Below are 1,153,433 nucleotides of genomic sequence, written 5' to 3' on the forward strand. Positions count from 1 at the left end.
TTCTACATATGGCTAGCCAGTTTTCCCAGCACCATATATTAAATAGGGAATCTTTTCCCCATTTCTTGTTTTTGTCAGGTTTGTCAAAGATCAGATGGTTGTAGATGTGTGGTCTTATTTCTGAGGCCTCTGTTCTGTTCCATTGGTCTATATCTCTGTTTTGGTACCAGCACCATGCTGTTTTGGTTACTGTAGCCTTGTAGTATAGTTTGAAGTCAGGTAGCATGATGCCTCCAGCTTCGTTCTTTTTTCTTAGGATTGTCTTGTCAATGAGGGCTCTTTTTTGGTTCCATCTAAAATGTAAAGTAGTTTTTCCCAATTCTGTGAAGAAAGTCAGTGGTAGCTTGATGGGGATAGCATTGAATCTATAAATTACCTTGGGCAGTATGACCATTTTCACAATATTGATTCTTCCTATCCATGAGCGTGGAATGTTCTTCCATTTGTTTGTGTCCCCTTTTATTTCCTTGAGCAGTGATTTGTAGTTCTCCTTGAAGAGGTTCTTCACATCTCTTGCAAGTTGGATTCCTAGGTATTTTATTCTCTTTGTAGCAATTGTGAATGTGAGTTCACACATGATTTGGCTCTCTGTTTGTCTGTTGTTAATGTATAGAAATGCTTGTGATTTTTGCACATTGATTTTGTATCCTGAGACTTTGCTGTAGTTGCTTATCAGCTTAAGGAGATTTGGGGTGGAGACAATAGGGTTTTCTAAATATATGATCATGTCATCTGCAAACAGAGACAATTTGGCTTCCTCTTTTCCTGACTGAATATCCTTTATTTCTTTCTCCTGCCTGATTGCCCTGGCCAGAACTTGCAATACTATGTTGAATAGGAGTGATGAGAGAGGGCATCCTTGTCTTGTGCCCGTTTTCAGAGGGAAGGCTTCCAGTTTTTGCCCATTCAGTTTGATATTGGCTGTGGGTTTGTTGTAAATAGCTCTCATTACTTTGAAATACGTTCCATCAATATCTAGTTTATAGAGAGTTTTTAGCATGACAGGCTGTTGAATTTTGTCAAAGGCTTTTTCTGCATCTATTGAGATAATCATGTGGTTTTTGTTTTGCGTTCTGTTTATGTGATGGATTACGTTTATTGATTCACATATGTTGAATCAGCCTTGCATCTCAGGGATGAAGTCGACTTCATCATGGTAGATAAGCTTTTTGATATGCTGCTGGATTCGGTTTGCCAGTATTTTATTGAGGATTTTTGCATCGTGGTTCATCAGGGATATTGTCTAAAATGCTCTTTTTTTGTTGGGTCTCTGCCAGGCCATCATGATGATGATGCTGTCCTCATAAAATGAGTTAGGGAGGATTCCCTCTTTTTCTATTGATTGGAATAGTTTCATAAGAAATGGTACCAGCTAAAAAGTCAGGAAACAACAGGTGCTGGAGAGGATATGGAGAAATAGGAACACTTTTACACTGTTGGTGGGATTGTAAACTAGTTCAACCATTATGGAAAACAGTATGGCGATTCCTCAAGGATCTAGAACTAGAAGTGCCATATGACCCAGCCATCCCATTACTGGGTATATACCCAAAGGATTATAAATCATGCTGCTCTAAAGACACATGCACACGTATGTTTATTGCGGCACTATTCACAATAGCAAAGACTTGGAATCAACCCAAATGTCCATCAGTGACAGACTGGATTAAGAAAATGTGGCACATACACACCATGGAATACTATGCAGCCATAAAAAAGGATGAGTTTGTGTCCTTTGTAGGGACATGGATGCAGCTGGAAACCATGATTCTTAGCAAACTATCACAAGAACAGAAAACCAAACACCGCATGTTCTCACTCATAGGTGGGAACTGAACAATGAGATCACTTGGACTCGGGAAGGGGAACATCACACACCGGGGCCTATCATGGGGAGGGGGGAGGGGGAGGGATTGCATTGGGAGTTATACCTGATGTAAATGACGAGTTGATGGGTGCTGACGAGTTGATGGTTGCAGCACACCAGCATGGCACAAGTATACATATGTAACAAACCTGCATGTTATGCACATGTACCCTAGAACTTAAAGTATAATAATAATAATAAAAAGAAATGGTACCAGCTCCTCTTTGTATATCTCGTAGAATTCAGCTGTGAATCCATGTAATCCTGGACTTTTCTTGGTTGGTAGGCTATTAATTATTGCCTCAATTTCAGAACCTGTTATTGGTCTATTTAGAGATTCAACTTCTTCCTGGCTTAGTCTTGGGAGAGTGTATGTGTCCAGGAATATATCCATTTCTTGTACATTTTTTGGTTTATTTGTATAGAGGTGTTTATAGTGTTCTCTGATGGCAGTTTGCATTTTTGTGGGATCAGTGGTGATATCCCCTTTATCAGGTTTTATTGTGTCTATTTGATTCTTTTCTCTTTTCTTCTTCATTGGTCTTGCTAGCAGTCTATTTTGTTGATCTTTTCAAAACACCAGCTCCTGGATTCAATGATTCTTTTAAAGGGTTTTTTTTTCTCTGCCTCCTTCAGTTCTGCTCTGATCTTACTTATTTTTTGTCTTCTGCTAGCTTTTGAATTTGTTTGCTCTTGCCTCTCTAGTTCTTTTAATTGCGATGTTAGAGTGGTGATTTTAGATCTTTCCTGCTTTCTCTTGTGGGCATTTAGTGCTATATATTTCCCTCCACACCCTGCTTTAAATGTGTCCCAGGGATTCTGATACATTGTGTCTTTGTTCTCATCCATTTCAAAGAACATATTTACTTCTGACTTAATTTTGTTATTTATCCAGTAGTCATTCAGGAACAGGTTGTGCAGTTTCCATGTATGTGTGCAGTTTTGAGTGAGTTTCTTAATCCTGAGTTCTCATTTGATTACACTGTGGTCTGAGAGACAGTTTGTTGTGATTTCTGTTCTTTTACATTTGCCGAGGAATGTTTTACTTCCTATTATGTGGTCAATTTTAAAATAAGTGGGATGTGGTGCTGAGAAGAATGCATATTCTGTTGATTTGTGGTGGAGAGTTCTGTAGATGTCTGTTTGGTGTGCTTGGTCCAGAGCTGAGTTCAAATCCTGGATATCCTTGTTAATTTTCCATTTTCTAATAAAAATAGATTGTAGGAAAACATTCTTTCTTAAAAAATGTGTCATTTATAAAGGGTGAACCATTTTTATCTAATTCAAAGCTTATTTAAAGGTTCTGTATAAAACAAGGTAAAAAGAACCAGGACATCAGAGAAATGTAAATAAAGTTATAGAAATAAAATTTTATTTTTTTGTTAGTAAGAAAGCTTAAAGTGAAATAATTTTATATGAGAAAGAATCATGTGTGGTAAATTCAGAGCTAAAATAAAATGACTGGTTTTTTAAGAAAGCAGCATGTTCAGGACAAACCAGAAAGTCCAAGCTTGTTATGAATGGTCTATGTAAGTTACAATAGAGGGATATCTATATATCTATATATATTATATAGATATTATATATTTTTTACATAGATTTTTAAATTGGCTTTGATGGAACTTTCCTCCATAGAAGGAATCTCAGATAAGAGTTTTTAAACTTGAGGCCAGCCATAGATTCAAGGAGGAACTCCTTGAAATTCAAGGAGATATATATATATATCTCCTTGAATCTATCTATCTATATATGTATCCTTGAATATATATATATATATATATATATATATATATATATATATATATATATATATCTCCTTGAATTTCAACCAAATTTAAACGAAATTTAACTTTTATTGCATCTCTCCATTTTCAGTTTTCTCTCTCCTTTTAAAGGGCATTAAATGGTATTGCTCTCTTTCAACTTATTTCTAGCTCATATAAGTTTTTTGCTTTCATTTTTGTTTTTGTTTTTGTTTTTGGAGTTCTGTTGTAATGGCCTGATGCTAAGAATGTTTCTTAAAGGTCTAAAGAAAATGTTTTCTTCCAACATATTATTCTTTGCAGTGCAAAAGGTCTTTCTTCTAACTTTTGGTAACTGGTCTAACAGATTTACATTTTATCAAAACAATTCCTATGTCATTATTATTAAGATTTAGTTTGCTTAGGAAAAAAAGATTTTTTTTAATCAAAGGTTCTTACTTTTGTGTATCTCTCTGTATTGCTTTTAAAGTACTTGTGACATTGAGTTTTAGTGCTTTGACTCCTAGGTCTAAAATGGACACCAAGTCCTGCTAAATTTTAAACACTGACAGTAATTAAAGCCCCATCTTCAGGCCACATAGAAGATGCCAATGAAAATAAAGTGCATTCCTAAGACACAATGCCAGAAATTAAAGCTATTTCAACTCAAGACCCAGGGACTATTGCAGAAGAGGTTGATGCATGATGCGTGAAGTTGTAGGAGTCAATTTCGTACAGTAAAATAAATTCGGTTTCCCTATATATTAATCATTAATGTTAAAGTCACACTGATGCAAGACCAGCATATGGGCTACTGTGTCAAATTAACAAGATTATCTTGAAGCATTAACCAACTCCTTAATAAGCATTATGAAGGCTAGAAAAGGCTTATGGAAGTTATATCTTACCATCACAATAAAAATTTTATATATTTTTGTCAAACTTTTAAAAACAAATTTAATTGGCTTCATGCTATTTATATTAGGGCTTATTGTTTGAAAAATTATTTCTCCCTTCTCAGAGAATGAACATTTTTGTTTTTCTAAATCTTTGAGTTATCATTTTGTTTAAATGAATTACTTAGTTTAAAATGACTGTGAACCTATTTTGTGATATCAGTTGTTTTAAACCTTTGATATTTGACAAACTTTCCAAAATCAAATTATATATTATGCCTTTTTCTGGCCTAATAAATCCTTTAAGATATTAGGTTTCCTAAAGTCCAAAAAAATGACATAATTTGGTTTATTTGGTATAAAAATTATACATGAAGCATTGTCAAATATGAAATGGTGTTTAGTTTTTTTGGGGGGCTGTATTTGTATAAATATGTTAGTGGTATGTTTTCCAAAATTATGGAAAACTCCTATAATTCTGATAAAACTTAGTGTGTATTATTAGTAATTGTTATCACTGCTATATTAAAGTATTGTATGCCACAAAGGTGACAAACTTTCTTGTCAATTGTGTCTTTGACTATGGCTTCCCTAAAACTTTTTGTCATCCATGGACAATTGTTGTATTGTTTTGGACCTCTTTAGAAGGTGGTTTTATAATCAACTATAATACTCTAATAGGTGCTCTTGAATGCAGATTTCTGATAACTTTGGAGATTGTAACTTCAGAGTAGAGAAAAAGCTTTCAAGACTCATGGAGAGCTAAAACATTCATGAATATAAAGCAGTCCAGGAATTAACTGGATGGACTGAACTAATCTTCTTGAATTTTTTCTTAAAGTGTTTCTGATCCTTTGTTTTGTTTTTCAGAGTCTTGAAATTTTCTTTTGAGATATTGACAGTTTTAACAATTTAGTATACTCCTATGAACAACATTTGGAGCATATTTGTTTCTCTCTATGTGATTTCTAGAGAATTAGAAACTATGTGTGAGTATTCTTAACTTATGGCAATACAGTTATTTGCATAAGTGTGATAAGAATCTGTTTCTATTTGTAACAGGGCACAATTGGAGAAACTGGTTATTTTATCAAGGCTTTGACTGGAATGGTGTGCTTTCTTTTAAGGAATCAAACCTGACTAATGGAGCCAAGGGAAGCCCTTGGGAAAACTGGTCTCATATTTTTTGTACACAGTTCCTGTACAGGCTTTCTGACCTGTGGTAAGTAAATAAGGTCACTTTCTGACAGGACCAGGAGCCCCAGGTTTATATTAGAACCTCAAGAGGAAAGGAAACACATCTACGGCTGGGCTCAGCTTTAAAAACTCTTATCTGAGATTACTTCTATGGAAGAAAGTTCTATCAAATTTAAAAATCTATGTAAAAAATAAATCTACCAATTTAAAAAAAATCTATGTAAAAAATAGATTTAAAATCTATGTAAAAAATCTATGTAAAAAAAATCTACGAACTTAAAAATCTATGTAAAAACTAATTATTGCTTCACTGTATACAAATAATTAGGCCAAGTATAATAAAGCAAACCAGTCCTGCCATGATTTGTCTTTAGTAAAAATGGAAAACTGTAGAGAGATAAATTGTTTCAAAAACTGTAGTACAGTGGGGTCTTTTTTTTGGTTCCATATGAACTTTAAAGCAGTTTTTTCCAATAGTGTGAAGAAAGTCATTGGTAGCTTAATGGGTATGGCACTGAATCTATAAATTACCTTGGGCAGTATGGCCATTTTCACAATATTGATTCTTCCTATCCATGAGCATGTTATGTTCTTCCATTTGTTTGTGTCCTCTTTTATTTCACTAAGCAGTGGTTTGTAGTTCTCCTTGAAGAGGTCCTTTGCATCCCTTGTAAGTTGGATTCTTAGGTATTTTATTCTCTTTGAAGCTATTGTGAATGGGAGTTCATTCATGATTTGGCTCTCTGTTTGTCTGTTACTGGTGTATAAGAATGCAACCATTGTGGAAAACAGTGTGGCGATTCCTCAAGGATCTAGAACTAGAAGTACCATATGACCCAGCCATCCCATTACTGGGTATATACCCAAAGGATTATAAATCATGCTGCTATAAAGACACATGCACACGTATGTTTATTGCGGCACTATTCACAATAGCAAAGACTTGGAATCAACCCAAATGTCCATCAGTGACAGACTGGATTAAGAAAATGTGGCACATATACACCATGGAATACTATGCAGCCATAAAAAAGGATGAGTTTGTGTCCTTTGTAGGGACATGGATGCAGCTGGAAATCATCATTCTTAGCAAACTATCACAAGAACAGAAAACCAAATACTGCATGTTCTCACTCATATGTGGGAATCGAACAATGAGATCACTTGGACACAAGTAAGGGAACATCACACACTGGGGCCTATTGTGGGGAGGAGCGGGGGAGGGATAGCATTAGGAGATATACGTAATGTAAATGACCAGTTAATGAGTGCAGCACACCAACATGGCACAGGTATACATATGTAACAAACCTCACTTTGTGCACATGTACCCTAGAACTTGAAGTCTAATAAAATAAATAAATAAATAAATAAATTGTAGTACACCTGTTGCTAGATTCTAGTCTTGCCTGATGTTTTTCAATTTTTATTATTTTCTACAGTTTTGACAAAATTCTAGTTTCTCTTGGCTTCAAGTCTTCAACATAAAGTTTTCAATTTTTTCTTTCTTTTTTTCCCGTTTTTCCTATTTTAAACTGTGCTTTCATAAAGCCCCATGAACAAAGACTAGATAACTTAAATTTCAGAAGAAAATAATAGTCACCTATTTACATGCATAAGCCATTTTCATACCTGTCTACTGATGTATAGACTTTAGAGTAGTGTGGCCTATATCAATTTCCCATGATTTTTTTCCATTTGTTGTTATTTCTCTCCCTTTCTATTCTTGTTTTCTCTTCATAGGACATGGGACTTCATAACATTCTAAAAATGCACTTTTCTAATAACTTTGGACCTACTTGTACAGGAATAAACCATCCTGGCCATGAGAGGTTAGATAAAACCTGGGACCAAAACTCTTTTTTTTTTTTTCTAAAATGATTTCTACAAAAAATTTTCAAAAAGAATAGGGAAGAAATGTGAAAGGAAAAGGACTCCCAAAATCACTAAGCTAAAGAAAAAATTTAGGCTGGAAACTGCTTAGGGCAAACCTGCCTCCCTTCTATTCAATGTCATCCCCCTGCTAACTGAGATAAATGCATATCAGATTGCCTCCTTTGGAAAGGCTAATCAGAAACTCAAAAAAAATTCAACCGTTTTTTTCTCACCTACCTGTGACCTGGTAGCCCCCTTCCTGGTTTGAGTTGCCCCACTTTTACTTCAAGTTGTCCACCTTTCTAGACCGAACTGATGTTTATTTTATATATGTTGCTTGATGTTTCATATCTCCCTAAAATGTATAAAACCAAGCAGTGCTCTGACCACGTTGGGCACATGCCATCAGAATCTCCTGAGGTTGTGTTACAGGTGCATGTCTTCCACCTTGGCGAAATAAACTTTCTAAATTAATTGATACCTGTCTCAAATTTCTGAAGTTCATAATGGCATGTGCATGTGCCACATTTCTCTTCATGCATGTCTGCATTAGGTTTTTGGCTTATGTTTGGACCATGGACTACTATTGTGTATTATTCATCCTTTGATGATAGAATTTAGATGGAAGATTTCACTTAAATTCATCTTTTTAAAAATAAAAGCCATTTATTTTAGACTACACCGTGATACTAGATTCTCAGGATCTTGTTCTTGTTTGGAAAGGGAAATGTGTAATACCATTCATAGAAAGGAATTGAAGGGGTATACATCAGAGTCAACCATGAAGATCAGGAGTACAGAAGCAATAGCTGTATTTCAGCAAACCACTTGCATAATTAGGCAACCAGAATGGGAAGGAGTGAAAGTCACAACTCAATTTACCAGGCTAGAGAAAAAAGATGATGGTTCCAAGATCTCATTGATACTTTTTTTATGGCATATAAAAGCAGTATATGGCCTTCAGAACACAGTCACTTCCCCCATTGCCTTTGGGTGATTTAATTCATCTCCTGATTTAAAATGAAAAATGTTGACCAGAAGGAATAATAGAATATCAAACCTGTAAAGAGACTTTAGAGGTCATCTAGCTCTACTTCTACTGAGAAAGCTCAGGCCATCATTGCTCAGAATTAATAGTTAGAAAGCCTTTTGCGATATCTCCCTAGATTTTCCTCCCGTTGGTTCAGGATATGTCTCTGGGAGTCACAATGAAACAAATTTGCATCTTTTTTTCCACAGCAACTTTTCAGAGGTCTGAAGGGACAATGGTCTCCTTCAAACCTCTCTCAGCTTCTTTTTCTTCTAGATTCTGGTGACTCATCTGTCCCCACTTTATTTCTTTGGCCCTTCACAGCTGGGTTAACTGGTAGGCTCTATCTATCCCATTCCCATTCTGAATCAATCTTGACCCTACCTTGAAGTGTCATTCAGGTTGGTTAGCAGTATCAGTCACACAATCCAGTGGGGCTTGAGGTTAAGTCTCATAGACCAGATATAGGACCTGTAGATTTACCCCTGACTGCAGGGCTCCCACATGCCCCTATACTTCCACCCATGACTCCTTTGTTGAGGGAATGATTGTATCCTGTTTATCTTGCAATGCTTGGGAATATATAATTCCCAGGTACACTACCCAATAGAACAAGTATCTACATATGTATAGTGTCCTAAGTTCTCCTAAGGAAAAAAGTTCCAAGGAGACAAGAATGGGTAATTCTGATAAATTCTGGGAAACACTTAGAAAATTCAGAAGTATTGACAAGCTTATTTTCATTCTATGTCCTACAGTCTAAATGAAGTAAGGGTTGTGCCCAACTAACAAATGATTTATGTACTAAAAGTGTGATTTTTGTATCAGTTTTTGGAACTTGATGATGTATTTCCATAGAATTTTTATAAAGTTCTACTCATCCTTTAGAATCTATTTTAAATGTTAACCAACCTCAAAACTGTTTTTGATCCCACAAGACAAACTAGATCTTTTTACTCACATAACACTTTGTGACATTTAACATATGCCTCTATTATTTATCACATTGCATCGTAATTTCTTGTTTATAGATCTGTCCTTTCCTTAATTCTTAAAGGAAGAAACTGTCCTTTTTTGCATCTGTAGCACATGGTATACTGTCTGCTCACCAATATAATGTCAAATTAATATACAAATAGCTTAATGTGCCCACATAATTTTTGTTCTGTAATTTCCTAAATAAATGAATCTGAGAAAGTTACTTACACTTTTGAAGTTGAATTTCCTAGACTATGAACTAGAGGTAAAAACTATTTCCATGGGGTCACAGTGAGAATGTTCAATGAAATACCCGAAATGAAAGTTCATGAAACAGGGTACAATCTCAATTAATGTTTGTTGTATTAGAATGATGGAAATCAATGTTATATATGATGGTCATTTCTCAGGTATGGAGGTAATATAAAAAAAGAGAAGGAAAGTAAAATTTGACTACATGACATCTGCAAGTTATATTTTATGTTAATTTGAAATATGATTATATCAATCAGTGATTTAGTACAAAAAAAGAGACTCGAAATGCTAAGATTAGATAGCCAGAAGACCAAGATCAGGGAGAAAAGAAAGAGAAAAATAGCTGAGAAGTAGGAAAGAAGCAAAAAAGCTGTAGAGACTGTAAGAGCAGAGTTTAGGAGGACAGGGTGATTATTTTGTGTCAAATTCTGAAGATGAGTATATGAGGAAGAATATTGAGAAATGGTCACTGAAAATGACAAGAAAATCACCAAGTATAATCTTCAATGTACATATTTTTTAAAGTCTCCTTCAAAAAACAACCAACATAAGCTAGGTGCCCACACTAACTGGAGGTGGTTTCTTCCAAGAGATCTCATTTTTTTGTGGTTTTATTTGCATCCTCTTAGTAAACAGTTGGAGAAGTGTCCAAGGACAATCTTGTTGGAGCAAGATGATAATCTAGAAGGTCTTCTGGATGATCTAGGTGCTCTAGGATGCCTCAGCTATTCAGGGACTATGCTTACTCACATCAATTGTCTCATGGAAGGACCAAAACACAGGGAAGTAGTTTGATAGTTCAAATATAGTTTATAGATGACAGCATGTCCTTTGTAGGAACATGGATTGAGCTGGAGGCCATTATTCTTAGTAAGCTAATGCAGGAACAGAAAACAAAATACCTCGTGTTCTCACTTATAGGTGGGAGCTAAATGATGAGAAGACATGGATACATAGAAGGGAGCAACACACACTGGGGTCTATCAGAGTCAGAGGGTGGAGGATGGGAGGAGGAAAAGTATCAGAAAAAATAACTAATGAGTACTAGATTTAATACCTGGGTGACAAAATAATCTGTACAATAAACCTCTATGACACAAGTTTACCTATATAACAAACCTGCACATGTACACCTGAACTTAAAATAAAAGTTAAATAAAATAATAATAAAAGTAAGCCCTTATTTGTAAAAATTAAAAAATATATAATCTCCAAGTGTATTTCCTGCTCTTAAAAATATTTAATTAATAAAGTAATTAATTCATTAATTTTTTTGAAAACTTGATGGGTAGACAGGGAAGTGTCTCCAGAAGCCACAGAGCCTACTGAGGCACCTCCTAACCCCAAAACAACAACAACAAAAAGGGCAATAAAACAATCACAACAAGAATACAAGAATATAATTACAGTCATGTCAGCTAGGGAAACATTATTAAATCTAGAATTCATCCAGCAATCAGGATAAGCCTGGTGGCCCAATTACCATCTAAACAAGAGCTGTTATGTATTGTTAAATGGACTCTCCAGATAAATAAAATTATTTTTTTACTCCAGTCCTTTGCAACATCAAAGAACATTAAACATGAGGGAGATGTGTTATAAACAAAAAAAAACTGAGGAAACCAAAAGTAGCTTGAACCACGCTAGTGAAATCCTAGATGCTCAAAAGATGTAACTTTGTGTGTGGTGTGTGTGTGTGTGTGTGCGCGCACATGTTTTAATTAAACACTGTTTGTTTCTCCTCATCTCCCAAATGGAGCTATGAAATATTAAGCATGCATTTCTTGCCTCCTAAAATCAGTGGATAAGTCTTGTAAAACTCAACATGGCTCAAGATAAGCAAAGCAGAATTTCTCTGTGAGTTTTCCCTTTTCCCACAGTTTCGGGGTACTCTCTATCAACATTTCTTGGATGTTGACGAAGGTTCTTTGCTTGACCAAATTTTTGTCAGGCTCTTGAACCTTTTTCTATACCTATCTGCATACTTGCTTGTAAAATCCAGTTTTATCAAGAATCCTGCTGTCAGCGTAGCAAGAACTCCCCACCCTTGATATCTGATCACATATCTTAATATGTGATCGAGTTTCTCATTCTCTATTATGCCCCAGGTGATGTCTGCTCACCTTGGCCTGTCTTCAGAATGAGTTCTGTCAAGCTGATTTTGCCAGAATGCCTCTTACCCCTGACGTTTCCTGATGATTTTCCATTTGCTGACCCTCATCCTGCTCCTTGGCTGTAAATCTTTGCTTGTCCATGGTGTATTTTGAATTGAGCCCAGTTTTGTACTGAAGTCTCTTTTTACCTATTGCAATAGCCCTGAATAAAATCTGTTTTTACCACTTTACTCTCCAACTCTGGCTTTTTTTTGTTTTGTTTTTGATAGTGGTTCTCATTGTGTTCAGATTCTAGATGCTCAGTGAGGCCACCCAATTTCACAAGATAAAAGTACTGTGAGGTTTTTTCTGGAAATAATTAAATAAAGAAATGAATGGTTCAAGTTTCCTTTCCTTTAATTTCTTAATGGGTTATTTAATGTGCTCTAAGGTGAGAATAAGAGGGAGAGAGGATGATGACAAAGCAGACCCTTGTAATTTAGTCAATGGATGTTCAACTTTGTATCACTGGGGAGTAACTCCATAAGTACTTCTTTTTTGCAGTTATTTGAATTCAGGTTTTATCAATGTTGTTTCTGAATTTTTTTTTCAGTGATCCTTGTTCTGATGAATGTTACATTTCATCCTTAGTTTTGCTCATTTGTTTTTTGCTTTGGTATTTTAAGAACTCTTATTCATTTATAAAATCCTTTGCTATGAATGAGAGCACCAAATAGCTTACCAATCCCCAACTACCTGATTCCTTTTTAGCAGTAAAAAAAAGTCAGTAAAGGGTTTGTACAATCCAAGTACTAAAACACCAAAATCCCCCCTTCAGGTTAGAGTGAGCCAAAGTTTCCTTAGTATCATCTGTAAGCCAATGTATTTTCACTATACCATTAAGATGAAAATAATGAAGAGCACTAACACGATTTTCTTGCTCTTTCCATCTAAAACGTGGGTTTCTTGTGGTGTGGCTAATTTTTAAAAAACCAAAAACTGGAGGGAAAATAAGTCAGTGAATGATTAGCTCACATGTTTTTTCTGTTCATCATTAATCAGTCTTCCCTTTTCCCTAGATTTTAGGCAGCCATAAAAAGCCAGGAAAACAATAAGCATAATAAAAAATACATAAATAAATATCGGAGAGCCTACTGTAGTAGCCTTTTAACACATTTCACTTAATCCTCCAAATGTTGCAAAAGAATTATAATCATTTTAGAAATAAAGAACTAGGCTCAGGAGTGTGAAATGACTGGTGCCTAAAGTCATGCAAGTGACTGAGCTGGGATTTAAATTCAAGCCTATGCTCTATTATGCTGCGTGGCTCTCCAAAGCCCTTCAATTTGACATTCTTACTACTATAGCTTCATCTTCTGTTTTTTCTTTTTTTATTATACTTTAAGTTCTAGGGTACATGTGGATAACGTGCAGGTTTGTTACATATGTATACTTGTGCCATGTTGGTGTGCTGCAACCATCAACTCGTCAGCACCCATCAACTCGTCATTTACATCAGGTATAACTCCCAATGCAATCCCTCCCCACTCCCCACTCCACGTGATAGGCCCCGGTGTGTGATGTTCCCCTTCCCGAGTCCAAGTGATCTCATTGTTCAGTTTCCACCTATGAGTGAGAACAGGCGGTGTTTGGTTTTCTGTTCTTGTGATAGTTTGCTGAGAATGATGGTTTCTAGCAGCATCCATGTCCCCACAAAGGACACAAACTCATCCTTTTTTATGGCTGCATAGTATTCCATGGTGTATATGTGCCACATTTTCTTCATCCAGTCTGTCACTGATGGACATTTGGGTTGATTTCAAGTCTTTGCTATTGTGAATAGTGCCGCAATAAACATACGTGTGCATGTGTCTTTAGAGCAGCATGATTTATAATCCTTTGGGTATATACCCAGCAATGGGATGGCTGAGTCATATGGCATTTCTAGTTCTAGATCCTTGAGGAATTGCCATACTGTTTTCCATAATGGTTAAACTAGTTTACAATCCCACCAACAGTGTAAAAGTGTTCCTATTTCTCCACATCCTCTCTAGCACCTGTTGTTTCCTGACTTTTTAATGATTGCCATTCTAACTGGTGTGAGATGGTATCGCATTGTGGTTTAGATTTGCATTTCTCTGATGGCCAGTGATGATGAGCATTTTTTCATGTGTCTGTTGGCTGTATGAATGTCCTCTTTTGAGAAATGTCTATTCATATACTTTGCCCACTTTTTGATGGGGTTGTTTGTTTTTTTCTTGTAAATTTGTTTGAGTTTTTTGTAGGTTTTGGATATTAGCCCTTTGTCTGATGAGTAAATTGCAAAAATTTTCTCCCATTCTGTAGGTTGCCTGTTCACTCTGGTGGTAGTTTCTTTTGCTGTGCAGAAGCTCTTTAGTTTAATGAGATCCCATTTGTCAATTTTGGCTTTTGTTGCTGTTGCTTTTGGTGTTTTAGACATGAAGTCCTTGCCCATGCCTATGTCCTGAATGGTGTTACCTAGGTTTTCTTCTAGGGTTTTTATGGTATTAGGTCTAACATTTAAGTCTCTAATTCATCTTAAATTAATTTTCGTATACGGAGTAAGGAAAGGATCCAGTTTCAGCTTTCTACTTATGGCTAGCCAATTTTCCCAGCACCATTTATTAAATAGGGAATCCTTTCCCCATTTCTTGTTTCTCTCAGGTTTGTCAAAGATCAGATGGCTGTAGATGTGTGGTATTATTTCTGAGGACTCTGTTCTGTTCCATTGGTCTATATCTCTGTTTTGGTACCAGTACCATGCTGTTTTGGTTACTGGAGCCTTGTAGTATAGTTTGAAGTCAGGTAGCGTGATGCCTCCAGCTTTATTCTTTTGACTTAGGATTGTCTTGGAGATGCAGCCTCTCTTTTGGTTCCATATGAACTTTAAAGCAGTTTTTTCCAATTCTGTGAAGAAACTCATTGGTAGCTTGATGGGGATGGCATCGAATCTATAAATGACCTTGGGCAGTATGGCCATTTTCACGATATTGATTCTTCCTATCCATGAGCATGGTATGTTCTTCCATTTGTTTGTGTCCTCTTTGATTTCACTGAGCAGTGGTTTGTAGTTCTCCTTGAAGAGGTCCTTTACATCCCTTGTAAGTTGGATTCCTAGGTGTTTCATTCTCTTTGAAGCAATTGTGAGTGGAAGTTCATTCATGATTTGGTTCTCGGTTTGTCTGTTACTGGTGTATAAGAATGCTTGTGATTTTTGCACATTAATTTTGTATCCTGAGACTTTGCTAAAGTTGCTGATCAGCTTAAGGAGATTTTGGGCTGAGACAATGGGGTTTTCTAAATATACAATCATGTCATCTGCAAACAGGGACATTTTGACTTCTTCTTTTCCTAACTGAATTCCCTTGATTTCTTTCTCTTGCCTGATTGCCCTAGCCAGAACTTCCAGCACTATGTTGAATAGGAGTGGTGAGAGAGGGCATCCCTGTCTTGTGCCAGTTTTCAAAGGGAATTTTTCCAGTTTTTGCCCATTCAGTATGATATTGGCTGTGGGTTTGTCATAAATAGCTCTTATTATTTTGAGATACGTTCCATCAATACCGAATTTATTGAGAGTTTTTAGCATGAAGGGCTGTTGAATTTTGTCAAAGGCCTTTTCTGCATCTGTTGAGATAATCATGTGGTTCTTGTCTTTGTTTCTGTTTATATGCTGGGTTACATTTATTGATTTGCATATATTGAAGCAGCCTTGCATCCCAGGGATGAAGCCCACTTGATCATGGTGGATAAGCTTTTTGATGTGCTGCTGGATCCAGTTTGCCAGTATTTTATTGAGGATTTTTGCATGGATGTTCATCAGGGATATTGGTCTAAAATTCTCTTTTTTTGTTGTGTCTCTGCCAGGCTTTGGTATCAGGATGATGTTGGCCTCATAAAATGAGTTAAGGAGGATTCCCTCTTTTTCCATTGATTGGAATAGTTTCAGAAGGAATGGTACCAGCTCCTCCTTGTACCTCTGGTAGAATTCAGCTGTGAATCCATCTGGTCCTGGACTTTTTTTGGTTGGTAGGCTATTAATTATTGCCTCAATTTCAGAGCCTGCTATTGGTCTATTCAGGGATTCAACTTCTTCCTGGTTTAGTCTTGGAAGAGTGTAAGTGTCCAGGAAATTATCCATTTCTTCTAGATTTTCTAGTTTCTTTGCGTAGAGGTGTTTATAGTATTCTCTGATGGTAGTTTGTATTTCTGTGGGGTCGGTGGTGATATCCCCTTTATCATTTTTTATTGCATCGATTTGATTCTTCTCTCTTTTCTTCTTTATTAGTCTTGCTAGCAGTCTATTAATTTTGTTGACCTTTTCAAAAAACCAACTCCTGGATTCATTGATTTTTTGGAGGGTTTTTTGTGTCTCTACTCCTTCAGTTCTGCTCTGATCTTAAAGCTGAAAAGATCTAAAATTGACACTCTAACATCACAATTAAAAGAACTAGAGAAGCAAGAGCAAACACATTCAAAAGCTAGCAGAAGACAAGAAATATAGCTTCATCTTCTAATTCTAAATTTACACTTTTAAGTCTGTAAAACTACTGAATAATAAAATAATCGAAAGTTATTCTGAATTTACTTGGCAAAACGGGAGATGTAATAGAGTACTAGAAAATTCTTCTAGCCTGGGCAATATAGTGACACCCCACCTGTAAAAATACAACCAAAAAAACCAAACCAAACCAAACCAAACCAAACCAGAACAAAACAAAACTAGCCGGGCATGGTAGTGCACTTGCCTGTAGTCCTGGCTACTTAGTAGGCTGAGGTGGGAGGATCACTTGAGCCTGGTAGATAGAGACATCTCTAGGTAATCGTAGCATTCCATACCTAAAATTATTGTTAATTCTAATTAATGTTAATTCTAACTGATAATGGTAGCTAGCAATAAAAATCATTTGAAAAAGACACACAGAGAATAATTATAATCAGTTCATTTTCTTATTGTCACCATCTGTCAATCTCATAGAAATGAAGGCAAAAAAAGGCAGCTTCCTACTGTGAACCTTGATTGTTCATTAAATTTACAATATACACTTAGTGAAATGCCAAAAGATGTTCTGGTTTTAAAAGCTTACCACCAGTCTTTTGATTGCATTTTAAAAGTGCCTGTTTACTTGTTTTTTAGGTGTCTAAATCTGATGAAGATGGTAGGGCCCACAAGGAGATGGCTTTGTTGATACATTTGTGTGCTGTCTTAGAATTATCTATAATGTGTAAAAGGATAACTTTTTACCACTCCACTGACTGAGGTCATCAAGTTCTAGTAGAAATGGATTTATTTTATGAGTAGTAACTTAAACCTAAACCTATACAATCTGGACATCCAACAACATCTGATTGTCTGCTGGAAACTTATTTGCATGCCCATTAATCTTAAATGTTGGATGTTAATATCTAGTTGTTCCTTATATTCTCACTGAAATTTAGTCAATAGTTTAGAGATTCTTTTCCTTTGGTCCAGTCCTAAAATGACTACATTTTCATACTTCCGAAGCAGAAAAGGTGAGATTTGATTATTAAGGCTATTCCAACATTAAAATATCCATAATTGACTGCCTTCCTTAAGTTTAACTGATATATCATTCATTCATTAAGTCACTTATTGGACAAATCTTTTACAGAACACCAGCTATAAGACTGAAAAAAAAAAAACTACATAAGCTCATTAACTCTTGGAGATTAATATATAAAAGGTGAGCTAGATGTTTACACAAATGTGACCTAACAGATACAAAAAATAGGAAATAAAGCTTGTCAGTATAACAGAGGTAGTGATTTGTGAGTACCAACTAAAAAAAGAAATTCTCAGGCACAGTGTTGAGTGCCTGTAGTCCCAGCTAGTTGGTAGGCTGAGGCAGGATTGCTTGATCCCAGGAGTTGGATGTCAGCCTGGGCAACACAGAAAAAAATTGCTAAGAGGAGAGAATACTTACATTTAGGTTCTTGTCACAAAAATAACATAAATAAATCAAGAGGAAACTTTAAAAAATTTCAGTAAGGGGCGGGCGCGGTGGCTCAAGCCTGTAATCCCAGCACTTTGGGAGGCCGAGGCGGGCGGATCACGAGGTCAGGAGATCGAGACCATCCTGGCTAACACGGTGAAACCCCGTCTCTACTAAAAATACAAAAAGAAATTAGCCGGGCGTGGTGGCGGGCGCCTGTAGTCCCAGCTACTCCGGAGGCTGAGGCAGGAGAATGGCGTGAACCCGGGAGGCGGAGCTTGCAGTGAGCCGAGATCGCGCCACTGCACTCCAGTCTGGGCGACAGAGCGAGACTCCGTCTCAAAAAAAAAAAAAAAAAAAAAAAAATTTCAGTAAAACTATTAATAAACGAAATGAGAAGTCACGCAAACCTAACACTTTTGTCCTGATCATCACCTCCCATCATCTAATAAAGGATTATAAGGCTAAATTGACAAAGGGGAAGAGGAGTAAGGGCTGGTGAAATGAGAAGTTGTAGGTAAATTATCTGAATAGACCCATCTGGGTCTTTAGCTGTTAGTGTTGCCTCAATTTGCCAGAAATGATTATATGACAGGGAAGCTGAAAATAATTTGAAGATAACTCAGAGCAAAGACAGCCCAAGGCTTTTTGGTCATTCTTGTTTCAAAGGGTCCTGGGTATCTCAAATTTCCTGATGTTCCTTGCATTCCAAGTCTCACCTAGACCTTTAGCCCCTGCAAATGGGGATGAGAAAGGGTGGGTATGAGATAATGATGTGAGCATAAAGCCTATGTAGTTGGGATTACAAGGACAAAAGATGACTAAAAGGAAAGAAAACAAAAGGTAAAGTCCTGAAAATCTATGTGAATAAAATAAATCCAAATGATTTAAATTTATACAGGAATAAATTTACAAGAATACAAAGACGCTTTATCCTCTAAGTACCTAAATGTTGAACCAATCCCTACAGTCACCTTTTTCCACAAAATACAAGATACTATACAATTCCTGTTATGGGGACCACTAGGAAGGAACATGTAGTTGAAAACACATAGTTAAAAGAATTTTGGATTCAAATTCATCAGAGTACCAATTCTGCTTACCATGTTTTCATAAAGGCCATCGGAAGACTTGTCACACTGTTCAAAGGCCCAATAGTAAGACTTCTGATGAGACCAAACAGGTCACATTAAATCAATAGAATATCGTAGACATAAAACCAGTATGACTAAATCCAAAACATATCACATGAAGTACCTCATGTACAATACAAACCTACTTTACTAAATAAATGAAACACAGGTGACTGCGCTCTGGGAGAACATTGAGTTCCTGATGGCCTCTTCACAGTCTTCTCTGAAACTCCACTGCCACTTCTACCTGGGCAAGCCTAATGGTGCAGCCATGAAGTTTGTAACCATCTTGTCTTATTAATGCCATGGTGCCAGACTGCACCACAACACCAGCTGGCACATGACAGAGGATTCATGCTCGTGGGAATCATATTTGTCACCAATGAGTGTCAGTTTCTCCAGGCCATGCTTGGCAAACACACTTTTCAGCTTTGCTTCTAAAAGTGACAACCATTGGATGACCTTCTCCAGAGTGAGCTTCTGGTCCCCAGGCTCTGACTCTTCAGAAATGCACTCTGTAGTCTTCTCCAAAATGTCAGCCACCTCCACCAAGTCCTTACAGAAACTCTGGATTCCAAATATTTTGGCATCTTCCACACATCTCTGGGTTCGCCTCCTTATGTTTTCACAATCAGCTACAGCTCTCTGGTATCTCAGTTAAATCTTGGACTTCCTTCTCCAGTTTAACAGCTTTTACCCTTAAGGCTTGTTAAGCAAGAGAGGGCCCAAGCTTATCAGGAGGGTCCTCAGAATGGCAGTCCTCACCAGCTGTTCCCTGGGTGGCAGTGGGTGGTTTTCTGTTTCTGCATTAGTTTGCTGACGATAATGGCTTCCAGTTTCATCCATGTTTCTGCAAAGGACATGATCTAGTGCCCTTTTATGGCTGCATAGTATTCCATGGTATATATGTACCACATTTTCTTTATCCAGCCTTTCATTGATGGGCATTTGGGCTGATTCCATGTCTTTTCTATTGTGAATAATGCTTCAGTGAACATATGCATGCATGTATCTTTATAATAGAATGATTTATATTCTTTTGGGTATATACCCAGGAATGGGATTGCTGGCTCAAATGGTATTTCTGGTTCTTAATCTTTGAGGAATCACCCTACTACCTTCCACAATGGATGAACTAATTCACATTCCCACCAACAGTGTAAAAGTGTTCTTATTTCTTTTCAACCTTGCTAGCATCTGTTGTTTCTTGACTTTTTAATAGTTGACATTCTGACTGGCATGAGATGGTATCTCGTTGTGTTTTTTATTTGCATTTCTCTAATAATCAGTGATGTTGAGCTATTCTTCATGGGTTTGTTGGCCTCATGAACGTCTCAGTTTTTTTTCAGAAGTGTCTGTTCAAGTCCTTTGCCCCCTTTTTAATGGGATTGTATTATTTTTAATGGTAAATTTGGTAAAGTTCCTTGTAAATTCTGGATAATAGACCTTTGTCAGATGGATAGATTGCAACAGTTTCTCCCCATTCTATAGATTGTCTGCTCTCTCTGGTAACAGTTTTGTTTGCTGTGCAGAAACTCTTTAGTTTAATTAGATCCAATTCATCAATTTTGGATTTTGTTGCAATTGCTTTCAACAATTTCATCATAAAGTCTTTGCACATGCCTATATCCTGAATGACACAGCCTAGATTTTCTTCTAGGGTTTTTATGGTTTTGGGTTTTACATTTAAGTCTTTAATCCAGCTTGAGTTAATTTTTGTGTAAGTTGTAAGAAAGGAATCCTGTTTCAATTTTCTGCCTATGGCTAGCCAGTTCTCCCAGCACCATTTATTAAATAGGGAATCCTTTCCCCATTGCTTGTTTTTTGGGGGTTTGTCGAAGATGGGATGATTGTAGATGTGCTGTTTTACTTCAGACTTCTCTATTCTCTTCCATTGGTCTATGTGCCTGTTTCTGAACAAGTACCATGCTGTTTTGTTTATTGTGGCCTTGTAGTATAGTTTGAAGTAGGGTAAAGTGATGCCTCCAGCTTTGTTGTTTTTGCTTAGGATTGTCTTGGCTAAGTGACCTCTTTTTTGGTTTTATATGAATTTTAAAATCGGGTTTTTTTTTTCTAATTCTATGAAGAATGTCAGTGGTAGGTCAATTGGAATACCACTGAATCCATAAATTACTTTGGGCACTATGGCCATGTTCATGGAATGGTTTTCCATCTGCTTGTGTCCTCTCTGATTTCCTTGAGCAATTGTTTGTAGTCCTCCTTGAAGAGGTCCTTCACTTCCCTTGTTAGCTGTATTTCTAGGTATTTTACTTTCTTTGTGGCAATTGTGAATGGGAACTCATCTATGATTTGGGTCTCTGTTCATCTGTTGTTGGTGTATAGGAATGCTTGTGATTTCTGCACATTGATTTTGTATCCTGAGACTTTGCTAAACTTTCTCAACAGCTTAAGAAACTTTTGGGTTGAGACAATGGGGTCTTTTAGATATAGGATTATGCCATCTACAAACAAAGACAATTTGACTTCCTCTCTTCCTATTTGAATATCCTTTATTTCTTTCTCTTGCCTGATTGTCCTGGCCAGAACTTCTATCACTATGTTAAATAAGAGGGATGAGGGAGGGCATCCTCGTCTTGTACCAGTTTTCCAGGAGAATGCCTCTGGCTTTTGAAATTCAGTATGATACTGGCTGTGGATTTGTCATAAATAACTCTTATTATTTTGAGGTATGTTCCATCAATACATAGTTTATTGAGAGTTTTAAACATGAAGAGATGTTGAATTTTATCAAATTCAAGGCCTTTTCTGCATCTATTGAGATATTCATGTGGTTTTTCCCTTTAATTCTATTTTTGTGATGAATTGTGTTTATTGATTTTTGTATGTTGAACCGGCCTTGCATCCCGTGGATGAAGCTAACTTGATCATGGTGCATAAGATTTTTTATGTGCTGCTGGATTCGGTTTGCCAGTATTTTATTGAGGATATTTGCATCAATGTTCATCATGAATATTGGCCTGAAGTGTTGTGTTGTTATTGTTGTTGTATCTCTGCCAATTTTTTGTATCAGGATGATGTTGGCCTCATAAAATGAGTTAGGGAGGAGTCCCTTCTTTTCAATTGTTTTTAATAGTTTCAGAAGAAATGGTACAAGCTCCTCTTTGTATCTCTGGTAAAATTCAGCTGAAAATCCATCTGGACGTGTTTTTTTGTTTTTGTTTTTGTTTTCTTTTTGGTAGACTATTTATTGCTTCCTCAATTTCAGAACTTGCTATTGGTCTATTCAGGGATTCAACTTCTTTCTGGTTCAGATTTTGGAGGGTGTAGGTGTCCAGAAATTTATCCATTTCTTCTAAGTTTTCTAGTTTATTTGCATAGAGGTGTTTATAGTATTCTCTGATGGCTGTTTGTATTCCTTTGGGTACAGTGGTGGTATCCCCTTTATCGTTTCTGATTGTGTTTATTTGAAACTTCTTTGTTTTCTTCTTTATTAATCTTACTAGTGGTCTATTTTGTTGACTTTTTCAAATAAACAGTTCCTGGATTTGTAGATTTTTTGAAGGGATTTTTTCATGTCTCTGTCTGCTTCAGTTCCACTCTAAGCTTAGTTATTTCCTGTCTTTTGCTAGCTCTGGAGTTTGTTTGCTCTTGGTTCTCTAGTTCTTTTACTTGTGATGTTAGGGTGTAGATTTGAGATCTTTCTAGCTTTTCAATGTGGGCATTTAGTGCTATAAATTTCCCTCTTAATACTGCTTTAGGTGTGTCCCAGAGATTCTGGTACATTGTCTCTTTTTTTCTCATTGTTTTCAAATAACTTCTTGATTTCTACCTTAATTTCATTATTTACCCAGGAGTCATTCAGGAGTATGTTGTTCGATTTCCATGTAGTTGTGTGGTTTTGAGTGGGCTTTTTAATATTGAGTTCTCATTTGATTGTGCTGTGGTCTGAGAGATTGTTTGTTATGATTTCAGGATTTTTGTATTTGCTGATGAGTGTTTTACTTCCAATTATGTGATCAATTTTAGAGTAAGTGTCATGTGGTGCCAAAAAGATGTATATTCTGTTGTTTTTGGGTGGAGAGTTCTGTAGATATCTATCAGGTTCGCTTTGTCTAGAGCTGAGTTCAAATCCTGAATATCTTTGTTAATTTTCTGCCTTCATGATGTGTCTAATACTGACAGTGGGGTATTAAAGTCTCCCACTATAATTGTGTAGGGGTCTAAGTCTCTGTGTAGGTCTCTAAGAACTTGTTTTATGAATCTGGGTGCTCTTGTATTAGGTGCACATATATTTAATGTAGTTGGTTTATTTTGTTGAATTGAACCCTTTAACATTATGTAATGCCCTTCTTTGTCTTTTTTGACCTTTGTTGGTTTAAAGTCTATTTTGTCAGAAACTAGTATTGCAACATCTGCTTTTGTCTGCTTTCCATTTGCTTGGTAAATTTTCCTCCATCCCTTTACTCTGAGTCTATGTGTGTCTTTGCACATGAGATGTGTCTCTTGAATACAGCACACCAATGGGTCTTGTCTTTGTATCCAGCTTGCTATTTTGTGTCTTTTAATTGGGGCATTTAGCCCATTTACATTTAAGGTTAATCTTGTTATGTGTGAGTTTGAACCTCTCATCATTATGTTCACTGGTTAGTTTTGCAGACTTATTAATGTTGTTGCTTCATAGTGTCATTGGTCTGTGTATTTCAGTATGTTTTTGTAGTGGCTGGTAATGGTTTTTCCTGTCCATGTTTAGTGCTTCCTTGAGGAAGGCCTGGTGGTGACAAAATCCCTTAGCATTTGCTTGTCTGAAAAAGCTTTTATTTCTCCTTCGCTTATGAAGCTTAGTTTGGCCAAATAAACTCTGGGTTGGAATTTCTTTTCTTTATGCATTTTGAATATTAGCCACCCGCCCCCCTAATCCCTTCTGGGATGCAGGGTTTCTGCTAAGAGGTTAGCTGTTAATCTGATGGGCTTCCCTTTGTAGGTGACCTGGCCTTTCTCTCTTTCTGCCCTTAACATTTTTTCCCCTCATTTTTACCTTAGAGAATCAATGATAATGTGTCTTGAGGTAGATCTGTTCATGAAGTATCTTATTAGGGTTTTTTGGATTTCCTGAATTTGAATATTGGCCTGTCTTGCTAGGTTGGGGAAGTTCTCCTGGATTATATCATTAAGTGTGTTTTCCAACTTTTCTCCAACCTCCCAATCTCTTTCAGGTACTCCAACTAGTTGTAGGTTCAGTCTTTTTACATAGTCCCATAATTATCGGAGGTTTTGTTTGTTCCTTTTCATTCTTTCTTCTCTAATCTTGTCTGCCTGCCTTATTTCAGCAAGATAGTCTTTATGCTTTGTTATTCTCTCTCCTGCTTGGTCTATTTGACTATTAATGCTTGTTTTTGCATCATTAAGTTTTTGTGTTGTGTTATTCAGCTACATCAGGTCGTTTATGTTTCTCTCTGGACTGGTTTTTCTAGTTAACAGCTCCTGTAATCTTTTATCACAGTTCTTAGCTTCTCTGCGTTGGGTAAGAACTTAATCCTTTGGCTCAATCAAATTCATTATTACCCACTTTCTAAAGCCCACTTCTATCAGTTCATCCATCTCAGTGTCAGCCCCATTCTGTGCCCTTGCTTGTTAAGTGTTGCAATCATTTGGAGGAGAAGAGGCATTCTGGCTTTGGGAATTTGCAGCATTTTTGCACTGGTTTTTCCTATTCTTTATTGTTTTCCTCATCTTCATTGATTGTTCCTCATCTTCATTGATTTTTCCTCATCCACCTCTGATCTTTGAGGCTGATGACCTTTGGATGGGTTTTTGTGGGATCTTTTTTGTTGATGTTGTTGTTACTTTTTGTTCGTGTTTGGTTTTTTGTTCGTTTGTTTGTTTTCTAAAAGTCAGGCCCCTCTTCTGTAGGTCTGCTGCAATTTACTGGGCTTCACTCTAGACCCTGTTTGCCTTGTATCACCAGTGAAGGTTGCAGAACAGCAGAGATTGCTTCCTGCTCCTTCCTCCAGAAGTTTTTTTCCACAGGGACACCAACCTGATGCCAGCCAGAGCTCTCCTGTCTGAGGTGTCTGCTGACCCCTGTTGGGAGGTCTCACCCAGACAGGAGGCACTGGGTCAGGGACCCTCTTAAGGAGACAGTCTGTCCCTTAGCAGGGCTGGTGTATTGTTGAAATGGGAAAAGTTTCCTTATCCTCCTCAAAGGGCATGCAATGGGGGTGTGGCTCGCTTCTTTGTTGCCCCAGTGCTCAAACCCCTAAGGGGAGCAGGCAGATGGGCAAGTTGTGGGACTCTGACCTGACAGCAGTGTCTAGGGGTGAATGTTTACAGCTCCTGAGGTCCCAGTGAGTGTGTGTTATTGTGTGCTCTTTTAGTTTAGCCGTCTGTAGGTAGCTTGTGTTAGTCAGCTCAATTAGACCCTCTGCCTTATCACAAGGACAGAGGGTTTTCTGTATCCTGGGGTTTCTTGTCTTAGTGTACCAGAAGAGTCAGATCACATGTGGGCTTGGAGAATGAGTGCAAGATTTTATTGAGTGGAAGTAGCTCTCAGCAGATTGGGGTGCCAGAAGGGGATAGAGTGGGAAGGTAGTTTTCCCCTGGAGATGGGCCACTTAGCAGCTGGGCTCCTTTCCAACCACCCCAGACAAACTCCACATAGTTCTGCTGGTCAATGCCTGCTGGCCTGCCAGTGTCTGTCGGTGTGCTCTTCCACTGGCATGCTCCTCCTAACATTCTCTCAACATCCACCTGCTTGTGTTTTCTCCCAGTGATGTGTTCTTTTCAACATCTAGCTGCTTGTGTGCATGCCCACTAGTGTCTCAGGGTTTTTATAGGCACAGGATGGGGATGTGGTATGCCAGGGTGTTCTTGGAAAATGCAACATTTGGGCATAAAAACAGAAATGCTTGTCCTCACCTAGATCTGTGGGCACAGGCCTGGGGGTGAAACCCTAGCCAGGGACCAGACCCTTCCCTTCCCACGACTTCCCTGCCCACCTTCCATATCACTATGTTGGGGGAATCCCCCTCATTGGGATCAGCTGATTTCTTCAGAGCCAGCAGGAAGGAAAAATTAAGTCTGCTGAACCCGGGACTATGGCCAAGCCTCCCCCCAGGTGCTCTATACTAGGGAGGTGAGAATTATGTTTATAAGCCCTTGACTGGAGCTGGTGGACTTCCTGCAGGATGCCCTGCCTGGTGAGGAGGGATCTAAAGGAGTCTGGGCACAGCTGCTTTGCTGTAATGTGGAGAATTCTGCCCAGCCCAAACCTCCAAGTCTCCTTAGCACTGTCTGGACACAAGCACCTACTAAAGCCACAGTAATGGCAGTCACCCTTCCCTCCTCTCAGAACTTGGTCATCCCAGGCAAACTCCAGACTACTGTGCTGGCAATGGGGATTTCAAGCCAGTGATTCTTAGCTTGCTGGGTTCCGTGTAAGTGGGACTTGCTGAGTGAGACTGCTTGGCTCCCCAGCTTCAGCCCCATTTCCACTGGAGTGAATGGTTATCCTGTCTCCCTAGAGTTCCAGGTGCCACTGGAGTATGTAAAAATTCCTGCAGCTCAGTGCCTGCCTGAATAGTGACCCAGTTGCATGCTTAAGACCCAGGGCCTGGTGGTACAGGCCTGATCTGAAGACTGCAAAACTCCATGGGAAAAGTGTAGTACTCCTGGTGGGTAGCACAGTCTCTCATCTCTTCCCTTGACTGGGGGAGGGAGGTCCCCCCACTCCATGCACTTCTCAGGTAAAGTGTCACCCCAACTTGCTTCTGCTCACTCTCCATGGGTCATGCCCACTACCTAGCCGGTTCCAATGAGATGAACTGGGTACCTCGGTTGGAAATGCAGAAATTACCCACCTTCTGCATTGGTCTCACTGGGAGCTACAGACCAGAGCTGTTACTATTCCAATTATTTCAACTTTTCACTTCCACCAATAAGCAAGAACATGCAAAGTTTGTCTTTCTGTGTCTGGCTTATTTCACTTAAAATAATAACATTCAATCCCATCCATGCTGCTGCTAATGACAGAATCTCATTCTTTTTTATGACTGAATAGTACTCCATTGTTTATATGTACCACATTTTCTTTATCCATTCATCTCTTCATGGACATTTAGGTTGCCTCCAAATCTTGCCTATTGTAAACAATGCTGCAATAAACATAGGAGTTTAGATATCTCTTCCATTTACTGATTTGCTTTCTTTTGACTATATATCTAGAAGTGGAATTGCTGGCTTGTGTGTTAGCTCTCTTTTTAGTTTTTTGAGAAACCTCCAAACTGTTCTCTACAGTGGTTATACTAATCTAATTTTCACCAACATTGTATGAGTGTTCCCTTTTCTTCACATTCTCACCAGCATTTGTTATTGCCTGACTTTCGGATAAAAGTAATTTTAACGGGGGTAAGATGGCATCTAATTGTAGTTTTGATATGCATTTCTCTGATGATTAATGATGTTCAGCAGCTTTTCATATACTTGTTTGCCATTTGTATGTCTTCCTTTGAAAAGTTTCTATTCAGATCTTTTGCCCATTTTTGTAATTATTTCTCTAGTTGCAAACACCTAGCTTTAAAAAACATGTCTTGCATATCCGCAGCTGTTTCTATACTGCTTTCCCCTCCAATCTCTAACTGGATAACTACATGTTACTTTACCACTCCATACTCACTTTGAATAGCAACCAAGTCATTTTGGGATGATGATACTTTGAAACAACCAAGTAACATCGCTGACAATCTTTCTACATTGATTTCCTTTTAGGAGAATATTGTTTGCTTGTTTAATGAATGTATGAACATGTTAAACTTTGTTTGTCTTTTATGGCTGACAGCTCAAGATAATTCCTCAGATAATTTTTTGATGAGCGCCTTCTTGAAACATTTGGTCTCTCCTTTTTATCAGCCACTGCTCAGTGATCTTTGGGAATACTCTCAATCCTTTTATTGATTTTGATCCTTTCCTTTTTCTTTCTATCTGTGAGCCCCTAATAACCCCAATGAAGGCCAGAAAGCAAGGGAAGGGTAGTACTAGTGATACAAAATCCTGATGTTTTTAACAGAAATAAGCAATTTAAGAAACACTCTATCATAAAATTGACAGACAGGTGGCATGCACCTGTAGTTCCAGTCACTAAGCAGTTGTAGGTATGTGGGCTACTTGAACCCAGGAGTTTGAGGCTGCAGTGAGCTATGATCACACCACTTCACTCCATCCTAGATGACAGAGTAAGACCTTCTTCCTAAAACATAAAAAATAAAGCTCTAAAGCCTTTGAAAGTGTCTACAGATCCCATTCAGAATCTCCATGAAATTCTATCAAATTCTGCAAATTACTGTGTTTAAATTTGTTATTACCTCAAGTACTGGTATTCAAAACAGGGAATTTTTCTTATTCAATTTTATTGCTTTTCCATTTTAATAATTAAAATTACAATAATATTTTATACTATTTATTGCAAATATATGTTATTTCAGTTACATAACAAGATTAAATATACATTGTGGGCTAATAGACATAATCACCACTTATAGTATTGCCTCTATGAAAAACTACACTTTGAGTTATTACACCAAAACTTGCAAGCGAAGTTTTGAAATATGATAACTTTGTAAATTAGTGACTAACTATATATTTAGCTGTAACCTCTCATCTGCACTTCAGTATCATATTTCCAACTGCCTTCAGGACACCTCTATTTCTATATAAAGCTGTCAGTAAGTTCAAAATGTCTAAAATCAAATTCATTACATTCTCTAACCGTTCCTTTACTGCCCCTTCCCTTATATCTCAAGCTTCAAGTCTCAGTTGCTAAATAAAGTACTTTTGTTTGTTGTTTTCATCTTGTTTTTAAACTGTTTTGACTTACTCATGCCAATGCTGAGATTTCCTTTCTCTGAACTCATGACATTTGATTCTCCAGTCATGCCAGCCTTGGCGGACGATCAAGGCTTGGCAAAAGATGCACTAGCATTTTCTTGGAGAAGTATGCAAGGAAACATGCAGTTACTTTATTATGTTCTGTACCAGGTCAGGTGCATAAAAGAGTAATATTAATATCTGCCCTCAAAGAGTACGGTCTGGGGAAGGCAAAAGAGACAAGAGAAAAACAGGTAATTAACAAACAATGTAGTAACTGTTGTAAAAAAGTAAGTGAAAAATGCTTTTTGCTTACTAAGATGGAGGTGGGAAAAATCTTCACAGAGAAGATGACAACTAGCATACCCTGTGAAGGGTTAATAAGCACTTGTTGGTTGAAGAAAAAAGAAAAATCATACCACATGATAGAAAATAGCATCCATAAAAGTAAAGAGAAATTAAAGAGGATGGTACATTTGGAGAATGGCAATAATTATGGTGTGACTGACTTGCAGTGGAAAGCAGAGCAAGAAAGCTGACGAGTTGATGGGTGCAGCACACCAATATGGCACAAGTATACATATGTAATAAACCTGCATGTTGTGCACATGTACCCTAGAACTTAAAGTATAATAATAATAAAAAAAAAAAGAAATGGAGACTCAAAAAAAAAAAAAAAAAAAGAAACAGTTGAAGTGAGGAGTAGGCTGGGATCCCTCAATGTGAGTATTCTAAGAAGTATTGAATAGACTTTATTCTAAGGTATAGTGGAACCACAAGGAAGATTTCTGAATTGAGGAGTGATATTATCGTGTGTGGGCTTGAAACATTATTTCATTGGTAAACTGGAGAGATTGAAGCAGACTGTTTGCTGATTCATCCAGTAAATATTTATTGCACCAGCAGTATGAGTCAGGTATTATGCTAGGAACTGGAAATATAATACTAAACAAAATCAGGCAAGTTCTCTGCCATTCTGGAGCTTACCAGTCTAACGGGAGAGACAGGTAGGGTAACTGAATGGATACCTCTCAAAAGAAGACATTAAAACGGCTAATAGATAGATTTTAAAATGTTCTACATCACTAATCATTAGAAAGATGTAAATTAAAACCACAATGAGATATCGCCTCAAACCTATTAAAAATGGCTATAATTAAAAAGGCAAAAGATAACAAGTGTAGGTGAAGATGTTGAGAAAATGGTATATTTGTGCACTGTTGGAGGGAATATAAATTAGTACAAATGAGACAAGATAGTTCCCTTGATCCCTCCAAGGGACTCTTGAAGGCATGGCTTGCTTACTCAGCCCACAGTGCTCAATCTCCTTGTGGGCAGGAGAGCACACAGGTGAATAGACAGGTGTTGGGTACATTATTCTTTACACTGCTTCTATGGGTAAAATATTTTATCACATTTTGACTATAATGTACCTCGGAAAGGACTTTTTTGAGTTTACACAGTTTAGTGACTTTCAGGATCTGAATTTCGTATCTTCCCAAAATTTGGGTCTTTTCTACAATTATATTATTATATCCATTTTACTATTTCTTCTCCTTTGGAAACTTCCATAAGGTGAAAATTTGGTTGCTGAATAATGTTTCATAAGTCTTGGAGGCTTCTCCATTATTTTTAATTCTTATTTTTTTCTGACAAGGTTATTTTAAGAAGACCTAGTCTTCCAGTTTAGAAATTCTTTTTTTTCTGGTGGATCTAGTCTGTTGTTAAATCCCTCATTCATTGAATTATTCAGCTCCAAGATTTCTGTTCAGTTCTTTTTATAGTATCTATCCCTTTGTTGAATTTCTTATTCAGATACTAAATTATTTTCCTAATTTTATTGAATTGTCTAACTGTATTGTCTTGCATCTTGCTGAGTTTTCTCATTTTTTTTTCTTTTGAGACAGAGTCTCACTTTTTCACCCAGGCTGGAGTACAGGGGTGTGATCATGGCTCACTACAACCTCTACCTCCTGGGTTCAAGCAATTCTTGTGCCTCAACCAGCCAAGTAGCTGGGATTACAGGTGTGAGCCACTACACCCAGCCAAGTTTTATATTTTTAGTAGAGATGGGATTTCACCATGTTGGCCAGCCTGGTCTTGAACTCCTGGCCTCAAGTGATCTGCCCACCTCAGCCTCCCAAAGCGCTGGAATTACAGGAATGAGTCACTGTGCCCAGTCTAAGATTATTATTCTGAATTCTTTTCAGGCTATTATAAATTCCTACTTCTTTGAGGTCAGTTACTAGAGAATTATTGTGTTTATTGGTAGTGTTATATTTCTCTGCTCTTTCATGTACTTTGTATTCTTTCATTAATATATGTCCATATGGTAGATTGGTCACCTCTTCTAATTTTGTAAGGTATTCATACGAAAAGACTTTCTCCTGCAGGTGTGTCTAGGGTGCTGTTGGATAGGGTACATTCGTTTTCGTCTGGGTGGGTGCAGGAGGGTAGTCTCCCTGCAGTTTATTCAGCTATAGTCAATATCAGCAATGTCTTCATGTGCTTTGATGGCTCAGGTGATAGAATTTTGTGTAGCTGATGTGCCTACTTGGGATATGCTTTCCTGGAGGTTGTGTGTCTGCCTGCTTCCTGCTCCAAGAAAGAGCAGTGCTGGTTAACCAGTGGATCTGCTTGGGTGCTGCTTCCCTGGGGGTGGTGTGCTAGGCTGGATCACATTCTGGGGAAGCCCAACGCTGCTTCACAGTCCTGAGACTTGCCTCAGTTGAAATGAATAGCTATATGGAGATATCTGGAATGATTCTAAATACAGGGGCTTTTTTTTTTTTTCCCCAGATCCATCCCTCTGGCATGTAGATGTATTCTTTTTTACCAGCCTGAAAGCCCTCTGAGACACGAAAGTTTTTAAGAACTGTGTGACTGTACAATAATTTGTCAGAGACAGATAAATGGAATGTCTTATACACTATTGGTGGGAATGAAGACTTAAGAGGTAATTTGGAAATATCTAGTAAAGTTGTATATGCGCACATTCTATAACCCAGAAATTACACTTCGAGATATATACCCCAGATAAAGTGTTAAACATGCGCATACATGACATGGGCAAGATTGTTCGTTGTAGCATTGTTTGTAATAGTGAAAAAGTAAAAACTGTCTAAATGGTCATTAGCAGAGAAATGGATATGGTATAGTAAGTAATACAGAATACTATATTTCAATGGAGATGAATAAATAACTACATATATTAACAGAAATAAAAATTAAAAGTGGAGTAAATAAACAAATTGCAGAAATCTATGTGTATATGGAGCCATTTGTAAAGAAATTTAACTCTATGAAAAATACTGCCATTTTGTAAATATTTACACATGTAATAAAAATATAAAAACAGGCATGGAAATAATAAACCTCAAATGTAAGATATAATCATTACCTCTGAGATGTAGGAATAATGCAATCAGGGAGATAAATGAGATTTTAATTATATTTGTAATGTCTTATTTTTAAAAACTGGATGGTTCATTTTCTGACCTGAAGGATTTCATCACCACTAGCTTGCCTTTGTAAAGAATGCTGAAGGGAGTCTTACATCTGAAAGCAAAAGGACGATAACTACCATCATAAAAACATCAAAAATTATAAAATTTACTTGTAGAGAAGATGCACAAATGAGAAAGGAATCAAACCCAGTCACTGCAGAAAACCACCAAGCCTCAAAGATACACAATAAAAAGAAGAGGGCGGGAGAAAAGTAGAAAAGATAACTATTGGGTACTAGGCTTAATACCTGTGTGATGAAATAATCTGTACAACAAACCCTCATAACACGAATTTGCATATGTAGAAAACCTTCACATTTACCCCCTAAGCCTAAAATAAAAGTTAAAAAATTAAAAAATTTAAAAAGTAAGAAATAAAGTATATACAAAAAACCAGAAACAACAAAATGACAAGGGTAAGTTCTCACCTATCAATAGTAACTATGAATGTAATGGATTAAATTTCTCATTTAAAATATATAGACTGGATGAATGGATTTAAAATATTTCCCAAATATATAATGCCTACAAGAACCTCACTTCGCCTGTAAAGACACAAACAAACTAAAAAGTGAAAGGATAGAAAAAAATATTTTATGCAAATGGAAACCAAAAGCATGAAGCAATAGCTATATATACATAAAATAGATGCTAGGTCAAAACCTGTAGACAGAGACAAAGGTCACTGTATAATAATAAAGAGATCAATTCAGAAAGAGGCAGTAACAATATATGTAGACCCAAAACTGTAGCATGTAGATATATAGAACATTATTAGAAATAAAGTGAGATCGATTCCAATACAACAATAATTGGGAATTTCAACACCCCATTTTCAGCATTAGATATCATATAGACAGAAAAATTAAAAAAAAGAAATATCAGATCTAAACTGCATTATAAATCAAAATGATCTAACCACCATTTACAGAACAATTCATTCAATAGTTGCAGTATATACATTTTTCTTACCAGTACACGAAACATTCTGCAGAATAGACCACATTCTAGGTCCCCAAACAAGCTTCCACAAATTCTGAGAAAACAAAATTATGTCAAGTATCTTGTCTGACCACGATAGAATAAAACTAGAAATCAATAACAGGGAGAACTTCGGAAACTGTACAAATATGTAGAAACGAAACAACATACTCCCGAATGACCACTGGGTCAAGGAAGAACTTGAGAAACAGATTTTAAGTTGCTTAAATTAAGTGAAACTAGAAACACTGGACGTAAAAAATTGTGGGATACAGTAAAAACAGTATTAAGAGAGAAATTCATAGCAATAAACGCTTACATCATAAAAGTAGAAAGATTTAAATAATCTAACAGTGTACCTCAAGGAAGTAAAAAAGCAAGACAAAAACAAAACCCAAAAATTAGTAAAAAGAAAGGGATAATAAAAATGAAGCAGACATAAATTAAATAGAAACTAAAATATGCAAAAGATTAATAAAACAAAATGTTGGTCTTTTGAAAAACTTAAAAAAAATTACGTAGACTAACTAAAATAAAAAGAGGGAAGACCCAAATAAATAAAACCAGAAACGAAAATGGAGACATTACAACTTATAGCACACAAATAAAAATGATCAGGGGAGGCTATTATGAACAGTTATGTGCCAACAAATTGAAAACCTAGAGAAAATTATCAAATTCCTGGACACACATAACCTATCAAGAGTGAATGAGGGAGAAATAGAACATCTGGGGGGTGGCGCCCAAGATGGCTGAATAGAACAGCTCCAGCCTCCAGCTCCCAGCATGAGCAACTCAGAAGACGGGTGACTTCTGCATTTTCAACTGAGGTACTGGGTTCATCTCACTGGGGTGTGTGGGACAGTTGATGCTGGTCTGTGGGTGCAGCCTGACCAGTGAGAGCTGAAGCAGGGCGAGGCATCACCTCACCTGGGAAGTGCAAGGGGGAAGGGAATTCCTTTTCCTAGCCAAGGGAAATTGAGACACACAACACCTGGAAGATCGGGTAAATCCCACCCTAACACTGCGTTTACCAAGGGTCTTAGCAAATGGCACACCAGGAGATTATGTCCCACACCTGGCCCAGAGGGTCCCATGCCCACTGAGCCTCCCTCATTGCTAGCACAGCAGTCGGAGATCTAACAGCAAGACGGCAGTGAGGCTCGGGGAGGGGTGCCCACCATTGTGCAGGCTTAAGTAGATAAACAAAGCCGCCAAGAAACTTGAATTGGGTGGAGCCCACCACAGCTCAAGGAGGCCTGCCTGCCTCTGTAGACTCCACCTCTGGGGACAGGGCATAGCTAAACAAAAAGCAGCAGAAACCTCTGCAGTTGTAAAAGTCCCTGTCTCACAGCTTTGAAGAGAGCAGTGGTTCTCCCTGCATGGAGGTTGAGATCTGAGAACGGACAGACTGCCTGCTCAAGTGGGTCTCTGACCCCTGAGTAGCCTAACAGGGAGACATCCCCCACTAGGTGCAGACCGACACATCACACCTCATATGGCTGGGTACACCATGAGATGAAGATTCCAGAGCAAAAATCAGACAGCAACACTTGCTGTTCAACAATATTCTATCTTCTGCAGCTTCCACCGCTGATACTCAGGCACACAGGGTCTGGAGTGGACATCAAGCAAACTCCAACAGACCTGCAGCTGAGGGTCCTGACTGTGAGAAGGAAAACTAACAAACAGAAAGGACACCCACAACAAAATCCCATCAGTACATCACCCATCATCAAAGACCAAAGGAAGATAAAACCACAAAGATGGGGAAAAAGCAGGGCAGAAAAGCTGGAAATTCAAAAAATCAGAGCACATCTCCCCCTCCAAAGGAATGCGGCTCATCACCAGCAATGGAAAAAAGCTGGACAGAGAATGACTTTGATGAGTTGAAAGAAGAAGGCTTCAGTCAATCAAACTTCTCAGAGCTAAAGGAGGAACTACATAACCAGCGCAAAGAAACTAAAAAACCTGAAAAAGAATGGATGAATGGATAACTGGAATAATCAATGCAGAGAAGACCTTAAAAGAACTGATAGAGATGAAAACCACGACACGAGAACTACATGACAAATGCACAAGCTACAGTGACTGACTCGATCAACTGGAAGAAAGATTATCAGTGATTGAAGATCAAATGAATGAAATAAAGTGAGAAGAGAAATGTAGAGAAAAAAGAGTGAAAATAAATGAACAAAGCCTCCAAGAAATATAGGATTATGTGAGAAGACCAAATCTACATCTGATTGGTGTACCTGAAAGTGATGGGGAAAACGGAACCAAGTTGGAAAACACTCTGTAGGATATTATCCAGGAGAACTTCCCCAACCTAGTTAGGCAGGCCAACATTCAAATTCAGGAAATAAAGAGAATGCCACAAAGATACTCCTCGAGAAGAGCAACTCCAAAACACATAATCGCCAGATTCACCAAAGTTGAAATGAAGGAAAAAATCTTAAGGGCAGCCAGAGAGAAAGGTCAGGTTACCTACAAAGGGAAGCCCATCAAACTAACAGCAGATCTCTCGGCAGAAACTCTCCAAGCCAGAAGAGAGTGGGGGCCAATATTCAACATTCTTAAAGAAAAGAATTTTAAACCCAGAATTTCATATCCAGCCAAACTAAGTTTCATAAGTGAAGGAGAAATAAAATCCTTTAAAGACAAGCAAATGCTTAGAGATTTTGTCACCAACAGGCCTGCCCTACAAGAGATCCTGAAGGAAGCACTAAACATGGAAAGGAACAACTGGTACCCGCCATTGCAAAAACATGCCAAAATGTAAAGACCATCGAGGCTAGGAAGAAACTACATCAACTAACGAGCAAAATAACCAGCTAATATCATAACGGCAGGATCAAGTTCACACAAAACAATATTAACCTTAAACACAAATGGACTAAATGGTCCAATTAAAAGACACAGACTGGCAAATAGGATAAAGAGTCAAGACCCATCTGTTTGCTGTATTAAGGAGACCCATCTCAAGTACAGAGACATACATAGGCTCAAAATAAAGGGATGGAGGAAGATCTCCCAAAGCAAATGGAAAACAAACAAAAAAAGCAGGGGCTGCAATCCTAGTCTCTGATAAAACAGACTTTAAACCAACAAAGAGCAGAAGAGACAAAGAAAGCCATTACATAATGGTAAAATGATCAATTCAGCAATAAGAGCTAACTACCATAAATATATATGCACCCAATACAGGAGCACCCAAATTCATAATGCAAGTCCTTAGAGACTTACAAAGAGACTTAGACTCCCATACTATAATAACGGGAGACTTTAACACCCCACTGTCAACATTTGACACATCAATGAGACAGAAAGCTAACAAGGATATCCAGGAATTGAACTCAACTCTGCACCAAGCGGACCTAATAGACATCTACAGAACTCTCCACCCCAAATCAACAGAATATACATTGTTCCCAGCACCACATCACACTTATTCCAAAATCGACCACATAGTTGGAAGGAAAGCACTCCTCAGCAAATGTAAAAGAGCACAAATTATAACAAACCGTCTCTCAGACCAGAGTACAATCAAACTAGAGCTCAGGACTAAGAAACTCAATCAAAACCTCTCAACTACACAGAAACTGAACAACTTGCTCCTAAATGACTACTGGGTACATAAAGAAATGAAGGCAGAAATAAAGATGTTCTTTGAAACCAATGAGAACAAAGATACAACATACCAGAATCTCTGGGACACATTTAAAGCAGTGTGTAGAGGGAAATTTATAGCACTAAATGCCCACAAGAGAAAGCTGGAAAGATCTAAAATTGACACCCTAACATCACAATTAAAAGAACTAGAGAAGCAAGAGCAAACACATTCAAAAGCTAGCAGAAGGCAAGAAATAACTAGATCAGAGCAGAACTGAAGGAGATAGAGACACAAAAAACCCTCCAAAAAAAATCAATGAATCCAGGAGCTGGTTTTTTGAAAAGATCAACAAAATTGATAGACCGCTAGCAAGATTAATATAGAAGAAAAGAGAGAAGAATCAAAAGATGCAATAAAAAATGATAAAGGACATATCACCACCAACCCCACACAAATACAAACTACCATCAGAGAATATTATAAACACCTCTTTGCAAATAAACTAGAACCTAGAAAATGGATAATTTCCTGGACACTTACACTCTCCCAAGACTAAACCAGGAAGAAGCTGAGTCCATGAGTAGACCAATACCAGGCTCTGAAATTGAGGCAATAATTAATAGCCTACACACCAAAAAAAGTGCAGGACCAGACAGATTCACAGCCGAATTCTACCAGAGGTACAAGGAGGAGTTGGTGCCATTCCTTCTGAAACTCTTCCAATCAATAGAAAAACAGGGAATCCTCCTTAACTCATTTTATGAGGCCAACATCATCCTGATACCAAAGACTCACAAAGACACAACAGAAAAAGAGAATTTTAGACCAATATCCCTGATGAACATTGATGCAAAAATCCTCAATAAAATACTGGCAAACTGAATCCAGCAGCACATCAAAAAGCTTATCCACCATGATCAAGTGGGCTTCATCCCTGGAATGCAAGGCTGCTTCAACATATGCAAATCAATCAATGTAATCTAGCAAATAAAGAGAACTAAAGACAAAAACCTCATGATTATCTCAATAGATGCAGGAAAGGCTTTTGACAAAATTCAACAGCTCTTCATGCTAAAAACTTTCAACAAATTCAGTATTGATGGAACGTATCTCAAAATAATAAGAGCTATTTATCACAAAACCACAGCCAATATTATACTGAATGGGCAAAGACTGGAAGCATTCTACTTGAAACCTGGCACAAGACAGGGATGCCCTCTCTCACCACTCCTATTCAACATAGTGTTGGAAGTTCTGGCCAGGGCAATCAGGCAGGAGAAAGAAATGAAAGGTATTCAATTAGGAAAAGAAGAAGCCAAATTGCCCCTGTTTGCAGATGACATGATTGTATATTTAGAAAACCCCATCATCTCAGCCCAAAATCTCCTTAAGCTGATAAGCAACTTCAGCAAAGTATCAGGATGCAAAATTAATGTGCAAAAATCGCACACATTCCTACACACCAATAACAGACAAACAGAGAACCAAATCATGAGTGAACTCCCATTCACAATTGATTCAAAGAGAATAAAATACCTAGGAATCCAACTTACAAGGGATGTGATGGACCTTTTCAAGTAGAATTACAAACCACTGCTGAGTGAAATATAAAAGGACACAAACAAATGGAAGAACAATCCATGCTCATTGATAGGAAGAATCAATATCGTGAAAATGGCCATACTGCTCAAGGTCATTTATAGATTCAATGCCATCCCCATCAAGCTACCACTGAGTTTATTCACAGAATTGGAAAAAAACTGCTTTAAAGTTCATATGGAACCAAAAAAGAGCCCGCATTGCCAAGACAATCCTAAGCAAAAAGAACAAAGCTGGAGGCACCACGCTACCCGACTTCAAACTATACTACAAGGCTACGGTAACCAAAACAGCATGGTACTGGTACCAAAACAGAGATATAGACCAATGGAACAGAACAGAATCCTCAGAAATAATACCACACATCTACAGCCATCTGATCTTTGATAAATCTGACAAAAACAAGAAATGGGAAAAGAATTTCCTATTTAATAAATGGTGCTGGGAAAATTAGCTAGTCATAAGTAGAAAGCTGAAACTGGATCCTTTCCTTACTCCTTATACGAAAATTAATTCAAGATGGATTAGACACTTAAATGTTAGACCTGATACCATAAAAACCCTAGAAGAAAAGCTAGGTAATACCATTCAGGACATAGGCATGGGCAAGGACTTCATGTCTAAAACACCAAAAGCAACAGCAACAAAAGCCAAAATTGAAAAATGGGATCTAATTAAACTAAAGAGCTTCTGCACAGCAAAAGAAACTACCACCAGAGTGAACAGGCAACCTACAGAATGGGAGAAAATTTTTGCAATCTACTCAATCTGACAAAGGGCCAATATCCAGAACCTACAAAGAACTCAAACAAATTTACGAGAAAAAAACTAAAACCCCATCAAAAAGTGGGCAAAGGATATGAATAGACATTTCTCAAAGGAAGACATGCATACAGCCAACAGATACATGAAAATATGCTCGTCATCACTGACCATCAGAGAAATGCAAATCTAAACCACAATGCGATACCATCTCACACCAGTTAGAATGGCAATCATTAAAAAGTCAGGAAACAACTGGTGCTGGAGAGGATGTGGAGAAATAGGAACACTTTTACACTGTTGGTGGGATTGTAAACTGGTTCAACCATTGTGGAAGACAGTATGGCGATTCCTCAAGGATCTAGAACTAGAAATACCATATGACCCAGCCATCCCATTACTGGGTAAATACCCAAAGGATTATAAATCATGCTGCTATAAAGACGCATGCACACGTATGTTTATTGCAGCACTATTCACAATAGCAAAGACTTGGAATCAACCCAAATGTCCATCAGTGACAGACTGGATTAAGAAAATGTGGCACATATACACCATGGAATACTATGCAGCCATCAAAAAGGATGACTTTGTGTCCTTTGTAGGGACATGGATGCAGCTGGAAACCATCATTCTCAGCAAACTATCGCAAGAACAGAAAACCAAATACTGCATGTTCTCACTCATAGGTGGGAATTGAACAATGAGATCACTTGGACTCGGGAAGGGGAACATCACACACCGGGGCCTATTATGGGGAGGAGGGAGGGGCGTGGGATGGCATTGGGAGTTATACCTGATGTAAATGAGGAGTTGATGGGTGCAGCACACCAACATGGCACACGTATACATATGTAACAAACCTGCATGTTATGCACATGTACCCTAGAACTTAAAGTATAATTTAAAAAAATAAATAAAATAAAATAAAAAGAACAAGATCATGTCTTTTTCAGGAACATGGATGCAACTGGAGGCTATTATCCTCAGGAAATTAACACAGGAACACAATAACAAATAGTGCATGTTCTCACTTTTAAGTGGGAGCTATATGATAAGAACTTATGAACACAATGAAGGAAACAATAGACACTGGGGTCTGCTATAGCAGGGAGAGTGGAAGGAGGAAGAGGAACAGAAAAGATTGGGTACTGGACTTAATACAGCAGTGATGAAATAATACATGCAACAAACTCCCACGACATGTGTTTACCTATGTAACAAACCTTCACATGTACCCCCAAACCTAAAATAAAAGTTAAAAAATGGAAAAAAAAAGTTAATGAAAATAAAAAAAGAAAAAAAAAAAGAAATAGAACATTTGAACACACCAATAGTAAGTAATGCAATTGAATTAGTAATAAAATGTTTCCCCAAGAAGAATAGCGCAGGACCAGATAGCTTCACTGCTGAATTCTACCAAACATTTAAAGAAGAACTAAAACCAATTTTTCTCAAACAAATTCAAAAAAATGGAAGGGGATATAATTATTCCAATCTTGTTTTATGAGGCCAGCATTACTCTGATACCAAAATCAGACAAGGACAAAATAACAGAAGAAAACTACAACAAATACCCTTGATGATACATGCAAAATAATCAAAAGTACTCGCAAACCAAATTCATAGCACATCAAAAAGATTATACACCATGATAAAGTGGAATTCAACCCAGAGATGCAAGAATTGTTTAACATATGCAAATCAATAAAAATGATACACCACATCAACAAAAGACAAAAAAAGATATATGATCATCTCAACAGACATGGAAAAGCATTTGATAAAATTTAATATCCACTTATGATAAAGAAAAAAGCCTCAACAAATTACATATCAAATGATTATGCCTAAACACAATAAAGGCCATATATATAACCAACCCACAATCAACATCATACTGAATGGGGAAAAGTTGAAACTGTCTCTGAAAAAACTGAAATTAAACAAGGATACTCACTTTCACTGCTCTAATTCAGCATAATATTGGAAGACATAGCCACAGCAATTAGGCAAGAGTAAACAATAAAACACATGTAAATTGGACAGGAATAAATTAAATTGTTCTTGTTTGCAGATGACATTATTTTATATATAGAAAAATCTAAAGATTCTACCAATGAACTCTAGAATTGATTAACAAATTTAGTAAAGTTCCAGGATATAATATCAACACGCAAAATTCAGTAGCATTTCTATTCACCAATAATGAACTAGTTGAAAAAGAAATCAAGAAAGCAATTCCATTTATAATACCAATAAAAAATAACTAGGAATAAATGGAATAAATTTAACCAAGGGTGTGAAAATCTCTATAATGAAAACTATAAGACACAGATGAAAAAAATTGAAGATACAGACAAAAAACCCTGAAAAAACATGCTATGTTTCTGGATTGGAGAAATACATATTGTTAAACTGATCGTACAATCCAAAGTAATCTACAGATTCAATGAAACTATATTCAAAATATCAATGACATTCTTCAGAGAAATATAATAAAGAATCCTAAAATGTGTATGAAACTGCAATAACCCTGAATAGCCAAAGCAATTCTGAGGAAAAAGAACAAAGCTGGAGGCATCACACTATCTGACTTCAAAATATAGTATAAATCTACATCAATAAAGACAACATGCTACTGGCATAAAAAAAGACACACAGCCTAATGGAATGGAATAGGGAACCCCTAAATAAATCCACATATTTACAGCCAACTGATTTCTGACAAAGGTGTCAGGAATATACACTGTGAAAAGAACACACTCTTCAATAAATAGTGCTGGGAAAACTGGATAACCACATGCAGAAGAATAAAGCTAGATTACTATCTCTCACCATATACAAAAAATCAACTCAAAATGAATTAAAAATTTAAATGTAAGATCCCAAACTTTAAAACTACTAGAAAATACAGGGGAAATTATCCAGTACATTGATCTGGGAAATGATTTTATGGTTGAGACCTCAAAAGTACAAGCAACAAAAACAAAAATAGACAAATGGAATTATAGCAAACTCAAAAGCTTCTGCATAGCAAAAGGAATAATCAGCAGAGTGAATAGACTACCTGAAGAATGGGAGAAAATATTTTCAATCTATTCACCTGATAAGGGATTAATATACAGAATATACAAGGAACTCAAACAATTCAGCAATAAGAAATAATCTGAGTAAAATATAGGCATAGACTTTGAACAGACATTTCTCAAAAGAAGGCATGCAAATGACCAACAAATATATGAAAAGCTGCTCAACATCACTAATTATCAGAAAAATGCAAATCAAAACCACAGTGAGACATCATCTCACCTCTTTTTAAATGGCTTGTATCAAATCGACAAAAAATAACAAATGCTGATCATAATACAAAGGAAAGGAAATTCTTGTACACTGTGGGTGAGAATGTAAATTAATAAAACCATTATGGAAAACAACATGAAGATTCCTCAAAGAGTTAAAAATATAACTACCATGCAATCCAGAAATCCCAACTCTGGGTATATATCCAAAGGAAAGGAAATCAGTATGTCCAGAAGATAACTGCACTTTCATGTTTCTTGCAGCACTACTCAGACTACCCAAAATATGGAATCCAACTAAGTGTCCATCAACAGATAAATGGGAAAAAAATTGATATATATAAACAATGAAATTAATTGTTTAATAAATTTATTTTATTAAACATAAAAAGGCCATAATAAAGAATGGAATTCTGTTATTTGCAGCAAGATGGATAAGACGGGAGGAAATTATGTTAAGTGAAATAAGTCGGGTACAGAAAGCTAAATATCACATGTTCCCACTCATATATGGAAGCTGAAAAAAGTTGTTACAAAAAATGGAGAGTAGAATAGTTGTTACTAGAGGCTCAGAAGAGGAGGGAAGAAGGGGATAGAAAACGATTAGTTAATAGATACAAAATTACAGCTAGATAGAGGGAATAAGCTCCAGTGTCCTATAGCACTGTAGGGTAACTATAGCAAACAACAATTTATTGTATTTTTAAAAATTTCAAGAAGGGAGAATTTTGAATGTTACTAACAGAAAAAATGATAAGATTTGAGGTAATAGATATGCTAATTGTTCTCCTTTATTTATTACACATTGCACACATGTATCAAAATCACATGGTACCCCCAAAATATAATATAATAGTAAAATAATAAATACAAATTTCATGTGTCAAAGAAAAAAATATATTTATATAGTCAAAAGTTTCTTTTTTTAAATAATTATATAATTATTTATTTATTTATTTATTTATTATTATTATACTTTAAGTTCTAGGGTACATGTGCATAAAGTTTCAAATTTAATTTTCTAATTAAAAATAGAAAATCAAGACATACAACGGTATACTCAAATTCTAGCATACAAATATTGTACTAATCCTATTTCTTTCATTTGATTCTGTACATTTTATTTTCAATTCCAAAAATTGCTCCTCCTTCACTCTATTCTTATAAGATCATGGGGAACCAGGATTATCAACAGGGTTGGGAGACTGTCCTGATTGGATTTTATTTATAACATCAGCAGAGCCACAATCCTCAAACTGCAATCTGAGCCAATTTCCTCTATTATTCTTAGTTCTCCTCTCCTTCCTTCCAATATTACCAACTTCTTCCCATCCTGACTACTGTCACCTATAAATATCTAGATCACTGTCTCACATGTGCTGTCATATTTGGAATCTGGTTCAAAATCTGCCACTTTTTTCCTGGGAGATGCTCTGTGTGTGTGTGTGTGTGTGTGTGTGTGTGTGTGTGTATCTTTTTTTCCTTCAATCACTACCTATTCTCTTAGGCTATCCAGATTCCAATTTTGCTTTATTTTCTTCCCTACCCAGCCCAGACCTCAGGGGCAAAAGCTTCAATTGCCCTCTCACAGGCACCGTCCATTCCTTCAGTCTCTTAACCTTGTAGTGTAAATTCCCAACCTTGAAAACAAAAAACTAACAAACAAATAAAACCCACTTGTTCATTTTGTATACTCTGCTTCAGCTCCCAGGCTATACTCATATTCCGTTACATTAGCTCCAGTCTCAGCTAGGCCATCAGTGATGTTCAAAATCTTTCACTGGGCACCTTTCCTTTTCTCTACAGCAACTTTTCGGAAGTGTCATCATCCATACCCCTCTACCCTTTTCACTCTAAGAAAATTACTTAATTTTCTACTTAACAGAAAAAGATAGGCTTCAATTCCCATAACATTGTTCTCTAGCATCTTCAAAATCACGTATATCTCCAATGATTTTTATCTCTTTTTATAAATTTAGTTTTAATTTTTATCAAAATTATATGGGAACACAAAGAGACAAATAATTTTACAAGGCTCATTAAGAAAACAACAGTCCCTTACTTGTCCCCACATGAACCACTTCCCACTCCCTGGAAACAGTCATTTTCAACTCTCTTAGATTATTCTTTTGTAAATATATCTCCATCTCTCTAAGTAAGAAAGAAGTGATCACTCATTTATTTTTTATATGTAGGGATTATCTATTGAATTCCCTCCAACAAAGATGAGGATTTTTCTCTTTCACCATCACCATTCTCCACCCTCAGTCACACACAGGTAGCTTCCTAATACCATATGACTAAATTGTAATTTTGGTAATATAGATACGCAATGTTGACATTATTACGTTCAGGTAAAGCTATTCACTAACTGAACCACAGAGTAAACTATGATTACTTTTCTTTTACTGTATAACTCTAATTTTCTTGACGTTAATAATTATCTCATTTATTAGTTTTCTATGTGCTTATTACTAGTTCAACCCAAGTTATTCACCATTCATCTCAATCCTTCAAGAAATTCAGACATATCAAGTATTTAACAAATGTATTTTGTTGAGGAAAACTCTCCAAAGAGTTCCAATTTGAATTAGTTGTCTTTTATTCAAATATTTTATTGTAAATAATTTCTCCCATTTGTGGGTTATCATTTTAATTTTAAGCTATCTTTGAAGCACAAAAGCTTTAATTTTTTAAAGTCCAGTTTACCTAATTTTTCTTTCTTTCTTTGTGTTTTGGGGATCATATCTCATAAAGTTTTACAACTATGTAAAGTTTTATATTTTCAGCTCTCACATTTAGCTCTCTGATCAATCCTGGGTTAATTTTCATACTTTGTGTGAGGTACAGACCTGACTTCATTTCTTTGCATGGACTATCAAGCTTTCCCAGCATAATTTGTAGAAAAGATGATTATCCCTTTTTTCCTCAGTTGAATTTCTTGGTTTCCTTATTAAAAATCAATTGATGTTTTAGACATGAAGTCCTTGCCCATGCCTATGTCCTGAATGGTATTACCTAGCTTTTCTTCTAAAGTTTTTATGGTATTACGTCTAGCATTTAAGTCTCTAATCCATCTTGAATCAATTTTCGTATAAGGAGTAAGGAAAGGATCCAGTTTCAGCTTTCTACTTATGGCTAACCAATTTTCCCAGAACCATTTATTAAATAGGGAATCCTTTCCCCATTTCTTGTTTTTCTGAGGTTTATCAAAAATCAGATGGCTGTAGATGTGTGGTATTATTTCTGAGGACTCTGTTCTGTTCCATTGGTCTATATCTCTGTTTTGGTACCAGTACCATGCTGTTTTGGTTACTGTAGCCTTGTAGTATAGTTTCAAGTCAGGTAGCATGATGCCTCCAGCTTTATTCTTTTTGCTTAGGATTGTCCTGGCAATGCGGGCTCTTTTTTGGTTCCATATGAACTTTAAAGCAGTTTTTTCCAATTCTGTGAAGAAACTCATTGGTAGCTTGATGGGGATGACTTTGAATCTATAAATGACCTTGGGCAGTATGGCCATTTTCACAATATTGATTCTTCCTATCCATGAGCATGGATTGTTCTTCCATTTGTTTGTGTCCTCTTTTATTTCACTGAGCAGTGGTTTGTAGTTCTCCTTGAAGAGGTCCTTTACATCCCTTGTAAGTTGGATTCCTAGGTATTTTGTTGTCTTTGAAGCAATTGTGAATGGAAGTTCATTCATGATTTGGCTCTCTGTTTGTCTGTTACTGGTGTATAAGAATGCTTGTAATTTTTGCACATTAATTTTTTATCCTGAGACTTTGCTGAAGTTGCTGATCAGCTTAAGGAGATTTTGGGCTGAGATGATGGGGTTTTCTAAATATACAATCATGTCATCTGCAAACAGGGACAATTTGACTTCTTCTTTTCCTAACTGAATACCCTTGATTTCTTTCTCTTGCCTGATTGCCCTAGCCAGAACTTCCAAGGACATAGGCATGGGCAAGGACTTCATGTCTAAAACACCAAAAGCAATGGCAACAAATGCCAAAATTGAGAAATGGGATCTAATTAAACTAAAGAGCTTCTGCACAGCAAAAGAAACTACCACCAGAGTGAACAGGCAACCTACAGAATGGGAGAAAATTTTTGCAATCTACTCATCTGACAAAGGGCTAATATCCAAAGCCTACAAAGAACTCAAACAAATTTACGAGAAAAAAGCAAACAACTCCATCAAAAAGTGGGCAAAGGATATGAACAGACATTTCTCAAAAGAAGACATTCATACAGCCAACAGACACATGAAAAAATGCTCATCATCACTGGCCATCAGAGAAATGCAAATCTAAACCACAATGAGATACCATCTCACACCAGTTAGAATGGCAATCATTAAAAAGTCAGGAAACAACAGGTGCTAGAGAGGATGTAGAGAAATAGGAACACTTCTACACTGTTGGTGGGATTGTAAACTAGTTCAACCATTATGGAAAAGAGTATGGCGATTTTTCAAGGATCTAGAACTAGAAGTACCATATGACCCAGCCATCCCATTGCTGGGTATATACCCAAAGGATTAAAAATCATGCTGCTATAAAGACACATGCACACGTATGTTTATTGCGGCACTCTTCACAATAGCAAAGACTTGGAATCAACCCAAATGTCCATCAGTGACAGACTGGATTAAGAAAATGTGGCACATATACACCATGGAATACTATGCAGCCATCAAAAAGGATGAGTTTGTGTCCTTTGTAGGGACATGGATGCAGCTGGAAACCATCATTCTCAGCAAACTTTCGCAAGAACAGAAAACCAAACACCGCATGTTCTCACTCATAGGTGGGAACTGAACAATGAGATCCCTTGGACTCGGGAAGGGGAACATCACACACCGGGGCTTATTATGGGGAAGGGAGAGGGTGGAAGGGGGAGGGATTGCATTTGGAGTTATACTTGATGTAAATGATGAGTTGATGGGTGCTGACGAGTTGATGGGTGCAGCACACCAACATGGCACACGTATACATATGTAACAAACCTGCACGTTATGCACATGTACCCTAGAACTTAAAGTATAATAATAAAAAAAGAAAATCTATTGACCCTAAATGTAAGGATTTATATGTAGACTCTCAACCCTTTTTGCTTATAAAGTGAGACTTTTTTAATATCTTTATATTAAAGTGTCAAATACACATAAGGCAAAATCAAAATATCATAAAACATGAGGATACTGTACTGCCAAGTAACTTCAGTTTTAATCTGTCTAGTGAGGCTAGACTGTGAACTGCTCCAGGAAAGGCTTATGTGCTTATTTTTTATTCATTTTTGTTCCCCCATGCTAGCACAGTGCCTGGCATCCAGCTCATAAAGAGCAGTTAAATGAACACAATCTAATTCAAACAATACAGTTCTGGGGTTTTATTTCTTTTGCAGTGGCTATCTTTAAGGCTATACTTGTAAATAGTTTTGTTTATCCTGGATTTATCACCTCTTTGTTTTCCTCCTTTAGAAAAGGGAAGAGAGGGAAGGGACCTTAGTAAATGATAAGCAAAAACAGCAGAAGTGAGGAAAACAAAGGTGATGAATAGGACAAGAGTTCCATATTAAAGAAGGGGTATCTTTATATTCAGGGTATGGAAACGGCTTATTTATCAGTTAAAGCATTTCTTTGACAGTGACAGAAACTGATTTTGGGTAACTTGACAAAAAAGGGTTTCAACTTAAGGCTCATGGGTGCTCCCTGGATCAAAATAAGGCTGGGAGGCTAGCCTTGGTTACAGGTACCAAGGGGGCTACCATGGAGCAGGAAGCAGAGCAGCCTAGTCAGGATGCTCCTCACAGTTTTTGTTATTGTTGTTGCTGTTTTACAAGGAGGTTGGGTGCTAAAAGGAAAGGGACGTGGGTCCTGGTATGCCAAAGGGGATATGTGTGTACCATTTGTACCACCGAATGATTAGGCTAGAGAGGATTGTGAATGTCATCTAGTCCCTCCTTCTTGTATCACAGAAGTGGACTCTAAATTTTATTTCTTAGATCTGTGTGTCTATCCCTATGCCATTGCCATGAATTCTTAAGTACTGTAGCTTTGCAGCAAGATTAGAAATGAAGAATATGAGTCCTCTAACTTTGTTCTTTCCCAAGATTGCTTCAGGTGTTCAGGATCCCTTGTATTTCCATATGAATTTTAGAACTGTCTTGTCAATCTATTTAAAAAATGCAGTTGGGATTTTTATAGGGATTGCATCGAATCAGTAGATCAAAATTTGGAGAGTATTGCCATCTTAACAATATTAAATTTTTCCATTCATGAATACAGGATGTCTTTCCATTTATGCAGAATTTTTTATTTCTGATTTTGGTAATATAAGTATTCTTTAATTTCTCTAATAATGTTTTATAATTTTTTGTCTATACCTTGCACTTCTTTTGTTAAATTTATTCCTCAGAATGTTATTATTTTTGATACTATTGATATTATTGTAAATGAAATTGTTTTCTTTCCATTAGTTTCATATATATGTGAAACTAATAGTATATGACTATTTATGAGTTATATATAATAGACATATTAAACTAATAATAATATATTACTATATATGAAACTAATAATAATATGACTTTCCATTAGTTTCCATTATTTGTATATAAATAGATATATGAAACTTTACTTTATATACATATATGAAACTCTCCATTAGTTTCATATATATATACATTTTTATATAGTTTCATTTCAAACATGAACTATAAAACTATAAAAACTATAGTTTATCAAGTGTAAACAACTATATATAGTTTTATTTTTGTATTGTTCATTGCTAGTGCATGAATATAACTAAATTTTGAATATTGGTCTTTTATACTGCTTGCTCAGCTAGTTTATTAGCTCTAATAACTTTGTGTATGGATTCCTTAGGATTTCCAAAATACAAATCATGTCATTTGTGAAAGAATGTACTTTTACTCATTGCTTTCAAGTCTGGAGGCTTTGTATTTGCCAAATTTCCTTGGCTGTAGCCTCTAGTACAGTTTTGAATAGAAGTGGTGAGAGAAGACATCCTTTTCTTGTTCTTTATCTTAGGAGAACACTTTCAATCTTTCACTATTAAGTATGATAGTAGATGTGGATTTTTCATAGGTGTGCCTCATCAAATTTAGGATGTTATCTTTTATAATTAGTTGTTAAGTGTTATTTTCATGAAATGTTGTTAGATTTTGTCAAATGACTTTTCTACATCTCATGAGATGGTCAGTGTATTATTCTATTAATAAAGTGTATTACATAGATTGATTTTTGTATGCTGAAGTAACATTGCATTCCTGGGATAAATCCTACTTAATTATGGTGTATGATCCTTTTTATATACTGCTAAATTCAGTTGCTAATATATTGTTAATGATTTTTGCATTTGTATTTATAAGGGATATCGGTCTGTAGTTTCCTTTAGACGGTTTTGCCTGGCTTTGGTCTCTGGGTAATGTAGTGCTCTCATAGAATGAGTTAAAAAGTGCTTCCTCTTTTTATATTTTTGGAAGAGTTTATGAAACATTTGGTAGAATTCACCAGGGAAACCATATGGTACTGGGCTTTTATTTTGGAAAAAAAAAAATATTACCACTACTCAGTCTCTTTATTTTTAAGAGATATTCACATTTTCTATTTATTCTTGACTCAGTTTTGGCAGTTTCTGTACATCTAGGAGTTTGATAATTTTGTCTACATTATCTAATTTGTTGGAACAAATTGCTTATAGTATTTCTTTAAAAACATTTTTGTGCATATGGTTCATAGTAATGTCTCACTTTTTATTCCTGATATTGGTAATTTAAGTCTTCTCTCTTCTCTTTCAACATTTATCAGTTGTGTTGATCTTTCAAAGAACCAGCTTTTGGTTTCATTGATGTTCTCTATAGTTTTTAAATTCTCTATTTCATGAATTTCTGCTCTAATCTTTATAATTTCCTTCTCTGCTTGATTTATTTTGCTTTTCCTAGTGTCTTCAGGTGGAAGGTTATCGAATTCAGATTTTTTTCATTTCTAATATAGGCATTTATAGCTATAAATTTACTTCTAAGCATTGCTTTACTTGCATCCTGTAAGTTTTGGCATGTTGTATTTTCATTATTATTCACTTTAAAGTATTTTCTAATTCTATTGATTTTTTTCTTTGAATCTTTGCTAGAAGAATGTTGTTGGATTTTCACTTTTTTGTGTGAATTTCCCAAACTTTCTTCTGTTATGTATTTTATTTGATTGTCTCTGAGTAGGAGAACATAAAGTGAACTACATTTCTATATACCAGCAACAAACGGTTATGAAATATAATTTAAAAATACACTACTCTTAATAGCAACAGAAATAGAGAGTATCTAAATCTAATGAAATATGTGCAATATCTTTGTGTATAAATTATAAAACTTTACTAAGAGACATTAAAGAATACCTAAATAAATAGATATAAAAAGTTTGTGGATTTGAATATTAAATATTACAAAGATATTGATTTTTTCCCCAATTCATCTACAGATCTATAAAATGCAAAATAGAGTCAAATCCCAGTAAAGATTTAAAAAACATTTTTCATGGAACTTGATGAGCTGATTCTAAAGTTTGTATGGAACAACAAAGGTTAAATAGTAGCCGAAATACTCTTGAAGAACTGCCTGGTCAGGGGACTAGATCTAGTGTGTATCAGTACATTCTTAAACTATAATAATTCTACCAGTGTAGGCTTGGTGCTGGTATAGACAAATGAATGAGGGAATCAAATAGAAAGCCAGAAAAAAATGCTTGCCTATATGAAGATGATATGTGTTGGAGCAGACATTGCTGATCAACAGGAAAAAGAAGGGATACCTTGTAGATAGTGCTGGGATTATAAAATTATTGTTAAGTATAACTCATAAATAAATAAGTGTAGAAATAATATGCATGTTGATTAGCTTGACTTAGCCATTCCACAATGCATACATGTATCAAAACATAGTGTTGTACATCACAAATATAAAAAAATGTTTTCAATTTTAAAATGATATGATAGTTCATATGCAAAAAGGGATATCTTTCTCCGTATATTGAAAATCAATTCCAGATGGATCAAGTCTGAAATAGAAAAAGTAAAACTTTGAAATATCTAAAAAATATACTAATAAAAATATTTTTTGACTGCAGGGTAGAGAAGCATTTCTTCCTTTTTAAAAATTTTATAAAATGCTATATTTTATAAGTGACAACTTCCATATCCCCCCCCAAATCATGCACACATATACATATCTTGTCTTTGTCTTTAATACATTTCCAAAAGGGGGCAGTTATCAAGATGTCATCCATCTCCAAACATCTGACTCACGTAGAAGAGAAAAGAGTTGTTTATTTCATAGACCAAGCTATCAAAACATTCCTTTCACTATTTCTGCTCAACCTAAAAGATGCAGCCTGAAATTATTTTAAGCTGTTTATGTTATTTGCAATATTATGAGAAAGTAAATTACTAACATTCACAAGGTTATAAGCTGCAAAATGACTACTTTGTTTTTTTAAAAGAAAATTAGAATCTCATTAATGATATATTAGTATCATTAACAGAAAAAAAAATCATTTACAATAACTTAAAAACCAGCCATGTAGGAAAATAATGTGTTAACCACTACAGAGAAAATAGGTCCTCTTATTTGATTTTACTGGCACACCCAAGTGTATCTTGAACTTTGAGAGTCTCTATCCTGAATAGATGATGAAGCATTCAGGTAAAAATAAGCAGTTGTAAGTGTGAGTTTTCAAGGGTTACTGCCTCAAAGGAGGTACAGGAGTAGCCACAGTCCTACAGTTTATTTCAACATTGAGATCTTCCTAGAAAGATCAGCATAATTTTATTTTGAGGAGAGTTGACAATTCATCAGCCTCAGTATTCACATCTTATAAAAAACATTCTTCCACATTAAAAAAGACTTTGTCCCAAAGAAATATGTTTTTCATCACTTCTCCAACTTTTTGTACTTGACTTCCAGTTTTTTTTTTAAATATGCATTTATCTTTTAAGCTGTCTGCTCAAGAGCTGCTACCTGCTCTTCAATGATATTGATCTGATCCAGATAAGGCTGCAGTCCAGCAAACAACTGAACTTAAACTTAAGTCCTTTAAGTATCTACTAATGTTTATAGCAGTATCTTTTATTTCAAGATACTTCAATCTGAGTAGTTTATTCATTTTCCAGGAGCTTATAGTCTTCACTGGTGGTCATCAATTCTCCAGTAAGATAAATGTCCATTTTGGAGAACATATCCCAGAAGAGCTCAGTGATCTCAGCTTCAGCAGGCTCCTTTGTTTCCTCAGGTGTCTCCATGGTGGCAATGTCTCAAGTTAGTTTCTCACATCGGGTCACTAGGACACCTCAGGCACCATCATCATGGCAGGTTTTGTGCTGCTTAAGAAGCTTTTCTTTCCTTTTTCCATTTTTTAATTTATTTTCTTTCCATTTTATCATTTTTTATTTTCTTTTGATTTTTTCATTATTTTATTTTATTTTAAGTTCCGGGATACATGTGCAGGATGTGCAGGTTTGTTCCATAGGTAAAAATGTACCACGGTAGTTTACTGTACCTTTCAACTCATCATCAAGGTATCAAGCCCAACACACATTAGCTATTTTTTCTAATGCTCTCCATCCCCATGCCTGCCCTCCACTGACAGTGTGTGTTCTCAATGTTCCATGTGTCCATGCGTTCTCAATGTTCAGCTCATACTTATAGGTGAGAACATGTGGTGTTTGGTTTACTGTACCTGCATTAGTTTGCTGAAAATAATGGCTTCCAGCTCCATTCATGTATCTGCAAAGGACATAATCTCATTTCATTTTATGGGTGCACGGTATTCCATGGTGTATATATAACACATTTTCTTTATCCAGTCTATCATTGATGAGCATTTAGGTTAATTTTATGTTTTTGCTATTGTGAAAAGTGCTGCAATGAACATACGTGTGCGTGTATCTTTATAATAGAATGACTTATATTCCTTTGGGTATATACCCAGTAATAAAATTGCTGGGTCACATCAAATGGTATTTCTGTCTCTAGGCTTTGAGGAATCACCACACTGTCTTCCACAATGGTTGAACTAATTTACATTCTCACCAACAGTGAAAAAGTGTTTTTATTTATCCACAGCCTCACCAGTATCTATTGTTTCTTGACTTTTTACTAATCACCTTTCTGACTGGCATGAGATGTCATCTCATTGTGGTTTTGTATTTGCATTTCTCTAATGATCAGTGATGTTGAACTTTTTTTCATATGTTTGTTGCCTACATAAATGTCTTCTTTTGAGAAGTGTCTGTTCATGTCCTTTGCCCACATTTTGATGGGGTTGTTTTATTTTTTATGGTACATTTGTTTAAGTTCCTTGGAGATTCTGGATATCATACCTTTGTCAGATGGATAGATTGCCAAATTTTTCTTCCATTCTGTAGGTTGCCTGTTCACTCTGATGATAGTTTCTTTTGCTGCGCAGAAGCTCTTTAGTTTAATCAGATCCCATTTGCCAATTTTTTGTTTGTTGCAATTCCTTTTGATATTTTTGTCATAAAATCTTTGCCCATGCCTATATCTTAAATGATATTGCCTAGATTTTCTTCTAGGATTTTTAGAGTTTGGGGTTTCACAGTTAAGACTTTAATACATGTTGAGTTGATTTTTGTATACGGTGTAAGAAAGAGGTCCAGTTTAAATTTTCTGCATATGACTAGCCAGTTCTCCTAACATCATTTAATAAATAGGGAATCCTTTTTCATTGGTTGTTTTTGTCAGATTTACCAAAAATTAGATGTTTATAGATGTGTAGTCTTATTTCCGAGTTCTCTATTCTGTTCTGTTGGTCAATGTGTCTGTTTCTGTACCAGTAGCATTACTGTAGCCTTGTAGTACAGTTTGAAGTTGGGTAGTATGATGCCTCCAGCTGGGTTATTTTTGCTTAGGATGATTTTAGCTATATGGGCTCTCCTTTGGTTTCATATGAATTTTAATGTAGTTTTTTCTAATTTTGTGAAGAATGTCAATGGCATTTTAATGGGAATAGCATTGAATCTGTAAATTATTTTGGGCAGTATAGCAATTTTCACTTCACAATATTGATGCTTCCTATTTATGAACATGGAATGTTTTTCCATTTGTTTGTGTCCTCTCTCATTTCCTTGAGAAGTGATTTGTAGTTCTCTTTTAAGAGGTCCTTCACTTTCCTTGTTAGCTGTATTCCTGAGTATGTTGTTCTCTTTGTAGCAATTGTGAATGGAAATTAATCCACAATTTGGCTCTCTGCTTGTCTATTGTTGGTGATAGGAATGCTTCTGATTTTTGCACATTGATTTGAATCCTGAGACTTTGCTGAAGTTTCTTATCAGCTAAGGAATTTTTTAATCTGAGAAAATGGAATTTTCTAGATATGGGATCATGTCATCTGCAAAAAGAGACAATTGGACTTCCTCTCTTCCTATTTGAATATGCTTTATTTCTTTCTCTTGCCTGATTGCCCTCGCTAGAACTTCCAATACTATGTTGAATAGGCATGGTGAGAGAGGGCATCCTTGTCTTATTTCGTTTTTTAAGGAGAATGCTTCCAACTTTTGCCTGATCAGGATGATATTGGCTGTAGGTTTATCATAAATTGTTCTAATTATTTTGACATATGTTTCATCAATACCTAGCTTATTAAGAATTTTCAACATGAAAGTGTGTTGAACTGTACCGAGGGCCTTTTCTCCATCTATTGAGATAATCATGTGGTTTTTGTCTTTAGTTCTGTTTATGTTATTAATTATACTTATTGATTTGCATTTGTTGGAACCAACCATGCATCCAGGACAGAAAGATGATTTCATTGTGGTGTATAAGCTTTTTTGATGTGCTTCTGAATTTGGTTTGCCAGTATTTTATTGAGGATTTTTGCATCATGTTCATCAGGGATATTGGCCTAAAGTTTTCTTTTTTCTTGTATCTCTGTCAGGTTTTGTATCAGCATGATGCTGGCCTCATAAAAAGAGTTAGGGAAGAGTCCCTCATTTTCAGTTGCTTGAAATAGTTTCAGAAGAAATAGTACAAGCTCCTCTTTGTACCTCTTGTAGAATTCAGCTGTAAATTTATCTAGTCCTGGACTTTTTTTGATTGGTAAGCTATTTATTACTGCCTCAATTTCAGAACCTGTTATTGGTCTATTCAGGGATTCAACTTCTTCCTGGTTCAGTCTTAGGAGGATGTATGTGTCCAGGAATTTATCCATTTCTTCTAGATTTTCTAGTAAATTTGCATAGTGTTGTGTGTAGTATTCTCTGATGGCTGCTTGTATTTCTTCAGGGTCATTAGTGATATCTTCTTTATCATTTTTCATTGTTTCTAATTTGTTCTTCTCTCTTTTATTCTTTATTAGTCTAAGTAGTGGTCTATTTTATTACTTTTTCAAGAAAAAAAAAAAGACAGCTTCAGGATTCGGTGATTTTTTGAAGGGTTTTATGTGTCTCTGTCTCCTTCAGTTCTACTATGGTCTTGGTTATTTCTTGTCTTCCATACCCTTGGGGTTTGTTTGCTCTCAGTTCTCTAGCTCTTTTAGTTGTGATGTTAGAATGTATATTTGAGATATTTCTAACTTGTTGATGTGGGCATTTAGTGTTATAAATTTCCCTCTTAACACTGCTTTGGCTGTGTCCTGGAGATTCTGGTACTTTGTCTCTTTGTTCTCATTGGTTTTAAAAAACTTCTTGATTCTGCCTTAATTTCATTATTTACCCCAGAGTCATTCAGGAGCACATTGCTCAATTTTCAGATAGTAGTTAATTTTGAGTGGGGTTTCTAATACTGAGTTCTAATTTGATTGCACTGTGGTCTGAGAGACTGTTATGATTTCAGTTTGGCTGCATTTGCTGAAGAGCATTTTACTTCCAATTATGTGACCAATTTTAGAGTAAGTGTCATTTGATGTCAAGATGAATGTGTACTCTGTTGTTTTTGGGTGGAGAGTTCTGTAGATATTTATCATGTCCACTTCACCGAGAGCTGAGTTCTTGTCATGAATATTCTTGTTAATTTTCTGTCTCAATGAGCTGTCTAATGTTGAGAGTGCAGTGTTAAATCTCCCATTATTATTGTGTGGCAGTCTGAGCCTCTTTGTGGGTCTATAAGAACTTGTTTTAAGAACCTGGGTGCTTCCATATTGGGTGCATATATATTTAGGATAGTTAGCTTTTCTTGTTGAATTGACCCCTTTACCATTATGTAATGCCCTTCTTTGTCTTTTTTGATCTTTGTTGATTTACAGTCTGTTTGGTCATAAACTGGGATTGCAACCCCTGCTTTTTTCTGCTTTCTATTTGTGGTTGTATTTTTCTTTTTCCCTTTCTGTTGAGCTTATTTGTGTCTTTGCACATGAGATGGGTCTCTTGAATACAGCACACCAATAGGTCTCCACTCTTTATTCAGTTTGCTATTTTGTGTCTTTTAATTGGGGTATTTAGCCCACATACATTTAAGGTTAATATTGTTACGTGTGAATTTGATTATGTCACCATGATACTGGCTGGTTATTTTGCAGCCTTGTTAATTTAATGCTTTGTAGTGTCATTGGTCTGTGTACTGCAGTGTTTTGTTTGTTTGTTGTTGTTGTTGTTGTTGTTGTTGTTTTTAGTGACTGGCAAAGATTTTTCCTTTTCATAGTTAGTGGTTCCTTCAGGAACTCCTGGAAAGCAGGCCTGGTGGTAACAAATTCCCTCTCAGCATTTGGTTGTCTGAAAAGAATTTTATTTCTCCTTTGCTTATGAAGCTTAGTTTGGCCAGATATGAAACTCTGGTTTGAAAATTATTTTCTTTAAGAATGTTGAATATTGGTTCCCAATCTCTTCTGGCTTGTAGAATTTCCACCGAGAGGTCTGCTGTTATTCTGATGGGCTTCCATTTGTAGGTTACTGCCCTTTCTTTCTGACTGCCCTTAACAATTTCTTTCTTCATTTCAAACTTGGATAGTATGATGCTTATGTGACTTGGAGTTGATCATCTCACAGAATATCTTACTGGAGTTCTACGGGTTTCCTGAATTTTAATGTTGGCTCATCTTGCTAGGCTGGGGAAGATGATATCCTGAAATATGTTTTGGATGATATCCTGAAGTAGGTTTGTTAACTTTGTTTCATTCTCACTGTTTCTTTCCAGCATCCCAATCAGTCATAGGTTCAGTTTTTTACATAATCCCATATTTCTTGGAGGTTTTGTTTGTTCTTTTTAATTCTTTTTTCTCTAGTCTTGTCTGCCTGTCTTAATTTTGGCAATAATGGCTTCAAACTCTGAAATTCTTTCCTCCACTTGGTCTACTTGTCTATTGATACTTGTGGTTGCATCGTAAAGTTCTCTTGTTTTGTTTTTCAGCTTCATCTGGTCATTTATGTACCTCTCTCAACTGGTTATTCTAGTTAACAGCTCCTTTAGTATTTTATTATGGTTTTTAGCTTGTTTGCATTGGGTTAGAACATGTTCATTTAGCTCAGCGAAGTTTGTTATTACACACCTTCCGAAGCCTACTTCTGTCAGTTCATCCGTCTCAGCCTCAGCTCAGTCCTGTGCCCTTCCTGGAATGGTGTTGTGATCATCTGAAGGAGAAGAGGCACTCTGGCAATTACAGTTTTCAGCATTCTTTCATTGATTCTTTCTCATCTTCATAACTTTGTCTACCTTCAATCTTTGAGGCTGCTGACCTTTGGATGGGGTTTTATGGGGACTTTTCGTTGATGCTGTTGTTGTTGCTTTCCGTTTGTTTTTCTTTTAATAGTCAGGCCTCTCTTCCATAGGGCTGCTGTGGGATGTGCTGGGGGACCACTTTACACCCTATTAACCTGGGTCCCTCCTGAAACTGGTGATGTCACCAGTGGAGGCTGCAGAACAGCAAAGATGGCTGCATGCTTCTTTCTCTGGGAGCTCTGTCTCAGAGGGGCACCAACCTGATGCCTGCAGGAATGTTCGTGTATTAGGTGTATGTTGACCCCTCTTGGGACATCTCACTGAGTCAGGAGGCATGGTATCAGGGACCCACTTAATGAAGCACTCTGGCTATCCATTGTTGGAGGGTTTGTGTTGCACTGGGGGGACTCCCACTTGTCTGGACTGCCCAGATTTCTCAGAGCCAACAGGAGAAAAGATTAAGTCTGCTGATTGATGGAGATTATGGCCACCCCTCCCTCTAGGGGTTCCCATTTCCAGGGAGATCAGAGTTTTGTCTGTAAACTCCTGGCTGGAGTTGCTAAAATTCCTGCAGGGAGACCCTGCCTGCTGAGGAGGGATGGGTCCAAGTTCACCCTAAGAAAGCAGTCTGGACACAATCTGCCACAGCCACTGCGCTGGACTGTGGGAATTCCTCCTGGTTCCAAACTGCCCAGTGTCCCCAGCACCAGCAGGGGAAAACTGCAGACTGGAGCTGAGCTGCAGTGATGGCTGCTGCCACTCCCCTTAGGAACTCATCTTAGGAAGTAGGCAGCTGCAGTGGTGGTGGCTGCCCCTCCTTTCAGAAGCTCAGTTGTCTTAGGCAGCAGGCAGCCACAGTGATGGCAGCCACTCCTCACCAAAGGAGCTCAATCATCTTAGGCAGCAGGCAGCTTCAGTGATGGTGGCTGCTTCTGCCCCCATGAGCTTGGTAGTCTTAGGCAGTCTCCGGTAGAGCAGCTGCTGAGAATCTGCACAGCTCTGTGCTTAAGGCCCAAGGCCCTGGTGGTATGGGCTTACAAGGGGATCTCCTGATCCATGGTGTATACAGATCCATGGAAAACATGTGGCTTCCTGGGCAAGGTAGCACAATCACTCAGTGCCTCCCTTGGCGGGGAGTGAAAAAAGCATCTAAATGCCACATACGGTATGGTTTCATGTATTGTAAGTTAAAAAAAAAAGAAGAAGATATATACACATAGTGGTCAAACTATAAAGAAAAAAAGGCATAATTAATTCAAAACTTAAGATAATGTTTATCATCATTGGCAAGAAAGGGCAGTACATTCTGGGTGAGTTATACAGAGGACTTTTGCACTACTAGCCATATTCTATTTCTTGCCCTAGGGTGGGTCCTTCTTGCAGGGGTGGGTCCTTCCCTTGCCCCGTGCAGCTCCCAGGTGGGCCATCATTCCACCCTGCTTTTTATCACTCTCTGTGGATGATACCCACCACCTAATCAGTCTCAATAAAAGAACCTAGATACCTCAGTTGCCGGTGCAGGATTCACTTGCCACTTTTGTTCTTGGTGGGAGACTTTGACCACAGCTGTTTTTAGTCAGCCATCTTTGCCTCTTCCTTGGGAAACTTTTCTTAAACAAGACACTAAATATCCAAACCATAATGAAAAACAGTAACAAATTCAACTACGTTAAAATAAGAATTTATTGTCATCTAAAAATTACCACAAAAAGATGAAAATAAATAAGTTACAACTGGGAGAATAATATTCAATGTATCCAGCCAGAGTATTAGTAACCAAAAACACAACACACTTCTAGAAGGCAATAAGAAAAAGATAAACGCTTAATAGAAAAATCAGCAAAAAGCATGAATATGCCCTTGACAGAAGAGAAAATAAAAATGATACATAAATATATACAAATATATACAAATATCATTGGTTATGAGGAAATTGAAAAATGAGTTCCTGAGATAACCTTTTACCAAAATCAGATGCGAAAAAAATCAAAAGTTTTGTAAACCAAGTTTTGGTGAAGATGTAGTACAATGGGAACTCTCACACATTGCTGAAGAGAATTTAAATTGGTAACCACTTCCAAAACTTACTATTTGTATCACCCAGAATAGTCAAGCATTTGCATTCTCTTTCATCCAACAATTCCCCTTAAATTAATTCTTGCATATTTGCTCCCAGGAAACATATACAGGAATGTTTCAGCGGCACTGTTTGTAATATTAAATATAAGGAAAAAACCCAGATGTCCATCAACAGTAGAATGGATAAATACATTAATGTATAAAGATAGAAAAGTACACAGCCTGAAAAAATGAATAAACTACAGCTGTATTGAGTGACATGTATGAGTCTCCAGAAAATAATGTTGAGTGAAAAAATCATCTAAAAACCACATACAGTATGGTTTCATGTATTGTAAGTTAAAAAAAAAAAAAGATATATACACACAGTGGTCAAACTATAAAAAAAAAAGGCATAATTAATACAAAACTTAAGAGAGTGTTTATCACCATTGGCAAGAAAGGACAGTGCATTCTGGGTGGGTTATATGGAGGACTTTTGCAATACTAGCCATATTCTATTTCTTGCCCTAGGTAGTAAGTATACAGATGTTGATTTTATTATTCTTTAAACTGTACATATATTATAGATAATTTTATGATGTATGTTTAATGCACAATAAAAATAGAAAAAGGTATACTACAGAATTAAGGTATTGAAATACTGTATCAGAAAACAACTGAACAAATAAATAATACATAATAAAATTAAAAGGGATGAGCAATACTGTATTAAATGATGATAGACATAAAGCCAATAGTTCGGAGTCCATTAATAGTGTAAAATTAAAATTTAAAAGCATCATTTTTATTAAAACATACTTTTCTCCTTATTTAAAAATGAATTGTAATAGTAATAAGAAAATGGCACAGCTAACACTTACATTAATATTTCCAGTGATCCTTCAGCCACTCTACTAGTAAAAGCAAGCAAATGAAAAAACCACTGATCCAATCAGATTTCATAAATTTGAACATGAATTTCAAAATTATCAAGACAGGTGTATGAACAGTAAAAATTAATATCTAAGCATCCATTAACAGTAAACTGTGTATTTGTTTGTTCTCACACTGCTATAAAAAATACATGAGATTGGTAAATTTATCAAGAAAATAGGTTTAATTGGACTCAGGGTTCCACAGGCTGTACAGGAAGCATGGCAGCATTTGCTTCTGGGGAGGCCTCAGGGAACTCGTATTCATGGTGGAGGACAAGTGGGAACAAGCATCTTTCGTGGCAGGAGTAGAACCGAGAGTTGGGAGGTGCTACACACTTTTAAACAACCAGATCTCATGATAACTCACTCACTCATTGTCACAAGAATAGCAAGAGGAGGATGGTGCTAACCCATTCATCAGAACTCTGCCCTCATGATCCAATCTTCCACCAGGCCCCACCTTCAACACTGGGTGTTATAGTTCAACAAAAGTTTTGGTTTGGGTGGGGACACAGATCCAAAATGTATCACGTTGTCTTTAGTCTTTCTAAAATAAATACTAAGCTGCTGAAACAAATTGAATATATAATCAGAGCTTTGGATGGTCATACCAAATGTTATACCAAGATCTTAAAAAAGCATATTCAATCACATTGCTACATCTAGATAATTTTTCAGTGAGAGTAAAAAGTTTTATTTTGCCATCAATAAATATACATTTAAAATTTCAATAATGTCATTTTCATAATCCTGTAATTAAACATGTCATATTTTGTGTACATTATTACAATGTTTATAATGCTCATACCATGATATAAAATTTATAAATAAATAAATATGTATGAGAATGCCTGTTCAAAAATGATTCACTGAAAGGGATGCATAATTGCAGCATCAACATGTGTGACAACCACCACTGTAGTCAGCATTAAGGTACTAAAAGTGATGTAAACTCTCAGTGTGTCATGATTAGTTGTGAGGTACTTGAAAAATAATTCTATTTATTTATTTCTTAAATTTACATTTAGTTTTGAGTTTATTATTTTAAATGTCATAAATCTGAATGATGAAGTACCATTTTTTGTTCAGTTTTGAAGAAGCTTTTAATTCAAGTTCAGATGCAAACATTTATGCATTTTATTTTAAATCTTTTTTAGAACTGTTATTGTTTTGTATTATTGTAGTTATATTGTAGTCTTAAAAATGAAATAGGAATTTGGGGGTGGAGCAAGATGGCCGAATAGGAACAGCTCCAGTCTCCAACTCCCAGCGCGAGCGACACAGAAGACTGGTGATTTCTGCATTTTCAACTGAGGTACTGGGTTCATCTCACTAGGGAGTGCCGGACAATCAGTACTGGTCAGCTGCTGCAGCCCGACCAGCGAGAGCTGAAGCAGGGCGAGGCATCGCCTCACCTGGGAAGTGCAAGGGGAAAGGGAATCTCTTTTCCTAGCCAGGGGAACTGAGACACACAACACCTGGAAAATCGGGTAACTCCCACCCCAATACTGTGCTTTAAGCAAACAGGCACACCAGGAGATCATATCCCACACCTGGTCGGGAGGGTCCCACGCCCACGCACCTCCCTTATTGCTAGCACAGCAGTCTGGGATCTAACCGAAAGGCAACAGTGAGGCTAGGGGAGTGGCGCCCGCCATTGCTGAGCCTTAAGTAGGTAAACAAAGCCGCTGGGAAGCTCGAACTGGGTGGAGCTCACAGCAGCTCAAGGAAACCTGCCTGTCTCTGTAGACTCCACCTCTGGGGACAGGGCACAGCTAAACAACAACTACAGCAGCAGAAACCACTGCAGACACGAATGACTCTGTCTGACAGCTTTGAAGAGTGCAGTGGATCTCCCAACACGGAGGTTGAGATCTGAGAAGGGACAGACTCCCTGCTCAAGTGGGTCCCTGAGCCCTGAGTAGCCTAACTGGGAGACATCCCCACTAGGGGCAGTCTGACACCCCACACCTCACAGGGAGGAGTACACCCCTGAGAGGAAGCTTCCAAAGCAAGAATCAGACAGGTACACTCGCTGTTCAGCAATATTCTATCTTCTGCAGCCTCTGCTGCTGACACGCAGGCAAACAGGGTCTGGAGTGGACCTCAAGCTATCTCCAACAGACCTACAGCTGAGGGTCCTGACTGTTAGAAGGAAAACTATCAAACAGGAAGGACACCTACACCAAAACCCCATCAGTACGTCACCATCATCGTCAAAGACCAGAGGCAGATAAAAACACAAAGATGGGGAAAAAGCAGGGCAGAAAAGCTGGAAATTCAAAAAATAAGAGTGCATCTCACCCAGCAAAGGAGTGCAGCTCATCGCCAGCAACAGATCAAAGCTTGATGGAGAATGACTTTGACGAGATGAGAGAAGAAGGCTTCAGTCCATCAAACTTCTCAGAGCTAAAGGAGAAATTACGTACCCAGCACAAAGAAACTAAAAATCTTGAAAAAAAAAGTGGAACAAACGATGGCTAGAGTAATTAATGTAGAGAAGGTCATAAATGAAATGAAAGAGATGAAAGCCATGACACGAGAAATACGTGACAAATGCACAAGCTTCAGTAACCGAGCTGATCAACTGGAAGAAAGAGTATCAGCGATTGAGGATCAAATGAATGAAATGAAGCGAGAAGAGAAACCAAAAGAAAAAAGAAGAAAAAGAAATGAACAAAGCCTGCAAGAAGTATGGGATTATGAAAAAAAGACCAAATCTACGTCTGATTGGGGAGCCTAAAAGTGAGGGGGAAAATGGAACCAAGTTGGAAAACACTCTGCAGGATATCATCCAGGAGAACTTCCCCAACCTAGTAGGGCAGGCCAACATTGAAATCCAGGAAATACAAAGAACGCCACAAATATACTCCTTGAGAAGAGCAACTCCAAGACACATAATTGTCAGATTCACCAAAGTTGAAATGAAGGAAAAAATCTTAAGGGCAGCCAGAGAGAAAGGTCGGGTTACCCACAAAGAGAAGTCCATCAGACTAACAGCAGATCTCTTGGCAGAAACTCTACAAGTCAGAAGAGAGTGGGGGCCAATATTCCACATTCTTAAAGAAAAGAATTTTCAACCCAGAATTTCATATCCAGCCAAACTAAGTTTCATAAGTGAAGGAGAAATAAAATCCTTTACAGATAAGCAAATGCTTAGAGATTTTGTCACCACTAGGCCTGCCTTACAAGAGACCCTGAAGGAAGCACTAAACATGGAAAGGAACAACCGGTACCAGCCATTGCAAAACCATGCCAAAATGTAAAGACCGTCGAGGCTAGGAAGAAACTGCATCAACTAACGAGCAAAATAACCAGTTAATATCATAATGGCAGGATCAAGTTCACACATAACAATCTTAACCTTAAATGTAAATGGACTAAATACTCCAATTAAAAGACACAGACTTGCAAATTGGATAAAGAGTCAAGACTCATCAGTCTGCTGTACTCAGGAGACCCATCTCACATGCAGAGACATACATAGGCTCAAAATAAAGGGATGGAGGAGGATTTACCAAGCAAATGGAGAACAAAAAAAAGCAGGGGTTGCAATACTACTCTCTGATAAAACAGACTTTAAACCATCAAAGATCAAAAGAGACGAAGAAGGCCATTACATAATGGTAAAGGGATCAATTCAACAGGAAGAGCTAACTATCCTAAATATATATGCAACCAATACAGGAGCACCCAGATTCATAAAGTAAGTCCTTAGAGACTTACAAAGAGACTTAGACTCCCATACAATAATAACGGGAGAATTCAACACTTCACTGTCAACATTAGACAGATCAACGAGACAGAAAGTTAACAAGGATATCCAGGAATTGAACTCATCTCTGCAGCAAGTAGACCTAATAGACATCTATAGAACTCTCCACCCCAAATCAACAGAATATACATTCTTCTCAGCACCACATCGCACTTATTCCAAAATTGACCACATAATTGGAAGTAAAGCACACCTCAGCAAATGTACAAGAACAGAAATTATAACAAACTGTCATTCAGACCACAGTGCAATCAAACTAGAACTCAGGACTAAGAAACTCAATCAAAACCGCTCAACTACATGGAAACTGAACAACATGCTCCTGAATGACTACTGGGTACATAACGAAATGAAGGCAGAAATAAAGATGTTCTTTGAAACAAATGAGAACAAAGATACAACATACCAGAATCTCTGGGACACATTTAAAGCAGTGTGTAGAGCGAAATTTATAGCACTAAATGCACACAAAAGAAAGCAGGAAAGATCTAAAATTGACACTCTAACATCACAATTAAAAGAACTAGAGAAGCAAAAACAAACACATTCGAAAGCTAGCAGAAGGCAAGAAATAACTAAGATCAGAGCAGAACTGAAGGAGACAGAGACACAAAAAACTCTCCAAAAAATCAATGAATCCAGGAGTTGGTTTTTTGAAAAGATCAACAAAATTGATAGACCACTAGCAAGACTAATAAAGAAGAAAAGAGAGAAGAATCAAATAGACGCAATAAAAAATGATAAAGGGGATATCACCACTGACCCCACAGAAATACAAACTACCATCAGAGAATACTATAAACACCTCTACGCAAAGAAACTAGAAAATCTAGAAGAAATGGATAATTTCCTGGACACTTACACTCCTCCAAGCCTAAACCAGGAAGAAGTTGAATCCCTGAATAGACCAATAGCAGGCTCTGAAATTGAGGAAACAATTAATAGCCTACCAACCAAAAACAGTCCAGGACCAGATGGATTCACAGCTGAATTCTACCAGAGGTACAAGGAGGAGCTGATACCATTCCTTCTGAAACTATTCCAATCAATAGAAAAAGAGGGAATCCTCCCTAACTCATTTTATGAGGCCAACATCATCCTGAATACCAAAGCCTGGCAGAGACAAAACAAAAAAAGAGAATTTTAGACCAATATCCTTGATGAACAACGATGCAAAAAACCTCATAAAATACAGGCAAACCGGATTCAGCAGCACATCAAAAAGCTTATCCACCATGATCAAGTGGGCTTCATCCCTGGGATGAACATTCGCAAATCAATAAACATAATGCAGCATATAAACAGAACCAAAGACAAGAACCACATGATTATCTCAATAGATGCAGAAAAGGCTTTTGACAAAATTCAACAGCCCTTCATGCTAAAAACGCTCAATAAATTCGGTATTGATGGAACGTACCTCAAAAAAAATAAGAGCTAATTATGACAAACCCACAGCCATTATCATACTGAATGGGCAAAAACTGGAAAAATTCCCTTTGAAAACTGGCACAAGACAGGGATGCCCTCTCTCACCACTCCTATTCAACATAGTGTTGGAAGTTCTGGCTAGGACAATCAGGCAAGAGAAAGAAATCAAGGGTATTCAGTCAGGAAAAGAAGAAGTCAAATTGTCTCTCTTTGCAGAGGACATGATTGTATATTTAGAAAACCCCATTGTCTCAGCCCAAAATCTCCTTAAGCTGATAACAAACTTCAGCAAAGTCTCAGGATACAAAATTAATGTGCAAAAATCACAAGCATTCTTATACACCAGTAACAGACAAACAGAGAGCCAAATCATGAAGGAACTTCCATTCACAATTGCTTCAAAGAGAATAAAATACCTAGGAATCCAATTTACAAGGGATGTAAAGGACCTCTTCAAGGAGAACTACAAACCACTGCTCAGTGAAATAAAAGAGGACACAAACAAATGGAGGAACATACCATGCTCATGGATAGGAAGAATCAATATCGTGAAAATGGCCATACTGCCCAAGGTCATTTATAGATTCAATGCCATCCCCATCAAGCTACCAATGAATTTCTTCACAGAATTGGAAAAAACTGCTTTAAAGTTCATATGGAACCAAAAAAGAGCCCACATCTCCAAGACAATCCTAAGTCAAAAGAACAAAGCTGGAGGTATCACGTGACCTGACTTCAAACTATACTACAAGGCTACAGTAACCAAAACAGCATGGTACTGGTACCAAAACAGAGATATAGACCAATGGAACAGAACAGAGTCCTCAGAAATAATACCACACATCTACAGTCATCTGATCTTTGACAAACCTGAGAGAAACAAGAAATGGGGAAAGGATTCCCTATTTAATAAATGGTGCTGGGAAAATTGGCTAGCCATAAGTAGAAAGCTGAAACTGGATCCTTTCCTTACTCCTTATACGAAAATTAATTCAAGATGGATTAGAGACTTAAATGTTAGACCTAATACCACAAAAACCCTAGAAGAAAATCTAGGTATTACCATTCAGGACATAGGCATGGGCAAAGACTTCATGTCTAAAACACCAAAAGCAACAGCAGCAAAAGCCAAAATTGACAAATGGGATCTCATTAAACTAGAGAGCTTCTGCACAGCAAAAGAAACTACCATCGGAGTGAACAGGCAACCTACAGAATGGGAGAAAATTTCTGCAATCTACTCAGCTGACAAAGGGCTAATATCTAGAACCTACAAAGAACTCTAACAAATTTACAAGAAAAAAACAAACAACCCCATCAAAAAGTGGGCAAAGGATATGAACAGACATTTCTCAAAAGAAGATATTCATACAGCCAACAGACACATGGAAAAATGCTCATCATCACTGGCCATCAGAGAAATGCAAATCAAAACCACAATGAGATACCATCTCACACCAGTTAGAATGGCAATTATTAAAAAGTCAGGAAACAACTGGTGCTGGAGAGAATGTGGAGAAATAGGAACACTTTTACACTGTTGGTGGGATTGTAAACTAGTTCAACCATTATGGAAAACAGTAAGGCGATTCCTGAAGGATCTAGAACTAGATGTACCATATGACCCAGCCATCCCATTACTTGGTATATACCCAAAGGATTAGAAGTCATGCTGCTATAAAGACACATGCACACGTATGTTTATTGCGGCACTATTCACAATAGCAAAGACTTGGAATCAACCCAAATGTCCATCAGTGACAGACTGGATTAAGAAAATGTGGCACATATACACCATGGAATACTATGCAGCCATCAAAAAGGATGAGTTTGTGTCCTTGTAGGGACATGGATGCAGCTGGAAACCATGATTCTTAGCAAACTATCACAAGAACAGAAAACCAAACACCGCATGTTCTCACTCATAGGTGGGAACTGAACAATGAGATCACTTGGACTCGGGAAGGGGAACATCACACACCGGGGCCTATAATGGGTAGGGGGGAGATGGGAGGGATTGCACTGGGAGTTATACCTGATGTAAATGACGAGTTGATTGGTGCTGACTAGTTGACGGGTGCAGCACACCAACATGACACAAGTATACATATGTAACAAACCTGCACGTTATGCACGTGTACCCTAGAACTTAAAGTATAATAATAATAATAAAATAAATAAATAAAAAATATCTAACAGTGAACAAAAAGAAAAAAAGAAAGTTCACTTCCCTCACACTTTCAAAGCATCAATGAGGAGAAAATCTTTTAAAAATGTTACTCATCTTATTTAATCCATATCTAATTACAAGGGCTGGTATTAAATTTTTAGGTTGCGGCACAACAACTAATTTATAGTAAGGCAGGTGTCAGCTTACTATTCTCCATAGCATAAAACTACAGGATAGTAGGAGAAACGAAGCAAATTTTGGGGAGTACAAATTAAGGCCTGACCTCAAAACTTCCACTTACAAAATTGGAACCACCATTGCTTGTGGCAAGTTCTTATTTTTTTAATTATATAGATGTATATAAAATGCAATTCAGTGTGAGGCAGAAATGCAGATAACTTTGGAGTAAATGTTCAGTCTAATGCAAAACAGATGATAAGTGTAAGTATTACTTAAACTCCTGATTCAAAGACATTAATATATTAATTAGGGAATAATTGCTGTATACACCAGACTAATACTATTCCTCAAGAGCACATCAAAAGTTTAGCAAACAGTGGCTTCCTGCTCATAATCATCAATGCTCAGACACCCAGGAATCAAGCAGGAGGTAGTTATGTTGATGTAGTAAGTGCTAAGAGAACTAAAAATCAAACAGCAAAAAATTTATCTTCATTCTACCAAATATATAAGTTTCCAGTCAATCAAGTGTCCAGAAATTTCAATCTCTAATGCTGTTACTTAAAATGAGAATCATAATGGGTACCAAAATAAGAAAAAATAAAGACCTATTATTTGATGAGCACAATAGGATTACCATAATCAATAATAACTGAATTGCATGTTTTAGAGTAACTTAAACAATTTAACTGCATTGCTTGTAACACACAGGATAAATACCTTAGGAATGGATGATTACCTCATTCTCCATGATGTGTTTGACTTTGCAAACTTGTATCAAAACATCTTATGTACCTAGTAAATATATACACCTACTGTGTACCCACAAAGATATTAAAAATATTAGGAATAATAAAATAAAATGAGAATCCAACATTCAAAAGAAGGGTTGACTGATACAGTTATACAGCTATCTATTCTAATAACTTAGCATTCCCATGTACTTTAAAAATTCCTTTGAGTTATTAGCATATAAGAGAGACAAGATCTAACTCTTTTCAAACTCACTAAATACAGAACAAAGGTAATGAGATTTTCTCGAGAGGAAGAAGAAGTGAGGAATAAAAATGATTCTGCTCTGAACAGGTGAATTATGTAGGTCATCTGTAAATTAAGAAGAAAGGTGAACTACAATACCCTTGTCTGAAATCAACACATTACGTTACTCTAATTAGATAATTTCCAAGATCTGTTGCAGATTAAGCAATTTATGATTAAAACTTGATGAAGAATAAGTGTCCCTTAGAAGGTTTCCCTAGGTCTTTTGTATTACACTAACTTCCTTGCAAGTCCCAATACAAAGAACAGTAAGCTTACTCAGAACTCAACATAGCAAGATCAAAAACTAGGTACTAAATTAGCAAGAAAACTTGCTCATTTGACCATCTAGCTGATTCCTTTTTCCAAAATAATCATGTGATCTTGTGTAAAATCTTTACCTCTCTGGACCTCAGTTTCTTTCTCTGAAAAAAGCAATGGGAGAGTGAACTAAATTATTTTTAACAATTCTTCTAATTTTATATTGTATGACTACAACTAAGGGAGACACAAATGGAAATAATTGGTTAGACTTTAACATATAAGCCTTAAAAAGTCATTTTAAAAAGCTACTGGAATCAAAGCAGGAGGGAAAAATTGAGATCAGTCAGGTGGATTCTGTGAAATAAAACTGTAAAGGTAAACTCCCAGAGAATTGGGAGAATCACTAGCTTGCAATGTGTCTTTTCCAAACTCTCAGGTTGCTTTCCTCATGCTGATCCCACAGATACACATTTTACAAATCCACAAAGCTCATCAAACCCAGCTAGAAAGTGATTCTTGCTTACAGCTTTATATAAAAGCATAAAAAAGGTGCATTTTTTGATAACATTACATAATAAATTTTAACTAATTAGGTGTAATTGAAGATGAAGTAGGAGAGTGACAGGAGAGGGCAGTTTGAACTAACATTTAGATATCTAAATTACTGACCAGATTTAAAACATGGAAGTTTGTTACTTTCAAGAGGATATAAAAACTTTCATTAAGTTCACAACGCTCTTTTTTTTATCAATCAAAATAAGCTATGTCTTTCAGGTGCCACCTCTTCATTGTAAAGCCTTCTCTGATATCCCCCAGTCAGAAAGAATCATGTCCTTTTTTTATTCTTTCACAGTGTATAACTATCCACTGTTAAGTACTTATGACATTCTATAATATGGTACTGGAAAGTATTTATACTTGTGTCTCACTCACCAGATTGTAAATCCACTCTAGGTCAAGCAAAGTACCTTGTGAATATTGGGCATTAATTAGCAGATGTTAAATTGAATCAATCGGTAGAAATAAATCAGTTGATACATGTTTACAAGAATAGACAATCAGGAGATTTAAGTGAGCAAGTTAATTCTGTGTAACAATCCCAGCAGCTTTTAACATGGTCAAGGATGCCTGAAAATAGCTTTTTTTCTTAGCTTTTATCTGTTCCTTTCTGTCCACCTCTGCCAATCTTGTTCATATAATAAATTTTCAGGATGAAGAGAAAGTTTGTCAAGAAAAGATACACTTTTCCAGAACCTCTGTCCATAATCATAAGTTTTGAATGAGCTCAAACTGAAGATTACACTATATAACACAGATAGTCTCAGAATGAGCCATGTAATAACTAATATCTACCTCACATGCTCTCAAGAAATGTGGAGTGCTTTGAAAACCTGTAGCTATTTCTTTAACGTTTATAGTTTTTTTATGATATCCTAAGATACAGTTAGTTTCAATAACCATATCGATTTTATAATAACACTAATAGCACCAGATGGATTCACAGCCGAATTCTACTAGAGGTCAAAGAAGATCTAGTATCATTCCTACTGAAACTATTCCAAAAAGTTGCTTTATTACTTGCTTATAATCTTTTGGGTATCCATCTTATGATATTAGATTTAAGGTAACCATGAGGCTTCCAAATACAATCTTACAACTCATTCAGCTGTAAGCTGATAGTAACGTAACACTGTTTGCATAAAGAAACAAAGAAGAGGCCTGGTGCTGTGGCTCACGCCTGTAATCCCAGCACTTTGGGAGGCCGAGGCTGGTGGATCACGAGGTCAGGAGATTGAGAACATCATGGCTAATATGGTGAAACCCCATCTCTACTAAAAATACAAAAATTAGCCGGTTGTGGTGGTGGGAGCCTGTAGTCCCAGCTACTCGGGAGGCTGAGGCAGAAGAATGGCGTGAACCTGGGAGGCGGAGCTTGCAGTGAGCCGAGAGCACGCCACTCTACTCCAGCCTGGGAGACAGAGCGAGACTGTCTCAAAAAAAAAAAAAAAAAGAAAAAAAAGAAAAAAAAAAGAAAGGAAAAGAAAAGAAAAAAAGAAAAGAAACAAAGAAGAAAAATAAAAACTAATAAAAATTCTATACCTTAACCTTTCCCTCTGCTTTTTTACTTTTCGTTGTTTCTATCTTACTGTACTGTCTGTTCCTTGAAAAGTTGTTGTAGGCCGGGCGCGGTGGCTCACGCCTGTAATCCCAGCACTTTAGGAGGCCGAGGTGGGCGGATCACAAGGTCAGGAGATCGAGACCACGGTGAAACCCCGTCTCTACTAAAAATACAAAAAAAATTAGCCGGGCGCGGTTGTGGGCGCCTGTAGTCCCAGCTACTTGGGAGGCTGAGGCAGAAGAATGGCATGAACCCGGGAGGCGGAGCTTGCAGTGAGCCGAGATCGCACCACTGCACTCCAGCCTGGGCGACAGAGCGAGACTCCGTCTCAAAAAAAAAAAAAAAAAAAGAAAAGTTGTTGTAGTTATTAATTTTCATTGGTTTATCATTTGATCTTTCTAACTGAGAGTAGTTTACATGGTATAATTACAGTTTCCTAATATTCTGTGCTTTTACTATTACCAGTGAGTTTTATATCTTCATATAAACATCTCTTTTTGATTCATTTTTAAAGTATTTGCTGATAGGAACAGCTCCAGTCTCCAACTCCCAGGGCGAAAGACACAGAAGACAGATAATTTCTGCATTTTCAACTGAGGTACTAGGTTCATCTCACTAGGGAGTGAGGGACAATCGGTGCTGGGCAGCTGCTGCAGCCCGACCAGCGAGAGCTGAAGCAGGGCGAAGCATCGCCTCACCTTGAAAGTGCAAGGGGGAAGGAAATCCCTTTTCCTAGCCAGGGGTACTGAGACACACAACACCTGGAAAATCGGGTAACTCCCACCTTAGCAAACGGGCACACCAGGAGATTATATCCCACACCTGGCCAGAAGGGTTCCATGCCAACAGAGCCTCCCTCATTGCTAGCACAGCAGTCTGCGATATCGCGGCAAGGCAGCAGTGAGGCTGGGGGAGGGTTGCCCGCCATTGCTGAGGCTTAAGTAGGTAAACAAAGCAGCTGGGAAGCTCGAACTGGCTGGAGCTCACTGCAGCTCAAGGAGTCCTACCTGTCTCTGTAGACTCCACCTCTGGGGACAGGCCACAGCTAAAAAACAACAACAACAACAACAAAGCAGCTGAAAACTCTGCAGACGCAAACGACTCTGTCTGACAGCTTTGAAGAGAGCAGTGGATCTCCCAACACGGAGGTTGAGATCTGAGAAGGGACAGACTGTCTGCTAAAGTGGGTCCCTGAGCCCTGAGTAGCCTAACTGGGAGACATCCCCAACTAGGGGCAGACCAACACCCAACACCTCACACGTGGAGTACACCTCTGAGAGGAAGCTTCCAAACCAAGAATCAGAGAGGTACACTCGCTGTTCAGAAATATTCTATCTTCTGCAGCCTCTGCTGCTGATACCCAGGCAAACAGGGTCTGGAGTGGACCTCAAGCAATCTACAACAGACCTACAGCTGAGGGTCCTGACTGTTAAAGGAAAACTAACAACAGGAAGGACACCCACACCAAAACCACATCAGGACGTCACCATCATCAAAGACCAGAGGCAGATAAAACCACAAAGATGGGGAAAAAGCAGGGCAGAAAAGCTGGAAATTCCAAAAGTCAGAGTGCATCTCCCCCTCCAAAGGCACGCAGCTCATCGCCACCAATGGATCAAAGCTGGACGGAGCATGACTTTGACGAGATGAGAGAAGAAGGCTCCAGTCCATCAAACTTCTCAGAGCTAAAGGAGGAATTACGTACCCATTGCAAAGAAACTAAAAATCTTGATAAAAGAGTGGAAGAATTGATAACTAGAATAATTAAGGCAGAGAAGGCCATAAATGAACTGACAGAGATAAAAACCATGACACGAGAAATATGTGACAAATGCACGAGCTTTAGTAACTGACTCGATCAACTGGAAGAAAGAGTATCAGCGATTGAGGATCAAATGAATGAAATGAAGTGAGAAGAGAAGTCTAAAGAAAAAAGAGGAAAAAGAAATGAACAAAGCCTTCAAGAAGTATGGGATTATGAGAAAAGATCAAATCTACATCTGATTGGGGTGCCTGAAAGTGAGGGGGAAAATAGAACCAAGTTGGAAATCACTCTGCAGGATATCATCCAGGAGAACTTCCCCAACCTAGTAGGGCAGGCCAACATTCAAATTCGGGAAATACAGAGAATGCCACAAAGATACTCCTCGAGAAGAGCAACTCCAAGACACGGAATTTTCAGATTCATCAAAGTTGAAATGAAGGAAAAACCTGTTAAGGGCAGCCAGAGAAAAAGGTCGGGTTACCCACAAAGGGAAGCCCATCAGACTAACAGCAGATCTCTTGGCAGAAACTCTACAAGCCAAAAGAGAGTGCGGGCCAATATTCAACATTCTTAAAGAAAAGAATTTTCAAACTAGAATTTCATATCCAGCCAAACTAAGTTTCATAAGTGAAGGAGAAATAAAATCCTTTACAGATAAGCTAATGCAGAGAGACCTTGTCACCACCAGGTCTGCCTTACAAGAGACCCTGAAGGAAGCACTAAACAAGGAAAGGAACAACCGGTACCAGCCATTGCAAAAACATGCCAAAATGTAAAGACCATCGAGGCTAGGAAGAAACTGCATCAAGTAATGAGCAAAATAAACAGCTAATATCATAATGACAGGATCAAGGTCACATATAACAATATTAACCTTAAATGTAAATGGACTAAATGCTCCAATTAAAAGACACAGACTGGCAAACTGGATAAAGAGTCAAGACTCATCAGTCTGCTGTATTCAGGAGACCCATCACACATGCAGAGACATACATAGGCTCAAAATAAAGATATGGAGGAAGATCTACCAAGCAAATGGAGAACAAAAAAAAAGCAGGGGTTGCAATACTAGTCTCTGATAAAACAGACTTTAAACCATCAAAGATCAAAAGAGACAAAGAAGGCCATTACATAATGGTAAAGGGATCAATTCAACAGGAAGAGCTAACTATCCTAAATATATATACACCCAATACAGGAGCACCCAGATTCATAAAGCAAGTCCTTAGAGACTTACAAAGAGACTTAGACTCCCATACAATAATAATGGGAGACTTCAACACTCCACTGTCAACATTAGACACATCAACAAGACAGAAGTTTAGCAAGGATATCCAGGAATTGAACTCATCTCTGCAGCAAGTAGACCTAATAGACATCTATAGAACTCTCCACCCCAAATCAACAGAATATATATTCTTCTCAGCACCACATCGCACTTATTTCAAAATTGACCACATAATTGGAAGTAAAGCACTCCTCAGCAACTGTACAAGAACAGAAATTATAACAAACTGTCTCTCAGACCACAGTGCAATCAAACTAGAACTCAGGACTAAGAAACTGAATCAAAACCACTCAACTACACGGAACCTGAACAACCTGCTCCTGAATGACTACTGGGTACATAACGAAATGAAGGCAGAAATAAAGATGTTCTTTGAAACCAATGAGAACAAAGATACAACACACCAGAATCTCTGGGACACATTTAAAGCAGTGTGTAGAGGGAAATTTATAGCACTAAATGCCCACAAGACAAAGCTGGAAAGATCTAAAATTGACACTCTAACATCACAATTAAAAGAACTCGAGGAGCAAGAGGAAACACATTGAAAAGCTAGGAGGAGGCAAGAAATAACTAAGATCAGAGCAGAACTGAAGGAGATAGAGACACAAAAAACACTCCATAAAATCAATGAATCCAGGAGTTGGTTTTTTGAAAAGATCAACAAAATTGATGGACCACTAGGAAGACTAATAAAGAAGAAAAGAGAGAAGAATCAAAAAAAGCAATAAAAAGTGATAAAGGGGATATCATCACCGACCCCACAGAAATACAAACTACCATCAGAGAATACTATAAACACCTCTACACAAATAAACTAGAAAATCTAGAAGAAATGGATAATTTCCTGCACTCTCCCAAGACTAAACCAAGAAGAAGTAGAATTCCTGAATAGAACAATAGCAGGCTCTGAAATTGAGGCAATAATTAATAGCCTACCAAAGAAAAAAAGTCCAGGACCAGATGGATTCACAGCTGAATTCTACCAGAGGTACAAGGAGGAGCTGGAACCATTCCTTCTGAATCTATTCCAATCAATAGAAAAAGAGGGAATCCTCCCTAACTAATTTTATGAGGCCAGTATCATCCTGATACCATAGCCTGGCAGAGACACAATAAAAAAGAGAATTTTAGACCAATATCCCTGATTAACATTGATGCAAAACTCCTCAATAAAATACTGGCAAACGAGATCCAGCAGCACATAAAAAAGCTTATCTGCCATGATCAAGTGGGCTTCATCCCTGGTTTGCAAGGCTGGTTCAGCGTACGCAAATCAATAAACATAATCCAGCATATAACCCGAACCAAAGACAAAACCCACATGATTATCTCAATAGATGCAGAAAAGGCCTTTGACAAAATTCAACAGCCCTTCATGCTAAAAACGCTCAATAAATTCGGTACTCATGGAACATATCTCATATTAATAAAAGCTATTTTTGACAAACCCACAGCCAATATCATACTGAATGGGCAAAAACTGGAAAAATTCCCTTTGAAAACTGGCACAAGACAAGGATGCCCTCTCTCACCACTCCTATTCAACATAGTGTTGGAAGTTCTGGCTAGGGCAATCAGGCAAGAGAAAGAAAGAAAGAGTATTCAGTTAGGAAAAGAAGAAGTCAAATTGTCCCTGTTTGCAGATGACATGATTGTATATTTAGAAAACCCCATTGTCTCAGCCCAAAATCTCCTTAAGCTGATAACAAACTTCAGCAAAGTCTCAGGATACAAAATTAATGTGCAAAAATCACAAGCATTCTTATACACCAGTAACAGACAAACAGAGAGCGAAATCATGAAGGAACTTCCATTCACAATTGCTTCAAAGAGAATCAAACACCTAGGAATCCAACTTACAAGGGATGTAAAGGACCTCTTCAAGGAGAACTACAAACCACTGCTCAGTGAAATAAAAGAGGACACAAACAAATGGAAGAACATACCATGCTCATGGATAGGAAGAATCAATATCGTGAAAATGGCCATACTGCCCAAGGTCATTTATAGATTCAATGCCATCCCCATCAAGCTACCAATGAGTTTCTTCACAGAATTGGAAACTGCTTTAAAGTTCATATGGAACCAAAAAAGAGCACGCATTGCCAAGACAATCCTAAGTCAAAAGAACAAAGCTGGAGGCATCACGCTACCTGACTTCAAACTATACTACAAGGCTACGGTAACCAAAACAGCATGGTACTGGTACCAAAACAGAGATATAGACCAATGGAACAGAACAGAGTCCTCAGAAATAATACTACACATCTAAAGCCATCTGATATTTGACAAATCTGACAAAAACAAGAAATGGGGAAAGGATTCCCTATTTAATGAATGGTGCTGGGAAAATTGGCTAGCCATAAGTAGAAAGCTGAAACTGGATCCTTTCCTTACTCCTTATACGAAAATTAATTCAAGATGGATTAGAGACTTAAATGTTAGATGTAATACCATAAAAACCCTAGAAGAAAACCTAGGTAATACCATTCAGGACATAGGCATGGGCAAGGACTTCATGTCTAAAACACCAAAAGCAACGGCAGCAAAAGCCAAAATTGACAAATGGGATCTCATTAAACTAAAGAGCTTCTGCACAGCAAAAGAAACTACCATCAGAGTGAACAGGCAACCTCCAGAATGGGAGAAAATTTTTGCAATCTACTCATCTGACAAAGGGCTAATATCCAGAACCTACAAAGAACTCAAATAAATTTACAAGAAAAAAAAAACAACCCCATCAAAAAGTGGGCAAAGGATATGAACAGAAAGTTCTAAAAAGAAGACATTCATATAGCCAACAGACACTTGAAGAAATGCTCATCATCACTGGCCATCAGAGAAATGCAAATCAAAACCACAATGAGATACTATCTCACACCAGTTAGAATGGCAATCATTCAAAAGTCAGGAAACAACAGATGCTGGAGAGAATGTGGAGAAATAGGCACACTTTTACACTGTTGGTGGGATTGTAAACTAGTTCAACCATTATGGAAAACAGTATGGTGATTCCTCAAGGATCTAGAACTAGAAGTACCATATGACCCAGCCATCCCATTACTGGGTATATACCCAAAGGATTATAAATCATGCTGCTATAAAGACACATGCACACGTATGCTTATTGCGGCACTATTCACAGTAGCAAAGACTTGGAATCAACCCCAATGTCCATCAGTGACAGACTGGATTAAGAAAATGTGGCACATATACACCATGGAATACTATGCAGCCATAAAAAAGGATGAGTTTGTGTCCTTTGTAGGGACATGGATGCAGCTGGAAACCATCATTCTCAGCAAACTATTGTAAGAACAGAAAACCAAACACCACATGTTCTCACTCATAGGTGGGAACTGAACAATGAGATCACTTGGACTCGGGAAGGGGAACATCACACACCGGGGCCTATCATGGGGAGGAGGGAGGGATTGCATTGGGAGTTATACCTGATGTAAATGACGAGTTGATGGGTGCTGGCGAGTTGATGGGTGCTGCACAGCAACGTGGCACAAGTATACATATGTAACAAACCTGCGCATTATGCATATGTACTCTAGAACTTAAAGTATAATAATAATAAAAAACATTAAAAAATTAGAAAAATAATATCTCTTTTTTTTCTCATTAGCATCCTTTTCTTCTTTTCTTTGTGAATGAAGTACTCCGTTTAGTATTTCTTCTATTTGTTCGGTTTCAGTTTTTTTTGAGACGGAGTCTTGTTCTGTCTCCCAGGCTGGAGTGCAGTGGTGTGATGTCATCTCACTGCAACTTCCACCTTCTGGACTCAAGCCATTCTCCTTTCTCAGCCTCCCCAGTAGCTGTGATTACAGGCATGCACCATCATGCCCACCTAATTTTTGTGTTTTTAGTAGAGATGGGGTTTCACCATGTTGGCCAGGCTAGTCTTGAACTTTTGACCTCATGATCCACCCACCTCAGCCTCCCAAAGTGCTGAGATTACAGGTGTGAGCCACGGGACCCAACATTTCTTGTAGGACACGTCTGGTGTTTTTGAAATATCTCACCTTTGTTTGTTTGGAAAAGTCTTTATTTGTCCTTCATATTTGAAGAATATTTTCAAGGGAAATACTATTCTAGAGTAAAAGACTTTTCCTTCAACACTTTAAATATGTCATGCCATTCTTTCTTGGCCTATAAGGTTTCCACTGAAAAGTCTGCTGCCAGATGTGTTGAAGATCCATTGTATGTTATTTGTTTCTTTTCTTTTGCTGATTTTAGGATCCTTTCTTTATCCTTGACCTTTTGGAGTATGATTGTTAAATGCCTTGAAGTAGTCTTCTTTGGGTTAAGTTTTCTTGGTTTTCTTTAACTTTCTTGTGCTTGGATATTGATATATTTCTCTAGGTTTGGAACGTTCTCTTTTATTATCCCTTTGAATACACTTTCTGCTTCTTTATCTTTCTCTACCTCCTGTTTTAGGCCAATGACATTTAGATTTGCCTTTTTGAGGCTAGTTTCTAGATCTTGTAGGCATACTTCATTTAATTGTTTTTGTCTCTCCTGACTGTGTATTGTTAAATAGCCTACCTTTGAGCTCACTAATTCTTTCTTCTGATGAGGCTGATGCATTTTTCAGTATGTGAATTGCATTTTTCAGTTTAAGAATTTCTGTTTGATTCTTTTTGGTTATTTTGACCTCTGTTAAATTTATCTAATATAAGTCTGAAGTCCTTCTCGTTTTCTTGAATTGCTTTGAGATTCCTTTAAAAAGCTATTTTGAATTATTTGTATGAAAGTTCATATGTCTCTGTTTCTCCAAGATTGATTTCTGATGCCTAGTTAGTTAGTTTGTTTGGTGAATGTTGGGGTCCATGCCGGGGGTGGTGGAGAATGAAAGAACACACAAAAGACAAAGACACACAGAGAACATGGCGGCCGCACTCAGAGCCTCTGCCTCACTTTATTTATACTCCATAAACCCCACGTCAGCAGAAAGAATGCAATGCAAAACAAACTTTCTTTTCCCAGATGTAACCTTCTACTCAGTTCTTTGTTTCTATGCTCTTCCTTATCTGCCTGCCTTCTTGGCGCCTACGGGAGTTCATTAAAAGTTCAATTGGAGATACTGTCCTTGAGCCCTATCTATTCTCAGCATACTGTTTTCAAAGGCCCCTGCATTTCCCCCCCTTTTTTTTTTGTTTTGCCTCAATCCTAAAAAGGTAGCCCATATTTGTTCTTGTGTTTTCTTTTGTTTTTGGAGGCGACAGAGGGAGCATCGAATCACCAAAAGAAGTAGACCCAATCCAAGTGCCCAAAGCAATATACTTCCAGAGATTGTAGAAATCCATGTCTTCATCTGGGTCCATGGGTTAAAGGCAGCAAGGCGCTGACCCAGCTCCTGAAGGGTTACAGTTCCGGACAACACATGTAATTGTTGTTGAAATGCTTCGGAAATGTTCTGAGTGAGCTCTTGGATGTCCAAACTAATATTTTTATGGCCTACTAATAATTTTCGGATTACAGTCCAATTTTGAGAGATGTTAAAAGGCACAGGCGTTACACAAAATTGAGTGGAGTTCCAATCACATTGTAATGTCATCCGAGTACTGAGTACAGTGAGCTGATCTCCAAGCCAAGTCAATGCTTGCTCCATGTTGTCCAATCTTTCAGCAAGTTAAGAGTCAATGTTTTGTTGTTGAAGCCATAACCGGTGAGACTGTTCGTGCCATTGCTGCATAAATTCAGCATTTTGTATGCTTTGACGAAGAGCGAGTCCTGCTATGGCTGCAGTGGAGACGATGGCGACAAGGCTCATCACCGAGGCAATTATAAGTCCAAGGGCACAGAGGGTTCACTGGAGAGAAGTCCAAATATAAGTCTCAAGAGGTGATGCCCCCCATGGTCGCGTAAGGTTAACAGGTAGCCAAATTTCCTTATGAGCCCTGAGGATATAAATATCCCCAGTAAAGTTGTGCCACCAGGAATGATTGAGGCAAGACAAAAATGTACACGTATCTGTACAATTAACAATCCCCGTAAGATTATCCCATGTCAAATTTCCTGCTAATAATAGGTGGGGCTTATGGACACAAGCAATAATATATCAGGAGGTATTCCGATATAACTGAATATGAAAGGAGTTATTTGGGTTAGAAAGATTAAGGGGCATATTCCCCACAAAAGTGCTAATGGCATCGCCTGCAACTAACAACTTCCAAAAATAACTCTGTACTTCAGGCCTCCTTCACGCCATACCAAGGTTTCATTACTGTTAGCAGCAATACTTTTATTTACCCAGTGTCATTTCAAAGGTATGTGACTAAATTTTGTTTGAAAATCACCGTGCACACTTCAATCAGTTATTTGCGTCCCATTGTATTCTAATAAAATCCGGGGTTTAGTTCCCCAACATTGTTGTCACTCCAGCACCTCAATATTAGGAGAAACCTCTAGAATAGGACAAAAAAGTAAAGAACTAGGAATAGTTTCATTACTATATACAGTATGATTATATTAAAAACTTCTAGTTACAATAAAAACAGTATTAGCAGCCACATGACTATGATTATAATGAACAGCCCAAGCTTCATGCGATTTTCGGAGACAATGAGGACTATTTCCCATATATATTGGAAGTCCTTCCACTCCAAATTGGTATGTGCTGATTATAATTGCTGTTTCCCGTTCTATGTTGTCCTTGTCCATATAGGGGGACGGCATCCAAGTAATGTTATTGGTGAAAACCTTAATTTCCGCCTCCTCCCAGGCGACTCCCTGATACAAGGGTGGAAAGGGAATATAAGTCCAATATTCATACAAAGCCTCACTAAGAGAAATAAGTCCCCCGCCGAGGCACATCTAACAAAGGAAGAAATGCATGCTGAATCCAGTTTTCTTTTCAACAGGGTTTCAATCATCTTGTAGGAAACCACTCAGGTCCACTCCCTGTAAGGACAAGAGCATAGCCCCGTCCCTGTTTTAGAACTTGCCCTTGAATGTACTTACCTTCTTCATTAGGATACCAAACCTTTAAACTGTCAGCGGGGACTATCACCGAGGGAGTTGAGGAAAGATGGGTTACGACAGCAGAGTCTTGCAATTGTCTCCATTGATTCAAAAAAATTAAGGTAAAAAGAACCTTCAAAATCTGGTTTCAAAATCTGGTTTCTGGGGGGCTCATTTCCCCCTTTTTGTTTTGTTTTAATAGTTAAGTTTTTAAAGTTAAATTTGCGTGCTCAATGATGGCTTGACCTTGACTGTTGCCCGGGATACCGGTGATATGTTGAATATTGTATTGCTGTAAGAAAACTTGTAATTTACGAGAGACATAGGCAGGGGCATTATTAGTTTTAAGTATGAGGAATGCCCATGATGGCAAAATAAGCTAAGAGATGAGTAATAACAGAAATGAGAAAAGGTATCAATGGTATGATGAACATACTTTAATCGTCTAAAAGAAGGGACACCTCGTGGATTAACCCCAGGATGGAAGGATGGAATGCTCAAAGGAGCACAGGAAGGACAAGCTCGAATAAGAGAACGAGCTTGTTTATGAGTTAAATGAAACCGTCGTTGAAGGTCAGAACTATTAGTGTGATGTAGAGTGTATTTTTGTTCTGCAGCATGTAGGTGGCCTATTAAAAGCAAATCAATCTGAGTATTACCATGAACTAATGGTCCAGAAAGTTGAGAATGAGAACGAAGATGAGTGATGAATAAAGGAGCTCGACGTTGGCTCAAAGTAAAGGATAACAAAGAAAAGAATTTCTGAAGAGAAGAAGTAGCACAAAGAGGTAAAGTGGCCTGAGAAATATAAGAAGTAACATAAACGGCGTATTGAGAATCACTAACAATGTTACAACCAGTAGTAGGGAAATCAAGTAAGATCATCAGAACAGCAAACAATTCTCCCTGTTGCACCGAGGGATAAGAATAAACTGTAACTCAAGATTGATGAAGCTTCTTGCCAAGAATCAGAAGTTGCAAGAAGATAAGTGATCTGACTATGAGTGAATTGAGAGATAATTAAGGAAGGATCTCCTCCCCAAAGTTGTCGACAGTGATGCTGTCCTTTGATGATCAGTTCTGCTAAACGATCGATATAAGTAGCCAAGCGTTTAGATATTTTATTGGACAAAAAGATCCATTTTAGTGGTTGATTAGTTTGATGAATCATTCCTGTGGGAGAAGGTAAAGTATGAAATAAACAAAAGGAAGGGCCTTTTGAAGTTGCTCTTCAACAAGCTGGAGTTCCTGTAAAGCCAAAGGAGTTAAATGGCGTGAGTTGTCCAAGTGACTGTCTCCTTCTAGAATAGAAAAAAGATGTTATAACTGATATGTTGGTATTCCTAAAACAGGACGCATCCAATTAATGTTTCCTAGAAGCTTTTGAAAATCATTTAATGTTTTTAAATGATCACGTCGAATTTGAATTTTTTGGGGTCGAATATTTTGTGCCCCCAAGGTATAACCTAAATATTGAATAAGAAAATCCAGTTAAATTTTTTCTGTGGCAATATTAAGTGAGTAGAAAGAAAGCTGAGTTTGTAATGATACAAAAGCATCTTGCTGCTTTTCTCTGGTTTTAACTTTGTGGGATAAGGGCAGGATTAGGAAGACCAGGCTGTAAACTTTCCCTAGGTTTAATGTAAACATTTATAGTTTTAAGACAAGACAAAGACGGGAATTCCATGCAGAAATACTTGGCTTTATATTCCTCTCAGCCATTTGTTTTTTGACTTACTCTTTTAGAGTCCTAAGTATTTCTTTAAATAATGGTCACTGTTTCACCTAAATAGGAGTGGTGGCTATGAGTTTAAAGGATTGTAGCCCATTTTGAACATCTTATTTTTGGCAGCTGAGGAAATATGAGGAATGTTTAAAAAAGCAGCAAATTGTTGTGAAAGATCTTGTTCCCAAAAATTAATATTGATAGGAACAATATAAAAATAAAAAAAACCACTTGACCTTGTTGACCTTTAGGACCAACACAGGTTAAAGGTTCTACGTCTTGATAAATCACAGAAGCAGCACCCAAGCCAGTGAGTATAACTGAAACTTGTCTTTTTTCCCATTGTATAGGCCACTAATTTAAACAAATAATAGACATATTCACCCCCATATCAATTAACCCTTTAAAAACTATTCCACTAATATGCAATGAACATAAGGGCTTTTGATTAGAAACTAAAGTTTCCCAAAAAACAGTTTTTTTCTGTGCTACCAAATCCTCCCTATTGAGAATACGTTCCCCTGCCTCTAGGCGTATAAATTGTGAAACTTGTACCATAATAAGAATTTTATTAGTAACATCAAGATCAATGATTTCTGGAATCATCATTAACTTCCGTATAGCACTGTTGTTTTGACCTAACAGAAGTCCTACATGTCCTTTTGGCAAAGGGTCACACACTCTAATAGCTAATTTATATACTCCTCTATTAGGAGACAAAGTATAAGGCTGAGTAATAGCTAAGTCAGCAGCGGCGCTCTGCTTAGTTGCCGCATAAAGCTGAGAAACTGGGGTAAGGTGTGGGATCCTTAAGGAGGACTTGAATTTATTCCTTAATGTTGTAGGCCATTGCTCACTGAATATTGTAGTAGACTTGTATTGTAATTGTTGGGGCCCCAAGCCTGTGGGCCCCGACTCCCGTTTCCCAGGAGAGGAGACAGTAAATTTCCATTTTTATCAGTTTTGGAACGACATTTATTTGTCCAATGTCGACCTTTACCACAATATTTGTACACCTCTGAAGGCAGCTTTCTGCCTTGAGGGATAAAAGTGTTCAATTTTTATGACATTCTTTTTTTTGAAATGTCTAGGTTTACCACACTGCAAACAAACACCTTGTTTGTTATTTCCTTTTAAGGCTTTAGACAAAGCTCCAGCAAATAATTGAGCATCATAAATAGCCCCTCCAACACTAACACAAGTTTTAATATATTTATCTAAATTGGCCCCATTGGCCTTTAACGATTTTAACAATTTTTAACAGTCAGCATAAGCATTTTTAACAGACAATGTTTGTAACAAAATTTTTGAAGCAAGGCCAGCACCCACAATTTTGAAGACAGCATCCTGAAGACGGGCTACAAAATCTGAATATAGTTCATTTGTGCCCTGTAAAATCTTCACAGAGGAAAGGGAACATTTTCCTGTTATCTCTACCTTATTTCAGGCCCTTAAAAACAAAGTCTTGATTTGAGTAAAGGCAACATCATCTAAACCAGCCTGAGCATTAAGAGTAGCATATTGGCCCGTGCCTGTGAGTTGTTCCTCAGTGGGTCCAGGGGGATCACACATAATATTTTTCCTAGCCTATACATGTGCCTTGTTCATTTACCAGCTGTGCAATTGTAACCACTGAGAACGATCAAGAAAAGCCTTCCCGGAAGTCTTCCAGTCTATAGGAATCATCAAATTTTCTGATGAAAAAACATCAAGAAGACCAAGGATAAAAGGAGATTGAGATCCATAGTTAGAAATGGCAGCTTTCATTTCTTTTTAAAAATTTAATTTGTAAGGCATTAAATTGGACATTATTGCCACCATTTGAAAACTGAGCATTAGGAGCAAAAGAAGCACAAATAATTGGAAACAGATCCAGCTCCTTAAATTTTTTTTTAAATTAAAAGTATATATAATATATAATAATACTCATATCCCCAAATATAAAGAATCTCAACATATTAATAAGAAAAGGCAAATAACCCAACCAAAAGTAGCAGAACAAAGAAATGACAATAAACCTATATGTCTAACATCATTACTCACTAGGAAATATGTATATTAATACCAAATTGAGAATCATTACATACACAATACAATGGTTAAAATTTAAAAACACAGAAAATATCAAGAGGTAGTTAAGGTGTTAAGCAACTCGAATACTCAACTTCTGTTTGGAGTGTAAATTGGTGGAACCTATGCACCCCTATAACATAACAATTTCCTAGCTGGGGTTATTAATACTATATTAATATTAATAGTTAATATTAATGTGTTTATGTATTGACTATTGAAATACTCATAATATTTTAACAAACAATAAGATATACATATACACTGGTTTTAACATATTAAACAGGTGTTTAGTATAAATTTAAAGTATGTCTGATGTGAACAGGGCTTCAACTTTGCCAAACAAAGGCAAAGATAAGGAAGCCGGGGGATTGGAGGCTCTGGAAAATCCTCTTTTAACAGGGCAGAAGGAAAAGAAACAGGGAAAGCTCGCAAAGGTGAATTAGAAGAATATATCTGTAATATTTGTTGAAGCATTTCCATAATACTCTGCATGTCAGAATTTCCCTTAGAAGAAGGAAAAGCTGGCTTTTTCTCTTCTCCCCCTTTTGCTACCCCCCCATCCTCTGTTATCCTGGCACAAATGGGCTTCATTTCAGATTTATTTTTTTTCCAAATCCTCAGATACCTTTCCTCCTGTGGCTACATTACCACACTCTGAATCAGTCTCAAGTAACTCTAATGTCTGAGTGATAGAGTCACACAAGGTCCACAATTTTAAAGGCATAATATCCCCTAACTGGAGAGCTCTAAGCAGAGTTTTTAATACCTGTAACCATTCTCTGCGATTCAGCTGCACTTTAGTCTGATACTGAAACCAGTAACAATGTTGTTCAACATGGGCAAACAATCACTTCAAAGTCTTTTTCTTTCACTTCTACTCCTATAGACAGCAATAGTCCTTGAAACAGCCGTAAATATTCTGAGGCCAGAGAGATGGAATTCCCCATAATGAAAGCTTAAGAAGGTTCCCCTTAACAATATCTGGGCCTTACCCGCCCCTAGGGGGTTCCCCTTCTTGTTCTCCCCTACTCACCCGTGCTGACCCTGCTCGCTGGGCCACTTGTTGGGGTCCATGCCGGGGGGGGGGGGTGGAGAATGAAAGAACACACAAAAGACAAAGACACACAGAGAACATGGCGGCCGCACTCAGAGCCTCCGCCTCACTTTATTTATACTCCATAAACCCCACGTCAGCAGAAAGAATGCAATGCAAAACAAACTTTCTTTTCCCAGATGTAACCTTCTACTCAGTTCTTTGTTTCTATGCTCTTCCTTATCTGCCTGCCTTCTTGGCGCCTACGGGAGTTCATTAAAAGTTCAATTGGAGATACTGTCCTTGAGCCCTATCCATTCTCAGCATACTGTTTTCAAAGGCCCCTGCAGGTGAAGTTGTGTTCCTGAATGGTCTTGATGCTTGAGGATGTTTGTCATTGTCCAGACATTAAAGAGTTAGGTGTTTTTCGTAGTCTTCACAGTCTGGGCCTCTTTGTACCTGTCTTTCTTGGAAGTCTTTCCACGTATTTGAAAAGACTTAGGTGTTGTGTTTTCAGCCATATCTGTATTAGGGGGCACCCCAAGCCCAGTAACACTGTGGTTCTTGCAAACTCTTAGAGGTGCCACCTTGATGGTCTTGGATAAGATCTAGAGTAATTCTCTGGATTACCAGGCAGAGACTCCTGTTTTCTTTCCTTTCTTTATCCCAAACAAACAGTCTCTGCCACTGTGCTGAGACACTTGAAGTTGGAGAATGGGAGACGTAAGCACCCCTGTTACCACCCCACTGGGACTATGCTTGTTTATACATAAAGCCAGTACAGCCCTAGGTCTCACCCAAGGCCTACTGTAACCATTATTTGGCTACCACTTATGTTTATTCAAGACCCTAGGACTATGCAATCGATAGATGCTGAGGCAAGCAGAACTTATGTCTTTTACATCAATGCAGTAAATTTCTCTGGGTCCTGAATGTGTCCAGAGATACCATCCAAGAGCCAGGTCTTAGAGTCAGAAACCTTAGAAATCGATATGGTGCTCTATTTTACTGTTTGTGAGCTGGCACCCAAACCACAAAATAAAGTCCTCACTTTCTTCTCTCCTTTCTCCAGGCAGTAGAGTCTCTTTTCATGTTCTTCAGCTAACAGGCCCAAGGAGAGTACTGCCAGGCTACTACCAATGTTCACTCAACTCTCAAGGGCTCTTCGGTCAGCTTGCAGTGAATACTGATAGGCTTGCAACTGACACTTCATGGAAGTGGCTTTTCCTCTGTTAAAGGGCAGTTCCAGAAGTGCTGCTCTTAAGCCAATATATGGATCGAACTCACCAAGAACCCACTTGGTGGTTTAGGTGGTACCTAAGATGCAAGACAAAGGCCTCTTTATTTTTCCCTCGGCTTTTCTTAAGCAGAAGGAGTCTTTCATTGTAGCCACTACAGCTGGAAATGTGCTGGATCTCACCCGAAGCCAGCATATCTCAGATTCTCACCTAAGACCCATGGCATACTACTTAAGTATTAGTGCTGGTTATTCAGGACCCGAGGGCTTTTTAGTCAGCAAGTGATGAGTCCTGCTAAAAACTGGATTCTTCCCTTCAAGACAGTGCTTTACCTTCTAGCTCAAGATGTGTCCAAAAATGTCATCTGGAAGCTACATCCAGGTATGGTGGCCTCACAACTCTGACTGTTAACATATCCTACTGTGGCTGAACTGGTATTCAAAATAAAGGACAAAGTCCTCTTTACTCTTCTCTCTCCTCAAGTAGAAAGAAGGGATCTCTTTTGGTGCCATGAGATGTGCTGCTTGGGGTTCAAGAGGTGGCACAAGCACTCCCTTAGCTGCCCCATCTGGTGTCTCAATAGTTCACATGCCTCTCAAGTCAAGCTCTTAGCACTGCTCAGCACTAGGACTTGTCTAGGATTTGCAGTTCTTGTGGCCCAGTCTACCTTTCAAGTTTATTTAGAATCCCAGAGCACATTATCCCACAGTGGTAAGGCTTGCTGGAACTCAAATTCTGACCACTGGGATGGTCAATACTCCTCTGCCTAGAGCTTGTCTAAATACTCCCTCCATGGGCAAGCATCAGCTGAATTCAGCTTGGTTTTGCTTTTTGCTGTGACAGGGCGGCACTGAGTTTAATGCAAAGTCTCACAATCACTATGCTCTCCCTCTACCAAGCTGCTCAAAGATTCACTCTCCTCACCTGATTTTTGGTTCTTATGAAGGTCCTTTTTTATACTGATAGTTATTAAATTTGGTGTTCCTGTGGGAGGGCATGATCAGAGGAACTTTCTATTGCTCTGTTCCTTCCCATTTTTTTGAACTGTTACATAGTATTCCATAAAGAAGATAGTCTATTATTTATTTAGCTAGTTTCATATTCATGAATATTTAAGCTATTGTCAATCTTTTACTTTTTCAACCAGTGCTATCATAAGCACACTTGTACATTTCTCACTGTGTACATGCATATGTTTTTCTTCTGAACAGATGTCCATAAATGGAATTTCTGAGTTGAAAACTTGTGCATTTTTCCTTGCAATAGGTACTTTCAAACTGCCCTTCACTAAAATTGTACTAACTTACACTGTCACCAATAGCCAATGATATACCAGTTTTTTACAGTGAGGCAATATTGAGTTTGTTAACTTGTGTATAGGCAGTGATATAGTTTGGCTTTGACCCCACCCAAATCTCATCTTGAATTGTAGCTCCCATAATTCCCATGTGTTGTGGGAGGGACCCTGTAGGAGATAATTGAATCATGGGACAGTTTCCTCCATACTGTTCTCATGGTAGTGAATAAGTCTCATAAGATCTGATGATTTTATAAAGATAAACCCCTTCACTTGGCCCTCATTCTGTCTTGCCTGCTGCCATGTAAGATGTGCCTTTTGCCTTCCACCATGATTGTGAAACCTCCCCAACCACATGGAACTCTGGGTCCATTAAATCTATTTTTTTATAATAATTTTATAAATTACTTAGTCTCAGGTATGTCTTTATCAGTAATAAAATTGGACTAATACAGGCAGCCAGTACCTCTCAGAAGTACGGAAATTTAGTTTCTCTGTATCTCCACAGCTGAAATTCCTAGGCTTAAAGACATGAGAATGAACACAGTCCTAAAAAAAAAAGTAAAATTTTACTCTTATGTAAATAAGATTGTAGAGTTCATATATGAGACCTTTTTAAAATTTGCTCATGCCTATACTTGCAACGCTTTGGAAGACTGAGGCGGGTAGATCGATTGTGGTCAGGAGTTCGAGAGCCTGGCTAACATGGTGAAACCATGTCTCTACTAAAGACACAAAAATTAGCCAAGCATAGTGGTGGGTGCCTGTAATCCCAGTTAATTGGCAGGCTGAGAAGGGAGAATACCTTGAACCTGGCAGAGATTGCAGTGAGCTGAGATCGTGCCACTGCACTTCGGCCTGAGTGACAGAGTGAGACTCTGGCTCAATAAATAAATAAAATAAAATAAAATAAAATAAAATAAAATAAAATAAAAATTTGCCTGCATTGTTTCACTCAGTGTGGTAAAGTTCTATAGGTATTGACAAATACATAAGGTCATGTATCTACCATTATAGTACAATACAGAAGAGTTTCACCACCCTAAACATCCTTTCTTCTTCATTATCACTCTCACCTTGAACTCCTGGCAATGACTAGTTTTTTTTCCCAGACAAGGGAGTACAGTTTTGAACTTCTGGGCTCACCAAACTTCTCACCTTGTCCTCCCAAAGTGCTGGATTATTTTTAGCTTGTTGTTTTGATACATTTTCAGTTTTATAAAAAAGTTGCATAAATTGTTTAAAAATCCCATAAACCCTTAACCTCTATCTTCCAAATGTGAGTATTTTACCATCTTTATTATTAATTCTCCACTCCTCCAAATACACATACATCTTTCTTTTGAAACATGTGAAACTTGTAGACATGGTGGTTTTCCCCCCAAATCCTCCAGTGAATATTTCCTGAAAACAAGGGCATTCTAAGTGAACTATTGTTAAAATGACTTATAGCATTTAATAAATTACATAGCAGTTAAAACAAATGAAATAGATCTGTGTGTGGTGGCTTTCACTGCCAACTGCAAAAAAAATTGTAAAGTTGTAAAGTAGTATTATACCATTTTTTAAAATTAGGATTTACCAAAAAAAAAAATTATTTTTCCAGAGAACAGAATTATGGATGATTTTTACTTTTTCTGAAATCTGTTTCTGAAACTGTTTTTTTTTTTATTATACTTTATATCCTAGGATACATGTGCAGAACATGCAGGTTTGTTACATAGGTATACATGTGCCATGGTGACTTGCTGTACCTATCAACTTGTCATCTAAATTAGGTATTTCACCTAACGCTATCCCTCCCCTATACCCCCACTCCCCAACAGGCCCCAGTGTGTTATGTTCCCCTCCCTGTGTCTATGTGTTCTCATTGTTCAACTCCCACTTATGAGTGAGAACATGTAGTGCTTGGTTTTCTGTTGCTGTGTTAGTTTGCTGAGACTGATGGTTTCCAGCTTCGTCCATGTCCCTGCAAAGGGCATGAACTCATCCTTTTTTATGACTGCATAGTATTCCATGGTGTATATGTGCCACATTTTCTTTATCCAGTCTATCATTGATGGGCATTTGGATTGGTTTTAAGTCTTTGCTATTGTGAAGAGTGTGGCAATAAACATATGTGTGCATATGTCTTTATAGAAAAATGATTTATAATCCTTTGGGTATGTACCCAGTAGATTGCTGGGTTAAATGGTATTTCTAGTTCTAGATCCCTGAGAAATTGCCACACTGTCTTCCACAATGGTTGAACTAATTTACACTCCCATCAACAGTGTAAAAGAGTTCCTACATCCTCTCCGCATCTGTTGTTTCCTGACTTTTTAATCATCGCCATTCTAACTGACATGAGATGGTATCTCATTGTGGTTTTGATTTGCATTTCTCTGATGACCAGTGATGATGAGCTTTTTTTCATGTTTGTTGGCCACATAAATGTCTTCTTTTGAGGTATGTCTGGTCATATCCTTCACCCACTTTTTGGTGGAGTTTTTTGTTTTCTTCTTGTAAATGTGTTTAAGTTCCATGTAGATTCTGGATATTAGCCCTTTGTCAGATGGGTAGATTGCAAAAATTTTCTCCCATTCTGTAGGTTTCCTGTTTACTCTGATGATAGTTTCTTTTTGCTGTGCAGAAGCCCTTTAGTTTAATTAGGTCTTATTTGTCAATTTTGGCTCTCATTGCCATTGCTTTTTTTGTTTTAGTCATGAAGTCTTTGCCAATGCCTATGTCCTGAATGGTACTGCCTAGGTTTTCTTCTAGGATTTTTATGGTTTTTGGTATTAGGTTTCAGTCTTTAATTCATCTTGAGTTAATTTTTGAATAAAGTGTAAGGAAGGGGTCTAGTTTCTGATTTCTGCATGTGGCTAGTCAGTTGTCCCAGCACCATTTATTAAATAGGGAATTATTTCCCCATTGCTTGTTTTTGTCAGGTATGTCAAAGATCAGAAAGCCGTAGATGTGTAGTGTTATTTCTGAGGCCTCGGTTCTGTTCCATTGGTCTATATATTTGTTTTTTTTACCAGTACCATGCTGTTTTGGTTACTGTAGCCTTGTAGTATAGTTTGAAGTCAGGTAGCGTGATGCCTCCAGCTTTGTTCTTTTTGTTCAGGATTGTCTTGGCTATGTAGGCTCTTTTTGATTCCATATGCAATTTAAAGTAGTTTTTTCTAATTCTGTGAAGAAAGTCAATGGTAGCTTGATGGGGAGAGCATTAAATCTATACATTACTTTGGGAAGTATGGCCATTTTCACAACCTTGAGCAGTGGTTTGTAATTCTCCCTGAAGAGGTCCTTAACATCCCTTGAAAGTTGTATTCCTAGGTATTTTATTCTCTTTGTAGCAATTGTGAATGAGAGTTCACTCATGATTTGGCTCTCTGTTTGTCTATTATTGGTGTATAAGAATGCCAGTGATTTTTGCACATGGATTTTGTATCATGAGACTTTGCTGAATTTGCTTATCAGCTTAAGGAGATTTTGGGCTGAGACAACGGAGTTTTCTAAATAGACAATCATGTCATCGGAAAACAGAGACAATTTGACTTTCTCTCTTCCTATTTGAATAGCTTTTATTTCTTTCCCTTGCCTGATTGCCCTGGTCAGAACTTGCAACACTATGTTGAATAGGAGGAGTGAGAGAGGGCATCTTCTGCCAAGTTTTGGAATCAAGATGATGCTGGCCTAATAAAACGAGTTAGGGAGAATTCCCTCCTTTTCTGTTGTTTGGAATAGTTTCAGAAGGAACGGTTCCAGCCCTTTTTTGTACCTCTGGTAGAATTTGACTCTGAATTCATCTGGTTGTAGGATTTTTTAGGTTGTTAGGCTATTATTACCTCAATTTAAGAACTTTTTATTGGTCTATTCAGGGATTCCACTTCTTCTGGGTTTAGTCTTTGGAGGGTGTATGTGGACAGGAATATATCCATTTCTTCTAGATTTTCTAGTTTATTTGAATAGAGGTGTTTATAGTATTCTCTGATGGCAGTTTTTATTTCTGTTGGATCAGTGGTGATATCCCCTTTAACATATTTATTGTGTCTATTTGATTCTTCTCTCTTTTTTTCTTTATTAGTCTCACTAGTGGTCTATCTATGTGTTTAATCTTTTCAAAAAAAAAAAAACAGCTCCTGGATTCGTTGATTATTTGAAGGGGTTTTCTCGTCTCTATCTCCTTCAGTTCTGCTCTGATGTTAGTTATTACTTGTTTTCTGCTAGCTTTTGAATTTGTTTGCTCTGGCTTCTCCAGTTTTTTAAACTGTGATGTTAGGATATTGATTTTAGATCTTTCCTGATTTCTCCTGTGGGCATTTAGTGCTATAAATTCCCCTCTTAACATGGCTTTAGTTGTGTCCCAGAGATTCTGGTACGTTGTGTCTTTGTTCTCAATGGTTTTAAATAATTAAATTATTTCTGCTTAATTTTGTTTTATACCCAGTAGTCATTCAGGAGCAGGATTTTCAGTTTGGATGTAGTTACGCCGTTTTGAGTGGGTTTCTTTTTATTATTATTATTATTATAATACTTTAAGTTCTAGGGTACATGTGCACAAAGTACAGGTTTGTTACAAATGTATACATGTGCCATGTTGGTGTGTTGTACCCATTAACTCATCATTTACATTACGTATATCTCCTAATGCTATCCCTCCCCTCTCCTCCCTCCCAACAATAGGCGCTGGTGTGTGATGTTCCCCCTCCTGTGTCCAAGGGATCTCGTTGATCAATTCCCAGTTATGAGTGAGAATATGCAGTGTTTGGTTTTCTGTTCTTGCAATAGTTTGCTGAGAATGATGGTTTCCAGCTGCATCCATGTCCCTACAAAGGACACAAACTCATCCTTTTTTATGGCTGCATAGTATTCCATGGTGTATATGTGCCACATTTTCTTCATCCAGTCTGTCACTGATGGACATTTGGGTTGATTCCAAGTCTTTGCTATTGTGAATAGTGCCACAGTAAACATATGTGTGCATGTGTATTTATAGCAGCATGATTTATAATCCTTTGGGTATATCCCCAGTAATGGGATGGCTGGGTCAAATGGTATTTCTAGTTCTAGATCCTTGAGGAATCGTCACACTGTTTTCAACAATGGCTGAACTATTTTACAGTCCCATCAACAGTGTAAAAGTGTTCCTATTTCTCCACATCCTCTCCAGCACCAGTTGTTTCCTGACTTCTTAATGATTGCCATTCTAACTGGTGTGAGATGGTATCTCATTGTGGTTTTGACTTGCATTTCTCTGACGGCAAGTGATGATGAGCATTTTTTCATGTGTCTGTTGGCTGTATGAATGTCTTCTTTTGAGAAATGTCTGTTCATATCCTTTGCCCACTTTTTGATGGGGTTGTTTTTTTTTTTTTTCTTGTAAATTTGTTTGAGTTCTTTGTAGATTCTGGATATTAGCCCCTTGTCAGATGAGTAGATTGCAAAACATTTTCTCCCATTCTGTAGGTTGCCTGTTCACTCTGATGGTAGTTTCTTTTGCTGTGCAGAAGCTCTTTAGTTTACTTAGATCCCATTTGTCAATTTTGGCTTTTGTTGCCATTGCTTTTGGTGTTTTAGACATGAAGTCCTTGCCCATGCCTATGTCCTGAATGATATTACCTAGGTTTTCTTCTATGGTTTTTATGGTTTTAGGTCCAACATTGAAGTCTCTAATCCTTTTTGAATTAATTTTCGTATAAGGAGTAAGGAAAGGATCCAGTTTCAGCTTTCTACTTATGACTAGCCAATTTTCCCAGAACCATTTATTAAATAGGGAATCCTTTCCCCATTTCTTGTTTTTATCAGCTTTGTCAAAAATCAGATGGCTGTAGATGTGTGGTATTATTTATAAGGGCTCTGTTCTGTTCCATTGGTCTATATCTCTGTTTTGGTACCAGTACCATGCTGTTTTGGTTACTATAGCCTTGTAGTATAGTTTGAAGTCAAGTAGCATGATGCCTCCAGCTTTGTTCTTTTGGCTTAGGATTGTCTTGGTAATGTTAGGTCTTTTTTGGTTCCATATGAACTTTAGAGCAGTTTTTTCCAATTCTGTGACTAAAGTCATTGGTAGCTTAATGGGGATGGCATTGAATCTATAAATTACCTTGGGCAGTATGGCTATTGTTGCAGTTGCAGCCCAATCAGTGAGAACTGAAGCAGGGTGAGGCATCCCCTCATCTGGGAAGCTCAAGGGGGAAGGGAATTCCTTTTCCTAGCCAAGAGAAACTGAGACACACAACACATGGAAAATCGGGTAACTCACACCTTAATACTGTGCTTTACTAAGGGTCTTAGCAAATGGCATACCAAGAGATTATATCCCATGCCTGGCCCGGAGGGTCCCACACCCACAGAGCCTCTCACATTGCTAGCACAGCAGCCTGAGATCTAACTGCAAGGCGGCAGCGAGGCTGGGGTAGGGGCATCCGCCAATGCCCAGGCTTAAGTAGGTAATCAAAGTCGCTGGGAAACTCGAATTGGATGGAGCCCACCACAGCTCAAGGAGGCCTGCCTGCTTCTGTAGACTCCACCTCTGAGGACAGTGCATAGCTAAACAACAAGCAGCAGAAACCTTTGCAGACGAAAATGTCCATGTCTGACAGCTTTGAAGAGAGCAGTGGTTCTCCCAGCATGGAGGTACAGATCTGAGAACGGACAGATTGTCTGCTCAAGTAGGTCCCTGCCCCTGAGTAGCTTAACTGGGAGACATCCCCCACTAGGTGCAGACTGACACCTCACACCTCACAAGGCTGGGTACACCTCAGAGATGAACCTTCCAAAGCAAGAATCAGACAGCTACTCTTGCTGTTCATCAATATTCTATCTTCTGCAGCCTCTGCTGCTGAAACCCAGGCAAACAGGGTCTGGAGTGGGCATCAAGCAAACTCCAACAGACCTGCAACTGAGTTTCCTTACTGTTAGAAGGAAAACTAACAAACAGAAAGGACACCCACACGAAAACCCCATCAGTAAGTAACCATCATCAAAGACCAAAGGCAGATAAAACCACAAAGATGGGGAAAAAGCAGTGCAAAAAGCTGGAAATTCAAAAAATCAGAGTACATCTCCACTTCCAAAGGAACACAGCTCATCGCCAGCAACAGAACAAAGCTGGACAGAGAATGACTTTGATGAGCTGAGAGAGGAAGGTTTCAGTTGATCAAACTTCTCAGATCTAAAGGAGGAACTACGTACCCAGTACAAAGAAACTAAAAACCTTGAAAACAGAATGGAAGAATGGATAACTAGAATAACCAATGCAGAGAAGTTCATAAACAAACTGCTAGAGATGAAAACCATGACATGAGAACTACGTAACAAATGTACAAGCTTCAGTAACCGACTCGATCAACTGGAAGAAAGCGTATCAGTGATTGAAGATCAAATTGATGAAATGAAATGAAAAGAGAAGTTCAGAGAAAAAAGAGTAAAAAGAAATGAACAAAGCCTGCAAGAAATATGGGATTGTGTGAAAAGACCAAATCTACATCTGATTGGTGTGCCTGAAAGTGACAGAATGTAAGCAAGTTGGAAAACACTCTGCAGGATATTATCCAGGAGGACTTCCCCAACCTAGCAAGGCAGGCCAACATACAAATTCAGGAATACACAGAACGCCACAAAGATACTCCTTGGGAAGAGCAACTCCAAGACACATAATTGTCAGATTCACCAAAGTTGAAATGAAGGAAAAAATCTTAAGGGCAGCCAGAGAGAAAGGTCGGGTTACCCACAAAGGGAAACCCATCAGACTAACAGCAGATCTCTCGGCAGAAACTCTCCAAGCCAGAAGAGAGTGGGGACCAATATTCAACATTCTTAAAGAAAAGAATTTTCAACCCAGAATTTCATATCCAGCCAAACTAAGTTTCATAAGTGAAGGAGAAATAAAATCCTTTACAGACAAACAAATGCTTAGAGATTTTGTCACCACCAGGCCCACCCTATGAGAGATCCTGAAGGAAGCACTAAACGTGGAAAGGAACAACTGCTACCAGTCATTACAAAAACATGCTGAAATGTAAAGTCCATCGATGCTAGGAAGAAACTGCATCAACTAACGAGCAAAATAGCCAGCTAATATCATAATGACAGGATCAAGTTCACACATAACAATATTAACCTTAAATGTAAACAAACTAAATGGTCCAATTAAAAGACACAGACTGGCAAACTGGATAAAGAGTCAAGACCCATCAGTTTGCTGTATTCAGGAGACCCATCTCAGATGCAGAGACACACATAGGCTCAACATAAAGGGATGGGGGAAGATCTACCAAGCAAATGGAAAACAAAAAAAGGCAGGGGTTGCAATCCTAGTCTCTGATAAAACAGACTTTAAACCAACAAAGATCAAAGGAGACAAAGAAGGCCACTATATAATGGTAAAGGGATCAATTCAACAAGAAGAATTAACTATCCTAAACATATATGCACCCATTACAGGAGTACCCAGATTCATAAAGCAAGTTCTTACAGACTTACAAAGAGACTTAGACTCCCATACAATAATAATGGGAGACTTCAACACCCCATTGTCAACATTGGACAGATCAACGAGACAGAAAGTTAACAAGGATATCCAGGAATTGAACTCAACTCTGCACCAAGCGGACCTAATTGACATGTACAGAACTCTCCACCCCAAATCAACAGAATATACATTCTTCCCAGCACCACATCACACTCATTCCAAAATTGACCACATAGTTGGAAGTAAAGCAAAAACAAAAGGAAGAGCATACCATGCTCATGGATAGGAAGAATCAATATCATGAAAATGGTCATATGGAGCCAAAAAAGAACCCGCATTGCCAAGACAATCCTAAGCCAAAAGAACAAAGCTGGAGGCATCACACTACCTGGCTTCAAACTATACTATAAGGATACAGTAACCAGAACAGAGACTTCAATGTTAGACCTAAAACCATAAAAACCATAGAAGAAAACCAAGGCAATACCATTCAGGACATAGGCATGGGCAAGGACTTCATGTCCAAAACACCAAAAGCAATGGCAATAAAAGCCAAAATTGACAAATGGGATCTAAGTCAACTAAAGAGCTTCTGCACAGCGAAAGAAACTACCATCAGAGTGAACAGGCAACCTACAGAATGGGAGAAAATTTTTGCAATCTACTCATCTGACAAAGGGCTAATATCCAGAACCTGCAAAGTATTCAAACAAATTTACAAAAAACAAACAACCCCATCAAAAAGTGGGCAAAGGATATGAACAGACATTTCTCAAAAGAAGACATTCATACAGCCAACAGACACATGAAAAAATGCTCATCATCACTTGCCATCAGAGAAATGCAAATCAAAACCACAATGAGATACTATCTCACACCAGTTAGAATGGCAATCATTAAAAAGTCAGGAAACAACTGGTGCTGGAGAGGATGTGGAGAAATAGGAACACAATTACACTGTTGGTGGGACTGTAAACTAGTTCAACCATTGTGGAAAACAGTGTGATGATTCCTCAAGGATCTAGAACTAGAAATACCATTTGACCCAGCCATCCCATTACTGGGTATATACCCAAAGGATTATAAATCATGTTGCTATAAAGACACATGCACACTTATGTTTATTGTGGCACTATTCACAATAGCAAAGACTTAGAATCAACCTAAATGTCCATCAGTGACAGACTGGATTAAGAAAATGTGGCACATATGCACCATAGAATACTATGCAGCCATAAAAAAGGATGAGTTTGTGTCCTTTGTAGGGACATGGATGCAGCTGGAAACCATCATTCTCATCAACCTATCACAGAAACAGAAAACCAAACACTGCATGTTCTCACTCATAGGTGGGAATTGATCAACGAGATCCCTTGGACACAGGAGGGGGAACATCACACACCGCAGCCTATTGTGGGGAGGGAGGAGAGAGGAGGGATAGCATTAGGAGATATACGTAATGTAAATGACGAGTTAATGGGTGCAGCACACCAACATGGCACATGTATACATTTGTAACAAACCTGCACATTGTGCACATGTACCCTAAAATTTAAAGTATAATTTTAAAAAAAGTCAGCACACTGAGTCTCCAGTGAACTTCCTGATAGGCAATATTTTACAGTGTTGTCACAGCTAATTGTTGGTGCAATTGTGTGTGTCCTGTGCGATTCCACTGAAAATGACTCTTGGAAGCCTATACCTGGTTTCCTCTGACTTTACCCCATCTCCCTTTTATTTGGCTGCTCTTGCTTTGTATCCTTTAACTGTAATAAATCATGAACATGGACTTGATTGAATCATGATGCTGAAACCTGTGAGTCCTCCTATAAAATCTTCTAACATGGAAGTGGTCCTGAGAACTTCCATCAAAACCACCATCCCGGAAACTTTCCTCATTCCTCTTCCCTGTTAATCCTAACATCCAATCCTTCAGAAACATTGTTCTAATTTCTTTCCCTATAAATTCATTTTGCCTCTTCTAGAACTTCTTATAGAATGTAATCATACAGGATTTACTCTTGTGTCTGACTTCTTTCAGTCAGCATAAGTGTTTTTTTAAGATCCGTATGTTGTCCACTATATCAAGAATTTGTTTCTTTTTCTTGCTAAATAGTATTCTTTTGTGTAAATGTGTCATAGTTTGTTTATCTGTTCTTTTTTATTTCAATAGTTTTTGGGGAACATAATTTTGACTGTTGATTACATGGATAAGTTCTTTAACAGTAATTTCTGAGATTTTGATATGCCCATCACCCGAGCAGTGTACGCTGTATTCAGTGTGTAGTCTTTTATCCCTCACCCCACTCCTGTCCTTCCACCTGAGTCCCCAAAATCCATTATATCATTCGTATGCCTTTGCATCCTCATAACTTAACTGCCACTTATAAGTGAAAACATAAGATATTTGGTTTTCCATCCCCGAGTTATGTTACTTAGAATAATGGTCTCCACCTGCATCCAGGTTGCTGTGAATGCCATTATTTCATTCCTTCTTATGGCTGAGTAGCAGGAAAAAGAGAGGGTGTACAGGGGAACTTCCCTTTATAAAACCATTAGATCTTGTCAGACTTATTCACTATCACAAGAACAGCACAGAAAAGACCTATCCCCATGATTCATTTACCTACCACTGGGTCCCCCCACAACATGTGGGGATTATGGGAGCTACAATTCAAAATGAGATTTGGGTGGTGACACAGCAAAACTGTATCATTCTGTCCCTGACCTCAAATCTCATGTTCTCACATTTCAAAACAGTTCATGCCTTCCCAACAGTCCCCAAAAGTCTTAACTTATTTCAGCATTAACTCAAACATCCATAGTCTGAAGTCTTATCTGAGACAAGGCAAGTCCCTTCTGCCTATGAGCCTGTAAAATCAGAAGCAAGTTAGTTACTTCCAAAATACAATGGCAGCATTGGGTAAATACAACCATTTCAAATGGGAGAAACTGGCCAAAATGAAGGGGCTACAGGTCTCATGCAACTCGGAAATTCAGTGGGGTAGTCAAATCTTAAAGCTCCAAAATGACCTTTGAATCCAGGGCATCCAGGGCATGCTGATGCAAGAGGTGGGCTCCCATGGTCTCGGGCAACTACACCCCTGTGGCTTTGCAGAGTACAACCCCTCACCCTGGCTGCTTTCACAAGCTGGCATTGCGTGTCTGTGACTTTTCCAAGCATACGATGCATGCTTTCAGTGAATCTACCACTCTGGGGTCTGAAGGACAGTGGACCTCTTCTCACAGTTCCACTTGGTAGTGCCCTAGGGGGGACCCTGTGTGGGAGCTCCCACCTCACATTTCCTTCCTGCACTGCCCTAGCAGAGGTTCTCCATGAGGGCTATGCCACTGCAGCATACCTCTGCCTAGACAGCCAGGAATTTCCACACATCCTCTGACATCTTGGCAGAAGTTCCCAAACCTCAATTTTTGACTTTTGTGCACCTACAGGTCCAACACCACATGTAAGCTGCCAAAGCTTGAGGCTTGCACCCTCTGAGCAACAGCCTGAGCTCTACATTTGTCCCTGTTAGCCACAGCTAGGACACAGAGCATCACATCCTGAGACTACACAAAGCAGCAAGGCCCTGGTCCTGGCTCAGTAAACCATTTTTTCCTCCTAGGCCTCCAGGCCTTTGATGGGAGGGGTTGCTTTGAAAGTCTCTGACATGCCCTGGAGACGTTTTTCTCATTGTCCTGGTGATTAACCTTTGGCTCCTTCTTATGCAAATTTCTGTAGCTGGCTTGCATTTCTCCCCAGAAAAATGAAGTTTCCTCTTATATTGCATTGTCAGACTGCACATTTTCCAAACTTTTATGCTGTGCTTCCTCTTGAATGCTCTGCCACTTAGAAATTTGTTCTGCCAGATATCCTAAATCATCCCTCTATTTCAAAGTTCCACAGATCTCTAGGGCTGGGGCAAAATGCTACCAGCCTCCTTGCATAGAAGAGTGACCTTTACTCCTGTTCCCAACAAGTTCCTCATCTCCATCTGAAACCACATCAGCCTGTACTTGATTGTACATATCACTATCAGCATTTTGGTCAGAGTCATTCGGCATGTCTCCAGGAAGTTCCAAACTTTCCCACATCTTCCTATCTTCTTCCGAGCCCTTGAAACTGTTTCAACCTCTGCCTGTTACCTAGTTCCAAAGTTGCTTCCACATTTTCTGGTATCTTTACAGTAGCATCCCACTACCCAGTGCCATTTTACTGCATTTGCCTGTTCTCATGCTGCTAATAAAGATGTACCTGGGACTGGTTAATTTATAAAGGAAAGAGGTTTAATTGATTCACAGTTCCACACGGCTGGGGAGGCCTCAAAATCATGGCAGAAGGTGAATGAGGAACAAAGATACGTCTTACATCATGGTAGGCACAAGAGAGGTTGTGGAGAGGAACTCCCCTTTATAAATCCATCAGATCTCATGAGACTTATTCACTATCATGAGAACAGCACAGGAAAGACCCACTGCCATGATTCAATTATCTCCCACAAAGTCCCTATCATGACATGTGGGAATCATGGCAGCTACAATTCAAGATGAGATTTGGGTGGAGACATAGCCAAACCATATCAAATCATGATGCTATTTTGGTGGAAATTCCATTGACTCTGTAGATCGCTTTTGGCAGTATGGTCATTTTCACAATATTGATTCTACTCATCCACGAGCATGGGATGTGCTTCCATTTGTTTGTGTCATCTATGTTTTCTTTTAGCAGTTTTGTAGTTTTTCTCGTAGAGATCTTCCACCTCCTTGGTCAGGTATATTTCTAAGTATTTTATTTTTTGCAACTGTTGTAAAAGGGATTGACTTCTTGATTTGTTTATCAGCTTGGTTGTTGGGGCTATATAGTAATGCTACTGATTTGTGTACATTGGTTTTGTTCCTGAAACTGTACTGAATTCATTTATCAGGTCTAGGAGTCTTTTAGATAAGTCTTTAGGGTTTTTTAGGTATATGATCATATTATCAGTGAACAGTGACTTTCTCTTTACTGATTTGGATGCCCTTTCTTTTTTTTAATGTTCTTTTCCTTTTTTTTTGAGACAGAGTCTCACTCTATCATGCAGGCTTGAGTGCAGTGGTGTGATGTTGGCTCACTGCAGCCTCCATCTCCCAGGTTCAAGTGATTCTCCTACCTCAGCCTCCCAATGAGTTGGGATTACAGGCACGTGCCACCACACCCAGCTAATTATTTTTGTATTCTTAGTAAAGATGGAGTTTCTCCATGTTGGCCAGGCTGGTCTTGAGCTCCTGACCTCAAATGATCCACCTGCCTTGGCCTCCCAAGATGCTGGGATTACAGTTGTGAGCCACCATGCCTGGCCTGAATGTCCTTTCTTTCTTTCTCTTCTTTGATTGCTTTGGCTGGGATCTCCGATACTATGTTAATAGAGGTGGTGAAAGTGGGGATTCTTGTCTTGTTCCAGTTCTCAGAAGGAATAATTTCAACTTTTCCCCATTGAGTATAATGTTGGCTGTGAGTTGGTCATAGATGGCTTTTATTACGTTGAGGTATGTCCTTTCTGTGAAAATATTGTTGAGGGTTTTCATCACAAAGGGATGCTGGATTTCATCAAATGCTTTGTCTGCATCTATTGAAATAATAATTTTTGTTTATAATTCTGTTTATGTGATGTATCACATTTATTGACTTGCATATGTGAAACCACTGGGATAAAACCCACTTGATCGTGGTATATTGTGTTTTTGATATGCTGTTGAATTTGGTTAGCTAGTATTTTCTTGAGGATTTTTAAATCTATGTTCATCAGGGATATTGCTGTGTGGTTTTCTTTTTTGGTTTAACTCTGTCCTATTTTTGATATTAGGTTGATACTGGCTTCTATAATGGTTTACAGAGGATTCCTTCCTTCTCTATCTTTTGGAACACTGACAGTATTCCAAAAAAAGTCCTGGGCTTTTTGTTGTTATTGTTATTGTTGGCAATTTTTACAACTACTGTTTTAATCTGGCTATTTCTTATTGGTCTGTTCAGAGTTTCTATTTCTTCCTGATTCAATCTAGGAGGGTTGTATGTTTCCAGAAATATGTCTATCTCTTCTAGATTTTCTAGTTTGTCTGTGTAAAGGTGTTCATAATAGCCTTGAATGATCTTTTGTATTTCTGTGGTATTTGTTGTAATGTCTTCCATTTCATTTCTAATTGAGCTTACTTGGATCTTCCATTTTCTTTTCTTGGTTAATCTCACTGACAGTCTATCACGTTTGTTTATCTTCTCAAAAAACCAGCTTTCTGTTTTATTTATCTTTTGTATTTTTTGTTTATTTGTTTCAATTTCATTGACTATGCTCTGATCTTTGTTATTTGTTTTCCTCTTCTGGGGTTGGGTTTAGTTTGTTCTTGTTGCTCTGGTTCCTTGAGGTGTGACATTCAGTTGTCCATTAGTACTCTTCCAAACTTTTTGATGTAGGCGTTTAATACTATGAACTTTCCTCTAAGATTTACTTTTGCTGAATCCTTGAGGTTTTGATATATTGTGCCACCGTTATTTGGCTCATAGAAATTTTTAATTTCTATTTTGATTTCATTGTACCCTCAAAGCTCATTCAAGAGCAGATTAGGTAATTTCCATGTATTTGTATAGTTTTGTGGGTTCCTTTTGTAGTTAATTTCCAGTTTTATTTCACTGTGAATGAAGAGGATACTTGATATAATTTTCTTAAGTTTATTGAGACTTGTTTTGTGACCTATCATATGGTTTATTTTGGAGAATCTTCCATGTGCTGAAGAAAATACCATATGCTCTGCAGTTGTTGGATAAAATGCTCTGTAAATATCTGTTAAGTTCATTTGTTCTAAGGTATAGTTTAAGTCCATTTTTTCTTTGTTGACTTTCTGCATTGATAACCTGTCTAGTGCTTCCAGTGGAGTGAAGTTCCCATCACTATTTTGTTGCCATGTATCTCATTTCTTAGGTCTAATAGTAATTGTTTTATAAATTTGGGATCTCCAGTGTTAGGTGCACATATATTTAGGATTGTGATATTTTCCTGTTGGACTAATCCTTTCGGGGTTTATTGTTCTTGTCTTTTTTTCTTTCTTTCTTTCTTTTTACTGTTGTTGCATCAAACAACAGTTGTCTGATATAAGAATAGTGACTCCTGTTCAATTTTGGTTTCCATTTGGGTAGAATATCTTTTTCTTCCCCTTTGTCTTAAGTTTATGAGTCCTTATGTGTTACGTGAGTCTCTTGAAGGCAGCAGATTCTTGATTGGTGGATTTTTATCCATTCTGCCATTCTGTATCTTTTCAGTGGACCATTTAGGCAATTTACATTCTGTGTAAGTATGGATATGTGAGGGGCTGTTCTATTAATCATGCTAGTTGTTGCCTTAATACTTTGGTTTATTTGCATTTTGATACTGTTTTGTAGGCCTTGTGAGATTTATGCTTTAAGGAGGTTCTATTTTGGTGTATATCAAGCTTTTGTTTCAACATTTAGGACTCCTTTTAGCATTTCTTGTAGTACTGGCTTAGTAATGGTGACTCTCTCAGCATTTCTTGGTCTGAAAAAGACTTTATCTCTTCTTCATGTATGAAGCTTAGTTTTGCTGAATACAAAATTTTTGGCTGGCAATTATTTTGTTTCAGGAGGCTAAAAATGGGACCCCAATCTCTTCTGGCTTGTAAGGTTTCTGTCAATAAACCTGCTGTTAAACTGATAGGTTTTGCTTTATAGGTTATCTGATGCTTTTGTCTGACAGTTCTTAAGATTCTTACCTCTGTCTTGACTTTAGATAATCTGATGACTATGCACCTAGGTGATGATCTTTTTGCAATTAATTTCTGAGGAGTTCTTTCAACTTCTTGTATTTGATGTCTAGGTCTCTAGCAAGGCCAAATAAGTTTCCTCAATTATTCCCTCAAATAAGTTTTCAAAACTTTTAGATTTCTCTTCTTCTTCAGGAACATCAATTATTCTTAGGTTTGGCCATTTTAATAATCCCAAATTTATTGGATACTTTGTTCATTTTTTTACTTGTCTTTGTCTGTTTGGGCTAATTCAAAAGCCTTGTCTTTGAGCTCTGAGGGTCTTTCTTCTACTTGTTCTACTTGTTCTAGTCTATTGTTGAAACTTTCACGCATTTTGTATTTCTCTATGTGTGTCTTTCATTTCCAGACACTCTAATTGTTTTTTCTTTATGCTATATATTTATCTGGAAAATTTTTCATCCAGATCCTGGTTGTTTTTGTTTTTTTAATTTCTTAAAGTTTGTTTTCACCTTTCTCTAGTATCTCCTTGAGTAGTTTAATAATCAACCTTCTGAGTTCTTTATGTGGCAATTCAGAGACTTATTTTTGCTTTAGATCAATTGCTGGGGAGCTTGTGTGATCATTTGAGAGTGTTATAGAACCCTGTTTTGTCATATTAACAGAATTACTTTTCTGGTTCCTTCTTATTTGGGTAGACTATTTCAGTGGAGAGGTCTGAAACTCAAGGTCATCTCAGATTCTTTTGTTCTATCAGGTGATCCCTTGATGTGGTGCTCTCCCCCTTCCCCTAGAGATGATCCTTCCTAAGAACCAGACTGCAGTGAACATTATTGCTCTTCTGGGTCTACCCACCCAGTGGGGCTGCCAGGCTCCAGGCTGGTGCTGGGGAATGTCTGCAAAGAGTCCTGTAATGTGATCCATCTTCAGGTCTTCTAGCCATGGATATCAGCACCTGCACTGGTAGAGCTGGCAGGGAAGTGAAGTTAGACTCTGTAAAAGTCCTTGGTTGTAGATATGTTTAGTGTGCTGGCTATCTCCAATGCTGGTTATGCCAGAAGTGAAGTTGTCTTCTGGACCTCTGGTTAGCCAGGATGTTGCAGGAAGTAGAATTAGATATTATCTTATCCTTCCTAGGATCAGGGTTATCCTGTCATGAGTTGCTGTAATGATCTGAGTTGGTTGACTTCCAGGCAGGCAGTGGCACTTTCAAGAGACCACCAGAGTTTCTATCCATTGTGTTTGGTCATCAGGGTGGGCCAAGAAATACCATCAAGTGGAGTCAGGGTTAGGTGGGTTTGGGCTCAGACTCTCCTTGGGCAGGGCTTGCCATGGCCACTGTGGGGGATATGGGAGGTGGTTCTTGGGCCCAATGGGGTTATGTTCCAGAGGAGATCTTGGCTGCCTCTGCTGTGTCATATACTTTGTCAGGGAAGTGGGAAATAGACAATAGCAAGAGGCCTCACCGAGTTCCCATGCAGTTGGCAAGGCTGGTCTCATCCCCTCAGTGCCCTGCTCAGAACTTGCCCCAGGCCATAAACTTCCCTGCTGGGAAAGGAAGCCTGGCTTTTGGACCTAGGCCCTTCTTCTCTCCCCCCTCTGTTGGAAGAGGCTCCTGTGCTCCTGTACTCATATCTGACTCAGGTCCCACTCATCTCCCAGACTTCAATCAAGAAAATTTTTGACCAGTTAAAACCACTACCAATTTTAATTGGAAGCTTTCTTCACCACATGACCCTTCCCTAATTCTGCTGGCTGCCTACCTCAAGGGACCTTGTGAGGTATAGTCAGGGATGGCTTCCCTGAACTCGAGCTGGAGACTGGGAGTACCACCAAGGCACTTCCCACTGTGACTTCTACTATTATATTTCATATGATTCCCCAAATCCATTTCTACTCTAGGTAAGGTTAAGTCCTTCTCCTATGATCTGGATTTTCAGACTCCCTAGTGGGAATGTGTGTTCAGAGGCAGGTTTTCCCTTCTCACACTTTGGAAACTCACAGTTTTGCAGAATTTGCAGTGCTGTGCTGCTTCTTTCAAAGGATCTTTGAATTCTCTGTTTTCCTGGTATGTTGCTGTGGTGGTTATCGCAGCAAAAGATTGTGGTGTGAGTCCTCACCTTCCGTTCTGTCCTTCCAAGGGGGAGCTGCACATTAGCCCTGTCTCCTATCTGCCATCTTGTTCCTGAGTGTCTTATCCATTCTTTTATTGATAGGCACCAGAGCTGTATTTAGATTGGAGTTGCCATGGAAAAAACTGCAATGAACATTCATATGTAAGACATTAATGGACATTTTAAATTTCTCTTAAGTACATGTTTAGTAGTTATATGTACTACTGGGATATAGTGTTGCACTATAGTGCTGGTGACTATTTCATTTTAAAAGAAACTTCCAGGCCTTTTCCAAAGTGATTGATTTTAAGATTTTACATTCTCTCAGGCAGCGTATGAGAGTATTGGTTGCTCCACTTCCTCATCAACATTTGATGTCATCAGTCTTTAATATTGTATTAGCCATTTTAGTGGGTGTGTAGTGGTATGCATGGTCTGGTTTCATTACAAAGGTCAAACATACTTATTAAAAATAAAACAATTCAGAAGTATCAAGTATAGTAAATATTTCTCATCTATAATTCTTACCACCAACCACCAACCCCTATCTCACAGCCCATATGGGACCACAGGGAAGTGTTGGGTCCTCATTCTTCAAAGCTTTTCTCAAAAGGGAAGTCCCTGTCCTAGCATCAGGGGGCTACCAGAGTTGTGTAGGGAATAGCTCTCTCTCCATGCCTCAGCCCAGCCTGGATTTCCCCCCACTACACTGGCCAATATAACCAATTTCTATGTGGGGTGATTTCTAGGGAGAAAAACTCTAGCTCCTAGCAACTGATTATACTGTGGAAGTCACAATTCCCAATTAGCAAAGTACCTCTTCAAAACTACTCATTTGACCCCGGGGAAAAAAATTACACCATTCAGGGGCTGGGATTCAGGTCTACATTCCTGAAGCATTGACAAGTTTGCACTAAACCTCCTAATGTTACAGGCCAGAAATGCTCTAGTCATTTATTTTATCTTCATCCCTTGCTAAACATGAAGAGGAAGACGCTGGGCCTCAGGTTCTGAATTAAACCTTCTCCCTCATTGTGGCAATCGTTTTTTGTTTTCTTCCTTCCCCAGGAGCCCTTTTTCTCCCTTCTGAATTTTGGCTAAATCTGTTCTTCTCACACAATCCCTAATGCATTGTCTTAGTTAAGACACTTTTGCCTTAACTATTTCAGTAGCCTCCTAGATGATCTCTCTGCCTTTGTCTCTCTCTCACATCCACCTTTCGTGTTGCTATGTAAAACTATTCTGAAGAAAAGACCAAGCTGTTTTGCCCAGCATGAGAACTGTATATTTTTCTGCACCTCAGCCTTTGGGTTTTGTTGCTGCCTTAGCCTGGAAAACCCTTTCTTCTCTGGTTCCACCTGTCCAAATTTTCCACAGCTTTCACAGTGCTTTCTGTGTGGATTTATCTTTAATTTCCCAGTCTTTCTGCAAAAGCTGAAAATAAGCTCTCCATGTGAAGAATTCTGTACCATTATCTTGGGAAATCATGGGGTTATTTTCTACCTAGTAGTAAAGTGGTTAACAACAAAAACTCTGAGGTTGAACAGATTCAAATTTAAGTCCTAATTCTACCACTTATTAACTGTTGCATTAGGCAAATTAATTAAGCAATTGAGCTTCATTTTTCTTAATAATTAAAATGAGGAGGAAAACAAAAAATATCCCTGCCTCCATAAAGCTTTTGTGAAGATTCCATGATAAAATGCATGTAAAATATTAGGCATGGTTTTTGGCACATGGCAAGTGCTCAATAAATGCCCATTGTCATTATTCTCCTATTTGTCTAGAGCTCAGGTGGGAAATCTGCATACAGAAATGCAGGTGATTGTTGTAGAGGGGCTGTTGAAATCAGGAAGTGGATGATATCTCTCAAAGAATTTGTTGTAACATGCAAAAAGAAGAGAGCTGAGGTTGACACCTCAAGGTAGATCAGCTTCCAGAAAGCGGTCAGAGGTATAAGAATCTACAAAGAAGAATACAAAAGAGTGGCCATGGTAGGAGAAAGAACCTATACAGAGAATTGCAAGAAGCCAGGGAGTGTCATCAGTGCAAGAAGAGTTAATCATACAGTAGGCAAAGAAAGATCAAGTAGGATCAACTCAAGTCCATTGACTTCCATAATGTGAAAGTAATTTGAGTTTTCTCAGAGGTTCTTCATAGATTGGAAAACAAAGGTAAATTATAGTGATGGAGATGTGTATAAAGAAGTGGAGACAGTTGGCACAGACTATCTAGAAGTCTATGTAGAAGTTTGAATAAAATACAGAAGGAGAGAGGGTGGGATGTGAGAAACATAAAGTCTTAACAGGGGTGTCTCTTTTTGTTTCCTTTCCTTCTTTCTTTCTTTCCTTTTTTTTTTCTAAAAGATGAGCACTAATTGAGCTTGTTCATAATCCAGGGTAAAGGTTGGGATTGGGGGAAAGAGGATGGATAAGTGATGGAATTAGTAGGGCTTGAGTGAGCAGAAAAAGGTGGGTCCACACAAAGATGGAGGGATTGGCTTTGGCTGGTCCAGAGATGAGAGGGAAGAGTATGTATGGATACAGGAAAATGTGTCTCATATGTCTTTGACTCTCCAAAACTTAGCAAGGCAGGGAGTGATATGCACTTGACATGCAGTAGGCCTCTGGGAAATGACAGAGTGACAAAGTACTAAGGAAAGTTGTTGAGAGACAAGCTGCCAGAATAGGAACTTTTTTTTTAATCACAAGAATTTCCCAATGCACAAATGCACAAATGATAAAGCCTGATATTGGGGCTGAGGAATGAGGGACACGAGGGGACAAAAAGCCAGAGTGTGAAGAGAGTTGTGTGTAGTATGCACGTGTGCACATGTATCAGAATTAGCAATGCATTGAAATGCCATTTACTACAACCTGGAAAACAGTAATTAAGTTGAATTAGGGTTAGTTCTGTTCTCCTGAAAGGCATCTCTTTCTTGTCATGGCTTAGTACCAAGGCGGCTGGAAATAAGTCTGGGATTGAACAATTAATGGCACCCCTTCTGACTGCCCCCTGTCTACTGTCCTCCACAATTGCAGCCTAATTTAGGTGAAATCTGCCTGGCAGTGTCCTAGGGGAAGCAGTGGTTGGATGACCTGTGCCAGTTCTCACTTTCCTATCTCCAGCTTCAGTTAGAGACCCAAACTGAGAGACAGATGAGAAACTATTTTTTTAGGAATAAAGGAGCTCATCTGTAATATGCTTCTGAAAGGCTTTCTCAGTCTCAGCAGCTCAGTACCTACTGGTAGAGGAGAGTGGTTTAGGCAGTTGAGGATACAGGATCCATTCTCTGGGAGCTCAGATTTAGTAGAGAATGAAGGCAGACAATCAGGGGAAACACTAATATATGTGCCTGTCAAGAGGGCAAAGGCTAGCTTGAACACTGGGTAGGGAGAATTAACCCCAGTGGCTTCTTATTGTAGCGTGTGACTTTGTCTCATCAATTTTCCTCCTCTCCTCATTGACTCTGAGCCAAGAAAAGATTCAAGCCTTCAAACTCCAAGTCTAGAGGAAGAGAATGAAATGTTATTAAGGACGTAGTTGTATCACATACTCTTCCAGGCATTTTTGGGATACAGTAGGATCAGACAGACCCAAATATAAAGACACTTGACCTCTCCCAACCTCAATATTTTTGTCTCTAAGTTGATGACACTGAGTGTTGGTAGGAATATTTGATTTGTTTAGTTATTTATCAAACATTCAAATAATGCTTTTTATGTTCACATTATAAATATTAACTCATTTATTCTCCATAACAATCCAATAAGGTAAATTCTACTATTATCTCTATTTTACAAATTGGGGTACTGAGATTTCAGGAAGTTAGTGAGTTCACCAAAGGTCACATAGTTAGCAAATGGAATTTGCTGAGACATGAATCCAGGCTATCTGGCTTTAGTATCCATGCTCTTAGCGATTATACTATGCTGCATCCCTTATGTAATTAAGTATATGAAAGCACTTAGGACAAAATCCACAACATTATGGGTATCCAATGAATGATGATTCTTTCCATAACTCTTTTTTTTATTTTTAAATTATTATTATTGTACTTTAAGTTCTAGGGTACATGTGCATAACGTGCAGGTTTGTTACATATGTATACTTGTGCTGCAACCCCACACAGCAGGTATTATCTAAATTTTACAGATGAGAAAAACAGGAGATCAGAGAAGTTTAATAACTTGCTCAAGAATGCACTGCTACTAAATAGAAGATCTGGGATTTGAACACAGAAACAATTGGCTCCTGAGTCAGTGTCATTTCCCTGTACTGTGCAATATGGAAATCACTGAAGTGCAAGAGATCCTAGACTACTGATGGGGAGTACTTGTTTAAGGATGGACTTCTCTTCCCAGCCATAAGCAGAACAGAATGTAGTAAAAAAGGGAAATTTTACTTAGTTTTCAGGAAGGGCCTGTGTCCTTTACAACCATTAAACAGGTTAAATGATTGGTGGCAGCGGAGCCTCAGAGTCTTCTCAATCTTCAGGAAAGGCACCATGACTCCTAGCTGTCTGCTTGCCCTTTATGGGAGACCCTATACAAGGACAACCCTTCACCCATTGCACCGTCTGATTTTGCACATTTGGAATTCTGAGTAAGTCTTTATCATCATCATCATCATCATCTTCATCATCATCATCATCATCATCATCATCATCATCATCATCCTTGGCTTCTCAGGAAGCTAATCATCATTACTAATATATTCCGCATAACTACCACTAATTGAATACTTTTCAGGTACTCTTTTAGGTGCTTAACATGTATTAGCTAACTGAATCTTCACGACAATGCTATAAGAAAAGGACTATTTAGCTGTTGAGGGGGCGGAGCAAGATGGCCAAATAGGAACAGCTCCAGTCTCCAACTCCCAGCGCGAGTGACACAGAAGACAGGTGATTTCTGCATTTTCAACTGAGGTACTGGGTTTATCTCACTAGGGAGTGCCTGACAATCAGTGCTCCTCAGCTGCTGCAGCCCGACCAGCAAGAGCTGAAGCAGGGCGAGGCATCACCTCACCTGGGAAACACAAGGGGGAAGGGAATGCCTTTTCCTAGCTAGGGGAACTGAGACACACAACACCTGGAAAATCGTGTAACTCCCACCCCAATACTGTGCTCTACCAAGGATCTTAGCAAACGGGCAAACCAGGAGACTATATCCCACACCTTGCCAGGAGGGTCCCACGTCCACGGAGCCTCCCTCATTGCTAGCACAGCAGTCGGCGATCTACCAGCAAGGCAGCAGCCAGGCTGGGGGAGGGGCGCCCGCCATTGCTGAGGCTTAAGTAGATAAACAAAGCTGCTGGGAAGCTTGAACTGGGTGGAGCTCACAGCAGCTCAAGGAGTCCTGCCTGTCTCTGTAGACTCCACCTCTGGGGACAAGGCACAGCTAAACAACAAAAACAACAACAACAACAAAAAGCAGCTGAAACCTCTGCAGATGCAAATGACTCTGTCTGACAGCTTTGAAGTGAGCAGTGGATCTCCCAACATGGAGGTTGAGATCTGAGAACAGACAGACTGTCTGCTAAAGTGGGTCCCTGACCCCTGAGTAGCCTAACTGGGAGACATCCCCCACTAGGAGCAGACCGACACCCCACACCTCACACGGTGGAGTACACCCCCTGAGAGGAAGCTTCCATAGCAAGAATCAGACAGGTACACTTGCTGTTCAGCATTATTCTAATTTCTGCAGCCTCTGCTGCTGATACCCAGGCAAAGAGGGTCTGGAGTGAACCTCAAGCAATCTCCAACAGACCTACAGCTGAGGTTCCTGACTGTTAGAAGGAAAACTAACAAACAGGAAGGACACCCACACCAAAACCCCATCAGTACGTCACCATCATCAAAGACCAGAAGCAGATAAAACCACAAAGATGGGGAAAAAGCAGGGCAGAAAAGCTGGACATTCAAAAAATAAGAGTGCATCGCCCCTTGCAAAGGAATGCAGCTCATCGCCAGCAACGGATCAAAGCTGGAAGGAGAATGACTTTGACGAGATGAGAGAAGAAGGCTCCAGTCCATCAAACTTCTCAGAGCTAAAGGAGGAATTACGTACCCAGCGCAAAGAAATTAAAAATCTTGAAAATAAAGTGGAAGAATTGATTACTAGAATAATTAATGCAGAGAAGGTCATGAACGAATGGACAGAGATGAAAACCATGACACGAGAAATACGTGAGAAATGCACAAGCTTCAGTAACCGACTCGATGAACTGGAAGAAAGAGTATCAGCGATGGAGGATCAAATGAATGAAATGAAGCAAGAAGAGAAACCAAAAGAAAAAAGAAGAAAAAGAAATGAACAAAGCCTGCAAGAAGTATGGGATTATGTAAAAAGACCAAATCTACGTCTGATTGGGGTGCCTGAAAGTGAGGGGGAAAATGGAACCAAGTTGGAAATCACTCTGCAGGATATCATCCAGGAGAACTTCCCCAACCTAGTAAGGCAGGCCAACATTCAAATTCAGGAAATACAGAGAATGCCACAAAGATACTCCTCGAGAAGAGCAACTCCAAGACACATAATTGCCAGATTCACCAAAGTTGAAATGAAGGAAAAAATCTTAAGGGCAGCCAGAGAGAAAGGTCGGGTTACCCACAAAGGGAAGCCCATCAGACTAATAGCAGATCTCTCGGCAGAAACTCTACAAGTCAGAAGAGAGTGGGGGCCAATATTCCACATTCTTAAAGAAAAGAATTTTCAACCCAGAATTTCATATCCAGCCAAACTAAGTTTCATAAGTGAAGGAGAAATAAAATCCTTTACAGATAAGCAAATGCTTAGAGATTTTGTCACCACCAGGCCTGCCTTAAGAGACCCTGAAGGAAGCACTAAACATAGAAAGGAACAACCTGTACTAGCCATTGCAAAAACATGCCAAAATGTAAACACTATCGAGGCTAGGAGGAAACTGCATTAACTAACGAGCAAAATAACCAGTTAATATCATATAATGGCAGGATCAAGTTCACACATAACAATATTAACCTTAAATGTAAATGGACTAAATGCTCCAATTAAAAGACACAGACTGGCAAACTGGATAAAGAGTCAAGACCCATCAGTTTGCTGTATTCAGGAGACCCATCTCACATGCAGAGACATACATAGGCTCAAAATAAAGGGATGGAGGAAGATTTACCAAGCAAATGGAGAACAAAGAAAAGCAGGGGTTGCAATATTAGTCTCTGATAAAACAGACTTTAAACCATCAATGATCAAAAGAGACAAAGAAGGCCATCACATAATGGTAAAGGGATCAATTCAACAGGAAGAGCTAACTATCCTAAATATATATGCACCCAATACAGGAGCACCCAGATTCATAAAGCAAGTCCTTAGAGACTTACAAAGAGACTTAGACTCCCATACAATAATAATGGGAGACTTCACGCTCCACTGTCAACATTAGACAGATAAACAAGACAGAAAGTTAACAAGGATATCCAGGAATTGAGCTCATCTCTGTAGCAGGCAGACCTAATAGACATCTACAGAACTCTCCACCCCAAAGCAACAGAATATACATTCTTCTCAGCACCACATCACACTTATTCCAAAATTGACCACATAATTGGAAGTAAAGCACTCCTCAGCAAATGTACAAGAACAGAAATTATAACAAACTGCCTCTCAGACCACAGTGCAATCAAACTAGAACTCAGGACTAAGAAACTCAATCCAAACCGCTCAACTACATGGAAACTGAACAACCTGCTCCTGAATGACTACTGGGTACATAACGAAATGAAGGCAGAAATAAAGATGTTCTTTGAAACCAATGAGAACAAAGATACAACATACCAGAATCTCTGGGACACATTTAAAGCAGTGTGTAGAGGGAAATTTATAGCACTAAATGCACACGAAAGAAAGCAGGAAAGATCTAAAATTGACACTCTAACATCACAATTAAAAGAACTAGAGAAGCAAAAACAAACACATTCGAAAGCTAGCAGAAGGCAAGAAATAACTAAGATCAGAGCAGAACTGAAGGAGATAGAGACACAAAAAACTCTCCAAAAAATCAATGAATCCAGGAGTTGGTTTTTTGAAAAGATCAACAAAATTGATAGACCACTAGCAAGACTAATAAAGAAGAAAAGAGAGAAGAATCAAATAGACGCAATAAAAAATGATAAAGGGGATATCACCACCGACCCCACAGAAATACAAACTACTATCAGAGAATACTATAAACACCTCTATGAAAATAAACTAGAAAATCTAGAAGAAATGGATAATTTCCTGGACACTTACACTATCCCAAGACTAAACCAGGAAGAAGCTGAATACCTGCATAGACCAATAGCAGGCTCTGAAATTGAGGCAATAATTAATAGCCTACCAACCAAAAAAAGTCCAGGACCAGATGGATTCACAGCTGAATTCTACCAGAGGTACAAGGAGGAGCTGGTACCATTCCTTCTGAAACTATTCCAATCAATAGAAAGAGGGAATCCTCTCTAACTCATTTTATGAGGCCAACATCATCCTGATACCAAAGCCTGGCAGAGATACAACAAAAAGAGAGAATTTTAGACCAATATCCCTGATGAACATCGATGCAAATATCCTCAATAAAATACTGGCAAACCGGATCCAGCAGCACATCAAAAAGCTTATCCACCATGATCAAGTGGGCTTCATCCCTGGGATGCAAGGCTGGTTCAACATATGCAAGTCAATAAACGTAATCCAGCATATTAACAGAATCAAAGACAAGAACCACATGATTATCTCAATAGATGCAGAAAAGGCCTTTGACAAAATTCAACAGCCCTTCATGCTAAAAATGCTCAATAAATTCGGTATTGAGGGAACGTATCTCAAAATAATAAGAGCTATTTATGACAAACCCACAGCCAATATCACTGAATGGGCAAAAACTGGAAAAATTCCCTTTGAAAACTGGCACAAGACAGGGATGCCCTCTCTCACCACTCCTATTCAACATAGTGTTGAAAGTTCTGGCTAGGGCAATCAGGCAAGAGAAATAAATCAAGGGTATTCAATTAGGAAAAGAAGAAGTCAAATTGCCCCTCTTTGCAGATGACATGATTGTATATTTAGAAAACCCCATTGTCTCAGCCCAAAATCTCCTTAAGCTGATAAGCAACTTCAGCAAAGTCTCAGGATACGAAATTAATGTGCAAAAATCACAAGCATTCTTATACACCAGTAACAGACAAACAGAGAACCAAATCATGAATGAACTTCCATTCACAATTGCTTCAAAGAGAATCAAACACCTAGGAATCCAACTTACAAGGGATGTAAAGGACCTCTTCAAGGAGAACTACAAACCACTGCTCAGTGAAATAAAAGAGGACGCAAACAAATGGAAGAACATACCATGCTCATGGATAGGAAGAATCAATATTGTGAAAATGGCCATACTGCCCAAGGTAATTTATAGATTCAATGCCATCCCCATCAAGCTACCAATGAGTTTCTTTACAGAATTGGAAAAAACTGCTTTAAAGTTCATATGGAACTAAAAAAGAGTCTGCTTTGCCAAGACAATCCTAAGTCAAAAGAACAAAGCAGGAGGCATCACGCTACCTGACTTCAAACTATACTACAAGTCTACAGTAACCAAAACAGCATGGTACTGGTACCAAAAGAGATATAGACCAATGGAACAGAACAGAGTCCTCAGAAATAATACCACACATCTACAGCCATCTGATCTTTGACAAACCTGAGAGAAACAAGAAATGGGGAAAGGATTCCCTCTTTAATAAATGGTACTGGGAAAACTGGCTAGCCATAAGTAGAAAGCTGAAACTGGGATCCTTTCCTTATTCCTTATATGAAAATTAATTCAATATGGATTAGAGACTTAAATGTTAGACCTAATACCATAAAAACTCTAGAAGAAAACCTAGGTAATACCATTCAGGACATAGGCATGGGCAAGGATTTCATGCCTAAAACACCAAAAGTAACAGCAACAAAAGCCAAAATTGACAAATGGGATCTAAGTAAACTAAAGATCTTCTGCACAGCAAAAGAAACTACCACCAGAGTGAACAGGCAACCTACAGAATGGGAGAAAATTTTTGCAAGCTACTCATCTGCCAAAGGCTAATATCCAGAACCTACAAAGAACTCAAACAAATTTACAAGAAAAAAACAAACAAACCCATCAAAAAGTGGGCAAGGGATATGAACAGACACTTCTCAAAAGAAGACATTTATGCAGCCAAGAGACATATGAAAAAATTCTCATCATCACTTGCCATCAGAGAAATGCAAATCAAAACCACAATGAGATACCATCTCACACCAGTTAGAATGGCAATCATTAAAAAGTCAGGAAACAACAGGTGCTGGAGAGGATGTGGAGAAATAGGAACACTTTTACACTGTTGGTGGGATTGTAAACTAGTTCAACCATTATGGAAAACAGTATGGCGATTCCTCAAGGATCTAGAACTAGAAGTACCATATGACCCAGCCATCCCATTACTGGGTATATACCCAAAGGATTATAAATCATGCTGCTCTAAAGACACATGCACACGTATGTTTATTGCGGCACTATTCACAATAGCAAAGACTTGAAATCAACCCAAATGTCCATCAGTGACAGACTGGATGAAGAAAATGTGGCACATATACACCATGGAATACTATGCAGCCATCAAAAAGGATGAGTTTGCGTCCTTTGTAGGGACATGGATGCAGCTGGAAACCATCATTCTCAGCAAACTATCCCAAGAACAGAAAACCAAACACCGCATGTTCTCACTCATAGGTGGGAACTGAACAATGAGATCACTTGGACTCGGGAAGGGGAACATCACACACCAGGGCCTATTATGGGGAGTGGGGAGTGGGGAGGGATTGCATTGGGAGTTATACCTGATGTAAAGGACGAGTTGATGGGTGCTTATGAGTTGATGGGTGCAGCACACCAACATGGCACAGGTATACATATGTAACAAACCTGCACGTTATCCACATGTACCCTAGAACTTAAAGTATAATAAAAAAAATAAAAAATAAAAAAATAAAAATAAAAAATTATAAAAATATATATATAAAAAAGAAAAGCACTATTTGACGCCCAGAGAGGTTAAGTAACTAACCTAACAGTACATGGACTTGAGTTAATAGCCTTCCCCACGTTGAGCTTGGAAGATGTTGATCATTGTAAATATGCTGAGAGTTGCTATGGAAAAGCTGAGAGCATAATGATAACAGGAAACTGGACTTTACGAGCAGGACTGTTAAAATCACCTGACCTCTCCCTGTGGAGTGAGGTCCTACCTTTAGTGCAAGAGTCAGCCAGCAAAGCCCCTGTAGCCAGACTGCCTCTCTAGATTCCTCCTCTCTGGTCAGGGCATCTCTAGAAAAAAAGCAGCAGCCTCAGTCAGAGGCTTAAAGATAAAACCCCCATCTCTCTGGGACAGAGCACCTGGGGGAAGGGGAAGCTGTGGGTGCAGCCTTCAGCAGATTTAAACGTTCCTGTTTGTTGGCTCTGAAGAGAGCAGTGGTTCTCCCAGCACAGCGCTTGAGCTTTGCTAAGGGACAGACTCCCTCCTCAAGTGGGTCCCTGACTCCTGTGCCTCTTGACAGGGAGACACCTCCCAGCAGGGGTTGACAGATACCTCATACAGGAGAGCTCCGGATGGCATGTGGCGGGTGCACCTCTGGGACAAGGCTTCCAGAAAAAGGAACAGACAGTAATTTTTCCTGTTCTGCAGTCTATGCTGGTGATACCCAGGTAAACAGGGTCTGGAGTGGACTTCCAGAAAACTCCAATGGACCTGCAGCAGAAGGGCCTGACTCTTTGAAGAAAAACTAACAAACAAACAACAACAAAAAAGAGCATCAACATCAACAAAAAGGAGGTCCACGCAGAAATCACATGCGAAGGTCACCGACAACAAAGTCGAAAGGTAGATAAATCCACGAAGATGGGGAAAACCCAGTGCAAAAGGCTGAAAATTTCAAAACCAGAATGCCTCTTCAACTCCAAAGGATCACAGCTCTTTGCAAGCAAGGGAACAAAACTGGATAAAGAATGAGTTGATGAATTGGCAGAAACAGGCTTCAGAAGGTGGGTAATAACAAACTCCTCTGAGATAAAAGAGCATGTTCTAACCAATGCAAGGAAGCTAAGAACCTTGAAAAAATTAGAGGAATTGCTAACTAGAACAACCACTTTAGAGAAGAACATAAATGACCTGATGGAGCTGAAAAACACAGCACAAGAACTTCGTGAAGCATACACAGGTATCAATAGATGAATTGATCAAGTAGAAGAAAGGATATCAAAAGTGAAGATCAACTTAATTAAATAAATCATGAAGACAAGATTAGCAAAAAAAAAGTATGAAGAGGAATAAACAAAACCTCCAAGAAATATGGGACTATGGAAAACGACCAAACCTACACGTGATTGGTGTACCTGAAAGTGATGGGAGAATGGAACCAGGTTGGAAAACACTCTTCAGGATATTATCCAGGAGAACTTCCTCATGCTAGCAAGACAGGCCAACATTCAAATTCAGGAAATACAGAGAACAATTCAAAGATACTACTCAAGAAGAGCAACCCCAAGACATATAATAGATTCACCAAGATTGAAATGAAGAAAAAAATGTTAAGGGCAGCTAGAGAGAAAGGTTGGGTTAACCACAAAGGGAAGCCCATCAGACTAACAGTGGCTCTCTCTGCAGAAACCCTACAAGCCAGAAGAGAGTGGGGGCCAATATTCAACATTCTAGAAGAAAAGAATTTTCAACCCAGAATTTCATATCCAATGAAACTAAGCTTCATAAGCAAAGGAAAAATAAAATCCTTTACAGACAAGCAAATGCTGAGAGATTTTGTCACTACCAGGCCTGCCTTAAAGGAGATCCTGAAGGAAGCACTAAACCTGGAAAGGAACAACTAGTAGCAGCCGCTGCAAAAGGATACCAAATTGTAAAGACCATTGACACTATGAAGAAAGAGCATCACTAATGGGCAAAATAACCAGCTAGCAACATAATGACAGAATCAAATTCACACATAACAATATAAAACTTAAATGTAAATGAGCTAAATTCCCCAATTAAAAGACACAGACTGGCAAATTGGATAAAGAGACAAGACCCATTGGTGTGCTGTATTCACCAGACCCATCTCACGTGCAAAGACACACATAGGCCCAAATAAAGGGGTGGATGAAAATTTACCAAGCAAAGGGAGAAAGAGAGAGAGAGAGAAAAAAAGCAGGGGTTGAAATCCTAGTCTCGGTTAAAATAGACTTGAAACCAACAAAGATCAAAAGAGACAAATTAGGGCATTACATAATGGTAAAGGGATCAATTCAACAAGAAGAGCTAACTATTCTAAATATATATGTACCCAATACAAGAGCACCCAGATTCATAAAGCAAGTTCTTAGAGACCTGTAAAAAAACAGGCTCTCACACAATAATAGTGGGAGACTTTAGCACTGCACTATCAATATGAGACAGATCAACAAAACAGAAATCAAGAGACTATACATCCTTCTCAGCACCTCATCACACTTATTCTAAAATTGACCATATAGTTTGAAGTAAAACACTCCTCAGCAAATGCAAAAGAATGGAAATAATAAGAAACAGTATCTCAGACCACAGTGCAATCAGATTAGAACTCAGTATTAAGAAACTCACTCAAAACTGCACAACAACATGGAAATTGAACAACCTGCTCCTGAATGACTACTGGGTAAATAACTAAATTAAGGCAGAAATAAATAAGTTCTTTGAAACCAATGAGAACAAAGACACAACATACTAGAATCTCTGGGACACAGCTAAAGCACTGTTTAGAGGGAAATTTATAGCACTAAGTGCCCACAAGACAAATGAGGAAAGATCTAAAATTGATACCCTAACATCACAAGTAAAAGAACTAGAGAAGCAAGAGGAAACAAATTCAAAAGCTAACAGAAGACAAGAGTTAACTAAGATCAGAGCAGACATGAAGAAGATAGAGACATGAAAAACCCTTAAAAAAAATCAAAGAAGCCAAGAGTTGGTTTTTTGAAAACATCAACAAAATATATAGATGGTTAGCCAGACGAATAAAGAAGAAAAGAGAGAAGAATCAAATACACTCAATAGAAAATGATAAAGGGGATATCACCACTGATACCATAGAAATACAAAGTACCATCAGAGAATACTATAAACACCTCTAAGCAAATAAACTAGAAAATCTAGAAGAAATGAATAAATTCCTGGACACATACACCCTCCCAACTCTAAACCAACAAGAAGTCGAATCCCTGAATATACCAAAAACATGATCTGAAATTGAGGCAGTAATTAATAGCCTACCAAGCAAAAAAAGTCCAGGACCAGAGGAATTCACAGCTGAATTCTACCAAAGCTACAAAGAGAAGCTGGTACCATTCCTTCTGAAACTATTCCACACAATAGAAAAAGAGGGACTTCTCCCTAACTCATTTTATGAGGCCAGAATCACCTTGATACCAAAACCTGGCAGAGGACACACAAAAAAGAAAATTTCAGGCCAATATCCCTGATGAACATTGATGCCAAAATCCTCAATAAAATACTGGCAAACCGAATCCAGCAGCACATCAAGAAGCTTATCCAACACCATCCAGTCAGCTTCATCACTGGGATCCAAGACTGGTTTAACATATGCAAATCAATAAACGTAATCAATCACATAAATAGAACCAATGACAAAAACCACATGATTATCTCAATAGATGCAGAAAAGGCATTTGATAAAATTCAGCACCCCTTCATGCTAAAAACTCTCAGTAAACTAGGTATTGATGGAACGTATCTCAAAATAGTAAGAGCAATTTATGACAAGCCCACAGCCAACATCATACTGAATGGGTAAAGACTGAAAGCATTCCCTTTGAAAACCGGCACAAGACAAGAATGTCCTGTCTCACCAATGCTATTCAACACAATATGAGAAGTTCTACCCAGGGCAATCAGGCAAGAGAAAGAAATTAAGCATATTTAAATAGGAAGAGAGGAATTCAAATTGTCTCTGTTTGAAGATGACATGATTGTATATTTAGAAAACCCCATTGTCTCAGCGCAAAATCTCCTTAAGCTGATAAGAAACTTCAGCAAAGTCTCAGGATACAAAACCAATGTGCGAAAATCACAAGTATTCCTATGCATCCATAATAGACACAGAGAGACCCAAATAATGAATGAACACCCATTCACAATTGCTACAAAGAGAATAAAGTACCTAGCAATACAACTTATAAGGGATGTGAAGAACCTCTTCAAGGAGTACTACAAACCACTGCTAAAGGAAATAAGAGAGGACACAAACAAATGGAAAAATATTCCATGCTCATGGATAGGAAGAATCAATATCATGAAAATGGCCGTACTGCCCAAAGTAATTCATAGATTCAATGCTATCCCCATCAAGCTAACATTAACTTTTTTCACAAAATTAGAAAAAACTACTTTAAATTTTGTATGGAACCAAAAGAGAGCCCGCATAACCAAGACAATCCCAAGGAAAAAGAACACAGTTGTAGGCATCACACTACCTGACTTCAAACTATACTACAAGGCTACAGTAACCAAAACAGCATGGTAGTGTTACCAAAACAGATATATAGACCAAAGCAACAGAACAGAGGCCTCAGAAATAACACCACACAGCTACAACCATCTGATCTTTGACAAACCTAATAAACAGAAGCAATGGGAAAAAGATTTCCTATTTAATAAATGTTTTGGGAAAACTGGCTAGCTATATGTAAAAAGCTGAAACTGGATCCCTTCCTTATACCTTATACAAAAATTAATTCAGGATGGATTCAAGACTTAAATGGAAGACCTAAAACCATAAAAACCATAGAAAAAAGTCTAGGCAATACCACTCAGGACATAAGCATGGGCAAATACTTCATGACTAAAAGACCAAAAGCATTGGCAAATAAACCCGAAATTGACAAATGGGACTTGATTAAACTAAAGAGCTTCTGCACAGCAAAATAAACTATCATCAGAGTAAACAGTCAACCTACAGAATGGGATAATATTTTTGCAATCTATCCATTCACAAAGGGCTAAAATCCAGAATCTAAAAAGAAGTTAAACAAATTTACAAGAAAAAAACAACCATCAAAAAGTGGGCAAAGGATATGAACAGACACTTCTCAAAAGAAGACATTTATGTAGCCAACAAACATATGAAGAAAAGCTCATCATCCCTGGTCATTAGAGAAATGCAAATCAAAACCACAATGAGATGCCATTTCATGCCAATTAGAATGGCGATCATTAATAAAATCAGGAAACAACAGATGCTGGAGAGGATGTGGAGAAATAGGAACACTTTTACACTGTTGGTGGGAGTGTAAATTAGTTCAACCACTGTGGAAGATAGTGTAGCAATTCCTCAAGGATATACAACCAGAAATACCATTTGACCCAGCAATCCCATGACTGGGTATATACCCAAATGATTATACATTATTCTACTATAAAGACACATGCACACAGATGTTTATTGCAATACTGTTCACAATAGCAAGACTTGGAACCAACCCAAATGCCCATCAATGATAGACTGGATAAAGAAAATGTGGCATATATGCACCATGGAATACTGTGCAGCCATAAAAAAGGATGAGTTCTTGTCCTTTGCAGGGACACAGATGAAGCTGGAAGCCATCATTCTCAGTAAACTAACAGAAGAACAGAAAGCCAAATGCCGCATGTTATCATTTATAAGTGGGAGTTGAACAATGAGAACACATGGACACAGAGAGGAAAACATCACAAACCAGGGCCTGTCATGGGGTGGGGGGCTATGGGAGCTATAGCATTAGGAGAAATACCTAATGTAGATGATGGGTACGTGGGTCCAGCAAGCCACCATGGCATGTGTATTCCTATGTAACAAACCTGCATGTTCTGCACATGTGCCTCAGAACTTAAAGTATATATATATACATATATATATAAAGGCAGCCACCTCTAGCACAAAACATGCATACAATTAACCTCTGCTGTGTAAGGCATATACAGAATGCTACAGTCTAAGTGATTCCCAGATTGGAAGGCTTAGGTTCTGGTTATGGCTTTGCTCATAATTTGCTATGTAATCTTTGTTGGGCAAGTTGGTTTCCTTATCTGGGCCTCATCTGTAAAACGTGTGTGTTAATAATACATTCTTTACCAACAGAACAAGGTGAGCATGAAATGGAAATGTTGAAGAAAGTGCTTTCGATGTAAAGCAAATATAAAGGATACCTTGTCTTACTTCTGTTACTCTTCTTATTCACCCTCCTTTTCCTTCTTGTCTCTCTCTCCCAACCCCCTTGTCTTCTTTTTCACTATATTTTTTGTTCCTTTTCTTCCTTTCTTTATTCTCTGTTAACCAGGTCTTGGGTTCACCTGCAGCACTGCACTTAGGCAAAAGAAACACAGATTTTCCAGGTTGACAGACTTGAGTCTGACCTGGCTTTGCCCCTTCCTACTTGTTTGTTAAGCAACAACTTTACCCTTTTTGAGTCAGTTTTATCATCTATAAAAAGGGACGCATATTACATTGGTACCAAAGTAAATGTGGTGTCTACCATTGAAAGTAGTGGCAAAAACCACAACAACTTTTGCATCAATCTAATGACACCTTCCTTAAAATACTGTTGTCAGAGAATGTGGTAGATTGTCTGTAAATATGGCTGGCAACAGCTCCTCCCATCAAAAGATGGAGTATTACCCCTTAAACCTGAGCTGGCCCTGTGACTCACTTTGACCAATAGAATGCAGAGGCAGTATTGCTATATGACTTCTGGTTTTATGCCACAAAAGGCCTTGCTGTTTATATGTGTTATGTGTCCATTTTTACAGATGATAAAACTGAGGCTCAAAAAGGGTAAAGTAATTGCCCAACAAGTAGGAAGTGGCAAAGCCAGGTCAGACTCAAGTCTGTCTACCTCAAAAGTCAGTGTTTCCAAACAAATGGAAGAACATACCATGCTCATGGATAGGAAGAATCAATATTGTGAAAATGGCCATACTGCCCAAGGTAATTTATAGATTCAATGCCATCCCCATCAAGCTACCAATGAGTTTCTTCACAGAATTGGAAAAAACTGCTTTAAAGTTCATATGGAACCAAAAAAGAGCCCGCATCTCCAAGACAATCCTAAGTCAAAAGAACAAAGCTGGAGGCATCACGCTACCTGACTTCAAACTATACTACAAGGCTACAGTAACCAAAACAGCATGGTACTGGTACCAAAACAGAGATATAGACCAATGGAACAGAACAGAGTCCTCAGAAATAATACCACACATCTACAGCCATTTGATCTTTGACAAACCTGAGAGAAACAAGAAATGGGGAAAGGATTCCCTATTTAATAAATGGTGCTGGGAAAATTGGCTAGCCATAAGTAGAAAGCTGAAACTGGATCCTTTCCTTACTCCTTATACGAAAATTAATTCAAGATGGATTAGAGACTTAAATGTTAGACCTAGTACCATAAAAATCCTAGAGGAAAACCTAGGTAGTACCATTCAGGACATAGGCATGGGCAAAGACTTCATGTCTAAAACACCAAAAGCAACGGCAGCAAAAGCCAAAATTGACAAATGGGATCTCATTAAACTAAAGAGCTTCTGCACAGCAAAAGACACTACCATCAGAGTGAACAGGCAACCTACAGAATGGGAGAAAATTTTTGCAATCTACTCATCTGACAAAGGGCTAATATCCAGAACCTACAAAGAACTCAAACAAATTTACAAGAAAAAAACAAACAACCCCATCAAAAAGTGGGCAAAGGACATGAACAGACATTTCTCAAAAGAAGACATTCATACAGCCAACAGACACATGAAAAAATGCTCATCATCACTTGCCATCAGAGAAATGCAAATCAAAACCACAATGAGATACCATCTCACACCAGTTAGAATGGCAATCATTAAAAAGTCAGGAAACAACAGGTGCTGGAGAGGATGTGGAGAAATAGGAACACTTTTACACTGTTGGTGGGATTGTAAACTAGTTCAACCATTATGGAAAACAGTATGGCGATTCCTCAAGGATCTAGAACTAGATGTACCATATGACCCAGCCATCCCATTACTGGGTATATACCCAAAGGATTATAAATTATGCTGCTATAAAGACACATGCACACGTATGTTTATTGCAGCACTATTCACAATAGCAAAGACTTGGAATCAACCCAAATGTCCATCAGTGACAGATTGGATTAAGAAAATGTGGCACATATACACCATGGAATACTATGCAGCCATAAAAAAGGATGAGTTTGAGTCCTTTGTAGGGACTTGGATGCAGCTGGAATCCATCATTCTTAGCAAACTATCACAAGAACAGAAAACCAAACACCGCATGTTCTCACTCATAGGTGGGAACTGAACAATGAGATCACTCGGACTCAGGAAGGGGAACATCACACACCGGGGCCTATCATGGGGAGGGGGGAGGGGGGAGGGATTGCATTGGGAGTTATACCTGATGTAAATGACGATTTGATGGGTGCAGCACAGCAACATGGCACAAGTATACATATGTAACAAACCTGCACGTTATGCACATGTACCCTACAACTTAAAGTATAATAATAATAAATAAATAAATAAATTAAAAAAAAAAAAAAAAAAAAAAAGTCAGTGTTTCTTTTGCCTAAGTGCAGCGGAGCAGGTGAACCCAAGACTTGCTTAAGGGAGAATAAACAAATAAGAGAAGGAACAAAAATATAATGAAAAAAATAATACAAGGGGGTTAGGAGAGACAGAGAAGAAGGAAGCGAAGGGTAAGTCAGTCTGCTTTGGTTTTCACCCTCTTGGATGCCAGCTACCAGGGTAAAAAAGTCTGAATATTGAAGTGCAATGCCAAATGGAGAGAGGCCCTGGAGGATAAAAGACTACAAAGGTTGGAATGGGTATTAAGACATCCAGCCCACTCCTGTTCCAGCCACCTCAGGTGAGGTGCCAGATGAGAGTGCAGCCGTCTTGGATCTTACAGCCTTAGCCAAGCTGTCTGAGGCAAGACCACATAGAACAGAAATTAGCCGTTCCCAGCAAGTTCTGCTCAAACTGCAGAGTCATGAGCAAATAAATGATGGTTGTTTTAAGCCATTAAGTGTTTGTGTGGTTTGTTTCAGGGCAATAGATAAATGAACCAGAAAGACTACAAGACAGTAGTGCCCTACCAAGTGGCTGGCAGGTGTAGGTGCTCAACACATGATTATTCTCTTCCCCTTCAAAAGCATCCCTAGGAAATGGCTTGCCTGGCTGTTGGTGCTAGGAGTTCAAAACCTCTTACCATTACTACAACATAATTGACAGACCTGGCCTCCTTTGTGCCAAGGATGCAGAGCTATGGCCATGCCTCCTGTGCTTTACAGGGACTCACTAAGGCCTATACAGGTTAAGGTGTACTCCAAGTTGTACAGATGAGTGTCCTCTCTTTGCCCAGAGTAAGCCTGAGCCACTTCAAAAGAAGGCCTGTAGCTATACAAAACCTGGGGTGATAAGGTAATGTCAGGGAAGATGAGTAGTATAATTTTTGACTAGTGTTCCAATCTACCTAAACCCAGAGGCACAGTGGATAAAAGGATGTTAATACTTACGAGTGCTTACTATGTGCCTCACTTTGTTTACTTTCCCATGAAATAAGTGCTAATATTTTCCCCATTTTCCACAAGAGGACACTGAGGCACAGAGAGGTTTTATTTAGCTGTTGAATTCCCCAACAAGCAGAGAGAGAGATTAGTGTACAGGATATTACTTAGGGAGCCCTTGGGATCAACACCTGTGGAAGGGAAGGGGCGGTAAAGAAGTAGGATTAGACAGAGGGAGATGCTTACCTGTGATGCAGTCTTAATGGCAAACTCAGCTTACTCTAAGGGAGCTCTGAAGCTGGGATATCCGTTCAAAGTTGTTCCCTATTGTATCCCTACAGGCAACAAGGCCTTTATATCCCTAAATCAGTCATTTGATACCCAGTTCTTGATTTCAGTTCCAAAGTTATTTCAACCACTCTCATCATCAAGCCATTCCAAAAGGGAGAAAGGTTTTCTTAAAAATGATCATGGAAAAGAAGTAGAAAAAAAATGAGCTCTGGAGTCGGACAAAGGTGGCTCCAAATCCTGCAATTTCCTCTTACTAGCTGTTTAACTCTGAAAAAGCTTTTAAGTTTTTGGAGGTTCAGTATCCTTTTTTTAAAAAAAAAAATGGTGGTAAGAATAATTAGCTTGTAAGGTGTTTTGGAAATCAAATACAATCATTTATAGAGAGCAACTTGCATAGGGACCTGGCACAGAGTAGGTGCTAAGTAAATGGAAATTATTGTGATAATTAGGTAAATTATTGGCCTTGGTGCCTGGCTTTCTCATTTGTAAGGTAGAATGAATAAGAGCAAACAAGAGCTACCCAGAAAGGTAAATGACATTACATCTTTTGTATTATCCAATACACAGTAGATACTCAGAATTTACTCCAATGAATGCATGTTAAAAGGATTTGTACAGACACAACACTCTTACTTTCAAAGAGCAGAGGAACATTTTATATTATGAACACATACACACTGTGGCAATGTAAAACTACTTAAGGAAGGAAAAATATCCCCCTCCCCAGCCAGGGACTGAGACCTAGGGCTAAAATTTTTTGTCAGTCAGCCCCCATCCCCATCCCTTGTCTTCCAGTAACCTTACCAGGAAACCTGGCTTTGGTGGAAAGGAGAGCTGTGGGGCTTGGGGAGCCTGATGCCTTTTATTTTGGGAGGAAAGGCCACCTGCACAATCCACAGGACAGGAGTGGCCAGCAGCTGTCCTGAGCTGAGGCTACAGAAGAAGTCAGATCCAGGAGAGTAAGGGATGAATGGAAGGAAAGTCTCACCCACCTTCATATGTAAAGTGATTGGCATTTACTCTAATCTAAATCTACTCCTCTCCTCCCTGCAATATACCATTGAGCATGTGCCAGAGTAATGGTTCTGAACAAAAGCCAACACAGATGTCAGCCTGGGGACCCTCTCAGCCTAAGGAAGCCCCTACAGCCCAGCCCTCAGCCCTAATGACTTAGGCAGTAGGTTACGCAGGAGATGTAGAGTTGGTCTGGCTCACTGATTTCACTGTGGAATCTTCTACTAGAATTTGCAAAGACTAGATATTGGGGAAAGGGTCACTGATCTTAAGATCCCAAGACACACAGCCTAGTACCTAAGAATTTTAGTATATCTGGGAGACAGAAGTGGAGCAAGCTAAAGAATTACAACAAGGCCTCCCAAATGATTGTGAAAAGGAGGGCTTGTCCAGGCTACCTTTGGGCCTTAAGGATGAGATGAAGGTAGGAGTAGGGGGATACATGCACCCAGCCTGTTGGAGAATCCAACATGAAGACTATTGTCCCTTCAGAACCTAAGGCAAAAGTACAAGGAGGGGAAATACTGGGTCCTTTACCTGAAATAAGATATGGGCCTCCTCTGCCCCTCAGACCCTACAGCTCCTTAGGCTCCAGGCCTCAGGCACAAGAGATAGAGAATCATATCTGAGCCTTTTGCCCTTCCCTTAGCTCCAAACAAGGGCAGGGGTTGAAATGTGAGTGAGAGAGAAGGGATCATCAGACATACTGTTTAGCACCTGAACCACATCTCTTCCTAAACCGGAAATCCCAAGAGCAGAAAGAAATAGGAGCAAAGTGAGAGAGGGGTTGTGCTTCCATCACATTAAATAGGAGACTTCGTGGGGTTGGGCAAGGGTTGTTTCACATCAGGACATCAATGACTCTGGTCAAGGTGAGGGGTTATAATTAGCAAAGCTTCATGTGCTCTCCCTTTCTTTATTCATCCTGCTTCCGTTTCGGCTTTTTGGGGTTCCGGGACCGACTCTTGGCCTTGCATAGAGGGCATATAGGTGCATTCCGGTGAATTTGCTGGTGACATGACAAGCAGGCCTGGTGAGGGACACAGGAAAAAGAAAGTTAGTGGTCAGATTCTTCCAGGCAACAGCTTAGACTTCTGATTTCCCAGGGGTCCAGAAAGCAAAGTGATTTCCCATCAGAAGGGAGCAATAATCAGTGAGTAGACTCATATATTCTTGGATACCATAGAAGATGGGAAGGACGATATAACCCAGTTCAGAGAAAGGTGTTGAGAAAAAGTATACAAAACTAGAAAGTAAGGCAAAATGAGAACTACACATCTATTCATCATTATACTGAAACGTTGTCTAACAGGCCCACTTAAGGACTATTTAATTTTCTAGAAAGGGGTCAACAAACATTTTCTGTAAAGGCCAAGATAGCAAATACTTTAGATTTTTTACATCATATGATGTTTGCTGCAACTACTCAATTCTGTTTTACATGAAAGAAGTGATAGACAATAGCTTGCATGCATGCTGTTTGCAATAGCTTGCAAACACAGACATGCATGTGGGCCAATAAAACTTTAACAAAAACAGAGAATAGATTAGATTTGACCTGTAGGCTGTAGTTTGATGACCCCTGCTCTAGAAGAATGTCTCTTTGTTTGACTATTTACCAATTGATTAGGACCCAGACTCTGTGATGTTACACTAATAAGCTGCAAATGGCTTTTGCCCAGTAGAGATGCAAATTACTTCTGTTTGGAAGAAACAGCAACTATAAAGGTTACAGTTGTATTGCCCTGTAGGATGTAAACCAGTTTTGTATCTAACTTTGCAAATTTGTTTCAGCTTTCCTCTCCTTTCTCGATGATATAGATATCTGTGCCTCAAATGCTGCTGGAACCAGCTTTATAATCCTGCTGGTTCCTTCATTTACGATACATGCTCATTACATATTTGTGTAAGAGTTGTTTCTAACTTTTAGAATTGCACTTCAGCAGGGCCTGAAAATATCCCTGCATTCTAACACCTCTGGGAACATGGGGCAACAAAACCTGTGGGTCCAACACAGCACATCCATGTCACCCCTTCCTCTGTGTCGCAAGCAAAGGCTATTAAAAGAAGGCCCAGCATAAACAAGGCCAAAGACCCAGAACTAGCCTTCCACGGCCCTTCCATGGGAGGATACTTTGCTTCCTCCACAACCCTTACCCAGCTCACTTACCTTCATAGGAGGGGGCTGCTGCCTGAAGGTGGCCGTCTGCCGAGTGTCCTGCTTCCTAGCCACTTGGAGCTGTTGGGCGGCAGCGGCTGCAGCGGCCAGGGACTCAGGGATGGGGGGCTCCTGAGGTTCCGTCTGCCATTCTGCTTTCTGCTTCTCAAAGTAACTTTGAAGATGAGAGACACTGGCTAGATCATTCTGAAAGCAACGAGAACTTTGCTCCTCTTAAAGACTCCATGCCATATAACCAAGGGTTGAGCTGTGGCTCATTCTAGAAGGTCCCCAAACCTTCCCAAGCACAAGGCTATTGTCCCTGGGTACAAGGCCCAATCTCTGATGAGAAGGATAATCCTCTTGGTCCTTAGCTCTGATAGACCAAGAAGACCAAGAAATCTTGAGCTAGCAAGGTCCTTTAAGGGTATTCAGTCCTATCTGCTATCTCATGCTGTTTTGAGTATTCCTATTAAGTGTCCTAAGGCCTCTGGTGACATATCTCTAGGAAAAGGAAGCTCACAAACTCCACAGACACCTTGCTCTACCTTTAGGAAATGGTTTCCTCTACCAGGCCAAATTCTGTCTCTCTGCAAGGCAAGCCTAGTTCTTAACTCTGAGCCTGGAGATGAAGTCCCAGGCTAGTCCCTGAAGACCAGGAAAGCTCAGTCTTTTGTGTTTTTAGAGGTTTCTAGATATCCCCTTCTAGACCCTGACTTGGGAAATGATCTCTTAAGAGTTATAGACATAGTCTTATATTGTTAATATCACACAAAGAATTTAAAAAGCCACTTAGCAGTTGTTCTAATTCATCTAGTAATTCATCCAGTTTAATAATCCTCCTCCTGTTTTAACAAGCCGGCACAGAGACTTGCCCAAGATCACACGATGAGTCAGTCACTGAAAGGCCTGGAACTAAAACTAGGCACTCTGACTTTCAGGCTAGGCTTTGTATATGTATACATGCCCATGTATGTGTAGGTACATAGGTATGTATATGTGTCAGAGGGAGGGTATGTTGTAGAGACTGGGGGCAGGTAGCTTACTCCAAGGAAAGCTTCTCCTCTTCTTCACACAAATCAGGGAGCCTCTGCAGGCCCAGAGTCATGCGCAGGGCATCCACATGTTCTTTCAGTGGCTTATACTCATCATGCAGCCTCCTTGTAGACTCTAGCAGCTTGTTTAGGTCATTCTCAGATTGTTTGATAGTGTTTTCCATCTGGAACATAGAGTGGGACAGGCAAAGAGAAAAGATCCTAAGGTTCTCAGAGAGGCTCTATAGCTCAGTGAATAATAGAACAAGCTCCAGAGTTTGTTCAGTCTATATTCAAGTCCTTGATCTCCCATGTCCTCTCTATGTAACTCTAGTCAAGCCTCAGTTTCTTCATCTGTATAATGGTGATAATCTAGTGCTTAACTCATGCAATCTTGGTGAAGATTTAATGATAGAATTCATATAAAGCACTCAGTAAAGGGGCTACATTTAGTATTTACTACTAAATAAATGGTATTCTTCAAATACAGTATTTTAGAGTTGGAATGTCCTTCAGAGCTCATTTAGTCCACCTTACTCCCATTTTATAGAAAACTGAGGCTCAAAGAGAAAAAACGGACTTTCCTGGGGAAATACTTCTTAGTGGCAAATGCTGCATAAAGACTTAGGGCTTCCACCTCCCAGGCCAGCAGTCTTTCTCCTAGATCAGTGATTCTCAAAATGTGGCCAAGGGATCAGAAGCATCAGCATCACCTGGGGACTCAGAAATGCATATTCTTAGGCTCCACCTAAGACATACAAAGTTAGAAAATCGGGGGTGGAGTCTAACAACATGTGTCTTAGGCTCTCAAAGTGACTTTGATGCATGCTTAAGTTTGAGATCCACTGGCCTATATACTTAGCACTTCTGGCAAATATCTTCCTCATTTAACTGGCCCTGCATCATTGGTTAGCTGGCAGCCAAACTGTCAATACTTTACGAGATCTAGAATTCTGTGATCTCTAACACAGAAAATCCCAATTGCTTACTGTCCAAACCTCATTCATAATTCCTTTATGATCCTAGATCTGACAATATCAGAAAATGAGTATTGCCACAGAAATGAGTTTCCAAGAAATATAAACTTAGTTCCTTCGAAAGCAAATTTAAAAAATATATTCCTCATTGTTATAGGCGATAAGGGTTTGAAAAGACCTTACTGGTCAGCACTGCCAACCTCCTTCCTTGTGAAGGAATCATCAGTACAGCAGCTCATACAAGTGTCCATTAAGATGCTGCTTGAATAACTCCAAAAGAGGGGAGCTTACCACCTTAGCAGACAGTTCATATTCCATGTTCCAACAGTTTCCAAAGGAGATACCAATGAGGAAGCCCCACTTTGGTAGCAAGTAGAAATGATTTGTTTGGTCTGATTGAAAGCTTGGAGTGCTTTAAACTACATTCCAGAGGCAGCTGCCTGCTCTGCTTTTCCCCAAGATCAGCTCTCAACTCCCAGAATCTCAGAATGAGAGCACATCAAATCAGTACATTTAGAGGGTACTGAGTCCCTCTTATAGTGCAGAGAGGGAAAATGAGGCCCAGAGAAAAGGGACTTGTCCAGTGATATACAGTCAGTTAGTGACAGAGCCAGGGCTGGACCTTAGAACTGCTGAATTCTTCCACTCCACCACAGCCTGCACTGATACCTGCTCCCCGAGCTTGGCCAAAGTCACATCTCAAGGAGAGGTCCTATCATTCACCACTACCACTTTCTCAAGGGCTTTAGAGATAGGCTCCAGGCAGCCACGTACCACATTAATGTCAGCATGGATCAGTCGGAGCTCCTCCACATGGGCCATCTTCTCCTGTAGCAGAAGGTCCATCTCCTGCTTGTATTCCTTCAGGTGCCTTTCCTCTGACTCAAGTGCCTCAAACTCAGCCTTCAAACGAGCCTTGATCTTCTCCATCTGCAGGGTCTTGTTCCTGCAATTTGCAAAAAGCAGGAAACAGGTCAGCAAAAGAAGGGAGAAAACAGAAATGGAGCCAGCATTTTCTTTCTAAGCCAGCTTTCCAAGCTTCCCCCTCTCCAGGCAGAGCCAACCTGAGGACATCTCAAAAAAGAAGGCCAGGTGTAGTGGCTCATGCCAGCAATCTCAGCAATTTGGGAGACAGAGGCAGGAGGATCACTTGAGCCCAGGAGTTTGAAATCAGCGTGGGCAACATAGTGAGACCTTATATCTACAAAAAGCAAGCAAGAAAGAATTAGCCATGCATGGTGGCACATGCCAGTAGTCTCAGCTACTCAGGAGGATAAGGCAGGAGGATTGCTTAAGCTATGATTGCACTACTCCACTCCAGCCTAGGTGACAGAGCAAGACCTTGTCTCAAGAAAAAGTTAGATGTTTTCCTCTAAGATAAAAGCTCAGTGGGTCTCGAATGGTGTTAATTTTGTTCCCTTATGGGGCATTTGCAAATATGGAGGGTGTTTTGGCTGTTAGATTGACTCAAGGAAATGTGTCACTGGCATTTAGTGGACATGGGCCAGAGATACTAAATAGCCTCTCAATGCACAGGAAAGTTCTAAACGCAAAGAACTCCCACCCAAGAAACCAAAAATGACCTCTTGAGAAACTCTAAGGAAGCACTGCCTAATAAACTTACTACAGTGATGGAAATGTTTTGTATCTGTGCTGTCCAGTATAATAGCCACTAGGCACATGTGGCTACTGAGCACTTGTAATGTGGCCAGTGCTACTGAGGAACTGAATTTTGAATTTTATTTAATTTTATTTACTCAAACTTAAAATTTAAACAGCCACATGTCGCTAATGGCTGTCATATTAAACAGCACAACTCTAGAGGGTGTGTTTATCAGTTCCAGAAAAAGAAGGGGACAGGATACTGTGGGTAATTTCTTTCTTAGAAAAACAAAAACCTGGTTTTGGTTATTAAATCCCAATTGTATACCCTCTGGGTCAGGAATCCTATACTTGGGAATATATTTTAAGGAAGTAATTCAAGGAAGCAAAAAGTTAATACACAGAGATGTACTTTCTGGGCTTTCAGCAAAATTAGGATATTTGACAGCCATTGAAGACTTGTGACATAGACAATGTTGGAGATAAGATACTCACTAAAAAAGTGTACACACTAAGATTACAATTTCAAAATTTACATGCATGTGACTAAATAAGAAGAAGGTCTGAAAGAAACACAGTCTCAAGGGCCTTTAATAAGAGCATTTGAAGCCTGCCTCTGGGAAAGGGCTACAAAGTTTTGAAAGGGGTCCGCTCTAAGGCATGTTGTTGTCTTCCCACTGGCTCCCTACCATGCTTCTCAGGATCTGCCTAGCCATTATCCCCTTACTTAGATTTTGAGTATCTTTTCTTCTCCCTCAGTAGCTGATCTTCCCCTCTGCCCCAGTCTATCCTACGGGTGATCCAACTCCACACACTGGACTCTGGCTTCTGACATCAGCCTGCTTGTCTTCAGTCTCTCTTTTTTCAGCATTGCCTGTGCCTCTTGCCTCACGAAGTAGTCTTCAATGGCACAGAACTACAGAAAGAACTGTTAGGTGGGTAGGATGGTGGGAGAAGTTTCTCTTTCTATACTAAGACAACATCTTTTCATGTTATTGTATTTTTTTAACCTTAGAAATGGGTTAAAAGGTGGGTGTTACCCCATTTGTAGAGAAGGGAATTGAGTGAGGTTCAGGGTGGTAACTTGCCTAGTACCACAGAGCTAGTAAATTGGATGTTGGGATTTGAACCCAGGGCTCTTTAACACCGAAGGCTACATACCATCCACTACTCTATATTGCCTTTGAACAGGGTTACCAGGCTGAAGGGCATAAAAACATCAAAGGTTCTTATTATAGCTCATCAACTGTCTTGCAGAGGGATGATACTGATTTGTATTGGTTAACTCCTTATTTACTTATATCCCCATCTATCTAGACTTCTATTCTCCTCCTTTTCTAGGTTACATGAAGATAAATCTGAGCTTTGCCTACCCCCATAACCATTTTACAGATGGGAAAACTAAGATTCAGTGTAGTATAGTGTCTCACCCTAAGTATCACACAACCAGTTAGGGCAGTGCTGGGCCAAGAACCTATTTCTGCAGACAGAGTCATATCATAAAAGCATGCACTTTAGACTCAGACTTCGATTATAAATCCTGGTTCTGCCTCTGATTAACTATTTGCTTTTGGACAATAATAACAACTGTATTTTAACCATATTTATGAGCACTTATTATGTATTAATTATAGAGGGTTTCAATATATAATCACTCAATATTTATCGAATACTTATCATGTGCAGGCATTGTACTAGGTACTAGGGTACTAGGGATAGAGCAGAGAACAGGACAGTTTATAGACAGCAAGTTTCATCTAATGAAGAAAATTGATTCTGAACACAGGGTTGCATGTAAACTCATATTAGTGGTAGGGAGGAGATGCAGAATGTGATAGAAGGACACAACAAAGGGACCTAACATAGTCTGAGGGACACTATAGAGTAAAGGGGACAATCAAGGGAGGCTACCCTGAGAACTGAGGATGTGAAATCTAAGCTGAGACCTGAAGAATGAATAGGAGTCAGCTGGTGAGCGCAGGTGGGCACACAGGAGAACAGTCCAGACAAAAAGAATAGCATGAGTAATGGCCCCACAGAAGAAGAATATGGCACATTAAAGGAACTGAGTAAAGAGGAGTGTGGCTGAAGCACCTACTGCAAGAGGGCCTAGATAAAACTAGGGAGGTTGACGGGGCCTAAAACACAGCTTGGAGACTGGGACGAGTTGGGACTTTTATCCTCAGAGGAAGGGCGGATTTTAGAATTTTAAGTATCAGGAGAGTGACATCTGATCATCTCACTTCACTTCCCTCAGCCTTGGCTTCCTCATCAGCAACACAGGAATAATAATGGCACCTACTTTACACATTATGTGGTGAGGATTAAATGAGCTAAGACATGTAAAGTCACCAAGCAGAGTATGTGGCACATGGTGGGCAGTCAACAAATGATAGGGTCCTTCTTTCTCCAGTCTGTCCAACTCTTCCACCATGGATATCTCCTTCACCATAGTGGTTTCCACTACAGCAAATAGGGTTTGTGTGTGTGCACATGCATGAGTGGCCAGGTATATTGCTGGTTACTGAGATTAAAATAATAATAATTAGTGGGGGAATGGGAAGGGAACAAGGGTTGAAAAATTACCTATTGGGTACAATGTTCACTATTTGGGTGATGGGTACACTAGAAGCCCAAACCTCAATATTATGCAATATATTCATATAACAAATGTACACATGTAGCCCCTGAAGCTAAAATTTAAACAAATATTAGCTAAAGTCACATAATAATGTCAACATAAATAACAGCATTTTATGAAGTTGACCCAAGCCTTCCCAATTTGTAATTAATTCGATTAAGATGAAAGTAACTACCACTAACTGAAAACAGGGGTAAGAAGGTCTCTCCCCTTGTCATTTAATAGAAATCAGCATAGTGCAGCTAGCCCTGCTTGGATGAGTCCCTTTTATCTAATCCTCCTTCCTCCCTCCATGCCTACTTCTGTTTACAGAAACCCATGTTGTTGGGCAAGAGACATGAATGCCAAAGTAAACCAAAGATTTTTCACCTCATATGTCCAGGGTCACAGTTAAGTGCTGATTTGGCATGGAAAATCAAAGGCACAAACCTTTCCTCAAAGCTACAGTGGCATTTCCTCTCTTTGGGGTGGAGGGCTGCCACCAGCAAGATGGTAGCTAAATCCTTTGGGTACAAGGTACATAGCTGCAATATCTGCCTCCATCCAAGGTGGTTGGGAGCCTTTGTCTATTGCCCACCGTGGCAAGAAATACCAAGGACCAAGACCCTGACTAAAGGGCAGAAAGACTAAAACTCCTTGTTAGGGGAGGGAAATGCGTTTACAAAGACAGGTTTCAGAAAGAGCCTCTATTTACTATTTGTAAAGTCAGTTTCTCTGAGGGAAGCCTGGCCCATGCTTTAGCGGAGGGACAGCAATGTCACTGCAGGCTTTGATGGTGCCGCTAATATCTTTCAGTAGTGGTGCATCAAGTACAAGGCAGTAACAACACTCTACCCTGGGGTGAAGACAATAAGGGGGTGTGCTGTGTGTAGACAATTAAAATACAAAAATGAAACCAACTAAAGTTGGTCTACTCTTTATTATCACCATGCAATGGCAATCTCAGACAACGTTTATTAAAGAACATCTAGACTGACTCTAATTTTTGGTAATTATGAATAAAGCCACTATGAATATCCATGTGCAAGTTTTAGGGTAACCATAAGTTTTCATCCAAGAGTACAATTGTTGGGTTATATGATAATTGCACATTTAGCTTTTCAATAAACTGTCCAACTGTTCCAGAGTGTATCATTTCACATGCCCACCAGCAAAATATGAGTGATCCAGTCCCTCCACCTGGCCAACTATTTTATTTTAACTATCATAATAAATATGTAGTGATACTTCAAAGTGATCTTAATTTGCATTTCCCTAATGCCTATTGATGTTGAACACCTTTCCACATACTTATTTGCCATCCGTATATCCTTTTCTATGAAATGTCTGCTCATGTCTTTGGCTCATTTTCTAACTGGATCACCACTGACCCTTGAACAACATGTGTTTGTACTGCACAGATGCACTTGTACATGGATTTTTTTCAGCAAAATATGGATCAAAAATACAGTATTTGCAGGATGAAATACCTGCATCTATGGAGGGCTGCCTTTTTGTATACTCAGGGCTGACTATAAGATTGAGTATGGATATGTGAGAATTTTGGTACAGGTAGAGGCCTAGGACCAATCCCCTATATACACTGAGGGAAAACTGTATTTGTTTTCTCACTGTTGAGTTGTAATACTACTTTATATATTCTAGATTTGAGTACTTCAGCAGACATGTGGCTTGAAAATATTTTCTCCCACTCAGTAGCCTGCCTTTTTGTCACCTTGAAAGGGTCTTTGGAAGAGTATTTAAAAATTTTTTATAAAGTCCAATTTACCAAATTTTTCTTTCTTTTTTTATTATTATACTTTAAGTCCTGGGATACATGTGCAGAATGTGCAGGTTTGTTACATAGGTATACACACGCCATGGTGGTTTGCTGCAACCATCAACCCGTCATCTACATTAGGTATTTCTCCTAATGCTATCCCTACTGTAGCCCCCCACCCCCCAACAGGCCCTGGTGTGTGATGTTCCCCTCTCTGTGTCCATGTGTTCTCCTTGTTCAATTCCCACTTATGGGTGAGAACATGTAGTGTTTAGTCTACTTTTATTTATTTATTTATTTATTTATTTTATTTATTTTTTATTATTATACTTTAAGTTCTAGGGCACATGTGCATAACGTGCAGGTTTGTTACATATGTATACTTGTGCCATGTTGCTGTTCCGCACCTATCAACTCGTCAGCACCCATCAACTCGTCATTTACATCAGGTATAACTCCCAATGCAATCCCTCCCCCCTCCCCGCTCCCCATGATAGGCCCCAGTGTGTGATGTTCCCCTTCCTGAGTCCAAGTGATCTCATTGTTCAGTTCCCACCTATGAGTGAGAACATGTGGTGTTTGGTTTTTTGTTCTTGGGATAGTTTGCTAAGAATGATGGTTTCCAGCTGCATCTATGTCCCTAAAAGGACACAAACTCATCCCTTTTTAAGGCTGCATAGTATTCCATGGTGTATATGTGCCACATTTTCTTAATCCAGTCTGTCACTGATGGACATTTGGGTTGATTCCAAGTCTTTGCTATTGTGAATAGTGCCGCAATAAACATACGTGTGCATGTGTCTTTAGAGCAGCATGATTTATAATCCTTTGGGTATATACCCAGTAATGGGATGGCTGGGTCATATGGTACTTCTAGTTCTAGATCCTTGAGGAATCGCCATACTGTTTTCCATAATGGTTGAACTAGTTTACAATCCCACCAACAGTGTAAAAGTGTTCCTATTTCTCCACATCCTCTCCAGCACCTGTTGTTTCCTGACTTTTTAATGATTGCCATTCTAACTGGTGTGAGATGGTATCTCATTGTGGTTTTGATTTGCATTTCTCTGATGGCCAGTGATGATGAGCATTTCTTCAAGTGTCTGTTGGCTGTATGAATATCTTCTTTTGAGAAATGTCTGTTCATATCCTTTGCCCACTTTTTCATGGGGTTGTTTGTTTTTTTCTTGTAAATTTGTTTGAGTTCTTTGTAGGTTCTGGATATTAGCCCTTTGTTGGATGAGTAGATTGCAAAAATTTTCTCCCATTCTGTAGGTTGCCTGTTCACTCTGATGGTAGTTTCTTTTACTGTGCAGAAGCTCTTTAGTTTAATGAGATCCCATTTGTCAATTTTGGCTTTTGCTGCTGTTGCTTTTGGTGTTTTAGACATGAAGTCTTTGCCCATGCCTATGTCTTGATCCTGAATGGTACTACCTAGGTTTTCCTTTAGGGTTTTTATGGTATTAGGTCTAACATTTAAGTCTCTAATCCATCTTGAATTAATTTTCGTATAAGGAGTAAGGAAAGGATCCAGTTTCAGCTTTCTACTTACGGCTAGCCAATTTTCCCAGCACCATTTATTAAATAGGGAATCCTTTCCCCATTTCTTGTTTCTCTCAGGTTTGTCAAAGATCAGATGGCTGTAGATGTGTGGTATTATTTCTGAGGACTCTGTTCTGTTTCATTGGTCTATATCTCTTGTTTTGGTAACAGTACCATGCTGTTTTGGTTACTGTAGCCTTGTAGTATAGTCTGAAGTCAGGTAGCATGATGCCTCCAGCTTGGTGCTTTTGACTTAGGATTGTCTTGGAGATGCGGGCTCTTTTTTGGTTCCATATGAACTTTAGAGCAGTTTTTTCCAATTCTGTAAAGAAACTCATTGGTAGCTTGAAGGGGATGGCAATGAATCTATAAATAACCTTGGGCAGTATGGCCATTTTCACGATATTGATTCTTCCTATCCATGAGCATGGTATGTTCTTCCATTTGTTTGTGTCCTCTTTGATTTCACTGAGCAGTGGTTTGTAGTTCTCCTTGAAGAGGTCCTTTACATCCCTTGTAAGTTGGATTCCTAGGTATATTATTCTCTTTGAAGCAATTGTGAATGGAAGTTCATTCATGATTTGGTTCTCTGTTTGTCTGTTACTGGTGTATACGAATGCTTGTGATTTTTGCACATTAATTTTGTATCCTGAGACTTTGCTGAAGTTGCTTATCAGCTTAAGGAGATTTTGGGCTGAGACAATGGGGTTTTCTAAATATACAATCATGTCATCTGCAAAGAGGGACGATTTGACTTCTTCTTTTCCTAACTGAATACCCTTGATTTCTTTCTCTTGCCTGATTGTCCTAGCCAGAACTTCCAAAACTATGTTGAATAGGAGTGGTGAGAGAGGGCATCCCTGTCTTGTGCCAGTTTTCAAAGGGAATTTTTCCAGTTTTTGCCCATTCAGTATGATATTGGCTGTGGGTTTGTCATAACTAGCTCTTATTATTTTGAGGTACATTCCATCAATACAGAATTTATTGAGAGTTTTTAGCATGAAGGGCTGTTGAATTTTGTCAAAGGCCTTTTCTGCATCTATTGAGATAATCATGTGGTTTTTGTCTTTGGTTCTGTTTATATGCTGGATTACGTTTATTGATTTGCGTACGCTGAACCAGCCTTGCAAACCAGGGATGAAGCCCACTTGATCATGGCAGATAAGCTTTTTGATGTGTTGCTGAATCTGGTTTGCCAGGATTTTATTGAGGAGTTTTGCATCGATGTTCATCAGAGATATTGGTCTAAAATTCTCTTTTTTTGTTGTGTCTCTGCCAGGCTTTGGTATCAGGATGATGGTGGCCTCATAAAATGAGTTAGGGAGGATTCCCTCTTTTTCTATTGATTGGAATAGTTTCAGAAGGAATGGTACCAGCTCCTCCTTGTACCTCTGGTAGAATTCAGCTGTGAATCCATCTGGTCCTGGACTTTTTTTCTTTGGTAGGCTATTAATTATTGCCTCAATTTCAGAGCCTGCTATTGGTCTATTCAGGGATTCAACTTCTTCCTGGTTTAGTCTTGGAAGAGTGTAAGTGTCCAGGAAATTATCCATTTCTTCTAGATTTTCGTTTATTTGCATAGAGGTGTTTATAGTATTCTCTGATGTTAGTTTCTATTTCTGTGGGATTGGTGGTGATATCCGCTTTATCATTTTTTATTGCGTCTATTTGATTCTTCTCTCTTTTCTTCTTTATTAGTCTTGCTAGTGGTCTGTCAATTTTGTTGATCTTTTCAAAAAACCAACTCCTGGATTCATTGATTTTTTGGAGGGTTTTTTGTGTCTCTATCTCCTTCACTTCTGCTCTGATCTTAGTTATTTCTTGCCTTCTGCTAGCTTTTGAATGCGTTTGCTCTTGCTTCTCTAGTTCTTTTAATTGTGATGTTAGAGTGTCAATTTTAGATCTTTCCTGCTTTCTCTTGTGGGTGTTTAGTGCTATAAATTTCCCTCTACACACTGCTTTAAATGTGTCCCAGAGATTCTGGTATGTTGTATCTTTATTCTCATTGGTTTCAAAGAACATCTTTATTTCTGCCTTCATTTCGTTATGTACCCAGTAGTCATTCAGGAGCAGGTTGTTCAGTTTCCATGAAGTTGAGTGGTTTTGATTGAGTTTCTTAGTCCTGAATTCTAGTTTTGATTGAGTTTCTTAGTCCTGAGTTCTAGTTTGATTGCACTGTGGTCTGAGAGACAGTTCATTATAATTTCTGTTCTTGTACATTTGCTGAAGAGTGCTTTACTTCCAGTTATGTGGTCAATTTTGGAATAAGTGCGATGTGGTGCTGAGAAGAATGTATATTCTGTTGATTTGGGGTGGAGAGTTCTATAGATGTCTATTAGATCTGCTTGCTGCAGAGATGAGTTCAATTCCTGGATATCCTTGTTAAATTTCTGTCTCGTTGATCTGTCTAATGTTGACAGTGGAGTGTTGAAGTCTCCCAATATTATGGTATGGGAGTCTAAGTCTCTTTGTAAGTCTCTAAGGACTTGCTTTATGAATCTGGGTGCTCCTGTATTGGTTGCATATATATTTAGGATAGTTAGCTCTTCCTGTTGAATTGATCCTTTTACCATTATGTAATGGGCTTCTTTGTCTCTTTTGATCTTTGATGGTTTAAAGTCTGTTTTATCAGAGACTAGTATTGCAACCCCTGCTTTTTTTTGTTCTCCATTTGCTTGGTAAATCTTCCTCCATCCCTTTATTTTGAGCCTATGTATGGCTCTGCATGTGTGATGGGTCTCCTGAATGCAGCAGACTGATGGGTCTTGACTCTTTATCCAGTTTGCCAGTCTGTGTCTTTTAATTGGAGCATTTAGTCCATTTACATTTAAGGTTAATATTGTTATGTGTGAACTTGATCCTGCCATTATGATATTAACTGGTTATTTTGCTCGTTAGTTCATGCAGTTTCTTCCTAGCCTCGATGGTCTTTACATTTTGGCATGTTTTTGCAATGGCTGCTACCGGTTGTTCCTTTCCATGTTTAGTGCTTCCTTCAGGGTCTCTTGTAAGGCAGGCCTAGTGGTGACAAAATCTCTAAGCATTTGCTTATCTGTAAAGGATTTTATTTCTCCTTCACTTATGAAACTTAGTTTGGCTGGATATGAAATTCTGGGTTGAAAATTCTTTTCTTTAAGAATGTTGAATATTGGCCCCCACACTCTTCTGGCTTGTAGAGTTTCTGCCGAGAGGTCTGCTGTTAGTCTGATGGGCTTCCCTTTGTGGGTAACCCGACCTTTCTCTCTGGCTGCCCTTAAGATTTTTCCCTTCATTTCAACTTTGGTGAATCTGGCAATTATGTGTCTTGGAGTTGCTCTTCTCGAGGAGTATCTTTGTGGCGTTCTCTGTATTTCCCGGATTTGAATGTTGGCCTGCCCTACTAGGTTGGGGAAGTTCTCCTGGATGATATCCTGCAGAGTGATTTCCAACTTGGTTCCATTTTCCCCCTCACTTTCAGGCACCCCAATCAGACGTAGATTTGGTCTTTTTACATAATCCCATACTTCTTGCAGGCTTTGTTCATTTCTTTATCTTCTTTTTTTCTTTTGGTTTCTCTTCTCACTTCATTTCGTTCATTTGATCCTCAATTGCTGATACTCTTTCTTCAAGTTGATCGAGTCGGTTACTGAAGCTTGTGCATTTGTCACATATTTCTCGTGTCATGGTTTTCATCTCTTTCATTTCTCTGCATTAATTACTCTAACCATCAATTCTTCCACTTTTTTTTCAAGATTTTTAGTTTCTTCATGCTGGGTACGTTATTCTTCCTTTAGCTCAGAGAAGTTTGATGGACTGAAGCCTTCTTCTCTCATCTCGTCAAAGTCATTCTCCATCAAGCTTTGATCCGTTGCTGGCGATGAGCTGTGCTCCTTTGCCGGGGGAGATGCACTCTTATATTTTGATTTTCCAGCTTTTCTGCCCTGCTTTTTCCCCATCTTTGTGGTTTTATCTGCCTCTGGTCTTTGATGATGATGGTGACGTACTAATGGGGTTTTGGTGTAGGTGTCCTTCCTGTTTGATAGTTTTCCTTCTAACAGTCAGGACCCTCAGCTGTAGGTCTGTTGGAGATTGCTTGAGGTCCACTTCAGACCCTGTTTGCCTGGGTGTCAGCAGCAGAGGCTGCAGAAGATAGAATATTGCTGAACAATGAGTGTACCTGTTTGATTCTTGCTTTGGAGGCTTCCTCTCAGGGGTGTACTCCACCCTGTGAGGTGTGGGGCATCAGATTGCCCCTAGTGGGGGATGTCTCCTAGTTAGGCTACTCAGGGGTCAGAGACCCACTTGAGCAGGCAGTCTGTCCCTTCTCAGATCTCAACCTCCATGTTGGGAGATCCACTGCTCTCTTCAAAGCTGTCAGACAGAGTCATTTGCGTCTGCAGAGGTTTCTGCTGCTTTTGTTGTTGTTTAGGTGTTCCCTGCCCCCAGAGGTGGAGTCTACAGAGACAGGCAGTTTTCCTTGAGCTGCTGTGAGTTCCACCCAGTTCGAGCTTCCTAGCAGCTTTGTTTACTTACTTAAGCCTCAGCAATGGCGGCGCCCCTCCCCCAGCCTCGCTGCTGCCTTGTGGTTAGATCGCAGACTGCTGTGCTAGCAATGAGGGAGGCTCCGTGGGAGTGGGACCCTCCCGGCCAGGTGTGGGATATAATCTCCTGGTGTGCCTGTTTGCTTAAAGCGCAGTATTGGGGTGGGAGTTACCCGATTTTCCAGGTGTTGTGTGTCTCAGTTCCCCTGGCTAGGAAAAGGGATTCCCTTTCCCCTTGCGCTTCCCAGGTGAGGCGATGACTCGCCCTGCTTCAGCTCTCGCTGGTCGGGCTGCAGCAGCTGACCAGCAGCGATTGTCCGGCACTCCCTATTGAGATGAACCCAGTACCTCAGTTGAAAATGCAGAAATCACCAGTCTTCTGTGTCGCTCGCGCTGGGAGTTGGAGACTGGAGCTGTTCCTATTCGGCCATCTTGCTCCGCCCCCTGTGTTTAGTCTTCTGTTCCTGTGTTAGTTTGCTGAGAATGTTGGTTTCCAGCTTCATCCATGTCCCTGCAAAGGATAAACTCATTCATTTTTATGACTGCATAGTATTCCATGGTGTATAAGTGCCACATTTTTTCTTTATCCAGTCTATCATTGATGGGCATTTGGGTTGGTTCTAAGTCTTGCTATTGTGAACCGTATTGCAATAAACATCTGTGTGCATGTGTCTTTATAGCAGAATAATGTATAATCATTTGGGTATATATCCAGTAATGGAATTGCTGGGTCAAATCGCATTTTGGTGTAGATCCTTGAGGCATCACCACACTGTCTTCCACAATGGTTGAACTAATTTACACTTCCACCAACAGTGTAAACGCATTCCTGTTTCTCCACATAATCAGCATCTGTTGTTTACAGACTTTTTAATGATCACCATTCTAACTGGTGTGAGATGGTATCTCATTTGGTTTCCATTTGCATTTCTCTAATGACCAGTGATGGTGAGGTTTTTTCATATGTTTGGTGGCCGCTTAAGCGTCTTCTTTTGAGAAGTGTCTGTTCATATCCTTCACCCACTTTTTGATGGGGTTCTTTGTTTTATTCTTGTAAATTTAAGTTCCTTGTAGATTCTGGATATTAGACTTTTGTAAGATGGATAGATTGCAAAACTTTTCTCCCATTCTGTAGTTTGCCTGTTCACCCTGATGATAGTTTCTTTTGCTGTGCAGAAGCTCTTTGGTCTAATTACATCCCATTTGTCAATTTTGGCTTTTTTTGCCATTGCTTTTGGTATTTTAGTCATGAAGTCTTTGCCCATGCCTATGTCCTGAATGGTATTGCCTAGGTTTTCTTCTATGATTTTTATGGTTTTAGGTCTTACATTTAAATCTGTAATCCATGTTGAGTTAATTTTTGCATAATGTGTAAGGAAGGTGTCCCATTTCATTTTTCTGCATATGGCTAGCCAGTTTTCCCAACACCATTTATTAAATAGGGAATCCTTTCCACATCGCTTGGTTTTGTCAGGTTTGTCAAAGATCAGATGGCTGTAGATGTGTGGCATTATATCCGAGGCCTCTGTTCTGTTGCATTGGTCTATATATCTGTTTTGGTACTAGTACCATGCTGTTTTGGTTACTGTAGCCTTGTAGTAAGCATAGTGATGTTAAGCAGGTTTTTCATATGACTACTAGCCATTTGTATATCTTCTTTTGAGAACTTACTATTCATGTCCTTTGCTTGCCTTCTTCTTCCTTCCTTTCTTCTTCTTCTTCTTCTTCTTCTTCTTCTTCTTCTTCTTCTTCTTCTTCTTCTTCTTCTTCTTCTTCTTCTTCTTCTTCTTCTTCTTCTTCTCCTCTTCTTCTTCTTCTTCCTCCTCCTCCTCCTTTTCTTCTTCTTCTTTTTTTTTTTCTTTGAGGCAGAGTCTCACTCTGTCACCCAGGCTGAAGTGCAGTGGCATGATCTTGGCTCACTGCAATCTCCACCTTTCAGGCTCAAGAACTTCTCATGCCTCAGCCTCCCAAATACCTGGGACCACAGGCATGAGCCACTGCACCCAGCTAATTTTTGTGTTTTCTTTTTAGTAGAGACAGGGTTTTGCCATATTGGCCAGGCTGGTCTCAAACTCCTGCTCAAGTGATCCACCTTCCTTGTACTCCCAAAGTTGTGGGATTACAGGCGTGAGTCACTGCACCTGCCCCTTTGCCCACTTTTTGATGGGATTTTCTTTTTTCTTATTTGTTTGAGTTCCTCATAGATTCTGGGTATTAGTCCTTTGTCAGATGTATAGTTTGCAAATATTTTCTCCCACTCTATAGGCTGTCTGTTTACTCTGCTGATAATTTCACTGTACAGAAGATTTTTAGTTTAATTAGGTCCCACTTATTTATTTTTGTTTTAGTTGCATTTGCTTTTGGAGTCTTAGTCATGAATTCTTTTCCTAAGCCAATATCCAGAAAAGTTTTCCAATGCTATCTTCTAGTATTTTTATGGTTTCAGTTCTTAGATTTAAGTCTTTGATCCATTTTGAGTTAATTTTTGTATAACATGAGAGGTGAGGAGCTAGTTTCATTCTTCTACATGTGGCTTGCCAGTTTTCCCAGCACCATTTATTGAATAGGGTGTCCTTTCCCCACTTTATGTTTTTGTATGCTTTGCCAATACTTACAGAAGGCTGTAAGTATTTGGCCTTATTTCTGGGTTTTCTATTCTTTTTCATTGGTCTTCATGCCTATTTTTATACAATTACCATGCTGTTTTGGTAGCTTATAGCTTTGTAGTATAATTTGATGTTGAGAAATGTGATGCCTCCAGATTTGTTCCTTTTGGTTAGTCTTGCTTTAGCCATGTGGGCTCTCTTTTGGTTCCAATGAATTTTAGATTGCTTTTTTCTAGTTCTGTGAAGAATGATGATGGTATTTTGATTAGAATTGCATTGAATCTGTGGATTATTTTGGGCAGTATGGTCATTTTCATATTATTGATTCTACCCCCTCCATAAGCATGGAATACGTTGCCATTTGTTTGTGTCATCTATGATCTGTTTTAGGAGTGTTTTGTAGTTTTCCCTGTAGAGATCTTTCACCTCCTTGGTTAAGTATATTTCTAAATATTTTACTATTATTACTTTTGCAGCTGTTGTAAAAAAGGTTGACTTCTTGATTTGATTCTCAGCTTAGTCACTGTTAGTGTATAGCAGTGCTACTGATTTGTGTACATTGATGTTGTATCCTGAGACTTTACTGAATTCGTTTATCAGGTCAAGGAGCTTTTGGATTATTCTTTAGGGTATTCTAGGCATATGATTATATCATTGGCAAACAGTGACATTTTGACCTCCAGTTTTCCAAATTTGGATGCTCTTTACTTCTTTCTCTTGTTGGATTAAACTGGCTATGACTTCCAGTACTATGTTGAATAGAAGTGGTGAAAATGGGCATCCTTGTCTTGTTCCAGTTCTCAGGGGGAATGTTTTCAACTTTTCCCCATTCAGTATAATGTTGCCTGTGGGTATGTCATAGATGGCTTTTATTATCTTGAGGTATGTCTCTTCTATGTCAGTTTTTTTGAGTATTTTTATAAAAAAGCGATGTTCAATTTTATCAGATGCTTTTTCTGCATCTACTGAGATAATCATATGATTTTTTATCTTGATTCTGTTTATGTGGTGTATCACATTTATTGACTTGTGTATGTTAAATTATACCTGCATCCCTAGGATAAAACTGACTTGATCATGGTGTATTATCTTTTTTATATGCTGTTGGATTTGGGTAGCTAGTATTTTGCTGAGGATTTTTGAATCTATGTTCATCGGGGTATTGGTCTGTAGTGTTTTTGGTGGTGTTCTTTCCTGGTTTTGGTATTGGGGTGACACTGGCTTCATAGAATGATTTAATGAGGACTTCCTCTTTTTCTGTCTTTTGGAATAGTTTCAGTAGGATTGGTACCAATTCTTATTTGAATGTCTGATAGAATTCAGCTTTGAATCCATCTGGTTCTGAACTTTTTTTGTTGGCAATTTTAAAATTACAGTTTCAATCTCACTTTTTGTTATTGGTCTGTTCAGGGTTTCTCTTTCTTCCTGATTTAATCTAGGAAGCTTGTATATTTCCAGGAACTTGTCCATCTCCTCGACTCGTTATAGTTTGTGTGTGAAAAGGTGTTCATAGTATACTTGGATAATCTTTCGTATTTCCATGGTATCAGTTGTAATACCTCCAGTCTCATTTCTGATTGAGTTCATTTGGATCTTTTCTTGGTTAATCTCGCTAACAGTCTATCAATTTTGTTTATCTTTTCAGAGAATCAGCTTTTTGTTTCATTTATCTTTTGTATTGTTTTTGTTTGTTCCAGTTTCATTGAGTTTTACTCTGATCTTTGTTATTTCTTTCCTTCTGCTGGGTTTGAGTTTCATTTGTTCTTGTTTTCCTTGTTCCTTGAGGTGTGACATTGGTTTGTCCATTTGTGCTCTTTCAGACTATTTGATTTAGGCATTTCACACTATGAATTTTTGTCTTAGCACCACTTTTGCTATATCCCAGAGGTTTTGGTAAGCTGTGTAACTATTATCATTCATTTCAAATAATTTTTAAATTTCTATCTTGATTTCATTGTTAACCCAAAGCTCATTCAAGAGCAGATTACTTACTTTCCATGTATTTCTATAGTTTTGAGGGCTCTTTTTGAAGTTGATTTCCAGTTTTATTCCCCTGTGGTCTGAGAAAATGCTTGATATAATTTTGATTTTCTTAAATTTATAGAAACTTGTTTTGTGGCCTATGATATGGTCTATCTTGGAGAATGTTCCATATACTGAAAAAAAAAATGCATATTCTGTAGTTGTTGGAAAGAATGTTCTGTAAATATTTGTTAAGTCTATTTGTTCTAGGGCATAGTTTAAGTCCATTGTTTCTTTGTTGACTTTCTGTCTTGATGATCTGTGTAGTGCTGTAAGTATAGTACTGAAGTCCTCCAATATTATTGTATTGCTGTTTATCTCATTTCTTATGTCTAGTACCAATTGTTTTATAAATTTAGGTGCTCCAGTGTTAGGTGCATATAATTTAGGATGGTAATATTTTCTTGTTTTGCAAATCCATTTATTATTATATAATGTCCTTGCTTGTCTTTTTTTTTTTTTTTTTAAACTGTTGTTGCTTTAAAGTCTGTTTTGTCTGATGTAAGAATAGCTACTCCTGCTTCCTTTTGGTTTCCATTTGTGTGGAATATTTTTTACCACCCCTTTACCTTAGCTTACATGACTCCTTATGCATTAGGTGAGTCTCTTGAAAACAACAGATACTTGGTTGGTGGTTTATTTAATTCATTCTGCCATTACATATTTTTAAGTGTAGCATTGAGGCCCATTTACATTCTATGTTAGTATTGAAATGTGAGGTACTGTTTTACTCATCACGTAGCTGTTGCCTAAATGCTTTGGATTTTTTTCATTGTGTTATTGTTTTATAGGCCCTGTGAGATTTATGCTTTAAGGAGGTTATATTTTGGTGTATATCAAGGTTTTGTTTCAACATTTAGAACTCCTTTTAGCATTTATTGTAGTGCTTGTTTGGTGGTGGCAAATTCTCTCAGGATTTGTTTTTGAAGAAGACTTTATCTTCCTTTCATTTATGAAGTTTAGTTTTGCTAGATAGAAAATTTTAGGGTGACCATTACTTTATTTCAGGGGGCGAAAGGTAAGAGTCCAATCCCTTCTGGCTTGTAAAGTTTCTGCTGAGAAATCTGATGTTAATCTGATAGGTTTTGCTTTATAGGTTATCTTTTATCTCACAGCTCTTAAAATTATGTTTTTTTCGTCTTGACTTTAGATAACCTGAAGACCCTGTGCCTTAATGACAATTGTTTTGGAATGAATTTCCCAGGAGTTCTTTTGACTTCTTCTATTTGGATGTCTAGACCTCTAGCAAGGCCAGGGAAGTTTTCCTCAATTATTCCCTCAAATAAGTTTTCCAAACTTTTAGACTTCTGTTCTTTCTTAGAATCACCAATTATTCTTAGGTTTGGTCATTTTACATGACCCCATATTTCTTGGAGACTTTGTTTGTTTATTTTATTCTTTTTTATTTGTATTTGTCTGTTTGGGTTATTTTGAAAGTCTTGTCTTCAAGCTCTGAAGTTCTTTCTTCTACTTGTTCTAGTTTATTGTTAAAATTTTCCACTGTATTTTGTATTTCCCTAAGTGTGCCTTTCATTTCCAGTAGCTCTCATTGTTTTTTCCTTTATAATATCTATTCCTCTGAAAAAATTTTAATTATATCCTGATTTTTTAAAATTTAAGTTGGTTTTCACCTTTCTCTGGTGTCTTCTTGAGTAGCTTAAAAATCAACCTTATGAATTCTTTATCTGGCACTTCAGAGATTTCTTCTTGGTTTGGATCCAATGCTGGGGAGCTAGTAGGATCTTTTCAGGATGATTTAGAACCCTGTCTTGTCATGTTACCAGAATTACTTTTCTGGTTCTTTCTCATTTGGGTAGACTAGTTCATCAAATTGTTCTTGAATTTATTTTTTATTGGACTGTGTTTCTTTTTAACTTCTTTTTTTTCTTTCTTAAGGATCATACTTTAATGTTTATTTTAACCTAGTTTGATTCTTGGTGATTTTAGGATGAAAACTCTTTATGAGTTTCCTATTTATAGAGAATCTTTTCCAACTGGCTTCCCCAGATGATGGTTTTAGCAGTTAAGTTCTTGGTGTGTGGGCAAGTTCACCGTTTCTTATGGGGTCGGAATGGCAGGGATCTCTTAAAGCTTATTTCCTTCTCTCATGGTGTACACTTTGTTTATTTAATTTTCCCCCATTTTTATATTTGCTGAGTTTATGATTCAGGCTTCAGGTCAAGAGGAAAGGTATCCCTATATAGGTATCAGTTGTAGCTAAGGCAGGTAGGTAGACGTCATACATAATGGTAGGCTAAGTTCCCAGACTTGATGAGGGTGCTGGAGGAGCTCTCAATTAGATGTACTGGAGTTTTATCAGGGTGAAGAGTGGGAGCTACCTCAACTCCCCTGCCAGGTGAGCAGGAAAGCTATCCACCTCACAGCCTCACCCTTGTCCCAGTGTTTCGGCTATTCAGATCAGATGGACACCTCTGTTCCTATCAGCAGGAAGACCTGGGAGAGAAGGCCTGCTGTTCAGATTCTTTTGTTTCACAGAACAAAAGAATTTTGTTGTGGTGCTCTCTCCCTTCCCCTAGGACTCTTTTGTTGTTGTGCTCTCTCCCTTCCCCTAGGACTGTGGCTTCCTGAGAAACAGATTGCAGTGATTGGAAGATTCTCCTTAAACATTTGGAATATTCTCCAAAAATTTTTAACATTTTTACTCCATTGTAACATCTGGGCCTGAAGATTCGATTTTTGGAAATTGTTAAATTACACATTCAATTTCCTAAATAGTGACATAGGGTTATTCTAATTCTCTAATATATTGTGGGTGGACTGTGGTAGTGTTTGGATGAACTGGTCTATTTCATGTACTTTGTCCAATTTACACCTACACAGTTGCTCATAGTTGTTATTCTTTTGAAGCCTGTGGGGTCTGTAGCAATATCCTCTATTTCATTCCTGATATCAGAAAATTTGTGTCTTGATTGCTGGCAAAATGGCCAAATAGGAACAGCTCCGTCTGTAGCTCGCAGTGAGATCAAAACAGAAGGTGGGTGATTTCTGCATTTCCAACTGAGGTACACAGTTCGTCTCATTGGGACTGGTTGGAGAGTGGGTGCAGACCAAGAAGGGCGAGTCAAAGCAAGGTGGGGCATTGCCTCAACCGGGAAGTGTAAGGGGTCGGAGAACTCCCAGTCAAGGGAAGCCATTAGGGACTGCATTGTGCACTATAGCTCAAATAATGTGCTTTTCCCACAGTCTTCACAATCCGCAGATCGGGAGATCCCCTTCCATGCCTACACCACCAGGGCCCTGGGTTTCCAGCACAAAACTTGGTGGCCATTTGGGCAGACACCGAACTAGCTGCAGGGTTTTTTTTTGTTTTTTTTTCCCCCCATACCCTAAACACCAGCAAGAAAAAGACATTCACTCCCCTGGAGAGGGGCTGAAGCCAGGGAGCCAAGTAGTCTTGCTCAGTGGGTCCCAACCCCATGGAGCCCAGCAAACTAAGATCCACTGGCTTGAAATTCTCTCTGCCAGCACAGCAGCAGTCTGATACCGACTTGGGACACTCCACCTTGGTGGGGGGAGGGGCATCCGCCACTGCTGAGGCTTGAGTAGGCGGTTTTCCCCTCAAAGTATAAAAAAGCCTCAGGGAAGTTCGAACAAGGCAGAGCCCATGGCAGCTCAGCAAGTTTGCTGTGACTAGACTGCCAGATTTCTCCTCTCTGGGCAGCGCATCTCTGAAAAAAAGGCGGAAGCCCCAGTCAGGGACTTATAGATAAAACCCGATCTCCCTGGGACAGAGCACCAGTGGGAAGGGACGGCGGTGGACACAGCTTCAGTAGACTTAAAAGTCCCTATGTGACAGCTCTGAAGAGAGCAGTGGACCTCCTAGCACAGTGTTCGAGCCCTGCTAAGGGACAGATGGCCTCCTCAAGTGAGTCCCTGACCCCCGTGTTTCCTGGGTGGGAGATACCTCTCAGTAGGGACCAACAGACACCTCATACAGGAGAGCTCTGGCTGACATCTGGCAGGTGCCCCTTCAGGAGAAAACTTCCAGAGGAAAGAACAGGCAGCAATCTTTGCTGTTCTGCAGCTTCCGCTGGTGATACCCAGGCAAACGGGGTCTGGAGTGGACCTCCAGCAAATTCCAGCAGACCTGCAGCAGAGGGGCCTGACTGTTAGAAGAAAAACTAACAAACATAAAGGAAGAGCACATCCACTCAGAGACCCCATTCTAAGGTCACTAACATAAAGACCAAAGGTAAATAAATCTACAAAGATGGGGAAGAACCAGCACAAAAAGGCTGAAAACCAGAATGCTTCTTCTCTAAAGGATCACAACTCCTCACCAGTGAGGGAACAAAACCAGATGGAGAAAGAGTTTGATGAACAGACAGAATTAGGCCACAGAAGGTGGGTAATAACAAACTCCTCTGAGCTAAAGAAGCATGTTCTAACACACTGCAAGGAAGCTAAGAACATTGAAAAAGGTTAGAGGAATTGCTAACTAGAATAACCAGTTTAGAGAAGAACACAAATGACCTGATGAAGATGAAAACCATAGCACAAGAACTTCGTGAGGTATACACAAGAATCAATAGCTGAATCGATCAAGCAGAAGAAAGGACATCAGAGATTGAAGATCAAATTAATGAAATAAAGCATGAAGACAAGATTAGAGAAAAAAAGAATAAAGAGGAACGATCAAACCCTCCAAGAAATATGGGACTATGTGAAAATACCAAACCTACATTTCATTGGTGTACCTGAAAGTGATGGGTAGAATGGAACCAAGAGGGAAAATACTCTTCAGGATATTATCCAGGAGAACTTCACCAACCTAGCAAGACAGGCCAACATTCAAATTCAGGAAATACAGAGAACACCTCAAAGATACTCCTTGAGAAGAGTAACCCCAAGACACATAATCATCAGATTCACCAAGGTTGAAACAAAGGAAAAAAATGTTAAGGGCAGCCAGAGAGAAAGGCCGGGTTACCCAAAAGGGAAGCCCATCAGACTAACAGCAGATCTCTCTGCAGAAACCCTAGAAGCCAGAAGAGAGTGGGGGCCAATATTCAACATTTTTAAAGAAAATAATTTAAAACCCAGAATTTCATATCCAGCTAAACTAAGCTTCTTAAGTGAAGGAGAAAAAAAAAATCCTTTACAGACAAGCAAATGCTGAGAGATTCTGTTACCACCAGGCCTGCCTTACAAGAGCTCCTGAAGGAAGCACTAAACGTGGAAAGAAACAACAGGTACCAGCCACTGCAAAAACAACAAATTGTAAAGACCATCGACACAATGAAGAAACTGCAACAAATGGGAAAAATAACCAGTTAGCATCAAATTGACAGAATCATATTCACACATAACAATATTAACCTTAAATGTAAACGAGGTAAATGCCCCAGTTGAAAGACACAGACTGGCAAAATGGATAGAGTCAAGATCCATCAGTGTGCTGTATTCAGGGGACCCATCTCACATGCAAAGACACACATAGGCTCAAAATAAAGGTACAGAGGAATATTTACCAAGAAAATGGAAAGAAAAAAAAAAAAGCAGGGGTTTCAATCCTAATCTCTGATAAAGCAGACTTGAAACCAATCTTTGTTGGTTGTGTTTGTTGGTCAAAAGAGACAAAGAAGGGCATTACATAATGGTAAAGGGATCAATGCAACAAAACGAGCTAACTATTCTAAATAAATATGCACCCAATACAGGAACACCCAGATTCATAAAGCAAGTTCTTAGAGACCTGTAAAGAAACACAGACTCTCCCACACAATAATAGTGGGAGGCTTTAACACCCCACTGTCAATATTAGACAGATCAATTAAACAGAGAATTAACAAGGATATTCAGGACTCGAACTCAGCTCTAGACCAAGCAGACCTAATAGATATCTACAGAACTCTCCACTTCAAATCAAAAGAATATATATTCTTTTCAGCATCTCATTGAACTTATTCTAAAATTTACCACATAATTAGAAGTAAAACACTCCTCAGCAAATGCAAAACAATGAAAATCATAACAAACACTCTCTCAGAACACAGTGCAATTAAATTAGAACTTAGGGTTAAGAAATTCACTCAAAACCACACAACTACATGGAAACTGAACAATCTGCTCCTGAATGACTACTAGGTAAATAATGAAATGAAGGCAGAAATAAAGATGTTCTTTGAAACCAATGAGAACAAAGACACAATGTACCAGAATCTCTGGGACACAATTAAAGCAGTGTGTAGAGGGGCATTTATAGCACTAAATGCCCACAAGAGAAAGCAGAAAAGATCTAAAATCGACACCCTAACATCACAATGAAAGGAACTAGAGAAGCAAGAGCAAACAAATTCAAAAGCTAGCAGAAGACAAGAATTCACTAAGATCAGAACAGAACTGAAGGAGCTAGAGACATGAAAAGCTCTTCAAAAACTCAATGAATTCAGGAGCTGATTTTTGAAAAATATCATCAAAATAGATAGACTGCTAGCCAGACTAATGAAGAAGAAAAAACAGAAGAATTAAATGGACACAATTAAAAAATGACATAGGGCATATCACTACTGATCCCACAGAAATACAAACTACCATCATAGAATACTATGAACACCTCTACGCAAATAAACTAGAAAATCTAGAAGAAATGGATAAATTCCTGGACACATAACACCCCCCTCCCAAGTCTAAACTAGGAAGAAGTCGAATCCCTGAATAGACCAATAACAAGTTCTGAAATTGAGGCAGTAATCAATAGACTACCAACCAAAAAATGTCCAGGACCAGAAGGATTCACAGCCGAATTCTACCAGAGGTACAAAGAGCAGCTGATACCATTCCTTCTGAAACTATTCCAAACAATAGAAAAAGAGGGAATACTCTAACTCATTTTATGAGGTCAGCACCATCCAGGTACCAAAACCTGGCAGAGACACAACAAAAAAGGGAAATTTCAGGCCAATATTCCTGATGAACATCAATGTGAAAATCCTCAATAAAATACTAGCAAACTGAACCCAGCAGCACATTAAAAAGATTATCCACCACGATCAAGTCGGCTTCATACCTCGGATGCAAGGTTAGTTCAACATATTCAAATCAATAGTTGCAATCCATCACATAAATAGAACCAATGACAAAAATCACATGATTATCTCACTAGATGCAGAAAAGGCCTTTGACATAATTCAACACCCCTTTTTGCTAAAAACTCTCAATAAACTAGGTATCAATGAAATGTATCTCAAAATAATAAGAGCTATTTATGACAAACCCACAGCAAATATCATACTTAATGGGCAACAGCTGGAAGCATTCACTTTGAAAACTAGCACAAGACATGGATGCTCTCTCACCATTTCTATTCAACATAGTATTGGAACTTCTGGCTAGGGCAATCAGGCAAGTGAAAGAAATAAAGTGTATTCAAATAGGAAGAGAGGAAGTCAAATTGTCTCTGTTTGCAGATGACATGATCGTGTATTTACAAAACCCCATTGTCTCAGCTCAAAATCTCCTTAAGCTCATAAGCAACTTCAGCAAAGTCTCAGGATACAAAATCAATGTGCAAAAATCACAAGCATTCCTATACACCAATAATAGACACACAGAGAGCCAAATTATGAGTAAACTCCCATTCACCATTGCTACTAAGAGAATAAAATACCTAGGAATACAACTTTCAAGGGATGTGAAGGATGTCTTCAAGGAGAAATACAAACCACTGCTCAAAGAAGTAAGAGAGGACACAAACAAATGGAAAAACATTCCATGCTTATGGATAGGAAGACTCAGTATCATACAAATTGCCATCCTGCCCAAAGTAATTTATAGATTCAATGCTATCCCCATCAAGCTACCATTGACTTGATTCATAGAACTGGAAAAAAAACTACTTTTAACTTCATATGGAACCAAAAAAGAGCCGCATAGCCAAAACACTCCTAAGCAAAAAGAACAAAGCTGGAGGCATTACGCTACCTGACTTCAAACTATACTATAAGGCAAGAGGAACCAAAACAGCATGGTACTGGTACCAAAATGGATACATAGACCAATGGAACAGAACAGAGGCCTCAGAAATAACACCACACATCTACAACCATCTGATCTTTGACAAACCTGACACAGACAAGCAATAGGAAAAGGATTCCCTATTTAATAAATGGTGTTGTCAAAACTGGCTAGCCAGATGCAGAAAACTGAAACTGGACCCCTTACTTACACCTTATACAAAAATTTACTCAAGATGGATGAAAGACTTAAATATAACACGTAAAATCATAAAAATCCTAGAAGAAAACCTAGGCAATACCATTCAGGACATAGTAATGGACACAGACTTCATGTCCAAAACACCAAAAATAATGGCACCAAAAGCCAAAATTGACAAATGGGATCTAATTAAACTAAAGAGCTTCTGCACCGCAAAAGAAACTATTGTCAGAGGGAAAAGGCAACCTAAAGAATGGGAGAAAATCTTTGCAATTATTATAAAAGCTTTCCTATTTCTCCACATCCTCTCCAGCTTCTGTTGTTCTCTGAGATTTTAATGATCAACATTGTAACTGACATGAGATACTATCTCATTTTGGTTTTGACTTGCATTTCTCTAATGACCAATGATGATGAGCTTTTTTTCATATGTTTGTTGGCCAAATAAATGTCTTCTTTCGAGAAGTGTCTGTTCATATCCGTTGCCCAATTTAATGGTTTTTTTTTTTTTTAGTAAACTTGTTTAAGATCCGTGTAGAATCTGGATATTAGATCTTTGTCAGATGGATAGACTGCAAAAATTTTCTCCCATTCTGTAGGTTGCTTGTTCACTCTGATGATAGTTTCTTTGTTGTGCAGAAGCTCTTTAGTTTAATGAGATCCCATCTGTCAATTTTGCTTTCGTTGCAATTGCTTTTAGTGTTCTAGTCATGAAGTCTTTGCCCATGCCTATGTCCTAAATGGTATTGCCTGGGTTTTCTTTTAGTTTTTTTTTTTTTTTTTTTTTTTATGATGATTTTAGGTCTTACATTTAAGTCTTTAATCCATCCTGAGTTAATTTTTGTATAAAGTGTAAGGAAGAGGTCCAGTTTTAGTTTTCTGCATATGGCTAGCCTGTTTTCCCGACACCATATATTAAATGGAGAATCCTTTCCCCATTGCTTGTTTTTGTCAGATTAGTGAAAGACCAGATGGTTGTAGACGTGTGGTGTTATTTCTGAGGCCTCTGTTCCGTTCCATTAGTCTATATATTTGTTTTGGTACCAGTACCATGGTGTTTTTGTTACCGTAGCCTTGCAGTATAATTTGAAGTCAGGTAGTGTGATGTCCGCAGCTTTGTTCTTTTTACTTAGGACGGTCTTGGCTATACAGGCTCTTTTTTCATTCCACATGAAATTTAAAGTAGTTTTTCCTAATTCTGTGAATAAGTTCAGTGGTAGCTTGATGGGAATAGCATTGAATCTATGAATTACTTTGGGCAGTATGGCCATTTTCATGATATTGATTCTTCCTATCCATGAGCATGGAATGTTTTTCCATTTGTTTGTGTCCTCTCTTACTTCCTTGAGCAGTGGTTTGTAGTTGTCCTTGAAGCAGTCCTTCACATCCCTTGTAAGTTGTATTCCTAGGTATTTTATTCTTTTAATAGCAATTGTGAATCAGAGTTCACTCATAATTTGGCTCTCCGTGTGTCTATTCTTGGTTTATAGGAATGCTTGTGATTTTTGCACATTGATTTTGTATCCTGGGACTTTGCTGAAGTTGCTTATGAGCTTAAGGAGCTTTGGGCTGAGACAATGGGGTTTCCTGAATATACCATCATGTCATTTGCAAACACAGAAAATTTGACTTCCTCTCTCCCTATTTGAATACCATTATTTCCTTCTCTTGCCTGGTTGCCCTGGCCAGAAGTTCCAATACTATGTTGACTAGGAGTGGTAAAAGAGGTCATTCTTGTCTTTCACTGAATTTCAAAGGGAATGCTTCCAGCTTTTGCCCATGCAGTATGATATTGGCTATCGGTTTGTCATAAATAGCTCTTATTATTTTGAGATGTGTTCCATCAATACCTAGTTTATGGAATGTTTTTAGCATGAAGAGATGTTGAATTTTATCAAAGGTCTTTTCTGCATCTATTGAAATAATCATGAGGTTTTTGTCATTGTTTCTAGTTATGTGATGGATTACGTTTATTGATTTGCATATGTTGAACTAGGCTTGCATCCCAGGGATGAAGTTGACCTGATCGTGGTGAATAAGCTTTTTGATGTGCTGCTGGATTCAGTTTGCCAGTATTTCTCTTTGATGTTAATCAGCAATATTGGCCTGAAATTTTCTTTGTTGTAGTTGTTGTGTCTCTCCCAGGATTTGGTATCACAGAATAATGCTGGCCTCACAAAATGAGTTAGGCAGGAGTCCCTCTTTTTCTACTGTTTGGAATAGTTTCAGAAGAAATTGTACCATCTTCTCTTTTTACCTCTGATAGAATTTGGCTGTGAATCCGCCTGGTCCTGGACTTTTTTTGGTTGGTAGGCCATGAATTACTGCCTCAATTTCAGAACTTGTTATTGGTGTAATCAGGGATTCGACTTTTTTCTGGTTTAGTCTTGGGAGTGTGTTTGTGTCCAGAAATTTATCCATTTCTTTTAGATTTTTCTAGTTTATTTGCATAGAGGTGTTTTTAGCTCTGATGGTAGTTTTTATTTCTGTGGAGTCAGTGTCGATATCCCCTTTATCACTATTTATTGTGTCTTTTTGATTCCTCTCTTTTCTTGTGTATTAGTCTGGTCAGCCGTCTATTTTGTTAATCTTTTCAAAAACCAGTTCCTGGAGTCATTGATTTTTTTTTTATTATTATACTTTAATTTCTGGGATACATGTGCAGAATGTGCAGGTTTGTGCCAAGGTGGTTTGCTGTACCCATCAACCTGTCATCTACATTACATATTTCTCCTAATGGTATCCCTCCCCTTGCCCCCCACTCCCCAACAGGCCCCAGTGTGTGATGTTTCCCTCCTTGTGCAACATTCTCATTGTTCGACTCCCACTTATGAGTGAGAATATGCAGTGTTTGGTTTTCTGTTCCTGTGTTAGTTTGCTGAGAATGATGGTTTTCAACTTCATCAATGTCCATGCAAGGAACATGAACTCCTTCTTTTTTCTGGTTGCATAGTATTCCATGGTGTATAATGCCACATTTTCTTTATCCAGTCTATCATTGATGGGCATTTGCATTGGTACCAAGTTTTTACTATTGTGAATACTGCTGCAATAAGCATACATGTGCATGTGTCTTTATAGTACAATGATTTATAATCCTTTGGGTATATACCCAGTAATGGGATTGCTGGGTCAGATGGTATTTCTAGTTCTAGATCCTTGAAGAATCGCCACACTGTCTTTCAGAAGGGTTGAACTAATTTACACTCCCACCAACAGTGTAAAAGCATTCCTATTTCTCCACATCCTCGACTGCATCTTTTGTTTCCCGACTTTTTAATGATCACCATTTTAACTGGTGTGAGATGGTATCTCATTGTGGTTTTGATTTGCATTTCTCTAATGACCTGTGATGATGAGCTTTTCTTCATGTTTGTTGGCTACATAAATGTCTTCTTTTGAAGTTTTGTGGTTTTGAATGAGTTTCTTAATCCTGAGTTCTAATTTGATTGCACTGTGGTCAGAGAGACTGTTTGTTAGTATTTCTGTTCTTTTGTATTTGCTGAGTGTTTTACTTCCAATTATGTGGTTGATTTTAGAAAAAGTGCTATGTGGTGCTGAGAAGAATATATATTCTGTTGATTTGGAGTGAAGAGTTCTGTAGATGCCTATTAGGTCCACTTGGTCTAGAGCTGAGTTCAAGTCCTGAATATCCTTGTATTTTTTTCCATCTCATTGATCTGTCTAATATTGAGAGTGGGGTGTTAAAATTTCCCATTATTATTGTGTGGGAGTCTTAGTCTCTTTGTATCTCTCTAAGAACTTGCTTTATGAATTTTGGTGCTCCTGTATTGGGTGCATATATATTTAGGATAGGTAGCTCTTCTTGTTGCAGTGATCCCTTTTCCATCATGTAATGCTCTTCTTTGTCTTTCTTGACCTTTGTTGTTTAAGGTCTATTTTATCAGAAACTACGATTGCACCCCATGCTTTTTTTGCTTTCCATTTGCTTAGTGAATATTCATCAATCCCTTTATTTTGAGCACATGTGTGTCTTTTTTTGCACATGAGATGGGTCTCCTTAATACAGCAGAGTGATGGATCTTGAGTCTTTTTATCCAATTTACCAGTCTGTGTCTTTTAATTGGGGAATTTAGCCCATTTACATTTAAGGTTAATGTTGTTATGAGTGAATCTGGTCCTGTAATCATGATGCTAGCTGGTTATTCTGCACAATAGTTGATGCAGTTTCTTCCTAATGTCATTGGTTTTTATATTTTGGTATGTTTTTGCAGTGGCTGGTACCAGATTTTCATTTCCATATTTAGTGCTTCCTTCAGGAGCTCTTGAATGGTAGGCCTGGTGGTGACAAAAATCTCTCAGTATTTTCTTGTCTGTAAAGGATTTTATTTCTCCTTTGCTTGTGAAGCTTATTTTAGCTGGATATGAAATTCCGGGTTGAAAATTTTTTTTTTCTTTTTTCTTTTCTTTCTTTTTTTTTTTTTTATAAGGAGTCTCTCTGTCACCCAGGCTGGAGTGCAGTGGCATGATCTCGGCTCACTGCAAGTTCTGCCTCCTGGGTTCATGCCATTCTCCTGCCTCAGCCTCCCAAGTAGCTGGGACTACAGGTGCCTGCCACTATGTCTGGCTAATTTGTTTGTTTGTGTTTTTTTTTTTTTTAGTAGAGATGGGGTTCCACCATGTTAGCCAGGATGGTCTCGATCTCGAAAATTTTTTTTTTAAGAATGTTGAATATTGACCACCACTCTCTTCTTGCTTCTAGGGTCTCTGCAGAGAGATCTGCTGTTAGTCTGATGGGCTTCTTTTGTTGGTAACCTGACCTTTTTCTCTGTCTGCCCTTAACATTTTTTCCTTTGTTTCAACCTTGGTGAATCTGACGCTTATGTGTCTTAGGGTCAGTCTTCTCAAGGAGTATCTTAGTGGTGTTCTCTGTACTTCGTGAATTTGAATGTTGGCCTGTCTTGCTAGGTTGGGGAAGTTCTACAGGATAACGTCCTAAAGAGTGTTTTCCAACTTGGTTCCATTCTCCTCATCACTTTTAGGTACACCAGTCAATCATAGGTTTTGTCTTTTCACATAGTCCTATATTTCTTGGAGGCTTTGTTTGTTCCTTTTCATTTTTTTTCCTCTAATCTTGTCATCATGTTTTATTTCTTTAAGTTGGTCTTCAATCTCTAATATCTTTTCTTCTGCTTGATTGATTCAGCTATTGATTCTTGTGCATGCTTCATGAAGTTCTCGTGCTGTGTTTTTCAGTTCCATCAGGTAATTTACATTTTTCTCTAAACTGGTTATTCCAGTTAGCAGTTCTTGTCACCTTTTATAAAATTTCTTAGCTTCCTTGCATTGGGTTATAACATGTTCCTCTAGCTCAGAGAAATTTGTTAATACCCACCTTCTGAAGACTACTTCTGTCAATTTGTCAAAATCTTTCTCCATCCAGTTTCGTGCCCTTGCTGGCGAGGAGTTGTGATACTTTGTAGGAGAGGTGGCATTGTAGTTTTTGGAATTTTCATCTTTTTTTGCACTGGTTTTCCCCCATCTTCATGGATTTATTTAACTTTGATCTTTGACTTTAATGGCCTTTAAATGGGGTTTTTGTGTGGGCATCTTTTATGTTGATGTTGATGTTATTGCTTTGTTTTTGCTAGTTTTCCTTCTAACAGTGAGGTCCCTTTTCTGCAGTCTGCTGGAGTTTGCTGGTAGTCCACTCCAGATCCTGTTAGCCTGGGTATCACTGGTAGAGGCTGCAGAACAGCAAAGACTGCCACCTGCTCCTGCCTCTGGAAATTTCATCCCAGAGGGGCACCCGCCAGATGCCACCCTGACCTTTCCTGTATGAGGTGTCTGTTGACTCCTGTTGGGAGTTGTCTCTCAGTCAGGAGGCATGGGGGTCAGGGACCCACATGACAAGGCAGTCCATCCCTTAGCATAGCTCTAGCACTGTGCTGGGAGGTCCTCCGCTCTCTTCAGAGTGGGTAGGCAGGAACATTTAAGTCTGCTGAAGCTGACCCAAGAGCCACCACTTCCCCCAGGTGCTCAGTCCCAGGGATGGGAGTTTTATTTATAAGCCCCTGACTGGGGCTGCTGCCTTTCTTTCAGAGATTCCCTGCCCAGGGAGGAGGAATCTAGAGAGGCAGTCTGGCCACAGTCGCTTTGCCGCGCTATGATGGTTTCTGCTAAGTCCGAACTTCCTGATGGCTTTGTTTACACCCTGTGGGGAAAACCACCTACTCAAGTCTCAGTAAGGGGGCAAGCCCCTCCCCCCACCAAGTTCGAGCATCCCAGGTCAACTTCAGACTACTGTGCTGGCAGTGAGAATTTCAAGCTGGTGGATCTTAGCTTGCTGGGCTCTGTGGGGGTAGGACCTGCTAAGTGAGACTACTTGGCTTTCTGGCTTCCACCTCCTTTCCAGAGGAGTGAACGGTTCTGTCTTGCTTGGGTTCCAGGTGCCACTGGGGTGCAAAAAGCAAACTCCTGCAGTTATCTCAGTGTCTGCCCAAATAGCTGCCCAGTTTTGTGCTTGAATCCCAGGGCCCTGGTGGTATAGGCCCATGAGGGAATCTCCTAGTCTGCAGGTTGCAAAAACTGTTGGAAAAGCATAGTATCTGGGGCAGATAGTGCAGCCTCACCGCTTCTCTTGGCTAGAACAGGGAGGTCCCTGGCCCTTTGCACTTCCTGGGTAAGGCGATGCCCCACCCTGATTCTGCTCGCCCTCTGTGGGCTGCACCCACTGTCTAACCAGTCCCAATGAGATGAACCGGGTACCTCAGTTGGAAATGAAGAAGTCACCCACCTCCTGCTTTGGTCTTGGTGGGAAATGCAGATCAGAGCTGTTCCTATTCAGCCATCTTGGAAAAACCCCTTGGTTTTTAAATTTTTTTATTATTTTATTTTATTTTTTATTTTTTTTGAGACGGAGTCTCGCTCTGTCACCCAGGCTGGAGTGCGGTGGTGCGATCTCGGCTCACTGCAAGCTCCGCCTCCCGGATTCACGCCATTCTTCTGCCTCAGCCTCCCGAGTAGCTGGGACTACAGGCGCCCACCACCACGCCCGGCTAATTTTTTGTATGTTTACTAGAGATGGGGTTTCACAGTGTTAGCCAGGATGGTCTCGAGCTCCTGGCTGACCTCGTGATCCACCCATCTCGGCCTCCCAAAGTGCTGGGATTACAGGCGTGAGCCACCGCGCCCGGCTCCTTGGTTGTTTTAAATACACACACACACACACACACACACACACACACACACACACACACACACGTATATTTAAATATAAATTTCACTCGGGATCAATCCCTAGTTGTTCTATATATATTAAATATATATATTTAGATAGATAAATAGAGAGATAGGTATTTAAAACAACCAGGGATTTATCCCAGGATTGGGATTTCACAGCACAGGTAATGTGCATGAAAAGTGTGTATGTTGTTTTAAATATGTAAATGTTTCATTCATTTCTTTGTTGCTTTTCTAGTCTCAATTTCATTGATTTCTCTGCTTACCTTTATTAGCTTCTGTTTTTTTGCTTGCCTTCATCTTATTTTTCTCTTTTTCCTAGAGTTTCTTGAAGTGGGAGCTTAGATTATTGTTTTAAGGCATCTCTTCTGTTATAACGTAAGCATTTAGCACTGTTAATTTTTTTTCATTACTGCTTTTACTGCATCTCACAATTTTTGATATTTTTCAGCTCACTCAGTTTAGTGTATTTATATTTTTCTTGAGACTCTATGAAATACACATCATTCAGATATATGTTGTTTAGTGTACAAGTGTGTGTAGATTTTTTTTTCTGGCTTACTGGTTTTTAGTTTGATTTTATTAATGTCAGACAACACATTTCTGTATTTCTGTTCTTTTAAATTTGTTGGGGATTATTTCATATCCCAGGAAATGGTCTATTTTGGTATGTGTTCCATGAGCACTTGCAAAGAATGTGTATCCTGCTGCTGGGTGAAGTGTTCTATAAATGTCAGTGAGATTCTGCTGGTTGATGGTGATGGTTCTATATCCTTGATGATTTCTGGCTTGTTTTATCAAATGTTGATAGAGGTGTGTTAAAGACTCCAGCTATACTTAGACTGTATACTTAGGCTAAACTAAATTTATCTTTAAAAATGTCTTTCTTCCATAATAAATTAAACTTAGGTTATTGCAATGTTTTTACTTTATAAACTTTAAATTTTAAAAAAAACAATTTTACTCTGTTAAAGCAAACTAAATATGGCTGAGAAAGACTCAGTACTTCTACATTTGATACCTTGTGGATGAACCATAACCTAGTTTGAAGATTAAAAAGATTGAAAACCTAATTTAGGAGTATGTGTCTGTAACAATAGCTGAGCCTTGGCTAATCCCAGAAACCATACTTCAACCACTCATACACTGCTGAGTGTTCAAACTGTGAATAATGCAAACACCAAGCTGTGACCAATCCAGTTGTTTCTGTACCTCACTTCCAGTTTTTGTATGTCACTTCCCTTTTTTTTTGTTTATAAATCTTCTTCCACGAAGTGGCTGTGCTGGCCTCCCTGAATCTTCTGTGATTCTGATTGCTATCTGATTCATTGTTCAGTTAAACTCCTTTAAATTTACTTTGGCTGGATTTTTTCTTTTAACAGATGGTGTCAGAAGTGGGATCTGAAGTAGAACTTCTAACGACCCCCAGGATCACTGAGTGAACAAGCAAGGTACATGCAAGGACCTATTTGTGTCGTTTGATCTCTCAGAGGAGCTGGAGATCTTGGTTATGTTCTCTCTTGGGTTTCAGAGCTTCATGAATTTGTGTTTTGAGCTCTTTGAGTTTCTTTGGGCGAATTTCTCATCTAAACTTGGTTTGTAAGTCACTACAGAAACTGTCCTTGGTCCAGGACTGGATTTGTTCCAGTGATTAACTGGCTTGGATCCAGTTAGAGGACTTTTACACCTGACTGGGTCAGAAAAAAACTGGCAGTAAATGGCAATATTGTAGACACTGAAAAAATTGGCTTCTACATATTCATGAGGATTTTTGTGTTCTACCCCTTTGTTTCACTTTTTTTGTGCACACCTAGGTAGGAAAAGTCACTGGCTAAGTTCATCAAGGGAACCTGAGAGCAAAGTCAATGTTTAATTTCTGAAGAACTGAGTTCCACTGGCTTACACATGCATAAATGTTAACCCGGGAAGCAGCGAAGTCTAACAGAAATGATGAAAGAGTCACACCTTATCTGTACTTCTGTCTGATTTCCTAGTATCCAAACCTACTACATAATTAAAATTACTTACTTGCCAGGTTTTTTTTACCAAAAATAAAAATTCTGGAGAGTTACCATTATAACATGTATTTGAGACTACTGAAAAAACAGTTTTATTTGCAAGGTATATGAAGACAGTAAAGTATTTTTGGTAAAAGATTATAATAAGGCATGGGAATGTAAATGTTTGCCTAGATTAGAGGGCTAAAGGATTGTTTTAAATTAGATAAGATAAAGGTAAACGTTTGACCAAGCTGTAAAAGGTTTGTAACAATTAATATTGTAAAACAAATTTTGTATGTAAACATACTGACTAAATTTAAAGAGGTATTATTATTTGTTTTTTTTCCATAAAATTGAACATTGAAATAAAAGCACAACAGGGTCTTCTTAGAGCACTAATCTGCTCTTCAACAAAAATTTGTAAAGGGTAATAAAAGGTTTGTGGGAATCTCACCTTATGATACTAATGATTAAGATTGAATCAATTTGTCTGTAAGATTTCTTAAGAATTAGGGTTAACATTCATGGTACCCTAATGCCAGGGTGAAATTTTGCTTTCTCTCTTGAACAAGACTTTCATGTAATAGTAAACGATAATAAAAGATTTTTGTTTGCCTTCTGAATAAACTACCAAAAAAGAAGGGAAAGACAAGAGACAGATTGTTTGGAAAGCTAAGTTTTCTGCCTATTAATGAGTAATGGTTTTCACCTTTTTAAATTTTTTGAGTCATCATTTTGGCTAAATGAATGACGTACAGTACCTAGAATTCTATTTCATCATATCAAACTGCTTTAAATCTTTACCATATTTGATAGGCTTCCCAAAATCAAATTTCAGCTTCAAAATTATATTTCATGACCTCTAGCTTTGGAAGGCTCCAGAGGGCCCCTTAAGCACCCAAAGGAAAGGTAAACAGAATTATTTGACATATAAAGTTACATGGGAAGCACTGTCAAAAAAATTAACTTTCTTCAGGTTATATTTTAGTGAACGATATTAATATATGTTCCAAAATTGTATGGGATTTCAAAATTTTTAGTATATCTGAGTATATTCATCATTATTATGGTTATTATGTTAAGTTATTGTAGACCACAGAAATAATCAAATTTTTCTTTCAATTGTGTTTTTAACTATAACCATTTGAAGTCATTTCTACAGTTAATTGCTTAATACTGATGCTGTTTCTGAAAAACTTCACAAGCATGCAAAATCCTAGAATATGGTGTGTTTTAGTAGGTTCATGAAAAGATGGGAAGGACCCTGAAAATCACTCTTGAATACAGGTTTCTAATAACTTTAAAATCATATCATTTGGACTGGATAAGAATTCCTGAAACTTTAATGAAAAGACTGACTGGTTTATAAAACTGCTAACCCAAGTAGAACAAAAATTGATTGAATAACAAGAAAATACTCTGCCAGATTTGAATGCTAAATCAGCCAATACTGAAATTGTTTAGGCATACAATTTGAATAAACTCCATGGTCTAAGTCAAATTACCTATGATAACCCACCAATTATCAGTGCTATGTACCTAATTTGGAGAAACAACTGGTATTCAAGAAAACATAAGTCTAATGTTAATTAAGCATGGACTCATGGAGAAGCAGGACAGCCACTTTGTCCTCCCTGAGTCCTCAAAGCTTTTGTTATTAAAGGTTCTGTATTCCATGACTCATCATGGAAAAGATAAAATGATCCAAATTAATTATGTATTAATGTGGTGTCTCCTAAATTCCTAAAATACTTTATGACCAATATTTGGTTTGTCACACCCATATTCCTGGGAAAACAATCAAAGCTTCAGGTGCATTTGGTTAGCTGATGGGCCATTTAAACATTGTATATAGGAATTTCATTCAACTATCATTTTCAATGCATGTTTTCTGGTTGTAAAAAAGTTTTCCCGTGCAAGAGCGTTGCTGTTATAACAGTAGATTATTATGCTACAGAGTATTTTCACCAGGTAAAGAAAGTTTTTATGGATCACTGACTGAGGACAATCAATCCCTTCACAATCTAGAACCCAAAAGTTGGATCTTCTGAGAACATCACAGAAAGGCTGTATTTGCCATCCACACTACAACAAAACTTCAAGACCTTGAATTTTAGGTTCATAATCTCACAACTGAGAAGGGTCTCTCCACACTCTTGGAACTGTACACCCAGTGGAGCCCTTAAAGTAAAGCTAACCAGGGAAGTTTCTCTCCAGAAGAAGATGGCATCTCTGATGTGAATAGCTTTTCCCAAGATCACAGATCAAGACTTCTCTAGTATCAAGAGATTCTTGTCTATTTTTTTTCCTTGCTTATGCCTCTATGAACAATAGAAGTGAAAAGAGGGTCTGTTGTGTGCACTTATGGGTTATACTTTTACTTGTGAAGGATTTTGCAGCCAGCCTTATACATGGACAACCTTATACTTCGATAGATAAAAGATGAAGGCTCAATGTAGATAAGAAGCTTTAACGGTACACATGTTGCCTCATAATCAATCAGAAAGAGAACATTGGTTCACTCCTCTTAACCCACATCATGGGTTAAAGCGAACATTATGAGGAGGCCTTCACTCTTCTAGAGGGCATCATTTGTTAGATCTTTTTTCCATGGTTTGGAGTAAAAGAAGCAATGATTAAAAATGTATCCCTCCTGATAGGCTCTATAGCAGATTTTACTGTAAAGGCTATGGTTACACAACAGACTAAATTCTCTTATGAAAGTTATGCTAAATAATAGAATTGGCTCAATGGAAAAGTATCTGTGCAGCTGCTGGCACTTGTCGCCTATGGATAAATACATCAAATGTAGATGATAAAAATTCAGTTGTAGGGGAATAATGGAAAGACTACTTAGCTAAGTGAGTAGACTCTATCTAGCCCATTCTTTAATCTATTTAATTTTAGGTAGTTTGATTTACGGGAACCCTGGGTAAGGAGCATACTACAAACGGTTGGTGTTATCCTCCCAATAGTCATAATAGTAGTCTCCCTTGTGTGCTGCATTCTCTCAAAAGTTTTAAATGTTTGCATGCAGCCATCTATAGAATATCAAATGGTCTCTCTTCAACTGGGATGAACAAGAGCTGAAAAATATATGCGACCATGAAGATATGGTAACTTATGAATTACATGCTGAGACCAGAAACCCAAAATGATGTTAAGTGAGAGTGGCACTAAGGCCCTAGGTTTTGGTCACACTCTCACCTAAGTGAGAACCTGACCCCAAAAGGGGAATTTTTAAACAAAATTACAGGAGGCCATTGTTTTGGACTGAGCTCTTGCATTAGGCCCTAACAGATCAAACCAAACAAACATGGAATTGCTCATGCTAAATGTGACATAATCAAATTAAGATTTTAAGGAAACACATAGATCCTAGAACAGACCAGATTTTATTTTTCTCCTGCAAACAGGATGTTCCAGCATAAGGAGGTACCGTCTACTCCGTCCTTGTTCTCACCTTGTAAAACCCACTGTTCTACTGTTTTCCAGTGGGTTTCAAGACCAAATGGTGATAGTGACATCAATGACTAAAGTTTTGGTCAACATCTCAAAATTGAGAAAGTAACCAAAAGGGAGGAATTGTTAAAGCAAACTAAATATGGCCTGAGAAGGTCTCTACTTCTACATTTGAGTCCTTGAGGACAAAGCATAACCTAACTTAATAGGTAGACAAGATTGAAAACATAACTTAGGAGTATGTGCCTATAACAATAGCTGAGTCTTGGCCAGTCCTAGCAGCCATAGTTCAACCACTCATACACTGCTGAGGGTTCCAACTGTGTTCAAATAGTGCAAGCGCTGAGTTGTAACCAATCCAGTTGTTTCCGTACCTCACTTCCGATTTCTGTATGTCACTTCCCTTTTTTTGTCTATAAATCTTCTTCCACCACATGGCTGTACTGGAGTCTCTCTGCAGCTGCAGTAATTCTAAGGGCTGCCCAATTCATGAATCATTCATTGCTCAACTAAATTCCTTTAAATTTAATTTGGCTGAAGTTTTTCTTTTAACAACTCTTTGCAATAACATTTAGCTTGACACAAAAACATACTGTATAGGTGTACAAAAATATTTTATTTCTTTATATCCTTATTTCATAAGCGTTTTTTCTATGTTTGTATTTATTTATTTATTTTTACTTTTTGGAGGTTTTGGTTAAACATAAAGATACAGGCTGGGCACAGCGGCTCAAGTGTGTAACCCCAGCATTTTGGGAGGCCAAGGCAGGAGGATCGCTTGAGGCCAGGAGTTCGAGACCAGCCTAGGCAACATAGGAAGATCCCGTCTCTATAAAAAATATATATATATATATAAATTAGCCAGGTGTGGTAGTGCATGCCTGTGGTCCTAGCTACTTGGGAGGCTGAGGTGGAAGGGTCGTTTGAGCCTGGGATGTCGAGACTGCAGTGAGCCATGATTGTGCCCCTGCACTCCAGCTTGGGTGAGAGAGTGACACCAGGTTTCAAAAATAAAAAAAAAATAATAAAAATAAAGACAGAAACACACATATTAGCCTAGGCCTACACAGGGTTAGAATTGTCAATATCACTGTCTCCCAACTCTACATCTTGTCCCACTGGAAAGTCTTCAAGGGCAGTAACAGGCATGGAGCTATCATCCACTATGAAAACAATGCCTTCTTCTGGAATACCTCCTAAAAGTCCTGCCTGAACCTGTTTTACAGTTATTATTTTTTTTAATAAGTAAGAGGAGTACACTCTAAAATAATGATAAAAAATATAGTATAGTAAATGCATAAGCAAGTAACATAGTCATTTGTTATCATTTTCAAGTATCATGCACTGTAGATAATTTTATATGCTAGACTTTTATATGACTGGCAGTGCAGTATCATCACAAACGTAATACATTGCACTATGATGTTACAGTGGGTACGTCACTAGGTGATAGGAACTTTTCAGCACCACTGTAATCTTCAGGGACCACACTATGGCATATGTGGTCCATTGTTCACTGAAACATCATTATACAGCACATGCCTGTATATGTGTATATATGTGTATATCTATGTGTGTGCATATATTTATGTACATATATGCGTATATATAAATTGTTATATTGGCCAATTTCCAAAATATGGTTTTCACACAGCAATCTCAAGTTAATATCCAGAATTCCTTGCTTCTATATATGGCTATCAACCACATTTTATCTGGTGACTCTTCCAGGGACAGATTCCCACTTTGCTTCCATCTCCCCACCTCCAAAACAACATTTAAATGAATAGCCTTGTACCCATCTCAGTAATTTTTTTTTTTTTGGTGGTGGTGGGGGGTGGTGATTTATCCCAGGAGTGGGATTTCAGGGGCCCAGGTAATGTGCATTTTTATTTTGACTAAGTAGTGCCAATTTGCTCAGCAGGATGGCTATAACAGTTCACAGTCTTACCAGCAGTTCATAAGGGCTCTTGTATCTGTGTTTGCATTCAGAAAGCTGGAGAATTAAGAAGGTGCTGGGGGTGACACCCAATTGGAGATCTGTAGGAGAATATACCCTGAGCTGATCTCATTTCTCTCTTAAACAACACAATACTTCCTGTCTCCCCAAATTCATTCTCCCCTCTTTCTATAGTAATAGACCCTCTGATTTTCAGTTGGGCATGTAGATTTCTGGAATAAGGACCATATTACCCCATACCTTTTGCAACTATTTGTGACCATATGACAACTTTCTGGCTAATTTTATGGAAGCAGAAATGATTTCTACAACTTCTGGATTGTGACTATAAATGGAAGAGCCATTCCCATTGCTATTTTCCTATTGGATAAAATCTGTACACAACAGTGGGCAATCTTGAATCATATAGATGAGGGCAATACCCTGTATACAGTGAAGCAACAATATAAAAATAGCCTAGGTCCCCAACATCAAACACCACCACAAACCACAAATACCTTGTTCCCAGATCAATAATGTGAGAGATAATTAAAACTGTCTTGTTTTAAACACTGTTATTTTAGGACTTTCTTGGATTAGCATTATTAACATCCTGGCTAATCAGTTATTTTATTTAATTGAATCTAGGATGCCTTTGAATGTAAGGTACACATTATTTTGTATGCTACTAAGAAAAAATGCTACCAATTACATTATAACAAATTGTTTTCTTATAATTCAAAATTTACATTTTATACAAATTGAAAGACCTAATGTAGACTTATTCAAGAGATTATTTTTATCAGAGTTTTCTGGTCTGAGTTCTTCTTCATATAAAATAGTTTTCTATTTTCATGGAGAATCATGGTGAAATCTTGTTGAGGACATTTTAAATGACAATTAACCTAAATACATGGTGGCAACTATGGACAGTACATGTTGGCAACCATGGACATAACTCAGTTTAAGAGAAGACAATATGAATAGTCATGGCAAAGTTCACATGTGCTCAGATATTGACAACAACCCCACAGCTGCATCCTGGCCAACAGCAGTCACATGTTTAAGCATGATTAAAACACCAATGGATTTTAAGACACACCCTGACTTTAGATTTTTTAATGTAAAATATGTGTCTTAAATGACAAAATCTGATCTTTTGAAACCATATTTGAGAAATAACCTTGACTTTCACTTCTAGTCAAGATAGAGTAACAGGGATCAGATTTACCCTCCCAGGCATAACTAAAAACAGAAAAAACTGACAAAATATAGGAAAAAATAGCACTTAAGTCACTGGACTTCAGGCAAGTAAGGTCAGCGATCTCTAAAAGATGGAAAGGCTTAGATGAGCCCTAAGATGGCCATATCTTCATGCCTAGATAAATATTCTAGGCTGCAGGGAAGGGAAACTCAGTCAGAGCCTGCTAGTTTCCTTCAATTGTGGCTCAAGCCTGTAATCCCAGCACTTTGGGAGGCCGAGACGGGTGGATCACGAGGTCAGGAGATCGAGACCATCCTGGCTAACACGGTGAAACCCCGTCTCCACTAAAAAATACAAAAAAAAAAAACTAGCCGGGCAAAGTGGCCGGCGCCTGTAGTCCCAGCTACTCGGGAGGCTGAGGCAGGAGAATGGCGTGAACCTGGGAGGCGGAGCTTGCAGTGAGCTGAGATCCGGCCACGGCACACCAGCCTGGGCGACAGAGCAAGACTCCGTCTCAAAAAAAAAAAAAAAAAAAGAAAAAGAAAAAAATGGAGCCATGACTCTAGGGAAGCCAAGGTATCAAAAATTTTCAGAAAAGGGTTTTGGAGAGTGTAGACCTATGTAGAAAGAGAACTCTATTGCAATAGCACTGTTTTTATATTTTTTTTAATGAAAAAAAGGATTATCTCAATTTTCAGAAGATCCACACCCACCAGTTATTCAGTTAAATACTGATCAGCACATGTGTATGAGAAAACTACATAAGGCCAGGAAAATAACCACCCAAAGGGGACAGTGATCAGAGCCTACATGGACCTGGGAAGAGTCACTATTTCCAACAGCCAAGGTAGAAGAACTTCACAATTCATAAAGCATTAAAGTACAAAGAAGGGTTTTATAATAGCACTGGGGAAATGACTTATAGACAAAACACTACTTTGGTTCCACTTAACTATGCTTAACAGTAAGACTTACAGGGATAAAACTGATACTAAGTATAGGAATACAAATACATGCAGCAACCAACAAGATAAAATTCACTATTTCTGGCATCCATTCATACTTTACTATTACCAGATGTAGAAATAGGCAGGAAAAATATAACCCTTAAGATGGATATTTGTGAATTTTCCAGTTTTCCTTCTACTGTTGAATTTCACTGTAGTCAGAAAAGATACTTGGTAGGATTTTGATCTTCTTACATTTGTTAAGATGTGCTCATTGTCCTAATGTGTTCTATCCTGGAGAATGTTCTGTGCACAGTCAGGAAGAGCATCTATTCTGTTGCTCTTGGGTTTAATGTTTTATATGTCTGTAAGGTCCATTTGGTCTGTAGTGTTACTCAAGCCTGCTGTTTTTTATTGATTTTCTGTCTGACTGTTCCATTCATTATTAAAAGTGAGGTATTGAAGTCTCTTACTATTATTGTTTTTCTGTCTATTTCTACCATCAGTTTGTCAATGTTTCCTTATATATTTCAGTGTTCTGATATTGGGTGTATATATATTTATAATTGCTATATATTTCTGGTGAATTGATGTTTTATCATTATATAATGACCTTCTTTGTTTTTTAATGACAGTTACCTGTATTTTTAGCCAAATGAAGTTGTCCCATAATTTGCTCTTACTGTTTATTTTTAAAAATCTTTAACTCTATGTATTTTGTTTGGGATAATGTCTATTACTATTTCTGGAAGTTCACTAATCTTTTCTCCCTCTTTTTCTAAACTAAGAAATTTTTAAATCTTAGACATAATAGTTTTCATCTATAGACTTTTTATTTGAATCTTTTTTATCTTTACCATGTCTCTACTTGGTCAGTTTTTCCTCAAGCTTTTTGAACATATTAAATGTACTCATAATAACTTTTAAAGTCATTAGCTAATAATTCTATTAACCATGTGATTTATTGGTCAGTTTTGAAGGAAATAATGAAGAGAGAGCAGAAATAAGCGAAATAAAGAATCAATTTTTAAAAATTCAACTAAGAGGGGTTTTTTAAATTAAAAAAATTGACAAATCTTTAGCTAGACTAAGAGAAAATAGAAAATAATCAACTAATTGAAATCAGAGATGAAAGATGACACACTACAACTGATGCCAAGGAAGTAGAAAGGATCATAAGAGACTACCATGAAGAATCACATATCAACAAATTGGATAACATAAAAAATGGCTAAATTCCTAGAAACATACAATCTGGCAAGACTGAGTCCTGAATAAATAGAAAATCTGAGTAGACCTGTAGTTAGTAAGGAGATTGAAACAGTAATTAAAAACTTCCCAACAAAGAAAAGGCCAGGACCAGCTGGCTTCAATGGTGACTTCTGACAGACACTTAAAGAAGAGTTAATGCCAATCCTTTTCAAGCTTTTCCAAAAAAGTGAAGAGGCGACACTTCCAAACTCATTTTATGAGCCTAGCACTACCCTAATAATAAAGCTAGATGAAGATACTGCAAGAAAAGAAAACTAGAGAACACTATCTCTGATGAATATGCATGTAAAATTCCTCAACAAAAGACTAGCAAACTGATTTAACAGCACATTAAAAGTATCATACGACATGGCGAGTGGAATTTGTCCCTATCACGTGAGGATAGATCAGCAGGCAAAAATCAATTAATGTACTATATCACATCAACAAAATGAAAGATAACAGTCACATGATCATCTCAAGAAATGCAGAAAAAGCCTTTGACAAAATTCAACATTCTGTCCTGATAGAAACTCTCAACAATTAAAAATAGAAGGAAATTACCTCAACATAATAAAAGCCATATATGAAAAGCCCACAGCTAAGTCATACTTAATGGTAAAACACTAAAAGATCAGCAAAAAGACAAGGATGTCCACTCTTGCCATTTCTATTCAACATAGATCCTAGAGACCTAACCAGAGCAATTAGACAAGAAAATGAAATAAAAGTCACCAAAATTGAGATGGAAATGATATGATTATTGCTGTTTTCAGTTGACATAATCTTATTTGTAGAAAACTCAAAAAATTCCAAAAAGACTGTTAGAACTAATAAATGAATTTAGTAAAGTTACAAGATGCAAAATCAACATACAAAATCAGTTGTGTTTCTGCACATTATCAACAAACTATCTGAAAAGGAAATTCAGACACAATCCCACTTATGATAGCACTAAAAAGAACAAAATACTTAGCAATAAATGAAACTATAACATATTGATGAAAGAAATTGAGGTAGACACAAACATATGGGAAGACATCCATGTTCATGGATTGGAAGACTTAACCATACCACTCAAGGCAATCTACAGATTCAATACAATCCTTATAAAAATACCAATGGCATTTTTTTTAACATCCATGTAAACTCCAAATAGCCAGAATAATCTTATTCCCTGATTTTATAATATATTACAAAGCTGCAGTAATTAAAACAGTATGGTACTGCCATAAAAACAGACATAGAGGCCATGGGAAAACATAGCCCAGAAATGAATCCACCCACATACGGTCACTTGATCTTTGACAAAGTTTACAAGAATACACAATGCAAGAAATGAAAGCCCTTTCAATAAATGCTATGGGAAAAACTATGTCCACATGCAAACGTACAAAATTGGACCCTTACCTTATACCATACACAGAAATTAACTACAAATGTATTAAACACTGAATATAACTTCTGAAACTACAAAACTCCTACAAGAAGCCATAAGAGAAAAGCTTCAAGACTTTCCTTGTGGTAGTGATTTAATGGATATGACACCAAAAGCACAGGCAACAAAAGCAACAATGACCAAGTAGGATCACATCAAATTAAAATGTTTCTGCACAGCAAAGAAAACAACAAACAGAGTAAAATGGCAACCTGCATAAAGGATGAAATATTTGCAAATCATATATCTGATAATGGATAAATTTGTATAAAATATAAGAAAATCCTACAAATCAATAGCACAAAAACGATTAACCCGATTGAACATTGGGCAAAGGAGTTCCATAAACATTATTCCAAAGAACATAAAAATGGCCAACAGGTATAAAAAGAGATGTTCAATGTTGCTTATCATCAGGGAAATATAAATCAAAACTATAATGAAATACCACCTTGCACTGGCTAGTATAGGTATTATTTTTTTAAAAAAGTATATTGCCAAAAATGACAAGAAATTGAAGCCCATGTTCATTGTTGGTGGGAATGCAAAATAGTACAGCCACTATGGAAAATAGTATGAATGTTACTCGAAAAAATAAAATACAACTACCATATGATCCAACACTCCTAATTCTAGGTATTTGTCCAAAAGAATTGAAATCAGGATCTCAAAGAGATATCTACACTTCCATGTTTATCACGGCATTATTTACAATAGCCAAGATATGAAAACAACCTAAATAAATGAATTAACAATGTAGTATATTTATGCAATGGAATATTATTAAGCATTAAAAAGAAGGAAGTCCTACAATATGAGATAACATGGACATAATCCTAAGTGAAATAAGCTAATCACAGAAGGAGAAATACTGCATGATTCCACTTATATGAGGTATTTAAAGTAGTTAAATTCATAGAAGCAGAGAGTAGAATGGCAGTTGCCAGGAATTGAAGGAGGGGGAAACGTAGAGCTGCTATTCAATATGTATAAAGTTTCAGTTGTGCAAGATGATAACTGCAAGAGATCTGCAGTACAACATTATGCTTCTATTTAACAATACTGTATTATAAATATAAAAAATTGTTGAGGGTAGATCTCAAGTTGTGTTCTTGCCACAGTAAAATTAAATTAAATTAAATTAAAAATACAGATAACTGAAGACCAAGAAGAAAGAGGAAGATAAAAATATTTGAAGAATAAATGGCCAAAACTCTTTCAAATTTGATTAAAGCTATACACTCACTGATCCAATAGATTCATCAAACTCCAAGCATAAAATCCATAAAGAACGTGACACCAAGCTATATCATAATCAAATTGCTCAAAACCAGTAAAGCAGTCAGAAAAAAAGGACACATTACACAAAGAGTATCAAAGAATGATGGAAGCAAGATGACAGTGGTGTATCACTTTTAAAGTACTGACAAAATCCATGCCAATAAAGAATTATTTACTCAGGGAAAACAACTTTAAAAACAAAAGTAAAATGAGAACTTTTCACACAAGGAAAGATAAAATGCTATATCATCAACAAACCTGCACTACCATAAATGTTAAAGGGAGTCCTTCAAGCAAAAGGAAAATGATAGCAGAGGGAAATGTATCAAAACAAAGGAATACAGAGCACTGAAAATGGTAACTGCATAGAAAAATATCATGATTATTTTCTTCCTTAATTAAGTTACTTAAAAATATAATCAACAGTTTAAACCAAAAAGTACAAAAATGCAATAGCACAGAGGCCAGAAAGGGAGAAATATAGTGTTGTATGCTTCTTACATTATATGTGCAGTATTATGAGCTCAATTGAAGGTAGGTTGTGATAAGTTAAGGATGTATATTATAAACTCTAAAGCAGTCACTGAAATAATAAAACAGCATTATAGCTAACAAGTCATAAAATAAGTTAAATGGAATCATAAAAATGCAATCTTGTATCTTGGATTAGATCCTAGAACACAAATAGGACATTATTTCATTTCACACTGGTGAAATCTAACAAACTAATCTATAGATCCAACAAAATCCTATTAAAATCCCAGTATGGTTTTTGATAGAAATTGACAAGGGGAATCTAAAACTCATAGAAATTCAAAGTGCCTAGAATAGCCAAAATTATTTCTGAGGAAGAATAATGAAGTTGGAGAACTTACATGACCTGATTTCCATAATTATTAAAAAGATATTGTAATCAAATCAGCAAACTATTGGCATAAAGATACACAAATAAAGAAATGACGCAGATAGGTCAGAAATAAACCCGCAGATATAAGGACAAGTCTTTCAAACAAATTATAGTGAAACAACTAAACATCCAAATGCAAAAGAAAATCCTTAACCCATACCTTGCACCACACAAAAAATTTAAGTGAAAATGGATCACAGACCTAAACATGAAACCTAAAAATAAAAGTTCTGGAAGAAAATATAGGAGAAAATCTTTGTGAACATGACTTAGGCAAAGATTTCTCCTAAATGGCACAAGAACTCACAATCCATAAAACATACTGATAAGTTGGATTTCTTCATCAACATCAAAATTTTCTGGCTGAGTGCGGTGTCTCACACCTATAATCACAACACTTTAGGAAGCCATGGCAGGAGGATCACTTGAGCCCAGGAGTTCATGACCAGCCTGGGCAACATAGTGAGACCCTGTCTCTACAAAATATTTAAGAAAAATTAGCCAGGCATGGTGGCACAAGCCTGTAGTCCAGTTATTGGGGAAGCTGAAGTGGGAGAACTTCTGGAGCCCAGGAAGTCAAGGCTTCAGTGAGCCGTGATGGCACTGCTCAACTCTAGCCTGGGTATACACACACACACACACACACACACATATATATACAAGTCTGTAATTCAAAAGACACTGTTAAGACAATGAAGAGATAAGTCCCAGACTGGGAGAACATGTTTGCAAATCAAGTTTCTGGTCAAAATGTGTTTACAGAAAATTTAAAGAATACTCAAAACTTACAATCAGTAACCAAACAGCCCAACTGAAAAATGAACAAAAAGTTTGTAGAGAAACTGGGACCCTCATACACTCCCTCTTGGGATGGAAACTAGGACATCCACTTTCAAAAACACTTGTATCTTAAAAAGTTATACATATACTTACAATATGAAACAGAAATCTCACTCCTGAGAATCTAAGCAGTAAAAATGAAAACATTTTTCCACACAAAGACTTGTATACAAATGTGCAGAGCAGCATTATTCATAAGAGCCAAAATGGTGGAAATAACTGAAATGCTCCTTAACATGTGATTGAACACCCAAAATGTGGGATATCCATGCAATGGGATACTATTTGTCAACAAGAAGGAATGAAATACTGTTACATGTTGCAATGTGAATGAATCTCAAAAACAATAAACTAAGTGACTGAAGGCAGACCCAAAAGGCCACATTTGTATAACTATTTATATGCAGCATCAAGAAAAAGCCACTCGATATAGACAGAAAATATATTACAGGTTTCCTGGGGCTGTGAATAAGAACAAAGATCAATTGAAACTGAACAAAGAGCCCATTTTGGAATGACGGAAATTTTCTAAAATATTATGGTGATGATTGCACAACTCTTTAAATTCATTAAAACATGCTGAATTGTACACTTGAAATGGATGTTTCCTATAGTATATAAAATACAACTCAAATTATTCTGTAATGACCTTTTACTGTACCCAGAATTAAATCTAAACCTACAACTCCCAGTAAACATAACTCCTAAGCACGCTCATATTTTCCCAGAAAAATAAATGACTTGTCAAAAGGCTTACATAGAGGGAATGGATTTTTTTTAAGTTTGCTGATTAAGGTAGCCAGGAGAAATGAGAAGGAGCTTAATGGCTTAATAATAAATAAATAAATAAATAAATAAATAAATAAATAATTTGTTGCATTTGAGGTAGATTGTCTTTACTATGCTCTTCAGGATTTGCATCTAATTCCCAGCCTTCCATTCTCTGTCCAGCATTTGAGAAGTTTGAGCTAAGCTTAAATCTAAATAAAAGGCCCTTCCTCTCTCTAATGTGCACTGAGTGTCACGCCAGTCACTGCTTAGATGTACTCACAATACCAAATTCACTCTTTACAAACTTCCATCAATCAAGCAGACTTAAAGATTATATTAAGCAAGCACCATTTATCCAGAAGTGTGCTGGTTCTTGTGGATGAATGATAAGATCCTTTCCTTCAAATAAAATAACTGATTGAGATCCAATATAGAAAACGGAACAAATCATAACTGTTATGGTTAAAGTGGAAGTGGGACCCCCAGAGTAATTAATCTGTCCTCGAATTCAACCATCACCTGACTCTATCACAGTGGCCCTTTATTACCCTCCCTAGAATTCCCTGGGCTATTTCAAAGTCATCCATGAAATCTATCCTCTTTATTTCAGAGGTGAATAAATAAAGGTCCAGGATGGGAAAGGGACTAGCACAAGGCACATAGTCATGGTTCTCTGAGTCCTCTAAAAAGTACAGATTTATGCATGAAGCAACTTGAAATCAGAGTATATACATGAGAGCTTTCTAGACAGTGGCACTATACCGTATTTCTCTCTTTAACCTCCACATCACCTATCATTCTGCTTTGGCCATAAGCGGGGCTCAATCATTACATTTGGAATGAAAACGTACTGAATGCAAACAGGTGGTAAATCCAGGGGAGTGATTATAGCATCAGTAGCCTCAGAGAAGAAAAAACATTACCATGGGTGGCAAGGATTTCATTCATTTGGTTCACATTTATTAAGAATCTATAAGTGCCAGGAACTGAAAGCAGCCGTCTGTTAAGAAAGGCTTTATTTAATAATGGCTTTATTTAATAATAGCTTTATTTAATAACAATAGCTATTATATTTGTGGTGCCTACTATGTTCCAGCAACTGTATTAGGCACTTTTTATGCTATCAAAATTTAATCTTTACAAGAACCATACCAGCAGGTATGTTTTGCTTCATTTTTACACATGAAGAATTTGAGGCTGAGAGAAGTAAAGTGACTTGCCCAAGAACACTAATTCAGGAAGTGGAAAATCCAGTGTTGTAAATCTGATCACCTTTCCATCACACCAAGGAATTTTCATCATATGATGGATTTAAAGTCATAAAAACCAGGCCAGTAGGGTGAATTCTTGTCCTGGCTCAGTCATCAATTTTCAGGGTGAAATAGTGCACTTCATGGAATCTTTTGGCACCTTGGAAATTCTACCTGGAAAGTAAGACTCAGTGTAGCCTTGCATGGAATTGTTGGATGATTCAATGAGATGAAATCTGTGGAATGTTTGGCCCTACAAGTGAGGAAGGCATCCAGATCATTAAAGATGCAATTTTATGTATAAAAATGTCCTAATGAGATTCTTCCAAGAGGTTAAAGCACAGCTAGTATGCCTAGTGAACCACAGGAAAACCACAGGGTTTTTAGGGTACTTTAGGGTTTCCACAGTCACCAGGATGACAGTCTTAGCTAACTTTTGGACCAGTATTCCTGAGTTCCTGCCCTAGTCTGTCTGTTCTTCTGTAACACATACCATGGACTGGGTAATTTGTAAAGAACAGAAATTTATTTCTCACAGGTCTGAAGGCTAGGAAGTTTAAGATCAATGTGCCAACAGATTTGGTGTCTGGTGAGGGGCTTGGTCTCTCCTTTCAAGATGGCACCTTGTTGCTGCATTTTCAGGAGGGAATGAATGTTTTGTCTTCATATGGTGGAATCACAGAAGTACAAAAAAGGGTCTAAACTCACTCCAAGTCATTTTCTAAGGCACTAATCCATTCTTAATGGCAGAGGCTTCATGACTTAATTACTTCCCGAAAGGTCTCTCCTCTTAATATCATCAAAATGGTAGGATTATGTTTCAACATACGACATTTGGGGTACATTCAAATCATAGCAGATTGCTAGGCCACAGGTTCTCCAGACAGACTCCTGAGCCAAGACTAAAACATTCAGCTGGATACCTTCTTTTCAATGATTTCTTTCTGGCAAATATGGAAGAGGACAGGTGCAAAGACGGAGAAGTTCTAGGGCCATGGATCATCCACTGCCAGGACAAACTTGGCAGGCTCATCTGTCACCCAGCTTCAGAGGTTACTCAGCCCCAGTGCTTACTCAAAAAGCAGGGTAGAACAGCTGGGACCTATAGGCCTCGAAGATGGGAAAATTAAGTGAAAAGATACTGTTTACTGGAGATTGATGGAAAAGTGCTAGTATTTGTTAATAAGTTGAGGGGATGATAAGAAGTGGACAATTCCAGATTATATTGTATAGGTATAACTGGCCAGGTCTTACTAATGCAGTTGTTCTCCACATGTAGTCCCTGCACCACCACCGGCAGCATTGCCTGGGAACTTGTTAGAAATGTAAATTCTCAGGCCCCACTCCAGATCTACTGAATCACAGACCCTGGAAATGGGGCTCAGCAATCAATGATTTAACAGCCCTTTAGGTGGAGCCTCCTGCATGGTCAAGTTTAATAACCACTATGCTAATGGTATGGATGGAGAGGGTCACATAAAAAGAGGAATAAAGAATGGCTTCCAGATTTCAGCATAGTGAGGCATTTACTGAGATGGGGAAGACTGGGAAAGAAAAATGTTTAGGGGTGGGGCTGGAGTTAAAGGCCTGTTCGAGATGCTAGTGATACATGCAAGGGTGTAAGTTAAATGGGCAGTTAGATATGTGAGTCTGGAACTCAAGGGAGAGATCAGAGCTATTGACTTTGATTAGAAGATCCTTCCAACAGGTCTAATTTATTGTAAGTGATGGGCTACCACAGGATAGCCCAACCCTGATTATGGCCCAGATCAGGTGCTCAGTAAATGCCACTGAATGAACACAAAGGAGCTAGCTTTTCCTACTTACTCCAGTCTGGTGAGAATATTGCCTAAGCACTAAGCATTCTTCCATGCAATATTTATTTGCTCAACTGGAAACAAAGCTACTGTCAGCAAAGTAGGTTTCTTATAACAGTTCATTCTGAAAACTTTCTCACATCTCAATACCAAATGCCAATAACTTTTCACTCTCTCTCCTCTGGCCAGCATTGTTTGGCTTAACTTGCCCATCCACAAGTCCCAGAGGATCCAGTTATCCTGTGCCTTGCTCTTGAGTAAGCACTGGTTCTGAGTCAATCCCCAAGCCAGGTAACAGAGGAGCCTACCGAGGCTGCCACAGCAATGGTGGAAGGAAGGGAAGAAGGGAAGAAGGGAGGAAGAGAGGAAGGGAGGAAGGGAGGGAGGGTGAGAGGAAGGAAGGAAGGAAGGAAGGAAGGAAGGAAGGAAGGAAGGAAGGAAGGAACATATGAATTCAAAATTGCATCATTAGATGGGATAACTTGAGTGCTATAATAAATCTCCCTGTGGAGACTGTGGTAGGGGTATTGTAATTCATTTTAACTGGGGAACTTGAGAAGGTTTTGGAGAAGATGAGGCATTTCATACAGGTCTTCCTTGAAAAATGAGTAGGACTTAGATGCTTGGAATGGGAGAGTGGCATTCTAGAATGAGGAATCTGCAGACGCAAAGGTCTGGCGGAATGAAAATATATAAAACAGTTAGAACTTCTATATGGCTAAAGGATAGGGTGAATAAAAAGCAGTAGTAGCAGATAAGGTCAGAATGGTGGGTATGGGACAGATTTCTGGGGAGGCAGCATGAATGCCATGGAAACACTGATAGGCAAATGTGTGTTCAACAGAGACACAGTAAGAAATGACGTAAGTGAGAAATGAATTTCACCTCATGACACAATACACACATACACATATTTAAAACTAAACAAAACCTTCCTCAAAGTATACCTACTTCTTCATATGCAATGTAAGTTGATAATTTCCTTTTTAGTTTAAAAAAGGTTTTTTTAAAAGTGCTACTAGGGACCAACCAAATTATTTTTATGAGGTAATAATGGGACGCAGCCTGTATTTTTCAAAAAGATTGTCATACATAATGAAAAGTTAGTGAATATGTTTGAGAAATAAAATAACACCCATGCTTTAGGAAGGTAGTTCTCATAGCTTCCTATGTGGATGACATTGCAGATACAGCAGAGACTGTATACAGGGAAGTAATTCTTCAGATGGAAATGGATGGATACTGCATTACAAATATCCATGCCAGTTATAATGAAGGCTTGAAATGGAGCAGTAAACTGGGAGGTGGAGAGTGGGGCAGGTACTGAGTAAGATATTCAGGATAGAAATAGTAGAATTTGCTAAGTGATTGCAGGTGAGTCATTAAAGAGAAATAGGAGTCAACATTGACTTTCAGATTGCCATCTGAGGTAACTGTGCAGGAAATGGTGGCATTAAACCAAAGGTTTAGGGGGAGGAGCTTGATTGCTGTAGGAAGAGATGTAGATATAAATCTGAGAGTTATCTGTGAAACTTCCAGGTGGACAAGCCCACTAGGCTGTCATATGTGTGGGCTAAAGCATGAATGTGGGTGGGGTATACAGGTTGGAGATTTGGAAGATAATATTTGAAGCCATGGAAGTACAGGAATTTACTCAAAAGAGTGTGTAGAAAGAAAAAAAGAAAAGAAGGACCCAGTTGAGAAACATTCATTTAAGAGTATCTACTTAACACAACATCTCCTTCCAAAATGGTTTTTCTTTTTTTCAAGTGAGGAAAGCTCTTTGTGTATGGATATGTGTACATCAGGGTGTGAGTGTATGCAATACACATGAATGGATGGCATGTGCATTTTAAGGAAATATTGTTATGTACTTGGGGAGCTGGTGTAGGGCTCTGGTCCATTTAATGGTGCCTGTACTCACTGTCTCTGTTTTATTACTGTTATCCCCCTTTCCCTCTTTTCTATCATCCTTCTTTTGTTCCATTCTTGTCTCTCTTCTTCCACTTATCTACATGCTCCTTCATCACCATTTAAAAGTCCAAGGAAAACATGGGCAAAATAGATTAGTTTGGGTTTTGGGGGCTGAGGTTGGGAACATAATGTGGGAGTGTGATTGGGATTGGGCTGAAAGACAGGGGTGGGCATGTGTTCAGAGTTAGAAGCAGAAAATGGTCTGTGGTGGGAGAATCCACTTCTGATGTTTTTCCCACTGCAAATTCTGCCATTGGTGTGAGTGCTGAGTATTAATGTGTACATTTCTGGGCTCGTGTCTGAATGTGTGTAAGGCTCTTAGCTTGACTTCAATAGGTCATTAGATGATGCTGCCATCATCATTCCTGCTTCTGTCCAGCAAACATTATTTTTTTTAACAGAAATATGCTGCCATGCTTATACTTCAGGAGATTTAGGATTAGAGCAGTTAGGAAGGAAGGAAGAAAGGAAGATACGTATCAATTCAAAATTGCATCATTAGATGGGATAACTTGAGTGCTATAATAAATCTCCCTGTGGAGACTGTGGTAGGGGTATTGCAATTCATTTTAACTGGGGAACTTGAGAAGGTTTTGGAGAAGATGAGGCATTTCATATAGGTCATATAGGTCATATTCACAGTGAATATGAATAATGGTTAATCCGATAATTAGCATTTGTAAGGGCAGTTAATAACATTGAAATGCATATGCCATGTGAATAGGAGGATATATTATTTTTTCTTTCCTAGCTGTGTAACCATGGGAAGGTTGCCTAACCTATCTGATCCTCAATGTCCTTATCCATAAAATGTGGGTAATAATCCCTATCCCAGATTTTCTTTGGGAAGACTAAAGAGTAAATGAGCCAGGAGCTTTGAAATTAAAAGGTGCTTGACAAATGTTAGTTCCTTTCTTCAGTTTCTTTGACTCTTTGCTCCTTCCTTCTTTCTACCTCCCATACATGTTTACCTGTCCATATGTGAACGTGAAGTATATGTTTATAGTACTTTCTCCACTTTAAATTCTTAAACCAAGTGGCTTAACCTTTGTATATTACTGTAAAATTGTCAAAAGCAGGTTAATTTAAGTCCCTTTTGGAACACACACATTTATTTTTCATTAAGTAATATCCATCTCTGTCCCTAGGAATTTTCTTTGCTCTGAAGTCTGTATTATTTGATATTAAGATGGCCATTCCTGCTTTATTTTGATTAATGTTTGCATGGTATTTAGACCATTTGTTGTGAACATAATTATTGATACATTAAGGCTATGTCTGCCTTTTTATTTTTTGTTTTCTGTTCTCTGTAATTTTAGTTTCTCCATTTTCTTTGCCCTGCCTTCCTGTGGGTGACGAGCATTTTTAAAAAATTCATATTGATTTATTTATAATGTTTTGAGTACATTTCTTTGTATAGCATTTTCAGTGTTTTCTCTCAGTAATATATTATATATACATAACTTATTTAATAATCTTCTGACTTCACCACTTTACATGCTTGAATGAAGTGTAGAAGCATGTCCTCCCCTTTACATCTCTTTACATTCCCCAGTTTACAATATAAATGTGTTAAATATTTCCTCTACATATGCTGAGACCACATTAGGTAACATTATACATTTAGCTTCAATGATCAAACATAAGAAATTTCAAGAGGAAAGAGAAAGTCTGCTGTATTAACCATGTTTTTGCTTACTGTTTATTGTTTCTTTTCTGTTTTCAGAGCTTACTATCATCTTTTTTTAGGGTATATCTAAATTTCCTTAGTATTTCTTCATTGGAGAATGTCTTGATTATCCATTCAGTACTGAAGGATATTATTATTGGACATAGATTTCTGGGTTGTCACTTCTTTTCCTTCAGCATTTAAAAAATGCTAGGGCATCATCAGTTTCTGATGATAAATCTGTCATTCTAAAGTTTTTTTTCCTTTGTAGAATTGTTTCTCTTCAGCTGCTTTGAAGAAGTTTCCTTTTTCTTTCATTTTTCAGAGGTTGATTACAATGTGTCCTGGAGTGTATTTCTTTGTGCTGATTATGTTGGTGTTTGCTCCTCTTCTTGAATCTAAATGTTTATGTCTTTTGCAAATTTGGCAAGTTTTTAGTCATTATTTTTCCTGATACTTTTCCAACCCTGCCCTCTTTCTCCGGGGAATCTGTTGGCATAAATGTTAAAGCTTTTGTTATAGTTCCACAGTGATTTCTACTGTTTTATATTTGTAAGCTATTTTTTTTCCCTCTGTCTTCTCCACCTTACTGTTGAACCTATCCATTGGGTTTTTTTGGGGTTTTTATGTTACTGTATTTTTCAGTTCTAAAAATGTCACTTTGTTCTTTATGTTTTATATTTCTTTGTTGAGACTTTCTATTTATTTTCTGAGATTTTCTACATTATCACTTGTTTCAAGTGTATTGTAACTGCTCACTGAAATGTTTTTATGACAGGTGCTTTAAGATCCTTATCAGATAATTCTAACATGGGTGTCATCTCAGTATTGGCATCTGTTTATTTTCTTTTCTCATTCAAGTGGATATCTTAGTATGGAAAGTGATTTTTTGATTAAAAGTTGGATACTCTGGATCTTATTTAAATCTTTTGTTTTAGCAGTTCTCTAACACTCTCCTGGATGGAAGAGGGACGGCAGAAGTCCAGTTTCTCCACTGTCTCTTGACATCCAGATTGGGGAGGGGCTGTTTGTTACTGCTGGTTAGAGGTGCAAGTTTGGCCTTTTCTCTGGGCCTATGCTGATTCCATCCTAGCTGGTTGAGGTAGAAACTCCTAGTTACCACTGGTAAGGGTAGAAGTTATGGTTCTCCATGTGGTCTTCACTGGGAAAGGTCTATTTTCACTGGGGATTAAAGTCCTTGCTCACAACTGGTCCTTTTCTGGGCATGGGGTGGTGGTTCCTTTGAAGCTTGGTGAGAGTGGAAGTCTAGGCTCTCCATTTGCAAGCCTAAGCTTCTGACTAGCTGCATTGTTATTATGACAGCTGGCATTCTACTGTACCAAAGTGTCACATTTTCTAGCTAACTTCTGATGCTTTTGCAAAAAAAAAAAAAAAATTGCAACATATTCCTTTCTCCTTTCCAGACTTTGCCTAGGACATAGTGGGAAAAGGAATACCTTTGCAGGCAGACCAACAAAATGTGGCACTTTCAAGCTGGGTGGCTGTGGGAAAATCACTCAAATTCTCTGGGCCTCTATTTCCCCAGCTGTAAAGGAGGAGTAGGAAGCTCACAGGACTCTTGCTGAATGAGCAAAATTAGGTCAAAGGGCCTGGCACACAGGGGCGGGAGGGGGCTCAATAAATGATAGTTCCCTTCCTTTACCTCTCCTGTAGAAAGAGAGATGCAACCCCCCAAGAGGAAGAAGAAACCAAGGTGTTTTACCTACCACCACTAATCACCACGTGTAGGTCTCATCCAGCACTCTAAGGGTTAAATCTCATGCCCAAAGTCTTATTTCTTAAAGAGACACACTTGACATCTTCCACCTTGGGTTCTCAGAAAACACTCCAGGGAGACAGCTTGACCCAGGCCACTCTCAGAGTGAGAGCAAAAGCCAAAGCAGGGGCTCACGCTGAGAAGGGGAGGTGAAGACAGACCTTGTGCCAGCCCACACAGCCCGGCGCTATTGTGTTCTGAGCAAGGACAATATCATCGCTTTGCCAAAAGCTGCTCCAGAAGCAACCGGGTGGCGGACTCCACTTCGGCAACTCCCATTTTGCCAGCCTGCCTGTCACCTCCAGCTCCTCAGAGCAGCTGTCGCGATCCCACCATCAGCGCAGCGACCGCGTCCCCAATCCCCATTGCTCCCATCCCCCTCCCAAGCGCGGGATAGGAAGGAAGAAAGTGGCGAGTGAGTGAAAGGAAAACGAGCGCGCGCCATTCTCCCAGCTCCGCCCGCTGAGATTCCTCTGCAACCCCCACTTGGCAGCCCCTGGCAGCAGCCACCAGCCCTGATGCGCTAGACTTGGCTCTCAAAAGCCTTTCCCAAACTCCAGGTTCTCAAGTTGAACAAGAGACTGGAAAAAAATCTCGACTCCTAAAGAGCAAGGAGCCAAAGACACCTTGGGGCACACAAGTACTTTTTAAAAACGTGACCATGAATGCAGAGTCCTGACCCCCACCTCGAAAAATAAAACTGTCTTGGGACCAGCCCTGTGTTTCTTCCTCTTTGCTTTCTCAGCCACATCTGGCAAGAGGTCTCTCTCTCTCTCAACTCTCCTCAGCGCCCCTCCCATCCTCACCTCTCCTGCAAGTCTGTGGTGAATGGGCCCCTTTCCAGCTCCCCAGACAAGCAGCCCAACAATAGATAATTAGCCCTCTCCTGCAAGGAAGGGTTGGTTGGAGGGGGGCGGGGGGTTGAGGGGGACAACGTGCCACTTACCTGATCTCTTTAATGCTTTCCAATTTGCACATGATTTCTTGCTCATCTGCCATACTTTTCACTGTCAATTTCACGTCCCGAGAGATGTACAAATACACCAGCCAAAGGATACAATAGACACAATGTAGCCACCTCCTCCGGGCTTGGGGCTCTGAGCCTGTGCGGTAGGGGCTTGGAGAGGCCTGGGAGCTGTAGTCCACAGCTTCAGGGCCAGCCAGGCAGCCCGGGGGCCTGTAAGACTACAACTCCCAGAAGGCCAAGCGAGACATGCCTGTTTCCCTTCCTGCAGCCGCACTTTAAATCAATTTGTTATAGATAATTATGTCAAAGGTTGTGAAGAGTGCAAAGGAATGGGGATATTCATCTGGCCCGTGTGTGGGAAAATGGGGAAAAAAAAACTCCTGAAGGCCATTGGAGAGATGAGAGACGTACCCATTCGCTCCCCTTCGGGGGTCCTTGCACCTACTCACCCGCAAAAGATTAGCGGTAGTTGCTAATTATGCCTTGCGGATGGAAACAAAGCCTGCAGGGAAAGTAGCTTCGGAGATGTTGAATGTGCTAGCTGCTGCCTGGGGACCAGTAACTTTGGCATTCAAATTAGGGTGGGGCGGGGGTGGGGAAGAGGAGGATGGGAGGAGGAAGATGCTGCAAAAGCTGGGGGAAAGGAGAGTGGGGAGGAGAACCTTGTTACTTCCAGCTACCCGTTCAACAAACAATTACTTAAGCTCGGACTTTGTCAGTCAATGGAAGAAGTACTGTAGGAGTCACTGGGCGAGGCAGATAAATAAAAGCAAATCCTTGCCTTTGAGGAACAGAAGAGGCTGAAAATTTACCTATTAATTACAGTACAGTGTGGTGTCAAACAAAATACAGGAATAGATAAGGTGTAACCTGTGCAGAGAAGATGTAAATAGGTCTCAAGAGTGACTAACGATTTGTCAGACCATAGAGGAAAATAGGCTTTCCAGGTGAGGATACAATAGAGAGAGAAAGGAAAGGATGAGCGGTTCAGAGTGCCTGAAATATAGGATTCTTATATGAGGTGTAGAGGTGGAAAAAAGAAATGGGAGATGTAGTATTTAGAAAAGGCAGGTAGGAGCCAGACTATGAAATATGTTAAATGTCAGACTAAAGGGTTTGGACTTAATCCTATAGGCAGACATTTATCTAATAAACTTTTAAATTTATTTATTTATTTATTTATTTATTTATTTATTTATTTGACAGTCTCACTCTGTCGCCCAAGCTGGAGTGTAGTGGCACAGATCTCAGCCCACTACAACCTCCTTCTCCTGGGTTCAAGCAATTCTCTGGCCTCAGTCTCCCAAATAGCTGGGATTACAGGTGCCCATCCACCATGCCCAGATAATTTTTGTGTTTCTTAGTAGAGATGGAATTTCATCATGTTGGCCAGACAGGTCTTGAACTCCTGAGCTCAAGTGATCCACCCGCCTCAGCCTCCCAAAGTGCTGAGATTACAGGCATGAACCACCACGCCTGACCCTAATAAGCATTTTTTAAGTGCTTACTCTGCACCAAATAATGTTTAATTATTGTATGTTTCAACGCACGGTAGTGATAAGGTTGGAGGAATATTTTAGGGAGAGACTCTGGAAGCAAAGTAGAGAATGATTAGAGGACATGAGTAACTGCCCAGGTAAGAGGCAGTTACTCAGAGTGCACAAATAGGCCTAGAGAGCTGGACTTCGGACAAAAGGAAGATGGTGACTCACTCCCAACTAAAGGTGAGTCAGAACTCTCCCTGAGTTTGTCCTTTCTTTTACTGAGCTTCAGTTTCCTCATCTGAAAAATGTACCTAGTGAGCCCACCTCAGAGGCTTGTTGTGAGGCCTCTATGAGATCATTCCCATGATCATGCTGAATACAGGGCTTGGTATATTGTAGGAGCTTGAGAAGTTTGTGCAACATGAATCTCATGTCATTCTGGATGTCCACAGTGATTTTAAGCATTCTCCAGGGAAGAAATTAAAGCCCTTCTCTTCTTTGGATCAAAGATGTAATAACTTTCTTAACCATAAAATTCTCCCTAGTGTCTACATTTTCCTATCATCTTGAAGGTTGCTACCTTGTAGAGCCACTAGTTGGTATTTAAAGAACACTGAGTTGGTTAGTCACAAACCCTGTGGATCCAGAGCCGAGAACTGGCCCCAGCTCTGTCTCATAAGGGGAGGAGGTAAATGACAAGCCTGTGTAAGTGCCTAGCATATACTGGCTACTGTGCTGAGTCTGATATGTACAACCTATCATTTTATCCTCACAACCAATATGAAGGGGGCAAGTAGATTCATCCCCTTTTAGAAGGAGGAAAACTGACTCAGATAGGGAAAGTTGTTTTGCCAAGGCCACACAGTAAGTTATGAAGCTAGAGCCTGTGCCCACTTTGGACCAAGTTACTTGCAGATTAATGAAGATAGCATGTCTGGAAAAAAAAAATATAGCAACCAAAACTAAAATGGGGTCCTGAGTATACGTATCTATGTCAAACATAAAGTGGTTTATAATGCGTTAATGCTGGCTTGGGGAGAAGTGGAGGGTTTGTAAGGGATGTGTGGGAAGCAATTTATGAACCGTCTTTGAGATTTTAAATCTAATGTCTCTCTCTTTTTCCACTATCCCCTTCACCCAAAGAATCCTTACCACTGACTATGTTCACACGTCTGGTAAAAGTCTGGATGTGGCTACGTATCTGTTTCAATTAAATATGTTAATGGGTTTAGAGTCTGATTTGGTAATAATTTGGGAACTATCTTGTCTTTCAAGCCTCACAGAAATCCTAGTTTATAGATGAGGAAACTGAGACCAAGAGAGGCAAAGGACTTGTCCGACATCATCCAACTTGGCTGAAACAGAACCAAGACTCCTGACTCAAGGGCCTGTGCTCTTCCTATGGCCCCACGCGGCCTGTATGAAGCTGCTACTGCTACCATGGGGCCTGAATGCCTCTGTTACTTTTCAGCCAGAAGGTACACTCTAATATAGGGTGTCTGCAGAGGGCCAAGCATGTCCCATGCCTCCAATCTATGGACATTAAAGGAAGATAACAGTTAATCTAACAGAAGAGGCTGTGGGAAAACCTGGAGCTTGGAAGAAGGCTTGTGCTATTTGTAACAATTAAAATGTCCAAATACAGAAAGAGTAATATGCCTCTTAGCTTCTGTTGGTTTGCTTTTGGCTCTTTGACCTCTTTGAGAACAGATGTTTCACCTGTTCCTTGCTGAGTTTTAAGAATCCAGGCTAGCAATGAAAGGAAGGAAAATGTTGTAGAGAAAGTATGGGGAAGAGAAGGAAACCATAGCCTTCTGCCCCTTCTTCTGAAGCAGCACTTAAAACAGTATCTGCAAGCCAAGGTGGTGGCTTTTCCATAGTAAGTATTCAGTAGCTCTCAATTGATCAGAAGTTTGCAATGGCTGAAACAATATTTAAGATATGGGCTAGCAGTGAGTTCTAATGCATGATTTTATTAGAAGAACTGATTGATTTGAGGGGGTAGAAATAAAAAAAAATTCTTAGTTTTATCAGGGCCAACATTATTCTTATTGCTAAGAAACAAGTAAGTCAGGCAGGGTATGTTGGGGTTAATACCATTAAAATGCAAGAAATTAGCAAAAAGGAAGTCAGTCAGTCTCTTGTTAACATGATCATACTTTCAGGGAATAGATCAAGACTTTAAAAATGGAGGCCAGAATATTGAATTCACAGATCTTTCTTTGTACTTCAACAGTGAAATGAACTAAGAGGAGGCAGAGATGCAACAACATCCTTGGTCCCAAATTGCCTTTGAAAAAGCAGTGCAAATTACTTATTAAATTTCTCATTATATTTCTTAATCAGCATTTCTAAGAGAAAAAAATGAGCCAAAAGTTTTCAGCCCAAAAATGTTTATTGTATACTTATGATGTGTCAAGAACCATCAAGGTTTCAGTGAAGATTTCATAGCAGATATGACAGACATGGGCCTTGCCCTTACCAAGCTTACCATTTAGTGAGAGACCAGCTATTACAAAGATCATGCATACATATATAGCTATACCTAGCAATCAGGGCTTGAAATAAGTCTAGGTTCTGTGAGCACACACATAAGGGGAGAACCAACTTAGTCCTGAGAAGTGAGCAAGGAGTCAGGGAAAAGCTTCCTGAACAAAATTAGGCAGGAAGGGAGAGGAAGGGAGGGAAATAGCAGGAGGCATGGAGGATTAATTCATGCAAACAGCTAACAAATATTTACTGAACACTTACTACATGCCAGGCACTCTCCTAGGTTCCAGGGATATATAGTGCTTTGCAGGTATTAAGTTAGTTTAATCCTTGCAAAAATTTCACAGGAAATATATATTATTATCATCCTTATTTTACAGAAGAAGAAGTTGAGGCACAGAGAAGTTAAGTAACTTGCCCAGAGTAACACAGCTAGTAAGTGGCAGAATTGAGATTCAAATTTAGAGAGTCTGCCTCCAGAAGCCATGCTCTCACTTACTGTGTTCTATTAGTTACCCAGGATCCCAGTTCTCAGGAAGTTTACATTCTAGTACGAGGAGCCAGACAATAATGACAGAAAAGAAAAAGAAATAAACATAATAATATTAGGGGGAGATAAGCCCATGAAACACTAATTGAGGATAATAGGAGAGAATAGTGGCAGGAGGGGGAATGTTTTAGTTAGGATGTTCAGGGAAGACTGCTGTTCAGAGATGACATTGTAGTGGAAACGTAAGGAGTTCGCCATACAATGATCTGGAGGAAGAGTACTCCAGGCAGAAGGAATAGCCAGTGCAATGGTCCTGAGTCAGAAAATGCTTAGCCTATGAAAAAAAAGTAGGTAGGGCTCTGGCTGATTAAGGGGAGCAGAAGTAGACTGAGGAGACAGTTTATGTCATTGAACTTTTATTCTAAAAACAGGGTATTGTAAACTATGGTGATGAGTTTGGATTTTATTCTAATTACAATAGGCAGATATTGAGGGTTTTAAGTAGGGGAGCAACATGATCTAGTTTTTAAACATCACTGACTGCTGTGAGAACAGATTTTATTGGGGCAAAAGTGGAAGTAGGAAAACCAGTGGGAAAACTATTACACTTGTCCAGGAAAGAAATGATGGTGGCTTGAATTACAGTAGTAATAATAGATATGAAGAAAAATGGACTGATTGTAAACATATTATTGGGCACAGAAGTGATATGATTAGCTCATGGATGGGATGAAGAGGTACGGAGGGAAAGATAAGGCATCTAAAATGACTCCTGGATTTTTGGCTTCAGTAATAAGATCAGTGCCATTCACTGAGACAGGAAAGACTGGAAGAGAACCATACGATGTTAGGGCTGGAAGGCACTCATGTGGTATATGGAAAAACTGAAGAACAGAAATGGTAATTGACCTCCCTAGGTTAGGGAATTAGGAGCTGAGATAGGTAATCTCATTCTTCACACTCTCTCAGAAAATTTTCATGTTCTCCATCACTTCAGCCCTTCAGCTAGGGTGTTGAGGGGTGTGTTTGAAGCCTTAACTTTGAAGATTCCCCTAGGAGATGGGACTTGTGGATGATTAGCTAGAATTTGTATCTGCCTACATAGACTGTGCTAGGTGTTCTCAGGCAATGTTTCAGCTGAGATTCTTGCTGTTTTTGATGGCTTTATGTCATTGAACTTTCACTCCTGTATTCTTTCTCATCTACCCAATGTCACTGACCTAGATCCCCCAAATGCAAATTTCAGGGAACAAAGATCTGGCAGTGGGAGTAGGGGAGTCCCACTTTTTCCCTTTCCAAGTCTGAAAAACCCTAGTGTAAAAAATCCTATTATGAAAGCAGTCTAGTGTACATCTACTGCATTTTCTTAGTAAACTTTCATCCACACCCTCCCCCTTCTTCAATTCCCACCTCTTTGAGAGTGACCAAAACTGACTGTCTAGCTCCAATGACCTTCCATTTCTAACAGCCTCCTTTATATCACCAGAACTAAGTATGGGATTGAGTTTCCCAAAGGACTGAGTCTTACCAGGTTCCCTGCACATCTTTCCCAGGCTGGGGTACTTTAGAACTATTCACAGGGCCCTTGTCCCCCTCATAGAGCTGTTTAATGATTAAATGAAAATAGATAAGGTATGAGAAAGCACCTAGCACGTTGATTGAAATATAATGGGCATTCAGTACAGGTCAATATCCCTCATCCTTCTCATCACTTCCCCTATTTCTCAGAGTCATTTTGAGAACCCAAATTTGGAGATAATTCAGTGAATAGAAACAGGAGAGGACCATGAAAAACTACAAATAAGTTGTCTTGATTTAAGCTTGAGAAGATAATGATACAGGCTTCATTTAAAGATCTCAAAATGGACAGGGCAGCATTTGATGTGAAGGTTGTAGCCATTATTTCCCCTGAGTCTGGGGCAAAAATGGTTTCAATTATAGTAGAGGCTTTAGAGGGATGATAACTTGTAAAGCCACAATGACAGATAAGCAACCCCAAGGAAAAGATGGACAGATTCAACTGTATAAAAATGTACAATGAAAAGTGACACTCATAAAATAAAAATGAAACAGACTGGGAAAGTAAAAATAACTCATAAATCTTAGTATTACCCCACCCAGGGGTTGGTTGCATTGTAAACAATAGAACAAACCTTATGCCTATGAATGAAACATCTGGCATCTGCAAGTAAATGGATTGGGAAAGGAGTGGGAAGGCAGATGTTCTCTCCTGGGCCTTCAAAATCCCCTTGCATATATCACATATAATTTCCCAGCTTGACTTCCCAGATAGCGCTTCCTTTCCTAGCACAGGTGGCAGTATGCATAGTGGTGAGGCACCCAGACTCTTCAGTCAGGCTGCCTGAGTTCACCTCTGCTCTCTACTGTTTTTAGCTAACTGACTCAAGGGCAAATAACTTCCCCTCTATGGGTTTTGGTCTTGTCATATGGAAAATGGAAATGATAGTAATTGTGACTAACTCTTAGGGTTGTAATTAAATTAATATATGTAACTGGCTAAAACAGCATAATAAATACTATAAAAGTGTCTGCTATTATTAAGATGGATATTCTTCAATAAACTTTCTTTTTACCTCCTTGTTTTCCATCATTGGCAGCCTAGCTACCCTACCAGACAGGTTCCCATTATCCTCTAAATCACAAGACTTGAAAAGGATTGTGCTTATCTACTTGGAAATGAAAATACCAAATATGCATCATAGATATGGCCAATCTGTCATAAAATTGAGGATATAACAAATTTAAACATCTGACATTATTTAAAAATAGGAAAATCATGTTCCCAGTCCTATAAAATGATCATAAATTTACTATATACACTGATTACATAATCTACTCTTCCAATTAATAAGATAAATCATATATAGTATATGTTAGTACATAAAAAATATATCTCAACTTACATCATAAACTGGATCAAAAAACAACATGCGGCTCTACTGAATACTATTCAAACATTTAAGTTAAAAAAGTTTTGTCTTCTAAAAATTTAGATAAGCTTTTTGGGGAATAATTTGAATGATTTTGGGTTTCTTGAGGGAAAAAGAGTAATTGAAGAAACAAAGGAATTTAAGGAATTTCTTCCTGACCCAACATTTCACTTCAACATGTTTATTAGTACCCTCCTTGTTTTCTTTGTTGAAATTTTAGATTCAGGGGGTATATGTGCTTGTTTGTTACATGGATATTGTATGCATAATGGTGGGAGTTGAGCTTCTAGAATACCCATCACCAAAATATTGGACATTGTACCCAGTAGGTAATTTTTCAACCTGCACCTCCCTCCCATCCTCCATGGTTTTTGAGTCTCCAGAGTCTATTTTCTCCACCTTTATGTCCATGTATACCCTTTGTTTAGCTTCCACTCAAGTGAGAACATGTGATATTCTATTTTCTACTCCTGTCACTTAGGATAATGTAATCACCCAATGGTTTCATCTTGATCACTGCCCAGAAAAGGCAATGCATTGAGAACAGAAGGTTTTCGCAATAGAAAAAGAGTTCAATAAATGCAAAGCCAGCTAAACAAGAGGACAGGAGTTTATTATTACTCAAATCAGCCTCTGTAAAAATTTAGAGGCTAGGGATTTTTAAGAACAGTTTGGTAGGCAGAGGGCTAGGGAATGGGGAATGCTGTTTGGTAGGATTAAGGATGAACTCACAGGGAGTCAAAGCTTGTTTTCTTGCACTGAGTCAGTTCCTGGGAGTAGGGGCACAAGACCAGATGAGCCAGTTTACTTGTCTGGGTGGCCCAGGTGGTCCATCAGAATGCAGGGTCTGAAAAATACCTCAAACACCAATCCGAGGTTTTACAATAGTGATATTATCTATAGGAGCAACTGGGGAGGCTAGCAATCTTGTGATCACTGGCTGCATGAATCCTGAGCCATTATTTCTTATCTTGTGGCTACTTTGTTAGTTTTACAAAAGAGGCCTGATCCCCAAGCAAGAAGGGGATTTGTTTTGGGAAGGGGCTGTTCCCATCTTTGTTTGCTAAACTACAAACTAAATTCCTCCCACAGTTAGCTTGGCATATGCCCAGGCATGGGCAAGGGCAACTTGGAGGTTAGAAGCAAGATGGAGTTGGCAGTTAGGTCAGATTTCTTTCACTGTTAGAGTTTTCATATGTCAGATTTTCCTCACTGTCACAATGTTCACAAAGCTGGTTTCAATAATGGCCTCCAACTCCATCCATGTTGCTGCAAAGAACATGATTTTGTTCTTTTTATGGCTACATAGTATTCCGCGGTGCATATACACCACATTTTCTTTATCCAATCAATTTTGGTAGACACTTAGGTTGGTTCCATGACTTTGCTGTTGTAAATAGTGCTGCAATAAACATACGAGTACAGGGATCTTTTTTGTTATAATGACTTCTTTTCCTTTGGATAGATACCCAATAGTGGGACTGCTTGGTTGAATGGTAGTTCTGTTTTTAGTTCTTCGAGATATATCCATACTGTTTTCCATACAGGTTGAACTAATTTACATTCTCATCAACAGTGAACAACTGTTCCCTTTTTTTCTAACATCTGTTGTTTTTTGACTTTTTATTAAAAGTCATCTTGACTGATGTAAGATAGTATCTCAGAGTAGTTTTAATTTGCATTTCTCCAATTATTTCTGATGTTGAAAATTTCTTCATATGCTTGTTTGCTGTTTGTATGTCTTCTTTTGAGAAGACATGCCCTTTGCCGGCTGTCCTAGGGGCTGGAGATCCAGAGAAATAAGAACAGTTCCTGCTTTGAGGATGTTCATAGCTTATTTGGAGATGGGCCAGTAAATAAGTAATGACAATACAATGTGAGCTGTGTTATAATGGAGGAGTGAATAGTAAACTCTGGGATAACGTAAGAGGGATTAAGAAACTCTACCAGGGATAATCTGAGAGGGTTTCCCAGACAGGTGTTTTCAGAACTAGATCTGTGGCAGGCACCATTAGAAACCTTGAATCAATTTTCCTATGGCAAGCAGAGGCATGCTGGTTGCTAGAGCATACTCGTCTAAGCCATCACATTTTGAGTAGAGGCTAACTGAACATTTCTCCTCTTGACCCTCTTACTTCCTCAGCTTATTTAGCCCTATAAATGTTAGTGGGCATCAAAGCTGGAAAGGCCTCTCAGAAGACAGCTATATCCATGGTTTTCAAACTGGGTTTGGCAGAACCCTAAGATTTTAGAGTGAAGGGAAGCCACCCCTACTCCTTTTTAAACTAGAACTTAATTGGTATTATTTTCATATTTGGGGATTTTGTGGAAGATATTTTTCAATACAGTGATCTGTTGCTTAAAAAGTATTTGAAAAACAGTGATTTATTCCAATTTGTCCTTATTTTAAAGATAGAAAAACAGGATCAAAGTAAGCAAGGCTTGGCCAGAGATCAAAGAAATGCAACAACAAAACAAGTGCTATCAAGACAAACATGCTTATCCTTTACTTGTCAAAGACAGCTTTTTGGTCTATTAGTCCTCCAGTCCCAAGCTAGATGCTCTGCCTTCCATGTTTCAAGATGTGGCCTGGTATAGCTTTATTAGCAGTGGCAAGCCAGGTCAAGCTAAAAGGGGCCAGAATCTAAGGCCAGGCATTCCTCCCATCTCCCTGCTGCTACATAATGACGTTGGAGTTAGTGAGTGAGGAGAGAAGACTCAGGCTCCGGGTATAAAGCTGGACTACGGTATATTAAGTGGCAAGCCACAGTTCAGGGAGTCAGTGGAGTATGACGTAAATTAGTAGGGGCATCCCAACAGGTAGAAGATGCAGAACAAGGAAGGCTCCAAGGCAGTCCATGTTTTGAAGGTCCCAGTGGGCAGTTGGTTCCAAGATGGTGTGTCCATAGAAACAGGGGTTTCAGCTACCAGACTTCAGGTAGTCTCTAAGATGGAAGTAATGGAGGAAGGTAGACAGATTGTCCAGTGAGAGAAAAGCAAGTCTTCATTTTAGAGGACCTGGTGACCTGGACAGCAAATTGGGGCATAAAGAACAAGGCAGGAGCCTAATGATAAACACTGGGACAAAATGTTAATTATCTCCAATTTGACATACAGGTTTAATGGCAACTGATATCAAAATCCAGAAATATTTTTGGTAGACACAGACAAGATAGTTCTAAAATTTATATAGAAAGGCAAGGGAACTGAAATAGCTAAAAACAATTTTGAAAGAGAATAAAGTGGAATAAATCATTCTACCTGATGTCAACATTTATTAGACAGCTACAGTAATCAAGGTTGTGTAGTATTGGTGGTGGAATAGACATATGGATCAATGGAACAGAATACAGGACCCAGACATAGACTCACACATATATGCCAAACTGGTTTACTATTTTTTTCTTTTTCTTTTTTTTTTTTTTTTCCACAAAGGTGAAAGGAAGATCTTTTCAACAAATGATGGTGGAGAAAGTGAATATCTGTTAGGAAAAAAAATTTTTACTCGAAAGACCTCACATCTTATGCAACAATTAACTCAAAATGGATGACGGATTTAAATGTAAAATGTAAACCTATCAAACTTTTAGGAAAAAAAAAAAGGAGAAAACCTTTTGGATCTTGGACTAAGCAAAGGATTCTTAATTTGACACCAAAAGCATAATCCATAAAAGGAAAAGCTGATAAAATGGACTTTATCAAAATTGAAATTTTTTTCTGTGTGAAAGAAGATGAAGAGACAAGCTATACACTAGGAAAAAATATTTGAAAACTACCTATTCAACAAAAGACTAGTATCTAAAATATATTAAGAACCCTCAAAGTTCAACAGTAAAAACTTAACACAATTTAAATAATTGTCAAAAGATATGAAGAAACATTTCACTAAAGAGGTTATACAGATGGTAAATATATGAAAATTTCTTCAATGTCATTAGCCATTTGGGAAATGCGAATTAAGACCATAACACAATATCGCTATAACCTATCAGAAAGGCCAAAATAAAAAATGGTGACAGTACCAAATGCTGGCAAAGATACAGAGAAACAGAGTCACTCATACATTGCAGGTGAGCATGCACAATGGTACCACCATTATGGACAATGGTTTGTCAATTTTGTATTTTTTAAAAAGAAACACACAACTACCACATGACCTAGTAATTGCAATCCTGAACATTTATCCCAGAAAAAAGTGAAAATTTATGTTTATAACAAACCTATACATATTTATAGTAGTTTATTTATAATAGCCCCAAAATGGAAACAACCCATATGTTTTTCAACAGGGGAATGTTTAAACAAATTGGTATATCCATACCATGGAATACTCCTCAACAATAAATATTGATACATCTGTGGGTAAATCTCCAGAGAATTATGCTGAGTAAAAAAAGTCAATCCCCAAAGGTTACACACGATATGATTCTATTCATGTAACATTCTGGGAATGACAAAATCATAGAAATGGGAAACAGATTTGTGGTTACCAGAGGTTACAGAGGGAATGGTAGTGGGAGGGAAGTAGGTGTGGCTATAAAAGGGCAATATGAGGGTTCATTGTGGTGGTGGAAACGTTCTGTATCTTGATTATATTAATGTCAGTATCTTCTCTGTTGTATTGTACTATAGTTCTGCAAGGGGTTACTTTGGGAAAAACACAGTAAAATTTACATGAGACCTATCCGTATCATTTTTCTGCAACTGCATGTGAATCTATAATAAAAACAAAAAGTTAATTAAGAAAAAAATTGTTTATCTTGATTACTGAGATTTTCAGCATTCCCTTAAAATTATGCTCAAGGCAACTACCTCCACTCACCTCACTCTAGTTTCAGCCCTCTTCCTTCTCTTTCTGTGTCTCCAGGGCCTAGTATAGACCCAGCCCTCAGTGAATTAATGCTGTACAGATGGGGAATGAATGACTTCCCCTCAGATGAATTATTCCCAGTCATACTATGCTCACAGAGAGAAACAATATGCCTTCTCTCTTCCTCCCCAATTTCTTTCTTTCCCCTCTGGTGTTAATGATCAACTTTCAACATTTTTGAGGCTGTCTGATTTCAGTTTGCGAGCCCAAATATATCAGCAATCTTCTACCTTTTTCAGAGGCACATAGGGGCAAAGACTACACTGAAAGGATCCTAGACCAGGTGTTGAAAATCCTAGTATTCAATGTAGGCTTAACAACTGATTGGATGTGGGACCTTGGACAAGGCACTTTACTTCTTGGAGCCTCAGTTTCTCATCTGCAAAAATGGGAAAATAATAATGCCTTCCTGCGAAGAAAGTATCATTACCTGGAAAATTCAGAGTAGCTGAAAGATTTGAATATTAACTTTACATCTCCCTATCTCTGTGAAATGAAGATGAAAGAGGGAAGGTATGGGAAGATGTAATGGTGATTGTATAAGAGCTTACTTAGGGGTTGTGGTGCTACATTGTCACTACTATCTCCACTGGACCTTCAAGATCATCCCAGTGGTCAATACAGGTTAAGCATAGGACTTAACAGTTGTTGAATGGCTCAAATTTCTTCCTATTTTTTAAGAATCCTGACATATTACAAAGTGGAGGGGTGCAGTGGTGTGGGCCTGTAAATCCAGCTACTCGGGAAGCTGAGGCAGGAGGTGTGCTTGAGCCTAGAAGTTCAAGACCAGGCTGAGAAACATAGCGTGACTCTGTCTCAAAATAAAACAAACAAAACTATTCCCACAGCTTGCCAGGAGTAAAAGAAAAAAAGTAGAAACATTGGCAGTTCCTCAAAAAGTTAAACATAGTATTACCCACATGACTCATTAATTCTACTCCTAGGTATATACCCAAGAGAAATAAAAACATATATCCACACAAAAACTTGTATGTGAATGTTTATAGCAGCATTAACCTTAAGAGCCCAAAAAGTAGAAATGAACCCAAATACCCATCGATTGATGAGTGGATAAATAAGGTTTGGTCAGTCTTTAAAATGAAACATTATTCATCCATAAAACAAATGAAGTATTGATCACATGCTAAAGCAAATGAACCTTGAAAATATGATGTTAAGTAAAAGTCAGACACAAAGGACTATATGTTGTATGATTCCATTCATGTGAAATATACAGTATAGGCAAGTACATAGAGACAGAGAGTAAATTAATGGTTGCCAGGGGCTGCCGGGAGGAAAAAATGGGGGAGTGACTTCTTAATGGTTATGGGGTATGAAAATGTTCAAGAATTAGATAGTCATGATGGTTCCAAAACATTGAAAATGTACTAAATTATACACTTAAAACATAACTGTATATTTTTATTGGTGAAACTTATGGTGAGTTATATCTTGATAAAAATGTCAAACCATGCCTTATTTCATTGACAATATAAACTCTTCAGTCTCAACTTAAGACCTTTCATAAATGAGACATTCAGAGCAAATGAGTGTTCCTGTTCCCCTTCCCCTCCTGACTCCAATCTCTGATAGGCTCAGATTGAACATCCCTCAATCTATGTCATCTACATGTCTGCTAAGATTGTAGCTGTATCCACTAATGCCCACATCGAGGCTCAGATATGCTCCAGTTTATAAGCTCATCAGCAAGACTTATAATAACCTCTGCCCACTGCCTTGTGGGGTTCAGAATTTATTCACATTCTCAAACTTGGGTTTGGGTGATCCCTCACAATAGCTGAATTCCCCAAGCTTCCTTTATCCCAAGCATACCCACAGTTCAGTGATCCCAGGGATCAGACCTGGTCATGTTGGTACGTCATTCCCTAACTCTAACTTGCCTGCTCTGTCTCATGGTGTGCCCAGTTTTCAGGGCTACATTTCTGCTTTTTTCCATCTTTTGTGCTGATGGTTTACTGTGGTCGATACCGCCAAGTTCCATTCCCTCTTTTCCTCCCACACATACCAAGCACTATCAAGGCTCATCATTCCCCACCCTGCTTTCAGTGTCTGTCAAAACCCTTATTTAAGACAGATCTGATCCTCGCACCTCCTGGATTCAGACCATGTTCTGGAGCAGAATCTTCCAAAATCCCAGGTGCTACCTCCTTGGTGATTCCTGAGTATTTCACAGGAATCTGGATCCTTGGCTGCCTGACACACCTACTAGAAAGCTTATCTTAGTGATGTCACATCAGGTATTGGACCCTGGTCCTGGGCCACTTAACTGCACTCTCATTAGCCAACTTCTGCAAGCAAGGCTGTTGCATCCTCCACATAGAGTTGCAAGATTTATCAAATAAAGATACAAGATGCCCAGTTAAATTCGAATTTCAGATAAACAACAAATACGTTTTTCGTACAAGTATGTGCCATGCAACATTTCAGACATATTAGCTTTTTTTGTATATAAAGTTCAAATTTAACAGGCATCTTGTATTTTATTTGACAACATTCCTCCAGTGGAGATGGCATCAGCTTAGCCACCTCTTCCCTTCAAGCTCCCTGTCTTGGTGTTATCACCCTGCCATTCATGTGTTGTCTGATTTATTGACAACACATGATTCTTAATTCCAGGTTTCCTAGTTGCTATTACCTGAATCTTTGTGTTCCCCTAAAAAAAAATTATGTTAAAATCCTAACACCCAAGGCGATGGTATTAGTAGCTAGGTCCTTTCTGAGGTGATTAGGTCAGTGTTCTTATAAAAGGGGACAGAGAGAGGATCCTTCCCCCTCTGCCATGTAAAGTTACAGTGAGAAGAGAGCCATCTATGAGGAAGCAGTCCCTCACTAGACATGGAATATGTTAGTCCCTCGATCTTGGATTTCTCAGCCTCCAGAACTGCAAAAACCAAATTTCTATTGTTAATGAGGCACCCAGCTTATGGTGTTTTGTTATAACAGTGCAAATGGAATAAGACCCTACTTATTGCTAAGGGTCTTCCTCTACCCTACTCCCCCAGAGCCTCCCCTCCTCTTCATTTTAAACCTGCCGACTCTTTTTTTCAGAATAATAATAAGAAATGTTTGAGCACTTATGTGCAAACACTCTGCTTGGTGCTTTACCTGCAGTCTTTCATTTCATCTTCAAGGCAGTTATTAGTTCAACTCTCGTTTTACAGATGAGAAAACTCAGATACAAATAGATGAAGTAAATTTGCTCAAAACCACTTACTAAATGGCAGAGTCAAGATCCTACTTATGTGTATTTTCATGTGTCTAAGATAATTACTTCCCACTTAAAAGGTCTATATCAGAATTTTAAAATGTTTGTGTCTCCACTTAAAAAAATGCCTCAAGTATTTTATTTTGCCAGTTATGGAAATATAACTTTACTTTTGCATGATGATTCATCATTAAATAATAAGTAACCTTCATTGAGTGATTAATATAGCCTAGGCACTGTTAACCCTTTACAGGTATTAATTACTATGATTCTCACAACAATGTTATGAATTAGGCTCTATTATTATTTTCATTTTTAAAGTGGCAGAAACAGACTCACAGAGAGGTAATGTAACTAGTCAAGGTCACCAAGTTCATAAGTGACACAGCAAGGGTCAAAGCCAGGCAATCTGACTACAGAGCTCATGTGTTGACCACTATGCAATACTTCGTATAAACAAGTCAAATAAAACGTTATTATATCTATGTTGTTCAAATTAGGATATTCTTAGGGATCCATGAAAAGTTTTGCTTTATATTATTCAAGTTTCAGAAACCCTACACTCTTTTTTTACTTCCAATTTGTTCCTGTTAACTTTATCATTTCCAGCCTATGAACTTCATGGTTGAAAGGCAGGTTCAGGAATTCATTTCACAATCATGAATTATTATCTGTGATATACTTTTTGTGCTCTGCTTGGCTTTTTTATTTACTGAAGCAATATTGTGGTGTTAAAGCAACAGAATTTCAACAAATACTTATGGTAGATTCTTTAACAGTTTAAAGGTGACCCAGTAGTAGGTGAAAATATTAGAATCTTAATCCTATTCCCTTATTTGTCTCTCACCTTCTTCCACAAAAAGAATTTCATGCAGTTTACAGAGATACAAACATTGCAAAACAAACAAAAAACAAAGAAAATGAAAGAGTAAAGAGGGACAAATGGGAAATAAAAGCATAAAGTAAGATACATACAGAAGTAGAACTAGAAAACAAAATCTTACATAACTGCTAGTGGTAGCCACAAATCTATCTCAGAGCTTCTTAACAGCCAAAGTCGTAAGGAAATTACAAAATCAGTCATGCTTTTCTAGGATTCATGGGGGAAAAAAGTAAATCAGTTTCACACAATCCCCTTGTCATTAAAAAACAGAATGGACTTTCTAGGTAATATCAGGAAAATGGCAGAGTAAACGGCTCCATTCCCATTCCTCTACAGGAATATTTAAAAAGAAGCAGAAACTATCAGAATCAACTTTATCAGCCTCTCAAAAAGAGTGGTTTATAGTAGCTGAGAACATGCCAAATCAAGAAAAAGGCAACTTTAAAATGGTAGGACATCTTGTGATGTTTTTACTTGCCTTTGCCCCACTGCCTCTCAAGCTTAGCAGTGGTCTTTTGTTTTGTTTTGTTGAGATGGGGTCTCACTCTGTCATCCAGGCTGGAGTGCAGTCCATGTCTCACCGCATGTTATGCCTCCTGGGCTAAAGTGATCCTCCCACCTCAGCCTCCCCAGTAGTTGGGACCACAGGCATGTGCCACCACGCCTGGCTAATTTTTGTATTTTCGGTAGAGACGGGGTTTCACCATATTGCCCAGGCTGGTATCAAACTCCTGAGCTCAAGCCATCCACCTGCCTTGGCCTCCCAAAGTGCTGGGATTACAGGCGTGAGCCACTACATCAGGCCTTAGGTACACTTAGCTACATCTTGAAGATGGTAGCTACACTCTCAGAGTGGAATCCTGGTCCCTGGTTCTGGAAGAAGCATAGCAGACCTCACATGCCAAGTATTTTCTAACTGTCTGGGGGCTGCCTGAAGGAATGATGCAAGGTACTCTTTTCTGTTTTACCTACCTTGGAATCCACTCAGACCAGAAAACTAGTGAGCATTGCTTAAAAATATTGTAAAGCAAGGCAAATAAACAACATGAAGATGCTTGGGGCAATAGATTACTCATGAAATATGCAATAGGTCTGGGAGAAAAATCTGGGGGAGTTTGCTTGGGAAATCAGGGCATTCAAAGTATCTGTGTACATGAAATAATTTAGAAAGCCACAGTTACGCCCAGGACAAGATGCATACTCAGAAAAGACCTGATAAGAGCACAGATTTCCACCTTGGGCTGATCCCTAGGCTCAGTGTTTAAAGGCTAAGATCAGGCTAAGTGATGATGGAGTGGCCCAGGATAGAGAAAATTTGTAAAGACAGAAATAGGTGAATTTTTTGTTTGTTTGTTTTAGCTCCTGGAATTCAAGGAAATATGTGAAAACCATAGGTGAACACAAGCTATGAAACATAAACTTCAGTAACCACAGACAAGAAATACAGTATCTGCAAAAATAGGAAAAGTAATGAAACAGGCTATTACAGTGTTTAAAAAAAAAAAAAAACAGCTAACTCTGAGAAAGAGAAATAATCAGATTTCCAGAGTTACCACATTATAATATTCAAATGTCCAGTTTTCAACAAAAAAGCACAAGGCATAAAAATAAACAGGAAAAGAAGGCTTATTCAAAAAGAAAATAAACAGACAGAAACCATTCCTGAGGAAGCACAGATGTTGAGCAAGCACAGATGTTGAGCTTACCAACAAAGACTTTAACACAACTGTCATAAATATGCTAAAAGAGCTAAAGGAAACCATGAGCAACGAACTAAAGGAAATCAGTAAACAATGTATGAACAAAATGAAAATATTCATATAGGAATATTAATTTTACAAAGGAACCAAACAGATTTTTAATCTGAAAAGTATAATAACTGAAATAAAAACAATTCACTACAGGGGTTCACTAGCAAATCTGAGCAGGCAGAAGTCAGAATCAGCAAACCTGAATATAGGACAACTGGAAGTTCCCAGTCCTAAGAACCACAAAGAGAAAATAATAGAGAAAAGTGAATAGAGCCTAAGGGACTTGTGGTATACCATTAAGTGAACCAACATACAAATTTGGGAATCCCAGAATGAGAAAAGAGAGAGAGAGAAATGGTAGAAATAATATTTCAAGAAATAATGACTGAATACTTCCAAAATTTGATGAAAGGCATGATTGTATACATCCCATAAGCTCAACAAATTCCAAGTATGATAAATTCAAAGTGATACAAACTGACACATACTGTAATCAAAGTATTGAAAGCCAAAGACAAAGAGATAATTTTGAAAGCAACAAGAGAAAAGCAACTTATTCTGTATATGGGATCCTCAATAAAATTAACAGCTGATTCTCATCAGAAACCATGGAGGTCAAAAGGCAGTGGGAAAACATATTTAAAGTGCTAAAAGAAAAAATTGTTAATCAAGAATTTTATATTTGACAAAACTATCCTTTAAGGATGATGGTGCCATCAAGACACACCCAGACGAACAAAAGGTAAGGGAATTCATTAACACTGGACCACCCCTATGAGAAAACATACAGGAAGTCCTTCAGGTTGAAATAAAAGAAAACTAGATAGGAACTCAAAACCATATGAAGAAATAAAGATTTCTCGTAAAGGTAACCAAACGGGAAAATCTAACAGCCAGTAATATCGTATTTTTGGTTTCTAACACTGATTTTTATTTTCTACCTGATTTAAGAGATAAAATCATAAAAACAATTATAAATGTCTTACTGGTCACACAATATACATAGAAGTAATTTGTGACAACAATATAAAGTGTGGGGCAAAGATATATAGTGGCATTTTTTTTTGAGACAAGGTCTTGACCTGTTGCCTAGGTTGGAGTGCAGTGGTACAATCACAGCTCATTGCAGTCTCGACCACCTAGGTGCAGGTGTTCTTCCCACCTCAGCCTTCTGAGTAGCTGGGACTATAGGCATGGCAGGACTACACCACCAACAAAGAATATATATATATATTTGTTGTAGACATAGGGGTTTCACCATATTGCTCAGGCTGGTCTCAAACTCCAGGGTTCAAGCAATCTGCCCACCTCAGCCTTCCAAAATGCTGCGATTACAGGTGTGAGCAACTGTGCCTAGCCAAGTAGCAATTTTTGTAGGTTATTAAAGTTAAATCAGTATCAATTCAAACTAAATTGATATAAATTTAGGGTGATAAATGTAATATACATGGTAACCATAAAATATCTAAAAGTATAAACAAGAGGGAATGAGAAGGCAATAGAAACAGTGCATGCAAAAAAAGTCAACTAAATACACAGAAAAGACAGTAATGGAGGAAATGAGGGACAAAAAAAGATATAAGACATACAGAAAGCAAATAGCAAAATGGCAGAAGTAAACACAAAATATAAATAAACTCTCAATGAAAAGGCAGAGATGGACAGAATGTATTTACAAACATGATTCAATTATATGCTGTCTACAAGAGAATTCCTTTAGATCCAAAGATGCAACCACACTGAAAATGAAAAGATGGAAAATATATTCCATCCAAATAATATCCAGAAGAGAGCTGGTGTGGCTATACTAATGTCAGACAAAATAGACAAAAATACTTCTATTATAAGAGACAAACTAGGACATTATACATTGAGAAAAAGGTCAGAAATATATTCCAATTATAAATATATCAAACAATAGAACCTCAAAACATATGAAGCAAACACCAACAGACTGGCTAAATTGGTGGCCTAACATATCATCTATCCTCAAAAAGATATGCACTTGAGAAAAATGTGTATGCTATTGTTGTTGTGTACTGTTCTGCATATGTTAGATCTAGTTTATTGTAAAAGTTCTCTATATCCTTACTTATCTTCTGTCTGATTGTTCTACGAATTATTGAGAGTGGGATATTAAAGTCTCTATTATTATAGAATCACTATTTTCTTCCTTCAATTTTATCAGTTTTTACTTCATATATTTTGATGATCCATCAAGTGTATAAATTGCATAATTTTATATTGGCTATATCAAATGCTTTATTAATATATAATATTTTTCTTTGTCTGTTATAATCACTTTTAAATCAATTTGTCTGATATTAGCATAACCAATCCTGATCCCTTTGAGTTACTATTTGCATTTAATATGAAAATATTCCATCCTTTCATTTTTGATTTGTGTCTTTGGATTGAAAGTGAATCTCTTGTAGACAGCATACAGTTGGATTATGTGGGTTTGTTTTTTTTTTTTTTTTAAATCTATTCTGCCAATCGTTGTCCTTTGATTAAAGAGTTGAATCTGTTTGCATTCAAAGTAATTACTGGGGTGGCTGGCAAGATGGCCGAACAGGAACATCTCCAGTCTGCAGCTCCCAGGGAGATCAATGTAGAAGGTGGGTCATTTCTGCATTTCGAACTGAGGTACACAGCTCATCTCACTGGGACAGATTAGACACTGTGTGCAGCCCACTACAGAGGGCGAGCTGAAGCAGGATGGGGTGTCACCTCACCCGGGAAGCACAAAGGGTTGGGGAACTCCCTCTCCTAGCCAAGGGAAGCCCTGAGGGACTGTGCCTTGAAGAATGGTGCATTCTGGCACAGATACTATGCTTTGCCCATGATCTTCACAACCTGTAGACCAGGAGATTCCCTTGGGTGCCTATGCCACCAGGGCCCTGGGTTTTAAGCATAATGCTGGGCGGCCATTTGGGCAGACACTGAGCTAGCTGCAGGAGCTTTCTTTTCATACCCCAGTGGCTCTTGGAATGCCAGTGAGACAAAACCATTCACTCCCCTGGAAAGGGGGCTGAAGCCAGGAAGCCAAGTGGTCTAGCTCAGGAGATCCCACCCCCATGGAGTCCAGCAAGTTAAGATCCACTGGCTTGAAATTCTCACTACCAGCACAGCAGTCTGAAGTCGACCTGGGACACTCGAGCTTAGTAGGGGAGAGGCGTCCACCATTACTGAGGCTTGAGTAGGCAGTTATCCCCTCACAGTGTAAAGAGATTCGCCAGCATGTTCGAACTGGGTGGAGTCCACCGCAGCTTGACAAAGCCTCAGTAGTAAGACTGCCCCTCTAGATTCCTCCTGTCTGGGCAAGGCATTTCAGAAAGAAAGGCAGCAGCCCCAGTCAGGGGCTTATAGATAAAATCCCCATCTCCCTGGGACAGAGCACCTGGTGGAAGGGGCAGTTGTGGGCACAGCTTCAGCAGACTTAAATGTTCCTGCCTGCCAGCTCTGAAGACAGCAGTGCATCTCCAAGCACAGCACATGAGCTCTGCTTAAGGGACAGACTGCTTCCTAAAGTGGGTCTCTAACCCACATGCCTCCTGATTGGGAGAAACCTCCCAGCTCACTTCATACAGGAGAGCTCGGGCATCTGGCAGGTGCCCCTCTAGGAAGAAGCTTCCAGAGGAAGGAACACATAGCAGTCTTTGCTGTTCTGCAGCCTCCGCTGGTGACACCCAGACAAACAGGGTCTGGAGTGGATCTCTAGCAAACTCCAGCAGAGGGCCTGACTGTTAGAAGGAAAACTAACAAAAAGAAAGGAATAGCATCAACATCAACAAAAAAAAGAATGTCTAGACAGAAACCCCATCAGAAGGTCACCAACATCAAAGACCAAAGGTAGATAAATCCACGAAGATGAGGAAACACCAGCGCAAAAAGGCTGAAAATCCCAAAACCCAGGATGCCTCTTCTCCTCCAAAGAATCACAACTCCTCTCCAGCAAGGAAACCAAACCAAACAAGAATGAGTCTGATGAATTGAGAGAAGTAGGCTTCAGAAGGTGGGTAATAACAAACTCCTCCAAGCTAAAGGAGCATGCTCTAACCTAATACAAGAGAGCTGAAAACCTTGGGAGAAAGGTTAGACGAATTGCTAACTAGAATAACCAGTTTAGAGAAGAACATAAATGACCTAATGGAAATGAAAAACACAGCACAAGAACTTTGTGAAACATACACAAGTATCAATAGCCAAATTGATCAACAGAAGAAAGTATATCAGAGACTGAAGATCAACTCAATGAAATAAAGCACAAAGACAAGATTAGAGAAAAAAATAATGAAAAGGAACGGACAAAACATCCAAGAAATATGGGACTATGTGAAAAGACCAAAATACATTTGATTGGTGTACCTGAAAGTGACAGGGAAAATGGAACCAAGCTGGAAAACACTCTTCAAGATATTATCTAGGAGACCTTCCCCAACCTAGCAAGACAGGCCAACATTCAACTTCCAGAAAAAAAAGAGAACACCACTAAGATACTCCTTAAGAAGAGCAACCACAAGACACATAATTATCAGATTAACCAAGGTTGAAACAAAGGAAAAAATGTTAAGGGCAGCCACAGAGAAAGGTCAGGTTACCCACAAAGGGAAGCCCATCATACTAACAGCAGATTTTTTCTGCAGAAATCCTAGAAGCTAGAAGATTATAGGGTTATTGTGGGGGGGGGGGGCGGTCAATATCCAACATTCTTAAAGAAAATAATTTTCAACCCAGAATTTCATATCCAGCCAAACTAAGCATCATAAGCAAAAGGGAAGTAAAATCCTTTACAGACAAGCAATGCTGAGAGATTTTGTCACCACTGGGCCTGCCTTACAAGAGATCCTGAAGGAAGTACTAAACATGGAAAGGGAAAAGCTACCAATCACTGCAAAAACATTCCAAATTGTAAAGACCATCAACACTATGAAGAAACTGCATCAACTAATGGGCAAATTTGACAGAACCAAATTCACACATAACAATATTAACCTTAAATGTAAATGGGCTAAATGCCCCAATTAAAAGAAACAGAATGGCAAATTGGATAAAAAGTTAAGCTTATTGATGTGCTGTATTCAGGAGACCCATCTTATGTGCAAAGACATGTATAGACTCAAAATAAAGGGATGGAGGAATATTTACCAAGCAAATTGAAAACAAAACAAAACAAAAAAGCTGGGTTGCAATCCTAGTCTCTGATACAACAAATTTTAAAACAACAAATATCAAAAAAGACAAAGAAGGGCGTTACATAATGGTAAAGTGATCAATAAAACAAGAAGAGCTAACTATCCTAAATATATATGCACCCAATACAGGACCACCCAATTTCATAAAGCAAGTTCTTAGAAACCTAAAAAGAGACTTAGACTCCCACACAATAATAGTGGGAGACTTTAACACCCCACTGTCAATATTAGACAGAGCAAAGAGCCAGATAATTAACAAGAATATTCAGGACTTGAACTTAGCTCTAGACCAAGTGGAACTAATAGACATCTAAAGAACTCTCCACCCCAATTCAACAGAATATACATTCTTCTCAGCACCACACCACACGTATTCTAAAATTGACTACATAACTGGAAGTAAAACACTCCTGAGCAAATGCAAAAGAAAGGAAATCATAACAAACAGTCCCTCAGACTGCAGTGCAATCAAATTAGAACTCAGGATTAAAAAACTCACTCAAAACTGCACAACTACATGGAAAGTGAACAACCTGCTCCTGAATTACTACTGGGTAAATAACAAAATTAAGGCAGAAATAAATAAGTTATTTGAAACGAATGAGGACAAAGACAACATACCAGATTCTCTAGGACAAAACTAAAGCAATGTTTAGAGGGAAATTTATAGCACTAAATGCCCACATCAGACAGTGGGAAAGATCTAAAATCAAACACTAACATTACAATTAAAACAACTAGAAAAGCAAGAACAAACAAATTCAAATGCTAGCATAAGACAAGAAATAACTAAGATCAGAGCATAAGTGAAAGAGATAGAGACACGAAAAACCCTTCAAAAAATCAATGAATGAAGAAAAGATTAACAGAATAGATAGACTGCTAACCAGAGTAATAAAGAAGAAAAAAGAGAGAAGAATGAAATAGACATGATAAAAATGTTAAAGGGGGGCCGGGTGCAGTGGCTCATGCCTGTAATCCCAGCACTTTGGGAGGCCGAGATGGGCAAATCCCGAGGTCAGGAGATCGAGACCATCCTGGCTAACATGGTGAAACCTCGTCTTTACTAAAAATACAAAAAATTAGCCAGGCAAGGTGGTGGGTGGCTGTAGTCCCAGCTACTTTGAAGGCTGAGGCAGGAGAATGCTGTGAACCTGGGAGGTGGAGATTGCAGTGAGCCAAGATCGTGCCACTGCACTCTGGCCTGGGTGACAGAGCAAGACTCCATCTCAAAAAAAAAAAAAAAAAAAAAAAAAAAAAAAAAAAAAAAAAAAGAAAGAAAAAAAATTATAAAGGGATATCACCACCAATTCCACAGAAATACAAACTAACATCAGAGAATACTATAAACACCTCTACGTAAATAAACTAGAAAATCTAGAAGAAATGAATAAATTCCTGGACACATACACACTTCCAAGACTAAATCAGGAAGAAGTTGAATCCCTGAATAGACCAATAACAAGTTCTGAAATTGAGGCAGTAATTAGTAGTTTACCAACCAAAAAAAAAAAAAAAAGGCCCAGGATGGATTCATAGCCTAATTCTACCAGAAGTACAAAGAGGAGCTGGTACCATTCTTTCTGAATCTATTCCAAACAACAGAAATAGAGGGACTCCTCTATAACTCATATATGAGGCCAGCATCATCCTGATACCACAACCTGGCAGAGACACAAGAATAAAAGAAAATGTCAGGCCAATATCCCTGATGAACATTGATGCGAAAAACCTCAATAAAATACTGACAAACTGAATCTGGAAGCACATCAAAAAGCTTATCCACCACAATCAAATCAGCTTCATCCCTGGGATGCAAGGACAGTTCAACATACGCAAATCAATAAACTTAATCCATCACATAAACAGAACCAATGACAACAACCACATAATTAACTCAATAGATGCACAAAAGGCCTTTGATAAAATTCAACACGGCTTCACACTAAAAACTCCCAATAGTGTAGGTATTGATGGAACACATCTCAGAATAATAAGATCTATTTACAACAAATCCACAGCCAATATTGTACTAAATGGGCAAAAGCTGGAAGTATTCCCTTTGAAACCTGGCACAATACACGAATATCCTCTCTCACCACTCCTAGTCAACGTAGTATTAGAAGTTCTGGCCAGGGCAATCAGGCAAGAGAAAGAAACAAAGGGTGTCCAAATAGGAAGAGAGGAAGTAAAATTGTCTCTGTTTGCAGATGACATGATTGTATATTTAGAAAACCCCATCATCTCAGCCCCAAATCTCCTTAAGCTGATAAGCAACTTCAGCAAAGACTCTGAATACAAAATTAATGTGCAAAAATCACAAGTATTCCTATACAACAATAGACACACAGAGAGCCAAATCATGAGTGAACTCCCATTCACAATTGCTACAAAGAGATTAAAATACCTAGGAATACAACTTCAAAGGGATATGAAGGGCCTCTTCAAAGAGAACTACAAACCACTTATCAGGGAAATAAGAGAGGATACAAACAAATGGAAAAACATTCCAGGCTCATGGATAGGAAGAATCAATATTGTAAAAATGGCCATACTGCCCAAAGTTACTGATAGATCCAATGCTACCCCCATCAAGCTACCACTGACTTTCTTCAAAGAATTGGAAAAAACTACTTTAAATTTCATATGGAACCAAAAAAGAGCCCTCAGACCCAAGACAATCATGAGCAAAAAGAACAAAGCTGGAGGCATCACACTATCTGACTTCAAACTATACTACAAGTCTACAATAACCAAAACAGCATGGTACTGGTACCAAAACAGATATATAGACCAATGGAACAGAACAGGGGACTCAGAAATAATGCCACACATCTATAACCATCTGATCTTTGACAAACCTGACACAAACAAGCAATGGGAAAATGATTCCCTATTTAATAAACGGTCTTGGGAAATCTGGCTAGCCATATGCAGAAAACTGAAACTGGACCCCTTCCTTACACCTTATACAAAAACTATTACTCAAGATGGATTAAAGACTCAAGCATAAGACCTAAAACCATAAAAACTGTAGAAGAAAACCTAGGCAATACCATTCAGGACATAGGCACGGGCAAAGACTACATGACTAAAACACCAAAAGCAATGGCAACAAAAGCCAAAATTGACAAATGGTATCTAATTACACTAAAGAACTTCTGCACAGCAAAGGAAACTATCATCAGAGTGAATAGGCAACCTACAGAATGGGAGAATATTTTTGCAATCTGTCCATCTGGCAAAGGGCTAATATCCAGAATCTACAAGGAATGTAAACACATTCAGAAGAAAAAAGAGAAAACAAACAAACAAACAAACAAACAAAAAACAAAAAAAATCAAGCAACCCTATTAAAAAGTGGGTGAAGGATATGAACAGAAACTTCTCAAAGGAAGACATTTATGCAGCCAAAAAACATATGGAAAGAAAGCTCATCCTCACTAGTCTTCAGAGAAATGCAAATCAAAACCACAATGAGATGCCATCTCACACCAGTTAGAATGGCAATCATTAAAAAGTCAGGAAACAACAGATGCTGTAGAGGATGTGGAGAAATAGGAACGCTTTTATAGTGTTGATGCAAGTGTCAATTAGTTCAACTATTGTGGAAGACAGTGTGGTGATTCCTCAAGGATCTAGAAGTAGAAATACCATTTCACCCAGCAATTCCATTACTGGGTATATACCCAAAGCATTAAAAATAATCATGTTATAAAGACACATGCACATGTATGCTTATTGCAGCACTATTTACAATAGCATAGACTTGGAACCAACCCAAATGCCCATCAATGAAAGACTGAATAAAGAAAATGTGGCACATATACAACATGGAATACTATGAAGCCATTAGAAAGAATGAGTTTATGTCCTTTGCAGGGACACTGATGAAGCTGGAAACCATCATTCTCAGCAAACTAACACAGGAACACTCATAAGTGGGAGTTGAACAACGAGAACACATGGACACAGGGAGGGGAACATCATGCAGAGAGGCCTGTTGGGCGATGAAGGGCAAGGGGAGGGACAGCATTAGGAGAAATTCCTAATGTAGATGACAGGTTGATGGGTGCAGCAAACCACCATTGCACCTGTATACCTATGTAACAAACGTGCACGTTCTGCACATGTATCCCATAACTTAAAGTATAATAATAATAAAAAAGTTAAAAAAGTAATTACTGATAAGAATGGATGTACTTTACCATTTTGCTTTGTGATTTTTTTATACGGCTTTTTTTATCCCTCATTTCCTGCATTACTGTTTTCTTTTTTAGTTAATTTGGGAGTGAAATGTTTTGATTTGTTTTTCATTCTCTTTAATGTATAGTCTGTTGCTATTTTCTTTGTGGTTTCCATGAAGATTACATTTAACATCCTAAAGTTATAACACTCTAATTTGGTTTACAGAAGCTTAACTTCAATAACATACAAAAACTCAGCTCCTTTTCAGTTCTGTTTACACCCATTTGGGCTGTTGATATCATGAAATTCTATCATTATACATCGTGTGCTGCAAAACATAAACTAATAATTGTATTACACGCATTACTCTTTTTAAATTATATAGAAACCAAAATGTTGAGTTTCAAAGGAAAATAACAAAATGCTAGCTTTTAGATTGATAATTGTTTTTCTCTTTTATCCATTAAAACATTAGAAAACAAAAAGCAGTTACAAAATGCTACAGTAATATTAGCTTTTAAAATTGTCCATGTATTTATATTTCTTGAGATTTTATTTTTTCATATGGCTTCAAGTTACTGTCTATGGTCCTTTCATTTCGTTGTGCAGGATTCCCTTGAACATTTGTTGAAGGGCAGGTCTAGTGGTAACGAACTCCCTCAGCTTTTGTTTGTCTGCAAATGTCTCAATTTCTTTCTCACTTTTTCATGAAAAATTTTGCTAGATATAGGATTCTTAGTTTTCTTTTCTTTTAGTCCTATAAATATATCAGTTCACTATCTTCTGGCCTAACTGTCCTAAATATATATGCATAACTATCCTAAATATATATGCACCCAATACAGGAGCACCCAGTTTCATAAAGCAAGTTCTTAGAAACCTAAAAAGAGACTTGGACTCCCACACAATAATAGTGGGAGACTTTAACACCCCACTGTCAATATTAGACAGAGCAAAGAGCCAGATAATTAACAAGAATATTCAGGACTTGAACTCAGCTCTAGACCAAGTGGAACTAATAGACGTCTAAAGAACTCTCCACCCCAATTCAACAGAATATACATTCTTCTCAGCACCAGTGTTTCTGATGAGAAATCTGCTGTAATGTTATTGAGGAGTCCACGTATGTGATCAGTTGCTTCTCTCTTGCTGCTTTCAAAATTTTTTGTTATTATAATATGTATTGCTGTGGGTCTCTCTCAGTTCATCTTACTTGGAGTTCACTGACCTTCTTGGATGTTTATATTCATGTTCTTCATCAAATTTGGGGATTTCCACCACTATTTCTTTCAATATTCTCTCTGCCCATTTTTCTTGCTTTTCTCCTTCTTGTATTCCCACAATACATATAATGGCCAGGTTGATGGCTGATGTTCTATAGGTCCCTTAGGCTCTATTCATTTTTTTTCAATCTGTTTTCTCTCTGTTAATCAGACTTAACAATTTCTATTGCCTTATTCATGTTTGTCAATTCTTTCCTCTGCCTCTTCAAACCTGCCCTTGAATTCCTCTAGTGAATTTTTCATTTCAGTTGTACTTTACAACTTCAGAATTTCTTTTTGATTTTGTTTCAGATTTTCTCTTCTCATGGATATTTCTATTTTGTTCAAACATTGTTTACTGTTTTTCTCCACATCTTCCTTTAGTTCTTTGAGTATCTTTAAGACAACTGTTTTAAAGTCTTTGTCTGATATACCTGCCACCAGATCTTTCTGAGGGACAGTTTCTGTTTATTTATTCATTTCCTTTAAAAGGGCCATACTTTTCTCTTTCTTTGTATGCCTTGTGATTTATCATTGAAAACTGGACAGTAGAATCTAGTAATGTTGGTAACTCTGAAAAGAAGACTGCCTCCCTTACCTAGGGTTTTCTAGCTTTTGTTACTGTTTTTATTTATTGCTTTGAAGTTTTTATTGCTGTAGACTGTCTCTATGCCAAGTATCAGCCTGAAGTGTAAATCTAAAGTCTTCTTGGGTAATTTCTGAGCCTTTCCCTGGGCAGGCACAGTCATTTTCTAATTTTCCCCATATATACAGGTGTTTTTGAATGTCCCAGTCTTTAATATCTGGCTCTGAAGAGGGGAAAAAGAGAAAAGTAAAAGGGGGAAAAAAGGGTGCCAACCCTTCAAACTTCTTGGAAGTCACTGCAGCCAGAGGAGAAGGGACTTGTAATAATTGGGGAGGTGCAAAAATAATGGCTTCTGGCTTTTTTGTATCTCTGTGATCAGAAGAATCAATCACTCTTCAATAAATGGTGCTGGGAAAATGGGATATTCATATGCAGAAGAATGAAACTAGACCCCTATCTCTCACCATATATAAGAATCAAAATCAAATTTCATGGGATTAAATATTTAAATACAAGACCTGAAACTATGAAAACACTAGAAGAAAACCTTGGAGAAACACTCCATAACATTGGTTAGGGCAAACTTTTCTTGAGTAAGGTCCCAAAAACTCAGGTGACCAAAACAAAAATGGACAAACAGGATCACATCAAGCTAAAAAGCTTCTGCACAGCAATGGAAACAATCAACAAAGTGAAGAGACAGCACATAGAATAGGATAAAATATTTGCAAAGTACCATCTGATAAGGGATTAATAACCAGAATATATAAGGAGTTCAAAAAACTTAACAGGAAAACAACAACAAATAATCTGATTAAAAGATAGGCAAAATAAGTGAAAAGAATTTTCAGAAGACACGAACAGCCAACAGATACAAAAAAAAAGCTCAACATCACTATTTATCAGAGAAATGGAAATCAAAACTACAATGAGATTTTGTCTCATCCCAGTTAAAATGCCTTTTATCTGAAAGATAGGCAATAATGGATGTTGGTGAGGATATGAAGAAAGGAGAACCCCTGCACACAGTTGGTAGAAATTTAAATTAGTACAGCCACTATGGAGAACAATATGCAAGTTCTTCAAACAATTAAAAATAGAACTACTATATGATCGGGCAATCACAATGCTGAGTATATCCAATACAAAGGAAATCCATATATCAAAGAGATAGCTGCCCTCCCATGTTTACTGGAGCACTATTCACAATAGCCAAGCTATGGAATCAATCTAAGTGTCTATCAACAGATGAATGGATAAAGAAAATGCAGTAAAGACACACAATGAAATATTATTCAACCATAAAAAAGAATGAAATCATGTTATTTCCAACAATCTGGATGGAACTGGGGCCATTATGTTAAGTGAAGTAAGTCAGGCATAAAATGATATCACATTTTCTCACTAATATGTGGGAGGTAAAAATATTGAACTCATGGAGATAGAGTAGAATGATGGTTACCAGAGGCTTGGAAGGGTAGTGGGGAGGCTGGGATAAAGATGGGATTGTTAACGAGTACAAAAATACAGTTAAACAGAAGGAATAAGATCTAGTGTTTGGTAGCACAATAGGGTCACTATTGTTAAAAATAATTTATTATATATCTCAATATAGCCAAAAGAGTAGAATTAGAATGTTCCTAAAACAGAGAGATGATAAATGTTTGAGGTGATGGACACCGCAATTGCCCTGATTTGACCATTACACATTTTACGATAGTATTAAAACATTATATGTACTCCATAAATATGTACAACTATTATGTATCCACAATAAGTTACAATATTTTATTATTTTTTTAAAAAAATTATTGGCAATACAAGTAAAGTTCTCCAATATTTGGAAGACAAGGTCCTTTTTGTGCCCTGCAGACTCCCACAAGCTCTTTGCAAGCTACTTCAGGAACACAGGGCACAGCTGCCTGCCACACAGATGAGTGCAGGGAGAATGGGTAGCTGCTACTGTGCTAAGACCTGAAATTGACCCAAATTAACTGCACCTTACTGTCCAAGCCTTCCCTCAGAAGTTGCAAGCCTTCAATAGACTCCAGAGTTTGAAAATAGTTCCTATCAGGCAGACTCTGCCAGTGCAACTGCTGTCTAGGTGGGCAGACAGATTCGTGATGGTTTCCACTCCACCATCGTCCCAGAATCCTCTATTCTGTGCCAACTATCTTTTCAAGGATGTTTGTATAGCAAACAATCTTGGAAAATAGAGATAAGTGTCTTCATTCAGAGGATAGAAGGTTTGCTTATTCTTCAGTATAATAAAGGTAATGTTTCCCTGCAAAGCAAAAGTCAGGCAGGTTTGTTTACTGTGTATTATGAAAGATTCAGGTTCCCTAAGTTCAGTGTTCCTCAGCATGGCACAAATCCACTACATGTGCATCCGTACACCTGGGCCTTTTTAAATTACTCCTGTGAGATTTGGGTGGCAAGGGTAACCAACATAAATGTGATGTTTATGGTACTTGCTGTGCTGTAAGTAATAAAATCCTTTGTCTTTGACCCAGGAGTGTCATGTCTTCAGTCAGCACTAATGAAACTATGTCAGCCTAACTTGTTATCTTGCACATAGGGTAAAATCTCATACTCTTCAGAGTTCCTGACACTACATAACCTAAGTAGGAATGCCTGGAGCAGTCACATTTAATGCCAGAATTTGTGAAGACAAAGGAACATATTGAGAATTATTGAACTCACCTTCTTGAATAAAGACAATATGACGTTTTACTATCTATTAGCCTAAACTAATGTATAAAACAACCATAAAAAGGATGCATCAACTTCCATGTGCCCATCAGTCACAAATTAGGATAAACCTTTAGTTTCTCTTTTGGTCTTTTTAAAATTTCTCTTCACTCTGGTTCTGTTGGTCTCCACAATGGAATTGTCTGTCTTCTTTTTTATGAATATCTTTTTATTAATTTTTAGTGTATTTGAGCCTTATTGTCAAGTATTCTTGGAGATTTGAATTTTTTTTATTATACTTTAAGTTCTAGGGTACATGTGCACAACGTGCAGGTTTGTTACATATGTATACATGAGCCATGTTGGTGTGCTGCACCCATTAACTCGTCATTTACATTAGGTATATCTCCTAATGCTGTCCCTCCCCCTTACCCCCTCCCCACAATAGGATGTCCCCCTTCCTGTGTCCAAGTGATCTCATTGTTCAATTCCTATCTATGAGTGAGAACATGTGGTATTTGGTTTTCTGTTCTTGCGATAGTTTGCTGAGAATGATGGTTTCCAGCTGCATCCATGTCCCTACAAAGGACACAAACTCATCCTTTTTTATGGCTGCATAGTATTCCATGGTGTGTATGTGCCACATTTTCTTAATCCAGTCTGTCACTGATGGACATTTGGGTTGATTCCATTTGAAGGTCCTTGTTTGTGTTTCTGCTCATATGTGTAATGGACATCTTATTTTCAATCTGCACACTGAGATGTGCAAAAATTGTAACTTTACTTACAATCAAACTTAGTACTACATCAAGTCCCCTTCCTGTCCAGTGACAGAAAACTTAACCTAGTAAAGTCCAGATATACTGAGTCACATTTTCTCAGTTATACTCAAATAATTCAGGACTTTCAAATCTTTTTTTTTCTTTGGGATTGACTTAAATTCCCATAAGGAATATTTCCAATCTTTCTTGGGATTCCACTCCTATTGAAGCTATCCCATAGTAGGGGAAAGGTGGGATTAGGGGATGGAGTACTTTGTAAAAGAGCCACAAATTACTTTGTATTCCTCCCCAAATCTCTCCGCTTACTGGAGCTTAGAGGAGCTTTACCTTTTAGACTGAGTATGTCAATAAGATTTTTTCCAAAATATTTCTTAAGCCACATAAAATACTTTAATTAGGGAAAAGACCACATGTTCCTTTATTGACATATTTTAGAATATGCATTTATTTAAACATATTCAGTAAAACATAATTTAAAGCCAATGTGATGAACTTATTGTTGATAGGACATGGAGAGATTATTTAAAATAAATACATAATTTATTTTCATAGTTACTATTTTCAAACTGTTACTTCAATTATTGAAAGTAGTATTTGATTATACCTGCATAAACTCAGAGAAATTAAAAAATTTAGATAACCACTTTGGTGAATTAGTTTTTTCAGCTTAAATGCTGAGGCTTTCAGAATAAATGAGATTTTAGTTGGATCTTGAGAGTTGGTAGCCGAGAAACAGAATAAACAGTCTTTTTCTTCTAAGCTTTAGATAAATTTTTCACACACACACAAGAAAAACAAAAACAAAAACAAAACACTTCATCATGCCAAGCGTAAGGCAAAGAACTTTTCTACAAATGTTGATACTTTTGTTCCTCACTATAATTCTGTGATAGGTATTATTATCCTTATATTACTGTTGAGGAAGCCGAGGCTCAAAAAGGTGAGTGACTTGTTTCAGGGTCACTTAGCTAAGTGGCTAAGGCTAGATTTGAGTCTGTCTGACTCAAAAGCCCATATTCTTTCCACTGTGTTACACCATGTTCCCCCTTTGCTCAATACATTTTCTTGGCTCAATTCTTATCTGATTCTGGTCTGTGAGAAAATTAGCTGGATTTAGAGAGGCCCTGGGTGAGGGAGAGTCTGGAACCCAATTTCAATATTTGTATAAGGTATGGTGGCAGTGAAGTTCTTCTGCCAGGATTCAATTTACAGTCTTTTTTGACAATCAGAATATGGTGATAAACCAAGAAAATTACAACCCCATAGATCTTGGACACAAATTGAGATGAACATCAACAAATATTTTGTGGAAGTGAACGAGTTCCCTGTTGAGTCTATCTGCAGTGACTGGGGCCAATAATGGCCAGATGCAGGAGATAAAGTATATCATCTTTTTTGTTGTTGTTGCTGTTATTAGATGGAGTCGCACTCTGTCGCCAGGCTGGAGTGTAGTGGTACGATCTCGGCTCACTGCAACCTCCGCCTCCTGGGTACAAGCGATTCTCTTGCCTCAGCCTCCCAAGTAGCTGGGACTACAAGCACGTGCCACCACACCCAGCTAATTTTTGTATTTTTAGTAGAGACAGGGTTTCACCACGTTGGCCAGGATGGTCTCGATCTCTTGACCTTGTGATCCGCCCGCCTCAGCCTCCCAAAGTGCTGGGATTACAGGCATGAAGGTATGCCATCTTTGAGTGACCTACATTAATGTAGCCGTTTGGTAGACTTCAGTCTAGGTAGCTCTACAGCTATGAAAGCCATAAAGAAATTTAGTACATAAGCCTGTAATCCTAGCTACCTGGGAGGCTGAGGCAGGAGAATCGCTTGAACCCAGGAGGCAGAGGTTGCAGTGAGACAAGATTGCGCCATTGCACTCAAGCCTGGGTGACAGAGGAAGATTCCATCTCAAAAAAAAAAAAAAAAAAAAAAAAAAAAAAAGAAAGAAAGAAAAGAGAAAAGAAAAAAAGAAAGAAGTCTAGTACATTGCAATCTTTAAGTCACATGCTTAAAAAAAATAACTCAAGTATTCATGCAAGGCATGTTTGGTTGCCAGTTACAGAAATTAGCTCAAGTAATTGAGGGTTATTGTAATGATACAGTAGAGAATCTTGTGTAACACACTTAGAAGAATGCAGTTATGTCTCAGAGAACTGGAAAATCTTTCCATCTCTTGCTCTCATTCACTCTCTCTTGTACTACATAATCTTACTTCTTCTTTCAAAACATCTGCTCAACAATCATATTTTTAAATTTATCCTCTGCTCACTATCTGAGTATGCTTAGCTAATCATAGCTGTCCAAAAATGTAAGTCCCAGTTCTCTACATGACTACATCAGGTAGGCATGGTTTCAGCAGCAATAAACAATTCCAACTACAGTGGCTTAAACAAGGGTTTTTCTCATTCAATAAGTATAAATGCAGGGGGTTATGGATGTTGATAGATTAGCTCAATGATAGCAGGACCAACATTTCAGTGACCTTCTCCATGTGCTTGCAAGGTGGTTACTTCACTTCTGGCCATGATATCCGCATTCGTGGCAGGAAAAATAAAGGAAGAGATAGAAAGAAATTCTATCTGTTTCTGTCCCTTTTTATTGGGAAAGAAAAGCATTTTCAGAAATGCCCATCAAATTTTCCCTTACATTTCATTGGCTAGAAATAGCCTTATGGCCACCGCAAGGTGCATGCAAAGGGAGCAGGGGAAGTGAACTAGGCACATGGTGGACCTGAAAAAAAATCTCAGGTGTGCTAGCAATGAAGAATATGAAAATGGATACTGTGTTGGCAGTTACAAGTCTCCGATACAAGGACCTGCCAGGTCAAATCACTGCAGCAAGTGACATAGTCTCTGTGTGATCTAATCCAAGTCAGTGTCTAACCTCCAACCCAGGGCAATCAGGAAACAGTGAGAAGGGTTACCTTGTTAGGGCTTTGCCAGGGATAGCTATTCTAGGGAGTGTAGAAGTATTCATGTAATAGGTAAACTTCTAAAGTGGCCTCCAGTGATCCCTGCCTTCTAGTATCCATTTCTCTGTGTAACCCCCTCCTATTAGGGGTGGCCTAGACTTAATGACTTGCTTCTGATGAACAGAATATAGCAAAACTCATGGGATGTCCTTTCCTAGATTAGGTTACAAAAGTTTGCAACTTCCCTCTTGCTAGCAGACTCTCTTCATTGATTTTTTTAGCTTGCAGGCCTTGATAAAACATGCTGCCATGTTGAAGAGGCTCTTGTGACAAGGAACTAATGGCAGTCTCTCTTCAATAGGTAGCAAGGAACTGAGGCCCCTCAGTCCAACAATCCACAAATAACTGAATCCTGCCAACGACCATGTGAACTTGAAAGTAGATTACACCAAAATTGAGTCTTGAGATGACTAGAGCACAGCCAACACCTTACTAGAGCCCAGCCCAACCTGTGAAAGATCCTGAAGCAGAGGACTCAATCGAGCTGTGCTTGGATTCTTGACCCACAGAAACAGTGAGATAATAAATGTCAGTTGTTTTAAGCTGCTAGATTTTAGGGGTAATTTGTTATGCAGCAAAACAATTACAGGAAAGAAATGATGGCCATCTCCAGAACATCCATTTAAACATTCTGCCATGGGCCAACAACTCATGATTCAGATATTTTCTCTTCTGCTCTCTCTTCTCACAGCTGTCTGCTTGTGTAGAAAAAAAAGTTTTCTAATAATCAGGTTAGAGCAGTCCAAAATTGGAAGTAAATCTTTCATAGGTGAATGAGCTCCCCATCTTTGAAGGTATTCAAGCAGAATCTGACTATCTGTTAGAGATTTTTGTGGAAAGGATTCAGGCCTCATATGAGTGGATGGACTAGAAGGATGCTTTCTAATTCTTTTTACATGATAGAAAATAATACTTGTATGTATAGCACACTGGAGGTAAAACAACAAGGCTGCCTGTGGCTTGAGTGACTAGTTTCCGTAGGTCCTACACAACCATTTTGAGGGCAAAAGGGATTCCTCTGCACACTTATAATTCACACCAGTGTACCTTGGTCCACTGATTTGGAAACCCAAGATGAGATGATTTCAGGCTTTTGTATACTTAGATTCTCTGGAGCTATGGTTCCCATGGTGTCATTCCAAGAACAGCATGGTCAGCATAACCTGGGCACTTTTAGAATGCAAACTCTCAGCCTTTCCCTAAACCTACTAAGTCAGAAACTATGGGAGCAATTCATGGGAGGAACAGTGGGAGCCCAGCAATTCATATTTCACCAAGTTCTACAGAAAAAACTGGGTTTAAGTCTTCATATTTGCACTTTTTGTCTGTAATCTGTGGGAAAGTCACTTTGCCTTTCTGGAACCCAGTTATATAATCCATAAAATTGGCTGAATAAACTATCTCCAAAGAATAAATGCTATATTTATAAAGTGTGTAGTGTAGTGCTCAACACATAATAGTTATTCAGTAAATGTTAGTTCTAGTCCCATCAAAAAAACTGAACTGAATTTATTTTAAAGAGCACTTATGAACATATTCAGTAGCTTGAAAATTGCACAAAATGATACAGAAAGCAAAAATCACCTACAATTTCATATAATTCTCAGCATTATGTGTCTATTATTCCAGTCTTGTCTCTGTACCCAGTTATACTTAGAATAAATGAACTGCCTAAACAACTTCTAATTGTGAGTAATGGCTGTACACTGCCAATTCTTGATTATCCATTTGGCTAATCATTGGTGGCAAATTAAAATCCCAAACTGGTTTCCCTCTGTCACACGGTGTGTATCTGTACGGCCTTCCCCTGCCATCAATTAATATTTGCTTGAGAATAAAAATTCATTTCCATATCAGCCTAAGGGAAACAAAATGCCAAGAAATCAGAGCCAGTGTTCCAGAGCATGCTAGAAATAGGACTCAGATTACCTGGCACATTATTTCTCTCCATAAAAGCAGAGCTTTGAAAATTGGCCCGTTAAGCACCTAGTAGGTTTTAGGCATCTCGTTTAATAAAACACTGAATCAGACACACTCTTAATGGACAGTCTATTACTAAAGGAGTTAAAATAGGTATATTGAGAATTTCAATATAGGTCAGGTCTATTCAATTGAACTCAACAAGTATTTATAGATTATCTATGTTCCATGCAATGATGGGTATGATGGTACCTCGCTCCTCAAGGGGATCACCACTTGGTAAGGACAAGAAACACATATAATCCAAATGTTGGCTGGGTTAGCCTTACTCCTCAGAGATCTTGGAATAATTGGTTTAGGCCTCTCTCATTCCATGATATGTGAACTCCTGACTTTCCTCAAGATTCTATGATAATCCGTGGGGCTTATACACTCTTTTCTCAGGTTCTTTTCTCTGCCTCCTGCATCTACACATGCTATACATATTTCACTCTAATACAATATACATATGGACCTCAACCCTTCACTAGTTTACACAAGAAATCTATTCACAATAATACTTTCATGAGTTCTAGACTTTGTTAAAGATTTGGAGGTAAAGAGAAAGCTCAGAGGAGGAGCCACGTGTCCTTCCATCATCTTCTTTCTCCTCTTCCCATCTCTTCTCTTAGTCCTCTCCCTCCAAGATTGCTCCCATAGTTCCAAGCACATTCCCCTCTATTATGCAGAACACTTTTATCCTCCCCAATTCCTTCCTACTAGCTTGCTTACCTCAATACATAAAGATATATAGCCAAAAAAGCTCATTTTTAAAATGAATTACTCTCCTTGCAAGGCAGCTAGGTTTATATTTAGCAAATTTATTTTTGCATTATATCTATAAATAAATATATTAACGTGGCAGACCCTGTTAATTGCCTTCCTAATACCCATTCCCCTTTTATTCCTTGACAAAAGAGACTTAAATTTGTTCTGGGCATCAGTGTGGCCAGCTTCAGGTGAGATACTAACTTGTCTAGCTTCCTTCAAGTCAGGGTAGCCATGCACCCCGTTTTGACCAATGATCTTAAGTGGGAATCAGCTGAGGAAGCTTATGGAAAAGCTCTTGCTTTTCTGATAAAAGAGACAGATGCAGCTGATGCTGCTTCTTTACCCTAGGGAAAGTACTGACTGGCCTGCCTGAAATAATGTACTTATCCCCTGGTCCAATCAACTATGTTTAGGGCGTATGATCATGTTGTAATAATATAACAACTCTTGTTGCAACCATGTAGGTTGTAGGATGGACAAAAAAGATGACAGCAGACTTTTAAGAGAGAGTTTTGGAGTAGATAATCCCATAAGTACCTGCTAGCATAAAGTTAGAAGATGAATAGTACTGGGAATGTGAAGAGATTTTGTTGGTTTTGGCTAGAATAACCAAGAATGCTCAGATTCTGCCTTACTCTTCATTCTCAATTGTTCTCTGAGAACAGAACAATTAAAAAATTGGGAACAGAGCATCATGTTATTATTAGTTGGACCAGGGCCCAATATGTCTAATACAGAGTTCTGGGAAACCTGATTTGAAGTACATGGCTAGAGTTCTAAGAGAGTCTAGTATTTCCCTAACTCAGGATGAATAAAAATATTACCTTTCTATCAACTGCATATAGCTAAAAAGAAAGAACTTTGATGATCCCAGCAAAATGGAAGGAGCAGCTGGGACCAAGGATTTGCCCACCTGCCTGGTCTGTAGTCCAGTGTTCCCATTCTTTGGCCTACAAGTAAATGTGATCCAGGCATGTCTCGCATTATGATCTATTGGTTTGATGTTCCCTTCCGTTTAGAAAGAGGGAAGAAAATAGGAAAATATGTGGAAACCATCTGCTAGAGTTATTTCTGATGTGAAAAAAGGCATCAGGACACCTCTCCCCTTAGATTATTCTGCATTTTTTCTCTCACCTCTTTGGGCTTAATAGTCAAGATGATGGTCAGCCATAACCATTCCCCTTGTGAGGGAAGACCCATGGACTATCAGAAAAGAAGTTCTACCCCTCCTTTTCTAGCACCATTTCCCTGACACTCATCAATTATTTTGTTTATCCTCCCAGGACCAAAGCTGCACAGCAGTTCAAACATTTACCTGCTATTTTATTTCACATATCAAATTATGCATATCTACAGTTCTCAAACCTGGTTCAATGAGTACTGCATGGTAGTATAGTCCAAATAATGCAACATCAGCACAGCAATATCAGAATGTCTACATTTGAACAATATGAAACCACTCTAAGTATTAAGTTTCAGGAAAGTTAAAGTTTCATGCTGAAATCTATGTACTATGTAGAAATTGAACTCCCAAAGAAATTAAAGCCAAAAATAACTTTCTCCCCAATTTATTATTTTGCTATATCTCAGCCAGAGGAGGTTTCACTCAGATTCCTAGGTAGAGTCTATTTTCCTTCAGCAGTTGCATGCTTGGCTGTATTTCACTAGGGTTGTAACTCCTCTGAAGTTGCAATGATACAAATTCAAGTCTCCCTTGGATACCACTTTTCTTAAGTTCCAGTTCCACACTCATGAAATGTAGGATCAAGTGCTTATGACAATCTTAAGCAAAAATAACATTATCATATTGCTGTTACCAAGCCTGTTGTTCAGATAACAAGGATAGAGGGTGAAACAGAAAAAAATCGGGGATTTAACTTCATCTGTATGCCTGTCAATTTATGCTAATTGTGCAGTGTCTATAACCCATTAAATAAAATTCAACTGAGAATTCTACCACTGAACCACCAATGCCAGTATCTAAAGAGCTTCTGCATAGCAAAAGAAAACATCGATAGACAACTCACAGAATGGGATAAAATATTCAAAAACTATGCATCTGACAAGGGTCTAATATTCAGAATCTATAAGGAACTTAAATCAACAAGCAAAAACTAAATAACTCCATTAAAAAGTAGGCAAAAGACATGAACAGACACTTCTCAAAAGACGACATACAAGCTGCCAACAAACATGAAAAAATGTTCATCGCTTGCTGGCAAGATGGCGGAATAGGAACAGCTCCGGTCTGCAGCTCCCAGCAAGATTGATGCAGAAGGTGGGCGATTTCTGCATTTCCAACTGAGGCACCCTGTTCATCTCATTGTGACTGGTTGGACCGTGGGTGCAGCCCATGGAGGGCGAGACAAAGCAGAGTGGGGCGTCGCTTCACCTGGGAAGCGCAAAGGGTTGGGGGATTTCCTTCCCCTAGACAAGAGAAGCCGTGAGAGACTGGACTTTGAGGAATGGTGCACTCTGGCCCAGATACTGCGCTTTTCCCACAGTCTTCACAACCAGCAGACCAAGAAATTCCCTCCAGTGCCTACGTCACCAAGATCCTGGGTTTCAAGCATGAAACTGGGCAGCCATTTTAGCAGACACAGGGCTAGCTGCAGGAGCTTTTTTTTTTTTTTTTTTTTTTTTTTTTTTTTTTTTTTTTTCCATACTCCAGTGGCACCTGGAATGCCAGCAAGATAGAACCGTTCACTCCCCTGGAAAAGGTGCTGAAGCCAGGGAGTGAAGTAGTCTGGTTCGGGGGGTCCCATCCCCACAAAGCTGAGCAAGCTAAGATCCACTGGCTTGAAATTCTCACTGCCAGCACAGCAGTCTAAGGTCGACCTGGGACACTCAAGCTTAGTTGGGGGAGGGGCGTCTGCCATTGCTGAGGCTTGAGTAGGCAGTTTTCCCCTCAGAGTATAACCAAAGCCACCAGGAAGTTTGAACTGGATGGAGCCCACGTTAGCTCAGCAAGGCCACTGTGGCCAGAAGGCCTCTCTAGATTCCTCCTCTCTGGGCAGGGCATCTCTGAAAAAAAAGGTAGCACCAGTCAGGGGCTTATAGATAAAATCCCATCTAACTGGGACAGAGGACCCAGGTGAGGGGCGGCTGTGGGTGCAGCTTCAGCAGACTTAAATGTCCCTGCCTGACAGCTATGAAGAGAGAAGCAGATCACTCAGGACAGCGTTCAAGTTCTGATAAGGAACAGACTGCCTCCTCAAATGGGTCCCTGACCCCCATGTATCCTGACTGGGAGATACCTCTCAGCAGGGGCCAACAGACACCTCATACAGGAGAGCCCTGGCTGGCATCTGTCAGGTGCCCCTCTGGGACAAAGCTTCGAGAGGAAGGAACAAGCAGCGATCTTTGCTGTTCTGTAGCCTCTGCTGGAGATACCTAGGAAAACAGGGTCTGGAGTGGACCTCCAGCAGGCTCCAGCAGACCTGCAGCAGAGGGGCCTGACTGTTAGAAGGAAAACTAACAAACCGAAAGGAATAGTATCAACATCAACAAAAAGGATGTCCACTCAGAGACCCAATCCAAAGGTCACCAACATCAAAGACCAAAGGCAGATAAATCCACGAAGATGGGGAGACTAGGGTAAAAAAGCTAAAAATTCCAAAAACCAGAATGCCTCTTCTCCTCCAAAGGATCACAACTCCTCGCCAGCAAGGGAACAAAATTGGACAGAGAATGAGTTTGACAAATTGACAGAAGTAGGCTTCAGAAGGTGGGTAATAACAATCTCCTCTGAGCTAAAGGAGCATGTTCTAACCCAATGCAAGGAAGCTAAGAACCTTGAGAAAAGGTTAGACGAATTGCTAACTAGAATAACCAGTTTAGAAAAGAACATAAATGACCTGATGGAGATGAAAAACACAGCACAAGAACTTCGTGAAACATACACAAGTACCAATAGCTGAATCGATTAAGCGGAAGAAGGGATATCAGAGATTGAAGACCAACTCAATGAAATAAAGCATGAAGACAAGATTAGAGAAAAAAGAGTGAAAAGAAAAGAACAAAGTCTCCAAGAAATATGGGACTATGTGAAAAGACCAAATCTATGTTTGATTGTTGTACCCTTGAAAGTGACGGGGAGAATGGAAAAAAGTTGGAAAACACTCTTCAGGATATTATCCAGGGGAACTTCCACAACCTAGCAAGGCAGGCCAACATTCAAATTTGGGAAATACAGAGAACACAACAAAGATACTCCTTGAGAAGAGCAACCCCAAGACACATAATCGTCAGATTCACTAAGGTTAAAATGAAAGAAAAGATGTTAAGGGCAGCAATAGAGAAAGGTCGGGTCACCCACAAAGGGAAGCCCATCAGACTACAGCAGATTTCTCAGCAGAAACCCTAGAAGCCAGAAGAGAGTGGGGGCCAATATTCAACATTATTAAAGAAAAGAATTTTCAACCCAGAATTTCATATCCAGTCAAACTAAGCTTCATAAGGAAAGGAGAAATAAAATCCTTTACAGACAAGCAAATGCTGAGAGATTTTGTCACCACCAGGCCTGCCTTACAAGGGCTCCTGAAGAAAGCAATAAACATGGAAAGGAACGACCAAAACCAGCCACTGCAAAAACATACCAAATAGTAAAGACCATTGACGCTCTGAAGAAACTGCATCAACTAATGGGTAAAATAACCAGCTACCATCATAATGACAGGATCGAATTCACAGATAACAATATTAACCTTAAAAGTAAACAAGATAAATGACCCAATTAAGACACGGACTGGCAAACTGGATAAAGCGTCGAGTCCCATCTGTGTGCTGTACTCAGGAGCTCTATCTTACCTGCAAAGACATACATAGGCTCAAAATAAAGGGATGGAGGAATATTTACCAAGCAAATGGAAAGCAAAAATAAAGCAGGGGTTGCAATCCTAGTCTCTAAGAGACTTTAAACCAACAAAGCTCAAAAGAGAAAAGAAGGGCATAACAGAATGATAAGGGATCAATGCAACAAGAAGAGCTAACTATCCTAAATATATATGCACCCCATACAAGAGCACCCAGATTCATAAAGCAAGTTCTTAGAGACCTACAAAGAGACTTAGATTCCCACACAATAATATTGGGAGATTTTAACACCTCGCTGTCAATATTAGACAGATCAATGAGACAGAAAATTAACAAGAATATCCAGAACTTGAACTCAGCTCTGGACCAAGTGGACCTAATAGACATCTACAGAACGCTCCACCCAAAATCGACAGAATTAACATTCTTCTTAGCACCATATCACACTTATTCTAAAATTGACCACTTAATTGGAAGTAAAACATTCCTCAGCAAATGCAAAAGAATGGAAATAATAACAGTTTCCCAATCCATAGTACAATCAAATTAGAACTCAGGATTAAGAAACTCACTCAAAACTGCACAACCATATGGAAACTGAACAACCTGCTCCTGAATGACTACTGGGTAAATAACAAAATTAAGGCAGAAATGAAGATGTTATTTGAAAATAATGAGAACAAAGATACAATGTACCAGAATCTCTGGGACACAATTAAAGCAGTGTGTCGTGGGAAATTTATAGCACTAAATACCCACAAGGGAAAGCAGGAAAGATCTAAAATCAACACCCTAACATCACAATGAAAAGAACTTGAGAAGCAAGTGCAAACAAATTCAAAAGCTAGCAGAAGACAAGAAATAACTAAGATCAGAGTAGAACTGAAGGAGACAGAGACTCGAAAAACCCTTCAAAAAAATCAATGAATCCAGGAGCTGGGTTTTTGAAAAGATTAACAAAATAGACCACCAGCCAGAATAATAAAGAAGAAAAGAGAGAAGAATCAAATAGCTGCAATATAAAATGTTAAAGGGGATATCACCACCAATTCCATAGAAATACAAACTACCATCAGAGAATATTATAAACACCTCTATGCAAATAAACTAGAAAATCTAGAAGAAATGGATAAATTTCTGGACACATACACTCTCCCAACTCTAAACCAACAAGAAGTCAAATCCCTGAATATACCAAAAACAAGATCTGAAATTGAGGCAGTAATTAATAGCCTACCAAGCAAAAAAGTCCAGGACAAGAGGGATTCACAGCTAAATTCTACCAGAGGTACAAAGAGAAGCTTGTACCATTCCTTCTGAAACTATTCCAAACAATAGAAAAAGAGGGAATCCTCCCTAATTCATTTTGTGAGGCCAGCATCATCCTGATACCAAAACCTGGCAGAGACACAACAGCAAAAGAAACTTTCAGGCCAATATCCGTGATGAACATCAATGCGAAAATCCTCAATAAAATATTGGCAAACCAAATCCATCAAAAAGCTTATCCACCACGATCAAGGAGCTCATCAAAAAGCTTATCCACCACGATCAAGTTGGCTTCATCCCTGGGATGCAAGACTGGTTCAACATACGCAAATCAATAAACGTAACCCATCATATAAACAGAACCAATGACAAAAACCACATGATTATCTCAAAAGATGCAGAAAAGGCCTTTGACAAAATTCAACACCCCTTCATGCTAAAAACTCTCAATAAAGTAGGTATTGATGGAACGCATCTCAAAATAATAAGAATTCTTTATGACAAACCCACAGCCAATATCATACTGAAAGGGTGAAAACTGAAAGCAAAGTCTCAGGATACAAAATCATTGTGCAAAAATCACAAGCCTTCCTATACACCAATAACAGACAAACAGAAAGCCAAATCATGAGTGAACTCCCATTCACAATTGCTACAAAGACAGTAAAATACCTAGTAATACAACTTAAAAGGGATGTGAGGGACGTCTTCAAGGAGAATTACAAGCCACTGCTCAAGGAAATAAGAAAGGACACAAAGAAATGGAAAAACATTCTATGCTCATGGACAGGAAGAAACAAAATGGACAAAATGCCCAAGGTAATTTATAGATTCAATGCCATCCCCATCAAGCTACCAATGACTTTCTTCATTGCTTCTTTTTATCAGGTTTGTCAAAGATCAGATGGTTGTAGATGTGTGGTGCTATTTCTGAGGCCTCTGTTCTGTTCTATTGATCTATATATCTGTTTTGGTACCAGTACCATCCTGTTTTGGTTACTGTAGCCTTGTAGTATAGTTTGAAGTCAGGTAGCATGATGCCTCCAGCTTTGTTCTTTTTGCTTAGGATTGTCTTGGCTATGAGGGCTCTTTTTTTGGTTCCATATGAAATTTAAAGTAGTTTTTTTCCAATTCTGTGAAGAAAGTCAATGGTAGTCCTGAGATTTTGCTGAAGCTGCTTATCACCTTAAGGAGATTTTGGGCTGAGATGATGGGGTTTTCTAAATATACAATCATGACATCAGCAAAGAGACAATTTGACTTCCTTTTTTCCTAATTGAATACCCTTTATTTCTTTCTATTGCCTGATTGTCCTGGCCAGAACTTCCAATACTGTGTTAAATAGGAGTGATGAGCGAGGGCATCCTTGTGTTGTGCTGGTTTTCAAAGGGAATGCTTTCAGTTTTTCTCAAAAGAAGACGTATATGCAGTCAACAAATATATGAATAAAAGCTCATCACTGGTCATCAGAGAAATGCAAATCAAAACCACAATGAGATACCATCTCATGCCAGTTAGAGTGGCAATGATTAAAAAGTCAGGAAACAAGAGATTCTGGTGAGGATGTGCAGAAATAGGAACACTTTTACACTGTTGGTGGGAGTGTAAATTAATTCGACTATTGTGGAAGACTGTATGGCGATTCCTCAAGGATCTACAACTAGAAATACCACTTGACCCAGTAATCCCATTACTGGGTATATACCGAAAGGATTATAAATCATTCTACTATAAAGACACTTGCACACATATGTTTATTGTGGCACTGTTCACAACAGCAAAGACTTGGAACCAACCCAAATGCCCATCAATGATAGATAGAATGGATAAAGAAAATGTGGCACATATACACCATGGAATACTATGCAGCCATAAAAAACGATGAGTTCATGTCCTTTGAAGGCACACAGATGAATTTGTAAACAATCATTCTCAGCAAACTAACACAAGAACAGGAAACCAACCACCACCTGTTCTTATACATAAGTGGGGGTTAAACAATGAGAACACATGGACACAGCGTTGGAAACAGAACACACCGGGGCCTGTCGGGGGTTGGGGGGTGGGGGCTAGGGGAGGGATAGCATTAGGAGAAATACCTAATGTAGATGATGGGTTGATGGGTGCAGCAAACCACCATGGCATGTCTATACGTATGTAACAAACCTGCATGTTCTGCACATGTACCCCAGAACTTAAAGTATAATAAAAAAAAAAAATGTTTACCATCACTGGTCATCAGAGATGCAAGTCAAAACCACCATGAGATACCATCTCACACCAGTCGGAATGGCTACTATTAAAAAGTCAAAAAACAACAGATGCTGTTGAGGCTGTAGAGAAAAGGGAACACTTATACACTGTTGGTTGGAATGTAAATTATTAACAGTTCAGCCCCTGTGGAAAGCAGCTTGAAGATGTCTCAAAGAACTTAAAGTGGAGCTACCATTTGACCCAGCAATCACATTCCTGGGTATATACCTAAAAGAATATAGATCATTATACAAAAAAACAAAAACAAAAACAAAAACAAAACCCAAACCACATGCACTTGTATGTTAATCGCCACACTATTCACAATACCAAAGACATGGAATCAACCCAGGTGCTCATCACTGGTAGATGAGATCAATTAAATGTGGTATATATACACCATGGAATACCACACAGCCATAAAAAATTGACACCATGTCCTTTGCGGCAACATGGATGGAGCTGGAGGCCATAACCTAAGCGAATTAATGCAGAAACAGAAAACCACATATTCTCACTTGTAAGTTGCCGCTAAACATTGAGTAGACATGAATGTAATCATGAGAATAATATACACTGTGACCTGCTAGAGAGGGGAGAAAATGAGTGGGGCTTGGGTTGAAGAACTACCTATTGAGTATTATGCTCATTACTTTGGTACAATATATCCATATAACAACCCTACACATGTACTCCCTGTATCTAAAATAAAAGCTGAAAATAAAATACAATAAAATTCAACTGAGAGAAATTGCCTGTGGAGAGGGCGGTTGAGCTGCCATATTTATTTTCTAAAAACTTCATGAAATTCCAAATCCATGTTTTTTTCATTGGTCTGTTTTTTGCTTTTTTTTTTTTTTTTTTTTTTTTTTTTTTTTTGGTCACGGTCTTTCTCTGTCACCCAAGCTATAGTGCAGTGGCACAATTACAGCTCACGGCAGCCTCCACCTCCTAGGTGCAAACCATCCTCCCACCGCAGCCTCCCAAATAGCTGGGACCACAGGTGATCACCATGTCTGGCTAGTTTTTTAAAATATTTGGTAGAGACGAGGTCTCAATATAGTGCCCAGGCTCCAAATCTTTACTAGTTCTGTGCTGCTACTATTGGCACTTATCAAACATCCATAATCACATTGCTTTCCTTCAGATTTTGAATTCTCCGGACTTTGGTTGTCTAAATGGTAATATAAACATTTCTCCTACCATTTACATTCCTGCCACAAAAAGATGTGATCTCTCTGGAGAAATATACCACTCCTCAGCTCCGGGTGAGAGAGTGGGATTGGGGAAAGCAAGATGCCATCCCTCCAACCAATGCCCCAAAATATGCAAACCAAAATCATTTTTTATCCATAGAAGCCATAAGGAGAATTTTGCTTTCTCCATATGGAACTCTGCCTTCTAATCTAGTTTAAGTGGAGCTCTCCTCTTCAGTCTACATTCCCCAAGGATCTCCAATTTCAGGAGAGAATCTCTTTCCCTCCAAATACCAGCTGCAACTCTGATTACTAAACATAGGATGCTGCACAAAATATTTTCTGTATAGAGCTATGGGAAAATGTGATTAAAAAGTGGCTCACTTGAACCCTTAATGAGGTTCCCTAATGGCATTCCTGTCCCCAAGCTCAAATCCAAATGTTAGTGTTCTCTGACCCAGCCACATAACACATAAATCTGAATTGATGCCAGTCTTCTTAGATACAGAAAGAGAATATTGCTGAAACTGCCTCAAGATAGGCCCTGGCCCTCTTACAGTATCCACCCACAGGGAAAGAGGAGGAATAGGAATGGAAGGACCACGAATGGGTATGAGACCTATTTGCAAATATCGACCCTACCCTTTATTAAATCTGATCTAATCAGTGTCATGCCATCTGACCTATAATATAAATATTTCCCTTTGGGGAGGAAAGAATGAAGGAAGTAAGGGCAGAGTAGAAATATAGGTACCTTCCGGATACAGGTAAAGGGCCATTATAAATATAAATTATTCAGGCAAAACGGTTGTGGAAATAACTACTGTTTTGCAGGCAAAGGGAAAAGAATAAGCAAAGATACAGAAGAGCTAAGCAGCTTAATATGGGAGAGCAGAATGTTTGTACAGTTACTCAATTCAAACTAGCTTGAGCAACAAAAGGAATTTAGCACAAGGATAGAGGAGTGTCTTACGGAACCCAAAAACAAGAAGGCAGGTGGGCTTCAAGGAATAAGCTGCAGCTAGGAACTCAACTGCTATCTGGACTCTCTACCTCTCTCATTGCTGCATCTCTCTATGTTTCTGCTTCATCTTTTATAGCAGACCAGCATTTTCTTTTTCCCCAGACCATATGGTAGAAAAATGGCTGCTGCCAACAGCTATGAAGTTTATACTGCTCAGCGTAAGAAAGCAACCAGACCAGGATGAAATATCTTAATCTAGATTCCAGATTCCCAAGGAAGGACTATAGTAGTTCCAGATTGGTTGGTTAACTGTGGCCAATGGGTCACATAACATTAAAAACTTCTACAGTAACATTAGGATGGAAGTGGTGGAAAGAGAAGCTCCAAGAAGGGGGATGCTCAGCAAAGAACTGCAAGGAGTATTAGATTCCTGAGCATGAAGTAGAATGTAGAGAATGGTAGGGGATATGACTGGAAAAGAGACAGATTATGAAAAGTAATATGGAGTTTGAAGTGTAATCAATAAGGAATGGGGAATAGATCTGAAACGTTTTTAAGCAGGGAGAGAATGTGATAAGGTTTGCATTTTTAGATAACTTATTCAAGAAGCAGTGCAGAAGATGGTTTGGAAGAGAGGTAAGAACGAAGGTAAGGAGCCTGATTAGGAAGTTGCTGAAATACTCCTGAAAAAAATTAGAAGGAAATAAATAAATTAGGGCAAAATTGGTGATGGTGCAGGTGTAAAGGAATGATGAATGAATATGAGAGCTATTTGGGAGATAGAATCAGCAAAGCTTATTAACTTAATTAGATGTAGGAGGTTAGAAAAGAGACTCTGAGGTGACCTTTATGTTTTTTGTTTAGGAGACAAGGTAAAATACACCTACCCAGAGAGGGACAATAGGACTGTTGGGGGCCTGCCAAACTTGGAAGTGCATCCACTCTTGGGATTAGATCATACTTTGCTTTGTTTGGTATCAGTGAGACAGAAATTTCAGCATACCAAGAGAGAGCGAGCTCAGGCAAAGGGTTTCACGTGTCCTTTATTCACTATTGAATATAATGCCAAACGAGGTACCAATCAACCTTCTGTTTGAAGTGGGCATCTTCAGTTGCCTGAATTGTCTTGATTCCAGAAGATGACATTCCTTATGCAGGAATTGAAGGCATACTACAAAGGAGATTTTCCTAAAGCAGAGATCTGAGCATCTGGAAGAGCTGAAGAACTACCAAATGGCTATTCCAAGAGGCAGATAAAGTGTTTTTATCCCTCCCTCCCTCCTTTTTCTTTCCTTTCAATAGGCAGAAATCTGGGTGAAGTGCAGTTATAATTTCCTTTTGTCCTATTTCAGACACAAAAAGACATATACCTCCTTAATCTATGTATATACATTGATATAGATCTATATCTGTCTAGCCAGCTATCTAGCTAGCTAGTTAGCTGCTACAATCTAGTGGAATTTCCAAAGGGCCTTTAAGAAGAGGATATAGAAATTCATCCATTCATTTATTTGACAAAGATTTATTGAGAGCCTACTATGTGGCAGGTACCATTCTAAGCATTAGAGATACAGCAGTGAACAAAGTAGGCAAGAATCCCTGTCTTCATGAAGTTTCAATTCTAGTGATTCAACTTATTCTTCCTTGGTGCATACATGCAGCTTATTTTTCAGGAAAAGGTACAGAAGTCTTGGCTTGACTCACATAAAATGATCATAATCCAGTCATTTCATCTGTTTCTGTGAGAAGGTGAAATCATTATGTGACAATACCAGGGTCTCCCTTTGGGGATTTTTTTTTTTTTTTTTTTGAGACAGAGTGCAGTAGTGCCATCCCGGCTCACTGCAACCTCTGCCTCCTGGGTTCAAGTGATTCTCATGCCTCAGCCTCCCAAATAGCTGGGACCACAGATGTGAGCCACTATGCCTGGCTAATTTTTGTATTTTTAGTAGAGACAGGGTTTCACCATGTTGGCCAGGCTGGTCTTGAACTCCTGATCCGCCTGCCTCAGCCTCCCAAAGTGCTGAGATTACAGGCATGAGTCACTGTGCCAGGCCTCTCTTTGGGGAAATTTTTTTGGGAATCTACCCCCAAAAAGACAAATAACCCATTAGCATGGGAAAATATATTCAAGCATGGACAGGTTGAATTTGAACTGCTTGGGTGGCGTCCAAGTCAGGATGTTGAGTGGACAGTTGGACCAGTTTATCTATATCTCAGGACGGCGGTCTGAGCTAGTAATATATATTTTAAAGTCATCCATGTGCAGGTAATAGAGCATGGAGAGTAGAACAAAAGAAATAGGCCAAAAGTGGAACTATGGGAGGGGGAAAACTAACATTTAATGGGTAGGTTGAAGGAGAAGAGTCCATGAAAGTTACATAAATAAAAAAGATAAAGAGGAAGGAAAAGAACAGAGAGTATATGTCTGGAATCAAGTGGAGTCGAAACTTTCAAGCAGACCCAAATGATAAATACTATCATATGTAGCAGTGAGGTCCAATAACAAACACTGAAAAGTGTCCATTGCATAGGGAAATTTGTCAGTAACTGGTGTTCTTAACAAAATAGCTTTTAGTGGAGAGGCAGAGGTTAAATCCCTATTACAGTGGTTGGAAAGTGAATGGGAAGTGAAGAAATAGAGGCAGTGAATGTAAGATAACCCTTCTCTGGGTGAGAAGGAAACATGATAGGGTAACAGGAGACACTTCTAGGAAACGGAAGGAGGCTCCAGGATCACAGGAGAGTATGTCTTTTAAGAACGGAAGAGTCTTGAGTATGTTTACAGGCTGAGGAGAATAATGTAGTTGAGAGGGAGAGTTGTAAAGTACGTGAGATAGAAAGAAAAAGTGGGTAAGACCTGTACGGTGCTAGACGAGACAAAGATCAGGAGCTCAAATAGGAGATTTAGTCTATGTGAGACTGGAGGAATAAAGGTATAACATGGGAGCAGATGCAGATTGTAGGTGAGAAAAATTCCTGTTACCTGCAATTTTTTTAAGGAACATAGGTAATAAAGTCACCAGTTGGGTGGCAGATTTGCTGAGTGAAGGATGAGGTCATCTGTCATAGTAGAGAATGGTTAAAGTTTGGAGAAATAGCTGAGGGGAACTGGAGAAGGACTGACCATGAAAAAGGATTGCGAAGTAGTTCGGAGATGAGAAACTAAATCTGTGGCAACATCAATTTGCATTAAAAGGTCATAGTGATTTTCTTCAGAGGAGCTTGAATAGAAACAGTGAACAAAAGATGAAGATCTATAGCATACAGACACAAAGGGTTCAAGGGTCTGAAATTCTGGGAATTACTTCAATTCTGGAGACTCTTTTTTTTTTTTTTATTTTTTTGAGTCAGGGTCTGGCTGTCTTGCCCAGGATGGAGTGCACTGGAGCAACTGCAGTTCACTGCAACCTCTGTCTCCTGGGCTTATGTCGTCCTCCCACCTCAGCCTGCTGAGTAGCTAGGACTACAGGCACATGTCACCACACCCAGCTAATTTTTGTATTTTTTTTTTGTAGAGACTGGGTTTCTCTGCGTTGCCCAGGCTGGTCTCGAGCTCAAGCAATCCACCTGCCTTGACCTCCCAAAGTGCTGGGATTACAGGAGTGAGCCACTGTGTCTAGCGGACCTTTTATGTTATATGTCAAGATGAAATCATCCAAGGAGCTTTCTCAGAAACTTCACTCAAAGTCTATTTCCAATCTCATACCCTCCCCCACAAATACATCTGTCAATTTGATTTCATTTATGTAAATTATTTATTAACTTGTCTTCCTGCATCATTAGATTATAAGCTCTTTGGGGCTGAAGCACTGTTTAATATTTCGGCTAGACTCCTAAACAAGTAATAGTACCTTGCCTCTGACAAAGACTCTCTCCTTGACCAAATTTGAGTTAGGCTCTTGTGAGACCTTCTTCTCAACTAAGCTCTGACCTTGGGCTCTGTCCTTGGCTTGCTTAGTTCAGTTTCAGCAAGAATCCTGCTGAGTCAGTTCAGTGGAAATTCCCTACCCTTGGTATCTGATCATTCTGGATATCTGATTAGATATCTCATCTCCCACCCCTGATATCTTATTACCCTGGTCTGCCTTTAGCAAGATTTCCATCAAGTTGGTTTAGCAAGAATACCCCTAGAATTAATGTTTCCTCTTAGTAATTTTCCATTAACTGATGCCTCCACTCTGCTCCTTGTTTATAAATTCCCACTTATAAATGTTACTCCCCCCTTGTTGGACTCAGAGTTAAGCCTCATCTCTCTCCTCTACTGTAAAACTCCATAACAATAATCCTCCTTGAATTAAGTCTTTCTTACCATCTTTAACAAGTATCATGAAAAAATTTTCTTTAACACCATATTTAGCAATCAGATATAGACCTTTTCCAAACTTTGGCATGGCATACAAGGCATTTCACAATCTTTGCTCAGTCTACTTCTCTATATTCAACTCCATTACAACTTTACACTTCCCAGCCCATAAACACAGATAAAATAAGCATAAGTCACACTTTTCTACTTTTGCTGAATACGTCATGCACTTTCAAATTTTCTGGGCTTTTGAATATACCTTTTACTTTGCATGGGATATTTTTATCCCCTTTTGGCAAATTCCCACTCATCTATTGACACCTTCTTCTATGACTTTATTTATTCAAGGAAGATCTACTCTTGATTTACTAAGTGCATCTACTGTGCCAGCACAGAGTTCTGTTTTTGAAGAACTCACTGATTTGTAATTGTAAAGGTAAATGAAGGTGAATAAGGAAAAAAAAAAAAAAAAAAAAAAAAAGAAATGAAAAGCAGGTGAATAAGGAGAAAGAGATTATTTTCTCCCCCTTAGTTCTTAATGTATCGCCTTGGGAGGCAGAGTGAACCTTTATCCTTTCTCTAACTTTTGGAATGTAGATAAATCTCTCCAGAGACCACAGAGAGACTACGCACACATATGTCCAAGGTCAAGGTCACATTTCTCTTTGAAATGTAAAGACATGTCTTCAAAGTTAATGTAGGAGCCCACTTCAAGGTGTAACCATTTGTCTTTCAGGAAGATGAGAGGTATCTTTGGGGAGGTAAGAAAAGTTTTATTATTCTGTTGGAAGAATTCAATTAACTAAACAAATAGCTGCCTCAATTCTCAAGTGGACTTTGTATCTGTTGTAATATATAAGTTGTGTAGAATTTCATTTTGAATTTGCAGTCTCTTGAAGGCTACTTATATGCGTGTACTCTGTTGTGCTTACTCAATAATAAATCAGCTTTCTTTTTTTTTTCCATGTTGACATAGAGACTTCTGTTTGTTGTAGGAGTTTTTACCTTTCTATCGTAGTAAGGCAGATGCACTGATGTGGGCAAAGGAGATGAGATTTTATCTTGAAACCCCAGGAAAGATACTAAAGGAGTTTAAGTACAGCAGTGACACAGTTCTGTATCTAGAAAGGAACACAGAAGAATTAAAGATGATCAGCAGGATTTTATATACGTATTCCTCTATTCACTGTTAAAAAATGTGTGATAGAATGTGATTAGTTCAATAAGTGAACAGAGAATGTAGGTTTTATGTGGCAAAATACAGGCTTTAGAAGATATAAGCAAATTTTGTAAAAAGTCTTTCCCCGTGAGTTACTGATGGTCATTAGAAAAGGCTGAACACTACGGAATTGTTTTCCTTTGAACCTGAAAGGCATGTCTGTTCCATATGGAAGGAAAGGTATGAGCTGTGTGAGAACTCTATCCAAGCTCATTGCTACATTTATACTTGTAATATATATTCCCTATGTTATGGTCCTCCACATTGGTTACAGCTTGTTGATGATCTCCAATCTGATATTCTATTTAATTAGTTCTAGAGTGATTCACTCTTTTCCCCTTTCCAAATGTTCTTCTCTTTCTTCAGTCCTTTTTGGCTGATCTGTATAAAGTTTCATTTTAGTGTGACAGTCCATTTGAGCTCTCCTCTAGTGTTTCTTTTCTCTCTCTCTCTCTCTCTTTCTTTTTGGGACGGAGTCTCATTGTGTCACCCAGGATGGAGTGCAATGGTGCCATCTCGGCTTACTGCAACCTCCACCTCCCAGGTTCAAGTGATTCTACTGTCTCCGCTTCCCAAGTAGCTGGGATTACAGGCAAGTGCCACCACGCCTGGCTAATTTTTTTATTTTTAGTAGAGGAGGGGTTTCACCATGTTGGCCAGGCTAGTCTTGAACTCCTGACCTCAGGTGATCTGCCCACCTCGGCCTCCCAAAGTGTTGAGATGACAGGCGTGAGCCACCGCGCCCAGCCTGAGCTGAGATTCTTAACCTGTCTGAATCTGTTTCCTTATCAGTAAAATGGGGATAATTATAATACCTATAGAGTAGTTATGAGGATTAAATGGAAAAGTGCATGTAAAGCCCTTAACATACACAACTTACTGTGGCTCAGAGTAAGCACTTAGCAAAAATTGGAGTTATTTTTCAATAGATTCATTATCTATAATAAAGGAGAAAGTACAGATTTCCTAGCTTAACATTCAAAGTCCTCTAAGTTTCATTTTAGTGTGACAGTCCATTTGAGCTCTTGCCTCTATTTTTCTAGCCCTAGCTCCTTCCACGCCTCCTTAGGCACCCAGCTACAGATCAGTTTTTACCTTTTCTGAGACACATCTAGATCTATAAAGTGATTAGACATCTTTCCCAAAGGTTCACCTGGGTAAGAAATCTGCATAAACCCTCCAGTTAATGAACATGTAAATATCCAGTGATTCTTCCAAAACTACACTTTTTGATTTTAAAATATTGACACTGAGAATTGACATGTAGGCAATGGCTATGTACAAACTTGTGTGATATTCTAGGGACTTATTTACTTGATGTTTTTGAGATTAGGTTTAGAGTTTCTGTATTAAACTTAATACAATATGTAAACATATTTACAAAATGTGCCCTGCTGGATGTTTATTTGGTAAAATATTTAAACATTTTAGAAAGTGTAAAAATAGCTACGCCATGTGTAAAAACTCTAAGAAGTCCTACGATAAGTGCCAGTGAAACATTAGTGGAGGGCCTGTAATCCCAGCTCTTTGGGAGGTGGAGGCGGGCTGATCACTTGAGGTCAAGAGTTTGAGACCAGCCTGGCCAACATGGTGAAACCCTGTCTCTACTAAAAATACAAAAATTAGCCAGGTGTGGTGGCTTGCACCCGTAGTCCCAGCTACTCGGGAGGCTGAGGCAGGAGAATCACTTGAACCCGGGAGGAGGAGGTTGCAGTTAGCCGAGATGGCGCCACTGCACACCAGCCTGGGCGACAGGGTGAGACTCTGTCTCAAAAAAAAAAAAAAATAAATAAAAATAAAAATAAAAAATAAATAAATAAATAAATAAAATCCTAGCTCAAGGAAACAGAGCTACTTGGTGGTGGAGCAGAAATTCAAATTTGGCTGTAATTTCAAAGCCCATTCTCTAAGCCAGAAGGAAGTGAGATTAGCTTTTCATTTGATCACTGGTACAAGTATGAGAACAAATTGCAGAAAGACAAATCTAAAGGCAAAGAAACCAGAGTATGCTGTTGCAGTAGTAAATAACTGTTAGGCCCTATTAAGGGAGGTGACCCTTAACCACCTGAGTTATGCAGACCAGTGACATATCAGAGAAGTTATTTAGAAAATTACCCTGGCAGCCCTTGTGAAGGATGAATTGGAGGAGCCAAGACAAATAAGTAGGCAAATAAAATAAAAGGCAAATAAAAGACAAATAAAAGGCAGCGAGACAAGTAGGGAGGTTGTTGGTACTGTCACTCTTAATTAACCGCAGAGGTGCCTGTCGAGGGGCTGAGAGACTGTCGTATCCCAAGTCCTCGGGCCTCTCGAATTGCAGAGCATCCTGGACCTCTCCTCACCCACCCTTACCTTCACGTCGCTCCTTCTAGGCCTTAGGAAGTGGGGTTTTGAGCACTTTCTAGGTCGCAGGCCTGCTGGTCTGAGCTCCGACAGCGGCGCCAGCGGTGGCAGCAGTCGCCGACAGGGGTGGGGCGCATGCGCACAGTTGCTAGGCAACGGCGGTCGGGCGCCGCGGCGGTAACCGCGCCGGGGCTGTGTGTGTAGGCAGCGGCGCCAGAGGAGGAGGAGCAGGAGGATGCAGATGCGACCGCGGCCCCAAGAGGGAGCCGCCGCTGCTCTGTGGCCAGGGGGGCCCAGGGACGGGAATCAGGCCTGGGGGTCGCGTTGCTGAGGGGACTGGGAACGGCGGTCACTCCAGAGGCTCAGGCCTTGTACCCCAGGAGGGTCCGGGCCGCTGGGCGAGCGCCTGCCCCCCATCGCCTCCCTTTGTCCCTCCACGTCGATGGTGGTGAAGTTGGCGGCGCCACGGAGCGCAAGGCACCAAGCTGTCTCCCTTGCACCCAGCTTCTCTCTGGCCCCGGCTCTTGGACACCTGCGCCGTCGCCTTCTCTCGCCCGCCGAGCCCACCCCCGGCGGCGGGCGGGGGAGGGGCTCCCCCCTGCAGGGGCTGCGTCGAGCAGGGCGACGACCGGGACCATAGGAGAGTAGGGGTGAGTAGTGGCACCGCACTCGCTCGGTTCTAGGGCGCCTTTCCGGCCTCCGGGGCCCCGGGAGGCGAGCGAATCGCTGCTTTCGCCTGCAGAAGCTTCTGACGCCTCTCCCACATCTGCTCGCGGCTCTCTATTCCCTTCGAGGTAGTTTTCCTTCTCATAGCCACCACTTTTTGGTCTCAACCCTGGCGTCCAGGAATGCGGGGTGGGTGCTTAAGGCCTGGCTCTGCTTCTTAGATGCCATAGATGCTGATAATTCTACGTACAGTCACGCAGTCTGGTTCCTGATTCGTGGACAGACTCTCCCAGTGCTGAGCTCGCCCCTTTCCCCTTGCTTTGGCTCTCGCTCTCAGGAGGCTCAGCCTGACCGCGGGCTTCTCAGGAGCCCATTCCCCGGGCTGCTGCCACTCCATGCCTCAAGGCTTGAACAGATAGCTGGAGTGGCCCCTTACTTTTCAGTGTTGTTGCTACTCGTGTGCTGAGAGCTCCCGAAAGCCTTGTGCCTGGCTTCTGACTCCTGACATGTACGTTAGGAAGATAGTACTTATATTAAATAATAAAAACAATAAAACAAACACACACTCCACTAGACTTCTAAAATGCCATCAAACTTGAGAAGTAGGCAGAATGGCTGATTGATAATAAGGGAAACTGGTTTTACAAACTACTTTTCATCGAGAATGGCATACTTCTTTTTTATTATAAATATGATGATGAAACCTAAAATATCCCAAATAAAAGCGAGGATGGGTTGTGATATATCTGTTCTTCCTGAGGTAGCCTGCAGTTGAAGATAATTCTGTGAGCAGACAATGAAAGATGGGTTCTTTTCCCTCCCTATTGGTTTTTAAGCCATTTCAGGTTTCTTTTATCTGATAAGACGTGGCGAGAAAGAAGCGTAATAATGGAAAAGCTAAATTTTCCTTTCTTTGTAAACGCTTTTGAGCTAAAGATTTTTTAAAAGGATATATAGATGCCATTTATGATTAAATGTATTGGATGAATCTGTCAAGACTGCAAACTTTGTTAGTTTGGGGTAAAATGCTTTGCTTTGGGAGCTTTCATGTTGTTTGAGGTTCTTTGGGGGTATAGTTTGAATTAAAGCACAATATAATTCTAGTACCCCTGCAAAATAATCTTGGACCTCGGAGAGTATTGTTTGTTTTGTGCGTTAGCAAGCTGACATGCTTCTAGTTGCTAGAGTCCAAAGACAATTTTTTTTTGTTTTGTTTTGGAAAAGCTTTTGATGAATTTAAGTCTGAATTATTTGGAATAATAGTGTATCATATGAATACTTGCTCTTCACCTTCACATACTTAGAGAACCTGGCAGTAATTTGAATCCAATCTAGTATTCCATTGAAATGAGTATGGCTATGAAGGTGCCACATACTCTAAAAGCATTTACCTAGGGTGTCATAAACACATTATAAAATAAAATCGATGGCTTATTTTGCAAATGCTATCAAAACACTTGATCAGTGAACTCTTTTTTTTTTTTTAAGTGACTTTTAACAAGTTTTTATTTTCTAGCTTCTAATGAATGCCTACTACTATACCAGGTATTGTGGAGAATAGAAGAGAAATAGCAGTTTACCAGTTGGGTAAATTGCTTACCCATTAGAAAAAGGAAAATACATATATGAGACATCATGGTCAACAATTGGAACATAGAGTCATGTTGTATAAGGACTAAAAGAGTTACGAGTAAAGGGAGATTACTGTAGGCTGGATTTGTCTGAGAAAGCTTTGTAGAGAAAGTCATACTTGATTTGGCTCTTAATAGAAGTATACGCTTTCTTAGAAGGGGGAAGAGTTCAGCATAGCATGAGCTAAGGCACTTGATTTTCTAATCCTTGTGCATATTTTCTCCTAGATAAACCTAAAGGAGAAGAGGACTGTCAGTGGCAATTAACTTCTTTGTAGTGGGCATAATTTTCTATGATAAACTATATACTAAATTAACAAATTAAATATAATTTCACAGATATACATGCTATAGAAATCAGGCTTTAAAATAATCATCCTATTACCTGAGGCAATTGAGAATGTTTTCTAAGCAGATGTAGGTAGAGTGTTAAGTTCACATGTTTTTGTAACCTGTATATTTTTTTACTGTCCACTAAGAGACGGTTATATTCTGAGTGTTTCATACAACACTGGTCTGATTAGTACAGCCTTAAATTATTAATATGCTCCAAAGACTATTTCTTGATAAATTAAATTAGGGAAATTTTATATGCAGCATTCATTTTGATCCATTAGTATATGGTAACTTAGTTTTTAGTACTATATTTAGTACTGCTATTGCTTTCATTTTCTGAAAACAAAGGGAGGGGTACATCAGAATCCCACAAATTGATGTCTGTCAAAGTTCTAATATCATGTTATTAATAATGTATGTATTAATAATTGACAACTAACATCAATGTTTAAACTGCAATTACAAACCTCTGCAAAGCTTATTTTGGTACATTTCTAATATCCTTCTGCTATATTGAAAATTAGTCAGATGACTAATTGTCTCCTAGGTTTTAGTCAGCCATTGTAAGTTGGCATTTACACATAGAAAAATAACAAAATATGGAGTTATTCCATCCATAGAGAGGTATGTCTCCTAACATAAATTCACATATTAGAATTCCAAATATAAAGAATTCACAGATTTACTCTCAGGAGCAATATACTCAAACTTGAAATTTTTGAGGATTTATACACCTTCTGTACCTTTTATTTGGTATCTTTTGCTGCCAGCAATAGTCTTCTCTGATTAAAGTTGACTTTAATTCACAGTAGCAAATAGTTTCTAGGCTCAACAAATATAATTGTTATTTTGAATATCCTCTACTTAGAATATCAGCTATTAAATAAACAGGTTATTAGAGAACAGAATGGCCTATGTGGACACAGTCAGCAAACAGCTATGATTATTGTTGGAAATTAACCAGTTAACAGATAACAAAATGTATTCAGAAGGCATTGGAGTAAATCATTTTTGCTAAGTTAGTATTGTACATTTCTGGTCTTATGACAGTATCAAAGGGATGATCTTTGGAAAGAGGAGGGAAACTGCCAAGAAATTAAAATTACCTTGTATGTCAAATTGTAAGTACTGTGGTGATTTAAGGCAGGTACATACTTTAGTTAAATTGCTAGGGCTCAGTGGTGGCAGCATGTAAAATAGGGTAAAGAACTGTCAGTTTCTGTTAAGTAAAATAGGCTCATTCTCAATATTTTTACCTAATGACTGAGTCTGGAGGTAGCACAGTATTACATTAAGTACCACTGATGCATCCAGAAGTTATAATTTTCCTTAAGTATGTGGTTTTAAAAGAATTATATTCTAAAGTATGATCTTTATTATATCATTGGACTAAAAGTTTTCCCAACTGAGCACACATCTCTCAATTGTATGATGGAAGTTTGTGAGATAAATGACTTTTTCCCAGCGATTATTTTTAAGAGCAAGTTTTCCTGGAACATAACATTTTTTACTAAGTGAAAGATACCTATAGCCACTTCAATGTAGGAAAAAAAAGTGGAGACTAGAATTCCTTCTTAAAGTGTGCTATCCACAAAGAAAATACAACAAAAACCTTCATATATAAGTTGTAAACTAATATCCGCAGGAACTGTCTCATACACAGTTATCATTCTCTCAATATCATATCTTATGAATTGTTAATCCCCTTTAGACTCTTGGTATCTAAAAGTTCCCCTGTAGTCTGACTCATTCTTCTTTTCCTATTGACAAGTGCACCACTGGGATTTGACAGAAAGATTAACTCTGTTACTGATAGTATTCTACTGTAATAAGTTTTTTGTAACAATTTTTAAAATGCAATAAATATTAACTGAAACCTGAAATTGAATTTTGACACGATTAATAATGTGAAAATGGATATATTTCTAAAATAATATTCACTTAAAGCCATTGTACAGTAAGTTTTAATATCACTATAACCTTTCACTGCCTCAAATTACATAACTCCTCATTATGCTCACTTTTCTGTACCTCACTTCTACTTTTCCTAACTACTGTGGATATTGGTTTGTTCTCACTGTCACTCTTCACCTGCTTCTTTGGCCCTTAAATTAGTTTCACAAAAGATATCTATCTTTTTATAAAGTTATTTAGGAAAGATTTTCTGTGATTGTCTAAAAAGCCAAACCCAGACTGGATAAACTGCATTTAAAACTGGGTGATTTGACTGGAAGTGGTATTGAGAGGAAGAATTGCCCAGGTTCGTTTAAAATACTGTGACTAAATCAGGCAATTTTTGAATCACTAGGTTTTTATTTCAAAAATAATTTATTTTCTTTACCCTAGGAAGTAAAAAGTCAGAAGAGATTGGGTCCTTCTGGAATAAAAGTAGGGATCCTTTCATTTGGATTGTTTCAGATTTCCTCATTGCGTTTTTACCATCTAAACTTTACGTAGTTATACTTAGGAACTTTTTCATTTTAGAATAAAGAAGAATATCTTCTCTATTCTTCCAGACTGTCTTATTACTACTGCTTTGTATTTATGTAGCATCTTTTATCAGATGAATTCAAATAGTTATTTTTTATTATGTGACATTTCTTACCATCTTTTTGGGATTAATTTTATTTTTCTTTCAAATTGAGTACTAGTTGACATATTGGGGTGTGACCTAAGTAATAAGTTTGATTCCACAGGTCGTATATAAGCCAGTCTCATTACTTTTAAGTTGCTCCTTGTCCTTTTCAGGGCTGGGTGTATATTATATACTAATATATGTAATGGTTCTTGCTGAGTTTAATCTTTAAACGTGCACATAGATCCTTATATTCTATTTCTCTTCCTGCATACTTTTAGGACTATCATTATTAACTTTTTTTTTTTTTTTGCTTATCAATAGATTTAATCTTGGATTATGTAGTTGTTGCTGCCAAATTGGTTCAGATACCTGTGAGTCTGTAGAAACAAGGAAAAAAGATAGGGGTATGAGAAAAATGAGTCTTAGATTTTATATGTTTCAAATTTTTCTTAATTTGCAGTAATTTAGGGAGAACAAGTCTAAAATGGGCGAAGTTTTGAATTTTAGAATTTTTTTATGAACTGTAGTTTTTATGGTTTTCTTGTACATATATTAACCAGGATTAGATCAAGATCCCTTAGGGATCTTGATTTAATAAATATATGAGAGTGATTTATAGTTAGTGTATCGTTAGTGTATCAATGGATTACATGTAAAGAGATATTTCTAAAGTACTTAAAGGTGCTTGGAAGCATTGTTTAGTTTTTTTGTTTTGTTTTGGGAGGGGGAAGTTGAGACAGGGTGTCACTCTGTTCCCCAGGCTGGAGTGCAGTGCCATGATCTCGGCTCATGGCAACTTCCGCCTCCCTGGCTCAAGAGATCCTCCCACCTCAGCCTCCTGAGCAGCTGGAATTACAGGTGTGTGCCACCACGCCCGGCTAGTTTTTCTATTTTCAGTAGAGACCGGGTTTCACTATGTTGCCTAGACCGATTTTGAACTCCTGAGCTCAAGTGATCCACCCACCTCGGCCTCCAAAAGTGCTGGGATTACAGACGTGAGCCATCGTGCCTGGCCACATTTGTTCTTTTAAGTAGTTTTAATATCCTTTCTACTATCTTGTTTTTAAATTTGTTTAGTAAATTCTTTATGCAAAAGTAACCCTAAAGTCACTTTAATTTCAGCTCCTTTCTGAATTATTACAAATTCTGAATCAGTGGGGTCCAGATTACAGTACAACAAAATTTCATTATTTCAGGCCCCACTAACCAAAAACTTGTTATAGGCTAGATATATATATAGTAGTCATGCTAAAAATGAATTACACTCTACAGGAGAAGCAGCCAGAGTCCTACAAGATGTTAGGCAGTATTGGAGCTTCTTTACTGGGTATCTGCATATGATACTGAATTAAAATAAGTTACAAGAATGGAGGAACATCTAAGTTTTGTGTATTTAAAAAATCTTCTAAGTGCTGTATTGCTAATCAGAGCCATTAATTGTATTGGGCTGTTTACAAGAAAAGGGATTTGAACATTACTTAGTGTAAGCAAAATTGAGGCAGGCTGTGGTAAACTGCTTTCAGATGTTTTAAAAACTGTAGTACCAATATTATCTGCATGTAAATTCTGTGCACTTACAAACTCTTCCTATGAATTCATCAGAGTAAGAAAGTAAAGTGTGCATTAAAAGTTACACTTAGTAGTCTTTGTTGATGGTGTTGCTGCAGCTCTTAAAGTAGTAAAACTTCAGGATCTTCTTCTTCCCCATTTCTGAAATAATAATCATATAATGAGTGCATGCATATTGGTACTGGTTTGTTCTATTTATGTTATGATGCAAGAAGCACTAAGATCCAGCATTTCTGATGTTCTGAGATGAAATTCTTCTGACAATAAACTGGAACTTCTGGTCTGGCTAACTTGTTAAAGTTACAAGGTTAACTTGTTAAAGACTTGAACTATGAATGTCTTCTTTTGAGAAATGGCTGTTCATATCCTTTGCCTACTTTTTGATGGGGTTGTTTGTTTTTTTCTTGTAAATTTGTTTGAGTTCTTTGTAGGTTCTGGATATTAGCCCTTTGTCAGATGAGTAGATTGCAAAAATTTTCTCCCATTCTGTAGGTTGCCTGTTCACTGTGATGGTAGTTTCTTTTGCTGTGCAGAAGCTCTTTAGTTTAATTAGATCCACACAGACACATGAAAAAATGCTCATCATCACTGGCCATCAGAGAAATGCAAATCAAAACCACAATGAGATACCATCTCACACCAGTTAGAATGGCGATCATTAAAAAGTCAGGAAACAACAGGTGCTGGAGAGGATGTGGAGAAATAGGAACACTTTTACACTGTTGGTGGGATTGTAAACTAGTTCAACCATTATGGAAAACAGTATGGCGATTCCTCAAGGATCTAGAACTAGAAGTACCATATGACCCAGCCATCCCATTACTGGGTATATACCCAAAGGATTATAAATCATGCTGCTCTAAAGACACATGCACACGTATGTTTATTGCGGCACTATTCACAATAGCAAAGACTTGGAATCAACCCAAATGTCCATCAGTGACAGATTGGATTAAGAAAATGTGGCACATATACACCATGGAATACTATGCAGCCATAAAAAAGGATGAGTTTGTGTCCTTTGTAGGGACATGGATGCAGCTGGAAACCATCATTCTTAGCAAACTATCACAAGAACAGAAAACCAAACACCGCATGTTCTCACTCAAGGGTGGGAACTGAACAATGAGATCACTTGGACTCAGGAAGGGGAACATCACACACCGGGGCCTATCACGGGGAGGGGGTAGGGGGGAGGGATTGCATTGGGAGTTATACCTGATGTAAATGACGAGTTGATGGGTGCAGCACACCAACATGGCACAAGTATACATATGTAACAAACCTGCACGTTATGCACATGTACCCTACAACTTACAGTGTAATAATAATAAATAAATTAAAAAAAAAAAAGAGTTGAGTGAGACAAAAAAAAAAAAAAAAAAAAGACTTGAACTAGGGTGAAGCAGTCCATAGAGCACAACTACACCTAATACTAGAGTTGCTAGAGGCATGTTATTTACTATTTATGCTCTTTTTTTTTTCATCAATAAACCATTTTTTTTTCTTTTTTATTATACTTTAAGTTCTAGGGTACATGTGCACAATGTGCAGGTTTGTTACATATGTATACTTGTGCCATGTTGGTGTGCTGCACCCATCAACTCGTCAACACCCATGAACTCGTCATTTACATCAGGTATAACTCCCAATGCCATCCCTCCCCCATCCTCCTTCCCCATAATAGGCCCCGGTGTGTGATGTTCCCCTTCCCAAGTCCAAGTAATCTCATTGTTCAATTCCCACCTATGAGTGAGAACATGCAGTGTTTGGTTTTCTGTTCTTGCGATAGTTTGCTGAGAATGATGGTTTCCAGCTGCATCCATGTCCCTACAAGGACACGAACTCATCCTTTTTTATGGCTGCATAGTATTCCATGGTGTATATGTTCCACATTTTCTTAATCCAGTCTGTCACTGATGGACATTTGGGTTGATTCCAAGTCTTTGCTATTGTGAATAGTGCCGCAATAAACATACGTGTGCATGTGTCTTTATAGCAGCATGATTTATAATCCTTTGGGTATATCCCCAATAATGGGATGCCTGGGTCATATGGTATTTCTAGTTCTAGATCCTTGAGGAATTGCCATACTGTTTTCCACCATGGTTGAACCAGTTTACAGTCCCACCAACAGTGTAAAAGTGTTCCTATTTCTCCACATCCTCTCCAGCACCAGTTGTTTCCTGACTTTTTAATGATTGCCATTCTGACTGGTGTGAGATGGTATCTCATTGTGGTTTTGATTTGCATTTCTCTGATGGCCAGTGATGACGAGCATTTTTTCATGTGCCTGTTGGCTGTATGCATGTCTTCTTTTGAGAAATGTCTGTTCATATCCTTTGCCCACTTTTTGATGGGGCTGTTTGTTTTTTTCTTGTAAATTTGTTTGAGTTCTCTGTAGGTTCTGGATATTAGCCCTTTGTCAGATGAGTAGATTGCAAAAATTTTCTCCCATTCTGGAGGTTGCCTGTTCACTCTGATGGTAGTTTCTTTTGCTGTGCAGAAGCTCTTTAGTTTAATGAGATCCCATTTGTCAATTTTGGCTTTTGTTGCCATTGCTTTTGATGTTTTAGACATGAATTCCTTGCCCATGCCTATGTCCTGAATAGTATTACCTAGGTTTTCTTCTAGGGTTTTTATGGTTTTAGGTCTAACATTTAAGTCTCTAATCGATCTTGAATTAATTTTCATATAAGGAGTAAGGAAAGGACCCAGTTTCAGCTTTCTACTTATGGCTAGCCAATTTTCCTAGCACCATTTATTAAATGGGGAATCCTTTCCCCATTTTTTGTTTTTCTCAGGTTTGTCAAAGATCAGATGACTGTAGATGTGTGGTATTATTTCTGAGGACTCTGTTCTGTTCCATTGGTCTATATCTCTGTTTTGGTACCAGTACCATGCTGTTTTGGTTACTGTAGCCTTGTAGTATAGTTTGAAGTCAGGTAGCGTGACTTTATTCTTTTGGCTTAGGATTGTCTTGGCAATGCGTGCTCTTTTTTAGTTCCATATGAACTTTAAAGCAGTTTTTTCCAATTCTGTGAAGAAAGTCATTGGTAGCTTGATGGGAATGGCATTGAATCTATAAATTACCTTGGGCAGTATGGCCATTTTCATGATATTGATTCTTCCTATCCATGAGCATAGAATGTTCTTCCATTTGTTTGTGTCCTCTTTTATTCCGTTGAGCAGTGGTTTGTAGTTCTCCTTGAAGAGGTCCTTTAGATCCCTTGTAAGTTGGATTCCCAGGTATTTTATTCTCTTTGAAGCAATTGTGAATGGAAGTTCATTCATGATTTGGCTCTCTGTTTGTCTGTTACTGGTATATAAGAATGCTTGTGATTTTTGCACATCCATTTTGTATCCTGAGACTTTGCTGAAGTTGCTTATCAGCGTCAGGAGATTTTGGGCTGAGACGATGGGCTTTTCTAAATTATACAATGATGTCATCTGCAAACAGAGACAATTTGACTTCTTCTTTTCCTAAATGAATACACTTTATTTCTTTCTCTTGTCTGATTGCCCTGGCCAGTGCTTCCAACACTATGTTGAATAGGAGTGGTGAGAGTTTTTAGCATGAAAGGCTGTTGAATTTGTCAAAGGCATTTTCTGCATCTATTGAGATAATCATGTGGTTTTTGTCTTTGGTTCTGTTAATATGCTGGATTACGTTTATTGACTTGCATATGTTGAACCAGCCTTGCATCCCAGGGATGAAACCCACTTGATCATGGTGGATAAGCTTTTTGATGTGCTACTGGATTCAGTTTGCCAGTATTTTATTGAGCATGTTTACATGGATGTTCATCAGGGATATTGATCTAAAATTCTCTTTTCTTGTGGTGTGTCTGCCAGGCTTTGGTATCAGGATGATGTTGGCCTCATAAAATGAGTTAGGGAGGATTCCCTCTTTTTCTATTGATTGGAATAGTTTCAGAAGGAATGGTACCAGCTCCTTCTTGTACCTCCAGTAGAATTTGGCTGTGAATCCGTCTGGTCCTGGACTTTTTTTGGTTGGTAGGCTATTAATTATTGCCTCAATTTCAGAGCCTGCTATTGGTCTATTCGGGGATTCAACTTCTTCCTGGTTTAGTCTTGGAAGAGTGTAAGTGTCCAGGAAATTATCCATTTCTTCTAGATTTTCTTGTTTATTTGAGTAGAGGTGTTTATAGTATTCTCTGATGGTAGTTTGTATTTCTGTGGGGTCGGTGGTGATATCCCCTTTAGCATTTTTTATTGCGTCTATTTGATTCGTCTCTCTTTTCTTCTTTTTTTTAATTTTATTTATTTATTTATTTTCTCTTCTTTTTATTTATTTATTTATTATTATTATTATACTTTAAGTTCTAGGGTACATGTGCATAATATGCAGGTTTGTTACATATGTATACTTGTGCCATGTTGGTGTGCTGCACCCCTCAACTTGTCAGCACCCATGAACTCGTCATTTACATCAGGTATAACTCCCAATGCAATCCCTCCCCCCTACCCCCTCCCCATGATAGGCCCCGGTGTGTGATGTTCCCCTTCCCAAGTCCAAGTGATCTCATTGTTCAGTTCCCACCCTTGAGTGAGAACATGCGGTGTTTGGTTTTCTGTTCTTGTGATAGTTTGCTAAGAGTGATGGTTTCCAGCTGTATCCATGTCCCTACAAGGGACACAAACGCATCCTTTTTTATGGCTGCATAGTATTCCATGGTGTATATATGCCACATTTTCTTAATCCAGTCTGTCACTGATGGACATTTGGGTTGATTCCAAGTCTTTGCTATTGTGAATAGTGCCGCAATAAACGTACGTGTGCATGTGTCTTTATAGCAGCATGATTTATAGTCCTTTGGGTATATACCCAGTAATGGGATGGCTGGGTCATATGGTGCATCTATGAGTCTTGCTAGCAGTCTATCAATTTTGTTGATCATTTCAAAAAACCAGCTCCTGGATTCATTGATTTTTTGAGGGTTTTTTGTGTCTCTATCTCCTTCAGTTCTGCTCTGATCTTAGTTATTTCTTGCCTTCTGCTAGCTTTTGAATGTGTTTGTTCTTGCTTCTCTAGTTCTTTTAATTGTGATGTTAGGATGTCAATTTTAGATCTTTCCTGCTTTCTTTTGTGGGCATTTAGTGCTATAAATTTCCCTCTACACACTGCTTTAAATGTGTCTGAGAGATTCTGGAACGTTGTATCTTTGTTCTCATTGGTTTCAAAGAGCATCTTTATTTCTACCTTCATTTCGTTATGTACCCAGTAGTCATTCAGGAGTAGTTTTTTCAGTTTCCATGTAGTTGAGCGGTTTGGATTGATTTTCTTAGTCCTGAGTTCTAGTTTGATTGCACTGTGGTCTGACAGACAGTTTATTATAATTTCTGCTCTTGTACATTTGCTGAGGAGTGCTTTACTTCCAACTATGTCGTCAATTTTGGAATGAGTGCGATGTGGTGCTGAGAAGAATGTATATTCTGTTGCTTTGGGGTGGAGAGTTCTGTAGATGTCTATTAGGTCTGCTTGCTGCAGAGTTTTGTTCAATTCCTGGATATCCTTGTTAACTTTCTGTCTCGTTGATCTGTCCAATGTTGACAGTCGGGTGTTGAAGTCTCCCATTATTATTGTATGGGAGTCTAAGTCTCTTTGTAGGTCTGTAAGGACTTGCTTTATGAATCTGGGTGCTCCTGTATTGGGTACATACATATTTAGGATAGTTAGCTCTTTCTGTTGAATTGATCCCTTTACGATTATGTAATGGCCTTCTTTGTCTCTTTTGATCTTTGATGATTTAAAGTCTGTTTTATCAGAGACTAGGATTGCAACCCCTGCTTTTTATTTATTTTCCATTTGCTTGGTAGATCTTCCTCCATCCCTTTATTTTGAGCCTATGTGTGTCTCTGCATCTGAGATGGGTCTCCTGAATACAGCAAACTGATGGGTCTTGACTCTTTATCCGATTTGCCAGTCTGTGTACATAATAAATGTGTACCTCAAACTAGCTTAAAGTAAAGAAGCATTTATGTTAAGTATAAGAGGAAAAAGAAAGAGCAGAAGGTGTAGTCTAGGTACATGAGAGACTCCAACTAAGTTGAGGAGCTGTCCATAGCTAATGGAATTTTCCTCCCTCTTTCTCTTCTCCTTCACCACCCCTGGGGCTGTAGGGTCATCTGTTTATCTCTGTTTCTTTCAGTGTATGTACTTCATTATTCTCACTTCCTCAGCACACAGCCAAACCTGGTTTATTCAAGAGATCCCAAGTTTACATATTCTGAATTCAGGCAATCAGAAGAGACTCAGTATCTCCGAATTCCAATTCCCAATTCTGATTGACACAGGTTGGGCTATATGTCCAGCCAGGATCTGATTATCCATGGCTAGAAGGGCAAGATCATGTCATATAAATATGGTTATAAATATGGTTATTAAGCCCCAACCCTAAGTGAAGGGACATACAGTTCCCAGAGAAGGGAAGATTGTGGGCTAAATAGAATCTCAGGTAGTGTCTACCACGAAGTGTAAACTGTGGTGCATGGAATAAACTATATGAAGACACATGTATGTTTCTTAAAAAAAAGCAAAATAGAGCACATTTGCCATATGTTTTTCTTCATTCATAGAACAATAATGAACATTAGAGATCATATTATGTACCCTCCTCATTTTAAGGAGAATCAAATTGAGGCCTAGAGATAATTAATAAAAATATAAAAACTTATCTAAGCTTTTATATATAAATTTATATATATATAATTATATACATTAACACAAAATATTAATAGAAAACTGTGAGTATAATCTGAACCTTGTGGTTTCTAGTTTTTCCTAGATACTGGCATCTCATTAACCAGAGTATCTGATAAAATGTTAACACACTTTAAAGAAGTCTCATAAAATATGCAGCAATGTTTGATAGATATTTTTGTCTAAGCAAAGTAAATAAAGAGGTGGAGCAAAACCATTTCCCCATATCAATACGGTGAAACCGAAATAATATCAGAAGCCCATACATAATATCTGATTTTTCAAAAATAAAATCTTAAAAGATATATAAAAACAAAAGATTTGAATAACAAATAATTAATTTGATTATATAATATGAATTTGCTACACTTAAAGAAGCAATGATATAAATATGATATGTTGGCTACTGGGAAACCTAAATTGTAATCAAATCAGTTTTTCCCTTTTGATCTATATATTCATTCAACATTTATTGAGTGTTGCTACATGCACAGCCCTGTTTTAGGCACTAGGGAAACAGTGGTAAACAGAACAAAGTCCCTACATTCATGAGGTTTGCAATCTAGAGGATGATACATACAGTGAATAAACAAATAATACCTAATATATAACAGCAGATAATGATAAGAGCTATAAGGCTGATAAAACAAGATAAGGAAATAAGGAGCAATAGATGATGCTATTCTAGATACAGTGGTCAAGAAAGGGTATCTGATGAGGTGACATTAAGCAAAGACCTGAATGAAGCAAGGGCGTAGGACATGTGAATATCTGGAAGAAGAACATTTCAGACAGAAAGAATAGAATATGCAAAAGCCCTGAGGTGGGAGCCTGCTTGGTATGTTCAATGAATAGCAAGGAGGCTAATGTATCCAGAATGTAGAGAGTGTGTGAGACAGTGGGATAAAATAAGGCCAGAGATGTATTCAGAGGCCAAAACATATAGACTTTTGTAGGATAAAATAGGAATTTGGGATTTTATTCCATGTGATGGGAAGGCATTGAAAAATCGAGAGAGGGTGATTTGATTTGATTTATATGTAAAGAGAGAATATTAACTTGATTCGATTTACATGTAAAGAAAATATTCTGGCTTCCACATGGAAAGAGCAAGAGAATAAGCAGGGAGACCAATTAAAGAGGATGTTACAGTAACCCAGGTGAGAGAAAATGGTTGGATTAGGGTAGTAGTAGTGGGGAAGTGAAAATTAGATTATGAAGATACACACACACACACAAATATGTACAGTCACAGCTCACAGATATTGCAGGTTCAGTTTCAGACGACCACAATAAAGTGAATATCACAATAAAGCGAGTCATGCACATTTTCGGTTTCCTAGTACATATAAAAGTTATATTTATGGCCAGGAGTGGTAGCTCACACCTGTAATTCCAGCACTTTGGGACGCTGAGGTGGGAGGATTGCTTGAGCTCAGGAGTTTGATACCAGGGTGGGCATCATAGCAAGACCTCATCCCTACTTAAAAGTTATGTTTATACTATACAACAGTCTCTTAAGTATGCAATAGCACTATGTCTAAAAAGTCTTAATTATTTTAATTAAGAAATACTTTCTTACTAAATAAAATGCCAAGAATCACTTGAGCTGTCGGTGAGTTGTAATCCTTTTGCTGGTGGAGGATTTTTCCTTGTTGTAGGTAGCTGCTGACTGATCAGGGTGGTGGTTCCTGAAGGTGGGAGTGACTACATCATTTTCTTAAAATAAGACAAAAAAGGAAGTTTGTTGCATCAATAGACTTTGTTTCACAAGAGGTTTATCTGTAGCATCTGATGCTGCTTGACAACATTTTACTCACTGTAGAACTTCTTTCAAAATTAGAGTCAGTCCTATCAAATCCTACTGCTACTTTATCAACCAAGTTGATGTAATATTCTTAATTCTTTGTAGTTGCTTCCATAGTGTTCCTAGCATTTTCTCCAGCAGTAGATTCCATCTCAAGGAACCACTTTTTTTGCTCATTCATAAGAAGCAACTCCTCATCCATTATCGTTTTATCATGAGATTGAAGCAATTCAATTACACCTTTTGTCTCCCCTTCTAATTCTAGTTCTTTTGCTATTTCTACCAAATCTAGTTACTTATTCTGGTGTAGTCTTGCACCTGTCAAAATAATCCATGGGGATTGGAATCCACTTCTTTCAAATTCCTGTTAATGTTGATATTTTGAACTCCTTCCATGAAGCAAAATGTTCTTAATGGCATCTAGAATGATGGATTGTTTCCAGGTTTTCAAGACCCAGCAGAGGAATCATTATCTCTGGCAGCTGTAGATTTATGAAATGTATTTCTTAAATAGTAAAACTTGAAAATCCAAATTACTCCTTGATTCATGGACTGCAGAAGGGATGTTATGTTATCAAGCATGAAAACAACATTAATCTCTTTGTACACATCGATCAGAGCTCTTGGGTGACTAGGTATATTTTCAGTGAGCAGCAATATGTTGAGAGAAATATTTTCTTTGGAACAGTAGGTCTCAACAGTGGGCTTAAAATATTCAGTAAACCATGCTATAAACAGATGTGCTGTCATCCAGGCTTTATTGTTCCATTTATAAAGCACAGGCAGAGTAGATTTAACATAATTATTATGGGCCCTAGGATTTTTGGAATGACAAATGAGCATTAGCTTCAATTTAAAATCAACATATACGTTAGGCTGTAACAGGAGATAAAGTCTGTCCTTTGAAGCTTTGAAGCCAGACATTGACTTCTCTCTAACTGTGAAAGTCCTAGATGGCATCTTCTTCCGATAGAAGGCTGTTTTATCTACGGTGTAAGTCTATTGTTTAATGTAGCTACTTTCATCCATTATCTTAATTAGATCTTCTGGATAACTTGCTGCAGCTTCTTCAGCACCACTTGATGCCTCACCTTGCACTTTTATGTTATGGATACAGCTTCTTGCCTCAAACCTCATGAATCAACTTCTGCTAGCTTCCAACTTTTTCTCTACAGCTTCTTCGCCTGCCTCAGGCTTCATAGAATTAAAGAGAGTTAGGGCCTTCCTCTGTGTTAAGCTTTGGTTCAAGGAAATGTGGATGGTTTGGTTTTTCATCCAGACCACTAAAACTGTCTTCTTAACAGCCATAGGTTGTTTTGCTTTTTTATTATTCATGTGTTCAGTGGAGTAGCACTTTTAATTTCCTTTAATAACTTTTCCTTTACATTCACAGTTTGGCTAGCTGTTTGGCACAAGAGACCTGTTTGGCCTATCTTGGCTTTTGATATGCCTTCTTCACTAAGCGTAATCATTTCTGGCCTTTGATTTAAAGTGAGGGATGCGCTATTCTTCCTTTCACCTGAACACTTAAAAGGTCATTGTAGGGTTATTAATTATCGTAATGTCAATATTGTTATGTCTCACAGAATAGGGATGCCCGAGGGGAGGGAGAGAGATGGGGGAATGGCCAATCAGTTTAGCAGTCAGAACATGCACACATTTATTGATTATGTTTGCCATCTTATATGGGCACTGTTTGTGGTGCCCCCAAACAATTACAATAGTAACATCAGAGATCACTGATCACAGATCACCATAACAGATAAAATTATAATGGAAAAGTTTGAAATATTGTGAGAGTTAACAAAATGTAAGAGAGACATGAAGTGAGCACATGCTTCTGTAAAAATTGTGCCAATAGATTTGCTCAATGCAGGGTTGCCACAAAACTTCAGTTTGAAAACAAAAAACAAAAAACACAGTATCTGCAAATTGTAATAGAATGAGGTACCCCTGCATGTTATTTTTGAAATGAAGATTCATAGAAAGTTGCAATAAATGTATAGGAGATCCTGTTCATAGCTCACCTAAACCACTTCAATGTCATGTTGCATAACTACAGTATGATACAGAAACCAGGAAACTAATGTTTATCTTATTCAGTTTTCCTTACTTTTGTAAGCACTCTGTATGTGTGTGTGTGTGTGTGTGTGTGTATAGCTCTACTCATCTTCTCACATGTGTAGTTTCTAACAATCATCACCACTCCAAAGGCTCTTTCAGGATAACACTTTATAAAGACACACTCATCTCCTTTTCCTCCTTCTCATACATCTGATCTCTAATTTGTTCTGTCTCTGTAATTCTGCTATTTCATGAATATTATATAATGTCCTTCTTTCTCCCTAGTAATTTAAAGTCTTCTTTATCTTACGTTAGTATATGTACTGGTGTTTTAAAAAATTCATGTTTCAATGATATATCTTTTTCCATCCATTTACTTTCAACCTACCCATTTTGTTATATTTGAAGTGAATTTCTTGTAGACTGCATATAGCTGGGCTAAGCTTTTTTTTTAAAAAAAGGCTACTCTGCCAGTGTCTATCTTTTAATTGGTATATTTAGACTAGTTTATATTAAAATAATTACTCATATGTTAGGGCTAAGTCTTTAATTTTTAAAATTCTGGTAAAAAATAACATGATATCTACCCTCTTAAGAAAATTTTGAGTGTACAGCACAGTATTATAAATTATATGTACATTAATGTCCAGAAGATATCTAAAACTTTGTATCTTGCATTATTAAAACTCTATACTCATTGAACAGCATCTCTGCTTTTCCCCTTTTCCCTGGGTTCTATCAGTTTGATTACTTTTGTATACCTCCTGCAACTGAAATAATGTAGTATTTGTCCTTCTGTGACTAGTTTATTTCACTTAGCATAAAGTCCTCAGTGTTCTTTCATGTTGTATACCTGGATTGTACGACTGGATGTGACAGGATCTTCTTCTTTTTAAAAGCTGAATAATATTCTATTATGCACATATGCCACATTTTCTATATCTATTCATCCACCGATGGACATTTAGGTTGTTTACATGTCCTGGCTATTGTAAATAATGCTACAATGAAGATAGGTGTGCAAATATCTCTTCTAGATACTGTTTTCAATTCTTTTGGATAAATACGCAGTGGTGGGGTTGCAGGATCATATGGTAGTTATATTTTTAATTTTTCGAGGAACCTCCATACTATTTTCCAAAGTGGCTACACCGTTATATAGTCCCAACAATAGTGCACAAAAGTTCCATTTTCCAATAACACTTGTTATTTTGTTTTTAAAGTAAATGTTATTATACATAAGTGAGGGGTGTGTGTGTGTGTGTGTGTGTGTGTGTGTGTGTGTATATAATGATGTTATGAGATACACATATATAGTAAAAATATTGCTATAGTGAAACAAATCAACATATTGGGTCATCTCATATAGTTACCTGTTTTCCCTCCTGTGGCAAGAGCAGCTATAATCTGTCATTTGGCAAAAATCATGAATACAGTGCACTACCGTTAGCTATAGATGTCATTTTTGTAAGACCTAATGTACGACACTAGTTATTTTCTGGTTTTTGTTTTGCTTTGTTTTAATCATGGCCATTTATTAGGCATGAGATGATTACTCATTTTGGTTTTGATTTGCATTTCCCTGATGATTAGTGATGTTGAGCATCTTTTCATATACTTGTTAGCCATTTGTATGTCTTCTTTGGAGAAATATCAAGTCCTTTGCTCATATTATAATCAGTTCTTTTTTTCTATTGAGTTGTACGAGTTCCCTTTACAGTTTGGATATTAACTCCTTATCAGTTGTGTAGGTTTTCAAATATTTTCTCCCATTCAGTGGGTTTCCTTTAACTCTATTGATGTGTTCCTTTGCTGTGCAGAAGGTTTTTAGTTTGATTTGGTCTCACTTGTCTATTTTTCCTCTTGTTGCCTGTGCTTTTGGTGTCTTATCCAAAAAATCATTCCCAAGACTGATGTTATGAAGCAATTTCCTTATGTTTTCTTCTAGGAGTTTTATAGTTTCAGGTATTACAGTTAAGTCTTTAATCCGTATTGAGTTGATTTTTGTATATTGTATAAGATAAGGGTTCAGTTTCATTCTTTTGCATGTAGATATCCAGTTTTTCCGGCACCATCTGTTAAAGAGACTATCATTTTCCTATTATGTAGTCTTGGCACCATTGTTGAATATCATTTGACTGCATGTGTGTGCGTTTGTTTTCGGGCTCACTATTCGAAATTGGTCTATATGTTTGCCTTTATGTCAGTTTCATACTGGTTGTTTTTTTTAATTTTTCAACAGAAATTTACTTATTATACAGCAAATAAAAACTTAAAGTGCATGATGGTTTACTGATTTCGTACAGAGTTTAAGATAGAGAATTAAAATGTAATTAGACAAAGCACTGATAACATCAAACAATTGAAGGAAACATTAAGATTTTTAATAAATGTTGAGATATATCCTATTGGAAAAATATTTCTGGAATTATAGCAAAAGTCACTATAGAATATGACACAATATAAAAATACTATGAACTAAACACTGCTTAGTTGTAGACAACCAAGTACAAGTTTTAAAGTAGGCGTTAATGAAAAAAATCATTAGTCACATATTATGTTTGCCCAGTGATATCATTTAATATTTCTTTATTTTATTTTATTTTTATTATTATTATTATACTTTAAGTTCTAGGATACATGTGCATAACGTGCAGGTTTGTTACATATGTATACTTGTGCCATGTTGGTGTACTGCACCCTGTAGCTTTGTAATATGTTTTAAAATCTTGGAGTGTGATGTCTCCAGCTTTGTTGGTCTTTCTCAATATTGTTTTGGCTATTGGGAGTCTTTTGTGGATCTATGTGAATTTTAGGATTGTTTTCTATTTTTGTAAAAAATGCCATTGGGATTTTGATGGGGATCGCATTGAATCTGTAGATCGCTTTGGGTAGTATGGACATTTTAACATTATTAAAGTCTTCCAATCCATTAATACAGATGTATTCAACTTATTTGTGTCTTCTTTAGTTTCTTCCAACAATGTTTTGTAGTTTTGTAGATGTAAACTTCGGTTGTTAATTGAGATCTTTCTTTCTTTCTTTCTTTCTTTCTTTCTTTCTTTCTTTCTTTCTTTTTAACGTAGATTTTTATCTCTATTAAATTCCGTTAGTACTGCTTTTGCTGCATCTCATAAGTTTTGGTATGCTGTGTTTTCATTTTTGTTTGTTTGAAGATATTTTGAAATTTTTATTAAGATTTCCTGTTTGATCTATTGGTTATTCAAAAATGTGTTTCTTAATGTACATATTTTGAATTTTCCAACTTTCTTTAAGCTGTTATAAAAGTCCTTTGTCACCTTGGTTAAGTTTATTTCTAAGTATTTTATTCTTTTGATGCCATGGAAAATACAATTGTTTTCCTAATATTTTTGGATTGCTCATTGCTAGTCAATGGAAGTGCAACTGCTTTTTATTTGTCGATTTTGTAATTCTTCAACTTTATTGAATTTGTTTATTAATTCTAACAGGTATTTTTGTTGAGTCTTTAGGATTTTTTTATATATGAGATCACTTCATCTGCTAAGAGATAATTTTTCTACTTTCTTTCCTATTGGATGTTTTCATTTATTTTTCTTAGCTAATTGCTCTGGAGAGGATTTCCAATGCTCTGTTGAATAGAAGTGGTGACAACAGGCATCCTTGCCTTGTTCCTGATCTTAAAGGGAAAGCTTTCAGTTTTTTATCATGAAGTATGATATTAGGTGCAGACTTTTCATATATGATTTTGTTGACCATATATGGTTTTGTCGAAAATTGTTGAGGCAATTTTCTTTTGTTCTTAGTTTGTTTAGAGTTTGTCATAAAAGAGTGTTGAATTTTGTCAAACAATATTTCTGTGTCTATTGAGATGACCATGGAATTTGTATTCTTCACTTTCTTAATGTAATGTATCATTTTAAGTGATTTTTTATATGATTAGCCATCTTGGATTCACAAGGATAAATCTCACTTGGCCATGATTTAATAATCTTTTTAATATGCTGTTGGATTTGACTTGCTAGTATTTTGTTGAAGATTTGTGTATCTATGCTTATCAAATATATTGGCTTACTGATTTATTTTCTTGTTGTGTCTTTGTCTGGATTTGTTAATAGGGTAATGCTGTCTTCATAAAAGAGTTTAGAAGTATGCCTTCCCCTTCAATTTTTTTGGAAGATTTTAAGAAGGATTGTCTGTGGGAGGTGGGGTTATTAACTGATTTAATCTTCTTTACTAGTTATAAGTATGTTCAGATTTTCTTTTTCTTCATGATTCAGTGTTGGTAGGTTATAGATTTCTAGGAATTTATGCCTTTTTTCCAGGTTATTCAATTTGTGGACAAATTGGTCATATTGGTTTATTTTAATCTTGTTAATTTCTGTGGCATCAGTTTTTATGTTTCCTCTTTCATTTCTGATTGTTTTGAGTCTTCTCTTTTTTCTTAGTCTAGCTAAAGATTTGTCAATATTTTTTATCTTTAAAAAAAGCAGCTTTTAATTTTATTGATCTTTTCTATATTTTTTTCTCTATCTCTGCTCTGGTTTTCATCATTCCTTTCCTTCTGCTCACTTTAGTCTTAGTTTGCTCTTCTTTTTCTAGTGCCTTCAGATGTAAAGTTAAGTTGTTAATTGAGATCTTTCTTTCTTTTTTAGGTGGAAGAAATATGGATATGCTGTATTCTGTTTGAAAGGATTCATCATGAACCAGAAAAAATCAATGAAAGGGGACATTTCACCTAGATTAAATTTTGCAATTTTTAAAAAGCATATGAGCAAAGAAACTATCCTTCAAACATCCAAATAAGGAAGAATAGATTACCTAACAATAGGAACAAATTAAAAATAATTGATTCAGCCTAAGACTTTTTTTTTTTTTCCAGCAAAGAAGTAGTTTAATAATTGCAGGGCCAGCCAAGTAGGGAGAAAGGGAAAAAATTTCTCAAACCCATCTCTCTGAGAATTTGGAGGCTAGAGTTTTTGAGGACACTTTGGCAGGCAGGGGATAGGAAACTTTTTAAAAAATGATTGATTGGGGATGAAATCACAGGGGTGCCTGAAACTGTCTTGGCTTAGCTGAGTCAGTTCCTGGGAGGGGGGTGTCTTAGGACCAGGTGGCATCTCTTGGTCGGCTCTTGGTCTGCTGCTGAATCTGAAAAATATGTCAAAGACCAGTTTTTTAAGTTTCATAATAGTGATGTTATCTATAGGAGTAGTTGGAGAAGTGTAAAACTTGTGACCCCAGTTATATGACTCGGCAGCTGTAAGCAAATTATAGAAAAACACATAAAGCAATGGCAGGTAATTGTTTAACTATGTCTACCGTTTAACAAAATTCAAGGCCCCACCATAATTCTTTTTCTAATTATTATTATTTTTAAAAATGTTTGTGGATACATAGTAGATATTTATATATTTGGGGTACATGATATGTTTTGATACAGACATCCAATGTGAAAAAGCACATCATGGAGAATAGGGTATATATCCACTCAATAATTTATTCTTTGAGTTATAAGCAATACAATTCCACTCTTTAAGCTATTTTAAAATGTACAATTAAGTTATTGATTATAGTCACCCTATTGTGCTATCAAATAGTAGGTCTTCTTTGTTCTTTTTATTTTTTTTTTGTACCCATTAACCATACCCACCTCCCCCTAGCACCCTACTTCCCAGCCTCAATTGTTTTGATTTTCAGATCCCACAAATAGGTGAGAAAATGTGATGTTTGTCTTTCTGTGCCTGGCTTATTTCTCTTAATATAATGATCTCCAGTTCCATCTATGTCATTGCAGATGACTGGATTTCATTCTTTTTTATGGTTGAATAGTACTCCGTTGTGTATATATGCCACATTTTCTTTATCCATTAATCTGTTAATGGACAAATAGGTTGCTCCCAAATCTTAGCCATTGTTAACAGTACTGCAACCACCATAAAAGTGCAGATATCTCTTTGACATACCAATTTCATTTATTTTGTATATATACTCAACAATAGAATTGCTGTTATATTTGCTATCTCAATTTTTAGGTTTTTGAGGAATCTCCAAATTGTTCTCCATAGTGGTTGTTAATTTACTTTCCTACCAGCAGTATGTAAGGGTTCACTTTTCTCTACATCCTCACCAACATTTGTTATTGCCTGTCTTTTGAATATAAGCCATTTTAACTGGAGTAAGATAATACTTCCTTATAGATTTGATTTGCATTTCTCTGATGATCAATGACATTGAGCCCCTTTTAACAATTTAGAAATATTCCCTCCTGCTCTGTTGTTCACATGCCTGTTTGCCATTTGTGTGTCTTCTTTTGAGAAGTGTCTATTTAAATATTTTGCCCAATTTTGATCGGATTATTAAATTATTTTCTATAGAGTTGTTTGAGCGCCTTATATATTATGCTTATTAATCCCTTATCAGATGTGTGCTTTGCATGTATTTTCTCCCATCCTGTGGATTGTCTCTTCTCTTTGTTGGTTGTATCTTCTGCTGCTCAGAAGCTTTTTAACTTGATGTGATCCCATTTGTTCATTTTTGCTTTGGCTGCCTGCACTTTTGGGGTATTGATCAAAAAATCTTTGCCCGGACCAATATCCTGGAGATTTTCCTCAACGTTTTCTTGTAGTAGTTTTATATTTTGAGGTCTTAGATTTAAGTCTTTCATCAATTTCAATTTGATTTTTGTATGTGGCAAGAGCAGAGGTCTAGTTTCATTTTTCTGCATATGTATATCCAGTTTTCCCAGCACCTTTTTTGGAAGAGACTGTCTTACCCAGTGTATGTTCTTAGCACCTTTGTTGAAAATGAGTTTAGTATAGGATTGGGGATTTGATTCTGGGTTCTCTGTTCTGTTCCATTGGTCTGTGTGTCTGTTTTTATGCCAGTACCATGGGGTTTTGGTTACTATGGCTCTGTAGTATTATATAATTTGAAGTCACATAATGTGATTCCTCTAGTTTTCTGATTTTTACATAGAATAGCTTTGCGTATTCTGAGTCTTTTATCATGCCATATAAATTTTAGGATTGATTTTTCTATTTATGTGAAGAATGCCATTGGTAGTTCGATAGGGATTGCATTGAATATGTAGACTACTGTTAGTATGGGCGTTTTAACAATATTGATTCTTCCAATCTATAAGCATGGAATATTTTTCCATTTTTTGGTGTCCTCTTCAATTTCTTTCATCAGTGTTTTATAGTCTTCATTACAGCCATCTTTCACTTCTTTGGTTAATTCTCGTCATTTAATTTTATGCATGGTGATTGTAAATGGGATTACTTTTTAAATTTCTTTTTCAGATTGTTCACTGTTGACATATAGAAATGCTACTTAGTGTTGTTATGTTGATTTTGTATCCTGCAACTTTACTGAATTTATCATTTCTAGTAGTTTTCTTGTGGAATTTTAAGGATTTTTTAAATATAAGATGATATCATCTGCAAACAAGGATGATTTAACTTCTTCCATTCTAGTTTGGATGCACTTTATATATTTCTCCTGTCTCATTGTTCCAGCTGGGAATTCCAGTATTGTGTTGAATAATAGTGATGGCAGTGGGCATCCCTGTTGTGTTCCAGATCTTAGAGGAAAGGCTTTCAGTGTGAAACTAGCTGTAGGTCTGCTGTTTTTGCCTTTAATTATGTTGAAGTTTTATGTTCCTTCTATCGCCAGTTGTTTTAGGGTTTTCAACATGAAGGGATGTTGAAATTTATCACATGCTTTTTTCCACATCAATTGAAATGATCATATGATTTTTATGTTTCATTCTGTTGATATGATGTATTGCATTGATTGATTTGCATATGTTGAACCATCCTTGCATCACAGAGATAACTCCCACTTGCTCATGATGAATGATCTTTCTAATGTATTGTTGATTTCAGTTTGCTAGTATTTTGTTGAGGATTATTGCATCAGTATTCATCAGATATATTCACCTGTAGTTTTCTCTTTTTTTTTTTTATCTATCTTTGTCTGGCTTTGGCTTCAGGGCAATACTGGCCTCATCAAATGAGTTTGGAAGACTTCGTTTCTCCTCTGTTTTTTGGAATAGTTTGTGTAGGACTGGTTATTTGTTCTTCTTTCAATGTTTGGTAGAAATCAACAGTGAAGCCATCAGGTCCCAGGCATTTCTTTACTGGTAGACTTGTTACTATAGCTTCATTTTCATTACTTGTTACTGGTTTGTTCAGGTTTTGGATTTCTTCCTGTGTCAATCTTGGTAGGTTGTATATATCTAGGGATTTGTCCATTTACTATAGATTTTCCAATTATTTGACATATAGTTGCTCTTTGTAGCCACTAATGATCCTTTGAATTTTTGCAATATCAGTTGTAATGTATCTTTTTTCTTTTCTGATTTTTTTAATTTTTATTCTTATTTTTATTTTTGTATTAGTTCTGGGATACATGTGCAGAACGTGCAGGTTTGTTACATAGGTATACATGTGCCATGGTGGTTTCCTGCACCCATCAACTCGTCATCTAGGTTTTAAGCACCACATGCATTAGATATTTCTCCTAATGCTATCCCTCCTTTTGTCCGACATTCCCCAACAGGCCCTGGTGTATGATGTTACCCTCCCTGTGTCCATGTGTTCTCGTTGTTCAACTCCCACTTATGAGTGAGAACATGCAGTGTATTGTTTTCTGTTCCTGTGTCAGTTTGCTGAGAATGATGGTTTCCAGTTTCATCCATGTTTCTGCAAAGGACATGAACTCATTCTTTTTTATGGCTGCATAGTATTCCATGGTGTATATGTGACACATTTTCTCTTTATCCAGTCTATCACTGATGGGCATTTGGGTTGATTCCAAGTCTATGCTGTTGTAAATAGTGCTGCAATAAACATACATGTGCCTGTGTCTTTATAGTAGAATGATTTATAATCCTTTGAGTATATACCCAGTAATGGGATTGCTGGGTCAAGTGATATTTCTGTTTCTAGATCCCTGAGGAATCGCCACACTGTCTTTCACAATGGTTGAAGTAATTTACACTCTCACCAACAGTGTAAAAGCATTCTTATTTCTCCACATGATGTCCAGAATCTATTGTTTCCTAACTCTTTAATGATCGCCATTCTAACTGGCACGAGATGGTATCTCATTGTAGTTTTGATTTGCATTTCTCTAATGACCAGTGATGATGAGCTTTTCTTCATATGTTTGTTGGCTGCATAAATGTCTTCTTTTGAGAAGTATCTGTTCATATCCTTTGTCCACTTTTTGATGGGGTGTTTTTTTCTTGTAAATTTGTTTAAGTTCCTTGTAGATTCTGGATATGAGAGTTTTGTCAGATGGATAGATTGCAAAAATTTTCTCCCACTCTGCAGGTTGCCTGTTCACTCTGATGATAGTTTCTTTGCTGAGCAGAAACTCTTTAGTTTAATTAGATCCCATTTGTCAATTTTGGCTTTTGTTGCCATTGCCTTTGGTGTTTTGTCCATGAAGCCTTTGCCCATGCCTGTGACCTGAATGGTACTGCCTAGTTTTTCTTCTAGGGTTTTTATGGTTTTAGGTTTTAGGTTTAAGTCTTTAATCCATCTTGAGGTAATTTTTATTTAAGGTGTAAGGAAAGGTTTCAGTTTCAATTTTCTGCATATGGCTAGCCAGTTTTCTCCAGAACCATTTATTAAATAGGGAATCTTTTCCCCATTGCTTGTTTTTGTCAGGTTTGTCAAAGATCAGATGATTGTAGATGTGTGGTGTTATTTCTGAGGCCCCTGTTCTGTACTATTGGTCTATATATCTGTTTTAGTACCAGTACCATGCTGTTTGGTTACTGTAGCCTTGTAGTATAGTTTGATGTCAAGTAGTGTGATACCTCCAGCTTTGTTCTTTTTGCTTAGGATTGTCTTGGCTATACGAGCTCTTTTTTGGATCCATATGAAATTTAAAATATTTTTTGTAATTCTGTGAAGAAAGTCAATTGTGCCTTGATGGGAATAACATTGACTCTATAAATTACTTTGGGCAGTGTGGCCATTTTCACGATACTGATTCTTCCTATTCATGAGCATGGAATGTTTTTCCTTTTGTTAGTGTCCTCTCTTATTTCCTTGAGCAGTGATTTGTAGTTCTCCTTGAAGAAGTCCTTCCCGTCCCTTGTAGGTTGTATTCCTAGGCATTTTATTCTCTTTGTAGCAATTGTGAATGGGAATTCACTTATGATTCGGCTCTCTGTTTGTCTTTTATTTGTATATAGAAATGCTTGTGATTTTTGCACACTGATTTTGTATCCTGAGGCTTTGTTGAAGTTGCTTATCAGCTTACGGTGTTTTTGGACTGAGACTAAGGGGTTTTCTAAATATATAATCATATCATCTTCAAACAGAGACAATTTGACTTTTTTCTCTCTATTTGAATATCTTTTATTTCTTTCTCTTGCCTGATTGCCCTGGTCAGAACTTCCAACAATATGTTGAATAGGAGTGGTGAGAGAGGGCATCCTTGTCTTGTGCCAGTTTTCAAAGGAAATGTTTCTAGCTTTTGCCCATTCAGTATGATATTGGCTGTGGGTTTGTTATAAGTAGCTCTTATTATTTTGAGATATGTTCCATCAGTACCTAGGTTATTGAGTGTTTTTAGCATGAAGGCCTGTTGAATTTTATTGAAGGCCATTTGTGCGTCTATTGAGATAATCATGAGGTTTTTGTCATTTTTTCTGTTTATGTGATGGATTATGTTTACTGATTTGCATATGTTGAACCAGCCTTGCATCCTGGGGATGAAGCCAACTTGGTCGTGTTAGGTAAGCTTTTTGATGTGCTGCTGGGTTCAGTTTGCCAATATTTTAGTGAGGATTTTCACATCGATGTTCATCAAGGATATTGGCCTGAAATTTTCTTTTTGTGTTTTTTTTACCAGCTTTTGGTATCAGGATGATGTTGGCTTCGCACAATGAGTTATGGAGGAGTCCCTGTTTTTCTATTGTTTTGAGAAGTTTCAGAAGGAATGGCACCATCTCTTCTTTGTACCTCTGGTAGAAATTGACTGTGAATCCCTCTGGACCTGGGCTATTTTTGGTTGGTAGGCTATTAATTGCTGCCTCAATTTCAGAACTTGTTTTTGATCTACTCAGGGATTCGACTTCTTCCTGGTTTAGTCTTGGTAGGATGTATGTGTCTAGGAATTTATCCATTTATTCTAGATTTTCTAGTTTATTTGCATAGAGGTGTTTATAGTGTTCTCTGATGGTAGTTTGTATGTCTGTGGGATCTTTGGTGATATCCTTTTTATCATTTTTTATTATGTCTATTTGATTCTTCTTTCTTTTCTTCTTTATTATTCTGGCTAGCAGTCTATCTATTTTGTTAATCTTTTCAAAAAACCAGCTTCTGGATTTACTGAGTTTTTGAAGGGTTTTCCATGTCTCTATATCCTTCAGTTCTGCTCCGATCTTAGTTATTTCTTGTCTTCTGCTAGCTTTTGAATTTGTTTGCTTTTGCTTCTCTAGTTCTTTTAATTGTGATGTTAGGGTGTTGATTTTAGATCTTTCCCAGTTTCTGATGTGAGTATTTAGTGCTATAAGTTTCCCTCTAAACACTTCTTTAGCTGAGTCCCACAGATTCTGGTATGTTGTGTCTTTTTTCTCATTGTTTTCAAAGTACTTATTTATTTCTGCCTTAATTTCGTTATTTACCCAGTAGTCATTCAGAAGCAGATTGTTCAGTTTCCATGTAGTTGTGTGGTCTTGAGTGCGTTTCTTAATCTTGAGTTCTAATTTGATTGCACTATGGTCTGAGAAACTTTTTGTTATGTTTTCCATTCCTTTACATTTGCTGAGGAGTGTTTTACTTCCAATTGTGTGGTCAATTTTTGAATAAGTGCTATGAGGTACTGAGAAGAATGTATATTCTGTTGAATTGGGGTAGAGAGTCTGTAGATGTCTATTAGGTCCACTTGGTCCAGACCTCAGTTCAAGTTCGAAATCTCCTTGTTAATTTTCTGTCTCGTTGATCTGTGTGATATTGACAGTGTGCTGTTAAAGTCTCCCACTATTATTGTTTGTCTCTTTTTCATTCTCTTAGAACTTCCTTTATGAATCTGGGTGCTCCTCTATTGGGTGCATATATATTTAGGATAGCTCTTCTTGTATTGATCCCTTTACCATTATGTATTGCCCTTCTTTGTCTTTTTTCATCTTTGTTAGTTTAAAGTCTGTTTTACAAAGACTAGGATTGCAACTCCTACTTTTTTGTTTTTCTTTCCGTCTGCTTGATAAATATTTCTCCATCCCTTTATTTTCAGCCTATGTGTGTCTTTGCACATGAGATGGGTCTCCTGAATACTGCACACTGATGGCTTTTGACTCTTTATCCAATTTGCCAGTCTGTATCTTTTAATTGGAGCATTTAGCCGCTTTACATTTAAGGTCAATATTGTTATGTTTGAATTTGATCCTGTCATTATGATGCTAGCTAGTTATTTTACCCATTAATTGATGCTGTTTCTTCATAGTGTCGATAGTCTTTATAATTTAGTATGTTTTTGCAGTGAATGGTACCAGTTTTTCCTTTCCATATTTAGTGCTTCCTTGAGGATCTCTTGTAAGGCAGGCCTGGTCGTGACAAAATCTCTCAGCATTTGCTTGTCTGGAAAGGATTTTATTTCTCTACTGCTTATAAAGCTTAGTTTGGTTGAATATGAAATTCTGGGTTGAAAATTCTTTTCTTCTAGAATGTTGAATATTGGCCTCCACTCTCTTCTGGCTTGTAGGGTTTCTGCAGAGAGATCCACTATTAGTCTGATGGGCTTCCCTTTGTAGGTAACCTGACCTATCTCTCTCTCTGCCCTTAACAATTGTTCTTTTGTTTCAGCCTTGGTGAATCGGACGATTATGTGTCTTGAGTTTGCTCTTCTCGACGAGTGTCTTAGTGGTGTTCTCTGTATTTCCTGAATTGAATGTTCGCCTGTCTTGCCAGGTTAGGGCAGTTCTCCTGGATAATATCTTGAAGTGTATTTTTCAACTTGGTTCTATTCTCTTTGTCAGCTTTAGGTACACCAATCAATCATAGGTTTGATCTTTTTACATAGTTCCATATTTCTTGGAGGCTTTGTTTGTTCTTTTTTATTATTTTTTCTCTAATCTTGTCTTCCTTCTTTATTTCATTAAATTCATCTTCAATCTCTGATATCCCTTCTTCTGCTTGATCAGTTTGGCTATTGATACCTGTGTATGCTTCACACAGTCCTTCTGGTGTGTTTTTTCAGCTCCATCAGGTCTTTTATGTTCTCTAAACTGGTTATTCAAGTTAGCAGCTCCTGTAACCTTTTTCAAGGTTCTTAGCTTCCTTGCATTGAGTTGGAACATGCTCCTCACCTTGGAGGAGTTTGTTATTACCCACCTTCTCAATCCTATTTCTGTCAATTCATCAAACAAATTCTCCGTCCAGTTTTGTTCTCTTGCTGGTAAGGAGTTGTGATCCTTTGGAGGAGAATAGGCATTCTGGTTTTTGGAATTTTTAGCATTTTTGCACTGTTTTTTCCTCATCTTAGTGGATTTATCTACCTTTGATCTTTGATGCTGATGACCTTTGGATGGGTTTTTTGTGGGTGTTCTTTTTATTGATGTTGATGTTATTGCTCTCTATTTGTTAGTTTTCCTTCTAACAATCAGGCTCCTCTTCTCCAGGTGTGCTGAAGTTTGCTGGAAGTCCACTCCAGACCCTGTTTCCCTGGGTATCACCATCGAGGCTGTAGAACAGCAAAGATTGCTGCCTATTCTTTCCTCTGGAAGCTTCGTCCCAGAGGTGCACCCACCAGATGCCAATCTGAGCTCTTCTGTATGAGGCGTTTGTCGACCCCTGCTGGGAGGTATCTCCTAGTCAGGAGGCATGGGGGTCAGTGACCCACTTGAGGTGGCAGTCTGTCCCTTAGCAGAGCTCGAGTGCTGTGCTGGGAGATGCACTGCTCTCTTTAGAGCTGGCAGGCAGGAACATTTAAGTCTGCTGAAGCTGCAGCCAGTCGCCCCTTCCCTCATGTGCTCTGTCCCAGGGTGATGGGAGTTTTATCTATAAGCCCCTGACTGGGGCTGCTGCCTTTCTTTCAGAGATGACCTGCACAGTGTGCAGGAATCTAGAGAGGCAGTCTGGCTACAGCCGCTTTGCTGCCCTGCGGTGGGCTCCACCCAGTCTGAACTTCCTGGTGGCTCTGTTTACACTGTGAGGGGAAAACCACCTACTCCATCCTCAGTAATGGCAGATGCCCCTCCCCCAACTGAACTCCATTGTTCCAGGTCGACTTCAGACTGCTCTGCTGGCAGCAAGAATTTCAAGCTAGTGGATCATAGCTTGCTTGGCTCTGTGGGGGTGCAACCCACTGAGCAAGACCACTTGGCTCCCTGGCTTCAGCCCCCTTTCCAGAGTGAATTGTTCTGTCTCTCTGGGGTTCCAGGGGACACTGTGTTAAAAAAGAAACTTCTGCAGCTAACTCAGTGTCTGCCCAAACAGCCGCCCCATTTTGTGCTTGAAACCCAGGTTTCTGGTGGTGTAGGCACCCGAGGCAATCTCCTGGTCTGCAGGTTGTGAAAACCGTGGGAAAAGTGTAGTATCTGGGCTGGATAGCACCATTCTTCACAGCCCAGTCTCTCACAGCTTCCGTTTCCTAGGGAGGGAGTTCACCAGCACTTGAGCTTCCTAGGTGAGGTGAGGCCCTACCCTACTTCTGTTCACCCTCTGTGGGCTGCACCCACTGTCTAACCAGTCCCAATGAGATGAACCATGTACCTCAGTTGGAATGAAGAAATCACCCTCCTTCTGCGTTGGTCTTGCTGGTGTTATGCCCAGACCGTTTATTCCCCGAAGAAGACCACCAGAGTCCAGAGTCAAAGCTAAGCAGCAAGGATCTTTATTACAGGTTCGAACCTGGAACTCTCCCTCGCTCGTGAAACGAGACGGGCAGGAGAGCTCCCCCACTCAGCTCCGAACAATGTTATATAGTCTAAGAAAAGTGGGCATAGAGTTATTATACAAATCAGATATATGATTGGCTAGTGTTTGAACAAGGCGATTTGGCTAACTATGATTGGTTCCTGCCATTTCTGATATTTTGGTTCAAACTTTGAGGCGGGAGAGCAGGTTTATGGCAGCAAGAGTTTATCTTACTTAAACACGTCTTGTGACCTTGCCTCAGAACTTACAAAATCTCTGGTATGTGCAAAACAAAATCTCTGGTACGTGCAGAAAACCAGGTACTCACAGAACTTACGAAATCTCTGGTATGTGCAAAGATTAGAGAGCAGAACAAGGGTGTAGCGGGTGGGGGGCGGGTACACATCTATCTTTGTGTCCTTTCACTGGGAGCTGCAGACCGCAGCTGTTCCTATTCTGCCGTCTTGCCAGATCCCATTTCTGATTTTATTTATTTGCATTTTCACTCTTTTTTTCTTAGTCTGGCTAAAGGTTTTTCAATTTTGTTTAATTTTTCAAAGAATCAACTTTTTGTTTCATTGATCTTTTTTATTATTTCAATTGCATTCATTTCTACTCTGATCTTCATTGTTTCCTTTCTTCTACTAATTGGCATTTGGTTTGCACTTGCTTTTGTAGTTCTTTATGATGCATCATTGGAATGTTCATTTGAAGTTTATTCTCTTTTTTGATGTAAGCATTTGTACTATGAACTTCCCTCTTGGTATTACTTTTGCTGTATCCCTTAAGTTTTGGTATGTTATGTTCCATTATCATTTGTTTCAAGACATTTTTCATTTTTTTCTTAATTTCTTCATTGACCACTGGTCATTCAGTGGCCTTGTTTAATTTCCATTTATTTGTGTAATTTCCAAAATTTCTCTTGTTATTGATTTCTAGTTTTCCACTGTGATCAGAGAAGATGCTTGATATTACTTTGTGTATGTGTGTGTGTGTGTGTGTCTTTTAAGACTTGTTTTGTGAACAGATCAGTGTGTCTTGTTTTTTTTTTTTTTTTTTTTACTCATTCAGCTAGGTTATTTCTTTTAATTGGAGAGTTTTGTCCCTTTACATTCAATGTTATTACTGATAAGTAAGAACTCCTGCCATTTTGTTGTTTTCTGGTTGTTTTCTGGTCTTCTCTTGCTTCTTTGCTTCCTGTCTTCCTTTAGGGAAGGTTCTTTTCTCTGGTGATATGACTTACTTTGTTGCTTTTTATTTTTTGTGTATCCATTGTATGATTTTTGGTTTGAGGTTACCATGAGGCTTGGAAATATTATTGTATAATTCATTATTTTAACCTTATACTTCTTAACACTCTGCATAAAAAAAAACCAAACAAGCAAAAAGGAAACTAACAAAAACTCTATGTCTTAACTTTGTCCCCTTGCTTTTTAACTTTATGCTGCTTCTATTGATATCTTATTGTACTGTCTGTCTTAAAAGTTGTTGAAGTTATTACTTTCAATTGGTTCATCATTCATTCTTTCTACTTAGTATAAGAGTAGTTTGTACACCACAGTGACAGTGTCTGTGTTTTTCTGTATACTTAATATTACCAGCGAATTTTGTACCTTCGGGTGACTATTTATTGCTAATTAGCATCTTTTTCTTTCTAGTTGAAGTATTCCCTTTAACATTTCTTGGAGAATGTCTTGTGTTGATGAAACCTCTCATCTTTTGTTTTTCTGGGAAAGTATTCTTTTCTTCTTTATGCTTGAAGGATATTTTGGCCAGATATACTATTCTAAGATAAACTTTTTTTTTCCTTAAGTATTTTAAATATATCTTGCTACTCTCTCCTGACCTGTAAGGTTTCCCCTGAGAAGTCTGCTGTCAGATGTATTGGAGCGCCATTGTATATTATTTGTTTCTTTTCTCTTGTGCTTTTAGGAATTTTTCTTTATCTTTTACCTTTGGGAGTTTGATTATTAAATGCCTTGAGATAGTCTTCTTTGGGTTAAATCTGCGTGGTGTTGCATAAACTTCTTGTATTTGGATGACAATATCTTTTTTTTAGGTTTGGGAGGTTCTCTGTTATTATCCCTATGAATCAACTTTCTTCCCCTGTCTTTTTTTCTACCTCCTCTTTAAGACCAATAACTCTTTTTTTTTTTACAAGTTTATTTTTTATTTTTTTATTTTTTTTATTTTTTAATTTATTTATTATTATTATACTTTAAGTTGTAGGGTACATGTGCATAACGTGCAGGTTTGTTACATATGTATACTTGTGCCATGTTGGTGTGCTGCACCCATCAACTCGTCATTTACATCAGGTATAACTCCCAATGCAATCCCTCCCTCCTCCCCCCTCCCCATGATAGGCCCCTGTGTGTGATGTTCCCCTTCCTGAGTCCAAGTGATCTCATTGTTCAGTTCCCACCTATGAGTGAGAACATGCGGTGTTTGGTTTTCTGTTCTTGTGATAGTTTGCTAAGAATGATGGTTTCCAGCTGCATCCATGTCCCTACAAAGGACACAAACTCATCAATAACTCTTAGATTTATTCCTTTGAGGATATTTTCTAGATCTTGTAGGCGTGTTTCATCATTTTTTATTCTTTTTTCTTTTGTGTCCTCTCAATGTGTATTTTAAAATAACCTGTGTCCAAGCTTACTAATTCTTTCTTCTAATCACTAATCCTTCAGTTCTGCTACTGAAGAACTTTGATGCTTTCTTCAGTATGCCAATTGCATTTTACAGCTCCAGAATTTCCATTTGATTAACCTTAATTATTTCAATCTCTGTTAAATATATCTGATAGAATTCTGAATTCCTTCTCTGTGTTATCTTGATTTTCTTTGAGTTTCCTGAAGGCCCTGGGGTTCTGAAGTCAACAGGTGGCAAAGCAAGCCAGGCCTGTGTCCTCCTGCTTTAATGAGAGTTTTTAACATAAAGCGATATTGAATTTTATTGAAAGCCTTTTCTTCATCTATTCAGATAAGCATATGATGTTTGTCCTTAGTTCTTTTTATGTGATGAATTGCATGAATTGATTTACATGTGTTGAACCAACCTCGTATCCCAGGGATGAAGCCTACTTGATCATGATGGATTCACTTTTTGATGTGCTGCTGGATTCAGAATACAGTTTGCCTGTATTGTGTTGAAGATTTTTGCATCTATGTTCATGAAGGATATTGGCCTGAAGTTTTATTTTTTGTGTCTCTGCCAGGTTTTGGCATCAGGATGATGCTGGCCTCATATAATGAGTTGGGGATGAGTCTCACGTTCTTAATTTTTGGAACAGCTTTTGTGGGAGTGGTGCAGTTTTTTTTTTTTTTTTTTGTACATCTCATAGAACTCGACTGTGAATTAGCTTTCTGTTTGTTTGTTTGTTTGTAGGCTATTTATTACTAATTAAATTTCAGAGCTCATTGGTCTTTCAGGGATTCAATGTCTTTTTTATTTTCAGTCTTGTGAGTTTGTATGTGTTCAGTAATTTATCGTTTTCTTCTAGAATGTCTAGTTTATGTGCATAGAGTTGTTCATAGTAGCCCCTGATGGATATTTTTATTTCTGTGAGGTCAGTGGTAAAGTTCCCTTTGCCATTTCTGATTGTATTTATTTGGATCTTTTCTTTTTTTCTTTATTAATGTAGCTACTGGTTGGTCTAGTTTCTTCAACCTTTGGGATCATCGATGTTTTGTATGTTTTTTTGTGCCTCAATCTCCTTTATTTCATCTCTGATTTTGGTTATTTCTTGTCTTCTGCTAGCTTTGCAATTGGTTTTCTCTTGCATCTGTAATTCTTGTAATTGTGATGTTAGGTTGTTTATTTGAGATCTTTTTAACTTTTTGATGTGGTGTTTAGTGCTATAAATTTCCTTCTTAACACTGCCTTAGCTGTGTCCCAGAGATTCTGGCTTGTTGTGTCTTTGTTCTCATCAGTTTCAAAGAATTTCTTGATGTCTTCTTTAATTTGATTATTTACCCAAGAGTGGTTCAGGAGTCACTTGTCTAAGTTCTATATAATCGTATGATTTTGAGCAATTTCCTTTGCCTTGATTTCTATTTTTATTGCATTGTGGTCCAAGAGTGTGGTTGGTTTGATTGCTGTATTTTTTTTTTTTTTTTTTTTAGTTTGCTGAGGGTTGTCTTATGTCCAATTGCATGGTTGATTTTAAAGTATGTATCATGTGGCAATGAAAAGAATGTATACTCTGTTGTCTTTTGGTAGAGAGTTCTGTAAATGTGTTTTAAGTCCGTTTGGTCAAGTGTTGAGTTCAAGTCCTGAATTTTTTTGTGATGTTTTTAACCTCAATGATTTTTTTTCATATTGGCAGTGGGGTGTTGAAGTCTCCCACTATTATTGGATGTGAAACAAAGTCTCTTCGTAGGTTTCAAGGAACTTGCTTTATGAGTGTGAATGCACCTGTGTTGAGTGCATGTAGATTTAGGATAGTTAGATCTTCTTGTTAAATTGGACCCTTTACCATTATATAATGCCTTTCTTTGTCCTTTTTGATCTTTGTTGATTTGAAATCTGTTTTCTCTGAAATTAGAATTGCAACCTCTGCTTTTTTTTTTCTGTTTTTCATTTTCTTGGTAGATTTTTCTCCATCCTTTATTTTGAGCCTATGGGTGTCATTGTATGGAAGATGGATCTCTTGAAAACAGCATACCACTGGGCCTTTCTTCTTTATCCAGCCTGCCTGTGCCTTTTAGTTGAGGAATTTAGCCCATTTCCATTCAAGGTTGATATTGTTATGTGTGGATTTTCTCCTGTCATTATGTTAGCTAGTTATTATATAGACTTGTTTTTGTGGTTGGTTTTTGTTGTCACTGGTCTATGTACTTAAATGTGTTCTTGAAGTGGCTTGTAATGATCTTTCCTTTTGATTTGTAGTGTTTCCTTCAGGAGCTCTTGTAAGGCAGGTCTGGTGGTAACAAATTTCCTAAGCCTTTGCTTTTCTGGAAAGGATCTTTTTCTTGTTTGCATATAAAGCTTAGTTTTGCTGGATATGAAAATTTTGACTGACATTTCTTTTCTTTAAGAATGTTGAATATTGGCTCCCAATTTTCTTCTGGCTTGTAGGGTTCCTGCTGAGAGGTCCACTGTTAGTCTGATGGGCTTCTCTTTGTATGTGACCTGACCTTTCTCTCTAACTGCCTTTAACATTTTTTCCTTTATCTTGACCTTGGAGAATCTCATGGGTATGTGTCTTGATGATGATCTTCTTGTGAATTATCTTGTGTGGGATCTCTGCATTTCCTGAATTTGAATATTGGCCTCCCTAGCTAAGTTGGGAAAGTTCTCATGGATGATATCTTGAAATATAATTTCCCAGTTGCTTCCATTCTCTTCATCTCAGGGACACCGATGGGTTATGGATTTGGTCTCTTTACATAATCTCGTATTTCTCATAAGTTTTGTTCATTCATTTTCATTCTTTTTTCTTTATTCTTTTCTGACTATCTTATTTCAGAAAGGCAGTCTTCAAGCTCTGATTCTTTCTTCCTCTTGGTCCATTCTGCTATTAATTCTTGTGATTGCATTATGAAATTCTTGTAGCGTGTGTTTTCAGCTCTATCAGATTAGTTATATTGTTTTTTATGCTGGCTATTTTGCCTGTCAGTTTCTGTAACATTCCAGTCCACATTTCTTTCTTTCTTTTTGCTTTATTATTATTATTATCATTATTATTATTATTATTATTATACTTTAAGTTCTAGGGTACATGTGCATAACGTGCAGGTTTGTTACATATGTATACTTGTGCCATGTTGCTGTGCTGCACCCATCAACTCGTCAGCACCCAACAACTCGTCATTTACATCAGGTATAACTCCCAATGCAATCCCTCCCCCCTCCCCCCTCCCCATGTCCACATTTCTAATGTTGTTTCTGTAATTTCAGCCATCTCGGCCTGGTTCAGAAACCTTGCTAGAAGGCTACTGTGATAATTTGTAGGAAAGAAAGCACTCTGACTTTTTGAGCTGTCAGGTTTCTTGTGCTGGTTCTTTCTCATCTTTATGGGCTGATGTTCCTTTATTCTTTGAGGTTGCTGTCCTGTGGATGAATTGTTTTTCTCTTATCCTATTTGATGACCTTGATAGTTTGTGGTATTTGGTGGGTACAGTCAACTTGCTTTGTTTCTGAAGATATTAGGGGGCAGGGCTCACTCTGATGGGTGGCGGCAGCCAAAGAATTTCATGGGGTTGTGGCAGTGAGATCTGTTCTTGTTCACATGTCCTAGCAGCAGTGGCAGCAGCAACATGCTTGTTGGCTACCACAGGGCATTAGCAGGTGCCAGGGTGCAGGCCTCCATATGGGTGTTTGCAGAGGCAGAGGAGGTAGCATGGCTTGGGCACTGGGGGGACCCCTACTTGTTATAGTGCACCTCGTCATGCCAGTGTTGTTGTCAGCACAGAGGTGGGGTGTTGGCAGAAGCAATACTGTGTGTGCCCCCTGTGCACATTCACACAGGTAGAGGTGGCCTCTCAGGGTGGCAGAGTGTCATTTGTTTTCTAAGCCTAGTTTTACTCCAGTGGCAGTGTTAGCCCAGAGGCAAGATGCTGATAGGAGTGGTGCTAACAGGCTCTGTGCCTGCAAAGACTCTGACTGCAATGGCCATATGGTTGGGGGATGGGAGGAATAATGCAATCACACTGGCAGCAGTGGCAGTGCAAGGTATACGTACACAAACACACACATACACACACACACATGCACACGCGCACACACACACACACACACAATGGTGGGACAGAGAAGGCAAAGTCTGTCCATGCACATGCATAGTGGCAAAGCAATGGCAGGGGGGGAGGTGTCCATGCTCTCGTGGGAAGCTGCAGTGGAGTGTGGGAGGGGACAGGCTGTTATGTGTTGGTGGGGGTCACTCTGCTGGAACTCTTTTCTGGTCAGGCATGGTTCACCAGTGCAAGAGCTACAATGTAGGCCCCCAGGGCACCTGAAGTCACACTGCAAGCAAGTCCAGCCAGGCTGAGGCCCTGGGAGAGGCCAGCAGACCAAGGGGTGTTCAGATTGGACCAGTTTTGTGTAATGGGCAAGAAAATTCTATAGAGTTCAGGTATGGACAGTTCCCCTAGGACTAAAGTTTCCCATGGAAGCAAGTTGAGCCTAGGAAGATGGCCATCCCTGGCTGCACTTCACTATAGACATTCCCACATCAAACCCTCTGGGCTCTACACCAGCTGGAGTGCTGCCCCTACCACTTCTCTAATGGCTTTCCCTGTCAACTCAAGTGTCCATGGTGGGAGGGAGTCTCCTCCTGCCAGAATTCCAGAAGCCCATTTTAGAGCATGTTGCTTCTTGCCAGTTCAACTCACCCATTCTCCCAGAGTTGTCAGAGGCCAAGAACAAGTCCTGCTGCACTGTCGCCCTGTGCAGGGTTTCCAGCTTCCTCCTCCTTCAGCCAAGCTTCTGGTCTTTCCTCCATCCACTCTTAGTGCCATACCTCTGAAGATCTGTTAGGAGTGCACCAGTTGTCCCAGTCCCTCAGTGGCAGCTGGTTCACCTGGATGCATCTAGTCAGCCATCTTGCCTAGCTTCTACAGTATTATAATATTTTGTTTTGTCCATATGTTTACTTTTAGCAGTAGAGGTTATACTTTCATTTGTCTTTGTGCTGTTTTCTATTATCCTTTCATATCAGCTTCAAAGGACTCACTTTAGCATTTTTTCATAAGGCACATCTAGTGGTGATGAACTCTCTCTGCTTTTGTTTATATGGGAAATCATTTCTCTTTCTATTTAGAAAGACAGTTTTTCTGGATATAATATTGTTAGTTAATAGGTTTTTTTTAATTACTTCAAATCTATCACATCATTCTTTTCTAACCTGCAAGGTTTCTGCTGATAAATCTACTGATAGTTTTATGGGACTGTCTTATATGTCATGAGTCACTTCTTCTTTAAAAATTTTCTCTTTGTCTTTGACATTTGACAATTTAGCCATAATGTTGTCAGTTTGAAGTACTTTGGTTTCCTATTAGTTGGGTTCTGTTGGGCTTCTTGAGTCTAGATGTCCATATTGTTTCCCAGATTTTGGATATTTAGGCCATTGTTTCTTTAAATAAATGTTTGTCCCTTTATGTCTCTTCTTTTTCTTTTAATATCATAATGCATATATTGATCCACTTGATTGTGTCCCATAAGTCCTTTTAGACTTTCTGCACTTCTTTTTTATTATTTTTGTTTCTCTGACTAATAATTTCAAATTACCTGTATTCAAGTTTGTGGCTTCCTTCTTCTGGGTGATCAAGTGTGATGTTCAAACTGTCTAGTGAATTTTTCAGTTCACTTATTGTATTCTTTAGCGCGTAATTTTCTGTTGGGCTCCTTTTATGTTTTCAGTTGATTTGTTATTTTCATTTTATTTATGTATCATATTCTGAGCTTGTTGAGCATCTTTATGATGGATATTTGAATTGTTTGTCAAATAATTCATATATCTCCTTTACTTTAGGGTCAGTTCCTGGAGACTTATTTTGTTGTTTTGGCTTTGTGCCATGTTTTCTTGTTTCCTTGTTTGCTTTGTACCTTTATGTTGGATCCATGCATTTAAGAAAATGACCACCTCTCCAAATCTTTATAGGCTGGCTTTGTGCAAGGAAAGACCTTCACAAATCAGCCTAATTAGAGGGTCCTTTCAGACATTTTATGTGTATATTTCTTCTCTGGACTTGTATATGCAAATTTTTAATTAAAGAGATTTATTAGTTCACATCTCCCTTTAGTTCTTAGTTTCCCCTAGGCTTCTAGAGTGTACTGAACCATATCAGTGCTTTTTATCTAGTAAAATAAATTAAAGTCTGTTTTAAAGTAAAACAAGTTTCTTGGTCAGACCCCAAAAAGCTATAATGTTGAACACACACTTTACTCTTCTGTCTCCCCTCCCTGAAGGAGAAGCCTTTGAGCTGTGTTAACATCTGTCTTCTCTACTGCATGTCCTGTGGAATAGCAGCAAATCACTTACATCTCTTTTGTTTTCAGCATCCCCCAGAGATCTAGAGTATGCCAGCCCTGTCCACCTTCTCAGAGCGATGAGACAGAAACCCATTTCTCGAGCAGTCCCCCCAAAAAGACAGAATGTGGGACGCATGCCACAACTTTTTCCCTTCCTAGAGAGAAGCTGAGAGTTGGGAGTTTCACCCTCTCGTTCTATGCTGAGCTGGGAGGAGGGAGTATGGTGAGTGAGTGCTTTTTGTCTAAACTTTTGCCCTTGTTCTCAGTAGCCTTCAACCTAGCACACTTTTTCACGAGTCTCCAGATACAGGGAAGACAGAAATTATTTCCTCAGCCTTCCCCTGAAAAAGTCTTCATATTGGACATAGGTTTCAGCCTTCTTCTTTTTCTCTCTAGGAAGAAGCCAAGAATTGGGAGTTTTCTGCTGATCATGCTATACTGAGCTGGGCAGAGAGACCATGGTGAGTGAGTACCATTAATTTTCCTACCAGCTTCAGTGTGGCTGGTTTTAGCTTGTCTGTGATGCAGGAGCCTTTTAACTAGTTTTTGGATTTCTCTTGAAGGGAATTGACCTGTGTATTTTTGCTTGTTGAATTGGTGTCTCCTTTGGGGGAAGAAGTTTTCTGACTTTCTATTTTGCCATATTCCTGACATCACCAGTCTCTATTTTATTATTTGTTTTCTTTTTGTTACTTTTGTTTCTTCTTCTCTTTTTTCCCTTCCTTCCTTCCTTCCTTCCTTCCTTCCTTCCTTCCTTCCTTCCTTCCTTCCTTCCTTCCTTCCTTCCTTCCTCCTTTCTTCCTTTCCTCCTTTCCTCCTCTTCTCCTTCCTTCCCTTCCTTCTTTCCTTCCTTCCTTCTTTCCTTCTTTTCTTTTCTTTTCTTTTCTTTTCTTTTTTCTTTTCTTTCTTTCTTTCTTTCTTTCTTTCTTTCTTTCTTTCTTTCTTTCTTTCTTTCTTTCTTTCTTTCTTTCTCATTCTTTCTTTCTTTCTCTTTCTTTCTTTCTTTCTTTTCTTTCTTTTCTTTCTTTCTTCTCTCTCTTTTTTCAGCATCTTGCTCTGTCACCTAGGCTACTGGAGTGCAGTGGCGTGATCAGAGCTCACTGCAGCCTTGAACTCCTGGCCTCCTGTGGCCCTGTAGCTAAGACTACAGGCATGTGCCACCATGCCTGGCTGATTTTTTTTTCATTTTTGTAGGTATCAGGTCTCAACATGTTGCCCAGGCTGGTCTCAAACTCCTGGCCTCAAGCAATTCTTCCACCTCAATCTTCCAAAGAACTGGGATTACAGGAATGAGCCACCATGCCTGGCTTGTTACCCCTGTTTCTTGTTATTATTTAACTACTATTTCAGCCCCACATTCTTTCTCATCTCCTACTGGGATTCTGATAACAACAGACAGTGGTCCTGTCTTTTGTTATTGTTCCACAGATCCCTGAGGCTCTCTTCTTTTTGTTTCTTTTTCATGATACTTTCTCTTTGTTTGGATTGAATAAGTTTTGTTGATATGTCTTTAACTTCACTGATTCTGTTCCTTACCTCTAATCTAGTATTGAGTCCATCTGATGAGTTTTAAATTTTATTTTGGCTATTTGTATTTTTTAATTTTATAATTTACATTTGGTTCTTTTTAAAAAATAAATAACTCCTTTATCTTTGTTGAGATATTCTGTTTGCATTTGTTTAAAGATATTTTTAATTACTTGTTGAAGCATTTTTATGAGAGCGGTTTTAATTTTCTTACCAGTTGACTCCAACTTCAGAATAATATTGGTATTAATATCAGTTAATTATGTTTTCTCAGTCAAATTGTAGTTTTCCTTGTTCTTTGCATAAGGAATGATTTTCCATTTTATCACGGATATTTTGGTTACTATTTTAGGAATTTCTTGATTCTTAAATCTATTTTAGCAAGCAGTGATCCTGTTTAGGTTTAGAATATAGGTTCTGACCTATTTTTGTGGGTTTTAGGTCTAATGACAATTTAGTTTTCAGAACCATTCTGATGTATTTTGTCTTTCTGATGGTGCTTCAGTTTCCATTTATTCCCTATTAGTGCCATCTGCCATGGCACAAAGCACTCTGCTGGGCCACCTGGTGTCATTGAGCCACGTTATCCTGTAGGGGTTGAGTCAGAAGCTACGGGGACTGAGTCTTCTTGTGCCAATTAATAGAGGACTAAGAGATGATGGTGCCCTGGGTTTGGAATGGAAATTGAGTGGACCAGCCCTTCTCTGCTTCCACTGCAGGTAGACCAGCCTGCAAGCACTGCAGGTGTTTAGCCTGCAAGCACTACAGGTGTTGAGCACTACAGGTGTTGGGTTGGACTGCTGGAGCTTCACTGCTACTCCTGTGAGCTGTCAGTGTCCTAGTTGTGTATCAGGAGTTAAGATGGCCCATCAGGGTTCTGAAACTACTTATGTGGGCAGATCAGTTCACCTGCTGATGACCTCGTTGTGGGTGGAAGCTGGATTTTCCAGGAGCTTTGCAGCTGCCTCTCTGTGCAAATCAGGTTATTCTCAGGTACTTTGGTTGTAGAACAGGAGTTGGGGCTATCCGCTAGGTCTCTGTTGGGCTTTTTATCAGAACATAGATCAGAGAAAGCAAGGTTAAGTTTGTTTTTGTTTTTGTTTTTGTTGTTTATGCCTGTTGGCAGTTCTGGATTGCAGGTGTCCCCAGTGCCTAGTCTGAGATATTTAGGAGGTAAAAAGAAAACTCAGGGAAATCATAGCATTCTTATTCCTCAAATCTTTAGGTTGCTAACTCATATAGTTTCTTACCATATTTCAGAGTCCTTTTATTTTTTCTGTTCAGTAATTTCCAGAGTATTTACTTGAATTTAGAGGATGGTAGCATGGAAAAGTAAGTTTACAATATTTTGTTCCAGAGTTTCTGGATATATATTAATGGTGAAACTAACAAGATTTGGTGATGGATTGCATTTTGGATGTGAGTGAAAGAGACTCAAGGGTCGTTCCAAGGATTTTATCCTAAGCAACAAAGTTAGTGGTGGCAGCATCTACCAAGAAGGGAGACAATGGAGGAAGACCAGGTTTGGTAGGACTAGGGCTGGGAATTAAGAGTTTGTTAAGTTTGAGATATGTGAGTGATAATGTCTATTACAAAGTTGGATTTACAAATATGTATTTCAAGGATGGAGATATAAATTTGGAAATCATCAGATTATAAGTTGTAAATATAGCTGTGAGACTCAGTACAATGACTTAGTGAATAAGTATAGATAGAGAATGAGTCCAAGGACCAGCTCTGGCACATTCCAACATTTCAAGTTGAGGAAGGAAAAGAATCGAGTGAAAGAGATGAGAATGAGTAGCTAGTAAGGTAAGAGGAACATAAGAAGAAATTATTGTCATGAAATCCAAGGGAAGTATTTCCAGAATGAGGGCAAAATCAATTGTCACAAATGTTGCTGAGCGATCAAACTAAATGTGATTTGAGGATTGACTATAGGATTTGACAATATGGAGATTATCAGTGACCTTAGTGAGAGAGATTTCAGTTGGAGGCTTGAAGTCAAAGATTGATTGAAGTGTGACAAGAGAGTGACAATACATGGTATGGAGACACAGAGAATAGACAACTCTTTGGAGGAATTTTCTTTTGTTTTAATTTTTAATTTTTGTGAGTACATAGTAGGTATATATAGTAATGAGGTACATGAGATATTTTGATATAGACATGTAAGACATAATAGTCACATCATGGAAAATGGGTCATCCATACCCTCAAGCATTTATCCTTTGTGTTAAAACAATCCAATTATACTTTTTTAGTTAATTTAAAATGTACAATTAAATTATTATTCATTATAGTCACCATTTTTTGCTATCAAATATTAGGGCTCATTCATTCTTTCTTTCTAATTTTTGTATCGATGAATCATCCCCACTTTCCCCAAAAACCCCTACTACCCTTCTTAGCCTCTGATAACCATCCTTCTACTCTATATCTCTACAAGTTCAATTGTTTTGAATTTTAGATCCCACAAATAAGTGAAAACGTGTGATGTTTCTCTTTTTCTTCCTGGCTTATTTCACTTTACATAATGACTGTGTCATGTGATTTGAATGCCAACTCAGTGGCAGTACAAGAGAACACTAGATGGACATCTAAGGTTTTTTACTTCAGTCCCTGACACCGGGATGGCACCTCTGGACTCACCTGGGACTTGAGGGACCTCACTGCCCTGAAGGGAAGGATGCAGGCCTGGCCTGGATTGCTTTGCCACCTTCTGATTAAAGAGCTGCAGGGCTTGGAGTGAACATAGGCAGTAACCAAGGAGTGGTTACATCAGGCCTTGGGTGAGACCTAGTGCTGTACTGGACTCAGGTCTGACCCAGCACAGTCATAGTGGTGGTGGCCACAGGGGTGCTTGTGTCACTCTACTCCCACCTATAAGTGGCTCAGAGCACAGAAAGAGACTCTGTGTAGAGGAAAGAAAGGGAAAAGAACAAGCATCTGCCTGGTAATCCAAAGAATTTTTCTGGGTCTTGTCCAAGACCATCAAAGCAGTACCTCTGTAAGTCTGCAAGAACCACTGTGTTACTGGGCTTGGGTTGCCCACAAAAGCAGATACAGATTAGAACACAACACATAAGTACTTTCAAATATCTGGAAAGCCTTCCCAAGAAGGAAAAGAACAAACAAACTCAGACAATGAAGACTACAATAAATACTTAACTCTTCAATACCCAGACACCAAAGAACATATACTAGCATCAACACTATCCAGGAAAGCATGACCTCACCAGGTGAACTAAATAAGCCACCAGGGGCTAATCCCAATAAACAGAGATACATGCTCTTTCAGACAGAGAATTCAAAATAGCTGTGTTGAGGAAACTCAAAGAAATTGAAGATAACACAGAGTTGGAATGCGGATTTCTCTCAGATATATTTAACAAAGCAATTAAAATAATTTTTAAAAATTAAGCAGAAACTCTGGAGCTCAAAAATTCAGTTGACATACTAAAGAATGCATCAGAGTCTCACAACAGCACAACTGACCAAGCAGAAGGAAAAGTAATGAGCTTGAAGACAGGCTATTTGAAAGTACATATTTAGAGGAGACAAAAGAAAAAAAATGAATCACACCTATGGGATCTAAAAAATATCCTCTAAGGGCCAAATCTAGTGACCTTAACGAAGAGGCAGAGAAAGAAAGAGATAGGGGTAGAAAGTTTATTCAAAGAGATAATAACAGACAAGTCTCAAACCTAGAAAAAGATATTAATATCCAAGTACAAGAAGTTTATAGAACACCAAGAAGATTTAACTGAAAGAAGACTAACTTGAGGTATTTAATAATCAAGCTCCCAAAGGTCAAGGATAAAGAAAAAATCCTAAAAGCAGCAAGAGAAAAGAAACAATTAACATACAATGGAATGTAAAAATATGTGGCAGCAGACATTTCAGTGGAAACCTTACAGGCCAGGAGAGAGGGCATGATGTATTAAAAGTGCATAAGGGAAAAAACTCTCACCCTAGAATAGTATATCTGGTGAAAATATCCTTCAAACCTGGAAAAACAAAGGCTTTGCCAGACAAATAAAAGCTAAGGGATTTAATCAATAACAGACCTATCCTAGAAGAAATGCTAAAGGGAGTAATTCAACTAGAAAGAAAAAGATGTTAATAAGCAATAAGTAATCACCTGAAGGTACAAAACGCACTGGTAATAGTAAGTACACTGAAAAACACAGAATATTATAACATGTCACTGTGGTGTGTAAACTACTCATATATTAAGTAGAGAGACTAACTGATGAGTCAGTCATAAATAATAACTAAAAACTTTTAAGATGTAGACAGTATAATATCAATAAAACAGTAAAAAGTTAAAAAGCAGGGGACAAAGTTAAGTAATAGAGTTTCTATTAATTTTCTTTTTACTTTTTTTTAATGCAAAGACCATTAAGTACTTATCAGGTTAGAATAATGGATTATAAGATAGTTTTGCAATCCTAATGGTAAACCTTGAACTATAAAACATATGGATACAAAAAAATAAAAATTAAATAAACTAAATTATATCACCAGAGAAAGTCACCTTCAGTGAAGAAAGACGGGCGGGAGGGGGCGGGGGCAAAATGGCCGAATAGGAACAGCTCCAGTCTCCAACTCCCAGCGCGAGCGACACAGAAGACCAGTGATTTCTGCATTTTCAACTGAGGTACTGGGGTCATCTCACTAGGGAGTGCCGGACAATCGGTGCTGGTCAGCTGCTGCAGCCCGACCAGCGAGAGCTGAAGCAGGGTGAGGCATCGCCTCACCTGGGAAGCGCAAGGGGGAAGGGATTCCCTTTTCCTAGCCAGGGGAACTGAGACACACAACACCTGGAAAATCGGGTAACTCCCACCCCAATACTGCGCTTTAAGCAAATGAGCACACCAGGAGATTATACCCCACACCTGGCCGGGAGGGTCCCACTCCCACGGAGCCTCCCTCATTTCTAGCACAGCAGTCTGTGATCTACTGGCAAGGCAGCAGCGAGGCTGGGGGAGGGGCACCCGCCATTGCTGAGGCTTAAGTAGGTAAACAAAGCTGCTGGGAAGCTCAAACTGGGTGGAGCTCACAGCAGCTCAAGGAAACCTGCCTGTCTCTGTAGACTCCACCTCTGGGCACAGGGCACAGCTAAACAACAACAACAACAACAAACAGCAGCAGAAACCTATGCAGATGCAAAGGACTCTGCCTGACAGTTTGAAGAGAGCAGTGGATCTCCCAACACGGAGGTTGAGATCTGAGAAGGGACAGACTGCCTGCTCAAGTGGGTCCCTGACCCCTGAGTAGCCTAACTGGAGGACATCCGCCACTAGGGGCAGTCTGACACCCCACACCTCACAGGGTGGAGTACACCCCTGAGAGGAAGCTTCCAAAGAAAGAATCAGACGGGTACACTCGCTGTTCAGCAATATTCTATCTTCTGCAGCCTGTGCTGCTGATACCCAGGCAAACAGGGTCTGGAGTGGACCTCAGGCAATCTCCAACAGACCTACAGCTGAGGGTCCTGACTGTTAGAAGGAAAACTATCAAACAGGAAGGACACCTACACCAAAACCCCATCAGTACGTCACCATCATCAAAGACCAGAGGCAGATAAAACCACAAAGATGGGGAAAAAGCAGGGCAGAAAAGCTGGAAATTCAAAAAATAAGAGCGCATCTCCCCCTGCAAAGGAGTGCAGCTCATCGCCAGAAACGGATCAAAGCTGGACGGAGAATGACTTTGACGAGATGAGAGAAGAAGGCTTCAGTCCATCAAACTTCTCAGAGCTAAAGGAGGAATTACGTATCCAGCGCAAAGAAACTAAAAATCTTGAAAAAAGAGTGGAAGAATTGATAGCTAGAGTAATTAATGCAGAGAAGGTCATAAATGAAATGACAGAGATGAAAACCATGACACGAGAAATACGTGACAAATGCACAAGCTGCAGTAACCGACTCGATCAACTGGAAGAAAGAGTATCAGCGATTGAGGATCAAATGAATGAAATGAAGTGAGAAGAGAAACCAAAAGAAAAAAGAAGAAAAAGAAATGAACAAAGTCTGCAAGAATATGGGATTATGTAAAAAGACCAAATCTACGTCTGATTGGGGTGCCTGAAAGTGAGGGGGAAAATGGAACCAAGTTGGAAAACACTCTTCAGGATATCATCCAGGAGAACTTCCCCAACCTAGTAGGGCAGGCCAACATTCAAATTCAGGAAATACAGAGAACGCCACAAAGATACTCCTTGAGAAGAGCAACTCCAAGACACATAATCGCCAGATTCACCACAGTTGAAATGAAGGAAAAAATCTTATGGGCAGCCAGAGAGAAAGGCCGGGTTACCCACAAAGGGAAGCCCATCAGACTAACAGCAGATCTCTCGGCAGAAACTCTCCAAGCCAGAAGAGAGTGGGGGCCAATATTCAACATTCTTAAAGAAAAGAATTTTCAACCCAGAATTTCATATCCAGCCAAACTAAGTTTCATAAGTGGAGGAGAAGTACAATCCTTTACAGATAAGCAAATGCTTAGAGATTTTGTCACCACCAGGCCTGCCTTACAGGAGACCCTGAAGGAAGCACTAAACATGGAAAGGAACAACCGGTAGCAGCCATTGCAAAAACATTCCAAAATGTAAAGACCATCAAGGCTAGGAAGAAACTACATCAACTAACGAGCAAAATAACCAGTTAATATCATAATGGCAGGATCAAGTTCACACATAACAATATTAACCTTAAATGTAAATGGGCTAAATGTTCCAATTAAAAGACACAGACTGGCAAACTGGATAAAGAGTCAAGACCCATCAGTCTGCTGTATTCAGGAGACCCATCTCACATGCAGAGACATACATAGGCTCAAAATAAAGGGATGGAGGAAGGTCTACCAAGCAACTGGAGAACAAAAAAAGCAGGAGTTGCAATCCTGGTCTCTGATAAAACAGACTTTAAACCATCAAAGATGAAAAGAGACAAAGAAGGCCATTACATAATGGTAAAGGGATCAATTCAACAGGAAGAGCTAACTATCCTGAATATATATGCACCCAATACAGGAGCACCCAGATTCATAAAGCAAGTGCTTAGAGACTTACAAAGAGACTTAGACTCCCATACAATAATAATGGGAGACTTCAATACTCCACTGTCAACATTAGACAGATCAATGAGACAGAAAGTTAACAAGGATATCCAGGAATTGAACTCATCTCTGCACCAAGCAGACCTAATAGACATCTATAGAACTCTCCACCCCAAATCAACAGAATATACATTCTTCTCAGCACCACATCGCACTTATTCCAAAATTGACCACATAATTGGAAGTAAAGCACTCTTCAGCAAATGTACAAGAACAGAAATTATAACAAACTGTCTCTCAGACCACAGTGCAATCAAACTAGAACTCAGGACTACGAAACTCAATCCAAACCGCTCAACTACATGGAAACTGAACAACCTGCTCCTGAATGACTACTGGGTACATAATGAAATGAAGGCAGAAATAAAGATGTTCTTTGAAACCAATGAGAACAAAGATACAACATACCAGAATCTCTGGGACATATTTAAAGCAGTGTGTAGAGGGAAATGTATAGCACTAAATGCCCACAAAAGAAAGCAGGAAAGATCTAAAATTGACACTCTAACATCACAATTAAAAGAACTAGAGAAGCAAGAGCAAACACATTCAAAAGCTAGCAGAAGGCAAGAAATAACTAAGATCAGAGCAGAACTGAAGGAGATAGAGACACAAAATAGTCTTCAAAAAATCAATAAATCCAGGAGTTGGTTTTTTGAAAAGATCAACAAAATTGACAGACCACTAGCAAGATTAATAAAGAAGAAAAGAGAGAAGAATCAAATAGACGCAATAAAAAATGATAAAGGGGATATCACCACCGACCCCACAGAAATACAAACTACCATCAGAGAATAGTATAAACACCTCTACGCAAATAAACTAGAAAATCTAGAAGAAATGGATAATTTCCTGGACACGTACACTCTTCCAAGACTAAACCAGGAAAAAGTTGAATCCCTGAATAGACCAATAGCAGGCTCTGAAATTGAGGCAATAATTAATAGCCTACCATCCAAAAAAAGTCCAGGACCAGATGGATTCACAGCTGAATTCTACCAGAGGTACAAGGGGGAGCTGGTACCATTCCTTCTGAAACTATTCCAATGAATAAAAAAGAGAGAATCCTCCCTAACTCATTTTATGAGGCCAACATCATCCTGATACCAAAGCCTGGCAGAGACACAACAAAAGAAGAGAATTTTAGACCAATATCCCTGATGAACATCGATGCAAAAATCCTCAATAAAATACTAGCAAACCGGATTCAGCAGCACATCAGAAAGCTTATCCACCATGATCAAGTGGGCTTCATCCCTGGGATGCAAGGCTGGTTCAACATTCGCAAAAGAATAAACGTAATCCAGCATATAAACAGAACCAAAGACAAGAACCACATGATTATCTCAATAGATGCAGAAAAGGCCTTTGACAAAATTCAACAGCCCTTCATGCTAAAAAACTCTCAATAAATTCAGTATTGATGGAACGTACCTCAAAATAATAAGAGCTATTTATGACAAACTCACAGCCAATATCATACTGAATGGGCAAAAACTGGAAAAATTCCCTTTGAAAACTGGCACAAGACAGGGATGCCCTCTCTCACCACTCCTATTCAACATAGTGTTGGAAGTTCTGGCTAGGGCAATCAGGCAAGAGAAAGAAATCAAGGGTATTCAGTTAGGAAAAGAAGAAGTCAAATTGTCCCTGTTTGCTGATGACATGATTGTATATTCAGAAAACCCCATTGTCTCAGCCCAAAATCTCCTTAAGCTGATAAGCAACTTCAGCAAAGTCTCAGGATACAAAATTAATGTGCAAAAATCACAAGCATTCTTATACACTGGTAACAGACAGAGAGTCAAATCATGAATGAGCTTCCATTCACAATTGCTTCAAAGAGAATAAAATACCTAGGAATCCAACTTACAAGGGATGTAAAGGACCTCTTCAAGGAGAACTACAAACCACTGCTCAGTGAAATAAAAGAGGACACAAACAAATGGAAGAACATACCATGCTCATGGATAGGAAGAATCAATATCGTGAAAATGGCCATACTGCCCAAGGTTATTTATAGATTCATTGCCATCCCCATCAAGCTACCAATGAGTTTCTTCACAGAACTGGAAAAACTGCTTTAAAGTTCATATGGAACCAAAAAAGAGCCCGCATCTCCAAGACAATCCTAAGTCAAAAGAACAAAGCTGGAGGCATCACGCTACCTGACTTCAAACTCTACTACAAGGCTCCCGTAACCAAAACAGCATGGTACTGGTACCAAAACAGAGATATAGACCAATGGAACAGAACAGAGTCCTCAGAAATAATACCACACATCTACAGCCATCTGATCTTTGACAAACCTGAGAGAAACAAGAAATGGGGAAAGGATTCCCTATTTAATAAATGGTGCTGGGAAAATTGGCTAGCCATAAGTAGAAAGCTGAAACTGGATCCTTTCCTTACTCCTTATACGAAAATTAATTCAAGATGGATTAGAGACTTAAATGTTAGACCTAATACCATAAAAACCCTAGAAGATAACCTAGGTAGTACCATTCAGGACATAGGCATGGGCAAGGACTTCATGTCTAAAACACCAAAAGCAATGGCAGCAAAAGCCAAAATTGACAAATGGGATCTAATTAAACTGAAGAGCTTCTTCTCAGCAAAAGAAACTACCATCAGAGTGAACAGGCAACCTACAGAATGGGAGAAAATTTTTGCAATCTACTCATCTGACAAAGGGCTAATATCCAGAACCTACAAAGAACTCAATCAAATTTACAAGAAAAAAACCAAACAACCCCATCAAAAAGTGGGCAAAGGAAATGAACAGACATTTTTCAAAAGAAGACATTCATACAGCCAACAGACACATGAAAAAATGCTCATCATCACTGGCCATCAGAGAAATGCAAATCAAAACCACAATGAGATACCATCTCACACCAGTTAGAATGGCAATCATTAAAAAGTCAGGAAACAACAGGTGCTGGAGAGGATGTGGAGAAATAGGAACACTTTTACACTGTTGGTGGGATTGTAAACTAGTTCAACCATTATGGAAAACAGTATGGCGATTCCTCAAGGATCTAGAACTAGAAGTACCATATGACCCAGCCATCCCATTACTGGGTATATACCCAAAGGATTATAAATCATGCTGCTCTAAAGACACATGCACACGTATGTTTATTGCGGCACTATTCACAATAGCAAAGACTTGGAATCAACCCAAATGTTCATCAGTGACAGACTGGATTAAGAAAATGTGGCACATATACACCATGGAATACTATGCAGCCATAAAAAAGGATGAGTTTGTGTCCTTTGTAGGGACATGGATGCAGCTGGAAACCATCATTCTTAACAAACTATCACAAGAACAGAAAACCAAACACTGCATGTTCTCATTCATAGGTGGGAACTGAACAATGAGATCACTTGGTCTCGGGAAGGGGAACATCACACACTGGGGCCTATCACGGGGAGGCGGGAGGGGGGAGGGATTGCATTGGGAGTTATACCTGATGTAAATGACGAGTTGATGGGTGCTGACGAGTTGATTGGTGCAGCACACCAACATGACACAAGCATACATATGTAACCAACCTGCACGTTATGCACATGTACCCTAGAACTTAAAGTATAATAAAAATAATAAAAATTAAAAAAAAAGAAAAAGAAAGCAAGAAAAGGAAGAAGAAAGGGACGATCAGAGAATAAACAGAAAACAAATATCAAACTGACATGAGTAATTTCTTATTTATCAATAATAACATCAAATGTAAATGGACTAAACTCCTGAATCAAAAGATGTAGAGCGACTGATTGGATGAATAAAGAAGATCCATTGATCGGTTGCCTACATGAAACACACATTACCTATAAAGACACACATAGTCCGAAAATGAAGGGATGGAAAAAGATATTCAGTGCCAATGGAAACAAAAAAAAGAGTTGGAATAGCTATACTTACATCAGACAAAATAGATTTGAAGACAAAAACTATAAGAAGAAACACAGATCACTATAAAATGATAAAGGGGTCAATTCTACAATATGATGTAACAATTTAAAGTGTATATGCACCCAACACTGGAGTATTCGGGTGTATAAAGAAAATGTTATTGGTGCTAAAGAGAGGGATGGACCTCAATACAATAATAGCTAGAGACTTCAACACCCCAATTCCAGCATCGGACAGATTTTCCAGACAGAAAACCAACAAAATAATCAGACTTAATCTAAACTGTAGGCCAAATGGATCGAATAGATATTTATAGAACATGTCATCCAATGGCTGCAGAATACAGATTCTTTTTCTCAGCACATGGATCATTCTCAAGGATAGACCATAATTAATGTCACAAAACAAGTCTCAAAAAATTGAAATATTATCAAACATCTTCTCTAACCACAATGGAATAAAACTAGTAATCAATAAGAAGAGGAATTTTGGAAACTATACAAATTACACAGTAATTAAACAGTGTGCTCCTGAATGACCAGTGGTCAATGAAGAAATTAAGAAAGAAATTGAAAAATGTCTTAAAACAAATGAAAGTGGAAACACAACATACCAAAACCTGTGTGATACAGCAAAAGCAGTCCTAGTGGGGAGTATATATCTATAAGTGTCTGCATCAAAAAGGAGGAAAACTTTGGAATAAATAATCTAGTGATTCATCTTAAAGGACTAGAAAAGCAAGTACAAACCAAACCCAAAATTAGTAAAATAAAATTGATAATAAAGATCAGAGTAGAAATAAATCGAATTGAAATGAAGAAAATAATACAAAAGACCTAGGAAACAAAAAGTTACTTTTTTGAAAAGTTAAGCAAAATTTACAAACGTTTAGCCAAACTAAGAAAAGTAGAGAAGATACTAATAAAGTTAGAAGTGAAAAAGGATACATTACAACTGATACTGCAGAAATTCAGAGGATCATTAGTGGCTATGATGAGCTATATATGTCAGTAAAATGGAAAATTTAGGAGAAATGGACAGTTTCCTAGGCACATACAACTTATCCAGCTTGAACAAGAAAGATATCCAAAACCTGAACAGATTAATAACAAGTAATGAGATCAAAGCTGTAATAACAAGTCTACCGATAAAGAAAAGCCTGGGGCCTGATGACTTCACTGATGAATTCTACCCAACCTTTAAAGAATGAAAAGCAATCCTACTCAAACTATTCCAAAAACTGGAGGAAGTTGGGGGACTTCCACAATCATTCTATGAGGTCAGTATTACCCTAACAAAACCCGGTAAAGACGTATCAAAAAAAAACAAAAAGAAAACTGGAGGTCAATATTGTTGATGAGTTTTGGTGCAAAAATCCTCAACAAACTCTAACAAACTGAATTCAACAATATATTAGAAAGATCATTCATCATGACCAAATTGGGTTTATCTCTGGGATGTAAGAATAGTTCAAAATACACATATCAATCAGTGACGTACATCATATCAACAGAATGAAGGATAAAAAACATATGGTTATTTCGATTGATGCAGAAAAATCATGTGATAAAATTCGACATCACTTCATGATGGAAACCTGCAAAAGAACAGGGGATAGAAGGAACTTATCTCAAGATAATGAAAGCCATATATGACAGACCCACAGCTGGTTTCATACTAAATGGGGAAAAACTGAAAGCTTTTCCTCTAGATTCTGGAACACAACAAGGATGCCCACTGTCACCACTGTTATTCAACATATTACTGGAATTCCTAGCTGGAGCAATGAGACAAGAGAAAGATATAAAGGGCATCTACATTGGAATGGAAGAAATCAAATTATCCTTGTTTGCAGATGATATGATCTTATATTTAGAAAAACTTTAAAATTCCACAAGAAATCTACTAGAAATGGTGAAAAATTCAGTAAAGTTTCAGGATACAAAATCAACATAACAACATTCAGTAGCATTTCTATAGGCCAGCGATGAACAATCTGAAAAAGAAATTGAAAGAGTAATCCCATTTACAATAGCCACACATAAAATTAAACACCTCAAATTAACCAAAGAAGTGAAAGATTGCTATAATGAAAACTATAACACTGATGAAAGAAATTGAAGAGGACACCAAAATATGGAAAAAATATTCCATGCTCATAGATTGGAAGAATCAATATTGTTAAAATGTCTACACCACTCCCAGTACTCTACAGATTCAATGCAATCCCTATCAAAATACCAACGACATTCTTCACATAAATAGAAAAAAAAAAATCCTAAACTTTATGTGGCATGAAAAAAGACCCAGAATATGCAAAGCTATTCTAAGCAAAAAGCAGAAAACTAGAGGAATCACATTACTTGACTTCAAATTATATTATACTACAGAACCATAGTAACCAAAACACTGTGGTACTGGAATAAAAACAGATACACAGACCAATGGAACAGAATAGAGAACCCAGAATTAAATCCACAGTCTTACACTGAACTCATTTTCAACAAAGATGCTAAGAACATACACTGGGGAAAAGCCAGTCTCTTCCATTAATGGTACTGGAAAAACTGGATATCCATATGCAGAAGAATGAAACTAGACCCCTACTCTTGCCGTATACAAAAATCAAATTGAAATGGATGAAAGACTTAAATCTAAGACCTCAAAATATGAAATTATTACAAGAAAACATTGGAGAAAATCTGAAGGAAAATGATCTGGGCAATGATTTTTTGAGCAGTACCCCACAAGCACAGGTAGCCAAAGCGAAAATGAACATATGGGATCACATCAAGTTAAAAAGCTTCTGCACTGCAAAGGGTACAACCAATAAAGTGAAGAGACAATCCACAGAATGAGAGAAAATATTTGCAAATTATGAATCTGACAAGGGATTAATAAGCAGAATATATAAGGAGCTCAAACAACTCTATAGGAAAAATAATCTGATCAAAAATGGGCAAAATATTTTAATAGGCATTTCTTAAAAAAAGACATACAAATGGCAAACAGGCATATGAGAAGGTGCTCAACATCATTGGTCATCAGAGAAACACAAATAAAAACTGCAATGAGATGCCATCTCACCCCAGTTAAGATGGCTTATATTTAAATGACAGAGAATAACTAATGGTCGTGAGGATGTGAAGAACCCTTGTACACTGTTGGTGGCAACGTAACTTATTACAACCACTATGCAGAATAGTTTGGATGTTCCTCACAAAACTGAAAATTGAGCTACCATATGATCCAGCAGCCCCATTGCTGGGTATATACCCAAAGAATAGAAGTCTGTATATTTAAGTGATAGTTGCACTCTCATGTTTCTTGCAGCACTTTTCACAATAACTAAGAGTTGGAAGCAACCTAAGTGTCCATCAACAGATGAAGGGATAAAGAAAACTGGTACTTATACACAACAGAGTATTATTCAGCCATAAAAAGAATGATATCCTCTTATTTGCAACAAGGTAGATGGAACTAGAGATCATTATGTTACATGAAATAAGCCAATCACAGAATGACAAACATCACATGTTCTCACTTGTTTGTGGAATCTAAAAATTAAAACAATTGAACTCATGGACATAGTTGAAGGATAGTTACCAGAGGCTGACAGAGGTAGTGAGAGGATGGGAGTGGGAAGGTAGAGATAAGTGATGGATACAAAAAAATAGTTAGAAAGAATGAATAAGACCTACTATTTATTAGCACAACAGGGTGATTGTAGTGAATAATAACTTAAGTGTAAATTTAAAAATAACTAAAAGAGTATAATTGTACTGTTTGTAACACAAAGAATAAATACTTGAGGAGATGGATGCCCTATTCTCTTTGATGTGATTACTTGACATTGCATGCCTGTTTCAAAACATCTCATTTACCCCATAAACATATACACCTACTATGTACTCACAAAAATTAAAAATAAAAAAAATCAAAAATGTGAAACCAAATCAACATGGTTTTGTGGCATTTTGTTTTTATTCTTAAGATTCAGAGGCTGGGTGTAGTGGCTCACACCCCAGTTTGTGTGGCTGAGATTGAAGGATTACTTGAGGCCAGGGGTTGAAGACCAGCCTGGGCAACATGGTGAGACCCCATCTATACAAAAAATAAAAAATTAGCCAGGCCTGGTTTGAAGCACTTGTAGTCCCAGCTACTCGGAAGTATAAGATGGGAGGATCGCTTGAGCACAGGTGTTCGAGGTTATAGTGAGCTATGATTGTGCCATTGCACTTCAGTATGGGCTATACCCTGTCTCAAAAAAAGAAAAAAAAAAGATTTTGAAAGAATCACATATTTAGGGAAACGTTGGACATCTAGTACAAAGAACTTTTTAAAACTACCATTTGAGAGTCAGTTGCTGACCTGATTCATTATCACCCTTGAATATTTTAATACATATTTCCCACAAACAAGGACATTCTCCAACATGATCACAGAGCATGCAGCAAAGTAACAATGATATCAGATATTAGATATTAGATAACATTCTAATCCTCAGATTTAATTCACATTCTACCAATTGTGTTAATAATTTTTTTTTTTTTTTTTTGGAGCATAGATCACTTCAAAATCATGTGTTACATTTATCTGTCATGTCTTTTTAGTATCCTTCAGTTGGGACAGTTTCCTACTCTTTCTTTGCCTTCTATGACCTTGGCTCTTTTGAAGATTACACACACTATATTTACATCTGTATTTATTTTTATCTATAAATATTAAAAACCATGAATTCTAAAGCCAGTCCTATATCACAGGGTTTGTTCTTGTTTTCTCTTTTTCTTTGTAACAATAAGAAACCTGACTTCTATTTTCCTTAATATATTTACTTGTTTGAGAAATTTCCTTGTAACCAATCTTCCATTTCCACCAGGATGCAGATAATCTCCTTGTCTTGTTCAGGAATTGACCTCTCATTCCAGCACACCCTTTCCACACAGTTACCATTTTCACTGCTGTGGTCTGAATGTTTGTGCCCCCCACCGAAATCCATATGTTGAAACCTAATTACTGATGTGAGGCTGTTAGGAGTTGGGGCCTTTAGGAGGTTATTAGGTTATAAGCACAGAGTTTTCACGAATGTTGTTAGTTATTGCCATTATAAAAGATCCAAGATAACTTCTTTGCTCCTTCAGCTATATGAGGTTACCGAGAAAAGAAGGTTGTCTGTGAGCCAGGAAGTGGCCATCATCAGGCACTGAATTTGTGGGTGCCTCGATCTTGAACTTTCCTGTCTCCAGAACTGTGAGAAATAAATTTATGTTGTTTATAAGCTACCCAATTTATGGTATTTTGTTATAGCAGCCCAAACAGACTAAGACATTCTTCATTCTTTGACTCTGATAACTCATGCCAGGCTTCGCCTACACAAGGATAGGGTCCTAAGCTTGTTTCAGCTCTGATACCCAATGCTGGGCTGGCCTCCAACATGGATACCCACCTTACTCTGCTTGGGCTCTAATATCCCAAGCTAGAGCACCCTGAGCATGGATACCTCCCTTATCCTGCTGGGGTTCTGATGCACTGGCTGTCCCTGTAAGTGGGCACCCTCTCTAACACACCCAGTCTCTGAGTCTTCTTTTTAGGTCTGCTCTCTGAATCTAATGGATGCCTTCATCATTACATTTAGCTCCGACATCCACAATAGGTGCGTTCCCCTCATCATCAATGCCCTTCTCACCTCCCTTGGGCTCTGGCATACCAGGATGCCCTCTAGGTGAATGCCCTCCTCATCCTGTTAGGGCACTGACACCCTATGCTAAGCTAACACAGGCACACCCCCTACTGTGGACATCTTTCTTGCTTTTGCTTTATTCTACCTAATGGCTTTAGTACTGAATTGTTTGAAAAAGAAGAAGGATTGATTGAATTTAACTAAAGTTGGCAGTTTGCCAAGGCAGTATGACAAAGCCAGAGACTGGCAAGGGAGTTGAAGATATGTACAAGGGATAATTAAGGTGATGGATTTTAGAATCTAAACTGAATGAAGACATGAGAGGACATAGGGGCGATCGAGAGTCAAAGGTGACAAGATGAACAGAATAGATGTGCAATCAAAGAATTTTAGGAGTGCTCCTATTCTAGAAAGCCAGTAAAGAAAAGGGTGATAGAAAGTAGTATGCATGAAAATGAGACTTTGGAAGTGATATCATTACAGATAAAGGTCTAGGATCTGACCTAGGACAGGGTAGCTAAGCTAAGGTGGAGGAAGATTAGTTGAAGGTCAATAAAGGAACTGAGAGTACAGAAAACTATTGTTTGTGTCAGTAGAAAACTTCAGAAATACTTGGGGCAACAGGTAAATACTACTCTTAGCTCAAAATATTTCATACCGTGAGTTGAAACCCATTGGTTGGAGTCATGAAATCAATTTCATGTGTTATGGTCGGTAATTTTTAAAAGTTGAAAAAGGAATAGAAAATATCGGAGTGCATTGGTACATAGTAAGGAGAAGTACTATTTAGTAATTTTGCACTTAGTAATGATGTAAAATGTATTGGCTATTATGGGTCATGTTTAAAACTATTTGGAGACTATTGCCTTAATGTAATCTGTGGCCTCCAGATATATCGTTGAGATGGTGACGGTGATAATGTTTACATTAGCCTGTGTAAGATTCCCAGCCTGCTGGATAAAATTAACATTCATAAAATCTTTCAAGTTACCGCTGAATCTTGTAATCTCTCTTTAAAAATCATCTATGATAGTGACTCTCAAAAGGGTGATAAGACTGCCTTTTTGGGTGGAGTAAGAGTTCCTCTGGGGGGACTTCTGCAAACTACCCAGACCTACTTTCCACCATGGTTGCAATAGTGGGGTTTTCTTTAGTGCCAGCAGTGATTTGTACTCAACTCTATCTAGATACTAGAACATTTTCAGCAGTGGATGGATGCCCTTACATTCACTCGCCACTCACTCACTGAGTCACCCAGAGCAACTTCTAGTTCTGCAAGCTCCATGGATGGTAAAAATACTGCATAAAAGGTTAAAAATGGTACTTCTCTATAGGATACTTACCATGTGTTCTTTTTCAGCTTCTGCTTAATCATTTCTATTAATGGGAGACACATAACCTGACAAAGCAGATTCAGAATGACCTATTGAACTCCTTCAAATTGGTAATTTTCAGCCCTTAGTCTTGGTCTTGCTTTCTATAATGACACAGACTAATTCTAATTCCTCTTCTACCTGATAATTCTTCAGTTATTTAAGGATTTTTTTTTCACTTTCTGAAATTGCTCTTCCATTTCCTGCTATGTTAATAAAGCAATATAGCTAAGTTGTGGGCTCTAGAGCTGGATTACCTGGGTTTGAACCTGGCCTTGAAGTTTACTATTGTATGTGATTCTGAGCAAGTTACTTAATTTGTGCCTTGGTTCTTCTGGAAAATAGGGACAATTAACACATAGTATCTACATCATAGAGTTATTGAAATAATTAAATTAGCTAATATAAGTAATATATTTAGAACAGTGCCTGGCATATTTACCATAAATATTAGTTATTTTTATGGATCTAACTTTTTAGTTCTTTCATGATCATAGTTATTTCCCCCTAGAAATGCATCAGTTTTTCATTGTTTCTTTTTAAATTGTGGTAACAAACTTCTGTCTTGTGTTACTTAATGTTGGGAATATATTCTAAGAAATGCATTATTAGGCAATTTTGTCATTGTGTGAGCATCATAGAACGTACTTACACAAACCTAGATGGTATAGCCTACTACACACCTAGGCTATATGGTATAGCCTATTGCTCCTAGGCTACAAACCTGTACAGCATGTTACTGTTCTGAATACTATAGGCAATTGTAATACAATGGTATTTGTGTATCTAAACATAGAAAAGAGACAATAAAAGTATAGTATAAAACATTTAAAATGGTACTTCTCTATAGGATACCTACCATGAATGGAGCTTGCAGAACTAGAAGTGGCTCTAGGTGAGTCAATGAGTTAGTGGTGAATGAATGTGAAGGTCTGAAACATTACTGTACACTACTGTAAGTTTTATAAAACACTGTACACGTAAGCTATACTAAATGTATTAAAAATATTTTTCTTCAATAAGAATTAATTTTAGCTTAGTATAACATTTTTACTTCATAAACTTTTAATTTTCTTAACCTTTTTGACTGTTTTGTAATAACACTTAACTTGAAATAAAAACACATATACAGCTGTACAAAATATTTCCTTTTTATATTCTTATTATATAAGCTTTTAAAAATTATTTATATTTTACTTTTTAAACTTTTTTTGTAAAAGCTAAGACACAAACACGTACATTAGCCTAGGCCTATTCAAGGTCAAGATAATCAGTTTCACTGTCTTCACCCTCTACATCTTTTCCCACTGGAAGGTTTTCAGGGACAACAATACACATGGAGCTGTCGTCTCCTATGATAACAATGCCTTCTTCTGGAATGCCTTCTGAAAGACCTCCCTGAGGCTGTTTTACAGTTAACTTTTAAAAATAAGTAGATGGGGTATACTATAAATCAGTGACAAAAAGTATAATATAATAAATACATAAACTAGTAACAGTCATTTATTATCATTATCAAGTATGTACTATATGTAATTGTATGTGCTATATACTTTTATATGCATGGCAGTACAGTAGGTTTGTTTACACCAGCATCACCAGAAACATGTGAGTAATGCCTTGTGCTACAATGTTGCAGTGGCTATGATGGTACCAGGGGATAGGAATTTTTAAGCTCCCTTGTAATTTTATGGTACCACCTTTGTGTATGGGGTCCATCATTGACTGAAACATTGTTGTGTGGTACATAGCTGTATAATATTCTAAGTGTGATATAGCTAGGCCTCTTGTATAATATTCTAAGTGTGATATAGCTAGGCCTCTTGTATAATATTCTAAGTGTGATATAGCTAGGCCTCTTGTCTCTGCACCCTCTACTTCTTTTGATAAATACATGTAGTATTTTTTTTTGTGTGTAATCAAGTCACACTGATGATCACATTGATTGCATCTACTAATCTTGTTTTTAAATAATCTGCTGTTTATCTAGGGTTCTTCCCTACTCTGAACTTGAAACAGTTTTTTTTTTTTTTTTTTTTGAAACAGTTTATTTTTTAACCTGGATGGTGACTTTACTTTTATACCTTGTGGTTGGCTCTGGACGATATCCAGCCCTACTCCCTGGAACCTGTGAATGTTACCTTATGTAGTAGAAAGGACTCTGCAGGTGTCCCTTTTAAATAAAGGATCTTGAGATGGGGAGATTATCCTTAGACAATCCGACTGGGCCCTGTTATAATTTGGATATGTAGCCCTACCTATATCTCATATTGAATTGTAATTCCCAGTATTGGAGGTGGGGCCTGGTGGAAGTGATTGGATCATGGGAGTGGATTTTTTATGAATGTTTTAGCACTATCCCTTTGTTGCTGTCTTTGCGTTAGTGAGTTTTCATGAGATCTGGTTGTTTAAAAAGTGTATAGCATCTCCCTGCCTCTCTCTCTTGCTCCTGATTTTGCCATGTGAAGTAGCTTCTCCCATTTCACACTATGATTATAAGCTTTCTGAGACTTTCTGAGAATCAGATGCCTCTCTGCTTCCTGTACAACCTGCACAACTGTGAGCCAATGAAACCTATTTTCTTTATAAATTATCCACTCTTAGGTGTTTCTTTATAGCAATGCAAGAATGGACTAATACAGCTCTAATGGTGTTATACATGTCCTTATAAGAGGGAGACAGAAGGAGATGTGTGATCAAAGATGAAGGCAATGTGGTGACTAAAACAAGATATGATACTGATGGTTTTGAAGATGGAGGAAGGGGCAAAGGAATGCAAGGAATGCAGCTCTAGCAGTCAGGAAAGTCAAGAGTCTCTGGAAAGAGTGTGGCCCTATTGACACATTGATTTTGGCCAAGTGAAATTGATTTTCAGTTTCTGACTTCCAGAACAGTAGAATAAGTGTTTCTTGTTTCAAACCACCAAGTTTGTGGTGATTTGTTTCAGCAGCCATAGAAAATTAATACATGCCTATTATGCTTCATTTTGTTATTTTTAGCCTATTATTCTAGCCTGTCAAGATTATTTGGTTGTTAAATAAACCTTTTGTATTTTTAGATGTTGAGTACTAGCTATGGATGAGGTGTGATGTAACATGTTACTTAGAGTGTCTCTACTCCTCTTGATGATACTTTATGTGAATATTATTAACCTCATTTTATAGATGAGAAAACTGAGGTTCAGAGTAAGTGGTTTGTCCAAGATCATACAAAAAAAAATCTTACCTGTGTTCAAATACCAGTTTGTAGTTAGGAAGGTTTTGCATATGTGGAGACAAGGGTTATATGAGAATTATCTGTATTTTCTGCTCAATTTTGCTATGAACCTAAAATTGCTCAAAAATTAAAGTTTATTAATTAAAATAAAACAGGGTGATATGGTTTGGATCTGTGTCCTCACCCAAATTTAATGCTCAAATGTAATCCCCAGTGTTGGAAATGGGGCCTGGTGGGAGGTGATTAGATCATGGGGGTGAATCCTTTGTAACTGGTTCAGCACCATCCCTTTGGTGCCATTATCATGATAGAGCTTTCATGAGATCTTGTTTAAAAGTGTGTAGCACCTCATTTCTCACTGTCTCTTCATCCTCCTCTGGCCTTGTGAGGTGCCAGCTCCCCCCTTTGCCTTGCATCATGATTTTAAGTTTCTTGAGGTTTCCTGAGAAGTGAGCAGATGCCGGCATTATGCTTCCTGTACAGCCTGTGGAACCATAAGCTAATTAAATATCTTTTCTTTATAAATTACCCAGTGTCGTGCATTTCTTTATACCAATGAGATAATGGACTAATACAGAAAATTGACACAGAGAAGTGGGGCATTGTTATAGAGATACCAGAAAATGTGGAAGCAATTTGGAACCTGGTAATGGGCAAAGGTTGGAAGTGTGTGGAGGGTTCAGAAGAAGACAGGAAGATGAGGGAAAATTTGGAAATCTCTAAAGATTGGTTAAATGGTTGTATTCACAATGCTGACAATGAAGGCCAGGCTCAGGAGGTCTCACATGGAAATGAGGAACTTATTGGAAACTGAAGCAAAGGTCACTTTTGTTATGTATTAGCAAAGAGGAAGGCTGCATCATGCACAGATCTAGGAATCTGGAAATTTGAGCTTGAGAAGGATGATTTAGGGTATCTGGCAGAAGGAAATTCTAAGCAGCAAGACATTTAAGATGTTGACAGACTGCTTCTAACAGCCTATGCTCATATGTGTGAGCAAACAAATGACAGAAAACTGGAACTTATATTTAAAAGGGAAGCAGAGTGTAAAAGTTTGGAAAATGTACAGCCTGACCATGTGATAAAAAAGGAAAACACATTTTCTGGGGAGGAATTCATGGCAGTTGCAGAAATTCGCATAAGTTAAAAATGAGGCAAGTGCTGATAACCAAGACAATGCAAAAAAGGCCTCCAAGGCTTCAGAGACCTTTGTGGCAGCCCCTTCCATCATAGACGCAGAAACCTAGGAGGCAAGAATGGTTTCATGAGCCAGGCCCAGTGCCCTTCTGCCCTGCGTAGCCTTGGGACACTGCTCTCTGCATTCCAGAAGCTCTAGCTCCAGCTGTGTCTCAAAAGGGCCCAGCTGCAGCTTGGGTCACTGCTCACGAGGGAGTAAGCTGTAATTCTTGGGTGGCTTTCATGTGATGTTAAGCCTGTGGGTGCACAGAATCCAAGAGTTGAGGCTTGGAAGCCTCCATCTAGATTTCAGAAGATGTATGGAAAAGCCTGGATGTCTAGGCAGAAGCCTGATGCAGGAGCAAAGCCCTCATGGAGAACCTCTGCTAGGGCAGTGCAGAGGGGAAATGTGGGGTTGGAGTACCTATACAGAGTTCCCACTGGGTCACTGCCTAGTGAAGCTGTGAGAAGAGGGCCACTGTCCTCCAGACTCTAGAATGGTAGATCCACCAACGGGTTGCACCTTGTGCTTGGAAAAGCTGCAGACACTCAACACCAACCCTGAGAGCAGCTGTGTGGAGTGAACCCTGCAAAGCCACAGTGGCAGGGCTGTGCAAGGCCTTGAGAGCCCACCCTTTACATCAGCATGCCCTGGATGTCAGAAATGGAGTCAAAGTAGATTATTTTGGAGCTTTAAAATTTAATGACTGCCCTGCTGGGTTTTGGACTTGCATGTGGCTGTAGCCCCTACTTTTTGGGCTGATTTCTTTCTTTTGGAATAGGATTATATTTACCCAATGCTTATACCCCCATTGTATCTTTAAGTAACTAATTTGCTTTTGATTTTACAGACTCATAGGTGGGAGGGACTAGCCTTTTGTCTCAGATGAGACTTTGGATTTTGGACTTCTGAGCTAATGCTTGAATGAGTTAATGCTTTGTCAACTGTTGATAAAGGATGATTGTATTTTGCAATGTGAGCACAGGTGATTTGGGAGGGGCCAGGGTGGAACGGTATGGTTTGGACCATAACTTGATATTTGGATCCAAATATCATGTTGAATTTTAATCCCCAGTGTTGGAGGTGGGGCCTGGTGAGAGGTGATTGGATCATGAGAGTGGATTATTCATGAATGGCGTAGCACCTTTCCTTTGGTGCTGTTCTCATGCCAGAGTTCTCATGAGATCTGGTTGTTTGAAAATATGTGGTATCTTACTCTTTCTCCTGCTCCAGCCATTGGAGGTTCCTACTCCCCCTTTGCCTTCCACCATGATTGCAACTTTCCTGAGGCCTCCCAAGAAGCTCAGCAGATGTCAGCATTATGCTTCCTATGTGGACTGTGGAACTATTATGAGCCAATTAAGCCTCTCTTTTTTAAAATAAATTACCAAGTTTCAGGCATTTCTTTATAGCAATTCGAGTACTGACTAATACATTGGGGATGAAGATAATGAAAAATGAAACAAGTTTGTACAACTGCAAAGCCTATAGAGGAAGCAGTGGTTAACTCCAAGTTTGTATGATTACAAAACCCATTATTCTTTTCAGCGTACAAAGGGCTCTCAGAGTGTGGTCCAAGGACCCCTGGAGTTCATGAGACTTTCAGGGGACCCAGGAGGTCAAAACTGTTTTTAATATAGGGCCTACGAAGTTATGATTTGGATTTTTAAAAAATGTTTGATAGTTTCACTCTTGGGGGAAAAACAACTGTATCTGAGCACAAATTACAGCAGTGGTACTAAACTGTACTAGTATTTATTGTATTCTTCAGTACCACACACTCACAGTAAAATTAAAAAGTCAATTTTCATTAAAAATGTCCTTGATGAAACAATTAAAATTGTTGTAATTGTATTATATTTTGATCTGGAGTACATAGTCATTTAATATTCTTTGTGACAAAATGGGAAGTACACATAAAACATGTTTCATCATGAAGTATGGTGGTTGCCTTGAGGAAAAAACTTGTGTTTGAGTTGCAAGCCAATGTAGCCATTTTACTTATGGAATTGAACCCAAAGGAACAATTAACAGAAAAATAGTTATTCAGACGTAGGCATTTTGCAGACATGTTTCTCAAAAATGAATGAAATGAAATGAGTTTGTCTTGTCAAGACAAACTGGGAATATTTATTACCAGTGATAAAATTTGAGCTTTCAAATGAAAATTACAATTTTGGGAAACTTCTGTCTATCACTGTGAGCTTGACAGCTTCAAATACTTAAAAGCTGTTCTGATGAAATCATTGGTGATATTAAGTCAAATGTTTTAATTTTGTTAGATTACAAAATGGATCAGTATTAGGAGAATCTACATAGTTCAGTGGATCAATACAGATGACCAAACCATGATGTTACAGAATCATGAGTTTAAAAGATGCATTCAAAGTATAAAACAGAGACTTCTGATTTATGGCCTGGCATGTAAAGAACTTGGAAGTTGTAATTCGATCCTGACAACAGATAAAAAGGACTGTAGAACTCTTCCCCTTCCTCTACACCTTACAACCACATCACTAAAGGCCTATTTACTGCAGTTTCTTTTAAACTGTGCATTATGCCCAGCTTTCAACAAAAGATTACAAGGCATATTAAAAGACAAAAAAATACAGTTTGAAGAGACAAAGCAAGCATCAGCACCATAGTTAGATATGGCAGAAATATTATAATTATCAAATCAGCAATTAAAAATAACTATGATTGTGAATAGTGTTGCAATAAACATACAAATGTGTGTATCTTTGTAATAGAATGATTTATGTTACTTGGGCACAGGGAGGGAAACAAAACACACTGTGGCCTGTCGGGAGTTGGGTTGGGGGGAGGGAGAGCATTAGAAAAATAGCTAATGCATGCTGGGCTTAATACTTAGGTGATGGGTTAACAGATACAGCTAACCACTATGGCAAATGTTTACCTATGTAACAAACCTGCACATCCTGCACATGTACCCCAGAACTAAAAATAAAAACAAATTAAAAAACGATGATTAATACACTAAGGGTTCTAATGGAAAAATAGACAACATATAAGAATAGATGAGTAATGTAAGCAGAGACATGGAAATTCCAAGAATCAAAAAGAAATACTGGATAGAAAAAAATATTGTAACAGAAATGAAGAATGCTTTTAATGGGCCTATTAATAGACTGAGTATGGTTGAGAAAAGAAATTCTGAGCTTGAGGATATATCAGTAGAAAACTGCAAAACTGAAAAGCAAAAAGAAGGAAGACTGAAGAAAATGGAACAGAGAATCATTTTTTGGCCTCTTGGCTAAGAAAGATCAAGTTAAAATGGAGTAGACTATCTAAGAATTTTGCCACAACTGCACAAGTGAGACATTGAAGAGATTTGTAAAAGTATAAAACAGTACCACTTTTCTCACTTTTTTTTTTGTAAAAAATAATCATTTTTATATTAATGTAAAGGGTCTATTGTTATTGAAAATATATTAATAATTAAAAATTGCTCTATTATAATATGGTTACTATTGATAGAATTCACATAAACAAAAGTTCTTTGGAGTCTTGTAAACTTTTCAAGAGTGTAAAGGGACCCTGAGACCAAAAAGATTGAGAAATATTATACTGTACCATGTTACCATCTTTTTTTTTTTTTTTTAAATTTATTTATTATTATTATACTTTAAGTTGTAGGGTACATGTGCATAACGTGCAGGTTTGTTACATATGTATACTTGTGCCATGTTGCTGTACTGCACCCATCAACTCGTCATTTACATCAGGTATAACTCCCAATGCAATCCCTCCCCCCTCCCGCCTCCCCGTGATAGGCCCCCGTGTGTGATGTTCCCCTTCCTGAGTCCGAGTGATCTCACTGTTCAGTTCCCACCTATGAGTGAGAACATGCGGTGTTTGGTTTTCTGTTCTTGCGATAGTTTGCTAAGAATGATGGATTCCAGCTGCATCCAAGTCCCTACAAAGGACTCAAACTCATCCTTTTTTATGGCTGCATAGTATTCCATGGTGTATATGTGCCACATTTTCTTAATCCAATCTGTCACTGATGGACATTTGGGTTGATTCCAAGTCTTTGCTATTGTGAATAGTGCTGCAATAAACATACGTGTGCAGGTGTCTTTATAGCAGCATAATTTATAATCCTTTGGGTATATACCCAGTAATGGGATGGCTGGGTCATATGGTACATCTAGTTCTAGATCCTTGAGGAATCGCCATACTGTTTTCCATAATGGTTGAACTAGTTTACAATCCCACCAACAGTGTAAAAGTGTTCCTATTTCTCCACATCCTCTCCAGCACCTGTTGTTTCCTGACTTTTTAATGATTGCCATTCTAACTGGTGTGAGATGGTATCTCATTGTGGTTTTGATTTGCATTTCTCTGATGGCCAGTGATGATGAGCATTTTTTCATGTGTCTGTTGGCTGTATGAATGTCTTCTTTTGAGAAATGTCTGTTCATATCCTTTGCCCACTTTTTGATGGGGTTGTTTGTTTTTTTCTTGTAAATTTGTTTGAGTTCTTTGTAGGTTCTGGATATTAGCCCTTTGTCAGATGAGTAGATTGCAAAAATTTTTTCCCATTCTGTAGGTTGCCTGTTCACTCTGATGGTAGTTTCTTTTGCTGTGCAGAAGCTCTTTAGTTTAATGAGATCCCATTTGTCAATTTTGGCTTTTGCTGCCATTGCTTTTGGTGTTTCAGACATGAAATCTTTGCCCATGCCTATGTCCTGAATGGTACTACCTAGGTTTTCCTCTAGGATTTTTATGGTATTAGGTCTAACATTTAAGTCTCTAATCCATCTTGAATTAATTTTCGTATAAGGAGTAAGGAAAGGATCCAGTTTCAGCTTTCTACTTATGGCTAGCCAATTTTCCCAGCACCATTTATTAAATAGGGAATCCTTTCCCCATTTCTTGTTTCTCTCAGGTTTGTCAAAGATCAAATGGCTATAGATGTATGGTATTATTTCTGAGGACTCTGTTCTGTTCCATTGGTCTATATCTCTGTTTTGGTACCAGTACCATGCTGTTTTGGTTACTGTAGCCTTGTAGTATAGTTTGAAGTCAGGTAGCGTGATGCCTCCAGCTTTGTTCTTTTGACTTAGGATTGTCTTGGAGATGCGGGCTCTTTTTTGGTTCCATATGAACTTTAAAGCAGTTTTTTCCAATTCTGTGAAGAAACTCATTGGTAGCTTGATGGGGATGGCGTTGAATCTATAAATAACCTTGGGCAGTATGGCCATTTTCACGATATTGATTCTTCCTATCCATGAGCATGGTATGTTCTTCCATTTGTTTGTGTCCTCTTTTATTTCACTGAGCAGTGGTTTGTAGTTCTCCTTGAAGAGGTCCTTTACATCCCTTGTAAGTTGGATTCCTAGGTATTTGATTCTCTTTGAAGCAATTGTGAATGGAAGTTCATTCCTGATTTGGCTCTCTGTTTGTCTGTTACTGGTGTATAAGAATGCTTGTGATTTTTGCACATTAATTTTGTATCCTGAGACTTTGCTGAAGTTGCTTATCAGCTGAAGGAGATTTTGGGCTGAGACAATGGGGTTTTCTAAATATACAATCATGTCATCTGCAAACAGGGACAATTTAACTTCTTCTTTTCCTAACTGAATACCCTTGATTTCTTTCTCTTGCCTGATTGCCGTAGCCAGAACTTCCAACACTATGTTGAATAGGAGTGGTGAGAGAGGGCATCCCTGTCTTGTGCCAGTTTTCAAAGGGAATTTTTCCAGTTTTTGCCCATTCAGTATGATATTGGCTGTGGGTTTGTCATAAATAGCTCTTATTATTTTGAGGTACGTTCCATCAATACCGAATTTATTGAGCGTTTTTAGCATGAAGGGCTGTTGAATTTTGTCAAAAGCCTTTTCTGCATCAATTGAGATAATCATGTGGTTCTTGTCTTTGGTTCTGTTTATATGCTGGATTATGTTTATTGATTTGCGAATGTTGAACCAGCCTTGCATCCCAGGGATGAAGCCCACTTGATCATGGTGGATAAGCTTTTTGATGTGTCGCTGAATCCGGTTTGCCAGTATTTTATTGAGGATTTTTGCATGGATGTTCATCAGGGATATTGGTCTAAAATTCTCTTTTTTTGTTGTGTCTCTGCCAGGCTTTGGTATCAGGATGATGTTGGCCTCATAAAATGAGTTAGGGAGGATTCCCTCTTTTTCTATTGCTTGGAATAGTTTCAGAAGGAATGGTACCAACTCCTCCTTGTACCTCTGGTAGAATTCAGCTGTGAATCCATCTGGTCCTGGACTTTTTTTGGTTGGTAGGCTATTAATTGTTGCCTCAATTTCAGAGCCTGCTATTGGTGTATTCAGGGATTCAACTTCTTCCTGGTTTAGTCTTGGAAGAGTGTAAGTGTCCAGGAAATTATCCATTTCTTCTAGATTTTCCAGTTTATTTGCGTAGAGGTGTTTATAGTATTCTCTGATGGTAGTTTGTATTTCTGTGGGGTCGGTGGTGATATCCCCTTGATCATTTTTAATTGCGTCGATTTGATTCTTCTCTCTTTTCTTCTTTATTAGTCTGGCTAGTGGTCTGTCAATTTTGTTGATCTTTTCAAAAAACCAACTCCTGGATTCATTGATTTTTTGGAGGGTTTTTTGTGTCTCTATCTCCTTCAGTTCTGCTCTGATCTTAGTTATTTCTTGCCTTCTGCTAGCGTTCGAATGTGTTTGCTCTTGCTTCTCTAGTTCTTTTAATTGCGATGTTAGAGTGTCAAATTTAGATCTTTCCTGCTTTCTCTTGTGGGCATTTAGTGCTATAAATTTCCCTCTACACACTGCTTTAAATGTGTCCCAGAGATTCTGGTATGTTGTATCTTTGTTCTCATTGGTTTCAAAGAACATCTTTATTTCTGCCTTCATTTCGTTATGTACCCAGTAGTCATTCAGGAGCAGGTTGTTCAGTTTCCATGTAGTTGAGCGGTTTTGAGTGAGTTTCTTAGTCCTGAGTTCTAGTTTGATTGCACTGTGGTCTGAGAGACAGTTTGTTCTAATTTCTGTTCTTGTACATTTGCTGAGGAGTGCTTTACTTCCAATTATGTGGTCAATTTTGGAGTAAGTATGATGTGGTGCTGAGAAGAATGTATATTCTGTTGATTTGGGGTGGAGAGTTCTATAGATGTCTATTAGGTCTGCTTGCTGCAGAGATGAGTTCAATTCCTGGATATCCTTGTTAACTTTCTGTCTCGTTGATCTGTCTAATGTTGACAGTGGAGTGTTGAAGTCTCCCATTATTATTGTATGGGAGTCTAAGTCTCTTTGTAAGTCTCTAAGGACTTGCTTGATGAATCTGGGTGCTCCTGTATTGGGTGCATATATATTTAGGATAGTTAGCTCTTCCTGTTGAATTGATCCCTTTACCATTATGTAATGGCCTTCTTTGTCTCTTTTCATCTTTGATGGTTTAAAGTCTGTTTTATCAGAGACTAGTATTGCAACCCCTGCTTTTTTTTGTTCTCCATTTGCTTGGTAAATCTTCCTCCATCCCTTTATTTTGAGCCTATGTATGTCTCTGCGTGTGAGATGGGTCTCCTGAATACAGCAGACTGATGGGTCTTGACTCTTTATCCAGTTTGCCAGTCTGTGTCTTTTAATTGGAGCATTTAGTCCATTTACATTTAAGGTTAATATTGTTATGTGTGAACTTGATCCTGCCATTATGATATTAACTGGTTATTTTGCTCATTAGTTGATGCAGTTTCTTCCTAGCCTCAATGGTCTTTACATTTTGGCATGTTTTTGCAATGGCTGGTACCGGTTGTTCCTTTCCATGTTGAGTGCTTCCTTCAGGGTCTCTTGTAAGGCAGGCCTAGTGGTGACAAAATCTCTAAGCATTTGCTTATCTGTAAAGGATTTTATTTCTCCTTCACTTATGAAACTTAGTTTGGCTGGATATGAAATTCTGGGTTGAAAATTCTTTTCTTTAAGAATGTTGAATATTGGCCCCCACTCTCTTCTGGCTTGTAGAGTTTCTGCTGAGAGATCTGCTGTTAGTCTGATGGGCTTCCCTTTGTGGGTAACCCGACCTTTCTCTCTGGCTGCCCTTTATGTTTTTTCCTTCATTTCAACTTTGGTGAATCTGGCAATTATGTGTCTTGGAGTTGCTCTTCTCGAGGAGTATCTTTGTGGCGTTCTCTGTATTTCCTGGATTTGAATGTTGGCCTGCCCTACTAGGTTGGGGAAGTTCTCCTGGATGATATCCTGAAGAGTGTTTTCCAACTTGGTTCCATGTTCCCCCTCACTTTCAGGCACCCCAATCAGACGTAGATTTGGTCTTTTTACATAATCCCATACTTCTTGCAGGCTTTGTTCATTTCTTTTTCTTCTTTTTTCTTTTGGTTTCTCTTCTCGCTTCATTTCATTCATTTGATCCTCCATCGCTGATACTCTTTCTTCCAGTTGATCGAGTCGGTTACTGAAGCTTGTGCATTTGTCACGTATTTCTCGTGTCATGGTTTTCATCTCTTTCATTTCGTTTATGACCTTCTCTGCATTAATTACTCTAGCCATCAATTCTTCCACTTTTTTTTCAAGATTTTTAGTTTCTTTGCGCTGGGTACGTAATTCCTCCTTTAGCTCTGAGAAATTTGATGGACTGAAGCCTTCTTCTCTCATCTCGTCAAAGTCATTCTCCGTCCAGCTTTGATCTGTTGCTGGCGATGAGCTGCGCTCCTTTGCCGGGGGAGATGCGCTCTTATTTTTTTAATTTCCATCTTTTCTGCCCTGCTTTTTCCCCATCTTTGTGGTTTTATCTGCCTCTGGTCTTTGATGATGGTGATGTACTGATGGGGTTTTGGTGTAGTAGGTGTCCTTCCTGTTTGATAGTTTTCCTTCTAACAGTCAGGACCCTCAGCTGTAGGTCTGTTGGAGATTGCTTGAGGTCCACTCCAGACCCTGTTTGCCTGGGTATCAGCAGCAGAGGCTGCAGAAGATAGAATATTTCTGAACAGCGAGTGTACCTGTCTGATTCTTGCTTTGGAAGCTTCCTCTCAGGGGTGTACTCCTCCCTGTGAGGTGTGGGGTGTCAGACTGCCCCTAGTGGGGGATGTCTCCCAGTTAGGCTACTCAGGGGTCAGGGACCCGCTTGAGCAGGGAGTCTGTCCCTTCTCAGATCTCAACCTCCGTGTTGGGAGATCCACTGCTCTCTTCAAAGCTGTCAGACAGAGTCGTTTGCGTCTGTTCAGAGGTGTCTGTGTGTCTTAGTTTACTGTGCCCTGTCCCCAGAGGTGGAGTCAACAGAGACAGGCAGGTTTCCTTGAGCTGCTGTGAGCTCCACCCAGTTCGAGCTTCCCAGCAGCTTTGTTTACCTACTTAAGCCTCAGCAATGGCGGGCGCCCCTCCCCCAGCCTCGCTGCTGCCTTGCTGGTAGATCACAGACTGCTGCGCTAGCAACCAGGGAGGCTCCGTGGGTGTGGGACCCTCCCGGCCAGGTGTGGGATATGATCTCCTGGTATGCCTGTTTCCTAAAGCGCAGTATTGGGGTGGGAGTTACCCGATTTTCCAGGTGTTGTGTGTCTCAGTTCCCCTGGCTAGGAAAAGGGACTCCCTTCCCCCTTGCGCTTCCCAGGTGAGGCAATGCCTCGCCCTGCTTCAGCTCTCGCTGGTTGGGCTGCAGCAGCTGACCAGCTCCGATCGTCCGGCACTCCCCAGTGAGATGAACCCAGTACCTCAGTTGAAAATGCAGAAATCACCGGTCTTCTGTGTCGCTCGCGCTCGGAGTTGGAGACTGGAGCTGCTCCTATTCGGCCATCTTGCTCCGCCCCCGCCCATGTTACCTTATTCATCCCACTATCCATCCAACCCAGACTTGGCAATCATGCCTCCTTTGTCCATAAATTGTTAAAATTTTTTAGAAGAAAAGGACAAAAGTGGAGCCTTTACTGATTTGTTCCTAGATACATTTCTCCAAGTTGACATTAATTCATTAATCTTATCCTTTCTTTGTAACCTACTAGTTACAAGTTCATCTAACTTTGGGGTATCTTGAAAAATATGTCAAATCTTAAACTGAACAAGATAGAGCATATCTCTGGTGTGTGTTAGCTCTTTCAGTCTAATCAACCAAAAGAGGTTAATTTGGCATTACTAGTTTTATTGGGTTCATGCTGGCTACTACCAATTTCCTTTCTAGGTTATTCATGAATCATCTATAATGGTAATTTACTCTAGAATTTTTTGGGGCTTTCATGTTACTTTTGATATTTTATAGTTTATATAGTTATTGGTTTTTCCCTTTCCTCCATTTTAGAAAAGCCAGAAAATGTTATATACAGTGTTAAGGTATCTCTTCTACTTTCTAACTCCTATCAGCCATTTTATGTGTACAAGTTTATAATGTATCTGGTCCTGGAAATGATATTATTTTAGAATAGCTGAATATTCCTTTACTCTGTCCTCATATATCTTAATGTACTTCAGTTCTCTCATGACCGTATTTGTTCACTTTCTAGTTTGATAATCATTTTCATAGAGAAAATGAAACAAATAGAGGTTGAATAGTCCTGTTTTTTCATCTGATAACATGATAGTGTATTTTAAAAAGAGTGAGCCCGTTACTTACATGGGACTTTTTGGTCTGATTCTACTTTTAATAAACCATTTTGCATTGTTATTAGCATCTTTGTAACCCTTATGCCACTCTGGGCTTTAGTCTTAATACAATTCTTAGAGTTATTGCCCTGTGACTTTTGTGTTCTCATCCTTTGTCAAATGTTCCTTCTTCCATTTTGATATATCTTTCTTTCAAATATGATTTCGTTAAAGAGCTGCTTAAGGGCTGTTTGATGTGTCATATGTCTTGTTTAAACACCATTTTGTTTTTTATCAGGATCCTTTAAAATTATTTTGGGAAAATTTTGCTTTTGAAAAATGCCTTTCTTAAACCAGCTCTTAGAATGTGTGTGCATCTCATTTATTAAGCACCTGTTATGAATGAGGGACAAAGTTCAAACTTTTATTTTTTTATTTATTTTTTTTTGGTTAATATCTCTTTTTTTAAATTTATTTATTATTATTATACTTTAAGTTCTAGGGTACATGTGCATAACATGCAGGTTTGTTACATATGTATACTTGTGCCATGTTGGTGTGCCGCACCCATCAACTCGTCAGCACCCATCAACTCGTCATTTATATCAGGTATAACTCCCAATGCAATCCTTCCCCCCTCCCCCCTCCCCATGATAGGCCCCGGTGTCTGATGTTCCCCTTCCCGAGTCCAGGTGATGTCATTGTTCAGTTCCCACCTATGAGTGAGAACATGCGGTGTTTGGTTTTCTGTTCTTGTGATAGTTTGCTAAGAATGATGGTTTCCAGCTGCATCCATGTCCCTACAAAGGACACAAACTCATCCTTTTTGATGGCTGCATAGTATTCCATGGTGTATATGTGCCACATTTTCTTAATCCAATCTGTCACTGATGGACATTTGGGTTGATTCCAAGTCTTTGCTATTGTGAATAGTGCCGCAATAAACATACGTGTGCATGTGTCTTTATAGCAGCATAATTTATAATCCTTTGGGTATATACCCAGTAATGGGATGGCTGGGTCATATGGTACATCTAGTTCTAGATCCTTGAGGAATCGCCATACTCTTTTCCATAATGGTTGAACTAGTTTACAATCCCACCAACAGTGTAAAAGTGTTCCTATTTCTCCACATCCTCTCCAGCACCTGTTGTTTCCTGACTTTTTAATGATCGCCATTCTAACTGGTGTGAGATGGTATCTCATTGTGCTTTTGATTTGCATTTCTCTGATGGCCAGTGATGATGAACATTTTTTCATGTGTCTGTTGGCTGTATGAATGTCTTCTTTTGAGAAATGTCTGTTCATATCCTTTGTGGACTTTTTGATGGGGTTGTTTGTTTTTTTCTTGTAAATTTGTTTGAGTTCTGTGTAGGTTCTCGATATTAGCCCTTTGTCAGATGAGTAGATTGCAAAAATTTTCTCCCATTCTGTAGGTTGCCTGTTCACTCCGATGGTAGTTTCTTTTGCTGTGCAGAAGCTCTTTAATTTAATGAGATCCCATTTGTCAATTTTGGCTTTTGCTGCCGTTGCTTTTGGTGTTTTAGACATGAAGTCTTTGCCCATGCCTATTTCCTGAATGGTATTACCTAGGTTTTCCTCTAGGATTTTTATGGTATTAGGTCCAACATTTAAGTCTCTAATCCATCTTGAATTAATTTTCGTATAAGGAGTAAGGAAAGGATCCAGTTTCAGCTTTCTACTTATGGCTAGCCAATTTTCCCAGCACCATTTATTAAATAGGGAAACCTTTCCCCATTTCTTGTTTCTCTCAGGTTTGTCAAAGATCAGATGGCTGTAGATGTGTGGTATTATTTCTGAGGACTCTTTTCTGTTCCATTGGTCTCTATCTCTGTTTTGGTACCAGTACCATGCTGTTTTGGTTACTGTAGCCTTGTAGTATATTTTGAAGTCAGGTAGCGTGATGCCTTTGTTCTTTTGTTCTTTTGACTTAGGATTGTCTTGGAGATGCGGGCTCTTTTTTGGTTCCATATGAACTTTAAAGCAGTTTTTTCCAATTCTGTGAAGAAACTCATTGGTAGCTGGATGGGGATGGCATTGAATCTATAAATTACCTTGGGCAGTATGGCCATTTTCACGATATTGATTCTTCCTATCCATGAGCATGGTATGTTCTTCCATTTGTTTGTGTTCTCTTTTATTTCACTGAGCAGTGGTTTGTAGTTCTCCTTGAAGAGGTCCTTTACATCCCTTGTAAGTTGGATTCCTAGGTATTTTATTCTCTTTGAAGCAATTGTGAATGGAAGTTCATTTCTGATTTGGCTCTCTGTTTGTCTGTTACTGGTGTATAAGAATGCTTGTGATTTTTGCACATTAATTTTGTATCCTGAGACTTTGCTGAAGTTGCTTATCAGCTTAAGGAGATTTAGGGCTGAGACAATAGGGTTTTCTAAATATACAATCATGTCATCTGCAAAGAGGGACAATTTGATTTCTTCTTTTCCTAACTGAATACCCTTGATTTCTTTCTCTTGCCTGATTGCCCTAGCCAGAACTTCCAACACTATGTTGAATAGGAGTGGTGAGAGAGGGCATCCCTGTCTTGTGCCAGTTTTCAAAGGGAATTTTTCCAGTTTTTGCCCATTCAGTATGATATTGGCTGTGGGTTTGTCATAAATAGCTCTTATTATTTTGAGGTACGTTCCATCAATACCGAATTTATTGAGCGTTTTTAGCATGAAGGGCTGTTGAATTTTGTCAAAGGCCTTTTCTGCATCTATTGAGATAATCATGTGGTTCTTGTCTTTGGTTCTGTTTATATGCTGGATTATGTTTATTGATTTGCAAATATTGAACCAGCCTTGCATCCCAGGGATGAAGCCCACTTGATCATGGTGGATAAGCTTTTTGAAGTGTTGCTGAATCTGGTTTGCCAGTATTTTATTGAGGATTTTTGCATGGATGTTCATCAGGGATATTGGTCTAAAATTCTCTTTTTTTGTTGTGTCTCTGCCAGGCTTTGGTATCAGGATGATGTTGGCCTCATAAAATGAGTTAGGGAGGATTCCCTCTTTTTCTATTGATTGGAATAGTTTCAGAAGGAATGGTACCAACTCCTCCTTGTACCTCTGGTAGAATTCAGCTGTGAATCCATCTGGTCCTGGACTTTTTTTGGTTGGTAGGCTATTAATTATTGCCTCAATTTCAGAGCCTACTATTGATCTATTCAGGGATTCAACTTCTTCCTGGTTTAGTCTTGGAAGAGTGTAAGTGTCCAGGAAATTATCCATTTCTTCTAGATTTTCCAGTTTATTTGCGTAGAGGTGTTTATAGTATTCTCTGATGGTAGTTTGTATTTCTGTGGGGTCGGTGGTGATATCCCCTTTATCATTTTTAATTGCGTCGATTTGATTCTTCTCTCTTTTCTTGTTTATTAGTCTTGCTAGCGGTCTGTCAATTTTGTTGATCTTTTCAAAAAACCAACTCCTGGATTCATTGATTTTTTGGAGGGTTTTTTGTGTCTCTATCTCCTTCAGTTCTGCTCTGATCTTAGTTATTTCTTGCCTTCTGCTAGCTTTCGAATGTGTTTGCTCTTGCTTCTCTAATTCTTTTAATTGCGATGTTAGAGTGTCAATTTTAGATCTTTCCTGCTTTCTCTTGTGGGCATTTAGTGCTATAAATTTCCCTCTACACACTGCTTTAAATGTGTCCCAGAGATTCTGGTATGTTGTATCTTTGTTCTCATTGGTTTCAAAGAACATCTTTATTTCTGCCTTCATTTCGTTATTTACCCAGTAGTCACAGGAGCAGGTTGTTCAGTTTCCATGTAGTTGAGCGGTTTGGATTGAGTTTCTTAGTCCTGAGTTCTAGTTTGATTGCACTGTGGTCTGAGAGACAGTTTGTTCTAATTTCTGTTCTTGTACATTTGCTGAGGAGTGCTTTACTTCCAAGTATGTGGTGAATTTTGGAGTAAGTACGATGTGGTGCTGAGAAGAATGTATATTCTGTTGATTTGGGGTGGAGAGTTCTACAGATGTCTATTAGGTCTGCTTGCTGCAGAGATGAGTTCAATTCCTGGATATCCTTGTTAACTTTCTGTCTCGTTGATCTGTCTAATGTTGACAGTGGAGTGTTGAAGTCTCCCATTATTATTATATGGGAGTCTAAGTCTCTTTGTAAGTCTCTAAGGACTTGCTTTATGAATCTGGGTGCTCCTGTATTGGGTACATATATATTTAGGATAGTTAGCTCTTCCTGTTGAATTGATCCCTTTTCCATTATGTAATGGCCTTCTTTGTCTCTTTTGTTCTTTGATGGTTTAAAGTCTGTTTTATCAGAGACTAGTATTGCAACCCCTGCTTTTTTTTGTTCTCCATTTGCTTGGTAAATCTTCCTCCATCCCTTTATTTTGAGCCTATGTATGTCTCTGCATGTGAGATGGGTCTCCCGAATACAGCAGACTGATGGGTCTTGACTCTTTTTCCAGTTTGCCAGTCTATGTCTTTTAATTGGAGCATTTAGTCCATTTACATTTAAGGCTAAGATTGTTATGTGTGAACTTGAACCTGTCATTATGATATTAACTGGTTATTTTGCTCGTTAGTTGATGCAGTTTCTTCCTAGCCTCGATGTTCTTTACATTTTGGCATGTTTTTGCAATGGCTGGTACCGGTTGTTCCTTTCCATGTTGAGTGCTTCCTTCAGGGTCTCTTGTAAGGCAGGCCTCGTGGTGGCAAAATCTCTAAGCATTTGCTTATCTGTAAAGGATTTTATTTCTCCTTCACTTATGAAACTTAGTTTGGCTGGATATGAAATTCTGGGTTTAAAATTCTTTAAGAATGTTGAATATTGGCCCCCACTCTCTTCTGGCTTGGAGAGTTTCTGCCGAGAGATCTGCTGTTAGTCTGATGGGCTTCCCTTTGTGGGTAACCCGACCTTTCTCTCTGGCTGTCCCTAAGATTTTTTCCTTCATTTCAACTTTGGTGAATCTGGCAATTATGTGTCTTGGAGTTGCTCTTCTCGAGGAGTATCTTTGTGGCATTCTCTGTATTTCCTCGATTTGAATGTTGGCCTGCCCTACTAGGTTGGGGAAGTTCTCCTGGATGATATCCTGAAGAGTGTTTTCCAACTTGGTTCCATGTTCCCCCTCACTTTCAGGCACCCCAATCAGACGTAGATTTGGTCTTTTTACATAATCCCATACTTCTTGCAGGCTTTGTTCATTTCTTTTTCTTCTTTTTTCTTTTGGTTTCTCTTCTCGCTTCATTTCATTCATTTGATCCTCCATCGCTGATACTCTTTCTTCCAGTTGATCGAGTCGGTTACTGAAGCTTGTGCATTTGTCACGTATTTCTCGTGTCATGGTTTTCATCTCTTTCATTTCGTTTATGACCTTCTCTGCATTAATTACTCTAGCCATCAATTCTTCCACTTTTTTTTCAAGATTTTTAGTTTCTTTGCGCTGGGTACGTAATTCCTCCTTTAGCTCTGAGAAGTTTGATGGACTGAAGCCTTCTTCTCTCATCTCGTCAAAGTCATTCTCCGTCCAGCTTTGATCCATCGCTGGCGATGAGCTGCGCTCCTTTGCCGGGGGAGATGCGCTCTTATTTTTTGAATTTCCAGCTTTTCTGCCCTGCTTTTTCCCCATCTTTGTGGTTTTATCTGCCTCTGGTCTTTGATGATGGTGGTGTACTGATGGGGTTTTGGTGTAGGTGTCCTTCCTGTTTGATAGTTTTCCTTCTAACAGTCAGGACCCTCAGCTGTAGGTCTGTTGGAGATTGCTTGAGGTCCACTGCAGACCCTGTTTGCCTGGGTATCAGCAGCAGAGGCTGCAGAAGATAGAATATTTCTGAACAGCGAGTGTCCCTGTCTGATTCTTGCTTTGGAAGCTTCCTCTCAGGGGTGTACTCCACCCTGTGAGGTGTGGGGTGTCAGACTGCCCCTAGTGGGGGATGTCTCCCAGTTAGGCTACTCAGGGGTCAGGGACCCACTTGAGCAGGGAGTCTGTCCCTTCTCAGATCTCAACCTCCGTGTTGGGAGATCCACTGCTCTCTTCAAAGCTGTCAGACAGAGTCGTTTGCGTCTGCAGAGGTTTCTGCTGGTTTTGTTATTTTTACTGTGCCCTGTCCCCAGAGGTGGAGTCTACAGAGACAGGCAGGTTTCCTTGAGCTGCTGTGAGCTCCACCCACTTCGAGCTTCCCAGCAGCTTTGTTTACCTACTTAAGCCTCAGCAATGGCGGGTGCCCCTCCCCCAGCCTCGTTGCTGCCTTGCCGCGATATTGCAGACTGCTGTGCTAGCAATGAGGGAGGGTCCGTCGGTGTGGGACCCTCCCGGCCCGGTGCGGGATATGATCTCCTGGTGTGCCTGTTTGCTTAAAGCGCAGTATTGGGGTGGGAGTTACCCGATTTTCCAGGTGTTGTGTGTCTCAGTTCCCCTGGCTAGGAAAAGGGATTCCCTTCCCCCTTGCGCTTCCCAGGTGAGGCAATGCCTCACCCTGCTTCAGCTCTCGCTGGTCGGGCTGCAGCAGCTGACCAGCACCGATCGTCCGGCACTCCCCAGTGAGATGAACCCAGTATCTCAGTTGAAAATGCAGAAATCACCGGTCTTCTGTGTCGCTCGCGCTGGGCGTTGGAGACTGGAGCTGGTCCTATTCGGCCATCTTGCTCCTTGGTTCCAAACTTTTAAACTGTGACCCATAGTTATAAATGTATTTTCCAGTCATGTCCTAGTACATACGCGTGCACGCGCGCGCGCGCGCACACACACACACACACACACAAACTGGAACAGAAGTTTAGAAAATAATTTTATTGTGTCAAAGAACAATCAAGAGATATTAATAGAAACCAGAAAGCAATTTGAACACAGAAAGTTATTATAAGGAATTAACAACTATAACAAAAGACTGGAGTAGTGAGAGACTGACTGATAGGGGATTAAGAGAATTGCAAAGAATTCAGGAATAGGGGGATCTGGCAAGGTGGTGGAATATGAATTGCTCCAGTCTGCAGCTCCCAGCGAAACCAATGCAGGAAGCAGGTAGTTTCTCCATTTCCAGCTGACGTACCCTGTTCATCTCATTGGGACTGAATAGGCAGTGGGTGCAGCCCATGGAGGACGAGCAGAAGCACGGTAGGGTGTCACCTCACCTGTGAAGTGCAAGGGGCCAGAGACCTCCCTTCTCCAGCCAAGGGAAGCCATGAGGGACTGTGCTATCTGGCCCAGATACTACACTTCTACCACAGTTTTTGCAATCCACAGACCAGGAGATTCCCTCATGTGCCTACACCACCAGGGCCCTGGGTTTCAAGCACAAAATGGGACGGCTGTTTGGGCAGCGATAGAGCTAGCTGCAGTTTTTTTTTTTTTTTTCCCTACCCCAGTGGTGCCTGGAACCCCAGCAAGACAGAATTGTTCACTCCCCTGAAAAGAGGGCTGAAGCCAGGGAGCTAAGTGGTCTCACTCAGCGGGTCCCATTCCCACAGAGCTCAGCAAGTTAAGAACCACTGGCTTGAAATTCTTGTTGTCAGCAGAGCAGTCTGAAGTCCACCTGGGATGATTGAGCATGGTAGGGGAGGGGTGTCCACCATTACTGAGACTTGAGTAGGTGGCTTTCCCCTACCCTGGTAAGGACTGGGCGGAACTAAACACAGGCAAAGCCACTGTGGCCAGACTGCCTCATTAGATTCCTATTGACTGGGCAGGACATCTCTGAAAGAAAGGCAGCAACCCCAGTCAGGGGCTTATAAATAACACTCCCATCTCCCTGGTACAGAGCACCTGGGGGAAGGGGCGACTGTGGGTGTAGCTTCAGCGGACTTAAATGTTCCTTCCTGCCAGCTCTGAAGAGAGCAGCAGATCTTGACAAGGGGAGTTCTCCCACCAGAGTGCTCAAGCTCTGCTAAGGGACAGACTGCCTTCTCAAGTGGGTCCCTGACCTCTGTGCCTCCTAACTGGTAGAAACCTCCCAGTAGGTTCACAGACACCTCATACAGGAGAGCTCTGGCTGGTACCAGGCCCGTGCCACTCTGGGACAAAGCTTCCAGAGGAAGGAGTAGGCAGCAATCTTTGCTGTTCTGCAGCCTCTGCTGGTGATATCCAGGCAAATAGGGTCTGGTGTGGCCCTCCAGCATACTGCAACAGACCCGCAGAAGAGGTTCCTGACTGTTGGAAGAAAAACTAACCAACAGAAAGCAATAATTTCATCATCAACAAAAAGGACCCCCCCCCCCCCACATACACACACACACACAGAAACCCCATCCAAAGGTCATCAGCCTCAAAGATCAAAGGTAGATAAATCCATGAAGATGAGGAAAAACCAGCTCAAAAATGCTGAAAATTCCAAAAACCAGAAAGCCTCATCTCCTCCAAATCATTGCAACTCATCTCCAGCAAGGGCACAAACTGGACAGAGAATGAGTTTGACAAATTGACAGAAGTAGGCTTCAGAAAGTCAGTAATAACTAACTCCTCTGAGCAAAAGGTGGATGTTCTAACCCAATGCAAGGAAGCTAAGAACCTCCACAAACGGTTACAGGAACTGTTAACTAGAATAACCAGTTTAGAGAAGAACATAAATGACCCGATGAAGCTGAAAAACACAGTACAAGAACTTCGTGAAGGATACACAAGTGTCAATAGCCGAATTGATCAAGTGGAAGAAAGGATATCAGAGGTTGAAATCAGCTTAATGAAATAATGCATGAAGACAAGATTAGAGAAAAAAGAATGAAAAGGAACGAACAAAGCCTCCAAGAAATATGGGACTATGTGAAAAGACCAAACCTACGATTGATTGGGGTCACTGAAAGTGATGGGGAGAATGGAACCAAGTCATTAAATGTACTTTGGGATATTATTTAGGAGAACTTCCACAACCTAGCAAGACGGGCCAACATTCAAATTCAGGAAATACAGGGAACACCACTAAGATACTCATCCAGAAGAGCTGATTGCACCAATTAAAAGACACAGAGTGGCAAGTTGGATAAAGAGTCAAGACCCATCAGTGTGCTGTATTCAGGAGACCCATTTCACATGCAAAAACACACATTGGCTCAAAATAAAGGGATGGAGGAATATTTACCAAGTAAAGGTAAAGCAAAAAAAAAAAAAAAAAAAAAAAAGCAGGGCTTGCAATCCTAGTCTTTGATAAAACAGACTAAACCAACAAAGATAAAAAAAGACAAGGACATTACATGATGGTAAAGGGATCAATGCAACAAGAAGAGCTAACTATCCTAAATATATATGCACCCAATAGAGGAGCACCCAGATTCATAAAACATAAAACAAATTCATAGAGACCTACAAAGAGACTTAGACTCCCACACAATAATAATGGGAGACTATAACACCCCACTGTCAACATTAGATCAACAAGACAGAAAATTAACAAGGCTATTCAGGAATTGAACTCAGCCCTAGACCAAGCAGACCTAATAGACATCTACAAAACTCTCCACCCCAAATCAACAGAATATATATTCTTCTCAGAACCTCATACTACTTACTCTAAAATCGACCACATAATTGGAAGTAAAACACTCCTCAGCAAATTCAAAAGAATGGAAATTATAACAAACAGTATCTCAGACCACAGAGCAATCAAATTAGGACTCAGGATTAAGAAACTCACTCAAAATGGCACATCTACATGGAAACTGAATGACCTGCTCCTGAATGACTACTGGGTACATAATGAAACTAAGGCAGAAATAAAGATGTTATTTGAAACCAATGAGAAAAAAGATACAATGTACCAGAATTTCTGGGATACAGCTAAAGCAGTGTTTAGAGGGAAATTTATAGCACCAAATGCCCACATCAGAAAGCGGGAAAAATCTAAAATCAACACCCTAACATTGCATTAAAATAAGTAGAGAAGCAAGAGCAAACAAATTCAAAGGCTAGCAGAAGACAATAAATAACTAAGATCAGAGCAGAACTGAAGGAGATAGAGACAAGAAAACTCATTCAAAAAAAAAAAAAAATCAATGAATCCAGGAGCTGGTTTTCTGAAAAGACTAACAAAATAGATAGACCACTAGCTAGACTAATAAAGAAGAAAAGAGAGAAGAATCAAATAGACACAATAAAAAATGATAAAGGGGACATCACCACTGATCACACAGAAATACAAACTACCATCAGAGAATACTATAAACACCTCTATGCAAATACATTAGAAAATCTAGAAGAAATGGATAAATTCCTGGACACATACACCCTCCCACGACTAAACCAAAAAGAAGTCGAATCCCTGAATAGACCAATAACAAGTTCTGGAATTGAGGCAGTAATTAACACCCTACCAACCAAAAAAGCCATGACCAGATGGATGTACAGCCTAATTCTTCCAGAAGTACTAATAGGAACTGGTACCCTTCTAATACTATTCCAAACAATAGAAAAAGAGGGACTTATCCCTAACTCATTTTATGAGGCCAGCATCATCCTGATTCCAAAACCTGGCAGAGACACAACAAGAAAAGAAAGCTTTAGGCCAATATCCCTGATGAACATTGAGGCAAATATCTTAAATAAAATACTGGCAAACTGAACCCAGCAGCACATCAAAAAGATTATTCACCATGATCAAGTTAGCTTCATCCCTGGGATGCAAAGCTGGTTCAACATATGCAAATCAATAAATGTAATCCATCACATAAACAGAACCAGTGAGAAAAACTACATGATAATAGGTGCAAAAAAAGGCCTTTGATAAAATTCAACACATCTTTATGCTAAAAACTCTCCATAAACTAGGTATTGATGGTACATATCTCAAAATAATAAGAGCTGTTTATGACAAACCCATAGCCAATATCATACCAAATAGACAAAAGCTGGAAGCATTCCCTTTGAAAACTGGCACAAGACAAGGATACCCTCTCTCCCCACTCCTATTCATCATAGTATTGGAAGTTCTGGCCAGAGCAATCAGGCAAGAGAAAGAAATAAAGGGTATTCAAATATGAGGAGACGAAGTCAAATTGTCTCTGTTTGAAGATGACATGATTGTATATTTTAAAAAGCCTATCATCTCAGCCCAAATACTCCTTAAGCTGTTAAGCAACTTCAGCAAAGTCTCAGGATACATTTCTTTTTCTTCTTTTTTCTTTTGGTTTCTCTTCTCGCTTCATTTCATTCATTTGATCCTCAATCGCAGATACTCTTTCTTCCAGTTGATCGAGTCGGTTACTGAAGCTTGTGCATTTGTCACGTATTTCTCGTGTCATGGTTTTCATCTCTTTCATTTCATTTATGACCTTCTCTGCATTAATTACTCTAGCCATCAATTCTTCCACTTTTTTTTCAAGATTTTTAGTTTCTTTGCGCTGGGTACGTAATTCCTCCTTTAGCTCTGAGAAATTTGATGGACTGAAGCCGCCTTCTCTCATCTTGTCAAAGTCATTCTCCGTCCAGCTTTGATCCGTTGCTGGCGATGAGCTGCGCTCCTTTGCCGGGGGAGATGCGCTCTTATTTTTTGAATTTCCAGCTTTTCTGCCCTGCTTTTTCCCCATCTTTGTGGTTTTATCTGCCTCTGGTCTTTGATGATGGTGATGTACTGATGGGGTTTTGGTGTAGGTGTCCTTCCTGTTTGATAGTTTTCCTTCTAACAGTCAGGACCCTCAGCTGTAGGTCTGTTGGAGATTGCTTGAGGTCCACTGCAGACCCTGTTTGCCTGGGTATCAGCAGCAGAGGCTGCAGAAGATAGAATATTTCTGAACAGCGAGTGTCCCTGTCTGATTCTTGCTTTGGAAGCTTCCTCTCAGGGGTGTACTCCACCCTGTGAGGTGTGGGGTGTCAGACTGCCCCTAGTGGGGGATGTCTCCCAGTTAGGCTACTCAGGGGTCAGGGACCCACTTGAGCAGGGAGTCTGTCCCTTCTCAGATCTCAACCTCCGTGTTGGGAGATCCACTGCTCTCTTCAAAGCTGTCAGACAGAGTCGTTTGCGTCTGCAGAGGTTTCTGCTGGTTTTGTTATTTTTACTGTGCCCTGTCCCCAGAGGTGGAGTCTACAGAGACAGGCAGGTTTCCTTGAGCTGCTGTGAGCTCCACCCACTTCGAGCTTCCCAGCAGCTTTGTTTACCTACTTAAGCCTCAGCAATGGCGGGTGCCCCTCCCCCAGCCTCGCTGCTGCCTTGCCAGTAGATCACAGACTGCTGTGCTAGCAATGAGGGAGGCTCCGTGGGTGTGGGACCCTCCCGGCCAGGTGTGGGATATGATCTCCTGGTGTGCCTGTTTGCTTAAAGCGCAGTATTGGGGTGGGAGTTACCCGATTTTCCAGGTGTTGTGTGTCTCAGTTCCCCTGGCTAGGAAAAGGGATTCCCTTCCCCCTTGCGCTTCCCAGGTGAGGCAATGCCTCGCCCTGCTTCAGCTCTCGCTGGTCGGGCTGCAGCAGCTGACCAGCACCGATCGTCCGGCACTCCCCAGTGAGATGAACCCAGTGCCTCAGTTGAAAATGCAGAAATCACCGGTCTTCTGTGTCGCTCGCGCTGGGCGTTGGAGACTGGAGCTGTTCCTATTCGGCCATCTTGCTCTGCCCCCCGGAAAATTCAAGTCTCAGGATACAAAAATCAATGTGCAAAAATTACAATATTTCTATACACTAATAATAGTCAAATAGAAAGCTAAATCATGAGTGAACTCCCATTCACAATTGCTACAAAGAGGATAATATACCTAGGAATACAACTTACAAGGCACTTGAAAGACCTCTTCAAGGAGAACTAAAACCACTTCTCAAGGAAGTAAGAGAGGACACAAACAAATGGAAAAACATTCCATTTTCATGGATAGGAAGAATCAGTATCATGAAAATGGCCATACTACCTAAAGTATTTGTAGATTCAATGCTATTCCCATCAAGCTACCATTTACTTTCTTCACAGAATTAGAAAAAAACTACTTTAAATTTCATATGGAACCAAAAAAGAGCCTGTATAGCCAAGATAATCCTAAGGAAAAAGAACAAAGCTGAAGGTATCATGCTACCTGACTTCAAACTATACTAAAGGCTACAGTAACCAATATGGCATAATACTGGTACCAAAACAGATATATAGACCAATGGAACAGAACAGAGGACTCAGAAATAACACCATATATCTACAACCATCCGATTTTTGACAAACCTGACAAAAACAAGCAATGGGGAACTGATTTTCTATTTAATAAATGGTGCTGGGAAAACTGACTAGCCATATGCAGAAAACAGAAACTGGACCTCTTCCTTACACCTTATGCAAAAAGTAATGCAAGGTGGATTATAGACTTAAATCGTAAACCCATGAAAACCCTAGGAGAAAACCTAGGCAATACCATTCAGGACACAGGCTTGGGCAAAGACTTCATGACTAAAATACCAAAAGCAACTACAACAAAAGCCAAAATTGACAAATGGAATCTAATTAAGCTAAAGAGCTTCTGCTCAGCAAAAGAAACTGTCGTCAGAGTGAACAGACAACCTACAGAATTGGAGAAAATTTTTGCAATGTAACCATCTGCAAAGGTCTGATATCCAAAATCTACAATGAACTCAAACAAATTTACAAGAAAAAAATCAAACCCATCAAAAAGTGGGTGAAGGATATGAACAGACACTTGTCAAAAGAAGATATTTATGTGGCCAACAAACATATGAAAAAAGCTCATTATTACTGGTCATTAGAGAAATGCAAATCAAACTAAAAGGAGATACCATCTCACGCCATTTAGAATGGTGGTCATTAAAAGTCTGGAAACAACAGATGCTGGGGAGGATGTAGAGAAATAGGAAATGTACACTGTTGGTGGGAGTGTAAGTTAGTTCAACCATTGTGGAAAACAGTGTGGTGAGTCCTTGTGGATCTAGAACCAGAAATACCATTTGACCCAGCAATCCCATTACTGGGTATATACCCAAAGGATTATAAATCACTCTACTATAAAGACACATGCACACATATATTTATTGCAGCAGTTTGTACAATAGGAAAGAGTTGGAGCCAACCCAAATGCCCATCAATGATAGACTGGATAAAGAAAATGTGGCACATATACACCATGGAATACTATGCAGCCATAAAGAAGAATGAGTTCATGTCCTTTGCAGGAACACAGATGAAGCTGGAAACCATCATCCTCAGCAAACTAACTCTGGAACAGAAAACCAAACACCACAAATTTTTAGTCATAGGTGGGAGTTGAGCAATGAGAACACATGGACACTGGGAGGGGAACATCTCACACCGGGGCCTGTCAGGTGGTGGGGGACAAGAGGAGGTAGGGAATTAGGACAAATACCTAGTGCCTGTGGGGCTTAAAACCTAAATGACTGTTTGATAGGTGCAGCAAACCACCATGGCACATGTAAATCTATGTAACCAACCTGCACATGCAGCAGATGTATCCCAGAACTCAAAGTTAAATTTTAAAAAAGAATACAGGAATAGCAGACATAGGGAGCAGTTACTACTCTTAATGCTGGGATAGAGTGCCCAGTGAAGGAAGAAACCTAGAAGATCGTCTTTCCCTTGGCCCAGGACTGAGATCTAGACCTTGTTGGAAAGGTCATGGTCATGACTCACTGTTTGGTAGAGAAATTAGCTGAGATGCTACACTGAAATGACTCACAGAGAATCTGGGGAAATTTGTTTTCTGAAATCCTACGGGGAATTATTCATGAAGAGGTACCCTGCCTTGGAACCTACTTCAGAGGTGCCTGAGGAAGTAGTAGGGGTAGCCATTCATGTGGAGGTGTCATGCAAGCAGCATTTTTTTGGGAAACTGCTTGGGTGGTGATAGGGAAGCATTTTATGGGAAGAAGCCACACTGATGGCACTCTATGCCTAAAGGATTGCCAGAGAGAAGCTTCCCATGGGGTGATGCTGCACATTGTTGTTCACCATTTACTGGATGAGTCTGCTAAGAAGGGCTTTTGGAACTGAAGGCAGTAAATTGATAACTGGAATTTTATTCTTATTATGTGCAGTGTTCTCTGATATCTTTTATTCTGTTTTATTTTTTAAAACAATGCTAGTTTGACACACTTAATTGCTTTAATTGGTCGTGGCCTGTAGTTTAGAAAATAATGAAGTAAAATATATAGAGAGATATAAGCAATGGTTCTTGACTTTGGGGAGCATTAAAACCCAATATGCCAAGATAATATTTTCATAAAGAAATGAAATATAAGGTAATGTAGATCAAGGGTTGCACAAATGCTATGGTCTCATGGGCATCCACTAATCATTAATAGCTTTGAAAGGTATAAATTAGATAAGTAGATAAGTTGGTATATATAGTAATGAATTAGATAAGTAGAGAGGAGTGTGGGGGGCATTGTGCTTGGACTTAAGCAAGTGTATGAATTGCCATTACAGAATTGTAAATATGGACATGATTTGGTCAGACCAGCATTTCATTTATTTGTTTTAACTTACCTTTTATGTATATTGCTCTGTGGGTAGTTTAGAGGATGAATTTGAAGAAGACAACATCAGAGGAAGGGAGATTGTGTAGGAGGTATTATAGTTCTTAAAATGCCTAAAATCGAGTATAAGTAATAGTGATAGAGAGGGAAAAAAGACTAAAAATAATATGGGTAAAGCCATTTCGTATTTGTTCTTGTTTTAATAAGAAGAAAAGGAAGGAGGTAGTTAAGAGTCCCAAGTTTTTGGTTGCAGAGACTGGAGAGATAATGAGGAAAGAACACATGGGAAGGACCAAGTAAGACAGGAAGATGACACATTCAGTTTAGTGAATAATAGTAATTATAATTTAAGCTAACATGAACTGATCACTTACCACACTGCAGTCAGTGTCTTAAGCAGTATATATGTATTAATTAATGTGATACTCATAACAATCCTATAAGGTAGGTACAATTATTAGTATTCCAATTTTCATATAAGATTATGTAACTTTTCCAGGGTCACACAGCACAAGTTGAAGCCAAGATTCAAACTCAGTCTGGTTCCAGAGCCTGTGAAGTGCCTATGGAAGATATTCATGTGGAGATGGATACTCAAATGAATGTAGGTTGAGATGGGAGATCTAGATATGGAAGCCATTAGTAAGTTGGTTGATAGTTTAAAAAAGAAGAGGTGAATGAGATCACCTGGGAAGTATATTAAAGAGTGCAAAAAGTTAGGAGGCGGCCAGATTAGGAAGGACCTTGAATGACAAATTTGCATTTTTAGCTCTTGAAAGTGGAGTGCTGCTAGAACTTTTTAACTCAAAAGGAGATGAGGCAGGGATGTGCAAATATGGCTGTAAATGTAGGCAAAAGCTTTGTGGGGCAGAGAATAAAAGGAAAAAGACCAGTTAGTGGATTTTGGTCATCAGTTATGAGACAATAAAGACCTAGGTCAGTGTTAACAAAGAGGCTACAGAAACAAGGGGTCTCTAGTCATCTGGTGGGCAGCATTTGAGTACAGTCATGTATCACTTAACTGTAGGGATTCTTTCTGAGAAATGAATTGTTAGGCAATTTTGTCATTATGCGAATATCATAGAGTATACTTACACAAATCTAGATGGTATACCTTGATATGGTTTAGCTCTGTGTCCCCACCTAAATCTCACCTTGAATTGTAGTCCCATATCCCCATGTGTCATGGGATGGACCCGGTGCTCAGAGATAATTTAATCATGGGAGCAGTTACCCTCATGCTATTCTCGTGATATTGAGTGAGTTCCCACGAGATCTGATGGTTTTATAAGGGGCTTTCCCCCTACTGCTCGGCACTTTTCCCTTTTGCTGCCATGTGAAGGACACGTTTGCTTCCTTCCACCATGATTGTAAGTTTCCTGAGGCCTCCCCAGCCCTGCGAAACTGTGAGTCAAACCTCTTTCCTAGTCTCGAGCAGTTCTTTATAGCAGCATTAGAATGGACTAATACAAGTCTATTATACAACCAGACTATATGGTATAGCCTCATGTTCCTAGGCTACAAACTTCTCCAGCTGTTACTATAGTAAATACTGCAGGCAATTGTAACCCAAAGACAAGTGTTTATGTATCTAAACATAGAAAATGGAGAGTAAAAATATGGTGTAAAAGATTAAAAATGGTACACCTGTGTTTGACACTTCCAGTGAATGGAGCTTGTAGAACTGGAAGTTGCTCTGGGTACATCAGTGAATGAGTGGTGATTGAATGTGAAAACCTAGGACATTGCTATACATACTGTAGACTTTATAAACACTGTATGCTTAGGCTACAGAAAATTTATTTTTAAATTTTTATTTAATAATAAACCTTCACTTACTATAACTTTTAACTTCGTGAATTTTGAAAAGGTTTTAACTTTTAAATTTATTTATAATAACACTTAGCTTAAAACACAAACACATTGTATAGCTGTACAATATGTATTCTTTATATCCTTATTCTATAAGCTTTTCAATTTTAATTTAATTTCATTTCTTTTAACTTTTAAAACTTTTTGTCAAAAGTAAGACACACACACATTAGTGTAGGCCAACACAGGACCAGGATCATCAATATCATTCTCTTCTACTTCCACAACTTGTGCCACTAGAAGATCTCCAGGGGCAGTAACATGCATGAAGCTGTCACCTACTATGATAACAATGCCTTCTGGAATACCTCCTGGAGGGCCTGCCTGAGGCTGTTTTACAGTTAACTTAAAAAAAAATAAAAACTAAGGAGAAAGTGTATACTCTAAAATAACAATAAAAAGTGTGGTGAAGTAAATACATAAACCAGTAACATAGTTGTTTATTATCATTGTCAAGTATTATTTACTGTATATAATTGCATATGCTCTATGTTTGTGTGACTGGCAGCATAGTATGTTTGTTTACACCAGCATCACCACAAACATATGAGTAATGCCTTATGCTACAATGTTATAATGGTTGCAGAGTCACTAGGTGATGGGAATTTTTCAGCTCTATTATAATCTTATGGGACCACCAACATATATGTGATCCGTTGTTGACCAAAACATCGTTATGTGATGCTGACTGTACATATCTTCAAGGTTTTCTGGGTTTGCCCCAGATTTTGCCTGAAACGTCTAGTTTCACCATGGTGCCAGTACTTCAGGGTTAATTCAGGTACTAGTACAATTCAACACAAACTACCTCCTTCAGTATATTCCTAGAGTACATAATGACTAAAATATTCTTTTTAGCCACCAGATTATTGTTGCCTTCATCATTATATTTTACTTTGGGGACAGCTTTACTGAGATATAATTTATACATCATACAATGCACCTGCTTAAAGTGTACAATTTGGTGGCTTTTAATGTTTTCAAAGTTATGATTCCATTATGACAATTCATGTTAGAACATTTTCATTACCCCAAAAAGAAATCCTGCATCTCTTAGCCATCATCCCCTAATCAACGCATTTCCTCCAGCCCAAGGCAATCACTAATCTACTTTCTGTTTTAACAGATTTGTCTATTCTGAGCATTTCATCTAAATGTAATCATAACATTTGTGGTATTTTGTGACTAGTTTCTTCCACTTTGTATGTTTTCCAGGTCTATGCATGTAGTAGCCTGTATCAGTACTTCATTCATTTTAATGCCCAAACAATATTCCATTTATAGATATACTACATGTAGTTTATTGATTCACTAGTTAATGAACATTTGGGTTGTTTCTGTCTTTTGGTTGTTATGAATAATGCTGCTATGAACATTTTTGTACAAGTCTTTTTGTTGACATATGGTTTCAGTTCACTTGGGTATGCACCCAGGGAGTGGAATTGGTGGGTCATGTGCTAACTTTATATTTAATTTACTGAGAAACTGTCAGATTGTTTTGCAAAGCAGATGTACCATTTTATATTCCCTCCAGCAAATGTATAAGGGTTCTAATTTCTCCACATCTTCATCAACACTTGTTATTATCATTTTGTTAATAGCCATCCTAGTGGGCATTACGTATATCTCATGGTTTTGATTTGCATTTCTCTAATGAGTAATGATGCTGAGCATCTTTTCCTGTGCTTATTGGACTACTTTGTATTTTAGCCCATCTGACAGGTGTGCAGTGATATCTCATTTGTGTTTTTAATTTGCATTTCTTTAGTGGCTAGTGATGTTGATCATCTTTTTATGTGCCTGTTTGCCATCTGTATATCCTCTTTACTAAAATGTATTTTCATGCCTTTTGCTTGCTTTCTAATTTGATTTATTTTTACTCTTGAGTTTTGAGAGCACATTCTAGATACTGGTCCTTTATTGGATATGCAGTTAAATATTTTCTTCTAACCTGTAGTTTGTCTTTCATCTTCTTAACAGAGTATTTCACGGAACAAAAACTTTATGTTGATAAAATTCAGTCTATCGATTTTTCCTTTATGAATTGTGCTTTTGGTGTCAAGTCTAAAAATTCTGCCTAGCCCTAGATCCTATGTATTTTCTTCTGCTTTTTTTTTTTTTTTTTTTTTTTTTTTTTTTTTTTTTTTGCTAAAAGTTTTATAGTTTGTTGTATTATATTTAAGTCTTTGATCCATTTTTAGTAACTTTGGTAAAAGACATGAGAATCAGATAGAGGTTTATTACCTATGGATGCAGAATTGCTCCAGCATTCCATTTTTGAAAAGGCAACTTGAATTTGCACCTCTGTCAAGTATTAGGCATATTTATGTGGGTCTGTTTCTCTTCCACTAGCCTGTCTATTCCAGCATTAATTCCACACAATCTTGATTACTGTGACTATATAACTGTTCAAATCAAGAAGAATGTTTCTTTCCACTTTCTTTTCAAAATTGTTGTAACTGTTTTAGTTTCTTTATCTTTCCATATATATTTTAGAATAATCTTGTCTATATCTACCAAATATCTTGCTAGGGTTTTTGTAGGAATTGTCTTAAGTCTGTATATTTATTTAGGGAAAATCGACTTATTTCTATTTTAAGTATTCCAATCCATGCATTCTTACCTCTGCATCTATTTAGATCTTCCCTAATACTTTTTCATCAGCATTATGTAGTTTTCAACATACAGATCCTCTCTATATTTTGTTATATTTATACCTAAGTATTTCAGCCTTTGGCCAAATGTAAATTATAAATGGTATTGTATTTTTAATTTTGTTGTTCACATGGTCATTGCTAATATTTACAGATACACTTGATTTTATGTTGATCTTGTATCCTGAGACCTTGCTGAATTCACTTATTAGTTCTGGGAGTGTTTTGTGGGTGCCTTGGGATTTTCTACATAGACAAGTATATCATCTACTAATAGGGATACTATTATTTCTTCCTTTCCAATTTTATATTGTTATATATAACAGTATATATTGTTTTTATATATACAGTATATATTGTTTTATATATATATGTAATTATATATACTGTTATATCCTTATCTTGCCTTATTGCAGTGTCTGGAATTACTAGAACTATGTCAATTAGGAGTAGTAAGAGCATACATCCTTGCCTTGTTCCCAATTGTAGGGAGAAAACATTCAGCTTTTCACCATCAAGTATAATGCTAGCTGTAGGCATTTTGTAGATGTTCTTTATCAAGTTGAGGAAGTTCTCATGTATTCCTGGTTTTCAGAGAGTCTGTATCATGTAAATGTGTTGAATTTTAGCAAATGCTTTTTCTGCACTGAAGGAGATACACACACACACACACACACACACACACACACACACACACACACATATATATATATATATACTTTGTCTTATTGTGCTTCACTTTATTGCAATTTGCAAGTATTGCAATTTTTTAAACAAATTGAAGGGTTTTGGCAGCTCTGTGTCAAGCAAGTTCATGGGTGCCATTTTTCCAGCAGCATGTGTCACATTTTGATAATTCTCACAATATTTCAACCTTTTTCATTGTCATTATATCTATTATGGTGATTTGTGATCAGTGATCTTTGATGCTATATTCTAATTGTTTTGAGGTGCCACAAACCATGCCCATGTAAGATGGCAAACTAAATCAATAAATGTGTGTGTTCTGATTAATCCATGGACTGGCCATTAAGCCCCTTCCCCTCCCATTTCCTGTCTCTTTCCCTCTCGTCTTGTCTCCCTATTTTCTGAGACACAATGGCCTCTAAATATTCAAGTGAAAGGAAGAGTAGCATATTTCTCACTTTAGATCAAAGGCCAGAAATGATTACACTTAGTGAAGAGGGCATTTTGAAAGCCAAGATAGTCTGAAAACAGGTTGCTTGCACCAAACAGCCAAGTTGTGAAAAGGAAAAGTTCTTAAAAGAAATTAAAAATGCTACTCCAGTAAACACATAAAGGACACGAAAGTAAAACTGTCTTATTAGCGGTAGGAAGAAACTTCTAATGGTCTGGATATTAGATCAAATAAGCCACAAAATTCCCTTAAGCCATAGCCTAATTCGGAGCAAGACCCTAACTGTCTTCAATTATATGAGGGCTGAGAGAGGTGAAGAAGCTGCAGAATAAAAATTGGAAGCTACCAAAAGTTGGTTCATGAGGTTTAAGGAAAGAAGCTGTCTTCATAACATAAAAATACAAGGTGAAGCAGCAAGTGCTGATGGAAAAGCTGCAGCAAGTACTCCACAAGAACTAGCTAAGATAGTTGAGGAAGGTGGTTACAATAGACAGCAGATTTTGAATGTTGATAAAACACCGTTCTATTGGAAGGAGCTGCCATCTAGGAGAAGTCAATGTCTGGCTTCAAAGCACAGGCTGACTCTTGTTAGGGGCTGATGCAGATGGTGACTTTAAGTTGAAGCCAATGCTCATTTACCATTCTAAAATCCTAGGACCATTAAAATTATGCTAAATCTACTCAGTCTAAGCTCTATCGATGGAACTATAAAGCCTGGATGACAGCATACCTGTTTAGAGCATGGTTTATTGAATATTTTAAGCCCACTGTTGAGACCTACTGCTCAGAAGGACTCATAAAATATTACTACTTATTGACAGTGCATCTAGTGACCCAAGAGCTCTGATGGAGATGTACGAGTAGATTAATGTTGTTTTCATTCTTGGTAACAGAATATCCCCTCTACAGCCTGTGGATCAACGAGTAATTTTGACTTTCAAGTCTTATTTAAGAAATACATTTCATAAGGCTCTAGCTGCCAGAAATAATGATTCCTCTGATGGATCTTGGAAAAATAAATTGAAAACCTTCTGGAAATGATTCACTGTTATAGATGCCATTAAAAACATTTGTACTTCAGGGGAGGAAGTCAAAATATCAACATTAACAGGAATTTGGAATATGTTGATTCCAACCCTTATGGATGACACTGGGGGGTTAAAGGCTTCTGTGGAGGAAGCCACTGTTGATGTGATGAAGATAGCAAGACAAGTAGAATTAGAAGTGGAGCCTGAAGATGTGACAGAATTGCTGGAATTTCATGATACAACTATAACGGATGAAGAGTTGTTTCTTATGGCTGAGCAAAAAAAAAAAGTGGTTTCTTGAGAGGATTCTACTCCTGGTGAAGATGCTATGAACATTGTTGAAATGACAACAAAAATTTTAGAATATTACATAAACCTAGTTGATTAAGCAGTGGCAAGATTTGAGAGGATTGACTCTAGTTTTGAGAGAAGTTCTCCTGTGGGTAAAATTCTGTCAGGCCAGGTGTGTTGGCTCATGCCTGTAATCCCAGTGATTTGGGAGGCCAAGGTGGGAGGATCACTTGAGGCCAGGAGTTTGAGGTTGCAGTGAGCCATGATTACACCACTGTCCTCCAACCTGGGTGAGAGAATGAGACCTTGTTTAAAAAAAAAAAATGCTATCTAACAGCATTGCATGCTAGAGAGAAATCTTGCATGAGAATCCATTGATGTTGCAAACTTCATTGTTGTCTTATTTTAAGAAAACGCCACAGCACTCCAACCTTCAGGAACCACCACCCTGATCAGTCAGCAGCCATCAACATCGAGGAAAGACCCTCCACTAGCAAAAGCATTCCAACTCAATGAAGGCTCAGATAGCATTTTTAACAATGAAGTATTTTTAAATTAAGGTATGTACATTTCTAGACATAATGCTGTTGCACACTTAAGAGACTGAAGTGTAGTATAAACATAACTTTTATATGCACTGGGAAACCGAAAAATTTTTGTGACTCACTTTATTGTGATATTTGCTTTAGGCAGTTGTGTGGAACTGAAACAGCAGTATCTGAGATATGCTTGTATATATATATTTTTCATCTTTAACCTGTTAATATGGTGAAGTACATTGATTTCTGTATGTTTGAATATTGAGCAAATCTTATACCACTGGAATGAAGCCCACTTGGTCATGATACATGTTAAAATTTTCTGCTGAATTTTATTTGCTAGTAGTGTGCTAAATATTTTTGTATTTTGTTCATGAGGGATATTGGTCTGCAGTTTTCTTGTACTGTTTTATTTTCTAAATTTGATATCAGTGAAATAGTAGCTTCATAAAATGAATTGGAAAGAGTTCTTTACATTCTGGAAAAGATTATAAGGAATTGGTTATAATTCTTTTAATACTTGGTAGACTGATTTGGTGAAACAATCTGTGATTGGAGATTTCTTTTTGGAAGTTTTAAAATTATGAATGTAATTTTCTCTAGGGTTCTAGAGCTATTCTAATAATATATTTCATATTGAATTTCTTGTGAGAGTTTGTATTTTTTAAATAAACAGTTTATTTTACCTAAGTTGTCAGATGTCTGTGTGAAGAGCTCATCATAGTATTACCATATTATTGTTTTCATGTCTGGAGGTTTTATAGTCACATCCCCTGTTTCATTCTTGATACTAATAAATTGTGGTTTTATTTTTTCTTTGTCCATCTTGATTGAGATTTAGTAATTTTATTGATATTTTCAGAGAACCAGATATTTAATTGATTTTTCTCTAATATTAAAATAATTTCTTCAAGTTCATTGATTTATCTGATTTTATTTACTATTTTCTTTCTTTCACTTGTTTTGGGGTTATGTTCTGTTTCTAGGTTCTAGAGGTGGAAACTCAGATTATGAACTTGAGACTTTTATTCTTTTATGGCTTATTCAATTAGTGCTATTAATTTCTCTTTCAGCACTGCATTAATTGTTTCTCAGGATTTATTTTACTTTCCACAGATGTTTACAATGTATTTTTTACCTTACAAAGTTTTTAAATTTTGGGGGGTACATAGTGGGTTTATATATGTAGAGAGTACATGAGATTTTTAATTTTTATTATTTTTCTGTTTCCATAGGTTTTTTGGAACAGGTGGTATATGATTACATGAATAAGTTCTTTAGTAATGATTTCTGAGATTTTGGCGCACCCATCATCTGAGTCGGGTAAATTGTACCCAATGTGTAGTATTTTATCCCTTGCCATCCCCCACCCTTTTCCCCGAGTCTGCAAAATCCAATGTATTATTCTTATACCTTTGCATCCTCATAGTTTAGCTCCTACATATGAGTGAAAACATAATGATATTTGGTTTTCCATTCCTGAGTTACTTCACTTAAAATAATAGTCTCCACTTCCATGCAGGTTGCTGTGAATGCCATTATTTCATTCATTTTTATTGCTGAGTAGTATTCCATTGTATATATTTACCGCATTTTCTTTATCCATTCATTGATTGTTGGGCATTTGGGCTGGTTCCATATTTTTGCAATTGCAAAACATGCATGTGCTGTAAACATGCGTGTGCAAGTATATTTTTTGTATAATGCCTTGTTTTCCTCTGGGTAGATACCTAGTAGTGGGATTAATGAATCAAACAGTAGACCTACTTTTAGTTCTTTAAGGAATCTCCCCCCACTGTTTTCCATAGTGGTTGTACCAGTTTACATTCCCACCTGTGGTATAAAAGTATTCCCATTTCAATGCATTGATGCCAACATGTATTTTTTTATTTTTTTTTTATTTTTTGATAATGGCCATTCCTGCAGGAGTGATATGGTATCACATTGTGATTTTGATTTGCATTTCCCTGATTGTTATTGATGTTGAGCATTTTTCTATATGCTTTTTGGCCATTTGTATATCTTCTTTTGAGAATTGTCTCTTCATGTCCTTTCCCTACTTTTTTGATGGGATTGTTTTTTTTTTTTTTTTTCTTGTTCATTTGAGTTCCTTTTAGATTCTTGATATTAGCCCTTGTCAGATGTATTGATTGTGAAGATTTTCTCCCACTCTGTGGGTTGTCTGTTAACACTGCTGATTATTTCTTGTACTGTGCAGAAGCTTTTTAGTTTAAGTAGGTCCCATCTATTTATCTTTGTTTTTGTTGCATTTGCTTTTGGGTTCTTGGTCATGAAGTGTTTGCCTAAGCCAATTTCTAGAAGGGTTTTTCTGATGTTATCTTCTAGAATCTTTACAGTTACAGGTCTTAAATTTAAGTCTTGGAGCCATCTTGAGTTGATTTTTGTATAAGGTGAGAGATGAGATCCAGTTTGATTCTTCAACATATAGTGTGCCAATTATCCCAGCAACATTTGTTGAATAGGGTGTCCTTTCTTTATGTTTTTGTTTTCTTTGTCTAAGATCAGTTGGATGTAAGTATTTGGGTTTATTTATGGGTTCTCTGTTCTGTTCTATTGGTCTATGTGCCTATTTTTATACCAGTACCATGCTGTTTTGGTGACTGTGGCCTTATAGTATAGTTTGAAGTCAGATAATGTGTTGCCTCCAGATTTGTTCTTTTTGCTAAGTCTTGCTTTGGCTATGCAGTCTCTTTTTTGGTTCCATTTGAATTTTAGAATGCTTTTTTCTTTCTTTTAAATTATACTTCAAGTTCTAGGGTACATGTGTACACTGTGCAGGTTTGTTACATAGGTATGCATGTGCCATGTTGGTGTGCTGCACCCATTAACTTGTCATTTACATTAGGTATATCTCCTAATGCTCTCCCTCCCCCTCCCCCCACCCCACCACCCCGGTGTGTGATGTTCCCCTGCCTGTGTCCAAGTGTTCTCATTATTCAATTCCAACCTATGAGTGAGAACATGCAGTGTTTGGATTTCTGTTCTGATGACAGTTTGCTCAGAATGATGGTTTCCAGCTTCATCCATGTCCCTACAAAGGACATGAACTCATCCTTTTTTATGGCTGCATAGTATTCCATGGTGTATATGTGCCACATTTTCTTAATCCAGTCTATCATTGATGGACATGTGGGTTGATTCCAAGTCTTTGCTATTGTGAATAGTGCCACAATAAATATACATGTGCATGTGTCTTTATACCAGCATGATTTGTAATCCTTTGGGTATATACCCAGTAATGGGATGGCTGGGTCAAATGGTATTTCTAGTTCTAGATCCTAGATGAATTGCCACACTGTCTTCCACAATGGTTGAACTAGTTTACAGTCCCCCCAACAGTGTAAAAGTGTTCCTGTTTTTCCACGTTCTCTACAGTATCTGTTGTTTCCTGACTTTTTAATGATCACCATTCTGACTGGCGTGAGATGGTATCTCATTGTGGTTTTGATTTGCATTTCTCTGATGACCAGTGATGATGAGCATTTTTTCATATGTCTGTTGGCTGCATAAATGTCCTCTATTGAGAAATGTCTGTTCACATTCTTTGCCCACTTTTTGATGGGGTTGTTTGATTTTTTTCTTGTAAATTTGCTTCCATCTTTGATCTTTTGGCTTAGGATTGTCTTGGCAATGAGGGCTCTCTTTTAGTTCCATATGAACTTTAAAGTATTTCTTTCCAATTCTGTGAAGAAAGTCATTGTTAGCTTGATGGGAATGGCATTGAATCTATAAATTACCTTGATTCTTCCTATCCATGAGCATGGAATTTTCTTCTATTTGTTTGTGTCCTCTTTTATTTTGTTGAGCAGTGGTTTGTAGTTCTCCTTCAAGAAGTCCCTCACATCCCTTGTAAGTTGGATTTCTAGGTATTTTATTCTCTTTGAAGCAATTGTGAATGGGAGTTCACTCATGATTTGGCTCTCTGTTTGTCTGTTATTGGTGTATAGGAATGGTTGTGATTTTTGCACATTGATTTTGTACCCTGAGACTTTGCTGAAGTTGCTTATCAGCTTAAGGAGATTTTGGGTTGAAGCGATGGGGTTTTCTATATATACAGTCATGTCATCTGAAAACAGGGACAATTTGACTTCCTCTTTTCCTAATTGAATACCCTTTATTTCTTTCTCCTGCCTGATTGCCCTGGCCTGAACTTCCAACACTATGTTGAATAGGAGTGGTAAGAGAAGACATCCCTGTCTTGTGCCAGTTTTCAAAGAGAATGCTTCCAGTTTTTGCCCATTCAGTATGATATTGGCTGTGAGTTTGTCATACATAGCTCTTAGTATTTTGAGATGCGTCCCATCAATACCTAGTTTATTGAGAGTTTTTAGCATGAAGGCTGTTGAATTTTGTCAAAGGCTTTTTCTGCATCTATTGAGATAATCATGTGGTTTTTGTCTTTGGTTCTGTTTATATGATGGATTACATTTATTGATTTGCGTGTGTTGAACCAGTCTTGCATCCCAGGGATGAAGCCCACTTGATCATGGTGGATAAGCTTTTTGATGTGCTGCCGGATTTGGTTTTCCAGTCTTTTATTGATGATTTTTGCATTGATGTTCATCAGGGATATTGGTCTAAAATTCTCTTTTTTTGTTGTGTCTCTGCCAGGCTTTGGTATCAGGATGATGCTAGCCTCATAAAATGAGTTAGGTCGGATTCCTTCTTTTGCTACTGATTGGAATAGGATGGTTTTTTCTAGTTTTGTGAAGAACGATGGTGGTATTTTGATTCGAATTGCATTGAATTTGTAGAATGCTTTTGGCAATATGGTCATTTTCACATTATTGATTCTACCCATCCATGAGCATAGGATGTGTTTCCATTTGTTTTTGTCATCTATGATTTCTTTCAGCAGTGTAATGTAGTTTCCTCGTGGAGGTCTTTCATGTTCTTAGTTAGGTATATTCCTAGTTTTGTTTGCTTGTTTGTTTGTTTGTTTTGCAACTTTTGTGAAAGGGCTTGAATTATAGATTTAATGTTCAGTTTGTTCGCTGTTGTTGTATAGCAGAGCTACTCATTTGTGTAAATTAATTTTTTATACTGAATCTTCACTGAATTCATTCATTAGTGCTAGGAGCTTTTTGGATGAGTTTTTAGGGTTTTCTAAGTGTATGATTATATCATCAGCAAGCAGTGACAGTTTGACTTCCTCTTTACTGATTTGGATGCCCTTTATTTCTTTCTCTTGTCTGATTTCTCTGGCTAGACTTCCAATAGTGTGTTGAATAGAAGTATAGAAATGGTAAAAGTAGGAATCATGTCTTGTTCCAGTTCTCAGTGGGTATGCTTTCATCTTTTCCTGTTCATTATAATGTTGGCTGTAGGTTTGTCATAGATGGTTTTTATTACATTAAGGTATGTCCATTCTATGCCAGTTTTCCTGGAAGTTTTCATTGTAAAGGGTTGCTGGAATTTTTTAATGCTTTCTTTCTGTCTATTGAGATGATTATATGATTTCTGTTTTTGATTCTGTTTATTGGGTGTATCACATTTATTGACTTACATATGTTAAACCATCCCTGCATCCCTGGTATAAAACCCACTTGATTATGGTATATTATCTTTTTGATCTGCTGTTGGATTCAGTTTGCTGGTATTTTGTTGAGGATTCTGCATCTATGTTTGTCAGGGATATTGGTCTGTAATTTTCTTTTTCTATGTTATTTCCTGGTTTGGGCATTAGGGTGATACTGGCTTCCTAGAATGATTTAGGGAGGATTCCCTCTTTGTCTGTGTTTTGGAATAGTGTCAATAGGATTGTTATCAGTTCTTCTTTGAATATCTCATAGAATTCAGCTATGAATTTTTCTGGTCCTGGACTTTTTTTTTATTGGCAGTTTTTAAATTACCATTTCAATCTTGCTGCTTGTTATTGGCCTGTTTAGAGATTCTGTATCTTCTTAGTTTAATCTAGGATGGTTGTATATCTTCAGGAATTTATCCATATCCTCTAGATTTTCTAATATATGCGTGTAAAAGTGTTCATAGTAGCCTTCAGTAATGTTTTATATTTCTGTGGTATCAGTTTTAATATCTCCCATTTCATTTCTTATTGACCTTATTTGGATCTTCTTTCTTCTTTTCTTGGTTAATCTCACTAATGGTCTGTCAATTTTTCTTATCAAAGAACCAGCTTTTTGTTTCATTTATCGTTTGTAATTTTTTCATTTTAATTTCATTTATTTCTGCTCTGATCTTCATTCTTTCTTTTCTTCTGCTGGCTTTGGGTTTGGATTTTTCTTTTCTCTCCAATTTTTTGAGGTGTGATCTTAGATTGTTTATTTGTGGTCTTTCAGAGTTTTTTGATGTAGGCATTTAACGCTATGAACTTTCCTCGTAGGACCACTTTTGCTGTAACTCAGAGGTTTTCATAAGTTGTGTCACTATTATCATTCAGTTCAAATAATTTTAAAATTTTCTTCTTGATTTCATTGTTAACCCAATGATTGTTCAGAAGCAGGTTATTTCATTTCCATGTATTTGCTGTATTTGCATGGTTTTGGAAGTTCCTTTTGGAGTTGATTTGCAATTTTATTCCACTGTCGTCTGAGAGAGTTCTTGGTACAATTTTGATTTTCTTAATGTACTGAGACTTATTTATGGACTATCATATGTTATATCTTGGAGAATGTTCCAAGTGCTGATGAATAGAATGTATAATTGTCTGTTAAGTCCATTTGTTGTAGGGTATAGTTTAAATCCATTATTTTTTGTTGATTTTCTGTCTTGATGACCTGTCTAGTGCTGTAAATGGATTATTAAAGTCCCCCATTATTATTGTGTTGCCATCTATCTCATTTCTTAGTTATAATAGTAATTGTTTTATGAATTTGGGAGCTCCAGTGTTAAGTGCATATATATTTAGAATCTTCCTGTTGGGTGAGACCTTTTTATCATTATATAATTTCCTTCTTTGTCTTAGTAAACTGCTGTTGCTTTAAAGTTTATTTTGTCTAATATAAGAATAGGTAATCCTGCTCATTTTTGGTGTCCATTTGCATGGAATATCTTTTTTCACCCCTTTATCTTAAGTGTGTGTGAATTCTTACGTGTTAGGGGAGTTTTCTGAAAATAGCAGAAACTTCCTTGGTGAATTTTTATCTATTCCGCTATTCTGTATCTTTTAAGTGGAATATTCAGGCCGTTTACATTCAAAGTTAGTATTGAGATATGACGTACTATTCTATTAATTGTGCTATTTGTTGCCTGAATACCTTGTTTTTTGTTTTTTTTGTTTTTTGTTTTTTTTGTTTTTTTTAAATTCAGAACTTTTAAGGAGGTTCTGTTTTGGTATATTTTGAGGATTTATTTCAAGATCTAGAGTTCCTTTTAGTGGTTTTTATTTAGTGGGGGCTTCGTAGTGGCATGTTGCCTCAGCATTTGTGTGTCTGGAAAGTACTGTATCTTTTTTTCATTTATGAGGTTTAGTTTTTCTGGATACAAAATTCTTGGCTGATAATTGTTTTGTTCCAGTAGGCTAAAGATAGGACCAAAATCCCTTCTAGTTTGTATGATTTCTGCTGAGAAATCTGCTACTAATCTGATAGGTTCTCTTTAATAGGTTACCTGACGCTTTTGTCTCATAGCTCTTGCGATTCTTTCCTTCATCTTAACTTTAGATAACCTGACGCCTGTGTGCCTAGGCAATGATCTTTTTGTGATGAATTTCCCAGATGTTCTTTGAGCTTCTTGTATTTGGATGTCTAGATCTCTAGCAAGACTGTGGAAGTTTTTCTTGATTATTCCCTCAAATAGTTTTTTTCCAAACTTTTTGATTTCTCTTCTTTCTTGGGAACCCCAATTATTTTTAGATTTGAACGTTTAACATAGTCCAAAACTTCCTGGAGATTTCGTTCAATTTTTTTTTTTTTTTACTCTTTTTTTCTTTGTGTTTGATGGATTAGGTTAGTTCAAAAGCCTTGTCTTCAAGCTCTGAAGCTCTTTCTTCTGCTTGTTCAATTCTATTGCTGAGACTTTCCAACATATTTTTCATTTAATCAAAGTGTGTCCTTGATTTCCAGAAATCAAGATTGTGATTGTTTTTTATTTATGCTATCTATTTCGCTGAAGAATTTTTCTTTTATATTTTGTATAATGCTTTTGTTTAAGTTGGACTTCATCTTTTTCTGGTGCCTTCTTGATTAGCTTAATATTTGACCTTCTGAATTCTTTTTCTGGCAATTCAGAGATTTAATCTTGTTTTGGATCCATTGCTGGTGAGCTGGTATGATCTTTTGGGGCTGTTAAAGAACCTTGATATGTCGTATTAGTCAGAATGGATTTTTTGGTCCCTTCTCATTTGGGTAGACTATGTCAGAGGGAAGATTTGGAATTAAGGGCTGCTGCTCAGATTCTTTTGTCCCACAGGGTGCTCCCTTGGTGTGGTGTTCTCCCCCTTCCCCTAGGACAGGGGCTTCCTTAAAAACGAATTGTAGTGATTGCTTTTGCTCTTCTGGGTCTAGTCATGCAGCAAAGCTGCCGAACTCCAGGCTAGTACTGGGAAATGTCTGCAAAGAATGCTGTGACATGATTCATCTTCAGGTCTTGCAGCTGTGGATACCAGCACCTGCTCTAGTGGAGGTAGCAGGAGAGTGAAGAGGACTCTGTGATGGTTCTTGGTTTTTTGCTTAGTGCATTGGTTTTGTGTTGGTTGGCCTCCAGCCAGGAGTTGCCAGTCTTATAGGGAGGATGCAAACTTGCCCTAGGGACACCTGGTTTAAGTATTCAGGTTTTTCAGGTGGTGGGTAGGGCTACAGAGCTCCTAAGAGATTATGATCTTTGTCCTTGGCTACCAGGGTAGGTAGAGAAAGACCACCAGGTTGTGGCAGGGATAGGTATGTCTCAGCTCAGCCTCTTCTTGGGGTTGGCTTTCTGTGGCTGCTGTGGGGGATGGGGATATGGTTCCCAGTCCACTGAAGTTATATTCCCCGGGAGATTATGGCTGCCTCTGCTGAGTCATACAGTTGTCAGGAAGTGGCGGAAGGCTGGCAGTCACAGGCCTCACCCTGCTCCCACACAGTCTGCATTCCCAAAGGCCAGTCGCACTTTCATTGTTTTCCCCACCAATGGCACAGTCTATTTCCAGGTAGCCAGTTTACCAAGACTGAGAACTTGCCCCAGACCACGAACCTCCTTGTTGAAAAAGCAAGGAGACTCACAGTTTTTCTGGCATTTTAGAGAGCCTGTAGCAGTGACCTAGTTCCTTCAAAGGGTCTGTGGTTTCTTGGCTTTCCTGGTATGCTTCTGTGGTAGTTCTTGGATGAAAGTTCACAATGTCAGTCTCTACATGCTGCTTTGTCTATCTGAGTAGGAGCTACAAGCTAGTTCTGCCACCTATCTGACATCTTAATCCAAGTCCAGAGATGTTTTGATACAGGCATGCAATGTGTAATAATCACATCATAGAGAATGGGGTAGTATCTTAGGAATTTTGATGTTATATATATTTTTTTTTACTCAGTTCAATGTATTTTATTTCTTCTGAGATTTTCTTCTTGACCTATGGAATATGAAGACTGTTTTTTAATGTCAATGTGTTTGTAGATTTTTGTATTATCTTTCTATTATCAATTTCTAGATTGATTCCATTGTGGTTAGAAAACACACTTGGTATGATTTCAATTCTTTTAAATATTTTGAAGTTAGTTTGTGTTCCAGATATGTTCTATATTGACATATATTTTGTTGGTACATTGAAAGAATGTGTATTCTGTTTTGGAGTGGATTACTCTAAATAAATATTGATTAATTCCTGTTGGTTTGTAGTGCTCTTGCATTCTCCTATATCCTTGTTTATTTTAAATTGTTCTATCACTTGTTAAGAGAGGGGTGTTGAATTCTCCAACTAAAATTGTAAGATTTGTCTATTTTTCTTTTCAATTCTGTCAGTGTTCACTTCACACATTCTAAAGCTATATTATTTGGTGCATTGACAATTATGGTTGGTGAGTCTTATTAGTGAATTGACCTTTTATAATAACATAATTTTCTTCTTTGTCTCTCGTATTTTCTTTACTCTGTTATCTACTTTAGCTAATATCAATATAGGCACTCCTGATTTCCATTGGTTAAGGTTTGCATGTTGTATCTTTTTCTGTCTTTCACATTCAGCTTGTTTATTATGTTTGAAGTGATTATCTTGTAGGTGGCATATTGTTAGGTCATGTTTTTTAGTCTACTCTATTAATCTTTCTTTTACTTGGTGTATTTATTTTATTTCCATTTAATGTAATTATTGACATGTTAGGGCTTATAAGCCTGCCCTTTTATTGTTTGCTTCAGAGTATTCTTTGTTTCTTTTTTTTTGCTCACCGTTTCTTGCCTTCTTGTGGGGTACTTGAACATTTTTTAGAGTTTCGTTTTGATATATCTATAGTGTTTTTTGAGTGTATCTCTTTGTATATCAATTTTGATGGTTCTGTTATGTGTGTATATATATACACTAGAATATATATGTCACGTGGGTCTGTGTGAAGAGACCACCAAACAGGCTTTGTGTGAGCAACAAGGCTGTTTATTTCACCTGGGTGCATGCGGGCTGAGTCCAAAAAAAGAGTCAGTGAAGGGAGTTAGGGGTGGGGCAGTTTTATAGCATTTGGGTAGGTAATGGAAAATTACAGTCAAAGGGATTGTTCTCTGACAGGCAGGGGCGGGGGGTCACAAGGTGCTCAATGGGGGAGCTTCTGAGCCAGAAGAAATTTTGCAAAGTAGTGTCATCGGTTAAGGCAGGAACCAGCCATTTTTACTTCTTTTGTGATTCTTCACTTGCTTCAGGCCATCTGGATGTATATGTGCAGGTCACAGGGGATATGATGGCTTAGCTTGGGCTCAGAGGCCTGCCATTCCTGTCTTCTTATATTAATAAGAAAAATAACATAAAATATTGTTGAAGTGTTGGGGCCACGAAAATTTTGGGGGGTGGTATGGAGAGATAATGGGCAATGTTTCTCAGAGCTACTTCGAGCGGGATTATGGGTGGTGTGGGAACCTAGAGTGGGAGAGATTAAGCTGAAGGAAGATTTTGTGGTAAGGGGTGATATTGTGGGGTCATTAGAAGGAACATTTGTCATATAGAATTATTGCTGATGGCCTGGATACGGTTTTGTATGAATTGAGAAACTAAACAGAAGACAGAAGGTCTGAATAAGATAATGAGAGAAACAGGTATTAAAGGATCCAGGTATTAAAGGTATTAAGAGGACCCAGGACATTTAATTAGAGAGTGTCCAAGGGGGGTTAGTGTGATTATTTGCTTGGTTGGCGAGTTTTTGGGCTCTATCCTTGACAGAGTCCTCTTTTATTAAGTTGGAGGCTGAGCTTGGTGAGGTGTGTTTTTAAAAGACCATTAGTCAGTTTTACCTTTTGTGAAGATTGAAGACAGTAAGGGGTATGAAGGTTTTACCGAATACCAAGAGCCTGAGAAACTGCTTGGTTGATTTGACTATTAAAGGTCAGTCAATTGTTGAACTATATAGAGGTAGGAAGGCCAAACCTAGGAATTATGTCTGACAGAAGGGAAGAAATGACTGCGATGGCCTTTTCAGACCCTGTGGGAAAGGCCTCTACCCATCCAGTGAAAGTGTCTACCTAGACCAAGAGGTATTTTAGTGTCCTGACTCGGGACATGTGAGTAAAGTCAATTTGCCAGTCCTGGGCAGGGACAAATCCCCGAGCTTGATGTGTATGGAAGGGAGGGGGCCTGAACAATCTCTGAGGAGTAGTAGAATAGCAGATGGAATACAAAGAAGTGATTTCCTTGAGGATAGATTTCCACAATGGAAAGGAAATGAGAGATTCTAAGAGGCAGGCCTAGTGGCTTGTAACCTACATGGAAGAGGTTATGAAATGACGACAGAATAGAATGGGCCTGTGAGGCTGGAAGGAGATATTTTCCTTGGTCCAGAAACCATTTGCCGTGTGTGGGAGGAGATTGATAAGTGGAAGTTTCAGCAGGGGAGTAGGTGGGAGTGACAAATTAGAAGGAGAAAAACTGCCATAAGGGATAGAAGTTGGAATTCTAGCTGCTTTTTTAGCTACCTTATCAGCATAATTGTTGTCCTGAGTGATGGGATCTGATGCCTTTTGATGGCCCTTGCAGTGAATGACTCCAGCTTCCTTTGGAAGTAAAGCGGCCTTAAGGAGTTTTTATTAAAGAGACGTTAATGATGGAGGACCCTTGCATAGTGAGGAAACCTCTTTCAGCCCATATAACAGCATGGTGGTGCAGGATATGGAAGGCATATTTAGAGTCAGTATAAATATTGACGTGTAATCCTCTTGTAAGAGTGTGGACTCGAGTTAAGGCAATGAGTTCGGCTTGCTGAGAGGTAGTGGAATGGGGCAGAGCGGTACTTCAATGATAGATGTGGAAGACACTATAGCATTGCCTGCCTTTGCTGGTGAGGGGCAATTAGGTGTGGTGGAACTGCCATGAATAAACCAAGTGTGATCAGGGTGAGGAACAGGAAAGAAGGAAATATGGGGAAATGGAGTGAATGCCAGGTAGATCAGAGAGATACAGTCATGGGGATGGGGGCCAGCCCAAAATAGTAAGGTTACGTTGTTTGGACAGAAAGGCTACAGGGCGCAGTCCCAGGTCTTATGTAAGAATTTTGACTTCACAGCCTCGTACTTTGGCTGTGTGTAGTGAAATGGGTTGGGATGAGTTAGAGTTAATGTGGGAGCAGCTTCTAGGGCCATTTTTAAGGAATGGAAAGAGGGGTGGCAAAAGGATTTAGGATCTATGGGATCAGCTAGGTTTGCTTTTGTGAGTTTATGTAATGATTTAGTCAGGATGGTAAAACAAGGTATCCAAAGGCAGAAGTACCTAACCATGCCTAGGAAGGAAAGGAGTTGTTTTGTAGAAGGGGTTGGGGTTTGGGAGATTAGCCGGACACAATCAGCAGGGAGAGCACATGTGTTTTCATGAAGAATTATACCAAGGTAGGTAATGGATGGAGAAGAAATTTGAGCTTTGGAGGGGGATACCTGATATTCCTTGGAGAATAAATGTTGAAGGAGCAGGAGGATGTCTTGTTGAGAAGATTCAAAGGAGGGGCTACAAAGTAGGAGTCATCAGTATATTGAATAAGGTGAGAAGCGGAGGGGTGGAAAGAAAGTAAATCATGAGAAAGAGCTTGGCTGAAGTAATGAGGGCTGTCCCTGAAGTCTTGCGGCAGTACAGCCCAGGTAAGCTGCTGGGACTGATGGGTGTCAGGGTCACTCCAGGTAAAAGCAAAGAGAGGCTGGGATGAGGGGTGTAAGGGAATAGTGAAAAATGCATCTTTAAGATCAAGAATGGAATAGTGAGTTGTGGAGGAAGGTATTGAGGACAAAAGAGTGTACGGGTTGGGCACCACAGGGTGGATAGGCAAAACAATTTGGTTGATAAGGTGCAGATCCTGAACTAACGTATAAGACTTACCCGGTTTTTGAACAGGTAAAATGGGAGAATTATAAGGAGAGTTTATAGGTTTTAGAAGCCCATGCTGTAGCAGGTGAGTATAACAGGCTTTAATCCCCTTAAAGCCTGTTGTGGGATGGGATACTGGCGTTGAGTGGAGTAAAGGTGATTAGGTTTTAATGGGATGGTAAGGGGTACATGATCAGCCCTAAGGAGGGAGTAGAGGTGTCTCATACTTGTGGATTAAGGTGGAGAGATACAAGGGGAGGATGCGAAGGAGGCTTTGAACTGGGGAAAAGGGTGGCAATGAGGTGTGGCTGTAGCCTAGGAATACTTAGGGAAGCAGATAATTTAGCTAAAATGTCTCAGCCTAATAAGAGAACTGGACAGGTGGGGATAGCTAAAAAGGAGTGCATAAAAGAATGTTGTCCAAGTTGGCGTCAAAGTTGGGGAGGTTTAGAAGCCTGGCTGTCAATACCCACAACAGTTATGGAGACAAGGGAAACAGGCCCTTGAAAAGAAGGTAATGTGGAGTGGATAGCCTCCGTATGGATTAAGAAGGGAACGGACTTACCCTCCACTGTAAGAGTTACCCAACTCTTACCCACTGTAAGAGTTACCCAAAGTTGTCTGTGATGGTCTAGGAGGCTTCCGAGGTAATTGGGCAGCGTCAGTCTTTAGCCGATAAGCTGAGAAGATCTGGGAAGGAGCCAGTCAGAGAGACTTGGGCCAGAGTTCCAGGGGCTCTGAGAGTGGCTGCTGGGTGAATTGGACAGTCCAATTTCCAGTGGGGTCCCACACAGATGGGACATCACTTAAGAGGAATTCCAGGCTGCAGGCATTCCTTGGTCCAGTGGCCAGATTTCTGGCACTTGAAGTAAGATCCTGGGGGAGGCAGTCCTGGAGGAACTCCTGGCCACTGTGGTTCAGGCATTTGGAAGTTCTTGTGTGCTGGAGATGTGGCTGGGGTATGTCTCACAGTGGAGGCAAGGAATTGCAACTCAGAAATACGTTGCTACTTGGCTGCCTCTACTCTATTATTGTACACCTTGAAGGTGAGGCTAATTAAGTCCTGTTGTGGGGCTTGAGGGCTGGAATTTAATTTTTGGAGCTTTTTCTAATGTCGGGAGCCGATTGGATAATAAAATGCATATTGAGAATAAGACAGCCTTCTGGCCCTTCTGGGTCTAGGGCAGTAAAGCGTCTAAGGGTTGTTGTCAAACGGGCCATGAACTGGGTTGAGTTTTTATATTTGATGAAGAAGAACCTAAATGCTATCTGATTTGGGGGAGGTGGGATAAAGAAAAAGGAATATTAACCTTGGCTATGCCTTCAGCTCTAGCCACGTCTTTAAGAGGAAATTGTTGGGCAGGTCGGGGAGGGCTAGTCGTGGAAAGAAACTGTAATCCGGATTGGGTGTGAGGAGGGGAGGTGATAAAAGGATTATAGGGTGGGGGAGCAGAGGCTGAGGAAGAATTGGGACCTGGCTTGGCCTAGTGAGGAGTAGCCTGGGGAGGAGGGGAGAGGTCAGATGAGTCTGTAGAAAAGGAGGATTCAAAGGACTCAGATCTTGGGATGGAGACTGAAGGAACAGACAAGAGAGAAGGAAGAAAGATTTGGGATGAGTCGCATTAGAAGCAGAGACGAGGGAGGGACCAATGTGTAAAAGAATGCTTGTATGTCAGGCACCTCAGACCCATTTGCCCATTTTTTTTTTTTCCAACAGAAATCATCCAGGTCTTGTAAAATGGAGAAATCAAAAGTGCCATTTTCTGGCTATTTAGAATAATTATCGAGTTTATATTGGGGCCAAGTGGTGTTGCAGAAGAAAATAAGACACTTAAGTTTTAGGCCAGGTGAGAGTTGAAGAGGTCTTAAGTTTTTGAGAACACAGACTAAGGGAAAAGAAGGGGGAATGGAGGGTGGAAGGTTGCCCATAGTGAAGGAGGCAAGCCCCGAGAAAAAAGAGGGTAGAGACACAGAGAAGGGGGGTGGTGAGCAGCCCTGAGCTGCAATGTGGGTTAGCAGCCAAAACAGGCATCCATGCAATTGACTTGCCACCACGGGAACATGGGTGAATGACCAAGGCAGGCGTCCCTGTGGTGATCAGACACCAATGGAGTCTGGGTGAATAATCAGTCATGCGTCCCTGCAGTGATTAAACACCAACAGAAGACTGTCTTCCCGAGTCCATGACCGGTGCCGGAGTTTTGGGTCCACAGATAGAATGTGTCTCCTTTGTCTCTACTAGAGAGGAAAAAGAACTGGAATTGGAAGGACAGGGAGATTGAAGGGTAGCAAGAGAGGCTGGAGAAGAGAGTGAAAAGACTGCTTACCCAATTTGAAATTCACGAGATGTTCCTTGGGCTGGTTGGTTTGAGGACCCGAGGTCGTAGGTGGATCTCCTCACGGAGTGAGGGTGAGGACAGGGGACCAGTCTCCCGAAGGAGTCCTCCTGTCCCGAGTCTTTGGCACCAAATGTCACGGGTGTCCATGTGAAGAGACCACCAAACAGGCTTTGTGTGAGCAACAAGACTGTTTATTTTACCTGGGTGCAGGCGGGCTGAGTCCGAAAAAAGAGTCAGTGAAGGGAGTTAGGGGTGGGGCAGTTTTATAGGATTTGGGTAGGTAATGGAAAATTACAGTCAAAGAGGTTGTCCTCTGGCAAGCAGGGGCGGGGATCACAAGGTGCTCAGTGGGGGAGCTTCTGAGCCAGGAGAAGAAATTTCACAAGGTATTGTCATCAGTTAAGGCAGGAACCAGCCATTTTTACTTCTTTTGTGATTCTTCACTTGCTTCAGGCCATCTGGATGTATATGTGCAGGTCACAGGGTAGGTATATGATGGCTTAGCTTGGGCTCAGGGGCCTGACAATATATATATATATATATACTGAAGTATATATATACACACATATGTAAAAACAGTCTACCAGTGTTATCATTTTTTCCTAGTGAAGTGTATAAAGCCTACCAACTTTTATGTTAATTAACTTTCCCACATTTATAGTTTTCTTCCCTCTATGTAAATTTAGAAGCACATCAGACAGTGTTGTAATTTTTGCTTAAACTCTCAAACATAATCTGGAAAACTCAATAGAGAAATCTATTTACTCATATTTTTTGTTACTAGGTTTTTAAAAAATTTTTTTCCTGAAAGTCCAAATTTTATTTTTTTAAATTTCTTTTCTGTTTAGAGGACTTCTTCATCCATTCTTTTGGACTTACCTTAAATAAGGTGTTCTTTTTCTTTGGTTGCTTTCAGGATTTTTTGTCTTAAGTTTTACATGTTTAATTATAATATATATAATAATGGATATATTTGAACATCTTTTTTCTGGGTTTTCTTCACCTTCTTGAATCTGTAATTTTGTAACACTGGCTAAATTTGGGATGTTTACAGCCAGTTATTTCTTATAGTACTTTTTCAGTCCCAGCCTTTTTCTTCTCTCCTTTTGGGACTTCAACGATACAATATTGGTTAAATATATATATATATATATTTTTTTTAGCCACGCATGTCTCTGACGCTGTATTTGTTTGTTTTCTTTACTTTTTTTTTTTTGAGTATTTTTTTCTCCCTTCCAGTTTGCTGATTTTTTTATTTCATCATCCTCTTCATTCTGTTGAGCATATCCATTGGCCTTCTTATTTCAGCTATTTTTCAGTTCTAAAATCTCCATTTGGTTCTTCATTATATCTTCTGTTTCTTTGCTGAAGTTGTCTATTTTCATTTGTTTCAAGTGTTTTCATAGTTGTTTACTATTATATATATTTTATTGTTCTATTATATCAGCTTTCAAACATTTGTCAGATTATTGGAATTTCTCTATTTTCTGAGTGTTGTCATCTATTAATTGTCTTTTAAAATTCTGGTTGAGACCTTTCTGGTCTTAATAGGATGAATGATTTTCAATTGAAACCTCAGAATATTTGCTTTATGTGATGAGACTTTGGGCCTTGGTTAAGTGTTCTGTTTTTTAAACTGGCTTTCACTGATACTACAACAGCTAATGGGAGAAATGCCTCATTACTTGTAGATGGAGGTAATAGTCCAGGTTTCTCATTGAGCCTCTGTTGACAGAGGACCAATGGGGAGGGCCATTCATGACTTCTGGGTAGGGATGAGAGTTTTGTATCCCCATATGGCCTTTACTGACACTGTGTGTGTTTGGTGTGAGAGTTTTATTACTGGCTGATAAGATGAAAGTCTTGGCTTCCTACTTGGCCTTCTGAGACACTATGTTGGTGGGATTGTTAAGGCTACTTGTTATAGCCTTGCAAGAGTGGCTATCTAGGCTCCCCATTCAATTTTTGCTTGCATGGTTTGGGGTAATCTCACATTTTTTTCTATGGTGTTTTGCTAAAAGATTTTGTTCTGCTAGACTGCCCTTTTTATGGTCCTTTGGCTAGAGAGAGCAGGCTTTTATTGAGACTTTTATTGTCTGTCCCAGTGGCATTTCTGGAATGCTGGCTTCTTCATTTTCAAGTTTGAGATATGAGACAAAATGAGAACCCAGAGGAACTCATTGCTGTGTTATCCCTCAACTCGTGAAGTCCCTAGCTAGGGTGCCTTCTTTTCTTCACCTTTCAGTCTTCTTATTTTTGTTTTATATATAATGTTCAAGAGTTTTGTTTGTACTTAGCAGGAGAAATAGGAAAAAGAATGTCTATTTCATCTTCCTGGAAGCAGAAAGTGGACCATGTGATTTAAAGATTCATTATTTCTCTAAAGTTCTATATTAAACAATCTAAAGTGCATGTGATTGTATTTATAGCCTCACAGCTGATATTTTATAAATTCATCTGGAAAAAATACTACTTAAAAAACTCACTTTAAGGAAATATAATTTAATAAAACAACTTTACATTATTTACCATTTAGATTATTTCCACTAAGACTATTTCAAATTTAGCAAACTTTTATTTAATTATACCTTCTACTAATATAAATTGAAAGTATTTTAGAAGCTTTTATAATGTTAAAAAAGCTAATCAGTTTTTACATAAGATTTTTCATTTAAAATCTTAGCATATCTGTTTAACAAAGACACAAATAATTTATTTTGATTTTAAATTTAGGGATGCCAATATTCACTTGTGTGTCAAAGCAATATTTAAGCTTTGTGAAAACAGTTTGGATTATGAGTAAAGAAAAAAATTAATAAAATTTCAGTGTTACTTGTTTGAGATAACACTTTCTGATGCTTATATTTGCTATCTCTGACCTTGATATGGTTTTGAATAGTTCGTTATGATGAAATTCTATTTTTGAGGCTGAGAATATAGAAACAAGTAATCTAGAATAAAATATAACTCTCTGTTTAATGCAATTTAAGCCACTCATAAGTAAACTATAGATAATTTTATATCACATGAGGAAAAATTATAAAAACAGTGGGTCAAGATCTAAATTATCTTTTTATTTCCAAATGTAAAAATTTGTTTGAACTAGATTTGTGTCATTTTTCAGTGTCATATTTATTTTTTAAATTAAAAGTGGATTCTCACATTTAAATATTTTGGAGTTAGTTTTTAATTTAAGAAAAAATATGTGAAATAATTTTAAATATCTGAAAGTTCAAAACAGTAAGATTTATTGTTTCTACTTAATATTTATTGACCATAGTCACATTTTTTTTTCTTTTTGAGACAGAGTTTCGCTCTATCGTCCAGGCTGTAGGGCAGTGGCATGATCTCGACTCACTGCAACCTTCACCTAGTGGGTTCAAGTGATTCTTCTGCCTCAGCCCACCGAGTAGCTGGGATTACAGGCATGCACCACCATGCCCAGCTAGTTTTGTATTTTTAGTAGAGACGGGGTTTCACCATGTTGGCCATGCTGGTCTTGAACTCCTGACCTCAGGCGATCCTCCCGCCTCTGCCTCCCAAAGTCCTGGTACTACAGGCATGAGCCACTGTACCTGATCCATAGTCACATAATTCTTAGGGGAGTTTTATATATTGGTTCCAAGCATACTTTGGATTATCCCTAGATCACATTCTTGGGAAAATGCTAAATATTTTTTACTTCAATAGAACATGCTGAAAAAGGATTGTGAAAGATAATGAATTTACTGAGAAGGTGACTTAGAGCTTCTTTGGTCCACAGGACTGGATTAATTTTAAATGTATTTTGTGTTTGGCATCCTCTTTTCAGAGTTCTTTTTTTTCTTTTTGAAAAAAAGAAGATTATTATTATTTCATCTATCTTTTAAATTTTTAACATTTTTGTTTTAAATTTTATTTTAACAAATATTGTACATATTTATTTTATAAAGCATAATGTTTTGAAGTATATATACATTTTTGAATAGCTTAATCAAGGTAATTGACATATGCTTTACCTCGCATATCATTTTTTTGTTGTGAGAACATGTAAAATCTACTCTCAGCAGTTTTTAATAATACAACACATTGCTGCTAACTCTAGTCACCAAATTGTATAATAGATCTCTTGAACATATTTCTATCTAACTGGAATTTGATATCCTTTCACTACATCTCCTCACTCCCTTTCTCCTCCACCCCTAACCCTTTCCAACCACCATTTTACTCTCTGATTTTATGATTTCAACTTTTTTAGATTCTACCTGTGAGATTGTGTGGAATTCGTCTTTTTTGCCTGGCTTATTTTATTTAACATTGTGTCCTCCAGGTTCATTCATATTGCCACAAATGACAGGATTTTCTACTTTTAAAAGGCTGAATACAATTTTATTGTGTATATATACCACATTTTCTTATTCCATTCATCCATTGATGAACACTTATGTTTATTTCATATTTTGACTATGTTGAATAGTACTGCATGAACATGGGAGTGTAGAACCTCTTTGAGATACTGATTTTATTTATTTCTATTTTTTGCACATATACCCAGTAGGATTGCTAAATTATGTGGTCATTTTATTTTTAATTTTTCGAGGAACCTCCATACAGTTTTTCATGATGGCTGCATTAATTTATTTCCCTCCAACAGTGCACAAAGGTTTCCTTTTTTTCTACATACTTTCTACCACTTAATATCTTTAATCTTTTTGATAATAGCCATTGTAACAGGTGTGAGATGATATCTCATTATGGTTTTAATTTGCCTTTCCCTGACGATTAGTGATGTAGAGCACCTCTTCATGTACCTGTTGGCCATCTGAATGTCTTCCTTTGAGAAATGTCTACTGAGATGCTTTGCCCATTTTTAAATTGGATTGTTTGTTTGTTTTTTTACCATTGAGTAGTTTGAGTTTCTTATATATTGTGGATATTATCCTCTCATCAGGTGTATGGTTTACAAATGTTTTATCCCGTTTCATAGGTTGTCTTTTCACTATGTTGATTGTTTACTTGGCTGTGCAGAAGCTTTTTAGTTGGACATAGTTTCATTTGTCTGCTTTGTTTCTGTTGACTATGCTTTTGGTATCATATTCAAGCAATCATTGCCAACACCAATGTCAAGAAACTAGTCTTCTATGTTATCTTCCATTACTTTTAGAGTCTTCTGTCTTATCATTAAATCTTTAATCCATTTGAGTTGATTTCTTCATATTGTGTGAAATAAGAGTGTAGTTTTATCCTTCTGCATATGGATATGCAATTTTTCCCACACCATTTATGGAGGAGACTTTCCTTTTTCCATTATGCATTCCTGGTAACTTTATGGGAAATTATTTGACTATAAGTGTTTGGATTTATTTCTAGATTATTTTTCTGTGTTGGCCTATATGTCTGTTTTAATGCCAGTAGCATGCTGTTTTGGTTGCTATAGCTTTGAGGTTTACTTTGAGGTCAGGTAGTGTGATGCCTCCAGCTTTGTGATTTTTGCTTAAGATTCGTTTGGGTGTTTGGTACCTTTTGTGGTCCGTTATGGGTTTTAGGATTCCTTTTAATATTTCTGTGAAAAAATGTCATTGGAATTTTGATAGGGATTACATTGAATATATAGATTGCTTTGAGTAGTATGGACATTTTAACAATATTAATGATTTCAATCTATGAACACAGGATAGCTTTTCATTTATTCATTTGTATCATTTTCAGTTTGTTATCAGTGTTTTATAGTTATCAGTGTAGAGGTATTTGACCTTCTTGGTTACATTTATTCCTAAGCATTTTACTTTTTGTGTAACTATTTTAAATTGAAATGTTTTCTAGATTTATTTTTCCCAATAGTTTGTTGTTACTATATAGGAATGCAATTAATTTTTGAACATGGATTTTGTATCCTGTAAATTTACTGAAATATTAGTTCTAAAAGTATTTTTTGTTGGAATTTTTAGGTTTCTCTCTATATAAGACCATGTTGTCTGTAAATAGGGACAGTTTAGCTTCTTTCTTTCCAATTTGGATGTGTTTTATTTATTTTTCTTGCTTAATTGCTCTGACAAGAACTTCCAGTGCTATGTTGAATAAAAGTGTTGACAGTAGGCATTCTTGTCTTGTTTTTGATCTTAGAAGAAAAGCTTTCATCTTTTTACTGTTGAGTAGAGTATGATGTTAGCTGTAGGTTTTTCATATATAGCCTTTATTGTTTTGTGGTACCTCCCTTCTATACCTAAATTGATGAAAGTTTTTATTACAAAGGGATGTTGAATTTTGTTGAATGCTTTTTCTGCATCTATTTAGATGATCAACTGGTTTTTGTCTTTTTGCCTGTCACTGTGGTGTATCACATTTATAAATTTGTGTGTATTGAACTATCCTTGCACTTCTGTGATAAATCACACTTGATCTTGATGAATAAACCTTCTAATGGGCTGCTGAATTCATCTTGCTAGTATTCTGTTGAGGACTTTTTATATCTATGTTCATCAGAGATTTTGACCTTAATTTTCTTTTCTATTATTTTCCTGTTGTGTCCACTGTAGTGTCCACTGGCTTTGGTATTATGTCTTCAATTTTTTGGAAGAGTTTGAGAAGGATTAATACTAGTTTCTCTCTAAATATCTGGTAGAATTTAGCAGTAAAGGCATCAGTTCTTGGGCTTTCCTTTGATTGGATAAATTTTATTAGTGATTTAATCTCCTTACTTGTTATTGATCTGTTCAGATTTTATGTTTCTTCCTTATTCAGTCTTATTAGGTTGTATGTGTCTAGGAATTTAGCTATGTTTCTAGGTTGTCTAATTTTTTGATACATAGTTGTTCTTAGTGGTCACTTATGATCCTTTACAGTTTCATCATGTTGTTTGTAATGTCTTCTCTTCTATTTCTGATTTTGAGGATTCTCTTTGATTATCTGTTAGTTTAACTAAAGGTTGTTGATTCTGTTTTATGTTTTCAAAAACCCAACTCTTACATACATTGATTTTTTTTCTTTTACTGTTTTCTAGTCTCTTTTTCATTTATTTCTTTTCTAATCTTTATTATCTTCTAGCTCCTTGAGGTGTAAAGTTATGTTGTTTATTTAAGATCTTTCTTCCTTTTAATGTAGGCATTAATTACTAAAAGCTTTTTTCTTAGAACTGTTTTTGCTGAATTTTGTAAGGGTGGTATGTTGCATGTCAATTTTCATTTGTCTCAAGATTTTAAAAGATTTCTGTTTTCATTTCTTCTTTGATGCATTTTTGTTCAGGAGCCTGTTGTTTACTTTTTTATTTTTTATTTAATTGATAATTTATTAATATAAATCACAATAGCATTTTTGAAGACATACTACACATACACGGACTCCTTAATTTACCCTCATTAATAGTGTTATTATAATAAGGGTTCTATTTATTTCCATTCAATAGCTACATATGCCCTTTTTGGCTTTTTTTCTATTTTATTATTATTATTATTATTTTAATTTTTTATTTCCATAGGTTATTGGGGAACAAGTGGTGTTTCGTTTCATGAGTAAGTTCTTTAGTGATGATTTGTGAGATTTTGGTGCACCCATCACCAGAAGAGTATACATTGCACCCTATTTGTAGTCTCTTATCCCCCTTCCCACCATTTTCCCCTACGTCCCCAAAATCCATTGTGTCATTCTTATGCCATTACATCCTCACAGCTTAACTCCCACATATGAATGAAAACATACGATGTTTGGTTTTCCATTCCTGAGTTACTTCACTTAGAATAATAGTCCCCAATCTCATCCAGGTCTTTGTGAATGCCATTAATTCATTCATTTTCATGGTCACGTAGTAGTCCACTGTATACCTACACCACAGTTTCTTTATCCACTTGATTGATAGGCATTTGGGTTGGATTCTTGTTTTTGCAATTGTGAATTGTGCTGCTGTAAACATGCGTTTGCAACCAACTTTTATTGTATAATGATTTCTTTTCCTCTGGGCAGATACCCAGAAGTGGGATTGCTGAATCAAGTAGTAGTCCTACTTTTAGTTTTTAAAGGAATCTCCACAATTTTCCATAATGATTGTACTAGTTTCTATTCCCACCAGCAGTGAAGTGTTCCCTGTTCACCACATCCATGCCAAAATCTACTATTTTTTTTTTATAGCCATTCTTGCAGGAGTAAGGTGGTATAACATGCTGGTTTTGATTTGAATTTCCATGATCATTAGTGATGTTGAGCATTTTTTATATGCTTGGTGGCTATTTGTATATCTTCTTTTGAGAATTTTATATTCATGTCCTTAGCCCACTTTTTGATGGGATTGTTTGTTTTTCTTGTTAATTTGAGTTCATGGTAGATTCTGGATATCATTTCTTTGTCAGATATGTGGGTTATTAAAAACCTTTTCCCACTCCATGGGTTGTCTGTTTACTCTGCTGACTGTTCCTTTTGCTGTGCAAAAGTTCTTTAACTAATTCCTGGCAATTTTTCTTTGTTTTTATTACATCTGCTTTTGGGTTCTTGGTCATGAAATTCTTGCCTAAACCAATGTCTTGAAGGGTTTTTCCAATGCTATCTTCCAGAATTTTTAGTTTCAGGTCTTAGATTTAAGTCCTTAATCCATCTTGAGTTGATTTATGTATGAGGTGAGAGATGAAGATCCAGTTTCATTCTCTTAAATGTGGTTAGCCAATTATCCCAGCAACATTTCTTGAAAAGGGTGTTTCTTCCCTACTTTAGGTTTTTGTTCACTTTGTCAAAGATCTGTTGGCTGTAACTATGTGTCTTTATTTCTGGGTTCTATGCTTCTGTTTCATTGGTCTATGTGCCTATTTTTATACCAGTACCATGCTGTTTTGGTGACTATGGTCTTATAGTACAGTTTGAAATCAGGTAATGTGATGCCTCCAGATTTGTTCTTTTTTACTTAATCTTGCTTTGGCTACATGGGCTCTTTTTTTGTTCCAAAAGAATTTTAGAATTTTTTTTTCTAATTATGTGAAGAATAATGATGGTATTTTGATGGGAATTGTGTTGAATTTGTAGATTGCTTTTGGCAGTATGGATATTTTCACAATATTGATTCTACCTATCCATGAGCATAGAATGTGTTTCTATTTGTTTGTGTCATCTGTGGTTTCTTTCAACAGTGTTTTGTAGTTTTCCTTATAGAGCTCTTTCACGTTCTTGGTTAGGTATCTTCCTAAGTTTTGTTTGTTTGTTTGTTTGTTTTTTGCAGCTGTTGTAAAGGGGCTTGAGTTCTTTATTTGATTCTCCACTTGGTCACTGTTGATATACAACAGAGCTACTGATTTGTGTACATGAATTTTGTATGCAGAAACTTTGCTGAATTATTTTATCAGTTCTAGGAGCTTTCTGGAGTAGTCTTTAGGGTTTTCTAGGTAAATAATCATATCATCAGCCAACAGTTACAGTTTGACTTCCTCTTTACTAATTCGGATGTTCTTTGTTTCTTTCTCTTGTCTGATTTCTCTGACTAAAACGTCCAGTACTATGTTGAAGATAAGTGGTGACAGTGGGCATCCTTATTTTGTTCCAGTTCTCAAAGGGAATGCTTTCAATTTTTCCCCATTCAGTATGATGTTGACTGTGGATATGTCATAGATGGCTTTTATTATATTGAGGTATGTTCCTTGCTTGCCGATATTATTGAGAGTTTTAATCATAAAGGGATGCTGGATTTTGTCAAATGCTTTTTCTGCCTCTATTGAGATGATCAAGTGATTTTTAAAATATTGTTTATGTGGTGTATCACATTTATTGACTTGTGTATGTTAAACCGTCCTTTCATCTCTGGTATGAAACCCACTTGATCATGGTGAATTCTCTTTTTTTTTTTTTTTTATATGTCACCCAGGTTGGAGTGCACCAGTGTGATCCCGGCTCACTGCAACTTCCACCTCCCAGGTTCCAGTGATTCTTCTGCCTCACCCTCCTGAATAGCTGGGACTAGAGGCGAGCACCACCATGCCCAGCTAATTTTTTTTTTTTTTAAATTTTTAGTAGTGATGGGGTTTTGCCATGTTGTCCAGACTGGTCTGGAACTCCTGACTATGAGTAATCTGCGTGTCTTGGCCTCCCAAAGTGCTGGGATTACAGGCGTAAGTCACTGCACCTGGTCTTGACTTATCTGTTTTATATGTTTTTGGATTACGTTAGCTAGTATTTTTGTTAAGGATTTTAGCATCTATGTTCATTTGGCATATTGGTCTTTAGTTCTTTTTGGGATTATGTCCTTTTCTGATTTTCATATTAGGGTGATACAGGCTTAATGGAATGATTTGGGTAAGGTTCCCTCTTTATTTTGTGGAATAGTGTCAGTAGGATTGGTACCAATTTTTCTTTGAATGTCTGGTAGAATTCTGCTGTGAATCAGTCTGGTCTTGGAATTTTTTTGTTGGTAATGTTTTAATTGCAATTTCAATCTCACTGTTTTTTATTGGTCTGTTCAAGGTATCTGATTCTTCCTGATTTAAGCTAGGACAGTTGTATCTTTCAAAGAATTTATCCATCTCTTCTAGGTTTTCTAGTTTATCTACATGACGGTGTTCATAGTAACCTTGAATGATCTTTTGTATTTCTGTGGTGTCACGTGTAATATCTCCTGTTTCATTGCTTATTGAGCTTATTTCAATTTTCTGTCCTCTTTTCTTGGTTAATCTTGCTCATGATCTACCAATGTTATTTATCTTTTCAAAGAGCCAGCTTTTTGTTTTATTTATCTTTTGTATTGTTTTTATGGTTTCAATTTTATTTACTTCTGCTCTGATCTTGGTTATTTCCTTTCTTCTGCTGGTTTTGGGTTTGGTGTGTTCTTGTTTCTCTAGTTCCTTGATGTGTGATCTTAGATTGTCTGTTTGTGCTCTTTCAGACTTTTGGATGTAGGTGTTCTGGGCTATGAACTTTTCTCTTAGCACTGCCTTTGCTGTGCCCCAGAGGTTTTGATTGGTTGTGTCACTATGGTCATTCAGTTGAATAATTTTTTAAAATTTCCATCTTGATTTCATTTTTGACCCAATGATCATTCAAGAGCAGGTTATTTAATTTCCATGTATTTGTATGGTTTTGGAGGTTCCTTTTGGGGCTTCCAGTTTTATTCCACTGTGGTCTGACAGAGTGCTTGATATAATTTTGATTTTCTTAAAGGTATGAGGTTTGTTTTGTGGCCTATCATTTGGTCTATCTTGGAAAAAGTTCCATGCACTATTAAATAGAATGTATATTCTGCAGTTGTTGGATAGAATGTTCCGTATTTGTCAGTAAAATCCATTTGTTCCAGGGTATAGTTTAAATCCATTATTTCTTTGTTGACTTTCTGTCTTGATGACCTCTCTAGTGCTGTCAGTGGAGTATTGATGTCCCTCACTATTATTATGTTGCTGTCTATCTAATTTCTTACATCTACTATTAATCATTTTATAAATGTGGGAACTCCAGTGTTAGGTGCATATGTAGTTAGGATTAGGATTGTAGTATTTTCCTGTTGGACAAGGCCTTTTATCATTATATAATGTCCCTCTTCTTTTTTTTTTTTTTTTTAACTGCTGGTGCTTTAAAGTTTGTTGTGTCTGATATAAGAATAGCTACTCCTGCTCACTTTTGGTGTCCATTTGCATCATGTCTTTTTCCACCCCTTTACCTTAAGTTTATGTGAGTCGGTATGTGTTAGATGAGTCTCTTGTAGGCAGCATATAATTGGTTGGTGAATCCTTATCCATTCTGCAATTCTGTATCTTTTAATTTGAGCATTGAGGCCATTTACATTGCATATTAGTATTGAGATGTGAAGTATCATTTTATTCATCATGCTATTTGTTGCCTCTATACCTTCTTTTTTTTTGTTTTTTGTTTTTGTTTTTTAACTTGTGTTTCTGTTTTATAGGTCCTGTGAGATTTATGCTTTAAAGAGGTTCTGTTTTCATGTGTTTCCAGGATTGACTTCAATATTTAGAGCTCCTTTTGGCAGTTCTTGTAGTGCTGGTTTGGTAGTGTTGAATTCTCTTAGCATTTGTTTGTCTGAAAAAGACTGTATCTTTCCTTCATTTATGAAGCTTAGTTTCACTGGATGCAAAATCCTTGGCTGATAATTGTTTTACTTGAGGAGGCTGAAGAGAGGGTCCCAATGCCTCTTAGCTTGTAAGGTTTCTGCTGAGAAATCTGATGTTAATCAGATATTTTTTCCTTTATAGGTTACCTTATGCTTTTGTCTCATAGCTCTTAGGATTCTTTCCTTTTTCTTAACTTTCAATAACCTGATGACAATGCCTAGGTGATTATCTTCTCTGATGAATTTCCCAGGTGTTCTTTGTGCTTCCTGTATTTTGATGTCTAGGTCTCTAGCAAGTCCAGGGAAGTTTTCCTCGATTATTCCCCCAAATATGTTTTCCAAACTTTTAGGTTTCTCTTCTTCTTCAGGAATATCAATTATTTTTAGGTTTGGTTGTTTAACATAATACTAGGATTTTTGGTGTCTTTGTTCATATTTTCTTATTCTTTTTTCTTTGTCTTTGTTGGATTTGGTTAATTCAAAGACCTTGTCTTCAAGCTCTGAAGTGCTTTATTTTACATGTATAATTCTATTGCTGAGACTTTCCAGAACATTTTGCATTTCTATGTGTGTCCATTGTTTCCTGACGTTTTGATTGTTGTTTTATTTATGCTGTTTTCTTGAATATTTCTCCCTTCACTTGGAATTTCTTACATTGGGCTTCACCTTTGTCTGATGCCTCCCTAATTCACTTAATAACTAACCTTCTGAATTCTTTTTCAGGTAAATCTGGGATTTCTTCTTGGTTTGGGGCCATTGCTGATGAGCTAGTGTGATTTTTGTGGGTGTTAAAGAACCTCGTTTTGTCATATTACCTGAGTTGGTTTTCTGGTTTCTTCTCATTTAGGTAGTCTCTGTCAGAGGGAAGGTCTAGGGCCGAAGGCTGTTGTTCAGATTCTTTTGTCTCATGGGGTGTTCCCTTTATGAAGTACTCTCCCCCTTTTTGTATTGATGTGGCTTCCTGGGAGCCAAGCTGTAGGGATTATTATCTCTCCCCTGGATCTAGCTACCCAGCAAGTCTACCAGGCTCCAGACTGGTACTGGGGATTTTCTTCACAGAGTCCTGTGATGTGAACCATCTGTGAGTCTGCCAGCCACAGATACAAGCACAGTATTTGGGATGTCTCCTAGGTCCTGCAGGAACAATTTGCTTCTTTCAGCAGGGGTCTGTGGGTCCTCTCAGGTTTTCTGATTTATTCTTGCAGTTGTTCTGGAGCAAAAGTACATGATGCAAGCTTCCACATGCCACTCTGTCCATCCAAGTTGAAGCTGAAATCTAGTCTGTCTGCCATCTGCCACAATTCCTCCTTTCACATGTTGTTTACTTTTTATGTATTTGTGAACTTTCCAAAATTCCTCCTGTTATGGAATTTGAGTTTTATACTATTGTGGTTGGAAAGATGCTTGATATGATCTGCACATTTGAAGAAGTGGCATTTTATTCCAGTTTTTACATACTGACTTTGGGAAAGCCCTTCACCAGTCAGCTCATCTAGAGATTCTAGGCAGGCTGTCTGGCATAGTCTGCTGGCAGGCTTGCTGCTGGAGTCCTCAGGAAGGCTGATCTGGTACCTTGGTCAGAAGTTGGATGGGCCCAGTGCCTGAGTATGTGGAATTGGATCTTGAGCCTGGATCCATTAGCATGTACCTGTTGATTGGGTGTGAGAGGTTGGGCTCAGAGCTTGAGTCTATGAGGGTGGGCCTGGAGCCTGTGTCCTTAGGAGCCAGCCTGAAGCCTGGGTCTATAGGGGCTGACCTGGTTCTTTGGTGGTCCTTGAGCAAGAGTCTGCAAAAATCAGGTAGGTCTTGGAATTGACCTGGCACCTGGGTCCACTGGGACAGGCCTGGAGCTTGAGTCCATGTTTGTTGGCCTAGTTCTAGGGTGGGTCTAAAGCCTGAGTCCATGGAGGCAGTGCTGAGTTTTGTGTCTATGGGAATTGGCCTAGAGCCTGAGTCATCAGGGATAATCCTAGACCCTGGATCTACTGGAGTATCCCTGAACCCAAGGTCTACTGGAGTCTGGGGCCATGGAGATTGTCCTGGAGCCTGGAGTTTGCCTGGCGCTGGAGAAAGCATGGAGCCTGGGTCTGCGGGGGCTGATCTGGAGCCTGGGTTCATGGGCTGGCCTTGAGCATGTGACTATGGGGACTGGCCTGGAGCCTGAGTGTCCTGAGGGGGAGCTTGCAGGCTGGGTACTTACCTGGAGACTAGGTTTTCAAGGCCTTGGTAATGAAGCCATGTAGGTTGGCCTGGAACCTGGGTCTCTGGAGGCTGGTCAAGCACTGGGGTCTAATGGGACGAGCCTGGACCCTAAGTCTGCTGAAGCATGGGGCTACAGGGGCCAGCCTGGAGGATAGGGCCACAGGGACTGGCCTGGCATTGGGCAGTCCAGGGACTTATATCCACAGGTGCCAGCCTAGTTCCTGAGACCAGGAGTGCCAATCTGGTGCTAAGGTGGGCCTGAAGTGTGAGGCTATATGGGCTGACCTGGCTCTGGGCTGACCTGGCTCTGGGCTGATCTGAAATCTTGGACAGGCCTGGAGCCTGTGACTGTGAGGGATGGCATAACGCTCAGTGGGCCTGGAGACTATTTTCAGAGCCAGCCTGGAGGCTGGGTTCATGGGGGCTGGCCTGAAGCCTGGGGCGGCTGTGAGATCAGCTTAGTACTGCTGGTGGTCCAGAGCCCACAGCTGCTGGGGCCAGTCTGGTCCTGGAGCATGCCTAGGCCCTAAGTCTCTGGAGGCAAGCCTAGTGTTGGCATTCATCTGGAGACCAGGTTGGGCTTGGAGGCTCAGTATATGGGTACCCGTCTGGAGTCTGAGTAGTCTAGCCTGCACAGCACTGGGCTTTGTTAGAGCAGACCCAGTGCTGAGGTCCAAGGCAAAGTCTAGTGCTCATTTCCCTCTTCTTCTCCCAAGCAGAGGGTATCTCTCCCTGTGCACTATGCTGCTTGGGGTTTGGGGAGGGGTGACATGGATAATGCATAACTGTCTTTACTGTCCTTTTATTGCATCTTTTCTTATTTCTGTGCTACACCCAGATGTTGTAATGTCTCATCTGGTTTCTTTAGTTCTTGTGAAGATGTTTTAGTGTGTGGATAGTTATTCACATTGATGTTACTGTGTGGGGATAAGCACTGGATAATTTTATTCCACCATCTTCCTGATACCTGGACGTGTCAGTGCTCTTTCTCTTCTTCTTCGTGTCTCCTCTATCTCTTTTTTTTTTTTTTTTTTTTTTTTTGTCTCCTTTTATGTTTCCACAAATCCATGCTAGTGTTAACTGGTTAATAGAAGTTTTAGTTGTTTGGGTTTAAAGTGTGTTTCTCTGTGTTTTTTTGGTTAGGACTTGTGAAGGAGAGACTATCTGGCCCCATTGCTCTCATTTCCCACCCTATCCATCCCTGTCTCAGGCCCCCAATGTATCTAAAACCTTAGGAGCCTTAAGCTTGGAGGAAAGATGCATCAAGGGTTCCCTATGAGACATCTACCTGTGCTTTACCAAGCCCACGTAATCTCCAGTCCTGTGAGAAAGCAACTGCTTTTCTGAGCACCAGCTGGGCTGCATCCTCACCTGGTCTCTGCCTCTAAAGAATGTGTGCTGTTGAGTTTTTTGATTTTTCTGTGCCCAGGTTTCTTTGTCAGTTATATAAAAATGTGAATAACAGTTTTCTAGCTCTTGAGGTTGTTATTAGGTTAAAATTACATAGCAGATAGTTATTTAACATTCCTTTAGGATAAAAGCACTTTTAAAAGTAAAGTATTATGGGCCGGGTGTGGTGGCTCACGCCTGTAAACCCAATACTTTGGGAGGCCAAGACGGGCGGATCACGAGGTCAGATCGAGACCATCCTGGCCAAGTGAAACCCCGTCTCTACTAAAAATACAAAAAAAAAAAAAAAAAAAATTAGCCATGCATGGTGGTGGGCACCTGTAGTCCCAGCTACTCGGGAGGCTGAGGCAGGAGAATGGCTGAACCCAGGAGGTGGAGCTTGCAGTGAGCCAAGATCGCACCAGTGCACTGCAGCCTGGGCCACAGAGTGAGATTCCATCTCAAATAATAATAATAATAATAATGATAATAATAATAATAAATAAAAAGAAAAGTATTATGGGCATCTCCAGTAACTACCCTTATATAATGCTACTTATAGTAATATTTATGTCTTACTAATAAAATCACTTAACAATTTACCACACATTGTCCAAGTAAAAATCAATAGAAAGCCAGTAAACTGATTGAGTTCGTTAAGTATCTGACTTTATTAAAAACTATTACCATAACAACTTAAATATCTATGAACATATTCTTTCTTCATTTGAAACCCCAGTGTCATGTTTTATTTTTATTTTACTCTACTACCTCTAATTAGTTGAGAACTCTTTTGAATTTTCACTTTGTCGTATCTCCTTTCCCTTTTCCTATTGCTACAGTTCTACTATATGTTATTATTACTTCCTTTTTGCACTGTGGCTACTGAACTTAAAGGTGGCAGGAATCTTCAAGGAGATTTCATAATGAAGCGATATGAACATTACTCATTTAGTGCTAGAAATAAATATTTTTTCAGCACCTACATCAAATGAACCCACTCCTTCTGGACCTTCACATTTGCTGAAACAAAGACTGAACATTTCAGTTTTTCTTAAAATTCTATTTTAAGTTCTGGGATACATATACAGAACATTCGGGGTTTTTTTAAACATATATATATATATACACTTTAAGTTCTAGGGTACATGTGCACAACATGCAGGTTTGTTACATATGTATACATGTGCCATGTTGGTGTTATGCACCCATTAACTAATCATTTATATTAGGTATATCTCCTAATGCTAACCCTCCCCCTTCTGCCCTCCCCACAAGAGACCCCGGTGTGTGATGTTCCCCCTCCTGTGTCCAAGTGATCTCATTGTTCAGTTCCCACCTATGAGTGAGAACATGCAGTGTTTGGTTTTCTGTTCTTCTGATAGTTTGCTGAGAATGATGGTTTCCAGTGGCATCCATGTCCCTACAAAGGACACAAACTCATCCTTTTTATGGCTGCATAGTATTCCATGGTGTATATGTGCCACATTTTCTTAATCCAGTCTGTCACTGATGGACATTTGGGTTGATTCCAAGTCTTTGCTATTGTGAATAGTGCCGCAATAAACATACATGTGCATGTGTCTTTATGGCAGCATGATTTTTAATCCTTTGGGTATATACCCAGTAATGGGATGGCTGAGTCAAATGGTATTTCTAGTTCCAGACCCTTGAGGAATCAACACACTATTTTCCACAATGATTGAACTAGTATACAGTCCCACCAACAGTGTAAAAGTGTTCCTATTTCTCCACATCCTCTCCAACACCTGTCGTTTCCTGACTTTTTAATGATTGCCATTCTAACTGGTGTGAGATGGTATCTCATTGTGGTTTTGATTTGCATTTCTCTGATGTCAAGTGATGATGAGCATTTTTTCATGTGTCTGTTGGCTGTATGAATGTCCTCTTTTGAGAAATGTCTGTTCATATTCTTTGCCCACTTTTTTAGATAAAACTAATAACTCCCTAGAACAGAGCACCTGGGTGAAGGGGCAGTTAGGGGTGCAACTTCTGCAAACTTAAACGTTCCTGCCTGCCAGCTCTGAAGAGAGCAGTGGATCTCCCAACACAGCACTCAAGCTCTGCTAAGGGACAGACTGCTTTCTGAAGAGGGTCCCTGACACAATACAAAATGATGGAGGGGATAACACCACTGATCCCACAGAAATACCAACTAACATTAGAGAATACTATAAACACCTTTATGCACACAAACTAGAAAATCTAAAAGAAATGGATAAATTCCTGAACACATGCACCCTCCCAAGACTAAAGCAGGAAGATGTCAAATCCCCAAATAGACCAATAACAAGTTCTGAAATTGAGGCAGGAGCTAATAGCCTACCAACAAAAAAAGACCAGGATGAGACAGTCAAATTCTACCAGGGACACAAAGAGGAAATGGTACCATTTCTTCTGAAACTACTCCAAACAATAGAAAAGGAGGGACTCCTCCATAACTCATTGTATGAGGCCAGCATCATCCTGATACCAAAATCTGGCAAAGAAACAACAAAAAAGGAAAATTTCAGGCCAATATCCCTGATCAACATTGATGCAAAAATCCTCAATAAAATACAGGCAAACCAAATCCAGCAGCACATTGAAAAGCTTATCCACCACATTCAAGTCGGCTTTATTGCTGGGACACAAGGATGGTTCAACATACACAAATCAGTAAACGTAATCCATCACATAAACAGAACCAATGAGAAAAACTTCATGATTATCTCAATAGATGCAGAAAAGGCCTTCGATAAAGTTGAGCACCTCTTTATGTTAAAAGCTCTCCAGAAACTAGTTATTGATGGTACATATCTCAAAATAATAAGAGCTATTTATGACAAACACACAGCCAATATCATACTGAATGGGCAAAATCTGGAAGCATTCCCTTTGAAAATAGACAAAAGAGAAGTATGCCCTCTCTCACAACTCCTATTCAGCACAGTATTGGAAGTTCTGGCCAGGGCAATCAGGCAAGTGAAAGAAAGAAAAGGTATTCAAATAGGAAGAGAAGAAGTCAAATTGTCTCTGTTTGCAGATGACATGATTGTATTTTTAGAAAACCCCATCATCTCAGCCCAAAAACTCCTTAGGCTGATAAGCAACTACAGCAAAGTCTCAGGATACAAAATCAATGTGCAAACATCACCAGCATTCCTATACACCAATAATAGACAAACAGCCAAACCGTGAGTGAATGCCAATCACAACTGCGATAAACTGAATAAAATACCTAGGAATACAACTTAAAAGGAATATAAAGGGCCTCTTCAAGGAGAACTACAAACCACTTCTCAAGGAAATGAGAGAGGACACAAACAAATGGAAAAACATTCCATGCTCATGGATAGGACGAATCAATATTGTGAAAATGGCCATACTGCCCAAAGTAATTTACAGATTCAATGCTATCGCCATCAAACTACCATTGACTTTCTTCACAGAAAAAATTAAGTTTCATATGGAACCAAAAAATAGCCTGTATACCCAAGACAATCCTAAGAAAAAGAACAAAGCTGGGGATATCATGCTACCTGACTTCAAACTATACTACAAGGCTACAGTAACCCAAACAGCATGATACTGGTACCAAAGCAGATACATAGACCAAGGAAGCAGAACAGAGGCCTCAGAAATAATGCCATACATCTACAACCATCTGATCTTTGACAAACTTGACAAATACAAGCAATGGGGAAAGTATTCCCTATTTAATAAACAGTGTTGGAAAAACTGGCTTGCCGTATGCAGCAAACTGAAACTGTATGCCTTCCTTACACCTTATACGAAGATTAACTCAAGATGGATTAAAGACCTAAATGTAAGGTGTAAAACCATAAAAACTCTAGAGGAAAACCTAGACAATACCATTCAGGACATACGTGTGGGCAAAGACTTCATGACTAAAACACCAAAAGCAATGACAACAAAAGCCAAAATTGACAAATGGGATCTAATTAAACTAAAGAGCTTCTGCACAGCAAAAGAAACTATTATCAGATTGAACAGGCCACCTACAGAATGAGAGAATATATTTGCAATCTATCCATCTGACAAAGAGCTAATATCCAGAATCTACAAGGAACTTAAACAAATTTAGAAGAAAAAAACAGACTTTATCAAAAAAGCAGGCGAAGGATGTGAACAGACAATTCTCAAGACATTTATGTGGCCAAGAAACATATGAAGAAAAGCTCATCAACACTGGTCATTAGAGAAATGCAAATCAAAATTGCAGTGAGATACCATCTCATGCTAGTTAGAATGGCAATCATTAAAAAGTCAGGAAACAGCAGATGCTAGAGAGGATTTGGAGAAATTGGAACACTGTTGCACTGTTGTTGGGAGTGTAAATTGGTTCAACCATTGTGAAAGACAGTGTGCGATTCCTCAAAAATATAGAACCAGAAATACCATTTGACCAGCAATCCCATTACTGGGTATATACCCAAAGGATTGTAAAGTATTCTACCATAAAGACACATGCACATGTATGTTTATTGCAGCACTATTTACAATAGCAAAGACTTGGAACCAACCCAAATACCCATCAATGATAGACAGTATAAAGAAAATGTGGCATATATACACCATGCAATACTATGCAACTGTAAACAAGATGAGTTCCTGCCCTTTGAATGGACATGGATGAAGCTGGAAACCATCATTCTCAGCAGACTAAAACAGCAACAGAAAACCAAACACCACACATTCTCACTCATAAGTGGGAGTTGAACAATGAGAACACATGGACACAGAGAAGGGAACATCACCCATTGGGGCCTGTTGGGGTGTTGGGGGTAAGGGGAAGGATAGCATTAGGAGAGATACGTAATGTAGATGATGGGTTGATGGGTGTAGCACACCACCATGGCACGTGTATACCTATGTAACAAACCTGCATGTTCTGCACATGTATCTCATACCTTAAAGTTATTTTTAAAAATCTAAAAAAAAGCGCTAGAGAAGCAAGTGCAAACAAATTCAAAAGCTAGCAGAAGACACGAAATAACTAAGATCGGAGCTGAACTGAAGGAGACAGAGACACAAAAAAACCCTTTGAAAAATGAATGAATTTAGGAGCTGGTTTTTTGAAAAGAGTAACAAAATAGGTAGACCACCAGCTAGACTAATGAAGAAGAAAAGGGAGAAGAATGAAATAGACACAATAAAAAAATGATAAAGAGGATATGACCTCTGATCCCACAAAAATACAAACTATCATCAGAGTATACTATAAAAAGCCTCTATGCAAATAAACTATGCAAATTGCTACAAAGAAAATCTAGGAGAAATGGATAAATTTCTGGACATGTACTTACTCTCAAGACTAAACCAAGAAGAAGTCGATTATCTGAATAGAACAATAACAATTTCTGAAATCGAGACATTAATTGTCTGTCTACCAGAAAAAGCCCAGGACCAGATGACTTCACAGGCGTATTCTTCAAGAGGTCTAAAGAGGAGCTGGTATTATTCATTCTGAGACATTTTAAACAATAGAAAAAGAGGGACTTCTCCTTAACTTATTTTATGAGGCCAGCATCATCCTGATACCAAAACCTGGCAGTGACACAACAAAAAAGGGAAATTTCAGGCCAATATCCCTGATTAACATTGATGCCAAAATCCTCAATAAAATACTGGCAAACCAAATCCAACAGCACATCAAAAAGCTTATCCACCATGATCAAGTTGGCTTCATCTCTGAGATGCAATGCTGGTTCAACATTTGCAAATAAATAAATATAATCTGTCACATAAACAGAACCAATGACAAAAACCACATAATTATCTCAATAGATGCAGAAAAAGCCTTTGATAAAATCCAACACCTCTTTATGCTAAAAACTCTCAATAAACTAGGTATTGATGGAACATATCTCAAATAATAAGAGGTATTTATGTCAGATCCATAGCCAATATCATACTGGATGGACAAAATCTGGAAGCCTTCCTTTTGAAAACTGGCACAAGACAATAGGAAGAGAGGAATTCAAATTGTCTCTGTTTGAAGATGACGTGATTGTATATTTAGAAAACCCCATCGTCTTAGCCACAAATCTCCTTAAGCTGATAAGCAACTTCAGCAGAGTCTCAGGATACAAAATCAATGTGCAGAAATCACAAGCATTTCTATACACCAATAATAGACAAACAGAGAGTCAAATCATGAGTGAACTCCCATTCAGAATTGCTACAAAGAGCATAAAATACCTAGGAATACAACTTAGAAGTTACATGTAGAACCTCTTCGAGCAGAACAGCACCACACTCCTCAAGGAAATAAGAGAGGACCCAAAGAAATTGAAAAAAAAAAATTAGGAAGAATCAATATCATGAAAATGGTCATAGTGATCAAAGTAATTTATAGATTCAATGCTATTTCCATCAAGCTACCATTGACTTTCTTTCTCTTTTTCTTTTCTCCATTGCACTTTTATTTGAATGTAATGTTTGGGAAAATTATTCAAAAGGGCCAATATTTCCCAATTTAATCTGAAGTCATAACAAAACAAGCAACAAAACAGTGTTTGGGATTTCAGTTTCTCACCCTTATCATCAAGACTCACTGCCTCCTATCATCAATATTTATTGAGCATTTACAGTGTACTAGGCACAACAGAACATACAGAAAACATTGTCCCTGCTCTTGAGGAGCTTACATTCTAAAAGAAAAAATACACCTCTTTTAACATGGCATTTTTGTTTGGTGTTTTCTGCAAAGTACTGAGGAAATATTTTGTAAAGTGAGTTTTGGGTATAACTTAGCCCCATCATTGTTTAGAAAATAGAGGAAGAAGAAAGAGGAAGGATTTTAAAGGCAGACAATGACAGCCCACTCAGGATAGGTAGGGTTTTAAAGGGAGATAAACACAATCTCATTAACTACGGAGAGATTTGCTGCAGTAAATAGGATGAGGGAAATAGTCTGTGGGATGCAAGCGAAGGAAGCAGGGTGCCTTAGACATTGAGTGGAGTCAGAAAGATCATGCGGCCTTTTTCCAAGTACATGGCCACTAAGTAGGAATGGTTGATGACAAGACAGAAGGCTAAAAAGGAAAAGTAATCTTGTGCACCTGACAAATAGAAAGAATAAAGGATCAAATTCAAAGGCAGGCTATAAGAGTATCAAGAAATTCTTAAAAACCAAAAGTGATTTGGAAGCACAAAACTTATAGTTAATGCTACCCAGTGTCATAATGGGCAAAGATCACTGTGGCTTCCTTTTAAGTTAGAAAATGTCATATACCAAAATTTTAAATCGAACATAGTACATTTTTTTTCCCAATCAATCTCACCCTCTCCCAGAAAAAATAGGAACTCATTGTTTTTCAGGGTTGGGAGGAAGAGAGGGGATCATGGGACATGGAAACAGTAGTTATATTAGTAGTATTTTTGTTGTTATGATAAATTTTGTGTTTAAACTTGGAAAAGCCCATTAGCTGCCAAGAGGGAATAAGGAATAAAGTTTTAAAAATGTACAATTTCCTTTAGAGAAGCTTCAGAACCAAAAGACTAATTTACATGAAAAGCTGTAGAGAAAGTAGTTGAAAAATCCATTCATAAAACTTTTATTCCACTTATATGAATTTAATACATGTGTTCTTAACAATTATGCTTAGATTCATGAAAATTTCATAAGACATTAAACAAAGCTAGCCATCATCTCAAGTTATTTCCCTGTTAACTATTTTGACAGCACTTGCATGTTAGGCAAGTACCAAAAAAAAAAAAAAAAAAAAAAAAAAAAATCACAAAAGCAAAAAACCTAAAAAAGTTAAACACATGGGTTTTTATTTTACTGCTGTGCTTCATATACATGAAGTAATGAATACCAAGCAATTCATTTTTACTGCATCTTTACTTTTACATTTGTTCTTAGGTTGCCTAAAACATTTAAATACAAATAAAATGAATGAAAGCTATCATTGACTTTCTTCTCAGAATTACCAGAAACTACTTCAAATTTCATATGGAACCAAAAAAAAAAAAGCCCATGGAGCCAAGACAATCTTAAGCAAAAAGAACAAAACTGGAGACACCATGCTACCTGACTTCAAACTGTACTACAAACCTACAGTAACCAAAACAGCATGGTACTGGTACCAAAACAGACATATAGAGCAATGGAATATAATAGAGGCCTCAGAAATAACACCACACATCTACAATGATTTGGTCTTTGAGAAACCTGACAAAAACAAGCAATGGGAAAAGGATTTTCTATTTAATAAGTGGTGCTGGGAAAACTGGCTAGCCATATGCTGAAAACTGAAACTGGACCCCCTTTTTACACCTTATGCAAAAAATTAACTCAAGATGGATTAAATAGTTAAATATCAATCCTAAAATTATAAAATCCCTAAAAGAAAACCTAGGCAATACCATTCAGGACATATGAATGTGCAAAGACTTCAGGACTAAAACACCAAAAGCAATGGCAACAAAAGCCAAAATTGACAAATGGAATCTGATTAAACTAAAGAGCTTCTGCACAGCAAAAAGCTATCATCAGAGTGAACAGGTAACCTACAGAATGGGAGAAAGTTTTTGCAATCTAGCCATCCGAAAAAGGTCTAATATCGAGTATCTACAATAAACGTGAACAAATTTATGAGAAAAAAAAAACTCATCAAAAAGTGGGCAAAGGATATGAACAGACACTTCTCAAAAGAAGACATTTATGCTGCCAACAAACATATGGAAAAAGCTTACCATTGCTGGTCATTAGAGAAATGCAAATCAAAACCACAATGAGATACCATCTCACAGCAGTTAGAGTGGTGATCATTCAAAAGTTAGGAAACAACAGATGCTGGAGAGGATGTGAAAAAATAAGAATGCTTCTACACGTTGGTGGGAGTGTAAATTACTTCAACCATTGTGGAAGACAGTGTGGTGATTCCTCAAGGATCTAGAACCAGAAATACCATATGACCCAGCAATCTCATTACTGTGTATATACCCAAAGGATTATAAATCATTCTACTATAATGACATATGTTCATGTATGTTTATTATAGCACTGTATACAATAGCAAAGACTTGAAACCAACCCAAATGCCCATCTATGATAGACTGGATGAAGAAAATATGGCATATGTATACCATGGAATGCTATGCAACCATCAAAAAGAATGAGTTCATGTCTTTTGCCTGGACATGGATGAAGCTGGAAGTCATCATTCTCAGCAAAGTAAAACAGGAACAGAAAGCCAAACACTGCACATTCTCACTCATAAGTCGGAGTTGAACAATGAGAATACATGGACACAGGAAGGGGAACATCACACACTGGTGCCTGTCGGGAGGTGGGGGCAAGTGGAGGGAGAGCATTAGGACAAATACCTAATGCATGTATGGCTTAAAACCTAGATGATGGATTGATAGGTGTAGCAAACCACCATAGCACATGTTTACCTATATAATGAACCTGCACTTTCTGCACATGTATCCCAGAGCTTAAAGTGAATTAATTAAAAAATAAATAAATAAAAATAAAATGGCGGTGCTTGTCCAAGATCATGATGCTCCTGCTCTGTCAGTACCATTCTGTACATAGGCCATGACAAAGATTTCATGATGAAGACACCGAAAGCAACTGTAACAAAAAAATTAAGAAATATGACCCAGTTAAACTAAAGAGCTTCTGCACAGCAAAGAAACTATCAATAGATAGACAACCCACAGAATTGAAGAAAATATTTGCAATGTGTGCATTCACAAGGGCCTAATATCCAGAATATTTAAGGAACTTTATCAGTTTCACAAACAAAAAAGACAAAAAACGCTATTTAAAAGTTTGCAAATGACATGGACAGACACATTTTAAAAAGAAACATAAATGCAGCCAACAAGTATATGAAAAATTGCTCAATATCACCAATTATTAGAGAACGCAAATCTAAAGCACAATGAGATATCATCTCATACCAGCCAGAATGGATATTATTAAAAAGTCAAAATGCACAGTTGCTGGCTAGGTTGTGAAGAAAAGGGAACACTTATACACTGCTGATGGGAGTTTAAATTAGTTGAGCCATTGTGGCATGCAATTTGGCAATTTTTCAAAGAACTTATAACGGAATTGCCATTTGCCCCAGAGATTCCATTACTGTGTTTGTACCCAAAGGAATGTAAACCAGTCTACTCTAAAGACACATGCACACATATGTTCATCACAGTATTATTCACAATGGCAAAGACGTATAATCAAGCTAGATGCCCATCAATGGTAGACTGAATAAAGAAAATAAAATGTAATTCTATGCAGCCATAAAAAAGAATGAAATTGGCCGGGCGCGGTGGCTCACGCCTGTAATCCCAGCACTTTGGGAGGCCGAGACGGGCGGATCACGAGGTCAGGAGATCGAGACCATCCTGGCTAACACGGTGAAACCCCGTCTCTACTAAAAAAAATACAAAAAACTAGCCGGGCGAGGTGGCGGGCGCCTATAGTCCCAGCTACTCGGGAGGCTGAGGCAGGAGAATGGCGTGAACCCGGGAGGCGGAGCTTGCAGTGAGCTGAGATCCGGCCACTGCACTCCAGCCTGGGTGACAGAGCGAGACTCCGTCTCAAAAAAAAAAAAAAAAAAAAAAAAAAAAAAGAATGAAATCATGTCTTTTTCATCAACATGGATGGAGTTGGGTACTATTATTCTAAGCAAACTAACACAGGAACAGAAAAGCAAATACCACATGTTTTCACTTATGTGTGGAAACTAAACATTGAGCACATATGGACACAAAGAAGAGAACAACAGACACTGGGGTCTATTTGAGGTTGGAGGGTGGGAGGGGGGTGAGGATTGAAAAATTACTTAATTGGATACTATGCTCATCATCTGAGTACACCAAACCCCAGTCACACGCAATTTACCTACATAACAAACCTACACATGTACCCTTGATCCTGAAATAAATGTTAAGAATATTATACATATATGAAGAAAACAGTCTTATGGTTGTGGAATCAAAATTACACTTGGAGAAGTTATTGTTATTGGTGAGATACTTATCTTTTCCTGATGGAAATAAAGGTAGTAAAGGTTAATATATTTTTATAGTTACAGGTTTGGTTGTTTATTATCTGTCTTCCCAAATAGAATATATAAGGGACTTATCCCTATTGTTCATTGTTGAATCCTCGTGTCTGGATCATACTTAATATATAGTAAATGCATACGTTCTTTAGTTCAAGGAATATTTATAGATAAGTTGGAAATTAGAAAGGAAATAATTTGGGGAAGTTTTTACCTGATGCCCTTTATTATGTTGGCAAAGTAGAAAAGAGACATTCTGTGGGTAAATGAGGGTGGTGTATAGGATAATTTTTTAAAGTCAACTCTGAGAAGAATTGAAATAGGAAGTAAATGGACTGCCCAGCATATTTGAAATTCCAGGTGAGGTTGAACTTTTTCAGTTTTGAACTCCTATTGATACTATATATGTAAAGCACACAACATATTAACATATGGTAAGTATCAGATAAATGTTAGTTGCCTTCCTCTTCCTTTTCCTGATACCATGTGGCATTTTAGACTTTAACTTGTTTGAAGTATGTTATCTCAATATTTCTACATTTTTTATATCTTGATAGCAGAGTCCATGTCTTGTATTTATTTTGTTTTCTCAACCCCCTTTCCTCTTTTGATAGAATAATTATGACAATAGCAATATTAGCAAACTCATGTATAGTATACCATATTGTATTTTACAGAGTCCTTTTGCAGATCATCTCATTTGATCTTTAGAGCAACATAGCTGTGGGTTTCACAGCAAGATGGAAGAGCAGAACTCGACATCCTGCTAGATAATAGATCTCAATACATACCACCTGACTGAATCTGTGAGATATTGCAGAAGGTGGATTTTGTAATGGATGGAATTTGTAAACTAGTAAAAAGGGCAGTCAGAGATTGGTGGATACTAGGACCTTTTGAACAGTAATATGTAAATCGAGAATAGAAACCTTTGGGAAAGGGATTAAATTAGAGAGGGATTATTAAACGTATGTATAATTTGGAACTGTTGAAGTGTACTTGAGTTGTAAAAAGTGCTGCACTACAAATCACATCTAAAAAGAGATCTTACTAGAGAAACATGGTATACATGTATACAACATGGTATGCAACAGACTACTTCATTAGTAATATGTAAAGCTGAAAGTCTAAGGAGTATAATCCTGAACTGTAGCCCATCAGCAGTAGATTTTAACATAATATTCATTTCTCATGTTTTACTTTGTTTTTAATTGACACCTAATAATTGTACATATTTATGAGGTACTGAGTGATGTTTTGATACATATATACATTGTGTATATTATTTTTTTCATTTATACAGAAAATGTCCCAGTTAAGCTTAATGAAATCTACATAGACTTTTTCTCAGGTTTTGAAGAGCTTCAATTTTGTCCAGATCTCCATGCTCTTCACTGTACTAAGATTTTTTTTTTTCCAGTTTCAGCTAGTTTCTCAATAGCTGTAAACCATAGCTAGGACAATCACAATATATTTTAAACTTAAAAGGTTTTTCAGTGGTTCCATCATGCCACAATGGATATGGATGGTATACAATCTGTTCAACTATTTCTTCACTTGTATAAATAGTGACTAACCATACAGCTTGTTTGTGTATCTTCAAATCTGCCTTTATTAAGACAAGGTCAAAATAGCCAAGAAATAATGACTAGAGGAAAGCAACAAGAATGGAACTTGTATGTGGTCCTGACAGATAGCTGTGATTTTTGACGTTGTTCTTGCAGTTTTCTTCTAAATATTCGTTTTTGCTTTAGTAAGCAGGCTAGGGAAAACTGAAAGTGCATCTACAATCTGATTCTGTTGGTCTGTTCTACAGACAGTGTTTCCTGTGTCTCTTTAGACTAGTTGGATAGCTGGTAATTCAGTAGCTCCTAAAACCTTTATGAGCTGTGGCAAAACTCTTGTTTTTAAAACAATTTAAGTTGGTTCATTTGCACCATCAGTGAGGTAGGAAATAGTCTGCAAATATCCGTAAATACTTCAAGATCAATATGATACAGAAGATAAACTAAAGTAGAGAGAATTTGCTTAACAGCATCTAATAGTAGAGTTGGATTTTTATGACAACAAAAATTGGAAAGTGTCCAGGTAAAATTATATAAATAACCACACGCCAAAGATGATATATCAGAAACTGCAAGCAGAATTAATCAAGTATCTATTGCACCATTCTTGATAACCAAATCTTGAAAGATTTCCTAAAGCTCATATAGCTTATTTACTGATGTGTGAATGGTAAGATGCCAACAGAGCAATGAATGCTCTTCATCTACCACAGCTTTAGTCTATTGCGATTTCCCAAAATCTATATTAGCAAGTGCACCTAAACAAATTAAAGTTTAATAGTACTACAGAGAACGACATGCATTTTGGAATCAAACCAATCTGGATTATGTTTATGGAGGGTTGTTTTTCCATAGAAAATAATTTTCTAGCACCTTTGGTAGCTTGTAGTTAGAGTACCAAATTATTACTCTTTGTGTCTTTCACAGTGACACCAACAGAACAATTTACAAAGCCCTAGTTGCTATGGTTTTTCTGTGATAGAAAAGTAGCAGGTGCTGGGTGCAGTGGCTCACACCTGTAATCCCAGCATTTTGGGAAGCCAAGGTGGGCAGATCACTTGAGGTTAGGAGTTCAAGACCAACCTGGCCCACATGGTAAAACCCCATCTCTACAAAAAAATACAAAATTAGTCAGGCATGGTGGTGGACACCTGTAATCCCAGCTCCTTGGGAGGCAGAGGCAGGAGAATCCCTTGAACCCGGGAGGCCGAGGTTGCAGGGTGCCAAGATCTCACCACTGTACTCCAGCCTGGGCCACAGAGCAAGACTCTTGTCTCCAGAAAAAAAAAAAAAAAAAAAAAAAAGAGTGGCAGGAAAAGAGCTTATATTTCTTTTGTTTTAAATTTAAATACGTTTTTGTGAAACAGGTCGTGTTTAGTTACGTGAATAAGTTCTTTAGTGGTGATTTCTGAGATTTTGGCGCACCCATCACCCAAACTGTACACTGTACCCAATATGTATTCTTTTACCCCTCACCGCCCTCCGCCCTTTTCCCCAAGTCCCTGAAGTCCAGTGTATTATTCTTATGCCTTTGCATCCTCATAGCTTAGCTCCCACATATGAATGAGAATATACGATATTTGGTTTTTCGTTCCTGAGTTACTTAACTTAGAATAATAGTCTCCAATTCAATGCAGGTTGCTGCGAATGCCATTATTTCATTCCTTTTTATTGCTGAGTAGTAGTCCATGGTATATATATACCACGTTTTCTTTATCACTCATAACACTCATTGATTGGTGAGCATTTGGGCTGGTTCCATATTTTTGCACTTGCAAGTTGTGCTGCTATAAATGTGTGTGCAAGTATCTTTTTCATATAATGCCTTCTTTTTCTCTGGGTAGATACCTAGTAGTGGGATTGCTGGATCAAATGGTAGATCTTCTTTTAGTTCTTTAAGGAATCTCCCCACTGTTTTTCATTTTTTAGCATCCCACCTATCTTTCTTAGCTTTCCTCAGTTTCATATTAACTTCTATACTCTATTGTATCATTTCTTTTCTTTCTCTTTGTTCTTCCACCTGTAAAGGTGGACAGCTGGTGAATTGTCCTTCACATTGGTGGATGTATTTTTAGACCATTGAGAAAAAGTTAGAAGATAGTGTGGATCTGGCTCAGGTTCTATGGGTAACAGGGTCAGGGCTCACAGGCCTCAGGTCAGCACTTTCTAGATGGCTGAAAAAATTATACTTTAAAATTCTAAACTATAAATGCTTTCAGAGCTAATCTTTTGATTTTCTAATGATGTATGGAAAATGGTAAGAGACTCTACCATGGTGGGAAAATATATTTCTAATTCAGAGGACATTACTGAAGAGAGAAAAATATCTACCAATTGGAAAAAGTGATTTGGACAGTATTTAGTCAAGTGTATGGTAGAATGACTTTGCAATTATTAGTGGCAAAAACCGCAATTACTTTTGCACCAGCCTAAATATTTTTATTGATTTTACTTTTTACTTTTTCTGGTACATAGTAGGGATATATATATGGAGTACATGAGATGTTTTGATACAGATATACAATGCATAATAATCTCATTAGAGTATATGGGGTATCTATGATCTCAAGCATTCATTATTTCTTTGTGTTATAAACCATCTAATTATACTTTTAGTTATTTTTAAATATAAACTATTGTTGACTGTAGCCACCCTGTTGTGCTATCCAATACTAGATGTTACTCATTTTATCTAATTATTATTTTCCATGCATTAACCATTCCCACCCTTACCCTCCAACCACTATCTTTCTCAGCCTTTGGTAATCATCATTCTACTCTTCATCTACGTGAGTTCACTTGTTTTAATTTTTAGCTCTCAGAAATATGTGAGAACATGCATAGTTTGTCTTTTGGTACCTGGCTTTTTTCACTTAACATAATGACCTCCAGTTTCAGCCATATTGTTGCAGATGATAAGATTTCATTCATTTTTATGGCTGAATATTATTCCATTGTGTATATGAACCACATTTTAAAAAATCTATTCATGTGTTGATAGACGCTTAGGTTGCTTCCACATTTTGGCTATTGTGAATAGTGTTGCAATAAACACAGGAGTGCAGCTATCTTTTCAATATACTGATTTCCTTTCTTTGGTCTATATACCTAGCAGTGAAATTGCTGGATCATGTGGTTGCTCAATTTTTTTTTTTTTTTTTTTTTTGAGGAGGCTTCAAACTGTTATTCATAGCGATTTTACTAATTTACATTCTCACTAACAGTGTACAAAGTTTCCCTTTCCTCCATGTTGTTGCTGGTATTTGTTATTGCCTGTCTTTTGGATATAAGCCATTTTAACGGGTGAGATTATGTCTTATTATAGTTTTGATTTGCATTTCTCTGATGATCAATGATATTGAGCACCTTTTCACATGCCTGTTTGCCATTTGCATGTCTTCTTGTGAGAAATGTCAGTTACATTTATTCTTAGGTATATTATTTTATTTGTAGCTACTGTAAATGAGATTATTTATTGGTTTCTTTTTTAGATTGTTATTTGGCATGTAGAAATACTACTGATTTTTGTATGTTGATTTTATATGCTGCAATGTTGCTGAATTTTTATATTAGTTCTAAAAGTCTTTAAGTTTTTTCAGATATAAGATCATATAATCAAACAAGGATAATTTGACTTCTTCCATTCCAATTTGGATACCATTTATTTCTTTTTGTTGCCTGATTGCTCTAACTGGGACATTCAATACCATTTTGAATAACAGTGGGGTAAGTGGGAATCTTTGTCATGTTTTAGATCTTAGATAAACGGCTTGCAGTTTTTCCTCAATGTGATAGTAGCTGTGGGTCAGTGGTATATGGCTTTTATTTTGTTGAGGTATGCTTCTTCTATACCCAGTTTTTTGGGTTTTTTTTTTTTTTTTAGGAGGGATGTTGAATATTATCAAATGCTTTATCAGCATCAGTTGAATTTATCATATGATTTTTGTCCTTCATTCTTTTGATATGATGGATTACACTGGCTGATTTGTATATGTTGAACCATTCCTCCCTCCCTAGGATAAATCCCACTTGGTCATGATGAATGATTTTTTTAAAATGTTTTCTGTTTCGCTAATATTTTGTTGAGGGTTTTCACATATATATATTTATGTATATGTTTTTATATATTTGTGTGTATATATACAAATATTTATATATTTATATATGTAATATATATGTAATAAATATATATAATAAACATATTTATATAAATATATTTATATATAAAAATATATAATATATATAAATATATTTATATTGGTACCTGGATTTTTTCACTTAACATAATGACCTCCAATTCCAGCCATATTGCTGCAGATGATAAGATTTCATTCATTTTTATGACTGAATATTATTCCATTGTGTATATGAACCATATTTTTAAAAATATTTTCATGTGTTGATGGACACTTATATTTTTTGAGATGGAGTCTTCCTCTGTCACCAGGCTGGAGTGCAGTGGTGTGATCTCAATTCAGTTCAAGCGATTTTCCTGCCTCAGCCTCCTGAGTAGCTGGGACTACAGGTGTGTGCCACCACACCCAGCTAATTTTTGTATTTTTAGTAGAGACAGGATTTCACCCTGTTGGCCAAGATGATCTCAAGCTCTTGACCTCGTGATCTACTCGCCTCAGCCTCCCATTGTGCTGGGATTATAGCTGTAAGCCACCACACCTGGTCTTTTGCATCAATATTAATCAGTGATATTGACCTGCAGGGTTTTTTTTTTTTTCTCATTCTTTCTTTTAATGTGTCTTTGTCTGGTTTTGTTATCAGGGTAATTCTGGCCTCATAGAATGAGTATGGAAGTCTTCCTCCTCAATATTTTGGAATAGTTTGAGGAGGGTTGATATTAGTTCTTTAAATGTTTGGTAAGATTCAGCAGTGAAGCCAATTTGCTGGAAGATGTTTTATCCTGTCTTTGATCTCATTACTTGTTATTAGTCTGTTCCAGTTTTGAATTTTTTCATGGTTCTGTCTTGGCTGGTTGTATGTGTTTAGGAATTAATCCCTTGCTTCTAAATTTTCCAATTTATTGGCACATACTTGCTCACTGTAGCCTCTAATAATCCTTTTTCTTTCTGCAGTATGGGCTGTAATGTTTTCTTTTTACCTCTAATTTTATTTATTTGAGGTTTCTCTCTTTTTTCTTGTTCTAGCTAAAGGTATGTCAATTTTGTTTGTCTTTTCAGAAAACCAACTTTTCCTTTCATGAATCTTTTGTGTTGTTGGTTTTTCTTTCATTTTCATTTCCTTTATTTCTGCTCCAATTTTTATTATTTCTCCTACTAATTTGGGGTTTCAATTGGTCTTGCTTTTCTGGTTTTTTAAGATGAATCATTAAGTGATTTATTTGAAATTTTTCTACTTTTTTGATGTAGGAATTTTTACCTATAAGCTTTCCTCTTAGTGTTGCTTTCTCTATATCTCATTGTATTAGTCTGTTCTCACATTGCTATAGGATATACCTGAGACCGGGAAATTTATAAAGAAAAGAAGTTTAATTGGCTCATGGCTCCACAAGCTGTATAAGTACCATAGTGGCTTCTGCTTCTGAGGCAGCCTCAGGGAGCTTTCAGTCATGGCAGAAGGCAAAGGGGGAACCAACACTTCATATGGCTGGAGCAAGAGGAAGAAGGGTGGAGATGTCACATATTTTTAAACAACCAGATATCACGAGAGCAGTGGCACAGGGGTAATGTACCCCCATAATCCTATCAACTCCCACCAGGCCCCACCTCCAACACTGGGAATTATAATGTGACATGAGATTTCAGCAAAGACAGAGATCCAAATCATATCACCCATGGATTTTGATGTGTCACATTTCCATTATAATTTGTTTCAAGAAATCTTTTAATTATCTTCTTAATTTCTTTATTGACTCACTGGTCATTCAGGGGAATATTTTGCTTAATTTCTGTGTTTGCATAGTTTCCAAACTCGTCTAGTAATTAATTTCTAGTTATTGGGTGAACCCCACCCCCAATATTCAATGTGGGTTCTTTTCTATTTCCGTAAGTGTTGGCTTGTCTGAGAAATAAAGGGAAAGAGTACAACAGAGAGATTTTAAAGCTAGGTGTCTAGGGGAGACACCACATGTCAGCAGGTTCCATGATGCTCCTGAGCTGTAAAACCAGCAAGTTTTTATTAGTGATTTTCAAAATGGGAGGGAGTGTACAAATAGGGTGTGGATCACAGAGATCACATGCTTTACAAGGTAATAAAATATCAAAAAGCAAATGGAGGCAGGGCAAGATCACAGGACCACAGGATGGGGCAAAATTAAAATTGCTAATTAAGTTTTGGGCACGCATTGTCATTGATAACATCTTATCAGGAGACAGGGTTTCAGAGCAGACAGCCGGTCTGACCAAAATTTATTAGGCGGGAATGTCCTCGTCCTAATAAGCTTGGGAGTGCTATGGGAGACTGGGGCTTATTTCATCCTTTTGTCTACAACCATAAAAGACAGCCATCCCCAAAGTGGCCATTTTAGAGGCCTCCCCTCAGGGACGCATTCTCTTTCTCAGGGATATTCCTTGCTGAGAAAAAGAATTCAGCAATATTTTTCCTATTTGCTTTTGAAAAAAGAGAAATATAGCTCAGTTCTGCCCAGCTCACTGGCAGTCGTAGTTTAAGGTTATCTCCCTTGTTCCCCAAACATTGCTGTCATCCTGTTTATTTTTAAGGTGCCCAGATTTCATATTGTTCAAACACACATGCTGCACAATTTGTGCAGTTAACGCAATCATCACAGGGTCCTGAGGTGACATCTATCCTCCTCAGCTTACGAAGATGACGGGATTAAGAGATTAAAGTAAAGACAGGCATAGGAAATCACAAGGGTATTGATTGGGGAAGTGATAAGTGTCCATGAAATCTTCACAATTTATGTTCAGAGATTGCAGTAAAGAGAGGTGTAAGAAATTATAAAGGTATTAATTTGGGGAACTAATAAATGTCCATGAAATCTTCACAATTTATGTTCTTCTGACATGGCTTCAGCTGGTCCCTCCGTTCAGGGTCCCTGACTTCCTGCAACACTAGTTTTATTCTTTTGTGGTCACAGAAGATAGTTGTAATTTCAAATTTTGTGAATGTTTTAAGACTTGGTTTTGACCTAATATATGGTCTATCCTTAAGAATTATCCATGTGCTGAGGAGAATAATGTCTATTCTGCAGCCTTTTAATGAAATGTTCTGTAAATATCTGTTAGGTCTTTTTGGTAGATAGCACAGATTAACTCCAATGTTAGTTGATTTTTGGTCTGAGTGATCTGTCCAGTGCTGAACTTCGGTTGTTGAAGTTTCCAGTTATTATTGTATTGTGGCCTGTCACTTTAGCCCTAATAATTTATTGCTTTATATATCTGGGTACTCCAGTGTTGGATGCATATATATTTAAAATTGTGATATCTTCTTGCTCAACAAATCCTTCATCATTATATAGTGACCATATTTATCTCTTTTTTTTATAGTTTTTGTTTTGAAATTTATTTTGTCTTCAATAATTGTAGCTACTGCTGCTCTTTTTTTGTTTCTCTTTGTATGGAATATCTTTTTCCTTTATTTTCAGTCTAGTGTTCCTTTAAAGATGCAGTCCATTTGTTATAGTGAACAGATCATTGGGTCTTTTTTTCCTAAATTCATTCAGCTACTCTCTTTTTAATGGAGAGTTTAATCAAGTTCCATTTGCTGTTATTATTGATGAGTTAGGATTTACTTTTGCTATTTTGTTATTTGTTTTCTGGTTGATTTGTGGTCTTCTTTCTTTCCTTTCTTCCTGCCTGTCTCCTTTTCAGTGGAGGTGATTTTCTGTAGTGTTATGCTTTAATTTCTTACTTTTTACAGTTTGCGTATCTGTTGTGGGTTTTTTGATTTGAGGTAACTATGAAGCTTGCAAATACCTGTAACCCGTTATTTTAAATTGATGATAAATTGGCACTGATTGTATAAACAAACAAGAAAAGAGAACACTAATAAAAACTCTATACTTTAACTTCATACCCTGCTTTTTAACTTTTTGTTGTTTCTCTGTCTATCTTATTGTACTATCTATGTCTTGAAAAGTTATTGTATTTTGTTAGGATTTGATCAGACTGGTGGGGAAAATATTAAAGATAGTTATAGTAATAGTCAAAAACTCTCTTGGAATGCCTGAGAGTTTGCATAGCTTCAGATTGCTTGGCTGAAGGCAGCCAGGGTCTCTTTGCAGGAGCTAGAAAAATTAGGTTGCAAGCACAAAGGAATGTGGGAAGTTTATGTTACTAACCTGTTTACTTATATAGGTTTAAGACTAACACCTTTGTCCTACTGGGAGTTACTTTACTGCCTCCTACTCAGGGAGTTGACAGAAGTTTATTGCCCCCAAATGGTGTTTGCTTTAAGCCTGGAATCTCGCCTTTAATCTTTACCCTATAGTGGTGTTTACTCACAACTTTTGTTAATTAGTCTTACTGAATAAATGCAAGCCTCACTTTTTGATGAGGGCCAACTCGAACTGTTTACAGAACTCAGCTTGGAGCCTGTAAGTGGCTGGGATCCTCAGCTAGACTGGCAGAACAGAATATCTGTGTGTCAGTGTACTTTATTCATCCATCGCTGAATCAGGGGCCTGCAGGAACAGACCACCCCCTCCCACCGCAGGTAGTGTCCCCGCCAAAGGAGTGCTGCCTCAGCTGGTGCCCCATGTGAGGACAGCCAGGGGTCTGCAGAAACACTCCCCCTGAAGTTGGAGCCCCCTGTGAGGCAAGCTGCAAAGGAAGTGTGAGGACCACCCTCCTGAGGAAAGCTATGAAGGAAGCGTGGAGATGCGACCCCCCAAAAAATGAGGGTGAAAAGAGGAACTACGTGGTCAAGTCAGTGAGTAATCAGTAAGTCATTGGTGCCTATTCGAGGTTACCAAATTCTGGGGGGAAGTCGGGTCAAGCTGAGGTTTTATCATGGGACAACAGTTATCCGCTCAACAGAAACAGTATATAAAAGTGTTGAAACAGTTGCTTAAGGCTAGCAGAGTATCAGTTTCACAGGCTCAATTATAATGCCAACTGTTGTAACCCAAAGCCCATGTTTCCCAGAAGAAGGACCACCGGAAGTAGAACTCTGGGAACAATGGGGAGAAATCTTAAACAACATCAGGCACAAAGGCAACAGGTCCCAGTAACACCTTTAATGTTATGGGCTTTAATTAGAGCAGCCCTGGCTCCGTTACACACACAAGAGCCTAAAAAGGGAGATGAGGAGAAAACATCACCTGCCTTATCACCTCCTCTTTCCTCAGCCCTAATATCACCGGGCCAAAATAGCAAAGAGGAAATGGAGGTTTTACCTGAGCCGCCTCCTCCAATAGACAGGAAAAAAGACAGGATAAGCTACAGCTATCAGTCCCTTTCTTAAGCAGGCAGAATTAAAAGGAGAGGTCTTAGCCCACCTGGTAATGAAAGATCATCAAAGCGATTAGGTACCTAAAGGGTTAAAAAAAAAAGGCATTAGAAGCCAAAGCCAAAGCAGAACAAGATTAAGTTAAAAAAGAAAGGCTTGGCAGCAGGGACTTTAACAGAAACCCAGCCAGCAAGTGCCCCCAGGAACTCCGCCCACAGGGCAGCAGCGGCAACAAAGAGCCTACTGGGGAAAGGCAAAAGGCATGTGACAAAGTCTGCCCCAGCAGGGCATGCACTACAACCCTAGCCGGCAACAGCCACCCTGCTGCTGGGAGAGGGAGCCAGCACAGGCAAAAAATGGCACAGGAAAAAAACTGGGCCTTTTTACAAACCTAAAACAGCCGCCACCCAGGGAACCGCCTGCTCAAGCTCTCTAGCTCTGCAGGCAGCCCAAGGCGAAATCTCCTGTGCTCCTTGTTTACAAGCGACATCCCAGATTATAATTCTCTGTTAAAATTTAAGTAAAATGTAAAAATTTGAAAGATCTCTTTCTTTTTTTTTTCTTTTTTCTTAATTTTATTTTTTATTATTATTATACTTTAAGTTCTAGGGTACATGTGCATAACGTGCAGGTTTGTTACATATGTATACTTGTGTCATGTTACTGTGCTGCACCCATCAACTCGTCAGCACCCATCAACTCGTCATTTACATTAGGTATAACTCCCAATGCAATCCCTCCCCCTTCCACCCTCCCCATGATAGGCCCCGATGTGTGATGTTCCCCTTCCCGAGTCCAAGTGATCTCATTGTTCAGTTCCCACCTATGAGTGAGAACATGAGGCGTTTGGTTTTCTGTTCTTGTGATAGTTTGCTAAGAATGATGGTTTCCAGCTGCATCCATGTCCCTATAAAGGACACAAACTCATCCTTTTTTATGGCTGCATAGTATTCCATGGTGTATATGTGCCACATTTTCTTAATCCAATCTGTCACTGATGGACATTTGGGTTGATTCCAAGTCTTTGCTATTGTGAATAGTGCCGCAATAAACATACATGTGCATGTGTCTTTATAGCAGCATGATTTATAATCCTTTGGGTATTTACCCAGTAATGGGATGGCTGGGTCGTATGGTACATCTAGTTCTAGATCCTTGAGGAATCGCCATACTCTTTTCCATAATGGTTTAACTAGTTTACAATCCCACCAACAGTGTAAAAGTGTTCCTATTTCTCCACATCCTCTCCAGCACCTGTTGTTTCCTGACTTTTTAATGATTGCCATTCTAACTGGTGTGAGATGGTATCTCATTGTGGTTTTGATTTGCATTTCTCTGATGGCCAGTGATGATGAGCATTTTTTCATGTGTCTGTTGGCTGTATGAATGTCTTCTTTTGAGAAATGTCTGTTCATATCCTTTGCCCACTTTTTGATGGGGCTGTTTGTTTTTTTCTTGTAAATTTGTTTGAGTTATCTGTAGGTTCTGGATATTAGCCCTTTGTCAGATGAGTAGATTGCAAAATTTTTCTCCCATTCTGTAGGTTGCCTGTTCACTCTGATGGTAGTTTCTTTTGCTGTGAAGAAGCTCTTTAGTTTAAGGAGATCCCATTTGTCAATTTTGGCTTTTGCTGCCGTTGCTTTTGGTGTTTTAGACATGAAGTCTTTGCCCATGCCTATGTCCGGAATGGTACTACCTAGGTTTTCCTCTAGGGTATTTATGGTATTAGGTCTAACATTTAAGTCTCTAATCCATCTTGAATTAATTTTCGTATAAGGAGTAAGGAAAGGATCCCATTTCAGCTTTCTACTTATGGCTAGCCAATTTTCCCAGCACCATTTATTAAATAGGGAATCCTTTCCCCATTTCTTTTTTCTCTCAGGTTTGTCAAAGATCAGTTGACTGTAGATGTGTGGTATTATTTCTGAGGACTCTGTTCTGTTCCATTGGTCTATATCTCTGTTTTGGTACCAGTACCATGCTGTTTTGGTTACTGGAGCCTTGTAGTAGAGTTTGAAGTCAGGTAGCGTGATGCCTCCAGCTTTGTTCTTTTGACTTAGGATTGTCTTGGAGATGCGGGCTCTTTTTTGGTTCCATATGAACTTTAAAGCAGTTTTTTCCAATTCTGTGAAGAAACTCATTGGTAGCTTGATGGGGATGGCATTGAATCTATAAATTACCTTGGGCAGTATGGCCATTTTCACGATATTGATTCTTCCTATCCATGAGCATGGTATGTTCTTCCATTTGTTTGTGTCCTCTTTTATTTCACTGAGCAGTGGTTTGTAGTTCTCCTTGAAGAGGTCCTTTACATCCTTTGTAAGTTGGATTCCTAGGTATTTTATTCTCTTTGAAGCTATTGTGAATGGAAGTTCATTCATGATTTGGCTCTCTGTCTGTTACTGGTGTATAAGAATGCTTGTGATTTTTGCACATTAATTTTGTATCCTGAGACTTTGCTGAAGTTGCTTATCATCTTAAGGAGATTTTGGGCTGAGACAATGGGGTTTTCTAAATATACAATCATGTCATCTGCAAAGAGGGACAATTTGACTTCTTCTTTTCCTAACTGAATACCCTTGATTTCTGAAAGACCTCTTTCTAATAATGGCCACTGTTGTTTTCTGTGTCCAAATTCAATTTAAGTAAAACATAACTTCTAAAGGGAGAGACATTACAAAAGGCCAATGAGTTAGTTAAGGACTAATTGAAAGCAAACTTCGCTCCCCAGTAAAAAAAGTTTCCTAATTACAGGATTATTAATTTTATGGGTGATATTCTACTAACAGCCCTTGGAATTTACCTATATACATCATTCCCAAAAAGTCTAGTAAATGTTTTACCTACAAAAATATTTTACTCTCCCATACCTAATGCTTTAACACTGTTTACTGATGGGTCTGGTAAACATGGGAAAGCGACAGTCTGGTGGAGACCACACAATGCAATCACTCAATCTGGGTTTACTAGCACTCAGAGAGCTGAAATTGGGGCTCTGATTCTGGCCTCGGGAACTTTTTCCCCTCAGCCCATAAATATGGTTAGTGACTCTGCATACTCTGTTTATTTACTGCAAAACCTTGAGACAGCACTGATTTAGTCCAATCTGGAGCCAGCCCTGTTTACTCTTTTTCTCCAACTTCAGCAATTTCTAGATCAACGTACACATCCATTTTTACTACACACTTTCGATCCCACAGCTCTCTGCCTGTCCCATTGGCTTATGGCAATGATCAAGCCGACCTTCAGGTTATGACATCACTGGTAGACCAAGCCACCCAATTGCATCAATTTTTCCACCAAAATTGGAGAAACTTATCTAAAGAATTTCAACTTACCAAGAGGCTGGCAAAACAAATTATCCTACAATGCCCCCCCTTGCCAGCTCACATGCACAGTATTTATTATATTTTATTGGATTATCTGACTTCCAACTCAAGACATGGATAGTTTACGCATTATATTTACAGTTTTATAGCATTCTGTGTTTTTCTGTGTACTTACTGTTACCAATAAGTTTTTGTACCTTCAGATGATATCTTTATTGCTGATTAACATCTTTTTCTTTCAGATTGAAGGACTTCCTTTAATATTTCTTTTAGGATCTTGTCGGATAGGTCCAGTGTTGATGAAATGCCTCGATGTTTTTGTGTGTGGGAAAGTCTTCATTTCTTCTTCTTCTTTTAAGAATATTTTTGGTGCATATACTATTCTGTGATAAAAGTTTTTTTGGTACAGATTTTTATATATGTCATGCCACTCTCTCCTGGCCTTTAAGGTTTCTACTGAAAAGTCTGCGGCCAGATGTGCTTTTGGGATCCTTTCTTTATGTTTGACCTCCATGTGTTTGAAAATCAAATGTCTTGAGGTTGTCTTCTTTGGATTAAATTTGCTTGCTGTTCTATAACCTTCTTGAACTTGGATATTGATTTCTTTCTCTAGGTTTGGGAAGTTCTCGTTATTATCCCTTTAATAAAGTTTCTGCACCAATCTCTCTCTCTACCTCCTCTTTAAGACCAATAACTTTGTTTTTTCTTTTTGGGACAGTCTCACTCTGTTGCCCAGAATGGAGTACAATGGCATGATCTCAGCTCACTACAACCTCAGCCACCCAGGTTCAAGTGATTCTTATGCCTCAGCCTCCCGAGCAGCTGAGATCACAAGCATGCATCACCTCACCAGATAAGTTTTGTATTTTTAGTAGAGATGCAGTTTGGCCATGTTGACCAGGCTGGTCTTGAACTTTTGGCCTCACGTGCCCACCTTGGCCCCCCGAAGATAAGACCAATAAATTTTAGATTTGTCCTTAAAAGGTTATTTTCTAAATCTTGTAGGCATACTTAATTGTTTTTCTTTTGTCTCCTCTGACTGTGTATTTTCAAGTAGCCTGCGTTCAAGTTCAGTAATTCTTTCTTCTGCTTGATCAGTTCTGCTGTTAAGAGACTATGATGCATTCTTCAGTATTTCAACTGCATTTTTCTTCTACAGAATTTCTCTTTGATTATTTTAAATATTTCAATCTCTTCATTAAATTTATCTGATAGAATTCTGAATTCCTTTTCTGTGTTATCTTGAATTTCATTGGGTTTCCTCAAGGCAGGTATTTTTTTTTTCTTCACTTTTATATTAAGCTCAGGGGTACATGTGCAGAATGTGCAGGTTTGTTACACATGTGCCATGCTGGTTTGCTGCACAGATCATCCCATCACCTAAGTATTAAGCCCATCGTCCATCAGCTATTCTTTCTGATGCTCTCCCTAACCCCACCTCCCCCAACAGGTCCTGGTCTGTGTTGTTCTCCACTATGTGTCCTTGTGTTCTCATGATTCAGCCCCCACTTATAAGTGGGAACATGCAGTGTCTGGTTTTCTGTACCTGCATTTGTTTGCTGAGGATAATAGTTCCCAACTCCATCCATGTCGCTGCAAAAACATGATCTCATTTTTTTTTTTTTTTTTGTAACTGCAGTATACCATGGTGTATATGAACCACATTTTCTTTATCCAGTCTATCATTGATGGACATTTAGGTTGATTCCATGTATTTGATATTGTGAATAGTGCTGCAATGAACATATGTGTGCAGGTATCTTTATAATAGAGTGATTTATATTTCTCTGGGTATATACCAACTAATGGCATTTCTGGGTCAAATTTCAAATGGTATTTCTGCCTGTAGGTCTTCGAGGAATCACCACACTGTCTTCTACAATGATTGAACTAATATACACTCCTACTAATGGTGTAAAAGCATTCCCTTCTCCACAACCTCACTGGTATCTGTTATTTTTTGACTTTTTAATAATAGCCATTCTGACTGGTGTGAGATGGTATCTCATTGTGGTTTTGATTTCCATTTCTCTAATGATCAGTGATGTTGAGGTTCTTTTCCATATGTTTCTTGGCCGCATGTATGTCTTCTTTTGAGAAGTGTCTGTGCATGTCCTTTGCCCACATTTTAATGGGTTTGTTTTCTTCTCGTAAATTTGTTTAAGTTCCTTGTAGACTCTGGATATTAGACCTTCATCAGATGGACAGATTGCAAAAATTTTCTCTTCTGTAGGTTGTCTGTTCACTCTGATGATAGTTTCCTCTTTTTTTTTTTTTTTTTTTTTTTTGACACGGAGTATCACCGTGTCACCCAGGCTGGAGTGTAGTGGCACCGTCTCAGCTCACTGCAACCTCTACCTCGCAGGTTCAAGCGATTCTCCTACCTCAGCCTCCTGAGTAGCTGGAACTACAGGTGCACACCACCACACCAGGCTAATTTTTTTTTTTTTTTTTTTTTTTGTATATTTAGTAGAGTTGAGGTTTCACCATATTAGCCAGTCTGGTCTCGAACACCTGGTCTCAGTGGATCTCCCCACCTCAGCCTCCCAAAGTGCTGGGTTTACAGGCATGAGCCACTCTACCTGGCCTCTGATTATAGTTTCTTTTGCTGTGCAGAAGCTCTTTCGTTTGATTAGACACCATTTTTCGATTTTTGTTTTTGTTGCAATTGCTTTTAGTGTTTTTGTCATGAAATCTTTGTTATGTGTGTGTTGAACCAACCTTGCATCCCAAGGAGGAAGCCGATTTGATCGTGGTGGATAAGCATTTCGATGTGATGCTGGATTCGGTTTGCCAGTATTTTACTGAGGATTTTTGCATTGATGTTTATCAAGGATATTGGACTTAAGTTTCTCTTTTTGTTGTATGTCTGCCAGGTTTTGGTATCAGGATGATGCTGGCCTCATAGAATGAGTAAGGGAGGATTCCCTTTGTTTCAATGTTTTGAAATAGTTTCAGAAGAAATAGTACCAGCTCTTCTTTGTACCTCTGGAAGAATTCAGCTGTGAATCCATGTGGTCCTGGGCTTTTTTTTTTTTTTTTTGGTTCATAGGCTATTCATTGCCACCTCAATTTCTGAACTCAGTATTGGTATATTTAGGGATTCAATCTGTTCCCTGTTCAGTCTTGAGAAGGTGGGTATGTCTAGGAATTTATCCATTTCTTCTAGATTTTCTAGTTTATGTGTATAGAGATGTCTATAATATTCTCCGATGGTTGTTTGTTTTTTGGTGGGGTCAGTGGTGCTATCCCCCTTATCATTTTCGTTTGTGTTTATTTGATTCTTTTTTCTTGTATTCTTTATTAGTCTAGCTAGTGGTCTATTTTATTATTTTTTTCATAAAACAGCTTCTTTATTCATTGATTATTAAAAGGTTTTTTGTGCCTCTATTTTTCTTTTTCAGTTCAGTTCTATTCTTGTTTTTTTTTGTTTTGTTTTGTTTTGTTTTGTTTTTTGTTTATGTCTTCTGCTAGCTTTGGGGTTTGTTTCAACAGCTATTTTGAATTGTCTATCTGAAAGATCACATATCTCTCTCTCTCCAGGATTGGTTCCTGGTGCCTTAGTTTGCTTGTTAAGGTCCTTGATATGGTTTAGCACTGTCCTCCCCCCACCCCCAAATCTCATCTTGAATTGTAGTTCCCATAATCTCCACATGTTATGGGAGGGAACCAGTGACAGGTAATTGAATAATGGGGTTGATTTTCTCCATGCTATTCTCATGACATCAAGTTCTCAGGAGGTCTGATGCTTTCATAAAGGGCTTCTCCCTTCGCTCAGCTCTTATTCTTCTCCTTTTGCTGCCCTGTGAAGAGGTGCCTTCCACCACGATTACAAGTTTCCTGAGACCTCCTTAGCCATGCAGAACTGTGAGTCAATTAAACCTCTTTCCTTTATAAATTACCCAGTCTTGGGTATGACTTTATTAGCAGTGTGAAAACAAACTAACAGTCTTTTTATCCTGGGTGGTCTTGAAGCTTGTGAATGTTCATCAGTCTCTGGGCTTTGAAGAGTTAGAAATTTATTTTAGTCTTCACTGTCTAGTATTGTTTGTACCTGTCCTTAGGAAGGCTTTTCTCAAATTCAAAGGCACTTGGTTGTTGTGATCTAAGGTTTTGGTCAATGCAGCATAAGTGGGCACTCAAATCCCAGTAATGTTGTGGCTTTGTAGACTCAGAGTACAGCCTTGGTGGTCTTGGATAATAACCGGAAGATGTGTCTGGGTTACCAGGAAGATACTCTTGTTCTCTTCCCTTTCTTTAAAAACAGAAACAAAAAAATGGAGTCTGTCTCTTTGTTCTGAGCTTTCTGGAGCTTGGGCAGGGGTGACACAAGCACTCCTGTAGTCAATACCACTGAGACTGCACTGGTTCAGACCTGAAGCCAGCACAGCATTGGGTTTTACCTAAAGCCTGTGGTAGCCACTGCCTGGCTACCACCTATGTTCATGCAAGGCCCTAGGACTCTACAATCAAGTTGGTGAAGCCAGCTAGCCTTGTGTCCTTACTTTCCAGGTGGCAAGTCCCCCACAGCCCTGGGAAGGTCTAGCGCTGTAGTCCAGGAGCTTGGGCCTGGAGTTAAAAACCTTAGGAATCTACCTGGTTCTCTGTTCTACTGTGACTGAGCAGGCACCCAAGCCACAAAACAAAGTCCTTCCCACTCTCCCCTTTTTTTCCAATCAGAGGAATCTCTGTGGCCACCACTGCCCCAGGACCATGACAAGTTCTGCCTGGCTACTGCCAATGTTCACTCAAGGCCCTAGTGCTCTTCAGCCAGCTTTTGTTGAATTCTGCCAAGCCTAGAACTTTCTCTTCAGGGCAGTGAGCTCCCCTCTGTCCCAGGGCATGCCAGAAATGCCATACAGGAGCCAAGGCTTAAAACTGAGGACTCTAGGAGCTGCTTACAACTCTTCCTCCTCTGGTACCTAAGGTGTGAGACAAAGTCCCGTTTACTTTTTCCTCTCCTTTTCCAAAACAGATGGAATCTCTTTCCATAGCCACCACAGCTCGGAATGTTCTGTGTTACACCTGAAGCCAGCATACCTTAAGTTATAGCCAAGGCCCATGCAAGTACTGCCTGGTTATTACTGCTGAACGTTCAGCGCCCAAGGGCTCTTTAGTCAGCGGGTAATGAATTCTGCCAGGATTGGGTCCTTTTCTTCAAGGTGGTACATTCCTTTCTGGCCCAGAGTGGGTCTAGAAGTGTCATCATGGAGTTGGGGCCTGGAATGGGAGCCTCAAGACTCTACCTGCTACCCTATCCTACTGTAGCTGAGCTAGTATCCAAGTTGCAAGACAAAGTCCTCTTTACTGTCCCTTCTCCTCCTCTCAAACAGAAGGAAGGATCCCCTCCTGGAGCTGCAAACTGCACTGCTTGGAGCTGCGGGATTGGTGTGGCAAGCACTTTCTTGGTCACCCTGGCTAGTGTTTTAATAGGTCGCATGCTCTGCAAGCGCACTGGCACTAAGCCCAGCACAGCACCAGGACTTGCCCAGGAATTCTAGTCTTTGTCTTTCACGTGTTTTGAGGACCACAGAGCACTGTAGCCTGTCATGGTGGGGCTTTCCTGAACTGAGGTTCCAAATGCTGGGATGAGTGATGCTCCTCTAGCTAGGGATGTTATAAATGGTTCTTCCTTGTGTTCCAGCTTTGTTGTCTCATGTTGTTTTCCACTGTTACAGGCCAAAACAGACTTCGAATGCAGAGTCCCACAATCATTGTGTTCTCTCTCCCTCAAATGCACATTCTCTCTCTATCCCCTGTGGCTGCTGCCAGGATATGAAGGAGCAGTGGTGTTGTCAATTCAGAACTGTATTTTCTACCCTCTTCAGTGCCTTTTTAAGGAATATGAAGCTAAAAACAGGTATTGAATTTATTCATCTGATTTTTGGTTCTCATGAAGGTGCTTTTCTATGTGGATACTTGTTCAATTTTGTGTTCCTGATGGGAGGCTGATTGGTGGATCCTTCTATTCAGCCATCTAGCTCTGCCTCTTTCATCTGAATTATTTTATTCTTAAATGGGTAAATTAGAGGTTTGGGGAGAGCGAGTTTAGATTTAACTAGAATTATGTGCTTTATTTTTTGCTCCTACTAAAATGCCTGTCATTTTTCAAAAGTATAGTATTATCAATGATTAGTATCTATTATAAAATAATCATAATTATTGACAGAAAAAATCACATTTTCATTCTTCCTAGACTTTAGCTTAAAATACCTATAAAGACACAACACAAACTCATATCAACAAACTGTGGATGTTCTTTTCCCTGGCTTGTAAACAAAGTGAAAATTAAGATGGGTAGGCAACATGTAATTAAGATTTATTTTCAAAGTGGCAGCCTTACCTTTTGAGAGAAATTTTCCTAGTTATAAAAGTAGCTCAATTTCTAAACTGAACATGCATCATCAATGTTAACAAAATTAGCTCTTAAAAACCTCACATATTTTGGAAATAACTCTTTTCTTTCTTTATTTCTTAATTGTGTTTCAATGGATTGTCTATATATTTGAATTTAAGAAACTCAGTAAGCTGTTATCTGCTGCTCATTTCCTACTCCTTTTCTCTGCAACTTTTATATGCAAGCTTTTGGGAAGGAGCAAAATCTCATTTTAAAGACAATTTAGTGTTAGTATTTCACAGTTGTTATTCAAAACTACTATTCTTCCAGCCTTGGAACTGCAGTAATCCATTATCTGCCTAGCTTAATTGCAAAATAACTCGTTACATGTAAATATATGTATTGTAGGAATGGTAGCTTTTCAGTTCGTGAGAGAAAATATTTTCAATTTTGATGAGTACTTATAGAATCTTTGATTTCACAATAGAAAATACCAAATGTATTTTCACTTTTTTTTTGTTCAGCCAGATTATCCTTAACATTCTTTAACTCTAGTTTCCAGTTTCTCCCTTCTTTCATAGCTGTCACTTGTCACTGTCATTAAACCCAATTCTGGTTTGTTTAGCTAAATCTAGCACTTACCAGCAAAAGAAGTAACCAAAATTTTAAAGAGTTTTATGTTAATAAAAGTGAATAGACTTGAATGACAGTCAGAGGGCTCCTTGGTGCACAACATAAATAGAATTAAAAACAAAAATCACATGACCATCTCAATAGATGCAGGAAAAGTATTTGACAAAATCCAGCATCTCTTATGATTAAAACCCTCAGCAAAATCAGCATAGAATCAACATACCTTAATGTAATAAAAGCCATATATGACAAATCCACAGCCAACATGCTACTGAATGGGAAAAGTTGAAAGCATTCCCCCTGAAAACTGGAACGAGACAAGGATGCCTACTCTCACCATTCCTCTTCAACATAGTACTGAAAATTCTAGCCAGAGCAAGTGAAAGTAATAAAGAGCATCCATGTTGGTAAGGAGGAAGTCAAACTGTCACTGTTTGCTGGTAGTATAATTATATACCTAGAAAACCCTAAAGACTCATCTAAAAAGCTCCTAGAACTGATAAATGAATTCAGCAAAGTTTCCGCTTACAAAATTAATGTACACACATCAGTAACTCTGCTCTACACCAACAGCGACCAAGTTGAGAATCAAATCAAGAACTCAACCCCTTTCACAATAGCTGCAAAAAAAGTAAAATACTTAGGAATAACCTAAGCATGTGAAAGACCCGTACATGGAAAACTACAAAACACTGCTGAAAGAAACCATAGACAACACAAACAAATGGAAACACCATGCTCATGGATGGCTAGAATCAATATTGAGAAAATAACCATACTGCCAAAAGCAGTCTAAATTCAATGCAATTTGAATCAAGATACCACCATTATTCTTCACAAAGCTAGAAAACAATCATCCTAAAATTCGTATGGAACCAAAAAAGAACCCGCATAGCCAAAGCAAGACTAAGCAAAAAGAACAAATCTGGAGGTATCACAGTACCTGACTTTAAACTATAGTATAAGGCCATAGTCACCAAAACAGCATGGTACTGGCATAAAAATAGGCACATAAAACAATGGAACAGAATAGAGAACCCAGAAATAAAGCCTAACACTTATGGCAAACTGATCTTTGACAAAGCAACAAAAACATAAAGTAGGGAAAGGACACCCTATTCAACAAATGGTGCTTGAATAATTGGCAAGCCACATGTAGAAGAATGAAACTGGATCCTCATCTCTCACCTTATACAAAAATCAATTCAAGATGGATTAAGGATTTAAATGTAAGACCTGAAACTATAAAGATTCTAGAAGATAATATCAGAAAAATCCTTCTAGACATTGGCTTAGGCAAAGACTTCATGACCAAGAACCCAAAATCAAATACAACAAAAGCGAAGATAAATAGATAGGACTTAATTAAACTAAAAAGCTTCTGCACAGCAACAGAAACAATCATCAGGGTAAACAACCCACAAGAGTAGGAGAAAATCTTTGCAATCTGTACATCTGACAAAGGACTGATATCTAGAATCTATAAGGAACTCAAACAAATTAACAAGAAAAACACAGTCCCATCAAAAAGTGGGCTACGGGCATGAAGAGACAATTTGCAAAAGAAGATATAGCAGTGGCCAACAAACGTATGAAGAAGTACTCAACAACACTAATTATCAGGGAAATGCAAATCAAAACCGCAATACGATACCACCTTACTCCTGCAAGAGTGGCCATAATCAAAAAATTTTAAAAAAGGATGTTGGTGTGGATGTGGTGAAAAGGGAACGCTTTTACACTGCTGGTGGAAATGAAAACTAATACAGCCATTATGGAAATCAGTATGGAGATTACATCAAGAACTAAAAGTAGAACTATCATTTGATCCAGCAATCTCACTACTGGGTATCTACTTAGAAAAACAGAAGTCATTATACAAAAAAGGTACATGCACACACATGTTTATAGCAGCACATATATGTGTGTGTGTATATATATATGTGTGTGTGTGTGTGTGTGTATATATGTGTGTATAGATATATATTATACACATATATACATACACACACACACACACCATGGTCTACTACTCACCCATAAAAAGGAATAAAATAATGGCATTTGAAGCCACCCAGATGGAATTGGGGACTATTATTCTAAGTGAAGTAACTCTGAAATGGAAAACCAAACATCATATGTTCTCACTGATATGTGGCAGCGAAGCTATGAGGATGCAAAGGCATAAGAATGATAACAATGGACTTAGAGGGCTCAAGGGAAGGAGTGGGAAGGGAGTGAGGGATAAAAGACTATACATTGGGTACAGTGTACACTGCTCAGGTGATGGGTGCACCAAAATCGTAGAAATTACCAGTAAAGAACTTTTGAGAAGTGTTTGTTCATATCCTTTGCCCACTTTTTGATAGAGTTGTTTGTCTTTTTTCTTGTAAATTTGTTTCTTTGTAGATTCTGGATGTTAGCCCTTTGTCAGATGGATAGATTGCAAAAATTTTCTCCCATTCCATAGGTTGCCTGTTCACTCTGATGATAGTTTCTTTTGCCGTAAGAATTTACTTATGTAACCAAAAACCACCTGTTTTCCAAAAACCTATGGGAATAAAAAATAACAATAATAAAATAATAAACCAAAGAGTTCCTTGGTAATAATAATAATAATAGTTGCCATTTACTGAGCACTTACTATGTTCTAGGCACCATGCTAAATTCTTTAATATACATTATATTGTTTAATCTTCACAACAGCCCTATCAGTTAGGTGGTACTATTTCCATCTTAGAATTGGAGAAACTAAATTCCAGAAAGGTTAATTAACTTGCTCAAAGTCATACATCTAGTAATTGATAGAGTTGGGTGCCAAACACAGATTGGCCAAACAACTTAAAATGATAATTATGCCTGTAATTATATATATATTTCTCTTAACATCTTTCTGTCTCCCTTAGTTAGACTGTCAGCTCTATGAGAACATTGACTATATCTGGTTTGCTCAACATCATATCTCCAGCTTCTAGCACAGTGCCTGGAATGTACTAAATAGTCTGTAAATATTTTATTAACTAATAAATGATAATAAAGTCCAACCAGTTTGTTCACTTAATTATTCTTAGTTCATGGCACTTACCATCATTGGTCTGTGTAAGGGGCATAATTTGTTTTTGTTTTTGTTGGTTTTTGAATTTTTTCACTTTTATTTTTTATCCATTCCCTATTCTCTTCTCCACCTCCCCATATTATACCCTTCTGATGTATGATATATTCTTATGTGTGAATCCTTGTAAATTGTTTATTTTTTCTGTGCATATATTATAAAATTTATATGAATGATATTATATATATAATTATTGCTTTTTATTCAGCACTTAAAAGAAACTATCAGTGTGTCCATGAATATACCAAGTCTATTGTTTGGCTTGCTGCCTAATATTTTTTATACTCTATCTACCACATTTTATTTATTCACTCCTTTAGTAATGGGCACCTAATTTACTTCTAACTCTCCAACACCACAAATATTATTGCAATTAAAATTCTCATACGTGTTCCAATACTCTGTGAAAATTTCTCATAACGGGATCACTTGGCCCATAGGGTATACAGGTTGAGTATCTCTTATCTAAAGTGCTTGGGACAAGAAGCGTTTCTGATCTCAGAATTTGGGGATTTTGAAATATTTTCACTATACATGGTTGATAGAGTTTGAATGTTTGTCCCCTCCAAATCTCATGTTGAAATGTGATCTCAATGTTGGAGATGAAGCCTGGTGGGAGGCTCCACCTTTCTAGTTTTTTCTAGTCAGGTAACTATGAAGTGGTAATATTGTTTTTGTGTATATTTCTCAAATTACTGATGAATTTCAGCACATTATCTTGTGTTTTTAGTTTTAATGATTACTTACTTTTTGAAATACCTGCAGCTCTTCATCTTTATTACTAATTTCTAGGCACGCATTAAATATACAGGCAAACCTTGGAGATATTGCAGATTTGGTTTCAGACCACTGTATTAAAGCTAATGTCACTATAAAGTAAATCATTTGGAGGCAACAAGGTAAAAAATACACACACACACACACACACACACACACACACACACACACATATATATATAACAAGTCACATGAATATTGTGATTTTCCAGTACAAATAAAAGTTATGTTTACACAATATGGTATTCTCTTAGTGTGAAATAGCATTGTGTCTAAAAAATGTACATATCTCATTTCAAAGGTAATTTGTTGCTAAAAATGCTAATGATCATCTCAGTCTTCAGTGAGTTGTAATATTTTTACTGGTGGAGGGTCCTGCCTCATTGTTAATGGCTGCTGACTGATCAGGGTGACTGATAAGGGTGGCGGTTGCTCAACATTAGGGTGGCTGTGGCAATTTCTTAAAATAAAACAACAATTAAGTTTGCCACATCAATGGGTTTTTCCTTTCATGTAAAATTTCTCTGTAGCATGTGATGCTGTTTGACAGCATTTTACCCACAGTCAAACTTCTTTCAAAATTGGAGTCAGTCCTCTAAAATTTTGCTGCTTCTTTATGAACCGAGTTTCTGTTGTATAAATTTATGTAAAATTCTAAACTTTTGTGTCATTTCCACAATTTTCACATCATCTTTACCAGGAGTAGATTCCACTTCAAAAACTTCTTCATTTTCTCAGTCATAGGAAACAACTTTTCATCCGTTTTACCATGAGATTGCAGCAATTCAGTCACATCTTCAGTCTCCACTTCTACTTCCAGTTCTCTTGGTATTTCTACCACATCTTCAGTGACTTCCTCCACTGAAGTCTTGAACACCTCAAAGTCATCCATAAAGTTTGGAATCAACTCACCTAAATCTCTGTTAATGTTGATATTTTTACCTCCTCTCCTGAATCATGAATGTTCTTTATGGCATTTGGGATGGTGATTTTTTTCCACAGGGTTTCAGTTTAATTTGTGCAGATGCATCTGAGGAATCACTATCTCTGGCAGCTATAGCTGTACAAAATAAATATCTTAAATAATAAACTTGAAAGTTAAAAATACTTCTTGATTCTCGAGTTGCAGAATGGATGTTGTGTTAATAGGCATGAAAACAACATTAATCTCCTTATAGCTCCCCATCAGAGCTCTTGAGTGACTAGGTGCATTGTCAATGAGCAGTAATATTTCGAAAAGAATTCTTTTTTCTGATGAGTAGGTCCCAACAATGGGCTTGATATGTTCAGTAAACCATGCTATTAGCAGATGTACTGTCATCCAGGCTATGTTGGTCCATTTACAAAGCACACGTGGAGTAAATTTGGCATAATTCTTAATGGCCTTAGAGATTTTGGAATGGTAAATGAGCATTGGCTTCAACTTAAAGTCATCAGCTGCATTAGGCCCTAACAAGAGTCATCCTGAAGCTTTAAAGCTTTAAAGTCAGGCGCTGACTTCTGTCTAGCTGTGGATGTCCTAGATGGCAGCTTATTCAAATAGAAGACTGTTTCGACTACACTTTCAGTGTAGCCACCATCATCTATTATCTTATCTAGATCTGGGAAACTTGCAGCTTCTCCATTAGCATGTGCTGCTTTACCTTGCACTTTAATCTTATGGAGATGGCTGCTTTAATTCAACCTCATGAATCAACTTCTGCTTGCTTTTAACTTTTCTTCTGAAGATTCCTTACCTCTCTGAGCCTTCATAGAGGTGGAGAGAGTTGGGGCCTTGCCCTGTATTGGACTTTGGCTTAAGGGAATTTTGTTGTTCATTTGATCTTCAATCCAGACCACTAAAACTTTCTCACTATCATCAACAAGGCTGCTTCAATTTTTTATCATCTGCATATTCACTGCAGTAACATTTTAATTTCTTTCAATATATTTTGTTTTGCATTCACAGCTGCTAACTGTTTGGCAGAAGAGGCCTAGCTTTCAGCCTGTCTTAGCTTTCGACATGCCTTCTTCACTAAGTGTAATCGTCTCTAGCCTTTTATTTAAAGCGAGAGATGTGCTACTGTCTCTTACTTGAACACTTAGAGGCTGTTATAGGGTTATCAATTATTTTAATTGCAATATATTTTTGTCTAAGGGAATAGGGAAGCCTGATGAGAAGAAGAGAGATGTGGAAATGGCCGGTCATTATATAGCCCAACAATTAGTGATTAAGCTTGCTGCATATGGGTGTGGTTTGTAGGACCCATATAATTGTTATATCATCAAAGAACACTGATCGAGGAAGAAGGCAGAGCAGCATGGCCAAATAAAATCCTCCAGCAGTTGTCTCCCCATAGGAACACCGAATTAAACAACTATATATGCAAAAGAAAGCACCTTCATATGAACCCAAAGCCAGACAAGTGGTCACAGTATCTGGTTTCAACATAACAACAAGGAAAGGGTTATTGGAAAGGGTAGGAAGGACAATCTTACATTGCCTATATCACCTCTCCCCCAGTCCTAGGCAGTAAAGCACTGAGAGAGTATATGTGTGCTTGAGGGAGAGACAGCAAAGTGAGTGTGGGACTTCACAGTGGAATTCAGCATAGCCCTGTCACAGAACTCAACACTGGACAGAAGTTTGATGGTGTCCACGGAGGGAGCATTTATAACAGCCCTTGGGCAGAGGGGAACCTTCCACCCCGGAGGAAGGAATTTGAGTCCTGACTGGCTATACCACTGGCTGACTAAAGTGTCCTGGGGCTCTAAATAAGTTTGAGTGTCAGGCTACAGAGAATGTAGTCCTTGGAAAAGCCCTGGTACAGCATTGGTCTCTGAGGCAGTGGGCTTGAGATACAACCCAGTGCAACACCTGCTGCAGTAACCACATGAATGCCCACTTCATTCTTTCCCCACCACCAGGCAGTGCAGTGCAGGGAGAGACTCTCAGCCTGAGGAAAGGAGAAGGAAGAGATCAGAAGACTTTTTCTTACCACCTGAGTACTAGCTCAGTCACACTAAAAATATCAGAGGGATTCCTTAATCCCCATATTCCAGGTCTTTTCCTTTGGATGGCATTTCTAGACCCACCCCAGACCATAAGAGAATATGCTGCCTTGGTGGGATGGATATAGTTCAGGGAGTGTTTACCACTTGCCGATTAAAATAGCTTTGGGGCTTGAATTAGTGGCAGTTAGGCAGTAGCAGCCACAGGCCTTAGGCTGGTGCCCGTACTGGGCTTATCCAGGAGGTCATAGGCTTCAGGAGCAACCCAGAGCAGTACCAACTGTTGTGGCCACAGGAGTGCTTATATTGCTTCTCCCCCAACTCCAGGCAGCCCAGCACTGAGAGAGACTGCTCCTTGGGGGAAGGATGGAAAAAAGCAAAACTTTGTCTGGGAACTCAGGGAATTCTTTATCATTTCCAAATCCACCAAGCCTGCATATCCAGGAGTCTGCATGAGTCGTAGTGTTTCTGGGCTTAGGAGGGTTCTCCTAGTACTGAAATGGCTGTGGGAACCACAAGTGTAGGTTAACAACACTCATTGTCCTTTGAATTTTTTGGAAACCCCTCTCAAGAAGTACGGGTACAAAGAAGCCCAAACTGTGAAGATTGGAATAAATACCTAACTCTTCAGTTCCCAGACATCTATGTACATCCACAAGAACCAAGAATATGTGGGAAACAGACCTCAGCAAACAGACTAAATAAGGCGCCAGTGACCAATCCTGTAGTGATGGAGATATGTGACTTCTCGGACATGGAATCTGAAATAGTTTTCTTCAGGAAGTTTGACAAACATCAAGATAACACAGACAAGGAAATCAGAATTCAATCAGATAAATTTAACAAAGATATTAAAATAATTTTAACAAGCAGAAATTCTGAAGTTGTAAAATTCAATTAACAAATTGAAAAATGCATCATTGTCTTCCAACAGCAAAGTTAATTTAAAGATGAAATAATTACTGAGCTGTAAGATGGGCTGTATGAAAATACACAGAAAGAAAAGAAAAATGGAAAAGGAATAGAAAGAATAAAGCATGCCTACAAGACCTAGAAAAAGCCCAAAGGGGAAAACTTAAGAGCTATTGGCCTTAAAGAGGATGTGGAGAATTGATGGGGGTAGAAACTTTATTCAAATAAATAATAACAGAGAACTACTCAAAGCTAGAGAAACGTATGAAGACCTAGATACCAGAAAGTCAAGGAACACCAAGAAGATTCAACACAAATAAGACTAACTCAAGACTATATCAAGTGTTCAATGTAATCATCAAACTCTCTAATTTCAAATAATTCTAAAAGCAGCAAAAGAAAAGCAAATAACATATAAAGGGACTCTGTTACATCTTACGTCTCAGAAGAAACCTTATGTGCCAGGAGGGAATGATGTGATGTATTCTAAGTACTGAAGGAAAAGAAGGAAGAAGGTGGCAGATAAGAGGCAGGACTAACTTGCAGCTCCCTCTTAGATGGACAGAGCAGCATGTGGAGATCTACATCATGAACTTTTGCTCCAGGCATTACCGCAGGAACATACAAGGAAAGCCAAGATAATTCATAGACCCTTTGAAGGAAGTGGATTGCCACTGCAGGCTACATGGGACAGCTGAGGAACTGTGAGTCAGCTTGCTTTCTCAGCTAGGAGGCTTGTAGCCTGGAGAAAGTTCTTAACCCTGCTCACTGGCTGCCAGGAAATAAACTTGGTGCTGTTCACAGGGTAGGGTGGGAATGAGACAGGACTTTTCGGCTATAGGCTGCGTGGGAGCTGGGTGAGGCCTGTGGCTCCTGGCTTTCCCCCATTTTCTCTAGTGACCTGTGTGACACAGCAGAGGCAGACACAATCTTCCTGGGAACATAACTTCATTGCCCCAGGAACCACATGCCCATCCCACACAGCAGCTGCAACAAGCCCTGTCCAAGCAGAGTCTGATCTGAGACACACTTAATCCTGCTCCCACCTGATGGTCTTTCTCTACCCACCCTGGTAGCAAAAGAAAAAGGACATAATCTCTTGGGAGCTCGATGGCCCCACCTGCCACATGATTCTTTCTATACTACTGCAGCTGATGTACTCTTGAAAGGACCACCTCCTGGCTGGAAGACAATCAACACAAAAACAGTACACTTAACAAAAATGAAACCAAGGCCCCTCACAGAGTCCACTTCACTTCATTGCCACCTCCAACAGAGCAGGTGCTGGTATTCATGACTTGAAGACAGATCATATTACAAAACTCTTTGCCACTTTCCAGTAGCAGCCTGGAGACTAGTAGCTCTGCTGGGTGGCTAGATCCAGAAGACAAATAACAGTCACTGCAGTTTGGCTCTCAAGAAGCTCCATCTCTAGGGGAAAAGGTAAAGCACCTTATCAAGGGAACTTGCCTTGGGACAAAAGAATCTGAACAGCAGCACTTGAGCCCCAGATCTTCCCTCTGATGTAGTCTACGCAAATGAGAAGGAACCAGAAAAATAGTTCTGGTAATATGACAAAACAAGGTTCTTTAACTCCCCCAAAAGATTACACTAGCTCACCAACAATGTATCCAAACCAAGATAAAATGTCTGAATTGCCAGAAAAATAATTCGGAAGGTCAACTATTAAGCTAATAAAAGAGGCACCAAAGAAAAGTGAAGTCCAACTTCAAGAAATCAAAAAAATGATACAGGATATGAATGGGAAAAAGTCCAGTGAAATAGATAGCATACATTAAAAAAAATCGCAACTTCTGGAAATGGACACACAGAGAATTGCAAAATGCACTGTAACCTCTCAGAAATATAATTGAAGAAGTAGAATAAGGAACTTCAGAGCTCAAAGGCAAGGCTTTTGAATTAACCCAGTCCAACAAAGACAAAAAGAATTTTTAAAAATGTAAAAAGCCTCCAAGAAGTTGGGGATTTTGTTAAATGACAAACCTAAGAATAATTGGTGCTCCAGAGGAAGAAAATAAGTGTAAAAGTTTGGAAAATATATTTGAGGAAATAATAAAGGAAAACTTCTGCAGCCTTGCTAGTGATCTAGATATCCAAATACAAGAAGTGTACACACACACACACACAACACCTGGGAAATTGTTTTGCAAAAAGATCATCACTTAGGCACATAGTCATCAGCTTATCTAAATTCAAGATGAAGGAAATTATTTTAACAGTTGTGAAGCAAATGCATCAGGTAACCTATATAGAAAAACCCATAAAATTAACAGCAGATCTCTCAGCAGAAACCCTACAAGCTGAAAGGGATTGGGTTCCTATCTTTAGCCTCCTGAAACAAAACAATTATTAGCCAAGAATTTTGTATCCAGGAAAACTAAATTTCATAAATGAAGGAAAGATATAGTCCTTTTCAAACAAATGCTGAGAGAATTCACCATTATGAAGCCAGCACTGCAGAACCTGCTAAAGGGAGCTCTAAATTTGGAAACAGATCATCAAAATACACCAAAACAGAATTTCCTTAAAGCATAAATTTCACAGTACCTATAAAACAACAACACAATGAAAAAAACACAAGGTATTGAGACAACAAATAGCATAATGAATAGAATAGGACCTCATATCTCTTTTTTTTTTTCTGAGATGGAGTCTCTCTCTGCCGCCCAGGCTGGAGTGCAGTGGCCGGATCTCAGCTCACTGCAAGCTCCACCTCCTGGGTTCATGCCATTCTCCTGCCTCAGCCTCCCGAGTAGCTGGGACTACAGGCGCCCGCCACCTCGCCCGGCTAGTTTTTTGTATTTTTTAGTAGAGACGGGGTTTCACCGTGTCAGCCAGGATGGTCTCGATCTCCTGACCTCGTGATCCGCCCGTCTCGGCCTCCCAAAGTGCTAGGATTACAGGCTTGAGCCACCGCGCCCGGCCAAGGACCTCACATCTCAATACTATCATTGAATACAAATGGCCTAAATGCTCCACTTAAAAGATACAGAATGACCAAATGGATAAGAATTCACCAACCAAATATCTGCTGTCTTCAAGAGACTCACCTGACACATAAGGACTCATATACATTTTAAAAAGGTGGAAAAGATATTTCATGCCAATGGATACCAAAAGGGAGCAGGAGTAGCTATTCTTATATCAGACAAGACAAACTTTTAAGCAACAGCAGATAAAAAAGACAAAGAGGGACATTATATAATGATAAAAGGACTAGTTCAACAGGAAAATATCACAATCCTAAACATATACACAGCTAACACTGGAGCTCCCACGTTTATAAAACAATTACTACTAGACATAAGAAATGTGATAGACAACAGCAAAATAATAGTGTGGGTCTTCAGTACACCGCTGACAGCAGTAGACAGGTTATCAAGACAAAGTAAACAAAGGAACAATGGACTTAAACTATACCCTAGAAAAAATGGATTTAACAGATATTGCAGAACCTTCTACCCAACAACTGCAGAATATACATTCTAATCATCAGCACATGGAACATTCTCCAAGACAGACCATATGATAGGCTACAGCACAAGTCTCAGTACGTTTAAGAAAACTGAAATTATATCAAGTATTCTTTCAGACCACAGTGGAATAAAATTGGAAATCAACTCCAAAAGGAACCCTCATTACCATGCAAATACATGAAAATTAAATAACCTGCCCTTGAATGATCCTTGGTCAACAATGAAATCAAGGTAGAAATTTAAAAATATATTTGAACTGAATTATAATGGTGACACAACCTATCAAAACCTCTTGAATACAGCAAAAGGTGATGCTAAGAGGAAAGTTCATAGCATTAAATGCCAACATCAAAAAATCTGAAAGAGCAGAAATAGACAATCTCAGGTCACATTTCAAGGAGCTAGAGAAACAAATCCAAATCTAGCAGAAGAAAATAAATAGTTAAGATTGGAGCCGAACTAAGTGAAATCGGAACAAACAAACAAAAAACTGTACCAAAGATAAATAAAACAAAAAGCTGTTTCCTAGAAAAGATAAAATTGATAGACCATTCACAAAATTAACTGAGAAGAGAGAAGTTCCAAATAAGCTCAATTAAATACAAAATGGGAGATAATACAACCAATATCACAGAAATATGAAAGATCATTCTAGGCTACTGTGAACACCTTTATGTACATAAACTAGAAAACCTAGAGGAAATGGATAAATTTCTGGAAATATGCAACCCTCTTAAATTTAACCAGGAAATAATAAAGCTCTGAGCAGATCAGTAACAAGGAGCAAGATTGAAATTTTAATATAAAAAGTTACCAAGAAAAAAAGTCCAGGACTAGACAGATTCACAGCTGAATTCTGTCAGGCATTGAAAGAATTGGTACATGTCCTATTAACAATATTCCACAAGATTAAAAAAAAGGAAATCCTGTCTAAATCATTCTATGAAGCCAGTATCACCCTGATACCAAAACCAGGAAATGACATAACAAGAAAACAAACAAACAAACAAACAAACTATAGACCAATATTCCTGATGAACATAGATAGAAAAATCTTCAACAAAATACAAGCTAACCAAAGCTACTAGCATACCAAAAAGATAATCCACCATGATCAAGTGGGTTTTATATCAGAGGCACAGGAGTAGTTTAGCATCTGCAAGTCAATAAATATAATACACCACATAAACAGAATTAAAAACAAAGCTCACATGATCATCTCAATAGATGCAGAAAAAGCATTTTACAAAATCCAGCATCACTTTATGATTAAAACCCTCAGCAGCAGCATCACAGAAGGGGCATACCTTAAGGTAATAAAGGCCATCTATGACAAATCCACAGTTAACATGATTCTGAACAAGGTGAAGTTGAAAGCATTGCCTCTGAGAACCAGAGCAAGACAAAGATGTTCACTTTTACCACTTCTGTTCAACATAATAGTAGAAGTCCTGGCCAGAGCAATCAGAAAAGAGAAAGACATCAATGGCATCCAAATCAGTAAAGTGGAAGTCAAACTGTGGCTGTTTGCTGATAACATGGTTGTATACCTTAAAAATTCTAAAGACTTATCCAAAAAGCTTCTAAAACTGATAAATAAATTCAGCAAAGTTTTTGGATACAAAATTAATGTACACAAATCAGTAGACATGCTGTACACCAACACCAATTAAGCTGAGAATAAATTCAAGAACTCAACCCGTATTACAATAGCTGCAAAATAATAATAATAATAATAATAATAATAATAATAATAATAATAACACTTAGGAAATTACTTAACCAAGTCTGTGAAAGACCTCTACATGGAAAAACTACAAAACATTATTGAAAGAAGTCAGATGACACAAAGAAATGGAAACATCCCATGCTCATGGATGACTAGAATCAATATTGTGAAAATGACCATACTGCCAAAAGCAGTCTACAAATTCAATGCAATTCACATCAAAATACCAGCATCATTCTTTACAGAACTAGAAAAAAATCATCTTAAAATCCATATGGAACCAAAAAAGAGCCCACATAGCCAAAGCAAGACTAAGCAAAAAGAACAAATCTGGAGACATCACATTACCAGACTTCAAACTATAGTATAAGGTTATAGTCACCAAAACAGCATGGTACTGGTATAAAAATAGGCACATAGATCAATGGAACAGAATAGAGAACCCAGAAATAAAACCAATTACTTACAGCCAACTGATCTTTGACAAAGCAAACACAAACATAAAGTAGGGAAAGGACACCCTATTCAACAAATGGTGTTGGATAATTGGCAAGCCACAGGTAGAAGAATGAAACTGAATCCTAATCTCTCACCTTATACAAATATCAACTTGGCCGGGTGCGGTGGCTCATGCCTGTAATCTTAACACTGGGAGGCCAAGGCAGGCGGATCATGAGGTTGGGAGTTCAAGACCAGGCTGAGGAATATGGTGAAACCCCGTCTCTACTAAAATTACAAATGTCAGCCAGGCGTGGTGGCACATGCCTGTATTCCTAGCTATTCAGGAGGCTGAGGCAGGAGAATCACTTGAACCCAGGAGGTATAGGTTGCAGTGAGCTGAGATCGTGCCACTGTGCTCCAGCCTGTGTGACAGAGGGAGACCCCATCTCAAAAAAAAAAAAAAAAAAAAAAAAAAAAAAAGATCAACTCAAGATGGCTCAAGGAATTAAATGTAAGATCTGAATCTATAAAAATTCTGGGAGATAACATCAGAAAAACCCTTTTAGGCATTGGCTTAGGCAAAGACTTCATGACCAAGAACCCAAAAGTAAATACAACAAAAACAAAGATATCAGGGCAACCAGCCCCTGATATTTCACATAGGTTCTTTTCTATTTCCCTATGTGTCAGCCAGTCTGAGAAATAAAGGGAAAGAGTATGAAAGAGAGAAATTTTAAAGCTGGGTGTCTGGTGGAGACATCACATGTTGGCAGGTTCCGTGATGCCCCCCAAGCCATAAAACCAGCAAGTTTTTATTAGTGATTTTCAAAAGGGGAGGGAGTGTACAAATAGGGTGTGGGTCACAGACATCACATGCTTTACAAGGTAATAAAATATCACAAGGCAAATGGAGGCAGAGCAAGATCACAGGACCGGGGTGAAATTAAAATTGCTAATGAAGTTTCAGACACGCATTGTCATTGATAACATCTTATCAGGAGACAGGGTTTGAGAGCAGACAACCAGTCTGAAAAAAATTTATTAGGCAGGAATTTCCTCGTCCTAATAAGCCTGGGTGCGCTATGGGAGACTGGGGCTTATTTCATCCCTTATCTACAACCGTAAAAGACATACGTCCCCAAAGTGGCCATTTTAGAGACTTCCACTTGGGAACGCATTCTCTTTATCAGGGATGTTCCTTGCTGAGAAAAAGAATTCAGCAATATTTCTCCTATTTGCTTTTGAAAGAAGAGAAATATGGCTCTGCTCGGCTCGGCTCTCACGCAGCCACACCTAATGGTTATCTCCCTTGTTCTCTGAACATTACTGTTATCCTGTTCTTTTTTCAAGGTGCCCAGATTTCATATTGTTTAAACAATTTGTGCAGTTAATGCAATCGTCATAGGGTCCTGAGGCAACATCCTCCTCATTTTATGAAGATGATGGGATTAAGAGATTAATGTAAAGACAGGCATAGGAAATCACAAGAGTATTGACTGGGGAAGTGATAAGTGTCCATGAAATCTTCGCAATTTATGTTCAGAGATTGCAGTAAAGACAGGTATAAGAAATTATAAAAGTATTAATTTGTGGAACTAATAAATGTCCATGAAATCTTCACAATGTATGTTCTTCTGCCATGGCTTCAGCCAGTCCCTCCGTTCAGAGTCCCTGACTTCCCGCAACACAAACATAAACAGATGGGACTTAATTAAAGTGAAAAGCTTCTGCACAGGAAAAGAAATAATCAGCAAAGTTAACAGACAACCCACAGAGTGGGAGAAAGTTTTTGTAGTCTATACATCTAACAATTAATGCTCAGACTCTAGAAAGAACTCAAACAAATTAGCAAGAAGTAAACAAACAATACTATCAAAAAGTGGGCTAAAGACATGAAGAGACAATTTTCAAAAGGAGATATAGAAATGGGCAACAAACATATGAAGAAATGCTCAACATCACTAATGATCAGGGAAATTCAAATCAAAACCACAATGTGATACCACCGTATTCCTTCAAGATCGGCCTTAATCACAAAATCAAAAAAATAGTAAATGTTATTGTGACATGGATATGATGATGAGGGAACACTTCTACACTACTGGTGGGAATGTAAATTCTTACAACCACTGTAGAAAACAGTGTGGAGATTCCTTAAAGAACTAAAAGTAGATCTACCATTTGATCCAGCAATCCCACTCCTGGGTATCTACCCAGAGGAAAAGAAGTCATTATATGAAAAAGATACTTGCACATGCATATTTATAGCAGAACATTTCACAATTGTAAAAATATGGAACCAGACCAAATGCCCATCAATCAACGAAGGCGTAAAGAAACTGTGGTATTTATATACAATGGAATGTTAGCCATAAAAAGGAATGAAATAGTAGAATTCACAGCATCCTGGATGGAATTCCAGATTATTATTTTAAGTGAAGTAACTCAGGAATGGAAAACCAAACATCATATGTTCTCATAAGTGGGAGCTAAACTGTGAGGATGCAAAGACATAGGAATGATACAATTGCCTTTGGGTACTCGGGAAAGAGTCAGAAGGTAGTAAGGGATAAAAAGCTATGAGTTGGGTGCAGTCTACACTGCTCGGGTGATGGGTGCCCCCAAATCTCCAGAATCACCAGTAAAGAACTTATTCATATAAACAAACATCACCTTTCCCCCTTCCCCCCCCCAAAAAAAAATTGAAATTTTTAAAAGCATGGAAAAAAAATTCTAGCCCAAATATTATATTCAGCAGTTATTCTTTAAACATGAAAGAGAAGTAAAGATTTCCACAGACAAGCAAAACCTATGGATTTATATCAACATCAGACCTTTATTATAGGAAATGCTTAAGGGAATTCTTTAGTCTGAAAGAAAAGAATGCTAATGAACATCAAAAATTTGTCTGAAGGTATAAACTCACTATCAAAAGTAACTACACAGGCCAATATAGACTACTTTAATGCTGTAATTTTGGTGCGTCAACCACTTCTATCTTTAGTATGAAGACTTAAGGATAAACCTATTCAAGATAATAACTATAACAATTTGTTAAAAGGTAGGCAACTATTGGTGGAACCAGCCCCCAATATTTAAACGTCTTTTCTATTTTCCGTAAGTGTTGGCTGATCTGAGAAATAGGAGTACAAAGAGAGAAGTTTTACAGAAATTTTATGGTGGTGCCATCATATATTGGTAGGACCATGATGGTGACCCCGTGCCACAAAACCAGCAAGTTTTTATTAGGGATTTCAAAAGGGGAGGGAGTGTACGAATAAGGAGTGGGTCACAGAGATCACGTGCTTCAAAGGGCAATAAAGGATCACAAGGCAAAGGCAGAGCAAGATCACAAGGCAAGGGCAAAATTAGAATTACTGATGAGGGTCCATGTCCCACTGGGCACACATTGTCTTGATAAACATCTTAACAGGAAACAGGGTTTGAGAGCAGACAACCGGTCTGACTAGAATTTACCAGGCTGAAATTTCCCAATCCTACTAAGCCTGAGGACACTTCAGGAGACCAGGGCATATCTCAGTCCTTTTCTCAACCGCATAAGACAGACACTCCCAGAGCTACCCCGGGAATGCATTTCTTCCCCAGGGTCTCAATTATTAATATTCCTTGATGGGAAAAGAATTCAGTGATATCTTTCCTACTTGCACATCCGTCTATAGGTTTTCTGCAGGAAGAAAAATATGGCTATATTCTGCCTGACCCCACAGGCAGTCAGACCTTATGGCTATCTTTCCTTGTTCCCTGAAAATTGCTGTTATTCTGTTCTTTTTCAGGGTGCACTGATTTCATATTGTTCAAACACCCATGTTTTACAATGAGATTTCATATTGTTCAAACACACGTTTTACAAACAATTTTTAGAGTTAACGTAATCATCACAGGGTCCCAAGGTGACATACATCCTCAGCTTATGAAGATGATGGGATTAAGAGATTAAAGTAAGACAGGAGGCCGGGTGTGGTGGCTTACGCCTGTAATCCCAGCACTTTGAGAGGCTGAGGCAGGTGGATCACGAGGTCAGGAGATCGAAACCATCCTGGCTAACATGGTGAAACCCCATCTCTACTAAAAATTAAAAAAAAAAAAAAATTAGCCGGGCATGGTGGCAGGCACCTGTAGTTCCAGCTACATGGGAGGCTGAGGTAGGAGAATAGCATGAACCCAAGAGGCAGAGTTTGCAGTGAGCCGAGATCGTGCCACTGCACTCCAGCTTGGGTGACAGAGCAAGACTCCATCTCAAAAATAATAATAATAATATAATAATAATAAAGTAAGACAGGTGTAAGAAATTATAAAAATTTTGAATTTTGGTAACTAATAAATCTCCATGAAATTTTCACAATTTTTGTTCTGCCACGGCTTCAGCCAGTCCCTCCATTCGGGGTCCCTGACTTCCTGCAACAGGCAATGTAAAAAGATAAAGAACACAAAGTCAGAAGGTGGGATGGATGGAATTAAAGTGCAGGGTTTTTAGTATTTTCATTGCTTGTTATTTTGCTTTTCATTGTGATCAAAGTTTTAAAATAATTGCTTATAATGTGTTATTTGCAAGCCTTATGGTGCTCACAAAGCAAAAATTGTAATAAGTTCACAGGTAATGAAAAGCAATAAATTAAAACATGCTACCAGAGAAAATCACTTATACGTAAAGGAGGACAAGAAGGAAGGAAGAAAGGGCTAACAAAACAACACTAAAACAAATAACAAAATAGCGGTCGTAAGTCCTTACATATCAATATTAACATTGAATGTAAATGGACTGAATTATCCAACCAAAAGACATAGAGTGGCTGAATGGATGGGAAAAAAAAAAAGACTCAACTATATGTTGTCTACCAGAAACTTACTTCACCTGTAAAGATGTACATAGTCTGAAATTTAAGGATGGAAAAACATATTCCCTGCAAGTGGAAACCAAAAAGGAGGAGTAGCTATACTTATATCAGATAATATAGTTTTTATGCCAAAAATATTAAAAAAGACAAGGATGTGATTTATATAATTATAATAGGGTCAAGTTATCAAGAAGCTATAACAATTGTAAATATTTATGTGCCCAACAGTAGAGCATACAGATATTTAAAGCTAATATTATCAATGCTAAAGAGAGATATACACCCCAATACAGTTACAGTGGGGGACATTGAAACTCCTTTTTCAGCACTGGATAGATAATGTAGACAAAAAATTAACAAAGAAACATTGGACTTAATCTGGTGTATAGACCAAATGGGCCAAATAGACATTTACAGAACCGCTACAGAATACACACTTGTCTCCTCAGTATATGAAACATTCTCAAGGATAGACTATATGTTAGGCCACAAAGCAAGTCTTAAGTAATTCAGAAAAATTAAAATCATATTAAAGATCTTCTCTGACTACAATGGAATAAAACTTCAAATCAATAATAATATTATTCATCATCATGAAGTGGAATTCATTTCAGGGTTTCAAAGATGGTTCAGCATATGCAAATCAATAAGTATGATACATCACATCAACAAAATAAGGGACAAAAACCATATGGTCATTTCAATATATGCCAAATAAATACCTGATAAAATTCAACATTTCTTCGTGATAAAAACTCTTTAAAGAACTTGGTACAGAAGGAGCATACCTCAATATGATAAAGTCAATATATTACAAACCACAACTATTATCATCCTGAATGGGGAAAAACTGAAATCCTTTTCTTTAAGATCTGGAGCAAGACAAGGATGCCCATTTTCACCACTATTATTCAACATAGTATTGAAAGTCCTAGCCACAGCAGTTAGGCAAGAGAAATAAACACAAGGTATTTAATTTGGAAAGGAGGATGTCAAATTATTTTTGTTTTCAGATGGTATAATTTCATATTTAGAAAAATCTAAGGACTCTACCAAAAGAATAATTTAAAAAGCCTATTTGAACTAACAGAGAAAATCAGTAAAGTTGCAGGATATAAAATCAGTAGCATTTATTAAGTTCCAGGATACATGTTCAGAATGTGCAGCTTTGTTACATAGGTAAACGTGTGCCATGGTGGTTTGCAGCACAGATCAACCCATCATCTTTGGTATTAAGCCCAGTATCCATTAGCTATTTTATTCTGTTGCTCTTTCTCCCCCTAACACTTCTCCAGACAGGCCCCAGTGCGTGTTGTTTCCTCCCCATGTGTTCTTATCGTTCAGCTCCCACTTATAACTGAGAACATGTAGTGTTTTGTTTTCTGTTACTGCATTAGTTTGCTGAGGATAATGGCTTCCAGCTCCATCCATGTCCCTGCAAAGGACATGACCTTGTTCCTTTTTTTGGCTACATAGTATTTTTTTGGTGTATATGTATTACATTTTCTTTATCCAGTCGATTATTAATAGCTATTTGGGTTGATTTCATGTCTTTGTTTTTGTGAGTAATGCTGCAGTGAACATATGCATGCATGTACCTTTATAAATATAAATTATATATAGAATAAATTATATTCCTTTGGGTATATACCCAGTACTGGGATTGCTGCATCAAATGGTATTTCTGCCTCCAGATCTTTGAGGAATTGCCATTTTGTCTTCCACAGTGGTTGAATTAATTTACACTCCAACCAACAGTGTAAACACGTTCCTTTTTTCTCTATGACCTCACCAACATCTGTTGTTTTTTGACTTTTTAATAATTGCCATTTTGACGGGCATGAGATGGTACCTCATTGTGGTTTTGATTCGCATTTCTTCAATGGTCATGTTACAGGATTCCTTTGGTGCGATTTCACCAGCTGGAAATCTCTCCAGCCACTGCCATCTCTGCCTGGGCCTCCCTCAGGGCCTGCTGGGCTCACTTTGCCCACTCAGCCTGGCAGGCTGAGTTTGGCTTGCATCCCAGCCTGGATTGCTTGCCTGCTGTGGCTCTGCACTCAGCCCACAGCTAGCCTGGGCATGCTGCAAGTAGGTTCCGACTTGGGCACCTGTATCTATATCAGGAGAACGTGGTGGTGCCCCAAAACTCGAAGCTGCCAGCAATCGCGGTGCTTCAAGGGGTGTTACAGCTCTTGCTCTGGGAATCCTGAGGTCTGAGCTTCCACGAGATGTCACAGCTCTTTACTTCCATAGCTCAGCAAGTGGGACCGTGTTACCTCAGTTTTTACTTCCAGCGTTCGGCAGTTTCTGGGTTCTTGTTTCATGACCAAGTGGAATAAAGTACATGGACACCAGAGAGTTAGTAACACAGAGCAGAATTTTATTGAGCAACAGAAGGAAAGCTCTCAGCTCTGAGAGGGAACCTGAAAGCAGGCAGTGGTCTTTGAAGCTGAGTCTGGCATTTTTATGGGCTTAGAATGGGGGAATGCCTGGTGATTGGTTTATGGTTGGCCTTTGGGAAAAACACCATTTTATTTTGTAAAAGGTATCTATCAGAAGGAAATAAACAAGAGAGAGAAGCTAAGACAGGGATAGAAGTTCTCACTCTGGTTGTGGACTCTATCCAAAACCGGCAGCACGGATTTCAGGCTTTCAACTCTCTTGGCTTGAAGATTGAATTTCACCAGGGACCTGTTCCTGTCTGCGTTGGAATTTATCTGTTTCCTGTGGCTATCAGCCACCGATGTTTAGCTTTTTTTCATATGTTTCTTGGCCACATGAGTGTTTTATTTTGAGAAGGATTTGTCCATGTTCTTTACCCACTTTTAAATGGGGTTGTTTGTTTTGTTCTTTTATATTTGTTTACATTCCTTTTAAAATCTAGATATTAGACTGTTGTCAGATGGACAGATAGCAAAAATTTTCTCTTACTCTGTAGGTTGTCTATTCACTGTGGTGATATTTTCTTTTGCTGTGCAGAAGCTCTTTCACTTAAATAGGTCCTATTTGTCGATTTTTCCTTTTTTCCAATTGCTTTTGGCATTTTTATCATGAAATCTTTGCCCATGCCTATTTCCTGAATGGTATTTCCTAGATTTTCTTCTGGGATTTTATAGTTTTGTATTTTACATTTAAGTCTTTACTCCATCTTGAGTTAATTTTTGTATAAGGTGTTAGGAAGGCTTCCAGTTTCAATTTTCTGCATATGGCTAGCCAGTTCTCCCAACACCATATATTAAATAGGGGTCCGTCTTCCCATTGCTTGTTTTCATCAGATTTGTCATAGATCAGATGGTTGTAGGTGTGTGGTTTTATTTCTGAGTTCTCTATTATCTTCCATTAGTCTATGTGTCTGTTTTTGTACCAGTACCATGTTGTTTTGCTTACTGTAGCCTTGGAGTATAGTTTGATGTTGGGTAGCATGATGTGTCCGACTTTGTTCTTTTTGCTTAGAATTGCTTTGGCTATTTTGGGCTCTTTTGTGGTTCCGTATGAATTTTGAAATAGTTTCTTCTAATTCTGTGAAGAGTATCAATGGTATTTTAATGGGAATAGCATTGGATCTATAAATTACTGTGCGCAGTATGGCCATTTTCATAGTATCAGTTATTCCTGTCCATGAGCATGGAATGTTTTTCCATTTGTTTGTGTCCTCTCTGATTTCCTTAAGCACTGGTTTGTAGTTTGTTTGTTTGTTTGTTTGTTTTGAAGAGGTCCTTCACCTCTCCTGTTAGCTGTATTTCTAGGAAATTGATTTTTTGTAGCATTTGTGAATGGGAGTTCATTTGTGATTTCACTCTCTGCTTGCCTGTTGGTGTGTAGAAATGCTAGCGATTTTTGCACATTCATTTTGTATTCCGAGACTTTGCTGAAGTTGCTTACCAGCTTAAGATGCCTTGGGTCTGAGATGATGGGATTCATTAGATATAGGATTATGTCATCTGCAAACAGAGATAGTTTGACTTCCTGTCTTTATAGTTGAATGCCTTTTTTTTTTTTCTCTTGCCTGATTTTCCGGTCCAGAACTTCCAATTCTGTATTGAATATGAGTTGCAAGATGGGCATACTTGTCTTGTGTCCTTTTTTAAGGGGAATGCATTTAGCTTTTGTCCATTCAGTGTGATACTGGCTGTGGGTTTCTCATATATGGCTGTAATTATTTTGAGGAATGTTTCTTTAGTACCTAGTTTATTGAGAGTTTTTAACATGAAGTGATGTTGAATTTTATTGAGGCCTTTTCTGTATCTATTGAGATAATCATGTGTTTTTTGTTTTTAGTTCTGTTTATCTGATGAATTACATTTGTTGATCAGTGCATGTTGAACCATCCTTGCATACTGGGGATGGAGCCAACTTGATTGTGGAGGATAAGCATTTTGATGTGCTGCGTGATTCAGTTCATCAGCATTTTATTGAGGATTTTTGCATCGATGTTCATCAGGAATGTTGGCCCGAAGTTTTCTTTTATCTCTTTCAGGTTTTGGTATGAGGGTGACGTTAGCCTCATCAAATGCGTTATGGAAGAGTCCCTCCTCAATCTTTTGGAATAGATTCAGTAGAAATGTTACCAGCTCTTCTTTGTACCTCTGAAACAATTTAGTTGTAAATCTGTCTGGACCTTAGCTTTTTTGTTGGTTGGTAGGCTACTTATTGCTTTATCAATTTCAGAACTTGTTATTGGTTTATTTAGGGATTCAGTGTTTTTCTCATTCAGTCTTGAGAGGTGTATGTGTCCAGAAATTTATCCATTTCTTCTATACTTTCTATGTTATGTGTATAGAGGTGTTTGTAGTATTCCCTGATGGTTGGTTGTATTTCTGTGGAGTCAGTGATGATATCCCGTTTATCATTTTTGCTTGTGGCTATTTGATTCTTCTCTCTTTTCTTCTTTATTAGTCTAGCTAACATATCATTTTTTTTTTTTTTCAAAAAACCAGCACCGGATTCAATGAGTTTTGTGAAGTTTTGTTTGTGTCTGCATCTCCTTCTATTCCACTCTGATCTTGGTTATGTTTTGTCTTCTGCTAACTTTGGGGTTTGTTTGCTCTTAATTTTCTAGTTCTTTTAGTTGTAATGTTAGGTTGTTAATTTGAGATTCTATAGCTTTTTAATTTGGGCATTTAGTGCTATAAATTTCCCTCTTAACACTGCTTTAAATGTATCTCATTCTGGTACGTTGTCTCTTTGTTCTCATTAGTTTCAGAGAACTTCTTGATGTCTGCCTTAATTTCATTACTTACCCAGGAGTGATTCAGGAGCAGGTTTTTCAATCTTCATGTAGTTGTTTGGTTTTCCATGAATTTCTTCATCTTTAGGTCTAATTTGATTGTGCTGTGGTCTGAAAGAGTTTCTTATGATTTCAGGGTTTTTAAATTTTGCTGAGGAGTGTTTTATTTTTTATTATTGGTATCAATTTTAGATTAAGTGCCATGTGGCAATGAGAAAAATGTGCATTCTGTTGTTTTTGGGTGAAGAGTTCTGTAGATGGGTCTACTTGATCCAGAGGTGAGTTCAGATCCTGAATATGTTTAATTTTCTTTTTCAGTGGTCTAATATTGTTAGTGGGGTGTTTAAGTCTCTCATTATTATTGTGTGTGAGTCTAAGTCTCTTTGTAGGTCTCTAAAACCTTGCTTTATGAATCTTGGTGCTACCATATTGGGTGCATATGTATTTAGGATAGTTAGGTCTTATTTAATTGACCCCATTTACCATTATGTAATGCCCTTCTCTGTCTTTTTTGGTCTGTTGGTTTAAAGTCTGTTTCTTCAGCAACTAGGATTGCAACCCCTGCCCTTTTCTTTTTTCCATTTGCTTGATATTTTTTCCTCCATCCCTTTATTTTGAGTTTATTTGCACATGTGTTTATCTGCACATGTGATGGTTCTTTTGAAGACAGCATACTGATGGGTCTTGACTCTTTATCCAGCTTGTCATTCTATGTTATTTAATTAGGGCATTTCTCCCATTTACATTTAAGGTTAATATTTTTATGTATGAATTTGATCATGTTAAGATGGTAGCTGTTTATTTTGCAGACTTGTTTATGTGGTTTCTTGATAGTGTCACTAGTCTGTGTACTTCAGTGTGTTTCTGTAGTGGTTGATAGCAATTTTTCTTTTTTCTTATTTAGTGCTTTTTTTGGCACTCTTGCAGGCTTGCCTGGTGGTGACAAGTTTTCTTAGCATTTGCTTGTCTTAAGGGGATCTTATTTCTCTTTCACTTGTGAAGCTTAGTTTGGCCCAATATGAATTTCTGGGTTGGAAATTTTTTTCTTTAAGAATGTTGAATATTGGCCCCCAATCTCTTCTTGCTTGCAGGGTTTCCACCGAGAGCTCTGCTGTTATTCTGATGGGTTTCCCTTTGCAGGTGACCTGGCATTTCTCTCACTTCCCTTAACATCTGTTATTTTATTTCAATCTTGAAGAATCTATTAATTATGTGTCTTGGGGTTGATTTTCTTGTGGAGTTTCTGACTGGGGTTCTCTCAATTTCCTAAATTTGAATGTTGGCCCCTCTTGTTAGGTTTGGGAAGTTTTCCTGGATGATATCCTGAAGTATGTTTTCCAAGTTTGTTCCATTCTTCCCATCTCTTTCATGTACCCCAATCAGTGATAGGTTCAGTCTTTTTACATAGTCCCATAATTTTGGTGGTTTAGTTCGTTTTTTGATTTTTTTCTCTTTTTGTTTTGTCTGTCCAATTTCAGAAAGATAGTCTTCAATCTCTGAGATTATTTTCTTTGCTTGGTCTATTTTGCTATTGATACTTGTTATGGCATTGTCAATTTCTCATATGTTTTTCAGCTCCATGAGGTCTTTTACATGCCTGTGTAGAGTTGCTATTCTGGTTTTCAGCTCCTGTGTATTTTTCATGATTCTTAGTGTTTTTGCATTGGGCTTGAAGATGCTTCTTTAGCTCGGCAAAGTTTGTTATTACTTACCTTCTGAATCCTACTTCTGTCACTTCAGCCACCTCAGTCTCAGCCCAGTTGTGAGCCCTTACTTGAGAGCTGTTGTGGTCATTTGGAGGATAAGAGGCACTCTGGATCTTTTTATTTTTCAACATTTTTGCACTGATTTTTTTTCATCCCTGTGGACTTATTTATCTTTGGTTTTTGAGACTGCTGACCTGTGAATGGGATATTTGTGGGGGGGTTTGTTAATAATGTTTTTGTTGTTGCTTTCATTTGTTTGTTTTTAACAAGCCACTTTCCCATATGGCTCCTGTGTTTTGTAGGGTGATCATTCCAGACCCTAGTTGCATTGGTTTCCCCTTACCTGGTGAAGGATGCTTCTTTCTCTGGGAGCTCTGTCCCAGGGGAGGTACTGACCTGTTGTTGCACAGACAATCCTGTAGGAGGTGTCTGGAGACCCCTGTTGGGAGTTCTCACCCAGTCAGGAGATACAGGATCAGAGACCCACTTAAAGAAGCAGACTGGCTGGTTTTGGGTAGAGCAGGTATGCTGCATTGGGTGTAACTCTTCCTTGTTCAGACCTGCTGGACTCTCCAGAGCCAGCAGTCTGGAAAGGCTGAGTTGACTGAACTGCAGAGTTGTCAGCCACCCCTCCTCCTGGGGGCTTTTATTTAGGGAGAGATCAAAGTTCTGTTTGTATAACCCTGGCTGGAGTTGCTAGACCTGGAGTATACAAACCCAGGCTAGACCTGCTTAGTTGACTGAACCACAAAAATGGCAGCTGCCCCCCTTTCTGGGGGCTTCATCCCTGGAAGAGATCAGAGTTCTGTTTGTATAATCCTGGCTGGAGTTGCTGAAATTCCCACAGGGAGGTCGCCCCTGAGTGAGGAGGAATTGATTGGAGTTCCACTTTAAAAAATAGTCTGGCCATGATATGGCACAGCAGCTGTGCTGCATTATGTGGGATTTCGCTTCAGGCAGACTGCCTGGACCCCCTAGATCCAGCAAGCTAGAATGGCTGATTCAACCTAACCACAGAAATGGCAGCCATCCTTCTCACCAGAAATTCGTTTGTGTCAGGCAGTCTCCAGCCTGTTGTGTTGGCTGGCTGGAATTCCAATCCAGTGGGTCTTAACTTGTGACGTGCCATGGAGGTAGGGCCTACAAAACAACACTGCTTGGCTCCGTGCATTAAGCCCTTTTTCCGGTAGAGTATACGGATGGATCTCCTACTTTGCTGGCATTCCTGGGGCGAGAGTCAGTAAAACTCCTGGGTTTCTGTGAGCCTGAACTACTGTTCTGCCAAGATTCTGCAAACCTTTTTGGACCCAAGGCCTTGGTGGAGTGGGCTCACGAAGGGATCTCCTTATCCGTGAGTTGCAAAAATTTGTGGAAGAACTGTGGTTTCTGGAGTAAGGTTACACAATCACCACTTTCCTTGGCTATGGGTAGGGGTTACTTTTGGTCGGTGCCACTCCTGGGTGGGCTATCACCCCATCCTGCTTTTTTTCATTCTCTGTGGTTTTAGCCGTTCACCTAGTCAATCCCAATGCAAGGACCTGGATATTTCAGTTGAAGGTGCTGAATTTACTTGAAGTTTTCATTCTTCTCTGTGAGAGCCACAGACCCCAACTGCTTCTAATTTGCCATTTTGGCTTGTTTCCCCAAGTCAGTAGCATTTCATAAACCAATAGTGAACAGTCAGAAAAAAACAAGAAATTAATTTCATTTACAATAGCTACAAATAAAGTACCCAGAAATAAACGTAATCATAGAAATGAGAGATCTCTATAATGAAAAGTATAAAACAATGAACAAAATTAAAGAGGACACAAAAATGGAAATATTCTGTGTTAATAGATTGGAAGTATCAATGTTGTTTTTAATATGTCCATTGCCATCCAAAGTGATCTACAAATTTAATGCAGTTTCTGTCAAAATACCAGTGACATTTTTTGAAAATATTAAAAGATCCTGAAATTTATATGGAACCACAAGGACCCAAAGTATCCAGACCAATCCTGAGCGAGCAAAAAGAACAAAGCTGGAAGCATCATATTACTTAATTTCAAATTATACTACAAAGGTATAGTAGCCAAAACGACATGGTGCTGTCATAAAAGCATATGCATAGACTTATGGAATAGTTTATGCAAACCCAGAAATAAATCCACACATTTGAAGTCAACTCATTTTTGACAAAGGTTTCAAGAACATATTTGAGAAAGGACCATTTCTTCAATACATGTTTCTGGAAAACCTAGATGTCCACATGCAGAAGAAAGAAAATACTCTTCTGTCTCTTGCCATACATGAAAATCAAGTCACAATGGATAAAAGACTTAAATGTAAAACCAGGAACTATAAAATTTCTAGAAGAAAACATTGGGGAAATTTCCCAGTCTGTTAGTCTGGGCAAAGATGTTTTGAGTAAGAACCAAAAAGCACAGGCAATCACATTATAAATGGACAATTGGTATCACATCAAGGTATTAAGTTTCTGTGCAGCAATGGAAACAATCAACGAACTGAAGAGATAACACATAGAATTGGAGAAAATATATGCAAACTATACAACTGACAATGGATTAATAACCAGAATATGGAAGAAACTCAAACAACTCAATAGGAAAAACAATAAATGTTCTGTTTTATAAATGGGTGAAAGATCTGAATACACATTTGTCAAAAGAAGACATAGAAATGACCAAGAAGTATATGAAAAATGTTCAACATCACTATTTATCAGAGAAATGCAAATGAAAACCACAATGAGATATTGTCTTACTCCAGTTAGAATGTCTTTTATCAAGAAGACAAAAAAATAATAAGAGATGCTGGTGAGGATGCAGACAAATGGGGAACTTTGTACGTTCTTTGTGGGAATGTAAATTAGTATAGCCACTATGGAAAACAATATAGAAGGTCATCAAAAAACTAAAAATAGAATTATTATATAATTCAGCAATCCTCAAATGGGAATATATTTAAGAGGATGAAAATCAGTATATTGAAGAGATATCTGCGCTTCCATGTTTATTGCAGCACTATTCACAATATCCAAGATATGGAATCAACCTAAGTGTCTATCAATGGACAAATGGGTAAAGAAAATGTGGCAAAAATACACAATGGAATATTATTCAGCAATAAAAATAAAGAAGGTTTTTTATTTGGAGCAACATAGATGGAATTAGAGGACATTATATTAAACGAAGTTAGCCATGAACAGAAAGTCAGATACTACTTATTGTTGCTCATATGTGGGAGCTAATATAAAATTAAACTCATTGAGATAGAGAGCAGAATAATCCTTACCATAGGCTGGAAAAAGTAGTGGGAAGGAGTTATAAAGAAAAATTTGTTAATGAGTACAAAAATATAGTTAGAGATTAAAAGATCTAGTGCCCAGTAGCACAATAGCATGACTATAGTTAACAATAATTTATTACCTATTTCAAAATAACTAGAAGAGTGGAATGGTACTATTCCTAACACAAATGATATATGTTTAAGATGATAGCTATCACAGTTATCCTGATTTGATCATTATACATTGTATACTTGTATCAAAATATCAAATATACCCCCAAAATCTTTATGCCTATTATGTATCTATAAAAGTTAAAAGTCAAAAAAAATGGGGGGCGGAGCAAGATGGCCGAATAGGAACAGCTCCAGTCTCCAACTCCCAGCGCGAGCGACACAGAAGACCAGTGCTTTCTGCATTTTCAACTGAGGTACTGGGTTCATCTCACTAGGGAGTGCCGGACAATCGGTGCTGGTCAGCTGCTGCAGCCCGACCAGCGAGAACTGAAGCAGGGCGAGACATCGCCTCACCTGGGAAGCGCAAGGGGAAAGGGAATCCCTTTTCCTAGCCAGGGAAACTGAGACACACAACACCTGGAAAATCGGGTAACTCCCACCCCAATACTGCGCTTTAAGCAAACAGGCACACCAGGAGATTATATCCCACACCTGACCAGGAGGGTCCCACGCCCACAGAGCCTCCCTCATTGCTAGCACAGCAGTCTGCGATCTCGCGGCAAGGCAGAAGCGAGGTTGGGGGAGGGGCGCCCGCCATTGCTGAGGCTTAAGTAGGTAAACAAAGCCGCTGGGAAGCTCGAAGTGGGTGGAGCTCACAGCAGCTCAAGGAAACCTGCCTGTCTCTGTAGACTCCACCTCCAGGGACAGGGCACAGCTAAACAACAACAAAAGCAGCAGAAACCTCTGCAGACGCAAATGACTCTGTCTGACAGCTTTGAAGAGAGCAGTGGATCTCCCAACACGGAGGTTGAGATCTGAGAAGGGACAGACTGACTGCTCAAGTGGATCCCTGACCCCTGAGTAGCCTAACGGGGAGACATCCCCCACTAGGGGCAGTCTGACACCCTACACCTCACAGGGTGGAGTACACCCCTGAGAGGAAGCCTCCAAAGCAAGAATCAGAGAGGGACACTCGCTGTTCAGCAATATTCTATATTCTGCAGCCTCTGCTTCTGACACCCAGGCAAACAGGGTCTGGAGTGGACCTCAAGCAATCTCCAACAGACCTACAGCTGAGGGTCCTGACTGTTAGAAGGAAAACTATCAAACAGGAAGGACACCTACACCAAAACCCCATCAGTACGTCACCATCATCAAAGACCAGAGGCAGATAAAACCACAAAGATGGGGAAAAAGCAGGGCAGAAAAGCTGGAAATTCAAGAAATAAGAGCGCATCTACCCCTGCAAAGGAGCACAGCTCATCGCCAGCAACGGATCAAAGCTTGACGGAGAATGACTTTGCTGAGATGAGAAAAGAAGGCTTCAGTCCATCAAACTTCTCAGAGCTAAAGGAGGAATTACGTATCCAGCGCAAAGAAACTAAAAATCTTGAAAAAATAGTGGAAGAATGGATGACTAGAGTAATTAATGCAGAGAAGGTCATAAACGAAATGAAAGAGATGAAAACCATGACATGAGAAATACGTGACAAATGCACAAGCTTCAGTAACCGACTCGATCAACTGGAAGAAAGAGTATCAGCGATTGAGGAGCAAATGAACGAAATAAAGCGAGAAGAGAAACCAAAAGAAAAAGGAAGAAAAAGAAATGAACAAAGCCTGCAAGAAGTATGGGATTATGTAAAAACACCAAATCTACGTCTGATTGGGGTGCCTGAAAGTGAGGGGGTAAATGGAACCAAGTTGGAAAACATTCTGCAGGATATCATCCAGGAGAACTTCCCCAACCTAGTAGGGCAGGCCAACATTCAAATCCAGGAAATACAGAGAACGCCACAAAGATACTCCTCGAGAAGAGCAACTCCAAGACACATAATTGCCAGACTCACCAAAGTTGAAATGAAGGAAAAAATTTTAAGGGCAGCCAGAGAGAAAGGTCGGGATAGCCACAAAGGGAAGCCCATCAGACTAACAGCAGATCTCTCGGCAGAAACTCTCCAAGCCAGAAGAGAGTGGGGGCCAATATTCAACATTCTTAAAGAAAAGAATTTTCAACCCAGAATTTCATATCCAGCCAAACTAAGTTTCATAAGTGAAGGAGAAATAAAATCCTTTACAGATAAGCAAATGCTTAGAGATTTTGTCACCACTAGGCCTGCCTTACAAGAGACCCTGAAGGAAGCACTAAACATGGAAAGGAACAACCGGTAGCAGCCATTGCAAAAACATGCCAAAATGTAAAGACCATTTAGGCTAGGAAGAAACTGCATCAGCTAACGAGCAAAATAACCAGTTAATATCATAATGGCAGGATCAAGTTCACACATAACAATATTAACCTTAAATGTAAATGGACTAAATGTTCCAATTAAAAGACACAGACGGGCAAACTGGATAATGAGTCAAGACCCATCAGTCTGCTGTATTCAGGAGACCCATCTCACACGCAGAGACATACATAGGCTTAAAATAAAGGGATGGAGGAAGATTTACCAAGCAAATGGAGAACAAAAAAAAGCAGGGGTTGCAATCCTAGTCTCTCATAAAACAGAGTTTAAACCATCAAAGATCAAAAGAGACAAAGGCCATTACATAATGTAAAGGGATCAATTCAACAGGAAGAGCTAACTATCCTAAATATATATGCACCCAATACAGGAGCACCCAGATTCATAAGGCAAGTCCTTAGAGACTTACAAAAAGACTTAGACTCCCATACAATAATAATGGGAGACTTCAACACTCCACTGTCAACATTAGACAGATCAACGAGACAGAAAGTTAACAAGGATATCCAGGAATTGAACTCATCTCTGCAGCAAGCAGACCTAATAGACATCTATAGAACTCTCCACCCCAAATCAACAGAATATACATTCTTCTCAGCACCACATCGCACTTATTCCAAAATTGACCACATAATTGGAAGTAAAGCACTCTTCAGCAAATGTACAAGAACAGAAATTATAACAAACTGTCTCTCAGACCACAGTGCAATCAAACTAGAACTCAGGACTAAGAAACTCAATCCAAACCGCTCAACTACATGGAAACTGAACAACCTGCTCCTGAATGACTACTGGGTACATATCGAAATGAAGGCAGAAATAAAGATGTTCTTTGAAACCAATGAGAACAAAGATACAACATACCAGAATCTCTGGGTCACATTTAAAGCAGTGTGTAGAGGGAAATTTATAGCACTACACGCCCACAAGAAAAAGCAGGAAAGATCTAAAATTGACACTCTAACATCGCAATTAAAAGAACTAGAGAAGCAAGAGCAAACACATTCAAAAGCTAGCAGAAGGCAAGAAATAACTAAGATCCGAGCAGAACTGAAGGAGACAGAGACACAAAAAACCCTCCAAAAAATCAATGAATCCAGGCGGTTGGTTTCTTGAAAAGATCAACAAAATTGATAGACCGCTAGCAAGACTAATGAAGGAGAAAAGAGAGAAGAATCAAATAGATGCAATAAAAAATGATAAAGGGGATATCATTGATGATCACACAGAAATACAAACTACCATCAGAGAATACTATAAATACCTCTATGCAAATAAACTGGAAAATCTAGAAGAAATGGATAATTTCCTGGACACTTACACTCTCCCAAGACTAAACCAGGAAGAAGTTGAATCCCTGAATAGACCAATAGCAGGCTCTGAAATTGAGGCAATAATTAATAGCCTACCAACCAAAAAAAGTCCAGGACCTGATGGATTCACAGCTGAATTCTACCAGAGGTACAAGGAGGAGTTGGTACCATTCCTTCTGAAACTATTCCAATCAATAGAAAAAGAGGGAATCCTCCCTAACTCATTTTATGAGGCCAATATCATCCTGATACCAAAGCCTGGCAGAGACACAACAAAAAAAGAGAATTTTAGACCAATATCCCTGATGAACAATGATGCAAAAATCCTCAATAAAATACTGGCAAACCGGATTCAGCAACACATCAAAAAGCTTATCCACCATGATCAAGTGGGCTTCATCCCTGGGATGCAAGGCTGGTTCAACATTCGCAAATCAATAAACATAATCCAGCATATAAACAGAACCAAAGACAAGAACCACATGATTATCTCAATAGATGCAGAAAAGGCTTTTGACAAAATTCAACAGCCCTTCATGCTAAAAACACTCAATAAATTCGGTATTGATGGAACGTACCTCAAAATAATAAGAGCTATTTATGACAAACCCACAGCCAATATCATACTGAATGGGCAAAAACTGGAAATATTCCCTTTGAAAAATGGCACAAGACAGGGATGCCCTCTCTCACCACTCCTATTCAACATAGTGTTGGAAGTTTTGGCTTGGGCAATCAGGCAAGAGAAAGAAATCAAGGGTATTCAGTTAGGAAAAGAAGAAGTCAAATTGTCCCTGTTTGCAGATGACATGATTGTATATTTAGAAAACCCCATTGTCTCAGCCCAAAATCTCCTTAAGCTGATAAACAACTTCAGCAAAGTTTCAGGATACAAAATTAATGTGCAAAAATCACAAACATTCTTATACACCAGTAACAGACAAACAGAGAGCCAAATCAGGAATGAACTTCCATTCACAATTGCTTCAAAGAGAATCAAATACCTAGGAATCCAACTTACAAGGGATGTAAAGGACCTCTTCAAGGAGAACTACAAACCACTGCTCAGTGAAATAAAAGAGGACACAAACAAATGGAAGAACATACCATGCTCATGGATAGGAAGAATGAATATCGTGAAAATGGCCATACTGCCCAAGGTAATTTATAGATTCAATGCCATCCCCATCAAGCTACCAATGAGTTTCTTCACAGAAATGGAAAAAACTGCTTTAAAGTTCATATGGAACCAAAAGGAGCCCGCATCTCCAGGACAATCCTAAGTCAAAAGAACAAAGCTGGAGGCATCACGCTACCTGACTTCAAACTCTACTACAAGGCTCCAGTAACCAAAACAGCATGGTACTGGTACCGAAACAGAGATATAGACCAATGGAACAGAACAGAGTCCTCAGAAATAATACCACACATCTACAGTCATCTGATCTTTGACAAACCTGAGAGAAACAAGAAATGGGGAAAGGATTCCCTATTTAATAAATGGTGCTGGGAAAATTGGCTAGCCATTAGTAGAAAGCTGAAACTGGATCCTTTCCTTACTCCTTATACGAAAATTAATTCAAGATGGATTAGAGACTTAAATGTTAGACCTAATACCATAAAAAACCCTAGAAGAAAACCTAGGTAGTACCATTCAGGACATAGGCATGGGCAAAGGCTTCATGTCTAAAACACCAAAAGCAACGGCAGCAAAAGCTAAAATTGACAAATGGGATCTCATTAAACTAAAGAGCTTCTGCACAGCAAAAGAAACTACCATCGGAGTGATCAGGCAACCTACAGAATGGGAGAAAATTTTTGCAATCTACTCATCTGACAAAGGGCTAATATCCAGAGCCTACAAAGAACTCAAACAAATTTACAAGAAAAAACCAAACAGCCCCATCAAAAAGTGGGCAAAGGATATGAACAGACATTTCTCAAAAGAAGACATTCATACAGCCAACAGACACATGAAAAAATGCTCATCATCACTCACCATCAGAGAAATGCAAATCAAAACCACAATGGGATACCATCTTACACCAGTTAGAATGGCGATCATTAAAATTCAGGAAACAACAGGTGCTGGAGAGGATGTGGAGAAATAGGAACACTTTTACACTGTTGGTGGAATCGTAAACTAGTTCAACCATTATGGAAAACAGTATGGCGATTCCTCAAGGATCTAGAACTAGATGTACCATATGACCCAGCCATCCCATTACTGGGTATATACCCAAAGGATTATAAATCATGGTGCTATAAAGACACATGCACATGTATGTTTATTGCGGCACTATTCACAATAGCAAAGACTTGGAATCAACCCAAATGTCCATCAGTGACAGACTGGATTAAGAAAATGTGGCACATATACACCATGGAATACTATGCAGCCATAAAGAAGGATGAGTTTGTGTCCTTTGTAGGGACAGGATGCAGCTGGATACCATCATTCTTAGCAAACTATCACAAGAACAGAAAACCAAACACTGCATGTTCTCACTCATAGGTGGGAACTGAACAATGAGATCACTTGGACTCGGGAAGGGGAACATCACACACCGGGCCGTATCATGGGGAGGGGGTTGCGGGGAGGGATTGCACTGGGAGTTATACCTGATGTAAATGACGAGTTGATGGGTGCTGACGAGTTGATGGGTGCAGCACACCAACATGGCACAAGTATACATATGTAACAAACTTGCACTTTATGCACATGTACCCTAGAACTTAAAGTATAATAATAATAAATAAATTTAAAAAAAAAAAAAGGAAAAAGAAAATGTGGCACATATACACCATGGAATATTATGCAGCCATAAAAAAGGATGAGTTTGTGTCCTTTGTAGGGACATGGATGCAGCTGTAAACCATCATTCTTAGGAAACTATCACAAGAACAGAAAACCAAACACCACATGTTCTCACTCATAGGTGGGAACTGAACAATGAGATCACCTGGACTCGGGAAGGGGAACATGACACAGTGGGGCCTATCATGGGGAGGGGGGAGGGGGGAGGGATTGCATTGGGAGTTATACCTGATGTAAATGACGAGTTGATGGGTGCTGACGAGTTGATGGGTGCAGCACAGCAACATGGCACAAGTATACATATGTAACAAACCTGCACGTTATGCACATGTACCCTAGAACTTAAAGTATAATAATAATTAAAAATAAAAAATAGAAAAAAAAGTTAAAAAAAATTTAAAAATCCACATAACGGTAATCAAAGATCACCATTACAGATGTAATAATAATGAAAAAGTTTGAAATATCGTAAGAATTGCCAAAACATAACACAGAAACATAAAGTGAGCATATGCTCTTGGGAAAATGGATCCAATAGAGTTGCTCATCACAGGGTTGCCACAATTCTTCATTAGTTAAAAAATTCTGGGTGTGGTGGCTCACATCTGTAATCCCAGTACTTTGAGAGGCTGAGGCAGAAGGATTGCTTGAGCTCTGGAGTTTGAGACCAGCCCGGGTGATATAGTGAGGTTCTGTTTGTACAAGATAAAAAAATAGCCAGGTGTGGTGGTGTGCACCTGTGGTGTGCACCTGTGGTCTTGAGAGGCTGAAGCAGGAGAATTGCTTGAGCCTGAGAAATTGAGGCTGCAGTGAACCATGACTGCACTGCTGCACACTAGACTCCGTGAGAGAACAATACCTTGCCAAAAAAAAAGAAAGAAAAAAACACAAATTATTTAAAGTGCAATAAAGCAAATTATGATGATAAAACATGGTATGTCTGTATTGTATATTATAGTTTCTAATACTTATTTTGTATATTTGATTAAGAAATGACAACAAAGCCCAAAATTTTCAGTGTTTTACCGTGATACCTGATATGGTTACAAAGCTCAGTCTTTAGGATAGCTATCTTAGGGTCTTCGTTTGAAGTTTTTTATCTCTTTACTATTGGTTACAGTTGCCTGAAATATGACATCTTGATAGGTAGAGAAGATTCAGATAATCACAATCAGATATTATAAGAGGGACATTAAAACTGACCCTCCCCTGAAATACATACAATCATAAGACAATATTATGAACCCCTCTATCTACATAAACTCAACAATCTATAAGAAATGGATAAATTCCTGAACACATACAACCTCCTAAGACTAAACCAGGGAGAAATTGAGTTCCTGAACAGACCAGTAAAAAGTTCTGAAATTGAAGCAGTAAAAAATAGCCTACCAACCAGAAGAAGCCCAGGACCATTCCTACTGAAATTATTCCAAGAAAGTAAGGAGGAGGGATTCCTCCCTAACTCATTCTATGAGGCCAATATCATCCTGACACCAAAATCTGACAGAGATACAGTAACAGAAAAACTGCAGGCCAATATCCTTGATGAACATCAATGCAAAAATCCTGTAAAAAATAACTGGCAAACCGAATCCAGCAGCACATTAAAAAGCTTATTCACCGTGATCAAGTAGGCTTCATTCCTAGAATGCAAGATTGGGTCTACATACGCAAATCAACAAGTCTGGTTCATCATACAAACATAACTAAAGGCAAAAACCACATGATTATCTCAATAGATGCAGAAAAGGCTTTTGATAAAATTCAACATACATTCATGTTAAAAAAAAAAAAATCTCAATAAATTAAGCGTCAAATGACCATACCTCAAAATAATAAGATCCATGTATGACCAACCCCTAGTCAGCATCATACTCAATGGGCAAAAGCTGGAAGCAGTCCCCTTGAAAACTGGCACAAGACAAGGATGCCCTCTCTCACCACTCCTGTTCAACATAGTATTGGAAGTTCTGGCCAGGGCAGTCAGACAAGAGACATGTATACAAATGTAACAAACCTGCACGCTGTGCACATGTACCCTAGAACTTAAAGTATAATAATAATTAAAAAAAAAGAAATAAAGGGTATGCAAACAGGAAGAGAGGAAGTCAAACTATCCCTTTTTGCAGGTGACATGATTCTATATTTAGAAATCTTCATGGCCTTAGCCCAAAAGGTACTTAAGCTGATAAACAACTTTAGCAAAGTCTCAGGATACAAAATTAATGTGCAAAAATCACTAGCATTCCTAAACACCAATAATAGTCAGCCCAAGATCCAAATCATGAACGAACTTCAATTCACAATTGCCACAGAAAGAATGAAATAGGGAGGTGAAAGATCTCTACAGGAGAACCACAAATCACTGCTGAAGGAAATCATAGATGGCACAAAAAAATAGGAAAACGTCTAATGCTCATAGATAGGAAGAATCAATATTGTTACAATGGCTATGCTTCCCAAAGCAATTCATTGATTCAATGCTATTTTTATTAAACCATCATTGACATTCTTCACAGAACTAGAGAAAACTAATTTAAAATTCATATGAAACCAAAAGAGAACCTAAATAGCCAAGGCAATTATAAGCAAAAAGAACAAAGCTGGAGGCATAATGCTACCTGACTTCAATCTATACTACAATCTATACTACAATGCTACAGCAACCAAAACAGTATGGTGCTGTTACAAAAAAAAAGACATGTAGACCAATGGAATAGAATAGAGAACCCAGAAATAAGATTGCACACCTGCAACTTTTCAATCTTCAACAAACCTGACAAAAGCAATGGGGAAAAGATTCCTTATTCAATAAATAGTGCTGGGGAACTGGCTAGCAATATGCAGAAGATTGAAATTGGACCCCTTCCTTACACCATATACAAAAATTAAGATGGATTAAAGACATTAATATAAAACCAAAAACTGTAACAACCCTGGAAGACAATCTAGGCAATATCATTCAGAACATACACACGGGCAAACATTTCATGACGAAGACACTAAAAGCAATTGCAACAAAAACAAAAATTGACAAATGGGACCTAGTTAAACTAAAGAGCTTCTGCACAGCAAAATAAACTATCAACAGAGTGAACAGACAACCTACGGAATGGGAGAAAATGTTTCCAAATTATACATTTGACAAAGATCTAATATCCAGCATCTATAAGGAACTTAAACACATTTACAAGCAAATAACAAACAACCCTATTAAAAACAACCTATTAAACAACCCTATTAAAAAGACCCTATTAAAAACAACCCTATTAAAAACAACCCTATTAAAAAGTGGGCAAAGAACACATGAAAAAAGACGTACTTGTGACCATCAATCATATGAAAAAAAGCTCAACATCACTGATCATTAGAGAAATGCAAATCAAAACCACATTGAAGGCCATGTAACAACAATCAGAATGGCTATTATTAAAAAGTCAAACAATTACAGAGACTGGTGAGGTTGTGGAAAAAAAGGAATGCTTATACAATGTTGGCAGGAGTATAAATTAGTTCTGCAATTCTGGAAGACAGTGTGGTGATTTTTCAAAGACCTAAAGACAGAAATACCATTTGACTTAGCAATTCCATTACTGGGTTGTATACCCAAAGGAATATAAATCAGTCTACTATAAAGACAAATGCACACATATGTTCATTGCAGCACTATTTACAATAGCAAAGACGTGGAATCAACCTAAATGCCTCTCAATGGGATACTGGATTAAGAATATGTGGTTCATATTCACAATGGAATACTATGAAGCTGTAAAAAAGAATGAGATAATTTCCCTTGCAGGGAAATGGATGGATTTGGAAGCCATTATTTTCAGCAAACTAATGAAGGAACAGAAAAGCGAACACTGCATGTTCTCACTTATAAGTGAGGGCAGAATTATGAGAACACATGGTTGGGAACAACACAGACTGGGGTCTGTTGCTGGGGTGGAGAGAGAGAGAGAGCATCAGGAAGAATAGCTAATGGATGCTGGGCTCAGTGTCTAGGTGATGGGATGATCTGTGCAGCAAACCTGCATGACATATGTTTACCTATGTAACAAATCTGCACTTGTAGCCTTGAAATTATAATAAAGGTTTAGTGTACTTTTATTGTTACCTATTTGAAATTGTTAACATGCCTTAAAAACTTACAATAAAAGACAAGCTTGAAAATATGTTTGAAAATTGACAAAATTGTTTTGAAATTCTGTTTGGAAGATCAAATAGGCAAGATTAGCCAAAAAAAAAAAAAAAAAAAAAAAATTTTTGAGGTGGAGTCTCACTCTGTCACCCAGTCTGGAGTGCAGTGACATGATCTCAGCTCACTGCAACCTCTCAGTTTCAAGCAATTCTCCTGCCTCAGCTTCCTGAGTAGCTGGGACCACAGGCGCACCACCACGCCCAGCTAATTTTTGTATTTCTTTAGGTAGAGACGGGATTTCACCATGTTGGCCTGGCTGGTCTCGAACTCCTGACTTCAGGTGACCTTAGCCTCCCAAAGTGCTGGGATTACAGGCCTGAGCCACCACGCCCAGCCAGAACATTTTTTAGAAAGGAATATTTGGGAGAGCTTCCTTCATCAGGTAATAAAGTGACTTTTCAGACTAAAATACTCAAAAAAATGTAGTCTTGGAATAAGAACTGATATATTGCTCAATGGATAGAATATTTAGCCCAGATAGAAACCCTAGCATATTAAATCAGCAAATATTTATTCAGTGCTTACTATGCTGAATTACTGGGTATATACCCAAAGGATTATGTATCATGCTGCTATAAAGACACATGCACACGTATGTTTATTGCAGCACTATTCACAATAGCAAAGACTTGGAACCAACCCAAATGTCCATCAATGATAGATTGGATTAAGAAAATGTGGCACGTATACACCATGGAATACTATGCAGCCATAAAAAGGATGAGTTCATGTCCTTTGCAGGGACATGGATGAAGCTGGAAACCATCATTCTCAGCAAACTATTGCAAGGGCAAAAAACCAAACACCGCATGTTCTCACTCATAGGTAGGAATTGAACAATGAGAACACTTGGACATAGGTAGGGGAACATCACACACTGGGGCCTGTTGTGGGGTAGGGGGAGTGGGGAGGGATAGCATTAGGAGATATACATAATGTAAATGACAAAGTTAACGGGTACAGCATACCAAATGGCACATGTATGCTTGTGTAACAAACCTGCACGTTGTGCACATGTACCTTATAACTTAAAGTGCAATAAAAAAAAAAAATTAAGGCACTATGGACGCAGCAGTGAGTATAACAAGATCTCTGCTCTCATGGAGCCTACATCTCATGGCATGTCAAACTGTCAAATGGTAGTTCTACTTTTAGTTCTTTGAGGAATCTCCACTCTGTTTTCCGTAGTGGTAGTACTAGTTTACATTCCCACCAACAGTGTAGAAGTGTTCCCTGTTCACCGTACCCATGCCAACATCTACTATTTTTTATTTTTTTTATTTTTTTATTATGGCCATTCGTGTAGGAGTAAGGTGGTATCACATTGTGGTTTTGATTTACATTTCCCAGATCATTAGTGATGTTAAGCATTCTTTTATGTTTGTTGGCCATTTGTATGTCTTCTTTTGAAAATTGCCTATTCATGTCGTTAGCCAACTTTTTGATGGGATTGTTTGTTTCTTTCCTGTTGATTTGTTTGATTTCATTGTAGATTCTGGATATGAGTTTTTTGTCAGATGGAAAGATTGTGAAGGCTTTTTTCTCACTCTGTGGGTTTTCTGTTTACTCTGCTGATTGTTCCTTTTGCAGTGCAGAAGCTCTTTAGATTCATTAAGTCCCAGCTTTGTGTTTATTGCATTTGCTTTTGGTTTCTTGATTATAAAATCCTTGCCTAAGCCAACATCTATAAGGGGTTTTTCAATGTTATCTTCTATAATTTTTATAGTTTCATATCTTACATTAAAGTCCTTAAGCCATCTTGAGTTGATTTTTGTATAAGGTTAGAGATGAGGATCCAGTTTTATTCTACATGTGGCTAGACAATTATCCTAGCACCATTTGTTGAAAATGGTGTCCTATCCCCACTTTATGTTTTTATTTGCTTTGTCAAAGATCAGTTGGCTTTACTTTTGGGTTCTCCAATTTGTTCCATTGGTCTGTTTGTCTACTTTTATACAGTACCATGCTGTTTTGGTGACTATGACCTTATAGTATACTTTGAAATCAGGTTATGTGATGCTTGCCGTTTTGTTCTTTCTGCTTAATCTTGCTTTGGTTATGTCATTTTTGGTTCCATATTAATTTTAGATTTTTTTCTAAGTCTGTGAAGAATGACGGTGGTGTTTTGATGGGAATTGTGTGCTGAAACTACTTTTGGCAGTATCGTCATTTTCACAATATTGATTCTAGCCATCCATGAGCATGGGATGTGTTTCATTTGTTTGTGTTGTCTATTATTTCTTTCGTCAGTGTTTTATAGTTTTCCTTATAGAGGTCTTTCATGTTCTTGGGTAGGTATATTCCTAAGGTCTGTTATGGTTGTTATTTGTTTGTTTGTTTTTGTTTGTTTTGTTTTGTTTGTTCGTTTTTGCAGCTATTGTAAAAGGAGTTGAGTTCTTGACTCTCCACTTGGTTGCTGTTGATGTATAGAAGAGCTACTGATTTGTGTACATTTGTCTAATTTTTGTATGAAGAAACTTTGCTGAATTCTTTTATCAGTACTAGGAGCTTTCTGGAGGAGTCTTTAGGGTTTTCTAGGTAAATGATTATATCATCACCAAACAGCAACAGATTGGCTTCCTCTTTACTGGTTTGGATGTCCTTTATTTCTTTCTCTTGTAGGATTGCTCTGGCTAGGACGTTCAGTACTATGTTGAAGAGGAGTGGTGAGAGTGGGCATCTTTGTCTTGTTCCATTTCTCAGAGGGAATGGTTTCAACTTTTCCTCATTCAGTATTATGTTGGCTGTGGGTTTCTCATGGACAGCTTTTATTATATTGAGGTATGTCTTTTCTATGCTGATTTTGCTGAGAGTTTTAATCATACAAAGATGCTGGATTTTGTCAGATACCTCTTCTGCTTCTACTGATGATCATGTGAGTTTTCTTTTTAATTCTGTTTGTGTGGTGTATCACATTTATTGACTTGCACATGTTAAACTATCCCTACATTCCTGGTATGAAACCCATTTGATCATAATGAATTATGTTTTTGATATGTTGTTGGATTTATTTTGTTTTGTTTAGTTTTGTTTTTGTTAGTGTTGATATATACTTTTTTATTACTATTCTACTTTAAGTCCTGGGATACATGTGCAGAACATGAAGGTTTGTTACATAGGTAAACATGTGTCATGGTGGTTTGCTGCACCCATCAACCCGTCATCTACATTAGGAATTTCTCCTAATACTATTGCTTCCCTTCCCCCCACCCCCTGACAGGCCCTGGTGTGTAATGCTCCCCTCCCTGTGTCCATGTGTTCTCATTGTTCAACTCCCACTTATGAGTGAGAACATGCATTGTTTGGTTTTCTGTTCTTGTGTTAGTTTGCTGAGGATAATGATTTCCAGCTTCATCCATGTTCCTGCAAAGGACACGAACTCATTCTTTTTATGGCTGCATAGTATTCCATGGTGTATATGTGCCACATTTTATTTATCCAGTCTAACATTGGTGGGCATTTGAGTTGGTTCCAAGTGTATGCTATTGTGAATAGTGTTGTAGTAAATGTACATGTGCGTATGTCTTTCTAGTAGAATGGTGTATAATCCTTTGGGTATATACCCAGTAATGGGATTGCTGGGTCAAATGGTATTTCTAGTTCCGGATTCTTGAAGAATTGCCATACTGTCTTCCATAATGGTTGAACTAATTATACTCCCACCAACGGTATAAAAGCATTCCTATTTCTCCACATCCTCTCCAGCGTCTATTGTTTCCTGACTTCTTAATGAACACCATTCTAACTGGTGTGAGATGCTCTCTCGTTGTGGTTTTGATTTGCATTTCTCTAATGACCAGCGATAATGAGCTTTTTTTCCATATGTTTTTTGGCCACATAAATGTGTGTTTTTGAGAAATATATGTTCATATGTTTCACCCATTTTTGAAGGAGTTGTTTGTTTTCTTCTTGTACATTTGGTTAAGTTTCTTTTTTTGCTTTTTTATTTATTCATTTATTTATTTTTTTAATTATTATAATTTAAGTTCTATGTGCACAATGTACAGGTTTGTTACATGTGCATACATATGCCATATTGGTGTACTGCACCGTTAACTTGTCATTTATATTAGATATATCTCCTAATGCTATCCCTCCCCACCTCCCCCCACCCCACAACAGGCCCCAGTATGTGATGTTCCCCACCCTGTGTCCAAGTGTTCTCATTATTCTATTCCCACCTATGAGTGAGAACATGTCATGTCTGGTTTTCTGTCCTTGCAATAGTTTGCTCAGAATGATGGTTTGCAGCCTCATCCATGTCCCTACAAAGGACATGAACTCATCCTTTTTTATGGCTGCATAGTATTCCATGGTGTATACATGCCACATTTTCTTAATCCAGTCAATCATTGATGGACATTTGGGTTGGTTCCAAGTCTTTGCTATTGTGAATAGTGCTGCAATAAACATACGTGTGCATGTGTCTTTATAACAGCATGATTTATAATCCCTTGGGTATATGCCCTGTAATGGGATAATTGGGTCAAATGGTATTTCTAGTTCTAGATCCTTGAGGAATCGCTACACTGTCTTCCACAATGGCAATCCCACCAACAGTGTAAAAGTGTTCCTATTTCTCCACATCCTCTCCAGCCTCTGTTGTTTCCTGACTTTTTAATGATTGCTATTCTAACTGCTGTGAGCTGGTATCTCATTGTGGTTTTGATTTGCATTTCTCTGATGGCCAGTGATGATGAGCATTTTTTTCATGTGTCTGTTGTCTGCATACATGTCTTTTTTTGAGAAGTGTCTGTTCACATCCTTCGCCTACTTTTTGATGGGGTTGTTTGATTTTTTCTTGTAACTTTGTTTAAGTTCTTTGTAGATTTTGGATATTAGCCCTTTGTCAGACGGGTAGATTGTAAAAATTTTCTCCCCTTCTATAGGTTACCTGTTCACTCTGATGGTAATTTCTTTTGCTGTGCAAAATCTCTTTAATTAGATCCCATTTGTCAATTTTGGTTTTTGTTGCCATTGCTTTTGGTGTTTTATTCATGAAGTCCTTGCCCATGCCTATGGCCTGAATGGTATTGCCTAGGTTTTCTTCTTGGGTTTTTATGGTTTCAGGTCTAACATTTAAGTATCTAATCCATCTTGAATGAATTTCTATATATAAGGTGTAAGGAAGGGATCCTGTTTCAGCTTTCTACGTGTGGCTAGCCAGTTTTCCCAGCACCATTTATTACATATGAAATCCCTTCCCCATTTCTTGTTTCAGTCAGGTTTCTCAAAGATCAGATGGCTGTAGATGTGTGGTATTATTTCTGGGGGTTCTATTCTGTTCCATTGGTCTATATATCTCTTTTGGTAACAGTACCATGCTGTTTTGGTTACTATGGCGTTGTAGTATAGTTTGAAGTCAGGTAGTGTGATGCCTCCAGCTTTGTTCTTTTTGCTTAGGATTGTCTTGGCAATGCAGGCTCTTTTTTGGTTCCATATGAAGTTTAAAGTAGCTTTCTCTGAATTCTTTGAAGAAAGTCATTGGTAGCTTGATGGGGATGGCATTGAATCTATTAATTACCTTGGGCAATATGGCCTTTTTCACAATATTGATTATTCCTATCCATGAGCATGGAATATTCTTCCATTTGTTCGTGTCCTCTTTTATTTCGTTGAGCAGTGGTTTGTAGTTCTCCTTGAAGAGATCCTTCACATCCCTTGTAAGATGTGTTCCTAGGTATATTATTCTCACTGAAGCTATTGTGAATGGGAGTTCACTCATGATTTGGCTTCTGTTTGTCTGTTATTGGTGTATAGGAGTGCTTGTGATTTTTGCACATTGATTTTGCGTCCTGAGACTTTGCTGAAGTTGCCTATCAGCTTCAAGATATTTTGGGCTGAGACAATGGGGTTTTCTTAATATACAATCATGTCATCTGCAAACAGAGACAATTTGACTTCTTCTTTTCCTAATTGAATACGCTTTATTTCTTTTGCTTGCCTGATTACCCTGGCCAGAACTTCTAGCACTATGTTGAATAGGAGAGGTGAGAAAGGGCATCCCTCTCTTGTGCCAGTTATCAAAGGGAATGCTTCCAGTTAGTGCATGTTCAGTATGATATTGGATGTGAGTTTGTCATAAATAGCTCTTATTATTTTGTGATCCGTCCCATCAATACCTAGTTTATTGAGAGTTTTTAGCATGAAGGGCCATTGAATTTTGTCAAAGACTTTCTGCATCTATTGAGATAATCATGTGGTTTTTGTCTTTGGTTCTGTTTATATGATGGATTACATTTATTGATTTGCGTATGTTGAACCAGCCTTGCCTCCCAGGGATGAAGCCATTCTCATCATAGTGGATAAGGTTTTTGATGTGCTGTTGGATTCGGTTTGCCAGTATTTTATTGAGGATTTTTGCATCGACATTCATCAGGGGTATTGGTCTAAAATTCTCTTTTTTTGTTGTGTCTCTGCCAGACTTTGGTATCAGGATGATGTTGGCCTCGTAAAATGAGTTAGGGAGGATTCTCTCTTTTTCTATTGATTGGAATAGTTTCGGAAGGAATTATACCAGCTCCTCCTTGTACCTCTGGTAGAATTCAGCTGTGAATCCATCTGGTACTGAACTTTTTTTTGTTGGTAGCCTATTAATTATTGCCTGAATTTCAGTGCCTGTTATTAGTCTATTCAAGGATTCACCTTCTTCCTTGTTTAGTCTTTGGAGGGTGTTTGTGATCAGGAATTTATCCACTTCTTCTAGATTTTCTAGTTTATTTGCATAGAGGTGTTTGTGCTATTCCCTGATGGTAGTTTGTATTTCTGTGTGATCATCGATGATATCTCCTTTATAATTTTTTATTGTGTCTATTTGATTCTTCTCTCTTTTCTTCTGTATCAGTCATGCTAGCTATCTATCAATTTTCTTAATCTTGTCAAAAAACCAGCTTCTGGATTCATTCATGTTTTGGAGGTTTTTTAGTGTCTCTGTCTTCTTCAGTTCTGCTCTGATCTTAGTTATTTCTTGCCTTATGCTAGCTTTTGAATGTGTTTGCTTTTGCTTCTCTAGTTCTTTTAATTGTGATGTTAGGGTATCAATTTTAGATGTTTCCTGCTTTCTCTTGTGGGCATGTAGTCCTATAAATTTCCCTCTACACACTGCTTTAAATGTATCCCGGAGATTCTGGTATGTTGTGTCTTCATTCTCATTGGTTTCAAAGAACTTCTTTATTTCTGTCTTCTTTTCCTTACGTACCCAGTAGTCATTCAGGACAGGTTGTTCAGTTTCCATGTAACTGAGCGGTTTTGAGTGAGTTTCTTAATCCTGAGTTCTAGTTTGATTGCACTGTGGTCTGAGAGACAGTTTGTTATAATGTCTCTTCCTTTACAATTGCTGAGGAATGCTTTACTTCCAACTAGGTGGTCAATTTTGGAATAAGTGTGATATGGTGCTGGGAAGAATGTATGTTCTGTTGATTTGGGGTGGAGAGTTCTGTAGATGTCTATTAGGTCCACTTGGTGCAGAGCTGAGTTCAATTCCTGGATATCTTTGTTAACTTTCTGTCTTGTTGATTTGTTAAATGTTGACAGTGGGGTGTTAAAGTCTTTCATTATCATTGTGTGGGAGTCTAAGTCTCTCTGTAGGTCTCTCAGGACTTGCTTTATGAATTTGGTTGCTCCTGTGTTGGGGGCATGTATATTTAGGATAGTTAGCTCTTCCTGATGAATTGATCCCTTCACCATTATGTAATGGCCTTCTTTGTCTATTTTGATCTTTATTGGCTTAAAGTCTGTTTTTTCAGAGACTAGGATTGCAACCCCTGCTTTTTTTTTTTTTTTTTTTTTTTTTATTTCCATTGGCTTGGTAGATAAATCTTCCTCCATCCCTTTATTTTGAGCCTATGTGTGTCTCTGCATGTGAGCTGGGTCTCCTGAATACAGCACACTGATGGGTGTTGACTCTTTATCCAATTTGCCAGTCTGTGTCTTTTAATTGGAGCATTTAGTCCATTTACATTTAAGGTTAATATTTTTATGTGTGCATTTGATCCTGTCATTATGATGTTAGCTGGTAATTTTGCTCGTTCGTTGATGCAGTTTCTTCCTAGCATTGATGGTCTTTACAATTTGGCATGTTTTTGTAGTGGCTGGTACCAGTTGTTCCTTTCCATGTTTAGTGCTTCCTTCAGGAGGTCTTGTAAGGAGGGCTTGGTGGTGACAAAATCTCTCAGCATTTGTGTGTCCATAAAGGATTTATTTCTCCTTCACTTATGAAGCTTTGTTTCACTGCATATGAAATTCTGGGTTGAAAATTCTTTTCTTTAAGAATGTTGAATATTGGTCCCCATTGTCTTCTGGCTTTTATAGTTTCTGCTTAGGGATCCACTGTTAGTCTGATGGGCTTCCGTTTCTGGGTAACCATACCTTTCTCTCTGGCTGTCCTTAACACTTTTTCCTTCATTTAAATGTTGGTGCACTTGAAAATTATGTGTCTTGGAGTTGCTCTTCTTGAGTAGTATCTTTGTGGCATTCTCTGTATTTCCTGAATTTGAATGTTGGCCTGCCTTGCTAGGTTGGTGAAGTTCTCCTGGATAATATCCTGAAGAGTGTTTTCCAACTTGGTTCCATTCTCCCCGTCATGTTCAGGTACCCCAATCAAATGTAGATTTGGTCTTTTCACACAGTCCCATATTTCCTGGAGGCTTTGTTAGTTTCTTTTTACTCTTTTTTTCTCTAAACTTCTCTTCTCACTTCATTTCATTCATTTGACCTTCAATCACTGATACCGTTTCTTCCACTTGATCAAATCAGCTATTGAAGCTTGTGCATGCATCACGTAGTTCTTGTGCCATGGTTTTCAGCTCCATCAGGTGATTTAAGGACTTCTATACACTGTTTATTCTGGTTAGCTATTCATCTAATCATTTTTCAAGGTTTTTAACTTCTTTGTGATGGGTTTGAACATCCTCGTTTAGCTTGGAGAAGTTTGTTGTTATTGATCATCTGAAGCCTTCTTCTCTCAACTCAGCAGAGTCATTCTCCATCCCGCTTTGTTCCATTGCTGGTGAGGAGCTGCATTCCTTTGGAGGAGAAGAGGCACTCTGATTTTTAGAATTTTCAGCTTTTCTGCTCTGGTTTCTCCCCTTCTTTGTGGTTTTATCTACCTTTGGGCTTTGATGATTGTGACATACCGATGGGGTTTTGGTGTGGATGTCCTTTCTGTTTATTTGTTTTCCTTCTAACAATCAGGACCCTCAGCTGAAGCTTCGTCTCAGAGGGGCACCTGGCTGTAGGAGGTGTCAGTTGGCCCCTACTGGGAGGTGTCTCCCAGTTAGGCTACTTTGGGTTCAAAGACCCATTTGAGGAGGCAGTCTGACCATTCTGAGATCTCAAACTCTGTGCTGGGAGAACCACTACTCTCTTCAAAGCTGTCAGACAGGGACTTTTAAGTCTGCAGAAGTTTCTTCTGCTTTTTGTTCAACTATGCCCTGCCCCTAGATGTGGAGTCTACAGAGGCAGGCAGGCCTCCTTGAGCTGTGGTGGGCTCCACCCAGTTCGAGCTTCCCAGCTGCTTTGTTTACCTACTCAAGCCTCAGCAATGGGAGACGCACCTCCCCCAGCCTCGCTGCCACCTTGTGGTTTGATTTCAGACTGCTGTGCTAGTAGTGAGTGAGGCTTCGTGGGCATGATACTCTCCAAGCCAGGCACGGGATATAATCTCCTGGTGTGCCGTTTGCTAAGGGCGTTGGAAAGGTGCAGTATTAGGGTGGGAATGTCCCGATTTTCCAGGTACCGTCTGTCACGGCTTTCCTTTGCTAGGAAATGGAATTCCCCGATCCCTTGCACTTCCTGGGTGAGGCAATGTCCCACCCTGCTCCGTGGGCTGCACCCACTGTCTAACAAGCCCCAGTGAGATGAACCCAGTACCTCAGTTGGAAATGGCAGAAATCATCCGTCTTCTGTGTCACTCAAGCTAAAGCTGCAGAATGGAGCTCTTCCTATTCGGCCATCTTGGAACCTCTCTCTCTGGTTAAGTTTCTTGCAGATTCTGGATATTAGCCCTTTGTGAGATGGATTCAGTTACCCAGTTTTTTTGCTAAAAATTTGAGCAACTATGTTCATCGGGGATATTTGTCTGCAGTTTTCTTTTTTGGTTATGTTCTTTCCTTGTTTTGGTATTACTGTGATACTAGCTTTGTAGAATGATTTATGGAGTGTTCCCTCTTTATCTTGTGGAAGAGTTTCAATAGGATTGGTACTGATTCTTTCTTGAATGTTTGGTAGAATTCTGCTGTGAATCCATCTGCTCTTTGACATTTTTGTTGGTAATTTTTAAATTACCTTTTTAATCTTGCTACTTTTTACTGGTCTGTTCAGAGTATCTAATTCTTCCTGATTTAAGCTAGGAGAGTTGTATCTTTCCAAGAATTTATCCATCTCTTCTAGGTTTTTTAGTTTATACATGTAAAGGTCTTCATAATAGGCTTGAGTGATCTTTTGTATTTCTGTGGTGTCAGTTGTAATTTTTCCCATTTTGTTTTTTATTGAACTTATTTGGATTTTCTTTCCTTTTCTCATCATCAGTCTTGCTGCGGCTGCTATGGGGGATGGGGGTGAGGTTCCCAGTTTAATTTAGTTATGTTCCTAGAGGATTATGACTGCCTCTGTTGTGTCATGCAGGTTGTCAGAGAAGTGAGGGAAAGCCAGTAGTCACTTGCCTCACTTAGCTCCCAAGCAATCTGAAGGACTGGTCTCACTCCCATTGTTCCACCCCCACCCCCACAACAGCACAGAGTTTGTTTCTAGGCAATGGGCAAGCAGAACTGAGAACTTGCCCCAGGCTACCTGCCTACCAGCTGCAAAAGCAAATATGGCCTTTCTTCTTCCCCAGCATGTGGAGTCTGCACAAGGGATTCACATCCTCCCCCGAGATTTGGCCAGGAGGCTTCTCAATCAGTTCAAATTGTTACAGAGTTCAGCTGGAGATTTCCTTCTCCCTGTAGCCTTTGCCCAGTGCCTGTGGCCACCCTCCTGGAGGACCCCTTTGAGGTCAGGTGGAAACAGGTTCCTAGGGGACCCAACAAGCTCCCAGGGGTTTTCCTGCTGCTTTCTCTACCCGTGTATTTCACTTGGCTCTCTAAATTGACTCAGTTTCAGTTAGGGTAAAAATCTCCCATAATCTAGGTCTTCACTTTCCCCAGTGGGGTTGTGTGTTCAGGGGTGGACAATCTCTTTTTTCCACTTCCACAGTATGGGCACTTACAGTATTTGGGTTATCTCCCAAGTCCTCCAGGAGTGATCCACTGTCTTCAGGGGGTCTGTCTATTTATCTTAAGTAGAAAAACTAAATTATAAACCAATCAAAGATAATAACTACAACAACCTTTCAAGAAATAGACAGTATAGCAAGGTATACATAGAAAGAACAAAAAAGTTAAAAAGCAGAAGTGAGGAAGAGATGAAGTTAAAGTGTAGAGATTTTATGAGGTATTTATTTGCTTGTTTTATAGTTTGCTTGTTTTTCTTCACAATCAGTGTTAATTTGTCAGCCATTTAAAATAACGGGTTATAAGATGTTATTTTCAAGCCTCTTGGTAACCTCAAATAAAAAAGTCTGCAACAGATACACACAAAATAAAAAGCAAGAAATTAAAACATACCACAAAAGAACACCACCTTCACAAAAAGAAAGACAGGAAGGAAAGAAGGAAGGAAGAGGAGACCACAAAACAACCAGAAAACAACAAAATGTCAAGATAATATTCTTACTAATCAATGATAACATTGAATGTAAATCAACTCAACTCTCCAATCAAAAGACATACATTGAATGGATTGAAAAATAAAAGACCCAACAATTTGTTGCTTACAAGTAACACACTACCTATAAAGGAACACATAGACTGAAAATAAATGGATGGAAAAAGATACTCCTTACCAACGGACACCAAAACAGAGCAGGTGTAGCTATATTTGTTTCAGGCAAAATACAGTTAAAGAAAAAAAAGTATAAGAAGAGACAACTAAGGCCATTATATTATGGTAAAGGGGTCAGTTTATCAAGAGGATGTAACAATTTCAAATATATATACTTCCAACCCTGGAGCACTTATATATATAAAGCAAATATTATTAGAGCTAAAGAGAAAGATAAGACCCAATGCAATAAAAGCAGAGGACTTCAGCACTCTACTTTCAGCACTGAACAGATTACCCAGAGAGAAAATCAACAAAGAAACATCACTTATTCTACACTATAAACCAAATGCACCTAACTGATATTTATAGAGCATTTTATCCCATGGCTGTCAAATATACATTTCTTTCCTCATTACATGGATCATTCTCCAGAATAGACCATATGTTACTTCACAAAAGAAGTCCTAAATAATTGAAAAAATTTGAAATTATATCCATTTCTTCTCTGATGATAATGGAAAAAAATTGAATTCAATAACAAGAGGAATTTCGGAAGCCATACAAATACATGGAAATTAAGCATTATGTTACTGAATGACCAATAAGCCAATGAAGAAATTAAGATGGAAATTTTAAAAGAAATAAAAATGGAATCACAACCTACCAAAACCTATGGGATAAAGCAAAGGCAGTTCTAAGAGGAAAGTTTATAGCTATAAGCACCTACATCGGAAAAGAAAGAAAGAAAGAAAGAAAGAAAGAAAGAAAGAAAGAAAGAAAGAAAGAAAGAAAGAAAGAAAGAAAGAAAGAAGGAAGGAAGGAAGGAAGGAAGGAAGGAAGGAAGGAAGGAAGGAAGGAAGGAAGGAAGGAAGGAAGGAAAGAAAGACTTCAAAGAAACAAGCACCTACATCGGGAAAGAAAGAGAGAGAGAGAGAGAGAGAGAGAGAGAGAGAGAGAGAGAGAAAGAAAGAAAGAGACTTCAAAGAAACAACCTAATGATATATTTTAAGGAACTAGAAAGGCAACAGCAGCAAACTCAAAAATTATTAGAATAAAGTAAATAATTCAAGCAGACCAGAAATTAGTCAAATTGAGAAAATGATAGAAAAAAATCACCAAAACAAAAAGTTGATTTTTTGAAAAAGTAAACAAAATTCACAGCCCTGTAGCCGGATTTGAAGACAATAGGAAAGATGCAAGTAAATAAAATCAGAGATGAAAGAGGAATCATTACAATTGATACTTCAGAAATACCAGGAATTATTAGTGCCCACTATGAGTATCCATAAGCCAAAAAATTGGAAAATGTTAAAAGGGGATGAATTTCTAAACACATACAACCTTCCAAAATTGACCCATGAATAAATCTAAAACCTTAAATGAGTATATGGTTTGACTGTGTCTGCACCCATATCTCATCTTGAATTGTAGCTCCCACACAATTCCCACAATTTATGGGAGTAACCTAGTGGGACATAACTGAATCATGGGGGCAGGTTTTTTCCATGCTGTTCTCATGATAGTGTATACATTTAATGAGATCTGATGGTTTTATAATGAGGAGTTCCCTTGTACAAGCTTTCTATTTTTGCTTGCTGCCATCCATATAAGACATGACTTACTCCTTCTTGCCTTTATTCATGATTTTGAGGTCTCCACAGCCATGTGGAACTGGGAGTCCATTAAACCTCTTTCCTTTATAAATTACCCAGTCTCATGCATGTTTATATTAGCAGTGTGAGAAAAGAGTAATACAGTAAATTGGGACCACTAGAGTGGGGTGCTGCCATAAGATACCAGTAGAGTGGGGTGCTTTATAAGATACCTGATAATGTGGAAGCAAATTTGGAACTGGTTAAAAGGTAGAGGTTAAAACAATTTGGAGTGCTCAGAAGAAGACAGAAAAATGTGGGCGGTTTGGAACTTCCTAGAGACTTTTTGAATAGTTTTGACCAAAATGCTGATGATGGTATGTACAAAGAAATCCAGGCTGAGGTGGTGTCAGATGGAGATGAAGAACATTTTGGGAACAGGAGTAAAGGTGGCTGTTGCTATGTTTTAGCAAAGAGACTGGTGGAATTTTGTCCCTGCCTTTTGTGGATCTTTGAACTTGAGGGAGATGATTTATGGTATCTGGTGGAAGAAATTTCTAAGCAGCAAGGCATTCAAGAGGTGACTTGGGTGCCATTAAAAATCATTCAGTTTTTAAAGGGAGACAGAGCATAAAAGATCAGAAAATTTGCAGCCTAACAGTGCAATAGAACAGAAAATCCCATTTTCTGAGGAGAAATTCTAGTTGGCTGCAGAAATTTGCATAAGCAACTAGGAGCCAAATATTAATCACCAAGACAATGGGGGAAGTGTCTCCAGGTCATGTCAGAGATCTTCACAGCAGCCCCTCCCATCACAGGCCTGGAGACCTAGGAGTAAAAAAATGATTTCATGGGCTCCAGGGCCCCCCTGCTCTGTGCATCCTAGGGACATGGTGCTCTGTGTCCCAACCAGTCTACTCATGGTTAAGAGGGGCTAATGTACAGCTCGGGCTGTTGCTTCAGAGGGTGAATGTCCCAAGCCTTGGCAGCTTCCATGTGGTGTTAAGCCTGTGGGTGCATGGAAATCAAAAACTGAGGTTTGGGAACCTTCGACTAGATTTCAGAGTATGTATGGAAACGCCTGGATGCCCAGGCAGAAGTTTGCTGCAGGGGTGGGGCCCTCATGGAAAACCTCTGCTAGGGCAGTGCAAAAGGGAAATGTGTGGTGCAAGCTCCCACACAGAGTTCCCACTGGGTTAGTGCCTAGTGGAGCTGTGTGAAGAGAGTCCTTCAGACCCCAGATTGGTATATTTACCATCAGCTTGCACCATGCACCTGAAAAAGCTGCAGACAATGCCACCCCATGAAAGCAGCCAGGAGGGGGGCTATATCTTGCCAAGCCATAGGGGTAGAGCTGCCTAAGGCTATGGGAACCTACCTCTTGCATCAGCATGACCTAGATGTGAGACTTGGAGTCAAAGGAGATCATTTTGGAGCTTTAAGATTTTACTCCCCCACTGAATTTTGGACTTGCATGGGGCCTTTAGCCCCTTTGTTTTAGCCCATTTCTCCCACTTGGAATGGATGTATTTATCCAATGCCTGTACCTCTGTTCTATCTAGGAAGTAACTGCTTTTGATTTTACAGGCTCATAGGCAGAAGGGACTTGTCTCTGATCATACTTTAAACTATGGACTTTTGAGTTAATGCTGAAATGAGTTAACATTTTTGGGAACTGTTGGGAAGGCTTGATTGGTTTAGAAATGTGAGAACATGAAATTTAGGATGGGCCAGGGTCAGAATGATATGGTTTGGCTGTGTCCCCACCCAAATTTCATTTTGAATTGTAGCTCCCATAATTCCCACATGTCGTGGAAGAGACCTGGTGGGAGATAATTGAGTCATGGGCGTGGTTTCCACCATACTGCTCTTGTGTTAGTGAATAAGTCTCATGAGATCTGTTGGCTTTATAAGGGGAAACCCCTTTCACTTGGTTCTCATTCTCTCTTGTCTGCCACCATGTAAGATGTGCCTTTCACCTACCACCATGATTGTGAGGCCTCCTCAGCCACGTGGAGTCATGAGCCCATTAAACTTTTTTTTTCTTTATAAATTACCCAGTCTCTGGTATGTCTTTACCAGCAGCGTGAAAACAGATTAATACAAATGACAAATAACAAGTAATGAGATCAAAGCCACAAGAAAATCTCCTAGCAAAAAAAAAAAGCCTGAGACCTTATGGCTACACTGCTGATTCCTACCAAACTTTTAAAGAAGTAATATTAATCCTATTCAGCAGATTTTGAAAAACTGAGAAGCAAGGAACACATCCAAACTCATTCTACCAGGCCAGTGTTACCCTGTTAACAAAACCATACAAATGCATATCAAAAACAAAAACTATAGGACAATATTCCTGATCAATATTGATGCAAAAATTCTCAACAAAATACTAGCACTGGATTTAACAACAAATTAAAATGATACAATGAAGAAAAGAGAGAAGATTTAAAAAAAAATTAGAAATGACAAAAGGGATATTACCACCGACCCCACAGAAATACAAAAACCCTTCAGTGACTACTGTTAAGATGTTCATCTGCACAAACTGAAAAATCTAGAAGAAATAGATATATTCATGGACACATACACCCTCCCAAGTTTGAACCAGGAAGAACGTGAACGGAATAAATCAGTAAGGAGCTCTGAAATTGACTCAGTAATAAAGAGCCTACAGGAAAAAAAAAAAAAAAAAAAAAAGCCCAAGGCCAGAAGGATTCACAGCCAAATTACCAGATATACAAAGAACTGGTAACGTTTCTGCTAAAACTATTTTGAGAAATTGAGAAGGAGATACTCCTCCCCTATTTAATATACGAGGCCAGCATAATCCTGATACACAACCTGGCAGAGACACAACAAGAAAAAAAGAAACCGTTAGGCCCGTATATGTCAACATTGATGCAAAAGTTCTCGACAAAATACAACCAAATTAAATCTAGCAGCACACCAATAAGTGAATCCACCATGATGAGGTAGGCTTTATCCCTGGGATGCAACGTTGGCTCAACATACACCAATAAATAAATGTGACTTATGCGATAAATCACATAAACAGAACTAAAGACAAAAACCTCATGATTATCTCAATAGATACAGAAAAGACTTTTGATAAAATTCAGCATCGCTTCATGTTAGAAACTCTCAATAAACTAGATATTGAAGAAGCGTACCTTAAAATAATAAAAGCAATCTATGGCAAACCCTTAGTAAGCATCATACTGAATGGGCAAAAGCTGGAAGCATATTCATTGCAAAGCAGCACAAGACAACGATGCCCTCTCTCAACACTTTATTCAACACAGTATTGGAAGTAATGGCCAGAGCAATCAGGCAAGTGACAGAAATAAACAGCATCCAAATATAAAGGGAGGAAGTCAAACTATCCTTGTTTACAGCTGACATAATTCTATATCTATGAAAGGCCAATAGACTCAGCGTAGAAGCTCTTTAAGCTGATATCTTCAGCAGTGTTTCAGGATACAAAAGCAACGTACAAAAATCACCAGCATTTTTATACAGCAACAAAAGTGAAGCTGAGTCAAGTCCAAAACACAATCCGATTCACAATTGTGACCAAAAAATAAAATGAAATATCTAAGAATACATGTAACCAGGGAGGTGAAATATCTCTACAATGACAACTAAAAAACAGCAAGGCTGGTTCAACATTTGCAAATCAATAAACATAATCCAGCATATAAACAGAACCAAAGACAAGAACCACATGATTATCTCAATAGATGCAGAAAAGGCTTTTGACAAAATTCAACAGCCCTTCATGCTAAAAACGCTCAATAAATTCGGTATTGATGGAACGTACCTCAAAATAATAATAGCTATTTATGACAAACCCACAGCCAATATCATACTGAATGGGCAAAAACTGGAAAAATTCCCTTTGAAAACTGGCACAAGACAGGGATGCCCTCTCTCACCACTCCTATTCAACATAGTGTTGGAAGTTCTGGCTAGGGCAATCAGGCAAGAGAAAGAAATCAAGGGTATTCAGTTAGGAAAAGAAGAAGTCAAATTGTCCCTGTTTGCAGATGACATGATTGTATATTTAGAAAACCCCATTGTCTCAGCCCTAAATCTCCTTAAGCTGATAAGCAACTTCAGCAAAGTCTCAGGATACAAAATTAATGTGCAAAAATCACAAGCATTCTTATACACCAGTAACAGACAAACAGAGAGCCAAATCAGGAATGAACTTCCATTCACAATTGCTTCAAAGAGAATAATATACCTAGGAATCCAACTTACAAGGGATGTAAAGGACCTCTTCAAGGAGAACTACAAACCACTGCTCAGTGAAATCAAAGAGGACACAAACAAATGGAAGAACATACCATGCTCATGGATAGGAAGAATCAATATCGTGAAAATGGCCATACTGCCCAAGGTTATTTATAGATTCATTGCCATCCCCTTCAAGCTACCAATGAGTTTCTTTACAGAATTGGAAAAAACTGCTCTAAAGTTCATATGGAACCAAAAAAGAGCCCGCATCTCCAAGACAATCCTAAGTCAAAAGCACCAAGCTGGAGGCATCACGCTACCTGACTTCAGACTATACTACAAGGCTACAGTAACCAAAACAGCATGGTACTGTTACCAAAACAAGAGATATAGACCAATGAAACAGAACAGAGTCCTCAGAAATAATACCACACATCTACAGCCATCTGATCTTTGACAAACCTGAGAGAAACAAGAAATGGGGAAAGGATTCCCTATTTAATAAATGGTGCTGGGAAAATTGGCTAGCCATAAGTAGAAAGCTGAAACTGGATCCTTTCCTTACTCCTTATACGAAAATTAATTCAAGATGGATTAGAGACTTAAATGTTAGACCTAATACCATAAAAATCCTAGAGGAAAACCTAGGTAGTACCATTCAGGACATAGGCATGGGCAAAGACTTCATGTCTAAAACACCAAAAGCAACGGCAGCAAAAGCCAAAATTGACAAATGGGATCTAATTAAACTAAAGAGCTTCTGCACAGCAAAAGAAACTACCATCAGAGTGAACAGGCAACCTACAGAATGGGAGAAAATTTTTGCAATCTACTCATCTGACAAAGGGCTAATATCCAGAACCTACAAAGACCTCAAACAAATTTACAAGAAAAAAACAAACAACCCCATCAAAAAGTGGGCAAAGGATATGAACAGACATTTCTCAAAAGAAGACATTCATACAGCCAACAGACACATGAAAAAATGCTCATCATCACTGGCCATCAGAGAAATGCAAATCAAAACCACAATGAGATACCATCTCACACCAGTTAGAATGGCGATCATTAAAAAGTCAGGAAACAACAGGTGCTGGAGAGGATGTGGAGAAATAGGAACACTTTTACACTGTTGGTGGGATTGTAAACTAGTTCAACCATTATGGAAAACAGTATGGCGATTCCTCAAGGATCTAGAACTAGATGTACCATATGACCCAGCCATCCCATTACTGGGTATATACCCAAAGGATTATAAATTATGCTGCTTTAAAGACACATGCACACGTATGTTTATTGCGGCACTATTCACAATAGCAAAGACTTGGAATCAACCCAAATGTCCATCAGTGACAGATTGGATTAAGAAAATGTGGCACATATACACCATGGAATACTATGCAGCCATAAAAAAGGATGAGTTTGTGTCCTTTGTAGGGACATCGATGCTGCTGGAAACCATCATTCTTAGCAAACTATCACAAGAACAGAAAACCAAACACCGCATGTTCTCACTCATAGGTGGGAACTGAACAATGAGATCACTCAAACTCAGGAAGGGGAACATCACACACCGGGGCCTATCATGGGGAGGGGGGAGGGGGGAGGGATTGCATTGGGAGTTATACCTGATGTAAATGACGAGTTGATGGGTGCAGCACAGCAACATGGCACAAGTATTCATATGTAATAAACCTGCACGTTATGCACATGTACCCTACAGCTTAAAGTATAATAATAATAAATAAATTTTTAAAAAAAGAAAATAGCCCAAAACAATAAAAGAAATTTTATTTGCTAAGAAAAAATAAAATAAAAAAAAAATAATAATAAAAAAACCAGCTCAACGAAATCAGAGACGACGCAAAGAAAAAGCATTCCATGGTAATGGATAGGAAGAATCAATATAAATAAATGGTCACATCGTGAAAATGGCCTTACTGCCCAAAGTAATTTATAGTCAATGCTATCCCCAACAAGCTACCACTGACTTTCTTCACAGAATTGGAAGAAACTAAACTTCATATGGAACCAAAAAAGAGCACGCATAGCCCAAACAATCCTGGACAACAAGAACAAAGCTGGAGGCATCATGCTACCTGACTTCAAACTATACTACAAGGCTACAGTAACCAAAACAGCATGGTACTGCTACCAAAACATATATAGACCAATTAAACAGAACAGACGCCTCAGAAATAGCACCACACATCTACCACCATCTGATCTTACACAAACCTGACACACACAGCAATGGGGAAAAGATTCCCTATTTAATAAATGGTGTTGGGAAAACTGGCTAGTCATATGCAGAAAACTGAAACTGGACCCCTTCCTTACACCTTACACAAAAATCAACTCAAGATGGGTTGCAGACTTAAATGTAAGGCCTAGGACCGTAAAAATCCTAGAAGAAAACCTAGGCAATACCATTCAGGACATAGGCATGGGCAAAGACTTCATGAATAAAACACCAAAAGCAATGGCAACAAAAGCCAGAATTGAAAAATGAATCTAATGAAACTAAAGGGCTTCTGTGCAGCAAAGGAAACTATCATCAGAGTGAACAGGCAGCCTACAGAATGGGAGAATATTTTTGCAATCCATCCATCTGACAAAGGCCTAATGTCCAGAATCTATAAGGAATGTCACATTTACAGGAAAAAAAAAAAAAAAAAAAAAAAAAAAACCCTATTAAAAAGCAGGTGAAGGATATGAACAGAAACTTCTCAAAGGAAGACATTTATGCAGCGAACAAGCATATGAAAAAAAAACTCATCATCACTGGTCTTCAGAGAAACGCAAATCAAAACCACAGTGAGATACCATCTCACGTCAGTTAGAATGGCGATCATTTAAAAATCAGGAAACAGATGCTGGCGAGGTTGTGAAAAAATAGGAACGCTTTCACACTGTTGGTGGGAGTGTAAATTAGTTCAACCATTGTGGAAGACAGTGTGGTGATTCCTCAAGGATCTAGAACTAGAAATATCATTTGACCCAGCAATCCCATTACTGGGTATATACCCAAAGGATTTTAAATCATTCTACTATAAAGACACATATACACGTATGTTTATTGTGGCACTATTCACAATAGCAAAGACTTGGAACCAACCCAAATGTCCATCAATGATAGACTGAATTAACCACACACAGCATAGAATCTACTCTTATCCTTAGAAATATGGCACTATTTATTGTAATAAATTTGTACAGAATATCATGATGATTAAAAACAGAGAATCTGGAAAAAAAAAAAAAAAAGAAAAGAAAATGTGGCCTGTATACACCAAGTAATACTGTGCAGCCATCAAAAAGGATGAGTTTATGTCCTTTGCAGGGACATGGATGAAGCTGGAAACCATCATTCTCAGCAAACTATCACATGATCAGAAAATCAAACACTGCATGTTCTCACTCTTAAGTGGGAGTTGAACAATGTGAACACATGGACACAGGGAGGGGAACATCACACACCGGGGCCTGTGGGGGTGAGGAGCTAGGGGAGGGATGACATTAGGAGAAATACCTAATGTAGGTGATGGGTTGATGTGTGCAGCAAACCAACATGGCACGTGTATACCTATGTAACAAAACTGCGCGTTCTGCACATGTAACCCGGTACTTAAAGTATATATTTTAAAAAGGCCATACTACCTAAAGCAGTTTACAGATTCAATGTTATTCATATCAAACTACCAATGGCATTCTTCACAGTACTGGAAAAAAATATTTCAACATTTATATGGAACCGAAATATAACCCAAATACCCAAGTCAATCCTCAGCAAAAAGAACAAGTATGGAAGCATCATGTGTTTGGACTGCAAATTTTACTAAGGGCTACAGCAACCAAAACAGCATGGTACTGGTACAAAAACAGATACATAAACTAACAAAACAGTATAGACAGCCAAGAAATAAAGCCACATACCTACGACCATCTGATTTTTGACAAAGCTGACAAAAACAAGCAATAGAGAGAGGACTCTGTATTCAATAAATAGTGGTGGGATATTGGGCTACCTATATGTAGAAGATTGAATCCGGATCCCTTCCTAGCGCCATACACAAAAATCAACTCAAGATGGATTAAAGATATAAATGTAAAACCAAAAATTGTAAAAGCCCTGGAAGACGACCTAGCCAATACCATCCTGGACATAGGAACAGGCAAAAATTTCATGACAAAGACAAGAAAAGCAATTGCAACAAAAGCAAAGATTGACAAGTGAGATCTTATTAAACTTAAGAGCTTCTGCACAGCAAAAGAAACTATCAACAGAGTAAACAGAAGACCTACAGAATGGGAGAAAATATTTGCGAACTCTTCATCTCACAAAGGTCTAATATCCAGCACCTATAAGGAACTTAACCAAATTTACAAGAAAAAAGAACCACGTTAAAAAGTGAAAAAAAAAAAGACATGAACAGACACTTTTCAAAAGAAGACATACATGTAGTCAATGATCATATGAAGAAAAATTTAATATTACTGATTATTATACAATTGAAAATGAAAGCCAAAATGAGGTAACACCTAATATCAGTCAGAATGGCTATTATTAAAGTCAAAATATAACAGATGCTGGTGAGGTTGTGGTGAAAAGTGAATACTTATACACTGTTGGTGGGAGTGTAAATTAGTTTAACCTTAGTGAAAAGCGTGGTGGTGATTCTTCAAAGAGCTAAAAACAGAAATACCATTCAATCCAGCAATCCAATCAGTGTATATATAACCAAAAGAATGTAAATTGTTCTGTCATAAGTACACATGCCCGTGTATGTTCATTGCAGTACTATTCACTATTCAATCTAAATGTCATGAAGATAGAGAGTAAAAAGATGGTTACCAGTGGCTGGGAAGAATAGTGGGGAGGGGTGTTGGGTGGAAGTGGGCGTCATTAATGGTACCAAGAAAAACAGAAAGAATGAATAAGACCCAGTATTTGATAGCACAACAGAGTGACTATAGTCAATAATAATTTAATTGTACATTTAAAATAACTGAAAGAGTATAATTGGATTGTTTGTAACACAAAGGATAAATGCTTGAGGTGGTGGATACCTTATTTACCATAATGTGATTATTATGCATTGCATACCTGTATCATAATATCTCCTGTACACCATAAATATATACACCTATTATGTCCCTATGAAATAAAAAACAAACTACAGTAAAAGAAATTATAAAGAAGGACAATGTAAATTCTGATGCTCAGAAGAACAGTAACTAAAAGGAAAAATATTTAGAGGATTCAATGGTTGATTTGAGGAGGCATATGATAAATTTAATTAATTAGAAGTTAGGTCAATTGGAGTAATCCAATCTCATGAGCAGAATGAAAAAACAATAAAATAATATTAACAAGTCTATGAAACCTGTAGTACATCAAGTATACCAATGTATAATAATTATAGACTCAGAAAGAAAGGATAGAAAGAAACAAAAGTACTTGAATGAATTGTTACTCATTTTTCTAAAGTTTAATGGAAGACATGAATCTGTAGATCCAAGATGCTTAAGTAATTCCAAGCAGGATAAACTGAATGAAATCTACTGCAAGGCATATTAGAGTCAAATTGCCTATATTATTAAAATTAATTTGCATTAATTCAAACTGAATTGTTATAAAGTTAAGATAGGAATTGTAATCCTCAGGTTAACAAAAAATGAACTGAAAAATACATGAGAAAATAAGCAGGGATTCTAAATGGTATAATAGGAAAAATGAATTAATTATATTTAAGGCAGTAACTGAGAAATTTCTAATTGAAACCAAAATCAGAGGAAAACTGAAAAGAAATCACAAATATGTAGCAGTTAAACATCCCATTCTCCAGTAAGAAATTGGCCAAATAAGAAAATATAAGGAAATAATAAAATACTCTGAGATGAATGAAATTGAAGCATAACATAAAACTTACGGGTTGTAAGTGAAAGTATTGCTGAGAAAGAAATGTATAAATATACATGTTTAAACTCAAAGATCAATCTGAAATCAATAACCTGACTTTAAACATTAAGGATCTAGAAGTGGAAATGCAAGGTAAACCCACTACTTGGAGAAGGAAGCAAATAATAAATACTAGAACAGTAATAAATGAAATTGAGAAATGGAAAATAGAAGAGAATAAAGTAAACTAATATTTGGTTATTTACATTGTTCAGCAAAAGTGGATATTACTACAGACCTCAAAGATATCAAAATAGTTATAAAATTATATATAAACCAATCGATTTGATAACTTACATAATATGAACAAATTTTTAGTAACACAAGCTACCAAAACTGACTCAGAAAGAAGTAGAAAATCTGAACAGATCTATAACAAGTGAAAAGATGAATCAGTGATCAAAAACCTAACCACAGGTTAAAGACCAGGACCATATGTTTTCATTCTTAAAATTTCCAAACAGTGGCATTTATCTCAGGAATGCTGTGGTGGTTGAAAATTTTAAGAAGTCAATCAACATAATACACCAGAATATAAGAACCCTTGCTCCAAAACAGAAAGACAAACAACTAAGAAAGAAGCAAAGGGCATAAATAGATAATTGTCTAAAGAAGATATATGAATGACCAACAAGCATTTGAATAGATGCTCAACATTACTAATGAGTAGGGAATTGCAAATGAAAACCTCGGTGATATATCACTTGGCATTCCCTAGTATAGCTATAATAATAATTTTTAAAACTATAAAATAACATGTTGGTGAGAAGGATGAGAAATTGTAACCCTCATACATTCACTGGTGGAAATGTAACATGGTGCATTTCCTGTTGAAAATAGTTTGATAGTTTCTAAAAAAAGGCAAACATAAAGTTACCCATATGAACAGCAATTTAGCTCTTAGGCATGGAATTTTCAAAAATAATTGAAAACAGATATTCAAATATATATTTTTACCCAGGTGTTAATAGCAGTACTATTTACAATACCTATCAGATGGAAATACCCAAATCTCAATCAACTGATAAATGGATAAACAAAAGTGTTACATCAATACAATGAACTGTTACTCAATAATTAAAAGAAATAAACTGATACATGCTATAATGTGACTGAATACTGAAAATGTCATGAAAAATGAGAAATGCCAGACACAAAAAGGTCACATATTGTATTAGCCCATTTATATGAAATATTAATATCAGCAAGATTCATACAGATATAAAGATTAATAGTTGACAGCTGTTTGGAGAAGTAGGAAATTAGGGCTGTCTGCTTAGTGTATTCAGGCTTTTTTTTTTTTGAGTGATGAAAATGTCTGGCACTAGATGGAAATCATGTTGGGATAACATTTGGAATATAGTAAATACCACCGAACTGTATACATTAAAATGGTTCATTTTGTCACGTTAATTTCATTGCAATATTTTAAAAGTACTGTTATTTATTTGTTTTCTTTGTATTTTTTAAGTTAACATATAAAAATCATATATTTTATGGTGTACACCATGTTTTGATATATGTATACATTGAGGAGTGGCTAATCAATTTAAGTAAAATATCCATTACCTCACATATTTATCATTTCCTTTGTGATGAGAACGCTTACAATCTTCTTTCTTAGCACTTTTCAAGTATACAATGCATTGTTATTAACTGTAGTCGCCATGTAGTACAACAGATCTCTTGAACTTACTTCCCCTGTATGATTAAAATTTTGTATCATTTCACCAATATCTCCCCAATCTTGTTACTAATCTTAGGGGAAAAGCTTTCAGCTTTTCACCATTGAGTATAATGTTAGCTGTGGGCTTTTGATATATGGCCTCTATTGTGTTGAGGTACATTCCTTCTATACCTCATTTCTTTTTTTCTTTTTCTTTTTTTTTTTTTTTTTTTTTTTTGTTGTTGTTGAATTAACAGTTTAATTTAGAAGGCACTCTAGATGTTTTCTCAACCAGGATTTATGGGACACCTTCCCCAAGCCAGGCACAGAGCTAGCCTAGGAGATATGATGCCGAGCATGACAGACATAGCTCCTGTCTCCAGGGAGCTCACCTTCACGAATAGGAGACACACTTAGATAAGCACTAACTATGAGGTGTGAGCAGTGCTATGGCAAAGTGGTGCCCTGCACTCTGGATTTTAATGATTTGTCTTTTTTTTTTTTTAATTTATTTACTATTATTACACTTTAAGTTGTAGGGTACATGTGCATAACTTGCAGGTTTGTTACATATGTATACTTGTGCCATGTTGCTGTGCTGCACCCATCAACTCGTCATTTACATCAGGTATAACTCCCAATGCAATCCCTCCCCCCTCCCCCCTCCCCAGGATAGGCCCCGGTGTGTGATGTTCCCCTTCCTGAGTTCGAGTGATCTCATTGTTCAGTTCCCACCTATGAGTGAGAACATGCGGTGTTTGGTTTTCTGTTCTTGTGATAGTTTGCTAAGAATGATGGATTCCAGCTGCATCCAAGTCCCTACAAAGGACTCAAACTCATCCTTTTTTATGGCTGCATAGTATTCCATGGTGTATATGTGCCACATTTTCTTAATCCAATCTGTCACTGATGGACATTTGGGTTGATTCCAAGTCTTTGCTATTGTGAATAGTGCTGCAATAAACATACGTGTGCATGTGTCTTTATAGCAGCATAATTTATAATCCTTTGGGTATATACCCAGTAATGGGATGGCTGGGTCATATGGTACATCTAGTTCTAGAACCTTGAGGAATCGTCATACTGTTTTCCATAATGGTTGAACTAGTTTACAATCCCACCAACAGTGTAAGTGTTCCTATTTCTCCACATCCTCTCCAGCACCTGTTGTTTCCTGACTTTTTAATGATTGCCATTCTAACTGGTGTGAGATGGTATCTCATTGTGGTTTTGATTTGCATTTCTCTGATGGCCAGTGATGATGAGCATCTTTTCATGTGTCTGTTGGCTGTATGAATGTCTTCTTTTGAGAAATGTCTGTTCATATCCTTTGCCCACTTTTTGATGGGGTTGTTTTTTTTTTTCTTGTACATTTGTTTGAGTTCTTTGTAGGTTCTGGATATTAGCCCTTTGTCAGATGAGTAGATTGCAAAAATTTTCTCCCATTCTGTAGGTTGCCTGTTCACTCTGATGGTAGTGTCTTCTGCTGTGCAGAAGCTCTTTAGTTTAATGAGATCCCATTTGTCAGTTTTGGCTTTTGCTGCCGTTTCTTTTGGTGTTTTAGACATGAAGTCTTTGCCCATGCCTATGTCCTGAATGGTACTACCTAGGTTTTCCTCTAGGATTTTTATGGTATTAGGTCTAACATTTAAGTCTCTAATCCATCTTGAATTAATTTTCGTATAAGGAGTAAGGAAAGGATCCAGTTTCAGCTTTCTACTTATGGCTAACCAATTTTCCCAGCACCATTTATTAAATAGGGAATCCTTTCCCCATTTCTTGTTTCTCTCAGGTTTGTCAAAGATCAGATGGCTGTAGATGTGTGGTATTATTTCTGAGGACTCTGTTCTGTTCCATTGGTCTATATCTCTGTTTTGGTACCAGTACCATGCTGTTTTGGTTACTGTAGCCTTGTAGTATAGTTTGAAGTCAGGTAGCGTGATGCCTCCAGCTTTGTTCTTTTGACTTAGGATTGTCTTGGAGATGCGGGCTCTTTTTTGGTTCCATATGAACTTTAAAGCAGTTTTTTCCAATTCTGTGAAGAAAGTCATTGGTAGGTTGATGGGGATGGCATTGAATCTATAAATTACCTTGGGCAGTATGGCCATTTTCACGATATTCATTCTTCCTATCCATGAGCATGGTATGTTCTTCCATTTGTTTGTGTCCTCTTTGATTTCACTGAGCAGTGGTTTGTAGTTCTCCTTGAAGAGGTCCTTTACATCCTTTGTAAGTTGGATTCCTAGGTATTTTATTCTCTTTGAAGCAATTGTGAATGGAAGTTCATTCCTGATTTGGCTCTCTGTTTGTCTGTTACTGGTGTATAAGAATGCTTGTAATTTTTGCACATTAATTTTGTATCCTGAGACTTTGCTGAAGTTGCTTATCAGCTTAAGGAGATTTTGGGCTGAGACAATGGGGTTTTCTAAATATACAATCATTTCATCTGCAAACAGGGACAATTTGACTTCTTCTTTTCCTAACTGAATACCCTTGATTACTTTCTCTTGCCTGATTGCCCTAACCAGAACTTCCAACACTATGTTGAATAGGAGTGGTGAGAGAGGGCATCCCTGTCTTGTGCCAGTTTTCAAAGGGAATTTTTCCAGTTTTTGCCCATTCAGTATGATATGGGCTGTGGGTTTGTCATAAATAGCTCTTATTATTTTGAGGTACGTTCCATCAATACCGAATTTATTGAGCGTTTTTAGCATGAAGGGCTGTTGAATTTTGTCAAAAGCCTTTTCTGCATCTATTGAGATAATCATGTGGTTCTTGTCTTTGGTTCTGTTTATATGCTGGATTATGTTTATTGATTTGTGAATGTTGAACCAGCCTTGCATCCCAGGGATGAAGCCCACTTGATCATGGTGGATAAGCTTTTTGATGTGTTGCTGAATCCGGTTTGCCAGTATTTTATTGAGGATTTTTGCATCGATGTTCATCAGGGATATTGGTCTAAAATTCTCTTTTTTTGTTGTGTCTCTGCCAGGCTTTGGTATCAGGATGATGTTGGCCTCATAAAATGAGTTAGGGAGGATTCCCTCTTTTTCTATTGATTGGAATAGTTTCAGAAGGAATGGTACCAACTCCTCCTTGTACCTCTGGTAGAATTCAGCTGTGAATCCATCTGGTCCTGGACTTTTTTTGGTTGGTAGGCTATTAATTGTTGCCTCAATTTCAGAGCCTGCTATTGGTCTATTCAGGGATTCAACTTCTTCCTGGTTTAGTCTTGGAAGAGTGTAAGTGTCCAGGAAATTATCCATTTCTTCTAGATTTTCCAGTTTATTTGCGTAGAGGTGTTTATAGTATTCTCTGATGGTAGTTTGTATTTCTGTGGGATCGGTGGTGATATCCCCTTTATCATTTTTAATTGCATCGATTTGATTCTTCTCTCTTTTCTTCTTTATTATTCTGGCTAGTGGTCTGTCAATTTTGTTGATCTTTTCAAAAAACCAACTCCTGGATTCATTGATTTTTTGGAGGGTTTTTTGTGTCTCTATCTCCTTCAGTTCTGCTCTGATCTTAGTTATTTCTTGCCTTCTGCTAGCTTTCGAATGTGTTTGCTCTTGCTTCTCTAGCTCTTTTAATTGTGATGTTAGAGTGTCTATTTTAGATCTTTCCTGCTTTCTCTTGTGGGCATTTAGTGCTATAAATTTCCCTCTACACACTGCTTTAAATGTGTCCCAGAGATTCTGGTATGTTGTATCTTTGTTCTCATTGGTTTCAAAGAACATCTTTATTTCTGTCTTCATTTCGTTATGTTCCCAGTAGTCATTCAGGAGCAGGTTGTTCAGTTTCCATGTAGTTGAGCGGTTTTGATTGAGTTTCTTAGTCCTGAGTTCTAGTTTGATTGCACTGTGGTCTGAGAGACAGTTTGTTATAATTTCTGTTCTTGTACATTTGCTGAGGAGTGCTTTACTTCCAATTACGTGGTCAATTTTGGAATAAGTATGATGTGGTGCTGAGAAGAATGTACATTCTGTTGATTTGGGGTGGAGAGTTCTATAGATGTCTATTAGGTCTGCTTGCTGCAGAGATGAGTTCAATTCCTGGATATCTTTGTTAACTTTCTGTCTCGTTGATCTGTCTAATGTTGACAGTGGAGTGTTGAAGTCTCCCATTATTATTGTATGGGAGTCTAAGTCTCTTTGTAAGTCTCTAAGGACTTGCTTTATGAATCTAGGTGCTCCTGTATTGGGTGCATATATATTTAGGATAGTTAGCTCTTCCTGTTGAATTGATCCCTTTACCATTATGTAATGGCCTTCTTTGTCTCTTTTGATCTTTGATGGTTTCAAATCTGTTTTATCAGAGACTAGTATTGCAACCCCTGCTTTTTTTTGTTCTCCATTTGCTTGGTAAATCTTCCTCCATCCCTTTATTTTGAGCCTATGTATGTCTCTGCGTGTGAGATGGGTCTCCTGAATACAGCAGACTGATGGGTCTTTACTCTTTATCCAGTTTGCCAGTCTGTGTCTTTTAATTGGAGCATTTAGTCCATTTACATTTAAGGTTAATATTGTTGTGTGTGAACTTGATCCTGCCATTATGATATTAACTGGTTATTTTGCTCGTTAGTTGATGCAGTTTCTTCCTAGCCTCAATGATCTTTACATTTTGGCATGCTTTTGCAATGGCTGGTACCGGTCGTTCCTTTCCATGTTTAGTGCTTCCTTCAGGGTCTCTTGTAAGGCAGGCCTCGTGGTGACAAAATCTCTAAGCATTTGCTTATCTGTAAAGGATTTTATTTCTCCTTCACTTATGAAACTTAGTTTGGCTGTATATGAAATTCTGGGTTTAAAATTCTTTTCTTTAAGAATGTTGAATATTGGCCCCCACTCTCTTCTGGCTTGTAGAGTTTCTGCTGAGAGATCTGCTGTTAGTCTGATGGGCTTCCCTTTGTGGGTAACCCGACCTTTCTCTCTGGCTGCCCTTAAGATTTTTCCCTTCATTTCAACTTTGGTGAATCTGGCAATTATGTGTCTTGGAGTTGCTCTTCTCGAGGAGTATCTTTGTGGCGTTCTCTCTATTTCCTGGATTTGAATGTTGGCCTGCCCTACTAGGTTGGGGAAGTTCTCCTGGATGATATCCTGAAGAGTGTTTTCCAACTTGGTTCCGTGTTCCCCCTCACTTTCAGGCACCCCAATCAGACGTAGATTTGGTCTTTTTACATAATCCCATACTTCTTGCAGGCTTTGTTCATTTCTTTTTCTTCTTTTTTCTTTTGGTTTCTCTTCTCGCTTCATTTCATTCATTTGATCCTCAATCGCTGATACTCTTTCTTCCAGTTGATCGAGTCGGTTACTGAAGCTTGTGCATTTGTCACGTATTTCTCGTGTCATGGTTTTCATCTCTTTCATTTCGTTTAGGACCTTCTCTGCATTAATTACTCTAGCCATCAATTCTTCCACTTTTTTTTCAAGATTTTTAGTTTCTTTGCACTGGGTACGTAATTCCTCCTTTAGCTCTGAGAAATTTGATGGACTGAAGCCTTCTTCTCTCATCTTGTCAAAGTCATTCTCCGTCCAGCTTTGATCCGTTGCTGGCGATGAGCTGCGCTCCTTTGCCGGGGGAGATGCGCTCTTATTTTTTGAATTTCCAGCTTTTCTGCCCTGCTTTTTCCCCATCTTTGTGGTTTTATCTGCCTCTTGTCTTTGATGATGGTGATGTACTGATGGGGTTTTGGTGTAGGTGTCCTTCCTGTTTGATAGTTTTCCTTCTAACAGTCAGGACCCTCAGCTGTAGGTCTGTTGGAGATTGCTTGAGGTCCACTCCAGACCCTGTTTGCCTGGCTATCAGCAGCAGAGGCTGCAGAAGATAGAATATTTCTGAACAGCGAGTGTACCTGTCTGATTCTTGCTTTGGAAGCTTCCTCTCAGGGGTGTACTCCTCCCTGTGAGGTGTGGGGTGTCAGACTGCCCCTAATGGGGGATGTCTCCCAGTTAGGCTACTCAGGGGTCAGGGACCCACTTGAGCAGGGAGTCTGTCCCTTCTCAGATCTCGACCTCCGTGTTGGGAGATCCACTGCTCTCTTCAAAGCTGTCAGACAGAGTCGTTTGCGTCTGCAGAGGTGTCTGCTGCGTTTGTTTAGTTTACTGTGCCCTGTCCCCAGAGGTGGAGTCTACAGAGACAGGCAGGTTTCCTTGAGCTGCTGTGAGCTCCACCCAGTTCGAGCTTCCCAGCAGCTTTGTTTACCTACTTAAGCCTCAGCAATGGCGGGCGCCCCTCCCCCAGCCTCGCTGCTGCCTTGCCGGTAGATCAGAGACTGCTCTGCTGGCAATGAGGGAGGCTCCGTGGGTGTGGGACCCTCCCGGCCAGGTGTGAGATATGATCTCCTGGTGTGCCTGTTTGCTTAAAGCACAGTATTGGGGTGGGAGTTACCCGATTTTCCAGGTGTTGTGTGTCTCAGTTCCCCTGGCTAGGAAAAGGGACTCCCTTCCCCCTTGCGCTTCCCAGGTGAGGCAATGCCTCGCCCTGCTTCAGCTCTCGCTGGTCGGGCTGCAGCAGCTGACCAGCACCGATCGTCCGGCACTCCCTAGTGAGATGAACCCAGTACCTCAGTTGAAAATGCAGAAATCACCGGTCTTCTGTGTCGCTCGCGCTGGGAGTTGGAGACTGGAGCTGCTCCTATTCGGCCATCTTGCTCCGCCCCCTTAATGATTTGTCTTTTCTATACCTCATTTCTTGAGATTTTCAACGGATGCTAAATTTCTTTCAAATTCTTTTTCTGCATCTATTGAGATCCTAAATTCCAATGACAGTTTTCACAGACCAAGAAAGAAAAATGCTATATTTGATATGGAGCCACAAAAGACCTTGAATTATCAAAGCAATCATAAGCAAAAAGAACAGAGCCAGAGGCATCACACTACTTGATTTCAAAATCTACAACACTACAGCAATAAAAGCAGCAAAGTACTGGCATAAAAACAGATGCATAAACCACTGGAACAGAATAGAGAACAGAGAAATAAATTTACACGTTTATAGTCATTTGATTTCCAACAAAGATGCCAAAATCACACCATGGAGAAAGAATAGTCTTTTTAACAAATGGTGTTGAGAAAACTGGATATCCACATGTAAAATAATGAAATTGGACCCTTATACTACATACAGAAATCAATTCAAAATCCATTAAAAGTTTAACAGAAAACCAGAAACTATAAAACTCTTACAAGAAAACATAGGAGGAGCATTGACTGGAGCTTTTTTTTTAAATATGATACCAAAAGCACAGGCAACAAAAGCAAAAGTAGTAAAGTGGATTGCATCAAACTAAAAAGCTTTTGCACAGCAAAAGAAGCAATCAACAGTTGAAGGGCAACTTATGAAATGGAAAATAGTATTTGCAAACTTATGAATCTTATAATGAGTTAATAATCAAAATGTATAAAAAACCCCTACAAATAACTAGAAACAAAGGTAATAATCTCATTAAAAATAGGTAAAGGACTTGAATAGATGTTTCTCCAAAAAAAGCATAGAGATGGCCAATATGTATATGAAAAGATGCTTAAAATCACTAATTATAAAGAAGATTTAAATTGAAGCCATAATGACGTATTACATCAAACCCGTTAGGATAGCTATTATATAAAAAAAGAAAATAACAAGTGTTGATGTGCATGTGGAGAAAAGAGAACCCTTGTTCATTGTTGCTGGAAATGTAAAATGGTGAAGTTGCTAAGGAAGACAGTATAGATGTTCCTCAGAAAATTAAAAAAAATAATAATCTGATTCAGCAGTCCCACTTGTAGTTATTTATCTAAAGAATGGAGATTAAATCTCAAAGATAGATCTGCACTCTCATGTTCATTGCAGCGTTGTTCACAATAGCCAAGCAGTGGACACAATACTGATGTCTATCAATAGATAAATGGATGAAGAAAATATGATATATGCATATAATGGAATATTGTTCAGCCATAAAAAGAAGAAAATCCTATCATATGCTACAACATTGATGAAACTTGAGGACATTATGCTATGTAAAACAAGCCAGTCATAAAGGGACAAATACTATATGATTATAGTTATATGAGGTATTTAGAGTAGTCAAAGTCATAAAAACAGTAGAATGGTAGTGCCAAAGGCTGAGGGAGGGGAAAATGGACAGTTGTTGTTCAATAGGTATAAAGATTCAGTCGTACAAGATGAAAAGTTCTAGAGATCTGCTGTGCAACATTGTGCTTTTAGTTAACAATAATGTATGCTTAAAAATTTGTTAGAGGGGCCGGGCGCGGTGGCTCAAGCCTATAATCCCAGCACTTTGGGAGGCCGAGACGGGTGGATCATGAGGTCAGGAGATCGAGACCATCCTGGCTAACACGGTGAAACCCCGTCTCTACTAAAAAAATACAAAAAACTAGCCGGGCGAGGTGGCGGGCGCCTGTAGTCCCAGCTACTCGGGAGGCTGAGGCAGGAGAATGGCATAAACCCGGGAGGCGGAGCTTCCAGGGAGCTGAGATCCGGCCACTGCACTCCAGCCTGGGCGACAGAGCGAGACTCCGTCTCAAAAAAAAAAAAAAAAAAAAAAAAAAAAAAAAAAAAAAAAAAAAAAAAAAAAATTGTTAAGAGGGTAGATCTCTTATTTTGTGTTTTGTTTTACAACAATAAAAAAGAATAGAAAAGGTGAATGAGAACAGCCTCAAATCAATTCAGACTACTTAAGTACAAACTGTTTTCAATGCCTTCTGTATAATTCATACATACATACATACATTATATTCAATATATTGTAACATACAATATATTTAACATAATGTAACCTGCCATCAAGGAGTTCATAATATAACAGGGAAGCCAGACGCATAAACAAGTATTTGCAGAGTATTAAGTAGTATAGCAAAGATAAAGAAGAGGTGTCATGGGAAACCAGAGGAAAAAGCATTTAAATCTACTAAAATGTAGAGAAGTAAGGACATTTTCCCAGAAAAGATTACATTTGAGATTTTTAAAAGATGACTAGGTAAAGTGGGAGGATGTGGGAGAAGAGAAAATGGGTATTTCGGGAATAAAGGAGATTATGCAAAGATAGGGATTCAAGAAATATAATGACTATTTGGAAGAGTTGTATGTAGTTTGGCATGCCTGAAGTACATAGTAGTGGTGAGGTCACAGGAGAGATGATGCTGCAAAGATAGTCAGGGGCCAGATAATAAGTGTCTGGAGCTGTATATAGTTCCTACTTCATACTCACTAGTAGGCAATAGGTCAGGCAGAGAAAGTTTGGCCAGGGCAGAGATACCAGGAATAGGGTTAAGATAATTTAAGAATTATTGTGGATATAAAGGAGGCAGCAGCATGAATATTTCAAAAATGAAATTAAGTAAACAATTCCTGGAGAAATAACAAGTTTTGTGGGAGAAGATGAGTTAAACTTTGGGCATGTTGCATTTGCTGTGTTTGTGGGACTTCTAGGTTGGTGTTCCTCAGGGTTCCTCAATTTCTGCATCATTGATCTTTTTGGGCAGGGTAATTCTTTGTTGTGTGGTACTCTTCTGCGCATTGTAGCATATTTGGCGGCATCCTTGACCTTTACTCACTAGATGGTATTAAACCCCTCACCAGTTGTTACAGTAAAATATATCTCGAGATATTTCCAATGTCCTCTGGGTTGAGGTGAGAGAATAGCCCCTGAGTGAGAACAACTGGTATATATACAGTAAATGGTTGGATATACTAGACCGTATATTAGGGAATAAATTAGCACATGAGATTTGAGATTCATTGTCCCATGTTTGGTAGCTGAAACTATAGACAAAGATGTGATCACTTAAGAGTGTGCATTGAGAGAAGAAAGCAGAAGGCAGAACACTCTAGAAGACAAATATTTGCTTCTTCTCTAACTGTATTTTTAGTTATTACATTTCAATGAGCTCCCTCTTTTATGATAGTTGCTGTGGGAGACATAGTGATATCTATATTTCTATAGAAAGCAAGACTACTAATAAAAGGTCTGAGAGTTTGACTATGTCTAGGTAGATCCCTTTGTTGTTCCTTGACCAACTTTTACTTATGCTTTCCTTCCTCCACAAACTCTAATGCCCTTTGATCTTCTCTATCAGTTCAAATATATCTCTTCCAAAAACATTTTCCTTAAAACTCGTCTGTCAACCAAACTCATCCACTCCATTCATTCTTTCTCTTCAAGTCCTTTGTTGATAATAATGTGTTCAACATTGCCTTATACCAGTTGAAACAGTGTACCTAAACTCTTAATAAAATCATTAAGTAATGATTTGCATATCTGATGCTCTGCATTGCACATTTGAATTTCTTATATCCTACCCTCTTCAAATATTCCTGTTAACTTAGTCAACAATCTCAAATATTATGAGATTCTTAGAATTTTCTCATTATAATTATTTGTGTAATCTGAGCTCTATCTTTAAAAAATAATTTTCTGGGTCAAATAGTATTTCTCGTTCTAGATCCTTGAGGAATCGTCACACTGTTTTCCACAAAGGTTGAACTAATTTACACTCCCACCAACAGTGTAAAAGTGTTTCCATTTCTTCACAGCCTCGTGAGCATCCATTGTTTTCTGACTTTTCAGTAATCTCCATTCTAACTGACGTGAGATGGTATCTCATTGTGATTTTGATTTACATTTCTCTATTGACCAGTGATGATGAGCTTTTTGTCATATGTTTTTTGGATGCATAAATGTCTTCTTTTGAGAAGTGTCTGATCATATCCTTTGCCCACTTTTTGATGAGGTTGCTTGTTTTTCTTGTAAATTTGTTTAAGTTCCTTGTAGATTCTGGATATTAGACCTTTGTCAGATGGGTAGCTTGCAAAAATTTTCTCTCATTCTGTAGGTTGCCTGTTCATGCTGATGATAATTTCTTTTGCTGTGCAAAAGCTTTTTAGTTTGGTTAGATCTTATTTGTCAATTTTGGCTTTTGCTGTCATTGCTTTTGGTGTTTTCGTCATGAAGTCTTTGCCCATGCCTATGTCCTGAATAGTATTGCCTAGGTTTTCTTATAGGGTTTTTATGGTTTTGGTTTTTACATTTAAGTCTTTAATAGATCTCGAGTTAATTTTTATATAAGGTGTAAGAAAGGTGTCCAGTTTCTGTTTTCTGCATATGGCTAGCCAGTTTTCCCAGCACCATTTATTAAATAGGGAATCCTTTCCCCATTGCTTGTTGTTTTTGTCAGGTTTGTCAAAGATCAGATGGTTGCAGATGTGTGGTGTTATTTATGAGGTCTCTATTCTATTCCATTGGTCTACATATCTGTTTTGGTACCAGCACCATGCTGCTCTGGTTACTGTAGCCTTGTAGTGTAGTTTCAAGTCAGGTAGCGTGATGTATCCATCTTTGTTCTTATTGCTTAGGATTGCCTTAGCTATACAGGCTATTTTTTCATACCATATGAATTTAAAGTAATTTTTTGTAATTATATGAAGAAAGTCAATAGTAGCTTGATGGGAATAGCACTGAATCTATAAATTACTTACAGATAACCAAACACCACATGTTCTCACTCATAAGTGGGAGCTGAAAAATGAGAACACATGGACATTGGGAGGGGAACATCACACACTGGGGCCTGTCAGGGGATGAGGGGCCAAGGTAGGGAGAGCATTAGGACAAATGCCTAATGCATGCAGGGCTTAAAACATAGATGATGGGTTGATAGGCGCAGCAAACCACCATGGCACATATATACCTATGTAACAAACCTGCAGGTTCTGCACATGTATTCCAGAACTTAAAGTAAAATAAAATAATAATAATAATAATAATTTTCTTAGCAACTAAATTCTGTTAAATACTGAAAGTAGCACATCATAGCTCTTTGAGTTCAATGGAATTATTGGGTTACTTCCAATGAAATAAAAATTGTATACTTTATTTTATTATGTGTGCAAAATTATATGAATTGCCTGTCTAACATGACTTCTATTTCATTCTAGTAGGTGATGTCAAAGAATTTAATGTCCACAGATTAAAAGGGAAAAAAAATAGCAGTATCCTAAAAAATATCTGGACTGGGAAGCAGGAGGCTGGACTGTATCAATGTGATCTTGAGTAAATTACATATCTTTACTGAACCTCAGTTTCTTCAACCATACATAAAGTAGTTAGGCCAAGTCAGTAGTCTCAATCCTGTCTAAACATTCGAATCACTTGAGTAACATTTAAAAATATCCATCCTTATCCCAGACTAATTAAATTGAATTATCTACTCCAAGGGTCCCCAATCACTGGGCCAGGGACCTGTACCAGTCCACAGCAGGTGGTGAGCAGCTGGGAAGCAAGTGAAGCTGAGCTCCACCTCCTGTCAGAGCAGCAGAGGCATTAGATTCTCATAGGAGCACAAACCCTATTGTGAACTGTGCATGCAAGGGATATAGGTTATGAGAATCTAATAATAAATGTAATGTGGTGGAATCATCCTGAAACCACCCCCGCCACCCACAATCTATGGAAAAATTGTCTTCCGTGAAACCGGTCCCTGGTGCCAAAAAGGTTGGGGACTGCTGATATAGGTAGTGGTTTTTCACCACTAAAGACTGGAAAAAATACATCTGCTATTTTCTTAATGTTTCTTACGTGTTTCTATGATACATCTAATGCATAGTAAAAGTTGAGCACTACTGCACTTTATGATATCTAAATTACCTGATTTTGTGTGTGTGTGTGTGTGTGTGTGTGTGTGTGTCTGTGTGCCAAAATGTTTTGTGTGAACCTGTATCTCTGAGGTTCTAACATAAGTTAATTGATAATATCTCAATATGCAAATATTATTTTATATTCAATTTCCCAAGAACATGGAAAATGTCAAAGTATTATATTGAATATATATATAACTTGTATTATGTTATCATATACTTAGTTCCACATATCTTTGCACTGATATTTTATAGCAAATATGAATTTTTCTCCTCGAGCTAGATTATAAATAGGCTCATTCTATTTATTTTTTAGAATCCTCCATAACAATGATAGACGTTCTATGCGTGTGGTAGATTTTAAATAGTTATTTATTGAAACTAAGTTGAACACAGTAGAGCCCTGTTATCCACAGTTTTGCTTTCTATGGTTTCAGTTACCCATGGCCAACTGCAGTCCAAAAATAGGTGGGTAAAATACAGTACAATAAGATATTTTGAGAGAGAGAGAGAACACACATTACATGATTTTTATTACAGTACAGTTATAATTATTCTATGTTGTTTTTAATCTCTTACTGTACCTACCTTATAAATTAAACTTTATCATAGGTATGTATGTAATGGGAAAAACAGTGTGTGTATATATATACACACACACACATATATACATATATATGTATATATATTATGTTTTGATACTATCCAGTTTCAGACATCCACTTGGCATCCACTTAGGGTCTTGGAACACATCTCCTGTGGATAAGGGACAAGTACTGTAGTGCCATGCTTTATGTTAACAAATTGCACTATGCTTATGAATGACCTCATAATCTTGACTTCCTTAGTGAGTGAGCATTATGCTCTAAATAGCTAAATTAAAATAATCATATATTCAAAGCTACATTTCATTCTTTATCTTCCTTAGGAATCTGTAGTTTTGGTTGCATTAGGCAACCAAACATCATCTACCATAGAGAACTGAGATTTTTCATGTGGCTTTGGTAGAGCTTACCTCACTATCTTATCTGCACAAAGAGTTGATTATTTGATCCAACTGTCTGACTAGAATGCTCCATTCCCTTGGCCACAGTGATTGGTTTAGTAACAGGCATGCAGCCTAGGCTGAGTGATGTAAAAACATGCACAGAATGTGAAATAATGAGCAAATAAAACTGGGCTTTAAGGAAACACTGTCTAAAAACTACTGCTTAATGCAAAGTGCCATGAATTGTTTGAGGAATATCTTAAAGTGAGGCTGAAATGGAGTAAGGACTGTAATATATTATGTTGAAGACCACGTAGAGTATGCTGTAAAATAAGAACAAATTTTTATTAGATTAACTTTAACTGTTTCACAGCCCGTGGAAGAGTTAAATAAGATTGTTGCAAACAGCAGCAAAAATGCATGATGATAGCCGGGTGTGGTGGCTCACGCCTGTAATCCCAGCACTTTGGGAGGCCAAGGCAGGCAGATCACAAGGTCAGGAGATCGAGACCATCCTGGCTAATGCGGTGAAACCCTGTCTCTACTAAAAAATACAAAAAAAACTAGCCGGGCGTGGTGGCAGGCACCTGTAGTCCCAGCTACTCGGGAGGCTGAGACAGGAGAATGGGTGTGAACCCAGGAGGCGGAGCTTGCAGTGAGCCGAGATCGCACCACTGCACTCCAGCCTGGGCCACAGGCGAGACTCCATCTCAAAAAACAAAATAAAAATCCATGATGATATTTGTTACCTTTATAAATAGAAATTGTTTACAGCCCTTTCACTGTGAAATTCTGACCTCACAGATTATCTAAGTGGAGCTTTGTTTTTAGGGTTGAAGAAAACATTAGGCAGTTTCCTAGTGATGTTATTTTACATGTTGAAAAATTTTAAAGTTGTGTCTGTGTGTATTATTAACCAATTTGATTTAATTTAAGAATATTGGATTTCAAAGAAAAGAAATTCTTAAGAAGAAAATTATGACAAATTATTCTTTATACATCCCAAACATAACTCAAATTCCCTTATTCCAGTATTAAAGATCCTTCACAATCCAACTCCAAACTACTTTTCTAATCTCTCTCTGTATTATTTTAGTTTACACAAACCCTCCAGTACCCTGAACAAACACTGTGCCCTTGCTCATGCCATGCTTCTTATCTTAAATACTTAATCTGTTTTCTTTACTTTTTTTTTGTTCTGTGAGAATCCACATTCCCCCTTCTGCCTACCCACACACAGTTTCCCCTATTATTAATATATTGCAGTAGTGTGGCACATTTCTTGCAATTGATGAACCAATAGGTTATTATTAACTAAAATCCATAGATAATACTAGGGTTCACTCTGTGTTGTACATTCTCTGAGTTTTGAAAAGTATGTACATGTTTCTCATAGAATAGGACCACACAAAATAGATCCCTGAAAATATCCTGTGCTCTACCTGTTCATCCCTCTCTCCCATATAGTCCTTGGCAACTGCTGGTTTTTTACTCTCTCCATAGTTTTGCCTTTTCCAGAATGTTATATAGTTGGAATCGTATAGCCTTTAGAGATTTAATTCTTGCACTTACCAGTATACATTAAGGGTTCATCCATGTATTTTCTAGCTTGATAATTCATTTCTTTTTATTGCCAAATAATATTCCACAGTATGAATGTAGTACAGTGGTTTATCCATTCACCTATTGAATGATATCTTTGGTGCTTCCAAGTTTGTGCAATTATGAAAAAAGCTCTGGGAACATTTATGTGTAGATTTTTGTGTGAACATAAGTTTTTAACTAATTTTGGTAAATATCAAGGAGTGCAATTGCTGGATCATATGATAAGCCTGTGTTTCACATTGTAAGAAACTGCCAAACTGTTTTCCAAAGTGGCCATAAAATTTTGAATTCCCACCAACAGTGAATGAGAGTTTCTGTTGCTGCACAGTGTTATCAACACTTGATGTCTCCAGTGTTTTAGATTTTTGTCATTTTACTAGAAATGTAGTAGTAGTTTCTTTTTTTAAATTAAACTTACTTAATATATTGATTTATTTCAATTGCCAAATAATTGTACATATGACATAGAATATGATGTTTTGATATGTGTGTGTTGTGAAATGGCTACATCAAGTAATTAATATATGCATTATCTCACATACTCTCTGAGTTTGTTTGTGCTGCTACAAATAATTACCTGAAGCTGAGTAATTTATAAACAAAAGATGTTTATTTGGCTTACAGTTCTGCAGGCTGTACAAGAAGCATGGTACCAGCATCCACATTTGGTTATGCCTTCAGGCTGTTTCTAATGGTGGAAGGGAAAGGGGAGTTGCCATGTGCAGAAGTCATATGGTGAGAGCAGAGTCCAGGGAGAGAGAATGAGCTGCCAGGCTCTATCAACAACCAATTCTCATTGAAACTAAGAGTGAGAGTTCACTACAGCAAGAATAGCACCAAACCATTCAGGTGGGATCCTCCCACATCATCAAAACACCTTCCACTAAGTCCCACCTCCAACATTGGGGATCACATTTCACTACCTTGACAAGTATCAATCCAAGTACAGTAATTTTATAGTAGAATTTTACAACAGAATTTAAAACTGCCACCAGTACTAGTGTTTCCTCTGCTTCTATTCATTGTATCTAACTATTGAAAAATGTTACATTTCATGAAGGTTTGGGGTTTACATTTTTTTGAAACTTTGGATCTATTCTTCATGTAATTAGGTTGTATTTAGTTCACTGTAATAATGATAATAGGCTATATATAATATATATAAATTATAATATATATAAATTATAATTTATATATATTATATATAGCCTATTATCATTATTTATAATATTATATTATATATATATTATATATATATAAAATATATAATGGACCAGGCACTATTCTAAGCATTTTATCAGTATTAATTTGCTATGGGCCAGGCACTATGCTAAGCATTTTATCGGTATTAAAAAATTAATACACACAAAATCCCTATGATGTAAATACTATTATTACCCCCTTTTTACAGATGGGGAAACAAAAGCACAGAAAACTTAAGGGAATTTCCAAAGGTCAAATATCAAGCAAGTGGTAGGGCTGCATAGTGAACTCAGCCTGTTTCTGGAGTTTGCCCTTGTCTCTATTATAGCCTTTCACCTCTCCATTTAGTCTCTCAATATAATACCAGTCAATTTTTAAGTTGGCCATTTACATTGAACTAATACAGATCTCTTTGGTGGCTTTTTTCTCATGATTACATTTTGTCAGTGATTAAAAGTACCCTGTGGCATTATGTGTATGTGTTTTAGGAGAAAGTTCAGAAAAGTACTGTGAGTATATATGATCAGTTACATAAATTCCCATGGTAAATTTCCTCAAGAATAAATAAAATTATATTGTAGTTAACATTATTCTCCCCTTAGACCTTATTTGCTTTGCCTTTAAATTATATGTTTTTGGGATTATGTTAGAAGTTAGGTGAACATGTAGAGCAGCAGTAAATTAGTAAATTGATTAAGAAATTTTAGTTTTTGAAGCAAGAAACTAATGAAGTATTTATTATAGCTAATTTATCCCCTCACATAAAAGTAAAATTCATTCTTGAGGGAAGTAGTCTGACTAAATGCAGCCAGGAGGAACATCTGCCACCGAGGGACCAGGAAATTGGGAAGGCTGGTTAACTCAAACCAGATCTTCAGAGAGGAGTCATTAAGAATGGAGAGAGGGAGAACACAGATGCTGGGCTGAAGGAGAAGGAAGCAGGGAACCCTGCATAGGGCTCTTGTGCACTGGGATTCATTCCTGGTCTCCAAAAACTCCTGGGGACAGAGTAAGTTGAGCAGAGGGGGAGCAACCTTCTCTCACCATGAACCTCCTACTGACAGCAGGAGAACCCACAACCCCCACAGACACTTAAGTGGCAAGGAAAGCTGCTTAGAGAGTTGATGGGGCAGAACACCAGCTGGCGCGGAGCCCAGAGGGCTTGGTGCAGGAACATCCATGGTGAAGCACAACCAGGGGCTCCCATACCCCCAAAGTTTTCCATGCTCCCCTAGGACACTTTAGCATTAGGGGAACTGTCTGACCTGAACAGAACAAGGGAATCTTCCCCATGAGATGTGACTGCTTCTACCCAACAGCCCCCCCTGTCTGCTGGCCTCTTATGGGGCCCCAGCTTGGCCATGCCTGCTTGCAGTACAGTCTTTGATGCCCAAATGGGGTGCCTGCCAAGGGCCCGCATCATACCTTCTGTGCTGGAAGACCATGCCTGACCATGAAAGAGCTCCAGCAGAGTGGCCCACACAGATGTGTACCAGCACACTGGCATCTTTCTCCCACTGCAGCCTCCCCCAAGCTGTTTTGCTGGCATACACCCACAGCCAGGCCCCAGATCATTTTGGTGGTGCACCATGAGCAGAGGCAGAAAATGACTCCACTTCCCTGCCAGTTTAGGTCTTCATGTGCACCCCACCATGTCGCTGCTGCTAACATGAGTGTACCCTGCCCCACCCCGCCCCACCCTGCTGCACCACCACTGCCTGTGAAAATGCTCACAAGGAGACCAGTGGCCCCAGCCCCACCATGCACTGCCATTGCTGCCAGTGTGAACACACAAATGGAGACCTCCATCTCAGTGCCTGCCAGCACTCCACCCCCCACTGCTACTGCTGCCAGCACAAATGTGTGCACAGACACCAGTGGCTCCATGCACAGACACCAGTGGCCCCATGCCACCATGCCACCGCCACTGCTTGAAACATCTGAATGGAGGCTAACACCCTTGCACCTGCTTGTATCCCACCCCCAGGTGACAAGCATGTACCCCACCTTGCCATGCTGCTACTGCTGCAACCACATGCTAACAACCATGGATCCCACTGCAGTTACTCAATGGAGCATGTTGACTGTCACCACCCATTGCACTGTTGTGGCCAGTGGTCTGGAAACATGTTAACCCTTCCATCACAGCAGGTTTCTAATCTCAAGGAGCTAGAGAACTAAGTTGGTGGCCAACACTAGCCTCACAGAGTTACGGCATGCAGCACAACAGTGTTGAGCTGAGCCTTGATCTGATAAACTCTTCCAGAAACCAAGCCAGTCGACTGAACCCATCTTATAATACAATAAAACCACTAAGGACATCAAAGAAGATAAAAGCAAAAGGAAAAACACATTTAAAAGGTGGCGACTTCAAAGATTGAAGGAACATCAGCCTATACAGAGAAAGAAGCAGCACAAGAACCCCAATAACTCAAAAAGCCAGAGTGTCTTCACACTTCCAAAAGAATGCACAAGATGCTGAGCAATGACTCTTAACCAGGCCGAAATGACTGAAATGACAGAAATCAAATTCAGAATATAGATAGGAATAAAGATCACCAAGATTCTGGAAAAAGTCAAAACCAAATCCAGGGATTCTAAGAAATACAATAAAATGATACAGGAGATGAAAGATGAAATGACCATTTTAAGAAAGAACCAAGCTGACCTGATAGAGCAGAAAAAACTCACTTCAAGGATTTCAGAATACAATCACAAATATTAACAGCAGAATCAACCAAGCTGAGGAAAGAATCTCAGCTTGAAGAAAACTTCTCTGACATAACTCAGACAAAAATAAAAAATAAAAAATAAAGAAGAATAAAAAACACCTCTGAGAAATATGGAGTTGTGTAAATAAACCAAATCTGTGATTCATCAGTGTCCCTGAAAGAGAGGGAGAGAAATCGAGCAACTTGGAAGACATATTTCAGGATATCATCTAATAAAATTTTCCCAACTTCACTAAAGAGGCCAATATTAAAACTCAGGAAGTGGAGAAAACCCCTGTGAGATACTATACAAGATGACTATTCCCAAGACACATAGTCATTAGCTTCTCCCAGGTCAAATTGAAAGAAAAAATGTTAAGTCAGCTAGAGAGAAGAGGCTGGTCACCAACAAAGGGGAAAGTATCAGGCTAACAGTGGAACCCTCAATAAAAACCCTACAAGCCAGAAGAGATCGAGGGCTATAAGCAATATTTGTAAAGAAAAGAATTCATAGCCTGCCAGACTAAGCTTTATAAGTGCAGACGAAATAAGGTTCTTTTGAGAAAAGCAAATACTAATGGAATTTGTTACCACCTGGACTGCCTTAAATAAAGTCCTTAAGGGAATTCTAAACATGGAAATGAAAGACGATTACCAGCCACCACAAAAATACACTTATGTACATAGACCATTAACACTATAAAGCAACCATACAAAAAGTCTGCATAATAACCAACTAGCAACATAACAGAATCACATCCATACCCGTCAGTACTAACTTTAGAATGTAAACAGGCTAAGTGTCACAATTAAAAGGCGCAGAGTGGAAAGTTGGATAAAGAAGCAAGACCTGGAATCAACCCAAATGTCCATCAGTGACAGACTGGATTAAGAAAATGTGGCACATATACACCATGGAATACTATGCAGCCATAAAAAAGGATGAGTTTGTGTCCTTTGTAGGGACATGGATGCAGCTGGAAACCATCATTCTTAGCAAACTATCACAAGAACAGAAAACCAAACACCGCATGTTCTCACTCATAGGTGGGAACTGAACAATGAGATCACTTGGACTCAGGAAGGGGAACATCACACACAGGGGCCTATCATGGGGAGGGGGGAGGGGGGAGGGATTGCATTGGGAGTTATACCTGATGTAAATGACGAGTTGATGGGTGCAGCACACCAACATGGCACAAGTATACATATGTAACAAACCTGCACGTTATGCACATGTACCCTAAAACTTAAAGTATAATAATAATAAATAAATTTAAAAAAAAAAAAGAAGCAAGACCCAATAGTAAGCTGTCTTAAAGAGACCTATTTCACATGCAATAGCACACACAGGTTGAAAGTAAACGGATGGAGAAAAATCTATGAAACGAATGGAAAACAGATAAAAGCAGAGGTTGCTATTCTAATTTCGGACAAAACTGACTTTAAATCAACAATAATCAAAAATGTCAAAGAAGGGCAGTTCATAATAGTAAAGGACACAATTTAACAAGAAGATGTAGCTATTTTAAATACATATGTGCCCAACACAGGAGCACACAATTCATGAAACAAGTTATCAGAAACCTATGAAGATATATACATAACCACACAATAATAGCGGGAGACTTCAACACCTCATTGACAACATTAGACAGATAATTGAGGCAGAAAACTAACAAAGATATTTGGGACCTGATCTTGACACTTGAACAAATGGGACCGACAGAAATCTACAGAACTCTCCACCCTAAAACAACAAAATATACATTTTTCTCATCTGCATATGGCACATAGTCTGAAATTAACTACACAGTTGGACATAAAACAATCTCCAGCAAATTAAATACAAAACTGTAATTATACCAAACGCATTCCAGGACCACAGCACAATAAAAATAGAGATCAATAGTAAGAAAATCAATCAAAGTCATACAATTACATTGACATTAAACAACCTGCTCCTGAATGACTTTCAGATAAATAATGAAATCAAGGCAGAAAATAAGAAATTCTTTGAAACTAATTGGAACAAAGATGCAACGTACCGCAATCTCTGGGACACAGCTAAAGGAGTGCTAAGAGGGAAGTTTATAGCTCTAAACGCTCACATTAAAACTTAGAAACATCTCGAATTAACAACATAACATTACACCTAGAGGGCCTAGAGAAACAAGAGCCAACCAACCCCCAAGCTAGCAGAAGACAAAAAATAACTAACATCAGAGCTGAATTGAAGGATATTGAGACATGAAAAGCCATACAAAAGATTCTAGAATCCAGGAGTTGGTTTGTTGAAAGAATTAATAAGACAGACTGCCAGCAAGGATATGAACAGATACTTCTCAAAGGAAGACTTTTATGCAGCCAGCAGACATGAAAAAATGCTCATCATCACTGGTCATCAGAGAAATGCAAATCAAAACCACAATGAGATACCACCTCATGCCAGTTAGAATGGTGATCATTAAAAAGTCTGGAAACAACAGATACTGGAGAGGATGTGGAGAAGTAGAAGTACTTTTACACTGATGGTAGGAGTGTAAATTAGTTCAACCATTGTGGAAGACTGGCAATTCCTCAAGGATCTAGAATTAGAAATACCATCTGACCCAGCGATCCCACTACTGGTTATCTACACAAAGGATTATAAATCATGCTACTATAAAGATACATGCACATGGAATGTTTATTGCAGCACTATTCACAATAGCAAAGACTTGAAACCAACCCAAATGTCTATCAATGATAGACTGGATTAAGAAAATGTGGCACATATACACCATGGAATACTATGCAGCTATGAAAAATCATGAGTTCATGTCCTTTGCAGGGACATGGATGAAGCTGGAAACCATCATTCTGAGCGAACTATCACAAGATTAGAAAACCAAACACCACATATTCTCACTCATAGGTGGGAATTGAACAATGAGAACACTTGGACACAGGGTGGGCAACATCACACCCCAGGGCCTGTCATGGGGTGGGGGGCACGGGGAAGGATAGCATTAGGAGAAATACCTAATGTAAATGACAAATTAATGGGTGCAGCAAACCAACATGGCATATGTATACCTATGTAACAAACCTGCACATTGTGCACATGTACCCTAGAACTTAAGGTATAATTTTAAAAAAGAGAACCTTTAAAAAAATATATATAGACTGCCAGCTAGACTAATAAATAAAAAAGAGAAAAGGTTGAAATAATCATAAATGACTCAGGGGATGTTACCACTAACCCCACAGAAATACAAACAAACAAACAAACAAACAAAAACCTCAGAGACTACTAAAACACTCCTATGCACACAAACTAGAAAGCCTAGAAGAAATGGGTAAATTTCTGGAAACATAAAACCACTGAAGGTTGAACCAGGAAGAGATCAAAGACCTGAACAGACTAATAATGAGTTTCAAAATTGAATCAGTAATAAAAAGACTACCAACTGGAAGAACCCCAAGACCAGGCAAATTCACAGCTGAATTCCACCGAATATATATAGAAAAAAGAGTTGGTACCATTCCTACTTGAAACTATTCCAAAAATTTGAGGAGGAGAAACTCCTCCCTAACTCATTTTATGAGGTCAACATCATCCTTATACCAAAACCTGACAGACACACACACACACAAAGGAAAACTTCAGGCCAGTTTCCATGATGAATGTAGATGCAAAATCCTCAACAAAATACTAGCAAACCAAATCCAGCAGCACATCCAAAAGCTAATCCAACCACAATCGAGCACATCAAAAAGCTAATCCACCACAATCAAGCAGGCTTTTTGTCCCTGAGATGCAAAGCTTGTTTGATATACTCAACTCAGTAAATGATTCATCACATAAACAGAACTGAAAACATAAATCACATGATTATCTCAATAGATGTAAAAAAGGCTTTTGATAAAATTTAACATTCCTTCATGTTGAAAACCCTCAACAAACTAGACATTAAAGGAACATCCTTCTAAATAATAAGAGCCACCTATGACAAACCCACAGCCAACATCATACTAAATGGCCAAAAGCTGTAAACATTCTCCTTGAAAACTGGAACAAGACGAGGATGTGCTTTCTCAACACTTCGATTCCACATAGTACTGGAAGCCTTAGCCACAGCAATCAGGCAAGAGAAAGAAATAAAAGCATTTAAATAGGAAGAGAGGAAGTCAAACTATTTCTGCTTGCAGACTATATGATTCTATACTCAGAAAAACTCGTAGTCTCTTTCTTAAATCTCCTCAATCTTATAAACAACTTCAGGAAAGTTTCAGGATACCAAATCGATGTACAAAAATCAGCAGCATTCCTATATACCAACAATATGCAAAATGAGAATCAAATTAAGAACACAATTCCATTCACAACAGCCACAAAAAGAATAAAATACCTAGGAATACAGCTAACGAAAGAACAAAACTGGGGGCATCATAGTGCCCAATGTCAAACTATACTACAAGGCAACAATAATCAAAACAACATAGTACTGGTACAAAAACAGATATATAAACTAATGGATCAGAATAGAGAGCACAGAAATAATGCTGCACACCTACAACCATACAATCTTCTATAAAACCAATGAAAACAAGCAATGCGGAAAAAATTCTCTATTCAGTAATTGTGCTGGGATAACTGTATAGCCATATGCAGAAGATTGAAACTAGATTTCCTCTTTACACCTTATATGAAAGTCAACTCAAGATGGATTAAAGACTTAAATGTAAAACCTAAAACTATAAAAATCCTGGAAGATAACCTAGGGAATACCATTCTGGATATAGGACCTACCAAAGAATTCATGATGAAGATGCCAAAACCAAGTGCAAGTAAAATAAAATTGACAAATGGGACCTAATTAAACAGAAGGGCTTTTGCACAGCAATGGAAATACTTTTACACTGTTGATGGGAATGTAAAGTAGTATAACCATTATGGAAAACAGTGTAGAGATTCCTTTAAAGAAGTAAAAGTAGATCTACTGTTTTATCTAGCAATCCCACTACCAGGTAGCTACCCAAAGGAAAAGAAGTCATAATAAGAAAAAGATGCTTGCACACACGCATGTATAGCAGCACAATTTGCAATTGCAAAACCATGGAACCACCCCAAATGCCCATCAGTCAATAAGTGGAAAAAGAAAATGTGGTATATATACACCGTGGAGCACCACTCAGCCATAAAAGAAAATGAAATAAAGGCATTTGCAGCAACTGGGATGGAATTGGAGACCATTATTCTAAGTGAAGGAACTCAGGAATGGAAAACTAAATATCATATGTTCTCACTCATATGTAGGAGTTGAGCTATGCGGATGCAAAGGCATAAGAATGATACATTGGACTTTGGGAACTCGAGGGAAAGGGCAGGAAGTGGCGAGGGATAAAAAACTAGACATTGGATACAGTGTAGATGGCTTAGGTGATGGGTGCACCAAAATCTCAGAAATCACCGCTAGAGAACTTATTAATATAACAAAACACCGTCTGTTCCCAAAAACCTATTGAAATAAAAAAAATTTTAAGCAGTAACATTCCCTTACACCAACAATGTGCAAGATGAGAACTAAATTAAGAACACAATAGCCACCCAAAAAAATAAAATACCTAGGAATACATCTAACCAGGAAAGTGAAAGAACTCTACAATGAAAATTAAAATGGGGTTGTATTCTTAATTAGTAGACACTAGGGACTACTTGAGGGTATAGGGTGGGAAGAAGATTAAGGATTTAAAAACTACCTATAGATTACTATGCTTGTTACCTGGCTGTCAAAATAACCTGCACATCAAGTCTTTGTTACATACAATTTACATGTAAACCTGTACATGTACCCTGAACCTAAAATAAATGTTTTAAAAGACAAAGAATAACAAATATTGGTGAGGATGTGGAGAAAAGAGAATGCTCATACACTGTAGAAATGTAAACTAGTACAGCATCTATAGATAACTGTGGGAAGATTTTTAAAAATTAAATAAAAATAAAATTTCTTCTCTTTAAATCCTTTTGTTGATGTTCTACCTTTTTACATAGAGGTGAGTATAATATACTGAAAAGAAATTCACCTTTGCATTCAGAGACTGGTATAAATTCACAACTGTGTCACTTATATTAGCTGTTTGACTTTGGACAAATTAGAAAATTACCTGAATCTGAGACTGCTTATCTATAGAGTTAGGAAAATAGTATGTGCCTTGTAGAATTATTAAGCAATGAATGAGATAACTAATGTAAAGCCATAGCACAGTGCCTGTTATATACTGTAAGCATTCAGTAATATTTACCTTCTCTGCTTTTCATCACCTTTCCTTATAAAAATAATTTTAAGTGCTTAAAATAAAACATATAAAGAAATTCATTAAATCAAATTAAAAAATCACATTATACTAACCACAAAGATTAATATAGTTGCTAAGACTGAGCATCAGAGGTGTTGTAGAGCTTCTTAGCAACCAAGGTAAGAAGAAATGTAACAGAGCTTTCATTATGAAAAAGAACAGAAATAACCAAGTGTTTTCTGACACTAAATTTGAAAGTAAAGTTTTCATTTGGGACCTTGCACAGATATTAAACAAGATAATCAGCAATGTCTTTAACCCTTTCACAGCAATTTCAATTTGTATGTCTAGTCATTTTATATGAGTATTTCTAGAAATAGCCCTCCATAATGTTATGGCAGTATAGCATTAAAGTACACCTTCTAATGATGATTTTGTAAGACATTGACTTAATATGGGCAAAGTATATAGACTTTCAGTGATCTCTCTTAATCTGAGGCAGTGTTTCCCAAAGCGTGGTATACATCCATACCACTGCTGGCACCTGAGATGATTTGAAGTATACTTAGATGGATTTATTTTATTTTACCTGTAACAGTTATGTGTTTATTTGATATTTATTAGGAAAAATTATCTACCTATCACATCAAACCCATAATTTCATGAATGAAATTTAAAAAAGGCTAAGCAAAAGATTTAGGAAAAGTATTTTAAGGGAAGTTTAAGAAAAGGTTAAATAAAAGTGAGTCAACTAAAAAAATCATAATACATGTAATACCCAGATATTATAATGCAGGTAGTAAATATCTAGATATGTCAAAACTTGTGAAGGTGGTTTGAAAAAATCTGAAATATAGGAATCATTTATCTAAAGAGAAAATTGCCTAAATATGCAGATGCTTAGCACATATTTTAGGTTTCACTCCCTAGATATAATTTAGCATAGCTCATTTTTTTTTTTTTTTTTTTGTCTGTCAGTCTTTGAAGAGTTCATGTACCCTTAGTAAATTTTATAGTATTCATTTTTACTGGCACCCTCTTTTATTATGGGCTCCTTTTTATAGGCTCTTTAAAGTCTGTGGTTAGAAGTAGACTTAATTGAAAGGAAGTACTTTCACACTATCTCCCAAATATAACCTATTATATAATCAATTTAGTATTTTAATTGTTTTAAAAAGCAAAGTTTTCTGATAACCAGGAAACTAACTCAGTTTATCAAGCTATTCATTTGACCACAATTATATGGAGTTGGTACCTACCTATAGATTTTAATTGATATTAAGTTAGGTTGCTAAGTTCAGTGAAAAACCTTCAGTAGTGACCATCTGGAAGGAAGTCGATATCGTCTTCTGAGGAATCATTCATGTTCCCAAATAAATAAGCAGATTCTGCCAGCAGTATCCTCTGGCAGACTAGTTATGATTTCAATGGTTCTCTATTTTCTGAGCCTACAAAGTTTGAAATTTAATCATTTTGGTCAATTTGAGTGATGTTGTATAACTTGCTTGATAGTTTTATAGTGGTAAAGATAAAAACGTAGTAAGTTCCATTTCATTCATATTAGTCAAGGAGATCCCCCAAATAAATAGAATCATAGAATGTACAAGTTGAATACAGCATGAGATCATTTAGTGTATGGATGGGAAACTGAGATTTAGGAGGAGAAATAGTCACACAGCAAAACAGTGGCAGAGCCAAGACTAGAATTCAGGGCTGCAGACTTCCTCTCTGCGATTAAGACAGCCTTAGACAAAACCTTCCTTAGGCATAATAATTATGATCTCTAACATATTCAATGTCAAGTACTATGCTATTTTATGTAGATATGTACATTTTGTCTTCTGAGGTAAGTAATACTATCTACTTCCCTTTTCAGAGAGACCTGATGCTCAGAGAAGTTAATTAGCTTGTACAAGAATAAAAGTAAGTAGGCAGGTAATCAAGATTTAAACATAGGCAGCCTAATTCCAAATTTACAGACTAGTGAAATAACAAATATCTGATACAGTGGCTCTAATAAAACAGGGATTATGGGCAACTGGAGTGTGCATGGTCCACCAAAATATATTGAAATTCAAGTTTTTAAATTAGTGTACTGGTCAAACAAAATTAATTAGTGAGCCATATCCAGCCTACTGGCAGCCAGGTGGCAGCCTTTATACTACTTCTCACTCAGTAGGAATTTTAGTGAAAACTGAATGTCTGGATTATGGCAACCATTAGAGGTCCTATCTCATGAGCAAGGGAATGGCTTGTGAACATTTCCTAATGTATGAAAATAGGTCTATAGACCATTTACATCGTTGCTACAATTCCACATACTGTAGCTGTATTTCTGCCAGTTTCTTTTAACCTTCTGAAGTCCTAATCAATTTATTTTAATGTCAAAGATATTAAGTAAGCACATCATTTGTTGTGGTTGTTGTTATTGTTACTGTTGTTTGTAACTTTCTGATTCTGGCCATGACAAAGTAATTGGAGTTCAACTTGCCTTGTTGACATAAATAATAAAAAAAACCAGCCGGGAGAGGGGAATAAATGAAACCTATTTCCAGACTGTGGCATAGTGGGTGGTAACACAACTAGAGCACAGTGGTCTCCCTGAATTGAGAAGCTAGATCAGAATTTGAGGAGGCTGAAATGGCTGGGAATTTTGCATGAGAATATTAGAGAGGCCATAACTGTAGAGAGAAATAGCCCCAGAAAATTGCTTAAAAATTCTTTTGAGTATTTGGCCAAATAAAAAGCTGCATATGCATATAGTGAAATTCAGCAATAGCTGGTAAAGACAACTACCAGGGACTGTAATCTATTTCTTAGAACTCATACAGAGCTAGAGCTACATGGAACTAAAATTCCAATTAGAAAGATTAGAAATATCCATGTTACATTCTCAGGCATTCAGGAGAGTGAGATCCCCAAAGAGTCAAGTCTTAATTATAGTACCAAACTATCCCTAAAATCAAAGTCACTCCAGATCTGCCCTGGCAAAGCTTTAAAACAAATCTAGAAGGGACTGACATCACTGGAAATGGCAAATTAGGAAACTTGAGGGCTCTATTCCTCCACAAAAGCAACTGATGAGCTGAAGATAATCATCAGAATCAACTTTTGCAAAGTTGGGGAATTTATGAAAAAACTTAAAACAACCAAAAAGAGGCTTGAATAAATAAGCTGTTGTTTTGCAGTAAAGGAGTGCTATGGAATGTTGAATTGCTGCCCACCATACCCCACACCTCAGATTAGTGGGGGCCATGAGGGCAAATCTTATGTTCCTGATGAAAGTTGCTACTGCCAGAGGGAGCACAACAAACCCTATTCTCAAAGAATTGTGTTTGTGGGTTTTCCACCTCTCTGGCAACTACCTGACCAGTGCAAGGGCTTGCCTTTGTTTCCTCTCAATCAGAATTTTAATGGTTGAGGTGGCTTCATGGGCAGCTTTTGTTAAAAGGATTTAAAGGTACAATTATTGGTCACAGCACATCAGGGCAAGGAACGATAGGACAAGCAATAGACTGAAAAGCCTGGAAGGAGGAGTCTGTGAGAGGCAACACATAGAGGAATAAGGGCGTTTTAAAGCTCCCTGGGAAATTAAGAAGTCCACATGAATCCTCAGAGCTTGACACATGCTCGGAAAAGGCCTGAGAAGACACTAAGCTTTCACCTCTGGCTGACATTCAGGCTCCACACAAGCAGGATATGAAAACTAAAGCAGGGTTGTAAAAAGGCTGCCTAAGTTTTGAAGGAGTGCCCCAAAACAGACCAATCTGTAAAGAGAGTATTTTCTTTTTCGTATTTATTTATTTATTTATTTATTTGGCTTTAGTTGTTTAAGAAAACTATGTTTAAAACACCAGCTGGCTGCTAAGCTAACAAAACACAGAATTCACTGGCTACACAAGAAAAAGAATTCAGAATTTAAAAACATAATTTAGAAAAGTCACTAAACAAGCTAATACCAACCCACAAAAAACAGCAACAACAAACTCTGTAGAAGAGAGTGAACCTAAGTTCCAGGGTTACCACATTATAATATTCAAAAATTTCAGGTTTCAACAAAAAAATGAAGAAGTATGCAAAAAAAATATGTTCTATACACGGGGGGAAAAAAGGAAAAAAAAAAAACCTGTCTGTAAGGAAGCTCAGATATTGGACTCATTAGAAAAAAATTTAAATCATCTGTGTTAAATATGCCTAAAGATCTGAAAGGAACAGTATACAAAAATCTAAATATAACCACAAGAGCAATGTCTCACTAAATATAGAGTAACTCTCCTGTACAACCACTGAGTCAAAGAAGAAATCAAAAGGGGAATTTTTAAGTATCATGAGAAAAGTGACAATGGAAAAACAACATATGAAAATCTATTGATTCAAGAAAAGCAGTTCTAAGAAAGAAGTTTGTAGCAATAAATGCCCAATTTTTAAAAGGATATTACAAATAAATAAGCTACCATTATATCTCAAGGAGATAGGAAAAGAAGAACAAACTAAATCTAAAGTTAGCAGAAGGAAGGAAATAATAAAGATCAGAACAGAACAAAAAATCAAGTAGCAGGAAAACCATAGGAAAAAAATGATAATCCTGTGAGTTGGTTCTTTGAAAAACTCAAATCAATAAGACCCTAGCAAGACTAACAAAGAAAAAAAGACATGAGACTCAAATAACTAAAATCATAAATGAATATGGAGACATTACAACAGATACCTCAGAAATAAAAAGGAATATAAGGGAGTATTATGAACAGTTGTATTTCAAGAAATTGGATAACCTAGAGGAAATGAATAAATTTCTAGAAAAATATAACCTACCATGATTGAATCAGGAAGAATTGGAAAGCTCGAATGTGTCAATAACAAAGAGATTGAAGAAGTAATTTTAAACCTTTCAAAGGAAAGCACAGGGACATATTATTTTATGGCTGAATTCTACCAAATGTTCAAAGAAGAATTGTTACCAATAATAATTTTTAAACTCTTTCAAACAAAGAGAGCTACAGGGACCACTTTCAAGCACATTTTATGAGGCCAACATCACCTTGATACCTAAGCCAAAAGAAAAAGACACCAAAAACAAAAAACCACAACTGCAAGCCAATATATTTAATGAACATTGATGCAAAAAATCTCAATGAAATATTAGCAAACCAAATTCAATATATAAAAAACATCATACATTGTGATTATGTGAGGTTTATGTCTAGCATGCGAATCTGCATTAACATATGCAAATCAATGTGATACATTAGATTCACAAAATGAAAGATAAAACCCACATTATCATCTCAATTGATGCAGAAAAAATAATTTGACAAATTCAGCATTGTTTCTTGATGAAAACTTTTGACAATTTAGGTATAGAAGGAAAGTTCTTCAACATAATAAAGGCCATATATGAAAAACCTACTATAATCAACGGGAAAAAACTGGAAAGTTTTCCACTAGGATCTAATATAAGGCAAAAATGCCCTCTCACTACTTATATTTATCATAGTGTTAGTAAGAGCAATCAGACAAGAATAAGCAAAAAGTCACTCAGATTAGAAAGAAATAAAAGTATGTCTGTTTGCAGATTACATGACTTTAAATTTAGAGAATCATAAAGATAAAAAAGCCTGTTAGAATTAATTAATAAATTCAGTAACATTGCAGATACAAAATCAACGTAGAAAAATCAGTATTATCTCAGCCAGGCATGGTGGCTCATGCCTGCAATCCCAGCACTTTGGGAGGCTGAGGCAGCTGGATCACTAGGTCAAGAGATCGAGACTATCCTGGCCAACATGGTGAAACCCCATCTCTACTAAAAATACAAAAATTAGCTCCACATGGTGGTGCACGCCTGTAGTCCCCGTGACTCGGGAGGCTGAGGCAGGAAAATCACTTGAAACCAGGAGGTGGAGGTTGCGGTGAGCCGAGATTACACCACTGCACTCCAGCCTGGTGACAGAGCAAGACTCCGTCTCAAAAACAAAAACAAAACAAAACAAAATGAAAGAAAAATCAGTATTTTCTCTATACACAAATAACGGCCTAGCAGAAAAATGAATCAAGAATGCAGTCCTATTTACAATAGCATCAAAAAAATTAAAATACTGAGAAATAAATTTTATTTTTATTATTATTAGTTTTTTTTAATTTTTTTTATTTTTTATTATTTTTTTTTTTTGACAGGGTTTTACTCTGTCACCCAGGCTGGAGTGCAGTGATGTGATTATGACTCACTGTAGCCTCAACTTTCTGGCCTCAAGCATTCCTCCTGTCTCAGCCTCCTGAGTAGTTGGTATTGGGAAAACTAAATTTCAACATGCAAAAGCAAGAAATTGGACCCTTAACTTACAGCATACACAAAAATGACTCAACATGGATAAAAGACCTAAATGTAAGACCTGAAATTATAAAATTTCTAGAAGAGAACAGAAGGGGAATAGTCCTTGATACTGGCATTGGCAATCATCTTTTAGATATCATACCAAAAGCTCAGACTTCTGGTGCAAAAATAAGTAAATGGGACTACATCAAACTAAAAAGTTCTGCATAGCAAAGAGAATAATCAACACAATAAAAAGCCAACCTACAGCCTGGGAAAATATTATTTGCAAATCACGTAACTGACAGAGGGTTAAAACTGTACAACTCAATAGAAAAAAAAAAAACATGAACAAAGTGAGAATTTTAACAAAGAGATAGAAAATATTAAAAAATACAAAACATTTTCCTCTTGGCATTGGCACTGCCTTCTGGAAGAGTCATGAAGGCAATAGAGTCATATCACTATTTTATGGCTGGATGGAATCCATGTCCATCTATCCTTTCCAAGCCCATGAAGACGCAGCCAAGTTTGTCATGCCTGAGAACATGGCATCCTGGAGCACCATCCCCACCAGGACTGCTGGAGGCTACAGGAAATATTCCTATAAAGACTGAAAAGTCATTTCAGATCAATTTAGGAAATATCTACATGGCAAAAGAGGCTGCTAATGCTCTTAGAACAAGCTTTCAACCAAAAGGAAAGGATAAAAAAGTAAAAATAGAAAAAGTGATATGACCATTACATATGATGCTGCCACCATTCTGAAACAAATGTAAGTGTTACATGCAGCAGCCAGAATCCTAGTGGTGCTGTCTAAGGCTCCAAGATATAGAAGTTGGAGATGGCACCACATCAGTGGTCATTATTGCTGGATCTCTCTTATAGTCCTATAATAAGCTTCTTCAGAAAGGGATTCATCTAGCCATCATCTCTGAGTCATTCTAGAAGGCTTTGGGAAATGGTATTAAAGTTGTAACTGACATGTCTTAACCTATGGAAGTAAATGACAAAGAAACATTTTAAAATAGTATAACCAACTTATTGAACTCAGTGCTTATTTTTCAGTACTCCAGTCTAATTTATCCAATGAATTTAGATACAGTGATTAAAGCAAGTGATCTAGCCACAGCTACCATTGTGGATCTTAGGGATATGAAAGTAGTTAAGTAACTTGGTGGGACAGTTGATTGCAGTGAGTTAGTGAAAGGGATTATGACCCAAAAGGTGGAAAATTCTGGGATAGCCAGAGTTGAAAAGGCTAAAACTGGGCTTATTCAGTTTTGCTTCTCTGCTCCCAGAACAGATGGATAATCAAATAGTTTCAGACTTACCCATGTGGAACAAGTGTTGTGAAAAGAAAGAGCCTAATACTAAATTTAGTTAAAAAAAAAAAAACTGAAGATAACATCCTGCTCACACAGAAGTCTCTTCTAATTGGTGCTCTTAGTGATCTTGATTTACGTTTTCTAAACAAAATGAAGATTATGGTGATTAAGGATATCGAAAAATAAGGCATTGAATTTATTTGTAAGACAACTGGAAACAAGCCAGTTGCTTATATTGACTAATTCACTACTAACATGGTGGGTTCTGCTCCTTTAGCCAAGGAGGTCAATTTAAATGGTTCTGGCAAATTGCTCAAGACTGCAGGCTATGCACGCCCTGGAAAAGCAGTTATAGTTGTTGTTCTTCATTCTAATAAACTGATGATTGGAAAGCTAAATGCTCCATTTATGATACCCTATGTTTTATTTCCTGTTTAGTGAAGAATAGAGTTCTTATTACAAGAGATGGTGCTCCAGAAATCAGAGCTAGCTCTAAAATTACCTGAATATTCATTAACATTGAGAGGTATGGAATCCTACTGCATTTATGACTTACAGATGATATGGAGGTAACTTCATTTACAGTAGCTAAAAACACTGGCCTGAATCACATTTCTTCATTAGCAGAACTAGGAAATCAATATGCATAAGAAATAAATACTGTAGGTATTACTGTCCAAAAGGGTGACATTCTTAACATTTTAGAAGTAATTATTGCCCGACCTCTGTTGGTTTCAATTGGTGCCCTGACTTTAGCAACTGAAAGTCTCTGAGGCATTCTGAAACTGGATGATATGGTAAACACTTAACATTCTGGATAACACTGGCTGACTGTTCTGTTATGGCCACTAACAGTGTGACTTCAGTGAAAGAAGAGTATCTTGGTTATCCTTGATTTTTGGAATGATATTTTCTCTATGAATTTCCAGGATTGGTCTTCCAGTTAGCACTTTCTTGAAATTATATTGATACAATCTAAAGAAATGGTTAAGTGTTTAGTCCCAAAATTTTTAAAGAAATGTAGCAAATAGTTCCAAAGTTTTAAAAGAAATGTATCAGATAGACATCTGGGAGCTGAAGAATACAATAACTGAAAAATTCACTAGAGGGTTTCAACAGTGGACTAGATCAAGCAGAAGAAATGCCAGTGTAGTAGAAGACCGGTCATTGGAAATTATCCTTTCTGAATAGAAAAAAAAATGGAAAAGAGTAAAGAAAGCTTAAGGGACTTGTGGGACATGATCAAACAAGCAAATATATGCATAACGAAGTCCCAGAAAGAGAATAGAAAGAGAAAGGGGTAAAAATTTTATTTAAAGTCATAATGGATAAAAATTTCCCAAGTCTGGAGAAACAAATTGCCAGTCAGATCCAGGAAACTCACTGTGTCCCATATGAGATGAACTTAAAGACATCCACAGTAAGACACATTATAATCAAATTGTCAAGTTAGAAACAAAGAATTTCTAAAGCAGCAAGAGAAAGTGACTTGTGACATAAAAGAAAACGCATAAGATAATCAGGGAATTTCTAAGCAGAAACATTACAAAACAGAAGGGAGTGGAATTATAGACTCAATATACTGACAGGAAAAAAAAACCTGCCAAATAAGTGTACAGTGCCTGCCAAAACTAAACTTCAGAAATTAAAAATAGGAGCAACATCAGCAAGATGGCTGACTAGAGATGCCTTGTATTCATCTTCCTTACCCAGTAAGGGAACACAGCAATTAATAAACAGCTAAGATTTTACTGCAGTGTCAAAGGAGTTTGTTGGAGTGCAGCAGGAGAGTGGAGATGCAACTGTGGTTATTGGAAGTATAGGAGGGCAGCATGGAGTCACAGGGTCTCTGCAGCTTTGTCTCCCCCACTCAGACTGGATCTTCCTGGAGTAAGGAGGGACTCCTCATTGTGGGGAAAAAGTAAGCAGAAGATCCTCATTACTCCCCATTTCTACTGCAAACACCTACAGTCCTTACAACAGGAAAATTTCACAGTCCTTGCATGTCCTGGGCCAAGTTTGGAGAGTTGCTGAGAATTTATGCAGCTACATTGCCCAAGATTAGGAGCCCAAGATGTGCACTTCCCATGCTCTGTGAGCTAAGCTGCAGCACCTCACCACCATCTTGGGACCAGAGACTCAGTGCACCTTGCTCTAGGGGCCAGTAGCTTCTGCATCTCTCCAGCACTGGGGCTCCATCTTTATTACACTCAAGCCCACATGGGTGTCTGAATGCCACAACCCCAACTGTGTGGAGCCTGAGTCCAAAATAGGCTTTGACTCTGGTTCTACACAGCAAGAAAACCAACCCCCATTGCCACACTTCTATCAAGAGCTTCAGTCCTACACATGGTGAACCCACTCTTGAGCCAGACAGACTGCTGCATACCCAACCCCAAGCAGAAGAGATTTCTGAGCCTCCAAGAAGCTGATATGCCGCTGGACCAGTGAAGTGGCTGTGTGCTTCCACTCAGAACCTGATAAACAGCCCCACAGCATGCTCCCCCCTCAGACACCCTCCTATCCTGTCCAATGGCCATGTGCCCCCAATAAGGGTCTCAGAAACAGTCCTGCAGGTTGCCTCTTGCAGGCAGTCCCCCAGTCTGGCCAAGCATCCAATAGCCTATGTCCTGGACCTAAGAAACAGTCCTGAGGGACACACCTGCCAGACAAGCTCCAGGCCAGACAAGCAGCCTAGTATCTACATCGAAGACCTGAGAAATAGATCCTTGGGCCACCCCGGTAGACACACCCACAGGCTGGCCAGTAGCAGTGTATCCATATTTCATGCCTGAGAAACAACCCTGGAGGCTGCCTGTAGTGGACACATCCTCAGATTACTCAAGCAGCTTTGTGCCCACATCCAAGGTCTGTAAGACAGCCCTGTGGACTACCTTCTGCATAAATGTCCCACTGCCCAGCTAAGCAGCTGTGCAACTGTGTCATGGGTCTGAGAAAAACAACCCTCTGCTCACTTCAGGCAGACATGCCTTCAGGCTGGCTACATAGCCTTGAACCCATGTTCCAAGCCAGAGAAACAGTGTGATAAGCCACCACTGGCATATAAGCCCCCAGGCCAGCCAAACAGCCTTCAGTCCAAGTGCCAGACCTGAGAAATGGCCCGGCAGGCTGCTCCTGGCAGGCATGTCTCCAGGCAGGTCAAGCAACTGTGTGCCTGTGCACCCAATCAGAGTTATAGCACCATGTCCCAAATGCAGTGAAGCAGGCTAAAGTTGACTGACCCACTATCTTCATGCATGTATTCCTGACCTGAGAAATAGCTTAGCAAGCTTATGCCTAGCAATCTGCCCAACTACCACCAGAAACTCTCTCAGCCTAAGCAACTGAGAAACTCACAGATGCTACTAGTGTGAATTACAGCTGAAGTAATTACAGAGGCCACACTACTGTGACCACCTGGAAGAAAGGTCAATGCACTTCACAAAACCAACACCTCAAGACCCATTTATACAAATCTCTTTTCCTACAAAATGTACTCCATAAAGTTGGAAGAGAAAACTTTTACACCAAATGCATGAAAATCAACATAGGGACACATCAAGCATGAAGAAGTCAAATAACATGACACCTCCAATGGAAAAGAATAATTCTACAGACTCCAATCATTGGAAAATATACACGATTTCAGAAAAAGTATTCAAAATAATAATCTCAAGGAAATTCCAGTGAGATGCAATAGAATACAATTAGACAATTCAGTAAAATCAGGAAAACAATCCATGATTTAAATGAAAAATTCAACCAAGAGATAGATGTAGAGAAAACCCAAACAGTAATTCCAGAGTGATTAATTAAATGAATTAAGTAACAAATACAGTTAAGAGCTTCAAGAACAGACTAGACCAAGCAGAAGAAAGGTTTTCTGAACTTGTAGATAGGTCTTTTGAAATGACACAGGCAGACAAAAAAGCAAGAAAAAAGGAATAAAAAAGAATTAAGAAAGCCAACAGGATTTATAAATTACCTTTAAGTGAACAAATATTTGTATTATGGATATTTCCGAAAGAGAAGGGAAAAGCTAAGGAAAACATATTGAATTAAATAATAGGAGAAAACTTTCCAAATCTTGGGACAGATATGAACATCTATGTCCAGGAAGCTCAAACAACTCCAAATAGATTGAACCTAGACAGGTCCTCTGCAAGACACATTACAGTCAAATTGTCAAACATTAAAGAAAATAATTATAAAACCAGCAAGAGAAAAGCGTCAAGTCACGTATAAGGGAATCTCCATTAGACTAACAGTGAATTTCTCATCAGAAACTTTACAGGCCAGGATAAAGTGAGATGATGTATTTAAAGTGTCTGGCAGAAAAAAACTATAAGCCAAGGATTTTATTTCCAGAAAAACTATCCTTAGGAAATGAAGGAGAAATAAAATATTCCACAGACAAGCGAAAACTAAGGAAATTCATCACCACTAGGCTGGTTTTAGAAGAAATGCTCAAGTGAGTCTTACATCTGGAAACTGTAAAACTCACTGGTAGAACTGACACACAAACGAGAAAGGAAAAGGAATCAAACCTTATCACTACAGAAAGAAACCCAACTTCAAAAATAAATAATAAGAGAGTAAGAACAAAAGATAAAAACAAACAATAAAATGACAAGCACAAGTCCTCATCTATCAATAATAACCTTGAATGTACATTTCTCATTGAAAAGATATATGTTGGCTGAATGGATGAAAAAACAAGACACAACTATATTCTGACAAGAAACTAACCTCATCTGTAAAGACACACATAGACTAAAAGGGAAGAAATGGAAAAAGGTGCTACATGCAAACAGAAACAAAAAGTGAGCAGAGTAGCTATAATTATGTCAGACAAAATTGATGTCAAGATTTAAAAAGAGACAAAAAATGAGTTATATAATAATGAGATCAATTAAGAAAGAGAAAATGACAGTTGTAAATATATATGTACCAACACTGGAGCACTTTAGTATATAAAGCAAATATTACTAAATCTAAAGAGAGAGAGACTTTAGTACAGTAATAGTTGGGGAGTTCAGCACCCTAATGTCAGCATTGGACAGACCATTTAGACAGCAAGTCAACTAAGATACATGAGATTTAAACTGTAACACAGACCAAATGGACCTAACAGACATTTACAGAATATTTCACCTGATAGCTGCAGAATACACATTATTTTAATCATGAAATGGAACATTATACAGGATTGGTCATATGTTAGGACAGAAACAAGTTTCAAAAAGAATTTAAAAAATAAAATCCTCTCAAATATCTAATCTAATGACAATAAAATAAAACTAGTTATCAATAACAAGAGGAACATGTGAAATGATACAAGTGCATGGCAATTAAACAACATGCTTTTCAGTAACAAATGAGTGAAGGAAGAAATTAAGAATGAAATATAAAAATTTCTTGAAAAAATGAAAATAGAAGCACAAGATGCTATAAAATCTATGAAAAATAGTAAAAGCAATATTAAGAGGTAAGTTTATGGTAATAAATTCTCACATCAAAAAACTGGAAAGATTTCAAATGAACAACTTAATAATACACTTCCAGTAAATAGAAAAACAAAAGTAAGCCAAATCCAAAATTAGTAAAAGGAAGAAGATAATACAGATTACAGCAAAAATAAATGAAATTGACAATAAAGAATATGAGAGATCAATGAAAGGAAAAGTTGTTATTTGGAAAAGGTAAACAAAATTGACAAACAATTAGCTAGAATAAATAAGAAAAAAAAATCAAAGAAGACCTAAATAAAATCACAAACTTAAAGAAGGCAACCCAACTTCAAAAATAAATAATATCTATCACAATGGATAACATTGTGTTATCAACATTGTGTGTGATCCATCACTGTGGATAACATGAAAATACAAAAGATTATTAAAGACTAATAAAAACAAATACATGCCAATAAATTTGAAAACCTAGAGGAAATGGATAAACTCCTGGACACATACAATGTATTGAGTGACCTCTCATTGTCCTCGTGGCTCATTATATGCTAATTATAATGCACTAGTATGCTAAAAGACACTTCCACCTGTGCCATGACAGTTTACAACTGCCATGGCAATGTCAAGAAGTTACCCTATCTGGTCTAAAAAGGCGAGGAACCCACAGCTCCGGGAATTGCACACCCCTTTCCCAGAAAACTCATGAATAATCTCCGTTTAGCATATAATCAATAAATAATAATAAGTATCCTTAGTTGAGCAGCTCAAGCCATTGCTCTGCCTATGGAATAGCCATTTTTTTCCCTTTACTTTTTTGATAAACTTGCTTTCACTTAAAAAATAAATGAACTAAGAAGAAATAGAAAACCTAAACAGACAATAACAATGAAACTGAATCAGTAATATAGCCTTTCAACAAGTAAAGTCCAGGATCACGTGGCTTTTATTTTAATGTTTATTTTGGCTTCAGGGATTCATGTGAAAGTTTGTTACATAGGTAAACAGGTGTCACGGGGATTTGTTCAGATTATTTTATCATCCAGGTATTAAGCCCAGTACTCAATAGTTATCTTTTCTGCTCCTCTCCCTCCCCCTACCCTCCACCCTCAAGTAAACCCCAGTGTCTATTGTTTCCTTCTTTGTGTTCATAAGTTATTACTTAGCTCCCACTTATAAGTGAAAACATGCAGTATTTGGTTTTCTGTTTCTGCATTAGTTTGCTAAGGATGATAGCCTCCAGCTCCATCCATGTTCCTGCAAAAGACATGATCTTTTTTATGGCTGCATAGTATTGTATGGTGTGTATTACCACTTTTTTTTTAATTTAATCTGTCATTGATGGGCATTTAGATTGGTTCCATACCTTTGCTATTGTGATTAATGAACATATGTGTGTGGGGATCTTTATGGTAGAATGATTTCTATTCATCTGCATATACACTCAGTAATGGGATTGCTGGGTCGAATGGTACTTCTGCTTTCAGCTCTTGAAGGAATTGCCAAACTGCTTTCCACAGTGGTTGAAAACTAATTTTCAATCTCACTAACCGTGTTTAAGTGTTCCTTTCTCTCCACAACCTTACCAGCACGTGTTATTTATTTATTTATTTATTTAACTTTTTAACAATAGTCATTCTGAGTGTTCTGAGATGGTATCAATTTTGGTTTGACTTGCATTTCTCTAATAATTGGTGATATTGAGGATTTTTTCATATGTTTGTTGGCCACATGTATGTCTTTGACAAAGCTGACAAAAACAAGCAATTGGGAAAAGACTGCCTATTAAATAAATGTTGTTGGGATAACCGGCTAGCCATATGCAGAAGTTTTAAGCTGGACCCCTTCCTTACACCATATACAAAAATCAACTCAAGATGGCTTAAAAAATGTAAAACCCAAAACTATAAAAACCCTGGAAGACAGCCTAACCAATACCATCCTGGACATAGGAAAAGGCAAAGATTTCATGGCAAAGACACCAAAAGCAATTGCAACAAAAGCAAAAATAGACATGTGGGATCTAATTGAACTTAAGAGCTTCTGCACGGCAAAAGAAACTATCAACAGACTGAACAGACAACCTACAGATTGGGAGAAAATATTTGCAAACTATGCATCTTGCAAAGGTCTACTATCCAGCATCTATAAGGAACTTATACTTATTTACAAGAGAAAAATGAACAATCCCAATAAAAAGTGGGCCAAGGACATGAAAAGACACTTCTTAAAAGACATAGTGTGGCTTAACTGCTGAATTCTACCAAACACTTAGCAAAAAGGTAATGCCAGTTGTTCTGAAACTATTCCACAAAACTGAAGCAGAGAGAATTCTTTTTAACTCATTTTATGAAGACAGCATTACTCTGAAACCAAAAGCAAGCAAGGACACAACAAAAAAGGAAAACCACAGGCCAATATCCCTGACAAATATAGACACAAAAATCCTCAAAAAAATTACTCTGAAACTAAATTCAACTAAACATTGGAGATTACAACATGACCAAATGGGATTTATCCCAGGACTGCAAGTATGCTTTAAAATATTCAAATCAATAGACATCATGAATCACAGCAATAGAATTATGAACAAAAACCATATGATCATCTCAATAGATGAATAAAAAGCTTTTGGTAAAATTATCACTTTATGATAAAGTCTCTTAATAAATTAGGTACAGAAGAAAAATATGTCAACATGATGATGATTATATATGACAAACCCACAGCTGACATCTTACTGAATGGGGAAAACCTGAAAGCTTTTTCTCTAAGAACTAGAACAAGACAAAGATGCCCACTCTCACCATTTTAATTCAACATAGTACTGATTGCCCATTAGGCAACAAAAAGAATTAAAGGGTATACAAATTGTAAAGAAGGTAGTCAAATTGCCCCTGTTTGCAGACAACATGGTCACATATAGAGAAAAACCTAAAGAATATCAGAAAACTTTTAGAACTGAAAAACAAATTCAGGAGATTTTCAGGTTACAAAGTTAATAGACAAAAATCAGTGGCATTGCTATACATGAACAACAAACTAGGTGAAATAGAAATCAAGAAGGCAATATCATTTACAATAGCTACCAAAAAAAATAAAAATAAAATACCTAGGAATAAATTTAACCAAGGAGGTGAAAGACTACAAGGACAACCATAAAATATGGATAAAAGAAATCAAAGATGATACAAACAAATGAAAAAACATTTTATGCTCATGGATCTGAAGAATATTATTAAAACGGCAATACAACCCAAAGCAATCTACAGATTTAATGCAATCTCCATCAAAATACAATGACATTCCTTACAAAATATAAAAAAGTAATTCCAAAATTCTATGGAACGACAAATAGCCAAAGTAATTCTGATTAAAAAGAACAAGATGAAGGTATCACACTAACAGACCTCAAAATATACTAAACAACTCTAGTAACCAAAACAACATGGTAATGGCATTTAAAAAGGCATTTAAACCAATGAAATAGTATGAAGAACCTAGAAATTAATTCACATATCTATAGCCAACATTTTTTTTCTTATATTTTAAGTTCTAGGGTACATGTGCACAAGGTGCAGGTTTGTTACAAATGTATGCATGTGCCATGTTGGTGTGCTGCACCCATTAACTCATCATTTACATTAGGTATATCTCCTAATGTTATCCCCCCCGCCCCCCTCCCCACAATAGGACCCAGTGTGTGATGTTCCCCTTCCTGTGTCTAAGTGATCTCATTGTTCAATTCCCACCTATGAGTGAGAACATGCAGTATTTGGTTTTCTGTTCTTGCGATAGTTTGCTGAGAATGATGGTTTCCAGCTGCATCCATGTCCCTACAAAGGACACAATCTCATCCTTTTTTATGGCTGCATAGTATTCCATGGTGTATATATGTGCCACATTTTCTTAATCCAGACTGTCACTGATGGACATTTGGGTTGATTCCAAGTCTTTGCTATTGTGAATAGTGCCGCGATAAACATATGTGTGCATGTGTCTTTATAGCAGCATGACTTATAATTCCTTGGGTATATCCCCAGTAATGGGATGGCTGGGTCAAATGCTATTTCTAGTTCTACATCCCTGAGGAATCGCCACACTGTTTTCCATAATGGTTGAACTAGTTTACAATCCCACCAACAGTGTAAAAGTGTTCCTATTTCTCCGCATCCTCTCCAACACCTGTGGTTTCCTGATATTTTAATGATTGCCATTCTATCTGGTGTGAGATGGTATCTCATTGTGGTTTTGATTTGCATTTCTCAGATGGTGAGTGATGATGAGCATTTTTTCATGTGTCTGTTGGCTGTATGAATGTCTTCTTTTGAGAAGTGTCTGTTCGTATCCTTTGCCCACTTTTTGATGGGGTTGTTTGTTTTTTTTCTTGTAAATTTGATTGAGTTCTTTATAGGTTCTGGATACTAGCCCTTTATCAGATGAGTAGATTGCAAAAATTTTCTCCCATTCTGTAGGTTGCCTATTCACTCTGATGGTAGTATCTTTTACTGTGCAGAAGCTCTTTAGTTTAATTAGATCTCATTTGTCAATTTTGGCTTTTGTTGTCGTTGCTTTTGATGTTTTAGACATGAAGTCCTTGCCCATACCAATGTCCTGAATGGTATTACCTAGGTTTCTTCTATGGTTTTTATGGTTTTAGGTCTACCATTTAAGTCTAATCTATCTTGAATTAATTTTCGTATAAGGAGTAAGGAAAGGATCCAGTTTCAGCTTTCTACTTATGGCTAGCCAATTTACCCAGCACCATTTATTAAATATTTCTTCTTTTTGTCAGGTTTGCCAAACGTCATATGGCTGTAGATGTGTGGTATTATTTCTGAGGGCTCTATTCTGTTCCATCGGTCTATATCTCTGTTTTGGTACCAGTACCATGCTGTTTTGGTTACTATAGCCTTGTAGTATAGTTTGAAGTCAGGTAGCGTGATGCCTCTAGCTTTGTTCTTTGGGCTTAGGATTGTCTTGGCAATGCGGGGTCTTTTTTGGTTCCATATGAACTTTACAGCAGTTTTTTCCAATGCTGTATAGAAAGTCATTGGTAGCTTGATGGGGATGGCATAGAATCTATAAATGACCTTGGGCAGTATGGCCATTTTCACAATATTGATTCTTCCTATCCATGAGCATGGTATGTTCTTCCATTTGTTTGTATCCTCTTCTTTTTCACTGAGCAGTGGTTTGTAGTACTCCTTGAAGAGGTCCTTTACATCCCTTGTAAGTTGGATTCCTAGGTATTTTATTCTCTTTGAAGCTATTGTGAATGGGAGTTCATTCATGATTTGGCTCTCTGTTTGTCCATTACCGGTGTATTAGAATGCTTGTGATTTTTGCACATTGATTTTGTATCCTGAGACGTTGCTGAAGTTGCTTATCAGCTTAAGGAGATTTTGGGCTGAGACAATGGGGTTTTCTAAATATATAATCATGTCATCTGCAAAGAGGGACAATTTGACTTCTTCTTTTCCTAACTGAATACCCTTTATTTCTTTCTCTTGCCTGATTGCCTTAGCCAGAAATTCAAACACTTTGTTGAATAGGACTGATGAGAGAGGACATTCCTGTCTTGTGCCAGTCGTCAAAGGGAATGCTTCCAGTTTTTGCCCATTCAGTATGATAATCGCTGTGGGTTTGTCATAAAATAGCTCTTATGATTTTGAGATACGTTCCATCAATACGGAAGTTATTGAGAGTTTTTAGCATGAAGGGCTGTTGGATTTTGTCAAAGGCCTTTTCTGCATCTATTGAGATAATCATGTGGTTTTTGTCTTTGGTTCTGTTTATATGCTGGATTACATTTATTGATTTGCGTATGTTGAACCAGGCTTGCATCCCAGGGATGAAGCCCACTTGATCATGATGGATAAGCTTTTTGATGTGCTGCTGGATTCGGTTTGCCAGTAGTTCATTGAGGATTTTTGCATGGATGTTCATCAGGGATATTAATCTAAAATTCTCTTTTTTTGTTGTGTCTCTGTCAGACTTTGGTATCAGGATGATGTTGGCCTCATAAAATGAGTTAGGGAGTATTCCCTGCTTTTCTATTGATTGGAATAGTTTCAGAAGGAATGGTACCATCTCCTCCTTGTACCTCTGGTAAAATTCAGCTGTGAATCCGTCTGGTCCTGGAGTTTTTTTGGTTCCCAGGCTATTAATTATTTCCTGAGTTCTAGAACCTGCTATTGGTCTATTCAGGGATTCAACTTCTTCCTGGTTTAGTCTTGCGAGAGTGTAAGTGTCCAGGAAATTATCCATTTCTTCTAGGTTTTCTAGTTTATTTGTGTAGAGGTGTTTATAGTATTCTCTGATGGCAGTTTGTATTTCTGTGGGGTCGGTGGTGGTATCCCCTTTATCATTTTTTTTTGCGTCTATTTGATTCTTCTCTCTTTTGTTCTTTATTAGTCTTGCTAGTGATCTATCAATTTTGTTGATCTTTTCAAAAAACCAACTCCTGGATTCATTGATTTTTTGGAGGGTTTTTTGTGTCTCTATCTCCTTCAGTTCTGCTCTGATCTTAGTTATTTCTTGCCTTCAGCTAGCTTTTGAATGTGTTTGCTTTTGCTTCTCTAGTTCTTTTAATTGTGATGCTAGAGTATCAATTTTAGATCTTTCCTGCTTTCTTTTGTGGGCATTTAGTGCTATAAATTTCCCTCTACACACTGCTTTAAATGTGTCCCAGAGATTCTAGTATGTTGTATCTTTGTTCTCATTGGTTTCAGAGAACATCTTTCTTTCTGCCTTCATTTCGTTATGTACCCAGTAGTCATTCAGGAGCCGGTTGTTCAGTTTCCATGTAGTTGAGCAGTTTGGATTGAGTTTCTTAGTCCTGAGTTCTAGTTTGATTGCACTGTGGTCTGAGAGACAGTTTGTTATAATTTCTGTTCTTTTACATTTGCTGAGGAGTGCTTTACTCCCAACTATGTGGTCAATTTTGGAATAAGTGTGATGTGGTGCTGAGAAGAATGTGTATTCTGTCGATTTGTGGTGGAGAGTCCTGTTGATGTCTATTAGGTCCGCTTGGTGCAGAGATGAGTTCAGTTCCTGGATATCCTTGTTAACTTTCTGTCTCATTAATCTGTCTAATGTTGACAGTGGGGTGTTAGAATCTCCCATTATTATTGTATGGGAGTCTAAGTCTCTTTGTAAGTCTCTAAGGACTTGCTTTATGAATCTGGGTGCTCCTGTATTGGGTGCATATATATTTATGATAATTAGCTTTTCCAGAAGCATTGATCCATTTACCATTATGTAATGGGCTTCTTTGTCTCTTTTGATCTTTGATGGTTTAAAGTCTGTTTTATCAGAGACTAGAATTGCAACCCCTGCTTTTTATTTATTTTCCATTTGCTTGGTAGATTTTCCTCCATCCCTTTATTTTGAGCCTATGTATGTCTCTGCATGTGAGATGGGTCTCCTGAATACAGCAAACTGATGGGTCTTGACTCTTTATCCTATTTGCCAGTGTCTGTCTTTTAATTGGACCACTTAGTCCATTTACATTTAAGGTTGATATTGTTATATGTGAACTTGATCCTGTCATTATGATATTAGCTGGTTATTTTGCTTGCTAGTTGATGCAGTTTCTTCCTAGCATCGATCGACTGCACATTTTGACATGTTTTTGCATTGACTGGTACCTGTTCTTCCTTTCTATGTTTAGTGCTTCCTTCAAGATCTCTTATAGGACAGGCCTGTTGGTGACAAAATCTCTAAGCATTTGTTTGTGTGTAAAGGATTTTATTACTCCTTCACTTATGAAACTTAATCTGGCTGGATATGAAATTCTGTGTTGAAAATTCTTTACTTTAAGAGTGTTGAATATTGGCCCCCACTCTCTTCTGGCTTGGACTGTTTCTGCTGAGAGATCTGCTGTTAGTCCGATGGGCTTCCCTTTGTGTGTAACCCAACCTTTCTTTCTGGATGCCCTTAACATTTTTTCCTTCATTTCAACTTTGGTGAATCTGACAATTATGTGTCTTGGAGTTGCTCTTCTCGAGGAGTATCTTTGTGGTATTCTCTGTATTTCCTGAATTTGAATGTTGGCCTGCCTTAATAGGTTGGGGAATTTCTCCTGGATGATATTGTGCAGTGTTTTCCTACTTGGTTCCATTTTCCCCGTCACTTTCAGGCACACCAATCAGACGTAGATATGGTCTTTTCACATAATCCCATATTTCTTGGAGGCTTTGTTCATTTCTTTTTACTCTTTTTTTCTCTACACTTCTCTTCTCGCTTCATTTCATTCATTTGATCTTCAATCGCTGATACCCTTTCTTCCAGTTGATCGAGTCGGTTACTGAAGCTTGTGCATTTGTCACATAGTTTTCGTGTTATGGTTTTCATCTCTATCATCTTTTAGGGACTTCTCTACATTGGTTATTCTAGTTAGCAATTTGTCAAATCTTTTTTCAAGGTTTTAGTTTCTTTGCACTGGTTACATAGTTCCTCCTTTAGCTCTGAGAAATTTGATCGACTGAAGCCTTCTCTCAACTTGTCAAAGTCATTCTCTGTCCAGCTTTATTTCGTTGCTGGTGATGAGCTGCGTTCCTTTGGAGGGGGAGATGCACCTGATTTTTTGAATGTCCAGCTTTTCTGTACTACTTTTTCCCCATCTTTGTGGTTTTATCTGCCTTTGATCTTTGATGATGGTGATGTACTGATGGGGTTTTGGTGTGGGTGTCCTTTCTGTTTGTTAGTTTTCCTTCTATCAATCAGGACCCTCAGCTGTAGGTCTGTTGGAGTTTGATTGAGGTCCACTCCAGACCCTGTTTGCCTGGGTATCAGCAGCGGAGGCTGCAGAAGATAGAATATTGCTGAATAACCAGTGTTGCTGTCTGATCCTTGCTCTGGACGCTTCATCTCAGGGGTGTACCCAGCTGTGTGAGGTGTGAGGTGTTTGTCTGCACCTAGTGGGGGTTATCTCCCAGTTAGGCTACTCAGGGGTCAGGGACCCACTTGAGCAGGCAGTCTGTCTGTTCTCAGATCTCAACCTCCATGGTAGGAGTTCCACTGCTCTCTTCAAAGCTGTCAGACAGGGGCATTTACCTCTGCTGAGGTTTCTGCTACTTTTTGTTTAGCTATGCCCTGTCCCCAGAGGAGGAGTCTACAGAGGCAGGTCGGCCTCCTTGAGCTTTGGTGGGATCCACCCAATTTGAGCTTCCCAGTGGCTTTGTTTACCTACTTAAACCTCAGCAATGGTGGGCGCCCCTCCCCCAGCCTCACTGCCACCTTGCATTTAGATCTCAGGCTGCTGTGCTAGCAATGATGGAGGCTCCATGGGTGTGGAACCCTCTGGGCCAGGTGTAGGATATAATCTCCTGGTGTGCCGTTTGCCAAGAACCTTGGTAAAGCACAGTATTAGGGTGGGAGTTACCCAATTTTCCAGGTGTTGGTTATCTCACTTTCCTTTGGCTAGGGAAAGGAATTCTCTTCCCTCTTGCACTTCCCAGGTGAGGTGATGCCTCGCCCTGCTTCACCTCTCACTGGTCGGGCTGCACCAGCAGACCAGTGCCAACTGTCCTACACGACCCAGTGAGATGAACCTGGTACCTCAGTTGAAAATGCAGAAATCAGCCGTCTTCTGTGTCACTCATGCTGGGAGCTGGAAGCTGGAGCTGTTCCTATTCAGCCATCTTGGGCACACCCCCCCTATTTTTTTTTTTTTTTTTTTTTGTTTTTTGAGTCAGAGTCTTGCTCTTTTTTCCCCAGGGTAGAGTGCATAGGAGCGATCTCGGCTCACTGCAACCTCCGTCTCCCAGGTTCAAGTGATTCTCATGACTGAGTCTCCTGAGTAGCTGAGATTACAGGTGTGCACCACCACGCCTGGCTGATTTTTGTATTTTTAGACAGGGTTACATCATGTTGGCCAGGCTGCTTTGGTTTTGAACTCCTAACCGCAAGCATTCCACTTGCCTTGGCTTCCAAAAATGATAGGACTACAGGCATAAGCCACTGCGCCTGGCTGTATAGCCAACTGGTCTTTGACAAATGTTTCACCAGTTTGTGAAACATTTGGGAAAGGACAGTGTCTTTGGTAAATGATGCTGGAAAATCTGCATTCATATGCAGCAGAATGAAACTAGACTCGTGCCTTTTATGTTATACAAAAATCAACTCAAAATTAACCAAACACCTAAATGTCATAGCTGAAATGTAAAACTGCTAGAAAGAAACACAGGGTAAACACTTCAGGATATTGGTCTGGGAAAATATTTCACAGTCAAGACGTTAAAAACACAGGCAGCAAAAGCAAAGATGAACAGGTACGATTACTATAAACTAAAACGCTTCTGAACAGCAAAGGAGACAATCAGCAGAGTGAAAAGACAACCTACAAAATGTTAAGGAAGTTCAACAATCAAATGATATTTATCCCTAGGATGCGAAGATGGCTAAACATAGGAAAACAAATAAATGTGATGCACCACATTAAAATAAAGAATGATTTAAAAATATATTGTCTCAATAGATTCTAAAAAATAAGGTTTTGAGAACATTCAACACTCTTTCATGATAAAAAAAAGAAAGACTCTTAACACAGAAGGAAATTAACTCAACATAGTAATGGCTGTATATGAAAAGCCCACAATTAGTATTATGCTCAGTACTTACAAAGCAAAACCTTAGCCAGGCAAAGTGGTTCACACTTGTAATCTCAATGTGTTTGAAGGTGAGGCGGGATGATTCCTTCAGGCCAGTAGTTCAAGGCGAGCCTGGGCAACACAGCAATATCTCATCAGAAAGAAGAAAGAAAGAGAGAGAGAGAGAGAGAGAGAGAGAGAGGAAGCAAAAACAACAAAAACAAAAAATTTTAGTGAAATCTCTAAAATCATAAAGATGGAAAGGATTTTCAGTTATGTCACTTGAATTTAACAGTACTGAAAGTCCTAGCCAGAACAATAAGGCAAGGTAGAAAAATAAAAGACATCTAAGTCAAAAAGGAAGAAGTAAAATTATCTCTTTTTGAGACACAAAAAATCCTTCATAAAAGCAATGAATCCAGGAGCTGGTTTTTTGAAAAGATCAACAGAATTGATAGACCACTAGCAAGACTAATAAAGAACAAAAGAGAGAAGAATCAAATAGATCCAATAAAAAATGATAAAGGGGATATCACCACCAATCCCACAGAAATACACACTATCATCAGAGAATATAAACACCTCTATGCAAATAAACTAGAATATCTAGAAGAAATTGATAAATTCCGTGACACCTACACCCTCCCAAGACTAAATCAGGAAGAAGTTGAATTGCTGAATAGACCAATAATAGGCTCTGAAATTGAGGCAATAATTAATAGCCTACCAACCAAAAAAAGTCCAGGACCTGATGGATACACAGCCGAATTCTACCAGAGGTACAAACAGGTGCTGATACCATTCCTTCTGAAACTATTCCAATCAATAGAAAAAGAGGGAATCCCCCCTAACTCATTTTATGAGACCAGCACCATCCTGATACCAAAGCCTGTCAGATACACACACACAGACACACAGACACACACACACACACACACACACACACACACACACAAAAGAGAATTTTGGACCAATATCACTGATGAACATTGATGCAAAAATCCTCAATAAAATACTCACAAACTGAATCCAGCATCACATCGAAAAGCGTATCCACCAAGATCAAGTGGGCTTCATCCCTGCGATGCAAGACTGGTTCAACATATGCAAATCAATAAACGTAATCCATCACATAAACAGAACCAAATGCAAAAACCACATGATTATCTTAATAGATGGAAAAAAGGCCTTTGGCAAAATTCAATAGCCCTTCACTAAAAACTCTCAATAAACTATGTATTGATGGGACACATCTCAAAATAATAAGAGCTATTTATGATAAACTCACACCCAATATCATACTGAATGGGCAAAAACTGGAAGCACTCCCTTTGAAAACTAGCACTAGACAGGGATGCCCTCTCTCACCACTCCTATTCAACATAGTGTTAGAAGTTCTGGCTAGCGCAATCAGGCAAGAGAAAGAAATCAAGGGTATTCAATTAGGAAAAGAAGTCAAATTGTCCCTGTTTGCAGATGACATGATTGTATATTTAGAAAGCCCTATGGTCTCAGCCCAAAATCTCCTTAAGCTGATAAGCAATTTCAGCAAAGTCTCAGGATACAAAATCAATGTGCAAAAATCACAAGCGTTCCTATACAACAATAACAGACAAACAGAGAGCCAAATCATGAGTGAACTCCCATTCACAATAGCTTCAGTGAGAATAAAATACCTAGGAACCCATCTTAAAAGGGACGTGAAGGACCTCTTCAAGGAGAACTACAAACCATAGCTCAATGAAATAAAAGAGGACACAAACAATGGAAGAACATTCCATGCTCATGGATAGGAAGAATCAATATTGTGAAAATTGCCGTACTGCCCAAGGTAATTTATAGATTCTATGCTATCCCCATCAAGCTACCAATTACGTTCTTCACAGAATTGGAAGAAACTACTTTAAACTTCATATGGAACCAAAAACGAGCCTGCATTGCCAAGACAATCCTAAGCAGAAAGAACAAAGCTGGAGGCATCACGCTACCTGACTTCAAACTATACTACAAGGCTACAGTAACCAAAACAGCATGGTACTGGTACCAAAACAGAGATATAGACCAATGGATCAGAACAGAGCCCTCAGAAATAATACTACACATCTACAGCCATCTGATCTTTTTTTTTTTTTTTTTTTTTTTTTTTTTTTTTTTTTTTTTTGACACGGAGTCTTGCTCTGTGCCCCAGGCTGGAGTGCAGTGGCGCGATCTCGGCTCACTGCAAGCTCCGCTCCCCCGGGTTCACGCCATTCTCCTGCCTCAGCCTCCCGAGTAGCTGGGACTACAGGCGCCCGCCACCTCGCCCGGCTAATTTTCTTGTATTTTTAGTAGAGACGGGGTTTCACCGTGTTAGCCAGGATGGTCTCGATCTCCTGACCTCATGATCCGCCCGTCTCGGCCTCCCAAAGTGCTGGGATTACAGGCTTGAGCCACCGCGCCCGGCCCAGCCATCTGATCTTTGACAAACCTGACAAAAAAAAACAATGGGGAAAGGATTCCATATTTAATAAATGGTGCTGGGAAAACTGGTTAGCCATATGTAGAAAGCTGAAACTGGATCCCTTCCTTACACCTTATATATAAAAACTAATTCAAGATGGATTAAAGACTTAAATGTTAGACCTAAAACCATGAATACCTAGAAGAAAACTTAGGCAATACCATTCAGGACATCAGCATAGGCAAGGACTTCATGAATAAAACACCAAAAGCAATGGCAACAAAAGCCAAAATAGACAAATGGGATCCACCAATGATTGACTGGATTAAGGAAATGTGGCGCATGTACACCATGGAATAATATGCAGCCATAAAAAAGGATGAGTTCATGTCCTTTGTAGCAACATGGATGAAGCTGGAAACGATCACTCTGAGCAAACTATTGCAAGGACAGAAAACCAAACACCACATGTTCTCACTCATAGACGGGGAAATTGAACAATGAAAACACTTGGACACAGGGCAGGGAACATCACACACCAGGGCCTGTCATGGGGTGGGGGGAGAGGGGAGGGATAGCATTAGGAGAAATACTTAATATAAATGATGAGTTAATGGTTAGAGCAAACCAACATGGCACATGTATACATATGTAACCTGCACATTGTGGACATGTACCCTAGAACTTAAATTATAATCATAATAAAAAATAAAATAAATTATCTCTTTTTGGAACTGATATGATCTTATATGTAGAAAACCTTAAAGGTTTCATACAAAAAAATCCATTAGAAGAAATAAATCAATTCAGTAAAATTGCAGGATAAAGGGTCGACATGAAAACAGTTTTGATTCTGTATACTAAAAAATAGACTGTATGAAAAGAAAATTAATGAAAATCCTCTTTACAAAAGCATTAAAAAAAAAATCCACAGGAATAAACATAACTAAGGAGGTGAAAGATTTCTATCCTAAGAAAACACAAAACATTAATGTAAGAAATTAAGAACATAAGTAAGTGTAAAAATATCCTATGTTCATGCCCTGGAAGATTTAATAGTGTTTACCCAAAGCATTTTTCAGATACAATGTAACTCCTATCAAAATCACAATGGCATTTTTTACAGTAATACAAAAATTATAATAAAACTCATGTGGACACCAGGCACTTCAAATCACCAAAGCAATTTCAGCAATACGAACAAAGTTGGAGGCTGGGTGCAGTAGACTACAGGCGTGTGCCACCATGCCTGTAATCCCAGCACTTTGTGAGGCCAAGGCAGGTGGATCACCTGAGGTCAGGAGTTTGAGACCAGCCTGACCAACATGGAGAAACCCCGTCTCTACTAAAAATACAAATATTAGCTGGGCATGGTGGCACACGCCTGTAGTCTCAGTTACTCAGGAAACTGAGGCAAGAGAATAACTCTGAGCCACGATTACGCCTTTGCACTCCAGCCTGGGCAAAAACAGTGAAATTCCGTCTCAAAAAGAATGAAAGAAAGAAAATAAAAGGAGACCAAAGCTGGAGGCCTCACACCTTCTGGTTTTAAAATATGTTCCAAAACTACAATAATCAAAATAGTATGGTACTGAGAAAAAGATATTTGCACCATTAGAACAGACTAGAAAGCACAGAAGTCAATGCATGCATATATACTCAATTTGTATTAACCAAGGGTGACAAGAGTACACAATGGGGAGATAATAATCTCTTCAACAAATGGTATTGTGAAAACTGCTCCACATGTATTACTAAAATTGGATATCCACATGTAGAAAATGACTTAACTTTTATCTTTCACTATACACAAAAGTCAACTCAAAATGGGCTAATGACTTAAGCATAAGACGTGAAACTGAAATTCCTAGAACTAAATATAGGGGGAAAGCTAATGTCATTGGTTTTAGTAATTATTTCTTGGATGTGATACCAAAAGCACAGCAAAAAGTCAAAATAGACAAGTGGGATTGCATGAAATCAAAAATCTCTGCACAGTAAAGGAAACAGTTAACAAAGTAAAAAAGCTACTTGTGTAATGGGAAGGAAATAATTGCAAACCATATGTGTGATAAAAGGTTAATATTCAAAACACATAACAAACTCCTGTAACTCAATAGAAAAAATAAAATAACCTAGTTTAAAATGAGTAAAAGACTTGAATAGACATTTCTCCAAAGAACACATACAAATGACCAAAAGATATATGAAAAAAATGTTCAACATTACTAATCATCAGGGAAGTGCAAATCAAACTACAATAAGAGAGGGGAATTCAAGATGACTGACTAGAAGCATTTCATGCCTGCCTTCTTCACTTAGAAGAACCAGAGTAGTGTATAGACAGTCACACTTGAGTACGTTATCCAAAATAGAATGCTGGAATTTAACAAAGAAGTGACAGGTTATGCCAAAAGAAGGGAATTAGGGAGAGAGGAGGCCTTTCTGAATGGGATTGGCTGGAAGCCAGGACTGTCTTCCTAATGCAAGGAAGTGATAAAGAGACTTTGAGTGGCCCACATCTGAACCGTGGAATTATGTATTATTGGCCTCAGGAGAACCCCTTGTCTTTCCCAGGAAGCGTTTGGGAGACCATGGGAGGGAACTGCTCTATGGAGGGGATTCATACTGGGTTTCATACCCATTCTGAGACCTAAGTGGCTAAGCAAGGAACCATTTTGTAAACTTGCCTCTGGCAAACTACACAGATTCCTGGGACCCCTCAGCACCACTACTACAGTATTATAGAAACCTGGGCTATCACAAATGGGACAGGGAAATGATCTGGAAGTGCTCTCATATCTGAGGCTTGAAAGTGAGCAAGGCATGAGTGCAAACCCTGAAACTAACATTGGAGGCTGCTGGGAGGCCTTGGGACAGAACTTCTCCAGGAAAGGAGCTAGCACTAGATTCCACACCCTTTCTGACACCTAAGCCACTAAAGAAAGGTGCCATTTTCAGAAGTAGCCAGTGGCAACTGTACACTGTCATGATACCCAGTGGCACTGGGACTGAAACATTATGGAAACTTGGGCTGTTGCTACTAGGATGGAGAGCAAACTGGGAGCAATCCTACAGCAAGGGTCAGGAAGTGGATGAAGCCTGGGTGGCAGTGCCCAATGTCAATAATTGAGCACTGTGCTGCCGATATTTGATACAAGGATGTGAGTGGTGTTCGAGTTACTACTTGGACTTGGTTCTGAGCTGAGTGTGGGCTTTTTCAACCAGGATGGGGGATCGATCCCCAGCTGGACTGAGGAGTGAGGGGAATGTGCACTTTTTATCTTACAGCCAAATAAATTATACAGAGAGTATGCTATTATTTGCACCTAGAATCAAAGACAAAGTACCCAACCCAGCCATTACCATAGATACATCTTCATGATAGTCTTCCTCTATGACAGTAAATTCAAAAATAGGAAGTGACGATTATACCAGATGTACAGATATCAATGTAAGGACACACACAAAAAAAAAAACTATGAAAAAGCAAGGAAATAAGAAACCTTCCAAGGAACGTAATAATTCTCCAATAATAGATCTTAATCAGAAGAAATTTTTGAAATCCCAGATAAAGAATTTCAAAGACTAGTTTTTAAAAATCTCAGTGAGATAGAGGGAATTCTGAAAAACAGTACAAAGAAAACAGAAAAACAATTCAGGACATGAACAAGAAATTTACCAGAGACAAAAGGCCAGGCACGGTGGCTCATGCCTGTAATCTCAGCACTTTGGGAGGCTGAGGCGGGTGGATCACCTGAGGTCAGAAGTCCCAGAACAGCCTGGCCAACATGGTGAAACCCTGTCTCTACTAAAAATACAAAATTAGCTGGGCGTGGTGGCATATGCCTGTAATCCCATCTACTCAGGAGACTGAGGCAGGAGAATCACTTGAACTGAGGAGGAAGAGGTTGCAGTGAGCTGAGATTGTGCCATTGCACTCTAGCCTAAACAGAAAGAGTGAAACTCCACCTCAAAAAAAAAAAAAAAAAAAGAAAAGAAAAGAAATTTCCTAGAGACAGATATTTTTTAAAAGAACCAAACAGAAATTATGAAACTGAAGAACTCGTTGAAAGAAATAAAAACTATATTTGAAAGCTGCAATAATGGATAAAACCATGTAGAAGAAAGAATCTTAGAACTTGAAGGACTTTCAAAATAATCCAATTAGATAAAAATAAATGAAAAGGAATGAGCAAATCTTTCATGCGTTTTGGTAAAACATACAGTGACCAAATCTGCAAATTATTGGTATCCCCAAGGTCAAAGAAACAAAGAAAGGATTAGAAAACCTATTTAATAAAATAATAGAAGAAAACTTCCCATCTAGCAAGAGATTTATTATTATTATTATTTCAATAGTTTTGGAGAAACAGGTGGTGTTTGGTTACAAAGACAAGTTCTTTAACAGTGATTTCTGAGATTTTGGTACACCCATCACTTGAGTAATATACACAGTACCTAATGAATAGTCTTTTATCCCTTATCCTTCTCCCACCCTTTCCCTTGAGTGCCCAAAGTCCATGATATCATTCTCATGCCTTCTAGCAAGAGATTTAGACATTCAGATACTGGAGCCTCAATGAACCCCAGGCATAGAACTTCAAGTGCAGAAAGGTCTTCCCCACACCATATAGTAATCAAGCAGTGTAAAGTCAAAGTTTAAAAAGAAAATTCTAAAAACAGCAAGGTAAAAGTGTCTAGTCACCTAAAAAGTAAACCCCATCAGACTAACAGTGGATTTCTCAGCAGAGACCTTATAGGCCAGAAGATAATGGGATGATATATTCAAAGTGCTGACAAAAAAATACTACCACCCAGCAGCAAAATTATTTTTCAGAAACAAAAGAAAAATAAAGCATTTCCAAGTAACAAATGCTGAGCGAATTTGTTACCACTATGCTAGTACTACAACAAATGTTCAAGGGAGTCTTAAACCTAGAAGCGATACGACAGCATTCACCATTATGTAATCACATGAAGTATAAAATTCATTAGGAAAGCAAGCAAGCAAAGGAAGAACAAAAAGGACCCAAATGATACCACTATGGAAATTTACCAATCCACAATGACAGTAAGACAAAAAGAAAGGAACACAGAATATAGAAAACAACCAAAAATATTAAGAATATTACAGAAACAAAGCCTCACATATTAATAACAACCTTGAATGTAAATGGGTTCAATTTTCCTTTTAAAAGCCACTATGGAAAGCAGTTTGGAGATTCCTCAAAGAACTTAAAACAGAACTACCATTCAATCCAGAAATCCCATTACTTGTTACGTGCCCAAAGAAAAATACATCATTCTACCAAAAAGACATATCATATGTTTAACCTATGAATATTCACAATAGCAAAGACATGGAATCAACCTAGATGCCTATCAACAATGGACTGGATAAAGTGTGGTACACATAAACCATGGAATACTATGTGGCCATAAAAACAATGAAACTGTGTGCTTTGCAGCAACATGGATGCAGCTGGAAGCCATTCTCTTAAGTAAAGTAACACAGAAACAGAAAACCAAATACCATATGTTCTCACTGATTATTGGGAGCTAAACATTGGGTACACATAAAGATGGGAACAACAGACACTGGAGAATATGAGAGTGGGGAGGTTGGAGGGGACGAAGGGTTGAAAAAACTACCTATCAAGTGCTTACTACCTGGGTGATAGGATCATTTATATAGTAAATATCAGTGATGCACAATTTACCCATGTAACAAACCTGCACATGTACCCTTTGAACCTAAAATAAAAGTTGAGAAAAAAATATAGAATGTCTGGATGTGGGTGTATATAACATATACATATATTCTTCAGCAATGAAGGAAAAATAAAGCATTTATAAGAAACAAATGCATATACATATGTATTCTATACATTAGGTGTATATATGTATAAAATATATATTTTTTACAACATGATTTAATAATATGCTGCTCACAAAAAACTGTCCTTACCAGCAAACACACATGTATACACACATGAAAGTAAAGAGATGGAAAAAGATATCCCATGCAAATGAAAACCCAAAGCAAGCTGTTGTAGTTATATTCATATCAGGTAAAACAAATTTTAAGTCAAAACAGTAAACAAAACCAACAGAATCATTGTATAATGATAAATGAATCAAGCAAGAGGATGTAACAATTTTAAATATATAAGTACCCAACACCGGTGCACTCAGATTCATAAAGCAAATATTACTAGATCTAGAGAGATTAACTGCAACAAAATAATAGTGTGGGACTCTAACACCCCACTTCCAGAATTAGACAGATTATCTAGACAGAACACCAATAAGAAAAAAATCATATTTTAACTGGGGTTTTGGCCAAGTGGACCTAACAAACATTTACAGATCATTCTATTCAACAACTGCAGAATATACTTCATGTTTATCAGCACATGGAACATTCTTTAGGGTAGATTATATCTTGGAGCACAAAACAACTCTCAGTATATTTTGAAAATTTGAAATTGTATCAAATATCTTTTCAGACCACAATGGAATAAAACTGGAAATTCATACCAAGAGGAAATTGGTAAGCTATACAAGCACATGGAAATTAAATGTGCTTGAGTATAACTATTGAGTCGAGAAAGAAACGAAGATAGAAATGAAGATGCAAATTAACAATGCAACAATGCACTTCAAGGAACCAGACAAAACCTAATCAAAATTAGCAGAAGAAAAGAAATAATAACTGTCAGAGCAGAATTAATGATGTCTAAAAAATACAAAGTAGCAATGAAGCAAAAAGTTGGTTCTTCAAAAAGATAAACAAAATTCACAATCCACTAGCTAGACTAACCAAGATAAGAACCTAATAAGCAAAATCAGAAGTGGAAAAGAGACATTACAGCTGATACCACTGAAATATATATCACCAGAGACTATTGTGAACAGCTACATGCTAACAACTTTGCAAACTTTGAGGAAATGGATAAATTCCTGGAAACATACAACCTCCCAATATTTAACCAGGAAGATACCGAAAACGTGAACAGATCAATCACAAGTACTGAGATTTACTTAGTAATAAAATGTCTTCCAACAAAGAAAAGCCAAGTACCAGGTGGATTCACTTAATTCTACCAAATGTTCAAAGAACTTATACCAATCCTCCTGAAGCTATTTCAAAAAAGTGAAGAGAAGGGAATTCTCCATAACTAATTCAATAAGGCCAGCAATTACCCTGAGGCAAAAACCAGACAAGGACACAAGAAAAAAGAAAACTGCAGGCCAGTATCCCTGATGAACAAAGATGCTAAAATTCTGAGTAAAATACTAGCAGACCAAATAAAACAGTTCATGAAAAAGATAATACACCAAAATCAGATTGGATTTATGCAAGGGATGCAGTTATGGTTTAACATGTATAAAAGAATAAATGTGATACATCACATGACAAAGGACAAAAAACAATATGACTGTCTCAATAGATGCAGAAAAAGCACTTAATAAATTTCAACAAAATGCCATATATGATAAATCCACAGCTAACATGATACTGAGTGGGGAAAAGTTGAAAGTCTTTCTTCTTACATCTCGAATAAGACAAGGATGCCCACTTTCACCACTTCTATTCGGCACAGTACTAGAAGTCCTAGCTAGAGCAATCAGGCAAGGGAAAAAAAAAGTATCCAAATTGGAACAAAGAAAGTCAAATTGTCTCTCTTTGCTTGTGATATGGTCTTATATTTAGAAAATCCTGAAGACTTCACAAAAGAACTCTTAGATTTAATAAATGAATTTAGTAATGTTACAGGATACAAAATCAACATGCAAATAACATTAGCATTTTTATACATTAAAAATGTTCTAGCTGAGAAATGCAAAAGACAATCCCATTTACAATAGCTACAAAACGAAAAAAATACTTAATAAATTTAATATAAGAGGTAAAATATCTGTGCCAGGAAAACTACAAAATATAGATGAAAGAAACTGAATATGACATAATCAAATAAAAAAAATAACCCATGTTTATGGGTCAGAAAAGTTAGTGTTATTAAAGTGACCATATTGCCCAAGCTATCTACAAGTTCAATGTAATCCCAATCAAAATACCAATGGCATTATTCACAAAATTAGAAAAAAGACTGTTTAAAAATTCACATGGAACGCAAACACAGGCTAAATAGCCAAAGCAATCCTGAGAAAAGTGAACAAAAATGCAAGCATCACATTACCTAACTTGAAAATATATTACAAGGTGAGAGAAGGGCGAGAGTTGAACAACTACGTATCAGATACTATACCCACTTCCTGGATGATGATATTATGCATAACCAAGCCTCAGTGACACGCGATTTACCCATTTAACAAATCTGCACATGTTTAAATTATTTCAAATTTCATTTTAGGTTCAGGGAGTACATGATATATATTATTATGTATATATTTTATATTATATAATTATAAATATTTTTATATTCATAATATCTAATTTAATAATATATATAAAAGCTATAGTAACCAAAACAGCATGGTATTGGTATGAAAATAGAGACTGATCAGTGGAACAGAATAGAGAATCAACAAATAAAGTCATACAGTCAACTAATCTTAGACAAAGCTGACAAGAATTTGCATTAGGAAAAAGGACACTCTTCAATAAATGGTCCTGGGAATGTGGGATAGTCATATGCAGAAGAATGAAACTTGACTTCTGTCTCTCACTATGTACATAAATCAATCCAAAATGTACTTCAGTTTAAACATAACACACAAAACTATAATACTATTAGAAGAAAACAGATAAAACTCTTCTGGACATTGTTCTAAGCAAGGGATTTGTTATCCATCCTCAAGAGCATACGCAACAAAAGCAAAAATAGAGAAATGGGGCTTAAACTAAAAAGCTTCTATGCAGTAAAAAATAAAAAATAAAAACAGAGTGAAGAGATAACCTGTTGAATGGCAGAAAAATATTTCCAAACTATTTATCTGACAGGGGACCAATATCCAGAATATAAAATGAACTAAACAAATCAACAGGAAAACACAAATAATCCCATTAAATGTGGGCAAAGAGCATGAATAGATATTTCTTAAAAGGTGATATGCAAATGGCTAACAGGTTTATGAAAAATGCTGAACATCACTAATCACCAGAAAAATCAATATGAAACCCAGTAAGATGTCATCGTATGCCAGGCAGAGTGGCTCTATTTAAAAAATACAAAACAAAAACAAAACACATTTTGGCAAAGTTGTGGGGAAAACGAATTGCTTATATACTGTTGGAGGGAATGTAAACTGTTACAAACACTATGGAAAACAGTGTTGAGACTTCCCAAAAAAGTAAATAAATAAACAAAACCTAAATGTAGAATTACCATTCACTTAAGCCATCCTACTACTGGGTATCTACCCAAAGGAAAAGATATCAATATATCAAAGAAATACCTGCACTCATATGTTAATTGGAGCACTATTCACAATACCAAAGATATGGATTCAACCCAGGTATTCCTCAATGGATGAATGGGCAAAGACAATATACATATATACAATGGAATAGTTTTATCCATAAAAAAATAATGAAATCACCTCATTTGCAGCAACATGGGTGGAACTGGAGGTCATCATCTTAAGTGAAATAAGCCAGGCACAAAAAGACAAATGCCACATATTCTCACTTATATGTAGGAGCTAAAAAATTTGAACACAAAGAGGTAGAGTGTGGAAAATACATAATAGAGACTGGAAAGGGGAATTAGGGGATATGGAAGGGTGAAGAGATGTGTGTTAAAGGGTACAAACAAAGATAAAAGGAATAAATTCAATGTTTGATAGCAGAGTAGAATGACTATAAAAAATGTATTTGATTTTCGTGATGGACATGCTAAATACCCTGACTTGATCACTATGCCTTAAATACATGTAGATATCTTAATGGGATATTTTCACTATCATGTGACTTGCACTACTATTGAAAATACCAAGATGTGGAAACTTTTAAATGTTCATCAGTGGATGTATAGATAAACAAAATGTAGTATATACACACACTGGAATATTATTCAATCTTTAAAAAGTAGGAATGCTGCCATATGTGACAACATAAATGAACCTTGAGGAAATTATTCCAAGTGAAATAGTTCAGTCACAGAATGATGATTACTATATGATTCTACTTATATAAGGCATGTAAAATATTGAAACACATAAAACAGAGTGTAAAATTCTGGTTGCTAAGGAGTGGATGCTGGTGAGAATGGGTAGTTGTTATCCTATGGGTATAATTTTTTAGTTAGTGATGATAATTAAATTCTAGATATCTACAACACTGTGCCTATAGTTAATACTGTATGGTATACTTTAAAATTTGTTAAAGGGTATATTTCAAGTTAAGTATTTTTGCCAAAATAATAGTTTTTAAACAACAGATGGAGAAATACACGCAATGCTAACACTAACTAAAAGAACATTAGAGTACTTGTGTTAATTTCAGACATAGCAGATTTTACAGTAAGGGAAATTATCAGGGATAAAAGGGAGCATTACATAATGATGAAGGGATTAATTCCCTAAAGACATAACAATCCTCAATATGTATGAAACTATGTATGTCAAAATGTGTGAGGTGACAACTTATGAGAAATACAAGAAGAAACAGATGAATCTGCTATTACTTATGAAGACTTTAAAAGTTTTATATTAGAAATGGAAAGATGAGGCAGAAATCAGTAAAGACATAATTTAACTGAACTCAAAATCAATCAGTTCAATGTAATTAACATCTATGGACTACTAGTCACAACAGAACACAATTCTTCATTTCACATGGAAAATTCAAGAAAAATCACATTCTGGGCTATAAAACACATTAAATAGTTTAAGAGAATAAATGGCATGCAAAAAAGAATGAGATAATGTCCTCTGCAGGGACATGGATGGAGCTGGAGGCCATAATACTTAGCAAACTAACACAGGAAAGGAAAACCAAATACGGCATGTTCTCACTGTAAGTGGGAGCTAAATGATGAGAACACATGAATACATAGAGGGAAACAACATACACTGGGGGTTACTGGAGGGTGGAAGGTTGGAAGAGAGAGAGCATCTAATGGATGCTGAGCTGAATACCTGGTTGATGGGATGATCTGTACAACAAGCAAACTACTCTGGCTCACATTTACCTATGTAACAAACCTGCACATGTACCTCTGAACTTAAAATAGAAGTTTTTTTTTTTTTTAAGCATACAATATATGTTCTCAGTTTACTATTGAGATTAACTGGAAATCAGTAATGGAAAGAGGCCAGGCATGGTGGCTTATTCCTGTTATCCAAGAACTTTCAGAGGCCAAGGCAGGAGGATCACTTAAGCCCAGGAGTTTGAGACGAGCCTGGGAAACATAGCAAGACTTTGTCTCTACAGATAATAAAAAATTAGCTGGGCATAATGGTACTTGCCTGCGGTCTTAGATACTCAGGAGACTGAGGCGGGAGGATAACTTAAACCTGAACAGTCAAAACTGCAATGAGCCATGACTGTGCCACTGCACTCAAGCATGGGCAACACAGCAAGACCCTGTCTCAAAAACTACAATACAATAACAGAAAGATAGCTGGAACATCATTCAAATACTTTGACATTAAGCAACATTCCTGTAAATCATAAGTCAAAGAAGAATTCTCAAGAGAAATTACATGATCATCTCAATAAACAGAGAAAAAGCAAGTGACGGTATCAACAGCTGAGAAACCAGAAGATGGATCACACCACAGGACTCTTTCCATATACTCCTCAGTACCACCCTGGAGTCTGGTAGCTCTGCTGGGTGGCTACACCCAAAAAAGAAATAACAATCACTGCAGTTCAGTTCTCAGGAAACTTCAAACCTAGGGGCAGGGAAAGAGCACCACATCAAGGGATCACACCTTGGGATAAAAAAAAAATCTGAACAATAGCTCTTGAGCCCCAGATCTTCGCTCTGACGTAGTGTACCCGAATGAGAAGAAACCAGAGAAGCAATTCTGGCAATGTGACAAAATAAATGTCTTCAACATACCCCAAGAGATTACCAGCAATGGATCCAAACCAAGAATAAATTTCTGAATTGCCAGAAAAAGAATTCAGAATGTCAAGTATTAAGCTACTCAAGAACAGACCAGAGAAAGGTGAATACCAACTTAAAGAAATAAAAAAAGATACAGGAAATGAACAGAAAAATTTCCTGAGAAATACATAGCATAAATAAAAAATAATCACAAATTCTGGAAATCAAGGACACACTTAGGGAAATGCAAAATACACTGGAAAGTCTCTGCAATAGAATCAAACAAGTAGAAGAATAAACATCAGAGTCTGAAGACAAGGCTTTTGAATTTACCCAATCCAAGAAAGAAAGAACAAAGAATTTTAAAAATGAACAAGGCCTCCAAGAAGTTTGAAATTATGTTGAGTGACCAAACCTAAGAATAATTGGTGTTCCCAAGCAAAAAAAAAAAAGATAAATGTAACAGTTTGGAAAACATATTTGAGGGAATAGTTGAAGAAATCTTCCCAGGCATTGCTAGAGATCTAGACATCTAGGTACAAGAAGCTCAAAGAACACCCAGGAAATCTATTGCCAAAAGATCATCAACTAGCCACATAATCATGAGATTCTCTAAAGTCAAGATGAAGGAAAGAATCTTAAGAGCCATGAAGTGAAAGCATCATGTAACCTATAAAGGAAAACCTATCAGATGAGCAGCAGATTTCTCAGCAAAAAATTTGAAATCTAGAAAACATTGAGGTCCTATTTTTAGCAACTTTAAACAAGAAAATTATCAGCCAAGAATTTTGTATTCAGCAAAACTAAGCTACATAAATAAAGATATATCCTTTTCAGAAAACAAATGCTGAAAAAATGCACTACCAAGCCAACACTACGAGAAGTGATAAAAGGAGCTCTAAATCTTGGAACAAATCCTTGAAATACATCAAAATAGGACCTCCTAAAGGCATAGATCTTACAGGACCTATAAAACAATAACATAATGACAAAAAACAACAAGGTATTCAGGCAACAACTAAAACAATGAATAGAATAGTAACTCACTTCTCAATACTAACGTTGAATGCCCTAAATGCTCCACCTAAAAGAAACAGAATGGAGGAATGGAGAAGAATTCACCAACTATCTGCTATCTTCAGGAGACTCACCTAAAACATAAGGACTCACATAAACTTAAGGCAAAGGGGTGGGAAAAGATATTCCATGCCAATGGACACCAAAAGCGAGCAGGAGTAGCTATTTTTATATCAGAGAAAACAGACTTTAAAGCAATAACAGTTAAAAAGAACAAAGAGGGACATTATATGATGATAAAAGGACTTGTCCAACAAGAAAATATCACAATCCTAAATATATATGCAACTAACACTGGAGCTTTCAAATCTACAAAACTGTAAGTACTAGACCTAAGAAATGAGATAGACAGGAACACAATGATAATGGGGGACTTCAGTACTCCACTGACAGCACTAGACAGTTCATAAAGACAGAAAGTCAACAAAGAAACAATGAACTTAACCTATATCCTAGGAAAAAAAATGGACTTAACTGATATTTACAGAACATTCTACCAAAAAACTGCAGAATATACATTCTATTCATCAGCACATGAAAATTTCTCCAAGATAGATCATAGGTTAGGCCACAAAACAAGTCTCAGTAAATTTCAGAAAATTGAAATGATATTAAGTATTCTCAGAATACAGTGGAATAAATTTTAAGAAAATTGAAATTATATTAAGTACTCTCAGACTACAGTGGAATAAAATTGGAAATCAACTCCAAAATGAACCTTAAAAACCATGCAAATACATGTAAGTTAAATAACCTGCTACTGAGTGATTATTGGGTCAACAATAAAATCAAGATGGAAATTAAAAAATTATTTGAACTGAACACTAATAGTGACACAACTTATCAAAACCTCTGGAATACAGGAAAAGCAGTTCTAAAAGGAATGTTCAGAGCATTGAATGCCCATCTCAAAAGGTCTGAAAGAACACAAATAGACAATCTAATAAGGTCACACCTCAAGGGACTAGAGAAATGGGAACAAACCAAATCCAAACCCAACAGAAGAAGAGTAATAACACATATCAGAGCAGAACTAAATGAAATTGAAACAAAAAAAGGACAAAAGATAAATAAAACAAAAAGCTGGTTCTTTGAAAAGATAAACAAAATTAGGAGAACATTAGTGATATTAACTAAGAAAAGAATAGAGAAGATCCAAATAAGCTACATTAGAAATGAAATGAGAGAAATTACCACTAAAAACACAGAAATACAAAAGATTATGTAAGGTTACTATGAACACCTTTACATGCACAAACTAGAAACCTTGCAGAGATAGATAAATTCCTGGAAATAAACAACCCTCCTACATTAAACCAGGAAGAAATAAATCTCTGAACAGACCAACAAGAAGTAGCAAGATTGAAACAGTAATAAAAAAAAAAAATGCCAACAAAAATTTATCCAGAAATGGTGTGGAGATCCTTTAAAGAACTAAAAGTACATCTATTGTTTAATCCAGCAATCCTACTACTAGTTATCTTCCCAGAGAAAAAGAAGTCATTATACGAAAAAGATACCTGAACATGCATGTTTATAGCAGCACAATTTGCAATTACAAAAATAGGGAGCCAGCTCTATTGCCCATCAGTCAATAAATGTGGTGTATGTATACCGTGGAATACTGCTCAGGCATAAAAATGAATGAAATAATGGCATTTGCAGCAACCTGTATAGAATTGGAGACTCTTATTTGAAGTGAAGTAACTCAGGAATGGAAAACCAGATATCTTATGTTCTCACGCAGATGTGGGAACTAAGCTATGAGAAGCAAAGACATAAGAAGGATACATTGGAATTTGGGGACTTGGGGAAAGGGCAGAGATTGACGAGGGATAAAAGACTACACATTGGCTACAGTATACACTAGTCAGGTGATGGGTGCACCAAAATCTCAAAACTTACCACTAAAAAACTATTCGTGTAATGTAACACCATCTGTTCCCAAAAAACTTATTGAAATAATAATAATAATAATCAGACACACACACAGTCCAGGACCAGACAGATTCACAGCTGAATTCTATCAGACATTCAAAGGAAAATTGGTAGCAATTCTATTGACACTATTTCAAAAGATAAAGAAAGAGAGAATCCTCCCTAAATCATTCTACGAGGTCGGTATCACCCTAATACCAAAACCAGGGAAGGACATAACAAAAAAAGGAAAATACAGACCAATATCCCTGATTAAGATAGATGTAGAAAGTCTCAATAAAATATTAGCTAACTGAATCCAACAGCATATCAAAAAGATAATCTACCATGAACAAGTGGGTTTCATACCAGAGATCCAGGAATTATTTAACATATACAGGTGAATAAATGTGATACACCACATAAACATTATTAAAAACAAAAATTATGTGATTGTCTCAATAGCTGCAGAAAAAGCAGACAAAATATAACAACTGTTTATGAGCAAAACCCTCAGCAATATCGTCATAGAAGGGACATATGTTAAGGTAATAAAAGCCATCTATGACAAACAAAGGGCCAACATTATACAGCATGGGAAAAAGTTGAAAGCATTTCACCTGAGAACTGGAACAAGACAAGGATTCCCACTTTCACCTCTTCTATTCAACATAGTACTGGAAGTCCTAGCCAGAGCAATCAGACAAGAGGTAGAAATCAGGATCATCTAAATCAGTAAAGAGAAAGTCAATCTGTTACTGTTCGCCAATAATATAATCATATCTTTAGAAAACCCTAAAGACTCATCCAAAAAGCTTGTAGAACTCATAAATGAATTCAGTAAATTTTCAGGATACAAAATCAATGTACATGGATCAGTAGCATTGCTATACACCAACAGCAACCAAGAGGAATCAAATCCAGAACTCAACTCCTTTTACAATAGCTGCAAAATAAAATATTTAGGAATATACCTAACCAAAGAGGTGAAAGACCTCTACAAGGAAAACTGCAAAACACTGCTGAAAGAAATTATAGATGATACAAATAGAAACACATCCCATGCTCATGGATGGCTAGAATCAATATTGTGAAAATGACCATACTGCCAAAAGAAATCTACAAATTTAATGCAGTTCTCATCAAAATACCACCATCATTCCTCACAGAACTAGAAAAAAAGTATCCTAAAATTTACATGGAACCAAAAAATTCCCCACAAATCCAAAGCAAGACTAAACAAAATGAACAAATCTGGAGGCATCACATTACCTGACTTCAAACGGTACTATAAGGCTATAAGTCACCAAAGCAGCATGGTACTGGCATAAAAATAGGCTCATAGACCAATGGCACAGAATAGAGAACTAGAAATAAACCCAAATACTTACAGCCAACTGATCTGCAACAAAGCAAACAAAATAAACTGGGGAAAGGACACCCTATTCAGCAAAGGGCGCTGGGATAATTGGCAAGCCACATATAGAAGAATGAAACTTGATAATCATCTCTCACCTTATTCACTTCGAGATGGATCAAAGATTTAAATCTTCTAAGACCAGGAACCATAAAAATTATGGAAGATGACATGGGAAAAACTCTTCTAGACATTGGCTTAGGCAAAGACTTCATGACCAAAACCCAAAAGCAATTGTAACAAAAACAAAGATAACTAGGTGGGACTTAATTAAACTAAAAAGCTTCTGCACAGCAAAAGAAACAATAAGCAGAGGAAACAGACAACCCACAGAGTAAGAGAAAATCTTCACAACCTATGTATCTGACAAAGGACTAATATCCAGAATCTACAAGGAATTCAAACAAATTACCAAGAAAAAAAATCCCATCAAGAGAATTTTAAAAATAATTTTAACTAGACAAAAATGAAAATACTAATTATTAAAATTTGTGGGATGCAGTGAAAGAAGTGATTAGAGGGAAATTCATAGCATTGAATGCATATATTATACAACAATAAAGATCTAAAATTGAGGATCTGAGCTGCTTCTACCAGAGGATACTAGGAAAAGATTAGCAAATTAAATTCAAGCCATTATGGAATATAGTATGGAGGTTCCTCAATATGTTAAACGTGGAACTACCATATGACCAGAAATTCTTCTTCTGGGTATATACCCAAAGGAAATGAAATCAGGACCTCACAGAGAAATGTGCACTCCTATGCTTATTGTTCATTCATAATAGCCAAAATATAGAAATAAACTAAGATTTTTTTGACAGGTATATTAGTCAGTTTTCATACTGCTATAAAGAACTGCCTGAGACTGGGTAATTTATAAAAGAAAGAGGTTTATTTGACTCACAGTTCAACATAGCTGCAGAAACCTCAGAAAACTTACATCATGGTGGACGGCAAAGGGAAAGCAAGGCACCTTCTTCACAAGGCAGCAGGAAAGAGATGTGCCAAGCAAATGGGGAATAACCCCTTATAAAGCCATTAGATCTCATGAGAACTCGCTCACTATCACAAGAATAGCATGGTGGAAGCTGCACCCATGATTCAATTACCTCTCCCTGGTCTCTCCCTTGACACGTAGGGATAATGGGGATTATGGGGATTACAATTCAAGATGAGATTTGGGTGGGGACACAAAGCCTAACCATACCAACAGGTGACTATAAATGAATAGTGATATACAGTCAGGAACTACATAATGACTTTTCAAAATAGAAAGCATGAAGTTCAGAAGGATTGACTGGTGAATTCTCAAACATTTAAGGAAGAAATTGTATGAATTCTCTACAGTGCTTTTTAGATTTTGCAAGAAAAAGGAATACTTTTTAATTCATTTTGTGAGACTATCATTACTATAAGGCCTACAACACAGGAAAACACAATAAAGGAAAACTACTGACCAATATCTCTGATAAACAGATGTAAAAATTATCAACAGAATATTAGCAGATGGTGTCCAACTATATATAAAAATAATTATTCAGCACAAGTAAGTGGTATTTGTTCCAGGCATGCAAGGCTGATTTAACATTCAAAAGTCATTAATGTGAGATTACAAAGGAACTGGAAAGCCTGAATGGCCAGAACGAGGGGAGGTTCCTGAACTGGCCAATAATAATATAAGCATCAAAGATGGAATGCCCTAGGTTTTAGAGCTCAAATTCTGCATTTAAATTAAATGTTAGGAGAAAAATGGCAACTAACAGGCAGGACTAAATTGCACCTTCCGCTCAGATAGACAGAGCAGTGTGTGGAGACTCAGAGTATGAAATTTTGCTCCAAGAACTACGTCGGGAACATACCAGGAAAGCTGAGAGAATCCACAGACCCTTTGAAGAAAACGGCTTGCTGCTAGAGGCTCTGTGAGATAGCTAAAAAACTGTAAGTGCCCAAAGTGTGAGAGGGGGAACGTCTACTCCCAAACACACATCCTTACTGGGGAACCTGAGGTTCCAGATTATGGGAGAAGGATTTCACCTTACATAGAGCTGAGATGAATTTAGAGAGCCAAGTGAAATATAGGGGTAGAGGGAAGCAGCAGGATAAGCCCTGTGGGCACTATTGATCCCCAGGGAAGTAATTCCTGAGTTTGTCTCACAGGGGTGTTTGAGTAGGGCTGCCAATAGAATTGGAGAAAGAGCACAGGGAGAAGGAAACTTCCAGATGAACTTCGTAACAATTTCAACTGAACGTGAAGTTTCCTGGAGAGAATTTGGGGGAAGGGTGAATGGGGAGTGCAGATACCAGCAGAGAAACCACAGCAGGAGGGCAGTCAAGAAACCTGAAAGCCCTGCTTGCTTTCTGTTCACCAGCTGCCTGGATATAAACTTGGTGCTGTTGAGGGGGCAGGGTGGGAGTAAGACTTGCCTTTTGGGCTGTGTGGGAGCTGGGTGAGGCCTCTCCTGGCTTTCTCCCACTCATCTGATGACCTCTATGACATAACAGAGACAGCCATAATCCTTCTGGGAAAGCAATTTTATCAGCCTGAGAAAAAGACCCCTAGCCCCCACAGCAGCTAAAGCAAACCCGGCCCAAGGAGAGTCTGAACTCAGATAGCCTAACCCTGCCCCCACCTGGTGGTCTTTGTCTACCCACCCTGGTAGCCAAAGATAAATGACATATCTCTTGGGAAGACTATGGACCTGCCCATCACAGGAGGAATCTGAGTACTTATCCAGTTAATCCTAGGGCAAGCTTGTATCCCCCCATACTACGGCAGCTGATGCTGTCTTGAAAGCATCATCTCCTGGCTAAACCAACACAAGACCACCAAAAGGCCAACCAACACAAAAGTACCGAGCTAAACAAAATTACAACCAAACCGTCACAGAGTCCACTTCACTCCCCTGCTACTTTTTAAATTAAACTAAAAAGCTTCTACACAGTGAAAGAAATAATCAGCAGAGTAAACAGACAACCTACAGAATAGGAGAAAAACTCTGTGAACCATGCATCTGACAAAGGTCTAATATCCAGAATCTACAAGAAACTCAAACAAATCAACAAGAAAAAAAAAAAAAAAGCCATCTCATCAAAAAGTGGGCTAAGGACATGTATAGACAATTCTCAAAAGAATATATACAAATGACCAGCAAACATATTTAAAACAATGCTCAACATCACTGTTGATCAGGAAAATGCAAATCAAAACCACAATGCAATACCTCCTTACTCCTTCAAGAATGCCATAATAAAAATAAAAATATAATACATGTTGGTGTGGATATGGTGAAAAAGCAACAATTTTACACTACTAGTGGGAATGTAAACTAGTACAACCACTATGGAAAGTTGTATGGAGATTTAGTCAGGGACTGAAAGTAGATCTACTATTTCTTTTTTTTACTTTTTATTTTTTTATTTTTTTAATTAATTTATTATTATTATCATACTTTAAGTTCTAGGGTACATGTGCATAACGTGCAGGTTTGTTACATATGTATACTTGTGCCATGCTGCTGTGCTGCACCCATCAACTCGTCAGCACCCATCAAGTCGTCATTTACATCAGGTATAACTCCCATTCTGTAGGTTGCCTGTTCACTCTGATGGTAGTTTCTTTTGCTGTGCAGAAGCTCTTTAGTTTAAGGAGATCCCATTTGTCAATTTTGGCTTTTGCTACCGTTGCTTTTGGTGTTTTAGACATGAAGTCTTTGCCCATGCCTATGTCCTGAATGGTACTACCTAGGTTTTCCTCTAAGGTTTTTATGGTATTAGGTCTAACATTTAAGTCTCTAATCCATCTTGAATTAATTTTCGTATAAGGAGTAAGGAAAGGATCCAGTTTCAGCTTTCTACTTATGGCTAGCCAATTTTCCCAGCACCATTTATTAAATAGGGAATCCTTTCCCCATTTCTTGTTTCTCTCAGGTTTGTCAAAGATCAGATGGCTGTAGATGTGTGGTATTATTTCTGAGGACTCTGTTCTGTTCCATTGGTCTATATCTCTGTTTTGGTACAAGTACCATGCTGTTTTGGTTACTGTTGCCTTGTAGTATAGTTTGAAGTCAGGTAGCGTGATGCCTCCAGCTTTGTTCTTTTGACTTAGGATTGTCTTGGCAATGCAGGCTCTTTTTTGGTTCCATATGAACTTTAAAGCAGTTTTTTCCAATTCCGTGAAGAAACTCATTGGTAGCTTGATGGGGATGGCATTGAATCTATAAATAATCTTGGGCAGTATGGCCATTTTCACGATATTGATTCTTCCTATCCATGAGCATGGTATGTTCTTCCATTTGTTTGTGTCCTCTTTTATTTCACTGAGCAGTGGTTTGTAGTTCTCCTTGAAGAGGTCCTTTACATCCCTTGTAAGTTGGATTCCTAGGTATTTTATTCTCTTTGAAGCAATTGTGAATGGAAGTTCATTCCTGATTTGGCTCTCTGTTTGTCTGTTACTGGTGTATAAGAATGCTTGTGATTTTTGCACATTAATTTTGTATCCTGAGACTTTGCTGAAGTTGCTTATCAGCTTAAGGAGATTTTGGGCTGAGACAATGGGGTTTTCTAAATATACAATCATGTCATCTGCAAAGAGGGACAATTTGACTTCTTCTTTTCCTAACTGAATACCCTTGATTTCTTTCTCTTGCCTGATTGCCCTAGCCAGAACTACCAACACTATGTTGAATAGGAGTGGTGAGAGAGGGCATCCCTGTCTTGTGCCAGTTTTCAAAGGGAATTTTTCCAGTTTTTGCCCATTCAGTATGATATTGGCTGTGGGTTTGTCATAAATAGCTCTTATTATTTTGAGGTACGTTACATCAATACCGAATTTGTTGAGCGTTTTTAGCATGAAGGGCTGTTGAATTTTGTCAAAAGCCTTTTCTGCATCTATTGAGATAATCATGTGGTTCTTGTCTTTGGTTCTGTTTATATGCTGGATTATGTTTATTGATTTGAGAATGTTGAACCAGCCTTGCATCCCAGGGATGAAGCCCACTTGATCATGTTGTATAAGCTTTTTGGGATTACGTAAAAAGAACAAATCGACGTCTGATTGGGGTGCCTGAAAGTGAGGGGGAAAATGGAACCAAGTTGGAAAACACTCTTCAGGATATCATCCCGGAGAACTTCCCCAACCTAGTAGGGCAGGCCAACATTCAAATCCAGGAAATACAGAGAATACCACAAAGATACTCCTCGAGAAGAGCAACTCCAAGACACATAATTGCCAGATTCACCAAAGTTGAAATGAAGGAAAAAATCTTAAGGGCAGCCAGAGAGAAAGGTCGGGTTACCTACAAAGGGAAGCCCATCAGACTAACAGCAGATCTCTCGGCAGAAACTCTCCAAGCCAGAAGAGAGTGGGGGCCAATATTCAACATTCTTAAAGAAAAGAATTTTCGCCGGGCGCGGTGGCTCACGCCTGTAATCCCAGCACTTTGGGAGGCCGAGACGGGTGGATCACGAGGTCAGGAGATCGAGACCATCCTGGCTAACACGGTGAAACGCCGTCTCTACTAAAAATACAAAAAATTAGCCAGGCGCAGTGGCGGGCGCCTGTAGTCCCAACTACTCGGGAGGCTGAGGCAGGAGAATGGCGTGAACCCGGGAGGCGGAGCTTGCAGTGAGCTGAGATCCGGCCACTGCACTCCAGCCTGGGCGACAGAGCGAGACTTCGTCTCAAAAAAAAAAAAAAAAAAAAAAAAAAGAAAAGAATTTTCAACCCAGAATTTCATATCCAGCCAAACTAAGTTTCATAAGTGAAGGAGAAATAAAATCCTTTACAGATAAGCAAATGCTTAGAGATTTTGTCACCACTAGGCCTGCCTTACAAGAGACCCTGAAGGAAGCACTAAACATGGAAAGGAACAACCGGTACCAGCCATTGCAAAAACATGCCAAAATGTCAAGACCATTTAGGCTAGGAAGAAACTGCATCAACTAATGAGCAAAATAACCAGTTAATATCATAATGGCAGGATCAAGTTCACACATAACAATCTTAACCTTAAATGTAAATGGACTAAATGCTCCAATTAAAAGACACAGACTGGCAAACTGGATAAAGAGTCAAGACCCATCAGTCTGCTGTATTCAGGAGACCCATCTCACACGCAGAGACATACATAGGCTCAAAATAAAGGGATGGAGGAAGATTTACCAAGCAAATGGAGAACAAAAAAAGCAGGGGTTGCAATACTAGTCTCTGATAAAACAGACTTTAAACCATCAAAGATCAAAAGAGACAAAGAAGGCCATTACGTAATGGTAAAGGGATCAATTCAACAGGAAGAGCTAACTGTCCTAAATATATATGCACCCAATACAGGAGCACCCAGATTCATAAAGCAAGTCCTTAGAGACTTATAAAGAGACTTAGACTCCCATACAATAATAATGGGAGACTTCAACACTCCACTGTCAACATTAGACAGATCAACAAGACAGAAAGTTAACAAGGATATCCAGGAATTGAACTCATCTCTGCAGCAAGCAGACCAAATAGACATCTATAGAACTCTCCACTCCAAATCAACAGAATATACATTCTTCTCAGCACCACATCACACTTATTCCAAAATTGACCACATAATTGGAAGTAAAGCACTCCTCAGAAAATGTACAAGAACAGAAATTATAACAAACTGTCTCTCAGACCACAGTGCAATCAAACTAGAACTCAGGACTAAGAAACTCAATCAAAACCGCTCAACTACATGGAAACTGAACAACCTGCTCCTGAATGACTACTGGGTACATAACGAAATGAAGGCAGAAATAAAGATGTTCTTTGAAACCAATGAGAACAAAGATACAACATACCAGAATCTCTGGGACACATTTAAAGCAGTGTGTAGAGGGAAATTTATAGCACTAAATGCCCACAAGAGAAAGCAGGAAAGATCTAAATTTGACACTCTAACATCACAATTAAAAGAACTAGAGAAGCAAGAGCAAACACATTCGAAAGCTAGCAGAAGGCAAGAAATAACTAAGATCAGAGCAGAACTGAAGGAGATAGAGACACAAAAAACCCTCCAAAACATCAATGAATCCAGGAGCTGGTTTTTTGAAAAGATCAACAAAATTGACAGACCGCTAGCAAGACTAATAAAGAAGAAAAGAGAGAAGAATCAAATAGACGCAATAAAAAATGATAAAGGGGATATCACCACCGACCCCACAGAAATACAAACTACCATCAGAGAATACTATAAACACCTCTACGCAAATAAACTAGAAAATCTAGAAGAAATGGATAATTTCCTGGACACTTACACTCTTCCAAGACTAAACCAGGAAGAAGTTGAATCCCTGAATAGACCAATAGCAGGCCCTGAAATTGAGGCAATAATTAATAGCCTACCAACCAAAAAAAGTCCAGGACCAGATGGATTCACAGCTGAATTCTACCAGAGGTACAAGGAGGAGCTGGTACCATTACTTCTGAAACTATTCCAATCAATAGAGAAAGAGGGAATCCTCCCTAACTCATTTTATGAGGCCAACATCATCCTGATACCAAAGCCTGGCAGAGACACAACAAAAAAAGAGAATTTTAGACCACTATCCCTGATGAACATCGATGCAAAAATCCTCAATAAAATAGTGGCAAACCGGATTCAGCAGCACATCAAAAAGAGTTATTTGCTTTATTAACAGGTTAAAGAAAAACCATGTGATCATTCCAATAGATGCAGACAATGCATTTGACAAAATCCATCATCCATTTTTAATAAAATATCTCAATAATCTAGGCATAGAAGGAAACTTTCTTTACCTTCTTTCAAAATTATATAGCTAGTATAAAACTTAATGTTGGAAGACTGCATGCTCTCCTACTTAGGTCTGCAACAAAATAAGAATTCCACTTGAACACTTTTATTTAACATTGTGCTGTAACTTCTAGTCAGTACAATCAAACATGAAAGTTTGAAGGACCCTAAGTAAATTTACAAAAATCAAACATATTTCTACATACCAGCAATAAACCTTGAGAATTTTAAAAGTCAATACTGTTTACAATAGTATAAAAATTACCAAATACATAGAGATGAACCTGATTAAAAAATGTGCGAGACCTGTACACTGAGAATTGTGAAACATTGCTGACAGTAAATAAAGAAGACCACGTAAAATAGACAGATCTACAATACTCTTGGATCAGAAGACTCAATTTTGTTAAAGTGTCAGCTTTACCAAAATTGAGATATAGATTGAATGCAATCTCAAACTTTCAAACAGGTTTTTAAAAAGAAATTCACAAACCAATTTTAAACCTCATTTGAAATTACAAAATATCTAGTGGTGCCAAAACGTTATGTGGAATATAGTGTAAAGTTATAGGACTTACAATATCAAGATTAGAAATCTAACTTAAGACAGTGTGGTATTGACAATATAGATGAATAAATCAAAGGAAGAACATACTGAATTCAGAAATAGGCTTATATACATACATATCAATTTTCAACCAAACCTGAAATTTCATGGAGAAAGTATAGTTTCTTTAACTAATGGTGGTAGAATAATTGAGTAACCATAGGCAAAAAAAAAAAAGAACATTTACACATATCTCACAGTGTACAATAATTAAATCAAACCCAGTCATAAACCTAAATGTAAAACCAAAAATTAAAAAGTACACTTTTAGAAGAAAAAAATGGGGAATAATTTTTGTGTTATTAGGTCAGACAAAAATGTATTAGGTGTGACACCATAGAATGATCAATAAAGAAAAATAATAAATAAATTGGAGTTCATAAAAATTTTTCTGCTATTTGAAAGACATTTTTAAAATATTGTAAAGACAAGCTATAGACTTGGAGAAAATATTTACATTGTACAAGTGTAATAAATGTTTTAATCTCAATAAGAAGTAATAAAAAAACAAATAAATAATGGACACAAGCTTTGAACAGGTATTTTATCAATGAAGATATGGAGATGGCAAATAAACACAAGAAACAATGATAAATATTATTTCTGATTAAAGAAATTCAATTAAAGTCACAATGACATATCACCACACATCTATTACACTGTCTTAGCTTTAAAAAGTTGATTATACTTTAAGTTCTGAAATACGTAATAACCCTAGGGATTAAGTACTATTTAGTTAAACTTTAAATCTCAGAGAAATGGGGAACTAAAACTTAATCACTAAACTCCATAAAATATTAAACAGAGCAGGGATTGAACTCCAGGTCTGTCTCACTCCACAATCCTTTCCCAATCTGCAACATTAAAAAAGAAGAAGATATTACCATTCACTTAATATATTGGAGGTAGCATAGGAAGTTGAAACTAAGCAAATAGTGGTTTTATATTTATTTAGTGTTGGAAATCAGACTCTTTAAAAGATAAAGATCTATTAGACTAAAGTATCCCTTGTGATCGTTAGTTATTTGGTAACACTATCAAGGTTTCCCATGCAGTACCTTTTCCTGTGTATTTTCTTATCTAGAAAGCCTTTCTCCCTTTCTCTGCCTGAGAAACTCCCACCCTTCTTTTTCCTTTCCTCATTCTTTCTTTTGATCCTTTGAATCATTCATTACTCCTATTGTGTTTTCTTTGCAGTTTGTATCTATAAGAAATTTGTTATGTTATTATTCATTATTTAAATGTTCATTTTCCCAGTTGGATTTTGAGTTTCTGGAGGAACTCCTCAGTGCCCTTCAAAATTGTACCTCATACTCAGTGGGTTAATAAATGGGCGATATCTCTCATTTTCGTGGATTAAAGGGACAGTGTGTTATAATGGCAAGAACACTATAACTGCATGAGTCATTTAACCAAATCTCTATTTTCTCTTCTGTAAATGGTGGATGTTGGGCTAGATAGCTTCCAATATTATTTCTAAATCTACTGTTGTCTGATTTACCCAAGTGCTGTTTTTACTGCCAGTAAAAAACATACATAGAAATCACTGAGAAATGACCTTTTGCTATATTTATTTATTTCTTCTATTTCTACTGTGCCAAGCAATATAAGAACTCATACCTTCTCTATCATAATAAAAATCAAATGCCTACAGATGTAGCATAAGGAAAAAAGTAATTTTCTGCATGCAGTTCTGCTTTTCTTTTGCCTGTGATAATTGAAAATCCATCAACAGAAATGAACTTTTTGTTACAAATATATTTTTTTAAAGTTGATTATAAGAAATGTTGACTAGGTTATGGAACAACTAGAGCTCTCATACACTGTTAGTGGGATTGTAAATTGTCCAACATTTTGGGGAAAAGTTTGGCATTACTAAAATGTTAAATGTACACTGATATAGATTCAGCCATTCCACTCTTAGATTTATTTATGTATTTTTTTTTCTTAGAGATGGAGTCTCGCTTTGTTGTCCAGTCTGGAGTGCAGTGGTGCGATTTCGGCACACTGCAACCTCTGCCTCCCGGGTTCTAGCAATTCTCCTGCTTCAGCCTCCCGAGTAGCTGGGACTACAGGCACACGCTGACAAGGCCGGCTAATTTTTTTGTGTGTTTTAATAGAGATGGGGTTGCACTGTGTTGCCCAGGCTGGTGTCAAACTCCTGAGCTCAGGCAATCCACCCGCCTCGACCTCCCAAAGTGCTAGGATTACAGGCATGAGCCACTGCACCCCGCCCACTCTTAGATATTGGGGTCCATGCCGGGGGTGGTGGAGGATGAAAGGACACAAAAGACAAAGACAAACAGAGAACATGGCGGCCGCACTCAGAGCCTCCGCCTCTCTTTATTTATACTCCATAAGCCCCACGTCAGCAGAAAGGACACAGTGCAAAACAAACTTTCTTTTCCCAGATGCAACTTTCTACTCAGTTCTTTGTTTCTATGTTCTTCCTTATTTGCCCGCCTTCTTGGCGCCTACGGGAGTTCATTAAAAGTTCAATTGGAGATACTGTCCTTGAGCCCTATCTATTCTCAGCATACTGTTTTCAAAGGCCCCTGCACTTAGATATTTAACCAAGATAAATGAAATCATAGGTGCATACAAAGATTGTTATACACATATTTATAGCAGCTCTAAAAAGGAAAATAGCCTAAAAGTCTATTAACAGGTGAGTGAATAAGAAAGGTGTTGTATATTCCTTCAGTAGAATACCACTCAGCAATAAAAAAGAATTACCATTGATACATGCCACAAATTGGATAAATCTCAAGTAGTTATGCTGAGTGAAAGAGTGTGACAAATTAGAATATTTTGTGTGATTTTATTTATATGAAATTATAGAAAATGCAAACTAATCTGCCATGACAGAAAGCAGGTAAGTGGGTATGGTGAGAGGCTGCAAGAATTAACTATATCAAAGCATGAGAAAACTGTTAATGATAGTAGATATACTCATCTTCTTGATTGTGGTGATAGTATTCTAGGCATACGCGTATGTGAAAACTTATAAAATTGTAGAGTTCAAATGTTTAGTTTATTGTTATGTACTTACAACTTAGTAAAGGTGTTTAGAGTTTTGACAGTCTTTAAAGTAATAGCAATATCCAGATATTCAACAATGTCAATACAGTGTCTAGTATCCAGTCAAAACTTACTATAACTAAAAAAGCAGAGATATGTGTCCACGAATTAGAATAAAAATCAGTCAAGAGAAAAGCACCCTCAAATGCCTAAGGTTTAGAATTACTGAATCCTTTAAAACATTGAATTTAAGTATAATCTAGGATATAAGGTAAAATATAAACTTTATGTACAGATAAATGAGCAATGGAAAAGGAACCTAGTGGGACTTTTGAAACTAAGAAATACAATATGAGAAATCAAAAAAGTCTTGAAGAGTTTTACAGCCTATTAGTGAAAATAAACAACAAGTTAATTCATAGGAAAACAAATTATGCACAATAAATTGCAGAAGAAAATGATCCTGGGGAAAAAAATGACGAGACCCTTAATTATCTGAGAGACAGTATCAAGTAGTCTAATATGTATGTGTATTCCAAAACAGGGTAAAGATTTTTTTGAATAAATTATTGTTCACAGAATCAAGAAGCTCAACAAACCTGTAGTAGAATACACAAAGAAAGCCACTCGCTGAAGCACGGCATAAGCAAATTGTTGGAATCAGTGATAAAGACAAATATTTAAAGTTGTCACCAGAAAGAAAACACATTTCTGTATGGGACAAAGATAAAATTTTACTTTGATTTCTTGTAAGAAATAGTGAAAGCCAACAGACAATGGAATGCAACCTTTAATAAAACACTAAAATAAAGCAAAACTGCCATGTTAAGTTTATTATATTCAGCAAAAAATATTCTTCAAAAACAAGTGTAAACACATTTTTAGTGACACAAACACTGTGGAAATTCCTCATAAGAACACCTGTAGTACAAGATACATGTTTCTACATCAGTACATGGAACATTCTCCAAAACAGACCATATGATAGGCCAAAAAACAAGTCTCAGTAAATTTAAGAAAATCAAAATTATATTAAGTACTCTCTCAGACCACATTGGAATAAAATTAGAAAATAACTCCAAAAGGAACCCTCAAAACCATAAAAATATGTGCAGAGAAACACATACGCTAAAAATAAAGGATGGAGGAAGATCTACCAAGCCAATGGAAAGCAAAACAAAGCAGCAGTTGCAAGCCTGGGGTCTGATAAAACGGACTTTAAACCAACAAAGATCAAAAGAGACAAAGAAGACCATTACATAATGGTAAAGGGATCAATTCAACAAGAAGAGCTAACTATCCTAAGTATATATGCAACCAATTCAGGAACACCCAGATTCATAAAGCAACTCCTTAGAGACCTACAAAGAGACTTAGACTCCCACACAATAATAATGGGAGACTTTAACACCCCTTTGTAAATATTAGACAGATAAATGAGAAACAAAGTTAACAAGGATATCCAGGACCTGAACTCGGCGCTGCATCAAGTGGACCTAATAGACATCTACACAACTCTCCACCCCAAATCAACAGAATATAAATTCTTCTCAGCACCACATCACACTTATTCCAAAATTGACTATATCTTTGGAAGTAAAACACTCCTCAGCAAATGCAAAAGAACAGAAATCACAACAAACTGTCTCTGAGACCACAGTGCAATCAAATTAGAACTTAGGATTAAGAAACTAACTTTCAAAACTGCACAGCTACATGGAAACTGAACAACCTACTCCTGAATGACTACTGGGTAAATAACAAAATGAAGACAGAAATAAAGATGTTCTTTGAAACCAATGAGAACAAACACAAAACGTACCAGAATCTCTGAGACACGTTTAAAGCAGTGTGTAGAGGGAAATTTATAGCACTAAATGCCCACAAGAGAAGCAGAAAAGATCTAAAATTGACACCCTAACATCACAATTAAAAGAACTAGAGAAGCAAGAGCAAACAAATTCAAAAGCTAGCAGAAGGCAAGAAATAACAAAGATCAGAGCAGAACTGAAGGAGATAGAAACACAAAAAGCCCTTCAAAAAAAAAAAAACAATGAATCCAGGAGCTGGATTTTTGAAAAGATCAACAAAATTGATCGACTGCTAGCAAAACTAATAAAGAAGAAAAGAGAGAAGAATCAAATAGACACAATAAAAACTGATAAAGGGGTAATCACCACCGATCCCACGGAAATACAAACTACCATCAGAGAATACTATAAACACCTCTACGCAAATAAACTAGAAAAAGAAGAAGTGGATAAATTTCTGGATGCATACACCTTCCCAAGACTAAACAAGGAAGAAGTTGAATCTCTGAATAGACCAATAGCAGGCTCTGAAATTCAGTCAATAATTAATAGCTTACCATTCAAAAAAAGTCCAGGACCAGATGGATTCACAGCTGAATTCTACCAGAGGTATGAATAGGAGCTGGTACCATTCTTTCTGAAACTATTCCAAACAATAGAAAAAGAGGGAATCCTCCCTAACTCCTTTTATAATGCCAGCATCATTCCGATACCAAAGCCTAGCAGACACACAACAAAAAAAGAGAATCATAGACCGAAATCCCTGATGAACATCGATGGGAAAATCCTCAATAAAATACTGGCAAACCGAATCCAGCATCACATCAAAAAGCTTATCCACCACGATCAACTCGGCTTTATTCCTGGGACACAAGCCTGGTTCAACATAAGCAAATCAATGAGCACAATCCATCGCATAAACAGAACCAACGACAAAAACCACATGATTGTCTCAATAGATGCAGAAAAGGCCTTTGACAAAATTCAGCAGCTTTCATGCTGAAAACTCTCAATAAACGAGATATTGATGGAACGTATCTAAAAATAATAAGAGCTATTTATGACAAACTCACAGTCAATATCATACTAAATGGGCAAAAACTGGAAGCATTCTCTTTGAAAACTGGCACAAGACAGGGATGCCCTCACTCACCACTCCTATTCGACATAGTGTTGGAAGCACTGGCCAGGGCAATCAGACAAGAGAAAGAAATAGTGTATTCATTTAGGAAAAGAAGAAGTCAAATTGTCCCTGTTGGCAGATGACATGATTGTATAATTTAGAAAACCCCATCATCTCAGCCCAAAATCTCCTGACGCTGATAAGCAACTTCAGCAAAGTCTCAGGATACAAAATGGATGTGCAAAAATCACAAGCATTCTTTTACACCAATAACGGACTAACAGAGAGCCAAATCATTTGTGAACTTGCATTCACAATTGCCACAAAGAGAATAAAATACCTAGGCATCCAACTTACAAGGGATGGGAAAGACCTCTTCAAGGAGAACTACAAACCACTGCTCAACGGAATAAAAGAGGACACAAACAGATGGAAGAACATTCCATGCTCATAGATAGGAAGATTCAATATCATGAAAATGGCCATACTGCCCAAGGTAATTTATAGATTCAATGCCATCCCCATCAAGCTACCAATGAGTTTCTTTACAGAATTGGAAAAAAAAACTACTTTAAAGTTCTTATGGAGCCAAAAAGGAGCCCACATAGCCAAGACAATCCTAAGCAAAAAGAACAAAGCTGGAGCCATCATGCTACCTGACTTCAAACTATACTATAATGATACAGTAACCAAAACAGCATGGTACTTGTACCAAAACAGATATATAGAGCAATGGAACTGAACAGAGGCCTCAGAAATAACACCACATATCTACAACCATGTGATATTTGACAAACCTGACAAAAACAAGAAATGGGGAAAGATTCCATATTTAATAAATGGTGCTGGGAAAACTGGCTAGCCATATGTAGAAAGCTGAAACTGGATCCCTTATATAAAAATTAATTCAAGATGAATTAAAGACTTAAATGTAAGACCTAAAACCATAAAAAACCTAGAAGAAAATCTAGACAATACCCTTCAGGGCATTGGAATGCCTGGGCATACGAATGGGCAAGGACTTCATGACTAAACACTAAAAGCAATGGCAACAAAAGCCAAAATAGACAAATGAGATCTAATTAAACTAAAGAACTTCTGCATGGCAAAAGAAACTACCATCAGAGTGAACAGGCAACCTGCACAATGGGAGAAAAATTTTGCAATCCACCCATCTGACAAAGGGCTACTATCCAGAATCTACAAAGAACATAAACAAATTTACAAGAAAAAAACAACCCCATCAAAAAGTGGGCAAAGGATATGAACAGACACTTTTCAAAAGAAGACATTCATACAGCCAACAGACACATGAAAAAATGCTCATTATCACTGGTCATCAGAGAAATAAAACTCAAAACCACAATGAGATACCATCTCACACAAGTTAGAATGGCGATCATTAAAAAGTCAGGAAACAACAGGTGCTGGAGAGGATGTGGAGAAATAGGAACACTTACAATGTTGGTGGGAGTGTAAACTAGTTCAACCATTGTGGAAGACAGTGTGGTGATTCCTCAAGGATATAGAACAGAAATACCATTTGACCCAGTGATTCCATTACTTGGTATATACCCAAAAGATTATAAATCATGCTACTATAAAGACACATGTACATGTATGTTTATTGCAGCATTATTCACAATAGCAAAGACTTAGAACCAACCCAAATGTCCATCAATAACAGACGGGATTAAGGAAATGTGGCACATATACACCATGGAATACTATGCAGCCATAAAAAAGGATAAGTTCATGTCCTTTGCAGGGACATGGATACAGCTGGAAACCATCATTCTGAGCGAACTATCACAAAATTAGAAAACCAAACACCACATATTCTCACTCATAGGTGGGAATTGAACAATGAGAACACTTGGACACAGGATGGGCAACATCACACCTCAGGGCCTGTCATGGGGTGGGGGGCAAGGGGAGGGATAGCATTAGGAGAAATACCTAATGTAAATGACAAATTAATGGGTTCAGCAAACCAACATGGCATATGTAAACCTATATAACAAACCTGCACATTGTGCACATGTACCCTAGAACTTAAGGTATAATTTTAAAAAAGAAAAAAGAAAAGTAACTAAGAGCTGGCATATTGGAGAGTGAAATAAAACTTGAAGAACAACCAATACAGTAGCAGAGGGTTTCTTGGTTTTCTCCCTCTACTATCCCATAAATTTAATCTGAAGACAGACTGGAATGGTGAGTTGCACAAAGGGAACAGACAGTACCTCTGGGAGAAACCCATCTTTCTTTTCAGAGCATTGAGAACAGTGACCTCTGTGGGTTGGATATTGTGAAAGGAATCACTGAGGTTCTATTTTTTTTTTTCCAGCCCTTCTCCAATGCCTGCCACAGTAATGAATCTGCACCTCTGTGCTGGCAGCACAGGCAACAAAAACGGTGAGGAAAAACTCATCTCTTTGGATAAAGGAGCCAAAAAATAAAAAATAAAATTGTGCCCCTCTTGTGCAAAGGATGGGAAATCACCATTATTATTTGTCTTAGAGCTCTCAGGCTGCTATAAGAAAATACTATGAACTAGGTAGTTTTTAAAGAACAAAAATATATCTCACAGTTCTGGAGAATGGGATGTCCAAGGTTAAGGTGCCAGTATATTGAGTATATAGTGAGGTCTCATTTCCCAGTTTAAAATAGTGTCTTCACTCTGTCTCCTCACCTGGTGGAAGGGAAAAGCAGCTCTCTGGGACATCTTTTGTAAGGACACTTATCCCTCTCATGAGAGCTCCACCCTCACGACCTAATCACCTCTTACATTGCTCATTAATTTTTTTTTTTTTTTTTTTTTTTTTTTGAGACAGAGTCTCCTTCTGTGGCCCAGGCTGGAGTGCAATGGTGCAACCTCAGCTTACTGCAACCTCTGCCCTCTGGGTTCAAGTGATTCTCCTGCCTCAGCCTCTTGAGTAGCTGGGACTGAAGGCATGTACAAACACACCTGACTCATTATTCTATTTTTGGTAGAGATGGGGTTTCACCATGCTAGCTAGGCTAGTCTTCAACTTTTGATCTCAAGTGATTCGCTCATCTTGGCCTCCCAAAGGGCTGGGATTGTAAGCATGAGCCACCATGCCCTGCCTGGTTGTTAAGTTTTTAACACGAATTTTGAGGGGGACACAAACATTCAACCCATAGAATTATTTTTCTGTATTTTCTCTTACTACATTATCCTAATGATGGTTTCTATTTTAAGTGTGGAGTCTAAAATTATGGGAGAATTTTATTTTTTAAGTCAAATATCAAGAAAATGCCTCCTGCTAGTCACATAATTTGGGAAAAATTCTGGAGATGAAAGAGCCGAAGAACTGATCTCTTAATTTTGTGTGTGACCCTATACAACTTCAGGCTCATCTTCAATTTGTGGGTGCACATAATATATCCAAAGAAGCATAGCAAAGCCTTTAAGAACTAAACTATAATGTAAACTAATGCCTAAGTTGCAGACAAACCTATGATTCGCACTTACAAAGGGCAGGCCCAAACAGCTTATCAAAGGTTTTGAAAAATGACATCTTAACAAGCACAGAAAGTGAGACAGAATTTGTGATCCAAATATAACCAGGTTAACTGTCTACTAAAACAAACACAAATTAAGTGTTTTTCCGAATTTTAAAACTATACTATGCCTATGTCCTGAATGGTACTACCTAGGTTTTCCTCTAGGGTTTTTATGGTATTAGGTCTAACATTTAAGTCTCTAATCCATCTTGAATTAATTTTCGTATAAGGAGTAAGGAAAGGATCCAGTTTCAGCTTTCTACTTATGGCTAGCCAATTTTCCCAGGACCATTTATTAAATAGGGAATCCTTCCCCATTTCTTGTTTCTCTCAGGTTTGTCAAAGATCAGATGGCTGTAGATGTGTGGTATTATTTCTGAGGACTCTGTTCTGTTCCATTGGTCTATATCTCTGTTTTGGTACCAGTACCATGCTGTTTTGGTTACTGTAGCCTTGTAGTATAGTTTGAAGTCAAAACACCAAAAGCAACGGCAGCAAAAGCCAAAATTGACAAATGGGATCTCATTAAACTAAAGAGCTTCTGCACAGCAAAAGAAACTACCATCAGAGTGAACAGGCAACCTACAGAATGGGAGAAAATTTTTGCAATCTACTCAGCTGACAAAGGGCGAATATCCAGAACCTACAAAGAACCCAAACAAATTTGCAAGAAAAAAACAAACAACCCCATCAAAAAGTGGGCAAAGCATATGAACAGACATTTCTCAAAAGAAGACATTCATACAGCCAACAGACACATGAAAAAATGCTCATCATCACTGGCCATCAGAGAAATGCAAATCAAAACCGCAATGAGATACCATCTCACACCAGTTAGAATGGCAATCATTAAAAAGTCAGGAAACAACAGGTGCTGGAGAGGATGTGGAGAAATAGGAACACTTTTACACTGTTGGTGGGATTGTAAACTAGTTCAACCATTATGGAAAACAGTATGGCGATTCCTCAAGGATCTAGAACTAGATGTACCATATGACCCAGCCATCCCATTACTGGGGATATACCCAAAGGATTATAAATCATGCTGCTCTAAAGACACATGCACACGTATGTTTATTGCGGCACTATTCACAATAGCAAAGACTTGGAATCAACCCAAATGTCTGTCAGTGACAGACTGGATTAAGAAAATGTGGCACATATACACCATGGAATACTATGCAGCCATCAAAAAGGATGAGTTTGTGTCCTTTGTAGGGACATGGATGCAGCTGGAAACCATCATTCTTAGCAAACTATCCCAAGAACAGAAAACCAAACACCGCATGTTCTCACTCATAGGTGGGAACTGAACAATGAGATCACTTGAACTCGGGAAGGGGAACATCACACACCGGGGCCTATCATGGGGAGGGGGCAGGGGGGAGTGATTGCATTGGGAGTTATACCTGATGTAAATGACGAGTTGATGGGTGCTGACAAATTAATGGGTGCAGCACACCAACATGGCACAAGTATACATATGTAAGAAACCTGCACGTTATGCACATGTACCCTAGAACTTAAAGTATAATAATAATAAAAAATAAAAAACTATACTAAATAGTATAATATTGAAATTTTTAAGAATACAACCCTTTGTCAGATGAGTAGATTGCAAAGGGTTGTATTCTTAAAATTTTCAATATTATACTATTAAGTATAGTTTTAAAATTCTGAAAAAAATTTAATTTATGTTTGTTTTAGTAGACAGTTAACCTGGTTATATTTGGATCACAAATTCTGTCTCACTTCCTGTCATCTGACAAAGGGCTAATCTCCAGAACCTACAAAGAACTCAAACAAATTTACGAGAAAAAAAGCAAACAACTCCATCAAAAAGTGGGCAAAGGATATGAATAGATATTTCTCAAAAGAAGACATGCATACAGCCAACAGACACATGAAAAAATGCTCATCATCACTGGCCATCAGAGAAATGCAAATCAAAACCACAATGAGATACCATCTCGCACCAGTTAGAATGGCAATCATTAAAAAGTCAGGAAACAACAGGTGCTGGAGAGCATATGGAGAAATAGGAACACTTTTACACTGTTGGTGGGATTGTAAACTGGTTCAACCATTGTGGAAAAAATTATGGCGATTCCTCAAGGATCTAGAACTAGAAGTACCATATGACCCAGCCATCCCATTACTGGGTATATACCCAAAGGATTATAAGTCATGCTGCTATAAAGACACATGCACACGTATGTTTATTGTGGCACTATTCACAATAGCAAAGACTTGGAATCAACCCAAATGTCCATCAGTGACAGACTAGATTAAGAAAATATGTCACATATACACCATGGAATAAAAAAGGATGAGTTCGTGTCCTTTGTAGGGACATGGATGCAGCTGGAAACCCTCATTCTCAGCAAACTGTCACAAGAACAGAGAACCAAACACTGCATGTTCTCACACATAGGTGGGAATTGAACAATGAGATCACTTGGGCTCTGGAAGGGAAACATCACACACTGGGGCCTATTATGGGGAGGGGGGAGGGGGGCGGGATGGCATTGGGAGTTATATCTGATGTAAATGACGAGTTGATGGGTGCTGATGTGTTGATGGGTGCAGCACACCAACATGGCACAAGTACACATATGTAACAAACCTGCACGTTGTGCACATGTACCCTAGAACTTAAAGTATAATTTTAAAAAAAAAGAAGAAGGAGAAGGAGAAGGAGAAGAGGAAGAGGAAGAGGAAGAGGAAGAGGAAGAGGAAGAAGAAGAAGAGGAAGAAGAAGAAGAAGAAGAAGAAGAAGAAGAAGAAGAAGAAGAAGAAGAAGAAGAAGAAGAAGAAGAAGAAGAAGGAAGAAGAAGAAGAGGAAGAAGAGGAAGAAGAGGAAGAAGAGGAAGAAGAAGAAGAAGAAGAAGAAGAAGAAGAAGAAGAAGAAGAAGAAGAAGAAGAAGAAGAAGAAGAAGAAGAAGAAAGAAGAAGAATAAGAATAAGAATAAGAAGAAGAAGAAGAAGAAGAAGAAGAAGAAGAAGAAGAAGAAGAAGAAGCAGCCGATGTTCCAGTTTGAAGGCTATTTATCAGGAGAATTATCTTTTCCTTGAGGGAGAATCAGCCTTTTATTTCATTCAGGCCTTCAACTAATTGTATGAGGTGTGTCCACATTTCAGAAGGCAATTTGTTTTACTCAGTCTAATGACCGAAATGTTCATCTCATCCAGAACACCCTCCCAGAAACACCTAGAGTGATGTCTGAAGTATATGGGTACCTCATGGCCTAGTCAAATTGATACATAAAATTAACCATCACAGATATCTATGTTCTATCCCTGGAAACTGTGAATATGTTATCTAATCTGGCAAAAGGGACTACACAGATGTGTAGGACCTTGAGATAGGAAGATTATGCTGGATTATCTGAGTGTCCTTAACTGGTTATTTTGCTCATTAGTTGATGCAGTTTCTTCCTAGCCTCAATGGTCTTTACATTTTGGCATGTTTTTGCAATGGCTGGTACCGGTTGTTCCTTTCCATGTTTAGTGCTTCCTTCAGGATCTCTTGTAAGGCAGGCCTAGTGGTGACAAAATCTCTAAGCATTTGCTTATCTGTAAAGGATTTTATTTCTCCTTCACTTATGAAACTTAGTTTGGCTGGATATGAAATTCTGGGTTTAAAATTCTTTTCTTTAAGAATGTTGAATATTGGCCCCCACTCTCTTCTGGCTTGTAGAGTTTCTGCTGAGAGATCTGCTGTTAGTCTGATGGGCTTCCCTTTGTGGGTAACCCGACCTTTCTCTCTGGCTGCCCTTAAGATTTTTTCCTTCATTTCAACTTTGGTGAATCTGGCAATTATGTGTCTTGGAGTTGCTCTTCTCGAGGAGTATCTTTGTGGCGTTCTCTGTATTTCCTGGATTTGAATGTTGGCCTGCCCTACTAGGTTGGGGAAGTTCTCCTGGATGATATCCTGAAGAGTGTTTTCCAACTTGGTTCCATTTTCCCCCTCACTTTCAGGCACCCCAATCAGACGTAGATTTGGTCTTTTTACATAATCCCATACTTCTTGCAGGCTTTGTTCGTTTCTTTTTCTTCTTTTTTCTTTTGGTTTCTCTTCTCGCTTCATTTCATTCATTTGATCCTCAATCGCTGATACTCTTTCTTCCAGTTGATCGAGTCGGTTACTGAAGCTTGTGCATTTGTCACGTATTTCTCGTGTCATGGTTTTCATCTCTTTCATTTCGTTTAGGACCTTCTCTGCATTAATTACTCTAGCCATCAATTCTTCCACTTTTTTTTCAAGATTTTTAGTTTCTTTGCGCTGGGTACGTAATTCCTCCTTTAGCTCTGAGAAATTTGATGGACTGAAGCCTTCTTCTCTCATCTCGTCAAAGTCATTCTCCGTCCAACTTTGATCCGTTGCTGGCGATGAGCTGCGCTCCTTTGCCGGGGGAGATGCGCTCTTATTTTTTGAATTTCCAGCTTTTCTGCCCTGCTTTTTCCCCATCTTTGTGGTTTTATCTGCCTCTGGTCTTTGATGATGGTGATGTACTGATGGGGTTTTGGTGTAGGTGTCCTTCCTGTTTGATAGTTTTCCTTCTAACAGTCAGGACCCTCAGCTGTAGGTCTGTTGGAGATTGCTTGAGGTCCACTCCAGACCCTGTTTGCCTGGGTATCAGCAGCAGAGGCTGCAGAAGATAGAATATTTCTGAACAGCGAGTGTACCTGTCTGATTCTTGCTTTGGAAGCTTCCTCTCAGGGGTGTACTCCTCCCTGTGAGGTGTGGGGTGTCAGACTGCCCCTAGTGGGGGATGTCTCCCAGTTAGGCTACTCAGGGGTCAGGGACCCGCTTGAGCAGGGAGTCTGTCCCTTCTCAGATCTCAACCTCCGTGTTGGGAGATCCACTGCTCTCTTCAAAGCTGTCAGACAGAGTCGTTTGCGTCTGTGCAGAGGTGTCTGTGTGTCTTAGTTTACTGTGCCCTGTCCCCAGAGGTGGAGTCTACAGAGACCGGCAGGTTTCCTTGAGCTGCTGTGAGCTCCACCCAGTTCGAGCTTCCCAGCAGCTTTGTTTACCTACTTAAGCCTCAGCAATGGCGGGCGCCCCTCCCCCAGCCTCGCTGCTGCCTTGCCGGTAGATCACAGACTGCTGCGCTAGCAACGAGGGAGGCTCCGTGGGTGTGGGACCCTCCCGGCCAGGTGTGGGATATGATCTCCTGGTGTGCCTGTTTCCTAAAGCGCAGTATTGGGGTGGGAGTTACCCGATTTTCCAGGTGTTGTGTGTCTCAGTTCCCCTGGCTAGGAAAAGGGACTCCCTTCCCCCTTGCGCTTCCCAGGTGAGGCAATGCCTCGCCCTGCTTCAGCTCTCGCTGGTCGGGCTGCAGCAGCTGACCAGCTCCGATCGTCCGGCACTCCCCAGTGAGATGAACCCAGTACCTCAGTTGAAAATGCAGAAATCACCGGTCTTCTGTGTCGCTGGCGCTGGGAGTTGGAGACTGGAGCTGCTCCTATTCGGCCATCTTTGTGCCACACCCTGAGTGTCCTTATAAGTGAAAGAGGGAGGCAGACAGTCAGAGCCAGGGAGAGATTTAAAGATGCTACACTGCTGACTTTGAAGATGGAAAGATCTATGAGTCAAGGAGTGAAGATGGCCTCTAGAAGCTGGAGGAGGCAGGTAATAGATTCTCCCCTAGAGGCTCCAGAAAGAATATAGCCCTCCCAACATCTTGATTTTAGCCTATGAAGTCTATTTTGGACTTCTGACCTCCAGAACTGTAAGATAATAAATTTGTGTTGTTGTTGTTGTTTCTAAAAAAAGAATACAACCCAAAATTACTTTGTGTAGAAAGAACCAGAAAAATTTGACAAGTTTTCAAGTGAAGCAACAATCAACAGATGCCAACTTTGAAATGACTCAGATGACGGAATTAAAAGACAAAAATTTTGAATCAGATATTATAGCCATGCTCTGTGAGGCTAAGGTGAATACTCTTGAAATGAATTGAAACAGCAGTCCTAAGCTAAGAAATACAAACTATTTTTAAAAGATGAGAATCTTAGAACTTATGAAATACAGAATCTGATATTTTAGAAAAACTACTGGATGAAAACAATAGCAGAGTTGGGATGATAGAAGGAACTATCTTGGGTTTTGAAAATAGAGCAGCAGAACTTATGCATTCAGAAGAACACAGAGAAAACAAAAAGATTTTTAAAATCCAGATTCTCAGGGACATGTGAGACAATATCACAAGGTCTAATGTGTGTATTAATCGAGTTTCTGGCAGAGAGAAGAAAGAGAAGAGTACAAAAAAAATTGAAGAAATAAAAGCTGAAATTTACCCCAAATTGGTGAAATACATAAATTTACAGATTTAAGAAGCTTAGGAGAAATACAAAGAAAACCACACCCAGACACATTACAATCAAACTGCTCAAAAATCAAACATAAATGAACCATGTTGAAGGCAGACAGAGAAAAATGACACATTAAATACAGCGGACAGTGATTTAAATTACTACTGATTTTTCACCAGAAATCATGAAGATCAGAGGATGGAAACAACATTGTTAAAGTGCTGAATAAATGAACTATCCATCCAAAATGTTATATCCTGATAAAATATTCTTCAGGAATTAAAGTGAAATAGAAAACATTCTCAGAGAAAGGAAATCTAAGAGAATTTGTTTCCAGTATAGCTTCCATAAAAAATATGCCAAAAATAATTTTTTTTGCTTGAAGGGAAATGACACTAGAAGAAAACTGATAATTCAGAAATGAAGAGCAACAGAAATCGTACATTCTGAGTAAACCTTGTAGACTAAATTTCCTTAGTATATATATAACTATCTATTGAAAGTAAAATATAATTTGGGAAAATTTTTGTTTATGTAGATGTAAGGTATAAATCAACTTTATGATAAAAGAGAGAATAAAGGAAACTATATGGTAATAAGATTTCTTTTTATTTTAGGTGGTAAAATATTAACTCAATTACCTGTAAGGAGTTAGGTATGTGTATTAAAATCTCGTGAACAATCATTAAAATGGTAGAGATATAGCAAAAAATCTAATGAATTAAAATTGAACACTTAAAATTATTTTAAAATCCAAAAGAAGTTCTTAAAACAGGGAGTAGAGGAACAAATAACACAAGGAGAAAACATAAATATAATAAATGGCAACTCTAAGTTCAGATACAATTAATTTTTATTTAGTTTGTATAATTAAATGTCTCAACTATATGCTGTATACAATAAACCCACTTTAAATATTATGATATGGATTGATTAAAAGTAGAAGTATGAGAAAATAACTGATTTTTCTAAAAAATTAGAAAAAAATAATAAATTTTATGGTTTTTAGCATATGTAGAAGTAAAATATATGACAGCAGCACAGAAGAATGGGAGAAGAAAAATGGAAGTATACAGTTTTAGGTTTCTTGAATTATATTGGAAATGATAAAGTAACATTTGAAAATACATTTGAGAAGCAAAAGAAGGATACTGTAAACGATGTGGCAATCACTAACCTAATCTCCAGGTGCCAGAGGAAAAAGCCAGGGGCCCTGTAGCAGCCCCCCAGAGCTGGAGCACACAGATCAGGAGTGCTGAGCTGAGCCTTGGCCCCCTAAAATCATCCAGAAATGAAGCCAGTTCAATGAACCCATCTTATGTCACAATCAAACCTCAAAGACATCAGAAAAGGTAAAACCAAAAAAAAAAAAGTCCATCCAAAGGAAAGCAACTTCAAAGACTGAAGGAACATCAGGCCACACAGATGAGAAAGAACCAGCACAAGAACTTTGGCAACTCAAACAGCCTGAGTGTCTTCTTACCTCCAAACAACCACACCAGTTCTACAGCAATGGTTCCTAATAAGGATGAAATGGCTGAAATGACAGAAATGGAATTCTGAATATAGATAGGAGTAAAAATCATCCATATCCAGGAAAAAGTCAAAACCCAATCCAATGAACATAAGGAGTAAAATAAGATCATACACAAGCTGAAAAACAGTATGGTAATTTTTAAGAAAGAACCAAACTGATGTGATATAGCTGAAAAACTAGCTTCAAGAATTTCATAATATAATTGCAAGTAATAACAGCAGAATTGACCAAGTTGAGGAAAGAATCTCAGAGCTTGAAGACCAATACTCTGAAATGACTCAGTCAGTCAAAAAAAAACAAAACAAAACAAAAACAAATAAACAAAAAAAAAAAAAAAAAGGAAAAGCAATAAAGAAGAATGGACAAGGCCTCCAAAAAATACGGGATTATGGAAACAGACCAAAGCTACAACATATCAGCATTGAAATAGAGAGAAACCAAGCAACTTGGAAAACATGTTTGAGGATAGTGTGCATGAAAACTTTCCCAATCTCACTAAAGAGGCCAACATTTAAAATCAGGAAAGGGAGAGAACTCCTGTGAGGTACTATGCAATAGTCATCAGATTCTGCAAGGTTGAAATGAAAGCAAAATGTTAAATCACCTGGAGGGTTGAGAAAGGTGACCTTAAAAGTAACAGCATTAGGCTAACAGTGGACCTTTCAACAGAAACCCGATAAGCCAGAAGAGATTGGAGCCTATATTAAGCATTTGTAACAAAAAATTTCAACTAAGAATTTCATATCCAGCCAAACTAAGCTTCAAAAGTGAAGAAAAATAAGATTATTTTGAGAAAAGTATATACTAATGAAATTCATAACCACCAGAACTGCCTTAAATAAAGTCCTTGAGAGTGCTAAACATGGAAATGAAAGACTGTTACCAACGACCACAAAAATACACTTAAGTACATAGACCATTGATGCTATAAAGCAAGTACACAATAAAGTCTGCATGACAATCAGCTAACAACGCAATGACAGAATCAAACCCACATATATCAATAATAACCTTGAAAGTAAAAGGGCTAAATAACTGAATTAAAAGGCAGTGTGGCAAGTAGGATAAAGAATCAAGACCCAACGTTATACTGTCTTCAAGAGATCCATCTCACATGCAATGAAACCCACAGGCTCAAAGTAATGGGATGGAGAAAAATCTAGAGCAAATGGAAAACAGAAAATTGCAGGAGTTGCTATTCTAAGTTCAGACAAAGCCAACTTTAAACCAACAACAATCAAAAAAGACAAAGAATGGCATTATATAATGGTAAGGGAATAAATTAAACAAGAAAACCTAACTATCCTAAATATATGTACCCAACACAGGAGCACCCGGATTTATATAGCAAGCTTTTAGAGACATACGAAGAGACTTAGCCACAAAATAGTAGTAGAGCACATGGCATATACTCTAAAACTGACCAAAAAATCAGACATCAAACAATCCTCAACCAATTTAAAAAAATCATAGCAACCACGGTCTTGGGCAGGAGTGCAATAAAAATTTAAATCAATACTAAGATAATTGCTGAACTGCATACAATTACATGGAAATTAAACAATCTATTCTTTTAAAATTTTTTATTTCCATAGCTTTTGGGGGAACAGGTGGTCTTTGGTTACATGAATATGTTCTTTAGCCATGATTTGTGAGATTTTGGTGCACCCATCATTGAGCAGTATATGCTGAATCCAATTTGTAGTCTTTTACCCCATACCCCCTTCCCACCCTTTCCCTATGAGTCCTCAAAGTCCATTGTATTATTCTTATGCCGTTGCATCCTCATTGCTTACCTCCCACTTATGAGTGAGAACATACGATGTTTGGCTTTCCATTCCTGAGTTATTTCATTTAGAATAATAGTCTCCAATCCCATCCAGGTTGCTGCCAATGCTATTATTTCATTCTTATTTATAGTTGAGTAGTATTCCATTGTGTGTGTGTGTGTGTGTGTGTGTGTGTGTGTGTGTGTGTGTGCATGGTATATATATACACACACACATATATATCTATATATATGCACACACTATATATATACACACACTATATGTGTGTATATAGTGTGTGTGTGTGTATGTGTGTGTGTGTACATCACAGTTTATCCACTCATTGATTGATGGTAATTTTGAGTGGTTCCACATTTTTGCAATTGTGCTGCTATAAACATGCATGTGCAAGTATCTTTTTTGTATAATGACTTCTTTTCCTCTGGGTAGATATCCAGTAGTGGGATTGCTGTATCAAATGGTAGTTCTACTTTTGTTTCTTTAAGGAATCTCCACACTGTTTACCTAGTAGTTGTACTAGTTTAAATTCCCACCAGCAGTGGAGAAGTGTTCTCTTTTAACTGCATCCATGCCAACATCTATTATTTTCTGATTTTGGCCATTCTTGCAGGAGTAATGTTGTATCATATTGTGGTTTTGATTTGCATTTACCTGGTCATTCGTGATTTTGAGCAATTTTTAATATGTTTGCTGGCCATTTGTATTTCTTCTTCCTTCTTTCTTCTTTCTTCTTCTTTCTTCTTTTTCTTCTTTCTTCTTCCTTTTTCCTTCCTCCTCCTCCTCCTTCTTCTTCTTCTTTCTTCTTCTTCTTCTTCTTCTTCTTCTTCTTCTTCTTCTTCTTCTTCTTCTTCTTCTTCTTCTTCTTCTCCTTCTCCTCTTCCTCTTCTTCTTCCTCTTGTTCCTCCTCTTCCTCTTCTTCTTCCTCTTGTTCCTCCTCTTCCTCTTCTTTCTTTCTTCTTTCTTCTTCTTTCTTCTTCTTCCTTCTTCTTCTTCTTATTCTTTTTAAGAAGGAGTTTCACTCTTGTTGGCCAGGCTGGAGTGTGGTGGCACAATCTCAGCTCAGCTCACTGCAACCTCTGCCTCCTGGGTTCAAGTGATTCTCCTGCCTCAGCCTCCCGATTAGCTGGCATTGCAGGAACATGCCACCACACCTGGCTAATGTTACTTTTAGTACAGATGGTGTTTCCCATGTTGACCAGGCTGGTCTCGAACTCCTGACCTCAGGTGATCCACCCGCCTCAGCCTCCCAAAGTGCTAGGATTACAGGCGTGAGCCACCGCATCCAGCCCATTTTTATATCTTCTTTTGAGAATTGTCTATTCATGTCCTTAGCCCACTTTTTGTTGGGATTGTTTACTTTTTCTTGCTAATTTAAATAACCTTGTCTTGAATGACTTCTGGGTGGACAATGAAATTAAGGCCAAAATCAAGAAACTATTTTCAACTAATTAGAACAAAAAAAAATACAATATACCAGAATCTCTAGGACACAGCTAAAGTATGGTTAAGATGGAATAGTATAGCACTAAATGCTGGCATCGAAAAGTTAAAAATATATCAAATGAACAACCTAACATTACACCTAGAGGACCTAGAGAAACAAGAGAAAACGTATCCCAGAGCTAGCAGAGCAGAAGACAAGAAAAAAAAAACACAAAATCAGAGTGGAACTCAAGGAAATTGAGTTGTGAAAAACCATACAAAGGTCAAAGAATGCTGGAGTAGGTTCTCTGAAAGAATAAGTTAGACAAACTGCTAGCTAGATTAATAAAGGGAAAAAGAGGAAGATCCAAATAAACACAATCAGAAATGACAAAGGGGATATTACCACTGAACCCACAAAAATACAAAAATTATCAGAGACTACTATAAACACCCTATGCACACCAACTAGAAAACCTGGAAGAAATAGATAAATTTCTGGAAACATAAAACCTCCCAAGATTGAAATAGGAAGAGATTGACTTCTTGAACAGACAAATAACGAGTTCCAAATTGAACTGGTAATAAAAAGCCTCCTATCCAGAAAAAGCACAGGCCTAGATGGCTTAACAGCCAAATTTTACCAGATGTATAAAGAAGAGCTGGTACCATTTCTACTGAAACTATTCCAAAAAATTGAGGAGAGATTCCTCCTTCACTCATTCTATTAAGCCAGCATCATCTTGATACAAAAACCTGGCAGAGACACACGCACAAAAAGGAAACATCAGGCCAATATCCTAGATGAACAAAGACGCAGAAATCCTCAACAAAATACTAGTAAACTGACTCTAGCAGCACATCATAAAACTAATCCACCTTGACCAAATATGCCTAATCCCTGGGATACAAATTAGGAACAACATGCACAAATCAATAGAGGTGATTCATTACATAAGCAGGACTAAAAACAAAAACCACATGCTCATATCAGAAGCAAAAAGAGCTTTTGATAAAATTTAACATCTCTTTGTGTTAAATAAAAACCCTCAATAAACTAGGCATTGAAAGAAATACCTCAAAATAATAAGAACCATCTGTGACAAACCCACATCCAATATCATAGTGAATGGACAAAAGCTGGAAGCATTCCCCTTGAAAACTGGCACAAGACAAGGGTGCCCTCTCTCACCCCTCCTATTAAACGTAGTATTGGAAATCCCGCCCAGAGTAATCAGGCAAGAAAAAGACATAGCACATAAATAAGAAGAGAGGAAGTAAAACTACCCCTGTTGGCAGACGACATGATCCTATGTCTAGAAGAACCTCAAAGTCTCACCCCAAGAGCTCCTTAAGCTGATAAACAATATCAGAAAAGTCTCAGGACACAAAGCTCGGTGTACAAAAATTACTGGCATTCCATTACACCAACAACAGTCAAGCCAAGAACAAAATCAACACAATCCCTTTCACAATTTCCACAAAAAGATTAAAATACCTAGGAATATAGCTAACCAGGAAGGTTAAAAATGTATACAATGAGAAATACAAAACATTGCTCAAAGGAATCAGAGATGACACAAATAAATGGAGAAACATTCCATGCTCACGGATAGGGAGAATTGATATCATTAAAATGGCCATACTGCCAAAAGCAAATTGTGGTTTCAATACTATTCCAATTAAACTAACAATGATATTCTCCAAAGAAATAGGAAAAAAAAAAACTATTTCAAAATTCGTGAGGAACCAAAAAAAAAAAGCCTGAATAACCAAGGCAATTCTAAATAAAAAGAATAAAGCTGTAAGCATCATGCTACCTGTCTTCAAGCTATACTACAGCACTACAATAATCTAAACAGCATAGTACTGGTACAAAAACACACACATAGACCAATGGAACAGAATAGAGAGCCCAGAAATAAGGCTACACACCTACAACTATCTGATCTTTGACAAAGCTGACAAAAACAAGCAATGGGAAAAGGAGTTTCTTTTCAATAAATGGTGCTGGGCTAACTGGTCAGCCAAATGCAGAAAACTGAAACTGGACCCCTTCCTTATATCATATACAAAAATAAACTCAAGATGAATAAAAGACTTAAATGTAAAACCAAAAACTATGAAAACTCTAGAAGACAACTTAGGCAATATCATTTTGAACATAGGACCTGGTAAAAATTTTATGACAAAGATGCAAAAGCAGTCACAACAAAAGCAAAAATTGATGAATGGAATCTAATTAAACTAAAGAGCTTCTGCACCACCAAAGAAACTATCAATAGAGTAAAAAGACAACCTACAGAATGGGAGAAAATTTTTCATATTATGCATCTGACAGAGATCTAATAATCAGCATCTATAAAGAACTTAAACAGATGTACAACAACAACAAAATAACTCCATTAAAAAGTGGACAAAGGACACAACAGTCACTTAAAAAAAAAAAGACACACATTTGGCCAAGAAACATATGAAAACAAAAAAGCTCAGCATCACTGATTATTAGAGAAATGAAAATCAAAACCACAATGAGATACTGTCTAACATCAGTCAGACTGGCTGTTATTTAAAAGTCAAAATTAACAGGTGCTGGCAAGGTTACAGAGGAAAAGGAATGCTTGTACACTGTTGGTGTAAGTGAACATTAGTTCAGCCATTGCAGCAAACAGCTTGGTGGTTTCTCAAAGACCTATAAACAGAACTACCATTTGACTCAGCAATCCCATTACTGGGTTTATGCCCCCAAAATATAAATCATTCTATTATAAAGACACATGCACATGTATGTTCATTGCAGAACGCTTCACAATAGCAAAGACATGGAATCAACCTAAACGCTCATCAATGGTAGACTGGATAAAGAAAACAGTACCTATAAACCATGCAGCCATAGAAAAGAGTGAGAACATGTCCTTTGCAGGGACATGGGTGGAACTGTATGCCATTACCCTTAAAAACTAATGCAGAAACAGAAAAACAAATGTCACATGTTCTCACTTGTAAGTGGAAGCTGATGATGAGAACACATGGACACAATGAAGGGAGCAATATAACTGGAGCCTACTTAGGGGTGTAGGGAGGGAGGAAGGAGCAGGTTGAAAGATTACCTATCACGTACTATGTTTATTACCTAGGTGATTAGATAATCTATGCAACAAACTTCCATGATGTGTTATTTCCCTATATAACAAACGTGCACATGTACCTGTGAACCTAAAATAAAATCAAAAACAGCAACAACAAAAAGCATGTCACCAACATCTTTTTCTTGTAAGGACTTCAGGCTGCTTCCAGTCATATTCGAACTTGAAGGGGATCTGTCATGCAAGGATCACATGGTGAGAGAGCAAGCAATAGAGATGGGAGGGAGGTGCCGGCTTCTTTTAAACAAACAGCTCTCACAGGAACTAATACAGCAAGAACTCACCTACCATCCCCCACCTTTCAAGAATGGCATTAATCTATTCATTAGGAATCTGCCCCCATGACTGGAACAGCTTCCATTAGGCCTCAACTCCAATATTGCAAATTAAATTTCCACATGAGTTTTTAAAGAGTCAAACAGACAAAACTGTAGCAAGTTGATTTTTCTGTGTGGTGGGACAAAAGGGACTAATTTCATTCTTCTGCATGTGTGGATGTTCACATTCCCAAACAACATTTATTGGGGGGACTGCTCATTTTTCATTTTGTGTTCTTGACATCTTTGTTGAAAATCAGTTAACCATAAATGTATGGATGTACTTCTGGGTTTCATATTCTTTTCCATTTGTCTATGTGTCTGTTTTTATGACAGTACCATGTTGTTTTGATTACTATATTTTTGTAGTAGAATTTGAAATCAGGTAGTGTGATTTCATCAGCTTTGGTCTTCACTCAAGATTGCTTTGGCTATTAGGGTTCTTCTTGGTTCCATGCAAAGTTTAGGATATTTTTTTCTCTTTCCATTTACAAATATTGAAATTTTGATCAGAATAGCATTGAATATGTAGGTTACCTTAACTTTTGTGAATATTTTAATATTAATTCTTCCAATCCATGAACATGGAATAATTTTTCCAATTATTTTTTACTTCTTCAATTTTTTATTAATGTTTTATGGTTTTCAGTGTTAAATTTATTTGTAAGTATTTTTTTGTGTGTTAGTGATTTTAATGGAATTATTATAAAGTTCATTTTTGGTACATAGAAGCCCTACAGATTTTTGTGTGTTGATTTTGTTATTTGATATTTTATATTCTTATTTTGGATTATGTTGTCAACAAACAACAACTATTTAACTTCTTTTTTTCCTATATGGATACTTTTTAATTCTCTCTTTTGCCTGATAACTCTGGAAAGGACTTCCAATACTATGTTGATTTTTTTTTTTTTAAGTTACATTGTCTTTATTCAAGGTCATCAAAGAGAAAGACAGACCTCTGTAAACAATGACAATAACAAACATACTTAATGAATTTTTTTTATTATACTTTAAGTTTTAGGTTACATGTGCACAACTTGCAGGTTTATTACATATGTATGCATGTACCATGTTGGTGTGCTGCACCCATTAACTCGTCATTTACATTAGGCATATCTCCTAATGCTATCCCTCCCCCTCCTCCCTCACCACAAAAGACCGTGGTGTGTGATGTTCCCCTTCCTGTGTCCAAGTGATCTCATTGTTCAATTCCCACCTATGAGTGAGAACATGTGGTGTTTGGTTTTCTGTTCTTGCGATAGTTTGCTGAGAATGATGGTTTCCAGCTGCATCCGTGTCCCTACAAAGGACACGAACTTATCGTTTTTTATGGCTGCATAGTATTCCACGGTATATATGTGCCACATTTTCATAATCCAGTCTGTCACTGATGGACATTTGGGTTGATTCCAAGTCTTTGCTATTGTGAATAGTGCCACAATAAACATACGTGTGCATGTGTCTTTATAGCAGCATGATTTATAATCCTTTGGGTATATCTCCAGTAATGGGATGGCTGGGTCAAATGCTATTTCTAGTTCTAGATCCTTGAGGAATCGCCACGCTGTTTTCCACAATGGTGGAACTAGTTTACAGTCCCACCAACAGTGTAAAAGTGTTCCTATTTCTCCACATCCTCTCCAGCACCTGTTGTTTCCTGACTTTTCAATGATTACCATTCTAACTGGTGTGAGATGGTATCTCATTGTGGTTTTGATTTGCATTTCTCTGATGGTGAGTGATGATGAGCATTTTTTCATGTGTCTGTTGGCTGTTTGTATGTCTTCTTTTGAGAAGTGTCTGTTCATATCCTTTGCCCACTTTTTGATGGGGTTGTTTGTTTTTTTCTTGTAAATTTGTTTGAATTCTTTGTAGGTTCTGGATATTAGCCCTTTGTCAGATGAGTAGATTGCAAAAATTTTCTCCCATTCTGTAGGTTGCCTGTTCAGTCTGATGGTAGTTTCTTTTGCTGTGCAGAAGCTCTTTAGTTTAATTAGATCCCATTTGTCAATTTTGGCTTTTGTTGCTGTTGCTTTTGGTATTTTAGACAAGAAGTCCTTGCCCATGCCTATGTCCTGAATGGTATTACCTAAGTTTTTTTCTAGGCCTTTTATGGTTTTAGGTCTAACATTTAAGTCTCTAATCCATCTTGAATTAATTTTCGTATAAGGAGTAAGGAAAGGCCGGGCGCGGTGGCTCAAGCCTGTAATCCCAGCACTTTGGGAGGCCGAGACGGGTGGATCACGAGGTCAGGAATCGAGACCATCCTGGCTAACACGGTGAAACCCCGTCTCTACTAAAAAATACAAAAAACTAGCTGGACGAGGTGGCGGGTGCCTGTAGTCCCAGCTACATGGGAGGCTGAGGCAGGAGAATGGCATAAACCCGGGAGACGGAGCTTGCAGTGAGCTGAGATCTGGCCACGGCACTTCAGCCCCAGCGACAGAGCAAGACTCCGTCTCAAAAAAAAAAAAAAAAAGAAGTAAGGAAAGGATCCAGTTTCAGCTTTCTACTTATGGCTAGCTAATTTTCACAGAACCACTTATTAAATAGGGAATCCTTTTTCCATTTCTTGTTTTTCTGAGGTTTGTCAAAGATCAGATGGCTGTAGATGTGTAGTATTATTTCTGAGGGCTCTGTTCTGTTCCATGGGTCTATATCTCTGTTTTGGTACCAGTACCATGCTGTTTTGGTTACTGTAGCCTTGTAGTATAGTTTGAAATCAGGTAGCATGATGCCTCCAGCTTTGTTCTTTTGGCCTATGATTGTCTTGTCAACGTGTGCTCTTTTTTGGTTCCATATGAACTTTAAAGCAGTTTTTTCCAATTCTCTGAAGAAAGTCATTGGTAGCTTGATGGGGATGGCATTGAATCTATAAATTACCTTGGGCAGTATGGCCATTTTCACAATATTGATTCTTCCTATACATGAACATGGTATGTTCTTCCATTTGTTTGTGTCCTCTTTTATTTCACTGAGCAATGGTTTGTAGTTCTCCCTGAAGAGGTCCTTTACATCCCTTGTGAGTTGGATTCCTAGGTATTTTATATTCTTTGAAGCTATTGTGAATGGGAGTTCATTCATGATTTGGCTCTCTGTTTGTCTGTTATTGGTGTATAAGAATGCTTGTGATGTTTGCACGTTGATTTTGTATCCTGAGACTTTGCTGAAGTTGCTTATCAGCATCAGAGGATTTTGGGCTGAGATGATGGGGTTTTCTAAATATACAATCATGTCATCTGCAAACAGGGACAATTTGACTTCTTCTTTTCCTAACTGAATACCCTTGATTTCTTTCTCTTGCCTGATTGCCCTAGCCAGAACTTCCAACACTATGTTGAATAGGAGTGGTGAGAGAGGGCGTCCCTGTCTTGTGCCAGATTTCAAAGGGAATGCTTCCAGTTTTTGCCCATTCAGTATGATATTGGCTGTGGGTTTGTCATAAATAGGTCTTATGATTTTGAGATACGTTCCATCAATACGGAATTTATTGAGCGTTTTTAGCATGAAGGCTGTTGAATTTTGTCAAAGGCCTTTACTGCATCTATTGAGATAATCATGTGGTTTTTGTCTTTGGTTCTGTTTATATGCTGGATTACGTTTATTGATTTGTGTATGTTGAACCAGCCTTGCATCCCAGGGATGAAGCCCACTTGATCATGATAGATAAGCTTTTTGATGTGCTGCTGGATTCGGTTTGCCAGTATTTTATTGAGGATTTTTGCACGGATGTTCATCAGGGATATTGGTCTAAAATTCTCTTTTTTTTGTTGTGTCTCTGCCAGGCTTTAGTATCAGGATGATGTTGGCCTCATAAAATGAGTTAGGGAGGATTCCCTCTTTTTCTATTGATTGGAATAGTTTCAGAAGGAATGGTAACAGCCCCTCCTTGTACCTCTGGAAGAATTTGGCTGTGAATCCGTCTGGTCCTGCACTTTTTTTGGTTGGTAGGCTATTAATTATTGCCTCAATTTCAGAGCCTGCTATTGGTCTATTCAAGGATTCAGTTTCTTCCTGGTTCAGTCTTGGCAGAGTGTAAGTGTCCAGGAAATTATCCATTTCTTCTAGGTTTTCAAGTTTATTTGTGTAGAGGTGTTTATAGTATTCTCTGATGGCAGTTTGTATTTCTGTGGGGTCGGTGGTGATATCCCCTTTAGCATTTTTTATTGCATCTATTTGATTCTTCTCTCTTTTCTTCTTTATTAGTCTTGCTAGTGGTCTACCAATTTTGTTGATCTTTTCAAAAAACCAGCTCCTGGATTCATTGATTTTTTGGAGGGTTTTTTGTGTCTCTATCTCCTTCAGTTCTGCTCTGATCTTAGTTATTTCTTGCCTTCTGCTAGCTTTTGAATGTGTTTGCTCTTGCTTCTCTAGCTCTTTTAATTGTGATGTTAGAGTGTCAATTTTAGATCTTTCCTGCTTTCTCTTGTGGGCATTTAGTGCTATAAATTTCCCTCTACACGCTGCTTTAAATGTGTCCCAGAGATTCTGGTATGTTGTATCTTTGTTCTCATTGGTTTCAAAGAACATCTTTATTTCTGTCTTCATTTCGTTATTTACCCAGTAGTCATTCAGGAGCAGGTTGTTCAGTTTCCATGTAGTTGAGCAGTTTTGATTGAGTTTCTTAGTCCTGAATTCTAGTTTGATTGCACTGTGGTCTGAGAGGCAGTTTGTTATAATTTGTGTTCTTTTACATTTGCTGAGGAGTGCTTTACTTCCAACTATGTGGTCAATTTTGGAATAAGTGTGATGTGGTGCTGAGAAGAATGTATATTCTGTTGATTTGGGGTGGAGAGTTATGTAGATATCTATTACATCCTCTTGATGCAGAGTTGAGTTCAATTACTGGATATCCTTGTTAGCTTTCTGTCTCATTGATCTGTCTAATGTTGACAGTGGGGTGTTAAAGTCTCTCATTATTATTGTATGGGAGTCTAAGTCTCTTTGTAAGTCTCTAAGGACTTGCTTTATGAATCTGGGTGCTCCTGTATTGGTTGCATATATATTTAGGATAGTTAGCTCTTCCTGTTGAATTGATCCCTTTACTATTCTGGAATGGCCTTCTTTGTCTCTTTTGATCTTTGATGGTTTAAAGTCTGTTTTATCAGAGACTAAGATTGCAACCTCTGCTTTTTTTGTTTGTTTGTTTGTTTTCCGTTTGCTTGGTAGATCTTCCTCCATCCCTTTATTTTGAGCCTATGTGTGTCTCTGCATGTGAGATGGGTCTCCTGAATACAGCAAACTGATGAGTCTTGATTCTTTATCCAATTTGCCAGTCTGTATCTTTTAATTTGAGCATTTAGTCCATTTACATTTAAGGTTAATATTGTTATATGTGAACTTCATCGTGTCATTATGATTTTAGCTGGTTATTTTGCTCGTTGGTTGATGCAGTTTCTTCCTAGCATCGATGGACTTTATATTTTGGCATGTTTTTGCAATGGCTGGTGTCGGTTGTTCCTTTCCATGTTTAGTGCTTCCTTCAGCATCTCTTGTAGGGCAGGCCTGGTGGTGACAAAATCTGTAAGCATTTGCTTGTCTGTAAAGGATTTTATTTCCCCTTCACTTATGAATCTTAGTTTGGCTGGATATGAAATTCTGGGTTGAAAATTCTTTTCTTTAAGAATGTTGAATATTGGCCCCCACTCTCTTCTGGCTTGGAGAGTTTCTGCTGAGAGATCTGCTGTTAGTCTGACGGGCTTCCCTTTGTGGGTAACCCGACCTTTCTCTCTGGATGCCCTTAAGATTTTTTCCTTCATTTCAACTTTGGTGAATCTGACAATTATGTGTCTTGGAGTTGCTCTTCTCGAGGATTATCTTCGTGGCGTTCTCTGTATTTCCTGAATTTGAATGTTGGCCTGCCTAACTAGGTTGGGGAAGTTCTCCTGGATGATATACTACAGAGTGTTTTCCAACTTGGTTCCATTTTCCCCGTCACTTTCAGGCACACCAATCAGACGTAGATTTGGTCTTTTCACATAATCCCATATTTCTGGGAGGCTTTGTACATTTCTTTTTACTCTTTCTTCTCTACACTTCTCTTCTCACTTCATTTCATTCATTTGATCTTCAATAACTGATACTCTTTCTTCCAGTTGATCGAGTCGGTTACTGAAGCTCGTGCATTTGTCACGTAGTTCTCGTGTCATTGTTTTCATCTCTATCAGTTCTTATATGATCTTCTCTGCATTGGTTATTCTACTTATCCATTCTTCCATTCTTTTTTCAAGGTTTTTAGTTTCTTTGCACTGGTTACGTAGTTCCTCCGTTAGCTCTGAGATGTTTGATCAACTGAAGCCTTCTTCTCTCAACTCATCAAAGTCATTCTCTGTCCAGCTTTGTTCCGTTGCTGGCAATGAGCTGCATTCCTTTGGAGGGGGAGATGCACTCTGATTTTTTGAATTTCCAGCTTTTCTGCACTGCTTTTTCCCCATCTTTGTGATTTTCTCTGTCTTTGGTCTTTGATGATGGTGATGTACTGATGGGGTTTTTTTATGGGTGCCCTTTCTGTTTGTTAGTTTTCCTTCTCAGAGTCAGGACCCTCAGGTGCAGGTCTGTTGGAGTTTGCTTGAGGTCCACTCCAGACCCTGTTTGTCTGAGTATCAGCAGCGGAGGCTGCAGAAGATAGAATATTGCTGAACAGCGAGTGTTGCTGTCTGATTCTTGCTCTGGAGGCTTCATCTCAGGGGTGACCCAGTTGTGTGAGGTGTGAGGTGTCTGTCTGCACCTAGTGGGGGATGTCTCCCAGTTAGGCTACTCAGGGATCAGGGACCCACTTGAGCAGGCAGTCTGTCCATTCTCAGATCTCAACTTCCGTGCTGGGAGAACCACTGCTCTCTTCAAAGCTGTCAGACAGGGACTTTTACATCTGCAGAGGTTTCTGCTGCTTTTTGTTTCACTATGTTGAATTTAAGTGGTGAGAGTTGGCATCCCTGTGTTGTTCTGGATCTTAGATAAAAGGGTTTTAATTTTTCAACAATGAATACAATGTTGTTGCCTTATCATATACAGTTATTATTGTGTTGTGTGTTGGGGTGATCAGACCCAACACCAGGTCGTGGGGGCCCCCACACCCCCCGACAGGTGTGTGATGTTCCTCTCCCTGTGTCCATGTGTTCTCATTGTTCAACTGCCACTTATGAGTGAAAACATGTGGTGTTTGGTTTTCTGATCCTGTGTTAGTTTGCTGAGAATGGTGGTTTCCAGCTTCATCCATGTTCCTGCAAAGGACTTGAACTCATTCTTTTTTATGGCTGCATAGTATTTCATAGTATATATGTGCCACATTTTCATTATCCGGTCTACCATTGAGGTGCATTTGGTCTGGTTTTAAGTCTTTGTTATTGTAAATAGTGCTGCAGTAAACATACGTGTGCATGTGTCTTTATAGTGGAATGATTTATTATCCTTTGGGTATATACCCAGTAATGGGATTGCTGGGTCAAATGGTATTTCTAGTTCTAGATCCTGGAGCAATTGACACACTGTCTTCCACAATGATTGAACGAATTTACACTCCCACCAACAGTGTAAAAATGTTCCCATTTCTTCTATTCATCTCCAGCATCTGTTGTTTCCTGACTTTTTAATGATTGCCCTTTTTACTGTCATGAGATGGTATCTCATTGTGGTTTTGATTTGCATTTCTCTAATGACCAGTGATGTTGGGCTTTTCTTCATATGTTTCTTGATCGCATAGATTTTGTCTTTTGAGAAGGGTCTGTTCATATCCTTTGCCCACTTTTTAATAAGGTTGTTTTGGGTTTTTTTTCTTGTAAATTTGTTTAAGTTCCTTGTAGATTCTGGATATTAGACCTTTGTCAGATGGGTAGATTGCAAAAATATTCTCCCATTCTGTAGGTTGCCTGTTCACTCTGATGATAGTTTCTTTTGCTGTGCAGAAGCTCTTTAGTTTAATTAGATTTCATTTATCAATTTTGGCTTTGCTTGCAATTGCTTTTGGTGTTTTAGTCATGAAGTCTTTGCCCATGCCTACATTCTAAATGGTATTGCCTAGGTTTTCTTCCAGGGTTTTTATGGTTTCAGGATTTGCATTTAAGTCTTTAATCCATCTTGAGTTATTCCACTGAGGTATAATGTTAAGTTATGTATTTGAGACCTTTCTTTTTTCATGTGAGCATTTATTATAATATACTTTTCTCTTAAAACTCTTGTTGCTGCATTCCATAAGTTTGGTATGTTTTCATTTTTGTCTCAAGATGTTTTTCAGTTTCCTTTTAAAAATTTTTATTGACTCCTTGGTTGTTCATGAACACGTTTAATATCCATATATTTGTGAATTTTTTAAATTTCTTCTGTTATTGATTTCTGGTTTTATACCATTGTCATCTGAAAAGTTACTTCATATGATTTAAGTTTTCTTAAAATTTCTATGACTCCTCTTGTGGCTTAACCTATGGTCTATCCTGGAGAATGTTTCATGGGCACTTGAAAAGAGTGTGTATTATAGTCCTGCTTGATGGAATATTCTCTGTATGTCTTTTGTTTCCATTTGATCAAAACTGTTTTTTGAGTCTTCTGTTTTTTATTAATTTTCTGTTTGAATACCTGATAATTATTGAAAGTGGGGTATTTAAGTACCCTACTCTTATTGTATTGCAATCTATCTCTTCAGATTCTTTAGTATTTGCCTTTAGTATTTAGGTGCTCCAATATTGGGTACATGTAAATTTGCAATTTCATATATATATTCTTTTAACAAATTGATCTTTTTGGTATTATAAAATGTTTCTGTGTCTCTTTTTGCAGTTGCTTTTACATAAAGTTTATTTTACCTTATATAAATATTTCTACCCCAAATCTCTTTGGGTTTTCATTGCATGGAATACCTTTTTCTATTCTTTGACTTTCATTCTACATGTATCCTAATATCCAGAATAATAGAAAAATGCCCACTTTTGCCAGTTCCACTCAACATAGTATTGAAAGTCCTTGTCAGAGAAATAACGCTAGAGATGAAATAAAAGTCATCTAAATGAGAAAGAAATTGCTATCTGCAGATGTCATGATATTATATGGAAAAAATTCTAAATATGTCACTAAAAAACTAGAACAGGTAAACAAATTTAGTAAAGTTTCAGAATACAGAATCAAGAAACAAAAATCAATAGATTTTCTTTACATTAACAATGAACCATCTGAAAAATAAATCAAGAGAGATATTCCATTTACAATAACTATTCCAAAAAATAAATAAATGAATTACTTAGGAACAAATTTAACCAAAGCAAATGATATATATAATGAAAACTATAAAAACATTTATGAAAGAAATTGAAAAACATAAGTAAATAAAAAGTTAGCCCATGTTTATGGATTTAAAGAATTATTTTTTTAATGTTTATACCACTCAGAGTGATCTAAAAATTCAGCACAATTCCAATGTCATTTTTCTTAAAAATAGAAAAAAATCCTAAAATCTCCAATTGTTAAGACAATTATGAACAAAAAGAACAGAGCTGGAGATATCATGCTACCTGATTTTAAACTGTCCTACAACATGGTAGTAATTCAAACAGCATGGATCTGAAATAAAAGTAGACGCATCAAAAAATGGATCAGAATATAGAGCCCAGAAATAAATGAATAAACTCACATATATATGGTCTATTGACTTTCAACAAAGGTTTCAATTATGTACAATGAGAAAAGGACAATCTCTTCGATAAATGGTGTTGGGGAAACCAAATATCCATATACAAAACAATAAAATTTGACCCTTGTCTCACACATTATAAAAAATTAACTCAAAATAAATTAAAGATTTAAACATGAGACCTAAAACTACAAAACCCATTAGAAGAAAGCATAGGGGCCTGGGCAATGTTATTTAATACTTGACTCCAAAAGCAAAAATAGACAAATGGGATTACATTGAAATAAAACATTTCTGCGCAACAGAGGAAACAATTAATACAGTGAAGAGACAACCTACTCATATGGATAAAATATTTGAAAGCCATATATTTGATAAGCAGTTAATGACCACAGTCTATAAAGAACTCAACGAACTCCATAGAAAGAAAACAAACAATTCCATTAAGAAATAGGCAAAAAACATGGATGAGACTGGAGGTCATTATTGTTGAGTTTAATAAGCCAAGCACAGAAAGACAAATCCTGCATGTTCTCACTTATACATGGAAGGTAAAAAGGTGGATCTTATGAAGATAGAGAGCAGATAAGGGATTACCACGGGCCAGGAATAGTACAGGGTAGGGAGGATAAAGAGAAGTTGATTAATAGGTACAAATATATGCTTGGATAGAAAAAAAATAAGACCTAGTGTTAGATAGATTGTCAGCATGACCATAGTTTACAATAATCTAGTGTATTACTAAAAAATAGCTAGAAGAAAGAATTTGAATAGTTCTAACATAAAGAAAACACAACTTTTTTAGAGTGATAGATATGCCAAGCACACTGATTTCAACTTTACAAATTATATGCATGTATTAAATAATCACATTAACTTCAAATAATAAAATAAAATTTAACTCACTTTTTAAAAAGAAATGGGCTAGAAACCTGAATAGACACTTTTAAAAGAAGACATACAGATGGCCCACAGATGTGAAAAAGCCCTCAACATCACTAATCATTAAGGACATGCAAATTAAAACAACATTGATATATCACCTCACTTCTGTTAGAATGGCTATTATCAAAAAGACAAAGATTAAGTTTTGGCAGGGATGGAGAGAAAAGGGAACACTTGTACATTATTGGGGGAAATAAAAACTAGTACAGTCATTATGAAAAACAGTGTGGAGACTCCTCAAGAAACTAAAAATAAAATTACCATATGATCCAGCAATCCCACTTCTAGGAATTTACCCAAAACATCTAGAATCAGTATTTCAGAGATGTCATTGCAGCACTGTTCACAATAGCCAAGTTAAAGAATCAACCTGTGTCCATCGACACATAAATGGATAAAGAAAATGTGATAGATAGATAGATAGATAGATAGATAGATAGATAGATACAAATATACATAGATCTATATCTATATCTACATATCTACATATAGATATACATACAGTGTAATACTACTTAGCTTTTTTTGGAATTTTTAAAAATTTTTATTAAAGATTTTAAAAACAATTCCTAAAAGACTGACCCTTCCAGAAAACTAGGTATACATACATTGTGTCTGTTTTGTTAAAATTTGCATTAGACACAAACATAAAAACCATGAAACAAGCCACCATTCTCCAACAATTTGAGCAAATATAAAACTCTGAAGAACAACATGGATGGCTTGCAAAGGATGAGCTCTTTACGCACCGTAAAAAAAGAAGCACAAATGAATGAGTGTGTTCACTTGTTACAATGAATTGAACCTTTGGTATTAGGAATCAGAGCATTTTGTCATATAGGATTACCATGTATTATAAAAGGGCATAGTGTCAAAGGAATAGAAACAGCAGCATTCAAATGCAGCTTCATAAACTAGGCAATAAAACACTCTATAGAATGTTTCTCTGTCATCCATCACTGAATACACCACTAGCAACTTTGAAATTTTTAAAAAGTAAGAAAAGAAAAAACGAACTATAACCCCTTTTATTTTCTCTGTTTAAAATCAAACAGAAAACAAGCATCAATTCTGTTATACACTAACATCTTCAAAATACGTCATTTGTACAAGAGAAAGTCTAAGAACAAAAAATATGTTTACAGAGATCCAAACATGACTGAGTGATAGTGCCTCTCACACAGCTTTACAATGGTACTCAAGAGGAGCCACTTGATAATCACTGGCCCTACACAAAGTTGCAGAATTCTTTGCAGGTACTTTAGGAAATCATGAAGATAATTCAGTAATAAAGCAAGGCTCTTCTCATCCAGTAGTGTATAGGCCAACATTGCTCCAATTTATACAAATAATCTCAGTAAATATGGCACTTTATACACTGGGAAAATGGCTGCATCAGGGTGATCTGCAAGAATTTCAGCATACAGTTGTCTCAGATTTGTAGGGTAGGTGGGTGCCCAACATTACGTTGAAGTATTCTTTTATCCCTGGCATAACTTCATTAACAGCATAGTCATCATCTGTGTTTCCATGAGATTTCTTGTAATTTGCATAATCCTTTATAGTGAAACCCACATTCTTCTTTGCAGAAAGATAAAACAGCTGTTTTTGCCTGGTAATTAAGTCGCAGTCATCAACAAGCAATAGTTTTAGCTCTTCAGGAACTTTATTTTATCTTCAACTCTGTTCATAAATGTTTCCTCATTTTCAAGAGTAGGATCTACCCAGGCCCTTTTCTTCCAAAAAGGCTGCAGAATCTCACTGCTACTGTCACCATCTCCATTTCCAGGTTTTTTCTGTTTCTTCTTTTTTGTTTTCACGTCAATATTTTTCTGTTGCACACAAGATGTCTTATTTCCTGGGGCAGCCCCTCTCATCTTTCCCTCTGCATGTTGTTCCTGACTGACTTTTTAAAGTTCTGTTTCTGCACATTGGTGTCCACGTATTTGACTACTCTGTTCTCTGGAATGATTCAACCCTATTTTTATTCCAACAATTGTAATGTACAAAGTATTTCACTTGTTTGTCCTTTATGGCAACCTCTACGCACTTTGCTTCATAAAAAAGAGGCCGAAGAGAGTGCAGCACTCACTCACCCTCCTGGAGTTTCGGCTTTGGCTCCTCCTTTGCCATCATTTATAAGTGATTCACTGCCTCCTCATTCTTCCAGCACCCCCAACTACCACACCCTACTCGCTCCTATTTAGCTCTTTAAAACGAAGATTTTTTTTTTTTTTAATTTTCAACAAGGATGAAATTGGAGAACATTGAGATAAGTGAAATAAGCCAAACACAGAAAGACAAATGCTGTATATTCTCATTTATACATGGAATCTAAAATGATTTAGCTTATAGAAGCAGAGAGTAGAATGCTGGTTACCATAAGCTAGGGGTAGACAGAATGGAAAGATACTAGTCTAAGGGTGCAAAGCCTGTGAGATAGGAAAAATAAGTTTAATATTTATTTATTTACATTTACAGTAAAGTGAAAGCAAGTTTATTAGGAAAGTAAAGGAATAAAAGAATGGCTACTCTGTAAGCAGAGCAGTGGCTTGAGCTGTTCAACTGAAGATATTTATTATTACTTCTTGATTATATGCTAAGCAAGGGTGTATTATTCATGAGTTTTCTGGGAAAGGAGTGAGCAATCCCCAAAACTGAGTGTTTCTTCCCTTTTTAGAACATATAGGGTAACTTCCTGACGTTGCCACGGCATTTGTAAACTATTATGGCATTGGTGGGAGTGTCTCTTTGCATGCTAATGCATTATCATTAGTGTATAACAAGCAGTGAGGATGACCAGAGGTCACTCTTGTTGCCATCTTAACTTTGGTGGGTTTTGGCTGGCTTCTTTGCTGTAGCCTGTTTCATCAGCAAAGTCTTTATGACCTGTATCTTGTGCCAACGTTCTATCTCATCCTGTGACTAAAAACGTCTTAACATCCTGGGAATGCAGCCCAGTAGGTCTCAGCCTTATTTTACCCAGCCCGTATTCAAGATAGAGTTGCTCTGGTTCAAACACCTCTTGCATATTTCTCCCCCTCCCTTTTGTAAGAGAACAATTAATCCTAAGCATTGTAGAGGGATGAAAATTTGTCTTCTGTAACTTCTTCAGGCTGAACAGGGGCAATAATATTCCTCCCTAACTATTAAGGTCTCTCGTATTTGGGATAGAGAGGAGCTCAGTCAGAAAGCTTCAGTATGTCAAGGGGCATTCGTAACTCTGAGTTCCAACAAAAGGTGATATCTGGAAGATTAATAAATGTTCAATTTAAGAAGACATTCAGTAAACTTATCTTGTGTTCCTATACAAAGAGTACAACAGCACTATATTCTACAACAATAAAGCAAAATAAGCAAAATTATCCAAAGTAAACTAAATAAGAAGGCAGTCCATGAACTGTGCAACCGTTGGAACCAAGCTGATATGGGGTTGCTAGATGATTCCAATATGTGTTTAGAATTAGAATATTGATACTGATCCGGATTTTTATATTACCTATCCCTCTTGTTTCTTCTGGGATGCAGCCAGAGATCACTGGTTGATTCACAGAAATAAGCAATCAGTCTAAATTGCAGATAACTATGTTGTCTAATAACTATTAGATAACATAGTTTTTGAAACATAATTTTTCTCTCTCCAGTCTCCCATTTGTACTAAAGACAAATCATGGTAAGACCAATTTGGATTATTATACTTATTATACTTGGCCTGATTATTTGTATAAAGTGCAGCAAGAATAATTATTTGTCACATAAGCTCCTTTTAAATTGGCTTTGATGGAACTCTGTTCCATAAGGAATCTCAGATATGACATTTTTTAAAGCTGAACACAGCCATGGGTTTGTGGCATCAAATGCCTGTGAGTTGGGTAAATTCTTCTCCTCCTGAGGATCTAATATAAACTTGGGGCTCCTGGGCCTGTCAGAAAGTGACAATCTTTACTTACCACAGGTAAGGAACTCTGCACAGGTACTGTGTAGACAAGGTAGGAGGCCAGTTTTAGCAAGGGGCTTTTATTGGCTCTATAAGTCAAGTCGAATTTCTTAAAGAAAAGCACAACATTCCAGTCAAAGCATTGGTAAAATAACCAGTTTCTCCAGTTGTGTCCTGCTGCAAAGGAAAATAGATTCTTATTGTACTTATGCAAATAGCTATGTTGCCATAAGTTAAGTGTAATCACAACTAGTTTCCGAATACTGGAGAAATCAGGTAGAGAGAAAAAAAATCCTCCAAATTTTGTTCACAGGAGTATAGTTTACTCAATTGTTAAAAGCTGTATATAGCTCCCCAAAAAAAGTTTTCTTGACTCTGAAAAATAAAACAAAGGATTAGCAATGTTTTAAGCAAAAAGTCAAAAAGATTAATTCAGTCTTCTATTAGTTCAGTCCATGCAGTTATCACCTATCCTGCTTGATAATCATGAATATTTCAGCTCTCCATCAGAGTCCTGAAAGTTTTTTTCTTCTATTCTAATGTCACAATCTCCAAAGTTATCAGAAACCTGCATTTAAAAACACCTGTTAGAGTTCTATAGTTGACTATGAAACAACCTTCTAAAGAGGACCAAAACAAGACAAATTTCTGTGTATGACAAAAAGTCTTAGGACAGCCACTATTAAAGCCACAATTGATAAGGAAACTTTTGTTCCTTCTGTAGCATACAACAATTTTACACAACGATTATAACTATTAATAACATACACTAAGTCACATCAGAATTATAGGAGTTTCTCACAAATTAGGAACACATACCAAAAACATATTTATACAAATACAGTCCAAAGAAAGCCAAACACCATTTCATTTTTGACAATGTTTCCTGTATGATTTTTATACCAAATAAACCATATTTCACCATTACATTAGTGTACTATTGATGTCAAACCTAATTCTTAATAAAACCTTATAAACAAATGTATCCAATCTTAATCAATATGACTATAAGTAAGAGTCTTATAAATTTTATAACCCTTTACAATTTTTTTATTAAAGATCAGGTCACTGCTCTCAGAAAACCCTGTTGTGCGTTTATTCCAATGTTCAATTTATGAAAAAACTGAATAATACTCCTTTAGCTTTAGCCAATATGTTCACACGCAGAATTTCTTTTACAAGATTAATTTTTCACAAACCTTTCACAACTCGCCAAAACCTTCAGCTTTTTCCTCTCTAACTTAAAACAATCCTTTAACCCTTTAATCTAGGCAGAAAAATCTACATTCCTATACCTTCTTATAATCTTTCACCAAAAACACATTTCACTTTCCTTACATATCTTGCATGTAAAATTGTTTTTATTTTTCAAAATTATTTAAGTCACGTAAACTAAAGAGCATTACGCTTTTTGCTTTTCTGAAAAAATATTTTTAAGCCCTTTAATTTGAGCGCCTTTATGTATAAACATCACACACACAACACATATAAATGCACAGAGAGACAGAAGAAGATCCAGTAGTTATAAGATTTTTCATTTGCCGAATTTTTAGTTGGATTACTGGCTTCAGAGTGGAGCTCTTGGAGGAACAGTGCCAGTTTCTCTGACTTAATGAGCTGGCACAACTGGAAGGCAAAAACAGATCCCCCAAAATTAAGGGTCCCATTTTTATATCAAATCTTAGATCTCCAAAAAGGGAAATGCTATGAAACAACACAGTGCAATGATCTTACCATGCATTTCATTACAAAGCAACCCAATCAGTCCAGTCTGTGATTGCCCCATCCCCCACGGGAGTCTTATCTCTCAGTGGCAGTGTGGGGACACTTCCATACCTTCCAGGTGGCTAAGAGCATGCTTCTGTGATCCAAATGTGCAGAGAGTGGAGTATTTCCTCATAACTTCCATGAGCTATCCGCAAAAGTATATTTCCTACCTAGTTATTATACATCAAAGCTCTCTCATAATATGAAGTAATTTCTGATACCCCCAAAGTATAATACATCAGATAATGCAATGCAAAATGGAACAAAGCCTTAGATTTTGAGAAGGATCTATCCACTTCGAATTCCTAGGGTTTCATAAGGAAGTCAGAGGGACAGAGGATTTTTTCAAAATGGGGTCTGTGGCGCCTCCTCTTTTTTTCTGAAGGAGTCCCAGGCTGTTGGAGCTTGTATATCCACTTTTAATTAAGCTGACTTTTTAACCATAGTGCTTAAAAAAGAAAGTTCTTTTAAATCTATTACCCAACAGCCAAACAGCCAATATTTCTGGCTTTTTAGCTTTACCAAAGTTAACCTCTCAAGTGAAACCAATAAGCCTTTACTAAGGTTATAACTTAACAACGAGTATGCAAGGTATTTTCAAAGAGGTGGTAAGAGTTTTTACAAAATCTAGACTCCTCAAAGGTAGCTCAGAGAAAGGAAAATTCAAGACGGTTCTTGGAGGGGAATAGATCAACAAATTGTAAAGGTCACACCGATATCAAATGAGAAAGGACTCGTTCCCTAAGCTGAGAAAAGAACCCGGGTACCATTGTAAAATGGCAAAGCCTTAACTGCCAGACTACAGCATTGGGCAGCTTTCATTACTCTTCCCAGAGGGAGCCTAGAGCAGGCCAATTTTGAGCTTGCAAAGCCTTTTAACTGCTCGAGATAATTTTTAGGGCTAATTATGACATGAACCCCAAAATTCCTGTTCCCTGGATGGCAGAGACCAAGAGAAAGTACCACCAAATGGTTTCAAGGTCAAGCTCCCAAGAACATGAAAAAAAGATGAGAAGGAAACTTCATCTAGGTTTTTGTTTTGTTTTGTTTTGTTTTTGTTTTTTCAAGGAAAAAGCAGGGAAGTGTAGCATAGTTTGTAACTGACCAGTTTGGTACGTCATCTTGAACAGAAGGCTTACAGGAATCCTAGGCCCATGTTCTATCCTAAGGGACCCCTCTTTCTGACAGAAAGATACAGAAAGACAAATTCATAGCACAAAGTATAACAAATTCACTACAGCTTAAGACTAGCCTCTTGAATCCTTTTGTTCATTAATTAAGACTTTACAGAGGAGATAAAGAGTGATTTTTATCATTCCTTCAACCAGTTTGCACAGAGAAGCTGGAAACCTAACTGGTAAGAAATTCATACCCTTTTGCTGGCTTGCCATGCTTCTGGGTTTTCTTTCCCTGAGCAGCGCTAGCGACCCAGCCCGCTACACCATTGCCCTGGGAGCCAAGCCACAACACAAAGGAAAATCACGGAATGAAAAGCAAAATCCTCTCAATTTTGCAAGTTTTCCCCCAACGGACTGCCTGGGGAAGCTAGATTAACATTTTCCATTCCAGCCAGAGCAAAATACATGTGGCAAAACAGATATTACCCACTCTGCTTAGCACCCAATATCAAACTGGCAAGACTTAAATTTGCTCCAGGTTGTGTCCTGTCATCTTTAATTTATTCAGAGTGTATTGAAAGAGTTTCAACATGCGGTCTCTGGGCAAGACGGTCACCCTGAGTAACAGAAAATATAGAAAAGAGAAAGGAGAGGAAGGGAGAGAAGCATTGCCTGTGGCAGAGTGGGAAAGGCAAGGAGCTCAGGGAGGCCAGAGAAAGACCCACCTATTGCAGCGACTGTGAATCAAAAGTCCAGGTTTGTCGGTAGCAAAGAGACCTCTTTCACCAGTTCCATTAGCTCTCAAGTTTCCCGCTTTGGGAAGAAGCAAAGCTCCCATGTCCCATGACCCTGTACATGCCAAATCCTGTCATCCACAGACATCAGCAAAGAGTGAAAGGCAGATTAATCCAAAGAGAATAGGAGTTAACATCTCTTACTGCCAAACCCATTCTTAGTCAATAGGGACTTTACTGAGAAGGGGGACCTCCACCTCCCTAAATATTTGGGAGGGCTCTAACGTTCCTAAGTTGGTCCCTGAACCCAAGTTCGGTCAAGCATTTTTGCTTTTTATTAACAGGAGTCTTTAACCCTCTCTGTCTTAGAAGAGACTCCTACTCCTCTAAGTTGAACCTCTAAGTTGAACCTCTAACCCAATCCCATTCTTTACCCAGGTACCCCACAACTTACTCAAAGTCAGCCAATTGGTGCTGCAGTCTATTTCCTTTTGGCCAAAGGTGTCCTCAGTATCATCCATTTGGGGCCCATCAGAAAGATGTTACCAGAATGGAGTCCCAATCTAGACCCCAAGAAAGGGTTCTTGGATCTTGCGCAAGAAAGAATTTGAGGTGAATCCATACAGTAAAGTGAAAGCAAATTTATTAAGAAAGTAAAGGAATAAAAGAATGGCTACTCCATAGACAGAATAGCCTGACTTTTTAAAAAGCTATTGTACAATGTGGTAGATGTAGCTAATAATCGAGTACTACACATTTCAAAATCACTTAAAGTAATTTCAAATGTTTTCATTACTAAAACCGTTAGCAATTTGAGGTGATGGGCATGTTTCTTCACTTGACTTAATTATTCCACCTTATATTTAAAAATCACAACATCACTTTCTATTCCATAAATAGATACAATTATAGTTTTTCAATATATAATTTAAAATTAACTAGAAGGGTATTGATAACATGCATGATTCTCTAGCACAAAAGTGATTCTAAAGTTGGAGAAACAGATAAAAGATCTTTTTGAAAATTAATGAGAAAGCATTTCTTACATAATTTGAAAATATCTATTAAATTCCTTGTGGATACATAGTAATGTTCTAGCATTCTGCCACCAGTTCACATTCTCTGTCTTCAGAACAATCCTTAGTACTCACAAGGGGATATTTGGCATTCAAAAATGTTTTGGGTGTCATTACATGTGAAATAGATCTTTTAAAGACAGCAGATGAATCAGTCTTATTTTTTATCTGACTTACCACTTTGTACCTTTTACGTGGGATATTTACACCATTTACACATTCAAGGTTAATATTGATATGTGAGGTTTTGATCCTATCCTGAAGGTGTTAGCTGATTGCTTTATAGTTTTTGTTATATGGTTGCTGTAGTAGAGTCTTTAGACTCTGTAGTTAAGTGATTTTTTCTTGTAGCAGATATTATTCTTTCATTTTCATGTTTAGAACTCCCATAAGGATCTCTCATAAGGGTAGTCTAGTAGTAACTATGTACACAAACTGTGTCCAAAATCTACAGGAAATGAATAAATTTCTGGAAACTCACAACCTTCCAATATTGAATCAGGAAGAAATGGAAACCCTGAAGAGACCAATATTAGATTGGACAATTGAATCAGTAATTTAAAAACCCACCAACCAAACGAAGTCCTGGAACAGATAGATTCACAGTTGAATTCCATTAGACATACAAAGAAGAGTTGGTACCAATTCTACTGAAACTATTCCAATAAATTGAGAAGGAGGGAACTCCCTTTTAACTCACTCTACAAAACCAGAATTACACTGATGCTAAAATCAGGCAAAGGCACAAGGAGAAAATAAAACTCTATGCCAATATCTCTGAAGAACATAAGGCAAAAGTGCTCAAGAAAATACTAGCAATCTGAATCTGGCAGCACATCAAAAAGTTAATTTTCCATGATCAAGTAGGCTTTATTCCTGGGATACAAGGTGGGTTCCACACATGCAAACCAATAAATGAGATTCACCACATAAACAGAACTAATAACAAAAACCATAAAATCATCTCAATATATGCAGGAAAAATCTTTCAATAAAATCCAACATCTCTTTATGATAACAATCCTCAACAAACTTGGCGTTGAAGGAAAATATCTCAAAATAATAAGAGCCTTCTGTGACAAACCTACAGCCAGCATCATACTGAATGGACAAAAGTTGAAAGTATTCTTCATAAGAAATGGAACAAGACAAGAATGCCCACACTTTTATTCAACATAGTACCGAAAGTCTTAGCCAGAGCAATAAGGCAAGAGAAAGAAACAAAAGGCTTCCAAACAGTAAAAGAAGTCAAATTATCTTTCTTTCCTGACAAAGAATCTATACCTAAAGAAACCCCTAAAGACTCCATTAAGAAGCAGGGAAAAGATGGCCAACTACATGCAACCAGGAGCAACAATTGCCACCAAGAGACTAGGACTAGGATGACTAGCACACTCCTAACAGATCTCCAGAGGGAAGGCATGGAGAATGGACAAAGGGAAGACACAGAAGCTAGGCTGAAGCAGGAGGAAGCAGAGAGCACTGCATGGGGCTACAGTGCACCAGAACTCATTTCTGTCTGCCAGTGACTTTGGGGAAATGGGTGAATTGAACTGGGAAAAAGCAAGTTGCTCTTGCCACAGGCCTCTGGAATTCTGGCAAGAGAAGACCCCTCAAACATCATAGACACTTGAGTTGGCAAAGAGAGCTGCTTAGAGAAGTGGTAAGGGCAGCATGCCAGTTGATATTGGTCCCAGAGTATTTGTTACAGGAGCATCTGTAGCAGAGCATGGCCAGCAATTTCCATCTTCCTAGGCTCAATTTGCTCCCATAGGAGATTTTAGCCCTAGGGGAAATGTCAGACCTGAACTCTGCAGGGTGATCTTGCTCATCAGACAAGACCAGTCTGACCTGAGCACCCCTTGGTGTGCTGGGGTCTCCTGGGACCCCAGCCTGGCTTTGCCTGTTTGCAGTGCTTTGGGAGCTCAGATCATAGCTTTTGAAATGATGAACCATGCCTGACTGGCAGAGAGCTCAAGTGGGGTGGCACCCATGATCACACACAAGCCCACCCATTTCCTCTCTACACTGCAGCTTCCCCCAGGCCCATGGCCACCCCCCACATTGCTTTTCTGGCATGGTGGGGGGCTAGATTTTGGCTTTAATGTTCTGATAGAGCATGTGGGCACACACACCCTGACCTGCCACTGCTGCTGGTGGGAGTGCACTTCACCCCCACAACCAACATACCACCATTGCAGTCAGAGCCTTGATGGGCACAGAGCCCACCAGCACCCCGACCCCCTACCAGTGACCCATTCCTGCACCAACACTGCTGCCAGAGTAAAACAAGGGAAAGAGAACAGTGAACTTTCCCTCACATGAGTGATCACCCTCACCTCCATGAATGCACAGAGGGATCCCAAAGAATGGCACCTACCAGATCCTTGCTTCTGTGCTAACACCACCACCAGCACAACCACTTACACAATTGCCAGTGGGGGCACCCTGATTGCCTGAGCCATCCTGCCTCCACTACTGCTGTGAACACCCACACATAAGCAGTTATCTCAGCACCTGCCACAGCCAACAATCATACACCACATTGTCCTAACACTGCCACTGCTGCTGAGACATGCAAAATGGATCCTGCTGCCACCAACCTATGAAACACTCTGGCTAGGACCAGCCATCAGAGTGTAGTTATCAGTGGTCTGGCAGCACCTCCATTCCCCAGTGCAGTGGGTTTCTAACCGCAAGGAACCAAAGAACAAAGTTAGGGCCCAATACAGGTCTCCCAGATTTAGAGCAAGCAGTTCAGGAGTTAGGAGCTTAGCCACAGTTCCCTAAAATCTTCCAGAAATGAAGCGAATCAACTGAACCTACCTTATACCACAATCATACCCTCAAGGTCACCAAATAGGATAAAAGAAAAAAAAACCCATCCAAAGGATAGCAACTTCAAGTATTGAAGGAACATCAGCCCACAAAGATGAGAAAGAACCAGTGCAAGGACTGAGACAACTCAAAAAAAACAGAGTGCCTTCTTTCCTCAAATGACCATACTACTTCTCCAGCAAGGGTTCTAAACAAGGCTGAAGTGGCTGAAGTGACAGAAATAAAATTCAGAATATGAATAGGAACAAAGATCATTGAGATGCAGAATATGTTGAAACCCAATCTAAGGAAGCTAAAAATCACAATAAAATGGTACAAGAGCTTACAGACAAAATAGCCAGAATACAAAAGAATGTAACCCACCTGACAGAGCTAAAAAACACACTACAAGAATTTTATAATGCAAGCACAAGTATTAATAGCAGAATAGACCAAACTGAGGAGAGAATATCAGAGCTCGAAGACTGGCTTTCTGAAATAAGACAGTCAGGCAAGAATAGAGAAAAAAGAATAAAAAGGAACAAATAAAAGCTCTGAGAAATATAGAATTATGTAATAAGACCAATACTATGACTCATTGGTGTCTCTGAACGAGATGGGGAAAATGGAAGAAACATGGAAAATGTATTTCAGAATATCATCCATGAGAACTTTCCCAATGTAGCTACAGAGGCCAACATTCAAATTAAAGAAAGGTAGAGAACCCCAGTAACATACATCACATGAAGATCATCCCCCAGACATATAACCATCAGATTTTCCAAGGTCAAAATGAAAAAACAAAAAGTTAAAGTCAGCTCTAGAGAAAGGTCAGGTCACCAATAAAGAGAAGCCTATCAGACTAACAGTGGACCTCTCACCTGAAATCCTACAAGCCAGAAGAGACTAGGGACCAATATTCAACATTTTTAAACAAAAGAAATTTCATCCAAGAAATTGGCCATATCTGGCCAAACTAAGCTTCACAAGCGAAGGAAAAATAAGAGCCTTTTCAAACAATCAAATACTGAGGGAATTAGTTACCACCAGACCTGCCTTACAACAGTTCCTAAAGAAAGCACTAAATATGGAAAGAAAGACTGTTACCAGCCACTACAAAAGCACACTTAGGTACACAGATCAGTGACCCTATAAAACAACCACAAAAAAAAAAAAAAAAAAAAAAAATCTGGATAATAACCAATGAACATCATGATGACAGGACCAAATCCACACATATCAGTACTAACTTTGAACGTAAACAAGCTAAATTCTCCAATTAAATGGCACAGAGTGGCTACCTGGATAAAGAACCAAGACCCAACAGTATACTGTCTTCAATAGACCAGTGTCACATGGAATGACACACATAGGCTAAAAATAAAGATATGGAGAAAAATCTACGAAGCAAATGAAAAGCAGGAAAAAAGCAGGGGTTGCAGTCCTAATTTCAGAAAATGACAGACTTTAAACCAACTAAGATCAAAAAATGACAACGAAGGGCATTACATGATGGTAAAGGGTTCAATTCAACAAGAAGACTTAACTATCTTAAATATATATGCACTCAACACAGGATCACCCTGATTTAGAAAGCATATTCAGGACTTGAACTCAGCACTGGATCAAATGGGTCTGATAGACATCCACAGAACTCTTCACCCCAAAACAACAGAATGTAGATACATTATTTTCATCACCACATGGCACATACTCTAAAATCGACCTCGTAATTGGACATAAAACTCTCTTTAGCAAATGAAAACAACTGAAATCATAACAGCCACTCTCTTGGAACACAGTACAATATAATTAGAAGTCAAGACTAAGAAAATAGCTCAAAATCATAAAACTACATAGAAATTGAATAACCTGCCCCTGAAAGACTTTTGAGTAAATAACAAAAGGCAGAAATCAACAAGTTCTTTGAAACTAATGAGAGCACAGATACAACATAGCAGAACCTCTGGGACAACGCTAAGGTAGTACTCAGAGGAAAATTTATAGCACTAAATGCCCACATCCAAAAATTATAAAGATCTCAATTTAACAACCTAACATCACAACTAAAGGAACTAAAGAACAAAGAGCAAAGCAAACCAACCCCAAAGCTAACAGAAGACAAGAAATAATCAAAATCAGAGCTGAATTGAAGGAGACTGAGACACAAAAAAAATTCAAAATATCCAGGAATCCAAGAGTTTGTTTTTTAGAAAAGTTAATAAAATAAGTACATGACTAGCTAGACTAATATAGAAGAAAAGGGAGACTTTCCAAATGAATACAATTAGAAACAACAAAGGAGATATTACTACCTACTCTGCGGAAATACAAATAACCATCAGAGCATATTATAAAAACCTCTATGGAAACAAACTAGGAAATCTAAAAAAAAAAAAAAGAATGGATAAATTCCTGGACACATACACCCTCCCAAAACTGAAACTGGGAGAAAATGAATCCCTCAACAGACCAACAACGAGTTCTGAAGTTGGTTCAGTAATAAAAGGCCTACAAACAAATTAAAAAAAAAAAAAAAAAAAAAGCCCAGTACCAGACTGATTCAGGGTCAAGCTCTGCCCAGATGTATAAAGAAGAGCCGGTACCATTCCTACCAAGACTATTCAAAATAATTGAGCAGGAGGGACTCTTTCCTAACTCATTTTATGAGGACAGCATCATCCTGATACCAAAATCTGGCAAAGATACAACAACAACAACAAAAACTTCAGCCAATATCCTTGATGAACATTGATGCAAAAATCCACAACAAAAGAGTGGCAAAATGAATCGAGCAGGACATCAAAAAGCTTATCAAACACCATCAGGGAGGCTTTATCCCTGGAATAAACAGTTGGTTCTATACACACAAATCAATAAGTGTGATTCATCACCTAAACAGAACTAAAGACAAAAGCCACATGATTATCTCAAAAGATGCAGAAGAGGATTTTGATAAAATTTTATACCACTTCATTTTCAAAACTCTATAAGGCATTTATTGAAAGAACATGCATGAAAATAATGAGCCATCTATAATAAACCTACAGCCAACATCATACTTAATGGGAAAAAGCTGTAAGCACTCCTCTTGAAAACCAGCACAAGACAAGGATGCCCTCTTTCATCAAAGGATGTCCTCTCTCATCACTCCTATTCAGCATAGTATTGGAGGTTCTGGCCAGAGCCATAAGGCAAGAGAAAGAAATTAAGGGCATCCACACAGGAAGAAAGAAAGTCAAATGATCCCTGTTTGGAGATGATATGGTTCTACATCTACAAAATCCCAATCCTATAGTCTTAGCTCAAAAGCTTTTTAAGCTGATGAACAAATTCAGTGAAGCCTCAGGATAGAAAATCATTGTAAAAAATAAATAGAATTTTTATACACCAATGACGATCAAGCCAAGAGCCATATCAGGAACACAATTTCATTCACAATTGCCACAAAAAGAATAAAATATCTAGGAATACTGCTAACCAGGGAGTTGAAAGACTTCTACAATGAGAACTGCAAAACACTGCTCAAAGAAATCAGAGATGATGCAAACAAATAGGAAAACATTCCATGCTCATATTTAGGAAGAATTGATATTGTTAAAATGGCCACACTGCCCAAAGCAATTTATAGATCCAATGCTATTCCTATCAAACTGCAATGACATTCTTCATAGAACTAGAAAAAGCTAGGCTACAGTAACCAAAACAGAATGGTACTGGCACAAAAACAGACACATAGATGGATGGAACAGAATGGAGATCCCAGAAATAAGGCTGCACACCTAAGTCATATGATTTTCAGCAAAAATGATAAAAACGAGCTATGGGAAAAGGATTCACTATTCACCAAATGGTGCTTCGATAACTGGTTATCCATATGCAGAAGATCGAAACTGGACCCATTTCTTACACCATATACAAAAGTCAACTCAAGATTAATTAAAAACTTTAATGTAAAACCAAAACTATAAAAATTCTCAAAGACAGCCTTGGCAATACTATTCAGGACAAAAGAATGAGAAAAGATTTCATGAAGAAGGCACCAAAAGTGAATGCAATGAAAGGAAAAACTGAAAACTGAGATATAAACTAAAGGGCTTCTGCACAGCAAAAGAAACTATCAACAGAGTAAACACACAACCTACAGAATGGGAGAAAATTTTTGCAAACTATGCATCTGACAAAGGTCTAATATCCAGAATCTATCAGAAACATGAATTTACAAGGATAAAACAACCTCATTAAAAGCGGACAAAGGACATGAACAGACACCTTTTAAAAGAAGACATACATGAGGTCAACAAGCATATGAGGAAAAGTTCAACATCACTCATCATTAGAAAAATGCAAATCAAAACCACAATGAGATACCATCTCACACCAGTCAAAATGGCTATTATTAAAAAGGCTAAAAATAACAGATGCTGGTGAGATTGCAGAGAAAAAGGAACAAGTATACTGTTGGTGATAGAGTAAATTAGTTCAACCATTGTGGAAAGTCGTATGGCATTTCCATGAAGAGCTAAAAACAGTAATACCATTCAACTTAGCAATCTCATTACTGGGTATATATCCAAAGGAATGTAAGTCATTGTATCATAAAGACACATGCATGCATATGTACATTGCAGCACTATTCACAATAACAAAAACATGGACTCAACCTAAGAGCCTTATCAGTGGTAGACTGGATCAAGCAAATGTGGTACATATACACCATGGAATGCTATGTAGCCATAAAAAAGAATGAGATCATGTCATTTGCAGAAACATGTATGGAGTTGGGGTCCATTATTTTTAGCAAACTTACACAGAAAGAGAAAACCAAATATAGCTTGTTCTCACTTATAATTTGAGCTAAATAATAACATATGGACACATAGAGGGAAACAACAGACACTAAGGCCTACTGGAGGGTGGAGGGCGGGAGGAAGGAGAGGATCAGGGAAAATAACTAATGGGTACTAGGCTTAATACATGGATGACAAAATAATCTGTACAACACACCCCCATGACATGAGTTTAGGTACATAACCAATCTGCACATGTACCCCGACCTTAAAATAAAACTTAAATAAATAAAGTTTAAGCAATAAAAAGAAAGACCCCACCAAAAATCTCTTAGAACTGATAAATGACTCTGTAAAATTTCATGATACAAAATTGGTGTACAAAAATTGGTAACATTTCTTTATATCAACAGTGCTCAAGCTGAGAGACAAATCAAGAATGCATTTCTACTTACAATAGTCACACAAAAAATATACCTAGGAATAAATCTAATCAAAGAAGTGAATGATCTCTCCATGAAGAACTACAAAATACTGCTGAAAGAAATTACTGATGACAAAAACAAATGGAAAAACATTCCCTGTTCATGGACTGGAAAAAAAAATCAATATTGTTAAAATGATCATACAACCAAAAGCAATATACAGACTCAAAACTATTCCTATCAAACTTTTAATGTCATTTTTTCACAGAGTAGAAAAAAATGTGTTTTTTTTTTTGTTTGTTTGTTTTACTTTTTGGCCTTTTTATTTTTATTTTTTTTTAATTTATTTATTATTATTATACTTTAACTTGTAGGGTACGTGTGCATAACATGCAGGTTTGTTACATATGTATACATGTACACTTGCCATCAAAGATCAAAAGAGACAAAGAAGGCCATTACATAATGGTAAAGGGATCAATTCAACAGGAAGAGCTAACTATCCTAAATATATATGCACCCAATACAGGAGCACCTAGATTCATAAAGCAAGTCCTTAGAGACTTACAAAGAGACTTAGACTCCCATACAATAATAATGGGAGACTTCAACACTCCACTGTCAACATTAGACAGATCAACGAGACAGAAAGTTAACAAGGATATCCAGGAATTGAACTCATCTCTGCAGCAAGCAGACCTAATAGACATCTATAGAACTCTCCACCCCAAATCAACAGAATATACATTCTTCTCAGCACCACATCGTACTTACTCCAAAATCGACAACGTAATTGGAAGTAAAGCACTCCTCAGCAAATGTACAAGAACAGAAATTATAACAAACTGTCTCTCAGACCACAGTGCAATCAAACTAGAACTCAGGACTAAGAAACTCAATCCAAACCGCTCAACTACATGGAAATTGAACAACCTGCTCCTGAATGACTGCTGGGTACATAACGAAATGAAGGCAGAAATAAAGATGTTCTTTGAAACCAATGAGAACAAAGATACAACATACCAGAATCTCTGGGACACATTTAAAGCAGTGTGTAGAGGGAAATTTATAGCATTAAATGCCCACAAGAAAAAGCAGGAAAGATCTAAAATTGACACTCTAACATCGCAATTAAAAGAACTAGAGAAGCAAGAGCAAACACATTCAAAAGCTAGCAGAAGGCAAGAAATAACTAAGATCAGAGCAGAACTGAAGGAGATAGAGACACAAAAAACCCTCCAAAAAATCAATGAATCCAGGAGTTGGTTTTTTGAAAAGATCAACAAAATTGACAGACCACTAACAAGACTAATAAAGAAGAAAAGAGAGAAGAATCAAATCGACGCAATTAAAAATGATAAAGGGGATATCACCACCGACGCCACAGAAATACAAACTACCATCAGAGAATACTATAAACACCTCTACTCAAATAAAGTAGAAAATCTAGAAGAAATGGATCATTTCCTGGACACTTACACTCTCCCAAGACTAAACCAGGAAGAAGTTGAATCCCTGAATAGACCAATAGCAGGCTCTGAAATTGAGGCAATAATTAATAGCCTACCAACCAAAAAAAGTCCAGGACCAGATGGATTCACAGCTGAATTCTACCAGAGGTACAAGGAGGAATTGGTACCATTCCTTCTGAAACTATTCCAATCAATAGAAAAAGAGGGAATCCTCCCTAACTCATTTTATGAGGCCAACATCATCCTGATACCAAAGCCTGGCAGAGACACAACAAAAAAAGAGAATTTTAGACCAATATCCCTGATGAACATCGATGCAAAAATCCTCAATAAAATACTGGCAAACCGGATTCAGCAACACATCAAAAAGCTTATCCACCATGATCAAGTGGGCTTCATCCCTGGGATGCAAGCCTGGTTCAACATTCGCAAATCAATAAACATAATCCAGCATATAAACAGAACCAAAGACAAGAACCACATGATTATCTCAATAGATGCAGAAAAGGCTTTTGACAAAATTCAACAGCCCTTCATGCTAAAAACGCTCAACAAATTCGGTATTGATGGAACGTACCTCAAAATAATAAGAGCTATTTATGACAAACCCACAGCCAATATCATACTGAATGGGCAAAAACTGGAAAAATTCCCTTTGAAAACTGGCACAAGACAGGGATGCCCTCTCTCACCACTCCTATTCAAAAAAATGTTTTAAAATTCATATGAAACCAAAGAAGCACCCAAATGGCCAAAGCAATGCTAAGCAAAAAGAACAAACCCAGAGGCACCTTGTTACCTGACTTCAAACTTTACTATAAGGCTACAGTAACCAAAACAGAATGGCACTAGTAAAAATATATACATATACACATAGAATAATGGAACAGAATACATAAACCAGCAATAAAACCACATTCCTACAACCATCTAATCTTTGACAAACTCAATAAAAGCAAGCAATGGGGGAAGGAATCCTTTTCAATAAATTGTGCTGAAATACCTGGCTAGCAGTATGCAGAAAAATAAAACTGCACCCCTATCTTTCACTATATACAAAAAGCAACTCAAGATGATTCAAATATTTAAATGTAGACCTCAAATTATAAAAATCCTAGAAGAAAACCCCAAATTATCATTTTTTACATTCTGTACAAAAAATTTATGACCAAGTCCTCAAAAGCAACTGTAACAAAACCAAAAATTGACAGGTGGGTCCTAATTAAACTAAAGTCCTTTTAGACAGCAAAATAAACTATCAACAGAGTAAACAGACAACCTACAGAATGGCAGAAAATTTTTGCAAAATGTGTATTCAATAAAGGACTAGTCTGGGCGCGGTGGCTCATGCCTGTAATTCCAGCACTTTGGGAGGCTGAGGCCAGTGGATCACGAGGTCAGGAATTGGAGACCAGCCTGGCCAATGTAGTGAAACCCTGTCTCTACTAAAAATACAAAAATTAGCCGGGCATGGTGGCGCAAGCCTGTAGTCCCAGTTACTTGGGAGGCTGAGGCAGGAGAATCGCTTGAACCCGGGAGGTAGGGTTTGTGGTGACCTGAGATCATGCCACTGCACTCTAGCCTGGGCAATAGAGCAAGACTCTGTCCCAAAAAAAGTAAATAAATAAATAAAATAAAGGACTAATGTCTAGAATCTATACGGTATTTAAACAACAGACAAAAAAAGCAAGTAACCACATTAAAAAGTGAGTAAAGGACATGAACAGACACTTCTCAAAATAAGATATATATGAGGCCAACAAGTATATGAATAAATACTCAACATCACTCATCACCAGAGAAATGTAAATCAAAACTATAATGAGATACCATCTCACCCCTGTTCAAATAGCTATTATGAAAATGGCAAAAAGTAACAAATGCAGGAAGATTGTGGAGAAAAGGGTATGCTTATGTTCTGCTGGTGAAATATAAATTAGTTCAGGCATTGCAGAAAGCAGTTTGGAGATTTCTCAAAGGACTTAAAACAGAGCTACTATTCGACCCAGCAATCTCATTACTATGTATACACCCAAAGGAATATACATCACTCTGACATAAAGACACATACACACATATGTTCATTGTGGCACTATTCACAACAGCGAAGACATGGAATCCATCTAAATGCCCATCAATTGTGACTGGATAAAGAAAATATGGTACATGTACACTATGGAATGAAATTCTATACACCCAGTGTAAAGAATGAAATTATGTCCTTTTTAGCAATGTGGATGCAGCTGGAGGCCATAATCCTCAGTGAATTAATACAGAAACAGAAAACCAAATATGGCATGTTCTCACTTATAAGTGGAAGCTGAATATTGAGTACACATGAACACAAAGAAGAGAGCAAAAGACACCAGTACCTTCTTGAAGTTGGAGCACAGGAAGAGGGTGAGGATCAAAAAACTGCCTATTGGATACTATGCATATTACCTGGGTGATGAAATAATCTGTGCACCAAACCACTATGACACACAATTTACCCATGTAACAAACCCACACATGTATCCCCTGAACCTGAAATACAATTGGAAAGAATAAAGCCTTACAAGAGGCAAAAAAAAATATGTATATATATGGTAAAAGCCTTCACATCCCTAATCATCAGGGAAATGCAAATCAAAAACATGACATACCATCTCACACCAGTCAGAATGGCTAGAAAAGGGAATACTTATACACTGTTGTTGTGTATGTAAATTAGTTCAGCCACTGTGGAAAGCAGTTTGGAGATTTCTAAAAGAACTCAAAACAGAACTACCATTTGAGTCAGAAATCCTATTACTTGGTATATGACCAAAGGAAAATAAATCATTCTACCAAAAAGACACATGTGTCTGTATGTTCATCAGAGCTCTATTTACAATAACAAAGACATAGAATCAACCTCAGTGCCCATCAGTAGTGGATTACATAAAGAAAATGTGATACTTTTATCACTATTGTGGACTATTATGCAGCCATAAAAGGAATACCATGCCCTTTACAGCAACAAGAAAACTAGAGGCCATTATACTAAGCAAATTAACACAGAAACAGAAAATCAAATACCACGTGTTCTCATGTATAAGTGGAAGCTAAACATTAGGTACACATAGACATAAAGATGGGAACAATAGACACTGAGGACTACTAGAGAAGGAAGAGTGGCAGAGTGGTGGGGGCTGACACACTACTTATTGCATACTATGCTCACTACCTGGGCGACAGGATCTTTCATAACCCAAACCTCAGTGTCATGTAACATACATATGTAAATATGTATATTTTTGGTAACTGAATAATTACAGGGGATTTTGTACTGCTACATAAAAAAATGCATAATGCCTCATTTAAATAGAATTATGCAGTGATCAACCTCTGACAACATTAAGCCACAGAAACACTCAGTTTAGGTTAACCTACATTAATAGAGATGGTAGACAGTGGACTGCCAATGGAGAATGCAATATGATAACTTTGGCAAAAGTCATTGCTTACTACTGAGTGCTACTTCATCTACTTTCACAAAATTAATGTTTTTAAAAAACATGTGAAGTTTTTCTGCCATTACTGGTTGGCAAAAGGTTTGTTTCTATTAAATTGGTCTATTCTGGGCATGGAATATTAAAATAGCAGTAAATGTACTAATCTTAGATGTACCACTTCAGATTATTAAAACTTCATAATTTTGGTTATATGGTTTTTACCAAAGAGTATTCTTGAATTTTTATCAAGTTCCTGTTATTTTTTTTTTTGCATGCGTTCTGTTCTTCTTTAGTTAAATTGTCTTTAGAAATACACCCTTTCTAAGTTAAACAGAATTTTTAAAGTGACCCAATGCACACATTTTCTTTCTACACATCTTCCCCAGAAATTATTAATAAAAACCATATTTGTTACCCAAAAATAAGTTTCTACCCAAATAACATTTACCAAAATTTGCCCAAACTTTCTCTATGTTGTTTTTCTATGTGGCATTCTGTGGTTAAAAACAATTCCATGTTTTTCTGACCTTCCTGGATCTAGTTTCCTTTTTGCTTCCAATGGTATCCAATGGAGTTGGAGGCTATTTAATCTGAAACACTTAGTATTTAATTTGAAATCCCAAGCTTAAGTTTGTGAAGTTTTGTCTCCATTTCCCCTCCTTGATTTTAGTAAAGGTTGAATATCCCTTATCCAAAATGCTTCAGACCAGAAGTGTTTGAGACTTCAGAATCTTTCAGATTTTGGAATATTTGCATTATACAGTGTTTCTTTTCTTTCAAAAGAACTTCCTTTCATAATAATTCGAGCCAGCCTTTTAACCTTTTGTCAGTAATGTCTGTTGTTAAATCCTAATCTAATGGAAACGGTTACTCTATTTATAGCTCTCTTAATATTATTCTTGGTTTTACTTGCTGCTTATCACTACAACAAAGAATATGTGGAAATAAGCACTATGTACCACAGCAAATATACTGTGTGTCATCAATATTAGTCTAAAATAGTAACTGTTTTCTTTGGTGAGCATAGGAATTGAAGCAGAATTCATGTGCTGGTATTTCCTTCTTGATATTTACAAGCATAAAAGACTTTTGGGAAGAATTTGTGGTAAATATGCCATAAAGTATGTATCTTTGAGTGTTAATAAGTTATTTCTTACTAAAAAATGTAGGAATATTTATTACAGATGAAATAACTAATAAAGTTTAGACTTTCTCAACTATGTCTCTATATTATCCTAAAGTAGAAAGCTAGTCAATAAAAAGTTGTTTAAGTATCTTAAAAGTATTTTTTAATCACAATTACTTCTAGATTTAAATATAAGGCAAGTCTTTTTTTATTTTATAAACCATTTTGGCTTTAAGTGTTTTCATTTTTTAAAATAATAAGTCTCTTCCTCAAATATTGTCTTCTTAACCACTCATATCTGCTATTTATGGTTCTGTGTGCTGGTTAGTTTCAAAACAAAAGCCCAGATCCTATGTGGTTGAACAAGGCTTTGTAAGTAATTCCCAGGCAGCTAAAATATATACTGATTTCATACTTGACATTTTATTAGTTGGAGCTATAGTCATTTGAAGATGGTTTGAATTTAAGATTGTTATTGCTCTTTTCTGATAGGTTTTGTCAGTGAAAATTAAATCCAGTGGCACTTTCTGTAAATTTAGGTGATTACTCTGTTCTTTTCTAGCCTGTGTTCCTTCTTAATAAATTAGGTTCAAGATTATTTATAAATTATTGCAGACCATTGGGAGTTACCTGGTTCCATACTACTATCTCTAGGTTGCTTGTCCCTTCATAAATTATTTTGCCCAGTAATTTGGGTGACTGTTATATGGTTTTGGAAATAATCCAGTTATTAAGACTTGGGGCAAATTAATAGCTCTTAACCAAAAATTGGAACCCAATTCATGCTAATCCCTATGCATACATTAATTGCAACACCATGGATCAAACGATCTATGGAACTAGCTAGAGCCTACCTTCAAATTGATGCAAATTGGGCTGGGCACAGTAGCTCACGCCTGTAATCCCAGCACTTTGGGAAGTAGAGGTGGGTGGTCACCTGAGGTCAGGAGTTTGAGACCAGTTGGGCCAATATGGCAAAAGCCCATCCCTACTAAAAATACATAAAATTAACCAGGCATCGTGGTGGGCACCTGTAATCCAAGCCACCTGGGAGGCTGAGACAGGAGAACTGCTTGAACCTGGGAGGTGGAAGTTGCAGTGAGCTGAGATCGTGCCATTGCACTCCAGCCTGGGCGACAGAGCGAGACTCTGCCTCAAAAAAAAAAAAAAAAAAAAAATTAGTGCAAATTGGTACAGGAGTTTAAAGTTTGGATTGGGGAATTTTCCAAAAAGACCTAAACAATCACTATCCCTATTTGAAAGAGGAAAATTTGAACAACACATGAAAGAAAAAATTGATAAGTTGGACTTCATCAAAACTGAGAACTGCTCATCTTCCTAAAATACTGCCAAGCGAATGAAAAGACAAACCACACAGTGGGGGAAAATATTTACAAATTACATTCCTAATAAAGGACTCATATATGAAATATATAAAGAATGATTGAAGATAATAAGGGATAATAAGGAAAGTGATAGGAGGCTAGCAAGATGGCTGAATAGGAACAGCTCTGGTCTGCAGCTCCCAGCAAGATAGACGCAGAAGGCGGATGATTTCTGCATTTCCAACTAAGGTACCTGATTCATGTCATTGGGACTGGTTGGATGGTGGGTGCAGCCCACAGAGGGCGAGCTGAAGCAGTGTGGGGGTCACCTCACCCAGAAAGCACAAGGGGCTGGGGAATTTTCTCCCTTACCCAAGGGAAGCCATGAGGGACTGAGCCTAAGGAACTCTAGTACAGATATTGCGCTTATCCCATGGTTTTCACAACCTGCAAACCAGGAGATTCCCTCTGGTGCCTACTCCACCAGGGCCATGGGTTTCAAAAACAAAACTGGGCGGCCATATGGGCAGACACCGAACTAGCTGCAGAAGTTCTTTTTTTCCATACCCTAGTGGTGCCTGGAACACCGGTGAGACACAACCATTCGCTGCCCTGAAAAGGGGTACTGAAACCAGGGAGCCAAGTGGTCTGGCTCAGCAGGTCCCACTGCCATGGAGCCCAGCAAACTAAGATCCACTGGCTTGGAATTCTCTCTGCCAGCACAGCAGCAGTCTGAGATTGACCTGGGACGCTTGAGCTTGGTGTGGGGAGGGGAGTCCTTCATTTGAGGACTGCTTGAGTAGGCAGTTTTACGCTCACAGTGTAAGCAAAGCCACTGGGAAGTTTGAACTGGCTAGAGCCTCCTGCAGCTCAGGAAGGCTACTGTGGCCAGACTGCCAGATTTTCCTTCTCTGGCCAGAGCATCTCTGAAAAAAAGGGAATACCTCCAGTCAGGGACTTATAGATAAAAACCCCATCTCCCTGGGACAGAGCACCTGGGGAATGGGGGCGGCTGTGGGTATAGCTTCAGCAGACCTAAATGTCCCAGCCTAATGGCTCTGAAGAGAGCAGCGGACCTCCCAGGACGATGTTTGAGCTCTGCTAAGGGTCAGACTGCCTCCTCAAGTGGGTCCCTGACACCTGTGTATTCTGACTAGGAGACACCTCCCACTAGGGGCTGATAGACACATCATACAGGAGAGCTCTGGCTGGCATCTGTCAAGTGCCCCTCTGGGCCGAAGCTTCCAGAGGAAAGTTCAGGCAGCAACCTTTGCTGTTCTGTAGCCTCTGCTAGTGATACCCAGGCAAACAGGGTCTGGAGTGGACATCAAGGAAATTCCAGCAGACCTGCTGCAGAGGGGCCTGACTTTTAAAAGGAAAACTAACAAACAGAAAGAAAGAGCACATCCACTGAGAGACCCCATTCAAAGGTCACCAACATCAGAGACCAAAGGTAGATAAAACCACAAAGATGGGGAGAAACCAGTGCAAAAAGGCTGAAATTCCAAAAACCAAAACACCTCTTTTCCTCTAAAGGATCACAGCTCCTCACCAGCAAGGGAACAAAACTGGACGGAGAATGAGTTCGATGAATTGACAGAATTAGGCTTCAGAAAGTGGATAATAACAAACTCTTCTGAGCTAAAGAAGCCTGTTCTAACCCAATGAAAGGAAGCCAGGAAACTAGAAAAAAGGTTAGACAAATTGCTAAGTAGAATAAGTGGTGTAGAGAACAAAATAAATGACTTGATGAGCAAGTGGAAGAAATTATATCAGTGATTGAAGATCAACTTAATGAAATAAAGAAAGAAGACAAGATTAGAAAAAAAATAAAAAGAAATGAATAAAGCCTCCTAGAAATATGGGACTATGTGAAAAGACCAAATCTACATTTGATTGGTGTACCTGAAAGTGATGAGAAGAATGGAACCAGTTGGAAAACACTCTTCAGGATATTATCCAAGAGAACTTCCCCAACCTAGCAAGGGAGGCCAACATTCAAATTCAGGAAATACAGAGAACAGCACAAAGATACTCCTCGAAAAGAGCAACCCCAAAACACATGATTGTCAGATTCGCCAAGGTTAAAATGAAGGAAAAAATGTTAAGCACAGCCAGAGAAAGGTTGGGTTATCCACAAAGGGGAGTCCATCAGTCTAACAGCAGATCTCTCTGCAGAAACCCTAGAAGCCAGAAGAGAGTGGGGGCCAATATTCAACGTTCTCAAAGAAAATAATTTTCAACCCAGAATTTTACATCCAACCAAACTACGCTTCATAATTTAAGGAGAAATAAAATCTTTTACAGACAAGCAAATGCTGAGAGATTTTGTCACCACCAGGCCTGCCTTACACAATATCCTAAAGGTGACACTAAACATGGAAAGGAACAGCCAGTACCAGCCACTCCAGAAACATACCAAATTGTGAAAAACATTGACACTATGAAGAAACTGCATCAACTAAAGGACAAAACAACCAGCTAGCATCATAATTACAGGATCAAATTCACACAGAACAATATTAACCTTAAATGTAAATGGGATAAATGCCCCAATTATAAGACACAGACTGCCAAATGGGATAAAGAGTCAAGACGCATCAGTGTGCCGTATTCAGGAGACACATTGGCATGCAAAGACACACATAGGCTCAAAATAAAGGGATGGAGGAATATTTACCAAGCAAAAAAGCAGGAGTTGGGATCCTAATCTCTGATAAAACAGACTTTAAACAAACAAAGATCAAAAGAGAAAAAGAAGAGCATTATATAATGGTAAAGGGATCAATGCAGCAAGAAAAGCTAACTACCCTAAATATATATGCACCCAATACAGAAGCAACCAGATTCATGAAGCTAGTTCTTAGAGACCTACAAAGAGACTTAGACTACCACACCATAATAGTGGGAGACTTTAACACCCCACTGTCAATATTAGACAGATCAACGAGACAGAAAATTGACAAGGATATTCAAGACTTGAACTCAGCTCTGGACAAAGCAGACCTAATAAACATCTGCAGAACTCTCCACCCCAAATCAACAGAATACACAATATTCGGAGTACCACATCACACTTATTCTAAAATTGACCACATAATTGGAAGTAAAAAGCTCCTCAGCAAATGCAAAAGAATGGAAATCATAACAAACAGTCTGTCAGACCGCAGTGCAAACAAACTAGAACTCAGGATCAAGAAACTCACTCAAAACCGCACAACTGCATGGAAACTGAACAACCTGCTCCTAAATGACTCCTGGGTACGTAACAAAATGAAGGCAGACATAAAGATGTTCTTTGAAACCAATGAGAACGAAGACACAATGTACCAGAATCTCTAGGACACATTTAAACCACTGTGTGGAGGGAAATTTATAGCACCAAATGCCCACCAGAGAAAGCAGAGAAGATGTAAAATTGACACGCTAACATCAAAATTAAAAGAACTAAAGAAGAAACAGCAAACAAATTCAAAATCTGGTAGAAGACAAGAAATAACTAAGACCAGAGCAGAACTGAAGGAGATAGAGACACAAAAAACCCTTAAAAAAATCAATGAATCCAGGAGCTGTTTTTTTTTTTTTTGTAAAGATCAACAAAATAGATAGCCAGACTAATAAAAAAGAAAAGGGAGAAGAATCAAATAGACCAAATAAAAAAAATATAGGGTATATCACCACTGATCCCATAGAAATACAAACTACCGTGAGAGAATACTATAAACACCTCTATGCAAAGAAACTAGAAAATCTAGAAGAAATGGATAAATTCCTGGACACACACCCTCCCAAGTCTAAACCAAGAAGAAGTTGAATTCCTGAATAAACCAATAACAAGTTCTGAAATTGAGGCATGAATTCATAGCCTACCAACCAAGAAAAAGTCCAAGAACAAATGGATTCACAACCAAATTATACCAGAGTGACAAAGAGAAGCTGGTACCATTCCTTCTGAAATTATTCCAAACAATAGGAAAAGAGGGAATCCTCCCTAACTCATTTTATGAAGCCAGCATCATCCTGATACCAAAACCTGGCAGAGACACAACAAAAAAAGAAAATGTCAGGCCAATATCCTTGATGAACATCAAGGTGAAAATCCTCAATACAATACTGGCAAACCGAATCCAGCAGCAAATCACAAAGCTTATTTGACACTCTCAAGTTAGCTTCTTACCTGGGATGCAAGGCTGGTTCAATATATGCAAATCAATAAACATAACCCATCATATAAACAGAAGCAATCACAAAAACCTCATGATTATCTCAATAGATGCAGAAAAGGCCTTTGACAAAATTCAACACCCCCTCATGGTAAAAGTTCTCAATAAAGTGGGTATTAATGGAATGTATCTCAAAATAATAAGAACTATTTATGACAAACCCACAGCCATCATGCTGAATGGGCAAAAACTGGAAGCATTCTCTCTGAAAATCGGCAAAAGACAAGGATACCCTCTCTCACAGCTCCTATTCAACATAGCATTGGCAGGTCTTGCCAGGGCAATCAGGCAAGAGAAACAAACAAATGGTATTGAAATAGGAAAAAAGGAAGTCAAATTATCTCTGTTTGCAGATGACATAATTTTATATTGAGAAAACCCCATCGTCTCAGCCCCAAATCTCCTTAAGCTAATAAGCAACTTCAGCAAAGTCTCAGGATACAAAATCAATATGCAAAAATTACAAGCATTCTTATACACCAATAACAGACAGAGAGCCAAATCATGAGTGAACTCTCATTCACAATTGCTACTAAGAATATAAAATATGCAGGAATACAACTTACAAGGGATGTGAAAGACCTCTTAAAGGAGAACTATAAACCACTGCTCAAGGAAATAAGAGGGAACACAAACAAATGGAAGAATATTCCATGCTCATGGATGGAAAGAATCAATATTGTGAAAATGACCATACTGCCCAAAGTAATTTATAGATTCAATGCTATCCCCATCAAGCTACCACTGACTTTCTTCACAGAATTGGGAAAAAAATAAAATAAAATAAAATAAAATAAAATAAAATAAAAACTACTTTAAACTTTATATGGAACCAAAAAAGAGCCCGCATAAATAAGACAATCCTGGGCAAGAAGAAAAAAGCTGGAGGCATCATGCTACCAGACTTCAAACTCTACTACAAAGCTACTGTAACCAAACAGCATGGTACTGGTACCAAAAGAGATATATAGACCAATGGAACAGAACAGAGGCCTCAGAAATAGCACTGCACATCTACAACAATCTGATCTTTGACAAACCTGACAAGAACAAGCAATGGGGAAAGGATTCCCTATTTAATAAATGGTGCTGGGAAAACTGGCTACCATATGCAGAAAACTGAAACCGGACCCCTTCCTTACACCTTATACAAAGACCAACTGAAGATGGAACAAAGACTTAAAAGACCTAGAACTGTAAAAATCCTAGAAGAAAACCTAGGCAATACCATTCAGGACACAGGCATGGGCAGAGACTTCATGTCTAAAACACCAAAAGCAATGGCAACGAATGCCAAAATTTACAAATGGGAACTAATTAAACTAAAGAGCTTCTGCACAGCAAAAGAAACTATCATCAGAGTGAACAGGCAACCTACAGAATGGGAGAAAAAATGTGCAATCTATCCATCTGACAAAGGGTTAATATCCAGAATCTATAAAGAACTTAAATTTACAAGACAAAACAAACAACCTCATCAAAAAGTGGGTGAAGGATGTAAACAGATACTTCTCAAAAGAAGACATTTATGCAGCCAACAGACATATGAAAAAATGCTCATCATCACTGGTCATCAGAGAAATGCAAATCAAAACCACAATGAGATACCATCTGACGCTAGTTGGAATGGCGATCATTAAAAAGTCGGGAAAGAACAGATGCTGGAGACGATGTGGAGAAACAAGAACACTTTTATACTGTTGGTGGGAATTTAAATTAGATCAACCATTGTAGAAGACAGTGTGCTTCTTCCTCAAGAATCTAGAACCAGAAATACAATTTGACCCAGTAATCTCATTACTGGGTGTATACCCAAATGATTATAAATTATTCTACTATAAAGACCCATGCACGAGTATGTTTATTGCAGCGCTATTCACAATAGCAAAGACTTGGAACCAACCCAAATGTCCATCAATAATAGACTGGATAAAGAAAATGTGGCACATATATGCCATGGAATACTATGCAGCCATAAAAAAAATGATGAGTTCATGTTTTTGCAGGGACATGGATGCAGCTGGAAACCATCATTCTCAGCAAACTATCGCAAGATCAGAAAACCAAACACCGCATGTTCTCACTCATAAGTGGGAGCTGAAAAATGAGAACACATGGACATAGGGGAACATCACACACCAGGGTCTGTCCTGGGGGTGGGAGGCTAGGGGAGGGATAACATTAGGAGAAATACCTAATGTAAGTGATGTGTTGATGGGTGCAGCAAACCACCATGGCATGTGTATACCTATGTAACAAAACTGCACATTCTGCAAATGTATCCCGGAACTTAAAGTATAATTTTAAAAAAAAAAGAAAGAAAGAAAAAGAAAATAGGGGAAGTGATAGCCCACGGGTATAGGTTTCTTTTTGGGGGTGATAAAATCTTTTTGGAATTAAATAGTGATAATAGTTGTACAATTCTCTATATACTAAAACTCACTAAGCTTTATACATACATATGTTTTTACTGTGCTTTACTTCATTATGTTTCCCAGATGCTGCCTTTTTTTTACAAATTGGAGGTTTGTAACAATCCTGTGTAGAGCAAGTCTATTGGCATCATTTTTCCAACAATGTATGCTCACTTCATATCTCTGTGTCACATTTTAGTTATTCTCACAGTATTTGAAACATTTTCATTATCATTATATCTGTTATGGTGATCTGCGATAAGAGATCTTTGTTTTTGTTTTTGTTTTCTGGGATAGGGTCTCACTCTGTCACACAGGCTGGAATGCAGTGACACGATCATGGCTCACTGCAGCCTTGACCTCCTAGGCTCAAGTGATCCTCCCAACTCAGCCTGCCAAGTTGTGGGACTACAAGGTGTGCGCCACCACGCCCGGCTAATGTGTGTGTGTGTGTGTGTGTGTATGATATTTCGCCATGTTGCCCAGGCTGGCCTCAAACTCTTGAGATCAAGCTATCTGCCCCCTTGGCCTCCTTCTTAGTGCTCAGATTACAGGCATGAGCCACTGTGTGTGGGTGATAAGTGATCTTTGATATTACCATTGCTATTGTTTGGGGATGCCATGGACTGCACCCATATACAACAGGGTACTTAATAAATGTATTTTTATTATTAAGTGTATTTTATTATTAAAATATTATTAAATGTATTATTATTAAATGTATTTTATTATTAAGTACAACAGGGTACTTAATAAATGTGTGTTCTGAAACACACAACAAAAACAAAAACAAAGATCACCTTCTCCACTAACCAACTGTTCCCTCATATCTCCCCCTCTTTTGGGGCATCCCTATTCTCTGAGACAAAACGATATTGAAATTAAGTCAATTAATAATCCTACAATTAGTGTTCAAGTGAAAGGAAGAGTCTCATGTCTCTCACCTTAAAACACTAGAAATCATTAAACTTAGTGAAGAAGGCATGTTGACAACCAAGATAGCAAGGTTCTTGCACCAAACAGTCAGCCAAGTTCTGAATGCAAAGGAAAAGATGTGAATATAATTAAAACTGCTAGTTTTTCTTCATACCCCAGTGGTGCCTGGAATGCCAGTGAGACAGAACTGTTCACTCCCATGGAAAGGAGGCTGAAGCCAGGGAGTCAAGTGGTCTAGCTCAGCGGATCCCATCACCACAGAGCTTGGCAAGCTAAGATCCACTGGCATGAAATTCTCGCTGCGAGCACAGCAGTCTGAAGTTGACCTAGGACACTCAAGCTTGGTGTGGGAGGGGTGTCCACCATTACTGAGGCTTGAGTAGGCGGTTTTCCCCTCACAGTGTAAACAAAGTCACCAGGAAGTTCAAACTGGGAAGAGCCCACCACAGCTTGGCAAAGCCGCTGTAGCCAGACTTCTTCTCTACATTCCTCCTCTCTGGGCAGGGCATCTCAGGAAGAAAGGCAGCAGCCCCAGTCAGGGGCTTATAGATAAAACTCCCATCTCCCTGGAACAGAGCACCTAGAGGAAGGGGCAGTTGTGGGCACAGCTTCAACAAACTTAAACGTTCCTACCTGTTGACTTTGAAGAGAGAGCACTAGATCTCCCATCACAGCGCTCCAGTTCTGCTAAGGGACAGGCTGTCTCCTCAAGTGGGTCCGTGACCCCTGTGCCTCCTGATGGGGAGACGCCTCCCAGCAGGGACCGACAGACATCTCATACAGGAGAGCACTGGCTGGCATCTGGCAGGTGCCCCCTAGTACAAAGCTTCCAAAGGAATAAACAAGCAGCAATCTTTGCTGTTCCGCAACATCCGCTGGTGATACCCAGCAAACAGGATCTGGAGTGGACCTCCAGCAAACTCCAGCAGACCTGCAGCAGAGGGGCCTGACTTTTAGAGGAAAACTAACAAACAGAAAGTAATAGCATCAACATCAACAAAAAGGACGTCCACACAGAAACAGCATACGAAGGTCCCAACATCAAAGACCAAAGGTAGATAAATCCACAAAAATGAGGAGAAACCAGCCCAAAAAGTCTGAAAATTCCAAAAAGCTGAATGCCTCTTCTCCCCCAAAGGATCACAACTCCTCACCAGCAAGGAAACAAAACTATGGAGAATGAGTTTGATGAATTGACAGAATTAGGCTTGAGAAGATGGGTAATAACAAACTCCTCTGAGCTAAAAAAGCCTGTTCTAACCCAATTCAAGGAAGCTAAGAACCTTGAAAAAAGGTTAGAGGTTTTGCTACCTAGAATAATTAGTTTAGAGAAGAAAATAAATGACTTGATGGAGCTGAAAAACACAGCACAAGAATTTCATGAAGCATGCACATGCATCAATAGCCAAATTGATAAAGTGGAAGAAAGGATATCAGAGATTGAAGACCAACTTAATGAAATAAATCGTGAAGATAAGATTAGAGAAAAAGAATGAAAAGGAATGGAAAAAGCCTCCAAGAAATATGGGGCTATGTGAAACGACCAAACCTACATTTGATTGTTGTAATGGAAAGTGATGGGGAGAATGGAACCAAGTTGGAAAACACTCTTCAGGATATTATTCAGGAGAACTTCCCCAACCTAGCAAGACAAGCCAACATTCAAATTCAGGAACTACAGAGAACAGCACAAGGATAATCCTCGAGAAGAGCAACCCCAAGACACATGATCATCAGATTCACCAAGGTTGAAATGAAGAAAAAAATGTTAAGGGCAGCCAGAGACAAAGATTGGGTTACCTACAAAGGGAAGCCCATCAGACTAACAGTGGATCTCTCTGCAGAAACCCTACAAGCCAGAAGAGAGTGGGGGTCAATATTCAACATTCTTTTTTTAAAAAAAATTTAAATGAGAAATTTCATTTTATTGAATAAAAACATGATTATACAAACATGAAAATATATTCAAATATTTTAATACATTAATTTTTTGTAACTTCATATGCTTCATATAAAAGCATTGAGTTCAAAGCAATATTATACTTGCTAATAATTACCAAAATCCTGATTTTGCTGTACTTTTTTCATCAGGAATTCTGGGACACTTCCCAACTAAACAGATTAAGTTTCTAGAAAAATAAAAAATTGACAAATCTTCCAAATAAGAGCAATTTGCGGGTGGGAAATACCAGTTCTCTAGGAAAGCACAACTAAACCATAGGGTACATTTAAGTCACAAAGTTTTTAAAAATTTGAACAATTCTTGTCCAGGTGTGGTGGCACATGCCTGTAATTCTAGCACTTTGGGAGGCTGAGGTCAGGAGCTCAAGACCAGCCTGGCCAACATGGTGAAACCCTGTCTCTACTAAAAATACAAAAAGTTGCCAGGTGTATTGGCAGGTGCCTGTAATCCCAGCTACTTGGGAGGCTGAGGCAGGAGAATCACTTGAACCCAGGAGGCAGAAGTTGCAGTGAGCTAAGATAGTACCATTGCACTCCAGCCTGAGAGACAGAGCAAGACTCTGTCTGAAAAATAAATAAATAAAATGAAATTCTTACAGTTCCCTTTCAAAAAGCACACTAACTGTGTTTTAAATACATATCTTAAATATCTAAAGCAAATTTTTTCTCCATAGCTCCCCCAATTCCCAAAAATCCTGGTGAAATGGATAGCAAGTGTGTAATGAGAAGGTGCCGTGGACACTGGCTATATGTGAGATATTCGGATTGCCACACTTCCTGTGAGTAAAGCAATTAGGGTAGAAATATGGACTGCAGCCTATATAATTTGTTCTTTAGAAGGTGGTTTTATAGGCATAAAATTGTCAGATAATGTTTAAAGACCTTTTCCTGGCCCAACAATATTAATCATGCTCATTATAGAACAGTTGGGAAATGCAGAAAAGAAAATAATAACACTATCATCTTAACACAGAGATACCTACTGGCAACATTTTGGTGTTTGTTTCCTGTCTTTTTCCTAAGCACACAAAAATACAAATATATACATATAAAAATGCAGTTACATTGTTGACAGAATTTAATATTTTGCTTTCTTCACTGAATACAATGGTCTTGTGTTGCTCTCCCTTCCCTTTATATATTCTTCATCAGAATTTGTATTAATTCCCCAAAAAATCTTTCATTGACTGAATATACCATAATGTAAAATGATTGAAATTATATTTATGATTTTATAATTTTTTAGTTATATTTTGTATATTCATATTTGTTATTTTGCATAAAATTTTAAAAGCTATAAAATGAAAGTATTGTCACATTTTTGACAACTGATGCTTCTCAGCATGCAGTTCAACTGGTTCAAGGCCTCTTTATGCTTTCCTAAATCCTCAAAGGCTGGAAAGGGACAGCAGGTTAGACACTGCACAGGGATATTACACCCCAGCATTGAAGGTCACATTCCAGGAGGTCCAGTCGAAAGTTGCAGATACCATGTTAACTCACACATGGATAACTGAAAGTCTGTTTGTAAAGTTCACATGTTAAACTCCTACAAGCTGTAAAACAGTTGATAGGTTTGTGATCCAACGTATTCCTTTCATGGTGTATAAAATGGATGTTGTTACCTGAACCTAAAATGAGAGTTCCACCTTGCTGAGCTGGATCTCCTTGAAAATCAAAGAGAGGGCCAGTCACTGCCCACCACAAGCTCCAAAGGCTTCCTGAGAGTTTACGTGGGGGCTCTGTCCTGATGAGGCCATTTCTTCACCTCTTTTCATTCCCAATCTTTTATAAATTTCCCTCTCAGGATGAAATAGATTTCATGAGAATATCCAGGCAGTTTGCAAAAAGGCTCAATAGGATGGTAGGATGACTGTTCAATCACTATAAGGATGACATTTGCTTCTTGTAAGAAACTCTTCAGGATTTTTCACAGAGCCTCTACATATTCCTTGCAAATGTAAAACAGGAAATGCTGCACAAACAGTACCATGGTGCGGCGCTCCCGGAGGAGAGCTCCAAATGGCACCCACTGCCCGTGGAAGTCCAGCACTGGTAGCTCGGCTATGGCAGCCACCAGGGACTGCCCATGCTCAGGGCCACTCAGGGCCTGGACAGGGGCAACACCACCGCTGAACTTCAACATTCTTAAAGAAAATAATTTTCCACTCAGAATTTCATACCCAGCCAAACTAGCTTCATAAGCAAAGGAGAAATAAAATCCTTTACAGACAAACAAATGCTGAGAGATTTTGTCACGACCACTCCTGCCTTACAAGAGCTCCTAAAGGAAGCGCTAAATATGGAAAGGAAAAATCGGTACCAGCCACAGCAAAAACACACCAAATTATAAAGGCCATAAACACTATGAAGAAATTGCATCAGCTAATGTGCAAAATAACTGGCTAGCATCATAATGACAGGATCAAATTAACACATAACAATATTAACCTTAAATGTAAATGGGCTAAATGCCCCAATTAAAAGATATAGACTGGCAAATTGGATAAAAAGTCAAGACCCATTGGTGTGCAGTATTCAGGAGACCCATCTTATGTGCAAAGACACACATAGGCTCAAAATAAAGGGATGGATGAATATTAACCAAGCAAATGGAAAGAAAAACAAAAGCAGTAGTTGCAATCCTAGTCTCTGATAAAGCAAACATTAAACCAACAAAGATCAAAAAAGACAAAGAAGGGCATTACATAATGATAAAGGGATCAATGCAGCAAGAAGAGCTAACTATCCTAAATATATATGCACCCAATACAAGAGTACCCAGATTCATGAAGCAAGTTCTTAAGATCTACAAAAAGACTTAGAATCCCACCCAATAATAGTAGGGGACTTTAACACCCCACTGTCAATATGAGACAGATCAATGAGACAGAAACTCAACAATGATATTCAGGACTTGAACACGGCTCTGGACCAAGTGGACCTAATAGACATCTATAGAGCTCTCCACCCAAAATCAGCAGAATATACATTCTTCTCAGCACCACATCACACTTTTTCTATAATTGACCACATAATTGGAAGTAAAACACTCCTCAGCAAATGCAAAAGAACGGAAATCATAAAAAACAGTCTCTCAGACCACAGTGCAATCAAATTAGAACTCAGGATTAAGAAGCTCACTCAAAACTGCACAACTACATGGAAACTGAGCAACCTGCTCCTGAATGACTACTGGGTAAATAACAAAATTAAGGCAGAAATAAAGATGTTCTTTGAAACCAATGAGAACAAAGAGAAAATGTATGAGAATCTCTGGGACACATTTAAAGCAGTGTGTAGAGGGAAATTTATAGCACTAAATGCCTACAAGAGAAAGCAGGAAAGATCTAAAATTGACACCCTAACATCGCAATTAAAAGAACTAGAGAAGCAAGAGCAAGCAAATTCAAAAGCTAGCAGAAGGCAAGCTTTTCAACAGATTTTCAGTGTAGACAAAACAGCCCTGTGCAGAAAGAAGCTGCCACCTAGGACTTATATAGCTAGACAGGAGAAATCATTTCCTGGCTTTAAAACTTCAAAGGACAGGCTGACTTGTTTGTTAGGGGATAATGCAGCTGATTACTTTAATTTGAAGCCAATGCTCATTTTCCATTTTGAAAATTCTAGTGCCCTTAAGAATTATGCTAAATCTACTCTGCTTATTCTCTATAAATGGAACAACCAAGTCCATATAACAGCATATCTGTTTACAGCACTACAGCATGGTTTATTGAATATTTTAGGCCTACTGTTAAGACCACCTCAGAAAAAAAAAATCCTTTCAAAATATTACTTCTCATTGAAAATGCATCTAGTCACACAAGAGCTCTGATGGAGATGTATAAGAAGATTGATGTTGTTTTCTTTCCTGCTTATGTGGCATTCATCCTGCAGCCTAGAGATCAAAGAGTAATACTGATTTTCAAGTCCTGTTATTTAAGAAATACATTTCATAAGACTATGGTTGCCAGAGATAATGACTCCTCTGATGAATCTGGGAAAAAGTAAATTATACCTTCTAGAAGTGATTCATCATTCTCGCTGCCATTAAGAACATTTGCACTTCATGGGAGGAGGTCAAAATATCAACATTAACGGGAGTTTGGAATAAGTTGATTCCAACCCCAAGGATGACTTTGAGGGGTTCAAGACTTCACTGGAACAAATAACTGCAGATTTGGTGGAAATAGCAAGAAAACTAGAATTAGAAGTGGAGCCAGAAGATGTAACAGAATTGCTGCAGTCTCATGTTAAAACTTTTTAATAAATGAGGAATTGCTTTTTATGTATAAGCAAAGAAAGCAGTTTCTTGGAATAGAATCTACTCCTGGTGGAGATGCTGTGAACATTGTTGAAATGACAACAAAGGACTTATAATATTACATAAACATATTTGATAAAGCAGTGGTGGGGTTTGAGAGCATAGACTTTAATTTTAAAAGAAGTACTGCTGTGGGTAAAATGTTATCAACCAGAATCACATGATGTAGAGAAATGGTATAAAAGAAAGGGTCAATGAATTTGGCAAACTTTACTGTTTTCTAGATTTAAGAAATTGCCACAGCTACCTCATTCTTTACGTGCCACCACCCTGATCATTCAGCAGCCATAAACATCAAGGCAAGACCCTCCATCAGTAAAAAGATTACAACTCACTGAAGGTTTGGATGATTGTTAGCATTTTCAGGCAAGCACTAAAATATTTTCAATAAAAGAATGTGCATTATTTAGACATAATGCTATTGCACACTTAATAGACTACAATATAGTGTAAACATAACTTTTATATGAAATAGAAAACTAAAAATTCATGTGACTCACTTTATTGTGATACTTACTTTGTTACAATATTTGCTTTCTTGTAGTGGTCGGGAACTGAATTTGCAGTATTTCCAAGGTATTCTTGTACTTTAACTGGATGAATTGTATTTTCATGAATTAAACTTCAATAAACTTGTTTTGTGAAAATTTGATAATATAAGAAAATTTTAAAAACACAAAATATTTGAATAGACACTTCACCATAAATAGAGATAGCAATAGCAAATAAATGCAGGAAAAGAAGCTCAGTATCGTTAGCTATTAGGGGAATGCAAATTAAAACCACAATGAGATACCACCACTTACCTATTACAATGGCTTAAAAATGGACCATATAAAACAATAGCAAGGATATGGAGCAATTAGATCTCCTACATACACTGCAGATGGAAATGCAAATTGGTACAACTACTTTGAAAAACAGTTTGGCAGCTTCTTAAGTTAACCATACAACTACCATATGAATCAGTCATTTCATTCTTAGATATTTAATCAAGGCAAATAAAAGAATATATCTACACAAAGACGTGTATACAAATAATCATAGCAACTTAATTTGTAAAACTGGAAATAATTCAAAGGTTCATCACAGTTGAATGAATAAACAAATTGTAGTATATGCATTCTGGCAGGCAGAAGAAAAAGTGTACTAGAGATCAGAAGACCTGTATTCCAGTTCTGGAGTTTCATGAGTTAGAATAAGTACAGTAACATTAAAATTTGTCACTGTTCTTATTTAGACAATGAAGGAAATAATATTTCCCTTTTTTATATGTTGGTTCTAAAACTCAAATGAGGTAAATATATGGAATTATTTGGTAAGCTATAATTTTATGACATTTTATTGGTTTTTAACTTCTTGATTTTTTTCTGATTGCATCTATGAAATTATATTTTCTGAAATTTTAGTTTTTCTTTCTTCAGATGTATTATCATATTAAAGAAGGCTATAGCCTTAGAACATTTTCTTTAAGTCCTTAACTAATAACTGATACATTTTGACATTCTTGGAAGGTTCATTTGTGTTTGATAATTTACTTCCTGTGAAACACAGAAGGCTAGTATAAGGGGTAACAAGAATATCATCATGACTGATTGTTGATTTTTTAGCACATTAACAAATATTTATATTCAGTCTTTGAATTATATGTTTTGGGTTCCTGCCCCCAATAAAAGATTTTGGGCACTCAAATATCCAGTCCATGTTTACTCTTGCATGGCCAATCTCAAATAATGCCTTCAAATTGGAGCATATCTTTATTGTTAGAAAATATAATTATGAATAACACATGTAAGTTAGGCTCCAAAGTTCTGCAGGTTTCTTCTCTCTGGTTTACTGTCCCTCTTAAAAACATTTTTGTGTAAAAACATAAAACTGAATGAAGCTAATTTCACCAAAGAATGTATATATTTAAGTAAGTCAAGCACTGGACTGTTACACATCATTATGCTACTTAATAGTCTCAATTTGGCTTTTATTGGCTTAAACTATATTGATGATTTACTGTACATGAACTGTCTATCGCAGCGATATATTTCTTGGTAAATATAGAATGAAAAAAAGAAAAAGAGAGAAAAAAAAAAAGCCCAAGCAGAAGAAAGGTGGTTTTCCCCATCAGGGGAAAAATGGTTTCTGGTTTGTCAGTTCTACAAAAGAGGATGGTGCTTTTTTCCAGATGGTGGAAGAAGGCTTATTTTGTGGCGGCTTCTTCTTCTTCTTCTTTCTTTTTTCTTCTTTCTTCTTCTTCTTCTTTTCTTCTTCTTCTTCTTCTTCTTCTTCTTCTTCTTCTTCTTCTTCTTCTTCTTCTTCTTCTTCTTCTTCTTCTTCTTCCTCTTCTTCTTCTTCTTCTTCTTCTTCTTCTTCTTCTTCTTCTTCTTCTTCTTCTTCCTCTTCTTCTTCTCCTCCTCCTCCTCCTCCTTTTCTTCTTCTTCTTATTCTCCTCTTCCTCCTCCTCCTCCTCCTTCTTCTCCTCCTCCTTCTCCTCCTTCTTCTTCTTCTTCTGATGGGGTCTTTCTCTGTTGCCCAGGCTGGAGGGCAGTGGCACAATCTCAGCTCACTGCAAGCTGCGCCTCCCGGGTTCGTACCATTCTCCTGCCTCAGCCTCCTGAGTAGCTGGGACTACAGGCGCCCGCCACCGCACCAGGCTATTTTTTTGTTTTTGTTTTTGTTTTTGTTTTGGTGTGTGTGTGTGTGTATTTTTAGTAGAGACGGAGTTTCACCATGGTCTCGATCTCTTGATCTCGAGATCCGCCCGCCTCAGCCTCCCAAAGTGCTGGGATTACAGGCGTGAGCCACCGCTCCCAGCCTATTTGGCTTCTTCTTTTAATAGGAGCTCGTTTCTTCTTCATGATGGTCATCTGTCCTGACAGATAGCCCTTTAACTTGCTTATGAATTTTAGAAAATTCTTTGGATCATGTTGTGTTTGCATATGTATTTGTTCTTTGTCATTGCTATGCCATGTTTATTTTAGTTTACCTCCCTCTCTCTTTCTGTCTCTGTCTAGTCAGACAATCGTGAGGATTAATTTCTGAAAAGCTAGCAAAGGCTAATATTCTTTTTTAATCCCTTTCACTACCTCTGTCTTCTATAAAGATTTAACTCTGAGGGGGTTATGTAATTAACAGTCACCAATTCTGTTTGTTTTTACCCCTCTACAAGGAAATAGACTAAATAGCCAAGTTGCAAGATACCACTGCTTCTTTTAAGAATGATGGGTTTCCCAGGTGATACTTGAAAGAAGAGATAATGACCACCTATCTCCTTCATCCTGGTCACACAGAAAGGTAGGTGAGTAACAGCTCCTCTAGGATACATATCTACATTTGCACTATTATGTGACTCACTCTATCTGCTTCTTCAAAACATTGCTTCTTATTATGTTTGCCTATGTGATGATAGTCAACTCACAAAAATAGCTGCTATTCAATGATGAGTACAAAATGAAAAACTTGGAAGATCAGGAAAATGCTTTCTTTCTTGAGGATCTTACAAGTTATTTAGCAGTTATTTATTGAACATCTACTATATGCAAGGCTTAGCACAGGGCCTTAGAAATGAATAACACTCACCCTGTCCTCGTGAAGCTCAGTATAGCAGAATGAAAACTAGTCAGAACCTTCTTAGTGTACTTCCTGACTGTGGAGGCAACTTGTGACCCTTTTCTTGACTACCCACAAAGATATTGTTATTGCATTTATAAATCATTAAAACTGTAGGATCAGAAGGGGACTTCTCAGGAACAGATATAGGTACACAAGATTGACTCTTTCATCATGATAGTTGTGGCAACAAGGAGCTGCAAATAACATGTTTGCTAGCATGGTCAGCTCAAATCTCAGTGCTTCAAGGGAATAGATTTTTCCACAGCTTGATAATACAAAGTTGGGCAGTAACCCTAAGATCCCTACAATATCAACTCTAGGAAAGCACCTCACTCTTGAACATGTCACACATCTAATAGAGATTTATGATTATATTTACATAAAGCTACATACCATTTTTTGAAATTTTCTTGTGTATGAATGAACCATGGAATATACTTTCTAATAATTTCAGATTAAATAAGATTTCCAGTTTCTTCTCGATTTTAACTGATTTTTTTACCTATCCAATAACCTTGACTCAGATGATTTATTCACACAGTAAACAAATTTTCCAAGGCATTCTTAATTTCAAACATTCTCTTTCATTATCTTTCTAAGCCTTCAGAATATCCCAAAACTTCTAATTTTTTTCTTTTATCTGTTTATTTTCTTGACACACCCTTAGGAGGTCCTAATGTCATGTGTCCTGAAATTCTAATTTTTTAATATCTAAGTTACACCTCCCAGATTGCATCCAGGACCAAGAAACAACACAAAACCCCCATGTGTCAGAACTTATGGCCTGATTTGGAGTTTGGAAAATACAGTCACTATACAACTAAAGTAATCTTTAAGGAATGGAAAAATTCCCAAAGCTGTGGAGTGGGAAGAATAATAAGAACCTCCACAAATCTTTGTTAGGCCACAATTTGCTTCTGGACCATAGTTTAATGATCTGACTTCTAGATAGAAAACATTTTTTGAACCACCTAAAATTATAAAATATCAAGTGGTTATCAGTGTAATGATTAACATTTTAATTTTAATGTTCTCAAAATGACTTATTATTTTATTTTGGAGTGAGGTAGAAAGGGATGGCTCTTCTTATTCAGGTGTTTTTTTGTTTGTATGTTTCTGTCAAGTTTGTAAACTGTACATATGTCTTTTCATTTAATTGGATCAGAAAAGTCTCCTCATGGTGAAAATCTGATGTATTTCAAGCAGTTAGGAATTAATGTTTATTCTAAATTGTGGTCTTTTAAGATTTATGATCTTATTTTGTTTTGCATAAAAGGTCAAAAAGAGGAAATAGTCATACCTAATCTGTAAATCATGGATAAGATCTATATAAAAACATTTGCTACTTAATAAAATTTAGATAATGGTTATTAAATTCACTGTTCATCTGTGGTTCTCTTTTTAAAAATAGTCTTATTTATAATTTATGTAAATATAATTCAAAATTATACATATAACTCAGCTATTATTCTTTTAAACTGAATCTTACTTACGGTCACAAAATAAGTTTTCTTAGGCCTGTGGAATATTCTCAGGGTCAATATGTATAAAAGACTAAAAAAGTGCTACATCTCAGATTAGCACAATTATTGAATAATTGGCACAATTATCTCAGCCTGTGAGATCCAAATATCTTTGTGCCCTAATTATAATACTTAACTTTAAATGGGTAAAAGGTGTTTCAGTGGTCGATTTATCAAGTTCTAATCATAGGTTTGCCTTCTGCTCATTGAATCTATTTTACCCAAGGCTATGGACTCCTTTTGGCATTTCTGCCTCAGCAACAGAGGATAAAAGCCATGTTGTGATAGATAAGTCACAAAAGTAAAAAATACAGACATGGACTACAGGCCTCCAAAGAAGAATTGAGCATGCTGAGGATCTGTGCCAGACATTGGACATTTTTGAGGTGTTAAGAGGTGGGTATTTTAGTGGTTGTTGTTGTTGTTGTTGTTGTTGTGTGTGTGTGTGTGTGCATGTGCTTGAAAGGGTAAACTACAGTGAGATGATCTGTGTAATATGAAAAGTTAAGGCATTTTATTTGTAAGAAAGTGAAGCTTTCTTCCAGATAGACTGAGGCATCAAAGCAGTGGTGAAAATCTGAACAACACAGCTAATAAAATTATGTTCTTAGGTTGAAAATATGTAGGCTTTTGGAGTTAACAGGAAATCATCATAGGAAGGGCTGAGAGGAAAGGGAATATCACTTATTGAACTTTACAAATCAAGTACCAAGAGCTTTACATGTGTTATCACATTTAATCCTCATAGCAATCCTATGATGTAGGTATTATCGTCTCCATTTTACAAATTAAAAAACTATCTTAAGCAGGTTATTTGACTTGCCTAAGATCATATAACTATTAAATTTAGGGTTTTGTTTTATATCCAGATCTCTCTGACTTCTAACACTGTGCTTAGAAAGAACTAAATATGTAAGAGAAAAATGTGACTATATCATTTCATGCTTTTCTTATGAAGAATTCTACCTCCATTTCATTGTGCCCCTACTTTAGTTTTTGGAGGAAAGTTTTTCACGTGGTATATTCAGAAAATACTTCACAACCACAATTTATGCAACTTAAAAAAAATTGCACTAGAGAAAGAAGCAACGATTCTCAGGAATAAAGCATCTATGATTCTTTTTTTTTTCTTTTTCCTTCTGCATTTTTCCATATATTATTAATACATAAGTGAGAACCAAAATTTCCAGAATAAGTATATCCTTTGTAAGTGTAGAATTGAACCCTTCCAACTTCTGAGATCTGTTTGTTTAGCTAAATAAGCAATGCAAAGTTAATTCTAACTGATTCTAGACTTGTGTTGCATACTTTTGGACACTTGATCAGTCTAAGCAATTGAAGCCTCTTCTTATAATTTAGGAGTATTTAGGTAGTTGACCAGGCATGGTGGCTATCTGGGCATGGTGGCTCCTGCCTGCAATCCCAGCATTTTGGGAGGCCAAAGCGAGAGGATCACTTGAGCTTAGGAGTTCAAGACCAGCCTGTGCAACATAGTGAGACCTCGTCTGTATTTAAAAAAAAAAAAAAGTAGAAAAAAAAGTATTTATATAGTTTCAAAGAAAGGTTGAGATATGTTTATTTTTTATAAAATATGTAAGTTTAGTTACAATCTTTAGAACTTCTTCCACGAGGCATTTATTAATTCACAGTCACATCTTTAGTAATATTTTTCAGAATTCATTAAGTATGGCAAAATCATAGGCCATTATGGTATACTGGAAAGATTCCTTCACTTGAGATCAGAGAATCTAGGTTTAAATCTCAGCTCTCTTGTTTACCGTGTAAAGTTTGGCTATTAATTTACTCTCTCGGAGCCTCAATTTTCTCATCTGTAATATGAAAATAATCCTTACCTCATGTATTTGTTGTGAAAATAACTTGAAATAAAAAATAGGAAAGTACCTTGTAAGCAATAACATTCTACCATAATGTGAGGAGAAATGGAATAAAATGAACACCAAAGGAATATTTACCATATGCTAGTCACTAACTTATTTTGTATTTGTTGCTCCAGCAAGACCAATATCTTTATATCCCTAAGGAAAAACTAACATGACCTCCAGCCTTGGTTCACATTTTCTGGTTGTCCTACCTATAGCCTCAGTAGCCATGCAATGGTTTACAATCTACTGGCAGGAAGGTAAAATGTGTGAAAGAATTGCCTTCTAGGTCATTCTCTTTGTGAAAAGTAATCTCCCACCAAGGAGAAGCCTGCTTGACAGTTCATATTAAAATCTTGGTTCAAAGCAGTGAATGAAAAGTTGGAGATGAACAGTAGTTTCCTAACAAAGCCCAACAAGACCATTTAGGTAAGACATTGTAGTAGAGTAGGAAATACATTGAATGGGAAGAAAGGGAACCAGAGGTCCAATCCTGATTTTACCACTGCCTGATTGTATAATCTAAAAAAGGTTTCTTTTTCCTCTTGGCCTCACTGTCCCCTTTTATACAGTAATGTGGGATAGACTAGATTATCTCTAAGGTCTATTCCAACATTGATATTTGAATATCCTATTCTTAATTTTAATAGAAAGATTTAAATTATATATTTAAGTTTTAGGATGCTATTTTATATCTCAAAAGGAAAAAGAAAAAAATGCACAAATGATTTCTCTGTTGTGAATTATAATAAACATGCACTTACATCAATAACTTTATTGGAAGTAGAATTAGCATAATCCTTTACATTTTCAAAGTATTTTAAAGATCCATCATATCATTTGAGTCTCATAATAATGACAATATTTTATTATTTATCTTTACATGGTAAATTAAGTAATTGAGCCTCAAGGAGGTTAAAGGTTTGCACAAAGTCACATAGCCAGTACATGATGGATCCAGAAATCCAACTGTAGTCTATTTCTAAGCCCAGTTTTTTTTCCACTACCTCAAGCTGTAGATTATTTTATCCAGGCTTAGAATAAGTGGATCTCATCTGGAAAATGAATTAAAAAGGGAAGAGTCACTGTTATTTATGTATGCTAAAAGTATAAACAAGTAAGAATACTTAAGAATAAGGACAATGTTGAAGTTGCTTATCAGCTTAAGGAGATTTTGGGCTGAGACAATGGGATTTTCTAAATATACAATTATGTCATCTGCAAAGAGGGATAATTTGACTTCTTCTTTTCCTAACTGAATACCCTTGATTTCTTTCCCTTGCCTGATTGCCCTAGCCAGAACTTCCAACACTATGTTGAATAGGAGTCGTGAGAGAGGGCATCCCTGTCTTGTGCCAGTTTTCAAAGGGAATTTTTCCAGTTTTTGCCCATTCAGAATGATATTGGCTGTGGGTTTGTCATAAATAGCTCTTATTATTTTGAGGTACGTTCCATCAATACCGAATTTATTGAGCGTTTTTAGCATGAAGGGCTGTTGAATTTTGTCAAAAGCCTTTTCTGCATCTATTGAGATAATCATGTGGTTCTTGTCTTTGGTTCTGTTTATATGCTGGATTATGTTTATTGATTTGCGAATGTTGAACCAGCCTTGCATCCCAGGGATGAAGCCCACTTGATCATGGTGGATAAGCTTTTTGATGTGTTGCTGAATCCGGTTTGCCAGTATTTTATTGAGGATTTTTGCATCGATGTTCATCAGGGATATTGGTCTAAAATTCTCTTTTTTTGTTGTGTCTCTGCCAGGCTTTGGTATCAGGATGATGTTGGCCTCATAAAATGAGTTAGGGAGGATTCCCTCTTTTTCTATTGATTGGAATAGTTTCAGAAGGAATGGTACCAGCTCCTCCTTGTACCTCTGGTAGAATTCAGCTGTGAATCCATCTGGTCCTGGACTTTTTTTGGTTGGTACGCTATTAATTATTGCCTCAATTTCAGGGCCTGCTATTGGTCTATTCAGGGATTCAACTTCTTCCTGGCTTAGTCTTGGAAGAGTGTAAGTGTCCAGGAAATTATCCGTTTCTTCTAGATTTTCTAGTTTATTTGCATAGAGGTGTTTATAGTATTCTCTGATGGTAGTTTGTATTTCTGTGGGGTAGCAAAGTCTCAGGATACAAAATTAATGTGCAAAAATCACAAGCATTCATATACACCAGTAACAGACAAACAGAGAGCCAAATCATGAATGAACTTCCATTCACAATTACTTCAAAGAGAATAAAATACCTAGGCATCCAACTTACAAGGGATGGGAAAGACCTCTTCAAGGAGAACTACAAACCACTGCTCAGTGAAATAAAAGAGGACACAAACAAATGGAAGAACATACCATGCTCATGGATAGGAAGAATCAATATCGTGAAAATGGCCGTACTGCCCAAGGTTATTTATAGATTCAATGCCATCCCCATCAAGCTACCAATGAGTTTCTTCACAGAATTGGAAAAAACTGCTTTAAAGTTCATATGGAACCAAAAAAGAGCCCGCATCTCCAAGACAATCCTAAGTCAAAAGAACAAAGCTGAAGGCATCACGCTACCTGACTTCAAACTATACTACAAGGCTACAGTAACCAAAACAGCATGGTACTGGTACCAAAACAGACATATAGACCAATGGAACAGAACAGAGTCCTCAGAAATAATACCACACATCTACAGCCATCTGATCTTTGACAAACCTGAGAGAAACAAGAAATGGGGAAAGGATTCCCTATTTAATAAATGGTGCTGGGAAAATTGGCTAGCCATAAGTAGAAAGCTGAAACTGGATCCTTTCCTTACTCCTTATACGAAAATTAATTCAAGATGGATTAGAGACTTAAATGTTAAACCTAATACCATAAAAACCCTAGAGGAAAACCTAGGTAGTACCATTCAGGACATAGGCATGGGCAAAGACTTCATGTCTAAAACACCAAAAGCAACGGCAGCAAAAGCCAAAATTGACAAATGGGATCTCCTTAAACTAAAGAGCTTCTGCACAGCAAAAGAAACTACCATCAGAGTGAACAGGCAACCTACAGAATGGGAGAATATTTTTGCAATCTACTCATCTGACAAAGGGCTAATATCCAGAACCTAAAAAGAACTCAAACAAATTTACAAGAAAAAAACAAACAACCCCATCAAAAAGTGGGCAAAGGATATGAACAGACATTTCTCAAAAGAAGACATTCATCCAGCCAACAGACACATGAAGAAATGCTCATCATCACTGGCCATCAGAGAAATGCAAATCAAAACCACAATGAGATACCATCTCACACCAGTTAGAATGGCGATCATTAAAAAGTCAGGAAACAACAGGTGCTGGAGAGGATGTGGGGAAATAGGAACACTTTTACACTGTTGGTGGGATTGTAAACTAGTTCAACCATTATGGAAAACAGTATGTTGATTCCTCAAGGATCTAGAACTAGATGTACCATATGACCCAGCCATCCTATTACTGGGTATATACCCAAAGGATTATAAGTCATGCTGCTATAAAGACACATGCACCTGTATGTTTATTGCGGCACTATTCACAATAGCAAAGACTTGGAATCAACACAAATGTCCATCAGTGACAGATTGGATTAAGAAAATGTGGCACATATACACCATGGAATACTATGCAGCCATAAAAAAGGATGAGTTTGTGTCCTTTGTAGGGACATGGATGCAGCTGGAAACCATCATTCTTAGCAAACTATCCCAAGAACAGAAAACCAAACACCGCATGTTGTCACTCATAGGTGGGAACTGAACAATGAGATCACTTGGACTCGGGAAGGGGAACATCACACACCGGGGCGTATCATGGGGACGGGGGAGGGGGGAGGGATGGCATTGGGAGTTATACCTGATGTAAATGACAAGTTGATGGGTGCTGACGAGTTGATGGGTGCAGCACAGCAACATGGCACAAGTGTACATATGTAACAAACCTGCACGTTATGCACATGTACGCTAGAACTTAAAGTATAATAATAATAAAAAATTTTTAAAAATTTAAAAAGAAAGGACAATGTTTTATATTCTTTTAAAAAATTGTTCAGATTTGAGACTGAGGTTCTGAACAAGATGCAAGCAAATGTACAAATAAAATATTAATGTATCTTTCAGAGCTCTAGACATTATGAAAGATTAAAGAAATAGTATTTGTAAAGCACTGTAATATCATTTGAAGAAAGTGGTTATTTAAATATAATATTTGGAGCTGTAACCCTCAGGCATACAACAGAAAGAGAAAGAATAAAGAACGGGATATATGAAGATGTCAATTTCTCTAGTGATTGTCTATCACAGTCCTTGTGTTAGTATAGACTTTTTAGAGACTGCTGAAGAAGTATACCTCACACTTTTTTCACTAACCTCCAACCAAAAGTAATTGCAAACTTTAAGGGGTTTAAAGTGAGTTATCTCTGCCAATGAGTGTAGTGACTGCTTGTTATTGGTGTCATAGCAACAACAAAAGCCACCAATGGAGAGTTTGTGTTTAAAATTGCTATTAATAATGATTTCAGAAAATGTGTAGTTTCTGGGGAAACCTATTCATTAAAATCAAAGAAACTGCATCTCCTTTTTGACAAATCAATGATTTGTGAAGATGGAAGCCATTAACTCACTTATTAGCATGTTGAAATTTTAATTAGATCCAGCAAAGTATTTTAGATTCAAAGGCTCTTGAAGTTGATCTTAGATGATGAGACTGTATGTAGACGCCTAGTACTACAAAAACATGCATTCCAAGCCTTCCAATTCCAAGTAAATGTAGGTATCAAATATTATGAATTCAACTCTGTTGGGGAAGCAACAGAGGTTTAAGATATGTGCACTGACATCATGGGGCTTTAGCCTGATTGCAGACATATTTTAAGAAAAAAAGGGAGGGAGTAAGAGAGGAAAGGAGAGAGGAAGGGAGGAAGGGAGGAAGGGATGAAGGAAGGAAGGGAGGGAGGAAGGAAGGAAGGAAGGAAGGAAGGAAGGAAGGAAGGAAGGAAGGAAGGAAGGAAGGAAGAAAGGAAGGATAGGAGGAAGGGAGTGAGGGAAGAAAAGAGGAAGGAAAACCTTATATCAATTTGCTTATTTGATAAACCAAATGAGATTGTGAGGTAAGGATTGTTATCCACATTCCACAGGTGGGGAAACTGAGGTTTGGAGAACAAGATAACCTGTATAAAATAACACAATAAGTATGTCGTAGGTATCAAATATTATGAATCCAACTCTGTTGGGGAAACGACAGAGGTTTAAGATATGTGCACTGACATCATGGGACTTTCAGCCTGATGGTGGACATATTTTAAGAAAGGAAGGGAGGGAAGAAGAGAGGGCAGGAGAGAGGAAGGAAGCAAGGAAGGGAGGGAGGGAGGGAGGGAAGGAAGGAAGGAAGGAAGGAAGGAAGGAAGGAAGGAAGGAAGGAAGGAAGGAGGGAAGACTTTATGTCAATTTTCTTATTTGATAAACCAAACGAGATTGTGAGGTAAGGATTGTTATCCACATTTCACAGGTGGGGAAACTGAGTTTTGGAGATCTATATAACCTGTATAAAATCACACAACAAGTATGCATCAAGGTCAGCTAGGAATCAAATTCATTAATTGTAAAATCTATGCTTGTCTTTTTACATTGCTAAATTACAATACACAGGAAAAGACTGAAAAAGAAAAAATAGCACGTCAGTAGTAAAATACATAAAACTGACTTTACAATAGGAATTCAGAGAAGGATGAACTGAATTCAAGTTGGATGTTAATCAGTCCGTGTTTTTCTTGTGAAGAATATAGTTCCTATGATGGGCCTTGTAGATTGTCTCAATAGAGAAAAAGGAAGAAAGAATAATGTCTCTGAGTCTATTTCTTCATTTATGCAACAGGGATTATGCCATTCACCCCACAGTAAGATTGTTAGGATTGAAAGAGATAGCATATGTAAAACCATTTTGTAAATTACTAAGCATTAATTGATTACGGATGGAGTACGATGGCTCCATCGAGCATCCCTCCCACAGGAACACCAAATTTAATAACTATCTAAACAAAAATATCACATTCTTAAGAAGAAAAAATCAGGTGGGCACTCATAGTATTTGATTTTTAACTTCCTATTACTGAAGTAGGCACTGTATTAGTCCACTCTCACACCACTATAGAGAACTGCCCAATACTGGGTAATTTAAAAAGGAAAGAAGTTTAATTGACTCGGGTTCTGCAGGGCTGGGGAGGCCACAGGAAACGTACAATCATGGTGGAAGGGGAAGCAATCATGTCCTTCTTCACATGGCAGCAGCAAGGAGAAGTGTCCAGCAAAAGGGGGAAAAGCCCCTTATGAAACCATCAGATCTTGTGAGAACTCACTCACTATCATGAGAAAAGCATGAGGGTCACTGCCCCCCATGATCCAATTGCCTCCCACCAGGTCCTTCCCATGACACATGGGGAGTATGGGAACTACAGTTCAAGATGAGATTTGAGAGGAGACACAGCCAAACCATATCAGGCACTGAGGTGGGTAAGAAAGACAGTCTTGAATCTCTAATGCCACTCCTTCTCCAGTATCCTCTAGCAGTAGATGTGTCATGTGAGAAAATAATCTGTGCTCTTGGGAAAGGGAGGGTACAGCGGTTGTGAAACCTTGCATTTTGCTGCCCTGTCACAGCATAAAGCCAAACAAGACTGAACTCAGCTGATGCCCGCCAATGGAGGAGGCATTTAAACCAGCCCTAGCCAGAGGGGAATTACCCATCCCAGCAGTTGGAATTTGAGTTCACTGCAAACTAAAGTACGTTGGGGTTCTAAACAAATTTTAAAGGCAGCGTAGGACACACGGACCATAGCTCCTAGCTGAGTCCTAGTGCTATGCTAAGCAAAGAGCCAGTGCACATCAGGGGAATGTGACCTGCTGAGACACCAGCCATAGTGGCTAAGGGAGTGTGAACCACATCACTGCCAACCCTTGGCAGCACAGCTCATGGCTGCAAAAGAAACACCTTCCTTCCATTTGTGGAAATGAGAGGGAAGAGTAAAGAAGACTTTGTCTTGCACCTTGAATATCAGCTCAGTCATAGTAAGGTGGAGCACTGATCAAAGTTTTGAGTCCCCCATTGTAGGCCTTAGTTCCTGGATGACATTTCTAGATACATCCTGAGTCAGAAGGGAACCCACCACCTTGAAGGAAAGGACCCAGTCCAGGCAGGACCCATCACCTGCTGCCTAAAGATACATTGGCCCCTAAATAACCCACAGCAATGCCCAGGTAGTACACCATAGGCCTTGGGTGAGACTGAGACATGCTGGCTTCAGGTGAGATCCAGCACATTTGCTGTGGTAGCTATAGTTAGAGACTCCTCCTACTTGAGAAAAGCAGAGGAAAAACTAAAGGGGACTTTGTCTTGCACCTTAGGTACTAGCTTGGCCACAGGAAGGTAGAGTACCAAGTGGGCTCTTGGGGTCTCTGATTCCAGACCATGGCTCTTAGACAGCATTTCTGGATATGCTTTGGGCCAAAAGGGAACCCACTGCCCTAAAGAGTGAGTCTCAAGCCTGGCAACATTCACCACATGCTAAAGACTCATTGGGCATTAAGTGAACATTAGTGGTAGCTTGAAAATACTTCCAGTGGGCCTGTGGTGGTGGTGGTGATGGGCTGAGGTTCTGCTTCCTGTGGAGAGGATATGGAAAGCATCTCATTGTTTGAGCACCAACCCAGCCATAGTACAATAGCACAGGTAGATTTCTAAGGTTTTTGACTCTAGTGTTTGGTGGCTGGACAGTATTTCTGGAACTGCCTTGGTCCTGGCGAAACTTGCTGCCCTGAAGGGAAAGATGCAACCCTGGCTGGCTTCATGACTTGCAGATTGTAGTGCCCTCGGGCCTTGAGTGAAAATAGGTGGTAGCCAGACAGTGGTTACAATGAGCCTTGGGTGAAACCCAGTGTTGTGCTGGCCTCAGGTCTGACCCAGCACCTACCCAGTGGTGGTACTCACAGGACTGCTTAAGTCACCCCACACCTAGCTCCAAGCAGCTCAGCAAAGAGAGATATTCTGTTTGTTTGGGAAAAGTAAGGGAAGAAAACAAGCGTTTCTGCCTTAATACATAAAATTCTTCCAGATCTTATCCAAGACCACCAAAGTGATACCTTTATGAGTTTGCAGGAACCACAGTATTATTGGGCTTGGGTTGCCCTCTAATGCAGATACAGCTAAGATCACAACACCCAAGTCCTTTCAAATACCCAGGAAGCCTTCTCAAGATGGATTGAGTACAAACAAACCCAGATCGTGAAGACTACAATAAATACATAACTTTTCAATGCCCAGACACCAAAGAACATCTGCAAGCATCAAGACCATATAGGAAAACATGACTTCACCAAGCTAAATAAGGCACCAGGAGCCAATCCCAGAGAAACAGAGATATGTGACCTTTCAGATAGAGATTTCAAGATAGCTGTTTTGAGGAAACAGAAATTCAAGATATCACAGAGAAGGAATTCAAAATTCTATCAGATAAATTTAATGAAAAGATTGAAATAATTAAAAATAATCATGTAGAAATTCTGGAACTGAAAAATGCAATTGGCATACTGAAGAATGCACCAAAGTCTTTTAATAGAATTAATCAAGCAGAAGAACAAATTAGTGGGGTTAAAGTCAGGCTATTTGAAAATGTACAGTCCGAGGAGGCAAAAAAAAAAAGAATAAAAAACAATGAAGCACACTTAAAATACCTAGAAAACGGCCTCGTAAGAGCAAATCAAAGAGTTATTGATCTTAAAGAGGAGGTAGAGAAGATTATTCAAAAGAATAATAACACAGAACTCACCACACCTGGAGAAAAATATCACTATCTAAGTACAAGAAGGTTACAGAACCCCAAGCAGATTTAACCCAAAGAAGCCTACCCCAAGGCACTTAATAATCAAACTCCCAAAGGTCAAGGGTAAAGAAAGGATCCTAAAAGCATCAAGAGAAAAGAAACAAACAATATACAGTGGCACTTCAATACAGCTGGCAGCAGACTTTTCAGTGGACACCTTGCAAGGAACAAAAGAGTGACATGACATACATAAAGGGCTTTGGGGGAAAAAAAGAAACAGTTAACCAAATGAAAATATTCTTCAAACATAATGAGGAAATAAAGATTTTCCCAGACAAACAAAAGCTGAGGAATTTTACCAATACCAGAGTTAGCCTACATGAAATGCTAAAGGAAGTACTTCAATCAGAAAGAAAGGAGGATAGTGAGCAATAAGAAATCATCTGGAGGCCGGGCGCGGTGGCTCAGGCCTGTAATCCAAGCACTTTGGGAGGCGAGGCAGGCAGATCACGAGGCCAGGAGATCGAGACCATCCTGGCGAACACGGTGAAACCCCGTCTCTACTAAAAATACAAAAAAATTAGCCAGAGTGTGGTGGCGGGCGCCGCTAGTCCCAGCTACTCAGGAGGCTGAGGCAGGAGAATGGCATGAACCCGGGGGGCAGAGCTTGCAGTGAGTGGAGATCGTGCCACTGCACTTCAACCTGGGCGACAGAAATAAATAAATAAATAAATAAATAAATAAATAAATAAATAAATAAATCATCTGACCTTACAAAACTCACTGGAGTTGGTAAGCACGCAGGAAAATTCAAAATATTATAACACTATAACTCTGGCTTGTAAACTCCCCCTATCTTAAATAGAAAGACTTAAAGATGAACCAATCAAAAATAACTACAGCTTTTCAAGTCAAAGACAGTACTGTGAGATATAAATAGAAATTAAAAGATTGAAAAGGCTGGAAATTAATTTAAAAGTGTAAAGTGTTTATTGGTTTACTTTTTTCTTGTTTGTTTAGGTAAACAGTGTTAAGATGTTATCACCCTGAAAATAATGGGTTATAAAATAGTATTTGCAAGCCTCATGGTAACCTCAAATCAAAAAAATAAACAACAGATACAAAAAAAAGTAAGAAATTAAAGCATACCACCAGCCAAAATTACCTGCACTAAAAGGAAGACAAGAAGGAAGGAAAGAAAGAAGACTACAAAACAACCAGGAAACACCTAACAAAATGGCAGGAGTAAGTCTTTACTTATCATTGAATGTTAGTAATTATTCAGTGTTACTAATAACATCAAATGTAAATGGACTAAACTCTACAATCAAAAGACATAGAGTGGCTGAATGGATTTTAAAAGGACCCAGTGATCTGTTGCCTATGAGAAACAGACTTCTCTTTTAAAGACACAGATAGACTGAAGATAAAGGAATGGAAAAAGATATTCTACAATATTTGAAACAAAGAAAGAACAGGAGTTGCTATACTTACATCAGATAGATTTCAACACACACACACACAAAAAACCTATAGGAAGAGGCAATGGCCATAATTATATTATGATAAAGTGGTCAATTCAGCAGGAGATATAGCAATTGCAAATGTATATGCACTTAACACTTGATCACCCAGATATATAAAGCACATATTATTAGAGCATAAGAAAAAGATAAAGCCCAATATAATAATGCCTGGAGACTTCAAACACCCCCCCCCCAACCAACCTTCAGCATTGGATATATCTTTGAGACCAATAAAAATATATCAACAAACACCAGACTTAATCTGCACTATAGATCAAATAAACGTAAGAGATAATTACAAAACATTTCATTCAACAGCTGCAGAATACACATTATTTTCCTCAGCACATGGGTCATTCTCAAGGATAGACCATATGTTAGGTCAAGAAACAAGTCTTTTTTTAAAAAAATTTATTTATTTATTATTATTATTATACTTTAAGTTCTAGGGTACATGTGCATAACGTGCAGGTTTGTTACATATGTATACTTATGCTATGTTGGTGTGCTGCACCCATCAACTTGTCAGTCTTAAAGCATTCAACAAAATAGAAATAATATCAAGCATCTTCTCTGGAAAAACAGAGTAAAACTAGGTATCAATAATAACAATAATTTTAAAATGTTGTGGCTATTGTGTCATCGATGCAAAGAGACCAACAATAAAACTATAATACAAGAACATTCACAGCCTATTACACTGGGACAGACTGAGACATTTAGTTAATGGCAAGAACACAGTAAACACAAGCACCTGAAGATGTGCCAGTCAAGTAAAATGGTATATGGATTATACAGTGAATTTTCTAAGCCCATCTGAGGACTTTGTACCTTTTCAAAAATGTCCTATATCCCCCTCCAATTTACAGAATATCTGTCTTGTCTACTTACTTCATGGATTTTTCAATATGAAAAGTTTACAAAATCTATTTATACCTTATTTACCTTTTTGTTTAATATACTATGGGGGAAAAGATGGAGACAAATATAATTTTCTGACTTATAAAATAATTATTACAGGCACATTTACTGTTTCATTCGAGAAACATCTCAGTTTCACAGGTTGATTATTCAGCAGCTGTGTGGTTTTTTAAAACAGTCTTTGATTTTGAGAAAACTAAGATATCTCTTTTCAGGCAGATTTTGATTCATAACACTGGTGTGGTTATGTGAATTACAGTGAATTTTACTGTGATAATTCATGCAAGCTTGCATCACAGTGTGGCTTCTCCTCAGGCAGCGCCTCATTACCATGCTCTTCCAATGATGTCAGGTCCCTGGTTGACTGAGGCTGTGAGCCAATGGAGGATATGGGGCCCAACAGGATGAAGGGCAATGGTTTGCTGGTCCCTTGGGCCTGGAGAAACTGGGCTCTAGACATGGAGCTAGTAGAGAACAAGGTAGTTGCTCCATGGACACTGGCTGGACTGTGTCCTGCAGTGATGATCCTTTCAATTGATGCTGAAAAAGCATTTGATAAAATTCAACATCCTTTCTTTTTTAATTTTATTTTAAGTTCTGGGAGACATGTGCTTAACGTGCAGGTTTGTTACATAGGTATACATTTGCCATGGTGGTTTGCTGGACCTATCACACATCATCTAGGTTTTAAGCACCGCATGCATTAGGTATTTGTCCTAACGCTCTCCATCCCCTTGCCCCACAACCCCCGAAACACCCCAGCGTGTAATGTTTCCCTCCCTGTGTCCATGTGTTCTCATTGTTCAACTCCCACTTATGAGTGGGAACATGCAGTGTTTGGTTTTGTTTCCAGCCTCATCCATATCCCCGCAAAGGACATGAACTCATCTTTTTTATGACTGCATGGTATTTCATGGTGTGTAAGTGCAATATATGCAATAAACATACGTGTACATGTGTCTTGATAGTAGAATGATTTATAATTTTTTGGGTATATACCCAGTAATGGGATTGCTGGGTCACATGGTATTTCTGGTTCTAGATGCTTGAGGAATTGCCACACTGTCTAACACAATGATTGAACTGATTTACACTACCACCAAAAGTGTAAAAGCATTCCAATTTCTCTGCATCCTCTCCAGCATCTGTTGTTTCCAGACTTTTTAATAATCTCTATTCTAACTAGTGTGAGATGGTGTCGCATTGTGGTTTTGATTTGCATTTCTCTAATGACCAGTGATGATGAGCTTTTTTTCATGTTTGTTGGCTACATAAATGTCTTCTTTTGAGAAGTGTCTGTTCATATCCTTCACCCAATTTTTGATGGGATTGTTTGTTTATCTTGTAAATTTGTTTAAGTTCCTTGTCAATTCTGGATATTAGACCTTTGTCAGACTGATAGATTGGAAACATTTTCTCCCATTCTGTAGGTTGCCTGTTCACTCTGAGATAGTTTATTTTGCTGTGCAGAAGCTCTTTAATTTAATTATATGCCATTTGACAATTTTGGCTTTTATTGCCATCGCTTTTTGTGTTTTAACCATGAAGTCTTTGCCCATGCCTATGTCTTGAATGGTATTGCCTAGGCTTTCTTCTAAGGTTTTTATGGTTTTAGGTTTTACATTTCAGTCTTTAATCCATCTTGAGTTAATTTTTGTATAAGGTGTAAGGAAGGGCTCCAGTTTCTGTTTTCTGCATATGTCTAGCCAGTTTTCCCAACACCATTTATTAAACAGGGAATCCTTTCCCCCATTGCTTGTTTTTGTCAGGTTTGTCAAAGATCAGATGGTTGTAGATGTGTGGTGTTATTTCTGAGGCCTGTGTTCGGTTCTATTGATCTATATATCTGATTTGGTACCAGTATTATGCTGTTTTGGTTACTGTAGCCTTGTAGCATAGTTTGAAGTCAGGTAGCATAATGCCTCTGGCTTTGTTCTTTTTACTTAGGATTGTCTTGGGTATATAGGCTCTTTTTTGGTTCTATATTAAATTTAAAGTAGTTTTTTTCTAGTTCTGTGAGGAAAGTCAATGGTAGCTTGATGGAAATAGAATTGAATCTATAAATTATTTTGGACAGTGTGGTCATTTTCATGATATTAATTCTTCCTATCCATATGCATGGAATGTTTTTCCATTTGTCTCCTCTCTTATTTCCTTGGGCAGTGGCTTGTAGTTCTCCTTGAAGAGGTCCTTCAGGTCCCTTCTGAGTTGTTAAGCTGTATTTCTAGGTATTTTATTCTCGTTGTAGCAGTTGTGAATGGGAGTTCAATTATGATTTGGTTCTCTGTCTATTATTGATATATAGGAATGCTTGTGATTTTTGCACATTGATTTTGTATCTTGAGACTTTGCTGAAGATGCTTATCAACTTAAGGAGTTTTTGGGCTGAGATGATGAGGTTTTCTAAATATAAAATCATGTCATCTGCAGAGACAATTTGACTTCCTCTCTTCCTATTTGAATACCCTTTATTTCTTTCTCTTGCCTGATTGCCCTGGCCAGAACTTCCAATACTATGTTGAATAGGAGTGGTGAGATAAGGCATCCTTGTCCTGTGCCAGTTTTCAAAGGGAATGCTTCCAGCTTTCGCCCATTCAGTATGATATTGGCTGTGGGTTTGTCATAAACAGCTCTTATTATTTTGAGATATGTTCCATCAATGCCTAGTTTGTTGAGAGTTTTTAGCATGAAGGGTGTTGAATTTTACCAAAGGCCTTTTCTGCATCTATTGAGATAATCATGTGTTTTTTGTCATTGGCTCTGTTTATGTGATGGAGTACATTTATTGATTTGCGTGTGTTGGACCAACCTTGCATCTCAGGGATGAAGCCAACTTGATTTGCTGCTGAATTTGTTTTGCCAGTATTTTATTGAGAATTTTCGCATGGATGTTCATCAGGGATATTGGCCTGAAATTTTCTTTTTTTGTTGTGTCTTTGCCAGGTTTTGGAATCAGGATGATGCTGGCCTCATAAATTGAGTTATGGAGAAGTCCCTGTTTTTCTATCATTTGGAATAGTTTCAGAAGAAATCGTACCAGCTCCTCTTTGCACCTCTGGTAGAAATTGGCTGTGAATCTGTCTGGTCCTGGCCTTTCTTTTGGTTGGTAGGCTGTTAATTACTGCCTCAATTTTAGAACTTGTTATTGGTCTATTCAGGGATGTGACTTCTTTCGGGTTTAGTATTGGGAAGGTGTACGTGTCCAGGAATTTATTGATTTCTTCTAGGTTTCCTAGTTTATTTGTGTAGAGGTGTTTATAATATTCTCTGATGGTAGGTTGTATTTCTGTGGGATCAGTGGTGATGTCCCCTTTATCATTTTTATTGAGTCAATTTGATTCTTCTCTCTTTTATTCTTTGTTAGTCTGGCTATTGGTCTATCCATTTTGTTAATCTTTTCAGAAAACCACCTCCTGAATTCATGGATTTTTGAAGGGTTTTTTGTGTCTCCATCTTCTTCAGTTCCACTCTGATCTTAGTTATTTCTTGTCTTCTGCTAGCTTTTGAATTTGTTTGCTCTTGCTTCTCTAGTTATTTTAACTGTGATGTCAGGGTGTTGATTTTAGATCTTTTCTGCTTTCTGATGTGGGTATTTGGTGCTATAAATTTTCCTCTAAACACTGCTTAACTGTGTTTCAGAGATTCTGGTACATTGTGTCTTCATTCTCATTGGTTTCAAATAACTTATTTATTTCTGCCTTAATTTCATTATTCACCCAGTAGTTATTCAGAAGCAGATTGTTCAGTTTCCATATAGTTGTGTGGTTTTGAGTGAGTTTCTTAATCCTAAGTTCTAATTTGATTGCATTGTGGTCTGAGACAGTTTGTTATAATTTCCATTTTTTTTGTTTTTGTTTTTGTTTTTGCCTTTGCTGAGAAGTGTTTTACTTCCAATTATGTGATTGATTTTAGAGTAAGTGCTATGTGGTGCTGAAAAGAATGTATATTCTGTTGATTTGGGGTGGAGAGTTGTGTAGATGTCTATTAGGTCCACTTGGTCCAGAACTGAGTTCAAGTCCTGAATATTCTTGTTAATAATCTGTCTCATTGATCTGTCTAATATTGACAGTGTGGTGTTAAAGTCTCCCACTATTATTGTGTGGGAGTCTAAGCCTCTTTGTAGGTCTCTAAGAACTTGTTTTATGAGTCTAGGTGTTTCTGTATTGGGTGCATATATATTTAGGATAGTTAGCTCTTCTTGTTGCATTGATCCCTTTACCATGATGTAATGCCTTTCTTTGTCTTTTTTTGATCTTTGTTGGTTTAAAGTCTGCTTTATCAGAGACTAGGATTGCAACCTCGGCTTTTTTTTGCTTTTCACTTGCTTGGTAAATATTCCTCTATTCCTTTATTTTGAGCCTATATGTATCTTTGCATGTGAGATGGGTCTCCTGAATACTGCACACCTATGGGTCTTGACTCTTTATCCAACTTGACAGTCTGTGTCTTTTAATTTGGGCATTTAGTTCATTTACATTTAATGTTAATATTGTTATATGTGAGTTTGATCCTGTCATCATGATGCTAGCTTATTATTTTGCACATTGGTTGATTCAGTTTATTCATTGTGTCACAGTTCTTTATATTTTGGTGTATTTTTGCAGTGGCTGGTACCAGTTTTCTTTCCCATATTTAGTGCTTCCTTCAGGAGTTCTTGTAAGGCAGCCTGGTGGTACAGAATCCCTCAGCATTTGCTTGCTTGTAAACAATTTTATTTCTCCTTCACTTATGAAACTTAGTTTGGCTGGATATGAAATTTTGGGTTGAAAATTCTTTTCTTTAAAAATATTGAATATTAGGCCCCACTGTCTTCTGACTTGTAGGGTTTCTGCAGAGAGATTCACTGAATTCAACATCATTTCATAATAGAATAACACCCTCAAAAAGCTAGGTATAGAAGAATCGTATCTCAATATGATAAAAAGCATATGCAATAGACCCATAGCTAGTATTATACCGAATGGGGAAAACCTGAAGGCCTTTCCTCTAAGATCAGGAATACAACAACGATGCTCACTTTCTCCACTGTTATTCAACATAGTACTAGAAGTCCAAGCTAGAGCAATCAGACAAGAGAAAGAAATGAAGAACATCCAAATTAAAATTAAATAAGTCAAACTATTCTTGTTTGCAGATGATATCATTTTGTACTTCACAAAACCTAGAGACTTTACCAAAAATCTATTAGAACTGATAAACAAATTCAATAAATTTGCAGGATACAAAGTTAACATTAAAAATCAATAGCATTTCTATATGCCCACATAGAATAATCTGAAAAAGAAATCATGAAGGTAATCCCATTTACAATAGCTACAAATGAAAAAAAATATGTAGAATGAAGTAACTTAGCCAAAGAAGTGAAATTTTTTTAAATTAAAATTAAAACACATGGATGCAAGAAATTAAAAAGAACACCAAAATCCGGAAAAGTATTCTCTGTTTGTGGATGGGAATAATCCATATATTAAAGTGTCCATTCTACCCAAAGCAATCTATAGATTTAATGCAACCCCTATCCAAATACCGTTGATATTTTTACAGAAATAGAAAAAAGCATTCAAAATTTTACGGGGAACCATAACAGACCCAGAATAGCCAAAGCTATCCTGAGCAAAAAGAACAAAACTGGAGTAATCACATTACCTTATTTCAAATTATACTACAGAACTATAGTGATATGATTTGGCTGTGTCCCCACACAAATCTTGTTTCAAATTGTAATCCCCATGTGTCAGGGAAGGGACCTGGTGGGTGGTAATTGGATCATTGGGGTGGATTTCCCCCGTGCAGTTCTCACGATAGTGAATGAGTTCTTACAAGATCTGACGGCTTAAAAGTGTGACATTTACACCCTCACTCTCTCTCCTGTCCTGCCCATTGTGAAGATGTGCATGCTTCCACCATTGCGAAGATGCGTGTGCTTTCCCGTCACCTTCCACCATGATTGTAACTTTTCTGAGGCTGCCCAGTCACGCTTCCTGCTAAGCCTGCAGAACTGTGAGTCAACTTAACCTTTCTTATTTGTAAATTACCCATTTTTAAGTTATTTCTTTATAGCAGCATGAAAATGTACTAATACTTATAGTAACCAAAATGACATGGTACTGGCACAAAAACACACAAATAGACTAGTGGAACAGAATAGAGAACTCAGAGATAAGCCTGTTCACCTGCAGTGGACTCATTTTTGACAAAGGTGCCAAGAACACACTTTGGGGAAAGGATTGTCTCTTCAGTAAGTGGTGCTAAGAAAACCAGATATCCATATGCAGAAGAATGAAACTAGATCCCTGTCTCTCACCATATACAAAACTCAAATCCAAACATATTAAAGACTCAAATCTAAGACCTCAAATTGTGAAACTACTAAAAGCAAACACTGGGGAAATTCACCAGAACATTGGACCGGGTGAAGATTTCTTGAGTAATACACTATTAAGTGCTATTTATTGCACTGGCAACCAACACAAAAATGGACAAATGTGATCACAAGTTTTGCACAGCAAAGAAAACAATCAACAAAATGCATGGACAACCTACAGAATTAGAGAAAATATTTGCAAACTACTCATATGACAATGGATTAGTAATCAGAATACATAGGAGCTAAAACAAACAACTCTATAGGAAAAATATAATAAGCAGATTTTAAAATGGGTAAAAGTCCTGAATAGGCATTTCTCAAAAGAGGACATACACATGGAAAACAGGTGTATGAAAAGGTGCTCAATATCATTGATCATCTGAGAAATGCACATCAAAACTGCAATAAAATATTATCTCACCTCAGTTAAAATGACTTTTATTCAAAAGACAGGCAATAACAAATGCTGGCAAGAATGTGGAGAAAAGGGAAACCTCATACAGTGTTGGTGGTAATGTAAATTAGTACAACCACTATGAAAAACAGTTTATTAGTTCCTCAAAAAAAGAAAAAAAGAACTACTATATGTTACAGCAATCCCACTATTAGATATATACCCAAAAGAAAGTAAATCAGTATATCAAAAATATGTCTACACTCCCATGTTTATTGTAGCCCTATGCACAATAGCCAAGATTTGGAAGCAACCAAAGTGTTGAACAGATGACTGGATAAAGACAATGTAATACATATAAACAATTGAGTACTACTCATCCATAAAAGTAGAATGAGATTCTGTCATCTGCAACAACATGGATGGAACTGAGGGTCATTATGTTAAGTAAAATAAGCCAGGCAGAAAGACAAACATCCCATGTTCTCACTTATTTGTGGGATCCAAAAATAAAAACAACAGAACCCATGGGAATAGAGAGTAGAAGAGTAGGTACAAGAGGCTGGGAATGGTAGTCGGGGGATAGGGAAAATGGGGATTGTTAGCGGGTACAAAAAAAAATAGAATAAATGACACCTAGTATTTGCTAGCACAACAGAGTGACTATAGTAAAAAGTAAACAGTATTTTAAAATAAAAAATATTTAAAATAAACAAAAAATACCAAAGCATCAATCAGTGTTATCAGTGCTGTTATTGTTATTTTGCCAAAGTATGAAAGTGGGAATATATGTTATATGTGCCCATAGAGTTGGCTGTGAGAAACTGGTTTATGGATAGACAACTCAGAGAATTTTAGAAATCTGAGAATTTTAAAATTTCAGAGTAGGAAATAAACTCAAGATCATCAGATCTATGCCTCATCTGGTGCTTTTAAAAAGACTCTGGAATCTCTTAAGGGAACTTATCTATAACTTGTTATTGTCATTCTCTTCTCAAATTCTGTTATTTTTAGACAGTAATGCTACAGATTTTTCATCAGTCTAACAAATTGTATGGAATTCACCTTTTTATGCTTGTAAAGATTTTAATAATGTTGATTGAAATCAAAGTGTTATAATTATTTCAATGCAGAATCTTCAAAAAATTTGCAAGGGGAAGACGGGAAAGCCATCTACTTAGTTCTTCTACTCATTGTTACTGAATTATACTCCTAAAAGCGAAGTCCAGTCATTTTATTCCTAAATAAAAACCCTGACTCTTTGGGGAGATGTTCTAACACAAAGCACAGAAAATGAAAAGAAGATTCAACAGCTTCATTTTTCGGTTTACTTAATCTGGATAATAATCTCTACCTAGGTGATAATTCATCTCAGGGAAGAATTTACCACTATTTTGGATCAGATTGTACTTCATAGTAGGTAATCATTTCAAGGCAGTACTCAGTATAGGTGTTTAATCCAAAGGTAATGTTAGTTATTTTTCTGCAGCTGCAAACATATTTTCCAAGGAAACAATATTACAAAATGCATTTTCAGAGAGGACCAAGATGGCAGAATAGAAGTCTCCACCAGTCATCACCTTCACAGGGACACCAATTTAATTACTATCTACAGAGGAAAAAACAAAACAAAACAAAAACCTTCATTAGAACCAAAAATCAGGTGAGTCCTCATAATACCTGGTTTTAACTCTATAGTGCTTAAAGATGCACTAAAGAGATAGAAAAAAACAAAAAACATTCCTGAATCTTGAATGCCACCCTTTCCCCACCCTTGGCAGCAGCAGTGTGGTACAGAGAGCTTCTTTGGATGCTGGAGGAAGGCGAGCACAGCAATTGTGAGGCATTAATCTCAGTGCTATCCTTTAAGAGCAGAGAGGAAAACCAGACCAAGCTCACCTGTTGAGCTAATGGAGGGAGCATTTAAAGCAGCCTTAGTCAGAGGGGAATCACCTAGCCTAGTGGTCTGAACTTGAGTTCCCTCACACCTCGCTACTGGGGGACAAAGTGCTCTGTATCTCTGAGTAAACTAGAAAAGCATTCTAGGTCATCAGGACTGCAACTCTTAGGCAGGTCCTAGGGCTAAACTGAGCCCAGAGATGGTGGACTGGGAGGCCACATGATCTACTGAAACACCAGCCAGGACAGTTAAGGGAGTTCTGAAATCACCACATTTCTAACCACAGGCTGCAAAGCTTGAGGCTCCAAAACAGATCCCTTCCTTCTGCTTTAGGAGAGTAATGGGAAAAGTGAAGAGGACTTTGCCTTACATCTTAGATACCACCTCAGCCACAGCAGGATAGGGCAATGACCAGAGTCATGAGACCCCCATTTCAGGCTCTAGTTTCCTTATGACATCTCAAAACATGCCCTGAGCCAGAAGGGAACCCACTGCCTTGAAGAGAAGGACCCAGTCTTGGCAGCATTTATCACCTGATGACTGAAGAGGCCTTGGACCCTGAGCTACATCAATGGCCTTGAGCAAGCCTCTGAAATTTGTTGGCTTCAGATATCAGCATGACTACAGGAGGATATATCACCAAGTGGGCTCTTGGAGTCCTCAATTTCAGGACTTCACTCTTGGATGGCATCTCTGGACCTGCCCTGGGCCAGAAGGGAACCCTTTTCCCTGAAGGGTAAGTTCCAGGCCAGGCAGCATTCACCAAAAGCTGATGTCAGAGCTCTTGGGCCTTAAGGGAACATTGGTGGTAGTCAGACAGAACTCCTCATGGCCTAAGGTGGTGGTTGCTACAGAGTGAAGGTTCTTTTCCTTTGGAAAGGAGAAGGAAGATTTGAAAGAACTGTGTGTTGTGGTTTCAGTGCCAGCTCAGCCACAATACAATAGAACACAAGGTAGACTTCTAAGTTTTGTCACTCTATTTCCTGACTCCTAGATGACACCTATGGACCCACCTGGACCTGGGAGAACTCACTTCCCTGAAGGGACGGACACAGGCCTGGCTGGCTTTGCCACTTGCTGATTATAGAGTCCCAGGGCCTTGAGTGAATATAAGCAGTAGCCAGGAAGTGTTTACAGTGAGCCTTGAGTGAGACCCAGTGCTGTGCTGGCTTCAGGTCTGACCCAGCATGGTCCTAGTCCTAGTGATGATGGCCACAGGGAAGCTTGTATACTTCCAACCCCAGGTTTAAGTGGCTTGGAACAGAGAAAGAGACTCTATATGTTTAGGAGAAAATAATGGGAAAGAGCAAGAGTCTCTGCCTGGTAATCCAGAAAATTCCCCCAAATCTCATTTATGACCATCAAGGCGCAACTTCTATAAGTCTGCAAGAACTGCAGCATTACTAAGATTTGGGTGTTCCCTAAAGCAGATACAGCTTAGATCAAAACATCCAAGTCCTTTTTAATTTCTGGAAAGCTTTTCAAATAAGGACGGGTACAAACAAGTCCAGATTGTGAAAACTAAAATTAAATATCAATCATTTCAATGTCCAGATACCAAAGAATATTTACTAGCTTCAACACCACCCAGGAAAACATGACCTCACCAAAATGAAGTAAATAAGGCACCAGGGACCAATCTTGGAGAAACAGAGATATGTAACTTTTCAGACAGGGAATTCAAAATAGTTGTGTTGAGGAAACTCAAATTCAAGATAACACAGAGAAGAAATTCAGAATTTTATCAGATTAATTTATAAGAGATTGAAATAATTTTAAAAATCAAGCAGAAATTCTGGATCTAAAAAGTGCAGTTGGCATACTGAAGAATGTATCAGAGTCTCTTAATAGCAGAATTGATCAAGAAGAGTGAGATTGACAACAGACTATTTGAAAATACACTGGAGAGACAAAAGAAAAAAATATAAAACCACAAAACTTGCCTACAGGATCTAGAAAACAGCCTCAAAATGTCAAATTTAAGAGTTATTGGCCTTAAAAATGAGATAGAGGAAGAGATAAGGGTACAAAGTTTATTCAACAGGATAATAACAGAGATCTTTTCAAATCTAGAGAAAGTTATTAACATTCAAATACAAGAAGGTTATATAACTTCAAGCATATTTAACTCAAAGACTACCTCAAGGCATTTAATAATCAAGCTGTCAAAGACCAAGATAAACAAAGGATGCTTAAAGCAGCAAGAAAAAAGACACAAATACAATAGAGCTGCAATATGTCTGACAGCACACTTTTCAGTGGAAACCTTACAGTCCAAGAGAGTGTAGCATGACATATTTAAAGTGTTGAAGGGAAAAAAACTGTTACCCTAGAATAGTATATATGGCAAAAATTCCCTTCAATCATGAAAGAGAAATAAAGACTTACACAGACTAACAAAAGCTGAGGGATTTCATTCATAAGAGACCTGTACTATGGGAAATGTTTAAGAGAGTACATCAATTAGAAAGAAAAGGACATTAATGAGCAACAAGAAATCATCTGAAGGTACAAAACTCATGGGTAATAGTAAGTGCACAGAAAACACACAGAATACTGCAGTGTTATAATACTGCAACTGTCATAGGTAATCAACTAAAATGCTAGCTAGAAAAACTAAATGATGAACCAAACAAAAATAATAACTACAACAACTTCTTAAGACATAGACAGTACAATAAGATCTAAATAGAAACAAAAGTTAAAAATCTTGAAAATAAAGTTATGGCATAGAATTTATATTAGTTTTCTTTTTGTTTCTGTATTTATGAAAACAGGGTTGAGTAGTTACCAGGTTGTAAAATAGCATGTGCAAGCCTCACAGTAACCTCAAACAAACAAACAAAAAAAATTACAATGGAAACAGAAAAACAAAAAGCAAGATAAATCATATCACCAGGGAAAATCACCTTCACTAAAGGAAGGAAATAAAGAAATAACACCAGAAAACAAATAACAAAATGGCAGGAGTAAGTCTACTTATCAATAATAACATTGACTGTAAATGAACTAAAGTCTACAATCAAAAGAAATAGAGTGGCTGAGTGTATTACAAACAAGATTCTGTTGCCTACTAGAAACACACTTTACCTATAAAGACACAAATAGATTAAAAGAAAAGTGATGGAAAAGACATTCCATGCCAATAGAAACAAAAAATGATCAGGAGTAGCTATACTTATATCAAAAAAAATAGATTTCAAGACAAAAACTATAAGAAGAGACAAAGAAAGTTACTATATAATGATAAAGAGATAAATTCAGTAAGAGGATATATCAATTTTAAATATATATGCACCCAACACTAGAGCACCTAGATAAGCAAAGGAAACATTATTACAGCTAAAGAGAGAGATAGGTCCCAATACAATAATATCTGGAGACTTCAACAACCTACTCCCAGCATTGGACAGATCTTCAAGACAGAAAATCAACAAAGAAACATCAGACTTGATCTGCAGTATAGACCGAATGAATCTAGATTTTTTTTTAATTTATTTATTATTATTATACTTTAAGTTGTAGGGTACATGTGCATAACGTGCAGGTTTGTTACATATGTATACTTGTGCCATGTTGGTGTGCTGCACCCATCAACTCGTCATTTACATCAGGTATAACTCCCAATGCAATCTCTCCCCCCTCCCCCCGCCCCATGATAGGCCCCGGTGTGTGATGTTCCCCTTCCTGAGTCCAAGTGATCTCGTTGTTCAGTTCCAGCTATGAGTGAGAAGATGCGGTGTTTGGTTTTCTGTTCTTGTGATAGTTTGCTAAGAATGATGGTTTCCAGCTGCATCCATGTCCCTACAAAGGACACAAACTCATCCTTTTTGATGGCTGCATAGTATTCCATGGTGTATATGTGCCACATTTTCTTAATCCAATCTGTCACTGATGGACATTTGGGTTGATTCCAAGTCTTTGCTATTGTGAATAGTGCTGCAATAAACATACGTGTGCATGTGTCTTTATAGCAGCACAATTTATAATCCTTTGGGTATATACCCAGTAATAGGATGGCTGGGTCATATGGTACATCTAGTTCTAGATCCTTGAGGAATCGCCATACTGTTTTCCATAATGGTTGAACTAGTTTACAATCCCACCAACAGTGTAAAAGTGTTCCTATTTCTCCACATCCTCTCCAGCATCTGTTGTTTCCTGACTTTTTAATGATCACCATTCTAACTGGTATGGGATGGTATCTCATTGTGGTTTTGATTTGCATTTCTCTGATGGCCAGTGATGATGAGCATTTTTTCATGTGTCTGTTGGCTATATGAATGTCTTCTTTTGAGAAATGTCTGTTCATATCCTTTGCCCACTTTTTGATGGGGTTGTTTGTTTTTTTCTTGTAAATTTGTTTGAATTCTTTGTAGGTTCTGGATATTAGCCCTTTGTCAGATGAGTAGATTGCAAAAATATTCTCCCATTCTGTAGGTTGCCTGTTCACTCTGATGGTAGTTTCTTTTGCTGTGCAGAAGCTCTTTAGTTTAATGAGATCCCATTTGTCAATTTTAGCTTTTGCTGCCGTTGCTTTTGGTGTTTTAGACATGAAGTCTTTGCCCATGCCTATGTCCTGAATGATACTACCTAGGTTTTCCTCTAGGATTTTTATGGTATTAGGTCTAACATTTAAGTCTCTAATCCATCTTGAATTAATTTTCGTATAAGGAGTAAGGAAAGGATCCAGTTTCAGCTTTCTACTTATGGCTAGCCAATTTTCCCAGCACCATTTATTAAATAGGGAATCCTTTCCCCATTTCTTGTTTCTCTCAGGTTTGTCAAAGATCAGATGGCTGTAGATGTGTGGTATTATTTCTGAGGACTCTGTTCTGTTCCATTGGTCTCTATCTCTGTTTTGGTACCAGTACCATGCTGTTTTGGTTACTGTAGCCTTGTAGTATAGTTTGAAGTCAAGTAGCGTGATGCCTCCAGCTTTGTTCTTTTGACTTAGGATTGTCTTGGAGATGCGGGCTCTTTTTTGGTTCCATATGAACTTTAAAGCAGTTTTTTCCAATTCTCTGAAGAAACTCATTGGTAGCTTGATGGGGATGGCATTGAATCTATAAATTACCTTGGGCAGTATGGCCATTTTCACGATATTGATTCTTCCTATCATGAGCATGGTATGTTCTTCCATTTGTTTGTGTCCTCTTTTATTTCACTGAGCAGTGGTTTGTAGTTCTCCTTGAAGAGGTCCTTTACATCCCTTGTAAGTTGGATTCCTAGGTATTTTATTCTCTTTGAAGCAATTGTGAATGGAAGTTCATTCCTGATTTGGCTCTCTGTTTGTCTGTTACTGGTGTATAAGAATGCTTGTGATTTTTGCACATTAATTTTGTATCCTGAGACTTTGCTGAAGTTGCTTATCAGCTGAAGGAGATTTTGGGCTGAGACAATGGGGTTTTCTAAATATACAATCATGTCATCTGCAAACAGGGACAGTTTGACTTCTTCTTTTCCTAGCTGAATACCTTTGATTTCTTTATCTTGCCTAATTGCCCTAGCCAGAACTACCAACACTATGTTGAATAGGAGTGGTGAGAGAGGGCATCCCTGTCTTGTGCCAGTTTTCAAAGGGAATTTTTCCAGTTTTTGCCCATTCAGTATGATATTGGCTGTGGGTTTGTCATAAATAGCTCTTATTATTTTGAGGTACGTTCCATCAATACCGAATTTATTGAGCGTTTTTAGCATGAAGGGCTGTTGAATTTTGGCAAAAGCCTTTTCTGCATCTATTGAGATAATCATGTGGTTCTTGTCTTTGGTTCTGTTTATATGCTGCATTATGTTTATTGATTTGTGAATGTTGAACCGGCCTTGCATCCCAGGGATGAAGCCCACTTGATCATGGTGGATAAGCTTTTTGATGTGTTGCTGAATCCGGTTTGCCAGTATTTTATTGAGGATTTTTGCATCGATGTTCATCAGGGATATTGGTCTAAAATTCTCTTTTTTCGTTGTGTCTCTGCCAGGCTTTGGTATCAGGATGATGTTGGCCTCATAAAATGAGTTAGGGAGGATTCCCTCTTTTGCTATTGATTGGAATAGTTTCAGAAGGAATGGTACCAACTCCTCCTTGTACCTCTGGTAGAATTCAGCTGTGAATCTATCTGGTCCTGGACTTTTTTTGGTTGGTAGGCTATTAATTATTGCCTCAATTTCAGAGCCTACTATTGGTCTATTCAGGGATTCAACTTCTTCCTGGTTTAGTCTTGGAAGAGTGTAAGTGTCCAGGAAATTATCCATTTCTTCTAGATTTTCCAGTTTATTTGCGTAGAGGTGTTTATAGTATTCTCTGATTGTAGTTTGTATTTCTGTGGGGTTGGTAGTGATATCCCCTTTATCATTTTTAATTGCGTCGATTTGATTCTTCTCTCTTTTCTTCTTTATTAGTCTTGCTAGTGGTCTGTCAATTTTGTTGATCTTTTCAAAAAACCAACTCCTGGATTCATTGATTTTTTGGAGGGTTTTTTGTGTCTCTATCTCCTTCAGTTCTGCTCTGATCTTAGTTATTTCTTGCCTTCTGCTAGCTTTCGAATGTGTTTGCTCTTGCTTCTCTAGTTCTTTTAATTGCGATGTTAGAGTGTCAATTTTAGATCTTTCCTGCTTTCTCTTGTGGGCATTTAGTGCTATAAATTTCCTTCTACACACTGCTTTAAATATGTCCCAGAGATTCTGGTATGTTGTCTCTTTGTTCTCATTGGTTTCAAAGAACATCTTTATTTCTGCCTTCATTTCGTTATGTACCCAGTAGTCATTCAGGAGCAGGTTGTTCAGTTTCCATGTAGTTGAGCGGTTTTGATTGAGTTTCTTAGTCCTGAGTTCTAGTTTGATTGCACTGTGGTCTGAGAGACAGTTTGTTATAATTTCTGTTCTTGTACATTTGCTGAGGAGTGCTTTACTTCCAATTACGTGGTCGATTTTGGAGTAAGTACGATGTGGTGCTGAGAAGAATGTATATTCTGTTGATTTGGGGTGGAGAGTTCTATAGATGTCTATTAGGTCTGCTTGCTGCAGAGATGAGTTCAATTCCTGGATATCCTTGTTAACTTTCTGTCTCGTTGATCTGTCTAATGTTGACAGTGGAGTGTTGAAGTCTCCCATTATTATTGTATGGGAGTCTAAGTCTCTTTGTAAGTCTCTAAGGACTTGCTTGATGAATCTGGGTGCTCCTGTATTGGGTGCATATATATTTAGGATAGTTAGCTCTTCCTGTTGAATTGATCCCTTTACCATTATGTAATGGCCTTCTTTGTCTCTTTTGATCTTTGATGGTTTAAAGTCTGTTTTATCAGAGACTAGTATTGCAACCCCCCCTTTTTTTTGTTCTCCATTTGCTTGGTGAATCTTCCTCCATCCCTTTATTTTGAGCCTATGTGTGTCTCTGCATGTGAGATGGGTCTCCTGAATACAGCAGACTGATGAGTCTTGACTCTTTATCCAGTTTGCCAGTCTGTGTCTTTTAATTGGAGCATTTAGTCCATTTACATTTAAGGTTAAGATTGTTATGTGTGAACTTGATCCTGCCATTATGATATTAACTGGTTATTTTGCTCGTTAGTTGATGCAGTTTCTTCCTAGCCTCGATGGTCTTTACATTTTGGCATGTTTTTGCAATGGCTGGTACAGGTTGTTCCTTTCCATGTTTAGTGCTTCCTTCAGGGTCTCTTGTAAGGCAGGCCTAGTGGTGACAAAATCTCTAAGCATTTGCTTATCTGTAAAGGATTTTATTTCTCCTTCACTTATGAAACTTAGTTTGGCTGGATATGAAATTCTGGGTTGAAAATTCTCTTCTTTAAGAATGTTGAATATTGGCCCCCACTCTCTTCTGGCTTGGAGAGTTTCTGCCGAGAGATCTGCTGTTAGTCTGATGGGCTTCCCTTTGTGGGTAACCCGACCTTTCTCTCTGGCTGCCCTTAAGATTTTTTCCTTCATTTCAACTTTGGTGAATCTGGCAATTATGTGTCTTGGAGTTGCTCTTCTCGAGGAGTATCTTTGTGGCGTTCTCTGTATTTCCTGGATTTGAATGTTGGCCTGCCTTACTAGGTTGGGGAAGTTCTCCTGGATGATATCCTGAAGAGTGTTTTCCAACTTGTTCCATTTTCCCCCTCACTTTCAGGCACCCCAATCAGACGTAGATTTGGTCTTTTTACATAATCTCATACTTCTTGCAGGCTTTGTTCATTTCTTTTTCTTCTTTTTTCTTTTGGTTTCTCTTCTCGCTTCATTTCATTCATTTGATCCTCAATCGCAGATACTCTTTCTTCCAGTTGATCGAGTCGCTTACTGAAGCTTGTGCATTTGTCACGTATTTCTCGTGTCATGGTTTTCATCTCTTTCATTTCGTTTAGGACCTTCTCTGCATTAATTACTCTAGCCATCAATTCTTCCACTTTTTTTTCAAGATTTTTAGTTTCTTTGCGCTGGGTACGTAATTCCTCCTTTAGCTCTGAGAAATTTGATGGACTGAAGCCTTCTTCTCTCATCTCGTCAAAGTCATTCTCTGTCCAGCTGTGATCCGTTGCTGGCGATGAGCTGCGCTCCTTTGCCGGGGGAGATGCGCTCTTATTTTTTGAATTTCCAGCTTTTCTGCCCTGCTTTTTCCCCATCTTTGTGGTTTTATCTGCCTCTGGTCTTGATGATGGTGATGTACTGATGGCGTTTTGGTGTAGGTGTCCTTCCTGTTTGATAGTTTTTCTTCTAACAGTCAGGACCCTCAGCTGTAGGTCTGTTGGAGATTGCTTGAGGTCCACTCCAGACCCTGTTTGCCTGGGTATCAGCAGCAGAGGCTGCAGAAGATAGAATATTTCTGAACAGCACGTGTACCTGTCTGATTCTTGCTTTGGAAGCTTCCTCTCAGGGGTGTACTCCACCCTGTGAGGTGTGGGGTGTCAGACTGCCCCTAGTGGGGGATGTCTCCCAGTTAGGCTACTCAGGGGTCAGGGACCCACTTGAGCAGGGAGTCTGTCCCTTCTCAAATCTCAACCTCCGTGTTGGGAGATCCACTGCTCTCTTCAAAGCTGTCAGACAGAGTCCTTTGCGTCTGCAGAGGTTTCGGCTGTGTTTGTTATTGCCCTGTCCCCAGAGGTGGAGTCTACAGAGACAGGCAGGTTTCCTTGAGCTGCTGTGAGCTCCACCCAGTTCGAGCTTCCCAGCAGCTTTGTTTACCTACTTAAGCCTCAGCAATGGCGGGCGCCCCTCCCCCAGCCTCGCTGCTGCCTTGCCGGTAGATCACAGACTGCTGTGCTAGCAATGAGGGAGGCTCCGTGGGTGTGGGACCCTCCCGGCCAGGTGTGGGATATGATCTCCTGGTGTGCCTGTTTGCTTAAAGCACAGTATTGGGGTGGGAGTTACCCGATTTTCCAGGTGTTGTGTGTCTCAGTTCCCCTGGCTAGGAAAAGGGATTCCCTTCCCCCTTGCGCTTCCCAGGTGAGGCAATGCCTCGCCCTGCTTCAGCTCTCGCTGGTCGGGCTGCAGCAGCTGACCAGCACCGATCGTCTGGCACTCCCCAGTGAGATGAACCCAGTACCTCAGTTGAAAATGCAGAAATCACCGGTCTTCTGTGTCGCTTGCGCTGGGAGTTGGAGACTGGAGCTGTTCCTATTCGGCCATCTTGCTCCGCCCCTCACATCACTATTTAACATGTGTTTCTTTCAGTTTGAAGAGTTCCCATAAATATTTCTTTGTAAGGCAGATCTAGTGGCAATGAACTCCCTCAGTTTTTGTTTGTCTGGGAAAATGTTTCCCTTCTTTATTTTTAAAGGATAATTTTGCAGGATATAGTATTCTTTGATGGCAGGTATTTTTTTTTTTTCTTTCAGGACTTTGAATATGTGTTCCTACTCTTTACTGGATTGCGAGGTTTCTGTTGAGAAATCCACTGATAGTCTTACCAGGATCACTTACATGTGAAGCTTCGCTTTTTTCTTGTTGCTTTCAAAATTATTTCTTCATCCTTGTTTGTTTTAGTCTGTTCTCAGGCTGTTAATAAAGATGTACCCATGACTGGGTAATTTATAAAGAGGATTAATTGACATACAATTCCACGTGGCTGGGGAGCCTCACAATCATGGTGGAAGGCAAAGGAGGAGCAAAGTCATGTCTTACATGGTGGCAGGCAAGAGGGTATGTGCAGGGGAACTCCCCTTTATAAAACCATCAGAGACTTATTCACTATCACAAGAACAGCATATGAAACACCCACCCCCGTGATTGAATTACCTCTCACTGGATCCCTCCCATGACATGTGGGGATTATTACAGTTCCAGGTGAGATTTGGGTGGGGCCATAGAGCCAAACCAAATCTCCTGGATTGCAAGGTTTCTGTTGAGAAATCCACTGACAGTCTTACAGGAATCCCCTACATGTCAAGATTTTACTTTTCTCTTGCTGCTTTCAAAATGATTTCTTCATCCTTGACTTTAGACAATTTGATTATAATGGGTCTCAGTGAAGATCTATTTGGGATTCTTTTCACATCATGGGTCTAGATGTTCATTTTCCTCCCTAGATTTGGAAAGTATTCTTTCATTTATTTCTTTAAATAAGATTTATGCTCCTTTTTTTCTCTGCCCCTTCCAAATTCTATAATGTATGCATTGTAGTTTTATACTATCTTGTAAGTCACACAGACTTTCTTCAGTCTTTTTCATTCTTTTTACTTTTTGTCTTTCTAACTGGATAGTTTCAATTATTTTCAAGTTCACAGATTCTTCTACTTGATCAATTCTGTTTTTGAAGTTCTGTATTAGGTTTTAATTTCTTTCTTTCTTTTTTTGAAAGTACAGAGATTTATTGCAAAGTGAAAAGTACACACTCAAGAAAAAGGAGTGCAGGCATATTCAAGAGTCAGTCACACAATAGAGTTTTCAGCTTCTACTTTTATGGGTTTATTTAACCAAGAAGTAGAATATTTATGAAGATTCCTGGAAAAAGCTGAAGATTTCTCAGAACTGTGGTGCCACTCATTTTTACACCACTAATAGGTAATCTCAGAACTGTCATGGTGCTGGTGGGTGTGTGATTTACTATGTTAATGAGTATATAATGAGGTCCTAGGTGAAACCTAGGTCAAATTCAGGACCATATTGGATTCAGTCAGTCTTAGCCAACTTGTTCCATACCCCGTTTTTCATGGTTTTATCAGTCCATAGCCTCTAGTCATGTGAAACTGCTGCCTGGAATTTTTTTTTTTTTTTTTTTTTTTTTTTTTTTTTTTTTTTTGAGACAGAGTCTCACTCTGTCACACGGGCTGGAGTTCAGTGGTACGATCTCAGCTCACTGAAACCTCTGCCTCCCAGATTCAAGCAATTCTCCTGCCTAAGCCTCCCCTGTAGCTAGGACTACAGGCATGCACCATCACTCCTGAATATATATATATATATATTGTATTTTTAGTAGAAACGCAGTTTCACCATGTTGGTCAGGCTGGTTTTGACCTCCAGACCTCAAATGACCTGCCTGCTTCACTCTCCCAAAGTGCTGGGATTACAGACGTGAGCCACCGTGAACCACCTGCCTGGAATTCTTTGTTCATCCTCCTTCCTGATGATTAGGGGTAATGGCACTGCCTAGCAAGGGCATGGAAATCTCTGGCTGACTGGTCTAGGGGATCCAAGTTAAGGTCATCAAGAGAGTCTAAATCTGAGGCAGGGATTGATTGGAATCCTTGCATAACCATCATTTGATGTGGAATGTTGCAACCTAGAAGACACAAACTTTACAAGGAGGTTAAACAAGCATTATACACACACACACATGCACACACACACAACAAGAGTTGTGTGAAGAAGAGGAAAAATAAAAAACAGAAAAAATATTTGATGTCTAATGACTGAAAATTCCAAAATTTGATGGAAAACTTTAATCCACACATTCAAGAAGATCAATAGGCCGGGCATGGTGGCTCATGCCTATAATCCCAGCACTTTGGGAGGCTGTGGTGGGTGAATCACCTGAGGTCAGGTCTCTACTAAAAATACAAAAATTAGCCGGGCGTGGTGGCAGGTGCCTGTAATCCCAGCTACTCAGGAGGCTGAGGCAGGAGAATCACTTGAACACGGGAGGTGGAGGTTGCAGTAAGCGGCCAAGATCATGCCATTGCACTCCAGCCTGGGTGACAGAGCAAGACTCTCTCTCAAAAAGAAAAAAAAAATCAATAAACTCAAAGTTGGAAAAACTCAAAAACATTCCGGGGTGTGTGTGTGTGTGTGTGTGTGTGTGTGTGTGTGTGTGTGTGTACACTTGATATATCACAAGTCTCTTAGGCTCTGATCATTTTTCTTTATTTTCTCTTTCTGCCCTTCAGACTAGGTAATCTCAGTTAACCTATCAACATAAAGTTTGATGATACTTTCTATAGCCAGCTGAAATCTGCTGTTGATCTCTCCAGTGGATTTTTAATTTCAATTATTGTCCTATTCAACTTCAGAATTTCCATTAATATTCTCTATGTGATAAGACATCTTACATTCCTTTTGTTCTTTGACATACTTTCTTGTAATCTTTAAGCATATTTTAAATAGCTGATTTAAAATCTTTGTCAAGTAAGCCTGACATCTGGGTTTGCACAGGGACAGTATTTTTAAAATATTTTTTAAAGAAATGGGGTCTCACTTTATTTCCCAGGCTAGATTTGAGTTCCTTGGCTCAAACATTACTTCTACCTCAGCCTCTCGAGGAGCTGGGACTATGGGCTCATGCCACTATGCCCAGCTCAGGAGGGATAGTTTCTATTGACTTTTCCTTTCCCTGTATATAGGCCATACTTTTTTTTTCTTTGCATGTCTCATAATTTTTTTGTTGAAGACTGAACATTTTAAATAATATAATTGACAACCTTGGAAATCAGATTCCCTCTTCTTCCTGAGGTTTGTTTTTGTAATTGTTGTTTAGTGACCTATGAAGTAATTCTTTAAAGTCTGTATTATTTGTTGTGTGTGGCCACTGCCATCTCTTCTTGGAATAGCTTATTTGTCAGCTATTGGTTCAAAAAACTTTTTCTTAAATGCTTTCAACTAGTAAGTTTTCCTCCCTTTGCCAAGAAGCTTTGAATGCATGTTGGGGCACACTCTCAACACCTAGAGAGCATTTGACAACTTTGCTTTAGCCTTTACCTCCTGATTACATAAACCCTTAAGGTCAACCAAAGATGAGGGATAAGGGACTTTTCAGGTCTTCCATGAACACATGCACAACCTTACACAAGCATGTGTCCTTCTAGATCCCTAGGAATATGTGGAAGCTTTTCAAAGCCCCTTATGGACATCTAATTCCCAGCTTTTCCTTGAAAGGTTTTTTGTCAACTTCTTGTTTGCTCTAGCTGTTGTTACCCCCTCGGGCAGCTGTGATATTTTTTTAAAGTGTCTCTAATTGTTTTCAACAAACATCCCGGAGGAAAAAGCTGTTCGTTGTTAGTGAGCTCTAAGTCATATCAAATAAACACAAGCCCTTGAAAATGCCAGGTTTTCCAAGGAACTTTCAGATAGGTCAGATAATAATAATTCTATGGAGATGGAAGTTTGGAGAAGTTCTAAATTTGTTCAATTTCCTCTGTTGACTTCTAGGCTGCTAATTCTCATGGCTACTGTGATTGTGAGGCTGTTGGCTTTCAAGGCCACCATGTTTCTGGGAAAAGGAGATGTGAATAGAGCACATTTAAATGCCACAAATTTTCTGTTCTTACCAAGGTTCAGCCAGGCTTTTGAATTTTTGTTTTCTTGTTGTTTAAATAAACATTATTTGTATTTATTTATTTATTTATTTATTTATTTATTTATTTATTTATTTTTTGAGATGGAGTTTCACCCTTGTTGCCCAGGCTGGAGTGCAATGGCGCAGTCTCAGCTCACTGTAACCTCCACCTCCCAGGTTCAAGCAATTCTCCTGCCTCAGCCTCCCAAGTAGCTGGGATTACAGGTTCCTGCCACCACACCTGGATAATTTTTGTATTTTTAGTAGAGAAGAGATTTTGCCACACTGGCCAGGCTGGTCTCGAACTCCTGACCTCAGGTGATCTGCCTGCCTCAGCCTCCCAATATGCTGGGATTACAGGTGAGATCCACCGCACCTGGCTAAATAAACACTATTTGGATTATTAAAAACCTTTCATTAAGTTCCAGATGTCACCAGTGGAGGGTGTCCAGGTTCTTGGTGTCTTGAACAAAGAATTGAAAAAAACACACAAACAAAGCAAGGAAGGAATGAAGAGATTTATTGAAAATTAAAGTACACTCCACAGTGTGGGAGTGGGCCAGAGCATAGGGGCTCAAGGGCCCCGTTACAGAATTTTAGGGAGTTTAAATACCCTCTAGAGGATTCCATTGGTTATTTGGGGTACACCATATGTAAATGAAGAGGATGAAGTAAAGTTACAAAGTTATTTACTTGGCCTACGCCCTATGGAGATGATATTTCCTGCCATAGCTGAAGTATGAATTGGTCTTATGTTCCCTACTTCCAGACCCTATTTTCCTGCCTAACAGAATTCTGGAAAAGTTGATTTTAACAATTTGCCAGTGTTGTCAATGCTTTTATTGATAAGCAGATTTTTTAAGGTCCTTTCACTGTCATTACCACTGACATCATCCATTAATATATTTAAATTTATGTAACTATCAAAAGATTTCATGGCATAAATGTAATTACATGAACTTTTAAACATTTGGAGGTTTGTTACTATACATTGTTTTCACTATTTTTAATTTCTACTGTGGGAAAAAAGTGCTTTCTAAACAAGCTGATATTAATGTCAACTGAAATACAAAGTCACTCATAGATTTTTAATGATGTCTTTCCTGGATAATCAATTACTCACAAGAAATCATTTTAACCCAACTTACCACTACTTGAGTAAAAGCCAGGGCTATGTACAACTAGTCCAATGTCAAATGGTCTTTATAATTTTGATCAGCTGAACTTCACTTCAGGCTTCTATGAGTATGCCAGAGGCTGTAAGAGTACAAGGATGGGCCAGACACGGTGGCTCACGCCTGTAATCCCAGCACTTTGGGAGGCCGAGGGGGGGGCGGATCACCTGAGGTCAGGAGTTCAAGACCAGCCTGATGAACATGGCGAAAACGCATCTCTACTAAAAATAAAAATATTAGCTGGGCATGGCGGTGGATGTCTGTAATCCCAGCAACTCGGGAGGCTGAGACAGAAGAATCGCTTGAACCCAGGAGGTGGAGGTTGCAGTGAGCCGAGATCATGCCATTGCACTCCAGCCTAAGTGACAAGAGCGAAACTCTGCCCCCACCCCCCCCAAAAAAAGTACAAGGATGAAATATTTAATAAAGTATTCATTGAAAACGTATCACATACATAAAGGTATGCTAAGTGTTGGGATTGGGGAAAGCAGAGATGCAAACATGAATGTGGACAGTTCTTTCTTTTAGTAGAGTTCACAGTCTAGTTGGGGAGAGAAACAAACTTGTTACAACTAGCAGGAGTTAAGTGGGTGAACTACAGGGGAGAGAACACTGTGTGGAGAGCATTACTCACTAATCTTGACCTCACCATTGTCTTTCACACCTCCATGCCCTTTCATATGCTATTCCATCTGCCTAGCATGTCCTCCCCAATTTCTCTCCCCCTTTCCTGATAAAACCAGCTCAAATTTCATCTCTCTTACTTCAGACAGCAGAATTACTTACCTCCTTACCCCTCCTTAGTATTACCCTAGCATCTATAAACAACCTTACGAAAACATATTCTATGTTCTGTGATTATTTGTTTGCATATTTATCTCACCTACCAGAATGTGAGCACCTCACAGGGACTGCATCTTATTTATTTTAGAACCCCCGGCACCTAGAGCAGTGCTAAGTACCTAGTATGCAGGATGGGAATTAAAAATTAGTGGTAGAGGGAATATTTGAACCCAAATACCCTGACTCCAGCTCCAATGCAGAAGGTTTCTGCCAAGAGCGTACCTATGTCATTATATGGTTGACATATTTAATATAACAAGAATGCATTATTAAGCATTCCTTGTTCTGAAAGCCTCTGAAATACTTTTAAAATGGTGTTTCTTATGTACTTCGCGGGCCACAGAAGTACTCCTGCAGCTGAGATAAAACAGAGCAGTTCTTGAAAAAAGCAATATGTAATTCTTTGAGGAAGGAAGTGACAACAAACAACATGTTAGTTGAAATAATAACAATTAAAATTTGTAACCTTCTATTCCCTCTTTCCCTCCTACTCCTATTTGCCACCCAATATATCTTGAATTTCATCTGGGAGATTTTTGGAACTAACTAGACCAGCTGATGATGTCATGGCTGCAATACTGCAGCTACCCCTCAGAATTGCCCCGATCCTTGTGTCCTTTCTCATTCTTGCTAACGATTTAATTATAAAGAGAGAAAATAGGGTGTACTCTATTCCATACATTTAACAAAACAGTTAAATTGGAAAGAATCAAGAAAGATCAAGCCCAGTGTTGTTAACTGAATGAGATGTTCAAGATATATTTATCACTATTAAAGTCATAAGAAAGGCACTCTTTTTTTCCAATTTACTATAAGTTATAGAATTACATAGCCATATTTCCCTATAGCTTTTGACTAAGGGTCTTGGGATGGGGATAGGTGGCACAAAAAGAAAAAGAGAGGGAGGAGAGAAAGAAGAGAGAAGAGGAGGAGAGAGAGAAAAAAAAATAAACTTCACCGATGAATCATAGAAGTGGGCGTGTTTTCTGAAGAAGCCACTTTCATAACAGCTCCTCAGCTGTCACTAATGGCCAGAGAACACACATTCACTGAATCCTTACTCTAACAGAGACCATCTCCTGTAGCATATGATGCAGCTTCCCTGCATGATTTGAAATGATCTCCCTAGACCTTCTTTATATAGAGAGAAGAAAATAGTAAGTATGTAACCTACAGTTTTCTTGTCCTTCTGGAGTGTCAAGCACTAGAAATGGTTTTGTGTGGGGAAAATTGAATCAAGTATAAATTGAGGTTACATTTAACAATGTGGTTTTAATTAGTTTGGACAACAGAGTGTGTGTAGTATGAAATGTTTTAAATATCCTGGAGACGTACGTCCTTTCTAATGGAACACGTGGCAGTGGAAGGTAGCAGAAAAATGAGCCCCTGTTCAAAACTTAGGAATAATGGGTCTTGAAATCAAATCATTGTGTGTCTACTTTGCTTGAAGTCCTGAAAAAAATGAATGAGTAATGAAAATCAACAGACTGTTACTTTTTTGTAAACACTTTGTCTAAAGCTTCAACATTTGGTGTGGGAGTGAGAGGACAAGAATTGACGTAGTTTAATCATACAAAGCTCTTGGGTCTCCTTTGAAATGAAATCCTAAGTTTTGAATAAGGTCAGTTGTTGTTAGCTCTGATTGTGACAGTTTTTGCTGTGACATGTATCATTTTGATAATGTATTGAAGGTAAAGTATAAAAAAAAAATTTGTTTGGAGGGTAATGTAAAACCAGATAGGCTGACAAGAGTGCTCTCATTGCTCAAGGGAAATCCCATTTTTACAAACCACAGAAAATATGCTATTTCTTAAGACTTGTTTCTTTGCTAAGTGTTACTACCTATAAACTATTCAAGAGCACACAAACAGATGGGTATAGTTGGAGGTTAAGAAACAATCTTTACCTCCTTTACGATATAATTGCTGCATGTGATTTATTATAAATAAAAATGGAAATATTTGAATTTTTGATTTTCTCAGAGTGCCTCTATGTGAACCTTTTCATTTTGAGAATCAGTAAAGTTTTCAAACTCTTTTGCCTCCAAAGTATCTGAGAAAGCCTTACTTTATAGCTCTTTCTGGGGCTTGTGTAACTTCTTTAGCTGATGTGCTTGACACAGGGGATTGGAGATGGGCTATATAAGTCATAACATCTCAAAACTGGGTTGTGTAGGTAATTATGTGGCTCTGTTGAGAGCATATATGTGAATGCACTTAGGCAACTCTAAGATGTAATGCAAATGTAAATGATTGTTCAAATGTTATTACTGTTATTGAAGTTTTATAACTTATTTGTGATTTTTAAAGTAAAATGCGATGATTTGATACAATACAGATTTGAATTTGTTCTTTTAGAAGCTAACTATATGTGTTCTCATCCTTTGGGTCCCATTTATAAGTGAGAACATGCAGTATTTGGTTTTCTGTTCCTATGTTAGTTTCCTAAGGAAAATGGCCTCCAGCTCCATTCACATCCCTGCAAAAGACATAATCTCATTCTTTTTTATGGCTACATACTATTCCATGGTGTATATGTACCACATTTTCTTTATCCAGTCTATCACTGATGGGCATTTAAGTTGAATGTCTTTGCTATTGTGAATAGTGCTGCAATGAACATACACGTGCACGTGTCTTTATAATATAATGATCTATATCCTTTAGGTATGTACACCTAATGGGATTGCTGGGTCAAATGGTATTTCTGTCTTTAGGTCTTTGAGGACACATAGAGGGGAACAACACACTCTGGGGCCTAACAGAGTGTGGAGGATGGGAGGAGGGAGAGGATCAGGAAAAATAACTAATGGGTACTGGGCTTAATACCTGGGTGGTGAAATAATCTGTAAAACAAATCCCCATGACACAAGTTTACCTAGGTAACAGAGCTGCATATGTACCACTGAACTTAAAATAAAAGTTAACAAAAAAGTAATTCTGAAAACAGTGGTCCACTTCAGAGGAGAAACCAAGAAAATAAAGCTTAGTATTCTTATGATGATTGAACTATAGTCATTTCTCAATTATCTGGGCCCCACCAGAAATCCCACACAGCAGATAATTTTTGATATGTATATTTTCTTTGAGAATTCCTTTTATGAAAAAAAAAATTACTAGAAGTGGCAGGAAGGGCAGCTGTTTAAGTAGGTATCCCTAAGTCTCTATCAAAACATGCATTCACAAAACACAATAACAAGTGGCTTGGTCACCTGCAGATAATTGAGAACTTACTATTTTGTTCTTGACTTGATTACTGCTGGGTAACTCTGTTCTATGTGGTTAATGGGCTTTCTGGAACATTTTCAAAGGTTTTGGCTCACTAGAAATGGCCAGATGTTTCTACCTCTGTATAGGATGTCATTTGGCAGATTCTGGAAAAGATGAAGTCGAGTTGGTAGTCAGATGAAATTATAGAACTGGATATAATTTGTTTTAAGAAGCTAAGAGCTTCGTCACCAGATAGTCACGTGTTGAAGATACAGAGCTTGCCTATAACTTGTTTAAGAATATGATTAAGCAAATGATTGCAAACTTGCATCTGAATCTAAAAAAAGCAGAGAAACATATGCAGGCAAAATCTGCTAAAAGTGACCTTGAGAAAAAAAGATCTAGTAGAACCTGAAGACTAATCTTGGAAAATTTCTCTATGCAAATGCAAACTGAATAAGTTGTATTTCCTAATAAAAAGATTAGTGGGAGAGAGAAGAAAGTAGAAGACTTTGATCTTTTTTTCTTGGTGGAAATTCCTCCTCGAGGATATGGTGTGGGATCTGGAAACACTTCCTGGCAAAAAGGGAGAGTCTTTCCATGGAAATATATGTATGTGTGTGTGTGTGTGTGTGTGTGTGTGTGTGTATATATATATATATATATACACACAAGAATATATATATATTCTTGCTCCTTGTTGAAATGTGATGTTTCTCTTTCTCCAAATTGTTGTGGTAAGCAAATAACTTTAGCTGTTATTTTGTGTGCATGTCATGGGGGGCGGGACGGGGGGGCAGGAATTACAGCATTATTACCACCACTGAAATATTTATGTCTAGAATTATTATAGAATTAGGGACTCTTTAAGTTTAGTCTAATCATTGTAAGCAGAAAAATCAAATGCAAAAAAAAAAAAAAAAAAACCCTGTAGTTTCTTAAGAAGAAACCTCTGTATTCTAAAATGCTTTTCCTAAAGTTTACTAAATATGATGTGGTGTGTGTGTTTATTTGTAGGGAGTGGTAACATCTGAACATACCAAACCAAACAGGCAAACTCTTGCACCATCGCTACCACGACATTTTACCACAAAAGAATGCCACTGCATGTGGATTCCAAGCAGGCTAAAAAGAAAAAGAACTGATTAGACCTCAGACGACCCACTAAACGGGATGACGGCCACAGCTGAGGTAGAGACACCAAAAATGGAGAAGAGTGCCTCCAAGGAAGAGAAGCAGCAGCCTAAGCAGGACAGCACAGAGCAGGGCAATGCTGATTCTGAAGAGTGGATGAGCTCTGAGAGTGACCCTGAACAGATAAGCCTTAAGAGTAGTGACAACAGCAAGAGCTGCCAACCTAGGGATGGTCAGTTGAAGAAAAAGGAGATGCCCTCCAAGCCACACCGCCAGCTCTGTCGATCTCCCTGCCTAGATCGTCCAAGTTTCTCCCAGAGCAGCATTTTACAGGATGGTAAACTTGACTTGGAGAAGGAATACCAAGCTAAGATGGAGTTTGCGCTAAAGCTGGGCTATGCAGAGGAACAGATTCAATCAGTGCTAAACAAGCTGGGCCCAGAATCACTTATTAATGATGTATTGGCAGAGCTTGTCAGACTTGGGAACAAAGGTGATTCAGAAGGGCAGATCAACTTGAGCCTGTTAGTGCCTCGTGGGCCCAGCTCCAGAGAGATTGCAAGCCCTGAATTGTCTCTTGAAGATGAAATAGACAACAGTGACAATTTGAGGCCAGTTGTCATTGATGGAAGTAATGTGGCAATGAGGTAAGCCTGGTATGTTTTTTCTTTCATTTTAAAAACCTGCCCTGAGCTCATAGAAATTTTCTTCCTTTGCAAATCATTATAAGAGGCACATGGCTATTGACTGTGGTGTGTGTTTCTGAAGGTGGCCAGAGACTAAAATGATCCTGCTCTTGCCTTTTCTTCCTCCACTGAAGTTGCTGCCAATTTGTTTCCAGGTGTTCTAAAGGCAGCTTCAACATCAGTGATGATGCTTCAGAGGAGACATAGCCATTCAGCTTTGTTCCTTTTGTGGTCTGCTGTCCTACCCCTACTTTACTAGACTAATCATCCTGAAAATGCTGCTTTTATAAAGTCACTTTGCGGTTTGCTTAGGAACTTTCAGTAACTCTCAACTGTTATTATACCAAATTTGATCCTTTTTCCTGGCTTTAAGGCTCTTTGTAATCTGGCCTTTCCCTCCTCCCATTTGATTGTATCTCTCATGCTTACTGCATTTACATCTATCTTTTTAATGGTCTCCATGAAAATTATGCTGATTTCTATCCCCACCACCTGTGTTCATGCCTTTTCCCAACTTAGAAGTGCCTCCTTTGTATCTTCATAGCCTTCAAAATGCACCACCTCCATAAAGAACTTCCTAATTTTTCTGATTTCAATGATGATCTCTGAACTACAGTATCTGTGGTAGGCTGAATGATAGCCCCCCTAGAGATGTCCACATTTTAATCCCTGGAATCTCTGAATACATTATCTCATATGGTGAAATGGACTTTGCAAATGTGATTAACGTTCTTGAGATGGGAGAGATTACCCTGGTTTATCAAAGTGGGCCTAATGTAATCACAAGTGTCTTTATTAGAGGGAGGCAGCAAGATCAGAATGAGTAGAAGGAGATGCAATGGCAGAAACAAGAAGCTGGAGTGACATAAGAAAGGGACTATAAGCCAAAGAATGTGGGTGACCTTTTTGACCCATTGGACTGTTTCAGGAAGAAAAAAAAAGAAAAAAGAATGTGGGTGGCCTCTAGAAAGCTGAAAAAGGCAAGGAAACAGATTCTCTCTTTAGGCTTGCAGAAAGAACACAGCTTTGCCAACACCTTGATTTTAGATTTCTGACCTCTTGAACTTGTAAGAGAATAAATTGGTGCTATTTTCAGTCACTAAATGTGTCGTAATTTGTTACAGCAGCAGTGGGAGACTAACAGTACCTATAGTGCCTTCATAATTTATTCCATACTCTCTCATATCATTTTTTTAAGCCATAGGAATCCCTTCTTCTATTTCTCAAATGAATTGTCATCCAGTCTTGGTTTAAAAAACCGCAGTAATCAGGAGCCTTTTTCCTACTGAGTCTCTCATTGCTTGATGGACTCACTAGAATCCTTAGACCGTAGGCAATCAGAACAAAGTGAAAAAGCCTTAGTCTAGCAAGTTTTACATTAGATTATCCCATTGTCTTTGAAAGCAGGGATCTTGCCTTGTTTTCCCACAGTATTGGGTGCTCCCACAGAGACATGAGAGAGTGGGGATGGGAGAAAGTCATGAATGATACCATTGCTGTATACAGGAAATGCTTAGCAGACTATCTGAAAGTGCACTTTAGTATATAGTCCTGTTTAATGCTCACAGCAACTTTATCTTACAGATGAAAAAATAAGGCTCAGCAAAGGTAATTGACTTCCCTGAGTTTACATAGCTAGTAAGTACTAAAGTGAGAACTCAAACTTAAGTCCTCTGACTTCAAATGAATGCAATGAAACAAACATTTACGAATACTGATTCTGTGCCAGATTTTTTACATATGTGAATTAATCCCCACTGGAGAGCCTATAAGAATAAACTAATTTGGTTCATCTTTGCAGGTGAAGAGATTCAGGTTCAGAGAGTTTGAGTAACTACCCAAGGTTACCCAAGCTTACAAAGCTTAAATTAAAACACTAATCTGACTCCAGTTCTCTTTTCACAATATCATACAGTATTATGTGGCTATTAGTGTTATTAAGAATATTTGGGCCAGGTATGGTGACTCACCTATAATCCCAGTACATTGGGAAGCCAAGGTGGGAGGATCGCTTGAGCCCAGGAGTTCAAGACCAGGTTGGGCAATATGGCAAAACCCTGTCTCTACTGAAAATACAAAAATTATCCAGGTATAGTGGCACATGCCTGTAGTCACAGCTACTCAAGAAGCTGGGGTGGGAGGTTCTCTTGAGCCTGGGAGTCAAGGCTACAGTGAGCAGTGATCTCACCACTGCACTCCAGCCTGAGTGACAGAGTGAGACCCTATTAAAAAAAAAGTGTGTGTATGTATGTGTGTGTGTGTGTGTGTGTGTGTGTGTGTGTGTGTATGTGTATATATATATATATATATATATATATATATGGCGTATTTGCTAGTAGCAGAGAATGCATTTACAGATTTCCTTTTTCAATTTTTTAAAATAATGACATCATCATCATTATAAGGTATGTAAAGCAGGCTAGACAGCTCCTTTGTTTTAATGAGGGGAAACCAAAAGCACGGTAACAAGAAAGTTAAATGACCTGCACACAATACTACAGCAATCAGAATGATGCAGTGGGCCAGTGAAAAGCAAAGGATAATGTCTGTATTCAAAAGGCCAAAGGTGTCTCTGCTCCCCTCCTATCAGGCATAAGAAAGGGTGATTCTTGAGGGGAAGGAGTTTGGGATGTGCCCAACTCAATCTGTCACCAAACCAGACCACCTGGAACACCCTAGACTGGACCTGATTCCCAAGGCCTACCCGTTTTTTTGTTTTGTTTTGTTTTGTTTTGTTTTTGGTCTGGTCTGGTTTTGTGTTTCGGAGTTGAGGATGAGAAGAACCTAAGGCATTCGTGGGGACTTTGGCTTCATGGTAATGTAATATCTTCCTTTTCTCTAGACTTCTATTCAAGGATTGCTGATCACGAAGGACACTCTGGTTCTTTCGCTTTTTAAGGAATAGTGCAGAGATTAATTACTTGGATAATTAGTTTCAACATATCTGGTCTATGTTAGTAGCAAACTATTATACTGACAGGAAAATGAACTTTTATCTCCTGTATGAGTTACTTTGCTAAATTAAAGGCATCTCGCATGATTTAAATAGAGCCAAAAAAATAGCATGCAACCTTACTGTTAGGAGCATATTAAAATAGTGCAGAGTAGACCATGTAATTTCTTTAAAATTGCCAGTTGAGTCCTTGTTAGCATCTTTTTCTTTTGTCTGAGTAGTAAATTACTGATGAGTCCCATTTATTCTGCAATCACATTTCACATGCTCAAAGTTCAGTGCTATAGTCTACTTATGGATTTGTTATTACTATTAATCTAAATTAGGTTTGTTTTCCTCCTTAGTTAGCTGTAAGTTTATGGTGAGATTGGTATTTCTTAGACAAACTACATGTTAATGTCTGTTGTTTCTCAGCCTGTTGGATGACCCTGCATTAAAATTATGATGCTAGCCAGGCACAGTGGCTCACGTTTGTAATCCTAGCACTTTGAGAGGCCAAGGCAGGCAGACTGCTTGAGCCCAGGAGTTTAACACCAGCCTGAGCAGCATGACAAAACCCCATCTCTACTACAAATGCCAAAAAATAACCCGGCGTGGGGGTGCGTGCCCGTAGTCCCAGCTGCTTGGGAGGCTGAAGTGGAGAATCACTTGAGCCCAGGGAGGTTGAGGCTGCAGTAAGCCATGATCACACCACTGCACTCCACCCTGGGTGACAGAGCGAGACACTGTCTCCAAAAATAAAATAAAATTATGGGCCAGGCCTGATGGCTCACACCTGTAATCCCAGAACTTTGGGAGGCTGAGGCAGCAGGATCACTTGAGGTCAGGAGTTCGAGACCAGCCTGGCCAACAAGGCGAAACCTCATCTCTACTAAAAATAAAAAATTAGCCAAGTGTGATGGTGGTGTGCCTGTACAGGAGAATCGCTTGAACAAAGAAGGCAGAGGTTGCAGTGAGCTGAGATTGTGCCACTACACTCCAGCCTGGGCAACAGAGTGAGACACCATCTAAAAAAAAAAAAAACAAACCAATTATGATGCTTTGTTTGCCATTAGCAGCATTTGGTTAACATTTGCAGTAGTAGTGCACCTGTGGTCCACATACTGATTGATATATGCTAAGATCCTAAAGGGTACATTCATTCTGAGAGCTGTCTCTTTTGGGAAGAGAAATCCATTTCAGAGGAATGAAGGCTTTGAAATGTAAATGCAACCATATTCTTTGTTAAGTCTAGGAGAAGCCCAAACATTTGAAGCCCAGAGAAAACAACTGCAGAGGGAGGGGCTAATGACCTATCTGCTAAGCTGAATTTGGCTTGGGAACCTGGATCATGAGAGGTTCCTAAGCCAGTTTACAAGACAAAGTGAACTGTAGTGTCACCAAGATACTCTCTGACTTGCAGGTCCTAGGGTTTTCAGCGTTTATAGATTACAAAAGGACATTGTATGGGTTTAAGCAAAAACAAGCCACTTGAAAAGCATTACTTTATTTTCCTCTTTTTTTAAAAAAATATTTATTCATTCCTTAAATGTTTGGGGGGCAATAAACTTTGCATACTTGGCTGGTTGTGTAGGTATTCATTGCCACCTTGATAAATGTTGAAAGTGCCATCTGATTCTTATTGGGCATTTGGTGTGCCTGATGAAATGCTTCAGTGGCATACTTTTAATATATTTTAATAGGATGCTATAGGTATGTTACATTTTTTCTTAACATAATTCTCAGTATGTTAGGAAATTGATATCAGAATATAAATATATCAAAATATTAAGTGTTTGTCTCTGGATTGTAGTAAAACAGTTGGATTTTGGGGTTTTTTTCTTTATATTTTATGTATTTTCCACGTTTTATACTATATTACATTTTTTAATGATTATATTATTATATATTTATAATATATATATATTTAATGATTATATATAGATATATATATTTATATATATTTATATATTTATTTATATATTTATTTATATATATAAATATATTTAATGATTATATATCTATATATATCTAGATATATATATATCTAGATATATATATAGATATATATATATATATAGAGAGAGAGAGAGAGAGAGAGAGACAGGGCCTTGTTCTGTCACCCAGGCTGGAGTGCAGGGGCATGATCATAGCTCACTGTAACCTCAAATTCCTGGGCTCAAGTGATCTTCCTGCCTCAGCCTCCCGAGTAGCTAGGACTACAGGAGTGCATCACTATACTCAGCTAATTTTTTGTAGAGGCAGGGTCTCACTATGTTGCCAAGGCTGAAAAAAAAATTTTTAAACACAGAATTTGGCAGTATAAAATATAAAATTGGCTGGGCGTGGTGGCTCACGCGTGTAATCCCAGCACTTTGGGAGGCTGAGGTGGGCGGATCACAAGGTCAGGAGTTCACGATCAGCTTTGGCAACTTGGTGAAACCCCGTCTCTACTAAAAATACAAAAATTAACTGGGCGTGTTGGCTTGTGTTTGTAATCCCAGCTACTTGGGAGGCTGAGGTAGGAGAATCTCTTGAACCCGGGAGGCAGAGGTTGCAGTGAGCCGAGATGGTGCCACTGCACTCCAGCCTGGGTGACAAAGCAAGACTCTGTCTCAATAAATAAATAAATAAATAAATAAATAAATAAATAAATAAATAAAATATAAAGTTGCAGTATCTAACAGCAAATTTTACTCTCATATTTATTTCCGGACTTAGACCATTTGGGAGAAGATCATAGTACTGCAGAGCCGAGGAAATTCCATCCCCTTCCTTCAAATCCCCTCTAATGGCAATTCTGATAATTTTCCCAAGTTCTGTTATTCTTTATACTTACCAGCACTGTAGCAGTGGGAAAATTCACAGCTGAACAACTTCTCTTCCACAGTTCATCCAATATTAACCATTTAAGCATAATTCTTGCATAATTTCCCCATTGTTCAACTTTTTAGGAGTTAGTGGTAGTTATCTCTAAGGCTACCTTGGAGTATATTGACAACTAAATATATTTTCCTTTTGTTTCTTAAGTGCTTTCAACTTTCAGTTGAGAGTATAATTGCTTTATGGTACTCACTGGAGAGCTTTAAACATGATTAGCATATGCTTGGAAATGTTAATAAAAACATTTAATAAATTTTTGCAATTTGCCTCAAGAGTGATAAGACAGTGGGAAGTCTTGCAGTACAAGAATTGATGAAGCCCCTGATATTATATATGAATTCATCGAAAGGGAACAATATGTTGGAGTTCATTTTTGTTGTAGCTGAGTGAGCTAGTGCCAGTGAGAAGGTGAGGAATCAAAAGCGAGAAGCCCCATCACATTGTCTTAATTAGCCTTCTAACAAAACAATTATTTCCTTCTGATCAGTCTTAACAGACAATAGCCACTTGATTGTAGTAGAATTGGTACACGTATGCCCATTTGTTCCCATCCAAGCTGTTTAATTAACTATAATTTAGTGTGGTTTATGTATATGTCAGAGCACTAGATACCACGCTAAGAGATCATAATTTTCACAGCCAAACAAGGCACAAATCTAGTGCACCTTTTCCCAATTTATCTGCAAATTTTCCCTCTTCCAAATTCTAGTTAAATGAATTCTGTTTGGCTTTTTAAGTTTTCACAATGTTTATTCCTATAAGTAATTCTGACAGTTTCTTCTCCTTTATATCATGTTCTGATTATAGAAAGAATACTTGAATTTTTTTTTCTTTTTAATAAAGATGGGGTCTCGCTATGTTGCCGAGGCTGGTCGCAAATTCTCCCACCTTGGCCTCCCAACCTGCTGGGATTATAGGCCTGAGCCGCTGCACCCGGCCAGAAATAGTTGATTTTTTAAGGATATTTTGGAATTAGAGGAAGAAAATAGATCACTTATAATCCTCTCACACAGAACAACAATATTTATTAATATTTTGATGTACTTATTTCTCGTATTTTTTCTAAGCTTATACATAGGTTTTCTTCTACAAAATAGGTGTTACATTATATATAGTCTGTATTTTTTCTTTTCTCTTTCAGAATTACGAGCATTTCCTACATCTTAAAATTTTCATGAATATGATTTTTGTTGGTGCATTATATTAAATGGATATATGTAATAAGAATTTTCAGTGAGCATTTATGTGCATATCTTTTTTGCTGTCGATGTTATTTTTGAAGCTTAATATATATGTGCTTAGGTCTTATCCCGAATTAATACTCTATATAAACTTTAAACCTCTAGTAATACCTTTACTTTTTTCATTTTTTGTGAATATCGCAATCTTTGAAAAGAAAGTGGTAGGAGAAACAGAAAGAGAAGAGAGAAAATGGAACTAGTGATAGGAGATAGCCATCAGGGCTGCAATAAATTGGGAGTTGTTACTAACCATCTGTGGCCTTGAATGAAGTTTGTAATACTAATGGCAAATTTGTAACAATTAAATAAAAATAACTTGATTTGCTCTTTAAAAAGCATGTTACTTGGCATTATCAAGAAAGTAAATGTCATCGCTGGCCACAGTGGCTCATGCCTGTAATTCTAGCACTTTGGGAGGCCAAGGCATGCGGATCACCTGAGGTCAGGAGTTCGAGACAAGCCTGGCCAAAATGGCAAAACCCTGTCTCTACTAAAAATACAAAAATTAGCTGGGCATGGTGGTACGCACCTGTAGTTCCAGCTACTCAGGAGGTGGAAGCAGGAGAACCACTTGAACCTGGGAGGCGGAGGTTGCAGTGAGCTGAGATCGTGCCACTGCACTCCAGCCTAGGTGACAAAGTGAGACAAAAAAAAAAAAAAAAAAAGAAAAAAAGAAAGAAAAGAAAAGAAGCGAAAGGAAGAAAGAAAGAGAGAAAGAAAGAAAAGAATGTAAATGTCTATTATTAATACCTTGACACTAAGAAAAATCCTGCTTTAGGTATTTCTTTGCTATCTATCATCAATCTTCTCTCCTCTTATTCTGTATCTTCCTAAAGCCATGGGAATAAAGAAGAATTCTCCTGCAGAGGAATACAACTTGCGGTGGATTGGTTTCTAGATAAAGGCCATAAAGATATTACTGTATTTGTGCCTGCGTGGAGAAAGGAGCAATCCCGCCCTGATGCACCAATTACAGGTACTATGTCAAATAAGGTATTTATTCTCATCTAGAGGCAAATCTAGAAAGATAGTTTGGGGATGGTCCCAATTTAGATATTTATTTTTCAAAGTTGTTAAGTATATTTAAAGTATTTGTATTAAGTGTATATTTGAAAAAAGATTCAAAGAAAGCCATCATTATTTTGTAGCATCTGACAGTTAAATAAAGAAAACTTCAATTCAGCAAAAGATAAAGCACATAGTTTTTTTAAAAAAGGAGTGCTTTTCTATTTGACCATAGACTTCAGACTAAAAGGAGATGAATCTGGTTATGAGCATGACTAAGTTTTCAAGAGAGTAAAAACACCATGGTGGACAATGGATCTCATTCTGTACCAAAGAAGTGATTGTGGGGTTTGCAAATTAGGGAATAAAAGAGAGAGAGAGAAAAGTCCCACAGCAGTCAGAGCCAACTTATCCATGAGACACAGTAGGTCTGGCACCTAGGGCGAATGATATTGTTAAGGTCCCATGGAAATGTCTTAATTTTACTTTCTTCTCACATCAGAAGAAAAAATTGAATATAATAGCAATGCATGTAAAATGATGTATCTAGCTGGGTTATCCTTGGCTTTATACCAAAGCAATTGAAAATGAAATTTTTAATATTTATATTTGTTTGAGACAGGGTCTCACTCTGTCACCTAGGCTAGAATGCCATGGTGTGATCATGGCTCACTGCAGCCTCTACCTCCCTGGGCTCAGGTTTTTCTCCCACCTCAGCCTCCTGAGTAGCTGGGACTACAGGTGTGTACCACCATGCCTGGCTAATTTTTGTATTTTTAGTAGAGATTGAGTTTTGCCATGTTGCCCAAGCTGGTCTTGAACTCCTGGGCTCAAGCTATCTGCCCACCTCAACCTCCCAAAGTGCTAGGATTACAGGCATGAGCCACCATGGCCAGCCAATATTTAACATTTCTTATGGAGGAAGAGGTCCAGGAAAGCAAAAATGCCTAAGGTTTTCAAAAGTCATGATGCAATCCTAATGGCAGAGGGGTCTCTACATTCATTTACAACAGTCTTCTGAGCATCAGCTGTTGCCTGATGTGCCTAATGAGAAAGTCCCATGAATGACTGTCTGAGCTGTGTGTGAAGCTATTTGCCATCTGCTGAACAGGCTCTTGAGCCTCCATCTGAGAATAGATCCTAGCCCTGCTCGAGCCCAGCCAGCAAGCTTTCTTGCCTCAGCAACTAATAGACCAAAAGGAAAGGGGATCAGCACTCAGTTGCTATATCTTGATGTTTCACCCTAGTTTTGGCCTTCCCTCAGGCAGAAGCCAAAAATGTAAGTCCCTAGGAGAGATGCTTTAGTTTCCTCCTGGCAGACACATCCTCAGTACTTCCCTGTTAGAAATCAACAACCAAAAAGCTGGTGCTTTGGCCAAAGGGCAAAACAAGCATCAAGAATGCTAAGATATCAGTGTCACTCTCACTCTCCATGTAGTTTTTAAAACTTAGATGTCATTGAATCCAGTTCCTTCATTTTATCAAAAAGAAGACTGAAGTCCAAAGGGGAAGATGACTTGCCTAAGGTCATAATCCAGATTGATATCATAGCCAGGAACAGGGCCTACTTTCCCTCTAAGGGTAAATAATATCTTCATCCAGTACCAACTTTTGCATTTTTAATATTGGGGTAATACTGTTAATTTCCAAAGATGATTTCTGCTCTGTGGCATATAATCATATTTTGACAGATCAAGATATTCTACGAAAACTGGAGAAGGAAAAGATTCTCGTCTTCACACCATCCCGAAGAGTCCAAGGCAGGAGGGTTGTCTGCTATGATGACCGGTTCATAGTCAAACTGGCTTTTGATTCTGATGGCATCATTGTGTCCAATGATAACTACCGAGACCTTCAAGTTGAAAAGCCAGAATGGAAGAAGTTTATAGAGGAGCGGTTGCTGATGTATTCTTTTGTGAATGACAAGTGCGTTTCTTTCCAGTAGGCCTATATTCAAGTTATCAGTAGGAATAGATTTTACTTTAATAAACATTTACCAAACACTTACTGTGTATCATACATTTTGCTAGTTGCCACAGACATAAAAGGATGAATAAGGAAGAGGACTCACCCTTAAGGGACTCAAAGTGTAGTAGAGGAGTGAAAGAGACAACCACAGTGTTTTGTTATAAGAGCTACAGTTAAAAGTTTTAAAATTGCTTTGTCTAGCCGGGCGCGGTGGCTCACGCCTGTAATCCCAGCACTTTGGGAGGCCGAGGCGGGCGGATCACAAGGTCAGGAGATCGAGACCACGGTGAAACCCCGTCTCTACTAAAAATACAAAAAATTAGCCAGGCGCGGTTGTGGGTGCCTGTAGTCCCAGCTACTCGGGAGGCTGAGGCAGGAGAATGGCGTGAACCCGGGAGGCGGAGCTTGCAGTGAGCCGAGATCACGCCACTGCACTCCAGCCTGGGCGACAGAGCGAGACTCTGTCTCAAAAAAAAAAATAAAATAAAATAAAATAAAATAAAATAAAATAAAATTGCTTTGTCTATGTGAAGTAATAGAAAAAGGCATCCCAGAGGAGATGACATTTCAGATCAAGTTTACAGATGGAGGAAAGGGGGCTGCTAGGCATGAGAGGTGAGGGGGACATCATGAATAAAGTTATGAAGGTGTGAAAGTGGGTAGCATGTTGGTGGAACCAGCAGACATGCCAGTATGGCTCGAACATGTAGTTGATGGAAGAATGATGAACAGGGAAAATCATCCTTTCTATGTGATAAAGTGGCAACAAAGGGAAGAACTGCTAGATTAGCAGAGGATAGACTTGAGGCACGAAGGGCAATTAGAAGGCTGTGACAACGGTACAGGCAAGAGGTAATGAAAATCTGAACTCCTAGTAAGGAGTAGGGGACAGAAAGGAAGACAGTCACCTCTTGCTTACTTGCTTTCAGATTTATGCCTCCAGATGATCCATTAGGACGCCATGGCCCAAGCCTTGAAAATTTCTTAAGAAAGAGACCCATTGTTCCTGAGCATAAGAAGCAACCATGTCCTTACGGTGAGTACCTATGTACAAAACTGAGTTCTGTACCACCAGAAACATAAGGATTCTTCTGTGAATACTTTTCTCTTCCAGGTTTCCCTTTCAAATGGGAAATCTTGGCTTGTCCACTGTCTTTGAGTTAAAGTTTGTGTCTTCATGTACACCGTTAGGTATTTAAAGAAAAATTTTAGAAACTGAATGAGGAAAAGGTAGCTAGAATTGAAGGGAAGATCAGTTGTCACTTGTGACAATAGCACATGTGCTCTAGCTGCCTAAGTCCTGAACTATGTTGCTGGGAGCAGAGAAATGAAGAAACCTATATGGCCTGTGGAAGCAGAAAGGGCAATACTGAACTGAGTTTGGCCCCCAGATGAACCTGTGTCTCAGGCAGGTGACTGCACCCTCGTCAATTAATACTAACCTTTCCTTTAGATCTGTCCTTTCCAGTTTTTTTGTTTGTTTGTTTGTTTTGAGACAGTCTCGCTCTGTCACCTAGGCTGCAGTGCAGTGGTGCAGTCTTGGCTCACTGCAACCTCCGCCTCCCAGGTTAAAGTGATTCTCCTGCCTCAGCCTCCCCAGTAGCTGGGATTACAGGTGCACGATGCCAAGCCCAGCTAATTTTTATATTTTTAGTAGAGACGGGGGTTTCACCATGTTGGCCAAGCTGGTCTCAAACTCCTGACTTCAAGTGATCCATCCACCTCGGCCTCTGAAAGTGCTGAGATTACAGGCATGACGCACCCAGCCCCTTTCCAGTTTTCTTTTTTTTTTTCTTTTTTTAATAAATATACTTTTCTAGAGTGTTTTCATGCTCTTATCCCAGTCCCTCTGATACAAGGTTTGTGCGCCTGACATTGTGACAGGGCTGCTTGATCTGAGGCTACTTTGAATGTCTGTTTTTTTGGATGATCATTTGTTTTGTGGGTTGTTTTGGTTTTTGTCCTCGATTAACATTTAAGTCACAGAGTACCTTCATATTCATTATCTCATTTAATCTTTACAATGACCCTATAATATAGGCATGATGATGAACTTTGTTTACAGAAGAGGAAAATGAGGCTCACAAAATGAAGTCACTTACCAAGGTCACACAGCTAGTAAGGGACGTAGCTGGAATTGAAATTCAGATCTGACTGGACTCCAAACCTGTGCTCTTTGCACTGCACTGTGCTGCTTTCTGTTACTCTATGCTGCTTCAGCATGCAAATTATGCCTAGGCAAAGTTGTACATTATCGAAAACTTAAAACTGCTCAACTGCTCAGCTTTAGCTTTTTTTTTTTTTTTTTTTTTTTTTCTGAGACAGGGTCTTGCTCTGTCACCTGGGCTGGAGAGCAGTGGCATGATCATGGCTCACTGCAGCCTTGACCTTCCAGGCTCAAGAATTCTCCCACCGCAGCCTCCTGAGTAGCTGGGACTACAGACCTGCACCACCATGCCCAGCTAATTTTGTTTATATTTTTCTTTACAGATGGGGTTTCACAATGTTGCCCAAGTTGGTCTTGAACTCCTGGGCTAAAGTGATCCACCCACCACAGCCTCCCAAATTGCTAGGACTACGGACAGGAACCACTGCATCCAGCCAGCTATTAGCTTTTATGCTGCAATTTTCTCCATAGCTTTCCACTTTCTCTCTCCCATCACAGTGTGTGATGCCGCCTTGGTGTTGTCTGTCTCTCATCTTTGTGGACAGTTAATTTTCTGCCTTTACCCCAAACAGTAAAACCCTAACCTGAGTGACCAGATTGTTACAACGGTTTCTGGCACGGAGGGTTCCATCACTGAGAGAGAGTCTTACCCCAAGGCATTATTTTTCAGGCAAAAAATGCACCTACGGCCACAAGTGCAAATACTACCATCCGGAGCGGGCCAACCAACCCCAGCGTTCGGTGGCTGATGAGCTCCGCATCAGTGCCAAACTGTCCACAGTGAAAACTATGAGTGAAGGCACCCTGGCCAAGTGTGGCACAGGGATGTCTAGTGCCAAAGGTGAGATAACCTCAGAGGTCAAACGTGTGGCCCCCAAGCGCCAATCAGATCCCAGCATCCGGTCTGTGGCTGTGGAGCCTGAGGAATGGCTGTCCATTGCCCGTAAGCCTGAGGCTAGTTCTGTCCCCTCGCTTGTGACTGCCCTAAGTGTTCCCACAATCCCACCCCCAAAAAGCCATGCAGTGGGTGCACTCAACACCCGTTCGGCCAGCAGCCCAGTGCCAGGATCCTCCCATTTCCCCCACCAGAAGGCCTCTTTGGAGCATATGGCCAGCATGCAGTATCCTCCCATCCTGGTTACCAACAGCCATGGGACCCCTATTAGCTATGCTGAGCAATACCCAAAGTTTGAATCCATGGGGGACCATGGCTACTATTCAATGTTAGGTGACTTCTCCAAACTGAACATCAACAGCATGCATAATCGAGAGTATTACATGGCTGAAGTAGACCGGGGGGTGTATGCCCGGAATCCTAATCTCTGTCCTGACAGCCGTGTGAGCCATACCAGAAATGACAACTATTCCTCTTACAACAACGTGTATTTGGCTGTAGCTGATACCCATCCTGAAGGCAATTTGAAGCTGCACCGCTCAGCATCCCAGAACCGACTTCAGCCTTTTCCTCATGGTTACCATGAAGCCTTAACACGAGTGCAGAGCTATGGCCCAGAGGATTCTAAGCAAGGCCCCCACAAACAGTCAGTCCCCCACGTAGCTCTGCATGCCCAGCACCCAGCAACTGGAACACGTTCCAGCTGTCCTGCAGACTACCCCATGCCTCCCAATATCCATCCTGGGGCAACCCCCCAGCCAGGCCGTGCCCTGGTGATGACTCGGATGGATAGCATTTCTGACTCCCGCCTCTATGAGAGCAACCCCGTGAGGCAAAGACGACCTCCCCTGTGCCGGGAACAGCATGCCAGCTGGGACCCGCTGCCCTGTGCAACTGACTCCTATGGCTACCACTCCTATCCCTTGAGTAACAGCCTCATGCAACCATGTTATGAGCCAGTCATGGTACGGAGCGTGCCTGAAAAGATGGAGCAGCTTTGGAGGAATCCTTGGGTTGGAATGTGCAATGATTCCAGGGAGCATATGATCCCAGAGCACCAGTATCAGACCTACAAGAACCTCTGCAATATTTTCCCTTCTAACATCGTCCTTGCGGTGATGGAGAAGAATCCCCACACAGCAGATGCCCAGCAACTGGCAGCCTTGATTGTTGCTAAGCTTAGGGCTGCACGTTGATATGACATAGTACTTATTTCTTTATACAAATATGAATATTAATACTAACAATACACTAACACAATAATTATAGTAACTAATAATTTGTGTTGCGCTTTACAAGTTACAGAGTGTTTATATCATTTAAGCGCATAACAACCCTGTGAGGTACGTCTTACTAACATCCTCTTTTATAGAGAAGGAAGGTGAAGCTCAGTGAAATTAAGTGGCTAGCCAGGGTCACACTGCTAGCAAATGACTAAGTCAAGACACACACCCAAGTCCTCTAAATCCAAGTCCTATGCCCCTTTGCACTGCACCATGCAGGTAATGGAGGACAAAACCCAGGGGGAGAGGTCTAGACGTAAGAAACCCCAGAGGATTCCATTACCAGAGTTTTCCTTTTTTTTGTTTTTTTTGTTTTTTGTTTTTTTTTTTTTTTTTTGAGACAAAGTCTTACTCTGTTACACAGGCTGGAGTGGCACTATCTCTGCTCACTGCAACCTCCGCCTCCAGGGTTCAAGCGATTCTATGACCTCAGCCTCCCAGGTAGCTGGGATTACAGGCGTGCACCACCATGCCCGGCTAATTTTTGTATTTTTAGTAGAGACGGGGTTTCACCATGTCGGCCAGGCTGGTCTCAAACTCCTGGCCTCAAGTGATCCACCCGCCTCGGCCTCCTAAAGTGCTGGGATTAGAGGTGTGAGCCACCGCGCCCAGCCTACCAGAGTTTTCATAGTCACATATTCTATATTACAAAGTATGGATGATATATCCAATTTAGAGAGCAAAAGCATCAGGATCAGATCATATGTTGAATTAACCTTTTAGGTTTTTTCTAATAGAAATATTTAAAACTATTTAAAAGTAAATGCATACTTTATTGCATGGATATCTGATCATTCAATCTTTATTAACGAAGCTATAGGGTCACATTGAAGCTTCTAGAACTATATTTTAAATCTATTATTAGCAATTATATTGCATGTATGAATATATATATTTGGTTTGAGATGTGTGTGTATCTCTGTATAACCTTTTATATAGTGATAATGAGAGGGTAGGCTCTACACAGTCCTTCGTCTATAGCTGTATAGGTCACTAATCTGACTTGATGATTTTAAGTCACATTTCATAGTTTCAACTAGTTATGAGAGTGAAAATTATATGGCAATATTTGAACATTGTTTTCTTAGGCACCAGAGCAAAGCAGCTCTGTTTCCTTTGCACATTTTACCTGCCAACATTTATTAACAGTTCTTAGCTTCCAAGTCTCTTCACCTTAGCAAATCAGGGATCAGGTTGCAGTCTTCTGCAGAGGAACTGATGGTTAAGCTCAAGTTCCAAGCATAGTATGTGTGTGCTACACAAGCTCAGAAGAGTTTGACAAGGACCAGGGGACTTACTACCACAATCCACTTCCCTTATCCCAGGAGAGATGGCCAAACACATGTGGCATTAAATGGTGAATAAAAAAGCTCCACTCAAGGAGGGACTATTGGATGCTCTTTGGACTTCCAACCTATGCAGTATTCAACATCACTGGATGAAATGTAATGGAGGACAGTGCACAGCCATGTATCCACTTTCTCTTCCTGTCCACCCTTTGGGTAATAAGGTCAATCATTGGTGGAACAGAATTTCTCTAGGAAACAAAACCAGGGGATTTTCTATGTGGAAAAAGGAAGTTTCCAAAAGGGGATACTGCATCTTTACTAATAGCTGGCTCAGTTATGCACTTTAAATCCACGCAAAGAGAGTGCACTTGCTGTTAAATAATTGTTAGATGAGTTACTAGAAGGCAGGACTTTCAGTTTGGGCGACACCATTTGTGCAACTTGTATCTTGCTCAGGGTGGAAAACTTCATAGCTAAATGCCTCTAGAAGAGGTGTTTATTGTTTTTTTTAAGCTGCACTAAATGAATTCCCTTTTTGAATCCACTGTATATTTCAATATTTCGAACCATGACCAGCTCACTATTTCCTGAGCTGGAACTTGCTAACTTCTATGATCGTTTTTTCATGAAAGTTGAGAAGGCCGGGCCTTGGCCTTTTGTTTCTTCATGAGAAGGTGTGACACTGCCTATAAATGTTTCTTACTGTGAAACACTCTGAATGTGAGGCTGTAGTCAGGGTTGTTTCTGGTGGTTTGATAATGGCTTGCATGCTGCTTTCTGGCTTTCTGTCTCTGTCCAAGTTGATCAATACTGCATCTTAACCAATGTTTCACTTCAGTTAACCACAGCTTTACATTCTATCTCCTATCCTCTGATCTTCGTATACCCCAGCATATTGAAAAAGAGTAAAAGTATTTTCTATCAGGTAGGTCCACAGAGTGACAGTTGCCACTGCAGTGCTTGCTATTTCACACAAACACCATTTCATACCTTCAACTTCTTGGACTTTCTAAATTGGACCTGTGTCTAAATCAGGGTATTTGACAATCTCAGATGATGCTACTGCCTATGTGCCAGTTAGTTCATCTTCCTACCAAAATCATCAATGGCACCACAGTATCCACGAGCTGTACAATTTACAGGGAAGCACAAGATTAATCTTGTCACCTATAATTCGTCTTGAACATGTTCATATTTAGTACTCAGAAAACGTGTAAGCTCCTCCCAATACAGAAAATTCTTTTAAGGCAGCATATGTATTTCTGATTTACTAAAAATGATTGTCATCCTCCTCTCATTCTTCTTTTTGGTATGAACCAAAAGCGGCTAGGAGCAATGCCTCAAATAACCAGAAATGACCTTTTGTTGATACAAATTGTATCTCTTTTTTTCCTGATTGTATAGAAACAAATGTACAAAACTCATCTTAAGCTAGGTTTGGCACTGAATTTTCACCATGAGGTTTGTGGCACTGTGTGTCACAGGGAAGTAGCTCAGGGGTTGTGAGGGAGCTTTTATTTCTAAAGGGCAGTAGTAATTTATAGACAAAAACAATTTTTCAAGGCCTCTTTATTACCAGTGCACAGTTATCACGTGTACAATTTCAAGCATTATATTGCATAAGTTCTCTTTAGCCTATTAAATTTAATATGTCCTTGAAAAAGGGATTTTGTGTAAAAAGTGTCAGTGTTAGTGACTCATCTGCAAGAATCTATAAATGGAGTTATACAAATATGAATACATAAATACAGCATGGTTCTTAGTTATTAGAGAAACATTTTCTTTATATTGAGGTCTAGGCACTTCTTGACTTTCCATTTTGTCTGTAATTATAAAACAGCAAGTAACAAAGAAGCATTGGGACCCCCTCGGCTGCCTTGATAATAAAATCAAGCTTCCTTCATGGGGCTAAGCATGTGTCCTTCAGGATACTTACCTATAAGCGCTCAGCAGGGGTTACTACAAAGCGTTTTGTGTGGTTTTCAAGAAACAGTGTGTTTTGCAAGAGGTGCTTTGTAATTTTAATTATTTCACTGATTTTCTGACCTCATAGCAAGTCTGTGCCTGTTGAGGCCTTCAATTTTGTAGCTTTTCTGATTTTTTTTCTTCTTTTTGTGATTTTGTTGTTTTCATTTTGATCTAAAGGAGAAGTGTGACCCCGGAGTGGCATGGTCAATCCAGGGCACCCTTTCTGTAAGACAACTCAAAGGAAAAGAAGCCTTTTCAAAGGTAATATCGAGCCATTGCACTCTCTCTTAAGGTGCCAGGTATGGAAGGGAGAATGACAGATGCCTTACGGAAATGGTCTACGAAACTTTTCTTCTTCTAAGTAATAAAGCACATAGCATGATTCTCTCTCCCTCTCTCTCTCTCTCTCTCTCTCTCTCTGCCCACCTCCTGCTAGTTTCCAGGAGAATACTCCTCTAAAATTCATTTTTTTCTATTTTGGAATAAATTATCTTTATACAGTAATTCAAACACTGATTTCCATTAACCTTTGGCCCTGAGTTTTCTTCTAACATAGAAGAATTCATTTTGAGAGGCACTCAGTTACCCTTCTATCTGTGCTGTAAGTATGGGACTTTGTACAAATGCCCTTTTTGAGGGCCAAAAATTTCAATACACTTTGTTCTACTTTGTGAACCAGGTCTGGATCTGCACAGAGAAAGTAATGCTGAGCTGTCGAGTCCGCTCAGGTCTCCCTCCTAACCCTCCTCTGCCTTCCCCTAGTTTGTTTATCCTCAGGTCTGACACTGAGGAGTGCGTAGTCTTCAACTGAAATGGCACTATAGTTAGTTCTCATTGGAAACAAACAAGTGTATTTCTGGAACCTGCTTGTCTAAAATAGTCAATGCCTTTGTAAAGACAGCATATTCAATATCTATTGTATGGTAGCTAGCTATATACATAGATTGACTATTTTTAGTCCTGGTTTGTGTATTGTTGAGCTATAGTAGTTTGCTTTATCCATTTGTGGGATTAAACAATACTGTTTATTGGTTGTAAACTTTTATAAAACCTCTTTGGGTTTTTTGTTTGACCCAAATATAATGTAAGTCTCAATGACAAAATACACAAAGTTAACCAGAGGTGAGTGAAAATATAGCCCTTCCCCAGTTTTGTCTGCCCCTATAATGCACGTGCATTGCTTTGTAATATGCTCTCACTAGCATGAATGTGCTATGACTACTTCATGAGGTTTTAATTTGTTTCACCTATCATTGTGATGGAAAATGCTGTATCGCTGACAACAATGAACTGTAACCAGTTATTTACTGCATAAACTATTTGTCTACTGACCACTCATGGCTCTGTTTATTTAAGAATACCAACAACAATGGGCCGGGCGTGGTGTCTCATACCTGTAATCTCAGCACTTTGGGAGGCAAAGCAGGAGGATCACCTGAGGTCAGGAGTTCTAGACCAGCCTGGCCAACATGGCGAAACCCCGTCTCTACTAAAAATACAAAAATTAGCCGGGTGTGGTGGCACGCACCTGTAATCCCAGCTACTCGGGAAGCTGAGGCAGGAGAACCGCTTGAACCCAGGAGTTGGAGGTTGCAGTAAGCCGAGATTGTGCTACTGCACTCCAGCCTGGGCGACAGAGACTCCATCTCAAAAAACAAAACAAACAAAAAACAAAAAACAAACAAAAACCAACAACAACAAAAGCCATACCACACATACATATACATATACTCTAGTTTGCTCCTAAGGTATTAGATTTATGTCCTTGCGACTTATATTGGGATAAACCATAAAGCCAGGGATTTCCCCAAATGTGTTCATCTGAATTTTACCACAGTAAGTATATGTCCTCAAATTTTTGAAGACTAACAGTTCCAAGTGCTAATCGAACTGGCGTTCCCTGCAGGGCAGGGCTGGGCCTGCTTTTGCCCACCAGTCAGAGTCAAGTGGTGGGCCCAGGGCCCAGACATAATTTTTGTATGCAGCCTATAGTTTCTCCCCTGAATAGCCTCAGGGCCAAAGATACATCATCTGCTGTCTCAGCCAGAATATCAGAGCCAAAAGGTGCCTCCTATCCTACACTTCACACTCAGAGTGCTCAGCTGCATCAACCCCTTCAGGGTATAGTACATGAACTGAGGCTCCAAGAGCACTGAAGAGATTTGACCAAGACTGAACAGAATTAGTGGCAAAGGCAGGACTGGAAGCCCAGGCCTCATGACTCCCAGGCCAGTAAGCCCTTTATCATAGTGGAGTTGATTCTCTCTCTGGAGCCTCCTACCTACCCTCCACCGCACTCCAGGCCAGTCTCATTCTAAAGGTAGACGTAGCTATGATGGTTGCAGCAGAGCCCAGCCTACAAGCCTTTGGAAGAGGCTATTTGTGAATCTGAGAATCATTTTTTTGTTATCATCCTCCATGGGACTAAGAGTGCTCGTCTCTCCCCACCTTTTTCCTCTTCTGTCTCTTACTCTTCCTGTCACATTCCTCGGGCATACACGTATCAAGTTCTTACTGAGTACCGGATGGGGGGGTCTGGCCTATACTAAGCTAGGCAGACAGAAGAGGAACAGTCCATCTTGGGGAACTTGCACTCTAGTGGGAGAATGAAGCACACTCAAGAGAATAGAGTAAGAAATTAAGTTGGAGGGCAGTGGCAGCATGAGGGTAAGTAGAGTGGTAAGAACTACTAGAATTCCAAAAAGGGGCAATCAACAAATGTCCAGTTGTTCTGCCCTAATCTCAGGTGGAAAATGAACTAGTCTGGTCATATCCCTCTCCACCTCCCCTCGGGCCTCATGTAATACCAAGTCCTTCACATCACCATGTTCCAATTATCCTGTACCCTGCACTTGTGCCCCCAACCATGCTTTCTCAACCTCTCCAGACTTTGACCTTCCTTCTACTCCTTGTTCTGACTAGTACTCTTGCCTTTAAAGATCCAGTGGCAATGTCCAACCTCCTGGTCAAGCCATTGTTAGTCCCTCCCCACAGTGGGCCTTGCAGGAATATTGAGCAATACCTCTTAGCTCTTGTCACTCACTTTGGCACACCGTCTCTACCACAAAACAGGGAGTTCCTTGGGCACGGGAACCATGTTATTTGCCACTGATGAATTACCTATCAGAGGGGACTCTCTGAATTACTGTTGTTGAATAATAATATAATCTATGCTCCCTTTCCTTGACCCCTATCCTTGTTTCCCAGTTAAATGTATGCATTTCAGGCTGGGCACAGTGGCTCACACCTATAATCCCAGCACTCTGGAGACTGAGACAGGAAAATCACTTAAGGCCAGGAGTTTGAGACCAGCCTGAGCAACATAGGAAGACCCCCATCTCTACAAAAAATTCAAAAATTAGCCAGGTGTCATGGTGCACACCTGTAGTCCCAGCTACTCAGGAGGCTGAGGTGGGAGGATTGCTTAAGCCCAGTAACTGGAGGCTGCAGTGGCCCATGATTGTGCCATTGCACTCAAGCCTGTGCAACACAGCAAGACCTTGTCTCCAAAAATAAAAACAAAAATGAAAATTGTGTGCAGTTCAGACTTTCTAATCAGTCTATCTCTAATCAGACAGAAAACATCCATGGGCACTAGGCTAAGTAAGGTTGCTTCCTGACAGCTCCACTCCCCACCCACCAACCCCTGCCGTCTGAAGCCCTTCAACCTGGCCTCAGAACTCCCAGGTTCCAGAAGGACACCAGCCAACAATGACCCTTGGCTCTTACTCTCTGGACCTGGACTAGAAATGAGCTCATGTAGTCTGCTTCTCATCTTTAGATCAGTCTTTGAGGGCCAGGGGAAAGCATGACAATGGTTTATTTATATAGAGACCTCAGTCCCAATTTCAAGGTTTATCAACCCTGGCATGAACCTACACCACTCACACATACAAAGCATAATATGCTTTAGACACTTTCCCATCTATTGTGCTTCAATCCTTATAAGCATGTGAGGCAAATATTATCTCCCTGCAGGTGAAAAGAACTGTGGCATGATTTGTCCAAGGTTGCTCCTCTTAAGTGGTAGAGCTTGTCTGGAACCCAGGTCTTTGGCGAGCTTTTTCCTGTATACCAGTGCATCCGAAACCTCAGTGTGCATCAGAATCACTTCAAGGGCTTGCTAAACCAAAGATTGCTGTCCACTCTCACCCCTTCTGATTCGAGTCAGGAGTGGAGTCCAATAATTTGCATTTCTAACAAGTACCCAGGTGATGTTCACATTTGCTAGAGAACACTGATCTATGCCGACCTATTAACTTGCTCTGTGGCCTTAGACAAATCCCTTTTTTTTTCCTATCCCACTGTCTCAATGCATACAATGGAGCGGGGTGGGGGTGTAGACTAGAACTGTGACTTCCAGACCTTATTTTTTTTTTTTTTAGCAGCAAAACCCATCTTTCTGGCCAGGTGCGGGGTTTGAGACCAGGCTGGCCAAGATGGCAAAACCCCATCTCTACTAAAAATACAAAAAACAATTCGCCGGCCTTGGTGACGGGCACCTGTAATCCCAGCTACTGGGGAGGCTGAGGCAGGAGAATCACTTGAACCTGGGAGGCAGAGATTGCAGTGAGCCGAGATCGTGCCATTGCACTCTAGTCTGGGCGACAGAGTGAGGCTGTCTCAAAACAAAACAAAAACAAAAACAAAAACATCTTTCCAAAGAAATCTTATATATGATTCCAATACATAAGAATCTGGTGAAGTGCTGGATGGGAACCCAGAGCTTGTGGCACCTATCTCCCCACAGAGCAGGCACTGGAGTACCTCCTGAAGTACACAACTGCAAATCTTCACTAGATGGAGCCTACATGTTTTTGTTTTTTAATTGAGACATTGTCTCGCTCTGTCCCCCAGGCTGGAGTACAGTGGCGCGATCTTGGCTCACTGCAAGCTCCGCCTCCTGGGTTCATGCCATTCTTCTGTCTCAGCCTCCCGAGTAGCTAGGACTATAGGCGTCCGCCACCACGCCCGGCTACTTTTTTTTTTTTTTGTATTTTTAGTAGAGACAGGGTTTCACCGTGTTCGCCAGGATGGTCTCGATCTCCTGACCTCGTGATCCGCCCGCCTCGGCCTCCCAAAGTGCTGGGATTACAGGCGTGAGCCACCGCGTCCAGCTGCCTATATGTTCTTTGAGAACGCTTCCAGCTCTGACATTCCAAGATGCCAACAGACTTCTAGCATTTGCCATCGTGAGGGGACAGGGGAGAGTTGGAAGGAAACTGATGCTGCACAAGACTGCTTTGCCCATGCCTATTGCTTGGATCATACACAGAAAAGATCTTAACACTGCTGGGCTGTTGAACTAATGGACCCCTTTGACAACTTGATAAAACCTGTGGACCAGCCCCTTAGAAAAATGATTATACACATACCCACAATGATACTCAGTATATCCTTTGAAGTGTTGTAGACACTCTAGGGGTCCTAATCCAAGTTAAAACTCTTGTCTGGGCTCTGGCACAGCACTTTTACCAAATTCCTCTTTGGCATTTTCTTAGTATAAGCCCTCTCCATCATTTCTTGGTGTGGCCATTTACAGAAATCCCTTAAGGCACCTAGCAGAGGCATCAGGTTATCATTTGGTGACTCTGTCCTTCCTCACCAGGCTGAAGGCTCTAAGGAATGAAAACATGGTTTATTCATCCCTATCTCTTGCTAGCTCAGGGCTGACATGGGGTAGGCACTCTAAGGTGAGGTGAGTTTCTGAGGGGATTCGGTGACCACAGAGAACAGTGGATCAGTCCCTAAGATATTTCTCTTGCTCTAATGCACACCACAAGGAAGCCCACTCTCATCTTTTCTAGGCCAAAAGAGTGCAGAAGTGACAAAGAAAATCTCTCCGGCTTTCAACTGCTGTTTCGTGTATAGTGTGAGCAGGTGTGGAGAACAGCAGGAAGCCTGTTGGGTAGCAGCAAGGCGGCCTGACTCTTCCCACTGTCAGGGAGGCTCTAAACAAACCACCTGGCCACTCGCTAGGCTCTGTAGCCAGCAGTGCCTCTGGGGCCTGATGCTTCCAAGGGAGCTGGCCTCATACTACAGCTGAGAACAGAAATGGTTCGAGGAGTCCGGAATAAGATATGGGTGGAGCCTGGTTATGGGAGCAATCAGAGCCAGAGGCCCACAGGGCCTCAGGACCTGGTTCCTGGTCAAGCCTTGTCTGGAGCCTCCACAGTAAAGGGAAAACTATACTGGTCTGCCCCAGCACCCACCCTCTTCATCTCACAAACACCAAAACTACAGTTGCCTGTTTATTATTTTTCAAAACAAAACAAAAACAAAAGACATTCAAAATTCCCCTGTGGTGGACAACTGAGTTGATGTGGCTGATCCAGGCTGTCTCCCAGGTTGTCTCAGGGAGCATCAGTTGTACTAGGGGGTAGGCTGTTGCCCTGGCAGGGCTAGATGAACACTTGCACCAGGGATGGCCATCAGAAGAGCTGCAGGCCAGTTTTGAGCCCATGCAGCTGCCCCTGGCTCCAGAGAAGGCCCTCGAAGTTGCTGCTGCTGCTGTTGCTGCAGTTGCCACTGCCGACACCACAGCTCAGGCCCAAGGTGCTGAGGAAAGAGTGGGAGGTCAGTCAGGGAAGGAGGCAGCTTTAGGCTCTGGAGGGGCCAAGTGTGCTTGACATGTGTGTATCTGTGGGATGGGCCCACTCTCCTGTCTGGCTTTACAAAGAGGCTGGAGCAAATCCTAGAAACGACTTCATGTGGGCCCCGGGGGTGGCTTGGCCCTCTCCTCAGTTGAGGAAAGGAGGGAAGGAGGCAAGGAGCTTTTCAAATGAAGCTTTATGCAGAGTCCTAGTAGATAAACCAGATTAAAGTAGAGCTGTTTGGGTTGAGGCAGGGGAGGGGGCCCCACCCCACCTGACTCCCAAGACATTGAAAGTAGCTGCCTTAACGGGGCCACCTTTCAAGGCCTTAGAGCTTGGGGGCCAGGGCACTCCAGGCTGGATCCCTCCCACACCCAATAGCTGGTTAAGGGGTCCACGGCCAGGCTTGGGCTGTAAGACAAGGCCCACAATTGCAAGATTGCTTTAGGGAGGGTGGCTCTGCCCTCCTTCTCCCTGGCCCTGCTCATAACACTCTTGCTTCCCCTGCTTCCCGCAGGTCAAGGTCCTTCCAGCTGGGTGAGGGTGACAGCTGAGAGCAAAGCCATCATCCTACCCTCAGGCAGATCCATGGTTACACTACTGCAGCTGAAAAAACCCGTATAGATGATCTAGTCCCACCACCTCCCATCACCCACAATCTTACAGACAAGTTAACTGAGGCCCAGAGATGGGAATGGACTTGCCCAAGGCCACGTAGCCAAGTCAGGGGTGGAGCTGGGATGGGCATGCCCCTCCACAGCAGAGGAAACCTCCTGACTACAGTTGGTGTGGGAGCTGGGCTGAATCAGCTTCCTTCTTGACTGAACAGCTCCAGCTGCCCACACTTCACCCTTGATATCCATGGTACTCAATAAGCCATCCTTACCCAGGTCCAGGCTGGGTGGGAAGGACGGGTAAGGGCACCTCTGTCTCAGACATGTGAATCCCACTCCCAACTACAGATCTCCTGGCTTCCCCAGCTGCCGCCTCTCCTCTCCAAGAGGCCTGCTGGCCCTGGCCCGTGGCCTTGGACAGAGTCCATGGCATTGCCTTGGGTCTGGTCTGCTTCTGGGGCCCCTGGATTCTATAGCCCTCTCCCAGAATGTCCAGATGAAGAGGGGTTCATCTCCCAGGGAGTGGGCAGGCAGCAAAGGGAAAGACTCAGTTTCAGGGCCCTGCAGGGGTTCCTCTCTAGTACTCACAGGATTCCCCTGGTCAGAATGGCCCAGCATTCTGGAATGTATAGGCCCTTTGGATGGGCTCCTTTGTGTTACCAGCATAGTCCCTCAGCAAGGGCTGCTTGGTTTCTGGCTCCCTGGTGACCCAAGGGCTCCCACGCCTGTGATTCAGAGGCGAGTTTCGAGGGGCAGGCCTTGCTACCAAGGTGCCTGGACAGTGTGGGGAGGCCTACTGACTACTCTGTGCACATTTGGACAAATCCCTTCCCCTTTCTGGGCCTTAGTTTTCTCCTCAGGAACATGAAAAAGCTGGATGAGAGCATCTATTCTTGACCTTTTAGGAGTGGTGGACCAGTTAAGAGAATCTGCTGAAAGCTACGGACCCTTCTCCTCCCAAAATGTGTGCACAGACACACACACACACATCCATCCATAAGCACAAACTGAATGCAATCTGAGAGGGATGCTAAGCCCAGCTTGTGTGGCTACTTCACTGGCTCCCCACACTAGGGACAGGGAGAGCTGGCAAGGGCCCAGCCAGGGACTGGGGCTTACACTTCACTCATTTAGGCCCTGACTGGGGACAGCTACCTCCCCCACCCACCTCACCTTGTCTTCTCTCCCTCCCACAGGTGGCAGAGAAAGGGGGTGAGAAATCCTGTTGCCATGGGCACTCACTCAGTCTTGCATGTTGAGGGTTCCAGCCGCTGCTCTAGCACAGGCTGGTCCAAAAGATACATGGTGTCATAATTCTCCAGCATGAGCTCTGCTGGGTCCTCGGTCTGACCTGGCATTCGGCCTAGGGGAAATGTGTCCCATCGCACGTCTTCTGTGGAGCAAAGGGAAGTGGCAAGACTGGGCTGATGAGCTGGTTCTCCGACTGGTGTACAGGCCTGCTCACCTTGTCCATCCACCCACCCCACTTAGCACGGGTGGGCTCTCTCAGGATCTCCAGCTTCACTGCTCTCGGTATCACTTCTCATGAGCCCCTCTCCACCAGAGTGCTTCACCACACATTCTTTATGGTCCTTCTTCCCCTCTATTTGTTTACAAGTATACAACTATAGACATTTTTGTCCCTCTTTGCTCTTTTCCTACTTCCCCAGGCATGTTCCCACACAGACACAAACAACAACTTCAGACCTGGCTGTATCACTGCTTCAACTTCTCATCCTCACCCCTATTTCCCTGTCTGCAGACACATACATAGGGACACATCATGGAGGGTCTGGATGTCCCAGAATTCCCAAAGCACCTCCCCCGCAAACCCCAAATCCACCAGTACCTCAGAGTATCTGAATGACCTAGATTTCCTACAAATCTACACACACACTCCCCTGCCTGTTTGAATACCACATGTTTTCTTAATGCAGAGATACACACACACCCCCATGCCCATCTCAGGGTGGACTCCCTGAGATAATATGTTCCCCTGCCCCCTGCAGTTCTTGCCCCAAGATGCACAAGGTACACCCCTTTTCTGGGGAAGGGCTGTCTCACTACATATCCCACCCCTCACAGCCCCCCAAGTATGTATACAGAAGCACACATACATAAGCCCTTCACTCAGTGACTGTCCTGTTCACTCCCTGCCTCCCACAAACCTCATTCATTGGCATACAACCAGGAATCTTCCTGTCCCTACCTCCCCACACATGTGTACACACAGAAGGAGCAATGGCAAAGGAGAGAGGGAAAGAGTTAACGTTCTAGACTTTCCACATTCACAACTCACATCCCCCCACATACAGATGCTCCACTTTAGAATGGGGATGCCGGGCATCCCCCATCCCGCTCTGTCCTATCACTGAGACACCTACCACACAGTATTATATTAAATGTCCCTCCCCATCCTTCCACAAATGCATTCAGTGTTTTCAAATGAAGCCTTCACTAGTGCATTCCACGTAGTTTCCATTTCTGGCCTTCTGCATCTCCCTGGTACTCAAAGAATTCTCCCCGTCATAATGCCCCTGGCATTCTATAATGTGTCAACCCTGGACCAACTTTTTATGTAACCCAGAGCTCCTCAGGAAGGACTGTTCCTCTACTTGTCCATCCCCCTCCCCTGGCTTCTCTTACTGGAAGTTGTGCCTGTCTTAATGTCCTGCATTACTCCATGATACAGAGACACCTTCGTGCACAGGGACCACTACCCACATAGGCTCTGTCCCTGACCCAATCATCTATCATCACTAATATCCCCAATGCTGTCTACATCACTGCCCCTGCTTCTTTATCCTGATACCCTTGTACATGTCCCCAGTGATGGTGTGAACATACAGGCCACCTCTGGATGGCTATATCTCATTGCCTGTTCCCACTACCCCTCCATAGATGCCAACCTCAATGCTGTCACTTTTCTCTCACAGACACCTATTAGCCCTCATGGATTTCAGCAACCCTGCCTCCTCTTCACAAAGCTGTACGACAGCCTGCTTGGCCATGACTTCTTTAACTGCCCCTACTTTTCCCTTTTTCCTACACACACACACACACACACACACACACACACACACACACACACACACAATTCTGCTTATGCCAATGCCCCTCCCTTTCAATATTTACAAAGATCCCCCAACACAGCCCTCCTTGCCCTAAGTTATTTGTCACTGGGCCATGGTTTGGCCAGCAGGTACAGGCACACGCCCATATACACACACAGAGAGACAGATTTTATGTTTTATGTTCCAGCCCTTCCACCCTGTCCATACAAGGGCAAACAAAGGCCATAGTATCTTTCTCTATAAACTCATTCACTGCCTCCCCTCTCACTTTCTGCCACTGCCCACCCCACACCACACAGGCCCAGCTGTTCTCCCTCCCTCCCCAGGCTTCAGCACACAGACTCCACGCTGTTCTGTCATTCCTTCCGGGTCTTCCAGCCTCCGAGGTTCCTGTTCATTAACCTAAGCAAGGGTACTCAAAAGGAAGAGCAGATCCCTATCACTAACCCTCCCTGCAGCCTCTTCCTGGCTTCAGTCTCACTAATTTGTGTGCTCACCTAAAAATCACAGCATTCCTTATTCTCTCTTGTGATTTCACTTCCTGTTTCTCTGACTTAATGCCCTAGGTTCCTTCTTTCTAATACACACAGCAAAATCTTGTCTCATGACCAGCCAGCCTCGAGGTACACACACACATACACAGAAAGCACTGTCTCACTGCAAGTGAAAAACACATGCAGAACCATATACATACACACTCCCTACTTTTTGCTATCTTCTGCCTCTATGTTACTGCCCAGGGCTCACACCCACGTCATCCTCTCAGAATGTGCTCTTTATATGAGGTAGCCAGCAGCCTGACAGTGGTCCCTGGCACTCATAGGCTCCATCCTAAGAGGCGGGAGAAGCCACCTGTCATCTATGCACCAGGCTGCCTCCAGGCTTGCCTCACATTGGCTACCTCCTGCTACTTTCCATCTCTTCCTAGGGTAGAAGGAAGCCTCAAGAGCCAGCCAAAGAGAAAAGAAGTTCATGTGGGGACAAAGTAGTTCTTACCTGAGCTAACCTGCCATGCAGAGCCCTGCAAAGCTCCTCTTTTCTGGGCCAGAAGCCTAGCATTCTCGGCAGTGGGGGACTCTTGCCCTGTAGAGAAAGGCCCCACCTCCATTCTGTCTTCCTCTTCATCATCTTCCTCATCGTCGTCTTCATCATCATCTTCATCCTCCTCTTCCTCCACTTGGTCATTTTCTTCCTCCTCCTCTACCTGGTCTGGCAAGACCTCGTTCTCCTCCTTCTCCTCTTCCTTGACATCATTAACATTGCCCTGCTCCTCCTGCTGCTGGGCCTTTGCTTCAGACCCGAAGCTGGAGCTGGCTGGTTTGATGCTCCAATACAGGCTGTCTAGTGTATATGGAGACTTCCCAATGGGGGAGGCCTCAGAGCCCTCCTGCACCAGGCTGTTTTCTCCACTCTGGGTATAAATGGAACAGATGCGCAGCAGCTTCTCCTGCTCCTCGTCTGGCAGGCCCTGCCCCATGGCTTTGAAGATGCTGAGCAAAGGGAGGGATGGGGTAGGAAAGATTCAAAATCCCAAGCCACTTCATACCCCAACACTCCAGGGTTTGAACTTGGTCTCTGAACTTCCAGACCTGCCTCTGAAAGGCAGTGTAGTAGAGCAGACAGAACATAGAAACAACAGGACCATGGACCCCGAACAAGCTCTGTGGTTCATCTCTGTGCCTCACTTCCATTCTCAGGTAAAATGAGGACAATAATGATACCTAATGTATAGGATTGTTGGGAGGAGTAAATAAGAAAGCTCACATAGAATGCCTGGCACAGTGCCTGGCACATAGTGGGCATGCAATAAATGATAGCTATTAGTCTGCACTTAAAAGCTACATAAATACACAAAACAGCCAACAGGCCTGCAGGGCTGGAAATGAGCAGATCCCTCTCTTCTCTGGCCTAGCTGAGCAACCTGTCTTGAGCTCCAAGGATATGCCTGGAAGTGTTCTGGGCTCCTTCTGCGTGGAACACAAACTGTGATCCCTTTATGGGAGCAGCTACAGCCCAGCCTGGAATGGAGGAAAAGAAAAAAAAAGCAGCGGCTGACAAGACAAAGCAGGATGTGGGAGGGAGGCCAGATGAGCACTGCAAACCTACTGCAGGCACTGCGGGGCTGAGGGAGACAGAGAGCACGAGGAGGGCAGGAAAGACCAAGGGAGGGCTTTCGTGCAGGAGGTAGGGCCCGGGAAGCCCAGAGACAAGAGCAAGCACATGGTGCTGCTGCGTGCAGTGAGTAGCCCAGCTAGAGGGCACGGCCTGTGCTGAGGAGCCGTGGGAGGAAGAGAGGACTGGGAAGTTATGTGTGTGCATTGGTGTGTGTGTGAGGGGTCACTTGCCAATTCTGAGTACACATGAAGGCCATGTTTCTGAAGATCACCATGGTGACCATGTGGAAGCTGGCCTGGACAGGCAGCCTGGAGGCAGGGAGACCAGGGAGGAGCCTGTTCTGACAGTTGAGGCCAGAGTCGGGGAGGGCTGACCTGGGGCACTGGCAGTGGAGATGGGATGGAGTGAAGCTGTGAAGGATACACAGACAGACAGAGAGCAGGGCTTGGTGACTGATGGCAGGGGTCAGGCAGAGTTAAAGATGATGACACTGTGCACACAAAAGACGGCGCCAACAGCAAAACCACCAACAGATACAGAGCTGCTGGGAAGGGGAGCTCGAGGTGAGAAGAGGGTGAGTACCCCTCACAGAGCCTCTCATAGAACCTGGTACCTAACGGGCACCCGGTCACAAATGGATGCGGATGGTTCACAGACGGGCCATGAGCTCAGCAGGCTGTTTTCTCTCTGGGCACATGCAGACTGGTCACATATGCAGGGTGACTGGTCAGTGGGGGCAGGGCTGGGGGGCTGATGACTTGACTGGGAGATCCTGTCTATGGAGCCAATTTCATATTCCAAGGGGATAGTAGTTCAAATTAAATTGATATTGGCTGGCTGGGGAAAGTGCTTGAAAAGCTTCCAGCCCTATCAGATGAAAAGCCAGAGAGAAACTCTGTCCTCTCATGGTGGTCCATTAGTGTGATTAATAACAAATATTCCCAGACACTTGATACTGGCAAAATGCCTCATCAGCCTGCTTATGATTACCCACCTGCTATCTTGAGCCATTAGTCTGACCACTAAGGTGCAGGGGTGATGTGAATCTTAAAATACACCCCCTTCCTCGAGTATGTCTGGTCATAGCTCAGGACTGAGAAGGTCACAGAATTCAGGCTGATGGAATGAAGGTGGACTTTGGGCTCACACCACCTGGGCCAAGATCCCTGTCCCACCATCAACAAATGTGTGGCTATTAGGTAAGTCCCATCACTCCTTAGAGCCTCAATGTCTTATCTGTCAAATAGATTATAATACATAATACTTCCACCTCCCAAGACTGCTGTGTCAAAGTAAATGAAATTAACCTCTACAAAAAAACACAGCACCATGCCTGACACTTAATTTCCAATAGTATCTTTTATTTTTTCTCTGGGGTAAACAAAAGCCAAGTTCTGTGTTTAACAGATGCTTTCTGCAATAATACAATCTAGTGGAGTATTACAGAAGAGCATGGGACTAACGCCAGGCTATCTGGATTCTGGCCCCAGCTCTGACTTGCAGCATCATACCTGGGCAAACACCCTCTGTTCCCCACTCTGTGTAATGGGGTGATTAGGACTAGATTCACTGCTTATCTGGGAAAGGCAGGATCTGTGCACAAGAAATCGTACCCAAGTGAGCCGCTGTTACTGCTGGCATGTCTCGCATCCCTCTGGTATGCTTGGGTTGGGAGAAGATCTCTGTGGTCCAGACTTCTCCAAGACCAGCAGCTTCCACTCTGCAGGCACTTAGGATTGGAAAGTACCTTGAAGGCCACCTATCCAAACCTCTCCATGCTGCTCTTGTCATTCCCTCCCTCCCATTACATACACATGCCATGTTCCTTCTGGACTTTGAAACTTGCTTTATTCTTTCTCCTGCTTGAATTGTTCAAATGCCTCCTCTCGAAACTCTGACTCATCCAGGCCCTTTTGGTTCTCCTCCCAATTTCCCACCCATCCACATCACTTCTAGTCTGGAGCACACATCTGGCAATGTGGCTGTTCAGTCCCAATTTCTGGAAGTCTTGCCTTGACTGACTTTGTCTACAAAGCCACTTTTAAAATCTTACAAATACCTCTGTGTCCCAAATGTCACCAGGGTTAAAGAAAGACTTTTGGACTCAATAGGGGGATCAGGGACTAAGAGGGTCTTGGCATCCAGACTCCCACTTCATTCATTCCCCAGGCACTGGGTCAGCTCCCACCAAGGACAGCACTGCTAGGAATGAGAGAGCAGAGCATGGTTCAATTCAACAACATTTACTGAGGCCTGTTTGGTGCCTAGACTTGTGTGGTGTGCTGGGGCACAGACAGCTGATGTAGAGTCCTTGCCCTTGAAAAGTTTAGTCTGATAGAGGGAAGGAGACACTAGGGGAAGTAGACACGGCAACACAAAACCTCAGATTTGGGAAGTATTCGAGAGTCAACAGGACAGGGTAGATGGTGCCGCCACCAAGTGAGATAGGGAACAGAGGAGGAAGACCACTTTAGAGTTGAGATGGGGACTAAGACGACCAATTCTCTTTTGGTCACAGTAAGGTGCCTGTGGGCCATCCAAGGGGAGATGTCTCACATGCAGTCGAGTACAGGAGGCTGAATCTTGGGGGAAGGGCCAGAGCTAGACAGATTTGGGTCTCAGCACTTTATAGGAACTAGTAATAAGCACAGGCATTTTTCAAGGAGGGGGTGGTAAACAGCATCAATGCAGCAGACACAGAGACTGACAAGGGCCCACTGATTTGGTAACTAGGAGGTCAAAGCAACTCTGGGGGTGAATGTCAAATTGCAGCAGGTTGAGGAGTAAGAGGGTAGTGAGGAAATGGAGAGTGTTGAGTGTAGACTACTCTTTTGAGATGTTTTGATGGGAAGGGTGGGAATGATAAGCTGATGATAACCCAACAGAGGGATGCAGGGTCAAAGGAGATTTTGCTTGTGTTGCTGTTACTGTTGTTTTGTTTAAGATGAGAAAAGCTCAGGCACGTTCCTAGGTTGAAGAGCAAGAGCCAGCAGAGCAAGGTAGAGGCTGGGGTGAGGCCCCAGCGATGCTGGCAGAGGTGGCTCCAGAGCACAGGTGGAGGAGCAGGCTTTGAGGTGGGGCAAGGCCACCTCATCCTGAGACTGGCGAGAAGGTTGAGTGCAGCCGCAGATCAGTTCACGAGGGCTGGACCTCAGGTCGAGGGGGCCCTGCCGGATGCCTCCATGTGCTCGAGGAAGCTAGGGTGAAATGGGAGAGGGGGAGGGGCTTGAGGTGAGCGGTAAGGGTTTAGAATAGTGAGGAAATGGGAGAGAAAGTGGTCAGAAAACAAGTAAAAGTTCAGACAAGCAGAACTGAGGCCTCGCCCAAGATTAAAAATCATACCTCTGCAGTGGCAGCAATCCGCAGGGCTATGTGGTTTTCTCCAGCAGAGCTCAGCTACCCGGGCTGAGGAGCAGGGGAAGCAGAATGGGGAGGATCAATTATAGCTCAGGGGTTTGCAAGTCAGATATGGCCAAAGGATGGGCAAAGCTGAAGGTGCTGATGATGAGTGGCCGAACTGAGCAACCACAGACAGGATAGAGGGGAAGCAAGGTCAAGGGATGCAGGAAATGGAGGGATGGAGATCTGGATGCAGGCAAAGAGCAAATGTCATGGGATGCAAGGGTGAGAACTAGAAGGACGAGAAGTGGTGGTCACCGAGTGGGATGCTGGGATGTCAGCTTTCAGAGGTGGAACAGCTCCGAATGATGGAAATGGGTTGCTGAGTGTAGTGGAGAATGAAAGTCACTGGAGTTGAGGAGCTGCAGAGTGTCAGATGAGTCATCCAAATGAAACAGATATTGCTCAAGAAAGCAAGAAGGAAATCAGGTGCTAAAGGCTTCCATGATTATGAGGGAAGTGGCTCAGGGTCAGGAAATGACAGAGAAAAGGAAAGGGAGACAACCACAGGTATTTACCAGTGCAATATTCAGTTTGACCATAGAACCCAGGGTGGATGGGGTAAAGGAGACTCACAGGAGGTATGGCTACCATGGTAAGTTGGGCCAGAATCAGAAAGATCTTTGAATGTCAGGCTAAGAAGCCTAGACTTAACAGGAAGGCAATAGGGAGCAACTGAAGGTTGCTAAGCAACTATCAGAGGTATACTTTGGAAAGATAATAGAGGAAACAGCACTGGGCTTGGAGTCAGAAGACCTGGGTTCAATAATAAACAGCAGCTACCATTTATTGTGCACTTACTCTGTGCAGGCCACTGTGCTAAGCACTCTAGGGGGATTGTCTTATCCATTCCCACACTGGACTCAGTTCAGTCAAGTCTTAAGCTGTATGATCTTAGGTAAGAAAACCCTACCCCTCCCCTCTCTGGACTCAGTTGTCCCATCTGTCAGTGGGAGTGAGACTGGGCTAGATTGTCCCCAAAGGGCCCTTCTAACTCAGTCATTCTAGGGCAGTGTGGCCCCGAGGCTTGAAGCGCCTCACCCTCTTACCGGATGGAATTCAAGAGACTTACATCCGAAGGAGTTGGGGGCTGGCCCAGCAAGGTGAGCCCAAGCAGGACTCAACCATCCGGGGCCAGTCAAGGGAGGCGGAGCAGTTGAACAGCCTCCAGCCCCTTCTTGCTTCCCACTGGCCTGCAGAAAATCGGCGAGCATTCCGTCCTGAGAGAGAAGAGAGGATCTAAGGAGAAGGAAGCAGTGAGCCCCCCACCCAACATTTCACCTCAGAAAGTTTGGCTCTGTCCCTCCCCATCCCCCCAGACTCCCCACCTATACCTCCCAACTGCTCAAAGAATTCAGGGCACTTTGCCCCAGCCCAGTTTAGCTGGCTCTGAGAAGAAAAGGAAAAGGGAGATTTGTCCACTGCTTCCGCGGGGCCCTCTTGGGCAAACCTAAACCTTTAACACGGGAGGTGTTTGCCTGGTGCTTCTTAGCAGAGAGCTGAGGACAGCGGCAGAGGCTCCTGCCTGGGCTGCCTTAGGCCCTAGGGCTAGGGCTAGTCTCCCTCACCAGTCTTGGTGTTGGCCACGATCAGTTCAACGGTCCATCTGAGGATGTAGGTAGGCCGGATCCCGCTGATCCCCAAGGCTGGCAGTTCAGAGAGCATCCTCTCCAACAGGGCCTGCGTGAAGTTCTGGGAGTGCAGGCCCCTGAGCAGGGGCTGCCAGAACTGAGAGAACGGCTTTGGCACCAGGACGTCATTCAAGTCCACGTTTTCTGGTTTGTAAGGGACACCCATTTGAGGGGGCAATAGGAGGGAGAGAGCAGGAGAGCACGAAAGAGAGAGCAAGAGACAGCAAGAGAAAGGAAGTGAGAGTGAGAGCAAGAGAATGTGTGCGCGCGCATGAGCCAAGCCCCCCACCAACAACAGAGTTGCCACCGCAGAACAAAGGAAAGAGGAGAGCAGAACAGTGGGGAGAGAGAAACCAGTTAGTATCTGGCAACCAACAACTGACTCAAAATAAAGTATAAACAAAACAGAGATCTGGTTCTAGCTTCAGCTTTGTCAATAACTCACTGTGTGACTTTGGGTCAGTACCTTCCCCTCTCTGGACCTCAGTCTGACCATCTGTAACATGAGGATGTTGGACTAGATGACCTCACAAGGCCCCTCCAATTCTGCTGTTCTAGCTCTCTAGCTAGCAGCTAAATCACAATGAACATGGCACAATAATGTCATTAAGACTCCCCGACCCCACCCCATCCCACCCCACCCCATTCCAGACCACTTAAGGACAGCCCCACAACTGTCAGTGGGGCTACCTGTTCTGCTCAGCCAGAAAGGCTGAGGGAATTTCAGAGACCGCGGAATGGCAGGAAACAGCCTTCACACCCCAAACCAGGGCCCCCCAGCCCATCCCAGGTGTTCCCACCCAAGAATCAGAACCCTAAGGGTGCAGTGAGCCCCCAGAACCCTACCTTCATACTCTATCTGCAAAGCTGCCAACTGTTCAAATGTGGGGACAAGGAAGCCATCATCCAGAAAAGCATCCAGCACAGCCTCCCTGGAACAAGAGGACACTAATTTAGCAAAGTGATGCTGGCAGAAGACCCTCTCCTACTCCTCCACCTACCTCCAAAGCAGTTAATGCCTTTGGCTCAAGTGGCTGAAGCAGTATAGGGAGAGGGGTGGTGGGTGGGTAGGAGTGGGGAGGAAGGGAGTTGACAATTGGATCTTAGGCTTCAGCCTCCTCGGGCAGGGGCTGGTTAGAGGCTGGGATCAGTGGGTTTTGAACAAGTGCTTACCAAGCACTAATGCTGATCTATGGCCCATAATGAGGGCAGTAGTGTCTGAATACACTTCAACACACAGACAGGAAAAAGTTCAACATCCACAGAGGAAGGAATTAAATGCCTGGTATCATGGGGTCAAGGGCTTTTAGACTCAGTTCTTGCAGTCTGTTTCTCTTAACCACTCCCCAGTACCCTACCCCTTCTCTTCTCCCTGGCTACCTTCTTTTAGATCCTAGAAGTAGAAACCTTGGGGACCCAACTGCTAGACCAAATATGGTCCACAGGCCTTATTACTAGGGGTTCTAAAAACCCAGAACAAAGTTAGAGGGGTTGCAGGAATAGGTTATAGAGGTAAATCACCCATCTCTATCTATTAACCCATTTATGCCTAGTGTTCCATTATTGGAACCGCCAGCATAAATGGGTTAACAGCTCAAACCTACACCAGCAACAGCAAGCTGATTCCTCCAGAGTTAGTGGCTTCCCAAGAGGCTCTCTGCTACAGTTTGGATGTTTGTCCCCTCCAAATCTTATGTTGAAATTTGATCCCCAATGTTGACCTTGGTGCCTGTAGAAGGGGTGTGGGTCACTGGGTCGGATCCCTCATGAATGACTTGGTGCTGTTCCCACAGTATCAAGTTCTTGTTCTATTAGTTTCCGCAAGAGCTGGTTGTTAAAAAAGAGCCTGACATCTCCCCCTCCACCTTGCCATCTGATCTCTGCAAAGTGGGCTCCCCTTTGCCTTCTGCCATGAGTGGAAGAAGCAGCCTGAGGCTCTCACCAGAAGCAAATGCTGGCACCATGCTTCTCGTACAGGATACAGAAGCATGATATAAACAAACCTCTTTTCTTCATAAATTACCCAGCCTCAGGTATTCCTTTATAGCAACACTAAACAGATACAGACATTCTCCTAGCTGACCAAGCCTAGACGTGGAAAAAAGAGCTCCCAAGGTGTCCTAATGCCTGGAAAATTGACATACTTAGATCCCTCCCTCCAGCATTACCAGGCAGACACTACTGTGTTAGCGGCATAGTTTTCTCAGCTGCTAATGAAGCCACCACCAACTCTTTTGCTGAAAGGTAGAGCCAAGAAACCTAGGCTGGGCAAACACTGATAAAATACTTTTGGAACTAGTATCCTGGACATGAATAGAAGACTCCAGGGGCAATCCCAGCCTACACTATAGTTTTCACCCAGGGTTAATCTGCCACCTACACCACCTACCTACACTCTCCAACTTCTCTCTAGCTGAGGTTTAGCACTGCCTCCACAGGTTCTTAGAGGAAAGTCCCCCAAAGCCCTTCCAGCTCAATTTAGGTAGAAAGCCCCCAAGAGCTAGGGAGGAAAGAAGAATGGGCAGACATACTATGTGCCTGCTCTGGACTGAGCTGAGCACTTTGTTTTGGGAAAAAAAGGCTCACAGCCATACTTGAGAGACAAGGAACTTAGTCTCTAGGAGCCAGACCCTGAGAAGGTCCTGCCTCTATTCCCCTAATCATGACTATCCAAGGGATGCTAATACCCTCCAATGGCAGTTCAAAAGAAAACACCAGGCTGGGCGTGGTGGCTCACATCTGTAATCCCAGCACTTTAGGAGGCCAAGGCAGGCGGATCACCTGAGGTCAGGAGTTCCAGACCAGTCTGGCCAACATGGCAAAACCCCATCTCTACTAAAAATACAAAAATTAGCTGGGCGTGGTGGTGCTTGCCTGTAGTCCCAGCTTCTTGGGAGGCTGAGGCAGGAGAATCCCTTGAACTCGGGAGGTGGAGGGTGCAGTGAGCCGAGATCGTGCCACTGCAATGCAGCATGGGCAACAGCGAAACTCCGTCTCAAAAAAAAAAAAAAAACAAGACAAGACCAGTCCGGCTGCAGTGGCTTACACCTGTGATCCCAGCACTTTGGGAGGCCAAGGCAGGAAAATCTCTTGAATCCCCAAACTTGAAACCAGTCTGGGCAACATGGTGAGACCCCACCTTTACAAAAAATTAAAAAATTAGCCAGACGTGGTAGTGCATGCCTATTGGTCCCAGCTACTTAGGAGGCTGAGGTGGGAGGATCTCTTGAGCCTGCGAGGTTGAGGCTGTGGTTATCTATGTTCGCACCAATGCACTCCAGCCTGGGTGACAGAGCATGACCCTATCATAAAAAAGGAGAAAAGGTCAGGCTCAGTGGCTCATGCCTGTAATCCCAGCACTTTCAGAGGTCCAGACAGGCAGGTCATTTGAGGCCAGGAGTTTGAGACCAGCCTGGCCAACATGGTGAAACCCTGTCTCCACTGAAAATACAAAAACTAGCCAGGCGTGGTGGCTCACATCTGTAGTCCCAGCTACTCTGGTGGCTGAGGCATGAGAATCACTTGAACCCAAGAGGTGGAGGCTGCAGTGAGCCAAGACTGCACCACTGCACTCCAGCCTGGGTAACAGAGAAAGATACTGTCTCAAAAAAGAAAAAAAGACAAGACTAGCAACACCTACCATATTATCTTTTACCTCAAACTTAGACAAGGGCTAGGCAGTGAGGTGGTAATTATCAAGGGATTTTCCTAGTTGTCAAGAGCTCCACATGCCACCCGACAGACAGGAAAGCAGCTGGCCAGGAGATGGATGACAGTGGGCATTCCTGCCTCTGGCCATTCTAGTATAGGCAACCCCCACCTGGAAGTTGGCAGGGTCGAGGGCAAACAGTTCTGCCAAATGTAGGGTCACTGTGGAGGAGATCAGGATTATCCCTGGGATTCTGTACAGCAGAGATTGGCAAGCTAGGATAGGGAAACCAATTTCAATGAGGCTGCTACCCTCTATCCTAGAGAATACGCAGCTCCCGGTTACCTAGTTACACACCTGTTCTCGCATGTAACGCCCTTGAGCTCTGCCAGGACACATTCTACACGTGGGGACGGGTTATTCCACGCCTTAATGGCCTTAGGTAAATACCTAAATTTCTCCAGCACCTGCCAGTAAAGAGGGTCCCATCAGAAGGCTGGTTCAGCCAAGCAACCCACCTCCACCCCTCCAGGATCCCTTCCCATAGGACCTCTCAGCACTGCCCTGCAGGGGACAGGGCAGGGCATGCAAGGGTGGGCCCACAACTCCCCTATTGGCCTTGCAACTAAAAATAGCCTGACTCTCAAATGCGAGACTTTCTCCTCTTTCTCTCTCCCTCCCTCCTCCAACTGAATTTCCTGTGGGCAAATACTGAGATGTTCAATGGGGGAATTTGGCTGGAGATACAGACTCTTAGGCCAAAGGGCCAGGGATGAGGGGAGGCAATGAGTTACAGAAGAAAGGTAACTGGGAGATCCAGGTACTAATCCTGGTTCTATCATTAATTGTATATGTGACTTTGGGCTTGTCCCTTCACTCATCCATGGCTTCAACTTCTTAATCTGTGAAACGGGAGGACTGAACTAAATGGTTTCTGGGTGACCTCCCTAAAAACAGCACCCCTCCAGCTCACCTGATTTAGGGAAGCTCTTGGGCCCCATCTACTGGTCAGCTGCGGAATTGCAAGGCTGCACAACTACCCACTCCCAGTTGTTTCCTACCACCCAGTGGGGCAGATTATCCGCAAACTTCATCATCTGTTCCCTTCCATCGGTGTGGAGGATCAGTCACTTGGACTCTGCTCCTCTTGTGTCCTTCCTAGTTCCCCCCTCTCTCTTTCCGAGTAGTTCCCTCACGCTTTGTCACTTTTCTTTCACATTCCTTCTCAAGACTTGTCTCAGGTAGCTGGCAAGAGGGAAGAAATGGCTGGGGCAGATGAGAGCACATCAAGTCCAGGGCACTTTCTTACCGTAAACTGCTCCTCTTCATATGATACCAGCAGTTCTCGGGCTCTTTCTGAAAACAGAATGGGGAAACAGATAGGACTGCCAGCCCAGACCCCTGTTCCTGATGGGATTCTGAGCCTCTCTCACCTCATTTCTTGAGTTGTAATTGGGGAACTAGAATTCTTTCCCCAACTACTTCACAGAGCTCAAGATGGTTTGTGAAGTGAATGTGACAGCCATTATACTATGGAAACTAGCCAGGAAGATGGTTTGTGACAGTAATTTTTTAAGCTAAGACTCACCACAGCCCCAGAGGAAATGCTGAGCCAGGGAAATAAACAGCATTAACTCTTAAGCCTGAGCCTTCTGGGCTCATGGGCCCCTTTCTGCCCTCCAAAACACCTACCATATAGCTCTTTATGACTCAGGGCCTTTTTGCAATGAGAATCCACCTCTTCGCTGCCTTTGCTGTCTCCATCGGCCTTTACATCTGACTCCGCACTTTTCCCATTATCCTGAGGTTCTGGTTTCTGTTCTGTGATGTCATCAACAACAATGTTCTTATCTTCCTCTTGATCCTCTTCCTCTATCCCTTCCCTGAACTCCTCCAACTCCCAGGTCTCTCTCAGGCTGTTCTCCAGTTGGCGGCACCAATAGGTCTTCTGGAGCCAATCTAGGACAAAGTAGCAGCCTAGAGGAGGGAAGGAAGGCAGTGCCACAGGATCAGGCAGGCAGCTAGCAGGCCTCCAGCCTCATCTTGTGGGCATTATAGGAGGGCCCCAGGAAAAGGCTTGGCTCCAAGGTTCAAATCTCAAATATCCAGAAGCAGCCTCTTTCACTCTGGGTTATCCCCGTTCTTTGCTTTATCCTGCTCACAAGCACCTTTACTAGAAAAAAACTATTATTGGACTTAGAGACGGGATGCCAAAAACAGCAAGTGGCTAGTAAGTGGGAGAAGTAGGAATCAGCCCCATTAGCTAGTTACATGGTGTTGGCCAAGTCTCCCCTTTCCTAGATCTCAGTTTTCCCATCACAAAAGGTGAGGCTAAATCCGGGACTCTTAATCGGGATGGGGTGGATGTCCAAGGAACTCCTGGGTTCATGACACTGCTGATGGCTCATGTCTGGCAACCTCCCCACCTCAACTACGGAGAGGTATGTGAGACTAATGAGGGACTACGTCAGGAACAACATTTAATGGGGGAGTGGCCGGGCACTGTGGTTCACGCCTATAATCCCAGCACTTTGGGAGGCCAAGGTAAGCGGATCACTTGAGGTCAGGAGTTTGAGACCAGCCTGTCCAACATGATGAAGCCCCAACTCTACTAAAATACAGCCGGGTGCAGTGGCTCATGCCTGTAATCCCAGCACTCTGGGAGGCCGAGGCGGGCAGATCATGAGGTCAGGGGTTCAAGACTAGACTGACCAATATGGTGAAACCCTCTCTCTACTAAAAATACAAAAAAAAAAAAAAAAAATTAGCCAGGCATGGTGGCGGGTGCCCGTAATCCCAGCTACTCAGGAGGCAGGGGCAGGAGAATCACTTGAACCCAGGAGGTGGAGGTTGTAGTGAACTGAGATTGTGCCACTGCACTCCAGCCTGGGTGACAGAGCGAGACTCTGTCTCAAAAAAAAAAAAAAGTTAATCACGCGTAGTAGCGTGTGCCTATAGACCCAGCTAGTCAAGAGGCTGAGGCAGGAGAATCACTTGAACTCGAGAGGTGGAGGTTGCAGTGAGCCAAGGTCCTGCCACTGCACTCCAGCCTGGGCAACAGGGTGAGACTTGTCTCAAAACAAACAAACAAACAAAAACAACTTAAGGGCAGGCAAAAAAACCTCTGTAGTCAAGGTATCAAAATATGCCAAGCCATGTTGGAAGCTGAAACAAAAGGAGAAGTCAGTAATACTAATCCTGCTTTATTTAGAGTTTTGATATTATGTTTATCATGAATTTTTCCACATTAATATGTTATTTATCTTGATTATGAAACTTTCGACTTCTCCCCGCTTTAAATGTTGTGCCCAAGGCGAGGCCTCACTTCTTTCACCCTAGTCCCAGCCTTGGCTCCAGGTGAAGACCCTCCTGCCTATCCCTCTACCCTTAGTGCCACCAAGCCCAGGCCCCTGGGTTTAACTGTAATAGGTATACCCTCTGAGGACTTACCTCTGCGGCAGTCATTTATATGGGGCATTTTCTTGTGGGTCAACTCATGGCGAAGGTCAACAATCCAATCCGGAATGTTTACCTGATTACAGGGGAGGGTGTGAGTATAGAAATTGGAAAATATTAAAGCTGGAAGGGAGCCAGAGATGAATTATCCTGACCACCCTCTGCCCTATTTTACAACTAGAGAAACTGAGGTCCTGAAAGAAGATTCCAATCATAGTGACAGAGCCAAGATCAAAAACCAGCTCTCCTTATTCTTTTTTTACTGCTCTATGGAGGAGGTATTGAAAATTAGAAAAGTGGGCCGGGCACAGTGGCTCATGCCTATAATCTTAGCACTTTGGGAGCCCAGGGCGGGAGGATCACTTGAAGCCAGGAGTTGGAGACCAGCCTGGCCAAAATTGTGAAACCCCGTCTCTACCAAAAATAAATGTAATCCCAGCTACTCGAGTGGCTGAGGCACGAGAATCGCTTGAACCTGGGAGGCGGAGATTGTGGTGAGCCAAGATCACGCCACTGCACTCGAGCTTGGGCAACAGAGCAAAACTCCGTCTCAAAAAAAGAAAAGAAAATCAGAAACAGAAAAGGCACACACCTCCCCTAACCACCAACCACCCTTTTACAACAAAGAAATACCTGTGAATGAGCATTAACAATCACGTTCTCCAGCCTCCCTCCACCGTGTCCTTCTCCCTGAGTATCCTTTACCCCTGTTTCTCTCTTACACCTACTCTGGGAAGTGCTAATGACTGAGAACATGCCTGCCCTCTGGGCCTCTACACACTTCACATACTCACTCAGGGCAAGAATGTCTGAGTTACAGAAGTAGAGACATGGGATGGGAATTCCTGATTTACAAAGTGACTCACAGTGGCTGAGCTGTCTCCTCCTTCTGACTGTCACCTCTTTCCTGTGCCCACCCAGTGCTACATTTGGGCTCCTCCCAGCAAGTTGGGCAGGCCAAGCCCTCTGAGATACCAGTCATGAGCAAGGGAGCAACTGTGCCTCCTTCAGGCTGGAAGCTGAGGCTCTGGGATTCTTGCAGGGCTTGGCTGGTAGTGATGGGATGAGCTAGTCTGACTGTGTGCCCACATTACCCCATGCCCCATTTGGTGAACCCTCTTGGAGAGAGAATTGAGCAAGTTCACTGAATCATACGCACCTCTTGAGCCAGACACTTGAGGGGGACCTTGGCAAACTTTGTCTTCCTCTCCGAGATAAGATTCACAAACCTGGAGTTGAGGGAAAAATAAGTGGCACAGCCCAAGGAACCATTTTATTCCAAATGCTTTGCTGAGTTACTGAAACCCTGCATTTCCACAACTTTTCCACTGACTGTCCTGTCCTATTCTTACAGTTGGTGTCAGCCAGAGCAGGGACAGTTCCATCCATTACGACATTTAATGAGAGTCTGCCCTACAATGAAGCCATACAGATGAATAAGACACTGCGCTAGCCTTGAACAGTTCGGTCTAGGATAAATAATCATGACATCATGTAATGTATTAGGCTAGAACATAATATGCTATAAATGCTGCAAAGGACTATATCAGATAATGGGGAGCACAGCTAACCAATGGAGAAAATAAGAAGAGAAAGGGAGGATCTCAAGGCAGACAAGGGGAACAATAGATAAACAAAGACTTTGACAGATATGAAAACTCAGTAGCAACCTTTTTTCCAATGTGTATACAGCTAGAACCATTATGAGTCACTTTGTAAGTCAGGAATTCCCAGCCCATGTCTCCACTTCCATAACTCAGCAATCTTTCAGTGTTCATGAGGAGAGAAGGGGAAAAGGGTGGTGCTAGGAATAGACAGGGACAGGGTTGGAAAGTCCACATTAAATCACGGGCAAGGACATTGAGCCATTCAGACAAGTTCCTCTGGGTGAGGAATTCAAAGGTAAGAAAAAATATCAGACCATCAAGAGACCCACAGAGATCACCTGGTCTGAATCCCTTCTTCCACATTCCAAGAGAGAAAGAAAAATGGAAGAGAAGGCTTTCAGGAAAAAGGAAGAAAAAGAGGAATGTGTTGACGAGGGTACCAAAAGCTGTTAAGTCAGGCAATAATCACAGGCTGATCCACACTGAGGTACACGCAGGGTTTTGCTTCAGGTAACACCTGAAGCCAAGTTTTGCTTATCACATGCCTCCCCTGCCTCCAGTCCCCAAAGCCAACCTCCACCCCTACCCCATGCAGGTCTTACCTGACCAATGCCATGCCATAGAGCAGTCTAAGTTCATCAGTGCCCAAGCCACCAGTTACATCCAAGAGCTTACAGCGTATCAGGTCAGCAGTAGAAGCCACTGCCAGAGGGAGTTCGTTGCCTGACCTAAAGGGTCACAGTCCAGCACCATCATAAAGAGCCCTTACACTGGTCTACCCTCCACCTCAGAACCTAGGTTGTTGCAGGCTACACCCATCATATTCTGGTTCAAGAGAGCATGAACAGACACAAAACAAGAAGGTGAGGGAGACAGGGTAATGTCTGTGGGATCCAACAGTATACAGGGCATGAGGGGCTGACTAGGCCGTATACAGAACACCTAACTGGTAGACTGTCAATCAACAGTTGTGTGGACACACCCCTTTCTTTCACCCCCCACCCCCCCCAAATCAACTCATTGAGCTAGAGGAGCCCCTCATCCCTTGTTAGTCGGCTCCCAACTCAATCTTACCAACAGGACTGAGGCGCCCCACTCAAACATGGTTTTGCAGGCAAGACCTCCTCCCCATTGAAATCGGAAATCCACCCGAGGGTATTAACCTACTCCTTAAGCCCTGGCTCAGGCCTCACTAGTCCCTCCGGCATCCTCTCCAAGTTGGGAGAAGGACACTTTTTGGAGGTAATGGGTAAACCTCACAGATACAACAAGAGAATTGTTGAGGCACAACCCCTTACTTTCCATCCACAAACGGGATTAGCGCAAGGATGGCCGCGGCGTTCTCCCAGGCATTTGGGAGAGGGGCAACTTTAGGCGACTTAGGGGAAGACTGGAGAACAGGGCCTTATAGAAACTCGACAAAGGAAGAGGTACAGCGCCACCAGCACGCAGGCAAAAGGGCCAAATCCGCCACCTTACCTGCTCCTCCACACCGTGATGCGGTTAAGCGCGTACCGCTGCAACTTATGGTCGTCACAGAACAGATAAACGGTCACCTGGTCCCACTCGGCCCTGCTGAGCCAGGCGACCACGATGCCGTGGGCCAAGAGTGGCAACGACCCTTTCCCTTTGAAGCACTTTCCGTACCACGCACTCCACACGAGATCCATCCCCTGGGAACCCAGACCTGGCCCGGCCCCGGATTCCCACGACATACTGAGCTGAACACCAGGCTCTGTGCCGCGCCGCTCCGCACAGCCTTCAGCTCAACGTGCTACCCTCACTCCGAACCGCTACCGCACCAGCAGCCAATAGGAGAGCGTGACCCCATACGCAAGCCCGCCTTCCAACGTCAGCATGGCCAATCGGAATATGAGAGTTAGGCGCCGACCTAATGACATGCGGGGTTAAAAACTCGCCGGCCGGAAGTGTTCTTTTCACAAACCAAACCCTCCAGGTGCAAGCGTTCACCCTCCAGGTTCCGCCAATTTCCTGGTTGCTAACCGGCTTCTGTACCAGACCGGAAAGGGTGTGTCTTCACTGCAAGAGGAATTTTATTTGGCGCCCCTCGGCGGGCGGCAGCATGATTGTAGTCATCCAGTGAACTGAAAATGCGATTTTAAGTATGTTTTTATTGCTACGAATCAGGACCTAACCTAGTAAAACACTGGACACTGAAGCCGGGCTGCAGAGGAAATATCTCATCGAAATAAAGTTGGGTTGAAAAAATCTGCTTTCGTGGCCGTTAACCAGGGGCCCTGCCTTTTAAATTAGTACCAGCCTGGCCGGGCGCGGTGGCTCACGCCTGTAATCCCAGCACTTTGGAAGACCCAGGCGGGTAGATCACTTGAGGTCAGGAGTTCCAGACAAGCCTGGCCAACATGGTGAAACCCGGTCTGTAGTAAAAATACAAAAACTAGCTGAACATGGTGGCACACGCCTGTAATCCCTGTTACTCAGGAGGCTGAGGCACAAGAATCGCTTGAATCCAGGAGGCGGAGGCTGCAGCAAACCAAGATCGCACCCCTGCACTCCACCTTGGGTGACAGATCGAGACTCTGTCTCAAAAGTAAATAAAATACATACATATATACATACATACATACCAGCCTAGAGACCTGGGTTTTACTCTAAATTTTGCAACTAACTGTGTGGACTTAGACTAGTCTCAGTTTTCCCATCTGTACAGTGAGAGTTGTAGACTGGTCTCTAGGTTCTCTGTCACAGCTGAAAATTGTAGGATTTTACTCTGCCAACATTCCACTATGTTGGTTTCAACATCCACCAAGGTATACTTAGTTTTTCTGCAAAATTCCTTGGTATTTTGGAGTTCTGGGAGAAAAGCAGTATTACGAAGTTCCTCTGATTTTACAAGTTGGCTAAAATATGTTTAGGACTATGTCCCAATCCTTCTTGCAGAAGTTATTTTCCAATGTAACACTTGAGAGAGAGAGAGACAGAACTGTTGCTAGCGATCTTAACAGCATTGCTGTGAGTGGCACTTTCACGCTTTACAGCAACAAATCCCAGTTCATCCTCTGTATGTGCTTCTTTCTCCAGCCAACTTTTCCTAAGATGTAGTCTGCCCATGGTTATTTTATTTTATTTTTTCCTTCCTTCTCATTCTTTCTTTCTCTCTCTCTCTCCTTCCTTCCTTCTTTCCTTCCTCCTCTCCCCTCCCCTCCCCCTCCCCTCCCCTCCCCTCCTCTCCTCTCCTCTTTTTTTGACATGGAGTCTGGCCCAATCTCCCAGACTGGAGTGCAGTGACGCGATTCTCGGCTCACTGCAACCTCTGCCTCTGGGGTTCAAGTGATTCTCTTGCCTCAGCCTTCCGAGTAGCTGGGATTACAGGCGCCCGCCACTATGCTCAGCTAATTTTTGTATTTTTAGTAGAGACAGGGTTTCGCCATGTTGGCCAGGCTGGTCTGAAACTCCTGACCTCAAGTGATCTGCTGGCCTGAGCCTCCCAAAGTGCTGGGATTACAGGCATGAGCCACCGCACCTGGCCTGCCTATGGTTCTTGACTGACAGTTACTCTGTCCCAAGTAGCCATGCCAACCAGTTGGCCAGGTGTCTGCCTGAAACCAGATACCCTTTTTCCTTCGGGATCATGACAGTGTGCTGGCAAAGAAGTCTGGGGAGTGGTTTCTATGACTCCTCAAGATATAGTTCAGTCAGAGGAGCTGCCAGATCTGCGGCAATTATTCACACACATTTTGGGGTTTATAGGCTAAAAATTTTGCATAGTACTTTTCAGGTAAAGACACCTATTTAACCCCATTCCATCCATATAGAGCTGAAGTTCTCTCTATTCCATGTGTTCTAAGAAAACATGACCAAAGCATGTAACAAGAGCACTATGTCTAATATGTTGCAAATGGAGCCTGAGACCGATTGAGAATTAGGAATTAGTGGACAAACTGTGTTAAATAGTGCTAATTTTGAAGGAGCACTGTGTTCGTTTCCTGTTGTTGCTATAGCAAATTACCACAAACTTGGTGGTTTATAACAACAGACATTTATTCTCTCATAGCTCTGGAGGCCAAAAGTTTGATAACAGTATCACTGAGCTGAAATCAAGGTACTGGTAGGTTCATGATTCCTCCAGCTGCTCTAGGGAAGAATACACTCCTTGTCTTTTCTAGTGGCTGCTAGCATTCCTTGGCTTGGAGCACATTATTCCAAACTTCAAGACCAGCATCTTCAGATCTCTCTGCTCCATCTTCCCCTCTGTGTTTGTAAAATCTCCCCCAGACTCCCTTTCAAAGGATACATGTGGTGGCAGAGTCCACCCAGATAATGCAGGCTAATTTCTACATCTCAATATCTTCAATTACAATGAAGTCCAATGTTTTTCTTTCTTTTTTCTTTTTGTTTCAACCACATAAAGTAACATTCATAGGTTGTAGGGATCAGGATGTGAGTATATTTTGGGGGACAATTGTTTCAGCTCACCACAAGGAATATGGATCTGTCCTGGCACATGCTCAAGAATCCTAAGAATCCCTAGGCTTGTGGTGATGTAGGACACTTCTAGCAGTAGCAGTGGGCATGAATTAAATAAAGTCTCCAAGTCCAAGGCATTGTCTGTGAAATCCTGAAGTTAATCAAATTTATCTTCAAGCTACTGTTTCCCTTTCCTTATTTCACCATTTCCCTCCCCCTCACTTGACCCCAACCTCCACTTTGTGTACCTAGTTCACCTAGAGCAGTCCTGTGGCCTCACCTAAGCAAACACCTATATGTTGATGTTCTTCAAGTCTCTAGCTACAGTTTTCTGTGGCACTCCAGACACATTTAATCAACTGTCTGCTGCACTCATGTGATCCCGCAGGCAACCCAATATCAACCTGTGTAAAACTAAAATACTTTCCCCCAAAATCTGTCCCTCTTCCTATATCATTCAATACATGGCAACAGTATCCACACAGTCATCTAAACCTCAATATCTGCACTCAGGTAGCTTGGGCTTGAATTTTGTCTTCACCACTTACTATTTGAAACCTTGAGCAAGTTACTTAACTTTTCTATGCCTTGTTTACTTCATCTGTAAATGGAAATAATAAGAGCACTTATTAATAGTGCTCACATAATAGTCTTAAAGGACTGGTATGTGGATTAAAAGAGGTGAGCACTGGCCAGGTGCGGTGGCTCTCGCCTATAATCCCAGGACGTGGGAAGGCCGAGGAGGGTGGATCACTTGAGGCCAGGAGTTCAAGAGCCTTCTGGCCAACATGGCAAAACCCTGTCTCTACTAAAAATCACAAAAATTATCCGGGTATGGTGAGGCGCCTGTAATCCCACTATTCTGAGGCATGAAAATGGCTTGAACCCGGGAGGCAGAGGTTGCAGTGAAGTCCTTCTGATTTTACAGGTTGGCTAAAATGTGTTTAGGACTATGTAGCCAAGATCGTGCCACTGTACTTCAGCCTGGGTGAAAGAGGGATACTCTGTCTCAGAAAGGAAAGAAGAAGGGGAGGGGTAGGGGGGAAGGACTTCTTAGGAGAGTGCATGACACACTGTAAGCACTTATAGCTATTAGCATATATATATACACACACACACACACATATGTATAATATACACACACATATACATATTTATTTATTTTTATTATTTTGTTTTTGGCAGAGTCTCGCTCTGTCTCCCAGGCTGGAGTGCAGTGGCATGATCTCAGCTCACCACAACCTCCACTTCCCAGATTCAGGAGATTCTCCTGCCTCAGCCTCTCAAGTAGCTGGGACTATAGGCACGCCACCACGCCAGGCTAATTTTTGTATTTTTAGGAGAGACAGTGTTTCACCATGTTGGCCAGGCTGATCTCGAACTCCTGACTCAGGTGATCCAACCACTTCAGCCTCCCAAAGTGTTGGGATTACAGGCATGAGCCACAGCGCCCAGTCTAGCCTATTTTTTTTTTTTTTTTTTTTTTTTTTTTTGAGACGGAGTCTCGCTCTGTCGCCCAGCCCAGGCTGGAGTGCAGTGGCGCGATCTCGGCTCACTGCAAGCTCCGCCTCCTGGGTTCACGCCATTCTCCTGCCTCAGCCTCCCGAGTAGCTGGGACTACAGGCGCCCACAACCGCGCCCGGCTAATTTTCTGTATTTTTAGTAGAGACGGGGTTTCACCGTGGTCTCGATCTCCTGACCTTGTGATCCGCCCGCCTCGGCCTCCCAAAGTGCTGGGATTACAGGCGTGAGCCACCGCGCCCGGCCTAGCCTATATTTTTAATTGTATTGTCAGAAGCGTGTGAACCAGAGCAACTCCATCCCGAATAGGGGCTGGGTAAAATAAGGCTGAGACCTACTGGGCTGCCTTGCCAGATGGCTAAGGCATTCTAAGTCACAGGGTGAGATAGGAGGTCAGCACAGAATACGGGTCATAAAGAACTTGCTGATAAAATAGGTTGCTGTAAAGAAGCCGGGCTAAAACCCACCAAAACCAAGATGGCCACGAGAGTGACTTCTGGTCGGCCTCACTGCTACACTCCCACCAGCGCCATGACAGTTTACAAATGCCATGGCAAAGTCAGGAAGTTACCCTATATGGTCTAGAAAGGGGAGGCATGAATAGTCCACCCCTTGTTTAGCATATCATCAAGAAATAATCAGGCCGGACGCGGTGGCTCAGGCCTGCAATCCTAGTGCTTTGGGAGGCCAAGGAGGATGGATTGCCTGAGCTCAGGAGTTCAAGACCAGCCTAGGCAACACAGTGAAACACTGTCTCTACTAAAATACAAAAACAAACAAACAAACAAACAAACAAAAAACAATTAGCCAGGTGTGGCAGCGTGCGCCTGTAGTCCCAAGCTACTCGGTAGGCTGAGGCAGGAGAATTGCTTGAACCCAGGAGGCAGAGGTTGCAGTGAGCCGAGATCAAGCCGCTGCACTCCAGCCTGGGTGACAGAGTGAGACTCCGTCTCTAAAAAAACCAGAAATAACCAGAAAAAAATGGGCAACCAGCAGCACTCGGGGCTTCTCTGTCTCTGGAGTAGCCATCCTCTTATTCTTTTATTTTCTTCTTTTCTTTTCTGTTTCTTTTTTTTTTTTTTGAAAAGGAGTCTCCTGTGTCACCCAGGTTGGAGTGCAGTGGTGTGATCTCTGCTCACTGCAAGCTCCGCCTCCCGGGTTCCAGAGATTCTCCTGCATCAGCCTCCGGAGTGGCTGGGACTACAGGAGCCCGCCACCATGCCTGGCTAATTCTTGTATTTTTAGTAGTGACGGGGTTTCACCATATTGGCCAAAATGTTCTCCATCTCCTGACCTCGTGGTCCGCCCACCTCAGCCTCCTAAAGTGCTGGGATTACAGGCGTGAGCTTCCGCGCCGGGCCTTCCTTTACTTTCTTAATAAACTTGCTTTCACTTTACTCTGTGGACTCGCCCGGAATTCTTTCTTGTACCAGATCCAGGAACCCTCCCTTGGGGTCTGGATCTGGACCCCTTTCCTGCAACATGTTTCTGGCAAACCCCAAAGGGACTATGGTGAGGAAACCCCCTACCCAAAGGCTAACTTTGGGTAAGTGGTGGGGTCCTGTAACAGTATTATCATTCTCCACTACTTCACCTCCTCACTCACTTCCACTGTTCCATCTTCTCCCTCACCCTTTGTGCCACCCTCCCCCAAAACCACATAATCTACCCACTACCTTTTTAATCAGTCCTCTTCTTTTCATTCTTATGGCTGCTCTTCTAATTCGGGCCTTGGTTTTCTCTGGATCACTGTACTACCTTTCTACATGGTCTCTCTGCTTCCATCCCTTACATAGAGGAGAAGGGGTCTTATAAACTGAAAACTCATCTTGTTAGAATAATAAACCCCTAGACTCTTTTCCTGAAATAGTAGGCATTAAATAGCTTTTGAAAGTTTTGTTTTATGGCCTGGCATGGTAGCTCATGCCTGTAATCCCAGCACTTTGGGTGGCCAAAGCATGTGGATCACTTGAGGTCAGAAGTTCAAGACCATCCTGGACAACATGGTGAAACTCTGTCTCTACTAAAAATACAAAAACTAGCCAGGCATGGTGGTGTGCCTGTAATCCCAGCTCCTTGGGAGGCTGCGGCACAAGGATTGCTTAAACCCGGGAGGCAGAAGTTGCAGTGAGCCGAGATCACACCACTGCACTCTACCATAAGCAACAGAGCAAGACTGTCTAAAAAAAAAGGGGGGATTTTTGTTGTTGTTGTTGTTTTGTTTTCTTTTGTTTTTTGAGATAGGATTTCACTCTGTGACCCAGGTTGGAGTGCAGTGATGCCACCATAACTCACTATAAACTCAACTTCCTGGACTTTAGAGATCGTTCCGCTAAAGCCTCCCAAAACAGCTAGGACTGGACCCCTACCTACCAGCTGGGTGGGCATGCCACCACACCCAACTAATTTTTTATTTTATTTTTTGTAGAGATAGGGTCTCGCCCTGTTGCCCAGACTGTTCTCAAATTCCTGGCCACAAACCTAGGCCTCCCAAATTACTGGAATTACAGGAGTAAGTTACTGAGCTCAGCCTTTGTTTGTTTGTTTGTTTGTTTGTTTGTTTGTTTTGAGACAGGGTCTTACTCTGCCACCCAGGCTACAGTATAGTGGTGCTAAAAGCTCCTTTGCAAAAATTATAACAGTAACAAAATTATGACAGTGAAAGTACAAGAGATCTGACCTAACCCACTCCATCTTGCCCTTAACCTACAAACTGCCCGTGGTCATTCCTGGGTTTGGGCCAAGCTAACTATGGGAGAAATTTACTTTATGGTTTAAATTATAATAGCCCTTCTCAAAACTAAACTACCTTTGTAAAACTAATGAAAGACCACCAAGTTAGGAGGATGAGAGGACGCTGAATTCCGCTAAGATGTAGCCATAATTAAATGATTATCAGCGATTATTCCAGAGGTCACAAAATTTGCAACTTCCCCAGTTACTCCTGTAAATAACATCACATCACTGTTGTGGAACCTAAGATTGGCCTTTTGAGGTGTCTTTTCAGGCTTTTGCATTTATTTTATTTTATTTTATTTTATTTTATTCTATTTTATTCTATTTTATTTGAGACAGGGTCTCGTTCTATCACCCAGGCTGGAGTGCAGTGGTGTCATCTCAGCTCACTGCAACCTCTGCTTCCTGGGCTCAAGTGATCCTCCCCGCTCAGCCTCCAGAGTAGCTAGGACCACAGGCATGCAGCACCACACCAGACTAACTTTTTGGGTTTTGGGTAGAGATGGGGTTTCACCATGTTGCCTAGGCTGGTCTCAAACTCCTGAGCTCAAACAATTTCCTGTCCTTGGCCTCACAAAGTGTTGGGATTACAGGCGTGAGCCACCGTGCCCAACTGACTTTTGCATTTCTGACTGTTACATGGCCCCAGTCAGACCAACAACTCCCCTGTGATCCTCCACCCAGAAGTAGACTCCACATACAAGGACTGTTTTCCACACTCCTATGATTGCATTTCCAACCAATCAGCAGTATCCTTACCCTAACCTTCTGCTTGTCAAACTATCCTTTTAAAAACCTTAGCCTTCTGGGACTTCACCATGTTGGCCAGGCTGGTCTCTAACTCCTGATTCAAGTTATCCACCTGCCTCGACCTCCCAAAGTACTGGGATTACAGACATGAGCCACGGTGCCTGGCCCTAAACCATAATTTCTAATCTTGTGGCTAATTTCTTAATCCTACGAAAACAATCTAGTCCCTAGGCAGGAAGGGGGTTTGTTTTGGGAAAGGGCAGTTATTATCTTTGTTCCAAAGTTAAACTATAAACTAAGTTCATCTGAAAGTTAATTCGGCCTATACCCAGGAATGAACAAGGACAGATTGGAGGTTAGAAGCAAGATGGAGTTGGTTAGGTCAGATCTCTTTCACTGTAACAATTTTCTGTTATAATTTTGCAACAGTGGTTTCAATATGGGGTTCACTATGCTGCCCAGGCTAGCCTCGAACTCCTGGACTCAAGCGATCCTCCTTCCTCGACCTCCCAAAGTGCTGGGTTTACAGGCATGAGCCACCATGCCAGGCCACCTCCAGCTCAATTAATGATACAAGAAGCATCATGATATTGGCAAAGGAGCTATCATTTATTACTTCTCTACTACAGACTGGATGCTTTACATAACTCTTTATTATTTATATCTTCTTATCTTTCTTGTGTGTGTGTGTTTTGTCTGTTTGTTTTTTTTTTTTAAACAGAATCTCACTCTGTCACCCAGGCTGGAGTGCAGTGGCACGATCGTGGTTCACTGAAACCTCTGCCTCCTGAGTTCAAGCAACTCTCCTGCCTCAGCCTCCTGAGAAACTGGGATTACAAGCGTGTGCCAACACACCCGGCTAACTTTTCTGTTTGTTTTTGACATGGAGATTTGCTCTTGTTGCCTAGGGTGGAGTGCAATGGCGTGATCTCGACTCACTGTAACTTCCACCTCCAAGATTCAAGTGATTCTCCTGCCTCAGCCTCCTGAGTACAGGCTCCTGCCACCTCACCCAGCTATTTTTTTCCCTTGTATTTTTAGTAGATACGGAGTTTCACCACATTTGCCAGGCTAGTCTCGAACTCCTGACTTCATATGATCCGCCTGCCTTGGCCTCCCAAAGTGCTGGGATCATAGGCATGAGCCACCACGCCCAGCCTTGAAGCTCCTTTGTGAAGCCTGTAGACCAAGTTTTATTGTTTCCATTTTCTAGATAAGAAAACAGAGGCTCAAGAAAGTGATGTGATTTTGCCAAGGTCATACTGTAAGTGACAAAGCAGAGACTGAGACCCAGATTTCCAACCCAAGTTCTCTTTTTATTATGCTGTACTAGAAGCAGTGGGGTGAATTTATTTATATCCCCTGTGATCTTGCGGACATGTGAATTTGTATCTGTAAGTGCTTTACTAGGAACTCATGGCAAACAGGGATTATAAGCTATTGATTTCCAGAATTCTTACAGCAGGATCCTCCATATTAGGAAGCAAATGTATATGGAAAGTAAGGAAGGAAAGAAGACAGAGAAAATAATGGAAGGTTGGCAAGAAGAAAAATAAAGTAGAAGAAAAAAATGAAAGTAAGAAAAAAGAGAAAAAAGTAAAGGGACAGAAAGAAATAATATACATTGCTACATGTGTTAATTAAAGAAAGAATTCTCTTGTGCCTTTCAGAAGCAACAAATATATTGGCAAGAACATGAAGTTAGAACTCAGGGAACCATGGGTGCAGAATCCACCTCCTACTTAAACGCTCTATTACTTTGGCTGAAATTACGTTCCCTTCTAAGTCTGTTTCCTCAACCTGCAAAATGTGGTTAATATGCTAACTTTTAGGGTGGTTTGTGAGGAAAGCTTGAAAAAAAGAAAAGGTGTTTATGGCATCTGACAGGAACTCAATAACAGCATTCCACACCTATGGTTACTCCCACTGAGAGCCTAGAGCCTCAGCCATTCCATGACTGTTTAATCTTTTTTCCCTTCCAGGTTCTCTATGGGCAGACGGCGAAGGTCTTGGATCAGGTGCTCCAAAGCTTCCTCCCTGAGAACCCTGACTCCAGCGAGGTATAGGTACAGGCCTTCAAGACCCAGAAGGAGTCACAGTCAGCCTCTCAGAGGATGTTGGCTGCCTGGGGAAAGTGGCAGGAGGAGGAAGAGGTTGTGTATTGAAGTGGTTAAAATCAGGTTTGAATTCAAAACAAACAACAACAAAAAACCTTGTGAATAATCCACTGTTTATTAGCATGTGGATAATTGAGAGCTGACCATGTCCTCTGAGCCTGCCTCAAGTCTGTCATTATTTGAGTTAAATGTTCCTTGGGCCTTTGCTAGTTGACCCCTGTCTTCAACTACTGTGGTATACCAGTTAGGGCAGAGGTGATTACATAGGCTTGAGCTGGGAGGCTCTGAGCCTTAATTTCCCTGATTCTCCTTCCCCTCACATTTAGCAACTGATATCCTGGATGAGTTCTGCACTCCCCTAGAAGTTCAAGCCAGGGCTGGACTGGCGCCCTTTTTCTCAAGTTTGTCATGGAGCACTTTGGCCATAATGTGAATCTGGCTAACCTTTGGCCCTTTTCTAATCTTCATCCCTCTTACCACACACATCCTGGCCTCTTTCTCGGCCTCCTGAATAAGTCTATATTTGCACCTCAGGAATCTATCTGTCTTTTTGTTTTTCTCAGACTCTTCTCAACCTTTCTGTTTCTCTTAGAATATCCTCCACTTTCCTTTACTGCCTCTTTCTCCTCAACTTGCTGAGTTTGATTAGGATGGGGTTGCCTTACGTGGTCTGGTTCATGATCCTTTGCAGAGTGCCCTCTGTCTGACAGTTTTCAGGGAAGGTAACTAGTGCCAAATACCAAATTAATCCCAGAAGCAAGTTTGCTTTTCCTCTTTCTTTCCTCTTGTATCCCTCTTCTTTCCATCCTTTCAAACTGAACCACTTCTACATGCCAGGTTTTGTGTTGGGCACTAAGAAAACAAAGAAATCAGATGGAATCCCTGCCCTCAATGAGATAAGCACCTCACTAACCCAGGTCTTTTCCTCTTACTAGCAATGAATTCTTCGGCAAGTTGTTTAACATTTCTGGGCTTTGCTCCTTAAATAAGTAGAAATCGGGGTTGAATATGAGTACTGTAAGAGAAACCAGAGGGAATTCAAAAGAGGGAGAGATCGGTTCCATCTCTGAACAACAGTGAAGGTGCCCTAGTTCATTTCTACTTCTATAACAAAATACCACAGGCCAGATAATTTGTACACAACATACATTTATTTTTCATAGTTCTAGAGGCTAGGAAGTTCAAGATCGAGGCACTGGCAGATTCAGTGTCTGGTAAGGACTGCTGTCTGCATCTGAGATGGCTCCTTCTTGCTTCATCCTCAAGTGGTAGAAGGGCAAAAGGGATGAACACGTGGCAGATGAGATAAAAGGGCCAGGCAGCTATCTGAAGCCTATTTTATAAGGACATTAATCTCATTCACAAGGGCAGAACCCTCATGACTTAATCATTTCTCAAAAGTCCCCACCTTTTAATACCATCACCTTAGGGTTTAAGGTCCAACATATGAGTTGTTTGTTTGGTTTTGTTTGAGACTGAGTCTTCCTCTGTCACCCAGGCTGGAGTGCAGTGGCATGATAACAGCTCACTGCAGCCTCGACCACCTGGACTCAAGTGATCCTCCCACCTCAGCCTCCCAAGTAGCTGGGACCACAGGTGTATGCCCTCATGCTTGGCTAATTTTTAAAAAATATTTTTAGAGATGGAGTCTTCCTATGTTGCCCAGGCTGGTCTCGAGCTCCCAGACTCAAGTGATCCTCCTGTATTGGCCTCCTGAAGTGCTGGGATTACAGGTGTGAGCCACTGTGTCCAGCTAGACTATTTTCTATGTATGTTCAAATATCCATATATGTATGTGTGAGCATATAAGTGTATGTAAACAAAGGAAATGCATGTGAAAATATGGGAGCTTGTAGTGGAGTATGTGCAATATATGTGAATGGTGGGAGGTTGTGGTGTCTGGGAGAATATATATGAATAAATGCATTTGTATCAGAGTGTAGGGCATAAGACTATGGCGGAATATATATGAAAGTGTGGGCAAGATATGTCTATGGGAGCTCATGTAAGCTTTGCAAGTATCTGTATGTGAGTGAGAGTGTATGTCAGAGTTTGATACGAGTGTGTATGATGTGGGGAGGGGAGGACTTGCATTGTTTCATGTGAGTGTGTGGGTATGGAGAATAAATTAGTGGGTTGATTGGCAACCCTAGTTCTACTCCTTAGTTTGCATCATTCAGTGAAGGCTTTCCAGTGAATTGCTTTTAGCACCAGTTTCTGGGATTTGGGCACTCTAGGGTTAGGAAACTTGTTATTTTTCCCTTTCAGACCCTTTGTTGAGGTATACCCTCATTTAGCACCATACACATTTTATGAGCACTTACTGTGCACAAGGCGTTGCTCTTAGATCTTTCCTGGCAGATAAGAATACTCTCTGAGGAGTCATGTCCCTCAATATTATACCAAATCCTTTCCCTCACTGGATTCTCATAAGAGCTGACTTCCTTCATTGTATAAATAGAGACAGCAGGATCTATTCAGAGCACGGGCTTGCAGGCAAATAGACCTGGGGTGAATTTCTCTCTCTGTTATTACCTACTTGTGTTAGTTTGTAAGGGCTGCCATAACAAAATGCTACAGAATCGGTGGCCTTAAACAACAGAAATTTATTTCCTCATAGTTGTGAAGATTGGAAGTCCAAGAGCAAGGTCTTAGCAGGGTTGATTTCTTTTGCGGCCTCTTTCCTTGGCTTGCCAATGGCTACCTTCTTGCTGTGTCTTCAACATGGTCTTTCCTCTGTGTTAATGCATCCCTGGTGTGTCTGTCTGTCTTTTCCAATATTCTCTTCTTCTTCTTTTTTTTTTTTTTTAAACAGAGTCTTGCTCTGTCACCAGGCTGGAGTGCAGTGGCACCATCTCAGCTCACTACAAACTCCGCCTCCCAGGTTCAAGCAATTCTCCCTGCCTCAGCCTCCCGAGTAGCTGGGACTACAGGCACGCACCATCACGCCCAGCTAATTTTTGTATTTTTAGTAGAGACAGGGTTTCACCATGTTGGCCAGGATGGTCTTGATCTCCTGACCTCGTGATCCGCCCACCTCGGCCTCTCAAAGTGCTGGGATTACAGGCGCGGGCCTCCGCACCCAGTCTATATTTTTTTCTTAAAAGGATGTCAGTCAGATTGGATTAGGGCCTACCCTAACAGCCTCATGATTTTTGTTTGTTTGTTTGTTTGTTTTTTGTTTGTTTGTTTGTTTGTTTGTTTTGAGACAGAGTCTCCCTCTGTCACCCAGGCTGGAGTGCAGTGGTGCGATCTCGGCTCACTGCAACCTCCGCCTCTCTGGTTCAAGCAATTCTCCTTCCTCAGCCTCCTGAGTAGCTGGGATTACAGGCATGCGCCACCACACCCGGCTAATTTTTTTTTTTTTTTTTGTATTTTTAATAGAGACAGGGTTTCACCATGTTGGTCAGGTTGGTCTCAAACTCCTGACCTCGTGATCTACCCTCCTTGGCCTCCCAAATGCTGGGATTACAGGCATGAGCCACCATGCCGGGTCCAACAGCCTCATTTTAACTTAATCACTTCTTTAAAGACTCAGTCTCCAAATACAGTCACATTCTGAGGTGCTGGGGGTCAGAGCTTCAACATACGAAGTTTGAGGGGATACAATCAGCCATATAACTAGCTGTGTGACCTTGGCCTCTCTGCACCTTGGTTTCTCCCTAGGGTATGTACAGATAATTAGGGGTGATATTCTGAATATTTGACACCTGGAAAGGACTCTGAGCACCTACAAACTTTGGTGGCCCTAGTGTTAGAGCAGAGTCCTGGAGGCCACTGCTATGCCAGGCATTAATCCTTTGGTTGTTGAATTATATGGGGAGGTCCTAGGGGGAAGAGTTCTCATGAAGGAATCAAGGTGGTGGTGGCGCGAGTGAAGAGTGATACCAATCAGTATAGAAGTTTTTAAATATTTTAACAACCTGTACAACTCTATCCTTGCATACTACCCAAATATCAGTCCCAGTAGAGTTAATGCCTACCGTATTAGTGTAGTTATACACACACATGTTGACCTCTTCCCCAAACACTCACCTTGGTTTCTCTAAAGAAATCCTATCAGGCCCCATTCTAGGGACTCAAAAACTCAGCTGCCCCAATGCTGAAGAGCTATTTTCTCCTCTCTCATCCACTGTGGAGTTTACCAAGATAGGGTAGCTGGTGGCTGTTTGGGGCATGGTCTCTATATTACTCTGTTCTCATGCCGCTAATAAGGACATACCCAAGACTGGATAATTTACATAGGAAAGAGATTTAATTGACTCACAGTTCCACATGGCTGGAGAGACCTCACAATCATGGCTGAAGACAAATGAGGAGCAAAGTCACATCTTACATGGCAGCAGGCAAGAGGGCTTGGGTAAGGGAACTCCCTTTTATAAAACCATCAGATCTCGTGAGACCTAATCACTATCATGAGAACAGCAAGGGAAAGACCTGCCTCCATGATTCACCAGGTCCCTCCTGCAAAAAGTAAAGTCGAGATTCTTTTTCAAAGACTTTCCTCCCCATCTAATTAGGAATAAATAGTAACTTCTTTTAGAAGCAAAATTTATTAAAAGACTTGTGCTAACATTCTTAAATATCTGCTAGCTGTAATAAAGAAATCAATGTACTTTACGTTCTTAGCTCCCCCAATTTAGCCTGAATATTTGCCCTGGCATGCTTATACTGGTCTAAGCAAGCATTAGGCCATTGCCCGTTCCTCTTCCTTATTTGAAGGTGTTTTCACCTTTCTCAGCGTTCTACAAGTTGATTCCTCCTTCCTTTGTTCTCCTCTGCCTTTGCCTCTTTTAAAAAGTTTTAAGTTGCTAGGCAATCAGGACAAATACAGAATGTGAGGTCCTGTTCCACCACATGGAAACTGGACACAGCAGTAGGGTGGACGTGTCAGGTTATAAATGACCCTGTCTCCTTTGTTCGGTGTACTCTCATGGCAAAACTGCTGGCAAGTGTACCCTTTCTGCAGAAAGTATAAAAATGGCCTTGCTGAGGAAGTTAAATTTATGTTTAAATGCTATTTCTTTACGGCACTGGGGAACAAACATTTCAAACACTCCCATGACACATAGGAATTATGGGAGCCACCATTCAAGATGAGATTTGGGTGGGGACACAGCCAAACCATATCAGTTTCTAGCGACTCCAAGAAAGACACCCATCTCTATGTCCTGGAATGGTGTAGACTGTTTTATATCTACACCATTACAGTGTAGCAAAAGGCTAAGATTACAGTCTGGGCTTAGTTGCCTCCTCACCATTTCCCTCTCTTGGTGGACTTCACTCTTCCCTTTGTCCTACAAGGGGCTGGACAGTTCAATGTTCTGTGAGAGCTTTTGCTGGGAAGCAGAAAGGAACTTGAACAGTAGTCAAGTTAGAGTCATCTCTCTCCCTCATAGGAGACTCTTTCTTGACCTTGGGATCCATTTTATCCCATTCACCTTTTTTCCCAGGGGCCAGAAATGAGCCACCTTTGGGCAAGGAAGCCAGAGCAGGCTGCCTGCTTTCTCTTGACTGAGGGCCACTTCTCCATAGCTCTTTATGTCCTGACTCCTCTTTGCGTTTTTCTTTTGTTTTTGTTTTTTTTGAGATGGAGTCTCACTCCATTGCCTAGGCTGGAGTGCAGTAGCATGATCTCAGCTCACTGCAACCTCCGCTTCTTGGGTTCAAGTGATTCTCCTGCCTCTGCCTCCCAAGTAGCTGGGATTACAGGTGCCCCTCACCACGCCTGGCTAATTTTTGTATTTTTAGTAGAGACGGGGTTTCAACATGTTGACCAGGCTGGTCTCAAACTCCTGACCTCAGATGATCTGCCTGCCTCAGCCTCCCAAAGTGCCTACCTCATCTTTGGGAAGTTGGTAGAAAGGGGTGGGAGCAGAGCCTTTTCTTAGGGTTGGGGGTTCCTTAATGGGAACCCAGGCCAAGAGGGATAATATGAGATTTCAGGGCAGGCTACTGACCCCAAGTCTCAGATAGTTTAGCAAAACCTAAATGAAGGGTGTAGTCAGCTTCACTACCTCAGCATTCCTGGGGCTGTCCAGCAGGGCTCTTCTGGAAAGCTGAGGCCAAACAGAGAGAGAGAAGAAAAAGGTGCATCACGGTGGCAGAGGTGACTTTGTCAGAGGTGACTTTGGAAGTGGAGCAAGAGATCCCAGAACATTTGAGAAAGTTATTTATAAACAGCTCCCAGATTGTGAAGGTAGTGGTTATGAGCAATGTTTGCTGGGATGAGGGTTTAGGGAGGCCGGGGTGATTCAGTTTCATCTCCTCTCCTTGATGGAACCATGGGATCTCAGCCAGACTCCCTTGCAACCTAGTGGGGGTATTTTGTTTGTCCACCATTGAGTTGCTAGGGCAGCCTAATATTATTGAAAGAGCACTAAATTTGGAGCCACATGGTCTGAGCTGTAGCTCCAGCTCTGCCACTGAATTGCTGTGTGACTTGGGAAAATTTCATCTTAGATCTCTGTAACATGAGACAGGGAGAGACTTCTTGGTCTCTGTGGGATCCATGCTGCTCTATCATCCTAAGTCTCTGAGTCACTAGAGGTGGTGTAGGGTAGGAGAATGAACCGGCTTCTGCCTTCCAGCTTCCACCTTCAGCCTTGCCTCTTGGGATTAGGGCCAGCAAGCCTGAGAGAAGTCATTCCTCCTTTTACCTCTGCCTCCCAAGGGATGGCTCACTGACCCTCATTTTCTCTAGACCTCATCTACTTCTAGTTCTTTTAGTTGTGATGTTAGGTTGTTAATTTGAGATCTTTCTAACTGTTTGATGTGGGCATTTAGTGCTACAAATTTCCCTCTTAACACTGCCATAGCTGTGTTCTAGAGACTATGGTATGTTGTATCTTTGTTCTCATTAGTTTTAAAGAACTTCTTCATTTCTGCCTCAATTTCATTATCGACCCAGAAGTCATTTAGGAGCAGGTTATTCAATTTTCATGTAATTGTAATGTAATTGTATGTCTTTGAGTGAATTTCTTAGTCTTGGCTTCTAATTTGATTGCGCTGTGGCCCGAGAGATTGTTTGTTATAATTTCAGTTCTCTTCCATCTGCTGAGGAGTGTTTTACTTTCTATTATGTGATTTATTTTTATTTTTATTTTTTTTTTTTGAGATGGAGTTTCGCTCTTGTTGCCCAGGCTGGAGTGCAATGGCACAATCTTGGCTCACTGCAACCTTCGCTTCCCGGGTTCAAGCGATTCTCCTGCCTCAGCCTCCTGAGGAGCTGAGACTACAGGCATGCGCCACCATGCCCGGCTAATTTTTGTATTTTTAGTAGAGATGGGGTTTTACCATGTTGGCCAGGCTGGTCTCGAGCTCCTGATCTCAGGTAATCTGCCCGCCTCAGCCTCCGAAAGTGCTGGGATTACAGGTGTGAGCCACTGCACCCAGCCTTATGCGATTGATTTTAGAGCATGTGCCATGTGGTGATGAGAAGAACGTATATTCTGTTGTTTTTGAGTGGAGATTTCTGTAAATATGTAACAGATCCATTTAATCCAGTGCTGAGTTCAGATCCTGAATATCTTTACTAATTTTCTGTCTCAATGATCTGTCTAATACTGTCAGTGGGATGTTTAAGTCTCCCACTATTATTTTGTGGGTGTCTAAGTCTCTTTGAAGGTCTCTAAGAAATTGCTTTATGAATCAGGGTGCTCCTGTGTTGGGTGCATATTATATTTAGGATAGTTAAATCTTGTTGAGTTGAACCCTTTACCATTATGTAATGCCCTTCTTTGTCTTTTTCTTTTCTTTTCTTTTTTTTTTTTTTTTTTTTTGAGACGGAGTCTCGCTCTGTTGCCCAGGCTGGAGTGCAGTGGCCGGATCTCGGCTCACTGCAAGCTCTGCCTCCTGGGTTTACGCCATTCTCCTGCCTCAGCCTCCCGAGTAGCTGGGACTACAGGCGCCCGCCACCTCGCCCGGCTAGTTTTTTGTATTTTTTAGTAGAGACGGGGTTTCACCGTGTTAACCAGGATGGCCTCGATCTCCTGACCTCGTGATCCGCCCATCTCGGCCTCCCAAAGTGCTGGGATTACAGGCTTGAGCCACCGCGCCCGGCCCCTTCTTTGTCTTTTTAAAAATCTTTGTTGGTTTAAAGTCTGTTTTGTCAAAAACTAGGATTGCAACCCCTGCTTTTTTCTGTTTTCCATTTGCTTGATAGATTTTTCTCCATCCCTTTATTTTGAGCCTATGTTTGTCACTGCATGTGAGATGGGTCTCTTCAAAACAATGGTCTTGGTTCTTTATCCAGCTTACCACTCTCTATCTTTTAATTAGGTCATTTAGCCTGTTTCAATTTGAGGTTAGTATTGTTCTGTGTGGATTTGATCCTGTCATCATTTTAGCTGGTTATTTTGTACACTTGTTTATGTGGTTACTTTATAGTGTCAGTGATCTGTGTACTTCAGTGTGTTTTTGTAGTGCCTGGTAATGGTTTTTCCTTTCCGTATTTAGTGCTTCCTTCACTAGCTCTTGTAAGGCAGGTCTGGTGGTAATGAATTTCCTCAGCATTTACTTGCCTGAAAAGGATCTTATTTCTCCTTCACTTACAAAGCTTAGTTTGGCTGGATATGAAATTCTGGATTGGGATTTCTTTTCTTTAGGAATGTTGAATATTGGGCCCCCCATCTCTTCTGGCTTGTAGAATTTCAGCTGAGAGGTCTGCTGTTAGTCTGATGGGCTTTTTTTTTTTTTTTTTTTTGTAGGTGACTTGGCCTTTCTCTCTGGCTGCCCTTAACATTTTCTCTTTTATTTCAACCCTGGAGAATTTGATAATTATGTGTCTTGGAGATGATCTTGTGATGTCAGCTACTCCTGATTCCTCACACACAACTAATGTTCCTGTATAAGGCTTTTATGGAACATTTCATCTTGCCCCAAATAAGGAGCTTCATGACAACTTTGCCTGATAATCTGCTAGACAGCTTGATCTTCTGCACTCACACAGTTGTTGAGATGCTAGGTACCATCTTTGAGGTGTTTGGGGGTCACCAATATCAGATATCCCCCTCAGAAACTTCCTCACTATAAAGGATTAATTCATATAGAGCAAGGAGTCTAGCAACACTCCTGTGCCTTTGTGCCACCATGGGAGAGGGGCCAGAGAAATAGGTCTTGCTTGCCCTTGAAAGTACATCTTTTCATCTTTTTTTATTTTTATTTTTGGAGTCTCTCTCTGTCACCCAGGATGGAGTGCAATGGCACGATCTAGGCTCACTGCAACCTCCACCTCCTGGGTTCAAACAATTCTTCTGCCTCCGCCTCCCAAGTAGCTGGGACTACAGGCGCATGCCAGCACACCTGGCTAATTTTTGTATTTTTAGTAGAAACGCAGTTTCACCATATTGGCCAGACTGGTCTCAAACTCTTGACCTCGTGATCAGCCTGACTCGGCCTCCCAAACTGCTGGGATTACAGGCCTGAGCCACCGCGCCCGGCCTGAGAATACATCTTTATAGAATACTCGGTATAGTGCTCTGCCTCCACACCCTGCTAAATTAAACTGGTTGTCACTGGGAAAAAAAATCTCCTGTTTGGGTTTTACCAAGGGACACACACAGTTTGACTTTAGTGCTGTCCCCCTCCCAGTGAAAGTGGCAAAAACAATAACTGAAAGAATTAGGCATTACTGTACTCTCTTTATTTGGGCAGTAGGTAAAAGTTATTTTAAAATTAACTATTTTTATTTTAATTTTAAAAACAGTACCTGCACATAGGAAAGCAGTACAAACAACCAGATTACCAGGTTCTTTCCACAAGGGTACCCAATGAAAACAGTTTCTTGTGTGTTCCTTTGAAAAAATGTTAATATTTCTATAGAACAACTTTTTTATTTTATTTTTTTTTATTCACACAAATGGACTCAAACCAGTTACACTGTTCTCTGCCTTACTTTGTCCCCTTAACTATTTGGATGCTTTTCCATATTAGTACAAACATATTCACCTCACTCTTTTTAATAGAGATATGGATGGAGGTAGAGTTTGTACCTCAGTTTAACTGATCAGTCCCTAAATGATGAATATTTGGGGATTCCAACCCCCCCCCCCCAACACCCAGTCTTTTGCTACTAGAAACGATGCTATAGTGACTATCCTTGTACACATGTCCATGCACAGGTGTGATATATCTGCAGGCTAAATTCCTAGAAATATAACTGTTGGATCAAAGAGTATGCACATTTAACTTTTTTTTTTTTTTTTTTTTTTTTGAGACAAGAGTGTCACTTTGTCACCTAGGCTGGAAGGCTGGAGTGCAGTGATGTGATCTCGGCTCACTGCAACCTCTGCATCCCGGGTTCAAGTGAATCTTGTCCCTCAGCTTCCCGAGTAGCTGGCACCACAGACACGTGCCACCCACTAATTGTTTTGTATTTTTTGTAGAGATGGGGTTTCATCATGTTGGTCTCATACTCCTGACCTCAAGTGATCTGCCTGCCTCAGCCTCCCAAAGTGCGAGGATTACAGGCATGAGCTACCACACCTGGCACACACTTAACATTTTTGATAAATACTGACAAATTGCCCTCCAATGAGATTGCCCAATTTATACTCTTAATAGACTGTGTAGAAGATGGACTGTTTTCCCACACTGTCACTTGCAGTAAGAATTAACAAACTTAATAATGTTATAGGTGAAAAGTTTTATCTCACTTTAATTTTAATTTCTTTCATTATGAGTGATGATGAGCATCTTTATCAGTAATTCATCTCTCTTACTGTCTACTTACTGTTCATGCCCTTTCCCCATTTTGCATTGTTATTCATCTTAATCTTATTGATTTATATGATCTTTTTGTTATTGAGGAAAGCAGCCCCTCTCTTACCTGTTTTATGTATTATAAAATCTGATACCACTTTGTTGTTTGTGTTTTGACTTTGTCATATATATTTTTGTGATGCAAAAATTTTAAATGTTATGTGAAATGTATCAATATTTTCTTGTATGGCTTTCGGATTTTGTATCATGTTTAGAGTTTCTTCACTTAAGGGTTATACATGTTTCTTCTTATACATTCATTAGTCTCTTTCTTTCTTAACATTTAAATCTTAGATCCATCTGGAATTTTCCTTACTTTATAGTTAACATTTCAAGCTTAGCACCACTAAATCTGCTTATTTCCCTCAGGTTGGTGCTTTTCAAATATTTCCACAAAAGGATATCTCAGAGGAGAGGAGTGTCCTTGAAACCCTGGGGATCTGGAGAGATTTGGTGCCAGCTACAGGATCAACATTTTTTTTTTTTTTTTTTTTTTTTGAGACAGAGTCTTGCTCTGTCGCCCAGGCTGGAGTGCAGTGGCGTGATCTCGGCTCACTGAAACCTCTGCCTCCCAGGTTCAAGAAATTCCCCTGCCTCAGCCTACCGAGCAGCTGGGATTACAGGCACCTGCCACCACACTCAGCTAATTTTTGTATTTTTAGTAGAGATCCCCTGCCTTGGCCTCCCAAAGTGCTGGGATTACAGGCGTGAGCCACTACGCCTGGCCAGGATCAATTTTTTTAAGCCTCATGTTTTATCCTAAATAGCCATATCAGTTTTGCATTTTACTTCATGCTATGTCTATGTTTCCTTTAGTATAAAAATAGAAGTTTAAATTATTTACCCATTGAGTGAAAGTAGTGGCCCAAAAAGATAGGCCATGCCATGATTTACCCGTGACTTCATTGCCCTGCCTTAGCCTTTTGTGCACACACAGGCTTGTTGTATTCTGAGAGTGTGTGTCCGTGGAGGGAATTGCTTTTTGTACTTTGGAGCAGCAAAGCCTTGGGTTATTGGTCTAAAGTTAAGGTATGCAGCCATTAGGGGAGAGTACAGAGCCAATGATACCTTTATTAGTGTCCTAGGGCTACCCTTGAGTACCATGATCTAGGTAGCTTCAAACACCAGAAATTTTTTTCCTCACAGTTCTAGAAGCCAGAAGTCTGAAATAAAAGCATTGGATCTTTCTTGGAGCCTCAGAGGGATAATCTGTTTCATGCCTCTCTTCTAGCTTTTGGTGATTGTTGATAATCTTCGGCATTCCTCGGTTTGTTGTGGCATAACTCCAAACTGCCTCTAACTTCACACAGTGTTTTCATTGTGTGTCTTTGTATCTCTTCTCCTCTTATAATATGACTTCAGTCATATTAGATCAAGGGCCCACTCTACTCCAGTATGATTTTATCTTAACCTGACTAATTATATTAGCAGTGATCCTATTTCAAAGTGAAGTCACATCCTGGGATTTTGGGAAGGACTTGAATGGGGGTGAGGGGGTGGTACTATCCAACTCAACAGTGCCTTTGTTAGAAGAAATTGGTTCAAAGAAGAGGGTGACCCTGGATTATGCCTGCCGTATCTTTCTGCCCACTCATTTTACTTTCCTATTAAGAACTTCCTTTTGAATTTTTATTTTAAGCTTTTTTTATTATGGAAACATTTAAATATATACAAGGTAGAGAGAATAATGTAATGGATGGACCCTCATGTATCAACCATCCAGTATCAATAATTTTCAACTAACGGTTTCATCTATAACCCCTCCCCACTGGATTATTCCACACATTATATTATTTCATTCATAAATACTTCAGCATGCATTTCTTTTTTTTCTTCTTCTCTGCCTTCTTTTCTTTTTTCTTTTTTTTCTCCTCTACCTCTCTTCAGTATGTATTTCTAAAAGGTAAGGACTCTTTTTTCTCTTTTTTTTTTTTTTTTTTTTTTTGAGACTGAGTCTTGCTCTATCACCCAGTCTGGAGTACAGTGACATGATCCTGGCTCACTGCAACCTCTGCCTCCCAGGTTCAAGTGACTCTCCTGCCTCAGCCTCCCGAGTAGCTGAGATTACAGGAACCCGCCATCATACCCGGCTAATTTTTGTATTCTTAGTAGAGAAGGACTTTCACCATGTTGGCCAGGTTGGTCTCGAACTACTGACCTCAAGTGTTCCACCCGCCTTGGCTTCCCAAAGTGCTGGGATTACAGGCTTGAGCCACCCCAACTGGCCAAGATAAGGACTCTTAAAAATATATATATATGTCTATTTGCTCTTGTTACACATTAAAGAATTCCTTAATATCATAAGAAATCAGTTTTTAAATTTCCTTGATATAAAACAATCTATGAAGACCGTTTAATAAATTGATGTTTTAGCCAGATGCAGTGGCTCAGGCCTATCATCCCAGCAACTTAGGAGGCTGAGGCAGGAGGATTGCTTGAGCCCAGGAGTTCTAGACCAGCCTGGGCAACATACGGAGAAATAAAAAATAGCCAGATGTGGTGGTGCACACCTGCAGTTCTAGCTATTCAGTAGGCTGAGGTGGGAGGACTGCTTAAGCCCAGGATTTTGAGACTGCAGTGAGCTATGATGCTATGATTGCTTCACTGCACTCCATCCAGCCTGAGCAACAGAGCAAGATCCTGTCAAAATAATAATAATAATAATAAAAAGGAAGAAAAGAAAATAAATTGATGCTTTCATTAACATCAGTAATTTGTGGGGACTGCATGAGAAATTTTCATTGAAGGTGCCAAGCCCCAGTAACTTCCTTGCAAATCCTTAACTATCAGCCCCTAAGACTGAATTCTTTCAGCTTCTCTCTGAAACCTATCTTTGAGTCAGACTGCTGCCTTAATTAACTTTTTAACTTCCTTAGCTAGACCTTGTAGAAAATGAATTGTTCCTCCTTATTTCTCTTTAGAACTAGCCACTTTCAAAGGGTTGCTTTTGAAATATACAATACCTTGTTGTTAACTATCAATTTTAAAAAAGTTGCTTCTGACAATAAGCATAGAATTCCATCAATCTCAGGATACACTAGAAGCTTTTCTAAAATAATTTATTCCCAGGCACGGTGGCTCATGCCTGTAATCCTAGCACTTTGGGAGGCCGAGGTGGGTGGGTCACCTAAGGTCAGGAGTTGGAGACCAGCCTGACCAACATGGTGAAACCCCATCTCTAGTAAAAATACAAAATTAGCCAGGCGTGGTGGAGCATGCCTGTAATCCCAGCTACTCAGGAGGCTGAGGCAGCAATATTGCTTGAACCTGGGAGGGAGAGGTTGCAGTGAACTGAAATCGTGCTATTGCACTCCAGCCTTCAGGCAACAAGAGTGAAACTTCGTTCCCCCCGCCCCCGCCCCACAAAAAAAAAAAAAAAAAAAAAAAAGAAAGAAAGAAAGAAAGAAAAAAGAAAAGAAAAACAGAAAAAAAGTCTTTAAGTCATTTTGGCTGGGTGTAGTGGCTCACACCCGTAATCCCAGCACTTTGGGATGCCGAGGGGGCCGGATCACCTGAGGTTAGGAGTTCAAGACCAGCCTGGCCAAGATGGTGAAACCCCGTCTCTACTAAAAACACAAAAATTAGCCAGGTGTGGTGGTGGGCACCTGAAATCCCAACTACTCAGGAGGCTGAGGCTAGAGAATCGCTTGAACCCAGGAGGTGGAGGTTGCAGTGAGCTTACGTCACGCCACTGCACTCCAACCTGGGTGACAAGAGCAAAACTCCATCTCAAAAAATAAAATAAAATAAAATAAATAAAATAAAATGAATTTCTCTTGTGGGAAACAAACACCTAGCTTTTTCATAGCTTTTCCTAATCTAAGCTGAAGTTCATGTCTCCTGGGGGAAAATTAAACAAAACAAGGAACAGAAGGCTGAGTGAAGGATCCTGGCAGAGGTGGCAGTGAAGCTGGTCTCTTTGGGATCCAACTTTAATCACCCAGAGAAAGGCTACGTGGTTGATAGGGCACATCTATGTTCCATCTCCTTGGAACACAGATATTCAGGGGGCATGGACTGGGATTAATCACAGTCTAGTTCCAATTTCAACCAGGCATAGAGAAGAGTTTCTCTGGTAAATATTTGACAAAATAGAAATGGGCACAGTGGCACATGCCTGTAATCCCAGCACTTTAGACAAGGCAGGAGGATTGCTTGAGTTCAGTAGTTTGAGATCAGCCTGGGCAACACAATGAGACCTTATCTCTATTTTTAAAAAGTAATATTAATATGCTGGGTGTAATGGCTCACGCCTGTAAACCCAGCACTTTGGGAGGCTGAGGCAGGCGGATCACCTGAGGTCGGGAGTTCGAGACCAGCCTGACCAACATGGAGGAACTTTGTCTCTACTAAAAATACAAAATTATCCAGGCGTGGTGGCACGTGCCTGTAATCCCAGCTACTTGGGAGGCTGAGGCAGGATAATCGCTTGAATCTGGGAGGCGGAGGTTTCGGTGAGCTGAGATCGCACCATTGCACTCCAGCCTGGGCAACAAGAGTGAAAGTCCGTCTCTAAATAAATAAATAAATAAATCGAGAAAATAGTAAGATTCATGTCTACCTTCCTAGTCTTCAGGAGGATATTACTCCCTTGCCTGTACACTCCCTTCTCCAACACACACACTCTGAGTAGAAGCATCTTATTCATCTGTCAGAGGCTGGTTCAGGTTGTAGGCTTGAAGGCTGGGATTTGAGTCTTGACTTAGGCGAAAACAAGGACCAGGGCCTGGCCAGGAAATGATCAAGAGGATACTGTTCACAACAACCCTTCCTATGAGTAGTGGGCGTTTTATATAACAAAACCTATTCATGTTCATGTTCTTTTTTTTTTTTTTTTTTTTGAGATGGAGTTTTGCTTTGTCACCCAGGCTGGAGTGCAGTGGCATGATCTCAGCTCACTGCGACCTCTGCCTCCCAGCTTCAAGTGATTCTCCTGCCTCAGTCTTCCAGTAGCTAGGATTACAGGTGTGCACCACCATGTCTGGCTATTTTTTTTGTATTTTTAGTAGAGACGGGGTTTCACCATGTTGGCCAGGCTGGTCTTGAACTCCTGACCTCAGGTGATCTGCTCGCCTCGGCCTCCCAAAGTGCTGGAATTACAGGAGTGAGTCACCATGCCCGACCATGTTCATATTCTTTCTTCTTTTTCAATTTTCTTCTTCTTCTTATTACTATTATTATTATACTTTAAGTTCTGGGGTATATGTGTAGAATGTGCAGGTTTGTTACATAGGTATACATGTGCCATGGTGGTTTGCTGCACCCATCAACCCGTCATCTACATTAGGTATCTCTCCTAATGCTGTCCCTTCTCTAGCCCCCTACCCCCAAATAGGCCCCAGTGTGTGATGTTTCCCTCCCTGTGTCCATGTGTTCTCATTGTTCAACTCCCACTTATGAGTGAGAACATGAGGTGTTTGGTTTTATGTTCTTGTATTAGTTTGATAAGAATGATGTTTTCCAACTTCATCCATGTCCCTGCAAAGGACATTAACTCATCCTTTGTTATGTCTGCATAGTATTCCATGGTGTATGTGTGCCACATTTTCTTTATCTAGTCTATCATTGATGGACATTTGGGTTGGTTCCAAGTCTTCGCTGTTGTGAACAGTGCCACAATAAATATACGTGTGCATGTGTCTTTATAGTAGAATGATTTATAATCCTCTGGGTATATACTCAGTAATGGGATTGCTGGGGCAAATGGTATTTCTGTTTCTAGATCCTTGAGGAATCACCACACTGTCTTTCACAATGTTTGAACTAACTTGCACTCCCACCAACAGTGTAAAAGCATTCCTATTTTTCCACATCCTCTCCAGCATCTGTTGTTTCCTGACATTTTAATGATCGCCATTCTAACTGGCATGAGATGATATCTCATTGTGATTTTGATTTACATTTCTCTAACGAACGGTGATGATGACCTTTTTTTCCCATATGTTTGTTGGCTGCATAAATGTCTTCTTTTGCTGGCCGCGATGGCTCACGCCTGTAATCCCAGCACTTTGGGAGCCCGAGGCTAGTAGATCACGAGGTCAGGAGTTCAAGACTAGCCTGGCCAAGATGCTGAAACCCCGTCTCTACTAAAAATACAAAAATTAGCCAGGCACTGTGGCAGGCACCTCTAATCCCCACTACTTGGGAGGCTGAGGTAGGAGAATCACTTGAATCCTGGGGGCTGGAGGTTGCAGTGAGTCGAGATTGCACCACTGCATTCCAGCCTGGGTGACAGAGTGAGACTCCATCTCAAAAAATAAATAAATACATAAAATAAAATAAAAATAAAAAATAGATGTCTTATTTTGAGAAGTGTCTGTTCATATCCTTCACCCACTTTTTGATGGGGTTGTTTTTTTCTTGTAAATTTGTTTAAGTTCTTTGTAGATTCTGGAAATCAGCCTTTGCCAGATGGATAGACTGCAAAAATTTTCTCCCATTCTGTAGGTTGCCTGTTCACTTTGATGATAGTTTATTTTGCTGTGCAGAAGCTCTTTAGTTTAATTATATCCCGTTTGTCAATTTTGGCTTTCGTTGCCATTGCTTTTGATGTTTTAGTCATGAAGTTTTTGCCCATGCCTGTGTCCTGAATGGTATTGCCTTGGATTTCTTCTAGGGTTTTTTATGCTTTTAGCTCTTACGTTTAAGTCTTGAGAATTTTTGTATAAGGTGTGAGGAAGGGGTCCAGTTTCATTTTTCTGTATATGGCTAACCACTTTTCCCAACACCATTTATCAAATAGGGAATCCTTTTCCCATTGCTTGTTTTTGTCAGGTTTGCCAAAGGTCAGATGGTTGTAGATGTGTGGTGTTATTTCTGAGGTCTCTGTTCTGTTCCATTGGTCTATATATCTGTTTTGGTACCAGTACCATGTGGTTTTGGTTACTGTAGACTCATAGTACAGTTTGAAGTCAGGTAGCGTGATGCCCCCTGCTTTGTTCTTTTTGCTTAGGATTGTCTGCTATGAGGACTATTTTCTGGTTCCATATGACAGTTAAAGTAGTTTTTTTCTAACTGTGAAGAAAGTCAATTGTAGCTTGATGGGGATAGCATTGAATCTATAATTACTTTGATCAGTATGGCCATTTTCACCATATTGATTCTTCCTGTCCATGAGCATGGAATGTTTTTCCATTTGTTTGTGTCCCCTCTTATTTCCTTGAGCAGTCATTTGTAGTTCTCCTTGAAGTGATCCTTCACATCCCTTGTAAATTGTATTCCTAAGTATTTTATTCTCTTAGTAGCAATTGTGAATGGGAGTTCACTCATGGTTTGGCTCTCTGTCTATTATTGGTGTATAGAAATGCTTGTGATTTTTGCACATTAATTTCGTATCCTGAGACTTTGCTGAATTTACTTATCAGCTTAAAAAGATTTTGAGCTGAGATGATGGGATTTTCTAAATATACAATCATGTCATCTACAAACAGAGACAATTGACTTTCTCTCTTCCTATTTGAGTACCCTTTATTTCTTTCTCTTGCCTGATTGTCCCAGCCAGAACTTCCGATACTAGGTTGAAGAGGAGTGGTGAGAAAGAACATCCCTGTCTTGTGGCAGTTTTCAAAGGGAATGCTTTCAGTTTTTTCCCATTCAGAATGATATTGTCTGTGGGTTTGTCATAAATAGCTTTTATTATTTTGAGATACGTTCCGTCAACACCTAGTTTATTGACAGTTTTTAGCATGAAGGGGAGTTGAATTTTGTCAAAGGCCTTTACTGCATCTATTGAGATAATCATGTGGTTTTTGTCATCGGTACTGTTTATGTGGTGGATTATGGTTATTGATTTGTGGATGTTGAAGCAGCCTTCCATCCCAGCTATGAAGCTGACTTGGTCGTGGTGGATAAGCTTTTTGATGTGCTGCTGAATTCGGTTTGCCAGTATTTTATTGAGGATTTTGCATTGATATTCATCAGGGATATTGGCCTGAAATTTTCTTTTTTTGTTGTGTCTCTGCCAGCTTTTGGTATTAGCATGATGCTGGCCTCATCAAATGAGTTAGGGAGAAGTCCCTCTTTTTCTATTGTTTGGAATAGTTTCAGAAGGAATGATACCAGCTCCTTCTCTATCTTCTCCTTCGTTATTCTGGCTAGCAGTCTATCTATTTTGTTGATCTTTTCACAAAACCAGCTCCTGGATTCATTGATGTTTTGAAGGTTTTTTTGTGTATCTATATCCTTCAGTTTGGCTCTGATCTTAGTTATTTCTTGTCTTCTGCTAACTTTTGAATTTGTTTGCTCTTGATTCTCCAGTACTTTTAATTGTGATGTTAGGGTGTCAATTTTAGATCTTTCCTGCTTTCTCTTGTGGGCATTTAGTGCTGTAAATTTCCCTCTAAACACTGCTTTAGCTGTGTTCCAGAGATTCTGATACGTTGTGTCTTTGGTCTCATTGGTTTCAAAGAATTTATTTATTTCTGCCTTAATTTCATTATTTACCCAGTAGTAATTCAGCAGCAGGTTGTTCACTTTCCAGTAGTTGTGCATTTTTGAGTTACCTTCTTAATCCTGAGTTCTAATTTGATTGCACCATAGTCTGAGAGACTGTTTGTTATGATTTCTATTCTTTTGCATTTGCTCAGGAGTGTTTTACTTCCAATTATGTGGTGAATTTTAGAATAAGCGTGATGTGGTGCTGAGAAGGATGTATATTCTGTTGATTTGGAGTGAAGAGCTCTGTAGATGTCTATTAGGTCCACTTTGTCCAGAGCTTAGTTCAAGTCTTGAATATCCTTGTTAATTTTCTGTCTCGTTGATCTGTCTAATATTGACAGTGGGGTGTTAAAGTCTCTCTATTATTGTGTGGGAGTCTAAGTCTCTTTGTAGGTCTCTAAGGACTTGCTTTATGAATCTGGGTTCTCCTGTATTGGGTGCATATATATTTAGGATAATTAGATCTTCTTGTTGCATTGATTCCTTTGCCATTATGTAATGCCCTTCATTGTCTTTTTTGATCTTTGTTGCTTTAAGTCTAGGAGACTAGGATTGCAACCCCTGTTTTTGTTTGTTTGTTTGTTTTTTGTTTTTTTTATTATGATACTTTAAGTTCCAGGGTACATGTGCACAACGTGCAGGTTTGTTACATATGTATACACGTGCCATGTTCATGTACTGCACCCATTAACTCGTCATTTACATTAGATATATGTCCTAATGCTATCCCTCCCATCTCCTCCCACCCTACGACAGGCCACAATGTGTGATGTTCCCCTTCCTAGGTCTAAATGTTCTCATTGTTCAATTCCCACCTACGACTGAGAACATGCGGTGTTAGGTTTTTTGTCCTTGGCGATAGTTTGCTGAGAATGATGGTTTCCAGCTGCATTCATGTCCCTACAAAGAACATGAACTCATCCTTTTTTATGGCTGCATAGTATTTCATGGTGTATATGTGCCACATTTTCTTAATCCAGTCTATCATTGATGGACATTTGGGTTGGTTCCACGTCTTTGCTATTGTGAATAGTGTTGCAATAAACATATGTGTGCATGTGTCTTTATAACAGCATGATTTATAATCCCTTGGGTATATGCCCTGTAATGGGATGGCTGGGTCAAATGGTATTTCTAGTTCTAGATCCTTGAGGAATCACCACACTGTCTTCCACAATGGTGCAACTAGTTTACAGTCCCACCAACAGTGTAAAAGTGTTCCTATTTCTCCACATCCTCTCCAGCACCTGTTGTTTCCTGACTTTTTAATGATCACTCTTCTAACTCGTGTGAGATGGAATCTCATTGTGGTTTTGATTTGTATTTCTCTGATGGCCAGTAATGATGAGCATTTTTTCATGTGTCTGTTGGCTGCGTAAGTGTCTTCTTTTGAGAAGTGTCTGTTCATATCCTTTGCCCACTTTTTGATGGGATTGTTTCTTGTAAATTTGAGTTCTTTGTAGATCCTGGATATTAGCCCTTTGTCAGATGAGAAGATTGCAAAAATTTTCTCCCATTCTGTAGGTTGCCTGTTTACTCTGATGGTAGTTTCTTTTGCTGTGCGGAAGCTCTTTAGTTTAATTAGAACCCATTTGTCAATTTTGGCTTTTGTTGCCATTGCTTTTGATGTTTTAGACATCAAGTCCTTGGCCATGCCTATGTCCTGAATGGTATTACCTAGGTTTTCTTCTAGGGTTTTTATGGTTTTAGGTCTAACATTTAAGTCTTTAATCCATCTTGAATTAATTTTTGTATAAGGCGTAAGGAAGGGATCCAGTTTCAGCTTTCTACATATGGCTAGCCAGTTTTCCCAACACCATTTATTAAATATGGAATCCTTTCCCCATTTCTTGTTTTTGTCAGGTTTGTCAAAGATCAGATGACTGTAGATGTGTGGTATTATTTCTGAGGGCTCTGTTCTGTTCCATTGGTCTCTATCTCTGCTTTGGTACCAGTACCATGCTGTTTTGGTTACTGTAACCTTGTAGTATAGTTTGAAGTCAGGTGGCGTGATGCCTCCAGCTTTGTTCTTTTTGCTTAGGATTGTCTTGGCAATGCGTGCTCTTTTTTGGTTCCATATGAACTTTAAAGCAGTTTTTTCCAGGCCTGTGAAGAAAGTCACTGGTAGCTTAATGGGGATGGCATTGAATCTATAAATTACCTTGGGCAGTATGGCCATTTTCACATATTGATTCTTCCTATCTATGAGCACAGTATGTTCTTCCATTTGTTTGTGTCCTCTTTTATTTCACTGAGCAGTGGTTTGTAGTTCTCCTCGAAGAGGTCCTTTACATCTCTTGTAAGGTGTATTCCAAAGTATTTTATTCTCTTTGAAGTTATTGTGAATGGGAGTTCATTCATGATTTGGCTCTCTGTTTTTCTGTTATTGGTGTATAAGAATGCTTGTGATTTTTGCACACTGGTTTCATATCCTGAGACTTTGCTGAAGTTGCTTATCAGCTTAAGGGGATTTTGGGCTGAGACAATGGGGTTTTCTAAATATACAATCATGTCATCTGCAAAGAGGGACACTTTGACTTCCTCTTTTCCTAATCGAATACCCTTTATTTCTTTCTTCTGCCTGGTTGCCCTGGCCAGAACTTCCAACACTATGTTGAATAGGAGTGGTGAGAGAGGGCATCCCTGTCTTGTGCCATTTTTCAAAGGGAATGCTTCCAGTTTTTTCCCATTCAGTATGATACTGGCTGTGGGTTTGTCATAAATAGCTCTTATTATTTTGAGATACGTCCAACGAATACTTAATTTATTGAGAGTTTTTAGCATGAAAGGCTGTTGAATTTTGTCAAAGGCCTTTTCTGCATCTGTTGAGATAACCATGTGGTTTTTGTCTTTGGTTCTGTTTACATCCTGGATTACGTTTATTGATTTGCATATGTTGAACCAGCCTTGCATCCCAGGGATGAAGCTCTCTTGGTCACGGTGGGTCAGCTTTTTGATGTGCTGCCGGATTCGGTTTGTCAATATTTTATTGAGGATTTTTGCATGGATGTTCATCAGGGATATTCGTCTAAAATTCTCTTTTTTTGTTGTGTCTCTGCCAGGCTTTGGTGTGAGGATGATGTTGGTCTCATAAAATGAGTTAGGGAGGATTCCCTCTTTTTCTATTGATTGGAATAGCTTCAGAAGGAATGGGACCAGTTCCTCTTTGTCACTCTGGTAGAATTTGGCTGTGAATCCGTCTGGTCCTGGACTTTTTTTGGTTGGTAGGCTATTAATTATTGCTTCAATTTCAGAGCCTGTTATTGGTCTATTCAGGGATTCAACTTCTTCCTGGTTTAAGTCTTGGGAGGGTGTATGTGTCCAGGAATTTATCCAATTCTTCTAGATTTTCTAGTTTATTTGCATAGAGGTATTTATAGTATTCTCTGATGGTAATTTGCATTTCTGTGGAATCAGTGGTGATGTCCCCTTTAGCATTTTTTATTGGGTCTGTTTGATTCTTCTCTCTTTTGTTCTTTATTAGTTTTGCTAATGGTCTATCAATTTTGTTGATCTTTTCAAAAAACCAACTCCTGGATTCATTGATTTTTTGGAGGGTTGTTTGTGTATCTATCTCCTTCAGTTCTGCTCTGATCTTAGTTATTTCTTGCCTTCTGCTAGCTTTCGAATGTGTTTGCTCTTGCTTCTCTAGTTCTTTTAATTGCGATGTTAGAGTGTCAATTTTAGATCTTTCCTACTTTCTCTTGTGGGCATTTAGTGCTATAAATTTCCCTCTACACACTGCTTTAAATGTGTCCCAGAGATTCTGGTATGTTTTATCTTTGTTCTCATTGTTTTCAAAGAACTTCTTTATTTCTGCCTTCATTTCCTTATGTACTCAGTAGTCATTCAGGAGCAGGTTTTTCAGTTTCCATGTAGTTGAGCGGTTTTGAGTGAGTTTCTTAATCCTGAGTTCTAGTTTGATTGCACTGTGGTCTGAGAGACAGTTTGTTATAATTTCTGTTCTTTTACATTTGCTGAGGAGTGCTTTCCTTCCAACTATGAGGTCAATTTTGGAATAAGTGTGATGTGGTGCTGAGAAGAATGTATATTCTGTTTATTTGGGGTGGAGAGTTTTACAGATGTCTATTAGGTCTGCTTGGTGCAGAGGTGAGTTCAATTCCTGGATATCATTTTTAACTTTCCGTCTTGTTGATCTGTCTAATGTTGATAGTGGGGTGTTAAAGTCTCCCATTATTATTGTGTGGAAGTGTAAGTCTCTTTGTAAGTCTCTAAGGACTTGCTTTATGAATATGGGTGCTCCTGTATTGGGTGCATATATATTTAGGATAGTTAGCTCTTCTTGTTAAATTGATCCCTTTACCATTATGTAATGGCTTTGTCTCTTTTTATCTTTGTTGGTTTAAAGTCTGTTTCATCAGAAACTAGGACTGCAACCCCTGCTATTTTTTGTTTTCTATTTGCTTGGTAGATCTTCCTCCATCCCTTTATTTTGAGCCTATGTGTGTCTCTGCATGTGAGATGGGTCTCCTGAATATAGCACACTGATTGGTCTTGACTCTTTATCCAATTTGCCAGTCTGTGTCATTTAATTGGAGGATTTAGCCCATTTACATTTAAGGTAATATAGTTATGTGTGAATTTGATGCGTCATTATGATGTTAGCTGGTTATTTTGCTCATTAGTTGATGCAGTCTCTTCCTAGCTTTGGTGGTCTTTACAATTTGGCATGTTTTTGCAGTGGCTGGTACCTGTTGTTCCTTTCCATGTTTAGTGCTTCCTTCAGGATCTCTTGTAGGGCAGGCCTGTTGGTGACAAAATCTCCCAGCATTTGCTTGTCTGTAAAGGATTTTATTTCTCTTTCACTTATGAAACTTAGTTTGGCTGGATATGAAATTCTGGGTTGAAAATTCTTTTCTTTAAGAATGTTGAATATTGGCCCCCCACTCTCTTCTGGCTTGTAGAATTTCTTTCAAGAGATCTGCTGTTAGTCTGATGGGCTTCCCTTTGTGGGTAACCCGACCTTTCTCTCTGGCTACCCTTAACAATTTTTCCTTCATTTCAACTTTGGTGAATCTGATGATTATGTGTCTTGGAGTTGCTCTTCTCGAGGAGTATCTTTGTGTCATTCTCTATATTTCCTGAATTTGAATGTTGGCCTGCCTTGCTAGGTTGGGGAAGTTCTCCTGGATGATATCCTGCAGAGTGTTTTCCAACTTGGTTCCATTTTCCCTGTCACTTTCAGACACACCAATCAGACGTAAATTTGATCTTTTCACATAATCCCATATTTCTTGGAGGCTTTGTTCATTTCTTTTTACTCTTTTTTCTCTACACTTGTCTTCTCGCTTCATTTCATTCATTTGATCTTCAATCGTTGATACTCTTTCTTCCAGTTGATCAAGTCAGTTACTGAAGCTTGTGCATTCATCATGTAGTTCTCGTGCCATTGTTTTCAGCTTCATCAGGTCATTTATAGACTTCTCTGCATTGGTTATTCTAGCTATCCATTCATCCATTCTTTTGCAAGGTTTTTAATTTCTTTGCACTGGTTATGTAGTTCCTCCTTTAGCTCTGAGAATTTTGATCAACCGAAGCCTTCTTCTCTCAACTTGTCAAAGTCATTCTCCATCCAGCTTTGTTCTGTTGCTGGTGATGAGCTGCATTCCTTTGGAGGGGGAGATGCGTTCTGATTTTTTGAATTTCCAGCTTTTCTGCCCTGCTTTTTCCCCATCTTTGTGGTTTTATCTGCCTTTGGTCTTTGATGATGGTGACGTACTGATGGGGTTTTGTTGTGGGTGTCCTTTCTGTTTGTTAGTTTTCCTTCTCACAGTCAGGACCCTCAGCTTCCGGTCTGTTGGAGTTTGCTTGAGGTCCACTCCAGACCCTGTTTGTCTGGGTATCAGCAGTGGAGGCTGCAGAAGATAGAATATTGCTGAACAGCGAGTGTTACTGTCTGATTCCTGCTCTGGAAGCTTTGTCTCAGGGGTGTACCCCACTGTGTGAGGTGTGAGGTGTTGGTCTGCACCTTGTTGGGGGTGTCTCCCAGTTAGGCTACTCAAGGATCAGAGACCCACTTGAGCAGGCAGTCTGTTCGTTCTCAGATCTCAACCTCTGTGCTGGGAGATCCACTGCTCTCTTCAAAGCTGTCAGACAGGGGCATTTACGTCTGCTGAGGTTTCTACTTCTTTTTGTTTAGCTATACCCTGTCCCCAGAGGAGGAGTCTACAGAGGCAGGCCGGCCTCCTTGAGTTGTGGTGGGCTCCACCCAATTCGATCTTCCTGGTGGCTTTGTTTACCTACTCAAGCCTCAGCAATGGTGGGTGGCCCTCCCCCAGCCTCACTGCTGCCTTGCAGTTAGATCTCAGACTGCTGAACTGGCAATGAGGGAGGCTCTGTGGTCATGGGACCCTCTGGGCCAGGTGTGTTATATAATCTCCTGGTGTGCTGTTTGCTAAGACCCTTGGTAAAGCCCAGTATTAGGGTGGATGTTACCCGATTTTCCAGGTGTTGTGTGTCTCACTTTCCTTTGGCTAGGGAAAGGAATTCCCTTCCCCCTTGCGCTTCCCAGGTGAGGTGATGCCTCGCCCTGCTTCAGCTCTCTCTGGTTGGGCTGCACCCAAGGACCAGCATCAATTATCCGACAAGGCCCAGTGAGATGAACCCCTTACCTCAGTTGAAAATGCAGAAATCGCTCGTCTTCTGTGTCACTCACCCTGGGAGCTGGAGGCTGGAGCTGTTCCTATTCGGTCATCTTGGGTGCACCACCCCAAACATTTTTTTTAAGAATGTTGAATATTGGCCCCCACTCTCTTCTGGCTTGTAGGGTTTCTGCAGAGAGATCTACTGTTAGTATGATGTGCTTCTTGTGAGTAACCCGACCTTTGTCTCTGGCTGCCCTTAACATTTTTTTCTTTCATTTCAACCTTGGTTAATCTGACTATTATGTGTCTTGTGGTTGCTTTTCTCAAGGTATATCTTTGTGTTGTTCTCTGTACTTCCTGAATTTGAATGTTGGCTTGTCTTACTAGGTTGGGGAAGTTCTCCTGGATAATATCCTGAAGAGTGTTTTCCAACTTGTTTCCATTCTCCCGGTTACTTTCAGGTACACCAATCAAATGTAGGTTTGGCCTTTTCACACAGTCCCATATTTCCTAGAGGCTTTGTTTATGCCTTTTCATTCTTTTTTCTGTAATCTTGTCTTCACACTTTATTTCATTAAGTTGATCTTCAAATTCTGATATCCTTTCTTCTGCTTTATTGATTTGGCTATTGATACTTGTGTATGCTTCACAAAGTTCTCATGCTGTGTTTTTCAGCTCCATGAGGTCATTTATGTTCTTCTTTAAACTAGTTATTCTAGTTAGCAATTCATCTAGTCTTTTTTCAAGGATCTTAGCTTCTTTGCATTGGGTTAGAACATGCTCCTTTAGCATGGAGGAGTTTGTTATTACCCACCTTCTGAAGCCTACGTCTGTCAATTTGTCAAGCTCATTCTACATCCAGTTTTGTTCCTTTGCTGGTGAGGAGTTGTGATCCTTTGGAGGTGTTCTGGTTTTTTAAATTTTCAGCCTTTTTGCTGTGGTTTCTCCCCATCTTCGTGGATTTATCTACCTTTGGTCTTTGACGTTGGTGACCTCTGGATGGAGTTTCTGAATGGATGTCTTTTTTTGTTGACGTTGTTGCTATTAATTTCTTTTTGTTAGTTTTCCTTCTAACAGTCAGGTCTCTCTGCTGCAGGTCTGCTGGAATTTCCTGGAGGTCCACCCCAGAGCTTGTTTGCCTGGGTATCACCAGCAGAGGCTGCAGAACAACCAAGATTGCTGCCTGCTCCTTCCTCTGGAAGCTTTGTCCCAGAGGGGCAACCACCAGATGCCAGCTGGAGCTCTCCTGTATGAGGTGTCTGTCTGCCGCTGCTTGGAGGGGTCTCCCAATCAGGAGACACAGGCATCAGGGACCCACTTGAGAAGGCATTCTGACCGTTAGCAGAGCTCCAATGCTGTGCTTAGAGATCTGCTGCTCTCTTCAGAGCCAGCAGGCAGGGATATTCAAGTCTGCTGAAGCTGTGCCCACAGCAGCCTCTGCTGACAGGTTCTCTGTCCCAGGGAGATGGGGATTTTATCTATAAGCCCCTGATTGGGGCTGCTGCCTTTTTTTCAGAGATGCCCTGCCCAGAGAGGAGGAATCTAGAGAGGCGGTCTGACTACACAGCTTTGCTGAGCTGTGGAGGGCTCCATCCAGTTAGAACTTCCCCAGGGACTTTGTTTACACTGTGAGGGGAAAACCACCTACTCAAGCCTCAGTAATGGCAGATGCCCTTCTCCCCACCAAGCTTGATGGTCCCAGGTCGACTTCAGAGTGCTGTGCTGCCAGTGAGTGTTTCAAGCCAGTGGATCTTAGCTTGCTGGGCCCCGTGGGGGTGGGATCCACTGAACTAGACCACTTGGCTCTCTGGCTTCAGCCCCCTTTCCAGGGGAGTGAATGATTCTGTCTCACTGGTGTTCCAGGCACCACTGGGATATGAAAAAAATAAAATAAAATAAAACTCCTGCAGCTAGCTCAGTGTTGTCCAAATGGTTGCTCAGTTTTGTGCTTGAAACCCAGGGCCCTGGTGGCGTACACACCTGAGGGAATCTCCTGGTCTGTGGGTTGTGAAGACCATGGGAAAAGCATAGTATCAGGCCTGAGTGCACCATTCCTCACGGCAAAGTCGCTCACAACTTCCCTTGGCTAGGGGAGAGAGTTCCCCAACCCCTTGCATTTCCCGGGTGAGATGACGCCTCACCCTGCTTTGGCCCGCCCTCCATGGGCTGCACCCACTGTCTAACCAGTCCCAATGAGATAAGCTGGGTACCTCAGCTGGAAATGTAGATATCTTCCGCCTTCTGCATTGATCTTGCTGGGAGCTGCAGACTGAAGCTGTTCCTAGTCAGCCATCTTGCCTGAGTCTAGACATGTTCATATTCTTAATGCCCATCAGTGAAGTGGGTGCTTTCATCTCTACTTGTTAGATGAGGAAATTAAGTCTCAAGAAGGAAGAGGCCCTCCAAGGCCACAGTGAGTGAGTATCAAAACTGACTACAAATCAGGCCTTGTAAACTCAGGTCTCTGGCTTCCAAACTATTATGATTTTCCCCAAATTTGTCCTCTGTCAGTGGCCCATGGTGGAACTGCTCTCACAGATAATCCCCACTCACCTTATCTGAGCCCTGGAGATTTGGGAGATAATGGGCATCACTAAAAGAGGGCAGGGGCAGAAGGAGCACTTTGGCTGACACTACCTAGGCAAGGACGTGGCTGTAGCATTTCCGTGGAAGTGGTACAGTCTCCTCTGCAAGACAGGCCTCTTGGAGGAATTCATTTTTCTGAAGCTCAAGAAGCCTAGGAAAATCTTGTCAGCCCTATAACCTTCAGTCATGGCATTTATCTCATACATAACCTGGTACCAAGAGGGCCTGGGAATACCACTCCTTCCCCTGAGGAAGTAGATAGGGAGTAGCAGCTCATTCAATAACCAGACGCAGGGAGTCATTGAGCACTGTTCAATGGAGTGGAGAAATAGAGGAGCAGAAAAAGAGAGAGGAAACCCTGACAGTCAGCCTCTATATCCTGACCGTCACCCCAGGATCCATGAGAAGGATTCAAGAAGTCTGGCTGAAGAGTCAGTTCTTTGTTATACCTCTCTATTCATTTCTCCTCTGGATCCTGAAAGCCACCCCTGACCCCTATTCATTGAACAAGGGACAACCTGGCTGTTTTCTCACTCCTCTTGGTGCCCATGGGCAAGATGGAGGTAGTATGAAGGCCCAAGAACCCTATATCTTAGATGTGAAAAAACAAAGGGATGTGATGTCCCCAGGATCTACCCTAGGGAAACAAAAGCATTAGACAGTTTACCCCTTGAAATTGCAAGACAGATCTAAACGTTGGGTCACAGGCAGGACCCTGGCCATTAGCAGCCACTCTTGGGCTCTGCTTGGCTCAGAGAGGGAGCCAGCAGGGGTCTCAGTCTAGGAGTTTGGGGTCAAATCTGAGAACCTTCAGCTTTTTTATAGAAAAAACAAACAAACAGACAGACAAAAAAACAGGCTCCCAAGTCCCTCCCCAAAAGCTCATGCAAGAGTTCCTCAGGCTGCCGCTGTCCCCAGGCCATATTCAGCTATGGAGACACTATACCTGCCTTCCTAAATGCTGGTTTTGATACCAGTCTTATGGCTCAAGTTTCCTGTTCCAGGGCCATGGTGGAGTTCTGCTGTCTCCAGATTCCAGGAATTCTCTTGTATTCCATCATCATATACCAGACTGAGGATAAGAGGCACAGAATTGCAGCCATGGTCTTCTTCACCAAGGTAAGAACTACCTCTACTCTACAGAAGCCAGGAGTTGGCCTAGGACTGACATGTATATCTTCCTCTAAATATAACTCGCTTTTGTGCAGGACATTGCTCAGTGTCTGGATTGTTGTATGACTCTAACCAGTCATTGACTCTGGGACTTGGTATGGTCATCTGGAAAATGAGGGGTTCAGACTAGAGAATATGAAATCCACAGTATGTAGGACAATAAGGTTCCTGGGGAGATCCCATAGAAGTTTTCTTGCCCTCCTGAAACATTTTATCTCCTTGAAAAGAACAGACACCAAGCCTCTGTTCCTACTCTGGTAGGGACAGACTTGGGATGACCCAGGTTGTGCTTAGCAGGTGCAAGTCTTATCTAGTTCCTTCAGTTCACCAGCATGTGGTTCCAGTGGGCATTTCTCCTCTGAGATCAGGGTAGTTGTGGGTTGGTAACAGGGGCGCTGATGGCAAAAGTGCCTCCTGCTTTGGGGAGGACTCATCTCAGCTGGCAGAATATGAGCTGGAAAGCTTTTCGGGGTCAAAAACCTCAGTGACTGACTCTTCCAGTATTTTGAAGCTCTCTGATGTCCAAGCTGTTGCTTTGAGACTCGTTTCTGAGCTGCCTGTGTAAAGGCATCTGTGACAAGAGCATGATGGTGAGGCTGGTGAGTCTGCATGGCTTCAACAACATCTTCCACACCCTGGGTATATTGGGTGCACAGGGTCCAAATGTGGGGTGCAAGGCTGAGCAGAAGGAGGAAGGGAGGAATGCTCTAGCACCACTACCTCAGACCTTCAATTAGCAAAGGCCATCCTCTAGGAATGGGGAAGCTGGGGAGGGTGGATTTTCTCATTACCCTCCTCCCCTTGCTGTGAAAGCATTAGTGTGCTCCATGATACGCAGTGTGGCTTAGTGAAAAGACCCCTGGCTTTTCTAAGATCTGGGGGATCTTAGGCCTCCTCTGGGCACTCGAGTTAGATGCTTAACACTTGAAAGAACCTTGATCTGGGATTCAGCCACCCTGGATTCTCACGACAATTCTGTCCCTAACATGCAGTGTAACACTGGGAAAATATCTTCATTTCCCTGTAAAAATCCCTGTACATATGTTTCCCATCTGTAAAAGGATTTTTTTCTATTAATAGATGCCTAGCACTTTGCTTCAAGAGTCAGGACACCTAAGTTCTAGTCTCAGTTCCAATTTGCTAGCAATTTGTTGTGTGACCTTGTTCAAATCACTTTGGGCCTCATGTAAGTTTTCCCACCTGTCAGTGGAGAGGGATGCATTTGGATCCAGGGATCTCTGAGGTGCCTTCCTGATCTACCATTCCATGTGTCTGTGCTTGATAACCCAGAGTAGTTTCCATCAGGCCTAGCTGCCAGCCCTTCTGAATGCATTCTTTGAGACAAATGAGTAGGTGATTTTGGCCAGCATGAGTGTCCTGTCAGACATATTCTACCCATTGGGTAAGTAACGCATGGGAACCTGGGCTTTGACATCACTCTTTCCTCAAAGTCCTTCTTCGATGATGCAAAATGTGAAAAGGGAATTACTGCATGTGTATTTGGGGGTACATGGGCCTCTTCAAATGTGTTCCGTGGAGTTTGTAGGTGGGTGAACCAAGTGTACAGAGCATGGGTACAGTGGAGAGATGAAGACTCACACTCTGCCTCTGAGACCCAGATCCGCATGCCACCCTGGGAGGCATTGTCTGACCCTCACCACTACCACCTTCCCTCCAAGGCAGAATCAAATTAGCTCCCAGAGTCTTTTCCCCAGCCCTCTAGTGCAGGGGTCATCAAAATTTTTCTGTAAAAGACCAGATAGTAAATATTTTCATCTTTGTGGCTATATGGTCTCTATGACAATGGCTCAACTCTGCCATTGCAACCACAGACAACATGTAATTGAATGGGCATGGCTATGTGCCAAATAAAACTTTATTTCCCCAAACAGGCTGGGTGCAGTGGCTCACGCCTGTAATCCCAGCAATTTGGGAGCCCGAGGCGGGCAGATCACTTGAGGCTAGGAGTTCAAGACAAGCCTGCTCAACATGGCAAAACCCCATCTCTATGAAAAACACAAAAATTAGCCAGGCATGGTGGTTCATGCCTGTAGTCCCAGCCACTTGGAAGTCTGAGGTTGACCCCAGGAGGTGGAAGTTGCAGTGAGCCAAGATTGTGCCACTGCACCCGAGCCAGGGTGAAAGAGTGAGACTCTGTCTCCAAAAAAAAATAATTTGCCAACCCCTGTTCTAGTGTAATACTGAGCCCTATGAATCACGGGCATTTTGTGTTCACATTTGTTTCCTCTGCCACACCAAGGGCAGGGACAGTGACGTAGTCATCATTTCTTTAACCTCAGAGGACCGCCCAGGGATTGGAAATTTTCAACCCAACTAATATTTATTAAATACCTACTATGTCTTCAGCTCCCCTCCACCACCCCCCTATGTCCCAACATCATACACATGCAGAGAACTGAAACATGGGAAATGTCTATTGAATTGTTTAATTTAAACATGCATACATAATTTTTGAAGCTGGGTGATGGGTTCACTGATGTTCATTTTACTATTCTTACTACTTCTGTATAGTTTTGAAAACTTTCATATGGAAAAGTTTTTAAAAAGTAAAAGAGTACTAGACAAGGAGCCAGAAGGAAGGATATCACACAGACCTAGGAGAACTTGCAAAGCAACATAAAGCATTAGTACTTGCAAACCAATCTGCTGAGTACATGTAGGAAGTACTGGATGTGTATAGGTAAGCACAGAGGGTGAGAGTCTGTGTGAATTACTGTGGTTGTGTGTCTCTGTGTCTGTATATCATTATGTGAGTGTGTAAAGAAACGGTTGTGTGCGTTTGCAAAGGAGGCTTCATTGTGAACAGATTGTGGACATGTTTATGTCCAAAGGAGATGAATATGAATGTTCTGAGTGTGGCTAGATGTATATGTACAGGTTTCTTTGAGTGTACACATACGTAGTGTGTGAGAGTCTGTATGTCCAGGTGTGTGTACTTGTGGATATTTTATGATTGTGTATGTCATACACACATACATGTCTAGGTGGAGGTAGGTACATGTGTTTCTGATCAAGGAGCAAGTTGCATGTGAGTATTTAATGGTAAACTTGGCTGAGTCATGTGTGTGTGTGCCAGAGGAGTAATGGTGACTTACTCAGGGCTGGGAATCTGAGTATACTATGTTCTGTACCACTTGCCTGGGGAACAGAGGTTGAGTGCTACAGAAACAGGCTGTCATGGCTGGACTGGGGCACAGGCACACAAGACCCTAGACACATAGTTTTAATCTGCACAGGAAGAAGGCTGTGAACGCACAAGAACTGTCATCATGTTTGGAAACTTGGTAGGTAGTCTAGAGAACAAAAGGAATGTGACCTTCCTCCATGATCAGACTTGCCACAGGTTTATTCCCCTGCTCTTTCTTCCACCTCATAGATAAGAATAAGGAAGTGGTGAAGGTGAACTCACAGCCCTCAGCTAATTTCTCCTATGTTCCCCTCTCCCTGCCCCCTTCTTCCCCTTGCAGCACCCCCAGTGTCTATGAGCAGCAAGCTCCAAGTTGGCCTCTATAGTCACTGGATGCTCTGTTCCCTGTGGTTGTCTCAGGCCTGTTGCTGTAAGCAGGGATGCCTGGGCAAAGCCCACCTCTATTCCTGGGGCTCAGCTCACTGAAAACCTAAGTTGGTTGATACCCACCCAATTGCCTTGTCACTGCTCTCTTCCAGGAATCAAAGGTCTCTTGTCCTGTCCTATCCCTTTTCCTTTCTCCCCTTCTTATTTCCTCTGGTTAGGACTGGGCTAGAGGCCCACTATCTTAGTCCATTTTGCATTGCTATACCTGAGACTGGATAATTTACAAAGAAAAGAGATTCTGCAGAGTGTATAAGAAGGATGGTGCTGGAATCTGCTTCTGGTGAGGACCTCAGGAAACTTTCAATCATGGCAAAAGGCAAAGGGGGAGCAAATGTGTCACATGACGAGAGAGGGAGGAAGAAGGTGGCAGGAGGGTGGCAGGCTCTTTTAAACAACTAGCTTCCATGGGAATTAATAGAGAGATAACTCAATTATTACCATGAGGATGACGCCAAGTCATTCCTGAGGGATCCACCTCCACGACTCAGACACTTCCCATTGGGTCCTAACTCCAACACTGGGGATCAAATTTCAACATGAGATTTGGAGGGGACAAAAAGCCAAACTGTATCACCCACCTCACCCCCTCCTCCCAGAAAACAGAAAAAAAGGCCAGTGCATGTCTAGGGGGAGAGGAATTGTTGGAGGATTCTCAGAGCCTGGGACCAGAGCAGCTGCCTGACTCCCTCACATCAGCTCCCTTTTCTTGCTCCACAGATTGTCAAACTCATCTTCTTCCACTGTGCCTATTTCCTCCAGTTGTCAGAGCTCTAGAAGTTCTTTTGCCAGATGGCCTGGGATAGAGACCTGTGGGTTCTGCAAATGTCTGAAAGTCCTTTATAAGGGTGGATTTAATGGTTGAGACTGGACAAGGTTTTGGTCAAGGGTCTGGACTTTGGATTCTCTTATGTCTCTCTGGGATCACTGGGGCCCATGCTAGGGACCCATGACATGGCAACTAGGGTGCCTGACTTGGCCCAAAGATAACTGAGCCTTAGTCCTGAGTTCAAGCCTGTCTTTGTCTCTTTTATATAGGCAGAAAATGATGTTCATGTTCTGCAAAGTGGACATTTTCCTCTACCAGGCCATCAACTATATCCATTGCAAGCAACTGATTTAGGCAGAGCTGCAGGCAGTCTATATGTTGATACATAGACTTCCTCTTCCACAACATCTCCACCTTTCAGTTCCTGACACCCACAAAGCTCCTTCATCTATTTTTTGGGCTGTTTACAAGTATTGGATGGTCTAATTCTCTCCAGCCTCTACCTAAAAGTGAAAATATAGGGATAGAAAACTGGCTTAGGATTTTGGATAACTTAAGTTTCATCCTTCCCAATTCTGCCACCTGATGCAAATCTCTTTGCTGCTCTGGCCTCAGTTTCCTCCAGCTATAAAATGGATTCATTGTAACTTGCCCTGCCCACTGCCCAGGGCAGTTGGAGAACAGTCTTTGAAGGTTGGGTATAGATGTGTCTGCATGCAAAATAAGCTAGATGACATGTAGACCTGGTTTCCTAGAGAAATTAGATTGTGGGTATCAGAGCACTGAACAATGTATCTGGAAGATGAACATCCTTGTAGAACAACATGCAAGTGATTTCTCTGGTCTTGAGCTTGACAGCACAGTTAATTTTTGAAATATTCTATATAGCCCTGCTCATAGTATATTGCCTCTTTTTTTTTTTTTTTTTTTTTTTTTGAGACAGAGTCTCGCTCTGTCGCCCAGGCTGGAGTGCAGTGGCGCGATCTCAGCTCACTGCAAGCTCCGCCTCCTGGGTTTACGCCATTCTCCTGCCTCACACTCCCGAGTAGCTGGGACTACAGGCGCCCACCACCTCGCCCGGCTATTTTTTTGTATTTTTTAGTAGAGACGGGGTTTCACCGTGTTAGCCAGGATGGTCTCGATCTTCTGACCTTGTGATCCGCCCGTCTCGGCCTCCCAAAGTGCTGGGATTACAGGCTTGAGTCACCGCGCCTGGCCAGTATATTGCCTCTTTAGGGAAATTCCTGTTTCTAACCTGAAACTCCTTCTCAATTTGTTACCACATTCTTCCAGGGTTTTGAGGCTGGCTCTGGTTGCTCAAACAACATTTGGGAACCTCCGACTTGAAGGAAAATGACTAGCAAAGATGCTTCCCTAACCTTTTCATTCTCTGTTTTTGTTTGTTTGTTTTGTTTTGTTTTGTTTTGTTTTTGAGACAGTCTCACGCTGTCTCCCAGGTTGGAGTGCAGTGGCACGATCTCAACTCACTGCAACCTCCACCTCCTAGGTTCAAGCAATTCTCCTGCCTCAGCCTCCCAAGTAGCTTGGATTACAGGCACCAGTCACCATGCCTGGGTAATTTTTGTATTTTTAGTGGAGATGGGGTTTCACCATGTTGGCCAGGTTGGTCTCGAACTCCTGACCTTAAGTGATCCACCCGCCTCAGCCTCCCAAAATGCTGGGATTACAAGCGTGAGCCACTGTGCCTGGCCCATTCATTGCTTTTTGATCCTTTGAGGATATGCTGTCAATTTGCTATCTTATGCTGTTTCCAGGGTTCTGTTTTAGAAGGGGTGTGGCACTCCTGCTTGAAAGTGAGGCCTGAACAGGGGATTATCTGGATTGTTGGGATGAGGACAAGAGGACAGAGTGTGTATAGAGTCCTCATTAGCTTTTCCAGGGTCCGTAATTTGAGTTCTGCACCCTAAAACTGACTACTCCAGCATCCTTTAGCATGGCTAGAGGAGTATTTAGGGGCTCTTTATCCCCAAATGTGAGATATAGCTGTGGCTGACTTGCTGGAGCAACTTCCCTTTAGGCTTCTTCACCTTTAAATCAGCAGTGGTGGAGAGCAGAGAGGAGCATTGGCCTAGACAGGCCCTGATATTATTTTTCCAGGGATAAGTGTCTGTCTCATGAATGCATACTTTAGCAGGGCCTATTCATTAGGTATCTTCTTGGTGGAGTGTTTTCATGGGAGTCGGAAAGAGCCTTCACACTTTGGTCTCCTGATCACTGAGGAGGAAGGACCTATCTATCCAGATGTTGAGGTGCCATCCTCTAGTTAGACTAGATGGCAGCACTACATGGGGTGAGGGGTTGTGGGGGTGGCCCCAGGCTGAGGGTTCAGCTTCTTGCCTTTTTTAAAGCTCCCTCTGTACAACCTTCTCTTTTCCTTTTATCCCTTAACTTCTTTTGTCTCTTGAATGTTCCTCACTCCTCTCATTCCCCAACAGCCCTCTCCACCATTCTTCCACTGTTTTGCTTCCTGCCTATCATTCCCTGGCCATAAGCATCCAAAATGAATACTCAGCTGGGCGCGGTGGCTAAGGCCTGCAATCCCAGCACTTTGTGAGGCCGAGGTGGGTGGATAGCTTGAGGTCAGGAGTTCCAGACTAGCCTGGCCAACATGGTGAAACCCTGTCTCTACTTAAAAAAAAAAAAATAGCCAGGCATGATGGTGCGTGCCTGTAATCCTAGCTACTTGGGAGGCTGAGGCAGGAGAATCACTTGAACCTGGGAGGCGGATGTTGCAGTGAGCTGAGTCGGCACCACTGCACTCTGGCCTGGGGTGACAGAGCGAGACTGTCTTTCAAAAAAACAAAACAAAACAAAACAACAACAACAACAAAAAACCCTAAAATGAATACTTACAAATGCATTCACTTATACCCAGCTGTACAAAAGATGGCTCTCTAATTCCTGGGGGGAAGTCAAGTAAGGTGAAGAGGATACAGATGTTGTAGATCATTTCATTGTTCCCAGGGTCTTCATAACTCAACAGAGGTCCCAGTGAGAATTCAGAGATCAGGCTAGCCAACCTCGGTTGAGAAAGATCCCATGTCCTTCCCTTCCCTTCCCTTCCTTGCCTTTTTTTTGTTTTTTCTCTTCCTTATTCTTACTCTTTTGAAAAATTCCTTGCTTTCCTTTTCTTTAAATATGACAAAGGCTCCCTCACCAGGGGTGACTTTCAAGAGCAGGGCCATGCAAGGAATAAGAGGACTGTATGGAAATGGTTATCTCCTCCTCACAATGTTTCTTTAACTGAAGAGAGAGCTAGGAAACCATTTCCATTCCTACTGCTTCCTTGGGTCTCCCCAGGGACAGATGGTTACTGTGAAAACCAGTGAGTGGATAGGCTGGTTGAGAGGAAGCCCCTGCTAGCAGAGTATAGAGGGCTGCATCCTGGATTAGGAGTCCAGAGCCCTTTATATATCCATGGGAGGGAGGTAAACAGGGAGAGAGGGAGAAGGAGGCAGAGGGAGAGAGAGGGAAAAGGAAATAGTAGATTCTAAGCTATGTCCTACAGAACCTTTTTCTTGCTTAGATGTAAGTCCAGGTCTGGCAAGGGCAGGGTGAGCAGCGGGAACAGTGGTGGGCATGGGGTGGGCACAAGAGTGCCTCTGTCCTCTGCACTGAGGATTCAGGTGAGGTGAGAACCAGACTTAGTGTCTCCACGAATCAAAAATATGGAGTGGAAAAGGAAAAAAATTAGTTGAAGGAACTTTTTGTTTGGTAAGCGTCATGCCAAGAAGCTCAGCTGATTGTTTTCCACTAAATTAATCAGATGAACCAATTTGACCAAAACGGACCATATGGTCTGCTTAGTTTTGATGTCATATAAACAATAACTTCTCCCTGGGCCCCAGTTTTCCTACTAATACTAGTCTTATGTATGATGCCTATTACTTATATAATTGCAACACTACAGAATTATTTCTTAGGTTAGTTTCTCTGGTTCAGGATACACTTCTCCCCCATCTTCAATTCCAAAAGAGCAGCTGCTCAGAGTTAGAAGAGAGCTCATTCCTTTTTTTCACAGCTGCTCAGAGCTAGAAGAGAGCTGCATTCCCCCGACCCACCCAATTTTTTTTTTTTTTTTTTGAGATGGAGTCTCACTCTCTTGCCCAGGCTGGAGTACGGTGGTGCAATCTCAGCTCACTGCAACTTCCACTTCCCGAGTTCAAGTGATTCTCATGCCTCAGCCTCCCCAGTAGCTAGAATTACAGGGGCCCACCATCACGATCAGCTATTTTTAGTAGCGATAGGGTTTTGCCATGCTGGCCAGGCTGGTCTCGAACTCCTGATCTCAGGAGAGCCACACATCTCGGCCTATCAAAGTGCTGGGATTACAGGCGTGAGCCACCGCACCCAGGCACACATTCTTCCTCTTAAAATTTCATTCTCTGACATTCCAGTGAAGGATGAGGAGTTTATCTGCAACATGGCAGCTGTTAACCTGGAAGGTCTGCACAAAGTGGCCCAATTCGAGTAGCACTCCAGTTGGGATCAGACCCCAATGCTGCCTCCTCTAACCAACACCCAAACTTCTAATCCTAGGCTGGCTGGATAGCCTTCAAATCTTCTGGGTTCCATGAAGTTAGTTAGACTTTCCCTTTCCCTCCCACCTCCAGTCCTATCCCATCTCTCCCATCCTTTACCTGGCCCAGACACTTTTCCAGGATAAACGCTTATTTTCAGCACTCTATCGCTTGTTATCTCTTTCTTTTGCTCAGGTGATTTTGCCCCCTCCCGCCTTGAGTCTTGATTTGGCTACAACATAAGAGGATGTCTGATGCAAACTAGCTAAAATCATGTAAAAGCTTTCAACTTGGGAAACAGTAAGGTCCCCAAAGTCAGGTGCCAGCTCCTCTTTAAAGCCCTGGGTTCCTAGATCAAGCCCCATACCTAATAGGCTATGGGTTGAGGACAAAGTTTGCCTTAGATCAGAGTGATTTCCAAGTTGCTGCAGGTGTTTGAGTACCCAGTCACTGAAAATGGGCATTGAGGGGTACGCGGAGTTGGGCCTTGAGTATCAAAATGTGATTTTGACTAGAATGATCTGAGATCTATCCAGCACTGAGATTCTGCATCTAATCAACTTCATCTCTCTGAGCCTCAATTTCCTCATTTGCAAAATAGAGATAACTCTGCTGGGTGTAGTAGCTCACACCTGTAATCCCAGCACTTCAGGAGGCAGGAGGATCACCTGAGTCCAGGAGTTCAAGACCAACCTGGGCAACATAGAGAGACTCCATCTCTATTAGACAGAGAGAGGAGAGAGAGAGAGAGAGAGAGAGAGAGAGAGAGAGAGCGCTCTCCACATCCTGCCAACTTCACAGAGCTATGGGGGTGCTAATTAGATGGCCATCCAGGTGGTAACCTATTATGGCCAGATTGCCCTAGTATTCTAATTGTAAGATGTTGAAATGTAGCTGAAGTATATGAAATACTCCATGGATGTAAAGAGCTTATATAATGAGTATTAGAATAATCCCCGCTCCAGAATCAGCACCCCTTTGGGATGAGGGGACAACTTCAGGGGACAATGGCATTGTATGTTCCGGGTCTGAAGAGGGGAATAGATGGAAGAGAAACTTGTGGTCTGAGACCTTCGTGTGTGGAAAGTTGTCTTGCTTTACTGCTAGGAGTTCCAAGCCAACCAGGAAATTGATTTCTAAGATCACTTCATTTAAACATCATTTGGCCACATAAATTCCATCCCAGCCCACAAAATATGTTTTGACCCCTGCCTAAGCGCCTGTTACCCCCCACTGCTCTCCATTTTCCCTTCACTTATTATCCTTTCCTCCCCTCACCCAATTTTCTAAGCATCACAACCAGCCCGCCGGCAGCCAGCTCACTCAGGGCCTCATCCTTTGGACAAATTCCTAGAATTCACAGCCTAGATGGGAGAAAAATGAAGATTCATTTACCCCAGGACTCTTGCTTGATTTGTTGCTGAGCTTTTGCCTGATTTTCAGTCATCAGCCCCCAATTTTATTCCCAGAGCCAGCTAGGGCCAAGCCTCATTTTCCTGGGAGCCCAATTCCTCCCCCATTTTCCTTCCATCCAGGCATCAAGCCATAGGCCAAACGGGGGTCAAGGATGATGGCTCATTGGCAGGGCCAAGCAGGTGCCCCTGGCCTACATTCAGCCCTGGGGAGCTTTTTGTTTTCGCCTGAACTTCCAAGAATCTCAATTCCCAGATGAGGCATGCTGTCAGATCTTGGCATATGACACGAAACATGACCCCTTTTCCCTCTTCTGCCTAAGTCTGAATGTCCCTTTTCCTCTGACCTACAATGTAGAAGATTCTTGCTAAGAGCTGGATGAGGAAGGCTTTGTGGGGCCAGGCGGGGCCAGGGGGTGGTGGGTCACATCAACTAGAGCGCAGTTCTATGTGCGAAGAGGGAAAAGTCCAGCTTCTGAACCTCCAAGATAGCTTGTTTAAAATTTCTATTGAAAGAATCTAGGGGTATTTACCTCTCAGCTCTGGACGCTGAGTTTTCAGACCTGCATATTTTGGGTAGAAGGGCCCGTGTCAGGCTGTGAAGCCAGTTCCTGGCAGGCCAAATGTGGCAAAGAACCATTCAGTAAAGCAGCCAGCCCAGCAACACAGGCCCAGAAGGCAGCCTTCAGAGCTGGTTCAGTTACAGAAGGTCTGAGACCCCTCTTCCAAGCCCCTTTAGGAAGCCTGACTCTGGCTTCCAAGCTGCCTGCTATCCCCAGTACCTCTCTTTCTGGTGAAGACACTGAAGAACACGGTTGTGTCTTGTTTTCTGCCTGCAGCAGCTGGGGCTATTTGAATATTCTGTGGGATATTCCTGGAAGGTGACCTCCCTGGATCCTCCTCTTTCAGAGTCAAAGGCAAAGCAGGATGTGGCTGGGAATTACACTTTTAAGGAACAGCACCATTAGGTGACGCTAAGCCTCTTAGCCACTATGTGGCGCCATTTACCCATTTTTCTGTGCAAGGTTCGTGGGTGGTGGCTACATGCAAAGCAAACCAAATTTCAAAACTTGAAAATTTTTCAGGGATCTGGTTCTGACTAGGATCCTAACATGTTGAGGGTACTTAGGCAAATCTCTTGACCTCTAGGAGCCTCAGTTCCTCATTTTGTGAAATGAGAGACAGATAGGGAGTCCCTGAAGTCCCTTCCAGCTTCATCATTTTGCAACTATGTAAGTGAATTCCCAATGATCATCCAAGTGATGCAATTTTGGGCCTTTGGGTCACACAGAGGGTGGGTAAAAAAAAAAAAAAAAAAAAAAAAAAAGGCGCACAAGGGCCAAGGCATGGGTTTGGGGATGAGGGTGAGAAGGGGGTGGTCATGGAAGCGGGGATCCTCTACAACACACTGGCCAGGATTTTTCTTGAGCCTTCCATGGCACTAGGGAAATGATAAGGGAGCCATTCATTTGCTTAGTAAACATTGATCACCAGCTAGATGCCAGGCACTGTGTGATAGAGGCAAGGCTGCGTTGGTGGGTGGGAGAGAAGTGAATGGTGGGTGGGACACCAAGATGAGTAAACCCCAAAGTGTTTACCAGCCAGTGGGGAATAGATGAGTAAACAAATAACCAGTACACAAGGGAGAATGGAGTCTGTGCTAAATAGAACTACAAACTGCTGGGGGTGACAGGGAGGAAGGAGTGATAAATTCTGACCAGATAAGAAAGGTCTCACCGAGGAAGAGCCATTTTAGCTGGGCTTTGAAAGATGAACAGATGTGTGTGTGGTGGGGGAGGGGTTCAGGAGGGGGAGGGAAAGGCAGGCATTCTGGGCGGAAGGAAGGAAGCAGGCATTCTAGCTTAAGGAAAAACAGAGGGATGGGTACATTATGCTGTTTTGGGGGAATAGGGAGTAGTCCAAGGTGGCAGGAGAAATGGAGTGGGAAACGAGTTCACAAAAATGGTTTGGGGCCAAATTCTGGATTTACGGAGACTTTTCACTTGGCCAGATAGGTACAAAGTGTATGGGACAGGCTCCCAAGATATGGACAGAGTTCTAGCCCTCTAGTATGGAGAGGGCAAGAGCCAGTACTTCACACATATACAAGGCCACCAAGGGTCGGTTAAGGTGAACAAGGCAGGCAGGCCTGACTGAAAGTATGGTAGATTAAAGGAGAAGGGAGCCTGAGAGGGCATTCTGAAGGAGGGCAGTCTTCCAACAGCGAATATTCCACTCTCTTCTGTCCTAAAACCTACACAGTAGAAGCTTTTAAAAATTATTTAACTTTTTTTTTTTTTTTTTTTTTTTTTTGAGACAGCGTCTCACTCTGTCGCCCAGGCAAGAGTTCAATGGCATGATTTCAGCTCACTGCAACCTCAGCCTCCTAAGTAGCTGGGATTAAAGGCACTAGCCACTATGCCTGGCTAATTTTTGTATTTTTAGTAGAGACGGAGTTTCACCATGTTGGCCAGGCTGGTCTCCATCTCCTGACCTCAGGAGATCCACCGGCCTCAGCCTCCCAAGCTGCCGGGATTACAGGCGTAAGCCACTGTGCCTGACTTATTTAACTTTTATTTTAGGTTCAGGGGTACACGTTCAGGTTTGTTAGATAGGTAAATTGCATGTCATGGGGTTTTGATGTGTAGATTATTTAGTCACCCAGGTAATAAGCACAGTACCTGATAGGTAGTTTTTCAATCCTCTCCCTCCTTCCACCCTTCACCCTCAAGTAGGCCCTGGCCTGTTTCCTTCTCTGTGTGCATGTGTTCTCATCATTTAGTTCCCACTCATAAATAAGAGGATACAGTATTTGGTTTTCTGTTCCTCATTAGTTCGCTTAGGGTAATAGCCTCCAGTTCCATTCATGTTGTTGCAAGGGACATGATATCACTCCTTTTAGTGGCTATGTAGTATTCCTTTTTTTTTTTTTTGAGACAGATTCTTGCTCTATTGGCATGACTGGAGTGCAGTGGTGTGATCTCAGCTCACTGAAACCTTCACCTCTCAGGCTGAAGGGATTCTCATGCCTCAGCCTCTTGAATAGCTGGGATTACAGGTGTGTACCACCACGGCCGGCTACCTTTTGTATTTTTAGTAGAGATGGGGTTTTGCCATGTTGCCCAGGCTGGTCTTGAACACCTGGCCTCAAGTGATCCACCCGCCTCGGCCTCCCAAAGTGCTGGGATTACAGGTGTGAGCCACTGCATGCGGGCTTTTTATGTCTACGGGCTCTTTATAGTATTCTACGGTTTATATGCACCACATTATTATTATTATTATTATTATTATTATTATTATTATTATTGAGACAAGGTCTGACTTTGTCGTCCAGGCTAGAGTGAAGTGGCATGATCTCAGCTCACTGCAATCTCTGCCTCCTGGGCTCAAGTGATTCTCATGCCTCAGCCTCCCAAGTAACTAGGACTACAGGCGTACGCCACCACACCTGGCTAATTTTTGTATTTTTAGTAGAGATAGGGTTTCACCATGTTTCCCAGGCTGGTCTTGAACTCCTGGGCTCAAGTAATCCTCCTGCCTTGACCTCCCAAAGTGCTGGGATTACAGGCACGAGCCACCGCACCTGGCCCCACATTTTCTTTATCCAGTTTATCATTGATGGTCATTTAGGTTTATTCCATGTCTTTGCTATTGTGAATAGTGCTGCAATGAACATAGGCGTGCATGTGTCTCTATAATGGAGCAATTTATATTCCTTTGGTTGGATGTATACCCAGCAATGGGATTGCTGGGTTGAATGGGAATTCTTTTTTCAGTTGAGAAACTGCCACACTGCTTTTATTTATTTATTTATTTATTTTGAGACAGGGTCTCTATTACCCAAGCTGGAGTGTAGTGGCATGATCATAGCTCACTGAAGCCTCAAACTTCTGGGCTCAAGTGATCCTCCCACCTCAGCCCCCCAAATTGCTAGGATTACAGGTGTGTGCCACCATGCCTAGCTAATGTTATTATTTTTTTATTTTGTAGAGACAGGGTTTTGCTATGTTGCCCAGGCTGGTCTCAAACTCCTTGTCTTAAATGATCCTCCTGCCTCAGCCTCCCAAAGTGCTGGGATTACAGGAGTGAGCCAACGTGCCTGGCCCTACACTGCTTTCCACGATGGCTGAACTATATTCCCACCAGCAGTGTATTCGCATTCCCTGTTCTGCACAGCCTTGCCAGCATCTGTTATTTTTTGGCTTTTTAATGCTAGCCATTCTGACTGGTGTGAGATTGTATCTCATTGTGGTTTTGATTTGCATTTCTCTAATGATAAGTGATGCTGAACACTTTTTCATACACTTGTTGGCTGCATGTGTGTCTTTTTTTGAAAAGTGTCGGCCAGACGCAGTGGCTAACACCTGTAATCCTAGCACTTTGGGAGGCTGAGGCGGGTGGTTCATGAGGTCAGGAGTTCAAGAACAACAGCATTGCTAACATAGTGAAACCTCATCTCCACTAAAAATACAAAAAATTAGCCAGGTGTGGTGGCAGGTGCCTGTAGTCCCAGCCAGTTTGGAGCCTGAGGCAGAAGAATCGCTTGAACTCGGGAGGCAGAGGTTACGGTGAGCTGAGATGGCACCACTGCACTCCAGCCTGGGCAACAAGAGTGAAACTCCATCCCAAAAACAAAACAAAACAAAACAAAACAAAACAAACAAACAAAAAAACAAAAAGAAAATTGTCTGTTCATGTCCTTTGCCCACTTTTTAATGGGGTTGTGGTTTTTTGCTTGTTAATTTAAGTTTCTTATAGATTGTGGATATTGCACCTTTGTTGGACGCATAGTTTGCCAATATTTTCTCCCATTTTGTAGATTGTATTTACTGTTTTGACTGTTTATTTTTCTTTACAGAAACTCTTTAACTAGGTTTCATTTGCCTGTTTTTATTTTTTAATTTTCTATTTTTGTTTTATTATTATTATTATTTGTTTATTTTTGGAGATGGAGTCTTGCTCTGTTGAGCAACCTCTGCCTCCCAGGTTCAAGCAATTCTCCTACCTCAACCTCCTGAGTAGCTGGGACTACAGGCGCATGCCACCACACCTGGCTAATTTTTTTGTATTTTTAGTAGAGACGGGGTTTCACTGTGTTGCCCAGGCTGGTTTCGAATTCCTCAGCTCAGGCAATCTGCCAGCCTCAGCCTCCCAATGTGCTAGGATTACAGGCGTGAGCTACCGCTTCCGGCCTTATTTTATTTTTTGTGACAGACAGAGTTTCGTTCTGTCACAGAGGCAGGAGTGCAGTGGCACAATCTCGGCTCACTACAACCTCTGCCTCCCAAGTTCAATCGATTCTCTTGCCTCAGCCTCCCTAGTAGCTGGGATTACAGGCACCCGCCACCATGCCCGGCTAATTTTTCTATTTTTAGTAGAGACGGGGTTTTGCCATATTGGCCAGGCTGGTCTCGAACTCCTGAGCTCAAGTGATCCACCCGCCTTGGCCTCCCACAGTGCTGAGATTACAGGCAATTATAATTTTTATTTTTGCAATTGCTTTTGGCATCTTGGTAGAAGTTTTAAACACCTGACCTATGAGGTACAAGAAGAGGTCCTGCTTCAAGGATGGAAGAGTCATTCCAGGAAACCTGGCAAACTGCCTCTGCTGTGGCTGCATTTGCAAGACTAGTCACCAGTTTGTCTCCAGTTAGCCCTCACCAGCCAGCGGCAAATAGGAAAAGGCTGAGGCATTATGGGAGCTGGCATCAGTCTAATTAGGATAATAAAGCAGGTGGGATTTAGGTTAGACTTAAGGAAAGCAGAAGACTGTATTCTGAAAAGTGAGAGATCTGGTAACCATATAAGGTTATAATTTGTATTTGTTCAATAGCCGATGAGTGCCTACTCAATGCCAGGAGCATGGCTGGAGGGAGGAGTATGAAAAGTACTCTAGGAAAAAAAACCAAAGCAGGTTATGAGAATGCAGAGGACAGCACCCTGTCTTGGAGGAAAGGCATCAAGGAAGGCTCCCACAAAGTGGTGAGACATTAGAGGTGGATATGGAAGAAGTAGTTGATATACAGCTGGAGGGGATAGAGCAGTGTCCCGAAGAAAAGCACCATGCATGAAAGAGACTGGCAGGTTTAGGGAAGCAAGAAGCAAATGCACTGGAGTGGTTGCGGGTAAGCACAGGGGGCGGGCAGAGAGAGGGAGCTGCTGCTTCTACCCTCCCCAGTCTGAAAATCTCCAAGTGCCCAAGTTCTTATTTGCCATTTTTTGTTGAGTTAAGAATCCAGTTCTGTAGAGCTGAACTCAGGGGTCCCTGTGCAACTTTGTGTTTGTCACCACTCCCCTCCGCTTCCATTCTAGCCATGAAGTTCACTGAGGAAACTACCCCCTGACCAGCCATACAGCAAGTCAGTAATGAAGAGGGAAGAGGAGCCAGGAGCCTGCTAGCATGTCTTGAAACTCTCAATTCAGCTCAGCCCTGGCTCTGAGGGAGGAATGGGCTGAAAAGGAAGAGTTAAGGAGGGTGTTGGATTGTGGTAGGAATTTTTATTCCTCATAGAAATTTCTGGTCTGGTGAAGGGAGAGAGGCATGGAGGCTGGGCCAAGGGGTGGGGGCTACCTTGGAATTTAGATTCATCTGGGTGCTCCATTGGCAAACTCTCATTAGCAAAATAGGAGACTGGCTCAATCCTCAGGGAGGGGTCCTGGAGGCAGGAGTCGGGGAAGGGTGGGAGGAGGGGCTATGGCTTGTCTCAAAGGGTCTGGGGTATCTGCCAGTTCTGGCACAGGCCACAGGCAAGCAGGATTCTCTCTTGTTCCCCTGCCCCTCCCCTTCTCCAATCTCTATCCCCTGCCTTGGCATGAGGGCCTCTAGAGAAAAGAACATAAAAATGAGTGGGCAGAAACAGCTGGATACAGTCAGGAACACAACTGGCCTCCCGGGCTGTCTCCTGGTCCTTGTTTTGCTCCTCCCCCCACGCCCCTTCCTCCTCTGCAGACTTCTGATAGGAGGACTGCAGCAGAGCTGGGGGAAGGGTGGGGAATTAGAGTGGGGCTGGGTGATGGGGTAGAAAGTTGTTCCAAATATTAACTGGTCTCGTGAGATGTCTTCTTGGCTGGAGCCTGACCATCTAACTTACTGTTTTTCCTCCAGCTGCTGCCTCCTCCTTTCCCTCTGCCGCAGGCTGGAACGAAGGGCGGCGGGTGGCGGGGGGAGGAGAAGGAGGAGCAGCAAAGTTGGCCAGGTTCCTGCTGGCTGGGGGCCAGGACTGCCTCCCTAAACAAGCAAGCAGGGGCACATACAGCCCTGGGTTGAGTTGTTGCCCTTAATCATCTGGCCACAGCAGGAACAAGAGGCTCCCGGAAAACCCTGGCTCTTGGCTATCTCTTCCATAAGCACACCCTGGCCCTGGGGCCTGAGATCTCTCCATGCAGAGGCAGCCATGAACTGCGGGGGCAGCAGCAAGGCTGGTCGCACCACCCACCCCGCCACCTCCGGCCCCGCCGCTCAACCAGCCATCAGTCCCTTAACTGCCAGTGTTCGTGGACCATGCAAAACAACCAAGTGAGTGAGCAGGGGCTGGCTGGGGGTTGGGAGAGATTCCTGGACTGGGAATACCAGCCTGTGCCCTCTTTTTTTGCCCTCAGGGACAAACATGGGAGGCTTAGGCAAACTCTTCTCAGGGGGTAGGGGACACTTAAATGTTGATCAGTGTAGGTGTTTTGACCCCCACCCCCCAACCATTTGCTTTTCTGTGTTCCTCTTGCCCTCTCTCCCTCTCTCTCTCTCTCTCTCTCTCTCCTTCCCCAACTCCCCACTCTGTTCTTATTCCTTTCTATTCCCAGGCAAGGAACTCATTAAGCCCAAAGCAATTTTAGGGTGCCCAGTAGAGAGACTCACAGAGGCTGCTAGTGCCGATGCTGCTGGTGCTGCTGCTGAGGAGTGCCCAGGACCGGGCGCCAGGGGAGTTGGAGTCAATAACCATCACTGTCCGATCTGCTGACCCTCAAGCCAGTTTCTCCAGTCAGGCACCTCCTACTCCCTATGGAGGCCTGGGGATCTCTAAGGCCCTCCAGCTTCCCTGTCACTCCCATTTTCACTCCACTCTCTATCCCCTGCACTTAGCCTCCCTTGGTGGCTTTTCCATTTACTCCTTTCCCCATCCCACCCCACCCCAGTCCCAAGTTTTCAAAGTGATGACAGAAGATTAAGAGACGCCCCATTCCTATCTTGGCCATTTAGTCTGCAGTTGCTGTAACTTCCCCTGCTGTATACCGTTGCACAACTATTCTCTCAGAGCCACCAGGTGCCTCCCAAGAGCCCCTGAAAGACATCTGTTTCCAGGCTAGGCTGGTTTTTCTCCTGGAACTGCTGGGCCCAGGAGAGACTGGCCAGTCACTGTGACCACACTTGAGAGCTTGCTGTCCTCCTGATTCCTGAAGACCCAGGAGGAAAAGGCACTCCAGCTCCCTGCCTGGGATAACCTCCCTATGGTGCCTGGGCTGTCATATCACTTCTGTGGCTCTCAGCCCCCTTTCTGCCCTGGCCAAACATGGGAAGGGAGAGGAAGGCAGGAGGGCCATGTCCTAACCCCTGTCATCCCTCCTTTTGCCAGCAGATCCCAGCCAGCCTAGAAGCAGGCTCACAGTTTTCCATGGAGGACTTGGATAGTAAACTGATTCTGGATGTTGGCGGCATATGCCACCTGATCTACATCAACACCATGAGGGCCTTTCCAGGTACCTGCCTCTACAAGCCAACTGAGCCATCCCCGCCTGGCACCCCAGGTGCTCAGGGCCCACTGGTTCAAGAGCTTTTCTTTTCTTTTCTTTTCTCTTTCTTTCTTTCTTTCTTTTTTTTCCTGAAATGGAGTTTCGTTCTTGTTGCCCAGGCTGGAGTGCAATGGCACAATCTCGGCTCACTGCAACCTCTGCCTCCTGGGTTCGAGTGATTTTCCTGCCTCAGCCTCCCAAGTAGCTGGGATTACAGGTGTACACCACTATGCCCGGCTAATTTTTTGTATTTAGTAGAGACGAGGTTTCACCATGTTGGTCAGGCTGGTCTGCAACTTCTGACTATAGGTGTGAGCCACTGTGGCCAGCCAAGAGTTTTTCTTTGACAGCAACCCTGAGCTCTCTGGCTATGTGCTGGGTTACTACCATACTCAGCAGCTGCACTGCCCTGCCAACGTTTGTTGGGATATCCTAGAGGAGGAGTTGGCTTATTGGGGCCTGGCAGAAGCACCCCTGGCACCTTGCTGCCGGCTCACGCTAAGTGGCAAGGAGACCCATACCCAGGACTTTCTGTCCTGGGAGGCCTGTGAGAATGCCTGCATGCATGAACACCTTCTTCTGAACCACATAGAAGGCCAGGGACTGCAAAATACTTAGAAATCCTGGCTCTGGGTGCTTCTTGACCAACCTCAGTCTTCCTTAGGGGCCAGGGTAACTAATTAACAGTGTGTGGCACCATGCTAGACACTCCTACCCCTAAAGGACCCTCCCAAAATGCCACAATGGCTACACACTTGACATAGTGCTTGGGACTCGAATCTATAGACTTCCGGCACAATTTGGGGGCATCCCTCAAAAGGGAAGCCAAGAAGGGTGGAAGTATAGTTAGAGAGGTGGGGATGCTGGCAAACGGGATTTCTCACAAGCATCTTTTTCTCCAGTGCGTTTCCCTGATCTCCACACTCTTTGCCATGTATGCCCTGGTCATCTTTTTCCAGGAGACAGAGGTCCAGCTGGATTACTTCTCTGTCAACTTTACTACTACGGAACATGGGATGGGGGTAGGGGAAAACCAGCAGCAGCAGTAGCAGCAGAACAACGGTTTTGTTTACCGCCATGCCCCACATCTGCTATACCTGGAGCTGCTCTGTCCCCTTTGGTTTGGAACTGAGCTCTTTGCCTGGACCATTTCTTGCCTTGATAAGGTGCGCTTCTTGTGTAGCCCTCTCAGTCTAGCTGATATCTTCTGTTTGTTCCCTGCATTGGTGGAATTGGTGGTAGGTGACAAGGCTGTACAGCAACTCTATCTTAGCCGAATCCTTGGGGCCATTCGTTCTCTCTATGTCCTCAAGCTGGTTCGTCTCCTGGGCTTCTTTGAAAAATCCTTGGCCATGAGAGTCCTTGTTCATACCCTCCATTTTTCCTGGAAAGAGGTGGTGCCTTTCTCCTGATTTAGGTTGCTGAAATCTTATTCTTTGGCTTGTTCTTCCTTTATGGGGAGCTCTTAGGCATGTCCATCTCAGGTCAAAGTGAGCCCCACTTGGGAGACATCTTTACATGTCTCTGGTGGACTGTCATAACTCTCACTACTGTCGGCTATGGAGATGTCTATCCCCTCTCTGCTTCGGGCCAACCCACTGCTGCTCTCACAGCCACTGCAGGCATGTACACTGGTATCTTGCTGGTTCCTGTGCTCCTGATCCGCTTCCAGCGCTCTTATGCTGTAGCCCTGGCTCGCCAGAAACTAAGGCCCAGTGGGACCCTGCAAATAGGCCCATTGATCAAGAGGGATGGACCCCACCTTCCCTTCTTTCCTTTTGCCAGTTTCTGGTTACAGAAAAGAAAGAGCCCCAGATCATGGCAATTCCTGCTAGTCAGGATCAGCTAACCATTACCTGCAGGTCATACTTTTCCCTGTTATCAAGGGGACACCCTGAAGGAAGGGACCTGGGGCAAGGCTAGCTAGGCTTCAGCTTTCCCTTGCCCTACCCTAGGCCTTTTTCTTAACCTTGGAGTGACCAGAAAGGATAGAAAGTAGTTCTTCCGGGATTTGTGCTATATCTCCCTCTCAACCAGTTCTCCTCTTCCATTCCCTCATCCCTGCCCCTGCCATCTAGACTAGGGTCCAGATGAGAGACTTCTGAGTGATGGTAGCCATAGGATATCAACATCGATTGCCTATGAGTATTAATGGTGATTGCCTGTGGGTATTGATAGTAATTATCTGTGAGTACCTGACAACAACTGGTTATGGGTATTGATGGTAATTGGTACCTTCAGTGCCCAAGCATAGCCAGATTGTAGCATTGCTCCCCCTACTGCTCCTGGGACAAATGCTCCTTAGAGCTATAAGGGGGCCTTTGAAGGTTCCCAGAGACTCCAAGCAGATGCAGGTCAGTCAGGTCTGAACCAAAGCACTCTAACTCCATGATATCCTCTTCATCCTTTTTTCTTTTTTTTTTTTGACGGAGTCTCTCTCTGTTTCCAGGCTGGAGTTCAGTGACACCATCTTGGCTCACTGCAACCTCCACCTCCTAGGTTCAAGCGATTCTCTTCCCTCAGCCTCCCGAGTAGCTGGGACTACAGGCACGTGCCACTACACCCAGCTAATTTTTGTATTTTTAGTAGAGACGTGATTTCACCACCCTGGCCAGGCTGGTCTCAAACTCCTGACCTCGTGATCTGCCCACCTCAGCCTCCCAAAGTGCTGGGATTACAGGTGTGAGCTACTGCGCCTGGTCTCTCTTCATCCCATTTTATCCTTGCCCACTCGTCCTCATCTCTGTGACTTTTTCATAATATTTTAGATACAGTATTAGCCATCATTAATCACAATGTATTAGCCAATATTAGTCACAATACTTCAGCCATGATAACAGTATGTAATCACCTATAGATATGAAATGTTATCATTGCACATCACATGGACAGGAACGAAGAAACTGGGATTTTTGGCAACAATTGGCAAGCAATTTCCTCTTCCAGATTACAAAAACAATTTTGAGGCCGGGTGCAGTGGCTCACACCTGTAATCCCAGCAATTTTGGGAGGCTGAGGTGGGCGGATCACTTGAGCTCAGGAGTTCAAGACCAGCCTGGCCAATATGGTAAAACCTCGTCTCTACTAAAAATACAAAAATTAGCCAGGCATGGTGGTGCACGCCTGTAATCCCAGCTACTCAGGAGACGGAGGCAGGAGAATCGCTTGAACCCAGGAGAAGGAGGTTGCAATGAGCCTAGATCACATTACTGCACTCTAGCCTGGGAGACAGAGAGGGACTCCATCTCCAAACAAGACCAATTTTGATTTTGCTTATTTATTAATTCTTTATTATTTTTTCCAAACACTTTTTAGTACCTACAATGGGTCTACCCCAATCCTCGCTGCTACCTTCCCACCTCTTCTACTTTTTTTTTTTTAACTACCTGCATGTTTTTTCCTCCCTCCTTTTCCTGTGGTGCTTCCCACCATACACATCTTTTGGAAATGGCTTCCAGGAGGAAGAGAAGGGACCTTCTCAGGTCTGACTTCAAATCAAGCCACTGAGTTGTCTGAGGAAGTATCCCAAGCAACTAGTCTGGACTGGGAGGTTGAATTGAGCTCTTGCTGTTGCTGAAGCTGTGAGAATAATTCTGTTTACAAAACTTTTAAATAAAATATCCTTCAAAATATCCTTCAAAGTCTCCGTCCCAGGGTCTGTTTGTGGTTTTTCTGGGAGAGGCTTGTGGGAATCAGCAGTGGTGGGGTGGTGCAATAAACTAATGACAAGACCGTATAGACAAATTATTTTATTTTATTTTGTTTTATTTTATTATTTTTTTGAGAGGGAGTCTTGCTCTGTCATCCAGGCTGGAGTGCAGTGGCGTGATCTCGGCTCACTGCAACCTCTGCCTCCCCGGTTCAAGCGATTCTCCTGCCTCAGCTTTCTGAGTAGCTGGGATTACAGGCGCATGCCATCAAGCCCGGCTAATTTTTGTATTTTTAGTAGAAATGGAGTTTCGCCATGTTGGCCAGTCTGATCTCGAACTCCTGACCTCAGGTGGTCTGCCCATCTTGGCCTCCCAAAGTGCTGGAATTACAGGCATGAGCCACTGCGCCCAGCAGGCAAATTATTTGATAGGGTAAAAAGCAGTTTGTTATCTTCATTGAGTCTGTTCCTCACAGTAAACTATTATGACTCACAGACACCTTGATTGGGAGAGAAAAACTTTTTGTTCGTGTTGGGACCAGGTTGAGGAAGGGAAGGAGACAGGTCTAGGAGTTGCTGGTGGAAATTGCGGGTACTTATCAGGGGTGGGAGGCTGTAGGCAGAGAGGTTTCCATTTAAGGAACACTGAGAGAGGATCAGAATTATGGCAAAACATCAAAGACAGTCTCGATCTTCTCATTGCCTAGAAGTGAAAGATGTTGGAGCAATTTGCTGCTTTCAGAGACCATTCTAGTCCACCACCCTTAATTTTGAGTTGGGAAAAAATTAAGTTTAGAGAAGTGGGGGTATTTTCCCAAAGGCACAAAGGGAAGAGTGGCAGAACTGGGAGTTCTGTCACCTCAGAGCAATACTGTATCAATCTTTATCAACTCATTAGCATCAGAGGTGGGTTGTTAGAATTTCCAAACAAAAGTAGAGAAGACTGCACCCTGTTCTAGACAGCAGCAATGGTGGTAGTGGCATGAGGGGATGGTGGTGGGATGAAGTGGTGGGGGTGGGACTAGGATATAATGGAAAGCCTTGGAAGCTTGAATGAGTAGGCTTGGATGTTAGGGTTGAAAGGACCTTTGGGAATTGGTGGCCCCTACTCGGGTAGGGGCAGAGAAGCACAGAACACCATAGAACATTATAAAAAGAACCAGATAGAATGTCAGGGCTGGGAGAAACCTGGAAGCTCATCAAGTCCAGCTTGCTCCTGTTTCAGGTGGGGAAACTGAGGCCCAGAGAGATGCTGAAACTTGACCTGGTTTCTACAGTGAATTAGGAGAGAAGTAGGGCTGCAACCATCCCTGTCACATAAGAAGAAACATTGACTGCCTTTGTTGTTTCCCTTGCATCTGAGTTAGGTGGTCAGACTTTTTAACCAAGAAAGAGAGATGGGGGAGGGGAGCCCAGTGTTGCATGGCCTGCCTAGTACTGCTTATATAATAAAACATTATAGAATGACAGTAATGAAAGCCTTAGTATGCACCTGTTTCTGTAACATAACCCTATATCTGAACCCATCCTACACCTCCAGCATGTAATGCCCTGCAATACTGTGTCCAAGAAGCCCCTCAAATTTAGTGATACCTCAACACTGAGCCCACAAATCCTCTAGACAGTAGGGCCTTCCCTGAATACCAAGCACTCCCTGGTCTTTCTCATGATTTAGTCCTTCTCATGATTTAGTCTTTCTCATGATTAGGTTCTCACTCTGACACTAAGGTCACTCCTTTTTTCTGCCCAGGCATAAATTTTATCTTCTCTGAGGAGGGAAGGGAGTAGATGGGGATGCTGAAAAGCACTTTCATTTGAGCAGTTCTTGCCATATCTTTGCCCCATATGTGAAAACTTCTCAGCCAAGAAACTAACTTGTTCCCATACCCACTCTCATAGCACAGTCACACTCCACCCCCATTCATCCACACCCCCGACATTCACTTTGCCCATGGCAGAGACCCTACTGGCCATGCTCTCTGCACAGCCCTGGAAAACCTCTTGTTTCTAGTCACTAGGAGAGAAGGTTCAGTCTCCCAGCACACACTTCTTATCTGGATGTCTCTCATTGTGAGGGACTGGGAGGTCTGTAGGTCAACCGCAGCCTGATTCTGGCCCTATCTAGTGAAGTACTCAGTGATCTCTTGCGCTCCCCTCTGGCCTCAGCTCTTTAGCAGTTGCTACAGCAAGTGGTCTAATTGGGCCTGCACTTCCAGGTCAGACCCACAGAGGGCAACCACTTGCCAGTTTATGAGAAATTACTCTGGGTGTGGCCTCTCCCTTTCTTCACTTCCTTTTCAGTACTTGTAAAATTCTAGAACCATAGGCTGTCAGAATCAGAGGGTGTGTTTAGATAACTTATATTTGAATATCCTCACGATAAAAGTAGAGAAGCAAGCCCGGAGAAGAGATGAGACCTGTCTAAACTCAGGCAGTGATTCACTCTGGCAGTTAGGGCTAGAATCCACGTTTCCTGAATGCCGGTTCAGAACTTTTGAAACACACTGCCAAGCATCTAACCCAAATGCCTCATTTTATAGTTGTGAAAACTGAGGCCCCGGAAAGAAGTTGACTAAGGTTGTACAGTCGTTGTGATGGAGCTAGGACTCAAACCCAGGTCTTCTGAATCCCAGTCCAGATTCAGAAACATAATGTTAGGCATCTAGTTCATCCTGTTAGTTTTTTTTTTTTCTTTACAGATGAAAAGAGTTCAGAGAGGGAGTGTAATTTACCTGAAGCCACAGAGTAAGTTAGTGAAAATAAGAACTGGAGCCCAAGGCTGGCTGTAGAACTGGGACTGAATGGAAATTGGAGACTCTCACTTCACTTCTAGTCTCCGAGAAACCTCAATAACTTAGGGATCCCAGTGTCTCAGAATTAAATAACAGGTAGGGATGCAGTCCTTGCTTAAGCTGACTATGAATCCCCAGAAGGCTGGAATCTGGGGTATAGTTTGTATGTGTGTGTGTTGGGAGTGAGGGGGTCTGCTCTGGTCCCCTCCAAAAAACTCTTAAGAAAAGGCTCACCTCATTTCTTCTCTTTCAAGGCCTCTGGCTTTGAGAGTGAGAAGATGACTCACTCATTGCCCACAGTTGCCGCTGAGAACATAATTGCTAGCTGGGACATCACCATAGCATCCGGCCATCACAATTGCAAAGTAGTGTCTTGTTTTTGTCAAAGCTCTTTCCTATTTTTTCTTTTTTTTTCATTTCAGCTTCCTCAAGCTCCAGGGAGCCAGATGAGGCAGATACCATTACCTCTTCTTTTATAAAGAAGAAACTCATTTATGGAGGAGTGGGAGCTGAACCAGTGTTGGACAGATTGAGACTAAATCCCCAGTCCTTTGATTTCCAGCTTTTTGGAGTCTCTGCATAAATACCCAGAGTCCCAGAGGAGGCATCAATGTCCCTCAAATGCCTGATGACAACTCCCTCCCTCATTTATTAATCACTGAGCTGGGGCCAGATACTGTATGGGGCTTTCACTGGAAACAAAGTTGACAGAGACCCTGCCTTTAAGTGTTCGCAATCTGGATATTGATTAGGTCACCACTCTGCCCATTTCAATCCTCAGCTTTCTCTTCTTCTACTAGAAAAATAACCCCAACAGTGCTTTATTTTATTTCATTTATTTCTTATTTATTTATTTGAGACAGAGTCTCACTCTGTTGCCCAGGCTGCAGTGCAGAACTTGATCACAGCTCAATGAAGCCTCAACCTCCTGGGCTCAAGTGATCCTCTCACTTCAGCCTCTTCTGAGTAACTAGGACCACCATGCTTGCCTTTTTTTTTTTTTTTTTTTTGAGACAGCATCCCACTATGTTGCCGAGCCTGGTCTCAAACTCCAGGACTCCAGTGATCCTCCCACCTTGGCCTCCCAAAACACTGGGATTGCAGATGTGAGCCACCTGCCCAGCCTTGTTTTATTATTTTTGAGACAGGGTCTGGCCCTATAGCTCAGGCTGGAGTGCAGTGGTGTGATCACAGTTCACTGCAGCCTCAACCTCCTGGGCTCTGGTGATTCTCCCACCTCGCCCTCCCTAGTAGCTGGGACCACAGGCATGCAACACCATGCCCAGCTAATTTTTAAATTTTTTGTAGACTTGGGGTCTTGCTCTGTGGCCTAGGCTGGTCTTAAACTCCTAGGCTCAAGCGATCTTCCTACCTCGGCCTCCTAAAGTGTTGGGATTACAGGTGTGAGCCACCATGCCCAGTCCAATAGTGGTTTTTGGCTGGTGATGTTGAATCAATTTTAAAATCTTTTCAGAATTTGATTAGGAGTCAGAACACTAACATTCTAGTTCCAGTTCTGCTACTTCACTGTGTAATAGTGAGCCAGTCCTTTCCTATGTGTGGGCTTCATTTTTCACATCTGCAAAATGATTTTGTGGGATTGCGTCAGAAGAGAGTAGGAATATGGTTTCTAAGAACTTCTGGCTCAGATCATTTAGGAGATGAAGACCCTTTGTAATCTGTGGGCAGTGTTGTTTCTTTGGGTGAAAGGCTGGAGGGTAGGAGCCAATGGGGCATGTTATGAGACCTTACATTCTGCTGCCTTCCTCCTTAGCTTTGTGAGGTACCCTTCCCAAGGAGCAGGGAACTTGAGCTTTCTGAAAACCTCAGAGGGACCCCATTTCTACCTGTCCTCACCAGCAATACTCAGGAAGCACCAGAACTATTTTGGATTGGAAGTTATTCAGCCAGATTCCGAGGTTGAAGTTCATGAAACAGAGAGAGAATCAGAGAAGGAGAAGAGAGAGGCATAAAGGAAGAGGCAGAGAGACAGATAAAAGGAAGAAAGAGGTTGGAGGGACAGAGGGAAAGACTTAGAGGAAAGAAAGGAGGAGAGAGAAAAATAGAGAGTAGGAATTAGAGACAGAAACAGATAGAGACAGGAAGAAAAAGAAAGAAACAGAGAGACAGAGAAACAGAAGAGAGAAGGAAACAGAGAAGGGAAGAGGAGAGAGGAGAGAAAAACAGGGGAAAAGAGACAGAAACAGGGAAAGACAGAGAGAGAGAAAATATATGAATGAATATGATAATATGATAGTGGACATACCTAGTCCCAGGCAGCCGCATAAGAGAAGCTGCATAAAATCATACATCTTGAACAGAATCTAGAAGTGAAAGTGAATCTAGAAGTGAAAAATCGAGGCCAGAGAGCAATTGAGCTTTGTTCATAGTCACACAGCAAGCTGGTGGAAGTGCCAGGACTCAAACCCATGAGGCACTGGCATCAGGGAGTTTTGCCCTCTTCCCCCATCAGTTCTCCTCTGAGGATGAAGACATACAACATACATGCATGCTTACTAAGGCTGACTAGGGTCAGTTTGGTTCTATTACACAGCACTTTTGGGAGATTAGAGGCAGACTTCATGGAGGAGGTGACTTTTGGGTCAGGGCTTGAAGGATGAAAACGAGAGCCAAAATTTTAATTGCGGCCAGGCATGCTGGCTCACACTGGTAATCCCAGCACTTTGAGAGGCCAAGGAGGGTTGATTACCTGAGGTCAGGAGTTCGAGACCAACCTAGCCAACATGATGAAATCTGTGTCTACTAAAAATTAAAAAAAAAAAAAAATTAGCTGGGTGTGATAACACGTGCCTATAGCCCCAGCTACTGGGAAGGCTGAGGCAGGAGAGTCACTTGAACCTGGGAGACAGAGGTTGCAGTTGCAGTGAGCTGGGATCGCACCATTACACTATAGCCTAGGCAACAAAACTCTGTCTCAAAAAAAAAAAAAAAAAAAAAAAGAATTTCAAAGATGCACTTATTCTTTAAAAAAATTCAAAGTAAGGCTGGGCACAGTGGCTCATGCCTGTAATCCCAGCACTTTGGGAGGCTGAGGCGGGCAGATCACGAGGTCAAGAGATCGAGACCATCCTGGCCAACATGGTGAAACCCCATCTCTACTAAAAATACAAAAATTAGCTGGGCGTAGTGGCGTGTTCCTGTAGTCCCAGCTACTTGGTAGGCTGAGGCAGGAGAATCACTTGAACCCAGAAGGCGGAGGTTGCAGTGAGCCGAGATGGCACCACTGCACTCCAGTGTGGGTGACAGAGTGAGACTCCATCTTTAAAAAAAAAAAAAAATCTAAGTAGGTAAGATTTTGATAGATACAGAAGCGGGTGGTTCTAGTTCATGGTAATAGCACAGTGGGTAGGAGTGCCTGAGGAGCACATGAATAGGCGGCTGAGCAAGGTGTCATCTGCCTTCTGGAGGGCAGAGGGCATGAAAAAGGGATCCCAGATTTTGGTTACCCCATGAATGACAGGTGTCTGGGTTGGCTTGTGATGACAGTGAGGAGGAAAGGGAGGCTTTTGAGCAGGGATGCTGTAAGAACAAGGTTGAGTTCTAGGAAGATTCCCTCTGCCAGGCAGCCTGATGGAGGATGGATTGGAGAAAAGATACTGACATCAGGGAGCCGTGACAGAAGATTTTTGCTGTAGTTCAGGTGACAGATAAGTAATAAGAATCTGATGTGGCGTGGTGGGAGTGGGTATAGATGCAGTGGTTTTGGGGGTGGCTTTCTAAGGTTCCTTTGGAGAAAACATAGGATCTGAATTAGTACCACTGTTGGGAGAATAAGGAGAGAGATGAGCAGAGGGCCAAAAAGCAGCCATCCAAAACTCCAGACAGGTAGCTGTCTTTTCCTAGCTTATGGTTGGAGTTTGTGTGTGTGTGTGTGTGTGTGTGTCTTTTTAAAATTTTCCGTTGGCTGCTCTGAGAGTTTGTGTGTCTCCCAAAGTGCGTGAGCAACCTCCTGCATATGCATCTGTGTATGGATGTACGTCTCCAGGCGTCTAAATGCGTCTGTACCTTGCTCTGTGCTTGTTTCACCTAATCCATGCTGTGGTTAAACTGATTGGCTAAAGGAATGACTTCACATTGCTTCATGCATCTTAAAGTGCAGGAATAAGCATCTTTGCTCCCAAATGTGCTTCTAAATTCTGTTTGCTAAGCTAGGCTGTGGTGGATTTGATTGGCTAAAAGAGCTATTCCGAATTGCCTGTGCTCTGTGGCATAGCTACAGCTTGAAATCCTACTACTGCTGGCTACAGAAATTACCATAATGTGTTTGGCTTGATTTTCCAGACAATAATTTAGAACCTTGCCACCTCTCTATGCAGATCTACCCAGCTAAATGAGAAGTGGAACTGGGAATCTTTTTTGCAAACAAAACTCTGGCCCATTAAGAACTCTCTGCTGCCTTGTGAAGGGAATAGGGAGGGGAATGCAGCCTTAAAGGACCCCACAACTCTGATTATGGTTTGATTCTGCCCAGAGACATAGATATGGAGTCCACATAGGCTTAAGGTCTCTTATAGAATTTAGACCCTTTCTTTCATTTTCTTTCCGTTCCAGCCTGTGAAATGGTGAGTGTTCTTATCATGCCTTCTTCTCATTCTCAAGAGCCGTCAGCTCTACCAAGAACAGTAGGCTCTCAATAAGTATTTATTGCCTTGAAATTGAATTATAGCTGTCAAACCCAAAACCCGGAGAGAAAGATAAATTTATTCAAGATCTCACAGAGGAATTTGAACTTGAATCCTGGTTTCTGGATTTCCTGTCAAGAACTCTTGCAACAATGTCATCCTGCCTTGTGATAGCTCAGGTTCAGACCTCTGGCAGTAGAGGGCTTATACGGCTCTGACCAATGTGTGATTGGGTCTAGTCTCTTTACCCCTCTGGGCCTCAGTGCTCTCATCTGCACTGTGTGAAGATTAGGCTACAAGGTATTCAGAGGGCCTTTCTAGTTCTGCTTCTAGGAATCTGTGACCAACACTGAGAACATAAACCTGTAGGCCCTTGGGTGGGGTGAGGAGGGGAGGAAGCAGTTGGGGCCTGCCTCAGAAGCTGTGTGTCACACCTTCCTCCCTCTCCCCTGACTCCAAATCTCCATTAAAAGAAGTAGAATAACTTTTCCGGTTTGGGAAATCATTCTCTGACCCAAAAGCCATTGGGCCTCTGGAAAGTGGGACAGCGTGTCCAGCCCACAGCCTCTAAATGCCTTATAGGGCTAGAAAGGCCAAGGTGGCTGGCTGGGCAGGTGGGAAATGGTTGGCTTGGAGAAGTTCCCCACTTCTGGAGATCTAACCCTGGTGGGGAAGGGAGGTGACTGCCACTCAGCCCTGGCAGGTTGACAGGCTGGGCTGAACCAGTGTGTTCTGGAAAGGCCAGGAATGATGTCATGGGACGCTTTGGGCTGCAACAACAGGAAACCACTGAGTGTTTACATTGGCTCTCAGAGCTCAGGCAGCCTGTTTTTTCTTCACTTCCTCAGTCTATCTGTTTCCTCTGATTCAAATACTATGAAGAGGGACTCATTGCCCAGGCTAGGGAAAGTGGAAAGGAGGCCCAAGAAGAAAGAGCCTCCTTCCCAGCCCAGAATGTCAGATGCTTGGGAGGGAAGGCCAGCTTTACCCTAGCTGGGCCCCTGCCAATAATAGATCTTAGGGTAGGGAAGCAAGACCGTTAGGGCCTACTCTGAGCAGTCTACTGCTCCATAGAAAGCAACTTCAAAATTCTTCCAAAGACCCAAGTTCTAAACTTGGAAGCCATCTTGTATTCTCTTCCAATTTAATCAGTTACCAAATCTTGTTAATTAAATCTAATTGAATCCGTTTTAACCAACAGTGGATTTGTGTGCAAAGTGCTATGTTGTGCTGTCTGTGTGTGTGTGGGGAGAGAACACAGGTAGTGGGTGAAATACAAAGATAAAAAAGAGTTCTTGCCCTCAGGGAATTAATGATAGAGTGACAGAGAGTAACAGTAGGATGTCCTCCATCTGTTACCATCTCTTCATCCCCAAGGCTGCTGCCCCAGTCCAGGAACACCCATCATTTCCCATTTGCATGCAACAGTCTTTTAATGGGTCTCCCTGTTTCCAGTCTTTCCCCTCCCATGCTTCCTTCATAATTATATTGAAGTGACTCCGATATAATTATGGAGGAAGGCTCTCCAGCTCCACTCTCCAGCTCCACTCTCTCTCATCAAGCCTCCTAGATGGTATGGCAGGGTGGCTTCGAGTTTGGTCTTGGTGTCAGGCAGACCTGGATTTGAGTGGGTACCTTACCATTCACTATTGGCTGTGTGACAGTGGGCAGTGGCTTTGCTTTTCCAAAGCACTATTTCTCTAGTTTTAGCTTCTTTATTGACAAAATGAAGATAAATTCTACCTCACAGGGCTGTTGTGAGAATTAAATGAAATAATGTATGTATGGTGCCCAGTACAGAGTTAACATTTGATAAATGGCAGTTCTAATTACTGTGCCTCAGATGTGTCATGTTCATTTCTATCTCAGCTCCTTTATGCCATCTGAAACAGGCTCCTTTCTCTTAAAGACTACTATAACTGGTAGGGACCTTAGAGACCATATACAGGAGTCTGATCACTCCTACTGAGGCCTGGGAGGGGAAACAACGTGCTCAAGGTTACACAGAAAGTGAATTCCAGGTCAGGTGCAGTGGCTCACACCTGTAATCCTAGCACTTGGGGAGGCCGAGGTGGATGGATCACCTGACATCAGGAGTTCGAGACCAGCCTGGCCAACATGGTAAAACTTCGTCTCTACTAAAAATACAAAAATTATTGGGGCGTGGTGGTGGGTGCCTGTAATCCCAGCTACTCAGGAGGCCGAGGCAGGAGAACAGCTTGAAGTTGGCAGGTGTAGGTTGCAGCAAGCTGAGATCACGCCACTGCACTTCAACCTAGAGTGACAAGAGCAAAACTCCATCAAAAAAAAAAAAAAAAAAGAAAAGAAAATGAATTCCAGAACCACAACTAAAACACTTTACAAATGTTAACTCATTTTATCTTTACAGCAGCCCTGTAAGGTCGGTAGTAGGGGTAGTATGTACTATTATTAGGTCCATTTAATAGATCAAAGGACAGGATCAGATAGGTTAGGTAACTTGCCTAAGGTCACACAGCTGGAAATGACAGATCCAGGATATGCATCTAAGTAGTCTGACCTCAAGCAGCTGAGCACTTGAAATGTGATTAGTATGACTAAGCAATTTCATTTCTAATAATAATTTATTTTAATAAATCTAAAGTTAAAATTTAATAGCCACTTGAAGCTAATGGCTACCATGTTGGACAGGATGGTTCTAGGCTTAGTGCTTCTTCAGACTCCAGAAGGATAAGAACCATATCTAATAAACTGTTATGTCATTGCAGTGCCCAGCACTGTGCATGACACATCTACCATTATATTCAAATTCAGCTATGTTAGTAGGCTCTTGTGATCCAGGCAAAAAGGGAGCCTAGAATATGGTAGTCACAGTCAAGAGGGACAGAAGAGGACATATTTGAGAGATCATTATTATCACTATTGTCATCATCACCATTATCATAGTAAAATTAATAGGTAATTAAGTACTTACTTATGTGCCAGACAACTGTTTTACGTGCTTTACATAGATTAATTCATTTGATTCTCACAACAACTTTATGAGGTAGGCTTAGGTACTATTACCATCATTCCCATTTTGCAGGTAAGGGAATGAGGCACAGAAAGTTGAAGTGACTAGTAAGTTGCAGAGTCAGGATATAAGCCAAGGCAGGCTGGTTTTAGAACCCAATGTCTTAACAACTACTTTATATCATGCACTGGAGCAGAGGACAGATGTCCAGGGAGCAATATGAAAGTTTGGTTCATGGTAGGGTTGTAGTGCACGTGGGATGTCCACAGGGAGATAGCCAGTAGATGGCCATGTGGGTTTCAAGCTCAAAGAAGAGCGCAGGGTTAGAGATCAAATGTTTGAAATCATCAGCCTAAAGATGGCAATTGAAGCCACAGGAATTCATGTCATCCCACCGGGAAAGTGTGCAGTGTTAATAGAGGTTAGGAAACACTATGCATCAACATAAAGGAGGGATTCTATGCCGGGCGCGGTGGCTCAAGCCTGTAATCCCAGCACTTTGGGAGGCCGAGACGGGCGGATCACGAGGTCAGGAGATCGAGACCATCCTGGCTGACACGGTGAAACCCCGTCTCTACTAAAAAATACAAAAAACTAGCCGGGCGAAGTGGCGGGCGCCTGTAATCCCAGCTACTCGGGAGGCTGAGGCAGGAGAATGGCGTGAACCCGGGAGGCGGAGCTTGCAGTGAGCTGAGATCCGGCCACTGCACTCCAGCCTGGGCGGCAGAGCGAGACTCCGTCTCAAAAAAAAAAAAAAAAAAAAAAAAAAAAAAAAAAAAAAAAAAAAAAAAAAAAAGGAGGGATTCTCTGATAATGGATTTCAGGTAGAAGGAATAGGCTCCTTTTGAAAGTGGCAGCAGATCAGAAATAAGCAAAGGGAGCAAGAAGGGCAGAGAAAGGGATTGAACTAAACATCTTTCCCCCAAACCTGCTCTTCGTTAGTGGTCCCTACCTCAGTGAATGGCTCCACCATCAACATAATTGGACAAACCCAGAACCTGGGGATCATCTCTAACTCCTCCATGTTCAATCTAACACCTCTCATATTCAATCTATTATCAAGGTCCATTGGCTCTTTGCAAAATTTATCCTGAACCTAACCTCTTCTGCCCACCTCCACCACCACTACCCTGGTCTAAGCCACCATCACACTTCACCTATATGACTGAAGTGGCCTCCTTCCTGGTCTCCCTGCTTCCATACTTACCTCCCTACAGTCAGTGCTCAACCCAGCATTCAGAGTGATCATGTTAAAAACAAAAGTCGGTTTACGTCATTCCTCTGTTTGCAACTAGCCCATGGCTCCTCCAGCACGCTCAGAACTTACAATCCCCTTAAAGATGCCTCAGCCTCTGTCCTGGGTTCCAGATTAACGTTTGACATCTCCATGTGATAAATTGCCATTTGATAATTTGACATCTCCATTTGGTTTGACATCTACATGTGGTATATTACCATTTGGTAAATTCTCCATTTACCACGGGTAAATCAAAGACAGCCAAAACAGAACATTGCCACTCCAAAGCTTGTTCCATCACAATCTTTCCCGCCAAAGAAACGGCACCACCATCCACCCAGGTAGCAAGTCAGAAATCTAAGACTTAGATTTGCCTCCTCTTTCTTATTACCCCTAACCATTCAGCTTATCAGCAAGTCCCACTACACTCAGAATATATCCCTAACACATTCACCTCTCTCCTCGTTTACTTCCCAAAAGTCCAGTTCAAGTCCCTGTCGTCTGTCAACTGGATGACTTGCCCTAACCTCCTTACAGGTCTCCTGGCTTCCACCCTTGCCCCCTACAACCCCTTCTTTACAATAAATCCAGAAGAATCTTTGTAAAACATAGATCATGCTAACCCCCTGCATGAAACTCTCCAGTGTCTGTCCATCACACGAGGACCAAAAGCCAAATGTTTTGCCATAGCCCACAAGGGCCTACATGATCTAGTCTCTGCAAATTTCTCCAACTCCTTCTCCTACTACTCACTCCTTTTCTCACCACAACTCAGCCACTCTGATCATTTTTCCAGCATTTGAACAGCTCAAACCCATCACCACCTCCTCTCCTTACTTATCACCTGATTCACTCCTTCCTCAGGCATCAACTCAGATACTCACTGGCTCTGAGAGACTCTTTTCCATATCCCAGACTAAGAAATTCCTTCTGTGTGTCACTCTCACAGCATCCCGTCATTCTCCTTCACAGTGTTAAGCCTAGGTTCAATCGTTAATTTAATTAATTGATTAATCAATTTTTGAGACAGGTTCTTGCTCTGTCACCCATGCTGGAGTGCAGCGGCATGACCACAGCTCACTGCAGCCTTGACCTCCCAGGCTCAAGCGATCCTCCCACCTCAGCTTCCCGAGTGACTGGGTCTACAAGTATGCACTGCCATATCGAGTCTTTTGTTTGTTTGTTTGTTTGTTCGTTTCTATGTTTTGAGACAGAGTCTTGCTCTGTTCCCCAGACTGAAGTATGGTGGTACAATCTCGACTCACTGCAATCTCCACCTTCCAGGTTCAAGCGATTTTCCTGCCTCAGCCTCCTGAGTAGCTGGGACTACAGGCGTGTGTCACCACGCCCAGCTAATTTTTGTATTTTTAGTAGTTGAGGTTTTGCCATGTTGGCCAGGCTAGTTTCAAACTCCTGAATTCAAGCAATTCTCCTGCCTTGGCCTCTCAAAGTGCTAGGATTACAGGTATGAGCCACTGCATCCAGCCTGATTGTCAATTTAATTACTAGATTGTAACCTCCATGAGAATAGGGACAGTCCATCATAGAATTCTATCCCATATGCCTAACACAGTAGCTGCAATATAGTATTAATTTATTTGTTTATTCATTCATTCAAAAATATTTATCAAACACTCACTATTTGCAAGTTACTATTCTAGGAGCTTGAGGTACAAAGCAGACATAAATGACTTGCCTTCATGGAGCTTACATTCCAGTGGGACACACACTGAGTGGCAAGAATTATATTTGATATTTATTGGATCTGTGATCTTAAGCCTGAGTATAACCGTATTACTTAGTTTATTCATTTATTCAACAAACATCTATTGAATATTTTCAATTGACCAGGTACTTTAGACATCTTTTCATTTAATCTGTGAAACAACCCTGTGAGAGAGATATCACTAGCCCCATTTCTAAGACAGAGAAACTGAGGTCAGAGAGGTTTAGCAACTTGCCTTAGGTTAAGTAGCAAGCAGTCAAGTGCATGTAGTTTGACCACACAGCTTGCCAGCTTACTCATCACACTACAACATACTGCTTTTGACAAGTCAGTTCTGGCCCTAAAAGGATACAAAGGAACTCCTGCAGGGCGCTTGACCCAGAGGGAGATCTTGAGAAAATGAAGCCATGGAGAAAGCTCCCAGCCTACACCAGGCCTGTTATAACCCCGATGTAGTCTCCATTCCTTATGGTGATAGAGTAGACCTCATAACTGGGTTTTCTTTGACAGATTGGGAAAATAGGACACAAGGTCAGGGAAGGAGTCACCCAAAGGCACATTAGCAGTGAAGAAAGACCCTGGCACCCTTGTATTCAGGATATCATAGAATAAGGCACTGAGAGTTAACTTTACGAAGGAGACCAGTGGTGGTAGCTACAGAACAAGTACCCAATTGTCAATCTTAAGCCTGGGTTCTTGGGTAAGGTCCTGTTTCCACGCCTTTATGTGAACCCAGGAGGTCTTTGCTATTCCAGATCATTTCTTGCCCTCACTTCCAATTCCTCCCTATTCTGAGCTAAATGTTTGAAAGACAGGAGGCAGGGGACATGGTTCTGGGGCTCAACCTCTCCCACCATAAAGGCAAATATAAGGAAAAGTCACTGGGCCTGGTGGCACATGCGTGTAATTGTTGCTACTCAGGAGGTTGAGGCAGGAGGATCACTTGAGCCCAGGAGTTCAAGACTCTGTCTCAATTAAAATTAAGAAATAAAAAGATATAAGGAAATGTCTTCAACACTGAAAGGGAGGCAGGGTGCAAGGGCAGGTGGAAAGGGGCATAGCCCTACCAGACTGCCCTTCCCTGAGGTGCAGAGCAAAGCTCTGTCTGTGTAGTCACCTCTGCGAAGTGATTCCAAATGCCACAGTGTGGGGCAGACAAACAAGGAAAGGGGGTGGCAGGGATTCACAATCTTTGGATATGGGCTAGGCAGAGCCTGTCAGTGGGTAGGAGACTGTGTGTGAGTTAAATGAAGACAGTTTTGCATGGAGACAGGGCAGGCCTGGGAGAGGAGGAGAAAGGGAGGAGCATGAGGCAGGGTGAGTGAAGAATCTCTGTACCCAGTTTTGTTGCTAGAACACAGCTGTGACTGTGTATTTCTAGGAGATGTGTTCATACCTGAGTGGGTGGGTGGAAGGCAGGGCTTATTTATGCAAGGCCTATGCAGGAATATGTGTATGCAAGGGGTGTGTGTGTGTGTGTATGTGTGTGTGTGTGTGTATGCGAAGTGTCAGGGGAGGAAAAGTTGTGGGTGTCAGTGTCCTTGTAAAGTCAGTCTGGATGTGCATTTCGTTTTTTGTGTGGAATGCAAGAAACACAAAATATAGGTAGTGTGTATCAGGGAGATTTTATATGTGAGATATGTAAGAGGAAAAAGGGGCTAAGCATGCAGTGTGTGCTGACGGTTATAGGGGAACATTGAGGTGAGGTGTTGGCAGAGTACATGGCATGCTGTCTGTGTGGAGTAAACAAGAGCTTTGGAATGGTCTAAGTGTACCAGGCATTCTCAGTAACCTCAGCCATGTCTCTCTGAACCTCAACTTCTCTGCTGATAAAAAAGATAAGCTCCACCCACATACAGGGTTGTATAAAAATTCAGTGAGTTAATTCATGAGAATTGTCCTGCTCACAATAGGTGCTCAAGAAATGGTTAATACCATGATTCTGGTTGTGAAGTGAAATTGCCAACACCTGAGACAGAGCTCATTAAATGTTTACCAAACGGAAGAATAAATGACTTGTTGGTTTGGTTTTGCCTGCTCAACACCAAATAGTCAATTGATAACTTAACTGGGGCTTGTATTAGCTCATTATTTTTTATTCATTTGTATTTTATTTTTTATTATATTTATAGATCCAGGGCTCTCATTATGTTGAGAGCCCTGGAGCTATAGATACAAAGTCCCTGAAGGGGTTGGTGGGGAGTAAGGAAGGGAAGAGATGGTTTGAAAGCCAATCAGACAGGCCTGGGCAAAAAGCAGGGGAAGATGCCAAGAACTCTCTATGCACTCAAGGAATTGAGTCAAGAATGCAAAGGTATATAGGGTTTCCATGCCTACCCTGGGCTCCGTCATTCCTAGGCAGCTCTTGAGTTTAAGGCTCAGGCCTGCCCAGAACAAGGCAAAATTGACCTCCTAAAGAGCAGAGGAAAGGGAGGGGCAGAGACTGCTTGTACGGGAAATGCCCATTGCTGTGAACTTGATCACATATAAAGCACGTAGCTCTACAACCTAGTCTCTAGAACTTGACCCAAGCCGGGGCTCAGCAAGTGGTCATGGAGAACAGAAGCCACATAGTCCCACAGCCATAGTATTAAGGTTAAAGAGTAGATTTCTTGGCCAGGCGCAGTGGCTCACATCTCTAATCCCGGCACTTTGGGAGGCTGAGGTGGGCAGATCACGAGGTCAGGAGATCAAGACCATCCTGGCTAACATGGTGAAACCCCGTCTCTACTAAAAATACAAAAAATTGGCCGGGCGCGGTGGCTCAAGCCTGTAATCCCAGCACTTTGGGAGGCCGAGGCGGGCGGATCACGAGGTCAGGAGATCGAGACCATCCTGGCTAACACGGTGAAACCCCGTCTCTACTAAAAATACAAAAAACTAGCCGGGCGCGGTGGCGGGCGCCGGTAGTCCCAGCTACTCGGGAGGCTGCGGCAGGAGAATGGCGTAAACCCGGGAGGCAGAGCTTGCAGTGAGCTGAGATCCGGCCACTGCACTCCAGCCTGGGTGACAGAGCAAGACTCCGTCTCAAAAAAAAAAAAAAAAAAAATACAAAAAATTAGCCAGGCGTGGTGGCATGCACCTGTAGTCCCAGCTACTGGGGAGGCTGAGGCAGGAGAATCGCTTGAACCCAGGAGGCAGAGGTTTCAACGAGCTGAGATCGTGCCACTGCACTCCAGCCTGGGTGACAGAGCAAGACTCCGCCTAAAAAAAAAAAAAAAAAAAAAAGTAGATTTCCTGACTCCTTATTTGTGTGTATATTGTCTGTCTCCTCTCACTAGAATGTTCTTCATTACTATTTTTCTGGTACCTACACCGAGCATGGAGTAGGTACTTCATAAATGGTTACAATAGATTATAGCCATAAGAGTAATATTTCACAGCCGTTATTACCATTTTTTTCTTTTTGGTATTTTTTTTAACTGCAGCAAAATACATATCACAAAATTTTCCAACTTAACCATTTTCAAGTGTTCAATTCAGTGGCTTTAATTACATTCACAGTGTTGTGCAACCATCACCACTTATCTATTTCTGAAACTTTTTCATCATACCAAACGGAAACTCTGTAACCATTAAGCAATAACTTCCTACTCTCTGCCTCCCTCCTGTCCCTGGTAACCTCTAATCTACTTTCTGTCTCTGTGAATTTGCCTATTTTGAATATTTCATATAAGTGTCTTTATATAATATTTGTCCTTTTGTTTTTGGCTTATTTCATTAACAATGTTTTCAAGGCTCATTCACATTACAGCATATATAAGAACTTCATTCCTTTTAACAACTGAATAATATTCCACTGTATGTATATACCATATTTTATTTATCCATTGATCTGTTGATGGACATATGAGTTGTTTCCACATTTTGGCTATTGTGAATAATGTTGCAGTGAACACTGGCATACAGGTATCTGTTTGAATACCTGTTTTAAATTCTTTTGGGTGTATACCTAGGAGTGGAATTGCTGGGTCATATGGTAATTCTATGTTTAGCTTTTTGAGGAACTGCCAAACTGCTTCGCATAGCATCTGCACCATTTTGCATTCTCATCAACAGTGTATGGAACTTAGACTTTCCCCACAACTTTTCAACATTTACTTTCTATTCTTTTTTAAAGCTTTTAATACTTGTTTATTTTTAACTGTAGCAAAATATACATAACATACCACTGTACTCTAGCCTGGGTGACAGAGTGAGACTCCTCAAAAACAAATACACATAGCATAAAATTTACCATTTTAACAATTCGTAGATTTACAATTCAGTAGTGTTAAGCATATTCACATTGTTGTGTAACCAATCCCCAGAACTCTTTTCATCTTGCAAAATTAAAACTCTATACCCATTCAACAACAACTCCTCATTTTGCCCTTCCACCAGCCCTAGGGAAACCATAATTTTTCTTTCTGTCTCAATGAATTTGACTACTTCAGGTACCTCATACAAGTTACGTCATACAGTTTCTTTCCCTCCCTCCCTCCCTACCTCCCTCCCTTCCTTCCTTCCTTTCTCTCTCTCGCTCTCGCTCTCTCTCACTCTTTCTTTCTTTCTCCTTCCTTTCCTTCCTTTCCTTCTTGTTCTTCCCCTTCCTTCCTTCCTTCCTTCCTTCCTTCCTTCCTTCCTTCCTTCCTTCCTTCCTTCCTTCCTTCTTTCGAGTCTTGGTGTCTCATCCAGGCTGGAGTGCAGTGGCACAATCTTGGCTCACTGCTACCTCTGCCTCCCAGGTTCAAGTGATTCCGCCTCAGCCTCCCAAGTAGCTGGGATTACAGGTGCGTGCCACCACGCCTAGCTAATTTTTGTATTTTTAGTAGAGATGGAGTTTCACCATGTTGCCCCGGCTGGTCTCAAACTTTCTGACCTCAGGTGATCCACCCACCTCAGCCTCCTAAAGTGCGGGGATTACAGGCATGAGCCACTGTGCCTGGCCAGTATCAATATTTCTGTGACTGCTTTATTTCACTTAGCATAATGTCCTCAAGCTTCATCCATGTTGTAGCTTGTGTCAAAATTTCCTTCCCTTTTAAGGCTGAATAATATTCCATTGTATGTCTATACCACATTTAGTGTATTTCATTCAACCTTTGATGGACACTTGGGTTGCTCCTACCTTTCAGCTATTGTGAACATTGCTGCTGTGAACATGGGTGTATCAATATCTCTGTTTTCCAAAGTGCCTGTACCATTTAATATTCCCACCAACAGTTCACAGAAGCTCCAATTTCTCTATGTCCTCACCAATACTTCACTCTTTTTGGGTTATAGCCATCCTAACGGTTGTGAAGTGGTAGCTCATTGTGGTTTTGTTTTGCATTTTCCTAATGACCAAAAATGTTGAGCATATTTTTATTTGCTTATTTGATATGTTATATCTTCTTTGAAGAAATGTCTATTCAAGTACTTCGTCCGTTTTTAAAATTGGCTTGTGCTATGGTTTGAATGTATCCCTCCAAAAGTGTGTTGGAACTTACTCCCCAATGCAACAATTGGGAGGTGGGAGGTGGGTCCCAATGAGAGGTGATTAGGTTATGAAGTGTATTAACACAGGAGTGGGTTTGTTATTGTGGGAAAAGATTCATTATAAAAGAGCAAGTTTGGTCCCCTTTTCTGTCTCTCACCCTTTCTTGCCCTCTAGCCTTTCACTATGTGATGACACAGCAAGATAGCCCTCACTAGATGCTAGTTTCTTAATCTTGGACTTCGCAGCCTCCACAAGTGTACGCCAATACATTTCTGTTCTTCATAAATTACCTACACTCAGGTATTCCGTTATAGCAGCACAAAATGGACTCAGGTTATTCATTTTGTTGAATGAATTTTGTTGCTGAGCTGTAGCAATTCTTTATATATTTTGGATACTAACTCCTTATCACATAAAATTTGAAACTATTTCCTCCCATTTTGTAGCTTGTCTTTTCTGTTTCTTCATAATGGCTTTTTGTTTGTTTGCTTTAGTTTGTTTTTGTGAAGCAGGGTCTTGCTCTGTCGCCCAGGCTGGAGTGCAGTGTTACGATCTTAGCTCACTGAAACCTCCTCCTCCTGGGTTCAAGTGATCCTCCTGCCTCAGCTTCTCAAGTAGCTGGGACTACAGACACTTGGCCCCACACCTGGTTAATTTCTGTATTTTTAGTAGAGATGGGGTTTCACCATGTTAGCCAGACTGGTCTCAAGTGATCCACCTGCCTCAGCCTCCCAAAGTGCTAGGATTACAGGTTTGAGCTACCGCACCCGAACCATAATGTTTTCTGATACATAAAAGTTTTAAATTTTCATGAAATCCAATTTACGTGGTTTTTTTTTGTTGTTGTTGTTGTTACTTTTTGTGTCCTTTCCAAGGATCCATTGTCAAATACTAGATTATGAAGATTTTCACTTAAATTTTTTTTTTTTGAGAGTTTTACAGTTTTAGCTCTTATATTTAGGTTGATACTTTTTTGTTTTTGCTATTGTTTTTGAGACGGAGCCTCCCTCTGTCACCCAGGCTGGAGTGTAATGGCATGATCTCGGTTCACTGCAACCTCCACCTCCCAGGTTCGAGCCATTCTCCTGCCTCAGCCTCCCAAGCAGCTGGGAATACAGGCGCATGCCACCACACCTGGCTAATTTTTTGTAATTTCCATAGAGACGAGGTTTCACTGTGTTAGCCAGGATGGTCTCAATCTCCTGACTTCGTGACCCGCCCACCTCCGCCTCCCAAAGTGCTGGGATTACAGGTGTGAGCCTCCGTGACCCGCCCAGGTTGATATTTTTAAAAATTTTAGTAACTTGTGCAAACAAGTTTGATACATTTTGACTTGATTTTTGTACATGGTGTCAGATAAGGGTCCAACTTTATTCTTTTCATATAGAAGTTCAATTTTCCTGGCACCATATGTTGAAAAGACTATTCTTTCCCCCAGTGAATAGTTTTAACACCCTTATCAAAAATCAGTTAGCCACAGATGGCTGCATTCATTTCTGCCTTTCAATTTTATTTTATTCATCTATATGTCTGTACTTATGTACAGACATACATACTTATGTACCACACTGTTTTGATTTTTGTACCTTTATAGTAATTTTAGAAATTAAGAAAAATGACCTCCAAATTTCTTCATCTTTTTCAAGATTGTGTTAGCTATTCAGGGCCCCTTGTAGTTTCATATAAATTTGAAGACTAAAAAAAATTTGAGGATTAGCCTTCCCATTTCTGTAAGAAAATACCTGTTGGAATTTGATATGGATTGCATTAAATCTGTAGATCATTTGAGATAGTACTGTGTTTTAAAAAATATTAAGCCTTCATATCAATTAACATGGAATGCTTTCTGTGTATTTAGGTTTTCTTAAACTTATTTCAGCAAGGTTTCCTAGTTTCAGTGTACAAGTTTTTCAACTCCTTGATTAAATTTATTTTTAGGTATTTTATTCTTTTAGATGCCATTTTAATGGAATTTCTTTCCTAATCACCTTTCTGGATTCTGTTGAATAGAAATACAAGTGATTTTGTGTATTGACATTGTACCCCACAATTTGGCTGAATTTGATTATTAGCTCCAATAGTTTTTTTTGTGGATTCTTTGGGATTTTTAAATATATGGGATCATGTCATCTGTGAATAGAGGTAGTTTTATTTCTTCTTTTTTTTTTTTTTTTTTTTGTGAGATGGAGTCTCACTCTGTTGCCCAGGCTGGAGTGCAGTGGCTCCATCTCAACTCACTGCAACCTCTGCCTCCTGGGTTCAAGCAATTCTCCTGCCTCAGCCTCCCGAGCAGCTGGGATTATAGGCACCTGCCACCACACCTAGCCAATTTTTGTATTTTTTTTTTTTTTTTAGTAGAGATGGGGTTTCACCATGTTGATCAGGCTGGTCTTAAACTCCTAGCTTCAAGTGATTCACCTGCCTCAGCCTCCCAAAGTGCTGGGAGTACAGGCATGAGTCACTGCACCCGGCCTTATTTCTTCTTTACAATTTTGATATTTTAATTTCTTTTTCTTGTCTTATTGCTCTAGCCAGAACTTCTAGTACAATTTTGAATAGCAGTGATGAAGCTAGGCATCTTTGTCTTTTTTTTTTTTTTTTTTTTTTTTTTTGAGATGGAGTTTCACTCTGTCACCCACGCTGGAGTGCAGTGGCATGATTTCTGCTCACTGAAACCTCTGCCTCCTGGATTCAAGTGATTATCTTGCCTCAGCTTCCTGAGTGGCTGGGACAACAGGTGCACACCCCCACATGCAGCTAATTTTTGTATTTTTAGTAGAGACAGGGTTTTGCTATGTTGGCCAGGCTGGTCTCAAACTCCTGACCTCAAGTGATCCACTAGCCTCGGCCTCCCAAAGTGCTGGGATTATAGGCATCTTTGTCTTGTTCTTGTTCTTGATGTTAAAGGGGAAAAGTTTTCCGTTTTTCTCAATTGAGTATGTTAGCTGTGAGTTTTTCCATAAATGTTCTTTTTAATGTTGATAAAGTTTCCTTTTATTCCTAGTTTTCTCAGTGTTTTTATCATCAAAAGGTATAGATTTTGTGAAATTCTTTTCCAATCTCAATTGAGAAGACCATGGGGGTTTTTCCTCTTCCTTCTTATTAATGTAATGGATTACATTGATTGGCTTTTCTTAAGTTGAATGTTCTTTCAATTCATGCAATAAATCCTACATGATTATGATGTATAATCCTCTTAATATGCTACTAGATATTTTGTTAGTATTTAGTTGAGGACCTTTGCCTCTAAATTCATAAGGGAGGCCAGTCTGTATTTTGTTTTTAACATTGTATGCTTCATCTGGCTTTAGTATTAGGTTAATTCTGGCCTCAAAGAATGAGTTAGAAAGTATTGCCCCTTCTTCTATTTTTTGAAAGAGTTTCATAAGGGATGTTAGCCTGTAATTTCTTTCTTTTCTTTTCTTTTTCTTTTCTTTTTTTTTTTTTGACATTGTATGTCTTCATCTGGCTTTAGTATCAGGCTAATTCTGGCCTCAAATAATGAGTTAGAAAGTATTCCCCCTTCTTCTATTGTTTGAAAGAGTTTGAAAATAATTGGCATTAATTCTTCTTTAAATATTTGGTAGAATTTGGCCGGGCACAGTAGCTCAAGCCTGTAATCCCAGCACTTTGGGAGGCCAAGGCGGGGGGATCACCTGAGGTCAGGAGTTCAAGACCAGCCTGGCCAATGTGGTGAAACCCTGTCTCTACTAAAAATACAAAAATTACCTGGGGCGTGGTAGCAGGCGCCTATAATCCCAGCTACTTGGGAGGCTGAGCAGGAGAATCGCTTGAACCCATAAGGCAGAGGTTGCAGTGAGCTGAAATCGTGCCATTGCACTCCAACCAGGGCGACAAGAGAGAAACTCTGTCTCAAAAAAAAAAAAAAAAAAAAAAAAAATTGTTGGAATTTATAAGTGAAATCATCTGGCTCTGGTCTTTCCTTTGTTGGGAGTTTTTTCACCACTGATGCAATCTTTACTTGTTATAGGTAGCTTAAGATTTTCTATTTCTTCTTGAGCTGCTTTAGGGAATTTTTGTGTTTCTAGGAATTTGTCCACTTAATCTAATTTATTCATGAACAATTGTTTATAGTATTCTTCTGTAATAATTTTTACTTTGCAAGGCTGGTAGAAATATCTCCACTTTCATTTATTATTTTACTTACTTTTTTTGTTGTTGTTGTTGCCTAGGCTAGAGTGCAGTGTTGTGATCTTGGCTCACTGCAACCTCTGCCTCCCGGGTTCAAGTGATTCTCCTACCTCAGCCTTCTGAGTAGCTGGGATTACAGGCATGCGCTACCACACCCGGCTAATTTTGTATTTTTAGTAGAGATGGGGTTTCTCCATGTGGGTCAGGCTGGTCTCGAACTCCCAACCTCAGGTGATCCACCTGCCTCGGCCTCCCAAAGTGCTGGGATGACAAGCGTGAGCCACCATGCCTGGCTTATTTTACTTACTTACATGCGTATTCCCTCTTTCTTTTTTTGTCATTCTGGGCAAAAGTTTGTCAATTTTGTTGTTTTTTAAAAATGAACGAACTTCGGGTTTTATTGATTCTCTCTACTGTTTTCTATTCTCCATTTTGTTTATCTCAACTCTAATATTTATTATTTCCTCCCTTTTGCTAGTTTTGTGTTTAATGTGCTTTTTTTTTTTTTCCATCAATGGGTAAAGTGAAGTTGTTGACTTGAGCTCTCTCTTTTTATTTTTTAATGTAAGCATTTAGAACTATAAATTTTCAGTCCCAGCTACTCAGGAGACTGAGGCACAAGAATTGCTTGAACCGGGGAGGTGGATGTTGCAGTGAGCCAAGATCGCACCACTGCACTCCAGCCTGGGCGACAGAGGGAGATCCTGTCAAAAAAAAAAAAGAAAGAAAAAGAAAGAAAGAAAGGAAAGAAGGAAAGAAAGAAAGAAAGAAAAAAAGAAAGAAAGAAAGAAAGAAAGAAAGAAAGAAAGAAAGAAAGAAAGAAAGAAAGAAAGAAAGAAAAGAAGGAAGGAAAGAAAAGAAGGAAGGAAGGAAAGAAAGAAAGAAAGAAAGAGAAAGAAAGAAAGAGAAAGAAAGAAAGAAAGAGAAAGAAAGAAAGAAAGAAAGAAAGAAAGAAAGAAAGAAAGAAAGAAAGGAAGAAAGAAAGAAAGAAAGAAAGAAAGAAAGGAAGAAAGAAAGAAAGACAGACTATAAATTTCCCTCTAATCAGTGTCTTCACTTTATTCCCAAATTTTTGGTATGCTGTGTTTTCATCTTCATTCATCTCTAAGTATACTTTAACTTCCTTTGTAATTTCTTCTTTGACTCATTGGTTGCTTATGTCATTTAACTTCCACATATTTGCAAAATTTCCAGTTTTCCTTTACTTATTGACTTCATTGCCTGTGGTCGAGGAAGATACTTTGTATGATTTCAATGTTTAAAAAATTTATTGGGACTTGTTTTATAACCTAATATATGGTCTATTCTGGAGAATGTTTCATTTGCGCTTGAGAAGAACGTGTATTTTGAGAAGAATATGTATTCTGCTGTTGTTGAGTGGAGTGTTCTATATTTGTTGGTCTAGCTGGTTTATGGTGCTGTTCAAATCCTCTACTTTGTTATTCATCTTCTGTCTATCCATTATTTAGAATAGGGTATTGTGTCTTCCACTGTTATTTTAGAACAGTGTATTTCTTCCTTCATTTCTGTCAGTTTATTTCATATTTTGAGGTTTTAACTGTTTGTTGCACATATGTTTGTAATAATTATACATTATTAATGAATTGACCCTTTTATCAATCTATAATTTCATTCTTTGTTTCTTGTAACAGTCTGTTTTGTCTGATATAAATATTGCCACCCAGCTATCTTTTGATTACTATTTGCATGGAATACTTTTTTCCATCATTTTATTTGTGTCTTTGAATACAAAGTGAGACTGTTGTAGACAGACAACATACAGTTAGATCGTGTTTTTTAACTATCCTGCCAATTTCTGCCTTTTGATTGGATGATTTAATCAATTTACATTTAAAGTAATTACTGATATGAAAGAACTTACTTCTACCTTTTTGCTATTTGATTTTTGTATTCCTTTTCCCTTTTAAATAATTTTTATCTCTTTATTGATATTAAAAATTTCAAATATATATCTGTCCTGATTTTCTTTAGTACTTTGTCCAAGTTTTCCTTTAGCTCTTTTTTTTTTTTTTTTTTTTTTGAGACGGAGTCTCACTCTGTTGCCCAAGCTGGAGTGCAGTGGCGTGATCTCGGCTCACTGCAAGCTTGGCCTCCCAGGTTCACACCATTCTCCTGTCTCAGCCTCCCGAGTAGCTGGGACTACAGGCGCCCACCACCACGCCAGGCTAATTTTTTGTATTTTTAGTAGAGACGGGGTTTCACTGTGTTAGCCAGAATGGTCTTGATTTCCTGGCCTCGTGATCCACCTGCCTCGGCCTCCCAAAGGGCTGGGATTACAGGCGTGAGCCACCGTGCCTGGCCTCTTTTAAAGTCTTTGTCTCAAGTCCATTGTCTGGACTTCCTTGAGGATGGCTTCTATCCATTCATTTTGCTACTTCCCCATTTTATTGTATGCTTTGTGATTTGTTTTTGTTGAAAACTGTACATTCGAATATTACAGTGTGGTAACTGTGGAAATCAGATTCTCCTCTTTTTTCAGGGTTTGCTGTTTTGTTGATTGTTGAAGGCTGTTGTAGTCTGTATGTTTAGTGACTTTTCCAATCTCTTTTTGCAAAGGTTGTATCCCTTGTCATGTATGGTCACTGAAATTTCTGGGTTTTTTTAAAAAGCTTATGTTCAGCTGGTGTTTTCATAGACATTTCCTTGAATTTCAGGAGCTAGAAACAAAAACAAACAATAAACAACAACAACAACAACAAAAAAGCAACCTCCTCCTCCTGCCAAAAAATCCCAAAATCAAAACCAAACACCTATTAGAATGGACTTACACTATAATTTGTGAATAATATCTGCTATGCTATTCCTGGAACCAGGGATCAGGGTCCCACGCTGGGAACATGGGATGCTACTGCTTTAAGACTGCCACTACACCCAGGAGGAGATGGGACAAGCACAGGTAAATACACTACACAATTTACTTACCATTTTCAGCTGCCTTTTTTTCTTGATTTACTTGGTTGTTGTAAACATTTTGACTGTTTTCCAGAGTTCTGACAAAGTTGGTTCTGACAGTTTCTGCTTGTTTTCTGATATTTCTGTGGAGGGATGAGAACTTGAAGCTGTCTATGCTGCCATTTTGCTACATGGTCTATAACTTTTAAATAACAGCTTTATTGAGATTTAACTGACATGCCATATGTATTAGGCCATTTTCATACTGCTGATAAAGACATACCTGAGACTGTCAAGAAAAAGAGGTTTAATTGGACTTACAGTTCCACATGGCTGGGGAGACCTCAGAATCATGACAGGAGGCGAAACGCACTTCTTACATGGCAGTGGCAAGAGAAAATGAGAGAGAAGCCAAAGCGGAAACCCCTGATAAACCTCACGAGACTTTTTCACTATCATGAGAATAGCATGGGAATGACCGGCCCCCACGATTCAATTATCTCCCCCTGGGTCCCATTGTGGGAATTCTAGGAGATACAATTAAGTTGAAATTTGGGTGGGGACACAGCCAAACCATACATATAATTTTGCCCTGGCCCCTCCAAATCTCATGTCCTCACATTTCAAAACCAATCATACCTTCCCAACAGTTCCCAAAAATCTTAACTCATTTCAGCGTTAACCCAGAAGTCCACAGTCCAAAGTCTCATCTGAGACAAGGCAAGTCCCTTCTGCCTATAAGCCTGTACAATCAAAGGCAAGCTTAGTTACTTCCTAGATACAATGGGGATACATGTATTGGGTAAATACAACCATTACAAATAGGAGAAATTGGCCAAAACAAGGAGGTTACAGGGCCCATGCAAGTCTGAAATCCAGTGGGGCAGTCAAATTTTAAAGCTTGAAAATGATCTCCTTTGACTACAGTTCTCACATCCAGTTCACGCTGATGCAAGAAATGGGTTCCCATGGTTTTGGGCCGCTCCACCCCTGTGGCTTTGCATGGTACAGCCTCCATCCTGGCTGGCATTAATGTCTGTGGCTTTTCCAGGTGCACAATGCAAGCTGTTGGTGGAGCTACTATTCTGGGGCCTGGAGGACGGTGGCCCTCTTTTCACAACTCCACTAGGCAGTGCCCCAGTAGGGACTCTATGTGGGGGCTCCAGCCCCACATTTCCATTCTGCACTTCCTTAGCAGAAGTTCTCCATGAGGGCCCCGCCCCAGCAGTAAACTTTTAAACTTTTGCTTGGGCATCCAGGTCCCATACATCTTCTGAAATCTAGGCAGAGGCTCCCAAGCCTCAATTCTTGACTTCTGTGCACCTGAAGGCTCAACACCACATGGAAGCTGTCAGGGCATGGGGCTTCCACCCTCTGAAGCCACAGCCTGAGCTCTATGTTGGCCCCTTTCAGCCATGGCTGGAGTGGTTGAGACACAGGGCACCAACTCCCTAGGCTGCACCCAGCTCAGGGACCCTGGGGCTGGCTCATGAAACCACTTTTTCCTCCTAGGTCTCTGGACCTGTGATAGGAGGGGCTGCAGTGAAGACCTCTGACATGGCCTGGAGACATTTTCCCCATGGTTTTGGGGATTAACATTAGGCTACTTATGCAAATTTCCACAGCAAGCTTTAATTTCTCCTAGAAAAAAAAATGTTTTTTTTTTTTTTTCTTTTCTACTGCATCATCAGGCTGCAAATTTTCTGAATTTTTATGCTATTTCACTTTTAAAACAGAATGCTTTTGGCCGGGTGCTGTGGATCACGCCTGTAATCCTAACACTTTGGGAGGCTGAGGTGAGTGGATCAGCTGAGGTCAGGAATTTGAGACCAGCTTGGCCAACATGGTGAAACCCTGTCTCTGCTAAAAATACAAAAAATTAGCCAGGCGTGGTGGTGGGTGCCTATGATCCTAGCTACTTGGGAGGCTGATGCAGGAGAATCGCTTGAACCCGGAAGGTGGAGGTTGCAGTCAGTGAGCTGAGATCATGCCACTGTACTCCAGCCTGGGCAATAGAGCGAGACTCCATCTCAAAAAAAAAAAAAAAAAAAAAGAAAAAGGGAATGTTTTTAACCGTACCCAAGTCATCTCTTGAATGCTTTGCTTCTTAGAAATTTCTTTCACCAGATACCCTAAATCATCTCAAGTTCAAAGTTCCACAGATCTCTAGGGCAGGGGCAAAATGCCACCAGTCTGTTTGCTAAAACATAACAAGAGTCACTTTTGCTCCAATTCCCAACAAGTTCCTCATCCCCATCTGAGACTACCTCAGCCTGGACCTTATTGTTCATATCACTATCAGCATTTTTGTCAAAGCCATTCAGCAAGTCTCTGGGAAGTTTCAAACTTTCCCACATTTTCCTGTCTTCTTCTGAGCCCTCCAAACTGTTTCAACCTCTGCCGGTTACCCAGTTCCAAAGTCGCTTCCACATTTTTGGGTATCTTTTCAGCAGCACCCCACTCTATTGGTATCAGTTTACTGTATTAGTCTGTTTTCATGCTGCTGATAAAGACATACCAAAGACTGGGAAGAGAAAGAGGTTTAACTGGACTTACAGTTCCACATGGCTGGGGAGGCCTCAGAACCATGGCAAGAGGTGAAAGACACTTCTTACATGGTGGTGGCAAGAGCAAAATGAGGAAGAAGTAAAAGCAGAAACCCCAAACAAATCCAGCAGATCTTGGGAGACTTATTTACTATCATGAGAATAGCATGGGAAAGACTCACCCCCACGATTAAATTACGCCCCCACCGGTCCCCACCACAACTTGCGGAAATTCTGGGAGACACAATTCAAGTTGAGATTTGGGTGGGGACACAGCCAAACCGTATCACCATAAAATTTAGTCTTTTAAAGTGTACAATTCAGTCAGGCGTGGTGGCTCACACCTGTAATCCTAGCACTTTGGGAAGCTGAGGTGGGCAGATCACTTGGGGTCAGGAGTTTGAGACCAACATGGCCAACATGGTGAAACTCCATCTCTACAAAAAATACAAAAATTCGCTGGGTGTGGTGGCGGGTGCTGGTAATCCCAGCTACTCGGGAGGCTGAGGTTCAAGAATCACTTGAACCTGGGAAGCGGAGGCTGCAGTGAGCCAAGATCACGCCACTGCACTCCAGCATGGGTGACAGAGCAAGACTCTGACTCAAAAAAAAAAAAAAAGTGTACAATCCATTGGCTTTTTGTATCCTCACTGAGTTGTGTAATCATCACCACTATCAAAACGTAAAACATTTGTATCACCCTAAAAAGAAACCCTACAGGCTGGGTGCAGTAACTCACACCTATAATCCCAGCATTTTGGGAGGCTGAGGCAGGAGGATTGCTTGAGCCCAGGGGTTTGGAACCAGCCTACGCAACATAGTGAGAGCCCATTTCTTTAAAAATAAAATAAAATAAAAAAGAAAATGTTAGCTGGGTATGGTGGTATGTACCTGTAATAATCCCAGCTACTGGGGAGGCTGAGGTGGGAAGATCACTTGAGCCCAGGGGCTGGAGGATGCAATGAACTATGATCATGCCACTGCATTCCAGCCTGGGTGACAGAATAAGACCCTGTCTCAAAAAAGAAAAAAAAAAAAACCCTAAAAAACCCTGCACCTTTTACCAGTCACTCCCATTCCTATCACCCTCCTTACCCCAGTGCTAGGCAACCACTAGTCTACTTTCTGTTTCTATGGATTTGCCTTTTCGGAATATTTCATATAAATGGAATCCTACATTATGTGATCTTTTGTTACTGATTTCTTTCACTTGGTGTAATTTTGCATGGTTCATATCATATCATGTGTCAATACTTTTAAAAATTTTTTGAAATTTTAATTTTGAGATAATGGTAGATTTACATACAGTTGAAAGAAATACTATAGTCCTCTGCATTTTTCCTCAGTTACCTGCACTCATAAAATCTTGCATAAGTATTGTGTAATACCACAACCAGGATATTGACATCGATATAGTCAAGATACAGAACATTTTCACTACCACAGAGATCTCTCATGTTGTCCTATTATAATCACATCTACTTCCCATCTACTCCTACATCCTTCTTTTTTTTTTTTTTTTTTTTTTTTTTCTGGGACAGAGTCTCACTCTGTTGCCCAGGCTGGAATGCAATGGCACCATGTCTGCTCACTGCAACCTCCACCTCCCGGGCTCAAACAATTCTCCCGCCTCAGCTTCCAAGTAGCTGGGATTACAGGCGCCCACCACCATGCCCAACTCATTTTTGTAATTTTAGTAGAGACGGGATTTCACCATGTTGGCCAGACTGGTTTTGAACTCCTGACCTCAAATGATCTGCCTACCTCGGCCTCCCAAAGTGGTGAGATTACAGGCGTGAGCCACCGCACCCAGCCCCCTACATCCTTCTTAACTGCTGACAACCACTATTCTGTTTTCCATGCATTTAATTTTGTCTTTTCAAAAATGTTATATGAATGGATTCTTACAATGTATAACTCTTGAGATTGACTTTTTTCACTCAGTATGATTCTTTTAAAGTTAACCCAAATTGTCACCTATATCAATAGTTCATTCCTTTTTACTGCTGAATAGTATTCCCTGTTATTGATGCACTGCAGCTTGTTTATCCATTCACCCACTGAAGGACATTTGGGCAGTTTCTAGTTTGGTACTGTTATTATTACTTTATTTTGAGACAGGGTCTCACTCTGTTACCCATGCTGGAGTGCAGTCGCATGATCATGGTGTGCTACAGTCTCAATCTTCTGGGCTCAAGTGATCCTCTCACCTCAGCCTCTCAAGGAGCTGGGACCACAAGCATGTGCTGCTATACCTGGCTGATTTTTTCATTTTTATATTTTGTAGACATGGAATCAAACTAAAGACCCAGGCTTGTTTCGGATTCCTGGGCTCAAGCAATCTTCTTGCCTCAGCCTCCTAAAATGTTGGGATTACAAGCATGACCCGCCCCCCAACACATGCCCAGCCTGGGCTATTATTAATGAAACAGTTATGAGCATTTCTGTACAGGTTTTCATGTGAACAGAAATGTTTACTTCTCTGGGATAAATGCCTAAGGGTGCAATTACTGTGTTATGGTTTGAATGTATCCCCCAAAAATCATGTGTTGGAAACTTAACCCCTAATGCAACAGTGTTGGAATGCGGGGCCTAATAATAGATTGTTAAGCCATGAGGCTGGAGTGAATGGATTAATACTGTTATCATGGGAGTGGGCTCATTATAAAAGGGGAAATTTGGCCCCCTTTTGCTGTCTCTTACTTACCCTTTATTTGCTCTTCTGCCATGGGATCATGCAGCAAGAAGGCCCTTGCCAGATGCTAATCTCTCGATTTTGGACTTTCGAGCCTCCAGAAAACATGAGTCAATAAATTTCTGTTCATTATAAGTGATCCAATCTGTGGTATGCTGTTATAGTAGAACGAAATAGACTAAGACATACTAGGTCACATTGTAGCTGCATTTCTAGTTTTATAAGAAACTACCAAACTATTCTTCAGAATGGCTGTGTCATTTTACATTCCCAATAACAATGTATGAGTGATACCGTTTCTTCATATCCTTCACTGATTCAGTTCCTTAAATTTCTTCACAACGTTGGTGTTGTCACTGTTTTTTAAATTGTAGCCATTCTGATAGCTGTGTAGTGATGTCTGTTTGTATGACTTGGGCATATAGTACCTACCTCAGTGGGACTCGTGTGAAGGTTCACGTGCATAAAGCATCTGGCACAGCTAGATATATGTTAGCTATAATTATTACTACATAGATGGAGATGACATGGTCCCTGCCATCAAAGTAGTTATTATTTCAAGGAAGACAAAGATGTGGAAACAAATAATGTTAATCCAGATGGCTAAATGGAGGAGTCATGATCCAAAAAATATTGGACTCCAGACTGAAGATGAAGGATCATCAGGGAGGATTTTTCAGGAGAAGTAATCCTCAGCTAAGCCTTGAAGGATAAGTTAGTTTAGCTAAGCAAAGGGAGGGCTGGCATGAATGCATTTCAGGCAGAGAGGACAGAAAGGGCATATTATGGTAGCCATAGATTTAGTATGGCTGTAGGTTAGGAAGGTAGTAGTGGGAATAAGCCAGAGATGTAGCTGGGGAGGACATTGTGAGGGATCAAGCAAGGACCTACTAGTTACAAAAAAGAGTTCAGACTTTTTACCCCATAGACATTGGAGAGCCACAGAATCCCCAAGAGTGATATTTGACCGAGGTGGAGACTTTTTTGCACCCCTTTTCTTCTGGAAATTTCTGCCCAGATGCCCACTGGAAAGAAGGTGACTTCCTCATGGGACCCTTGGTAGGCTGACATGCTCCCTTTTCAAGGGCTTCTGTTATAAAAAGCTCTTTATGTATTAGGCATATTTACAATTCTTCTCTAACCTACCACCAAACAAAGCACAAACATGGCCATAAACAATTAATCACATCTCAGTTCTTATTAAGACAAAAAACCCAGATTTCCATTCTTTAACTCACTGCCCCAGTGTGACCTGTATTTCCCCAGGCCTCTCACAGGCTTTCTTGCTCTCTCCTTTGTCCCTGCTCTAGTGAAATTCAGAAAACTTTGGCCTGATAAGGAAACCTGCATTCTAGGACTGGTCTGCCATTAACTGGTTGTGTTCCCTTGGGCCAGCCTCTTCTTCCTCTGGGCATTAGTTGCCTCATCTGTATCAGGAAACATGTCAGCCTTCAATGGTCTAACATTCCCTAAAGGTATTTGTAATAATAGGTAGGAACCTTTCTCATACTTGTAGTTTTCGATAGTTCATTCTCACAGAAATGCCATGAGAACGCTAACATGATGAGTATTAGTCTTATTTTATTAAGAAAGAGGCTGTGTTTCAGAAGAATGGTCATGTGTCCAATGTCATACATCAATTCAAGAGCAGAGTTTGGCCCTGAACTTACTCAGTCCGATGGCTTACCACCAGACCACATCCCCTTCTTCACCTTCTTTATCAATTCTTTTAACTCATCTCCTTGTTTCCCCTGACTAGCTCCCACGACCCAACCACCACACCACAAAGGACAGTTTTATGCTAAAAAGAATCTACTGCTGTCCAGGGACCCAAGAATCCTTGGCGTGGCAAAGAGGACTGAGAAGAACAGAGAGGCATTGAAACAGGACCAGGAGAGGAGCATGTCCTTTGCTTCACCCTACACTGCAACCCAGAGCCATGGTGGCAGGGCCAGATTAAGGCTTTAGAGGCCCTAGATGATGAACAGATTGTGATGCTCCTGTCCATATGTAATGCAAAAGAAAAACAACAATAAGTCATTGAAGGCCAGGTGTGGTGGCTCATGCCTGTAATCCCAGCACTTTGGGTGGCTGAGGCAGGTGGATCACCTGAGGTCAGGAGCTCGAGACCATCCTGGCCAACATGGTGAAACCCTGTCTCTGGCCGGGCGCGGTGGCTCACGCCTGTAATCCCAGCACTTTGGGAGGCTGAGGCGGGCGGATCACAAGGTCAGGAGATCGAGACCACGGTGAAACCCCGTCTCTACTAAAAATACAAAAAATTAGCCGGGCGCGGTTGTGGGCGCCTGTAGTCCCAGCTACTCGGGAGGCTGAGGCAGGAGAATGGCGTGAACCCAGGAGGCGGAGCTTGCAGTGAGCCGAGATCGCGCCACTGCACTCCAGCCTGGGCGACAGAGCGAGACTCCGTCTCAAAAAAAAAAAAAAAAGAAACCCTGTCTCTACTAAAAATACAAAAATTAGCTGGGCCCAGTGACAAACACCTGTCATCCCAGCTACTCAGGAGGCTGAGGTAGGAGAATCACTTGAACCCGGGAGGCAGAGGTTGCAGTGAGCCAAGATAGCAGCACTGCACTCCAGCCTGGGCGACAGAGCAAGACTTGGTCTCAAAATAAAATAAAATAAAGCCATTGAAATCAGTACAAGGAAGTTTATTAATATTCTGATCATCCTCATGATGACTAATATAAAATGTTTTTAAATATCAGACAGGAAAGTATTCCCATTTTGGAGGCTAGCTTTTTGTGCACTTGTTTGAGGGTGACTATTTATCTACACATCTGCAGTACATGGTGGACGTGAGTGCCTGATCCGCTTGGGCTCACTGCTGTTTGGGCTCACGTATCTTGGGCCATCTGTCTGTTATGGCCCCTGGGAGCCCTGTCAGTACCCCTCGGGCATTGGACTCCACAGGGATCACTCCCAGGACTCAGCCCAACCCTCCAGCCCAGGCTGTTGGCCTAATGCAAGGGTTTAGGGCAAGACAAATAATTGAGGCTCCTTTTTTATTCTGTCTTTATGGCTCCTACTCTCCCTTTTCCTCTCTGCCTGTCTCTGACTCTGTATACTTTTTCCCACCTCTCTTATTTTTTCTTTTCTGCTGTATTCTTTTCTGTCGCTGAGTCTTTCTCCTTCTTTGCCCCAGTCTCTTGGACTGTTTCTCCTTTTGTCTTATCCTTTCTGTTTGTCTCTCTGCCTCTTGTCTTTTCTTCTCTCTCTTCCCCATACTCCAGTCTCTCCTTTTGTTTTTTGACGTCTACGGGTGTGTGTCTCAGTCTCAACCTCTCCCTGTCTTTGTCAGTCTCATTTTCTTTCCCATCCCAGAGCCCACAGAGACCTTTAGAGAGGGTAAGCTGTTATATCCTGGGCTCTCTCTCCAGAAGAGATAGAAATAGTGACTTAGGGCTAAATTTGAACTTTTCAGGCCTGGGTGGGGGCCCTCCAGCAGACAGTTAAGGAAAAAGGAGGGAAAGCTGGTTTATTCAGTCAGGGGACGGAGACTAGGGTGGGAACTTGGCAAAGACTGTGAGTTCCAATGCTGTCCCAGCCCTACACTCTCTGACTGAGGCCTTGAGGCTATTTTTGGAAGCTTTCAAAATATCCCAGAAGGCGTGTCTATCCCCTCCATTCAGTCCAGGATGCCAGAGGATTCACTGAGGATAGCATAGCTGTAGCCTGTCCTGTATTCTTCCTCAGCTTCCACCAGCCACTGACAAAACAACAGTAACGCTGTCCCCAGATTGGAACATCATGGAAGAGAGGAGAGTAGTAGCAGCAGATCATGAGTCATCCAGAGAGTGGGAAGGGATGAGTAACGTATGCCTCAATTTCCAAGACCCCAAAGTATCCAAGCTAGAAGGGATTCTAGAGGTCAGCTAGTGTCACCCCTTCAATATTTATATGTGAAGGCCAGAGAAGGCGCTATTAATATCACCCCGTCAATATTTATACGTGAAGATCAGAGAGGGCGCTATTAATATCTCTCAAGAAGGAAGGGAGAAAAAAGAATCTCTTAAATCCATTTCCTTGATCTCTACCCTAGTTTACTCTCTCTAGCGTGGATTGTTGCAACAGCTTGGTTTCTCTGCCTCCAGTTTCTCCCTGGGCAATCTAGCTTCTATAATGGACAGATAGACCTACCATATTTTTGGGGGGGAGGGGTGGGTGCGGGGGAGAGGCAGCCCTGCCTGTGTCACTTCTACTTCAGGTTTTCGCTAGTTTACCACTACCGACTGGATAAAATCCAAAACCCCTTAGCCTGAAACATAAGCCTATTTGTGATTTAGCCCCTACTCACCTTTTCAAACTTCTTTCTTACTTGCTGTGTTTCCCTTTAGAACCTTCCAAACTCTCTACCATTCTCCCAAACTGACATTCTTTCCTCTCTGTGTTTCTTCCTCTCTCACATGCCTGCAGGTAGAAATTCGAACAGCTTAGAGAAATGAAAAGCAGGCTGAGTGTGGTGGCTCACGCCTGTAATCCCACCACCTTGGGAGGCCGAGGCAGATGGAACGTCTGAGGTCAGGAGTTCAGCAGCTCCAGACCAGCCAGGGCAACATGGTGAAATCCTGTCTCTACTAAAAATACAAAAAATTAGCCGGACGTGGTGGTGGGCACTTGTAATCCCAGTTACTCGGGAGGCTGCGGCAGGATAATTGCTTGAACCCAGGAGGCGGTGGAGACTGTAGTGAGCCGAGATCTCGCCATTGCACTCCAGGCTGGGCGACAAGAGCAAAACTCCATCTCAAAAGAAAAAAAAAAAGAAAGAAAGAAAGAAAAGAAAAGAAAAGAAGGGCCGGACGCGGTGGCTCACGCCTGTAATCCCAGCACTTTGGGAGGCTGAGGCGGGCAGATCACGAGGTCAGGAGATCGAGACCATCCTGGCTAACGCAGTGAAACCCCATTTCTACTATAAAAAAGAAAAAAAAAATTAGCCGGGCATGGTGGTGGGCGCCTGTAGTCCCAGCTACTCGGGAGACTGAGTCAGGAGAATGGTGTGAACCCAGGAGGCAGAGCTTGCAGTGAGCAGAGAGCGCGCCTCTGCACTCCAGCCTGGGTGACAGAGCAGGATTCCGTCAAAAAAAAAAAAAAAAAAAAAAAAAAAAGAAGGGAAGGAAGGAAGGAAGGAAAGAAGAAAGAAAATAATATTAGGCCAGGAACAGTGGCTGAAGCCTGTAATCCCAGCACTTTGGGAGGCCGAGGCAGGCGAATCACCTGAGGTCGGGAGTTTGAGACCAGCCCGACCAACATGGAGAAACCCCATCTCTACTAAAACTACAAATTAGCTGGGTGTGGTGGTGCATGCCTGTAATCCCAGCTACTCGGGAGGCTGAGGCAGGAGAATCGCTTGAACCCAGGAAGCGGAGGTTGTGGTGAGCCAAGATCGTGCCATTGCATACCAGCCTGGGCAACAAGAGTGAAACTCCATCAAAAAAAAAAAAAAAGAAAAAGAAAAAGAAAAAGAAAGAAAGAAAGAAAGAAAGAAAGAAAGAAAGAAAGAAAGAAAGAAAGAAAAAGAAAAGAAAAACTCTTTAAGCTTTTCGCACCATACTCCTGTCCAAAGATAAACCTTCCACCTCTCTGACTTAATCCCCTACTATTCTCTGTCCCCAACCCCCACCCCACAGTGATCCAATCATAAAGAGCCTCCTTGCTGTTCCTAGAACATATGAGCTCCCACCTTAGGACCTTTGTCCTTGTTAATTTCTCTGTCTAGAATTCTCTTTTACCAGATATCTTGCTTCTTCCCTCAGTTCATTCATGTCTTTACTTATTTCTTTTTATTTTTATTTTTTATAGAGATGGGGTCTCACTATGTTGCCCAGGCTGGTCTTGGACTCCTGGGCTCAAGCAATCCTCCCACCTTGGCCTCCTTAAAGTGCTAGAATTACAGGTGTGAGCCACCATACCTATATTGAATTGTTGCCTTTCAGTGAGGCATTCACTGACCTTCCTTTTCTACATTTGCAATGTCCCCCACACCTCCTTCCCTGCTTTATTTAACACTTATTATCATCTAACATACTATACATTAGACTGATTTACTTGTTTATTGCCTGTCTTCCCCACTAGAATGTAAGGTCCATGATGGTAGTGATTTTTCAGCATAGCTATCTCCCCAGTACATGATAGAGTACCTGTTAGATCATGGATTTTCAATAAAAGTATTCATTGCATAAAATTCAACAGGTGTTAACCATAAATTCTGTTACATATTTCAGATTTCTTCTAGATTGTATTCTAATCCATTGATTTGTTTGCCCTTTCTTTGGTAGAACAGTGTGTTGTACTTGATGTGTGCTGTCATACTTCTCACTTCTGTACATGCTGGTCCCTTTGCCTTGCATGAGTTTCTCTCTCCATGATCTATGTGGAGAATTCTTGCTCACTCTTTAAGTATTTGCTTAATCTCCATCTTTTTGTGCTTCCCTTCCACTCTCCCATAGCATTTCTGCTTTCTGCCATTGTATTTATCACTCTGTGCCTTGATAGTCTATTTATACATCTGCTTCCCCTACTAAACTGTAAGTACCTTGAAGGACTAGGAATTATTGATGGTGGCATCCGCGGTGTCTAGCATAGTACCTGGCATTTAGTAGGAGCAGCTGTAATCAGAAAGACCTGGATTTTGGTCTTTTTTTTTTTTTTTTTTTTTGACAAAGTCTCACTCTTTCACCCAGACTGGAGTGCAGTGGCACGATCTCGGCTCACTGCAACCTCCACCTCCTAGGTTCAAGTGATCCTCCCACCTTAGCCTCTCAAGTAGTGGGATTACAAGCGTGCGCCCATGCTGGGCTAATTTTTTGTATTTTTAGAAGAGACAGCGTTTCACCACATTGGCCAGGCTGGTCTCAAACTCCTGACCTCAAGTGGTCCACCCGCCTCAGCCTCCCAAAGTGCTGGGATTACAGGTGTGAGCCAGCACACCCTGCCAGAAAGACCTGGATATGAATCCAGCTCTGCCATTTCCTAGTGTGATCTTCAGCAAGTTTACTTCACTTCCTGTGTCTCCCTTGTAATACAGGTATCATGATACTCACTTCAAGGTGTTATGGTAAAAATGCAATGAAATAACTCTGCATGCTAGAACAAATATGTGAACCTTTAGTTATCTTACTTGCTCCTCCTGGCTCCTCCTGAGGGAAATAGGGCAAGTATTATAAGCTTCATTTTTTTCAGAAGAATCAATAAAGGTCCAGAAAGAGAAAGTTCATTTTCTTTTTTTTCTTTGCTGAGATGGCGTTTTACTCTTGTTGCCCAGGCTGGAGTTGCCCAGATCTTGGCTCACTGCGACCTCCGCTTCCCAGGTTCAAGCAATCCTCCTGCCTCAGCCTTCTGAGTAGCTGGGACTACAGGCACCTGCCACCATGCCCAGCTAATTTTTTGTATTTTTAGTAGAGACAGGGTTTCACCATGTTGCCCAAGCTGGTCTCGAACTCCTGACCTCAGGTAATCCACCTGCCTCGGCCTTCCAAAGTGCTGGGATTACAGGCGTGAGCCACCATGCCTGGCCTGAAAGTTCATTTTCTAAGGTTGCAGGGTAAATAAGCAAAAGAGCCAGGAACCAAATCGGAATCTCCCAAATTGGAGGTTTGCTGTCTGCCAGGGAAGTGGGAAGGGTGTGGACTCCAGGGTTCCTGGCTTCTAAGCCAGCATATGGGTATTGTGTGTTGTTCTTAGAGAAGACTGGCACCTCCTAGACAGCGTGACCTGCCCCACCAAGGGAAACAGAATGAAGTCCCCCTTTGCCTCCAGACCCACCTTAGTACAGGGATTCTTGGCTACCTCAACATCTTAATCAGGAAGCAGAAGGCAGTCCCTCAATATTTGATGTTGGAGGGAGTAGAAACTTAAGAGCTTTCTTTCATAAAAGGTAGCTGAAGGTCAGGCCTGATCTGGGAGGATTCTGAGAGGGAAGGTAAGCACGGGAACCACTATACATAGTACCTACTGCTTGCCAGCTACTTTCTCACGTGTCCATTAATTCAGATTATAAACATTTACCGAGCACCTACTATCTGCCAGGTGCTTTGCTAGATGCTAGGGGTGCCCCAGTGAATGAGACCAGAAAGGAAGGACACACATGGCAAACAGGTGACAATCATAATTAACACATGGTAGTCTTCTTATTTTATGGATAAAGAAAGTGGGTCTTAGGAGAGGACATAAATTGTCAACATCACACAGCTAGTATCGGGACTCAAAATGCAGATTTGTTCATCTTTAAACTTGATACTCTTTCCATTACACCACCCCACCTCCCTGAATCTGCTGCCTCCAAATCATTTCCCTCACATTCCTATTTCAGCACTCAAAATGTCACCATTGGCCCGGCGCGGTGGCTCACACCTATAATCCCAGCACTTTGGGAGGCCAAGGTGGGTGAATCATGAGGTCAGGAGTTCAAAACCAGCTTGGCTAACATAGTGAAAACCCGTCCCTAATAAAAATCTCTCCCCCCAAAAAAGAATTAGCTGGGCATGGTGGCGGGCGCCTATAATCCCAGCTACTCGGGAGACTGATGCAGGAGAATTGCTTGAACCCAGGAGGCGGAGGTTGCAGTGAGCCGAGATAGTGCCATTGCACTCCAGTCTGGGCAACAAGAGTGAGACTCCGTCTCAAACAAACAAACAAACTGTCACCATTAGAGAGATACTCCTGTGGGATAACACTAGCTTCTCCAACAATTCACTGTTAAAATATCAGAACAGCACACCCGGTGGCCTGATATTAGCATATCTCAGTTTATCAGCTTTAATTTATCAGTCACCTAGCAGGAAGCAGAAGGGAGTGGGTAGCAGATGGTGGGTTCTGATGGAGGGCAGAGAAAGGAGGAGGATAGATATGGTAGCCTAAATGTATTAGAAGGAAATATGGATTAATAATTTTATAATCTTAGCACAGGGCCGGGCACAGTGGCTCATGTCTGTAACCCCAGCACTTTGAGAGGTCGAGGTGGGCAAATTGCTTGGGACCAGGAGTTCCAGATCAGCCTGGGCAAAATGGCAAAACTCCGTCCCTACTAAGAATACAAAAATTAGCTGGGCTTGGTGGCTCATGCCTGTAATTCCAGCTTCTTGGGAGGTTAAGGAACGAGAATTGCTTGAACCCGGGAGGCGGAGGTTGTGGTGAGCCAAGGTCGCCATTGCACTCCAGCCTGGGCAACAGAGCAAGAACCCGTCTAAAAACAAACAAATAAATAAATAAATAAATAAATCTTGGCATAAGACAGAAATAATAAAATAAGTATTATTTTATTGGTAGAGTTGACTACATAAAAGTAAAACAAAAATTATTTTGTGTTGCAAAAGTTAAAGCAAATTCAAAAGACAAATGATAGGCCAGGTGTGGTTGCTCACGCCTGTAATTCCAGCACTTTGGGAGGCCAAGGCAGGCAGATCACTTGAGGTCAGGAGTTTGAGACCAGCCTGGCAAACATGGCGAAACCCTGTATCTACTAAAAATACAAAAATTAGCCGGGCATGGTGGTGTGCGCCTGTAATCCCAGCTACTCGGGAGGCTGAGGCAGAAGAATCGCTTGAACCTGGGAGGCAGAGGTTGCAGTGAGTCAAGATCATGCCACTGCACTCCAGCCTGGGCAACAGAGTGAGACTCGGTCTCAAAAAAAAAAAAAAAAAAAAAAGTGAAGAATATATATATTATATATATTAGCATATTGGCAAAGATTAAAATGACTGATGATACCAAGTGTTGACGGGCATGTGGGGATAATAGCTCTTGTATCCATTGCTCATGGAAATGGAAGCTAGAAAACTCTCTCTGGAGACTGAAAACATGTATCAAAATTTAAAATTTGTTTACTGAGGAATAAATGTAGCTAAGTGTGTAGAAATATATGCCTAAGGTTATTTATCACATAATTGTTTAATAGCGCAAAATTGAAAACAACTGTGTCGGCTGGGTACAGTGGCTCATGCCTGTAATTCCAGCACTTTGAGAGGCTGAGGCAGGTGGATCACCTGAGGTCGGGAGTTCGAGACCAGCATGACCAACATGGAGAAACCCCGTCTCTACTAAAAATACAAAATTAGCTGGGTGTGGTGGTGCATGCCTGTAATCCCAGCTACTCAGGAGGCTGAGGCAGGAGAATCACTTGAACCCAGGAAGCAGAGGTTGCGGTGAGCCGAGATCGTGCCATTGCACACCAGCCTGGGCAACAAGAGCGAAACTCCATCTCAAAAAGAAAAAAAGAAAGAAAGAAAGAAAGAAAGAAAGAAAGAAAAAGAAAGAAAGAAGAAAACAACTCAGTGTCCTTTGACAGCAGAATGGTTAAATAAACTATAATACATCCATGCAATTAAACACTATGAAGCCACATAAAATGGTGAAATAGACCTATATTAGTTGGCATGCAAAGATGCCCAAGAATACTGTTGAGTGAAAAAAAGCAGGTTATAAACCAGAATGTAGAGTGTACATTATGGTGTGTGTGTGTGTGTGTGTGTGTGTGTGTGTATCTTGTATTATATTAACAAATATATTATTTTTAGAAGAAATGAGGTAATAGTTCATTTGTACATTGGGCAGAGTCCTCCAGGTCCCAGGTTTGGACATGGCATATCATACAAAGCCACACAAGTCATAGACAAGGCATACAAACAAGTGACAAACTGGAGTCTGTCCAGAGGGAAGCAAGTAGGCTGAGAGGGAGTGGAACTGAAGTCAGGGAAACAGTTGAAGGATCTGGGCCAGAGAGAATATAAATCTCAGGGAAACTGATTTTGACTTGTATAAATGCAGCTCTTTGAATCCCTAGCTCTCTTGTGATTGAGTAGGCTGTCTAGCTAGGGACCGGGAGTGAGCTTCTCATCACTGAAGGTGTAAGGAGATGGTCAGGGAGTTAGATGACCTCTGAGTCCTTTTTTTTTCTAGTTTTTGAGATGCTCAGACTTGACAAATGTGGACGTGCATGGCCTGCCTGAAGCTGATGGGAAAGGCAAAGGCAGGGGCCTCAGGGAAAAAAGACCAATGGGACCTACTGTGAATTAGGGCAAAGGCCAGTCAGTTTAGCTTCCCACCCCTATCCCCTCAGGGAGATGTCCCCTCCCCAGCCACCCCATCTCATGGGTTTCTCCCTTATCTCAGAGCATCTGACCTGTAGAAACTGCAGGTCTTCTAGTCCTTAGATTAGAACTCCTCCCTCCTCTTCCCTTCTTCTGAGTCAGAGAGCTTAAATTGGCTCCATTACTAGGCTGAATAGGTAGGTGGTTACCTAGGTGGTGTGATTCCCAAGGGCACTAGACCTATTCCCTTGTTTCAGGATACCTCCCCAATGTCTGATTTTTCATTAGTGCTTTGTACTTTAAATCTTGAATGCTTTCCAAAATTCCTTTGCAAAAAGGCCAATAATTCCGGGAAGAGGATCACCTTAAGCTGCCAGGAAAGCGGAGGGGTGGGGAAGGGCTTCTGTATTCTGCACAGGACTGCTTCTGAGTGTCTAGAGGAAGTTTTGTATGCTGGGAGACTGGGCAAGGCAAGAGTAGGAGGAGACGTTTGGGGAGGGGTTTTTCTATTCAAGGGCCCAAGTACTCTGTGGTTAAAGCTTAGAACCAGCTAGGCTCCATAGTTCCTAGGCCTAGCACACATTCGAATCACCCAAATAACTTTTTTTTTTTTTTTTGGAGACAGAGTTTCGCTCTTTTTGCCCAGGCTGGAGTGCAATGGCACGATCTCAGCTCACCACAACCTCCACCTCCTGGGTTCAAGCAATTCTCCTGCCTCAGCCTCCCGAGTAGCTGGGATTACAGGCATGCGCCACCATGCCTGGCTAATTTTGTATTTTTAGTAGAGACAGGGTTTCTCCATGTTGGTCAGGCTGGTCTTGAACTCCCGACCTCAGGTGATCCACCTGCCTCGGCCTCCCAAAGTGCTGGGATTACAGGAGTGAGCCACCGCGCCCGGCCTTCAGATAACTTTTAAAAATATTGATGCTAGAAAGTTCTAGCAACTGGGTGGCTCAAGCCTGTAATCCCAGCACTTTGGGAGGCCGAGACGGGCAGATCACGAGGTCAGGAGATCGAGACCATCCTGGCTAACCCAGTGAAACCCCGTCTCTACTAAAAAAAAAATACAAAAAAAAAAAAAAAAAAAAAACTAGCCGGGCGAGGTGGCGGGCGCCTGTAGTCCCAGCTACTCGGGAGGCTGAGGCAGGAGAATGGCATAAACCCGGGAGGCGGAGCTTGCAGTGAGCTGAGATCTGGCCACTGCACTCCAGCCTGGGCGACAGAGAAATACTCCGTCTCAAAAAAAAAAAAAAAAAAAAAAAGAAAAAAAAAAAAAGAAAGTTCTAGCAACTGTACTCAAGCTAGAAAATTCTAATTTAGTTGGCCTGGGGTGATGTCCAGACATAGTTGTTTTTATAAAACTTCCGAAGTGATTCCAATGTGCAGCCAGGGCTTTGAATCACTAAACCAAGAGAAGCCTAGTTAGATATAATCTAGTTTGAGGAAGAAGAAAAAGGGGCTGGATTAGCTTCTTGGTCCTCTGTCAGGTGGGACCCACTGGGAATCATGGTACTACTCTATTGCTCCCTGGCTACAACCCATTGTCTCAAGGGTGATTGAGGGCTGGAAAGCTGATTACCTATGTATGGTGACCCAACTTTCTGGTTTGCCTGGGACTTTCCTGGTTTTGAAATGGAAAGTTCTGCATTCCCAGCAAACTGGAAATGTTTGTCACCTTACACAGGGTGACTGCAAGTATTTAGACCTTAAGTTATTTGAGCACTGATTGGGACAACCACTTTTTTCTCTCCCTCAGTTTTCTCTTCTGTAAAACAAGGCCAGCCTTTAAATGCTTGTTCTGCCTCTCTCACTGGCTGCTGCAAAATGGAATAACATTAGCAAAAGGGCTCAGTGATCTGTATAACACTTCTGGATGGAATGGTATAAATAAGAAGCAGTACCTGCCAGGCTGAAAAGGTCACAGGATGCTCGCCAATTAAATCTGTAACACCCATTGTGGTGGTAGGCTGGCTTTCATATATTCTTTCCTTCTCTCCCATGAGTTCCTTTACCTTTTCCCCTAAATCCTAGGATATCAGAGCTGGAAGGGACCATAGACACTTCTTAGTCCTATTCCACCATCAAACAGATGGAAAGACGGAGGCCTAGAGAGGTAAAATAACTGATTCAAGATCATACAGCTCATTAGTGGCAGAGCTGGGTTTCTTTTTTTTTCTTTTTTTTTTTTTTTTTTGAGACGGAGTCTGGCTCTGTCGCCCAGGCTGGAGTGCAGTGGCCAGATCTCAGCTCACTGCAAGCTCCGCCTCCCGGGTTCCCGCCATTCTCCTGCCTCAGCCTCCCGAGTAGCTGGGACCACAGGCGCCGCCACCTCGCCCGGCTAATTTTTTGTGTTTTTAGTAGAGACGGGGTTTCGCCGTGTTAGCCAGGATGGTCTCGATGTCCTGACCTTGTGATCCGCCCGTCTCGGCCTCCCAAAGTGCTGGGATTACAGGCTTGAGCCACCACGCCTGGCCAGAGCTGGGTTTCAAACTTAGCACATCATTATGCCCAGCTCCTTCATCTCAGAACTGCATATCACTGCCCAATCACCTCTCTGACCCCCATAATCCCATAAAAAGGACATTGTGTTTTATTTCTCCCACAAATACTCTTTGAGTACAAAGAGAAAAGGAAGCTCAAGGGACTGTGGCAGCTCAGGGCAGGGGGAATCAAATTCAGACTGGGGAAGCAGCTATGGTCAGGGACTTCTTAGATGAGGTGAGCTGAGACTAGAATAAAAGTAATAGTTCTCCAGGTAAGTGGGGGAAGCCATTAGGGGAATGACATTCTAGGCAGTGGAAACACGTCCAATGACCCAGAGGAGGCAGACAACATGGCTTTTCAGTCCAATCCAGGGCTTGGGATGACTGGAGAGCAGGGTGATGGGACAAGAGATGAGACTGATCATATATGCCCTGCTAAGGAATTTGGACTTTCCCCTGTAGGTGTCACAACACTGTGAAGGGATTTAAATAGCCAATCATAACTCCAGGACAAACAGAGGGGGATTTTAAAAACAATGGAAAAGTTAGAGTTACCCCCAATCTCAGAACAGAGCTAACACTCACTCTTCTAGCACCAACTGCCAAGTACTGGAGCTAACGCCAAGCCCTGAGTCATCCTTGGGCTACTGGGCTGGGAGGAGGCCCAGCCCCACCCTCCCCTGTCTGGGCTTGGTTTAGGCTGAGCCATGTAGACTCCAGGCCTAGGCTGGCAGGCCTTCAGGCCATCCTTCCCCAAGTGTGCTTCCCAGGCTGCTCTGAGCCTGGAGCTATCGGGACCCTCCTGGCTTCTGATAGCTGATAGCTAGCCTCTGACGATGCAGCCCTCAAGGTCTCTGCTTTGATTCTTGGGCTCATCTGTATCAGTAGAGTTTTTCCTACCTCTCTTCTGGGCTTCGTGTAATGACCCCTCCTACTCCAAGGTCTCAGTAGCACAGAGTTTCCTTTCTTTCTGCCCCCATGGATTTTCCCTAAAGCATGTTTGTCAGGGAATTGAGTGTCCAAAGCATTGCGGGGACACAGAGAAGAAGGGGAGTTTCTGTGGGGGGTGGGAGTGAGGGGGACAGCTTTTCACAGAAAATGACATTTGACTTGTATTGTGAAGGGTGAGTATGAGTTGGTCAGGTGAAAAAAGATTATAAAACTGAGGAGCAGAAGGCTCAAAGGCACAGAACTTTGAACCTATGTGGAAATGCTTAGGTGTGGCTCCAACACAGAGGAAATGCTTGGTGAGGTGATGAAGACCTGGGATGGAAGAGGAAACATTGAGATAAAACTGCTCAGCTGCCTCCACCTTGATGGTTCATGGGTACCTCAAATTCACCATGTCCAAAAACTTCATCCTCTTCCTTCTGCTCTGCAAGTTGGTACTGTTATAGGGCTTCTAATCACTAATTCCTATCTGTTCTGTAATACCTCTTTAATCCCTCAAATTTATCCTCTTCTCTCCATTTCTAATATAGATCTAGTATCCCTAATCCAAAAAGTTGGCACTCAAAAAGTTTCAGATTTTGGAGCACTTTGAATTCTGGATTTTTGGATTAGAGATGTTCAATTGGAATAATGCAAATATTCCAAAGTTTGGAAAAATCATAGTTTCAAAACACTTCTGGTTCCAAGCATATTGGATAATGGATATTCAACGTCTACTACCATCGAAGTCCATAACTGAAGCATGAGTATGTCTTTTCCTTTTCTGCAATAAAAACTGGGTGTCCCTTTTCACAGTTCAGTTGCATGTGACCTGTGGCTTCCATTCTGTACTCTATTCTTAATGATTTAGAATGCTCAGAACCAAATTCACAGCTCAGTTGCATGTAAGCGGTGGCTTCCATGTCTGTACTCTATTGTTAATAATTTCTCCTCTTTCCTTTCCCCACTCAACAGGGTTCCTCAGTTTTAACTTCCTGATCTTCACTTCTCTCATTCTGATTTTAAAGTTGTATTTATTTAATTTTATAATTTCATTGCTTCCTTTTGGTGAATTACCTCAAATCATTTGTGGAATGAATTGAGAGATGAATGAGTTGAGAGATGGCTGGCCCACAGGAAATAACATAGCTCACATCCTCATTATTTTTTGCCTGAACTATTACAATGGCTTCCAAACTGAGTTCTATATCCCCCATCTCATCTCATCCCCTCAATTCTGTCTTCCTTTGGCATGTGACATTATCTTTTCTAAAAACGAAAACCTGATCAAGTCACTTCCCTGCTTTAAAACTATAAGCGGTTTCTTATTATCCTGAGGATAACATTCAAGACCCCTAGTATGGCCGGACACGGTGGCTCATGCTTGTAATCCCAGCACTTTGGGAGGTCGAGGCGGGAGGATCACCTGAGGTCGGGAGTTCAAGACCAACCTAACATGGAGAAATCCCATCTCTACTAAAAATACAAGAAATTAGTTGGGTGTGGTGGTGCATGCCTGTAATCCCAGCTACTCGGGAGGCTGAGGTAGGAGAATCACTTGAACCCGGGAGGCAGAGGTTGCAGTGAGCCAAGATCGCAACACTGCACTCCAACCTGGGCAACAAGAGTGAAGCTTCATCTCAAAACAAAACAAAACAAAACAAAACAAAACAAAAACAAAACCCTAGTATGAGGTACAAGGCCCTGTGTGAATTCACCACCTCTCATTCACTCTTATTATAGACACTGGTGTTCAATAGTGATAAAAAGCAAACACTGTTCTTGCCTGCCTTCATGGAACTTATGGTTTGCTTGGGGAGACAGACATTAATCAACTCAAGACTCAAATAATTGTATATTCGCAAACTGTAGTAAGTTAGTAAGTTCTCTGGACGAAAGGTGGTTAGTTCTCTCTCTCTCTCTCTCTCTCTTTTTTTTTTTTTTTTTTTTGAGATGGAGTCTTGTACTGTCATCCAGGCTGGAGTGAGGTGGCGTCATCTGGGCTCATTGCAACCTCCACCTTCCAGGTTCAAGTGATTCTCCTGCCTCAGTCTCCCAAGCATTTGGGATTACAGGTGATTGCCACCACATCTAGCTAATTTTTTTGGATTTTTAGTAGAGGCGGGGTTTCACCATGTTGGCCAGGCTGGTCTCAAACTCCTGACCTCATGATCTGCCTGCCTTGGCCTCCCAAAGGGCTGGGATTACAGGTGTGAGCCACTGCACCCAGCCAGGTGGTTAGTTCTTTAAGGACATATGGTAGGGATCCTGACATATGGTGGGTTTTAGAGAGTTCCACAAGTAGTGATATTTGATCTAAAGGAAGGATTGAATTGGTGTTAACTAGGTAAATGGTGAAGGTGGGGAAATATGTGCTCCCCTGCAGAATAAATAGTATGCAAAGACCTTCATGGAGGATGGACTGGAGGAAGCATAACACATTTTAGAGATGGAAAAATGGCTAGTGTGGCTGGAATGCAAGCAGTGACAGGGAGAGTTGGTAGAGAGAGGCTAGAGAAATAGGTAGGAGCCATACCATAAATGCCTTTTAAAGGCCACGACAAAGATTATTTTCATCATAAAAGCACAGGGGAGAAGCCATTGAAGGTTTTTAAGCTGGAGAATGACATGATTTTGCATATTGAAAGTATTTCTCTGACTTCTTCGTGGACAAATGGATGGAGGAGAGCCAAAAAGGATGTGGGGAAATCAGTTAGGAACCTGCTGCAGTTATCCATTTGACTGGGCTGGGACCAGGGTAGTGGCAGTGGACATAGAGAGAAGCAGACAGATTTGAAAGTTTTTAGAATGGCTCATTGATAGAACTTGGCAATGGGTTGAAATGGCGGGGGTGGGGCAGAGTGAGGAAAAAGAAGATTTTAAAGATAACTCTTAGATCTCTGGAAGGGGACAAGTTTGAGGAGAGGAATGATCAGAAGGGTTTTTGAGGCCTGGAGTGGTCGCTCAAGCATGTAATCCCAACACTTTGGGAGGCTGAGGCAGGAAGATCTCTTGAGCTCAGGAGTTTGAGACAAGCCTGGGCACCATAGAAAGACCTCCATCTCTACAAAAAATAAAATTAGCCAAGCGTGGTGATACGTACCTGTAGTCCTAGCTATTCTGGAGGCTGAACCCAGGAGTTGAAGGCTACAGTGAGCTGTGATTGTACCACTATACTCCAGCCTGGGTGACAGACATAACTGTTTCTATCCCTTTTTTTTTTTCTTTTTGTTGGGCAGCCTCCTAAATCATAGTAGACTCAAAGAGACTCCCCCATTTTTTTTTTTTTTTGATATAGAGTCGCACTCTGTTGCCCAGATTGAAGTGCAGTGGCACGATCTCAGCTCGCTGCAACCTCTGCCTCCCAGGTTCAAGCGATTCTTCTGCCTCAGCCTCCCGAGTAGCTGGGACTTTTTGTATTTGTAGTAGAGACAGGATTTCACCATATTGTTCCAGGCTGGTCTCAAACTCCTGACCTCATAATCCCCCTGCCTCGGCCTCCCAATGTGCTGGGAGTACAGGTGTGAGCCACCGTGCCCGGCCCCCCATTTCTAAAAGAAAGAAAGAAAGAAAAAGAAAAAAGGGAGAAAGAAAGAGAGAGAAAGAAAAAGAAAGAAAGAGAGAAAAGAAAGAAAGAGAGAGAGAGAAAGAAAGAAAAGAAAGAAAGAAAGAGAGAGAGAGGGAGGGAAGGAGGAAGGAAGGAAGGGAGAGTTTTTGGAAATGTTGAGGTGGAGGCATCTGTGAGTTGGTGCCTATTTGCCGCAGAAACCTACTGCTCTAGCCTCATCGATCTATTTGCAGATCTCTACATTTCCAGGATCTCTCTTGCTTCCTAGACTTTATAGATCTTGTTCTTTCTGCCTGAGGCACTATCTTCATTACTCTCTCTACCCCCAACCTTCCAACTCCACTTTCCAGGAAGAAGATGTCTTAGTCCATTTCTACCGCTATAACAAAATATGTGACACTGAGTAATTTATAAATAATAGAAATTTATCCCCTCACAGTTCTGGAGGCCAGGAAGTTCAAGATCAAGGTTCTGGCAGGTTCTGTGTCTGGTGAGGGGCTGATTTCTTCTTCTAAGATGGCACCTTGAACACTATGTCCTCACATGGCAGAAGAGACAGAAAAGCAAAAAGGGCCTAGTTAGTTCCCTTCATCCCTTTTATAAAGTTACTAATCTCATTCATGAGGGCAGAGACTTTATGGCCTAATTACAACTTAATACTGTTGTATTGGGGATTAAGTTTCAACATAAATTTTGGAAGGGACACACACATTCAAACCATAGCAAAAGGAATTGCTAGAGGAAAGTCTCCAAGGTGTGAATGAGTACACTGCGTGAGTGTGTGTGTTTGTGAAAACAGAATAGCCAAAGAAGCAGAGTGGTTACAAGTGTGAGCCCTGTATCAGAGCATCTTGGCTCATAGTCTGCCATCCTTAGGTATCAATGACCTTGGGCAAGTTATTCTCTCAGCTTCAGCTTCCTCATCAATAACATGGGGATAATAATCACACCTATGATTTGAGGTCGTTATGAGGATTAAATTACTTAGTAATGCATATCAAGTACTCAGCAAGATGCCTGGCACAAAATAAGCACTCAATAAATATTGATCATAGTTATTGCAGAGCGTTTGGGTGTGTGTGCGTGTGCGCGTGCGTGTGTGTGTGTGGAGTGGACATGGGCAATGAAGACACTAGTCTGAGTAGAGAAATCCAGCTGCATTTAAAAGAAAAGACGTGGGCCAGGCATGGTGGCTCACACCTATAATTCCAGCACTTTGGGAGGCCAAGGTGGGGGGATCACCTGAGGTCAAGAGTTCAAGATCAGCCTGGCCAACATGGCAAAATCCTGTCTCTACTAAAAATACAAAAATTAGCCAGGCGTGGTGGGGCGCACCTGTAGTCCCAGCTATTTAGGATGCTGAGGTAAAAGAGTTGCTTGAACCTGGGAGGCAGCAGCTGCAGTGAGCCAAGATCATGCCATTGCACCTCCAGCCTGGGCGACAGAGCGAGACTCCATCTCAAAAAATAAAAATAAAAGTAAAAAAAGGCCGGACGCAGTGGCTCACGCCTGTAATCCCAGCACTTTGGGAGGCTGAGGCAGGCAGATCACCTGAGGTCAGGAGTTCAAGACCAGTCTGGCCAACGTGGTGAAACCCCATCTCTACTAAAAATACAAAAGTTAGCCACGCATGGTCGTGGGGACCTGTTATCTCAGCTACTTGGAGGCTGAGGCAGGAGAACTGCTTGAACCCGGAAGGCAGAGGTTGCACTGAGCCAAGATCGCACCACGGCACTCCAGCCTGGGTGACAGAGAGAGACTTCGTCTCAAAAATAAAAGTAAAAATAAAAAATAAATAGAAGAAAATATGTGGCTGGAAATGAGAAGTGAGGCCTGGGTATGGATGAGGAGAAAATGCGAAAGATCACACTATCCATAAGCGGCCAAGTGAACACCTGAATCTAGGCTGGGATGTCAAATCCTGTGACCTTTCTACTCAACTTACGGCTTCTTTTTACTGGGAGGAAAAATGGTTGCCGAAAAGCAGAGTGTATTACTTCAGCAGGGAGAAGGTAGAATGCTCAAGATATGGCCTAAGGGAAGAGACAACATAGGTCCAATGTGTACAACCTTGTGTGTAAGGGAGAAGTGCTGGTAGGTGGTAGCTTAAAAAAAAAGAAAAAGAAAAATATATATATATATATATATATGTGGCCGGGAGCCATGGCTCATGCCTGTAATCCCAGCACTTTAGGAGGCAGGGGCAGGCGGATCACAAGGTCAGGAGTTTGAGACCAGCCTGCCAATATGATGAAACCCCATCTCTACTTAAAAAAAAAAAAAAAAAGCCGGGCATGGTGCCGGGTTCCTGTAGTCCCAGCTACTTGGGAGGCTGAGGCAGGAGATTCGCTTGAACCCAGGAGGTGGAGGTTGCAGTGAGCTGAGATCATGCCACTGCACTCCAGTCTAGGTGACAGAGCAAGATTCTATCTCAAAAAAAAAAAAAATATATATATATATATATGTGTGTGTGTGTGTGTGTGTATGTATGTGTATGGATACATATATGTGTGTGTGTATATGTGTGTGTATATATATGTATATAAAATTGGGTATAGTGTGTGTATGTGTCTCTATGTATACATATGTGTGTGTGTGTGTATGTGTGTGTATATATATGTATATAAAATTGAGTATAGTGTCTGTCTGGAGAGCTGGGTTCCAGCTCACTGGCTGTGTGGCCTTGAGCTGGGCTCATACTTTGTCTTTGCCTTTTCATAGTAGGACTAGGAATCCCTACCCCACCAAAGCAAGGAGCAAACGAGGTAACAAAAAAATAACATGTGAAACAGACCATTACCACCACCATCCACAAATAACATATGCATAAGCTCCTGGCACTGCATATGACACACACTAGGTGCTCCAGAAAAGGTTCTGGAATGAGAATCATCATTTCTCTCTATATATAGGTATGAAAAAAAGAACATGTGCACATTGTTGTGTGGATAGACAGGTGGTTAATATAGACTCCACAGGCCTCCTTTTTTCTCTTTTTTTTTTTTTTTTTTTTTTTTTGAGGCAGAGTGAGACTCTGTCACCCAGGCTTAAGTGCAGCGGTGCGATCTTGGTCCACTGCAATCTCCTGCTCCTAGGTTCAAGCGATTCTTGCACCTCAGCCTCTCGGATAGCTGGGACCACAGGTGCGTGCCACTATGCCTGGCTAATTTTTGTTATTTTTAGTAAAGACAGGGTTTTGCCATGTTGGCCAGGCTGGTCTTGAACTCTTGTCTTCAAGTGATCCACCCGCCTTGGCCTCTCAAAGTGCTGGGATTACAGGCATGAGCCACTGCTCCCAGCCAACAGGGCTCCTTTTCTGAGAAATAAAAGATGTAGGTGTTCTCAGGCTTCCAGCTTCTCTCCTACCAGGTTCTGGCTGGGGAGGTGTCAGCCTCCTTTGGACTCAGCCCCTTGGATGAAATGGCACCCCACATCAAGGGGCATTATGGAGGCAGGATCCGTAAGGCATGTCCAGGCTTCACTCATTTATTTAACCTAATATTAATTGAGGTCCTACTCCGTGCTGGGTGCTACACGGTATGCTGGGGCTATGATGGTGAGCAGAACAGACCTATTTCCTGCCCTCATCAAAATCATGATCTAATGGGGGAGTGTAATAGTTTTCCATGTGTCCAGTAACAAATTACGAGTGGCTTAAAACAATAGTTAATTTTCTTACCGTTCTGGAGGTCAGAAGTTTAAAATGGGTCAGTAGGGCTGAGTTCCTTCTGAAGGCTCTAGAGAAGAATAAATTTCCTTGTCTTTTCCAGCTTATTGAGATTGCCTGCACTCCTAGGCTTGTGGTCCCTTCTCTCTTCAAAGCCAGCAATAGCAGGTCAAATCTGCACACTGCATCACTCTTATATCCTCTCATGCCTCCCTCTTCCACTCTTCCACTTATAAAGACCGTTGTGATTACACTGGGCCCACGTGGGTAATCTAGGATAATCTTCCCATCTCAAGGTCAGCTGATTAGTTACCTTAATTCCATCTGCAACCTTAATTCCTCTTTGCAATGTAGCATAACATAGTAATAGGCTTTGAAAATTAGAGGCCGGGTGCAGTGGCTCATGCCTGTAATTCCAGCACTTTGGGAGGCTGAGGTGGGCAGATCACTTGAGTTCAAGAGTTTGAGACCAGCCTTGCCAATATGGTGAAATCCTGTCTCCACCAAAAATATAAGATCACACCTGCACTCCAGCCTGGGCAACAGAGTGAGACTCTATCCTAAAAAAGAAGAAGAAGAGGAAAAAGAGGAAGAAGAAGAAGAAGAAGAAGAAGGAGGAGGAGGAGGAGGAGGAGGAGGAGGAGGAGGAGGAGGAGGAGGAGGAGGAGGAGGGAAAGAAAGAAAGAAAGAGAAACAAAGAAAGAAAGAAAAGAAAATTAAGTTGTGGATATGTTCAGGGTGCCATTATTCTGTCTACTACAGGGAGGTAGATATTAAACAAGTAAATACATAAATAAAATACATTATTTCAAACTATAAGTTTGAAGGAAACAAATCTCTGAGATTGAGAATATAGTGTTTTTTTTTGGGGGGATGGATTTTATTTTAGTGAAAATAGGCAAGGAAAGAAGAAATTATTATTATTATTATTATTATTATTACTATTATTATTTTGTGATGGACTTTCGCTCTTGTTGTCCAGGCTGGAGTGTAATGGCACGATCTCGGCTCACTGCAACCTCCACCTCCTGGGTTCAAGCGATTCTCCTGCTTCAGCCTCCCGAGCAGCTGGGATTACAGGCACCCGCCATCACGCCCAGCTAATTTTTTGTATTTTTAGTAGAGACGGGGTTTCATCACGTTGGCCACGTTGGCCAGGCTGGTCTCAAACTCCTGACCTCAGGTGATCCACCCACCTCAGCCTCCCAAAGTGCTGGGATTACAGGCGTGAGTCACCACACCTGGACTTTCAGTTACTCTTTACTTGCTGTTTTTCCCTTCTATCAGACATCCCTCTAGTCATATTAACACCATCCCAGGTCAGGCGTGGTGGCTCACTTTGAGGAGGCAAAGGCGGGTGGATCACTTGAGGCCAGGAGTTCAAGACCAGCCTCTACTTTCATCCCCTGTGCAGTCTATGAGGTCAGAGCCCTAAGGATGGGAAGCAACCTCCCTATGCCAGCAGGCAAGCCCATGACCCTTGGGATGTGCTGTGGTAATCCAGCCCCTTGGAAGATGGGGGCAACTAGAATGTGGAGCACCGGAAGGCTGGTGCACTTGCAGTTTAGTGATGCAGCCAGTCAGAGGGTTCATCAAGATAGAGACCTTTGCCCACAGAGCCAGGATGATTTCATCTCTATGGCAAGCATCATCAATCAATCAGGAGGCTGGAGCTCGGCAAGTTTTTGGGAGATGAAAAGAGAATGCAAGCCACAATCCTTGCCTTCAGGAGCTTTTATTGGAGATCCAGAACCCATGTCACAGGAAGAGTAAGACCTCTCCAGTTTCCAGGTCAGCTTCTAAACAAGAGAAGCTCTCATTTCTCCTGAGTCTCAGATCTGGCCCCGAGCCATGGTAGGTACTTGGTCCAGGTCTGCTCTCAGCAGAGAGATCCACCAGCAAGCCCCTGTAATTTTTTCTCCCTCCTTAAGACTTCTCAGCTTCTATTTTCAGATGTCCCCAAAGCAACAGGAGCATGGGATCATTAATCTTTTATATTAACTTGCTTGATTCTTTTTTTTTTTTTTTTTTTTTTTTTTTGAGACGGAGTCTGGCTCTGTCGCCGGGGCTGGAGTGCAGTGGCCGGATCTCAGATCACTGCAAGCTCCGCCTCCCGGGTTTATGCCATTCTCCTGCCTCAGCCTCCCGTGTAGGTGGGACTACAGGCGCCCGCCACCTCGCCCGGCTAGTTTTTTTATATTTTTTAGTAGAGACGGGGTTTCACCGTGTTAGCCAGGATGGTCTCGATCTCCTGACCTCGTGATCCGCCCGTCTCGGCCTCCCAAAGTGCTGGAATTACAGGCTTGAGCCACCGTGCCCGGCCAACTTGCTTGATTCTTATTGCTCTTGAGTCTGGAGATCCAGTGGAAAGAACCCTAGCCTGGGAGTCAGGAAAACTAGTCTTTTCCCTGACCAAGTCCATTCACTTCCCTTGGCCTTAGTTTTCTCACTTGTAAAATTGGGACACGGAGCCTAGATGATGTTAAAGGTGTAATATTTTAAGATTCTGATTTCTGTTTTTACTCTTTCATAAGGATGTGGGAGAGATGGATTTAGGCAGTGATGAAGGACCATGCTCTAAGATTCAGAGGTTCTATGAGTTAAACACGGGGCTCTCTCTTCTCCCAAACATTCTGATTCTCAGAATAAATAGCTGGATGTCTTTGGAACCAGTCATCTGGCAGTATATTTAGGACTTTGTTGGCCTGCAGAAAGTAGAACCAGACCTCTTGGCCCCCAATCCCAAAGTCTTAGAGAAGTGGAGGCTGGGGAGTTGGGAGTGGTGTGTGTGTGACAGGAAACTGGAGAATGGCTTCTCCTCTTCCCCTGTGGCATTATTTTGCCAACACCACATTCTCTGGAGCCACTGGAGAGGCACATGATGTGGCTGGTTTGAAGGGGCACTTCAAACCCAGAGGAGGGCCCTGTATTTTCCCCACTGAGACACAGCCACATACGGGCTCACATCTTCATGTAAACACATGACTAGGCTGAATATAAACCAATGTCTTTGGTGCAGTGTGAAGTAGGGGGAAGTCTCTTAAAAATAGTTAGGAATTTTTGAGGCCTGTATTTCTCAGAAAAAAATAATGTTAAAATGTGTTCTGGTCTGAGACTAGGGACTAAAGAATGAGAAAAAGTGTTTTAGGAAGGTAAGTGGTGGGAGGAAGGGGCTACTATATATTAGGCTGACTTGGAAATAGAGATTAGGCCCAACAACACACATACAAGCAAATGGGCATATAAACAGGCAAGCATGGGAGCCTGTTTGCTCCATGTTTATGTCATCCGTGTGTATGGATAACATACATATGGCCAAACAAAGGCACATCTGGGCCCAGGAAGACTCTGGAACCTACATTTATATACCACATACACATAGCTATGATCACCCTTTTTCTATGTACAAGTATTTTTTTGTTTGTTTTTTTTTGAGACGGAGTTTTGCTCTTGTTGCCCAGGCTGGAGTGCAGTGGCACGACCTCGGCTGACTGCAACCTCCACCTCCCAGATTCAAGTGATTCTCCTGCCTCAGCCTCCCGAGTAGCTGGGATTACAGACGCCTGCCACCACACCCAGCTAATTTTTTGTATTTTTTGGTAGAGACGGGGTTTCACCACATTGGCCAGACTGGTCTTGAACTCCTGACCTCAGGAGTTCAAGACACACGTGAGTCACTGCACCTGGCCTAAGCAATCATTTTATGGTTTGTAAAGACCCTCCTTTTTTTTTTTTTTTTCGAGACAGAGTCTCTCTGTCACCCAGGCTGGAGTGCAGTGCAGTGGTGCGATCTCGGCTCACTGCAAGCTCTGCCTCCCGGGCTCACGCCATTCTCCTGCCCCAGCCTCCCGAGTAGCTGGGACTACAGGTGCCCGCCAGCATGGCCGGCTTTTTTTTTTTTTTTTTTTTTTTTTTTTTTTAGTAGAGATAGGGTTTCACCGTGTTAGCCAGGATGGTCTTGATCTCCTAACTTCGTGATCCGCCCGTCTCGGCCTCCCAACGTGCTGGGATTACAGGTGTAAGACACTGCGCCTGGCCTTGCAAAGACCCTTCTTATAGCCAACCTTATATATCCTCCTGATAAATAATCTTGGAAGATAGCTATTATTATTACCTCAATTTTTACAGGAAACTGAGGCTTGGGTTAATCAATTGATTTACCTAAAGTTGCTGAACTATTTATTGGAAAAGCAGACTAAAACCAGGTCTTCTGTTTCCAAAATTTACTGCTTTCAAGGTGGCACTTTCTCTCTCTCTCTTTCCCTCATACATATACGAAAGAAAAAAAAAATGTGTCGGTATCTTGCTATATATACATAAGGGCATATACGTACGAAAAAAGCATATATACCACCAGTGGCCAGCAGGAGTTTTTGGGTTGTGCTCTCATGGAGGCCTTAGTAAGAAGAGAAGGGTCTGCTCAAAGCCCTGAGCCATCCTCCTTTCTGTTCCTTGTCCAGTCACCTATGACTGTTTTTTCAGAGCATTGTAGGTGGGAGCTTTTTATGCTGGGGTAATAGTTTTTATTGGCCCTGCTGAGATGAAGTCTTTGATCCCCCTACCTCAACACTTAGGATGTGGGGAGTGGTGAAAAAATATATTATATTCCTGTTTCTTTGTCTGTCTCCCTCACTAGGTTGTGAGCCCTGTAAGGGTAGAAACTTTTGTTTTTTCATGTCTGTATACACAGAGCCTAGCACAGTGTCTTTTGTATAGTAAGCATACACACAAAAAATTGTTGAATGAATGAATGAATGGATGAATAATAAAGTCAGATAGGCTTGTTTCAAGACCCTACTTATAGTGAGATCATGGCCAAGTGACCTTACTTCCTTGAGCCTCAGTTACCTTATCTGTCAAATATGTATTGACACTCTGATTACCTAAGATGTTCTTGGTAGTGAATGACATAATGATTTGAAAATGACTCTGTTTTTATTTGAGGGCTTCTAACATATTGATTTTATAGACCCTTAGAGCATAGAAATTTTCTCTTTAACCTCCCAGAGTATGGGGTCATCTAACCTTTGTTAACCAACTTTCAATTATGAGGACCTCAGTACTTTTTGAATGACTCTCTCCAGTTTTGGACAGCTGTGACTATACAGACCTTCTCCCTCCTGTCGCCCCGTGGCTTTCTCCCACTGGTTCCAGCTCTGCCTCTTGGCATTCAGAAGTCTGATTTAGAAGAAGACATAGACATCTCCCTGAATCTTCTCAAAGTCGAACAAGCTCAGATGCTTCAACTGTTCCTCATGTGTCCTGGGTGCCAGCCCCCTCTCCAGCCAGCTTACTCCCCCATGGAGAGACCCTAGTGTGTATGTGTCCTACTTAAAGTGGGGGCCACAGCAGGATACAGTTCTTCAAATGAGGTGTCACTAGGGAAGAAGAAGGTAGCACTGTTCCCTCCCTCCTGGACCCTAGACTTCTGGGTTTGAATGAACTCTCCTGGCAGCCACAACTTCCTGCTAACTTTTATGGGGTTTATTATCAAGTAAAACTTCAGAGATCTTTTTAGCTATGCTGCTACTAAGCCGCATCTTTCTTATCTTTTCCTCCATGAGGTTGGCTATTTGGACTCAAGTACAATTCTTCCATTTGTTCTACTTTTAAGCTTTACTATTATTTGGGCTTGTCATAAATTTGGGTGCAGATTCTGTTGCCCAAACGATTTACATTCTCTTTGAGATCCGTCTTATTTTTCTCTTTTCTTCTCTTCTTCTTCCTTTTCTTCCTCTTCTCTTTCCTCCTCCTCCTCTTTCTTTTTTTAGTGTTTTATATAATTACAAAAGTAATTCATGCTCATTAAAAAAATCAAAGAATACAAAAATACACAAAAATATTTACATTACATAAAAATTATCTCTTTACTCTTTTCTCTGATCCTGATCTTCTCTTCAGAGATAAACACTGTCATCAGTTTGCTGTGCACCTTTCCCCTTTTCTAGGGACCTATAAAAACATGCGTGTAAAAGTATGGATATTTTAATTCATAAATGGGGTCATACTATACATATTGATATTGTTCTGTGACTCTTAGTAATAGATCTAATAGATCAAAACCCTTTTCTCATGATAGCTTGTGGTTTTTTGTTTTGTTTTGTTTTGTTTTTTGAGACAGAGTCTTGCTCTTGTCATCCAGGCTGGAGTGCAGTGGCACGACCTCGGGTCACTGCAACCTCCGCTTCCCAGGTTCAAATTGTTCTCCTGCCTTAACCTCCCAAGCAGCTGGGACTACAAGTGCCCGCCATCATGCCTGGCTAATTTTTGTATTTTTAGTAGAGACAGGGTGTCACCATATTGTCCAGGCTGGTCTCGAACTCCTGACCTCAGGTGATCCACCCGCCTCAGCCTCCCAAAGTGCAGGGATTTACAGGCGTGAGCCACCATGCCTGGTTGATAGCTTGTGTTTTCAAAAGATTGAATTACTGTATGGATATACCATAATGTATTTAATTAGTACTCTAGTGATGGACATTTATGTTGTTTCCCTTGATTATTATAGCATTGCAGTGAATGTCTTTGTAAATGCCTCTCTGTACACAGTAGAGTGTTTATCTAAGGCAGACTGGGAACAGAGCTGAAATGATTTATACCTGTGTGTGTGTGTGTGTGTGTGGTTTTTGTTGTTGTGAGTTGGGAGAGAGGAAGTGATGACATAGGATACTCTGTTCCATTAGTCTTGTCTCATAACAGGATAACTTGAGGCAATGTGAAGGGGAATATGTGCCCTTAGAGAAATGGAACATAATACAAGTTGATAGGCCTAGAAGGCTGGAAATGAGCAGATCCCTCTCTTCTGTGGCCTAGCTGAGCAACCTGTCATGAGCTCCAAGGATATGCCTAGAAGTGTTCTGGACTCCTTCTGCGTGGAACACAAACTGTGATCCCTTTATGGGAACAGCTACAGCCCAGCCTGGAATGGAAAATTAAAATAAAAAAAGCAGCGGCTGACAAGACAAAGCAGGATGTGGGAGGGAGGCCAGATGAGCTCTGCGAACCTACTGCAGGCACTGTGGGGCTGAGGGAGACAGAGAGCACGAGGAGGGCAGGAAAGACCGAGGGAGGTCTTCGTGCAAGAGGTAGGGCCCAGGAAGCCCAGAGACAAGAGCAAGCACATGGTGCTGCTGCGTGCAGTGAGTAGCCCAGCTAGAGGGCATGACCTGTGCTGAGGAGCCATGGGAGGAAGAGAGGGCTGGGAAGTTATGTGTGTGCATTGGTGTGTGTGTGAGGGGTCACCTCCCAATTCTGAGTACACATGAAGGCCATGTTTCTGAAGATCACCATGGTGACCATGTGGAAGCTGGCCTGGACAGGCAGCCTGGAGGCAGGGAGACCAGGGAGGAGCCTGTTCCGACAGTTGAGGCCAGAGTCGGGGAGGGCTGACCTGGGGCACTGGCAGTGGAGATGGGATGGAGTGAAGCTGTGAAGGATACACAGACAGACAGAGAGCAGGGCTTGGTGACTGATGGCAGGGGTCAGGCAGAGTTAAAGATGATGACACTGTGCACACAAAAGACGGCGCCAACAGCAAAACCACCAACAGATACAGAGCTGCTGGGAAGGGGAGCTTGAGGGGAGAAGAGTGTGAGCACCCCTCACAGAGCCTCTCATAGAACCTGACACTTAACGGGCACTCGGTCACAGATGGCTGTAGATGGTTTGCAGGCGGGCCATGAGCTCAGCAGGCTGTTTTCTCTCTGGGCACATGCAGACTGGTCACATATGCAGGGTGACTGGTCAGTGGGGGCAGGGCTGGGGGGCTGATGACTTGACTGGGAGATCCTGTCTATGGAGCCAATTTCATATTCCAAGAGGATAGTGGCTCAAATTAAATTGATATTGGCTGGCTGGGGAAAGTGCTTGAAAAGCTTCCAGCCCTATCAGATGAAAAGCCAGAGAGAAACTTTGTCCTCTCATGGTGGTCCATTAGTGTGATTAATAATAAATATTCCCAGACACTTGATACTGGCAAAACGCCTCATCAGCCTGCTTATGATTATCCACCTGCTATTTTGAGCCATTAGTCTGACCACTAAGGTGCAGGGGTGATGTGAATCTTAAAATACACCCCCTTCCTCAAGTATGTCTGGTCATAGCTCAGGACTGAGAAGGTCACAGATTCAGGCTGACAGAATGAAGGTGGACTTTGGGCTGACACTACCTGGGCCCAGATCCCTGTGCCACTATCCAGAAATCAACAAACATGTGACTTTTGGATAAGTCACATCACTCCTCAGATCCTCAATGCCTTCATTTCTACCAATGTAACTGTCATTTCTCGTGAGGGTTACATTGGGGTTAGATATTGAAATGGCCTCCCTAATGCTCAGCACATAGTAAGTGCCTTGTTTAATATTATCTTCTCTCCTTTTACCCAAATAAGCTTTTTTTCTTAAGAAGTAGCTACAGGACTGAGGATGGTTAAAAGCATGATTTTCCTACTACTGCAGTTTGTACTCTCAGCCACATTATGCTGTTGAGAGGGTCTTTTTCCTTAGGGGAGACAACAGTATCTAAATAATAAGCTAAAGAATACTTTAGTTTATTCTCTTTTTTTGTGTAAGGGGCACAAAGAGTCAAGTGTTTGCACTACTGACCCAGGGGAAGAAAAAGAGAGAGAGAGAGTGTGTGGGGCCCCAAGCTGATATTTTTTCTCATCTGTCTCTGACACATTTCTCTTCTATGAATGAAGCTAGAACAGCAATCTCAGGGGCTTAGTTAATTCTTCCTGCAGGAAAAACCCAAGAGCAAATGTGCTGAGTGAAGCAGAAGGACTTTCCAACAATGATGAAAATGAAAAACAGCCCTCAGAAAGTTTTGAGTGATGGGGAACTTTCAATTGCTACCATTCAGTGAATTGTTCGGGTGGAGGGATTCTTTTTGCAATGTATCCCTAGGATTCAAGACTGTTCCCCAACCAGTCTGTCTCTGATATTGCCTCTTCTGCACTGCACTGCATCCCCTGAAGGAGGAATGCCACTTGAAATGCAGAAGCTTCTTGATTGCAGTGAACTTAGATCTAGGATGGGAACAATATATGCGCAGATAATTAAAAGTCCAATTTCATTTCTCTGTTGAGCTTGGACATAGGCTTTCTTTTTCTTTTTCTTTCTTTCTTTTTTTTTTTTTGAGACAGAGTCTCACTGTGTCCCCTAGGCCCAAGTGCAGTGGCGCGATCTGGGCTCACTGCAAGCTCCACCTCCCGGGTTCACGCCATTCTCCTGCCTCAGCCTTCTGAGTAGCTGCGACTACAGGCGCCCGCCACCACACCTGACTAATTTTTTTGTATTTTTAGTAGAGACGGGGTTTCACTGTGTTAGCCAGGATGGTCTCGATCTCCTGACCTCATGATCTGCCCACCTTGGCCTCCCAAAGTGCTGGGATTACAGGCGTGAGCCACCACACCTGGCTGAGCTTGGACATAGACTTTCATATAAATCAGCTTGATTTTTCTTTTCTTTCTTTTTTTTTTTTTAGATGAAGTCTTGCTCTGTCGCCCAGGCTGGAGTGCAATGGCACAACCTCGGCTCACTGCAACCTACACCTCCCAGGCTCAAGCGATTCTCCTGCCTCAGCCTCCCGAGTAGCCGGGATTACAGGCATGTGCCACCGTGCCTAGCTAATTTTTGTATTTTTAGTAGAGACATGGTTTCACCATGTTGAGCAGGCTGATCTTGGACTTCTGACCTCAGGTGATCCACCTGCCTCACCCTCCCAAAGTGCTGGGATTACAGGCGTGAGCCACCGTGGCTGGCCACCTTTTTTCTTTTTTCTTTTTGAGATGGAGTCTCATTTTGTTGCCCAGGCTGGAGTACAGTGGTGTGATCTTGGCTTACTGCAACCTCTGCCTCCCGTGTTCAAGTGATCCTCCTACCTCAGCCTCCCAAGTAGCTGGGACCATAGGTACGCACCACCATGTCCGGCTAATTTTTTGTATTTTTAGTAGAGATAGGGTTCACCATTTTGGCCAGGCTGGTCTCGAACTACTGGCCTCAAGTGATCCACCAGCCTTGGCCTCCCAAAGTGTTGGGATTACAGGCATGTGCCCTCGCACCCAGCATCACATAAATCAGCTTCATGCAGTTCTTGCTTGCTGTTCCCTTGACTTTGATGCCCAGACTGGCTGTAGCTCCAGAATCTTCCCAGGCCCCAAGGAATCCTGAGCCTTTCCAACTGGACCCCAACTCTGGCCCTAAAGCCCTGATCAAATATTCCTTTGCATCTCCTGCCCACTGACTCAGATGACCTAGCTTCCTTGGACTCCAGCTCCAGAGTGTCCCTGTACCACTTCTGCTCATATTGGCCCCCATTAGCTATACTGCTTGAAAAAGACTTACCTGTCTCCCTTAGAACTTTCTGAATTTATGTTGTCTAAAAACGCAAATCTCTTCATACTCCTTACGTTCCTCTCACAGAGTAACCAACCTATGTGTAGATGTATGGCTCCTATTTCTATGTCTTCTCTCTAGAAACACTGACAACCCTCATCAGATCTAAACCTACTCATGGGTATTACTCTGGCCCCAGGATGATTGATCTAACTCTCAGTTCAAATAGGATCACAGTAGGGGGTAAGGTGGGGAGACTATCAGAAGTTTGGGCAATATAGGCGTGAAGTGGTTCACAAGGAGATAGGAAACAAAGCTGTTTCACTGCCATCTTGAAGAACAAGATAGTACCTCAGCTGCCTCTGCTCTGCTCTGGAGACAGGGGCATAACTGAGATGAGTACCTCCTAGCCAAAGTGTTTAATGTCTAGCCCCTAAACAATGTCTAGCTATTGACCATAATCACCATAACCAGCTTCTGTTCGGTGAAGTGGGGAGGAAGGCACTACTTCTCTAGTTCTAGCCCTCAAAATATATTGCTTTATTTATTTGACTCTCAGCCTGAACATTATTGGTGTATAGAAATGCTACTGATTTTTGTACATTGAGTTTGTATTCTACAACTTTGCTGAAGTTGTTTATCAAATCTAGGAGCCTTTGGGCAGAGATTATGTGGTTTTCTAGGTATAGAATCATATCATCTGCAAAGAGAGATAGTTTGACTTCTTCTTTTCCTATTTGGACACCTTTTATTTCTTTCACTTGCCTGATTGCTCTGGCCAGGACTTCCAGTATTATGTTGAATAGGAGTGGTGAGAACGGGCATCCTTGTCTTGTTCCAGTCCAGTTCTTTTTTTTTTTTCTTTTTTTTGAGACGGAGTCTCACTCTGTTGCCAGGCTGGAGTGCAGAGGTGCAGTCTCGGCTCACTGCAACCTCCTCCTCCTGGGTTCAAGCAATTCTCCTGCCTAAGCCTCCCAAGTAGCTGGGATTAGAGGCACGCGCCACCACGCCTGGCTAATTTTCGTATTTTTAGTAGAGATGGAGTTTCACCATATTGGCCAGGCTGGTCTTGAACTCTTGGCCTTGTGATCTGCCCGCCTTGGCCTCCCAAAGGGTTGGGATTACAGGCGTGAGCCACTGTGCCCGGCCAAGTCTTGTTCCAGTTCTTTAGGGGAAAGGCTTTCAGCTTTTCCCCATTCAGTATGACGTTGGCTGTGGGTTTGTGATAGATGTCTCTTTTATTTGTTTGTTTTGTTTTATTTTTTTGAGATGGAGTCTTCCTCTGTCACCCAGGCTGGAGTGCAGTGGCATGATCTCAGCTCACTGCAACCTCCGCCTCCCGAGTTCAAGTGATTCTCCTGCCTTAGCCTTCCAAGTAGCTGGGATTACAGGTGTCTGCCATAATGCCTGGTTAATTTTTATATTTTTAGTAGAGACAAGGTTTCACCATGTTGACCAGGCTGGTGTCGAACTCCTGACCTCAAGTGATCTGACCACCTCGGTCTCTCAGACTGTTGGGATTACAGGCGTGAGTCACCTATAGATGGCTCTTATTATTTTGTGGTATGTTCTTTTGATGCCTAGTTTGTTGAGGGTTTTTTTTTCGTTTTTTTTTAGACTGAGTCTCGCTCTGTCACTCAGGCTGGAGAGTGCAGCGGCGCAATCTCGACTCACTGCAAGCTCCACCTCCTGGGTTCATGCCATTCTCCTGCCTCAGCCTCCCGAGTAGCTGGGACTACAGGTGCCCGCCACCACACCTGGCAATTTTTTAAATTTTATTTTTAGTAGAGATAGGGTTTCACTGTATTAGCCAGGATGGTCTTGATCCCTGACCTCGTGATCCACCCACCTTGGCCTCCCAAAGTGCTGGGATTACAGGCATGACCCACCGTGCCCAGCTGAGGGTTTTTATCATAAAGGGATGTTGAATTGTATTGGAACCTTTTTCTGTACTATTGAAATGATATGATTTTTGTTCTTAATTGTGTGTATGTGGCAAATCACATTTATTGATTTGTATATGTTGAACCAGGTTTGCACTCCAGGAATGAAGCCTATTGATCATGGCATATTAACTTTTTGACGTGCTGCTGGATTCATTTGCTAGTATTTTGTTAAGGACTTTTGCATCTATGCTCATTAGGGATATTGGCCTGAAGTTTTCTTTTTTCATTTCGTCTCTGCCAGATTTTGGTATTAGGCTGATGTTGACTTCACAGAATGAGTTAGTGAGGAGCCCCACCTCCTCAATTTATTTTTAGAATAGTTTCAGTAGGACTGGTACCAGTTCTTCTCAAGAACACATCCCCATTTACAATAGCCACAAAGAGACTTGGCACACCTGTAATCCCAGCACTTTGGAAGGTTGAGGTGGGCAGATCACCTGAGGTCAGGAGTTTGAGGCCAGCCTGGCCAACATGGTGATGCCCTGTCTCTAGTAAAAATACAAAAATTAGCCAGGCAAGGTGACATATGCCTGTAGTCCCCACTACTCGGAGGCCAAGGCAGGAGAATTGCTTGAACTCAGGAAGCGGAGGTTGCAATGAGCCGAGATTGTGCCATTGCACTATAGCCTGTGTGACAGAGCAATACTCCATCTCAAAACCAAACAAAACAATAGCCACAAAGAAAATGAAATATCTAGGAGTATAGTAGCTAACCAAGGAGGTGAAAGATCTCTCCAAGGAGAAGTAAAAATCACTGCTCAAAGAAATCAGAGATGACACAAATAAATGAAAAAATATCCCGTGCTCATGGATCGGAAGAAGCAATATCGTTAAAATGGCCATACTGCCCAAAGCAATTTACAGATTCAACATTATTCCCATCAAACTACCAATGTCATTCTTTACAGAATTAGAAAAAACCGTTCTAAAATTCACAGGGAACCAAAAAAGAGCCCAAATAGCCAAAACAATCTTAAGCAAAAAGAACAAAGCTGGAGGCATCACACTACCCAACTTCAAAGTATACTATAAGGCCATCATAACCAAAACAGCATGGTACTGGTATAAAAACAGACACATAGACCAATGAAACAGAATATACAGAAAACTCAGAAATCAGGCCTCACACTTATAACCATCTGATCTTCAATGAGGTCGCCAAAAACAAACAATAGGAAAGAACTCCCTATGTAATAAAAGGTGCTGAGATACTTGGCTAGTTATATGTGGAAGCATGAAACTAGACCCTTACCTTTCACCATATACAGAAATTAACTCAATATGGATTAAATATTTAAATTTAAGATCTCAAACTATAAAAATCACAGAAGAAAACCTAGGAAACACCCTTCTTGACATAGGCCTTGGTGAAGAATTTTTGTCTAAGTCTCAAAAAGAATTACAACAAAAGCAAAAATTGGCAAGTGAGACCTAATTAAACTAAAGAGCTTCTGCACAGCAAAAAGAAACTATCAACAGAGTAAACAGACAACCTACAGAATGAGGAAGATATTTCTAAACTATTCAACTGACAAAGGTTTAACATCTAGAATCTATACGGCACTTAAATCAATAATCTAAAAATAAATAACCCCATTAAAAAATGAGCAAAAGGCTGGGTGTGGTGACTCATGCCTGTAATCCCAGCACTTTGGGAGGCTGAGGTGGGTGGATCACCTGAGGCCAGGAGTTTGAGACCAGCCTGGGCAACATGGGGAAACCCTGTCTCTACTAAAAATACAAAAATTAGCCAGGTGTGGTGACACACACCTATAATTCCAGCTACTCGGGAGGCTGAGGCAGGAGAATCACTTGAACCCAGGAGGTGGAGGTTGCAGTGAGCTGAGATTATGCCATTGCACTCCAGCCTGGGCAACAAGAGTGAAACTTTGTTTCAAAAAACAAAACGAAACAAAACAAAAAAAACTAATGAGCAAAGGACATGAACAGACACTTCTCAGAAAAAGACATACAAGTGGCCAACAAATATATGAAAAAAAAAAAAACCAAAAAACGCCTGTCATCACACATCATCAGAGAAATGCAAATCTAACCCACAATGAAATACCACCTCACATCAGTCAGAATGACTAATATTAAAAAGTCAAAAAAGAAACAACAAATGCTGGCAAGGCTGTGGAGAAAAGGGAATGCTTATACACTATTGGTAGGAATGTGAATTACTTCAGCCACAGTGGAAAGCAGTTTGAAGATTTGTTAAAGAACTTAAAACACAGCTACATTTGTTCTAGCATTCTTATTGCTAGGTATATACCCAAAGGAAAATAGATCATTATACCAAAAAGACACATGGACTTGCACATTCATCGTGGCATTATTCACAATAACGAAGACATGGAATCAATGTAGGTGCCCATGATCAGTGGTCAATTGGATAAAGAAAATGGTTGACTGGATAAAGAAATGGTTGACTGGACAAAGAAAATATGGTACATATACACCATGGAATACTGTGCAGCCATAGAAAAGAATAAAATTGTCCTTAGTAGCAACATGGATGGAACAGGAGGCCATAATCCTAAGTGAATTAGTGCAGGAACACAAAGCCAAATACCGCATGTTCTCACTTACAAGTGGGAGCTTAACATTGAGCACCTACAGACATAAACATGGGCACAACAGACGAAAACTACTAGAGGTGGGAAGGAGGAGGACATGGGTTGAAAAGCTTCCTAATGAGTACTATGCTCACTGCCTGAGTGCAATATATCCATGTAACAAACATGCACATATGCCCCTTGTATCTAAAATAAAACATGAGGAAATAATATTTAAAAAATTTCTTGCTTGTACTATCGCCAGAGCTTCTTAACTGAGCTCTTTGTCTTCTGTACATTAGCTGTCTGGCCTTGAGTAAGTCCTTTCCTCTTTCTGATCCCCAGTTCTCCTGACCTGGAGTGAGACTGGACTAACTAGTCTCTGATAGTTTATGCTCTCCCTCTATTTCCCATCCTCTTCTCTCCAGAGGTCCAACCTCATCTTTCTCCCTCAGCCCCTCTTTCCTCCTATTTCTTAGCTCCCCCAGCCTCTGATGCCCCCTGCCCCTGCTTGGACTTCTATGCCCCCTTTCATTTTTTTTTTTTTTTTTTAAGACGGAGTCTCACTCTGTCACTCTGGTTGGAGTACAGTGGCGTGATCTTTGCTCACTGCAGCCTCTGCCTCCTGGGTTCAAGCAATTCTCCTGCCTCAGCCTCCCGAGTAGCTGGGATTATAAGCACATGCCACCACACCCAGCTAATTTTTGTATTTTTAGTAGAGATGGAGTTTTGCTATGTTGGCCAGGCTGGTCTTGAACTCTTGACCTCAAGTGATCTGCCTGCTTCAGCCTCCAAAAGTGCTGGAATTACAGGTGTGATCCACCACACCTGGTCCCTGTTTCCCTTTTAGTAGCGTGTTCAGCTGCTTGACACTCTCTACCCAACTCTCCCCTGTGCATATGTGTTGTCGGGAGTGGTTGGCATGGGAGGTGGGGAATGACACAGAGGGAGTTTCCACTTTCCAGAAAGTTGGAGCTCCAAGTAAATTCTTTGTCTTTAGGCATTTAGCTTCATGCCAGGCCCCTGTGGGTTCTAGGTGAACATGAGTGAAGAAATCAGTTGAGTTCCTTGAACATCTGGTGAAAAAGGGCCTATGGCAGTATTAAGGAGTGTGATGAGCTGCCATTGCTACTCCTGCTGCTGAGGCTTTCTGGTGAGTGCTGCTCTTCCTTGGGGACGACTGCTCATGAAGACTGTTTGGACTTTCCGATGAGTGCTGCTCTTTGAACAAATGCTTAGCTCAAGGAAATGATCTTGGCAGGGAACTTTGTTTACCCTAGCACACATCAATCAATCTTGTCAGCAGTGAGAGAAACCGAGGCACATTGAATCGTGACACTGTTGGGCTAGGAAGGCAGAGGAGGATGGAATAAGACTACTGGTTCCTGAATGCAAATGCAAGACCAGCCCATATGCAATCCTCTTAGGCTCATCTATTGTCCTAGGGAGTATATTTCCTTTCTCATCCCTTTATAATGTCAGAGTGGGAAAAGACCTTGGAAGTCCAGGAGTCCAGTCCTTTCTTGCTACAGAAATGGAAACTCAAGCCCAGAGAGGGGAAGGGAATTACCCAAGGCCACATAGTGGTCACAGGATGAGTTAATGGCAGAGCTATGAGTAGAAGCCAGGTGTCCTGACCTCTCAAATATCCTTTCCATTGTCTCAAACTGGCTTACCATCTGTGGTGCCTTACCTCACAAAGGATACTCAGACCATGCCTTCACACGGTTGCCAGCGGAGGGGAGGAATAAAGGACTATTGCCAGCCACTTTCAAACTAAACTCAGACTTATTTTATTTTACTTTTTTTGGAGATTGAGTCTCGAGCTATTACCCAAGCTGGAGTACAGTGGCCCAGTCTTGGCTCACTGCAGCCTCCGCCTCCCAGAAGTGATTCTCCTGCCTCATCCTCCCAAGTGCCTGGAACTACAGGCGCATGCCATCAAGCCCGGCTAATTTTTTTGTTTTGTTTTGTATTTTTAGTAGAGATGGGGTTTTGCCATGTTGAGCAGGCTGGTCTCGAACTCTTGACCTCAAGTGATCTGCAGACCTCGGCCTCCCAAAGTGGTGGGATTACAGGTGTAAGCCACTGCGTATGGTCTCACTTATTTATTATTATTATTATTTTTGAGACAGAGTCTCTCTGTGTCACCCTGGCTGGAGTGCACTGGCACAGTCTTGGCTCACTGTAACCTCCGCCTCCTGGGTTCAAGCGATTCTCCCACCTCAGCCTCCTGAATAGCTCGGATTACAGGCACATGCCCGTCTAATTTTTGTAATTTTAGTAGAGACGGGGTTTCACCATGTTGGCCAGGCTGGTCTTGAACTCCTGACCTCAGGTGATCCGCCTGCCTCAGCCTCCCAAAGTGCTGGGATTACAGGAGTGAGCCACCGTGCCTGGCCCTCACTTATTTTTTATATAGATATGGGAAGGGGTCTTGATATGTTCCCCCAGGCTGGTCTCAAATTCCTAGGCTCAAGCAATCCTCCTGCATCAGCCTCTCAAAGTGTTAAGATTACAGTCATGAGCCACCACACTCAGCCTAAAACTCAGACTTGACCAGACGACTTCAACAGTCTAGAACACTGCCATCCTGGGATTCTGTGACCTTGACAAGAAGCAGAAAGGGAGCTCGCAGACAAACCCCAAGGGTGTGGACTAGGGAGGTCACATCCAACCTGAGGGAATTATAGCCAGCCTCATCAGGACATCAGAAAGTGAATGTACTGGGGGAGGGGCTAAAGGATCAGGGCACTGATTTGAGGAAGGTGAAGACTGGCATTTAGAGGAAGGAAAGATAAATGAGGACTGAGCAAGGATGGGTAGGAAATATAATGGGGAGAGTCCTACAGAAGAGAATGGATGAAGTGTTGGAAGAGGTGAGGCATTTAGTCAAAAGAAAAGTTTCCTGTGGACCTGAGATCTTCAGGCCTTTGAGGAGCTGTTAGGGACAACAGGGGATTTGTGTGGCCTCAGGGAGCAGAACTGAGATCCATGGATGGAAGCCATAGAGAAAAGGAGTTCAGACACGGCAAGAACTTTCTAAGAGCCAGAGTTGTCTAGAGAAGGAAAAGATAGCTGTGATAGGTAGTGAGCTCCCCATCAGTGGAAAGTTGCAGTCAGGGGCTGAGTAAGCATCTGTCAGGGCCCAGGGTCTGGGGCCTGAGTGGGGGTGGGGCTGGAAGGCCAGGACGTGCAAGGCTGGGGGCTGTGATGGGGGTGGGAGAGGAGCGGGGTGGGTCTAGGTCGGGAGTGGTAGCTACCTTAGGTCCGCCTGGGCCCAGCCGGGGCCTCCCACGTGGGCGCTGTGGTCTGGCTGCGCCCGGCCGGGCCAGGCGGGGCTGGGCGGGGCAAGGCCAGCGGTCGGCTGGGAGGCGGGCGCGAGGGCGGGGAGCGGCGCGGAAGCCGGGCCACATAAAGGAGCGGGCGGCGCGACAGGGGCGTCTCTTTCCTGGGTGGGGTTTGTGAAGTCGTGGCCCGTTAGCAGGAAGCCTAACAGTCGCCCCGACGCTAGTGAGGGACCCAATCTGAGTCCCCGGCCAACCGAATCCGAGCCGTGTGTACTGCGTGCTCAGCACTGCCCGACAGTCCTAGCTAAACTTCGCCAACTCTGCTGCCTTTGCCGCCACCATGCCCAAAACGGTGAGTGCCGGGGGTGGGCGCTGTCGACCCCAGGGCTCTGGCTGAGCCTCATAGTCCTTTGCTGATGGCTGAGGGCTTGGCCAGCCACCGGCCCGCCTGGGACGCCGCTCCCTCCGCCATAGCCAAGGGTAGGGAGGGGACCGGAGTGGGATCCTGGTCTGGTGCGCCCTCAGGGGTTGAGGGGGTGTCCAGGCTGGAAGTTTGGACAGGGCGAGGCCTGCCTCTTTCTCAGGTTCCAGTTCCCTGTGTCTGAGATGCAACAGTGAGGACGGCTTCGTTGGGGCCTGGGGTTTCCCCTTTTCTCTGACGGGCCATGGGCACAGAGGAGAGGATTCTGGTCCAGAAGACAACACTTTCCCCAACTCAGTAATTGACACATTTCTGGGGCAAGGCTGCCAATGTCCAAGAGGGGCCATGGGAACAGAGAAGCAGGGAGGAAGGAGGGAGCCGCTCGGGGCGGATCTGGCACCCCCACTCATCTTTCCCACAGCCTCACCGGGTGGCTCCAGCTGTTTTCCACTAGGAGGTGAGGAGAGAGATGTGAGGAAATCGTCATCGAGGATGCACCCGAGAGCACCAACACTTATTTAGGCACCAGTCTGAGGAGAGGCCTACCTCATCTCCTGGGAGAGAGGACCGGTTTCTCCCTCCCCTCCACCCCCAAATCCCTGCCCCTCCTGTTGCTTAATGCCTCTCTATCTCCTCCTATCCCCTCCGGACTATTTCGTGTGGTGTGGGTTCTCTCGTGGGGCCACACCTTTCTAGAGTGGTGGTTGATTTGGGGATGCGTCTCCACCCCACTGGCTGTTATGAGAGGAACAGAAGCCTCCTGGGAGTGGGGATAGGGGGGCCGGATGCCCAGGAGGGAGAGGGGAGGAGGGGTGTGCCTGACTAATGAGCTCTGCTTGCTTTTGTGCAAGTCATGCCAAATGGCTGCTGAGGCCCTTCCCTTGCTCAGAAAGGCCTGGTGACCACCCTGGCTTGAGTCCCTTAGGCCAAACAGCTTGTTGGGCTGGCCTAGGCAATGCAGTGTTCCCAGATATGTCTCCCCAGGACTGCTTGAGACTTGTAGAGGTGAGATAGTGACTAGTAGCCTTGAAAAGGGCTGAAGGCCCCTGGGATGAGAGGAGGCAAGTTGAGGGACCAGCCTTTTGGGTTTGTGATGAGCTTTGGTTGCCACGTTACTGTATACCAGCCTCACTGCCAAGTCGTTCTTGCCTTTCCAGAACGTTGTCCTTCAGAAACACCAAGTTTTCAAAAAGTATGTGCTTCACTGTCTGTCTCCTTTAAATTGCTTGTGGTTTTAGGACATGCGACTTTTACACACTTTCTTCCCTAACCCCTGCCCCCAAAGAGAGAGTGAGTAATGGTTTTGGAGAGAGGGGAAAATACCCCATTGTCTGCCAAAACAGGATTATAAAGATCCTGTCAGGAGCGGCTCTTTGGGTCTCTTTCTGCGGTTGAGTCCTGACTCCTCTTAAGGTGCGGCTTTGCCTGAACAGTTGGGTGGATCCCTGGGAATAGACATTGCTCCATGGCCTTTCTTCTGTAGTGGCATATCTCATCCTCAATTCTGAGATAGCCCACTTTGAAACACAACTTCATGGGCCTGGAAGTTGCCTCAAACTTGCATTAATGTCTCATCTGACTCAAAGTGGAAAAGAAGACAAGACAGTGTGTTTATTGTTTTCCTGGGAACGGAGAGAGATTGAAGTATAAGCTGTTTGTAGTCAGTCCTGGAGTAATGAAGGTACCTAAATACTGAAGGCATTTTTATGCAGATTGACTGAAACCTGAATCAAATTGGAGGGAGAGGGCTGAGTTTTGATAGACTGGAAGCATTAGAGAATTTTCTATGCTTCGACTCAAGGAATGGTCAACTTTTAGGAAAAGCAACTATATTATGTCTGTTAAGACCGTAGAATCTTAACCTGAAAGGGACTTTGGAGACTATCTATTTAGTAAAACTCTCTTAAAAACAAAAACAAAAACATAAAACTAATGAGGATATTGAGACCTACAGGGAAAGACCTACCTAAGGGCACATGGTGACTGAGCCAAGATTGGGGTCCAGGCTTTCTGATGCTCATCTCATTGACCCTCTATTCTGACCCAATGATTGAGTTCTTGACATTTGAGTTCCCTTTCTTGCTCCAAACAAATTGCCCCTGTTCTCAGACCTTTATGGGCCTCAGATAAAAGGAAATGAGTAAATTGAGCAAAGTGGCCAAGGTTGGCATTTGTGTGGTCTCCTGGTAAGGTTCAGTAGTGTCACCACGTGCCTCCTGTTACTTTTCTTATTCCTCATACCAAGGCCGAGGTGTTCAGGGGCACACCCTAGTTCACTGAATACCAACCAGTAATGTTAATTAAAAGGGGAAAAAATTTCCCTTTCTCTGCTCCATTTTCATTTATGTGCTTTAGGCTATTTCTAGCATATGACAGATAGAGAAAGGTGTGGAAAATCAAACTCCTTCATTCATATGCAGCATGTCTACAGCCTATCTAGGGTTGGTTTCACTTTTATAGCTAATTGTCCCTCCTAGTCAGCCCAACCACCCCTATATCTGTTAAAACATGCCGGCCGAGCGCAGTGGCTCAAGCCTTTAATCCCAGCACTTTGGGAGGGCAAGGCGGGTGGATCACGAGGTCAGGAGTTCGAGACCAGCCTGACCAACATGGTGAAACCCCGTCTCTACTAAAATTACAAAAATTAACCAGGTGTGGTGGTGTGCACCTGTAATCCCAGCTATTTGGGAGGCTGAGGCAGAAGAATCGCTTGAACCCGGGAGGCGGAGGTTGCAGTGGGCCGAGATCGCATCACTGCACTCCAGCCTGGGCAACACAGTGAGACTCCGTCTCAAAAACAAAAAAGCAAAAAAACAAAAAAAACATGCCTCACTATCCACCGCCACCCTTGCCTTCTTGCCATTCCTTGGACTCTGCTTCTGGTTGCCAGTTTCCTGAGTCTGCTTTAGTAGCCAGAATGGAAAAGCTTGTTAATTGCCATCTACATTTTTTGGTGATGATGACAGTTATATATATATTTTTGAAAAGGCCTTTCCCCCTCCCTACCTTCTTTAATTTTTTTCTTTTAAGATCACAAAGGACTTGAGGCTTTCTTGGATTTCCTAAAAAAAGAGTGTTTTGAATTTTTGAGATGTTCTTGAGTTTCTGGGATTTATTAAATGCTAGTATTGAAAAGGCTCTCTACAACTACAAAGTCCAATTCCTCTCATTGTATAGATGATGAAACTGAAACCATGTTAGGGAGAGACTAACCTAGAGTGATGCAGTATGCCAGTTGCAAAGCTAGGACTTGAATCCAGGTCTTAGTTAGAGGGTTAGTCTTGGTGAAACACCTCTTTGATCTGCTGGGGTTTTAGCCATAGATCAACAGATCAGGGGAAAGGCAATCAAGTGGTCATTTGATGGGACCATCAATGTGAGCAGACATAGAGCCTAGATCCTTGAAGTATTTGAAGGTGTGTGGGTCAGCATTCAGCTAAACTTTAACAGAGGCTATGTGAACTGTTTATTCTCCTGCCATTCCTAGCATTACTTGAGCCACTCGAGTGGCACTAAAGTGGTACTTGGTAAATAGGAGCCAGAATCTCAGTCTTTTAACCCTTGAACCAGCCCTGCCTGCAGACTTAAGTGTGGGGAAAAGGATCAGGAAGAGAGGTTGTATGAGAGAGGATCCTGCATCTCTCGACTTTGGTTCTTCAGTTCACTTGGCCCTTTGTGAAAGTGTAGATGATAGAGACAGAGCAGGAACCATCTTGGGAATTTCCTTTACACATTTCTTTTAACAGCCCTCTGGGTAGGGAGGGGGCTGGTGGGGCAGGAAGGCCTTTGTGGGACCCACACTAACTGATCTATACTCTCGTGTTAGGCTTGGAGAGGGAAAGGTTGCTCTGTGAGTCAGTGATAGAAGTAGTATTGACCACTAATCTTCTGACTTTCCGTTCTCTAGCTGCCTGCAACAGTAGCTTGTTTTAGGGTGGTGTTCTTACTTTTCTCTTACCTCCTGCTCCCATGAAACTGCTTTACCGAATGATGGAGCTGGAAAGGACATTTGGAAGTCATCTAGTCTATTCCCCTGCCTCCAAATCTAATTCTCTCTGGATGAGATAATATGACAGCTACAATTATTCTGAACTCTGTTCTGGTGTTGCATGGCAACAGCCTGTCTTAGGTCCCTTTGTATCTTTCTGGGAGTTTCCCCCACTGGAATTTCTAAACTCAGGGTCCCCAGAGGGGAGAAGATCTGGCTACCAACACTACCAGAGTTAGGCGTTTCATAACCATAGCTGCTGGAAGTTTGGCATTGTTACAGATTGCAAACAGTCTGTCTCCAATCGTTCAAAGATAGAATTGAATTTATCATATGCCTCTTTCCTAACTCACAATCTTCTTTCCCTGCCACCTGCTCTATTACTTTGCTTGCAAAGGGGAAAAACAGGTACAAATGTGGTCTCCTTTGGGGTAGTCTGTTGGTTCAAGTGAAGGGGGTGGTATTTTCACGATTGACTGGCTTTGCTGTCCATCCCTCCTTCTATTTCATGCTTAGAGCTGAAAAACTTTTCAATTCCAGGTTCTAATTTGTGGTGTAGAAGTTGTCACTTTGGAGGGTTAGCTCAGGATTCCATGAATTTGGAAGGTGGGTGTTGGGAAATGGAAAGCAACACTGAACTGAGAAATTTTCTTCCCTTTCCATGTAAGAAGAACTTCTCTCCTGTCCTCAGTAAAGTGAGCCAAATGAAGTGGGACTTTAGGCAAGTCCTTTCTTTTTTTTTTTTTTTTTTTTTTTTTTGAGACGGAGTCTCACTCTGTCCCCCTTGCTGGAGTGCAGTGGCCGGATCTCAGCTCACTGCAAGCTCCGCCTCCCGGGTTCAGGCCATTCTCCTGCCTCAGCCTCCCGAGTAGCTGGGACTACAGGCGCCCGCCACCTCGCCCAGCTAGTTTTTTTGTATTTTTTAGTAGAGACGGGGTTTCACTGTGTTAGCCAGGATGGTCTCGATCTCCTGACCTCGTGATCCACCCGTCTCGGCCTCCCAAAGTGCTGGGATTACAGGCTTGAGCCACCGCGCCCGGCCTAGGCAAGTCCTTTCTTAAGGCCCTCTGTCTCTCCAGCTTGTCATGAGGGAGCTGTACCAGTGATGGGTAAACTCTAGGAATCCCTCCAGTACTGATGCTTTTGAGAATCTTGATGGTATAGCATTAAGTCTCTTATTTGTATGTTCATTTCTTCAGACATTCTTTCGTCAATGTTTGGGCACCTATGTGCCAGGCAGTATTGGAAATACAAAATTGAACAGTGCTTATTAAAATGTTTCCTCTTGTCCCATTATACTTCTGGAGTGCTGTTTCTTCTTGAGTGCTGAGTTCAGAATGGACTGTTTCTCACATGGGAGTTAGTTTGTTTCATTAGTAGATCCAAGAAGAATACTGTCTTGAGTACTCTTGGCCATTTCTTCCTGAGTCTATGGGAGAGAAAGGGCTGTGTCTTTCCTTACTGTGGAAAGAAATAAACCAAGTGAGAGTATATTATGAAGGCTGTGGGTTGACTGAAAAGCTTTGGACAAACACCAGAAGCTTCATAGATTTTCCTGCCATTCTTCCCACATTTTTCAATGACTGCCTGCCTGATAGTAGAATAGTCCCTTTTATTTCTGCTGAAAGGAAGGCCTGGAAGCTACTAGATTATGTTTCAGATTTTCTTCTAACATGGTTAGTGTGGTAGTTAGATATATTGGTAGATATTGAGGCCTTCCTAAGGGCTCCGAAACAAGCCTCCTAAAGTATCTACCACCAGTGAGCTGAGGACTGGCTATTGTGGGGTACAGCTTTTATTTTATTTTATTTTATTTTTTGATACGGAGTTTTGCTTTTGTTGCTCAGACTGGAGTGCAATGGCGCGATCTTGACTCACCGCAACCTCTGCCTCCTGGGTTCAAGCGATTCTTCTGCCTCAGGCTCCCCAGTAGCTGGGATTACAGGCATGCGCCACCACGCCCGGCTAATTTTGCATGGGGTACAGCATTTCAAAGGCATTTGCATCTAGGGCAACCCAGAGCTTCCCTAGCCTTAAGCTTTCCATTACCTGGTTGTTCTGGATGGGCAGGGTTTCTCACAGGAGTGTTTTGAACCATGGAACAACTGAGTTGGCCTTAAATCTTCTGCCTCAGCCTTTATCTTCTTAATGGGGGCACTAAAGTCCAGAAAAGGGAAAGGATTTGAGTGAACTGGTTATAGTGCCAGGAATAAAACCTAACTTGCTTGGCTCCAGTGTAGGGGAGGGACGTTGAATGCCTACCTTCTAAATAGCACTCACTGCGAGGTGCTCAGTGTCTTCTCCCTCTGTGCTGGTGGTGACATGACTGTGGAGTTATGGTCATGGAAAGAGCAAGTTCTTCTGAGAATGTAGAGCTGACCTCATGGGTTTCTTTATTTGGAAATGGTTCAGGCTCTGACCTTGTCTCAAGAACTCTTTGTAGCACTTCCCAGGAAGGTAAGTGTTTTGCTTTGGCTTGTGAAGGGTGGTGGAAGGCATATGTATAGGCTGAAAGGAAGTAGAGAGAGGACACTAGTTACATTTTCCTGCTTGAGACTAGGCCTTGCTGTCCTAAGAAACTTTAGGGAGTAATTTCTTCATCGTATTCATAGCCAGAGGGGTTAGGCAGCTTGTTCGAGGTCACAAAGTTGGTAATGGTATTGAAAGGAGAACTTAGATTTCCTAATTCCCAAGTTAGTGGTCTCCCACTGGACTTGGCTGTCTTAGAAGGATGACTCCATCCAGAGCACAGACTTCCAGAGAATTGGCTCTGTGGTGATTACATTAACAATATGGCTACAATGGAGTTCCCCTAAAATGCTTTTGCTATAGCAGGTTTTTCTGGGATCTCCAATGACTGTCTTCTCTTCCTGCCCACCCCTCACCCCAGTTCCCTGCTTTCTCTTTGCCCTGTTTAATTCTGAGCTCTGACCTCTTTGAATTCTGAATTCTGACTCAGTGCTCCAGCTTGATCTGTCCCTTGAGTTAGGAGAGCAGTATGGCACTTTTTCAATTTAGTGACAATATTTGCTGCTGTAGCAAATTGTTTGAATGCAGACTGGAATCTCCTGGCCTCAAACTTCACCACTCACCTCTAGGTGCTTATAGGCCAAGTCTGGGGCAGGAAGCTAAAAAAAGACCTTTCAAGCCTCCATGGAAAGGAAGCATAGTGTTGCAAAACAGACTCTGAAACTAGACTGCTTGGAGTCACATCTGAGCTCTGCGACCAACTAGTTATATAGCCTTGGACAAGTTATTTAACTTCTACACCTCATTTTCCTCAATCATAAATAATAATATTACTTACAGGGTTGTTGTGAGGATTACATGAGGTAATTTATGTAAAGGGCTTAGAACTGTGCCTAGAATCTGACAAGTGATATACAGATGTTATGATTATTTGTTGAATTAGTATATGCCTAACTTTGTGCTAGATGGGATGGACAAGAAAGAAGACAGGTAGTTGAATTCTCACCATTTAATGAGTGGTTACTATGTACTATTTACCATAAGGGATAGAAATAAATGAAGGGATGATGTAATTGCTGCCTTCAAAGATCTCCTATCTCCTATTTAATTGGGGATTTAGGGTTAACTCACTTAAAAATGACTTGAGAAAAATATATACTTTGCATGGCATTTTCTACAACTCTTTGAGGAGAAAGGGTTTACTGGGACATGAACAGGGCCTTAAAGGGTGTGTACACTTGGGAGCAGTGGCCGTTCTGGGTGGGAAAGTGATGTGTTTTGGGTATGTGGGTATAAACCAGGTGGCCCTAGGCCGATGCTCTCTTGACAGTGACTTTTTCTGAAGTGAAGGGAGGCTTGAGGTGCTGACTGATTCAAGGGGAGCCACAGATATAAGCATAGACGAAGCTGCTCTTTCTAGGGTCATATGGATCCAACAGTCCTTTCTTAATTGGCAAACAAGGGTCTGTGGGGGAGACTCTACCTTTGGTTTTCCAGAATTGGGCAAATTAATTTTTTTTTTTTTTGAGATGGAGTCTTGCTCTGTTCCCCCGGCTGGAGTGCAATGACGTAATCTTGGTTCACTGTAACCTCCGCCTCCTGGGTTCAAGCGATTCTTGTGCCTCAGCCTCCCAAATAACTGGGATTACAGGCATGAGCCACCATGCCCAGCTAATTTTTGTATATTTAGTAGAGACGGGGTTTCACCATGTTGGCCAGGCTGGTCTTGAACTCCTGACCTCAAGTGATCCACCCGCCTCGGCCTCCTAAAGTGGTGGGATTAGAGGTGTGAGCCACCACGCCCCGCCTGGGCAAATTAATTTTTAAAAATGTTGCTTTTGTTGCCTAAGTAGGTATGTGAGAGGGTCTTTTCTTCATGCTTACAAATGAACTAAACCAAAGAATAGAGCTTGGCCATAACTTTTTATGTCAGCAGCCTAGAAACAGCCTTTAATTCTCCCATTGACTGTGCTAGAAAATCAGGTATTTGGGAAAGGGTGGAGATACAGGGAGGATTTCTCAGTGTGTGGTTGTTGGAGGTGGAGGAATATGACGTTTTCTGGCCAGGGCACAGCTGCAGCATCCGTGTCTTGAATTTGGAGAAAAGGCCTTTTGGGCAACTTTCAAAGCATAGCCCTTTGTTTGTGCCACAGATACCAGATCTGATGCTTCTTTCAATCGGCTTGTTATGGCATAAGGTAAGTGTTGATATATCTCCTAGGCCACTAGTATGGCAAATGGCTCTGTGCTTGCTTAATAGAACTTTTTTGCCAGTTATCTTCTGTGATTGGTAACTTTGAAGTTTCTTCCCATTCCTGGCAACCCTTCTACCTTGTGGGAATTTGACAGATACATTGTACATCCGGGGTATTGGTCTGGGCCTAACGAGAGAAGAGTTGAGATGTGACAATTTGGTTGTACAAAACAAGATACAATCCTGAACTTTTCCTGGGTATATATTTGGGAAGTGACTGGGGCCAAGGCCTGGGAGGGGGAACAAGGCATACCTATCAGGCTTGATCAGTATTTCTTTCCCTTTCTTTAGCCTTGGCCTCCATTAAATACCTGAGAAGGATCAAGTCTTATTTTTCTCAAGTTGTGTGTTTAGATAAGGTTCCTGATCTCACTTTCTTGATCTAATCTGCCCTCCTTCCACCCATGATTCATTTCTTTTTTTTCTTTCTTTTCTTTTTTTTTTTTTTTTTGAGACAGAGTCTTGCTCTGTTGCCCAGGTTGGAGTGCAGTGGCATGATTTCGGCTCACTGCAACCTCTGTCTCCTGGGTTCGAGAGATTCTCCTGCCTCAGCCACCCAAGTAGCTGGGACTACAGGCGTGCGCCACCAAGCCTGGCTAATTTTTGTATTTTTTTTAGTAGAGACGAGGTTTCACCATGTTGGCCAGGCTGATCTTGAACTCCTGACCTCAGGTGATCCGCCTACTTCAGTCTCCCAAAGTGCTGGGATTACAGGTGTGAGGCATTGCGCCTGGCCGATCCATTTAGTTTTTCAGAATCTCAACCTGGATGTTTGATGAAGCTCACCAAGAGCCTCTTTTTTATCTGTTGTAATTTTTAACTGAGGTTGACTAATCTATGGTATGGAGTTGGAGGGTGAGGGTCAAGGTAACAGTCAATCTGGGTATCATTAGTTAAGTCGTACAAATCTTTGCTATTTTCAAGGGTTTTAAGTGGGCTAAACTCCTCTCCAAACATCCTTGTAGATACTTGTGGGAGACTGACTAATTCCTTTACAAAGAAGAAAAGTCACGTAACTTCTTTGCCTTCTAATTTTCCTTTTCTTCAACATGAAAATATCAGCAATATTAGAAATAGGCAAATGGAATTTGAGCGTGGTGGCTCATACCTGTAACCCCAGCATTTTGAGAGGCCGAGGCAGGTGGATCATTTGAGGTCAGGAATTTGAGACCAGCCTGGCCAATATGGTGAAACCTCGTCTCTACTAAAAATAGACAAAATAGCCAGGCGTGTTGGTGGGCGCCTGTAATCCCAGCTACTGGGGAGGCTGAGGCAGGAGAATCACTTGAACCTGGGAGATGGAGGTTGGAGTGAGCTGAGATCACGCCGTTGCACTCCAGCCTGGGTGACAAAGCAAGACTCTGTCTTAAAAAAAAAAAAAAAAAAAAAAAAAGAAAGAAAGAAAGAAAAAAGAAATATGTAAATGGAAAAGAACAAAACCCCCTCCCAGGTTCCTTATTTCCCTTGGTGCCTGGGCCACTGTAGATCTAGCATATGCCTGGTGGGAACATCTACCATTTGCTTTAGGGTTACACTACAGCTTTCTACTTTGAGTGCTTGAAGAGCTGCTCCAGCAGGGCCTATTGTTGGCCTGGTGAAAATCTAGCCTAGTTGCCTTTCTGTCTGCCATAGCCTGGGCATTTTCCTAAGGTTGGGATTTTTTTTCCTTCTGGCCTTAGGCCAGTTGCCAGAGGAAACCGATGACTAAAGGCTTCCTCCCTGCGACGTCAACTTCTGGAACTTTTCCTGATGATTCCTACCAGTCAAGTCTGCCTTATTTGGCTATTTTCTCCCCCCTCAAGTTACTCCCTCTCCTTGCCACCCCACCTCAACTAGTCCTCTGTTCCCCTTTAGTACAGGGATTGCCTTCTTCAAGTTTATACAATACCACCTGCAAACTTCTTTTCTTCTTGTTTAGAGTCCTAATATGGGGGAGGAGTGGGGAAGATGAGAGAGCTCTGGAATGACTGTGATTTCTCCACCCTGCTTTCTTATCTCCCTTTATCCTCTTGGCACTGCCTGGTCACTCCTCTCCAGCTTCTTACCTAGATCTTTGACAGCCTAGGAGTGGTCTCGATTGGCCTAAAGAGGTTCAGAGTGTAGGGGTGGGATGGGGCTAGGGCTTTCAGCATTTGAAACTATTTCTTTGGAGCAGGTAAAGCCTTCCAGTTGGTAAGTCTAGTTCTTTAATTATGCCTGTTGTATGCCCAGGCTTCTCACTTGGCTTTCCAGGGTGGGCTGAGTCTAAGTTCCCTCTACCTCCCCTTCCCAGTCCTGAGCTATCTAACTTTAGGTTAGAAGAGCTGAGCTTTTGACACTTACAGCTTGGGACAGTTGTCTAGGTGTCTTTTTAAAAATACCTTTTGAGAAGCTTCCTTTTCCCATTTAGAATGGCATTGAGTGTGTCATTTTCTCCTCCAGCTATCAATATATGAGCAGCCCCCTCTATTTCAGTGAGCTCTGCTCTGGATATACTGGATTTACCTACCAGAGAGCTCACTGTGGAGATCCTGGCTTGGAGACACAACTGTTGACTACATGCCTTGGGTGGGGTCTTGGAGTCCAGCCTGCAGACTACAGTTGCTGGCTATTTTTGGTTATCTGTGACTCAGGAAGAATAGAAGACCCTTGGATTGGTCATTGTTCCATCAGGGAAAGGGAAGACAAAGAAACAAACTAAAACTGAGCGCATATGAGATTTGACTTCCTTTACTCCCTCCCCCACAACATCCCTCTTTGTAGGGCTATGGAATTGCTTTTGACTGAGTCTTAAATTGCTAAGCTCCCTTTCCCCTTCCTCTATCTGAGTCATTGTTGACTATGTTGCCCTTGGATGGGGAGAGTTGGTGATGTGGGCTTGGGTGGAGCAAAAGGGAGAATTTCTAGTCAGGAAGATTGCCATACACCTAGTATTGGGCTTTCAACTGATCTTGTATTTTGTAAATATGATTTCCTTTGGTATTAGTCCTGGAGATCAAAGGAGAGGGACTTCTGAATTTTCTGTGAGGGCCTACAAGGCTGATAGAGAATAAGCAAGTTTCTGGGAGAGGTGTACCCTTCACTGGATCTGTTTTTGCCCATCCTCTACTTCTTCCTCCTTTTCTTCCTTCTCACTTACATTTTATCCAGTGCTTGCTTGTGAAACAAGGATCCCACGTTGGATCTCTAGCCACCTAAGAGTTGGCCATGAACATAAAACTTAACTGCTCTGAGGCCCCTGGAGAAAGCGCAAGAAGAAGTCTTGGCATCTGTTTTCCTTCCTTTAGAAACAAGTTCCTTGGGCATCCTTGGGCAGTTTAACCAGAGAAGCCTTAGTTGGGTAGTGCTGGGCAGTGCTATTAGGGGGAAGATTCTTCTCCAGCATTGAGCTGGAATGGCCTTTGGGCTATGCAGGAGCTTGCTGCTGGAAGCAGCTGCCTTGCTGGAAGCTTCTCATTCTTCCTAGGTGCCTCACATGGGTTGTTAGCCATGCCAGTTGTAGGTGGTGGATCAAAATGACCGTTGGTTTGGGAAGGTAGGCAAGCAGGTGGAGGAGGAAGGAATATAGAGTCAAATGGAAAAAGAGTGGTTCTTTATTTTTATATTTCCCCTTTTTGTAAAACTCAGCATGACATATGACAAAGTTTAGCAAATAGAGAAATTGTGTATAAATTCATCATTTTAACATGGCAATAATTATTTGTATTTCTTGTCATATCTCATATATGTACCTTAGTTTTCGATGGTGCAATCATTGTGTACATAAAAAAGTTCTACTTCTTTCCCCCTACTTAACACATCACTAAAAACTTAGATAAATGCTATTTAATTTTAAGAAATGAACATTCTAATAGCCATGTAAAATTCTATTCAATGGCTATGCCATAATTTAAAATCATTCTCCTTTGGGGGAGCATTTAGATTACTCCCAGCATTTCCTAGTATAGATAACATTCCCATGAATGTCAAAAGAGAAAATTGAAACCTCTTAGCATGGCATGTAGGGAGATCCCTTTGGTACCTCACCCCATTCTAGCTTCCTCTCCCAACTCAGATCCCATTTATTCCCACATGTATGCTATGTGGTAGCTTTGTGGGCCCAAGGTTTCCCAAGTCCAGGTAAGCCATACCCATCCTTTTTCTTCTTTTCATCCAGCTTTCTCAGGTTGAATTTTTGTTGTTGTTGTTGTTGTTTTGTTTTTTTGAGACAGAGTCTCACTCTGTTACCCAGGCTGGAGTGCAGTTGTTCAAACTTGGCTCACTGCAACCTCCACCTCCTGGGTTCAAGCGATTCTTGTGCCTCAGCCTCCCCAGTAGCTGGAATTACAGGCATGTGTCACCACATCTGGCTAATTTTTGTATTTTTTTAGTAGAGTCAGGGTTTTACCATGTTGGCCAGGCTGGTCTTGAACTCCTGGCCTAAAGTGATCCACCCACCTCAGCCTCCCAAAGTGCTGGGATTACAAGCAAGAGCCACAGTGCCTGGCCATGATTTTTTTTTTTTTTTAACTGTGGAAAGCAATGGCATACTTCTTCTTTCTGCTTTAGCCTATGTTCTTTCCTTCAGCTTGAAATTTCAGGTGCCTCTTCTTCACCTCCCCCCACCACTCCATGTCACTTCCACTGGAAATTTTCTTTATTACTCCCAGATAGTATTGTACTATCTTTTGTGTGTCCATTGTACTTTGTAAGAACTTCTGTTATGTTATTTACCATGTGGCATTGCAGCCATCTGGGCTCCTAGGGTTGCTCTTTCATTAAACTCATGCATTTGGAAATTTCTAGCTCTTCCTGCCTCAAGAAGGGGCCATTCTCCAGGTGGAGGTGGTTAGGAATGGACAAACCTTTGAGGAGCATTTGGTCAGTAATATACATGGTGAGGGAGAGGCAGTAGCAATGAATGCAGGGGATCCAACAGTGTTGGATGAGCACCTGGTAGGGCATACTAACCACTAGTAATAGAAAAAATACACCTTGGAGAAGGGACAGGTATATTAGCACCTATAGGGAAGAGAGGCCTGAGGGTAAGTACAGAGAAAGCCTAGCTGGCCTTGAGTCACTAGTGCAAATTCTGAAACCATTCCAGATTTTAGTTCCCCATCTGTGGAATGGAGAGAGTAATAGCACCCTACTTTTTAGGGTTATGCTGAGGATTCATTCAGTGCACTAATGCATCTGCAAGTGCTCTGTGAGGTGTGAGGCACAAAGGAAGGTAGGCCCAGGACATTCCAGTATGTTTGTTCCAGTTGGCCTTTTAAAATTCTGTCCTATGTATGATTCCAATCAAGCCTCTGAACCCAGAAGGCTAGATGCTCCAGTTTCTCTGAACCCCATATAGGTGCCCCTACAGCTGGTTTTTTTTTTTTTAAAGTAGGAGGTATGCAGGAAAGTACCATCTCCTCTCTGATTTGAGCAACATGACTCCAACTGACCCTAGCACAACCCTACTCAAGAATGACCACAAGTGCCTGGGGAGGGAGGTGTCACCTTCACCTTAGCTCTTTAGTATAAAATAAGTGGTTTAGAGTAGAGGGTTTCCTAACATCCTTTTAGCTGTAGATAGAAGTATAGAAGCTGCAGTGAAACTGAGCAGCTTTCAGGTCTTCTGGTCTGAAGCCTGCCATGCACTGTGGGAAGAACAGATCTTCATGTCTGTCACTAACTGTATACTCTTCAGAGGCCTGCCCATCTCATCTGTCTTAGGAAAACAGTTCATGAAGAACCATCTAAGCCAAATTCAATGTCTTTGAGTGGAGAATCCCAATTAATTGCTTTTTGTTTTCACCACATACTACCCATGGCTTCTTTTGTTGTTTTTGTTGTTGTTGTTGGGACCCTTGGCTTCTTGCTGCTGCCTTGGCCATTTGCATACCCCCAGTCCACCCCAGGATTTTATGTTTTGTAAGGAAGCAAATTACCTAAGCCAGTGGAAGATCTACTCGTATACTATAAATCAACACGAAGAAGGGACTTGCTCAAGGTCACGAATTGAGGCAGAAGCAGAAACTGGTATTGAATGCAAGACTCTCAGGAGTGTGGTCTTTCCATTATATCAGTCTAGCCCACTAGTATGTAAGCTTCATGACAACAGAGATGGTTTCCCACCGCCCATTGTATCCCCGGTACCTAACACAATGATGCCTGGCATAAAGTAGATTCTCAACAAATATATATTGAATAGATATGTTAATAGCTACTATTTTCATGTTGGAACTGTATTCTTTAGATTCCTTTAGCTAGATCTACCAGACAGCCAAACAACAATTCCATTGATCCACTGGAAACTACCTAATGTGGACCCAGCTGGGCCCTGGCAGAATGGAGCAGGGTAGCACCAGGGAATGGGAAGGCATTGTCTCTCTTGTGCATCTTGGAGAGACTGTTTATCCGTGAGTGGCCAGCATGTTCATAGCCATTTCTGCTCCCTTTTCCCATATCTTCACATAGTACTGTAGTGTTCATGTCAAGTGAGAATATTGAAATCAAAGCTTTTTGTGGATTCTAACAGGCAGCCATGCAAACATTTCTGTCCACCTTTGTGAAGTAGCCCAAAGTTTGGCTGTAGAGTACATATTTGAGACATTACTGAATTTTTTATTTTTTGTATTTGTGCTACTCATTATGGCATGGCCAGCAGGCAGGGCTGCATTGTGTAATTTAATCCTGAGAGGTTTTGTGCACCTGAGGTTTAGGGATTCCGTTGACCCCTGTGCTGAGGCCTAGGAAGAGACAGGCACAGATCAGGGAGGATAGCAAGGAAGTCCTGGAGATCATAATGTTGGGGCATCCAGTGGATATCCACTCTTGCTATTGCTACTGTTTCCACCACCACCACCACCACCACCACCCAGGCTGCTTTAGGGCCCAGAGCTGCATATCTTTACAGACTTGGTATGTTTTGTCCAAGGTAGGCTAATTTTGGGGGCAGTAGGAGGTATTTTCCTACCATCCACTCCTGAGAGAGGGGTAGGGACAGCATTTGAGAGGTGTAGGTTTATGCTTACTAGGTAAGGTTGGCTGTCCTAAAATAGAGAGAGCTTCTGAAGGTCACTTCGTCTTTAAAGGACTTTTCCCATCTGTTTTTTAAGTCCTGAGCTAGACGGCATATAAGGAAAGTTAATAGACACAATTTCTGCTGTGTGGTAGGACAGATTTAAATAAAGACAGGCTTTGTTTTACAATTTTGGATTAATTTTTCATTATGAAACTAAACATATTTGTTGTAAGAAGTGAAACAGCATTGAAAAATATAAAACCTCCTGTCTTCTGTCCCGGCTGTATTCTCCAGAGACAACCATCATTAACCAGTTAGTTATGTGAACATAAACTCTTTTTTTCTGTTTTTTTTTTCTTCTTTCTTTCTTTTTTGAGATGGAGTCTTGCTCTGTTGCCCAGCCTGGAGTGCAGTGGTGCGATCTTGGCTCACTGCAATCTCTGCCTCCCAGGTTCAAGTGATTCTCATGCCTCAGCTTCCTGAGTAGCTGGGATTACAGGCGCCTGCCACCATGTCTGGCTAATTTTTTCTATTTTTAGTAGAAATGTGGTCTCGCCATGTTGGCCAGCCTGGTCCTGAACTCCTGACCTCAGGTGATCCACCCGCCTTGGCCTCCCAAAGTGCTGGGATTATAGGCATGAGCCACTGTGCCAGCCCATAGACTTTTTTTTCATGCATTTGTACATATATGCCTTTAAACACACAGATAGTACAAATCCATATTGTTTGGCTTTTTTAACTTAGTATGTGCTGGCCATCTTCTAATGTCAAATCTGATTTTAAAGTCTACAGGGGCTCATTAATAAGCAAATTAACAAATAGGTAGAACACTTTTTAAACATTATTTTTATTTTTTTATTTTTTTGAGACGGAGTTTTGCTTATTTTGCCCAGGCTGGGGTGCAATGGTGTGATCTTGGCTCACTGCAACCTCCGCCTCCTGGATTCAAGCTATTTTCCTGCCTCAGCCTCCCGAGTAGCTGGGATTACAGGCGCATGCCACCACAGCAGACTAAGTTTGTATTTTTAGTAGAGATGGGGTTTCACCATGTTGGTCAGGCTGGTCTCGAACTCCTGACCTCCACTAATCCACCCGCCTCGGTCTCCCAAAGTGCTGGGATTACAAGCGTAAGCCACTGTGCTTGGCCAAAATTTTTTTTGTATAGAGACAGGGTCTCACTCTGTTACCCAGGCTGGACTGCAGTGGTGTGGTCGTAGCACACTGTAACCTCCAACTCCTGGGCTTAAGCAATCCTCCTGTCTCAGCCCCCTGAGTGGCTAAGACTACAGGTGCATTCTACCATGCCCATTTATTTTTTTTATTTTTTTGTATGGACAGGGTACTAGCTATGTTGCCCAGGCTAGTCTTGAGCTTCTGGGCTCAAGCAATCCTGTCACCTCAGCCTCCCAAAGTGTTGGGATTAAAGGTGTGAGCCACCAATGCCCGGATAAATTGGTGGAACACTTAAAATCTATACAAATATAGAGGCCATACTCTTCATTAAGTGGAAAATAAAGAAGATGTAGTGAGGATTTGTCTGTTTGAGAGGGAAGGCTTTCTGAAGATGTGATATGTGAATCCTTCTGCTGGGATGAAAGATGATGGTAGCTGCTCCCCTTTCCAAGCTCAGTAGGCCCCACCTATAGAGATTGCTTTAGATCCTGTGTCTAAATGATCTCAGTGGAGTGATTAGTGGTAGGATAAACTTATTTTCTGTGCTTAGCATGGTCCCCTTCCTGTTCTGTGGTTCTGCCAACTTGGGGTGGTTTGATTCCAGACAGTACCTGACTGAGAATCCTGCACCTCAGAAGACCTCTGGCTGTTGGAGCTGTCTGAGGTGAAGGAAAGAAACTTTGTGAGTGTACATATGTGTGTGTTTGTGGTAGGCACATGCTTTTCCAATGTTCTCCAAAGAAGGGCAGTAGAGACTGGTCCGATGGTAGTGAGTTTCTGATGGTACTGGGTTATCAGAACTTATTAACATTAGCATCACCAAAGTTTTTGTTTTTGTTTTTCTTTTTTTTTGAGACAGAGTCTTGCTCTGTCACTCAGGTTGGAGTGCAGTGGCATGATCTTGGCTCACAACAGCCTCCACCTTCCAGGTTCAAGCAGTTCTCATGCCTCAGCCTCCCAAGTATAGGCATGCACCACTGTGCCTGGCCAATTTTAATATTTTTAGTAGAGACAGGGTTTTGCCATGCTGGTCAGGCTGGTCTCGAACTCCTGGCTTCAAGCAATCTGCCTGCCTTGGCCTTCCAAAGTGTTGGGATTGCAGGTGTGAGCCACCATGCCTCAGCCACCAAAGTTGGTATACAACCCCCCACTGCTAAATTTGACTGGCTTAAAAAACAAACAAACAAACAAGAGCTTTGGAAGGGCCTGTCAATTATCAGAGAAGCTGGATTAGAATCCCCTTCCTAACAACATACACATCAGGAATCTTGTCCAGGTGGTAGGAAAGTGGAATTTTGCAGGGTACTCAGCTGTAACTGAGCCACTAGTTGAATAATTGAGGAAGATAGTGATTTGTGAAATACAAATATTTTGAAAGAAAAATTCTAGCCTAGTGTTTGCTGGTCCCGGTCTTAGAAGCTTTCTAGCTTGAGGGTATTGATTATGTTGAAGGAACCAGGCCAGTAGAGGAGAAGCAGAATTACCAGAAATGCTGGCTCTATTCTGCCCACTCATGGCAGGCCCCACCTTTCTCTTGCCTTTTTATTCCCATACTTCCACAGTGGGTGGGGCGGAGTTCTGCTTGCCCAGCCTGGAACCTCTGCTACCAGAGGTTGACCCTGACTGGGCTAGGCTCACAGGCCACTGCAGGCATTATTCCCTTCCCCTTCAGACAAACAGGAAGCTGCCTGCAAACTCTGAGTGACTGACACTTTCAGAAGCTTTGTGGGGCAGGGCATTTGAGATGAGGCTGCAAAAGGAAAAGGAAATGACATTTTAAATAATGTTTTGGGCTACTTGAGAAGGTGTGGATCCAGAGTATCTCCAGGCATTTATTGTAGGCCAGGCTTGTAGGAATATCTGTGTTTCCATACTTACTTGCTCTTTGACCTTGGGGAAGTTCGTTAACCTCCCTGAGCCTCCCCTTCTCCCATTGGTAAAGTGGGAAGGATTATGTGTTAACCTCAGAATTGGTGGGAAACTTGGATAAGTTAACAGTGGAAGGCTCTGAAATGTTAGCTCTGTAGAAAATCAAGTGTACAGGATTCAGGTGCTCAGAGAAGTTTAAATCATGTTTTAATAGTCTCTGTTGACAAAAGTAGTAGAGTATGTCAGTAGATGAAAGACTTTCAGCTCACCACTAAGAATAGTTATGATCCTTAAAAGGGTGAGCCTCAGTTACCAGAAAATGTTCAGTTCTGTGGTACAGCTCATTTTTAGACCATTTAGGACCAATGAGGCATTGCCATATAAATCATCTCTCAACCATCCATAATAAAACTCTCTTCTCGGCCGAGCATGGTAGCTCATGCCTGTAATCCCAGCACTTTGGGAGGCTGAGGCGGGCGAATCATGAGGTCAGGAGTTTGAGACCAGCCTGACCAAAATGGTGAAACCCCGTCTCTACTAAAAATACAAAAAAATTAGCTGGGTGTGGTGGCGAGTGCACATAATCCCAGTTACTCAGGAGGCTGAGGCAGGAGAATCACTTGAATTCAGGAGGCAGAGGGTGCAGTGAGCTCAGATTGAGCCACTGCACTCCAGCCTGGGTGACAGAGCGAGACTGTGTCTCAAAAAACAAACAAACAAACAAACAAATCCCCTCTCTTCTCAGCTACCTGTGGACTGCCTGTTCTAAATAATGTGAGCTCAGGGAATTTAAGCTCTTCTGATAGTACAAATAACACATAATTAGTTATGCAAACATGTCCCAAAAGTTTCCAGGGTGAAGTGGTTAGGTTGCTATTGCTGAGTAATCCATGGAGTATTACTCTTATGTTGATATGGGTAACTGATCTTAACTATAAGGAAAATGGTGAACTTTGCACTCTGGAGCAAGGAAAGTGATAGGCTTCTACTTCTCAGATCATTTGTGCCCTCACTGACCATCCCTCCAGCTGTGAACTCAGGTAGAGGCAGCACATTTATGAGAATCGGATTGGAAAGGAGGCAATCCTTCAAAGATTGGAGGTTGAGAAGACATGTTTGAGTGTGCCCTGCATAGACTTTTATTCCAGGGAGAGTCGAGTAGTTCCCCCTTCACCACACTCTGCTGAGATTGTCCTTTGGCAAGAAGAACCAAGCTTAAAGAAAATCTTAAAAGAGCCATTAGGAACCTCTTGGGGCAAGTTCTTCTGGAACCTCTAGCTGTTTAACAACCCAGAAAAGGGAAATTCTAGGGTTAGGAAGCCGGAAAGGATTTATAATTTTAGGGTATAGCTGCCCATTTTACAAATAGTTTTCTGTTTAAAATAGCCAAGTCAGATGCGAATTGAAGGAGTCTCTTGATAGGTTGGCTGGCATTGCCCTGTAATTTTCTTCCAGTGTCCATGTAATGATAATTCTCTATATTTGTAATAAGTTTCATAGTTGTAAAACTCTTTTTTATTGTTATTACTGTGTCATTTGATATTCATCAACTCTCTACAGTTATGGATTATTATAGTTATCCATAGGTTAGGAATTATTATCTTTTTTTTTTTTTTTTTTTGAGACGGAGTCTTGCTCTGTCGCCCTGGCTGGAGTGCAGTGGCCGGATCTCTCAGCTCACTGCAAGCTCCGCCTCCCAGGTTTACGCCATTCTCCTGCCTCAGCCTCCCGAGTAGCTGGGACTACAGGCGCCCGCCACTTCGCCCGGCTAGTTTTTTTTGTATTTTTTAGTAGAGACGGGGTTTCACCGTGTTAGCCAGGATGGTCTCGATCTCCTGACCTCGTGATCCGCCCGTCTCGGCCTCCCAAAGTGCTGGGATTACAGGCTTGAGCCACCGCGCCCGGCCTTTTTTTTTATTTTTAAAAATAGAGACGGGATTGCACTGTGTTGGCCAGCCTAGTCTCGAACTCCTGGGCTCAAGAGATCTGCCCACTTCAGCCTCTCAAAGTGCTGGGATTACAGGTGTGAGTCACCACACCCAGCCAGGAATTATTATCTTTACTTAAACATAAGGTAAAACTGGGGCTCAAAGACTTTAAGTGGCTGCAAAAATTACTCAGCTAATGAGTAATGGAGACAAGGCTTGATTGGGAGACAGAAGACTTTGGTTTTCGACTATGCACAGGGTGGAGTGTGGGAAGGGAAGGCAGTGTTGTTTCATAAAGGCCTAGACTTAAGCTCTGGTCATGATTAGGTCAGAGTTCTGAAGCTAGAAAGGAAGTTTCAGCTTTGAACATTTGGCCCTTCCCCCGTTCCAGTGGTTGCCCAACCTCTTTTCAGTCTCTCTTCTAAAAGATCGTAAGTCAAGACTAATGTTTAGAGAGAGAGCACTTGGGGGCTGTGTGGGGATGGCCACCTGTTATGTTTGTGTCCTGCCTGCTTGGGGCCTGGCCTGACTCTGGTTTTGCAGCTGGCTTCCTGTGTAACGCATTCTTGGTAGTGTCAGACCACTAACTTCAAGGCTAGTTGTGCTTTCTACCTGGTTGAGCCAATAACTTATTTTGTTTTGCCATGCTCCTGGACGTATAGGAGTTGCTTGTTAGTAAGTGAAAATTGTTTGGGAGCTGCTTAGACTTAGCTAATGTAGGGTCTTGTTTGTACCTTGGTGGGAGCAAGAGCATTGATCCAACTTTTTGTTGAGAGGAAGAGGTATTGGAGAATCATGCAAAGGGCACTCTTTTTCAGTTGAAGAGCTGTTGTTTATTCTGGGCCCTGCTGTTAGCTTTCCAGAGCAATCTTGACAAAGTCCTTGCTCCTTTTTGGGCCATGGCCTGTTCCACAGGAGGTTGGTTTGGCTAATCTCTGAGGGCTATTTCCTGCTCTGAAGCTCTGATTTATTCAGAAATGTTATATTCCCCTAACAATGGAGGCTGGTCTGCCCCACCATGGGTACGGGAATGGTGGCACACATCTCAGAAATGGTTTTGTTCTGTGGGGACCTGAGCCAAATGGACAACTCTACCAGCTCTGAAAAGTTAGAAGTGGTCAGCTGTGTCTGAATTTTGTAAGGGAGCATAACTGGGCCGAGGGATGGGCAGGCAAGGGTGGTAGGCATCATTAGAGGCCGGATGTGGATGAAGAGGGAAGAGGTGCCCTGGAGAGGTAGTTCATAGATAACCCACCAGAAACAGGTGATAAACTGACATCATAAGGTAGATGGTTTATCCCAGTCCGTGGCCAGGTAGTTCCTAGTCACAGGCAGTTGGTACTCCCTCAGGAATGTGATACCATCACATGGGAATGTGTCACTAGAGCAGCCAAAAGGCTGTGGATGCAGGAAGAGCAGCTCTCTCTTGTCACCATTGCCTCTGTGTAGGGTGGGAGGTTCTTAAAATTGGGCCATAGAGACCATATATGGCAAATGAAAAAAACAATTCGTAATGGCAGATAGGACTGGTCCTTTAGAGAAAGGAAAAGTTGTAATGCTTGGTTGATGTCAAAGCATGTGGGGTTGGATTTGCTAGTTCCAATACATTTTAATTTTTTTTCTTGTGGACTTGAAGCAAGGTTTGGAAAAAGGGGGAAATTTGAACTCATGACCCTAGGAGACCAGAATGAAGCTGAATGTTGACTGCTAGAGCTGCCCTTCTTATAATAGGGGGCTGAGTTTTGCATGGAGCCATCTAGGCTCCCTGACTTCTCATCTACCTTGGCCAGGGTGTACCTGGGGAAGTCCAGCTTGCCTGTGTAATTGATCTTGATCAGTTGCTAGGAGCACATGTAGACTCTGATTAATTGGTTTGGGTTAAGGCTTTGGGAATCAATATTTTCTAAGCACTCCCACAGGGACTTCTAACATTGGGCAAAGGTTGATACTACATCTCTAGTAGAAGCCTCTCCTTGCTACATGTGACAAAACTGAACCAGAGAAAGGGGAGGGAGGCCTGTGCCCATGCCAACATGGCAAGGATACAGCTGATCTGAGCTCTGAGCTAATGCTTTTTCCCGGGCTCTTTGGACTCTTCTAACAGTTCAACTGGGCATCCTCTAAACTTGGTCAGAGGTCCAGGAGGAGATAGTAGTTATGGCGCCCAACCCACAAGTGCTGGAGGAAGGGGTGGGGTTAACTAATTGCACCCAAGGGAGGTGAGCAGCCCTTTTTAGAGAGTGAGTTCACTGTCTAGGCATGAGCAGACCAGTGGTTGGGGGAAAGGGGAAGGATAGAATAGGGTAGGAGGTGAGTAATGCTGTGAGCATCAAGACATTCAGTTAGTGAGAACTTTATAGGGAGCTGGTGAGCTCCAAGGACCTGGTGACTTCACTCCTCAGATCCATGTGGACTTGCAGGGCTGGGACCCTGTCTCAGTGTCCAAGACTTGTGTCTTGTGCTTGGGAACTGAGGACTGCTTGTTCTCTGCTTCCTGCTTCAGCTGGATGGCCTTTACACTTGATTAGGGAGTGAGCCCAGCCATAGAGCAGCCTCTCCTTGGCCCCAGCCCCTACTGCTACTATCCTTTCAGAGTGCATTAAGCTCTCCCACATGTTGGGGCACACCATACCATAGTGTGGTCTTTGATTATTTTTCCACTGTTTTACATGTAGTATCCCGATTAGAGAATAAGTTCCTTCTGCGGTAGGAAAGGGGTCTTTGTTCCAAATCCTTCCTGGGGGTATGGGAAGGTGCTTAATGGAGAGAAGCAAGTAGTTTGAGTAGGACACTTTGGGTTTCTTTTCTCTCATCAGTATCAAAAGGAACTTTTCTTAGGAGAGAAAGGTGACTTGGAGCTTTAGGGTGGATATAGTACACACTTCATTCTGTGGGGTCCAAGAATTATGTCTTTTTCCTACTAGATGGGGAACCCCTTGAAGTAGTACTTGTCATAGTGTCTGTATTCCCAGTGCAGAGTAAAATACCCCACATTTTGCAGGGATTCAACAGCTGCTGAATTGGTTTAAGGACATTTTTTGTCTTACCCTCTCCCTTGAGTCAGATTAGATTCCCTAGAAGCCCCCTATCTCCTGGCTAAAGACTATGGAAGCTAACGGGGGAGGAAAAGAAGGGCTGTATCCACGGTTGGCTGTCTATGGCACCTCTTATATCCAGAAATCCACCTATAATTCTTAGCAGTAGTTAACTTTTCAGGTGTATATACTTTCACATGCAGATGTTTTTTATTTCTTTTCTTTTCCTTTTTTTTTTTTTTTTGAGATGGAGTTTTGCTCTTGTTGCCCAGGCTGGAGTGCAATGGTGCAATCTTGACTCACTGCAACCTTCGCCTCCCGGGTTCAAGTGATTCTCCTGCCTCAGCCTCTCGAGTAGCTGGGATTACAGGTGCCCGCCACCATGCCTGGTTAATTTTTTATATTTTTCGGTAGAGATGGGGTTTCACCATGTTGGCCAGGCTGGTCTTGAACGCCTGGCTTTAGGTTATCTACCCACCTCAGCCTCCCAAGGTGCTGGGATTACGGGCATGAGCCACTGTTCCTGGCTCTTTTCTTTTTCTATAGGAGGAACAAGTGTGAAGAGCCAGGGTGGGAGGTTAGAAGGTAGGCACTCCTGAATGGTTGTTTCTTCGCACCACTTTTGAGAGAAGGGCCAAGCAGATCATGAACATCCTATACTTAGTCCAGAGGAGAAAGACCTTAGTGTAGTGTTGGCCACTAATGGAGGTCATTGGCCATGGATCTCTGTGGTGGCCTTCTTTCATTCTTAGCCTCTCACTTCCATTGAGTTTGGCATCCTTAGCTTGATTTCCTTTTATTCTCCAATCCTTTTCTGAGGGAATAGGGAGAGAAGCAAGGCACACATGTTCCTTTGCTTCTTGAGCCCTTAATTGGCCAACTGGGAGGGATCCCCTTCTTGCTTCTTTCTGCTTCATGCATGCGGAGCCAGAGGCCTGGGAGTCAGGTATTTTATGGCTCAGCTCCTGGCCTGGGGCCTCCTATCGTGGGGATCAGCTTGGCCCAGGGCCTTCCTAGTATGAGAATGAGCTTTTGGGGAAGATGGTTAGTGGTCTAAGCTTATTATCTATTTTTTCTGCCAGTGCCTTTGCATAGGAAGGGAATAGGCTGCTATGTATGATTAATTGGTATGTGAACCAGTTATCTTTGGCTAACTTTCAGATAAAACCTTTGCTCTCCATCTTTTTTGGAAAGTAGAATGTGAAAAGAGATATTTATCCAGGTTTGAGGCCTTGCAGATAGTCAGTGGAGTTATCAGACTACTAATATTTGGTTTAGTCTAGGAACTGGTGAACTTGCCTGTTGGACCAGTTTTTGTATGTATCGTAAGACTAAGTTTTACAATTTTAAAAGCATTTTTTGTTTTTTTGTTTTAATTTTTTTGTTTTGTTTTGTTTTGTTTTGCTTTGAGACGCAGTTTTGCTCTTGTTGCCTAGGCTGGAGTGCAGTGGCATGAGCTTCGCTCACTGCAACTTCTGCCCCTTGGGTTCAAGCGATTCTCCTGCCTCAGCCTCCTGAGTAGCTGGGATTATAGGCACCCATCACCACTCCCAGCTAATTTTTGTAGTTTTAGTAGATACAAGGTTTCGCCATGTTGGCCAGGCTGGTCTCAAACTCTTGGCCTCAGGTGATCCTTCTGCCTCGGCCAGCATTGTTTTTTTTTTAAAAAAGAGAAAAGAATATGCAACAGAGACCATATGTGGCTTACAGAGACAGTTTGCCAATCTCTGCTACTCTATGCTTTAGACTGCCAATTTATTGTATACCTATTTCTTATATACTCATGACTTCTTAATAGTCACCTCTTTCCTGAGCCAGACATACTGCAGGCCTTCGAATCCTGCTTCTTGTAGCCAATCATAAATACCTTTCATGTTGGTTACTAACTAACCAAACCACTGTGTCTCCTTCCATGTATACATGTGGTCTGTGGTCACCTAGGGTTAGAATTAAAATTGTATCCTTGGAATGGAAATAACTTGGTAGATGATGCTTTCCTCCAGCTCAGTGTTCCTTTGTAAAACTTTGCTTTTCATCGCAGATAGCCCCAAATCTAGAAAGTACACAGCTCCTGTTGATAGTAATTAGGGAGATTTGAAAACACAAACACAAAAGTCCAAAGCTGTACTCAACAGGAGATTCCAGAGCTGGGGCCAGCTCTTTCTGTTACTTCCCTCACACTTAATTCCTGGTTTTGTTGAGCCTCCTAAAATCAAATCTGGCTTTTTGAGAATGTGCTTTGTGTTCTTGTGGGACCACGCCTGGACAGAGAATCTTGGCTACTTTGGAGCAAGACACTGAAACTGTTTGGAGTTGTGAGGGTGATACTAGTGTAGTTCTAGTGATAGGCTTATCCAGCCAGGGAGGCATTCCTGGCTTCATCTGTAGCCCTTATGCCCTTTATACTATGTTAGCTTTTGCGTATTTATGGGGGTTCATACCTATTTGAACACCCATACCCATTTGTGTCAGGTCTTTGGGAATCCTGGAGTGGAAGGAGTATGGTGCCAAGGCTAAGTCACTCTCCTGGAAAGGTCAGGATTCTTTTTCTTTTTTTTTTTTTTTTTTTGAGACGGAGTCTCGCTGTGTCTCCCAGGCTGGAGTGCAGTGGCATGATCTCGGCTCACTGCAAGCTCCGCCTCCCGGGTTCACGCCATTCTCCCGCCTCAGCCTCCCAAGTAGCTGAGACTACAGGCGCCCGCCACCACGCCCGGCTAGTTTTTTTGTATTTTTAGTAGAGACGGGGTTTCACCATGTTAGCCAGGATAGTCTCGATCTCCTGACCTCGTGATCCACCCGCCTTGGCCTCCCAAAGTGCTGGGATTACAGGCTTGAGCCACCGCGCCCGGCAGGTCAGGATTCTAATAGGAGGTGCCTCACGTCTGCTCTGGAATGCCTTTTCTTCTCCCTGCTGCTGTGCCTGCCTTCCTCAAACACACCTAGGATTGTAGATATCCACCCAGCTCTAGGCTACTAGGCCTGGGAGACTCAACCACTGGGCTTACTGACCGCTGGGCTCAAAGAGTTGAGCAGCACTTACCAGGGCTGCTCCTTTTCTCCCCTTTTCTACTGCTCCCCAAACCCTGCACCTCTACCCACAGTAGCATAATGGATATCAGGAATATGAAATGATGCTTCTGCCCTTTAAGGACTAAAGAATATTTATGAGTAGTCAATGAGTGAGGTTGGCTTAAATGGTTTTCAGGTGATAATTAGTGGTGAGCATCCTAAGTAGAGTTGCCTCAGGTCTTCCTGTGATTTTTTTTTGGAGGGCCTAGAGTCTGATCAACATTGCTCAAGTTGATTCAAGAGAAAGGAGGGTGGTAGTTATAAGATAAATGAGAAACCAAATATTAGAATCATTTTAACCATTATTTATTGCTGCATGACTTTGGGTAATGTATTTAATGTCTCTGAACCTTAGTTTCCCCATTTTTAAAATGGAGGATAGTGGGCTGGGTGCGGTGGCTCACACCTGTAATCCCAGCACTTTGGGAGGCCGAGGCGGGCAGATCATGGGGTCAGGAGATCCAGACCATCCTGGCTAACACGGTTAAACCCCATCTCTACTAAAAATACAAAAAATTAGCTGGACGTGGTGGCATGTGCCTGTAGTCCCAGCTATTCGGGAAGCTGAGGCAGGAGAATTGCTTGAACCCGGGAGGCGGAGGTTGCAGTGAGCCGAGATCTCACCACTGCACTATAACCTGGGTGACAGAGCGAGACTCCATCTCAAAAAAAAAAAAAAAAAAAAAAAAAAAAAACCAAACCCAAAATGCAGGATAGTAATGATACCTACTTCACTGAGATTTATGAGAGTTAAAAGAACTCAAGAGTATGAATATATCTAGGAGAGTATCTGGCATATTGAAAGTGCTCGATAAATGGCTGGATTCCCTAAATCTTTTCCATCATATTTTGCCCTCTTTAAGGATTTGAGATTGAATAATTTTAGAACCCTAAAGTCTGCTTTTAATTTGTGAGTGTGCCTCCTGTACTGCACTATCTCTTTATGATTTTTTTCCAAAAATCATGAAAGTGCTGGGATTTTCCAAAAATCCCAAAGTGCTGGGATTACAGGCATGAGCCACCACGCCCGGCACTCTTTATGATTTTGTTTTAATAGATGAGGAAACCGATACTTCAAACGGTGATACCAATGACTGGCCTAGTTTGTGGTGAAACCCACTGAGCCTTCTGCAGCAATCTGTTGGAGGGAACGGTTGTCTGAGAATCCAATGTGGGTGTGTCCATCGCTTTGTAAAGAGGAACTCCAGCTCTGGGGGGCCTTAAAAGTCCCAGGATGAGGGAGTAGTAGAAAAGGAGAAGAGGCACATGAGACCCAGGGTAGAAAGGAAGGTTATGGGGTGGGAAGAATGGAGGATGTATGGAGGAGAAAATGATTAGAGGAATTCTTACTTAAGAAGGCAAAACAGTTTGTGAAATCAGTGGATCTCCGCCCCTTTGCAGAAGCCAGGCAGCCTTGGCTGAGGCCCACCTCAGACCCTTGTTATGCTGGTAGCTTTCACTTCCTCTTTGTGTGTGTGTGTGTGTGTGTGTGTGTGTGTGTGTGTGTGTGTGTGGTGGAGTGTAGATGCAGAGGGATCTTAGTTTGGTTGCCTTTCCAGGTCTATCTGTAGGTGGGCAGGTTATCCATGTGTATTGAAAGTATGTTGTTCAGCTGGGCGTGTTGGCTCACACCTGTAATCCCAGCACTTTGGGAGGCTGAGGTGTGTGGATAACTGTTGATCAGGATAACCTGATCAACATGGTGAAACCCCGTCTCTACTAAAAATACAAAATTAGCCATACGTGGTAGCACATGCCTGTGATCCCAGCTACTTGGGTTGCTGAGGCATGAGAATTGCTTGAACCTGGGAGGTGGAGGTTGCAGTTAGCCGAGATCATGAGATCGTGCCATTGCACTCCAGGCTGGGCTGCAAGACAAAACTCCATCTCAAAAAAAAAAAAAAAAAAAAAAAAAAAAGAAAGAAAGAAAAGAAAAAGAAAAAAGAAAGTATGTTGTCATGGGCTCCCTCAAGTCCTGAAGAGTGATTCCCCTGAGGTCTGTGTGAGCTAGGACGCGGAGTGCTCATTAAGCTAAGCTGGTGCCTCAGTGGGGCTGTGGGAACATAATTAGCTTCTTACCTTTATTTTATACATTAGTCCACCTTGCCTGGCTTTGTCTTCAGGGATTTCTGTCTCTGATTGTGGCCCATCTCCCCCAAATCTTATGACCTGGCACCTAATGCCAAAGTGGTGGGAAGATCTTTAATTCATTTTCTTCTGATAAATTCTGGGAAGAGGGTCAGGAACCTGGGAAAGGAGACATTGATATTTAACTTCATGCCTTTGAGAGAGTTTTTGCTTGTATATTTCTCTGTGTTATTTGAAAGGAATACTTTGTGTTTCTTACCTCTGTATCCCTGTACATGCTGTCTCTCTACCCAGAACACCATGAGGCTCCTTTTCCCTTTAATCTTTTTCCTGTGATAGTCTCCTTTATCCTTCAGGAGAGGTCAACTCTATCTCAAGAAACCTTCTGCCTTCTCACCTCCCCTTGTCTCCTCACCTTCCCCATTATGGCCTGGATGCCTCTTGCTTGTGTTTCCACAGTCCACTTTAATTACCTCTATCTCTGCCCTTGCTGTAGAGAATGATAATTTCTCATCCATTTATCTGCATATTTCCTCCATCTGACAAAAAATGCCCTCACATGCTTGCTCATTCACACACACACACGAATTATTTCAAAGCCTGATCTGATCCATATTGGGTGTCTGATAAAGTGGTGGTATGTGGCACCTGTATGTGTTTACATATGTCTGTGTTGATAATGTGGGTTCTTTCTGAAACACCTGAGGTAGGTAAGAGGTAGTCTTACTTGTTTTTCCAGATCTTACTAGAATTGTAGATTTTTAGGGTTTGCTTTGGATTATGGAACAATGTATGTTGCCTTGACCATTAGGGAGGCTTCTGGGTAATTTCCGTAGAGATTCTGGCTGGCCTCTTTACTGTTGTCTGAAAAAACTAGACCAAACATTCGGGGCTGAGGGTAGGATTCTTATTCTCTCCAAAGAACTGATATGAATATGTGTGTGGGGGGCTAGGTGGGTTCATGCTTGCTCACCTCAGCATTGAGGGGTGTGAAGGTTATATGTTTGTGGTGGTAGGGGTGCTAAAAACCCTTTTATTATTGCAGGATAGGTTAAATAGCTTTTACTAGTCTCAGTAAATTGTTAGCTGAATTTGTGGTTTGGAGGGAAAGATGTGGCTTTATCAACTCGAAAAAACAAAGCCAGCTTTTGGAGAAGTTATCTCAAGCTACATAGGGACCAAAACTAATAAGCTGGATGCCATGTGGTCTCTTATCTTATCCTTGCCACCAAGGGACTTTTCCAAAACAATCATAGATCCATAGAGCCCAAGAGCATTCTTTGGGCTCTCTATACCTCTGCTTCCAGGAAGGTGGTCATGACAGAAATGAAGGCTGTGAGCTATTGGCTGTAAACAAATACACCTGCAGCAGGTTATGAGGCCACCTTTCAACCTTCATTACATCCACTGGAGGTAGGTATATTTGAGAGTAGATATTTTCTTAAGGTCTACATGGTAAACCTTGTTCCCTAATGGGGATGAGAATTGGATTAGGCTGTAAGATTAGGTGTAGGGGAACAGCAGGCTGGGTGGGGGTTTGGGGACATCCTGCTTAGTGGTAGCCAGCCAAAGTCCCCCATACAAGCCCAACCAAGGATCATGCCACATTGAAGGTCTGCACTTAGTAGTGAGGCATCTGCCTTCCAACTTCTCACGTGAGTAAGGAGGCCCTCCCTGAATATTCAGATGGATGTTCAGCCACATTATTTGCTATATTTATAGGGTGGGAAGGGAAGACATGGGGGAGCCAGGGAGTCCGAGCTGTTTAGAGAGGAGAGAAGGAAGTTTCAACAATGAGTAGGTTCAGGCTGTGGTACACCCTGGCTGCGTCTTCCTCTTTGAGTTTGTCAGGGGACCTTCCTATGGCGTGAGATCATTTTCTTTTTCAAATGGGCCAAAGCCACTGTAGGCACATTTAAATCAGGGTGCTTTAACAGAAATACCAATGCTGGCATCTAAAACCCATGTGTAATGAGACTTGAGTGACACTTGGGACCTTTTTAAAAATATAATTTTCTTGTGTTTTTGCATTTCCTGGTTTGTTAATCAAGGAAGAACACTGGCATGTCATCTTCCAGTCTCCAAATGTAAGTTAAATTGTCAATTTGGGTTTTTCCAGAAAATTAATTTTTCCAGAAGTGTTTTGAATCATCATCATCTATCTGTAGGCATGGATCCTCCAATTTAGAAGGTGCTCCTAGTGTTACCTAGTTACCCTTCCTGTTCCATTCTGTGAAACTGGGAGATTTACTGTAGATTATTCAGTCTGGTCAGATAGAGAACTGCAGCTCCCTCCCCAGTCAACGAAAGCCACCTCTATGGAGGGGAAGTATGGTAATGACATTATCTTTCCTTAGGCAGCCACGTGTTCTCTGAGAACAGGATGTGGGGAGGGCTGGGCCCCAGTCACAGGGTATGGGGGTGGGCACCGGAAAATGGGCTGGTGGTAAGGCAGTGAGGATTAGTGCCTGCCTCCTTGGCTTTGAGAGGCATGAAGAGCTCCTGTATTCTTGATTGTTCACTCATGTGTACACCTCACCCTCGCACATGGCATGTCTGTGTTCTTACCCTAAGAAAGACTGTACCTGAGAAACACTTTGTGTAAGAGCCCCAGATCTTTGGCCTGCAGAAACTGAGTGAGGCGGAGTGAGTGGGTCCAGGCTGCTCACTGTACCAACCCATGCCTTGTGATTCTTTATGACAGCCTGTGGCTTCAGGCCACTTTGGCTAAGCTTTGTTGGGGAGCTGGGCCCCAGTAGATAATGGGCAGCTTTGCTGCTCTTTCTCAGGGCCCCAGTTGTTTCCCTCCCCACAAATGGCTCCTTAGCTGAGGTGATTTGCATGTTCAGCTTCCTTTCAGGCCCCATCCTTCTCTTCTCCCTGCCCCCCACTGTTTCTGCTGGGGACCTTTGGTGATGTGCTGCCTGGGGTGGGGAAAAGAGGATGTAGCTAGCTTCCTGTGCAAAAGAGGGTGGGGCGCCGGCCTTCCTGCCTGTCTGCCCACCCACCCAGTGCTTGAGGAATTGCCTGAAGAGTTCAGTTCAGAGTCACCAGAGGCTGAAGGGCTTTCTTCAGAGTGGAGATTGACCTTTGCTCATGCTGGTCTTGGTCCCTCTCCACAGTTTTCTACTGTGGGAATAGCTGAACACTTTTTTCCTGAAATTGCAAAGCTGAAAGGACCTTTAGAGGCCAACTAGTCCAACCACTTCACATTACAGATGGGGAAACTGAAGCCCAGAAAGTCATATAAGTGCTATAAGGAATCAGTGGCAAAGCTAGGGATGAGTAGAATTCTAGAAGGTCAGACCTAGAGCTCTCTCCCTCCCCTCAAGCTGTTAATCCAGTGGGTTACAAACTGTTTGGCTGGGCTACCTGGTGAGTTACAGCCTCCTTTCAACCAGAACAGCTCTACTTTTACATACTTCATATTTTGAAGTTTTGTGTGATTTTCAGTTTGGGAGATTGAGGAGGCAGGAAGCTGCTAAAAATGTAATAAAGTCAAAACCACTGAGTAAAACCCAGACATTACAGTTGGGAACACTCAGACCTACAGTGGGAAGGGAGTATCCCAAGTTTACTGGGATTGGATTCAGACCCAATCTCTGAACCACCATTCGTTGCTGGTTGCTCTGAGCTAATGATGTGACTCCTTCTACCACAAGGACTGTTCCTACCCTGTGTTACCAATGCTCTTCTCCTGTCCCAAAGACAGCCTCTTTTGTAGCATCCTAAGACAGACCTGAAGTCCAGAGGCTGCTCAGTTTCTTGGGTGAAACAAATGGTAATAGGCAAGCCTTTGGAAGGACCTTTGTGTAGCCTTAAATAAGAGAAGCTTGGAAAGGCAAAGAACAGAATACTAGTAGTTAGGGAGATCAGGGTTCTAGTTCTGTTTCTTTCACACTTGAGCATGTTGTTCTTTACCTCACTGAACCTCCATTTCTCCCTTCTTTAAAATGGTACTTGTCTCGGTCCTGTCTTTTTCTTACAGGGTTTAATTCAGTGAGAAAATGCATATGGGCAAGTATCTTTTAAATTGTAGAGCACTGCACACATGGGGCTAGGATTATTGTTGTATACAAGTGAGCCAGAGGCCCTGGAAGAATCTGGGTTGTATAATGGGATTGCAGGAGAAAGGAACTAAAATTTATGAAACATCTACTACATGCCAGGTACCAAGCCAGGTGCTTTTCTATTTGTAAAGGATAAAATGTCATCCTTGCAACACTCTGATGAGGTAGGCATTAGTACTCCCATTTTACCTGTAGGAAAACTGAGGCTTTAAAAGGTCTAGGGACTTGTAATGTTCCACAGACTACCTCTACAGCCCAGGGTTTCTATCAGGTATTTGTGAAGAGACCTTAAGAATGCTTAAGAATGTCCTGTGGTTTCTACTGGGGCTTTCTAGCCCACTCCCTGCCTCACTCCAGCCTGTCTCCTCTGGTGGGGATGAGACTGTCTCTTGTTGGCTTCATGTCTCAGTCCTGAACTCTTTATCCTCAGATTTCCTTGGTGGTGCACTGGGCACAATTAGGTGCCCTTGTTTGACCTTTAGCTGATGGGGAGCCCTTTGGGTCAGCCACCTTTTGCCTGATAGTAAGGACGTCCTGCTACCCTGAGGTACTGGTAAGGAGAGCCAGGGATTTGTAGCTAGTCAGACAGACTTGGCTCTTGGTCAAGGTCATGCAGCTAGAAAATAGCAGTTGGTTCCTTTCTTTGAGACTCAGTTTCCTCATTCATAAAATGGGTTTAATAATGCTTAACTTGCATGTGTCTCTTGTCCAGTGTGCTGGTAAATGTTTAACAATCAACTCTTTGGCAAATCCATGATTTTTACCGTTTGCCAATTCCCATGGTATAAATACTCCCACCATGGCTGATTTCAGGCTACCAATATGCAGTCCTTGGTGGAGGAGTTGGGAAGAGATGTGCATGATCAGCTCTACTGCAAGCTGGTTCTAGTGCACCATTGCTAGTCACACCTATTTTAGACTCCTACCCTCACCCTCCAACCTACTCACATCTGTATGCAAATGCAGCATCCTCTCAACCATGCCTCTTCTTTTCCTCAAGTTCCAAGAACATCAAGGAAAGGAAGAGCTTCATTTAAGGTCTGCTCCTTGCCCGAAAGTTCTTCCAGAAAGAGTGAATGTGGAGTGTTTAAGAGGCAGAGAACTCAAGAGGGCTTTGAGTGGGGCCCTAATTATAGCATCATGTTTTGAATGCTGAAGTATCTGAACTGTCTGTTTTCTCCCACTGTTTGATTCTTAGCTAGATGGGACGATGGTTGAAGATCCTGGACAATGGCCTGAGGGTGTGGTGCACTTAGCGTTCTGATTGTGATTTCAAAGTCTCCTCCTCTTCCTGCCATCTGACCATACTTTGCTGGATGCTAACCTCAAGGTCCCAGTCATGGGGATCTCTGGGCCAGAAAGCAGTTTGGATGACCAGACGCCTGGTCCTGTTCTCTCATTTCAACAGCATCAGGGCCATATGTTGTTTCTTTGAACTTTTCAGATGGAAAGAATCACCTGAGGCATTTGTTAAAAATGCTAATTCCCCAGCGTCTCCTCTGGAGAGTCCAATTCAGTAAGCTTAGGGTGGTGTCTAGAAGTCTGGACTTTTTGACCAGTGCCAAATTCTTATAGTAGTAAGCTAAGTTTGGGATATACCTCATTAAGCACTGCACAACACTCCTGCCATGGTGGCATCATTATACCCATGTAACAAGTTGAAATTTAAGAGTTCATGGCTTATTATTGGTAGACCTGGATCTTGAGATCAGGTTTTCAGAACACAAAGCTATGTTGCTCTTACTACAGAGACATTACTTTAGTGCACAGTGGTGTATGTGGTGGTGTGTAGTGATTATTCTAGGTAGGGAGGAGCAGGGATAATCCCTGCACTACTTTACAAATAGGGAGGCCAAGGTACAGAGGGATTTGAGGGCAGTAGCAGAACTGATCACATCCTTGCATCCTTTATCTTTTGTGGATGTGGACTGTATTCAACCCTGGAGAGCCATTTACCAGGTCCAGCAGCCCAGATGTCTCTATAGTTGGCTTTTTTTTTTTTTTTTTGACAGAGTCTTGCTCTGTCGCTCATGCTGCAGGACAGTGATGTGATCTTGGCTCACTGCAACCTCCGCCTCCTGGGTTCAAGCGATTCTCCTGCCTCAGCCTCCCAAGTAGCTGGGACTACAGGAATGCGCTGCTACACCCGGCTAATTTTTGTATTTTTAGTAGAGATGGAGTTTCACCATGTTGGCCAGGCTGGTCTTGAACTCCTGGCCTCAAGTGATCCGCCCGCCTTGGCTTCCCAAAGTGCTGGGATTACAGGCGTGATCCACCGCACCCGGTCTTTCAGTTGTTCTTTACTTGTTGTGTTTCCCTTCTATCAGACATCCCTCTAGTCCTATTAACACCATCCCAGGCCAGGCATGGTAGCTCATGCTGGTAATTCCAGCACTTTGAGAGGCAAAGGCGGGCAGATCACTTAAGGCCAGGAGTTCAAGACCAGCCTGGACAACATGGTGAAACCCCTTCTCTACTAAAAATACAAAACTTAGCCAGACATAGTGGTGGGTGCCTGTAATCCCAGCTACTTAGGAGGCTGGGGCAGGGGAATTGCTTGAACCTGGGAGATGGAGGTTGCAGTGAGCCACGATCACGCCATTGCACTCCAGCCTGGGCGACAGAGCGAGACTCTGTCTAAAACAAAACAAAACAAAACAAAACAAAAACAAAAAACCCCATAAAACACCATTCCATGAGAGGCTGGTTGGCTCGGGGGGTATAATCTGTGCCACGGGCTCCCAAATCTGGCTAGGTCTTGGAATTACCTGAGTTGCTTAACTTCTGATGCATGGTCCCTACTTCTGACCTAGTAAATCAGAATCTCTGTGGACAAGGTTGGGAAATCTATATTTTAAAAATTGACCTCAGGTGATTCTGATAAGCTAGTTTGCAAACCCAGTTTGTGATCTTCTGGATACCATCTGAGGGAGTTTGGAGGTCCCAGTAGGTTGTGTTGAGGGTTGCAGACTTGTATGTGTTACTGGGACATAACTGGAGAAAATGGCAAGGCAGAATCCAGAATAAGGAGGGAAGATCAGGCAGCCTTTGAAAATAATAAGGTAGCATAGGTGCTGTGTTATGCTCTGCCTCTCCATAGGATTCTGCTTCTTGGGGAGGAAATCCCCATCCCTCTCAAGAGATAAAATATTTAAAATAATGCTGGAATATGTGTGTATTTAACTGTTGTACACGGTTTCACATTGTCTTGCCAACTCGAAGTGTAATCACCTTTTAGTTTTCCCTGAAAGTGAGAGTCCTTTATGCTAGAAGGGCTCTTTAGGGGTCTTCTTGGGCAGCCCCTAGCCCTCTGTAGTGGAACAGGTTTTGTTTTAAATTATTCCTGACAGGTAGGATATTCGTCATAATATGGCTAAAAGGGGAGTGATTAGTAATCATCACATTCTACTTATGATGTGTCAAGTACTTTCATGTCTGTTATTATTATTATTTTATGTTTTTATTAGTATTAAATTATTTTCTTCCTCCAGTGTCAAACATGTTCTATTATTTTAACTTAAATCTCCCAATAACCCTGTAGTGAGGTCGATATTATTAGACCCGTTTTATAGATTAGGAAACTGAATTTTAGAAAGACGAAGGTCAAAAAGGCTCCAAAGCTCAAAATGCTGATACCATTATTTCCAGAACAAGGGCTCCAGTTTTGTGGGTTCCACAGATACTAGGTTTGGTTCTTAGCTTACCAGCAAGGTAGTTAGGAAGCCAACCTTAGCCTACCCCTGGGGTTGAAACTAGAGCTTTGCTTTGCTTTTTTTTTTTTTTTTTTTTTTTTTTTAAATAGGATCTCTCTCTGTTGCACAGGATAGAGGGCAGTGGCGAGATTTTGGCTCACTACAACCTCTGCCTCCTGTTTTCAAGCAAGCGATTCTCATGCCTCAGCCTCCTGAGTATTAGTAGCTGGGACTACAGGCGTGCGCTACCATGCCCAGCTAATTTTTATACTTTTTGTAGAGACAGAATTTCTCCATTTTGCCCAGGCTGGTCTTCAACTGGGCTCAAGCGGTCTGCTCACCTCACCCTCCCAAAGTGCTGGGATTATAGGCATGAACCACCACACTCAGCTGGAAACAGAGCTTTTTGATTAGGGCCAGAAGCATCCCCCTGCAACTGCATATTTGACTAATCCTGGCTTCAGCAGTTTTAATATTCCCATGAGCAATAGATGGAACCCAAGTTTGGGTTTGGATCAGCTCCAGTGTGCTTCAGAAGTATGATACTGGAGGTTGCTGGAGTCTGTTCCTAAGCAGAGGGAATAGAGCCCTCTTCTGGCACCCGGGGCAGAGCTGGCATATTCAGGCAGCCAAAAATGGTCAGTTTCCAGTCTACAAATACTTCCTGTGAAACTTGCTGGCAGGAAGCTGGGTCAAGCAGGAAACTGACGCTAAAGAGTGAAGCTCAGCTAGGTGTGGCCCCGGATAGGGGCTTTGCCCATTTGGAGATTGACTTTATTAATGATGGACCTGCACTCCTTTTATTTCAGCAGCTTTGAAGTTTTATGGGAGTTGAACGAATCTGTTGTTCTTGGCTGCCTAGATATGAACCCATTACTCAAATTCCCTTCCTCTTTCTCTGCTCTGTGCCCTCCTCAATCCCCAGCTTGAGTCTTGGCTATGCCTGTTACTGGGGGCCTTCCCAACCAGTTGCTATTTAAGTTTTTCCAAAGGAAACAGTTCTGGAAACAAGGCTGTCTGAGTTTTCCTTCCATGGTGTTATAAAACATTTAGTCTCCCTAGAATGGGTGGTGGTGATTGTCTCACAGCCTGAAAGTTAGGCCTGCCCTCTGTTGAAAGCTAAACTTCCAAGCAGTGCCAGCTTGGAGTTTTTCACAGAAACAAATTGATCCAGCCTCCTCCACGTAGTTTTTTTAGATCAATAATAGTATGCTTGAAGTATCTACTGTTTTCTAAATGCCAGGCTGGCACTATGGCTTACTAAATAGGCTAGTGGATCAAAAGCCAGTTTTTTTGTTTTTTTTTTTTTTGAAACGGAGTCTTGTGCTGTCACCCAGGCTGGAGTGCAGTGGCACAATCTCGGTTCACTGCAATCTCCGCCTCCCGGGTTCAAGCAATTCTCCTGTCTCAGCCTCCCTAGTAGCTGGGACTACAGGCACACGCCACCATGCCTGGCTAATTTTTTGTATTTTTAGTAGAGACAGGATTTCACTGTATTGGTCAGACTGGTCTCGAACTCCTAACCTCAGGTGATCCACCCACCTGGGCCTCCCAAAGTGCTGGGATTACAAGCGTGAGCCACCGCGCCCAGCCTCAAAAGCCAGGTTTTTAACCCCTCCTCCCACACTGCCTAGCAGCTGTGTGGCTCTGGGCCAGTGCCTCCATTTCTTTGGACCTCAGTTTCCGCAGCTGTATGTTGCAAGGTTCGAATCGAGTGATCTCTGAGGTCTTTTTCAGGTCTGACAATTTGGAATTCTGGACTGTTTATTTTCTTAGAGGACAAGTTGAAGTTCAGAAGGGAGAAGCCATATGAGATTCTAGGATGCCTGGGTTGAAATAATGAGAAAATGTAAAAAGGAATGGCCATGCTAAGGAGCTGGTGGGACAACCCATGTGCCTAAGAAGGAAAGATGAGTTGGGGCTGGAGAGTATTTGCCCTGGGGATATGGTTTGGCTAAGGTGATTTTGAAAGTAAGAACTGAAGTTAGGTTCAGACACTAAGGAGATGGTTTTCTTCCTGACTTTCACGTGTGGAGAGAAAAACAAGAGGGCTCTACCTGGGCCTGAGGTTGAACAAAAGGCCGTGCAATTAAGGCTGGATTAACAAAGAAACTAACTTGCTAAAGTGACATCACTATCTCTGATTTTTTTTCCTTCACTTTTCACCTTTGACCTGAGCTCTGCTCCCACAGGGACGAGGTGGTTATATTTCCATTGCTAACCATCACACATATGGTAATTGGAGGAGTAACTCCCAGTCTCCAGTATGCCCTTGTCTTCCAGTTGAAATGCTTCTTGAGGAGCTTTGGATGACAGGGCTGGGTCAAAACAAATGAAAGCGGACCCTTGTCTCCCTTGCCCTCTGGAGCTGTTGGAGTGGTTGAAGAACTACTGCTAACCCATTAAGCTGTGAGTGAGGTTGGGTGTTGTTCTTCTTTCTAGAAGCTACTGGGAAAAGGCATGGGCATACAAAAGGTTAACCCTAGGCAGGTCTTATGGGCCGTATTGAGAGTCTGGAAGAGGTCCTAGTAGATAACTGTACCAGTTACCACTTCCAAGTCAACAGGGAAGAGGCTGGCTTGCTGGGAAGTGAGTGAGTCAGTGAAGGAGGAGGAGGAGGAGCAGAATGGCCCCTAGGCTAAAGATTCAAAGCAAACCTTGTTTTCCCGCTTATGGAAAATAGCTGCTTGAGACAGTGCTGTCATCCAGAGAGGCAAAACAGATCAGGACCTGCCTTGCCCTGCCTTGTCCCCACTGTTAGTAGCAGGAAATGGTGGGAACTGGAGCCTAAACAATAGAGTTTAGCCTCTGACCTGATGAAGGCAGTGTGAGTGATGCTGTGATGACTATTCTTTGGCCAGGGAAGATACTAGAACTCTGGGATTGTGTTAGTAGGGCTCATCCTTCCTCTGGCTTCCCTGCCCCACTTATACTTGCCTTCTTTTCTATACCAGCAGCCCCACTGAAAGCCCAGCGGGGGTGGCCCCTGGGGGAGGTGGCAGGTGGGAAATGAGGTCATTGAGCTCAGACCCAGTTGGGCTGACTCACAAGCTTTGCCCCAGTGAGACAAGGGGACCTTCTCAAGCAGTGCTTCCCAGATGTGCCCAGGCTTCCTATGCCAGAATGTTTGAGTCTTAGCCAAAATAGTTGCCAAGGCAGTGTCTGAAGACAACATGACAGGAGAGGTGGGTGGAGTTGTGGAAGGAGCTCCAGGAATGTCCAGAAGACCCGCCTCCACCACTTGTTGGCTTAATAAATGTGACCTCAGTGATGTTAAGTGAGACTGTGTGTGATGAGGCCGACACATTGTTGGCATTCAGTAAGTGTTCATTTCCAACCTTCTGTCACCTGCCTCTATGCACTTCAGTTTTCTCATCTATGAAGTGGGGATGGTAGTGTTCATCCCCTCGGCTCAGAGGTCCATGCTCCAGGCAAGTTACTTGTAATTATTTGACTTACTTTCTGCTTTTCTCTCTGACTCTTCCAAACTTCTCTCCAGGAAAGAGCCATCTTATAGTTCAGTGACATGGGGTAGGTGAGGGGAAACCATTGACAATCCCTTTTCCTGTAGCTGGGCTACTGCTCACCTGGGTGCTCCTGACAGTAGGCAAAGAGAGAGTTGCTTATTTGAAACTGGCAGGCCCGGAGACCAAAGTACCTCAGCTGCTGGTGCCAAGACAGAGGTAGTATCTGGCCTAGTTACTTCTGTGTCTCAGCCCAGCTAACTGGGGACATGAGAGAGATCTCAGTTTGTTGAAGGCTTTGGACAGTGGACCACCGAGATGAATTTGTTTGTGCTTAGCGAAGTGCTTGGTGTGGGAAGTGTCTATGTTGAATTGCTCAGTAAATAACAGTGGGCTTATTGTTCTTGGGCAACGGGTGGGAGGGCCAGGGCATGTGAGAGGATGACACTCCCCCTTCCCCAGACACACATGCAGACATTTTGTTATTGTTCCTTCAACCCTTAATGTTCTCCTGAGACACAATCTTTGACCTCATGCTGTGCCTAGATCCTCAGGGCCTGGCTTAGGCAGGGATCTAGCCTTATAAACAGTTCTCTGCTGGGGACTACATCTTGAAATGCTACCCCACCCAGGTCAGCTCCTTTATTCCTGTCAAACTGAAGGGCTGACTGGGAATTTTCTGCCAACTTTGGAAACTTCATTTTTAGGTTCTTTCCTCCCAAACAAGACCACTGTCTTCTCTTTGGGGAGAGAGCAGCATCTAGGCCCGAAAAGAAGACCGTGGGTGCCCACTAAGGGTGAGCATCTAGTGGGCCCTCTGTGGCAGTGGGTCTGGGTCTGCAGCCCATCTTGCACTCTTGGATCCCAGATGAATCTAAGAGAGAACAAAGGGATATTTTTGATCAGGACTTCTATCGATCACCTTCAGGCCCCAGCTGTTACTACCCTTACTCCTTGCTACCTCTGACATGTACACAGAAAACAGGAGAGCATAGACCCATGGCCTTGTCCTCATGACTTAACATTTGTTATTATTTTTTAACCTTTTTTTTTTTTTTTTTTTTTTTTTTTTTTAAATAGAGATGGTCTTGCTATATTGCCCAGGCTGATCTCTAGCTCCTGGCTTCAAGCTGTCCTCCCACCTTGGTCTCCCAAAGTGTTGAGATTTACAGATGTGAGCTGCCGTACCCAGCCTAATTTTGATTTTTTTAACCTGATACATATTAATAAATGCGTACATAAATTGTACATATTTATGGGGTACATAGCAGTGTTTCGATATATACAATATATAGTGATCAGATCAGGGTAATTAGCATACCATCATCTCAAACATTTATCATTTCTTTTTTTGAGACAGGGTCTCACTCTGTCGCCCAGGCTGGAGTGCAGTGGTATGATCTTGGCTCACTGCAACCTCTGCCTCCCAGATTTAAGCGATTCTTCTGCCTCAGCCTCCTGAGTAGCTGGGATTATAGGTGTGTGCCACCATGCCCAGCTAATTTTTGTATTTTTAGTACAGGTGGGGTTTTGCCATGTTGGCCAGGATGGTCTTGGACTCCTGGCCTCAAGTGATCTGCCCGCCTTGGCCTCTCAAAGTGCGGGGATTACAGGTGTGAGACACCATGCTCGGCCGGGTGTTTAACTTTCTGTGCCTGGCTTATTTCACTTAACATAATGTCCTTCAGGCTTATCCCTGTTGCTGCAAATGACAGGATTTTATTTATTTATTTATTTATTTATTTATTTATTTATTTATTTATTTTGAGACGGAGTCTTGCTCTGTTGCCCAGGCTGGAGTGCAGTGGCATGATCTTGGCACACTGCAACTTCTGCCTCTCAGGTTCAAGCGATTCTCCTGCCTCAGGCTCCTGAGTAACTGGGATTATAGGCACACGCCATCACACCTGGCTAATTTTTGTGTTTTTAGTAGAGACAGGGTTTCACTGTGTTGGCTAGGCTGGTCTTGAACTCCTGACTTCAGGTGATCCACCCATCTCGGCCACCCAAAGTGCTGGGATTACAGGCATGAGCCACTGTGCTTGGCCAGGATTTCATTTTTTATGGCTGAATAATATTCCATTATGTATATATGCCACATTTTCTTTTCTTTTCTTTCTTTCTTTCTTTCTTTCTTTTTTTTTTTGAGACAGAGTCTTACTCTCTTGGCCAGGCTGGAGTGCAGTGGCACAATCTGGGCTCACTGCAACCTCCGCTTCCCGGGCTCAAGTGATTCTCCTGCCTCAGCCTCCTGAGTAGCTGGGATTACAAGCATATGCCACCACGCCCGGCTAATTTGCCACATTTTCTTTATCCATTCATCTGGTTTTGCACACTTGGGTTGATTCCATATCTTGGCTATTGTGATGTGGTGATGCAGTAAACATCAGGGTGCAGATATCTCTTCAATATACTGATTTTTTTTCCCTTTGGATAAATGCCTAGTTGTGGGATTGCTGGATCATATGGTAGTCCTATTTTTACTTTTCTGAGAAACCTCCATACTGTTGTCCATAGTGGTTATACTGGTTTACATTCCTGCTAACGGGACTCACATTTGCTTCTGAGTTAAGTGGAGACAGGAATGGGAATTCTTTTGTGTTTGTTTTTCTTTCCAATTTTTTAAAAACCTAAAGTTATTTATCTCCACAATGAAGTTCAGGAAACCTCAGGCTGCTGTCCCTGGGGAAGAAGACACAGTGGAATGGCAGAAACCCTGAGTAGGGATTCAGAAAAAAATAGGTTCTGGTTGGGTTTCAGCTCACACTTTCAGATTTTGGTAGAGCCCTTGTACTAGGGTGATCCACTAGGAGGGAGGAAGCATGGGCAACCCTAGCCTCTCTGACATGCTTATTCAACATTCAGGATGGGCCCTTCTTTACCAACTGATTTATTTAAGAAATATTTGTTTAACGAATATTTGATTACATACTTTGGGCCAGCACTGGGCTCCACCCTTGATTGGTGCCCTGAAGATGCTGGATTGGCATGATCTACAATTGACATGATCTGTACGAGACACTGGCTTGCTTCCTTTGAAAATTATTTCCAATATTGAGAATTAAAGGGAACTTGTGGGTTTTGGAATATGTCCCTGGAATCCCACCCCTTCCCCTTCCCTTAATTTCCTTCCTGGGTGTTTTCTTCCAAAAAGCCCAGCTCTGATTGTGCCCCACTCTGCCTGGAACTTCTAGACTGGCTGGCCACTGCCAACAGGATTAAGGCCCAGCCTTCTAGCATAGCCTTCAATGCCCTCTACCTACCTTCCTAGACTCTGCCCTCTCTTCACTTTGCAGGCCTCATTCACCCTGGAGTAGGTGTACATACTGACTTCTAAAGGGGCCATCTGCATCCTTGCCTCCCTCTGGGCCATCATACATGTTGTTTTCTCTATCTGGGACATTTGAGTGCTCTTGTCCCTACCCACACAGTCTTTCTTTTCCACAATCCAACTTATTCTTTGGAATCAGTGCAAACACCACTTTGAACTGTGGTTCCTAATTTCCATGAAAGGTTTCCTCTGTTCTTCTGTTATGGCACTTCTCAGGGTCTCCCTTGTACATTTTAGTTTTTGTGTTTTTCAGTAAGTGCCTTGAGATCAGGGACTGGTTCTACTGCTCTGTTCCAACCATAGTTCCTTAAACATTGTGTTCCATTAATATTGGGTGAATTGAAATGAATTTATAGGAAGCTCCTTAACCTGGAGTCTTCAGACCTCTATGGGGTCCATGGATAGAATTTGAAGTGGGAAGGATATATGAACTTGGATGGAGGAAAATAACTTATTTGTTTTTTTACCAACCTCTCCTTTGTAATTTAGCCATTTGTTCAATTATGAATGTAGGCAAATAAAAATAAAAATAAAAATAAAAATAAAAATAAAATAAAGGCAGCAGTAATGGCAGTACCCATGACCTTGTTACCAACTCTTAGGTTGTGGAGTGTTTTCCTGGATTCTACCATTTTTTTTTTTTAGTTTGCTTAATAATAGAAGTTTATATAGAAACTATCTAATATACTTCTTTTTTTTTTAGATGAAGTCTTGCTCTGTCACTGAGGCTGGAGTGCATTGATGTGATCTCGGCTCACTGCAGCCTCTGCCTCCTGGGTTCAAGCGATTTTCCTGCCTCAGCTTCTGGAGTAGCTGGGACTGCAGGCATGCACCACCATGCTCGGCTAATTTTTGTATTATTATTTTTATTTTTATTTTGAGGTGGAGTTTTGCTCTTTTTGCCCAGGCTGGAGTGCAATGGCATGATCTCAGCTCACTGCAACCTCTGCCTCCCAGGTTCAAGCGATTCTCCTACCTCAGCCTCCCAAGTAGGTGGGATTATAGTCATGTCCTACTATGCCCAGCTAATTTTTTGTATTTTTAGTAGAGGTGGGGTTTCACCATGTTTGTCAGCTGGTCTTGAACTCCAGACATCAGGTGATCCACCTGCCTCGGCCTCCCAAAGTGCTGGGATTATAGGCGTGAGCCACCGTGCCTGGCCTAATTTTTGTATTTTTAGTAGAAATGGGGTTTCACCATGTTGGCCACGCTGGTTTCGAACTCCTGACCTCAAGTAATTCGCCTGTCTTGGCCTCCCAAAGTCCTGGGGTTACAGGCGTGAGACACCACACCTGGCCCCTAATGTACATATTTTTATATCACAATTAGTTATTGTATATTTGTCAAAATATTATTTGTGCTCAATACATGTTTGAAATTACAGTGGCAATAACTAACTAATAAGACCTAGTGCTAGGTAATTACTTAATGTGGTAATAAGCACATATTATTAGATTTTGATTTACATTTCAACTGTTTCAATATAATTTTGTTTTATTGTGTCTACTTTATTTCATGCATTTACAAATATTCTGAGAAGGGGTCCATAGGCTTCACTAGACAGGCAAGAATGATTCATGGCACAAAAAAGTCAAGATGTCAAATATCCCCATCTCTGTGTGTGTATATTATGCTGTATCTATCTCCAATATCCCCTTGTTTGGTACCCATTCATTTAGCCAACATCTTGTGTGAGTACCCATTGAATCTTGAGTACTGGAAAGGTAATTCTAAGTAAGATGTAAACTTTGAGGTGAGAATGAAGCCTATTGTTCTAAAAGCCCACTGCCCCCTTTCTATTCTCTCCTGTCCCTCCAGTCATTGGTGTTTTGAGGTCACCCCTGACCCGGCTCAAGGGTGATTTGTGGCTGGATATAGCATGGTGCCCTTCAAATTCCAGTCCAATGGCCCCATCCTACTTTATGAGGGCCCATTCTATAGGGGTCACTGACTTGGCAGGAAGCCTAGGGTAGTACCAAATCAAAGTGGCTAACCTTGCCTTACTCCCCCTGGGGTACTTGCCTTACTTGTTCCTGCCTTCAGGGCCTTTCCTGTCCCATTGTCAATCCTAAAATAGATTTCCTCCTTGGCTCCCTAGTGAGATTTATTTACAAAGTTGTTTTCTGGGCCTGATCCTCATAGTAATTGTTTATCTGGCAAAATGGCTGCCTGGCCCCCTCTTCCCTGCTCCTGACCCGTGTGTCCAGGAAAGTCCTAGGGGTTCAAAGACTGATAAGGCTTAATGTCTTACTCACTCCATGGAAATTTGCATCTTTGGCAATATTATATCTAGTGCTTTCCCTCAATACTATTAGTAGTATGTGACCACCTTAGAAAATGTAGAATTTTTTTTTTTTTTTTTTTTTTTTTTTTTTTTTTTTTTTTAGTTTAAAGAAGGGAGAAAGCATCCATAAGATCACCACCCCAAAACCAAGCCTGACTATTACTTGGACAAGATTCCAATCATCCCTCTATGTATACATTTTACAAAGTTGAGCTCATGGACTCTATGAAATACTGTTTACACTTCCTCATTCAATATTACTAAAGTGTCTTCCCTAAGCATGAAATTGTCTTCATAAAGGTTTTATATGACCATATAACAAGCCATCTTGTGGCTGTACTATATACATTATTTAAGCAAAATGTCTAACAACTAAAAATCAATCTTTTATTTCTTTTAGTGGTAGACTTTTGCATTCTGTAAGAGGAATTTAGTATATTGGTTTACATTGTGAGGTTTGGATTTAGACCTGGATTCAAACCCTGTCTCCCCTGCTTAATAGCAATGTGACTTTAGACAAATACCTATTTCTTTATCTCCAATGTGGAGATAATGCTCTACTTCACAGGGTGATTATTGATATTAAATGGGGTAGTACATATGAAGTGCCTGGTGAGTAGCAAGTCTTGATACAGGAAAGCTGCTGCCTATTACTATTACTACTGCTACCATTACTACAGAGTTTTCAGCCAAAGGAATAAATCTCTAATTATGAAATTTCAGCTATCATTGACCTAGGTTTGGGGATCTATTTGTAAAGGTGGTGAATATTTTTTCTAGTGACCGTGAAGTCATATGTGTGTGGCTGTCTCTTATTTTGGTCTGGGCCTGTTTCTGGACCTTTGTCTCCCTACTGACTTGGCTTTGGTAGCACCTCTATGCTGCCCATACCTACCCCTACTGAGGCCCCCTTCCCCTCTTGAGCCTAAGAAAGCCAATGAGACATAAATATAGGAAGCATTAACAATGCAAGGCAGTATATAGAACCACAGACATCAGCACTGAAATGGTCTTTGGACCATTTATCTTGTTTAATTGGCTGCCCTTCATCTCATTCCTGCCTTTGCACAGGTGAGGGAAACTAAGGCCCAAGAAAAGGACAGGAGTTATCTACGGTTGTAGATTTGACCAGTTACATGCTAGGCTTGGAATCCAGTGTTCTTCTTTGTTTTTAATTTTTATTTTAAGTTCAAGGGTACATGTGCAGGTTTGTCATATAGGTAAACTCGTGTCATGGGGATTCATTGTACAGATCATTTTATCACCCAGGTGTTAAGCCTAGTACCCATTAGTTATTAATATTTTTTCCTGATCATCTCCCTTCTCCCACCCTCCACCTTCTGTGTGTCCATGTGTTCTCATCATTTAACTCCCACTTATAAGTGAGAACATGTGGTATTCTGCAACCTCTGCCTCTCAGGTTAAAGCGATTCTCATGCCTCAACCACCAAAGTAGCTGGGATTACAGGTGTGTACCACCTTGCCTGGCTAATTTTTGTATTTTTAGTAGAGGTGGGGTTTTGCTATATTGTCCAGGTTGGTCTAGAACTCCTGGCCTCAAGGGATGTGTCCACCTTGGCCTCCTAAAGTGCTGGGATTACAGGTGTGAGCCACCACGCCCAGCCTGGCATTTGACTTTCTGTTCCTGCATTAGTTTGCTAAGGATAATGACTTCTACTCTATTCATGTTCCTGCAAAGGACATGATCTTGTTGTTTTTTATGGCTGCATAGTATCATACATTTCCTTTATCCAGTCTACCATTGATTGGCATTTAGGTTGATTCCATGTCATTGCTATTGTGAATAGTGCTTCAATGCACATGTGCGTGCATGCATCTTTATGACAGAATGATTTATATTCCTTTGGGTATATACCCAGCAATGAGATTGCTGGGTTGAATGGTAGTTTTGTTTTCAGGTCTTTGAGAAATTGCCACACTGTTTTCTACCATGGTTGAACTAATTTACACTCCCACCAACAGTGTATAAGGGTTCCCTTTTCTTTGCAATCTCACCAGCACCTGGTTTTTTATTATTATTATTTTTTAATAATAGCCATTCTGACTTGTGTGAGATGGTATCTCATTGTGGTTTTGATTTGCATTTCTCTAATGATGTTAGTTTGTTATATATGCTGCTTGGCCACATGTATGTCTTCTTTTGAAAAGTATCTCTTCATATCCTTTGTCCACACTTTAATGGGGTGTTTGTTTTTTTTCTTGTAAATTTGTTGAAGTTCCCTATAGATGCTGGATATTAGACCTTTGTAAGTTGCATAGTTTGCAAATATTTTATCTGGTTCCATAAGTTGCCTATTTACTCTGCTGATGGTTTCTTCTGCTGTGCAGAAGCTCTTTAGTTAGATCCCATTTGTCAATTTTTGCTTTTGCTTCAATTGCTTTTGGCATCTTCGTTATGAAATCTTTATCCATTCCTATGTCCAGAACGGTATTGCCTAGGTTTTCTTTCAGGATTTTTTTAATTTTTGAGTTTTACATTACTTTTACATTTAAGTCTTTAATACATCTAGAGTTGATTTTTAAATATGGCATAAGGATGGGGTCCAGTTTCAATCTTCTGCATGTAGCTAACCAGTTATCCCAGCACCGTTTATTGAATTGGGAGTCCTTTTTCCATTGCTTTTTTTGTGGACTTCGTCAAATATCAGATGGTTGTAGGTGCGTGGCCTTATTTCTGGGCTATTCTACTCCATTGGTCTCTGTCTGTTTTTGTACCAGGACAATGCTGTTTTGGTTACTGTAGCCCTCTAGTATCATTTGAAGTTGGGTAGCATGATGCCTCCAGCTTTGTTCTTTTTGCTTAGGATTGCCATGGTTATTCAAGCTGCTTTTTTTTGTTTCCATATGAATTTTAAAACAGTTTTTCCTTGTTCTGTGAAGAATGTCATTGGTAGTTTGATAGGAATAGCATTGAGACTATTCTATAAATTGCTTTGGGCAGTATCACCATTTTAATGATATTGATTCTTCCTATTCGTGAGCATGGACTGTTTCTCCATTTGTTTGTGTCATCTCTGATTTCTTTGAGCAGTGGTTTGTAGTTCTCCTTATAGAGATCTTTCACTTCCCTAGTTAGCTGTATTCCTAGGCATTTATTCCTTTGTGGCAGTTCTGAATGGGATTGCCTTCCTGATTTGGCTCTTGGCTTGACTGTTGTTGGTGTATATGAATGCTAGTGACTTTTGTATGTTGATTTTTGTATACTGAGACTTTGCCGAAGTTGTTTATCAGATTAAGGAGCTTTTTGGCTGAGACTATTGGAGTTTCTAGATATAGGATCATGCCATCTGCAAACAAGGATAGTTTGACTTCCTCTCCTCTTGCTTGGATGCCCTCTATTTCTTTCTCTGGTCTGATTGTTCTGGCCAGGACTTCTAATACTATGTTGAATATGAGTGGGTGAGAGACGGCATTCTTGTCTTGTGTCGGTTTTAAAAGGGAATGCTTCCAGCTTTGGCCCATTCAGTATGATGTTGGTTGTGGGTTTGTCAGATGGCTCTTATTATTTTGAGGTATGCTCCTTCAGTACCTAGTTTATTGAGAACTTTTAACACGAAGGGGTGTTGGATATTACTGAAAGCTTTTTCTGCCCTTTAGATTATCATGTGGAACCCAGTGCTCCTTATCCTGCTATTAATTTGCCTCTGCAATTGTTTACCAGTGCTGTAGATAATCCAGGTAGATCAGAGGTGAGAAGAGAACCCTGTGAGCTGAAGCTGGCTAGTATAGATGGAAAGGCCTTCCTGGAAGAAGTACAGTTATCATTTGCCTGCTCTTAGTTGTAGGATGATTTGCATTCTTTTTAAAAATTTTTTTTTAGAGAAAGTCTCACTCTGTTGCCCAGGTTGGAGTGCAGTGGTGTGATCTCAGCTCACTGCAACTTCTACCTTCTGGGTTCCAGCAATTCTCATACCCCAGCCTCCCAAGTAGCTTTAACTACAGGTGTGCACCACCATGCCTGGCTAATTTTTGTATTTTTAGTAGAGATGGGGTTTTGCCATGTTGCCCAGGCTGGTCTCAAACTCCTGGCCTCAAGCAATCTACCCACCTCAGCCTCCCAAAGTGCTGGGATTACAGGCATGAGGCACTGCGCCCAGCCTACATTCTTGTCTGTTCTTTGGTAAGTATTGCTCTGTGACTGTGTTGTTTGTCTTCAGTAAGCTGCTTGGGAGCAGGGGTTGTGTTCGGGTCAATATTCTCCCTTCATCCCTGTCAATATCCAAGTTGCTCAGGCTCTTAGCATCCTAGCTCTCTCCTTTGTGGTTGAGCAAAGACACTTGTCTCAGGCTCTGTTGAACACAGAGCCAGATGACTAACCTGCTTCCTTTGATCTCATCCTAGATCAGTGTGCGTGTGACCACCATGGATGCAGAGCTGGAGTTTGCCATCCAGCCCAACACCACCGGGAAGCAGCTATTTGACCAGGTAAGGTGGAGATTCCTTAGCCTCCTCTCCTTCTCCCAATAGCTTCCACCACAATGCCAACAATCCATGCCTTTTGCCTCTTGTCAAAGAATCTCTCTTCCTGTTCACTCCAAGATAGGTCAAAATGAAGGCTGATTCCAGCCTTAATATAAAAGGAGGCAAAGTTTAACTTTGGCAACCTGCACCCTATGGTCCTGATTAATTTTATCTTTGGTCCTGAATAAGGGAGAAAAGAAAAGGGTGTATATTCTATGCTAGATGCTTTAAAAATCTTAGCATATTGGCCGGGCGCGGTGGCTCAAGCCTGTAATCCCAGCACTTTGGGAGGCCGAGACGGGCGGATCACGAGGTCAGGAGATCGAGACCATCCTGGCTAACACGGTGAAACCCCGTCTCTACTAAAAAATACAAAAAACTAGCCGGGCGAGGTGGCGGGCGCCTGTAGTCCCAGCTACTCGGGAGGCTGAGGCAGGAGAATGGCGTAAACCCGGGAGGCGGAGCTTGCAGTGAGCCGAGATCGCGCCACTGCACTCCAGCCTGGGTGACAGAGCCAGACTCCGTCTCAAAAAAAAAAAAAAAAAAAATCTTAGCATATGGAGCCTTCCTTTCAACTCTGAAACATGTAAGTGATGTCTTCTCCATTTTAATGATGAGGCTCAGAAGTTAAATAAATTAATTGCACCCAAATGATATTTGACTGGGATTTGCACCCCATATTCTTGCCACTGCACCACACTGCCTCTGTCTCATGTTTTTACTTCCTAGTAGAAGGAAACTAACTTACTCTTCTCGAAGTAGTAAGCTCTATGTACATTTCTCTCAAAAGAATGTTGGGACTTAGGACAACATGGGAGGTGATAGATGCAGTAGGAGGCTGCTTCATCTCCTGCAGGCATGCCATGAAGATAATTGCTTACTCGCCATAGTGAAGTGGTCATTCCCATCTCCAACCCAAAGGATGTCCCTTTGTTGTGAATCATTATTGTCAGAAAGGATGTACTGTATACTATAATAAACAGATGGGAGCTACAGACATTTTTTGCATTCAAGGGAATGTGCCATCTGTGGCCAGACTTCTAGGAGCAAAAATGAGGCTCCCATTTCCAGAGGCTGGGACCTCACCAGACAGGCCATTATCCCATTTCTCCACCAGCCTCCAATGAGGTAGAGGTCTGAGTTATTGTCTGGGATGTTAGGCTGCATATCACCCTGATGGATTCTCCAGGCCCTCTTGCTTCCCTTTCTTCCTTGCTCTCTGTATCCTTCTACCATATGAGAACTTCCCCAGGGTTGGGGAGAGGAAGAAAGAAAGAAGGAGGTTGTGTTCAAATAAGCTAATTCTATTCCTGTGAATACTCCTGACTGGTGAGAGAAAAGACAAGAGTAGAATGGAGACAGGGGTAGGAGAGGGCTAGAAATTTGAGAACAGCTTGTGTACGCCTTCTGAGTTCTTATTACATAGAGTGGGAAAATTATTTTCTGTGGCTAATACAGATGAGAGTTAACATTTATCCAGGACTCAGTGTATGCTAAGTATTATGATAAGCATTTGACTATAACAAAGCTCTGTGAGTGCATGAATTAGTACTGGCACATTTTGCAGATGAGGATGCAAAATCCTCATTTTCCTAGTTAGACCCTGGGAAAATTATTGAACTCTCTGGGTTGGTATCCTCATCCCCCCAACCACTGCCCACCAAAAAAAAAAAAAAAAATCTAATACTTACCTCACAGGATTTTTGTGAGTATATTATGTTTTGTATCTTATCTGTTACTCAAAAAACTGATTATAGTGGCATATAAGGATATCTAATCCAAAAAGATAAATTAGAAATCGGTGAGAAAGATAAGAAAACACAAATAGGAAAGAAAGTGTTAGCTGGAAGAAAGCATCCAGCATATAGTAGAGAAGTAATAAATGATGGTTCCCTTTCCAATACCATTGTGCTTCTTGTATTATTAATTGAGCTGGAGTTGACGTGATGTGGTGGCTCATGTCTGTAATCCTAACACTGAGATGGGAGAATTGCTTGAGCCCAGGGGTTCGAGACCAGCCTGGGTAACATAGTGAGACCCTGTCTCTACAAAAAAATTAAAAATTAGCCTGGCATGGTGGTGCACACCTATAGTCCCAGCTACTCAGGAGATTGTGCCAGGAGGGTTGCTCAAGCCCAGGAGTTCAATGTTACAGTGAGCTATGATCATGCCACTGTACTCCAGCCTAGGTGACAGAGCAAGACTCTGTCTCAAAAAAAAAAAAAAAAAAAAGTGAAGAAAAATAATCTAGAATTGGGAAAGTTGGGAGATGGGCTTAATGATCCTCAAAATATCTAACTTTAGATTTAGGTGGAATTTACTTCTCTGGAGTTTGTTTTGTGTTTGTTTTACTTTGAATGGCAAAGTGTAATCATTGATACTTAATTTGTGAAAATACAAATTAGTCTGAGGAATATTTAAATATAAGTTTACTACAATTCAAGTAACGTGCTTACATTCACATAGCTCACAAGTGATTATGGTGCTAGTCTGGAATGACTAAATGCATTCGAATTATAATTGTGCTTTTCATTCTCCCTTTGCAAGGAGGTTATATTGGAGAACTTTTAAAGGGACAGCCTAGTGAAGTCAAAAGGGCCTGGATAGACAGCCATGAATCTTGGGCTCTAGGGCTGGCCCTGTCACTAACTCCCTGTGATACAAACATTTCCCTTCTTTGGGCCTCAGTTTCTCATCTGTACAATGCCTAACTTGTTTCTCAAATCTGGTTATCTCTCAAAAAATTTATCTGACATTTATTTGTGCATTCCATCTCCCTTTCTCTCCCATTTCTGTTCCTAGTATTGGGATTTCAGACAATCCTTTTCTGTAAAAAGGAGGGAAATGCGTCACCTGAGTATGATCAGCTGCTGGCATATGTGAGGAGGTAGGGCTAGCTGGCAAGGGATCATCTCTTCCTTGACAGGCTTCTTACTATCTCTAAGGCAAAAGGGAGGAGGTGTCCATAGAATACATATGCTTTTGGACCCTTTGTTTTAGATAGATGTTTTGCTATCATTCTGGGTAGCAGCTATTAGAGAGGGAGGAGGTTAGTCAGTGCAGATTTTACAGACCAGCTGGGAGCCAGAGGCTCCTTTGACATTTACCTATACTCCTTCCAAGAGCCCTGATTCTAATTCCCCCTCCCAAACCAGATGATGCCATTCCCTACCCTCAACACTGGGGGCTTTGTGTATGTGCATTGCAGGGGGATGGCTGTGGAGGGTGAGGAAGGCATGATTTGGAGCCTGTGGGGGGCAGAAAAATTCTTGAACAAAGAGGTTTATTAACTTCAAAAAACCTCAGTGCCTGGTAGTTTTTGTTAGTGTTGGTTTGGTTTGTGTGCTGTGGGTGTGGATTTGAGGGAAGCCCAGGTAGTAGGGAACCCTGGCCAGATTGGTATGCTAGTTCTGAATGCTACTGCTTCCAAAACAAAGCCTTTGAGAGACTTGGAAACCAAGAAGTCCATGACTTCCCATCATTGTTATCTTGAGAAGTATTATTTATTCAACACATACTATGGACTATCCCTGGCTAGGCGCTTTAATCCTCACAATGATCCTGCCTCTGCGAGGTAAAAGAACATACCCTAGGTCATGTAGTTAGTAAGTTGTGATATGAATTTTGAATACAACTCTGATCACAAAACTATACTTTTCCTGCACTGCACTACTCTGTTTGGGGTGATTGAGAGTATTTAACTTAGAGAAGACTCAAGGAATATATGCTTTCTGTATTCAGACCTCTGAAGGACTGCCATAAGAAAGAGAGGGGCAGTCACATTCTGTAAGTCAGAGGGACAGAGGTGAACCCCACAGGTGAAAAAATACAGGGAAAAAGATTTGAACTCAAGGAATTGAGCATTTGGCCCTCTTGAGGCCAAGGCAGGTCAGGTCAGGAATCAGTAGAGGTATGTGTTCATAGGCAGTTGGAGGATGTGAGCTCTTCTCTCTCTAACTTGATGAGGCATAACGGAGGAAGTCCGTTCTCTCTGACCTTTGGGACCCATCATTCAAGGGGGCCCTCCTGGTGGAGCCTGGGCCTGGGAGGAAGGAGCTAGACTCCTTGGCAGGAATTGGCAAAAGCTCTACGGCCATCCTGGAACACAGCAGTCATCTGGCCGATGACCAGAGAGGAAGCCAACCAAAGAGGAAGTACTCCTTGGCACTAGCAATAAATAATAGGCAACAATGGGATGCCATAGCTTGAGGAGGTCTAGGGCCTGGTGGGAAAGGGAAGTAGGGCTCATAGTTTCTCTCATTTACCTCTCTTCTTGTGAGTGTGCTTACAGCTAGAGGGGAGAGAGAACATGTTTTGCTATAGTGATTCTGTCACTTGCTTCAACTTCTAAAGCTTTTGATCTTGGATTACCTAGGTGCCGCTAAAGGGCAGTGCTCAAAGACAGAGGTGAAATCTCACAGCATCGATTCATTCATCTATTTACTGATTCATTCAATATTGACTGAAGGTCTACACTGTCAAACACCATCTCTGTTCTTCAGGAACTTTGAGTTCCTTACCTATAAAGGTATAGAAAGGAACATGCAACTCTCTACCCACAAAGAATGAAATAAACGCCCTTGAGGCTCAGGTTCATGAGGTGGTATATAAAGCATAGGATTTAGAACCAGCCCTGAGTTCGAATTCTGTCCTGTTACTTCGCTGTGCGACCTTGGATGGCTCATTTAGCCTCTCAGTACTTAACTTTCCTTAGTAAAATGATAATCACTCTAATCTCAGAGATTTTGTGATTTAATCCTCAAATAAGTAAAATGCCCATCGCATACCAAGCATTCTAATATTGGTGGTTCTTATTAAGGACTAAAGTAGGTGGCTTTGCTCTGAGAGTTCAGATGAGGGAGCTAGGAAATCAGGAAGTTCTTCTGGCTCAGTAAAGTACTTAGTACTTGAATACTCTGCAATAAGGACAGTAAACCTTTTTATCTTTCATTTTATAAAATAACTAACATCTATTATTGTAGTAGGAGGATCTCCATCTTACAGATGAGGAACTGAGGCTTACAGAGGTGAAATTATCTGTTTAAGGTCATATAGCTAGGAAGTGGTATAGCTGGGGCTTAAACCAGGGCACGTAGCATTTCCAGTTTTTCTTATGCTTTTGGTCAACTGTCCTCTGGAACCTTCTTCCACTTTACCTGCTTCCAAAACTTAGAACCCTAGCTAGGTTGGGCATGGTGGCTCATGCCTGTATTCCTAGTGCTTTGGGAGTCCAAGGTGAGAGGATCACTTGAGGCTAGGAGTTTCAGACCAGCCTGGGCAACATAGCAAGACCCCATCTCTACAAAAACTTAAAAATTAGCTGGGCATGGTGGTGTATGCCTGTAGTCCTAGCTACTTGGGTGGTTGAGGCTGGAGAATCACTTGAGTCCAGGAGTTCAAGGTTACAGTGAGCTATGATTGCACCACTGCACTCCAGCTTGGGTAACAGCAAGACCCTATCTCCAAACAAACAAAAAACAATAAAAGAAATAAACTTAGAACCTCAGCTGAGTATGTTCTGTGTTATAGAGCAGGTGACCACTTGGCCACAGGCAACGTGTAATAACAGAAACAGCACTAGTGGTAGCCCATCTTGGTACTTTCCAGTGGTGCAATAATTTGCTTTCAGGTGGGTGGCTGATGTAGATGCTGCCAGATCTGTAATGGTATCTTGAGGGTCTCAGGTGTTTGGGCATTGATGCAATTTTGCACATTGTTCTCGCACAGTTCTTCTCTTGTGACTCCAGCATTACTCCCTCGCTCTGTCACCCAGGTTGGAGCGCAGTGGTGGGATTTCACTGCAACCTTCGCACCCCACAGTCTCAACTGATCCTCCCACTTCAGCCTTCCAAGTAGCTGGGACCACAGGTGCCCACACCAGCTATCTTTTTGTATTTTTAGTAGAGATGGGGTCTCACCATGTTGCCTAGGCTGGTCTCGAACTCCTGAGCTCAAACAATCTGCCTGCCTCAGCCTCCCAAAATGCTGGGATTACAGGCATGAGCCACTGTGCCCGGCCATGCTCTGGGCTTTTGAAGTGGCTGATGTCATCACTAGTTTGTTTACTCAGATAAATGCATGGGGGATTCAAGAAGAGAATCTCTGGGCTCCTAAGCTGACCTGATCTCCCCTCCCCTTTACAGACCTCAGATGTAGGTTGCCTCCACATGACAAAAGGAGATAAAAGTTTTTTTTTTTTTTTCTTACTTCCAGAAGCTCCTGATAATTAATGAGGATTTATTCCGAGGCAGATCTTTTCTTTTCACTGGACATCAGTTTTCCAGTTTTTGTTGCTTGAACACTGTAACTCTCCACAGTCATGGAGCTGAGTAGAATACACAGCCTCCAGTTTCTTAAGCTGGTGTCTTAACTGAAGTCCTAGTTTCTTTAGGTGTATGTGGCAGGTTCCAAGAGGTACACAAAGCTATGAGATGAATGTGATTTAGTATTCTAGAGCATTAATTTTACTTGCAATAATTTTTAAAATTCATCCTTTATGGAGTAGAATATAAAATTTGCACAAATAATTAAAACTAAACCTGAGGCTTCAAAGAAATTATAGCTGGCTTACAGCCATCTACCTATTATCTCCCCCTACCCCATCCTACCACACCCACTGTGTCCCTTGGTATATGCATTCATTATTTTCTGTTGCTTAAGGACTTTTTCCATGGGAGCTTTGAGAAATACTGGCTCAGATCAGATAAGCTGGCTGTCGGGTCAAAAGGAGCCAATAAAGAATTTTCTTTTTCCTCAGGGATAGAACCATTTCTCAGAGTGGAATGATAAGGACCCTAGTCACTGGAGCCACAGAGGTTATTCCTGGAACTGGAAGCTATATGCTAAGCTCTCACTTGAAAATAATGTTTCTCTTTCTTCTGGAATGGAGGTCTCAACTGGAAGCAATGCTGGAAGCAAGAAAAACTTGGCTTGGAAAAGGGGTTTAGAGTTGCCTGATAAAATGGTTCATAGCACCCGCATGGACCTTAGAGATTTCCTTGTAGCCTGGGGTCAGGAGTCATCCATTTTTGTTCTTTGTTCTTTTTCAGTTTCAATTCTGATTTCAGACCATATTTCCTTCCCGCCACGTCCTCAATTTCTCACTTTGGGACTTCAGTGCAGGCTGAGAGATATTACTCATCTCTTTAAGCCCTAGAGCCTAAGGAAGTGGAAAATTTGTGTTTCTGATTTCTTTATGTTCACAAAGGAAGAGGCAGTGCTCAGAGAGATCACTCCCCCTCCCCCCACCACTGAGCCTGAATTCTCTCTCTCTCTTTTTTTTTTTAAATAACGCTTTAGGTATTACTTTGTCCAACTTCTCCTCAGTTACTATGGATCTCAGAACTACTTTAGTCACCATGATCCTCCTTCTCTCTCTCTTTTTTTTTCTTTTTTTTTGAGACAGAGTTTCACTCTTATTGCCCAGGCTGGAATGCAATGGCATGATCTCGGCTCACGGCAACCTCCACCTCCTGGGTTCAAGCGATTCTCCTATCTCAGCCTCCCAAGTAGCTGGGATTACAGGCATGTGCCACCACACCCAGCTACTTTTCTATTTTTCAGTAGGGACAAGGTTTCTCCATGTTGGTCAGGCTGGTCTTGAACTCCTGACCTCAGGTGATCCACCTGTCTTGGCCTCCCAAAGTACTGGGATTACAGACATAAGCCACCACACCTGGCCAATCCACCTTCTCTTATCACACCCCTACTCCCACCCAATAGTGAAACAGACAATGTGGTGCAAAAAGAGGCTAAGGGGCTCACTCCTGGGATTTCTGGGACTGGCTGCATAGTCTGTGCCTACCTCACTTCCTTTCAGTCGTGGAGTCTCTGAGCCTGTACAATTAGTACAAAACTGTACTAACTACAAGTTAGTACAGGCAAAGATCAGTTGCTGCTTGTCTGAGTCCATTTTATGTGTGTTTTTTTTTTTTTTTTTGATGGTGTCTCGTTCTGTCACCCACACTGGAGTGCAGTGGTGCAATCTCAGCTCACAGCAACCTCTACCTCCTGGGTTCAAGCGATTCTCCTGCTTCAACCTCCCAAGTAGCTGGTACTATAGGCACACACCACCATGCCCGGCTAATTTTTTGTATTTTTAGTAGAGACCAGGTTTCACTGTGTTAGTCAGGATGGTCTCGATCTCCTGACCCTGTGATCCGCCCATCTTGGCCTCCCAAAGTGCTGGTATTACAGGCATGAGCCAACACTCCTGGCCCATTTTATGTTCTTATAATAAAATACCTGGGGCTAGGTACTTTATAAAGAAAAGAGGTTTATTTGTCTTGTAATTGTGGTGGCTGGAAAGTCCAAGAGCATGGCACCAGCACCTGCTCAGCCTCTGGTGAGGGCCTTCGTGCTGCTTCATAATGTGACAAAAGGTCAAGTAATTCACAGGAACAGGGGTCCCCATGACTGAAACACCTCTCATTACACACTACCTCTTAATGATTCTACCTCCCAGCACTGCCACACTGGCAATGAAGCATCAACATGAGTTTTGGTGGGGACAAACCACATCCAAACCATGGCACTGCTCTACTACTTCTGTTCCAAGTCTGTTCTCTCCCCATGACCTAATATCCTGGCCCTCATGGTCCATCTTCTCTTCAGCATCTTTAGTGGGTCTTCTCTCTCTCTCTCTCTCCCTCTCTTTTTTTTTTGTCTGTCTCTCAGCTGGATTGTTTCTTGGATCTTGCCTCTTCCCACCAACTGCATCTGGACACACTATTCTTCTGCAACCCTGTGGAAAATAATTAGAAATGTTCATTGGGCCTTGGGCCCTGTTTAGATCTAGGATGATATAAGAGGTGCTTTAAAAATTTCTTTTCTGTTCACGCCCACCCACTACCTTCATCCTCTGCAAAAAGCCAATATTACATTTCAACATAAGCATTCACATTTCTCCATCTGAAACTTTCTGGCAGTTCCAGCTGCCTATTGACTTAGAGTCGGGGACTCACCTGGCCATTGAATTCTGGAAGCCTTTTGAACTTTCCTCATTACCTCCCAACCCCATTGATCTTTTCTAAACATGTTTTTAATTATCCACATCAGCAAGAGGTAGTTGGGAAATGGGATTGTTTTTATTAACCATCTGCAAAATAACCTTGTAATGTAATTAGTACAATGATAGAACTTAAGAGAAGAAAGAGATCATTGAAGCCATACTCCCCAATTTGGATGGATAAGGAAGGTGAGGCCCAGAGAGGAAAGGTGCCATCTTAATATCATACAGCCAGTTGGAGACAGACATGAACATTTTGCTCAGGTTTCCTGATACTTGATCCAAGCTATGAAAGGGAAGGGTGACCTGGTAAGCAATGGAGGTTGATGACTAGGGGGACATAGCTTCTCCCCAAAGTGGTTGTTGCTTGGGTCTGTATGCTTGCCAGGAAGCATATCTCGATGCAGAAGTAATCAAAGTTTATTATCTGGATGGGATATTTAGGCTAAAAGAGAGACAAGACAATTAATTACTTGAGAAGCTCAGGAGTCCTAAGCTCGTATGAGTACTTGGCATTAAGAGATAGCATGCTAGAGAAGAAAAGGTACAAGCTTATTTAGTCAGACACATCATGGTTCTGTATGGCTCTGTAATTTTAGATGCATTACCTCTTTAAGCCTTAGTTCCTCATTATAATATGTTGCTATCTCACAGGGTTGTTTACTGTTCAGTGCCTGACACATGATTGGTGCTTAATATATATGAGCTACTTTTTTCCTTGGGGCCTCTGAAGCTCTAGATTGTAAACTCAGGGTGTGACCGTGGGGCCTGACTTTGGATCCATAAAAGAAACTTTGTGGATACAGTGTTGGTGTGTATATGTGTGTCTTTGTGAGTGTCTGTGTGTGTATTTTGAAGGGAGATACTAATTCGTTCATAAGGGAAGGACATCAGCAACACTGGGTCCTTGTTCCCTGCTTCCATCTCTAGGTATATTTCTGTGATTCTTTCTCACCTTACCCTTACCCTCCACTTGCATCCTTCCCCCAAAAAAACAAAATAAAGAAGACTGCCTAAGGCCAGCCTGACCTCATTAGGATGTGGCTCAGCTTCACTGCTGCCATCGACAGGGACAGGGGTGGGTATGCTGGGGTTGAGCTGACAGCCAGACTATTAACATGCTAATGTCAGGGACTAGAGAACAGAGCTCATCTGTGTTCTCTTGGCAAGCCTCCCTTTCCTGCCCACTGTTCAGCCAGGAGGCTCAGGACAACAGGGAGCACCTCAGCTACTACACTGAGGTACTTACCCTATTTCTACCCTCAGGTCCACCCTAAACCTGTGTAAGAGGAATCATGACTGGGCTCTGATCAGGGTTGGAAAAAATCCTCTCAGAACCCAGGCACAGCATGGCTTCAGAGTCCTTCACAGTCCCTGTTTTATCTTCTCAAACATTCTTTATTTGGGATATTGTAAATGGAACTCAGTCTTAAGGGTGTGGGTACTACCCCCAGTTGCTAAGGATAAAGGACGATATATGGGAGCAACCCAAGAGAACAAGATGCAGGAGTTAATCCAACAATCTCCACATTCAGTCTTTAATCCATCATGGAAGTGGAAAGTGGCATGACATTGTAGAGGGAGGGAGAAGGTGGCAGAAATCACTGGATATGCATGGATTTGGAGTCAAACAGACATGGTTTGAACCCTAATTTTGTCACTCATGACCTGAACCTTGGGCATTTCTTCGAACCTTGTTTTTGATATATATAAAATGGGCCTAAATATAAGTCTAGCATAGGGATATTATGAAAATTAAAGGAGATGATGGATGTAAGGTTCTTGGTATGTGTCAGTGCTCATAAGTAATAGATCCCTTTCCTACCCCAGCAGTACTTTGTGCAGAGAGATGCCGACATCAGTTCTTGATTGCTGCCCAAGTGTATTTTCTTGCCAGACCCTGAGCACCTTAAAACCTTTAAGGGCAGATATCATATTGACTTCAAACTTTGTGTCAAACTTTGTGTCACATAGAGGAGGTATTCAATCAATGGTTGGTTGTTTTGGTTTTCTCTTCTAGGTGGTGAAAACTATTGGCTTGAGGGAAGTTTGGTTCTTTGGTCTGCAGTACCAGGACACTAAAGGTTTCTCCACCTGGCTGAAACTCAATAAGAAGGTAACTGCTTATTCCTCGGTTGGGTTTAGAATTCTTTTCTTTTCCAGAACATTCCTGGGAGGGTACCATGTGCTAATTGGCAAATCCTGGATACCTAGGGCTGTGTTTGTGACTGGGTGGTCTGTTGACCACCTGGATCAGAATAAGGACAGAGGACTCAGGCAAGTAAAAGCTCTTGCTCTGTCTCCACTTTGACTTCTAACAGCAACAATGGCCAGCATTCAAAGAAGAAGAGACTCTTTCTACTGGGAACACTAGCTTGAACTTTGACTTGTTTTGGATCAAATCCATTAGTGGCTGTTCAAGAGAGGATTGGTATCCCCTTCATCTCTCCAAAGTCAATGGCTTTAGGGGATTTTTTTTTTTTTTTTTTTTTTTTGAGAAGGAGTCTCGCACTCTCGCCCAGGCTGGAGTGCAGTGGTGCCATCTCAGCTCACTGCAAATTCTGCCTCCCAGGTTCACGCCATTCTCCTGCCTCAGCCTCCCGAGTAGCTGGGATTACGGGCACCTGCCACCACGCCTGACTAATTTTTTATATTTTTAGTAGAGACAGGGTTTCACCATGTTAGCCAGGATGGTCTCGATCTCCTGACCTTGTGATCCGCCTGCCTCGGTCTCCCAAAGTACTGGGATTACAAGCGTGAGCCACTGTGCTCAGCCGGGGATTTGTCAAAAAGAGCCACAGATTCTTGAACTAGAAAAAAAAAAAATCTGAAAGATCTCACAGTCTTATGCTGCACCTTCTCCAGCAGTCAACTGATATCTGAACCCCATATAGATGTCTCCCTCTTTCTTGACCTTTTACCTCAGTTGGACCCCAAATGGAATGGTTTGAGTCCATGCAAGCTCTCCACCCCAAGCAGCATCTCCACGAGAACCTGGTAGCCTTCCATCTTCGTATCCTCAGACTGGCTGGTCTTGTCCTTAGAAGTCTCCATTCTGTCCTGCAGTTTGCTTCTCTGATTGTGTCTAGGGAGTAGGTACCCCACCTTCTGCTGGTAAAGTCTTGTTTTCCTAAAAAGTTGAATCTTTTGCTGGACAAGTGTGGAGCCACTAGTATTCCATTTCAGGCTTTAAAAAATGGTCTAATTTGTGCTCTTGTCTAGCCAATTCTCAATCCTTAGTCATATATCCTAGTCCTTACTTTGCTAATTTATGAAATTGGAGGAGACTTATAAGACAAGCTGAAAAGAAGAGCTTATGCCTACTCTCAGAATTTGGGGATAGTTGGATATAGTCAGACAAAAGTGGTTTGAAGACTTCTGATCATCAGTCGGTATTAAGGTAATTTCAGGAAGAAATTCCCAACAGAAAGTGATTACAGACATGGGATTCAGTCCCCAGTGAAAGTAATGTATTGTTTTTCTTAATTACCAGGGGGTTGCCACCCAGCTCTCTAAGATTATGCAAATTGATGATCTTTCAGTGTGTTTCCCCTACCCCACAGCCACTCTGTCACCCTTAAAACCTATTTTTTGAGAGTCCATAACCCTTACTGCTCCCAGGTGACTGCCCAGGACGTGCGGAAGGAAAGCCCCCTGCTCTTTAAGTTCCGTGCCAAGTTCTATCCTGAGGATGTGTCCGAGGAATTGATTCAGGACATCACTCAGCGCCTGTTCTTTCTGCAAGTGAAAGAGGGTATTCTCAATGATGATATTTACTGCCCGCCTGAGACTGCTGTGCTGCTGGCCTCGTATGCTGTCCAGTCTAAGTATGGCGACTTCAATAAGGAGGTGCATAAGTCTGGCTACCTGGCCGGAGACAAGTTGCTCCCACAGAGGTGAGGTGATTCCCTGCCCTCCTTTGCCTTGGCCATAAGGGGCTGCAGCCCACAGCTGACCAATCCCTGCCCCACAGGGGATGCCAGATCTGTTCCTCTCCATTGGGATCTGTCTGAAGACTGTGTTATGCTGCTCAAGAGACATTTGCATATAGTGTCATACTCTGTTGTTATTTTTCTGGCTTTCCAAATAAAAAGCCTTTTTTCCCCTCTGTCTGCCTGATTACAGAACTTTATTACCTGGGAGGCAGGTGCTTATGTAGAACCAGAGATTGAGTAATTTCTTTCACCTCTCCCTGGTTCCATTTTCTCAGTTCTTTTTACTGATTTAGATCTCTTATATCAGAAGTTCACAGGGGAGAGAGAGAAATAAGCAAACCAGGGACATGGAGAACTCAAATAGTCTTTTAATATTGACAGCTAGTGTACAGAGCTTTCTCCTTTTGTAAACTTCAAAGTCAAAAGCTCTAAAACCCTCATTATTTTTGTTTTTGCATCACAATAACACACAAAATGAACAAAGCAGGCATTATCCTTATTTCCTGGCCGAGGAAATAGAGGTGCAGAGGTACTCACACTGACTTTCCCCATCTGCTGCAGCTCATCTGAGGCAGAGCCAGAGCCAGACCTGGAAGCTTAGCACCTTAATATTTTAACACTAAATTTTTTCCAACTATACACAATGGCCGTTTCCATAGTCTTTTGGAATAGAAGGAAAAGCTTTGCTTCATTCTGGGAGCCTCAGTCCCACTGGAGTTATGGCATATATGTACAACACACTCATAAGATATTAGGGATAGTGCTTGTACCCTGGGGACTCTCCCTGAGTCATTGCCATGATATCTGAGATGGCATGTTTAAAGCTAACCTTGTTTATAATCTAGTAGGTCTTGGAGGTTGGGCCTGTTGGTTTTTCTCAAAGCCATTAGGACTCAGTTCATTGCTCTGTAGCCAAAGGCCATTCTTTCATTTCTGAGCAGTATTCTTATAAACATAGACTGTTGGTCCCAAGAGGATCTAGGAGAGAGTATACCTGGCTCTATGAGGTCCATCCCTACTTTTAGCCCCTCAAGTCAGCACAAACTCCTGATGCTTTATTGCTATGCTTAGGGACCACAGCACATCATTTGATTTGTGGATAAAGGTACAAAGGAAGGTGTTCCCCTTGTTGTTTTTGATCATCCATTCTTGTAGCTCTCTTACCTTTCAGGCAATTCCTTGTGTCTAATTTAATACCTTTTTAGCTATAATTTCAGTCTGCTTCCAGCGTGACCTCAGTTGGCTGACTCTACATCCTCTTTGCATCAGCCCCTTAGAAAGCTAAATGGGCTTCCCTTCTCTCCTGCACAGGGACTTTTGCGCTTTAAACTACTCATCACCCATTGTCTTTCCAGAGTCCTGGAACAGCACAAACTCAACAAGGACCAGTGGGAGGAGCGGATCCAGGTGTGGCATGAGGAACACCGTGGCATGCTCAGGTAAGCTTGCCCAAGCAGTGGTGGGCCCCACTTCCCTTATAGGGTGAATGAGAATGCGTTCTGGGGAGAAGAGACAGATGACAAGGGACATTGGTAGATGTTGGAGAAGAGGGAACAGGGATGATAGAAGGCAAACTAGGACCATTATAAGGTTGTTTTTTGTTTGTTTGTTTTGCTGAATGGTGGTAACTGATAGCACAAACAGTTTTGACTATCAAGAAATGGAGGGGACCTCAGGATGTCCAGGGAGCTACTGGGCCACCAAGGACTCCCCGCCCCCTGCCAGAAGGAAATAAGGAAGGAGCTCTTAAACATGGCAAAGCATTTTTGAGGGTTGTCTAGTTGAAGGACAAATATCATCATTTTGCCATAACCACATTCTGAGCCCTGCTAAGAATGTGTAAGAGGCTGTCACAATGAATGAGAGAAAGAAAATTGCTTCTGTGGCAGCCAACATGCCAGAGGCCAGCAAGGGTCAACCCATCTTTATTCCCTTTGGGAGCATAGACCCTAGGTTTTTGTTAGGAGATTTTGCTTTGCAAAAGTCATGCTATGCTCTGTTCTCCATCATCTGGTTGCCTTTTGTGCCCTTTCCCACTCCCGATAGCAAGATACTTGTCAGAAGTACAGAGTAAGCAGGCTTTCTCTCTCCTTGGGTCTGACTCACAAGCCCCACTTTGTGACCCCCAACTGTGTCATTTAGGGAGGATGCTGTCCTGGAATATCTGAAGATTGCTCAAGATCTGGAGATGTATGGTGTGAACTACTTCAGCATCAAGAACAAGAAAGGCTCAGAGCTGTGGCTGGGGGTGGATGCACTGGGTCTCAACATCTATGAGCAGAATGACAGGTATATCTCAGATCTCTTTTAGTTTATTTAGGTTATGTTAACATCTAGGGCTCACTTTTCACCAAGGAGCAAGGCCATAGCTCTTGGGTCCCACCTCAGTTCTTTTTCTACCTAATTTAGTCCAGCCCAGATGATTTCACAACTTTCCTTAGGCCTCTAAATCCTGTATTGACTAGACTCACACTGTCAACTGTGGTAGCCACCAGCCACATGGGGCTATTGAACACTTGAAATGTGGCTACTTTGAATTGAGATGTGCTGTAAGTGTAAACTACACACTGGACTTTGAAGATTAGTGTGAAAAACAGAATGCAAAAATGTCTTAATATTTTTAAAAATATTTATTTACATGTTCAAATGATAATATTTTAGATATATTGGGCTAATTAAACTTATTAAAATTTTATTACATCCATTTCTTTTTACTTATTTTCATGTAGCTACTAGAAAACTTAAAATTATATATGTGACAGTCATTATGTTTTTATTGATTTGTGCAGGCCTAGACTGTCTTATCGGGATATATTATGATTAGTCTCCTGTGATAATTAAATGGCTTTTGGCCTATAATCCTCTCACTGTAGCCTTATCTCACTTGCTTATATTTTTCACTTGGTGTGCTCTTGGTGAGAATGGAGATCAATAGATTATTGTTCCATATAACTGCTGAATCTTGGAGTTCATTATTTACGTTTTCTCTAACTTTTGTAAGCTTGGATAGAAGAAACTCAGTTAAATAGGGCTGGGGATTCCCTTGAGGAATTGTTACAAGTTCCATGCCTCAAACAAAAACATAACAAAACAAACTCGAGACAAGGAATCATATGTTAGTTGTAGTATCAGGAGATCCTTTAGTGAACTCAATGCTGGCAACTGACCTGGTGGCATGTGATGACACTGGCTGAGCTGGCACCGAGTCTACCTCCTCCAGAGAGAAGTGTTTGTTTGGCCAAGCTTGGTGGCTCATGCCTGTAATCCCAGCACTTTGGGAGGCTGAGGAGGGAGGATCGCTCGAGCCCAAGAGTTCAAGACCAGACTGGGTAACATAGTGAGACCTCGTCTCTATTTATTTAAAAAAAAAAAAAAGAGAGAGAGAGAGAGAGAGACATAGAAGCTTGGGGGTGATGTGAGGGCAAGCCACCAGTTCTCTACGCCCTTCTTGTCTTGCCCTTGTCCTGATATTATTGGTTTCCATTTCTACAGACTAACTCCCAAGATAGGCTTCCCCTGGAGTGAAATCAGGAACATCTCTTTCAATGATAAGAAATTTGTCATCAAGCCCATTGACAAAAAAGCCCCGGTGAGTGATTCCTCCCTCTGACCAAGACGGGTACTTGCCAAGGCCTTCTATAATGAGCAATCATGCTATTCTATTTTTCTCTTCCTTTGCTGGTTTGTGTGTGTGTGTATGTGTGCGTGTGTGTGTGCGCGTGCATGTGTGTGCACACATGCACGAACAGGAAGCACAGATAGAGATTGGGAATGGAGGGAGATGTTGATGCCAAAAATGGCCAGCAGACATCCTGTACCTGATTCTACTCTGCTACCTGTCTCCCTCACTGTGGATGAGGGAGAGCCACAGGCAGTGTTAAGTACTACTTCTTAGCCGTTGTCTCTGCCGCCCTGAGATTCTGGGGTGGAAACCAAATGCATCTCGTATTTCCAAGCCCCTGGGGTCCCGAAAAGTGGACACTGTTCACATATTTGATTCCTTTCTTTTCTTTTCTTTTCTTTTTTCTTTTCTCTTCTCTTCTCTTCTCTTTTCTTTTCCCCTCCCCTCCCCTCCTCTCCCTCCCTTCCCCTTCCCTTCCCTTCCTTCCTTTTTTGACAGAGTCTCGCTCTGTCGCCCAGGCTGGAGTGCAGTGGCACAATCTTGGCTTACTACAACCTCAGCCTCCCGAGTAGCTGGGATTACAGGTGCATGGCACCGTGCCCGGCTAATTTTTGTAGTTTTAGTAGAGACAAGGCTTCGCCATGTTGGCCAGGCTGGTCTTGAACTCCTGACCTCAGGTGATTTGCCTGCCTTGGCCTCCCAAAGTGCTGGGATTACAGGTGTGAGTCACCATGCCCAGCCCTTGATTTCTTTTTTTTATTATGGAGAAATGGCTGTGACCAGAGAAGTACAAATCCCAAGATGATCCTACAAACTTCTTGGTAGAACTTGACTGCTGCCCTCTCAGACTTTTCTCCAGAGCATTCCAAGACCAAAAAAGTGCTTTAACTTCACTCATTTCTCTAACACACTCGCCACACTTCTTACCCACTCAGTAGCCTGCAGCTAACAAGACCAGACAGCTGGTGATTGTGGTAGGGTAGGAAACTGAGCTGAGTATCTCCTTTTCTGCGATACCTCATGTTCAACAAGGCCCAGTGACAATACTGCGCCTGACCCTTTTCATGAAGGCTCAACCATTCTTCTCCAGCCCTGAGGTGTCTGAACTTTCCCTGCTAGGGACTTTACACGTTGTCTCCTTAAACCCTCAGCAACATGGTCAGGTAGGTAGTAAGTAGCATACTAATTTTATGGTTGACAAAACTGAGGTTAGAGAGATGGAGTGATTTGTTCAAGATAACACAGCTAAAAATGGTAGAACTGGGATTTGTACCTAGGTGATTTGACTTTGAGAGCCTGTGCTCCCTCCACTGCACCCCAAGCTATATGAGACAGTAGCAGTGTGTGGTCAGTGGCAGAGGAGATGGCGGTTAGCCCGTCAGCTGGTGACTTTGGTCCAGTGGTATTTGTAGTAGCAAACTCAAACTCACTGGATTTTCTTGTGTGTTTTCTTTTATTGCTACTGTGCTCAACTTTTATCAGAAAAAGTTGAGTAACAAAGCCAGCTGAGATCAAGGGCTCATTTTAAAAACAACAACCAGGACAAGCAGTGATCAGGAGATTTATGTATTTATATATGTATTTACAGCCTGCCTTGTTCCAAAAAGGATTTAAGGGGCTGGCTCTAGGATTTGCTTTCAGGAGATTGTAGAAACAGTCCAGTCACCCATACTGCACCCACCAGCGTATTGTCAGGGGTCATTTGGCTTCCAAAAGAGGTCACCTGAGACCTAGCATGTTCCCTAATTAGCAGAGAAAGTTTGAATCCTTCAACTTGATTAAGAGTAATTTAGGATGCTTTCATAAGCAAAGATTGAAAGAAATTGTGGGAAGAACACGGGTTTCAGAGTCAAGAAACCTGGGTTTCTAGTCTTTGGTCTGCCTGCTGTCTGACCCTGGGTAAGTCACTTTACCACTCTGATAATTAGTCTTCCCATCTGTAGTGCAGGAGGTTAGATTAGACATTCTTTTCAGTGCTTTTGGATTTAGCTTTTCAGAAGGCAGAAGATCACCTTCACCTGGCCCTCCGAATTCTTTCTGATTGCTGATTTCCCACCAGGACTTCGTCTTCTATGCTCCCCGGCTGCGGATTAACAAGCGTATCTTGGCCTTGTGCATGGGGAACCATGAACTATACATGCGCCGTCGCAAGCCTGACACCATTGAGGTGCAGCAGATGAAGGCACAGGCCCGGGAGGAGAAGCACCAGAAGCAGATGGAGCGGTAGGTGCTGCACACTGATGTGGGGGGCCAGGGCTGGGGCAAGGAAGCTTCTCAAAGGTACCCAGCCTGCTAAGTCAGGACATGAGGCCAACCTAGGACTTCATAGATAAGAGGTTAGACACCAATGTTCACATTTATTCAGAAAACATTTACCAAGTTTGAGGGGCAGTTTTTACAGAGCTGGATCTAGCAGGAACCTGCCCTGTAGGACCTCACAGTCTACTCAGTCTAGTAGCAGAGAGAGGGAAAACAATATATACATAACTCAAGGTACAAACGCCATGCCATTCATTCACTTAATAAATATTTATTGAGCAATGAATAAGAAAAGACCAAAAATCTCTGCTTTTGTGAAGCTAGCATTCTAGTGGGGAGGAGACAAACATAATAAATAAGCAAATTATGTGGTACATAAGATGGTTAAGAATTGCTATGGAGAAAAAAACATAGAAGAGGGGTGGGGAGAAGGGTAAGCCAAGTATTCTGAGGGCTCAGATGGAGAATACCTAGCCAAGGGAGATAAGAAGGTTCCTGGAAGAGGTGCTAGGGCAAGAAAAAGCAAATACCTATTCCAGATTTGTAACAAACTCTGGGAAAAAGAAGCCTAGAGCTGGGCTTTAGGGCAGACAGATTTGGACCTGAGGACTGATGCACTAGCCATAGAGATTACTGGACTTGAAGCACTTCATCCCAGCAGAGAGCCAAAACTTGTCTCCCTACAAGGTATATAGGGCAGGTCTTATTGGACCATTTTCAAGATAGGGGAACAAGAGCAAAGCAGTGACATAGCTAAGGTCACCCAGTGGGTTGGTGGGAGAGCTAGGATTCCTGACTCAGGGGCACATTGACAGGGCCCCGTGTACACTGGCCTATGTGGGGCTGTGATATGAGGACAAAGGTATAGAGGTAAGGGAGGGTGGCCCAAACTCACAATCCCTGAGTGTGTTGAGAAGGTTGGGTTGAGAGACCCAGAGGCAGCAAGCCTTGCAATTCCCCAGGCTTTTTTTTTTTTTTTTTTTTTTTTTTGAAAATGGAGTCTTGTTCTGTTGTCCACGCCGGAGTGCAGTGGTGCAATCTCAGCTCACTGCAACCTCCGCCTCCCAGGTTCAAGCGATTCTCCTGCCTCAGCCTCCCGAATAGCTAGGGCTACGGGCGCATGCCACTACGCCCAGCTAATTTTTTGTATTTTTAGTAAAGACAGGGTTTCATCGTGTTTGCCAGGATGGTCTCGATTTCCTGACCTCATGATCTGCCCGCCTCGGCCTCCCAAAGTGCTGGGATTATAGGCGTGAGCCACCATGCCTGGCCTCCCCAGGCTTTTATGGAGCTTTACTATCCTGTTCTATCCATTTTATCTCCTTCCCTAGTGCTATGCTGGAAAATGAGAAGAAGAAGCGTGAAATGGCAGAAAAAGAGAAAGAGAAGATTGAACGGGAGAAGGAGGAGCTGATGGAGAGGCTGAAGCAGATTGAGGAACAGACTAAGAAGGCTCAGCAAGGTGAGGCTTGGAGTCACCTTGGAGATTGGGTTTTTCCAGACCTGACTCTGAGCTGGAGAACCTTCTTCCTGAGCTGTACACACAGACAATATAGTTCAGGTGTGGCTACAGACTAGAAAAAGAATGGGCAAGAAGAGAACTCAGAACTTTCTGCCAGCTTTGTCCTGGGGTGGATCATTTCCAGGAAGGAAGCTAGTGTGTCATCTTTATCTCTGTGCTCTTCACTGCCTTCTCCCCTCCTTTTATGCCCAGAACTGGAAGAACAGACCCGTAGGGCTCTGGAACTTGAGCAGGAACGGAAGCGTGCCCAGAGCGAGGCTGAAAAGCTTGCCAAGGAGCGTCAAGAAGCTGAAGAGGCCAAGGAGGCCTTGCTGCAGGCCTCCCGGGACCAGAAAAAGACTCAGGAACAGCTGGTAAAGCTGTAGGATGGACTGGGGTTTTGGGAACTGAGCTTTCTTCCTTGTCTGCCTACTTACTTATAGATACTTTTGCTTACATGCTGGCTCTTTAGAGCAGGCTACCACTCCATGGGCCTCCAGCAAATAACTAGTTCAGAAGCAAGCTGAGAAGTCACTAGTGTGGCCCAGGAATTTTTGCAATCTTCCCTAACCCTTAGTTTCTGTTCATTTTCTTTACCCTTGGGTATCTGAGCTGATTGGCCTGGCAAAGAAAAGGGAAGGAGAAAGGAACAAAAGGAACTCATACTTGAGTTCCTGCTGTATGTTGCTGTGTTGGAAATATTTCCCTTTTCCTTACTTATTTCTTCTTCCCAGTAACCCTATGGGATTAACCTCATATGAGATAATATGCCCAGATAAGGAAATTAGAGCTCAGAGAAGAGATTCACCAAAGGTCACACAGTTGTGGCTAAATAAGGATTAGAACCCATTTCTGCCTCTGTTTGAAAGCTTTGCTCCCTGAAATCACATGCAACTGTGTCTATGCATTTTGGGATCAATACTTTCATCAATACTTTCATCAATACTTTCATCACAGTTTGGCATCAATACTTTCATCACAGTTTCCAAGGGTTCTGTGACACAGAAGTAAAGAACCTGTGGTCCAAACTCCTTGACATATACTCTTCCCCTCTACTGTTGGAGGTGGGAATATAGGGAACCAAGACCTGTCTCTCATGAGGAAGCTGTCATGGGAGATTTACCCAAGGTGTGCATAAGCTTTTTTCCTTGTTCAGATCACCTTGTGACACTTGAGTGTCTTTCCTGTACTTGTCCTGGGAAGAGTCTTAGTGGAATCCTGAGCATTCTAGGATATCAGGAAAGGATCTGCCACTTCAGGAAGTGACCCAGTGATGGCCAAAGCTTTACTGAGGCCCCAGCTGCATACTTGCCAAGAGGGGCATGGGGAGAGATAATGAGGAAGGGACAGAGATGGCATATTGTTTGTCTTCAGGAGGCCTACAGTCTAGGTGGGGGAACTCTGACTTGAAGTGGTGGTCAGGAAAGATGGGACTGGAATGAAGTGGTGTGGTAAAAGAGTCTCTGAGGCAGCAAGCAAGTGGAGCAGTAGGTCCCTTACTAGTCCCCAAGGGGAACTTGGGTTGAAGACACCTGGGTCCTGAGGACCAGAAGGCCCACCTCTCACAGGCTTCCAATTTTTCCGTAGGCCTTGGAAATGGCAGAGCTGACAGCTCGAATCTCCCAGCTGGAGATGGCCCGACAGAAGAAGGAGAGTGAGGCTGTGGAGTGGCAGCAGAAGGTAAGACACAGGGCGTAAAACAAAGCATTGAGGGAATGGGTACCATATGCATAGGTTACAGCTCCTTAGATTCCTTATGTTTTGGCTCCCTCCCTCTTTCATACTTCCTACAGCAGGCATCATGGGAGAAGGTACTCATAGTTTCCTCAAATACTTACTGGAGTTCTTCAATACCTTTAGGAAGTTGGTACAATTGCTCTTGTTTTATGGCTGAAGAAACTAAGGATCAGGCAGATGAAGTGTCTTGTCCTACCTGGTACCTGCCTCTTGCCAGACCATTCTAGGCATATACAGGATGCCACAGTTTAACTGGTCTCACTGAAAGTCTTTCTCTCCTTCTGTCGCTGTACAGGCCCAGATGGTACAGGAAGACTTGGAGAAGACCCGTGCTGAGCTGAAGACTGCCATGAGTACACCTCATGTGGCTGAGCCTGCTGAGAATGAGCAGGATGAGCAGGATGAGAATGGGGCAGAAGCTAGTGCTGACCTACGGGCTGATGCTATGGCCAAGGACCGCAGTGAGGAGGAACGTACCACTGAGGCGGAGAAGAATGAGCGTGTGCAGAAGCACCTGAAGGTATCCGAGTAGGGCCAAGGGTCAAGGAGACTATATGCATTGATTTAGTAGCCCATGGTATTCTCTAACCATCATGGGAGATAGGTATAAGATCCTGTCCCAGTGCTGTGTGGGAGCCCAAGCCTTTCTTAAGTGACAGCTTTAAGGATAGGTACCTCTCCCTTATTAATCAGACCTTGGGCTATCTCTTCCCTTTTTGAGATTTTCTCTCTGCCCCACCTCCCACTCACTACATTCACCTCTTACATTAAGAAAATATCTAGCTGACAAAATTCCCACCTGAATCTTTGGTATGTTGTTCTACTCTCAGAGAGTACCCATTATCAGCTGGTCCCCTAAGTCTGTTTTATTTTATTTTTTTTAAATATTCTTGCCCCACTGCAGTTCTAACAGAGTTGGAAATGACTCAATATTTATATATAGAGAGAAAGGGTGAGGAAGAAAGAAGGAAACAGAAGAGAAGAGAAGTCTGGTCAAATAACAGGAGGTAAAATGAGAGAAAGCCATTGACCTCTGTGTTCCTGTGCACCCTCACAGGCCCTCACTTCGGAGCTGGCCAATGCGCGAGATGAGTCCAAGAAGACTGCCAATGACATGATCCATGCTGAGAACATGCGACTGGGCCGAGACAAATACAAGACCCTGCGCCAGATCCGGCAGGGCAACACCAAGCAGCGCATTGACGAATTTGAGTCCATGTAATGGGCACCCAGCCTCTAGGGACCCCTCCTCCCTTTTTCCTTGTCCCCACACTCCTACACCTAACTCACCTAACTCATACTGTGCTGGAGCCACTAACTAGAGCAGCCCTGGAGTCATGCCAAGCATTTAGTGTAGCCATGGGACCAAACCTAGCCCCTTAGCCCCCACCCACTTCCCTGGGCAAATGAATGGCTCATTATGGTGCCAATGGAACCTCCTTTCTCTTCTCTGTTCCATTTAATCTGTATTGCTAGAATATCCTACTTGCCCAGCCCAGAGGTACTTTCCACTTGATTTTGCAAATACCCTTACACTTACTGTTGTCCTATGGGAGTCAAGTGTGGAGTAGGTTGGAAGCTAGCTCCCCTCCCCTCCCTTACCACTGCCTTCTTCTTCAGGGTCCTGAGATTTACAGGGTTAGAGTATTACGCAGTTTAGGGAATGAGGCAGGACCTTGGATATCTGCTCCAGGATGTCAACTGACCTAAAATTTGTCCTCCCGGTGCCCATCCCGTTTAGAGTTATTTAGGCTTTGTAATGACTGAGGGATAAAAAGATGTTCAGTCATTTTTGTTTCTACCTCCCAGATTGGACCTGTTATAAACTCAGCCTCAATAAGCCTTGTCATTGACTTTAGGGACTCAATTTCTCCCCAGGGTGGATGGGGGAAACAGTGCCTTCAAGAGGCTTCACCAAACGTACTAGAAGGCCATTCTGTTCTGGCAAGGCTGAGTAGAAGATCCTACCCCAATTCCTTATAGGAGTATAGGCCTGTCTAAAGTGAGCTCTGTGGGCAGAGCTACCCCTTACTTATTATTCCAGATCTGCGGTCACTTCGTAGGATCTGCCCCTTCCTTCTTCAATCCCCAAATCCTCTCCAGCTATAACAGTAGGGGTGAGTACCCAAAAGCTCAGTCAGCCCCATCAGGACTCTTGTGAAGAGAGGATATGTTCACACCTAGCTTCAGTATTTTCCCTGCCAGGGGTTTTAGGTCTCTTCCCCTCTCAGAGCTACTTGGGCCACAGCTCCTGCTCCACAGCCATCCCGGGCTTGGCATCTAGAGCTTGATGCCAGTAGGCTCAACTAGGGAGTGAGTGCAAGAAGCTGAATATGGTGAGAGAAGTCTGTGCCCTGATCCCAGTTTACTCAACCCTCTCACGTGACCAAAATCCCCTTCTCATCACTCCCCTCCAAAGTGGTGACTGGGCCCTGCCTCTGTTTGACAAACCTCTAACCCAGGTCTTGACACCAGCTGTTCTGTCCCTTGGAGCTGTAAACCAGAGAGCTGCTGGGTATTCTGGCCTAGTTCCTTCCACACCCTCACCCATTGCTCTCAACCCAGGAGCATCCACCTCCTTCTCTGTCTCACGTGTGCTCTTCTTCTTTCTATAGTATTATGTATTTTACTGATATCTAAATACTGATTTCTGCCTTCCTTGCTAATGCACCATTAGAAGATATTAGTCTTGGGGCAGGATCATTTTGGCCTCATTCCTTTACCACCCCCACACTTGGAAAGCATATACTATATTACAAAATGACATTTTGCCAAAAATATTAATATAAGAAGCTTTCAGTATTAGTGATGTCATCTGTCACTATAGGTCATACAATTCATTCTTAAAGTACTTGTTATTTGTTTTTATTATTCCTGTTTGTCTTCTCCCCAGGGTTCAGTCCTCAAGGGGCCATCCTGTCCCACCATGCAATGCCCCTAGCTTAGAGCCTCCTTCAATTCCCCTGTCCACCACCCCCGACTCTGTGCCTGACCTTGAGGAGTCTTGTGTGCATTGCTGTGAATTATTGACACTCACTTGGTGATATGTCCTATATTGGCTAAATTCAAACCTGGAATTGTAGGGCAATCTATTAATAGCTGCCTTAGAGTCAGTAACTTACCCTTAGGGAGGCTGGGGAGAAAGGTTAGATTTTGTATTCAGGGGTTTTTTGTGTACTTTTTGGGTTTTTTAAAAATTGTTTTTGGAGGGGTTTATGCTCAATCCATGTTCTATTTCAGTGCCAATAAAATTTAGGAAGACTTCACAGTGACTCAATCTTTCTTTGTAGTATGAGTGGGTAGCTCTAAGATATTTCACTGCAATTTCTATTTACTCTATATATTACCGTCTTATCTTTGGTCTCATTTCATCTATACCTTAGTTCTATGGAGAGGAGTGATATGACTATCCCCATTTTATACAGGAGAGAATAGACTCAAAGAAGTATAATAACTTCCCAAGGTCACAGGACTGTCTAACTTAATAGTTTGTGCCCTTTCTGTAGTTCCAGGCCAACTTTTCTACTGTGGGTGTGGATCCTGCATTGACCATGTGATGCTCCTGGACTTGCCTGGCATTGGGACCTAAGAGATACTTATTTGTATTTCTTTATTTCTCTTGGGGTGGTCAGGCCTTGTCCTGCCTCCTTGTCAGGAAGGCCTTCAGGCTTTTCCCACCTCCTACTACTCTCACATATTGTAGTGCCAATAAAGGTCAGGAAAACTACCTTGGGTCCTGTTTCTGAAGGCAGTGGGGAATGGAGTGTGAAGTGAGGGTGGAGAGTGTGTGTATGTACAAAAGCTATTGGGGAGTACTTTATAGTTTATAAAACATGTGTAAAACATTTTGTAGCCTAGATATGGTTATCCTTATTATGCATATGAGGAAACTGAGGCCAGACAAACCTTCTAAACTGTCCTGGACCTGGCACTCTCATCAGTTTCCTTCCTGGTAAGCCAACACTTGCAAGGAAAAGTAAGTTATCATATGTTCTCTTTTTTCTTTCTTTTCTTTTTCTTTTCTTTCTTTTCCTTTTTCTTTCTTTCTTTCCTTTCTTTTCTTTTCCTTTCTTTTCTTTCCCTTCCTTCCTTCCTTCCTTCCTTTCTCTCTCTCTCTTTCTTCCTCTTTCTTTCTTTCTCTTTCTTTCTTTCTTTCTTTCTTTCTTTCTCTTTCTTTCTTTTCCTTCCTTCCTTCCTTCCTTCCTTCCTTCCTTCCTTCCTTCCTTCCTTCCTTCCTTCCTTCCTTCCTTCCTTCCTTCCTTTCTCTCTCTCTCTCTCTCTCTCTCTTTCTTTCTTTCTTTCTTTCTTCTTTCTCCCCTCCCCTCCCCTTCCCTTCATCTCACTCTGTTGCCCAGTCTGGAGTGGAGTGGTGCAATCCTGGCTCATTGCAACCTTCAAGTGGTTCTCCTCCTGCCTCAGCCTCCCTAGGAGGTGAGACACTACAGGCACACACCATCATGCCTGGCTAATTTTTGTATTTTTAGTAGAGATGGGGTTTCACCATGTTGGCCAGGCTGGTCTTGAACTCCTGGCCTCAAGTGATCTGCCTGCCTCAGCCTCCCAAAGTGCTGAGATTACAGGTGGGAGGCCATGAGGCCTGTCCCAGTTATCGTATGTTTTGTGAGCTTTAAATCCTTACAACAACCCTTTGAGGCAGTGGCTCAAAAACTTGTCTGCACATTAGGACCCTTTAAAGATTCCAAAGCCCAGACCATATCCTCAAATCAAATTATAATCTCTAGTATTGGGATCCAGGCACCAGTGTATTCGATGATTCCAGTGTGTCCTCCTGGGAGTGGGCAGACATATACTAGGAAGAGGAGACATTTGCACAGCTTCAATTCTAAGGTAGCAGATATAGTTCTAAGTCCCTGGAACATCAGTGTAGGAGGAGGCCTTAGGAATCTCTGCTAATGATTATCCCAACTGTTGTTGCCTTGGGAAGTGAAGGAGTTTTAGATCCCTTCCAACCACAACCAGAGGATGTCTGTTTTTGGATATTGAGTTGTATGTGTGGTAATTATTTATTTATTTATTTTAAATGGAAAACAGGTAGACTTCTTCCAGAAAGATGGATGTGGCAGGCAAGATAATGGCCCTCTAAAGACATCCATGTTCTAATCCATGGGACCTATAAATATGTTACCTTACATGGCAAAAGGGACTTGGGATGTCATTGGGTTAAGGGTTCTAAGATAGGGAAAGGGTGCTGTATTATCCAGGTGGGCCCAATATAATCACAAGAGTCATTAAGATGGAAGAGTGTCAGATTCAGAGAGATTTGAATATGCTGTGTTGCTGATATTAAAGATGGAGGAAGGGGTCATGAACCAATGAATGCAGGTGCCTTCTATAAAATGGGAGAGTCAAGGAAATTGATTCTCCCCTAGAGCTTCCAGAAGAAATGCAGCTTTGTGGACACCTTAGTTTTAGCTCAGTTTTAGCCCATTTTCAACTTTCATCTTGTTACTGGAAAGATGTTCGATCCAGACCCCAAGAGAGAGTTCTTGGACCTCGCACAAAAAAGAATTTGAGGTGAGTCCATAGAGTAAAGTGAAAGCAAGTTTATCAGGAAAGTAAAAGAATGGTTACTCCATAGGCAGAACAGCAGTATGGGCTGCTCGATTGAGTATACTTGTAGTTATTTCTTGATTATATGCTAAACAAGCAGTGGATTATTCATGATTTTTCTAGGAAAGGGGAGATATTTCCCCAGAACTTAGGGTCTCTCCCCTTTTTAGACTATATGGAGTGACTTCCAAACGTTGCCATGGCATTTGTAAACTGTCATAGTGCTGGTAGGAGTGTCTTTTAGCATGCTAATGCATTATAATTAGTATATGATAAGCAGTGAGGACAACTAGAGGTCACTTTCATTGCCATTTTGGTTTTGGTGGGTTTTTGCTGGCTTCTTTACCGCATCCTGTTTTATCAGCAGGGTCTTTGTGACCTGTATTTTCTGTTGACTTCCTATCTCATCCTGTGACTAAAAATGCCTAACCTCCTGGGAATGCAGCCCAGTAGGTCTCAGCCTTTTTTTTTTATCCAGCCCCTATTCTAGATGAAGTAGCTCTGGCTCAAACGCCTCTGACAATCTGACCTCCAGAACTACAAAGTAATCAATTTGTTCTGTTTTAAGCCACTATAGCATTATTCTCCATTTCCCTATTTCTTGAAAATCCTTATTCTTGAAATGACAATATTATAGAAATGGAGAAGGGAACAAATTATTGGTTGCTGCAGTTAAAGAACAAGGCAGGGGATGGACAGCATGTGAGAAATGGATATGGCTATGAGAGAGAAACAGGAGGGGTCCTTGTGATACCTAGTGTCTTGACTATATCAATGTTAAAATTTTGGTTGTGATATTGAAGGCTAATTTACAAGATGATACCACTGGGAGAACATGAGTAAATCGTACATGGGATCTCTCTGTATTATTTCTTACAACTGTATGTGAATCTACAAAGACTTCAAAAAAATTAATTTAAAAACTAAGGGGTAAAGGTGCTGGGTGTATATCCAAGAGCAATGAGTGCTTATGTCCACCAAAAGACATAGCAATACTATTTGCAATAGTGCCCAATCTGGAAACTAGCCAGACTTTCATCAACAGGAGAATGAACAAAACAATTGTATATTCATAAATGGGGTATTGCTCAGCAATAAAAATAAATGGACTACTGTGATATTGTGAAATATATATATTTGGTCTTCCTCCCATTTCCTGGCATACCACTCCTAAAGTCCTTGGGATCTCCAAACTGCTGTCTTTTTGTATGCTAATGATTGACTAATAACTTCAGTGTGGGGCTGGTCACCAGAAAGACAAAGCATGAAAAGAAGGTTGGGACTTTAACCTCCAGGGAGGGAAGAGGGGCTTAAGGTCAACTTGATAGCCAATGACCAATAGTTTAATCAATGATGCCTACATAATGAAGTCTCCATAAAAATCTATTAAGTTGGTGCAAAAGTTATTGCTGTTTTTGCCATTAAAAGGCTCTTCACTATTTGACTTGTCTTATCTTCCACTATCCGTCATCATCTATCTCCCCACAGCACTTTGCATTCCAGGCATAGTAGACCTGGCATCCCTCAAAATTCCAGACTTTCTCATAACGACGTTCCTTATAATAATAATTGTAATTAGCATTTATTAAATACTTACTCTATGCTAGACACTGTTCAGCATGCTTTACAGTTATTACCAGATATCTTCACAGTATCTCTGAGGCAAGGGCGATTTTTACAGATAAGGAAACTAAGGCACAGAAACGATAAGTACTTGCCCAAAGTCACATAGCTTGGAGTGACAGAGGCAAGATTTAAATGTTTCCTGGAGCTTCAAATTCAGAATAACAAATATATTATTTTTATTCTTATTCCACTTGGCTCATCTTCTTATGTCTCTCTCTCACTTGGTGGCGCCACTATCCACACCTTTTTCCAGAATAAGAACTTGGATATTTTTTCTTGACAATTTTCTTTCCCTAGCTCAGTCCCTGGGCCCAATCTCCTGCCTTTCATCCTGCAAATAGCTTTTTAATGCCACATCTACTTCTCTTCTGCTGCTGGGACCGTTGCCTCCAGTGAGTGGCCTCCTCACTAGATCTCCAGTCAACTTTCTATCCTCTGCTGCCAATAACTTGTCAGAAACTTCTACTCTTCTCTCACCTTCTTTGCTCAGCTTCTCCATTCCTACGTGAGTTGGTCTCACATTCTCTGCAAGGCACAAGTGATTTCACCAGTTCAGTGACTAATTATGGCCTATGTACTCATGACTCCCATGTTTATCTCTCTAGTCCCTAACTCTCTCCAAGTTCAATTTGGACAACTAACTGCTCTCTTGAAACCTCCACCTGCATATCTAATACAATTCTTAAAGTTTACTCAGTCGAAGCAGAACTCTTGATTTTCTTCCCAAATCCTTTCCTCCCTCAATCTTCCTCACTTCAGTAAATGATACCACCATTTACCCAGTTGCTCAGGCCCCCAAATCAGGCACCATCATTCCTCTTTTCTTACTCCTAGAACCAGTCCATTGGTAGTAAGACCTGTCCAATCTTCTTTCTTTCTTTATTTTATTTTTATTTTTTTCCATACGGACTTTCACTCTGTTGCCCAGGCTGGTGTGCAGCAGCATGATCTCGGCTCACTGCAAACTCCACCTCCTGTCCTCAAGTGATTTTTCCGCCTCGGCCTCCCAAGTAGCCGGGACTACAGGCATGCACCATCACTCCTGGTTAATTTTTGTATTTTTAGTAGAGACGGGGTTTTGACATATTGACCAGCCTGGTTTTCAACTCCTGACATCAAGTGATGCGCCCACCTTGTCCTCCCAAAGTGCTGGGATTACAGGTGTGAGCCACTGAGCCCAGTCTATCCAGTCTACTTTCATATGTGACTCCAAACACAACTACTTTTTACTTCCTCCAATAAATCACCTAATCTGAGCCATTATTACCTCTGGTCAGGACAATTGAAATGACTTCCCAACAGGTCTCTCTGCCTCCACTTTTGCTCTCCTACAGTCCATTCTTCACACAGTAGCCAGAGAGACCTTTTACAAGTGTAAATTAGGTTACATCACTCCCTTACTTTAAACCTCCTGTGGGTTTTTTTCTTTAATCACACTCAGAATGAAATTCGAATCTGTGCTATTACCTTCCAGGCTCTAGGTAATCTGGCCCTTGCTCACCTCTGATTTCGTTTCACCTCTTAGCACCCTTCTCTGGCTTACTATGCTTCAGCCACATTGTCCTTATTTCTTTTCCAGTAAGATCTTAAGCTCATCCAAGTATCAGGCCTTTAACTGCCCCATTGTCTGGAATGTTCTTGCCAGAGAATTTCCCATTACCGGCTCCTCATCATTCAGGTCCCAGCTCACAGAGGTAGTCCTTTGTCACCCTATCTAAATTAGTCCCCACTTCCCAACTCACATACACACCTATAATAGCTAACGTATATGGCTTACAATGTGCCAGATACTGTTCTAAGCCCTTTTGCATAAATTAAATCACCCTTGCTATGCTCCTACAAGATAAATACTGTTATTGCACCATATTACAGATGAGGAAGGACACTAAGACACAAAAAAGTTAAACAGCATTCCTAAAGTTACACAGCTAATAAAAGGGCAAACCATGATTTGAATTCATTCTCTATTCCATTATCCTGTTTTATTTTTTCATAATATTTCTCACTAACTGAAATGATCTAATTTATGTATTTCTTATTGTTTATTACCCATCTGTCCATCTAGAATATAACCTTCACAAAGGCAGGGACTTTTTTGCTCATAGCTGTATTCTCCAACATTACCTGGACACAGTAAGTACTCAATGTTTGTTGAATGAGTTAATGGCTCCTCCCTAGGAATGCGCGGCTTTCTCTAGTTGGGATGATCTTCCTCTTTCTTTCTGAATTCCAACATATAATCTTTTCTAAAATTTGTTTTGTAAATGTTTTTAAATTCTTATTTCCATAGGTTTTTGGGGAACAGGTGGTGTTTGGTTACATGAGTAAGTTCTTTAGTGGTGATTTGTGAGATTTTTGGTGTACTCATCTCCCAAGCATAGTATATACTGAACCCAATTTGTGGTCCTTTATCCCTCACCCCCTTCCCATTCTTTCCCCCTGAGTCCCCAAAGTCCCAACATCTAATCTTTTAGGACCAGCTTTAGTCTTGCTTTCCCTCAGAAACCTCCTGTCCAGCCTCCCCTCCTCACTAATGTACCATATTGTCTGCTCCCCTGGCTTCAGCTCATGAATGAAATGACACTGAGTGGCACTCTTCATGTGTGAATCTACATTATGTCATCTCAACCTGATTATATAATCCCTCCGAAAAGGGACAATGTCTTTTTCATGACAAAATCTTCCACTGCTAGACCAAGCTTAGTACATAGGTTCCACATGAATACTTGCTGTATGAATTGGAAACTCAATTTCACTAAATGCATTACCTGGCTCTTCAGATCATTTATAACCATGTGAAATTGCAGACCTGTCCTGTGGTAGAATTTGCTGTCAAAAGACATTGTTATTTTAACCTCTTGTTTTCTGTGTCCCAGCCAGCTTGCCCACCCATAGCTGAAAGTCTTCCAATCCCAGAATAACTTAATTTTTCTCACAGCCCTTGGTTTGGATCTTGTCAGAGGGGTTTAGGAAGTGTCAGTTCCACCCACTGTTTTTACATATCCATTGACCTCTCCAGGAAAACTTCTAGTTTAGCTTGAGTCCCTTGTCTTGTCTTTCTCTGTCAGTACAACTTTCTTCCTCATCCTGGTTAGGGGTATTTTTAGTGAGTTTTGGGTCTACGTAAATAGAACAACTTGGCAGCAGGGTAGTTCAGATGCCACTTTTCTGGATAAGTGAAAAACTGTTCATTGGTCTACATTTCTGAGAAGGTAAGGTAAGGGTCTTATTACCAGTGGCAGAATTTAGTCTCACACAAATAGAAATGGGCTTGTGGCAAAATATCCAAAATAAAGACAGCTCCATAAACTGCTCCTTACAAATGCAATATCTTTGCAAAGTAAAACCCTGCCCAAGTATTGTCTGTTAGGAATTTGCTGAGCTGTGTGTGTGTGTGTGTGGTTTTTTTTGTGTTTTTTTTTTTTTTTTTTTTTTTGCAATCAATGCAGGCCCAAAGGGTCTTTGCTAAAATCCACTCTTGAAACTTGAAAATCCAGAATTATTTCTTCTTCTGAATTATTTCTTCTGATCTTGGAGCCCATGTTTTGTTCCTCTGTTCCTCCTTTATTGCTTTCTTTTGCAGTAAGTATTTCCTAATGCAACACTTTAATTTATTTAGTGTTTTCTGCTTTTTTTTTGTTGTTGTTGTTGTTATTTTGTTAATGGTTGCTCTAGGGCTTACCATATACATCTTAACTTGTGAAAATCACCTTCAACTTATACAAACTTAATTCTGGTGAGATAAAGAAACACATGGCTCTATTATCTCCCCTTTTTGCACTATTATTGTTATGTGTGTGTGTGTGTATGTATATACATATATATATATACACACACTGGGAGATATATACACACACACATATATATAACATATATGTCACAAATGCAATAATATATTGTTATAATTATTACTTTATACAATTTCAAGTCTATTAAAGAAATGAAGAAAAAGAGGAAAGCAAGTATATATTCGTGGATTTCATTATATTTTGTTTCTTTAATATAAATTTGCTCTCGTCTACCTCCTTTGAGCTATCACTGTCAAATATATGACATTTCTATATGGTATAGACCCAACAGTATACATATTGCTTTATACAATTGTCTTTTAAATCAGTTAAGGAGAACAGAGAAAAACATGAATTTATACTGTCTTTTATTCCGTAAATAACTTTACTACTGCTCTTTGTTTCTATGTGTGGATTTGAATTGCTGTCTAGAATCACTTTCTTTCAGCATGAAGAACTTTTCTTAATCCTAGAATTTCCATTTGGTTATTTTAAAAAAACAATTTACATCTCTTTATTAATATTCTCTATTTGATAAATCTCATGGCATCTTTTACTTTCTTTTTTAATTGTAATTTTTTAACATTAAGATGAAATTCACATATTACAAATTCCACACTTTCAAAGTGTATAATTCAGTGAATTTTAGTCTATTCACAAAGTTATAGGCCGGGCCTGGTGGCTCACCCCTGTAATCCCAACACTTTGGGAGGCCGAGATGGGCAGATCACCTGAGGTCAGGAGTTCGAGACCAGCCTGGCCAACATAGTGAAACCTCATCTGTACTAAAAATGCAAAAATTAGCTGGACGTGGTGGCAGGCACCTGTAATCCTAGCTACTCAGGAGGCTGAGACAAGATTGCTTGAACCTGGGAGGCAGAGGTAGTAGTGAGCCAAGATTGCACCATTGCACTCCAGCCTGGGTGACAAGAGTGAAACTATGTCAAACAATAACAACAACAACAACAACAACAACAGCAACAGAAAAAAAAAACAAAGTTATACAAATACCACCAGTATCTATTTTCAGGGCATTTTTATCATCCCTAAAAGAAACTTGATATTCATTATCAGTCACTTTCTACTACCCTCCTCTCCTTACCACAAGCCCCTGGTAACTTTGTGGCCCTAATAAATCAATAAGTTAACAGGAACCAGGGAGGAGCCAGGCTGGCAGAACAGGGACCTAACCCGGTTTGCAGGGCTTACCTCTTTGTGTGAAAAACCACAGTCAGTATCTTGCAACACCAGAAACGGAAAGCATGTGTGTTGCAAGACAGCTAAAAGTAGCATAGTGTTTCCCCTGGGCACCTGCATAGGAAAGACCTGGCAGTTAAAAATTACCCCAACATATTCTTAGCATACAGCACAAATTCACTTGCACATAGCTCCCACCAGCATGATCTTATAAAACTTTTGTCCATCCCCTGCTTCTTTGCAGGCAGCCTCTTCTCTGCTGTGCTGCCCATTGCTTTCTTGCAACATGTCTTTGTATCTTCTCTAATAAATTCCTTTTCTTTTACCCACAACTGTCTTGGTAAATTCCTTTACTGCCCACAACATCGGCCCCAGCTAGTCACAACCACAACATTTTGGTGGCCCATATGGGGAGTGTGTGGGACTGATCAGGGAGACTCCGAGACTGCTCGAAGAATGCTTGGGAACTGCTCAGGGAGTGCTCAGGAACTGCTTAAGAATGTCTCTCCTTGTTTCTCCCTTTTCTCTTCCCCAACTCCAACCTCTTGGTGGACAGTGTCCAAGCCTGGAGACAATTGATGGTCCCAGTCGAGGCCAGAAGATGGTCCCCAGAAAACCAGAAGATCCTGATAACACGTCTGACCACTGCCCAGTTGGATGGAAGTTTAGAGTTTTGCTTTTCTTTCCAGTCTTCCTGTGAAAAAATTCCAGTATCCTTCTGGCAATTGATGGTCACTGACCAGGGCCACTCTCTGGTGTGGCCTGAAGGTTAGGGGCTGAACAGGTTTGTCTACCTTGCTCGGAAGAGAGGAAAACTCTCTCTCCAAAGTCCCCAATCCCTACACGTAGCACGATTGGCAGCTAAAGCTTGACTATAGCTAAGCTACACATGTTTTGGGGAACTCAGACCCCCTCTTTCTCATTCTAAATTTTCCTGTAAAGACAGTCAAACCTGCTCTGGATGTTGCCAAATCAGATGATCTCAAGCGGCCTCAGGTGAATCTCCCCATTGCCATTCCCTCTCCTGGGCTAGTTCCAGGCTGAGTTCTCCCTTCATCCTTATTCCTCCTACCTGGACTGGCCATTCAGCATAAAACCCCAGGGCCATCAGCCTCAATGCTGGGAGATCCTTCCAATAGGTAGGATGTCCCTTTGGAAAGTGCATCTCGAAGTCCCTCAGTGGACATGAGTGGAACCCTTGTCCTCGGCGGGATTCCCTGAGACAAAGTGTGGTTCATGACCCCAGCGGACATTACCCCCCAGCGGCTTGTCATTTTCAGTCCCATCATGAGACAAATCTCATCTATTCCCTCAGACTCATCTCGAGGTTGCTTCCTAAAACACTGGGATAAATTTAACCCTCAGACTCTCAAAAAAAAACGTATATTGTGTGTGTGTGTACTACAGCATGGCCCCTATGCAGGAAATCCTCAAATTAGCCTCCTCATTCTTTTGTAACTGAGAGCAGAATAAGGAGAACAAAGCTAATAAAAAAGAAAAACACAGGAACATTAGGTAGTCTCAACTGTTGGCTATTTTACAAGCCCCCAGCCCCCTCCAGGTAGCCCTAAGGACACTCCTACAGGTAACTACCATCGTGCAAAAGACCAGGCCACTGAAAGGCAAACTGCCCTAACAGGATAAATGTGAAAAGGCCCTGCATGGCTTGCCCCCTCTGCCACAAGCTTGGCTACCGAAAATGGAACTGCCCTAAGGGTCAAAATGTTCCCCGGAACAGAATCCCAACCCCTGATGGCTTTGAGCTACAGGTACTCTCTTCTCTGACTGGCTTCCAAATCAGAGTCACCATCAACAAGACAAAGCCAAGGGCAACTCTGGAAGTGGCAAATAAAATAAATTTCTTTTTTAAGTTCAAGAACTGCCTACTCTGTACTAATCTTCTCTAAGCAACTCTCCTCCAAATCCTGTTGGGTAATAGGGCCAAATGGCATCCCTTCCTTCAGTAGAAAAATTCACACCACTTTATTCTACTTAAAGGATAAATTACTATTCTCCCAAGACTTTCTGGTAATATCTAAATACCCCACCCCTCTTTGGGACAAAAATATACTTTCTATGATGGGTGTCTGCTTCATATTTTCCCAACCTCTAAATTCCTCTTTCCCTCTAATAATTAGCCCTGTTTCTCCCAGAAAAGCTACCCAGATCTATAACCAATAACTTCAAACTAAATATTCCTACCTCAGGGGTTTTAAAAATAGCCCACACTTATTCAAACAAGCAAGAAATCTAACTGAGCAATCACTTGATGGGGGATAACTTCTACATCATGTAGATAACCTCCTTATCTGCTCTCTCTTCTCAGGACTCACACAACAGCATGTAATACAAACCATAACTTCCTAACAGAATAAAAGTACCTTGTCTAGTTAAAAGATTATAAAGGTGAAGAGGTATTTTTGGTAAGAAATGTGACAAAGAAAGAATCTTGTATGGGAAATTCTTGTCCTAAAGTAAAATAACTGGTTGCTTAAGAAAAGAGGATGCCCAGTACAAGTTAGATAGTCCAACAAGTATGTCACTACCAAAAGCAATCTACATATTCTTTTTCTTTCTTTCTTTCTTTTTTTTTTTTTTTGAGACAGTCTCTTTCTGTCACCCAACCTGGAATGCAGTGGCACAATCTCGGCTCACTGCAACCTCTGCCTCTTGAGTTCAAGCAATTCTCCTGCCTCAGCCTCCTGAGTAGCTGGGATTACAAGGGTGTGCCACCATGCCCAGCTAATTTTTGTATTTTTAGCAGAGACGAGGTTTCACCATGTTGGCCAGGCTGGTTTCGAACTTCTGACCTTAAGTCATCTGCCTGCCTCAACCTCCCAGAGTGCTGGGATTACAGGCATGAATCACTGTGCCCAGCTGCAATCTATATATTCAATGCAATTCTCATCAAAATACCATCATCATTCTTCACAGAACTAGAAAAAACAATCCTAAAATTCATATGGAATTTAAAAAGAGCCTGCATAGCCAAATCAAGATTAAGCAAAAAGAACAAATCTGGAGGCATCACATTACCTGATTTCAAACTATACTACAAGGCTATAGTTACCAAAACAGCATGACACTTGTATAAAAATGGGTACATAGACCAATGGAATAAAATAGAGAACCCAGAAATAAAGCCATATACTTATAGTCAAGTGATCTTTGAAAACGCACACAAAACCATAAAGTGGGGAAATGGCACACTATTCGACAAATGGTGTTGGGATAATTGGCAAGCCACATGTAGAAGAATGAAACTGGATCCTCGTCTTTTACCTTATACAAAAATAAACTCAAGATGGATCAAAGACTTAAATCTAAGACTTGAAACCATCAAAATACTAGAAGATAACATTGGAAAAACTCTTTTAGACATTGACTTAGGCAAAGACTTCATGACCAAGAACCCAAAAGCAAATGCAACAAAAACAGAGATAAATTGATGGAATTTAATTAAACTAAAAAGCATCTGCTCACCAAAATAGTCAGCAGAGTAAACACACAACTCACCAAGTAGGAGAAAATCTTCACAAACTATGCATCCGACAAAGCAGTAATATCCAGAATCCATAAGAAACTCAAACAAATCAGTGAGAAAGAAACAAACAATCCCATCAAAAAGTGGGCAAAGTATATGAATAGACAATTCTCAAAAGAAGATATACAAATGGCCAACGAATATATAAAAAAAGTTCAACATCACTGTCAGGGAAATGCAAATTAAAATCACAATGCAATACCATCCTACTCCTGCAAGAATGGCCATAATTAAAAGTTAAAAAAAAAATAGATGTTGGCATGGATGTGAAAAGGGACTACTTTTACACTGCTGGTGGGAATGTAAACTAGTATAACCATTGTGGAAAACAGTATGAAGTTTCCTCAGAAAACTAAAAGTCAAACTACCATTTGTTTGAGTTGGAGAATGTATCTTCTTCAATTTTTTGGAAAGGTTTGTGAACAATTGGTTTCAATTGTTTAAGTGTTTGGTACAATTCACCAGTAAAACCATCTTGTTCTGATTTCTTTGTGAGCAGCTTTCTGAAGACAAATCCAATCTCTTTACTTATAAGTCCATTCAAATTTCTATTTCTTTTCGAGTCACTTTCAGTAATATGTATTTTTCTAGGAATTTGTCCACTTCATCTAGGTTATTTAATTTGTTGGCATACATATTTTCATCGTATCCTCTTATAATCCTTATTTCTGTAAGCTTCAGGTTAACATATTCCCTTTCAATGCTGATTTTAGTCATCTGAATTTTCCCTTTTATTCTTGGTCAGATTAGCTAAAGCTTTGTCAATTTTGTTGATCTTTTCAAAGATCCAACTTTGGTTTTGTTGATTTTCTTTATTGTTTGTAGAGTTTTTAAAATTTATTTCTGCTTTAATAATTACCCTTTCATTCTTTCTGTTTGCCTTGTGTTTATTTTTCTTTTTTTCTAGTTTCTTAAGGTGGAACACTAGGTTATTAATTTAAGATCATTCTTCTTTTTAATGTAGGCATTTACAGCTATAAACTTCCCTCTAAGCAGTGCTTTACCTGCTTCCCATAAGTTTGTCTAAGTTAGGTTTTTGTTTTCACTCATCTCAAATTATTTTCTAATTTTTCTTGTAATTTCTTCTTTGATCTCCTGTTGTTAAGGAATGTGTTGTTTAACATATTTATATATATTTTCAGAATTTTATTTTTATTGATTTCTAATTTTATTCCATTGTTTTCAGAGAACATATTTTGTGTGGTTTTAATCCTTTTAATTTCTTTGTTTTTCTTTTAAAATGTAGATAAATAGATATAGATATATAGTATGCTGGAATGAGGTATTCCTCCTCCCCAGGGTTTGTTCTTGTCTCTATTTGTTTATTTCATGAATTTTCACTACTAATTCTGCAAAGCCTTTTTTTTTTTTTTTTTTCTCATGTGTAGCTATAGAAACCTCTGCTTGCTTATCTTAGTGGCCAGCTAAAAATTCGACAAATATTAACTTAAATGCCTAGAGCCAATAAGTCTAACAGTCTTCACTGAAGGGCTTTGTGTACATGTTGAAACACGATTTCAACCCTCAGCCAGGCAGTTTACAACTTCACTTTAACCTTTACTTCCTGCTTGTGCAGCGCCTTAATGACAGCCAGAGGTGAGAGCTTGTGGTCTTCTCAAGTCTTTTATGAGCATGTGCCCAGCCCTGACCATGGATACAACCCTAAACATGTGAATGGCCCTCTACAGTCCCAGGAATATGTAGGAGATTATCAAAGCCCCTATGAGTGTCCCATTTTTCAGGTTTTTAAAAAATTTTATTTTAAACTTTTTGGTTTAGTGTTTGCACCAACTCTTATCCACACCTCAGGTAGTGTATTGGTAAAACAGTTGCCTCTGTTTCTGATAAACCCCCGGGAGAGGTCTTTTTGTACTCAGTCAGGTCTTCAAGGGAACAACCAAAGAGGTCGTATAATAGCAAATTCTCTCTGAATGAGGCTTTGAAGCTCTCAACCCTGTTTTGCCCTATGTAGTTGTTACCATGTTGCTAATTTTCATCATGATAGTGGGCTGTTGGTTTTCAAAACTACCGCGGAACTGGGAAAGAGGAGGTGGAAACACTAAAGATAAAAATGCCGTAAGACTTGTGGCTTGCTGTTCTTAGTAAGATTCAGCCATATATATATATATATATATATATATACATATATATATTTTAAATGAATGGTCCCCGGACGGCTGTAAGACTTTAGTTAATGTCTGTGTCCAAAAGAGTTGATTCTGACAGTTTTAAAACCAGTTGTCTTAGTGTATTTATGGAGGATAGAATATATAGATGTTCTTACTCCTTCATTTTTACTCCTTCCTTTTTTTCTTTAAGAATGATTTCCTTTAGTTCTTTGCACATTATTTTTTAATGTACTTTATTTGTGCGCAATTTTATGTTCACAGCAACATTGAGTGAAAATATAGAGTTTCTATATACTCTGCCCCCACACATGCATAACCTCCTACTTTATCAACATCTCACAACAGAGTGGTATATCTGTTACAACTGATGAACCTACCTTGGCATCTCATTATCACTAAAAGTCCATAGTTTACATTAGGGTTCACTCTTGGTGTTGTGCATTCTGTGGGCTTTGAAAAATGTATAACATGTATCCACCATCATAGAATTACACAGAGTATTTTCACTGCCCTAAAATCATTTGTACTTTACCTATTCATCCTTCTCTCTCCCTAACCCCCAACACCCACTGATCTTTTTACTGTTTCTGTAGTTTTGTTTTTTCTATAGGCTGATTTCTTTCACTTAGTAATATGCATTTAAGGTCCCTCCATTTCTTTTCATTGCTTGATAGTTCATTTCTTTTTGCCACTGAATAGTATTCTATTATGTGGCTGTACCACAGTTTATTTATTCATTTACCTGCTGAAGGGATATCTTGGTTGCTTCTAAGTTTTGGCAATTATGAATAAAGCTGCTATAAACATCTGTGTACCTTTTCTTGCACGGACATAAGTTTTTACTCATTTGGATAAATACCAAGAAGTATGATTCCTGAATTATATGGTAAGAGTATGTTTAGTTTTGTAAAAAACTGCCTAACTTCTCCATGATTCTCCCATCAATGCCTTCCCCCAAGAGGTAGCGATTGATGACCTCTGTCATCACAGATTTGTTTTGCCTTTTTTGAACTTCATATAAAGGTTATATAAAGTTTACATACAGTACATTTGTATATAAACTTTATATAAAAAGTTTATATAATGTTTATATATAATATGTTAAACTATAAAGAGGTTGTATAAAGTTTATATATAGTATGTTTGTATATAAACTTTGTATAAACTTTATATGCAGTATGTCATCTTTTGTGTTTGGCTTCTTTTCCTCCACATAATGTCTGTGAGATTCATCCATATTACAGTATGCCAAGTTGTATTCCAGTGACCTGGAATAGTCTCCTTTTGATGGATGTTTGGGATGGCTCCAGTTTTTGCCTATTATGGATAAAGTTACTATGAATATTCTGATAGAAGTCTTTTAATGGTCCTGTGCACTTATTTTTTTGGGTATATTTCTAAGAGTGGAATTCTGAATTATATGGTAATTATTTTAGTTTTAACCAGTAGTGCCAAACAGTTTTCAAAATGGTTAAGCCAATCTACATTCCTATCAGCAATATGTGAAATTTTCAGTTGCTCTACATCTTCGCCAATTTATGTTGGTGTTTTAATTTTAGCCATTCTAGTCAATTCTAGTCATTTTTAGCCAATAAGATACCATAAGTGGTATCTTATTGTGGTTTTAATATGCATTTCCCTGATGACTACTGACGTTGAACACATCTTAGTATATTTGTTGATATTTGGATATCACCTTTTGTGAAATGCTACATTGTGAAGTTCTATTTTTAATTGTGTTGTCTTTTTCTTACTAATTTGTAGACGTTTATTAAATATATTCTGGAATGACTATTTTGTCATATATATAATAAATATTTGCTCCCAGCTGTGGCTGGTCTATTCACTTTCTTTATGATGTTTTTGGATGAAGTAATTTTAATGAAGACCAATTTGTTGTTGTTGTTGTTGTTTGTTTGTTTGTTTTTGAGACGGAATGTTGCTCTGTTGCCCAGGCTGGAGTGCAGTGACATGATCTCAACTCACTGCAATCTCCACCTCCTGGGTTCAAACAATTCTCCTGCCTCAGCCTCCCGAGTAGCTGGGACTACAGGCGCACGCCACCATGCCCGGCTCATTTTTTGTATTTTTAGTAGAAACAGGGTTTCACCGCATTAGCCAAGATGGTCTTGCTCTCCTGACCACGTGATCTGCCCGCCTCGGCCTCCCAAAGTGCTGGGATTACAGGCGTGAGCCACCACGCCCAGCCTATTAATTTTTATAGTCTATGCTTTTTATTATGCTCCGTTTTTAAATCTTTGTCTACCCCAAGTTCACAAAGTGCATTTTTATCTAGCAGATTTTTTTTTTTAGCTTTTATGTTGCATCATCTTGAATAATTTTTCATGTATGGTGGTAGGTGTCAAGGCTCTTTTTTTCCTATAGATATCAATTTACTTCAGCAAGATTTATTGAAAAAACTATCCTTCCACACCCATGAACCTTCAAGTGCAATGATAGATATGTTATAAATCAAGTGACTGTATATGTAGGAGTCTAATTCAAGACTCTGTGTTTTGTTCCATTGTCCATTTGTCTATCTTTGCACTAATATCACACTGTCTTAATTGCTGTGTAAAAAGTATTGAAAGCTGGTAACATTAGAAAAATACACTTTGGAGAAAAATTGCCTATTAAACTATGTGTCCTGACAAGACCAGACAAGAGAGCTCACAAAGGGTAAGATTCAGTTGTGTGGACAGCTGAGGCCAAGGTACTAAGTATTCATATTTGGCAGGGCAGAGACAACCTGAGATGGGGCACGGGAAGAGAATTGGGCTTCAGAGTTTGAGCTCCTGTGGAGTTGCACAAAATATCCAAAGAGCAGAACTACCTGAGGGTGGAGGCAAAAGGCACAAATCAGGCCCAGAATTTGTTAAATTCCAGGAAACTGAAACTGATGACAGATCTCTCTGTAGGAATGGACCAGGAAGTATGAAACCACCATTGAAAGCAGTTCCAGATGGGGGAGTGAGTAATTAGCCAGGCCAGCTGTCAGATAATCTGTCAGTTCACAAGAATGGCCTTCCTGAGGTGCAGAGGCCAGTTAGTGGCTATCCAGAAATCATAAGGAAGATTGGGAAGTTGGGAAGCTGGGGCTCCAGGATGGACATGCCCAGGACTGGTATCAGGCACAACACACTAATATGTCCAAACCAGCTGTTTTTTTAAATATTAAAGCACTTTGATTCCATGGTCGTTAGTCTTCCTTCTCAACATTGCCCTGTCCACTATAGACCCCTTTCTAGGACTCCCTAGATTTTCCTACAATCAAGCATCTGCCTTAACTGAGGGTTTCTGAGACTCTGCTCCAGCTCTATGGCCAGCTTGCTTTAAGATAGGTTGGTGCCCTGTGCCTTTACTATTGCTGGTTATTTATAAAATCCCTCCTGAAGGCTGGGCAAGGTGGCTCACGTCTGTAATCCCAGCACTTTGGGAGGCTGAGGCAGGCAGATCTCTTGAGGTCAGGAGTTCGAGACCAGCCTGGTCAACATGGTGAAACCCTGTCTCTACTAAAAATACAAAAAAATTAGCCAGGCTTGGTGACACATGCCTTTAATCCTAGCTACTCCAGAGGCTGAGGTGTGAGGATTGCTTGAACCCAAGAGGCAGAAGTTGCAGTGAGCAGAGATCACACCACTGTACTCCAGCTTGGGTGACAGAATGAGACTCCGTTTCAAAAAAAAAAAAAAAAATCCCCCCTGAAGACATACTAAACAAGGACACTGAGGCAGAAGTTTAGTATATACCGAAGGAGAGTAGGTAGTTGTTACTCATACGCTTCTAAGTTGCTCAGAACTCACCCCAATAACATGTCTAAACTAAGTCACAGTCCTACTGTATGACGTCACTGACCTACCTTAAGGCAAGGTTGGGATTTGTTCAAGAATGGGACATGTACACCAATGTTCATGGCAGCATTACTTACAATCACTAAAAGGTGAAAACAACCCATGAGTCCATCAACAATTGAATAGATAAACAAAATGTGGTACATACGTATAATGGAATATTATTCAACCTTAAGAATGAATGAAGTTCTGATACATGCTATAACATGGATGAGCCTTAAAAATACAGTATACAAGACACAAATGAAAACATTGTATGAGTCCACTTATATGAAATAACTAGAATAGGTTAATTAATAGAGATAAAAAGTGGAAAAAATGTTATCAGAGGATGGGGAATGTGGATGGAGAGTTTTTGCTTAATGATTAGAATTTCTGTTTGAGATGATGAAAAAGTTCTGGAAATAGAGTGGTGATGGTTCCACAACATTGTGAATGCAGTTACTGTCACTGAATTGTACATTTAAAATGGTAAATTTTATGCTATGTATAATTTACCACAATAAAAAACATGCTTTGTTAAAAAAAGAATTGTCCATGGTGATTCAGTGGTTAGGATAATTTTGAAAGAATGAGACAGCAGGTTGGGAAGGTGGATGGGCATCGGTGACTCAAAAAGAAAGGTAGCAGAAGCTGACACCAGACGTACATGAAACAGACCCAAAGGCCTAGAATCTCCAAAGTCTCCAGTTATCCAGTCAGTCCCCAACCCCAACAATCTCTAATACTACTTTATTCTCTACGGACAACGTCAGAACCCTTCCATGTTCAATGCTTCTGAATTGAAGCTCTTCTTTGGGGTGAAAACTACATGGCCTAAGTCCTTTCTGTTGTCTGGTATAAGATCTGGCAGCATCCAGGTGATTCCACTGTTTTCCGGTCCCTGGGGGCACAGTAGCACTTTCGCCTTTTCATTTATGCCCAACAACACAGATGTAAAAATTGGAACAGATGGTGAGGGGGTTTCAAATTTGTTGGCTGGTTCTCAACTCAGGAAAAGCAGCACAGGGAAAGATCTGCTCAACAAAACAAAACATGATCCCCAGCAGGTCTAAACAAATAAGTGTTCAAAATGTATTTAGTGGCACTGAACCACCAAAGGAGAGAAGGGACATCTGACAGCATGGGAGCAGGAAGATACATACTAAATAAAATTATCATTATTATTATTATGAAGCAAGCCACTGACAAGCTGGACGATTTGGGGCTCGTGCATTTCTTTTATTACTTTTGTTAGGCAGATTGGCTGGAAGAATGATTTCTCTGGGTAGAATGGGACTACTATGGACTCTTTTTTTTAAAATTATACTTTAAGTTATAATAATAAATAAATTAAAAAAAACAAAAAAAATTATACTTTAAGTTCTGGGATATATGTGCAGAAGGTGCAGATTTGTTACATAGGTATGCACTTGCCATGGTGGTTTGCTGCACCCATCAACCCGTCATCTACATTAGGTATTTCTCCTAATGCTATCCCTCCCCTAGCCCTCTATCTCTTGACAGGCCCCAGTGTGTGATATTCCCATCCCTGTGTCCATATGTTCTTATTGTTCCACTCCCACTTATAAGTGAGAACATGTGGTGTTTGCTTTGCTGTTCCCGTGTTAGTTTGCTGAGAATGATGGTTTCCAGCTTCATCCATGTCCCTGCAAAGGACACGAACTCATCCTTTTTTATGGCTGCATAGTATTTCATGGTGTATATGTGCCACATTTTCTTTATCCAGTCTATCATTGATGGGCATTTGGGTTGGTTCCAAGTCTTTGCTCTTGTGAATAGTGCTGCAATAAACATACGTGTACATGTGTCTTTGTAGTAGAATGATTTATAATCCTTTGGATATATACCCAGTAATGGGATTGCTGGGTCAAATGGTATTTCTGGTTCTGGATCTCTGAGGAATCGCCACACTGTCTTCCACAATGATTGAGCTAATTTACACTCCCACCAACAATGCAAAAGCATTCCTATTTCTCCACATCCTCTCCAGCATCTGTTGTTTCCTGACTTTTTAATAATCGCCATTCTAACTGCTGTGAAATGGTATCTCATTGTGGTTTTGGTTTGCATTTCACTAAAGACCAATGATGATGAGCTTTTTTTCATATGTTTCTTGGCTGCACAAATGTCTTCTTTTGAGAAGTGTCTGTTCATATCCTTTGCCCACTTTTTGATGAGGTTGTTTGATTTTTTTCTTGTAAATTTAAGTTCTTTGTAGATTCTGGATATTAGCCCTTTACCAGATGGATAGATTGCAAAAATTTTCTTCCATTCTGTAGGTTGCTGGTTCACTCTGATGAGAGGTTTTTTTTGTTTGTTTTTTTTTTTTGTTTGTTTTTTGTTTTGTTTTGTTTTGTTTTTTGCTGTGCAGAAACTCTTTAGTTCAATTAGATCTCATTTGTCAATTTTGGCTTTTGTTGCCATTGCTTTTTGTGTTTCAGTCATGAAGTCCTTGCCCATGCCTATGTCCTGAATGGTTTTGCCTAGGTTTTTCTCTAGGGTTTTTATGGTTTAGGTCTTACATTTACATCTTTAATTCATCATGAATTAATTTTTGTATAAGGTGTAAGGAAGGGGTCCAGTTTCAGTTTTCTGTATATGGCTAGCCAGTTTTCCCAACATGATTTATTAAATAGAGAATTATTTCCTCATTGCTTGTTTTTGTCAGGTTTGTCAAAGATCAGATGGTTGTAGATGTGTGGCATTATTTCTAAAGCCTGTGTTCTGTTCCATTGGTCTATATATTTGTATTGGTACCAGTACCATGCTGTTTTGGTTACTGTAGGCTTGTAGTATAGTTTGAAGTCAGGTAGCATGAGCCTCCAGCTTTGTCCTTTTTGCTGAGGATTGTCTTGGCTCTGTGGGCACTTTTTTGGTCCATATGAAATTTAAGGTAGTATTTCTAATTCTGTGAAGAAAGTCAGTGGTGGCTTGATGGGTACAGCATTGAATCTATGAATTACTTTGGACAGTATGGCCATTTTCACAATATCAACTCTTCCTCTTCATGAGCCAGTCTTTCCACCTGTTTGTGTCCCCTCTTATTTCCTTGAGCAGTGGTTTGTAGTTCTCCTTGAAGAGGTCCTTCACATTCCTTGTAAGTTAGATTCCTAGGTATTTTATTCTCTTTGTAGCAATTGTGAATGGGAGTTCACTCATGGTTTTGCTCTCTGTCTATTATTGGTGTATAGGAATGCTTGTGATTTTTGCACATTGATTTTCTATCCTGAGATTTTGCTGAAGTTGCTTATCAGCTTAAGGAGATTTTGGGCTGAGACAACAAGGTTTTCTAAAAATACAATCATGTCATCTGCAAACAGGGACAATTTGACTTCCTCATTTCCTAAATGAATACCCTTTATTTCTTTTTCTTGCCTGATTGCCTTGGATAGAATTTCCAATACTATTTTGAATAAGAGCGGTGGGAGAGGGCATCTTTGTCTCGTGCTGGTTTTCAAAGGGAATGCTTTTAGTTTTGCCCATTCAGTATGATATTGGCTGTGGGTTTGTCAGAAATAGCTCTTACTATTTTGAGATGCATTCCATCAATAGCTAGTTTATTGAGAGTTTTTAGCATGAATGTGTGTTGAATTTTATCAAAAGCCTTTTCTGTATCTATTGAGATAATCATGTGGAGTTTGTCATTGGTTTGTTTATGTGATGGATTACGTTTATTGATTTGCATATGTTGAGCCAGCCTTGCATCCCAGGGATGAAACCAACTTGATCATGGTGGATAAGCTTTTTAATGTGCTGCTGGATTCACTTTTCCCGTATTTTTCTGAGGATTTTCGCATTGATGTTCCTCTGGGATCTTGGCCTGAAATTTTCTTTGTGTGTGTGTGTGTGTCTCTGCTAGGTTTTGGTATCAGGACAATGCTGGTCTCATAAAATAAGTTAGGGAGCAGTCCCTCTTTTTCTATTGTTTGGAATAGTTTCAGAAGGAATGATACCAGCTCCTCTTTGTACCTCTGGTAGAATTTGGCTGTCAATCTGTCTGGTCCTGGACTTTTTCTGGTTGATAGGCTATTAATTACTGCCTCAATTTCAGAAGGTGTTATGGGTCTATTCAAGGATTTGACTTCTTCCTGGTTTAGTTTTGGGAGAGTGTATGTGTCCAGGAATTTATCCATTTCTTCTAGATTTTCTAGTTCATCTGCGTAAGGGTGTTTATACGCAGAGTTGAATACAAACTCTGATAGTAGTTTGTATTTCTGTGGGATCAGTTGTCATATTCCTTTTATCATTTTTTATTGCATCTATGATTCTTCTCTCCTTTCTTATTTATTAGTCTGGATAGTGGTCTATTTTGTTGATCTTTTCAAAAATCCAGCTTCTGGATTCATTGATTTTTTTTGAAGGGTTTTTCGTGTCTCTATCTCCTTCAGTTCTGCTCTGATTTTAGTTATTTCTTGCCTTCTGCTAGCTTTTGAATTTGTTTACTCTTGCTTCTCTAGTTCTTTTAATTGTGATGTTAGGGTGTCAATTTTAGATCTTTCCTGCTTTCTCTTGTGGGCATTTAGTGCTATAAATTTCCCTCTAGACACTGCTTTAATTGTGTCCCAGAGATTCTGGTACACTGTGTCTTTGTTCTCATGTATTTCAAAGAACTTATTTATAACTGCCTTAATTTCGTTATTTCCCCTGTAGTCATTCAGGGGCAGGTTGTTCAGTTTCCATGTAGTTGTTGTGTGGTTTTGAGTGAGTTTCTTAATCCTGAGTTCTAATTTGATTGCACTGTGATCTGAGAGACCATTATGATTTCCGTGTTTTTTCATTTGCTAAGGAGTGCTTTATTTCCAATTATATGGTCAATTTTAGAATAAGTGTGATGTGGGGCTGTGAAGGATGTATATTCTGTTGATTGGGGATAGAGAGTTCTGTAAATGTGTATTAGTTCTGCTTGGTCCAAAGCTGAGTTCAAGTCCTGGATATCCTTGTTAATTTTCTGTCTTGTTTATCTGTCTAATATTGACAACGGTGTATTAAAGTCTCCCACTATCATTATGTGGAAGTCTAAGTCTCTTTGTAGGTCTCCAAGAACTTGCTGTATGAATCTGCATGCTCCTGTATTGGGTACATATATATTTAGGATAGTTAGCTCTTCTTGCATTGATCCCTTTACCTAATGTTAATGCCCTTCTTTGTCTCTTTTTATCTTTGTTGGTTTCAAGTCTGTTTTATCAGAGACCAGGATTGCAACCCCTGCTATCTTTTGCTTTCCATTTGCTTTGGAAATATTCCTCCATCTCTTTATTTTCAGCCTATATGTGTCTTTGCAAGTGAGATGAGTCTCCTGAATACAACACATCGATGGGTCTCATCTCTTTATCCAATTTGCCAGTCTGTGTCTTTCAACTGGGACATTTTGCCTATTTACATTTAAGGTTAATATTGTTATGTGTGAAGTTGATCCTGTCATTATGATGCTGGCTGGTTATTTTGGCCATTAGTTGATGCAGTTTCTTCATAGTATCGATGGTCTTTACAATTTGGCATGTTTTTGTGGTGGCTGGTAAGGGTTTTTCCTTTCCATCTTATGAAGCTGGATATGAAATTCTGGGTTGAAAATTATTTTCTTTAAGAATGTTGAATATTGACCCCCACTCTCTTCTGGCTTGTAGGGTTTCTGCAGAGAGATCCACTGTTAGTCTGATGAGCTTCCCTTTGTGGGTAACCCAACCTTTCTCTCTGGCTGCCCTTAACATTTTTTACTTCATTTCAACCTTGGTGAATCTGATGATTATGTGTGTTGGGGTTGCTCTCTCGATGAGTATCACTGTGGTGCTCTCTGTATTTCCCGAATTTGAATGTTGGCCTGTCTTGATAGCATGCAGAAGTTCTTCTGGATAATATCCTGAAGAGAGTTTTCCAACTTGTTTCCATTCTCCTCATCATTTTCATGTACACCAATCAAACGTAGGTTTGGTCTTTTCACATAGTCCCATATTTCTTGGATGCTTTGTTCATGCCTTTTTATTATTTTTTTTCTCTAATCTTGTCTTCACGCTTTATTTCATTAAGCTGATTTCAATATCTGATATCTTTTTTTTCTGCTGGATCAATTCAGCTATTGATACTTGTGTATGCTCACAAAGTTCTTGTGCTGTGTTTTTCAGGTCCATCTGGTTATTTATGTTCTTCTTTAAATTGGTTATTCCAGTTAGCAATTCATCTAACATTTTTTCAAGGATCTTAGCTTCCTTGCACTGGGTTAGGCCATGCTCCTTTACCTTTGAAGAGTTTGTTGTTACCCACCTTCTGAAGTCTACTTCTGTCAATTCATCAAACTCATTCTCCATCCAGTTTTGTCTCCTTGCTGGTGAGGAGTTGTAATCCTTTGGAGGAGAAAAGGCATTTTTGGAATTTTCAGCCTTTTTGCGTGGATTCCTCCCCATCTTCGTGGATTTATCTACCTTTGGTCTTTGATGTTGGTGACTTTTGGATGGGGTTTCTGTGTGGATGTCCTTTTTGTTGATGTTGATGCTATTCCTTTCTGTTTGTTAGTTTTCCTTGTAATAGTTAGGCTCCTCTGCTGCAGGTCTGCTGGAGTTTGGTGGCGGTCCACTCCAGACCCTGTTTGCCTGGGTATCACAAGTGGAGGCTGCAGAACAGCAAAGATTGCTGCCTGTTCCTTCTTCTGGAAGCTTCGCCCCAGAGGGGCACCTGCCAGATACCAGCTGGAGCTCTCCTGTATGTGGTGTCTGTCAACACCTGCTTGGAGGTGTCTCCTAGTCAGAAGGCACAGAGGTCAGGGATCCACTTGAGGAGCCAGTCTGTCCCTTAGCAGAGCTGGAGCACTGTGCTGGGAGATCCACTGCTCTCTTCAGTGCTGGCATACAGAAATGTTTAAGTCTGCTGAAGCTGCGCCCACAGCTGCCCCTTCCCCCAGGTGCTCTGTCCTAGGGAGTTGGGTGTTTTATCGATAAGTCCTGACTGGGGCTGTTGTCTTATTTTTCAGAGATGCCCTGCCCAGAGAAGAGGAATCTAGAGAGGCAATCTGGCTTCAGAGGGTTTTCTGAGCTGTGGAGGGCTGTGCCAGTTGGAACTTCTCTGTGGCTTTGTTTACACTGTGAGGGGAAAACCACTGACACAAGCCTCAGTAACAGCAGATTCCCCTCCCCCCACCAAGCTTGAGCCTCCCAGGTTGACTTCAGACTGCTGTGCTGGCAGCAAGAATTTCAAGCCAGTGGATCTTAGCTTGCTGGGCTCCATGGGGGTAGGATCCACTAAGCTGGATCACTTGGCTTCCTGGCCTCAGCCTCCTTTCCAGGGGAGTGAATGGTTCTGTCTCACTGGCATTCCAGACACCACTGGGGTATGAAAAAACACTCCTGCAGCTAGCTCAATGTCTGCCCAAATGGCCACCCAGTTTTGTGCTTGAAAATCAGTACCCTGGTGCATAGGCACCAGGGGGAATCTCCTGGTCTGCCAGTTGCGATGACCATGGGAAAAACGTAGTATCTGGGTCAGAGAGCATCGTTCCTCAAGTCACAGTCTTTCAAGGCTTCCCTTGTCTAGGGAGGGAGTTCACTGACCCCTTGTGCTTCTCGGGTGAGGTAATGCCCCACTCTGCTTCAGCTCACCCTCCATGTCTGCAACCATTGTCTAACCATTCCCTATGAGATGAGCTGAGTACCTTAGTTGGAAATGCAGATGTCACCCACCTTCTGCATTGACCTCGCTGGGAGCTGCAGACTGGAGATGTTCCTATTTGGCCATCTTGCTTGCAACCTACCTAAAGTTTTAATGTGTATGGCCAAACTGTTGTGTTAATTTATACATCAAAAAGTTGTATTAATTTGTATTTCCATGTGGTTAATTCTAACCATCTTCTTTTATGTTATTAGGTGCTGAATTAACAGGTTAAATATTTAAATTAAAATTTTTTTTTTTAAATATAAATGACTTTTTCTCATGGGTACTGATTACTCGTGTTTGTTCTCATTTGAATTGCCTTTCCATGTTCCTTGCCTTTTTTTAAATTGAGGAATTGATTTTTCTTTATGATTTAAAATAATTATTTATACAATTCATGAAATATATCCTTTGTTAAAGATAATTTAAATATACCCTTCCTCCCATTTGTCAACTTTGTTTATGGTGTATGTGTATGCACACAGATGCATGGGTTTAAGCATTCAGAATATTTTCTTTTAGTCATATATTTGATTTCTTCCTTAATTTGAGTTTAATTTTAGCTTTTGCAACTGCTTGTGCCTTAAGAATAGAAACTAGTTTTTTTCTTATCCTCCATGGTGTCTATGGCAGGACTTTGCAAATAGCAGGGGCCCAGCACATGTTTCATTAAAATTAAATCAGTCTTTTGACAGATTTGAAGAATGCAGTGGAATTAGTCAAAGGACATGTTTTTCAGATGACCTTACCCTGAATGTGACTTATTGTATATACTTTCTTTCCATTCCTATTGAGGTAGTTGAGGGTTGAGTATTGAGATACAAAATGTATCCAGCCATCTAAATGTTTTTGATGTTGTTGGCATTCATGTGGTCTGCCTTGGCCTGTGTCAACACACATGGCCTTGTTGTGATCCAAGAACCATTATGACTATCACTGAAGGGGAAGAGGAGGAAGAGAAGAAGTAGACTTGGATAAGTAAATTCCCCTTGGGGACTCAGAAGGGTAAAGTGAGGTGGCTGACACAACCCGATGTACCTGAAGGTAGGGCATTGTGGATCCACTTTGGCTAACTCTTCTCTAAATGGAATTCCTTCCAAGAACACAGGCGGCAGTAGAGGAGCACGTACCAGGTAGTGTATGCAGAGCCATGAAAAAGATTTGGAAAATTATGCTCCCTACTGATTACTTGTAGAAGAGGGCAGGAAAAGCTGTCTGGTTGAGTAATTACAAACATAAGGCAACTCATCCCTCAAAGCCTCCAGCTTCATCCCAGAGCTAAAGGCTGTGTTTACTTTCACCCAAGGATTCAAAGCCAAAAGGGTCAGTCAGCAGGGCCCATTGATGCCAGACAGGTACAACATTCAAAACAATGCATCTTCCATAACAAACAAACAAATAACAAAGCACAGGAAAGCTATTTGATGCTGACCAGAGACACTCTTTTGACCTGCCCTCACCCCCTCCACACTGGCCCTTTAAGGAAGCATAAAGTCCCATAAATTAAGGAGATTCAATCAGAGGGCCAGGACTAGACAGGACAGTGCTATCTCTCAAGAAATCAGACCCATTGCTGATACCAAAATATTGACATTGATACAATCCACAGATCTTATTCAGACTTCACCATTTTATTTAGCCTTATTTGTATGTGTGTACTTAGTGTTATAAAATTTTACCACATATGTAAGTTTGTGTGTGCACCCCCACAGTCAAGATACAGAACAGTTCTATAAGAAGAATTACTCACGTTACTCTTTAATAACCACACCCACCTCCCTCTGGTCTCTGTCCCAAACAACTGGCAACTATTAATCTGTTCTCATTCTAAATATTTGTTTAAAAAATATTAAATAAATGGAATTATACAATATGTAACATTTTGGTTTTAATTTTTAAATTCAGTATAATTACCTGGAGATATGTTATTAACAAATAGTACAGAAGCATTATTCATACAGCCAAAAGTAAAAACAAATATAAATAAATTAATGAATGGATAAGCAAAATGTGTTATATATAGATACAATGGAATATTATTTAGCCATAAAAAGAACAAAGTGCTGATATATGTTACAATACGGATGAGCCTTGAAAATATGCTAAGTGAAAGAAGCCAGACAAAAAGGATTGCATATTGCATGTTTCTAGTTAAATAAAATGTCCAGGATAGGCAATTCATGTATCAGTCATTTGTTCATTTTTATTGCTGAGTAGTATTACATGGGATGGATGTACCACAGTTTGTTTAACCATTCACCCATTGAAGGACCTGGGTTGAGTCCAATTCTTGGATATTACAAAGAAAGCTGCTATTCACATTTGTGTCTAATTAATGTGTTCATTTTTTTGTGTGTGTGAACATGTTTCATTTCTCTAAATAAATGCCCAAGAGTGCAATTGCTGTGTCTATGGTAGTACCATGTTTAGTTTCTTTAAAACAATTTTATTGAAATATAATTTGTTTTACACAATCACCCATTTGACATGTATAATTTTTTTTTTTTTTTTGAGACACAGTTTTGCTCTTATCACCCAGGATGGAGTGCAGTGGCATGATCCCAGCTCACTGCAACCTCTGCCTCCTGGGTTCAAGCGATTCTCCTGCCTCAGTCTCCTGAATAGCTGGGATTACAGGAGCATGCCACCATGCCTGGCTAATTTTTGTATTTTTAGTAGAGATGAAGTTTTGCCATGTTGGCCAGGCTAGTCGAGAACTCTTGACCTCAGGTGATCCACCCACCTTGGCCTCCCAAAGAGCTAGGATTACAGGCATGAATCACATGTCAGCGCCCGGCCTGACATGTACAATTTAATAGCTTTTGGTACCTATTATGCATCCATAACCAAAATCAATTTTAGAATATTTTTATTATTCCCAAAACAAACTATGAATCATTTGTGTGAGAAACCACTGCCAATCCTACTCCTCCATATCACTTCACCCCAAGAAAACCACTAATCTACTCTCTTCCTCTATAAATTTGCCTTTTCTAGACATTTCATATAAATGGAATCATGCAATATTTAATGATTTTTGTCTGGCTTCTTTCACTTAGCATAGTATTTTCAAGTTTCATCCATATTGTAACACGTGTCAGTATTTTGTTGTTTTTAAAGCTGAATAATATTCCATTGTATGGATATACTACATTTTATTTACCTATTCATCAATTGGTAAATATCTGATTCTCTTTTTGGCTTTATGAGCAATGCTACTGTATTTTTCATGAAGAAGTTTTTGTGTAAACATACATTCAAAATTACCTTGAGTAAATACTTAGAAATAGAACTATCTATATCTATATGATCTGTATGATAACTCTGTTTAATGTTTTGAGAAACTGTCAGTCTTCAAAAGCAGCTGCACCATTTTACAATCTTGGATGCAATGTTTTAGAATTTCAATTTGTATACATTCTTGCTAGCATTTATTTTTATCATTTTAAAATTGTAGCCATCTGCTATTGTTTGGATATAGTTTGTTTGTCCCTAGGAAAGTTCATGCTGAAATTTGATTCCCAGTGTGGTGATGTTGGGAGGTGGGGCCTGGTAAGTAGTATTTGGGTAATTGAAACTGATTCCTTGTGGATGGCTTGGTGACATTCTCGTAGCAGTGGGTTCTTACTCTTGCAAGACTGGATTAGTTCTTGTAGGAATGGATTAGTTACCGTGAGAGTAGATTATTATAAAGTCAGGATGTCCCTCAGATTTTCCTGTCTTCACAGGTGCCTGCTTCCCCTTTGACCCTCTTTGCCATGTTGTGATGCAGCAAAAAAGCCCTCATCAGAAACCAGGGCTGTGCCCTTGAACTTCTCAGCCTGTAGAACTGTGAGCAAAATAAATCTCTTTTCTTCATAAATTACCCAGTCTCAGGTATTCTTTCATAGCAACACAAAATTAACTAAGATACTATTCCAGTGGGTGTAAAGTGTTATCTCACTGTGGTTTTAATTTTCGCTACCATAATAAAAAATAATGTTGGGAAACTTTCCATATGTTTATTGGCCATTTAAATATTTTCTTTGGAGAAATGTCTATATAGATCCTTTACCTACTTATGTTGTTTTTTATTGTTGATGTTAAAATTTTCTTTATATATTTTAGATTTAAGTCCCCTATTAGATGTATGTTTTACAAATGTATTTTTACATTCTATGGGTTGCCTTTCTACTTTCTTGATAGCATCCTTTGAAGCACAAAGGTTTTAACTTTGATGATGTCCAGTTTACCTATTTTTTCTTTTGTTCCTTTTGCCTATAGTGTCATATCTAAGAAATCATTGCTTCATAGAAGGTTACAAAGATTTACTCCTAATATTTTATTCTAAGAGTGCTATAGTTTCAGCTCTTACATTTTACCAATTTTGAGTTAATTGTTATATATGGTGTCAAGTAGGGGGTTCAACTTTATTTTTTATGTGTGTTTATCCAATTGTCCTAGCACTGTTTTTTAAAGATTATTCTTTCCCAATTGAACTGTCTTGGCATTTTTGTTGAAAATCATTGACTGTAAATATGAAGGTTTATTTCAGAACTAAAAATTTTATGTGTCTGTCCTTATGCAGGTAGCACACTGCATTGACTACAGTAGCTGTGTAGTAAAATTCGAAATTAAGAAGTACTAGTATTCCATTATTGCTCTTCTTTTTAAAAATTGTTTTGGCTATTTTGGTTTCTTTGAATTTACATACGAATTTTAGGATCAGCTTGTCAATTTCTACAAATAACTTAGCTGGGGTTCTGTTAGGAATTGTGTTGAATTTCTAGCTCAATTTGAATAGTATTGCCATACTAAGAATGTTTAGTCTTCCAATCCATGGACGTAGAATGCTGATATGGTTTGGATTTGTGTCCTCGCCCAAATCTCATGTTGAATTGTAATCCCCAGTGTTCGAGGAGGGGCCTGGTGAGAGGTGAGTGGATCATAGGAGTGCATTTCCCCCTTGCTGTTATCATGATAGTGAGTGAGCTCTCATGAGATCTGGTTGTTTAAAAGTATGTAACATCTCCCACTTCACCCTCTTTTCCTCCTGCTCTGGCCTTGTAAAACATGTTTCCTTTTTCTTTGCCTTCCACCATCATTGTAAATTTCCTGAGGCCTCCCCAGCCATGCTTCCTGTACAGTCTGAAGAACCATGAGCCAATTAAACTTCCTTTCTTTGCAAATTACCCAGTCTCAGGTATTTCTTTATAACAATGAGAGAATAGACTAATACAGAAAATTGGTACCTAGGAGTGGGGCATTGCTATAAAGATACCTGAAAATCTGTAAGTAACTTTAGAACTGGGCAATGGGCAGAGGTTGGAACAGTTTGTAGAGCTCAATAGAAGACAGCAAGTTGAGGGAAAGTTTGGAACTTCTTAGAGATTTGTTGAATGGTTGTGACCAAAATACTGATAGTGATATAGACAATAAAACCCAGGCTCAGGACGTTTCAGATGGAGATGAGGAACTTATTGAGGACTAGAAAAAAGGTCATTCTTGCTATGCTTTAGCAAAGAGACTGGCAATATTGTGCCCCTGCTCTAGGGATCTGTGGAACTTTGAACTTGAGAGTGATGATTTAGGGTATCTGATGGAAGAAATTTCTAAGCAGCAAAGTATTCAGAATGTCGCCAGACTGCTTCTAACACTGTATGATCATATGCATGAGCAAAGAGATGATCTGAAACTGGAACTTATATTTGAAAGGGAAGCAGAACATAAAAGTTTAGAAAATGTTCAGCCTAACCATGTGGTAGAAAAAAATTTGATTTTCTTGGGAGAAATTCAAGCCAGCTGCAGAAATTTGCATAAATTAAGAGGAGCTGAATGTTAATAGCCAAGACAATGGGGAAAATGCCTTGAAGGCATTTCAGAGACCATTGTGGTAACCCCTCTCATCACAGGCCTGGCCTAGAAGGGAAGAATAGTTTCATGGCCAGGCCCAGAGCCCGCTGCCCTGCTCAACCTTGGGACACTGCACCCTGCATCTTAGTCACTCCAGCTCCAGTTATGACTAAAAGTGGCCCGAGACAGGTCTCAGACCACTGCTCCACAGAGTGCAAGCTGTAAGTCTTGACAGTTTCAACATGGTGTTAGGCCTCCAGGTGCACATAAGGACAGAGTTGAGGCTTGGGAGCCTCCACCTAGATTTTGGAGGATGTATGGAAACACCTAGATGTCCATTCAGAAGTCTGCTGCAGGAGCAGAGACCTCATGGAGAACCTCTAGTAGGGCAGTGAGGAGGGGAAATGTGGGGTGGATCCCCTACACAAAGTCTCCACTGGGGCACTGCATAGTGGAGCTGTGAGAAGACAGCCACCATCCTCCAGACCCCAGAATGGTAGATCCACTGACAGCTTCCACCATGCATCTTAAAAAGCTACAGGGACTCAATGCCAGCCCATGAAAGCAGCTGAGGGAGCTGTACCCTGCAGAGCCACAGGGGAACGCATGCTCTGGGCCTTGGGAGCCCAACCCTTGCATCAGTGTGGCCTGGATTTGAGACATGGAGTCAAAAGAGGTTATTTTGGAGTTTTAAGATTTAATGACTGCCCTGCTGGGTTGTGGACTTGCATGGGGCCTGTAGTCTCTTTGTTTTGCCTGATTTCTCCCTTTTAGAATAATTGTATTTACCCAATGCCTGTACCTGACTGTATCTTGGAAATAACTAACTTGTTTTTGATTTTACAGACTTTCACGTAGGTGAAAGGGATTTGCCTTGTCTCAAATGAGACTTTGCACTATGGACTTCTGAGTTAATCTTGAAATGAGTTAAGACTTGGGGGACTGTTGAGAAGGGATTATTGTATTTTACAATGTGAGAAGTATATGAGATTTGAGAAGATCCAGGGCAGAATGATACAGTTTGAATTTATGTCCCCACCCAAATCTCATGTCAAATTATAATCCCTAATGTTAGATAAGGGGCCTTGTAGGGGGTGATTGGATCCTGGGGGAAAACTTCCCCCTTGCTGTTCTTGTCATAGTGAGTTCTCACAAGATCTAGTTGTTTAAAAGTGTGTAGCACCTCCCCCTTCACCCTTTCTTCATCCTTCTTTGGCCTTGTAAGATGTGCTTCTTTCCTCTTCACCTTTTGCCATGATTGTCAATTTCCTGAGGCCTCCTCAGACATGCTTCCTGTACAGTCTGTGGAATCATGAGCCAATTAAGCCTCTTTTTTAAAATAAATTATCCAGTCTCAGGTAGTTCTTTATAGCAATGCGAGTGTGGAGGAATACAAATGGCTTTCTATTTATTCAGATCTTCATTGTTTTCTCTCATTAGCATTGGTAATTTTTAGCCTACAGAACTATACATGTTTTCTTGTATGTATAACTAAATATTTTCTTTGAGTGATTGTACATTATATTGTGTTTTAAATTTTGATTTCCACATGGTCATTATTACTATATAAAAATGCAAATGATTTTTGTGTGTTGTTGTGTCCTGTGACCTTGATGAGTTCCCATATTAGTTCTAATAAGTTTTTTGTATATCTCTTGATATTTCCTACGTACATCATCATTTCACATGTAAATAGGGACAATTTTACTTCTCCCTTCACAATCTGTTTTCTTTTGTTTCCTCTTTTGCTTTATTGTGATGGCTAGAAACAAGAGTGATAAGGGCCAGGCGCGGTGGCTGATGTGTGTAATCACAGTACTTTGGGAGGCCAAGGTAGGCAGATCACAAGGTCAGGAGATCGAGACCATCTTGGCCAACATGGTGAAACCTCGTCTCTACTAAAAATACAAAAATTGGCTGGGTATGGTGGCACATGCCTGTAATCTCAGTTACTCAGGAGACTGAGGCAGGAGAATCGCTTGAACCAGGGAGATGGAGGTTGCAGTGAGCTGAGATCACACCACTGCGCTCCCGCCTGAGTGACAAAGCAAGACTCTGTCTCAACAACAACAACAACAACAACAAAAAGAGAGATAAGAGTAAACATTCTTTTTTATTTTATATATATATTTCTTTTTTTTTTTTTTTTTTTTGAGACAGAGTCTCTCTCTGTTGCCCAGGCTGGGGTGCAGTGATGCAATCTTGGCTCACTGCAACCTCCGCCTCCCAGGTTCAAGGATTCTCCTGCCTCAGCCTCCTGAGTAGCTGGGACTACAGGCACCCAACACCATGCCCGGGTAATTTTTGTATTTTTAGTAGAGACGGGGGTTTCACCATGTTGGTCAGGCTGGTCTCGAACTCTTGACCTTGTGATCTGCCTGCCTCGGCCTCCCAAAGTGCTGGGATTACAGGGAGTGAACATTCTTGATTTGTTCCCAATTTTATGGGAAAGCATTCAGTCTTTAATTATTAAATATCATGCCAACCTTAGGTATAATGTAGACACTCTGTATCAGATTTCCCTGTATTCCTAGTTTGCCGAGAGTTTTTATTATTAATGGTTACTGAGTTTTGTTGAATGTTATTTCTCTATCAGTTAATATGATCATACAGTTTTTCTTCTTTAGCCCATTGATATTACATTTGTTGCTTTTTAAATATTTTTAAAGAAAAAATGGTTGTTTTATTCATTTGTACTTAAACCAGCCAAAGTAGTATTGATATCATTATAACGCAGCAAATACAAGACTTCTTTCCACAAATATTAGCATAACCAACAAAATAGGGGGTATAGTAAAACAGAGCCATAAAGGGCTGAGGAAGTCAACGAAGTGTGTTATAGCTTAACTCTTCACCCTTCACCTCAGTCCTTCACCCTTCACCTCAATAGAGTTTTTATTTTATTTTATTTTATTTTATTTTATTTTTTTGAGACAGAATCTGGCTCTGTCACCCAGGCTGGATTGCTGTGACTCTATCTCGACTCACTGCAACCTCCACCTCCTGGGGTCAAGTGATTCTCCTGCCTCAGTCTCCCGAGTAGCTGGGATTACAGGCTCCTGAGACCACACCAGGCTAATTTTTATGTTTTAGTAGAGAGAGGGTTTCATCATGTTGGCCAGACTGGTATTGAACTCCTAACCTGAGGTGATCTGCCTGACTTGGCCTCCCAAAGTGCTGGGATTACAGGCATGAGCCACCACACCCGGACTCAATATTTTTTTTCTAAAAATAAGTAAAGCCCAATCCCAAACAATAGGAATATACCTTCATCACACCCATTTGTACTTTTGTTTCTTATTCTTGAGGTTAGATTCTAAACCCTAAAGGTATCCAAACTAGTATTAGATCTACTTATCTAAAGCCAGAGACAGCTTCTATCATGTTGTCCTTAGCAGCCAAGGTTATTAAAATGTCTTTTCTCCAGGAAGATCTAATAGGAAAAAAGAAAGAAACCTCTCTGATTAGGCTCCAAGCATTCCCCACCCTCCATCAAATTGACTGGGTAGGCATAATGGAAACCAGAACACGTGGTTTCCAAACAACAGAAATCCTATGAGGAAAGGGAGGGGAGAGGAAGGATTCAGCCAGTGCCCAGACTGAAACTGAGTAATGTCGACTTCACTCATCTTCACACATCTTAAGGTTGCATGTTTGTGGAGTACTTCAGGAATAAATCTATGAATTGTGGAGTACTAAAATACCTAGTGGTCTGCTGTACTACATTATGGCTTTCCCCAGCAGTTTCCAAGGAAACCTCCAAGTCAGGAAAATTTGGCTAGAACTGCATGCAGGACTGCAGAGATTCCTCTCCATAGTTATAGAAGGAACTGTTTCAGGCCTGATTGTTCCAGGACTGGGTGCACCAGGTCTGAGTGTTCCAGGAGTGGTTGCTCCAGGACTGGATGTTCTGGATCTGGTTGCTCCAGGTTGAATTGTTCTAGGTTTGGTTGCTCCACATTGGAAGGTTTCCAGTCACGTTCACCAGGCATCCCTGGTGGTAGGAAGAGTCGAGACTGGGATAGGTACGTGCTGAGGCCTTCTGAATCACACCATTGCTATTCTTTGGCCAGTTGTTTCTCTGCGACCTCTTAGATTTTGTTCTCTGGTTCTGGAACCAGGTCTTCACCTTTGTAGCTGAGGTTCAGGATGTTGGAAAGTTCTTGCATCTGCTGGAGGCTGAAGTATTTCTGTCTCTGAAATCTATCATTGAGTACACACAGCTGGTTGGAAGAGAACACAGTTCTGGTCTTCTGTTTCTTGACCGGGACCTTGTTTTCCTTTTTTGTGGCACTCTTCTCTGCAGAAGTGGGTTGTTTGCCTTTGGGACTGGTGGAAGAATCAGGGCTGTCCTGAATAAGCAGATCCATGGAGGAAGGAAGAGGAGAGACAGTCTCTGTGTGAGGCATCTCAGCAGAAGACAATTGCAAGAATGGATAGTTTTCTTCAGGCCCACAAATTACAGGTGTAGGTGAAGAGTCTTTACAGTCGGATGCTTCGGAGCAAGGCAGGCTTTGTGGACAAGCTGGATCCACACTCATGTCATTATTGGGGAAGAGGAGGAAAAAATTTAAGAGTTGGACTGGAAAAAAGGCTACGGTGGCTTTAAGACTTTTTTTCTGGAAGATCTTAGAGAAATATGACCTCCAGAAGCAAAAGTATCAAGAAGTTCGGATGAAGTGAGTCACCGCCACAATAACAGAAGGCAACCAGCTCAGTCCAGCAAAACTGCTTTTTAAATATTGAAAGAACCCTGCAGACATAGATAGACTAACTCTTACACTTTTATGGTGTATTATTCTTTTTTATAGACGGCTATGGTCTGAATGTTTGTGTCCCTCCAACATTCATATGTTGAAATCTAGTCACCAAGGTGAGACCATTAAGAGGTGGGGAATTTTGGAAGGTGATTAGATCATGAAGGCAAAACCCTCATTGTTGGGATTAGTGCCCTCATAAAAAACCCCAGGAAGCTAGCTATCTTCTTCAACCATGTGCCATCTTTCAGTCAGAAAATAGGCCGTCACCAGACAATGAATCTGCTGTTAACTTGATGTTGGACTTCCCAGTGTCCAGAGCTATGAAAAATAAATTTGTATTATTTATAAACTACCTAGTTTATAGTACTTTGTTATAGCAACCTGAACGAACTACAATATAGACTGTTGGATTAGATTTACTTAAATTCAAATGAAGACCTCCACATCTAAGTTTACAAGATGCTGGTCTATGCTTTTCTTGGTTTGCACTGTCTTTGACTGATTTTGGTTTTAAAGTAATACTAGCTTTATAAGATGAATTGAGTAGTGTTTTCTATTTTCTGGAAGAGTTTGTGTAAAATCAGTGTTAATTATACTTTAAATGTTTGTAAGAATTATCTAGTGAAAACATCTGGTCCTATAGATTTTTCATTCAGGAGCTTTTAAATTAATTTTTGTTAATAATTATAGAAATATCCAGATTGCACATTTCATCTTCATTGAGTTTTGGAAGTTTGAGATTTTTAAGAAATTGGTCTTTTTTTCTTGTCAAATTTTCAAGTGTAACTTTTAAAATAATATTCCTTATTATCTTTTTAATAGTTGCAGGTTCTATAGAGATACTCTCTACTTTATTCCTAATATTTGGATATACTGTCTCTGTCTTAATCTTTGTCAGTTTCGCTAGAGGTTTATCAATTTTGTTAATTTGTTTTTCCTAGAAAACCAGCTCTTTGTTTCATTAACTTTTCTGTTTTGTTTTGTTTTGTTTTGTTTTTTCAATACCTCACTCTGTTGCCTAGGCTGCAGTGCAGGGGTGCTATCATGGTTCATTGCAGCCTCGACCTCCTGGGTTCAAGTGATCCTCAGCCTCCCAAGTAGCGGGAACCACAGACACACACCACCATGCCAGGCTAATTTTTATATTTTTTGTAGAGACAGGTTTTTGTCATGTTGTCTAGGCTTGTCTCAAACTCTTCTGGCTAAAGTTATCTGCCCATCTTAGCCTTTTGAAGTGCTGGGATTATACTTATGTGCTACTGTGCCCAGCTGGTTGTTTTTTTAATATTAAATCTCATTAATTAAAAAGATCTTTGGGCCAGGCAAGGTGGCTCACGCCTGCAATCCCAGCGCTTTGGGAGGCTGAGGCCGGCGGATCACGAGGTCAGGAGTTCGAGACCAGCCTGACCAACATGGTGAAACCCAGTGTCTACTAAAAATACAAAAATTAGCCAGGCGTGGTGGCGCACGCCTATAATCCCAGCTACCCAGGAGGGTGAGGCAGGAGAATTGCTTGAACCCGGGAGGCGGAGGTTGCAGTGAGCCAAGATTGCATCACTGCACTCCAGTCTGGGTGACAGAGCAAGATTCTGTCTCAAAACAAACAAACAAACAAAAAGGCTTTACCAATTCCTTCCTTCTGTTCATTCCTTCCTTCTGTTCACCTTGGGCTTACTTTGCTCTTCTTTTACTAGTTTTTATTTTTGCAGTAGACATTTTAAAAAAGAGAAGACCTTTTAAAATTAACATTTAATGATGTAGTTTTTCCTCTCGGCACTATTTTAACTCATCCCATCTATTTTAATATATTCTATTTTGTTTTCATTAAGCTCTATGTATTTTCTAATTGAGGTAAAATTCAGGTAATATAAAATTAACCATTTTAAAGTGTACATTTTAGTGAAAGCTACTATATTGACCATGTTGTATAGCCATAACTTCTATCTGGTTCCCAAACATTTTTATCCCTACAAAAAGTAAATGACATAACCATTAAGTAGACACTGCCCACTGCTTTTACCCCCAGCCCTGAGCAACCACTAATCTGCTTTCTGTTTCTCTGCATTTACGTATGCTGGATATTTCATATCAATGGAATCATACATTAGTGACCTTTTACATCTGGCTTCATTCACTTAACATAATGTTTTTGAAGTTCATTCATATTGTAGCATGTATTAATGCCTCCTCCTCCTCCTCCTCCCCCCCTCCCCCTCCCCTCCCCTCCCCCTCCCCCTCCCCCTCCTCCTCCCCCTCTCCTCCTCCTCCTCCTCCTCCTCCTCCTCCTCCTCCTCCTCCTCCTCCTTCTTCTTCTTCTTCTTCTTCTTCTTCTTCTTCTTCTTCTTCTTCTTCTTCTTCTTCTTCTTCTTCTTCTTCTTCTTCTTCTTCTTCTTCTTCTTTCTTGAGAAGGAGTCTCACTCTGTCGCCCAGGCTGGAGTGCAGTAGCACGATCTCTGCTCACTGCAACCTCTGCCTCCCGAGTTCAAACGATTCTCCTGCCTCAACCTCCTGAGAAGCTGGGACTACAGGCATGTTCCACCACAATCAGCTAAGTTTTTGTATTTTTAGTAGAGATGGGTTTCACCATGTTAGCCAGAGTGGTCTTGATCTCCTGATGTCGTGATCTGCCCACCTCGGCCTCCCAAAGTGCTGTGATTACAGGCGTGAACCACCACACCCAGCCCAGTGCTTCATTCTTTTTAAGACCAATTAATATTCCACTTTATGCATATACTGCATTTTGTTCATCCGTTCCTCAGTTGACATTTGGATTCTTTCCACTTTTTCGCTATTGTAAATAGTGCCATGGACATCATGCACATGTTTCTGTTTGAATACTTGTTTCTTGGATATATGCTTAAAAGTAGAATTTCCCAACAGAAAAGTACAAGGGCTGCAATCTTTCCATATCATTCCTAACACTTGATTTTTTTTCCATTTTAAAGGAATTATAGCCACCCTAGTGGGTATAAAGTGGTATCCTGCTGTCATTTTGATTTGTATTTCCCCAATAGCTAATGATGTTGAAAATCTTTTCATATGCTGGCTGATCATTTGCACGTCTTCTTTGGAAAAATGTCAATTCTAATCCTTTTTACGTTTTAATTTGGTCAATTGTCACTTGGTTGTTGAGTTGTAACAGTTCTGGGTACTAGAACCTTATCAGACATGTGATTTGCAAGTATTTTCTCCCATTCTGGGGTTGGTGTTTTTACTTCCTTTGTAGTAACCTTTGATGCACAAAAATTTTTAATGTTGACACTGTCTAATTTATCTTTTTTGTGTGTGTGTGTGCATTTGGTGCATACCTAAGACTTCATTGCCAAATCCGATGTCTTGAAGACTCACTACATATTTTTTCTGAGTTTTATACTTTTCCCTCTTACACTTAGGTGTTTCATTTTGAGTTAATTTTTGTACATGGTGTGAGGTAGAATGTCCACTGTTTTTGCATGTAGATATTCAGTTTTTCTAGCATTCTTTGTTGAATATTTTTTCCATATTGAAGGATTTCGACATCCTTGTTAAAAACCAGTGGACCAGCTGGGAGCAGTGGCTCATGCCTGTAATACCAGCAGTTTGGGAGGCCAAGGCGGGTGGATCACTTGAGGTCAGGAGTTCAAGACCAGTCTGGCCAACATGGTGAAACCCCGTCGCTACTAAAAATACAAAACTTAGCCGGGTGTGGTGGCAGGTGCCTATAATCTCAGCTGCTCTGGAGGCTGAAGCAGGAGAATAGCTTGAACCTGGGAGGCGGAGGTTGCAGTGAGCTGAGATCATGTCAGTATACTCCAGCCTGGGTGACAGGGCAAGACTCTGTCTCAAAAATAAATAAATAAATAAAAATAAAAAATCAATGGACCACACATGTAACTGTTTATTTCTGGAATCTCTATTCTATCCCATTAATTTATATGTCCATCCTTATGCTGCTATGACAATATTTTAATTATTGTGGCTCTGTAGTAAGTTTTGAAATAGGGAAATGTGAGTCTTCTAATTTTATTTTTCTTTCTCTAAATTGTTTTGGCTATACAGGGCCCCTTACAATTCTACCTGAATTTTAGAATCAGCTTTTTCATTTCTGTGACAAACGCCTTTGAAAATTTGACCAGGATTACATGGAATTCCTAGGTCACTTTGTGTAGTATTGGCATCTTAGCAATATGAAGTTTTCCAATCAATGAACACAAGATGTCTTCTCATTTATTTAGATCTATAATATTTTCAGCAATGTTTTATAGTTTTTCAATGTATATATCTTGCATTGTCTTGGTTAAATTTGTTCCTAAGTATTTTATTTTTTTGATTCTATTGTAAATGAAATTGTTTTCTTAATTTCCTTTGCAGATTGTTAATTGTTTGTTTATACATATACAACTGATTTTTGTGTATTGATTGTGTATCCTGAAACATGGCTGAATTCATTAAATGAGCAAGTTTGTGGAGTTTAAGTGATTTTGTATATAAAAGATCATTTTATCTACAAACAGAGATAGTTTTATGTCTTCCTTTCCAATTTTGATGTATTCTATTTCTTTTCCTTGCCTAATTGCCCAGGCTAAATCTTCACATAAAATGTTTGATGGAAGTTGGGAAAGGGAGCATTTTTGTCTTTTTTTCTGATTTTAGGGGGAAAATTTTTCAGTTTTCATCATTGTGTATAATGTTAGCTGTGGGCACGTACCATAATATCTGGGACATATTTGAAGCAGTGTGTAGAGGAAAATTTATAGCACTAAATGCCCACAAGAGGAAGCAGGAAAGATCTAAAATCGGCACCCTAACATCACAATTAAAAGAACTAGAGATGCATGACCAAACAACCTCAAAAGCTAGCAGAAGGCAAGAAATAACAAAGATCAGAGCAGAACTGAAGGAGATAGAGACACAAAAAACCCTCCAAAAAATCAATGAATCCAGGGGCTGGTTTTTTTTGAAAATATCAACGAAACTGATAGACCACCAGCAAGACTAATAAATAAGAAAAGAGAGAAGAATCAAATAGACGCAATAAAAAATGATAAAGGGATATCACCACCAATCCCACAGAAACACAAACTACCATCATAGAATACTATAAACACCTCTGCACAAATAAACTAGAAAATCTAGAAGAAATGGATAAGTTCCTGGACACCTACACCCTCCCAAGATTAAACCAGGAAGAAGTTGAATCTCTGAATAGACCCATAACAGGTTCTGAAATTGGGGCAGTAATTAATAGCCTACCAACCACAAATAGTCCAGGACCAGACAGATTCACAGCCGAGTTCTACCGGAGGTATAAAGGGGAGCTGGTATCATTCCTTCTGAAACTATTCCAATCAATAGAAAAAGAGGGAATCCTCCCTAACTCATTTTATGAGGCCAGCATCATCCTGATACCAACGCTTGTCAGAGACGCAACAAAAAAAGAATTTTAGACCAATATCCCTGATGAACATCGATGCAAAAATCCTCAATAAAATACTGGCAAATCATATCCAGCAGCATATCAAAAAACTTATCCACCACCATCAAGTTGGCTTCATCCCTGGGATGCAAAGCTGCTTCAACATACACAAATCAATAAACATAATCAATCACATAAGTAGAGCCAAAGACAAAAACCACATAATTATCTCAATAGATGTAGAAAAGACTTTTGACAAAATTCAACAGCCCTTCATGCTAAAAACTCTCAGTAAACTAGGTATTGATGGAATGTATCTCAAAATAATAAGAGCTATTTATGACAAACCTACAGCCAATATCATACTGAATGGGCAAAAACTGGAAGAATTCCCTTTGAAAACTGGCACCAGACATGGATGCCCTCTTTCACCACTCCTATTCAACATAGTGTTGGAAGTTCTGACCAGGGCAATCAGGCAAGAGAAAGAAATCAAGGGTATTCAGTTAGGAAAAGAAGAAGTCAAATTGTCCCTGTTTGCAGATGACATGATTGTATATTTAGAAACCCCCATTGTCTCAGCCCAAAATCTCCTTAAGCTGATAAGCAACTTTAGCAAAGTCTCAGGATACAAAATAAATGTGCAAAAATCACAAGCATTCTTATACACCAGTAACAGACAAACAGAGAGCCAAATCATGAGTGAACTCCCATTCACAATTGCTACGAAGAGAATAAAATACCTAGGAATCTAACTTACAAGGCATGTGAAGGACCTCTTCAAGGAGAACTACAAACCATTGCTCAATGAAATAAAAGAGGACATAAACAAATGGAAGAACATCCCATGCTCATGGATAGGAAGAATCAATATTGTGAAAATGGCCATACTGCCCAAGGTAATTTATAGATTCAGTGCTATCCCCATCAAGCTACCACTGACTTTCTTCACAGAATTGGAAAAAATTGGAAAAAACTACTTTAATGTTCATATGGAACCACAGAAGAGCCTACATTGCCAAGACAATCCTAAGCCAAAAGAACAAAGCTGGAGGCATCATGCTATCTGACTTCAAACTATACTACAAGGCTACAGTAACCAAAACAGCATGGTACTGGTACCAAAACAGAGATATAGACCAATGGAACAGAACAGATGTTGTCAGAAATAACATCACACATCTACAACCATCTGATCTTTGACAACCCTGACAAAAACAAGAAACAGGGAAAGGATTTCCTATTTAATATATGGTGCTGGGATAACTGGCTAGTCACATGTAGAAAGCTGAAATTGGATCCTTTCCTTACACCTTATACAAAAATTAATTCAAGATGGATTAAAGACTTAAATGGTAGATCTAAAACCATAAAATCCTAGAAGAAAATCTAGGCAATACCATTCAGGACATAGGCATGGGCAAGGACTTCATGACTAAAACATCAAAAACAATGGTAACAAAGCCAAAATAGACAAATGGGATCTAATTAAACTAAACAGCTTCTGCATGGCAAAAGAAACTACCATCAGAGTGAACAGGCAATCTACAGAATGGGAGAAAATTTTTACAATCTACCCATCTGACAATGGGCTCATATCCAGAATCTACAAAAATTTAAAACAAATTTGCAAGAAAAAAACAACCCCATCAAAAAGTGGGCAAAGGATATGAACAGACATTTCTCAAAAGAAGGCATTTACACAGCCAGCAGGCACATGAAAAAATGCTCATCATCATTGGTCATCAGAGAAATGCAAATCAAAACCACAATGAGATATCATCTCATGCGAGTTAGAATGGCGATCATTAAAAAGTCAGGAAAACACAGATTCTGGAGAGGATGTGGAGAAATAAGAATGCTTTTACACTGTTGGTGGGAGTGTAAATTAGTTCAATCATCGTGGAAGACAGCGTGGCCATTCCTCAAGTATCTAGAACCAGAAATACCATTTGACCCAGTGATCCCGTTACTGGGTATATATCCAAAGGATTATAAATCATGCTACTAGAAAGACACATGCACACATATGTTTATTGCGGCACTATTCACAATAACAAAGACTTGGAACCATTCCAAATGTCCATCAATGATAGACTGGATTAAGAAAATGTAGCACATATACACCATGGCATACTATGCAGCCATAAAAAAATGAGTTCATGTCCTTTGCAGGGACATGGATACAGCTGGAAACCATCATTCTCAGCAAACTATCAGAAGGACAGAAAACCAAACACCTCATGTTCTCACACATGGGCGGGAATTGAACAATGGAAACATTTGGACATAGGGTGGGGAACATCACACACCGGGGCCTGTCATAGGGTGGGAGGCTGGCGGAGGGATAGCATTAGGAGAAATACCTAATGTAACTAATGAGTTGACTGGTGCAGCAAACCAACATGGCACATGTATACCTATGTAACAGATGTGCACATTGTGCACATGTACCCTAGAAGTTAAAGTGTAATAATAGTAATATAATATTAGTTGTGGGTTTTTCATAAGTGTCCTTTTTCATGTTGAGGAAGTTTCCTTACATTTCTAGTTTGTTGAATTTTTAAGGAAGTGGTATTCAATCATAGAAAGTGTTTCTTCTGCATCAATTGAGATGATCCTTTAGTTTTTTTCTTTTTTTCATTTTAGTAATGTTTTATATTTCACTGGCTGCTTTTCCTGAATCAAACTTGCATTCCTAGAATAAATTACATTTGGTCATTATGTATAATCTTAATATGCTGTTGGATTCATTTTGCTACAGTTTTCTTCCTTGTAGAGTCTTTGTCTGCTTTTGGCATCAGGGAATGCTAGCCACAAGAAATGCTTTAGAAAGTATTCCCTCCTCTTTTGTTTTTGGAAGGGTTTGAGAAGGATTGATGTGAATTCTTTCTTTGGTTGGATTCAACAGTGAAGCTGTCTGGTCCTAGAATTTTCTTTGTTGGAAGGGTTTTGGTTGCTGACTCAATCTGTTCCGTTGGTATAGATTCGTTCAGATTTTCTGTTTCCTCTTCAATCAGTTTTGGTAGCTTATATGTTTCCAGGAATTTATACATTTCATTTAGGCTGTTTTTTTGTGTGTATAATTGTTCATAAGTATTATCTCATTGCTCTTTTTATTTCTGTAAGATCTATAGTAAAGTTCTCACTTTAATTTCTGATTTTAATAATTTGAGCCTTTTTTTTCTTAGTCAGTGGGTATTCACAAACTTTGTGGTTGGGGGAGTAATTTTACATGTCTGTATATTCAGACACCATCTGATCTCCTAATTTTTAAAATTTCCTTCCTTCTCCTATCTTTGGTTTTATTTTATTTTTTTTTCTTGTTCTTAATGTGCAAAGATAGGTTATTGATTTTGGATTTATTTCTTATTTTTTAATATAGTCACTTACAGATATAAATTCACCTCTGAGCCTTCTCATGAGTTTTGATGTGTTGTGTTTTCTTTTTCATTTGACTCAAAGTATTTTCTGATTTTACTTATAATTTCTTCTTTGTTTAATGTTGTTTAATATTTCTATGTTTGTCAGTTTTCCAGTTTCCCTTTTGTTATTGAGTTTTAGTTTCATTACATTGTTGTCAGAGAACATATATGCTTTTACTTTTTTGTGGCCAATATATGTATTTTAGAGAAGGTTTAACATGCATCTGAGAAAAACGGAACAATAGAATAAGCAAAACAATGGTGTCCTGATATTACTGGGTGTAGTGTTCCATAGATAGTAGGTCTAGTTGGTTTAGTGTGGCTTAAGCCCTTTATTTTTCTTCTGTCTAGTTATTCTATCCATTAATGAAAGTGGGATTTTAAAATCTCCAAATATTATTTTAGAACTGTCTACTTTTTCCCTTTAATTCTGTCAGTTTTTCTTCATAGGTTTGGGGCTCCTTGTTAGGTGCATACACGTTTATACTTTATCTAATTTCTTGACAGATTAATCCTTTTATCAATATATAATGTCCTTTGTCTCTTGTAACAATTTCTGTCTTTAAGTCTATTTTGTCTGATATTAATATAGCTACCTTAGCTCTTCTTTTTTTGGTTTGCTATTTGCATGGAATGTCTTTTGGTATTATTTTACTTTCAATTTATTTGTGAATTTTGATCTAAAGTGAGTTCTTTGAATTATTTTTGAGAGTTGATTTTTTATTATTAGTCAATGTTCATAATTTGTTTCAACCAAAAGACAATACACACAACAGAATTCTAATGCATTTCATTTTACATCCATTTTATTCCTCACTCACCTCTAAGACTTATCATTTAATTAAAATTTTTTTTACATCTCAAAAATATGTCTGCAATAATTAGAGCTTCATTAGCTGTCCCACTTGGAAACAGGTTTTTAATATTTTTACAGTAAAGAAGACGTGATGGGACATAACGAAAATGTAACTTAAAACACTATGAAAGAAAAGGAACTTTACAGGAACACAGTGGGAGTTCATAAGGAAAGAGTTCAGAAGCTCTTTCTCCTGGGGCCCCCAAGTAGAAAACAAAAACAAAACACACAAAGCACAACCACAGGTTCTTTGAGGAAAACAAAACCAACTCCAATGCTCCATCTTGAAGCCAGAATCAGCCTCTTAGAAGTTTGTAAAGCAACTATGCAAGCTGCTTCACCAATTCCTTCTGTTAAAATGTTCCAGGTCCTGGAACCCTGTCAATGGGACTCACTGATATTGCTTGAAAAAGTTATTCACTTCCGTTTCTGCAAGCAGCCCCACTCTCCCGAGCCAAAGCTGGTCAAAAGTGTTTTAAATTTCAGGACTTTCTGTGCAATTCTCTCTTCAATGATCATCTCCACTTCCAAAGTCATGAATATACAGACGTGTAAAATCACTCCCCCAATCACAAAGTTTGTGAACACCCACTTTTTCCTCTCTAGATTTCTCAGTTTAGGACACTGCGGTTCAAACACATTCACTAGAAAAAAAAAAAAAAGTACATTCAAACTCATTTCCCCTAGTTCTCATGGCCCAAATATTTTCCAATGCAGAAGATAATGAAGTTGAACCTCAAAAGCAGTACTTCCTAACTTCCAATCTCTTCTAGAAGGACATAAAAAAACGGAAAGCATGCTATATCAACCATTAGTGTTGGATAGTTTTAAAAGTCTATTTTCACATATAAATGGGATAAACAAGGGGTACAAATTGCACCTTTAAACTAGCAAGAGGAAAGAATCTCTTCCCAAATGTTACACTGAGGAATGTATCTTTAAATGAGAAAGGCCTTAAAATTAACAGATGATCACTATACACAGTCTGAAACTTCCATGACTGTCCAAAGCACCTCAAGGTAACAGCATCAAAGCACTGTGGGTGAAGCTTCTCGGGCAGAGCACCCCTCCTACAGTTTTTTGAGATTACTTATATGAATTAATTCTCCTTTAGGATTCCCTGGGATGGGGCAGAGACTAGAATAAAATTGACTTGTGAGGAGGGAAATAATGAGGTACAAGTGCATGTGGAATTTTTGAAGTAAGCATGTGATAGATCACTGCTTATCACCCCAGGGTTATCAAAACAGCCTTGGAAATTGCTCTTTCCTCATAATGCCTCTGAAGTTGTAAATCCATCCAAATTTGCTCCCCCTTGAGTCATTATACTCGGGAAATGAATTATTAAAATGTGCAAGTATTCACAGAAATTGAAAAGTTTCTCCTTTTAGCTGCAAGGCCAAATGAGAGGAAAACTAATTCTGATCCTAGAAACTAAGGTACGCTGAAGCTTTCAAAGAATCAATCATTTGAATTAGTCTTCACAACCATCAGTATCCTAAGTAGTTATTTGGCTGCTAGTCCTTCAGTATGGTGCTTGTGTTCAATTTCCGAAATCAATTCATATTCTATGCAGCACCTTTGTGTTAAAGCCATGATATTTTACTCCTAGACAAAGCTATGGATGATCATAAACTCTACTTCAAAACTATGGTCACCCAAGGAAATGCTCTGTCAGTGGAGTAGACCCTTTCCAACTCCATTAGCTGACACTGTCTTATAGCATGGTCTTGAACAGATTTCTTCAGAGATTCAATCCAGTTCAAATTAAAATAAAAAACCTGAGCTGGTTAGATACAAATATAAGAGAGAAAAATAAAGCCTCTATACAAAGAGCTTTATTTTATCTGACAAAGAGGAATGTTAAGACAAATTCTATTCAAGACATCCACCAAAGCCTCTATACAAAGAGCTTTATTTTATCTAACAAAGAGGAGTGTTAAGATAAATTCTATTCAAGAAATCCACCAACATTATGTTAATCCTATCATGTTTCACAGCATTACGTATCCATCCAGTGAAATCAGTCGGCAAAGAAACCCATTAAAGGCTATTTTTCATTGTACAGGCAGAGCAGTTGTCTGAAATATGCACTAGTCCACACTTACATTACTGAAAACTATGGAGGAGATAATATCCTGTGATTGACTCAGTCAACCATTTACCCAGTGGAGTAGGTTTTAGCAGATCTTGCTCATACATACTAATAAGACCAGAAACTTTCCCCTGTGGAGCCTTTAGTTAAACTCCAGTTTGTCAAATGTTAGGAATAGTCTAGCATCTGAAACAGAGCTATATTTGACAAGACACTGAAGATTTTAAGTAAAGGCTTGGTGAAATGGAGGGGAAATAAAGGATATTTGTTTCCAGGTTTAAGATTGAAGCCAAAATAGTCATTATACTGTATTCAATACAGTAACAATTGCAAACATTATAAGAGCAAGGTGGGCCACACTTTTTCTTTCTTCTTCAGTATATAAGACATAGTGCCTGAATACTTGAACGTACATAGTACATTCATCGTGTACCACAGAGAGAGTCACCTCTACTTCATTCCAGCAACTCAATTTCAAAGTTTAACAACACATAGGTCCTTTCTAAAAAGCACTTGGCACTCTCACTAGTTTAAAAAACTCAAGCCTTTGATGTGGATATTTGTGAGATTTGTCTTTTAAAGGAGGCCAATTTCTCAGACTCAGGAAAAGCTATTCATACCCTATGGTGTCCGTAAGACTTCCTCTGACATGGGGGCAAGGAAGTTACAAGGCTTCACTCCAACACCATAAAGTACAATATAGGGAAGATTTCTTTAACCATGTGGTCTTTATTTCAGTGCCAATGTTACAGATACAACACAAATGTTCCAGTCAGAAGGAATTCAAATGGAATGTCAAGGTCCAAGCAAGGCTCAGGAAATAAAAAGAGAGGTTTGAAGCAATAGATAAGATGACTCCAATATACTCCAGGATGAGTCTGATACTCACTCTTCCTAATGGCAAAGGTGCTTTTGATACAGAGTCTGATCTTTAAAACTGGTGAACTACTCTTTCCACCCATTACCATAGTTAAAACAGGCAAGTTATGGGCTTAAGAGCACTTCAAAATTCGTAGTAGGAATAGGGCCATTAATAACTATGAATATATCTTTTAGATAACTTTTTGATCTAAAGTGAGCATATAGATAGATCCTTTAAAAAAACCCTCTCTCTGCCATATCTGCTTTTTGATTTGAGAATAAACCCATTTACATAGAAAGCAATTATTGGTAAGAAAGGGTATAGTTCTGTATTTTGCTATTTATTTTCTATATGTACTAGTCTTTTTTGTTCTTCATTTCCTCCATTAATTCCTATATATATAATATATTGTATTACATATGACATAATATATATGTAATTACATATGACATAATATATATGTAATTACATATATATTGTATACATATTTGAAAGAAGGTTCTTCCATGTGTGCACTGGAAGCTGGAGCCAACTGAAGGTCTCCGCATGGGAAAATGGGGAAAGTGATGGGGAGCTGGATCTGGACATGAGGAGCATTACTTCTATCAGGAGAGATGCAGATGCTAAGGCTATTTTGCCCAAGAATGAGAAACTGAAGCTGAGGAGCCAATGATGGCTGCAGAAAACCAAAGCCAAAAGTTGGCTGAGCAGAAGTGCAAAGAGCAGAGGCAGAGGGCCACTGTGGTGGTAAGGAACCTGCACCCACTGAGGCACACTCTGGCGGAGCTGCTGAGGCTGGAGGCCAGCACCTAGAACCAGGCTCATGACAGGGTGAGCAGCAAGCCCAGGCCAACGGAGCTCAGTCAGATGGGTGCAGCCCAGAGAAAGGACCAGGTTTCAGGAGCTCCAGGCCAACAGAGCTAGCCCCCTGCTGGCTATAAGGCAGCAGCTGACCCACCAGGTGCAGCTGGAAGGTGATGTGGGACACACATGTAGGCCGAGATGCCAAGAAGATGGCCGGCATCTTGAAGACCGTGGCCTGAGTCTGCTGGGCACCCTCCTATTTGGTCTTTTTGCCATGTTACGGGATAAGTGAAGAGAGCTGGTTGTGAGAACCAATAAAGTGCTCTATGAACTCCTTCCCTTGCGCCTCCAAGGGCTAGGGCTGGGCCGACTCTGGGAGAACTGCCCTCTCTCCCCTCAGGATGACAAGTCGTGTGCCCCAAGCTGGGGGCCTCCAAACTCCCATGCAGAGTGAAGATGACCAAAGTGGTGGGTTTGTGGGGGCTACACTTGCAGGAAACTTATGGCCTGCCAAGTCCTTGATTCTGTCACTAAACAGGTGTAGACGCACCCCACTCCTAGACTGCTGTATGGCTTCCTGGCTGTGTTAGATGCAGGAATCTGTGTAACTGTATGCGTTATTAACTATGAGAAAGGCGCCTGGGAGGGGACGGCCTGCTGTGCTGGGTTCTGCCACAAACCGCTGTCTTTTGCTTCAGCCTGAGTTTCTGCTGTGGCCCTGGTGGGGTCCAGGAGCACTCAGGCCTGTGAAGTCTGGAGCCAAGGGTGGCTCCGGGCTCTCCTGGCCTTGGAGTCTGCCCCTCAACCCCCTCTTAGTCACAAGGGTTAAGTTGGCACTTGTGAGCACCCCCCACCCTCCACTTGCTTTCTCACTTGTTGTACCCACTCCCTTTGCCTTGCTCCTGCCAGCTCTGAGCCCAGGACTCTCAAGATCTCACTTTGGTGATGTCAGAAGGGAGGGCCTTCTTGCACTGAGGAAATGTGGAGCAGGCCCAGTGGTGAAGCCTCTCAGCTGACTCAGAAGCAAGACGGATTGACGTTTGTTGTTAGAAGCCATTGGGATTTGGAGTTTGGTTGTTGGAGTGCAAATCACTGACTGGTCAGCCCTTGATTTCAGGATATGGAAAGTGAGAGGGCAGTGCGTTCCCAGCCCCCTGAGGCCCAGCTGGGGTTCCCCCTGCCCCAGCTCTCTCCTCAGGTGTCCCCCAGTGCTGTGTGGGACTTGCTGGCCCGTATCCTGCCGGGGGGCCTGGGTAGGACCACTCTCAGCTCTCAGGGTGGGGCCCAGTACCCTAAGCCTTCACAGGCTGCCTGGGGTGGGGTGGCGCTAGGTACCCCAGGACCTCCTGGCTCCAGGATGTGTGCCTGGACTCCCTGCTGATGTCCCTGTGTCATGAGCCCTCTATGGTCCTGACCTCCCATGTCACACCCACGTGCTCAGGGTTCAGAACCCCAGCAGTGTCCAGGAAGACTGCCCAATGAGAAGGTGGCCAAGAGGAATCTGAGCCTGTGTTTCCTCCATTCAGTCCTAGGGTCCTGGGCCCCTACTCCACAACAAGAGACTTGGTGGTGTCCACAGACACAGCGTGGACACCCTCCAAGGCACTTGACAAATAAGAAGGGACAGCAGTGGCTGGCTTGACTGCCTGGCAAGAGAGCACCAACCCTTCTGACAGAGGAATTCTCACTTAATTGAGATAAGTAGTTTAGAAAATTGAATTTATGATAAACCCATTTTTGCAATAAAGTGAATGTTAGGAACAAAGCCTGTCAAATGCACAGACAGCATAGCCTGATTGTCAGGGAGGCAGGGTGGGGGTGGCCTTCACTTTCTTCGCACTTTTCTGTATAGTCTGAATTTTTGTATAATGGATATGTATTCTGTGTTATTTTAAGAGGAAAACCTTCTAGTTTCCTAGTCTTCAAATGACTTCAGTCTGACTGTGGGCTGGTGTGGCTTGAAACTCCCCTTCTAGGGATGCTCCTGGGCTCAGGAGCTTCTGACTCCTGTCCAGAAACAGGTGCCTTCCCTTTGAGGTCCTACCTGAGAAAACAGGCCCCATGCAGCAGAGACTGCAGAGTCACGTGTGGACAATGTTGAGGAAAGAGGACTGGCTGGGCGTTGTCAGGGAAGACATTTAAACAAAGACTTAGAGAGACAGGGGCAGTGGGCATCCTGTCAACTGAGATAGACTCAGAATTGTCCCAAGAAAGTAGCCTAAGAAACCACAAATGTTGGGGGATGTCATCCTAGCATTTTTTTGCAAGTGCAAGAAACCCAAACACTCAGTGATGGGCTTGTGCTCAGACAGACAGGTTAATCCCTGCATCAGAAGAGCATTCTTGAGTTTATTTATCATCACTTATGTTAAACATGGTTATTAGCTGAGCACTGCTCCGTTCCAGCCACCATGTAGAGAGAGGGAATCTCTAGATAGAGGATGGAGTAGTCCCATCTTGCCCCAAAACAAATCATGTGCAGTCCCTTTGGATAAACATTGGGAGACTCCCTGGAATCAATAGATCTGAGTGAAGAAAAGTGTAGAATCTTTTCTATATATATATATATATTTTTTTTTTGGTGTGTATTTTCTAATCTTTGTAGAATGAATATGAATTACTTGGTAATATAAGAAAAAATATAAATATATATATATATTTGATTATTTTGTTTTGTTTTTATTTTTAAAATTTGTGTAAATTTATGGGATGCAAGTGTAATTTTGTTACATGCATGGACTGTGTAGTGGTGAAGTCAGGGCTTTTAGGGTAACCATTGCTCAAATAATGTACACTGTACCCGTTAAGTAATTGCTCATCATCCACCCCACCCAAAATATACCATATGAATTTACTTATCTTTTTCTGTATAGTTTTAAATTTTTTTTCTTACACTGGAGATTACAGTTAACATCTTACAATTAACATCTTTGTTGACCAGCCTGGGCAATAAAGTAAGACCCTATCTCAAAAAGCAAACAAACAACAAGAACAACACAAAAACAAAAAACAAAGAAACAAAAAACCTCAAAAATGCAGTAACAGGGACTTTTATATTTACCTATGCAGCTACTTTTACCATTGTTCTTTATTTGTTTGTATGATTTTGGGTTACTGTCTAGTGTTCTTTCATTTCAGGTTGAACAACTCCCTTATAATTTCTTTTAGGGTAGGTCTGTTAGTGACAAATTCCCTCAGTTTTTTGTTGCCTGAGAATGTCTTAATTTTGCCTTTATTTTTGAAGAACAAAAGTTTTGCTGAATGTAGAATTATTGGTTCATAGTTCCCCCCCCCTTTGGCACTTAAAATATATTATGCCCATCTTCTGAAGTCTATGGTTTCTGAAGAGAAATTGATCTGTTTCTCATTGAAGATTCCTTTTTCATTTGTGGGAAAGTCACTTTTCTCTTGCTGCTTTCAATATTTTCTCTTTGTCTTTGACTTTTTACACTTTGATCATAACTTGTCTCAGTGTGGATATGTTTTAGCTTTTCCTGCTTGGAGTAAATTATGCTTCTTGGATGTGTAGATTCCTATCTTTCATGATTATTCAAGAAACTTTTGGACATTACTACTTTAAACATTCTTTTGCCCATTCATTTTATGTTCCCTTCTGGAGGTTTCACTATTCAAATGTTGGTATGCCTGATGGTTTCCCTCAGGTCTCTAAGACTCTATTTATTTTTATTTTTTCTTTGTATTTCTGTTCCTCTTACTGCACACTCTTGTTTGACCTATCTTCACCTTTACTGATTATTTCTTATACCAGCCCTAATCTACCATTGAGCTCCTCTAGTGAAGTCTTTATTTCTGTTATTTTACTTTTGTTCTCCAGATTTTGTATTTGTTTCTTTTTAAGAAATGACTTCTCTTTATTGATATTCTTTATTTGTTGAGACTTTGTTCTCCTGGTTTCCTTTTATTTATTTATTTATTTATTTATTTATTTATCCATGATTACTATAGCTCTTGGAGCTAGATTTTTTTTTTTTTTTTTTTTTTTTTTGAGATGGAGTCTTACTCTGTCACTCAGGCTGGAGTGCAGTGGCATGATCTTGGCTCACTGCAACCAACCTCCGCCTCCTGGGTTCAAGCGATTCTCCTGCCTCAGCCTCCCAAGTAGCTGGGACTACAGGTGCATGCCACCACATCCAGCTATTTTTTTGTATTTTTAGTAGAGATGGAATTTCACTGTGTTAGCCAGGGTCTCAATCTCCTGACATTGTGATCCACCTGCTTCCCATAGTGCTGGGATTAAAGGGGTGAGCCACCATGCCTGGCCAAAGAGAGGAGATTTAAAGCCTTTGTCCAATGCCTAGCCTTTCTCAGGGAATGTTTCTATTAATTTCTTCTTCTTCTTCTTCTTTTTTTTTATACTGAGTGCACCTTTGCATGTCTCATAATTTATTGTTGAAATCTGAACATTTTATGTATTATGAAGTGGCAGCACTTGGTGTCAGATTATCCCTGTTCCCCTAAATTTGTTTTGCTGCTTGTTGTTACTTTTTAGTGACTTTTGTAAACCATTTTTTATAAAGCCTGTATTCTTTATGTGTGGCTACTGAAGTCTGCATTCTGTTAGCTTAGTGGACGCTCATATTTTGAAAGCATTTTCTTAAATGCCTGAAACTCACCCCTACAAAATACTCTCCCAGTCTTTGAATATGGACACTGTGTTGGGGCCCTCCTTCAATGCTTTGCTTTGAAGTCTGTTTTATCTGATATTAATGTTTACATAATATGCATTTTTCCCTAATTTTTGCCATACCTTTGTATTTAAGGTGAATTTCTTGTAAACCATAATTTTAAACATAATTCCCTCCCCCAAATCTATCTCTTTTAATTGGTATATTTAGATGATTTACACATAAGGTAATTATTAATATATTAATGCTTATGTCTGCCACCTTATTATGTGTGCTCTACTAGTTTACGTTACTTCTCAATTCTTTTATTTGCCTTTTAATTTTTAACATCTTGTTGGTTAAGTAGAATATTTTGGATTACACCTTGATTTATTTATACCATTTTTTTCTTTCTCTTTAAAATATTACCTGCAACCAACTCACACCATATACTGTTTTTGAGTATACCACTTTGCATAGTTTTCTTTATAATTGCTTTAGAGATTACCATATGTATACTAACATATCACTGTGTACTGGTATCGGAGTTTTAATACTAATATTAAATATACAAACCTTGCTTCTACTTAGGTCATTTTATCCTGTGCATTCAAATAAAATATAACTGTCTAGGGGGCGGAGCAAGACGGCCGAATAGGAACAGCTCCAGTCTCCAACTCCCAGCGTGAGCGACACAGAAGACCGGTGATTTCTGCATTTTCAACTGAGGTACTGGGTTCATCTCACTGGGGAGTGCCGGACGATCGGTGCTGGTCAGCTGCTGCAGCCCGACCAGCGAGAGCTGAAGCAGGGCGAGGCATTGCCTCACCTGGGAAGCACAAGGGGGAAGGGAATCCCTTTTCCTAGCCAGGGGAACTGAGACACACAACACCTGGAAAATCGGGTAACTCCCACCCCAATACTGCGCTTTAAGCAAACAGGCACACCAGGAGATCATATCCCACACCTGGTCGGGAGGGTCCCACACCCACGGAGCCTTCCTCATTGCTAGCACAGCAGTCTGCGATCTCGCGGCAAGGCAGCAGCGAGGCTGGGGGAGGGGCGCCCACCATTGCTGAGGCTTAAGTAGGTAAACAAAGCTGCTGGGAAGCTCGAACTGGGTGGAGCTCACAGCAGCTCAAGGAAACCTGCCTGTCTCTGTAGACTCCACCTCTGGGGACAGGGCAATAACAAACGCAGCCAAAACCTCTGCAGACGCAAACGACTCTGTCTGACAGCTTTGAAGAGAGCAGTGGATCTCCCAACACAGAGGTTGAGATCTGAGAAGGGACAGACTCCCTGCTTAAGTGGGTCCCTGACCCCTGAGTAGCCTAACTGGGAGACATCCCCCACTAGGGGCAGTCTGACACCCCACACCTCACAGGGTGGAGTACACCCCTGAGAGGAAGCTTCCAAAGCAAGAATCAGACAGGTACACTCGCTGTTCAGAAATATTCTATCTTCTGCAACCTCTGCTGCTGATACCCAGGAAAACAGGGTCTGGAGTGGACCTCAAGCAATCTCCAACAGACCTACAGCTGAGGGTCCTGACTGTGAGAAGGAAAACTATCAAACAGGAAGGACACCTACACCAAAACCCCATCAGTACATCACCATCATCAAAGACCAGAGGCAGATAAAACCACAAAGATGGGGAAAAAGCAGGGCAGAAAAGCTGGAAATTCAAAAAATAAGAGCGCATCTCCCCCGGCAAAGGAGCGCAGCTCATCGCCAGCAACGGATCAAAGCTGGACGGAGAATGACTTTGACGAGATGAGAGAAGAAAGCTTCAGTCCATCAAATTTCTCAGAGCTAAAGGAGGAATTACGTACCCAGCGCAAAGAAACTAAAAATCTTGAAAAAAAAGTGGAAGAATTGATGGCTAGAGTAATTAATGCAGAGAAGGTCATAAACGAAATGAAAGAGATGAAAACCATGACACGAGAAATACGTGACAAATGCACAAGCTTCAGTAAGCGACTCGATCAACTGGAAGAAAGAGTATCAGCGATTGAGGATCAAATGAATGAAATGAAGCGAGAAGAGAAACCAAAAGAAAAAAGAAGAAAAAGAAATGAACAAAGCCTGCAAGAAGTATGGGATTATGTAAAAAGACCAAATCTACGTCTGATTGGGGTGCCTGAAAGTGAGGGGGAAGATGGAACCAAGTTGGAAAACACTCTTCAGGATATCATCCAGGAGAACTTCCCCAACCTAGTAGGGCAGGCCAACATTCAAATCCAGGAAATACAGAGAACGCCACAAAGATACTCCTCGAGAAGAGCAACTGCAAGACACATAATTGCTAGATTCACCAAAGTTGAAATGAAGGAAAAAATCTTAAGGGCAGCCAGAGAGAAAGATCGGGTTACTCACAAAGGGAAGCCCATCAGACTAACAGCAGATCTCTCGGCAGAAACTCTCCAAGCCAGAAGAGAGTGGGGGCCAATATTCAACATTCTTCAAGAAAAGAATTTTCAACCCAGAATTTCATATCCAGCCAAACTAAGTTTCATAAGTGAAGGAGAAATAAAATCCTTTACAGATAAGCAAATGCTTAGAGATTTTGTCACCACTAGGCCTGCCTTACAAGAGACCCTGAAGGAAGCACTCAACATGGAAAGGAACAACTGGTACCAGCCATTGCAAAAACATGCCAAAATGTAAAGACCATCGAGGCTAGGAAGAAACTGCATCAACTAACGAGCAAAATAACCAGTTAATATCATAATGGCAGGATCAAGTTCACACATAACAATCTTAACCTTAAATGTAAATGGACTAAATGCTCCAATTAAAAGACACAGACTGGCAAACTGGATAAAGAGTCAAGACCCATCAGTCTGCTGTATTCAGGAGACCCATCTCACACGCAGAGACATACATAGGCTCAAAATAAAGGGATGGAGGAAGATTTACCAAGCAAATGGAGAACAAAAAAAAGCGGGGGTTGCAATACTAGTCTCTGATAAAACAGACTTTAAACCATCAAAGATCAAAAGAGACAAAGAAGGCCATTACATAATGGTAAGGGGATCAATTCAACAGGAAGAGCTAACTATCCTAAATATATATGCACCCAATACAGGAGCACCCAGATTCATAAAGCAAGTCCTTAGAGACTTACAAAGAGACTTAGACTCCCATACAATAATAATGGGAGACTTCAACACTCCACTGTCAACATTAGACAGATCAACGAGACAGAAAGTTAACAAGGATATCCAGGAATTGAACTCATCTCTGCAGCAAGCAGACCTAATAGACATCTATAGAACTCTCCACCCCAAATCAACAGAATATACATTCTTCTCAGCACCACATCGTACTTACTCCAAAATCGACCACGTAATTGGAAGTAAAGCACTCCTCAGCAAATGTACAAGAACAGAAATTATAACAAACTGTCTCTCAGACCACAATGCAATCAAACTAGAACTCAGGACTAAGAAACTCAATCCAAACCGCTCAACTACATGGAAACTGAACAACCTGCTCCTGAATGACTACTGGGTACATAACGAAATGAAGGCAGAAATAAAGATGTTCTTTGAAACCAATGAGAACAAAGATACAACATACCAGAATCTCTGGGACACATTTAAAGCAGTGTGTAGAGGGAAATTTATAGCACTAAATGCCCACAAGAGAAAGCAGGAAAGATCTAAAATTGACACTCTAACATCGCAATTAAAAGAACTAGAGAAGCAAGAGCAAACACATTCGAAAGCTAGCAGAAGGCAAGAAATAACTAAGATCAGAGCAGAACTGAAGGAGATAGAGACACAAAAGTCTCTCCAAAAAGTCAATGATTCCAGGAGTTGGTTTTTTGAAAAGATCAACAAAATTGACAGACCACTAGCAAGACTAATAAAGAAGAAAAGAGAGAAGATTCAAATCGACGCAATTAAAAATGATAAAGGGGATATCACCACAAACCCCACAGAAATACAAACTACCATCAGAGAATACTATAAACACCTCTACGCAAATAAACTGGAAAATCTAGAAGAAATGGATAATTTCCTGGACACTTACACTCTTCCAAGACTAAACCAGGAAGAAGTTGAATCCCTGAATAGACCAATAGCAGGCTCTGAAATTGAGGCAATAATTAATAGCCTACCAACCAAAAAAAGTCCAGGACCAGATGGATTCACAGCTGAATTCTACCAGAGGTACAAGGAGGAGTTGGTACCATTCCTTCTGAAACTATTCCAATCAATAGAAAAAGAGAGAATCCTCCCTAACTCATTTTATGAGACCAACATCATCCTGATACCAAAGCCTGGCAGAGACACAACAAAAAAAGAGAATTTTAGACCAATATCCCTGATGAACATCGATGCAAAAATCCTCAATAAAATACTGGCAAACCGGATTCAGCAACACATCAAAAAGCTTATCCACCATGATCAAGTGGGCTTCATCCCTGGGATGCAAGGCTGGTTCAACATTCGCAAATCAATAAACATAATCCAGCATATAAACAGAACCAAAGACAAGAACCACATGATTATCTCAATAGATGCAGAAAAGGGTTTTGACAAAATTCAACAGCCCTTCATGCTAAAAACGCTCAATAAATTCGGTATTGATGGAACGTACCTCAAAATAATAAGAGCTATTTATGACAAACCCACAGCCAATATCATACTGAATGGGCAAAAACTGGAAAAATTCCCTTTGAAAACTGGCACAAAACAGGGATGCCCTCTCTCACCACTCCTATTCAACATAGTGTTGGAAGTTCTGGCTAGGGCATTTAGGCAAGAGAAAGAAATCAAGGGTATTCAGTTAGGAAAAGAAGAAGTCAAATTATCCCTGTTTGCAGATGACATGATTGTATATTTAGAAAACCCCATTGTCTCAGCCCAAAATCTCCTTAAGCTGATAAGCAACTTCAGCAAAGTCTCAGGATACAAAATTAATGTGCAAAAATCATAAGCATTCTTATACACCAGTAACAGACAAACAGAGAGCCAAATCAGGAATGAACTTCCATTCACAATTGCTTCAAAGAGAATAAAATACCTAGGAATCCAACTTACAAGGGATGTAAAGGACCTCTTCAAGGAGAACTACAAACCACTGCTCAGTGAAATAAAAGAGGACACAAACAAATGGAAGAACATACCATGCTCATGGATAGGAAGAATCAATATAGTGAAAATGGCCATACTGCCCAAGGTCATTTATAGATTCAATGCCATCCCCATCAAGCTACCAATGAGTTTCTTCACAGAATTGGAAAAAACTGCTTTAAAGTTCATATGGAACCAAAAAGAGCCCGCATATCCAAGACAATCCTAAGTCAAAAAAACAAAGCTGGAGGCATCACGCTACCTGACTTCAAACTATACTACAAGGCTACAGTAACCAAAACAGCATGGTACTGGTACCAAAACAGAGATATAGACCAATGGAACAGAACAGAGTCCTCAGAAATAATACCACACATCTACAGCCATCTGATCTTTGACAAACCTGAGAGAAACAAGAAATGGGGAAAGGATTCCCTATTTAATAAATGGTGCTGGGAAAATTGGCTAGCCATAAGTAGAAAGCTGAAACTGGATCCTTTCCTTACTCCTTATACGAAAATTAATTCAAGATGGATTAGAGACTTAAATGTTAGACCTAATACCATAAAAATCCTAGAGGAAAACCTAGGTGGTACCATTCAGGACATAGGCATGGGCAAAGACTTCATGTCTAAAACACCAAAAGCAACGGCAGCAAAAGCCAAAATTGACAAATGGGATCTAATTAAACTAAAGAGCTTCTGCACAGCAAAAGAAACTACCATCAGAGTGAACAGGCAACCTACGGAATGGGAGAAAATTTTTGCAATCTACTCATCTGACTAAGGGCTAATATCCAGAACCTACAAAGAACTCAAACAAATTTACAAGAAAAAAACAAACAACCCCATCAAAAAGTGGGCAAAGGATATGAACAGACATTTCTCAAAAGAAGACATTCATACAGCCAACAGACACATGAAGAAATGCTCATCATCACTGGCCATCAGAGAAATGCAAATCAAAACCACAATGAGATACCATCTCACACCAGTTAAAATGGCGATCATTAAAAAGTCAGGAAACAACAGGTGCTGGAGAGGATGTGGAGAAATAGGAACACTTTTACACTGTTGGTGGGATTGTAAACTAGTTCAACCATTATGGAAAACACTATGGCGATTCCTCAAGGATCTAGAACTAGATGTACCATATGACCCAGCCATCCCATTACTGGGTATATACCCAAAGGATTATAAATTATGCTGCTATAAAGACACATGCACACGTATGTTTATTGCAGCACTATTCACAATAGCAAAGACTTGGAATCAACCCAAATGTCCATCAGTGACAGATTGGATTAAGAAAATGTGGCACATATACACCATGGAATACTATGCAGCCATAAAAAAGGATGAGTTTGTGTCCTTTGTAGGGACATGGATGCAGCTGGAAACCATCATTCTTAGCAGACTATCACAAGAACAGAAAACCAAACACCGCATGTTCTCACTCATAGGTGGGAACTGAACAATGAGATCACTTGGACTCAGAAAGGGGAACATCACACACAGGGGCCTATCATGGGGAGGGGGGCGGGGGGAGGGATTGCATTGGGAGTTATACCTGATGTAAATGACGAGTTGATGGGTGCAGCACACCAACATGGCACAAGTATACCTATGTAACAAACCTGCACGTTATGCACATGTACCCTACAACTTAAAGTATAATAATAATAAATAAATTTAAAAAAAAAATAAATAAATATACAAAAAATAAAAATAAAAATAAAATATAACTGTCTTAAATACTTACTGTGCATATATTGAGTACCATATCACATAGTGTTATAATTTTCGCTTCAATCTTCAGATAAGATTTAAAAACTCAAGAGAAGTAAGATTATCTCTTGCTATTACACCTCTTTTTTGTATTCCTATGTTCTTCCTTTTCTGAAGTTCCAAGCCTTCTTCTGTTATAATTTCCTTTCTAAGAAAGTTTAAAGAACTTCTTTTAGCTATTTTTTAAGGATAGATTTGCTAGCAACAAATTCTGTTTATTTTTCTTCATCTGAGAATGTCTCGATTTACCCTTCATTCCTGACAGATATTTTTGCTGGATATACAATTTGTGTTTGACAAGTCCTTTCTTTCAGCACTTAAAATATGTTGTTACTTATTTCTGGCCTTTATGGTTTTAGATGAGAAATACATTTTCATTTGGATTAGTATCATCCTAGAGGAAATGTGTTGTTTGTCTCTGGCTGCTTTCAAGATGTTTTCTTTATATTTAGTTTTCAGAAGCTAAATATCACGTGTCTTGACATGTGTTTCTTTGGATTTATCCTATTTGCAATTCACTGAACTTCTTGAATCTGTGGGTTTATGTGTTTCACCAAATTTGGGAAGTTTTCAGCCAGTATTTTTTTTGAGTATTCTCTCAGCCATACTCCCCTTTACTTCTGGAACTCTGGTAATACGAACTTTTATATCTATATTTTTTATACATTCTCACACGTCCCTCAGGTCCTCTTCTTTTTTAAAATTTCTATTTACCCCCGTTGTTAAGATTGAATAAATTCTATTTATCTGTCTTCAAATTTACTGATTCTATCCTCTGTCATCTCGACTCTACTATTAAGCCCATCGAGTAATTTAAAAAAATTTGCTTATTGCCTTTTTATGTTCTATAATTTCCATTTGTTATTTTAAAATATAACTTGAATTTCTTTTCTGACATTTTCTTTTTTTTTCATTTATTTCAAGGAAATTTGTAAGTCCTTATTAAAGCAATTGTATGATGGATACCTTAAAATCCTTGTAAGGCAATTCTAACATCTCTATCAACTCAGTGTTGGCATCTATTGATTGTCTTTTCTTATTCAAATTGTGGTTTTCCTGGTTGTTGGTATGATGAGTGATTTTTTATTGTATTCCAAACATTCTGGAAATTATACTGTGAGATGTTTAATTACACTTAACATTATTTTAAAGCACATAGTCTCTATGTTGAAGTAGCACAAGAGCTGGATATGTTCAGCTTCCTGTTGGCCTCACTGACACCAGGGAGTATGGAAGTGGAGCGCTGAATCATGCCGCTTTGTTGCTGCATGGTAAAAATGGAAGCTCAGTTTCTAGTTGGACCCTGCTGACAATGGGGAATGGTGGGGGAGTTGTCTTAGTTTAGGTTGCCATAACAAAGTACTATATACTGCGTGGTTTAAAAAAAAAAACAAATGCTCTGAGTGACAAAATTATTAGCAGACGAGTTTGGAATTGCATCTAACATTGAGTCATGAATAAACTGTCTTTCAGTCCTGGGAGCCATTACATCTGTACAACAAAGGCTCAAACTTTATAACAAAGTACCTTCAAATGGTCTGGTTGTTTACTGTGGAACAACTGTAACAGAAGAAGGAAAGGAAAAGAAAGTCAACATTGACTTTGAACCTTTCAAACCAATTAATACATCATTGTACTTGTGTGACAACAAATTCCATACAGAGGCTCTTATAGCACTACTTTCAGATTATAGCAAATTTGGCTTTATTGTAATAGATGGTAGTGGTGCAGTTTTTGGCACACTCCAAGGAAACACAAGTCCTGCACAAATTCATTGTGGATCTCCCAAAGAAACACGGTAAAGGAGGTCAGTCATCCCTGTGTTTTGCCTCTTTAAGAATGGAAAAGCGATATAACTACGTTTGGAAAGTAGCAGAGACTGCTGTGTAGCTGTTTATTTCTGGAGACAAAGTGAATGTGACTGGTCTAGTTTTAGCTGGATCCGCTAACTTTAAAACTGAACTAAGTCAATCTGATATATTTGATCAAAAGTTGCAATAAAAAGTTTTAAAGTTAGTTTGTATATCCTATGGTGGTGAAAATGGATTCAACTAAGCTATTGAGTTATCTACTGAAGTCCTCTCCAATGTGAAATTCATTCAAGAGAAGAAATTAATAGGACGATAGTTTGATAAAATCAGCCATGACATGGGCAAGTACTGTTTTGGCATTGAAGATTCGCTAAAGGCTTTGAAAATGGGAGCTGTAGAGACTCTAATAGTCTTTGAAAATCTGGATAATGAGATATGTTCTTCATTGACAAAGCACAGAAGAGGAGAAAATTCTCTAACTCCAGAGCAAGAAAAGGATACATCTCATTTCATAGACAAAGAGACTGGATGGGAACATGAGCTTATTGAGAGCATACCCCTGTTGGAATGGTTTGCTAACAACTATAAAAAATGTGGAGCTACGTTGGAAATTGTCACAGATAAATCACAAGAAATGTCTCAGTTTGTGAAAGGATTTGGTAGAAGTGCAGGTATCTTGTGGTACCGAGTAGATTTCCAGGGAATAGAATACCAGGAGACGATGAATTTTTTTTTACCTTAGTGACTAGTAGATAGTCAGCAAAACGTGCCTCACCCTCCAACATCCAACCCAAGGAGCATACCCATGGTCGAATCCAAACATATCCCTGCCTCACAATTGGAACATTTTCGGAATTTAATCCATGAGCATTGGATATTGAAAAGAAAACCGAAACAAAACCAGACCCAGTCCTACACTTTGGTTTGTCATGGTGTTAACACAGCAGCCTACAACTAAGTTCCTAAATGCACCTTTGGACTAGTGTAAAAAGGAATCCCAGTTTTCACTTTACTTGGTAGTAAAATTGGTTGCTCTTGTATTTTATGAAAAAAAAAATCTTTTTTTTAACCTTCATACGTAGAAGCAAAAATACTTTAATTGTTGTAAACTTTCAAAAGTTAATAGAAGTGAGATCAGACTGGTTTGTTTCTTATTTTGATTGGAGAAAAATTAAATTATTGCATTTTGTAGTGACCCATTTACATGGCATTCTCAGCTTAGACTGCATAAGAAAAAATATATGTGGTGAAATGTTGGAACCATTTCTCTCTTGGTCTCTGTTTGATGTTGAAAGGGTGAGCTAATAGGAGGCAATTTCAACTTCACTCCCTCACGCTACCCACTCCCCTGCCAGTCTGGCAGTTTCAAGGATGCAAATTGCATTGCAAAATCAAACTGACCCCTGAAGTATTTGGGACAATGCACTGTTTGCTTCCATTTGTTTGGCAGACACATTTGTGCCAGCATTTGGGAGCCCTTTGAATCAATTGTTTTGACAAGGGTCCTTATAACCTTAGCCTACTAGAAACCAGTTTGGGATGGATATGATGGGGCTTCTGTCTGCTGCCGGGATTGGGAGAAATAAAACATGCAATCTAAGTGGAAATGAAGAAATTTAAAGATGATTTTATTTTGTTAGGGCCAATTCTCGTTTAAAGGGAGGTGGGCGTGTTTTCCTTGTGTTGGATGGCATGAAATTATGTGAATGTTTTGATTTATTAAACTGAACTGCAAGGTTTTTCCACAGAAACGACAGACATGTATAACTACATGTAATTATAAACTCCTGACCTCCTGGTGGGGTTGGGACATCTGTTTCAAATGTGGGACTTACAATCACCTCTCACATGAGAAATTAGGGGCAGGTGGAAAGGGATAGGACACAGCTCTGGCACCATGGACTTAAGACTATTTTGGATTCAAGAGTTGGCCTGAAACCTTGAAGCTTATGCTTCACATCTGGGCTATAAGTCAGACTTGAACCCAGTTGACATGCATGCCATGCTTGATGTGGTGACAGCTAACAAAGTGTATAGTATGTGCCCAGTGGTAGCAATGGAAAAAAGTATAATGAATGGACTTTGAAGGACCAAAGTCAATTGATATCACTTCCACACTGACTAGGATAGTGGGGTGCATTTGGTTTTCAAACTGGGTACTTTTAACACTTTAGTGCCTGACTGCTGTTCTTTGCTGACTTGACTTAGTCACTCGTAACTTTATTGATCTGAACCAGCATCTTGTTCCCAGGTTACAGATCTTTCCAATAATCCTATTTCACTTAAATGAAGGGAGTATGTCTTAAATGTAAAGCTTCTGGTTCTCACACTGTACTCTGAGGTCCAAATGACTGTCTGTTAATGTGTAACCTGATGTCTCAACCCCCAGTGAGAGGAGTTGATTATTTGGTGTTCACCAACATGGGAGACAGTTTACTGGAACAAGCTTTTTTTTTTTTTTTTTTTGCTTTGGGCTCTGCTATTTGTTTGTAGAACACCCAAGAGTGAGTAAAAACGCTCTCTTCACAGAAGTATCTTAGGATTTTGCCATTGTAAATGGGTCTGAAGTGATATGACAAGACCAGAGAAATTGGAGGTAAATTTACATTTTTGAATATGCTTGTTGTTTCACATGATACATTTAGGGTATGAGGCTCCTTTTGTAGATTTAATTTTTACTATTTAAGTTTGGAAATGATGCCTAACTTTTGTATTTCTTTAATCAATGTGTTCTCTTTGGTGATATATATTGCATGATATATTGATGTTTGTATTAATATATACTGACATGTATTACACTTACACATACAAACACATAAATAAGAGGGGGTGAAAATTGTAGCCTTTGCATTCTCTATAGCTTCTTCAGAGAGATCCTAAGCAGCAAAATCTTGGTGTTGTGATGTACAGAAATGGAAAAGAATATTAAACCATATTTAAGAATTAAACATGCTTATTTCTCACCGTTCTGGAGGCTGGGAGTCTGAGAAGAGGGTATCAGCCTGGTCGGGTTCTGGTGAGGGCCCTTTTCCAAGTTGTAGACAGTTGACTTCTACTTGTATCCTCACATGGGGTAAGAGAGTGATCTAGTTCTCTGGCCTTTTATAAGAACACTAATCTCACTTGTGTGGGCTCCACCTTCACGACCTAATTACTTTCCAAAGGTGCCACCTCCAAATATCATCAGATTAGAGATTATACATCAACATATGAATGGTGGGGGAGGACACACACATTCAGTTCATAATAGGAAAGAACAAGAATGGTCAGTATCCCTGCTTCAAACTGCCTTGTTTAGTCTTTTTGCTGCTGGGTGGATGTATAGGTTTAGCTCTTCACTAGGTCCCAGTAAAACTAGGCATTTGGTGATAATAGATTGCTGACTAGCACCAACTCTCACTGCTTTTTTCAGTCACATGTTGTTGGATTCAGGTGGATAGTCAGCTCTCCATTAGGCCTTGATGACTTGGGGTTGAGAGGATTAACTGTAGTGATAACTAGCCTCTATGCCTTAAACCACCTCACCTCCTATGTCTCTTTGCTGCTGGGTAGGGTTGAAGTTTCAGCTGATTGTTGGACCCCACTGACTCTACTCTGGTGGGAAAATTGAAGCACTGCCTGCTTTTTCCAGGAGAGTTATAGAAGTTCAACTCTTCTCTCAGTCACAACAATATGACCCTGGCAGGGATTTCCATTGCCTTTTGATCCAGAAACCCTTTACTCTACATACATCTCCAGCAATACATATGCATACATAATGTTAGACATCTTAGCTTTGTTTGCAATTGAAAATATTACAATCAGCCTAAGTGCTGATACATAGAACAATGGTTGAGTAAACTATAGTACATCCACAAAATGGAGTATTATACATTTGTAAAAGAAAAAGAATGAGGAGTATCTGGATGATTTCTTATGGAGTGATTCTAGAATGTTAATTAAAAAATCAGACTGCAAAAAAACCTACAGTATGCTACTTTATGTTTAAGAAGAAAAAAGGTAATAAGAAAATATACATACATCTGTTCATTCATGCAAAATGAAACACAGAAAGGATAAACCAAAAATTAATGAGAATGATTACCTCTGAAGGTAGGTGAGAATTGGGTGGAAACGATTAGGAATTAGAACAAGATGCAAAGAATGGGGGGCATTTCTCTGAATATAATTTTTTGTATAGTTCTGACCTTTCAAACCATGTTGATGTTTCACATTCTCAAAAATAAAACAAAATTCACAAACATGGAGGTTTAAAAATAGAATATAAATGGAAACAAATGAATATAAAAGTATTTCAGATGAATAAAAAGACTAGAATAAACAGAGGAAAAACAAATTAACCCAAGTAAGTTTTGAACACGGTAATTTGACTATATTCTCTATAAAGACAAAAAATGTGTAAACAAATATTGGATTCCAGTTAATAGGTTTGTTTTGCAGTTATGAATTAGCATTCCCAAATTGCTTTGTGTATGTGCAAATTATGAATATGTTGTGGATAATGTAAAGTAGTTTCCTCATTCTTGAAGACAGGAATTAAAAATATAGAAAAAGGAAGGTTAAATAAACCTCATGGTGTTGGAATGGAATTGGATACGTAAGAATAGCTTATGGTTTATTTCATACATATTGCTTATAAAATATATATGTATATACTTAAACACATTTTTTTGTGTGTGTATGTGTGTATCTGCATGCATGTGTATGATAGGACTGCCCACTGAGAATAACTAGAAGCATTGACATTACAGTAGCAGTAAGCACACCTTGCACCCAAATCTGGATTTCTACATACAGACAGTCCCTCACTTATGATGGTTCAATTTTCCATTTTTGACTTTATGAGGGGCTTACTGGAGTACTAAATGCATTTTTGACTTACGATATTTTTGACTTACATGGGTTTATTGAGATGTAACCCCATCATAAGTCGAGGGACGTCTATACCATTCTCCACTAAATTGAACCAGGGAACCTTGGATAAATGGCTTATTTCAGTCCTAGAACCAAGGAAACACAAGAGCCTAGAACATCTTTTTGTGCTAGAAATTAAGGGAGTATCAAAGAATGATAAGGGCATGTCAAAAGGACACATGAGCCAGTTTGAAAGGGGTCCCACTGACCAAATCTGAGATACTTTAAGCATCAAATATATTTTAGAATCTGTTTATCTGAAAATAGTTTGTTGTCATTTGGATTGCATTGAACGTATACATCAAATGGGAGGTTTTGACATCTTAACAATATTGAATCTTCCAATTCATAATTGTGAAATTTCTTTCCTTTTATTTTGAAGATATAAATCTTTTTTATTTTTTCACAAATGTTTTGTAGTTTTTCATAAGCACATTATATACGTATTTTGTGAGACTTACACATATTTTATCATTTTTATGCTATTCAAAATAGTATTGCTTTAAGATTTTCAAATTCTAACTGTTCATTGCTAGTATATGAGAAAGAATTTGACAGTTATAGATTGACCTTGTATCCTGTGACATTGCTATAATTGCTTATATTCACAGGAGAGTTTTGTTTATAAATCCTTTAGATTTTTCTATACAGAATTATGTTATCTGCAAATAAAGACAATTTTACTTCTTCCTTTCCAATCTGTATATCTTTCATTTCTTTTTCATGTCTTAGTTCACTAGCTAGAGCTTCTAGTATAATATTGACAAGTAGTGAGAGAGGACATCTTTGCTTTGCCTTAAGGCAAGAGCATACTTGGCAAGTTCATGGAAGAGTAAGGAGACCCTAAAATTGATTGCACATGTAACAATGCTCTGTTTTAATCTTCCTTTTTCTGGCTCTGGATCTAATTGCAAGGCTTGATTTAATCTATTTTAAATGTGCTTATTTATAGAAAGGGCCTCACCCAGGACCTAGCACAAAATGGTGACAATTTTCTTCAATTGCCATTTTAAAAATTAAGCCCATCTTTCACTTTGGGTCTTTTCTGATGCCTGTTTCATGTCCCAGATTGAGGTCACCTGCAGATATTAAAGTGCTTCTTCCATATCTATATTCAAGTCCAGTATAAGCATGCTTCTCAAATCCAGCCAAATATAAAACCTTTCCAGTTACCATCAAACAGTTGCCCTCTTTGGATACTGCATTTAACCAGTTACAATGGCACTTGACTGGTCTTGTAGTTTCATATTTCATAAGTTTATCCACAAGACTATCTCGAGTTTGTCAAATATCTGGTTTAATTCCCATACAAGTCTTCTCTTGGCAATCCTGTGGAAGAGGTTGCCTTTGTCTGATGGGTTGCTGTAACAAAATACTATAGGCTGGGTGGCTGGCTTCAGCAACAGATATTTATTTCTCACGATTACCGAGGCTGGGATGTCTGAAATCAGGGAGCCAGTAAGGTGGGGTCCTGATGAGGGCTATCTTCCTGGCTTGCAAACAGATGACTGGCTTCTCACTATGTCCTCACATGGGAGGGAGAAAGCCAGAGGAGGGGGCTGGGGAGACAGAACCAATGAATGAGCTCTGTTCTCTTCCTCTTCTAATAAGGGCATTAATTCTATCATGAGGATTATATCCTTATGATCTCATCCAACCTAATTACCTCCAAAGGTCCCATCTCCAAATGTCACCATATTGGAGTATAGGGCTTCAATGTGTAAATTTTGGAGTGACACAAGCTAGTCCACAACAGGGGTAAATTAATCTCATCTGACATGTCTGAGTCTCTGCCACAGGGCTCAGGCCATTCAGCATAATCCAGTTTCTAAACATTTCCTGAAAGCCTATGGTAGGGCTAGAAACTGAAGAGATATGTAGAGGGACCCATGAACTGGATTGTGTGTTAGAATACCTGGGTTACAGCCTTGACTGCTTCAATCTTGCTGGCAAAATTGAGGGAAGTCACGTTGCTGAGCCTCACTTTCTTTGTAAAGGGAATAAGCCATACTTTCCTCAAAGTTATGAGAATTAAATGAGCAAAGACTGACTGGCTGAAATCAGTAAGGCAAAATTTGTAATATATAGGTGTAAACTTCATATTTAGATTAAAAAATAAATTCTGAAGATGGCTTACTATAAACAGCTAGTATACACTGTTCTCATAGAGAGAAATAGAAGGAGTGAGTAAATACAGCACCTTTAACTGTACTTCTGGGTACATGCATTGGGATTCATCAAGGAAACAAAGCTGGACCAAAGATGTCTGACTAGAAGCAGCAAGGACTCTTGGCTCTCATGGAGAGAAATGAAAGGGGCAAGTAAAGACAGCAATTTCAACTGAAACATTCACGTTCTCACATTGAGACTGATCAGGGAAAGAGCTCAACCCATGGAGAAAGGAGAAAAGCAAAGCAGGGCGACAGTCTACTCGGGAGCAACATGGAGCCAAGGGAACCTCTCCCTGCCCAGGGAAGCAGTGAATGAATATGTGATCCCTAGCAACCACACTTCTCCCATGGACCTTTGCAACCCTTGGGTCAGGAGATCCCCTCATGAATCCACTCCACCAGGAGTTGGTCTGACACACAAAGCTGCATGAAGTCTCTGCTGAGCAACTGCCCAGGTGTGCACAGAGTCCCAGGAGCTTTACATACTCTAGCGCCAGGATCCCTGGTCAGAGTGATTGCAACTCAGGCAAGGTGGGAGGTTGAACCTCCACACACACCCCTAGGAAGGGAGTTGAATCCCAGAGGCCAAGTAGTGTCGGCCTGTGATTCCCACTTCCTTGGCACCTCACAGGATAAGACCCACTGGTTTGGATTTCCAGCCAGCCCTCTGGCAATGGTGTTTTGCCTACCTGGGATGGGATGGAGTTCCCAGGGGTGGGAGCAGGCAGCTATCTTTTCTGTTTGGACAACTGGGGACTGACGGGACCTCCCAGCACAGCACAACTGCTCTACCAAAACATGGCCAGACTGCTTCTTTAAGTGGGACCTGATCCATTCTTCATCTTAGGGCAGGGCCTCCCAACCAAGGCCTCTAGCCAACTCCACCCATATTCTCTGGCAGACAGAGTTTTGATTTCTCCCTGGGATGGAGTGTGGAGGAGTAGGGAAGGGCCATTATCTTTGCTGTTTGGACAACTCAGTCATTCCAGTCTCTTGGCTTAGGAAAGTTCAAACCATCTGAGGGCAGAAGTGGTACCCCAGCATGACACAACTGCTCTACAAAAGCATGGCCAGACTGCTTCTTTAAGCAGGTGCCTGATCTGTTCCTCCTCACTGAGAAGAACTTCCCAACCAGGGTCTTCAGCCACTCCCACTGATGTTCTCTGGCTGACAAGGGTTTGGAAACTTCCTGGGACAGAGTTACTAGAGAGAGTGGCAGGCTGCCCTCTTTGCTGTTTCCACAATTTAGCCATTCCAGCTTCCAAGTTTTGGAGAGCCCAACACCATGAGGGGCAGAAATGGTATCCCAGCATAGCTCAGCTGTTCTACAAAAGTGAGGCTAGACTGCTTCTTCAAGTGGGTCCCTGATCCTGTTTCTACTGGCTGGGTGAGACCTTTCAACCAGGGTCTCCAGTCACCTCCTACAGGTGGGTTCAGGCTGGCAATAGATTTGTACCCCCCTGGGACAGAGCTCCAAGAAGAAGGGGCAGGCTGCCATCTTTGCTGTTTCACAACCTTAACTGATGATACCTCCAGGTACTAGAAAATCTGAGGTGACTATGTTCTGGAATGGATGACCAGCAAACCGTAGTATCACTACAGTAAAGTGGTCAGACCGTTAAAAGGGAACCCTCCCTTCAAAAACCCCATTCAAAGGCCAATCTCAAATATTGAAGGTAGATAAGCCCACAAAGATGAAAAAGAATCAGTGCAAGAATATGGAAAACTCAAAAACCCGGAGTGCCGTCTCTCCTCCAAATGACCACATCACCTCTCCAGATAGGGTTCAAAATGGGGCTGAGGCTGACATGGCTGAAATAACAGAAGTAGACCTCAGCATATGGATAAAAGTGAACTTCGCTGATCTCAAGGAGCACGTTCTAACTCAATGCAAGGAAGCTAAAAATCACAATAAAACATTGCAGGAGCTGACAAAACAGCTAGGATAGAGAAGAGCATAACCGGTCTGATGGAGCTGAAAAACACAATACAAGAATTTCATAATGCATTTGTACATATTAATAGCAGAATAGACCAAGTGGAGGAAAGAATCTCAGAGCTTAAAGACTGTCTTTCTGAAATAAGACAGGCAGACAAGAATAGAGGAAAAAAAGATTGAAAAGGAATACACAAAACCTCTGAGAAATATGGTATTACGTAAAGAGACCGATTCTATGACTGATTGGTCATAGACGTTTTCCAAAGTATGAAATATTTTGCTCTTTCAGGGGAGAATGGAAACAATTTGGAAAATATATTTCAGGATATCATCCATAAGAACTTCCCCAACCTTGTTAGATAGGCCAACATTCAAATTTGGGAAATGCAGAGAACCCCAGTAAAATATTTCATGAGAAGATCATCTCCAAGACACATAATTATCAGATTCTCCAAAACTGAAATGAAAGAAAAAATGTTAAGGGCAGCCAGAGAGAAAGGCCAGGTCACTTACAAAGGGAAGCCCATCAGACTGATGCATTGAGAAGCAGACTTCTCGGTGGAAACCCTACAAGCCAGAAGACATTGGGGGTCAATATTTAACATTCTTAAAGAAAATCAATTCCAACCCACAGTTTCATATCTGGCCAAACCAAGCTTCATAATTGAAGGAGAAATAAAATCCTTTTCAGACAAGCAAATGCTGAGGAAATTCACTGCCATCAGACCTGCCGTACAAGAGCTCCTTAAGGAATGATAGACGTAGACATCAGAATGTGGATAAATATGGAAAGGAAAAACCACTACCAGCCATCAAGAAAATAACTCAACCCATGGAGGATGGAGAAAAGCAAGGCAGTATGACTGCCCACCCAGAAACAACACAGAGGCAAAGAAACCACCCCCGCCCAGGAAAGCAGTGAGTGAGTGAGTGACCTCGAGGACCCATGCTTCTCCCATGGGTCTTTGCAACTCTTGGGTCAGGAGATTTCCTCATGAACCCACTCCACCATGGCCCACATTCTAATATGCAGAGCTATGTGGAGTCTTGGCAGAGCAGATACTCAGACACACACAGACCCCTAGGGAGCCTTAGATACCTGGGCTTCCTAGCAAAAGTGGCTGCAACTTCAGTGAAGTGGGAGGTTAGACTGCCATACATACCCCTTAGGAAAGGAGTTGAATCCAGGGGGCTGAGCAATGATGGTCTACAGGCCCTGCTTCCATGTCACCTCACAGAATAAGACCCACTGGCTTGGAACTCTAGCCAGCAGGTGGTAGCGGCATTACACCTCTCTGAGATGGAGCTTCCAGAGACGGGTGGGGCAGGCCACCATCTTTTCTGTTTTGCAGCCTTTGCTGTTTTTGGAATCAGCCTACAGAAAAGTAGACAGGCTGCTTTTTTAATTCGGGTCCCTGATCTTGCTTCTTCTCAGTGGGTGAGACCTCTTGACCGGGGTTATCAGCCACTTTTCCTGGTGTTTACCAGCTGGCAGTTCTGGGCCTCCCTGGAATGGAATTCCCAGGGAGAGGGATGGGCAGCCATCTTTGTTGTTTCACTGCCTTAGTCATTGTTGCCTTCAGGCTCTATGGAGTCTAAGGTGACTAGGGACTGGAGCGGTCCCCCAGCACGGTGCAGCAGCTCTACGGTGAAGTGGCCAGACTGCTTTTTCATGTGGGTCCCAGATCCCTTTTTACTTCATTGGGAGGAATCTCCCAGCCAAAGTCTACAACGACCCCCACCAATGTGTTTGGGCCAGGAACAGACCTATACCTCCTGGAGACACAGCTTCCAGAGGGAGGGGCAGGCTGCCATCTCTGCTGTTTTGCAGCCTTCACTGTTGATACTTCAGGTGCTATAAAATCTGAGGTGACTAGGGACTGGAGTGGATCCCCAGAATACTGCAGCAGCTTTACAGAAAAGTGGATGGACTGCTACATGGGTCCCCATTCCCATATCTCCTCACCGGGTGGAGTCTCCCAGCCTGGGTCTCCAGCCACAACCCACTGGGCATATCAAGCCAGTAGCAGCTTTGCACCTCCTTGAGAGAGAGAGAGAGAGCTCCCAGTGGGAGGAGTGGGTTGCTATATTTGCTGTCTTGCAATGCTCATCCTTGCTGTCTTCTGGCTTTGGAGAGTCCAGGAGAACCAGGGGCCTGTCCAGACCCCCACGTCATGGAAAAGTGGCCAGACTGTTCTCCACGTAGGTCCTGGTCCTCACTTCTCCTCACTGGGCAGGGTCACCCTACCTGGGACCCCAGTACATCCACCTTGTACTTGCCTGACCATTTCAATCAGAGACAGCCCAGTAGTTAAAGAAACACCTACAAGCAGAGATGAGAAAGAACCAATGAAATAACTCTGGCAACTCAAACGACTAGAGTGTCCTATGTCCTCCAAATGATTACACTAGGTCTCCAACAAGTGTTCTTAACCAGAATTAGTTTGCTGAAATGACAGAAATACGATTCAGAGTATGGATAGGAACAAACATCATCAAGATTTAGTGTGACAAAACCCAATCCAAGGAAACTAAGAATCACAATAAAATGATGCAGGAGCTGACAGACAAAATAGCTAGTATAAAAAAGAACATAATTGATAAGAGAGAGCTGAAAAACTCACTACAAGAATTTCAGAATGCAATCAGAGGTTATTTTATTTATTTATTTTTTTGATGGAGTTTCCCTTTTGTTGCCCAGGCTGGAGTGCAATGGTGCAATCTTGGTTTGCTGCAACTCCCACCTCCCAGGTTCAAGCAATTATCCTGCCTCAGCCTCCTGAGTAGCTGGAATTATGGGTGCCTGCCACCATGCTTGACTAATTTCTTTTTGTGTTTTTAGTATGGACAGAGTTTCACCATGCTGGCCAGGCTGGTCTCAAACTCCTGACCTCAGTTGATCCACCCACCTCGGCCTCCCAAAGTGCTGGGATTACAGGTGTGAGCCACTGCACCCATATTAAAAGCAGAGTAGACCAAGCTGAGGAAAGAATATTGCAACTTGTCGACTGGCTCTCTGAAATAGTCAAGACAAAATTAAAGAGAAATGAACGAATAGGAATGAACAAAACCTCTGAGAAATATGGGATTATGTAAAGAGGCCAAATCTATGAATCACTGGCATCCCTGAAAGTGATGAGAGAAAACAAACAACTTGGAAAACTTGGTACATTTAAGGATACTATCCATGAAAACTTTCCCAATCTCACTAGAGAGGCCAACAGTCAAATTCAGGAAACACAGAGAACCTCTGCAAGATTCTACACAAAAAAATTATCTCCAGGACACATCATCATTGAATTTTCCAAGGTTGAAATGAAAGAAAAAAATTAAAGACAGCGAGAAAGGGCAGGTCACCTACAAAAGCAACTCCACCAGGCTAACAGTGAACCACTCAGCAGAAACCCTATAAGCCAGATGAGATTGAGGGCCTATATTCAACATTCTTAGATAAAAAAAAATCTACAATCGGGTATTTCGTACCCTGTCCAACTAAGCTTCCTCAGTGAAGAAGAAACAGGATCCTTTTCAGATAAGTAAATGCTAAGGGAGTTTGTTATCACCAGACCCACCTTACAAGATATCTTCAAAGGAGCACTAAATATGAAAAGGAACCATTATTACCAGCTGATATGGTTTGGATCTGTGTCCCCACTCAAATCTTAAGTTCAATTATAATCCTCAATGCTGGAGGTGGGGCCTGGTGGGAGGTGATTGGATCATGGGAGTGGATCTTTCATAAATGGTTTAACACCATCCATTTGGTGCTGTTTTCATGATGGTGAGTTCTCATAAGATCTGATTGTTTAAATGAGTGTGGCACCTCCCATTCTCTCTCTTCCTCCTTCTCTGTCCATGTGAAGTGCTAGTTCTCCTTTGCCTCCCACCATAGTTGTAAGTTTCCTGAGGCCTCCCCAGAAGCAAAGCAGATGCTGCCATGCTTCCTGTACAGCCTGCAGAACTGTAAGCCAATTAAACTTTTTTCTTTATAAATTTCCCATCTCAGATTTTTTTTTATAGCAGTTCAAGAACAAGTTAATACAGAAAATTGGTACCAGGAGTTAGATATTGCCATAAAGATACTTGAAAATGTGGAAGCAGCTTTGAAACTGGGTAATGGGCAGAGGTTGGAGTAGTTTGGAGGGCTCAGAAGAAAACAGGAAGATGAGGGAAAGTTTGGAACTTCAGAGACTTGTTAAATTGTTGTGGCCAAAATGCTGATAGTGCTATGGACAGTGAAGTCCAGACTCAGGAGGTTTCAGATGGAGATGAGGAACTTATTGGGAACTAGAGTAATGGTCACTCTTGCTATGCTTTAGTAAAGAGACTGGCAGCATTGCGCCCCTGCTCTAGGGATCTGTGGAACTTTGAATTTGAGAGTGATAATTTAGAGTATCTGGTGGAAGAAATTTCTAAGAAGCAAAGTGTTCAAGATGTGTCTTGGCTGCTTCTAACAGCATATGCTCATATGTGGGAGAGCAAAGAAATGATCTGAAATTGGAACTTATATTTGAAAGGGAAGTAGAGCATAAAAGTTTAGAAAATGTGCAGCCTGACCATGTGGTAGAAAAGAAAAACCCATTTTCTGGGGTAGAAATTCAAGCTAGCTGTAGAAATTTGCGTAACTAAAGAAAAGCTGTTAATTGCCAAGACAATTGGGAAATGCCTTGAAGGCATTTAAGAGACCTTTGCCATAGTGCCTTCCATCACAGGCCCACAGACTTAGGAGGGAAGAATGGTTCTGTGAGCTGAGCCCAGAGTCCCAGTGCCCTGCACAACCTTAGGACACTGATCCCTGTGTTCCTGTTAGTCCAGCTCCAGCCATGGCTAAAAGGTCCCCAGATATGTCTCAGGGTGCTGCTCCAGAGGGCTCAAGCCACAAGCCTCAGTGGCTTCCATGTGGTGCTAAGCCTGTGGGTGTACAGAGGGCAATAGTTGAGGCTTGGGAGTCTCCAACTAGATTTCAGAGGCTCTGTGGCAATGCCTAGATGTCCATGCAGAAGTCTGCTGCAGGGATAGCCCTCATATAGAACCTCTTTTAGGGCAGTGAGGAAGGGAAATGTGGAGTTGGATTCCCCACACTGAGTCCCCACTGGGGCACTGCCTAGTGGAGCTGTGAGAAGAGGGCCACCATTTTCCAGACCCCAGAACTGTAGATTCATTGGAAGCTTGCACTCTGTGCCTGGAAAAGCTGCAGGCACTCAATGCCAGACCTTGAGAGCAGCTGTGGTGACTGAACCCTGCAAGGCCACAGGGGTGGGACTGTCCAAGGTCTTGGGAGCCCACCACTTGCACCAATATGCCCTGGATGTGTGACCTGGAGTCAAAGGAAACTATTTTGGGGTTTTAGAATTTAATGGCTCTCTGCTGGGTTTTGGACTTGCATGGCGCTTGTAGCCCTTTTTTTTGGTCTGATTTTTCCCTCTTGAAATGTGAATACTTAACCAATGCTTATTCCTCCATTGTATCTTGGAAGTAGCTAGCTTTTAAAAATTTTAAAGGCCCATAAGCAGAATGGACTAGCATTGTCTCAGATGAAACTTTGGACTTTTGAGTTAATGAGGAATGAGTTGAGACTTTGGGGGACTGTCAGAAAAGAATGATAGTATTTTGCAATGTGAGAAGGACATGAGATTTGGGAGAGGTCAGGGGAAGAATGATATGGTTTGGATCTGTGTCTCCATCCAAATGTCATGTTCAATTATAATCCTCAATGTTGGAAGTGGTGCTTGGTGGGAGGTGATTGGATCATGGGAGTGGATCCTGCATGAATGGTTTAACACCATCTCCTTGGTGCTGTTATCATGATGGTGAGATCTGGTTGTTTAAAAAGTGTGTGGTACCTCCCCCCTCTCTTGATTCCTCCTACTCTAACCATGTGAAGTGTTGGCTCCCCCTTTGTCCTCCATCACAATTGTAAGTTTCCTGAGGCCTCCACAGAAGCTGAGCATATGCTGCCTTGCTTCCTGTGCAGCCTGAAGAATGGTGAGCAAATTAAACCTTTTTTCTTTATAAATTACCAAGACTCAGGTATTTCTTTATAGTGGTGTGAGAACAGACTAATTCACCAGCCATTATAAAAACACACTTAAATACACAGAGCAGTGACACTATAAAGCACTCACACAAATAAGCTGGCATAGTAACCAGCTGACAACAAAATGACAACATCCAATCTACCCATATCCATACTAACGTTGAACGTAATAAGCTAAATGCCCCATTTAAAAGGCACAGAGTGGCAAGCTGGACAAAAAAGCAATACCCAATGATATGCTGTCTTTAAGACACCCATATCACGTACAATGGCACATGTCGTCTCAAAAGAAAGGGATAGAGGAATATTTACTAAGCAAATGGAAATCAGATAAAAAGCAATGCTTGCAATCCTAAATTCAGATAAAATAGACTTTACATCAACAAAGATTAAAAAGAAAAACAAAAAATGGCATTCAATAATGGTAAAAGATTCAATTCAACAAGAAGACTAACTATCCTAAATATATATGTACCCAACACAGTAGTGCCCAGATTTATAAAGAAACTTCTTAGAGACCTAAAAAGAGATGTAGACTGCAGCACAGTAAAAATGGGAGACTTGAACACTACTCTGACGGTATTAGACAGATCATCAAGGCAGAAAATTAGCAAAGATATTCAGGACCTGAGCTCAAAATTAGACCAAATGGATCTGATAGACCTCTACAGAACATTCCATGTCCAAACAACAGAATATACATTCTGTTCATTGCCACATGGCACGTACTCTAAAATAGACCACACAATTGGACATAAAACAATCCTTAGCAAATGCAAAAGTGTCAAAATCATACCAAACACACTTTCAGACCACAATGCAATAAAAATAGAAATAAAGAATAAAAAATGTTCAAAATCATGCAATAACATCGAAATTAAACAACCTGCTCCTGTATGACTTTTGGGTAAATAATAACATTAAGACAAATTGAGAAGTTCTTTGAAGCTAATGAGAGCAAAGATATAACATTCCAGAATCTCTGGGATACAGATAAGAAAGTGTTATGAAGGAAATATATAGCAGTAAATGCCCATATCAAAAAGTTAGGAAGACATCAAAATGTTTGCAAACCAAATCCAGCAGCACATCAAAAAGCTAATCCACCATAATCATGTAGGCTCTATCCCTGGGGTGTAAGGTTGGTTCAACATATGCAAGTCAATAAATGTGATTCGTTACTTAAAAAGAACTAAAGACAAAAACCACATTATTATCTCAATAGATGTAAAAATCCTTTTGAAAAAATTCGACATCCCTTCATGTTAAAAACTCTCAATAAGCTATTTATTGAAGGAATATATTTCAAAAGAATGAGAGCCATCTATGAGAAACTCACATCCAACATCATACAGAATGGGCAAAAGCTAGAAGCATTCCACTTAAAAACCAGCATAACACAAGGATGCCCTCTCTCACTACTCCTATGCAACATAGTATTGGAAGTCCTAGACAGAGAAATCAGGCAAGAGAAAGAAATAAAGGGCATTGTATTATTCAGGGTTCTCTAGAGGCACAGTACTAATAGGATAGATGTATATATGAAAGGGAGTTTGTTAAGGAGTATTGACTCACGCAATCATAAGGTGAAGTCCCATAGTAGGCTGTCTGCAAGCTGAGGAGCAAGGAAGCCAGTCTGAGTCCCAAAACCTCAAAAGTGGGGAAGCCAACAGTGCAGCCTTCAGTATGTGGTCAAAGGCCAGAGAGTACCTGGAAAACCACTGGTGTAGATCCAAGAGTCCAAAAGAAGAAGAACTTGGAGTCTGATGTTCTAAGGCAGGAAGCACCTGGCATGGGAGAAAGATGGAGGCCAGAAGATGTAGCCATACAGGTCCTTCCATGTCTTCTCCCTGCTTTTATCCTAGCCATGCTGGCAGCTGATAGATGGTGCCAACCCAGATTGAGGGTGGGTCTGCCTCTCTTAGTCCACTGACTCAAATGTTAATCCCCTTTGCAACACCCTCACAAACCCACCCAGGAACAATACTTTGCATTCTTCAATCCAATCAAGTTGACACTCGATATTAACCATCACAATCATCCAAATAGGAAGAGAGAAATTTGAACTATTTCTGTTTGCAGACAACATGATTCTATACCTAGAAAATCCCCATAGTCACAGCCCAAAACTCTTTAAGCTAATAACTTCATAAAGTTTCAGAATACTAAATCAATGTAAGAAAATCACTAGCATTCCTAAACAACAACAGTCAAGCTGAGAGCCAAATCGGGAATGTTATCACATTCACATTTGCCACAACAATTATAAAATACCTAGGAATACAACTAACCAGTGAGGAGAAAGATCTCTATAATGATAATTACAAAACACTGCTCAAAGAAATCAGAGATGACACAAACAAAGGGAAAAACATTCCATGCTCATGGACAGGAAAAATCAGTATCATTAAAATGGCCATACTGCCCAAAGCAATTTACAGAGTAAATGTTTTATTATTATTATTATTATTATACTTTAAGTTCTAGGGTACAGGTGCATAATGTGCAGGTTTATTACATATGTATACTTGTGCCATGTTGGCGTGCTGCACCCATCAACTCGTCAACACCCATCAACTCATCATTTACATCAGGTATAACTCCCAATGCAATCCCTCCCCCTTCTCCCTCCCCATGAAAGGCGCCAGTGTATGATGTTCCCCTTCCCGAGTCGAAGTGATCTCATTGTTCAGTTCCCAACTATGAGTGAGAACATGCAGTGTTTGGTTTTCTGTTCTTGCGAAAGTTTGCTGAGAATGATGGTTTCCAGCTGCATCCATGTCCCTACAAAGGACACAAACTCATCCTTTTTGAGGGCTGCATAGTATTCCATGGTGTATATGTGCCACATTCTCTTAATCCAGTCTGTCACTGATGGACATTTGGGTTCATTCCAAGTCTTTGCTATTGTGAATAGTGCTGCAATAAACATACATGGGCATGTGTCTTTATAGCAGTATGATTTATAATCCTTTGGGTATATACATAGTAATGGGATGGCTGGGTCAAATGCTACTTCTAGTTCTAGATCCTTGAGGAATCGCCATACTGTTTTCCATAATGGTTGAACTAGTTTACAATCCTACCAACAGTGTAAAAGTGTTCCTATTTCTCCACATCCTCTCCAGCACCTGTTGTTTCCTGACTTTTTAATGATTGCCATTCTAACTGGTGTGAGATTGTATCTCATTGTGGTTTTGATTTGCATTTCTCTGATGGCCAGTGATGATGAGCATTTCTTCATGTGTCTGTTGGCTGTATGAATGTCTTCTTTTGAGAAATGTCTGTTCATATCCTTTGCCCACTTTTTGATGGGGTTGCTTGTTTTTATCTTGTAAATTTGTTTGAGTTCTTTGTAGGTTCTGGATATTAGCCCTTTGTCAGATGAGTAGATTGCAAAAATTTTCTCTCATTCTGTAGGTTGCCTGTTCACTCTGATGGTAGTTTCTTTTGCTGTGCAGAAGCTCTTTAGTTTAATGAGATCCCATTTGTCAATTTTGGTTTTTGTTGCCGTTGCTTTTGAAACAGAACCAAAGACAAGAACCGCATGATTATCTCAATAGATGCAGAAAAGGGTTTTGACAAAATTCAACAGCCCTTCATGCTAAAAACGCTCAATAAATTCAGTATTGATGGAACGTACCTCAAAATAATAAGAGCTATTTATGACAAACCCACAGCCAATATCATACTGAATGGGCAAAAACTGGAAAAATTCCCTTTGGAAAACTGGCACAAGACAGGGATGCCCTCTCGCACCACTCCTATTCAACATAGTGTTGGAAGTTCTGGCTAGGGCAATCAGGCAAGAGAAAGAAATCAAGGGTATTCAGTTAGGAAAAGAAGAAGTCAAATTGTCCCTCTTTGCAGATGACATGATTGTATATTTAGAAAATCCCATTGTCTCAGCCCAAAATCTCCTTGAGCTGATAAGCAACTTTAGCAAAGTCTCAGGATACAAAATAAATGTGCAAAAATCACAAGCATTCTTATACACCAGTAACAGACAAACAGAGAGCCAAATCAGGAATGAACTGCCATTCACAATTGCTTCAAAGAGAATAAAATACCTAGGAATCCAACTTACAAGGGATGTAAAGGACCTCTTCAAGGAGAATTACAAACTACTGCTCAGTGAAATAAAAGAGGACACAAACAAATGGAAGAACATACCATGCCCATGGATAGGAAGAATCAATATCGTGAAAATGGCCATACTGCCCAAGGTCATTTATAGATTCAATGCCATCCCCATTAAGCTACCAACGAGTTTCTTCACAGAATTGGAAAAAACTGCTTTAAAGTTCATATGGAACCAAAAAAGAGCCCGCATATCCAAGACAATCCTAAGTCAAAAGAACAAAGCTGGAGGCATCACGCTACCTGACTTCAAACTATACTGCAAGGCTACAGTAACCAAAACAGCATGGTACTGGTACCAAAACTGAGATATAGACCAATGGAACAGAACAGAGTCCTCAGAAATAATACCACACATCTACAGCTATCTGATCTTTGATAAACCTGAGAGAAACAAGAAATGGGGAAAGGATTCCCTATTTAATAAATGGTGCTGGGAAAATTGGCTAGCCATAAGTAGAAAGCTGAAACTGGATCCTTTCCTTACTCCTTATAAGAAAATTAATTCAAGATGGATTAGAGACTTAAATGTTAGACCTAATACCATAAAAACCCTAGAGGAAAACCTAGGTAGTACCATTCAGGACATAGGCATGGGCAAAGACTTCATGTCTAAAACACCAAAAGCAACGGCAGCAAAAGCCAAAATTGACAAATGGGATCTCATTAAACTAAGGAGCTTCTGCACAGCAAAAGAAACTACCATCAGAGTGAACAGGCAACCTACAGAATGAGAGAAAATTTTTGCAATCTACTCATCAGACAAAGGGCTAATATCCAGAACCTACAAAGAACTCAAACAAATTTACAAGAAAAAAACAAACAACCCCATCAAAAAGTGGGCAAAGGATATGAACAGACATTTCTCAAAAGAAGACATTCATACAGCCAACAGACACATGAAGAAATGCTCATCATCACTGGCCATCAGAGAAATGCAAATCAAAACCACAATGAGATACCATCTCACACCAGTTAGAATGGCAATCATTAAAAAGTCAGGAAACAACAGGTGCTGGAGAGGATGTGGAGAAATAGGAACACTTTTACACTGTTGGTGGGATTGTAAACTAGTTCAACCATTATGGAAAACAGTATGGCGATTCCTCCAGGATCTAGAACTAGAAGTAGCATTTGACCCAGCCATCCCATTACTGGGTATATACCCAAAGGATTATAAATCATGCTGCTATAAAGACACATGCACACGTATGTTTATTGCGGCACTATTCACAATAGCAAAGACTTGGAATCAACCCCAATGTCCATCAGTGACAGACTGGATTAAGAAAATGTGGCACATATACAACATGGAATACTATGCAGCCATAAAAAAGGATGAGTTTGTGTCCTTTGTAGGGACATGGATGCAGCTGGAAACCATCATTCTTAGCAAACTATCACAAGAACAGAAAACCAAACACCTCATGTTGTCACTCATAGGTTGGAAGTGAACAATGAGATCACCTGGACTCGGGAAGGGGAACATCACACACCGGGGCCTATCATGGGGAAGGGGGAGGGGGGAGGGATTGCATTGGGAGTTATACCTGATGTAAATGACGAGTTGATGGGTGCTGACGAGTTGATGGGTGCAGCACAGCAACATGGCACAAGTATACATATGTAACAAACCTGCACGTTATGCACATGTACCCTAGAACTTAAAGTATAATAATAATAAAAAATAAAAAAATAAAAAAAAGAAAAAGAATACAAGTTGTTAATAGTATTATGATGACATAATATTATTCACTACAATAAAATGTAATTAAAAATTCTAAAAAAAAAATATATATATATATATGAAACCAAAAAAGATCCCAAGCAGCCAAGCAATTGTAAGCAAAAAGAGCAAAGCTGGAGGCATCACATCACCAAACTTCAAACTATACTACAGGGCTACAACAACCAAAACAGCATGGTACTCATAGAAAAACAGATGCATAGACCAATTAAACAGACTAAAAAACCCAGAAATAAGGATACACACCTACAACCATCTGAACTTTGACAAAGCTGATAAAAACAACGGGGAAAAGACTCCCTGTTCAATAAGTGGTGCTGAGATAACCGGCTAGCAATATGCAGAAGATTGAAACTGGACCTCATCCTTATACAATATATAAAAATCAACTCTATATCGATTAAAGACTTAAATGCAAGTCCCAGAACTATAAAAACCCTGGAAGACAATGTAGGCAATATCATTCTGGACATAAGAACTGGCAAAGAGTTCATGATGAATCCACCAAAAGCAACTGCAACAGAAGCAAAAATTGACAAATGTGAAACAGTTAAACTAAAGAGCTTTTGCAGAGCAACAGAAACTATCAACGGAGTAAACAGACAACCTAGAGAACAGGAGAAAATATTTGCAAACCATGCAACATACAAAGATCTAACATCCAGCATCTATAAGAAACTTTAACAAATTTCCAAGAAAAATGCAAACAACCATATTAAAAAGTGTAGAAGGTGGGCAAAGAACATTAATAGACACTTTTCAAAAGAAGACATACTTGTGGCCAACATGCATATGAAATAAAGCTCAATATTCCTGATTACTAGAGAAATGCAAATCAAAACTACAATGAGATACAATCTCACAGCAGTCAGAATGGCTATTATTAATATATCAAAAAATAAAAAAATAAAAAATACCGGCAAGCTTGTGGAGAAAAGAGAACATTTCTCTTGTAAAATTAAAAGAGTTCATTAGCTTTTCTTTTCTATTTTATTTTATTTTTTTTCTTTTTGAGACAGAGTCTTTCTCTGTTGCCCAGGCTGGAGTGCAGTGGCACCATCTCTGCTCATTGCAACCTCCACCTCCCAGGTTCAAGCAATTTTCCTGCCTCAGCCTACCAAATAGCTGAGACCACAGGCACACGACACTATGCCCGGCCAATTTTTATATTCCTAGTAGAGACAGGGTTTCCCCATGCTGGCCAGTGTGGTCTCAAATTCATGACCTCAGGTAATCTGCCGGCCTTAGCTTTTCAAAGTGCTAGGATTACAGGCGTGAGCTACCATGCCTGGCCAGCTTTTCTTTTAATATAAACATAAGAAATTAAAACCACATAAAATTGCAGCATTCTTTTCAAAATAAAACTGCAATCAATACTTGAATCTCTAAACTCTGAACTCCAAATGCTTTTTTTTTGAGGTGGTAGATCATAATATTTTTATACTATTATTTACTGTTTATGTCTGTGTCTTTCAAAAATAATAAACTGCAGCACAATATGATGTGAAGCATTGCTATATTAGAGGAAGTATTCTTGGCCCAGAAATGCTTTTTTTATAAGCAAGATTCTTATGATTATATTTGAGAAAGTAGGAGAAATAGATTTCACCTAGTTTAGAACATTAATCTCTTTTCAATATTTCAAATTTAGGTGGCATTGTTATCAGTCTCCTAAAATTATTTGCTCCTTGCCTTTTAAAGCCTGAAGTAAGACTTCCTAAGGGTTACGTAAGTAGTTTCTTAAATAGCAGGACTTAACGGGACACCTACAGCTTGGTAACATGTAGGATGATAAAAGAGCTGTTCATACCAGCTTCTATCATTAGGGTCCATTTCCTTTTATTACATGTTAATTAACACTGCTCTTCAAAATCTTCCTTTACATTAAAGAAACTTTGGTGATCAAAGCATATAGAGCACAGCCCTGCAAGTAGCTACTTTTAAAAAGAGGAGCTACTTTTAAAATCTACATTTTATGGAGATACAAGATATTCCAAAAGTTTAGTGTAATTTTAAGCTTTGATACATGTAGAAGTATAACTGCTATAAACACAAACCTTTACAAAAACTTGTTCGAATGCTTTTCTTTTTTCTTTCTTTCTTTCCTTCTTCCCTTCCCTTCCCTTCCCTTCTCCTTCCTTCCTTCCTTCCTTCCTTCCTTCCTTCCTTCCTTCCTTCCTTCCTTCCTTCCTTCCTTTCTTTCTCTCTTTCTCTCTTTCTCTCTTTCTCTCTCTCTCTTCCTCTCTTCCTCTCTTCCTTTCTTTCTTTCTTTTTCTTTTTCTTTTTCTGTTTTTTAGACAGGGTCTGGAAGTTACCCAGGCTGGAGGGCAGTGGCATGATCATGGCCCACTGCAGCCTTGATTTCCTGGGCTCAAGTGATCCTCCCAACTCAGCCTCCAGAGTAGCTAGGACTACAGACACATGCAACCACATCCAGCTAATTATTTTTATTTATCATTATGTTTTTACAGACAGGGTCTCACTATGTTGCCTAGACTGGTCTTGAACTCCCATGCTCAAGCAATCCTCCCACCTCAGCCATCCGAAGTACTGAGATTATAGGCGTGAATCACTAAGTCCAGTCCATTTCTTTTGCATTTAATTTTGCATTTTTTAAAGAGATGGGGTCTCACTGTGTTGTCCAGTTTGGAATGCAGGAGCAATTCCTATAGGCACCATTATGGTGCACTGCAGCCTCCAATACTTGACCTCAAACAGTCCTCCAGCCCCAGCCCCACAAGCAGCTGGGACTATAGGTGTGCACCACCACACTCAGCTTCATTTTGCAAATTTTGAACATAAAGCTCTTAATTGTTTGCCTCAGTCAATGTCTGCTATCTTTGAAAGTGACTGAAACAAAAGAATTAAAAGTTTACTATTCAGGAGACAAGTGCCAGGTGTGCCTGTAGTCCCAGCCACTCATGTGGCTGATGCTAGAGGATGGCTTGAGGCCAGAAGTTCTAGGCTGCAGTGCACCATGATTGCACCTGTGAACAGCCACTGCACTCCAGCCTGGACAACACAGCAAGACCTCATCTCTTAAAAGAAAAAAAAAACTTTCAAAGGATGTTTTTTAAAAGGTTTATGGCATTTATACTCATGCTTCAGTGACTTCGAGGGCCCAAGCTGTATTACAGTTTAAAACCGCTTTACTTTTTTTCAATCGTCACTAAGCCACCATGTTGGTTGGCATTATGAAAATATCTATTAATACATTTATTTAACAAGGGAAAAATTATCAGAAAATTAGAAGCATCACTCTTAGTTCACAAGAAATGCAACATGGATCCCAATAGAAGTAGGATAAGTCATTTATGCAACCAACAAACATATGAAAAAATGCTCATCATCACTGGTCATTAGAGAAATGCAAATCCATGTCATGCCAGTTAGAATGGTGATCATTAAAAAGTCAGGAAACAACAATGCTGGAGAGGATGTGGAGAAATAGGAGCACTTTTACACTGTTGGTGGGAGTGTAAACTAGTTCAATCATTGTGGAAGACAGTGTGGTGATTCCTCAAGGATCTAGAACTAGAAATACCATTTGACCCAGCAATCCCATTACTGGGTATATACCCAAAGGATTATAAATCATGCTACTATAAAGACACACGTGTGTTTACTGTGGCACTATTCACAATAGGAAAGACTTGGAACCAACCCAAATGTCCATCAATGATAGGCTGGATAAAGAAAATGTGGCACATATACACCATGGAATACTATGCAGCCATAAAAAAGGATGAGTTCATGTCCTTTGCTGGGACATGGATGAAGCTGGAAACCATCATTCTCAGAAAACTATCGCAAGGACATAAAACCAAACACCTCATGTTCTCACTCATAAATGGGATTTGAACAATGAGAACACATGGACAGAGAGAGGGAAACATCACACCGGGGCTTGTTGGGGGGTGAGGGAATAGGGGAGGGATAGCATTAGGAGAAATACCTAATGTACGTGACGGGTTGATGGATGCAGCAAACCACCATGGCACGTGTATACCTGTGTAAAAAAACTGCACGTTCTACACATGTACCCCAGAACTTAAAGTATAATAAAAAATAAATAAATAAATAAAAGAAGTAGATACCAATAACTGATACTGCCTCTGTTTATGCCCCCAAACATGCTAAAATGCTAAAGTAATGTTTGCAAAGAATATGAATGACAAATGTTATCCAGCAGCTTTTTGGTTTAAAATGATTGCCGATGACTAGCAACTTCAATGGTAACAGTAGGGAGGAAGAACGCTTCAATACCTAACTATGCTGCAGTCTGCTCCTAAGTGGCTTTGAGTCCCATGTTTTAGTAATACTGCATTGATTCTAAAGGCATATGCAGCAAAATGTGGGGAGGGAGAAAAATTGGAAAAAACATAAAAGTTACATGGTTAGTGTCTTTAAAGTCTAAAAATTAAAACTATTGTTTAAAAAACCTTACATAGTTCACAGCTATCGGCCCACATAGTAAGCAAATATCTGTGTGTGAAAGGAACCTTCACTTTGGAGTCGTTTTTGTAACTGTTTACATTTAAAAGGACAGAAGAATGTTTTGTTGCATTGACAAGGTCCCATTCTTTTCTATGGAGTATAATCCTTGTTGTCCATAAATCTCTCGAATTCGAGATCCATCCTATTGATGAAAACACTAATTTTGCCGGGTTTTGAGCAGGAAAGGTGATATTTCTCCAATCTTTGTAGATAAAGGTGCCATGACGTGACGTTATAACCCCTCATATAACCTTCTCATAGGGGCTCTACACAAGTCTTTGTCTTCACAACCTAGAAATAGCCTCTAGGTTCTGTGCTCTTTCTTTGCTAAGAGGAGCGAACAGAAAATTAAGGTTATTGTCATCTGCTAAGGAGCGAAGGTCAAAATAGTATTTGGCATAAACACTGGTAGGAACATTAATATTAAACTGAAGAAACTCAAAAAAATGCCTTTCCATTTCATTCATGTCCTCAACTGTAATGTCCTTGAAGATCTGGCAGTAGTACATATTCCATACAGCCTGATCGTCCCAAATCTTGGAGGCAAGAAGAATGGCTCCCAGACCAATCCTTTTCCAGTTAGTGGGACAAATGTCGGTTTCAGCATAAGTTAAAATTTTTTCTAAGTAAACCAAAGTTACTATTGCACATTCAGCTGTTAGCTGTGCGGCACTAAAAGGCGTATGAACAGATCTGTAAATAAATTTGTGCTCAGGATCATGCTTAAACTATTCTTCTGGAATCTTTTCTTGTGTAAGTGGATGTGATCTCTCATCAAAAATATCTAGGGATCTATTTGCATCTCTGTTCTTTATGTGGTGATATATTGCTAGGGTCACACATTTTACTGTGGTTCTAAGATTAGACTGGTTGATTGTGCTGTCATGTAGAAATATTGTTGAGCGTGAGCTATACTTTTTAGTAAGCTACCCTGGAGATACACAGTTTAAATGATTGCTCTTCCTCTTTTCTCTCACATCGGTTTGAGATTTGCGCCGGAAAATTGTGCTTGCCCTGGGATGGTCAGAATGGTTTGACTCCAAAGCTAAATCTTCCGGCATCTCGCGGTCGCTGAGGTGCTGCAGGTGGTGGCCCTCACCTTCTCCGAAATCAAACTTGGCAGGCTCCACGGCAGCAGGCGCTACCGCCACCGCGTCCCCGGACGCCGCCTCGCAGATGTCGGACGCGCGGACCCCGCGCGCCGGCCCAGCTTGGAGCTGGCATTGAGGGACATGCAACAAGTCAGTGTGTTCCCCGTGGGGCGCCTCCGCTCCTCTCCGCCGCCGTTGGCGCCTTCGCGTGTCTCCTACTCTGCCTCGCTCAGCAGCGGCCCCCTCCCCCAACAATGGCGCGGCAACACCGCGCAAGCAGAGGCCACCTCACCCAGGGTTCACCCGTCCGCCCTGCAGCCGTGCCCCGGGCAGGGCTGGGGCCTGGGCCACACCCCCACCCCCGCGCAGCTGCCGCCTCCCCTGAGCCGACTTGTCTGCCAAGAGAACACTTATATACTGTTGGTGGGAGTTCAGTCATGGTGGAAAGCAGTGTGGTGATTCCTCAAAGAGGTAAAAACAGAAGTACTATTAAACTCAGTAATCCCATTACTGGGTATATACTCAAAGCAATAAAAATACTTCTACTGTAAAGACACATGTATGTGTATATTCACCCCAGCACTATTCACAATACCAAAGACATGGAATCAACCTAAATACCCATCAATCACAGACTGCATAAAGAAAATGTACATGTAGACCATGGAAGAATATGCAGCTATAAACAAGAATGAGATCATGTCCTTTGCAGGAACATGGATGGTGCTGGAGGCCATTTTACTTAGCAAACTAATGCATGAACAGCTAACAAAATACCGCGTGCCCTCACTTATAAATGGGAGCTCAATGATTGGAACACATGGACACAGAGAGGGGAACAACAGACACTGGGGCCTACTTGAGGGTGGAGGGTGGGAGAAGAGAGACAATCAGGAAAAATAATTATTGGGTACTAAGCTTAGTACCTATGTGATGGACTAATCTTTACAAAAAAAAAAAAATGACACAAGTTTACCTGTATAACAAACTTGCACATGTACCCCTGACCTAAAATATATATATGTTTTTAATGAATTCCATGAGAAGTAAAGGAGGAGGCCTAGCCTGGCAACTCTTTGGAGTTATGATATCTGGGGATTTTAACTAATCATGGTTCAAAGTAAGACAACAGAATATTGTTGCTATGTTGCTACTAAAAAGAAATTGGAATGTCAGAGAGACCATTTTAGATTTGATGTTAGGATGCAAGGCAAGTTGCAAAATCAGAGAATGGGAAATAGTGTAGGTGAGGGTGTGTGTGGATGCATGCATCTTAAGACCGAGGTAGGATGGTGTAGGTTGGTGTGTTAGTCCGTTTTCACGCTGCTGATAAAGACATACCTGAGACTGGGCAATTTACAAAAGAAAGAGGTTTAATTGGACTTCCATGTGGCTGGGGAAACCTCACAATCATGGCAGAAGGCAAGGAGGATCAAGTCAGATCTTACATGGACGGCAGTAGGCAGAGAGAATGAGGAAGACGCAAAAGCGGAAACCCCTGATAAAATCATCAGATTTGTGAGACTTATTCACTACCATGGGAACAGTATGGGGGAAACCACCCCCATGATTCAATTGTCTCCTACCGGGTCCCTCCCATTACACATGGGAATTATGGGAGTACAATTCAAGATGAGATTTGTGTGGGGACACAGAGCCAAACCATATTATTCCACCCCGGCCCTTGCCAAATCTCATGTCCTCATATTTCAAAACCAATCATGCCTTCCCAACAGTCCCCCAAACTCTTAACTCATTTCAGCATTAACTCAAAATTCCACAGTTCAAAGTCTCATCTGAGATAAGGCAAGCTCCTTCCACTTATGAGCCTGTAAAATCTGCAGTGGTAAACTAACATTTGTACAGCTATTTTTCCTCTGTGGGTATTTTCTGCTTTCTGGTTTGCATTAGGCTGAAAACACAGACATGGCTCCAGTCAGAAGGCTGCTGCTGAGAGTTAGAGAAACCAACAGAGCTTTTGATAGTGCCTTGGTGCTGGAGAAACAAAACAGGAGAATATGACAGAGCCCAGTTACATGGGAAATGTAGAGAACTGAGCCTATGAATAGCTGGTTTTCGCCTTAAGATGTTTGCCAAATTCTGGAGCTCAGAAGGCTAAAAAGCTAAATAGAAAGCTTTCAGAAAGTAAAGTGAAGATTTTGCCATTAAACTATGTGAAGTCAAGGATTAAAATTCTGGACCCATCAAGGGTAAACATGCCAAATTCTCCATTGGAAACCCTGGAGAGCTAACACCCCAGAAACCAGAGGTATTCTGGTTTACCATGAAAGAGAAAGAATAAAAATAGCCAATAGAAACAAAACAGACCCATAGATGTTTCAGATATTACTGTTATCAGACAAGGACTTTTAAATGATTATGACTAATATGTTCACGAAAATAGAAAAGAAAAAGAGAAAAGATAGATGAAATGAGGAGAATTCCAGAGAGCTAAAATCGATTTGAAAGAACCAGATGGGAATTCTAGAAGGAAAAGAGTATAAAAATTGAAATAAAGATCTCAACAGACAGATTTAAAAGCAGCTTAGACCAATGAAATGATCTAAAAGAAATGATTAGTAAACCAAAAGACATAAATATACTTCTCTCAATAGCTAACAAAATAAGTAGACAAAAACCCGGTAGTTGAGATGAGAAGGTTTCATAGGTGATAGTCTGAGCAGATGACTGTTGGAAGTGTAATAAGGTATAGTATATGTGGAGTTGCTGGAGATGGGAGGTTGGGCAGGAGAAGTGGCAAAGAGAGGCAGGTCTTCAGTATTAGAGAGAGCACAGCAGAGTGGATGTCATATGTACTTTCAAATCCCAGCCTTATCACTTCAAGGTTATGAGACCTTGGGCATGTTTCTTAACCTTGGTTTCTTCATTTGTAAAATGAGGCTTAGAGTATTACCTATCTTAGAGGGTTGTTGTGAAAATGAAATTTAAATGAGACAATGTTTGTAAAGTGTGTAGATAGTGACAAGGCACATAGTAGTTACTTGACAAATGGTAGCTGCTAACATTAGATGGCCTGGTATACTATGTAAGTTAGTAGTGTAAGGATTTAGATATTAAGAGCCAGGCAAAACTGTTTTCTGCCTATGTAACCTTCTATTTTAGGGGATGTAGGGAAAACTGGAACATAGAGGGAAACCTCATCCTTTTTTTCCATAAATCTGGCTTCCCATCTTTGTGGGCACAGAGTGTAAGAGGCAGTTTATGGCCCAGTATCATTTTTTGCTGGTTTTCAAAGGAACCAGGATAGAGGATAGGGCCATGTGCCAGACCTTCTTTTCTAGGAACCCTTCTCTGCAAGCTGCAGGCTTTCTGGTTGACTCACTTGGTTTCTATGGGGATACGGGTCTTGCTAAGGAGAAAGCTAGAGCACCCTGTGGCTAGAATCAGCTCCTGTTTCTGATTCTACAGTACTAGGTGGGGGACTCCACTAAATGCTGCGGTGTGAGGTTGGGTTACAGTAGTTTGTTTCTGCTCTAACTCAGTGGATTACACTTTTTCTAAAGAGAGGTTCTGAGGTTTCATATTTTTTGTAGGAGTTTTTGACAAAGGCAAAGATAGCAGATGTGAAGTAGGGGCCTGTTTTCTCAGGCCAGGTTAAACATCCTCTCAGCTTCAGGACATGACACCAAACTTGATTTTGTCAATCACTTTTGACAAACAGCCTGGTTTCTACAAGGACAGGCTTTCTGAGAAGAGTGTGAATATGTTCACAGGTATTCTGTGATTATGTTTATCATTTACAATTAGCTTAAAGGGCTTACTAAATACCTAGAATTGTTGGGAGTAAACTTGCAAAATCAAAATATTACTATGCCTTTATGATCCAAACAAACAAAAATAATTCCGTTAGTAGTTGCAAAGTGTAATAACATTGATTGAGCATACATTGTGCTTCTAAGGATATGAAAACACATGGATGATAAATAAAAATTACACTCACATTCTTGGGAAGACTTTGTATTGCTGTGACTAATGCACAAACATTAATTCCATGAATAGTTAAACATCACATCTATTCTCTCAAAAATAATTTCCTTTTTAGACTTTTAGGACAGTGGTGGATAGGAGGCAAGATGCAGGTTTCACTTGGATGGACAGAAGAGCATGTAGACTTTTGCTCCAAGAACTACTGCAGGAACATACCAGGAAAACCAAAGAATTCACAGACCCTTTAAAAGAAGGAATGTGCTGTAGCAAACTCTGAGAAGGAGCTGAAAAACTGAGTGCCCAAAGTGTGAGAGGGGGAAAGTCTGCCTCTGAACACACATCCTCAGTGGGGAGCCTGAAAATCCAGATCACAGGAGAAGGATTTAACCTTACCTAGAACTGAAACAAATTTAGAGAGCCAAGTGAAATATAAAAGTAGAAGAAGCAGTGGGAAGGACCCTGTAGGCACTCCTGGCCCGCAAGGAAGCCCAGAGAACCCATTTCTGACGTTATCTCACAGGGGTCTTTGGGGAGGGCTGCCAGTGGAATTGGGGAAAGACCACAGGGAGAAGGAAACTTCCAGCTGAACTTTGTAATAATTTCGACCACGTGCAAATTTTCCAAGGCATAATCTGGGGGTGGGGGTGAACAAGAAGCACAGATAAGAGCACAGAAGCCACAGTGGGGAGGGGCAAAGCTGAAAGCCCTGTTTGCTTTCTCAGCAAGAAAATCCGTTTGCTTTCTCAGAAAGGATGCTTGTAGCCTGGGGCAAGTTCCAAGCCCTGCTCACCAGCTGCCTTGATATAAACTTGTGCCATTGGGGGAGCATGGCAGGAGTGAGATTGGCCTTTCTGCCTGAGTAGGAGCTGGGTGAGGCCTGTCACTGCTGGCTTTCCCCCACTTCCCTGGTGACCTGTATAACACAACAGAGGCAGCCATAATCCCCTGGGAACATAAGTTCATCTGCCTGGGAAACACACCCCCATCCCCCACAGCGGCCACAACAAGCCCCACCAAAGAAGAGCCTAAGGTTAGATATGCCTAACCCTTTCCCCACCTGATGGTCTTTCTTTACCCACACTGGTAGCCAAAGACAAGAAACATAATCTCTTGGGAGCTGTATGGCCCCATGCACCACCTGAGAAACCCAAGTACTTATCCAGGCAACCCTAGGGTAAGCTTGTATGCTCTCTATACTACCACAGCTGATGCTCTCTTTTGAAAGTGCCACTTCCTAGCTTAGGGGCAACAAACTTAACCACTACAGCAACTCATAACAGAACAATCCTGCCCCATGAGAGGAGAAGTCAACAGCTAATCCCACCACCTGTAACATCCTGGCTAGCCAGAGGTCCTGAGGCTATCCACATGACAATTTTACAGCCAGCACAACCAGCAGTAGAGAAAAACAGCACACTAAACAAAACTACAATCAAGGTCCCACACAGTCCACTTCACTCCCCTGTTACCTCCACTGGAGTAGGTGCTGGTCTCCATAGCTGAGAGACCTGAAGATGGATCACATCACAGAACTCTTTGCAGACACTCCTTAGTACCAGCCCAGTGCCTGATAGCTCCATTGGTGGATAAACTCAGAAGAGAAATAACAATCACTGCAGTCTGGCTCTCAGGAAGCCCCATCCCTAGGGAAAGGGAGAGAGCATTACATCAAGGGAGCACTTTGTGGGACAAAAACAATATGAAAGTAGCCCTTGAGCCCCAAATCTTTCCTCTGATGTAGTCTACTTAGATGAGAAGGAACCAAAAAAACAATTCTGGTAATATGTCAAAACAATGTTCTTTAACATCCCCAAAAAGATCACACTAGCTCACTATCAATGGATCCAAACCAATAATGAAACTTTGAATTGCCAGATGAATAATTCAGAAGGTTAATTATTAAGCTACTCAAGGAGGCACAAGAGAAAGGTGAATACCAACTTAAAAATTTTTTAATGTTAGAGGATATGAATAAAGAAATCTCCAGAGAAATAGAGAGCATAAATAAAAAACAATCACAACTTCTAGAAATGAAGGACACACTTAGAGAAATGCAAAATAAAACTGAAAGTCTCAATAATAGAATTAAACAAACAGAAGTAAAAACTTTAGAGCTGGAAGACAAGGTTTTGAATTAACCAAATCTGTCAAAGATAAACAAAAAAGAATTTTAAAAAGTGAACAAATCTTCCAAGAATTTTGAGATTATGTTAAATGACCAAACCTCAGAATAACTGGTGTTCCTGAGGAAGAAGAGAAATCTAAAAGTTTGAAAAACATATTTGAGGGAATAATTGAGGAAAACTTTCCTGGCCTTGCTAGAGATCTAGACATCCAAATACAAGAAGCTCAAAAACACCAAGAAAATTTATTACAAAGAGATTATTGCCTAGGCACATATTTATCAGATTATCTAAAGTCAAGATGAAGGAAAGAATCTTAAAAGCTGTGAGGCAAAAGTATCAGGTAACCTATAAAACAAAACTAATCAGATTAACAGCTGATTTCTCAGCAGAAATCTTACAGGCTAGAAGGGATTGGGGTCCTATCTTTAGCTTTAAACAAAACAATTGTCAGCCAAGAATTTTGTATTCAGTGAAACTAAGCTTCAAAAATGAAGGAAAGACACAGTCTTTTTCAGACAAACAAATTCTGACAGAATCTGCCACTACCAAGCCAGCACTACAAGAACTGCTAAAAGGACCTCTAAATCTTGAAACAAAATCTGAAAATACATGAAAATAGAACCTTCTTAGTCAAAATACACAAAAATAAAACCTTCTTAAAGCATAAATCTCACAGGACTGATAAAACAATAACACAATAAAAAAAAATTGAAAGGTATTAAGGCAACGACTAGCATGATGAATAGAATAGTACCTCACATCTCAATACTAATGCTAAATGTAAATGGCCTAAATGCTCCACTTAAAAGATACAGAATAGCGTAATGGATAAGAATTCACCAACCAAGTATCTGCTGTCTTCAAGAGACTTACTTAACATATAAGGATTCATATAAACATAAGGTAAAGGGGTGGAAAAAGATATTCCATGCAAATGGACACCAAAAGCAGTAGCTATTCTTATATCAGACAAAACAAACTTTAAGGAACAGCAGTTAAAAAAGACAAAGAAGGATATCATATAATGATAAAAGGTCTATCACAATCTAAATATATATGCAGCTAACACTGGAGTTACCAAATTTATTAAACATTTACTACAAGACCTAAGAAGTGAGATAGATGGCAACACAATAATAATGGGGGACTTCAATACTCCACTGACAGCAGTAGACAGGTAATCAACACAGAAAGTCAACAAAGAAACAATGAACTTAAACTGAATCCTGGCCTACTTTTGAGAGCTGTGGTTTCAATGTTACAAATTTCCTATCCTTTGTATTTCTATTTGAGTCTGTTTAGTTTGTGTGTCACTCAGAGGCCACTCTGAAAGTCTGGATGGCATTCCATACTTTGGTTCAGTTTTCATACCTTTTGGATCTTGATTCTGATCAGTTTCATTTTGGGATCTGTCAGGAGTCTGCCCAGTACTTCCTATGCAGGTTTAAAGAATCTCCCTTTCTTTTCCTAGATTCTCCTCTTACTCTCTAGTTGTAAAAGTGAGGGCATTGCCTACCACCACTGAACAGGGGTGAGAGTCCAAACTCTTCACTATGTTTCCTCTGACAATGAATTATTACAGATGGGGGGCACCACCCTGGGTCTTCTACTGCTTCCAGTTGTGGGGAAGGAGATGGACATTCTGTTCCTTCTCTATTGACAATGCTGGCATGGGAGAAAAGCACTTACCTGATTCTGCCTGCTGCTACTGGGTGGGGTACAGGAGTTAGAACTCCCTGCTTGTGTGTGCGGGCACCCTCCTAGCAGAGGCAGAAAGAGCTCACCTGGGCCTGCCTGCTGACTAAGTGAAGAGTGAGAAATAGTACTTTGTATCTGATCTCTGCTGGCACCGCAAAAAAGAGGATTGTCCACTCTGTTATGCTGTTGTATGGCATTGTTAAAAAAAAAAAAAATGGTTTCTATCCTGCTTTGCTGTTCACTTCCCTTTCCTTTGGCTAGAGAGAACAATCTTTTCTTTAGTCTTAAAAAATCTATTCTAACAAAAAATAGACCACAACATCTATCTTACGACAGCAGCAACAACAACAAAATCTATTACTGTTGGCAGTTCTTGGTTGCAGTGCCCAGCCTAGGATATATAGAAGATAAAAAAAAAAAAGAAAAAGAAAAGAGAAAGAAAAATTCAAGGAATTCACTGTATTGTCATTCATCAAGATTGAAATATCTAGTCAGTCTGCCTTCCTCTTTTCAACTTCTTGAGTTCTTTTATAATTGTCTATTGTGTTACTTCCAGGGTTTTTAAGTGTAGTAATAGGGAAAGATCAGAGAAATGTGAGTTTATGTTATTTTGATGAGAACCAAAAGCATAAAATTATTTCATTTAAAATCTTCTCAAATGTTACTTCAATACAGGCTATATGGTATAGTGGTTAAAAGCATGGATTCTAGAACCAAACCGCCTGGTTTTAAGTAAGTCCTGGCTCTGTCACTTACTAGATGTATAAACTTGTATAAGTTATTTAGCCTTTCTCTTTCTCAGTTTTTCCATCTACAAAATGAATAATAATAGTACCTACTCCATAGAGTTTCTAGGGAATTGATTTAATATACGTAAAGTGCTTAGAACAGTGTCATAGAAGCTACAATTCTTGCATCCCATATTCCTGTTGAGAAGTTTAAGTTTAATCTGATTATTGTTCCTTTGGAGATGAGCTTTTCTTTCTTCAGCTAGCTTTTACATTTTTTCTCTTTCTTTTTAATATGCTTAAATTTTACTACGATGTGTTCAGATGCTTTACTTTATCTCCCTATTGAGCACTTTGATCACTATTCACCTGTGGTCTCTTTTCTAGATTCCAGGAAAATGTTTCCTCATTATTCATTACAATAATTTCTCCTTTTTGCCTCTTATTTTAATACTCCTATTATCTGAGAAAATTTGTCTGTCAATAGGGAGGATAGAATTGTGAGAAGCTATATTAGGATATATTAGTCCAGGTGAGAGTTGATGAGGGGCCTGACCTATGCATAATGGTGGGGCATGGATGTGAGTGACAGTGGATATAGGGGAATTATGAGGGGAGAGAAGGAGAATAACAAGAGGATCAGGCTATGTGCTATATGCTTGGACCACTGGGAGTTTGAGAGGATCATTAAAGAACACAAAAGTCTGAAAGAAGTGTCAATGATGGGGATGGAAGAGGACTTGTGAAGTCTTTGAATACACTTTTCTTTCCATCCCAGCTTGACAGAACTGTCCTGAGCCAGTTTCAATGCCATTATGTGGCTGAGAACTGAGAATCCTGGATTTGCTCCCCTGTGCCCTATACTTCTCTATTCTATGGAAAAGGCAAACATGGTTTTATCACTGCAAGTCTGAATTCTCCTATGCTAAATGTGTTTCCCACTTCCAACCAATCACCCTATCAATTATATAACCATTCTTTTCCTCACCCCTGTGAACTTCTTTTTATTCCCCAAAGTAGTGTTATACACAACCCCTCACTATCACTTCTTATCAGTAATTATCCTCATTACATAGATGAAGAGCAGAGGCATGGAGAAATAAAGTTGCCCATCCAAGATCACACAACACATCAGTTATTATGTTGAATCTTCAGCCACATCCTAGATGAGTATGTTTATCTCACATGTCCCTATTTGAAATAAAATATACCTCACCAAGTTTGCCAGAAAATACTGGTTAATATGTCATTGAGTGCATACTCTGTGCCAGGGGTCCTTTAGTAGCTCTTAAATGTATTATATCATTTAATCCTTATAATAGTCTTAGATATTAATATCCTCATTTACAAGATAAGGAAACAGGCTGGGTATAAGTAAATAGCACAAAGTCACACAGCTTCAAAGCAACAAGAACTGATGTTTGAATAGAAGCAAGATGGTTCTGGAGCCTGTGTCTTAAATCACTATGCAATACCCTTTCTCAGACTTTGGTTGTTTATAATTCACCTTCATTTCCTGAAGAAAAAATATCCAGAATAAAATTATAGAATCTGGACTACTGTTTTTCAGACCTGGCTCTGCCACTAGAATTAAAATGTGCTATGTGACCCTGGGCCTTCTTCCTCTTCTGTAAGATGCAAATTTTGAACCAACTGAAAGCTATGGTCTCTTCTAGCAATTAGCCTGCAGTCAAACTGAACAATGGCCATTTCCTGCCTGAAACCAAAGTGCCATTCTTAAAGCTGTGGAAATCGTTCTGGAAATACCTGTGGTCTATACACTTTATGGGGTAGGGTGGGTGGGGGACCCAGGATGCAGAGCAACTACTCCAAACTTATCCCCTTTCTCTCTCTTACCTAGTTTCTAGTCATGCATACTTCTAGTCCCAGTCCATAGAAGGATGAAATGGGCTGGCCTCACCCCTATAGAAGAAGCCAGGTTCTACTACAGAGCCAGTAGGCATCTGGCACAGCAGGAGGGCAGAATCCAGAGAAGCAAGCCAGCCCAACCAGTATGCCGTTCCATGGTACCCTAAGCCAGGTTCAGGCCCTGCAGCCCTGTGTGGCCCACTTGCCTACCCAACCACAACTGGTGAGATTCTTTACTAGCGAGCACCCAACAGTTCCAAAAGGATGCCCAGGATTCAGAGTGAGTTGGATACTCCCTTTGCCCATTTAAAATGGACCCTTAAAGATCCTTACATACTCTAGCAAGAGAATGGGTTGTTAACCTCCCTAAGGGTCCTTATGATCTGAGGTTTTAAATTGCTGAGAAGGCCACCATCAGATAGCAGAGCAGAACATGTCAAACCTTGCATGCAGGCATTGACTTGTGCTCTTTCTTGCTTCACTGCCTGAGCAGATGCCTGTGAGGGCTCCCTGGCCAGTTCCATCTATCACCTCAACTTGGAGGAGAAGGATTTTTGGTGCCTCAGACCCATCTCTGAGGATGAGCTGGACACGATTGACTTGACCTGCAGAATGACAGAAACCTGAGTGTTTGTGGTTCAGTGCTGGCTGGCTTGATTCCTTGGGGCATGCAATAGGTTCTGATGGTGACAGTGCCGTGGTGACTGGCATAGCCTGTACATTTGTTGGGTCAGGCTGCTTTTCAGGTGGCTTGGGCTGTGGCTTGGTTGGCTCACCCAGTTTATGCTGTTCCTTGCTCTACTACTCAGTTGGTTTGGCCTGAGCCTCAGTCACCTCAACTGCTATCTTAGCTACTTCGGTCTGTAGCTCAGCATGCTCTCTGGTCTGCTCTTCAGCTGACTTAGCCTGTGCCTTGCCCAGCTCAGTCTATACCTCACAGATTTCACCCTGAATCTTGGGGCGTTCAGCCTGCTTCTTTGCCTGGACTTCAGTCAGCTCCTCCTGTGCCTCTGTCTGATTCTCACCTGGCTCAACTTCCTTCCTGAGTGGTTGAGCCTGTTTGTTGGCTGGTATGGCCTGTTCCTCATATGGCTCAGCTGTTCTTTGGCTGGTTTAGTCTGTGCCTCAGCCTACTTTTTATCAGGTTTGGCCTGCTTTTTGGCTTGTTGAGTCTGTACTTCAGCTGGTTTGACCTGTGTGTCAGCCTGTTCCTTGGATGCCTTGGCCAGTGCCTCAGTTTGCACCTGGGATGGTACAGACCATATTTACACCCTGGATAACTTGGCTTATGCCTCAGCCTGTTTATTGGCATTTTTGGATTGCTTCTTGGCTAATTTGCCCTGTGCCACTACCTGTTCCTTAACTGGTTCCTGGGCTGGTTTGACCTGTTTTCCAGCAGATTCTGTTTGCTCCTTTGGCAGCTTCCACCTGTGCCTCAGGCTGCCCCTGGGCCTGCTGCTCATTTGCTTTGGCCTGTGACTTAGGCTGCTCATCAGCTAGCTGGGCTTGTTTCTCAGCTACTTTGGCCTGCCCCTTGGCTGCTTCAGTATGTTCCTCAGCCTGCACCTCCCATAGTTTGAACCATAACTCAGTGGCTTCAGCCTGCACCTTGACTGGCTTGGCCTGTGACTCAGCTGGTTCAACAAGTGCAGGGGCTAGTTTGACCTTTGTCTTGGGTGAGTTCACCTGTACCTCACAGTCACAGAGAGCACCAGAGTCAGCTTGAATTTTATCTTAGGTAACTTAGCCTGTACCTCAACTGGTTCAGTTAGTGCCAGGGCCATGTTGGCTTTTGCATTGGCCTTTGTCTTAGCTTTGTGGTTAGCTTGGCTAGCTTGAACTGCATGTGGGCCAGCATGGCTTTTGCATCAACTGGTTCATCCTATGTTTCCATAGGCTCAGCTTATGCATTGGCCATCTCCTGGGCAACTTCAGTCTGCATCTCTGCTGGCTGAGCCTGCTTCTTGATCTCCTGGGCTGGCTTGACCTGTGCCTCTGTCTGGGTGGGTGGGGCCTCCACTTCAGTGTCCTTCTGGGCATCTGCTTCTTTGTCTTCATCCTCCTGAAGCTGAAACTCATGACATCCTTTGATGGTCTTCAGCACTGCAATTGAAGATTTGGGCAGAATGAGTCAGTGGGAAGGCAGAAGCAGCATATGGGAAGCAACAGAGGAGCCACATTGGCTTGGCTGTTCCCTACCAAACAAGCTGGAGACAGACCCTGCCTAAACCTGTATAGTCTTTGTTATCATTTGTCTCCATGCAGGTGGCAATAAACCCTTCCCTTCAGACTCCTGTCCCTTATTCTATTAACACCCCCAGGCATAGCAAAGCTGGAAAGGGGTCGTAGAAACCAAATCTTCCTCCTTGGTGGATTCCAACCTAGACCCTCTAAGAGAGCAGTGGAGGGTGGGGAATGATTTCTGATATTGTAAGAGGAATAGCAGAAATTGTACATTTGCCCACAATAAAGCTGCATCGCAAGCTTCACTCAAATATCAATTTTTTTTGGGCTCGGAAGCACAGCTTGTCTCATGGTGATCAAAGACTTTGACTGGTCTTTATGTGTCTTTGAATCATGAAAAAGTGGGAAACTGGATTATTAAAAAAATTCAACCTGTTCAGCAGACAAAAATTTCCCAAATATGAGTCCCGGTGCAGGAAACATGATGAGATGGTCCTAGTGGTGGAGAGGTTGGGGGCCACAGGTGTGAGCCAAGTTCTCCTCTCAGTGAGGAAGAAATGATAGCCACCAAGACCTGGAATGGTTATAGAATTTGCTTAAATTTTCACAGAGAGTTAGACCCACAGCCCAGCAAAGTCAAAAACAAGCATAATCAGAAGTCATTCATAGCATGGTGATTTTCAACTTGTGTAGACTCAGCTTTTCTTCCAATGATAACACACATGGATGCCTATGAAAGCAATTCAAGTAGAATTATTAAGAATAAAGACTACAGTCCAAGAAGCTCCCTGATTAATTCCTTATGATCCCTTGCTCTGCCTAAGGTGTCCCTGAAGAACTTCAGGATGCTGAGAGCACAGTTGAAAAACTATGAAACCTAGTTCACACTGCACTTCCTGCTGATGACACAGATGGGGACTCCTGAAGCCCACTTTAGAGCCAGAGCTAGGTCTAGTACCTAGGTGTACAGCTCCTCAGTTTGGTGGTATCTCCCTGCCACCTCACTGCTTTTTCTCTATAAATCATGCCTCACTGGTCAGTGAGATATGACCAAGGTATGGACAATCTGAACTTCCAGATCCTCAAAGGACAGGCTGAATCTTGGTCACCTAAATAGTGGATCTCAAATGCTTACTTGTGTTTACTTGCACCCCTCCCAAGTACCCAGCCGTGGGAGGGCTTAGAGCCAAGGAAACCTGCCTTGAAGTTGCCTGGGAGGCAGGAAGTGGATTCAAAAATCTTCCTAGTGGTAGTTTCTACTACTTTCTGTATCTCACCACTGTCTAGAAACTTCTAAAGCTTTCAGAAACCTCACCACCCAACCTCCACAGTGTCCTGCCTTTTTGACTCTCTTTCACTTAATTATCCAACTAGGTTGTAAGCTTCCTGAGGGCAGGGAAAATATTTGTTTCATTTCTACATCCCTGATACCTGACATATCGTAGACAGGTTTTAATAAATATTTGTTGGCTTGAACTCAACTCTCACTACTCATATGTAGCATGCAAAATGGAGATTATTAATCTCAGGCTCCAAGTAAGTAAATTTAAATTCAGAGAAGGGGAAGTAACTCCCAGGAGCACACAGAAGGTTAAGGATATTGCTAATACTCTGCTTTCCAGCTAACACTGGCCTTCTCATGGGGTACTGGTGAAGGCTGAGGGATTTCTAGGAACCATGGGGAAGGGCCAAATGCAGTGGGAAGAGGAAACTGTAAAAGTACAGAAGTGAGGGAGTTTCTGGGAGAGAGGGCTAGAGTTCACTTTGAGAATGGACATGGGTATGGGGGAAGATGTTGGGTCCAGTGGGAGAGGCCCTGGTATTGCAACTTGAGCCTGTGTTTGTACTGTCTCTTTGTACTCTTTTGCCAGTCTTCCCATCACAGGGTTGACATCTTGCTAGTAGTTCCCAGGCATTTTCAGTACATGTCCGTCCCAGAAAAGATAAATGGTAAGAGCACATTGACAGCAAATGCAGAGCTACCTAGAGCCCAGATGGGTCCTTTTAAATTATTAACTCAGTTGCGATAACCCACAGAACAGGGGTGGAGAGTCTTTTGGGCCTGGGTGAGTACTCACTTTGGGGTTGACCAATTCAGGGAGGAAGGTGCAGAAGGCCTTAGGATTTGAGCCTATGCTGCCAGTGATCCTTGACTGTTCTTCAGGAATATATACAGTGGAATGTATGGTGCTTTTACTGACTGGGAGAAACAGGAGGAAGGGCTAACAGTGGTTAGTTTGCTTTTTGTTGGGCACACAGAGGACCAGGATTCTTTATGTTTGATAGATCCATTAAATATAGTGACTGGAATTCTAGCCTCATCTCTCTACCCATCCACTGTTTTGATGGCTGTAAGAACAATGTATATCTCTCAGGCCTTCTCCCCAATTTATTTAGCCCTCTCTTTCTGGCTTTTCTTGCCACTGCTGGCTTCTTACTTCATATCCCATATCCCAAAAACTTGGCCTCCATGCTCTCAGGAAAGAGCTAGATACCCCAATACCCCTTCTTTGGGCTCTCACACTTGGTTAGACCCAGGGCATCCCTTATGGGAGGATTTTAGGTGAAGGAGATTCAAGAAGCTCTGTGTACTTTCTTATGCTATTATTTCCCACACTGTGAGGACCTCTTTTGCATCACCTCTGTCACCTCCTTTACTTGCTCAAATCCCCCAACACTCTGGATTCTGCAAATGCCTTTCTGACCTTTCCCTCTATAGGTAAAACAGAAATTAAGAATCTTTTTCCTACCTTATGCCCCAAGTTCAAGTACCCCTGGAGAGATCAACATCCCTTCTGCAAGAAACTTCCAGTTATGGAGGAGGCCATTTTGCTGGTGCTGTCTGGTTCTAAAACCAGAAGCTATAAGGAGGAAGCAGTGGGATCTCAGTAGATTCTGGAATACCTCAAGGGAGGTCTAGCTCTGGGATGAAGATCCCAACTGAGGTGGCATCCCAACTGAACCATACACCAAAGTCATTGCTACTTCTGACTTGTTCTCTGTACCACCTCAATCCCTCCTTCCATAGCCCTCCTTCCTTCTTTCTATCAGATTACAATTTCCTTGATAAGAGCTTTGAGCTTCACTGAAGGTTTTGGTCATCTGATATCTTAGGGTTTCACTTGTACTGGACTGGATCAAGCATCACATGACTCTCCAAAACAGTGATGGGAGCAGGTATTTACTTAAATAAGAGAAGGTCCAACTGCTGAAAGCACTTTTGACCCAATTTCTGTGGACACCAGCATGATAAATACTGTTGAGGGTGGCTTGAGATGCCACTTTTAGCTCAGAAGCTTGTGACTGTGTTGTATAAGTGGTATCCATAGGCTCCAGAGGTCTATGCTGCCCTTAGAACATCATGCCATCTAGGCATGGGTAGTTCTTCAGGGAGTCTGAGGATTAGTTCTAACCTTCCCTTTCTTGGGGATCAGATAGTATGTGATGTGAATGTGGTTAGACCCTTCCTTGTTCTGACTCCCTATTTCAAACATCCTGTTTTGATTCACTTTTTAGCCATCTCCAGGTTGATTTTTCTGCTGCTTTCTGGGGAGTCCTTCTTGGTTTTGAAGGGTGGCTGTCAACTAGAGTCAGGTGACTTGATTACAGAAGCCCTTGAAGGTCATTATTTTGCTTCCCCTCTGCTTCTATTTAGTGGACGCTTGGGTGCTCAGCATCCTCCAGAATGCTGTAGGCTTCTCCCTGTCACCATTGCTGCCCTCTTCAATTTCCTCAGGACATAGTTATAGCTTCATATGTGGGTAGGTACTGGGGGCAGTGGTGATCACTGACTCCTTTAAAATGGATGGCATGCTTGGCAGTGTTGAAGGGATCAGAAATGAGGTAGACTTGCTCAACTTGAAGAGCAGGGTTAGCACAGTCAGAGGGATGAAGCAAGATGGCTTAGACCACTAGGAAAAGGCATGCTCCAGAGGGTTAACATGGAAGGCAAAAAGGGGGCTGAGGCAGTGGAGATGCTGGTGGGTAATGTTCCCACCTCTGCGTATGTCCCCAGAGACCTAACATGGGCCACCTTCTGAAGACACTGGGGCTCCAAGCCCTTGCCTAGGAACTTGGGGTGCTACAGTGGCAGCCATAGGAGCAACCATATAGAAGGTGTCCGGAGTGCAGGTGAGGGTGGCATCAGAGACAGAGGGGTAGACCATGGGATTTTGCCAGGATTAGGGGTACTGGGCTCAGAGGTATAGTGGGTAATGATGGGCTACTCAAGTGTCAGGTCCTGCTCAGATTGCTAAGTAAGCCTCCAAGCACCACCATCTCTGCCTCTGCTGGGATCCTGCGTGTCCATTCCTACCATGCCCTCTTCTTTGTGGCCTAGATCTACCTCTCAGAGCTAAGCAAAGCCCATAAGTTTTGGCATAGGATATGGCCCATGTCTGTGGGGCGGGAGGTGGGGGGGTGGGGGAGGGAGGAAGTGGGGACGAGTTCTGGATACCATGAAGAACAGGGTCATGAACTCCCAGAAGGCAATGGAGCACGTACTGGGGGCTTATGAGACAGCATTTCCTGGGCTCTGAAATCTATTTTGCCATCAATTTGCTGTGCAACTTCAGGCATAAATCTGCTTTTCTTGAGGCCCATCTGTAACTTACGGAGGTAAACTAGGAATTGTAAGGAACCTTCTGGCTTTGAAGTTTTATGGAACAGTAAGTCGATGAGGCATAGGTTTTAATTCCTTCCAGGGTTTGCTTTGTTCCAGAGTTATGGATGTCTCTTTTTAAACAAGCCCAAACCTTTATTCAGTATTCCAAGAAGGTCAAAGATGTAAAGAAGATAGAAATGGAACAGGGGATGAAGGTTCAAAGTCCCACATGCTGAGGACCCCTTTTCTTCTTCACTCAGAGCAACCTTTTATGGAAATGTAGAGTGAAAGCAGGGAAGAAGAGAGAACTGTCATGGCTGGGTGCGGTGGCCCACATCTGTAATCCCAACACTTTGGAAGTCTGAGGTGGGTGGATCACTTGAGGTCAGGAGTTCAAGACCAGTCTGGCCAACATGGTGAAACCCCATCTCTACCAAAAGTATAAAAAATTAGCTGGGCATGGTGGTGTGAGCCTGTAATCCCAGCTACTCAGGAGGCTGAGGCAGGAGAATCGCTTGAACCTAGTAGGCAGAGGTTGCAGTGAGCCAAAGTCATGCCACTACACTCCAGCCTGGGCAACAGAGCAAAACTCTGTCGAGAGAGAGAGAGAGAGAGAGAGAGGAGAGAGAGAGAACTGCCATTTTACTAAGCCCCTGCTAGCAGCCAGCATTGCAGTAGGTACTTTACACTCATCCAATTAAAAAGCCTCACCCACACTTAAGCAAAGTTCTCATTCTCCCCATTTCTCAGACAAGGACACTGAGACTCACTGAGATGATGCGCCTTGCCCAAGGTAACATACCTAGGACATTTCAGAGCTGGGGTTAAAACCCAGGGCATGTTCTGAATAATTTATCAGGAGAGAAAGTAGAGAGTAATGACTATCTGTTGGGGAAAAGTATCAAGAGTGGGCATCACATTGTAAGAATGAGACCATTAAGAAAGGAGGTGGTAAGCTGAGAAGGCAAATTTACAAATCCTACTATTAGCCATGGGTCAAATAGGCATAGGACTTAGTGGCTCAGGACATACATATATACCCCATCCTGTAATATCTGTGCTGCCTTAGTGTGTGCCTATGTGGGCATACATATGCGTGAGAATATGAGCTCCCTAACCTCTACTCTGAGGACCAACTTCCCCAACTGTGGGCCATTCGTGAGGCATTGGGGTTGACCACCAGCTGCTGACACTCTACTCCTGCTACTCTTTCAGCTACTACCTATGGTTCCCAGTGGAAACAAATAAAACTTCTTCTATTTATGCCTCTCTGCCTGTAGGATCAGGGCCCTTTGCAAATCTGCACCTCTGTTTACCTGGGTCACAGTGCTTCTCATCACATCTTTTGGGAGTGAAGAAGGAAAACTAGTAGCGATGGGACTAGAACATGCTCTCTAGGTCAGGCATTCCCTCCACATATCCAGTCACAATTCATTCCCATTTTAGGCAGCAATTGTGATTTTCCCAGTGGCCCACATGTGAGAAGCAAAGACTTAGAGAAGGAAAGGATCTTTCCCAAGATCTAGTCCCAGTGACACAGATGGGACTGGAACTCGGTTCTGCCCTCCTGGCTTCTAGTCTAGTGCTTTTTCTAGCACACTACACATTGAAAACAAAGTTCCCTGGCCCCTGAGGACTTGAGGGCTACCCTCTTACATGGCATGTCTTCAGCGCAGCTGGCACTTACAGCCTGTGTTTACAGTAACAGCATGAGGGTATATTCTCCAAATATTTCAGGAGTATTTTCAATCAGGAACTGAACGAGAGTTTGTTTTGTTGTTCTCTTGCTCCGCCTCAATTTTCCTTCCACGGACACTGAAAAATATAGCTACCCAGTTGTCCAGCATGTAGCTGATTCAAGGGATTTATTGGATTTTATTGGTAAATTTTATAATTTTGCCTTCTGGAGGAGGAGAGAAAAGTCTAATTTCTCTTCACATCACTGTTTTTTTCAGCAATTTAAATGATTATTCCCCAAACTTTGTTCTGATTATTTTTGTTGCATGAGGTGGCAATAGCAGTAGCTCTCAAGATTCTCAGAATTAAACAAATTGGGAAATACTGCATTCTAGACTGGTCCCTTTGTTACACATACTAATACATTCATAGCTTAGAGAAATCCTACGGTAAAGAAATGCATTTCACTTTCTTTTTCTTTTTAAATTATACTTTAAGTTCTAGAGCACATGTGCACAATGTGCAGGTTTGTTACATACGTATACATGTGTTGTGTTGGTTTGCTGCACCCATTAACTCGTCATTTACATTAGGTATTTCTCCTAATGTTATCCCTCTCCCATTCCCTCACCCTATGACAGGCCCCAGTGTGTGATGTTCCCCACCCTGTGTCCAAGTGTTCTCACTGTTCAATTCCCACCTATGAGTGAGAACATGCAGTTTGGTTTTCTGTCCTTGTGACAGTTTGTTGAGAATGATGATTTCCAGCTTCATCCATGTCGCTGCAAAGGACATGACCTCATCCATTTTTATGGCTGCATAGTATTCCGTAGCATATCTATGCCACATTTTCTTAATCCAGTCTATCATTGATGGACATATGGATTGGTTCCAAGTCTTTGCTATTGTGAATAGTGCTGCAATAAACATACATGTGCATGTGTCTTTATAGCAGCATGATTTATAATCCTTTGGGTATATACCCAGTAATGGGATGGCTGGGTCAAATGGTATTTCTAGCTCTAGATCCTTAAGGAATCACCACAGTGTCTTCCACAATGGTTGAACTAGTTTACACTCCCATCAACAATGTAAAAGTGTTCCAATTTCTCCACATTCTTTTCAGCACCTGGTGTTTCCTGACTTTTTAATGATCGCCATTCTAACTGGCATGAGGTGGTATCTCATTGTGGTTTTGATTTGCATTTCTCTGATGACCAGTGATGATGAGCATTTTTTCATGAGTCTGTTGGCTGCATAAATGTCTTCTTTTGAAAAGTGTCTGTTCATATCCTTTGCCCACTTTTGATGGCATTGTTTGATTTTTCTTGTAAATTTGTTTATGTTCTTTGTAGATTCTGGATATTAGCCCTTTGTCAGATGGGTGGATTGCAAAATTTTTCTCCCGTTCTCTAGGTTGCCTGTTCACTGTGATGGTGGTTTCTTTTGCCATGCAGAAGCTCTTTGGTTTAATTAGATCCCATATGTCAATTTTGGCTTTTGTTGCCATTGCTTTTGGCGTTTTAGTCATGAAGTCCTTGCCTATGCCTATGTCCTGAATGGTATTGCCTAACTTTTCTTCTAGGGTTTTTATGGTATTAGGTCAAACATTTAAGTCGTTAACCATCTTGAGTTAATTTTTGTATAAGGTGTAACGAAGGGATCCAGTTTCAGCTTTCTACATATGGCTAGCCAGTTTTCCAAGCACCATTTATTAAATAGGAAATCCTTTCCCTATTGCTTGTTTTTGTCAGGTTTGTCAAAGATCAGATGGTTGTAGCTGTGTGGTGTTATTTCTGAGGACTCTGTTCTGTTCCATTGGTCTGTATCTCTGTTTTGGTACCAGTACCATGCTGTTTTGGTTATGGTAGACTTCTAGTATAGTTTGAAGTCAGGTAGTGTGATGCTTCCATCTTTGTTCTTTTTGCTTAGGATTATCTTGTCAATGCAGGCTCTTTTTTGGTTCCATATGAACTTTAAAGTAGATTTTTCCAATTCTGTGAAGAAAGTTATTGGTAGCTTGATGGGCATGGCATTGAATCTATAAATTGCCTTGGGCAGTATGGCCATTTTCACGATATTGAATCTTCCTATCAATAAGCATGGAATGGTCTTCCATTTGTGTCCTCTTTTATTTTGTTGTGCAGTGGCTTGTAATTCTCCTTGAAGAGGTCCTTCACATCCCTTGTAAGTTGGATTCCTAGGTACTTTATTCTCTTTTTAGCAATTGTGAATGGGAGTTCCTTCATGATTTGACTCTCTATTTGTGTGTTATTGGTGTATAAGAATGCTTGTGATTTTTGCACATTTATTTTGTATCCTGAGACTTTGCTAAGTTGCTTGTCAGCTTAAGGAGATTTTGGGATGAGATGATGGGGTTTTCTAAATATACAATCATATCATCTGCAAACAGAGACAATTTGACTTCCTCTTTTCCTAGTTGAATACCCTTTGTTTCTTTCTCTTGCCTGATTGCCCTGGCCAGAACTTCTAACACTATGTTGAAGAGAGGTGGTGAGAGAGAGCATCCCTGTCTTGTGTCAGCTTTCAAAGGCAAGGCTTCTACACACTGCTTTAAATGTGTCCCAGAGATTCTGGTACATTGTGTCTTTGTTCTCATTGGTTTCAAAGAATATCTATTTCTGCCTTAATTTCATCATTTACCCAGTAGTCATTCAGGAGCAGGCTTTTCAGTTTCCATGTAATTGTGCAATTTTGAGTGAGTTTCTTAATCCTGAGTTCTAATTTCATTATACTGTGGTCTGAGAGACAGTTTGTTGTAATTTCTGTTCTTTTACATTTGCTGAGGAGTGCTTTACTTCCAACGATGTGGTCAATTTTGGAATAAGTGCAATGGGGTACTGAGAAGAATGTATATTCTGTTGATTTCGGGTGGAGAGTTCTCTAGATGTCTATTCGATCTGCTTGGTGCAGAGTTGAGTTCAAGTCCTGGATATCCTTGTTAACCTTCTGTCTCGTTGATCTGTCTAATATTGACAATGGGGTTTTAAAATCTCCCATTTTCATTGTGTGGGGAGTCTAGGTCTCTTTTTAGGTCTCTAAGGACTTGCTTTATGAATCTGGGTGCTCCTGTATTGGGTGCATATATATTTAGGATAGTTAGCTCTTCTTGTTGAATGGATCCATTTACCATTATGTAATGGCCTTCTTTGTCTCTTTTCATCTTTGTTGGTTTAAAGTCTGTTTTATTTGAGACTGGGATTGCAACCCTTGCTTTTTTTTTTTTTTCTTTCCATTTGCTTGGTAGATCTTCCTCCATCCCTTTATATTGAGCCTATGTGTGTCTTAGCACATGAGATGGGTCTCCTGAATACAGCCCACTGATGGGTCTTGACTCTTTATCCAATTTGCCAGTCTGTGTCTTTTAATTGGGATATGTAGCCCATTTACATTTAAGGTTAATATTGTTATGTGTGAATTTGATCCTGTCATTATGATGTTAGCTGGTTATTTTGCCTGTTAGTTGATGCAGTGTCTTCCTAGCATTGATGGTCTTTACAATTTGGCATGTTTTTGCAGTGACTGGTATCAGTTGTTCCTTTCCATGTTTAGTGCATCCTTCAGTAGTTCTTGTAAGGCAGGCCTGGTGGTGACAAAATCTCTCAGCATTTGCCTATCTGTAAAGGATTTTATTTCTTCTTCACTTATGAAGGTTACTTTGGCTTGATATGAAGTTCTGGGTTGAAAATTCTTTTCTTTAAGAATGTTGAATATTGGCCCCCACTCTCTTCTGGCCTGCAGGGTTTCTGCAGATAGATCCGCTGTTAGTCTGATGGGCTTCCCTTTGTGGGTAACCAGACCTTTCTCTCTGGCTGCCCTTAGCATTTTTTTTCCTTCATTTCAACCTTGGTGAATCTGACAAGTATGTGTCTTGGGGTTGCTCTTCTCAAGGAGTATCTTTGTGGTGTTCTCTGTATTTCCTGAATTTGAATGTTGGCCTGCCTTGCTAGGTTGGGGAACTTCTCTGGGATAATATCCTGAAAAGTGTTTTTGAGCTTGGTTCCATTCTCCCTGTCACTTTCAGGTACACCAATCAAACATAGATTTGGTCTTTTCACATAGTCCCATATTTCTTGGAGGCTTTGTTCATTTCTTGTTACTCTTTTTTCTCTAAACTTCTCTTTTCACTTAATTTCATTAATTTGATCTTCAGTCACTGAACCCTTTCTTCCACTTGATCTAATCGGCTGCTGAAGCTTGTACCTGTGTCACATAGTTCTCGTGCCGTGGTTTTCAGCTCCATCAGGTCATTTAAGGTCTTCTCTACACTGTTTATTCTAGTTAGCCATTCGTCTAACCTTTTTTCAAGGTTTTAACTTCCTTGCGATGTGTTCCAACATTCTCCTTTAGTGTGGAGAAGTTTATTATTACCGACTTTCTGAAGCCTACTTCTGTCAGCTTGTCAAAGTCATTCTCTGTCTTGCTTTGTTCCATTGCTGGCGAGGAGCTGTGATCCTTTGGAGAAGTTGTGCTCTGGTTTTTAGAATTTTCAGCTTTTCTGCTCTGGTTTCTCCCCATGTTTGTGGTTTTATCTACCTTTAGTCTTTGATGATGGTGACCTACAGATGGGGTGTTGGTGTGGATGTCCTTTTTGTTGACGTTGATGCTATTCCTTTCTGCTTGTTAGTTTTCCTTCTAACAGTCAGGTCCCTCAGCTGCAGGTTTGTTGGAGTTTCTGGAGGTCCACTCCAGAGCCTGTTTGCCTGGGTATCACCAGTAGAGGCTGCAGAACAGCAAATATTGCAGTACAGCAATTATTGCTGCCTGATCCTTCCTCTGGAAGCTTTGTCTCAGAGGGGCACCCAGCTGTATGAGAGTGTCAGTCGGTCCCTACTGGGAGTCGTCTCCAAGTTAGGCTACATGGGGGTCAGGGACCCACTTGAGGAGGCGGTCTGTCTATTCTCAGAGCTCAAACACTGTCCTTGGAGAACCACTGCTCTCTTCAGAGCTGTCAGACAGGGACATTTAAGTCTGCAGAAGTTTCTGGTGCCTTTTGTTCAGCTATGCTCTGCCCCAAGAGGTGGAATCCATGGAGGCAGGAGGGCCTCCTTGAGCTGCAGTGAGCTCCACCCAGTTCGAGCTTCCCAGCTGCTTTGTTTACCTACTCAGGCCTCGGCAATGGTGGATGCCCCTCCCCCAGCCAGGCTTGCCGCCTCGCAGTTCCATCTCGGACTAGCTGTGAGCAAGGCTCCGTGGGCGTGGGACCTGCTGAGCTGGGCGCTGAATATAATCTCCTGGTGCGCCACTTGCTAAGGCTGTTGGAAAAGAGCAGTGTTTAGGTGACAGTGTCCTGATTTTCCGGGTACGTTCTCGGTCATGGCTTCCCTTGGCGAGGAAAGGGAAATCCCCCAACCCCTTGTGCTTTTCGGGTGAGACGATGCCCCTCCCTGCTTTGGCTCACCCTCCGTGGGCTGCACCCACTTTCCGACCAGTCCCAATGAGATGAACCAGGTACCTCAGTTGGAAATGCAGAAATCATCCCTCTTCTGCATCGATCACACTGGGAGCTGCAGACCGGAGCTGTTCCTATTTGGCCATCTTGGAACGGATCCCCACATTTCACTTTCTTAAACCAACACTTCCCAATTCACTCAGGCACTGAACAACCCCCTTTTCCCTACAAAATAAGAGTGAACAGAAACCCGGGCTTAGGACACACTGCTTTTAAGTGACAATACTATTCAATAAGTCCTTTGGATGTCTCTTTTCAATCCCTGCTGCTAAGATGTAAATCCAGTTCTCTTTGTCTTGAATTTGTCTTCTTAATCTATCAGATGCCCACTGAGTAAATTGCAGATCTCTCTGTATTTCCAGAGTCCTCTGTAACTACTGTGGCCTCCCCTTCCTGATCTCCTCTCCCATGTTTAAACCAGTGATCCTTGCAGCTAGGGGCCCACTGAACATAGATCCCAAGCTGCTGAGATCCTCAGGCCAAAATGGAACCTAGTTCAAGCCCTCGTAGAACTCAGAAACCTTACTAATGAGTGAGTAAGACAGGGCCTCTTTTGATGAATTCACCCACAGCAAAAAATCACAGTATTGGCCCTAAGGAAAGTCAAGGGCAAGGTAATGATATGAAGAGGAGGCAGGTGCAAGCACATCAGGGTGGGGCCTGGCAAGACTGCCTTCTCCTCGCCTTTCACAACCAGGAGAGGCCATGGTGTTTCCTGAAGAAAGCAGCCATGTTTTCCCTACATCCTCCTCCATGAGGCTCTGTAGACTGTGGGGGTCTTCATGGAGGACACCAAGCCATGGTCACCAAAGAGAATCATAGTTGATGCCAGGAACCACCAAGGAAACAAAGGCAGGGTAGGGTAGGACTAATAGAGGGGGTGCTGGGGTAGGCACAGGGCAATGCTGAAGGGAAGAGTCAAGAATAATATGGAGAGGGAGGAGGCCTGGACAATGCAAACTGGGGGGAGGGTTTGGGAAAACTCTGAATAGGTAGAGCCCAGGCAATATTGAAGAAGGTTGTATTAGTTTCCTAATGCTTCTCTAAAATATCACCACCAACATAGTGGCTTGAAACAATGCAAAGGCATTCTTTTACAGCTCTCGAAAACAGAAGTCTAAAATGGTTCAGCAGAGCTCCATTCCTTCTTGTGGTTCTAGGGGAAAATCATTTTCCTTGCCTTTTCCAGCTTCTATCGAATGTCTACATTCCTTAACTGCTGACCCCTTCCTTCATCTTCAGAGGCAGAAGTGTAGCATCTTCCAATCTCTCCGCTCCCTTCCTCCCTCTCTGTCTTCTTCTCTCTGCTTACATCTTCCATTACTTTTTTTCTAACTTTGACTCTCTCACCTCCTTCTTATAAGGACCCTTGTTATTACAAGGGCCCACCCAGATAATCCAGGATATCGACACAGAAGACAGGTGATTTCTGCATTATCAACTGAGGTACTGGGTTCATCTCACTGGGGAGTGCCAGACAATCGGTGCTGGTCAGCTGTTGCAGGCCGACCAGCGAGAGCTGAAGCAGGGTGAGGCATCACCTCACCTGGGAAGCTCAAGGGGGAAGGCAATCCCTTTTCCAAGCGAGGGGAACAGAGACACACAACACCTGGAAAATTGGGTAACTCCCACCCCAATACTGCGCTTTAAGCAAACGGGCACACCAGGAGATTATATCCCACACCTGGCCGGGAGGGTCCCACGCCCACGGAGCCTTCCTCATTGCTAACACAGCAGTCTGTCATCTAACCACAAGGCAGCAACAAGGCTGGGGGAGGGGTGTCCGCCATTGCTGAGGCTTAAGTAGATAAACAAAGCGGCTGCAAAGCTCGAACTGGGTGGAGCTCACAGCAGCTCAAGGAAACCTGCCTGTCTCTGTAGACTCCATCTCTGGGGACAGAGCACAGCTAAACAATAACAACAACAACAACAACAACAACAACAACAAAAAAGCAGCAGAAACCTCTGCAGACGCAAACGACTCTATCTGACAGCTTTGAAAAGAGCAGTGGATCTCTCAACACGGAGGTTGAGATCTGAGAAGGGACAGACTCCCTGCTCAAGTGGGTCCCGGACCCCTGAGTAGCCTAACTGGGAGACATCCCCCACTAGGGACAGACCGACACCCCACACCTCACACGGTGGAGTACACCCCTGACAGGAAGCTTCCAAAGCAAGAATCAGACAGGTACACTCACTGTTCGGTAGTATTCTATCTTCTGCAGCCTCTGCTGCTGATACCCAGGCAAACAGTGTCTGGAGTGGACCTCAAGCAATCTCCAACAGACCTACAGCTAAGAGTCCTGACTGTTAGAAGGAAAACTAACAAACAGGAAAGACACCCACACGAAAACCCCATCAGTACGTCACCATCATCAAAGACCAGAGGCAGATAAAACCACAAAGATGGGGAAAAAGCAGGGCAGAAAAGTTGGAAATTCAAAAAATAAGAGCGCATCTCCCCCTGCAAAGGAACGCAGCTCATCGCCAGCAACGGATCAAAGCACCCAGATTCATAAAGCAAGTCCTTAGAGACTTACAAAGAGACATAGACTCCCATACAATAATAATGGGAGACTTCAACACTCCACTGTCAACATTAGACAGACCAACGAGACAGAAGGTTAGCAAGGATGTCCAGGAATTGAACTCATCTCTGCACCAAGCAGACCTAATAGACATCTACAGAACTCTCCACCTCAAATCAACAGAATATACATTCTACTCAGCACCACATCACACTTATTCCAAAATTGACTACATAATTGGAAGTAAAGCACTCCTCAGCAAATGTACAAGAACTAAAATTATAACAAACAGTCTCTCAGACCACAGTGCAATCAAACTAGAACTCAGGACTAAGAAACTCAATCAAAACCGCTCAACTTCATGGAAACTGAATAATCTGCTCCTGAATGACTACCGGGTACATAATGAAATGAAGGCAGAAATAAAGATGTTCTTTGAAACCAATGAGAAGAAAGATACAACATACCAGAATCTCTGGGACAAATTTAAAGCAGTGTGTAGAGGGAAATTTATAGCACTAAATGCCCACAAGAGAAAGCTGGAAAGATCTAAAATTGACACTCTAACATCACCATTAAAAGAACTAGAGAAGCAAGAGCAAACACATTCAAAAGCTAGCAGAAGGCAAGAAATAACTAAGATCAGAGCAGAACTGAAGGAGATAGAGACACAAAAAACCCAAAAAATCAATGAATCCAGGAGTTGGTTTTTTGAAAAGATCAACAAAATTGATAGACCGCTAGCAAGACTAATAAAGAAGAAAAGAGAGAAGAATAAAATAGACACAATAAAAAATGATAAAGCGGATATCACCACTGACCCCACAGAAATACAAACTACCATCAGAGAATACTATAAACACCTCTACGCAAATTAACTAGAAAACCTAGAAGAAATGGATAATTTCCTGGACACCTACACTCTCCCAAGACTAAACCAGGAGGAAGCCGAATCCCTGAATAGACCAATAGCAGGCTCTGAAATTGAGGCAATAATTAATAGCCTACCAACGAAAAAAAGTCCAGGACCAGATGGATTCACAGCTGAATTCTACCAGAGGTACAAGGAGGAGCTGGTACCATACCTTCTGAAACTATTCCAATCAATAGAAAAAGAGGGAATCCTCTCTAACTCATTTTATGAGGCCAACATCATTCTGATACCAAAGCCTGGCAGAGACACAACAAAAAAAGAGAATTTTAGACCAATATCCCTGATGAACATTGATGCAAAAATCCTCAATAAAATACTGGCAAACCGGATCCAGCAGCACATCAAAAAGCTTATCTACCATGATCAAGTTGGCTTCATCCCTGGGATGCAAGGCTGGTTCAACATACACAAATCAATAAACGTAATCCAGCATATAAACAGAACCAAAGACAAGAACCACATGATTATCTCAATAGATGCAGAAAAGGCCTTGACAAAATTCAACAGCCCTTCATGCTAAAAACTCTCAATAAATTCAGTATTGATGGAACGTATCTCAAAATCATAGGAGCTATTTATGACAAACCCACAGCCAATATCACACTGAATGAGCAAAAACTGGAAGCATTCCCTTTGAAAACTGGCAGAAGACAAGGATGCCCTCTCTCACCACTCCTATTCAACATAGTGTTGGAAGTTCTGGCTAGGGCAATCAGGCAAGAGAAAGAAATCAAGGGTATTCAGTTAGGAAAAGAAGAAGTCAAATTGTCCCTCTTTGCAGATGACATGATTGAATATTTAGAAAACCCCATTGGTCTCAGCCCAAAATCTCCTTAAGCTGATAAGAAACTTCAGCAAAGTCTCAGGATACAAAATAAATGTGCAAAAATCACAAGCATTCTTATACACCAGTAACAGACAAACAGAGAGCCAAATCATGAATGAACTTCCATTCACAATTGCTTCAAAGAGAATAAAATACCTAGGAATCCAACTTACAAGGGATGTAAAGGACCTCTTCAAGGAGAACTACAAACTACTGCTCAGTGAAATAGAAGAGGACATAAACAAATAGAAGAACATACCATGCTCATGGATAGGAAGAATCAATATCATGAAAATGGCCATACTGCCCAAGGTCATTTACAGATTCAATGCCATCCCCATAAAGCTACCAATGAGTTTCTTCACAGAATTGGAAAAAACTGCTTTAAAGTTCATATGGAACCAAAAAAGAGCCCGCATCTCCAAGACAATCCTAAGTCAAAAGAAGAAAGCTGGAAGCATCACACTACCTGACTTGAAACTATACTACAAGGCTACAGTAACCAAAACAGCATGGTACTGGTACCAAAACAGAGATACAGACCAATGGAACAGAACAGAGTCCTCAGAAATAATACCACACATCTACAGCCATCTGATCTTTGATAAACCTGAGAAAAACAAGAAATGGGGAAAGGATTCCCTATTTAATAAATGGTGCTGGGAAAATTGGCTAGCCATAAGTAGAAAGCTGAAACTGGATCCTTTCCTTACTCCTTATATGAAAATTAATTCAAGATGGATTAGAGACTTAAATGTTAGACCTAATACCATAAAAACCCTAGAAGAAAACCTAGGTAATACCATTCAGGACATAGGCATGGGCAAGGACTTCATGTCTAAAACACCAAAAGCAACGGCAGCAAAAGCCAAAATTGACAAATGGGATCTCATTAAACTAAAGAGCTTCTGCACAGCAAAAGAAACTACCATCAGAGTGAACAGGCAACCTACAGAATGAGAGAAAATTTTTGCAATCTACTCATCAGACAAAGGGCTAATATCCAGAACCTACAAAGAACTCAAACAAATTTACGATAAAAAAACAAGCGACTCCATTAAAAAGTGGGCAAAGGATATGAATAGACATTTCTCAAAAGAGGACATTCATACAGCCAACAGACACATGAAAAAATGCTCATCATCACTGGCCATCAGAGAAATGCAAATCAAAACCACAATGAGACACCATCTCACACTAGTTAGAATGGCAATCATTAAAAAGTCAGGAAACAGGTGCTGGAGAGGATGTGGAGAAATAGGAACACTTTTACACTGTTTGTGGGAATGTAAACTCGTTCAACCATTATGGAAAACAGTATGGCGATTCCTCAAGTATCTAGAATTAGAAGTACCATATGACCCAGCCATCCCATTACTGGGTATATACCCAAAGGATTATAAATCATGCTGCTATAAAGACACATGCACACGTATGTTTATTGCGGCACTATTCACAATAGCAAAGACTTGGAATCAACCCAAATGTCCATCAGTGACAGACTGGATCAAGAAAATGTGGCATATATACACCATGGAATACTATGCAGCCATCAAAAAGGATGAGTTTGTGTCCTTTGTAGGGACATGGATGCAGCTGGAAACCATCATTCTCAGCAAACTATCGCAAGAACAGAAAAGCAAACACCACATGTTCTCACTCATAAGTGGGCACTGAACAATGAGATCACTTGGACTTGTGAAGGGGAACATCACACACCGGGGCCTATCACGGGGAGGGGGGAGGTGGGAGGGATTGCAGTGGGAGTTATATCTGATGTAAATGACGAGTTGATGGTTGCTGACGAGTTGATGGGTGCAGCACACCAACATGGCACAAGTATACATATGTAACAAACCTGCACGTTATGCACATGTACCCTAGAACTTAAAGTATTAAAAAAAAAAAAGATTCTTAACCTTATCACATCTACAAATTATCTTTTTCCATGGAAGGTAACATTTTCTTGGGCTCTGGAGATTCGGATAAAGATATATTAGGGAGGCGATCATTCTGTCTACTATAGGGGTGTTGTGTTAGTGCTGAGAGGAAGGGATCTGGGGCAGTGCTGATAGTCAAGGATGTGACAATGTTAAGGAGAAGGACAAATCTAAAGAAAGAGAGGGCAAGGGGTAAGGGCCTAGGGCCTGTATACTGGCCATTAGGGTCACTGGTGAGTGGAAGCCAGCTGCCATTGTCCAAAGGAAAGCATGTCAAATGCTTACTGAAGCATTCTGATCAGGGATCAACTCCATATTGGGCTTTCCCTACTTCTACCAGGGTTTCCCAGCCTGTCTCCCACTTGCACATGGTTAACACATTCAGAAATCAGCAGGCTTTCTCCACTGACTAGCTGTACGCAGCTGTGTTCTGTTTTTTTCTGCCAACCTGATTTACAGAAAGCCTTAGTTCCCTCAATGGGCTTGGAGGTCCCAGAGCAAACTCTCTCAGACCTCAAGGGGACCCGAGAATGTTTTACCTTTCCTATTCTGTTTTGTGAAAGCAAATATTAAGGAAGATGTACATTCCCTCAGCAGCTTGTAGTGCATATAAGTGGGCCAGGAGGGTGGTGGAGGGTATGAAAAGACCAGTCTGGGACTAAAAATCCATCCTTTGCAATCCAAAAGGGGATACTCTGCAATTAAAGCTTAATTGTGTGTCAAGATACATACTCACATACATGTCAGTAGATGCACACAAATGCAGACAGCAACATGTACATGCAGACAGGTATTTTTTAGACATATTCATAGAACTACATACATATATCTTCCTACATGGACCCTCCCATGTACTTCCGTGTGGGTACATATATTCACATACACACAAACAAGCAAGTACTTGTACACATACACACCTAGGCATTCTATTTATACATGCCTCCACACTGATACACCAGCATATAGGCCATGCAAGTGCATTCTTATATACACATACTTACATATATATTAGCAAGGATTCACACATATCCATACAGAAGTGTGCACATGCAAACTAACATATCCTTCAAACATATACACACCAGGGCTTCCTACTAGGGTCTATAAACTACTTTGAGGTCATGAGATGGAGGAAATTGCTGTCTCAGAGACAAGGTTTGGAATTAATCTAGCTGCTTCTTACTGTCTTTGGATGCTACTTCCATATATTACAGGCCTTTCCCAAGGTGCAACTCCAATCGTGTCACTCTCCTGCTCAAAAACCAGTGGCTTTTTATTGTCTGGCAGATCAAGTCCAATCTTCAACCTCGTATTCAGATGCCTGTCTTGGTTGAGTCACAAAACTCTCTGATCTTGTCCCTCACAACTCTGGAGTATGTAGTGACATTTCAAATCTACTTGCTGTTCTTCACTTTTACTTCTCATACTTCTTTGACTCTGTCTCCCTACATAAGTATCTCTCTCCAGTCAGAATGGCCTTCCCTCCCTTTCTCCTGAAGAGATTCTCCCTGTCCTTCAAGGTTCTGCTCAAATGTCACCTCCCCAGGGAAGCTCTCCCTAACCTGCCCTCCCTCTTACTGCTCCTGAGTCAAAGCTCATTCTGTGTGGACTTGATTTATTTACCTCTTGCCCTCTCCAGAGAGGTCCTAAGGAGCACATGCTAGGGTCAGAACTGACCCATGATTTCTCTATCCATCATCCTCCCCAGCCTCTGGCATAGGGCCTAGTGCATCAGAGGCACTTGCTGAACATTGGGCCTAATTTACTGAAACCAGTGTCTACTTACAGAAAGTCCCCGCTGATGTACTGCTCTCCCAGTGATCTTCTCTGAAGTCCCAATGTTGGTCACAGTTATTAGAACAGTCTGGGTAAAGATAACACACTGGGCATGGTAGGATTAAGACATAAATTCATGAGAGAGAGCAAATGGAGTGCCAGGTCAGCGAGCGTCACTGACATGATCTCTCCGGAGCTGGATGGTAGCACGAATTGAGATGCCACAGACCAGACACTAGCCTTCCTCATGTACAGAGGCCAATGGGAAGGACCAAGGAAAGACAGAAGGCCGGGAGAATTTGTTAGGTGGAGAAATCACAAGCTGGTAAATTACTTACATCAGCAAATGATCTCCAGGGTAAGGTTTTCTTCTGATGAGACCTGGTTCAAGGCAAGAAACAGATGTTACCAGTTTAGAAAACACACTAATGTCACCTTTATGGAGATGAGAGATGGGGCCCTGTAGGGCCCCATGGGCCTGAGAATGTGCATGTAGGACCACCCAGGGGACTTGGGAAGGATGTGGAGTTGTTAGCCAGGCATGCATTCCCTGAAGGCATCCCCAAGGCCTCTAATCCCCTGCCCACTAACCTGCTCTTTCAGGGACACTCACAGGTAGAGAGTCAGTGGGACTCACTGAGGTAAGTTAATTGACCTCCATCAGTAGAATCCTGAGTCATGTTCTTTGGACAATGATTCTGCTTCTGCTCTTGGATATTACTGTCTGGAGAAGTAGGTAAAGGATGGAGTGGGGAGTGGTGGATAGGAATGCAGAAAGCAGGGACTTAGCCAGCAATGCTGACCAAGGGCCACTTAGGGCTAGTTAAGGGGAAGGCTTTGTTGGGGACAAGAAATATCTGTTGCCTCCCTAATCCTACCCACCTCACACCTGAACATCAGTCCTTGGCTTATGCCTTGACCTCTGTGGACTCCCCTTGGAAAACACAAATCCTTCAGGCAAATATGTTGAAGGGGGATACATTTCTCATATTTCAGAGTGAAGGTTTCAAAATCTCTGTCATCAAACAGAAGGGATGAATGTTGGGATTGAGAACTAAAGGAAGCTAAGATGTGGGATCAAGGCTGTTCTCTGGCTAAAAGGTCTTTCTTTTCATCTGATCCCATAAATCACCACAAATTTCTCACAAATACTGAAAAACTATTGTTTCCAATGTTTAACTCAGTGAAGACCAGGCCTAAAGATTAACAGTGTTTTAGTCTATTGTGTTTATATAAAGGAGGGAGGTGGCTAGTTTCTCTCTTTAGACGCTGTTAGAAAGGAAATGGACTTTGGCTACGGTATGAGGATTTGAGTCAAACTTAAGGATAAACCTACTGAGAGTGAGGGCTGCTAAACTCTTTAGGAGGCTGTGGAATTATCTTTTCATCTTTTCAATTAATAAAACCCCTAAAGAGTCAGCATTTATTTATCTTCTCTTGCATAGTATATCAAGGGCTAACTGGAGCAGAGTGAGAGATTGCAAAGACCTTTCTGGCTTCGTAGTAAAGGGTCCTGTGAGAGTGCCTAGATCAGAGAAGTAATGCACCACTCGAAGTACTGCACCTGAGGGAAACTGGCCTGGCCAATCCCACTCTGAGGTGAACTTGAGGTAGAGACTGAGATGGGGAGAGGGAAAGGAGGAAACAGAGGAAACAACTTACCAGCACAGAGCAGGAAACCAGCAATTCTTGTTTTTTTTGGGGGGGGGAATAATGACAATATACACACACAAAACTGGACTGGTTATCTAAGAAAGAGCACGGAGAGGAGTGATGAATGACTTTCCTCTTTGAGATAATTTCTTCTTAAGGAGCAAGAAAAAAAAGAAAACCTTGGGCACGCATCTGTATGTAGAACTAATTATGTGAATGTGCTTGTGCATGGAAATGTGTATGTGTGTGCAATAAATAGAAAAAACTCAGGTGTGAGTGTGTAGATGATCATAGGTATGTGTAGGTGTAGGGAATGTGATCAGAGGTGTATGTAAGTACATGAGCATGGGTATGTCTAGGAGTGTGGCCGTGCCTATAAATACAGGTGTATGTGTGTAAGCCTGTGTGTGGAAATGTACCTGTGCATGAAATGTGAGTGTGTGTAAAATATGAGTTGTGAGTTAGTATGTGTTGGATATGGTGTGTATATAAGCAGAAGAATATGTACATGTGATTGCATGTACATGTGGGTGAATGTGTGTGGGCATTGATGGAGAAGCCTGTGTGTGGGTCAGTGTAGCAGCATGGTTTATGTAGGAATATGCTTTATTGTGAGAATAATGTATGAGAAAAATATAAATGGACATGTATGGGTATGTAGAAACAGAGATGTGTGCATCTACAAGTATGTATGGGTAAATATAAGTATGGATATATGTACTATGCAAGTGCACGTGAGAAGGCACTGAGGTGGTTGGGCTCACATGGGTTTGTTAAACAGCAGCGTATAGAGTAGGTCTGAGTATTCACATGTAAGACTACATTCCTGGGTCTCAGTGTATGGCTGTTTCAGTTTTTAATTTCCTAAAAGTATTTATTAAACATCCACTAAGTAAACAGCCTTGGTGGCCACTCAATAAATTAGGTGTGGGTACACGAAGGAAGTCTGTGTAGACCTTCAAAACCAGCTGTCAGTGCAATTTTTTTTAAATTTTTTTTTCCTTTTATCTCTGTGTCTTTTCTGGTGCCTGTAATTCCTAAAATCCAGGCATGGCAGGACAGAATGTTCAATAAGTGTTCACACCCTGCAGACAGTGAGGGATGACTGTCTACATTTCACAATTTGGTAAAAAATAATTTCACAAGAATTTTAAAAGAAGAGATAAGGTAAGAAGGAATGAATAATACAGAAGAGAAGGTAATTCTCATGACTGCCTTACCAGAAGATGACCACAGTGTTGGTTGTGTGCCAACTGATCATGAAGGAGGTGTCTGCACAGATCTCCTTTACTGTCACTTCATCCAGGCAGGAGGCAAACCGCATCTCACTCAGACGCACCTGCTTCTTAAGTTTCAGGCTCTTGGTGGACCTAGGATTTATGACCATGGCAGATCAGTCTGAGTCTGCAGAAAGGAGTCTGCTACCTACTTCCCATGGACCCTGGGATGGGCCTTGGGGGCTTGGGCTAAAAGGTGGCTTTCTGCTTGTTAACTTCCCTCTTCCATCCTGATGAGTGCCTGGAATTGTGCTTCTTCTCCTGTCTTAGGTGTTGGGTTTCCCTCTGTATCTTCCCTGGCTAAAATGGAGTAGTATCTGTATCCTAGACACAACAGAGACAGAAAATTTGACCTACTGGACCATCGAAGGGCTCCCATAGGCAACTTTGCCTTATTGCAAAGGCATCCTATAGAAGGAACCATTCCAACCTCCCCCATCCCTTCCCAATTCCACCATCCTGGGGACCAGAAGTATCCTACTTAGGCTTGGCTATAATGATATAGTTAAGTCTCATCATCCATGATGAAGGTGGACTGAGCCCATGGAGAGTTCCCATCAGGGCCCCATTGTCTGGCTAACTGACCTCCCAGAGTTGGTACCTGGGAGAGGTGAGATGGGAAATGAAAAATCCATATGTCATGAACTAGTGAGATAAACACTGCAGACAACCTCACCTAGAGACCACTTTGTTGATTGTTTCAGATGCATTTCCATCCTCTTTGTAAACCTCAATTCTGGTCATGCCTCTCTCCAGCTTAAAATCCCTCAATGGCTCCTCTTTGTTTACAGGATAAAGTCCAAGCTCCTTTGCTGATCCCTATCCTGCTTTTCCTGATTTATCTCCTGCCCTTTCCCCCTTTGTATCCTGTATTCCAGCTGCTCACTTTTCTTTGAACATGACGTGCTTGGTTCATGCCTCTTGGCCATTGCTTATGGTAGTTAATCAGCCTGGTATGCCTATCTGCTCCCAAGTAGTAAATGCCTAATCCTTTGCCACCGAGTTCAAATGTCATGTTAAAGCCCTCCCTGGTACTACCACATACAAATAGTGTATTCTTCCCCTCCCAAAATGGGGTCTTTTTCTTGCTGGGATTTCTCTTCTTTAGACTCTTGGGGCCCTGATTTTTAAAAATTCATTAAACATCATAAGCTAGATAATATTATTAACCCCCTTAACTTGCCCCAAATCTCACATTGTGTTTAGTGATGTAACCAGGATGCAAACCTTGGCAATCTGTCTCTAGTACTTGTAACTTTCTTTTTTTTCTTTAGAGAAGGGGTCTTGTTTTGTCCCTCAGACTGGAGTGCAGCGACGTGATCATAGCTCACTACAACCTGAAACTCCTGGGGTTAAATGATCCACCTGCCTCAGCCTCCTGAGTAGCAGGGATTACAGGTGTGAGCCACTGCACTCAGCTTGCACCCCTGATTTTAAGGTTCCCAAAGCATGGAAAGAGTTGGAACCACTGGTGCCCAGCTCAGGGCTCAGTAAGTCAAGATTATCAGAAAAAGAACCCATGTAGGCATGGATCTGAAATTAGGTAGGTAGGGGTACTATAATAGATGGAAGAATAAAAAGGAGAAAGAGGTAGAGTCCTACTCATGGGCAGTGAAAGAGTCCTGAAATATGGAGTGGGGAGAGGCATGGTTTCCACATTCCTATTCATGAACACTGGCTGGCAGCTGGTGCTGAGATGGAAAGGGGTCCTAAAAACAATTATCTTTCTTCCCAAGTTGGCCTTTCCTTCTACCTAGGTTAGATGGTCCTAGTATGAGTCAAAACAAAGTGAAAAATCTCCAGTATCTTCCTCATGTGGGAAGCTGCTAGGGTGCTTAGGGGCAGGCAAAGAAGGAGGATTCTTTCTGCTCTAACTTCTCTGAGGATTTCAGTAAATTTCTCTGCATATTATCTATGAAAATGCTTAATCCCCTTCTTCTTGAAACCCTCCAGAGCTGCCTTTCCTATGACGTTTTTCTACTTAACTAGGCTTTCATTTCTTGGGCTCCTTTGGACAGACCTGTAAGCAAGGAAGCCAGGATGCAGGAGGTAGTGACAAGCATGATACTCACCTGGAGATATAGTATGACTGGTTGAGGGCCAAAATGGTGGACTGCTGTTTGCCACTCTCACTCCTACTGGAACTCAGACACCCACTGGAACTCAGACTCTCAAGTGTGCTCAGGCTCAAGCTCCTGAAGGTGTTGAAGCCTTCATTGGCACTCAGCTATGATTGACACTGATGTCTTCATTGAACATCATAGTATTGGCCGCACTTGCAGTTTTGCTGCCAGTCTCAATTCTGCAGGTGCCCACCTCTTCACTGATGCTCATGTCTGCATTGGTGCTTGCTTCTATGCTAGCATTGTTGCTGTTGCTGCTGCTTGTGTTCTCAATGGCCACTGTGATTTCACTAGCAATGGAGTTTCCACTAGTATTTATAATCTTAGAGCTGCTTGGGACACTGACACTCCTGGTTGCTGGTGCTACTGTAACTCTTAGTATGATAATTTCTTATGGCACTACTGCCACTTTGAAAGTGTTTTATAGTCAGCTTAATTTTTCTGCAGAAGAATGAGGCCTTTAGGCAGGAACCTGGTAGCTTTCCTGCCACCCCTTTGATGACTTCCATGTCCTAGCACCCTCCTCTGAGCAGAACATATTTTCCTTTCCACATTGTTGGAATAACAATAATAGCTGAGTATTAACGAGCACAAGCTATATACCAAGTACTTTTCTAATTTATTTGGATCCGTTCATCAGAGTCTCATTAGAATTGTACAATATACAATTATTAGCCTATTAGGTATGAAATCTAACATACTAAGAGAAGTAACTTTCCCAAGGTCACATGGCTAATAGGTAGCAAAAATAGACTTTCAAGCCATCTTTTTCAGAGCTTGGGCTTTTAACTACTATAGGCCAAAGGTAGAGAAGTATAAGGAAACACATTGCCTATTTATGGTATAAAATTATAAAGAATAGCAAAGAAATGATTACTGTAAAAACTAGGATAGTAGTTACCTCTAGTGGGGAAAGATGGAGACAGAAATAAAGAGGAGCACATGAAGTAATGTTGAGGTGTTTGTATTGTTCTATTTCTTGACCTGGTAGTGGTTATACAAGTGTTTTACTTCATAGTTATTTATTACATGCTACTTGTGTGGTTCATGTTCTTTTTCTGTATGTATTCTTTAAATCATATATTTAAGTTAAGAAAAACCTCAGAATAGTACTGCTCCTGTCTGTTTTCTTGCTTTGCTTCTTGTTTCCTGTACTGAAGGTCAATCCAGGGCCTGCTTAGGACTGTGGTTAGCTTCTGAGGTATACCTTAGGCAAGATGATACCTAAGATGAGAGACACCCAGTTCAAGTCATAAAGCCAGTGAAAGACAAGTTTAGTGGTAGCTTGCCTTACAGTGATCTATGTCTTCAGCAAAACAGCAGTAGTAGTCATGGTGAGAGGGGGTGCTACAGGGGTGGGGCTTTCCAGAACAGAATGTTGTTGTGGGCATTTCTGAAGGCTAAGGTCATGCTTCCTGAGCCCATAGAATGGTTCTTAAGGGCCTGAAAACCCTTGAGTGTTCAGGGAGGGGGTGGGAAGCAAGTGTATTCACTTGATTTTTCTTCACTTGCTTTGTCCCTTTCTTTCCTCCCCAAAAGTATTTGCCCTTTATCCAATTTATACCCTCTTCATCACACATCTCCTCTTCACACTTACTGGCTTAAGAATACAGAACTGCAGACTTAGAAGGACTCTTAAATTTCAGCTATTTCTCCTACTTTTGAAGAAAAAAATTATTTCTTTGAGCAAAATTATATGCACAATATATTAAACAGATAAAAGCAGAACCCCTGTTTGATCATCCCACTCTGGCCTTCATATTCTTGGAAACACATCTTGGGAATAGCAAAATACATTTAAAAAAAAATCACTCTTCTAAGCCACTCTTCACCTCCTAATGGTACATGGGGAAACTTATGCCTAGAGAGTAGAAGGGGACCTGGTTGAGACCACACAGGATATTAGTGTCAGAACTGAAACTAGAGCCAAGAGTAACATTGAGAGCTCCCTTACCAGAAGAGGAACACAACAGAATTGTCAAAAATATATTTTAAAAACTTGTGTACACTGTGAAAAATGACAAATGATTCCATTGCATACAGCAAAAGTGTAAGAACTGTAAAAATTTCAAAATAGTGAAAATGATTAGGATTAAACTTAACCAAAGAGGCTAAAGAGTTATACACTGGCTGGGCGTGGTGACTCATGCCTGTAATCCCAGTACTTTGGGAGGCCAAGGCAGGTGGATCACTCGAGGTCTGGAGTTTGAGACCAGGCCAACATGGAGAAACCCCGTCTCTTCTAAAAATACAACAACAACAAAATTAGCCGGGCATGGTGGTGTGTACCTGTAATTCCAGCGACTCGGGAGGCTGAGCTAGGAGAATTGCTTGAACCCAGGAGGTGGAGGTTGCTGTTTCGGTGAGCCAAGATCTTGCTACTGTACCCCAGTCTGGGTGACAGAGTAAGACTCTGTCTCAAAAAACAAAACAAAACAAAACAAAAAAAAAACACTTATACACTAAAAACTACAAAACATAGCCTAAAGAAATTAAAGACACACATAAATGGAAAGACATTTTAAGCTCATGGATTGGAAGACTTAATAGTATCAAGATGTCAATACTACACAGTGATCTCTAGTATCAATATAATCACGGTCAAGATCTCAATGATGTTTTTTTGCAGAAATAGGAAAGTCCATCTGAAAATTTATATGAAATCTCAAGGAATTGCAAATAATGAAAACAATCTTTAAAAAGAACAGCAAAATTGGAGGACTCACACTTCCTGATTTCAAAACTTACTACGAAGATACAGTAATCAAAAAATGTGGTTCTGGTATATGGATAGGCATATATATCAGTGGACTACAACTGAGAATCCAGAAATAAACCCTTATATCTTCAGTATTGATTTTTGATAAGACTGTCAAAACATGTTAATGGGCAAGCATAGTCTTCTAAACAAATGGTGCCAAGGCAACCACATAGCTACATGCAAAAGAATAAATTTGGGCCCCTACCTCAACCACATACAAAAATTAACTCAAAATGGATCAAAGAACTAAATGTAAGAACTAAAACTATGAAACTCTTAAAAGAAAATACATGGGTAAATCTTAATGAACTTGGGTTTGGCAATAGATTCTTAGATATGACACAAAAAGCACAAGATTTAAAAGGAAAAAAAGATAAGTTGAATTCAATTAAAATTAAAAATCTTTGTGCCTCAAAGGATACTATCAAGAAAGCAAAAAGACAACCTAAGAGTGGAAGATAATATTTGCAAATAATAAATCTGATAAGGGTCAAGTATTTAGAATATATAAAGAACTCTTGTAATTCAACACACAACTCAATTAAAAATGGGCAAGTAACTTGAATAGAAATTTCTCCAATGGTGATATACAAGTGTTCAATGAACACATGAAAAGATGCTCAACACCACTAATCATTAGGAAATGCAAATCAAAACCACAATGAGATACCACTTCACACTTATTAGGATGGCTACTATAAGAAAATCAGAAAACAACAAGTGTTGTCAATTATGAGGAGAAATTGGAACTCAGGCATTGCTTGTGAGGATTTAAAATTCTGCAGCTGCCGTGGAAAACAGTACGGCGGTTCCTCAAAAAACTAAACAGAATTACTGTATGATCCAGCAATTCCACTTCTGGGTATAATTCCTAAAGGAATTGAAAGCAGCAACTCAAACTGATATTTGTATACCAATGTTCATAGCAGCATTAATCACAATAACCAAAAAGTGGAAGCACCCAAATGTCCATCAATAGATGAATAAACAAAATGGGGTATATACTTTCAATTGAATATCATTTAATCTTAAAAACAAAGGAAATTCTGACAAATGCTACAACATGGATGAGCCTCAAGACATGCTCAGTGAAATAAGCCAGTCAGAAAAGGGCAAATATTGTATAATTCCACTTATACGAGATACCTATGGTTGTCAAATTCATAGAGACAGAAAGTAGAATAGGGGTTGCCAGAGGTTGGGATCAGGAGACAATGGAGAGCTATTGTTTAATAACCCATAATTTAATAAATTTTTGACTTTAAAATGAACATTTATGTTTCATGTGGGTTTTCAGTTTTGGATGACGATAAGTTCTGGAGGTGGATGGTGGTGATGTTTGTACAACAATGTGAATGTACTTAATGCCACTGAACTGTACACTTAAAATGTACACTTAAAATGATTTAAAGGGCAAATTTTATGTTATTCACATTTTACCAAAGTAACAAAGTAAATGAGAAACATATTAGAGATGGACAGAAGTCACTGAAATCCAGGGTTTGAAGAAAGGACCCTGTTCTGGAATGCAGCAAGGAATCAAGACAATGGAGAAAAGTAGTGAAGGTGGCCTGTCTTAATACTTTAGTTTTATGAAGCATTGGAACCTACAGTTCTTTCTTGCCCACTGCAGTGATTTGCACACTGTGCTGCTCAGAAGCTGAGGCTTCTGGCGGCAGGGCAGGGTGGCTGTCTCACAACTGACCAAGCAGCAAAAATTTAAATGACTTGAAGAATCCATGTGTCTCTTTTGGTTGTTTTATCTATTGGTTAAGGGTTTGTTAAAATATAAAAATTAATCAACTGCTAAAAATTTTGAAAACCAATGTTCATCACAACAAAATTCATATCATATTCATTTCAAAACTCAACTTATTACAGATATAAATGCCCTTGGACACATTCTAATTTTTACAACTCTATTTTAATTAAATGAGATAATGCATGTAAAATACCTCGCACAAGGCTTTGCACATGGGAGGTGTTCAGAAAATAAAATGATGAATTATTTTATTTTCTTCGTTGTGAGCTCTTCCTCAGATCACAAGCTAGCTGAAGGGAGAGAATGGGGCCATTTTTTTATGGGCTTTGCAAAATACATGAAACATAAATGTTCATTTTAAAGTCAAAATTTTTTTTTTTTTTTTTTTTTTTTTTTTTTGAGACGGAGTCTCGCTCTGTCATCCAGGCGGGAGTGCAGTGGCCGGATCTCAGCTCACTGCAAGCTCCGCCTCCCGGGTTTACGCCATTCTCCTGCCTCAGCCTCCCGAGTAGCTGGGACTACAGGCGCCCGCCACCTCACCTGGCTAGTTTTTTGTATTTTTTTAGTAGAGACGGGGTTTCACTGGGTTAGCCAGGATGGTCTCGATCTCCTGACCTCGTGATTCACCCGTCTCGGCCTCCCAAAGTGCTGGGATTACAGGCTTGAGCCACCGCGCCCGGCCAGTCAAAAATATTTTATCCCAAGTTGTGGTCAATTAATAGGCTCAGAATAAATATTATGGTTGCTGCATTTATTTATTATTTCAATCAGGAGATATTTATGGAGCACTCACTGTGCATTAGGCACTGTGCTATGTCCTGAGCATACAAGGCAGACAGTCCCTGCTGTCAAGTAGATCTTCTCATTTGAAGGAAGCAGACAAGTAAGAAAAAAATTCGGTATAAATGAAAATCTAATATACAATAAAGGTTCCACCAAAAATTAATGGGGACAGAATTGACTATTTAGTAGATAAAGCTGGAAAAACTGGCTCACTATATTAAGAAAAATAAAACTGAATCCCTAGCTAACACTACATACAAGGATGGATTCAAAATAGATTAAATAGCTAAATACTAAAGATGAAATCTGTAAAGTTAGTAAAAATTTGTAAAGTTAATAAAAAATTAGGAAAATATATTTGTGACCTAGGGGCAAAAAAGGATTTCATTTTTTTCTTTTAATTTTCAACTTTTATTTTAAGTTCAGAGGTACATGTGCAGGATGTACAGGTTTGTTACATAGGTAAACGTGTGCTACAGTGGTTTGCTGTACAGATCATCCCACCACCTAGTTATTAAACCCAGCATCCACTAGCTATTCTTCCTGATGCTCTCTCTCCTGCCACCCCCCACCCTCTGAAATGCCCCAGTGTATGTCGTTCCCCACTTGTGTCCAAGTGTTCTCATCATTCAGCTCCCACTTATAAGTGAGAACACGCAATATTTGGTTTTCTGTTTCTGGTGTTAGTTTGCTAAGGATAATGGCTTCCAGTTCCATCCATGTCCCTGCAAAGGACATGATCTCCTTCCTTTTTATGGCTGCATAGTATTCCATAGTGTGTATGTACCAGATCTTCTTTATCCAGGATATCATTGATGGGCGTTTAGGTTAATTCCATGTCTTTGCTGTTGTGAATAGTGCTGCAATGAACATACACATGCATGTATGTATTATAATTATTATTATAATTATTCTATTATAATAAAATAATTTATATTCCTTTTGGTATATACCCAGTGATGGGATTGCTGGCTCAAATGGTATTTCTACTTCTAAGTCTTTGAGGAATCGTCACACTGTCTTCCACAATGATTGAACTAATTTACATTCCCACCAACAGGGTAAAAGTGTTCCTATTTCTCCACAGGCTTGCCAGCATCTAATGTTTTTTGTCTTTTTAATAATCACCATTCTGACTGGTGTGAGATGGTATCTCATTGTGGTTTTGATTTGCATTTTTCTAATGATCAGTTATGTTGAGCTTTTTTTCATATGTTTGTTGGCTGCATAAATGTCTTCTTTTAAGAAGTGTCTGTTCATGTTCTTTACCCACTTTTTAATGGGGTTGCTTTTTATTTTCTTGTAAATTTGTATAAGTTCCTTGCAGACTCTGGATATTAGACCTCAGTCATATGGATAGATTGCGAAAATTTTCTCCCATTCTGTAAGTGGTCTGTTCACTGTGATGATAGCCTCTTTGTTGTGCAGAAGCTCTTTAGTTTAATTAGATACCATTTGTTAATTTTTGCTTTTGGTGTTTTCATCATGAAATCTTTCCCCATGCCTATATCCTGAATGGTATTGCCTAGATTTTCTTCTAAGGTTTTTATAGTTTTGGGTTTTACATTTAAGTCTTTAATCCATCTTGAGTTAATTTTTGTATAAGGTGTAAGGAAGGGATCCAGCTTCAATTTTCTGCATATGGCTAGCCAGTTCTCCCAGTACCTTTTATTAAATAGGGAATCCTTTTCCTATTGCCTGTTATTGTTCTGTTCAGAGTTCCTATTTCTTCCTGCTTTAATCTAGGAGGGTTGTTTGTTGGCATCCAACCAGGAGGTAGTGCTTTCAAGAATGTATCAGCTGCAGTGGTATAGGGAGAAACTTGCCTTGGGGTCGCCTGGTTTAGTATTCAGGTTTCTCAGGTGGTGGGCAGGGTCACAGAGCTCCCAAGAGATTATGTCATTTGTCTTCGTCAACCAAAGCCAGTAGAGAAACACCATCAGGTAGATCCAGGGATAGGACCGCCTGAGCTCACACTGTCCTTAGGCAGGGCTTATTGCGATTGTTGTGGGGAATGGGGGTGTGGTTCCCAGGAAAAGGGAATTATAGTCCCAGGGGAATTATGCCTGCCTCTGCTGAGTCATACCGGTAACCAGGGAAGTAGGAGAAAGCAGATAGTCACAGGCTTCACCTTGCTCCCAAGGAGCCCGCAGTTCTAAAGGCCAGTCTCACTCCCATTGTGCCCACCCACCCCCAACAGCACCAAGTGACCATCAGCATTCTTGCTGAGAAAGCAAGCAGACTCAATTTTTTGGCATCTCAGGGAGCCTACAGTGGCTCCAGTTCCTTCAGAGGGTCTGTGGATTCTCTCAGTTTTCCTGGTATGTTCCTGTGGTAGTTCTTGGAGCAAAAGTTCATGATATGAGTCTTCACATGCTGCTCTGTCTGTCCGAGTGGGAGCTGCAAGCTAGTTCTGCCTCCTATCTGCCATCTGGGACCTGTGGGCTTTTCTCTTTTCCATGTTCCCCTACCTAAATCCCTGGCACATTATCTTTCTAATATTTTTCTGCAGTTTTCTTTTCTCTTGGGAACTCTTCTGTTCCTCCTATGATTCCACGCCTTTTCGGCAGTCCTGTTTCTTTGAGACCCCTCCCTGTATCACTGGTGCTTCATCCATTTTCTGTAATCTTATCTCTTTCCTAGGTTTCTGGGGTTTCTTGGTCTCTTGGAGTTCCCTATCCCCTATGTCTCTGTGGCATAATCTTTTTTCCAGTATCCTCTCTAGATCTCTGAGGCTTCACCCATTTTTTTCTGGGGTCTAATTTTTTTCCTGTGGTTTCTCTGTTCAAAGTTCCACTTTGTTCTCAGATTCTATGTCCCTGCTGGTGTCTCTTTCTACTTTCTTGGCCTCTTTCTCTTCCTGAATTTCTTCAGTCACCTTGGTTTCTCCTCTCTGGTGTTTATTTTATTTTATTTTAATTTTTTTCTGGACCTTTCCTGCCAACTCCCACTTTCCTACTAAGCCTGACGCTAAGGTGGCTAGTTCAGCATGATTTGTGCTTAGGTGGTGCAGAATCCAACCCCGCAAGAAATGTGCCAGAATTCTACCACTTAAAGGTTGGAGAGTTGAGAGGAAAGAAGTAAAGGTGAGTGCACACTGTATGCCAAGATCTGTGTTGTGCTTTTACACATGCATTACTGACTGCAATCCTCACAGTAGCGCTGTGCATGGATTTTGGTATCCCCATTTGACATATGAATAAACTGTGGCTTAGTGGAGAAAAGCTTATTGGAGCTGGATGGAGCAGAGGGAAATCTTCGCCCTCTCCAAGTGTTAGGTAGGGTAGGGAGTCATCACCTGCGGTCTAGGGAGGGGCTCAGGCATTTCTGCCCAGTCTGCACCTCTCAGACTAGGGAGAATCCAGCTCTACAGAGGTCCCTGGCAGCCTACTCTTTCAGGATCTGACTCTGCAGGGCGCGCTCCCAGCATAGCGGGAAAGAAAAAGTTTGGGGTGTGAAAGTGGGATCTTGGCAGGGCTTCAAAGTTATCAGGGCTGGAGTTGGTCCTGAGGTATTCCCTCTTTCAGCCCTAGCCCCCACCACACCATTGTGTGCATCCTCCTGTCGAGAGCCTGGTTGCACTGTAGAGTGCAGCATCCACCTATTCTTTTCCTGCCGCTCCAACTACTTAACCTTGCTCAGATCCTTGTTTCAGGTGTCCACGTGCCTTGGCTAACCAGATTTGGGGCGCGGCTGGCTAGTGCAGGACTTGTCTTGCGCCACCTTCACCCGAAGGATGTGGGAGATGTGCCCCACAGGGTTACAATTCCAGCAGGTGAGAAACCTGCAGTGCCTGCAGCTGGGGCTGTGGTGGGGATGCCGCAGCTGCAAAGCTCTCTTTGGCAACCTATCACCCAGAGTACTGGTGGCCCCAACGGGTCGGGGTGCCTAGAAGGCCAGGGAGTGAGTGTGGCCTAGGTATCAGTAGAGAGGGAGAGAGAGAAGAGGGCCTACAAGATTGGAGCTCAGTTGCACAACTTGCTCCTGGACTGTACAACTTGCTCCTGGACTGCAACCTGTACAGTCACGAAACAGCTCAGTGACCAGAGATGATGTGGTCAGCCTGCTGGCTCTGTTAAAGGGTTTCGAACTTCCCGGTAGCCTGCCTTCTGGCCATCCAGCTAGGCTTCTCCTTGCCTGCTAAATAAGGGCATGAGTCACCTAGGACCCTGCTGCACCAGAGTGGAATGTGTTGGTCCGGGTTGGGCTGGGGAGAGCCTCTGGCCCTAAGACCGTCCTGGGGAAGGGCTGTGGGAGAGCTGTAGAGGGGAGGGGAGAGAGTCTGGTGTAAATCCAACAGCACAGGGACAGGGACAGGGACAGGAGATGCAGAGAAGGCTCTAGAGAATAAGGCTGTATTGAATTGGGCTGAAAGGAGGCTGAGAGAAGGGAGGGGGTGAGGCTTGGGCCATTGTAGAGAAGGGCAGGGGCTAGGGGAACCCAGGGGAGACAGACTGGAGTTGGAGGTCCAGAGGAGAGAAAAAGAGTCCATGGCAAGACTCTAGGTGAGTTAAGGCTCTAGGTGAGTGATATTAAAGAGAGCTGTGATTGAAGGGAGGGGTCACTGAGAGATCAAGAAATGGGCTGGCAAGTTTGGGGACAATTTCTGGCCAAACGTGTAGTGACAAATTACATTCCAAGATCACAGGGAAGGACTTGAAGCACTGAGGTTTAGAGCTCAGTACATTCTCAATCACTCAGCAAACATCACTGGATCCCTTCAATCCACACAGTCCTGCACTGAGTGCTATAGGGAATCCACAAGTGGCAAAAGCACAGAAAATCCCTGTTCTGAAGGAGTGAGTGGAAATATCTCACTTAGGAGTGAGTTCAAGCAGCACTCAGAGTATGAGTCAGCAAGGCTATAAGCTAAGAGGCTTAAGCCAAGAGTGAGCACTTTGGGATGAGGGTGTTACTGGCAACGAATCCATATCCATATGAGTCTGCAGCAACCTCAATTCTTGCCTCATCAGATGAAAGAATTCGACTGAGGGGCATAAAGCAGAAGGAGAAACTGAGGCAAGTTCTAGGGCAGGAGCGAAAGTTTATTAAAATGATTTAGAACAGGAAGTGAAGTACCCTTGGGAGAGGGCCAAGTGGGTGACTTGAGAGATCAAGTGCACTGCTTGACCTTTTGACTTGGAGTTGGCATATTTTGGGGGTCTTGCAGCCCTTCTCCCCAGATTCTTCCCTTGGGGTGGGCTGTCTGTATGTGCAGTGGCCTACTAGCACTTGGGAGGAGAGCATGCACAGTGTTTACCAGAGTTAACTGCTCCAGTAATTATGCATACTCACTTGAGGTGTTCTTCCCTTACCAGCTGAATGTTCATAGAAGGTCATATACCAGTTGAGCACCACCATTTTTCCGCTTAATGCACATGCTTGAGCCCACTTGCCCACCTCGTGAGATCTTATTGGGAAGCTGCTGATCATGTTTCAAGAGTTTTTCTATTGGGAGACTGCCTTTCCCTGGCACTGGCTGCCACCAGTTATTATTTTAGAGACACAGTGTAACAACTGCCTGACCATCACCTTATAGTTGCCTGACATTCCTTGTGGGGGTGGTGTCCTCTCCTGCACTGTTCATGTCTGACTAGTTACCAACTGTAACAAGGAATTAAAAGCAAATATCTGGGTGCTCCGGATCTGTGTCTGTAGAATGCTGATGAAGTCAGGAGAGGAATGTGTGAGGGCCAGATAGGCTTTTGAAAAAAAGTGCAGGCAGGTCCTGGGTTAGGATGGGGAGGGGTTCTGGAGCAGCTGGTGGAAAGATAGGTGGGGCTAGCTGACTGTGTTTTGGCAGAAACAGGACTAGGGCCAATCCTGACTTTGTCCCTGGGGAAAAGAGCAAGCCACCATGGGCTAGGCTCACTGGTAAAATGGGGCCAGGAGCTTGCTGCTGGCAGACCCCTTGGACACATTTCTTGGGCTGTCATCCTTTTGCCAAGAAACAAGCCACCACCTGGACAGTGCCCTGAGCTTGAATTGTGCCTGAAGTCGCTCTGTAGTTCCACCCCTACCCCCACTTTCTCCAAAAGAGGTCTGTCTGAACTCTGTGTCCTGCCTTACTGACAATATTCTTGTATTTTGGCCTTTCAGGCTGTTTTACAGTATGACACCTCATACCATCACACACACACTTGACTCTCCCTACAATACCTTTCTTCCCCTTCTTCACCAAGCCAACTGTTTAACCTTTAATAGCTTGTTCAAGTGTCATCTCCTCTGTGAGGCCTTTCTATAAAGCCTTTTTGCCCCAAAACCACAACAAAATATTGCATTTATTCCCTTTTCTACATTTCTATAGAATTTTGGTTTATGCTTCCAACCTAACACTTAATGGGGGTTATTTTTTCATTGTTATTTCACATGTGTTCCATAAGTAGATGGTGAGTTTCTTGAAGGTAAGACCATTGTTACCTCTGTGTCTCCATTGACTAGTCTGTTACACAGATAATCATAAGGGGCCAGTAAGTAGGTAACTGTTTGGTACAGAATACATCAGAGTAGTGAGAGACAGGAGTCTGGAAAAACAATTATTACAATAATCCAGATCAGTGGCAATGAGGCTTTAACTTAAGCAGTGCAGATAAAAAGACCCACATTGATGTCACTCCTGCTGCAGTGGGAGAATTGGCAGGGCCCTGTGATTGATTTGATGTGGGGAGTCAAAGGGAGGGAGAAGTGTGAGGTGATTCCTAAGGCTTGGAGTCTTGGGGTTGGGAGGATGGGGAGACTGTCTATAGAAAGTAGGAAATCAAACAGGTTGAATGAAGGGCATGCTTTAAGCATTTTTAACTTGAGATTTAGGTAAAAATTTGTGTTTGAAGGATAGGATGGAGCTGGACACAGAAGGGAGCCTCCTCATTTAGATTATGTAGACCCAGAATCTTGAGGATGATCCTGCTAAACTCCCCCTTTTCTCAGATACACCCATTACATAAGTGAAAGCAGATAACATTTTGAGGGTCTGTGTCGCAGAATTTATGGACAGCACATGGAGGGGAGTGAGGCGAATTTTGAGCTACGAATGAAGACCTATGTTTGAGAGAAATTCCATCTTTAAGGAGGATTAGACAGGTGTATGGTGACTAAAACGTGTATATGCTGAGATGGAATTCTTCCAGAAACTATCTGGCTATGCTGAATAGCCATCCTAGATGCTGGATAGCAATCTGGAGAGCATCCTTTTTTTTTTTTTTTTTTTTTTTTTTTTTTTTTTTTAAAATACGGAGTCTCGCTCTGTCACCAGACTGGAGTGCAGTGGCACAATCTCGGCTCACTGCAACCTCCACCTCCCGGGTTCAAGTGATTCTCCTGTCTCAGCCTCCCAAGTAGCTGGGACTACAGGCACCTGCCACACACCCGGCTAATTTTTGTATTTTTAGTAGAGACGGGGTTTCACCATGTTGGCCAGGATGGTCTCGATCTCTTGACCTCGTAATCCACCCGCCTTGGCCTCCCAGAGTGCTGGGATTACAGGTGTGAGCTACTGCGCCCAGCAGACAGCATCCTTCTTTAAAGCACACATTTACTTGTCTTTCCTTCCATTCAAACTCATGTGTCCTGTAACCTCAAAATCCTGTTTGCTAGCTAATCCAATAAAAGCCTCTCACTTTTCCTTTCCATTCCCACCAAGTTTCCTAGTATGTGTTTTTATTCCATCTAACCAATGTCAACAGCCTTCTATCTTGTGATGATCCCCAATCTTTTCTCCCATTCATTCTGAATACATCACCTACCATTTTCTCAATTCAGTTAATAAATACAAATGGCTTAGCACAGAGCTTGGCAAAAAATAAATGCTTTATAAATTGCAGCTATTATTATTCTTTTTCATGTCCAGAGAGAGAATAGTGTGGTAGAAAGAACACTAAAATGGGAACCAAGACCGCTCTGCCACTGTCAGTGTGTGATTTAGGCCTCAGTTTCTTCCTTTGTAAAATGGAGGTAATAAGCCATGATCTAAATACCCTACAAGGCTGTTATGAGATGCACGTTTAATGAGATCTTGGGTCCAAGACCAAGCACAAGCATAACAGGCTGCCTATATGGTTCATTATGATAGGTAATGAGAAAAGTGAGAGGACAGTTGAGGAGAGGGATGTGAACAATAATGAGGTCCAATCCTAGAGAAGGCTGTGGTCAGGGCCAACGAATGTAGAGGTGAAATAGAGGGAGTAGTTTCCCTTATTACTGTGCTGTTGATGATACATATATTTAACTTATTATATTTATATTTACTATATATTTAATATATTAATTTATAGAAATTTAGTTGTATGCTGCTTGGCAAAAGACAAAAGGTGCTTTATTTACTATGTCATTGTTTCCCCAATTTAGACTGATCTCCACTGATCCAGAGAAAGAAGAGGGGGCATGACAAAAATATACAGAGAAACAAACAGAAGTTAAACCTTGACTTTTTAGCTTCTAAATGCCTATCTAGGTCCTGGTGATTTAAAGAATTTTCAAGGGAAATTTTGACCAGTCAAAATTTTTGACCAGCACAAAAATTTTTGCTTTTGTGCTGACTCTAGAATTCAAATTCCCTTGATTTCACATGGCATGCAACTCTGCTCTTTCTGCACAAGATTCTGATGAACCACTCATTGAGAGTCATTGATACTATACCCTGTCCCTGCTACCCCCACACTCCAAGACATGTGTAAGATTTCATGAGAACCCCTTTCTGGATGGTCTCTAGGCACCTTTTTAGCCTGAACATTCTAGATCTCAGTGATATAGTATTACTTCTGAGAACCTGTAAAGTCTTGTGGCTTGAGGCCCCAGATAGTAGTGACAAGTTGGTGACTGAAGAAGACCAAAAGGAAGAGCCCATAGGAAGCATAGAATATTGGAAGGTAAGACTAGAGCCAGGTCCTAACTCTGCCAATGACTTTATGTAAGACCTTGGGAAAATCAGTCCCTTTCCCTGAGCTTTAGCTTTTCCACTTTTAGCTATGGGGGTTTGCAATTGTTATTTCAATCTCTCAGGAATTCTCATAGCAAGAGTCTGGTAAGACAAGCTCTTTGCAATGGTGGACAATCTCTTTGCAAAGCTGAAAATACTGGGTTACTCTTATCTCAAATCAGCACTAACCTAGTGCCAGGAGCTGGCCTCTGGAACTTCGTGGAGCAAAGGGTGCTCTTCAGATACCACACAAAAACATGATGATCCCTTAGAAAGTCTGTTACCCAAAATTTCCTTCAAACCCTGGAGTCACCATGGCAGGAGTTCATCGTCAAAATAAAAACTGCTCTGTGTCTCTTGTTTTGGTTCCCATTCCTCTTCCTTCCCCCTAAAACTTGAAAGGAACCTGGGAGGTGTTCTGTAGCTAGCAAGGTCATTTCCATAGCCTGCTAATTTTCCACTTCTTTGCTCATTTCATGGAAAACTCTTGCTATCTCTTCACGGAATGGCCTCCTCCCCTGCTCCATTCACATCCTTCCAGCCAGAGCTGGGAGTATGATTCTATGCAGAGGATGGTGGAGACGAATGAGACCCTCATTCCAGGGATAAGTGAAGAGAGAACTGGAGCAGAAGATCCCATGTAAGGGGCCAGGGAGTGTACCTGTTCAGATTTCATAGACTTGTGGGAAGTCCTGGCCAAAAGCACCCTCACAGACAAGGTAATCCAAAGCCCACATGTTACAGATGTGGAAGGCAGAGATCAGAGAGCACCAACGATTTACCCAAGGTCACACAGCCCATCACTGGAAGTGCTGAGCCCTATAATGCCTAACAGGCTCTCCACTTTGCTCTGGTCTAAGAGATATTGCAGGGCAGCTTGAGTCCATTGCTGCTGGGCAGAGCTTTGGAAGTTCAGCTTGGTAGAGGTTGCAGCTTCTCCTTCTCTTCCTACCTAACAATAACAGCAGAAGGACCATAGAAGAAGTTCCCAGCTAGACTCCCCTGGAGCATCCCACTCCTCACAATCCTTTTAACTTTCATTACACTGTTATCTGCCTCCAAGAATACTGAGTACCCTCATCTGTACTGCTACGTGACTCACTTGGAATATCCCAGTTTCCACTTATGCATCTAACTAGCCAGTATCATTCTTACCTTGCTTTATTTTTCTTCATAGCATTTTACCCTACTTGAATAAGACAGACAAAGACCTGACCACATAGGCTTTATATTTTCATGGGGGAAGCAGACAACGAACAAGTAAACAAATAACTAAATAAAATATCTGTAGATTGTGATATGTGTTATGGAGAAAATAAGTTGCTGTCAAAGAGAATAACAAGGTGGAGTCTAATCAGGGAATCAAGTATGGCTTAGCTGACAGAATAAAAATCCAATCATGAAAAGAACAGGAGGAGCGATATGGGTTGGAAGGAAGAAGAGGATGTGGAAAGAATTTCCAAAGCAAGAAGAAATGTATGTGTCAAGTTTCCAAGAATGGGAAAGAGTTTGGCATATTCAAGGAACTGAAGGAAGGCCAGCAGGGAGGAATTAGGGCAGCACAGAGTTGAAGAGTAAGGCAGGGTCCAGATGCTATAGCGTCATGATAATGTAGCACTTATCATGTATTATACCAAGTGGATACACACATATACACACCTGTAATCCTCACTGTAGCCTTATAAACTACTATAATTATCTCACTTTTACAGGCACAGAACAATTAAATAACTGCCCAAGGTCACATAACTAGTAAATGGTAGAGCTAGGATCAGAGTTCAGGCAGTCTGATGTAAAAGTCCTTGTTTTTCCCCTCTATCTGAAGTTTGGATTTTATGCCAAGTCCAATAGGGACCCACTGGAGGATTTTAAGAAGGTGATAACATGATATGACTTACATATTTAAAAGATCAATCTGGCAACTTTAGGAAGAGTGGTTTGATTGGAGGGGGGCAAAAGTGGAAGCAGGAGGCTCAGTGAGAAGGCTATTGCAATTGCCCAGATGAAATATAATGGTGGTTTGGACCAGGGTAGTGGGAACTGAGGTGAACAGACATGGACAGATTCAAGAGTGCTTTTGAAATCAGTTCCCCACTTGATTCTAGTCTGCCTAACAAGGTTTATCTATTTGATGTATGTGTCTTGTCATCATCAATTAGACTGGAATTCCTTAAGAGTAGGGAAGAAAAGAGAGTCATTTTCACTGGCACCTTCTCCAAGCCATATATCTCTTGTCTCATTAGTGATTTTCAGGATTTTGTTAGGTAGGTATTATTTTCATATTTTACAGCTGAGGAAACTGAATCTCAGAGAAGGGGAGGGACTTGTCTAAGGTCACCCAGCCAGTATGTGACACAGCTGAAAATTTAAAGCAAGACGTCTTTGACTTTGAAGTCCAAAGTTTCCCCCCCTTGTACTACACTGCTTTCTGGGATATGTCTCTTTTGTCATCTTTTCTACAACATTCAATTCATGTGTGGGAACCCCAGAGGTCCTGCTACAACAAGTCAATAAAGACAGGTAGACCTGTATATTACCGACAGGCTGACTGACAGATGCTGCATATGAATAATCTGACCTAAATAACTTTCAATGCAGCACAAGGAGAGAATGCACCCAATATTGCCTCCTAAAGAAAAATCCAAGGAGAGTCTTGGCTAGGGACTGTGTTGGCAGTACATTATTTTGGATAATTTATCTCCACTTGAACTAGCACAGGGTGAACATATGAATGACAACTAGCATCTGCACCGTAATTTCTATTTACTAAGTACCTATCACACAGTGGTCAAAAAAAATCACCATTTACTGTGCAAGTTTGGACAAGACACTAGTGCATTCTCTGAGCTTCAGTTTCTTCCAAGACTGGAGCCCCCCACCAATTTCTTCTATAATCATGGCTTATGTCAGTACAACTCTTCCCTAACGTGGTTCTCCATCTCTTCTCTTTCTCCCTCCATCCCTTTTTCTAAACCTCTCTCCCTCTATCATTCACTCCCTCCATTCCACACCTCTCACTGTCTAGGACCACACATTCCCCACTCTCTCCTCAGAAAAAAATAGTTCTGTCACACTTACACAGTACTTTGTGGTTTACAAGGCCCTTTTACATCCTTCTCCCTTGATCTGTCATACCCCAAATTTGTGTAGAATTTGACAGTTGAACAAGTCTTTGCACATTTACTTTTAAAATCTAGTTTTCAGGTCAGGCTCAGTGGCTCATGCCTGTAATCCCAGCACTTTGTGAGGCCTAGGCAGGAGGATTGCTTAAGGCTAGGAGCTTGAGACCAGCCTGGACAACATGGTGAGACCCTGTTACTGTTTAAGACAGAGATTGAGAAATAGAGAGAGGGAGAGAGAGATAAATCTAGGTTTCAGTGTGGTACAGTGGAGTGGTCCCCAAACCTAGCTACATATCAGAATCACCTGGAAGCTTGTGTGCATTACAGATTCCAGGGCCTCACCTTACCCTATGATTCACAATCTCTGTAGGTGGTTTTCTTTTAGCATCTCAGTGAAATTCCTTAAACTTGTTTTTGACTCAGCCAAATTAATCTGCCACCCTTGTGGGTGGTAGGAATACTGCTCAAACAAAGGGCTCTCAGCAAATGGGCAGAGGGAAAAGGATTTTCTCTCATACCTCTCTGAATTTAGGGCTTTCCATTTTTCACTTTGATGTTCTTAATATTAGGGTGATGCTCAGGCAACAGGGAAGGGACCAGGGAGCACTGATACATGGTAAGAACAGAGGGTGACCCTCAACCTGGAAGAAGGCTTTAGGAAGCAAGTGGGGGTATGCAGGATTGGGATACTTCTATTTTCCTGGAATCAACTTGCTGCAGCAAGAATGATAATTGGCTTGGCTGTAAGGGTGGATAAAATTTCACATCAACAGATGTAACTGATATTGAATCAGATTTCCTATAGAAGGGTTTATCAATGTGGGTCAACTTTGCAAATATTTCTGCCTGGAAACAATGGGATAGTTACAATTATTTCAATCCCCTTTCCAGTTTGAGTTGTCAATTCATTCACTGTATGATTAATTAATTCAATATTTTCTGAGCACTTACTGTATATTAGCAAATGCACTGAATTCTGGGGATAAAATAGTGAAGAAGAAGGTCAAAGAAGGCCAAAGATTTTTTTGTCCTCACAGGGCTCATGGTTTAGTGGGAGATGTAATCACTAACAAATGTATACTTTGTGATAAGTGCTTGCTATGGTCTAAATGTTTTTGTCCCACCAAAATTCTTGTTAATATCCTAACCCCCAAAGTGATGGTATTAAGAGGTGGAGACTTCCAAAAGGCGATTAGGTCACAAGGTTCAAACCTTCATGAATGGAATTAGTGCCCTTATAAAATAGGCCTTAGGGAGCTCATTTGTCCCTTCCACCATCTGAGGATGCAGCAAGAAGATGCCTTTTTTAAACCAAGAAGTGGGTCCTCACCAGACACTTAATATGCTGGTGGCTTTTTCTTGACTTTTCAGCCTCTAGAACAGTGAGAAATAAATTTGTGTTTTTTATAAGCTACTCAGTTCATGGTACTTTGTTTAGCAGCTGAACAGACTAAGGGCTATAAAATAAAATTACAGAATATTAAAAGAAAACAAGATACACTCAGATTTCAATGAAGTTAAAATGTTTTTTAAAAGATACACCTGAAAATTGATGAATTTTCCTAAAAGATTCATTGTTGTAAATATTAAATGAGTTAATATATGCAAAGCCTAGAGAATAGATCCTGGAACATAATAAGTACTCAATGATGTTTTAGACATGAAGTCTTTGCCTATGCCTATGTCCTGAATGGTACTACCTAGGTTTTCCTCTAGGGTTTTTATGGTATCAGGTCTAACATTTAAGTCTCTAATCCATCTTGAATTAATTTTCGTGTAAGGAGTAAGGAAAGGATCCAGTTTCAGCTTTCTACTTATGGCTAGCCAATTTTCGCAGCACCATTTAGTAAATAGGAAATCCTTTCCCCATTTCTTGTTTCTCTCAGGTTTGTCAAAGATCAGATGGCTGTAGATGTGTGGTATTATTTCTGAGGACTCTGTTCTGTTCCATTGGTCTATATCTCTGTTTTGGTACCAGTACCATGCTGTTTTGGTTACTGTAGCCTTGTAGTATAGTTTGAAGTCAGGTAGCATGATGCCTCCAGCTTTGTTCTTTTGACTTAGGATTGTCTTGGAGATGCGGGCTCTTTTTTGGTTCCATATGAACTTTAAAGCAGTTTTTTTCCAATTCTGTGAAGAAACTCATTGGTAGCTTGATGGGGATGGCATTGAATCTATAAATAACCTTGGGCAGTATGGCCATTTTCATGATATTGATTCTTCCTATCCATGAGCATGGTATGTTCTTCCATTTGTTTGTGTCCTCTTTTATTTCACTGAGCAGTGGTTTGTAGTTCTCCTTGTCTAAAACACCAAAAGCAACGGCAGCAAAAGCCAAAATTGACAAATGGGATCTAATTAAACTAAAGAGCTTCTGCACAGCAAAAGAAACTACCATCAGAGTGAACAGGCAACCTACAGAATGGGAGAAAATTTTTGCAATCTACTCATCTGACAAAGGGCTAATATCCAGAACCTACAAAGAACTCAAACAAGTTTACAAGAAAAAAACAAACAACCCCATCAAAAAGTGGGCAAAGGATATGAACAGACATTTCTCAAAAGAAGACATTCATACAGCCAACAGACACATGAAAAAATGCTCATCATCACTGGCCATCAGAGAAATGCAAATCAAAACCACAATGAGATACCATCTCACACCAGTTAGAATGGCAATCTTTAACAAGTCAGGAAACAACAGGTGCTGGAGAGGATGTGGAGAAATAGGAACACTTTTACACTGTTGGTGGGATTGTAAACTAGTTCAACCATTATGGAAAACAGTATGGCGATTCCTCAAGGATCTAGAACTAGATGTACCATATGACCCAGCCATCCCATTACTGGGGATATACCCAAAGGATTATAAATCGTGCTGCTATAAAGACACATGCACACGTATGTTTATTGCGGCACGGTTCACAATAGCAAAGACTTGGAATCAACCCAAATGTCCATCAGTGACAGACTGGATTAAGAAAATGTGGCACATATACACCATGGAATACTATGCAGCCATCAAAAAGGATGAGTTTGTGTCCTTTGTAGGGACATGGATGCAGCTGGAAACCATCATTCTCAGCAAACTATCACAAGAACAGAAAACCAAACACCGCATGTTCTCAAATAAGTGGGAACTGAACAATGAGATCACTTGGACTCGGGAAGGGGAACATCACACACCAGGGCCTATCATGGGGAGGGGGGAGGGGGGAGGGGGGAGGGATTGCATTGGGAGTTATACCTGATGTAAATGACGAGTTGATGGGTGCTGACGAGTTGATGGGTGCAGCACAGCGACATTGCACAAGTATACATATGTAACAAACCTGCACGTTATGCACATGTACCCTAGAACTTAAAGTATAATAATAAAAAATAATTAAAAATAAATAAATAAATAAATAATCCTGAATGTGAAAAAAAAAATAAGTACTCAATGAATATTAACGAATATGGCCCCCATTCTCTAGGGTTGTTTGGAGAAGTTAATACAATAAGATTGGTCAGTACATCTGGTATAGGATTTAGCACCAGGTAGAAAGCCCATGCATGTGAAATGCATTACGCTGTGTAGGTGTTGTGACAGTGTCAGTGGAGGCGTTCTGGCTTGTGTCAGATGATTTGGACAGAATGAGAGGAGAAAATTGTTGAGGGCCCTGTTTCCATTAGTTTATTTCATTGTGAGAACAAGCAATTTAGCTCATGCCACCTTACTGTGATGTTCCCACTCCTTTCGTTGCTCTTTGTTGTGGGTGTCTCATGAAGCTGAGGTCTAGTGCAGGCTTGGGGGCTCCAGAAGACTGACATCTCTTTTCAGTTTTGAGGCTTTCTTTCTCTGCCAAGAAGCAGGTAAGAGCCAGAGAAGACAAGAACATTTTAATAACACAGAAAGCAGGGTGACTGAAGGAGTGGACTAAAGCCAACTCAGGCTGTACTGATGTCTCACTGGTCTCACAACGTGATTTGCTTTAAATGGAAATAAAATTTATTCTGCAGCTCTCTGAGCTATTTTCCTGATTTCAGTACTCCCAGTCTAAAGCATTCGCTGAAAATCATAGCTCACAAATTCGCTGGGTTGCTAATGTAATATTCCTGAGATTTACCCCCTCCTGCTATTTCTAGTACCCAAGGAGAAAGATATCTAAGTGCACTTATAAGGGGAAGCAGAAAAAGACTGGACATGGAGTTCAAAACCATAGGTTTTGACGAATTTCAGCTCTGACACATGTAAATGACCATAGGTTTTGACCAATTTCAGCTCTGACACATGTAAATGTGCTGCTTTGGGTAAACTATTTCAGCTCTCGAAATGTCAATTTCCTCATCCACAAAAGAATAGTCCTTCTCTATGTGGGTAAGTCATCCTCTTCAACCAAAGTAAAGTGATATAAAGGGGATGATGAGAGATAAAAATGATTCAACCTTGAGAGTCAATGGGGTGACAAGATACCATACCTGGAACCCTTTCATATCAGAATGAGATAATGGATGAGAAAGTGTATAATAAGCACAAGGGCTGATATGGTAAGTCCTTAAGAATTACTAGTTTTCTTATTTCTATGCTTTCTTTCACAGAGGAAAATAAGTATTTTGGAACCTCTTCATGACACCTTCCCATGGGAAGCTTAGATAAGGTCATTAAGCTGCTTTATTAGCATATAGCAGATTAGCTTGGTTGAGTAAAGCAACTCATTAGTGAGGCCAACAGGCCCAACTCATCACCCCTGTGGGTCATTTCTTTTTGCTGTTCTCATTCACCGTGGATAATGCAAAGGACATTATGTCAGCTTATTTGAACTGGTGGAGATGCATATCAGAGGTGGAAATATATACACTGTCCATGTGAGGGAGGAGCTGGTTTGGTGTTTTCCTTTCTCATTGCTTTTAGAACATCAAAGTTCACCTTATGATCGAGAGGTAGGGATGAGACAGTATTGACACAGACAACATCAGAGTTCAAAGGGACCTCAAATATCACCCAGCTTAATTCCTTCTCCCTTTATTTGGCAAATAGGGAGATTGTAGCCTAAAGAGAGTTTGGCCTAAGGGTCTCACAAATTATCAGCACCAGAGCTGAGACTGTTGACTCCTGGTTAACTACTCTTTTTCACAGATGCGTTGTGCTGCCGTGAAGTTATTTTCAATTCCCAAAATGACACCTCGTCATGTTCTAAGATTATTTTGAGAGTGGAAGCCAAACTTCATGAACTGTATAGTGAGGTGAATGATGTCCCTGAAAGGGCAGCAATCATTTGATCAGAGACTCTGATCAGTCTGGAGATCCTTAGGCTCCACAGTCATGGTGTCTTTCTGGCTTCTGAAAGACAGTAGCTGTTTGTCTATTCCTTTTTTCCCCCAAGACTGGAGGAAGTACGACTGCTCTGGCCTGAACTCCACATTCTCCATGTTCTGGCCTCTTGCAGACTAGCTGTCAATTTTGTGGAAGGTCTTCCCTACCCCTGCCAGACTGTGATGTTGGTACATGTTGGAAACGTTATACCAACATGGATAGACCTGGCCAGAATTGGAGTTTCTTCTACAGAGGAAAAAGAAAAAGACTGTACTGAGCATGAAGGTGTAGATGCACAGATAGTTAAACTGGTGAATAATGAGAAAGACTAAAGATTAAAATAATCTGTAGAAAGATCCACAAAGCAAAGAATCTTGGGTGCAGATTCAGCCCCCATTTTACTTTTGGACTATTATCATAAAGCACAAAGGCATTCATCTTCTGAATCTTTAAAAGATCCCGAACTTGGCATTCAACATTCTCCATGGAATCACCATCCTACCATGCTCTCCCATAAAACCTATGCCTCATACCCATTCTATACTACTTATTTTTCTTTTTTTGTTATTATACTTTAAGTTCTAGGGTACATGTGTACAACATGCAGATTTGTAACATAAGTATACATATACCAAGTTGGTTTGCTGCACCCATCAACTCGTCATTTACATTAGATATTTCTCCTAATGCTATCCCTCCCCCAGGCCCCCACCCTGTGACAGGCCCTGGTGTGTGATGATCCCTTCCCTGTGTCCAAGTGTTTTCATTGTTCAACTCCCACTTATGATTGAGAACATGCGGTGTTTGGTTTTCTGTCCTTGTAATATTTTGCTGGGAATGATGGTTTCCAGCTGCATCCATGTCCCTGCAAAGGACATGAACTCATCCTTTTATATGGCTGCATAGTATTCCATGGTGTATATGTGTCACATTTTCTTTATCCAATCTATCACTGATGGACATCTGGGTTGGTTCCAAGTCTTTGCTATTGTGAATAGTGCCACAATAAACATACGTGTGCATGCGTCTTTATAGTAGCATGATTTATAATCCTTTGGGTATATACCCAGTAATGGGATCTCTGGGTCAAATGGTATTTCTAGTTCTAGATTCTTGAGGAATCACCACACTGTCTTCCACAATGGTTGAACTAATTTACACTCCCACCAACAGTGTAAAATCATTCCTATTTCTCCACATCCTCTCCAGCACCTGTTGTTTCCTGACTTTTTGATGATTGCCATTCTAACTGGCATGAGATGGTATCTCATTGTGGTTTTGATTTACATTTTTCTGATGACCAGTGATGATGACCAGTTTTTTCATATGTCTGTTGGCTGAATAAATGTCATCTTTTGTGAAGTGTCGGCTCATATCTTTGCCCACTTTTTGATGGGGTTGTTTGTTTTTCTCTTGTAAATTTGCTTAAGTTCTTTGTAGATTCTGGATATTAGTCCTTTGTCAGATGGAGAGATTACAAAAATTTTCTCCCATTCTATAGGTGGTCTGCTCACTCTGATGATGGTTTATTTTGCTGTGCAGAAGCTCTTTCATTTAATTAGATCCCATTTGTCAATATTGACTTTTGTCATCACTGCTTTTTGTGTTTTAGTTATGAAGTCTTTGCCTGTGCCTGTGTCCTGAATGGTGTTGCCTAGGTTTTCTTCTAGGGTTTTTTTTTTTTTTTATGGTTTTAGGTCTTACATTTAAGTCTTTAATCCATCTTGAGTTAATTTTTGTATAAGGTGTAAGGAAGGGATCCAGTTTCAGCTTTCTATATATGGCTAGCCAGTTTTCCCAGCACAATTTATTAAATAGGGAATACTTTCCCCATTGCTTGTTTTTGTCAGGTTTTCAAAGATCAGATGGTTGTAGATGTGTGGTGTTATTTCTGAGGTCTCTGTTCTGTTCCATTGGTCTCTATCTCTGTTTTGGTACCAGTACCATGCTGTTTTGAGTACTGTAGCCTTGTAGTATAGTTTGAAGTCAGGTAGCGTGATGCCTCTAGCTTTGATCTTTTGACTTAGGATTATCTTGGCAATGCGGGCTCTTTTTTGGTTCCATATGAACTTTAAAGCAGTTTTTTCCAATTCTGTGAAGAATGTCGTTGGCAGCCTGATGGGGATGGCATTGAATCTATAAATTACCTTGGGCAGTATGGCCATTTTCACGATATTGATTCTTCCTATCCATAAGCATGGTATGTTCTTCCATTTGTTTGTGTCCTCTTTTATTTCACTAAGCAGTGGTTTGTAGTTCTCCTTGAAGAGGTCTTTTACATCCCTTGTAAGTTGGATTCCTAGTTATTTTATTCTCTTTGAAGCAATTGTTAATGGAAGTTCATTCATGATTTGGCTCTCTGTTTGTCTGTTACTGGTGTATAAGAATGCTTGTGATTTTTGCACATTGATTTTGTATCCTGAGACTTTGCTGAAGTTGCTTATCTGCTTAAAGAGATTTTGGTCTGAGACGATGGGGTTTTCTAAATATACAATCATGTCATCTGCAAACAGAAATAATTTGACTTTCTCTTTTCCTAATTGAATGCCCTTTATTTCTTTCCCTTGCCTGATTGCCCTGGTCAGAACTTCCAACACTATGTTGAATAGGAGTGGTGAGAGAGGGCCTCCATGTCTCGTGCTGGTTTTCAAAGGGAATGCTTCCAGTTTTTGCCCATTCAGTATGCTATTGACTGTGGGTTTGTCATAAATAGCTCGTATTATTTTGAGATCCGTTCTATCAATACCAAGTTTATTGAGAGTTTTTAGCATGAAAGCCTGTTGACTTTTGTCGAAGGCCTTTTCTGCGTCTATTGAGATACTCTTGTGGTTTTTGTTGTTGGTTCTGTTTATGTGATGGATTACATTTATTGATTTCCATATGTTGAAGCAGCCTTGCGTCTCAGGGATGAAGCCAACTTGATTTTGGTGGATAAGCTTTTTGATGTGCTGCTGGATTCGGTTTGCCAGTATTTTATTGAGGATTTTCACATCGATGTTCTTCAGGGATATTGACCTAAAATTCTCTTTTTGTTGTTGTATCTCTGTCAGGCTTTGGTATCAGGATGATGCTGGCCTCATAAAATGAGTTAGGGAGGATTCCCTTTTTTCTATTGATTGGAATAGTTTCAGAAGGAATGGTACCAGCTCCAGTTTGTACCTCTGGTAGAATTTGGATGTGAATCCGTCTAGTCCTAGATTTTTTTTTTTTTTTTTTTTTTTGGTTGGTAAGCTGTTAATTATTGCCTCAGTTTCAGAACATGTTATTGGTCTATTCAGAGATTCAGCCTCCTTCTGATTTAGTATTGGGAGGGTGTATGTGTCCAGGAAGTTGTCAATTTCATCTAGATTTTCTAGTGTATTTGAGTAGAGGTGTTTATAATATTCTCTGATGGTAGTTTGCATTCTGTGAGATTGGTGGTGATATCCTTTTTATCATTTTTTATTGACTCTATTTGATTCTTCTCTCTTTTCTTTTTTATTAGTCTTGGTAGCCATCTATCAATTATGTTGATTTTTTCAAAAAACCAGCTCCTGGATTCATTGACTTTTTTGAAGTTTTTTTTTTCGTGTTTCTATCTCCTTCAGTTCTGCTCTGATCTTAGTTATTTCTTGTCTTCTGCTAGCTTTTGAATTTGTTTGCTCTTGCTTCTCTAGTTCTTTTAATTGTGATGTTAGGGTGTCGATTTTAGAACTTTCCTGCTTTCTCTTGTGGGCATTTAGTGCTATAAATTTCCCTCTACACACTGCTTTAAATGTGTCCCAGAGATTCTGGCACGTTGTGTCTTTGCTCTCATTGGTTTCAAAGAACATCTTTATTTCTGCCTTCATTTTGTTATGTACCCAGTAGTCATTCAAGAGCAGGTTGTTCAGTTTCCATATAGTTACACAGTTTTGAGTGAGTTTCTGAATCCTGAATTCTAATTTGATTGCACTGTGGTCTGAGAGACAATTTGTTGTGTGTTCTTTTACATTTGCTGAGGAGTGTTTTACTTCCAATTATGTGGTCAACTTCAGAATAGGTGCAATGTGGTGCTGAGAAGAATGTATACTCTGTTGATTTGGGGTGGAGAGTTCTGTAGATGTCTATTAAGTCCGCTTGGTGCAGAGCTGAGTTCAAGTCCTGGATATCCTTGTTAATTTTCTGTTTTGTTGATCTGTCTAATATTGACAGTGGGGTGTTAAAGTCTCCCACTATTATTGTGTGGGAGTCTAAGTCTCTTCGTACATCTCTAAGAACTTGCTTTTTGAATCTGGGTACTCCTGTATTGGGTACACATGTATTTATTATAGTTAGCTTTTCTTGTTGAATTGATCCCTTTACCATTATGTAATGGCCTTCTTTGTCTCTTTTGATCTTTGTTGGTTTAAAGTTTGTTTTATCAGAGACCAGAATTGCAACCCCTGCTTTTTTTTTGCTTTCCATTTGCTTGGTAGATCTGCCTCCATCCCTTCATTTTGAGCCTATGTGTGTCTTTGCTCATGAGATGTGTCTCCTGAATACAGCACACCAATGGATCTTGACTCTTTATCCAATTTGCCAGTCTGTGTCATTTAATTGGGGCATTTAGCCTGTTGATATTTAAGGTTAATATTGTTATGCATGCATTTGATCCTGTCATTATGATGCTAGCTGATTATTTCACCCATTAATTTATGTGTTTTCTTCATAGCATCTATTGTCTTTACAATTTGGCATGCTTTTACAGTGGCTGGTACCAGTTGTTCCTTTCCATGTTTAGTGCTTGCTTCAGGTGCTCTTGTAAGGCAGGCCTGGTGTGTGACAAAATCTCTCACATTTGCTTGTCTGTAAAGGATTTTATTTCTCCTTCACTTATGAAGCTTAGTTTGGCTGGATATGAAATTCTGAGTTGAAAAATCTTTTCTTTAAAAATGTTGAATATTGGCCCCCACTCTCTTCTGGCTTGCAGGGTTTCTTCCAAGAGATCTGCTTTTGGTCTAATCGGCTTCCCTTTGTGGGTAACCTGACCTTTCTCTCTGGCTGCTCTTAACATTTTTTCCTTCATTTCAAACTTGGTGATTCTGGCAATTATGTGTCTTGGGGTTGCTCTTCTCGAGGTGTGTCTTTGTGGTGTTCTCTGAATTTGAATGTTGGCCTGCCTTGCTAGGTTGGGGAAGTTCTCCTGAGAATATCCTGAATTGTGTTTTCTAACTTGGTTCCATTCTCCCTGTCACTTTCAGGTACATCAATCAAAGGTAGATTTGGTCTTTTCACATAGTCCCTTATTTCTTAGAGGCTTTGTTCATTTATTTTCCCTCTTTTTTCTCTTATCTTATCTTCTCGCTTTATTTCATTAATTTGATCTTCAGTCACTAATATCCTTTCTTCTACTTGATCGAATCAGTCATTGAGGCTTGTTTATGCTTCATGAAGTTATCATACTGTAATTTTCAGCTCCATCAGGTCATTTAAGCTCTTCTCTATTGTGATTATTCCAGTTAGCCATTCATCTGACCATTTTTCAAAGTTTTTCATTTTCTTGTGTTGGGTTAGAACAAGCTCCTTTAGCTTGGAGAAGTTTGTTATTACTGACCTTCTGAAACCTACTTCTGTCAACTAGTCAAACTCATTCTCTGTCGAGTTTTGTTCCCTTTCTGGCAAGGAGTAGTGTTTCTTTGGAGGGGAAGAGGCATTCTGGTTTTTGGAATTTTCAGCCTTACTGCTCTTTTTTCTCCCCATCTGTTTGGTTTTATCTCCCTTTAGTTCTTGATGTTGGTGACCTATGGATGTGGTTTTGGTATGGATGTCCTTTTTGTTGATGTTGATGCTATTCCTTTCTGCTTTTTAGTTTTCCTTCTAATGGACAGGCCCCTCAGCTGTAAGTCTGTTAGAGTTTGCTGGAGGTCCTCTCCAGACCCTGTTTGCCTGGGTATCACCAGCAGAGGCTGCAGAACAGCAAATATTGCTGCTTGATTATTCCTCTGGAAGCTTCGTTCCAGATGGGCACCCTCCTGTATGAGGTGTCTGTCAGCCCCTACTGGGAGGTGTCTCCCAGTCAGGCTACACGGGGATCAGAGACTCACTTGAGGAGGCAGTTTGTCTGTTATCGGAGCTTGAACACCATACTGGGCGAATCTCTTCTCTCTTCAGAGCTGTCAGGCAGGGACATTTAAGTCTGCAGAAGCTGTCTGCTGCCTTTTCAGATATGCCCTGCCCCCAGAGGTGGAATCTAGAGAAGCAGTAGGCCTTGCTGAGCAGCGGGGGCTCCACCCAGTTCAAGCTTCCCTGCCACTTTGTTTGCACTGTTAGCATAGAACTGCCTATTCAAGCCTGAGCATTGGCAGATGCCCCTCCCCCCACAAGCTCCAGCATCCCAGGTTGATCTCAGACTGCTGCACTAGCACCGAGCAAGGCTCTGTGGGTGTGGGACCCTCTGAGCCAGGCATGGTGGGGAAGGTCCTAATCTGCTGGTTGTGAAGACCATGGGAAAAGTGCAGTATTTGGGCAAGAGTGTACCATTTCTCCAGGTACAGTCACTCATGGCTTCCCTTGGCTAAGAAAAGGAAATTCCCTGACCCCTTGCACTTCCCGGGTGAGGCAACGCCCTGCCCTGCTTTGGCTCACCCTCCATGGGCTGCATCCACTGTCCAATCAGTTTCAGTGAGATGAACCAGCTACCTCAGTTGGAAATGCAGAAATCGCCCATCTTCTGTGTCAATCTCACTCGGAGCTGTAGATCGGAGCTGTTCCTATTTGGTCATCTTAGAAGCAACCTAGTTATTTATCATGAAACAGATTTATTCTTCATTCTCAAGATTTCTCAATAGTAGTGATAGAGTTAGAACTTGAACTCAGGCTTCCTAACTCCAGAATCAGTGTTCTTTACATTTAATTATGCTTCTTGTGTAATTTGTTTCTGCTTTTTAATCATGCACAATTATATTGGCAAATAATAATAGCATAAAATTATTTATGTTCATGGAGGAATAACTGTGTTCAAAGATCTTGATATTGCATTATCTCATTTAATCTTAACAACATTTCAAAGATATAGGTGTTACTTTCCAGGTGAGGAAACTGAGACTCAGAGATATCAAGTAATTTGTGCAAAATTTCACAGATAACAAATTGTGAAAACAGGATTCAAATCCTGATGTCTGACTGACTTCAGTGCCTGTGCTGATAAATACTACTTCATTCTGTTGTTTTAAAGGATACTTTTGACTTACTTTGAGTGGAGCATGTGATTTGGCTTGTGTGCCAAGGAAAAGGCATAGTCTCAGTAAACAGAAGTACTATATGACTGACAGAAAGCATATATGAAATAGATGAATGAAAAAGAAGAAGGGCAGTCTGTGTTTGGACAATTTGCTTCTTTCTGTTGGAATCAACCTACTTCCAAGAAAGATGTAACCCATACCCTAGCCTCACTAATATATGTTACACTCCTAATTCAGATCATAAACCTGAGAAAATATATGTGGAATGAATGACCAGATACTGCAGAGACTAGAGTTTCTAAGTAGTGAGGAAAGGTGGTGTTATACACAGTTCTACAGATACTTAAGATCAGTTTGTAATCTCACAAAGTGAGGAATACCACAGACCCTGAATATAGAAAGGCTTACCATAGAACCATTGCATTGGTAAGTTATAGTTGTTGCATTAATCCACAGTTAATGGTGTAACTATATCTAATGTGAATTCATGGAAGTCTATAATGGGAAGATGACCTGGAGTACTTTTTCCAACTCTGAGACTTACTGTTTTAAAAGAATATTAACAAGCTGCACTGGCTCAGAGGACAAAAAGTCAAATTACAAAATAGCAGGACACCATAGCCCATGAATAATGGCAGAAATGGGGCTGTTTGGTGAGAGGAAGTAACTTCAAGGTACAAATTGATATTCTCGGCCAGGCTCAGTGGCCCACACCTGTAATCCCAGCACTTTGGGAGGCCAATGCAGGTGGATCTTCTGAGGTCAGGAGTTCAAGACCAGACTGGCCAACATGGTGAAATCCCCTCTCTGCTAAAAATACAAAAGTTAGCCCAGTGTGGTGGTGGGTGCCTGCAATCCTAGCTACTTGGGAGGCTGAGGCAGTAGAATCACTTGAACCTGGGAGGCAGAGGTTGCAGTGAGCTGAGATCATGCTACCACACTCCAGCCTGGGTGACAGAATGAGAATCCGTGTCAAAAAAGAAACAAACAATCAAACAAACAAAATTGATATTCTTATTCTTGACTCTTCCCTCTCTCTAATGCCCATGTTCAGTCACCAATTATGTAGTTGTATCTCTTGAATATTTCTCAAATATCTAATAAAAAATTGGAAGATGATAGAATAAAATAATTCACAAAAAGAAACCTGAACAGTTCATTAGTATGTAAAAAATTATTCAGTTTATCTGGTTAACAGAGAAGTAAGTGTCAAAACAATGAAAAGCCACTTTACATGGATAAGATTGACAAAAAGTAAGAGAAAAACATTAAGTATTGGTGAGCATACCAGGAAATAGGTACTACTTAGGCACTACTAGTGGGAGGGTAGTCTGAAGAAAAATCTGACAATACTTTGTGAAATTATGTGTGTGTTATTCCTTCCTTCTACTTTCTTTGGGCTTACTATACTTTTACTTTTCTAATTTAAGTTGAATATTTATATCTTCAATTTTGAGCCTTTCTTCTTTTCTAATGTAAACACATATAGCCAAAAATTTCTTAACAGATACTGTTTTAGTCTTGCTATGTACTATTTTCTTTTTTCAGCTCTAAATATTCTCAGATTTCCCATTGATATCTTCTTTGATTCATGAGTTGTTTAAAAGTATATTTTTTCTATACCTAAATGTCTCTTTAATTATCTTTTTGCTATTAATTTCTAAATTAATTGCATTCTGTTAACTGCAGGATACCAATTATTTGCAATTTGTTGAGGTTAACTTTATGGTAAATTTTCACAAATGCTCATGCATGACTTAAAACATGTGTTATTCAACTGCTGGGTGAAAAATTCTGTAACATATGTATTATTTCAAATGTGTACATCATTTTGTTCAAGTTGTCTATATCTTTACTGACTTTTTGTTTGCTTCATCAACACTGAGAAAAAGGTGTGTTATATTTCTTATTTTAGTAATGTAATTTGTCAATACCTCCTTGCTCTTCTGTTTTTAATATAATTTTTAACCCATGTAGTTAGATACATATGATTGTACTTGTTATATTTGTTACATTTTTCCTTTTATTACTATGTAATAATCATTTTTACCCCTACTAATGCTTTTTGCTTTACAATCTATTTTGACTGATATTAATATAGCCACAAGGGCCTTTTTTGTTACTATTTTCTGTTATGTTTTTTCTGTACTTTGACATCCACCTTTTTCTGTGCCCTTATGTTTAAGATATATCTAGTGTGAAATTCTTATAGCAAGATTTTAAAAAAAGTCCGATGACATTTGTCTTTTAACTGGATAAATTTGTGTATTTATACTTGTAATTAGTGGCAATTTCAATTTATTTTATAAACTTATTGTGTCTTTTTCTATGTGTCCCATTTATTTTATTTATTTATTTAATTTTTTGAGAGAGGGTCTCAGTCTGTTGCCTAGGCTGGAGTGCAGTGACACAAACATGGCTCACTGTAGCCTCGACCTCCTGGGCTCAGGCAATCCTCCTGACTCAGCCTACAGCATAGCTGGGACCACAGACAAGCATCATCATACCTGACTAATTTTTTTTTTAATAGAGAGAGCAGGCTAGTATTGAACTCCTGAGCTCAAGTGATCCTCTTACCTCAGCCTCCCAAAGTGCTGGAATTACAAGCATGAGCCACCATGCCTGACTGGTCCCATTTATTGTTTCCCCCTTTTTCCTGCTTTATTTATTTATTTTTATTTATTTATTTATTTATTTACCATACGTGATGCTTAATTTTAGGTGTCAACTTGCCTGGATTAAGGGATACCCAGATAATTGGTAGAACACTATTTCTACATATGTCTGTGAGAGTGTTTCCAGAAGAGATTAGCATTTGAATCAGTTGACCAAGGATCACCTGCCCTCGCTTAGTGTGGGCAGGCATCATCCAATTGGTTGAGGGCCCAGATAGAACAAAAAGGCAGAGTAAACAGAGGAAAGGGAAATTCAAGCTCTCTTCTGGAGCTGAGACACTCATCTTCTCCTGACCTTGGACACCACAATTTTAGGGTCTTAGGCTTTTGAACTCTGGGACTTGCACCAGCAGCTCCCCAAGGTTCTTAGGCCTTTGGCCTCAGATTGAGAGTTACGCCATCAGCTCCCCTGGTTCTCAGGTCTTCAGACTTGGACTGAGCTACACCATTGGCTTCCCTAGTTCTTCAGCTTGCAGATAGCAAATAGTGGGATTTCTCAGCCTCCATAATTGTATGAGCCAATTATCATAATAAATCATCTCTTATTTATCTTTATATATCTATGTATTCTATCGGTTCTCTTTCTTGGGAGAACCCTGACTAATATAGATTTTGGTATCAGAAGTGGTCTAGAGGAATAGAATTTCAATTATGTGATTCTTGAATTGTTTTTGGAGTTTCTGAAACTGGTTCTTTAATCTGATTAGGCTTAAAGATGCTTAGGACTCCATTTCCAACAGTAGAGAACACTGAGAAATCATAACATGAACTGTATAGAGAGATATGCAAAATATCTACATTGGATACTCCTAATTAACCACTTATAAGAGACAAGGAACATAATGCCTCTGTATATAATAATTTGTAGATTTTTAGAAAAAGAACAAGTATAATGATGTTGATTGGTTGCTCCTAACGTTTCTGGGAAAAGTGGTGGAAAAAAATGAGCTTAGGGGTTTGAATTCCCAACTCAAACACTGTATAAATGACTTAAAAGCTTTTATGTGTGCCCTGAGGGAGAATCTTATCTTTCATAGCCACAGAGTGAAATAGCTGAAAATAAAAAATAAGTCCTCATAGTGCCATTGACTGAATCGTGAAAGTTGAACTCTCAATCTCATAGAGTGTTGTATTAGTCTGTTTTCACACGGCTGATAAAGACACACTCAAGACTGGGAAGAAAAAGAGGTTTAATTGGACTTAGAGTTTCAAATGGCTGGGGAGGACTCAGAATCATGGCAGGAGGTGAAAGGCACTTCTTCACATAGTGATGGCAAGAGAAAGTGAGGAAGAAGCAAAAGCAGAAACCCCTGAAAAACCCATCAGATCTCATGATACTTAATCACTATGATGAGAATAGTGTGGGAAAGACCAGCCCCCCTGTTTCAATTACCTCCCCCTGGGTCCCTCCCACAATAGGTGGGAATTCTGGGAGATACAATTCAAGTTGAAATATGGAGGGGGGACACAGTCAAACCATATCATTCTGCCCCAGCCCCTCCAAATTTCATGTCTTCACATTTCAAAACCCATCATGCCTTCCCAACAGTTCCCCAATGTCTTAACTCATTTCAGTATTAACCCCAAAGTCCAAAGTCCAAAGTCTCATCTGAGACAAGGCAAGTCCCTTCCACCTTTGAGCTTGTAAAATCAAAAGCAAGCTAGTTATTTCCTAGATTCAGTGGGGGTACGGGTATTGGGTAAATACAGCTGTTCCAAATGAGAAAAACTGGTCAAAAAAGGGATTACAAACTCCATGCAAGTCCAAAATCCAGTGGGGCAGTCAAATTGTAAAGTTCCAGAATGTTGTCCTTTGACTCCAGGTCTCACATCCAGGTCATGCTGATATAAATTTTAGGATTGTTTTTACTATGTCCGTGAAAAATATTATTGGTATTTTGATAGGAATTGCATTGAATCTGTAGATTGCTTTGGGTAGTATTGACATTTTAACAATATTTATTCTTTCAGTCCATGAACATGGAATATTTTTCCATTTTATGTTGTCCACTTTAATTTCTTTCATCAGTGTTTTATAGTTCACATTATAGAGATCTTTCACTTCTTTGGTTAACTTAATTCCTAGGTATTTAATATTACGTGTGGCTATTGAAAATGGGATTACAGTTTATTTATTTTTTATTTATTCTATTTTATTTTATTTTTCAAGACTGAATCTTGCTCTGTCATCAGGCTGGAGTGTAGTGGCACAATCTCAGCTCACAGCAAACTCTGTCTCCCGGGTTCAAGTGATTCTCCTGCCTCAGCCTCCCGAGTAGCTGGGACTACAGGTGCGGACCACCACACCCAGCTAATTTTTGTATTTTTAGTAGAGATGGGGTTTCACCATGTTGGCCAGGATGGTCTCGATCTCTTGATATCGTGATCCACCTGCCTTGGGCTCCCAGAGTGCTGGCATTACAGGTGTGAGCCACCACGCCTGGCCGTGATTACATTTTAAATTTATTTTTCACATTGTTCACTGCTGGCATATAGAAATACTTCTGAATTTTGGGCCAGGCATGGTGGCTCATGCCTGTAGTGCCAGTACTTTGGGAGGCCGAAGCTGGTGGATCACTTGAGTCCAGGAGTTTGAGACCAGCCTGGGCAACATAGTGAGACCTCATCTCTCCCTCAAAAAAAAAAAAAAAAAAAAAAAAAAATGCTACTGATTTTTATATGTTGATGTTGTATCTTGCAACTTTACTAAATTTGTTAATCAGTTCTAATAGTTTTCTTGTGGTCTTTAGATTTTTCCTAATATAAGATTATATCATCTGCAAACAAGGATAATTTGACTTATTCCTTTCAAATTTGGATGTGATTAATATCTTCCTCTTGTCTGATTGCTCTAGCTAGGACTTCCACTAATTATATGGTTTTTCTGTGTGCCTTCACTCAAATCTCATCTCGAATTGTAATCCCCATATGTCAAGGGAGGGATCTGGTGGGAGGTGATTGGATCATGGGGTCGGTTTCCTCCATGCTGTTCTCTTGATGTGGGTGAGCTCTCATGAAATCTGATGGTTTAAAAGTGTTTGGCAGTCCCCCCCTTTCTCTCTCCTTCCATCATGTAATATGTGCCTTGTTTCCCCCTTTGTCTTCTGCCATGATTGTAAGTTTCCTGAGGCCTTCCCAGCCATATGGAACTGTGTGTCAGTTTAAACCGTTTTTGTTCATAAATTACCTAGACTCAGGTAGTTCTTTATAACAACGTGAAAAGGGATTAATACAGAAATTGGTACTGGGAGTGGGGCAGTACTATAAAGATACTTAAAAATGTGGAAGTGACTTTGGAATTGCATAACAGGTAGAGGTTGGAACAGTTTAGAGGGCTCAGAAGCAGACAGGAAGATTTGGTAAAGTTGGGAACTTCCTAGAGACTCGTTAAATGGTTTTGATTAAAATGTTGTTAGTGATAAGGACAGTGAAGTCCAGGCTGAAGTGGTTTCAGATGGAGATGAGGAAGTTATTGGGAACTGTAGCAAAGGTAACTCTTGCTATACTTAGCAAAGAGACTGGTGGCATAGTGCCCCTACCCTAGAGATCTGTGAAACTTTGAACTTGAGAAAAAAATTTAGAGTATCTGGTGGAACAAATCGCTAAACAGCAAAGCATCCAAGATGTGACCTGTTTTTTTCTGAGAGTATGTAATCATATGCATTTGTAAACCCAGAAAATCTGAGACAGGTCTCAGTTAATTTAGAAAATTTATTTTGCCAGTGTTGAGAATGCACCCATTACATAGCCTCAGGAAGTCCTGATGACATGTGCCCAAGGTGGTCGAGACACAGCTTGGTTTTTTACATTTTAGGAAGACATGAGACGTCAATCAATATATGTAAGAAGTACATTGGTTCAGCCCGGAAAGGCAGGACCACTTGAAGCAAAGGCAGGAAGACTTGAAGCAGAGAGGGAGCTTCCAGGTCACAGATAGATGAGGCACAAACGGTTGCACTCTTTTGAGTTTCTGATTAGCCTTTTCAAAGGAAGTAATCAGATATTCATCTATGTCAGTAAACAGAGGAATAGCTGAGTAGAATGGAAGGCAGGCTTGCCCTAAATATTTTCTAGCTTGAGTTTTCCTTAGCGATTTTGGGAGGCCAACATATTTTCCTTTTACACATTCATGAGGGGATGATCTGAAATTGGAACTTATATTTAAAAGAGAAGCAGAGCATAAAAGATTAGAAAATGTGCAGCCTGACCACGTGGTAAAAAAGAAAAAAAAATTTCTGGGGAGAAATTCAAGTTGGCTACAGAAATTTGCATAAGTAATGAGGAACTGAATGTTAATAGCCAAGACAATGGGGAAAATGTCTCCAGGGCATTTCAGAGATCTTCAAGGCAGCTCCTTCCATTACTAGCCTGGAGGCCTAGGAGGGAAAATGGTTTTGTGGGCTGGGCCCAGGGCCCAGCTACTCTGTGCAGCCTCAGGACATGGTGCCTTGTGTCCCAGCTGCTCCATCTCCAGCTGTGGCTAAAAAGGAGGCAAGGTGTAGCTCAAGTCATGGCTTCAGAGGTCATGAGTCCCAAGTCTTGGCAACTTCCATGTGACATTCGATCTGTGGGTGTGCAGAAGACAAGAGTTGAGCTTTGGGAGACTCTGCCTAGATTTCAGAGGATGTATGGAAATGCCTGGAAGTTCAGGTAGAAATCTACTGCAGGGGAAGAGCCCTCATGAAGAACCTCTACTAGGGCAATGTAGAGGGGAAATGTGAGGTTGGAGCCCCCACACAGAGTCCCTTCTGGGGCACTGGAGCTATGAGAAGAAGGCCACTGTCCTCCAGATCCTAGAACTGTAGATTCACTGACAGTTTGCACTGTGTGCTTGGAAAAGCTTCAGGCACTCAATGCCAGCCTGTGAAAGCAGCCATTTGGGCTGTATCCTACAAAGCCAGAGGGTCAGAGCTGCCCATGGTCTTGGAAGATCACCCCTTGCATCAGTGTGTTCTGGATGTAAGACATGGAGTCAAAGGTGATTATTTTGAAGCTTTGAGACTTAATGAGTGCCCTGGTGGGTTTTGTACTTGCTTGGGGCCTGTGGCCCCTTTGTTTTGGCCGATTTCTCCCATTTGGAACAGGAACACTTACACAATGCCGGAACCCACATTGTATCTTGGAAGTAACTTACTCATTTTTTATTTTACAGGCTCATAGGCAGAAGGGACTTGACTTGTTTCAGATAAGACTTTGGACTTGGAGTTTTGAGTTAATGTTGGAATGACTTAAGACTTTGGAGGACTGATGGGAAGGTATGATTGGTTTTGAAAAGTGAAAAGGATATGAGATTTGGGAGGGGGTAGGGGTGAAATGATACGGTTTGACTCTGTGCCCTTACCCAAATCTCATCTCAATTTATGATCCCCATGTGTCATGGGGAGGGATCTGGTGGGAGGTGACTGGATCATGGAGGTGGTCTCCCCTATGCTGTTCTCATAATACTAAGTGAGCTCTCATGAGATTTGATGGTTTAAAAGGTTTTGGCAGTTCACCTATCAGTCTCTCTCTCCTGCTGCCATGTAAGACCTGCCTTGCTTCCCCTTGACCTTCCACCATGATTGTAAGTTTTCTGGGGCCTCTCCAGCCATGCAGAACTGTGAGTTAATTAAACCTTTTTTGTTTATGAATGACCCAGTCTCAGGTAATTCTTTAAAGCAGTATGAAAATGGACTCATACCAGTACAATGTTGAATAACAGTGGTGAGAGTGGGCATCCTTGTCATGTTCCAGATTTTGGAGGACAATCTTGCAGTTTTTCGCCACTCAGTATAATATTAGTGGTGAGTCTGGTGTATTTGGCTTTCATTATGTTGAGGTATATTCCTTCTAGCCCTTGTGTTTTGAGGGTTTTTGTTGTGAAGCAATGTTGAATTTTATCACATTCTTTTTCAGCATCAGTTATAATGATCATATGGTGTTTATCTTTCATTCTGTTGATATGATGCATCAGGTTGTTTGATTTGCATATTTTGAACCATTCTTGCATCTCAGGGATACATTTCACTTGGTCATGATGAATAATCTTTCTAATGTATGCTTGAATTTGGTTCACTTTGTTAAAGATTTTCACATCAATATTCATCGGAGATATTGGTCTTTAGTTTTATTTTTTGATGTGTCTTTGGTTTCAGTATCAGGGTAATACTTGCTTTACGGAATGAATTTGGAAATATTCCCTTCTCTTGTATTTTTCAAAATTGTATGAGCAGGATTGATATTAGTTCTTTATATATTTGGTACAATTCAGCAATAAAGTCATCAGATCCTGGGCTTTTCTTTACTGGAAGATGTTTTATTATGGGTTCACTCTTACTATTTGTTATTGGTCTGTTCATGTTTTGGATTTCTTCCCAGTTCAATCTTCATAGGTTGTATGTATTTAGGAATTTGTTCATTTCTTCTAGATTTTCCAATTTATTGGTCTTTAGTTGCTCATAGTGACCACTAATGATCCTTTGAATTTCTGCAGTATCAGTTGTAATATCTCCTTCCTTTATCTCTGCTTTATTTATTTGGACCTTCCCTCTTTTTTTTTTTTTTTTTAGTCTGGTTAAAGGTTTCTCAATTTTATTTAACTTAAAAAAAATCTTTTGTTTTATTGATTTTTTTTGCATTGTTTTTAAATTTCAATTTCATTTATTTCTACTCTAATATTTATGATTAATTTTCTATTACTAATTTTGTGTTTGGTTTGCTCTCGCTTTTCTAGTTTTTAAGATGCATTGTTAGATTTATTTATTTGAATAATTGTTAGATTGTTTATTTGAAGTTTTCTTTTTTCTTTTTTGACGTAGACACTTAATAGCTATACATTTCCCTCTTAGAGCTGCTTTTGCTGTATCCCATAGGTTTTGGTATGTTTTGTTTCTATTATCATTTGTTTCAAGAACTTTTAAAATTTTCTCTTTAATTCCTTCATTGATCCACCATTCATTTAGGAAGACGTTGCTTACTTTCCATATATTTGTATAGTTTCCAAAATTTATATTGTTATTAATTTGCAGGTTTATTCCATTGTGGTCAGAGAAGATGCTTCATATTTTTTCAATTTTTTGACTTTTGTTTATAAATTACCCAGTCTCGAGTAATTCTTTAAAGCAATGTGAAAATGGGCTCATACCAGTACAATGTTGAATAATAGTGGTGACAGTGGGCATCCTTGTCGTGTTCCAGATTTTGGAGGAACAGACTCAAGTCTCTTAAAACAGACTTGTTTTGTGACCTAACATATGGTCTATCTATGAGATTGATCTATGTGCTGAGGAAAAGAATGTGTATTCTGCAGCTCCTGGATGAAATGTTCTGTATATATCTATTAGGTCTATTTGATTTGTAGTGAAGATTAAGTCTGATGTTTCTTTGCTGATTTCATCTGAAAGATCTGTCCAGTGCTGAAAGTGGTGTTTTTGAGTCTCCAGCTATTATTATATTGGAGTCTATCTTTCTCTTTAGTTGTAATAATATTTCCCTTATATATCTGAGTGCTCCTGAGGTGGGTTCATATATATTTAAAATTATTGTATCTTCTTGCTAAATTGACTCCTTTATCATTATACAATGAACTTCATTGTATCTCATAGGTTTTTTCTTAAAATCTATTTTGTCTGATGTAAGTGTAGCTACTCTTGATTTTTTGGTTTTCATTGGCATGGAATGCCTTTTTCTATTCCTTTATTTTCAGTCTATGTGTGTCTTTATAAGTTAAGGGTGTTTCTTGTAGGCAACAGACCAATGAGCATTGTTTTACATGCATTCAGTCAGTCTATGTCTTCTGATTAAAGAGTTTAGTCCATTTACATTCAATGTTATTATTGATAAAGACTTATTCCTGCCATTCTGTTATTTGTTTTCTGTTTGTTTTGTAATCTTTTCTTCCTTTCTTTAATTCCTGTCTTCCCCCAGTAAAGATAATTTTCTCTGGTAATATGATTTCATTTCTTGCTTCCTTTTTTTGTGTATCCATTCTATGTTTTTTTGGTTTGAGTTTACCATGAGGCTTGCAAATACTGTCTTACAACCCATTATTTTAACCTGATAGCAACTTAACACTCTTTGCATACACAAACCAATGAGCAGAAAAAGAAACTAATAAAAATTTGCCTTAACTTCATTCCCCTCCTTTTTAACATTTTGTTGCTTTTACTTATATTTTATTGTACTGACTATGTCTTGAAAAGTTGTTGTAGTTATTATTTTTATTGGTTCATCATTTAGTCTTTCTACTGAGCATAAGTGTAGTTTACATACCACAGTTACAGTGTTATAATATTCTGTGTTTTCCTGTGTACTTACTATTATCAGTAAGTTTTGTACCTTCAGATGAGTATTTATTGCTCATTAATGGTCTTTTTTCTTTCTGGTTGAGGTACTCACTTAAGCTTTTCTTGTAGCGTGGGTCTGGTATTGATGAAATCCTTCAGCTTTTGTTTGTCTGAGAAAATATTTCTCCTTCACGTTTGGAGAGTATTTTTTCCAAATATATTATTCTAGGGTAAAAGATTTTCCCTTCAACACTTTAAAAATGTCATGCCACTTTATCCTGGCCTGTAAGGTTTCCACTCAAAAGTCTGCTGCCAGACATATTGGGGCTCCATTTTATGTTATTTGTTTCTTTTCTCTTGCTGCTTTTAGGATCCTTTCTTTACCCTTAACCTTTGGGGGTTTGATTATTACATTCCTTGAGGTAGTCTTCTTTGGGTTAAATCTACCTGGGGTTCTACAACCTTCTTGTAGATGGATATTAATATCTTTCTCTAGGATGGGGAAGTTCTCTGTTATTATCCCTTTGAATAAACATTTTATGCCTATCTCTTTCTCTACCTCCACTTAAAGGCCAATAACTCTAGATTGGTTATTTTGAGGCTATTTTCTAGATCCTGTAGGCATGCTTTATTGTTATTTATTTATTTATTTTTGAGACAGGGTCTCATTCTGTCACCCAGGCTGGAGCGCAATGGCACAATCTCAGCTCACTACAACCTCTGCCTCCTGAGTTCAAGTGATTCTCCTGCTTCAGCTTCCCCCAAGAGTAGCTGGCATTACCAGTGCCTGCCACCATGCCTGGCTAACTTTTGTATTTTTAGTAGAGACTGGGTTTTGCCATGTTGGCCAGGCCTGTCTCAAACTCCTTACCTTAAGTGATCCACCTGCCTTGACTTTCCAAAGTGCTGGGATTACAGGCATGAGCTACTGCACCGGACCGTTTTTTATTCTTCTTTTTTTTTTTTTTTTGTCTCTTCTGACTGTGTATTTTCAAATATCCTGTCTTCAAGCTCACTAATTCTTTCTTCTGCTTGGTTCATTCTGCTATTAAAGGGCACTGTTGCATTCTTTAGTATGCCAATTGTGTTTTGCAGCTCCAAAATTTCTGCTTGATTGTTTTTAACTATTGTAATCTCTTTGTTAAACTTATCTGGTAGAATTCTAAATGTCTTTTCTGTGTTATCTTGAATTTCTTTGAGTTTCCTCAACACAGCTACTTTGAATTCTCTGTCTGAAAAGTCACATATCTCTGTTTTTCCAAGATTAATTCCTGTTGTCTTATTTGGTTCATTTGGTGAGATCATGTTTTCCTGGCTGGTGCTGATGCTAGTAGATGTTCTTCAGGGTGTCTGGGCATTGAAGGGTTAAGTATTTATTGTAGTCTTTATTGTCTGGGTTTATTTGCAGCCATCATTCTTTGGAATGTTTTCAAGTTATTTGAAGGGACTTGGGTATTGTGATGTAAGCAGATTCTGCTTTAGGGTGCATCCCAAGCCTGGCTTTACAAGCCTGTGGTCTTTACAGACTCATAGAGGTAACACCTTTATGGTCTTGGACAAGGCTTGGAAAAATTCTCTGGATTACCAGACAGAGAGGCTTGTTCTCTTCCCTTACTTTCTCCCAAACATACAGAGTCTGTCTCTGTTCTGAACCACCTAAATTTGGGGGTAGAGTGACATAGGCACCACTGTGACCACCACCACTATGACTGCACGGGATCAGACTTGAAGCCAGTACAGCACTGAGTCTAGTCATGTAATCATTCCCTGGCTATTATCTATGTTTGCTCAAGGCCCTGGGCTTTACAATCAGCAGGTGGGAAAGCCAGGCAGGCCTATGTCCTTCCCTTTATGTGGCAAGGTCCTCCAGGCCCCAGATTGGTCCAGAAGTGCTGTGTGGGACTCAGGAACTAGAGCCAAAAACCTTAGAAGTCTACTGGTATTCTGTTGTATTTTGGCTGATCTGGCACTCAAACCACAAGACACAATTCTTCCCACTCTTTCCTCCTCTTTCCAAAGGCAGAGGAGCCTCCCTTTTCCAAAGGCAAGGAGGCACTGCCACCTTTGGCCATGAGGAGTACTGCCAGACTACCACCAGTGTTCTCTTATGACCCATGGTCTCTTAAGTCAGGTTGTGGTGAATACTGCCTGGTCTGGGACTCACCCTTCAGAGTAGTAGGCTCCCCTCTGTCCCAGAACAGGTCCAGAAATATCATCCAAGAGTCTAGTCCTGGAATTGGGGCCCCAGGAGCCCATGTGGTTCTTTTCCCCTCTGTGGTGGTGTTGGTACCTAAGGTGGAAGACAAAGCCTCCTTTACTTTTCCCACTGCTTTTCTCAAGAAGGAATTTTGCACCATAGCCTCCACAGCTGGGAATGCACCAAGTCTCACCTGAAGCCAGCTAGTGTTAGAGGCTCACCCAGGCCCTTGAGGTAGTACCTGGGTATCACTGCTGGTTCTTCAGGGACCAAGGGTTCTTCAGTTAACAGGTGATTTATGCTGGCAGGAATGGGTTCTTTCCTTCAAGGCAGTGGGTTCCCTTGTGGCCCAGTGTATGTCTAGCTATAACCCAATCACCTTGGGCATATGTTCTCACGACCTCTTGAGACTGGGCATTAGACCATGGTTATTTGTATTTGACTCAGAATAAATATTTTTAAATATTTTACAGAGCTTGATTTCTTTCATTGACTGTTAAAAAAATGGCCCACAATGAGCAAGTCAGAGATGCCCAATCTCCCTTGGTTCATCATAGAGAAAGGGATTCAAAGTCTTAGGGAGATTAGAATGCTAGAGTGGATTTCTCACGTAAGAGTTATCCACTCACGCTCAGAGGGTCCAGAGATATACCTTTCACCAATACTTTGAGAAAGATATTTCTAAGGAGAGCTCTAGCATTCTTGAAGAGCTCTGTGATTGCTCTTCTATGCAAGCCAAACCTTATAGTGGAAAATGCACTCACTCAATTGTAATTTTTTTTTTTTTTGAGGCAGAGTCTCACTCTTTTGCCCAGGCTGGAGTGCAGTGGCACAATCTTGGCTCATTGCAACCTCCGCCTCCCAGGTTCAAGTGATTCTCCTGCCTCAGCCTCCCAAGTAGCTGGGATTACAGGTGCCCGCCACCATGCTTGGCTAATTTTTGTATTCGTAGTAGAGATGGGGTTTCGCCATGTTGGACCAGGCTGGTCTTGAAATCCTGATCTCAGGTGATCCACCCACCTCGGCCTCCCAAAGTGCTAGGATTACAGGCAGGAGCCACTGTGCCCGAACTCAGTTGTAAAACTGGAATGCAATGGGAATAATCGAATCCTGGGGCAGTGTGGGCCAAGTGACAACACTTAACTACCAAAGTCAATGTAGGTGTAGGTACTGTAAAGAAGAGGAGAGTCAAAGCAACAATCAGAATAGTTTGACTTTTGTGGATCTATTGCATTAGTTAGTTACTCATGCGTTCCTAGAGGTTAAATAAATCGGAAGCCTACTACTAACTTGTCCTGTATAAGCAAAAACTCTCAGGTCAGGGGAACAAAAGCCTAACTCAAATCATAAAAGCAGAGAAACATGGCCCTTCAATCAATTCCCAGACTTGAGCTAGGTTATTGACCCATAATTTCTTGAATGAAGTGGAGGCTGGGTCCCCTAGAGGAGAGACTCTGTTACGCTACCAAAAATTTATACTGTAAATCTTTCTTACAGCCTTCCCCAAAGGGGCCTATAGGTTTTCACAAGAGTAACTGCACATTGGGGATTAAGAAATAATCAGACTTCTGGGGGACTACTGAACACTGGCTCCAAACTGATATTAATTTCAAAAGACCCAAAACATCACCATGATCCTCTAGTAAGAGTAGGGGCTTATGGACATCAGATGATCAATAGCTCAGGTTTTATTCATAGTAAATCCATTGGGTTTCTGAATCCATCTTGTGGTTATTTCCCCAGTTCCAGAATAATTGCAGTAGGTATACTTAGCAGCTGACAGATTCACCACATTGGTTCCCTGACTTGTGAAGCAAGGACTACTATAGTGGGAAAGGCCAAATGGAAGCCATTAGCACTGCCTCCACCTAGGAAAATAGTAAATCAAAAGCAATATTGCATTCTTGGAGGTATTGCAGATATTAGTGCTATCATCAAATATTTCAATAATGTAGGGGCAGTGATTCCCACCATATCTTCCTTCCACTGGCCAATGTGGCCATGTGAAAGACAGATGGATCTCACAGAATGACAGTAAACTTAACTTAGTGGTGACTCTAACTGCAGCTGCTGTAACAGATATGGTTTCATTGTTTGAGCAAATTAACATACTTCCTAGTCCCTGGTGGACAGCTATTGATCTAGCAAATGGCTTTTTATCCATACCTGTCCACGAGCCCACCTGAAGTAGTTTGCTTCCAACTGGCAGGGCAACAGTACATCTTCATTGACCTACTTGGGAAGTATATCAACTTTTAAGCCCTATGTCATAATTTAGTTTGTAGGGAACTTGATTGCCTTTCCCTTCCACAAGATATTACACTGGTTCATTACGTTGATGACATTATGCTGATTGGACCTAGTGAGCAAGAAGTACCAACTACTCTAGACTTACTGGTAATACATTTGCATGTCAGAAGGCAAGAAATAAATCTAACCAAAATTCAGGGGCTTTATACCTCAGTAAAATTTCTAGGGGTCCAGTGGTGTGGGACATGTAGAGATATTCCTTGTAAGGTGAAGAATAAGTTGTTGCATCTGGCCTCTCCTACAGCCACGAAAGGAGCACAATACCTAGTTGGCCTATTTGGATTTTGGAGGCAACATATTCATTTGGGTGCGTTACTCCAGCCCATTTAACACGTGACCTGAAAAGCTGCTAGTTTTGGGTGAGACCCAGAACATGAGAAGGCTCCACAAAAGGTCCATGCTTCTGTGCAAGCTTCTCTGCCACCTGAGTCATATGATCCAGTAGCTTCCCTGGTGCTTGAGGTGTCAGCAGTAGATAGGATTTTTGGCAGGCTTCTATAGGTCAACTGCAGTGCAGGCTTTTAGAATTTTGGAGCAAGGCCCTATCAGCATCTACAAGTAACTAGTCTCCTTTTGAGAGACTGCTTTAGACCTGCTACTGGCCCTTAGAATAAAATGAACATTTGACCATGGGCCACCAAGTTACCATGCAACCTCAGCTGCCCAGCATGAACTGTGTGTTATCTGACCCTTCAAGTCATAAAGTTTGGTGTGCACAGCAGCATTCCATTATTAAATGAAAGGAATATATATGTGATCTAGTCTGAGAATGCCCTGAAGTCACAAGTAAGTTACATGAAGTGGCCTAAATGCCCATGGTTTTCACTCCACCTTATCTCTCATAGCCTACACCTATGATCATATGGGGAATACCCTACCATCAGTTGACAGAGAAAGAGAAGACTAGAGTCTGGTTTACAGATGGTCCCGCAGGATATGCAGGCACCACCTGGAAGTGGACAGCTATAACACTACACTCCCTTTCTGAGACAGTACTGTAGCAGAGTAGTGAAGGGGAGTATTTCCAGTTTTCAGAACTTTGAGACGTGAAAGTGGTTGTGCATTTTGCTTGGAAGGAGAAATGGTCAGATGTGTGATTATGTACCAATTCATGGGCTGTAGTCAGGGATTTGGTTGGATGGTCAGGGGCTTGGAAGGGACATGTTTGGAAAATTGGTAACAAATAAATACGGGGAGGAGGTAAATAGACTTGTCTGTGTGAGCAAAGTATGTTTGTGTTCCATGTGAATGCTCACCAAAGAATAACCTCATCAGAGGAGGATTTTAATAATGAGATAGATAGGATAACTCCTTCTGTGGATACCAGTTAGCCTTTTCCCCTAGCCACACCTGTCATCATCCAATGGGCTCAGGGACAAATTAGCCCTGGTGAAAGGGATAGACGTCCATATGCATGGACTCAGCAACATGCACTTCTGCTTACCTAGGATAAACTGATTAGGGTCATACCTAAGTGCCCAATCTGCCAGCAACAGAGACAAACACTGAGCACCCTATGTGGCCCCATTCTTCAGGGTAATCAGTCAGCTCCCTAGTGGCAGGTTGATTACATTGGACTACTTGCATCCTGGTATGGGCAGCATTTTGTCCTTACTCTAATAGACACTTCAGGTATTAATTTGCCTTCCCTTCACACATTGTTTCTGCCAAAACTATCATCTGTGGAAGTTACAGAATGCCATATCCACTATGATGGTATTACATACAGCATTGTTTCTAAGGGATTCACTTCACAGCCAAAAAACTGTGGCAATGGGCTCATACTCATGGAATTAATCAGTCTTACCATGTTTCCCACCATCCTGAAGTAGCTGGCTTGATAGAATGGTAAAATGTCCTTATAAAGATGCAGTTACAGTGCCAGTTAAGTGACAATACCTTGTAGGGCTGGGACAAGTTTCTTCAGAAGGATGTACATGCTTTATGTCAGTGTCCAATATAACAGTGTTTCTCCCATAGCTGAGATTCATGCCTTCAGGAATCAAGGGATGGATATGAGAGTGACACTACTCACCATTATTCTCAGTGACCTACTAGTAGAATTTTTGCTTCCTGTTCCCACAACTTTATGATATGCTTACCTAGAGGTCTTAGTTTCAGAGGGAGGAATGCTTCTGCAGGAGACACAACAATGATTCTATTGGAATAGAAGTTGAGACTGCCACCTGACCACTTTGGGCTCCTCATAACACTGAGTCAAAAGGCCAAGAATGGAATTATGCTGTTGGCTAGGATGGTTGCAAGGGATAATTGGACTACTACTCCACAATGGAGGTAAGGAAGAATATATCTGGAATACAGTAGACCTGTTAGGACTTATCTTAGTGTTCCATGCCCTGTGATTAACATAAATGGAAAACTACAACAACTGAATTCAGGCAGGACTATGAATGGCTCAAACCATTCAGGAATGGGGTTTTGGGTCACATCACCAGGAAAAAAAAGAACAAAACAAGTTGGTGTTCTTGCTGAAGGCAAAGTGAATACAGAATGGGTAGCAAAAATACCATCTACGACCATGTGACCAGTTACAGAAATGTGGGCTATAATTGTCATAAGTATTTCCTCCTTATTTTGTTAAGAATAGGTTTATGTGTGTATATGTGTGTGTTTTTGTGTGTGAAGCAATTATCTTTGTTTTCTTTCCTCTCTTATTACTTTATCATGTAACATATAATATATTGAGTTTATATCAGTATTTACTGTTAATTTTACATCATAGCACTTAAGTTAAGAGATAAAAAGAGAAGAGTTTACTCAAAAATTTTACTTCCTTTTCTGGGGAAGAAATTAATGTTTTTAGTTGTACACAGGAAGTTGTGTCATGTTAGGTGGACCTAAGACCTTGATATTTTCTATTTGAAGATTAAGTAGGCTTTAAAAAGATGTATACAGGTGTTAAGTTGACAAGTGATGAATTTATGATGGTTAACTTTAGGTGTCAATTTGACTGGATTAAGGGATACCCAGATAGCTGGTAAACATTATTTCTGGGTATATCTGTGGGAATATTTACAGAAGAGATTGTCATTTTAATCAGTGGATTGAGTAAAGGAGATCTTTCTTCAACCAATGTAGGTGGGAACCATCCAATTTGTTGAGGACCTGGATAGAACAGAAATGCAGAGGAAAGGTAAATTTGATCTCTGTCTTCTGGAGCTTAGACAATTATCCTCTTCTGTCCTTGAACACCAGAACTCCAGATTCCTGGGTCTTCACACTCTGGGACTTGCACCAGCAGTCCCCCAGTTTCTCGGGCCTTTGGCCTCAGACTGAGTGTTATGACATCAGCTCCCCTAGTTCTTGGTTCTTCAGATTTGAACTGAGTTGCGCTACTGGCTTCTTTGGTTCTTCAGCTTGGAGATAGCGTATGGTGGGACTTCTCAGTCTCCATAATCCTATGAGCTAATTCTCATAACAAATCTTTCCTTATCTCTGTCTGTCTATCTATCTATCTATCTATCTATCTATCTATCTATCTATCTATCTATCTATGAATCTATCTACATATCATCTGTCTATCTTTCCTATTATTTTTCTCTGGAGAACTCTAATACATCATATTTTGAAATGATTGGAGATTTTCCTTCTTACTCTGCTTTTCTCCATCTATTGTTTGAAAGTTATATGGTCTGTCAATCCTTTTAGACTTTACTTTTATTTTAATATGCATGTGCAACTAACAAGTCTACTTTTAGTGCATGTTTTACTATTCCTCCAAAACCATAAGAGGACCTTAGAATAGCTTAACTTCAATCATCCATTTCCACTTATATGCTTTTTTGTCAATTACATTAGTTCCATTTTATTTTTACCTCCCTTAAATTAGACATTGGCTTTTTTTTAATACAACCAGTGCATGTTTAGATTTACCTAAACATTTGCCAATGTCTGCTCATTATTTCTTCTTGAATCTTATGCCCTTCACTTAGATTAGAACTCTATCCACTTGAATTTTCTCCTTTAGAAAATATCTGTTGGTGGTAAACCCTTCCTGTTTTTGCTTGTCTGAAAAAGTCCATTACCCTTGATCTTGAAAGAAAATTTTCCTGGGTATTTAATTCTAGATTGAAGGTTATTTTCTTTAGCACATTAAAGCCATTCTACTGTTTTCTGGCTTCCATTATTGATTTTGAACAATAATCACTCTAATTTTCATTTCTTTGCAGGCTCTGTCTTTAATCTTCGGTCGTTCTTGAGAACTTTTTTTTGAGGGGGTGGGGAAGAGTTTTGTAGTTTCATTATGATGTTACTAGCCCTAGGTTTCATTTTATTTATTCTGGTGGAAATTTATTGCACCCCATTGTTCTGAAGATTGGTACCTTTCAACAACTCTTGGAAATTCGGAGGCATGTTGTATTCAAATGTTGCTTCCTTCCTATTGTCTCTATTACCTACTTTGCTGTGTCTTGTTCTTTTTTTCTGAGTTTATTAACCCCTCTTTCATAGTTTCCCTTTCTTTATGACTCCATCTTGCAATCTAGATTATTTCTTTGGAAATACCTTCTAGTTCACGAATTCTCTTTTTAGTTGTGTCCAATCTGCTGTTTTAATCTGTTCATTGAATATTTAACATCAATTATTACATTTTTATTTCTATAAGTTATATCAAAACTTCTTGGACAATTTTTTTTTTCTTGAGATGGGGTCGCAGTCAGTAACCCATGCTGGAGTGCAGTGGCACACTGCAGTGGCACAATGGCTCACTGCAGTGTCAACCACCCAGGCTCAAGTGATCATCCCACTTCAGCCTCCCAAGTAGCTGGGACCACAGACATGCACCACCACTCCTGTTTAATTTTAAAAAATTATTTGTAGAAATGAGGTTTAACTACATTGATCTGGCTGGTTTGGATAATCTTTATAGTCTCTTATTCCATACACACACACACACGCACACACACATATATATATATTTACACACACACACACACACACACACACACACACACACACACACACACATATATATGGATTTTTTTGTTTGTTTGTTTGGCTTGTTTTGAGACAGAGTCTCCCTCTGTTGCCCAGGCTGGAGTGTAGTGGTGTGATCTTGACTCACTGCATGCCTCCTAGGTTCAAGCTATTCTCCTGCCTCAGCCTCCTGAGTAGCTGGGACTACAGGAGCGTGCCACCATGCCCAGCTAACTTTTGTATTTTTAGTAGAGACAGGGTTTCATCATCTTGGCCAGGCTGGTCTCGAACTCCTGACCTCAAGTGATCTACCCGACTGAGCCTCCCAAAGTACTGGGATTACAGGCATAAGTCACCAAGCCCAGGCTCTTCTATTTTTAAAACTTCTATTTCACTTTTAAAAATATTAAATTATTTTAGTTATTCTATATTCCATGTCTAGTAATTCCAGCATCTCAAGATATAAGATATATGATTCTACTTTTTATTGTTTTTACTGGCTTTCACTCATAATATTTTGATTGTGAGATTATCATTTTCCTTAAAATATTTCCTGTGGAAATTCTTTGAGGCATTTCCCCAGAGAAGATTACAATTGAAATCAGCTTCTGCCAGATATGTGGGACACTTCCAATCGAGGAAAACTTATTTTACAACATTCTCTTGGTACTAACATGAACCATTTAAATTAATTTTTTTCTTGAGACCTTTTGGGCTAATCAGCATGAGTTCATACCTCAAACTCAGTTGAATCCCTTCAAGTTAGTCCTTTGAAAGTCAACTTATGGTAATGAAATCAACAGAGAAATTTTAAATTTTCCTTCTACATACTGCCAAGATTGAGGCAAGCAAGTTTCTTTGTTATTCTTTCTACATAATGGGTTTATTTTCATTCATCATTTGATGTTCCTGCTTCATTCAGAGTTCTCCTATCAGGCTTTCTACTATGAATAGGCCCTAGACATTACTTTTTTCCCGATTTTAACCATGGTTTAACAGTAACTTTAAAAGCAGACTCCAGTGCTGGCACTTTTTTTACCTCGCGGAGTTTCTATTTTAATTTTTACGTTTGACCTCTTTGGTTTCCTTACTTTTTTGCTGGCTTCATTTTGTGTTTACAAGATTTTAAAAAGCATTTTAAAATCAATTTAGTTGTTTCATTTGGAAGGATAATCAGGGTATCTAGTCTGCCACACTATTAGAAATGAGTCTCAAATTAAGTATGTGTATAACTTATGGTTCAGAAATTCTATCCTTAGATTTATGTCTAGAAAAAATTTGCTAAGGTTTTATAAGGAAATACAGAGATGATTATCATGGTATTACTTAGTGGTAATAAGCATTTGGAGGCAACTTAATTATCCCTCATTTGGAGAATGAATGAGTAAGTTTTGCTGAGACTGAGTATAAATGTAATAGATTCATTACAGCAACATGGGTAGATATTAAAAATCAATCTTGAATTTAAAAACTATAAAACAAGATCTATAGCACAATTTTATTTAGGCAAATTAAGAATACATACACATATGGAATATACATAAATTTTTAGGATACAGCTATATTTTATAACATATATTGCACATATTGAAATGAGTACCTATGGTGTAGAGTAGAATGTGAGTGGGGATTGAGGGTAATGGAACTTAATGAAATAAAATGAAACAAGAGAGGGATCTTGTAGTGATTAGTGGTAGAAATATGCCTTCATCTGCAGAATATAATTAGTTCAAAGGTGTTTATCTGAGGCCCAGAAAAGAATAAAGCAATTATAGGTCAAATGAATAAGTTATCTGAAGGGCTGTTTTGCAAGAAAAAAGGCATAGACTCAACATTCAAGCTTACATCTGTAGGATGAGAATGCATCAGTCATGCAGAGAAAGGGAGAAAAGTTTTTCTGGTAACATGTGAATACCTGAGATTCAAAAGTGCTTCTTGTGGTTGAAGAACTGAAGGAGGCCTAGGATGAATTAAAATAGTAGGCAAGAGAGTCATTATAGAAGCAGCCACACCATTCAGGGCCTTTTAGATTATAGTGTGAAATTTGGATTTCATCCTAAGTACAATGAAAAACCTTTGGAGGTTTTAAACCTGGGAGTGGCATGATGTAACATAAATTTTAAGTCTTCTCTGTTCCTTGGGTGATTATTGGATTGGATAGGAGTTATATGCAGAATGGAAGGATCAGTGAGGGGGTTATGGCATAATCTGGGGGAAGATAATGTTGCTTGAACTAGGCAAGTAGCAGTGGTGATGGAAAGAATTAGAAAAATTTGAAATAAGTTTTGCAGATAGAATTGTCAGGACCTTCTACTATGATGGATGTGGGTAATAAGGGAGATGGTAGAATCAAGAGTGACTCACAGATATCTGGCTTGTGCAATTGCATGAGTAGTGGTGTTATTTACTGTAAGGAGAAAAAACAGGATGCAATAGATTTGACTAGTCATTTTAAATTTTTTGGTTATGTGGCTTCTTTGATTGATGGCTTCTCATTGCCTACCAAGTTAAGTTGAGACTCCTTGGACCAGTCCTCTAGACTCCCCACCATTGGGTCCTTTCTACCTTCTTAGCCATATCTTTCATTATACCTCATAACACCACAACCCTTCATTCAAACACATTGAACTACTTGTATTTCCCTAAATAAATCTATTAATGAGTAATGTGTGCCTCTACTCACATTCTGCTCCTTTCTGGATTGTCAAATGTGCATATCTTGACCTGTTGAAATCATATATATTGTCAAAGAAAAAAAAAAGAGATCTTATATATTGTCAAAGTCCCAGTGAATATGTCACACTCCCAGAAACTTTCCAATGGCTCTGTTGGCATGAATTTCTTTCGTCTATATAACCATCACGCTTTACCTATAATTGTCAAGAAACTGTTTATCAATTCATCATTGTGACTAGATCTCTTACTACATTGTAAGATCCTTGTGTCTAAATTACCGCTGGATCCCCAGTGCTTGGTCCAATGCCAAATAAAGAATAATGCAAACACAGTAAATGCTTAATGAAATGCATTGTGCTGTGCAACCTTGGAAAAATCTTTTTTCTTCTCTGGAGATCCAGAAACAATTTAGATAGTGTCACTGCTAATATTTCCTCTGTGACGCTGAGTCTCCTCTCACTACCTCACCTTCATCACAACCATGCCCTATTTCTCTTTACCTTATGAGTTGCCAAATAAATAAAGGCTTTAATTCCTGTTTGAAAGCAGCAGTCCTTTCTCTGTTCATTCGCACGTGTAGATGTTAATAGCTACTACTGCCTCAGTGTGGATTAATTTTGATTTCTTCTTTAGCTTATGATAGTTAAAGAGAGGGCTAGAACAAGATATTCTTGAGTACTTAGAATTGCAGGTAGACAGCAAATCCTGACCCTAAAGTGAGAGAAAGTACAGATTTTGAAGCTGGGGCCAAAGTTTTAACCAACTTGACAGAATGACCCCAGGTCAGGGATGTGTGTAGAGAATGCTGGGAGCAGAGGATGCTGATTTTGAAGTAGCTGCTTGGGATGGAGAGATAACTTAAACTGGAGGCCTTTCCAGGGTGCTCAGGCATAAGATAGCTATCACCCCTGTCCTAGAGCATGTCGACGGTGGCCTGGCTATCAGTGGGCTCATCAGATTGGCTCAGAGGAAGGGGCCCTGTCCAGAAGGCAAATGTAAAGAGGAAAGAGATGAGCTCATCTTGAGGCCAAAAAATAAAAATGAAAAAAATACCAGAGGCACTAAATGGACAATGAACTAAAAAAGACCCAATCTCAAAGAAAATCCGATTGTTGGCTGGGCATGGTGGCTCACACCTGTAATCCCAGCACTTTGGGAGGCTGAGGGGTGTGGATCATGAGGTCAGGAGTTCGAGACCAGCCTGGCCAATATGATGAAACGCCGTCTCTACTAAAAAATGCAAAACAATTAGCCGGGCTCTGTGGCAGGCAACTGTAATCCCAGCTATTCAGGAGGCTGAGGCAGGAGAATCACTTGAACTCGGGGGGCAGAGGTTGCAGTAAGCCCAGATTACGCCACTGCACTCTAACCTGGGCAACAGAGGAAGACTCTATCCAAAAAAAAAAAAAGAATACCAGTTTGTTAAAACTTAAAGGTAATTTAGATTTCACTGGGTCCACTCCCACAGCCACAGTTTGGACTGAGGTTCCTGGCACAAACTGGTGACAGCAAGGCTGGGCTCCAAACTTAAAAGAAGAAAGTACTAGGCAAGTGCTTGAATCAAGGGACTCATACTCTTGATAGGAAACAAAGATGGAGCACAGAGAAAGACATATTTGTTTTGCAAGGCATCATGCTGGCTATTATTATGATATACATTGTTCTGGCTATTTTATAAATGCCAATATAAGAAGTAAAAGAAAGTTCTCATATTTTAACAATACATGAGGAAACTGAGGCTTAGAGAGGGGAAGCAACTTTTTGGAAGTCAGTCAAGCTGTGGTGTAGCACAGCTTAGAGCCTAGCTCCCATCATTCCTAAGTTTCCTCAGGTTTCTTCTGCTTGTGTTTCCTTGACCTTATGTTGCTTATGTATTAGGAGGTGGAAATGCCTTCTGTAATTGCAGGTGCTGCCTTTTCTTACCTTGATTTCTGTAGTTGCCGGCAGCCCAGCAGAGAGTCTAGTTTGGGGGAAGATATATAGGGCAATTATGTGCATGTGAGTATGTTCTGTTCCTCCTAGCCCTCAAGATATTGCTGACTAAGCTGTGTGCCTAGATCTTTGAAAACTGTTTTAGCAGGTGGGAGGCCCCTTCCTGAGGTTGGAGCACTACTCAAAAGCCTAGTGGGAAAGGGACTTGTGTTTGCAGATTCTCTTTGCTGCAGGGGTCAGAGGGAAAGTCAGAGTACTATGGGGCCAAAGGGAAAGCTGGCTGTTCATGTCCTCTGCTCCTTCCTGCACCACAAGCCTCCTACCCATGAGGGCTGAAATCAACGAAATTGTAGCCAAAATTTTCAATTAGGTCCAATATTATTTAAACTTCATTCATTCAAATTGAGTGCAGAGAATTAAGGTCACAGATCCTGGAAAAATTGTGACATATGCAGTCTTATCTGTTCATCTCTCCTCTATCACTTAGCAATTGTGTGGCTTTGGACCAGTCAGTTATTATTTTCTTCACGTGTAAAATCCTGCATAGGAAGGGTTGGGGATGGTTGCAATGAATCATCTCCAGATATATAATAATCTTAAAACCAAAGAGTTTTAGTATTACATAATCAAAAAAATTATAATCCTATAATTCTAAACCTATAACCTACAATTTTGAAATCAATTGTGTCTTCCTTTCCTCTTGTCCTATATTGATCTATTGTCCTAGTCTCAGGACAAAAGATTCTTAACTGTTTGTCAGCTGAGGTACAAGCTGTCAATTAAATACTGTCATTACAATACTGTCATTATCAGTATTGACTTATAATGAAGGCATCATTTGGCTATCTGGAAAGGCAGAAAGGAGTTAAGAGCACTAGTCGTGCTTTTAGACCTGAGGAAACCTAGCATATTTAGTAGTTGGGATAGCCTTTAGGTCTACTGGAATGACCTAAAAGGCTCAGAAAAATTTGATATTGCATGCTTGAGGCCTTAATGTAGAATTTCTTTGTAGTTTAAAGTCATTCAAATGTCAACTCCTTTGGACCACATTCCAGATGCCATTTTAGTAGTGTCACGGTGCTATGTACGAGTCACATTTGTCTGCCTTTGCCTACCCGAACTCTGAAAGTCAGAGCAAGTAGTTTTCAAGTTTGCTTTTCTCTGCCTAGCTTGAGAAGTGTTCTTCCTGACCTGGCAAGAATGACTTACTATCTTCTCTCCAGCCTGTTGCCTGCTGAGGTCTAACACACATGGAGTAGATGGAACGAATTGCAACCTCTGTGAAAGTAGCTCCTCTTATATGAAGCATAGATTTAATAACTATGCTTCACTTTTTTAAAATCTCCAACTTATTTTTTAAAAATGTGGACCAGGCATGGTGGATCATACCTGTAATCCCAGTGGTTTGGGAGGGAAAGGCAAGAGGATCACTTGATGCCAGGAGATCGAGATCAGCCTGGGCAACATAGTGAGATCCCTGTCTCTATAAAATCTTTAAAATTAGCTGGGCATAGGGGCAGGCACCTGCATTTCTAGCTACTCAGAAGGCTGAGGTGGGAGAATTGCTTGAGCCCAGGTACTTGAGGTTGCAGTGAGCTATCATTGTGCCACTCTCCTACAACCTGGGCAACAGAATGAGATCCTATCTCTAAAATATACAAAAAAGAGAGAAAAAGATATGATAAAAAAACATGCATATAATATGAACAAATAATACCAGAATAAATGCAAATAAAATCTAACACAAAAAATTGATAATGCATAGGCCTTCTCATAAAAAAGAAAATTGACTTTCTTGCTGGCCTTGAGAGCCTGTGAGTATAATAAAGTCACATTAACATTTGACCTAGATAATGGGGACCCTTAACTTGCAGCTGCTTATGCAAAAGTTAAGCTTCCATCAAAATCTTCGCTAGTATTATCCCTTTTTATCTCAGAGAATTGCCTCAACTGGGTTTAGAAACATACAAACTCAAGATTTTCCACCTCATCTTCACTGCTGCTTCCAGTTCCTTTTATGAAAACACAAACCTTTGCCAAGTTTGTCTCCTGATGTTTGCCAAGCTACCAGTCCTCCAAATGCCAAAGTAGTTCTGTGTTCTTGGCGGAAGTGAGCAAAATTGTCTTTTCTTTAATTCTAAGCCATAGATGATCATTGGGGTCCTGCTGCTTGGAAGACCCAGAATTACTAACAGTATTTCTATTTAAAAAGTGCTTAAAAACTAATCCAAGGGACTAGGGATACACACTGTCATTTCCCTCTATCTTCCTGTTCCTCCCTTCTGTCTCCGGTGCTCCAGCACAGACTTCTTCCTTATTCTTTTAGCAAAGAAGAAAAACCTCTTGCATATCAATTCATGAAGAAAGAAATACAGGAGGGTTAGGTTCTGTATATTCTGAGCTAGGATACCTTGCTAAAATAAATAGCAAAAATGCAACAATAGGGCCGGGCGTGGTGACTCACGTCTGTAATCCCAGCAGTTTGTGAGGCTAAGGCAGGCGGATGACCTGAAACCAGGAGTTCCAGACCATCTGGCCAACATGGTAAAACCCTGTCTCTATTAAAAATACAAAAATGGTGGTGGGCGCCTGCAATCCCAGCTAGTCGGGAGGCTGAGGCAGGAGAATCTCTTGAACCCAGGAGGCAGAATTTGCGGTGAGCAGAGATCATGCCATTGCACTCCAGCCTGGGCAATAAGAGCAAAACTCCATCTCAACAAAAAAAAAGCAATAATAATATTATTAATAATAGTAATATTAACGCTTAGTATTTATCCTGTACACAGCTCTATTATAGGCATTTTACATATATTAATTCATTTAATTCTTACAAAGACCTCATAAGCTGGATACTATTATCACCCTCATAACTTGCCACAAGTCTCACATTGTGTATTGTGGTGGAGTCAGGATGCTCCAGAACTTGTAACTTTTTTCTTTAGAGATAGAGTCTTGCTTTGTCACCCAGGCTGAAGTGCAGTGGTGTGATCATAGTTCACTGCAACATCAAACTCCTGGGCTCAAGTGATCCTCCCTCTTCAGCCTCCCAAGTTGATGGGATTACAGGCATGAGTGAGTGATTGTGTCCAGCCTCTAGAACTTGTAATCCAAACAGCTATGACACCATTACATTCCAAGTTAGGAAGCCTTAGCAAATGGGACATACTGGAGTAGATAAAAGAAAAAAAAGATTTCAGTTCATAATATTCAGTGCTGGTAAAACTAGAGAAATAGGTATGCTGACATACTCTTAGACATCTTGTAAATAATCTGTTGAGCCCTTGGAAAAGCACTATGACAATATTCAGTAAGTCATAAGTAAGCTCATACTGTATGATCCAGTAATTCTAATGAACATAAATTTATCAAAGAAATGCTGCCAAAAGGCACAGAAAAGTTATGTGTACAGCGATGTTAAAGCCTTCTTGATGAAGAAATAACAACAACAAAATTGTCCACCATTGGCCATTTGCCAATGGATTCATGTTGGTGTGTCAACAGAATGGAACATAAGGCAGCCTTGTAAAAAAGTAATTAGGAAGAGTGTACAGGTATGTGACAGAATACTTATGACAGAATGGTAAGTGAAAATATCATTACCAAATTCCCTGGCCATCCTAGCTGCGGACCATTTAAATTATGTATATATATATAAAAAGAATAAGCAAACATGAAGAGAGTGGTATTTAGGTGGTGGAATTATGAGCAGCTTTTCTAATTTTTAAATTATTATTATTATACTTTAAGTTCTAGGGTACATGTGCATAACGTGCAGGTTTGTTACATACGTATACTTGTGCAATGTTAGTGTGCTGCACCCATCAACTCGTCAGCACCCATCAACTAGTCATTTACATCAGGTATAACTCCCAACGCAATCCTTCCCCCCTCCCCGCTCCCCATGATAGGCCCCGGTGTGTGATGTTCCCCTTCCCGAGTCCAAGGGATCTCATTGTTCAGTTCCCACCTATGAGTGAGAACATGCGGTGTTTGCTTTTCTGTTCTTGCGATAGTTTGCTTTTCTATTCTTGCGATAGTTTGCTAAGAATGATGGTTTCCAGCTGCATCCATGTCCCTACAAAGGACACAAACTCATCCTTTTTGAGGGCTGCATAGTATTCCATGGTGTATATATGCCACATTTTCTTAATCCAGTCTGTCACTGATGGACATTTGGGTTGATTCCAAGTCTTTGCTATTGTGAATAGTGCCGCAATAAATATATGTGTGCATGTGTCTTTATAGCAGCATGATTTATAATCCTTTGGGTATATAATCAGTAATGGTATGGCTGGGTCATATGGTACTTCTAGTTCTAGATCCTTGAGGAATCACCATACTGTTTTCCATAATGGTTGAACTAGTTTACAATCCCACCAACAGTGTAAAAGTGTTCCTATTTCTCCACATCCTCTCCAGCACCTGTTGTTTCCTGACATCTTAATGATTGCCATTTTAACTGGTGTGAGATGGTATCTCATTGTGGTTTTGATTTGCATTTCTCTGATGGCCAGTGATGATGAGCATTTTTTCATGTGTCTGTTGGCTGTATGAATGTCTTCTTTTGAGAACTGTCTGTTCATATGCTTTGCTCACTTTTTGATGGAGTTGTTTGTTTTTTCCTTGTAAATTTGTTTGAGTTCTTTGTAGGTTCTGGATATTAGCCCTTTGTCAGATGAGTAGATTGCAAAAATTTTCTCCCATTCTGTAGGTTGCCTGTTCACTCTGATGGTAGTTTCTTTTGCTGTGCAGAAGATCTTTAGTTTAATTAGATGCCATTTGACAATTTTGGCTTTTGTTGCCGTTGCTTTTGGTGTTTTAGACATGAAGTCCTTGCCCATGCCTATGTCCTGAATGGTATTACCTAGGTTTTCTTCTAGGGTTTTTATGGTATCAGGTCTAATATTTAAGTCTCTAATCCATCTTGAATTAATTTTCGTATAAGGAGTAAGGAAAGGATCCAGTTTCAGCTTTCTACTTATGGCTAGCCAATTTTCCCAGCACCATTTAGTAAATAGGGAATCCTTTCCCCATTTCTTGTTTCTCTCAGGTTTGTCAAAGATCAGATGGCTATAGATGTGTGGTATTATTTCTGAGAACTCTGCTCTGTTCCATTGGTCTATATCTCTGTTTTGGTACCAGTACCATGCTGTTTTGGTTACTGTAGCCTTGTAGTACAGTTTGAAGTGAGGTAGCGTGATGCCTCCAGCTTTGTTCTTTTGACTTAGGGTTGTTTTGGCAATGCGGGCTCTTTTTTGGTTCCATATGAACTTTAAAGCAGTTTTTTCCAATTCTGTGAAGAAACTCATTGGTAACTTGATGGGGATGGCATTGAATCTATAAATTACCTTGGGCAGTATGGCCATTTTCATGATATTGATTCTTCCTATCCATGAGCATGGTATGTTCTTCCATTTGTTTGTGTCCTCTTTTATTTCACTGAGCAGTGGTTTGTAGTTCTCCTTAAAGAGGTCCTTTACATCCCTTGTAAGTTGGATTCCTAGGTATTTTATTCTCTTTGAAGCAATTGTGAATGGAAGTTCATTCATGACTTGGCTCTCTGTTTGTCTGTTACTGGTGTATATGAATGCTTGTGATTTTTGCACATTAATTTTGTATCCTGAGACTTTGCTGAAGTTGCTTATCAGCTTAAGGAGATTTTGGGCTGAGACAATGGTGTCTTCTAAATATACAATCATGTCATCTGCAAACAGGGACAATTTGACTTCTTCTTTTCCTAACTGAATACCCTTGATTTCTTTCTCTTGCCTGATTGCCCTGGTCAGAACTTCCAACACTATGTTGAATAGGAGTGGTGAGAGAGGGCATTCCTGTCTTGTGCCAGTTTTCAAAGGGAATTTTTCCAGTTTTCCCATTCAGTATGATATTGGCTGTGGGTTTGTCATAAATAGCTCTTATTATTTTGTGATACATTCCATCAATACCGAATTTATTGAGAGTTTTTAGCATGAAGGGCTGTAGAATTTTGTCCAAGGCCTTTTCTGCATCTATTGAGATAATCATGTGGTTTTTGTCTTTGGTTCTGTTTATATGCTGGATTACATTTATTGATTTGCGTATGTTGAACCAGCCTTGCATCCCAGGGATGAAGCCCACTTGATCATGGTGGATAAGCTTTTTGATGTGCTGCTGGATTCTGTTTGCCAGTATTTTATTGAGGATTTTTGCATCAATGTTCATCAGGGATATTGGTCTAAAATTCTCTTTTTTTGTTGTGTCTCTGCCAGGCTTTGGTATCAGGATGATGTTGGCCTCATAAAATGAGTTAGGGAGGATTCCCTCTTTTTCTAATGACTGGAATAGTTTCAGAAGGAATGGTACCAGCTCGCCCTTGTACCTCTGGTAGAATTCAGCTGTGAGTCCATCTGGTCCTGGACTTTCTTTGGTTGGTAGGCTGTTAATTATTGCCTCAATTTCAGAGCCTGCTATTGGTCTATTCAGGAATTCAACTTCTTCCTGGTTTAGTCTTGGGAGAGTGTAAGTGTCCAGGAAATTATCCATTTCTTCTAGGTTTTCTAGTTTATTTGCATAGAGGTGTTTATAGTATTCTCTGATGGTAGTTTGTATTTCTGTGGGGTCAGTAGTGATATCCCCTTTATCATTTTTTATTGCGTCTATTTGATTCTTCTCTCTTTTCTTCTTTATTAGTCTTGCTAGCGGTCTATCAATTTTGTTGATCTTTTCAAGAAACCAACCGCCTGGATTCATTGATTTTTTGGAGGGTTTTTTGTGTCTCTGTCTCCTTCAGTTTTGCTCGGATCTTAGTTATTTCTTGCCTTCTGCTAGCTTTTGAATGTGTTTGCTCTTGCTTCTCTAGTTCTTTTAATTGTGATGTTAGAGTGTCAATTTTAGATCTTTCCAGGTTACTCTAGTGGGCATTTAGTGCTATAAATTTCCCTCTACACACTGCTTTAAATGTGTCCCAGAGATTCCAGTATGTTGTATCTTTGTTCTCATTGGTTTCAAAGAACATCTTTATTTCTGCCTTCATTTCGTTATGTTCCCAGTAGTCATTCAGGAGCAGGTTGTTCAGTTTCCATGTAGTTGAGCGGTTTTGATTGAGTTTCTTAGTCCTGAGTTCTAGTTTGATTGCACTGTGGTCTGAGAGACAGTTTGTTATAATTTCTGTTCTTGTACATTTGCTGAGGAGTGCTTTACTTCCAATTATGTGGTCAATTTTGGAATAAGTGTGATGTTGTGCTGAGAAGAATGTATATTCTGTTGATTTGGGGTGGAGAGTTCTATAGATGTCTATTAGGTCTGCTTGCTGCAGAGCTGAGTTCAATTCCTGGATATCCTTGTTAACTTTCTGTCTCGTTGATCTGTCTAATGTTGACAGTGGAGTGTTGAAGTCTCCCATTATTATTGTATGGGAGTCTAAGTCTCTTTGTAAGTCTCTAAGGACTTGCTTTATGAATCTGGGTGCTCCTGTATTGGGTGCATATATATTTAGGATAGTTAGCTCTTCCTGTTGAATTGATCCCTTTACCATTATGTAATGGCCTTCTTTGTCTCTTTTGATCTTTGATGGTTTAAAGTCTGTTTTATCAGAGACTAGTATTGCAACCCCCGCTTTTTTTTGTTCTCCATTTGCTTGGTAAATCTTCCTCCATCCCTTTATTTTGAGCCTATGTATGTCTCTGCATGTGAGATGGGTCTCCTGAATATAGCAGACTGATGGGTCTTGACTCTTTATCCAGTTTGCCAGTCTGTGTCTTTTAATTGGAGCATTTAGTCCTTTTACATTTAAGGTTAAGATTGTTATGTGTGAACTTGATCCTGCCATTATGATATTAACTGGTTATTTTGCTCGTTAGTTGATGCAGTTTCTTCCTAGCCTCGATGGTCTTTACATTTTGGCATGTTTTTGCAATGGCTGGTACCGGTTGTTCCTTTCCATGTTTAGTGCTTCCTTCAGGGTCTCTTGTAAGGCAGGCCTGGTGGAGACAAAATCTCTAAGCATTTGCTTATCTGTAAAGGATTTTATTTCTCCTTCACTTATGAAACTTAGTTTGGCTGGATATGAAATTCTGGGTTGAAAATTCTTTTCTTGAAGAATGTTGAATATTGGCCCCCACTCTCTTCTGGCTTGGAGAGTTTCTGCCGAGAGATCTGCTGTTAGTCTGATGGGCTTCCCTTTGTGGGTAACCCGATGTTTCTCTCTGGCTGCCCTTAAGATTTTTTCCTTCATTTCAACTTTGGTGAATCTGGCAATTATGTGTCTTGGAGTTGCTCTTCTCGAGGAGTATCTTTGTGGTGTTCTCTGTATTTCCTGAATTTGAATGTTGGCCTGCCCTACTAGGTTGGGGAAGTTCTCCTGGATGATATCCTGAAGAGTGTTTTCCAACTTGTTTCCATTTTCCACCTCACTTTCAGGCACCCCAATCAGACGTAGATTTGGTCTTTTTACATAATCCCATACTTCTTGCAGGCTTTGTTCATTTCTTTTTCTTCTTTTTTCTTTTGGTTTCTCTTCTTGCTTCATTTCATTCATTTGATCCTCAATCGCTGATACTCTTTCTTCCAGTTGATCGAGTCGCTTACTGAAGCTTGTGCATTTGTCACGTATTTCTCGTGTCATGGTTTTCATCTCTTTCATTTCGTTTATGACCTTCTCTGCATTAATTACTCTAGCCATCAATTCTTCCACTTTTTTTTCAAGATTTTTAGTTTCTTTGCGCTGGGTACGTAATTCCTCCTTTAGCTCTGAGAAATTTGATGGACTGAAGCCTTCTTCTCTCATCTCGTGAAAGTCATCCTCCGTCCAGCTTTGATCAGTTGCTGGCGATGAGCTGCGCTCCTTTGCCGGGGGAGATGCGCTCTTATTTTTTTGAATTTCCAGCTTTTCTGCCCTGCTTTTTCCCCATCTTTGTGGTTTTATCTGCCTCTGGTCTTTGATGATGGTGATGTACTGATGGGGTTTTGGTGTAGGTGTCCTTCCTGTTCGATAGTTTTCCTTCTAACAGTCAGGACCCTCAGCTGTAGGTCTGTTGGAGATTGCTTGAGGTCCACTCCAGACCCTGTTTGCCTATGTGTCAGCAGCAGAGGCTGCAGAAGATAGAATATTTCTGAACAGTGAGTGTACCTGTCTGATTCTTGCTTTGGAAGCTTCCTCTCAGGGGTGTACTCCACCCTGTGAGGTGTGGGGTGTCAGACTGCCCCTAGTGGGGGATGTCTCCCATTTAGGCTACTCAGGGGTCAGGGACCCACTTGAGCAGGCAGTCTGTCCCTTCTCAGATCTCAACCTCCGTGTTGGGAGATCCACTGCTCTCTTCAAAGCTGTCAGATAGAGTCGTTTGCGTCTGCAGAGGTTTCTGCTGCTTTTGTTATTGTTTACTGTGCCCTGTCCCCAGAGGTGGAGTCTACAGAGACAGGCAGGTTTCCTTGAGCTGCTGTGAGCTCCACCCAGTTCGAGCTTCCCAGCAGCTTTGTTTACCTACTTAAGCCTCAGCAATGGCGGGCGCCCCTCCCCCAGCCTTGCTACTGCCTTGCTGGTATATCACAGACTGCTGTGCTAGCAATGAGGGAGTCTCCATGGGCGTGGGACCCTCCCAGCCAGGTGTGGGATATGATCTCCTGGTGTGCCTGTTTGCTTAAAGCGCAGTATTGGGGTGGGAGTTACCCGATTTTCCAGGTGTTGTGTGTCTCAGTTCCCCTGGCTAGGAAAAGGGATTCCCTTCCCCCTTGCGCTTCCCAGGTGAGGCGATGCCTTGCCCTGCTTCAGCTCTTGCTGGTTGGGCTGCAGCAGCTGACCAGCACCGATCGTCCGGCACTCCCCAGTGAGATGAACCCAGTACCTCAGTTGAAAATGCAGAAATCACCGGTCTTCTGTGTCGCTCGCGCTGGGAGTTGGAGACTGGAGCTGTTCCTATTCGGCCATCTTGCTCCGCCCCCGTGCTTTTTTATTAATGTCCAGTTCACAGAGAAACCGGATGATACCGCTTTAATATGGTTACACACAGAATTTCCTTTACAATTAACATTTCAAAACTTGCTTAAACCTTTAAAACAATTTTTTTAACCTTTTAATGTAGGTAAAAATCCACATTCTTATGCCTCCTTATAATCCTCTTACCAAAAGTTTATTTTACTTTCCTTACACACATTGCACATAAACTCTTTCTTCAATAATTTTACATTCAGGAGGCCTAATTACTTTTAAATTATACAGCATTTCTTGCATAAATGCCCTTTTATAACTTTTTTTTTTCACGACTTTCACAGACAATTCTCCGACATGCCTCAACTTTCTGACTTGTCACAAACATCCCTTTTTTAAACAACCAGTTAATTTATTTTAGGACAAGAATTGCCTAAGCCAATGTCTAGAAGGGCTTTTCCAATGTTATCTTCCAGAATTTTTACTTTCAGTTCTGAGATTTTAACACCTTGATCCATCTTGAGTTGATTTTTGTGTAAGGTGAGAGATGGGGATCCAGTTTCATTCTTCTATATGTGACTTGCCAATTAACCCAGCACCATTTGTTGAATAGGGTGTCCTTTCTCTACTTTATGTTTTTGTTTGCTTTGTCAAAGATCATTTGGTTGTAACTATTTGGATTTATTTCTGGGTTCTCTATTCTGTTCCTTTGGTCAGTGTGCCTATTTTTATACAAGTACCATGCTGCTTTAGTGACTATGGACTTATAGTATCGTTTGAAATCAGGTAATGTGATGCCTCCAGATTTGTTTTATTTGCTTAGTCTTGCTTTGGCTATGAGGACTCATTTTGTTCTATATGAATTTTAGGATTTTTTTTTTCTTTTTTTTTTTTTTTTTTTCGAGACGGAGTCTCGCTCTGTCGCCCAGGCTGGAGTGCAGTGGCCGGATCTCAGCTCATTGCAAGCTCCGCCTCCTGGGTTTACGCCATTCTCCTGCCTCAGCCTCCCGAGTAGCTGGGACTACAGGCGCCCGCCACCTCGCCCGGCTAGTTTTTTGTATTTTTTTTTTTTTAGTAGAGACGGGGTTTCACCATGTTAGCCAGGATGGTCTCGATCTCCTGACCTCGTGATCCGCCCGTCTCGGCCTCCCAAAGTGCTGGGATTACAGGCTTGAGCCACCGCGCCCAGCCAGGATTTTTTTTTTCTAATTCTGTGAAGAATGATGGTGGTATTTTGATGGGAATTGCATTCCATTTGTAGATTGCTTTTGAAAGTATGGTCATTTTCTTTTTTTCTTTTTCTTTCTTTTTTTTTTTTTTTGTTTGAGATGGATTGTCACCCCAGGCTGCAAGGCTGCAATGCAGTGCAGTGGTACAATCTCGGCCTACTGCAACCTCCGCCTCCCAGATCCAAGTGATTCTCCTGCCTCAGCCTCCCCAGTAGTTGGAACTACAGGCACACACCACCATGCCCAGCTGATTTTGCATTTTTAGTAGAGATAGGGTTTCACCATGTTGGCTAGCCTGGTCTTGAGTACTCCTGACCTCAAGTGATCTGTCCTCCTCAGCCTCCCAAAGTGCTGGGATTACAGGCATGAACCACCACACCTGGCTAAGTATAGTCATTTTCATAACATTGATTCTACCCATTCATGAGCAAGCAATGTGTTTCAATTCTTTGTTTGTGTCATGTATGATTTCTTTCAGGAGTATTTTGTAGTTTTTCTTGTAGAGGTCTTTCACCTCCTTGGTTAGGTATATTCCTAAGTATTTTATTTGTTTTCCAGCTATTGTAAAAGGGGTCCAGTTCTTTATTTGATTCTCCACTTGGTCGCTGTTAGTATATAAAAAAGCTACTGATTTGTGTACATTAATGTTGCATCCAGAACTTTGCGGAATTATTTTATCATTTCTAGGAGCTTTCTGGAAAAGTCTCAGGGTTTTCTAGGTAAATAATCATATCATCAGCAAACAGCAAGAGTTTGACTTCCTCTTTATGATTTGGATGCCCTTTATTTCTTTCTTTCTCTTGTCTGATAGCTCTGGCTAAGAATTCCAGTACTATGTTGAAGAGGAGTGGTGAGAGTAGGAATCCTTGTGTTGTTCTAGTTCTCAGAGGGAATGCTTCCCACATTTTCCCATTCAGAATTATGTTGGCTGTGTGTTATCTTTTTGATATGTTGTTGCATTAAGTTAGCTAATATTTTGTTAAGGATTTTTTTACATCTATGTTCATTAGGGATATTGGTCTGTAGTTTTCCTTTTTGATTATGTCTTTTCCTGGTTTTGGTATTAGGGTGATATTGGCTTCATAGAATGATTTACGGAGGGTTTCCCCTTTCTCTATATTGTGAAATAGTGTCAAAATCATTGGTACCAATTCTTCTTTGAATGTCTGGTAGAATTCTGCTGTGAATCCGTCTGGTCCTGGACTTCTATTTGTTCGTTATTTATTTATTTATTTAGTTTTTTTAAAAAATTATTATTTATTTATTTTGAGCGGGAATCTCACTCTGTTGCTGGAGTGCAGTGGCACTATCTCTGCTCACTGCAAGCTCTGCCTCCTGGGTTCATGCCATTCTCCTGCCTCAGCCCCCCAAGTAGCTGGGACTACAGGTGCCTCCCACCACGCCCGTCTAATTTTTTGTATTTTTTAGTAGAGACGGGGTTTCACTGTGTTAGCCAGGATAGTCTCGATCTCCTGACCTCATGATCTGCCCACCTGGGCATCCCAAAGTGCGGGGATTACAGGTGTGAGCCACCGCGCCCGGCCGTAATTTTTGATTACCATTTCAATCTCGCTGCTTGTTATTGGTCTGCCCAGTGTATGTAATTCTCCTGATTTAAGCTAGGAAGGTTGTATCTTTCCACGAATTTATTCATCTCCTCTAGGTTTTCTAGTTTATGTGCATAAAAGGTGTTCATAGTTGCCTTGAATGATCTTTTGTATTTCTGTGATGTCAGTTGTAATATCTCCCATTTTGTTTCTTTTTTTTTTTTTTTTTTTTTTTTTTTTTTTTTTTTTTTTTTGAGACAGTGTCTTGCTCTGTCACCCAGGCTGGAGTGCAGTGGTGCGATCTCGGCTCACTGCAACCTCCACCTTCTGGGTTCAAGTTATTCTCCTGGCTCTGCCTCCTGAGTAGCTGGCATTACAGATGCTCACCACCACACCTGACTAATTTGTGTATTTTTAGTAGAGACAGGGTTTCACCATGTTGGTCAGGCTGGTCTCGAACTCCTGACTTTGTGATCTGCCAGCCTCAGTCACTCAAAGTGCTGGAATTACAGGCGTGAGCCACCGCGGCAGGCCTCGTTTTGTTTCTTCTGGAGGTTATTTGGATTTTTATCTCTTCTTTTCTTGGTGAATCTTGCTAACAGTTTATCGGTTTTATTTATTTATTCAAAGAACCAGTTTTTTGTTTCCTTTATCTTTTTTTCTTTGTTTTGTTTCAATTTTGTTTATTTATGATTTGATCTTGCTTATTTCCTTTCTTCTGCTGAGTTTGGGTTTGGTTTGTTCTTGTTTCTCTAATTCCTTGAGGTGTGACCTTAGAATGCCTCTTTGAGCTCTTTCAGATTTTTTGATGTAGGCATTTAGGGCTATGAACTTTCCTCTGAGCATTGCCTTTGCTGTATCCCAGGGGTAAAAACCTAATTTTAAATCCAATTCCTTACTGTTGTGCATTTAAGTTTTTTTAATCGCAACTTTTTGCTGTCACAATTCACATTTCAATGGACATTCTGGTACGTACACATACACCTTCACACATTTCTCACATTATTTCCTTAGGATGAATCCTTAGAAGAGAAATTGCTGACTGTAAATTGCATTTTATTTTAAGATTATGCCAATTCAGATTACTTCCTAAGTTCCACTGACCTAGCTCTTTTTCTTGAGTCTAAAACAGCTCAATTTCTCAGGTTGATCACAAGCAGCCTGTCAAGGGTCTCCTCTTCTGCACACTGCTCTCTTTAAGACGCTCTCCTAGTTTCACCTTCCAAAGCTCCCCATCTTTCCTTCCAAATTCAGAATGCCCATTCTATCCCCAGCTTGCCTGGAGGGAAGTTCAATTCATGTAAAAATTGATTTGAGTGTATAATCTGGAGTTAGGTAGTGTGAGTTCATATTACACCTTGGATACTGATTAGCTATGAGATGTGATCAAGATACTTAATATTTTGATGTTCCACTTTCTTTATCCCAAAAGTAAAGATGACACCTACCTTATAAACAAATAGGGAAGATTATATTAGCTAATGAACATATGTAGAAGGAGCATTGACTACTAGCCTGGACAACATAGTGAGACCTCCATCTCTACAAAAAAAAAAAAAAAAGTAGTTGGGTATGGGGGTGTGCACCTGTAGTCCCAGACACTTGGGAGCCTGAGGTAGGAGAATCACTTGAGTTCAGGAGGGTGAGGCTACAATGAGCCATAATCATGCCACTGCACTCCAGCCAGGATGACAGAGCAAGACTCTCTCTCAAAAACAAAGAAACAAATAAGAAAAGAATAAATATTGTCTAATTCATAGTGAATGTTTAATACTTGATATATTATTCGTTATATTTCCTCTTAATGAACGACCAGAATGGGTCATATTCCAGAAGGTATTTCTGTTTTAGGGAGACTTACATCCCAGTCTGAGGGAAGTTTAAGAGTCTCATTTCACCTGAATAGTAGCTGAAGTATTATCTGAATTGTGTTTTCCTTCTTGTTTTGGACTTGCTCAGGTGTCAGGGAAATCTCTGAATAAATTCAATTATAAATCCATTTGCTTTAGAATGACTCTTGTTAGTTACTCATGGGCCATATCACATTGAACTTTTGACAAGTTTACATATAGCATTAGCAGTTTTCTGTGAGTTCTCTAACAAATGGATTTTCAATTAGCATTACACTGTCAGTTTGAGCTCAGTCTTATGTAATACAAACCTTTTGATATTTTATCATCAGTAACAGGAGCACAATGTAAAATAGAAAACACTAGCTAAAAATTAAAACAATTGAACTCATGGGGATATCAAGTAGAATGATGTCTAGCAGATGCTGGTATTTGATAGCACAACAGGGTGACTACAGTCAACAACTTATTGTATGTTTAAAAATAACTAAAAACATACAATTGAAATGTTTGTAACACAAAGATTAATAATAAATGCTTGAGGTGATGGATACCTCATTTACCCTGATGCAATTATTACACTTTGTATGCCTGTATCAAAATATTTCAGGTATTCCACAAATATATACACCTATTATGCACTCATAGGAAAAATCAAAAAACAAAACAAACCTTGTTGGGGAATATACTTTAATAGAAATTTATATGCAGCTGTTTCCATATACACATTGGGATCAAACTGTGTGTGTATATATATATGTGTGTGTGTGTGTGTGTATTTATATGTACATACATATATATACATATATACACATATTGTAACCTACTTTTATTATTTAACAATATCAACATTTTTCAATATCTGTAAGGGTTTTTTGTGTGATTTTAATTGCCATATTTTATTCAAATTATTTACTTAGTTTTATTGAACCAGTCCTCTTTTGTAGAGTATTAAGGTTGTTCCCAATTGTTCAATGAATATGAAATGCAGCAATAAACATTTATGTATATATATTTCTTGTATAATTCTGATTATTTCCTTAGAGTAAATTCTTAGAAGTAAAATTTTTGGATAAGAAGGATGCACGTTTAGATGTTCTTTTTGTGATATTGCCAAATTGCCATTCAGAAAGATTACACTTAATTTTTTACTCCCACTCAGTATCTGTTTTCCTATACTCACCCAAACCCGGGGTATTAGCACTTATAAATTATTTACTAATTTAATAGTATCTGTCTCCAGATGATATATCACTTTAATTTGTACTTTTTGGATTACTAACATTTTTAAAATTGTTTAACAATGTGGCTCATGCCTGCAATCCCAACATTTTGGGAGGCCTAGGAGGGAAGATTGCTTGAGGCCAGGAATTCGAGACCAGCCTGGGCAACATAGCCAGACCCCATCTCGATAAAAAAATTAAAAAAGAACTGGGTGTGCTGGCATGCACCTGTAGCTCTAGCAACTCAGGAGGCCGGGGCAGGAGGATCCCTTGAGCCCAGTAGTTCAAGGCTGTAGTGAGCTATGACTGTGCACTGCACTCCAGGGCTGGGCAACAGAGCAAGACCCTGTCTCTTAAAAAAGAAAAAAAGTGAAGCTCAGTGCAGATAATATCAAGATTTGCACTCAGGTACCAGAAACTAACTGAAGAACAGGCTGCTGTAGATGTGGCTGTAAAGCAGCTTATGTGGAAACTTCTCAGGGTTTTAGTCGACAGTCAATTCAGTATAAACCAACAGCGTAATGTAGTTGCCAATAAAGTTAATTTAAATTTAGGAGGGCATTAATAAAATTTACGATCTTGGACAAGGGAAGCGACAGTTTTACTTTATTTCTCTTAAGTCATTCTGCACCTGGGACACAGGCCACACAAGCTGTAGGTCCAGACCATTAACTGTGGCTCAAACAGTTCAATGTATATCCAGAAGAGAATGAGCAGTCTGGAGAAAGAAGAGGAAATGTGACCTATGAAGAGTGGCTGAATTACCTTAAAAGAAAAGAAGACTGAGGGGACTGTGGCCTCTGTTTCCAGAGCTTAGAGCAGTCATGGGGCAGAATGAGTAGGTACATTTTGGGTGGTGACAGGGTGCAAAGCAGGATACAAGGGTAAATATCATGGGAAGAATAATTTCAGCTCAACACAAAGAATCTCATTCTAAAAGTGATCTTGGAAAAGTCAGCCTGGAGTAATCATTTCTCATCGTCGGAGTTATTCCATCAATGGCTGGATGACTACTCAGCAGGACTTTTTTTGAGAAGTTCAAACATGGGACAGAGGCTTGCACTAGATGCTTTTAACCTCCATCTCAGTCGTGATGCTCTAGGTCTCCATAAATGCTACTGCTCCTAATCACCTTACTCAGATCCCTAGGTCCAATGGCTTTGCTGGCGGAGGAGAAGACTTGTAAAGCAGTGTGTCTCGAATTTAAAATGCATGCTAAATACTTGTTAAAAAGTAAGTTCAGATTCAGTAGGTCAGGAATGGGGCCTGAGATTCTGCATTTCTATAAAATTCTAAGTGAAGGTAGCAAGTCATTAGCATGAATTTTAAATTGGGATGATATAGTTCCCCAAAGGGTAAAAATTTACTCTTGGTGGGGGAGGGAGGAATCTTAGCTATTACACTGGTTTATGGACCACCAAAGGGTCACAGTATATAAACAGATATATAAACAGATATAAATGCATGATATTAACATTTTATGGAAAAAATATTTAGAAACAATAAAAAGGCCAAGAAATACTATATTAGAGTTGTCTAGAGCAATGGCTTTCAACCTTAACTCAACACTGGAATAATTTGGGGAGTTTTAATATTGTGGATGCCTGAACTACACCCTTAGAGATTCCCTCCTTATTGGGCTGACATATGACTTGGACATTGTTTTTTGTTAAAGCTCCCTAGATGATTCTAATGTGTGACCAAGCTCAAGAACCACTGGTCTAGAGAGAGGGTAAGAGGGTAAGATGCAGAGATGAGAGAAAAAGTGTGTGAGGCATGTGGGAGCTGAGGATGGGGCATGGATTATTGAAAAAAATGGAAGACTCTGTAGAATATTTAACAGGCAACATTTCATGTTAAGAGCCTTGGGAAAGTGTCAGAATGTCCCTTGTCCTGTTACTGGGTGGAAAAAAAAAAAAAAACATAAAAAATGAGGAACCAAGGCAGAAAGAGGAGAAGAACACTGCATGGAGTGGCAATTAAAAGGGTAGAGTCTGCAATAGACTGATACAGAAGCTGGGTCAAATGGTAGTTCTGTTTTTAGGTCTTTGAGGAATCATCGCACTGTATTCTACAATGGTTAAACTAATTTACATTCCAACCAACAGAGTAAAAGTGTTCTTATCTCTCTACAGCCTCACAAGCATCTGTTGTTTTTTGTCTTTTTAATAATTGCCATTCTGACTGGCATGTGATGGTATCTCATTGTGGTTTTGATTTGCATTTCTCTAATTATCAGTGATGTTGAGCATCTTTCCGTATGTTGTTTGGTTGCATAAATGTCATCTTTCAAGAAGTGTCTGTTCATGTCCTTTGCCCATTTTTTAAATAGGGGTTTTTTTTCTTGTAAATTTACCTAAATTCCTATTAGACTCTGGATATTAGACCTTGTCAGCTGGACAGGCTGCAAAAATTTTGGATAGATCAGTTGACTGTATTTGTGTGGATTTATTTCTGGGCCCCTATTCTGTTCCATTGGTCTACATGTCTGCCTTTATGAGGCTCTGTCTCAAAAAAAATCATACTTTAAGTTACCTCTGTATTTCCAGGGCGTAGCACAATTTCTGGAACAAAGTGGTTATTCAATAAATATTTATTCAAACTAAACTAAAAGTTATGGAAATGTAACATCTTGGCAATTATGGGATGAATGGTTGCTAAATTTCTAGCTATACCACAGGGTGGGCCTGGGCCCATGACTGGCACTTCCAAGTGCCAGGTGGAAGGCAGAATATGGGAGCCAAATTACTGGGATCTGTAGACAGAAAATAGTGAGAGCCAGGTATTGTCAGTCTAGGTTCTTTTTCAGCAGAAGGTTTCCTGGGTTGACCAACATGACAGAGGTGGTCCAAGCCATGACTGCTAAAATTTAGCAAGTAGAAAACACTTCAGTTTACTCTAAAATCCTGTAACTTATCTTTCTCTCTCAAGTATCTCTCCTATTTAATCCATCTACACTGCCACCAGAATTGTCTTCCCCAATACCTCTTAATTTTCCCTCTTATCATAAACCTTCAGATGATCCCTATTACATCATATTCATCCACCCCTCTTAGCCTGACCATATAGGCTCTTTTGTAACCTGACCTCAACCTCTCTAAGCAAAGTAGGCAGCCATTCTCATATAGCACCTACCTTCTTGTCCTTCATACACACTTTAGGTAAATGGGTCTTAAACTTGAGAACATATCAGAATCTTTTGGAATGTCTGTTACAAAATGCCTATATACTTCTCCCCCAAATTCTGACTTAATAGGCTTGAAGTGAGTCCTTAAAATTACTTATTTTTAAACACTCATACCAGGTGATTCTGAGACAAGTGGTCCAGAGACCACATCTGGAGAAGAACTGCTAAAGACAGTCCACCTCTATTCTTTTGCCAACAGGTGACATCTGCTCTAAGAATTGTCTGACTGGCTTATTACACCTTGATGTGGATGCATTTCAGCTTATGAGGTTCTGTCTGCCCAGACACCTACTATCCAGATAATTCTAATGTCCTGCCTCAGACTGATGGGATCTGCTGCCATAGATAGCATTCACATGGCATTTATTATTTCTGAGTCTATAATCAGCTGCCAGTCTAATGTCTGGGGTTTGCTGCTGATCTTTATCTGGGACTTGGCTCCCAAGATTGTTTGACTTGCTTTAACCTGATGCTCAGGGCTAATATTCAGGCAAATTACACTTATATGGCAGTGCCAGTTCCTAAATACTGAAATACTTCATACCAGTTGGTAAATAGTAACTGCGTTAAATCCCTTGTGTGCCCCCTGTTATTCCAGTCCCTCACTTTCTACTCCCATACCTTCCTGGAATCCAGGAACTAAAGTGGTAATGCCTCTAGAACTCTGCTTCAGTATTACAGGCCTATATCCCTTCAGATAGATTGCAGCCAATATTATACAGTGTATTAGCCTGTTCTCATGCTGCTAATAAAGACATATGCAAGACTGGGTAATTTAAAAAGAAAAAGGTTTAATGGACTCACAGTTCAACATGGCTGGTAAGGCCTCACAATCACGGCAGAAGGCAAAGGCAGAGCAAAGTCACGTCTTACATGGTGGCAGGCAAGAGAGTATATCCAAGGGAACTCCCCTTTATAAAATCATGAGATCTCATGAGACTTATTCACTATCAAGAGAACAGCACAGGAAAGACCCACCCCAATGATTCAATTACCTCCCACCATGTTCCTCCCACGACAGTGGGAATTATGGGAGCTACAATTCAAGATAACATTTGGGTGGGGACACAGCCAAACTATATCATACAGGATACTAAATATTTTGAATATTACTTCTATGTGTGCCCAATCTTTTTTTTTTTTTTTCCCCAAGACGGAGTCTCGCTTTGTCACCCAGCCTGGAGTGCAATGGTGCAATCTCCGCTCAGTGCAACCTCCACTTACTGGGTACAAACAATTCTCCCACTTCAGCCTCCCTCGTAGCTGGAATTACAGGCATCCGCCCTCATGCCTGGCTAATTTTTGTATTTTTGTAGAGACAGAGTTCCACCATGTTGGCCAGGTTGGTCTTGAATTCCTGACCTCAAGTGGTCCGCCCACCTTGGCCTCCCAAAGTGCTAGGATTACAGGCGTGAGCCACTGCACCTGGCCTTTGCCCAATCTTTTAGATCATTCCTCACTATTCGGGATCCTGACTTGTTCCCAGTTGTTAGTTCTACTGTCTGACCTTCACTCCTCCAGATGTTTGCATTCAAAGGCCAGCAGCAGCCCAGTTGTGGGGTTTAAGATTTTGTAGCCTGTATAAGGAATTCCAGGCAGGTGGGAGGGCCTTATGATGGTGAGTGTCTATTGCTGCCTTTGAAATCATACTGTACCTATGCATAAGGCCACTCAAGTGTTAAACCAAGCTGAGATTTTAAGATATCATAGGTTAGCTTTGTCATCAGATGGACTTGTTTGAGGGTAGACTCTGTTATATATCAGTTGTGTGACCTTAGGCAAGTCACTTAATTCTCTGCATCTCAGTTTTCTTGTCCAACAAATATTGAGTTTCTACTCTGTGCCAGGCACTGTTCTAGATATTCATGCCTCAAAGTGTGTTCTGCAGACTAGCAACACTGGCATCACCTGGGAACTTATTGGAAATGTAGGTCTTAGTACACTTAGAATCTGCATTTCAACAAGAAAATCAACTGACATTAACATTTGAGAAGCACTGTTCTAGACAGGCCACATTTCTTGAATATGAATGTGGCCTTTCCTAGAGAAAAAATAAAAACCTGTTTGAGGGCATGGACATTTTAGGTTTTGTCTCCTGAATCTGTGAAGTGGTAATAAAAATGATAGAGAACTCTGAAGAGCAGGGGCCACTATTTGAATGACTGCCCAGGAAAGGAAGGATACATTAGGCAGGGGCTGTCCTCTAATACCTGCACCCAGCTCCAGCTAATTGTCGCAGTGTGCGAATGCCAGCCCAGGACTGCCAGACCTTCTGATTCTTTCAAGAGAAACAGGAGATGCAAAAGATCATGGAGAAGGGGATGTGCTTCACTCAGACAGATTCCAAATTCTTTCACTCCTACCTAGAGACCTCTACTGTCGTGCTGTCGATTTGTGGTCTAGGCTAGCAGCATCTGCATCATCTAGGAGCCTGTTTGAAATGCTAAATCTCAGGCCATATTCCAGACCTTCTGAATTAGAACCTGTATTTAAAAAAGAATTTGAGGTGATTTGTATGCACAATAAAGTCTGAGAAGCACTGCTTACGTGCTGGGGATACAGTAGTGAACAAGGCAGCCAAGGCCTCTGTTTCTCACAGAGATTGCATTCTAGCAGAAAGAGACAATACAATAGACGTGTAATCTGGTAAACAAGACAATTTTGGATGGTGATAAGTACTGTGAAGAAAATAAAATGTGCAGGATGGCTTCTTCACTCACATGGATGGTGCTTAAACTGGGCCCACAGATGAACTAGGAGAACTTAAACTGGGATGGCTAGATACTCTGGAAACTCGGTGGACATCTCTCTCTTCATGTGACTTCTCCACATAGGTAGCATGGGCTTTTTCATAGCATGGTGTTCTTAGGGTAGTCATACTTGTTACAAAGTGGTTGGCTTTCCTCAGGACAAGCATTTCAAGAGACCAATGAGGAAACTCATCAGTCCAACAGAAAATGAGGGCCTAGTCTGTGCCAGGCACTGTTCCAGGTTCTTGCTACAGTGCTCTTCTGATTTAGCCTGTGAAGCTTTACAGAATTAATTCTGCCATATTCTACTGGTTAAAAGGGAGTTAGAGGACCAGCTCAGATTCAAGAATATAAACTACATAAGGATGTGAATAATGGTGGTATGATTCCTTGGGGAGTCTCACCTTTGAAGACCAGAGGAAGTAATATTTGAGCTGAGACCTGAATGGTGCAAAGAAGCCAACCATACCAAGTTCTGGGCAAAAAGCACTGCAGACAGAAAAAGCAGGCTGCTAAGGCCCTGAGACAGGAGCAAGGTTGAAATATTCAAGAGACATAAGGAGGACAATGTTGTTAAAGCATAGCGCGTAAAAGAAAGAGTCATAGAACACGAAACTGGAGAGGTAAGCAGAGGCCACACTATAAGTGAGGAGTTTGGATTTTACTCTAATCACAATGGGAAAGAATTGGAACATTTAAAGCAGGGAAGCTATGTGGCCTATCTTCTTCATTAAAAGAGACCTACAACATTCTGTAAGCCAGTTGTCCTGGAGTCTTCGAAAATGTCAGTTGTGAGAAACAAAAAAGGTGTCTGTTGGGGGACATTCTAGATTTAAAAGGACTGAAGAGACATGACACAAAATTTATAGACATCAATGGGTTTCCAGACAGAAAACAAACAGTAAATCTAAAAAGCACATTTTTTAAACAACTGAGGAAATTAGAAGGTAGAATGCATATTAGTTAACATTGAATCAACACTTACTTTTTAAAGTGTGATAATACCACTGTGATTATATAGGAGTCTATTTATGTTTTGGAGATACAGGCTGAAGTGTCCTGGGTGAAATTTTATGATGTCTGCAATTAACTCTTTAAATGGTTTAACAACAATCGTGTGTGTGTGTGTGTGTGTGTGTGTGTGTGTAGATGGATGGAAAAGAAATATTCATTGCACTTTCTTTTTAGAATGTGTGCTATTTTTCAACTTATCTGTAAGCTTGAAGATTTTCAGAATTAAAATATGGGAAGTGAAGAATGACCTGTAAATTGCATTCTACAGTGTTTGGTATATGATAGATGGTCAATAAATACTGCTGAGGAGGAAATCTGCCAGGCTGATCTGGCTGTGGGTGACACTGTACTGCAGAAGAGCATAATCTGACACTTTATAAAGAATAAATAGCTATATTCTTTATAGCTATTTTAGGAAAGTTAACCACTCTTAGCATTATTTTCTTAATCTGTAGAGTGAGATTGTTAACCCCATCTTTCCTTCAGGGTAGTTGAGAAGTTCAGTTTGAAAAGTAGTAAGTCCTTTCTAGGCATAAAGTATGGAAGTCTCACATGCTGAGCACACAGATATTATCATCTATTTAATAAGTGCTACTCTATGCCTGTGCATCAAAGTGAGGTAGCTTTGTCTCCTGGGTTAGCAGGAGAATTAACACGGTAGAGGAGTCCACTACTACCTCCTTCAACTAGAAAAGGTGTAAGAGTTTGAATCTTCCTTGATGGATGGTAGGAGCACCATAAGGTTGGGCTCCAAGGGCAACTAAGTTACTTTGAATCTTAATTTAAAAAAGTAATACTTTCAATTACTTTGAATCTTCACAAGTCAATCACTCTGCTCCTACTTGAACACCATCAGGATTGGAGAATTCATTTTCTGTCAAGGCAGCCTGTTACTTCTTCATTCAGGGGACTCCGATTTTAGAAAGTTCTACATTATACTGAACTGGAATCTGCTTTCAGGTCTGCTCCACCTGACCCCTTCATAACTCTGAAGACTGAAACCCATTATCCTATGGCTTTTTGGCTTCAGGATAAATAGTCCCTTCTCCTCACACCCTTTCACCTGAGACCTGGATTCCAGCCTCCAGTTTAGGTTCCAGGTATTTCTCAGGATACAGATGCACAGGGCCAGACCCAATCCTCTGATGCTTCCAATACCCATGACTGAGGAAGTAGTACATCAACTGTTTTTCTTGTAGAGTCCAAGACCTAACTTGGGTAGAAGAAGTGACTCTGAAACCAGAGAGCGGCATGCATATATTATGCATCTTTTGCCTGCCTCCTTCCCACAGGGCCAACCTCTGGAAACAGAAAGTGGTGGCGGCATCGTGCTAGCGTCCGTCTCAGAGCTCCCAGTGTGCCGCGGGATCACCCCCTCGCCCAGCAGCGCTTCCTGGTTGGGTCCCAGGGGCCCTGAAGCTTCCCCCGGCTGCAGTCTCTTTCTTGTCTGAGGGGCAGACGAACGGCAGGGGCTGTACCTGAGCGCCAGCGACCAGCCGCGGAGTGCTATGCCTCTGGGGTGAGCTTGCCCATGGTGGGAGAATCCTTGACTCTTCCTCCCCACTGAGTCCTGTTAGCTTAGCGCCTCTCCTTCCCTCTTGTAGTATTGTTCATGTTAAAAAGAGAAGGAGGAGAGATAGGGAAGCAACTCTGCTTTCTCACCCTGGCTCAGAATACCCTGGTTAAAATGGGAAGAGTGTGCAGGAAGCAGCTCTAAGTTAGGGAGAAACAATTATAGATTGGCCTCTGCACTTTCTCTGTTTGAGTTGTGCCATCAATCACAAACATTTACGGAGCACATAAAACAAGAGAGAGATAAGGAAGACTTCATTTATTTTTTCAAACATTTCACAGCAAAGGATAGAGGCACTGAGGGAATAACAGATATGCACACGGAATACAGTATAATCAATCTTCTTAAAGATGGATAAACTGCATTTAGGAGGAAGCAGCTAATTTACCCTGGGAAAGTTGGGGAAGATTTAACACTTAATATGATATTCGCAGTGGGTTTTTAAAATTGAGCTTGCTAAGCACAGAAGTAGGGATAGAGCATGCTGGTATACTGAGGGAACATCATGTGCAAAGAGACAGGTGAATGAAAGGGCATAGCAAATTGACAGTAAGTTGTAATTACTTCAGATTAGGGCGTGTATCCAAGGGAAGAGGCAACAGGATATAAAGAATAAGAATAGAGAGGAACTTTGGGATCTAATTTTGATCACTGAGAAGTTGGTCTTATCCTGTTGATTGGGAATCTTTGCATTTTTATCAGAAAAGTGACATGAACAGAAATGTAGAGGATTAATAGGAAGTTGAAGTTGAAATTGCAAAAGGAAATTTTGTTAAAAATTAAACAAAGGAAAAAGGAAATAAGCATATAAATTATAAATACATGAAAACAGATAAATGAGAAGAGTAGAGACTCTCTATCTAAAGAACTAAATTGTAGTCACAGATTGCTTTGGTTGCTCTAATCCCTGGCTGTGTAGACCCTGAGCAGGTGGTAGAAGGGAGTTCTTTGATTCAGACAACCAAAACATATTAAGAAACTATTATATATCTGTGAGCATGCTATGCAATTTTACATGCATTGGATTATTTCCATTTGGTTTCTGAATATCAGATTTGATTGTTCCCCTATACCAAGTTAATAGTCATCTCTCTTCTGCATCTCTTGCCCCAACCTGGATGTAGGAACAAAAGTACTAGACCAAGAATCAGAAGGCCTATGATCTAGCCCCAGTTATTAATCTAATCTGCTGTGTGACCCTGGGCAATTCCTTTTCCCTGCTTTCGGCTCCAGTTTTCCTCATCAGTACAAGTAAGGGTTTGGACTAGTCTCCAAGGACACTTCCCACCGTGTTACACAATTTCCCGAAAAAGGGATACAGATTCAGTGATTGCTACATAGATTATAAGCAGGAGAAGAACCCTATGGGCTGGGAAGGTCAAGAAAGACATCTTGAAGGAGGTAAAACACGAACAAGACCTAGTAGAAAGCTAGGTATGTCTTTCATACATTATTTTCCATTTCCTAGAGCTGAAGGGCAGGGACACTTGTAATAACAGTATACTGTAGTGGCAAAAACATAGATTTGGAGTTGGGCCTGGAGAGAGATACTGGCTCTGCCACTATTATGTGACTATGTGATTTTTCAGATTATTTTCTATAAAAGCAGTATAGTAGTAATACCTCCTTGAGAGGGTTTCTGAGAGTAAATTTATAAATGGTAGTGCTTAACCTATCACCTAGAGTAGACGCCCAAATGCAGCTTTTCTCTTCCTTGCCCCTTTCCTGTGCTTCTCTGCTCCGTGGTTTAGGCTGATACAGGGGGCACCTAGCAAGCTCTCTGTCAACGCTGGTTTGTTCATAATTCAGATTGATTGCTGAGTCTGCAGTCAAGCCTATGGAGGTACCTAAAATGTTTTTGAACTAGTAAGTGGGTGTGTGGTTCAGAGTGTAAATGTTCTCCTAGTACCATAACATTAATTCATCAAATTAATCAATTCATCACATAAACAAGGTCCCTGCTGTTGCTCATGGCTTAGCAGAGACTGGGAGTTCTTGCTAGCAGGAGAAGGATGATCATAACAACTAACTGAAATCCATATAGCCTGGAACTGAAAGTACAACCCTTTGTGATATTTTCTAAATAATGACAACAATTTCATACAATTATAACACCCCATTGAGAAGGGAGTATGATCCTGTGGCCATGTTTTGCTCCCCAAGCTACTGGATTCAAAAGGAGTTGTGCTGGAAAAAACAAATAGCAACAGCAATAATTACACAGGTAGGTTTTCTACACTTTGAGTACAAATAGTTGTAAAGCTGAAGTCATGTGGCACTCTGGAGGACATGAAGGGTTGTGGGAGAAATTCCGTGAAACATAGGTGTCCCTACCCAACCATATATGTACATAGTCCCCCTCTCAACCTCAATAGAGAGACATGTATGTATGCACATATGTACTGCCCTATTTCAAATAAATAAATGTGCACATAGATGTAGATGACAGAAAGCAAGGACTTTGCCATTGCACAAGAGAGGGAAACTGATTGGCTGAAACATCCCAATCCTGGTGCCGAGGTGCAACTGTCATCTGATTCTTCTTATTCCTATCTTTGATCCAGAACAGAAGATAAACCTGGAAGGGTCTCTAAATGGTTGACTGCAAGCCTCTCATTGTACATATGGGGCAGCCGGAGTTCAGAGAGAGAAAAGGATTTGCCTAAGGAAACAGAGAATCAGTGACAGGGCCGAGACAGGAAGAATCCAATCCCTGACTACAATACGTAGCCCAACAGTGTTTCCTAAGTTTTTGTACCAGCACCACTGGTCTGTGATAAGCAAGACAATTTTAGGTGGTATATGGATGACTTTTTAATTTTCATAGTTACGTATATCTATTTGTGCTGTATTAAGAAAAAATCACTGGCAGATCAGAGCAATGATTTCATGGATAGTATTGTTTAAGATATGGTAGAAATCATGAAGGTAGTATACCAATAGTTGTGGTTGGTGAAACACTGTAGTGGTATAAAGGGTCTTGGGGCCAGCAAAGCCTGGGTTTGAACCTAACTAAGATGCTTCCTACTATCATGGATTCTTGGTCAAGTTTTCTTCTCTCTCTAAGCTTCCAATTCCTCATCTATAAAATAGAGATAATGATAGCTACCTCCAAGGTAACTGTGAGGATTAAGAATAAGCATCTATAAATACCTACTAAAGCTAAATATACATGTGATCTATGACCCAGAGATCCCCAGGAGTAGTCCTGGGGATGCACTCAATTAAAGTGAGTGTTTATAGCTACATTGATAATATATTTTCAATAGGCATCAGGAAATTGAGGCCCTCAGTCAGTAGCCTGCATGCAACTGAATGTTGCTATTAACTACGTGAGTTTGGAAGTGGATATTTTCCCGTTCCCAGTTGAGACCACAGCCTTTGCGAGTATCTTGATTTCCTGAAGCAGAAGACCCAGCCAAGCCATGCACAGACTCCTGACCCACAGAAACTATGAGATAATAGATGTCTGTTACTTTAATGTGCTAAGTTTCTGGTAATAATGTTACACAGAAATAGATGACTAATATAATGGAACAATATAAATGGATTTCAAAAACATGCTTAGTGAAAGAGACCAGACCCAAAAGTACACATATTGTGTGATTACATTTGTATGAAGTTTAGGCATTGTATGTTCATACATTATATGAACAACGAGTAAAACTAATCTATGGTGATAAAACTCAGAAAAAGGATTACCTCTAGGAAGTTATCGAATGGAAGGGGCATTAAGGGAGCATCTGAGAACAAACAAAATATTCTATATCTTGATCTGAATATTGACTACCCACGTGTATATTTTAATCAAAACTCATCAAATGTACAGTTGAAATTAATGCACTTTACTTACCATACAGCTATGTTAGAACTTCAGAAGAAAATAAACAAAATGCCCTTTTTAGGGATTAGAATTCAAATAAAACTGCAAGCATGCTCTTTAAGTGGTAAGCCAAATATAGGCTTCTTTAAAAATTAAAAATACGTTATTGCTAAAAACGCTAACAATCATCAGAGCCTTCAGCAAGTTATAATCTTTTTGCTGGTGGAGAGCCTTGCTTCGATGTTTTTAAGTTCAGGAGTACATGTACAGATATATTATTAGGTAAACTTGTGTCATGGGGGTTTGTTGTACAGATTATTTTATCACCTAGGTATTAAGCCTAGTATCCATTAGTTATTTTTCCTGATCCTCTCCCTCCTCCCACCCTCCAGCCTCTAATAGGCCCCAGTGTGTGTTGTTTCCCTCTATGTGTCCATGTGTTCTCATCATTTATCTTCCACTTGTAAATGAGAACATGCAGTATTGAGTATTTGGTTTTCTGTTCCTGCATTAGTTTGCTAAGGATAATGACCTCCAGCTCCATCCATGTCCCTGAAAAGGGCACAATCTTGTTCTTTTTTAAGGCTGAATAATATTCCATTGTGTATGTATCACCTTTTTTTTTAATCCACTCTATCATTGATGGGCATTTAGATTGATTTCGTGTCTTTCCTAATGTGAATAGTGTGGCAACAAACATAAGTGTGCATGTGTTTTTATAATAGAATGATTTATATTTATTTGGGTGTACACCCAGTAATGGAATTGCCGGGTCAAGTGGTATGTCTGTCTTTAGGTCTTTAAGGAATTGCCACACTGTCTTCCACAACGGCTGACCTAATTTACATTCCCACCAACAGTGTATAAGCCTTCCTTTTTCTCCATAACCTGGCCAGCATCTGTTATTTTTTGACTTTTTAATAGCCATTCTGACTGGTGTAAGATGGTATGTCATTGTGATTTTGATTTGCATTTCTCTAATTGTCAGTGATGTTGAGCTTGTTTTCATACGATTGTTGGCTGTATGTCTTCTGAGAAGTGTGTTCATGTCCTTTGCCCATTTTTTAATGGAATTGTTTGCCTTTTTGCCTGTAAATCTGTTTGAGTTCCTTATAGATGCTGAATATTAGAACTTTGTCAGATGCATAGTTTGCAAAAGTTTTCTTCCATGCTGTAGGTTGTCTGTTTACTCTATTGATAGGTTTTTTTTTTTCTTGCTGAAGCTCTTTAGTTTAATTAGATTCCATTTGTCAATTTTTGCTTTTTTTACAATTGCTTTTGGCATCTTCATCATGAAATCTTTGTCTGTGGCTATGTCCTGAATGATATAGCCTAGGTTGTCTTCCAGGGTTTTCATAGTTTTGGGTTTTACATTTAAGTCTTTAATCCATCTTGAGTTAATTTTTATATATGGTATAAGGAAGGGGTCCAGTTTCAGTCTTCTGCATATGACTAGCCAGTTATCAAAGCATCATTTATTGAATAGGGAATCCTTTCTCTATTGATTGTTTTTGTCAGGTTTGTCGAAGATCAGATGGCTGTAGGTGTGTGATTTTATTTCTGGGTTCTCTATCCTGCTCCATTGGTCTTTGTGTCTATTTTTGTGCCAGTAACATGTCGTTTTGGTTATGGTAGCCCTGTAGTATACTTTGAAGTCGGGTAGCATGATGCCTCCAGTTCTGTTCTTTTTGCTGTCTCAGCTATTTGGATTCTTTTTTGGTTCCATAAGAATTTTAAAATAGTTTTCTCTAGTTCTGTGAAGAATCTCAATGGTAGTTTAATAGGAATGGCATTGAATGTATAAATGGCTTTGGGCAGTATGGCCATTTTAATGATATTGATTTTGTCTTTCCATGAGCAAGGAATGCTTTTCCATTTGTTTGTGTCATCTCTGATTTCTTTGAGCAGTGATTTATAGTTCTCCATGTAGAGATCTTTCACCTCCCTTGTTAGTTGTATTTCTAGATATTTTATTCTTTTTGTGGCAATTGTGAATGGGAGATCGTTCTTGATTTGGCTCTTGGCTTGACAGTTTTTGGTGAAAATATGAGCTTTTGATATGTGCCCTGGTCTCTCCTTGCCCAGGGCTCATTTTACCACTTTGAGCTGTTTTCTATCTCTTCCTCAAATGTCTGAGGGATAGCGGGCTAGATGGGATAACCTATGGAGAATTAATCTGGAGAGGCCTTATTATTTTTGGTTGCAATCTCAGGCCACTCACAGGTGTTTCAGCCATCCTACCCTTTTCTTTACAGATCTGAAAACCACCTGCACTCTCACTCTGGGTAATGAGTGGCTGAAAGATGTGCTAAACACAGCAAGGTGAAAGATCTAAAGTTGAAAAACCTCAGACCACTGGAGCCAAGTATATCAATCTTCCACACCATTCACCCTGGCTGGCCTCACACTCAGCCCCATACGGAGGCAGAAGCCTGACACCACACACACACACACACACACACACACACACACACACACACACACACAGTTGCCCAGCCAAATTCCTTTGGATTTTGATATAAATCAACAGGATGAATATTTCCTTTTGGACTTGCTTGATGCTCAACTCTGTATAAGGATCAGTGGGGGACTCCAAACCTCACTTTTGTCACACTGACCTTTAAGCATGGTTGGGAAAATCCTTTGAGATAAACACCTGAAAAACTGGGATATGAGATAGAAAAAGATGTGAGCAGCAAATCCTTGTGCATATTAAGTGCTTGGGTAAGGTTTTTATAAACCAAAAAGAATTGAGAACTGGTGTCTCTGGCCAGTTTTTTTTGTGAAGTACCTGGTAATAATGCCTCCTTGTTTCTGTCCTGCCAGCTTCTGAGTATAACTCCAGCTGAGGTTCAGGCCAACATTTAAGTTAATTCCTCCACAGTGATATCGTCCAGCTGTTAAATTACCTCCAGTCTTAGAGTCCTTCAAATTCTCAAGACATTGTGAAACAGAGACAAGCCATCTCCACTGTACTCTATTCCAATTCTTTGCTCACAGAAACCATGAGCAGGATAAAATGGTTGCTTTACATATCTCTAGTTTTGAGGTGGTTTGTTAAGCAGCAATAGATGACTACCTTCTCCACCAACCTGAGGGATCCTTGTATTCAGTGATTGTCATCTCTGCAACTTTGGTGCCTAGTGAAAGGCCTGGCATGCATTTATAGTCGGTAATGCTTGATGAACTAATTTGGATTGAAATGGTTGTTGGATGGATAAATGAATGGAAGAGATAATGAATGAAGAAAACCATACCAAGGGAGTGGTGAGCAGCAGAGCATAAGCGAAGCTGGTGATAGGAAGAGGCAGGACATATGAGAGGTACTTGGAAGTGCCCAGTCTCCCAGGGAAAGACACATCTGAGAAATAGAGGAAGGGTCAGATTGCCACAATAATTAAGTGGTGCTGGATTAGGTTTGGGCAAGCACTTATGATGGGTTAGAGTAATAAGGATGCATTGAGCATCTTACTAGAACCAGCAAACTTCATGCCAAAAAATTCTGAAAGGGCTTAGATGTCTTTGTGTAGTGTTGGAGCAAGAGGCTGGTCCTTATTTACTGAGAACTACACTGAGACTCAGATGGAAGCTCATCTGGGTACCAGACAGGGCTCAGGGAACAAAGCAAATTCAAAGAGAGGCTCATATTATCTCATTGAAATGCTAATAGAAATTGTGTGCTGCCTCTCACACAACTCTGCTCTTCTTGCTATACAAAGATGACACCATATATGATTCTACCTCTGTGTCTCTTGTCATGATCCCCCAATCCAAATCCACTGCCACTGTTGCAGTTCAGATTTTTATCTTCTCTCACCTAGCCTATTGTTATAGGAACTGCATTTTCCTCATTGAAAATCTACCTATCCACAGAATCTGACACGGAGACTAACACTTGAACTGAAATAAAAACAAACAGAACATACAAAATTAAGATTGCTCTGGAAAATTCAGACTAAATGAGGACCTTCATTGTTTATATAAATCCTTAGCCAACACAGTATCCACCTTTCTTCATTTATTTATTTGAATATTTGTTTATTCATTTCTTCAGAATAGATTTATTGATCATCTATTAACTTTCGTGAACTGTAGTAGGAACTGGATGGAGAAAGAATGAAGAAATAAAAGAGAAAAATGTTGCAGGATCTAAGGAACTGATAATTTCTCAGTGAGCATAGACATTTAAACAAATGGTCTTTATCAACTTTTTAGTCTTGGGTGAGTTATCCAAGTGCAGTTAACCAATAGGTATTTGGAAATAGAGAAGAGACTCTGGAGTGATACAGGGAAAGACATGGGACTCCTTTGAAAATAAGTAAAAATTAATACAATAGGAATAATGGGAGTGCCAGGAAGAGGGTTTAGAGAAAAGACAGGGGACAAGGAGAGAACTTTGAGATGTGCCTACATTTTCAAAAGGGGAATGAACCAGTAAAAGATAAAAGGTACAGTCAGGAAAATTGGTGAATGATGGGGAAATGAACATTTATTGATAATATTCATTACTTACTTGGGATTTTGCCCTTTTTTTTAAAAAAAAATAACCCTGTGAGACAGGGCTTTATCCGTTCCATTTTATACATGAGGAAACTGAAGTTCAGAGAGCCTACGGGACTTGCCTGACATTATAGGATAAACAGTAGGAATTTAATACCGTTACTCCATTCTTACAACTTGTCTAATTTTTAGCCTACTGTTAGAAGGAAGCTCACCTGTCTGGGTCCAAGACCTTGATAAGATATCCCAAAAACTCCATTAATTTGCTCTCATACTCATTTCATTCTCTCTGGCTTACTTGGCCCAAACACTAAGAGGCTTATGATTCAGGCATACTTATCCATGGTGCTAGTGAAATAACAGATTTAGGACCTGAATTTTATCTGGGGACCATAGGATCTTATTTTGTCTTTGAAAATGACCCTAGAAACCATCTTTCAGATCACCACACATACAATTTTATATGTGTGTGTGTGTGTGTGTGTCTACATTTGTTTATGGTGAGAGAAGTCAAAGAAGTCACCAAGATGGTCATCTGCACCAGACAAACATGGAATTCTGGAAGAAGAAAGAGAGAAACAGGAGAAATGTGCTAGAATAAGGGATCTTCAGACCCACAAGTGTTTCCTTTCCCAGAAGACTTGGGGAATAAGCAAGAATGTTGAACAGCATTTGGTGTCATGGAAGGGGCAATCAATTTGGAATCAGAACTCAAATGTTTGTATTTTCTCTGTAATAAACTAGTGAACTGGGGTACCTCTTGTCACTACTCTGACGTTCAGTTTTCTCCCTATAAAATGGGGCAGAACAACTGATCTCCAAAGTTCCATATAAAGAAGACCCTGTTTAAAAATTTTGCTCACATTTGTATGGGATCCAGGTTCAGGGACCGTAGAGAATGTTTATCTTGGCTAGAATAACTCATTCTCTGGTGCTCTTGTTAAACTGTGATGAGAATTTGGCTTAGATTTGCTTAAAAAACAAAAAACATATCTTTGAGTTCAAGCCCTTGCATAGTACCTGGCAGCCCTAATCCTCTCTACCATTGCTCTTCCAAACAGTTCCATTTCTACTCCAAACCAATGTCTGAACATCGAGGACTGGTAGTTTCTGGTGCCCAGCTGCTTTTCCTCTGCCCAGCTCAGCCTCAATGCCCTCTGATCTCAGAGCTTCTGAAAGATGGCCTTTCAACTTGCACAAAGAAAACTGCTGTCTGGGAATTATTATATATGTTTTATTTTCTTCTTTCTTTTACCCTTTGGCAGCAGTAGGGAAGAAGGGGAAGAGACAGATGGAGGGAGTGGGGAAACTTTTCTCTGGGTAGTTACAAATTGCTTAGAGGTCTCAGAGAAGCTCATTGGTTATTATGCTTGTTGCTAAGGCAAATGTTCCAGGCTATGAAAAGACATGCAAAAGTATACACGTTTGAGATGAAGATTAAACAACAAATGATGTCAGATGGGGGCCTGTTTATTCTCTAAAGTGAAGAGTAATCACTTCTTAGCTAATGCAAGGCATGATGCCTTGATTACAGAGAATGTATTCATTTCTCACCAAATATCTTATGAGTTTAGGCCCAGGTCTGGCTCCAGATCTATGATCATGGACCAGTCACTTTTTCTCTTTGAGTCTCAGTCTCCTCAGGTATACAATGAGATCTGGATCTTCCTTAGTGTTCCTTTTCAAACTAATATGCCAGAGACATATGTCAGATCTCTACCGTTAGAAGTCTCAGCCACAATGAAGACTGTTGACAGTTTTGAGAAGTGATATGTAGAGGAGTTAAAAGAACACGGAACTTTAAGTATCTGGTCTTAGTTCTTACAATAGAAACTGGGTGGCTTCAATTGCTACAAAAAGAATAAATTACCAGTGAAGACAGCTAACAAAGGATGTGAAGGACCTCCTCATGAAATACAAACCACTGCTCAAGGAAATAAGAGAGGACACAAACAAATGGAAAAACATTACACCCTCGTGGATAGGAAGAATCAATATCATGAAAGTGGCCATACTACCCAAAGTAATTTATAGATTCAATGCTATTCCCATGAAACTCCCATTGACATTCTTCACAATTAGAAAAATTAGAATTTTTTTAGAATTTTTAAAATTAGAATTAGAAAAATCTACTTTAAAATTCATATGGAACCAAAAAAGTGCCCATATAGCCAAGACAATCCTAAACAAAAAGAACAAAGCTGGAGGCATCACACTACCTGACTTCAAACTATCCTACAACGCTACAGTAACCAAAACAACATGGTACTGATACCAAAACAGACACATAGACAAACGGAACAGAATGGATATCTCAGAAATAAGACCACACATCTACAACCATCTGATCTTCAATGAACCTGACAAAAACAAGCAATCAGGAAAGGATTCCATATTTAATAAACAATGCTGGGAAAACTGACTAGCCATATGTGGAAAACTGAAACTGGACCCCTTCCTTACACTTTACACAAAAATTAACTCAAGATGGATTAAAGACTTAAATGTAAAACCCAAAGCCATAGAAGAAAATGTAGACAGTACCATTCAGGACATAGGCATGGGCAAAGACTTCATGATGAAAACTCCAAAAGCAATTTCAACAAAAGCCAGAATTGACAAATGGGATCTAATTAAACTAAAGAGCTTCTGCACAGAAAAATAAACAATGATCACAGTGAACAGACAACCTACAAAATGGGAGAAAATTTTTGCAATCTACCCATCTGACAGAGTTCTAATATCCAGAATTTATAAGGAACTTAAATAAATTTACAAGAAAATAAACAACCCCATTAAAAAGTGGGCAAAGGACATGAACAGACACTTCTCAAAAGAAGACATTTATGCGGCCAACAAACATATTTAAAAAAAAGTTCAACATCACTGGTCACTAGAGAATTGCAAATTGAAACCACAATGAGATAGCATCTCACACCAGTCAGAATCACGATTATTAAAAAGTCAAGAAACAACAGATGCTGGCAAGGCTGTGGAGAAATACGAACGCTTTTACACCATTGGTGGGAATGTAAATTAGTTAAACCATTGTGGAAGACAGTGTGGAGATTCTTCAGGGATCTGAAACCAGAAATATCATTTGGCCCAACAATCCCATTACTGGGTATATACCCAAAGGAACAGAAGTCATTCTGTTTTAACAATAACATGCTCATATATGTTTATTGCAGCACTATTCACAATAGCAAGTACATGAAATCAAACCAAATGCCCATCAATGGTAGACTGGATAAAGAAAATGGGGTACATATATACCATGGAACACTATGCAGTCAAAATAAAATAAAACAAAACATGAGATAATGTCCTTTGTAGTAACATGGATCAACCTAGAAGCCATCATCTTCAGCAAACTAAAACAGGAACGGAAAACCAAACACAGCATGTTCTCACTCATACGTGGGAGCTGAACAATGAGAACACATGGACACAGGGAGGGAAACAACACACACGGGGACCTGTCAGGAGGGTGGAGGAGAGAGAGCATCAGGATAAATAGCTAATGCATGCTGGGCTTAATACTTAGGTGATAAGTTGATAGTACAGCAAACCACCATGGCACATGTTTACCTGTGTAATAAACCTGCACGTTTTGCACATGTATCCTGGAATTTAAAATCTAATAATTTTTTTTTTAAGGAAAAAGAAACTGGGTGACTGAAAAAAAACCCACTTCATTTCTCATAGTTTCCCTTTCTTATTTGTAGAACAAAGACTAGATAATCCTTAAAGTCTCTTCCAATCTGGAAACTCCACAAATGCATAAATTTCCAATAACAAAGGCCCTCTTCCAAGTGACATGGGGGCAATAGACATGTATTGTAATTGCCCCTCTTTTCTCCTGTGGAATTCTTGGCCCAATTCACAAATCCTTGGCCCACTCTCCAATTCAAAAATCCCTTATAATGCCGCATTTTCTACTGGATTGAGTCAATACTTATTGACATGCTAAGTATTTGATAGAGCAGTTATCTGAAGATACACTCTCTGTCTTGTTATCTAACTGTTTTTTGGCATTCCAGTATGGCTGCAGTCTAGCTTCCTCAGTCCTTTGATGTGCCTTTGTTATCACATAACATGTGCAAAACTAATGTGGTGTTATATATCTGTCATTCTCTAGCTTGACACTTAGATCCTGGAGAGCCAAAATTAAGCCTTAGTCATTTATGAGCCCTTCACATGGGAACTGATATAAAATAAACAGCCAATATATGCTAAGCAAAAGAATAAATAAGTAAATAAATGAAACAAATCTAACATAACATTTTGGCATTTGATCAATGGCAAAAGTGAAAGGTATAGATAAAGCACAGAAGAGTCTCAAGCATCTGATAATTTGTGACTAGTAGAATTGGGAAAGCTTCTATGGGAATAATGTATGACAATGTCATTAAAGATAATCAGGGTTTCATCTCATGGAAGATTCCAATGGAGGGAGCCAAGTCAAGTCAATAGAACTATGCAGAGGGATATGTTCAAAGACTAGGGAACAGTCCAGCCTGGCTGCTCCACAGAGGTTGATGAAAGGGCAAAGAGGGACGCTGGTAAAGTTTGTTTGTACCAGATTATAATAAACCTTTAGAACCAGGCTGAAGGTTTTGAATTTTCTTTAGGAAGCAATGAAGAGCATCAGGTGGCTTCTGAACAGGTAAACACTGTAATCCAAGGTGTGCTTGATGGAAAGGAGTAAAAAGCTGGTGCCCGGGATGATCTTGGAGTTTGTGTAGTGACACAAGACAGCCTGGCAGGCAAGAAGACAGACTCTAGACCCTGCTGTGAGGTGGAAGAAGTGTGCCATTCCAGCATGCTTATGAGAACTCAAACACATTGTAACTTAGTGATAGACGCTAACAATCTCGAGCAGCCTTATTTTAACAAATAATGAATCACTCTTACCATTTGTGAATGCTAGGCAGCTGTGGCTCATATATATGTCAGTCATCTGGGGTGCGACATACCAAACCTAACAGGAGACTCACAGTTCTGACTGAGCTCCTTCAGGACTGGCTCCTGTGTGACCTGGCCCATCCACTTGTGGGTTGTTCCCTTTGCTGTGTTAACATTGCCCTCTGGTGGTTTTTGTTTCCTACAACCAGAGGTACACTTACCCCAGCCTTAAACTTTTCCCTTTCTCAGGGATTGCAGTTTTCTTTTCTGTCTCTCTTTGTTTTCTCTTTCATCTCTACCTTCTCTTATATCTCACTCCCTTATTCCATGGAGTGGAGTGAGTGAAACAGACAGGCCTAGAGAGAATTATCCCAGTGTTACAGATAAGGAAATTGAGTCTTAGAAATGTGAAGTTAATTTGCTCTACACATTCAGCTACAAAGCATCTTAATTACAAAGTGACTGGATTAGAATTCAAACCATATATCTTAATCTGGAATTCTGGTTTTTATCCAATTCACCTTCCTCCCTTCTTCCTTTCTGTTCTCTCTCCTTCCATCTCTCCCTTTTCATTCACTGTCCCTTCCATAAATTCCAGTTGACAATTCTGTGGCAGGAATAATGTTAAGATATAGAAATAAATAGGTACTGTCTTAAAGGGAACTCCCAGTTTCTTATGACAGACAGACAAAAATAATTATAACCCAATGTGATTATATTGTTGATAGAGTCATGTTGGATGTGCTGGGTCATCAAGGATATAGGGTAATTTACCTGTCAGAGAAGAGGGAGAAGGGAAGATTATATTAGGACAAAAAACCAGTCAGCACTAAGGTATAGGTTTGAGGAAAGAATAAGACATTTTCAGATACAGAGTAAGGGGATAAAGGAGTTGGGGGAGTAGGGCCTGGAGCCAGATTGTGGCAGCCTTTGTGTGCCAGGCAAAGTACTGTGGACTTTAGCCTCGTTCTCTCTTTTTACACAATTTCTGAAGCTTATAAGTAAATACATTTTCTAGGCTATTACCATACCCCCACACACTAAGTTGTTTAGTTTATTTGTCAGGCGGGTCAAAAATAACAAAACGAACTATTTTTAAGCCTGTCCAGGGGTATAATATGAGCCCAGGACCAAATGGGAACCAAACCCTGGTCTGCCTTCTAGGTCTTCAGATGATAAAAATGAGGAGGGGGGAAAATGTGGAGAAATTAACTGAAAAATAATGGGATAGATTCCAGACATCTGGACCAGCCTCAAACAAATCAATATGCAGACTATATCCTGTTTGCTCTGGCTTTCTCTTAACTTACAGGCCTAGAGATTGGGTGGGAAGCAAATGTTTGTTTATCAAAGTATATTTATCCACTGACCTCCAGAATATTTTCAGGGGTGGTTGCTGTTCCATGAAAAACATGCAGGTCACAATACATTGACCTCAAACCACACAGTTATTCTCATAATACTTACAAATAGTGCTTCTTCTTTCCCCACATCTTATTTGGGTGCATGTATTAATAATTATCAGTCTCCCAAATTACTTCCTCACATGTATAAGGCTTCCCATGGACAAAGCCTTCTCACAAGCACTGGGTTCTTCAGCAACCCTAGGAGAGAATTAAAGAGGTGAATTCAGTTCCTCATTTTTCAGAAGAAGAAACAAAGGTTCAGAGATGAACTTGCCCCCAACTAGGGGAAGGAGGCAGAGCAGGATTCCAAGTTCAGTGCTTTTGCTACCCCTCCAGTTCCTGTCAGGAAGTGTGCTTAAAGAAGCACTAAAGCCACAAGCTTAGTGAAGCCTCATTAACAACACTTTCATTAACATACCTCATGGTTAATTTCCATTTCCTGCACAATTTCTCCAGACTCAGGGACCTGAGACCTAGAGGAGTCACACTGAGCCATTGCTCTGGTCAGCGTGACATGTTTCCATTCTGAGCCAAATTTTCAATAAAGGTCCTTCTTTTTTTTTTTTTTTTTTTCAGACAGCGTCTCATTCTCTCACCTAGGTTGGAGTACAGTGGTGCGATCTGGGCTCATTGTAACCTCTGCCTCCTGAGTTCAAGCAATTCTCCTGCCTCTGGCTCCCAAGTAGCTGGGATTACAGGCATGCACCACCATGCCTGGATAATTTTTGCATTTTTAGTAGAGACAGGGTTTCACCATGTTAGCCAGGCTGATCTTGAACTCCTGACCTCAAATGATCCTCCTGCCTCAGCTTCTCAAAGTACTGGGATTACAGGCATAAGCCACTGTACCCAGTCAAAGGTCATTCTTACCCTACAAAATAGGGTTCTTCGGGAATAGAGAGAACCCTTGGAAATGCATGGCAAGTTGAACAACATTTATGCTTACGGATTCAGGAACTGGAAATATACCAAATAATTAATGTAGTTTTTCTTACCAGATAAAACAACCCTTGCGCTTCTTCTGCCTTTAGCTGCTTTTCTTTGATAACTGACTTTCTCTTCGTCTGATGTCAGGGGATGAGCCTCAATTACATATAATTTTCTTTTAAATCCTCACAAAATACTATGAGTTAGGTGTGTAGCATTATTATCCTTTTTAGCAGATGAGGAAACTGAGGCCCAAAAAGGTTAAATTACTTGTAAGTGGCAGATCTGAACCCAGACAGTCTGATCTTAGAGCCAGTATGCTAAATTGCCATTCATTTTGTCTTGCTTTTAATTTCAGCATTCAGGGCCTTTCACTCTCTACATCTTGCCCCAGTCAGTTACCCTAGGGAGCTAGGTTTATTCCATTCCTTATATCTTTGCTTAAGCTGCAACCCCCACCCCACCTCCATTCTCTTTCTACTTCTCTGCACCTGTGCAGATATTTGGAGGTTTACTTCAAAGTTCTACACAAAGCCTTTTCTTAATACTCCAGAACATCTGACATTTTGATCATGGTTAGCATGGAATATTCGAATACCTTTTCATTGTCTCTTGTTATTCAAGGATAAATATCTTTTCAATTCCATTTTCACTGTTTCCAGAGCAGAGACACTTCTTTGGTGGCACTCACTTACCTTTAGTGCAATACCTAGGCACATATTTCGAATGAATCTATTTTCCAAATGTAAATAAATATGGGTTTGACAATGGGTCAGATTATCTGAATCTGGAATAAATAGTCCCAGTCCATAGGGTAGACTTTGGCTTGTGTAACAAACACTGGCTCAATTAAATAATTATTTGCCTTACCAGTTAATCATCTCAAGCTTACCAGAATGTTATCAGCAGATTAAACTACAATATTAAGTGCCTACTACATGCTAAGCACTGCACTGGGCAATATTAAAAATATTTTTTATAAAATCCTCATATTATCCCTGAGAATGAATTCCCACTTACAGAATTAGATAATTTTTATGACTTGCATGCAAAAGCACTGTTACATGTCAAGACACTTTTCATGGGAACGGTCTTACCAGGGTCAGTCTTTAATGGGAGTTCTCCAAAGCAGAAGAGTTGAATTCTCTTAGTATGGAGGGGCAAGAGTTCTAAGCTCATCTCCTTCTAAACGGTTGCAGACTAAGCTGGTGCCTTATTATAAATTAGGACTAAGGTTGGAAGAGGACTTTTAGTGGAATCATTGAACTAGCAAAAGGGCCTGAGGTTGATTTTTTTATTTTTTATTTTTATTAGGTGCTTTAGAGAGAGAGAGATAAAGAGAAAGATAGGTAGGAAGGTGTAATTTAACTGATTTAAAGACTCTTTATAAAGGAAATTATTTAAGAATTATTATCTAGACAGATAAATGATAGATAATAGATAGATACTTTAATGGATCACATTAAAATGTTCTGATGAGTGGCTAAATAAGTGTGGTATAACTATAAGAGATATTATGCAGCCATTAAAAGTCATGGTTTCAAAGAATATTTAGCAACATGGGGAAATGTCAGTTTTATGGTGTTAAGTGAATAAAGGAGAACACAAAGTAGTATGAAAAGTATGATCTCAATTAGAATGAAACAAAATACACATACATACTCAGAAAAAGGTCTAGAAGGAAAAGCACCAAAAATATTAACTGTGTTTGCCACTGGGTTATAGAATTATGATGGATTGTTTTTCTTTACATATATTTTGCTCCCTATCCTTTCAGAGTTTTCTGCTCCCAGCAAGTTTTAATTCTGTAATAGCAAGGGAAAAGATAAGTATTTTTTAAAAAAGAAAGGTTTGTGCGTGTACGTTTGCCTGGGAGTAAGGGTAGAAAAATACCAATGGTGAATAAAGAAAATAAGATTGTTCCTGGGACTAGGAAGGGAAGTGGAAGAAAAGGAATAGGTTAGAGTAGCTCACTGAAAACTATAAGTAGCTATTTAGAAGACTCAGAGCTTCTTTGTCGCTTTTCAGAAGGAATGTAGAACCTGTAATGGATGTATTGGAAATTATTTTTCTGTATTTGTATGTTCTGTTAACAGTGGGAGTTGAGGAGAGAGGGAATGGGTGTCTGGTTAAGGTGATTGCAGTGGGAAATACACTGACGGAGCCTCAAGCACAAGTTCAACTTTAGGGCAGGGATTTGGATGTAGTCCTGCCACTCCCACTCCAATCCCCATGCTCTGTACAGGACCTGACAGAATAAGCTGTTCAGTGTTTGCTGACCAGAACTTTGAGTAACACAGAGACAAAGGCCCTTCTACCCAGAGATTTCCATCTAGCCATCTAGGATTTTCCTCTGCTTCACTTTGTGTGTGTGTGCAGGGGTTGGGGGAGGGTGCTATTTCCTTATTTAGGCATACTCAGTGACTATCATATTTTTTAAACTCGTTATTATTTTTATTATAAAGATATTATATATTTATGGTAGAAAAATGCAAAAATGCAGGTAAGCAAATTTAAAAAAATAAAATTATCTACAATTCTACCACCATCACGACCCAAAGATAATCCTGTAAACATTTTGGTGTACATTCCTTCACACATTTTTCTGTGTGTATATTTATTCTTTTTTAGAAAATTTTTCTACCAAGAAGTTTTTTACTCTTGAAATGTGTATATTTATTCTTGTAATATGACCATGCTGTTTTGTAACCTATTTCTTTTCACTTAGCAATTTAATATAAACATCTTTCCAGGTTATTTAATATTTTTATTTTTGGATCTTTTGAAAGTCACTTTTATGTACTCAAATAATACATTATCCTTGGAATTTGAAATCTACAAAACTAACAGATAAGATTAATGTCATTTTTGATCACCTGTCGTACCCCTACCTCAATCCTGGTCCCCTCCCCACTTCTGAGAAATAACCACTATTGTCATCTGTCATGTATTCTTATATGTGGTTCTCTAAAGATTTCCATACATATATATGTATTCATAGGAGATGTATGACATTATTTTGAGTGGTAGGTATGGTGTTTATTTTCTATACAAATTGTATCATACTGTACATATTAATCTGAAACTTGCTTTTTTATTCAGTAACATAAATATCTAGATATATCTCATTCTATTTAATGAATGCATAGTATAGTGTAGTACAGATATATCATTGTTTATTCAATCATGTCACTATTGATGTAGATTTAAGTCATATCCAATTTTTCACTGTTACAAATAGCACTGGAATAAATATTTTTGTCATGACTCCTTGTGCATATGTGTGGGAATGTTCCTTTAGTATCGATAGCAAGGAGAAAAATTAATAGGTCATAGAATGTATACTTTTTATTACATTGCTTTAAAAATCTTTAATGAGGTATTTGATTTAAGCCAACATATTCAGAATACTCTTTCAATTGATAATATAAAAAATGAAATACATTTTTTTGTAATAAATGTGGAAATTTTCAAATACATGTTTTAAAAGTACAAAATTTTATAATGAACCGACATGTGTACTAAAAATCAGATTCTACAATTATCAATACATGGCCAATCTTGTTTCATTTATGCTTCATTTACACTTGCCCCAGATCACATTGGATTACCCTGAAGCAAGTCATATCATTTGGATGCACATTTTAAAATTTAGTATATCCTGAAAAAGTGTCTCCAAAATGATTATGCCAATTTATACTTTCATCAGCAGTGTTTCAGATTACCTATTTTCCATACCTTTGCCAAACTTAAAATCATCAAACTTTAAATTTTTTGCTAATCAGAAAGAGCATTTTATTTTTTCAATTTGCATTTCTCTGACTACTAGTGAAATTTGGCATCTTTTCATATCCTTAACAACTATTTGTATTTCTCCCTCTGCAAACTGCCTGTTCAAATCCTTTGCCCATTTTTCCACTTTGGTTATCCTTTTTGCCCATTTTTCTACCTTGTTGTTTTTTAATAACATTAAATGTTTATAAACGAAATGCCACTAATTAAATATGCGTATTAGCTTGTGTTAACATTCTGAATGTTATTAGGAGAGTATGCTTTACTTGGCACCCATTTTATTCACGTATTTTTTGAATACCTGGTACCTGCCAAACTCCTGAGGATACAATGTTGAGGAAAAGACAGATAGTTCCTGTTCCTTTGAAACTGGTAATCAATCAAGTCGGCAAGATGAACATTGATTAAACAATCACACATATAAATATATAATTACAAATAGTTATAAGTGTTGTAAAAGAAAAGTACCTTGATCAAAAAGCTTGAGGTAGCCAGGATGCTGGATCATTGGGCATACTGGAATAGAGAAAGGGTGGGTAGCAGATGCTCTTATTCAAAGGGCCATAGCTAATAAGAAAGGGTCTCATCTCTGATACTCCTTCCCTAAGGAATATTAGCTTTGGGATCACAATCTGCTTGAAAGATAATATTTTATAAAATGGAATAAGTTATAAAAACACTGTCCAAACACTTCAATATTAATCTCTGGCCAAAAATGCAGAGGTAGAGACTATCCTCTGTATCCCCAATGACTTGTAAGCCCAGTGCCAGAATTTCTCTAGGAAAGCCATAAGAAACGTGATGGATAGGCCAAGTGTCTTCTAAAGAAACATGGAATGCTATGACTTGGGGGAATCCAGTGGGACTGTGCACTTCGTTAGATCATTATCAACCCCAGAAAGAGCAGCAAAAGCACCATTAGCAACATAAAAACCAGAGCAATGGCAAGAATATCAAAGTCCAGAAGAACAAAAGCAACAACATAAACAAGAGTGGAAATATTATCAGCCACATCAACAGGCAGTGTCAGAAGAGAGAATGATACAGACAACACCTCAGACTTTTTGTACCTACTCTTTCAAGAAGACAGTAACACCA

The 1,153,433-nt window shown here is 39.9% G+C and overlaps 4 protein-coding genes, 1 long non-coding RNA gene and 7 pseudogenes across 42 annotated transcripts; 3 read left to right on the forward strand and 9 right to left on the reverse strand.

Annotated features, from left to right (window-relative positions):
• Positions 1–19,249: 19,249 nt before the first annotated feature.
• LOC102143268 (grpE protein homolog 2, mitochondrial pseudogene) lies at positions 19,250–27,728 on the reverse strand (annotated as a pseudogene).
• A 24,840-nt stretch (positions 27,729–52,568) lies between these two features.
• LOC102143664 (biogenesis of lysosome-related organelles complex 1 subunit 2-like) lies at positions 52,569–53,074 on the reverse strand (annotated as a pseudogene).
• Positions 53,075–80,218: 27,144 nt separating this feature from the next.
• On the reverse strand, positions 80,219–87,250 carry LOC135969017 (uncharacterized). Its single transcript, XR_010584069.2, has 2 exons — positions 87,138–87,250; positions 80,219–83,606 (listed from the first exon to the last, which is right to left on the reverse strand). It is a non-coding gene; the product is annotated as an uncharacterized lncRNA (long non-coding RNA).
• Positions 87,251–128,718: 41,468 nt separating this feature from the next.
• On the reverse strand, positions 128,719–248,702 carry ZC4H2 (zinc finger C4H2-type containing). Of its 4 annotated transcripts, XM_005593781.5 has the most exons (6): positions 248,590–248,702; positions 246,024–246,139; positions 134,876–135,047; positions 133,137–133,309; positions 132,103–132,265; positions 128,719–130,962 (listed from the first exon to the last, which is right to left on the reverse strand). In XM_005593781.5, exons 3-6 carry the CDS (start codon positions 135,029–135,031, stop codon positions 130,849–130,851), a joined length of 606 nt encoding a protein of 201 aa, XP_005593838.1. In that variant the 5' UTR covers positions 135,032–135,047; positions 246,024–246,139; positions 248,590–248,702; the 3' UTR covers positions 128,719–130,848. The 4 variants fall into 4 exon arrangements, with proteins under 4 accessions (XP_005593838.1, XP_005593836.1, XP_005593839.1 ...); XM_005593779.4 differs by lacking the exon at positions 246,024–246,139; XM_005593782.4 differs by lacking the exons at positions 246,024–246,139; positions 248,590–248,702 and adding an exon at positions 191,648–191,810.
• An 84-nt stretch (positions 248,703–248,786) lies between these two features.
• On the forward strand, positions 248,787–691,070 carry ZC3H12B (zinc finger CCCH-type containing 12B). 7 transcript variants are annotated; one of them, XM_074028862.1, is made up of 12 exons: positions 248,787–249,230; positions 290,183–290,247; positions 560,228–560,295; positions 627,585–627,709; positions 629,777–629,946; positions 645,642–645,800; positions 648,587–648,698; positions 671,303–672,066; positions 679,998–680,137; positions 681,858–682,092; positions 683,064–683,170; positions 684,972–691,070. In XM_074028862.1, the coding sequence occupies exons 8-12, from the start codon at positions 671,459–671,461 to the stop codon at positions 686,390–686,392; spliced, it is 2,511 nt and encodes an 836-aa protein (XP_073884963.1). In that variant the 5' UTR covers positions 248,787–249,230; positions 290,183–290,247; positions 560,228–560,295; positions 627,585–627,709; positions 629,777–629,946; positions 645,642–645,800; positions 648,587–648,698; positions 671,303–671,458; the 3' UTR covers positions 686,393–691,070. The 7 variants fall into 7 exon arrangements, with proteins under 7 accessions (XP_073884963.1, XP_015299334.2, XP_045239138.1 ...); XM_015443848.4 differs by lacking the exon at positions 645,642–645,800; XM_045383203.3 differs by lacking the exons at positions 560,228–560,295; positions 645,642–645,800 and having other exon boundaries at positions 627,585–627,713.
• On the reverse strand, positions 587,679–588,498 carry LOC102141169 (mortality factor 4-like protein 1 pseudogene; annotated as a pseudogene).
• Positions 621,600–622,284, reverse strand: LOC107128520 (peroxiredoxin-like 2C pseudogene; annotated as a pseudogene).
• Positions 691,071–695,974: 4,904 nt separating the features above from the next.
• On the reverse strand, positions 695,975–717,661 carry LAS1L (LAS1 like ribosome biogenesis factor). 24 transcript variants are annotated; one of them, XR_012429764.1, is made up of 15 exons: positions 717,354–717,661; positions 716,477–716,602; positions 715,427–715,496; positions 714,262–714,343; positions 712,504–712,788; positions 712,121–712,167; positions 711,169–711,278; positions 708,009–708,094; positions 707,608–707,658; positions 707,100–707,306; positions 706,604–706,751; positions 703,746–703,861; positions 701,014–701,507; positions 698,186–698,333; positions 695,975–696,294 (listed from the first exon to the last, which is right to left on the reverse strand). XR_012429764.1 is itself a non-coding variant. In XM_005593787.4 (14 exons), the coding sequence occupies exons 1-14, from the start codon at positions 717,587–717,589 to the stop codon at positions 696,168–696,170; spliced, it is 2,217 nt and encodes a 738-aa protein (XP_005593844.1). In that variant the 5' UTR covers positions 717,590–717,661; the 3' UTR covers positions 695,975–696,167. The 24 variants fall into 24 exon arrangements, 11 of the variants coding, with proteins under 11 accessions (XP_005593844.1, XP_005593843.1, XP_065393942.1 ...); XR_010584161.1 differs by having other exon boundaries at positions 698,186–698,336; XR_012429766.1 differs by having other exon boundaries at positions 698,186–698,336; positions 701,014–702,035.
• A 56,937-nt stretch (positions 717,662–774,598) lies between these two features.
• Positions 774,599–926,581, forward strand: MSN (moesin). 6 transcript variants are annotated; one of them, XM_065537889.1, is made up of 15 exons: positions 850,817–851,016; positions 851,507–851,542; positions 859,696–859,740; positions 901,135–901,218; positions 912,282–912,377; positions 913,883–914,157; positions 915,552–915,635; positions 916,339–916,485; positions 917,689–917,785; positions 919,878–920,041; positions 921,409–921,539; positions 921,792–921,952; positions 923,166–923,258; positions 923,611–923,835; positions 924,373–926,581. In XM_065537889.1, exons 3-15 carry the CDS (start codon positions 859,708–859,710, stop codon positions 924,535–924,537), a joined length of 1,755 nt encoding a protein of 584 aa, XP_065393961.1. In that variant the 5' UTR covers positions 850,817–851,016; positions 851,507–851,542; positions 859,696–859,707; the 3' UTR covers positions 924,538–926,581. The 6 variants fall into 6 exon arrangements, with proteins under 6 accessions (XP_045239817.1, XP_045239819.1, XP_045239816.1 ...); XM_045383882.2 differs by lacking the exons at positions 850,817–851,016; positions 851,507–851,542; positions 859,696–859,740 and adding exons at positions 774,599–774,835; positions 775,887–776,010; XM_045383884.2 differs by lacking the exons at positions 850,817–851,016; positions 851,507–851,542; positions 859,696–859,740 and adding exons at positions 774,599–774,835; positions 775,890–776,010.
• A 35,544-nt stretch (positions 926,582–962,125) lies between these two features.
• LOC102143395 (homeobox protein NANOG pseudogene) lies at positions 962,126–963,294 on the reverse strand (annotated as a pseudogene).
• Positions 963,295–976,559: 13,265 nt separating this feature from the next.
• On the forward strand, positions 976,560–990,754 carry LOC102144431 (eukaryotic peptide chain release factor subunit 1 pseudogene; annotated as a pseudogene).
• Positions 990,755–1,015,675: 24,921 nt separating this feature from the next.
• Positions 1,015,676–1,016,692, reverse strand: LOC102144793 (cyclin-Y-like protein 1 pseudogene; annotated as a pseudogene).
• Positions 1,016,693–1,153,433: the final 136,741 nt, after the last annotated feature.

Source organism: Macaca fascicularis, chromosome X, assembly GCF_037993035.2.
Source record: "Macaca fascicularis isolate 582-1 chromosome X, T2T-MFA8v1.1".
In the NCBI taxonomy this organism is placed as follows: domain Eukaryota; kingdom Metazoa; phylum Chordata; class Mammalia; order Primates; family Cercopithecidae; genus Macaca; species Macaca fascicularis.

Coding starts and splice junctions, on each gene's coding strand:
- ZC4H2 (XM_005593782.4), bottom strand. CDS start 191,700: ATGGCAGATGAGCAAGAAATCATGTGCAAATTGGAAAGCATTAAAGAG. Junction 133,310..134,875: donor TCCATGCTGACATTAATGTG/GTACGTGGCTGC, acceptor TCTATGTTCCAG/ATGGAAAACACTATCAAACA. Junction 130,963..132,102: donor AGCAGCCCCCTCCTATGAAG/GTAAGTGAGCTG, acceptor GTCCCTCACCAG/GCCTGCTTGTCATGTCACCA.
- ZC3H12B (XM_074028862.1), top strand. CDS start 671,459: ATGACGGCCACAGCTGAGGTAGAGACACCAAAAATGGAGAAGAGTGCC. Junction 672,067..679,997: donor GGAAGTAATGTGGCAATGAG/GTAAGCCTGGTA, acceptor ATCTTCCTAAAG/CCATGGGAATAAAGAAGAAT. Junction 682,093..683,063: donor TATTCTTTTGTGAATGACAA/GTGCGTTTCTTT, acceptor ACTTGCTTTCAG/ATTTATGCCTCCAGATGATC.
- LAS1L (XM_005593786.4), bottom strand. CDS start 717,589: ATGTCGTGGGAATCCGGGGCCGGGCCAGGTCTGGGTTCCCAGGGGATG. Junction 714,344..715,426: donor TCAAGTGTCTGGCTCAAGAG/GTGCGTATGATT, acceptor CCCTGTAATCAG/GTAAACATTCCGGATTGGAT. Junction 711,279..712,120: donor ATGAAGAGGAGCAGTTTACG/GTAAGAAAGTGC, acceptor CTTTACTGGCAG/GTGCTGGAGAAATTTAGGTA.
- MSN (XM_065537889.1), top strand. CDS start 859,708: ATGCTTCTTTCAATCGGCTTGTTATGGCATAAG. Junction 916,486..917,688: donor ATCTATGAGCAGAATGACAG/GTATATCTCAGA, acceptor CCATTTCTACAG/ACTAACTCCCAAGATAGGCT. Junction 923,836..924,372: donor GTGTGCAGAAGCACCTGAAG/GTATCCGAGTAG, acceptor GCACCCTCACAG/GCCCTCACTTCGGAGCTGGC.